The sequence below is a fragment of the Pleurodeles waltl genome, chromosome 12, assembly GCF_031143425.1.
Source record: "Pleurodeles waltl isolate 20211129_DDA chromosome 12, aPleWal1.hap1.20221129, whole genome shotgun sequence".
NCBI lineage: Eukaryota > Metazoa > Chordata > Amphibia > Caudata > Salamandridae > Pleurodeles > Pleurodeles waltl.
Genome location: NC_090451.1, coordinates 519,481,671 through 520,431,433, shown reverse-complemented (window position 1 = coordinate 520,431,433; position 949,763 = coordinate 519,481,671). Strand labels below are relative to the sequence as shown.

General features: G+C 46.0%; 1 protein-coding gene across 1 annotated transcript; it reads right to left on the bottom strand.

The window, feature by feature from the left end:
• Positions 1-391,785: 391,785 nt before the first annotated feature.
• On the bottom strand, positions 391,786-870,293 carry CSNK2A2 (casein kinase 2 alpha 2). The gene is made up of 12 exons (XM_069217427.1): positions 869,977-870,293; positions 812,850-812,961; positions 776,580-776,681; positions 702,269-702,319; positions 668,602-668,661; positions 664,148-664,231; positions 663,141-663,251; positions 588,847-588,948; positions 588,552-588,652; positions 588,160-588,308; positions 492,997-493,094; positions 391,786-394,201 (listed from the first exon to the last, which is right to left on the bottom strand). Exons 1-11 carry the CDS (start codon positions 870,078-870,080, stop codon positions 493,018-493,020), a joined length of 1,053 nt encoding a protein of 350 aa, XP_069073528.1. The 5' UTR covers positions 870,081-870,293; the 3' UTR covers positions 391,786-394,201; positions 492,997-493,017.
• Between the last annotated feature and the right edge of the window lie 79,470 nt (positions 870,294-949,763).

Sequence of the window (949,763 nt, the reverse complement as noted above, 5' to 3'; positions counted from 1 at the left end):
AGGGTGTGCAATACTTCTACGCAGGGTGGCGATCGCTAATGATGACCCTGTCGCCCACTTGAATGTTTGGTTCCACTGCCCTCCGGCCTCAGCTTGCCTTTTCATTATTGACTGACTCTTCTCTTGGGTGGCTGTTACATCAATGACTACTGGGTCCCACTAAGGCCGTGCTGGCAGTACACCCCGGACAGATAGCCTCTTCAAGAGATCATTCGGAGCACACCTTGTGCTGTGCGGGGTTTGGCAATAAGCCCTCAGGAACTGCTCTAGGTAGCACTTAGGATCTTATTCTTTTTCCACCCCAATCCTGAGTGCTCTGTTAATCATCCTCATAAATCTTACCACTTTGCCGTTTGTCTGTGACCACTGGGGAGTTGTCAACCGGTGTCGGATGTTGAGGTGATGTAGGTACTGCTGAAACTCTTGGCCTTGAATGGTGGACTATTGCCTGTTTTAATTTCATCCTGCAAGCCCTGCAAAGCAAAGATCCAGTCTAGTGCAAGCTTTATGTATTCAAAAGCTGTAGATCTTACAAGATCCACTACTGGAAACTTGGTGTAACAGTCAATGACTACTAGCGTGAGTCATTGGTTCTGAATAACTTCCAAAGTCCATGCTCACAGACAACCAAGGTGTGGTACTGGCAGCTTCTGTGACTGCAGGAGCCATAGGAGGTTCCCCACACGCCAGCAGTTTTTCATTCTTTTCTCCAGTAGCCAGTTCATCCCCGGGAACCACACTTTGCTCCTAAGGTGGGCTTTCATTTTGGCAATGCCCTGATGCCGTTGGTGTGCCAATTCAACTATTCGGTCCCTTGGACCACGCAGGATGACTATTTGATAGCCTCTGAGGATGAGCCCTTCCGCACTCTCACTCTATTCATCCTGGCATCTCCACAGCTGTGTCCTAGCATGCCTCTCTACCTCAGTCAGACCACAGACTCCATTGAGGAAATTCGCCCATTGATGTCCCTGTCGCGCTTCCTTGATCCTCCCTAAGCATGTGTCAAGACTTGGTCGCTTCCACGATTTCATCCAATAACAGTGCTCTGGGGAACACTAGTTCATTGGCCATCCTTACAAACCCTTCTGCTCCAGGGTCATCGTCCTGCTGAGCACTTGGATCGTACGCAAGTGGGTGGCGGGAAAAATAATCAGCTGGATTATGTACCCCAGGCCAGTATGTGACTTCGAAGGAGTATTGCTGGAGATTGACAGCCCACCTCTCGATCCTCAAAGGTCCACTTCGAGCTGTGCCTGCAAAGAGCAATACCAGTGGTTTGGGGTCTGTAATTACTTCAAACTTTTGACCGTAAAGGTGGAGATGAAAATGTTTGCAGGCCCATCTAATTGCCAATACCTCTCTTTCTATTTGTGCTTATCAACATTCCACTGCAGTAACGGCTCTGCTTGCATGTGCTATGGGAACCCACTCCCATTTGTCCTTCATCTGTAGCAGTACTGCCCAAGCCCCATGGGGCTGGCATCCAGAATTACTTCTGTTGGGCGCATCAGACTGAAATATGCCATGGTAGCATAATGTAGGAACGCATTCTTGATTTCTCTGAACGCCTGCAATGCTCTACTGTTCGATTCCCAAGTAGCATACTTCCAGGTCAGGGCATGGAGAGGGTCTGACAGAGTGGCCAGATTAGGTATCACAGTGGCGTCACATGAACAGGCCCCACAATAATGCAGACACAGTAACTCTAATGGTTATGTGCTCTGTCACGAGTGGCTGCAGCAGCTTTATTTAAGCCCTCAGGATGCCGGCTTTATACAATGTATAGCAGTGGCCCACTACGCCCGACATGGCCTGCATCAAGAAGCAATAGTGTGCCAAGCCGAGTCTATGTCAGACTGTCAGCAGCAAGTGAGAGGGAGCTGCACAGTTTCTAGCATGACCATACAGGTCCATGTTCGTTCTTCCACCTGCCTGATAGCCCGTTTTGCAGTTTTGCCAAGCTGTAGTCTCAGCTGGTAATCATGAAACAGTTTATCACACGGACATACTTGCACACTAACATCAAGTACAGTATGTCCTTTGTTTATTAGGTTTGTTCTATGTTTGACCTTACTTCTTTCCTAACCTCCTCTGCTGCCTAGTTCAACACCCTTTCTTAATTTTGTACTTCCTGCCTACCCCTTCCTTCATACCTCTTCTTCAATCTTTCATTCTCACGCACCCTATCTTTCCTTCCACCACAATCCCTTAATTCTTCCTCAGTCCTTCTCTCCATATTTCAGTATCTTTACAAATCATCTGCCTTTCACTCCCTCCGTTCCTCTGATTTTCTGCTCTGAACCCCTCATTCTCATATTCTCTTTTCATGAATTTCCTTTCTTTTCCATCCCTCTTGTGTGCCTTGTCAAACTTTCTGTTCCTACAACTTTTTTGTCCATCTCTCCTCATTTCTTCGGTTTTCTCATCCTATGGGGTTCATTACAACATTGGCGGTAAAAGCCGCTTACCGCCGTGTAGAAGACCGCCAACACACCGCCGCGGAAATCTGCCACAGCTATTATGACCCACATCTCGGAATCCGACAAAATTCAGACAACCATACAAGTCCGCCACACCAAAGGTCAGTGATAAACTGGCGAAAACAAAACCTCCACCGTCACGCCAACAGAAACACGCCCATGCTATCACAACCCACGAATCCACGCAGCGGTCTTTCAACCGCGGTATTCCATTGGCAGTACACACCGCCGCGCTCAAAATACACACACATCTCCAAAACACTGCCACATTGGACAATTCCAAATACACACACCTGATACACATACAAACACCACTCCCACACAATCAATACTATATAAAACACACACCCACATCACCCACAAACCCCTATGACCAAAAATTTTGACGAAGGCCAGGGAGACTGCACAGCACAGACACCGCCATCACACAGAGGCACACAACACCATCACCCACACTACATCCACGCACAAAACACCACACACCACTACACATCACCACACTCATCACCACATACACCACCCCACACATCACCTACACCCCCCCATGGCACGGCAAAGACACCCCAGGTTCTCGGAGGAGGAGCTCAGGGTAATGGTGGAGGAAATCGTACCGGTAGAGCCACAGCTATTAGGATCACAGGTGCAGCACACCTCCATAGCTAGGAAGATGGAGCTATGGTGAATAATAGTCGACAGGGTCAACGCAGTGGGACAACACCCAAGAAAGCAGGAGGACATCAGGAAGAGGTGGAACGACCTACGGGGGAAGGTGCGTTCCGTGGTCTCCAGGCACAACATCGCGGTACAGCAGACTGGCGGCGGACCCCCACCTCCTCCCCCACAACTAACAACATGGGAGGAGCAGGTCTTGACCATTATGCATCCTAAGGGCCTCGGAGGAGTCGGTGGAGGAATGGACTCTGGTAAGTCAAATCTTAACTATCATATCCCCCACCCTACCTGCATGCTATCACAGACCCCTACCCTCACCCGCTCCCCTATCACTCCAACTCCTCACTAATGTACTAATAACACAAACCACCCATCCCAACACCAACCCCTGCATGACACAACAAAGCATGGACACCCCTCACTAAAGCATGCCCACTGCACGTGCCCATAACACCCCCCCAACCATCATCACACAAGCCCCCACACAGGAATGCTAGCACCGGGGTACACGCTCACCCACCCATTGCACACCATGACACACACACATGCAATAATCATGCTTTTACACCCCTGCAGGACCACTACCCAACGTCACCAGACAGGAGGGTCCAGACATCTCCACCCCACCCACAGAAGAGGCCCACAGCGATGACAGCAGCTCTGGCCAACTGGATCCAGATGACCAGCATGGACCATCGTGGGCCTCGGGACAGTCGGTTCCCCTCGCACAGGCACAGCCCACCACAGACCTTCCACCCTCTGGTGACACCAGCACAGCACCCACCCAGCGGGCCCATACCTCCGTCCCCAGGACACGTCAATCAGCTGTGTGTCCACCACTACAGGGAACCCAGGATAACCCACCACCCCAACAACAACAGGGACCTGGGGACAGTGGTAGTGGGCACACAGTCCAGGGGACGGAGGCACAGGAACACAGGGGAACTGGGAGGGCTGCTGTGCGACAGGGGGCGGACAGGCCAAGGGAACCCACTCTTCACGAGGCCCTCTCCTCCATCATGGGAGCATACCACCACTCCCAGGAGACGATGGCTACGGTCCTGGCCAAGTTTCAGGAGACCCAGCGCCTGCAGGAGGAACAGCATTTGGGCTTCAGGGAGGAACTCAGAACCATCAGCTCCGCCCTGGGCACCATCGTAGGGGTGCTAAAGGAGATAATTAACACCAGGAGGGACACTGTGGCACTCCAAGGGGCCCCTGACACTAGCATGGACGATGAACTGCCCACCACCTCGCCCGGCGCTAGTGGACAGGAGGCACCGCCACAGGACCACCACACCAGCACCCCACCCCCTGCAGACGGAGAACCACCCTGCAAGCGGTCCCTGAGATCCAGGAACAGGACAGAGCACAATGGCAAGACCCCCGCCAAGAAATGAGACCACCCTGATTGTCATCCCACTGTCCCACTTTGTAACCCTGTCCATATTAGAACTGCCCCAGCTCCACTTCCTATGCCCATATGGGCAGTGCACCTGTGAGACTAATAGACTGGACTCTGCCATGGACATTCCTCCACCATCACCCCTCACCATTTTACCACCCCCTCCAATATTTAGCACTTCAATAAACACCCTTGAACCACAAAACAATCTGGAGTCAGTCTGTGATTTTGAAAATGTGTATTAGCAATGACAGTGACAAAATCCGTTCTCAAATGTAATGTCAACATACCTATGTCACACATCACAAGTCCATGAGGAATGTAAGCAGATGACACCCGTTAGTAACCACACCTGTGAAACCGTAATGGAAATGTACGACTCAGTTACCATATACTGGTTGAAATTGACAGACAGGATAGAGTTAGAAGTGTGAAAGTACTTGTAGTAGGCAGGAATGTGTTCTCACCTGTGTGTCACTGGAAATATTGCTAGATAACTGAATCCCTGTTGTCAATGTCTTCTTCCTCTGCTTCCTCCTCATCACTGTCCACAGGCTCCACAGCTGCCACAACACCGTCATCTGGACCATTCTCCTCAGAAAAGGCACCTGGCGTCGCAAAGCCAGATTGTGAAGCATACAGCAGGCGATGATGATCTAGCACACCTTCCTTGGTGAGTAGAATAGGGAACCACCTGTCATATGGAGGCACATGAACCTGGCCTTCAGGAGGCCGAAGGTGCGTTCGATCACCCTCCTAGTCCGCCCATGGTCCTCATTGTAGCGTTCCTCTGCCCTGGTCCTGGGATTCCTCACTGGGGTCAGTAGCCACGACAGGTTGGGGTAACCAGAGTCCCCTAATAGCCACACACGGTGCCTCTGGAGTTTACCCATCACATAAGGAATGCTGCTATTCCGCAGGATGTAGGCGTCATGCACTGAGCCAGGGAACATAGCATTTACCTGGGAGATGTACTGGTCTGCCAAACATACCATCTGTACATTCATGGAATGATAACTCTTCCGGTTCCTGTACACCTGTTCACTCCTGTTGGGGGGGGGGACCAGAGCTACATGGGTCCCATCAATGGCACCTATGATGTTGGGGAGATGTCGAAGGGCATAGAAGTCACCTTTAACTGTAGCCAAATCCTCCACCTGAGGGAAAACGATGTAGCTCCTCATGTGTTTCAGCAGGGCAGACAACGCTCTGGACAACACGTTGGAAAACATAGGCTGGGACATCCCTGTTGCCATGGCCACTATTGTTTGAAATGACCCACTTGCAAGGAAATGGAGCACTGATAGCACCTGCACTTGAGGGGGGATCCCTGTGGGATGGCGGATAGCTGACATCAGGTCAGGCTCCAACTGGGTACACAGTTCCTGGATTGTGGCACTGTCAAACCTGTAGGTGATGATTAAATGTCGCTCCTCCATTGTCAACAGGTCCACCAGCGGTCGGTACACCGGAGGATTCCGCCATCTCCTCACATGTCCCAGCTGACGGTGCCTAGGAAGGACAACAGCGACCACAGAGTCAAACAACTCAGAGGTATGTACCCACAGTGTACACAGAACACGAAACAAAATCCAAAAAGTTGTCTGTATGTGTGTTGAGTCCAGGCCTAGGTATGTGTAACGCAGTTGAAAATGAAGCCATGTGGGCCCCTGAAATGGCAGCTGCCTGACCTCTAAACTGGGACAATGGGATGTGAGGTAACTGCGCTGGCGTTGTACACCGTCGCGGTAGGCGGTTGAAGACCGCGGCGCAATGCTGTATTGGTTAACATTGGACCCTATGGGTCCCAGGAGCCAATGAGGAAGTGCCCCGGCGGTGATGATATGCACCGCCGCAGACGTGACCGCCATTTTCTATCTGTTCAATCACTCGATACCTGATCTTCGACAGGAGAGGACCTACACTGCAAGTGCTGCTGTGACCTCGGTCTGGAAGAGACAATGGCTCGTGCGTCTGGGGAAAGGGCCCCTGCCTTCACTGCACAGGAGTTGGAGAAGCTCGTGGACGGGGTCCTCCCCCAGTACACGCTACTCTATGGTCCTCCAGACCAACAGGTGAGTACACAGGGAGCATGTTGTATGGGCTATGCCTGTGTGGAGAGGGCTGGTTGTAAGTAGGAAGGGGGCAGAGTTCTGCATGCATGAAGGACTGTGAATGCATGTGCCACATGGCAAGGCGAGGGATGTGGGCCACTCACTTCGACGGTGCAGTTGCTAATGACTTCTCTTCTTCCCCTGTACATGTCATGTAGGTCAGCGCCCACCAGAAGAAGGATATTTGGCGTGCCATTGCCAAGGACGTCCGGACCCTGTGGGTCCACCAGAGACGGAGCACCCACTGCAGGAAAAGATGGGAGGACATTCGCCACTGGAGCAAGAAGACAGCGGAGGCTCAGCTGGGGATGGCCTCCCAACGTGGGAGGGGTGCCCGTCGAACCATGACCCCCCTGATGTTCCGGATCCTGGCGGTGGCCTACCCGGAGTTGGATGGGCGCTTGAGGTCATCACAGCAGCCACAAGGGGGTGAGTACAAGATCATTCTGCGGACTTTGCGCGCAGTGAAGGTGTCTGGGTGGGGGAGGAGGGCTGTGGGTTTCCCTAGGCCAGGGCGAGTTCCGTAGGCTAGGCCCCTCCGTAATGCAGGCCATGTGGCACTCCACCCCACCTCTGTAGAGTGCCAAGTACAGGTATACATGCCCCTGTGTCATCTATGTGTGCAGATGTCCACCATAGCCATGTAGGCCATATCCCAGGAACTGCATCTGTAGAGCCCAACAGCGCGGCGTAGTGCAGGGGGCTGCTGTGTCTGTATTGTCCGCTAACAGTAGCGGTAAGCCATGCACTCAACCTGTCTTTCTTCTGTCGTCCCCCCCCCCCCTTTTTGTGGTCTCCCTGTTCTTGTGTGCATCAGCATCATCAGGCGGAGGTACAGTGGCACCGGAGCATGAGGGAGCTGCATCCCACATGGCCATGGAGGGCCACACCACGGACTCAGAATACACCAGTGGGACGGAGGGCGAGGGGAACTTCACGGCGGGGACAGGATCAGCAACCAGCGACACGAACTCGTCCTCCGATGGGAGCTCCCTTGTGGTGGCGGCAAAATCTGTGCCCCCCACTTCTACAGGTACAGCCGCCACCCCCCCTACCAGCACCGCCCTCCCAGCAGCCCCTCAGCCTTCGCCCCATGCCCGCTCACCCAGGAGGGTGGGCATCACCTTCGCCCCAGGCACCTCAGCCCCTGCCCCTGTCACCTCTGCTGCCCTCAGTGAGGAGGCCATTGACCTCCTCAGGTCCCTCACTGTTGGGCAGTCTACCATTTTGAATGCCATCCAGGGTGTAGAAAGGGAATTGCAACACACAAATGCATTCCTGGAGGGCATTCCTTCTGGTCAGGCTGCCCTTCATCGAATCCTGCAATCTCTGGCCTCAGCACTGATGGCAGCCATTGTCCCTGTCTCTAGCCTCCCCCCTCCAACTTCCTCCACCCAGACCCAATCCCCTGTACCTCAGCCTATCCCAGGCACACCATCAGACCAGCCTGCACACACATCAACACACAAGGGAAGCTCAGGCAAACATAAGCACCACACATCCCACAGGCACTCACACAAGCATCACACACATACAGACACAGCAACATCCACTGCCTCCACTGTGTCCCCCACCTCGTCGTCTCCCTCCCAGTGTCGTCTACACTCTCACCTGCATGCACTACCACTACAGCCACTTGGCCCCGCACCAGCACACCCACCACCACACCCCGCTCACCTGCACTCACCACCCTCACTACCATTTACACGTCCCCTGTGTCCTCTCCCAGTGTGTCTGTGACGCCCCCTCCCAAAGTACACAAATGCAGGCACACACCCACCCAACAGCCATCCACCTCACGACAGCCTCCAGCGCATGCACCTGCACCCAAAGCCACAAAAGTTACACCTCCTACAACCACCTCCTCTTCCTCCAATCCCAGACCCCCTCCAGCTACCCGTCCTAGTGTTCCTAAGAAACATTTCCTGAGCCAGCTTGACCTCTTTCCCACCCCCCCTCCAATTCATAGGTCCCGTACTAGCACCTCAGCCAAAAAATCGCCGGTACCAGTGGTGCCTGTTAGAGGTATGTGGAGTGCACCGGGCACCAGGGCAGCCAGTGCGACACGGAGCCACAGCACAGCCAGTCCCCCCCTGTGAAGCACCAGAAGTTGGACAGTGCCCGGCGGGAGAGGGGGAAGACTCCAGCAGGCAAAGCCGCTCACAAGGGTCCCGGGGGGAGTGTCCACTCAGCTGTGACTCCTCCCAAGGTGGTGAAGGGGCAAAAGAAATCACCAAAGTCTGGGAAGAGCAGCACGGCGGAGAAGACCGCCATCATCCCCGCTGCCAAGGAGGCCACCGCCAGCCCCATCGTCAGTGGCCAGGAGGCCACCGCCAGAGTCAGTGCCCAGGAGGGTAGCCCGATCGTCAGTGGCCAGGAGGCCACCGCCAGAGTGGGTGCCCAGGAGGGCCCTGGCACCCACAGCCCGCTGGGCAATGAAGGACCGCCATGGCAAGCACCGCTTAACAGGGCACAGACCGCCATGGTAAGTACCGCTGAACAGGACAAGCACCGCTGAACAGGACAAGCACCGCTGAACAGGGCACAGACCGCCATGGCAAGTACCGCTGAACAGGCCAAGCACCGCTTAACAGGGCACAGACCGCCATGGCAAGCACTGCTGAACAGGGCAAGCACCGCTGAACAGGGCACAGACCGCCATGGCAAGCACCGCTGAACAGGGCAAGCACCGCTGAACAGGGCACAGACCGCCATGTCAAGCACCGCTGAACAGGGCAAGGACCGCCAACTCAAGCACCGCTAGCCCATGTGCGGCAGGGGCAGTGACGGAACTGGGACCGTCACGGGGAGAGTGATGCACTCTGGGCACCAGTCCCGCTCCAGAACCAGTGGAGAACAGCATCCACTCCGTCTGTCCTGCACAGGATGAAGCACTCTGTGCACCAGTTCCCCTCCAGAACCAGCTGAGAGCAGCATCCACTCCTTCTGTCCTGCACAGGATGAAGCACTCTGGGCACCAGTCCCCCACCAGAACCAGCTGAGAGCAGCATCCACTCCTTCTGTCCTACACAGGATGAAGCACTCTGGGCACCAGTCCCCCTCCAGAACCAGTTGAGAACCACATCCACTCCTTCTGTCCTGCACAGGATGAAGCACTCTGGGCACCAGTCCCCATCCAGAACCAGTTGAGACTGTTATCCACTTGAGAGACTGTGGCTTTGCACTCCCCAGGATATGGCAGTGGGCAACCCACCCACTGTAGAGACTTGAGAGACTGTGGCTTTGCACTCCCCAGGATTGAACAGTGGGCAAACCACCCACTGTATAGACTTGAGAGACTGTGGCTTTGCACTCCCCAGGATATGGCAGTGGGCAAACCACCCACTGTAGAGACTTGAGAGACTGTGGCTTTGTACTCCCCAGGATTGAACAGTGGGCAAACCACACAGTGTAGAGACTTGAGAGACTGTGGCTTTGCAATCCCCAGGATATGGCAGGGGGCAAACCACCCACTGTAGAGACTTGAGAGACTGTGGCTTTGCACTTCTCCAGGATATGGCAGGGGACAACCCACCCACTGTAGAGACTTGAGAGACTGTGGCTTTGCACTCCCCAGGATATGGCAGTGGGCAAACTCCCCACTGTAGAGACTTGAGAGACTGTGGCTTTGCACTCCCCAGGATACATCAATGGGCATGGAGCCCCCTCGTGGATTTGGCGTCGTGCAGTCATCCGGCTGAGGTGCCCCCCCTTCCCTTCCCCCTGAGGTGCCTGTTGTATTTCTATCTGATGCCCCGGCAGTGTTCTCTCCGTTTTGATCAGGTATCTGATGTGGGCCTCGCCCATGCATTTTGGGCCCAGTGGTCCGCAGACATTGAATGGGGCATTACCTGTACTACTAATCGTGATGTATATTTTGTTGAATGTGTATATATATGCTTCCTGTATTTTTATATATTACAATGGTTGCACTTATTTCCTTTTGTCTTTGCATTCTTCCACAGAGTTTGGGGGTTGTTACTGTAATGTTTGGATATGCATTGGTGTGAGTGTTGTAGTGGGTGAGGGTCGGGGTGGGGGTGTTGCGTGTGTGTGTCCCTGACTTTTGCCTCCCCCTCCCCTATGTCGTAGGTGCAGTACTCACTGTTGCCTTCGGCGCTGACGTTGATGATGGTCGTACAGGAGCAGGAAGACTATCGCAGGGAGTATTTGGTGTTCCGGATCCATGGTGTCCTGATTCCTCGTGGAGTGTGTAGAGGTGAGCGTTTTCCCATTGAAATGGCTGTTTCCGCCGTGTTTCTATCCACGGTGAATCCGCCCCGGAAAAGGTGGCGGATTGGTAGGTTGTGATACTGTGGGCGGTACTTTGTCTTCCGCCTGTCTGTTGGCGGTGACTGCCGCGCTGTTTGTCTGTACCGCCGCGGCGGTCGGAGTGTTAAAGTGGCTGTCTTTGTTGGCGGTTTCCGACACGGTCATAATTCCCATTTTTTTACCGCCGGCCTGTTTGCGGTCTTACCGCCGCTTTAACACCGTCCACCAGGGTTGTAATGACCACCTATGTCTCTTATAGTCTTCCTTTTTCTCACTATATCATCTATCACCTCCTCCTTTCTCTCAGTCCCTCCTTTAATTGCTCTGCACTTCCCACTTGTCCATACTTGCTACCTTATTCATTTCCACTTATTTCCCCATAGCAATGGTTTTTTGCTACCCTAGTGTCCCTTTCTCTGTAATCCTCTCTCAGTCACCCGTCTTTTTCGTCCTCACTTTCCACTTGCGTGCTTGAGACATGCTTGGCAGAAGCATCCAAGGATGACCATGTACCTGCCAGGCAAATGTCAGCATATTGGACTCCTTTAGAGAGAGATGTAGAGGCAACCATGGTATTACTGGAATGGGCTTGGACACTTTTCAGAGCATCTTTCTTGGCCAGCACATATCAGATCTTTATACAGACACTGTGCCTGTGTGATTGGTCACTGTCTTGCTTTTCTTTGCTCCATCAAAGCTCCTGAGCAGATCATCCTCTCCATCCGGATGAATGCAGCCGATGTAGCAAGACCACACATTTGGAGTCCAGTCTATGCAGTCAGTCCTCCTGGATAGGATGTGGAAGAGTGAAGAAAAATTGACGTATAATAGAGCTATATGAAATGCAGGAACCACCTTGGGTAAGAATGGGCAGGTGCAAAGAACCAACTTATTTGGATAGATAAATATGATAGGTGGGTGCACTAACACAGCCCGAAGACCTTCAACCCTGTGAGCTAAGCAACAAAACAGTATTCCTAATAATTAGTTGAACCGGAGAAGTTTGCGGAGTGGGAAGAAACAAGCTAAGCAAACCTTTAAGAATAAGGGCTGCTGTGTGTGATCAAAAAGGGACGGTTGATCAGGGAGACTGAGCAGCCAAATAGCCATTTGCTATACAAGGAACAATGCAAATTACAAGAGGTCGGAAAGGCGAGATTTAAAGAAGCTGATGCCTTCTGACATGCACCACTGAAAAGAGTCCAGCAACCTACATGAATAGATTTAGTAATGGTTTTTCTGACCGCTGAGATGATGTTGGTGACCTCTTCAGAAAGGAAAAATGACTAGCTGGCACTGTTCAAACTCCAAGACTGTAGCATTTGGTGATTGGGATGGAGGAAATGCTGGGAGAGACGGTCTGCTCTTCATGGGAGAGGATGTGGTGGCATACAGCATTCTCTGAGCCCAGCCTATGGTGATCAAAATCAGCTGTGTGCAGTCCTCCACACCTGCCACATACTTTTGGCAGAAGTGAGATTGCAGAAATGCATACAACAGGTCATGAGATCAGATGAACCCCCTCCACAGTGAATCATTAAAGTGATGCGCTTTGCACTTCCTGTTCTGAGCCATGGCTCTTCTTGATCCAAACCAAAGATCTCTGAAGGATGTTAGCACTGGAGCCATGAGTTTTCATTTTTCATCAGGCCTCTGTAATTCACCAAATTGTGTACTTAGATCCAGAAATTTGTAATTGTAATAACAATGCTTTCTGTGAATTATCTGCCCTCTCAGCACCCCATACATAATTGAGGACAGGCTGCAGTTGCAGAAACCGCTGCCAAAACAGCTGAAGATAAGGAATGAAGGGATATATCAGATAAAAATTGCTGCTACATTAGAGATAATAGAGGCATTTTATCTCATCCTTGCTGCATACATTCTGCTAGGGCTTGAAAATCTCTCACCAGAGATTGAAACTGAATTGGTGTTTTCTCAGGTGCAAAAGTTCAAGGAAGCGTAGAATCTCTTGACTGCTGACTCTATATGCTTGCTTGTCAATCAGATCCGATCTGAGGGTGCAGCGTCTTGTAATATAATGAAACATTGTGTAGCTAACCAACCTTTAAGGAGCCAACTTTCACAATATAGGGAATGTCTTCTTTAAACCTGTGTAACAGATATCTCTTGCAAGGAAACTCCAGAAGATGGATTTTTCTGCATCCTTCAGTTTCCTTAACAACAGCTTTCCGATTGTGCTAAGTAAAGGAAGCTCTTCAGGCTTTAACAGTGGTAATGTTAAAAGAAGCCCTCTTCTTCAATTACAATCACACCAGGAAAAGCTATATTCTTCTTCAAATGATGCAGCACTTCTTCATGGACAGGTTCCAAGACTGAGCAACCTCTGACCTCTTGATTTTTCTCTATTTTCCTCTATATCACTGGTGTCAGGAAACATCACTGAGTTACCAGATCTACTCACCAGCTGGGAGTCATACTGTGCAAGCCCATTTGTTGGTCGGCCTGTGGCATAGGTTGATCATGAGGGCATGATGTAGTGGCCCTTCTAAAGTTAAAAAATTATTTGAGATTTTCCTTACTATAACCCTCATCTAAATGCTGCAAAAGCAAGAATCTACTTTAAGGCATGACAGTAGGTTTTGGTGCGGCTGTGGTTGCGCTACCTAGCAGTCCTTAATTCTAGGGCTGAAGTAGCTTGTACATGAGCAGCCCTGAGTGGCTGGGGCTGCGGTAACTCAAACACTGATGGCACAAATTGGCTAAGGATTCACTGTCTTCTTTTGCAGGTCCAATGCAGCTGGGGTGTTCTTGCGAGTAGAATGAGACATCCCAAATCTCTTCAGCAATCTTGAAGGAACAAGGTTATTTAGGCCAAGCCCCTGGATGTCTTGATGCTTCACATTGAGACTTCCTGAAGGGCTTCTGCTTCGTGAAATATCCAGGCACCAACCAGAAAAGTGGACATTTGCCATCACAAATCATGTATCCTGCTCAATGTGAACACTTCTTCTTGTTTGAATATCTGGACAAATGCTCTTTTGAATCTGTAGCGCTTAACATAGCAACCTAGCAACTAATTTGATATTGTTTGCAAGGTGACTATTACCAACTCCGCATGACCATAGCTGGAAGCATGTAAATCTCTGATGCTAAAATTGGAACTGGCATCTTTTTAAATTATTTGATTGTGTTTACGTGTGCCAGGGGTCATTAATGGATGTTTATGTGTACAATGGATCATTAATGAAAATATGTGTTCATTGGTAAAACCAAAAGTGTAAATTAATGCTACCATATAATAGGAAGAATGTTCCAGCATTTGGTGAAGTAACCAGATACCTTTTTGATAGAGCTCTTGTTGGCTTTATAAAGTGAATAGCTGAAGTCCATAGGAATGGATGAATAACAGTGCAGATTGTTTCCTTCATAACTGTTCTTCCCGTAACTATAAAAGGGCAAGTCATGTGCTGCATACCTTAGAACAGGACTTCATAAATCCAATGTGGAATATACACGTTTCCCCGGAGTAAGTATAGGGCCTTCTCAGACCCAACAGAATATTGATTAAGAATTACCCATATTGTAGTTCAAGACCAGACTGGTGACCTGAGCATTTGTTTTTCTCCACAGGCACCAATGCACAACAATTTATGTTTGTTTGTCTTTTTTTATTTTAGTTTGTTTACTTTGTTTTTTCCCAAATCCCATTCCCTTGGGATCATCTGATGGTTTCTGAGGTAGTGACAGTCAAGTGTCAATAGGGTATTGAAGGGTTCACACTGCCTATGTAGTCTTGCTGGTTGAAGAACGTGTTCCAGGATTTACATTTTGACAGATTTGACAGAATACAAAGCCCACGAATCTAAGTTACTCAAGCAGCATGAAGTCTGGAGGGTTTTTCACGTCCACCCCGAATAAGACCTTGTGTGAACTGCAATGTCAGGTTGAGCTTGCAGGAGTGGAGAACCAGATGCTAAGGTCTCATGTACATAACATGTCTCAGTACAACATACAAAAGGGAGGTATCCTTGAGGTTTGGGGAATAGTCAGTCTGGGGAGGAAATAGGCAATCTCTGTCAGTTGCTTTTCCAATTCCTTCTTTAGCATTAGCAAACCAAGTGCCCATCCCTTAGGCACCGCTTGAGTAGTATTGTGGGTATCCACAACAATAAAAAATGTTCTTGACCCAATGCAGGCTACATGTTCTGTGCTGACTCTAATACCTGAGTCAGGAGTAGCATTCATTTTGCCTTGTTTCTCCCGAGATATGGCATCATGATCCATTCCCTTAGATTCATCTGATGATCCATTACTGTATTTTGGATGTTTTGAGATGGAGTTACGCACCTTGACACAAACTGTGGATGACAAATTGATGGACGGACGACAGAGCAACCGCAATTTGCTTTGTTATCTAGCCCAGGTTAATCAGCTGGTAGCTAAAACAGAATGGCCAGAGGTTAAGAGGACCTCACTTTTCTACAGAGGGCTTTGTAAGGAGCTAAATGACATGTTTGCCATAGCTGACCAAACAAATTGTGATGCCATAATTTCTCTATTTTTGTAACTTGACCGTATTCCTATATAAAGTCATTGAGAAAAGAAAAGCTCAGTGTGGGAGGGCCCATAACCAACTCCGCGCAAAGAACCATGTTTATCTAAAACGTCCTCAGAAACTGTGACACCAATGCAAATTGGAACAGGCTTATAAAAGGAGAAATGGCAGGAAAATTTGTGCCTGTTTTTTGGTCAAGAAGGCCTTTTTGTTAAGGACTAGACTGAAAAACCCAAGGAGACTTGGAAGAACTAAGGTAGCCAGTAGGGAGTACACCACAAGTCGCAATCGCGTAGGTTACTATGTATGATTCTTTAATTGGTCCCGCATTTAAACTCTACAGTGTGTCAGTTATGATTGATTTGGGACCCATTTGGAATGTTTGTGATTGGCCTTTGCTCACTCTCATCATGTCCTCAATGGCTGTAAACCATACATGGAGCTGGTGCATGGTGTGGATGGTTACTAGTTATCCTAAGGACCCATTACCCACCACACCACCAACAGGGGTGTGGAATTAATAACATATCTACTTGTCTACGGACAGGTTGCATCTTAAATCTACTTTTCCTATACAAAAAATGTACTTGTCCCTTTGGCCCCATATAGAGCAGCAACAAATTATGGCAGCAATCTCATTATGTAAGAACTCTGCTAATAGCATCTCTCATTATGCCAGGGCTACTACTATAGGAGGGTTTGAATACTTGCAATTTCAATCCCTACTATAGCAATTTCCTTATTTTGCCACCTTTCCGCAGATCTACATACTGGGGCTGGAGGAAGCAGTAAGCAATAGTTCCAGGGCTGGAATGCCTTTGAGTCTGCAAACCTATTAACTTGGATGTTGTAGGGATTTTCACCAGCTCTTCTCTAATATTTTCCCATAATGAGAAAGGTTGGAAATTTACTCCTGACAATGGCAGAAGTAGAAGTTCTTCCAGGGTTGGGAAAAAAGTGGTTGGAGGGAAAGTTAACTTGTAAACGCTCAATAGATTTTCACATGAGCAAATCTACACATGCATATTTGCTCGTGCTAAAATACAGTTCCCAAATATTTTCTAGGAGTACAATTTCCTAGTCTACTTCTGTAAGTTCTTGTGAATTCATGAAAGACACTAATTCAAAGACATGCACTTTTGTGACTTTCTTCAAGAATTGGGTCACTAATTAGGTCTGGCATTAACAAAGACATTTGGGGCCAGATGTATGAAACTTTTTTGCATTCGCAAACGGTGCGAATCACAAAATTCGTCCGATTGCAAATGCAAAACCGTGGTCTGCGATGCATGAAAGGCATTCGCAGACCAAAAATAAGAGATCGCAAAAATAGCGATTTTTTGCGTTGCGACCTATTTTTGCGACTCTATTCCACAATGTCTACACTCTACATTATGGCGAGGAGGATGAGGATCTTGGCGGGTTTGAGGAGAGGGAGGAGGATACAGGAGCGTATTTTCAGAGTGCGCATTACACTTTTTGACCAGACAGAGGAGGAAATATTTGAGAGGTATAGGTTGAACTCAGCCATGATACTTGATCTGATAGCTGAGCTACAACCCATACTGCAGCACAGAACACATAGGACTCATAGCATCCCCACCCATGTGCAGGTATTATGCTCCCTCCACCTACTTGCCTCAGGGAGCTATCAAGGGGTCATAGCAGAGTACCCTCTCTAGATTTTACAATGCAGTTTTCAACGCCATGCTGAGCAGGGTACACCAGTACATCAGATTCCCCCACACCCCACAGGAAATACAGCAGACACAAATAGATTTTTACCAGATAGCACAGTTCCCCCATGTCCTAGGTGCCATAGATGGGACACATGTTGCAATCTGTCCACCATCAGCCACAGAGTATGTGTACCGCAACCGTAAATACCAACATTCAATGAATATACAGGTGATATGCAATGCCTCTTATATCATAACTGATCTCGTGGCCAGGTACCCAGGGAGCACACATGATTCATACATCTTATGCCATAGCGGCATTCACACACAACTGCTAGCTGGGGAGTTTGGAGAAGGATATCTACTAGGTATTTACACTCTGTACACAGGCGCATTGATGGCGTGCTGATGTCAGATGGCTCAGTTACTCAATATACCCTCTGTCCCTTTCAGGAGACAGTGCCTACGCAGTGCGCACCTACATGATGACGCCCTACCTTAATCCTGCAACACCAGCAGAACGGAGATTCAATGCAGCACACAGGGCGACCCGCAACGTGGTGGAGCGCACCTTTGGCCTGCTGAAAAGTGGCTTCCGGTGCCGCCACAAATGTGGAGGGGCACTACAGTACAGCCCGGAGACAACATGTAGAATAGTGGCTACATGTGCAATCTTGCACAATATAGCTACCACCAGGGGCATAACTGTGGAAATATCTGAGCCAGACTCAGATGAGAATGATGATCCTATACCACCCCTACAGCCAGCAGACAGGACCAGTGCAGCAGAGGGAAGGCAAAGGTGGGCTGACATCACACACAACCATTTCAGATGTAAGTATGTTAACACAATCCACTGACAAATGTACCTGTAGTGAGTAAATGTATTACCTTAATGTCGGTAATGTTAGTCCAACGAATACCAACAAAAGTGATTTAAAAAAAAACAATTGCAGTTCACAGTAAAGCACTATTCCTTCATAGTGTACTCATTACCCCTGTGGCCACTATAGTCACTTCTTGTGGCCACGCACGCCACTCGAGTGTCCAGTTGCCTCACTGGCACCTCGATTGTCTGCCTCTGTGGCAGTGCTGTGCCTGGCGCTGCGCCGTCTGGTGTCCATTGCGGGCACAGCTAGGCTGCTGAGGCTGGATGTGTCCTCCGTGTCCCCCAGTCCAAGCTCGCTAGGTGTGGCTGACCTGTTTCCCATGATATTGTCAATCACATTGGTGATTTGGACTAGTCCTTGAGCCACATTCCTGCTGCTGTATGCTGCCTCAACCTGTGCAGCCACTGCACGACGTGAAATTAGGGAGGTGGAATTAGCCAGCCTAGTCACAGAGCGACAAAATCCCCCAAACATACTCATGAAGCGTCGCTCCTGCCTGCGGTGGCTCACCCTGTCATGGTGCAGCTCCTGACATAGTTCCCTCACAGCAGAAGTGAGCTCCCTTGTGTCCTGTGATGCCTGGACCTGTCCCTCATGCAGCTGTTCAATGTTGGAATTCAGGCACTCCAGCTGGCGATGCAGGCCCCCCATTTTGGCATTATGTTGCGCATCTGCCTATGTAATGCAGTGATCTTTTTATTCTGCAGGCGCTGCTGCTGCAACATAGCCGATTCCAGGCCACCAAAGAAGGAGGTTTCCTCACCTGCCTCATACGCCTGTGCACCTGCATATGTCGGCATCCTGCGGGGTGCTGTGGTCTGCTGCGAACGGGGCTCCTGCATCTGGGTGCATCTGCCAGTTGGGGATGGTGTTTGTGGGCCTTCCTGCTGCTCATCGGAGTCCTGGCTCAGTTCTGGCAGTGGCAGTGCCCTAGGCCTGCGTCGGAGTGGCGCAATGTTCTGAGACCCACTCGTATTGGAGTCTGAAGCAGGATGGGTGTCAGTCTCCCCTAAACTGGCACATGCTGTGGCTGCTGGGCCTGGCCCACCTGCAACAACAATATGCAGGATGTCAGTTATGTTTGTTACAATTAAGGTCACACAATGGTAATAGAGGTACAGGTACTTCTCTTCACTGTGTTGTGGGTGTTGTGTTCTTATGGGTGTCGCTCTGCTTTATTACATTGTATGTGCTACTTTCAGCTCTGGGTTGTGGACTACCACTCCCATAAGGCATTGTTGTGCTGCTTCTAAGATGTGGAATGGACTACTTATCACACTGTTTTACATTACTTGCTAATCCCTAAAGGGCTTTTGTGCATTCACATATGGGGTTACAATTCAATATTGCACTTACCTTTGCTGGTACTTGGTGTGCCGGAGGTGTCAATCTCAGTGACTCCACTGACTGCTTCCGGGAGGAGTGTGGACTCCACTAGGTCCTCTATCGGGGTGGAGGGTGTCTCTGTGGGTGGGCCACCTCCTGTGCTCCTGGCCTCCTGGAGTCGTCTTGCCACCCTCTCCTTGGCACAGGACCGCAGGTCGTACCACCTCTTCTTGATTTCTTCTACTGAGCGCTGTGCCACTCCAACAGCGCAGATCTTTGTCTGTATTTCTGCCCAGAGTCTCCTTTTTTCACTCTCAGGCACCTGGAGTGAGCTTTTGCCAAACAACAGGTCATGGCTCCGGACCACCTCCTCTGTCAGCGCCTCCAGCTCTTGCTCGCTAAATTTCAGCTTACGTTTTCTTTCTCTGTTCTCCTTTCCATGGGCAGAGGTGCCCATGTTTGTTCAGCTGTGCTGCTGCCTTCTCGAGAGACTTGCTCAGTGTGGCTGGGCTGGCTCTCTCTGAGTGCTGGTTTGGGTGTGGCACCTGAAACTGCCTGCGATGACTCACTTCCTGCTTGTGATGTCATCAAGCTCCTCCAGGTGTGCTTTCTCGCAATTTGCGATTTTCAATTACCCGAATCGCAATTTGCGAAAATGCAAATTGCGATTCGGTAATTGGGCCTCGCAAACCACAAATAGCGATTTTTAAGAAATTGCTAATTCCGAATCGCAATTATGGTACATGGCCTATTGCGATTCAGAAATATCGATTTCTTAAAAATCGCTATTTGCAAATCGCAAGGCCATTTCTTCATACATCTGGCCCTTGGATTTTATTAAACGTCTATTTCTCTCTTTATCTATTGTCTGGCTTTATTGTGAGTGATCACATTCTGCTCTTCCACATGGAGCATATTGGCACACAAAGTAGTTTTGTTCAGTGCCACGACTACTGTGGCAATCAGTGGTGTAACAAACTGGAGGGGGCCACCCTGCAAAGGACATGGAGGCCACCCTCCCACCAAACTCACGCAGGGCAGGTGCTGTGCTGAGGGCGCCCACTGGAGAACGGCTGGGTGGGCTTCTGTGACGCCACTGGTAGCAATGTGTGCTTTTTGAGACCAAAAACCTTTTTTTCTTGTTTTTGCCAGTGTTTGTTACAATGGTGAGGGCCTGGCAGCTCCCACAACAATAAAGTGTTACAAAAGCCATGTCAAAACAAGACACGCATTGACGAAACCAAAAGACTCATAAAAAATGTCGGCTTGACTGGCTTTGCCAGTGCTTGTTTATTTTCATGCTTCCCATAATCTTGTTAAAAAAAGGTTACACTGGTTTTCCATTAGTAATATTTTCTGGAAATACTGGCATGCATCAACACATTTTACTAAATGACGCTTCAAAGAAATAGCACCTAAAATTTCATAGTAGCAAACGTTTTTTTCCTACTTGCATTTAACATTTTAATTTAAAAGCAAATAATCATTGCTCTTGCTTACAAGCTTCTGCAAATATTTCCTTTTACTCAGAGAGCATTCTGGGAGCATTATTCTTAGCCTCATATTGTTAAACTTTTCAAACGTCTGTACATTTTTTTTTTTTTTTTACTGGAACCACTGTCAGTAGTGCAGTGTGACCTTGAAACGTTTATTTACAGTGCTCACTCTAATAATGAAGGCTTTTCATTAATGAAACATAAATACAAGTTCGAACAGTATTAACATATTGACACACATATTACCTCAACTGCAGACATTTCCCTTCTCTATAAACTAGTAGCCAAAGGGTTTGTCCTGCAGGGGTTTGGGCCTTCTTACCCCAAGGACAAAATAAACATGAAAACATGTTGCCCTTGACTCCAAACAATATGTCCCCAGCATTGGGCAATAGGAATTCCACATCTGTGCACCAAGTTAGTCAGGGTGGCCCCAGATGGCTGTTTTGAGGAGTTTCAGCCGGATCTTTTAGACGCCCACCAGTATGGTGTAATTCTAGAGCTTCCTTGGTTGATGGAGCGTAGTCCAAACATTGATTAGCATAAAAGGCCCATAGTTTTCTTGTCTAAGTACTGTAGTACTTTCTGCCAATGTCAAGAAATGTTTCATAAAACTATGCTGCCTAGTGAAGCGGGTATGCTATTTGTTTTATCTGTAGCTACAGTGACACTTGCTGGACTTCCATCCTGTTACTAAGATTTTGGTGGTTTTCAGTGAGAAAAGTGCTGAAAAGTCAGGATTCCCTGTAGCTGTATATATGCCCTTACTGAGAAAGAAAATGAGCATGTGAAAGCTTACTTAGGGAAATACCTGTCAAACAGATTTATCAGACGCTCAAAGTCTCCAGCCTCAACGCCATTCTTCATACCTAAAACGAGGAGAGAATTGTCAGGTCAAGTGCCACAGTACGGCATAAGAGAATGCAAACTTGGAAGAGACAGACAATGGAAAGTATACCATTTGATACATAAAACTACATTTCCCAGAGTTGCTACCCAAGCCAGTAGAGGACCAGCAGATGCTGACTCTTGTCCAGGTCAATAATGGCAGATAGAGTATTTAGGTATGACTCAAACTGAGCGCACTTGTCTGGTAATAGCAGTTGTTGTGACTCCCCACTTCTCTCAGTTCACAACGGCTTGACTCTTTCCATCACGTTTGTTGTTTCCCACCCTTTCAGTTCCCTCAGTTCTGCTGTTCCTTATTATCCTCTTGCTTACGCTTTTGTCGAGTTTATCTTTCTCATCCAGCCTCCTTCCCTCTCAGTACTGCATTGGTCTTCATCTTCAATTCCTGTGTTGGTTTTGTACTACACCTCAGGATAGTTGCAGCCTGTTCTGGGTAAGTCCCAGTCAGTGGTGTTTGTTACTTGCACTCACCTTCAATGTTTAAAATTCCTAGTAATTTGTATTTTCTCACCTGTAGGTGGAGGCCTAACCTTTATACTTCTGACTTGAGAAGCTGTGTCTAGAAATCCACTCCAGGTTTACCCACTACCAACCTGCAGGAGTGTCTCTCGTTTACTTACTCTCTGTTTTCTCACTCCCCTTTCCACTTGTCCTGGGTACCAGAAGCATATAAGGACTTACCAATGTCTTCAGAGAAAGAGGAGTGGATCAGTTGCCACCTCATCTCCCATATGACTGTTGCTATCCTTGACCAGAGACTCAAGAGTGAGTTGACCTCCATGGGGGAGAGAAGGACTTGCTTCAAGTCTATAACACTTTTAATACGAAGTCTCTGACAAGCGCTTCAAACCTACATTGACTACAAGACCCTAAATCAAGCAACAATCAAAAACTGCTCTCTGCTACCCCTTATTTTGACCATGCCCGATTAAGACAGTACAACACCCGAATTAGATCTGAGGTTGTAGGAAATTGCCCCTTGTAGCAGTTACTCCCCCCACACACTTTTTGCCTGATATTGATGCTGACTTGACTGAGAGTGAGCTGGGAACCTGATAACCAGGCCCCAGCACCAATGTTCTTTCCCTAAAACTGTACCATTGTTTCCACAATTGGCATAGGAGGTCAGCCAAGTATGGATTGACTATTACATCCTTGGCATGAAGAAAGGCCAGAACCGGGGCAAGAACTTTGATGAACACTTGCGGGGAGTACCTGGAATTACTGATGACGACTCCCCACAGCAAATCTCAGAAATCTCTGTTGAAATGGATTTATCAGTATGTGAAAGTAGGCATTGGGCAAATCGATCTTGGTGAGAAAATCCCCAGTATAGAGGGATGACCTGGTGTAGGGTGTTCATCTTAATGGGTACATTTAGATACATCTGTTAAAACTCTCCAAGTCTATAATCATTTGATGATCGCCAGAGGCCTTCCACTAGGTACACCCTGAAATAACATACCAAACCCTTCTGATTCATAGGAACAGAAAGGATGGCTTCTTTGACCTGTAATAGGGAAATACTGTCCCGCAGAGCTCTCCTTATTCTATTATTGGGTCATAAAGCGTGAACTAAAATGTGATTCTGGAACCTTCGGTGACACCTCTATGAAATATCCTTATCCGTAGGAGGGAGTGGGGGGTCAGGTGCTTGCTGGGGGTGGGTGAGGGAGCTGTCTACCGGTGACGGAAAGAATTTCCTGTCACCTGTAGCCCTACCGCCATAGTTTTCGTGGATGTGCTACCACTGCGGAAACCATGGTGGTAGGCTGGCTCATAATGCCGCCGTCAGTGTTCTGTGGACCGCCAGGTCCGAGATGTCCATTTCCGGCCCGAAGGTTCATGCCACCATGGTGGTATGACTGCAGATGTGGTGGGTTGGCAGCGGCCAACCCGCCACACTCAAAATGTGGCAGTACACACCGCCAGCCTGTTGGCGGCCTTACCGCCACATTAACCCTGGCGGTCAGAAGACTGCCAGGGTCATAATGAGGGCCTATATCTGTTAGAAATTGGGTTTCTGGTTGGCTAGGGTATGCACCTAAGCCAGGCAGAACCCACCCACTCTAGCCAGGGCAAGGGAGTTAATAGACCCAAGATAACCCCTGCTCACCCCCTTGATATATGGGCACAAGCAGCCAGGACTATCCCAGAGGCAATGTGTAAAGCATGTGCACAACACACACAACACACATGACGCACTATCCTCACCACAAAGGAAACACAACACCAAGTTATATAAAAATAAACTGTATTGTACACAACATTATTAGACCAAACACAACATGTCAGTAATACCCTGCTACCCAAGCAGTTGTTAGAACATTACACAGTACTATTACTCCAAAGCCAACAGTAGTCACATGAAACATATAGGTTACTGGTTATCCTGCAACATAAGCATTAGTCAGGTTGTCATTACCAAAAGAATGCATATGTGTAAGGAAATGCCTTCTTGGCATGGTTACCCCCTGACTTTTTGCCTTTGCTGATGCCAAGTTATGATTTGAAAGTGTGCTGAGGCCTGCTAACCAGGCCCCAGCACCAGTGTTCTTTCCCTAACCTGTACTTTTGTTTCCATAATTGGCACACCCTGGCATCCAGGTGTAGTGTGGTTAGTTTTACTATTCATTGCGCTTTAGCTTCAGGCTTTAGGCCTTTGTGCATTTTGCCCTGAATATATTTTATTCACTTGCTAATAGCTTAGAGCCTCTGTGCACTTTGCTCTACATGTTTTTTATTAGGCTTCGTACTGTTATTTTTCAAATAGCCAGTTCTACGGTGTTGTTTTTTATTCATATCACACTGTTTTGCCTACTTCAGCACTGGAGTTCTCCATAACATGTTTACTCTGTGCTTCAGTCAAGGATACAGTCTGGTACATTGCCGATAGACGTGGTAAGAGTTTAGACTGGGCATTCCTGCGTAGGGACATTTTGTGATCACGCTGACATATTAGTTATAAAATTACTTCCTTGTCCCAGTACACGCGAGAGGGAGATTCCGACCAGGGAACCACAACTTGACGCTGACTGCCTCGTTGCAGATGCTGAACCAAGATCACAGGTCTTTGCTCAGGTATGAGGGCTGATATCCCCACAGTGATTCTAATAGGCAAGCTGAAAGCTTAACATGCTGAGGGAGAGTAGAAACGGTTAGGAATTATGATAGCTTTATTTCTATGTTTTACTCTCCTGGTTACTATATCCATTTTACTATTTTGTATTGTTCTGGTTATTGCGGCTCACGCCTTAATATCTAAAATACAGTCGTTTTATTAAAACATTATATAAAACTTATACTGTCTTTGTCATTTGTATATGAGACCATATTGTGAATGAGAGAGTTGGTTTGGATCTGAGTAACCACGACTTCCCTGAGAAGTTCCAAAGATGTCATGCGCTCGGCTGCCCAATCATTTCTTCCCCACGGGAGAAATGAGGCACTGCTAGTTAGCCGGAGCAACAACCGGATTTAGGGTGACAGCGTTCCTTACACGTGGGCCAGACTCAGTCCCCCACACCGTTATCGATCCTGCTACCTAGGAATCCAGTAGTCTCATTTAGAATAATGAGAGCCCACGCGACATGGCGCCGCCAACGTTTGGTCTGGCTCTAATGTTTGGGTCCGACTGACTCTCTCGGTCTCGTATATATTTTGACTCCTCGGTTCCGTATGCGGAGACGTCCGTGGGGCTGAGGGTTTCCGCCGCCACGGCATAGGTGCTTCCTATTGCTTAGTGGTTGGTTGTTCAAGCTTGAACTTTGAAAGGAAAAAACCCCGATATTGGTGTGCCTTCTCTGACCTGCAGCCGTTTAGTATAAAATGGCGAATCCTAATGTAGTGAACATCGCAATTAATATGCGACATCCGCTCACGGGACATCTATTGGCACATGGACTGACAGTCCAGGGGGGTCCAGTCACTTTTGTGGTGAACGCCCACGCGGCCTTTCGAATGGAACTTTTTTATTCTTGGGTTACTTTTCCAGCAGTGGATGGGGGTACAAATACTTTTCACGAATACACAGTTGCGAATGCCCCTGGACAATACAGGGCTTACGCTTATTTAGAAATACCTATATCTTATCAAGAACACCATAATTGGCTTGATGGCGCCCTCCCACACACAATAACACAAGTACGGTTAGGTCCACTGAGTAATGATGGTCCTACCTGGCCTTTATTGGCCACATATACACCACATCCTGCGGTTGCTCAATTGGCAGTGGTTGAAGTTCGTCGTTTATATACAGAATTAACGGATACATATAGACGATTAGTTCAGTTTGTAATGCAGACATTAAATACGAATGCAGCGCGTGCTGCTCCAGCACACCCACAGGCGGTGGTTCCGGGTCTTAATCCGGCCACTGTACACTCAGTTATGGGTAAAGCACCGGCTAAACGAGAGGAGACTCCGTTTTGACTGGCGCAGAAAATTAATACGCTGGAGGCAGTATTTCCCCATACGGGACCTCAGGATAAACATAGAATTTTGACGATGTGTTTGCCGTACGGGATGGTTCCTCCGGTGGACCTTTGTAATACCTGGGGCACGGTGTTTGCCGCGCTCTACAGTACGGCACACGGTACACCGACATTAGCTAATTTACCGGACGTACTTAAGCAGATACAGGAAGAATATGGGGCTGCCCCTGCCTTGGATTTGGGCATGCAGTTGCTGGGCAATTTTGCCACAGTTTCTTCTATTATTTTGAGTAATCTCAAAGGAGAGGCAGTAGCACTAGCTGTGCGTATGCGTCTTCGGGATGTTCCGCTGCTTCAACAGGAGCAGGAGCTTCCGAGAATAATAGCGGAAACATATTCTAGTATTGGTCGTGATAGCCTAGGGGCTAGACCACAAAAACCCCAGTTACAGGGAAAAAATAATAAAGATAATGCTAAACAGCAACAACCTGAGGGTTCGAAAAAGCGCTGGGAAAAGAAACAGCAAACACCTAAGAAGGATGATGGGCAGTCTCCGCAACCGGAGACCCCACAGAATAAGTATAATCTCAGGAATAGGGATACTTTGAAGACGCCTGATAGATATCAATATACTGATACACGCCAATCTCGTTCCTTTCAGGACTCCTCGGAAAAGAGAAGTGAGAGAGGTGGGCAGTCAGAGCGGAGGACGGAGTACGTGAAACCGAGACAGGATTCACAACGCTCAGCGGAGGTTTCTATTAAACAAGAAGAGAAACCGCTGCAACAGAAACAGCAATTCAAAAAGAAGAAAGTGGCAGCTTTCTCAGTTAGACATGCCGCTCAAGAAGAGAGTTCTCTTGACGAACAAGACATGGGCGTTAGCACTGTTAGACAGCGCGGCAGAGGTCACAATAGTTCGCCGGAGTCTTCTAGAGCATCTGGAGGTGAAAGCAACTGATGACTTCATACAAGTCGAGACGGCGGATATGCGAGTCTCTGATCCTGATAGAGTATATGAAGTAACTATGCGATTGGAAGGGGACATTGACCGTGTTATTAACGCCATTTTTTGGGACCATGTGGTAAAATCATATGATGTTCTGTTGGCCGAACAAGATTGGCCACCTGACTTTGTTCGCGACTGTCCGGTTGGGGAGGAGGTTATTACACCTTCCTTCTCACCACTTGTTCCGAGAGAACTCGCGGAGTCCTATAGTAAATCATGGGCTCTAGCACAGGCTCCCGCCTTGTATAGAAATAACGTGGGGTGGGACAGACAATCACCTTATCATGTAATACCAATAAAGGGCGAACCTCAGCCACAACCGCAATATCCTATCAAATTTGAAGCTAGGGCATCGGTTAGGAAAATTCTTTCTGAATTGGAGTATCAGGGCGTTATTGAGCCCTGTGTCTCGCCAATGAATAATCCCTTGTTTCCGGTTGCTAAACCGGACCATTCCTATAGGATAGTGGTGGATTACCGACATTTGAATAGTCATACACGCACATATGCAATACAGAATTCACATAGCGCAGCGCTTATGAATAATATAGTGCGTAAAAAATACAAAACAACGTTGGATATCTCGAATGGATTTTTCTGCCAGAATATAGCGCCCGAGAGTCGGGACTATACCTGTTTCAGTGCGTTTGGCTCTCAGAAAATTTTTTGTCGTTTGCCTCAGGGGTATAAGAATAGCCCAGGACTGTTTTCGGCTCGTGTAACTGAAATGCTGCATGAGTTCGACCCTGAAGCATTATCATATGTTGATGACATATATCTGACAGATGATGAGATTCTGCAACATCTAAGGCGTGTATCGCGCATTGTTGTGGGATTTGCTGATATTGGCTATAAGTTCAATTTTAAGAAATCAAAGATTGCTTTCCTCAGCGTCATTTTCCTGGGATATGAGTTGTCGAGTGAGGGCAAGAGCTTAGCGCCACATTTTTTGGAGAAATGTGCTTTATTGCAGCCTCCTAATACGGTTCGGAAGCTCCAGTCATTGTTGGGGTTTCTGAATTTTGGCAGAACTTACATTCCTGACTATGCAACGCATATAAAACCATTATACGAGTTGATTCGCCCTAATTTTTCGAGTAAACTTTGGACGATTGAACATACACACATACTGCGAGAATTACAGAGTGATCTTTTAGCAGTTAAACACTTACACACTCGGGACAATAAGACACATTTAGTGATCAGGGTAATACCTGGGGCTGTTGGGTTTACTTATGTCACCTTTAATGAAGGGGAGACTGTCCCGATTGCATACAAATCTCACTTGTATTCTGCTGCAGAGCAACGTTTTGCTCAAACTGAGAAAATTCTCACTGCAGTACAGATGGCTGTTATTAAAGAAAGACCGCTGGCCCAGGGTCAACGCATTGTTGTCGTTTCCCCGGTTCCGGCCTTAGAGGCTGTTACTAAAGCGAGTGTTCCTAATTCGAAGGCTCTACACCCGCGATGGATACAATGGGCTACGTCTTTGACAGCCACTGATGTAGATTATGTATTTGACCCTAAACTGCAGACTCAAGAATTTCTTCAATACGAAATAGAATACCCTGTTCCTGCTGGTACATTGCCTATTGACCAATATGAAGTGGTCATGTATACTGATGGCTCTGCGCAACCGGCGGTTGGGACTAAACAACAATATTCTGCTGCATGTGCGGTGGTGAGCGGCACTATGGAGGGGGAAGTGTTCTGCCCCCGACATACTTATACTAAAACCTTGGGAGATTGCACGGCACAACTGGCTGAGCTCAAAGTTCTATTGTTAGCGTTGGAGCACGCGGATCCGGCACTTTTAACCTTGCTGGTCTGTGACTCCTACTACTGTGTGCAGTCTTTCAACGAATATTTACACTAGTGGAAGATGAATGGGTTCAGAGATTCTAAAGGCAACACCATTAAGCATAAAATGTTGTGGGGTAAGGTTGCGGATCTAAAGGAAACGCTTCCTAAAGTCCATGTTGTGCATACACTTGGACACCAGCGCGTTGGAATACACGTTGCTGGGAATACTTTGGCTGATGAAGCCGCGAAGTCGGCAGTGGCTGTCGCCACTGTGGCCGCAGTGACTCGTTCAAGTTCAAAACCAGACACAGAAATTTCAGCTGCCATACAAGCTACTGCTGATGGCACGCCCTTTCCTAAAGGATTTCCTTCAAAATATAGTTACTGCTTGAATGGTGCACTAAATGCTACTGTTACAATTCCAGGCATTGGTGTACGTGAAATTCCCAATAAAATTGAGAGACCTCGATTAATTTCTGCAGCACATGAAGGGGTGGCTTCTGCACATGCTGGGGTGGCTGCCACAATTTCACTTTTACAGGCTCGTTATTGGTGGCCTGGTCTCTATAAGGAGACAAAACAGTATGTCCTTTGTTGTGACATTTGTCAACAAATTAAGACATCGTCGGCTAGACGCCCGCAGCAGACGCCCCTTCTGATTTCAAACAAACCATTACAGTGTGTGTACTTGGATCATTGTGGTCCACTGACACCAGATAGTGCATACAAGTATATATTGGTTGCTGTAGATTCGTGCTCCAGATTTGTATGGGTATGGCCACAACGCTCGGCTGACGCTCGCACTGTTATTAAAGATTTGCGCATCTTTGTCGATATATTTGCAGTTGCGGCTTTTCATTCGGACCAGGGCCCTGCTTTTGCCTCTAAGGCATTCAGGGACACCATGGCTTCGTTGGGGGTCCAACTCCAATTCTCGTCTCCATTTCATCCAGAGGGAAATTCTGTCGTGGAGCGTTTAAATCGTGATTTAAAGCAGTCCTTAACAGCCAGAGTTATAGGTACGGGTCGTGGTTGGCTAGCCCACCTATATGGAGTACAGAGAGCACTTAATAACTTGCCTAGAAGGTCACTGGGGGGTCGTACTTCATATGAGTGCCTGTTCAGAACACGAATGTATGTTCCTGATCTAGATGGTCCTGGTGTGGAGGCGGCAGATACGCCCTTTGACATAAATGATCGTGTCACTGTTTTGCAGGATTTACAACAATTCCGTGAAGATAACTCTTCTGCTAATGCTGCCTCCTCAGGAATTAAGGATGAGCCAGTAACATCTACTGGTTGGATACCCAAGATTGGGGATCTGGTGCGTGAAAAGGTCGCAGTTAAAAAAGAATTTTGTCCTTCTTATCGAGACCCTGTCCCTGTGTTAGGGGTAAGCGGCACGAGAACTGTGATTTTACCGCCGCTGCGAGGGGCCAAAGGAAATCGCTTTGTTTCCATTGATAATGTCAAGTTACAACATGTGGCCGATTCTGCACAGCAAACCAGGAGGGACACCCAGTAGTTCCGGAATCCCTCTCACTACTGGGGATGAGGTCCCGCTGCAGGTGATTTTCACCGACACTGTTTCCTCTCCGAGCTTGGGGAGGGTGGATGATGATCTTGCGATCGTTCCACCGACGGCGATTAATATGGAATCTTGTGATCAGATTGCTGTACGTTCTACTGATGTTTCTGAACATGTGGTTTATAGCGTGCCACGGCGGGAGCCTCCGTCTGCTTCTTCGTTCAGTGTTGCACCTTTTGCTAGAACTGCTTCTGGCTGTTTAAACGACGCTGATAATGATGGGTCCGGCTCCTCGTCTTCGATGTCTTCTGTCCACGGTCCACGACGGCTGCTGGGATGGCTTAAACGAACATATTTTGTTTTTCCTTGGAACTATTTTTGGCTATTTTTAGCCGTGATGACTATATTATTATGGTTGGGATTTGTGGTTACTTTTTTTCTGATAATACATGGTCATTTTCTTCCTGATCGATCTGACATTGAGCACGTGGAAACTGTGTTGAAACCACATTTATCGTCTCATATGGTTCGAAGAGACTTGTCCACAGTGAACATTTCTGCTACACCAGTTCCGGATGGAATTGTGTGGGATAAAGTAATGTTTGATATATATGGTCCCACTGAATTGATTCAAATACCGTATGTCCTCAAATTATCAATGAATGATATTGTTATACCTGGCATTGTTTCTGATGATTGGGATGTGAAGACAGTAGATTCTATGCTAACAGATTTGCAATATTATACTGTCTATGACGATGAAGATGCTTACCAGTTTAGAGATAATCATGGTGACATGTTTTGTTACAACTATTATGGACACCACTTTATTCATAAAGCTAGTAGCCCTAAGTCCATATTTAATTATGTGCAATGGGAACATTGCTCGACTCCTCCACAAGGGAGTTCAAAAACATATTATGACAAATTTGCCTATTTTACTGGGCATGATCCGCGTAATGCTAGGTCCTACTATTTTAAAGTTACACCGTATTCTAATAAGCAAATGTTATTGACCGATACTAAATTACTGTATTCTAAATTGTTTGTATCTAAACTGTCGGTCGAAGGATATGAATACTGGTTGAAAACTGTTGACTTGAAAAGTGTTTGGGGTACGAAAAATTGGCAAATGCGAGGCAGGGACACGTTATTTAGAGCATGTATTATCCCTGTGCAGATGATTTTCCTCAATGACACAGTACAACAGACTAGCTGTTTGGGCTTAGCGACAATTAAGGAGTTAACTTTGCCTAGTATACCTGTCCCTTCTAAATTACAAAATTGGCAGCACTATATGAATGCTACTTTCGGTGACTTTACACATTGGGTCCAGAATGGTACACTTAACACTTCATCGTTACGTCCAGGCGGGTGGTTATTATGGCCTGTAGACACTAATAAGTGTCATCAACGTTTTGTCACCTCTTCAGGGGGGTTCAGGACTAGTAGGGCAGACCCTCGTTACGTTTCACCAGAACATGCTGATATAATAACTACATACAGTGTGGGGAAGCTTTGTCAGCAATGGTTGAAGTCCTCCACGCTGGATGCGGTTAAGTCACATCTCTTGTTACTGTCTAATAATACTGACTTACAAGATTTTTTGTCAGGTCCCAGAGTACCACGGAAGAAAAGGTTCTTATACGAGGTTTATAATGAGATTTGGAAGCTTTCACAACAAGAGGCTGCAGCCCGGTTGAGGCAGATAGATCAAGCAAATCTGATGCAGACTTTGTCTGTTGTTGATAATGGCATGCATACCCTTTCTGAACGTGTTTACATGATTGACAGCATTGTGTCCTCTGCTATAGACATTATTAAATCGGACATGTCTTCTTTGTATCATGGGCAGAGTCAGACCCGATCCATCATGCAGCTGGGTTGGACTCTTCAGACCCTGAAGGCGGGTCGCGTTCCATGGCAGCACGTTCGTGCCAAGGAGATCTTTATCTCTTTTAATTTGACTCGTCAACAACAACTGATGGCTAAAAAGGAAGCGACATATGTTATGTTAAATATTGAAAAATTAGAGAAACTGCCTTTCACGGTAGCTGAGATTCCGTCAGCTGAATGGTTGATCCATGGGGTTATTAATTTGCCTATCTCTACTTTGCAATTTACTTCGTGTTTGAAGCACATTCCGGTGGGTAGATATGAACTATTGGGAGACAGTTACATACACAAGGTGTGGGACCTTCCCTTTCAGTACAGATGTGTTAATGGTTTGAAGGAGGTTTTTCTTAGCGGTAGCGAATGCGAAGCTTCTGTCAGCCATTCAATGGTTTGTAAACAGCTGTCCTTGCACGGAGCTTGTAATGCTTCGATTGCTAACTTAGCTTGTTATCTGAAGGGAGTTCCAGTCCTGGTTATTAAAAACACTTTCCAGGTGCTTTCTAACGGCAGTTACATTGTTCTTAACAGCGAACGCTGCTGTGGCATGCGTGCCGGAATAGTTTACATCGTCGTTGTCAACAAGGCCGTTACGTGCTGCGGTAATGTGTTGTTTCCCCCCACTCAAATTAGGGAGGTAGCGGACATCTGGCCTCATATTGCTACTTCCAAGGTTGATTTCGACAAGTTGAGTCGGCTAAAAGCTTTATTGTTTCAAAAGCATGTGGCCCTTACATCTGCTAGCGAGACCTACGCACTTCAGGTGGCAAGGTCATCGGCGGAGATACAGTCCCTTTTGAATACTAACTTTCCGACTCACTTCTGTGAACTTGTGGGACGTATATTTAATGCATCCAGCACTGCTGGTATTGCACATTTTTTCAAAGTCGTTGGTGTTGGTTTTGCTAATACCTTCTCTTCCATATTCGGTTTGATACCTTCGGCTATACATTCTATTTTCGGAAGCATTTTTGGGGGTTTCCCGATTACTTTGGCTTTATTAGCTGGAGTCTTGCTGTTATTGCTATTTTTTCGCAATGGCTGTCCCGTCACGACGAGATCCTGTACTACTGCTCCCATCAGCGCAACTGTGTCGTGAACGCATGATGCAGCATTTTGGGGCAACACTCCTGGGACAATTGGAGTGCGACTGGTCTCTGTCATTCAGACCGGTTTTGGATTGTGTGCAACCCGTGTTTCGGTGCCTTTGGTGCTCGTTTGAACATGCACTGGCTCTCTGTCTCTCGTTGCAGCGCCCTCCGATGGTCGATGCTGATCTGTTGATGTTCCCGATGAGGGCTCATTCCCAGACTTGTGCACTACGGATGCGCTTGCTTCGTGAGGCAGTTTATGAGATTCCCTTCCTGGAGGAAGATGGTAGTGTCTCTTTCATAGGCCCTGCACGGGGTGCCGCCCTGAATGGTTTTGGGGCTTTGGATCACACCTGCTCCATGGTACTTTGTGGCGTGGATCTTCCGATATTGACATATATCGAAGTGGAGGAACTCCTACGTTCTATTGCTTCTGTCTGATGATTGGATTTTACAAAATTGACACTATATTGCATTTGGTTATGCTCACATGTTACCTAAATTTATGACTTTGTTGTCTTCTCACCTTGTCGAAAATCTTGTTTTAGATATTGTTTATATTTCGGGCATCCTTTTATGTTATTGGAACCACTTGCTACCGACAAGGGGAGTGTGTAGTGTGGTTAGTTTTACTATTCATTGCGCTTTAGCTTCAGGCTTTAGGCCTTTGTGCATTTTGCCCTGAATATATTTTATTCACTTGCTAATAGCTTAGAGCCTCTGTGCACTTTGCTCTACATGTTTTTTATTAGGCTTCGTACTGTTATTTTTCAAATAGCCAGTTCTACGGTGTTGTTTTTTATTCATATCACACTGTTTTGCCTACTTCAGCACTGGAGTTCTCCATAACATGTTTACTCTGTGCTTCAGTCAAGGATACAGTCTGGTACATTGCCGATAGACGTGGTAAGAGTTTAGACTGGGCATTCCTGCGTAGGGACATTTTGTGATCACGCTGACATATTAGTTATAAAATTACTTCCTTGTCCCAGTACACGCGAGAGGGAGATTCCGACCAGGGAACCACAACTTGACGCTGACTAACTCGTTGCAGATGCTGAACCAAGATCACAGGTCTTTGCTCAGGTATGAGGGCTGATATCCCCACAGTGATTCTAATAGTCAAGCTGAAAGCTTAACATGCTGTGCTCTAAATAGAACAAGCAGAGGGAGAGTAGAAACGGTTAGGAATTATGATAGCTTTATTTCTATGTTTTACTCTCCTGGTTACTATATCCATTTTACTATTTTGTATTGTTCTGGTTATTGCGGCTCACGCCTTAATATCTAAAATACAGTCGTTTTATTAAAACATTATATAAAACTTATACTGTCTTTGTCATTTGTATATGAGACCATATTGTGAATGAGAGAGTTGGTTTGGATCTGAGTAACCACGACTTCCCTGAGAAGTTCCAAAGATGTCATGCGCTCGGCTGCCCAATCATTTCTTCCCCACGGGAGAAATGAGGCACTGCTAGTTAGCCGGAGCAACAACCGGATTTAGGGTGACAGCGTTCCTTACACGTGGGCCAGACTCAGTCCCCCACACCGTTATCGATCCTGCTACCTAGGAATCCAGTAGTCTCATTTAGAATAATGAGAGCCCACGCGACACAGGTAAGTCCCTTGTAACTGGTACCTCTGGTACCAAGGGCCCTGATGCCAGGGAAGGTCTCTAAGGGCTGCAGCATGTCTTATGCCACCCTGGGGACCCCTCACTCACCACAGACACACTGCTTGCCAGCTTGTGTGTGCTAGTGGGGATAAAATGACTAAGTCGACATGGCACTCCCCTCAGGGTGCCATGCCAACCTCACACTACCTATAGGTATAGATACGTCACCCCTCTAGCAGGCCTTACAGCCCTAAGTCAGGGTGCACTGTACCATAGGTGAGGGCATAAGTGCATGAGCAGTATGCCCCTACAGTGTCTAAGCAAAACCTTAGACATTGTAAGTGCAGGGTAGCCATAAGAGTATATGGTCTGGGAGTCTGTCATGCACAAACTCCACAGCACCATAATGGCTACACTGAAAACTGTGAAGTTTGGTATCAAACTTCTCAGCACAATAAATGCACACTGATGCCAGTGTGCATTTTATTGTAACATACACCCCAGAGGGCATCTTAGAGATGCCCCCTGAAACCTTAACCGACTACCAGTGTGGGCTGACTAGTTTTAGCAGCCTGCCACACACCAGACATGTTGCTGGCCACATGGGGAGAGTATAAACCAAAATATTACACACACTTTTCCAAAAGGCGGGAAATAGTCTTTACCGGTTCTGCAAATCAGGAAAACCAAAAAGGTTGTAAGCACAAGCCCTCACTCACCTTTCGGTTTATACAGTATTGGGAACTCCACACACTGGACCAGGAGTCTATCCTCCAAATTTCCCCCTTACAGCCCCTCCTGTTGTTGTTTTTGATGATTTAGTATAGCCGTGTGGCTACGGGGCTTCTCTCGGTTCACTCCGATAAATTTGATCTCGTGGTGAACATGTCGGACCTACAAGGTCTGAGTTTTGATGATAGTATGGTACAGGCCATACTTCAGACCCCGTCTATTTTAGACAGTGAGGATAGTGGCCCTTCCAGCGGTAATAAAGAAGATTGGACGAAGCTGTCACATCTCAAAAAAGAACTTATAAAGACTATCCTACACGGGACAATCATGACAGAGTACCTGAGAGCCAATATTTCACCTAATGGCCTTATTGTCACCAATGTCCCTAGAATTTTCTTGCAGGATTCACAATTCAGACTCGATTGGTCTCAGATTTCTTGGAAATGCACTCGAGATTGGTTGATTTTGATCATCAATACTTCCAAACGACTAGCAGATTCCAAACTATCCAGATTTCTATTACTGAAGCGGCCATGAAGACTACAGTGCAACTATCTCAATTTAAGTCCCGCCTGGCCGAGATTAATCTAGAACTTAACGAGACAAAGGAATATTTGACCAGACAGAAGATTAACAAATTACAGAAAGATATCAAACGTTTTAGCCGAGAGAAAATTTACCCCTATACTAAAAATGATTACCAATGTGAAGGAACATCCGAGACCTCAGATGATTCGGACGCCCAGCAACGCCCTTCGCGTACACCACAATACAGCTCTAGTTCAGATGAGTGGAGCGGTGACGAGGGACCGAGGCGGAACCAGAACCGCTATGCTCCACCAATGCATTTCAACTCTCCATTCCCTTATCAATCAATCCCACCATGGCAGTCCATGCCCATGCCTTTCTTTCAACCTCAGCCACAATACAATTACAATCCTTTTTTAGGAAGAGGCCGGGGCAGAGGCAGAGGCAAAAACAGAAGGAGAGGCAGAAACGTACACTGGGCACAGGAGGAACCCCAGATGATTACCAGAAGTCGCGGCCAAACATTACAAAAGAAACCCTTGTTGTGAATCTTTCTAAATCCGTCCTCACATCCCCAGAGATGGCAGTTCTCGAAAAACGCCTGGGCTTTGTACCCACTCCCAAGGAAGATCCATTTAGACTTCACTGAGAGATGGCGGCACTTTTTCGTAAAATCAGATTACACTTTTTCTTCAAAGACAGCCCGGTAATGGATCTAAGAGGAGACACCAACCTGAGGAATCCTTCAACGTTCACTCCTCCCTCCAATAAAGTCCCGTCAGAGGTTCTTACTTTTGAAAGAGCTGTTCGCTATGAAATACAACGCCTTCAATCTCCCTCCCCTTTCCAGAACATCTCCAAAGTGGAACGAGCCGCTATTCACTCTTTATCAAGTAATCCGGACATCACCTTGAAACCTGCAGATAAAGGTGGTGCAATAGTAGTGATGAACACAACCGATTACAGACAGGAATGTCTAAGACTATTGAGCGATGAATCCTATTACCAGCGTATTCTTAATGACCCTACCCCACGGTTACAACGCAAAATTCGGGGCATGATATCAGAAGCAAAGTCAGCTGGTTGGTTGTCTCACCAAGAAGCTGAGTTCTTGGACACTAAGAATCCCAGAATTCCTTATTTTTACTGCCTTCCGAAAATTCACATAGGTGTACCTCCACCAGGTCGCCCGATAGTTTCAGGCATTGGTTCCCTTCTGGAACCCCTCTCTAAATTTTGTGACTTTTTTCTACAACCAATTGTGCAAAGAACATCAACCTCTCTGAAAGATACTAATGATACTTTGGTCCTATTTGAAGACATTAATAATACAGGCACCACCGATATATTAATATGTTTGGATGTAGAGGCGCTTTATACTAATATCCCGCAAGATGCGACTCTAGCTGCAGTGGAAGACATACTCTTGTCTGAGACTTGGCCTCATAATACCCCCGTTAGCTTCATCATGCAATGTGCTAGCCTGGCCCTCAAAGAAAAAAAAATTAAATTTGAAAAATCTCTCTTTCACCAGATACAGGGCACTTCAATGGGAAGCACTTTCGCGCCTAGTTTGGCGTGTTTATACATGTTTGCTTTTGAAAAACGCCATATCCTCATCCCTGATCAACCATTTTATACCAACATCAGATTGTGGCGACGCTACATAGATGACATTCTAGTGGTTTGGCAGGGTAATGTGGATCAAGCAAGAGCCTTCGTGCTATGGGTTAATACCCTGGATACGCATTTGCACTTCACATCCACCATTTCTGATAGTGAGGTAGCCTTTTTAGATTTACAAGTCACCCTTAGGGATGGATACCTTCATTCATCCGTGTTTCACAAACCCACGGATAGGAACAGTTTACTACTCTATAGTAGCCACCACCCTAAGGCTTTACGTGATAACTTACCTTTTGGCCAGTTCCTTAGGATACGACGTAATTGTTCTGACACTATTGACTTCCACACTCAAGCAGATACGCTGTGCCAGAAACTTTATGAAGGTAACTATCCACAAAAGACTGTTAGACGAGCTAAAAAGCGAGTCAGCAACATCCTTAGAGAAACCTTACTGGCTAATAATACCCGTTTACCTCAATCTAGACTTACTTGCGTCACCACGTTCACCCCCCTGAGTAATCAGATTAAACGAGTGGTGCGCAGACTCTGGCCAATTTTGACCAGTGCTGGCGAAACTCTAGAGTACCCTCTCTTTGCATTTAAAAGAACCCAGAACATTAGAGACTTGCTGGTCCATACTAGACCAACGACGCCTCAACATACAGATGACATGGGCCCTAGTCAATGGTTGAGAGTAAAAGGACATTACCCATGTGGTGGTTGCAATGTCTGTGCGCTGACTAATCGTATGCAAGAGGTCGATCTTGGCGAACAAAAAACCTGGCAACTGAGATCCCATACTAACTGTCGTACTAAGGATTGCATTTATATGATTACCTGCCCCTGCGACCTTAGGTATATAGGCATGACTACTAGAATGGTTAAAATCCGGATCAATGAGCACCGCAGTACCATCAGATGCAAAATATCTTCCACAAAACTGACTAATCACTATATCGAAAAACTACACACCCCTGATGACATGAAATGGCTTGTGCTTGAAACTATCAGAAATAACAAAGATTGCATCACCAGACTCTTTGAAAAATAACAACGGTGGGTGTTTAGACTACAGACACACATAATTGGTCTTAATGATGACATTCAATGGATAAACTTTATCCATTGAGGATCTATATGTACATTTGCTAACTGATCTTCACTTTTTGTGAATCTTCTTACCGAAAGTGTCAGCCGTGTTCATTAAGTGACCTTTCTCCTATTTTATCCTTGAGCCTAGTTAACAATTGTGACTACTATCACCTCCGTACATTATCTATTAACCTGGATAATTTGCAGTATTGCTAGCTCTCTGGTGTTATTCCCTTCCTTCGATTTTCAAGTTTAACTCTCTACTATCAGTAGAATAGGTTAATATATTTTCTTTCCCCCTCTTAAAATGGCCGACCTGTTATGGCCTCTTTTGAGGGTCCATGCTAGTCCTTTTTCTGTTTTCACCAATTTCCTTTGCCTTTAATTGACTCTAGGTTGTTTACTGTCCTTAGTCCCGGGGAACCACATCGACCGTAGGTTCGCAGTGGAACGACGTCTTGACAGTAGTAAGTGCACCGGGCTTTGCGTTTTCTCTCCGAGCCCACCTTCCGATCAGTGATTTTACCTGGTCGTCCTCTCCTTTTCCGAGATGCTTATACGTTTTGTAAGCATCTCCAGATCGGATGGATTTCCGATTTAACTGGCAGCCCTCCGTGGGCTGTGGTTGGGAAGAGACGACTAGCATTAACGCTAGTAGAGGGACGCGCTTGTCAGCGCCGTAGATACGTATTGCTAACTTAAAATAAACGCGTTATTAGACGTGCTCTGACACCTACCCTCTTCTCATTTCCGACATCTGCCGGCATTAGTGCACCGGTCGCGCGCCCTTCCATTTGACAGTCTTCGCTTCTTTTCCTGTAATTACCGTCTACTTAACATACCGCTAATGCTAATGTTGCTGTGTGTAGGCCACAATGTGACCTCTGCCCGATAGTGTTGGTGCTTTTCTTGCTTTCTCCACTCGCTATGTAATCAGACTGCAATTCAGTATTTAGCACACCCATGTGCGTGTACACATACCTTTGTGTGAATCTTTGCTACCTGCTGATTTTTATTATCTCCTACTTTCCTCAGCCCTGCCAGCTGTGTAGGTTATTTTCTAATAGGAGACCCTAGACTAGTTTTACTCATTATTTAATATACCAAGGTCCTTCCTGTATACTAGGTGATGATTATCAGACTAATTGTTTATTCATCATACGGTTTTGTGTATTTCTTCCATACATATCTAGACCATAGTGGTTTCTTTCAACGCAATGTTTGTCCCCCGAAGAGGCCTCGTATTGAGTTTTGCAGGGTAAGCATCAAAGGAAGTTATACTAATCTATGCTTCCACCTTTTTTAACTATTATTTGTCTATTACACAGCACTTTTTGGGTGTTATCACGAGTGTAGTTTGCATTTCTGACAAAGTCACCACCGTCCCAAGTTTGTTTGTTTTTGTTGTGATGTCTTTTTTTCTATCCTTTCAGGTTCTGCTTTCCCTAGTATGGGCAGCCCAAATATTTGAAGGATTAGGTACGTTTTTGAGGTCCTGACGAATCGCACAGCGAGAAACATGTTGACCATTAATGTAGAGTAACACAGGGGACCCTGTGTTTACCTCATTCCACCTATACCACTCCCTAGTATGAGAGGCGGTAGCTATAAATAGCATTTATACGTTTTATGGGGAGTGTAGACATTAATTTACTATATCCCTAGCCTTTTGTTTTTATTCGTGCCAGAGGTACTAACATTTAATTAAAGAATTCAATCGTTCCTACCTCTAGACATTTTTAACTCTTTTCATCCCAATCCTTGTTCTTTATTTTTGACCGGTACGCATTGTTACTCTAAAAGATCTCCGGCAAAGAGCCCCCGTGTGGGGCCCGTCAGGCATTGCAGCGCCGGCTTGACGAGGAGCACAGCCCTATGATGAAGCATGTCACCGAAAGGTGAGTGAGGGCTTGTGCTTACAACCTTTTTGGTTTTCCTGATTTGCAGAACCGGTAAAGACTATTTCCCGCCTTTTGGAACAGTGTGTGTAATATTTTGGTTTATACAGTATTGGGAACTCCACACACTGGACCAGGAGTCTATCCTCCAAATTTCCCCCTTACAGCCCCTCCTGTTGTTGTTTTTGACACATGGGGAGAGTGCCTTTGTCACTCAGTGGCTAGTAACAAAGCCTGTACTGGGTGGAGGTGCTTCTCACCTCCCCCTGCAGGAACTGTAACACCTGGTGGTGAGCCTCAAAGGCTCACCCTCTTTGTTACAGCACCCCAGGGCACTCCAGCTAGTGGAGTTGCCCGCCCCTTCCGGCCACGGCTCACTTTTGGCGGCAAGGCCGGAGGAAATAATGAGAAAAACAAGGAGGAGTCACTGGCCAGTCAGGACAGCCCCTAAGGTGTCCTGAGCTGAGGTGACTCTGACTTTTAGAAATCCTCCATCTTGCAGATGGAGGATTCCCCAAATAGGGATAGGAATGTGCCCCCCTCCCCTCAGGGAGGAGGCACAAAGAGGGTGTAGCCACCCTCAGGTCTAGTAGCCATTGGCTACTAACACCCCCAGACCTAAACACACCCCTAAATCGAGTATTTAAGGGCTCCCAGAACCTAGGAAAATAGATTCCTGCAACCTAAGACGAAGAAGGACTGCTGAGATGAAAAACCCTGCAGAGAAGACGGAGACACCAACTGCTTTGGCCCCAGCTCTACCGGCCTGTCTCCCCACTTCTAAAGACACTGCTCCAGCGACGCGTTCCACAGGGTCCAGCGACCTCTGAAGCCTCAGAGGACTACCCTGCATCTAGAAGGACCAAGAACTCCAGAGGACAGCGGCTCTGCTCCACAAAGACTGCAACTTTGCAACAAAGAAGCAACTTTGAAACAACACACGTTTCCCGCCGGAAGCGTGAGACTTTGCACTCTGCACCCGGCGCCCCCGGCTCCACTTGTGGAGAACAAACACCACAGGGAGGCCTCCCCGGCGACTACGAGACAGTAAGTAGCCAGAGTTGACCCCCCTGAGCCCCCACAGCGACGCCTGCAGAGGGAATCCCGAGGCTCCTCCTGACCGCGACTGCCTGCTTCAAAGACCCGACACCTGGTAAAGACACTGCACCCACAGCCCCCAGGACCTGAAGGATCCGACCTCCAGTGCAGGAGCGACCCCCAGGTGGCCCTCTCCCCTGCCCATGTGGTGGCTACCCCGAGGAGCCCCCCCCCTTGCCTGCCTGCATCGCTGAAGAGACCCCTTGGTCTCCCATTGAAACCTATTGCGAACCCGACGCCTGTTTGCACACTGCACCCGGCCGCCCCTGTGCCGCTGAGGGTGTACTTTTTATGCTGACTTGTGTCCCTCCCGGTGCCCTACAAAACCCCCCTGGTCTGCCCTCCGAAGACACGGGTACTTACCTGCTGGCAGACTGGAACCGGGGCACCCCCTTCTCCATTGAAGCCTATGCGTTTTGGGCACCACTTTGACCTCTGCACCTGACCGCCCTGAGCTGCTGGTGTGGTACCTTTGGGGTTGCTCTGAACCCCCAACGGTGGGCTACCTTGGACCAAACTTGGAACCCTGTAGGTGGTTTACTTACCTGCAAATCTAACAAACACTTACCTCCCCCAGGAACTGTTGAAAATTGCACTGTCTAGTTTTAAAATAGCTATTTGCCATTTTTGTGAAAACTGTATATGCTATTTTGCTAATTCAAAGTTCCTAAAGTTCCTAAGTGAAATACCTTTCATTTAAAGTATTGTTTGTAAATCTTGAACCTGTGGTTCTTAAAATAAAATAAGAAAATATATTTTTCTATATAAAAACCTATTGGCCTGGAATTGTCTTTGAGTGTGTGTTCCCTATTTATTGCCTGTGTGTGTACAACAAATGCTTAACACTACCCTCTGATAAGCCTACTGCTCGACCACACTACCACGAAATAGAGCATTAGAATTATCTCTTTTTGCCACTATCTTACCTGTAAGGGGAACCCTTGGACTCTGTGCATGCTATTTCTTACTTTGAAATAGTACATACAGAGCAAACTTCCTACAATATGTCATCATAAACATACCCTCATGAACGCATAAGAGATGAAGCATCACTCAAAATGCGAATGGCAGAATCAACACATGACCATGGAGTTCACAACCCCATCATGAAATACATTCCCCAAATGGCATAGGCCAGACACAAAGGGAAATGCACATCTTATGGACATGCCATCATGAATTCCCATAGCATAATAAGACCATCATTAGGAATGGCAAGACAATATTAGAAATGCACCTAGAATTAAACATTCCCAACAGCAGGTTTTTATCATCCCCCCACAGGAATGCACCTCCTCAGCAGCTTGTGAATCACCCAAACCACCCTGCATGCAAAGGTTGCAGCGCATCTGCGCTTCTCTTCTCGGAGATGCAGTGAGGAAAGAAATCCCCACATCAACCTAGGAGCTCCTGTGCTCCTACTGGGGGAAACATTGTATAGGATGGGTGCCCCACTCCTCACTTGGGGGCCACCTCGTCTCTTGAAACCTCAGCCGGGCAGGAGACTCCGATAAGGCTTCCCTCCTGTCCAACAACGCGTAGCAAGGTGTGCGTTTCTCTGGCGTCTCGGGAGACACACTGAGGCCAGGGGTCCCCGCCAGCCGAGCCTCCTGGTCCGGGGCCCTACCTGGCTTGTCCATCAGCGCTCCGGTCCCCACGAGAGACATTACTGCCCTCGGGGACTCCTGGGGCTCTCTTTCCACTGCACCCAACACAGTGCGTGGACGGTCCGCTGTCCCGGGCTGCAGAGGTAAAGCTGCCAGTAAGCAGCTCCTGCTGGTGCCCCAGGGGCGCTCTCTTCCGAACACCTAGCCCCAGGGGTACCACTAGGAGCACGCTTGCTCTGGATTTCACTCTTCACGTGCCCCAGGGGCAACCAACACAGAGCGTTTCAGACGCGCTCCAATGTCACGGTCTGCCGGGGTCGCAGCAGTGATTTCTCCATCGTGGGGCAGAGAAAGCGCTCCCCAAGCGCAATAAATGAATAAAACAGAGCGCTCGTCAGGCGCTTATGCTCCAGCACAGGAGCATCAAAACAGTGCTGTCATCGCACTGGGAATCACATGGCTGCAGGGGCCGCAGCACCCATCCCCTGGGGACGCCAGTGGACATTCAGGGCGGTAGGGCCCAATAACAGCCTAGCACAAGGGAGATGCAGTCAGGCACATCCTCCTAGTGACCCATTAGGTCACAGGTCAGCACATCAGCAGCAGTCCAAGGCGGTTCCTGATGAGTCCCTCCAGGAGCATTCTGTGTCTGTGTCAGTTGTTCCAGAGTGCCCTTCCAGACATGGGGGAAAATCTCCTTTGCTTATACTCAGTTTTGCATAACACTCACAAAGAGGGGGAGAAGAGGTTCCAACTAGTTACAATTGATTCTAGGAGTGACCCCTCTCTCCTCAAACACAGGCCCCAGACATCAGTGGGAGGTAAACAAGCCCTTTGTGTAAGGCCAGGGCACAGCCTTTACAGATGCAGGTGTGCCCCGCCTCCCCTTCTTTCAGCCCAGGAAGACCATTCAATATGCAGATTACCCTCTGTGACACCTCCACCCTCCCTGTGTGCAGGCTGTCAGAAAAGTATGCACAAATCCCAGCTGTCACTCTGTCCCAGACGTGGATTAGAGTCAAGCTGCAAAATACTAGAGTCATAAGCACAGAGAAATGCTCACTTTCTAGAAGTCGCATTTCTATAATGGTAATAAAAAATCCACCTACACCAGTAAGCAGCATTTCTCACTACCATTACACCCATACCAAACATGCCTACACTAGCCCTCATAAATCAGGCAATAGCCCCTAGACATAAGGCAGGGCATTTCCAATGCAACCCTGTGCCAGGGCAGCACTCACAGCAGCGAGAAACCAAATAGGCTATTTGTCACTACTCTCCTGAAGATCCTTGTTCTGACACTGGATGATCTTTTGACCATCGTCCTTCATGACAGACTCCATGTAAATATCGCTCCAGGGGTGGAGAGGAGTGACACGATTTATTGGTGTGCCTTCCTTTGTTGAAAGCAAACAGTCACAAAAAAGAATGAAGATCCTCAACTAGAACTCCCTTAAATACCCACCTGGGTCCTGAATTGTACTGTGCTCCAGCTGTCGAACTTCTCACCCCTATAAGCAGGTAAAGACTCAAACAGCTACACTGTGTTGTAAAGAATTGGAATACGGAGTCTCTGTAAGGATCCCAAAAAGGGACAGGCTTCGCAGGGAGTACTCAGCCAACACAAGTGTAAGAGAAGCAATGGCTGCAGTTTTTTCTCAGCTTAAAATGGTGTTTGCTTAAACCTTTATAAACACATATGCCTTGGCTGCCAACAAGACTGAAATCTGTTTCACCCGGCTGAAAACTTAACAAATACTACCTGCTGAAATCTGGTTGTTTCAGCAGAAAATGTGAAGTGCAAATCTGCAGTGACTTATAAAGAAAGGTGCGGCCAAATGCAGCTAAGTGCCCCGTAATGTCTCAGCCAAAAATAAGTTCTGAAGGTGGCACCCAAAGCAACCTCACAGACCACTTATACCTTCAAAAGGACACGCAGACTACTGCCACATGTTCCAGGACGCAAGTTTAAATGGAAGCGATACCAACAGACTGTGGCCCATTTTGACTCTTTTAGCGCCGCATGAGTGTCGTTTTTTGACGCGAAATCGGCACAAACTTACAAAATACAATTGTATTTTGTAAGTTTGCGCTGCTTTTGCGTAAAAAAATGACGCAAATGGGGTGCTAAAAAAGTACAAATATGGGGCTGTATTTTTTGGTAAAACGTGGCGACAAAGCAGCAACACTGCTTGGAAACGTGACTCTAAACAGTTGCATTCCTAACAGATGGCATTTCTTGAAAAGAAGCAGCCACCTGCCTTTGTTCTAATTTTCGGAGTGACGCCGACTGTAGCCTTACATTACATTACATTACATTACCAGATTTAAAAAGCGTATGGCTGCACAAAGCCAAGCTTCCCAGAGACCAGTAGGCTGCAAGCAGCAGTATGTGGAAAGAGGTATGCTTTTACTTACTTATGAAAGCATAGCCAGTTGTTTTCACTTCTCAGGTTAACCAGGAGTGAATTCCACCGCGTAGGGGCTAAATAAGTGAAGAACCGACCTGGGTACAACGAGAAGGTCCAAGGAACTGGATCTAAGGGACCTACTGGGTTGGTACGAAGCAATCAAATGACGGAGAATTTTAGGGCCTTGTTTTTGTTTGCCGTGATGTACCAAGCAAAGAACCTTAACCTGAATTCTGCTGCTTGTAGGTACCCAGAGCGGCATTCTAAGAGCTTCCCTTGCTGAATGACATTTTGGAATTCCCAGAAGAATCTGAGCAGCAGCATTTTGAATAACTTGGAGTTTCATAATAACCAATTTTGGGCTGCCTAAGTAGATTGAGTTTCCGTAGTTCAGGCGCCACAGTATCAATCCCTGGACCTCAATTCTTCTGGCTTCCAATGGGAGCAATTTCAAAGTTTTACCAAGGGCTCTCAAAAGGCCATAGCAGGTGCCCATTATCCTATTTGCCTGAGAGACCATGGAAAGCTTACGATCTGAAGTAAACCCCAGACTTTTCACTTCTGTTTTCGGTACAGGACCATGACCTAATGCTGAGGGCCAGCTGATTTGTTGCCAAAGTAATTCATTTTTACCAACCACCATTACCTCGTTTTTTTCTCTGTTCTGCTTGAGGCAGCTATCTCCCATCCAGTTTACTACCTCCATCAAACAGCTAATAGGAATAGTGGAGGTGGTTGCAATGTCATGAGACAGTGGGGCAATCAGCTGGGTATCGTCAGCATGAGAGACCATAGAGAAGCCAGATTCACCAGTGATGTCGGACAATGGCCATACATAAATATTAGAGTGTAGGGCTTAATTACGAGCCCTGCAGTACTCCACTCTTCAGTTGATGTCTGGAGAAGTAACAAGACCCTCACTAACTTGAAAACTCCTGTCACCAAGGAAAGAGGCCAACCATCTTAGAGCCAAGCCAGTCCATAGATCCCAAGGCCCTCCAACCGATACAATAATACATTGTGAGAGACTGTGTCAAAGGCAGTGCTGTAATCAAGAAGGATGAGAGCTGGCAAGACTCCTAAGTCAAGATCTGTTTAAGACGCTCTGTTGTCCTCAAAAGTACAGTTTCTGTGCTATGATCTGCCCAAAAGTCTGTCTGGGTCGGGTGGAGAATATAATTGGTTTCCACAAAATCTGACAACTGAGGGAGCTAAAGAAGGTTTCTTTAGCAGGGGCGGATAATTGAGTGTTTCCAGTCATTCTGGACTTGCCCACTTATGAGTAATAAATTAGATACATTTGTCAAAGCCAAAGCAGTCATCATAACATCACCACCCTTCAGTAGGATGTCTATATGGGCAGGATCTAACGGCAAACCTGACATGATTGACCTTGCTGGTATAGCTACTTCCTCTTTATTTATTGAAGGAAAGCTAGATAGGCTTACTCCAAGGGAGCTACAGCCCGATACCTCATAATCGTGAGTCCCACCCCTGATGCCAGTAAGTCATAAATACTATTCACTTTCCCGAGAAATGGCCTTGCCAGTGACTCACAGCGTTCTTCTGAGGGTGGCAAACCTCCCTCAGTAGAGTTGGTGACTTTCAAAAAGGTTTTCACAATATGATAGACTTTTTTCATAGTATTAGGGGCAGTGCTAATCTTGTTAGCGAGGTTGTTTATCCGTGCTTTACAGATGGCATGTTAATATTTCTTCACCAGAGCTTTGTATCTAAGTTACTCCGCTTCATTATAGCGCCTTTTCCATCTCCTTTCCTGTGCCTTACACTCCTTTTTTTGTAATTTCTGTTCTGTAGAGAACCAGCTTGATGTATCCACGGGTTTATCTCTTGCATGTTTTAATAGGGACTATTTCATCTAGTGCCTTGATGACCCAGGCCTTTAACACCTTATAGTGCAATGAAACGTCCATCTCTTCCAGCGCCTCCATTCTAGGAAGCAGGGTAGCGCACTGGACAGCCTGCTCCCAGCTGTCTGGGTTTGATTTAGACCACTGACGTGATTTAAAAACCGCGCCAGAATTAGATACCACTGCTGATGGAATGGCGATGTTGAATGGAATCACGTAAACATCTGCCCAAACTGTTTGTACAGGGAGCGCAATCCCATATTATCCATATTCAAAAAAATTAGGTCAAGAATATGTCTCTTGTTATCAGTTGGTGAGCTCACTAACTGAGTTAGCTGAAATGCCAATTTCTCATGTAGGAAGTCATGACATCTTCCATGTGCTTGTTTGTCACCCAAGAAGGTGAAATTAGCTGATTGGAGACAGAGTGTTGCTAATATCTCAGTTACAGCCTTTACAAAGTCAGCTGTAGAGCCAGGAGGACGGTAGATCAGCACCCCACTAAATGTGAAGGTCTGAGATAGTTTGATGGAAAATAATAGGCTATTGCAACAAGGAATTATATTCGGAGTGAATTTACATTCCAACGTTTGTTTAGTGACCCCTCAACCATTTCTACCAGTGCGGTTGCATCTATTGATCTGACAGCCGGTGGGCAAGGCAACAGCAGTGTCCGACTCGCAACCCTCCCTAAGCCACATTTCTGGAAGAAAAACTATATCCGGAGAGGAGTCCCCTAGCAGCATAAAGAGATCCCACTTGTGTTTAGGAAGCGACCTAAAGTTCACTAAAAACATTTGACAGCTAACATTGGCCATTTATTATACATTCAATGGGTTATCAACACTAGGCGGGGGTGGTCCACCTTCCCAAAGAATGCCAAGAAATAAGGAGGCGGCATTAGTAACGAAGGCGCACTCACAAAACTCACACTAGGCCAGCAGGCTGTCTGGAGTTAAAGCATGAAAGCAATTGCTACCCACAGGTTTATTGAACCTGAGTAGCTCTGTTGAAGTATATACTAACGTGTCTGGCCCCCAACGGGGATACAGGCTGACCCCTGGTCCCAGGCGGAGGCGGGTGCAAATGGGCTTGCCTTTGGAGTGCCAGCGGTGAGGCCACGCACCTGCCTCCAAGTAGCAGAGAGATGAGCGAGTAGTCCGCTAACAGTGGTAATGCAAATGAAACAAGCATTTTCAACGCAACATTTGTTCGAGTTCGATCTATTAGCGTTAAAAGCAAACAAAAAAAAAAAAACGCAGCACGATCGCGCAATTTAAAACAGATAAAGTAGTCCGGACTCCAGGCTGAAAAACATCGAACCTTGTATGTTTTTGGTACTTTACCGGTGCTGTGTAGGTGGGCTAAACACCCATGCCTTTCACAAATGAAAGCAAGCAGATTTTAAAAGGCAAACCCAGGAACCAATGTAAGTTACTGACGTCGCATGGGCGTGGTTTCAAGCCCAAAGAGAGATACAGAATGGACGGAGCACTTCGTGCTCGCCCATAAAAAAGGACCAAGGCTCTTAACACGGTTGATGTCCCTTCTGCCTCAAAACACGCATAAGAAAGTAAAAAGTATTATTTCACCCCGTCACTCTGTAGCTAGCTGCCAGTGAAAAGGCCTATGCCCCTTTCAAAGATACGCTTTGTTTGCACAGTCACCTGGTGAGTAATATCGCTGAAATGACACAGGGCACTAAAAATAACGGGATTTCAAATAAACAAGTTATTAAAAGCTGCGCTTCTGGTCAAAACAATAATGCCCAAAAGCGAAAGCGAAGAGCTTACAGGTATCCTAGTAGCCTTCAGAAAGGACCACAAATAGTGAAACGCACTCGATTAGAAAGCAAGGCAGAAGTTCCATATCATGTGAAACATCTAACAAGAAAACATTCTTATGTAATCCACGTATTCGTTCAGGTAAAAGGGGCCACCACTGCCAGGTAACAGACGAAGTTGCCCAAGCACACCATACCAACAGCCTTCAAGATGCGGCAAGGGCACACAAAACAAGTACAGGAGATGTTAAAAGGAGGGAGGGGATTGATGAGTAAATCCAAATACCATGATAGAAATAGAAAGCAGTGAGTAGTATGTAGAGGTTGGGCATATTCATTTCTTTAGTAAAGAATGTGGCGAGGAAGACATGAGGAGGTAATGAACATTTATGTGTTAATTGATCAAACCAAATGTGTGAATGAATGCCACCATATCATAGCAAGAATGTTCCAGCATCTTGCGAAGTAACCAGATGCCTTTTTCTCATGGCTTATTTCAGCTGTATAAAGTGAGCAGCCGAAGTCCACCGGAACCATAAAGGTTTTTAGCAGGTATGTAGATGAGTGATGGAGGGAAGTAGACTAAGGAATGGAGAATAAGACTACTGGCAGTCTTCTTCATAATTGTTCTTCCTCTACCTAGAACAGGGTAGCACCTCTTCTCTATACCTTAGAACTAGGCTTCACAAACCCCGGGTAACACAGAGGCGTACCAGGAGTAGGTATAGGACATTCCCCAACCCAACAGAATATTGACTAAGAATTGCCCAAACTGAACTTCAAAAAAAGATCAGTGACCTTAGGGTTTGCTTTCTCTACTGTCATGAGCGAACCAATTTATGTTTGTTCGTATTTTGTTATTTTATATTGTTTTCGTTGTTTGTTTCCAAACCTCCTTCACTTTGGGTCACTGTAGGAAAGTACCATCTTGCCTGGCATGTTACCCCCAAATTTCACTGTATATATGTTGTTTTAGTGTATGTGTCACTGGGACCCTGCCAGCCAGGGCCCCAGTGCTCATAAGTGTGCCCTGTATGTGTTCCCTGTGTGATGACTAACTGTCTCACTGAGGCTCTGCTAACCAGAACCTCAGTGGTTATGCTCTCTCTGCTTTCCAAATTGTCGCTAACAGGCTAGTGACCAAGTTCACCAATTCACATTGGCATACTGGAACACCCTTATAATTCCCTAGTATATGGTACTGAGGTACCCAGGGTATTGGGGTTCCAGGAGATCCCTATGGGCTGCAGCATTTCTTTTGCCACCCATAGGGAGATCTGACTATTCTTACACAGGCCTGCCAGCGCAGCCTGAGTGAAATAACGTCCACGTTATTTCACAGCCATTTACCACTGCACATAAGTAACTTATAAGTCACCTATATGTCTAACCTTCACTTGGTGAAGGTTGGGTGCAAAGTTACTTAGTGTGTGGGCACCCTGGCACTAGCCAAGGTGCCCCCACATCGTTCAGGGCAAATTCCCCAGACTTTGTGAGTGCGGGGACACCATTACACGCGTGCACTATACATAGGTCACTACCTATGTATAGCGTCACAATGGTAACTCCGAACATGGCCATGTAACATGTCTAAGATCATGGAATTGTCACCCCAATGCCATTCTGGCATTGGGGAGATAATTCCATGATCCCCCAGGTCTCTAGCACAGACCCGGGCACTGCCAAACTACCTTTCCCGGGGTTTCACTGCAGCTGCTGCTGCTGCCAACCCCTCAGACAGGTTTCTGCCCTCCTGGGGTCCAGCCAGACCTGGCCCAGGAAGGCAGAACAAAGGACTTCCTCAGAGAGAGGGTGTTACACCCTCTCCCTTTGGAAATAGGTGTCAGGGCTGGGGAGGAGTAGCCTCTCCCAGCCTCTGGAAATGCTTTGATGGGCACAGATGCTGCCCATCTCTGCATAAGACAGTCTACACCGGTTTAGGGATCCCCCCAGCCCTGCTCTGGTGCGAAACTGGACAAAGGAAAGGGGAGTGACCACTCCCCTGACCTGCACCTCCCAGGGGAGGTGCCAAGAGCTCCTCCAGTGTGCCCCAGACCTCTGCCATCTTGGAAACAGAGGTGTTGCTGGCACACTGGACTGCTCTGAGTGGCCAGTGCCATCAGGTGACATCAGAGACTCCTTCTGATAGGCTCTTACCTTTCTTACTAACCTCCTTTTCTGGCTATTTAGGGTCTCTGCTTTGGGGAATTCTTCAGATACCGAATGCAAGAGCTCACCAGAGTTCCTCTGCATCTCCCTCTTCACCTTCTGCCAAAGGATCGACCGCTGACTGCTCAGGACGCCTGCAAAACCGCAACAAAGTAGCAAAGACGACTACTGCAACCTTGTATCGCTTCATCCTGCCGGCTTTCTCGCCCGTTTCCTGGTGGTGCATGCTCTGGGGGTAGCCTGCCTCCTTCTTGCACCAGGAGCTCTGAAGAAATCTCCCGTGGGTCGACGGAATCTTCCCCCTGGAACCGCAGTCAACAAAAGACTGCATCACTGGTCCTCTGGGTCCCCTCTCAGCACGACGAGCGTGGTCCCTGGAACTAAGCAACTCTGTCCAAGTGACTTCCACAGTCCAGTGACTCTTCAGTCCAAGTTTGGTGGAGGTAAGTCCTTGCCTCCCCACACTAGACTGCATTGCTGGGTACCACGTGATTTGCAGCTGCTCCGGCTCCTGTGCACTCTTCCAGGATTTCCTTCATGCACAGCCAAGCCTGGGTCCCCAACACTCTAACCTGCAGTGCACAACCTTCTGAGTTGTCCTCTGGTGTCGTGGGACTCCCTTTTCTGACTTCGGGTGGACTCTGGTTCACTCCTCTTCAAAGTGCCTGATCCTGTACTTCTGCGGGTGCTGCCTGCTTCTGTGAGGGCTCGCTGACTTGCTGGGCGCCCCCTCTGTCTCCTCATCCAAGTGGCGACATCCTGGTCCCTCCTGGGCCACAGCAGCATCCAAAAACCCTAACCGCGACTCTTGCAGCTAGCAAGGCTCATTTGCGGTCTTTCTGCGTGGGAACACCTCTGCAAGCTTCTTCACGACGTGGGACATCCATCCTCCAAAGGGGAAGTTCCTAGTCCTCTTTGTTCTTGCAGAACACAAAGCTTCTTCCATCCGGTGGCAGCTTCCTTGCACCCTCAGCTGGCATTTTCTGGGCATCTGCCCACTCTTGACACTGTCGCAACACTTGGACTTGGTCACCTTGTCTTACAGGTACTCAGGTCTGGAAATCCACTGTTGTTGCTTTGCTGGTGTTGGTTTTCCTTGCAGAATCCCCCTATCACGACTTCTGTGCTCTCTGGGGGTTGTAGGTGCACTTTACACCTACCTTACAGGGTCTTGGGGTGGGCTATTTTTCTAACCCTCACTGTTTTCTTATAGCCCCATCGACCCTCTACAAGCTCACATAGGTTTGGGGTTCATTCGTGGTTCGCATTCCACTTTTGGAGTATATGGTTTGTGTTGCCCCTATACCTATGTGCTCCTATTGCAATCTACTGTAACTTTACACTGCTTGCATTACATCCTTTTGCTATTACTGCATATTTTTGGTATTGTGTACATATATCTTGTGTATATTTGGCATCCTCATACTGAGGGTACTCACTGAGATACTTTTGGCATATTGTCATAAAAATAAAGTACCTTTATTTTTAGTATATCTGTGTATTGTGTTTTCTTATGATATTGTGCATATGATACCAGTGGTATAGTAGGAGCTTTGCATGTCTCCTAGTTCAGCCTAAGCTGCTCTGCTATAGCTACCTTCTATCAGCCTAAGCTGCTAGAAACACCTCTTCTACACTAATAAGGGATAACTGGACCTGGTACAGAGTGTAAGTACCCCTTGGTACAAACTACAAGCCAGGTCAGCCGCCTACAGTCACCAAATGGTTTCTGAGATATACAATGCAGTGAATGTCAGGTGTCAACAGGGGATTGATGGGTTCATGCTGCTCCTGCAATCTCAGAGAGAGGAACACTTTGTGCATTTAAATTTGAAGATCTGACAACTAGAATCAACATCAGGCTGTCATCTAGCTTGTTTAGCAGGACCTCTACTTGCCTCAGCTTACCAGAACACTTTCAGCTCAATTTTCAATGAAAATCAGAGAGCAACTGACCCGAAAAACGCACTTGCCCCCGTGTACTTACTTCTACAGAAACAAGATCATGTAGGCATCTCTTTCCTCTCTGTGTCATCGCAGATAACTATATTGATGGAAGTTAGCACACAGCCCAAAAACTGTGCAGTCCAGTCCCTATGGGGTCACTGCACCAGACCCATCCAAGCACAGCCACTAAATTAAGCACTGGCCTCCCTCAGCTGCTCTTAGCTCTGTATCAATTAAATGAGCGGTCCCTTCAGGAGACTGTCTTGACTGGAAAGCAAGCTTTACCAGACAAGTGTCTTCTTCTGGTGACAAGACAGGCAAAGCTAGAAGTGCCTTATTTAGAGAAGTTATTTATATCTGGACTGGGAGGGAAGCAGATAGGTTCTTGAAGTTTTCTTGGTCAGGCAAAACTGTCTGGGACTAGGCTGTTTCCTCAGCTTTTGAAGACTGCGTTGAGAAAGATGATGTTGAGGTAATTAAGGAAGGAAGTGCAACTCTTTGGTAGGGGTGTAGCTTAGTCACAAAGGTTAGAGGGGTGTTAGTCTGATATTTCCGAACAAGCAAGGTGGTGTACCCAGCTATACAGAATTGGTGAGGGACTGGGGCATAGGAGAGAGGGACTAATAGAAAGGGTTTGGGACTTTACTTTGTTACTGTTTAGAAAAATATGGACGCTCATGGTATGATTAACAAATAAATACATTAAACATAAGCCACAGGTTAATACAGCCAATGGCTAGATTGTCTGTTATTTATTTTCAGAGTGCAGTGTACTTTTACTAAAAATATTTGAAGCATGTACTAAAAAGTTGTGACTGTACATGTAAAGGGAGAGGTCAACAGTCATCAAATGACAACTTGAAACCATTAAGTTGATTATTTTACTCAAGCCTAGAACTATCAAACCCTTTGTACACTTAGGCCCTCATTACAACATTGGCGGTATTGACCGTCTACCGCCACGGCAACGGCTGCCAACATACCGCTGCTGTGGCTACCAGCTGGCAATGCCTATTATGACAGCCGACGGTATTCCGCCAGAAAGTGGCGGACGACGGTAAGGTGGTGCTGCTGACAGCACCACCGCCACGGCAGCAACACACCACTGACCGTATCATGAGCAATGATACGGGCTGGCGGTGTTTTGCTGGCGGACGCTGCTGCTGACAGCAGCGCTGCGGACCGTCTCCAGCCAGAGGACCCCTTGCAAGCAGGTAAGTCGGGTTCTCCGACCGGAGAGGGAAGTGGGGGGTGTTGTGTGTATGTGGGGGGGTGTGTGTGTATGTTTTGGGATTCGTGCATGCGGGTGTGAGTTGCGTTGGATGCATGCATGAATGAGTGATTGTGAGTATTGTGTGTTGTGGATGCATGTGTGTGACAAGGTATGTTGGTGTGTGTTGTGGTGTGTGGGTATGCGTGTGTGCATGTGTGTATATGGGTGCGCGTGTGGGTGTGGATATGTGCGAGGGGCAGGAGCGGGTGGGGGAGTGTGGGGGAGGACTCTGGGGAAGGGGAGTCCCCTATCAGTGCCCAGGAAGGGTTTCCCTGGCACTGATAGTGCCTACCGCCATGGTTTTCGTGGTGGTACAAAATCCACGGAAACCATGGCGGTAGGCCAGGTCGTAATCCCGAGGGTGGGAATGTGACGGCCGACGTCCGAAGTCTCCAGCCCGGCGGCTGTTACCACCCTGGTGGTCGGTGTGTTAAAGTGGCGGTGTTGGATGGCGGAACCGCCAGGGTCAAAATCCCATTTTCTTTACCGCCGGCCTGTTGGCGGTATTACCACCAGGGTTGTAATGAGGGCCTTAGAGTCATTATTCACTAGCGGACAATTATTCTGCATCACTTAATGTAGATATTGCTAGCCTTCTGTTGTTTGCATCAGTATATTTCTAAACCATATAGGAAGAGGCAGTGCGTCTGTTAGGGCATTGGCTCACTAATATTTTTGGTCCCCAACCCCACTATTAAACATGAGTAAGTATATAAAATGTAAAATTTGTATACTTTTTTCTAATCTGCCCATGGCAGTCAGCTTTCAGCCGTGGGCCGGGTTGCCTTGCCTGTGTCAGGAAGCCAGTGCACAATGATGCAGACCTAAGGGGGTGGGGCTTAATACTTTTGAAGTCAGACACCATGCTCAGCACCTGGGCCCAAAGCGCCCATGTCAGATTGGACGGCTGCCTTACTCTGGACAGCCCTACATGCACACGAGTGGCCTCTCCACTTGTGCAATTAGTGAGTTGGGGGGAAGCACAACCGCAGCTCCCCGGCTGTCAGGTTGTCTGCAGCTCTCATGCTGCGTTAGTAACATGACAACGTTGGAGCAGGTTATGGATTGGCCCAAGAGAAGCAGTAAATAGGCTTCTGGTGCAGTGTCAGCATGGGTTCAAGCGCTGGGGTGGGAGGTCCTGTCCACAGAGCATGATCAATCACTCAATGGCTTTATTGTTAAATCGTGCAATGCTTGCCCATTTCTGCCCTTGCTACTCAGCCAGCCTCTCTCTCTCTCGCTCCCTTCTTGCCAGTAACAGCATTGCACACAAGGATCAGGGAGCACCACAGTGGACTAGAGGAGCGAGTGTGAGTCCAACAGACCACACCTGTCATCCTGACCTTTAATCGTGGCCTCCTTAAGTCGCTGTCACAGCGCACCACTTGGTCATCATGAACCTCCTCACACTGCAGAGAGTGACATCTTTTGCCTGGAGTCTCTCTCCGAAGTGGGACACAATGACATCACTACTTGTGTCTTGGTCAGTTAAGTACACAATTTGGAATTGGTATGTTTGGTGCTCAAGGGAAAAAGTAAAAAATAAGTAGAACAGCTGAGACGAACGATGGGTGAGGTGGGGGCTCATGCCAGTTAATCTTGAATTCGGCACGTCACTCAGTATTCAAACCTGCTGACCATATCTTATATCCAAAAACTTTGAAATTAAGCTGCACTGTGTAACATTGCTGTAATGCTATCTGTATTTAACCACTGACTCCATCTTGACCACTGACTCCATTTTGTGCTTAGCTTCAGGTGCCTGCTGTCACATCGGTGGCACAGGGTTTTTCCACACCAGGCTTGTTTTCCACTTAGAATGTGTTTGCGCTTCTTCTCACCAGCACCGGGTTACACTGTGCAGGAACATCACATGGGGAATGTGGACAGTAGACGTGATAAGACAGTCTCAGCCTGGGAATGTTTTCAGTGTTTTCATTATGGAAAAGTACTGCTCCTCTGTCTCTGGAATGTGCATTGGGGCAGGGCCATTAATTTGTGTGCTTTCGACACAGACCGAGTACAGCCAGCATTTGAAGTCAATAATGAAAATCATATCCCATCGGGGACGTTTCTCCTGTCTCGGCTATCCAGGGTTCCTCAGCTTGATGTTGGCAAGGATGATCCTGGATTCGATCCCCATGGTGATGCATTTTTATTCTTAATTATCTAGCTTGGCTGTGCATATATATATATCTATATATATATATTTTGTTTTTTTTGTTTTACTGTATATATTCATTGTTGATGTATTGCACTTTTTATGCCTGTCATTGTTTAACTGCTGTGAGTATTTTGGCATTTACACGTTTCACTGTATTCAAGTTAAATGCTCATGTTCATATTTTCGTGTGCTTTTATTTGATATCTGGGAAGTGCCTTAATAAATTTGTTACTCAAATTAGGAGTGCTGCATTCCGTGGCATTGGTTCCTCTCAGTTTGAAGCAAAGCAGAACAATTTGGCTTAGTTGTGTGCAGGATACAAAGTGAAAGTTTTAAAAGTGAAAATGTTTGGCAAAAAGTCAAAGGCAGTTTCGGGATGCCAAATGACATACCAGGGTGGGAAAAAAGCCCCCTATGATGTTCTTGCGAATGAATGGGCAAGTGGAGCAGGGCTGTGTGAAAATTGGAGTGAATTTCTTGTCGATGCTAAACCAAAAAAATATTAATTTGCTTGCAAAAAGTGCCAGTAGAGAGGGGACGTAATTTATCTATTTTAGGCAGACGGGGCTGGATCCTGTTATCTGCTTATAGAAATGCATGAGAAATGTGCTCAGTTAGAACAAGAAAATCAGCAATTGGAGAGGCAGCTAATTAAAGCCAAAAATAATGTAACTATGCTGCCCTGTCAGAATAAATTACTGCAAGATAAAGTTGATACTTATCAGACTGTCGCAGAGAAAGCAGCCATCTGCGTTGCACAATATAAGTACCGGGAATGCAGGGGGAAAGTCAATCAAAAAAACGTTCATTTAGTCATTGCTAAAGCAGGGCTAGACTGGAATCCTGATGTTTGGGATGCAAATATTTGGAATTCCACTGATTTTTTTTCAATTCCAGTGAAGAGTCTGTTCAAAAAGGTGGGGGCCAGCTTGAGGCAGACGAACAGAAAGTGGTTTGTGCACATCCTATATGTGGACAGAAAATGCAGGGCACCACACAAAACGGGGGGTGAGATGCACTCCTTAGAAGATTATTCTCAACAGGAGATAAACAAAATCATGGGTAGGTTTCGCCAAAAATCTGTGGAAGCTTATGTGTATGGTGCGGTTGTTTGAGACAGGAGCTTCTGGGGTGGCACTGAATGTGGGAGATGCAAGGAAGTTTTCTACTCTTAGCACCTACCCTATTATACAAGAGCAGTTTGGATGTTCTGAAATGAAGGAGCGACTAACTTGTTGCAATTGGCAGTTGAAGGGTGTAGTCAGGAATATTGTACTGAGACAGACTGGCTGTCAAATGATAAGCCCTGGTACACATTGAGAGATGCTTTACAAAGAATTAAAAAAGAAAGTATGAAAACTGCTATTCTCTTGGATGAGGCTCACAATTTGTTAAGTGCTACACTGACAGTTTCAGTATGAAACAAAAGCATTTAGTTAGCTCCCCCAGCTTACAAGCAGATGATAATGACTCTCCTAATTAGTCAGACAGGGCAAGCATTGAAAGATGTGCTACAGGCAGTTCGCGAGTTAGGAGTGCCTGGAGACTGGATAAAACCTGAGAGAGCCTGAAGGTCTGAGGGTCGCACAGACAATAACAGAGTATCTAGAAGAGAAATGTTTATGGCGTGGCTGAAGGATGGTATCAACAAAGAGCAGATAGATAGGATAGATACTAAGAGCCTGTGGGAGATGTACTGTAAGAGAGGGCTGGACAGAAAGGAGGGCAGCAGAAAAGTAAATAAGCAGGATAACAAACGAGTGAATCAGGGCAAGTCACAGATGCAGGAGGAAGGAAAAGAGAGGGAGAAAAATGTTTCTTCATGGGGGAAAACAGAGGAAGATTTGGCATTCGATTGGTTAACTGCTGAAAACAGGGAAGGAGAGGAATCTCCCCGGAGATATGAGAGTATATATCCAGACCTGACTAGGGCAAAAATTGACAGGTTTAAATTAGATTAGGAAACAGGTCAAGCTCTGGTACAGGGATGGGCTCGTAAAGATAACAGACCCCATGTTGATTTAGAAATTCATTGGAAACATAGAAATGTTCAAAAGGTTTGGGCCTTGATGGATACCGGAGCAAAGGTCTCCTACATATATGGGAATTCAAAAAAGTTTACAGGTCAGCACTACACCATCACAGGGTTGGGTTGAAAGAAAACCCCGCAGTGCAGACTAATGGCCAAATATAAATAGGGAGAACACCTAAAAGAAAATACACTGTTTTGATTGTGCCCCTTCTAGAGTATATACTGGGAATTGATATTATGAAGGGGATGACTTTTCACTTGGGTGATGGTTGTTATCAATTTGGATCAAAGCGATACACTTCACTGGCAGCTGTGAGGGTGGGTCGTCTGAAGATACCCCCAATGAAAGTGCCCCCAGCAACCAAGGTGGTTGGTTTGAAACAATACCGAACTCCGGAAGCGCATGAGAAGATAAGTAAGACTCTACAGGATTTGATGGAGACAAGTGTGGTGGCCTCAGTCACCAATGAGTGGAACAATCCTTTGTGGCCGGTCGCCAAATCAGATGGGAGCTATAGAATGGCTTTCGAATACAGCTAATTGAGCCAATTTACACCCCGTTGATGGCTGCAGTCCCAAACACCATCATTTTGATTGAGAGGATACAAAAACTTAAAGGGACCTGCTATGCACCTATTGATATTGCTAATGCTTTCTTTTCCATACCATTGCCCCCTGAAAGTCAGGAGCAATTTGCTTTTTCATGGAACGGAAGACAATTCAAGATGTTAACACTCCCCATCGGGTCTGTACATAGCCCAACCATCTGTCACCAGCTGGTGGCAGAACACCTGGATGAAGTATCTGTCATTCCAGGGGTGCAACTGTCTCATTGTATTAATGATGTGATGATTCAGGGAGAAACACAAGAAAGCATGCAGACTAATTTGGATAAGGTTGTGGAACTTTTGCAAAGCAAAGGGTGGATGAGCAATCCAGATAAGATGCAAGGACCCTCTCAAAATGTGAAGTTTCTAGGAATCTAGTGAATGAGGGACAGAGGGAGGTGTTGCCGCAGGCAAAACAAAAGATATTAGAATTTGCCACATCCCGTAATAAGCAGGAGACTCAGCGATTCATTTGATAGTTTGGCTTTTGGAGACAGCATATCCCTCACTTCAGTCAGATTTTGCCCCCTTTGTACAAGGTGGCTCGAAAGAAGGATGAGTTTGAATGGGGAGAGCAGCAGAAACAAGCATTTAAATTGGTAAATGAGGCGATTCCACAGGCTTTAGACTTATGGCCAGTACAGGAAGGAGACATTGAGTTACATGTAACCATTCAGGGCTAATATGCAAATTGGAGTATGAGGCAAAAAACTGGAAGAAAAAGGGTGCCCTTGGGCTTTTGGACCAAAAAGTTACCAGATGCTGGAGAGCAATATACTCCCTTTGATAAACAGTTACTAGTGTGTTACTGTGCTCTAGTGGATACTGAGCAAATGACTCTAGGTCATAATGTGATTCTGAGACCTGAGATTTCAATAATGCAGTGGGTGATGAGTTCACCCAAAAGTCACTGAATAGGACATGCACAGGAAGCTGATGTGATTAAATTGAAGTGGTACAAACAGGATAGGGCCCAAGTAGGACCAGCGGGAACAGTGACCCTGCATGAACAGGTGGCAAATGCCCCCATGCAGGAGGTACCAAAAATAAAAGAGTCACCAGTGAGGTAGGGTAAGCCATTTGAGTCCTTGTCCCCTGAGGATGGGAAGCATGTATGGTTCACAGATGGTTCAGCCAAATATGTGGGAGCCAAGAGACATTGGAAAGCAGTGTCATATAATCCTGTAACCAAGCAGCTGCTTTCTGCTACTGGAGAAGGGAAGAGTAGTCAATACGCAGAATTGTATGCTGTATATCAGACACTGAAACAAGAATTGCCTGGGACCTATCACATTTAAACTGATTCTTGGTCTACCGCCTATGGGTTAGCTACCTAGCTTCCCAAGTGGCATGCACCCAATTAGCAAATACATTCAAAGGAGGTGTGGGGTAAAGAGCTGTGGCAGGAAATTTGGGAAATGTTAGAGCAAAGTACCCTTACTGTATATCATGTAGATGCCCACTGTCCCACCGACTCACAAGAACAATGGTTTGAATCCCTTGCAGACGATAAAGCCAAAATCTCAGAGGCAGGATTGGCAAACTAGAATTCTGACTTGGTGGGGATGACTAAGTGGGTGCACCAAAAATGTGGACACGTGGGAGAGAAGGCCAATAATAGGTGGGCAGAGATTAGAGGGATGCACATTCCCGTAGATTTGATCAAAACAGTCATTCTTCAATGTCCTATTTGTCAACACACACACCAGAGATCTGTCCCGCAAACTTTCAGAGGTCAGATGGGCGGAGGGAAGTTGCTGGAACAGATATGGCAGATTGATTACATTGGGCCACTACCGAATAGTCACGGGTGTTAATATGCCTGCACAGTGGTGAACACTTATCCTGACTATCTGATTGCATTCCCATGTAAACGCGCTACTCAGTTCAACACCATAAAATATTGGACTTGTTAATGTTGTATTACGGAGTCCCACTCCAAATCCAAAGTTATAACGGGTCACATTTCAAAGATAAATTGGTGCAAGATTATTGGTCACAACACAATATAGAATGGATTTATTATATTCCATATTACCCACAAGCTGCAGGACTGATTGAGAGAATGAACAGCTTACTGAAAGACCAATTGCGAAAATTATCTGATGGAACTTTGGGAAACTGTAGAGAGCATCTAAATGAGGCCCTCCAAATTTTGAATAATAGACATTTGACAAATGCAGAGACCCCTCTAAAGCGAATGTTGACCCCAGCGTTACAGATACATCCCCATGTAGCAAAAACTTTATGTATTGGGAAATAAAACTAGGAGCTTTAGCCCATACTGAGCAAAACCAGAACCTGCAGATCTTGATTTGCATGCTTTGAAAATGTACAGATTGAAATCACAAGACATGAATCTTCTTGAAACAGGTGTTGGAATACAGATTCTCCCAGAGCATTTCAGATTGATTGCTCCTCTGTCTGGATTGGCACTCAAAGGTATTCAGGTCCTGGGGCAGTGATCGATGCAGACTACCAAGGAGAACTTAAAATGGAGATGGTGACTTGATAATACAACCTGGAGACAAAATTATGTTTATCAGATTATCATTAATCCAGTGTATGGAGTAATAGTTAAAAAGGGGACTGAGACAGCCCTTCTTCCAGTGTGTGGGGAGGGAGGGAGGTTTTCACTCAACTTACAAAAATGCTGGTGCTAAGGTGTGGATAGAATCCCCCAAATCATCCTCCTGAACCAGCAGAAATTATAGCAAAAGACAGGAATAACGAGTTATTAGTCATGAAACCAGGACAGGAAAAATGGGAGCACGTACCAGCTGATAAATGTTATTCGCGAGAATTATCATACTTGTCTCTTTTACAGCTCATAATGCAAGGTATCTTTGTGCTGACTGCGCTACCTGGTTGATGTTCAGGCTTGTCGTTGTGGGGTCGGGAGAGACCGAAAACCCCCAGCACTGAAGTGATTGACCGACTGCACCGATCAACACCTTTACTGCATCAGAATGAGAATGTTTGGATCCATTTGGCATGTGCCGTGCTCAACAAACCGGATTTCTGCATGACAAAAATGAAAAGTTCTGTTGATGTTATCTCCACGTGTTTAGTCGCGATACCGACTCTTGCCAGTGTTTTGCTGCAGATCTTTAATGCCACCCTCAAGGATGAAGCAGTAGAAAAAAGTGATGTACTGCATCACTTCACCCCCTATGAGTACTGTAGGTTTTACCAAGAGACAACGGACGAAAAGTGGAGTAACCTCACACATGTGATCACTTATACTATTACTGCTGGAGATGTCTGCTATAACAACCTGTGACACTCACAAAATTGGAAAGTATGCTCAAATGCGCCTTGAAGCAACAATAGAGTCTCCTCAAGAGGTCCCCTGGGAACAACGAGTGCCATGTCAACAAAGAAGTGATAAACTATGCAAATACGTCACCAACAGCATGTCTTGCAAACATATTGTGACTGTTGCCAGTCACATCAAGCACGTTAAACTACCGGCGGGGTGGTTGTTCTCTTGTGGAAACACCACCTATACGTAAATTCCTGCCAATATAACTGGAGGACCTTGTGCTTTTACGAGGTTAGGACTTATGATGTTTCCATTTCACTCTGTATCACATAAGTGACCCAGAAGGGAAGCAGTTCAATTAAGTGAAGACTGTGACTCTGAAATTCATTTATTAACTGGATCAGAGTATATGAGCTTAAGTATTTCTATAGTAGGAGTTCCAGGATTAGCTGTTTATAACTCTTGAGTTATTAACAAGTTAGCATGTTTAATAGTTAACAACTTTAATCATACATCCATCACCTTAGCTGAATTATTGCTAGATATATGAGGTACTAGAAAAGCTGCATTGCAAAACAGGTCCGCCATTGATTATTTACTACTAAAACACGACCATGGCTGCTCAGAATTTGAAGGCATTCGCTTTAACCTGTCAGATCATTCCACATCTATTCAGTCCCACATTGACGCTTTGCATGAATTGGTGAAGGGAGTAAAACAACATGTAGATAAAGGGTGGTGGGATTGGTTATTTAGCTGGCTTCCTGATTTAGGTCTTAGGTCCATTTGAGGTGGAATACTCGTAGTGATTTGTATTACAATAGTGCTATGTTTGCATTAGCAAAACTCCATCATCAGCTTAAGGCACCAACATCAGAGGCAATAAGGAGAGTGTTAAAGGCGAAATTACTATCTGCAATCTCCTACGGTCATCTTGCATTCCCTGTTAGATTGACAACTCCATTGGAGAGTTGCCACATGAGAGCTTATAAAAGGGTATTTCAAATACCCAGACCGACTATGCACGCAGGGATACATCTGGAACTAGACAGTGAAAAAAAGGATATAATATGGAAAATGGACATGATAAAGTTCTATCAGAGTGTATGCAAGGCTAATACGGATATCCTGAGGAGGGCTCTGAAAGCAATCTTTAAAGACAAATCCAGCAGTTGGTCCATCTCTCTAACACAGGCCGAGGAACAGTTCAATCTGGCTCCCTCCTAAATATTAGATCCCTGTATTACGAAGGCTCTACTGAAGAACAGATTGAAAGAGATAGGCGCGCAAGCCCATAGGGAAAAATACATCTCTACAATTAGGAATTTCAGCGGAGCCGATGGCTTACTTGAATCTAATGCAACCACTAAAGGCCAGCTTTACATGAAAGCACCTCTAGGAGCTTGAGAGTTCCAGAGCATCTTGCAAATGCGTCATTTAACTCTTCCTGTCTGGGACTATAGATGTGAATCGAAGTCGTCACAGGGACATTTGCAGGAATGCACTCCGTGTAAATATCACACTGAATCTATAACACATCTTGTATGCTGCTGCCCATGTCTGGCCTTAGACAGACGTCAACTTTTAAAACCCCTGTTCTTGAAACATGGGTTGAGAACATGTAAAGAAGCCATAAGATACATAGGCCCTCATTACAACCCTGGCGGTCGGTGTTAAAGCAGCAATAGGCAATGGGCCGGCGGTAAAAAAATTGGATCACGACCACGGCGGAAACCGCCACCATAGACAGCCACTTTAACACTCCGACCGCCTCGGCGGTAGCAACAAACACCGCAGCGGTCACTGCCAACAGACAGGCGGAGGACAATGTACCGCCCACCCTATTATGACAGGCCAATCCGCCACCTTTTCCGGGCGGTACCAACGACATCAAAAGCACGGCGGAAACTGAACAACAAAGGGGAACTACTCACCTTTCGACACTCCACGAAGAACCAGGACGCCATGGAGCCCAAATTGCAGATCCTACCCATGTTGCTGTATGTACTAATACACCACGAAGTATAAAGAAGGCGGCGGTGACGACGGTGAGTACTGCACCTAGCACACAGGGGAGGGGAGGAGGGAAAAGAGAGTGACACACACACGTGGCACGCAACACCCCCACCCCCTCCCTCACCCACAACAAAATACACACAAACATATCCAACAACATTACAGATATGCCCCGTCACCCCCTGGAAGAACACAAGGACAAACAGAAATGTGTTCAACCAGTGTTATATTGGAACAATCAGATATATCAAGATAAAAGCAAATAAACAGTATATACAAATATTTAAATGAAGTACACAAGGCCGTACACTGTCCCTTGTTAATGTCTGTGGACAAGTGGTCCCAAAAAGCATGGGCGAAGCCCACACATGACACCTGCCTCAAAACGGAGAGAACACTGCAAGGGCATCAGGTCGAAATAAAACAGGCACCTCAGGGAGAAGGGGAGGGGGGCACCTCAGCCAGAAGATGGTACGATGCCACTGCTCCTCGAGGGGGCTCCATGCCCACTGCCTGGTCCTGGGGAGTGCAAAGCCACAGTCTCTCCAGTGGGTGGGTTGCCCACTGCTTGGTCCTGGGGAGTGCAAAGCCATAGTCTCTCAATTGGGTGGTTTGCCCACTGCTTGGTCCTGGGGAGTGCAAAGCAACAGTCTCTCATGTGGGTGGTTTGCCCACCGCTTGGTCCTGGGGAGTGCAAAGCCACAGTCTCTCAAGTCTCTCTAGTGGGAGGTTTGCCCACTGCTTGGTCCTGGGGGTGCAAGGCCACAGTCTCTTAAGTGGGTGGTTCGCCCACTGCTTGGTCCTGGGGATTGCAAAGCCACAGTCTCTCAAGTGGGTGGTTTGCCCACTGCTTGGTCCTGGGGGTGCAAGGCCACAGTCTTTCTAGTGGGTGACATGTTCCACTGGTTCTGGAGGGGGCTTTGTGCCCAGAGTGCTTCATCCTGCCAAGGATAGGGTGAGTGGATGCATTTCTTCACTGGTTCTGGAGGGGGCTTAGTGCCCAGAGTGCTTCATCCTACTAAGGATAGGGTGAGTGGATGCATTTCTCCACTGGTTCTGTAGGGGGCTTGATGCCCAGTGATGCAGCACCTGGGGTGTGGCAGTTCACATCCTCTCACCTGGGTGTCTGAGCCACGCGATATACCTGGAACAGGTACCATGATACTCCATGGAGGCATAGCCACACTCCATCCTGCGGTGACTTAGGCTGCCAACGGCTGGTCGTGGCAGTGCGGGAGGTGGTGCCTCAAGTGGCGTGTCTAGGGTACAGGACGTCAACTGCAGACTCGGACGGCTGCCCACTGGGGATGCTGCTGACATCCGACAGAGTGGTACCAGCTGGGTACGTGGTGGTACAGATGTTGGTGCAGGTGGCGGTGGCTGCGGTGGAGATGCTGCCGGTGCTGGCCGTGGTGCAAGTGCCTGTTGTAGTGGAGGTAGACACCATACCGTCTCCGGCAGCCTCGGATGGCTGATCCTTGGGGAGGATGCTGCAGACAGATGTTGTGGCAGCGGCGGTGCAGGTGGTGGTCGTTGCGGTGGTGGTGACTGTGGTGCAGGTCGCTGCCATCCCTGATGAAACGGTGGTGACCAGCCCCTCACCAGGAGGCATCGTGCCCTGAGGTGACTTGCCATTTGTCTTGTGGCCCTTCCCCACCTTGGCAGTCGCTGCAGGGACCGTGGCACTGTACTCTCTGTGTTTGGGCAAGGCCTTGCTGGGTGGGTGGTGTGACTTTCCCCTGCTGGAAGCCGGGCCCTCTTTGACCTTTGGAGGTGGCGGAATAGGGTGGTCCTTCATATCTGTAGGTGGCACACTGGCACCTCTGACGGGTGCCCCCTTCAAGCCTCCCGGACTTGCAGGGACCACAGTGGATGCAGATTTGGTGGCTGAGGTGCTAGGCTGGGATCTAGACATCCTGGCCCTAGGGGAAGGACGGGGGAGGTGTAGGGAAGAGGTTAATGTTAGCTAGGAAAAAATTTTTAGACACACTGGGACGGGATGATGGAGAGGGTGTGGGAGTGGAGGAAGAGGTAGTGGTTGTAGGAGGTGTATGTCTGCTGAGTGTGGGTGAAGGTGCATGGGCTGGAGGCTGTTGTGAGGTGGATGGCTGTTGAGTGGGTGTGTGCCTGCATTTGTGTACTTTCAGAGGAGGGCTCACAGACACACTGGGAGAGGACACAGGGGACGTGTGCATGGATGTGGGGGTGGTGATTGCACGTGAGCGGTGTGTTTTGATGGGGGTGCTGGTGATGGAGGCAGTGGCTGATGATGTAGTGCATGCAGGTGTGAGTGGAGACGAGACTTGGAGGGAGCTGGAGGACGTGGAGGAGGGGGACACAGTGGAGGAAGTGGATGTTGGTATGTGTGCATGGGTATGCTGCTTGTGTGAGTGTCTGTGGGATGTGTGGTACATATGTTTTCCTGATTCATTTTTGTCTGTTGATGTGTGTGCTTGCTGGTCTGATGGTGTGCTTGGGATAGGCTGAGGTAGAGGGGATTGGGTCTGGGTAGTGGAAGTTGGAGGGGGAGGCCGGACACAGGGACAATGGCTGCCATCAGTGCTGAGGCCAGAGCCTGCAATGCTCTCTGTTGGGCCACCACGCCAGAATGAATGCCCTCCAGGTATGCATTTGTGGCAGCAAATGCCTCTTGACACCCTGGATGGCATTCAGAATGGTAGATTACCCAACAGTGAGGGATCTCAGGAGGTCAATAGCCTCCTCACTGATGCCTATCTTCCTGGGTGAGCGGGACCGGGGAAAAACACGCTGAGGGGCTGCTGGGAGGGGAGTGCTGGTAGAGGGGGTGGCGGCTGTACCTGTTGTTGGGGTGGGCACAGAGGTGGGGAGCTTCCATCTGAGGAGTCGTTGTTGCTGGTATCCCCTCCTGTCCCTGTCGTGGAGCTCCCCTCACCCTCCGTCCCACTAGTGCCTTCACCCTCAGTGGATTCACCCTCCTTGGCCATGTGGGATGCTGCCCCCTCGGTCAAAGGTGCCTCTTCTCCTCCGCCAGATGATGCTAATGCACACAAGGACAGGGTGACAAAACAAGAAGGGGGGAAAGACAGAGGAAACACATGGTCAATGCCCGCAACACCACTACCTTTGGCGGACACAACACACAAAGAGCTGCCCTGTTCACTAGGCCTTGCCCAACTAGTCACTATGGTAGTCACCACCCCATGGGGTCCAATGGCTAACGCCATCATATGCACACCTGACACCCACAGGACCCTGCACACTAGTAGCTGTCCAATTGTACCATTGGGGTACGGGTGCTTCTGAGCCTGCAAACAAGGGAGCTACCCTGGCATGACCACCCTGGCCTAGGGGCACCCACAGCCCACACCCCCCCACCCAGCTAGTTCAAAAAACGCTATGAGCCAACTTGTACTCACCCCCTTGTGGCTGCTGTGATGCCATCAAGCGCCCAGCCAACTCCGGATAGGCCACCGCCAGGATGCGGAACATCAGGGGTGTCATGGTGCGATGGGCATCCCTTCCACGTTGGGAGGCCAGCCCCAGCTGGGCCTCCGCCGTCTTCTTGCTCCAGAGGCGCACGTCCTCCCATCTCTTGGGGTAGTGGGTGCTCAGTCTATGATAGACCCCCAGGGTCCTCACTTCCTTGGCGATGGCATGCCAAATACCCTTCTTCTGGTGGTCGCTGACCTAGAAGAAAGGTACAGGAGGAAAGGAAATTACTCACTCATCTGGACCGTCATACTCATTACCCACCAGTTCCCACCCATGCCCTGACGCACATACACTGACCATCCTCACATGCAGCCCTCAGCCCCACCCAACACGTGTCTTCGATCCACACCACTCCAAACAGGCATTGCCCACGCATCATGCTCACAGTGCACTCACCTGTTTGTCTGGAGGCCTGTAGAGTGGCGTGTACTGGGGGAAGACCTCATTCACCAGTTTGTCCAACACCTCCGCAGTGAAGGCAGGGGCCCTTTCCCCAGACACTCGAGCCATTGTCGCTTCCAGACTGAGGTCACAGCAGCACTTGCAGTGTAGGTCCTCTCCTGTTGAAGGTCAGGTATCAAGTGAGTGAACAGATAGAAAATGGCGGTAACGTCCGCGGCGGTGCGTACCGTCATTGCCGGCGTACATCGCCATTAGCTTCTGGAACTCATAGATCCCAATGATAACCAATGCTGAGTTGCGCTGCGGTCTTGGACCGCCTACTGCGACGCTGCACAACGCCAGCGCAGTTAGCTCATTTCCCCTTGTCCCTCCTCACAAGTCAGGCAGCCGCCATTTCAGGGGGGCATATGGCATGGCACATAACTGCGTCACAGCACTTTTAGGCACATATACGGACTAACTACTTCACACACGAATTTACTAACATTACTGCAGACACAGTTGTGCAACCTATGTAGTAAATGACCGTCTGCTCACCGTTCTCCTCCATAGGCTACAACCGCTTGGGCAGGTGATGAGATGGCATTATCCTCCGGTGTACAGACCCCTAGTGGACCTGTTGACAATGGAAGACAGACACATCATAATCACATACAGACTTGATTGTGCCACAATCCAAGACCTGTGTGCCCAATTGGAGCCAGACCTGATGTCATCTATCCGCCAGCCCACAGGAATCCCCCCTTTAGTGCAGGTCCTGTCAGTGCTTCATTTCCTGGCAAGTGGCTCCTTTCAAACAACAGTGGCCATGGCATCAGGGATGTCTCAGCCAATGTTTTCTAATGTGTTGACGAGGGTGTTGTCTACCCTGCTGAAACACATGCGCAGCTACATCGTGTTCCCCCAGGTGGAGGATTTGCCCACAGTGAAGGCTGAATTTTATGCCCTGGGACATATCCCCAACATCATTGGTGCCATTGATGGGACACATGTGGCATTTGTCAGGCCCCGCATAAATGAACAAGTGTACAGAAATAGAAAAAGCTACCATTCGATGAATGTGCAAATGGTGTGTTTGGCGGGCCAGTACATCTCACATGTGAATGCCAAGTATCCTGGCTCTGTGCATGATGCCTACATTTTGAGGAATAGCAGTATCCCTTATGTGATGGGCCAACTCCAGAGGCACCGGGTGTGGCTAATAGGTGAGCCCAAGGTCCCCACACAGTATGAGTAGGTGTCTGGGTATGGGGTAGTCCCTAAGGGTTAGTGTGTGTCTAACAGGTGTTCCTTGGAATTTGCAGGTGACTCTGGTTACCCCAACCTCTCATGGCTACTGACCCCAGTGAGGAATGCCAGGACAAGGGCAGAGGACCGCTACAATGAGGCACATGGCCGAACTAGGCGTATTATTAAGAGAACGTTCGGCCTCCTGGAGGCCAGATTCCGGTGCCTCCATCTTACAGGTGGCTCCCTACACTACTCACCGAAGAAGGTGTGCCAGATAATCGTGGCATGCTGCATGTTGCACAACCTGGCATTGAGACGCCAGGTGCCTTTTCTGCAGGATGATGAGCCTGGTGATGGTCTTGTGGCAGTGGTGGAGCCTGTAGACAGTGAGGAAGAGGAGGCAGAGGAAGAAGATATTGACAACCGAACGAACATCATCATCATGCAGTACTTCCAGTGACACACAGGTAAGAGACTGTAACTCCTTATCTCATTTCAGAATACTGTAGGACATTGTACAAGTCAGCCTCTTAACCTCTGTCTATGGCCACTGACTGTTCCCTTTGGATTTACTGTTTTCAGATCTGGGTACCACAATCTGCCTTCTGCTATATGTAATGCTGGCCAACAACTGTCATACATTGGTATGAGTAAATAAACATTTACATTGCTATTTGTTGCTAATGTTGTCATTATACGTTTGTGAAAGATCAGACTGACTCCAGATTGTTTGGTGATTAAAGGGTGTTTATTTAGGGGCTAATGAGTATAGGGGTATATACAAGGGGCTGGGGTAATGGTGGAGGAAGGTCCATAGTAGAGTCCAGTCTCTTGGTATCACATGTGCATTGTCCAATGGGACATAAGAAGTAGAGTAATGGCAGTTCAATTGGGACAGGATGACATAGTGGGACAGAAGGCTGACAATCAGGAGAGTCTTATTTCCTGGCGGGGGTCTTGGCAATGTTCCCCATCTTCTGCCTGGATTGCAGGGACTGTTTATGTGGTGGTTCTCCTTCTGCAGGGGGGGGTGCTGGTGGCCTGTTGGTCCTGTGGCGGTGCCTCCTGTCCACTAGCGCCGGCGGAGGTGGAAGGGTGATCCTCGGTTTGGCTAGTGTCAGGGGCCCTTTGTTGTGCCACTGCCTCCCTCATGGTCTTGCCTATGTCAGTCAGCACCCCTGCTACGGTGACCAGGATGGTGTATATGTTGGCGAGGTCCTCCCTGATCCCCATGTAGTGTCCCTCCTGGAGCCGCTGGGTCTCCTGAAACTTGGCCAGTACCGTGCCCATGGTCTCCTGGGAATGGTGGTATGCTCCCATGATGTTGGAGAGTGCCTCGTGGAGAGTGGGTTCCCTAGGCCTGTCCTCCCCCTGTCGCACAGCAGTCCTCCCAGCTTCTCTGTTGTCCTGTGCCTCTGTCCCCTGAACCGTGTGCCCACTGCCACTGACCCCAGGTCCCTGATCGTCCTGGGTTAGCGGGCTTGCCTGGGGTCCCTGTAGTGGTGGACACACTGCTGATTGACGTGTCCTGGGGACAGTGGCCCTGGTTCTTGGATGCTGTCCCATTGCGTTGACCCTGTCGACAATTCTCCGCCATTTGACCATCTTCCTTGCAATGGACGTCTGCTGCACCTGTGATCAGAATAGCTGTGGCTCTACCCAGATGATTTCTTCCACCATGACCCTGAGCTCCTCCTCAGAAAACCTGGGTTGTCTTTGAGGTGCCATGACGTGGTGTGAGTGATGTGTGAGGTGCTGTGTGAGGTGATGTGTGGGGTGATGTGTTGGAGTGTGGGCTGTGAGGTGCGTGGATGGTGTATGTGTGATGGTGTTCTGTGCCTCTGGATGATGGTGTGGTCTTTGCGTTTCTCTCTCTCTGCTTCTTCAAAATTGTTCTCTGTAAGGGGTTGTGGGTAATGTGGGTGTGTATTTTAAAATGTTTTGGGTGTGTGGTGTGTGTATGTGTGTCAGGTGTGTGTATTTTGAAAAGTCCAATGTGGTTGTGTTTTGCAAGTGTGTGTGTATTTTGAGCGCGGCAGTGTGTACCGCCAATGGTTTAACATTGTTGAAAAACTGGCTCGTTGATTCGTGGGTCGTGATACTGTGGGCGTATTCCTATTGGCGTAACGGTGTGGGTTCTGCTATCGCCAGTTTTTCACTGGCCTTTGGTGTGGCGGACTTGTGTGGGTGTCTGTACAGTGGTGGATTTCTCTGTGTGGGTCATAATACCCGTTGTGGATTACCGCCCGGTCACAGTATGTTGGTGGCTGTCTGCACGGCGGTAAGCGGATGTAAGGAAATGTCTCCTTGGCATGGTTACCCCCTGACTTTTTGCCTTTGCTGATGCCAAGTTATGATTTGAAAGTATGCTGAGGCCTGCTAACCAGGCCCCAGCACCAGTGTTCTTTCCCTAACCTGTACTTTTGTTTCCACAATTGGCACACCCTGGCATCCAGGTAAGTCCCTTGTAACTGGTACCTCTGGTACCAAGGGCCCTGATGCCAGGGAAGGTCTCTAAGGGCTGCAGCATGTCTTATGCCACCCTGGGGACCCCTCACTCAGCACATGCACACTGCTTGCCAGCTTGTGTGTGCTGGTGGGGAGAAAATGACTAAGTTGACATGGCACTCCCCTCAGAGTGCCATGCCAACCTCACACTGCCTATGGCATAGATAAGTCACCCCTCTAGCAGGCCTTACAGCCCTAAGGCAGGGTGCACTATACCATGGGTGAGGGCATAAGTGCATGAGCACTATGCCCCTACAGTGTCTAAGCAAAACCTTAGACATTGTAAGTGCAGGGTAGCCATAAGAGTATATGGTCTGGGAGTCTGTCATGCATGAACTCCACAGCACCATAATGTCTACACTGAAAACTGGGAAGTTTGGTATCAAACTTCTCAGAACAATAAATGCACACTGGTGCCAGTGTACATTTTATTGTAACATACACCCCAGAGGGCATCTTAGAGATGCCCCCTGAAACCATACCCGACTTCCAGTGTGGGGTGACTAGTTTTAGCAGCCTGCCACACAGCAGACATGTTGCTGGCCACATGGGGAGAGTGCCTTTGTCACTCTGTGGCTAGTAACAAAGCCTGTACTGGGTGGAGGTGCTTCTCACCTCCCCCTGCAGGCACTGTAACACCTGGCGGTGAGCCTCAAAGGCTCACCCGCTTTGTTACAGCACCCCAGGGCACTCCAGCTAGTGGAGTTGCCCACCCCCTCCGGCCACGGCCCCACTTTTGGCAGCAAGGCCGGAGGAGATAATGAGAAAAACAAGGAGGAGTCACTGGCCAGTCAGGACAGCCCCTAAGGTGTCCTGAGCTGAGGTGACTCTAACTTTTAGAAATCCTCCATCTGCAGATGGAGGATTCCCCCAATAGGATTAGGGATGTGCCCCCCTCCCCTCAGGGAGGAGGCACAAAGAGGGTGTAGCCACCCTCAGGTCTAGTAGCCATTGGCTACTAACCCCCCAGACCTAAACACACCCCTAAATCGAGTATTTAAGGGCTCCCAGAACCTAGGAAAATAGATTCCTGCAACCTAAGACGAAGAAGGACTGCTGAGCTGAAAACCCTGCAGAGAAGACGGAGACACCAACTGCTTTGGTCCCAGCTTTACCGGCTTGTCTCCCCACTTCAAGAAAAACTGCAACAGCGACGCGTTCCACAGGGTCCAGCGACCTCTGAAGCCTCAGAGGACTACCCTGCATCTAAAAGGACCAAGAACTCCTGAGGACAGCGGCTCTGCTCCAAAGAAGAAACATCTTTGCAACAAAGAAGCAACTTTTAAAGAACACACGTTTCCCGCCGGAAGCGTGAGACTTTGCACTCTGCACCCGACGCCCCCGGCTCGACTTGTGGAGAACCAACACTACAGGGAGGACTCCCCGGTGACTGCGAGCCCGTGAGTATCCAGAGTTGACCCCCCTGAGCCCCCACAGCGACGCCCGCAGAGGGAATCCAGAGGCTCCCCCTGACCACGACTGCCTGCTTCTAAGAACCCGACGCCTGGTAAGGACACTGCACCCGCAGCCCCCAGGACCTGAAGGATCCGACCTCCAGTGCAGGAGCGACCCCCAGGTGGCCCTCTCCCTTGCCCAGGTGGTGGCTACCCCGAGGAGCCCCCACCTTGCCTACCTGCTTCGCTGAAGAGACCCCTGGGTCTCCCATTGAACTACATTGCAAACCTGACGCCTGTTTGCACTCTGCACCCGGCCGCCCCCGTGCCACTGAGGGTGTACTTTTTGTGCTGACTTGTGTCCCCCCCGGTGCCCTACAAAACCCCCCTGGTCTGCCCTCCGAAGACGCGGGTACTTACCTGCTGGCAGACTGGAACCGGGGCACCCCCTTCTCCATTGAAGCCTATGTGTTTTGGGCACCACTTTGATCTATGCACCTGACCGGCCCTCAGCTGCTGGTGTGGTAACTTTGGGGTTGCCCTGAACCCCCAACGGTGGGCTACCTTGGACCCAACTTTGAACCCTGTAGGTGGTTTACTTACCTGCAAAACTAACAAACACTTACCTCCCCCAGGAACTGTTGAAAATTGCAGTGTGTCCAGTTTTAAAATAGCTTATTGCCATTTGTGTGAAAACTGTATATGCTATTTTGCTACATCAAAGTTCCTAAAGTTCCTAAGTGAAATACCTTTCATTTAAAGTATTGTTTGTAAATCTTGAACCTGTGGTTCTTAAAATAAACTAAGAAAATATATTTTTCTATATAAAAACCTATTGGCCTGGAATTGTCTTTGAGTGTGTGTTCCTCATTTATTGCCTGTGTGTGTACAACAAATGCTTAACACTACCCTCTGATAAGCTTACTGCTCGACCACACTACCACAAAATAGAGCAATAGAATTATCTCTTTTTGCGACTATCTTACCTCTAAGGGGAACCCTTGGACTCTGTGCATGCTATTTCTTACTTTGAAATAGTACATACAGAGCCAACTTCCTACATTGTTGGATCAGCGGTGGGGTACAAGACTTTGCATTTGCTGGACTACTCAGCCAATACCTGATCACACGACTAAATTCCCAAAATTGTCATTAGAAACTGATTTTTGAAATTTGAGCAATTTTTCTAAATGTTTTAAAGTCCTGCTAGGGCCTTGTGTTAGTCCCTGTTAGCATTTCTTTTAGAGTTTAAAAGTTTTGTAAAAGTTTGAATTAAGTTCTAGAGATAGTTTTATATTCTTTAAAAGTATTCCAACTTTTAGAAACATAGAGGGTCATTCCGACCCCGGCGGTCAAGGACCGCTGGGGCCGGGGATGCGGGAGCACCGCCAACAGGCTGGCGGTGCCCCGTAGGGCATTCTGACTGCGGCGGTTTGGCCGCGGTCAGACAAGGAAAACCGGCGGTCTCCCGCCGGTTTTCCGCTGCCCTGGGAATCCCCCAATGCGGCGCAGCTTGCTGCGCCGCCATGGGGGATTCCGACCCCCTCACCGCCATCCTGTTCCTGGCGGCTCCGACTGCCAGGAACAGGATGGCGGTGAGGGGTGTCGTGGGGCCCCTGGGGGCCCCTGCAGTGCCCATGCCAATGGCATGGGCACAGCAGGGGCCCCCGTAAGAGGGCCCCACTTTGTATTTCAGTGTCTGCTTTGTAGACACTGAAATACGCGACGGGTGCCACTGCACCCGTCGCACATACCCACTCCGCCGGCTCCATTCGGAGCCGGCTTCCTCGTGGGAGGGGTTTCCCGCTGGGCTGGCGGGCAGCCTTTTGGCGGTCGCCCGCCAGCCCAGCGGGAAAGCCAGAATGGCCTCCGCGGTCTTTCGACCGCAGAGCGGCCATTTGGCGGCTCCCTCCAGGCGGGCGGCTCCCGCCGCCCACGGGGGTCAGAATGACCCCCATAATGTCTGCTGCAGAAGAGATTGTGATGGAACTCAACCTCACCCCTTACCTGCATCTTATGATGTCAGAGTTAAGGTCTCTCTGCAAAATCAAAAAGATTAAAACTGGTTCAAACCCTACCAAAGTACAGCTCCAGGAGCTTTTGGCAGAGTTTGCTAAGAACAACCCCTCTGAGGATACCTTCCCAGAGGGGGAAGCTAGTGATGTGGAGGATTTCCCACCCCCACTCCTAGTTAGGGAGAACAGGGTCCCTCAAACCCTGTCTCCACAAGTGATAGTCAGAGATGCTGCTTCTCTCACAGGAGAGTCCAGCAACTCTGGAAGCATTGAGGGCAGCCTCAAAGAAGATGACCTCCAGTTAGCCAGTATGGTCAAAAGATTGGCTTTAGAAAGACAGATCCTAGCCATAGAAAGGGAAAGACAAGAGATGGGCCTAGGTCCCATCAATGGTGGCAGCAACATAAATAGGGTCAGAGATTCTCCTGACATGTTGAAAATCCCAAAAGGGATTGTAACTAAATATGAAGATGGTGATGACATCACCAAATGGTTCACAGCTTTTGAGAGGGCTTGTGCAACCAGAAAAGTAAACAGATCTCACTGGGGTGCTTTCCTTTGGGAAATGTTCACTGGAAAGTGTAGGGATAGACTCCTCACACTCTCTGGAAAAGATGCAGAATCCTATGACCTCATTAAGGCTACCCTGATTGAGGGCTTTGGATTCTCCACTGAGGAGTATAGAATTAGGTTCAGGGGGGCTCAAAAACCCTCGAGCCAGACCTTGGTTGATTTTGTAAACTACTCAGTAAAAACACTGGATGGTTGGATTCAAGGCAGTAGTGTAAATGATTATGATGGGCTGTACAATTTGTTTGTGAAAGAACACCTGTTAAGTAATTGTTTCAATGATAAACTGCATCAGCATCTGGTAGACCTAGGACCAATTTCTCCCCAAGAATTGGGAAAGAAGGCAGACCATTGGCTCAAGACTAGGGTGACCAAGACTTCCACAGGGGGAGACCAAAAGAAAGGGGTCACAAAGACTCCCCAGGGTAAGAGTGTTGAGACATCCAAGGGAAAAAGTAAAGAGTCTTCTATAGGGCCCCAAAGACCTGCTCAGGAGGGAGGGTCCAGAGCCTCTTCACAATCCAATTTTGGGTACAAGGGTAAGAACTTTGATCCCAAAAAGGCCTGGTGCCGTAGCTGTACTCAGCAAGGACACCAAACTGGAGACAAGGCCTGTCCCAAGAAAGGTTCCACTTCTAACTCTACTCCAGCTAACACTGGAATGGCCAGTCTCCAAGTGGGATCAACAGTGTGCCCAGAGCAAATCAGGGTCCACACTGAAGCTACATTAGTCTCTGAGGGTGGGGTGGATTTAGCCACACTGGCTGCCTGGCCCCCTAATATGCAAAAATACAGGCAGCACTCTTAATTAATGGGACAAGTGTAGAAGGCCTGAGGGATACAGGTGCCAGTGTCACCATGGTGACAGAGAAACTGTTTTCCCCTGGTCAATACCTGTCTGGACAAACTTATCCAGTCACCAACGCTGGCAATCAGACTAAAGTACATCCCATGGCTATGGTAACTTTAGAGTGGGGAGGGGTCAATGGCCTGAAACAGGTGGTGGTCTCCTCAAATATCCCTGTAGACTGTTTGCTTGGAAATGACCTGGAGTCCTCAGCATGGGCTGAGGTAGAACTCAAAACCCATGCAGCCATGCTGCGTATCCCTGAACTGGTGTGTGTCAAGACAAGGGCACAGTGCAAGGCTCAGGGTGAAAAAGTCATGTTGGAGCCTGGAAAAAAGGCCCAACCCTCCAAGAGAAAAGGAAAGAAGACTGGGGAACCAGCTTCCACACAACAAGAGAAAGAGAACCTCTCTTCTCAGGAAGAAGTTCTGCCCTCTGAGGGAACTGAGCCCATGGAGTTAGAACCTTATCAGGTTGAGCTCCTAGGCCCAGGGGGACCCTCAAGGGAACAGTTGTGTAAGGGGTAAGAAACATGTCCCTCTCTTGAAGGCCTTAGGCAGCAAGCTGCTGAAGAGTCCAAAGGAAAAATAACAGGAACACATAGAGTCTATTGGGAAGATGGACTCCTTTACACTGAGGCAAGAGATCCCAAACCTGGTGCCACTAGGAGAGTGGTAGTGCCTCAGGAGTTTAGGGAGTTCATTCTGACCTTAGCTCATGATATTCCTCTTGCTGGGCATTTGGGACAGACCAAGACTTGGCAGAGATTAGTCAACCATTTCTATTGGCCCAACATGTCCCAGAAGGTCAAGGAGTTTTGTGTCTCCTGTGCCACCTGTCAAGCCAGTGGTAAGACAGGTGGACACCCAAAGGCCCCCCTCATTCCACTTCCAGTGGTGGGGGTCCCCTTTGAAAGAGTGGGTGTTGACATAGTGGGTCCACTTGAACCTCCCACAGCCTCAGGGAACCAATACATACTAGTAGTAGTGGATCATGCTACTAGATACCCTGAAGCAATTCCCCTTAGGCCGACTACTGCCCCTGCAGTAGCCAAAGCACTCATTGGTATTTTTACCAGAGTGGGATTTCCTAAGGAGGTGGTGTCTGACAGAGGTACCAACTTCATGTCAGCATACCTGAAGCATATGTGGAATGAGTGTGGGGTGACTTACAAGTTCACCACACCATACCATCCACAAACCAATGGTCTTGTAGAAATATTTAACAAGACATTGAAAGGCATGATCATGGGGCTCCCTGAAAAACTCAAAAGGAGATGGGATGTCCTCTTGCGATGTCTGCTTTTCGCCTACAGAGAGGTGCCTCAGAAGGGAGTAGGGTTTTCCCCCTTTGAACTTCTGTTTGGCCATCCTGTAAGGGGACCACTAGCTCTTGTAAAAGAAGGCTGGGAGAGACCTCTTCATGAGCCTAAACAAGATATAGTGGACTATGTACTAGGCCTACGTTCAAGGATGGCAGAGTACATGGAAAAGGCAAGTAAAAACCTTGAGGCCAGCCAACAACTCCAGAAGATGAGGTATGACCAAAAGGCTGCTATGGTTGAATTTTAGCCAGGGCAGAAAGTCTGGGTTCTGGAGCCTTTGGCTCCCAGGGCACTTCAGGACAGATGGAGTGGCCCTTACCCAGTGCTAGAGAAGAAGAGTCAGGTCACCTACCTGGTAGACCTAGGCACTAGCAGGACCCCCAAAAGGGTGATCCATGTGAACCGCCTCAAACTCTTCCATGACAGGGCAGATGTGAATCTGTTGATGGTAACAGATGAGGACCAGGAAGCTGAGAGTGAACCTCTCCCTGATCTCCTCTCCACAGACCCTCAAGATGGCTCAGTTGATGGAGTGATCTATTCAGACACCTTCTCTGGCCAACAGCAATCTGACTGTAGGAAGGTCCTGCAACAGTTTGCTGAGCTCTTTTCCCTTACCCCTGGTCAGACACACCTGTGTACCCATGATGTGGACACAGGAGACAGCATGCCTGTCAAAAACAAAATTTTCAGACAGACTTACCAAGTTAAGGAAAGCATCAAGGTGGAAGTCCACAAGATGCTGCGATTGGGAGTCACTGAGCACTTTGACAGCCCCTGGGCTAGCCCAGTGGTCTTAGTCCCCAAACCTCACACCAAAGATGGAAAGAGAGAGATGAGGTTCTGTGTGGACTATAGAGGACTTAATTCTGTCACCAAGACAGATGCCCATCTGTAGGAGGCTGGCCTGGTTTGTAGTTAGCACCAAGGGGTACTTACACTCTGCACCAGGTCCAGGTATCCCTTATTAGTGTAGAAGAGGTGTCTAGCAGCTTAGGCTGATAGAAAAGGGTAGCTTAGCAGAGCAGCTTAGGCGGAACTAGGAGACGTGTAAAGCTCCTACTATACCACTGGTGTCATATGCACAATATCATAAGAAAACACAATACACAGACATACTAAAAATAAAGGTACTTTATTTTTATGACAATATGCCAAAAGTATCTCAGTGAGTACCCTCAGTATGAGGATAACAAATATACACAAGATATATGTACACAATACCAAAAATATGCAGTAATAGCAATAGAAAGCAATGCAAGCAATGTACAGTCACAATAGATTGCAATGAGAGCACATAGGTATAGGGGCAACACAAACCATATACTCCAAAAGTGGAATGCGAACCACAAATGGACCCCAAACCTATGTGAGTTTGTAGAGGGTCGCTGGGACTGTAAGAAAACAGTGAGGGTTAGAAAAATAGCCCACCCCAAGACCCTGAAAAGTAGATGTAAAGGGCACCTAAGTTCCCCAGAGAGCACAGAAGTCGTGATAGGGGAATTCTGCAAGGAAGACCAACACCAGCAATGCAACAACGATGGATTTCTGGACGAGAGTACCTATGGAACAAGGGGACCAAGTCCAAGAGTCACGATCAAGTCGGGAGTGGGCAGATGCCCAGGAAATGCCAGCTGTGGATGCAAAGAAGCTGTCACCGGATGGTAGAAGCTGTGGATTCTGCAAGAACGAAGAGGACTAGGAACTTCCCCTTTGGAGGATGGATGTCCCACGTCGTGAAGAAGCTTGCAGAGGTATTCCCACGCAGAAAGACTGCAAACAAGCCTTGCTAGCTGCAATGGTCGCGGTTAGGGTTTTTGGATGCTGCTGTGGCCCAGGAGGGACCAGGATGTCGCCAATTGCGTGAGGAGACAGAGGGGGTGCCCAGCAAGACAAGGAGCCCACTCAGGAGCAGGCAGCACCCGCAGAAGTGCTGCAACAGGCACTACGAAGAGGAGTGAACCGGAGCTCACCCGAAGTCACAAAAGAAGATCCCACGACGCCGGAGGACAACTCAGGAGGTTGTGCACTGCAGGTTAGAGTGTCGGGGACCCAGGCTTGGCTGTGCACAAAGGAAATCCTGGAAGAGTGCACAGGAGCCGGAGCAGCTGCAAATCACGCGGTACCCAGCAATGCAGTCTAGCGTGGGGAGGCTAGGACTTACCTCCACCAAACTTGGACTGAAGAGTCACTGGACTGTGGGAGTCACTTGGACAGAGTTGCTGAGTTCCAGGGACCACGCTCGTCGTGCTGAGAGGGGACCCAGAGGACCGGTGATGCAGTCTTTTGTTGCCTGCGGTTGCGGGGGAAGATTCCGTCGACCCACAGGAGATTTCTTTGGAGCTTCTAGTGCAGAGAGGAGGCAGACTACCCCCACAGCATGCACCACCAGGAAAACAGTCGAGAAGGCGGCAGGATCAGCGATACAAGGTTGCAGTAGTCGTCTTTGCTACTTTGTTGCGGTTTTGCAGGAGTCCTGAGCAGTCAGCGGTCGATTCCGTGGCAGAAAGTGAAGAGAGAGATGCAGAGGAACTCTGATGAGCTCTTGCATTCGTTATCTAAAGAATTCCCCAAAGCAGAGACCCTAAATAGCCAGAAAAGGAGGTTTGGCTACTTAGGAAGGAGGATAGGCTAGCAACACAGGTAAGAGCCTATCAGAAGGAGTCTCTGACGTCACCTGCTGGCCCTGGCTACTCAGAGCAGTCCAGTGTGCCAGCAGCACCTCTGTTTCCAAGATGGCAGAGGTCTGGAGCACACTGGAGGAGCTCTGGGCGCCTCTCAGGGGAGGTGCAGGTCAGGGGAGTGGTCACTCCCCTTTCCTTTGTCCAGTTTCGTGCCAGAGCAGGGCTGGGGGATCCCTGAACCGGTGTAGACTGGCTTATGCAGAGATGGGCACCATCTGTGCCCATCAAAACATTTCCAGAGGCTGGGGGAGGCTACTCCTCGCCAGCCCTGACACCTTTTTCCAAAGGGAGAGGGTGTAACACCCTCTCTCTGAGGAAGTCCTTTGTTCTGCCTTCCTGGGCCAAACCTGGCTGGACCCCAGGAGGGCAGAAACCTGTCTGAGGGGTTGGCAGCAGCAGCAGCTGCAGTGAAACCCCAGGAAAGGCAGTTTGGCAGTACCCGGGTTCTGTGCTAGTGACCCGGGGGATCATGGAATTGTCTCCCCAATGCCAGAATGGCATTGGGGTGACAATTCCATGATCTTAGACATGTTACATGGCCATGTTCGGAGTTACCATTGTGACGCTATACATAGGTAGTGACCTATGTCTAGTACACACGTGTAATGGTGTCCCTGCACTCACAAAGTCCGGGGAATTTGCCCTGAACAATGTGGGGGCACCTTGGCTAGTGCCAGGGTGCCCACACACTAAGTAACTTAGCACCCAACCTTTTCCAGGTAAAGGTTAGACATATAGGTGACTTATAAGTTACTTAAGTGCAGTGGTAAATGGCTGTGAAATAACATGGACGTTATTTCACTCAGGCTGCAGTGGCAGGCCTGTGTAAGAATTGTCAGAGCTCCCTATGGGTGGCAAAAGAAATGCTGCAGCCCATAGGGATCTCCTGGAACCCCAATACCCTGGGTACCTCAGTACCATATACCTGGGAATTATAAGGGTGTTCTAGTATGCCAATGTGAATTGGTGAAATTGGTCACTAGCCTGTTAGTGACAATTTGGAAAGCAAAGAGAGCATAACCACTGAGGTTCTTGTTAGCAGAGCCTCAGTGAGACAGTTAGTCATCACACAGGGAACACATACAGGGCACACTTATGAGCACTGGGGCCCTGGCTGGCAGGGTCCCAGTGACACATACAACTAAAACAACATATATACAGTGAAATATGGGGGTAACATGCCAGGCAAGATGATACTTTCCTACACCATCCCATTCCAAAGGCAGATTAATTGATTGATAAGCTAGGTGCTGCCAGATACTTAAGTACCTTTGACTTGACAGCAGGGTACTGGCAAATCAAAATGGCACCAGGAGCAAAAGAAAAGACAGCATTCTCCACACCTGATGGGCACTATCAGTTCACTGTGATGCCCTTTGGTTTAAAGAATGCCCCTGCCACCTACCAAAGGTTGGTGAATCAAGTCCTTGCTGGCTTGGAGTCCTTTAGTGCAGCTTATCTTGACGATATTGCTGTCTTTAGCTCCAGTTGGCAGGATCACCTGGTCCACCTGAAGAAGGTTTTGAAGGCCCTGCAAGCAGCAGGCCTCTCCATCAAGGCATCTAAATGGCAGATAGGGCAGGGAACTGTGGTTTACTTGGGACACCTTGTAGGTCGAGGTCAAGTTCAGCCATTCCAGCCCAAGATCCAGACTATCCTGGACTGGGCAGTTCCAAAAACCAGACTCAAGTCAGGGCATTCCTTGGCTTGACTGGGTACTACAGGAGGTTTGTGAAGGGATATGGATCCATAGTGACACCCGTCACAGAACTTACCTCCAAGAAAATGCCCAAGAGGGTAAACTGGACTGTAGAATGCCAACAGGCCTTTGACACCCTGAAACAAGCTATGTGCACAGCACCAGTTCTCAAAGCTCCATATTACTCCAAGCAGTTCATTGTGCAGACAGATGCCTCTGAACATGGGATAGGGGCAGTTTTGTCCCAAACAAATGATGATGGCCTTGACCAGCCTGTTGCTTTCATTAGCAGGAGGTTACTCCCTAGGGAGCAGCGTTGGAGTGCCATTGAGAGGGAGGCCTTTGCTGTGGTTTGGTCCCTGAAGAAGCTGAGACCATACCTCTTTGGTACTCACTTTGTAGTTCAGACTGACCACAGACCTCTCAGATGGCTAATGCAAATGAAAGGTGAAAATCCAAAGCTGTTGAGGTGGTCCATCTCCCTACAGGGAATGGACTTTGCAGGAGCGACCCCCAGGTGGCCCTCTCCCTTGCCCAGGTGGTGGCTACCCCGAGGAGACCCCCCCCATGCCTGCCTGCATCGCTGAAGAGACCCCTGGGTCTCCCATTGAACTACATTGCAAACCCGACGCCTGTTTGCACTCTGCACCCGGCCGCCCCCGTGCCGCTGAGGGTGTACTTTTTGTGCTGACTTGTGTCCCCCCCGGTGCCCTACAAAACCCCCCTGGTCTGCCCTCCGAAGACGCGGGTACTTACCTGCTGGCAGACTGGAACCGGGGCACCCCCTTCTCCATTGAAGCCTATGTGTTTTGGGCACCACTTTGACCTCTGCACATGACCGGCCCTGAGCTGCTGGTGTGGTAACTTTGGGTTTGCCCTGAACCCCCAACGGTGGGCTACCTTGGACCCAACTTTGAACCCTGTAGGTGGTTTACTTACCTGCAAAACTAACAAACACTTACCTCCCCCAGGAACTGTTGAAAATTGCAGGGTCCAGTTTTAAAATAGCTTATTGCCATTTGTGTGAAAACTGTATATGCTATTTTGCTAAATCAAAGTTCCTAAAGTTCCTAAGTGAAATACCTTTCATTTAAAGTATTGTTTGTAAATCTTGAACTTGTGGTTCTTAAAATAAACTAAGAAAATATATTTTTCTATATAAAAACCTATTGGCCTGGAATTGTCTTTGAGTGTGTGTTCCTCATTTATTGCCTGTGTGTGTACAACAAATGCTTAACACTACCCTCTGATAAGCCTACTGCTCGACCACACTACCACAAAATAGAGCATTAGAATTATCTCTTTTTGCCACTATCTTACCTCTAAGGGGAATCCTTGGACTCTGTGCATGCTATTTCTTACTTTGAAATAGTACATACAGAGCCAACTTCCTACAGCGGAATTTACTGCCAGGGTTGTAATGAGGGCCATAGTTACTGCAGTGGTCCCCATGGAACTGGCCTGTTTTGGGATTTTTTTTTAAAGTGAGACAAGCATTATACTATGCATGGGGTCAAATAAGTGTGGGAACCCACAAGGGGGGCAAGGCCTATAAAGAAACTGTACTGACGAAATGGCTCCTACCTCCTAATTGACTTTACTCTTTTCCTAGATGGAGCAGTCTGTGCCCCACGGCTTTAGGCACTGTCGTGATGTGATGTAAGAGGTTATGCCTCGTGGACATTGGACAAATGAACTAACAAACAGAAAAGCACTCGTGCATTGAGGGACAATAGAGGTGTATAATCTGCAATTGTAGAATTTTAGGCGGATACATAGCTGGATTACTCTATACATATTTCATGTGTGTCTATTTTAGGATAACCTACTATTTGTTTACTCATATACGATTTTATGTGGGTGTTTGTGTTGGATAATATTTTCTGTATTTTATGGGTGTTTATTTTCTTTTATTGTATCCTGTGCAACAATTTTAATTAATCATGCAATACAATTTCAAGATAATGCTATGTTGCTGTATACAATGCATACCTAACCTGATTGGAAGGGTTACTTTTAGACCAGTGTTCTATGAGAGTCATTGGTTAAAGTGTGGAGTGTAATGCTATCTGTATTTAACCACCAACTCCATCTTGACCACTGACTCCATTTTGGTGGTGCAGGGTTTTTCCACACCAAGCTTGTTTTCCACATAGAACAAAGTTTGCACTTCTTCTCACCAGCACTGAGTTACACAGTGCAGGAACATGACATAGGGGATGTGGATAGTAGACGGGATAAGGCAGTCTCAGCCTGTGAATGTCTTCAATGTTTTCATTACGGAAAAGTACTGCCCCTCTGTCTCTGGAATGCGCATTGGGGCAAGGCCTGTTCCTTTGCGTGTTTTCGACACATACCGAGTACAGCTAGCATTTGAAGTCAATAACCGAAGGGAGGGGTCGTTTGCTAGAATCTTCCTCTTGAGTTTGTTTAAGGTATATGAGGTAGGAACCATGGCACTGAGGCAGAAGGAACTGATTTTGGGGGTGGACGCACTGTCCAAATCATATCCCCCATCAGGGATATTTCTCCTGTCTCGGCTGTCCAGGGTTTCTCAGCTTGATGTTGGCAAGGACGGACGCGCCTTAACCAAGCTCCATCCCGGCCCCAACATAATCCTACCTAGAGATTCGCTTTCCTCACAGCTGGGCCCCTGAGAGTGAGAGGAGGCCCGGCGGAACTGCCGAGGAGGCTGAGACAGCGGGAGCAACTGTGCTGAGGCCCCCCGACCCACCTGGTGATCATCCGCCGCGGCCGGGTGGTGACGCAGCCTACAACGCCCTGAACGCGGGGCTGGACAAAGGGTGCCAGTTGAGGCGCAGGAGACGCCGATGGGCCTCCCGGGCGGCGAGGGTTTGGGTGTGCCCCTTTGCCCTTCTTTTCGCCCCCCGCCTAGAAAGAAAAGTAAACTGAGAGAGGCGGAGGTCCCGGTGAAGGCCGCGCAAAGCACTGGCAAGTGGTGAGTGCGGCAGGCGCGGCCATGGGTTTTGCCGTCGAGATTGTGCCGGAGGGGGGGAAGGCCCCGGGTTGGTCCATGTTGCGGTGAGGCCTCCCCCCCACCAGATGATGTGTGCGAGGGGGCTGGAGGCCCGGGGTGAGGCGTGGGGGATCAGTGGTGCTGCCGAACGGCGAGGGGGGTGTGTGGTGGTTCCCCTGTGCCTTCCGCTGCCCGCGGGGCCTGATTTTCCCCCTCCACCAACTGAGGGGTTGAAGCGGCGGAGTGCAGACTGGTGCCGACAGACTGATGCGCCACTTCTGCTTTGGGTCCCGTGATCCGGGACTGGCCTGTAGAGGAGCACCAGACCTGAGGAGGCAACAAGTACCAGGTGACTGACTCCAGTAGTGGCTGTGTTTGATGGGGGATTGGGAAGTCCGCCCCCGACCCTCACCTGCTGCCTGGAGAGACTGAGATATTGTAGGTTGGGCCTGTCTGGCTCTTGCTCGGGAACCACGCAGAGACCCTGTTGGTGGTTCCCTGTGAGAACACACCACGAAGGAGTGGGTCGGTACAGGTCTCCGCAGATGACCTTCAGTGTCATAGGAGGAGGTCATGGGCCATAAATACTAGGATGGCGAGAGATAAGGAACCCAAGCCACCTAGACAGGGGCGTATGGACCGCTACACAAAGGTGGTGACCTCCCGCCACCAGCTATGGACTCCCTGGCGGTACCCGACAACGCCGCCCTTTTGTCAGCAATTCAGTCCTCCAGGGAGGCACTGGAGGGACACGTGGGAGGAATATGCTCGGATGTATCCCTCCTGCGCCAAGATCTCCGGAATGTGGCATAAAGGGTCACCTTGGCGGAAACACGAATATCGGACCTGGAGGATATGGTCTAGAACCTCCGCAAGGAAATGGCCAAGACTAGGGTCCTCAACAAGGATATTATGTGGCAGCTGGAAGATGCAGACAACTGGGCCCGCAGGAACAATCTGAGGTTCGTGGGTTTCCCGGAAGGAACCTAGGGGATTAATGCAGGCCAGTTTTTGGAAGCATGGCTGAGACGAGTTTTGCCATCAGAGAAGTTTTCAGCTTGTTTTGTGACTGAATGTGCCCATCGGCTTTAGGGGGTGTACCCCCCTTAAGCACCTACAAGTCCCATGATCGCTTATTTCCTAAATTTCCAGGACAGAGATATGATTCTGACGGAGGTTTGTAAGATGGTAGAGGTACGGCACGGGAACTACAAAACCCGAATTTTTCCCGATTACACCAGGGAGCTTCAGAGGCAGAGGTGCACATTTGACTCTGTGAAGGCCAAACTCCATAGCCTCCAATTACAATACGTGCTCCTTTTCCCAGCCAAACTAAAAGTCATGTTTCAAGCGAAAATGTTTTTATTCCAATCCCCAGAGGATGCAAGGGAATGGCTGGAGGAACGCCCTCAATTGTCCGGGAGAGGTGGCCACAAGTTGGGATGGTGGGACCGGTCGCTCCCCAGGAGAAGGCCCGGAGGCGGCAGAGAGGAGATGGAGACACGCCATGGAGAGTGAGATGATTGCAAAAGGGTGGAGTGGCTTCATCTGACTCTGAAGACAGTCGGACCCCGGTTATCTGGAAGAGAGTCAGAAGGGAAGGCTCGGCTCTGGGCATAGGGGTGACGGCCCCAGGTGCCGACACAGGGACAATATCTGGGTCTGCTCATCCATCGGTGGCGGCCATCAATCGACTAGAAACTGAGGAAACGGTTCTTGGGGCAGAGGGGGGCGTCCAGACTGTGGAGGCAATGCAGTAACTAGGGGCCAAAGGATCAGTAGCTGAGAGTGATTGCACCATCCTGTGTAAGGACGAGGAGTAGTAGGTGGCTATCTAAACATTACACAACTTTCCTTGTTCTGAGGATTGTGTAGGGGAGTCTTCATTTGTGGAGGTGACCCGTGAGTTGTAGTTTTGTGTTGAAGAGGTGGGGTGGGGGAGGGGGCTGCAGACCTCTCGACTCCTGGCAAGCTGTAGTATGGGGGTTAATACTCACTTGAACCTATGGGCGGTGGAGTGGGGGTAGGGGTGGAAGCTGGCTCTGTTGGGGTTTTTTTTGCCTGTATGCTGACTTTAGATATATGACAGACACGTATGCATGTTAGGTCTCATCTTATGAATGGCTGGCAGCTAGATGTCCCTCCCACACGCCCATAAATCAGGGACTAGAGGTTCTCCCCCCGCTTAACGCAGTCCCCCTTTGAATACAATCACTCCCACAAGTGATATGGGCCCGAGTAAATCACCTGGCCCTTTCTGTGCTATCATGCAATGTAAATGGATTAGGGGACAGGGTCAAACGAGGTCTAGTGTCACAGTACATCAAGCGAATGCATCCAGATGTTGTTTTTTATAAAGGAGACACATCTTAAGGGCGCTAGGTGTACATTTCTGGGTAGAGGGCCCTATGTTACGTTGGCACATGCAGGTTACAATTCTGGCTCCAGGGGAGTGGCAATATTAATCCGTAAATCCCCCCCTTTCATATCACAAGACAGTGGGCAGACCCAGCGGGTGGGTATGTGAGGGTACAGGGGCTTTGGGGTAGACAGAAAGTACTGTTTATAAGTGTTTATGCCCCACCCAGACATCAGGCTCCTGTTTTGGACAAGCTTGCAGAGATTCTATTGGCAGAGGACCCAATGATCCACTTGGTGGCAGGTGATTTTAATGATGTAATGGATTTGGAGCTGGATCGCTCAGGGATGTCTGGGGGAACGTGGCAACACTGGGACTGTCCAATCTTTGGCGACGTGCCCATCCTACCAATAGGAAATACTCCCACTTTTCTCGGGCCCATAAAGTATTTTCTAGGCTGGATTACATTTTTGCCAGTGCGGGGGAATTGGGGGTTGTCCGCGAGGTGGACTATTTGGCCCAGGGTTTGTAGGACCATTCCCCCCTGATGGTACGGATTGGGAAGCCAGATGGGAGATCCCGAAGATGGAAGCTCGGGCTTGGGACTTGCAGGACCACGAGGTGGCACATGGGCTACGTGTAGATACTGAACTATACTTCTGGGAAAATCTGGGGACGGTTGAGTCCTCGGTGGTACTCTGGGAGCTTCCACGCTCTTCGTCAATTGGAGTTAGTTAGAGCAGAATATAGAGAAATAGTGGAGTCGGAAATTAGAGCTCAATTGTGCACTGCCGGACACAGGCTATGTGAAACGGGAGACAAGCCAGGGAAACTCCTGGCCTGGCTGGGTAGGAAAGAAATGGAAGCAAGGTTGGTAGATGAGGTGGAGACCCAGGACGGGGTTCGGGTTTCCTTAAATACAGAAATTATGGGGGCCTTTGGCGACTATTATCTGGCCTTGTACCAGGCCTGCCAGTTACAGGATTCATACAACATAAGGGAATACTTACAAGGCATAGTCTTGGATGCCAAGTCCCGGGCGACCTTAGGAGGGGATATTACCTTAGAAGAGGTTAAAAAAGCCATGACAGGGCTGCACTCAGGGAAAACCCCAGGCCCAAATGGGTTCCCAGCTGAGCATTTCAAGAGGATGGGTGATCTTTTAGCCCCCCATCTCCTTGCTATGTTCCTGGAGGCAAGATGCCAGGGCACACTACCCCTGGACCTGAGGACAGCAGAAATAGTGGTCATTCACAAGGAGGGCCGACCTAGAACATTTTGTGCATCCTATAGACCGATTTCCCTCCTTAATGTAGAGGTGAAAGTGCTGGCCACAGTACTAGTGACACGTCTTCAGGGAGTTTTCAACCCTTTATTTCACAGGGACCAATCTGGCTTCATGCAGGGGTGGTCCATGAGATATAATCTGAGGCGCACACATAACTAGATACATACCATTCTGCGACGCTGGGACCCGCACATATTTTTGGCTCTGGATGCTGAAAAAGCATTTGATGCGGTGCATTGGCCCTTCCTAGAATGTACTTTGGAGAGAATCGGGGTGGCCACCAGATACCGGGAATGGGTGTGGCTGCTGTACTAAAAGCCGGTGGCGGCGGTCTGGATTAATGAGACCCTCTCGTCTGAGTTTCCTATTGCAAGAGGAACCAGGCAGGGATGTCCCTGTGCTATTTGCCCTCACCATAGAATCCCTAGCGTGTAGGATCCGTACCCACCCCAAGCTATATGGGTTCAGGCTGACAGGGAATGGAAGGGAGGAGGAACGCATCTCCTTATACAAGGATGATATACTTCTCTATGTGGCGAAACCCCTTGATTCTCTGCCGAGACACTTTCAGATTTTTGCAGAGTACGGGAGTTATTCTGGGTACCAGATAAACTGGTATAAATCGGTGTTATACGTCCCACAGGAGGACACGGTTCTCCACTCCCTTCCAGATCAACTAAAATATTCAAGTGAGGGATTCAAGTACATGGGCATATTTATGACACGTAAGGCGGACCTCTGGCATGCCCGTAATTTGGGGAGGGTGACTTGAATGTGGAGCGTTGGGGGGGGTCTCCCACTTACCCTGATGGGTGGGGTGGCCATGTTTAAGATTATCCCTCTACCGAAGTTACTTTATGTCTTGCAAAACACGTATTACCGGACCTCACTGGGGTTTTTCCCGGCCCTGGAGCGGGATGTACAGGCTTTTTATGGGAGAAGAGGCACCCGCGAATTGCACTCAAAACCCTGCAACGTAATCAGTATAGTGGGAGCCTGTCCCTGCTGGAAGTGGAAGCATATTATTGGGCGGCGCATCTGATCAATGTTAATGACTGGATGTTTGCCCTTTGTAATTACCCTACTTTCAGGTTGGAGAGATCACAGTGGGAGGGGAGATTGTGTCTTCAATACTCATATGGAGGTGGAGGAGTGAGGCAGCTCCTGCCTGCTACACAGGTGGCTGTTGGAGCCTAGTCTAGGGCCACCAGGGTGCTGGGATGGATGTGCAGACCCACCAGGATGACCCCCCTGTGGGAGGGTGTCTGGCTGCCGGAAATTGGCAAATTGACCATATTTGAGGTGTGGGTTCGTATTGGAATTTCCAATCTAGGAGATGTGTTGGAAGGGGGGATCTTCTGCCCCTTGAATGAATGCAGGCTTTGTTTGGGCTCAACAAGATGATGTTCTTCTACTATGCTCGACTGAGGCGTGCTTGGAGGGCAGAGGGCCTTCCGGGGATGGAAATACCTGAATATGCCCCGTTGGAAGGTAGACTGTTGACAGAGCACTTAAATGTTAAAGCTGTCTTTATGGTGTACAGGACCATTAACAATTATATACCAGACACCCTTTGTAGATTTTGCAGCCAGTGGCAGGCTGATTTAGGGGAAATGGAGGATATAGACTGTGAAGAAGCGTTGATGTTTCCCCGAGAAGTAGCCATCAGGTCCAGGCTGCGACTAATTCAGTTTAAGATCCTTCACAGGGTTTACTATGATGGGCAACGTCTACATACTATAGGGTGGGGGTGTAGGAAAGTACCATCTTGCCTGGCATGTTACCCCCATTTTCACTGTATGTATGTTTGTTTTGCCTATGTGTCACTGGGATCCTGCTAGGCAGGACCCCAGTGCTCATAATGTATGCCCTGTATGTGTTCCCTGTGTGGTGCCTAACTGTATCACTGAGGCTCTGCTAACCAGAACCTCAGTGTTTATGCTCTCTCTGCTTTTAAAATTGTCACTGAAGGCTAGTGACTAATTTTACCAATGCTCATTGGCACACTGGAACACCCTTATAATTCCCTTGTATATGGTACCTAGGTACCCAGGGTATTGGGGTTCCAGGAGATCCCTATGGGCTGCAGCATTTCTTTTGTCACCCATAGGGAGCTCAGACAATTCTTACACAGGACTGGCACTGCAGCCTGAGTGAAATAATGTCCACGTTATTTCACAGCCATTTTCACTGCACATAAGTAACTTATAAGTCACCTATATGTCTAACCCTCACTTGGTGAAGGTTAGGGGCCAAGTTACTTAGTGTGTGAGCACCCTGGCTCTAGCCAAGGTACCCCCACATTGTTCAGGGCAAATTCCCCGAACTTTGTGAGTGCGGGGACACCATTACACGCGTGCACTACATATAGGTCACTACCTATATGTAGCGTCACAATGGTAACTCCGAACATGGCCATGTAACATGTCTAGGATCATGGAATTGTCACCCCAATACCATTCTGGTATTGGGAGGATAATTCCATGCATCCCCGGGTCTCTAGCACAGAACCCGGGTACTGCCAAACTGCCTTTCCGGGGTCTCCACTGCAGCTGCTGCCAACCCCTCAGACAGGTTTCTGCCCGCCTGGGGCCTGGGCAGCCTGGTTCCAGGAAGGCAGAACAAAGGATTTCCTCTGAGAGAGAGTGTTACAACCTCTCCCTTTGGAAATAGGTGTGAAGAACTGGGGAGGAGTAGCCTTCCCCAGCCTCTGGAAATGCTTTGATGGGCACAGATGGTGCCCATCTCTGCATAAGCCAGTCTACACCGGTTCAGGGATCCCCCAGCCCTGCTCTGGCGTGAAACTGGACAAAGGAAAGGGGAGTCACCACTCCCCTGACCAGCACCTCCCAGGGGAGGTGCCCAGAGCTCCTCCAGTGTGTCCCAGACCTCTGCCATCTTGGATACAGAGGTGTTGGGGCACAATGGACAAATGCCAGCAGGTGACGCCAGAGACCCCCTCTGATAGGTGCTTACCTTTCTCAGTAGCCAATCCTCCTTTTTGGGCTATTTAGGGTCTCTCCTCTGGGCTATTCCTCAGATAACGAATGCAAGAGCTCACCAGAGTTCCTCTACACTTCCCTCTTTGACTTATGCCAAGGATTGACCGCTGACTGCTCCAGGACGCCTGCAAAACCACAACAAAGTAGCAAGACGACTACCAGCAACATTGTACCGCCTCATCCTGATGGCTTTCTCAACTGTTTCCTGGTGGTGCATGCTCTGAGGGCTGTCTGCCTTCACCCTGCACTGGAAGCCAAGAAGAAATCTCCAGTGGGTCGACGGAATCTTCCCCCTGCCAACGCAGGCACCAAACTTCTGCATCAACGGTCCTCTGGGTCCCCTCTCATCCTGACGAGCGTGGTCCCTGGAACACAGGAGCTGGGTCCAAGTGTCTCCCACAGTCCAGTGGCCCTTCTGTCCAAATTTGGTGGAGGTAAGTCCTTGCCTCCCCATGCCAGACAGTAATACTGTGTACTGCGTGATTTGCAGCTGCTCCGGCTTCTGTGCACTTTTCCAAGGATTTCTTTGTGCACAGCCTAGCCTGGGTCCCCAGCACTCCATCCTGCATTGCCCAACCCGCTGATTTGGACTCCGACGTCGTGGGACCCTCCTTTGTGACTCTGAGTCGACCGCTGTCCTCAGATCTTCTAAGTGCCTGCGGGTGCTGCCTGCTTCTGCGGGGGCTCTCTGAGTTGCCCCCTCTGTCTCCTCCTCCAAAGGGCGACATCCTGGTCCTTCCTGGTCCCCAGCAGCACCCAAAATCCTCAACTGCGACTCTTGCAGCTAGCAAGGCTTGTTTGCGGTCTTTCTGCGTGGAAACAACTCTGCATCCTCCAGCACGCCGTGGGACATCTTCTGACCAAGGGAGACGTTCCTGGCACCTTCCGTTGTTGCAGAATCTTCGGCTTCTTCCACCCGGAGGCAGCCCTTTTGCACCTTCATTCGGGGTTTAGTGGGCTCCTGCCCGCCCTGGACACTTGCGTGACTCTTGGACTTGGTCCCCTTCCTTTACAGTTCCTCAGGTCCAGGTATCCGTCTTCAGTGTTTTGCTGGCAGTTGTTGTTCTTGTAGAATCCCCTATCTCGACTATACTGTCTTTCTGGGGTAGTAGGGTAACTTTACTCCTACTTTTCAGGGTCTTGGGGTTGGGTATCTTGGACACCCTTAGTGTTTTCTAACAGTCCCAGCGACCCTCTACAACCTACCATAGGCCTGGGGTCCATTCGTGTTTCGAATTCCACTTTTGGAGTATATGGTTTGTGTTGCCCCTAGGCCTATTTCTACCTATTGCATCCTATTGTGATTCTACATTGTTTGCACTACTTTTCTTACTGTTACTTACCTGATTTTGGCTTGTGTACATATAATTTGTGTATATTACTTACCTCCTAAGTGAGGGTATCCTCTGAGATATATTTGGCATATTGTCACTAAAATAAAGTACCTTTATTTTTAGTAACTCTGAGTATAGTGGTTTCTTATGATATTGTGCTATATGATATATGTGGTATAGTAGGAGCTTTGCATGTCTCCTAGTTCAGCCTAAGCTGCTTTATCATAGCTACCTCTATCAGCCTAAGCTGCTAGAAACACCTCTATTCTGCTAATAATGGATAACTGGACCTGGCAGAAGGTGTAAGTACCATAAGGTACCCACTATAAGCCAGGCCAGCCTCCTACAGGGGGCAACACTATATACGATGTCAGGGGCAGATTGGCACTTTTTTCCGTAGTATATGGGGTTGCCCTGTACTGCAGGAATACTGGGTGAAGATCATGGGGGAACTGCAGAGGGTGGTCTCGGAGCAGATCCCGCTTGACCCCAAATTTATCCTCCTAAGTGCCCAGGGCAAAACTCACATTCTGCAATCTCGGGTTGGTGGTGGCTAAGAGGTATGTCACCTGTTTTTGGGGAGCAGAGCTTGGCCCAACAGTAGACACGTGGAGGAGAGGGATGGATGGCTTCATGATGGCAGAAAAGGTAACAAACACAAACAGAGGCTGTCTGAGAAAGTTTGGAAGGGTATGGAGTGCTTGGATGATGTACCATTCACTATCTCTGTAGGGAGGTATTGACTGTGGTCCCACTGGAGTTCGACGGGGACTGTAAAGTATGGATGAATGGTGAGGGTGAGATTGGGACTCGTGTGCTGGAGAATTGAGACCAAATCAAGAACTGCTTAAGGATATGTCAGAGTGTCTGTGGGAGGTTTGGGGGGGAGGGAGAGGTTCATTGTTGTTCCTTTTCTCTACCTTTGGTGCCAAAGTACAGTGTTGTTCTGTATGTATTTTTTTGATCTGGTATGCATCGGTTGAAAATTCAATAAAGAGAGTTTAAAAAAGAAAAACAACTAATGGATATTAACGCTATTACGACTACTATTACATTTATAGGAGTCATCAGTCTGATTGTCACCACTGCACATGCACAAGCCGCTCTACAACCACTGAATCCACTGAAGGTAGCACTCTCAGGGTTGGAGGAGCTGCCACGGCACGCCCCGTGTAAAAAAAAAATTATAATAACATCACGAGGATGTAAAAACGTTCTGTTTATAATATTATATTTGGATTTCTCTTCCGTGGCTGATTGAAGTAGCATTGGCGCTGGCACTGCCCGGGTTTTAAAAAAAGTCTAGCACTGCAGTAGGTAACTCAGGCGTGGGGCCTTGTATTTCCTTACTTCCATTTACTTAGTCTGATTCACAATAATTGTAGTGCTAGCTTTTGATTATGCCTCCTTTTCGCTCTGCTTTGCTCTGTCCTCAGAACAGAACGTCAACAAATGGTTTGCTAAGAGGTGTTCAGCCCCCTCCCTGCTGTGTCTTTAACACACAGAACAAAACACCGAACAGCGACCCAAGGCCAGGAGACAAGGCTGGGCATGGGTGTGTGATGTATTGTTGGTGAAATAAAGAACAGCAGAATGAACGATGTGGGGTGGGTGGTTGGACATTAGAAGAGCAAGAGAATGGATGAGTGGAATGTGCAAGGAGTGCCGTCTGCCCTTCCGGTCTCTTCCTCCCTGCCTAAGATTACATCTAATCCCCTCACACCTGCGGCTAATGAAAGCCAGAGCGCCTGAAAGCAGCCACTTCCTCGGCCAGGGAGGAGGAAAAACTGGAAAGTGAAAGGAGGTGGAGCAGGTCCTAGTATTATCCTTACCAGCGCGAGGAGAAAGGTTATTAACAGGGGCAACACCTCCAATAAGGGCGGAGGAGTGCCGCCCCCACCCGCCAGCAGCAGCAGCTGCAAAACCTTTCAAAGAAAAGGATACTAAACTATGTTTATTATCCTTTTCTTTAAAAAGGACAGGGCCATGGGGGTGACGTGCACTGAAGGGGAGTGCACAGCACTCCCACTCCCTGTGCATGTATGTTTGGCAGGCCGTCTTGGGCCGGCCAAACACACACGCACACAGGGCTCTTCCCAGTCCAGCAACACGGCCTTGGCTGGGTGCTCCCAGTCAATCCTGAGCAGCATCAGGATTGGCCGCAGGGCAGGCTGGGAGTCTGTGCCTGCAGCATCCAGACGAAGGCGAGGAGAGGAGCAGCTCAGCACGGCGCAGGAGCAGAGGTAAGTTTAATTTTTTTAGTTATTTATTATTAATCCCTCCCGTGCCCCCCGTGCACTGCCCCACCCCGCCCCCAGGAATCCCCGTAAGCATCGACTGGTTATTAATGATGAGTAGGACAGAGCATTCAGAACTAGCCTAGGGCAGTGCAACACAATTAAATAATGCACTCAGTACACTTGCAAGAGTACAAGCACTCCTCTATCAAGCATGAGGAAAAGCATGACATGCACGATTGTGCATTCGTCCAGCACTCAGGAACACAGGCCCACACTAGTGCTAAGGCCAGACTGGCCGTACCAGGCATCACACATTTTTCCCTGGAGACTGGAAGGGGGGGGCTGCCTTTCTTACTAGGAGAGCAGTTTAGTAGCAATGCAGCAGTTTTAAAAGCACTGCAGAGTTCCTTGTATATCCAACAGTTTTAAGACAACAATAACAGTGCCAAGATAACCCTGGTTATTAATTTTCCTGCTGGAGAGAGATCGGAATTTTGTCTAGTGGCAGTTTTGACTCATCTAAGGTAGCGCAGAGGGTAAATATTCCTGCTGCAAAGCACGTGTGCTATGCAGATCACAGAATATTATTTTATGTGCAGTGCGCAGTGGAATACTGTTTTTGTCACACAGATCCTTTTGGTACTGTGTAGTTCATAAGTTACAATCATAATTTCATAAAGTGAGCTATGAACTGCCATTAAAGAGCTGCATGGTACAGGTTAAAAAGGTATGTTATTTCTCCAGTCTTTTATTATCCTAATTTTGCTCCAAGGGTTTGTTTGGGTAGAAATAAATTATTAGTAAAAATGAACCCTAACCACAGTGTTATGTTCTGAGTCCTGAGTTTATGCTTTCCCAGACTAAGGAGTTATAACAATGCCTACCAGTATGGATGACATGCAAATCCTACACCTTGTAGCCCCCCATGTCTTATGTAACGTTTTCTATACATTGATTTGCACACTTATGATTCAAGTTTCTATACACTGATGTACACACGTATGATTTATTGTCTCTGTATTGTGTGTGATATTAAGTGTTCCAACATCCTATGTTGGAAAGAGAGGATCTATAAAACAAATTAACTACATGTGAGAAAGGGGCTATGGAGAGGTGAGAGGCACTGTTAGAGGGTAATGGTGAGGGAATCATTGAAGAGCCCCAATAAAGATTGAAGTGTTGTGGTGCACATTAAGGTCATGAATTACTATACTTTAAAAACTAATACAGTTGAATATATAACGAGTAATGTGTCGTAGAATGTGCAGTATTGCCATTCTCCCCAAATTTTCATGGGGGGAACACCCCTCAATTCCCATTGTAGTGGTCAGGCTCACTCACTACGTACCCTATAGGACCTGGTGTGACAACATTTTCCAGGGCTGCTTTGGGTTCCCAGTCCAGCTCTGACTAGCGCGCTTAGGAGTAGGTGCACTCAGGAAGGCATGCACTAGCACTCATCCAGCACGGCGGCCACGGCGCAGTGTGAAATTGGTAACAATTATTATTAAGAAGAAGAATAATGAGGCAAACAAATCAACTGGATTTCTGTTCTATGGCTGGCTGATTGTGTTGAACTGCTAACATGTGGTGCTGCCTGAGTTACATTTCAATAAAAGCAATAGTACAGGCCCCACCCATTCAGCATGAAAGTGGCAAGAGTGTAGGCAAACATCCTGAACAACTAGGTCCTAAACAACTACTTGCCTAAACCACTACTGCTAAACAACTAAAAAGTCTCTACAACGAAGTACTTAACAACTACTGTCTAAACAACGATTTTGCCTGAATAACGATTGCCTGAACAACGAATTTTAAGGTAAGTTTTTCTTTTTGTTTAATTAGTTGTTTAGAATTTATATATATAAGTATATAAGTTGTTTAGAATTTATATATATAAGTATATAAGTTGTTTAGAATATATATATATATTCTAAACAACTAATAAACCATAAAAGAAAAAAAAGAAAAACTTACCTTAAATGTAGGTGTTCAGGCAATCGTTATTCAGGCAAAATCGTTGTTTTAGTTGTTTTGCAGTAGTGGTTTAGGCAAGTAGTTGTTTAGGACCTAGTTGTTCCGTCACATATTTGTTTTATGTTATTGGATATAACTTTGGAGCAGCTATAAGGGATTCTTAGTGGGCATTCAAAGCACTTTTCAATGTTTCTGAAAATTATTTTCTTGCTGGTGCTGTTCTTCAGTGAATCAGTGAAGAGCTGAGTTTCATTCCTTGTACACTTCTGTGGAATGATAATCCACATGTGAATAATTCTTAGATGCACAATAGTCTTTAACATTACTGATATTCTTTCACTGAATTGTAAGTTGTCCTTAACCCATCTTCCTTTGCTTCTCAACGTGCAGTCTGATCACCTTCTTCGGGTTACTGAACTCGTCTACTCATTCACTAGTAACACCACAACAAATGCAATCTTAGATATTCAGGTATTTGCGAAGCTGTTTCTCATGTATATTTAAATGCATCTAATATTCCCTTACAAGTTGCTTTAATGTTGGAAACTAACCCTGTTTTGTTTGAAGCATGAAAGACCATCTCCAAGTTTTCAATAAAAGCTGTGCGCTAATGTTTGCAACGAATGTGTCAGTTATGTTACACTACTGCAACCCTCATTGTAGAATACTGTATTAATTTGCTGATTCAAATACGGTGTCTTGTCTCAATAATAGATAATTATAATAGCTAATTTGTCAAAGCTTACATGCAAGAACTTCTTGGTGTCTGGTCAAAGAGCAAGGCAACCTATCCTTGCTTGTGACCACAAGATTTATTTGGTTCACTCAGTGTCACTAGATAACTGTAACCTTCCTTTAAATATGTACCATATTTGATCAGTGTAAACATCTCAACTACTTCTTGTCCTTGGGACACCATAAGTGTACAAATGTCATTCAGGTTGGTTTTGTTACACTCATCATAAAAGACAATTTGTTTACATTAAAGATGTTTCTAACACACATAATTATGTGTTCTTTCAACATATAACACTTGTAAGGAATACTGTAAAAATGGATTGAACTGTGGATACTATCCTATCTTTTTCAGGGTGCAACCTTCAAACTATAAAGCACCGATTGGTATTTTAAGGCACCCATGTATTAACCATGTGACACTTGTTTTTTATAAGGAGTAAATTCTGATGTGGCAAACACCTTTACAGAGATTGAACTATAAATTGAATAATGTTTACTTAATGAGCAGGGGCGCCAGGGTAGATCTCCTTAGCCCCAAGACGATTTCTGTGTAGCATACCCTCTTTGGAGAAAAGGAGAACAAGCAGGTATTTATAGCTTCACATTAGAAAGAGACAGACAACTCTGTCAGTCATTCTCATCTCCAGGTTTGCATACACATTTACGGATCCCCAACCTGGTTCCTAGAAACAGTAGACCCAAACAGTTACTAGCGTTTTAAACTGAAAGGTTATTTATTATACACAAAACGTACATAAATCTTGTGTATCAGAATTTTGGTAATTATTACAATAATCTGAGCACTCATAATATAAAACAAGACTTTGCTGCAAAAATGCAAAAGACGTTATCACTTTTCTAGCTTGGGGTGAATGACACTAAGCTAATCCTATGCTTAACCCATTCGCTGCCAGGCCTTTCCCCCCTCAGGTGCCAGGCCTTTTATTTGCTATTTGGGGTAGTTCACGCTTAGGCCTTCATAACCTTTTGTCCACATAAGCTACCCATGCCAAATTTGTGTCCTTTTTTTTCCAACATCCTAGGGATTCTAGAGGTACCCAGAGTTTGTAGGTTCCCCTGAAGGAGACCAAGAAATTAGCCAAAATACAGCAAACATTTCGTTTTGTTTTTATTAAATGGGGAAAAGGGCTGCAGAACAAGGCTGATGGTTTTTTTCCCTGAAAATGGCATCAACAAAGGGTTTGCAGTGCTGAAATCATCAGCTTCCCAGCTCTCAAGAACAGACAGACTTGAATCAGATAACCCAATTTTTCAATACAATTTTGACATTTTACTGGGACATACTCCATTTTTACTATTTTTTGTGCTTTCAGCCTCCTTCCAATTAGTGACAGAAATGGGTGTGAAACCAATTCAATCCCAGAAAGCTAAACATTTCTGAAAAGTAGACACAATTCTGAATTCAGCAAGGGGTCATTTGTGTAGATCCTACAAGGTTTATTTTACAGAAAATAACAGCTGAAATAAAACAATATTGAAATTGAGGTAAAAAAACAGCAATTTTTCTCAATGTTTTACTCTAACATTTTTCTGTGATGTCAAATTTTTTAAAACAATATACCGTTACATCTGCTGGACTCTTCTGGTTGAAGGGATATATAGGGCTTGTAGGTTCATCAAGGTACCCAGAGCCAATAAATGAGCTGCACCTTGTAATGGGTTTTCATTCTATACTGGGATATACAGCAATTAATTTGGTGAAATATAAAGTCTGAAAAATTGGTATCAAGGAAACCTTTGTATTTCCAAAATGGGCACAAGATAAGGTGTCGAGAAGCAGTGGTTATTTGCACATCTCTGAATTCCGGGGTGCCCATACTAGCATGTGAATTACAGGGCATTTCTCAAATAGACGTCTTTTTTACACACTGTCTTACATTTGGAAGGAGAAAATGTAGAGAAAGACGAGGGGCAATTACACTTGTTTTGCTATTCTGTGTTCTTCTAAGTCTCCTGATAAAAATGGTACCTCACTTGCGTGAGTAGGCCTAATGCTTGCGACAGAAAACGCAACATGGACACATCACATTTTTATATTGAAATCTGACGTGTTTTTTGCAAAGTGCCTAGCTGTGGATTTTGGCCACTAGCTCAGCTAGCTCAGCTTCGGAAACCTACCAAATCTGTGCATTTTATAAAACTAGACACCTAGAGGAATCCAAGATGGGGTGAGTTGTGGGGCTCTCACCAGGTTCTGTTACCCAGAATCCTTTGCAAATCTCAAAATCTGGCCAAAAAAACACTTTTTCCTCACATTTTTGTGACAGAAAGTTCTGGAATCTGAGAGGAGCCACAACTTTCCTTCCACCCAGTATTCCCCCAAGTCTCTCGATAAAAATGGTACCTCACTTGTGTGGGTAGGCCAAGCACCCGCGACAGGAAATGCCCCAAAACACAATGTGGGCACATCACATTTTCCCAAAGAAAACAGAGCTGTGCCTAGCTGTGGATTTTGGCCTCTAGCTCAGCCGGCACCTAGGGAAACCTACCAAACCTGCACATTTTTTAAACAAGAGACTTAGGGGAATCCAAGATGGGGTGACTTGTGGGGCTCTCACCAGGTTCTGTTACCCAGAATCCTTTGCAGACCTCAAAATTTGGCCAAAAAAATACCTTTTCCTCACATTTTGGTGTTACCAAACCTGCACATTTTTGAAAACTAGATACCTGAGGGAGTCCAGGGAGGTGTGACTTGCGTTGGTGCCCCAGTTTTTTCTTACCCAGAATCCATTGAAAACCCCAAAATTTGGCTAAAAAACACTTTTTCCTCACATTTCGGTGACAGAAAGTTCTGGAACCTGAGAGGAGCCACAAATTTCATTCCCCCCAGCGTTCCCCCAAGTCTCCCGATAAAAATAATACCTTACTTGTGTGGAGGCCCAGGTGCCTGCAACACAAAAAGGCCAGCAACCTGTAGAGATTGAGGGGATAGCACAGCGAGTTGATCAGCACATATTTTTCTTTTATACATCTTTAGGCTGACTTTGCTTTGGGGACCCACACAAGTGAGGTATCATTTTACTTGGGAGACTGAGGGGAATGCTAGGGAGTAGGAAATTTGTGCTGGGGCAGTGATCCTACAAAGAAAAGTGAGGAAAATATGCTATTTTAAGCAACTTTTGAGGTTTGCAGAGGAGTTTGGGAAAGAAAATGTTGGGGTATCCATGCAAGCCACACCTCCCTGGGCTCCTCGGGGTGTCTAGTTTTAAAAAATGTCTGGGTTTGGTAGGTTTCCCTAGATGAAGGCCAGGACCAAAAACATAGGTGTCCCCTCCCCCCCAAACACAGGTAGTTTTGTAATATATCATTTTGATTTGTCCAGGTACTTCTGTGATATTCCAAACACTAAAATTGTGAAAAGAAACACACTTAGGTTATGTTAAAAAGACCCCTTACCCACCAAACAAGTTGGTAGCATGCTTCATCATTGGGGTCCCACCTGAGACACCTAGCGTGTCACGGGTGTGCTGTGACACCTGATTACAGCAGAGCAGGTTTTGTCATTTTTACCACACATACTGGTTGGATTTGGCATGAGTGTGAGGTATGGTTCAGTAGATAAAATATTATTAAGAAGACATTTCACAAAAATGAAATGCACTGTTAATAACTGAAAGGCCAAACAACTGAACCAATGACTCACAGCTCGTGAGCTGTAAAGCCGCATCAAGGCACCAACCGCTTTACAGTCCATTCACACACCTTTCCTACATGACATGCAGAAGACCATTCATGCCACCAGCCACGGCCCAGCACATTACAACACTCGCATTGAGAGACAGCACCACTCAAGGGCCCATCACTTACATTCGCCCACATGCCTGACACAGCAATCACACTAGCTGATGGGAGTGTGTGGACTGACGTTTGGCTGGCACCGCCAGCCAAGCACCACTCCACACACACTGCCAGCCAAGCACCACCCCAAGCACACCACCAGCCAAGCGCCACCCCACGCACACCGCCAGTAAAGCACCACTCCACACACACCGCCAGCCAAGCGCCACTCCACACACACCACCAGCCAAGCGCCACCCCACGAACACTGCTAGCCAAGCGCCACCCATGCACACCACGCGCCAAGGGCCACCCCACACACACCACCAGCCAAGGGCCACCCCACACACACCGCCAGCCAAGCGCCACTCCACACGCACCGTCAGCCAAGCGCCACTCCACACACACCGCCATCACTTTTCTTTGTTTATAAACAACAACAAAAACACTAACTAATTATAAAATAGGTACAAAACTACAAACACAAAAGCTCTAACTGAAAACATGACAGAAATGTGAAACAGAACATCTGAAAATATTAAACAGGCAGTTTATGCTCACAGTATTTCCCCAAAAATGTTTTGGGTGTGGTAACTCCTGAAACAGCCAGCCACACACAGCCCAGGCTTTGAAGGGCAATCGGGGCAGTATATCCGGCTCTCCTTCTGGATACCTCTTCGGGCACATACTCTACATTTCTTAGTGGGCAAGTCTTTTTTGGGAATGGGAGGAATGTGATCAGGAAAGTGGCGATCTTTCAATCTAGCCACATCCTCCACCACTGCTACTCTAGGAACTCTTGCCTGTTCCACCCCAATAAGGCTCTCTGTCACTGACTCCTGAAATTTAACAAATTTCATCCTTGACTCAGGTGAACAATCCTTGAGCACAATAAAACCATTAAAAGTTGCCAAATGAAATAAATATATGGCCAACTTTTTATACCACACGTAAGACTTACAAAGAGCAGTGTAAGTTTCCAACCTCTGATCTACTCTAGCAATACCACCAATGTGCTTATTGTAGTCCAAAATGCACGCAGGTTTGCACTCTTCAGCAACTTGACCCCAAACAGTCACAGAGGAAGTACTCTCATCATGGATGGTAGTTAGCATGTACACAGCCCTCCTGGCTGAAAATGTCAGAGCTAGCAGCTCATTATTCCACAAGGCACTGCACTGTCCCCTCTTAAGATTTTTACAGACAAGCTCCCTTGGATAGCCTTTCCGGTTAGAACAGATTGTGCCACAAGCAACAGTGTCCACTCTAAACAACTGTTTGAACAACTGCACCTCAGTGTATAAATTATCTATGTACAAATGGTGACTTTTGTTAAACAGTCGTCTACCAAGTTACCACACAATTTTCTCGGTAACTCCAAAAGTCGGCAGACAAGAAGGGGGGTCCATATTGGAATCCCTACCAGTGTAGGCCCGGACATTATACACAATTTAATTCCATAACGTGCCCTCTTGCTAGGAATGTACTGCTTAAAAAACAAACGCCCTTTGAACAGGACCAAAGTCTTGTCCACACTTATCTCTTTGCCTGTAACATACACCTCTGAAAACCGATCTACAAAATGATCAAGGACAGGTCTAATCTTATAAAAAGGGTGATCTCGTGGCAAGGCTAAAGCATTGTCAACAAAATGCAGCATGCGAAGAAGAAGCAAATAGCGATTACGAGTCATGGTTGCAGGAAATATAGCCTTTGCCATCAAGGGACTATTAGACCAATAAGAAGCCAGTGACAGCTTCCTTATCAACCCCATCAAAAAAGTCAAACCTAAAAACTTTTTCATCTCTTCCAGATTTGTGGGAACCCACTGGGTAGCTCTAGACTGAGGCCTAAGTCTGGCAGCATTGACCCTAAAATACTGCTCCGCATACAAATTAGTCTGCTCAACAATCTATTCCAAAAATACATCGCCCATAAACAAGTGAAAGAAATTGACAGGCAAAAAGTTTTCCGTATTGACTCTACACCCTGGGAGACCAGTAAATGCAGGTAACTGTGGCTGCTCCATATTTGGGGCAATCCAGGTGTCAGGTCTTCCAATGGGAAACCCTTCAGCCCCAGGCTGCTGCACTCTTGGCACATCAATGACCTCCTCTAAAACAGGCCTTTCATCTGCACTGAGAGTGGCTCCTTATCAGGAGAATCCTCTCGGACAGCAAACTCACTGCCAGAATCTCTCACTTCCCCCTCTGCCTCAGATGCAGAGTCAGTCTCATAATCATGGTCAGAAGATGACTCAAATAGCATGCCAACAACCTGCTGAGTGGTCCCTCTGCGCCTAGCCATGATCCTTTCTAACAACAAGTGGATTGCCAACAACAACCAGCACTGTCTAAAATAAGTAATAAACAAAATGTAGCTTTATCACAAAGAGTTATGTACTAAAAAACTATACCACTCACTTGCCTGAAAAAGCTAGACTCACCAGCAACTACTCTGCACAGACACAGCAATTACCAAAGATATCCCACTAAAAAGAAAAAAAGAAAAGCAAATTAGACATAAGACAACACAAATATCATTGTGCACAAATCTAAGGACAATTTCACACACAATCCTGCATTTAGTGCACCACCTACAAACATGTCATTCATACATGTCAACAATACTCCTTTGGAGTAAATTGCTTTTACTTACCTAAAACATGCAACTATGCAAACCCCAGGTCAACTACTGCCAAAACCGCAAGGATCCACAGCAAAGGAAGCAAAAGCTTTTATAATTCCAAATACAAATACTTCGCCAGTTGACAAACACTCCACCACTAAGAAATAAAAATTTTCCCTGGTGCCTAAGTGGCTTCTGCCCCCCTTGGGGGCAGATGGGCCTAAAAAAAGCAATAGGCCGATCTGCCCCCAAGGGGGGCAGAAATGGCCATCAGTAATGTGCCCCCTTGGGGGTGATCCTTGCCAAAGGGGCCGCCTCCCCCATACAAAACACACATACATGATCCTTGGTCCCTAAGTGGATTCTTCCCCCCAGGGGGCAGATGGGCCTAAAGAAATAGGCCGATCTGCCCCCAAGGGGGGCAGAAATGGGTAACAGTTCTGTGCCCCCTTTGGCAAGCCTTGCCAAAGGGGGCACCCCCAGCATAAAATACAAAGGGGAACAAAAAAAAAATCCCTGACGTCTTGGGGGCAGATGGGCCTAAAGAAAATAGGCCGATCTGCCCCCAAGGGGGCAGAAATTGCCATCAGTAATGTGCCCCCTTTGGGGGGCGACCCTTGCAAAAGGAGCTGCCCCCCACACAAAACACACACAAGATCCCTGGTGCCTAAGTGGATTCTGCCACCCTTGGGGGCAGATGGGCCCAAACAAATAGGTCGATCTTCCCCCAAGAGGGGCAGAAATGGCCAACAGCTCTGTGCCCCCTTTGGGGGTGCGACCTTGCACAAACAAAAACAAAGGGAAACAAAACAAAAAAAACTCCTGGGCATCTTGGTGGCTTCTGCCCTCCTTGGGGGAAGATGTGCCTAAAAAAAATAGGCCATCAGTAATGTGCCCCCTTTGGAGGGCGGCCCTTGCCCAAGGGATGCCCCCAAGACACAAAACACACACACACACACACACAAAACACACAATCCCTGGGGCCTAGTGGGTTTCGACCCCCCCCGGGGGCGAGATCGGCCAAAAACATGGCCGATCTAGCCCTAGGAGGGGCCGAAACATATAAAAAAATATATTGCCCAGGGCAGCGACCTTTGCCTAAGGGCTCGTTGCCCGAAAACATCATGGCAAAACATAATCCCTGGTTCCTAGTGTGTTCCGGATCTGATATTGCCCCCCAGGGGAGCGACCCTTGCCCAAGGAGTCGCTCCCCAAAATAAACAAAGAGAAGATCCCTGGTGCCTAGTGGTGGATTCCTGCTCCACGATTTCGGAATCCATTGAACACAGGCACAGGGGGAAAGGAAAAACTCTTTCCTTCCCCCGTGTCTGTTTTCCCCCCAAATAAATCCCAAAGAGAAGTACTCACCTTTTTAGTGTCCTCTTTCTCCACTCGCTGGAAGCAAATGGCTTCCAGCCCGTCCTCAGCAGCATTTGATGACATCGGCGCGCTGTGAGCGCGCTGATGTCATCAGATTGCTGAGGGGGGATTCCCCTTCCATCCCTGACTGGGGGGTGTAGGAGGGAGGCCAATGGGGGGAGCGTTAGTGCTCCCCGTGGGCTGGTTGCAGGACGAGCTGGTCTCGTCCTGGGCACACGGGAACTGTGTGCCAGGACGAGACCAGCTTGCCCCAGGCACCCTGGGGGTTAAAGAGTCTACAAAAACGGACATTGAGGTGAGCACATTTACAGTGTTGATGTTTTGTAGAGTACTCCATATAAAGTAACTGCTTTTTACTTAACACTCTTGAACTACACAGGGTTCCCTACTTCTTTTTTGCATTACTTTTTGCATTATTTATGCAGCCCTCTGTGCCTGAAAGGGCATTGCTTGGACACACACACATACATTATATGGATCAAATCCTGTGTATCAGAATGATGGTAATTATTATTAAATTATCAAGGTAATCTCAGTAGTCATAATATAGAACTCAGTGAATATTAGAAATACCTTAAACGTTTTGCATCTCACAGCCCTCCTTCCTCTATTACACTAGTCTAGCCCAAGCTTCTACAACGAGTAGCTCCTGAGCCACTGTTAGCTCTCCATCAACCTGTAAGTAGCTCTCCAGTGTCCAGCCCAGGCTACGAAATTAGAAATGTTTGTTTGTTGAATTAATGTATGCGAAACTTGAAAAGCATGTATTCAAGATGAAAATTTGTATTTTCAGAACTCATGATCTGATGTTTAGAGAAAAATAGTTGAATTTCTAAAACACATTTGAGTGATAAGTAGTTTAGCATTAGGGAGACGTATAACTCATATTATTACCTTGATACCAGGAGCACTGCCACTATGACTGTTATGCAATAACCATGTAGAGGCATTCCACATTGAAAAATCCTTTTACACATTACTGTCCGCAACCCTGGCTAATGCATTACAGAGATCATTGCTAGTAGTCTTGGCTATGGTTCCATTAAGGTAATCTTGTCTAATGTTTTCACTAATACAACATTAATATCAGTAGCTCAGGATGGCTTTCGTTGAACTGAAGTAGCTCTATTACAAAAAAGGTTAGAGACCACTGGACTCTAGTCCCTTCTTAATATTTTCAGGGCTGTATGTTGTGTGTACTTGTATAGTGCACAACTCATCTGTGAGGGTATCTTGGCCCTGAAGCAGGAGCTGTATGGACTGAGCCAAGTAGTTTTCAGTTTCTTGCATAATTCAGTGGCTGAGGAGGAAGTTCCAATGTGCAGGGGCAGGTCTTTCCAGACTTTAGAAGTGACATAGGATAAAGTGAGACACCTGGATCTGTTTCTGTGGATGTAGAGGCTTATATGCAAGTTTGTGAATGCGGATGATTTTGGTGAGTAGGTCATGTAAACATTGAGCAGAGCGGGCTTGAGTGAGGTTCGTTGTGGAAATCTGCAGATGAGGTTGTCGGCATCCAAGATGACGGGGCCAGGCTGACCGACTAAGTGCAGCATGTCTGGAAGGAACAAATCCAGCAAATTTCAGTAATTTGGATGCCAGTTTTGTGCAGATGCTGGATAATGGTGGGGGGGGAGGACTGTGTTTTCAGCCTCATTGTATTGACTATATTGTTGCTAGTATACCCTAATTATTTATATGCAAATCCATGTAGGTAATCCCACATACCTTAGAAAGCTATAGGGTTTGCAGGTGGATAGTACTTAGGCATTTCTCCTTAGCAATCAGTTCTCGTGCCTGTCCCATCCAAATGCTCTGTACTGTATATAACTTCTTCAGCAACTGTCACGTAGGCTCTCATTATTCTAATGAGACTATTGGATTTCGAGTGGCAGAATCGCCTGCAGTGTGGGAGACTGAGTCTAACCCACTACAGGTGACACCTGTTGTTCCAATCCGGGTTCTGCTCCGGCTAACTAGCAGTGCCTCATCTCTACCAAAGGGCAGGGATGATTGGGCAGCCGAGCGCATGACATAACTGGTTTCTCAGGGAAGCCGTGGTCATTCAGGTCTCATCCATTTCTCTCAGTTATATTAGTCTCGCATACACAATGACAAAAAGAGGCAGTATATATTTCAATAATGCTTTAATAAAGCGACTGCATCTTAGATAGCAAAGCGTGGGGTGCAATAACCAGGATGATACAGCATGACAAGATTAATATTGTGACAAGGAGAGTAAAACATAAAAATAATGCTACCATATTGTCACTAGAGTCAATAGACTAAATCCTACCTAGGCTATGATAGAGCACAGCGTGTTAAGCTCTAATTCTGCCTTTCAGGTTCCCCTGGGAAGACATCATCCCCCATACCTGAGCAAAGGCCTTAAGTCTGTAATACAGCTGTAGCGAAGCATTCGGCAATCAGCATATAGTCGTGGTACTCTGGCTGGAATCTTCCTCTAATGTGTAAGGGACAGGGAAGTGTTTTTATAATAAAACAGCCAGTGTTCTAAGAAAATATCCCTATGTAAGGATGTATATTTCTATGAATGTCAGAGACTAAACTTATACCACGTTCACCGACAACCTATCTTACTACAGCCTTGGAAAAAGCACAGAGTGAGCAAGAATGTCTTGTTTGAGAACAAAGTGCTGGCCTCGGTAAAAACAGTGAGATAGAGAGAAAATAAAACAAGACTGTAAAAGTGGCTACTGTAATAATAATAAAGCAAAGCCAAATAAACTATATCTAGGTTTAAAGTGCACAGCGGCAGGCCTAGTATGTTAAACTAACGTGCATGAAGCTATAACTAAAATGGCTACACAACAAGGGTATGGTGGGAGTGGTGGATGTGTTGGTGTGAGTGTAGTGTCTGGGGGTATGGTGGGAGTGGTGCCTGGATCTGTTGGTGTGGGTGTGGTGTCTGGAGGTATGGCGGGAGTTGTGGATGTGTTTGTTGGTGTGAGTGTTGTGTCTGGGGAATGGTATTGATGGGTTTGTGGGCGTGGCTGTGATGTCTGGGGTATGGTGGGGTGGTGATGGTTGTGAGTGGGGTCTCTGAGTGGTTGCGTGTTTGTGTGTTTTGTGGTGTTTTTGTTTACGTGTGCTGTTTGGGGCTGTTGAGGTGTGTGCATGCCTATGTATGAGTGTGCTTGGAATAGATATGGGAATAGGGAAATGGGATGCGGAAGAGGTAGGTGGTGGGGTTGAAGTATAGTATGGGTGGAAGGTTGCTGTGAAGTCGGAGCCCAGAGCCTGAAAAGATCTCTGTAGGGCAGTCATAGAACTGTGGATGATTTCCAGGTAGGTAACTATCTTTGCGGATGGCTGCCCGGCACCTGGATGGCATTCAGTAGTGCCGTCTGACCCATAGAGATGTTTCTCAGAAGGTCAATAGCCTCTTCACTCAGGGCAGCAGGGGTAACAGGAAGGGTGTGAGGTGACTGGAGTGAAGGAGATCGTTCCCCTTTTAAGTGAGCGGGCTCAGGCAACTTGGTGGGGAAGCAGCAAGGAGGGTGGAGTTGGTAGTCGGAGTGGCAGATAAGGATGGTGTAGGAACTGGTCCTGCACCTCCCACCACCACTATGGAGCGTCCACCGGAGTTGGACGACTATGACGTTGAGTTGGTCTCCTCCTTGGCACTCCCCTCACCCTATGGGCCACTGGATCCCTCCGTGTCTGTGGTGTCCTGACTGGAGGTAACGTGGCCAGCTGCTTCCACACAGATGTCAGCCCTGTCTCCTCTGCTTGCTTAGGATGATGCTGAAATGGCAAATACAAATAGGGTTGTTGCATGTGCCAGAACACACTTGACGAACAGTAAGGACCACATAACATTACTATAATGTACAGTAGATCCCAACTACAAGGTCCACCAAAGTGGCTTCAACATTTACAAGGCCGCATGCATGCATGCTACATGAACTGTAAATAGTTGCCCACTGTAAATTCAGAATCACAGACAATTCCAATTGCATTAGTGAAGTAGTTCTGTCATAATACCCATGTATCAAGTAGGAAACCTTTTTCCTTGAATGGTTTGGCTCTTGTAGCATACCTCAGTAATCTCTTGTCATCAAATAGTATGTCAATGCACAATTGATTCCACTTAAGGACTTGCAATCTGCAAAGGTTCATATAACTCATACCGCATCATGATGAAAAGGTGGTTAACTAATACAGCTATGTTGCAGCAAGAAGTACAGTAGCTGGAAGAAGGTGATGATGGAACAACTTGTGTCATACTATAGAAACTTCCCAATTGTAACTACCTAATATGTCCATTGTCAAAATAGTCTCATGAATGAAGTACAAATGTAGCTTTGAAACATAACACATGTTGCACTGCACTGAAAAAATACACTGGAGGCAACCTGTTCAAAATATCTGGGAGAGTTGCCAACAAATATCCACAGCACAAAGAATCAGCTAGGCCTAGGCAATCATGAGTTGCAATTGAAACTGGTAAGAACTCCATTCTAACACTGCATAACTAAAAACCAATAAACTATTGAATGTTGTTGAGGCTTAGGGAAACTACATTACCTGAAGAGGTGGTTTAATCTGTTTCACAATGGGAAGGCACATCACTGTACCTAGTTTTCATGCAAATACAAATTCCAGTGTATTATTGAGTGTACACACTCACATATGATTCACACATTTCTGCATGTCACACCTTGATGCATGTCAAAAGTCAATTAATGATCCTTCACCAATAACCATGTGCAAATCACAAAGCTTAAGAATTCCACATCAATGGCATGGAAATGCACATTGTGAATAAGTACTGTAGGTCTACCTCTCATGCCCTTCATTGCTTCAGCAAATGGACATGACAAATTACATTGAGTAATACATAAGGGTATGTGTGACCCACCAACCAATGTTGACACACTCCTGTCTGTGGTAACACATGAACTCTATACCTTGCACATAAAACTATTTTCCAATTAATTCTTGCATGCACACGTATGTGATGGAATCAGACATCATTACCTGAAGACAGGTTGATCATGTGGGAAACAGTAGGGTAAATAATACCACTAAAGTGAAAGATACATGTGCTAACATATAGGCACAAATACTGTTGTCAGCAGGGATGTTACCCAACTCACGTAACTGTACATTCCCCACTTACCAAGGGAAAGTATTGCTCAGTGGGTGCACCCAAAGTGCACTATATGCCATGTCAAGTGAATGAGGGCCACCATCACCCATAACATGAGACACAGTAGTGAGGTACCAACACTCATGACACAATGATGACAACTGGCCTGTTGGGTCCAACTTTCACTCACAACATAAAATAACATGAGCTGATTGATCACTGTACTCAGCCATGTGTCTGCTCAATAGAGTATATTGGTAGTGGACTGTACTCTGTTGTGTACCTGGTCATTTGTACAATAGGCAAGGCACATCAGCAGGCACACATGGGCCACATCCAGTATTCTAGGGGAGATGCCTGCTGCTAACACATAAATGTGTCAATGTAATATGTATATGAATCTGTCCAGGACTCACCCCCTTGTAGCTGCTGTGATTCCTCAACCGCCCATCAAGCTCCGGGTAGGGCACTGCCAGTATGCGGGCCAGGGTCTGTCATGCACCACATCCACATTGGGAGGACATCCCCAGCTGGACCTGTGTTATCTTCTGGGCCCAGAGTCTCAGGTCCTCCCACCTTTTCCGACAATGGATGATACGTCAGCGACAGACTCCCAGGGTCCGCGCCTTCCGGGTGGTGGCTCTCCAAATGGCTTGCTTCTGATTGGCATTGACCTGTATGGATACAATAGACGAATGAAGAGATCACAATTGCATAAGGTAGGATATCCGTTGGGTTAACACACATTTTGTAGACACCTAGCACAAGCATTTTTGATTTGTTAACAGAGGCAGGATATCCGTTGGGTTAACACACATTTTGTAGACACCTAGCACAAGCATTTTTGATTTGTTAACAGACTACATGTGGAAACTGCAGATGCTGATAAGTACAGGGACGTATATACACACTTTTGTAGACATCTGCTGACTATCCACAACCCTGGTCATAGCCTACACTGACTAACCAAGCCCAATAACATTGTGTAGCCCAGAGCCAACCAACCTGTACTGTGATGTGAGCCACTATGAGACACAACACACCACTGTGACCTCACGAAGGGTAAACTACTTGTGCATTACTGTACTGACACCTTTACATCCAGGCACATTGACTTGTTGCATATGATCCATAGGGGCTACTACCATAGTCAAGACTACACCTTAAGACAGGTCACAATGAAAGGGCTGGCATTGGTGTCACTGAGAGCTTCCTCACTGTGGATGTGTGGACATGTGGACTGTAAAATGGAATCTAATGCTACATCTGATTGAGTTTGTGTGGTATGTACTGGTATCACAGGACACATCTTTTACCATATGTGGCACTGTTACAGAAATGACATTCAACATACCAAGGTATGTTTGGTCTGATTGGTTCAATGTAACAAAGCTAGTGATTCACATGAAAATTTCTCTCTGAAACTAACCAACTATCTGCACTGTATATTTGTCACTTGTGGAAGAGGCCAGTACAGTGCAAACATGACTTAGGGAAAAGTGACAACAGACCTGTGGGAGTAAGGGGCCTGTCAGTAGTAAATGTCACAGATTGACAATGTGGGTCAATGGAAAGATGTCTCAGGTTAGGGGCTTACCTCACTCATCATTCCAAATATAGGCAATGTAGAAGCATTCAGGTCTACTATTAGTTCTGAAGACTCATTTTGGGGACATCTAAGGATCTGCAGGTCTACAGGGAGTTTACCCGCTGCATCTGTTGCATTGCCACAGTAACTCTGCCTGAGCCTAGGCTATGGCCCCTGATGGGAAAACCTTTGACAGGCCTTGCTCTCTGCAGGGTCAGCATACTGAACCACCATGAACATGACATTTCCATCACTTCACTGCATAACAGTACAACTTGTGGCCATCCTATATGTGAACTCAAGGTTGTGTGGCAATCCTAAGGGGTCCTTGAGGTTTAGCTAGCTCTCAGACAACAGTTTGCCAAGACCTGATGTGGGCTGAGACATGGGGGACTGTACACATTGCTAACATCCTCCTCAACCGCTTCTAACAGCATACATACACAGCTCCTGCTGTAATGCAAATACATTTATTTTCTCATTTCCCATCATCTGATCATCATTTATATCTTTGATACTCTGAAAAGTTTATTTGCACAGACCTGAATGGAACAGAAGAAAGATCTAGGGCTTATCACATATCGCACAACACAATGGGCATTTGAAATACACAAAGTACAGGGCTCCACAATCCATGACATGTACGTCCTATGTATGGACCACAAAATGTAACTACAGCCATCCAATAAATATCTGGGACCCAGAGGCACATTGTAGCCTGTAGGAAAGGAAAGGATGGTGTTGAACATAGCCAAATGTTCTTCTGGTGAATGATAGCATCAGGAATTGGTTACCTTTTCACAGGAGTGAAATGGACACCACATAGTTCCCTACTTCCCTGCAACCCAAATGGACCAATGAATGATCACGCCTGACCCACAGGGATGAAGGGATAAAGTTTAGCCAAGTCCAATACCTGATGACGTCTTGTAGGTTTATCAGCTTCTAAAACAAATAACAACATACCTTATTGAATATTTCTCATGGATGTATATCAAATAACACTATGGACCCCTATTTCACCTAAAAACTCTGGAAATGATGTGCACTGATTCAAAACAAAAAGGCAGACTAGACATTACTGAAAGAATACATAATATATATATTTGAATATGTATATAAAGAGACCCTTACCTTCCCACACCTACCTATACTGTCTATTTCCGAATAATTAAATAAATGAAAACAGCGCATGTACTAACTCAAAATTGAAACATTTATCATATCATATACATATATATATATATATATATATATATATATATAAATAATCTTCAACAGATGGAACAATGACCATCTGACGGCTGCACCAATCCCGTTAGTTAAATCCCGATCATTGGAACAAAGTCATGTTCAACGAAGCTGAATTCAATTCATTGAATTTATTTATTGTAAAGGTTTCACAGAGTCCTGAAGTGAAATGTCAACGCGTTTCGGCAGAACGCCTTCTACTGGACAAATCTGGCTAACAAGCCGGCACCATATATATACAAGTTAGAATCCTTCATTTGTTTTCATAGCATTCTAGTGTGATCTAATACCGCAGCCATCTTAAAACATGCAAAAACCTAAAGTTTTAACTCTACAATCTTTACATGAATCGCTTTCAATAGTTTGGACATAAATACATCATATAGGTATCCTAAATACATAGTGCATGTCATTTATTCAATCTTATAAAAATCATGAATTAACTATTATACATATGGAATTATGTGTTAATACATCATTTGCACCAATGTCATCAATTTTTCTGGTCAACCTCCATCAATCAAATTAATCAAACATTTGTAGGATATGTTTTTTTAGGATAGGTTTTTCAATGTGGGTATACAGATAACTATAGATCTTTCAATTATTAAAATTCTCATAAATATTATAAATATTGCAAAATACTATAAAATGTTATAACTAGTTTGTTATGAGAAATTCGTCAATACATATAAACCAATCAACAAAATAACTATTATCCTATGATTTAATATAAAATGATATCCAATAAAGTTATAGTTTATAATATATGCAATCTTATTCATTATTAAATTCAAAATTTGAAACCAATTATATAATATCAAATCGATCTCACATACACAACGAATTGCAATATCAAGCTAAACTCCAGTGGAATATGATCCTTTAGTATAATTTACCACTTCACTATCAACCTACACTTTGTCCTCTATGTATGATCAATAAGTTCATTGGACCAGAGGTATGTGTAATTCTATCACGATATATAAATGAATATCCAGAGGGCAATACATGTGTTTTGTAGATTAAGGGCCTCATTCTGAGGCCGGTGGGCGGCGGTCGCCGCCTGCCTGGCGGGAACCGCCATATGGCCGCTCCGCGGTCGAAAGACCGCGGAGGCCATTCTGGCTTTCCCGCTGGGCTGGCGGGCGACCGCCAGAAGGCCGCCCGCCAGCCCAGCGGGAAACCCCTTCCCACGAGGAAGCCGGCTCCGAATGGAGCCGGCGGAGTGGGAAGGGTGCGACGGGTGCAGTAGCACCCGTCGCGAATTTCAGTGTCTGCTAAGCAGACACTGAAATTCAAAGTGGGGCCCTCTTACGGGGGCCCCTACAGTGCCCATGCCATTGGCATGGGCACTGCAGGGGCCCCCAGGGGCCCCACGACACCCCTCACCGCCATCCTGTTCCTGGCGGTCGGAACCGCCAGGAACAGGATGGCGGTGAGGGGGTCGGAATCCCCCATGGGGATTCCTCAGGGCAGCGGAAAACCGGCGGGACACCGCCGGTTTTCCTGTTCTGACCGCGGCCATACCGCCGCGGCCATACCGCCGCGGTCAGAATGCCCTGCGGAGCACCGCCAGCCTGTTGGCGGTGCTCCCACCGACCCCGGCCCCGGCGGTCCTTGACCGCCAGGGTCGGAATGACCCCCTAAATCTTCTCTATCTTGATCTATATTGTAGGTTACCTGATATAAGTAGGTATTCAAGGTGAAATTGGGAAGAGGCCACGGACTAAAGTGCAAAGTGCTAAAAGATCTAAAATATTTCTATGTTAAATAAAGTGTCTATAACAGGTGCAAAATGGTGATAAAAAATTATTATGTAATGAAAAATTCATATATATATTTCTTCACTCTTTTATAATTATTAAAGGAAGGAAAAGTTCTAAAAAATATATATAAAGATAAATAGTTTTTTCTGAAAAATTCATTGAACCTCAGTTAGAGACAAATATATTTTCCTAAGTATCTGCAAAATTACTTATAGCAATTATAATCTTAAAATCACCCCTTATAGATGGCAGTAGTAAAATAATATTGTATCCACAATTATATATGGACAAAGTTTCACAACATTCAAGATCTCTCTGCTAATGTAGAATGAGTACAGTAAACAATCATTATATCATCTAAGATGGACATGTAACTCAGCATCAAGATTATGTCCCCAAGGAGATTCAGAGCCTAATAATAGAATCATCTTCGATTCCATTTGTCTAAGCACTAATGTTCTATCACCGGCTCTAGGATTGTTTTTAATGGATTTGATGCCATAGAACAGTGGTTCCCAAACTGTGCGCCGCGGCTCCTTGGTGCGCCGTCAAAATTAGCCAGGGGCGCCACACACAGTCTGGAAACCACTCGGAGGTGCTTTTAATCGGTAGCTTTTCACCGTGGTTTTGGAAACAAAACCCCCTGCATTAATTATTGTGACCAGCGGAGGGCGCCAGAGTACCATTAATAATATCCCTATGACAAAAGAAAAGAAATAGTTTAAAATAAATGGTTTTCAGGAACCTGAACGAGAGAATTAAGAAGTCAAACTGTAAATAGTGTAGGTACAGGTACAGGCTGGGATTACGTTCCCCCACCCGCCAAAAAAAAGTAACATAATGGGGAGCCGTGGCCAACACGGCCAATAGGTCAAAGGAGCCGGGGATCGAAAAAGTTTGGGAACCACTGCCATAGAATGATAATGTGCTGGAATCTCCTTTGTGTATGTCCCAAAAATGTTTGGCCAGGGGATATGTTCTATCCTGATTTTTTATAGCTCTAAAATGTTGTACAAATCTGACTTTTAACTTGTGGATAGTACTGCCAATATATTTTTTGTGACATCCACATTCGACAACATAAATCACAAATTCCGTGTTGCATGTGATACGATCTTTAATATCACAATAGCGACCCTCAAAAGTTTGATATTTTTGCGTATTTTGTGCATACTTGCAAGCCTTGCAATGGCCACATTTCCAAAATCCCAAACTTTTTTGGCTCAACCAGGATGTACTAGCTTTCGTAGAAAAATAACTTCTAGTTAAATGATCCCGTAGTGAGCGAGCCTTACGGAAAGTTATGGACGGATGTGGACCAATGCTGTCCCTGATAATGGGATCATTCTGTAGAATGTGCCAATTTTTCTGAAGTATGGTTTACAATGAATCATGTTGTTGGTTATACTGCAAAAATATTCTAGGAGATGATTGTTTCAGCTCACTATTAGTTGATGTGTTATTGAAGAGTAACTCATCTCTACTTTTGTTTTTGACTCTGTTCTGTGCATCCATCAAAATTTTAAGAGGATAACCTCTATTTAAAAATCTTTCCATCTAAGTCCTGACTTCCAAATCATATCTACTCTCATCTGAGCATATTCTGCGAGCCCGCAGAAACTGGCTATATGGTATACTCCATTTCAATGCCATGGGATGCCCACTATTAGCATGTAATATAGAGTTGTAAGCCGTGAGTTTGTGATATATGGTGGTCTCTACATGATCATTTCTCACTTCTAATACGACATCTAGAAATTCAATAGTTTCTCTACTAAAAGTGGCTTCCAAATGTATATTAAATTGGTTATTGTTTAGTGTGTTTGTATATTCCAACAATAATTGTTCAGTAGCATCCCAAATGATGAACAGATCATCAATATGGCACACCCACAATACGACTCTATCCATATAGATATTGTTGTTTTCAGACCATGCCACCTCCTTCTCCCACCAGCCCATGTATAGGTTGGCGTACGTGGGAGCAAAAGACGCCCCCATAGCCGTCCCTTGTTTTTGTAAAAAACAATCATTATCAAAAAGGAACAGATTATGGGTTAAACAGAATTGTAGCATGGATAAAAGCATATTAGTGTGCTCAAGAAATTCAATAGGTCGTGTTTGTAAAAAATATCTATATGCTTGTAACCCATATTGATGTTTGATTGAGGTATACAAGGAGGCCACATCCATGGTGACCATCAGATAGTCTTTATGCCATGGAATGTTATGTATCTTAGCCAGAAAATCTTTAGTGTCACGTAGATATGATGGTAATTCAGTAACAAAGGTGCACAGAAACAGGTCTAAATATTGCGAGGTATTTTCAAGCAGAGACTGATTCATGCTGACTATAGGTCTGCCTGGGGGATGTAATTTGTTCTTATGGATTTTAGGCAGAAAGTAAATGCATGGAATTTTAGGCTGGTCAATCTTTAAGTACATAAACTCATCATAGTCCATAAGTTGTTTAGTATACCACTCATTAAGCATCCCATGATATGTCACTTGATATTGAGTTATGGGGTTAATCCGCAACCTTTCGTAATGATCTATATTCATCAATTGTCAATAAGCTTCTTTAGTGTAATCACATGTGTCCATAATAACGATGTTACCACCCTTATCTGAGGGTTTCATAATAATGGACGTGTTGGATCTCAATAAGTTTAAATCTTTCCAGTCTTGTTGAGTAAAGTTGGATCTGTTTGTTGTTTTTGATGTTTTCGATGGACCTTTGGTGCGGAATTTGTCAATATCGCTGATTACTAGTTCATGGAATGTATCAATCAAATTTCCACTAGGTAGTGGGGGATTGAATCTGCTCGACAATTTCAAATAGCTATTATCATGAAGATTCGTGACAAATCCCATCTCATTAAGTATAGAAGTATTAGTGTTAGTGTCATCATGTATTAAACATCCAAGTTCATTACTCTCATTGGCTAGATCATTAATAGCCATCAATTGTGGACTATCCGCAATGTTGAATCCGGAGACTACAGCCCTTCTGTTCACATTCTCTACAATTGGGTTTTTATCCTTATTAGAGAAATGTTTAATTAAACATAATTTGCGAACAAATTTGTAGAGCTCAATTCGTGTACCAACATAGTCTCACTGGACATTCGGACAGATGCTTAATCCTAGATCAAGTATGCGTAATTGATTATCTGTAAATGTGCTGTGGGAGATGTTTACAACAGTACTCGAGTAATTCAGATTACTGACGAGTTGGGGGTTCGAATCTATTCCTATTGTTGATTGCTTCTTCTTCTTACCCCGCCTCGTCTTCCGCTTCCTCTGCCAAGTCTGCGATTTTGACCAGGGGGTGGCGTGACCATTTGCATAAGACGCATTTCCCCCTGAAAATCCAACTTGTTTATATATCACATCACTCATTTCATATGGCTCTTAAAAGTTCATCTATATTCTTCTCATGCAGACAATTAAATCCTGTCCATGTATACTAGAGCCATCTATCAGATTACCAAAAACACACAAAAACTTTTCTATGAGCACTAAAGTTCAGATAAACATAAACAGTCTAATTGTATCATTTTCTCCTTTGCAGCCATCAAACTGTGAAATCACCAGTTATTTCACAGTACTCCATGAGATACGTATTTGAGTAATATGTACATTCATTTGTTACCCTCCATAAGGTTTTTCAGCATAAACAATTTTACCCTCCTTTGTAGGTCCTGTGGGTGCTCCAAGGTTCCAGTGAAGGCAGCCAGAAGGAAACCTGATGAACCCAACGCCAGCACACAAACCCGTCACAGCTCCTGGGGATAAGGACGCTAAGTAAGGTGAGGACAAGGAACGAAGGCGAAGAGAAATGGCGTCAAGGGAACGCCAAGAAAACCACAGGTGAGTGTGGGGGGAGGAACAAGAGAACTGACGACGAGTGGTCACCGAGGTGCAGTGCGCAGCCTTAAAGGCTACGCACTCCACTTTAAAGGGACCGTATGTGACACGCAGCCTAAGCAGTGCGGAATGCCTGACACCATACAGAGGAAGGACCTCACCAACAAGTTTCTCTAGGTCCTCTGGAGAGAACACAGGAACCCTTTCACCTGCTTGGCCTGGCATGATTGCTCCCAGAAGCGGCACACAGCAACTAAAGTGGCGGAAGTGTTGATGGCAGCAGTGTCAGGAGGCAAGTGAGTTACTTTTTAAACCACGGCTTACATGTATGCCACGTACGTGGTCATCACAATAGATGGGCACAGCCATTGGTCTGCAACAGTCACAGTCAACAACATTAGTTTATGGCTGGGACCGTCATGGATGAAATTGCCTACCATGCAGTTGAGTTCCACCGGCGGCGGCAGCTTCCCAAAGTCAAATATATGAGGTCAGGCATCTGCCATTTTAGCAGTTGAAACTACAGTATTGCTGACTGGTAAATGCATCACTACCACTACAAATGTGCTGTAACGTACACATATGTGATACCCCATGGATGTGTAATTTCTAGTACAAGATCATCAGTTTAGTGCATTACTAGTCATAAATTCCATATGACTGCGATGCATTGTACACCCCCGTGACGGTATTTTGAAAGGAGAAAACAAATTTTTCTATGACAAGGTGCACGATGACCATATAGGTGTAGTAGTAGTACAAATTTTATTCGACTTTCAGCAAGTCATAAAAGTATCAAAAAACACATTTATATATAATAGCACAATAAATAGAATTAAATAATAAAAATAAATATCAAAGATAAAAAACATATCATTGGATTTCCCAATCACAAGTATTTAAATAGACTGGTTAAAATTACACCAATACCCCCATGAACTTTCTTACAGTTAATACAGAACATAAAAAATCTGCTAAAATTCGACAAATTTCAGTAGAAGATAAAACCTGAAGTCTAACATACGCGCTAGGGCACTGACGCAAATTAGTCGATCTTAAAAGGGGCACTAAAAGGCGCTTTCTCTGTTTAGCGTAAAATTTGCAAAATAAAACCACATGAATCATAGTTTGGGATGACTTTGCGTCACAGGGACATGGCTTTAAGGTAGTGCTCCAGTCATTCATAGTTGGAAAGGTCACCAAGCGATGGAAGGTGTCCAGCCTCAATCTTGTAAGAACAAAGCAATGCCGGTGATTTACCACGTTTACCAGGTACGGCTGCATGCCCTCCACAGACAAAATTAGTTGGTTAGACATAACGCTGGACTTTTTTGATTCTACCTCCCATCGCAATTCTTCTAGATACTTTAATGTCGAGGCCCTCAGTTCCTTTCTGGTGACTTTTCCCAGTGAGTCTGGGTTTGTATAATATTCTTTACTGCCCATGTTTTGAAAAATGTCATAATATATCTCAACCAGGGGACCCTTGACGAATATGTTGACGTCATACAGTCAGATAAAATAGCCTTGTTTAATCCAGTATAATCAGAAGACCAGACTTTGTGCCATAATAGTAGTGACTGGATCTTTATCAAATCAGCTAAAAACAAGACCCCTAGCTCCATGTGACTGATATACAATGATGTGCCGTTAGGTACCATTAACAGATGTCTGAAGAAATCATTTTCCACCGTCTGGATCGGTTTACAGTTAATATACCCCCAGATACCTGATCCGTACATGGCAGCCGGGATACACTTGGCTAGGTGTGTTATGTGCACATATATGTTGTAGACACGTGTAGACAACAATGGGAATTATAGCTGGAACTTGCTCAACATATATGTAGCTCTGGACACTGTGACTGATGCACCTATTTATTTGATTCCACACATAGGTGCCCTGTGAGAGGGAGGAGACAACAACCTCCAGTGTACCGTCCATCTCCTTACTTTCAGACCATGGAAGAAAAGGATGTGATAAAACAGTTTTGTCTGAAGAGGCAAACTAGACAAGATATATGTCGTTAGTTGGAGCTAAATCTCATGCCTCAAAACACTAATTCAACATATATACCATCCATTGTGAGACTCATACCAGTAATTCACTTTCTGACCACATGGTCCTTTCAGCATATAATTGCCATAGCTGGAGGTATGTCACAATCTATGCTCAGTGATGTTTTAAAAGATGTGCTAACTGCAATGATGAAACTCAATGACAGCTTAATCGGGTTGCCCACATGTGAAAATTTAGCCAATGTGAAGGTTGGCTTCTATGTATTTGGTTGCCTCCCACATGTGGTGGGAGCCATTGATGGCACCCACATTGCATGAGTGCCACTGCATGCAAATGAACAAATCTATCAAAACAGGAAGCACTTCTATCCTATCAATGTGTAAGTTGTCTGCTTGCCAGATCTGTACATTTCAAGCATCTGTGCCTGGTTCCCAGGTTCAGCCAAGATTCATTTGAAATGCAGAATAGCATCATACCCAAGCTGGTGTCACAACTGCAACTGGAGAAGGCCTGGCTTATTGGTAGGTAATATATGTCCTAACTTTGTGTGTGCAATGTCAGGTGCTATGATCAGTAAGTGTGTGACTCATTGTAGCTCTTCTATTTCATTACAAAATAGGAGACTCAGCATAGCCCAACCATAACACCACTAGGGAATCCAACTACGCCAGGGGAAGTCTGCTTCAATGGGGGCGATGGAAAAACATGCTGGCCAGTTGAATGCTTTTGGGCTCCTGGGCTCCTGAAGGCCAGATTTAGCTGTCTGGACAAGACCGGGATAGACCTCCCCTACTCACCCGGAAAGGTGTGTCAGATGACTGTGGCCTGCTGCATGCTCCATGAGATCGCCCTGTGAAGCTATATACCTTACATCACAGGAGAAGGAGAGCCTGGGGTGCCACTTGTTGAGGATCCTGAAATACCAAAGATGATGATAGTGTTGAAGAGGAAGGAGCTGACTTGCGACAAGACTCATTGACAGCTTATTCTCACAAGTGTAAATATGTCATGAGATATTGTGAGAAAAGACCTCTTTTGTCATGATTAGCCTCCACTTTTTGCCTGACATTTGATGGAGTCTCAAAGTTGTTAGTGCCCAGGGTCCCTGCTAACCAGGAATCCTGGGCCAGATCTCTCTCCCTAAAACTGTTGTGATGCATTGGTACAATCGGCAACACCTTTAGCTGCCACTATAAGTCCCTAGTAAATGGTACTTAGCTACACAGGGCATGGGGTACTAAGGGTAGGCCCCTGAGGGCAGCAGCACAGATTGTGAAATCCTCTAGGGCCATGCATCCAGAAGCTCCCAGCACCTCCATTGCAGGCTGAGTGCTCTGATGTAATCCCAAACGACATACTCGACATGGCACACAGTCTGCGTGCCCTGTCTACCACACACTGCATGCACTAGAAATAAGTCACCCCTCTGGCAGGCCTTCGAGCCCTAAGGCAGGGTGCACTATACTTTATGTTTAGGCATAGGTACATGAGCAATATGCTCCTACTGTGTCCTTGCCAAACCTGGGATATAGTTAGTGAACATGGAAGCCATTTTAATGCATATGCTGGACACTGGCCAGTATGTGTTTCACAGCTACATGATGGCTACCCTGAACACTGGGATGTTTGGTATCAAACAACTCAGAATGATAAATCCAAACTGGTACCAGTACTGGATTTATTACAAAATGTACCCAGGGGACACCTTAGAGGAGCCCCCTGCAAAAGCTAATTACCCCGGCATGGTTGCTGGCTGGTCACAATCAACCTGCCACCACCAGACATGATTCTGAGCCCATGGGGTGAGAGACCCTGCTCTCTGGGACTCAGAACAAAGCCCTTCCCGGGAGGAGGGGCTAACACCTCCTCCCTCAGGAATGTGCCCAAACCTGCTAGCAAGCTTCAAAGGACTTACCACCCTTGGAACTCCACCCCCAGGCCTGCTGCTAGCAGCAGATGGCTGCCCCTGTTGCAAACCCTCAGTTTTGGCAGGAGCAACGTCGGGAAACCAGACAAAGGACAGGAGGAGTGGTCAGTCCTGGCTTGCACCACCCCTAAGGTATTGCATGCAAGGTGACCTCTATTTCATTTTCCAACATCTTGCATGGAATGAAAATAGCCAGTCATGTGTAGGGAAGTAGCCTCTGCCGACAGGAAGTACTCACTTAGTGGGTGTAGCCATCCTAAGGGAGATGACCCATTGGTCACTACTAGGTGCCCCCTGAAATGGCCACAAAATACAGTATTTAGTAGGCATCCCTAGACCAAGAAATTAAATTCCACGGACAAAAGAAGACCAGCAACAAAGAAGACCAAAGGCTTGAGAACTGAAGTTCTGCTGCACCAAGAAAAGATGCCAAACCCTGCCTGCTGCACCCAGGGCTTGACAATTACCGCTGAAAGGTTGCTCGGATGTTGGACGGACTCTACTGTTAGACCTGCAGAGGACCTCCACTCTTCACAAATCACCATGGATCTCCCTCCAAAGTGAAGGCAACACTACACACCATCAAGGAAACAAAGACCCAGTGAAGGTCACTTCACTGACTGGCTGCTGACCAAGGAACTGATGCAACAGCCAGATCAAATTTTGCCTGTCAGATCGTGAGCATGAACTCTGCCAGTGTACCACGTTTGGTGGCACTGCACCCTCCGGTGGCCAGGCCATGCAAAAGCCCTAGTGTAAGGAAATGCCTCCTTGGCATGGTTACCCCCTGACTTTTTGCCTTTGCTGATGCCAAGTTATGATTTGAAAGTGTGCTGAGGCCTGCTAACCAGGCCCCAGCACCAGTGTTCTATCCCTAAACTGTATCTTTGTCTCCACAATTGGCACACCCTGGCATTCAGGTAAGTCCCTTGTAACTGGTACCCCTGGTACCAAGGGCCCTGATGCCAGGGAAGGTCTCTCAGGGCTGCAGCATGTCTTATGCCACCCTGGGGACCCCTCAGTCAGCACATGCACACTGCTTACCAGCTTTTGTGTACTGGTGAGGAGAAAATGACTAAGTCGACATGGCACTCCCCTCAGAGTGCCATGCCGACCTCACACTGCCTATGGCATAGGTAAGTCACCCCTCTAGCAGGCCTTACAGCCATAAGGCAGGGTGCACTATACCACAGGTGAGGGCATAGGTGCATGCGCACTATGCCCCTACAGTGCCTAAGCAAAACCTTAGACATTGTAAGTGCAGGGTAGCCATAAGAGTATATGGTCTGGGAGTCTGTCATACACGAACTCCACAGCACCATAATGGCTACACTGAAAACTGGGAAGTTTGGTATCAAACTTCTCAGCACAATAAATGCACACTGAAGCCAGTGTACAGTTTATTGTGAAATACACCCAGAGGGCATCTTAGAGATGCCCCCTGAAAACATACCCGACTTCCAGTGTGGGCTGACTAGTTTTGCCAGCCTGCCACACACCAAACATGTTGCTGGCCACATGGGGAGAGTGCCTTTGCCACTTTGTGGCCAGGAACAAAGCCTGTATTGGGTGGAGGTGCTTCTTACCTCCCCCTGCAGGAACTGTAACACCTAGCGGTGAGCCTCAAAGGCTCACCCCCTTTGTTACAGCGCCACAGGGCATCCCAACTAGTGGAGATGCCCATCCCTCCGGCCACTGCCCCCACTTTTGGTGGCAAGGCTAGAGGAGATAATGAGAAAAACAAGGAGGAGTCACTGGCCAGTCAGGACAACCCCTAAGGTGTCCTGAGCTGAGGTGACTCTGACTTTTAGAAATCCTCCATCTTGCAGATGGAGGATTCCCACAATAGGATTAGGGATGTGCCCCCCTCCCCACAGGGAGGTGGCACAAAGAGGGTGTAGCCACCCTCAGGGCTAGTAGCCATTGGCTACTAACCCCCCACACCTAAACACACCCCTAAATTGAGTATTTAGGGGCCCCCAGAACCTAGGAAGATAGATTCCTGCAACCTGAAGACGAAGAAGGACTGCTGACCTGAAGCCCTGCGGAGAAGACAGAGACACCAACTGCTTTGGCCCAGCCCTACCGGCCTGTCTCCCCACTTCAAGAAAAACTACAACAGCAACGCGTCCCCCAGGGTCCAGCAACCTCTGAAGCCTCAGAGGACTACCCTGCATCTAAAAGGACCAAGAAACTCCCGAGGACAGCGGCCCTGTTCCACAGAAACTGCAACTTTGCAACAAAGAAGCAACTTTTAAAGACCACACGTTTCCCGCCGGAAGCGTGAGACTTTCCACTCTGCACCCGACGCCCCCGGCTCGACCTGCGGAAAACTAACTCTACGGGGAGGACTCCCCGGCGACTGTGAGCCGTGAGTAGCCAGAGTTGACCCCCCTGGGGCCCCACAGCGACGCCTGCAGAGGGAATCCAGAGGCTCCCCCTGACCACGACTGCCTGCTTCAAGGAACCGACGACTGGTAAAGACCCTGCACCCGCAGCCCCCAGGACCTGAAGGAACCGAACTCCAGTGCAGGAGCGGCCCCCAGGTGGCCCTCTTCCTACCCAGGTGGTGGCTACCCCGAGGACCCCCCCTTGCCTCCCTGCATCGTTGAAGAGACCCCTGGGTCTCCCATTGAATCCTATTACAAACCTGACGCCTGTTGGCACTCTGCACCCGGCCGCCCCTGTGCCGCTGAGGGTGTACTTTCTGTGCCTGCTCATGTTCCCCCGGTGCCCTACAAAACCCCCCTGGTCTGCCCTCCGAAGTCGGGGGAACTTACCTGCTGGCAGACTGGAACTGGGGCACCCCTATTTCCATTGAAGCCTATGTGTTTTGGGCACCACTTTGACCTCTGCACCTGACCGGCCCTGAGCTGCTGGTGTAGTAACTTTGGGGTTGCCTTGAACCCCCAACGGTGGGCTACCTTGGACCCAACTTTGAACCCTGTAAGTGCTTTACTTACCTGTGAACCTAACACATTCTTACCTCCCCCAGGAACTGTTGATTTTTGCACTGTGTCCAATTTTAAAATAGCTTATTGCCATTTTTGCCAAAACTGTACATGCTATTGTGATGATTCAAAGTTCCGAAGATACCTGAGTGAAATACCTTTAATTTAAAGTATTGTTTGTAAATCTTGAACCTGTGATTCTTAAAATAAACTAACTAAAGATATTTTTCTATATAAGAACCTATTGGCCTGGAATTGTCTTTGAGTGTGTGTTCCTCATTTATTGCCTGTGTGTGTACAACAAATGCTTAACACTACCCTCTGATAAGCCTACTGCTCGACCACACTACCACAAAATAGAGCATTAGAATTATCTCTTTTTGCCACTATCTTATCTCTAAGGGAACCCTTGGACTCTGTGCATGCTATTTCTTACTTTGAAATAGTACATACAGAGCCAACTTCCTACATTGGTGGATCAGCGGTGGGGTACAAGAGTTTGCATTTGCTGGACTACTCAGCCAATACCTGTTCACACAACTAAATTCCAAAAATTGTCATTAGAAACTGATTTTTGAAATTTGAGCTATTTTTCTAAATTTTTAAAAGTCCTTTAGGGGCGTTGTGTTAGTCCCTGTTAGCATTTCTTTTAGAGTTTAAAAGTTTTGTAAAAGTTTGAATTAAGTTCTAGAGATAGTTTTAGATTCTTAAAAAGTATTCCAACTTTTGGAAACAAAATGTCTGCTGCAGAAGAGATGGTGGTGGAACTCAACCTCACCCCTTACCTGCATCTTAAGATGTCAGAGTTAAGGTCTCTCTACAAAATCAAAAAGATAAAAACTGGTTCAAACCCTACCAAAGTACAGCTCCAGGAGCATTTGGCAGAGTTTGCTAAAAACAACCCCTCTGATGATGTCCTCACAGAGGAGGACACTAGTGATTTGGAGGACTTCCCACCTCCAGTCCTAGATAGGGAGTCCAGGGTTTCTCCAACCCTGACTCCAGAAGTGATAGTCAGAGATGTTGCTTCTCTCACAGGAGAGTCCAACAGCTCTAGAAGCATTGAGAACAGTCTCAATGAAGATGACCTCCTGCTAGCCAGGATGGCCAAAATATTGGCTTTGGAGAGACAGCTCCTAGCCATAGAAAGGGAAAGACAAGAGATGGACGTAGCTCCCATCAATGGTGGCAGCAATTTAAATAGGGTCAGAGATACTCCTGACATGTTAAAAATCCCCAAAGGGATTGTAACTAAATATGAAGATGGTGATGACATCACCAAATGGTTCACAGCATTTGAGAGGGCTTGTGCAACCAGAAAAGTAAACAGATCTCACTGGGGTGCTCTCCTTTGGGTAATGTTCACTGGAAAGTGTAGGGATAGACTCCTCACACACTCTGGAAAAGATGCAGAATCCTATGACCTCACGAAGGCTACCCTGATTGAGGGCTTTGGATTCTCAACTGAGGAGTACAGGATTAGGTTCAGGGGGGCTCAAAAATCCTCGAGCCAGACCTAGGTTGATTTTGTTGACTTCTCAGTCAAAACACTGGATGGTTGGATTAATGGCAGTGGTGTAAATGATTATGATGGGCTGTACAATCTGTTTATGAAAGAACACCTTTTAAGTAATTGTTTCAATGATAAACTGCATCAGCATCTGGTAGACCTAGGTCCAATTTCTCCCCAAGAATTGGGAAAGAAGGCAGACCATTGGGTCAAGACTAGGGTGACCAAGACTTCCACAGGGGGTGACCAAAAGAAAGGGGTCACAAAGACTCCCCAGGGGAAGAGTGTTGAGACATCCAAGGGAAAAAGTAAAGAGTCTTCTACAGGGCCCCAAAAACCTGCTCAGGAGAGAGGGTTCAAAGCCTCTTCACAATCCAATTTTGGGTACAAGGGTAAAAACTTTGATCCCAAAAAGCTCTGGTGTCATAGCTGTAATCAGCAGGGACACCAAACTGGAGACAAGGCCTGTCCCAAGAAAGGTTTCACTTCAACTACTACTCCAGTTAGCACTGGAATAGCCAGTCTCCAGGTGGGATCAACAGTGTGCCCAGAGCAAATCAGGGTTCACACTGAAGCTACATTAGTTTCTCAGGGTGGGGTGGACTTAGCCACACTGGCTGCCTGGTCCCCTAATATGCAAAAATACAGACAGCAACTCTTGATTAATGGGACTAGTGTAGAAGGCCTGAGGGATACAGGTGCCAGTGTCACCATGGTGATAGAGAAACTGGTTATCCCAGGACAATACCTGACTGGACAAACTTATCCAGTCACCAACGCTGACAATCAGACTAAAGTACATCCCATGGCTATGGTAACTTTAGAATGGGGAGGGGTCAATGGCCTGAAACAGGTGGTAGTCTCCTCAAATATCCCTGTAGACTGTTTGCTTGGAAATTACCTGGAGTCCTCAGCATGGGCTGAGGTAGAACTCAAAACCCGTGCAGCCATGCTGGGTATTGCTGAACTGGTGTGTGTCAAGACAAGGGCACAGTGCAAGGCTCAGGGTGAAAAAATAGTGTTGGAGCCTGGAATAATGGCCCAACCTTCCAAGAGGAAAGGAAAGAAGACTGGGGAACCAGCTTCAACACAACAAAAGAAAAATAACCTCTCTTCCCAGGAAGAACTTCTGCCCTCTGAGGGAACTGAGCCCATGGAGTTGGAACCTTATCAGGTTGAACTCTTAGGCCCAGGGGGACCCACAAGGGAACAGTTGTGTAAGGGGCAAGAAACCTGTCCCTCTCTTGAAGGCCTTAGGCAGCAAGCTGCTGAAGAGACCAAAGGAAAAATCACTGGAACAAATAGTGTCTATTGGGAAGATGGACTCCTCTACACTGAGGCATGAGATCCCAAACCTGGTGCCACTAGGAGAGTGGTAGTGCTTCAGGAGCTTAGAGAGTTCATTCTGACCTTAGCCCATGATATTCCACTTGCTGGGCATTTGGGACAAACCAAGACTTGGGAGAGGTTAGTCAACCATTTCTATTGGCCCAACATGTCCCAGAAAGTAAAGGAGTTTTGTGTCTCCTGTGCCACCTGTCAAGCCAGTGGTAAGACAGGTGGCCATCCAAAGGCCCCCCTCATTCCACTTCCAGTGGTGGGGGTCCCCTTTGAAAGAGTGGGTGTGGACATAGTGGGTCCACTTGAACCTCCCACACCCTGAGGGAACCAGTATATCCTAGTGGTAGTGGATCATGCCACTAGGTACCTTTACGCAATTCCCCTTAGGTCCACTACTGCCCCTGCAGTAGCTAAAGCACTCATTGGTATCTTTACCAGAGTGGGATTTCCTAAGGCGGTGGTGTCTGACAGGGGTACCAACTTCATGTCAGCATACCTGAAACACATGTGGAATGAGTGTGGGGTGACTTACAAATTCAACACACCATACCATCCACAAACCAATGGTCTTGTAGAAAGATTTAACAAGACATTGAAGGGCATGATCATGGGGCTCTCTGAAAAACTCAAAAGGAGATGGGATGTCCTCTTGCCATGTCTGCTTTTCGCCTAAAGAGAGGTGCCTCAGAAGGGAGTAGGGTTTTCCCCCTTTGAACTTCTGTTTGGCCATCCTGTAAGGGGACCACTAGCTGTTGTTAAAGAAGGCTGGGAGAGACCTCTCCATGAGCCTAAGCAAGATATACTGTAGTGGACTATGTAGTAGGCCTACGTTCCAGGATGGCAGAGTACATGGAAAAGGCAAGTAAAAACCTTGAGGCCAGCCAACAACTCCAGAAGATGTGGTATGACCAAAAGGCTCCTATGGTTGAATTTCAGCCAGGGCAGAAAGTCTGGGTTCTGGAGCCTGTGGCTCCCAGGGCACTTCAGGACAGATGGAGTGGCCCTTACCCAGTGCTAGAAAGAAAGAGTCAGGTCACCTACCTGGTAGACCTAGGCACTAGCAGGACCCCCAGAAGGGTGATCCATGTGACCCGCCTCAACCTCTTTCATGACATGGCAGATGTGAACCTGTTGATGGTTACAGGTGAGGACCAGGAAGCTGAGAGTGAACCTCTCCCTGATCTCCTCTCCACTGACCCTAAAGATGGCTCAGTAGATGGAGTGATCTATTCAGACACACTCTCTGGCCAACAGCAAGCTGACTGTAGGAAAGTCTTACAATAGTTTGCTGAGCTCTTTTCCCTAACCCCTGGTCAGACACACCTGTGTACCCATGATGTGGCCACAGGAGACAGCATGCCTGTCAAAAACAAAATTTTCAGACAGTCTGACCAAGTTAAGGAAAGCATCAAAGTGGAAGTCCACAAGATGCTGGAATTGGTAGTCATTGAGCACTCTGACAGCCCCTGGGCTAGCCCGGTGGTCTTAGTCCCCAAACCTCACACCAAGGATGGTAAGAGAGAGATGAGGTTTTGTGTGGACTACAGAGGACTTAATTCTGTCACCAAGACAGATGCCCATCCCATTCCAAGGGCAGATGAATTAATTGACAAACTAGGTGCTGCCAGATACTTAAGTACCTTTGACTTGACAGCAGGGTACTGGCAAATCAAAATGGCACCAGGAGCAAAAGAAAATACAGCATTCTCCACACCTGATGGGCATTATCAGTTTACTGTAATGCCCTTTGGCTTATAGAATGCCCCTGCCACCTTCCAAAGGTTGGTGAATCAAGTCCTTGCTGGCTTGGAGTCCTTTAGTGCAGCTTATCTTGACGATATTGCTGTTTTTAGCTCCAGCTGGCAGGATCACCTGGTCCACCTGAAGAAGGTTTTGAAGGCCCTGCAAGCAGCAGGCCTCTCTATCAAGGCATCCAAATGTCAGATAGGGCAGGGAACTGTGGTTTACTTGGGACACCTTGTAGGTGGAGGTCAAGTTCAGCCACTCCAACCCAAGATCCAGACCATTCTGGACTGGGTAGCTCCAAAAACCCAGACTCAAGCCAGGGCATCCCTTGGCTTGACTGGCTACTACAGGTTTGTGAAGGGATATGGATCAATAGTGACACCCCTCACAGAAATTACCTCCAAGAAAATGCCTAAGAAGGTAAACTGGACTATAGAATGCCAACAGGCCTTTGACACCCTGAAACAAGCTATGTGCACAGCACCTGTTCTAAAAGCTCCAGATTACTCCAAGCAGTTCATTGTGCAGACTGATGCCTCTGAACATGGGATAGGGGCAGTTTTGTCCCAAACAAATGATGATGGCCTTGACCAGCCTGTTGCTTTCATTAGCATGAGGTTACTCCCCAGGGAGCAGCGTTGGAGTGCCATTGAGAGGGAGGCCTTTGCTGTGGTTTGGTCCCTGAAGAAGCTGAGACCATACCTCTTTGGTACTCACTTTGTAGTTCAAACTGACCACAGACCTCTCAGATGGCTAATGCAAATGAAAGGTGAAAATCCAAAACTGTTGAGGTTGTCCATCTCCCTACAGGGAATTGACTTTATAGTGGAAAACAGACCTGGGACTGCCCATGCCAATGCAGATCGCCTTTCCAGGTTCTTCAACTTAGAAAATGAAGACTCTCTTGGGAAAGGTTAGTCTCATCCTCTTTAGTTTGGGGGGGGGGGTGTTGTGTAAGGAAATGCCTCCTTGGCATGGTTACCCCCTGACTTATTGCCTTTGCTGATGCCAAGTTATGATTTGAAAGTGTGCTGAGGCCTGCTAACCAGGCCCCAGCACCAGTGTTCTTTCCCTAAACTGTACCTTTGTCTTCACAATTAGCACACCCTGGCATTCAGGTAAGTCCCTTGTAAGTGGTACCCCTGGTACCAAGGGCCCTGATGCCAGGGAAGGTCTCTAAGGGCTGCAGCATGTCTTATGCCACCCTGGGGACCCCTCACTCAGCACAGACAACCTGCTTGCCAGCTTGTGTGTGCTGGTGAGGACAAAATGACTAAGTTGACATGGCACTCCCCTCAGAGTGCCATGCCAACCACACACTGCCTATAGCATAGGTAAGTCACCCCTCTAGCAGGCCTTACAGCCCTAAGGCAGGGTGAACTATACCACAGGTGAGGGCATAGGTGCATGAGCACTATGCCCCTACAGTGTCTAAGCAAAACCTTAGACATTGTAAGTGCAGGGTAGCCATAAGAGTATATGGTCTGGGAGTCTGTCATACACGAACTCCACAGCATCATAATGGCTACACTGAAAACTGGGAAGTTTGGTATCAAACTTCTCAGCACAATAAATGCACACTGATGCCAGTGTACAGTTTATTGTGAAATACACCCAGAGGGCATCTTAGAGATGCCCCCTGAAAACATACCCGACTTCCAGTGTGGGCTGACTAGTTTCTGCCAGCCTCCCACACACCAGACATGTTGCTGGCCACATGGGGAGAGTGCCTTTGTCACTCTGTGGCCAGGAACAAAGCCTATACTGGGTGGAGGTGCTTCTCAGCTCCCCCTGCAGGAACTGTAACACCTGGCGGTGAGCCTCAAATGCTCACCCCCCTTTGTTACAGCACCACAGGGCATCCCAGCTATTGGAGATGCCCGCCCCTCCGGCCACTGCCCCCACTTTTGACGGCAAGGCTGGAGGAGATAATGAGAAAAACAAGGAGGAGTCATTGGCCAGTCAGGACAACCCCTAAGGTGTCCTGAGCTGAGGTGACTCTGACTTTTAGAAATCCTCCATCTTGCAGATGGAGGATTCCCCCAATAGGATTAGGGATGTGCCCCCCTCCCCACAGGGAGGAGGCACAAAGAGGGTGTAGCCACCCTCAGGGCTAATAGCCATTGGCTTCTAACCCCCCCAGACCTAAACACACCCCTAAATTGAGTATTTAGGGCCCCCCAGAACCTTGGAAGATAGATTCCTGCAACCTGAAGATGAAGAAGGACCTGAAGCCCTGCAGAGAAGACGGAGACACCAACTGCTTTGGCCCCAGCCCTACCGGCCTGTCTCTCCACTTCAAGAAAAACTGCAACAGCGACGCATCCCCCAGGGTCCACCGACCTCTGAAGCCTCAGAGGACTACCCTGCATCTAAAAGGACCAAGAAACTCCGTGGACAGCCGCCCTGTTCCACAGAAACTGCAACTTTGCAACAAGGAAGCAACTTTTAAAGACCACACGTTTCCCACCGAAAGTGTGAGACTTTCCACTCTGCACCCGACGCCCCCGGCTCGACCTGCGGAAAACTGACTCTACGGGGAGGACTCCCTGGCGACTGCGAGCCCGTGAGTAGCCAGAGTTGACCCCCCTGAGCACCCACAGCGACGCCTGCAGATGGAATCCAGAGGCTCCCCCTGACCGTGACTGCCTGCTTCAAGGAACCCGACGCCTGGTAAAGACCCTGCACCCGCAGCTCCCAGGACCTGAAGGAACCTGAAGGAACCGAACTCCAGTGCAGGAGCGACCCCCAGGTGGCCCTCTCCTATCCCAGGTGATGGCTACCCCGAGGACCCCCCCCCCCCTTGCCTGCCTGCATCGTTGAAGAGACCCCTGGGTCTCCCATTGAATCCTATTGCAAACCCGACGCCTGTTGACACTCTGCACCCGGCCGCCCCTGTGCCGCTGAGGGTGTACTTTCTGTGCCTGCTTGTGTCTGGAACCGGGGCACCCCTATTTCCATTGAAGCCTATGTATTTTGGGCATGACTTTGACCATTGCACCTGACTGGCCTGAGCTCCTGGTGTGGTAACTTTGGGGTTGCCTTGAACCCCCAACGGTGGGCTACCTTGGACCCAACTTTGAACCCTGTAAGTGCTTTACTTACCTGTGAACCTAACAAATACTTACCTCCACCAGGAACTGTTGATTTTTGCACTGTCTAATTTTAAAATAGCTTATTGCCATTTTTGCCACAACTATACATGCTATTGTGATGATTCAAAGTTCCTAAGATACCTGAGTGAAATACCTTTCATTTAAAGTATTGTTTGTAAATCTTGAACCTGTGGTTCTTAAAATAAACTAAGAAAATATATTTTTCTATATAAAAACCTATTGGCCTGGAATTGTCTTTGAGTGTGTGTTCCTCATTTATTGCCTGTGTGTGTACAACAAATGCTTAACACTACCCTCTGATAAGCCTACTGCTCGACCACACTACCACAAAATAGAGCATTAGAATTATCTCTTTTTGCCACTATCTTACCTCTAAGGGGAACCCTTGGACTCTGTGCATGATATTTCTTACTTTGAAATAGTACATACAGAGCCAGCTTCCTACACCTAGGTACTGGTCACCTCACATCGAACACCCAGAAGGACAGTCTGTTCCAGACTAAAAAAGGACCAGGAGGAAGCCCTAGTCGAGGGACTTCAGAGAACACATAGACCTCCCACTAGAGTGCCCCTTCTGAACTGCAAGCGACCCTCAAAGTGACCTTTCTCCTACTTCCAAGGGCACCTTTGCCCACAGCTCCTGGCTCGCCGTTTTGCTCTGCACCTGGCCGCCTGTACCCTGCACCAAATATCCAGCTGTGCCCTAAGGTCGCCCACCCCTTGTGACCTCGACACTCCAAGGAGATCACCGGACTTACCTTTAAGTCTAGCTGGGCAGCGCTTTTCCAAGTGGTCCCCTGCAGTGGCCTGGCACCAGCTCCAAAGACTTTCTGCAGCAGCTCCCACCGAAACTGGGAACAGCACAAACTTCTCAAGCTGGCTCATAGTGCCCTCCAACGACCTCGACATACCTGCAAAAGGAGAAATTGGTAAATGCACTACCTGATTTTATATGCATTTTTTAAGTATTTTCTCCTTTGATTCCAATGGTACGTAATTACGCACAAAAAGACTATTTTTATAAAACTTAAAAAATTCATAACTTAAAAGTACTTACCCAATTTGGATGATCTTGGTCTTAAAAGTTTTATTAAAATCTGAAGAATTTTTGTAAGATGATCTTGAGTTATTCTTTTGAGTGTGTGATCTCATGTATTGATACTGTGAGTACAACAAATGCTTTGCACTCCTCCAAGATTAGCCTAACTGCTTGACCAAGCTACCATAAAAATTAGAGTATTAGGTGGTCTAGTTTTTACCTCTGTAAACCAATGTGTTGTTGCCTGGACCCCCTGCACATTGTTTCTAGCTTTGCACACTACATGGAGAGCCAGCCTCCTCATTTGATATATCAGCGGCGAGAAGTTTAAAAGTCTGTACTTTAGTTGGCCTTATCCAAAAATGGGTTCCAAATTTATATAAAAGATCCCAGCTTTAGTAAATTAAAAACATCTGATGCAGGGAGCCAGAGCCAGGAGCTCAACCTGGACACTTACCAGGCATATAGTAATGGCCAGTTAAGGAGGCTCTGCAGACTGTACCAAATTTGTACTAGAAAAAGCCCCAGTGCAGAAAACCTTAGGCTTCTGGTGGCCCAGCATGAAAATGATAACTCCACAGATTAATTAGATGATTAAGTATCTGGGGGAGAAGAAGACCCTGTGGGAAGATGGGATGAGGATAGCTCCTCCACCCAGAGCACTCGAACACCCACAGAGGAGGACCTGGCTCTAGCCAAGCTGACCAAGAGACTAGTCTTAGAGAGTCAGCTTTTAGAATCTGAGAAACAGAGAAAAAAGTTGGGCCTAGGACCCATCTCTGATGGCAGCATCCAAATATTGAAAGAGAAACCTTTCAATATTAAACTCCCAAAAGGAGTTGTCCCTCCCTTTATAGAAGGGGATGATAAAGTGAAATGGTTTTCTGCCTTTGAAAGAGCCTGCGTTGGGTGGGAAATTGAGAAAAAACACTGTTGCACACTGTTGTGAGAGTTCTTGTCAGGAAAGTGGAGGGGTAGGCTCCTGACACTGAATGAGGCAGATTCTAAATCCTATGACCTCATGAAGGGAACCCTGATTGAGGGCCTTGGATTTACAGATGAAAAGTACTGCATAAAGTTCAGAGAAGCCTGAAAAACCCAGAGCCAAACTTGGGTAGAGTCTGTGGACTATTCAGTAAAACTGCTAGGTGGTTGGTTAGCTGGTAACAAGGTACAAGATTATGATGGGCTGTACAACCTATTCACGAAAGAGCATCTGCTGAGTAATTGTTACAATGAGAGGCTACATCAATACCTGGTATAGACCAAGGCACACTTTCCCCTCAGGAGTTGGGGTGGTAGGCAGACCACTGGGTCAAAACAAGGGTGACCAAAACTACCACTAGTGGAGGACACTAAAAGAAAGAGGCCAACCCTCCCCCTCCCCCAAGGAAAAGACAGGAGCCAAAACAAAAATAGTCTTCTCAAGGTCCTCAAAAACCTGCACAGGAGGGTGATCCCAGGGACTTCACACAGTCTAGGGGTGGGTACAAAGGAAAGAACTTTGACCCCAACAAGGCTTGATGCTATGATTGCAAAAACAGAGGGCACCAAACTGGAGAGCCAAGCTGTAATAATAAAAAGAATGCCTCTAGTTAACCTGAAGTGAATGCAGTTGCTAATCTCCAGATGGGGTCAGAGGTGTGGCTTGACATGTCAGTGATCCCACAGAGGCAACATTAGTCACTGAGGGAGGGGTAGAATTATCCTGTGCTGCCTGGCCAAGTAATATGCAAAAAGACAGACAGCACCCTTTGATTATTGGGGAGAAAGTGAAAGTACTGAGGCACACAGGAGCTAGTGTTACCATGGTAACTCAGCACTTAGTCCACTCAAATCAGTACCTAATAGGGAAGTCTTATCCTCTCACCAGTGCTAAGAGTTAGACAAAGTTCCATCCCACAGCTATGGTAACCTTTGATTCGGGGAGTAGTAGGGCAAAAAGAAGTGGTTGTGTCCTCATCCATCCTAATAAATTGCCTGCTTGGAAATGACCTGGGTCATTCCCCCTGGGCTGAAGTAGAACTGAAGACCCATGCAGCTATGCTTAGGATCCCAGAATGGGCTTATGGCAAGACTAGGGCACAGAGTAAACTTCAGAGAGAAAAAGGAGAGCTGGATCCTGAAATAGTGGACCAGCCTCCCAAGCGAAAGGGCAAGAAAACTGGGGAACTAGCTTAAAATCAGATCCAGAATCAGAACCCCTCTTCCAGGAAGAGGACTCACCCATCCTGGAGGGAACTGAGCCTGCAGAGCTTGGGCCTTACTACCCAGACCCCCAGAGCTCTTGGGCCCAGGGGGACCCTCAAGGAAAGATCTGTGCCAGGGGCAGAGAACCTGTCCCAATCTTGAAGGCCTGAGGCAGCCAGCTACACAGGAAGAACAAGGACATGTCAGTGGTAGCCACAGGGTTTATTGAGAGGATGGGCTCCTGTTCACTGAGGTCAAAGACCTCAAGCCTGGTGTAATCAGGTGGGTTGTCGGACCCCAGCAGTTCAGAGACTTTCACCTCACTCTAGCCCATGAAATTCCCCAAACTGGGCATTTGGGCCAAAACAAAACTTGGAGTATGTTGATTAACCACTTCTACTGGTCAGGAATGTCACAAAAAGCGAAGGACTTTTGTCACTCCTGCACTACCTGCCAAGCCAGTGACAAGGCAGGACATTTGAAGCCCCCCTTATTGCTAATACCTTTGGTTGGGGTTCTCTTTGAGGGAACAGGTGCAGGCAGATGTCATCAACATAGGACAATGCTTTATTGCCAGTGCTGTGTAAAACCGAAGCAAAAGCGAAGGACGTTTGTCACTCCTGCACTACCTGCCAAGCCAGTGACAAGGCAGGACATTTGAAGGCCCCCTTATTGCTAATACCTGTGTGGTGGGGTTCTCTTTGAGGGACTAGGTTCAGGTAGATGTCATCAACAAAGGACAATGCTTCATTGCCAGTGCCGTGTAAAATCAATGTTACTCGTCCTGAAAAGAGCCCAGGGCTGTTTTTATACCCCTGTGTAAGCCTTGAAAATGTTTCTGCGACCCTAAATCATTAAATGTGGTTAGATCCCTTCTTTCAGGCGCTATATTTTGGCAAAAGAAGCCATTGGAACTATCCAACGTCATTTTGTATTTTTTGTGCACTGTATTGGCAATGAGTGTTCTATGACTATTCTATATAAATAGTCCAGTTTTGCAACAGGAAATGGAGTATTGTTCATTGGTGAGACACAGAGCTCAATTACACCCTGGTACTCTAGCCGTGTGAGAATCTCTCTCACAGGAGATTTAGCCTCATGCTTAATAGGATATTGAGGTTGGTATGATGTGGTAGGGAGAATCCTTATCCCACCCAACATGGTTGCATTACAGTGTGGGGCCTGTGTTAATGTCCAATCGAATGAGTATGACTCCACTAAGGTCTTAGTGATCTGTTCTCCCCGCTGGACTTTATGGACAAATTCTGGGAGACAATCCTTTTTGGCCAACAAAATGTAAAAAATGGCAGTTAATTGTTTCCAAAATATTATATCAATTGTGCGCTCAATGTCTCCCTCTAATTGTATTTTCATTTAATACACCCTATTGGGTGGAGAGATGCACATGTCTGCAGTCTCGACTTCTATGAAGTCGTCAGTTGCTTTCACCTCCAGATTCTCTAGAAGATTCCGGAAAACTATTGTGACCTCTGCTGCGCTGTCGAGCAGGGCCAGTACCAGTACCAGTTCCTGTTCTGCAATAAAGCTCTCATCGTGCTGAAATAGCTGCCGCTTTCTCCTTTTTGAATTGGGGTTTGTTGTGGAAGTTTCTCCTCTTTTTTAATTGAAACTTCTGCTGAGCGTTGTAAATATTTTTTTGGTTTCACGTACTCTGCTCGTTATTCTGATCCCCCACTTCCTTCACTATGTTTATCCGGTGAGTACTGAAAGGAACGAGGTTGGTGGGCATCATATCAGTATATTGATATCTATCAGGAGTTTTTTTATCCCTATTTCGCAAGTTATAGCATTTCTCAGGGGTCTCCCAATGCGTAGATTCTCCCTTGTCTTTCTAAAATGTTTGTTTTTGTTTATCCCAGCGTTTTTTTAGAACCCTTGGCTACTTGCTTGATAGAATACTTACTGGATTTACCCTGTAACTGTGGTTTACTTGCTCTGGCTACCAAAATATCCTGACCTACACTTGAATGGATTTTGGCTATAATTTTAGGCAGGTCGCGTTCTTGATCCTGTACAGGAACATTCCGGAGCCACATACGCACTGCTGGTGCTACTGCTTTCCCTCTAAGGTTACTTAATATTACTGAGGACACTGTAGCATAATTTCCCATTAATGGCATCCCAAATCCAGGGATGGGGCAGCCCCGTATTCATCTCAAATTTGTCTTAAAACTTCCGGAAGATTGGCAAGTGTTGGTGTACCGTGTATGGTAGTGTGGAGGGTAGCAAATACGGTGCCCCAAATTTTGCAGTTATCCACTGCGGGAACCATTACAAATGGCAAGCCCATAGTGAGAATTCTGTGTTTACCCTGAGGTCTCGTATGGGGAAACACAGCTTCCAGTGCATTTATTTTTTGAGCTTACCAAAACTGAATTTCTTCACGTTTGGGGGGTACTGGAGCAGAGCGTGCTGGGTTTGTATTTAGTGTTTGCGTTACAAACTGTACTAACAGTCTATATATTGTTACAAGTTCAATATATAAGTGGCGAACCTCAGCTACCGCCAAGGTTCCTGCATCAGGATGCAGTGTATATGTGGCCAGGTAGGACCATCACTACTCAGAGGACCTAGACTAACAAACAGTGTCGTATGGAGTAGGGCTCCATCAAGCCAGTTGAGGTGGTCTTGGAAAGATAGCAGGGACTGCCCTTCCGTTAAGGTGGAGGAGCGTCGCCCCCCTGCCAGCAGAGGCAAACAAAAATTTGTATTAAATAAATTAAATGATAATAACATGTTTATTATCATTTCATTCTTCGTTAGGAGCCAAGACTTGGGGGTGGGGCCATAAAAAAAATGGTGGCGGACCAGGAGGAGTGGTGGGCACTCCTGTCAGTGGACATGGCGGTTTGGCTGGCCATCTTAGGATGACCAAACCAACATGCGTATTGACATGCCTCCAACCCAGCTGCAGTGCTGGGTGGAGACCAATAGCAGGCACAGGCTCCCAGTCCCCCTGGGAGTGCAAAACCAATCCACTCTGTCCAATTCAGACGCTGCTCTCATGGGTATTGCCTGCATGAGAGCAGCATCTGGATTGGCTGTAGGGGAGTCTGGTGCCCCAGCCTGTGCGCACACACATACCAGAAGAGCAGCGTGCCGCGAACAACGAGAGGCAGTTATGTTTTTTTCCTGTACTTATTGCCCGCCCCCACCCCACTACCTTTCTCTGGCCACTAATAAAAGATAGAAGTATCTCTATGCATGTGTATGCTCTGTAATGTGAGGGGCGTTAGAATGTGTATAATGATGAAATGTATTAGTGTTCCCATCAACTGCTGGAAAATTGACCCAAGAGTAGAACATTTCTGACCTATAAGCTGGATGAGCCTCAACCATAAATGTAACTGAATCACCCTGGGTTGTAAGGCCATTGGCCAAAAAATGATTAGTGAGGGGAGGTCGCATGTTTACTGCAATTACCACCCGTTGCGGGTTTGCCAATGTAAATGTACCTGTTTAGAGATAAGGACACCAATTGGGGATTAATCCTTTTAAGGTTCAAGCTGAACAACCTTCAGTCTAAAATAGGTGCTACCTATCTAGCGGAGGAGGAAATCCTCAATACCACGGACATCTCTGTATATGGTATTGAGATGCCTTTAGCAGGTGCTGAGACAGAGATACTCAGGGAGATCAGTAATTCAGTGCCTGGGTAAGGTTGGTGGAGCCAAGTCATATTTGTCTCTCATTATACTGAATGAGCCTGCTGAATTTGGGTGGCAGCACCATCAGGCTGTCGGGAACTTAGTCCAATTCCACACCTTGTGACAACTGTCGGCCTAACCCTTTCAGCCAGCTAGCAGTACCTCACCAGCACTTAAAAGTGGTGGTGGTTTGTGGCAGCCGTGCATATGACATTCTGACTTCTCAGGGAAACTGTGGTGCAACAGATTTCATCCTTTTCTCTCAGTTACATTCCTCACACTCATCGAAAGACAAACAGAAACAAGGATTGGTTCAATATACTTGATTGAATCAATTGCATTCTAGATAAAATAGCATGTATTGCAATGATTAGGATGATAAAACATAAAAATAATAATGCAGTGACAAGGAAAGTGAAACATGCGAAAAGTCCCACTATAGTGTCAGAATGCTAGGTGTTGTAATTCCTACCTATGCCACTAAAGAACCATATTCAAGCACAGCAGTGTTAGCCCTAATCCGCCCTTCAGAATCCATAGGAAGACACCATCCCCCATACCTGGATTTGGTAGTAGCAACAAACGCTGTTAGTCTACTGAGTGTCCTCTCTCATGAAGGCAGAGAAAGATGTCAAGTCTCAGCAGACAACTGCAATGAAGTGACAGCATGTGGTGGCCGTCTTCTGGCTGGAACTCTCCCTCTAATGAATGGAGGCACTGAGATGTTTTATAATAAAACAGCTAATGTTCCAGGAAAACTGCCCTAACGTAAAACACACATGTTTCCATGAAATGGCAGAGATTGCGGTGTTCCACTTTGTGGCAGCAACATATTGAAGGCAGCCTTGGGCAGAGCACAGAACGAGAATGTCAGAGTACAATGAATGAAAGCAGTTTCTTTGTTAATAGCATGCAAGATAAAGTGAACTAAAACATCACAGCAGAATGAATAAAGTTAATTGCAAATAAGCTAAAGGGGACAGGCTGCAGGCCTATGGCTAAAACAACATGCCCGTAAAGCTGCTAAGGTACCCTCACAACAGTGAGACTCACTGTTGCCGTTTGACCAGATATGCCTTGTCCGTCATCCATGTCCACATGTCCAGGAATGTCGTCATCCATGAAGGCTTCATCCGAGGATGGGTTGGGAGTCTGTTCGGTGGGCAATGGCTGCCCAGGTGCAGTGCCAGTTCGACCTGTTGGAAAATGTTATTGGTGGAAGCATGGAATCTACATACAAATGTTTATTGTCGAAGTAAGTAGAGATCAGTGAAAATGCTAATAGGTATGGGTTTCTGTTGTGATATACTTCCATGGTATTAAAGTTGCTGAGTATACATTTGTGGAGGTTGGAACAAATATTAGGATGGATTAACTCATTAAATGTGCTGGTAATTTGCATTTTGGATTGAGGAATGAACATGACATCTAACAAACAGTTAAGGCAACACAGTGGAGAAGTTACATGTGTACTTGACCATTCCAAGGCCTGGTTGTATAAGATACAGGCAAACACACACCTTGGTTGTCTATGTAGCAGTAGAGATCATGTGAGCAGTGCAGAGCCAATAGGTTACCTGCCACTTCCAATTGGCTGAAAAATGCTTAATGCCTTACAACTACTTGATGTTTACAGTTGGTAAGGTGTCATTCATGGCATCAATGGTGTCATTTGGGGTTACTAGGACAACATCAAGCTAGGTAGGCATACACATCTCAGAGTTAAGCATGATGTGTAGATAGCTCAGACAAGTGGTGAACTCCATGATGAGTGAACATCAGTTGTGACATGGCCGACAAGTGTCTGACAAGTGTCTTTGGGCAGGTGCACAATGGCCTCTTGTTTTGAGCTACAGAAAGAGGACCTCATGGTAGTTGTAATCATGTCACTTTCTAAATCCCAACACTAGACAAATGGTGTACTCCATGAGGAGTGAACATCAATTGTGACATGGCTAACAAATATCTTTCAGCAAGTGCACAATGGCCTATGGTTTTGAGCTGCTGAAAGAGGTCTTCATGGTAATTGGAGTCATATCACTCTCTAACTCCCAACACAAGACAAGTGGTGAACTCCCTGATGAGTGAACATCAGTTGTGACATGGCTGACAAGTGTCTGACAAGTGTCTTTGTGCAAGTGCACAATGGCCTGTTGTTTTGAGCTACAGAAAGAGGACCTCATGGTAGGTGCAATCGTGTCACTTTATAAATTCCAACACTAGACAAATGGTGTACTCCATGATGAGTGAACATTAATTGTGACTTGGGTAACAAATATCTTTGGGCAAGTGCACAATGGCCTCCGGTTCTGAGCTGCAGAAAGAGTTCCTCATGGTAGTTGGAATCATGTCACTTTCTAACTCCCAACACTAGACAGGTGGTGAACTCCATGATGAGTGAACATCAGTTGTGACATGGCTAAAAAGTATCTTTGGGCAAGTGCACAATGGCCTCTAGTTTTGAGTTACAGAAAGATTGCCTCATAGTAGTTGTAGTCATATCACTCTGTCTATTTCCCAACACTTGACAAATGTTTTGTCTGACAAACCTATTGCGACACTGCAGTCAGGTTGGATCATACCGTTACATGTTGACACATACCATGGGTCCTGGGATGATCTTTTGATATTAAAACACTTACAGACCCCATTCAAACATCTGGCAAGTGATGGAGATTGATACATGTAACGTTATGTACGACAATACACATTGACAATCTACCATGTATGATCATTTGGGTACTACAGGTTATTAAAGTAGATGAACAACCCAATGACCAAAGATGGGATGTGAGCATACAGGACATTGAAGTTTTGTGACAGTTTTTGTGGTGTTACTTACCAGACTCCGCTCCCCCAGCTATTCCTGTCAAACCCTCAGGAAGCAGGATGGCCAAGGTCTTCTCTTCCCTAGGAAAGACTTGGAATGGTGTGCTGGGAGGACCACCACAAGTCTTCTGGGCCTCCATGTGTAGCCTGGAGTCCAGAGAACGCACCTTCCCCCTCAGGTCATTCCCCCTCTTCCTAATATCCTACTTTGTGTGCAAGGTGGTGCCTACAGCATTCATTTTGTCAACTATCCTTTGACACATTTGTATTTTCCTACTGAAAGCAGTATGTTGAACTTGGGATCCATACAATTGTGGCTCTACTCTTATGATTTTATCAACCTAAACTCTAAACTCATCTTCTGAAAAACATGTATTTTTAGGACGTGACATGACTGAAATTTAAGTGGGTGATATTGACAAACTAAACAAGGCAAATTATATTTGGGACAAAAAAAAGAAAAATTAGAAAAGTGTGTAAAAGGTGTAAAATGGGATATGAAAATAACAAAAATTACAAATAGCAGTGTGTCTCCGTCTTGCTGTGCTGCAGTGGAGAGGCAAAGGATCATGGTCTGGGATGGGGCATTTTTTATAGTGTGATTTGCAGGTGTGTCCACTTGGCCAATTGATGTCAGCTGTTTTGCTTTTTAATCCATCAAATGGGTACTCTTCTGGTGCTTTGCTGGGGCATACAGCAACAGCCCACCACCATCAGATAACCACTTCAAGAGGGCCACCATGTCAACTTTGTTTTTGTAATAGGCTCGGCTGTTGGCTGTGGCCATGACAGTGATGGAGTACGTACTGCCAACACTGCAGCGCACCACGCCACTAGCAGGCAGCAAAATGTCTACGCGGTTGACTGCTCAACCTGCATAGATCGTGATACGGCGGCCAGGAGACCACCGGCGCAGTAGTCTTTTTGGGACCACCAATGCGACAGTCTGGTGGTCCAACCGCCAAACTCGTAATCAGACCCTAAGCCATCAGTGTAGCCTAAATTAGAGACTATCCACTCTCCAAACATCAGTGGATCGCGATGACTTTGGTTGAGAATTTGAGTAGGATCAGCGATAGAGAGTGCAAAAAGAAGAGGGGTCGAAATCCTTCTCTGTTTAAGGTCATCATTACTTTCAATTCTTGGGAGTTAAACCCTTACTGTCTGTTAATTTGACGTGAACTCAGGTGTTCACATGAAGCTCAATTAGAAGATGTAATGGGACATGGGACATCCCCCATGCCTGTAATTTCCACCAAAGTTTAATTCTGACAACTCTATCAAAGGCAGTGAAATAGTATCCAAAGCATAAGAATAGTTTATCATTTTTATTTTCCAACAAGCAAATAGCCACAGTGTAATGTTTTGCACACAGTGGAAAAGTTTGTCTAAAGTTATTCTGGTTGAACAGATATATTTTGTTGGCGTCTGCCCATTTTTCTTAAAACGACAGAAGATACTTTGCAAAAATCTTGCTTTTTGCATCTAATAGTGTAGTAAGACAGTAACTGCTTGGCTCTGTTTTTGGGCCCTTTTTATAAATTGGTTGTATGTGAGAGTCTTCCCAGGAAGCTAAGGCCTGGCCATAAAGGATTGTGGAATCAAATAACAAGGAGAGGGTCGAATTCCAGTTCTTAGTCGATGATTTTAACACAGTTGTAATGATGCCATTAAGACCTCGTGCATGGCAATCCCACTGCTTTCTAAATATTTCTGCTCCCCTGTGAGAGATTAGACATTTTGAAAACATTTTTAATAAGGTAATTCTTAAAGTAAAGGGTTAGTTGTCCCTCCATATAATTTGGTGTTAAAAGTTTGCCATCTTACATATGGAATATGATACTCAGTGCTATATCTGAGTTGCTGCATGCCATATCCTATGAGCAATCAAAATATGTGGGTGGTGTTAAGCTTGACTACCAACTGCCATTGACTGCTCCCATCTTTATCCTGTAAAGTCTCTTTCCATTGAGTATCATAGGATATATTGGATTATTCTTTTGTCCCCTTTTTTATCGGGATTACATCAGAAGCTATAAAGGTAAAAATGTTTCCTAATAAAGTTTTCCAAATGACAGTCCAATTTTCAGGCAGCACTGAAGTGTTCACAAGTGGTTTTTATCTCCTTTATGTTATATTGTACTAAAATCTTGGTTAAGCTAGGGGTAAAATCACAATTCCAGATGATTCTTCAATTTATTGTCAAAGAACCTGGCTCAATAAAATAAATGGAATTAAACAGGTGCAGTATGCTTCATAAAGATATGCATTGCAGATCATGATTATTCCCTGGCCTGTCTACAATATTAAAATCAAAACATTTTTTTAAAGTTCATTGCATGAAGGAAGGGGTAATGGATTCAGGAGTTTTTCTAGCAGCATTAAACTTTGGTTGTGCCGGTTGATCATTTGGAAATCTTCAGTTGAGCAGTCGAAAGCCCAAGTTCCAAAATTATTTTTGGATGGATTTTCCCCTTAGAGTAGATTTATGTTTATTGATTCCCAGTTGTGGTTTGTAAAATTTCTCGTATAGGGTGTGGAAGATAGTATTTTTATTACCACATGTCAGGTTTGAGTTAAAGTTGCCTGCTATTAAGATGGAGCCTTCTTTGATGGAGACAATTATGAACTCTAATTCATCAACAAGCTGTTTCACTGTAAGTGTGCCTTTGTTTTTAAAGTTGATTGACACTGGTAATAAATATTTAATATTCACTATAATTTGCATTTTACCTAGCCTAATATTACTCTAAATTGAGATTGCAAGGCTTCCACTTGGTCAGTCCCTACATGACTTTGTTGCTAGGCGTTCAAAAACAATAACATTTTGGAAATACAACATTTTATCTTTACACGTTTCTATGATACATAGTACTTGATGATGATTCAGACAATTAACAAACACAAATCTACGCCTGTCTAGGCCTGCTATATTCCATGAACACATGCTTAAAATGTCTTGCAGAGGTTCAGTTGGAGCTGCAGCTATGTTAGAGATGCTGCCAAGATAGGATCTGACTCTAGCCGACCATTATTGCACAATGGTAGTTTATCCTCCATAGTAGCTCAGAAGGAAACAAATACCTCTCTTGCAACGGTGTTACCAGTAAATAATTTTATTTTTAGATTGTACACCTGATTTGATTTACTGACACTGAGACATTTTCTTTAAATTGGAACAGTTGGTAATTGGAGATTATATTAGTTTGATACAGTCAAGAAGGAAATTTCATAGTACGAATGGGTACTGGTATTTCACCAATTTAAGGACAATAACCCCATTCTGAGAAACAGGATTTCTTCAACATAATTCTGTTTATAAGGTTGTACGACCTCCACGTCACACAGGTTATCTCCTTTGTACTTAGTTGGTCAAAGATGAACATGATCCTTACTAGATCTTCAGAATTAACTGGCTTCAATTCATCAAATAACTATTAGTTGTAAGATATTTTGCCTACTCAAAATATTTTGGTTGTCCTCAGAGTAATATTGTGGACAGAAGTCAAATTGAAAGAAACATACACTTGGTATCCCTCAATCGGAAAATCCTGCATTTGGACTAATTGTGATTTAGTCCCATAAAGGTATAATTTTATGGGTATGACTGAGTTTCGGATTAGAATCCTGTGCAGTATTGTTTTCTTCACCAATTTAGTTAGTTATCAGGATTATTCAGGATTTTCAGAAAGTAATTTGGTGTTATTCACTATTTCATTAATCCCTTTTATAATTTCCCTTAGAATTTCAGTATCCTTTGCTTCAATTTTGCCTTTTAAAGTCAGTGGTTATATTACTTTTTTACTGTTTAATTTGACATAGAAGTTGTTGTGTTAGATTAGTGTGTTCTCATTATTGATTTTCTCCAAGTTTGTTCATTAGTATGTGTAGTGGCAATATTACAGGGATGTTTTGTTCATCTAATGTTGATGTTTTATGCTGTTCACTCCCTTTAAATATAGGAAATGATTTGTGTAGGATATTGTTTTCCTTCCATTTTATTGCCTGGTAGAGAATTTGTTTTTTTAATTTCCTTAATTTCTAAAGTCTATTGTTTGCTTATAAACTTTTCAATTCATTTATTCTCTTGTAAATCCATTTACACTGATTCTTGAGGTTGTTCTGATGAATTCTTTATTTCAACTGAATTTGATTGTATCAAATCCCCATATTTTGCTATATTGCTAACATTTTGTTGCATTACATTGTGGTTATCATGGATTACTCTGGGGGATGTTTAATTTGTAAACGTCTCATTTGAACATGCCATTGGCAGGGTTGTACTAAGAGTAGTTTGTGAAGCATCCTTGTAACGTTCCCTATTCACAGTGTGATTCATAAGATTCTTTTCTGCAGTATCTTTATTAAGATACGTGATATGAACCTGTTAGTGTAGAACTGCTATTTTAGACGGTTATAACTGCAACAAGTCAAATAAATGGCTATTCTCAGTAATGATTGTTGTTGTTCCAATAATCGCTCCATCCCTCTTTGTTGATTACTCAGTTATTTTTTTAGAGCAGAGTGATTCAGTTAATGTGTTTACATCTTTAGCCATAACTTTAAGTACGGCCATTTGTTCCATGAGTATAGCAGATTGATTAATTTAGGGATATGAAATTCTTGTCAGAGTATCACTAATGGTGTATATTGCTGCCAGGATTGGAAAACATGAAGGTGTTTTATTAACACTTTCCAATTGGTTGTATGATTATGATTTCTGGTGGTCAGTGTACGGTCTGTTTGCTTCATCATTGTTTTCCATTTCTAGTAGAATATCTGATCTATCTAAAGAGTTGTGAGATTCAATTAAATAATCTTTCCTGATGTCGTTTGATGTGCAATCTTCTCTACCATATATTAAATCAGAGTCAGAAATAAAATAGGAGGATGCTTGTTCAATCTCTGAAGGAGAATTTATTTGTACCGCAGTAACTAATGTATTATTATTGTATTTTGGGGAGGGGGGGGTAAATGGATTGCAGAGGTCCTGTCCTGGTTTCCAGTGATCAATCCTATTGTTGGAGATTGATTACTAATTGATCACTAACCATTGTTCAGTTTTCCTTGTTGTAAAGCATTCTGCTAATGAGCTATGTTTCATTATTGTTCTTTCCTTCATTCCTTTCTTTGTTGAGGCAATCTGATGCTTGTTATGTGCTACTTGCAGACCAGATGGTTTTACTGGAAACTCAACTTCAATTACATTTGAACTGTGTCCTTCCGTAATGGATTTTCTTCCAGTGTGAGAGATAATGTTTTTTTTTTTTTTATCTGTTATTATTTTTCAATTGAAAAATTACAAACCAACATAAAGACTCAACACAGTGCAGGTTACAGCAGAGCAAGATGTCACCGATGAGAGGTAATGTTAACTTTAGGAGACCGAGTTTTCTTCCCTCAATTGAATTTATGTTGGTCACTAATTAAGGGCATACAAGGATTACCAGTTTTAACTTTGTCTCTACGTGTGATGAGTTCTTTCCAAATAATTTCCGGGAAAAAGCCAATTATTTGATATGACTGTTTCTCCTTATTTAAGTTTCGAAAGGTCGCAGGAAAAAATAAAAAACACAAACTTGAAAAATACTTTATCCATACTATAGTTCCTTGAGGACAAGATTGTTAATACATGCTAATAGAGCGCTATCCCGGTCTCCACCTTTCTGAGAAGCCTCCTTTTATTCCTTTATTATCACAGTAGCGCCTCCACTGATAAATGTGCTCTTCAGTTGCAAAACCTGTCCTAAGCAGACAGCATTTGTCTGGGCATTAATGGCCACAATGGCTCTGCATCACCTCAGCACTGGCCTGCTGCTAATATCCTCTGTGTCCCTATATCCTGGTGCCATTGTCTAGGCCAGCAACCACGCCACACTTAGGATTCCCCCACATCCTCTGTAGCCACCCTTGTTGATGGTAAAGAGGCCAAAATAGTGCAAAGGCAGAGGTAAGGGGGGGCGGGGGTGTGGCCACTGCCGTGAAATCCTGTTCTCCCAGCCTGCTCCCTGCTCAAAGAGGCTGGTAGGTGGTGTGCAAAATGGCAATAAGAAGTATAAGGCAGTAACTCGGGCTCCCGTATTGACTAAATTATACGTGAATCTCACTTAGCATTTTCTATTGATCTGTCAAGTTTTAGGGCTTAAATATCTCAATGTGATGAATTTGCTTCCTGGTATCTCTGTGTGATTTCAATTCCTGTAAAGAAACTTGCAATAGCTTTGGATTTTTCCTGTTCGTATCTATAACTTTCTAAAGGGTTTTTCCATAATATTAAAACCAACCAGAGTATTTTTTTTAATTGAATATAGTTGTTCATCACCATTTTAAATCATTAGCTATCACTTTAGATTTTTTTTAGAATATTTTCAGTGGCACTTTCTGTGATTTTCTGAAGTGCTCGTCCTCCTGATCTGGTCTGTGCATGCATGGGACGTGTGCGAGTATGATTCCTGCAGATCAGAGTCGGTTAGTGGAAGGAAAAGTGACTGTTCAGGGAGGTGGGGCCTAAGTTGTGTAGTGCCTTGAATGTGTGTGTGACAGGTTAAGGATGCATTTGGATGTCGATTTCCAGATGGTTTGTAGTCTTCCTGTGAGCTGATCGGGGATCCTAGCATACATGGTGTTCTCGTAGTCCAACTAGCTGATGACTAGGGTATGGGTGACAGTTTTTCTAGTGTTGCTTGGGGGCTATGTGAAGATCTTTCTCAGCATCTTCAGTATGTGGAAGCAGAATGCAATGATTGCGTTGACTTGTGCAGTCATGTCTAGCTTGCTGTTGATAATTATTCTGAGGTTTCGGCATGGGTGCTGAGTGTAGGTCAGAGTTCATCCAGCAAGCAGTTGAAATCTCATGGTGAGTTGTTCTTGCCGAAGATCACTACTTCTGTCCTGTTGGTGTTGAGCTTGAAAGAGTTGGCTTTCATCCAGCTAGTGACTTCAGTCATGCAGTTGGTGAACTTGTTTGTTGTGTTGGGAGTCTCATCTGACAGAAAGAGTATGAGTTGTGTGTCACTGGCGAAGGAGAGGATGTTGATGTCATGTGCATGGATGATGTAAGCCAGAGGGATCATCTATGTGTTGAACAGGGTGGGGGATGAGCAAAGGCTTTTGAGGCCCTCCACAGATGCAGGCTTCCGAGGAGTAAGGTGCCGGGCTGACAGCTTGTGTTCTATCTGTTAAGAAGGAGCAGATCCAGCAGAGAGCAGGTCCTTGAATGGCAGTCTCATGCAGGCAGCCTGATGAGGATGTGGTTTGCGACTGTGTCAAAGGCTGCAGAAAGGTCCAGGAGAATGAGGGCTGCTGTGTCTTCTCTGTCAAGGATCATGCAGATGTTATCTGTGACGGTGTTGAGTGCTATTTCTGTACTGTGGTTTGGCTTGAATCCGGACTGTGTGGCATTGAGCTGATGGTTGCTGAGGTTGTCACTGAGGCATTGTTTGATTAGTTTCTCTAAGACCTTTGCTGGGTAAGGTAGGAGGGAGATGAGTCTTTAGTTGGAAAACATGGCTGGATCAACAGATGGTTTGTTGAGCTGGCCGGGACGGTGGAATCTTTCCAGGTGTTCCAGAATAAGTAGATGGAGGTGTTAGTACTTCATTGATTGGGAGGAGACCTTTGGTAAAGGTCTGGGTGGTATTCATGGTAGCAGCAATTATAACGGTGACAGTGGGCAACAAGGTCAGGGTTTATTCTTTGGTGGTGATGGGAAGTTGAGTTGTGATGGAGTTTGGTTGATGGTTGAAGATGCTGGATATAGAGTTGATTTTGTTACCTAAATATTCTGAGAGCTTGTTGCAAAAGTCTTGTGAGGGGGTGATGTTGCTGGAGGTGGCAGGAGCTGTGGTAAAATCTTGGATGAGGTATTGATACAATCTGCAAGAGCTGTACGCCTGGTGTTCCATATCTGCTGGTGGTAGCGTCTTAGGGCTGATTTGAAGATGTCTTTTTTTTTGTAGTCTTGACCTGCTGTCCATTAGTGCTCCAGTTGCTTGCTTTACCATTTCAGCAGCCTGATTTCTTGTGTGTAGCAACTGGCCTATGGTTGGGTTCTTACCATTGGGTTGCGCTTGAGGGGAGCCAGGATGTCAGCACATGTGGTGATCCAGCTGTTGAGGTAATTGATGGCTTTTGGCAAGTTGCTGGTGTGCTTGGTTCAGTGGGAAAAGGGATGTGTGAAATGAAGTCTTACTCCCAGCCTAGCAAGGGCCTCTGCTAATGCCATAGTGGGAACAACTGCCCCTAGAACAAAATGAAATGTATGGATTTCATGCTTTGCTATTAAGATTAACAGGTCTTTTGTGAGTGTGAGTCATGAGCTGGCGTTCAGCTACCCGTATAAATTGTGTGCACAAATCAACCACTACCAGTATATAATTGTATTTATTTACTGGCTGGACCGATATGGTCCAGGTACACTATTTGCAAAGGATGCACTGCATTCTCCCAAGGACATTTTTTTTTTGGGGGGGGGGTTCACATTTGTACTGTGTTTCATTTTTTTTTTTATAGATTTTACATTGTACATATTTAGGTGGTTTTGACATCAATGGCCACCAATAAAGCTCCTGGAGGGTGCTTACTGTTCCATGAGGAACAAAAGCACTCAATCTTTTCTCCACACAAAAGCACTTATGATATAAGAGCACAATCTAGAGAGCAGGCATGCCCAGCTCCTTGTCAAAGTGCAGCTGCTGGACTCATGGATGGCAGAGTCCCACAGCAGTAGTAGAACGGTGAAGTCTTTGATTGCCCTGAGACTTTGTGAACAGGGGGCATGCCAGCAAGCCCTAGGAGATCACTTGGAAAGAGTTCAGTGCTACTTCAGTCAGGGAGCACCAGGCAGCAGACCAACAAAGTAGAAAAGCAGTCCTTCCAGGAAAGCAGTCTAGTTGAGTCCTTTAAGCAGCACAGCAGTTCCTCTGGCAGAGCTTGATTACAAGTCCAAAAGTGTCTGATTTTAGGGGGTCAGAGACCCAGTCCTTATACCAAAAGTGCCTTTGATGTGGGGGGTGACTCTAAAGGAGGGTCTTTTCTTCCTAGTCCTGGCTCCAGACAATCAGTAGCTGGCTAATCAGCCCATTGTGTGGGGACAGGCACTTCCCTATTCATGTGTAAGTGTCAGCTCCCTTCCTGCCCAGGAAGTCCATCAAAATGCAGATGAGTGCTCAGAAACACCCAACCTTACTGTGCTTGTGGCTGTCTAGAGGGAATGCACAAAGTGTAGTTGTCACCTCTTCCAGACTTGTATTGGAGACAGGCTGTAAAGCACACAGAGCAGTAAGAGCAGAGAAATGCCCACTTTCTAAAAGTGGCATTTCTAAAATAGCAGTGTTAAATCTGACTTTACCATTAAAGAGGATTTATCATTACCATTTCAAAGATAGAAAACATGACCCAGCAACTCCTTTCAGATTAGGAATTACAGTTTTAAAGTATATTGAGGGATTCCCAATGCTGGCCTATGAGAGGAGTAGGCCTCACAGTACTGAAAAATAACTTTGGGAGTTTTTCACTACCAGGGCATGTAAAACTTAAAAGTAAATGTCCTGCCTTTTACTTACATAGCACCCTGTCCTGTGGGCTATCTAGGGCCTACCTTATGGTTAGCATATGTAATAAAAGGGGAGCTTAAGGCTTGGCAAGAGGCTTTGAACTGCCAAGTCGAAGTGGCAGTGAAACTGCACACATGCTTTGCAGTGGCAGGCCTAAGGCAGGTTTGAAAGGCTACTTGTGTTGGTGGCTCAATCAGTGCTGCATGCCCACTAGTAGCAATTAATTCACAGGCCCTTGGCCTATGGTATACCGCTTTAAAAGGTACTCACATGTACATTAAAAATGCCATTTGGGGACACATCAATGTTACCTTGTTTTAGGGGAGAAGCACATGCATTTTAGCACTGGCCAGCGGAGGCAAAGGGCTTAGAGTCCTAAGGCCAACAAACATACAGCAAAAACAGGAGGTGAAAAGTAAGGGGGAAGACCACCCTAATGCTGTCAGGTCTAACAGAAGCTGTCTCTGGATGGCAGCTATCTGAGTCCAAAGGTGTTTAGCATTTACCATCTTTCGCATGAGTCATATAATGATTAGTTTTCCAGTGTTTTAAAGCAACATTGTATCCTTGTACACAAAATAATGAATCAGATACAATCCAAGTAGAAACTGATTTATCATGTTTCTGCAATGCTAATAAAAGGCTATTCAATACTGCAACTAATGCGGTTAATAATTTATGGGCTTCACATAAATGTGCTTAATTTTGCATTTGAGGCCCCAAATTCCGCTTACACAGCTGCATAAGCCAAGGAACATTTCTGTTTTTTGCTGTTGCGGCTGTGCTGATCAATTATTATAATAAATATTCATGCAGTTGTTTTGTAAATGGGATCACAGGTATTACCTGTCAATGCTGTAAGAATTCCTTTGTTCTTAATGTAGGGTCATGTTGAAATGTACAACTTTATTGGCCTCCCATGCACTCACAACACATGAAATGCACATTAATTTGGTATATTTACTTTAGTTCCAACTTCCAGGGAAGGTATGATTGTTACCACAAGCAACCACAAGCAGGAGAGGTCAATAACATAATTACTTCTTCATATAAACAATGTTATTTTATGGGCTTCATTGGTGAGGGGTATTCCCATCTTTTGTTGGGTTGGAATGCTAACTTGAGCAGTTGCTAGCGGTTAGATTTATTGCAAGCATTCCTCTCATCACCTTTTGTGTGTTTGGAGTAATGCATTAAGTGGCCAGTGGTATGCCCATACATGGATCCCGTTGCTGCTGGAAACAAGCTACACATGACTTTAGAGCCCCAATTAAGGCAACACCAGTCTTGGGTTGCTTGTGTTCCAGTAGGACTTAATGTGGCAGTTCGGGTCAAACTGTTCCTATTGGAATCGGTTTGAGATTAATTTGCATATGGCTGGGTCCAAACTGAGGTGGCATGGTGGGCAAAAGAATGATGGGCTGGAATGCTACCACAAGACATTTCTAGTGCTTAGACTTATTGCAAGTGTAGGAAGTTGGCTCTGTATATACTATTTCAAAGTAAGAAATAGTGTGCACAGAGTTCAAGGGTTCCCCTTAGAGGTAAGATAGTGGCAATATTAGATAATTCTAATGCTCTGTTTTGTGGTAGTGTGGTCGAGCAGTAGGCTTATCAGAGGGTAGTGTTAAGCATTTGTTGTACACATACAGGCAATAAATGAGGAACACACACTCAAAGACAAATTCCAGGCCAATATGTTTTTATATAGAAAAATATATTTTCTTAGTTTATTTTAAGAACCACAGGTTCAAGATTTGAAGTAAACACATAAAATGCAAGGTACCTCACACAGGTAAGTTAGGAACTTTGAATAAAAGCAATATCATATACAGTCTTTGTTAAAATGGCAATAAGCTATTTTAAAAGTAGACACATTGCAAAAATCAACAGTTCCTGGGGGAGGTAAGTAAAGGTTAGATTGTGAGGTAAGTAAGACACTTACAAGTCTCAGTTCCTGGGCATAGGCAGCCTACCGTTGGGGGTTCAAGGCAACCCCAAAGTTACCACACCAGCAGCTCAGGGCCGGTCAGGTGCAGAGGTCAAAGAGGTGCCAAAAACACAATGGCTATGGAGAACAGGGGTGCTCCGGTTCCAGTCTGCCAGCAGGTAAGTACCCAAGTCCTCGGGGGCAGACCAGGGGGGTTTTGTAGAGCACTGGGGGGGGACAAGTAGGCACACCAATCACACCCTCAGCGGCACACGGGCAGCCGGGTGCAGTGTGCAAAGCAGACATCGGGTTTTGAATAGGATTCAATGGAGGGACCCGGGGGTCACTCTAGCGTTGCAGGCAGGCACAGGGGGGCTTCTCGGGACAGCCACCACCTGGGCTAGGCAGAGGGTCGCCTGGGGGTCACTCCTGCACTGAGGTTCGGTTCCTTCAGGTCCTGGGGGCTGCGGGTGCTGTGCTTGTTCCAGGCGTCGGCTGCCTTGTTGCAGGCAGTTGCGGTCAGGGGGAGCCTCTGGATTTTCTCTGCAGGCGTCACTGTGGGGGCTCAGGAAGGTCATCTCGGGCTACTCACGGGGTCGCAGTCGCTGGGGAGTCCTCACTGTGGTGTTTGTTCTCTGGATCTCAAGCCGGGGGCGTCGGGTGAAGAGTGGGAAGTCTCACGCTTCCGGCGGGAAGAATGAGTTCTTTAAAAGTTGCTTCTTTGTTGCAAAGAAGTTGCTGTTGTTGAGCAGAGCCGCTGCTCACAGGAGTTTCGTGGTCCTTCAGTCCAGGGCAGTCCTCTGAGGCTTCAGAGGTCGCTGGTCCCTGTCGGATGCGTCGCTGGTTGCAGGTTTTTCGAATCAGGAGACAGGCCAGTAGGGCTGGGGCCAAAGCAGTTGTTGTCTTCTATCTTCTCTGCAGGGCTTGTAGGTCAGCAGTCCTTCTTGTTGGGAAACACCCTTAACAATGAGTTGTTAAGGCCGACCTCCCTTAACAATGATTTTTAAACCACTAGTTAGTCTGTACCACGAGGTACAGAGTAACTACTGTCTTAAGAACGATTTTTCCTAAAGAACGAGCGCAGCAACAACAACTTTTATGGTGGAAGAAAGAATTTTCAGGTAAGAATTTTTTTGTAGTTTTGTTATTTTTTGTTTATATAATGTTTATATGTTATGTTAATATATATATATATATATGTATATATATATGTATAGTTATATTTATTTTTATGTTTATTTATATTTTTATGTGTATATATATGTATGTTCTTTTAATATTATTGTATATATGGTTTGAATGCTGTACATTAGGGCGTGGGATATATGTTTTATGTAGGGGTTATGTGAGGGGAAGTGTGGTAATACTCAGGTATTAATTTAAATACTTGAGGATAAAATGAGGAATGTACTGGATTTAGGGGTGGTATATAGGGTTTATGGGTAGGGGATTGTATTTATATGTATTGGTTTAAGTAGCGGGATGTATGGGATGTAGGGGTTATGGGTGGGGAAGTTTATTAATACTTAGGTATTAATAAAAATACTTGGGTATTTTTTATTAATATTATTGTTTTGATTTTTTGTTTGTTATAGGAATAAATATTTGTTTAGAAATAGTGGCGGGATGTTGGGGATTTAGGGGTTGTGGGTGGGGGAGTGTATTAATTTGAATTGGGTTAAGGAGTGGGATGTATGGGATGTAGGGGTTATGGGTGGGAGAGTTTATTAATACCTAGGTATTAATTTAAGTACTTGGGTATTATTTTTATTATTATCGTTTTTTTGTTGATTGAGGGAATAAATGTTGGTTTAAAATTAGTGGTGGGGTATTTGGGATTTAGGGGTTGTGGGTGGGGAAGTGTATTAATGTGTAATGGGTTAAGGAGTGGGATGTATGTGAGAGAGGGGTTATGGGTGGGGGAGTTTATTAATACTTAGGTATTAATAAAAATACTTGGGATTTTTTTAAATTATTATTATTATTTTTATTTTTTTGTTTGTTATAGGAATAAATGTTTGTTTCGAAATAGTGGCAGGATGTTTGGGATTTAGGGGTTGTGGGCGGGGGAGTGTATTAATTTGTATTCGGTTAAGCAATGGGATGTATGGGATAGCTGGGTTTTGGGTGGGGAAGTGTATTAATGTGTATTGGGTTAAGGAGTGGGATGTATGGGATGTAGGGGTTATGGGTGGGAGAGTTTATTAATACCTAGGTATTAATTTAAGTACTTGGGTATTATTTTTATTATTATCGTTTCTTGTTGATTGAGGGAATAAATGTTGGTTTAAAATTAGTGGTGGGGTATTTGGGATTTAGGGGTTGTGGGTGGGGAAGTGTATTAATGTGTATTGGATTAAGGAGTGGGATGTATGGGAGAGAGGGGTTATGGGTGGGGGAGTTTATTAATACTTAGGTATTAATAAAAATACTTGGGATTTTTTTAAATTATTATTATTGTTTTGATTTTTTTGTTTGTTATAGGAATAAATGTTTGTTTAGAAATAGTGGCAGGATGTTTGGGATTTAGGGGTTGTGGGCGGGGGAGTGTATTAATTTGTATTCGGTTAAGCAATGGGATGTATGGGATAGCTGGGTTTTGGGTGGGGAAGTGTATTAATGTGTATTGGGTTAAGGAGTGGGATGTATGGGATGTAGGGGTTATGGGTGGAGGAGTTTATTAATACTTAGGTATTAATAAAAATACTTGGGTATTTTTGTATTATTATTATTGTTTTGATTTTTTGTTTGTTATAGGAATAAATGTTTGTTTAGAAATAGTGGCGGGATGTTTGGGATTTAGGGGTTGTGGGTGGGGGAGTGTATTAATTTGTATTGGGTTCAGGAACAGCATGTATGGGATAAAGGGGTTATGGGTGGGGAAGTATATCAATGCCTAGGTATTAATTTAAGTACTTGGGTATTATTTTTATTATTATTGTTTTTTGTTGATTAAGGGAATAAATGTTGGTTTAGAATTAGTGGTGGGATATTTGGGATTTAGGGGTTGTGGGTGGGGAAGTGCATTAATGTGTATTGGGTTAAGGAGTGGGATGTATGGGATGGAGGGGTTATGGGTGGGGGAATTTATTAATACTTAGGTATTAATAAAAATACTTGTTTTTTTATTATTATTATTGTTTGGATTTTTTGTTTGTTATAGGAATAAATGTTTGTTTAGAAATAGTGGTGGGATGTTTGGGATTTAGGGGTTGTGGGTGGGGACGTGTATTAAGTTGTGTTGGGTTAAGGAATGGGATATATGGGATAGAGGGGTTATGGGTGGGGACGTGTATTAATGTGTATTGGGTTAAGGAGTGGGATGTATGGGATAGAGGGGTTATGGGTGGGGGAATGTATTAATACTTAGGTATTTATAAAAATACTTGGGTATTATTTTTATTATTATTATTATGATTTTTCGTTCCTTACAGGAATAAATGGTGCTTTTGAATTAGTGCTGGGATATTTGGGATTTAGAGGTTGTGGGCGGGGAAGTGTATTAATTTGTATTGGGTTAAGGAATGGGATGTATGGGATAGAGGGGTTATGGTTGGGGAAGTATATTAATAGCTAGGTATTAATTAAAGTACCTAGATATATATATATTTTTATTATTATTGTTTTTTTTTTGTTGACTAGAGCAGTGGTTCCCAATCTGTGCGCCGCGGCTCCCTGGTGCGCCGTCAAAACAAGGCAGGGGCGCCGCACACAGTTTGGGAACCACTCAGAGGTGCTTTGAATCGGTAGCTTTCATCATGGTATTTATTGTAAACAGAAAACCCTGCATTAATTACTGTGACCAGCGGAGGGCGCCAAAGTACCATTAATAATATCCCTATGACAAAAGAACAAAAATAGTTTCCAATAAATGATTTTCAGCAACCTGAACGAGAGAATAAAGAAGACAAACTGTAAATAGTGCAGGAACAGGTAAATAGAGACAGACATGAGACTCCAGAGCGCCCAGCCTCTGTGAAAAATCTGAATGTGGGAACAATGAAACCAGAGTTAATTTCTCTGGCGCTGACAAAGCAAGACGGATACCAGAAAGACATAGGGGGTCATTCTGACCCTGGTGGTCGACGACCACGGAAGCACCGCCAACAGGCTGCCGGTGCTTCCTAATGTATTCCGACTGCGGCTGTGAAGCCGTGGTCGCCCAGCCGGGTCCGGCGGTTTCCCGCCGGTTTACCCCCGGCTGGGAGAATCCTCCATGGCGGCGCTGCTTGCAGCACCGCCATGGGGATACCGACCCCCTTCCCGCCAGCCTGTTTCTGGCGGTTTTCACCGCCAGAACCAGGATGGCGGGAACGGGTGTCGTGGGGCCCCCTAACAGGGCCCCAGAAAGATTTTCACTGTCTGCATTGCAGACAGTGAAAATCGCAACGGGTGCAACTGCACCCGTCGCACCCCTGCAACTCCGCCGGCTCCATTCGGAGCCGGCTTCATTGTTGCAGGGCCTTTCCCGCTGGGCCGGCGGGCGCTCCTTTGGTGGGCGCCCGCCGGCCCAGCGGGAAAGCCAGAATGGCCTCCACGGTCCAATGTAGGAATGACCCCCTTAATGTATGAAGGTGTCTGAGAAGAAAAGAGAATATCCAAGAAAAACTGAAAAATAATACCTGACCCATTCAAGCACAGGAAGGAGATGTCAGAAGCAGCCGCCAGATGGGTTACATCTTTTCACCAGTTTTGTCAAAGGAGGAGATGTGGCCTAGCAGTTAGAGCTGTTGACTTTAGAACTGGGGAACCAGGCTGGAGTCCTGGCGTCGGCTACCATCCTTTGATTCTGTGCAAATTACTTAATCTCATCAGTGCCTATTTAGAAATAAAGCCTGACCCTATGTATTGTCATCTGGTGCTCTTCTAAAGCTCTCTAATGCCCTCATGAGTTTCATCCCAATTATTTTCCAGGCTAAAAATGGTAGTACTCCCGAGGCTGGGATTACGTTTCCCCCACCTGCCAAAAAAAAGTAACATAATGGGGAGCCGTGGCCAACACGGCCAATAGGTCAAAGGAGCCGGGGATCGAAAAAGTTTGGGAACCACTGGACTAGAGGAATAAATGTTAGTTCATAATTAGTGGTGGGATATGTGGGATTTAGGGGTTGTGGGCGGGGAAGTGTATTAATGTGTTTTGGGTTAAAGAGTGGGATGTATGGGATAGAGGGGTTATAGGTGGTGCAGTGTATTAATACCCAGGTATTAATTACAATACTTGAGTATTATTTTTATTAATATTTTTGGTTGGTGAACCCCTTCGCTGCCAGGCCTTTTCCCCCTCCTGTGCCGAGCCTTTTTTTGGCTATTTGGAGCAGTTCGCGCTTAGGCCCTAATAACTTTTTGTTCATATAAGCTACCCACGCTAAATTTGCATCCTTTTTTTCCAACATCCTAGGGATTCTAGAGGTACCAAGACTTTGTGGGTTATCCAGAAGGAGGCCAAGAAATTAGCCAAAATACATTGAAAATTTCGTTTTTTTCAAACAAATTGGAAAAAGGGGCTGCAGAAGAAGGCTTGTGTTTTTTTCCGTGAAAAGGGCATCAACAAAGGGTTTGCGGTGCTAAAATCACCAGCTTCCCAGCTTTCAGGAACAGGCAGACTTGAATCAGAAAACCCAATTTTTCAACACAATTTTGGCATTTTACTGGGACATACCCCATTTTTAAGATTTTTTGTGCTTTCAGCCTCCTTCCAGTCAGTGACAGAAATGGGCATGAAACCAACGCTGGATCCCAGAGACCGCAACATTTCTGAAAAGTAGACAACATTCTGAATTCAGCAAGGGGTAATTTGTGTAGATCCTACAAGGGTTTCCTACAGAAAATAACAACTGAAAAAGAAAAATATTGAAATTGAGGTGAAAAAAACATAAATTTTTCTCTACGTTTTACTCTGTAACTATTTCCTGCAATGTCAAATTTTCGAAAGCAATATACCGTTACATCTGCTGGACTCTTCTGGTTGCGGGATATATAGGGCTTGTAGGTTCATCAAGAACTCTAGGTACCCAGAGCCAATAAATGACCTGCACCCTGCAGTGGGTTTTCATTCAATGCCGGGTATACAGCAATTCATTTGCTGAAATATAAAGAGTAAAAAATAGCTATCAAGAAAACCTTTGTATTTCCAAAATGGGCACAATATAAGGTGTTGAGAAGCAGTGGTTATTTGCACATCTCTGAATTCCGGGGTGCCCATACTAGCATGTGAATTACAGGGCATTTCTCAAATAGACGTCTTTTTTACACACTGTCTTACATTTGGAAGGGAAAAATGTAGAGAAACACAAGGGGCAATAACACTTGTTTTGCTATTCTATGTTCCCCCAAGTCTCCCGATAGAAATGATACCTCACTTGTGTGGGTAGGCCTAGCGCCCGCGACAGGATATGCCCCAAAACACAATGTGGACACATCACAGAAAACAGAGGTGTTTTTTGCAAAGTGCCTACTTGTAGATTTTGGCCTGTAGCTCAGCCGCCACCTAGGGAAACCTACCAAACTGTGCATTTCTGAAAACTAGAGACCTAGGGGAATCCAAGATGGGGTGACTTGTGTGGCTCGGACAAGGTTCGGTTACCCAGAATCCTTTGCAAACCTCAAAATTTGGCTAAAAAAACACATGTTCCTCACATTTCTGTGGCAGAAAGTTCTGGAATCTGAGGGGAGCCACAAATTTCCTTCCACCCAGCGTTCCCCCACGTCTCCAGATAAAAATGATACCTCACTTGTGTGGGTAGGCCTAGCGCCCGCGACAGGAAACGCCCCAAAGCGCAACGTGGACACATCAAAATTTTTGAAGGAAAACAGGTGTTTTTTGCAAAGTGCCTGCCTGTAGATTTTGGCCTGTAGCTCAGCCGCCACCTAGGGAAACCTACCAAACCTGTGCATTTCTGAAAACTAGAGACCTAGGGGAATCCAAGATGGGGTGACTTGTGTGGCTCGGACAAGGTTCTGTTACCCAGAATCCTTTGCAAACCTCAAACTTTGGCTAAAAAAACACATGTTCCTCACATTTCTGTGGCAGAAAGTTCTGGAATCTGAGAGGAGCCACAAATTTCCTTCCACCCAGCGTTCCCCCACGTCTCCCGATAAAAATGATACCTCACTTGTGTGGGTAGGCCTAGAGCCCGCGACAGGAAACGCCCCAAAGCGCAACGTGGACACATCCAAATTTTTGAAGGAAAACAGAGGTGTTTTTTGCAAAGTGCCTACCTGTAGATTTTGGCCTGTAGCTCAGCCGCCACCTAGGGAAACCTACCAAACCTGTGCATTTCTGAAAACTAGAGACCTATGGGAATCCAAGATGGGGTGACTTTTGTGGCTCGGACCAGGTTCTGTTACCCAGAATCCTTTGCAAACCTCAAAGTTGGCTAAAAAAACACATGTTCCTCACATTTCTGTGGCAGAAAGTTCTGGAATCTGAGAGGAGCCACAAATTTCCTTCCACCCAGCGTTCCCCCACGTCTCCCGATAAAAATGATACCTCACTTGTGTGGGTAGGCCTAGCGCCCGCGACAGGAAACGCCCCAAAGCGCAACGTGGACACTTCAAAATTTTTGAAGGAAAACAGAGGTGTTTTTTGCAAAGTGCCTACCTGTAGATTTTGGCCTGTAGCTCAGCCGCCACCTAGGGAAACCTACCAAACCTGTGCATTTCTAAAAACTAGAGACCTAGGGGAATCCAAGATGGGGTGACTTGTGTGGCTCGGACCAGGTTCTGTTACCCAGAATCCTTTGCAAACCTCAAACTTTGGCTAAAAAAACACATGTTCCTCACATTTCTGTGGCAGAAAGTTCTGGAATCTGAGAGGAGCCACAAATGTCCTTCCACCCAGCGTTCCCCCACGTCTCCCGATAAAAATGATACCTCACTTGTGTGGGTAGGCCTAGCGCCCGCGACAGGAAACGCCCCAAAGCGCAACGTGGACACATCAACATTTTTGAAGGAAAACAGAGGTGTTTTTTGCAAAGTGCCTACCTGTAGATTTTGGCCTGTAGCTCAGCCGCCACCGAGGGAAACCTACCAAACCTGTGCATTTCTGAAAACTAGAGACCTAGGGGAATCCAAGATGGGGTGACTTGTGTGGCTCGGACCAGGTTCTGTTACCCAGAATCCTTTGCAAACCTCAAAATTTGGCTAAAAAAACACATGTTCCTCACATTTCTGTGGCAGAAAGTTCTGGAATCTGAGAGGAGCCACAATTTTCCTTCCACCCAGCGTTCCCCCACGTCTCCCGATAAATATGATACCTCACTTGTGTGGGTAGGCCTAGCGCTCGCGACAGGAAATGGCCCAAAACACAACGTGGACACATCACATTTTTTCATAGAAAACAGTGCCTACCTGTGGATTTTGGCCTCTAGCTCAGCCGGCACCTGGGGAAACCTAGCAAACCAGCGCATTTTTGAAAAGTAGAGACCTAGGGGAATCCAAGATGGGGTGACTTGTGTGGCTCGGACAAGGTTCTGTTACCCAGAATCCTTTGCAAACCTCAAAATTTGGCTAAAAAAACACATGTTTCTCACATTTCTGTGGCAGAAAGTTCTGGAATCTGAGAGGAGCCACAAATTTCCTTCCACCCAGCGTTCCCCCACGTCTCCCGATAAAAATGATACCTCACTTGTGTGGGTAGGCCTAGCGCCCGCGACAGGAAACGCCCCAAAGCGCAACGTGGACACATCCAAATTTTTGAAGGAAAACAGAGGTGTTTTTTGCGAAGTGCCTACCTGTAGATTTTGGCCTGTAGCTCAGCCGCCACCGAGGGAAACCTACCAAACCTGTGCATTTCTGAAAACTAGAGACCTAGGGGAATCCAAGATGGGGTGACTTGTGTGGCTCGGACCAGGTTCTGTTACCCAGAATCCTTTGCAAACCTCAAAATTTGGCTAAAAAAACACATGTTCCTCACATTTCTGTGGCAGAAAGTTCTGGAATCTGAGAGGAGCCACAATTTTTCTTCCACCCAGCGTTCCCCCAAGTTTTCCGATAAAAATGATACCTCACTTGTGTGGGTAGGCCTAGCGCTCGCAACAGGAAATGGCCCAAAACACAACGTGGACACATCACATTTTTTCATAGAAAACAGTGCCTACCTGTGGATTTTGGCCTCTAGCTCAGCCGGCACGTGGGGAAACCTAGCAAACCAGCGCATTTTTGAAAAGTAGAGACCTAGGGGAATCCAAGATGGGGTGACTTGCGGGGCTCTGACCAGGTTCTGTTACCCAGAATCCTTTGCAAACATCAAAATTTGGCCAAAAAACACTTTTTCCTCTCATTTCGGTGACAGAAAGTTCTGGAATCTGAGAGGAGCCACAAATTTCCTTCCACCTAGCGTTCCCCTAAGTCTCTTGTTAAAAATGGTACCTCACTTGTGTGGGTAGGCCTAGCGCCCACAAAAGGAAATGGCCCAAAACACAACATGGACACAACATGTTTTTTGCAAAGTGCCTACCTGTGGATTTTGGCCTCTAGCTCAGCAGGCCCGGGGGGGGGGGGCAGAAATGCCCTAAAATAAATTTGACCCCCCACCCCCCCAAAACCCCCCCTGCCCAGGAGCGACCCTTGCCTACGGGGTCGCTCCCCCTGCGTGACATTGGCACCAAAAAACAAATCCCCGGTGCCTAGTGGTTTCTGCCCCCTTGGGGGCAGATTGACCTAAAATCGACCAATCTGCCCCCAAGGGGGGCAGAAATGGTCTAAATACAATTTGCCCCCCAGGGGAGCGACCCTTGCCTGATGGGCCGCTCCCCATCTAAAAAAAAAACAACAACAAAAAAATAAAAAAAATAAAAAATTCGCCCTGGCGCCTAGAGGTTTCTGCCCCCCCCTGGGGGGCACATCGGCCTAATAATAGGCTCAGGGGGGGCAGAAATGGCCTAAAATAAATTTGCCCCCCCAACCCACACCCCCCCCGGGAGCGACCCTTGCCTACGGGGTCGCTCCCCCTGCGTGACATTGGCGCCAAAAAACAAATGCCCGGTGCCTAGTGGTTTCTGCCCCCTTGGGGGCAGATTGACCTAAAATCGACCAATCTGCCCCAGAAATGGTCTAAATACAATTTCCCCCCCAGGGGAGCGACCGTTGCCTGATGGGTCGCTCCCCATCGCTAAAAAAACAAACAAACAACAAAAAAAACACACAAAAAAAAAATTGCCCTGGAGCCTAGAGGTTTCTGCCCCCCCGGTGCCAGATCGGCCTAATAATTGGCTGATCTGGCCACAGGGGGGAGCAGAAATGGCCTAAAATAACTTGCCCCCCCAAACCGCACCCCCCCCGGGAGCGACTCTTGCCTACGGGGTCGCTCCCCCTGCGTGACATTGGCGCCAAAAAACAAATCCCCGGTGCCTTGTGGTTTCTGCCCCCTTGGGGCAGATTGACCTAAAATCGACCAATCTGCCCCCAAAGGGGGCAGAAATGGTCTAAATACAGTTTGCCCCCCAGGGGAGTGACCCTTGCCTGAAGGGTCGCTCCCCATCTCTAAAAAAACAAACAAACAAAAAAAAGAACACAAAAAAAAAAATTGCCCTGGCGCCTAGAGGTTTCTGCCCCCCCTGGTGGCAGATCGGCCTAATAATAGGCCGATCTGCCCCCAGGGGGGCAGAAATGGCCTAAAACAAATTTGCCCCCCCGAACCCCCACCCTTCTCCGGGAGCGACCCTTGCCTACGGGGTCACTCCCCCTGCGTGACATTGGCACCAAAAAACAAATCCCCGGTGCCTAGTGGTTTCTGCCCCCTTGGGGGCAGATTGACCTAAAATCAACCAATCTGCCCCCAAGGGGGGCAGAAATGGTCTAAATACAATTTGCACCCCAGGGGAGCGACCCTTGCCTGATGGGTCGCTCCCCATCTCTAAAAAAACAAAAAAACACAAAAACAAATTTTGCCCTGACGCCTAGAGGTTTCTGCCCCCAGGGGGGGCAGAAATGGCCTAAAAAAAATTGCCCCCCCGAACCCCTACCCCCCTCCGGGAGCGACCCTTGCCTACGGGGTCACTCCCCCTGCGTGACATTGGCACCAAAAAACAAATCCCCGGTGCCTAGTGGTTTCTGCCCCCTTGGGGGCAGATTGACCTAAAATCGACCAATCTGCCCCCAAGGGGGGCAGAAATGGTCTAAATACAATTTGCCCCCCAGAGGAGCGACCCTTGCCTGATGGGACGCTCCCCATCTCTAAAAAAACAAACAAACAAAAACACAAAAAGAAATTTTGCCCTGGCGCCTAGAGGTTTCTGCCCCCCCTGGGGGCAGATCGGCCTAATAGCAATAAGCCGATCTGCCCCCAAGGGGGCAGAGATGGCCTAAAATAAATTTGCCCCCCCACCCCCACCCCGGGGAGCGACCCTTGCCTACAAGGCCGCTCCCCTTGCGTGACGGCGCAAAAAAAAGATCCCTGGTGCCTAGTGGTTTCTGCCCCCCTTGGGGGCAGATTGACCTAAAATCAGCCGATCTGCCCCCAAAGCGGGCAGAAATGGCCTAAATACAATTTGCCCCTCCAGGGGAGCGACCCTTGTCCAAGGGGTCGCTCCCCATCTGTAAAACAAAAAAAAATAAAAAATCCCTAGTGCCTAGTGGTTTCTGCCCCCAGGGGGGGGCAGAAAAGGCCTTCCCAAAACAATGCCCCCCCTGGGAGCGACCCTTGCCCAAGGGGTCGCTCCCTTTTGACAGTTTCAGAAAAAGAAAAAAAAAATCCCTGGTGTCTAGTGGGGTTTCAAAAGCCGGATTGCAAGCAATCCGGCTTTTGAAACCCTGTGCGAGACTTCAAAGGGAAGGAAACACATTTCCTTCCCTTTGAAGCCTCTCGGGGCCTCCCCCATGGGATTGAAAGAGAAATGCAAAAGCATTTCTCTTTCAATCGCGCTGGAAGCTCTGCTTCCAGCGCGATGGGGGAGACCCTGTGACTAATCAGCGCGCGCTGACGTCACAGGGGGGGTTGGGGGGGTCGGGGGTGGAAGGGGAAGGGCTTCCCCTTCCATCCCTGACTTGGGGGGGTGGGGGGGAACCCCACAGAGGGAGCGCTAGCGCTCCCTCTGGGCTCTGTGCACAGGACGTAATGGTTACGTCCTGGGCACAGCAGCACTGTGCCTCAGGACGTAACCATTACGTCCTGGGCACAGAAGGGGTTAAAGGAATAAATGTTGTTGTAGAGTTAGTGGTGGGATATATGCAATTCAAGGGTTGTGGGTGGGGAAGTGTATTAATATGTATTGGGCTAAGGAGTCGGATGTATGGTATAGAGGGTTTGTAGGTGGGGAAGTGTATTAATACTTGGGTATTTAGTTTAATGGTTTTTTTTATATTTAAAAATTTATTTTGTGGAGTAAGGGGTTGGTTGTTTGGGATGTACACCTTTTGGGAGGGGAAGAGTAGAGGTACTCAGGTATTATTTTAATATTTTAATATTTTTATGTTTAATTGTTTTTTATAGTAGCTTTTTTTAATGAAAAAAAATACACATTCTTTCTTGAATTTTTTGTTGGGAATATATGGGATTTAGGGAATTTTAGTAGGGATTTGTGTTGATGGTTTTGTATTAATATATAAAATTACATTTTTTTTGGTTTATTATTTGTTTCTAAAATATTTTGTGGTAAATAGGATAGGTTATATGGTATTTGTTTTTTATGGTTGGACATTATAATTTATATTTAAGGTTTATAAGTAATATTTGTGTTGTATTATGTAATTTAATTTCTTTATTTTTTGTGTATTTTAATTAAATATATTTGTTTTGTTTTTTAAAATGTATATAATTGTGTTTTATTGTAATGCTGAAATTTTTATTAGTTTAGTTAATATGTATAATGTATTGATAACTGTTATTCAGTTATTGTTTTTAATTATTTAATTTGTAGTATTTTTTTTATTTTGTATTGGTTATATATGTTGTAATTGTGAATTATTTTTATATTAAATTTTTTAAAATATTTTGCACTGGAAATTATATGTTTTTGGGGTAATATGTATATTTATATATGTGTTTAATATTTTAGAATTTATTTTTCTATTAAATATCAATTTAATATGTTTTTGAATCAAAATGTATGTGTTTTTTACACTTATTTTTTTTTTTAAATATAGTTAGAGAAGATATCTTAGGTTTCTTATTTTTGTATTATTGTGTTATAATTTAGAAACATTTAGCACCATTTGTTACTTTTTTGACATGCAAGTAAATTTTTTAAAAATAAAAACTTTTTATTTGTTGACATTTTTACAGACATTATTTCTATTTTTTGTAAAAACTTTTTTAGTTGTATTATTCTATTTTTTCCATTATATGGAAGCAGTAGTCAGTTTTCTATTTTTAGTGCCTTCCTCTGTTTACGTAGGTCGTACGTCTGTTTCTTCATTCTGGGGAGCGTTGCAGTCAAGATTGGATGGAAGAGGACACCTTGCTCGGGTAAGTTAACTTAAAATATTTTTAATATATGTTTTAGGATATTTTTATTACAGAGATAGGTATCGGAGGTAATTTTAAGTTAGGGAGTAGCGTTTCAAAGGGGCGTATGTTGATAATTATTATGTTTTTTTCCTGTACAGGTTAGTTATCGATTGCGGTTTTATTTATAAAGTTGTTTAGCATTTTTTGGTTTAGTAATATTTGTTATGTGAATGTTAAACATTTGTGATGCTGATTTATGTTGTGTATCGTTGACAGACGGAGTTGGCGGTGTTTTTTTGGTAAACATTTTAATTTATCGTACATTACTGTTATTCATATTTGTTTATTTTTGATTTTGTTTAATTTTTTCGATTGTTTTCTTGTGTTTATGCTGTACTTTTTATTAAATTAGTATATATTTAGTATGTTATTTATGCTTGTTTTAATTTTTTAGGGATTTTTTTTTTTTAATGCCTATGTGGAATATTGTTCTTCACCTACTTTATAATTGGATAAAAAGTATTTTATAAATGTTTTATTACATTTGTTATTGGGTATATATGTTTATTTCTTTTCATACATTTGTATTATGCATGGTAATTTTTTGGGTTATTGATTTTTTTTTTCTTCTCTGCAGGTTAAAATGAATTCTTTGTTTGAAAGAAGATCAATATTTCTACAGGGAGAGATGCAGAAATGGTCTTATTTTTATATTAAGACAAGAAAACACCTTAAGGTAGGAGCTTTTATGTTTTGGCATTATTTTGGTGTTAAAGCATTTTAATAATTTTTTATTTAATTAATGGTGTTTTGTAAATTGGCAAGTAATGGTGAGTTTGTTTATTGTTATTAGTAAGTTAGTATATATGCTAGACTGTCTAGGTAATCTAAAGATTCCATCAAAGGGAATTCTTGTATTTTTCTGACATTTGTTTGCTTTTTTGGGTTGTGTGTGGGTTTAGGCTACATGATAGTGATTGCGCAAGCCTCATTTCTTGGAAACTTTGTTCCTTTTTCAAAATTTCCAGGAAATGATATAGGTTTGGATGGGGTTTTCCTATTGCTTTGTTGAAGGAGTTGTGCCATCCTTCAATGGCATTATTAGTTTTTGCTCCACCTTCTAAACAGGTTGTGTAGCAGTTCCACCACTGTAAAGGATATCTTGGCTTTCTTCTGCAGCCTGATCTGTTTAGGTGTCCTATCCATGTTTCTACAAAATAATTTGGTAATGGTGATAATTTGTCTTTGTTTATTGTGCAATAGTTAGATTCTGTGATTGTTGTGTAATATTGATCTACTTTATCAGGTGGTACAAAGCATAATGCTGTTAGTTTCCTTAATTGAAATTGGAGTATGCAGTCAGAAAAATATTCTGTACTTAAGGATGATTTTTGTATTCGACTCCAATAGGCTTGTGAAAATAACATCCTTGTATTTGTGTTTCAGGATATATCTTTATTATTGTGTTTATCATTTCAAGTTCAAAGTCAATTATTATTTTCTAGGTGTTTTATTTATTGTTTTGGTTCTGATTATTGTTAATAATTCATTGTAAGTAGAGGAATTTTTGTCAGGTAGTAATGCATATACTAGGGGGATTGTGGTGTTATTTTTTGTAGCATGTATACTGTAAATTTGGTTTAATGGATGTGGTGTTGATTTAAATGTTCCGTTCATCATCCAAATTTCAATATTTTGTAGGATTAGTAAGTTACGGTTTGTACTAAAGATTAAAGTTCTTTTTGATGGTTTTCATTGTCGTATATTAGGAATTCTTCATTTGAAAAGGTAAGTTTTAGTTCTGGTGCGATGTTTACATCTGCAAAGGATTGTGGTATAAGATATTGGGGGTTACATGCTTGTTTTTCTCGTTGGTACATTCGTCTATGGTTTTGTATTGAAGGCATGCTACCTGAAACCTGTTCAGGAATTGATTGCACTACTGCCCTTAGGACCTGTACGCAGGATTCATTGGAGGTGTATGCCAACTATTTTATTTTTTGTATATTTTCTCGTACTTCTATTTCCATTGCAGAGGCAGGGTGGTTATGTTCTGTTGTTCTAATGACGGTATTTTCTAGAGTTGATGCTCTGCCTCTGCAATTTGAAGAGAAGTATTGTACACACCTTCAATGACTTCTGTTTTGATAAGTTTTATCTTTGCAATAAAGATATCCTTCGAATTTCCGCAGTTGGTGTCCTGTGCGTGATGTCACATAACTTGCTTCTCCTAGTGATGCCATTTTTTGAGAGTCTGTAAATAATAGAAACAGAGAAAAACAATTTTAGTATGTTATTAATTACTATATAATTATTTAATGGTGTTAGAATAGTTAATTTGGTTTTTAATGGGTGTCTATTTCCTGGTTTGAGGTAAGTATTCTATAGAGTTGATTTATTTGTTTGGTTATTTTGGTTATCCAGCACTTGTTAGAAAGTAAGTAATTTGTGGTGGAGGATTAGTAATTGTGATGTTATATACTGTTTTTCTTCTGCTTTTTTGGTAAGTATCTAGTGGATTATTAGTAGTTAATTTATTTATTTTTTATTTGTGGTGTGTGAGTTAATTTAATTATTGGTGGATTTAATTTAGTAGATTGTTTTAGTTGTTATACAGGTTTGGTTTTTAGGTTGATAGTTGGTGGAGTGGTTATAGTATTTTTTGTACTTACTGTTTGGGTGATATTTTTTATTTGATTTTGAAGATTGTGGTCTTTGCGTTGTTGATGGTTTTCATTTAAAAAAATATATATTATTTGCTTTAGTTATTTATGTTTATAGTTTAGTTAGTTTTAAAATGTTTTGATGAAGGAAATGTTTATTGGAGGTAGTGTCCTGTATTTGTGGGTGTGTAGTTGTTTAGTTTGATTACAGGTAATTACTGGTTGGCAAAATTAAGGAGGAAAATAAGATTGGGAGATAGGGAAGCAGAAAGAGTATTTTATTATTTTTATGTTATATATTTTTGAATATTTGTGAATGGTAGGCTTATAATATTTTTGTGGAGGAAAGCTTGAGTGAATAGAGAATTTTACAGTTTTTGGGCGGAAGGTATTTTGAAGTGGTTTTTTACTTATTTTGTGTGTATTTGGTATATACAAAGAAATGTAGAAGAGTGTAGTAATTTAAGTTTACTCTATGTTTGAACACAGTATAAATTTATATTAATTTTTTGTAACGTTTTCCTTATAATGCTGTATTTCATCCTAGGTAGTATGTCATGTTTATTTTTTTGAGTAGGGTTAAGTTAGTTTTTTTGTTTATAGGTGAATTTAATTGTGTTGTTTTTTTGGTAAGTACATATTAATATTTTAAAATTATTTTCCATAGTTGTGTTTATTTGTTTCTGGTAAAAATGTGGAAATTACCTTTGGTTTTTAAACGCTTTTCTTTGTTTCTTGGTCAGTATTCTGTAGTGTATCTCTGAAATTTTAAAGAGATATGTTTTATTTTAGTATTTTGTATTTTGGGTAGTTTTTTGTTAATTAATTAATTTTTGGCGTATTTTGAAGTAATAATTTACCTGTAAAATGCAGTAGATGGCGATCTTAGATTATTTTCTAATCGTTATTTCTTCGTTCTCGTACAAACGTCTTCTCTGTGTGGTGTTCTCTGTGAGTCTAAAATGGTGGCCGGCTGCATATGTGCTTAAATACTTGTTTGAAGTGTGGAATTAAATTTAATATAGAATCTATTTTCGATATGTTTTTTCATTTTATATTTTAATATGGTTGCACGTATGTTTATTATTTTGAGTTTATTTTTTGTTTAATTTTGATTGGTTTTTCGTTCTCCTCAGTGTTGTTTGGGGAGGAGAAATACTTTGTGAGGGTGTAAACAGTGTTGTAGGACTATGGGGTCATTACAACATTGGCGGTAAAAGCCGCTTACCGCCGTGCAGAAGACCGCCAACACACCGCCGCGGCTGCGGAATTCCGCCACACCTATTATGACCCACATCTCGGAATCCGCCAAAATTAAGACACCCACACAAGTCCGCCACACCAAAAGTCAGTGATAAACGGGCGAAAACAAATCCTCCACCGTCACGCCAACAGAAATACGCCCACACTATCACGACACACGAATCCACGCGGCGGTCTTTTAACCGCGGTATTCCATTGGCGGTACACACCGCCGCGCTCAAAATACACACACTCTTACAAAACACAGCCGCATTGGACAATTCAAAATACACACACCTGATACACATACACACACCACTCCCACACACCCAATACAATATAAAACACACACCCACATCACCCACAAACCCCTACTACCAAAAATAGAGAACGAAGCACAGAGAGAGACACCACCAGCAAGTACAACAGCATCCACAGGCACATAACACCATCACCCACACAACTTCCACGCACCTCACACAACACACCACTCCATATCACCACACTTATCACCACACACACCACCCCACACATCACCTACACCACCCCATGGCATGGCAAAGACACCCCATGGAGGAGGAGGAGCTCAGGGTCATGGTGGAGGAAATCGTACGGGTAGAGACACAGCTATTTATATCACAGGTGCAGCACACCTCAATTGCAAGGAAGATGGAGCTATGGTGAAGAATAGTCGACAGGGTCAACGCAGTGGGACAACACCCAAGAAATCGGGAGGACATCAGGAAAAGGTGGAACGACCTACGGGGGAAGGTTCGTTCTGTGGTCTCAAGACACCACCTGGCGGTTCAGCGGACTGGCGGTGGACCCCCACCTCCACACCCACAACTAACAACATGGGAGGAGCAGGTCTTGGCGATTCTGCATCCTGAGGGCCTCGCAGGAGTTGGTGAAGGAATGGACTACGGTAAGTCAAATCTTAACTATTACATCCCCCACCCTACCTGCATGCTATCACATACCCCCACCCTCGCCCTCAACCCTATCAATCCAACTCCTCACAAATGTACCAATATCACAAACCACCCATCCCAACACCAAGCCCTGCATGCAGCAACAAAGCATGGACACACATCACTAAAGCATGCCCACTGCACATACCCATACATCCCCCTAAACCATTATCACACAAGCTCCCACACAGGAATGCCAGCACTGGGGTACACGGTCACCCACCCATTGCGCACCATGACACACACAGATGCAATAATCATGCCTTTACACCCCTGCAGGACCACTACCCAACGTCACCAGACAGGAGGGTCCAGACATGTCCACTCCACCCACAGAAGAGGCCCACAGTGATGACAGCACCTCTGTCCAACTGGATCTAGATGACCAGTCCGGACCATCGGGGGCCTCGGGACAGTCGGTTCCCCTCACACAGTCACAGGCCACCACAGACCTTCCCCCTCTGGAAACACCAGCACAGCACCCACCCAGCGGGCCCATACCTCCGTCCCCAGGACACGTCAATCAGCTGTGTGTCCACCACTACAGGGAACCCAGGATAACCCACCACCCCAACAACAACAGGGACCTGGGGGCAGTGGCAGTGGGCACACGGTCCAGGGGACTGAGGCCCAGGAACACAGGGGAACTGGGAGGGCTGCCGTGCGACAGGAGGCGGACAGGCCAAGGGAACCCACTCTCCACAAGACCATCTCCTCCATCATGGGAGCATACCACCACTCCCAGGAGACGATGGCAACGGTACTGGCCAAGTTTCAGGAGACCCAGCACATGCAGGAGGAACAGTATATGGGCTTCAGGGAGGAACTCAGAACCATCAGCTCCGCCCTGGGCACCATCGTAAGGGTGCTGAAGGAAGTACTTAACATCAGGAGGGACACTGTGGCACTCCAAGGGGCCCCTGACACTAGCATGGACGATGAACTGCCCACCACCTCCGCCAGCGCTAGTGGACAGGACGCCCCGCCACAGGACCACCACACCAGCACCCCACCCCCTGCAGAGGGAGAACCACCCCGCAAACGGTCCCTGAAATCCAAGAACAAGACAGAGCACGATGCCAAGACCCCCGTCAAGAAATGAGACCACCCTGATTGTCATCCCACTGTCCCACTTTGTCACCCTGTCCATAATGAAACTGCCCCAGCTCCACTTCCTATGCCCATATGGACAATGCACCTGTGAGACTAATAGACTGGAGTCTGCCATGGACATTCCTCCATCACCCCTCACCATTTAACTTCCCCCTCCAATATTTTGCATTTAAATAAACACACCTAAAGCACAAAATGATCTGGAGTCTGTCTGTGATTTCGAAATAGTGTATTTGCAATTACAGTGACAAAATGTTCTTGAAAATGTAATGTCAACATACCTATGTCACACAGCTCTAGTCCATGAGGAATCTAAGCAGATGACACACGTTGGGACCCACATCTGTGAAACCGTAAGGAAAAGTGACAACTCAGTGACCATACACTGGGTGAAAACGACAGACAGTAGAGAGGTAGTAGTGTAAAAGTACATGTAGTAGGCAGGAATGTATTCTCACCTGTGTTTCACTGGAAATATTGCTGGATCACTGAGTCCCCGTTCTGCATGTCTTCTTCCTCTGCTTCATCCTCATCACTGTCCACAGGCTCCACAGCTGCCACAACACCGCCATCTGGACCATCCTCCTGCAGAAAAGGCACCTGTCGTCGCAAAGCCAAGTTGTGAAGCATACAGCAGGCCACGATGATCTGGCACACCTTATTTGGTGAGTAGAATAGGGATCCACCTGTCATGTGGAGGCACCTGAACCTGGCCTTTAGGAGGCCGAAGGTCCGCTCGATCACCCTCCTAGTTCACCCATGGGCCTCATTGTAACGTTCCTCTGCCCTGGTCCTGGGATTCCTCACTGGGGTCAGTAGCCATGACAGGTTGGGGTACCCAGAGTCACCTGCAAATGGCGAGGGACAACTGTTAGCCACACACTAACCTGTAGGGATAACCCCAGACAACCATTCCCACTGTCTTGCTTCCATGGGCTCACCTAATAGCCACACACGGTGCCTCTGGAGTTGACCCATCACATAAGGGATGCTGCTATTCCACAGGATGTAGGCGTCATGCACTGAGCCAGGGAACATGGCATTCACATGGGAGATGTACTGGTCGGCCAAACATACCATCTGTACATTCATGGAATGATAACTCTTCCGGTTTCTGTACACCTGTTCACTCCTGTGGAGGGGGAACCAAAGCCACATGGGTCCCATCAATGGCACCTATGATGTTGGGGATATGTCCAAGGGCATAGCAGTCACCTTTCACTGTAGGCAAATCCTCCACCTGAGGGAAAACGATGTAGCTCCGCATGTGTTTCAGCAGGGCAGACAACACTCTGGACAATACGTTGGAAAACATAGGCTGGGACATCCCTGATGCCATGGCCACAGTTGTTTGAAAAGACCCACTTGTAAGGAAATGGAGCACTGATAGCACCTGCACTTGAGGGGGGATTCCTGTGGGATGGCGGATTCCTGACATCAGGTCTGGCTCCAGCTGGGTACACAGTTCCTGGATTGTGGCATGGTCAAACCTGTAGGTGATTATCAAATGTCTTTCCTCCATTGTCGACAGGTCCACCAGCGGTTGGTACACCGGAGGATTCCGCCATCTCCTCACATGTCCCAGCGGACGGTGCCTATGAAGGACAACAGCGACCACAGAGTCAAACAACTCAGAGGTACGTACCCACAGTTTACCCAGAACACCAATCATACACAATAGGTGGCCTGTATGTGTGTTGAGACTAGGCCTAGGTATGTGTGACGCAGTTGGAAATTAGGCCATGTGGGCCCCTGAAATGGCGGCTGCCTAACCTGTAAAGTGGGACAATGGAATGTGAGGTAACTGCGCTGGCGTTGTACACCGTCGCGGTAGGCGGTCGGAGACCGCGGCGCAATGCTGCATTGGTTAACATTGGACCCTATGGGTCCCAGGAGCCAATGACGATGTATGCCGGTGGTGATGGTACGCACCGCCGCGGACGTGACCGCTATTTTCTATCTGCTCAATCACTCGATACCTGATCTTCGACAGGAGATGACCTACACTGCAAGTGCTGCTGTGACCTCGGTCTGGAAGAGACAATGGTTCGTGCGTCTGGGGAAAGGGCCCCCTGCCTTCACATCGGAGGAGTTGGAGAAGCTCGTGGATGGGGTCCTCCCCCAGTACACGCTACGCTACGGTCCTCCAGACAAACAGGTAAGTACACTGGGAGCATGCTGTATGGGCTATGCCTGTGTGGAGAGGGCTGGATGTAAGAAGGAAGGGGGCAGAGTTCTGCGTGCATGAAAGACGGTGGGTGCATGTGCCACATGGCAAGGGTAGGGATGGGGGCCACTCACTTTGACGGTGCAGTTGGTAATGACTTCTCTTTTTCCCCTGTACATTTCATGTATGTCAGCGCCCACCAGAAGAAAGATCTTTGGCGTGCCATCGCCAAGGACGTCCGGACCCTGGGGGTCTACCACAGACGGAGCACCCACTGACGGAAAAGATGGGAGGACATTCGCGCCGGAGCAAGAAGACGGCGGAGGCTCAGCTGAGGATGGCCTCCCAACGTGGGAGGGGTGCCCGTCGAACCATGACCCCCCTGATGTTCAGGATCCTGGCGGTGGCCTACCCGGAGTCGGATGGGTGCTTGAGGGCATCACAGCAGACACAAGGGGGTGAGTACACTCTCATTCAGTTGACTTTGCGCACAGTGGAGTTGTCTGGGTGGGGTAGGAGGGCTGTGGGTTTCCCTAGGCCAGGGTGAGTTCCGTAGGCTAGGCCCCTCCGTAAGGCATGGCCCTGTGGCCCCCCACCCCACCTCTGTAGAGTGCCAAGTACAGCTATTCATGCCCCTGTGTCATCTATGTGTGCAGATGTCATCCATAGCCTTGTAGGCCATTTCCCAGGAATTGCACTGTAGAGCCCAAGAGCGCGGCGTAGTGCAGGGGGCCTCTGTGTCTGTCTTGTCCGCCAATGGTAGCGGTAATCCATGCACTCAACATGTCTTTATTCTGTTTCCCCCCCCCCCATTTTTGTGTTTTCCCTGTTCTTGTGTGCATTAGCATCATCAGGCGGAGGAGCAGTGGCACCGGAGCACGAGGGAGCTGCATCCCACATGGCCATGGAGGGCCACACAACGGACTCAGAATTCACCAGTGGGACGGAGGGTGAGGGGAGCTCCACGGCGGGGACAGGAGCTGACACCAGCGACACGGACTCTTCCTCTGATGGAAGCTCCCTTGTGGTGGCGTCAACATCTGTGCCCCCCACATCTACAGGTACAGCCGCCACCCCCCCCTACCAGCACCGCCCTCCCAGCAGCCCCTCAGCCTTCGCCCCGTGCCCGCTCACCCAGGAGGGTGGGCATCACCTTTGCCCCAGGCACCTCAGGCCCTGCCCCAGTCACCTCTGCTGCCCTCAGTGAGGAGGCCATTGACCTCCTCAGGTCACTCACTGTTGGGCAGTCTACCATTTTGAATGCCATCCAGGGTGTAGAAAGGCAGTTGCAACAAACAAATGCATTCCTGGAGGGCATTAATTCTGGTCAGACGGCCCTTCACCGAGTCTTTCAAACTCTGGCCTCAGCACTGATGGCAGCCATTGTCCCTGTGTCTAGCCTCCCCCCTCCAACTTCCTCCACCCAGACCCAATCCCCTGTACCTCTGCCTATCCCAAGCACACCATCAGACCAGCCTGCACACACCTCACCACACAAGGGAAGCTCAGGCAAACATAAGCACCACACATCCCACAGGCACTCACGCAAGCATCACACACATACAGACACACCAACATCCACTGCCTCCACTGTATCCCCCTCCTCGTCGTCTCCCTCCTCCCTCCCAGTCTTGTCTACACACACACCTGCATGCACTACCTCTACAGCCACTACGTCCCTCACCAGCGCACCCACCAGCACACCCCACTCACGTGCAGTCACCACCCCCACTACCATTCACACGTACCCTGTGTCCTCTCCCAGTGTGTCTGTGACGCTCCCTCCCAAGATACACAAACGCAGGCACACACCCACCCAACAGCCATCCACCTCACGACAGTCTCCAGCGCATGCACCTGCACCCAAAGTCACCAAACCTACACCTCCTACTACCACCACCTCTTCCTCCACTCCCAAACCCCCTCCAGCTACCCATCCCAGTGTGTCCAAAAAAACTTTTCCTGTCCAGCCTTGACCTTTTTCCCACACCTCCCCCACCCCGTCCATCTCATAGGTCCCGAAGTAGCACCTCAGCCACAACATCTCCGGGACTAGTGGTGCCTGTAGTCACAGGTATGTGGAGTGCACCGGCCACCAGGACAGCCAGTGTGGCACGGAGCCACAGCACAGCCAGTCTCCCCCCTGTGAAGCATCAGAAGTTGGCCAGTGCCCGGCGGGAGAGGGGGAAGACTCCAGCCACCAAAGCTGCTCCCAGGAGTACCGGTGGGAGTGTGGACTCAGCTGTGACACCTCCCAAGGTGGAGAAGGGCCACAAGAAACCCGGCAAGTCTGGGAAGAGCAGCACGGCGGAGAAGACCGCCATCATCCCCGCTGCCCAGGAGGCCACCGCCAGCCCCATCCCAGCTGCCCAGGAGGGCCCCGCCAGCCCCATCCCCGCTGCCCAGGAGGCCACCGCCAGCCCCATCCCAGCTGCCCAGGAGGCCACCGCCAGCCCCATCCCAGCTGCCCAGGAGGCCACCGCCAGCCCCAGCCCAGCTGCCCAGGAGGGTCCCGCCAGCCCCAGCCCAGCCCAGCTGCCCAGGAGGGCCCCGCCAGCCCCATCCCAGCTGCCCAGGAGGGCCCCGCCAGCCCCAGCCCAGCTGCCCAGGAGGGCCCCGCCAGCCCCAGCCCAGCTGCCCAGGAGGGCCCCGCCAGCCCCAGCCCAGCTGCCCAGAAGGGCCCCGCCAGCCCCATCCCAGCTGCCCAGGAGGGCCCCGCCAGCCCCAGCAGCCCAGGAGGGCCCCGCCATCCCCTGCCCATCTGCCCAATAGGGCCCCGCCAGAGGGCCCCGCCAGCCCCAGCCCAGCTGCCCAATAGGGCCCCGCCAGCCCCATCCCAGCTGGACCATGAAGGACCGCCAACTCAAGCACCGCTGGGCCATGAAGAACTGCCAACTCAAGCACCGCTGAACAGGGCACCGCCAACTCAAGCACCGCTGAACAGGGCACCGCCAAATCAAGCACCGCTGAACAGGGCACCACCAAATCAAGCACCGCTGAACAGGGCACCACCAAATCAAGCACCGCTGAACAGGGCACCGCCAAATCAAGCACAGCTGAACAGGGCACCGCCAACTCAAGCACCGCTGAACAGGGCACCGCCAAATCAAGCACCGCTGAACAGGGCACCGCCAACTCATGCACCGCTGAACAGGGCACCGCCAACTCATGCACCGCTGAACAGGGCACCGCCAACTCAAGCACCGCTGAACAGGGCACCGCCAACTCAAGCACCGCTGGGCCATGAAGGACTGCCAACTCAAGCACCGCTGAACAGGGCACCGTCAAATCAAGCACCGCTGAACAGGGCACCGCTAAATCAAGCACCGCTAGCCCATGAGCGGCAGGGGCACTGACGCAACTGGGACCGTCACGGGGTGAGTGATGCACTCTGGGCACCAGTCCCCCTCTAGAACCAGTGGAGACATGCATCCACTACCTCTGTCCTTCACTGGATGAAGCACTCTGGGCACCAGTCCCCCTCTAGAACCAGTGGAGACATGCATCCACTACCTCTGTCCTTCACAGGATGAAGCACTCTGGGCACCAGTCCCCCTCCAGAACCAGTGGAGACTGTTATCCACTTGAGAGACTGTGGCTTTGCACTCCCCAGGATAATGCAGTGGGCAAACCACCCACTTGAGAGACTTGAGAGACTATGGCTTTGCACTCCCCAGGATTGAACAGTGGGCAAACCACCCACTGTAGAGACTTGAGAGACTGTGGCTTTGCTCTCCCCAGGATTGAACAGTGGGTATTGAGCCCCCTCGTGGATCTGGCATCGTGCACTCATCCGGCTGAGGTGCCCCCCCTTCCCTTCCCCCTGAGGTGCCTGTTGTATTTCTGTCTGATGCCCCTGCAGTGTTCTCTCTGTTTTGATCTGGTATCGAGTGTGGGCCTCGCCCATGCATTTTGGGCCCAGTGGTCAACGGACTATAAATGGTGCAATACCTGGACTACTATTCTTTGTGTATATTTTCTTAATAGTGTATATATGTATATTTTTTCGTACTGGATTTTAATAGATTACAATGGTTACACTCATTTCCTTTTGTCTTTGCATTCTTCTGGGGGGGGTTGGGGGTGTAACTGTAATGTATAGATATGTATTAGTGTGTGTGTTGTAGTGGTGAGGGTGGGGGTGGGGGTGTTGCGTGTGTGTGTGTCCCTGTTTTTTGCCCCCCCCCCTTCCCCTGTGTCGTAGGTGCAGTACTCACTGTGGTCTTCGCCGCCGGCATTCCTGCTCCTGGTACAGGAGCAGAAAGACTATCGCAGGTAGGATTTGGAGTTCCAGGTCCCTGGTGTCTTCGTTCCTCGTGGAGTGTGTAGAGGTGAGCGTTTTTCCTTCAAAATTCCTGTTTCCGCCGTGTTTTTATCTGCGGTGAATCTGCCCCGGAAAAGGTGGCGGATTGGCCTGTCATAATAGTGTGGGCGGTACATTGTCTTCCCCTGTCTGTTGGCGATGTCCACCGCGCTTTGTTTGTACCGCTGTGGCGGTCGGAGTGTTAAAGTGGCTGTCTTTGTTGGTGGTTTCCGCCACGGTTGTAATTGCAAGTTTTTTGCCGCCGGCCTGTTGGCGGTCTTACCGCCGCTTTAACACCATCCACCAGTGTTGTAATGACCACCTATGTGTTTATGAAGTTTTGCTTTTTTAGTCCGTTTAATGTGTTTGTTTAAAAATGTGTTTTTTTTCTGTAAATGCAGGTATCATTGTTCGTTTAGAAATGTAAATAATTTTTTCAAGCTTACTTTCAGTTTAGACGTTTAGACATTTAGATGTTTTTAAAAAATTTCGTAGTTCGTTTGGATGTTTATTTTCGGGGTTCCGGTGTTAGTTGTAGTTGGTATCGTTGTTTAGATCTTTTACTGTTTAAGAGGATTTTGTTGTTGTGGAGACGTCGTTGTAATAAAAGTCGTTGTTTAGGTTTTATCGTGGTTCTGCAGTAGTTGTTTAGCTCGTCGTTGTTTAGGCAGTAGTTGTTCCATCATATATTCCTTCTTGTTTCTTCAGGTTGCAGGAATCTGATTTCCTGGGTTCTGGGATGCCCCTAAATACTAGATTTAGGGATGTGTTTAGGTCTGGGAAGGCAGTAGCCAATTGCTACTGTCCTTGAGGGTGGCTACACCCTCTCTGTGCCTCCTCCCTGTGGGGAGGTGGCACATCCCTAATCCTATTGGGTGACTCCTCCTTGTTTTTCTCATGATCTCCTCCAGCCTTGCCACCAGGTGGGGGCAGTGGCCGGTGGGGGGTGCATCTCCACTAGCTGGGATGCCCTGGGGCGCTGTAACAAAAGGGGTGAGCCTTTGGGGCTCACCGCCAGGGGGAGGTGAGAAGCACCTCCACCCAGTACAGACTTTGTTCCTGGCCACAGAGTGACAAAGGCACTCTCCCCATGTGGCCAGAAACATGTCTGGTGTGTGGCAGGCTGGCAGAAACTAGTCAGCCCACACTGGAAGTCGGGTATGTTTTCAGGGGGCATCTCTTAAGATGCCCTCTGGGTGTATTTTACAATACATTACACACTGGCATCAGTGTGCATTTATTGTGCTGAGAAGGTTGATACCAAACTTCCCAGTTTTCAGTGTAGCCATTGTGGTGCTGTGGAGTTCGTGTATGACAGACTCCCAGACCATATACTCTTATGGCTACCCTGCACTTACAATGTCTAAGGTTTTGCTTAGACATTGTAGGGGCATAGTGCTCATGCACCTATGCCCTCACCTATGGTATAGTGCACCCTGCCTTAGGGCTGTAAGGCCTGCTAGAGGGGTGACTTACCTATGCCACAGGCAGTGTGAGGTTGACATGGCACTCTGAGGGGAGTGCCATGTCAACTTAGTCATTTTCTCCCCACCAGCACACACAAGCAGTGACGCAGTGTGTATGTGCTGAGTGAGGGGTCCCCAGGGTGGCATAAGACATGCTCAGCCCTTAGAGACATTCCATGGCATCAGGGCTCTTGGTACCAGGGGTACCAGTTACAAGGGACTTATCTGAGTGCCCGGGCTGTGCCAATTGTGGTACAGTTTAGGGAAAGAACACTGGTGCTGGGGCCTGGTTAGCAGGGTCCCAGCAAACTTTCAATCAAAACTTAGCATCAGCAAAGGCAAAAAGTTAGGGGGTAACCATGCCAAGGAGGCATTTCCTTACAGCAAGCATTCCTACCATCACTTTTTGTGTGTTTAATGCCCTGCAGAGAAACAGATATTATCACAAATCTATCCTCACGATCTGCCTTATGAGCTATCAGTTTAAAGCATTGTGAGTTGGGGTAAAACAGGGCCACATCATTATGTTTGTTTGAGGCTGAGGAATGAAACACAATGAGAGGCGGGCGGCTGCCTGCCAAGTTGAAACCGCCACGTGGCCGCCTATGCAGACAGTGAAAAGCTCCATGGGGCCGTGGCAGGGGTGCCAGAGGCATGGGCAGTGCAGGGGCCATGCGACTCCCCTTTCCGCCAGCCTTTTCATGGCAGTTCATACCGCCATGAAAAGGCTGGCGGGAGGGGGCTCGTAATCCCCTGGGACAAAAGTGGCGGGAAACCGCCTGTACCGGCTGTGCGACCGCAGCGCTTTCACCGCGGTCGTAATGCCCAAGTTTGTACTGCCAGCCTGTTGGCAGTACAAACTTCAGAACAGCCCTGGCGGTCTTTGACCGCCAGGGTTGTAACGAGGGCCAATGTGTCTCTTGTGGAGATATAGGCCCTCATTATGAACCTGGTGGTGTTAAGACCGCCAGACTCGCGGTGGTGGTCGGACCACAGTGGGGACCGCCACATTACGACAATGGCAAAGCCGCCATGGTCTGGCCTCCGACACCCCCTGGCGGTCTCTGCAGTTGTAATCCACCATGGTGGCGGTGCATGCAGCACTGCCCGGGGATTACGACTCCCCAAGCCCCAGCCTTTTCATGGTGGTTGGACCGCCATGGAAAGGCTTGCGGAATGGGGGTCTCGGGGGCCCCCATGGACTGCCCCGTCACTCTTTCCACTTCCCGAATAACGGGCAGTGGAAAGAGCTAAGGGTGCTGCTGCACTTGCCGCACCGCTATATTGCCGCCAGCTCAATTACGAGCCGGCGTCAAACCGAAGGCTCTGTTTATCGCAAGACCGGTGGGTGGAAATGCTGTTTCCACCCGCCGGCCCTGCGGTGAACTTGCAATAGGGTTGGCGGTGTTCTGGCCTAACTGGTGGTCAGGTGATGGTACGAGTTTGGCGGGCGGCCTCCACCGCCCGCCAAACTCATAAGCAGGGCCATAATATCGTAAAGTCCCTCTGACATTTACGGTCATAGTTTAACCTTCTTATCAGGGGACATTGAAGATGATTGTTTGCGCTATGAGACAGCATGTATTTTTCAGCATGAGTCATGCGGTTGTGTACTATGCTGCAGCAGTGTTTCTGGATTCAGGTAATGTACATGTGATTTTTTTGATTAATAATGTGTGAACCAAATGGTATTCTGTTGCAACTAAGTTACCATAATATTGTCACATTTTAAGTGTTTTCTTTCAGTTTAATTTTCACATACTTCATTTTCTTTTCAGCACCGGAATTTTTTTCGCTTCTAATGTTGCTGCTCAGAAAGATGATACAGCTGTAAAAAAAATGAGGAATGGATAGCATGCGGTTGCATGTGAAGCTATCCACTTTAATGAGGAATTGGCACAGAGGTGGTCGTTAATTTCATAAGGCCAAGCAAGGCATATGCATAAGTAGTTGACTCAGTAAATGCTGATTTGATGCTAAGAGCCAGCAGCTTAAAAATAAAACAATAGTTCACTATTGTTTTATTTTTAGCTGCGGGCTCAGCCAGCGTGTGAAGAGAGGGGCGGGGCTGGGCCATGGGAGTGGGGAGGCCTAGAGGAGAGAAGTGAGGACACTAAGTGCACATGTCAGTTTGGCCGGCCGGCCAAACTAACATGTGCACTTAGGTTTCTCCAACATAGTGGGTTAAAGGAACTGCACAGACTCCCTTACAGTGTGGGGTAGCCTGTGCTGCTATCCCAGGGACTACTGGGACACCAACACCATCAGAAGTGGAGCACGAGGCGAACAATGGTTGCAGAAACAGGTAAGTGTATTTTTTTTTATTTTTTATTTGTTTCCCCTCCCCTCCATCCCCCTGCCTCCTGTCCACTCCTCTTGAGATTTGTGGCAGCTGACACTGAATACACAACCTTTTTAAAAATGGTAACTTCTGAGGTAATGAACACCTGACTGCTGCCTTTTTGAATGCATGCAGGATTAAACACAATGACAGCAAACCATTAAGAATGCAATTCATGCGGGTACAAGAGTACACAGGTGTACATTACGAACACAGGCGTTGTAGAATGTAAATGAGAATGTTAGGTGAAGTTTCTTTTCTTGTGAAATCTGAGGGCTTCTGAGTTTTTTTTCTCTAGAAAATGAAAATACCTCCCACCTTTGAACCAAGGCTCTTATGGCACTAAGCAAAACAAGTTATCACAACCCTCCCCAGAAGAGCTTGCTTGTCTCTTCCATTCAAGCATCTATCTACTCATCTATTCATCCTACCCTTCACCCACTGATATCTACCATTTCATGTTTACATTCTGTCATCCATTCAGTCTTTCATCTGACATTCAGTCTGTTACCGTTTCTTCCGTCCGACCAGCCATCCATATCCATACCTATCTATCTATCTTCAAATCTATTGAGCAAAACATTTCCATTCTTTCGCTCAGTCATCCGTCCTTTCACTAATCCATCCCCCTTTAATCTATTTATCCATCCATCCTTTCGATCACCATCCACCCATTCACTAGTCCATTCTACCTTTCTTTCATTCTGAACACCCATCCATCCATTTGCTCATCCATGCACGCTTCACTCAGCCATCCATCCTTTCACTCATCCTTCTACCCTTCGACCCTTTGACCCATTTGTTCATCCATTCGCTCCATAACTCCTCCATCCATACACCCTTTCATCCAGATATCCATCTACCCTCCCCTTCATTAATCCTTCTACCCTTCGACCCATCCATCTATCCATCCATTTACCCTTTCAATCATGTTATGTATGTTGATGACATAATTTATCCATCCATCCTTCCACTCATTCGTTTATCCACTTACCCTATCACTCCTCCATCCATCCACCCTTTCATCCGATATCCATCTACCCTCCCTTTCACTCATCCATCCATTCTTAAACTCATCCATCCTTACATCCTTCCTTTTATTCATCCATCCAGGCAACCTTTCACTCAGCCTATCCATCCACTCATCGATCCATCCATTCACCTTTTCACTCATTGATCCATTCTTTCACTCACTCATCAGTCCATCATGTCTCTCATCATACATCCACCCTTTCACTCATCCATCCTCCCTTTCACTCATCAATCCTTACATCCATCCTTTTACTTATTCATCCACACATCTATCCACCTTTTCACTCAACCATCCATCCACTATTTCACTCACACATTCATCAATCCACTTACCCCTTCACTCATCCATCCATCCTTTCACTTACTCATCAGCCATCCCTTCATCCTTTCACTCATTCATCTGTCAACCTTTTCATAGAGCCTTCCAACTATCCCCCCTTTCACTCATCCATCCATCCACCCTCCATTTACCCTTGCATGTATCATCCATCCTTTCACTCACTAATCCACCAATGATTTCTCATCATCCATCCATTCCTTTTACTCAGGCAGTCATCCATCCTTCCACCCCTTCATGCATCCATCCATTCACTCACTCATCCACCTACTACCCACTACTTCACTCACCCAACTGCTTTGGTATCTATTCACAAGATGAGGAATCTGCAGTTATAAGTATCCATCAGAAAACAAGTTACTTGCATTCGGTAAAGCAAACTTTTTCTCTTGTGTCATCACTGCCAGCGTCATTGCACGGGTTCCCAGCTGGAGCTGTAGAAGTCAGAGTATGTATCAACCATGGAGTTGGATGGGCCCCAGAATGGTGTCGAGAGGCACAGTTAGCATCGGGGACAGATTCGCGGGTGGTAACTCGAATGGATGTCCCCTCGGATCCATGAAGTCTGAAGGTGCATCGGAGGGATCCGGTAGGGAACCGAAGATTTGTAGGATGGCCTCCTTGCAGGTCTGGATCTGCCTTGGCATCCAATATGGACCTGGAAATTCAGTCTAGATTAGGACTAGGGCTAAGGTGAGAGAACGAAACTGCGACTTCAAGTACTCGGAGGTCCATGTGACTCTCCTGATGAGCGTGATGGGAAGAATGGGAGTCATGTTTGGACGTCTTGTATTTCTTTTTCTTTTTTTTACCTACCTGAGGACTTGGAGTGTGATGACGACCTCTGAAACGAGAACCTGCCCTCATTTTCGATGTAGACCTGGTCTTTCAAACCTTACTACAGTGCTCGGTGACATAGAGCTTGGCCTCACAGTCCTGGATGGCCTTCGGATTCATCAAAGTGCAGTTGCCGCATGACTGAGTCATGCGAGGAGCCCAGACATCAGACAGACCTTGTGAAAGTCCATCACTGCCATCTATTTGTAGCAATCCTTGCATGGATTAAAACCTGTTGTTCAGGAGGAGATATACCCCTGGCACACTGGTAGCATTTTGAAAGTGTCCAAAGAATGAAGTCTGTCAGGTGACAGACTGAGCTTTAGATCTGTGTGGGAAGGCACGGAAGTGAAGGAACTGACATTGATGCACAGAGGTGGTGGCTATATTATAGCCCAACGTCACTACCGGGGTGATACGGAACTGATGAAGAGCCGCACTATGCTACCATTCGGTGCTCGTAGGAAAAAGTCTGTAGATCCAGTCTGGAACTTGGAGGGGGGAGTAATTCCCAAGTTGAGGAACCTGTGATTAGAAGTGTCCACCAGAAATTAAAATATTGGTCATGCCAGTAAAAGAGAGCTTCCAGTGAAAACAAATTGGTCAGGGGGCACCCATCTCTGTGGCAGAGGTGTATTGGATGCAGGTGGTTGTGGCAGCTGTAGAGCATACCCATTTTGCACTGAGATAATCCAGGCACCTGGGTATCTGTGCCCAAGGGTGGCAGTGGAGGGAAAGCCTGCCATCCACTGGAATCAAGTGGAACTCTGCACGTGATGTAGAGGCCAGATGGTGACTGGGACATTTTGCATCAGCTCAGCCTTCAGCAGTGGGAGTGTTCTTCCTCCTAAATTGTCTTGTCACCTGTCTGCTTCAAATGGAGGGTCCAGCTCAGTTCTTGGGTTGAAAGAACACCACACTTTGAAAGAACAAGTGTAGGAAAATGCCTCTCATGGCATGGTTACCCCCTACCTTTTTGCCTTTTGTTGATGCCAGTTATGATTGAAAGTGTGCTGGGACCCTGCTAACCTGGCCCCAGCACCAGTGTTCTTTCCCTAAACTGTACCTTTGTCTCCACAATCGGCACAGCCCTGGCACACAGATAGGTCCCTTGTAACGGGTACCCCTGGTACCAAGGGCCCTGTGGCCAGGGAAGGTCCCTAAGGGCTGCAGCATGTATTATGCCACCCTGGGGACCCCTCACTCAGCACATGCACACTGCCTCACAGCTTGTGTGTGCTGGTGGGGAGAAAATGACTAAGTCAACATGGCACACCCCTCACAGTGCCATGCCCACATTCCACTGCCTGTGGCATAGGTACGTCACCCCTCTAGCAGGCCTTACAGCCCTAAGGCAGGGTGCACTATACCACAGGTGAGGGCATAGTTGCATGAGCACTATGCCCCTACAGTGTTTAAGTCAAATCTTATATCTTGTAAGTGCAGGGTAGCCATAAAGAGTACATGGTCTGGGAGTTTGTCAAACACGAACTCCACAGTTCCATAATGGCTACACTGAATTCTGGGAAGTTTGATATCAACCTTCTCAGCACAATAAATCCACACTGGCTAGTGTGGGATTTATTGGAAAATGCACACAGAGGGCATCTTAGAGATGCCCCCTGTATACAAGCCCAAATGCTAGTGTTAGGCTGACCAGTTTCTGCCAGCCTCTCACATCCAGACGGGTTTCTGGCCACATGGGGTGAGTGCCTTTGTCACTCTGTGGCCAGGAGCAAAGCCTGCGCTGGGTGGAGGTGAGACCTGCAGGAACTGTAACACCGGGCAGTGAGCCTCAAAGGCTCAAGCCTGGTGTTACAGCGCCCCAGGGCACTCCAGCTAGTGGAGATGCCCGCCCCTCCGGACACAGCCCCCACTTTTGGCGGCAAGTCCGGAGGAGATAATGAAAAACAAGGAGGAGTCACCCACCAGTAAGGACAGCCTCTAAGGTGTCCTGAGCTGAGGTGACCCCTGCCTTAAGAAATCCTCCATCTTGTTTTTGAGGATTCCCCCAATGGGATTAGGGATGTGCCCCCCTCCCCTCAGGGAGGAGGCACAAAGAGGTTGTAGTCACCCTCTAGGACAGTAGCCATTGGCTACTGCCCCCAAGACCTAAACACATCCCTAAATTGAGTATTTAGGGGCGACCCTGAACCCAGGATATCAGATCCCTGCAACCTGAAGAAAGTAGAAGGACTGCTGACCTGAAAGCACCGCAGAGAGGACGGAGACAAAAACTGACTTGGCCCCAGCCCTACCGGCCTGTCTCCAGGTTCAAAGAACCTGCACAGCAAATCATCCAGCAGGACCAGCGACCTCTGAGGACTGCCCTGCACCTAAAGGACCAAGAACCTCCGGAGAACAGCGGCTCTGTTCAAAAACAGCAAGAAGAAACCAACTGTAAAGAGACTCTCACCTCACTCCTGAAGCGTGAGTGTGCACAGTCTGCACCAGACGCCCCGAGCTCGAGTTCAGGAGAACCAACACCGCAGAGAGGACCCCCAGGTGACTCCAACGATGTGGACACCCTGTGTCAACCACCCTGCACCCCACAGTGATGCCTGCAGAGAGGATCCAGAGGCTCCCCCTGACCGCGACTGCCTGGTAACAAAGGAACCCGATGCCTGGACCAAGTACTGCACCCGCCGCTCCCAGGGCCGAGAGGAACCACATACCAATGCAGGAGTGACCATCAGGCGGCCCTCATCCTAGCCCAGTCAGTGGCTGGCCCGAGAAGCCCCCCTGTGCCCTTCCTGCATCGCCAGAGTGGCCCCACGTCCCTCCATTGCTTTCAACGCAAAGCCCAACACGTACTTTGCACACTGCACCCGGCTGCCCCTGTGCTGCTGAGGGTGTATTTTGTGTGCCTCTGTGTCCCCCCCCCAGTGCTCTACAAACCCCCCTGTTCTGCTCCCCGAGGGCACAGGTACTTACCTACTAGCAGACTGGAACTGGAGCACCCCTGTTCTCCATGGGGGCCTATGTTATTTGGGCCCTCATTTGACCTCTGCACCTGATTGGCCCTGTGTTGCTAGTGCTGTGGGTTTGGAGTTGCCTTGAACCCCCAGCATTGGGTTGCCTATGCCCAGGAGACTGAACTTGTAAGTGCTGTACTTACCTTAGAAACTAACTATTACTTACCTCCCCAGGAACTGTTGATGTTTGCACTGTGTCCACTTTCAAAATAGCTTATTGCAATTTTTGCCAAAACTGTGTATACTACTGTTTTAATTCAAAGTTCCATACTTACCTGTGTGAAGTACCTTACAATTTATGTACTTACCTAAAATTTGAATCTTGTGGTTCTAAAATAAATTATGAAAATAATGTTTTTCTATATAAAAAGCCTATTGGTTTGGAGTTAAGTCTTTGAGTGCATGTTCTCATTTATTGCCTGTGTGTGTACAACAAATGCTTAACACTACCCTCTGATAAGCCTACTGTTCGACCACACTACCACAAATAGAGCATTAGTATTATCTGTTATTGCCACTATCAACTTCTAAGGAGAACCCTTGGACTCTGTGCACACCATCTCTCACTTTGAGATGGTATATACAGAGCCAACTTCCTACAACAAGTTATTTACGTTTGGCAACAGTCTTTCTGGTGAATACTCTAACTGCAAATATTAGAATACCTACATCCAAGTGCCCTCTTTTCAGTTTCTTTCTGGAGACCATTCACGTCTTTGGACACAGATCCCCAAAACTAATTTTTTATGCTAATGTGCAGATCTCCAAATGGAGAACCTTTTAGCTGGAAAAGGCTCAATTTTACAGAAAGGGGATGCAGGGGGTGATGAGGAATCCGTGGTCCAATAGATAATTCAACAGAAGAGCGTTACCAAAGATAAGTAACTTGCTTGTGTCGTAGTTGGACTTTTGCTCCTAGGCAGCATTTTGTTTGTAGGCGACTAGGCCAATCCTACAACAAGTTGCAACTGTTGGCCCAACCCCCCGGGTCACAAGCCTCACCAAAAACATGAACAGTAAAAGGTGATTTCTGACAGCCTTAATGCATGGACTCTAGAATGCGACATCTAAGGGGAGTTGTGGTGGAACGGAGATTACCCTTTTCTCACGTTAGTAATAAGTCTCAATCACACATAGGCAATATAGGAGATGCAGGAGAGTCTATAACAGGTGTATTAATAACACTACAATCTACTGTAAAATGCATGAGCTACAATGATAAGATAAGGAACCATGCAAGAAGCAGAATGGTAAAGATGAGAGTTGTGAATACACAGACCCCCACCATAGTGCAATAAACATGAAATGAGAAATATCCCTAAAAACCCTAGCATGGAGAACCTAATCTCTATCCTAACAAGAGCTAGGTGTGGTAAACCTAATCTGTCAGTACCAGGTCCATGAGAAGCGGCTCCAACCCTTGTTACCTTCGAAATTAGGTCTCTAGATAAGACTCTGTGGTGACACGTAGGCTGAATCTCCATCAAGGTGACGTGCAGCGTAGATGTCCTTGATAGCATCTGGTAGGAATCCCTCTGATAACCTTGTAGGTGACAGGGGCACAGGCCGGCAAGCCAGAAGGCTAAGCTAAATTCCTGATTCACATTAAAACTAAATAGGATCCACTACAGCCTCCCCATTGCTGGAACAAGGATGACGCCACAGTGATTATGCCAGAGAAGGTGTACAGGTCCAAGCTAAAATGCTCTGAGCTAAAAACAAGTTAAAATCTTATCAAAGACTAGTTAAACTAGCTAGAAACATACAAAGGTATATAAATGTTGACCATGACAAGCACAGCAGGCCAAAGTTACTTCGGCATAGCTTTAAACTTTAGAATAAGTCCATGGTTAAATTTGTTAACAACAGTCATGATCTTGAAGAATGTCTCCAAAGTCATCGAAAGGAAGTGCAACCAGGAATGCAATTCGATGTCAGATCGATGACAGGATTGGCAGATGGTTCCACAGAGCAGAAATGTGCAGAATCACCTGCGAAGGCAGTACCATCCAAAGTGCCTGAAGGAGCCAGATAGTTGAGAACGGGTGGCTCATAGGTGGCTTCACAAATCAGTCTTAGTCTCATGGGGCACAACTGTAAATGAAGCCTCATTGACAACACTAGCAGTTCGCGGTCCACGAGGCACCAGCAGAAAAGCAAGGAACACCGAAGGTAGACACTCCAAGAGGCACAAAGTGTAATGGAAGACCGGTTGCACGCACCATAGGATTGGCCAGAATGACAGTGACCAATCATGCATCAATTCTTCCGGCAACGGAGCACCAAAGAACTGCACCCTGCAATCACGGCACAGCTGGGCTGGTGGTAGTAGCTCCATCACTCAGCTTAGCTGATAAGACCCCACCACTGCATATTAGGAACAGAAGCAGCAATATCCTGCCAATCAATGCCAAAGTCACTGGAAAGCCGCCAAACACACTTGAAAAGTGTTAATGGATTGCTGATGGAATGACTCTGAAGACATTCTGGAAGATGGAAACAAATCCAGACCCAACAGCCTTAAAGAAGTGCACAATCCTCATAGAGCTCGAGTCATTAAATATAAACATTGTAGAAACCAGCTTGCTAAAGTGCTTGGGAAAGTTGGTATTTAATAGAGATTGTATCTCAGCTGATGATCTTGCTAACTGGAGAGCATATGTCTCTCTAGCCGATGTCAACGCAACTTGTTTCTGGAACAGTAGCGCTTTTAGTCAATGTGAGGCCACATTTCTGCTACTCTTACATCTTGTGTGTTGGGGAATAGAACATGTCCAACACAAAAGGATGATGGATGGAGTGCTAAACAATGCAAACACTCACCCAGAGTCACAGATCTGGGTTTAATCCATTAGTTTTATGCTCACCATGCCACCCCAGTTTGGACCTAGCCATATGCAAATCAGTCTTAACCCTGTTCCTCATTGGAACAGTCTATCCCGAACTGCCAAGCCAGGTCCTCTCTGGACCGGAAACAAGCATCTTGGGACCGGTTTCAGGGTATTGTTATGCCATTAATTGTGTTTGACCAATGACTTTGTGTTTCACCACTGCGCATATTAGTTGTTCAATGTTCATCAGTAGCACATTACATGTTGTATTCAGTTTAGCTGCCTATTGGCTTTAACTTGGCATTGGACATTACATTTGTTATTTAGGTTGGCTGCCTATTGGCTTTAACGTGGCATTAGACATTACATTCTGTATTCAGTTTAGCTGCCTATTGGCTTTAACGTGGAGTTCGACATTGCAGTTGAGACATTGCAGATGAGCTGTGTTTTTCCACATGATAGACCAAGCTGTGTTTTTCATTATAAGAGAGCGTATATTTTGTGTTGTCCTCTCTGCTCAGCCCTGGGAACGAGCGAGCCTGGAGACTTGCCCACTCTCCAGCTTGTTCTTTTCCGGCTGTGATTGGAGGAAAGGGCCTGTTAGCAGGCTTTTTACGATGTCCCTGGGCAGCAGCAAGGGGGAATTTTCCAGGACTTCAGTCAGGAGCGGACGTCCGCTGCCAGACCTCCTGTTTGGGTGGAAAATCTCTTTCTCGCAGTTGAACATGAGTCATCAACTTGCAGGCATAAGAAAGATGAAGAGCAGTGCCCTACGGTGATGAATTTTGACTTTTATTCTTTGCTTTGAAGTTATGCTATAATATAATCACATGTATTTGCTGTGTACATTGCAATTCAGAAGTACTTTGATATATTTTGCTTTCATTGCTGTGACTACTTTTAAACGTGTGCTTCCAACCTACTAATCTCGTCTCTCAGGAACCTCGTGGTGAAGTAATAATAATAAATGTCTTCTTGAAACTAAGAAGTGCATTCCAGAGAAGTTTTGTCAGCTCGGTCATAAGATAAGAAAAGCAAGACAGGTATCACCCTTCATCAACCAGGCTAGCTTGAATCCAGTGGCACAGTGAGCACGGGACCCACGTCTGGGCATACCCTTCCTACTTAGGGCAACTTTAGCAACACAAAAAAATTATGGACGGAGTGCTGAACAACGCAAACACTCACCCCCAGTCCAAACTGGGGTGACGTGGCAAGCAGAATAACAATGGATTAAACTCAGATCTATGACTGGGGATGAGTGTTTGAAAAGTTTTAAGACTCCGTCCATAATTTTATTTTGGATTGTAATGTTGCTTTGTGCGTCCTAAGTGGCGGGGGTATGCCCAGACCTGGGTCCCTTGCTCGTTGCACCACTGGATTCAAGCTAGCCTGGCTGATGAAGGGTGATACCCTGAAACCGGTCCCAGGATGCTTGTTTCCTGTCCAGGGAGAACCTGGCCTAGCATTTCGGGCTGGACTGTTCCCATGGGGAACAGGGTCAAGACTGTTTTGCATATGGCTGGGTCCAAACTGGGGTGGCGTGGCGAGCAAAATAACAATGGATTAATCCCAGATCTGTGACTGGGGGTGAGTGTTTGAAAAGTTTCAACACTCCGTCCATCATTTTATTTTGTTTTGTGATGTTGAATAGAACATGTCCACAACAAGTTACAATCTTAGGGACTGAAATTACGTAGGCAATTCCTGGTCTCATACTGCAACAGCTCTGTTCATTCTGGACCACATAACTTTCATTCAAAAGTACATGAAATGCTGGATGAATCAAAGAGACGGGAGTACCCTTTAGAAAACAGGTCAAGTTTACGACCTCCGCATTGCAAAGGCCATGAAGGGACACCTGTTTCCAAATTATACAATGAGTAACAGTAGTCTCATATTTGCTTCCACTGAGAAAGACCTCTGTTTTCGCTGTACTGATATTTGTATTCCAAGGGCAACTCCTACTCTTCTTTAATAAAGCTATCTCACAGCCGCTCATATCTGCCCACAGCAAGATGTTTCAAGCATTTTGTAAAACAAAAGGTGGATTAGGCAGATTTATAATGGCATGTACGAGCCATACTGTTGATGGACTTTCTGCAACTGTGAAAGGCAGCTTTTTAAACTTTTTTATATCAAGCATGGTGAAACTCGCTTCTCTTTTAGCCATTATCTGTTGTTCCCTGGATAAATTAAAAGCAGCATACAGATCACTATTGTTAATGTATTTCAATGGAACGTGGCCATCTTTCAGAATCTGTAATGTCCAACCTAACTGCATGATGGAACGCAGCAGATTATGTCCATGACATAGAAGGGACAAGTCAGTCGCAGATGACACTCTGGGGGTCATTACAACATTGGCGGTAAATGCCGCTTACCGCTGTGCAGAAGACCGCCAACACACCACCTCGGCTGCCGAATTCCGCCACAGCTATTATGACCCACAGCTCGGAATCCGCCAAAATCTAGACACCCACACAAATTCGCCACACCAAAGGTCAGTGATAAACTGGCGATAACAAATCCGACACCGTCACGCCAACAGGAATACGCCCACACTATCACGACCCACGAATCCACACGGCTGTCTTTCAACCGTGGTATTCCATTGGCGGTACACACCGCTGCGCTCAAAATACACACACTCTTACAAAACACATCCACATTGGACAAATCGAAATACACACACCTGATACACATACACACACCACTCCCACACACTCAATATAATATAAAACACACACCCACATCACCCACAAACCCCTACTACAAAAATTGCGACAGAAGGCCAGAGAGATACACCACCAGAAACAAGACTAGCATCCACAGGCACTCAACACCATAACTCACACAACATCCACGCACCTCACACAACCCACCCCTAAATATCACCCCACACATCACTACACACACCACCCCACACATCACCCACACCACCCCATGGCACCGCAAAGACACCCCAGGTTTTCTGAGGAGGAGCTCAGAGTCATGGTGGAGGAAATCATCCGGGTAGAGCCACAGCTATTCGGATCACAGGTGCAGCACACCACCATAGCTAGGAAGATGGAGCTATGGCGCAGAATCGTGGCCTGGGTCAACGCTGTGGGACAGCACCCAAGAACACGGGATGACATCAGGAAGAGGTGGAACGACCTACGGGGGAAGGTGCGTTCCGTGGTCTCAAGAAACCAGATTGCAGTTCAGAGGACTGGGGGCGGACCCCCACCCCCTCCCCCACAGCTAACAACATGGGAGGAGCAAGTCTTGGCTATACTGCATCCTGAGGGCCTCGCAGGAGTAGCTGGAGGAATGGACTCTGGTAAGTCAACTCTTTACTACTTCATCCCCCACCCTACCTGCATGCTATCACATACCCCCACCCTCGCCCTCACCCCCATCACTCCAACTCCTCACACATGTCCCACCATCGCAAACCACACATCCCAAACCCAAGCCCTGCATGCAACACCAAAGCATGGACACCCATCACCAAGGCATGGCCACTGCACATACCCATACACCCCCCTAAACCATTATCACACAAGGTCCCACACAAGAATGCAAGCACTGGGGTACAGGGTCACCCACCCATTGCAGACCATGGCACATACAGATGCAATAATCATGCCTTTACACCCCTGCAGGACCCCTACTCAACATCACCGGATAGGAGGGTGCAGACATGTCCACTCCACCCACAGAAGAGGCCCACAGTGATGACAGCTGCTCTGTGCAACTGAATCTAGATTACCAGCCCGGCCCATCTGGGACCTCGGGACAGTCGGTTCCCCTCACACTAGCACAGGCCACTACAGAGCTTCCCCCCTCTGGAAACACCAGAACAGCACCCACCCAGTGGGCCCATACCTCTGTCCCCAGGACACGCCAAGCAGCAGTGTGTCCACCACTACAGGGAACTCAGGCTAACCCACCACCCCAACAACACCAGGGACCTGGGGCAGTGGTAGTGGGCACACGGTTCAGGGGACAGAGACCCAGGAACACAGGGGAACTGGGAGGGCTGCTGTGCGACAGGGGGAGGACAGGCCCAGGGAACCCACTCTCCACGAGGCCCTCTCCAACATCATGGGAGCCTACCACCATTCCCAGAAGACGATGGCAACGGTACTGGCCAAGTTTCAGGAGACCCAGCGGCTGCAGGAGGAACAGTATTTGGGTTTCAGGGAGGAACTCAGAGCCATCAACACCACCCTGGGCACCATTGTAGGGGTGCTGAAGGAACTTGTCAACACCAGGAGGGACACTGTGGCACAACAAGGGGCCCCTCACACTAGCCTGGACGATGACCTGCCCACCACCTCCGCCGGCGCTAGTGGACAGGAGGCACCGCCACAGGACCACAACACCAGCACCCCACCCCCTGAAGATGGAGAACCACCCCGCAAACGGTCCCTGAGATCCAGGACGAAGACAGAGAACAATGCCAAGACCCCCGCCAAGAAATGAGAGCACCCTGAATGTCATCCTTCTGTCCCACTTTGTCACCCTGTCCAAACTCAAACTACCCTAGCTCCACTTCCTATGCCCCTTTGGACAATGCACCTGTGAGACTAATAGACTGGACTCTGCCATGGACATTCCTCCACCATCACCCCTGACCAATTTACAACCCCCTCCACTATTTTGCACTTAAATAAACACTGTTAAATCACAAAACAATCTGGAGTCAGTCTGTGCTTTCGAAAATGTGTATTTGCAATAACTGTGGAAAAATGCTATATCCAATATATTGTCAACATACCTATGTCACACAGCTCTAGTCCATGCGGAAACAAAGCAGATGTCACACAGTGGGACCCACATCTGTGAAATTGAAAGGGAAAGTGACAAATCAGTGTCCATACACTGGGTGAAAGTGACAGACAGATGAGAGGTAGAAGAATTATATCAGATGTAGCAGGCAGTGTTGTCTTCTTACCTGTGTCTCACTGGAAGTACTGATGAATCACTGTGTTCCTGTTGTCTATGTCCTCTTCTTCTGCTTCCTCGTCTTCACTGTCCACAGGCTCCACAGCTACCACAACACCTCCATCTGGACCATCCTCCTGCAGAAAAGGCAACTGTCGTCGCAAAGCCAAGTTGTGAAGCATACAGCAGGCCACGATGATCCTGCACACCTTCTTTGGTGAGTAGAATAGGGAACCACCTGTCATATGGAGGCACCTGAACCTGGCCTTCAGGAGGCCGAAGGTCCTTTCTATAATCCTCCTAGTTCGCCCATGGGCCTCATTGTAGCGTTCCTCTGCCCTTGTCCTGGGATTCCTCACTGGGGTCAGTAGCCATGACAGGTTGGGGTAGGCTGAGTAACCTGCAAATGTTGAGGCACAACTGTTAGACACACACTAACTCTTAGGGACATACCCAGACACCTAGCCACACTGTATTGGGTCCATGTCCTCACCTAATAGCCACACACAGTGCCTCTGGAGTTGCCCCATCACAAAAAGGATGCTGCTATTCCGCAGAATGTAAGCGTCATGCACTGAGCCAGGAAACTTGGCGTTCACATGGGAGATGTACTGGTCGGCCAAACACACCATCTGCACATTCATAGAATGGTAACTCTTCCGGTTTCTGTACACCTGTTCACTCCTGTGGGGGGGGGGGGCAATGCCACATGTGTCCCATCAATGGCACCTATGATGTGGGGATATGTCCCAGGGCATAGAAGTCACCTTTCACTGTAGGCAAATCCTCCACCTGAGGGAACACAATGTAGCTGCGCATGTGTTTCAGCAGGGCAGACAACACTCTGGACAACACGTTGGAAAACATAGGCTGGGACATCCCTGATGCAATGGCCACTGTTGTTTGAAAAGACCCACTTGCTAGGAAATGGAGTACTGACAGGACCTGCACTAGAGGTGGGATTCCTGTGGGATGGCGGATAGCTGACATCAGGTCTGGGTCCAGCTGGGCACACAGTTCCATGATTATGGTACGATCAAGTCTGTATGTGACAATTACATGTCGCTCCTCCATTGTCGACAGGTCCACCAGCGGTCTGTACACCGGAGGATGCCGCCATCTCCTCACCTGCCCCAGTGGACGTGCTCTATGGAGGAGAACAGCGAGCAGAGAGTCAACTAACACTGAGGTACGTAAACACAATTTATTCCATAATTTTTGAAAATCAATATATGCCTGTATTAGTGTTTATGCAAGGCCTAGATATGAGTGACGCAGTCAAAATTAATGCCATGTGGCCCCCTGAAATGGCGGCTGCCTGACCTGTAAGGTAGGTCAAGGGGATATGATATAACTGCGCTGGCATTGTACACTGTCGCGGTAAGCGGTCGAAGACCGCGGCGCAATCCTGCATTGTAAGGAAATGCCCCCTTGGCATGGTTCCCCATGACTTTTTGCCTTTGCTGATGCCAAGTTATGATTTGAAAGTGTGCTGAGGCCTGCTAACCAGGCCCCCGCACCAGTGTTCTTTCCCTAAACTGTACCTTTGTCTCCACAATTGGCACACCCTGGCATCCAGGTAAGTCCCTTGTAACTGGTACCCCTGGTACCAAGGGCCCTGATGCCAGGGAAGGTCTCAAAGGGCTGCAGCATGTCTTATGCCACCCTGGGGACCCCTCACTCAGAACATGCACACTGCTTGCCAGCTTGTGTGTGCTGGTGGGAGAAAATGACTAAGTTGACATGGCACTCCCCTCAGAGTGCCATGTCAACCTCACACTGCCTATGGCATAGATAAGTCACTCCTCTAGCAGGCCTTACAGCCCTAAGGCAGGGTGCACTATACCACAGGTGAGGGCATAGGTGCATGAGCACTATGCCCCTACAGTGTCTGAGCAAAACCTTAGACATTGTAAGTGCAGGGTAGCCATAAGAGTATATTGTCTGGAAGTCTGTCATACACGAACTCCACAGCACCATAATGGCTACACTGAAAACTGGGAAGTTTGGTATCATACTTCTCAGCACAATAAATGCGCACTGATGCCAGTGTACATTTTATTGTGAAATATACCCAGAGTGCATCTTAGCGATGCCCCCTGAAAACATACCCGACTTCCAGTGTGGGCTGACTAGTTTTGCCAGCCTGCCACACACCAGACATGTTGCTGGCCACATGGGGAGAGTGCCTTTTTCACTCTGTGGCCAGGAACAAAGCCTGTACTGGGTGGAGGTGCTTCAGACCTCCCCCTGCAGGAACTGTAACACCTGGCGGTGAGCCTCAAAGGCTCACCCCCTTTGTTACAGCACCACAGGGCATCCCAGCTTGTGGAGATGCCCGCCCCCTCCGGCCACTGCCCCACTTTTGGCGGCAAGGCCGGAGGAGATAATGAGAAAAACAAGGAGGAGTCACTGGCCAGTCAGGACAACCCCTAAGGTATCCTGAGCTGAGATGACTCTGACTTTTAGAAATCCTCCATCTTGCAGATGGAGGATTCCCCCAACAGGATTAGGGATGTGCCCCCCTCCCCTCAGGGAGGAGGCACAAAGAGGGTGTAGCCACCCTCAGGGCTAGTAGTCATTGGCTACTAACCCCCCAGAGCTAAACACCCCCCTAAATTGAGTATTTAGGGGCCCCCAGAACCTAGGAATTAGATTCCTGCAACCTGAAGATGAAGAAGGACTGCTGACCTGAAGCCCTGCAGAGAAGACGGAGACACCAACTGCTTTGGCCCCAGCCCTACCGGCCTGTCTCCCCACTTCAAGAAAAACTGCAACAGCGACGCGTCCCCCAGGGTCCAGCGACCTCTGAAGCCTCAGAGGACTACCATGCATCTAAAAGGACGAAGAACTCCTGAGGACAGCGGCCCTGTTCCAAAGAAACTGCAACTTTGCAACAAAGAAGCAACTTTTAAAGACCACACGTTTCCCGCCGGAAGTGTGAGACTTTCCACTCTGCACCCGACGCCCCCGGCTCGACCTGCGGAAAACTAACACTACAGGGAGGACTCCCCTGCGACTGCAAGCCTGTGAGTAGCCAGAGTTGTACCCCCTGAGCCCCCACAGCGACGCCTGCAGAGGGAATCAAGAGGCTCCCCCTGACCGCGACTGCCTGCTTCAAGGAACCCGACGCCTGGTAAAGACACTGCACCCGCAGCCCCCAGGACCTGAAGGAACCGAACTCCAGTGCTGGAGCGACCCCCAGGAGGCCCTCTTCCTAGCCCAGGTGGTGGCTACCCCGAGGAGCCCCCCCCTTACCTGCCTGCATCGCTGAAGAGACCCCTAGGTCTCCCATTGAAACCTATTGCAAACCAGACGCCTGTTTGCACACTGCACCCGGCCGCCCCTGTGCCGCTGAGGGTGTACTTTCTGTGCCTGCTTGTGTCCCCACCGGTGCCCTAAGAATACCCCTGGTCTGCCCTCCGAAGTCGCGGGTACTTACCTGCTGGCAGACTGGAACCGGGGCCCCCCTATTTCCATTGAAGCCTATGTGTTTTGGGCACCACTTTGACCTCTGCACCTGACTGGCCCTGAGCTGCTGGTGTGGTAACTTTGGGGTTGCCCTGAACCCCCAACGGTGGGCTACCTTGGACCCAACTTTGAACCCTATAAGTGCTTTACTTACCTGTGAACCTAACAAATACTTACCTCACCCAGGAACTGTTGATTTTTGCAGTGTCGAATTTTAAAATAGCTTATTGCCATTTTTGCCTGAGTGAAATACCTTTCATTTAAAGTATTGTTTGTAAATCTTGAACCTGTGGCTCTTAAGATAAACTAAGAAAATATATCTTTCTATATAAAAACCTATTGGCCTGGAATTGTCTTTGAGTGTGTGTTCCTCATTTATTGCCTGTGTGTGTACAACAAATGCTTAACACTACCCTCTGATAAGCCTACTGCTCGACCACACTACCACAAAATGGAGCATTAGAATTATCTCTTTTTGCCACTATCTTACCTCTAAGGGGAACCCTTGGACTCTGTGCATGCTATTTCTTACTTTGAAATAGTACTTACAGAGCCAACTTCCTACATGGTTAACATTGGACCCTATGGGTTCCAGAAGCCAATGACGATGTACGCCGGCGGTGATGCCACGCACCGCCGCGGACGTGACCACCATTTTCTGTCTGTTCACTCACTTGATACCTGATCTTCGACAGGAGAGGACCTACACTGCAAGTGCTGCTGTGACCTCAGTCTGGAAGAGACAATAGCTCATGTGTCTGGGGAAAGGGCCCCTGCCTTCAGCACGGAGGAGTTGGAGAAACTAGTGGATGGGGTCCTCCCCCAGTACACGCTACTCTACGGTCCTCCAGACAAACAGGTAAGTACACTGTGAGCATGCCGAATGGGCAATGCCTGTGTGGAGTGGTGTGGATGAAAGATAGGGGGTGGGGAGAAAGAGGCGTGCATGAAACGACGGTGAGTGCATGTGCGTCATGGCAAGGGTAGGGATGCGGGCCAATGACTGTGACGGTGCGAACGGTTATATATTCTCCTTTTCCCCTGTACTATTCCTGTGGGTCAGCGCCCACCAGAAGATGGACATTTGGCGTGCCATTGCCAAGGAAGTCCGGACCCTGGGGGTCCACCACAGACAGAGCACCCACTGCCGTAAAAGATGGGAGGACATTCGCCGCTAGAGCAAGAAGACGGCGGAGGCCCAGCTGGGGATGGCCTCCCAATGTGGGAGGGGTGCCCGTCACACCATGACCCCCCTGATGTTCCGGATCCTGGCGGTGGCGTATCCAGAGTTGGATGGGCGCTTGAGGGCGTCACAGCAGTCACAAGGGGGTGAGTACACTCTCATTCTGCTGATTCAGCGCGCATTGTAGGTGTCTGGGTGGGGGAGGTGGGCTGTAGGTTCCCCTAGGCCAGTGCGAGTTTAGTAGGCAAGGTCCCATCTTAAGGCAGGCCCTGTGGCACCTCACCCCACCTGTGTTCAGAGGCAACAAGAACCTAGTCAGCTCCTGTGACTTCCATGTGTGCAGCAATTGGGCATATGCCTTGTACCCCATGTCCCTGTGATTAATTAGGGAACTCAAAGTCCACGGCGTAGTGCAGGGGGCTTCTGTGTCTGTAGTGTCCGACGAACGGTAGCCCTCCTCCATCCCAGTCTCGTCTCCACTCACACCTGCATGCACTACATCTTCAGCCACTGCCTCCATCACCAGCAAACCCACCACCACACCCAGCTCACTTGCACTCACCACTCCCACTACCATTCACACATCCCCTGTGTCCTCTCCCAGTGTGTCTGTGAGTCCACCTCCCAAGGTACACAAAAGCAGCCACACACCCACCCAACAGCCAACCACCTCCAGCCCATGCACCTTCACCCAAAGTCAGCAAACGTACACCTCCTACAACCACTACCTCTTCCTCCACTCCCAAACCCCCTCCATCTACCTGTCCAAGTGTATCCAAAAAACTTTTCTTGTACAACCTTGATCTCTTCCCCTCACCTCTCCCACCCCTTCAGTCCCCTAGGGCCTGCCTTTCCAGGTCCCAACCCAGCACCTCAGCCACAACATCTGCGGGAACAGTGGTGCCAGTAGTAACCGGCTTCTGGAGTGCGCCAAGCAGCAGGGCAGCAAGTGTGCCAAGGAGCCAGACCACGGACAGTGCCCCACCTCAAAAGCACAAAAGGTTGGCCACTGCCCGGCGGGAGAGAGGCAAAACATCTACCACCAAAGCCTCTCCCAGGAGTACAGTTGGGAGTGGGAAGACAGCTGCGACCACCATCCAAGGTGGGGAAGGGGCACAGAAAAACAGGCAAGTCGCCGAAAACCTGCACAGCGGACAAGACCACCAGCACCGCTGAACAGGACACCACCGCCACCAGCACCGCAGGCCAATGAGCGCCAAAAGCTTGGATGCTACTGAGACTGCCACGAGCAGGATGAAGCACTCTGGGCACCATGCCCCCTCCAGAACCAGTGCAGATTCACATCCACTACCTCAGTCCTTGGCAGGATGAAGCACTCTGGGCACCAAGCCCCCTCCAGAACCAGTGGAGATTCACATCCACTACCTCAGTCCTTGGCAGGATGAAGCACTCTGGGCACCAAGCCCCCTCCAGAACCAGTGGAGACTGTTATCCACTTGTGAGACTGTGGCTTTGCACTCCCCATGGTGCAGCAGTGGGCAGACCACCCACTGTAAAGACTTGTGAGACTGTGGCTTTGCACTCCCCAGGATGCAGCAGTGGGCAAACCACCCACTGTAAAGACTTGTGGGACTGTGGCTTTGCACTCCTCAGGATGCAGCAGTGGGCAAACCACCCACTGTAAAGACTTGTGAGACTGTTGCTTTGCACTCCCCAGGATGCAGCAGTGGGCAAACCACCCACTGTAAAGACTTGAGAGACTGATGCTTTGCACTCCCCAGGATGCAGCAGTGGGCAAACCACCCACTGTAAAGACTTGTGAGACTGTGGCTTTGCACTCCCCAGGATGCAGCAGTGGGCAAACCACCCACTGTAAAGACTTGAGAGACTGTGGCTTTGCACTCCCCAGGATGCAGCAGTGGGCAAACCACCCACTGTAAAGACTTGTCAGACTGTGGCTTTACACTCCCCAGGATGCAGCAGTGGGCAAACCACCCACTGTAAAGACTTGTGAGACTGTGGCTTTGCACTCCCCAGGATACATCAATGGGCATGGAGCCCCCTTGTGGATTTGGCGTTGTGCACTCATCCGGCTGAGGTGTCCCCCCTTCCCTTCCCCCTGAGGTGCCTGTTGTATTTCCATCTGATGCCCCTGGAGTGTTCTCTCCGTTTTGATCAGGTATCTTGTGTGGGCTTCGCCCATGCAATTTGGGCCCATTGGTCCACAGACTTTAATGGTGGAATACCTTGGACTTGTATTCTTGGTGTATATATTTGTTTATTGTGTAAATATATATATATATATATATTTTTGATTACTGTATTTTAATAGATTACAAACGTTCAACTCATTTCCTTTTGTCCTTGCATTCTTCCAGGTGGGGTTGGGGGTTGTAAATGTAATGTATCAACATGTACTTGTGTGTGTGTTGTAGTGGGTGAGGGTGGGGGTGGGAGTGTTGCCTGTTGCGTGTGTGTGTCACTCTTTTTTCCCTCCCCCTCCCCGGTGACATAGGTGCAGTACTCACTGTGGTCTTCGCCGCTGTCTTTGATGTTCCTGGTAGAGGAGCAGGAAGACAAAGGCTGGGAGTATCTGGAGCTCGGGTTCCATGGCGTCCTGGTTCCTCATGGGGTGTGTAGAGGTGAGCGTTTTCCCTTCCAAGTCCTGTTTCCGCTGTGTTTTTGTTCACGGTGAATCCACCCCGGAAAAGGTGGCGGATTGGACTGTTGTAATACAGTGGGCGGAACCTTGTCTTCCGCCTGTCTGTTGGCGGTTACCGCCGCAGTGTTTGTTTGTACCACCGTGGCGGTCGGAGTGTTAAAGTGGCTGTCTATGTTGGCGGTTTCCGCCACGGTCGTAATTCCATTTTTTTTACCGCCGGCCTGTTGGCGGTTTTACCGCCGCTTTAACACCGACCGCCAGGGTTGTAATGACCACCTATGTTATTAAGGGTGTATATTCTGCTGGACAGAGTATTCATGCCATTATCGACAACAGCTAAAGCCTTTTACAAATTTTCCTTATCTATCTGCCTTACACCTGCAGCCGCTTTTATTTGCAAAAGCTTAACTGTGTCATTTAAAAATATCATTCGAACAGGAATAAGGCATGCTCTAAACAGAGCCTCCCTTCCCTCAATCTGCCAATCCTGTGTTCCCCATTCACTTTTTACATCAATAGTGTTCTTCCAGTATTCATATCCTTCAACTAAGTCAGGAAACAAAGGAATCTGAATAGATCAATTTAGTGTTTGTTAGCAAAAACGTCTTAATTTTAGAAGGTGGTAACTTGAAATAGTATGACTCTGCATTTGTAGTGTCATGCCCAGAAAAGTATGCAAATTTATCTAAATAATGCTTTGGGCTCCTCACAGGTGGAGTTGAACAGTGTTCCCCCTGTGTGTAATTAAATACTGATCTATGTCTTGTTGCTTGGTGCAGGTAGTAATGTCCCCAATTATTATAACAGAACATTTCTCCATAATTCTTTGCGTTAGTGTACACGTCATCACTTTCAAATACAGTGTAATCTTGCAGCTCAGCAAGCATTGAATCAACTGTTTGAACACCCCAGTCATCAGAAACAACACAAGGTGTACTTACATCAGTCATTGAAATTTTGAAGATATATGGAATTTGTATAACCTCAGTAGGCCTGTATTTATCAAAGGAAACTTTATCCCATACAATCCCATCTGGAACTCATACTGCTAAAATGTTTGCAAGGGACAAGTCTCTTCAAACCTTATGGAGGGGAGTTAAAACTTCATCCACTGGCTCAACAGAAGAGGGTTCAGGAAGATACTAACCATTTATCAAGAGAAAGAATGTCACAAAACCAATCTATAACAGAAAGGCAAGCAATGTCAGAAATATCCACAGATAGGGGCGTGGCTAGGCGCCGACGGCTACGGCCGCCATTTAGCATAGCTCCTCACTCTGCTCTCTAATCCCCCTCATATAGTACAACAATCTGGCCTCCCGACAGAACGGAAGGGCTGGGAACGGCCATGCTGACAGGGCGGAGGTCTGTGGGAGATCTTGCCCCGAGATTCGCGGTGGAGAGGGCCGGGACGCCCTGCGACCTGTGAGTGGTGGCGCGGCCACATGGTGTCGGCCGCAGAGAGGTAGTGCGCTGTGCCGTCGGACCGGCATCGGCTGGCGGAGAGAGGAAGGCGGCGATCGTGGGCAGCCCCTTAGTCCAGGGGCTTGTGCATGTGTGTGGCCTTGTCCGGGGTCATCTCAGCTGGCGGAGCAGCGGACGGCGCCCGGTGGGGTCTGCGCTGCCCGCCCCCTCTCTCTCTACTGGCAGTGAAGTCATCAGGGACCCAGGAGGCAGACAGCACGAGGGGCAGCGAGAGTGGAGGTGTGGCCGGAAGAGGCCCGCTGCTACATAACGGACCTGCGACTGAGTTACGGGGCAGGGGTGCAGTGCAAACGGGCCGGGGCCCAGGCTTGGCAGCCTGTGCTGGGGGCTGTTGGATCTGCGAGGGGGAAGCTGTGCCCTCGCCATTTCTTCTCTGTGGAGGTGACGACATGGCTGACACAGCGGGGGACCGAGGGGTTCTGCCTTCCACCCCCTCTTTTTAGTGAAGAAACTTTGGCGGAGCTGGGGTCCGGAGGCGGAGCAGAACGGCGCAGTGTGGACGTGGGCACAGTGCATAGGAGGGGGATCAACTGGCTTGTGGATCTTGCCCTGGGAGTGTATTGAGGCTGGCAGGTGAGCGTGACTGCGACTGGAGGGGTTGCTGGCGGACATCCTCAGCGAGATCACCCTACTAGCATGACCATCTGCTCTAGGCGAATAAAATGGACAAATATGCAGTGGCAAAACCTGCGGGGGGAACAGTGGTTCCAGATGATGCTGAGGGGGGGTCAGGAGTAGGACCGGGGGCCAGCGGACGAGCCCTCTTTGAGCGCAATAATGGTGGCAATCCAAGATCTACATGGCTCGCTGGAACCCAAGTTGGACGCGTTTACAGTGGGCATAAATCTTCTTTGCGCAGATCTCAAAAAAGTCACGGAGAAGGTCACTAATGCAGAAACGGATTTTGCCTGGTTACAGTCTACATCTAAGAGGGTGGAGGATCAGGTCCAGTTCCTTACCGCGGAGCATGAGAAAATAATGGCACGCCTGGAGGATCAGGCGGGGAGGGGCGGAGAAACAACATCAGAGTGATTGGGGTCCAGAGTGCACTGAAGGCCCGAGTGTCGAGCTTTTCTTGGAGACCTGATTGTGGACTCCTTGTGCCCTAAGAGACTCTCTAAGTTCTTCACAGTCGAGAGAGTGCATAGGGCTCCAGTCCTACCCGCGAGTCCGGGCCCCCCCGCCCCCGGAGGACCATCATTGCACACATTTTTTACTTTCAAGACAGAGACGCCATCCTCACGGAGATCTTCAATATGAGAATGCTACTGCACGTTTCTTTCCAGACTTCACACTGAGAGTCGAATGGAGGCAGCAAAGCTTTCAGGAGGTCGAAAAAACACTGCGGGACCGCAAATTCAAATATATGATGCTCTTCCTGCCTAGACAGAGAGTAATCGCCGAGGGGAAGGCCTGCCATTTTGACACTCCGGAGGTGGCCTGGAGTGGCTTGAGGCGTCCCGGTCGGTGGGCCGGGTGGCTGGAAGGGGTTCCGGAGGCGGCTGTGAGGGAGGGGGTGGGATGACCCCCTCCTCCCAGAGACAGGAACAGAGAATGGAGGCAGCTGAAAAGTAGTCGTCAGGCATTGTGACATTGGCTGTAACACATCGCAGTGACTACTGGGCCCATGTGGAGATGGTCCCTAGTGTCGCCTGGGGACGGAGCAGGCATTCCGCCTGCACAGAATTTTCGGGAGGTACACAGTCGTAATTAACATTGGGGGATGGTTCTTGAAATGCATTTTATCTTGGCATTACTGTTGGAAGTGACGTGGGACGATGGCGCTTGCCCACCCATGCAAGAGTTGAAGTTGTTTTGGGCAACAGGCACTCCACTGATTGGGTGGGTGGGCAGTTTCAAGCCCGGTAAGTGGGGTTGCAGGGTGGGGGGAATATTTAGTTGGGAACTATTGACATACTGTTTTTGGTTGTATATTGTTTCCAAGCCACTGTACAGCAATGAGCTACCGAGAGATGCTGCCGAGGACGGAGCGGCCAGGGAGGGAACACCAGATCTGATGAGCGACACAGCAACCTGGGTGGGGAGGAGGGAATACACATGGCAGGGACGATGACGTGCACCCTTAGGGTCATGACATGGAATGTGAATGGTCTGGGCAGTCGTATTAAATGCACCATAGTCCTTTAGTACTTGCGTAGTCACGGCCTCGACCTAGTCCTTTTGAAAGAAACACACCTGATGGGGAACCATTATAAGGCTCTAGACAGGTTTGGGTACCTCTTGGTAGGACATGCGGATTATACATCGGACTCTAGAGGGCTGGGGATTCTCCTAAAAAAATCTATGCCCTTCATTCTGTTGTGCACTTGGTGGGACCCCTTGGAGTGATATGTCGCTGTTTCAGGTGTTTGGGAAGGCCAAGTCCTCAATCTGTGTTTGGTGTATGTTCCCCCGAGACTTCAGGGAGCCACCCTGACGGACCTGGACTCCCTGCTGCTTGATTTCCTGCGGGGACTTCTGATTATGGGGGGGCGATATGAACTTGGTTTCTGACCCAGGGTTAGACAGGCTTTCACATGCAAAGGGGTCCCCTGCCTTGGCGGCGCTCCAGTCCTTTATGGACTCTTTTGGTTTGACAGATCTTTGGAGGGCACTCAATCCTGGGAAGCGGCAATACACATATACCTCTATTCCCCACGGTAGTTCATCTAGGCTTGACTATTTACTCACGTCGGGGGCCCATGTGAGCGAGTTCCGGGAGGCAGACCATTATTCCAGAGGGATTTCAGATCACTCCCCCGTGGGGGTTGTCCTACTGGGTCCTTCGGGGTCCTACACTCTACCACTGCAAATTGACCCTTGGTACCTGAGGGACAAGTTTTTTGCGGACAAAATGATGGAGAGGGTCACCCGATATTTTGAGGAGAATTTAGGGTTGGTGGACTCGGCGAATATCCTGTGGGAGGCCCTTAAAACTGTACTTCGGGGCCATGCGCAAGATTTTATCGGTGGGAATAAAAAGGAGTGCAATCTACAAGCATCGGACCTCGAGCGGGAGATTGCGGCTCTCGAGGCACGCTGTGAGGCAGATGGGGGGGGGCGGAGAGCGACCTTCAACACAAGTTACAACTCAAGAACTACAAGCTGCACGACCTGGCCAAACAGCATGCGCGGACGTATGCGTTGGCAACCCAGCGTCGACTTTACGATGTGGGTGACAAAGCCAATAAACTGCTGGCTTGGTTGGACAAGAGGGACAAGGAACGAACATGGGTGGGGGCGATGGAGACTATCGGCGGCGACCTCTGTGAGACGAATGAGTCCATAGCGGAGGCGTTCGCAACATACTAAGAGGAGGTGTATACCTCGGTGACTCGGATGATGGAGGACGATTGCGCAGACCTTCTGCGTAACATACTGCTTCCGGGGCTCTCTACTGAGGAGAGGGAAGCGTTGGATGCTGAGTTGATGGAGGAGGACGTTACCATGGCACTGAGGGGGGCTGCAGTCGGGTAAAGCGGTGGGTTCAAACGGACTCCGAGTGGAGTTGTTCAAATGCCTGGGAATCAAGATAACACGCCATATGTTGGCTATGTTTCGGGAGGCAAGGGAGGAAGGGGCGCTACCGCTGGACCAATCAGGCTTCATGCTGTCCAGGTCGACGTGCTTAAATTTGTGGAGACTCTACGGGGTCTTATACATGACAGACTAGTGGACGGAGGGGCAGACGGCGCTTCTGTCCCTTGATGCAAGAATGGCCTTCAACAGTGTGGAATGGCCTTATATTTTTGCGGTCCTCAAAAGGTTTGGAGTGGACCCACGATTCCTGGCCTGGATCAGGCTGTTATACAGTGAGCCTGTGGCCTGAGTGCGGGTCAATGCGACATTGTCACATACCTTTGCCTTACACAAGGGCACGAGGCAGGGTTGTCTGCTCTCTCCAATCCTATTCGGATTAGTGCTTGAGCCCTTGGCGGAATGGATCAGACAGGACCCCCTGATTACGGGCATTGACTTGGGAGCATCATGGGAGGAGCGTATCTCCCTATACGCAGATGATATCCTGCTGTATGTCACCCGTCTCCGATGGCCGGTCGATAGGATCCTGCAGATCTTTCGCATATTCAGGGATCACTCTGGCTATCAGATTAATTGGGCTAAGTCACTGATGTTCCCTCTGACCAGAGGTCCACTAGTCCTCCCCCCGGGGTGTGATGTAGCGATCTCCACGGGAGGCTTCAGATCCCTGGGCATATACGTGACAAGGGATCAGGAGCTCTTCCTCAGTGAGAATTTGCAGCCCCTGCTCGACGGATTTCAAGGGGATGTGGCTTGTTGGAGAGCGCTGCCCCTCTCTCTTATGGGTAGAGCAGCCATTTATAAGATGATGACGCTGCTGCGTCTGCTATACGTCTTTCAGAATACCTCCTACAGGATTCCCGCAGAGGTGTTCCAGCGCCTCACACAAATACGACCACAGCACACAAAGCATATATAGTAGTACAATACAGGTGCAAACTTCGGTATGACAGATCTGTTGATGAATAGTACAATACTCTTCTCTGAGTTCCAGAAAGATATTTATTTGGATCAATAGTTGTGTTTCGATGAACACAGCCAATAAAGCACAGCCAACACGTGTTTCGTCTAACAGTGACTTTTTCAAGACTGTAAGGGATCTATTGTACAGAGGTTTTAAATTCAAATTGTTACATCGAAAGTGCATATGTTGACAAAATATATAGCAGACATGTGAAGTTGCAGACATGACGAAAGTGACTGATGGTGTAATTGTGAAAAGGCATACTTGTAAGCAACAACAGTAAGGCTTGTCAAAAGGTGAGAAAAAGTAGGAGCGTGAGTTAAAAACCACATAACTGTGCATAGTAGTCAATGACACCCAAAGTGTTCAAAGAGAGCAAGCACTCCATATGTTACAAATGGACTTTTTAAAAGGCCACGTGTGTTGAAAGTAGCTGGCACGCGTGAGAGTGGAGGAACGTTCTGAGGTTAAAAAACCTGCCTAGACTGGAGACGAGTAGATAAAGTATCCAACTAGAAAAGATGAAGTAAGGGAGCTATGGTAGGGACAGAGAAAAGAAAAAGCCCAAATGAGACATAAGAGATGGGGTACATAGGCCTTATAATAAGGAACATAAAGGCAATAAGTAGTTGGTTAAAGTGCCTGTATTCATATCCTAATTAGATGAGTGAGGAAGTATGTCATTCCAGTGTCATAAAATATATAAGGACACCGAAGGTTAGTATGTACCGTATGTACAGAAAGTAGTAGAGTCCTAAGTAAGCAAAGAATCAAAAGACCTTGGTAAGTACTGCAAAAAATAGGGTGATATATTAAAGTACCAGACTATATTACAAAGGCAAGAGCAACTTGTGTTGTGACCCACTCCATTTATGATAAAGTTGCGGTGTCGAAAATTAAATTTGAATATTCTCCAAACAGTATTTAGATGTGACCTACTAGGTGAACCAAGTGAGTTGTGCCTATTGAATGGTCTTAAGAAGCCTAGTTCAATGGCAAAATCGTAACGGATTAACCATAAAGGGAATTTATTCAAAATATAAGTAATTTAGAATAAAGGACCCGGGCTGTTCCCCACAGAGGTAGGTATGTACAAGCCAAAATTCTACATGTGTAGAAAACGCTAATGCATAGAGTGAAATGCTAAAACTTTAGGTTCCAACGCCTCGACAGGGACATCAGATCACTGCTCTGGGATGGAGGCTGCTACGGGATGGCACTCCAGAAATTGGAACTCAGGGAGTATGAGGGAGGTCTGGGGATTCAGGATCCTCGTCATTACTACTGGGCGACGCAGTTGGTGACGGTCAATGACTGGGCCTTTCCTGACCAGGAGGTCCCAGCATCCCAGGTGGACAGGCAGACAATGGGCAGAGGGGGATATGAGCGGGCGCTATACGCGAGTGTGTGGGGGCGCTGCCAGCGCACACCGTGTCCGTTGTTGAGGGCGTGGTGGGATGCCACCCGATTCTTTGGGTGGGGAACTACTTTGACGGCCAGGACTCCCCTATGGTGTAGCGATCAGTTGGGGGACTTAAATACCCTAGGTGGGTTCCGCAGGTGGTCTGTTCTGGGGATTGAGCATTTGGGAGATGTCTGGAGGGGTCAGGCATTGGCGATGTTCGAGGTCCTGCAGGGGAAATACGCCATAGCTGGAACAGAACAGTTTAGATATCTGCGGCTGCGGCATGCGCTGGGTCGCTATATCCCGGTGGGGGAATAGCTGCCGGAGGCAGCCCCCCTAGAGGACTGCCTTCTGACTGAGCCTCTGGTGGCGAAGGCCACCTCGTTACTGTACAAGAAATTATTGAACAATTCCCCGGACCCGATGACCACCCTGCGCGCCAAGTGGGATGCGAACATGGGAGCACTGAATGATGAGGACTGGGGGGAGGCGAGACAGGGTCCCAGAGTGGTGGCGATCAAGGCACATCTCCGATTGATCCAGCTAAAGATTCTACATAGGGCATATTACTCTAGGGTGGTATTGCACAAGATGGGCAGGGCGCAGACCACACTCTGCCTGCGACAATGTGGGCTGGAGGGCACCTTTTATCATATTGAAAAATGACCTGTTGGGAGGGGGTTGCCGGGGTGGCGGCCCGAGTGTTGGGGAGAGGGGTTGAATGTGACAGGGGAGGAACACTGGTCAAAGCAGCAAGCACTGTGGCTAGCCATTGCAGCGATAATTGCCAAACGCAACATAGCGTGAACATGGGGTACTGAGTCTCCGCCCACGATACATGACTGGGAGATGGGCCTGGACTGGTGCTGCAGCACTGAAAAAGTAATATATGAGAGTAGGGGCTGCCCCAAGAAGTGGGAGAAGATCTGGGGTAGGTGGGGGGCCTATAGATGCACTGGATGAATTTGGGTGGGCTATGTGTGGACCTGGGTGCGGTCAGGACCTTGACAGCACTGGACTATCAGACTGGGGAGTCGCTTGAGCGGTGTGTGAACCCTTCCAACTTGCTATTCATAGAGGTGGGTCTCTGGGTGGCGGCTGATCAATGGGCAGTCTAATTGTTGCTTGTTTTATTGTACAATGGCTGTTTCATTGTTTAATAAAAAGATTTAGAAAAATATATATATCTACAGAGAATTCCATGGATAAATCAAATAGTTATTTTAAGCCATATGTACAGCTTACGTATCTTTGAAACAGTTGCATTTACAGGTGCGGATGAAGTTGAAGAAAAGTCATCAAGGTCGATGAAATAACCAGAAGCAGTCTCTGTAAAAACAGGAGCCGGAGCATTACTGGGAGATGTATCCACTTCACGTGGAGGTTCATACTAGACAATGTTGTCTGTTTGTATTGAGTAGGAGTAGAAGACAGCCACATCTTGGACAGTTCTTGTTGGTGAAGTGGTAACAGGGATCAGCAGAAGCTCATTTTCCACCCTTCCCATGCATGAGGAGGCATTTATAGCATATCTGTACATGCTGGGGTAGTCAGAAGAGTTATTGTTTCTTCTTTGAAGAGGTATGTCCTGTTGGGTAGTGAGAGGGGACCAGGAACTACCCAAGGGACCTCTGGGTCTACTGTGAAAGATCGGCCACATGGTGCAATTTGATGTTGTTGATGGAGACAAATCTGTTTCCTTTGGAGCCTGGCAGCGGTGGTAAGATAATAGTTCTGGTACCTTGTATTCCCAGGACTGGTACTGGTGCTCTGTAGGATGGACCAAATGCCTTCTTCACAGCAATCTTCTCACGAACCAGATCCCCAACTTTAGGAATCCAGCCTGTAGAAGTTGTTGGCAAATCCTTTATTCCTAAGGTGGCAGCACTGGCAGATGAATTATCATCACAAAATTGCTGAAGCTCCTGTAAAACAGGAAGACATTCATTTATGTCAAAGGATGTGTCTGCTGCCACCATACCAGGGCCATCTATATCTGGGACATACATAGGTATCTCAAAGAGGACCTCATAAGGAGTGCGTCCTCCCGAGGACCGTCTTGGCAGTTTATTCAGTGTTCTCTGGACCCCATATAGGTGATGAAGCCAACTGCAGCCTGAATCTAATACTCTGGCTGTTAAGGACTGCTTTAGATCTCAGTTCCTCCTCTCCACAACCGAATTACCCTCAGGATGGTAGGGTGAGAAATAATGGAGTTCAACACTCATCGTCCCCACTGTGTTGCTGAATTCCTTAGAGGTAAAGGCAGGGCCCTGGTCTGACTGGAATGCTGCAACCACATATGTACAGATAAAGATCAGCAAGTCTTTTATTACAGTTTGGGTATCAGACAACTGCTGTGGCCATACCCACAGGAATCTAGAACAAGAATCCACAGCGACTAAGATGTATTTCTATGCACCATCAGGTTGTAAGGTACCACAGTGGTCCAGGTACATACATTGTAGTGGCCTATGGGACACTAAGAGGGATGTCTGAGATGGGTGTTTGATGTTTGAGCCCTTTATCTGATGGCAAATGTCAGAGCAAAGAACATATTGCTTGGTCTGTTTGTATAGACCCGACCACCAGAAGCTTTCTGTAAGAGTGTTACTGTGGCCCCGACACCAGCATGAGCGGATGCAACGCACTCATGCTCTGCTTTAATAAAATCTAACCTCTGGTCTTGTTTGGGGATCACTCAATGTCCAACCCCAGGAATTATTGCAAAGGAAACATTCTGTTCACTGATGTGGTAAGAATACTTTGTAGGAAATGCTTTTGGGAGAGGCTTGTCTTCAGCCGAGGCTTTCACGACAGCCAAAATTATATTATCCAGCCTTGTCTAGGAATGAGTCACTGCAGCAACAGAAGCCGTACCTACTGCACATTTGGCCACTTCAGCAGCCAAGGTGTTACTAGTAATGTGTACTCCTACACATTGGTTACCCAATGTATGGACTACATGAGCATCAGGTAGCTTATCCTTAAGATAATCACTGTAAGACTGGACACAACAGTACGAATCACACACTATCAATGTGAGGTGTTTTGGGTCTGTATGTTCCAATGCCAGGATGTGGGCTTTGAGTTCAGTCAATTGTGCTGTGCAGTTCCCTAAGGTCTGTGTGTAGGTATTGTGAGGGTAGAATACACCATCCTTCATCACTCTGCTCACGGCTGCGTAAGCGGCTGAGCATTGATGTTTTGTTCCTACAGCTGGTTGTGCTGAACCATCAGTGTAAATAATAGTGTGGTATCTGTCAAGTGGCAAGATGTAGAGACGTGCATGGTACTCCTGTTGGTATTGGAGACATTTTTGTGTTTGAAGTTTTGGGTCAAAGATGTAATCAACATCAGTGGCAGTCAGGGAAGTTGCCCATTGAATCCTGCATAGACGTAATGCTTTAGCGTTAGGAATGCTTGCTTTGGCGACAGCCTGTAAGGCTGGCACCGGGTAATGACTATAATGAGTTTCCTTTGGGCAGGTGGCCTCTCTTTCATGACAGCCATCTGTACAGCAGTCAGAATTTTTTCTGTGGGTGCAAAGTGTTGTCCTGCATTAGAGTATAAATGTGATTTGTATGCTATGAGCACCGTGTCACCCTCATTAAAGGTGACACATGAGAACCCAATGGCACCAGCAATTATTCTGATGAGCAAATTTGTTTTGTCGTCACATGTGTAAGTGTTTTGCTTCTAGCATGTCTTGCTGCAATCCTCTAAAGATGCGCATGTGTTCAATTGTCCAGTGCCAACTTGAGAAATCTGGACAAATTAAATCAGAGAGTGGCTTGATGCGTTGTGCATAGGCAGAAATGTAAGTTCTGCCAAAGTTGAAGAAACCAAGTAAAGACTGTAGTTTCTTGTTAGTATTTGGTGGCTGGAGTTGAGCACATTTTTCTAGAAAGTGTGGGGCCAGGCTCTTACCCTCATTTGATAGCTCATATCCCAGGAACAATACGCTGAAAAGGGCTATGTTAGTTTTCCTAAAATTGAATTTGTAGCCAAGGGCCGCAAATCCTAGAACAATCTGATCGACCCTGGCAAGGTGAATGTTGAGGTCGTGATCTATGAAATAGATACCATCCACATAGGTCAACACCTCGGGTCAATATCATTCAATATTGATGTTACACGGGCTGAGAACAAACCTAGGCTGTTCTTGTAGCCTTGGGGCAAACAACAGAATCGTTTTTGTGAGCCAAATGAGAAGGGCACTCAGGTCCTGACTTTCATATGCTAAGTTCTGGAAATATCCAAGGTTGTTTTATATTTTTAACGCACTATGTTGTTAATTAGTGCGGTGCTGTGCAAATGTTGTATTGCATTTGTGCGTGTGACCATTTTAGTATTTGTAGTCTAAGACTATTCTATATGAAGGTCTGGTTTTGCAACGGGGAATAACGGGTTATTCATTGCAGAGACACAGGGCTCAATTACTTCCTAGTACTCAAGCTAAGTGAGGATCTTCCTCACTGTAGCTTTAGCCTCATGTTTAACAGGATATTGGGGCTGAGGTATAGATGTTGCTCTGACTGGCCCACTCTCTAGCTACGTGTATCCAGTGCGTCCTGAAAGGAAAGAGAGGTATATGAATCAGTACATCTGTCAGGAGCTTTTATATTTTCTCTGTTTCTGAGATTATATCTAGTTTCAGAACTCTCCGAATGTGGAGAGTCTGTTCTCGGACTTCGCCTGTTTTTATTTTGTTTTAGTTTATCCCAACGCTTTTTAGAACCCTCTTGTGCTTGTTTGGTGCCTTCCTTAGGGGTGGTACACTGAATTTCAGGCTTTTTCGGCTTGGCTCCCAAACTATTGCATCCTATACTAATATAGGTATTATTGGCAATAATTTTTGGTATCTCTTTCTCCTGTTCCAGGTGTGGAATCTCCCGGATACGCTGGCGTATGGCCAACGCCACTGCTTCCCCTTTAATATTACTGAGTATTATTGAGGAGACTGCGTCGAAGTTACACATCATTTTCATCCCCAAGTCCAGGGCTGGTACGGCCCTCTGTTCGTGCTGAATTTGTTTTAACATTTCAGGTAAATTGGCAAGTGTCTGGGTACCACATGTGGTAGTGTAAATTGCAGCAAAGACTATACCGATGTGAGCAGTCGTCCACTGAGGGAACCATTCCGAATGGCAAGCACATTGTGAGAAATGTTTCTCCTGTGATCCCGTATGAGGAAGCACAGCTTCCAGCTGATTAGTTTTCTGGGCTATCCAGAATGGGATTTTCTCTCATTCAGTGGGCACCTTGCCCATGATAGAATGTACTGTTTGTGGGTTAATACCAGTAATGGCCAATTGGCATCCAGCAGGTGCTGGTGGTGCTGGATGTGCTGGTGTTGTTTTCAAAGTTCGCATTACCAACTGAACAAGTCGTCTATATAATGTTACTAGCTCATTGCAAAGATTACGCAGATCAGCTGCCTGTATGTTTTGTACATCAGGGTTTGGTGTATATGTGGCAAACACTGGCCACGTTGGTCTGTCATTACCTAAGGGACCTAATTTCACGGGTTGTATTACGTGTGGTTGGGTGCCATTAAACCAGTTCTGATGTTCTTGATACGTAATCGGTATTTCAAGATACTAGTATGCTCGGTACCATTGTGGTACGTTTGCAATTCTGTATGTGTGGAATGTGAATGTAGTCCCATCTTCTTCAGGAAAGTTAACCCAGGAATAGAATGTTTCTGTTTCTGTTTGGTAAGCTTAATTGGCTTCTACAATGAATGTGATATCCCCGCTCTCATCTGTTAAGTCATGCCCTATTAGTTGTAGTGTTAATGCTTGTCTTGACATTCTCGGGAATGTCTATGGCGTTAGCTATATCACGGAATGGGTAAAGAGATGGAACACCAAATGGGGAGAAAAGCTCTTCTAAAAGTTTGAGCTCATGAAACCTACAGCCTAGTTAGGTTCAGCTGAGGAGGATTATCCCAAGACCATGGACATCTCCGCATAATGCTACTTAGGGTACCTCCTGTGTGTGAGACAGAGATACTCAGGGTATCCTTAAATTAGTGCCAAAACACCATCATTGTTGGCACCATGTCGTAGGTGGACTCTTGCTCCCAGGTGAGACTGCTGGTTTAGGGATAACATCACTTTTGTTTATAGGCGACTAGGCCAATCCTACAACATGTCGCAATGGTCGGCCCAACCCTCCCAGCTCACAAGCAGTACCTCACCAAAACCCCAAACAGTAAAAGGTGATTTCTGGCAGCCTTTATGCATGGACTCTAGAATGCAATATCTCAGGGGAGTTGTGGTGGAATGGGGATTACCTTTTTCTCATGTTATAATAAGTCTCACACTTAGGCAATAAAGGAGATGCAGGATTTTTTTTTACAGTTTTATTAAAAAGGCTGCAATCCACTGTAAAATGTATGAGCTGCAACGATTAGGATAATGAACAATGCAAGAAGCAGAATGGTAAAGATGAGAGTCATGAAAAAAAATACCCCCGCCATATTGCAATAAACATGAAATGTGAAATATCTCTTAAAAACCCTAGTATGGAGAACCTAATCTCTAACCTAATAAGAGCTAGGTGTGGCAAATCTAATCTGCCAGTAGCAGGTCCATGAGAACCCCCCCCCCCCCCAACCCTTATTACCTTGGAATGAGGAGTCTAGATCAGACTCTGTGGTGACACGAAGGCTGAATCTGCATCAAGGAAATGTGCAGCATAGATGGCATCGATAACATCTGGTAGGAATCCCTCTGATTACCTTGTCTGCGTGAGATGTATTTAAACAGATCTTGTAGGACCCATGACGTAGGTATTTTCCCATACAATAGATAAGGAGGCGTGCTTTGGGTGGCAATTATATAAACAGTTCCCTCCAAAAGTACATTATGCTCGTGTCACACACATGTGGGAAAGGGACATTATGTGAATACCTATGTATGTCACTTAACTTTGACGCTGATAGTGATGCCTTTACAGAGCGTTTCTGATAATGTAAAATCAAAACATTTTACAAACTATGAACACAGCAGCCATTTTGAAAGAAAGAATTAAAAAATAGGCTAAGACAGAGCAATCTATGCCAAGATTTTAGCAACCCGCCTGAAGAAGGTCCTACCACTGTTATCTATCCCGACCAATGTGGATTCATGACTAATTGGAGTACACAACATTGTATATGTCGTCTCCATGTTGCACTGGCACAGCGTCATTGCTTGTTTCCCGATTCTGAGAAGGCCTTCAATACAGTGGACTGGGAATATTTAGAACTAGAGCTTCTGAGGGCTGGCATGGGACCCTGATTTCGTCTGTTGGCTTAGGCCCTATGCAATAACCCGACGGCTAGAGTTCAGATTAACGGTATCTTATCTCCAGTCTTTCCTATCCGCCGGGGGACACGTCAGGGTTGCTCTTTATTCCCTCTTCTTTTTTCCCTGGCCATTGAGCCTTTGGCACAACTGATCAGAATAGACCCATTATACCAACGGTGGAATTGGAACAACGCATATGAAGACCATGTAGCTCTCTATGCTGACGATGTCCTCCTATATGTGGAAGAACAGACAGACTCTGGCCCGCAGAGTTTTCACCTTCTCCGTTGTTTTGAGGAAGCGTTGGGACTCCGAATGAACGCAGCTAAATCAGTGCTGGTGCCATTGGGCCTATCAAGAGACACTTATGCTTGGGCAAGGCGAGGTACCTCTCTATTGGCTGAGCTTCAAATATTTGGGTGTCTGGGTGGCACTCCTCCTAAAACTGGCTTGGAGCCTGAATCTTACTCTGCTAGTGTATCGGGCCAAGGCAGACTTGATGCACTGGCAAACGTTGCCTTTAAATGTCTTGGACCGAGTAGCATTGTACAAAATGATGATACTACCTTGGTTTTTATATATACTTCAGAACTTCTCATTCCCAATTCCATGATCCTGGTTCCGGGCGCTAGACAGGATGGCAGCCTAATTTCTTTGGCAGAAATCTAGACACCGACTCGCATTGCGGCATTGTCAGAGGGGGGTATACGATGGGGGATGGGTATGGCCAATCCTTACTTATAGTATTTGGCAACACAGCTTTTGATTTTTCATGATTGGTTCAATGGGGATGGGCTGACCCAGCATATCAACTTGAATTAGCCTCACTCCCATTCTCACAAATTTTAGATATCCTCTATGGCTCCTCGCTCTCCTGTGGCATGGAGCCAGTGAACAGAGTGGTTTTCCTTGCCTGGCTCGCTGCCTTACGTCATGTACAGTGGGATAACATCATCACCCAGCAGACCCCCCTGTGGCAAGGCACCTGGCTAAAAGAATCAGCTACCTTATGTGGGTTTCAGCAATGGACTTGCTGGGCATTTCTCAGTTAGGAGATGTGTGGGAGGAAAGATCCATGCGGTCTTTTCAAGACCTCCAGAACACACATCACCTCTCTCTGACACAATTTTATAAATATCTTCAGCTTTGACACGCCCATAGTACACACTTATCATGTACTGACACAGTACCTGAGTATAGTCCACAGAGGTCAAACTTCTTATTGGGATTTTGGAAAAAAAGAGTTTGTCTCAAATTTATAAAATACTAATTATTCATACCTCGGTGGTCTAGATCATATCAGAAGTAGATGGGAGGAGTGGGTGAGCCCCCTTGTGGAGGCAGATTGGCAGGATGCACTAATGGCACCAAGACTATTAGCCATATCGACTAGATAGCGGTTCATATAATTGTATTTTCTGTATGGGTCATACCTCTCTCCTATTCCGAGGTAGTGAGCAGGACTCCGTTCCACTTCCCAGTGCCCTGGATGCTCAGGAGACGCAGCAGATTTCTTCCATATGGTTTGGAGCTGTCCTCACATTGTACAATATTGGAAGAAGATTTTTTACTAAGTTAATGAAGTTATGGGGGGAAGGCAACAGATGTCTCCAGTGATGGTCCTACTGAGAGTAATGGAGGGAATGGAGGCCTCACAGGCCGATCGAACTTTCATAGGTACTGCCCTGATGGTGGCGAAATGGGACTTTGCAAATAACTGGAACTCGCTTACTATGACGTCCCTCAAGAAGTGGAGGCATGGGGTTGACTGGTGTGTGAGACAAGAAAAACATGTTTATGAGGTGAGGGATTCCCCCGCAAACATACTAGGGTGTGGGGGAAATGGATGGGCCTCCTCCCATGAGTGACAAAGGGGATAAAATAATTGTGATTTTACAATAATGGTTCATAATTGATGTGGATTCTGTGGTCTACATAACTGCCTGTATTTGTCCACTCACTGCTCAACTAAAGGTGTGTCTTTACCCATGTGTTCACTATTTCCTTACAAAACCAATAAAACTTGTTATAAAAAAAACTAAATAGGAGCCACTACACTCGTCTGATGGAAGCTTCGAACCGCAGATTCCTCACCTTTAGAATAGATACCAAATCAGTACCTCACAGGTGTTAGTACCAGTTTGTCCAGAAAGAACATGGTGTAGGATGGCCGGACTGATAAATCGTAAAGGTCATGCATGCAATGAGCTATGATTAACACAATGAGAAAACCAGTTTTCTCAGAGTCAGTAGATGTCAGAAACAGCAAAACAGTGGTGCACATTAAAAAGGTAAGATGCAAATTAAGGTCCAAATGTGACATCTCAAAAGGTTTAGGAGGAAACACGTGGACCAAACCTTTGAGCAAATGTATCACAACAGTTGATTTGAACAAGGACTGTTGGGCTTGTATTTGTTTTTCAAATATATTTTATTGCATTTCATGTCCTATTCAAAATATTAGGTAAACATTAGTATGGATGGAGAGGGAAACCACAACTGTATAAAATTTGATTCACATCAATACTGTTAAACTTTAAACACAAACAAGTCCATCACCCCCGCCCAACACCAACCACTATATCAATACAGTACAATAGTCAACCGTGTCACCCAGTATATCCATAGTGTGTGGATGTCTATGGCCCTCATTTTGACCTCGGAGGAACCGCCGTGCTGAAGACCGCCAGTGCAGGCGGTTTTCCGTGCGGGGTATTATGACTGCTGGCAGCCCTCTGTCCTTTTTTGGACGGAGAGCCGCTAGCAGCCATACTGGCGGTCGGCGGGGAAATGGAGGACCGCCCCGTCATCAGAACACCGCCCACCGAATCACGTCCCATGATTCGGTGTGGCGGTGTTCTGGCCCCCATGGATCCCGTCCCCTCCCGGAGGATCAACGGACAAGGTAAGTTGATCGTCCGTTAGGGGAGGGGGGGTGAGGGGGTGTTGTTTGTTGTGTGTGTGCATGGGGGTGTATGTGTGAGTATGTAGAGGGGGTGTGTGAGTGCGTGTATGCATGCGTGTGTTGTGTGTATGGGAAATGTGTGCGGGTCGGTCTGTGTGCATGTCTGTATATGTGCGGGTATGTGTTGTTGCAGTGTATGTGTGCGTGTAGGGGTGTGTGTCTGTGAATGTTGGGGTGGAGAGGGGGTCCTGCCACCTTTGGGGGTTGGCAGGGGGGTGGGGGGGTGGGTGTGGGGGGAGGACTCGGGGTGGGGGAGGGGGGTGTCGGAGACCCCTATTAGTGCCAGGGATGGAATTCCCTGGCACTGATAGTGCCTACCGCCATGGATTTCGTGGTGGTTCCAAACCACCCAAAATCCATGGCAGTATGCAGGGTCGTGATACCGCTGGCGGTCTGGTGACGGCCGCCGGGCTAAAGACCGAAGTCTCCAGCCCAGCAGTCGTCACCGCCCTGGCGGTCGGAGTGGAGAAGTGGCAGATGACCATGGCGGTAAACGCCATTGTCATAATTCCATTTTTTTTCTGCCGGCTTGTTGGAGGTATCACTGCCACTTCTCCCCCGTCCGCCAGGGTTGTAATGAGGGCCTATGCCTACACGAAAAATAGCCTTTATTTGAGTCAGTGCAATTTTGTGCAGGGGAAGGGACAACGTCATAACCTTTCATCCAGTAAGCTGTCAGTCTAGGGTGTGCCCATATCGTATGGATTAGGACAGCTCCTGCAGAGTGGCATTTTGGCAGTTGAGTGTAGCCGCTTGGAAGATGTTATCTAGTGCCAGTGGAGTTAAATATGCTCTAGGTAATAAGGAATTTTGTATGAACTTAAAACAAATATAATTGGGTATTTTACTGGGGTACTCCAAGAGAAACCGTCACTCTTTGTTGTGAAGTGCACAACCCAAATCATCTTCCCAACGATCCTTAAGAGGTGTGAGCCTAATGCCAAGATAGGACTGTATTCCCCTATAGAGCCACTCAGTTAAATGTTGTCCCATGCCCATCTCATAAATTACCTGTATCACTGCATGAGTACTCAGTTCTGAACCTCCTGGTGCCCAGTGTTGATGTATGTATCGCAGTGTGTTGGTAAGTGTGAGGAAAGAAGCCCCAGGTATGTCATGGGATTGAATGAATTCCTGATGGGAAACCAGTTACCCGTCCACAAAAAGGTCTCCAATCGTCACAATTACTGCAGCATCCCAATGTGTAAGCTTTGTTAATGTCAGAGTTCCTGTGGGGGTGCGTAGGCCACAAAGGGGTATATTCAGGGCATAAGAAGGTGTGGCCCGTGTAATACGCAGAGCAGGATTCCAGTATCTAATTGCACTGTGGAGCAATAATGGGGAGATTACCTCTAAAGGAGAATGCATAGAACTTCACTAGATTCATCCGTTATCCTGACAGGCCACCAAATGAGTGAAATATTTTAGAGATAGTTGTTAGATCTCCACATAAATCATGGATATATATAAGAAAATCATCTGGGTGCAAGGAGACCGAGTGACATTGAGGGCCATGTGGTATATTCAAGTCCTAGGCCTCCTTTCTAATCCTATGTGCTAAGGGTTCCATAGCTAATACAAACAGTAAGGGTGACAGTGGACAACCCTGTCGCATGCCCCGAAATATGTTGTATTGCGTGGAGATATGTGTGCTCGATTTAGCATGTGCCATTGGATTAGCGTAGAGTACCCTGACCTGGGTAATGAAGGCTGTTGGAATACCAAATCTCTGTAAAACCGCAAAAGGGTACTCCCAATTCAGGGAGTCAAATGCTTGTGGTGGATCAAGCGAAAGACAACAGGCACTTGGAAAGAGGTCCGTCGCCAGCTCCATAACTTGATAGACAGCCTCCTAATATTCAGAGAATTGTTTCTAGGGGGACAAAGCAATGTCGATCAACATATATTAATTTCAGGAGTAAGGGAAGTAAACCCTGCACTAGGACCTTGCTAAGTATTTTGTAATCCGTAGTTAAGAGGGCTAGGGGCCTGTAGGAAGAGAGGATTTTGGGATCTCTACCCGGTTTGAGCAAGGAGGTAACCAGTGCTTGACTAGTGTTGGGAGTAAAGTACTGGCTGCTAATGAAGCATTATAATTCTTCTCGAGCTTGGGGACCAATCAATTCGCAAGGTTGGTGTAGAACTCAAAAGGAAAGCCATCGACTCCAGGTGTTTTATTACGCGCCATTATTCTTATGGCAGTGCGTAGCTCTTTAGGAGTGATAGGGGATGCCAAGGAAGTTGACACCTCCTCTGAAACCCTAGGGAATCTCAACTGGCTTAGGAAATTCTCTCTATCCAACGGGAGTGGCTGAGGGCACACACAGTACAGGTGTTCATAATAAGAACGGAACGCTTCATTTATGCCAAGTTGTGTAACACAACATGAATTGCCAGGGGTTTTTATGGCTAGAATCGGTGTAGGGGTCCCCTGTGGTTTAATCATGCGAGCTAGCAAGAGCCCGCCCTGTCCTCGGTATGCATTCTTTGGGTGTGTGCTGAATAGTCCAACCTACGCAGTTGCTCAAGTAGTTCTGCATATTGTATCTTGGCTTCCTGTAGGGCTGGCGTGTGTGAGGGGTCTTGTATTGTTTCCTATTCTAGGGGGCCGAGATGCATTCCTATGTCCTGTAAATTCCAGAGAATGGTCTGACAGGACCCTATGGAAGTATCTATTGATACTCCTCTAATTACTACCTGGAAAGCTTCCCATTCTGATAAAGGTGTAGTGGCAGAGTTTTCATTTTTGGTAAAACATGTCAATTGCATTCCCCAGTGTCTCCTTAAAAACTGCATCTTCTAGTGTCATGCGCCATGTAGGTTTAGGCATGGGGACCCTACCCCAGGATAGAAGTACTTCCAGTGGGTTATCATCGGACAACTTTTTCCCCAGGTAAGTCATGTTATTGAAAGTCCCCACCATGTTGTTCGGGCAGAGGATCCTGTCTAATCGTGAGTGCTGCCTGTGTGGAGGAGAAAAGAAGGGATACTTGTGCATTCCAACGTTCTGAGCTCTTCATATCTCTATGAGGGACCAGTGTGTCAGCCAGTCCGCCAGGGACCTGGCCTGTTTCACCAAATGGGGGTTGGACAGAGGGGGATGTGAGCGGTCCAATACCTGCTCACAACCCCCTCTGTCCAACCCCAGCATTAATGTGGGACGACTCTGCCAAGGCGTCAGAAACCCTCTGGAGGAAATCACCTTGTTCAGTGTTCGGTGAATATATACTACCTAGAACCACTAGTCTCCCATCTAATAATCCATTCACTAGAGTGTACCAACCCTGGGTATCTATTTCAATTGTTTTGGCATCAAATGGAATACCTACTCTCATCCAAATTGCTGCCCCTCTAGCAAAGCTGGAATATGACTTTGCAAATAGTTGCCCCTCCATTTCGTATGTAGCTTATTCATTTCCGGGGCCGATATATGGGTCTTCTGTAAATATACTATATGTGGCTTCCTATGGTGTAATTGGGCTAATACTCTATGCCCCTCATTATGACATTGGTGGTAAGTACCGCTTACCGCCATGCTGACTGCAGCCAACATACCGCAGTGGATCGTCGTTACCCATGTTATGACACACACATAGCAATCCGTCACTATACAGCCACACACACAAGCCCACCAGCCCAAAGGTCGGTGATAAACTGGCGGTAGCAAAACCCACACCGTTGCGCCAACAGAACTATGCCCAACAGCATTATGACCCACGAATCACCGCAGTGGACATTCAATGGCGGTAAACCATTGGTGCTACATACCGCCGTGCTCTAAATACACACATGCATACAAAACTATAACACATTGGACACTTCAAACTACACACACCTGACACACATACACACACCACAGCCACACACCCACAACACTATAAAACACACACCCACATTACCCACAAACCTTTACGACTAGAAAGAATTGCCACCAGAGAGATAGCAAGACCACAGACAAGACCACAGCCACACACCACCATCACCTACACACCATCCACGCACCTTACATCACACATCCCAACACATCACCCCACACACACTCACCCACACCACTCACACTACACCCATGGCACCACAACAACACCCCAGATTCTCTGATGAGGAGCTGAGGGTCATGGTGGACAAAATCATCCGGGTAGAGGCACAGCTATTCGGATCACAGGTGCAGCAGACATCCATTGCTAGGAAGATGGAGCTATGGCGGAGAATCGTGGACAGGGTCAATGCCGTGGGACAGCACCCCAGAACAAGGGATGACATCAGGAAGAGGTGGAACGACCTACGGGGGAAGGTGCGTTCCACAGCAGCAAGACACCAAATAGCTGTACAGAGGACTGGTGGTGGACCCCCACCTCCTCCCCCACAACTAACAACATGGGAGGAGCAAGTCTTGGCAATCATGCATCCTCAGGGTCTGGTAGGAGTAGGAGTAGGAGAAGGACTGGACTCTGGTAAGTCAAATCTCTATTACTATCACCCCCCCTACCTGCATGCCATTACAAACCCCCACCCTTCCCCACACTCCCATCACTCCACCACCTCCTACACACTCCACCATCACAACCCACCCCTCCCAATACCAAGCCCTGCATGCAACACCAGTGCATGGACCCCCATTACAGACCTGCATGGACACCTATCACTAAAGCATGCACACTAGAGGGAAACAGCAAGCCGACCAAATAACTACTCACACAAGGCAAAGCTGCCAGGGCAATAACAACCTTAGAGTGTAACACACCCATGCACAAGATGTCACACGCAGAAACAATAACACTGCATTTACATCCCTACAGGTACCCAAGCCAACGTCACCGGAGAGGAGGTGCCAGCAACATGCAGTTCCCCCTCCCCCAGAAGAGGCCTACAGTGATGACAGCAGCTCTGGATGCCTGGATCTGGATGACCAACCTGGCCCATCAGGGATCTCCGGACAGTCGGTTACCCAGGCACAGACCCATACCACCACAGAGCCTCCCCCCTCAGGAAACACCACCACAGTACCCACCCAGCGGGCTCATACCTCTGTCCCCAGGACACATCAATCAGCAGTGTGTCCACCACTACAGGGACCCCAGGACACCTCACAAATACAGGATGATCAGGGACCTGGGGTCAGTAGCAATGGGCACATGGTTCAGGGGACAGTGGCACAGGACAACAGGGAAGCTGGGATGACTGCTGTGCGACAGGGGGAGGACAGGCCCAGGGAACCGACTCTCCAGGAGGCACTCACCAAGATCCTGGGAGCATTCCACCATTCCCAGGAGACGATGGGCCAGATACTGGACAAGTTGCAGGAGAACCAGCAGCTGCAGGAGGAACAGTACCTGGGGATCAGGGAGGGCTTGAAGTCCATTAACACCACTCTGGTACCCATTGCAGGGGTGCTGGCAGACATGGCAAAACTATGAGGGAGGCAGTGGCACACCACTGGGCCCCTACCACTAGCCAAACCAATGAACAGCCCTCCACCTCCGCTGCCGCTAGTGGAGAGGAGGCCCCGCCACAGGACCAACAGGCAACCAGCACCCCTCCCCCTGCAGATGGAGAACCACCCTGCAAACGGTCCCTGCGATCCAGGCAGAAGCCAAAGACTATTGCCAAGACCCCCGCCAGGAAATAAGACTCTCCTGATTGTCACCCTTGTGTCCCACCCTGTCACCCTGTCCACCTTGAACTGCCAGTGCTCCACTTCCTTTGCCCCCTTGGATAATGCACCTGTGATCCACATAGCCTGGACTCTATCCTGGACTTTCCTCCACCATCAACCCATCCCATTGCATACCCCCCTCTACTTATTAGCACTTAAATAAACACCATTTGAAAAATACTACAAGTATGGAGTCTGTCAAACGATTGAACTATGTATTAGTTTAACAAGGTATAAACACTGCAGTACAACTGCACAGTAATGTATAGATAGGAATGACCTGTAGTTGGCTGCAGTCAACACACCAGGAGCGATAGTGGGGCACAAATATCTGCAAATAGAGATGCCAAAGGGTAGCGTGGCCATAGAAGTGGGAAAATCAGCCTGCCATTGACAATGTCAAACACAAAACAGTTATTTAAATTTGAAGTTACACTGTCTTACCTGTCTGTCATTGGAAGTATTGTCGAGTTATGCCACTTCTGTTGTCCTCATCCTCATCCTTTGCCTCCTCATCTTCACTGTCCACAGAGTCCACTGCTGCCACATGGCCATCTCCAGCCTCCTCCTCCTGCAGAAAAGGCACCTGGCGACACAAGGCAAGGTTGTGCAACATACAGCATGCCACGATGATCTGGCAGACCTTCTTGGGTGAGTAGCACAGGGAACCACCCGTCAGATGGAGGCAACAAAACCTTGCCTTCAGGAGGCCAAATGTCCTCTCTATGATTCTTCTTGTTCACATATGTGCCTCATTGTAACTTTCCTCTGCCCTTGTCCTGGCATTCCTCACAGGGGTCAGTAGGCATGAGAGGTTGGGGTAACCAGAGTCACCTGCAAATGTCGGGGATAACTGTTAGCCACACACTTACCCTTAGGGCCCACACCATACCCATACACCAACATCCACTGGGTGGGAACCAGTGCTCACCTATTAGCCATACCCTGTGCCTCTGGAGTTGAGCCATCACATATGGGATGCTGCTATTCCTCAGGATAAAGGCATCATGCACAGACCCAGGATACTTAGCATTGACATGGGAAATGTACTGGTCCGCCAGGCACCCTATCTGCACATTCATAGAGTGAAAGCTCTTTTGATTTCTGAACACCTATTCATTTCTCTTGGGGGGTGGGGGAAGGGCAAATGCAATATGTGTACCATCAATAGCCCCAATAATGTTGTGGATATGTCCCATTGCATAGAAATCTGCTTTCACTGTGGCCAAATCCCCTACCTGGGGGAAAACGATGTAGCTGCGCATGTGTTTAATCAGGGCAGACAACACTCTGGTCAGCACTATTGAGAACATTGGCTTTGAAATTCCTGCTGCCAAGCCCACTGTCACTTGTAAAGAATCAGTTACCAAGAAATGGGGCACTAATAGCACTTGCACAAGAGGGGTGATCCCAGTGGGGTGAGGGATAGCAGATATCAGGTCATGCTCTAATTGGGCACACAGCTCTGTGATTGTGGCCCTGTCCAGTCTATAGGTGAGGATAATGTGCCTGTCCTCCATTGTTGCCAGGTCCACCAGTGGCCTGTACATGGGGGGATGTCTCCATCTCCTATTCATCCGCAGCTGTTGCAATCTAAGGTGCAAAATGGTGAGCAGCTGGTCAGTATCCCATATTTCCAAACAGTACACTTCATTGCATGTTGTGACAGTAACAGTATATTGTTGGATAGGCCCAAATGGTGCTTATGTGTACTGTGATGCAGTGAGGTGCCATGGCCTGCTACCCCCCTGAAATGGCGTCCCCCTGTCCTGTTAGGAGGGACATGTGGAAATGAGGTAATTCCGCAGACGTTGCGGCCATTGCGGGAAGTGGTCGAAAACCGCTGTGCAACTCCTCATTGGTTAACATTGGGCCCTATGGGTTACAGTGGCCAATGATGATGTACGCCGGCAGTGACCGTACTCATCGCTGCTGATGTGACCGCTATTTTCTATCTGTTCACTCACTTGCTACCTGACCTTCAACAGGAGAGGACCTACACTGCATGTGCTGTGACCTGTGGCTGGAACCTACCATGGCTCGTGTCACTGGGGAAAGGGCCTCTGCCTTCACAGCGGCGGAGTTGGAACGACTGGTGGATGGGGTCCTAACCCAGTACCGAATGCTGTATCGGCCTCCAGACCAACAGGTGAGTACACTGTGAGCACGATGCATGGGGCATGAATGCATGGAGAGGTGTGTGTGAAGGCCTCGTGGAAGGGGGCGTTGGTGGAAGGGCACTGCTGCATCTATGGTGTGCCATGTCTGTGCGTAAGGGGATGTGAGGGCTAAGGTGGGCCATGAGTGTAACAGGCGGGATGGTTTGACTGATACCTTTCCCTATGTGTCTTTCCCTGCAGGTCAGCGTCCATCAGAAAAAGGGTATATGGCGTGCCATCGCCAAGGATGTGCAGACCCTGGGGATCTACGGCAGGCGGAGCACCCACTGTCGGAAACGGTGGGAGGACCTGAGAAGTTGGGCATGGAAGACGCCGGAGGCCCAGCTGGGAATGGCCTCCCAACAAGGAAGGGATGCCCGTCAAACCCTGACCCCCCTGATGGTCCGCATGGTGGCGGTGGCCTATCCGGAGCTGGATGGGCACTTGGGGGCATCACAGCAGCCACAAAGGGGTGAGTACAGTGTCCCAATTACCACTTGCACGTGGTGGGGTGGCATCTGGGTGGGGGATGTGGGCCTGTGGGTGCCCCTAGGCCAGGCTAGACATTTCAGGGTAGGTCCCATGTTGGGCAGGGTCCTGATGTAAAATACCTCCAACCAAGCTAGTGCATCCACTAATGGGCAGTGGTCTGTGGGTCTCAGGTATGCTGCAATTGGCGTTAGGTGTCCCTGTCCATGGGCTGGTGACTAGCATTGTGACTGTTAGTGCATTTCCTAGTGCGTAGGGCTGTTCCCTGTGTGAGTGTGTTGTGTGCGCCAACGGTGGTGTTGTTGCCGCCATTGACCAAGTGTATCCTCTGTCTCCCCCCTTTTTGTTTTGTCACCCTGTCCTTATGTGCATTAGCATCATCTGGCGGAGGAGCAGAGGCACCGGCGATGGAGAGAACTGCATCCCACAGGGCCCAAGAGTCCGAATCCAGCGACGGTGAGGGCACCAGTGGGACGGAGGGCGAGGGGAGCACCACAGCGGAGACTGCAGGGGACAGTTCGGACAGTGATACCTCCTCCAATGGAAGCTCCTGGATGGTGGTGGACACCTCTGTGCCCACTCCAACTGCAGGTACAGCCACCACCCACGTACCAGCACCGCCCTCCCAGCAGCCCCTCAGCATGTTTCCCGTGCCCGCTCACCCAGGAGGGTGGGCATCTTCTTCACCCCAGGCACCTCAGGCCCTGCCCCAGTTAGCCCTGCTGCCCTGGGTGAGGAGGCTATTGACCTCCTGCAATCCATCTCTGTTGGGCAGTCAACCATTGTGAATGCCATCCAGGGGCTGGCAGTCCATTTGCAACAGAATAATGCATTCCTGGAGGGCATTCACTTTGGCAGCCCAACAGAGATCAATCCAGGCTCTGGCCTCCTCCCTGATGGCAGTCATTGTTCCTGTTCCTAGCCTGCCCCCTCCAACTTCCTCTTCCCGATCCCATTCCCCTCAGCCCCAACCTATCCCAAGCACACAGGCATACCAGCATGCACACAGGACAACACACAGGAGTGGTTCAGGCAAACACAAGCACCACACATCATCCCACAGGCACTCACACAAACACCATCTAGAATCAGACATACCAACATCCACTGCCTCCACTGTGTCCCCCACCTCCTCCTCGTCCACCTCCCTCCCAGTAGCTTCTACACTCACACCTCCATGCACTACATCCTCATCCACTACCACCATCACGCCTATCACTACACTCCCCTCACTGGCAGTCACCCCCCCCCCCACGACCATGCACACGTCCCCTGTGTCCCCCTCCCAAAGTACACAAATCTAAGCACTCAGACTCCCAACAGTCATCCCCCTCACAACAGCATCCAGCCCATGCACCTGCACCCAAAATCAGCAGACAGACACCTCCTACAACCACTTGTTCTTCCTCCACTCCCAAACCTTCACCCTCTTCCCGCCCCAATGTCCCTAAGAAGCTTTTCCTCTCCACCGTTGACCTCTTTCACTACCACTCCCCCCTCATCCTTCACGTCGGGCCAGAGTGGTCAGATCCCAGGCGAGAACCTAAGCCACCCAGTCCACAGCCACAGTAGTGTCGACAGCTGCTGCAGGTGGGAGAGGATCCTGGCCACCAAGCAGCCACACTGAAAGGGTACCTGCACCAGCAGCATCTAGAAAGGGCAAGGAGGCACCACAAGATGCATCTAGGAAGGGCAAGGAGGCACCCCAAGCTGCTAAGGGAAGGGAAAGGAGGCACCCCCAGCTGCTACAGGCAAGGGGCAATCCCTGGCTGCTGACAGGAAGGGCAAGGGGCCTGCAGCAGCAGTCAAAAAGGACAAGAGGCCTGGTGCTGGAACTCAGTCAGAGTCCCCACCAACAACCATGGTGGTTCAGCAGTCCGAGGCTGTAGGGGAAGGGCTGGAGCCTCCCCCCACCACTGCCAGCACCGCCGCTAGCACCGCCACCAGCACCGCCACCAGCACCACTGCCAGCAGCAGCAGCCCAAGTGGGCAGCCGTCCGAGGCTGCAGGGGAAGGACTGTAGCCTCCCCCCACCACTGCCAGCACCACCACCAGCACCGCCACCAGCACCACGACCAGCAGCAGCCCCAGTGGGCAGCCGTCCGAGGCTGCAAGGGAAGGGCTGGAGCCTCTCCCCACCACTGCCACACGGCCACCACTGAGCAGCCGTCACCGCCGGAGGACAGTGTGTAGTCCTGCATCCATGGGCTGTTGTGCGGCCTGGCCCCTGCAAATCCTGTGGGTCTGACACCCAGGTAAGGGACTGTGACCTTGCACTCCCCAAGATCTGCATCCCTGGGCACAATGCCCCCTCCAGAACTAGTGGAAGAACCTATCCACTCACTGCATCCTTCCCAGGATGAAGCACACTGGGCCAAATGCCCCTCCAGAAGCAGTGGAAGAAGCCATCCACTCACCCCACCCTTCCCAGGATGAAGCACACTGGGCACAATGCCCCGTCCAGAACCAGTTGAAGAATCCATCCACTCACCCCATCCTTCTCAGGATGAAGCACAATGGGCACAATGCCCCCTCCAGAACCAGTGGAAGACGCCATCCACTAGAGAGACTGTGGCTTTGCACTCCCTAGGACTAAGCAGTGGGCAAACCACCCACTAGAGAGAATGTGGACTTGCACTCCCCAGGACTAAACAGTGGGCAAATCACCCACTTGAGAGACTGTGGCCTTGCACTCCCTAGGACCAAGTAGTGGGCAAACCACCCACTTGAGAGACTGTGGCCTTGCACTCCCCAGGACCAAGCAGTGGGCAAACCACCCACCAGAGAAACTGTGGCCTTGCACTCCCCAGGACCAAGCAGTGGGCAAATCACCCACTTGAGAGACTGTGGCATTGCACTACCCCAGGACCAAGCAGTGGGCAAACCACCCACCAGAGAAACTGTGGCCTTGCACTCCCCAGGACCAAGCAGTGGGCAAATCACCCACTTGAGAGACTGTGGCCTTGCACTCCCCCAGGACCAAGCAGGGGGCAAACCCCCACTTAAGAGACTGTGGCCTTGCACTCCCCAGGACAGCGCAGAGGGCATGTAGCCCCATCCAGGACCAATGGCGTTGTACCATCTTCTGGCTGAGGTGCCCCCCCATTCCGAGGTGCCCCCCCATTCCCCATCCCCCTGAGGTGCCTGTGTATTTTCAACCTGATGCCCCTGCAGTGTTCCCTCCGTGTTGTTGCAGGAGTGAGGTGGGGCCTTGGCCTATGTGATGTGTCCCTGTGGCCCACGGACATTGAGGACTGGGCAGTGTCCCTACAATTGTAAATATGTATATATGTTTGGATTTTGATGCACTTATTCCTAGTATTTTTTCGTATTACACTCACTTTCTTCAAATCATTTTGTCCTTGCATTATTCCTGAGGGGTGCGAGGGGGGAATATGTAATGTGACTGCATCTGGTTGTGCGTGTGGTGCTGGGGGTGGGAATTTTGTGTGTTGCATGTGTGTAACTCTCTTTTTCTCCCCCCCTCCCTTGTGTGCTAGGCGGCAGTACTCACCGTGGTCGTCTTCGCAGGCGTTGATGTTCTTAATGCAGCAGAAGGTAGACGATCATGGGGAATATGTGCAACTCGGGCTCCATGGCGTCGTGGTTGTTCCCTGAGACTCCACAGGTGAGTCCTTTGACTTCTGAGATCTGTTTCCGCCAGGCTTTTGATGTCGTTGGTACCGCCCCGGAAAAGGTGGCGGATAGGCCTGTCATAATACAGTGGTTGGTACATTGTCTTCCGCCTAGCTGCTGGCGCTTACCACCGTGGTGCTTGTTGATTCCGCCGTGGCAGTCGGTGTGTTAAAGTGGTTGTTTGTCTGAGCGTGTTCCGCTGTGGTCATAATTCCATTTTTGTTACCGTCGGCCTGTTGGCAGTATTACAGCTGCTTTATCACTGGCCGCCAGGGTTGTAACGAGGGGCTATGTCTCGTATAGATTGATCCCAGTCACCTGACATTCCATGCCAGTAGTTTAAATTGTTGTAGAAATTTAGCCATCGCATTATTTGTAAGGATATTATGGTTAAGGTGTCATTTCCTGCATAAGATAGGCTACCAAAAATTCAGTGTCGTAGTTTGTGTAACAACAAACTAAACCCCAATACTGGGTTGAACAAGAAAAGTACATTCAACCAAACTCTAAACCAAACAAACATGATAAACAAATAAACCAACTTGCACTTGCTCAACCAGGGGGTGATTATGTGGTGTTGAGGCAGCCCTACTCACTCACTGAGGGCCAAAAACACAAACGTATAGAATAGGCCCCCCGCGATCCCCATTTAGAACAAGACAGAGCTTCACGTTATGACACAAGAATTACACAGAACAGTGAGCTGAACTTCTAAGGTATTGTATGCATAACACCCCCGGGTGTACACATCATTTTAAAGAGTGATCAGATACAGGAACTGTATGTGCATAAATCAGTAGGCTAAGACAAACAATGAAACCAATATTCAATTAGCCAGCTATGGCAGTGTGCCACATACCGATTAGATCACGGCATCTGCAGTCTATGGTGTCACAGATGGAAAAGAACAACACTGGCATTCGAGTCACATCAGAATTCATGCTAGCAGATGAGCTCGATGGTGCGGAACATCTTTGTCACCGATCCAGGGATGCCATGGTGGACACCACTACCACTCTTCCTTCTAGTGCTTGCTGTGGTGTAGGTGCCACGATTGAGCTTGGACAGAGAACATTCCTGCGAATTCCTGTCTGAATGAGTCTCTTTCTGCCAGGGACCTCCGAAGGAAGCAGCCGGCAGGTATGTGGGTACTGACGTTCTAACCAACCCCAGACAGTATCGAAGAATGCGTGTTCATCATGAATGACCGTTAGGCAGGCAGGGAACAACAGAGCATATGTGAGACCTTCAGACCTCAGGTCGCGTTTGATCATCTGAAAAGAGGGGCTTTCTCTCGAGCCTTCTGTAAGAGAAGGTCCCAGTCCCTGAAATTAAGTATCTGACCCACCACTAGACTGGGCTTAGTCCCCAGAAGAGGCAGTCTATCTGGCACACGGTGAGCTCTTTCTAGTACAAATATTGGTGACAGGCCCCACGGGGTGACAGTTTCCTGAAGCCAGCGCTTGATGAATAACGTCAGATTAGAGCCCTCCGGCAGGCCCACTATTCGAATGTTATTGCGATGGGCCCTACCCTTGGCGCCCTCGACCCACTCATGTAGATAGAGACACTGTTGCTGGAGTTCCGTTTCAACAGATGAGGAAGCTGCCTCTCTGGAGACAAGCTCCACTAAGGTATTTTCTGTTGCAAGCACTTTATCAGTTAATTTGCGATGATCATCTCGCAAATAAGTCTGCTGAGAGAGAGTCAATTGCCGATCTGGAGCTGCGTACCTCCTGTAGTATGAGATTTAGCTTGTCTTTCGGGATGCCAGATTCGCGTGCGGAATGTAATGTTCCATCGAGTTTACGGAGGATCCCTCGGAGCAGCTTTGTTGTGAGGCTTCACGGCCTTTATTAGTCAGAGGCTGGGCGATTTTAGTGCGGTCCATGGCAGTGGCATAATTTTGTTTTTGACAGGGCCAAAGGAGCTCTCTACAGAGTCAGCCGCCTACTTTCGTTTGAGTTGCCCTGCCCAAAGATAAAGTGCACTGGCTAATAGCTACTATTTCCAGTCACAAACGTGTGGGCTGGTGTAGGCAAGGCGTACACAAGTGTTAGTAGAGGTGCATCTTAATACACCACTTGTTTCAACAGCGCCTGCGATCAGTTCAGCCAGTGGTCGATCACTGAGGACGGAGCACTACAAGCACAGACAGTGTTCATATGTCCATCCCACCTAGACATAAAAGTGAGAGGTTAATTTGTCATGTTTCAGTGCTGCTTGCTTGACAGGGTCATGTAGATATTAGTCTTGGAAGGACAGGACAACAGCTTTTAGTCGTGTGCCACAATAGAATCGTGTTGAGCAGCTTGGAGAAACAATGCCAAAGGCGTGAGAAGCACAGGATATAAGCTCTAGTATTACTCGGCAGTTACAGTTAATTCCAAAGTATGCGAAGCAGAGGGCCAGGTCCCCAGAACCACAGAACAGACAACATCCCACCTAGGATCATAGACTGTGGTATAGCCAGGAGTGGATTGCAGTGCTTTGTATGGGCGGGGTGTTGAGGAGCCTGTCCTGCGACCAATCCTACTGCTACTCAGAGCAATGTTAGGATTGGCTTGGAGACCCCAGCTAGGGCGCTCCCAGGCAGACTGGGAGCCTGTGCCTGCTCTCTCCAGCCCGGCAACACAATGTGTCAGGCTGGGGAGAGCACTGTGCGCAGACGGCCGACCAAACATACATGCACACTGAGAGGGAGTGCAGTGCACTCCCCCCTCAGTGCTTGTCACAGTCAGTGGCCCCACTCCTTTTACTACAAAACGATAATAAATGTAGTTTCTTATCGTTTTGTAGTAAAAGTTTTGCAACTGTTGCTGCTGGCGGGGGACGACACTCCTCTGCCCTAGCGGGAGGAGCCGCACCTGGGTATAGTGCAGGACGTTGACTCAAAGGCATCAAGGTAAATAGTACTGCATTCCAGTATTACTCATGGCTGGTCACAATGTTGAGTTCATGGGTTTCTCGCTGTTGCACGTAATTTTCAGCTCCCTGGCTGGATTGCCTTTAAACTGTTCACAGGGGCTTCAAATCAGGGCTGGTCTATTCCTTCCTTTGACAACGGAATTCATAGTGTTTGTAAACATGGAAAATGCAGCTGTGTAAACCTCCCACTCCTTCATAGAGCAGTGAGGACTCTGACTGCTGCATGGTATGGTCACAGTCTATCTCCTTTCACCACGTATTAGGTTGTGTCACATCAGGCCAGCTGCACAAGCGCCAACGCATGCAGTGCGCGGTTGCTCTGGCAGTGCCATTAACTTAAGTAAGCCTCATCTCAGGGAGGACGGGTGTGCTCCGCAGTACCAATCTGGTCCGCACAAGTCTCGGGCTCCCTCCGACACATATACCCTCAGTGTTTGCTGCGCCCGGCGGTCCCAGGGGTTACAGGGTGGAGTTGCGTTCATCGCCAGGCCTGTTCCTCATCCTGCAGCTGGTCTTACCACAGTAGTACTAGACATTAAGCAACTGAATCTGGCCGCCTCCGCTCCTGCAGCCTGTATGGGGAGCAAGACATCTGGGAGCGATGTCAGCATCCTCTACCCCAGTTTACTGTCTGATGTTACAGGATTTGCAAGCACCCTTGTAGAGGTTTAGAAACTTTGGACCGCAATCTTGGCTGGTTGTGGACTGCTGGTTTGGTAAACGCAAAAAGGCCAAAAGGCCATCTAATAACTTTTAACAGTGCTCACTACAAGTCCTTGCTGGTACAAAGACAGAACAAAGAGTAGCACATCTGACAGTTAGTTTACGTTGGTTTTGTGTTGAAGGAGGCCCATGATTAAAAAATACGTATTCCCCTACCTCAAACCCAGAAGGATAGGAGTGATTGTTGTTGGGGTGGTGAGCCTTGGCGCTGTCTGAAGGCGAAATCCTAAGTGATGCCACAAAAGTGACAAATTTGTGGGGGGGCCCTGCATCACGGATATAGAAAGACAGAGGAAGCATTCAGTAGGACACTGTCAGCCTTTTTCTCCGAAGAGGCGAAACCCATCTAAAGGCATATCCATGAGTGACACCTAAATGTCACCTAAGAAGCCTGCAGATATCATTCATGTGTGGTGCCAGAACCCCAAGCTAGTGCTGACCACTCTGCCTCTGCAGTCTGTTGTGTTCAGTCCTGAATGTATGTTGTAATTGGCCGCATCCTGTCCATTTTGAATGGTCTGTGCCAAATTGGTGCAAAACACTACTGGGACAGCTGAGCTCTGCAACAGAATCCCATAATGCATGGGAGTCTCCTCACACTACTCCACAAAAACAAAACAGCACAAACACCAGCACATCAAAATCTCTCACACACACAATTTGATAATACATATGTCACAGATTAGAACCAGACACCAACTCCCACCCTCCTGACTACACAAATAATAAACATCCTCAATCATCTTTCCTCCCAAGTGTTCCCTCTTCGCCAACACCTAACACAAATACGCCAGCACAACAACTCTCATTCACCCAGCTCTCATCCATTGCACAATTTAGAGCCTCAAAACATGACCCACATGCTGCACCACCACCCCTATCCCATGCACACTCCACCCTAAACAGATGCAAGCATAATAAACAACATGCCACTCTTCACAACTTCACATCTCCATGTCTATTTCACAGCAAGGCTACTCTACAAAAAACAACACAGCTCACCAACTCACTCTCAACCACCATATCTACCACCTAGACACGCAGACCCATCAAAATGCCTTCTAAGTCTGCTTGATGAGGAATAAGATATTGTGACCAGGTTGGTCCGGAAAGATCACTCAGAACTCGCTTGGTCTGCATACAAGGGTTTTATTAAGTTGTTTGGTAACTGGTAAGAGTAAGAGCAGGTAGGTTTTTCTCTTGTTTTCCATGTATGGTAGGTGGTATGGCTGTATCCTTTCGGGTTCTGGTCTTCTCTCTTTTCCCCTTTTCTCCTTATCTCACAGGCGTCCCCGGGAAGCACATGCGGAGAGAACAAAATACATGAGGTAAGTGGTCTGGGTTTCTATGTGTGTAGTTTTACTATATCTTTTTCCTATCTCTTCTCCTTTCTGTTCTCTCGCAGTTCGGTATCTGTCCCTCCTCTGTTTCTCGTTATGACTAGGTGCTGTCCTCACATACTTTGTTTGACCTTTGGCTATTGTTTCGGTTTTCTCTCTCTTCGGTTACCCTTAGTGCTCATGTGCGCGGTGCCTTGATGTGACATATGCTCAATACAGTGCTTTCTTGTGCTCAATGGTGGGTTCCCCCCCCCCTTTTGTGCCCGTGCCCTTCTCTCAACCCCCTCCTCTCTTTTGTCCGCTCTTCTCTCTTCTCTCTTCTCTCTCTCTCTCTCTCTCTCTCTCTCACTTGTACTGCACAAGCCCGTTATCCCACGCACCTGGAATTGCCACGCTTCTCCGGAAGCGCGGCGGGCTCGGTCGTTCCGTCCTCCCGGTTGCCTGCCTTCGTGGGATTCGCCTGGCGTCTTCAACGGGCTTCTCGCGGGGACGATTGGAGTCGCTATCTCCGTTTCCTTCCTCCTCCTGTGTTCGTTCGTCCTCCTCCTCCTCCTGTGTCCGTTCGTCCTCCTCCTCTGGTTTTTGTTCGTCCTCCTCCTCCTGTGTCCGTTCGTCCTCCTCCTACTGTGTTCGTTCGTCTTCTTCCTCCCTTGGTCGTTTCTCTACCGCTTCCAAACCACCGACGACCATAAGTTCTGACTGTGGCAGTTTTAACCTCCCGGCGGCCCGCCGCCATTGATCGTCCCACCAATCACGGGGCGAGAGTTTAACAAGGTCGAGGCCGTCGGAGGCAGAGTCAGCACAAGTCCGGGCCATGTGCGGGCAGTCAGGATCCAGCACGTCACATACACTCCCCCTAGAAAGCGGCCAGTCAGGACGCCCAGACGTCGGATACCGGGATAGAAAGTCCGCAGTTACCATTTGTTTTCCCGGGAGATGGTGAACCTGAAACGAAAAAGGCTGTAAGGAAAGGAACCAGTGGAGAATCCGGGGGTTAGTGTCTTTATTGCGGGTGAGCCAGGTGAGAGGAGCATGATCAGTAACCAGGGTGAAGGTTCTGCCAGACAGATAGTATCTGAGGGATTCGATGGCCCATTTAATTGCCAAACATTCTTTCTCTATAGCCGGATAATGTGTTTCCCGTGGCAAAAGCTTCCGGCTGATATACAAGAGGGGGTGTAAGGTACCATCCACCTGGGGTTGGGACAGTACCGCCCCAAGTCCTACCGCAGAGGCGTCTGTCAGTAACACAAAGGGTCTTTGGAAGGCAGGGCAGCTTAACACCGGTGCAGAAGTGAGAGCGGTTTTTAGACTGTCAAAACTACGTAACTCAGAGACTGAAGGAGTACTAAGGGTATTGGGACACGTTTTTTTTAGCAAGTTTGTCAGAGGTTCTGCAATCGTGGAAAAATGGGGAATAAAACGTCTGTAGTAGCCTACTAAACCCAAGAATGCCCTAATGTCTTTCTTCCTCTTCGGGAATGGCATGTGTGCAATGGCTTTAAAATTTTCGATTTGGGGACTTATCCGACCACCCCCTACTATATATCCTAGGTATTTAATGCTAGATAGCCCCAATCGACATTTCTCAGGATTGGCGGTTAACTGGGCCCTCCCCAGTGCATGTAAAACATCATTTAGGTGTGTCATATGTTCCACCCATGTATTGCTATATATAACGATGTCATCAAGCTAGGCTGCCGCATACTGCCTGTATGGGCGTAGAATCTCATCCATGAGCCTTTGGAAGGTGGCAGGGGCTCCATGGAGCCCAAAAGGAAGGACGGTGAAGTGGTACAATACGGAAGAAGTGGAAAAGGCTGTTTTCTCTTTATCTTCCTTTCTTAAATAGCCCTTCGTAATATCCAGTGTGGACAGATATTTAGCTTGCCCTAATCTCTCAACCAGCTCGTCAATTCTAGGCATGGGATAAGCATCAAAGTAGGTCAGGTCATTGACTCTTCTATAGTCTACACAAAACCTGGTACTGCCGTCTGGTTTAGGTACTAATACCACTGGCGAGCACCATGGACTGGTCGAGGGTTCTATGATACCGGCCTTTAACATGGCCTGGACTTCTTTTTCTATAATTTGTTGTTTGGCTTCGGGGATGCGGTACGGCCTCTGCCGGGACACAGTGTTAGTTTTGAGTCAAATGGGATGTTGGACTAACGTGGTTCTTCCTGGATATTTGGAAAATACGTCCAGGTTCAGGTCCACCAAGTGATTTAACTGGTGAAGAGGTAACCCGGTAAGAGTGGGGTTGATCCACGGTTTTGCCGGGTCGGGCAACTCCTGGTTTGGGAGAAAAGGATAAGGGATGTCCTCGTTCACCTCGGAGTTAATATAGTTGATGGAGTGCCCTTCGGAGGGGCCCAACAATTTTTTTAGAAGGTTGATATGGCATATCTGTTCCCTCCCGCAGCTTTGTGGTATGGCTAGCTTATAAGTGGTTGGGTTGATTTGGGCAATCACATCAAAGGGGCCCTGCCATCTAGCTAACAATTTGTTTTCAGTGCTAGGGAGTAAGACCAGTGCTTTGTCCCCTACCGCTAACGACCTAACAGCGCTTCTTATGTCATATATTTGCTTCTGCCTATTCTGAGCTTCTCTTAAAGCAGTGTGTGCTTCCTCCCATACTGTATGAAGATTTTCTCTTAAATCTCGGGTATACGTTAACAAATCTTTAATCTCTTCTTCTGTGTCTTCCCACTGTTCTGCTAACATGTCCAGCAACATACGAGGTTGTCGGCCAAACAACATCTCAAAGGGGCTGTGACCTAAAGAGGCCTGTACGTGAGTGCGGATAGCGTATAGAACCAAAGGGAGCTTCTTTTCCCAATCTTTGCCCGCCTCCGATATGCTTTTTCATAGAAGAGATTTGATGGTTTTATTATATCTTTCCACTAGCCCGTCTGTTTGGGGGTGATAGACTGAGGTACGGATTTGTTTTACCCCCCAATAATCGACATACCTCAGTCATTAATCTGGACATAAAAGGAGTCCCTTGGTCAGTCAATATTTCTTTCGGGAAACCCACCCTTGAAAAAAACTCTATCATGGCTTGGGAAATGGCTTTAGTATGCATACTAGGGAGGGCTATGGCTTCCGGATAGCGGGTGGCATAATCCACCAGGACTAAGACATATTGTCTACCCCGAGTGGAAGGTGTGAGGGGACCAATGATATCCATCCCAACTCTGGAGAAGGGAATTTCGATGACGGGAAGAGGTTGGAGGGGTACGGGTTTTGTTTATGAATCTCTCCATAAACCCCAGGCCAGTAGAAACGTCTAAGCACTGCTTCCTCGGTTTTCTCCCTTCCCAAGTGTCCTTCTCCGTTATCCCTGTGGGCTAACTGTAACACCTGTGAGCGGTGACTGCTAGGTACAACTAATTGTAATTCATTTCACTTTGTGGTGGTGGGTTTCCTATACAATAAATTATTACGTGCCACGAATCTGGGACCTACCCCTGATACTGTCCCGGATACTGCTTGTTGCCAAGCGTGTTTCAATGAGGGATCCTCATTCTGATTCCGTCGGAAATCACCTGTGACTGTGCAAACCTTCCCTGTGACCTTAGGTTCGTCTAGGGGTAAGTTGTTCAGAGCATAAGAGTGCCGTTGCTCCCTTTTTTGTCTCCGACTGAGAATAGTCCGTACTGTTTTGCTTTCCTCTAGAACCGCCCTACTGGGGGCCTCCTTCCACCAGTCTCTCAATATGTGTTCTTGCCCGGCTTTCTCCAATAAAGAGGGAAAACCCTCATAATCTGTCCCTAGGATAATATCTTCATCCAATTTGTCGAGTACCCCGACCTGTAGAATCTCAGTTTGGTCTCTCCACTTCAACCTTATAGTGGCAAGGGGGTAATATCTTTGATCACCATGGACACAGGCGATGACGACTTGTGTTTCTGGATTTTCCTGGCCTGGTAACACTAGATAACCCCTAATCACGCTCTGGCTACAACCTGAGTCAATGAGGGCTTTTCTCTCTATGTCATTAATGAAAATGGGGAGGATATATTTTGGTTTGTTCCCCCCAGTCCAGAACACTCTCCCTCTGGTCAGTCCTATCTCCATAGGTTCTTCAGCGTCTTTCTTTTGTGGGCAATACCGAGTGATATGTCCCCACTCTGAGCAGTTATAGCACTGTGGTCCGGTGCCTGGGTGTCCGGATGGCCCTGGGCCCGTGGATTGGGTGCGGTCAGGGCCATGGATCCCTCCTGGCCGATGAGTGATGTTCCGAGGCATGACTGGTCGGATAGGAGGTGGTGGCGCTCGCCTTGCTATAGCACTAACGTCCGGACCTCTATGATATGCACAGGCTAGGTCCACAGCCGTTTCATTAGTTAGACCGGGATGTTGCCGTACCCAGTTACGGGTGGTTGATGGTAAGGCATCCAGGTATTGCTCTAAAACAATAACGTCAAACATTTCCTCTCTGGATTTTTCAGACGGATGCAACCATCGTCCAGCGGCGTGTTGGACTCTGTAATATAAGGTGCGGGGGTTTTCCTGGTGTTGCCATTTCGTTTGTCGAAATCTGGAGCGATAACTTTCGCTGTCTAAACCCACTCGTTCTAAGATGGTTTTCTTAATTTCTCGGTACGGAAGGGTTCCGCCGGGATTGATGGCCTGGTATGTTGACTGCAGGTGACCCGTGAGAAGAGGGGCGATATATTGGCCCCATTTGTCCTCCGGCCAATTAGCTGTACTTGCTACCCTTTCAAAGTTTGTGAAGAATGAGTCAGGATCTTCATGCTCCTGATAACGTTGCAACACACTACTCGGTACATTGGGGTGTACTTTGGTATGAGTGATGGTATCAGTTAGTTTCCCCAATGCTGTTTCATGCACCAACTGGTTGTTGGCCATAATTGTTGCTTGGCTCTTAAGTGCAGTTTGCAATGCCTCACGTTCCTCCTTCGCTTCCTTCATTTGTTGCTCCCATATCACCTGGAGATGCCTTTATCCTTCAGCCAATTGGGCTATTACGTCGGCCATGGTCGCCTTCTCTTCCATAATGGCGGCAGTTCTTTCCAAAATCCCACTTCTGACACCACTTGTGACCGGGTTGGCCCGGAAAGATCACTCAGAACTTGCTTGGTCTATATACAAGGGTTTTATTAAGTTGTTTGGTAACTGATAAGAGTAAGAGTAGGTAGGTTTTTCTCTTGTTTTCCATGTATGGTAGGTGGTATGGCTGTATCCTTTCGGGTTCTGGTCTTCTCTCTTTTCCCCTTTTCTCCTTATCTCACAGACATCCCCGGGAAGCACATGCGGAGAGAACAAAATACATGAGGTAAGTGGTCTGGGTGTCTATGTGTGTAGTTTTACTATATCTTTTTCCTATCTCTTCTCCTTTCTGTTCTCTCGCAGTTCGGTATCTGTCCCTCCTCTGTTTCTCGTTATGACTAGGCGCGGTCCTCACATACTTCGTTTGACCTTTGGCTATTGTTTCGGTTTTCTCTCTCTTCTGTTACCCTTAGTGCTCATGTGCACGGTGCCTTGATGTGACATATGCTCAATACAGTGCTTTCTTGTGCTCAATGGTGGGTTTCCCCCCCCCCTTTGTGCCCGTGCCCTTCTCTTAACCCCCTCCTCTCTTTTGTCCGCTCTTCTCTCTTCTCTCTCTCTCTCTCTCTCTCCCTCGTACTTCACAAGCCCGTTATCCCACGCACCTGGAATTGCCACGCTTCTCCGGAAGCACGACGGGCTCGATCGTTCCGTCTTCCCGGTTGCCTGCCTTCGTGGGATTCGCCTGGCGTCTTCAACGGACTTCTCGCGGGGACGATTGGAGTCGCTATCTCCGTTTCCTTCCTCCTCCTGTGTTCGTTCGTCCTCCTCCTCCTCCTGTGTCCATTCGTCCTCCTCCTGTGTCCATTCGTCCTCCTCCTCCTGTGTTCATTCGTCTTCTTCCTCCCTTGGTCGTTTCTCTCCCGCTTCCAAACCACTGAAGACCGTAAGTTCTGACTGTGGCAGTTTTAACCTCCCGGCGGCCCGCCACCATCGATCGTCCCACCAATCACGGGGCGAGAGTTTAACAAGGTCGAGGCCGTCAGAGGCAGAGTCAGCACAAGTCTGGGCCATGTGCGGGCGGTCAGGATCCAGCCCGTCACAGATATAGACAAGCATTTGCAATGCAATCGGTCTTGCATTTGCTACAGTTAGAGCTATTGGCATTGTAAATGACAATGTTTTTTTACCTATGTGTTTTTGTTTGGAATAGAGTGCATGTATGTAGTGTGGCGTGGAATTACGGGGGTTATGTTGTGTTATGTTATGCTGTGGTATATTGTGTTATGCTATGTTGTGTTATGTTATGTTGTGTTCTGCTGGGTTGTCCTAAGTTGTGTTATGCTATGATAGGCTATGTTGTCTATGTTGTGTTATGTTAGGCTATGCTGTGTTGTGTCATGTTATGCTATGTTGTGTTATGCTATGCTGGGTTGTCCTATGTTGTGTTATGTTATGATAGGCTATATTGTGTTCTGTTGTGTTATGTTAGGCTATGCTATGTTGTGTTATGCTATGTTGTGTTATGCTATGCTATGTTGTATGTTGTGTTATGTTATGCTATGTTGTCTTATGTCGTGTTATACTATGAGCAGCTATGTTGCCTTATGTTGTGTTCTGCTAGGCTATGTTGTTTTATGTTGTATTATGGTATGCTATGTTATAATGTGTTCTGTTAATGGTGTGCTATATTATGTAATGTATACTATGTTGTGTTATGTTATGCTATGTTGGCTTATGTTATCTATGCTGTCTTATGTTGTGCTATGCTGAATTGCGTTATGCTATGTTATAGGTTGTGTTAATCTATGTTGTCTTATGTTGTGTTGTTATGCTATGTTGTGTTATGTTGTGTTTTGTTATGCTTTGTTGTTTTATGTTATGCTATGTTGGGTTATCTTATGCTATGTTATGCTATACTGTGCTGTATGTTGTGTTATGTTATGCTATGCTAGGTTGTCTTGTGTTGTGTTATGCTATGATAGGCTATGTTGTCTTCTGTTGTGTTATGGTAGACTATGTTATACTATGCGGTGTTATCTTATGTTTTGTTATGTTACGCTACGCCATGTTGTATTATGTTACGCTATGCTAAGTTGTCTTATGTTATGCTGATGTTGTGTTATGTTATGCTATCTTATGTTGTGTTACATTATGCTATGTTGTTTTATGCTATGTTGTGCTGTTATGCTATCTTGTGTTATGCTATATTATGCTATATGTTGTGTGATGTTATACTATGTTGTCTTATGTTATGCTATAATATGTTGTGTTGTGTAATGCTTATTTGTGTTATGTTATGCTACGCTATGTGCCGTTGTGCTATGCTATGTTGTCTTATGTTCTGTTACGCTATGAGAGGCTATGTTGTGTTATGTTGTGTTATGTTGTGTTTTGTTGTGTTATGTTATGTTAGCTTATGTTATGCTATGCTATGTTGTATGTTGCGTTATGTTATGCTATGTTGTCTTATGTTGTGTTATGCTGTGATAGGCTATGTTGTCTTCTGTTGTGTTCTGCGAGGCTATGTTGTGTTATGTTTTGTTATCTTATGTTGTGTTATATTGTGTTATGTAATGCTATGTTGTCTTATGTTATGATATGCTATGTAGTGTTATGCTCTGCTATGTTGTGTTATGTTGTCTTATCGTGTGTTATGCTATGATAGGCTGTGTTGTCTTATGTTGTATTGTGTTATGTTGTGCTGTGTTATGTTATGTTCTGCTATGCAATGTTGTGTTATGCTATGATAGGCTATGTTGTCTTATGTTGTGTTATGCTAGGCTATGTTGTGCAGTGTGGTGTAATGTTATGTTATGTTGTCTTATGGTAAGTTATGCCATGTTGTGTTATGTTATTCTATTTTGTGTTATGCTATGGTATGTTATGTTATGGTGTGGTGCGTTATAATGTGTTATGTTATGTTCTGCTGTGTGTTATGTTATGCTATGTTGTCTTATCTTGTGTTATGATATCATAGGCTGTGTTGTCTTATGTTGTATTGTGTTATGTTGTGCTGTGTTATGTTATGTTGTGTTATGTTAGGTTAGGTTGTGTTATGTTTCGCTATGCTGTTATTTAGTGTTATGCTAAGGTGTGTTATGCTATGTTGTTTTGTTCCTCAGTGTTATGTCATGTTATGTTATGCTATGCTGTGTTATGTTAAGCTAGCCTATGTTGCGTTATAGTATGTTATGCTACGCAATGTTGTGTTATGTTATGCTATGTTGTGTTGTTACATTATGCTATGTTGTGTTATGTTATGTTGTGTTATGGTATGTTGTGTTATGTTATGCTGTTATGCTATGCTTTGTTATGTTATGCTATGTTGTGTTATGTTATGCTATGTTGGGTTATGCTGTGCTAGGTTGTGTTATGTTATGCTATGTTATGTTGTGTTACATTGTGTTATGTTGTGTTATGTTATGCTATGTGGTGTTATGTTATGCTGTGCTATGTTGTGTTATATTGTGTTATACTATCCTATTTTGTGTTATGTTATGCTATGTTTTATTGTGCTATGTTATGTTATATTGTATTATATTAGGCTATGCTATGTGGTATATTGTGGTATGTTATGATACGTAGTGTTATGTTGTGTTATGTTATGCTATGTTGTGTTATGTCATGTTACCTTATGTAGTGTTATGTTGTGTAATGGTATGTTGTGTAATGGTATGTTGTGTTATGCTGTTATGTTATGTTGTGTTATGTAATGCTATGATATGTTGTGTTATGTTGTATTACCTTATACTATGTAGTGTTGTACTATCCTATGTTGTGTTATATTGTGTTATGTTATGCTATGCTATGCTGTGTTGTCTTATGCGATGCTGTTGTGTTATATTGTGTTATGTTATGTTGTGTTATGATGTGTTATGATGTGTTATGTTATGCTATGGTGTGTTTTGTTATGGTGTGTTTTGTTATGCTGTGTTATATTATGCTATGTTGTGCTGAGTTATGTTATGCTGTGCTATGTTATGTTGCATTATACTGTGTTCTGTTATGCTATCCTATATTGTGTTATGTTGCGTTGTGTTATGTTGTGTTATGCTATGTTGTGTTATGTTCTGCTATGCTATGTTGTGTTACGTTATGCTAAGTAGTGTTGTGTTATGCTATGCTGTGTTATGTTATGTTGTGTTCTGTTATGCTAGGCTATGTTGTGTTATGTTATGCTACGCTTTGTTATGTTATGCTTTGCTGTTTTATGTTGTGTTATGCTATATAGTGTTATGTTATGTTATGCTATGTTGTGGTATACTATGCTATGTTATATTATGCTATGGTATCATATTGTATTATATTATACTATGCTATGTCGTGTTACATTATGCTATGTTGGATTATGTTATGCTATGCTGTGTTATGCTATATTGTGTAGTGTTATGTTGTGTTACGTTATGTTGTGTTACAATGTGTTATGTGATGCTATCCTGTGTTATATTGTGGTATGTTATGCTACGTTGTGTTATGTTGTGTTATGTTATGCTATGTTGTGTTATGTCATGTTGTTATGCTATGTTATGTTGTGTAATGGTATGTTGTGTTATGTTATGTTGTTATGCTATGCTATGTTGTGTTATGTTATGCTACGTTGTGTTATGTTATGCTATGTTGGGTTATGCTGTGCTAAGTTGTGTTATGTTGTGCTATGCTATGCTACATTATGTTGTGTTACATTGTGCTATGTTGTGTTATGTTATGCTATGCTATGTAGTGTTATGTTGTTTCGTTATGCTATGTAATGCTATGTTGTGTTATATTGTGTTATAATATCCTACTTTGTGTTATGTTATTCTATGCTTTGTTGTGCTATGTTATGTTATATTGTATTATTTTATGCTATGCTATGTTGTGTTATATTTTGGTATGTTATGCTATGTTGTGTTATGTCATGTTATGGTATGCAGTGTTATGTTGTGTAATGGTATGTTGTGTTTTGCTGTTATGTTATGCTATGTCACCTTATGTTGTGTTATGTCATGCTATGCTATTTTGTGTTATCTTGTGTTACCTTATACTATGTAGTGTTGTACTATCCTATGTTGTGTTATATTGTGTTATGTTGTGCTATGTTGTGTTATGTTATGCTGTTGTGTTATATTGTGATATGTTATGTTATGTTGTGTTATGATGTGTTATGTTATGCTATGGTGTGTTTTGTTATGCTGTGTTATATTATGCTATGTTGTGTTGTGTTATGTTATGTTATGTTGTGTTCTGTTATGCTATCCTATATAGGGTTATGTTGTTTTATGTTATGTTATGTTTTGCTATGCTATGTTGTGTTATGCTATGTTATGTTGTGTTAAGTTATGCCATGTAGTGTTGTGTTATGTTATGGTATGCTGAGTTATGTTATGCTAGGCTATGTTGTGTTACGTTATGCTATGTTGTGTTATGTTATGCTATGTTGTGTTATGTTCTGCTATGCTGTGTTATGTTGTGTTATGCTATGTAGTGTTACGTTATGCTATGTTGTGCTATGCTATGCTATGGTATGCTATATTATATTATGCTATGCTATGTTGTGTTATGCTATGCTTTGTTGTGTTACGTTATGCTATGTTGGATTATGTTATGCTATGCTATGTTGTGTTATGTTATGCTATATTATGCTGTACTATGTTGTGTTATGCTATATTGTGTAGTGTTATGTTGTGTTATGTTATGCTATGTTGTGTTACAATGTGTTATGTTATGCTATCCTGTGTTATATTGTGGTATGTTATGCTACGTTGTGTTATGTTGTGTTATGATATGCTATGTTGTGTTATGTCATGTAGTGTTATGTAATGTGGAAAGGTATGTTGTGCTATGTTGTTATGTTATGCTATGTCATGTTGTGCTATGTTAAGCTATGCTATGTTGTGTTATGTTGTGTAACCTTGTACTATGTAGTGTTGTGCTATCCTATGTTGTGTTATATTGTGTTATGTTATGCTAAGCTATGTTGTGCTATGTTGTGTTATATTATGCTATGTTGTGTTATCTTTTGTTATGTTATGCTATGCTGTTGGGTTATATTGTGTTATGTTATGTTGTGTTATGCTATGCAATGTTGTGTTATGCTATGTTGTGTTATGCTATGCTCTTCTATGCTATGTTGTGTTACGTTATGTGTTGTGTTATGTTAAGCTATGTTGTGTTATGTTATGCTAGGCTATGTTGTGTTACGTTATGCTATGTTGTGTTATGTTATGCTATGCTGTGTTATGTTATGCTATGTAGTGTTATGTTCTGCTATGTAGTGTTATGTTATGCTATGTTGCGTTATATTGTGTTATACTATGCTATGATATGCTATGTTATGTTATATTATGCTATGCTGTTATATTGTATTATATTATGCTATGCCATGTTGTGTTATGTTATGCTATGTTGGATTATGTTATGCTATGCCATGTTGTGTTATATTATGGGATGCTATACTATGTTGTGTTATGTTTTGCTGTGCTATGTTGTGTTATGCTATATTGTGTAGTTTTGATATGCTACGTTGTGTTACAATGTGTTATGTTATGCTATGCTGTGTTATGTTATGCTATGTTGGATTATGTTATGCTATGCCATGTTGTGTTATATTATGGGATGCTATACTATGTTGTGTTATGTTTTGCTGTGCTATGTTGTGTTATGCTATATTGTGTAGTTTTGATATGCTACGTTGTGTTACAATGTGTTATGTTATGCTATGATGTGTTATATTGTGTTATGTTATGCTAGGCTATGTTGTCTTATATCGTGTTATGTTATGATGTTCTATATTGTGTTATGTTATGTTGTGTTCTGTTGTGCTATGCTATGTTGTGTTTTGCTATGCTGTCCTCTATTGTGCTGTGTTATGCCGTGTTATATTGTGTTATGTTATGCTGTGCTATGTTGTGTTATGTTATGCTATATTATGTTATGTTATAATATGTTATGTTTTGTCATGTTATGCAATGCCGTGTTGTGGTATGTTGTGTTATGTTATGCTATGTTGTTTTATATTATGTTATGCTATATTGTGTTACATTATGCTATGTTGTGTTATGTTATGCTATGATGTGTTATTTTATGCTATGATGTGCTATGCTGTGTTATGTTATTCTATGCTGTGTTATGTTGTGTTATGTTATACAATGCTGTGTTACGCTATGCTATTTTGTGTTATGTTGCGTTATGTTATGCTATGTTGTGTTATGTTATGTTACGCTATGCTATGTTGTGTTATGTTACGCTATGTTGTGTTATGTTGCGTTCTATTATGCTATGTAGTGTTATGTTATGCTATGCTATGTTAGATTGTGCTATGGTATGCTATGCTATGTTGTGTTATGTTATGCTATGTTATGCTGTGCTATGTTGTGTTATGCTATATTGTGTAGTGTTATGTTGTGTTACGTTATGCTATGTTGTGTTACAATGTGTTATGTTATGCTATCCTGTGTTATATTGTGGTATGTTATGCTACGTTGTGTTATGTTGTGTTATGTTATGCTGTGCAATGGTATGTTGAGTAATGGTATGTTGTGTTATGCTATGCTATGCTATGTTGTGTTATGTTATGCTATGTTGGGTTATGCTGTGCTAGGTTGTTTTGTGTTATGCTACGTTATGTTGTGTTACATTGTCCTGTGTTGTGTTATGCTATGCTATGTAGTGTTATGTTGTTTCGTTATGCTATGTAGTGTTATGTTATGCTATGTTGTGTTATATTGTGTTATACTATCCTATTTTGTGTTATGTTATGTTATGCTATGTTGTGCTATGTTATATTGTATTATATTATGCTATGCTATGTTGTATTATATTGTGGTATGTTATGCTATGTTGTGTTATGTTCTGTTATGTCATGCTATGTTATGTAGTGTTATGTTGTGTAATGGTATGTTGTGTTATGCTGTTGTGTTATGCTATGTCATGTTATGTTGTGTTTTGTCATGCTATGCTATGTTGTGTTATGTTGTGTTACCTTATACTATGTAGTGTTGTACTATCCTATGTTGTGTTAACTTGTGTTATGTTATGCTATGCTATGTTGTGTTATGCTATGCTATGTTGTGTTATGTTATGCTAGGCTGTGTTGTGTTATGTTATGCTGTTGTGTTATACTGTATTGTGATATGTTATGTTGTGTTATGATGTGTTATGATGTGTCATGTTATGTTGTGTTATACTGTGTTCTGTTATGCTAGCCTATATTGTGTTATGTTGTGTTATGTGTTGTGTTGTTCTATGCTATGCTGTGTTATGTTATGCTATGTTGTGTTATGTTATGCTAGGCTATGTTTTGTTATGCTATGTAGAGTTATGTTATGCTATGCTATGTACTGTTATGTTATGCTATGTTGTTATATTGTGTTATACTATGCTATGGTATGCTATGTTATATAATGCTATGCTGTTATAATATATTATGCTATGTTGCGTTAGGTTGTGTTATGCTATGTTGTGTTACGTTATGCTATGTTTTATTAGGTTATGCTATGCTATGTTGTGTTATGTTATGCTATATTATGCTGTGCTATGTTGTGTTATGCTATATTGTGTAGTGTTATGTTATGCTATGCTATGTTGTGTTACAATGTGTTATGTTATGCTATCCTGTGTTATATTGTGGTATTTTATGCTACGTTGTGTTATGATATGCTATGTTGTGTTATGTAATGTTTGGAAAGGTATGTTGTGTTATGCTGTTATGGTATGCTATGTCATGTTGTGCTATGTCAAGCTATGCTATGTTGTGTTATGTTGTGTAACCTTGTACTATGTAGTGTTGTGCTATCCTATGTTGTGTTATATTGTGTTATGTTATGCTAAGCTATGTTGTGTTATATTATGCTATGTTGTGTTACATTGTGATATGTTATGCTATGCTGTGCTGTGTTATGCTATGCTGTTGTGCCATATTGTGTTATGTTATGTTGTGTTATGATGTGTTATGTTGTGTTATGATGTGTCATGTTATGCTATGGTGTGTTTTGTTATGCTGTGTTATATTATGCTATGTTGTGTTATGTTATGCTGTGTTAAGTTATGTTGTGTTATACTGTGTTCACACCCAAGCACCTTGCTCATTATTTTGAAGACTTCGATGCGATCAGACCTCGTTGGGGATTCTCTGAAGAAGAGCAGAGTTCCTGCATGGCAGAGTGGCATCCAATCGAAGTATCCTTGTTTCCATGGTGAATTAAAAAACGAGTAGGTCATACTCGTAGCGGTAAGGCCTTGATGACTTAAATTTTGGAGGAAGTCATTACTTCCAGAAGTAAAACGCCCCTTAGCACAACGAGCAAAGCGTTTTCAGTTTCCAGAGTACAGCGGCCTTAGCGCAACGATCAAAGGCGTTTCAGAGCACGGGTGTAAAGCGCTCTTTGCGCGACAATTCAAGTGCTTCAGTTCGCAGATGTAAAGCGCTCTAGGCACGGCAATTCAAGCGGCCGGGGGGACACGAACACACAGGTCTCCTGCCCCCTCCAGCCCCCATCGGACCACCAGTCCACCAAAGGGACCCCTTCAGACCGCCCACAGTCACAGTCTGACCCCTCTTGATATGGTTCATATTATGATGTTGAATATCTCTCAAGTCGGCGTTTCATCTCCCAAGATCGCCACTTCGGGATGCTGTCAGATGTTACTGTCTGTACCAGAAATCTAGCCTCCTCTCGCTCCCGATGTTGTTTTTCTAGACTCAGAGTACCATCTGGTCACACTACCACCTTTTCAAAGGAACCAGATCCCCGGCGCTTCCCTCCGTGTCTCCTCGAGGTGGTTGTCCTGACCTTCTCATGAGTTGCACGACAATTGCTCCTTTTTAGAGTAACTGGGATCTTCTCTGCTCCCCTGTGCTCCAGCAATTTCCATGTGCTCTCCGGCGTTTGGAGAAAGTGAGAGTGGTTTGCATGCAGGAATTTTAATTACAGCATATATGTGAATCCCAGTGCTCTCAGTTTTTGCCTGACACCGCTTAAGGATTGTCTTTGAATTTGAACGGCTCTGATGTAGTCTGGAAAAATTCTTATGGTGTAATTCTCATATGACAGATCACCTTGCTTAAGCGTCTCTCAATATGGCGTCCCGATCTCTGTAATTGAGGATCTTGGTGATGATTGTCCATTATGAGGCTCCCAGTGATGGCAGCGGTGTCGGACCCCGTGCGCTTTTTCTACAACAAACACTGATGATACTTGCTCGTAAGGACACACTTGTGTAAGCCAGGTTTCTAGGAACAATTCTGGGGCGGTTCCCTCCACTCCTTCAGAGAATCCTACAAAGCGTTGATTACTTCTGCGGGATCTTCCCTCCACGTCCTCTGCCCTCGCCTCTAGCTTATATGTTCTCCTCTCGAGAGCGGCCACCATAGCTTTCAGAGTGTCCAGTTCACTTCGCACCCTACCCTCAGTAGGTTCACGTCTAGGGCCATCACCTCTATTTTGATCTGCACTACTAAGCCGAAGGCCTCAATGGCCCCTAAGATCTGGGCACTTGATGGCTCACGTTTGTCTTGTGTCTGCTCACTTGGTTCCATTTGCGACCCCTGTGCTGTGACCCGGTCCATCTTGGTTTACTGTGTACTTTTGGTCTACTGGTCTTTATTCATCGTAGATGATTATTAATGTCACTGTTTCAAAGGGTCCGCGACACTAGGGGCGAGGAAATAAAATTGCTCTGGGGAGGCCCCTCACCCAGAAAGAACTGCAGGCTGCTACGATTGGTGACTGCACTTACATGTAGATCTATTGCAGTGCCACTTTTAATACTCGAGGTCCATTCCCAGTCGCCTTATGTACATTAATTTTCTTACATCACTTTCTCTTATGCAATATGGCAAACTATCTAATTATTTGGCTTCACTCCTATTCGGGCCATAAGTTCCAGGTAGGTCTTTATAGCAGAGTTCAGCCCCGATGCCGCTCCTCCTCAATAAACACGCAGCCGGAGAGGCCCCATTCCCTCATATGCCTCCTGAGGCCCCCACCGCTTCTATCCACCAAGGCTCTGCTGCAAGGAAAGAGTGTCCCACCAACAGCCTCTCCCGGCTTCACAGGCTTACCTCTCAAAACAGGGCCGGCTCCTAGTGCCCGCACAGCGATTGGAACCAGAGTGTACTGCCAGCAACACATCCAAGGCGGCATGGCCCTGCACGCCTGCAGTCCACGAGGCCGCGAAGTCCTCAACTAGGAGGGGGGCCCATGCCACTCAGGCACCTCCCCCTCCAGCGACAGCAGCAGCAATCCAGCTCTTGTCCCATTGGGGGTTCCAGGTATGCAGCAGGGAAAGGGCAGGGGCGTGGTGGCGCTACCCTCCTCCCCACAATCACGGCAGCCGCCAGGGCACTCCTCTCCTCTCGGTAGGCCTTGATGGGACAAGTACGACAAACTCAGAAGTATCTTTATTGTTTAGTTAATAAAAAACCATAACAACCAGCTCATAATATACCATATAAAATTCTGTTAAAAGTCCATAAGCTCCTTTACCATAAAAAACCTTTCGTATGATTAAAATAATTTTTTATAAGTCTAAAGTGCAGAGCGCCAGCTTTCAGTTCTAAAAGAATTAAGATTAATTAATTAAGACTGTGTCCGGGGAGCTGATTCACATCTTTGGTATGTACAGTCAGAAATTTGATAAATCTGCATATTGACTGTACATCACAAGGGTCAAACATTGACATCACTGCTGGCCGACAGGAGCGAGTCCCATTTCTCACAAAGAGCGGTTTTAATAGTTGTTGGCGCTCTTCTTTTAAGGCCGGACAAATACAAATTAGGTGGACCATATCTTCCTTAGGGCCGTTACGTGCAGGAAATTTCTCCTCCATTCTTCCACAATGGTTGGTTCGCTCTGGCTGGTAAAGCTCCTAAGTGAAGCGCCAGGAAACAATGCTTGATATCAGATGCAAAAATTGCGGACAGATAATGTGACGGCGCCAAGGTGGTATAAGTATGAATTAATGACCAAGCGTGTGAGCGCTGCGCAAATGTAACTTTATCATCTAAAAATTATTGGAAGCCTATTTCCTTTTTTATCGCTCGACACAAAAGAGGATATGAAATGATGGTATCCCATAGGTACTTTGTTTGTGTTTCTTGCAAGGAGTTATACAAGTACCTGTTGTATACTGAGGTTGCATTGTTATTCACTGAATTCCATAGTGCCATGACTAGAGGGCTGACAGTATTTTTACTTATTTTGTACCAAGTTTTTATTGTGTGGGCTTTGCTGTCCAACTGCTGTTGTGTTAGACCGTATTCCAGCCTAACCTGTGCTGGGGAAGCAGAACGAGGAAGATTGAAAACTTGCTTATAGATTTGTATTTGTTGCAAAAGCATATTTCCCATGTAGAGCCGCACTTCCATATGTAGTGGCTGGGATGAACTTGGCCGACATAACAGACAGTAATGGTTTGTACGATGGACCTTTTAGTCTTTTAGCTAAGGTGCAGAAAGCAACCGCCAAGGATTTGCACTTCTGTGCAATATACTGCTTTTGTGGTACAAGGCTAGTCTTATTGTCTATAGTAAAACCCAGGTATTTGTAACTGCAAGTCGTGTCAAGTGCAATACCGCTCAACTTTATTTTCTTTGCAGAATTCAAAGGGCATCCTATGGACATGATTTTAGTTTTTGAAATATTAACTTCTAGTTTGTTTGTCTTTGCAAAATCGCCCAAGGTACTAACCAGCCGTTGCAGCCCTATTTTTGTATGGCTTAGCAGAACAATATCATTCGCATATGGTAGATGTGATATGGACAGACTTCCCATCCTGGGAGAATGTGAGTTGGTTGCCTCCAGCATAGCTGAAAGATCAGCCATAAAGAGGTTAAAAAGATGGGGGGCTAAGACGCAGCCTTGCTTTAGTCCTATATTTGTTGATATTCTCCAAGACATTTTTGAGCCGTCTGCTACCTTGACCTGCACCCAAGTTTTGTCATACAATAATTCAGTACAGCTCAGAATACGTTCATGCAAGCCCCAGCTTCGCAGTTTATGCCAGAGAATTGCACTCGATCGAACGCACTTTTGAAGTCCACAAAGCATAGATATAAATTTTTATTTAAGCACTTCGCTCGATTGGCAATGTCACCTAGGGTAAGAATGTTGATCACTGTGCTGCAGCCCTTCTGGAAACCAGTTTGATTCATGGGGACCAGGTTGTTTAGATTGGACCAGTTATGCAGGTCTGCTCAAATTAAGGAGGCGAAGTATTTGGCCTCACTGTCAATTAGCGCTATCAGTCTGTAACTGGCTGGGTTGGCTGGACTACCCCCTTTATATATCAGATTAATGATGGATCCTTTCCAACTGTCTGGAATGATTCCATTGTCCTCAACTTCAGTATATAATATTGACAGTGTTGCTGACCAATAATCCAGATCCGCCTTGAATACGGCTTGCGGGAGGCCATTAGGGCCGGGCGCCCCGTCCCTGCAGCCCCTTCTGATGACTTGGGCAATTTCCTCAGCACTGAATTCTGCCTCTGTAAGCCTAAAGTCTGTGGGTTTTACCGTGACCTTTAGTTGCTGGTTTTCTTCAGGAGAGAGTGGCTTGAAGAAGATATCAGTCAAGTGATCTACCCATTTGTCTTCTGGAATTGATGTACAATTTATTATCCTTACCTTTCGGACAAATTCGTTCACTGACGCCCAAAATGCTCTAGAGTTGGCCTTTCTTGAATTATCAAGTAATTTGAGCCAGAATTCATCCGGTTTAATTTCTAATTTACTGACGTGCTAGCAGGGGAAGAGAGACGACTGTGTGATCTATTGTGGTTGCTGATTTTGCACTATAATAAGTGGGCCCTGGCGGGAGATCGTCTTTTACCCTGCCATTTAGTACTCTCATGCTCAGATGCTCTAGGGCCTCTACCAGTTGTTTGCCCCCTTATATCTAGACTCGTCTGTGCCGATGGAAACTGCGGCAGCACAGACCATATAGCGCTTTTAGCTGCCAGTTGGTCGTCCAGTTCTGGAGTGTATATCAGGTTGGTGTTAAAATCGCCTGTCACTAAAATGTCCCATGTTGGATTAACACATCTTATCTCTTCTACCTTCTGGAGTAGTTGTTCAAAGAGAAGTGCTTTCCGATGCTTCCGCGGATGAGCATAGACATTGAAGATTATCAACGGAACGTGATGGCTATTACTAAAATTGATTTTTATAGCCTGTAGGTCTGTTGTTGAGAAGGCCAGCTGCTCTGTTGTGGCATGAAGTGCTGTGGAGATATATGTGGCTAGGCCACTGCTTGGTATGCCCGATTTATTTGATTTTTCGGCTTTGATGTGATGTAGAGAGTAGCCTCCTAGTTCTATTGGATCTACCAGACATGTTTCTTGGAGTACTATTATTGAATAATTACAACTGGTCATTACTTTAAATCCATCTGTAACAATTGCTTTTACTCCTGCGATGTTCCAAGACATAATGGTGACAGCCAGCCTTTGGTCTATATCTACTACATTACGTGTGCTAGGTCAATTACTTCTCCTCGAGTTTAAGGTATGCGCCATCCATCTACATTCATCCTGTACTCCAATCCCTACAGCTAGCCAGTCAGCTGAAGTTTTTGAAGCATTTTCCTCCCTCTTAGATTGGCACTGTTCGAGTTCCCCAAAATCTGGGCCCCATCCAAGTTCGTGGGCCTGTGGCTCCAGTTTTTGGATTACTTTTCCTCTTAGATTTGCCAGTAGGGGAAGAGGATAGCGCAGTCTAGTTGATTGAGATAACCATATACCCCACTTTTCAAATTGCTGCTTGACTGCCATAATTGATGTAACAATTTCACTTGTTCTCCACATTGTCAATGTTTGTTCTGGGTCGTTTGGCGAACTGCTGGGGAGGAATTTCACTGATGTTTGATCTGCGGATGTGATCTCCTTAGTTGATGGGAGCTCTGCCAAAAGCCTCATGATGTTGCCCCTGTTCAGGCTATCTTGTTGGCCCCGTGATTTAAAATACGGGGTTAAAAGAATCTGCCTTGATTCCCTATCTTTTTCGATAGCGTGAATACATTTTAATTGTTGGGAGTGACTCGTGTTACTAAGTGACATTGGTCTGCTCTGCTGATCATCCCCCAGCTGGTTGTTATTTGGGACCCCTTTGGGCGTAAGTGATTGCTTGCTTAAGGTAGCATGATTTTCAAGATCTATTTTTCCTATTTGCGTATTTTGAAACATAACTTTTGTCTTTACTCTGCCATTGTCATTAAAAATTGCAACCACCCTTGTGGGGTAGTTGTAACTTGGGCTTGATATCGAGTATATTTCTCTACTGGTAGTATTAATTTCGGAGTGCAAGTCATGTACTGAATGAGGTGTTTTGAGGTTCTGACTGTTGGGCTGTGCTTTAACCTCATCGCTATTTACGTCTGATTGCTGTTCATGATTCCACCAAGTTCCCGTCATTGTGTTAGTGGGAATTGCTATGGTTTGCGCAGCGGCGACTTGGGCGGATAAACCTCTCCAAGGAGGCGTTTTGATACTTGACAAGATGCCCTCTGGTATGTTCGGGAAGGTTGCTGTAGATTGTGGGGTGGCAGTTTGTGCAACGGCAGCGTAAGAGATTGGTCTTGGAGGCATTGATTGCTTCTTGTTCCTATCAGATAAATTGATTGCTGATGCCTCTGTCTGTGGAACGTGTTTTGATCTTCATTTTCCGACGTTTGACGGCCCTGATGGAACTTTCACTGGTAATTGAGCATCTGGTTGTATTGCAAATTTTTCACTGATTGTGCATTTTTCTGCTCTTGAACCCCCCTGACGAGGAGCCACCACCCTCATCTCTGTAGTGTGCAAGTTTGATTGAACTTGGGGTGTTGGCTGGAGCGTGTTATTTTCAACTGACATTTGCAGAACAGCAGGTAAAAGGTCTCCGGTTGGTGGTTGTCCTGAGCCATTGACTACCCCATCCCTTGTGATTTTTATATGATTTGGGGGCTGCATGCTTTCTAGAAGCCACGAAACCTGTGTTTGTGATTTCCGGAGCACTGAAAATATGGGGTAAAAATTGTCCTTAACAGCCTTGACCTGTTGTTGTTTCCTTGCCTTTCTGGCTCTCTTTTTTGTCTCTTGGATGGGGGTTTCAGTATTGGGACTGAATACTCGTTTATACACTCAGATTTTGAAACCGCTGTTATTTCTGACAGTGATGGTCCATCTGATCCATCTCTGTGAGTTGGGTTAGGGCACTGGGTGATTGCCTCTTTTTTAGCTGGACTGCTTGCCACAAAACCTGACATCTTTTGGCATGTAACTTTGTCAGCTGAATCACAGTTCCTGGGAATGGCTTTGTTGATTTTATTTGTTTTGACTTCCTGTAGGATCTCTATTAAAATATTTGGTAACATACTCAGTTTATCAATTATTGGGCCACAGTTGCAAATAGCTTGCTGGTAATTGCAATTTTGCTCCGTTGGCCGGATGGCCAGCAAGTCCAGTTTGTGATTGATGTCAGCAATATGCATGGCCATTACCTTCATTAGGTCCATTTGTAAGTCTAGTTTATCTGATTGCATGTCGAGAACCGCCGTTGAGGCACGACAAACTCAGTCGGCAAGGGCTGCGTACAGAGGCCCCCTCTCAGCCCCCCTCTGGCTCTTTCCGCAGCACTGGGCAGTGGGCCATCTCCCCAGGCACAGGACAGGTCGTGTCTCATCTCACAACCCCGGCGCCACGCCTGCCTTGTCTAGCGGTCCAAGCGGTCAACCTCCAGTTGGCCCACTAAAGGGCCCAGGATATTTATTTATAGGTCGCAATTTGTAATGTTACACCCCGATCACCTCAGGGTGGGGGTCATGGACCCTGGGGAGTGCCAGGGCAGCAGGATCGTGTAGGATGTAGAATTCAGGCTGGGAGCTTGCACTCAGTGCGCCCGACCGGCCATCTTGTTAGCCATGCCCCCGAGTGCCCCAATTCTATTTCAGGACCGGAGGCTTCGGATTATGCTTTTCTTTCTATGCTTTATATTTCACAGCAGCCAATCACAAGAGAGTATCAGAAAACAAAACATATCCCAACATTCAATGTATTACGTCATTATCATAGAGACTGTACATATATATAACCATAACTTCCTCTTTCTTTGCTGCTGCCGCAGCCAGATAAGTGCAGTTTTCTTCTGATTTATAACTGCTTGCATAATTACCGCACGCTTGCGCTTGCTTGGGGCACGTTTTTATGGAGCTGGAGCATTCTACGAGGTGTCCCGTCTGTAGACAACATCGGTCGCTCTGGACTTGGAGTACCGGCATTTTCATTTTTGGCTTGCGTGCGCGATCGTTCCTGCCTATGAACGCCCATTACCTCAAATTTCAAAGGTTTTGGCGCTCACTCAGCAGAACGATCGCGCGCTAGAGGCTCCTCGCTTCTTTCCCTGTTATTGGTCAACGTTTTTGTAGTAATCTGAGCTGGGTACTCCTGGAAATTGTAAAATTTCATAATATTAAAGCTCCCTTGTGCCCTGGGACCGGTTGATCGGCCCAGGGTTGGAAAATTAGCATAGGCTCTGCCTAGAGTGCTGCAGGCTGCTCCCTCCACGTTATCTAGCTTTTTTGGTGCCCCCTAGCCTGCTGGGGTTTCGCACTCCCCCTGACTGTAGTCTTTGACTACCATTGATTTCAGTCCCTCAGACTGACGACGTTAATTATGGCTCATTCATTTGCATATGAGGAGAAAGAATATTTTTGGGAGGACTCCCCCTCTTTTGAAGAAGATTTAGTGGGTGCCCTGGACAATAGCATTCAGCTGTCTGTGAGTAAGGCTATAGCTAAAGACTTGGGACCCCTTACCCAACACTTTGAGAGCTTCGCTCGCCAGAAGGGATGGTTCCCTACCATTACACCTGCTGAAGATGCCCAAATGAGCCAGCCCTCTAACTCCAAGGGCAAATCTAAATCAAAAAAATTGGCCCATTCAGAACTTTTTGAAAAGTTAACTGCCTCTATCCAGAATGAACATGGTTATAGCTCCTCCAAGTTACAAGAGGCGCAAGAGACGGATCAGTCTTCTGATCATTCCTCGTCTAAAGTCTCTTCGGACTCCGAATCTGATTCTGCTCGGAGCAAACGCCCAGGCCCTAGCAAACGTAAGAGATCTGACAAGGCTAAGAACCCTTCTCCTAAGGCCCCCCGAGTTTTGACCTTCAATCCAGAAGACATTGTCCATCCTCGATCCTCAAACTGGACCCCTCCTCCAGAGGTAGCCTTCTACATGCAGGAACATATCAGGGCAAGCTTCGATAAGGATGTCAGAGCAAGACTTTGAGCTGAATACCCTAGATCGGACCTAGATGGTAAGGTCACTGACACCCCTGATACTGACCCTACGATGGTTACTTTTATGAAGAAGTGGGCCAAAGATCCCAAGAAGGGACTGGACTGAGCTTGGAGATCGTGTCAAGACAAACTTCTTGATCTCTCTGGTCCCCTAGCAAAAATCTTGGAAATGGCATATATATTGAAAGAATCTAACACTGCCATTGATCCAGATATTCTAGTGGGATGGGCTCAGCAAGCTATTTGCCTCTTAGGTAATGCCAATGTAGCAATATCCACAGAAAGAAGGCACTCTATTTTGATGCGCATTGATCCCCAGCTAAACGAACTAGCATCCTCTGAAGCAGGTCAGGTAGCTCAAGGTCTCCTCTTCGGTGCTCCTTTAATTAAGGACTTATCAAAATTTGCAGCTACTTTCAACTCATTGGACAAGGCACAACTTTCCTTAAAAAAGGTTTTCAGAGAAACTCTTTTTCGGAGGGCTGGGTGTATGCAGGGCCGCTCGTCAGGCCGTTCCTACTATCAATGCCCCAGACGCTAGTCCTTTGCCCGTGGTCATGGGTACTACAGAGACCAACAAGCAGACTCCACATTCTACCCTTTGCGCCCCCGCGGTGGGAGATCTCGTTTCCGCAAGAACTACTACAAAGGACAACAGGTGTCCTCCCAAGATACCTCCAATGCAGGTGAGACTCATTCCTTTCTCAGAAGTAATTCTTGGGGGCAGAGTTCAGACATGTCTTTTAGAATGGAAAAAATTAACCAGGGACCCTTGGGTTTTAGAGACCATCCAGGGTTTCAAGTTGGAGTTATATCAATCCCCCGTCCAACGGTTTCGTCCTCCCGTTCCCCATTTTTCCCGTCCCGATCAAGAGGTAATAAACTCAGAGATTCTTTCTCTTCTCCAAAAAGGAGCTCTCTGCCTTTCAGATCCCCACCCAAGAGGGTTCATCAGCCCCATTTTCCTTGTAGACAAGAAAGGCGGAGATTCAAGATTGGTGCTAAATCTCAAAGACTTCAATGCCTGGATAGTCTGCAGGCATTTCAAAATGGAGAGAATCCATCTCCTAAGAGACATTCTACAAGAAGGAGATTGGATGGTTTGTCTAGATTTAAAGGACGCATACCTAAGCATTCCTATTTTCCCTCCCCATCGACGTTTCCTTCAATTTTTTGGGATGAACCAATGTTTCGAGTTTCATGTTCTCCCCTTTGGTCTTTTATCCGCCTCTAGGTGATTAGACCAGTAGTGGAGGCCCTGCGCGGCCGGGGAGTTCGCCTGATTGTCTATCTCGACGATCTGATAATTATGGCCCAAGATCTGATCGTCCTTCAAGATCACTTGACTTGGACAATCAAACTTCTTCAGAATCTGGGTTTCTTGATCAATCAACCCAAATCTTTCTTCCTTCCCTCTCAACAAATGGAATTCTTGGGGTTCCAAATAGACTCCGTGAAAACCCTTTTGATTCTTCCTCCCAGAAGATTTGCAATATAAAGAGAGAGTTGCGTCTTCTTTTATCCAAACAGAGAGTGTCCTTGAGGAGCTTAGCCCGGATGGTAGGTCTTTTATCCTCCTCGATTCAGGCTATTTTTCCGGGTCCCCTTCACTAACGGGCCCTTCAGCGCCTCAGGATTTCAAACCTTCAGAAGGGTCTCTCTTACTCAGACAACGTTCCTCTTTCCGAGGAGGCCCAATCAGAGATTTTGTGGTGGCTGAATCATATGGAAGCCTGGAATGGTCAGGCAATATTCGGCTCCTCGCCGGATGTGAATCTGGAGTTGGATGCCAGCAGATGGGGTTAGGGAGCTCGTTGCGGTTCTCTGACCACGGGAGGTCGTTGGTCAGAGGAGGAACTTCACCTCCACATCAACTGTCTGGAACTGCTTGCCGGTTCCTTTGCGATAAGAAGTCTGTCACCCCTGAAGTCGGATTGTTGCATTCTTTTGAGAATGGACAACTTATCTGTGGTCAGGTATGTGAACAAACTGGGTGGTATGAGATCTCAGATTCTTGCTCAGATTGCCAAAGAGTTTTGGCAATTCTGTCTTCAGCACCGCATCTCAGTGATTGCGGAACATCTTCCGGGAATGAACAACACAGTGGCAGACTGGAACTCCAGATTCCTGCAGGACGGCAGCGACTGGAGACTTCTCCCAGAGGTGTTTCTTCAGCTTCACCAGTTGTGGGGTCCTTTTTCCATAGACCTGTTTGACTCGAGACTGAACCGTCAGCTTCCCCTATTTTTCAGTTGGAGACCAGATCCGGAAGCAGCGGCCACGGATGCCTTTCTGCAGGACTGGTCCCTTCATCGGGGATATGCCTTTCCCCCGTTCAGCATGATCCCTCGAGTTCTGTCCCAGGTTTGCCGCCAGAGAGTGGTAATCTCCCTGGTGACTCCCCTTTGGAGAGCACAGGCCTGGTTTCCGCTAGCACTGGAGTTATTGTGCGATTTTCCCCTTCTGATTCCACTGCAATACAATCTGTTGCTGGACCCTCTCGGGATCTCTCACCCTCTGATTGTGTCGGGCAAATTACATCTGGTAGCCTGGAAAATTTCCGGAGACAATGGCTTATGCCAGGCATTTCTGAACAAGCTTCAAACTTCATCCATCAGGCATGGTCATCCAGCACACATAAACGTTATTCCTCCACCTGGAAACGATGGGTTCATTGGTGTGCGGAACGGGATTCAGATCCCTTTAAAGCAGATGTCAATCTCGTAGTTAATTTCCTAGCTTCACTTGCAGCTTCAGGCCTAGCTTACAGATCTGTTATAATTATAGATCTTCTATTTCGGCTGGTCACATTCCAGTCTCAGATAAACCGATAGGTGAACACTTTGTAGTTTGCAAATTGATGAGAGGTATTCGTCTTGCCAATCCTCCTCTTCCTCGTTACTCATCTCTTTGGGATGTTAACATAGTTCTGTTGTTTATTTCCTCTCTGCCCTATAATAGATTTTTGTCACGTAAACAACTTTTGGCCAAGCTCGCATTACTTCTGTGTCTAATATCTTGTAAAAGAGTATCGGATGTTAGGGCGCTGGATCTAGCTGGAAGGATGTTTTCTCCCTCCGGAGTTTCCTTTGCTATCTCCAGACGTACTAAGACCGGTACCTTCTCAGTCTCCTATCCAGCCTTTCCTCATAACCCCAAACTTTGTGTAGTTCAGTGCTTAAAAGCTTATGAGATGGCTACAGAAGAGATCAGGAGAGACCCTGGAGGCCAACTTTTGATTGCTCTTCAAAAACCTTTCATCCCTGTCTCGTCTGTTACTTTAGCAAGATCGATTAGATGGATTCTGGCTGAAGCTGGTATTGACGTCTCCATCTTTGGAGCTCATTCTGTTTGCGGAGCTATGGCTTCGAAATCTTTCTCCTTGGGAGTTAGGTTAGAAGATATTATAAGGGCAGCGGACTGGTCTTCTGAGTCTACATTCAAGACCTTCTATTACAAACCCATTTCAGATATAGCATCAGTGGTGGTAAGTCAGCTTTGAACTAGCATAATCCGAAGCCTCCGGTCCTGAAATAGAATAAAAAATGTTCTAGCTGACGCGTCAAGAATTTTCAATTCTATTAAAGACACGGAGGCGAGGATTATCCCACCCGGATTACAGGAATAAACTATAATTTAAGAGTTGAGTATTTCAATCTTTTTTTATTTATAGTCCTGTTTATTGCAATCCCTCCCATTGCATATGTTGGCTATGATATTGATTGCTATGATATTGCCGTAGTCTATGACTGGTTATGTTTCGTTTTTCGTAGGTTTTGACCAGAAACAATGATGTACTGGACACTCGCTGGACTCCTGAGACGTTCCTCTCCTGGATTCTTGGTTTTGTTAGCCTCATGGTCCTTTAGATTTACCTTCTGGATCCTTCCCTTATAGACTTTTCTTGTTGACTTTATTGGTTCAGCATTCGCAAAGAAAGAGGAAGTTCATTATCCTCGTATGGTTATATATATATGTACAGTCTCTATGATAATGATGTAATACATTGAATGTTGGGATATGTTTTGTTTTGTGATACTCTCTTGTGATTGGCTGCTGTGAAATATAAAGCATAGAAAGAGAAGCATAATCCTCGCCTCTGTGTCCTTAATAGAACTGAAAATTCTTGACGCGTCAGCTAGAATTTTTTTTATTGTTCAACAGTGAAAATAAGTAATGATGTTATTTAGAAACATATATCACCGAAGAGTGATAACGCAAAATATACAATGACCATTCAAGAAAAACGATAGACCATTTATCAAAAAAAGAGAGAGAATATCAGAAGACAGGTGTCTTTAATATGTGAATGCTGCATACCATATATCTATCGTGAAATACAGTAGGAAGTCTTGTGCAGAAACAGGATACAAAGATCAAAGCTCAAGAAGCAAGTAAATGATCTAAAGTGATTGAGGGGTGAACAAATCTAACCCTTCTAGTTCTTTACCAATTTAAGGAGGAATATGCAAAGATCCACGAAAATGAAATAAGTTTAGTAAAAGGAAACAAGGAAAACATCAATCTTCCTGAATAAGCGATTGAAAGAGGCAGTAAAGCATATCCTTAGTGACAAAAAAGATCTAACCTGAACATCTCCAGAAATTTCTGATCAAGTTGTCAGGGAAGAGTAGTGGAGAAATGTTCAGCCACTGTAGTAAGGGTTAACAGTTACGAAAACCGTCAAGAAATTGCGGATGTTAATATGAAATAAATAGAGGTCTAAAATGAGCAATGAGAGTACTGTAAATAAAGAATAAAGGTCTCAAAAAGTATTTTGCGAACTGTAGCTGAGAAAGGGATTAATCAAAATCAAGTACAGAAGCAATTATTGACTGTTTGGTCTTCTGTTAACCGGGTACCTTTGGTAGTAGGGTATAGGGTGCCCCATACGCAACTTATTTTTACCTTGGTTACTTATTAAATATACCTAAAACTGTTTACCCTTGGATAAGAGATGCAGCACCCATACCACTACCACCAGTTGTTGCCTTTCATTATCTATTGTGGTATTTTGCACTTCTTCCTCTGAACATGGGATCTGACTTTACATTGAATTTGTTCGTACAATATGGCCACGTTTGATGATGACTGCGATAAATTGTTACTAGAACTTTTCTCGGCAAAAACAAACACTAGCCACGTGACAACACCTAATACTAAGAACAAGAGCCTAAAACAAAAGTTAATCAGACTTGAAAGTTAAAGAAACAAGAAAACTCTAGATCAGTGGTTTTCAAACTACTTAGTGCCGCGCCTCCGCCCCAGTGAAAAAATAGAAATGATCTGGCCAACCTCAGAATTTTTCACAATTATTCTATTAAGATGGCAGTGCTTAAAAATTTCTAGACTTATTTAAAAATTGCAGTTAAGGTATGTTACCTTTTTTTAAATGCAATCCATTGTTGTCTGCTTCAAACAAGGCACTGTTATCTGCATCATGCTTCTTTTGGCAAGAGCCTGGTGCCACCCCTGAGATCACTTGAGGCCCCACTAGTGGGGCCTGCCTCCCAGTTTGAAGACCCCTGCTCTAGATGGTGGGAAACTGAATTTTTGATAAAATACATAGATCTCAAACATGTTACCCGAGGTCTCCTGGTCATTATATTTCCTTCTTTTGAAGACCTGGATGCAGACTTATTAAGCAAATGAGAACATCTATTGTCTTCATTATATGGCATGATGAACATATTAATCAAACTTGCTGAAAGGAGAAGAGAGTCACATACAGGAAACCATTAAGCTAGAAGGAGAAATTAAAGATTTGAACTTGGTAGAGGCAAGGTCTTAATACCCATCGGTTGCACATTAAAGACAAAAATCTGAGGAAACAAGAGGGACGAAAGCGACTATTGTAATGGGCGTGTCTTTACATATACACGTACGTTTAATGATGTCAGAACATGATCCAATGAAACTAGGGAAAAACCCAGGCCAATGTCAGCACCCACATCAACCAGTGAATCTGATGTATTGAGTATTACTAGCGATATAAGTGATAAACGTGAACATATGCCTGCTGACCCAGATCAGAACATAACACTGGGGATGCGTCCTCATCTTTTTTAGAAGAACTTGAGAGATACAGAAAAGGGACCAGACTTACTTACAACAAACAAAGCAAAAACACAAGAAAACCAGAAGAGGGTGAAATAGCCACAAAAGAAGACAGAAGGAAAGGGTCACTACCAGATCAATATCCAGAAGTCAGAGGAACTGAGTGCATATTCCCACATTACCACTTTGACCAATGATGGCCAGTCTACCACTAACAATGTTGCTATTATCAGTTTGTCTGACTATACACTATGTAGTGAACAGCCTGATGTGTTAAGGAGGGGGTTGAGTTTCTGCCCTATTCTATGCCTGATTTTGCACAGGCACAGCAGGACATATATAAATTTGTACGATGTTTGAAATTAAAAAAATACTTTGATGAGCATCCAAAACATACTGTATCTGTTATGTATTCTGCACCAGAGTTTCAAAAGTCTATCAAAAATTTACAGGATGTACAGCTGATTTTATCATTAGATGACACAAGCTATCCAGTACCATCCATGACTCAACTTTTGATGTATTTGGATACTGCGTCCAATCTGAATATAGACAGTGGTCTTAAACCAAGGTCTACATTTCTACTGAACTTACCTTTAGACAATGCAATAGATGTTTTTCACAAGGCTGGGATTCATGATTCATACAAATTAGAAAACAGACTGATGGACAGATCACAACCACTTATAGGGAATGTTTGTCACCCTTGATGTAAATTCATTGTTTACGTGTATTCTGCTAGAAAAGGGTCTACAAGTTCTTACCACTGCACTATCTGTCAGGGACGCCACGCTACTTGAACATATGGAAATTGTCATTGATCTCACCAGACTAGTTTTGGAAAATAATGTCTTCTTGCATTGTGGGGTTTGGTTTAGACAAGCTCAGGAAGTGGCCATGGGAGCCAAATTTTCTTCATCATACGTCAAAATCTTTATGGACGTATTTGAGAAGGACCATTTGTGTATATCATGTCCCCCTGAAACTACTGAGAACATTTTTTTACTGGGGCAGACATATAGACAACAGCTTTGTCATTTAGTCTGGTGGCCCATCCAAACTCAATTGATTGGTTAAACATTTCTAACAGAATACATATATTCTCAGTTTTACTTTTTATATGAGCCCCAGACAAATCACATTTTTGGACGTTATTCTACATACAGTTGGCAACAAGATAGCTTCCAGACTATACAGGAAAGCCACCGCTTGCAATGCGATGTTACATGCACAAAGTGCACATCAGTGATAGAAGCGATTCCTCTGGGGGAGAGGGCACGCATCAGACGCAACTGCAGTGATGACGAGGTTTTCACACAAGAACTTAAACTATTAGAGGACCGTTTCAACAGAGAGGCTTACACTGAGGATATTCTAACCAAAGCTAAAAATATAATAGGAAGAAATGTAGCTCTCTTCTTACACATAACAAACATAAGAAGGCCAAAGACAAATGACTGACATGGATTACTAAGTTTAGTGCACAAAATCATAGCATCTACAAAATCTTGAAAAACACTGCTATTCACTCAAACTGGACACCGCATTGGGCAAGTACTTATTGGACAATCCTGGAAGCACACATAACAGAGAGATGACTTTGAAAAATACGTAATGTAGTGTTCGTGCCGTGCCCATACCTTTAAAGGAACCTAGAGGGTGGCTACAGGGAGGGCCAAAAGGTTTTTTCAGGTGTACTCAATGTAATATGTGTCCGTTGCTGCAGAAAAATTGACTTATTTCCAATATTAAATAAAATGTATACACATCATTCGTTATTTTATCAATTGTAATACTAGATTTGTTATATGCAGTGGTTCCCAACCTTTTGACTTCTGTGGACCCCCACTTTATCAGTACTGGAAACCGGAGACCCCCACTGAATCATTATTGGAATCTGGGGACCCCCCAGTGAGTCATTACTGAAAGCAGGGGACTTAATCTGCTAATATAATTAAATTTTTTAAGCAGCCGCGGACCCCCTGAGGAGGCTTCGTGGACCCCTAGGTGTCCCCGGACCACAAGTTGGGAACCATTGATCTATAGCATAGTTTGTCAATGCCAAAAGATCTACTTGGCAGTACGATAGGGCCATTAAAAGAAAGGATAGAAGAGCACATTTAGGCTATTAAGACCACCACCAGCTATCAACGGGCCGTTCATTACAATACACATCATGCAGGAAACTTTTCAAAAATAAATTTCATGGCATAGCCCCGGCGGAACAGAATCCCAGAGATGGGGACAGAATTTTACTTTTGAGGGGAATGGAAACAAAGTGGTTACGTTACGAGCTGTCGACCAAAGGCTCAACATTGACAAAGAGCTTCACGTCTTTCTTACAGACTGAATAGTATGTGGGTTGCCCCTATACAGTATATGAGATTTACGCTGTTTAATGTCCCCCATCTGGGCTTATTTTCTGTATTGTGTTTTGGACAGTCCTTACTTACAAGACGTGATGCAAATCGGTCAGGTTCCATAATTGGGGGTATCCCTCGTTTTTTGTGTTTTGCTTTATACTTGCAACATCATTGGTTATCTTGTATTTTGTTTGTTTATGAAAACTGCGTCTAGGTTGTACAACCTCTTTACCATTGTAAAATGTAGTAGAATGTTAACCACAATGTTGGGCTTTACTGGTATCGCACGAAAACTTTGTTCTATTCAATGTTGTAACCCATTATCTGCTTTGTCTATATTGCTGACCCCTGATTAGCATGGCCTGTCATCTTCACGGAAATGTGACTTATTGCACAAAATCCGTATACACACTATCCTCTATATTTCCTTGGCTTTTGATATGCTGGAACTATACCTCACTCCATTGGTGATCACTAATCTGTTTGGTACCCTCTATATTACTTTTTAACTTAAAATTTGTGTGACTTCTTTGTAGGCATGCATATATGGACAAATTGTCTCATCTTAAACATGTGCCCTGCTAGTATGGGACTCGGACTTCCATATACATACATGCTACCATGTATATCTTATAGTTTCACTTTGTACTTTACTAGTTTTTATTCATCGTCTTATGTCATATTGCTGGATTAAGATACACTGACAAGGTATCTTTTCTATGTTCTTTCCGAAGCATGGCTAGTTTCTTCTTTCCTGTGTCACACTCGGCTCAGAAGGGAGTTGCTGAGCGATGTGAGCCAATCAGCGTATTCTCAACAAAATGCTCTCAATGACCCTACTTCCCTACAGCGTCAATACTTGGGGGTTCATCTTTAGTGAAGATATTAGCACAGATGGCAGACTCTGTGCTGCACAATCATGAATATGGGGGGATCTGCTCCACGAGAGGCGGCAGACCCTTTCTCATTACAATCTCAGCCCCAAGAGTTTTTTTTTTATGTGCATTCTTCCTCTTCCTCGGATTCACAAAACGATTCTCCCCAATCTAAGTAAAAATGCAAAACACATAATTTGTGCTCTGATGTTTCTGCTCCAAGCAGATGAAACCTCCTATTTGCTCCGGAAGACATAATTCATCCCTGTTCCACTTAGTGGGTCCCGTGTGTGGAAGTGGCACATTGGTGGTCATTCCAACCCTGGCGGTCGGTGATAAACATGCGGCTAAACCGCCAACAGGCTGGCGGTAAAAAAAATGGAATTCCGACCCTGGCGGAAACCGCCAACAGAGACCGCCACATCAACACACCGCCCGCCACGGCGGGACTAACAAACAGCGCAGCGGTCACCGCCAACAGACAGGCGGGAGACAATGTACCGCCCACCCTATCACAACACACCAATCCGCCACCTTTTCTGGGGCGGTAGCTCCGCCGATAAAAACACGGCGGAAACAGCCATTTCAAACGGAAAACGCTCACCTCCATACACCCCACGAGGAATCAGGACAGCATGGAACCCGAACTCCACATCCTCCCAGCGATTGTCTTCCTGCTCCTCTACCAGGAGCCCGAACGCCGGCGCAGAAGACAACGGTGAGTACTGCACCTACGACACAGGGGAGGGGGGAGGAGAAAATATTACGGGCACACACATACACAACACACCCACCGCCACCCTCACCCACTACAACACACACATCAATGCATAGAAATACATCACAGTTCCCCCCCCCAAGCCCCCCGGAAGAAAGCAAAGACAAAAGGAAATTATTCTAAACATTGGAATATATTGTAATACTGGCTGAATTATATATATATATATTTCTACACATCAAAAATACTTATATACATATATGTACAAGTCCGAGCATTGTAGCAGGCATTGTCCGTGGACCACTGGGCCCAAATCACATGGGCAAAGCCCACACAGGATACCTGACTCCAACGGAGAGAACACTGCAGGGGCATCAGATAGGAAAACTACAGGCACCTCAGGGGGAAGGGAAGGGGGGGGCACCTCAGCCAGATGAGTGCACGACGCCAGATCCACGAGGGGCCTCCATGCCCACTGTTTAATCCTGGGGAGTGCAAAGCCACAGTCTCTCAAGTCTCTACAGTGGGTGGGTTGCCCACTGTTCCATCCTGGGGAGTGCAAAGCCACAGTCTCTCAAGTCTCTACAGTGGGTGGTTTGCCCACTGTTCAATCCTGGGGAGTGCAAAGCCACAGTCTCTCAAGTGGATGTCAGTCTCCACTGATTCTGGAGGGGGACTGGTGCCCAGAGTGCTTTGTGCAGCCCTGCCCGACACAGATGCGGGCCTGCCCCAGCCGCGAATGGGCCAGCGGTGCTTGAGACGGCGGTGCCCAGTTCAGTGGTGCTTGAGACGGCGGTACCCAGTTCAGCGGTGCTTGAGACGGCGGTGCCCAGTTCAGCGGTGCTTGAGTGAAAGGGCCCAGTTCAGCGGTGCTTGAGACGGCGGTGCCCAGTTCAGCGGTGCTTGAGACGGCGGTGCCCAGTTCATCGGTGCTTGAGTGAAAGGGCCCAGTTCAGCGGTGCTTGAGACGCGGTGCCCAGTTCAGCGGTGCTTGAGACGGCGGTGCCCAGTTCAGCGGTGCTTGAGATGGCGGTGCCCAGTTCAGCGGTGCTTGAGACGGCGGTGCCCAGTTCAGCGGTGCTTGAGGCGGCGGTGCCCAGGTCAGCGGTGCTTGAGACGGCGGTGCCCAGTTCAGCGGTGCTTGAGTGAAAGGGCCCAGTTCAGCGGTGCTTGAGTGAAAGGGCCCAGTTCAGCGGTGCTTGAGTGAAAGGGCCCAGTTCAACGGATCCGGCCATGGCGTGCAGGTCATTTGCCACCTGTCCTGTGGCTGGCGGGGCCTTCCTGCCCATCTATCCTGTGGCTGGCGGGGCCTTCCTGCCCATCTGTCGGGTGGGTGGCTGGCGGGGCCTTCCTGGTCTGCAGTACCGGGCCTGTTGGTGTCCTCCTGCCCACCTGGGATGGGGCTGGCGGGGCCCTCCTGGGCAGCTGGGCTGATGGCAGTCTGCCCTTCCCAGCCTTCCCTGTTCGCCTGTGGCCCTTCCCCACCTTGGGCGGTGTGCCACCTGTCTCCACACTTCGTGCCGGAGCCATGGTAGGGATTTTAGTGCCTGGGGTTTTCACCCTCTCGCGCCGGCCGCTGACTATTTTCGGGTGTTTCTCAGGGGGTGGGCTGCCCGTGCCTTGGCTCCGTACTGAACTGGCTGCCCTTGAGGGTGGGGGACTCCACAGTCCATGGCAGACTGTCATCACAGGGCCCGGTTTTGTGGTGGCTGAGGTGCTAACTGGAGTCCTAGGAGATGGACGGGGTGGGGGAGTTGTAGGAAAGAGGTTCAGTTTGGACAGGAATAGCAATTTAGGACCAGTGGGACGGGTAGGTGTAGTGGTTATGGGAGTGGAGGAAGAGGTTGTGGTTGTAGGAGGTGTAAGTTTGGTGTCTTTGGGTGCAGGTGCTTGGGCTGGAGGCTGTCGTGAGGTGGATGGCTGTTGGGTGGGTGGCTGCCTGCGTTTGTGTATCTTGGAAGAGGGGGAGACAGACACACTGGGAGAGGACACAGGGGACGTGTAAATGGTAGTGGGGGTGGTGACTGCACGTGTGCGGGGGGTTCTGGTGGGTGTGCTGGTGATGGACGTAGTGGCTGAAGATGTTGTGCATGCAAGTGTGAGTGGAGACGTGACAGGGAGGGAGGAGGGAGACGAGGAGGAGGGGGACACAGTGGAGGCAGTGGGTGTTGGTATGTCTGTATGTGGATGTTGCTTGTGTGAATGCTTGTGTGATGTGTGGTGCTTATGCCTGGATGAGCTTCCCTTGGGTGTTGAGGTGTGTGCAGGCTGGTCTGATGGTGTGTCTGCGATAGGCAGAGGTACAGGTGATAGGGTATGGGTGGAGGAAGTTGGAGGGGGGAGGCTAGAGACAGGGACAATGGCTGCCATCAGTGCTGAGGCCAGAGTCTGGAACGATCGCTGATGTGCAGCCTGACCAGAATGAATGCCCTCCAGGTATGCATTACTCTGTGCACCTCCCTTTCTACACCCTGGATGGCATTCAAAAGGGTAGACTGCCCAACAATGAGCGTCCTCAGGAGGTCAATGACCTCCTCACTGAGGGCAGCAGGGGTGACAGGGGCAGGGCATGAGGTGCCTGGGGCGAAGGAGATGCCCACCTTCCTGGGTGAGCGGGCACGGGCCAAACGCTGAGGGGCTGCTGGGAGGGCGGTGCTGGTGCGCTGGGTGGCGGCTGTACCTGTTGTTGCGGGGGGCACGGATGTTGCCGCAACCACAAGGGAGCTCCCTTCAGAGGACGAGTCCGTGTCACTAATGTCTGCACGAGTCCCCGCTGTGGAGCTCCCCTCGCCCTCCGTCCCACTGGTGTATTCGGAATCCGTTGCATGGCCCTCCAGGGCCATGTGGGATGCAGCTCCCTCGTGCTCCGATGCCACTTCTTCTCCGCCTGATGATGCTAATGCACACATGAACAGGAAGACCACAAAAAGGGGGGGAGGGGGAAATAAAGACATGTTGAGTGCATGCATTGGCGACACCGTTGGCGGAGAGGACAGACACAGAAGCCCCCTGCACTACGCCGTGCACTTGGGGTCCACTACTCAATCCGTGGGACATGGCCTACAAGCCTATGGACGACAACTGCACACATAGATGACACAGGGCCATGGATAACTGTACTTGGCACCCTACAGAGGTGGGAGGCGGTGGCACAGGGCCATGCCTTACGGAGGGGCCTAGCCTACAGAAATCACCCTGGCCTAGGGATACCCACAGCCCTCCTCCCCCACCCAGACACCTCCACTGCGCGCAAAGTCAGCAGAATGAGGTTGTACTCACCCCCTTGTGTCTGCTGTGATGTCCTCACGCGCCCATCCAAATCGGGGTAGGCCACCGCCAGGATCCGGGACATCAGGGGGGTCAACGTCCGACTGGCACCCCTCCCACGTTGGGAGGCCATCCCCAGCTGAGCCTCCGCCGTCTTCCTGCTCCAGCATCGGATGACCTCCCATCTCTTCTGGCAGTGGGTGCCCCGTCTGTGGTGGACCCCCAGGGCCCGGACGTCCTTGGCGATGGCACGCCAAATGTCTACCTTCTGGTGGGCGCTGACCTATGTGAAATGTACAGGGGGAGAAAAAGAGTCATCACCTTCTGCACCCTCAATGTGAGTGGCCCCCCATCCCTACCCTTGCCATGTGGCACATCCTGTCATCCGTCGTTTGATGCATGCCTCATTCGCTCCCCTCCCCACCATCTTTCATCAACCCGACTCAACACAGGCATTGGCCACAAAGCATGGTCCCAGTGTACTTACCTGTTGGTCTGGAGGACCGTAGAGTAGCGCATACTGGGGGAGGACCCCATCCACGAGTTTCTCCAATTCCTGAGCAGTGAAGGCAGGGGCCCTTTCCCCAGTCGCATAAGCCATTGTCTCTTCCAGACCGAGGTCACAGCAGCACTTGCAGTGTAGGTCCTCTCCTGTCGAAGATCAGGTATCGAGTGATTAAGCAGAGAGAAAATGGCGGTCACGCCCGCGGCGGTGCGTACCGCGACCGCCGGCGCACATCGTCATTGGCTCCTGAGACCCATAGGGTTCAATGTTAACCAATGCTGACTTGCGCCGCGGTCTTCGACCGCCTACCGCCACGGTGTGCCACGCCAGCGCATTGACCTCACATCCCATTGTCACACTTCACAGGTCAGGCAGCCGCCATTTCAAGGGCCCACATGGCTTACTTTTAACTGCGTCACACATACCTAGGCCTTGCATCAACACTCATACAAACCATTCAATGCATTGGGAATCGTGTTTTGTGCAAACTGTGGTTACGTAACTGTGGGCTGATTGACTCTGTGCTCGCTGTTGTCCTTCATAGGCACCGTCCGCTGGGACATGCGAGGAGATGGAGGAATCTTCCCTTGTACAGACCGCTGGTAGACCTGTCGACAATGGAGGAAAGACATGCCATACTGACATACAGGCTTGACCGAGCCACTATTCATGAACTGTGTGCCCAGCTGGAGCCAGACCTGATGTCACCAATCCGCCAACCCACAGGGATCCCCCCTCTAGTGCAGGTGCTGTCAGTGCTCCATTTCCTTGCAAGTGGGTCATTTCAAACAACAGTGGCCATAGCATCAGGGATGTCCCAGCCTATGTTTTCCAAGGTGTTGTCCAGAGTGTTGTCTGCCCTTCTGAAATACATGCGGAGCTACATTGTTTTCCCTGAGGTGGAGGATTTGCCTACAGTGAAAGGTGATTTCTATGCCCTTGGACATATCCCCAACATCATAGGTGCCATTGATGGGACCCATGTGGCTTTAGTACCCCCAGCAGGAGTGGACAGGTGTACAGAAACAGAAAGAGTTATCATTCGATGAATGTACAGATGGTGTGTTTGGCAGACCAGTACATCTCCCATGTTAATGCCAAGTTGCCTGGCTCTGTGCATGACGCCTACATCATGCGGAATAGCAGCATCCCTTACGTGATGGGTCAACTCCAGAGGCACCGTGTGTGGCTAATTGGTGACTCTGGTTACCCCAACCTGTCATGGCTACTGACCCCAGTGAGGAATCCCCGGACAAGGGCAGAGGAACGGTACAATGAGGCCCATGGGAGAACTAGGAGGGTGATCGAGCGGACCTTCGGCCTTCTGAAGGCCAGGTTCCGCTGCCTCCATATGACAGGTGGATCCCTATTGTACTCACCAAAGAAGGTGTGCCAGATCATCGTGGCCTGCTGTATGCTTCACAACCTGGCTTTGCGACTCCAGGTGCCTTTTCTGCAGGAGGATGGTCCAGATGGTAGTGTTGTAGCAGCTGTGGAGCCTGAGGAGAGTGAAGAAGAGGAAGCCGAAGAGGACGACATAGACAACAGGAACACAGTAATACAGCAGTATTTTCAATAACACACAGGTAAGAGTCCAACCCGTCAAATTACATATACTTAACCCCTACTACCTCTCTACTGTCTGACCTTTTCCCCCTGTGTATGGTAACTGAGTTGTGACTTTACCTTCCAATTTCAGAGATGTGGGCCATACTGCGTGACATCTGCTTTGTTTCCCCATGGACTACAGCTGTGTGACAGTGGTATGTTGGCATCACAATGTAAATATGCATTTTGGGACGGTAATGTCTAATACATTAGTACAAAATCACAGCCAGACTCCTGATTGTTTTGTCGAATAACTGTTTATTTCAGTGATCTATATTGGTGGGTGGTTGCAAGTCGGTGAGGGGTAATGGTGGAGGATTGTCCATGGCAGAGTCCAGACTATTAGTATCACAGGTGCAATGTCCAAATGCTTGTGGAAAGTGGAGCATGGGCAGTATAAGAATGGACAGGGTGTCAATGTGGGACAGTGAGATGACAATCAGGAGGTATCCTTTCCTGGCGGGGGTCTTGGCATCTTACTCTGTCTTCTTCCTGGATCTCAGGGCCCGCTTGCGGGGTGGTTCTCCTTCTGCAGGGGGTGGGGCGCTGGTGGCCGGTTGGTCCTGTGGCGGGGCCTCCTGTCCACTAGCGCCGGCGGGGGTGGTAGGCAGTTCTTGGTCCATGCTAGTGTCAGGGGCCCTTTGTCCTGCCACAGTGTCCCGCAATGTGGTGACTACCTGATTCAGAGCCCCTACAATGGTGGCCAGGGCGGAACTGATGTTTTGTAGTTCCTCCCTGAACCCCAAATACTGTTCCTCCTGCAGAAGCTGGATCTCCTGAAACCTGGCCAGGACCGTCGCCATCGTCTCCTGGGAGTGGTGGTAGGCTTCCATGATGGAGGAGAGGGCCTCGTGGAGAGTAGGTTCCCTGGGCCTGTCCCCCCCCTGTCGCACAGCAGCCCTCCCAGTTCCCCTGTTTCCCTGTGCCTCTGTCCCCTGGACCATGTGCCCACTACCACTGCCCCCAGGTCCCTGTTGTTGTTGGGGTGGGGGGTTAACCTGGGTGCCCTGTAGTGGTGGACACACCGCTGATTGACGTGTCCTGGGGACTGAGGGATGGGCCCGCTGGGTGGGTGCTGTGCTGGTGTTTCCAGAGGGGGGAAGGTCTGCTTTGGGCTGTGGCTGTCTGAGGGGAACCGACTGTCCTGAGGTCCCCGATGGGCCGGGCTGGTCATCTAGATCCAGGTCGACAGAGGTGCTGTCCTCACTGTGGGCCTCTTCTGGGGGTGGAGTGGACATTTGTGGACCCTCCTGCGCAGTGACGTGGCGTTCGGGTCCTGCAGGGGTATAAAAGTATGGTTATTGCATTTGTGTGTGCCATAGCGTGTAATGGGTGGGTGCCCTTGTACCCCAGTGCTGGCATTCCAGTGTGGGGGCTTTTGTGACGGTGATTTGGTGGGGGATGGGTATGTGCAGTGGGCATGCTTTGGTGATGGGTGTCCATGCTTTGTGGTCGCATGCAGGGCTTGGTGTTGGGATGGGTGGGCTGTGTTGGTGAGACATTTGCAAGGAGCAGGATGTGATGGGGGTGAGGGTGAGGGTGGGGGTATGAGTTGGCATGCTGGTGGGGTGGGGGGGATGAAGTAGTGAAGATGAGACTTACCAGAGTCCATTCCTCCGCCTACTCCTGCGAGGCTGTCAGGATGCAGGATCGCCAAGACTTGCTCCTCCCATGTTGTAAATTCTGGGGGAGGAGGTGGGGGTCCGCCGCCAGTCTTCTGCACTGCGATGTTGTGCCTGGATACCATTGAACGCACCTTCCCCCGTAGGTCATTCCACCGCTTCCTGATGTCGTCCCTATTCCTTGGGTGCTGTCCCACAGCGTTGACCCTATCGACTATTCTGCTCCATAGCTCCATCTTCCTGGCAATGGTGGTGTGCTGCACCTGTGTCCTGAAGAGCTGTGGCTCTACCCGTACAATTTCCTCCACCATGACCCTGAGTTCATCCTCGGAGAACCTGGGGTGTCTTTGCGGTGCCATGGGGTGGTGTGGGTGATGTGTGGGGTGGATTGTGTGGTGATGTGTATTGGTGTGTTGTGTGAAGTGCGTGGAAATATTGCTGGGTGAAAGTAAAATGCGCGTCTGGGTGCTCAGTTCTCTTTTTCTCAGTGCGTGGTCCCGATTCTGTAGAAGTGGGGGTTTGTGGGTGATGTGGGTGTGTGTTTTATATTGTGTTGGGTGTGTGGGAGTGGTGTGTGTATGTGTATCAGGTGTGTGTATTTTGAATTGTCCAATGTGGATGTGTTTTGTAGATGTGTGTGTATTTTGAGCGCGGCGGTGTGTACCGCCAATGGATTACCGCGGTTGAAAGACCGCCGCGTGGATTCGTGGGTCGTGATAGTGTGGGCGTATTTCTGTTGGCGTGACGGTGGAGGTTTGGTCATCACCAGTTTCTCGCTGGCCTTTGGTGTGGCGGACTTTTGTGGATGTCTGTATTTTGGCGGTTTGCCTATTGTGGGTCAGAATGACCGTGGCGGTTCACCGCGGCCGCGGCGGTATGTTGGCGGTCTTCTGACAGCGGTAAGCGGCTTTTACCGCCAAGGTTGGAATGACCCCCTTTATGTGCAAGACAGATTGCATAAAAGCTTTGAAAAGGACGTCGGAAACACCCTCTGATCTGAATGCCTGTGTCCCTCCCTTTTGGGTAAGGTAGCAGACACTCCTGACCTGGATCCCAGCATGATGACACTTTTTGAAAAAGTTTGCAAAGGACCCCAAAAGGGTCTAGACCGCACCTGTTGCGGTTGTCAAGATAAACTCTTAGATCTCTCAAGCCCACTGACTAGAATTCTGGATTTCGTAGTCCAGGCTAAGGAATCAAACTCACCCTTATACCCTGGAGTCATCTTGGAGTGGGCACAAGGGCTATCTGCCTTTTGGGCAATGGGAACTGCGCCATGTCTACAGAACATAGGCATTCATTCCTCATGCGCCTGGACCCAAAATTGGCTAGCAGAATTGTCCTCTAACGAAGCTGAGACCCTGGCTAACGGTTTGGTATTCAGCAACAAGTTTGTCAAAGACTTGAGCAAATAGGTGGCCACATTTGCAGTGCTCGATAAGGTGCAGACATCCATAAAGAAGGTCTTCAACAGTGCTCTTTTTGCCAGGGCCGGGTGTTTCAGAGGCCGAGTGCCAGGCCATGGTTACCAGACTTTCAGAGTCGCCACTCAGAGAGGCAGAAGAGGTGCCTACAATTTATCAAATTTTTACCCCATTCGCAACAGAGGAGGCTGTGGTTGCGGCTCAAGAGGCTATCGCAAAGGCTCCAGTTCCGACCTCAATCTCTTGGGCGGTTGTACTGGGGGGAAGAATTCAGTGTTTTCTCAATACATGGCAGAGTGTCACACAAGACCTGTGGGCGTTACAGACAGTCCAAGGATTACACCTGGAGTTTTATGCTTCCCCAGCGCAAACAAACCCTCCTCCCTCCTCTCTATTTTTCCTACGAAGACTGCTTATTCATAGAGGAGTTCTCTCACTGATACAGAAAGGGGCAGCAGTAGAAGCTCTACCCCATCCTCGAGGGTTCGTAAGCACTACAGTATTTTCTTGGTTCAAAAGAAGAGCGGAGATTCCCGTCTAGTTTTGAATCTCAAGCAGTTCAACTCCTGGATAGTGTATCGCCATTTCAAAATGGAAGGCATACACTTACTTAGAGATCTCTAAGAAACAGCGATTGGTTAGTATGTCTAAACCACAAGGATGCTTACTTTTCGGTTCCTATTTACACCCCTCAAAGAAGATTCCCGCAGTTTCAATGGGGCCATCGTTAGTTCGAGTTCACCGCCATTTCCTTCGGCCTATCTTCAGCACCTTGGTGCTTCACAAAGCTGCTGCGTCCGGAGGTTCAACATCTCAGGGAAAGAGGTGTGAGACTGAATAATTACCTCAATGAAATTCTATCATGGCACTGGAAAAAGAGACAGTCCTATGTCATCTCAATTGGACGGTGCAGTTACTCCAAGATCTCTGATTCATCATCAACGCCGAGAAATCCAAGACATCGCCTTCCCACACTGTAGAGCTCTTAGGTTTTCAGATAGACTCAATCAAGGCTCAGTTGTTAATTCCTCTATCCAAAAGTGCTTTTATCAAGAAAGAGTTGAGGAGAGCCCTTGCCTCTCCAACCATATTGTTGAGGATCTTGGCCCATCTAGTGGGTCTGTTAGCGTCCTTGATACAAGCCATTTTTCCGGGCCCTCTGCAATACAGAGCCCTTCACCGCTTGAAGATCATGCATCCTCGAAAGGGCCTGCAATACTTGAAGCAAGTAATGTAGTCAGAGAAAGCCAAGACCAAGATTTCCTGGTGGCTGTCCCACATGGATGTGTGGAATGGCAGGGCAATTTTCCCTCTATTCTGGAAGTGATAATAGAGTCAGATACCAGCTGATGGGGCTGGGGGGCACATTGTAGTCCAACTGCCGACTTACTTCAGTTGGATACCGGACCTCATGCAGTGAGTTCGGATGAAGTTCTTCAGTCATGGTCACAGTGTCTTCTGTATGCCTTTCCCCCCATCGCCATGATACCGAGAATTCTCTCCTATCTACTTTGGCAATCAGCAGCCATAATATTGTTGACGCCGTGTTGAAAGGCGCAACCTTGGTTCCCGTCAGTGATGGCCCTATCTTGCGAGTTTCCGGTGCTGTTGCCTGTATGTTCAGATCTTTTAACGGCTCCACTGGGAATTCCTCATCCACTGATTCTACAGGGTTAATTGTCCCTCATGGCGTGGAGACTTTCAGGAGATGCTGGCAAGTGTCAGAAGTTTCAGACCTGGCAATGTTTTTCCTATCACAATCCTAGGCCCCCTCTACTCATAAGAGATATGCGCCAGCCTGGAGTAAATGGGTGTGTTGATACAGTGAAGTTTCTTTCTGACTTAGCCTCTCAAGGGTTTGCATACAGAACGATTAATCATTTCCATTCGGCTATTTCTCCAGGGCATCCCCATATACAGGGAAAGCCAGTGGGAGAACATCCATTGATTTCGCTTGCCCCGACAGCCTCTCCACTCTTGAGGAGGCAGAGCTGGGGTAGGTTGATCGGTGCAGTCCACGCAAGGATTTTGGGAGTACAAATCAAGGCCTTGCATTATAACAAGCATTTGCGAGTCCCATATCTTTCACTCTATGACCTTTTGACTGTTTTAATTACAGGACACTAAGAGGGTCATTCTGACCCTGGCGGCCGGTGGCCGCCAGGGCCACCGACCACGGGAGCACCGCCAACAGGCTGGCGGTGCTCCAACGAGCATTCTGACCGCGGCGGTTCAGCCGCGGTCAGAAGCGGAAAGTCAGCGGTCTCCCGCTGACTTTCCGCTGCTCGTGTGAATCCTCCATGGCTGCGGAGCGCGCTCCGCAGCCATGAGGATTCTGACCCCCCCTACCGCCATCCTGTTCATGGCGGGAAAGCCGCCATGAACAGGATGGGGCTAGGGGAGGTCGCGGGGCCCCTGGGGGCCCCTGCCGTGCCCATGCCAATGGCATGGGCACGGCAGGGGCCCCCGTAAGAGGGCCCCGCAAAGTATTTCAGTGTCTGCCTTGCAGACACTGAAATACGCGACGGGTGCCACTGCACCCGTCGCACCTTCCCACTCCGCCGGCTCGATTACGAGCCGGCATCCTTGTGGGAAGGTCGTTTTCCCCTGGGCTGGCGGGCGGTTTTTCAGCAACCGCCCGCCAGCCCAGGGGAAAACTCGTAATACCCGCCGCGGTCTTTTGACCGCGGCGCGGTATTTTGGAGGGCGGCATCCTGGCGGGCGGCCTCCGCCGCCCGCCAGGGTCATAATGAGGCCCTAAGTCAGCATCCACTCTGCTCCTAAAAGAGCAAGCAGAAAAGCTACCCTATTTGGGTGAGTTCCTATCTACACTGTATTACATAGTGATTGAAATCTGTATGTTTTGTTGTCACACCAATGTGTGTCACCTGTCTTACGTCTTTAGTGTGGTTTTAAAACTCACGGTGCTATAGGCACTTAGAATTGGTGGCAGCATGCTGCACGTTTGAGACGCATATTGCACCTATCCCACCCCTTCAGTGAGAAGATGAAGAAAGTGATGTGTTTCTTTTTATCTTTATAAGCCGACTGGTCCTTCACAAAAACCTTTGTGTAGGTACCTTACATTACTTAATGGGTAACAGGGATTGGATATCTCTAAGATTCCAACCATTGTGTAGATTAGGGCAACACCAGTCCTGACGAATTGTCACTTGATCATTATTGACTAAACTGAGGCAAGACACATGTTGACCTTGTTGAACAAGTTACTTACCTCCGGTAACAAATTCTATGGCAGGACCAGAGGTGAGAATTATGCCTTCTTTCTTCCTTTAACTCACTTCCAGCAGCTTCAACTTTAACAAATCCAAACTACATTTCCCATCAGAGGTAGGGGACAAAACTACACAAACAAGGAACCAATAAACGTGCAGAGTCCACTATATGCTTGCACATCTCCAACTTAACTTCCTCTTTCTTTCCTGCTTCCATGGCAGCTAAGTATTGTTTTCCTCCTGTTCTGTAGCAGCAAAACAATCTCTGGACTGCACGAGTGCAGTGAGGCCGACCGCCGCTAGGGGCACACACCCGACGCAGTGGTCGTGTTCCAGTCAGTTCAAACTGGTGAAACTGATGAGAATTGACCCTGCGGGTCACGCCACCCAGAGCTGCCTGGAAGCCATGATGCCCGTTAATAAGAGTCTGTATGTCAACAGCACGAGGAGTACTTGTGAGTGCAGCCTGCCGCCTGCCGAGTGAATCAGCCGATTATCATGCGGACTCCGCGTTTCTCACTGTCTGCAAAGGCACCAGGCCCAGGTGAGAGTAACCATTGCACCCTTTCAGATCATGGGGGGCATGGCACCAGGGTGGTGACCTACCTAGAACGTAACACTTAGAAAACTGTGCTAGCTTGCCTTGCTCATATGCCCCTTTAGGCACCCCAGAGAACCTCTTTGTTTTTATTGATTTACTTGAAGGGCACAGGCCTCCCATAAAAAAACACCATTGGTACGGCCAGGTGTCCTCTGCATTTAAAAGGCTTCCACTGTTTACCTACTGTAGAGTTTACTTCACTGCTTCCCATAAAGCTGCTCAGACCCAAGTGAGGCAACCTGAATAATATGGCAGAGGAATACATGGAGGAAGAGTCCCTTCAGGTCCTTCATATTGACAATCAGTTCTGTGAAGCGGTAGACACTTCCATCTACCAAGCGGAGGCTGCAGCCAATGAACCATTGGAGCGCCGTCTCATGGAACTTGCTTACACCTTCCCCCTGCCATTAAACTTTACGGACGATTCCCGTCCCATGCTAGGGCTGCTCCCATCGCGGAAGCCAGCGCAGAAATGTAAGGACGATGAAGCCATAGATTTGGGGGCATTTGAATGCTTGAAAGAGGTTTTCTGCTCACGCCCATAACCCTTGGGTGAGATTGATCCCTCTGGTACTCCAGATGTGCCATTCCTGTTGCCCGACCTGGACAATGGCGAATCGCCTGATGAGGCGGCCCCTCTCGCCATTGGTGCCTTTCCCCAGTCCCTGCAGATCCCGAACTTCAGGAGACACCCTCAGACATGTCAGAGCCAGAGAACCTCATCCACCCTCGCTCCTACAGAGAAGGTAGCCAAATATGTGGCTAGACGCCTATGAAACTCCTTAGATAAGGCGTTCCGGGCTTGCTTGAAAGTTGAATGCCCCATCGATTTCTCCCTGCGAAGGTCACACTCACTCGCGAGTTAGATACCTGCATGGCCACTTTTCTTCAAAGTACATCAGAGATCCCAAAAGAGGAATTGATAGGTCCTGGTGCTCTTGCCAGGACAAGCTCTGAGATGTCAGCGGTCCACTCACGAAAATCTTGGAGGTGGCTGAGGAGGCCAAGGCCTCAGGAACCCCAATTTTCCCAGAGGCCGTTTCAGGATGGGTGTAAAGGGTCGTTATATTTTTAGGGTACGTCACCTGCACCCTATCCGTAGAATGGCGCTCTCGTTCCTGCTGAAAGATGACTCCAAGTTAGGAGATCTAGCAACCACAGGCTTGGGACCCACGTTGCAGGGAGGCCTCTTCGGGGAGCCCTTTATAAAGGAGCTTGGCAAGTTCGTTGCCACTTCGCAAACCTTGATTAAAAAGATCTTCCATCTCAAAATTTTAATCGGGGCCAGTCATGGCAGAGGGTGCTCGGATAGCCACTCCTACACCCAAGGCCCTCCAAGAAGCTCCAAGAAGCCTCAAGGCCAGTCCTATAGGGAGAATTCTTTGTGACACGAAGAGCCTTTCGAGGACGTCAACACAGAGGTTCCTCTGGGGCACAGTTCCAGGCCCAGATAGGTGAGGGTTTGCAATTAATCCCGGGCAAAAGTGGGAGACAGGCTCACGCTCTTCATTCACAACTGAGAGGGCATCACGTCCGATTCATGGGTTTTACACACCATCCGGGGTTTCCACATAGAATTCTATGGCACTCTAGTGCAACCTTTTCACCCATGCTTGCTGACTTTTGCAGATGACCAAGTAGCCCTGATACACCAGGAGGTCGAGGAGCTCCTGCAAAGGGACGCAGTTTTCAGAGCAAACTCCACCCCAGGGTTTCCTCAGCAACATTTTCTTGGTGGAGAAATGGGATGGGGGTCAACATCCAGTCATCAATCTTAGGGAGTTCAATGGATGTCTCCGCTATTTCCATTTCAAGATAGAGGACATCCATCTATTGCGCGATCTCCCATGTCCCAACGATTGGATAGTTAGGCTGGACCTTCAGGATGGCTTCCTGACGGTCCCAATTTTTCCTCCCCATCGCAGATGCCTGCAATTCATGTGGAGAAGCTAAGTTTATGAATTCAAGACATTGCCCGTTGGGTTATCATTCACCTCTTGGGGTTTCACCAAGGTCCTCAAGCTGGTGGCGGAACATCTCAGAGTCCAGGGTTTCTGTCTCATTACTTATCTGGACGATATCTTGCTCATGGATCAATGTCCCCATTGTAGGAAAGTACCATCTTTCTTGGCAGGTTACCCCCAATTTGTGTCTGTTTGTCAGTGTGTTTTGCCTGTCTCACTGGGATCCTGCTAGCCAAGACCTCAGTGCTCATAGTTTGTGGCCTAATGTGTGTGTTGTCAGTATGCTTAACTGTGTCACTGAAGTTCTTCTAACCAGAACTCCAGTGCTTATGCTTTCTCTACTTACCAAATTAGTCACTATAGTTTAGTGACTTCATATTCCAATTGGCACACTGGACCCTCCCTTATAGTCTAGTATATGGTACCTAGGTACCCAGGGCATTGGGGTTCCAGGAGATCCCATTGGGCTGCAGCATTTCTTTTGGCACCCATAAGGTGCTCAGACAAACCTTTCTTCAGGACTGCCACTGCAGCCTGAGTGAAATAGTGCACACACTATTTCACAGCCATTTTCACTGCACTTAAGTAACTTATAAGTCACCTATTTGTCTAACCTTCATTTACTGAAGGCTAGGTGCAAAGTTACTAAGTGTGAGGGCACCCTTGCAGTAGCAAAGGTGCCCTAAGCTGTCCAGGGCCAATTTCCCGGACTTTGTGAGTGAGGGGATACCATAACACGCGTGCACTACACATATGTCAATACATATATGTAGCTTCACAATGGTAACTCCAAATATGGTCATGTAAGGTGTCTAAGATCATGGAATTGTCCCGAATTCTAAATCTGGTATTGGGGGCCCACCATGGACCCCAAGTACTGCCAAATCAGCTCTCTGAGATTTCCACTGCAGCCCCAGCTGCTGCAACCTCACAGACAGGTTTCTGCCCTCCTGAGGACTGAGCAGCTCAATCCCAGGAAGGCAGAACAATACATTTAATTTTGGGAGGAGGGTGTTACACCCTCTCCCTTTGGAAATAGGTGTTACAGGCTTGGGAGGGTTAGCCTCCCAGAGCCTCTGGAAATGCTTTGAAGGGCACAGATGGTGCCCTCCTTTCATAAGCCAGCCTACACTGGTTCAGGGACCCCCCACTCCCTGCTCTGGCGCGAAACTGGACAAAGGAAAGGGGAGTGACCACCCGCCTGTCGATCACCACCCCAGGGGGGGTGCCGAGAGCTCCTCCATTGTGTCCCTGAAGTTGTTCATCTTGGATTCCAAGGTGTGAGGACACTCTGGAGACCTCTGAGTGGCCAGTGCCAGCAGGTGACGTCAGAGACCCCTCCTGATAGGTGCATACCTGGGTAGGTAGTCAATCCCCCTCTCAGGGCTATTGAGGGTCTCTCCTCTGGGTGTTTCGTCAGATTCGGTTTGCAAGATTCCTCCAGGATTCCTCTGCATCCTCTGCTTCAGCTTCCGACTGCCGGATAAACCGCAGACTGCTCCAGGAACCGCTATAACTGCAACAAAGTATCCAGGACGACTCCTGTGACCTGCAACTTCAGCTCCAGCCAGCATTTGCAACAGTTTCCAAGGTGTGCACTCTCTGAGGACTGCCTGTCTTCATCCTGCACCAGAAGAACCGAAGGAATCTCCCATGGAGTGACAGAGTCACTTCCCTGCTTCTGCAGGCCCCCTTCTGCGACGGCGACCAGTACACTGGGGCTCCCCTCCTGATGACAAGCATGCTCCTTGGAACACAGGTGGTGGACCAACGTGACCCAGACTGTCCTATGATCCATCTGTCCAAATTTGGTGGAGGTAAGAGCTAGCCTCCACGTGCAGCGACAGTATCCCTGTGCACAGCGTCATCTCCAGCTCCTTGGGCTACTGTCCATTTCTTCCAAGAATCCTTTATGCACAGTGTAGCCCACGTCCCCAGCACTCTATCCTGCGACACACAACGTGCTGAGTTGTTCTCCGGCGGCTTGGGACCTTCCTTTGTTGTGCTGCGATGACCGCACTTTGCATCTTCTTTGTCCCCATGTCCTGGGACTCCTGTGGGTGCTGCATGGTCTTCTGTGGGATCCCTACAGTGCTGAGAGCTCCCTCTGTCTCCTCAGTCCAAGTTGAGACCCCCAGATCCCTCGTGGGTCCAGGCAGCACCACTTTGACACAAACCGCGAACTTGCACGAACCAAGGCTTGTTGGCGGAATCCAACAATGCAAAAAGCCTGCATCCCACAACTGGACGTGGACATCTCCTGCACCACGCAGGAACCTGCAGCCATCTTCTTTGGTGCTCTTCTGTACTCTTCTTCTAACTGGAAAATCCACTTTTTCACCATCTTCTAGGTTGGCAGGGGCTCCTGTCCTTCCTGGAATCTTCTGCGACTTCTTCACAGGTCTTCAGGATCAGGAATCCACCAGTTGTTGATTGCAGTCTTGCTTGGTTCTTGCAATATGTCTTATCACAACTTGTAGTGTGTTCTGAGGAAACTTGCAGTACTTTACTCCTACTTTCCTGGGCTCTGTGGTGGGGTACTTTACTTACCTTTGGTGTTTTCTTACACTCCCAGTGCCCCTCTATACACTACACTTGCCTAGGGGGGAATTTGTGATTCACATTCCACTTTCTTAGTATATGGTTTGTGTTGCCCCTAGGCCTATTGCATTCTATTGTATTTTCTACTGTTTGCACTATTCTATGGCTGTTTACTTACCTGATTCTGGTTACTAGTATATATATTGTGTATAATTACCTACCTACAGAAGGAGTATTGTCTCTAAGATATTTTTGGCCATTTGTCACTAAAATAAAGTACCTTTATTTTTGGTAACACTGAGCATTGTCTTTTTTTGTGTATAAGTACTGTGTAACTATAGTGGTATTGCAGGAGCTTTGCATGTCTCCTAGTTCAGCCTAGGCTGCTCTGCTGCAGCTACCTCTAGACAGCCTTAACTGCTAGAACACTGCCTACATTTCACTAATAAGGGATACCTGGACCTGTGTAAGGTGTAAGGTTTAAGTACTTTAGGTACCCACTACAAACCAGGCCAGTCTCCTACACCCATGGCCTGGCGGACCAGCTCCAAATGACAATCCATTTATTGGAAAGTTTGGGCTTTATCATCAACAGAGGAAAGTCTCTCCTCTCTCCAGCCAGATGGACTACGTTCCTCGGTTCTGCCTTCTTCCAAGATTGCAAAGATCCACAGGGAATGCAAGAGAACCCTGTCCAGGCAGATAGCCAGGGTTGTGGGCTCGCTCTCCTCCTCCATTCAGACGATCTTTCCAGGCCCCTTCTACAATAGGGCCCTTCAATGCCTCAAGGCCTCCCATTTGCGCAGTGGCTTACTGTATTCAGAGAAGGTTCCCCTTATGGGCGATGTCATAGATAAAATGAAATGGTGGTTGACACCCATGGAGGTCTGGAACGGGAGGTCAATCTTCGGGTCTGATCCCGATTTAGTGGTTGAATCAGATGCCAGGAAATCCGGCTGGGGTGCATGCTGTAGAGATTTCTTTACAGGGGAAAAGTGGTCAGTAGAGGAAGAGCGTCTACATATCAATTGCTTAGAACTCATGGCTGGGTCCTTCCCGATAAAGTGTTGGATAAAGGACAAAGTGCAATACAGTGTGCTGTTGCAGATGGACAACCTATCCGCTGTCTGATATATCAATCATCTTGGGGGTGCTAAGCCGAAAACACTGGCAGACTTGGCCAAGGACCTTTGGGATTTCCGTCTGGCCAATTACATATCTGTCACAGTGGAGTACCTCACCGGAATATCCAACACAGTAGCAGATTGGTATTCAAGACAATGGTCCAACACGAGTCGGTGGCGAATGAACCCATCAGTTTTCAGGTGATTGGAAGCCCTGTAGGGGCCTTTCTCAGTCAACCTTTTTGCATCCCGGCTGGACCATAAAATTCCTAGAGAATTCAGTTGGAGGCGGGATCCCCTAGCAACCGCAATGGATGCTTTCCTGCAGGACTGGTGGAAAGAGCAGGGATATGTGTTTCCTCCTTTCACGATGATCGTGCCACCACATGCGTATGTCCGGAGGCAACAGGCCCGGGTAGCCCTGATCACTCCTTGTTGGAGGTCACAAGTCTGGTTTCCAGTTCTTATGCAACTTTCTTGGGATTCTCCAATCCTTCCACCCCACATGCCAGACCTCCTTTAAGATCCTCCAGGCAATTGTCACTTGTTAGTACTTCTGGGGTGGAATGCCCCTGGTGGATATCAGGCAATACTGGAGAGTCCCAGGCCTTTCGCTCGAACTTGGCAGAGTGCTGGCAGCTGCCTGGGCAGATGGCACCATCAAACATTATAGGTCCTCATGGTCTAGATGGGTACGTTGGTGTGTTCAAAACAATCACCATCCCATGGGGTGCAAGGTGATCCCCATTTTACATTTCTTAGCCTTCCTGGCTTCTCAGGGTTTGACTTACAGGACGATCAACTCGTACAGATCGGTCATCCTGTTGGACATTTTACCTGGGGGGGGGAAGGGTTTCTCCTATAGGGGAACATCCATTGGTATGTAAGCTGATGAGGGGAGTATGTCTAGCTCTTCCTCCCGGGCCTAGATACTTGGCTCTCTGGGACATTAATCAGGTCCTTAATATTTTCCGCTTGTGGCAGAGAAATGACTTCCTGTCACGCAAAGAACTTTTAGCAAAGCTGGCTATGTTACTGTGTCTAGTGTCCTGCCATCGGATGTACGAGCCTTGGATGTCAAAGGATGGGCCTTCACTCCGGAAGGGGTTACCTTCCATATCTCCAGATGCACGAAGAGGAATTCTAAAGTAGTCCCCTATCCAGATTTTGATAAGTTCCCAAAATTGTGTGTGGTGCGCTGTCTCAAAGCATATGAGAATATGACGGACAAATTACGTTCCCAAGGAAAACAACAACTCTTAATCTCCCTCAGGAAGCCTTACAAGGCGGTCACCCACCCACCATTGCCAGATGGATCCGTTGGGTTAAGCAGGAAGTGGGCACTGATGTCTCGCTTTTTGGCGCGCACTCTGTGAGAGGAGCAATAGCTTATAAGAGGGAGCTCAGCTGTATGATGTCATAAATACAGTGGACTGTCCATCAGATTCCATGTTCAAGAGGTTTTATTTCAAACCGGTTCTGGACATGGCTTCTTTGGTGGTGTATAACCTTTGAACAGGCATAATCTTTGCCTCCGGTCCTGCCATAGAATGTAAAATTTCCCAGTAAACATGAAAGAAATGTTCAGTTCTATTAAGGACATGTAGACGGGGATTGACATGGAGACGGGGATTATTCCCACTCAAGGCTCTGTAGAGACCCTTTCTTCTCCCTACCCGACACGCTTGTTTTGTACACATCTACTGAAGGGACCAGTGTATGGTCTAAGTATTTGAGTTTTTTTTTGTTTCTTTGTAATAACCAGACAATGTGTCAGGGATTGGTTGGTGTTAGAAGTTAAGACTTACAAAAGGCTATAGTTATATGTTTTCTCTTGAAATGTTTTCTCCTGTGATTATCTGTTTTATGTAAGTAATGTATGGTGGTTTATAGTGTTTATTGTTCATCTATTTTCAGGTTCTGAGTGGACTAAAGGAGAGTAAGAGAGGAATGAAGAACGCTCCTGTTGCACTGAAGAAAGAGGAAATTACATTGGAGGTGTTTAAGCATATAGTGGACTCTGCACGTTTATTGGTTGCTTGTTTATGTAGTTTTTTTCCCCTTGATGGGAAATGTAGTTTGTAATTGTTAAAGATGAAGCTGCTGGAAGTGAATGTAGGGAGGAAAGAAGGCATTATCCTTGCCTCCAGGCTCTTAATAAAATTGAACTTTCCTTCATGTTTACAAGGAAATGTTACATTATCTGTCAGAGATATTCTAGGTGCAGATTCCCTTACTTTAGAATTGCCCCCAGGCATCAGTCTGGATCTGGAGATTTTTCTTTGAGCAGTACCCTTGTGCGCCATTAGGTGGCATTGTAGACTCTGCGTCCCTGTTGGTGTCGTGGTCGCCAGGTATGATGTCACAGATCACATATAGGCACTACCCCGGCCAGCTGATGTCACTTTCTTTTCACAACTTTCCACACCAGGAGTGTGAAGCCGTGAAGAATATTGACTCTGGTGCGCCAGAACTAGAGCCCTGAAAGAGATGTTCCTGTCCCTAGAAATCAGTTTGCAGAGTGGGGAGGATGGGTGGGTAGCTAAGGAATCTGCAACTAGAATATGTCTGTACTGGATAATTTGTTACTGAAGGCAAGTAACTTGTTAATCTGATAGAGACTTCTAGTTGTAGATTCCTTACGTTAGAATAGATACCCAAGCAATACCATCCCTGAAGGTGGGCCTGCGAACAAAGATCATACTAGGAAGTCCTGCAGGCGCAAACAGGCAAAGGACCCATCCCTTTGGACCTTACTGTCCAGGCAGTAGTGTCTAGTAAACGTGCAAGGACACTGATGTTGCTGCCTGGCAGATGTCTAGGACTGGAACTTCATGTGCTAAGGCAGTGGTTGTAGCAGTTGCTTTGGTAGAATGAGCGTGCAAGCCCTCCGGGGGTTACTTCTTAGCCAATGCATAGCACATTTTAATGCAGAGAACATCCCATCTAGACATGCACAGCCCGACCTTTCTCCGCACCCACATAACCCACAAACAGTTGATCGGCCACCTGTAACCCTTTTGTACGATCAAGATAGAACGCCAATGCTCTTTTTGGGTCCAGACAGAGGAGTCTCTCCTCTCCCTTAGAAGGATGTGGGGTTGTGTGAAAACTAGGTAAGGTGATGGATTGGCTTACATGAAAGGGCGTTACCACTTTAGGCAGAAAAAAAGGCCTAGAACAAAGCACCACCTTGTCAGGGTGGATGGAGATACACGGTGGCTTTGAAGAAAGAGCCTGCAGTTCACTCACTCTGCAGGCAGAGGTGATAGCTACGAGGAAGACTGTTATCAAAGTAAGCAGGCAAAGTGGACAGTTGTGAAGCAGCCAAAAGGGAGCGCACATTACATAGATAAGAACTAAGTTCAAATCCTTTTGGGGCATTATGAATGGGGAAAGAGAAAAGAGATGGGTAAGGCCTTTAAGAAATTGTCCAACAATGGGAGGTTGGTCAGGCAATTGGAGGAAAGCTGAAATGACAACTAACCCTTGAGGGTGCCCAGAGCAGAGCCCAGCTCGGCCAGAGAAAGGACAAACAAAAGAACCTCAGAAAGAGGAGCGGAGAGGGGGTCAACAGACTTGTCTGTACACCAAGCCATAAATCAGTTCCATCTGCAGGTGTATATCGTTTTGGTGGAGGGACGCCTGGCTGGCAAGATAACATTGCAGACTTCGGGCAGAAGGTCAAAAGCTGTCAACTGCTGCCACTCAATTTCCACACAAGAAGGCAAGGAAAGGACAGGTTCAGGGGGAGAACCATCCCATGCTGCTGTGACAGAAGATCCTCCAAAAGGATAGTCTTATCGGAGGATCGATGGCCATGCTCAAACGCTCGGGATACCATGCTCATCATGGCCAGTCAGGAGTCACAAGAATGACTTGGACCTGGTCATTCTTGATCTTCCTGAGATCTCTGGGCAGAAGTGGTATTGGCAAAAAGGCATTAAGGAGGTCTGAGTTCCATGCAAGATAAAAAGCGTCGCCGAGTGCGGCCTTGGAAACTCTGCGAAGGCAAAAAGATCTAACCAAGGTTCTCCCCACTGCTGAAAGAGACCTTGTGCCACCTCCGGATAGAGATGACATTTGTGATCAACCTGGCGTTGATGGCTGAGTTAGTCTGCTCTGACGATCAGAGAGCCCACCAGATGTTGAACCACCAGGGATGTGTCCTGAGGTTCCAGCCACAACCAGAGGCAGAGAGCCTCCTGACAAAGGGTCCACAATCCCTCCCCTCCTTGATTGTTGAAGTAGTGTTGTCTGTAAACACCTGCACCACTTTCCCTTTGAGAGAGGGAAGGAATGCTTTCAATGTTAGTTAGAGACCAGACACCTCCTGATCCCCACCCCTCCCATGTGGCTGCCCCCCGTCCCAGAAGTGACACATCTGTCACTACAGTTGTATCTGGTTGGGGAAGGGAGTGGGATCTGCCTCTGATGGAATCTTGGTTCAAAACCCACCACTGCAGATATTGTGCAGTCCCCTCCAAGATCTGGACCATGTAGGAGAGATTCCCCTGATGCTGTACCCACAGTGGAGAAGTGTGGCTCAATGGTTAGAGCAGCAGACCCTGAAGCAGAGATCTGGCTCAAGACCAGGGTTCAAGTCCCGCTTCGGCAGGTCTTGGGCTCAATTCCCCTTGACCAGATAATTCTCGCCTCGGTGCCTAATCTAATTCATGGGTCCCACTCTGCAACTCTGGGCAATAGCTTGCTTAATCTCCACAACAGCCCCAACAGTGCTTGGATGCCTGGCTTCACCCTGGGGGTGCTCAGGAGTGGGCACCTCACAGGGAAAAGCCAGGAGGGGTTCCATAGCGGTATGAGTACAGCGCCTTGAGACCCTAACGGGTGAGTAGTGCGCTATACAAGTGCTAATTTACATTTTTTTACATTTACTTGAATTTCAGGTCCCACTGCACAGCCCACATATGCCATCTGGCATGTGTCACCAGCAGGCTGCAGGATGCCATGAGGGCCAGCAGCCTTATAGTCATTCTCACCAAAATCCAGGATAGAGGCTGAAATATTGGTATCATAGCCTGAATATCCTGGACTCGCTGCTCAGGAGGATAGACCTGAAACTGCACTGTGTCCAGGACAGCTCCAATGAAAGGAAGCATCTGAGAAGGAGTCAGGTGTGACTTCAGCATGTTTATAGTGAACCCCAGCAAATTCAGGAGATCCGTCGTAGTCTGAAGGTGGCAGCCTGGGATGAGCCCACCTTCAACAACCAGTCATCGAGGTAGGGGAGACTAAACCCCCTAACCTGTGTAGATGAGCTGCGACCACTGCCATTACTTTGGTGAACACCTGAGGGGCGCTGGTAAGGCCAAAGGGGATCATGGTGAATTGAAAATGCTTGTGACCTACCACTAACCTCAAGTAAAGTCTGTGGGCAGGCAGAAATGGAATATGTAACTAAGCATCCTGCAAGTCCAACACTACCATTCAGTCTCCAGGATCCAGGGCAAACAGGATGTAGGAAGCTGGCTCTGTATATAATATCTCAAAGTGAGAGATAGTGTGCACAGAGTCCAAGGGTTCCTCTTAGAGGCTTATAGTGGCAATAATAGATAATACTAATGCTCTATTTGTGGTAGTGTGGTTGAGCAGTAGGCTTATCAGAGGGTAGTATTAAGCATTTGTTGTACACACACAGGCAATAAATGAGAACACACACTCAAAGACTTAACTCCAGGCCATTAGGTTTTTATATAGATAAATATTATTTTCTTAATTTATTTTAGAACCACAAGATTCAGAATTCAAGTAAGTACATAAATTGTAAGGTACTTGGCATAGGTAAATATAGAACTTTGAATGAAAACAGTAATGTACACAGTTTGGTATAAAATGGTAATAAGCTATTTTAAGAGTAAACAGAGTGCAAGATTTAACAGTTCCTGGGGGAGGTAAGTAAAAGTTAGTTTAGCACGTAAGTAAAGCACTTACAAGTTCAGTCACCGGGGCATAGGTAGCCCACTGTTGGGGGTTCAAGTTAACCCCAAGCACCCAGCACCAGCAACACAGGGCCGGTCAGGTGCAGAGGTCAAAGTGGGGCCCAAATAACATGGGGGCCTATGAAGATTAGGGGCGCTCCGGTTCCAGTCTGCTAGCAGGTAAGTACCCGCGTCCTCGGGGAGCAGACCAGGGGGGTTTTGTAGAGCACTGGGAGGGTCCCAAACAGGCACACAAAGTACACCCTCAGCGGCACAGGGACGGCCGGGTGCAGTGTGCTCACAAGGCGTCGGGTTTTGTATTGGATTCAATGGAGGGACCCCGGGGTCACTCTAGTGATGTAGGCAGGGCACAGGGGGGCGTCTCGGGCCAGCCACCGACTGGACAAGGATGAGGGCCACCTGCTGGTCACTCCTGCACTGGTAGTAGGATCGTCTTGGGCCTGGGGGCTGTGGGTGCAGTGCTTCTTCCAGGCATCTGGTTCTTTGTTACCGGGCAGTCGCGTTCAGGGGGATCCTCTGGATTCTCTCTGCAGGCGTCGCCGTGGGGTGCAGAGAGGTCGTCTCAGGGTGGACACGTCATGGGAGTCACCTGGGGGTCCTCGCTGCAGTGTTGGTTTCTCTGGACACAGGCCATGGGCGTCGGGTGCAGAGTGTTGGGGACTCACACTTCAGGAGTGAGGTGGGAGTTCTTTTAAAGATGGTTTCTGCTTGTTGTTTTGAACAGAGCCGCTGTCCACTGGAGTTTCTTGGTCCTTTGGGTTGCAGGGCAGTCCTCTGAGTCGGCAGTGGTCACTGGTCCAGCTGGATGCGTCGCTGTTGCAGGTTCTTTGATTCTGGAGACAGGCCAGTAGGACTGGGGCTAAAGCAGTGGTTGTCTCCGTCTTCTCTGCAGGGTTTTCAGGTCAGCAGTCCTTCTTGTTCAGGTCATCAGAAATCTGATTTCCTGGATTCAGGGTCGCCCCTAAATACTAGATTTAGGGGGGTGTTTAGGGCTGGAGGGCAATAGCCGATGGCTACTGTCCCTGAGGGTGGATACACCCTCTCTTGTGCCTCCTCCCTTTGAGGAATGGGGCACATCCCTATTCCTATTGGCTAAATCCTCCAAAACAAGATGGAGGATTTTCCGAGGAGGGGGTGGACCTGGCTGAGGGGGTGACTCCTCCTTGTTTTTCTCACTATCTCCATGGACTTGATGCCAAAAGTGGGGGCTGTGTCCGGGGTGCAGGCATCGCCACTAGCTGGAGTGCCCTTCAGCATTGTAACATGAAGCCTGAGCCTTTGAGGCTCACTGCTAGGTGTTACAGTTCCTGCAGTGGGATCAACATTTTGAACTTCTCCTTCATAAGGAAGAGATTGAGGGACTAGAGGTCGAGGATAGGGAAGAGGTCCTTTGTAGGAGGCTAGCCCTCTATGTAGTGTGCACAACTAGGCACACTGTGCAGAGGGTCTGGGCAACCACATGTTGGTTTACAGAGGTAAAAACTAGACCACCTAATGCTCTAATTTTATGGTAGCTTGGTCAAGCAGTTAGGCTAATCTTGCAGAAGTGCAAAACATTGGTTGTACTCAGAGTATCAATAAATCAAGACACACACATACACATTTAAAAGAATATTTCAAGACCAATTTACAAATATGTAGGAAGCTGGCCTGGTGTGTGCTGAGCACCTACGGTGTCATCACCTTATACCAGGTTCAGGCATCACCTATTAGTGAGGTGTAGACAGTGTTGAGGAGGCAAGGGCTCTCTAGAGGTAGCTGTGGATGAGCAGCCAAGACTTATCTAGGAGACATGCAAAGCTTATGCAATACCACTATAGTCACACAGCACTTACACACATGAAAGAACCACACAGTATTACAAATATAAAGGTACTTTATTATGGTAACACAAATACTAAAATACTGTATAGGCAATACTCTACTAGCAGGTGAGTAAACTCACTATAATATTATACACACTAGTAATCAGGAATTGGCTTTGAAAGCAATAGAAAACAGGGAAGTAACAGAAAATAATGGAGACCATAGGGGGAGACCAAACCATATACTAAGTATATGGAATGCGAGAGGCAGTCCCCCACCCAAGGAAGTGGAATCTGTAGAGGGGAGCTGGAGGAACTAGGAACTCTAAAAGGTAAGTGCCTGAGTGCCCCCCAGCAACCAGGAGAGAAGAGGGAAGTACCTGATTTTTCCCCAAACCCACAGGTAAAATTTGTAAAAGGACTGTGCAAAACCCAGGCAAGACTGGAAGAAACCAAAGTTGGATCCCAACAGAAGAGGACTTGCAAATGAAGGGGACGAAGTCCAGTTTGAGTTGGAGTGTCCGGTTGGGGCAAGAGCCACTACCCACCCTTCTGGAGTTACAGGACCACGTTGACAGTGAAGACCAGGAGTTGGCTATGCAGCACAGGAGCAGGAGAAAAGTTCTGGAAGTAATGCAGTCAATGTCCCACGTTGGAAGAAGAGTTGCAGTTGGTCAGTGGAGTGGAAAAACCACGAACAAGCCTTGGCAAAGGCAAGAGTCGCAGATAAAGAGGTACAGAGCAGCCGGGGACCAGGAAGGTCCAGGAGAACTCAACCCAAGAAGGGGAGTCCCAGGAGACCCTTAGCAGTGAGGTGAGCCAGAAGTCAAGGATGCAGCCCCCACAAGCAACTCACAGGCAGCAGGCACTGGAGTCGCAGTGAGGCTCACTCAGCACACCTGGAGAGGAGTCCCATGTCAATGGAGCAGCAGGCAGGAGACTGTGTTTTGCAGGGAAGAGTGCTGGAGGCCGAGGCTACACAAAACCAGAAGATCCTTTGGAAGAAGTCATGGCAGGTGCAAGAGTCACGGTGCACAGGGGTACTGTCCTGCAAGGAGAGGCAAGGACCTACTGTCTCCCAGGTTAGATAGCTGGTAGAGAGGGCCAAGGGGACCACTCCAGACTATCATCTGTGTTGCAGGATCCATGCAGTTTTGCAGGAGAGAAGATCCATGCAACCAGTTGTCATCGTAGTTGGTGTCTCCGGGTGCAGGGGAATGACTCCTTCACTCCAAGAAAGATTCCTTCTTGCTTCTTGTGCAGGCTGAAGACTTGTCGCCCTCAGAGGATGCACAGCCTGCTAGGGAAATGTTGCAGTTGCTGGAAGGAGCCGGACAAACAATGGTGCAAAGTGGACTCGTTGCTGGAGTTGCAGAATGTTGGACCCTGGAGGGTCCAGTTGCAGTCCCGGTGGCCAGAAGATGAAGTAAATGATGCAGAGGAGTCCTGCTGGAATCTTGCACATCGAACCTAAGGACCCACTGAAGAAGGAGAGCCTAAATAGCCCAGGAAGGGGGATTGGTCACGTAGCATGGACACCGCCTATCAGGAGGGGGTTGTGACATCTCCTGCCTGACCTGGCCACTCAGATGCTCCCAGGGGCCTCTGTCCACCTTCGATTCAAGATGACAGAATCAAGTGGCCACCCAGAGGAGCTCTGGGTACCACCCCTGGGTTGGTGATGGATAGGGGAGTGGTCACTCCCCTTTCCATTGTCCAGTTTCGCGCCAGAGCAAGGACCATGGGTCCCTGGACTGGTACAAACCGGTTTATGCAAGGAGGGCACCAAGTGTCCCCTTCAAAGCATACCGTTGGCTTGGGAAGGCTACCCCTTCCAAGCCATGTAACACCTATTTCCAAAGGGAGCGGGTGTTGCCTTCCACTCCAAGAGGAAATCCTTTGTAATGCCTTCCTGGGCTTGAGCTGTTCAAGCAGCAGGAGGGCAGAAACCTGTCTGTAGCATGGTAGCAGCTCGGGAAAACCTTGCAAACTGGTAGGAGCAAAGCCTGGGGTTCTCTAAGGAGCCCCCAGACTGCATGGAATCCTACTACCAATACTGGCAACAGTATTGGGGTACGATTCAGACATTTTTGATACCACACATGCCCAGGTTCGGAGTTACTATTATATAGCTGGAACACTGGTAAAATGGAACTTACGAAGTCCAGGAAACTGAAGCTGGAGTTCGTAGGGGTACCTCTGCTCATGCAGGGGTGCCCTCCCACACAGGTACTTGCACCCTGCCCTCTGGGCTAGGAGGGCCTGCCATAGGGGTGACTTACAGGGACCTGGTGCAGTGACCTGTAGTGAAAGGGTGCATGCACCTTTTCAGGCACGCTGCAACGGCATGCCTGCAGACACATTTTGCATGGGCTCCCATTGGTGGCATAATACATGCTGCAGCCCAGGGGAAACCCCTGGTGCCCAAATGCCCTGGGTACCTAGGTACCATATATATACTAGGGGGCACTAGTATGCCAATTGTGGGGTGTACTAAGTCAGGAACAACCACATTTTAAGGGAGAGAGCACAGTCACTGGGGTCCTGGTTAGCAGGATCCCAGTGAACACAGTCAAAACACACTGACAGTGGGCAAAAAGTGGGGGTTACCATGCTTAAAACAGGGTACTTTCCTACAAAATATACTTCAGATTTTTATAAAAATTGTTAGACTAAGATCATCAAAATCGGGTAAGTACTTTTTAAGTTACAAATTGTTTAAGTTTAATAAAATTTGTCTTTTTGTGCGTAATTACACACCATAGGAATCAATGGTGGATATGCTTTAAAATTACATATAAAATCAGGCAGTGTGTTTACCAAGTTCTCCTTTTGCAGGGAAGTCGAGGTCATTGATGGCCACTATTGGTCAGCTGCAGAAGTTCAGATGGCTCCCGGTTCCAGCGGGAGCAGCGAGAAGTGGTCTTTGGAGCTGGTGCCAGGCCACTGCGAGGGACCACTTAGAAAAGTGTTGCATATGTGGGTGGGGACCCTAAGAGCAGGGTCTAGAGTGAACTGGAGAACCAGGAGCTGTGCGCAGAGATGCCCTTTGGAAGCAGGAGGTAGGTCACTTTGAGGGTCGCTTACAGGTCAGCAGGGGCACTCTCTTGGGAAGTCCAGGTGTTTTCTGAAGTCTCTCAACTGAGGCTTCCTCCTGGACTTTTTACAGTCCAGAGTGGACTGTCCAGGGCTATGGTACAGTTCGGCCGCTAGAGGGCGCATTGCCACCAAACCTGGCACCTTTGCAGGGTTTGTCCTCGCGGTCTGTTCAGTGGAGTTTGGTCCAGCTGAGGCGTCTGGTTCGGCAGTCAGCAGCCGGTCAGTGAAGTGGACCTCACTGGCTTGTTGATTCCTTGTGGTTGTTGAGTGATGCCTTCACTCTGAAAGGAGATCTTTGGCGATTTCCAAAGCGTGGAAGTCCTCTGGAGAGTCCGCCTGATGTCCAAGCAATCCCTCAGCAGCAATTATCGAGTCCTGGGGGCAGCAGGCAGAGTTTGGCACCTTTTCTTTGTGCAGCAGGTCTTCAGTTCTTGAGCCTTGGGTTTTCTTTGTTACTGGGCTTCTTGTGTCCTTAGAATCTGAATTCTTGGTTTAGGGATGCCCACTAAATACAGTATTTAGTGGGCATTTTTTAGGGGGTACCTAGTAGTGATAAATGGGTCATCTACCTTCGGTTAGCTACACCCACTAAGTGACCACTTCCGGTGGGCAGAGGTCACTTCCCTACACCTTATTGACTGTTTTCCTTCCATGCAAGATGGAGGAAAATGAAATGGAGAGGTGAGCTCGCATCAACACCTCAGGGGTGGTGCAAGCAGGGGCTGACCACTCAGACTGTCCTTTTTGTCTTTTCCCGCTGCTAGTAGCAGGCTTGGGGGCCGTGTTTCAGTTGTGGTAAGCCCTTTGAAACCTTTAGGCAGGGCTGTGCACATTCCTGGCGTAGCACCTCTGCCCAGGAAGGACTTTGTTAACTGGCCCCAGCAAGCAATGGCACTCTCCCCTGGGGTCCAGAATGCTGTCTGGTGGTGGCAGGCTGTTTGGGACCAGCCACCAACCATGCCAGAGTATTTGGCTTTTGCAGGGGGCACCTTTGAGGTGACCCCTGGGTACATTTTCTAATAAATCCAATACTGGTACCAGTTTGAATTTATCATTCTGAGCTGTTTGATACCAAGCAACCCAGGGTTCAGAGTAGCCATCATGTAGCTGGGAAACCCATACTGACCAGTGTCCAGCCCGTAGATTTAAAATGGCTGCTCTGTTTACTTACTATGTCCATGGTTTGACAAGGACACAGTAGGGGCATATTGATCCTGCAGCTATGCCCTCACACACAGTATGGCTGTGTGCCATGTCGAGTTTGCATTTTGGGATTGCACCAGGACACTCAGCCTGCAATGGCAGTGCTGGGTGCATCTAAATGCATGGCCCTTGATGGTGGCACAATATGCACTGCTGCCCTCAGGTGCCCACCCTTAGTACCCCATGCCCTGGGTACCCAAGTACCATTTACTAGGGACTTATAGTGGCAGCTAAAGGTGTTTCTAATTGTATCAATACCTTTGCAATTTTAGGGAAAGAACACTGACCCTGAGGACCTGGTTAGCAGGATCCCAGTCTACTCCAGTCCAAGTTGCATCCAGAAACCAGGCAAAATGTGTGTGGGGGGAAACTGCAACGGGGTGCCACTTTGCCCCACCCTTGTCCTTTTTTGCACCAGAAAATAGCCAGAATAACAACCACAACCTACTTCGCCACAGGGACCCTCTCTATGGCTCCTTTTGGCAAGAGAGCCGTAACCCCCCGGAGAAGTCCCAGGTGATCCTCAGTCATCTGATTGTAGGATGGTGGCATGGCTGGATGGGTAGTCTCGAAGGGGAGGGAGTAGCCCCTTCAGACTATTTGCAAAACACACATTTCTGACCTGATGGTGTTCCAGCGGGAAGGTGATGGCAAATCCTGCTGTCGACTGGTCCCTGGTGGTGAAGAGCCAAAGTAGGAAAGTTTGGAGGCTGCATCTGAAGTGGGGAGGGGAGGGTGCCTAAATGGTATGCATTGTCCCCAGCAGGTCAGTGTTCTGATGTGGATCCCCAGGCTGAAGCACCGCAGTCAAGAGACTGGTCCTGACAGTCACCAAAGGCAGCTTGAGGCCCAATACCTCGGCTGCACTCTGCACCACCATGCACCACCATGGAGTAGGAAGCCCCCTCCTCCACAGCTACAGTAGGGTGAGAAAGCATACCAGCATCAGAAGAGGTATCCAGACCGCTGGCTTCACCCAGCTCCTGAACCCAGTCCATAGGGTCTGCAAGCTGGATTTCTACAGGGTCCAGCAACTCCTCCATACTTTCACCAAATTCGCACCCACAAAAATAAGTCAGGATCTGATCTAGGCACCCTGCCGAAGTTGGAATCAGCATCGAGCAACACCACTCCGGCTCTGTGTCAGAGTCTGCGATGAGTATAGGATCAACACCTCCCGCGGGCTCAGGTGACATCGAAAGCGTTGACACTGGAACTTGTCAGAGAAGGTCACAAAGGTACGACCAATGCCGGTTCGGTTCCGTAAGCAGATCCCTGGGTGCCCCTCAGAACAGAGGCTGAAGCCACCGGTGGGGAACCTGAAAGGGCCCCTTCCAGCTCTTCGGGGCACAAAGGCTTCCCGACAGGGCCATACTGCCCAAAGATGAGGCGCATGGCCTCATAAAATTCCTTTAATTGGGCAGGGGGGGCTCTGGCTCCTGCTGACCCAGAAACAGGCTCTGAAGACGGACGCCTAGAGCAAGGACGCTTATGCTACCACATTGCGTTGTCCGACCGACGGGGTGAAGTCGAAGAACACTTGTGCTTCTTGGACTTCTGGTGCTTACCTGAATGACAGAACAATTTTGAATGGGAAGAGGAGTGATGAATGCTCCACGAGGGGTCTCTGGACTTTTCTCTTGACAGAGACTAGGAGCGATGCGGAGCCGAACGCCGGGCCATGAGCAGCTTTAGGGACCACTCCCTCAAAGCCTTCGGGTTAATTGCCTGGCAGTCAGAGCACGACTTCTGGTCGTAGTAGCGCTCCAAGCACCACAAACACACCAGGTGTGGCTCCGTCACCAACATCATGCAGTCACAGGAGTTGCAGGGCTTGTAGCCTGTCTTCTCAGAATTTAAAAAACTTTGACAAAAAGTCAAAAGCGACTGTAAGAGTAGCTCTCTCCGTATCAGAGTGCAGGCTGGCGTGGAAAGAAAGGAACTGACATCAGTGTTCCAGGGTGGCGCCTATATACAACCTCATATCCGGCAACCATGACGCCACAGATAGACACGGAGTCGACCAACGCCACCTAACGGCACGCAATGGTACTGCTTGAAGAAAATTCTCCAGATCCAGACTGACGCTTAGGGGAAAATCTAAGGTAAGGAATCTGCAACTAGGAGTCTCTATCAGATTTCCCACATTTCTATCAGTGACCATTATGTCTCAAGATAGCCACTACACTTTTAGTCTGACAAGTAGACTCACTAAATAAAATTACATTTGGAGGACTACTTAGCCATTTTAGACATTCACCTAGCTGCATATTACAAAAACAAAAACACACACACACACACACACACAAACACACAGCATTAGAAAGAAGATCTCCGCCAAAGAGCCCCCTTGTGAGTTCCTGTTGAGCACTGCAGCGCCGGATCGACAAGGAGCAGGCCCTGTGATGAAGCATGACATCCTTGGGTGTGTGAGGGCTATTATTCCTAAAGGGACAATTTCATGTTTTCCCATTGGGGTCCTGTTCCGACCTGTTGTCTTTGTCTCTCCTTTTCATTTTTTTCTTTTCTTCATGGCCTGATATTGGCCGGGAAGGAACTGCCTACCTTGGTTATAGATGTAATACATTTGCTACACACACTTAAAATTCACTTGGGATGTCAGAGTGTAAGGAAATACCTATTTTTGCACATCCCCATATTTCTTGGACTGATGCTACTGGTTTATCAACTCAGAGTGCACTGAGGCCCTCTATGCAGACCTCAGTGCCAGTGTTCTAACTCCTTACAAAGTTTGTTGAATTAGCTATCCTCAAATGGCAAGGAGTGACTTACTTATGAGTACCTAGTACATGGTACCCAGGGTACCCATGGCATGCAAGGCACAGTCCACTCAGGGCTACCGAACTAATTGTGCCTCCCTTTGTCTGACAAGGTACAAAACTGCTTCCAGCCTGCCACTGCAGACTGGAAGGTCAGTGGTCACACTACTAGTTTGACTTTGCCATTCAAACTAATGGCAAAGCCCCTACTTCCCTTAATAGTAGATGTAAGTCTCCCCCCTAAAGAAGGCCTCTGGAGCCCTAAGGCAGACAACTGTATATTATTAAGTGGCACATGTATTATTTTACATATGTCTTAACAGCAACAGCTCTGAATTGTTTTGTTGTGGAAAAGCTAGTAACCCCATAGGATAACACAGGGTTAGCGGCTAACCCCTCTGCCCGGGGAACTTCTGAATGGGACTTCCAGCTGGGTACCTTAAGGTATCAAATTAATCATGGCATTAAACCCGACTTGATGCCCAGGTCAAATTTAATGTCACTGTTAAAGAAATGCAATTTTTAGAAAGTTGTCACAATGCGACCCGGTTTGTGTAGTGGCCCCGCAAGGTCACTGGCTACCTGACAGCTTTCTGCTCGCCTGGGGAGTAGTGTGAACATATTGCAGGCTTAGGAACAATAGCAGCCTGCTGCAGGGTGAGGTGTTTCCTCCCTTTCCCAGGAAGCCACTTAAGTTGTTAGCCGAAAAGGTGAGTTTCAAAGGCAAAGCCACCACCTTTGGTGGGCAAATGGCGATCACACTTCTGAGGGACTGCCCTTTCTTCACGTAGACGGGCTGGCGACAGGGACAGAGAGGGGAGACCAGTGTCCAAACTGATTTTCCGATGGGCGTACAGCCCACAGGTAGCCACACAGCTAGGGTGGGTTACCAAGCTCCTAGCATCAGAGGAAAGGTGCAGACATTTTGGGAGTGGGCTGACTAATGAACTCTGGGGTTGTCAAATCCTACACATAGCCATAAAGTTGTCACCAAGAAGGAAGGGACCTGGTAGCCCATTGACTAGTGACCGCTTCATCCCCAAGGGCACTATCTGGGAATAAATATGGGACCCTGAACCTCAGATCATGTCGGAACTGGAACAAGGACAGATGAAGGACTGCCCTGCTGACCCCTGGACAACACAAAAAGTCTGCATTGTCTGCTGGACTGCACCTGCTGCTCCTTGGTCTAAGGAAAAGAGGACTTTGCCTGTAGTTCCTGGCTTGGGGCAAAGTCATGCCCCAGTCCCAGACGAAATAAGTAACTCTAGGGGTCGGTCGGCTGACCCCCCTGCATCCAGTACCAAGGCCATCAGAGCTGAAGTAGCCCAATTCTGCAGGTCAGTATCTACTTCAGAAGAATCTGCTGGGTGCCCCAAGAGACGGATCCCCGATGGCCAAACGTTGCACCGGAGTCAGGCAGACCTATGAGTAATGTTGGAGTCCGGATTGGTACTGCTGTGTGTACAGAGAAAGGGTAGTCCAGCTGCAGCTGCCTTTCTACTGGCTCAAAGAAGACTTGGAGGGACACCATCCTCTGTTGCCAAAGTCACCTCACCTCACCTGACCCGTAGACTGAGGAATAACCACAAAGACACCCCATCAACCACATAGCACCTTGTGCATCTTTGAGCATCTTCATCTTCTTTATCCACAGCATCATGACCACTCCATTGAAGTCCATGGTGGTTGTGCTATAAAGTTTGGAACTGGACTGGGGAAAAAGGCTCTGGTGGTCAAGTAACTGTCCAAATCTACCCCATTGCCCCCCCCCCTGCCCCCAGACCACCTCCTTTTCACATCTGGATGTCCTAGTCAGGCGGGGTAGCCAAACTGACTTTTACAAACCTTTCAAAAGTTTACACACTTTACGGTTACCAATTCTTGTTTACAGTTGACTTAAGATTTCTTTGAAAATCTGTATCTCTGGAACCCTTTAGTGGATTTGAATCATTTTGGACTCTAAACATTCATAAAAGTATAGTCTATTTTTATAAATTGGTGTCATGTTTCTTTCATGTTGCGTGGCTTTCTTATTTTATTGTTTGGTACTGTTTCATGCTTTACACTAGTTTCTTTGATAAAGCCTTGCTGCTTAAAGCCATAGCTACCCAGGATTGAGCTTAAGGTTGTTCAAACGAGCCTGACTAGACCCAAAACAGTTGTTGCAAGCGTATTTCACGGTAAGGCTGCACAGTCATACTATATGATACACCCAAATCCTCACACAGAGCAAGGATCAGCGTATACAAACAGAAGCAGAACTTTACATAGGTAGGTCAGAAGGCCTCCACTCCAGTGACACAGATAAAAAAAAGTCTGGTCAGAATAAGGATTTCTTTTAACCATGGTGTGCATCAACCACTGTTCTATGTGCTATACCTACGAGAGGGATAGTAATCCATGGTCAGCAAGGAAAACACATTAAGTGTGCCTTTCCCGGTCACAGGGCACGTTCAGGACCACACAGAGGTCTAGGCATATTTGCTACGCTTAGATTAGCGCAATGCCAGGTCCAAATAAAAATTCAAGATATCAGATATACATTTAGTTGAGCACTCAGGCTTGGTCAACATGCCTGTTTATCATGCAGGGGATAGTCCATTCCAAGAGGAATCATTCACTACTCAGGAAAAAATACTCTCTGCAATTCTTTCAACAATCTTCCAAGAACTAGCAAATTGAAAAGTGGATCTTAGGGCCAGATGTAGGAAGCCGTTTGCATGGTGCAAACTGCGAAAATCGCAGTTTCCGCCATGCAAACAGCCTAACGTGATGCTCATTCACAATTTGCGAGCCGGTACCGACTCGCAAATTGTGAATACGACTTGCAAATAGGAAGGGGTGTTCCCTTCCTATTTGCGACTCGCATCGCAATTCGCAGTTACCACCAGTGTCACACTGGTGGTAACTCATTCGCAAAAGGGAAGGGGTCCCCATTAGGGTGACCACCTGGCACTGAGGCAAATTCTGGACAGGACTGTAAAAAATTCAGGACAAAGGGTCAAAATTCAGGACAAAAATTCAGGACAAAGGGTCAAAATTCAGGACAAAAATTCCAGAACAAACGTCAGTTTTACAGACACTCGCAAGAGAGGCCATTCCTCACTATGTTGTCAGTGCATGTATTTACTCTTTTTTAACATAGCACAATTTATTCACTGTGCTTTTTTTGTGATTGCCTCCTGGTATGCTACATTCAGGTGTCAAATTACGTCCTTGTTCAGTAGCAAATTAATGCCCGTCACTACTGCGGCAAGCCCATCACCTCTACCCAAATCTACCCGATCTTTCTTGAAGAGAAAGTAACAGCAACATTTTGATTATGTTTCTGAACATTTTAAAACCCCTGGCAAACAGTATGGGAAACATTAAGGTAATTAACCTTATGCTAGTTTAAACAAATTGAACAAAAACATCTGGCTTACCCCAACCGCCCATGGACTTTCAACCTAATTCTTTTTTAAAGAGGCAGGGCAGATGGTGTGGACGACAGTCTCACACCTAATGTCAGGATGTGAGGTACCCATAACTTGTCTGTAGTCTCACTGCACTAGAGTGTATGTCTGGGACTCCACATTTATCTCAGAAATGGGAACTCGGACTACCAATCAAAGATAATAAAATAGGAGGATGAAATTGAAATCAAATGGGAGATCCACAGCAAGTAATTCAAAGGGTTGTTGCTAAAAACTGGATAAATAAAGAAGAGAAGAACACGTTTGGACAATTCCTAAAATCAGACAAGATGGGTCCACCACGACTATTCAAAGGTATTGGGTACCTGGGGAGTTGTCTCTGCAAACAGGAGCGAAACAGAAGAGGCACTGTCAAGTGGTTGAACAAGCAACACCCATCCACCTTGGCAAACTCTTCTGGTGCAATGGTCCGCTGTTAGTGCTTGTGAAGGGTGAGCAGGGGCCAGACCCCTTGCAAGGTTGTGCAAGGCAATTGCCTGCTTTGTCCATGTCTTTAAATGTTTTTGAAGTTGAGCAAAAGCCAAACTAGAGATCTGGGTTATCCCTAAGTTTCAAGTACACATAGAATCTTCAAAATATTTGGGATGTAAATTGCACAAACAAAATGTACAAATTTTAAAATGTAATTAGTGTTTCTTTAACATATGGCACTGTTCCCCCTTTATATACAATTAGAACTCAAATTGAACTGCGAACCAGTTACCTTTTGATACCTAGTGATTAAGATCTACCATTCTTACACTGATTTCCAGGATGAAAATCTCGGCAGAGCGAACGGCCCCTCCAAGCCCAGTTTGCTTTTTGGTCTTCTCTTCTGCTTTCTGTAGTGGGCCATGTGGCACTAGCGAAGATGGTGTGCTAACCCAATGATAGTATTATTTTGCAAACCTTCCCCTGCTCGTCCTTCATTCCTTTTTCAGACAGGCCACACATCTGATTTGGTCGCTGCAGTGCCATCGGTTAGCTCTTTCCACTCTAAAGTTACCTGTGACTGCGGGTGGATTAGGTCTTCTGGACTTAGAATGCTATTATGCAGCTGCACAGGTCCAATGGGTGGCTCGCTGGCTTTCTGCCCACCTCCCTGCATGAGATGGGGTTTACCAGTAAATACTTTTAAGGAAGGCTTAATGCACTGCTCATTGTTTCCTACCGATCATGCACGGCTTTCTCTTGCCTTGCCAGAACCTGTAAACTCACTGACACGAAGAAACCCTATGGTCCTGCACTACCTTTGCTAAGCCTTCCCACTCGCACAGGATGGCTGTGCTCAGAGCAACTCCATCAGTGGCATGTTGCAGGTATCTTAAAATTGGGGAATTTGTTTCTGAACTGCGAGCTACTAAATTTCCAAACGCTTGTGGCAGACTACCATCTTCACCCCGGTCAACTCCTTACTTACAACCACCTTAAATAATCATTAAATGCCCTATTTCAAGTCTGCCACCTAGCACTAACCCTACAAAAGGTGTGCAAGAAGCTCTATACCATAGGAAATGGTGGCAAACTAATAGAATGGGTGTACAGACCTTTCCTGCAACATGGAAACCACTTCAGGTCTTCTCATCATACTAACTGGGTGATTGATGTGGCCAAACCTCTGCAAGATATGGACAAAAAAATACTGGACTTTCCCCACAAAGTATCCCACAGCTGTCACTTTAAGTAAATTCATAGTGCTTCCTTGTAAATGCATTCTGCCCGTTGCTTGCCATTGGCCTGGTTTGTAACTCACAATTTGTTGCTTTCAATTTGCTGGCTTTATTTGTTTTAGGTTATGCAGCTTGAATTTGTGCATTCTCTTGACAAAACCTTATTTACAGTATCCTTCCGAGTGCTCCTTTTCTGTAAACAGGCCTGTAAATCTTGTTCTTATCTCAACACATTTGCTGTGCATTCAAAGAACAAAGTCAAATGTCAGGCTCTGTCTTCGGTGGGAACTTAGTGTTTCCTTTCCTTTCTCTGACTTCAAAGGGAGAGGATTTATGCGACATTCTTGCTGGATACTGGGGTTAGGAAAGAGTATTTTCTATCACATGACAACATTTAAATAAACTTCAAAATATATCAGAATTAGGAGTACAAATGAAGCACATTTTTGTTAATTCTGAACTGTGCTGGAAACAAATACCTTTACATGATTAAAATAAATCATTACATTAGGTGATGCAAATTCCACACATTGTCTGCGCACAGTATAGCTTGATTTGAAAAATTGTACGTCTGTGCAAATGTAATGATCATTTCAATAAAAAATGTGTTGTCTGGAATGGCAGTGTGTTGGCATACCATCCATAATGCACTCCACTCTGCTCTGCACCACTACACGCCACTGCACCCTACTCTGTATCACTCTACTTTACTCCACTCCATGCCACTGCACTGTGGGACACTGCGCTCTTCTCCATTCGGAACCACTCCACATTATGCAACTGCACTCTATGCTACTTCACACTATGCCTCTCTACTCTACTCTGTACCACTCTACTCTATGCCACTGCACTTTACGCCTCTCTACACCACTGCGCTCTGCTCGTCTGCACGCCATACCACTCCAGTCTAGGCAACACCAATCTAATCCGCACAACTCCACTCTCTGCCACTCTGCAACACTGCACTGTACGCCACTGCACTCTAAGCTAATACACTCTATGTTAATGCACTTTACTCTGTAACACTCAACTCTATGCCCCTGCACTCTACATCAATACACTGTATGTCACTCTAATCTACTCTGCACTAAATGCCACAGCACTCTACACCACTTTACTCTATGCCATCACACTCTATGCGACTCTATACAACTCCACTCTACCCTGCACCTCTCCACTCTAAGGCACCTCACTCTACTGTGAAATAATCTACTTTATGCCACTGCACTCTACCCTGCACCTCTCCACTCTATGCAACTGCACTCTACTCTGAAACAATCTATTCTACGCCACTGTACTCTATACCACTCTGACTACACTCTACTCTGAAACAATCTATTCTATGCCACTGTACCCTATACCACTCTGACCACTGCACTCTAGTTCAATGCACTCTACATCACTGCAAGCTGACACTCTACTCTGCAACACTGCACTGGCCGTCACAATACTCTACACCACTCTGCTCTGTACTAGTGCATTCTGCACCAATACACTCTATTCTACTGCACTCTATGCCACTCTACTCTGCCCAATGCCACTCTATGCAACTGCACTCTACAACAGTGCACTCTAAACAACTGCACTGTGTGCCACTGCCCTTTACTCTGAACCACTATACTCTATGCCACTGTTCTCTGTACCACTCAACATCACTGCACTGACACTCTACTCTGCAACTCTGCACTCTTCACCACTGCACTCTATGTCACTGCACTCTAGGCACTATACTCTACTCTACACCACTCTACAATACTCCACTCTGCACCACTCTACACCACTCTACTTTATCCCACGAGTCTACTCTGCACTCTGACACTGCACCACTCTGCATTACTGCACTCTCTGCTACTCTATTGTATGCCACTCTACTCCACTGCACTCTATGTAACTCTACCCCATGCCACTCTATGCCACTGCACTCTGCGCCAATGCACTCAAAACAACTGCACTGTACTCCACTGTCCTCTACTCTGTACCACTGCTCTCTGTGCCACTCTACTCCACTCTATATCACTGCACTGACACTCTACTCTGCAGCGTTGCACTCTCCACCACTGTACTATACACCAATCTATTATGTACTACTGCACTCTATGCCACTCTACTCTGCAACACTCCACTCTACGCGACTGCACTCTACAGCATTATACTCTACACCACTCTACACAAAACCACTGCACTCCCTGCAACGCGAGTCTACTCTGCAATCTATGCCACTGCACCACTCTACACTACTGCACTCTCTGCCACTCTATTGTATGCCACTCTACTCCACTGCACTCTATGCCACTCTACTCTATCCCACGCCACTCCATGCCATGGCACTCTAAACCACTGCACTCTACGCTAATGCACTCTAAACAACTGCACTGTACTTTGCACCACTGGGCTCTACGCCACTGTTCCTATGCTACTTTACTCCACTCCACACAACTATGCCACTAAATTTAAGCCATGCTGAACAGCAGCTACTCTGGTGTATAACATGGCTAATGGCTAAAATACATTAGCAAAGACAATAACTCTTTCGTAGACAAGATCTATTGGCTTTGCCAATGTTTGTTAGTTCTATGAGGTACCGAGGTCCCTGAAAGAACTGTGAAAAATACAATTACATCAAAATAAAGGCTGCTACAAAATGCGCAAATACATTTTGGTTAAATAAAAAAAAGTGCTTCTCAAATACAGATTTGAATAATATACAGTTTATACCTAGTATGTTTTCCTTTTATGGTCAAAAGTGCACAGGCAAGGCGCATTAGATATGGCTAATTTGATTTCCTTGAATGCGTTTTCATGATGTTCAGACCAGTTGTATGGAACATGACTTTTGAGTAACTCCCTGAGACTAAATGATATCGAGGAAAAATTCCTCACGTACTTTGCCATAAATTCAGCCAGGCCCAGAAAAGATCTTAACTCATCTTTATTCTTGGGAGCTTCTGCCTTTATTACTGCATCCACCAATGAAGATTTGGGTTTGAAACCATCCCTGGAAATAATGTGGCCTAAATACTCTACCGAATTAACTCCTATGCGACACTTATCTTTCTTCAAAGTAAGACCAGCTGCTTTCAACTTGTCCAACACAGTCATTAGATTATTCTTGTGCTCTTTCTCATTAGCTCCATAAACTAGAATGTCGTCTTGGAAACAGAGTGTGCACTTAGCATCACCTATAATGTGTTGCATGATTTTTTGAAATACTGCTGCTGCTGAAGCCAGCCCGAAGGGCATCCTATTAAACATAAATGAGCCGAAAGGAGTGGTAAAAGCAGTAAGCAATTTGGATTCAGGATGCAATTGTACCTGGTGATATGCACTCGACAGATCAAGTACCGAAAAGTAACCAGCTTCACCCATAGTGCTTAACAATTCATTAATTCTTGGAAGGGGATGCCTTTCTACCCAGATGTTCCTGTTTAAATCTCTAAGGTCCACACATATCCTAATGTCATTGCAATTGTTCTTTTTAGCTACGACTATGGGGGCTAACCACTCTGAGCATTCAATCGGTTGTATAATTTCTAAAGACTGCAGTCTTTCAAGTTCTTTTTTGACTGAATCCTTCAATAGATGAGGAATGGGTCTGGTCTTGTGTACTATAGGTTTAGAATTAGGTTTCAGTTTAATTTTGTGCTGAAAGTTTTTAAGAAGGCCTAATTCATCACAAAAAATTTCAGGAAATTTCTGAAAAATTTGATCATCATCAATAGAGGTGTCTACAATTAAGACTTGTTCCGGATCATTAGGATCTAATCTTATTCCAAGTTCCCTTTGATGTTGCCATCCTAGTAAACTAGACCCTTCCTCTACCACGTAAATTTTCCCGACTGTAGAGCGACCCTTGAAGGAAATGACTGCTTTGAACATGCCCCTGAGGAGAATAGGATCCTTATTGTAACCCTTAGGGTTGACATCAGGTTTAGTTAACTCAATCTCACTGTCATTCGTTACATACTTGAAATCATCAGCATTTACTATGGTGAATGGTGAACACGAATCTGCAAAAACCCTTATGTTTTTGTCATTGACCGATATAGTGCATTCAGGATATTGTGAAGGAGCAGAATCTTTACCTTTGACTTGAAGCACAATCTTCTTAACTATTTGGGAGTTGTCTTCCCACTTCCTATTATCTGATTCTACTTTGGATAAGTTCTTACACACCCTAGCAAAATGACCTCTTTTGTTACATTTCCTACAAACTGCTGATTTTGCTTGGCAAGAGGGAGAATTGGCTAAATGATTATTACTCCCACAACGAAAACACGATAGCCCACCTCTGATGCTAGCTTGTTTGTGTGTACCCTTATCACTAATTTTCACCTTTAAAACATTCTCATTAGGTGTGTTATCTGTAATCTCATTCACCTGCTCAATAGAAGAGGAGGACCCGATTTCCTGTAGACAAATGGCAGTGTGTTCAATAGATTTCGCTATCTCAATTGCTTCTTGTAGGTCAGGTTGCCTTTGGAGTAATTTCTCCTGTATCTTAATGTTATTAGTGCATCGGACTAATTGATCTCGTATGAGGGAATCATTTAATTCTCCAAAATCACATAATGAACTTAGCCCTCTTAATGCAGCAATATAACTAACCACATTCTCTTGTTTCCCTTGGACGCGGGAGAAAAACTTGTGACGTTCAAGAACTACATTAATTCTATCTCCAAACTGTTTTTCAAGCTTTGCATATGTGGTGACGTACTCATCTTGTACTTGCCCTTCAGGAATATGTGGTTCAGGTAGAGACTCATATATCTTTCTGCCATGGGTACCTAAATTATGTAAAAGGATATGTTGTTTCCTGATCGGGTTGAATTTATCCCCCCCAATAGCGATTAAATATGATTCAAATATTTTTATCCATTCTTTCCATGGCACATTCGGTTCCCCCATTTCGTTCAGAAAAGGTACCGGTTGAGACATACCCGCAGCTGCCATTGTACAAGAATTACTTATTGGTACCTGGTAATAAGTTACAATTAAATTTTACGTTGAGATTAATTGTGTTAACCAATACACAAGTAATTGTTAACCTATATTCGCGTTGTAATACGTGCAACCATATGATATTACTACAAGAAATTGTAAAAGGAAGTCTTAAGTTGTGTTTGGATAACTGTAAAATCAATACACCAGTAATAATAAAATAAAATTGCATTAAAATTGCTTTGCAGACTTTCTTGTGATTACATTCTACATTCGTTTTCTGGAGTGTTAAAACATCAGCAGGGAAAGCTGTGCCTGTCAGCGTATTTAACAAAAGTATTCTCAAGCTGTGCCTGTCAGCGTGCTTGACAGGCTTTGTTCCGTTTATTTCTTTAACATCCTTGGTTTTTTGGTGCTTATTAGGGTGGAGGGCCCATCGGAGCGGCAGTGACTTTATGCCCGTAGTCCTGCCTCAGAGCAGCGCGGTAACCGACGAGCAGGCAGAGAGATACGAGAGGTATGTGATACGGCGAAACAAGTAGAATCAAGGAACTCGAAGAGGCACTTAAAGTGGTTGCTCTTGATGAAGAAGATAACGACGACTTTGTTGATGTTTTGAACAGTGGTCTAATGCTGTACTAAGATCTTTACAACAAGCTTTTTGCGCAGGAGTTCCAGTAAGGAGAATTCGAGAGATATTGTGGACACATTTAGTTAGGTAAAAGAAACGCGTTCCTAGCCGTTGTCTTTTAATCAGTTTCCATATGTTTAAAATTGAAGTTGTACTTTTGTGCGGAGCAGCTTTCACCAGCGCGCGCCAAAACTGACAGACTTGACAGGAATTTCCACAGAGTCAGCATAAATTACGCACTGAGATTCGAACGTTCGTTCTTCAGTTGAAGATCTAAATAAACAACACGCTGATTAACAAGTTTGAGCGTTCGTTCTCCTCAATAATGTTAAAGATCAAATTTGCTTGATAAAATGAACTCCGTGCCAGCCTGCTACCGCGTTCGCCTAGCCAACTTCGAATCGAAGTTATAATTAGAGTAAAATGCCTTTTCAGCGACGCGCGCCCCACTGACAGACTCGGTGGAATTTTATCACAGCTTCGTATCCACAAAACGCACTGTAAGCAGGAATACAAATAGTTTGTTCGCTGTTGTTGATATTAATCTCGATAATTTTGAATTCCTTGCCACTTGCTGTTCGTCTAATTATTGATTACATTACAGAATCCAATCCACAGCAGTCATTAAGTTTCCTTTACTCGTAACTAATTATAGGAAGTATGCAGTTACGCGTTTGTATCAGATGAATCGAGGAAAGGTTTTCCTCAAATGTATAAGGTAGAAATTACTGACTTACGAAGTCTTCAGACGGCAATTGAAGAATAATCTAAAGAGGGGTGGAGATGGCGATGTCCCCTCACACACCAACTCGTCGCCAGTGATATAATAAAAGAAGTCTAAAGGAATATCAGATAAGACTTTATTCCATCTCCAATGCTTCAACTGCCTCTTCTCTCCACAGGTCTTCTCACCAATCGTTCCGTCCCCTCACAGCCTACTCTTTGCCTCATTCCCAACATTCCGATCAACCCAAATAGAACACAGGGGGGAAAAGGCACAAGGGAAATACCATTCCTATACATTGTTTACTCTAACACATATCTACATTAATATGAAGATAAATATGTAATAAAATAATACTATACTGCTATTGTGATAAACAATACTGTACTAACTACATCACAACAGATGCCTGAACGGTTTATCCAATAAAACCATCATGACAACTGTATCATCACTTCTACTTGGCCATCATGGTGGAAGGAATCAACATCTTGTCTACTAGGTCCCCTTAAAACTGGTTCCATTAAGACAAATATTCCATGGTTGTGGTGCGATTGTCAGCAGGACCTCAGCAGTCAGGTATGTAAATGATAAATTTGGCATCTGCAATTTTAGAACTGATCTTTCCTTTCATCGTTGGAAGTGGAAATGTCCTTTGTCTCACGAGGGCATAAACAGCACCTGTGTTCTGTAGACACAAGGTTGATGTCGAGGGAGGTTTGCTCCTGTTGATAACGAACCCTTCACTGCATAGAAGGATGATGGTAGCATATGAATGTGGCATAACTAGTCACGGTAAGGCACTTCCACGAGCCAGTCACCTATGTACAGGTAAACATAAACCCAGTCTATCCAGGTACGTTGCTACCACAGCAATTAATTTATTTTAGACTACACGAGTTGAAATGCGGCCAAATAATAATACCAAAAATGGAAAAAGGTCTTAGTTTGTGACAAAATATTAAAACATCCTGAACAGCACCTGAAGGGTGTGTGAAAAGGTGGCAAAGTTGCCGGTGATCCTCTGGTGTAACTTGAATAATCTATTGAAGGGATGCCAGTTTTAATATTTGTTCCTTCAGAGCCTTGTTAAACAAGCATTGGCAAAGCCAATAGATCTCACCTGTGCAAGAGGCTATGTTTTATACATGTTGTACACCAGCATGGCTGCTGTTCACCATGGATAATTGGGGTAAAGGAGAGTGGAGTGTCATAAAGTGGAGTAGAGTGGAGTGTTATAGAGTGGGGTAGAGTGTCAGGATGGAATGAAGTGTTGCAGAGTGGAGTGGCATAGAATTTCCTGGAGTGGTGTAGGGGTTGTTGCATAGAGTTGAGTATAGTGTTGTACAGTAGAGCAATGTAGAGCAAACTAGACTGTCACAGAGGGGTGTGGTATAGAGTGTAGTAGTGTAAGAGAGTGGAATGGCAGAGTGGAGTACTGTTGTAGAGCTGAGTAGTGTGGAGTGGCATAGAGTGGAGCAGTGTAGTGGAGTAGTGTGTTGAAGAATAAGGTGGAGTACAGAGGCATGGAATGGCACAGAGGGAGTTGCTTCACAGAGTGGAGTAGTGTTGTATTGTTGCACTGAGTGGTGTAGAGTTTAATGGAGAGGAACATCAGAGTAATGTGGAGTGTAGTTTCATAGAGTGGACTAGAGTGAAGTGGTTAAAGTACAATGGTGCAGAGTAGATTGGCGTAGAGTTTATTAGGTTTGAGTAAAATGGTGTAGAGTCCTTTAGCATAGAGTGCAGTGATGTAGAGTGGTGTAGAGTAGATTGCAGTGGTGTAGAGTGCAATGGCGTGGAGTGGTGTAGAGTACAGTGGCATAAAGTAGACTGTTACAGAGTAGAGAGAAGCGGCACAGAGTGGAGTGGTGTAGTGTAGAGTGCACTGGCAAAGATTGTTATAAAGAAGAGTGCAGTGTTGTGCAGTGGAGCAGAATAGAGTGGAGCAGAGTGGAGTGGTTTGGAGTTCAGTGATGCAGAGTAGAGTGGTGTAGAGTTGAGTGGCGCAGAGCTGAGTGGTGCAGAGTAGGGAGCAGAGTAGAGTGCAGTGGTGTAGAGAACAGAGTAGGGTGCAGTGGCATAGGGTGCAGAGTAAAGTGGTATTAACTTCAGTGACATTATGCAGTCTTGCAGATTAGAGTGTCATAAAATGTTATGGTGTAGTGTGCTGTGGCATAGAGTACAGTGGCGAAGAGTGCAGTGTTGCACAGTAGAGTGGGATAGAGTGCACTGGCATAGAGTATAGTGGTGTAGAGGCAGAGTGCAGTGATGCACAGTAAAGTAGAGTTGTGTAGAGTGCATTGGCGTATAAAGCAGTAACGTGGAGCAGAGTGCAGTGGCACAGAGCAGAGTGACGTAGAATTCAGTGACAGAGTACAGTGTTGCAGAGTAGAGTGCATTAGTGTACAGTGCAGTGGCATAGAGTGATGCAGAGTGAAGTGACAGAGTGTAATGGTGTAGAGTGCAGTGGCGTAGAGTGTTGCAGAGTATAGTGGCATAAAGTGCAGTGGTGCTGAGTAGACTGACAGAGTGTATTTGTTTTGAGTAAAGTGGTGTAGAGTGCATTTTGGCGTAGATTTCAGCAGGTTAGAATAGAGTGCCATAGAGTGCAGTGGGATAGAGTAGAGGGGGATAGAGTGCAATGGGGTGGAGTGGCGCAGAGTAGATTGCTGTTGCATAGAGGGGAGGGGCAGAGTGGTATGGAGCAGAGTGGAATAGAGTGACTTAGAATGCAGTGGCTTAGGGAAGACTGTTTCCGAGTACAGTGAAGTGGCATAGAGTAGAGTGGTGTAGAGTGCAGTGATGCAGAGAAGAGTGGGGTAGAGTGCACTGGCATAGAATAGAGTGGTGTAGAACAGAGAGGCTGTGAGTGAAGTGGAGAGTGCAAAGTTGAGTGCAGTGAAGCAGAGTGGCATGGTGTGGAGTGGTGCAAAGTAGAGTGCAGTTGTGTAGGGTGGTGTGGAGTGGGGTAAAGTGGAATGTGTATGGTGTGGTAGTGCACTGTCATTACAGACAACACATCTTCGATTGAAATGACCATAACATTTGCACTGAAATACAGTTTTACTGGCAAAAATATACAGCTCACAAACAATGTTTTGTCATGTCATAATCTAGTATATTGATCTGTTTTGATTTTATTAAAGTATCTGTTTCCACCACACTTCAGAATTACCAAAAAATGTGCTCCATTGGTGCTTTTCATATTCTGAAATATCTGCACAGTTAATTTACAGATATTTGAATTTCCTTTTGTGCTAGGAAAAAAAAACACATTGCACATCGCACCCCGAGTAGCCAGAGTGATGGTCACATAAATCATCTCACTCTGAAGTCAAAGAAAGAAAAGTAAACCAAGCTCCCTGGAAGACAGAGCCTGAAAATCGACCTCTGTCTTTCAATGCACAGCAAATGTGACAAGATAAGAACAAGATTTAAAGGCCTGTTTTCAGAAATGCAGCACTGGTGAAAGAAAACAGCAAATAGGGTTTGGGCAGGGGAAGGGACAAATTCAAGCTAGACAGCATAAAACAAATAAAGCCAGCAAATAGAAAGCAAGCAAATGTGAGTTACAAACCACAAAGCCAATGGTAAACAATGGGCGGAATGTATTCCCAGGGAAGCTTTCTGAATGACCAAGAATGTTATTAGCAAACCAGATAGCTGTGCTGTCTGGTAGGCTTCGCCCTAAAAAGCAATCAAAACAATCTGAGGCCTAAAATCTGAATTAGGCCCCACAGCCAACTCAGGAATTAGGAAACATTTTGATAATAACTACCCCACTGGAGAGACAAATTGCTGCTTTTTCCAAAAAGGGCTGAAGTATCCTGATTTTCAGGGGCATTGTCAACCCCCCCACCCTGCTTTAGCAGCTGCAGATGTGGTGTTGTTTTTGAGGGGTCTCTCCTGTCTGCAACTCAGTAGACCAAGGATCATAATTAACGCAAAATAGTGAGAAGGTGAGTGAAAAGATGGATGGATGTGTGAGTGAAATGGTGGAAATGTGGGTGATTGAAGGGGTGGATGGATAGATGCATGAATGAATGAATGGATGGATGATGAGCGAAATGATGGGTGGATGAGTGAGTGAAAGGATGGATGAGTAAAAGGGTAAATGGATTTGGGATGGATGGAGTGAAAGGCTGGATGGATAAATGATTGAAAGGGTGGATGGATGAGTGAAAGGATGGGGGTGAGGACGGATGAGTGAAAGAAAGGATGAATAAGTAAAAGGGAGGATAGATGGAAGGCTTATGAAAGGGTTGATGAATGAATGAGTGAAAGGATGAATGGAGGGATAAGTGAAAGGATAAATATATGCATGTGTGAGTGAAAGGGTGGATGAATGGTTGAGCAAAAATGTGGATGAATGGGTGGAATGATGGATGTAAGGATTGATGAGTGTAAGGGAGGATGGCAGAACTGATGGATGAGTGAAAGGGTGGATGGATGTGGAGGGACATGAAGGATGGATGAGTGACTGAAAGGATGGATCAGTGAGTGAAAAGGTAAATGGACTGATCAATACGTGGATGGATGGACTGAGTGAAAGGGTGGCTGGATGAGTAAAAGGATGGATGAGTGAAAGGAAGGATGTATGGATGGATAAATGAAAAATGGATGGATGAGTGAAAGGGAGGGTGGATGGAAATCTGGATGAAAGGGTGACAGGATGGATGAACAATTGAGTGGAAGGATGGATGTGTGAGTGCATGGATGGATGAATTGTCATCAACATACATAACATGAGTGAAAAGGTAAATGGATGGATAGGTTAAAGGATGAAAGGATGGATAACTAAGTGTAGGGTGCATGGATGGTTGAGTGAAATGGTGGATGGATGTATGAAGAGAAAGAAAGGAAGAATAGTGAAAGGATGAATGGATGAGAGAAAGGATGGATAGATGGATGACAAAGGACGGATGATAGATGGATGACAAAGGACGGATGGATAAAAGGATGCAAGGGGGGTGGATTAATGAAAGGACAGAAGACTGAGTGGAAGGATGGATATGTTTTGCTTAATAGATTTGAAGGTAGATGGATAGGTTTGGATATGGATGGGCGAATGGAGGGAATGGTAACAGACAATGTCGGATGCAAGACTGCGTGGGTGACAGAATGTAAATGTGAAATTGTGGAACTCAGTGGGCGGAGGGAAGGATGAAAAGATTAATAGATAGATGCTTGAATGGAAGAGACAAGCAAGCTCTTCTGGGGAGGGTCGCAAGACTTGCTTTGCTTGCTTGGTGCCATAAGAGTTTTGGTTTAAAGTGGGGGGTATTTTAATTTTTGAGCAATTCCCTTGCTGATTTTCCCTATTAGCAGGACCTAAAAGTAGAAAGTGATCTTCCCCCAGTTTTAATGAAAAGCAACTACCAGTCCCGCGACCAGAGAATTGTGAACACATTTGAACAGGGGTCTAAAAATGCTTTTGGGATTGTTGATGTGGACGAATAGGAAGAAAACAGTCTTCTGATTCACTGGCTGGACAGAGATGGGAAAACTGCAGATGGAAAGGCTGGATGTGTTGCTTCGGCCTAATGAACAGATGGAAATAGTCCAAGAATGCCTTGCATTTTGGTGAAACATTTTTGTAAAAAAGGCTAAACCCACCACACGTTTTGGTCTACTCGTTTAAATTCTGAGGGGTTATTTGTCTTCCATCCAAAACACTCATTGGCCATCAGATGACATATTCAAGAAGTTATGTTTGCATTTCTCAAGAAGAGACTGTAGACCATATCTATGCGTGTCTCTAAGACGACACCTTGCCCAATTCAGCAGTAAACTGCTTCAACTATGCCCAACCTGGTTTGCAACCCTGGGTATCACCGATCCATTTTTTTTTTGTAAACCTGACCCTGTAGCTGAAGTCGTAGGCTCCAAATGCAGTGTACATCAGACGAAACCAGCACCGTATTTTTAAGGGAGTCTGGAACCATCGGCACCGAAAGGATGGAAACACCTGGGCCTGAAACGTCTGGAGTTGTAGCCACTGGTAGTGAAGGCATTAGGGGAGCAAGGCCATTGTTGATGTAGAAAGCAAGCATGCCAACCTATCTCTGAAAGGCAAACATCTAACCAATTGCTGACCAAACTCAATGTTTTCATCAGAGACACCAGTTTTTGGAAAATGTCCCAGAGGTTTCTGTTCAAAATTGTTCAAGAATAGGTATAGTATCTAATGAAAAGGTTAAGCGTTCTAGGGAATGCCTTGGCTTCTCCGTGTGCCCAGAGAGAAAACTAATTTATGTATTTGTGTGACTTCCTTCTCTCTGGTGAATATTCCTTCACAGAAAAAAGGAGAAAACCCCATGGTTATGAATGCAGCATTTCAGAGGAGTGAAAAAGGAAGTGACGTGGCCAACTCCGCATATGACAAGCTACATTGCTTCTGCTGCGGTTTTTTCAGTTGTACGTCTGGAGCCACACAAAAGTCGGTGGAGTGTGGTTTCTACAAAAAAGTTTCAAATCCAGTTCAACACCAGGGAAAAAGTTCAAAAAAGGAATCTGTGGTGAAAATGCACCTGTTCCAATTATAATCGTTAGACAAAATATAATAATAAATAGAAATGTTTGCCTTTGAGTTAGCATTTGTTTTAAAATACAAGTGGACATTTCTTTCTTAGATGAATGTGGTGATGGATCCCGCATACAGTTGAAAATATACAGTTTATAAATATTAACGAAGACCATATAAATGAGAGGATCAAAGGTCCTTTAACTAAAGTGCTCCAGCAATGGTATCTTTCATAGGTTCAAGGCTATGAAGTATTACTCATCGCATTCTCCGAAGTCAATATTATGTCAGTGCATGTATACACAGCGATTTGGAATTCACTGCCAGAAGGAATTAGAACGTCTGAATCCTTATTGATTTTCCATAAAAACTGTGAACTGACCCGCTAGAACTCAATTTAAAATTATGCTCCTTGACTTTGAACCCACCCAATACATATCATAGCCTTGCTTGTCCTCCCACTGCTTTTCACTTTATCTTCCTTTAATGATCTACATAGTTTACCTTTTCTTGTTCTTAATTCCACACTCCTCCTCTGCATGCTGTCTAACTTGTCGATTTTAAAAGGGTGGAATTTCTCACATAGGTGAAAATGTGAGGGCACTTACAACATGAAATGTGGATCAACGATAAGGGTCCCATTGACGTTGCTGAAATTAATGCACAGTGCAAGCACTAAAAAAAGCTTGGGTTTAGTTTCCATACTATCAGTTGAGGGCGGTAAGTACCCACTCCAAGTAATGACCACAGTCCTTCAGGTTGAACCACTAAAGCCACTAAATAAACCCTAGGTCACCGCACAAAGCAAACGGAGTTAACTTAGAGGCAATGTGTAAAGTATTTATGCAGTTGTAATACAGTAGAAATTAAAAACAATAAAAACTTTAAAACACATTTAGAAAAGAAGATGAACATTTAATAAACAAAATTACAACAAGCCAGTAAGGGGAACCAGAGAAATAAATTTTTTAAGCATTAGGTAGAAATAGTGCCAAGAAGCACAAAGTACCAATAACAGTTAATGGTCGGGGTAGAACAGAACGCTGAGGCAATATGACGCTGACCCAGATAGAGCAAGGGTCAGATATACTAGCCAAGCTCGGCCTGGTCAAAGATTTTAACTTCTGACTTCAGTCCTTTAAGTCCCAATCCACTAAAGAAGTACACTTCTAAAGCCCCCAGGACCTCAGGGGAGGCCCTTAAGAGACTCGGGGTGGCAGGGCGCAGCCGACTAGAGGGTTCATTCCAGGTCCATTTGCCGCTGGCCAGCTAGGCAGTAGCAGGAAAAGGGCTCTTGGGCTTCTTGTACGATTGTAGCTTTAACAGATGGTCAAGCCTCATGACCAGGGCCACAGGAATTATTGGGAATTATGAGGCCGGGGAGCACCAAATTATGCAGCAGAGTTTCCTAATCATGCAGAATAATGTGGCACATTTTTATAGTACAACTTCATTATTTTGTACATTTTACACATGGGAATACAGTCTTGGCAAGTACTTCATCTCTTTAATACCAGTCTAACAACAAAGTACATTAAGAAGCAACTAGAAGATGACCAGTTAATCTTTGTGAAAGGTCTTCCAATGCGCGTAGACATAAATCGCCACATTTTATTAACTTTTGATCCGTTTGAGGCAGGAAAAGGTACTTACCTGTGGTAACAATCTCTCTGGTGGATTCTCTATTTACCTGCAGATTCCTCAACTGTAGAACAACCGCAGGTGTCAGACTGCACCTGGAAACTTAAAAGCTACAAGGTTGCCATTAGAGGGCACTGGACTTGTTCAGCACCAAAGTGACGGGTGACGCCACCGAGGCCATATAGTCCCTGCCCTGGTGCACCATCAGTTACACTTATTTATTTCCGAACCTATGAGGCGAGAGGGCAGAATGACGTTGAACATGTTTGCAGTACCAAATAAAGGTAAGATGTGATCTTATTACCTTTCTGTATAAATCATCCATTAAGTGAGGAGGAGGGCAGGTCGGTGTGGAATCTGTTGGTAAAGTATCCACCTGAAAGATTGTTTCTACGGGTAAGTAACTTTTTCTTCTGATGGATACACCTATGTGAAGATTTCTCACCTGTAGAACAGATTCCTTAGCAATACCCTACCAAGGAGGGTTGATGGATGAATAAACTGTTAAGTTGTATAAGACCGACTTAGCAAAGTGACCCTCTCTTTGCACCTCTGAATCCAAACAATAGTGTTTTGTGAATGTGTGTGATACGGCCCACGTCGGTAGTGACAGATTTTGCTCTGGCGGAATGAGCACAGATCCCTATGGGTGGCTCTTTCTTTCTTGGCTAAGGTGTTTGCAGAGGATGATCCATCATAACAGAGTCCTTTTCTGAATCCCCTTTCCCTTTTTAGCACAACAGTAGCCAACGAGGAGCTGATCATCCAGCCTGTGATCCTTGTGGCCGTCTCGGTAGTAGCTGACTGCCCGCTTAGGATCTAACCAATGCAAATGTTCCTCTTCATGGGATGAGGGGGAGGGTAAAAGGTCAAAAGAGTGATGACTGGGCAAGTTGGAAGGGAGTGACTAATTTATGTAGGGAAGCTGCCTTGGATCGCAATACCAACTTATCTGGTGATAAGTTAGTGAAAGGAGGACAACAGCTGAGGGCATGTAACTCACTGGCCGTCCTGGCAGACATTATTGTAAACAAAAACACAATCTTGAGAAATAACCCCTACGGTGCCTTGGGCGAGGTGATCTCGTCCAAGGCACCGGTTCCCGGGTGCCTTGGACGAGATCACCTCGCCCTGCACCCGGGAACTCGGGGGAGCGCTAGCACTCTCCCCATGGGCACCCCACCCACACCCCTGGTCCTGGATGGAAGGGGAAGCCCTTCCCCTTCCACCCCGACCCCTACCTCGGCAATCCGATGACGTCAGCACGCTGTAAAATCATCAAATATTGCAGAAGCCATTTGCTTCCAGCGCGTCGAGGGAGCAGGACTGCAGGTGGGTCCTTCCCTCTTTGGGGGGTGGGGGAAAACAGACACGGGGGAAAGGAAAGGGTTTTTCCTTTCCCCCGGTGCCTGTTTTCAGTGGATTCCTGCTCCAGGATCGCGGGCGGGGCCCACGATCCTGGAGCAGGAATCCCCACTAGGCACCAGGGATTACCTTTTGTTGGTAGTTTTGGGGGGGGCGATCCCTTGGACAAGGGTCGCTCCCATTGGGGGGCATTTTTTTCCTTTTTCGCCCCCCCTGGGGACAGATCGGCCGATCTGCCCCCAGGGGCGGTCGAAAAACCACTAGACACCAGGGATGTTGTTTTTTTCTGCATATTGTTTGGGAGCGACCCCATGGGCAAGGGTCGCTCCCATTGGGGGGCATTTTTTTCCTTTTTCGGCCACCACTGGTGGCAGATCGGCTGATTTTTTGGCCGATCTGCCCCCAGGGGGGGGTCGAAAAACCACTAGACACCAGGGATGTTTTTTTTTCTGCATATTGTTTGGGAGCGACCCCTTGGGCACAAATTTTTGGGGGCAAATTTTTCTTTTTCTTATTGCGGCCCCCCCTGGGGGCAGATCGGCCACTTTTTTGGCCGATCTGTCCCCGGGGGAAAACCACTAGACACCAGGGAAATTATTTTCTTTGTTGTAGGGCAGCAACCCCTTAGGCAAGGGTCGCTGCCCTGGGGGCAATATTTTTTTTATATGTTTCGCCCCCCCCCGGCGATCTGGCCCCTGGGGGGGGGGGCGAAACCCACTAGGCGCCAGGGATTGTGAGGTGTGTGTGTGTCGCCCCATCCCCCCCAAAGGGGGGAAAATTCGTATTGGGTATCTCAGCCCCCCTTGGGGGCAGAGGGGCCTATTTTTGTAGGCCCATCTGCCCCCAAGGAGGGCAGAAACCACCAATACGGCAGGGATTTTTTTTTTTGTTTCCCCTTTTTTTGTTTAGTGCTGGGGAGCCCCCCGTTTGCCCCCTTTGGCAAGGGTCGCCCCCTAAAGTGGGCACAGAGCTGTTGGCCATTTCTGCCCTCCTTGGTGGCAGATCGGCCAATTTATTTTACGCCCATCTGCCCCCAAGGGGGCAAGAATCCACTTAGGCACCAGGGATCCTGTGTGTGTGTGTGGTTTGTGTGTGGGGGGGGGGGGGGGCGGCGGCACCTTCGGCAAGGGTCGCCCCCCCAAAGGGGGCACGTTAGTGATGGCCATTTCCGCCCACCTTGGAGGCAGATCAGCCTACTTTTTTTTTTTAGGCCCATCTGCCTCCTAGTGGGGCAGAAGCCACTTAGGCACCAGGGACAATTTCTAAGTTCCTGGTGGTGGGGTGTTTGTCAACTGGCGAAGTATTTGTATTTGTGATTATAACAGTTTATTTATTCTTTTTGTTCTAGTTCAAAGCTTTTGCTTCCTTTGCTGTGGATCCTTCTAGTTTTGGCAGTAGTTGTCCTGCGGTTTGCATAGTTGCATGTTTTAGGTAAGTGAAAGCAATTTACTCCAAAGGAGTATTGTTGACATGCATAAATGACATGTTTGTAGGTGGTGTACTAAATGCAGTATTGTGTGTGAAATTGTCCTCAGATTTGAGCACAATGTTATTTGTGTTGTCATATGTCGAATTTGCTTTTTTCTTTTTAGTGGGATATCATTGGTGATGGCTGTGTCTGTGCAGAGTAGCTGCTGGTGAGTAGCTTTTTCAGGCAAGTGAGTGGTATAGTTTTTTAGTACATAACTCTTTGAGATAAAGCTACACTTTGTTTATGTTGGACCTGGCTTTTTGACAGGTACATCCCCAAACTTTTTGCCTCCTTCCTCCTATTTTTTTCTGACCTGTTGTTGTTGGCTTTTGACCTCTGGGCACTTTACCACTGCTAACCAGTGCTAAAGTGCATATGCTCTCTGTGTAAATTGTACTACTGATTGGTTTATCCATGATTGACTATTTAATTTACTTGTAAGTCCCTGGTAGAGTGCACTACATGTGCCTAGGGCAGGTAGATTAAATGCTACTAGTGGGCCTGCAGCACTGGTTGTGCCACCCACCTCAGTAGCCCCTTAACCTTGTCTGAGGCCTGCCATTGCAAGGCCTGTGTGTGCAGTTTCACTGCCACTTCGACTTGGCATTTAAAGGTACTTGCCAAGCCTAGAACTCCCCTTTTTCTATACATAAGTCACCCCTAATGTGTGCCCTAGGTAACCCCTAGAGCAGGGTCCTGTGTGGGTAAAAGGCAGGACATGTACTTGTGTGGTTATATGTCCTGGTAGTGTAAAACTCCTAAATTCGTTTTTACACTACTGTGAGGCCTGCTCCCTTCATAGGCTAACATTGGGGCTGCTCTCATACATTGTTGAAGTGGCAGCTGATGATCTGAAAGGAGCAGGAAGGTCATATTTAGTATGGCCAGAATGGTAATATAAAATCCTGCTGACTGGTGAAGTCGGATTTAATATTACTATTCTATAAATGCCACTTTTAGAAAGTGAGCATTTCTTTGCACTAAAACCTTGTTGTGCCCTTCAATCCACGTCTGGCTAGGTTTAGTTGACAGCTCCTTGTGCATTCACTCAGACACACCCCAAACACAGGGTACTCAGCCTCACTTGCATACATCTGCATTTTGAATGGGTCTTCCTGGGCTGGGAGGGTGGAGGGCCTGCCCTCACACAAAGGACTGCCACACCCCCTACTGGGACTCTGGCAGACAGGATTGAACTGAAAGGGGGCTTGGTGCATTTCTTAGACACTCTTTGAAGTCACCCCCACTTCAAAGGCACAACTTAGTATAAAACAGGGCCTCTGCCCTGCCTCATCAGACACTTGCTGGAGAAGAAACCTGAACCAGAAACTACATCCTGCCAAGAAGAACTGCCTGGCTGCTCAAAGGACTCACCTGTCTGCTTTTCTACAAAGGACTGCTGCCTTGCTGTTGGCCTGCTGCCTTGCTGAACTGCCTGGCTGCTCAAAGGACTCACCTGTCTGCTTTTCTACAAAGGACTGCTGCCTTGCTGTTGGCCTGCTGCCTTGCTGAACTCTTGTCTGGCTGTAAAAGTGCTCTCCAAGGGCTTGGATAGAGCTTGCCTCCTGTTCCCTGAAGTCTCAGGACCAAAAAGACTTCTCTCTTCCTCTTGGACGCTCCGTGCGCCGAACTTTTCGACGCACAGCTTGTTCCGCGGCAAGAAAAACACCGCACACCGACGCTGATCAACGCGACGCCTTCGGGACGACCGAAACTTTGATGCACGGCCTCGCAAGGACAACGCCGCCCGACTTCCCGGGAGAAATCGACTTGACGCCTGCCGTGAGATCGAAACTTTGACGCACGGCCTCGCAAGGACAACGCCGCCCGACTTCCCAGGAGAAATCGACGCGACGCCTGCCGTGAGATCAAAACTTTGACGCACGGCCTCGCAAGGACAACGCCGCCTGACTCCGCAGGAGAAATCGACGCAACGCCTGCCGTGAGATCAAAACTTTGACGCACGGCCTCGCAAGGACAACGCCGCCTGACTCCGCAGGAGAAATCGACGCGACGCCTGGCGTGAGATCGAAACTTCGACGCGCAGCCCCGTAGAACGACGCGCAGCCGGAAAACAAGCAGGAAAATCCACGCACAGACCCGGGACATCTGGTACTCCCCGCAAACCACAGTAAGAGACTGTCCGCGCGCCGGAAAACAACGCACGACTCCCCGCGTGGAAAATAACGACGCAAGTCCATGTGTGCTGAGGAGAAATCGACGCACACACCAGTTTTCCACGTACCTCTTCTCCTGTGGCCGTCTGAGGAGATTTTTCACCAGAAACCAGGTACCTTGTGTTTGAAAGAGACTTTGTTTACTTTCTAAAGACTTAAGACACTTTATATCACTCTTCAGTGATATCTTTACAAATTCGTATTGCAACTTTGATCGTTTTGACCTGAAGATACCCAGATAAATATTATATATTTTTCTAAACACTGTGTGGTGTATTTTTGTGGTGTTATGCTATGGTGTTGTATGATTTATTGCACAAATACTTTACACATTGCCTTCTAAGTTAAGCCTGACTGCTCGTGCCAAGCTACCGGAGGGTGAGCACAGGCTGATTTTGGATTGTGTGTGACTTACCCTGACTAGAGTGAGGGTTCTTGCTTGGACAGAGGGCAACCTGACTGCCAACCAAAAAAACAATTTCTAACAGTTTATTACTAATTTTAGTGCTAGTTGTTGTTGGCAATCATTTGTTATTAGTGAGGATCATGGCTAGCCGCAGAGTGACCGCTCAGCAGGTTGTTGGCATGCTCTTTGAGTCGTCTTCAGACCATGATTACGAGACTGACTCTGCATCTGAGGCAGAGGAGGAAGTGAGAGATTCTGGCAGTGAGTTTTCTGTCCGAGAGTATTCTTCTGATGAGGAAGCTACTCTCAGTGCAGATGAAGGGCCTGTTGTAGAGGAGGACGTTGATGTGCCAAGAGTGCAGCAGCCTGGGGCTGAAGGGTTTCCCATTAGAAGACCTGACACCACGATTGCCCCAAACATGGAGCAGCCACAGTTACCTGCATTTACTGGTCTCCCAAGGTGTAGAGTCAATATGGAAAACTTTTTGCCTGTCCATTTGTTTCACTTGTTTATGGACGATGTATTTTTGGAAGAGATTGTGGAGCAGACTAATTTGTATACAGAGCAATATTTGCGGGACAACGCTGCCAGACTTAAGCCTCAGTCTAGAGCTACTCAGTGGGCTCCCACATATCTGGAAGAGATGAAAAAGTTTTTAGGTTTGACTTTTTTGATGGGGTTGATCAGGAAGCCATCACTGGCTTCTTATTGGTCTACCAGTCCCTTGATGGCAACGGCTATATTTCCTGCAACTATGACACGTAATCGGTATTTGCTTCTTCTTCGTATGCTGCATTTTGTAGACAATGTTTTAGCCTTGCCACAAGATCACCCTGATTGTGACCGTCTTTTTAAGTTTAGGCCTGTCCTTGATCATTTTGTAGATCGGTTTTCAGAGGTATATGTTCCAGGCAAAGAGATAAGTGTGGATGAGTCTTTGGTCCTTTCCAAGGGGCGTTTAGTTTTTAAGCAGTACATTCCTAGTAAGAGGGCACGGTATGGGATTAAATTGTATATGCTGTCAGAAAGCAGTACAGGATATGTGTATAATTTCCGGGTCTACACTGGTAGGGATTCCAGTATTGACCCTCCTGGTTGTCCGGCCACTTTTGGAGTTAGCAAACAAATTGTGTGGGAACTTGGTAGACGACTGTTTAACAAAGGTCACCATTTGTACGTAGATAATTTCTACACTGGAGTGCAGTTGTTCAAGGAGTTGTTTAGAGTGGACACTGTTGCTTGTTGCACAATCCATTCTAACTGGAAAGGCTATCCAAGGGAGCTTGTCTGTAAAAAACTAGAGAGGGGACAGTACAGTGCCTTGCGGAATAATGAGCTGCTAGCTCTGAAATTTTCAGACAGGAGGGATGTGTACATGCTATCTACCATCCATGATGAGAGTACTTCCCCTGTGACTGTTTGGGGTCAGATTGCGGAAGTGCGCAAACCTGCGTGCATTTTGGACTACAATAGGCACATGGGTGGTGTTGATAGAGTAGATCAGAGGTTGGAACCTTACACTGCTCTTCGTAAGTCTTACGTGTGGTATAAAAAGTTGGCCCTACATTTATTTCATTTGGCAACTTTTAATGCTTTTATTGTGTTCAAGGATTGTTCACCTGAGTCAAGGATGACATTTGTTAAATTTCAGGAGTCAGTGATAGAGAGCCTTATTGTGGTGGAACGGGTAACAGTTCCTAGAGAAGAAGTGGTGGAGAATGCGGCTAGATTGAAAGATCACCACTTTCCAGATCACATTCCTCCCACTTTAAAAAAAGACTTGCCCACAAAGAAATGTAGAGTATGTGCCCGGAGATCAATCCGGAGGGAGAGCCGGATGTACTGCCCCGAATGCCTTTCAAAGCCTGGGCTGCGTGTGCCCGAATGTTTTAGAAGTTACCACACAAGGAAAAACTTTTGGGAAATACCGTGAGGGTAAACTGCGTATTTTATATTTTCATATGTTCGGTTCCATGGTTGGCATTACTGTCATGTATTTAGTTAGAGCTTTTGTGTTTGTAGTTTTGTACTTATTTTATAAGTAGTTAGTGGTTTCTTTGTTGTTTATAAACAAAAAAAAAGTGATGGCGGTGTGCGTGGGGTGGCGCTTCGCTGGCGGTGTGCTTGGGGTGGTTCTTGGCTGGCGGTATGGGTGGGGTGGTGCTTGGCTGGCGGTGTGCTTGGGGTGGTGCTTGGCTGGCGGTATGGGTGGGGTGGCACTTGGCTGGCGGAGTGCTTGGGGTGGTGCTTGGCTGGCGGTATGGGTGGGGTGGCGCTTGGCTGGCGGTGTGCTTGGGGTGGCGCTTGGCTGGCGGTGTGCTTGGGGTGGCGCTTGGCTGGCGGTATGGGTGGGGTGGCGCTTGGCTAGTGGTGCCAGCCAAACGCCAGTCCACACACTCATCAGCTGGTGTGATTGCTGTATCAGGCATGTGGGCGTATAAAAAAGTGATGGGCCCTTGACTGGCGCTGTCTGTCGATGCGAGTGTTGTAATGTGCTGGGCCCGTGGCTGACGGCGTGAATGGTCTTCTGCATGTCATGTATGAAAGGTGCGTGAATGGACTGTAAAGTGGTTGGTGCCTTGCTGTGGCTTTACAGCTCACGAGCTGTGAGTCATTGGTTCAGTTTTTTGGCCTTTCAGTTATTACCAGTGCATTTCACTTTTGTGAAATCTCTTGTTAATAAAATTTGATTTGCTGAACCATCACTCACCCTCGTGCCAAATCCAACCAGTATGTGTGGTACAAATGACAAAACCTGCTCCGCTGTAATCAGGCGTTGCAGCACACTTGAGACACGCTAGGTGTCTCAGGTGGGACCCCGATGATGAAGCATACCACCAACTTGGTTGGTGGGTGAGGGGTCTTTTTCACATAACCTAAGTGCGTTTCTTTTCACAATTTTAGTGTTTGGCACATCACAGATGTATGTGGACACATCCAAATGATATATTACAAAACAACCTGTGTTTGGGGGGGGAGAAGGCACCTATGTTTTTGGTCCTGGGTGTGGCCTTCCTCTAGGGAAACCTACCAAACCCAGAGATTTTTTTAAACTAGACACCCCAAGGAGTCCAGGGACGTGTGGCTTGCGTGGATCCCCCAACATTTTCTTAGCCAGACTCCTCTGCAAACCTCAAAATTTGCTTAAAAAAACATATTTTCCTGACTTTCGTTTGTACGATCACTGCTCCAGCACAAAATTCCTACTCCACAGCGTTTCCCTCAGTCTCCCAAGTAAAATGACACCTCACTTGTGTGGGTCCCCAAAGCAGAGTCAGCCTAAAGATGTATAAAAGAAGAATATGTCCTTATCAACTCGCTGTGCTATCCCCTCTATCTCTACAAGTTTTTGGCCTTATTCTGTTGCAGGCACCTGGCCCACCCACACAAGTGAGGTATCATTTTTATCGGGAGACTTGGGGGAACGCTGGGTGGGAGGAAATGTTTGGCTCCTCTCGTATTCCAGAACATTCTGTCACCAAAATGTGAGGAAAATGTGTTTTTTTAGCCAAATTTTGAGGTTTGCAAAGGATTCTGGGTAACAGAACCTGGGCAGAGCCCCACAAGTCACACCATCTTGGATTCCCCTAGGTCTCTAGTTTTCAAAAATGCACAGGTTTGGTAGATTTCCCTAGGTGCCGGCTGAGCTAGAGGCCAAAATCTACAGGTAGGCACTTTGCAAAAAACACCTCTGTTTTCTGTCAAAAAATGGGATGTGTCCACGTTGTGTTTTGGGGAGTTTCCTGTAGCGGGCGCTAGGCCTACCCACACAAGTGAGGTATCATTTTTATTGGGAGACTTGGGGGAACGCTGGGTGGGAGGAAATTTGTGGCTCCTCTCAGATTCCAGAACATTCTGTCACCGAAATGTGAGGAAAATTTGTTTTTTTTGCCAAATTTGAAGGTTTGAAAAGGATTCTAGGTAACAGAACCTGGTCAGAGCCCCACACGTCACCCCATCTTGGATTCCCCTAGGTCTCTAGTTTTCTAAAATGCACAGGTTTGTTAGGTTTCCCGTGGTGCCGGCTGAGCTAGAGGCCAAAATCTACAGCTAGGCACTTTGCTAAAAACACCTCTGTTTTCTGTCAAAAAATGGGATGTGTCCAGGTTGTGTTTTGGGGCATTTTCTGTCAGGGGCGCTAGGCCTACCCACACAAGTGAGGTATCATTTTTATCGGGAGACTTGGGGGAACATAGAATAGCAAAACAAGTGTTATTGCCCCTTGTCTTTCTCTACATTTTTTCCTTCCAAATATAAGAGAGTGTGTAAAAAAGACGTCTATTTGAGAAATGCCCTGTAATTCATATGCTAGTATGGGCACCCCGGAATTTAGAGATGTGCAAATAACCACTGCTCCTCAACACCTTATCTTGTGCCCATTTTGGAAATACAAAGGTTTTCTTGATCGCTATTTTTCACTCTTTATATTTCAGCAAATGAATTGCTGTATACCCGGTATAGAATGAAAACCCACTGCAGGGTGCAGCTCATTTATTGGCTCTGGGTACCTAGGGTTCTTGACGAACCTACAAGCCCTATATATCCCCGCAACCAGAAGAGTCCAGCAGACGTAACGGTATATTGCTTTCAAAAATCTGACATTGCAGGAAAAAGTTACAGAGTAAAACGTAGAGAAAAATTGCTGTTTTTTTCACCTCAATTTCAATATATATTCTTTTCAGTTGTTATTTTCTGTAGGAAACCCTGTAGGATCTACACAAATTACCCCTTGTTGAATTCAGAATTTTGTCTACTTTTCAGAAATGTTTAGGTTTCTGGGATCCAGCATTGGTTTCATGCCCATTTCTGTCACTGACTAGAAGGAGGCTGAAAGCACAAAAAATCGTAAAAATGGGGTATGTCCCAGTAAAATGCCAAAATTATGTTGAAAAATTGGGTTTTCTGATTCAAGTCTGCCTGTTCCTGAAAGCTGAGAAGCTGGTGATTTTAGCACCGAAAACCCTTTGTTGATGCCATTTTCAGGGAAAAATCCACAATCCTTGTTCTGCAGCCCCTTTTTTCCATTTTTTTTTAAAAAAAAACGAAATTTTCACAGTATTTTGGCTAATTTCTTGGCCTCCTTCAGGGGAACCCACAAAGTCTGGGTACCTCTAGAATCCCTAGGTAGTTTGAAAAAAAGGACGCAAATTTGGCTTGGCTAGCTTATGTGGACAAAACGTTATGAGGGCCTAAGCGCGAACTGCCCCAAATAGCCAAAAAAAGGCCTGGCACAGGAGGGGGAAAAGGCCTGGCAGCGAAGGGGTTAACATATGAAGGGCACAACTAAGAAGGGGCTCAAACTGAATCTAATCAAAAACATAAGAACTCAATTTAAGTCCCATTTAGCAACAACAAAGGCAGCGGGATGAAAAAGGTTGGTCAGGCCGTTGAGGAAATGCAGGACAACAGGAGACTCAAACAGGGATGGCTGATCCAACAGAGAGCAAAGCAGATAAGGCGGCTAGATAACCCTTCACAGTGCCAATGGCGCATTCCCCTCTGAGGCAGGGAAAGCGCAAATTGTAGCACATGGGAATAACCTGGCCCGCAATAGATCCACACCATTGTCCACACACCAAGAAACAAAATTGCCCCATCTGTAGGAATAGGCCGACTTAGTGGAGGTACTATTTGCAGACAAGATGACGTCTACTATCTCTAGTGCCAGCTGAAAGGAACTCAGTTGTCCCCGCTCAATCACCAAGCATGTAAGTGGAGGTCTCAGAGATTGGGGTGGAGAACCAGTCCCATTGACTAGGAGTTAAGTTCCGGTCTGAATGGAAGGCGAAGAAGGGAACACATGGAGAAGCGCAGAAAGTCTGCATACCACACCATTCTCAGCTAATCTGGGGCAACGAGAATGACGTGGGCCCAGTCTTTGCGAGTCTTCCTCAGAACTTGAGAAATCAAGGGTATAGCAAGAACCGTGTAAAACAGCTGAAAGTTCCACCTCAACTGAAATGCCTCTCTTAAGGCTCCCCTCAACGGAAACTGGAGGGTGCAGAACTGTGCGCACTAAGCATTTATCTACGGGTGCAGATTTCAAACCTAAGGGTCGTACTGCAAATTGGTAGTGTGTAGAAACCACAACAAATCAAAAGTACTTCCGATGAGACCACAGGATAGGGATATGGAAGTACACATCCTGCAGATCAAGAGACACCCCTAGTCTCCAAGCTCCAACGCCAATAGATCTTGGACTACGGTCAGCATATTGAATTTTTACTTTTTAATAAAAAAAGTTCAGGCTCCAGAGGACCAGAATGGTGTACAAACCAATGTCCTTTTTGGGCACCAGAAAGTAACATCCATAACCACCTCAGTCTTTTTCTTTTTCCTTCTCTTCACTAACTCCACTGCACCTTTGAGGAGAGCACGGAGGTGGGAGCAGATGGAATGGGAGGCAGAACCTGTAGGAAGGGGAGTACTTTTCCTTCTCTAGCACTAACTCAACTGCTCCTTTGAGGGGGAGAGCTGCCATCTCCTGCTGCAGAATGGCCAAATGGTCAGATGACAGGGAGGTGGGAGCAGATGGAATGGGAGGCAGAACCTGTAGGTAGGGGAGGGAGTAATCCTTTTCTACAATTTGTAAGCCTAATCCGAAGTGATGGGCTTTCAGACTGGCACAAAATGGGACACCGTTGCTCATGTAGGCTCTGCATGGAGTTGAGGTGAGCTAGGCTTGCTTTTCCTCGGGCGCAGGAGAGGAGGATGAGGAGGCAGAGGAGCAAGATTGCAAGGTAGATCCTGGGACTTTTCCTCTACCATGGCTTCTCTATTGTCTGACAAGTGGGTTCCGTGGCTTGTTGCAGGAGTGACGGTGGGTACAGGAGGGGATGAAAGGAGAAACCTTTTCCAAAGCTTCGAAAGCTGCAAAAGGACAGCTGTCTTTTGAAGGTGGAGGTTGCTGGCCTAGAGAACTGGTGGTGGCTTTGCAGGTCTTGAAACTCTAAAGTGCAGATTTGGCCTTGTCTCTGAAGATTTGTACACAGTTGAGAAAATTTGATGTTCGGAGTTCAGCATGGCATCGAACTGAGATGGAGGTTCCCATCAACCCGTCTTCTGAGTCTGCAGTGTTCTATCCAGAATTGACAATGCATCACAAAGCATTCTATCAATCCATAATCACTTCTTGAAAATGTTCTTTCATATCAGGAGGAACATGGGGGAGAATCATCCGCGCCATATCCCATAACGCATGGTTGGAGTGTGCAAGCAATTCATGTTGAGCTCCTTTAAAGCCATGCTTTCTGCTGAAAAGATCTTCTTTCCACAAGACTCCATGTGTTTTGATGTCAGAAGGGACCACAGGAAAAGTACCAGCAGATTGCACCCCTGAACAGGAAGCTTGCATAATCAGGCTTTCAGGTGAGGGACCGGAGAACAAGAAGCATTGATTGCCAGTTGCAGAATAATAGGAGAAGGCTACCAGGCAATTTACTGCCAGGATTGAGGAGGGTTTCTCCGATGCTGTAATGGTTCCAACAAGGCATTATTGAAAGGGAGAATGGGGCTCCCACTGAGGTTGAAAAAGGGAGAAGAACCTCAGTGAGGACCTTTGTTTCAGTGGTAGGCAATTTAACTTCTACCTCTTCAGTAGCCTTTAGCATCACTTTATGCAGGGGGAAAATCTCTGGCATAGGTGGCACAGTAGGGTAGTCCATGGCTAGCTCAAGCAATGTGTCAAAATGCCTGCGGATGACAGGCCTTGGAAATCCATCAGATCTTGGATTGGGTCTTCAAAGGAAAACTCCACTGGGTCTGATCCAGTCCCGAAAACCTCATGGAGGCGTGATCAGTAGGGTTCCTCTTCCTGAATCAACTTGCCCTCTCGTCAAGAGTGAACTTGTGGCTCTATGTGGGTTTTGGCAACATATCCAGGGGCTGATGAGGCAGTAGAGATCGAGGTGGTGGAAGCTGTATTTGGCACCGTTCACAGTGCCAGTTGCAGTGCCATGAAGCAAGCTGCAGGAACAAACCAGTATGGCTTGGCTCAGAAGGGCATAGAGTGGAAAATGTTGCAGCTTTGCTGAGCCCAAGGGGGTCCCTGATGGTGTAGATGCTTTTGCAAAAATCAAATACACAGTTGAGAAACTCAGCTGAATCCGCACCCAGCACCGGGAAGTGCCGGGGCCAGTGCCGAAGGAGATGACGGCTTTGTACTGGAAGTCAATCTGGAGCCGGTTCTAGGAGGGGAGGAGGTGCAGGAGTGTGAGAAGTAGGGCTGCCTGGAGGATCCGCTCTGGGGATAGGGATGAGCTCTAGCTTCGAGGACTAGGGTCCTGTTGGATCAACGCAGTGACCTACTTCAAGACCGCTTCCTGTCCTCCTCATGTTTTCGATTCTTCTCTGTGGTATCACCCAACATCACTTCCGGTGCCGAATGAGGCCTCAAACCAATTGTCAATGTCATCCCCCATCACAAAGATAGGCATCATGTCTTTGGGTATGTGGACCGTTTTACCTTCTGTAGGCATTCTGCTGACACTGCCATCATCCTCCCTTCACTCTGAGACCCGCATTGCCTTCAGACCCAAATCTTTCTGGCTGACTTCAGGAGCCAACAAAGCCTTTTTCTCTTTCAAGGTTAGTTTCTTCTCCTCTGTGCCATTTTCTTTTCCTTCAAGGCAAAGGATGCCCGTTGTAACTTCAGAGCCCTCTCTACTTGTCTGTCTTCCAAATCTGACTGGGTCAATCTGCCAGAGGACCCACTGGTCTCTGCCCTTCACTGGCTCTAGGGCACCTCAGGGTAATCTTCGGCTTATGCCTGCAACACAGTTTCATCCACACCATCCTACTCTTGCTCCTGTGCTGCTTACTGTATAAAGACTTCTTGTGAGGGCTATCTGGTACTCCAGTTTCTTGGATGCCTTTGTCAGCTTCAGCCATCTCTCCTTGCACAACCTGTTCAGCTCTGCGAGGCTGGGGCTCTCAAAGCTGCTGAGGTCACCCTACATCCTCGCAAAAACCATAGGTGCAAAATATGGGGATAAGAATGAAATTTAGGAAAATTCTAAAAATGACTAAATAGGAGGAGAATTTAAAAATGAAAAATTGATTTCAGATTATAAAAAGGGATTTTTGGTTTAGTTTATATCACAGAGTGGTACTGCAAAAAAACATTTCTTGGATCCCACTGCTGCTAATTTAAGAAATTGAGTTATTAGTTGAGGAGGTTAAGTACCCACCTCGCATAGTAATCAGTCCTTGTCATGGTGAACTACTAAATAAATCTGAGCTCAAAGCCCTGGTAGCCATGGCACTGAGCAGAAAGGTTTGACATAAAGTCAAATTATAATATATTTATGTGGTGGTAAAACACTAATAAAGTCGAATTGCGAAACAAAAATCTCACAATGAATTTAGAGAAAGAGAATAAAATGTAATTAACATGACACCTAAATAACAAAATTCTAATAAGGAAAACAGAAGATATTATTTTTTAAAGTTTGAAGTAGAAATAGTGCAGAGAAGCACATAGTGCCAATGATAGTCAATGATCACTGCAGAACAAAACCCAGACAAAATTTGATGCAGACCGTGATTGAGCAGGGTCTAATACTCTAACCAGGTTCGGTGAGGTCAAGCATTTTACCTTTTGACATTAAACCTTTAAGTCTCAATGCACCATAGAAGTACACTTCTCAAGGACACTTAGAGACTCACAGGGTTGCAGGTAGAGGCCAGCTGGAGGGTCCAGTTGCCACTGGTCAGCTTGGCAGTTGCAGGAAGGCCTTCAGTAGCTGGTTAAATCCCTGTTGCTTGAAATGGAGGTCAGCCTTATGATCCTTGGAGTCCACTTCTTTGTCCCAGGAACAAAAGAGCGAGCAGGTCCAGAGCTCTAGGGGTTGACTTAGGTCTCAGACAGCAGGTTCAGTTCTTTTCTGATATTCTACTGGTCCATAAGTGTTTTGAAGTGGGTGCCTGCACATGCCACATTTATGCCTGGCACAAGCTTATGGGTGGGAATTATCCCTGGGGACGCACTAACCAATGGGTTAAATGTTTCCGGGGCCAACCCTACCCGCTCTGGGCATCTTCAAACACTAAACACAGCCGCTGGGGTGTGTGGGTAGTGTACTATGGTAATCCTAGTGTCCTCCTACATTTAACACTACAATCCAGATTGATGCACTACCTGCATCCACAACAACCTGAAAGACAAGTCAAGGATAACAAAGTTGCTTTCAGAAACCAGACAATGGATACACACAAACTGTTTTTGCATTCTTTTCCCCTACTTTGAAATGCACATCAAATGTTGTATGTAAAGCAAGCAGACCTGTTAAACAGTCTGTGATACTATAATGTCAAAAGAGGCCTGTGGTTATTGGGGCCTCACTGACAAGGGAAACAGCAGAAGGACCCTGCCCAAGTGTCCGCTAGCATTTGCCTGTTACAGGGAGCCTCTCTAAAGTGAGTCTTAAGTGTCATGAAAAGCCCCAGCAGACCTGGGAAGCAGGATGCTAACAAGGCTTCATGTTTCCCAGCTCCCAATGCATATTCAGTCAGCTTTGGAACAGTTGTCTACCCATTCAGGTCAGCCTAGTGTTTTGCTCCTGGGAGCAAATTCACACCACTTTAAATGTTAATTACTGGCTGGCTGTGTACTCTGCTCCTACTGAATTGCCTGCTGGGGTGGTCCAGGACTACTTTTCTGAGATCAGCTTGCTCTGGTTTGACAATGAGCATAGGGAGCATTTTGATGCTCCTTTTACTGAGAAAGCGGTAAAGGCTGCGATTCGCGGTTTGCCTGGGGATAAGGCCCCCGGCCTGGATGGTCTGACCCCTGCGTTTTATAAAGAATATTCTGATATCCTCGCGCCTCATTTCCTAGAGGTTTACGCCGAGGCCATGCAGAATGGAATCCTCCCAGCTTCCCTCTGTGAGGCACTCATAGTTACGATTCTCAAGCCTGGAAAGGACCCACATAGCTGTGTTTCGTATCGCCCACTTTCTATGATTAACATAGATAACAAGATCTTGGCTAAGATGATAGCGGCACGGCTGCAGCCACGGATGACAAAACTGGTGTTGCCGGATCAGTTGGGGTTTGTTCAGAGACTGTCCACTGCACATAACCTGCACACATTTTTTGCAGTTGTTGGCTCGGTTGCCGCTGACGACAAGGCATTTGATTTGCTGGTGTGACAATATCTGTTTGCGCTTCTTGACAGAGTGGGGATGAGTGCATGCTTTGTGAGTTGGATTCCTTTGTTATACATGCAGCCTGTCGCCCAACTGCGGCTGAATGGCAGCATGTCGGCCCCCTTTCCGGTAGCGCGCGGGACCAGCCAGGGGTGCCCTCTGTCTCCGTTGGTTTTTGCGATAGCGATGGAGCCCCTGGTGGTCTTTTTGCGACAGCATCATAACGCTAGAGGGTTGCCGTTCCGTCAGCGGTCTATTCTGATATCTATGTATGCGGACGACGGTGCGTTGTACATGCGTGAGCCTGGCCAAAATTTAGATGTTTTGTTGGATGAGATCGTTCAGTTTGGTGGAATTTCCAGAATAATGATAAACTGGTCTAAGTCTGTTGTGCTGCCTCTTATGCCGGGGACAGCTGTTTGCCAGTCCCGATATCCTATTGAGTGGGCGGGTGGTTCGGTCCGGTATTTGGGAGTATGGCTGAGTTGTGATGTTGAGACGCTCTGGCTGGCCAATTATGGTAAAGCTATGTCTTGGCTGGAAGACAGAATTGAAGTGTGGCGCTCCTTGCTATTGTCCTTGACGGGGCGGATCGCTATAGCTAAAATGGTGGTGCTGCCTAAATTCCTATACTTGTTCATTAATCTTCCTCTCGTCCTCACAGCCTGCTTTTTGCAACGCCTTCGCTCCGTTATGATTCAACTGGTATGGGCCGGCGGTCAACCTCGAATTGCACGGGAGAAATTGACGTTACCATTTGAATTGGGTGGACTTGCGGCGTCTGACCTGGAGCTTTATTACTATTGTGCGCAGGCCCATTTTGCATATTACTGGATCCGCCCGGTTTGCTACATGCCACATCTCGCCCCAGAGAGTGATGCGGTATGGCCGGATGGCCTGGAGCGCGTGCTGGGGAGCTTGTCGTGGGCCCGCACCTGGGGAGTGGATGCGGTAGCGTGTACTGTCAGAGCCTGGACAGCCATGCTGAAGTGATCCGGAGTGCATGTGCCCTTTGCGCCGTCGATGTCGGTGGCGGCTGTGGCCGATGAGACGATGTTTTGCGACTCGCAGATACAAAACTATCTCTGCGAATCAGACTTGTTTCTCCTGGGGGCCTGGTTTGTGGACAGGAGGTTGATCTTCCCGGGGCGGCACTTGGAGATGAGCCTGCTAATGTGCTGCATCGATTATTTGTGCTGCGGGTGTGTGCAATGCTTTGTGCGCGATATCCTGGTCTCCCTGAGATTCCGCTGACATGTCGTGCGCTGGAGGTGCTGTGGAGCACAAAGTCACCGAAGAAGCTTATTTACTAAATTGTATGACTGCATGCAGGAACAAGGGGAGGGACTGGCGATGGCTGCTAAAGCGAAGTGGGCGGCTGATGTAGGAAAGGATATTTCGGATGTAGTCTGGAGGACGTGCTGGGTGCATATGAGGGCGCTATCACCCAACTACAGGCTGCGCCTCATTCACTTTAAATTCCTACATCGTCTATACCATACTCCTCGAGGCCTGTGTGCTATGGGGCTGCGCGCGGATGCTAACTGTGAAAGATGTCATGCTCCGGATGCCGATTTTCTTCCTCTGGCGTGGCACTGTGAGGAAGTACATAACTTCTGGCGGGAGGTTTTGCATGCGATTGAGGGGATGATTGGACTAGAGTTGACTCCCTCTCCTGTGCTGGCGCTGCTGGGTAGGGTGGATGGGGTGCCGTTGGCTGTGCGGAGATTAGTGGGCATGTTGTGGCTTTTGGCTAAGCGCAGGGTTGCGAATTGCTGGGGCCAGGGCCGGTCCCCTCGGGTCTCTGATTGGCTGCGTGATGTTGCGTTTTGTCAGGAACAACTGACAATTTATTGTGAATTGGCACCAGAGGGTTCTAGGCTACAAGATATTTGGGCGCCCCTGTGATCTTATCTGACGTCTGTTCATAACTAGGGGGCACTCTTGTTGATTGGGTATGCTTGTGGGAATTGCTTGAGTTACCGATCTTGTGTGCTGTAGCTGGCTGTGCAGATTGCGGATGGTGCTGTCTGCTTGCTTTCCTGCCTTCCTTGCTCTTCTTTGTTGATTGTTTTTTGCCCTTCGAGCCCAGGTATTTATTGTGCCTGGTTCGGCTCTACGCTATCTACAAACAGACATTTAATATCACAGTTGGACTCTGTTTACCAGAACTGAGCGGAACCTTCAGAGACACTTCGCATTGTGAGCGTACGGAGATGCCTCGTAGCTGAAACAGGCTGTAGCTATGTTTACTTTAACGCTGTATGAGCTGAAGGGTGTCTTTTTGTCTGTTACTAAAGCATAAACAAATAAATAAAAAAATTACTGGTTGGCTGATGTTTGAGAACAAAATGCCATAGCTTCCAGGGACTTAAGGCAGGTCAAAGGTAACTTTCTAAAGTTACTTTTCTGTAATATCTAGGAAAAATTCCAGCTTCACCATTAAATTGGATTTATAATAACATTAAAAGTAGTAGATTTATTATTTTTCTAGCTAGTCCCATTTCAAAGATACAGTTTTAGTACTTAATATTGCATCCCAAGGCTTTCCTAAGGAACAGCTAACCATGCTACAGGAAAAACAGCTTTGAGGTGATAGTCTCTGTAAGATCATGTATTAACATTACCTTTACATGTCATACTTTTAAAGACCATGCACCCTTCCTTAATGGGTAGTAAGGCTCACTTAGGGATGAACTACAAATATTAAAAAGGTGTGTTGTAGGCCTGTCAAGAGTTATTTTGAAAGTTCGAATCTGCAATTTACACCTGCACAGCCAGGCTACTGATGGCGGGTCTTCAGTCAAGTTCACATTTTCACTGCATTGGGTGGCATAATGAGTGCTGCAGCTCATTGATGACATTTAACGTACAGGCACTGGGTACACTATTGGAAGTATATATTAGGGACTTACAGGTAAGGCAAATATGCCAGTTAGGAGTATGTCAATTTCATCAAGTTGAAACGAGGAGCACAAGTACTTTACCACTGGTTAGTGGAGTAAAGTGCAGAGTTCTATAGCTAGCAAAAATAAGTTTCAGCAAAAAAGCTAAGAAAATCCTAGGCCACACTGTAGAAAGGGCAAATGTCCATCACCCAAGTGGAGAACAATGGTGGCTGCCACATGTACCCCTACTGAGGAGTACACAAGACCAGACCTGGCCATACGCAGTAAGAGAGAAATTTATGAGGGTGCATTCTCAGTGGGCCATCATCCAGACACAATCTTTCCAATTTCTGTGTGCAATTCTTTGTGATGGAAGCTGCACTGATCACCTACAATTTTTTACTGCAATCAGGAGGCATGGTAAGCTGTCAAGGACATGGATGCTCAATCATGATGCTGTAATTGGCCAAGTTGTTTGTGTGAAGGTAGACATCTGCCTTGAACAGGACCGACATGGTCACTTGCTGGTAGCTTGCACAGCACGCTTCGGCTGATACATGACTGACTATGGAATCAAAAATGCCCTTATGTACAACCTGCTATCAAAGACTGCCATTTGGAGTTCTCTGGTGTTGCAAACTAGTCTACCTTTTTCGACCTGTACAATATTAGTTGAAGTTGCCTTGTGCTGAGCTCACCCTTGTGGTGGTCAGTGTCCTGCCTGTTAATGGCATCTGCCACAACAAAACCCCTATCATGTGCTCTACTGTTAGCCTTATCCACTGCTGTAGTATACAGTGTCACAAACCTTTGTGGTTCGTTTCATGTAAATCTAATAGAAAATATACAAGAATTTGAACAGGAACCTGAGGTCACCAATATATTTAGAAACTGGTTCATGAAATTGTATAAAATAAAATATTCTCAAATATAATCAGTGTAATAAGAAATAAAGTATATGGGCAGATAATCAATTTTTAAGAAGCCTTTGTGCAGATCTCTAGAAATTAGTCCACTGCATAGAAAAGAGATGGGGTTAGTCTGAGGAATCTGCGGTTAAGTAGAGACTACCAGAAAGAGTGTTACTGAAAGTAAGTAATGTGTTCTTGTGATAATTACTTCTAAACAGCTAACTCCTCACCTTGTGAATAGATACCAATGCAGTACCTCCCCATGTGGTGGGTCTGGGGAATGACTCAGACCAAGAAACCATGCAAGACTGAACTGGTGCAGTGCCCCTTCTGCCAGACCTGCTTACCCAGACAGTAGTGTGTAGTGAACAACAGGAGAGATATCTATGTAGCAGACTGGCAAATGTCCAAGACTGGCATAGCATGCGCCAGAAAGATGGTAGCAGCCTTTGCTCTGGTGCAGTGAGCATGTAGGTCTTATACAGGCTTTTTTGACCAGTTCATAACAGATTATGATACATAAGACAATCCATCTGGAGATAGTTCTCTTATGAACAGCTTTCCCCTTTTTTATTCCAACAAACCTTACAAATAGCTGAAAGTCCGCCCAATGTTCTTTGGTGTGGTAAAGTTTAGAGCTCTCTTTGGGTCACAGTGATGAAGGATTTCTTCCTCTTTAGGTAGATGAGGCGAAGCAAAGAAGACTGTCAGGTTTATAGACTACCCAATGTGGAACTGCATGACGAGCGTCAGAGGAAATGTCGCCCTTATCATGAGGACTAGCTTGTCCGCAAAGAAGGTGGGTTACGGCTGCTAGTCAGAGTGCGCCAGCAATTCACTCACATGATGAACTGAAGTAATTCTAATGACAAATGTTTTTAGTGTCAGGTAACGTAGAAAACAACTGAGAACTGGTTCAAATGCATTGTATAAGAGAAAGGTGAGAATAAAATTAAGGCCCCACTGCAGCATCCCAAAAGGTGTTGATCAGAACATTATTCAGCCCTTCTAAGATCATAATAGGTGATGTAAAAAGAGATGGCTGATCAAGTAGATGTAAGAGGGCCAAACGGCAGATAATTAACCTTTAACTGTTTTCACTGCAAGCCTTTGCTACGCTTAAGAAGACAGAATGACAATGTCTGATAACCATTCAACAAACTTCTCCCAGCGTGCTGTGGCTGTATAAACAGTTTTTGTGAAGGTACGCCTGGATGTCAGTATGACACCAACTACTTTGGAAGGAAGATCAAAAGCCACAAATCGTCATAACTCAATCTCCAGACATGGAGGTGAAGATTTCATTGTTTTGGGGCAGGACGCTGCCCTGCTGCAAAAGGAGGTCCTCTTGAAGAAGAAGCTGGATGGCAGGACAGATGCTCATGGCCAGAAGTTCCAGGTACCACTTTGTCCTAACCTAGTCTGGGGTCAGTAGTATGACTTGGGCCCTGTCCTTCCTGATCTTCAGAACTATGGACCGGACAGGAAGATCTGGGAAACCATACAGGAGTCCTGAGTTCCAGCTGAAGTAAAAGGCATTCCAGAGTGAGAGCTGCCTTGGGAACTTCAACATGCAGAAGCCATGACATTGCACATTTTCTGCAAGGGCGAAAGGAGCTAGGGTTCTCCCAATCGATGGATTACACCCTGTGCCAGTTCAGAGTGCAGCTGCCATTTGTGATCACCTAGTCAACATCAGCTGAGTTTGTACGCCCTGGCATTTAAACACCCTGCTGGGTGTTGTACGATCAGGGAGATGCCCTAACAATTCAACCATTTCCAAAGGTGCAAATCCTCCTGGCAAAGAACAAATGATGCCACTCCACCCTGTTTGTTGCAGTACCACATGGCTGTAGGAATGACAGGAGAAATGCTTTCAGTGTCCAGCAGATCACCTGCAACTCCCACAAGTTGATGTGGAGACGAGTTTCAGCCAGAGACCAGTCATTTGATCTCCACACCCCACCCACCAAATGGCCTCTCCAAGCCAGCAAAAATGCATCCGTCACAACTGTTGGCTCTGGTTGGGGTATGGAGAGGGGTGTGGTTGCAGTTCAATTGCCGTCTAGCAGCCACCACTTCAGGACTTTTGCAGTCTCCCGTGACTTATGAACGGAATCAGAAGGGTTCCCCATGTGCTGAGCCCAGTGAAACTTGAGAACCTACTAATGAACCTGCATGTGACTGATGGCATGGTCTACTAGTAGGATGCAGTAGCCCAAAGGCCAAGAATCATCAGAGTCGCTCTCACAGAGACCTAGATCAAAAGTTGAAATATAGAGATCATAGTCTAAATGTCCTGGTCTACTTGAGACAGAGGAAAATCTCTGAAGAGCTCAGTGTACAGGATGGCTCCAAAGAAGGGCAGCTGTTGTCAGTCATGAGTGACTTTGGCATATTCATGGAAAGACCCAATGAGGTTAACAAGTTGGCCGTTGTCTGGAAATGGTTTATTACTGTTTGAGGCAAGCCCATCTTTACCAAACAGTCACTGATGTATGGGAAGACTGGTATTCCCAACCTCCTCAGATTGGCAGCGAACACACAAGGTGGACTTAGGCCGAAGGGGAGCACTGAGAACAATGTGATTGTTGCCTAGCTGGAATTGCAGTTAGTGCCTGTAAGACTGAAGGATGTTCATGTGGAAGTGGGTGCCCTGTGGATCCAACACAACTATGCAGTCACCTTGATCCCGGTCATACAAAATCTGGGCCAGGGTGAGCATTTTGACTTTGTCTGGAGTAAGAATTTCAGAGGGTGAAGATAGAGGATAGAGCGGAGACCTCTGTCATTTCAAGGCACCAAAATAACAGCAATAGCAACTAGTCCAGATTTCTGCTGTAGGTACCTTCTTTAGGACTCCCTTGGCCAAGAGAGCATGAACTTCTTGGACTATGGACACAGTCATCCGACAGGAGTTGTGGTGTAGGAGGCATGCTGGGTAGAGTTGGACAAAAAGGGCAGGGAGTGATATTTTCTGAACAATTTGGAGCACCCACTGGTCGATGTGAAACTCCTCCACACTGGGAAGGGGGGACTTGATTGGGGAGAGATGGTGGGGAGGTGATGCAACCTCCTACCAGGCGATCATATACCCCTGAGGGGACATTAAAACAGCTTTGCAGTGGCTGCTATGGGAGGGTAGGGTGTTTGGGTAGTTTGCAGCCCCTGGAGGCCTGGACACTGACTGCAAAGCTCCCCAGCCTCTGCCTCGAAAGTCTTAGGCCTGTGGTGGTTGAGGCAAGGTTTGAAGTTGCCTCTCATAGAACCTTCTTCTGAAGCCTCAGAAGGGGCAAAACTGTGGGTAAACTACTGTTCAGATGGTGTCAATCCAAGAGAACAAGCAGTCGCTTTGTTCTCCTTAAAGTGCTCTAGGGCTGACCCTGCCTTGCCTCCGAAGAGATGTGTGCAATTACATGGCATGTTCACGAGGGACTGCTGGCAGTCACTCATAAAACCTGAGAAGTGAATCCACGTGTGGGGCCAAAACACCACACTAGTTTTGACTGCCCTGCCTAGGCAGTCAGTAGTGCCCAGGCCCAACCGGATGTGGTACTTTGCTTGCATCCTGGTCGTCTTAAATTAGGAGTTGAAGACTGGGCCTGAAGTCATCTAGGACGGCTGGAAAGATGTCCACCACCATGTTCCACAATGCATGTATGTTCCCCGAAGGGAAATGTTATTAGCTGATCTTAGGAAAAGGCTAGCCAAGGAGAACATCAGTTTCTCGAATGGCTCTATGCGCTTTGACTATCTAGCGGGGTGGTTGGAAACACATTTGGATTTCCACTAGTTGTGGAGACATGCACTAAAATGCTCTCTGGGGTAGTATGCTAAAGGAGGAAGGCAGGGCTCCCTGCAGCCGGTCTACACTGTCTTGCAATCTATTAACTGGTGGGCAGGATCCTAGCTTTGCCAAGGTCAGAGGTTTGTTAAAAGGTAGGAGAAGCTCTTGAGAGGTCTGTCCTGGGAGAAGGACCTACATGAGGATGTTGAACTTTACCTCGGTAGTAGGTAGTGTAAGATCGAATACTTTTCTGCTGCTCTCCTTAATACTGTGGCAAAAATGGCAGATTCCTGTGTAGACGGTGCAAGAACGGAGGACAGTGTTGGGATGTATTAAGCCCACTGGCGTCCTTACTGGTCAAAGACTAGGTTTTCATTATCACATACACAGCTTTAGTCATTATTTTTCTTATTGGTGCAGTAATGTCTCTGAATCGAAATGAGGATGGTGTCTGGGTGGTTGCAACCTCAGTTGAGGCAGTTTGTGACTGTGCCTGAAAAGACTATTCGCTCTCCCTTCGGCAATCGGGTCTGCAGAGCTGGTCATGGCGCAGTGCCTGGATTTAGGACGTTTCTGAGACAGGTTTGAGTGGTTTAGCCTGCATTTGAGACCAATCTGCTGGTGGTAAACTGATTGGAAGTGCCGTAGACTCTTCCTAAGGTCCTGGACATTTGTGCTGAGCTCCTGCAGCAGACTCGGGAGTAGTTGTAAGTGTTGGTGACTGGATCAGCTGTGGCATCTATGGCTCTGGCTGCACTGCTGAAATGGGCTCCAGTGGAGAAACAAACAGCGGCAACATCTCTGGCTGCAAGTGAATGGAGAGGGGCTTCCAGGACTTTGGGGAGGGGGAGATTGGATTGTCTATGAGCAACAGACATTCTATTCCAAATGTCCACAATAATTTGTATTGTTAGAGTAAGAGAAAATCTAAATTGATTTAAAAAAAAAAAAAAAAAAAAGGATGTCTTATCTGAAGGTGATGTCCGTATATTATGTTATCCTCAGCGTTTCAGGCAAATTCAGAATATTAAGACCATGTGGCCCTACAGCTTGCAGGTCGTCTTTAAGGTTGTCAGCATCTGAAAAACCTGTGCAGGTTCTTTACCCTTTTCACCTATGTCTTCATCACTGAATTTTCCAGACTAGAGAAAGGCTCCTTAAAGAGTTGCAGCATGATTCTAAAAAGAGAGACAGTGGACTGCAGTGTAATCTGATAGGACTCCGGCAGTGCTGATGTGGGCTGACTGCAGACAGTTAGGACATCTTTGGTATGCTAGCTGACAATTTAGTCTCCAAAAATCCAGGCATCTTTGGAGCAGACATGCCAATACTTAAAGGGGATTTCAGATCATGCAGACCTATCAATAGCAGGATTTATGCAATCAAAATACTCTTCAATTGGGCCATGCGGAGACTTGGATGTTGACAAAGAGTACTTTAATTAAATGCTTGCCAACATAGGAACTAAAGATGAAGAGTTGGATGCGGCTGGCAAAAGTTGTTTGAAGGCCTAGGTTTCTTGGTCTTATTCTGGAGCTCGCTACCTGAAGTTTATACAATCAGGAGCACAGAATTTGAAGGTGAGAGTCACTAGAGTCTCTCTGACCAGTTCTTTGACACTGACAAGTACCAGCTTCTGCTTCTCTGCTTTAGAAGAGGAGGGCATAGGGGAACTCTTTATAAATTCCTCATCTCAAAAGACAACCTTTAGAGCAAAGATATCTGAAAGTCTTGCATACGTTGCTTTTTTGTTGTTGTTTTTGTTAGAACGACAAGACTGATGGAAGCAATAAATGTATTTGCAGTGCGGGTCATCAGTGTAGAATGTTCTCTCCCCACAAGTCACAAGCCCTGAAAGGGACTACTACTTCTTCAAAGGTGTGCCAGCTTCAAAACGATGAAAGTTGGCCCGGGCCTCAGGCAACTAGCCACAAAAAGCTGAGAGACTTGCTTTCCGCAGCAGAGGATGAGATAAATACACCCAAAGGAGAAATGACCACCAAAGCAGTAGAACATTTTTGCAGAATAAAGGAAGAACCGAGCTGTGATGATTGCCTTCCATTAGCTAGATATGACAGTAGAAAACATCAGCAACTCAGCCTCTTTGTGAAGTAAGAGATGCCAGTCTTCCCACACCATTGACTGGAGTTCGGGTATACATGTGGATAAACCTCAAACAGTCTATGGCTGTTTGAATATTACATGAGTGTATGTGTACACTGCAGTATAAACAGACTACAGAGAATTCCTGGAATAACAGTCAATAATTCAAGCATGTGAAATCATGCATGATCCAATGCAGGAGAAGCCTGTGCTGTGTTACTGCTCAGGCTCTACCACAAAAGCATGAACGAACAAGAAAGGGAAACGCCCTGACAGCTGTTCTTTTCACATTATATAGTAATTTAAACTGACCCACATTCATGCTAATGCTGATAGGTATGGCTAAAAAACGTTGTCTCAACACTCACAGCACTGAGGCTTTGCGAGGTCGAGACATTACCTTGCTTGAAGAAATAATAATTAAAACATAGACAAGTTTTCTAGATCCAAAGAATTGCAGATATGTTTGGAATTTGGCCTTAATAAGCAAGTCATCACCAGACAGTGTTCATTTATCATGTGCTGCTATAGGCTCCAGCACTCTGAAGAAGGCTGTATCAATAATACACTGTGGTCAGTAATTGAAAGCTCCCACTAACACCCTTTAAAACGTATTTGTTGGGGGGCGTGGCGAAGATGGCGGCGTGAACGGACGCGTTTGTCCGTGCTTTGCCGCCTGGGCCCTTAATTGTTATGTGGATGCGGTAGCGGCCGGCTGGCAGTGCCCCGTTGTGATGCCCAGGATCGGGGGCGGCATCGCCGGCTCTCTGGGAACCTGATGACCGAGAGGCAGAGGCCACGGCAGCTGAGTGCGCGGACACGGAGGCTCCGACCCGGCGCCTGTGACATGGGGCGCGGAGGGCCACGGGCTCTTCCGTGTTGAGAGCCCGGGCCAGACAGACAGCCAGCTGGAGGAGTGCCAAGGGGTGATGGCGCCCTAAAAGAGCCGAGTCTCTGCGGTGAGGTGAGGCCCGATAGAGATTTGGAGCAGGGGCCCTGGTGGCGGCTGGGGCATTCGTGCTGGGCCCTGCCCGGGGGACCCCAGAGAAGAGAGTGGCTGGACTGTTGGGCCTAGTGGCCAGTTGGAGCTGAGGCTGAGGCCCTTGAGCGGCGCGGTGGACCAGTGCTGCAGTTAAGTGGCGAGAGCGGCACGCAAGGGCCATTTCTGGAGCAGAGGTGAGCACTGTCAGAAGGAGGCCTGTGGTGGAAGGTTGATGCCCCTGGCGAGGCCTGAGGCCTGGAAGACGTGACCTTTGGGGAGTCTGCGAGGAGCCCAGATTGAGATATCTAAATACCTGCAGGTGGTGGGCAGAGAGGATGGCGACCTCCAAGCCTAAGCGGGACTGGACGGTGCGAGACATGCTGACAGGAGTGTGCCAGGGGCCAGGAGGGGAGCCGGAGGAGCCGCCGACCATGAGGGCCCCAGAGGCGGTGAGGGAGACGACGGAGGATGAGGCAGCTCCAGTTACTAAGGGCTTTCTTACCTCCTTATTTGAATCGCTCAGTAGTGACTTCCAGGCACTCCGTAAAGACATATCTCACGAGGTGAAGGAGCTGAGAGTTGAGCTTTCATCCCTGGGTGAGCGCATGACGCAGGTCGAGGATGGTGAAATTGCCCGTGGCGAGGAGGTGGCGGATCTGCAGCAGGAGGTTATACGCCTGCGGGAGCAACAGGATCTCCTACAGATGACGGTGGAGGACCTGGAGAATCGGTCGCGCAGGCACAACATCCGCATCAGAGGAGTGCCGTCTGGGGCTGAGAAGGACGACATTGGAGGTTTCGTGATGGCGTTGTTTCGCTCGATCTTAGAACTTGAAGAATCCAAGGAGATCGCCCTTGATAGAGTCCACTGCGTGGGTCAGCCCGGGGGGCCGGGGACCGCCCGCCAGACATTCTGGCATGTGTTCATAACTTTGGGCTGAAAGAAAATATACTGCAAAAGACGCACAACCTTCCACGGGTCCTTTTTAGAGGATATGAGCTTCAATTATACTAGGACCTCTCGGTTCGGACCCTACAAAGGCGGCGTGAGTTTAAGCCCATCACCGAGCACCTGCCGGAGCGGGCGGTGTCCTACTCCTGGGGCCACCCGTTCCGCCTTGTTTTCCGTTGGGAGGATCAGCTTTGCTAGGTGAAATCAATATCGGAGGCTAACCGGCTCCTGGGATTGGAGGAAGCTGCCCCTGATTCGGGTTCGAAGTTGGGTTCAATCGGCAACTACCGCCCGCGCTGGCGGACGAAAGAAAGAAGAAAGAAACAGCAACACCCAACTGTGTTAGAGCAGCTCTCGGAGCGCCAGTCGGCAGTGAGAAGTGTGACAGCTGGGACAAGTGCCTAAACGAAGAGTGTTGGGGGCCCGCTGGTTGGCTGGGGGACGCTTGCCGCAGTCCGGTGGCAGCGGAAGGGGGTCTGGGCGGCGGAGCAGGCGGACTTGGTGGAGGAGCACGTGCGGTTCTACAGCCCAGTTGAGACTTTTACCTCTTAGGATGTGTGAGAGAGGACTTTTTTGGTATGAGCACCTGTTGTGCATTTTGGTTATTTGTCTGAATGCTCCCCTGCGCGCCTGGTCACGGATGATCTTGGCGGCTCGTCTATGCGACCCGGAGCGATTGCGTTGCTGCTCTGGGGCCTGCCCCCTTCATGGAGCTCCTCCCTACCTGAGCAACTGTTTCCCTATACGGTATGACGGTTAGGTGTCTTAGTTTAAACGTCCGTGGGTTTAATAATCAGACTAAGCGATTAGCAATTCTGTCAGGCCTGGACAAATCTGGGTGTCAAATATGCTTATTGCAGGAGACACATTTATTACATAAAGACACATATCGCATGCGCTCAAGGTGGTTTCCTAGGCAGATTTGGTCTTCAGCAACTACAAAGCATGCAGGGGTGGCAATATTGCTTTCCAGGACCTTTTCCGGGGAGATAATGGGGAGGGTACATGAAGTACAGGGCAGGTTTCTGGCCATCAGAAGAAGACTCGGGGCCTTTTCTTTCACCATTGCTTCTCTTTATGCACCAAATGTCCAGCAGGAGGCATTTCTGAGGCAGGCGATCGCCCCAATGCTTAGCCCACCAGATAGTGCTATTTTGGTAGGAGGAGATTTTAACTTGGTAATGAATAACGAGCTTGACCGCGCGGGCCAACGCTTTGGGCAGGCGGGGGCCCTGTCGGAGGCGGGGCGTCAGTGGATGGCCGATTGTGGGTTGGAGGATGTCTGGAGAAAGTTGCATCCTACACTTCGAGATTATTCCTTTTACTCGGCTGCAACCAAGATGTACGCTCGGCTAGATTTTTTCTTGGCCTCGCAGGAATTTATCTACCGGGTTAGAGAGGCCACGATTGAGCCCAGTGCCCTAGCTGATCACGCCCCAATTACCGTGGAGATTGCTGTGGGGGTGGGCCGAGTGAGTACCCCGAGCTGGCGTCTTAGGGATTCCCTGCTCCAGAGTGAGACAATGGTAGAGTCACTTCGACGCGCAATCACAGACTACCTTAGTTTTAATGATGATGGTAACTCCTCAACCGAGATAGTATGGGAGGCTATGAAGGCAGTGGTGTGGGGAGAGGTGATGGCACTGTCCGCGAAAGATAATAAGACAAGGAGAGAGATAAGGGAGGAGCTGCAGTAGAGGGTGGCTGCACTGGAGCGCTCCCAAAAGGCTACTGGCGCGCCTCGAACCTGGCGGGAATTAGAGAAGGTGAGGCAACAGCTGAAAAGGCTGGACTGGGATAGAGCGGAATATGCGATAGCGAAACTTAAGCACAAATTTTATGTTGGGAGCAATAGGTGCGGGAAGCTATTGGCACTCCGGTTGCGAGCACAGCGTGCAGCGTCTGCGATAAAACTGATCTATTCCCCTTCTGGAATGGAGGTGGGTACGAGCGATCAGATTGCAGAGGCTTTTGCGGAGTTCTACCGGGGCTTATACGCGGCTGCTGAGGGAGATGCCGCGGCATTGGATTTATTCTTAGAAGGCATAGCAATTACGCCACTCGGTGAGAAGGAGGCGTCGCTGTTGGACCAGCCGATAAGGTTGGAAGAGGTTATATTGGCAATTTCTCCACTAAAAGCAGGGAAGTCCCCTGGCCCTGATGGTTTCACAGCCTTATTCTATAAGACTTTCTGAGTGGAACTCGCTCCGCTTTTGGCGCGCCTTTTCAACTCCTTTCGGACGACAGGAGTTCTGACACCGACTATGCTGGACACTACTATTGTAGTTATACATAAACCTGGTAAGGACCCAGAGGAGTGTGCCTCATATAGGCCGATCTCGCTCCTGAATATAGATGCCAAATTATTCACTGGCATTCTTGCTACCCGTCTTAATTTCTATATGCCGGGCCTTATTGATCCGGACCAATCAGGTTTTATACCAAATCGACAATGCAGTGATAATACGAGGCGGCTCCTGCACCTATTGGATAAAACAGATAGTTCCCGCAGAGAGGCGCTCTTCCTCTCTTATCGATGCTGAAAAAGCATTTGATAGGGCTCATTGGCCCTATCTCTTTAAGGTGTTGGAGCGATTTGGTCTGGGCCCCGTTTTCAGGTCCTGGATCAGTTGCGTATATCGGTCTCCCAGAGCGGCGGTTCGAGTATTTGGGGTGCTCTCCCTGCCCTTCCCGGTGGGACGGGGGACCAGACAGGGTTGCCCGCTTTCTCCCCTTCTATTCGCGCTATATATGGAGCCCTTTGCGCGAAGGTTGCGAGACAGCCCCTTGGTCTCTGGCGTGAGGTTTGGTGGAGATCACCATCTTATCACCCTCTACGCAGATGATGTGATTCTAACTTTGGCGGAGCTCGCTACCTCACTGCCTGCGCTTATGGAGATAATAGCCGGGTCTCGGGATTTCGGGTTAATATGCAGAAGTCTCAGGTCCTCGGTTTGTCGGTTAGACCGGATCATGAGGCAGACCTGAGAGCTAACTACCCCTTTATCTGGTCGTCCTCAAGTCTCCCCTATTTAGGAGTTGAGCTGGCGACCTCGGCCGCTAAGACAGCGAGCTTAAATTACGCGACCCTGGTCTGTGAGGTCCAGCGGGACTTGGAATCATGGGGGAGGCATAAATTATCTTGGCTGGGTAGAGTGGCGGCGGTGAAGATGACAATCTTGCCACGCATCCTTTACGTGTTTCAAGTGCTTCCGCTGAATCCGCCCCCTAGAATGATAGTTACTCTTCAGACGGCGATTTTGAAGTTTATATGGGAGGGGTGGCTGTCGCGACGGGTTCTGTATCGCTCCAAGAGTGGGGGAGGGTTGGCGATCCCTTGCCTTCAGCGATATTTTCAGGCGACCCAGCTGCGCTTTCTACTGGAGTGGAATCGCCCGCTCTCTGAGAAACACTGGTGCTTCATGGACCAGGCAGTGGCGGGCTCGCATATATGGAAGAAGCCTTGGCTACGATGCCGGCATAGGGCGGCCGAACTCAATTCCTCCCCAGTCACAGGGTTTACGATGCGCACATGGGATACAGTGGCTATTAGGTCTGGATTAACATCCTTTCCATCCCCTATGACCCCCATAGGAGCAAAACCTGACTTTGAGCCTGGACTCCGGCTGGAGGGTTTGAGACGTTGGTACGAGGGGGGCTGCAAAAGGGTTGGAGGTCTCTTTGACGAACAAGGGGTCCTGTCCTTTGAACAGATGAGGGAAGCGTACGGCTTAACGGAGGCAGATAGATTGATGTATTATCAGATTCGCACTGGGCGATGCAGCCGGCGAATAGAGCGTTAATAGACAGGCCTCTCACACCATTCGAGAAATGGCTCCTGTTAAAGGATGATAGAGGAGTCATCTCAGAACTTTATCGGCTTTTGCAGGGGGGAACAGCGCCCATCTAGGACCAGAGGACAGATTCATTGGGAGAGGAAGTTGGAAAGGGAGTTTTCGGACGAGGAATGGGACAGTATTTTTGACAGAATACATCACACAGCCTATAACGCAGCGGGGACCAAAACATCATATAAGGTGGCCTCCTACTGGTACTACACTCCGGTGCGTATTCACACATGGGACCCTGGTAAATCTGACATGCTGGAGGGGGTGCAGTGGCACGGGTACACTTGTGCACCTGCTGTGGCGCTGTCCCAAACTTCATCGCTACTGGGAGGGCATAATAGATGAGATTGATATGGCGTTCCACACAAAGATCCCCAGATTTCCATCATACATCTTGCTGGGGCTGCCTAATCCCCTCACTTTTCCCTTGAGGTCGCTGAGGGGGAGACAGATGGCTCTGGCACTTAACGCAGCCTTACAGCTGATCCTGACCATGTGGGGTACGAATAGGGTCCCGACACACAATGCGTGGCTCCAGAAGCTTTGGTTTATACTTGCCATGGAGAAACTCACATTGGCTTCGCAGCAGCGGATGGGTGAACTGAGTGAACTATGGAAGCCATTTCTGCAGATTCTTTCTGCAGAGTTTACGGAGTTGACATGCCCTGCGTACTTGAGTCTTGAGGCTGACCTGAACTTTGATTAGAATGTTGACTGAGAGATTTCAATGGGCTGTGATGTGGCGGGAGCAGAGTTGGAGTGGAGGGGAGATGGTAAGTTGACATGGTTGCTGAGGGGGAGCATTGTTAAGTGTTTTTATTTAATTGTAGGTTTGTTTGGTTTTTATAAACGGGACTCGCAGTTTGAATGATCTCCTGTTGGGCTCCGCTTGTTGAGTCTATTGCCAAGAAGAGATTTGTAGCGAGGCTCTTTGAGCCTGAACTAGAGCTTAGTCTAGAAAACTTCTGCTAGTGGATATAGAGCTTCTACAGCGGAGATGTACACTATGTATCGTACTGCGATGTACTGTGCCTATATTTTATATTTTGTATTTGCATGTCTTAGTGTTTAAAATACTAATAAACAGAATTGATCCATAAAACGTATTTGTTTAAATGTATAGGCAACATGCAAGTACAAACCTTATGAGATCTGGCATTACCACATGCAGCTTTAAAAAAAAAAAAATCCTTGAGGAAGAAGTCATTGCTTGAGGATAAATTAACTTTGGCAAAGTGATGGATGTTGATTAATACTTAAAATTCCTTGAAACCTGCACCCTATTTCAGATACACCTTTTCAGCAGCTAAAAAATGGAAATGACGGGTTCTAAGGCTAGGATAATTTCCGTCAGTAGTAGGGAAAACTCCCTGGCAGGAAAATGTAAGACTAGCATGCAGACTGAGTGAAGTGCCAAAAGAGAACTTATCCACCTTGTTTGCATCTGCGCAAGATTAAAGCAAGCAAGATGTGAACTTTTGAAAACATTATTTAAAGCCAGAGGTATATGAACAAGCAGACAGGCAATTATCCCTTTATGAACCCTGATGATACTATGTTGAATTCTTGATTTGTAATATTTCTCTCCAGGTTCTAAACACTTATTTACAAAGGATGTAATGGTTGTCAGAATTAACGTTCATGCTTAGTACGTATCAATTCTAGGCTTTCATAATAACCATTATGAAATGGTTATTAATTGCAATAGATTTAATTAACTGATGCTCCTATTCTATTCACGAGGGAAGCCTGTGCTGTGCCTGGTCTGTGTGATAGAAGGTTACACTGCTTGTGCATGATGTACCACCTTCTCTGTGCAAGGGAAGCTTACACTTACTTCCCACATTGTTACAGAAGTCACTCTAAGGAAGGGCAAACAGCAAAAAAAGATTGAATTAAGTTGAACTATTGGCGCTCGCTTAGAGCCACACTTCGATCAACTGTTTTTAGCCTCCTGTGTCACTCTAGACACATATCAGCAATATGCAAATAAGCCTTCATCCTGCTCCAATGGGAACAGTCCAGTTTAACTGCCACATCAAGTCCCCTCCAGGTGGGAACTTGAGTAACCCCAGAACGTTTTTGGCCTTCGTGGGCTCTGCCAGTGAAGTACAGCTCGAGTCCTACAGCACAGTAAGCACAGAACCCATATCTGGGCATTCATGTCGCACTTCAGACATCTACAACAACAACAAAACAAAATGATGAAATAAATGGTTTGTGAGGCAGCCTGCCCTTCAGCAGCTTGTGCTGCATCTGTGGTGCTTGCGTATATATATATATATATATATACATAGACACATCCATATATGTGTGTGCAGACTGTAATATGTTATCAAGTACCACTGAGTGGGGGTGTGGGGCGCATGACGCATGACTCAACAAGCATTTGCAATGCAATGGGTCTCGTGTTTGCTCATGTTAGAGCTGATAGCGTTGTAAACTCCTAACTCGACTTTTCACCTATCGGGCAAATGTGCATTTATATATGTAACCCGAAAAAGTGCAATTAACTATGTAAAGCGCTCGATTTCTGCCAAGCGAGATCGCGCTCGTAAACTAGAGAAAAAGAAGTCCACGAGCCGGACAGAAAACAGCACGCCTCGCATGTTTTCTGTACTTGGTCGCTGCGCTTGAGGAGGGCTAGCCACCGGAAAAGGCATGACGAGGTGTGCGTGCCTTCAACTAATGAAAGCAAGCAGATTTTATTAGGCAAGCCCACGAACCAATAAAAAACACTGATGTGACGTTGACAGGGCTCCAAGCCCTTTTCTGAACACTAAAGAGTCTCGCTGCGATACGCATGCGTGAGCGCATGCAACGCAGGCTCGACCCTAAAAAGTGAAGCCTCAAGTAGGTCATGATTCCCCTCCCTCAACAAGGATAGCAAACCACACGTTATACTAAACACATCTGCCTATATGGTTTATGTCATGACCCTTTTTTAGGTCTGGCCTTTAAGACAGCTAACCAGACTTTTTCCCTTCAAAAACAAACGTAATGCACGTAAAGCCACTTTAGGTCAGAAGGCTTCTTCTAGTGGTCTTTTAAATTGTCAGTCACATTTCCCTTCCATACACCACACAAATGGCACAATGAGTGGGTCAGTCCACGTTTACTATCTGCTCCCTTAACTTTGGGTGACTGCACAAAACCTACCCAAATTGTTCAGATCCACCTAAAATTAACTTAATTCTCTACAGTTGCAACGCTGGCTGAAAGGGTGCTAACCATGACCCCAGTGATTGTGCTCTCTCCTCTAAATGTGGTTGTCTTGGTACTCTTTACACCCTACAACTGGCACACTGGTGTACTCCTGTAAGTCCCTAGTATATGGTACTTAGGTACCCAGCGCATTGGTACACCAGGGGGTCCCCCATGGGCTGCAGCATGTATTATGCCATCCATGGGAACCCATGCACACTGTGTCTGCAGGCCTGCCATTTGCAGCCTGCGTGCACTCTTTCACTGCTGGCCACCACATCAGGTCACTGTAAGTCACCCTTATGGTAGGCCCTTCCAGCTCAAAGGGCAGTGTGCAGGTCCTCTGTGTGTGGGCACCACTGCATGAGCAGAGGTGTCCCTACGAACTCCAGTTCCAATCCCCTGGACTCCTTAAGTGCGGGGAAGCCATTTTGGCTATGTACTGGCCATAGGTCACTACCTATGGCCCAACTACATAATGATAACTACGAACCTAGGCATGTTTGGTATCAAACATGTAGGAATCATACCCCAATACTGATGCCTATATTGTTGGCATGCTCTCATGCACTCTGGGGGCTCCTTAGAGGACCCCCCTGCAATATTGCTCCTGCCAGCCTTTCAGGGTTTGTGAGCAGCCCACGCCACTGCAGCCCCGCAGACAGGATTCTGACCTCCTGCTGCTTGATCAGCTCAAACAGGGGAAGGCAGAACAAAGGATTTCCTGTGGGAGAGGGGGGGGGCAACCTCCTCTCATTTGGAAATAGGTGTTACGGGACTGGGGACGGGTAGCCACCCCATGCCACCGGTTTGCTTTGAAAGGCACATTTGGTGCCCTCTTTGCATAATCTGGTTTGCACCATTTGAGGGACCCCCGCTCTTTGCTCTGGAACATAACTGCAGAAAGGAAAGGGGAATGACCACTCTCCTTGTCCATCACTACCCCAGGAGTGGTGCCCAGAGCTCCTCCAGATGGCCACTTGATACTGCCATCTTGAAAACCAGATGGGCAAAGGCCCATGGAAGCATCTGACTGCAAGGTGAGCACCTATTAGAGGGGATCACAGACGTCATCTGCCTAACCTGACCAAAGTGACAAAGCCCCTTTTTGGGCTACTTAGGGGCTCCCTTGCGGATGGGTCCCCTGATTCGGCATGCAAAACTCCACCCGGACTCCTCTGCAAAGAGTTCTTCTGCTCCTGGCCATCGGAACCGCTGCTGGACATCACCCTAACCGAACAAGACTGCAACACAGAGACAACCTCTCCTCTGAACATAGCTTCCGTGGCTCCTGTCAGCAACTTGCAACATTTCCACAGTTGTGCATCCTCTGGGGTCGGCAAGACTTCAGCAGCACCAAAGAAGCAAGAAGGAATCTCCTTTGGAGTGAAGGAATCACTCCTCTGCATCTGCAGACACCTAAGTCAACAACGTCCGGCTGCTGGGGTCTGCTGTCCTCTGGACCAGTGAAGATTCTCCAACACAGGTGTTGGTTCTGAGGGGTCTTCTGGGTCCTCTCTGCCTTCTGTCCAACTTGGGAGACGGTGAGCCCTTGCCTCTTCCTCCAGGACAGAACCCCTGTGCACTGCAACTGCTGCAGCAACCAAGGCCTGTTGACTCCTGCTCTGAGGGATCATCAGGCTGCAAGCAACCCTGGCCCACAGCACTACCTCTGCAAGGACAGTCTCCTCTCTGCTGCTCCAGAGACTATTGAGATGTGCTGCCTGTGATTCACTGCGATGTCGCATCACGGAATCAAATTCAATACCTGAAGTATGTGGGGGGAGAGTGCAGAGATTACACTGCTATTGCTCCTGCAGAACCTTTAGTGAGGCGTTTGTAGCACTGCTGTATTCCGTTTTGTTTTGTACATGAAGGAAGTTTACACCTTTACAGTCTGTGCTGCTCTGGGATGGACGCCCGGGTATAAAGACTGCCCTGCTGCACACGCTATATTCATTTTGCATGAGGGAAGCTTACATTACACACAGGCAGGCATTCGCAGCACCACTGGGTGAGAAGTGATGGTTTCGAACTGAACAGTCCTATGTACAACAAGTATTTTAACAGGCGGTTGTCCAGCTGAGCTGCTTACTGGATCCAGACATAAGAGAATTCACCTCTTGAGCTGGGCAGGCATCAACGGAAGTAGAAAAGAATACGCAGTTCTAGATGCGACAGCTGGTAGAACAAACAATTATTGGTGGTATAGGAAGGCTATCATGTCGCCATTGTACGTGGCTTGTTTGTGCGGATAACAACTGCTTTTCATTGTCAGCAGTGTGTGAGAGAGAATATTTATATATATATATATATGGAAAATGTCACTTACCCAGTGTACATCTGTTCGTGGCATTAGTCGCTGCAGATTCACATGCTGTGCACATCCCGCCATCTGGTGTTGGGCTCGGAGTGTTACAAGTTGTTTTTCTTCGAAGAAGTCTTTTCGAGTCACGAGATCGAGGGACTCCTCCCATTTCGGCTCCATTGCGCATGGGCGTCGACTCCATCTTAGATTGTTTTCCCCGCAGAGGGTGAGGTAGGAGTTGTGTATGCTAGCAATAGTGCCCATGCAATGGAGTGAATATGTATGTACATAATGTAGTTTAAAGTAATATATTTACAAATTTACAAATGTTCAAAATCAACTTCTAAACGGCTACAGGCTCCCGGGGAGGCGGGTGTGCGCATGTGAATCTGCGGCGACTAATGCCACCAACAGATGTACACTGGGTAAGTGACATTTTCCGTTTGATGGCATGTGTAGCTGCAGATACACATGCTGTGCATAGACTAGTAAGCAGTTATCTCCCCAAAAGCGGTGGTTCAGCCTGTAGGAGTTGAAGTTGTTTGAAACAATGTTCGTAGTATTGCTTGACCTACTGTGGCTTGCTGTGCTGTTAACACATCTACACAGTAGTGTTTGGTAAATGTATGAGGCGTAGACCATGTAGCTGCCTTACATATTTCGGTCATTGGAATATTTCCTAGAAAGGCCATGGTAGCACCTTTCTTTCTAGTTGAGTGTGCCTTTGGTGTAATAGGCAGCTCTCTTTTTGCTTTAAGATAACAGGTTTGAATGCATTTAACTATCCATCTAGCAATGCCTTGTTTAGAAATTGGATTTCCTGTATGAGGTTTTTGGAAAGCAATAAATAATTGTTTCGTTTTTCGAATTAGTTTTGTTCTGTCAATGTAGTACATTAACGCTCTTTTGATGTCTAATGTATCTAGTGCTCTTTCAGCTACAGAATCTGGCTGTGGAAAGAACACTGGTAATTCTACTGTTTGATTCAAGTGGAACGGTGATATGACTTTTGGTAAAAATTTTGGATTTGTTCGTAGAACTACTTTATGCTTGTGTATTTGAATAAATGGTTCTTGTATGGTAAATGCTTGAATCTCACTTACTCTTCTTAAAGAGGTGATGGCAATTAAAAATGCAACTTTCCATGTTAAGTATTACATTTCGCAAGAGTGCATGGGTTCAAAAGGTGGACCCATTAGTCGTGTTAAGACAATGTTGAGGTTCCATGAAGGAACTGGTGGTGTTCTTGGTGGTATAATTCTCTTTAGGCCTTCCATAAACGTTTTTATGACTGGTATCCTAAATAGTGAAGTTGAGTGCGTAATCTGCGGTTAAGCTGAAATTGCGGTGAGATGTATCTTAATGGAAGAAAAAGCTAGCTTTGACTTTTGCAAATGCAGTAAGTATTTAACGATATCTTTGGCAGATGCGTGTAAGGGTTGAATTTGATTATTATAGCAGTAATAAACAAATCTTTTCCACTTATTTGCATAGCAATGTCTAGTGGTAGGTTTCTTAGCTTGTTTTATGACCTCCATACATTCCTGTGTAAGGTCTAGGTGTCCAAACTCTAGGACTTCAGGAGCCAAATTGTTAGATTCAGCGATGCTGGATTTGGGTGTCTGATCTGTTGTTTGTGTTGCGTTAACAGATATGGTCTGTCTGGTAGTTTGATATGAGGCACTACTGAGAGGTCTAGTAGTGTTGTGTACCAAGGTTGCCTTGCCCATGTTGGCGCTATTAGTATGAGTCTGAGTTTGTTTTGACTCAACTTGTTTACCAGATATGGAATGAGTGGGAGAGGGGGAAAAGCGTAAGCAAATATCCCTGACCAACTCATCCATAACGCATTGCCCCGAGACTGATCTTGTGGGTACCTGGAGGCAAAGTTTCGGCATTTTGTGTTTTCTTTTGTTGCAAATAGATCTATTTGTGGTGTTCCCCAACTCTGGAAGTAAGTGTTCAGTATTTGGGGGTGAATCTCCCATTCGTGGATTTGTTGGTGATCCCGAGAGAGATTGTCTGCTAACTGATTCTGAATTCCTGGAATAAATTGTGCTATTAGGCGAATGTGGTTGTGAATCGCCCAATGCCATATTCTCTGTGCCAGGAGACACAACTGTGTTGAGTGTGTCCCTCCCTGTTTGTTTAGGTAATACATCGTTGTCATGCTATCTGTTTTGACAAGAATGTGTTTGTGTTTTATTATGGGTTGAAATGCTTTCAGCGCTAGAAATACTGCCAGTAGTTTTAAGTGATTTATGTGAAACTGTCTTTGCTGACTGTCCCATTGTCCTTGGATGCTGTGTTGATTGAGGTGTGCTCCCCACCCTATCATGGAGGCATCTGTCGTTATTACATATTGTGGCACTGGGTCTTGGAAAGGCCACCCTTGATTTAAATTTATACTGTTCCACCATTGAAGCGAGGTGTATGTTTGGCGGTCTACCAACACCAGATCTAGAAGTTGACCCTGTGCCTGTGACCATTGTGATGCTAGGCACTGTTGTAAGGGCCGCATGTGCAACCTTGCGTTTGGGACAATGGCTTTGCATGAGGACATCATGCCTAGGAGTTTCATCACCATTTTGACTTGTATTTTTTGTTTTGGATACATGGCCTGTATTACATTGTGAAAAGCCTGAACCCTTTGTGGACTTGGGGTGGCAATCCCTTTTGCTGTGTTGATTGTCGCCCCTAAGTATTGCTGTGTTTGACACGGCAGAAGGTGTGACTTTGTGTAGTTGATTGAGAAACCTAGTTTGTGGAGGGTTTCTATGACATACTTTGTGTGTTGTGAACACCGTTGTAGTGTGTTGGTTTTGATTAACCAATCGTCTAGGTACGGGAACACATGTATTTACTGCCTTCTGATATGTGCAGCTACGACTGCCAGGCATTTTGTAAAAACTCTTGGTGCAGTTGTTATTCCGAATGGCAACACCTTGAATTGGTAATGTACCCCTTGGAATACAAACCTTAAGTACTTTCTTTGTGAAGGATGTATCGGGATATGGAAATACGCATCCTTTAGGTCTAGTGTTGTCATGTAGTCTTGTTGTTTGAGCAGTGGGATTACGTCCTGTAATGTCACCATGTGAAAGTGATCTGATTTGATGTAGGTATTTAATGTTCTGAGATCTAATAAAGGTCTCAGACTCTTGTCTTTTTGGGGTATGAGAAAGTACAGAGAGTAAACTCCGGTTCTTTTCTGTTGGTTTGGTACTAATTCTATTGCTTCTTTCAGTAGCAAAGCCTGAACTTCTAGTCCTAGAAGATCTATATGTTGTTTTGACATATTGTGTGTTTTCGGAGGGACGTTTGGAGGGAATTTGAGAAATTCTATGCAATAGCCATGCTGGATAATTGCCAGTACCCAAGTGTCTGTTGTTATCTCCTCCCAATGTTTGTAAAATTGGCTTAGTCTCCCCCCCCCACAGGTGTTATGTGTTGGGGATGTGTGACTTGGAAGTCATTGCTTGTTTTGAGGGGTTTTGGGGCTTTGGAACTTCCCTCTATTCTTTTGGAATTGTCCCCCTCTATATTGCCCCCGAAAACTTACCCGCTGATATTGGCTTTGATAAGTGGGCCTTGCTTGTGAGGTTGTGGCCTCTGTAGGGTGGCCTCGAAACCCTCCCCTAAATGGTGTTTTGCGAAATGTGCCTCTGCTCTGTGGGGAGTAGAGTGCGCCCCTGGCTTTTGCCGTATCAGTATCTTTTTAGAGTTTCTCAATAGCAGTGTCGTCTTCCGGCCCAAACAACTGCTGTTCATTAAAGGGCATATTCAGCACGGCTTGTTGTATTTCCTGCTTGAATCCTGACGTACGCAACCATGCGTGTCTCCTTATCGTTATTGCAGTATTTACTGTCTTTGCAGCCGTATCTGCTGCATCCATTGCTGACCGTATCTGATTATTGGAGATACTTTGTCCTTCTTCTACCACCTGTTGTGCCCTTTTTTGGAACTCTTTGGGTAAGTGTTCTATGAAATGCTGCATTTCGTCCCAATGAGCTCTATCGTATCTTTCCAAAAGTGCTTATGAGTTGGCAATACGCCATTGGTTTGCTGCTTGTGCTGCAACCCTTTTACCAGCAGCATCGAATTTGCGACTCTCCTTGTCTGGAGGTGGTGCGTCTCCCGTGGTATGAGAGTTTGCTCTCTTGCGAGCTGCCCCGACAACCACAGAATCTGGTGTTAATTGCTGCGTAATATAAACAGGGTCTGTTGGCAGTGGCTTGTACTTCTTTTCCACCCTTGGAGTTATGGCTCTGCCTTTTACAGGATCCTGAAATATTTGTTTGGAATGTTTTAGCATTCCCGGGAGCATAGGTAAGCTTTGGTATTGACTATGAGTGGAGGATAGTGTATTAAACAAAAAGTCATCCTCAATTGGTTCTGAATGCAAGGTGACATTGTGAAAAGCAGCTGCCCTTGAGACCACCTGCGTGTAGGATGTACTGTCTTCAGGTGGCGACGGCCTTGCAGGGTAACAGTCTGGGCTGTTATCTGATACAGGAGCACCATAAAGGTCCCATGCGTCGGGATCATCTTGACTCATTGCAGTATGGGTCGGGGATTGCATCAGTGGTGAAGTGGCAACCGGTGATGTGTGCATTGATGGTGGTGGAGTTGTTTGTCTTGCCACTTTTGCCTGTGGCTGCTTGTCCTTTTCTTGAAAGGCAAGTCTTCTTTTCATCCTAATTGGGGGAAGAGTGCTTATCTTCCCTGTGTCTTTCTGAATGTGGAGCCTTCTTTGAGTGTAGTCTGGCTCAGCTGATTCAAGTTCCTCTCCGAACTTATGTCCTTGCATTTGGGAGGACAATCCCTGTTCCTCTGTGTAGGAACCTGCTGTTTTCGGTTCCGAGGCTGGATGTTTCGGAACCGAAATCTTTTCAGTCGCCTTTTTTGGCTCCAAGGAAACCTTCTTTATTTTCGGCGTCGTGGTGTCTCTGTGCCGAACCATTTCGGTGCCGAATCTGCTCGGAGCCGCTGTCTCGGGCCCGAGATTGCTGTGTGGCGGTATCTCGACCGAAGTCGGATGACTTCGCCACATGCATGCCCTTTTTCGGTGCCGATGATCGGTCACCTATTTTTCGGGTTAAGCCATGGCCTGTTGGCGGTGGCGTCCCCTGGGCTTTTGTTGTCTTCTCGTGAGTTTTATGTTTTGACGTCTTACTCACGGTTTTCGGCGTTTCTTCTGGATCGAGCTCGTCCGAGTCCGATTCCTGGATGGAGAAGGTTTCTTCTTCCTCCTCGAAACGCCCTTGTCCTGTCGGCGCCGACGCCATCTGCAGTCTTCTGGCTCTTCGGTCTCTTATTGTCTTTCTCGACCTAAACGCTCGACAGGCTTCACAGGTATCCTCCTTGTGCTCTAGAGACAGACACAAGTTACAGACCAGATGCTGATCTGTATACGGATACTTGTTATGACATTTTGGGCAGAAGCGGAATGGGGTCCGTTCCATCAGCCTTGAAGAGACAGGTGGCCGGGCCGACCAGGCCCCGACGGGGGATCGAAAAAAAAACACGGGCCACCGGAGCTCTTCAAAAGTCGGTGTCGATCTGTTGTAACTAACCCGATACCGAACGCAAACAATACCGACGATTTTTCCGAGATTCTAACTAACTTTCCGACCTGAAACACGGAGCGAAAAGGAACACGTCCGAACCAGATGGCGGAAAAAAAACAATCTAAGATGGAGTCGACGCCCATGCGCAATGGAGCCGAAATGGGAGGAGTCCCTTGAACTCGTGACTCGAAAAGACTTCTTCGAAGAAAAACAACTTGTAACACTCCGAGCCCAACACCAGATGGCGGGATGTGCACAGCATGTGTATCTGCAGCTACATATGCCATCCAACATATATATATATATATGGAAAATGTCACTTACCCAGTGTACATCTGTCCGTGGCATGTAGTGCTGCAGATTCACATGCTATGCACATCTCTTCCGACATCTAGTGTTGGGCTCGGAGTGTTACAAGTTGTTTTTCTTCAAAGAAGTATTTTCAGAGTCACGGGATCGAGTGACTCCTTTTCTTGGTTACAGTGTGCATGGGCATCGACTTGTTTTCCCGCAAAGGGTGAAGGAAGGAGTATAAGAATATAAAGAGATGTCCATACAAATGTAAATGTATATACATATGTACAAATATTAAACTTGAATGACTACAGGCTTCGGGGGGGGGGGGGGGCATGTGAATCTGCAGCACTACATGCCACGAACAGATGTACACTGGTTAAGTGACATTTTCCTTTTGATTACATGTGTAGCTGCAGATACACATGCTATGCATAGACTACATAGCAGTTAGTCCTCCCAAAAAATAGTGGTGGCTAGCCTGTAGGAGTTGAAGTTGTTTGAAATAGTGTTCTTAATACAGTCTGGCCTATAATAGCCTGTTACTGAGAGAAAACATCAACACAATAGTGTTTTGTAAAAGTATGAGGAGTTGACCATGTGGCAGCTTTACATATATCAGCCATTGGTATGTTCCCTAAACATGCCATTGATGCACCTTTCTTTCTTGTGGAATGTGCTCTAGAAGTGAATAAAAGTTTTCTATTTGCTTTGATGTAGCATGTTTGGATGCATCTAACAATCCATCTTTCTAAGCCTTGTTTAGATATAGATTACCTTTATGTGGATGTTGAAAGGCAACGAAAAGTTGTTTTGTCTTTCTAAAATCTATAGTTCTGTCGATGTAGTACATAAGAGCTCTTTTGAGATCTAAGGTATGAAGAGCTCTTTCTGCCACAGAGCCTGGCTGTGGAAAGAAGACTGTCAATTCCACTGTTTGATTGATGTAAAAAGGAGATACTACTTTTGGTAGAAATTTTGGAATTGTCCTAAGTACAACTTTATGTTTGTGTACTTGGAAGAAAGGTTCTTCAAGAGTGAACGCTTGTATTTCACTAACCCTTTGTAAGGAAGTAATAGCTACAAGGAAGGCAACTTTCCATGTTAAAAAATGAATTTGACAAGAGTGCATGGGTTCAAAAGGTGGGCCCATAAGTCTGGTAAGTACAATATTTAAATTCCAGGAAGGAACAGGTGGTGTTCCGGGTGGAATAATGTGTTTTAATCCTTCCATGAAGGCTTTAATAACAGGAACTCTGAACAGAGAAGTGTGTTGAATAGTTTGCAAATAAGCAGATATTGCAGTAAGGTGGATTTTGGTGGATGAGAAAGCTAAATTTGATTTCTCCAAATGAAGTAGATAGCATAGAATATCTTGTATAGATGCTGTTAGCGATTCAGTGTTTTTAGATTGACAGTAATAGGCAAATCTTTTCCACTTGTTTGCGTAACATTGTCTAGTAGTAGGTTTACATGCTTGTTTAATTACTTCCATACATTCTGATGGAAGCTTTAGGTAACCAAACTCTAAGACTTCAGGAGCCAAATCGCCGGATTGAGAGCATTGGGGTCTGGGTGCCTTATTGGACCTTTGTTCTGTGTTAATAAGTTTGGAATGAGGTACTACAGACAGATCTAGGAGTGTTGTGTACCAATGCTGACGTGCCCACGTTGGGGCTATGAGTATCATGGTGAGTGATGTTTGACATAGTTTGCTGACCAGAAAGGAAAGGAGTGGGAGAGGAGAAAAAGCGTAGGCAAATATCGCTGACCAATTGATCCATAGAGCATTGCCCTTGGATAGGGGATTTGGGTGTCTGGATGCGAAGTTTTGGCATTTTGCTTGTTGCAAATAGGTCTATTTCTGGTGTCCCCCACTTTTGAAAGTACTTTTGAAGTACTTGGGGGTGAATCTCCCATTGGTGAGTTCGTTGGTGATTCCTGCTTAGGAGAACTGACAGCTGATTGTCTATCCCTGAAATGTATTGTGCTAACATATGAATGTGATTGTGAGTTGCCCATTTCCATATTGTTTGGGCTAGTAGGGACAGTTGAGATGAATGCGTTCCGCCCTGTTTGTTGAGGTAATACATGGTTGTCATATTGTCTTTTTTTTATTAGAACAGTCTTATGTTTGAGAAGCGGGTTGGAACGCTTTTAGGGCAAGAAAATACAGCTAATCATTCTAGGTGGTTTATGTGAAACTGTTTCTGCTTGGCATCCCATTCCCCTTGAATGGTATGATTGCTGAGATGAGCTCCCCAACCTATCATTGACGCATCTGTTGCGATTATGGTCTGAGGCACAGGGTCTTGAAATGACTGCCCCTTCATTAGATTGCTGAGATTCCACCATTGAAGGGACATGTGTTTGCCGGTCCATCAACACTAGATCTTGAAGTTGACCGTGTGCTTGAGACCATTGTTGTGAGAGGCACTGTTGGAAGGGTCTCATGTTTAGTCTTGTATAGGAACTATAGTTATGCAAGATGCCATCACCCTTAGAATTTTCATTATCAATCTTACAGTATATGGTTGATTTGGCTCCATTTGTGGTATGAGATTTTGGAACGCTTGTATCCTCTGTGCATTTGGGTATGCTAGGGCTTTTTGAGGATCTAGAATAGTACCTAGGTAAGGTTGTACTTGTGCTGGTTGAAGGAGTGATTTTAGATAATGGAGAGTGAACCCTAGTGTATGTAGGCTTTCTATCACATATTGAGTGTGTTGTTGGCATTGTGTAAAATTGTTTGATTTTATTAGACAATCGTCTAGATATGGAGAGATGCGAATGTGTTGTCTTCTTAAGTAGGCTGCTACTACAGCTAGACATTTTGTGGACACTCTGAGCTGTTGTTATGCCGAATGGCAAAACTTTGAACTGGTAATGTTTTCCTGCTATGACGAATGCGAGGTATTTCCTGTGAGCTGGATGGATGGGTATGTGGAAATATGCATCTATGAGGTCTAAAGCAGTCATGTAATCATGTTTTTGTAGTAGTGGAATGACATCCTGCAGAGTTACCATGTGACAATGTTCTGGCAGGATGTATAGATTGAGAGGCCTGAGGTCCAATATGGGTCTGAGGGTGCCATCTTTTTTGGGAATGAGGAAGTATAGTGAATATACTCCTGTTCCCTGTTGAGAATGTGGAACCAATTCTATTGCTTGTTTTATTAGTAGAGATTTTACCTCTTCTTGCAGCAGAAAGTTGTGTTCTGGGGACAATTTGTGGTGACGTGGTGGGATGTCTGGAAGGGTGGAGAATTATTCTAGGCAATAGCCATTGTGGATAATTGATAACACCCAATTGTCTGGGGTGATAATTGCTGTAGTCTTTCCCCCACAGGAGATCTGTGGAGTGGAGTGGAGTGGTGAGAAGGAAGTGACGGCTTAGATGGTGTAGTGGTTTGTTTTGAGGCTTGGAACTTGCCTCTGTGCCTGAAATATTGTCCTCTGTAGGAGCCTCTAAATCCCCCTCTTTGATATTGAGCTTGTTGTCCCTGCTTTGTTTGGGAGGTAGATGCGTCAGAGGATTGTGGCTTAAATCCTCCTCTAAACTGTGGTCTATGAAAGGAGCCTCCATATGGTGTGGTATATAGTGCCCCCATTGCCTTAGCAGTGTGAGTCTTTTCTCAGTTTCTCTATAGTGGTGGCTACTTCAGGGCCAAATAGATGTTTCTTATCAAAAGGCATATTAAGTACTGCCTGTTGTATTTGGAGCGCAGCCATGCGTGCCTTCTAAATGAAATGGCAGTGTTGACACTTCTTGCAGCTGTATCACCAGCATCGAGGGCAGACCTTATCGGGTTATTGCTTTTAGCCTGTCCTTCTTCTACCACTTGTTGCACACTTTTCTGATTCTCTTTTGGGAGGTGCTGTATAGTATCTTGCAGCTCATCCCAATGGCCTCTATCATATCTAGCCAGCAGTGCCTGAGAATTGGCAATTCCCCATTGGTTAGCCGCTTGCGTGTTTTCTACTCTTTTGCTAGCAGCATCACATTTTCCTTTTCAGGAGGAAGAGCGTCTCCTGATGACTGGCTGTTAGCTCTTTTTCTGGCCGCGCTGACTACCATTGAGTCCGGAGAAACCTGGTGTGTTATATAGTCTGGGTCCGTAGGGGCAGGCTTATGTTTTTTGTCAATCCTAGGCGTAATGACTCTAGCTTTGACAGGTACACTAAAAATGTGTTCAGCATGTTTAACCATTGCAGGTAACATTTGGAGATACTGGTATCAGGAGTGAGTGGAAGACAGAGTTAAATAGAAAATCTTCTTCCAGGGGTTCAGAATGCATAAGCACCCCATGATAAGCCGCTGCCCTAGAGACTACCTGAGTGTAGGCAGTAGTGTCTTCTAGTGAAGGTTTCAAGGGGTGTTGTGTCAGGATCATTATCAGGCATGGGATCAGGGTCATAGAGATCCCATGTGTCCCACTGTATCTTCATGCAAGTATAGTGAGGGTGTCGGGGAAGGCAGTGGTGGTGGACTATGAGGTGAAAAAGAAAGTTGTGGAGAGTGAGGAGAACTAGGGAGAGGTGCTGGTTTCTCCTTTTGTTTCTGCACTTTTGCAGGTGGTTGAGCAGAATCTAACTCCTCTTGAAATGCCAGCTTTCTTTTAGGAGGTGCAGTGAGGATTCGGACAGTCTCCTTATATATATGGATTCTCGGTTGTCTTTCATCCATAACCTCCAATATCGGCTCAGTCTCAGTCTCTTCTTGGGAAGCTTTGTGAGATTCTTGCATGGGCTTTGAGATTTGCTTTAATTTTCTCGAAAGTCCTTGTTCCTCTGTGTATGAGGATTTTTTCGGCTCCGAAGTTTGGGTCTTTTTCGGTCCCGAAAAAGAAGTTGGTTGTTTCAGTTCCGAAGCAGGGTGTTGAATTTTCGACTCCAAAGAGTGAGGGCGTTTGCTGGAGTTTGAGGTGAAAGTTTTAGCCAACTTGCTAGACTCCGAAGTGGATAGAGGAGTGGCCTTTTTCGGCAAGACAGTCTTTTTTGGGGCCAAACTATGGCCTTCCGGCAGTGGTGTACCCAAGGCCTTCGGTTGTTTTTTTATATAAGGGCATAGGGGCAGACGCACTCACATGCTGGCCAGCCGTGATGGGTCTATCATCTTCCGATTCTTCTTCGGAGTCGGTGTCTCAGATGGAGACTGTCTGCGCCTGCTCTTCCTCCATGGCATCGAGATGTTCGATGCTCTTGGACGCCATTTCTAGTGCTCGGGCGTTTGGACTCATTGCTTTTCAAACCTTTTCCTAAAATATGGGTCATGGGTGTTCTCACCGCAAAGCTCTCAATGCGTTTTTTTCACTCTCCAAGTTTTCAGAGCACAATCCGGGAAAAATAAATCCTAGCAACAGGGTATCTCAGAGTAACTTTTTCATTTCAGCAACAATATCGCCCCTCTTTTAGGGGAAGGCAGGCTGACTAAAAATGCATTTTTTTTCCGAGGTATCCCAGAATGTTTTTAGACGTACGAATTACGCACACTGTCGGAAGACATGCAGCCACTGAAGTTTTCGAAACCTACACAAAAATATTAGCTGACTAGATGAGGGAGTCAGAAAAAAGTTACATCTAAGAGCTGACAGAAATAAAAAAGCCTCCAAAATCCTGTCCAGGAAAAGCCTAAGGTATGCTTTTACCCACTCAGGAGTTTTTAACAGTTTAGCTTGCTTAGTTCAATTAAGTGTCTGATAGAGACAACTAGCTGCAGATTGCTTACCTTAGAATTCTCCCCAGACATCAGACTGGATCTGGAAATAAATCTTCAGCAGTACCTCTGCGTGTCAGTGGAGGGCATCATGCAATACAGTGTTGATGTCATCGTCCGGATCGGACGTCAACGGAGTCCATATAATCCCTCCTCTAATGTGCTAAAGTCAGTTCCACACAGCAACTGAGAAGCGGTTACTTCTGGCCATTATTTAACCTTCTATTTCATTAGCTGTTGTCATTGGAACAGTGTTTATGCGTTCCGGCTTTAAGGCTTGCGAGTTCTGTACTCGACAAATGGTCAGTCATGGACCCCATTCTATTTGTATGTGGTACTTAGGCTCCCCACCATGACACCGAAGATTGCAACGGCTGTCAACAGTTGAGGCCTAAGGTGCTTTGGGAGCAACAGATGTAACTCCTGGTGGTGCGGGTGTCACAATCTTCACAGGAATCTCGTAGATGTCAAAGTCCTTCTTCCAAAGCTCATTCTAGTGACCGTTTTCGGAGTCTCTCACATACGGCTCCTTTAACGTCTCCATATCCTGTGATGCCTCACAGTAAGCGTAGTCTGCAGTCAAATTCGCGTCCTCCTCTGGCTTTACTGGCCCGCGCGACTCCTCCCATTCCTCTAAGGAAGAGTCTGGTTATGAGTCGACCCCGTGTCCCCTGCTTTATACCTTGGCGACTCTGGACCAGATGCAGGACTATTACTCATCCTTGCATGTGTGTTTGGGCCTACCTCTCCCTCTTGAGCGCCTTTGGGCCCTAAGGAGGTGGCAGTTGCCTTGACAAGATCCTCACCGACGTCTTCGTCCTCGGTGCCCATTGGGCCCCTCAACTTTGACTCCGAATTGGCACCGATGCAAGTCCTCCTATGGCTTTCGTTTTCCACGCCTCTCTCCTCACTTACAACTCCAATTTTGGCATCCAGTTCTGACTTGCCAACTTCAGCCATGGCGGCGCCTGCAACTTTGCAACGCATCAATTGTTGTATCCCGGAGTTGGGCGACGCCCCTTCCGATGTCAAGGTCTCTCCCTCCAGACATCAGTCGACCCAGATGCCGGGAGTGGCGCAGTTGGAGTCGGCTATTCTTCAATCTGCATTTCTGTCTTCTGGGGCTCACCCTCCAGCTCTTCCATCGGAGGGGCTCGGTTTCCATTTTCAGCCTCCCAATTCCGATACCATTCTGTTTCAACAACTGGATCTGTTATTTGACTTGGCCAATGCTAGCGCCCTAGACTCCTCGCTGGCTTCCAGCCTCCTGTCATCCCCTGGGGGTTGGCTTCAGAAGCTAGTTCTGCTCTAGCAGACATGTTAAAGTGTGTGTCTGAAGTGTTACACTTACAACTTCCTACTGTGCAATTGTCAACGGACCCTTTGCTTGATGTCTTACTTCCTGACTAGTCTTCTGTGGAGCCGGCCTTCCTTATTGTGAGGCTCTTTACGATATCATCTTGGGAGCTTGAACCCAACTGGTTTCTGGTCCCCTTTTGGAGCGCTCAGTCTCTCAGAGACACAGGTCAGCCCCGGAGGATCCGTCTTGCCTCTGCCGGCATCCAACTACTCAAAGCTTTGTGGTGCAAACTGCTTTGGCTGCACACAGTATTACGCAGGTTCCTCCTGTCCGGCCAGAGCAAGAAGCCAAACAGCTGGACTCTTCTGGTAGGCAGATTTTAACTTCATCTAGTTCTGCCTTGCAATCAATCAATACTTCCTGTGTCCTTGTTCACTTCATCCATGTTTTTGTGGGACTCCGTAGAGTGCATTTTGCCTTCTCTGCCTGACGAGGATCTGTAGGGGAATGTCAGAAGGCTGCCAAGCTTAGTATCATATGTGCTATGGATACCACAGATTATGTTGGCAGGATTATGGCTTCTTCAGTAGTGCTGCAACGAAGAGCATGGTTACGTTCCTCCAATTTGTCAGAAGCTGTGCAAGCTTCCGCTGCAGATTCACATGCTGTGCATTATACTTCTGCCATCTAGTGTTGGGCTCGGTGTGTTACAAGTTGTTGTTCTTCGAAGAAGTGTTTTCGAGTCACGATATCGAGTGGTGACTCCTCTTCGGTTCCATTGAGCATGGGCATCGACTCCATTGTTAGATTGTTTTCCCGCAGAGGGTAAGGTAGGAGTGATAGAGTATATAGGTGAAAAGAAAAGAGATGTCCATGCTAATGCAAATATATATATATGTACACACATATTTTTAACTTAAACGACTACAGGCACCCAGGGAGGAGGGAGGTTGCATGTGAATCTGCAGCGGAACATGCCACAAACAGATGTACACTGGGTAAGTGACATTTTCTGTTCTGTGGCATGTGTAGCTGCAGATACACATGCTGTGCATAGACAAGCAGTTTGTCCTCCCATAAAAGTGGTGGTTAGCCTGTAGGAGTTGGAATTGTTAGTAATAATGTTCTGAGTACAGCTTGACCTACTGTGGCTTGTTGTCTTGCTAAAACATCTACACAGTAGTGCTTAGTGAATGTATGTGGTGTTGACCAAGTAGCTGCTGTGCATATTTCAGCCACTGGTATATTTCCTAAAAAAAAAAAAAAACATTGTAACGCCTTTTTTCTTGTAGAATGTGCTTTAGGAGTAACTAAGAGTTGTCTTTTGGCTTTAACGTAGCAATTTTGGATGCATCTTACAATCCATCTTGCCAACCCTTGCTTTGATATGGGGTTACCTGTATGAGGTTTTTGGAAAGCTACAAACAGTTGTTTAGTCTTTCTGAATGGTTTTGTTATGTCTATACAGTACATTAGAGATCTTTCTGCCACAGAATCTGGCTGTGGGAAGAAAACTGGCAGTTCTACTGTTTGAGTTATATGGAAAGGCAAGACGACCTTTGGCAAAAATTTGGGGTTTGTTTTTAGTACAACTTTATGCTTGTGTACCTGGAAGAACGGTTCTTTAATAGTGAAGGCTTGTAATTGGCTTACTCTTCGTAAAGACGTAATTGCGACTAGGAAGGCAACCTTCCATGTTAAGAATTGCATTTGACCTGAGTGCATAGGTTCAAATGGTGGGCCCATAAGTCGTGTAAGCACTATGTTTAAATTCCAAGAGGGAAGTGGAGGTGTCCTCGGTGGAGTGATGCATTTTAAACATTCCATGAAAGCTTTAATAACAGGAACTCTAAATAAGGAGCTGTGTTCTATATTTTGTAAATATGCCGAAATTGCAGTAAGATGTATTTTTATGAAAGGGAATGCTAAATTTGATTCTGTAAATTAAGTAAATATCATACAGTATCTTGTATTGATGCTGTCAGAGGGGCAATTTATTTAGATTGACAGTAATATACAAATCTTTTCCATTTGTTAGCATAGCACTGTATAGTAGTGGGTTTTCTTGCTTGCTTAATAACCTCCATACATTCTGATGGGAGTTGTAAATATCCAAATTCTATTACATCAGGAGCCAAATCACTAGATTGAGTGTTTTGGGAATTGGGTGCCTGATTTGTCCTTTGTTTTGTGTCAACAGATCTGGTCTGTTTGGGAGTGTGGTACTACTGACAGGTCTAGCAATGTTGTGTACCACGGTTGGCGGGCCCACGTTGGTGCTATGAATATCATATTGAGTGAGTTTGACGCAACTTGTTGACTAGAAATGGAATGAGTGGGAGAGGGGGGAAAAGCATAAGCAAATATCCCTGACCAATTGATCCATAGAGCATTGCCCTTGGATAGAGGATGTGGGCGTCTGGATGCGAAGTTTTGGCATTTTGCATTTTCGCTTGTGGCTAACAGATATGTGTTTGGTGTTCCCCATTGTTGAAAGTATTTTTGAAGTACTTGAGGGTGAATCTCCCATTCGTGTGTTTGTTGGTGATTTCTGCTGAGAATATCTGCCAAATGTATTGTGCTAACAGGTGAATTTGGTTGTGGATTGCCCATTTCAACATTTTTTGGGCTAGAAGGGAGAGTTGGGACAAATTTGTCCCTCCTTGTTTGTTTAGGTAATACATGGTGGTCATGTTGTCTGTTTTGATAAGGACATTCTTCTGTGTGAGAAGAGGCTGAAAAGCTTTGAGTGCTAGGAAGACAGCTAACAACTCTAAGTGATTTATGTGTAGCTGTTTGTGTTTGGCATCCCATTGTCCTTGAATGTTGTGATTGTTGACGTGAGCTTCCCAACCAATCATTGATGCATCTGTTGTAATCATGGTCTGAGGCACAGGGTCTTGAAATGGCTGCCCTTTGCTTAAATTTGTGGAATTCCACCACTGAAGGGACATGCATGTTTGGCGGTCGAGCAACACTAGATCTTGAAGTTGACCGTGTGCTTGTGACCATTGTTGTGCAAGGCACTGTTGTAGGGCGGTATATTTAGTCTTGCATGTGAAACAACTGCAATACATGATGCCATCATCCCTAAAATCTTTATGACAAATCTGACAGGGTACCGTTGATTTGTTTGCATCTGTGACTATATTTTGAAATGCTTGTATTCTTTGCATATTTGGACATGCTAGCGCTTTGAGTATTTAGTATTGCACACAAATACTGTTTTATTTGTGCCGGTTGTAGATGCGACTTTTGGTAATTTATTGAGAACCCTAGCGTGTGCAAGGTTTGTATTACGTAATCCATATGGTTTTGACACTGCGTATGACTGTTTGATTTTATTAGCCAGTCGTCTAGATATGGAAAGACATTTATATGTTGACCTCTTAGGTAGGCTGCGACTACCGCTAGGCACTTTGTGAATACACTTGGAGCTGTTGTTATTCCAAAGGGTAACACTTTGAACAGATAGTGCTTTCCCTGAATGACAAATCTGAGATATTTTCTGTGCGCAGGGTGGATGGGTATATGAAAATACGCATCCTTGAGGTCTAATGTTGCCATGAAATCGTGCTTTTGGAGTAGTGGTATAACATCTTGTAGAGTTACCATGTCAAAATGTTCCGACAGGATGTAAAGATTGAGGGTCCTGAGATCTAATATTGGTCTGAGGGTGCCATCTTTTTGGAAATCAGGAAATATAGTGAATAAACTCCTAGCTTATTTGACCTTGTGGTACGGATTCTACTGCTTATTTGAGTAATAGAGATTCGACTTCTTCCTGTAACAGATTGATATGTTCTGTAGATAGTTTGTGTGACCTTGGTGGAATGATTGGGGAAGTTTGTATCAACTCTAGACAATAGCCATTGCGGATAATTGATAGTACCCATTTGTCTGTGGTAATGTTTTGCCAATTTGCGTGGAACTGTTGTAGTCTTCCCCCCACAGGAGAGGTGTCAAGTGGAAGGGGATGAGACAAGTCACTGCTTATGGTGCTGTGGAGGTTGCTTAGAGGTCTGAAATGTCCCTCTATTTCTGGGATACTGCCCCCCTATATGTGCCTCTAAAACCACCTCGTTGGTATTGTGGTTGGTAGGTTGGTTTTGCCTGCGATGTGGATCCTTTTAATGTCTGTGGTCTAAATCCACAGCAAAACTGCGGTTTCCGAAAGGATCCCATGTATGGTATGGAGTATAGTGCACCCATTGCTTTTGCGGTGTCTGAATCTTTGCATATTTTTTCAAAGGCTTTGTCAACCTCTTGGCCAAAAAGTTGTTTCTTTTTGAATGGCATATTTAACACCGCTTGCTGTATTTCGGGTTTAAAACCCGAAGACCTGAGCCATGCATGCCTTCGTATTGTCACTGCAGTGCTGAAACTTCTAGCTGCGGTGTCTGCTGCATCTAGGGCAGATCGAATTTGATTATTTGTAATGGCTTGCCCTTTCTCCACTACTTGTTGTGCCCTCTGCTGGTGTTCTTTAGGGAGATGCTGAATTGTGTCTTGCATCTCATCCCAATGGGCCCTGTCGTATCGAGCTAATAGTGCTTGTGAGTTAGCTATCCTCCACTGATTCGCTGCTTGGGATGCAACTCTCTTCCCTGCCGCATCAAACTTTCTGCTTTCTTTGTCGGGGGGAGCATCTCCTGATGACTGGGAGTTTGCCGCCCTTTTTCTGGCAACGCTGACCACCACAGAATCTGGAGGTTCCTGTTGTGTTATGTAATCAGGATCAGAGGGAGGAGGTTTGCACTTTTTGTCCATCCTGGGCATAATTATACGTGCCTTAACTGTCTCATTGAATATTTGATCGGCCTGTTTTAACATGCCTGGGAGCATAGGGAGGCACTGGTATTTTGAATGTGTGGAGGATAGGGTATTAAACAAAAAATCCCTAGCTAAAACTTGATTGTACACAGTGCTATCCTCAGGTCGTGAAGGCTTAGAGGGATAGCGGTCTGGGTCATTGCTAGGAATGGGACCTGGATCATAAAGATCCCATGGATCTACATTGCCCTGTTGTGAGTCAAAAGAGTGTGTGGGTGACTGCACTGGTGTAGGACTAGTAGGAGGAGATGTATGGAGGTGTGGAGTGAGGAGGAGAAAATTGAGGAGGTGGTGGTTTCTTCTTCGGCTTTGGCACTTTAGCTGGAGGCTGCATAGTGTCCAATTCCTCTTGAAAGGCTAGCTTTCTCTTTGGCTTTAGAGGAGGTGCTGTTAGGATCCTGCCTGTCTCCTTATGGATATAAATCCTGGCTTGCCTTTTGTCCATAACTTCAAGTATTGGCTGTACTTAATACTCCTCTTCAGAGGTTTTGTGGCTTTCTTTTAGTCTCTTTGAAGTCCATGCTCCTCTGTATATGCTGGCCTTTTCGGCTCTGAAGCCGGCTTTTTTGGGATCGAAAAAGATGATGCGGTGGATGATCTCGGCTCCGAAAGGGATTTCCAAATCTTCGACTCTGGAAAAATGGTGTTTGCTCGAGTCGTACACAGAGCCTTTTATTGCCTCCGATGTCGAACTGGTAGTTTGGTCACTGGGAGTCATTTTTCGGGCTGAGCCATGGCCTTCCGGCAGTGACGTACTCAAGGCCTTATGTTTTTGTGAGGGTACAGGGGCAGGCGTACTCACATGTTGTCCCGCCGTGACTGACCAGTCTGTCCTCCTTGGATTCCTGTTAGGAGTCGGAACCTCGAACGGAGACTGTCTGCATGATTTCTTCCTCCTCCACATCGAGATGTTCGGTGCTTCTGGACGCCATCTCGAGTCTTCGTGCCCTCCTGTCTCGAAGAGTCTTTTTTGGAACGGAAGGATCGACAGGCCTCACAATTTTCTTCCTAATGATCTGGGGAAAGGCAAAGATTACAGATGAGATGTTGGTCTGTATAAGGATATTTGGCGTGGCACCGAGGACAGAATGGGGAAGGAGTCCGATCCATGAGGCTTCCACCCAGTTGGCCCGATAAGGCCCGGGTTGGGCGCGCGCGCCCAGAAGGGCGAGTAGAGTTGTCTTCTCCGACGGTACCGATGGAAGATGTAAACCCGATCGATACAATACTGACAAAAAAAGAAGAGTTTTAAAAGTTTTCCGAATCAAAATCTCAGAGCAAGAGGAAACACGTCTGAACCAGACGGCGGATAGAAAGCAATCTAACATGGAGTCGATGCCTATGCACAATGGAACCGAAGAGGAGGAGTCACTCGATCTCGTGACTCGAAAACACTTCTTCGAAGAAAAACAACTTGTAACACTCCGAGCCCAAAACTAGATGGCAGAAGTATAATGCACAGCATGTGCATCTGCAGCTACACATGCCACCGAACATATGGAAAATGTCACTTACCCAGTGTACATCTGTTCGTGGCATTAGTTGCTGCAGATTCACATGCTGTGCACATCCCGCCATCTGGTGTTGGGCTCGGAGTGTTACAAGTTGTTTTTCTTCGAAGAAGTCTTTTCGAGTCACGAGACCGCAGGATTCCTCCCCTTTCGACTCCATTGCGCATGGGCGTCGACTCCATCTTAGATTGTTTTCTCCCGCAGAGGGTGAGGTAGGAGTTGTGTATGCTAGTAATAGTGCCCATGCAATGGAGTAATGTACATAATGTAGTTTAAAGTAATATATTTAGAAATATACAGATGTTCAAGATCAACTTCTAAACGGCTACAGGCTCCCGGGGAGGCGGGTGGGCGCATGTGAATCTGCAGCGACTAATGCCACGAACAGATGTACACTGGGTAAGTGACATTTTCCGTTCAATGGCATGTGTAGCTGCAGATACACATGCTGTGCATAGACTAGTAAGCAGTTATCTCCCCAAAAGCGGTGGTTCAGCCTGTAGGAGTTGAAGTTGTTTGAAACAATGTTCGTAGTACCGCTTGGCCTACTGTGGCTTGTTGTGCCGTTAGCACATCTACACAGTAGTGTTTGGTAAATGTATGAGGCGTAGACCATGTAGCTGCCTTACATATTTCGGTCATTGGAATGTTTCCTAGAAAGGCCATGGTAGCACCTTTCTTTCTAGTTGAGTGTGCCTTTGGTGTAATAGGCAGTTCTCTTTTTGCTTTAAGATAACAGGTTTGAATGCACTTCACTATCCATCTAGCAATGCCTTGTTTAGAAATTGGATTTCCTGTATGAGGTTTTTGGAAAGCAATAAATAGTTGCTTTGTTTTTCGAATTAGTTTTGTTCTGTCAATGTAGTACATTAACGCTCTTTTGATGTCTAATGTATGTAGTGCTCTTTCAGCTACAGAGTCTGGCTGTGGGAAGAACACTGGTAATTCCACTGTTTGATTTAAGTGGAACGGTGATATGACTTTTGGTAAAAATTTAGGATTTGTCCGTAGAACTACTTTATGCTTGTGTATTTGAATAAATGATTCTTGTATGGTAAATGCTTGAATCTCACTTACTCTTCTTAAAGATGTGATGGCAATTAAAAATGCAACTTTCCATGTTAAGTTTTGCATTTCACAAGAGTGCATGGGCTCAAAAGGTGGACCCATGAGTCGTGTTAAGACAATGTTGAGGTTCCATGAAGGAACTGGTGGTGTTCTTGGTGGTATAATTCTCTTTAGGCCCTCCATAAACGCTTTTATGACTGGTATCCTAAATAGTGAAGTTGAGTGCGTAATTTGCAGGTAAGCTGAAATTGCGGTAAGATGTATCTTAATGGAAGAAAAAGCTAGCTTTGACTTTTGCAAATGCAGTAAGTATTTTACGATGTCTTTGGCAGATGCGTGTAAGGGTTGAATTTGATTATTATGGCAGTAATAAACACATCTTTTCCACTTATTTGCATAGCAATGTCTAGTGGTAGGTTTCCTAGCTTGTTTTATGACCTCCGTACATTCCTGTGTAAGGTCTAAGTGTCCGAACTCTAGGACTTCAGGAGCCAAATTGCTAGATTCAGCGATGCTGGATTTGGGTGTCTGATCTGCTGTTTGTGTTGCGTTAACAGATCTGGTCTGTTTGGTAGTTTGACATGAGGCACTACTGAGAGGTCTAGTAGTGTTGTGTACCAGGGTTGTCTTGCCCATGTTGGCGCTATTAGTATGAGTTTGAGTTTGTTTTGACTCAACTTGTTTACTAGATATGGAAGGAGTGGGAGAGGGGGAAAAGCGTAAGCAAATATCCCTGACCAACTCATCCATAACGCATTGCCCTGAGACTGATCTTGTGGGTACCTGGATGCGAAGTTTTGGCATTTTGCGTTTTCTTTTGTTGCAAATAGATCTATTTGTGGTGTTCCCCACCTCTGGAAGTAAATGTTTAGTATTTGGGGGTGAATCTCCCATTCGTGGATCTGTTGGTGATCCCGAGAGAGATTGTCTGCTAACTGATTCTGAATTCCTGGAATAAATTGTGCTATTAGGCGAATGTGGTTGTGAATCGCCCAATGCCATATTTTCTGTGTTAGGAGAGACAACTGCGTTGTGTGCCCCTCCCTGTTTGTTTAGGTAATACATCGTTGTCATGTTGTCTGTTTTGACAAGAATGTGTTTGTGGCTTATTATGGGTTGAAATGCTTTCAGCGCTAGAAATACTGCCAATAGTTCTAAGTGATTTATGTGAAACTGTTTTTGCTGAGTGTCCCATTGTCCTTGGATGCTGTGTTGATAGGTGTGCTCCCCACCCTATCATGGAGGCATCTGTGGTTATTACATATTGTGGCACTGGGTCTTGGAAAGGCCGCCCTTGGTTTAAATTTATACTGTTCCACCATTGAAGCGAGATGTATGTTTGGCGGTCTACCAACACCAGGTCTAGAAGTTGACCCTGTGCTTGTGACTATTGTGATGCTAGGCACTGTTGTAAGGGCCGCATGTGTAACCTTGCGTTTGGGACAATGGCTATGCATGAGGACATCATGCCTAGGAGTTTCATCACTGTCTTGACTTGTATTCTTTGTTTTGGATACATGGTCTGTATTAAATGGTGAAAAGCCTGAACCCTTTGTGGGCTTGGCGTGGCAATCCCTTTTGCTGTGTTGATTGTCGCCCCTAAGTACTGCTGTGTTTGACACGGCACAAGGTGTGACTTTGTATAGTTGATTGAGAAACCTAGTTTGTGGAGGGTTTCTATGACATACTTTGTGTGTTGTGAACACCGTTCTAGCGTGTTTGTTTTGATTAACCAATCGTCTAGGTACGGGAACACATGTATTTGCTGCCTTCTGATATGTGCAGCTACGACTGCTAGGCATTTTGTAAAAACTCTTGGCGCAGTTGTTATTCCGAATGGCAACACCTTGAATTGGTAGTGTACCCCTTGGAATACAAACCGTAAGTACTTTCTGTGTGAAGGATGTATCGGTATATGGAAATATGCATCCTTTAGGTCTAGTGTTGTCATGTGGTCTTGTTGTTTGAGCAGTGGGATTACGTCCTGTAATGTCACCATGTGAAAGTGATCTGATTTGATGTAGGTATTTAATGTTCTGAGATCTAATATAGGTCTTAGACTCTTGTCTATTTTGGGTATGAGAAAGTACAGAGAGTAAACTCCTGTTCCTTTTTGTTGGTTTGGTACTAATTCTATTGCCTCTTTCTGTAGCAACGCCTGAACTTCTAGTCCTAGAAGATCTATATGTTGTTTTGACATAGTGTGTTTTCGGTGGGACGTTTGGGGGGAATTTGAGAAATTCTATGCAATAACCATGCTGGATAATTGCCAGTACCCAAGTATCTGTTGTTATTTCCTCCCAATGTTTGTAAAAATTGCTTAGTCTCCCCCCCACAGGTGTTATGTGTTGGGGATGTGTGACTTGTAAGTCACTGTTTATTTTGAGGAGTTTTGGGACTTTGGAACTTTCCTCTATTTTTTTTAAACTGTCCCCCTCTATATTGTCCCCGAAAACTTCCACGCAGATATTGGCTCTGATAAGTGGGCCTTGTTTGTGAGGTCGTGGGTTCTGTGCTTTGCCCTCGAACCCCCCCCCCCCCCCCCCCCCCCCCCGAAACTGTGTTTTTCGAAATGTGCCTCTGCTCTGTGGGGAGTAGAGTGCGGTCATGGCTTTGGCCGTGTCAGTGTCCTTTTTAAGTTTTTCGATCGCAGTGTCCACCTCCGGCCCAAACAACTGCTGTCCGTTAAATGGCATATTTAGCACAGCTTGCTGTATTTCTGGTTTAAATCCTGATGTACGCAGCCATGCATGTCTCCTTATTGTTACTGTTGTGTTGACAGTTCTAGCAGCTGTGTCTGCAGCATCCATAGCTGACCGTATCTGATTGTTGGAGATACTCTGTCCTTCTACTACTTGCTGTGCTCTTTTCTGGAACTCCTTGGGCAAATGTTCTATAAAATGTTGCATTTCGTCCCAATGAGCCCTATCGTATCTGGCCAACAAAGCCTGAGAATTTGCAATACGCCACTGGTTTGCTGCCTGTGCCGCCACCCTTTTGCCTGCTGCGTCGAATTTGCGACTTTCTTTATCTGGAGGTGGTGCATCTCCTGAAGTATGTGAGTTTGCTCTCTTGCAAGCTGCCCCTACTACAACTGAGTCTGGTGTTAGCTGTTGTGTGATGTACACGGGGTCTGTTGGTGGCGGTTTATATTTTTTCTCCAGTCTTGGAGTAATGGCCCTTCCTTTTACAGGCTCCTCAAACACTTGTTTGGAGTGTTTTAGCATCCCGGGTAGCATGGGAAGACTCTGGTATTGGCTGTGTGTGGACGACAGTGTGTTAAATAGAAAGTCGTCTTCAATGGGCTCTGCATGTAAGCTGACATTATGAAATGCCGCTGCCCTTGACACCACTTGTGCATAGGCTATACTATCTTCTGGTGGCGACGGTCTAGCTGGATAACAGTCAGGACTATTATCTGACACTGGTGCATCATAAAGGTCCCATGCGTCAGGGTCATCTTGACTCATCCCTGTGTGGGTCGGGGATTGCATCATAGGTGGAGTGGCTACCGGTGATGGTTGCGGAGAGCATTGTGGAGATGGTGGCGGGGTTACTTGTTTAGCCACCTTTGCCTGTGACTGCTTGTCTTCCTCCTGGAAGGCAAGTTTGCGTTTCATCCTAATAGGAGGGAGAGTGCTGATCTTTCCCGTTTCTTTTTGGATGTGGAGCCGTCTTTGGGTGTAGTCTGGCTCCATTGTCTCTAATTCCTGTCCAAATCTATGTATTTTCATTTGTGAGGACAGTCCTTGTTCCTCTGTGTAGGAACTTGTTTTCGGTTCCGAAGCCGGATGTTTCTGTATCGAAACCTTTTCGGCTACTTTTTTCGGTTCCGACAAAACCTTTTTTGTTTTCGGCATCGTGGTCTCTCGGTGCCGACTCATTTCGGTGCAGCTGTCTCTGTGCCGAACCTGCTCGGAGTCACTATCTCGAGCCCGAGATTGCTGTGTGGCGGTATCTCGACCGGAGTCGGATGACTTCGCCACCAGCGTGCCCTTTTTCGGTGCCGATGATCGGTCACCTATTTTTCGGGTTAAGCCATGGCCTGTTGGTGGTGGCGTCCCCTGGGCTTTAGTGTTTTTTTTCGTGAGTCTTGTGTTTCGACGTCTTACTCACGGTTTTCGGCGTTTGTTCGGGATCAATCTCATCCGAGTCCGATTCATGGATGGAGAATGTTTCTTTCTCCTCCTCGAAACGCTCTTGTCCGGTCGACGTCGACGCCATTTGCAGTCTCCTTGCTCTTCGGTCTCTTAGTGTCTTCCTTGACCGAAACACTCGACAGGCCTCACAAGTATCTTCCTTGTGTTCGGGCGACAAACACAAGTTACAGACCAGATGCTGATCTGTATATGGATACTTGTTATGGCATTTTGGGCAGAAGCGGAATGGGGTCCGTTCCATTAGCCTTGACGAGACACGTGGCCGGGCCCGACCAGGCCCCGACGGGGGATCGAGAAAACCCCGAAGGGCCACCGGAGCTCTTCAAAAGTCGGTGTCTATCAGTTGTAACTAACCCGATACCGAAGGCAAACATTTTTCCGAGATTCTAACTAACTTTCCGACCCGAAACACGGAGCGAAAAGGAACACGTCCGAACCCGATGGCGGAAAAAAAACAATCTAAGATGGAGTCGACGCCCATGCGCAATGGAGTCGAAAGGGGAGGAGTCCCTCGGTCTTGTGACTCGAAAAGACTTCTTTGAAGAAAAACAACTTGTAACACTCCGAGCCCAATACCAGATGGCGGGATGTGCACAGCATGTGTATCTGCAGCTACACATGCCATCGAACATATATATATATATCATATGTGTATGTACTCCTTCCTTGCAGGTATGGATCTGTAGGTGGGTGGAAATATCTGGTGCCTCATGGGTACACAATGGCCAGGACAAGGGATCTATCCTGCCATGGAGAAACACGTGGCTATTCTTTCCATGCTGTTAATGTGCCTATTTATTGTTTCCCCTGCCATGCTCTTGTAGGTTTGGGGCATCATCCATTTGTGTATGGGTTCCTGTCTTTACATTCTTGTCCCATTAGGGGTGTTGTTCCCTTCCTGGGTTTCTTCCCTTTTGTGTGTTCTCTGTCATTGTTTGCACCACTATATTCAGGCACTTCATGTGTAGGATTCCAATCCTAGCATATGCTTAATCCTTTCAATGTCAGCTGCAAGAAGGTAGCCATATTTCTTCCTTCTGTCGGACATTTACTCCTTCCTACTCTCATATTGTTTTTGTGTTTAGGACTGTTGTCCATACCTTATGTTTCAGAATATTTAATTATTGAGTCCACATATTGGATTGCTTTCTTATAAACTGGTTGTTCCTCCGGGATTCTGCCACTTTTTACTTCAGTCATTTCTTCAGCTACTTTTTTCTGTCTGCTGGATTGCCACTGTCTTACTCTTTATATGGTTTGCATCTGCTCACGTGGCATTTGTCTACCTTGTGTTGATCCTTTTCATGTACAGCAAGGTTTCGGTTGGTTTCTATCAGTAGGTGGTTCTACCAACCTCTTAACTTTTAGTCCGCTAACATTGATTTTCCTGCTTGGCTGGCTTTTCTTTATTGAGGGGTGCACTCTCTCTATCCCCTCTTTTCTTTTACCTTGCCTCTATATATTAAATATATAGGCTTGTATATATACATATATTTTCTGCTTCATAGGTCTAGGTCTCGATTTTTATCTCTGCATGTGTGTCAACTTGGCCCTATGCTTATCTACAAACAATATATGTATGGACACAACCATGTCTTTACATCTATATCTGTGCGTATGGGTGTCTGGGCACGTATCTTACAGTCCTCCTCATTTAACCATTGTATATCATGCATATTGCAAACCTTTTGTGTCCCATGTCGACTGGCTCTGTCTGTCTCACAGTTCTGTTATACCCCTCTTTAGGTTTCCCCTTTGGTGTTCCGGGAGATGTACATTCTGTCTTTTGAGTTACTCTCCATAATAGTGTTAAGCTTCCTGCTTCTTGCAGATTTTGCCTATGTATCCTGGTAGAAGCAACATATACGCATTGCTTTCCCTTTTTCATATCCTCTAGGGTTACCCCTTAATGGTTGTACCACTCCTATTGTCTCAGTGACTGTTGAGGCTCTTTTGCATCTTACTCCTCAGCTCCTCTTCGATTCAAACTTCTACTTTGGAGCACCATGTTATTTTCCTGTTGTTGCTCTCTACCAACAGTATCATTTTCATTGCGTTTCATATTTTCTTAAAATATTCTGTGGGTCATCCACTGCTCTTCAGGTGAGATGAATGCTTCCTCTCACCTCTCTCTCTCATTTCTGGTCTACTAATCCTTCAGATAGACTGGTTGTTTATATGCAAAACTTGGGTAAGATGAGTTTGCAGCCCCTTCTCCTGGGTTGATATTATTTTGGTACCTAATTTTAAGGTAAGGATTCTGCCGCTAGCTGTCTATATCAGATGAACAAGTTACTTACCTTTGGTAATGCCTTATCTGGTAGAAACACACTAGCCGCAGATTCCTTACTGACTCACCCATCCTCCCCCCTCTGTGAACCTCTTTATTTTACCTCAGTCTTGTTTCTTGGTATTGTATTGCCATGCTTTTCAATTTAGTAGTTGTAAATCAAATTTACATCTACCTCTCGTTGATACACTGTTCCATTGTCCGTTTCTATAGTGGCCCCATGCTGTTGCGCAGATTCTAGTCACAGAAGAAAGTGACATCAGCGTGTCGTCGGAGGGATTATATGGACTCCGTCGACGTCATACCCAGAGCGTTGACACAGTTGCACGACACCCTCTACCGACACACAGAGGTACTGCTGAAGATTTTTTCCAGATCCACTCTGAGGCCTGGGGAGAGTTGTAAGGTAAGGAATCTGCGGCTAATCTGTTTCTACCAGATAAGGAGTTACCGAAGGTAAGTAACTTCATTAGGATACCTCCTCCTGCACCGTCCAATAGAAAGCTGTCCATTCCCAGGGCTGAAGGACAGGAAAACACATACAAAATGGTGACCCTGGCATACGAAGCAGCCAGTTCATGGAGGTGTGGAGTAAATTTTATTGTGTTAAGGGTATGTGACGACTATAATTTAGATGGAAGTGACTTTTAGGGTAATGTAGCACATTCTCTTAGCATGGTGTTCTCTCCTGTAGTATGCACCATTGTCAATGTGATGGGGTTAGACGGCTCAGTACTGTAAGGCTACTGAATAAAAGCAAGTGTAGTCAATGCCTCAACCACTTTAGAACATATTCCTCTAGCTTGCCCAAGCCACCCTCTCCCCCACCAGCCCAGTGCCGATAAACATACACATCACACACATGTGAAGACGAGTAATAGATACAAGATTTATATACACATAGTAACAGTAGCACCACTTCCATAAGGCTGAGGAGACAAATTTACAATGACAGGGAGGAAGGAGGTGTGCTGCTTAGAAAGAGGTATTTGTAACACGCTTTCGAGGAGCTGGGAAACAGCCTTACTTCAGAGGTAGCTTCACAGCACAGGCGCTGTTGAAGGGTGTGCTGTATTTTAAAAAAAAATAAAATAAATTAATAACAAACAGCAAAATACCCTACTCTGCTATATGCATAAAACGGTGCCCCCACAAAAATGTGCTTTGGGACTGCTGTGCACAAGTCTAACAGAACAGAAACACAACAGCATATTCCAATGCAGGAATTTGATCAACTGTTTGCAAAAATCCCCAGAGATGCATTCAGTACTAGATTCTTATCTGGCCAAAGGAATCAGCCCATCAAATTTTAACTTAAACAAACCAAGAGCTTTACTTATATATTAATACATCTAAAGGTGAATGTCATAGCCTTTCAAAATTGTGGGTTTCTTCATAAATTAAAAAAATTGTGTATCCCTATCTGAAAAATATTAAAAGAATTTTTCATCTTAACTACAGTCTTGTTTCTGATCTCAAAAAATCCTCACAAACAGATCTTACTGAATGTGGGAAACTGCAATTTATTAGAATGGGCAAAAGCCGTAGGCAAACTGCTGAGTGAGATCGCCTAAAGGGAAAGTGAACTTGGCTAGATGAGTGCTGATACAGTGATCTTACCAAATAGCCTATCTAGGGTCAAGTTGGAAAAGTTCTATACTACAAAAAGGTTGCCTTCCACAGCACTGTCACCGTATGACCTTGAATTTTACAGAATGTCCTGATCATTCATTTTGCCCAACTCTAAATTATAAGGACCTGAATTGTAACAGTCCATCTACCAATAAACTAATATGACTCCTTGGCACAAACATGTGCATCAGCAATCAACCATCCACGTAGAAAACATCCATGTAGGAGAAATACAAACAATTTTGGCTCCAGTACCTATATACACAAAGAAATGTACTCCACCACCAAAAACAAAAATATATATGTATCTTGTGTGCATATACTCAGATTTCAATAATGATCCAATCCAAGGGAATTCAGGAGCCAAAAGACGGTGATGAAAAATAAGCCATTAGGCATAAGTTACTGCACTCCTGAGCGTAACAGCAAGACTGAAGTTGGTGGATGAAGTATAAAAAAAAAAAAAAAAAACGCAATGAACACTGAAACCCATTGTAAGATACGTTTGTTGTCAAACCTTCTTACAGCATGAGTAGCATTGTAAATAATCCTGTCAGTCACCAACAAGGCCAGAGTGCCTCATATCTAACATGGATTCCTGACTGGTGCAAGGCCTCTTCTAATTCCCTGAGTCTGCAATCCATGGGATTCTCCAGCACATGGTAGTTTTGTTAGGAAAAATCATCACTGTCCCTCACTCAGACAAAAAGGAGTAAATAGTTTTTAAAGGCAGCAGCTGATTGGCAGAATTGTGACTGGTCATAAGGTGAAAGCGACAAAAGAATGTCACAAAGGGGGTGAAGTCACTCAGTGTGAGGAATATCACAATGCAAAAGGCCAGTCAAATCCGAAAATTTCACTTTGCAGAATAATGGGCACGTCAGACGCCATATCAATAGACCAGTCACCTTTTTCCTTTGCCCTTGCTCCACTCCAATCGGCCGTGAAGTACTGTAATTCCCCTCTTCGCCAACCCTTACCCACAACCTTGTCCACTGAAATAGAGTTGGCAGCAAGGGCGGACAGCTCCCTTAGAAGGGAAGGTGGTGTAATATGTCATAACAATTCCAGCATGCTTAATTGCAGTGGCTCATAAAGGGGCAGGGGGACGCAACACTTTCCATATTTCTTTTAAAACTTTTATTCAGTAATATATATTCTTCCCCCTCTCCTTCCTTTCTGTTAAACTATAATATAACCGTCCATCATGCTATATAGACAACCTCTCCCTCGAACTGTATGTAGTTTCTGAGCAGCTAAATAACACTTTACGCTGGTAAAGAGGTGTAGAGAGGGGAGGTCGGGAGAGGGCGCAGAACGGGGGAAGAAGCAACATTAGTCAACAACCGTTTTGCATACCCTTCACATTTTTCCCCCATGCTTTTCCAGGTCAGGAAGAGGTCAACAGTAAGTCAAAGGCATTTTATGAAAACCTTTTACATTCAGAAGAACAGTTTGGGGGGATTTTTTTTGTTCGTTTTATCTGTTTTGAAAACATTTGGAGTTCCACTTAGGTGCTGGCAGCATGGGGTCTAATGGTGGCCTCTCGCATCCCCGCTCAGCTTCTGTCCTTCAGCGACACGCCATCTCTGTACACATGGGTTTGGTTCTTGTTCTGCTTTTGGAAAATTTTAACAACAGAGTCAGACCTAACAAAGGAGGGAAAAAAAGAGAAAGTTTGTAATAGTTTAACAGCTTAATCAGATGACCAGAAAAGCAATACATGAACAGGGATACCTTCAGCATAACAATAGGGCAATTTGATCAAACCTTTACCCACCATCCTTTCCATTACGAGGTGGTGAAAAAAAGTCCTACCGTTTAAAGTGTGTTTGTACAACTTGTGACCACAGATCAGCAACCATAACAACCAAACCGACCTTCACCTTAAGCCCACACAAACATCTGACATTGCAAGCATCCACATAAGCAGTTCAAAGGTGCAAATAAGTCAGTGTTAAGTTCGAATTAAAAGATCCACTCCTTTGCTCTGAAAATGCAAAGTTCCCAAGATACTTGCTTTTAGAAACAAACATTGACAAGTTTGGGTGCCCAATTTGACAAGCTCAGATTAACAACACCCTTTACCAAACTACAAACCTGTAAAAGGGCGAATCATACCGACACGGAAAACTCAAAACTCTCAATAATAAGGGAGGAAGTAGAACGAACAGAGCACCAGAGTTTGCGCCCTCCAATACACGATTAACTAACCAAAAAAAAAAAGAAAAAACGACCTGTTGTAAGTATTGTGGGCTTTTAACCACACCCACTTCTCACCCATCACTTTCACTAGTTCAAAGGCCTGCTTTTCAAAAATCCATTGATGTCATTGGTAATTGCTTTACGTTTGTCCCGCCTTAGGGTGGGTATGTTACCACCTTGCAGACTAACCCTGTTACATGGATAATTACACAATTGCCAATATACTTCAGCATAGGTGAACTATTTGTTTCTTTTGTCTCACCCCTTCGAGCTCCATGGCAGCCATGGCATTCGCAGAGCAAACTCCATCGTATTGTAGCGCTGGTCACATTGTTCACACTGTTACCTAATCAGAGTCATTTCTTTTGGCTTTCTCCTTCACACTCCATTACTTTCCCAAAAACACTTATAATTGATAAATGCTTTATTAAAAAAAAGACATAAATCTGCAATGCGGCTCTCCCGGAACAGCAGTTACTACAATATTCACTGCACTTGGGAAAAGACACCCCATAATGCTTTGCAAGCATTCTTTTTCAAAACATTTTTTGCCATAACTCAGGGGTACCACCACCAAAACGTTCAGCATGACGCATTTTTTCTGTTTAGGTCATCTCTGGGTCGCCACACTAGGTTAGTGGGGGGGGACCCAAAAATAACCCCTCCCACCAATCAGCCCCTTTTTAAGCTCTATTATAGTTGGAACTTTTGTTTTATAGCTTGGAGTAGTTTGTGTTCTAAGGGCCTTAGTATTGCAACAGGCATGCTAGGCCTGGAAATGTGTACGGCACAAAGCCCTCTTGGGGCTAAATCTATGGTTGCACTACGTTGCACTACATTACTTTGTGCCATTCTATTTTCACGTGGTTATGCCCTCTAAGGGCTAATTATACAGCTACAAGACCATGTTTCTTACAAATGATATTTTTATTGTGCTGTCCTCTTGGGGCTGTTCTGAGGATTATAGTCAACATAGTACAATATTTGCTGCACTCGGTCATCCCAAAATGCATGCAGGGCATTCTTTTACAAAACATTGTTGCTCATAACTCTGCCTATGGTGGCTGAGGACAATGGGGCCACCTTCAAAATGTTCACCACAGCCTGCTCTTTTTGTCTAGATCTCTAGGTTAGTGAGGACCCCTGACATAATAACACCTTCATCCATTTAGTGTCTTTTTAACCTGTCATATGGCAGGAACTTTTGTTTTGCAGCAGAGAGTAGTTTGTGTTTCTAGGGTCTTGCTTGTAATATCATTAAAGTAGGACTGCTAGCCCTGAAGATTGTGTAATGCACTACGTCCTCTAGGGGCTAAACATATGGTTAAACTGCAATACTTTGTCCTTTTCTTTTCATGTGGTTATGCCCACTAGGGGCTAACTATTTGGTAACATGACCATGTTTCTTACAAATGCTATTTTCATTGTGGTTTCCTCTACGGGCTGATCTGAGCATTACATTCTAATGCCAAGCGTTTATTTCTGATAAAGGTTTTTATTGGGTTTATATGATAATTTTATGCTTTATTAATCTCTCCTTATTACAATTATGCCCATGATTCAGGCCAACTTAACATCCTTATTACATTATGACTGAACACTCTTGATATGTTTTGGTGACCCTTCTAGTTTATTTCTCTCGTTACTTCTCCGCGGCTGTCTTGTTTTGGGAATTGTGCTAGCCAGCCAACTCTGATGGTGGGGTGGAATTCTATTGGAATTAGCATGGCAGATTTAAATTAGGATGCTAAATGGCAACATGTTCATTTATTTACAACACCAATAGCTCTAACTCAAGCAAATGCTAGACCCATTGCATTGCAAATGCGTGTTGCGTTTCTAATCTTACTGACAGACTTCACCGGTCCGCAATGATGTATCTTTGCAAGCTGAGAAAGGACTGCTGCCTTAAATTCTACATAACGCTGAATTAAGGCCACACAACAAAAAACTGTGCTCTTTGAAAGCTGAGACAACGCCTACCAGGGTTGTACCTACAGATTTGCATTGTGTACATTGAGAATCTCGCTGATCAACAATGGTCCACTGTCAAATGTTAGGTTTTAGTCCACCCTAAAGTCTCAGCAGACTTCTGATTTACAAAGCAACAGTTGTTAGATGTTCCAAGGGCTCACAATGGACACCTCAGTCAGCATGCCTCGTTTACAATAGTGCCTGCACGCAGAGCTGAAAAGAAAGCCTTTCACTCCAGAATGTACAGAAATGTGTACAATTTTATACCCGGGCAGCGACTTAGACAGTTAGATCATGCTCACACAGACAACCAGTACTGCACTACATTCAAACAAGCCCCCACTGACACAGTCCTGCTTCATTCCTGAAGATACCAGCTACAGCATTTCGCTCACTCAGCTAATGCCACAAACCACCGGACTACATGGCCAACAAAGTCCTTAACTGATCCTTCGAGGAGGGGAATGTATTACTTAACAGATGATCCTCTTCCGCAGGTGTGGGGCGCTAGAACACTCAGCTTCTGCAACTGGTCACATGACTACATTGCCTACCACATCCTACTTGGAGGCTGAGAGGAGGGGTATTTGCTACTAAACGCACATTCCTCTCCAACAGTGCTGGATGTGTGCAGGATGCACCCGAGAGGATCAGGCCAACACAGGCCCACTAGAGTCTGGAGAAGGCTAGGCGAGGCTGGGATCTCAACCTATCCTCCCCTCCCTCCCCAACCCACCATTTGAGGGTTATGGGGCTTAATAATAATTGTAATACTGTCTCCAGCAGGGAATCCATGTATGCTCAGGGGTACTTTGCCAATAACCTAGTTATTTCACTACCATTGGACAAACCCCCATGAAGAAAAATAAACATTGTGAGCGCATCACTCTGAAGAAGCCTAACACAATCTTGGTGGGAATGACTCTCCATAAAGGTCTCTGTAAGCGGGATGGACTGTCGTTTAAAAATCTTGAGGAAGCAAAGTGCCAAAAAAGATGCAAATTTTGTGGACTTGATATCTATCCGCAATGATGCTGTTCAAACACTAGTCAAGGGCTTTAAGAGATGCTTTAAAAGGAAACCACTCTCCTGCAGGAGATGATGTCCAAATTAAGATTTATCTCTAAAGAAGCTAGCAATATATGTACAGATAAGACAGAGGTTCAGCCCTTGTAGGATGCAGTATAAATAAGCCCGCTGTGCATGAGAAGTGTGTGCTGAGCAGTCAGCTCAGTTTAAGAAACTGACGTCTAAGATCAATCTTCCTGGGGGGCCGTTTCTCTCACATGATTGTGGACCTGTGAGGCATTCCTTGCACAAGTCTAATCACCATGCAATAGCTGGGCTGTGCATGGTATCTCTGCAACTACCATGGCAGGGGCTACACAATAAGTGATGGTGCTCAAAGATGTAACTCTGTTAAGGGATAATCAAACATAGAATTGAAGGGAACTCAAAACTAAGTTGATTCCCTGGCTCCCAAAAAATCTAGGGCCCTCCCACCAATGTAATGATGACATTATGTCACAATGGTGCAGTGGTCGGGGGGAAATGCCATTGACTTTTGCATGAGACTGTGACCAGAAGTATTTTATATCTGTCACACTGTTGAACTAGTGAGTACACTAAGATAAGGACTTTGTCACTGGGACATTTCTACAACCACCCCTCAGGTCTGAACTTAAGGTCATCATTAGCCTCCCAAGCAGGGGCTGTCAAATTATACCTTAGTGCCTAATGCCACTACATACAATTCCTTTGAACCGCTTGCATCACCGCAGGATAACAACTTACTGCACAGCCCTGAGAAAGCTCCAAACTTGCCCTGTTAAGCAGTGTGGTGGTTATAAGGAACAATAATAAATTCATGAGTGTAAAATCCAACATTTATTAGAGTTGTCAGGAAACAAAACAGCACACAATGCCCCTGGACGACTTTCACAAATCCAGCCAGTAACTGACAGGAATCCTCATCAAGAGATGCCAATAACAATTCTACTATGGGACAAGAATAAAACAGTACAATACCCCAAGAACATAACATACATCTTCTCTTATACAAACACAAAACAATGAAAACCAGTTAAATAAACTGCAAGCAATCAATAAATACAAAATACAACTAAAAAACACATTAAATGTAAACATAATCCTTCAAATGTTTTGGAGGTCCAACATTCCTCTTAGGCTCCCCTCCAGACAATGGCAGAAGAGATCCCTTCCAAAACAATGGAGTCATTAGGACAGACGGACAAAATCTCCCCTCCACCATCAGGACCTTCAATGGAAACACTTCATCAACTCCCAACAGAGAATCCTCAGCACAGGAGTTACCAACCACATCACTTCCCTCAAATTTATCAAACTTGTCTAACAACTTATCACGAGACAGAACCTCATTTTAGCCTGCTCACACACTTCATTCGACAGGTTAAAATCCATCTTACCCTTGATAAAATCTGCACTGCTTTTGCTTCAAAATTTAGCTTTTGCGACAAGAAAAGAATGGTTTGATACCTTCACAGCATGAAAACACGGATGAAATTTGGATTTTCCTTTTAATTCTCACAAGATTTTCCACCTTAAAATCAATAGTTTTTACCCTATGTGACATCTCTGCTGCTCTCAAGATGCACAGCTTCCACTCTCTAGTGGACCTCAAGCTCACTTGGCACATGACTCTGCATGTGTCATCTCCAAAACCCAACCAGGAGCCACCTCATTAGACGAACACCTATCCTTCAACAAGAAAATCAGAACCATTCCCATGGTGGAATGAGGGTAACTGTGGTATTCCCAAAGTCTCTGACACCATGTCACGCACATTCAGAGTAGAAGATGTAGTCAGTTTCCTTTAACATACGGTTCACTCTCTCCACCATACTAATTCCTTGTGGACTACTCAAAGCCACAGTTAAAAGCTTGATACTATAAGATGCAAGGAAAGACAGCATAGCTGCTGACTAACTGAACCCCATTATCTGTCACAATCTACTTGAAAATCCATTTGCTTAAAAATAAAAAAATGAAAAACCTTAAACTGTTAATGACAAATCTGCCCTTTATCCACTTAGAATACTAATCCACTACAACTAAGAGCATACTTCAGACTGTCATTCAAGGCATATATTGGCCCAATAAAATCCATCCGTAGTTTTTCCCATGGGGGCTTTGGAAATTCTACAGGAGTAAGAAGAACAGTATGTTCCAAGGGATTTTACCTCTTTTCTTTTTAAACATTTTTTATTTGCTTTTAAACCCGGATTTAACATATCTGAAGAGGTAAAAAATAAACATAAGCGATGACTTATCAGAAACAAAGCATACATGTACATTGAAAACGAAAAACAACCACTCTCACCTCCCTCCACCCCCCAACACCCTATATGGCACCCACCAGCACTTGAGCAGTCCCATCTATTAATACTTTTCCTTTATCCCTCTAATCAATTTCTCTCTGTGATCTTACTGGGAGTGCTAGACGGTCAAGTGACTCTTGTTCTCCCTAGGGTCCATGGTCACCCCTTAGCTATATCTCTAGTGAATAGTATGTGATCCAATCCCCCCATATCTTTTGGAATTTCTGTGGGCATCCTCTATTTGTGTGTGTAGATTTTTCCCCCATCATGAATCCATCCATACCCTTTCTCCAGGCACTCAGAGTCGTCCGGGTCCCCCATAGTCGGGCTAGGTCTCTTTTCGCTACCATCAATCCAAGTCCGCATAGCAGAAGTTTCCTCGGGGTAGATCTATATAATTGGGAATTCGTAGCAGTATGTATTTGGGATCTGGGGGGATCCGTTCAATCAGTACCCCTGAAAGCTCTTCCAACACCTCTTTCCAGAACTCCCTAATCATGGGGCAGTCCCACATAACGTGAAAGAAGGAACCGATCTTACTACAACCTCTGGCGCAATTTGGGTGTCTGGCCCTCCCCATTAAATATAGTCTGTGCGGGTCATAGTACACTCTGTTTAGAATTTTAAATTGTATCAGGCGAAGTCTAGACCTAATTGCCACTTCCATTGGAAACATCAATGCAGCCTCCCAATCTATGTCTTCCATTGGTCCTACGTCCCTCTCCCATTTAATACGTAGGGTTACCAGCGTGTTTGGCATATTATTATTGATGGTCTTATATACTGCCGATGTCCCTTTCTCCATTATTTTATTTGTGAGCAAGCGGCCCTCCAGGGGGGTGTGGTCCAAGATTTCTTGTCCCACGAGACCCTCCACCCTCCAAGCATGTTTCAGCCGTATATATTGAAAATATTGCGTTCCGCTCAGGGCATATTCCTGTTGAAGAGACTCAAAGGGCATAAGATCTCCATTCAGTACCAGATCCCTAATTTTGGAAATTCCAATCATGTCCCAACCCTTGAAGCCCTTATTCCCTTTAACCACCCTTCCTCCCATAATGGGGCTTCCCTAGTGGGACGCCTGTACCATCCTATCTTCTTATTGGCTCTTTTCCAGGCCAGTAGGGTCACTCTTGTGGCTGGAGTGAGGTGCCCAGTCCCAGTACCCTCGTATAAAAATTGTCTACAGGACCTTCCCTCCCATTATAGCTGCTCCAGTCGGAAGGTGGGGTGTTGATCTGTGGCATATAACCAGTCATTAACATTAATTAGATGAGCCGCCCAATAGTATGCCTCAATATCAGGTAGAGACAATCCACCCGCATATTGGCTGCATTGCAGTGTTGCTAGGGCTATTCGTGGGTGTTTCCCTTCCCATAGGAAGAGTCTAATGTCCCTGTCTATGGCTCTGAATTTGCCAGGGGGCGGGGGATTTGGTAATATGTATTTTGTAAAGCGTATAAGAACTTTGGTAAGGAAATCATTTTAACCATTGCCACCCGGCCCATCAATATCAGGGGCAATGTTTTCCATCTACCAAAGTCACTACTACATTCCCTAACTATCCTCCCAAGGTTATGCCCATGGCATCTGTCAGCTTCATGGGTGACGTATATTCCGAGGTATTGAAATCCCTCCCCTGTGCAATGCAGTTGCATCGGCGGCAAAATTTGACCTCATTTTTGTATTTCCTCCAGCTTGACACAAACCTCCACCTCTATGTCCATACCTGGTCATAAATAATATGCACAAAGTCTACTCTTAGTCATTCCCAAATGACCCTGATGAGTAAATTATACTACCCTTACTCTCAATTCCGCTGGAGTTATCAAAAAAGTCCCTCTGAAATTCATGCCATTTTGATTAGACAAGTCATTTTTCACTTAAAAAAAAAAAATCACGTCACACACTCTGGGCCAACCCTTGGAAATTAAATTCCTCAAAGATATTAAACATTCATTACAATTAGAAACACAGGCCCATTATTGGGAAAAACAGCATGCAAAGAAAACTGAAAGCACCAAAAGGTGTGTTGAACGTGACAAGAGGTCTGGTTTCCTCACTTGGTTCCACTTGGGAGCAAATCTCAAACCTATGGAGGGAAAAACCTTTGCTTCCCCCAACACCACTGGCATCTCATGAATCTTGGAAAGGGGGAAACAATCAATCTGGATATTCTTTTTCAAACACCGGAGGTCAACACAGCCTTAAAATCTCCTGACCTTTTCTTCACTACAACAATGGGAGAAATCCTTTGCTTGGAATCTACAGGTTTAATGTTTTCCTAGCAAAGCATATCAAGATGTTCACTCAATTCCTTTCTAATACTTAAAGGTTCATTGCACATATTGTGAACTCCAGGAAAAGCATCAGGCTTCAAAATGAATTTGTGCTCACCAAGATTGTTCAAAATCAGCCTTGTGGCTATCCAAAAGCCGTTTCAAGTGAGTGGACTGCCAAGATCCGACATCAACTAAAGAAATTGGATAAGATGTTCCTGGTCCCTCCAAAACTTCTTTTGGTCTCTTTCATCAAGAATGTTATACTCTCTTTGCTGCATACATTTTTGTGTGTATCACCCTATCATTGTAAGTGACTTCTTTTTGTTAGTAACCCAATAGGCCTATATTAAACTCCCCAAACGCTGCAGTACATATGTCAGGAGGGTGAAGATCAACGCAACTCCATTTCTTGAAGTATAAACTGTCAATTTATAATAGTGAACAGAGACCTGGAATCCACTGTGACTTCAAGTTTAAAGCTACCAATCTTTAACACACATGCAGAGTCTCCCCTTCCTCCCATCGAGAACCAAGTGATTTAGCATATTAATGGATAATATCACTCAGACTTGTATCCACAGCTTTAACATGTAGATTGGTCAGATTAGATTTCTTAACTATTTTTCAAGTCATGAGAAGAAACTTGTGATGAAGAATTGGCCTTGGTTCCCACATCTACATTGTTAACAATGTCCGCATCAGAAGCCCGTTTGAATTTACTTAAATCCTTGGAGGCCATAATAGTCCTCTCAACACCTCTGAAAATTGTCAAAGTTTTTCCCATGCTTCGGTTTCTGCAGCAGAGCAGCTGCTTTGGATTTTCCTATCAAAACAGTTAACCAGCAATTGATCTCTCAAATAGTGTTCCAAAATCCCATTGAATTTTATGTTGAGGCCAGAACTCCTAAACCATTAAAAAAAAAACATCATTAGATTCAGGCTGCAGCTGTTGACCTGTGAAAACTTTGTCTTTTGACTACAATACAATTAGGATCCTTCAAATGATTCTGTAATCTATTAATTGCACATAACAATCCCATTGAGCTGCTGCAGGAGGAGTAAGCACAGGTAAGTAATCAAAAATCATCTGTCTTCAGAGAGCCTAAACAGTTATATAATATAGCCAGTTTCCTCACAGGGTCAAAATGAGTACCATCAATTGCAATTAGATAGCTATCAAGACTTGAACCACTGCTTTAATTTAAATTTGAGTAGTAGGTTCAGTCAAAAAAGGAGGAGGAATATTTGTATGCTGCATTATTGCTAACAGAAAAGCCACTGCAATCAAGATTGAAGACTTTAATACAGCTGGCATATATTCTTTTAGAAATTAAGAAAGATAGCTTGCAAACCCAGCAATTTTTGCGATTCCCCTGACAACGCAATCCAAATAAAAAAATCAGTTTTTGTAGAGCGCGGCTTATCACCCCAAAACGTACCCATGTGCTGTACTGTGACACTGCGTTACTGGCAGCCTCTCATCGAAGAGCCAGGTCTTGAGCTTCTTCCTCAAATCGGGGAGGGATTGCATGGTTCGGAGCTTGAGGTCGTACCATGCTTTGGCTGCGAGATACGAGAAGGAGCGGCCTCTGCATCGGATCTGGTGGATGCGTGGGACGTACTTATATCCTCCACTGAGAGCAAGAAGGTGAGACTGGCCAATAAAGAGACAGCTTGCACCTTTGCACTGCATGATCAGAAAAACTTAAAAAGCCAGAGATGAGGGACAGTTGTGTACACCACAGGAATCTGTGAGGTAATTTCCAACTGTTAAATGAAAGGCTATGTACACAACTTAAATGAATGTTACCACAGTTAAAAGAGCTCGCCCAGCCTTGTATTCTTAGCTGGTTGAGAGTAGTCTTGAAATAAGCATGCGGTTAAAACAGGAGACCAAACTCAGGAATAGCAGGCATGAGCTTTCTCAACATTCAGGGAGCACAAGGTGAAAAGCCTGCTCACAGCGCTGGAAAACAAAGCCCACGAGCATACGGCAGAAGCGGGAGGCCTGGTTTAGAAAAAACAGGCATGAGTGTGGGCACAAACAGGGAGTATGCGGTGAACAGCCTGCTCACGTGGCTGGAACACACGGCCCCACAAAGACCATGAAATGCTTGAGCGAACGTTGGAGGACCGCTCGGAACAGCAGATGTCCACGGGGCCCACAATGAGTCCACAAGGCAGGGGGCATGAGGTGAACAGTCTGCTTGCAAGGCAGAAAACACTTCTGTAGAAGCACTAGGTCCACAGTTGGCTCACTTTGCACTTAACAGGCCGCTCGCATCCACCAGCTAATTTCAGACAATCCAATAGCTGGCTCTCACCAAACTCACAGCAGTCCGTCGATGGGTATATCTCAATAGTAATCCCAACAGAGTGTGGGGAGGTGATGTTCCTAGCTGTGGTACTACTGAAGGTCTAATCTCCTAGTTGCCAAAATTAAGAGGTGGTTGTCAGGCTAGAATAAACTCATAAGTGTATAATCCGAGAATAAGTTGTCAAGGGAAGAAACAGCACACAGCATCCCCTGGAGGGCTCTCACAGATCCAGCCAATAACAATTTTATTGTGGACCTAAACTATTAAAGTGACCAAAACGAAAAGGCAATATCTCAAGCACATAACAAGCAGGCAAAGAATCAATCTGAAGGCCCAAACAGGCTTTTATGATAAAAACCCGCCATGACAAAAACAAGACTGTCTCGCCAAACCTTTGGTTAAAATAGCCTCCTGGAACATTGTAGGCGTAAGTAGCAAACTTGATGATAAGGCTTGGTTGAGTTATGTCACAGTCTGATCTTGGTTGCATGCAAGACAAGTGGGTCCTAAATAAGTTTCTTATGGAGGGCTTTTCCTCTTTTCACACCTTAGTCTCCGCATCAAGATCTGGCAAAAGGTGGTCTGACCTTTTTTTGATTAACAACTTTTATTGATTTTCAAACCATAAGGACAGAAAATTGAGACAGCACACCTGGCCTCAGGACCAGCGCCTTATGATTAGCATGTGGGTACAGCACAGTAAGTTTCGACCAGACATATACAATAAAAATATATGATTTTAAAGGCCATGGGAGATTACCCAAATGCATTTTTATACTATGTGGCCCAGTCATTTCCCCCATACTTCAGCATGTTTACGGGGCAGCCCCATGCTTCAAAAATAAGTTTCTCTTGCCTTGCACACCAGTCCACTTCCTTTCTCCATCGCGAAATGGTAGGCGGTGTAGCTGCTTTCCAGCCCGATGCAATGTCTCTGTTGGAAACCGAGGGCAGTACCTAAGGTTTATTCCGCTCCTGTGCCCCCTATACCTCCCATGACTCCCAGTATCACCACCGTCGGGGACATCGTGACCTCCAAGCCCAAAATCTCAGTGAGTTCATCTAATATTTTAGACCAATATTGTTGAATGGGAGGGCATGACCTTATGTGATAAAAGGCTGCAGGAGCTGTTGCGCATTTGGGACATGCAGGGTCTAGGAGGAGCCCTGCTTGATGGAACCTAGTAGGTGGGAGGTAAGCCCCAAATAGATAATATGTTTATATTAGCCTTAGGCGGGATGATATAGTTATGATCCTGGGCACCATTAGGGCACCAGGCCAGTCTTCATCCTCAATTGGGCCCAGCAATAACTCCTAGCGAGCTCTGTGTTCCAGATCCCCTGGGGCATTATTAATCAACATTTTATATATTTGGGACACTCTTCCCATCGCCCCATTAGTAACTTGGTTTCAGGCAAGCTATATTCTGGTAATGGGTTAGTGCCTGTTTTGTGTGCCTGGAGACTATGATGGAGTTGTACTTGTAGAAGTGACTGTGGGAAAGTTGGTAGGCAGTCTGTAGATCTTGTAAGGAACACATGTGCGTTCCCTTTCACACATACCCAAGCTGAGATTTTCCCAACTGACCCAATTTGGCAAATCCTTCCAGCACTTTTGATTCCTGTAGTCAGTTGCCTCTCTAGGGGAGAGGGTCTGTTGGGTCAGGGTATTCGCCCACTGAGTATGTCACAGGGCCACCAGCCATGCTGTAAAAACCATCTTGGTCCCCAGGGCCATGTCATTGGGGATCGGCGAACCATAGAGTATGTCTAGTATTGGAGGAAAGCTCAGGGAATTAAGTTCAAGTCTATAAGACGAGTCTGACCACCCCCTGTGAACCAGTCAAGTATCATAAAGAGCTGGGTCACCAGGTAGTAGAGAGAAAGATTAGTAATTCTCAATTCCCCATCATATTGGCCTCATTGACAATGATGCAGTGGGATTTGGTGTCCAGTAGCCTGCCAGAGTAAGGATGTTATGGTCTTATCCAAGGCATGAAACAAGAGACGCGGAAGCAATAGGCTCCTGAAAGATATACAGAAATCGTGGGAGGATCATCATCTTAAAAAGTGCTATGCGACCCAGCACGTTCATGGGGAGGTATCGCCATCTCACCAGGTTCACAGTCGCTCACTGTGTCAATGGCCTAAGATATAGGGACCAAGGAGATTCAGGGAGAAGCGCCACCCATATACCCATGTAATTGAAGCTTAGTCACCTAATAAGTACTATCACTTGCCATGCAAAGTAGTCTTGTGATGGCATTAGGGGTACCACTATCGATTTAGAATTGTTCACTTGGAGTCCAGATGCCTCTTCAAAGCATCACAAAGGTGAAGGCTCTGTGCGCCACGGTTGACTGGGTCCGCCAAGTAGAGAAGGTCGTCATCCGCCTAGAGTGCTATACAGTTTTCATGATCTCTGTCCCACCTCTATCCCATAAGTGGAGAGTCATTCCTGATTAGTTGCACACATGGCTCAACTGCCAGAGCAAATAGAAGAGGGGGCAGCCCTGCCGGGTCCCACTGAAAATGGGAAAGGCTTGGGACAGAGTGCCACTGATCTGAACCCGGGCCTCAGGGTTTACATACAACGCCTGTACCAGTCTGCAAAACCGAGGTCCCATTCAGGTCCGCCTCAGCACTAGTTGCAAGTAGTTTCAATCTACTGTATTGAAAGCCTTCTCAAAATCCACAAAGAATAATGAGACATCCAAGGGCAGCTGAGGTGGTGGGCAAAGGCCATCTGAAGCCGATGGACACATGTGCCACGGTTCACCATAAACCCACGGATCACCATGAACCCATATTGATCTGGATGTACTAGGAGGGACAACACCCGTTTACGGTGGGTTGCCAATATTGTGACAAAGATTTTAACATCCCTGTTTATAAGCGAGATGGAGCGGTAGTCCGTGCATGTCCGTGACAGAGGATGAGTCTTTGAGATCACCACTATGGTGGCTGTGTCCAACTCAGGTGGGAATGCGCCTGTTCTGTCAACCTCAAATATAGGGGGAGAAGCCTAGGCGTTAAGACCTCTCGAAATACCACATATTAGGCAGGTAAGCCATCAGATCTTGTAGGTTTCCACAAGGCCAATGAGGAGATCGCTAAGTTTATTTCTACACTTGTGATGGGCTCATCTAGTATTTATTTTTCGCGCGATAGGTAGTTTAGTGAGGGACAATTCATCAAGAAATTGAGCTGAGTAGTTGGTGTTAACATCCGAGGACACAGTGTAGAGTGGTATCCAGCAAAGGCTCCTGACACTTCGGGGAGTGTATTTACAGTACTGCCAGCAAGATCCTTAATTTCAGGTACAGTTCTAGATAACTGGTGATGGGAGACTAGCCAACAGAGCAGCTTCCTATTCTTATCCCTCCCCAACTGTACACTTGGGCAGTGGGTGCATCCCACGGGTATTTGGCCACTTCCATTGATTGACACTGATTCAGAGGAGATACGCAGTCAATCAACGGGAGTCAACCACTACAGGGTGTGCTGGGCGGCCTCAAGCCGAAGGGCCTGGGCCTCCAACTGAGTGATTTGTGACATGTTTCTGCTCTTGGGAGTGCACAAACCATTTGGCAAGTCCCCAGATCACCGCCTTATCAGTCGCCCAGAGGGTTCCGTAGATTCAGTAGCGGGCATAAGGAGAACATCTATTCTGGATTGTGTGCGATGCACTGCTGAGGCATGTGTGAACTGTTGGACCCTCATATGCCATACTCTCCATATATCACACAGCGCTAGGGATGCCAGCCACAGTGGGGGCCTGACGAATCTTTTAGGGGGGGGGGGGAGTGAGTTCAAAGACACTAAATTAAGAGTACATCCCTCCAGTTTATCTGCTTGACCCACATACCACCCTTGTTTATTCTTTACTACCTTATCAACCACCATAGGGAAGGAGTGTCGTAGGAGAAAGGCCACTCCCCTAGACCCTCGGGTAAAGCCAGCATAATAAACTATTGTAGCCTCATTGGGCCAGGAAGGGGCAGCATTCCCCTAATAGGTGAGTTTCTTGCAACATAAGAAAATCTGGACAGTGACGCTGGCTGAAGGTGAGGACTGCAGTTCACTCTATTGTGTCCAGGGCTCTGTGTCAAATCTGTGGGGCCCTCTGGTGGAGTAAGTGCCCAAGACACTGTGTCTGCCCTTTCTAGGTGTGTGCCCAAACTGTAGGAGCTCCAAGGAAAAGGAGACAAACATATATCCAAACAATCAATATCATCAACTTGCCATTCATCTTACACCCCCAACCTCCATCCCTCTGCATACATCCCCCCCCCAAGCATCTGTTGTCCGTATATAACCAACAGTCTTTAGAAACCAGAATATCAAACTATTGGATCGTGGCTGACCCCTCCCATAATTTAGGATAACAAGCAGCGTTCAGATCACCCTAAACAGACCACATCTGTAACATGAATTTGTCAGTTCCTGGGTAGTAGTTCCAGTAAATGTATTACATTTAGGGACATCGGGATAGGTTGGTATCACTACTTGAATCCTCACCCTTTCACGGGACAGCCCCTCTGAAAGCGACCCTAGCTCTGGGTTCTGAGACACCAATGCGGCAGCCCTCTCCACAGCTGTCATCTGTGGTGAGTTCCCTCGATGCCCAAGCGCAGGGGATGTGGATGTAGCCCGTTGGTATGGCTGCCTTTCTGGGACCAAGGTCATTTCTGTTGAGTCTTGGGCCTGTCATCAGTGTGATGTAAATCAACATGGGTGGATTTGGGAGGGGGACTGCACTAGTGGTCGTTCCTCTCTAAGCCATGTCCAGGCCGAATCTGGGGTCTTAAAGAATCAGGTTTTACTGTTGTAGACCACCCTGAGCCGGGCAGGGAAAAGCAGAAGATATGGTACCCCCATCGCCATGAGTTTCTCCTTAACGTCTAGAGAAGACCTGTGCTGCTGTTGGACTTCCTTGGAGTAGTCCGGGAATAAGAGGATCTTGGGATCAGCGGAGGCCCCGGCTTCTAGTAAGATTGCATCCTTATCTTTGAAGTTGAAAAACCTATTACTGGCCTGGGAATTGTGCCCGGAGGAGGCTTCGCTGACAGTGCTTGATAGGCCCGCTCAATCACGAACCAGGGCAACAAGCGGGCGTCCGGCATCCAGGTTTTGAATCAGCACTCAAAAAACTCCACCATCCGTTGGATCTCCATAGTTTCAAGAATGCCAATGATGCCTACATTGTTATGCAGAGGTTGGTTTACAGCATCTTCGGCACAGCCGTGCAGATCGAGGTACGTGTCAGGAGGCCGTGATTTGGGACTTGAGAGTTTTCACCTCATCCTCCACATCAGATATTCACGTTTCGGCTTCTGTGAACCTGGCTGTTGAGTTACAGAGGTCTTGGCGCAGAAGTGCAACAACCACCCTGACCTCCTCTATCTTTGTTTCTACCACCTCCCTTGATGACAATTGCCTGGAAGATCGTGGTCATATCTTCTGTTGACTGAGGAGTCGTTCCAGACTCCACAGATGGTCCTGTCCAGGGGATTAATGTGCTAGGGCACCGGCTGGTAAGGTTTGTAGAATGACCGCTTGAGATTTTCCTTCAATGTACCATCTGACCAGGGAGGTATGGGGCACTGCAGTACCTTCATCGTTTCTCGGGGCTGGAGCTGTCCTGTGCACACCACTTCCTCTGATAGCAACTCTAGCACCACTGCACAACTGGCGCAAAGCGCGGTCCTTGGGAGCGATCTGTTTACCACTCCCTACAGCAGCAGGGGTATCCGAAGCTAGGGCTAATGAGACACCCTCTGCAGCAGAAAAATGTGAGAGAGACCCACTGAGATGTCCAGGGCGTAGTTCGCCTAGACCGTTGGTAAGGAAGTCTTCAGTCCATCCATCTTTGGCAGAGCGCCCTGGCCTCTGCTAACTGGGTTCTAGGCCATCTATGGTCAGTTACAGGCCTCCACCAGCAGGTGGCCGTTGGTCAATCCAGGCCCTGTATATTCTCTCTTCGGCCGGTGTGCAGGTCTCAGGGGGGCTGCTGTACCCCGGATGCACTTAATGTCCAAAATATCCCTTGTACCAGGGCAAAACTGGGCACTGGGCCTCACCTCAGGAAGGAGGGAACCAGTTGAAAGGATCTCACTGCCGCACCCACAGGATGTGCCAAAGGTGTGGTAGGGCCTCCGAACCACGGACTGCAACGATCTGCTGGTCTTCGCAAGATAGGCCCTGCCCAGATCTGGCCCTTAAGCAGAGGCCGACTTTTTGAACCTCACCAGGGCAGCTGCGGGACAGCCGCACTCCACAACACCAGGCCCTTGCACCGCACCACTTCTGCCACAGTGACCCAGCGTCTTCCGATGCCCGCTGGACACTGCGAATTACTGATCAGGTGGTAAGCGAGGGTTTATGAGGGAGGGGTCAGGAGAATTGCTAAAGTGCGACTGCCATCTTGACACCTCGGCCATGCCGATATGACAATTTTTAAGACAATACTTTGTCTAGTGAAAGTATAGTGACCACGAATTTTCCAACTAGAGGGAGAAATTAGTATTTTGACTATCAATTTCTACATCACCTTTGATAATAAGGTCACACACATACATAATATGCTGGGAAGTGTTGCGAGTGAATACATATTTGGGAAAAGGTATAGCATCTCTATTATATAAGCAGGTGATTTTAAAGTTGTTCTTTGTAAATATGCCAAGGATAAGTTTGTGGTTTTAGTAATATGTATGGAGATGCACAAATGCGTTTTACTCATAATCCTTACAGAGGTGCTCTCAACAACTGTAATAAATAACTTGTTTTTCTCACTTGATACCTGTGCCACAGTTACATCGTTAGCACCAACATTTACTGGAAGCGACAGAACACAATTTGTTTTTTTCTCTCAGAGGTTTTAATATATTCCATAACCAACTTTTTAGATGATTCCAATTGTGCCAACGATTAGACCCCTTTAATGCTGCTGCTGTCTATGGGGCAATTTAGGAAAAATTATATTGTTAAATTGACAGAAGTTGGATGAAATAAAAAATAATAGGGGTACAATAAAGTGATAAAAAACAAACCATTTCAGACTGTTCACTGACTTATTTATCATGAACAGAACATCATGCTGGGCAGGATTAGATGAAAATGCAGATGTTCGGTCATTTTTTTTTTTACTCCATTTGTGAAACGCTCAAGTCTCTTTAGTCAGAGAGGCAGGGTTGCTCTAAAGCTAAGCAAATTTGGTGGTTTGACTTGGCTTGTTCCCAGGATCATGCTTACGTTATGAAAATATTGAAACTCAGCCTGTGTATTCTAACTAAGGTGCAGGCCTGTAGAAAACTTTATAAAGATGCCAGTCATGTGAAGAACAACATGGTTAAGGAAGAAGAGTAGGAGTTGTTGGTAAAGCAAAGCTTACTTTGAGATAGTGATGCTTTATCAATTCTTTGCTGAAGATTCAACAACATCCCAAGTTTACAAGGCAATTTCTTCACTAGTTAGTGGAAATACTTTACTTCTGTCACTGACATCTCAACCAACCCCACCCACTCTTCTCTCAGACAAGATAGATAGTCAAATATACATGACCTGGGCTTATCATTTGCTTTCAGAAGTTACCATGGCTATCCAAGAAAGCCCAAGTAGTTAAGCCACTAGCCCAAAAGGGGTGCCAATGGATGTGAAGAACAATCCAGATCTATGGGTTCCTCTCATAACCAATGTTCTTAAAGCAGCAGGCAAGAGTGCCATTTCCCCATAATGGTCTGAATCTGTAACTGTACTAAGTTTTAAGAAAAGTTAATGTGATCACCTGAAGTGTTAAAGACCAATATTACTTTCGGATTCCAAAATCAAAATCATGTGGAGAATTCTTTTGGCAAGATTGGAGGTGGCCTGAAGAGAATTCTGTCCTCGTCAAAGTGCAATAAGGCTTAGGTACAGTTGACCAGTCTTGGAATTTATAATTACTTGTAGCCCCCCAAAAACAAATGTTGAAAAAAGCCCTAATACACGGGGTCTTTATGGACTTGTCCTGTGACTTTGGCTGTGTCAACCATTCTAAACTTTGAGTTCTAGTTTTCAGAGCCATTAACATCTAGATGTATCAGCCAGGATCAGTTTTGGAAATATGAGTGAGACCGCCTATCAGTAAGAATCATAAAATTTAAAAGAAATTAAAGATGGAAAATGACCACAGACACACCTGGAGCATAACCCTCAACTTTCAGTGTGAGGGTCTGTGACCTTAACTTTTAGGCCATGGGTGACTTCTTAATGTGATGCTTCCAGACATGCTTATATTACGGTCAACCCACACGTGATTGGAAAGAAACATGAATGTTCCATCACTAGGAATGTTTAACAGTAAAAACACGAGAAAAAATGTAGCAGACATATGTTTTGTCCTGAACTCTGCTTCTTCAAAGCAAGACAACAAAAATAAAATCAAAGTAATTGTGATGCAAAACAATATCTACAATAAATATGACATGAGACACAACTATAGCTTGACATAGATGTGATGGTAGGTGGCAAATACTTAGCCAACCATGTAGCTTGTAGTAATGTATGTTCGAGGAAAGGTTCTGTCTAATGTGTACTGTTGGTGTACATATACTACTGAGGAAACAACCTTTTGCCAGTTGATCAGCTCTGAACCAGACTGTGCGTGATAACGCCAAGAGTTGCATTTAAAGCATAGTAAGGTTTAGGAAAAGGTACGATTATAACTGGATATGGATGTGATGTCAAGTGCTTAGTCAACTAGACTTGGTACTGTCTGTTGTGCATGCCCTTGCTGGAGTAGAAATACACTACAGGGCAGGCTATTATACGTGGGACCCTGATAACTGTTTACTTAAAGATCAAGCACAAGCAAGCACAGGTACAGTCATGCACAAGCCCCCTATAATACCACCTATGTAACACTAAAACAATTATCAAAAGTGCCACACAGTGGCATAGTTGAGCAAAACATGCGGCAGATAACTTAATATTGGGTTAGAGTGTTATTTGTAGTGGAATTGTGTTGCGTGGAATTGTGTAGTGTTCAGTGGAGTTGTGTGTAGTGGAATTTTGTGGCTAGTAATTATGTGGTGTTGAATGCAGTGGGATTATGTGGAGTGGGCTTGTGTTTTTTTGGGGTGTAGGTATTTGGAGTGGTATTGTGTGATGTTGAGTGGCATGCAGTGGAGTGTAATTATGTGTTGTGCTGTTGAACTTTGTAGCATGATGTGGAATTCTGTGGTGCCCTCAAGTCAAGTGTTACTACGGTTAAGAAAGGTGTCGCTTAATCCTGAAAAACTATATTTGCTAAGGCCTAAGCGCATATTCTGTTTAGTTCTCTATGTTCTGATGAGGTATGGCATTTGTTTTATGTCGTTTAAGAGGAAAAACGGGACGCAGGGTCTCTTCTAACAGCCTTCATAAAAATCGTCACTGGAAGATTCTAAGGCCCAAATCCTTTCATTTTAAAAGTACAAAAATGTTCAAATAAAAATTCAGACTGCTCGGATCTTGTAACATTAATATGCCTATCACAAAGTGCATACAAAAATAAACGTTTGTGCAGAGCACAGAGCTGGGCTGCAGAGGTTATTTTGCCTCTTAGCTCTCACGTTCTTTTTATATCCCAGAAAGCTGAGGGAGGTTATAAACCGGAAACTGTGCAGCAGCTCTGCGTGGAGGAGGGGGGGGTCCAGTCTCAGGCTTTTGCACAGACGATCCGTCACAGGCATGTGATATGCAGCTTTCCACTTCCTTGCAGTGGAAAGATTTGTGTACACGCAAAAGGTATAGGTTCTTAGAACTTAAAGTGCATGAGCTTTTGTATGAGCTGGAAACGATACTTTTATTGTGATGTTACAGTTAGGCTGCCAGGAGAAACACAAGCCTAACTATAACATCACAATATAATTATCATTAATTCCGTTTTTGAGATTGGTTTTCATTTTCGGTACATATATTGATGGTGGTGCCAATGGAAGTTAACTAGACAGGCTCGTGCTTATGGCGCACTAATGAAAATTAGTCAACTTTCACGTCAAGCAAAGATGCCCCTTTAAAACTAGTCTTGGCACGTTCCTGGGTGAGAGTAATTATGCTTATTATCAATCAGATCTGCCTAAAAACGTAAGTATTGAACTGCAAACACACATTGCAGACCCTTTAAATTAACAACTAGTTCCGCGAATTCAGTGGGTAAACTTAAAAAATAAATTTAAAAAAATGACGATTACCTAAGTCTGGCAAGAAAACATATTTAACCTGGCTGCCTCGCCTACATTGTATTTTGAGTACAGCTGGAAGGTTGTATCCTGCAAGTTTGTGGCAGGACAGGGTGGGGAGCAACTGTGCGACCCGACAGTCTCCCATGCCACTTGCAGAAACAAAAGAAACTAGCATGGGACATAGCAGTCCGGGAGGCTCTGAGCAGAAATTAACAGCTAGAGGCTCAGTGTATGTGTTTTAGCTGTTTCCTGGACGGAGGGTAGTTAGTGCGAGATTTTAGGCTTGAGCTAATATTTTAAAGATAAGAACCCATCTTCTGATCTGATAAAAGCTTATCTGTCCTGCTGACCACGTTTCCACCTTTCTAACGAGAGTATGCCTGCACTCGAGCTGCAAAGCACTCCCTTCGCAGCAGCTCCGATCAGAGCACAACAGCTGGTCTTTTCCAGCTTGGGAGGAGGAGGGGACAAATGCTGCAATACAATTCAAGCAGCTAAGGCCTAAAGCACCCACAGTACAGCATGAGCAGGCAAGAAATATTAAAGTAGTCTCTGAAACCAACAGAAAGAGAACCACAGCATAAATATACTGTACTTATTCCTTGCCCAGATGGGTGGAGAGAAAAGAGAAAAGGAGGGACAAAGAGGCAGGACTGATCACTACAAGCAAGAATCTTTAAAGTATAATGATACAAGCAAATGAGAAGCAGGGGGATGGATTTAAGCCCACGGAGATGTATACCTGAGGACGTATGCTTACGCTCTACCTAAAAAAAAAAAAAAAAAAAATCAATAAAAAAAAAAAAAATCACTTAAGATGGAGCAGCGGGAGTGGAGGGGGAAAAATAATACCTCAATCACATTGGGAGCAATGAACAGGCACGGATTCAGTTTATGCAATCTGTGCTTGGTCCGTGCTCCACTGCAAGCACCGTAAGTGACATTTCAGCTGGATTAGCCACTTCGGGACACATGAAAGAAGAGTCCTGCTAAAGCACACAAATGGTAAGCAATGGGAGGGCTCCAAGCCCTTTTTTGTATAAAACAGTGGGTTACAAACGAGCTGCATTCACTCACAGGCTCGACACTAAAAAAAAACAAAAAAGAAAGGTTTGCCCCCACCCCCAGGTACATCTGTGATAGTGTGTCTTAAACTGAGTGTAGTACATTGTTGGTTCCTAGGACTACATACTGACAGGTCTTTTTGTCATAAGCCATGTCCTCATAACACTATAAACAGGTGTTGATTCCCAAGTGCAATTCAAGCGACTGACTTCATTGCTACACACACAGAAGTGTGAAGTTAGCACTAACCAATTGTGCTTTTCCAGCTGAACAAAGCATTTCCCATAGTTAAGTTTAACTTGCATATTTTGCCATTTAAGGTTTGTGCATTATATGGTATAACAAGGTTAGTTGCATGTTAAGGGCAACAAAATAGTTATTTACTATTTCATTCTTTTTAAGCACGTGTGACCCTGCTACGACACTCACTGTGTCCAGAATAATTTGCTACATTTTTTCTGTATTTTCACCCCAGCTCCTCGAACTGCTCATCAAGGAAAAATTGACACATTTATTATATCTGTGCAGCATATCATGGTGAGTTATGCTGCACAGATAAGAAGGGAATGTCCGGAGCCCTCCTGACAAAAATTGTAGGTAGGAGGAGCGTAGAGTTCTCATCCCGGCTGCCAGGCCGCTACACGCACACATTCCTGCAGGAAGAACTGAGCCATAATAGGAAGGCAAGAATGCAGACAAATATGGAGAGGCTAGTCCTTGCAGAAGAGTGGCCACAGCCCAAGACACTCTTCTCCTTCAAGGTGCAGAAACAAAACTGTTCCTTGGCCGGCTCCATGGAAGCATGCAGGGGCACGTTATACATCTATTCTACAGACTGCCAATAGTCATTGAATTTATATACGCCAATAGCCATTTGTCAATTTAAAATAAGGCACAAAATTAAGTAAAGGAAAAGCTGTTCATAAGTTTCATTTTTAGAAGTTTCTGTAGCAGAAATCACAGGCATTGCACACTAGTGATTTTGCAGTAAATGCGCAAATTGCAAAATCGCTAAAAGCTAGGGTGTTGGGGTGGGGGGGGGTGGGGGTCTGACAAGGCAATCCAAGTGAAAGTCTATTGTGCTACTGTCTTATCTATCCTTGCACGTAAGAAATAAGGATATTCATTTTATTTTGTGTACAACTCTTCACATCTTTATCGTTTGCATGAATTACTCCAGTAGCCCAGGCACTCTGTCGATTGTTGAATGATTTTAGAATATAGTATAAAGCTGCAAAGAACAAGTAATTTAACTTCGATAACACTCTTTCTGGTAGAGACAATCTAACTGCAGATTCTCCACCTTTTGAATACTCCCCAGGTGTCAGACTGGATCGGGAAAATCTTCAACTGTACCCCTGCCTTGCTGCTAGGTGGCACCAGTGGCTCCGCATCAACGTTCCACACCAGATGTGACATTCGGGGGCCTATATCACAATGATCGCTGAAATGAGCAGCTTTCTTGTTACGTCCCGACAGATGCAGTGCCAATTAGATTGGTCGTGACAAGTTTGCAGATTCTTAAATTGAGACATTTTTATAGTTTATGCATTAAGAGGCCAGTTCAAAGAACCTGGGGCTAGGGGAGTTGGTGAGGAATATGAAATTAGATTGAGTCTACCAGAAAGAGGGTTACTAAAGGTAAGGAACTATTTCTTTTGCAAGACACTTCTAACCTCGAATTCCTCACCTTCTGAATAGATATGCAGGCAATACCTCCTAGGTGGTAGGTCCGGGAACTGACTCAAACCAAAAGTCGAGCACCGTTCCCAGCGGACCTGATGGTCTAGGTAACAGTGCATTGTGAATGTATTAAGTGATACTCATGTGGCAGCCTGACAAATGTTGAAAACAATCATCCTGGGTGCCAACGCAGTGGTAGCAGGCTTGGCCCTGGTAGAATGAGCTTGTTAGGCCTAAGTTTGCAGCATTTTGGCTGGTGTGTAGCAGGTCGTAATACAGCATATGATCCATTGAAAGATGGTCCATTTCTGCCCAGCCTTTCTTTGCTCCTGTGAACCCAATAAAAGGCTGATTGACAACCTGGTGTTCCTTGGTACAATCAACATAGCAGCTGAGAGCCCTTTTTAGATCCAACCTTTGAAGTTTCATTTCTTCCTTAAAGGAGTGAGATGGAGCAAAGAAAGCCAGAAGGATGATGTTTTGACCAAGATGAAATGTAGTCACTATCTTTGGAAGAAGGAGGCTCGAGTCTGCAGAACCAGCTTGTACGGTTAGAACGTGGTGTACAGTGAATCAACAGAAAGGGCTTGCAACACCCTGACCTGCCGTGCTGATGTTACAGGAACAAAAAAAGATCGTCTTAAGGGTAAGGAGCCTAAGAGATGGAGAGGAGTGATGGGACCAAATTTAAGTACCTTTGGGGTATAACAAATGGAGAAAGGTGGGATCATTTGTTGTAACTTTTTGGCTGGGCCAGCAACCATAAAAAGGCTGTAAGAGCAGACAGGTACCCCCTTTGCTGGGCGAGGGACAACACAAACAGAACACCAAACAGTATAGCATAGAATAGGTCAATCCGTTTAATAGTGCACAAGGCCAGAAACTTATCACAATGGCAGGCATGTACAGATTAGGTTGAGGGACCCCTAGCTTCCAAGATTACATTCATGACTTCAGGAAAAAGGCCAAAGGCACTCAGCTCTTAACGTTCACTCTCCAACCTTGGAGGTGTACGTTGTTCATTTTTGGGCATTTTGCTGTCATGTTGCCGGAACACAAGATCCTCCCGAAGAGGCAGTCTGATCGAAGGACAAACTTATTCCCCGCAGTTGGGGATATCATACTCTCTGTGCCCAATCCTGGCCACTTGGATGATCTGGGCCCGGTCGGTCCTGATCTACAGAACTTGTGGGTGGAGAAGTAGCAGCAGAAAGACGTACAGGAATCCTGAGTGTGGCATGTGTCTGAGTTAAAGACGCCTTGGAAACTTCAGTGCGCATGAAGTGCTGACACTGTGTGTTCTTAGTGGTTGTGAAACGATCAAGAAGCCACAACTCTACCCATTCACTGAGAAGACCCTGCGCCACCTCCTTAAGTAACTGTCATTTGCAATCCACAAGGGGTTCACAGCTCAGTTTGTTCGCTCTGGCGTTCCGGGAACCAGCCAGGTGGTGGGGAACCAGAAAAATACTGGTGGTCTAGCCACGTTCAGAGAAGCAAAGCCTCCTGGAACAGGGTCCACAATTCCACCCTGCTCTCCTTACTGCTGTACTACATGGGTGGTGGTGTTGACTGTGAGCACCTGCACCAGCATCTGTGTGATGGAAGCTGGAAGGCTTTCCACATCAAGCGGATGGCTCTCAGCTCAAGAACGCTCATATGGAGCAGGGCCTCCACCAGAGACCAGATGCCTCTGATCTCCACCTCTTCCAGATGGCCTCTCCAACCCAGAAGCGATCATCTGTCAGCATTGTGAGCTATGGGTGGGGTAGAAAAAGGGGTCTGTCATTGACCCAATCGTGGTCCTGCAGCCACCACAGCAGATGTTTTTCAGCCTACTCAAAAATCGGAAGCAGATTGGAAAGATTCCCCTGGTGCAGTGCCTACTGGGACTTCAGATCCTCCTACAGAGCCAGCATATGCCTTCTGCTGTGCTTGACCAACAAGATGCAGGAGGCCATCCATCCCAGCAGCCTCAGAGCAATCTTCATGGAGATCCAGGACAGAGTTGGATACATTGGGATCATAACCTGAATGTCCTAGACTCTCTTGGCCGAGGGATAGACTTGAAAAAGCACTGTGTCCAAAATAGCTCAGATGAAGGGGAGTGTCTGCGAAGAAGTGGGATATGACTGACACATTGATAGTAAACCCCAAGGATATCAGGAGGTTTGTCGCAGCCTAGAGGTAGTGGATGAAGCCTGGGGTGAGGCTGCCTTCAGCAACCAGTCACTGAGGTAGGGGAAGACAGGCATCCGACCTCGTAAGATGTGCTGCTACCACCACCATCTCTTTCTTGAGCCACCAAAGGGAGCTGGGTCAGGTTAAAAGATAGCACTGCAAACTGAAAATGCTTGTGGCATACCATGAACCGTAGGCAACGTCTGTGGGCCTACTTGGGGGGGGATGTGAAAATAAGCATCTCGCACATCCAGCGCTACAGACTTTAGGGTTAAGACCAGACAAAAAAGTGGGCCATGGTGAGTGTAAAGAAATGGCTCCCTGTTGCAGTTACCCCCCACTTTTTGCCTGATACTGATGCTGACTTGACTGAGAAGTGTGCTGGGACCCTGCTAACCAGGCCCCAGCACCAGTGTTCTTTCACCTAAAATGTACCATTGATCCCACAATTGGCACACCCTGGCATCCAGATAAGTCCCTTGTAACTGGTACCTCTGGTACCAAGGGCCCTGATGCCAGGGAAGGTCTCTAAGGGCTGCAGCATGCATTATGCCACCCTAGAGACCCCTCACTCAGCACAGCCACACTGCTTACAAGCCTGTGTGTGCTAGTGAGAACAAAATGAGTAAGTCGACATGGCACTCCCCTCAGGGTGCCATGCCAGCCTCTCACTGCCTATGCAGTATAGATAAGACACCCCTCTAGCAGGCCTTACAGCCCTAAGGCAGGGTGCACTATACCATAGGTGAGGGTACCAGTGCATGAGCATGGTACCCCTACAGTGTCTAAACAAAACCTTAGACATTGTAAGTGCAGGGTAGCCATAAGAGTATATGGTCTGGGAGTTTGTCAAACACGAACTCCACAGCACCATACTGGCTACACTGAAAACTGGGAAGTTTGGTGTCAAACTTCTCAGCACAATAAATGCACACTGATGCCAGTGTACATTTTATTGTAAAATACACCACAGAGGGCACCTTAGAGGTGCCCCCTGAAACTTAACCGACTATCTGTGTAGGCTGACTAGTTTTAGCAGCCTGCCACAAACCGAGACATGTTGCTGGCCCCATGGGGAGAGTGCCTTTGTCACTCTGAGGCCAGTAACAAAGCCTGCACTGGGTGGAGATGCTAACACCTCCCCCAGGCAGGAATTGTCACACCTGGCGGTGAGCCTCAAAGGCTCACCTCCTTTGTGCCAACCCAGCAGGACACTCCAGCTAGTGGAGTTGCCCGCCCCCTCCGGCCAGGCCCCACTTTTGGCGGCAAGGCCGGAGAAAATAATGAGAAAAACAAGGAGGAGTCACTGGCCAGTCAGGACAGCCCCTAAGGTGTCCTGAGCTGAGGTGACTCTGACTTTTAGAAATCCTCCATCTTGCAGATGGAGGATTCCCCCAATAGGGTTAGGATTGTGACCCCCTCCCCTTGGGAGGAGGCACAAAGAGGGTGTACCCACCCTCAGGGCTAGTAGCCATTGGCTACTAACCCCCCAGACCTAAACACGCCCTTAAATTTAGTATTTAAGGGCTACCCTGAACCCTAGAAAATTAGATTCCTGCAACTACAAGAAGAAGGACTGCCTAGCTGAAAACCCCTGCAGCGGAAGACCAGAAGACGACAACTGCCTTGGCTCCAGAAACTCACCGGCCTGTCTCCTGCCTTCCAAAGATCCTGCTCCAGCGACGCCTTCCAAAGGGACCAGCGACCTCGACATCCTCTGAGGACTGCCCCTGCTTCGAAAAGACAAGAAACTCCCGAGGACAGCGGACCTGCTCCAAGAAAAGCTGCAACTTTGTTTCCAGCAGCTTTAAAGAACCCTGCAAGCTCCCCGCAAGAAGCGTGAGACTTGCAACACTGCACCCGGCGACCCCGACTCGGCTGGTGGCGATCCAACACCTCAGGAGGGACCCCAGGACTACTCTGATACTGTGAGTACCAAAACCTGTCCCCCCTGAGCCCCCACAGCGCCGCCTGCAGAGGGAATCCCGAGGCTTCCCCTGACCGCGACTCTTTGAACCTAAAGTCCCGAGGCCTGGGAGAGACCCTGCACCCGCAGCCCCCAGGACCTGAAGGACCGGACTTTCACTGGAGAAGTGACCCCCAGGAGTCCCTCTCCCTTGCCCAAGTGGAGGTTTCCCCGAGGAATCCCCCCCTTGCCTGCCTGCAGCGCTGAAGAGATCCCGAGATCTCTCATAGACTAACATTGAAAACCCGACGCTTGTTTCTACACTGCACCCGGCCGCCCCCGCGCTGCTGAGGGTGAAATTTCTGTGTGGACTTGTGTCCCCCCCGGTGCCCTACAAAACCCCCCTGGTCTGCCCTCTGAAGACGCGGGTACTTACCTGCAAGCAGACCGGAACCGGGGCACCCCCTTCTCTCCATTCTAGCCTATGTGTTTTGGGCACCACTTTGAACTCTGCACCTGACCGGCCCTGAGCTGCTGGTGTGGTGACTTTGGGGTTGCTCTGAACCCCCAACGGTGGGCTACCTTGGACCAAGAACTAAGCCCTGTAAGTGTCTTACTTACCTGGTTAACCTAACAAATACTTACCTCCCCTAGGAACTGTGAAAATTGCACTAAGTGTCCACTTTTAAAACAGCTATTTGTCAATAACTTGAAAAGTATACATGCAATTTTGATGATTTGAAGTTCCTAAAGTACTTACCTGCAATACCTTTCGAATGAGATATTACATGTAGAATTTGAACCTGTGGTTCTGAAAATAAACTAAGAAAAGATATTTTTCTATATAAAAACCTATTGGCTGGATTTGTCTCTGAGTGTGTGTACCTCATTTATTGTCTATGTGTATGTACAACAAATGCTTAACACTACTCCTTGGATAAGCCTACTGCTCGACCACACTACCACAAAATAGAGCATTAGTATTATCTCTTTTTGCCACTATCTTACCTCTAAGGGGAACCCTTGGACTCTGTGCATGCTATTCCTTACTTTGAAATAGCACATACAGAGCCAACTTCCTACATTGGTGGATCAGCGGTGGGGTACAAGACTTTGCATTTGCTGGACTACTCAGCCAATACCTGATCACACGACAAATTCCAAAATTGTCATTAGAAATTCATTTTTACAATTTGAAAAGTTTTCTAAATTCTTAAAAGACCTGCTAGGGCCTTGTGTTAGATCCTGTTTAGCATTTCTTTTAGAGTTTAAAAGTTTGTAAAAGTTTGAATTAGATTCTAGAACCAGTTGTAGATTCTTAAAAAGTATTCCAACTTTTAGAAGCAAAATGTCTAGCACAGATGTGACTGTGGTGGAACTCGACACCACACCTTACCTCCATCTTAAGATGAGGGAGCTAAGGTCACTCTGTAAAATAAAGAAAATAACAATGGGCCCCAAACCTACCAAAATACAGCTCCAGGAGCTTTTGGCAGAGTTTGAAAAGGCCAACCCCTCTGAGGGTAGCAACTCAGAGGAAGAGGATAGTGACTTGGAGGAAAATTCCCCCCTACCAGTCCTATCTAGGGAGAACAGGGTCCCTCAAACCCTGACTCCAAAAATAATAGTCAGAGATGCTGGTTCCCTCACAGGAGAGACCAACACCTCTGAAATCACTGAGGATAACTCCAGTGAAGATGACCCCCTGTTAGCCAGGATGGTCAAAAGATTGGCTTTGGAAAAGCAGCTCCTAGCCATAGAAAGGGAAAGAAAAGAGATGGGCCTAGGTCCCATCGATGGTGGCAGCAACTTAAATAGGGTCAGAGATTCTCCTGACAGCCTAAAAATCCCCAAAGGGATTGTAACCAAATATGAAGATGGTGATGACATCACCAAATGGTTCACAGCTTTTGAGAGGGCTTGTGTAACCAGAAAAGTGAACAGATCTCACTGGGGTGCTCTCCTTTGGGAAATGTTCACTGGAAAGTGTAGGGATAGACTCCTCACACTCTCTGGAAAAGATGCAGAACCTTATGACCTCATGAAGGGTACCCTGATTGAGGGCTTTGGATTCTCCACTGAGGAGTATAGAATTAGGTTCAGGGGGGCTCAAAAATCCTCGAGCCAGACCTGGGTTGATTTTGTAGACTACTCAGTAAAAACACTAGATGGTTGGTTAACTGGAAATGAAGTGTGTGACTATGTTGGGCTTTATAATTTGTTTATGAAAGAACACATTTTAAGTAACTGCTTCAATGAAAAGTTGCATCAGTATCTGGTAGACCTAGGTCCAATTTCTCCCCAAGAATTGGGAAAGAAGGCAGACCACTGGGTCAAGACTAGGGTAACCAAAACTTCCACTGGGGGTGACCAAAAGAAAGGGGTTACAAAAACTCCCCAGGAGAAAGTGGGTAACACTAGAAACAAAGAAAAAGAGTCCTCTGTAGGCCCCCAAAAACCAGAACAGGTGGGTGGGCCCCAAGACACAACCCAAAACAAAGGTGGGTACCAGGGTAAGAACTGGGATGCCACTAAGGCATGGTGCCACAACTGTAAACAGTCTGGGCACCACACCAAGGACACTTCTTGTCCCAAAAACAAACCCCAGAACAAAATTCCTGGGGTAACCAGTGTAGCCATGGGAGATGACTCCTCAGATGAGGAGGTCTTCCTAGCCTTCAACTGGAAACAGGGCCCAACAGGTGAGTTGGAGATTCCAGAGGGAAGTAGACACTTCCACCACCTACTGGTGAATGGAATCCCAACCACTGCCCTGAGAGACACTTGTGCCAGTCACACTATTGTGCATGACAGGCTGGTGCTCTCAAACCAGTACATCCCAGGTGAGACTGCCAGGGTAAGAGTTAGCCTAGACAGGGTCACTAAGAGGCCTGTGGCTTTAGTGCCCATAGAAGTGGGTGGCACTCTTAGCTGGAGAAGGGTAGTAGTCAGTACAGACCTCCCCCTTGATTGTCTCCTTGGAAATGACTACCCAGAGGTTAGTCAGAGCTCAAGAGAGGAACTGGTCCAGTGCCAGTCCTCTCCCAAGGATTCTGGAAGTCCTGCCTCTGCAGTAAATGCAAGCAGGCCCCAGAAGAAGAAGAAAAGAAAACAGAGTAGGAAGGGTGGACAACCTTTAGCCAAGGTTACAGCAAGCCAAGGAGATTCTGCTCCAGTAGGGGAGAACTCCAAAAATGGCCCTGATAAAGTCCAACCTGACCCACAAGAAGTCCTGGCTAGTCAGGCAACTGTTAAACCTGAGTGGGTGGCTCCTCAGCTAACAGAAGAAAGAGTGGAAGAAGGGTGTTTACTACAAGATGTGGTAACCCCCCACTCCAATACAGCAGACAGGCAACCTGAACCCAAAGAGGCCTGTAACTTAGCCCCTTCCCTTGTAGGTGAAGAGCTAAAGGTGTGGTTCTGGGCACTGACAGCTGTCAGTGGCCTCTGCTGGGTGTTAGCCTTTATGGCTGCACTATCCTTGGCATGGTGGTCTGACCCCATGCCAAATAACAAGTTAGGCCCCCTGACCCTGTTGGTCATGGTGGGGTTACTCCAGCTCTGGGTAACCTCTTTGGGTAAGCTAGGGGTGACCCTGGCTAAGATAAGATTAGCAGAGGTGGATACCTCTGACCTCAAAATAAAGAGAATGGGTAAAGACATACAAAGCACAGACAAGAGGCAGTTCAGACTAGGTCCTATCACTGTGGAAGTGGGTCAGTTCCCCAGAGGGAATGACCTGAACAGGAGGATGTAAGGCAGAGTAGGCCCTGCAACAAACCAGCCATTTCCTCTACTCTTCCTCGCCTGACAGACTAGGAAGACTCTTCCAGCGTTGGCTGAGTCTCCTGGCCTGTGGGCTGGGGGGGGCTTGTGTAAAGAAATGGCTCCCTGTTGCAGTTACCCCCCACTTTTTGCCTGATACTGATGCTGACTTGACTGAGAAGTGTGCTGGGACCCTGCTAACCAGGCCCCAGCACCAGTGTTCTTTCACCTAAAATGTACCATTGATCCCACAATTGGCACACCCTGGCATCCAGATAAGTCCCTTGTAACTGGTACCTCTGGTACCAAGGGCCCTGATGCCAGGGAAGGTCTCTAAGGGCTGCAGCATGCATTATGCCACCCTAGAGACCCCTCACTCAGCACAGCCACACTGCTTACAAGCCTGTGTGTGCTAGTGAGAACAAAATGAGTAAGTCGACATGGCACTCCCCTCAGGGTGCCATGCCAGCCTCTCACTGCCTATGCAGTATAGATAAGACACCCCTCTAGCAGGCCTTACAGCCCTAAGGCAGGGTGCACTATACCATAGGTGAGGGTACCAGTGCATGAGCATGGTACCCCTACAGTGTCTAAACAAAACCTTAGACATTGTAAGTGCAGGGTAGCCATAAGAGTATATGGTCTGGGAGTTTGTCAAACACGAACTCCACAGCACCATACTGGCTACACTGAAAACTGGGAAGTTTGGTGTCAAACTTCTCAGCACAATAAATGCACACTGATGCCAGTGTACATTTTATTGTAAAATACACCACAGAGGGCACCTTAGAGGTGCCCCCTGAAACTTAACCGACTATCTGTGTAGGCTGACTAGTTTTAGCAGCCTGCCACAAACCGAGACATGTTGCTGGCCCCATGGGGAGAGTGCCTTTGTCACTCTGAGGCCAGTAACAAAGCCTGCACTGGGTGGAGATGCTAACACCTCCCCCAGGCAGGAATTGTCACACCTGGCGGTGAGCCTCAAAGGCTCACCTCCTTTGTGCCAACCCAGCAGGACACTCCAGCTAGTGGAGTTGCCCGCCCCCTCCGGCCAGGCCCCACTTTTGGCGGCAAGGCCGGAGAAAATAATGAGAAAAACAAGGAGGAGTCACTGGCCAGTCAGGACAGCCCCTAAGGTGTCCTGAGCTGAGGTGACTCTGACTTTTAGAAATCCTCCATCTTGCAGATGGAGGATTCCCCCCAATAGGGTTAGGATTGTGACCCCCTCCCCTTGGGAGGAGGCACAAAGAGGGTGTACCCACCCTCAGGGCTAGTAGCCATTGGCTACTAACCCCCCAGACCTAAACACGCCCTTAAATTTAGTATTTAAGGGCTACCCTGAACCCTAGAAAATTAGATTCCTGCAACTACAAGAAGAAGGACTGCCTAGCTGAAAACCCCTGCAGCGGAAGACCAGAAGACGACAACTGCCTTGGCTCCAGAAACTCACCGGCCTGTCTCCTGCCTTCCAAAGATCCTGCTCCAGCGACGCCTTCCAAAGGGACCAGCGACCTCGACATCCTCTGAGGACTGCCCCTGCTTCGAAAAGACAAGAAACTCCCGAGGACAGCGGACCTGCTCCAAGAAAAGCTGCAACTTTGTTTCCAGCAGCTTTAAAGAACCCTGCAAGCTCCCCGCAAGAAGCGTGAGACTTGCAACACTGCACCCGGCGACCCCGACTCGGCTGGTGGCGATCCAACACCTCAGGAGGGACCCCAGGACTACTCTGATACTGTGAGTACCAAAACCTGTCCCCCCTGAGCCCCCACAGCGCCGCCTGCAGAGGGAATCCCGAGGCTTCCCCTGACCGCGACTCTTTGAACCTAAAGTCCCGACGCCTGGGAGAGACCCTGCACCCGCAGCCCCCAGGACCTGAAGGACCGGACTTTCACTGGAGAAGTGACCCCCAGGAGTCCCTCTCCCTTGCCCAAGTGGAGGTTTCCCCGAGGAATCCCCCCCTTGCCTGCCTGCAGCGCTGAAGAGATCCCGAGATCTCTCATAGACTAACATTGAAAACCCGACGCTTGTTTCTACACTGCACCCGGCCGCCCCCGCGCTGCTGAGGGTGAAATTTCTGTGTGGACTTGTGTCCCCCCCGGTGCCCTACAAAACCCCCCTGGTCTGCCCTCCGAAGACGCGGGTACTTACCTGCAAGCAGACCGGAACCGGGGCACCCCCTTCTCTCCATTCTAGCCTATGTGTTTTGGGCACCACTTTGAACTCTGCACCTGACCGGCCCTGAGCTGCTGGTGTGGTGACTTTGGGGTTGCTCTGAACCCCCAACGGTGGGCTACCTTGGACCAAGAACTAAGCCCTGTAAGTGTCTTACTTACCTGGTTAACCTAACAAATACTTACCTCCCCTAGGAACTGTGAAAATTGCACTAAGTGTCCACTTTTAAAACAGCTATTTGTCAATAACTTGAAAAGTATACATGCAATTTTGATGATTTGAAGTTCCTAAAGTACTTACCTGCAATACCTTTCGAATGAGATATTACATGTAGAATTTGAACCTGTGGTTCTGAAAATAAACTAAGAAAAGATATTTTTCTATATAAAAACCTATTGGCTGGATTTGTCTCTGAGTGTGTGTACCTCATTTATTGTCTATGTGTATGTACAACAAATGCTTAACACTACTCCTTGGATAAGCCTACTGCTCGACCACACTACCACAAAATAGAGCATTAGTATTATCTCTTTTTGCCACTATCTTACCTCTAAGGGGAACCCTTGGACTCTGTGCATGCTATTCCTTACTTTGAAATAGCACATACAGAGCCAACTTCCTACAGTGAGCATCCTAAACCTGACTTTCAACAGAAAGGTACTGAAATGGTGAAGGTCTAAAATAGGACAGTGCCCCCCCCCCCCCCCCAACCTTTTGGCATCAAAAAGTAGCAGGAAGAACACTATCAACTTTTGACGCATATACCTACTCTCTATGGTTCCACTGGGAAAAAAAGCCTGAATTTCCTACTGCAAAAGCAACAGGAAGTCCTCTGTCACATGATCTGAGGATGGTAGAAGATGCAGCAGTGTCTCAAGAAATGGCAGAGCACAACACTGAAGAACAATTTGCCAGGCCGAAGTTATTGCCTGCTACCCCAGCAGAAAGTATTGGATTCTGACCATGACAGGGTGGCACACACTTGGGTGGCTGGCGATATTCGAAGCCAGGCAAAGTGAGTCAGTCACAGACATTTTAATGAGACGCTCCCCACAGCTTTTAAACACTGTAGATTTGGTAGGGGACATATACTTTTTTTTTTTTTTTAAGGAGAAAGTTTTTGAAGGAGTGTCTCAATGAGACGTTTGGTAGCTCTGGATTGAATCTGTTGGCAGAGAAAGAAAAGAACCAATGGCAGCATGCATGAATGGTGCCTATATATGCCCATGCAAGTTACACCTGTCATGAAACAATGTTGATGAAGATCTGTGTGCACCATCTGCCAGACTTCAGTGGTTCTGCTGAAGATTTTCCAGATCCAATCTGACACCTGGAGGAGTATTACAAAGGTGAGGAATCTTTGGTTAGAAGTCTCTCTCAGAAAGGAAAATGTTACTTTCCCAGTAGACATCTGCTTGTGGCATGTAGTGCTGTAGATTCACATGCTTTGCATAAGTCCGCCATCTAGTGTTGGGTTTGGAGTGTTACAAGTTGATTTTATTCAAAGAAGGTTTCAAGTCACAAGATCAAGTGACTCCTCTTCTTGGGGATACTGCGCATGGGCATTGAGTCCTTTGTAAGATTGTTTTCCCACAGGCAGGTGAAGCAAAGAGTGTACATGTGTACATAGCTATAAGAAATTAGATGCTCGTGCAATGTATAATGAAAATGTCACTTACCCAGTGTACATCTGTTCGTGGCATCAGTCGCTGGAGATTCACATGTTCTGCATAGCTCGCCATCTGGTGTTGGGTCGGAGTGTTACAAGTTGTTTTTCTTCGAAGAAGTCTTTCGAGTCACGGGACCGAGTGACTCCTCCTTCTGTCTCCATTGCGCATGGGCGTCGACTCCATCTTCGATTGTTTTCCCCGCAGAGGGTGAGGTAGGAGTTGTGTTGTAGTAATAGTGCCCATGCAATGGAGTGACTAAGTATGTACCTATTTAAGGTTAAAATAATATATATACAAATGTACAAAGTTGAAGCTAACTTCCAAACTGCTACAGGCTCCCGGGGAGGTGGGTGGGCACATGTGAATCTCCAGCGACTGATGCCACGAACAGATGTACACTGGGTAAGTGACATTTTCAGTTCAATGGCATCTGTCGCTGTAGATACACATGTTCTGCATAGACTAGTAAGCAGTTATCTCCCCAAAAGCGGTGGCTCAGCCTGTAGGAATGGAAGTGGTTTGAAATAATGTTCTTAACACGGCTTGACCTACTGTGGCTTGCTGTGCGGATAACACGTCTACACAGTAGTGCTTGGTGAACGTGTGTGGCGTAGACCATGTGGCTGCCTTACATATTTCTTGCATTGGGATGTTTCCTAGAAAGGCCATGGTAGCACCTTTTTTTCTGGTTGAGTGTGCCCTTGGTGTAATGGGCAGTTGTCGTTTTGCTTTAAGGTAGCAGATTTGGATGCATTTAACTATCCATCTGGCTATACCTTGTTTTGATATTGGGTTTCCTGCATGAGGTTTTTGGAATGCAATAAATAGTTGTTTAGTCTTTCTGATGTTTTTCGTTCTGTCAATGTAGTACATTAATGCTCTTTTGACATCTAATGTATGTAGTGCCCTCTCAGCTACGGAATCTGGCTGTGGGAAGAACACTGGTAGTTCCACTGTTTGATTTAGGTGGAACGGTGAAATAACCTTTGGTAAAAATTTAGGATTAGTCCTTAGGACGACTTTATTTTTGTGTAGTTGTATAAAAGGTTCTTGTATTGTAAACGCCTGAATTTCGCTTACTCTTCTTAGAGATGTAATGGCGATGAGAAATGCAACCTTCCAGGTTAGGAACTGTATTTCGCAAGAGTGCATGGGTTCAAAAGGTGGACCCATGAGTCTTGTTAAGACAACATTCAAGTTCCATGAAGGAACAGGTGGTGTTCTTGGTGGTATAATTCTTTTAAGGCCTTCCATGAATGCTTTAATGACTGGTATCCTATATAGGGAAGTTGAATAGGTAGTCTGCAGGTATGCAGATATTGCCGCAAGGTGTATTTTAATGGAAGAGAAGGCTAGGTTAGATTTTTGTAAGTGAAGCAAGTAACCCACTACGTCCTTTGGAGTTGCGTGTAAAGGTTGGATCTGATTATGATGGCAGTAGCAGACAAACCTCTTCCATTTACTTGCATAGCAGTGCCTAGTGGACGGCCTTCTGGCTTGCTTTATGACGTCCATACATTCTTGGGTAAGTTGTAAGTATCCGAATTCTAGGATTTCAGGAGCCAGATTGCTAGATTCAGCGATGCTGGATCTGGATGTCTGATCTGTTGGTTGTGTTGTGTTAACAGATCCGGCCTGTTGGGCAATTTGATGTGGGGTACTACTGATAGGTCTAGCAGTGTTGTGTACCAGGGTTGCCTTGCCCAAGTTGGTGCTATTAAAATGAGTTTGAGTTTGTTTTGACTCAATTTGTTTACCAGATAAGGAAGGAGAGGGAGAGGAGGAAAAGCGTAGGCAAATATCCCTGACCAGTTCATCCATAGGGCATTGCCTTGGGACTGCCTGTGTGGGTATCTGGATGCAAAGTTTTGGCATTTTGCATTCTCTCTTGTTGCAAACAAGTCTATTTGAGGTGTTCCCCAGAGTCTGAAGTAAGTGTTTAGAATTTGGGGTTGAATTTCCCATTCGTGGACCTGCTGGTGATCTCGAGAGAGATTGTCTGCAAGTTGATTCTGGATCCCTGGAATAAACTGCGCTATTAGGCGAATGTGGTTGTGAATTGCCCATCGCCATATCTTCTGTGCTAGAAGGCTCAACTGCGTTGAGTGTGTCCCCCCCTGTTTGTTTAGATAATACATTGTTGTCATGTTGTCTGTTTTGACAAGAATGTATTTGTGAGTTATAATTGGTTGGAAAGCCCTTAATGCTTGAAAAACTGCTAGCATTTCTAGGTGATTTATATGCATTTTTATTTGAGGTACGTTCCATTGTCCTTGTATGCTGTGTTGATCGAGGTGTGCTCCCCACCCTGTCATGGAAGCATCTGTTGTTATTACGCATTGTGGCACTGGGTCTTGGAATGGCCGCCCTTTGTTTAAATTTATACTGTTCCACCATAGAAGCGAGAGGTAAGTTTGGCGGTCTATTAACACCAGATCTAGAAGGTGACCCTGTGCTTGTGACCATTGTGATGCTAGGCACTGTTGTAAGGGCCTCATGTGTAGTCTTGCGTTCGGGACAATGGCTATGCATGAAGACATCATGCCTAGGAGTTGTAATATCATCTTTGCTTGTATTGTTTGTGTTGGATACATGCGTTGTATGATCTTGTTGAAATTTTGAATTCTTTGTGGACTTGGAGTGGCTACTCCTTTTGTTGTGTCTATTATGGCTCCCAGGTATTGTTGTACTTTTCAAGGCAAAATGTTGGATTTTGCAAAGTTGACGGTGAACCCTAGTTTGTAAAGGGTTTGTATGATTTGATTTGTGTGTTGTAAGCACTTTGTTAGTGAATTGGTTTTGATTAGCCAGTCGTCTAGATACGGGAATACATGTATTTGCTGCCTTCTGATGTGTGCAGCCACTACTGCTAGACATTTTGTAAAGACTCTTGGTGCGGTTGTTAAACCAAAAGGCAATACTTTGAATTGGTAATGTATTCCTTTGAATACGAACCGTAGGTATTTCCTGTGCGACGGATGTATTGGTATATGGAAATACGCGTCTTTGAGGTCTAAGGTTGTCATGTAGTCCTGTAGTTTTAGCAATGGTAACACTTCTTGTAGCGTGACCATGTGAAAGTAGTCTGATTTGATGTAGGTGTTTAGTATTCTGAGGTCTAGGATTGGTCTCAGTGTTTTGTCCTTTTTTGGTATTAAGAAGTACAGTGAATAGACTCCTGTGTTTGTTTGTGTGTTTGGTACTAATTCGATTGCATTCTTTTGCAATAGTGCTTGAACTTCTATTTCCAGGAGTTCGGAATGTTGTTTTGATAAATTCTGTGCTTTTGGTGGTATGTTTGGAGGGAATTGTAGGAATTCTATGCAATAACCATGTTGGATAATTGCTAAGACCCAAGTGTCTGTAGTTATTTCCTCCCATGCTTTGTAATAATACCTATTCTTCCCCCCACTGGTGTTGTGTGGAGGGGGTGAGTGACATCTGAGTCACTGCTTGGTTGTAGGGGTTTTTGGGCTTTGAAATTTTCCTCTATTCCTAGGGAATTGCCCTCCTCTGTATTGGCCCCGAAAGCCTCCCCTGTACTGTCCCTGGTAGCTGGACGGTGTTGCCTGCGAGGCGCTGGCTTGTGTGGCCTGACCCCGAAACCCCCCTCTAAAGGGTGTCTTGTGGAAGGTGCTGTAGGTTCCTCTGCTCTGCGGGGAGTAGAGTGCGCCCATGGCTTTAGCAGTGTCAGTGTCTTTTTTGAGTTTTTCGATTGCCGTGTCCACTTCTGGTCCGAACAGTTGTTTTTCGTTGAATGGCATATTGAGCACTGCCTGCTGTATCTCTGGTTTGAACCCAGACGTTCTTAGCCATGCGTGCCTTCTAATGGTCACAGATGTATTAATTGTTCTTGCAGCTGTGTCTGCTGCGTCCATAGAAGAACGTATCTGGTTATTTGATATGTTCTGCCCTTCCTCAACCACCTGCTTTGCCCTCTTTTGTAGTTCCTTGGGAAGATGCTCGATGAGGTGTTGCATCTCATCCCAATGGGCTCTGTCATAGCGCGCAAGTAGTGCTTGAGAGTTAGCGATGCGCCACTGGTTTGCAGCTTGTACTGCGACTCTTTTCCCAGCTGCATCGAACTTGCGGCTCTCTTTATCTGGGGGTGGTGCATCCCCAGATGTGTGGGAGTTGGCTCTTTTCCGAGCCGCTCCTACTATGACGGAATCTGGTGGCAGCTGTGTGGTGATGAAAACAGGGTCTGTAGGAGGTGCCTTATACTTCTTTTCCACCCTTGGCGTTATTGCCCTACTTTTGACCGGCTCCTTGAATATTTCCTTTGCGTGCCGAAGCATACCTGGCAGCATAGGCAGGCTTTGGTAGGAGCTGTGGGTGGAGGAGAGGGTGTTGAATAAAAAGTCATCCTCGACTTGTTCTGAGTGGAGGTTTACGTTGTGGAATTGTGCTGCTCTAGCCACCACTTGAGAGTATGCTGAGCTGTCTTCTGGTGGTGAGGGCTTTGTTGGATATGCCTCCGGACTATTGTCCGACACTGGGGCGTCATATAAGTCCCAAGCGTCTTGATCCTGGTCACCTTGGCTCATGGTGGTGTGAGCCGGGGAATGTGACGGAGTTTGCGCTGGTGAGACGTTAATTACAGGTGGAGGAGAGGGTGGCGGAGTCACCTTTTTCACCATTTTTGTTTGTGGCGCCTGGTCTGTTTGAAACTCCAGTCTCCTTTTTCTCCTAATAGGGGGAAGGGTGCTTATTCTTCCCGTTCCCTGCTGTATGAAAATACGTTTTTGCGTATGGTCCACTTCGGTGGATTGCAGCTCTTCCTCAAACCTATGCTTTCGCATCTGAGAGGACAGTGATTGTTCCTCTGTATAAGAGCCTGGACCTGGGTCGGTTACGGGTTGTTTCGGCACCGAAACCCTGCCTGTATCTCTTTTCGGCTCCGAGGTGGCTTTTTTCTTTTTTGGCGTCGAAACCTCTCGGCGTCGATCTTCGTCGGTGCCGCTGTCTCGGCGTCGAGCCGCTGTCTCGGCGTCGAGCCGCTTCTACCCCGCTATCTCGGTGTCGTTGCTTTTCTCCAGCACTTTCTCGATCCCAAGAAGGTTGCGTGCCGGTGTCTCGACCGGAGTCGGACGATCTCAGCACTGTTTTGGCCTTTTTCGGTGCCGATGGTCGGTCACCGAATTTAAGGGTGGAGCCACGGCCTGGTGGCGTCCTCTGGGCCTTGTCACTTTTCTTCTGTGTTGTTTTCGACGTCTTACTCACGGTTCTTTGATCGTCGAATTCCTTGGAGTCCGATTCGTGGATCGAAAAGGTTTCTTCTTCCTCTTGTTCCTCGAACTCTCGGTGCGCTGTCGGCGTGGACGCCATCTGAAGTCTCCTGGCTCGACGGTCACGGAGTGTCTTTCGGGACCGGAACGCACGACAGGCCTCGCAAGTCTCTTCACTGTGCTCAGACGACAGGCACAGGTTACAGACCAAATGTTGGTCTGTATACGGGTATTTGTTGTGGCATTTGGGACAAAAACGGAACGGGGTCCGTTCCATCGACATTGTTCGACACGCGGTCGGGCCGACCAGGCCCCGACGGGGGACCGAAAACTACCCCGAAGGGCACCGGAGCGCGTCGGTCTTCAATGCGGTGTTGACTAACTACGCCGATCCCGAACGCAACAATACCGACGAAAATCTTCCGATATTAACTAACTTTCCGTTCCGAAACTCGGAGCGACAGGAACACGTCCGAACCCGATGGCGGAAAGAAAACAATCGAAGATGGAGTCGACGCCCATGCGCAATGGAGACAGAAGGAGGAGTCACTCGGTCCCGTGACTCGAAAGACTTCTTTGAAGAAAAACAACTTGTAACACTCCGACCCAACACCAGATGGCGAGCTATGCAGAACATGTGTATCTACAGCGACAGATGCCATCGAACACATATTTACAATATATGGTACTGCAATGGCTACAGGCCCCCCCGGGGACGAAGGAGGGCACATGAGAATCTACAGCACTACATGCCACAAACAGATGTCTACTTTGTAAATGACATTTTCCGTTCAATGGCAAGTGTAGCTGTAGATACACAGGGTTTGCAAAGATTGGAAAGCAGTCACCTCCAAATAAGCAGTGGTCAGCCTGTAGGAGTTGGAGTAGCTTGGAATAATGTCCTAAGTACTGCCTGTCCAACATTTGTTTGTTGGCGAGCTTACACATCTACACAGTAGTGTTTAGTAAATGTGTGTGGTGTAGCCCATGTAGCAGCTTTACGTATTTCTGCTATGGGTAGGTTCCCTAAGAATGCCATTGAAGCTCCTTTTTTCCTAGTGGAATGAGCTTTAGGAGCTACTGGTAACTGTCTAACTGTCTTTTAGCTTTAAGATAACAAGTGTGAATAAATTTATCTATCCATCTGGCTAATCTGTTTTTTGAGATAGGATTACCCTTGTAAGGTTCTGAAAATGCTACAAAAAGTTGTTTAGACATTCTAAAATCTTTTGTTCTGTCAATATAGTACATGAGAGCTCTTTTAACGTCTAGGGTGTGAAGGACTCTTTCTGCAACTGAATCTACTGACTGATATGAAAAAGGTGAAACTACCTTTTGTAGGAAGTTTGGATTTGTCCTAAGAACAAATTTGTCTTTATGAATCTGAAAGAACGGTTCTTCTGAAGTGAAAGCTTGAATTTCACTAACTCTTCTAAAGGAAAGCCACTGCTACTAAAAAGGCAACCTTCTATGATAAGAACTGTAGGGTGCAAGCATGCATGGGTCCAAATGGTGGGCCCGTAAGTCTTTAGAGTACAGTTTTTAAGTTCCACGCAGGAGCTGGAGGAACTCTAGGTGGGATTACTCTTGCTCCGAGAAATATGCTCCCTGTTTTGAAGATAAGCTGCTATAGCTGCTAAATGAAGCCTAATAGAGGAATATGCCAGATTTGCTTTCTGTAAGTGTAACAAATAGCATACATCTTGTACTGAAGCATTAAGTGGGTCAATATTTTAGGGTTGACAACAGTATACAAAACGTTTCCATTTAGCAGCATAACAATGTCCAGTTATGGGTCTGCGTGCTTCCTTTAGAATATTCATACATTCAGATGTAAGTAGTAGGTAACCAAACTCTATGACTTCAGGAGCCATATCGCATGCTTGAGGGTCCTGGGATTTGGGTGTCTGATTTGACCTTTGTTTTCGGTCAACAGATCGGGTCTGTCAGGTAACTTGTGATGAGGTACCACAGACAGATGCAGCAGTGTTCTGTACCAATGTTGACGTGCCCATGTGGGAACTAGGAGAATCAATGTGAGCAAGGTTTGTCTCATTTTCTGAGCGGGAGAGGCAGAAAAGTGAAAGCATATATCCCTGACCATTTCATCCATAGAGCGATGCCCTTGGATTGTGGTTGTGGGTACCTGGATGCAAAGCTTTGGCATTTTGAGTTTTCTTTTGTGGCAAACAGCTCAATGTCTGGAGTCCCCCCCCCACAAGTATTTCTGAATTACTTGCGGGTGAATTTCCCATTCGTGGACTTGTTGCTGCGTCCTGCTTAAGCTGTTCGCTAGTTGAATGTCCATCCCTGGGAGATACTCTGCCACTATTTGAATGTGAATCTCCCATCTCCAAACTGACTGGACTAAAAGGGATACATTTGGTAAACACCCTTGGTGCTGTTGTTACTCTGAATGGGAGTAATCTGAATTGGTAGTGCTTTCCGACAATGACAAATCTTAGGTTTTGTTCAATGTGTCGGAAGTATGGGAATGTGGAAATATGCATCCTTGAGATCTAATGCTGTCATGTAATCTCCTTTTTGTAATAAGGGGATGACATCTTGTAGAGTGACCATATGAAAGTGTTCTGAGAGAATGTAAAGATTGAGAGGCCTGAGATCTAGAATTGGCCTTACTGTGCCATTTTTTGGTATTAGGAAGTATAGCAAAAATACTCCTGATCCCTGTTGAGATATGGGTACTAACTCCATGGCTCCTTTGAGCAGTAGTGATGGTACCTCCTCTTTTAGTAGGTTGAGATGGTACTGAGTAAATCTGTGTGAACGAGGGGGAATGTTTGGCGGTATAGTAATGAGTTCCAGGCAATAACCATGTTGGATAATTGACAGAACCATTGGTCTGTAGTGATATCTTGCCATTGTGGATAAAAATGTACCAGTCTTCCTCACACAGGAGATGTGTGGGCTGTGGGGATGGGGAGGGAGTCACTGTTTAAGTTGCAGTAGAGGAACTTCTGGAAGTAGATTGTTTGCCTCTTCCTCCCTTATTGGATGCTCCGTAGAAACCTTGAAATGAACGTCTTGTGTAAAATAGTGAGGTGTGTTTTTGCTGTGAAGTGGATGCTGTTTCTGTGGTTGCTGGCTTGAAATCATCTGTAAAGAAATGGCTCCCTGTTGCAGTTACCCCCCACTTTTTGCCTGATACTGATGCTGTCTTGACTGAGAAGTGTGCTGGGACCCTGCTAACCAGGCCCCAGCACCAGTGTTCTTTCACCTAAAATGTACTTTTGATTCCACAATTGGCACACCCTGGCATCCAGGTAAGTCCCTTGTAACTGGTACCCCAGGTACCAAGGGCCCTGATGCCAGGGAAGGTCTCTAAGGGCTGCAGCATATCTTATGCCACCCTGGGGACCCCTCACTCAGCACAGACACACTGCTTGCCAGCTTGTGTGTGCTGATGAGAACAAAACGAGTAAGTCGACATGGCACTCCCCTCAGGGTGCCATGCCAACCTCACACTGCCTATGCAGTATAGATAAGTCACCCCTCTAGTAGGCCCTACAGCCCTAAGGCAGGGTGCACTATACCATAGGTGAGGGCACCAGTGCATGAGCACTATGCCCCTACAGTGTCTAAGCAAAACCTTAGACATTGTAAGTGCAGGGTAGCCATAAGAGTATATGGTCTGGGAGTCTGTCAAACACGAACTCCACAGCTCCATAATGGCTACACTGAATACTGGGAAGTTTAGTATCAAACTTCTCAGAATAATAAACCCACACTGATGCCAGTGTTGGATTTATTAAAAAATGCACACAGAGGGCATCTTAGAGATACCCCCTGTATTTTACCCAATTGTTCAGTGCAGGACTGACTGGTCTGTGCCAGCCTGCTGCTGAGACGAGTGTCTGACCTCATGCAGTGAGAGCCTTTGTGCTCTCTGAGGACAGAAACAAAGCCTGCTCTGGGTGGAGGTGCTTCACACCTCCCCCCTGCAGGAACTGTAACACCTAGCAGTGAGCTTCAAAGGCTCAAGCTTCGTGTTACAATGCCCCAGGGCACTCCAGCTAGTGGAGATGCCCGCCCCCTGGACCCAGCCCCCACTTTTGGCGGCAAGTCCAGGAGAGATAATGAGAAAAACAAGGAGGAGTCACTGGCCAGTCAGGACAGCCCCTAAGGTGTCCTGAGCTGAGGTGACTCTGACTTTTAGAAATCCTCCATCTTGCAGATGGAGGATTCCCCCAATAGGGATAGGAATGTGACCCCCCTCCCCTTGGGAGGAGGCACAAAGAGGGTGTACCAACCCTCAGGGCTAGTAGCCATTGGCTACTAACCCCCCAGACCTAAACACGCCCTTAAATTTAGTATTTAAGGGCTCCCCTGAACCTAAGAATTTAGATTCCTGAAACTACAAGAAGAGGACTGCTGAGATGAAAAACCCCTGCAGAGGAAGACCAGAAGACACCAACTGCTTTGGCCCCAGACTCACCGGCCTGTCTCCTGCCTTCCAAAGAAACCTGCTCCAGCGACGCGTTCCAAGGGACCAGCGACCTCTGAATCCTCTGAGGACTGCCCTCCTTCAAGAAAAACAAGGAACTCCTGAGGACAGCGGCCCTGCTCCAAAAGACTGCAACTTTGTTTCAAAGGAGCAGATTTAAAGACCCCTGCAACTCCCCGCAAGAAGCGTGAGACTTGCAACACTGCACCCGGCGACCCCGACTCGACTGGTGGAGAACCAACACCCCAGGGAGGACCCTCCGGCGACTCCGAGACTGTGAGTAACCAAAGTTGTCCCCCCCTGGGCCCCCACAGCGACGCCTGCAGAGGGAATCCCGAGGCTCCCCCTGACCGCGACTGCCTGAACTCCATTTCCCGACAGCTGGAAAAGACTCTGCACCCGCAGCCCCCAGCACCTAAAGGAACGGAACTCCTGTGCAGGAGTGACCCCCAGGAGGCCCTTTCCCTTGCCCAGGTGGTGGCTACCCCGAGGAGCCCCCCCCTTGCCTGCCTGCAACGCTGAAGAGATCCCTTGGTCTCTCATTGATTTACATTGAAAACCTGACGCTTGTTTCTACACTGCACCCGGCCGCCCCAGTGCCGCTGAGGGTGTACTTTTTGTGTGAACTTGTGTCCCCCCCCCCCGGTGCCCTACAAAACCCCCCTGGTCTGCTCTCCGAAGACACGGGTACTTACCTGCTGGCAGACTGGAACCGGGGCACCCCCTTCTCTCCATTGAAGCCTATGTAGTTTGGGCACTTCTTTGACCTTTGCACCTGACCGGCCCTGAGCTGCTGGTGTGTTAACTTTGGGGTTGCTCTGAACCCCCAACGGTGGGCTACCTTGGACCCAAAACTGAAACCTGTAAGTGACTTACTTACCTGTTAAAACTAACATTACTTTACCTCCCCCAGGAACTGTGAAAATTGCACTGTGTCCACTTTTAAAACAGCTTATTGTGTTTTATGTGAAAAGTATACATGCTAATGTAATGATTCGAAGTTCCTAAAGTACTTACCTGCAATACCTTTCAAATGAGATATTACATGTAGAATTTGAACCTGTGGTTCTTAAAATAAACTAAGAAAATATATTTTTCTATAACAAAACCTATTGGCTGGATTTGTCTCTGAGTGTGTGTTCCTCATTTATTGCCTGTGTGTGTGTACAACAAATGCTTAACACTACTCCTTTGATAAGCCTACTGCTCGACCACACTACCACAAAATAGAGCATTAGTATTATCTCTTTTTGCCACTATCTTACCTCTAAGGGGAACCCTTGGACTCTGTGCATGCTATTCCTTACTTTGAAATAGCACATACAGAGCCAACTTCCTACATTGGTGGATCAGCGGTGGGGTACAAGACTTTGCATTTGCTGGACTACTCAGCCAATACCTGAACACACGACAAATTCCAAAAATTGTCATTAGAACTTGATTTTTTGCAATTTGAAATTTTTCTAAATTCCTAAAAGTCCTGCTAGGGCCTTGTGTTAGTCCCTGTTAGCATTTCCTTTTAGAGTTTAAAAGTTTGGTAAAAGTTTGAATTAGATCCTAGAACTAGTTTTAGTTTCTTAAAAAGTATTCCAACTTTTAGAAGCATAATGTCTAATACAGATGTGAATGTGGTGGAACTCGACACCACACCTTACCTCCATCTACAGATGAGAGAGCTAAGGTCACTCTGTAAACTAAAGAAAATAGCAATGGGCCCCAGACCTTCCAAACTACAGCTCCAGGAGCTTTTGGCAGAGTTTGAAAGAGCCAACCCCTCTGAGGATGGCAACACAGAGGATGATGATAGTGACTTGGAGGGTGATTCCCCCCTACCAGTCCTATCTAGGGAAGACAGGGCCTCTCAAGCCCTGACTCCACAAATCATAGTCAGAGATGCTGGTTCCCTCACAGGAGGAACCAACCTCTCTGAAATCACTGAGGATAACTCCAGTGAAGAGGACATCCAGTTAGCCAGGATGGCCAAAAGATTGGCTTTGGAAAGACAGATCCTAGCCATAGAAAGGGAAAGACAAGAGATGGGCCTAGGACCCATCAATGGTGGCAGCAACATAACTAGGGTCAGAGATTCTCCTGACATGTTGAAAATCCCTAAAGGGATTGTAACTAAATATGAAGATGGTGATGATATCACCAAATGGTTCACAGCTTTTGAGAGGGCTTGTGTAACCAGAAAAGTAAACAGATCTCACTGGGGAGCTCTCCTTTGGGAAATGTTCACTGGAAAGTGTAGGGATAGACTCCTCACACTCTCTGGAAAAGATGTAGAATCTTATGACCTCATGAAGGGTACCCTGATTGAGGGCTTTGGATTCTCCACTGAGGAGTATAGAATTAGATTCAGGGGGGCTCAAAAATCCTCGAACCAGACCTGGGTTGATTTTGTAGACTACTCAGTGAAAACACTGGATGGTTGGGTAACTGGAAATGAAGTGCATGACTATGTTGGGCTTTATAATTTGTTTATGAAAGAACACATTTTAAGTAACTGCTTCAATGAAAAGTTGCATCAGTATCTGGTAGACCTAGGTCCAATTTCTCCCCAAGAATTGGGAAAGAAGGCAGACCACTGGGTCAAGACTAGGGTAACCAAAACTTCCACTGGTGGTGACCAAAAGAAAGGGGTTACAAAACCTCCTCAGGAGAAAGTGGGTGACACTAGAAACAAAGAAAGAGTCCTCTGTAGGCCCCCAAAAACCAGTCCAGGTGGGTGGGCCCGAGACACAACCCAAAACAAAGGTGGGTACCAGGGTAAGAACTGGGATGCCACTAAGGCATGGTGCCATAACTGTAGACAGACAGGGCACCACACCAAGGACACTTCTTGTCCCAAAAACAAACCCCCTAGCAAAATCCCAGGGGTGACCAGTGTAGCCATTGGGGATGACTCCTCAGACGAGGAGGTCTTCATAGCCTTCAACTGGAAAAAGAGCCCAACAGGTGAGTTGGAGATTCCAGAGGGAAGTAGACACTTCCACCACCTACTGGTGAATGGAATCCCAGCCACTACCCTGAGAGACACTTGTGCCAGTCACACTATTGTGCATGACAGGCTGGTGTTCTCAAACCAGTACATCCCAGGTGAGATGGCCAGAGTAAGAGTTAGCCCAGACAGGGTCACTGATAGGCCTGTGGCTTTTGTGCCCATAGAAGTGGGTGGGACTTTTAGCTGGAGAAGGGTGGTAGTCAGTACAGACCTCCCCCTTGATTGTCTTCTTGGAAATGACTACCCAGAGGTTAGTCAGAGCCCAAGAGAGGAACTGGTCCAGTGCCAGTCCTCTCCCAAGGATTCTGAAGGTGCTACCCCTGCAGTAACTGCAAGTAGGCCCCAGAAGAAAAAGAAAAGAAAACAGAGTAGGAAAGGTGGACAACCTTTAGCCAAGGTTCCAGCAAGCCAAGGAGATTCTGCTCCAGTAGGGGAGAACTCCAAAAGTGGCACTGGTAAAGTCCAACCTAACCCACAAGAAGTCCTGGCTAGTCAGGCAACTGTTAAACCTGAGTGGGTGGCTCCTCAGCTAACAGAAGAAAGAGTGGAAGAAGGGTGTTTACTACAAGATGTGGTAACCCCCCACTCTAATACAGCAGACAGGCACCCTGAACCCGAAGAAGCCTGTAACTTAGCCCCTTCCCTTGTAGGTGAAGAGCTAAAGGTATGGTTCTAGACACTCACAGCTGTCAGTGGCCTCTGCTGGGTGTTAGCCTTTATGGCTGCACTATCCTTGGCATGGTGGTCAGACCCCATGCCAAATAGCAAGTTAGGCCCCCTGACCCTGTTGGTCATGGTGGGGTTACTCCAGCTCTGGGTAACCTCTTTGGGTAAGCTAGGGGTGACCCTGGCTAAGATAAGATTAGCAGAGGTGGATACCTCTAACCCCAAAATAGAGAGAATGGGTGAAGACATTAAAAGCACAGACAAGAGGCAGTTCAGATTAGGTCCTATCACTGTGGAAGTGGGTCAGTCCCCCAGAGGGAATGACCTGGACAGGAGGATGTAAGGCAGAGTAGGCCCTGCAACAAACCAGCCTATTTCCTCTACTCTTCCTCGCCTGACAGACTAGGAAGACTCTCCCAGCTTTGGCTGAGTCTCCTGGCCTGTGGGCTGGGGGGGGCTTGTGTAAAGAAATGGCTCCCTGTTGCAGTTACCCCCCACTTTTTGCCTGATACGGATGCTGACTTGACTGAGAAGTGTGCTGGGACCCTGCTAACCAGGCCCCAGCACCAGTGTTCTTTCACCTAAAATGTACTTTTGATTCCACAATTGGCACACCCTGGCATCCAGGTAAGTCCCTTGTAACCGGTACCCCTGGTACCAAGGGCCCTGATGCCAGGGAAGGTCTCTAAGGGCTGCAGCATATCTTATGCCACCCTGGGGACCCCTCACTCAGCACAGACACACTGCTTGCCAGCTTGTGTGTGCTGATGAGAACAAAACGAGTAAGTCGACATGGCACTCCCCTCAGGGTGCCATGCCAACCTCACACTGTCTATGCAGTATAGATAAGTCACCCCTCTAGTAGGCCTTACAGCCCTAAGGCAGGGTGCACTATACCATAGGTGAGGGCACCAGTGCATGAGCACTATGCCCCTACAGTGTCTAAGCAAAACCTTAGACATTGTAAGTGCAGGGTAGCCATAAGAGTATATGGGCTGGGAGTCTGTCAAAAACGAACTCCACAGCTCCATAATGGCTACACTGAATACTGGGAAGTTTGGTATCAAACTTCTCAGAATAATAAACCCACACTGATGCCAGTGTTGGATTTATTAAAAAATGCACACAGAGGGCATCTTAGAGATACCCCCTGTATTTTACCCAATTGTTCAGTGCAGGACTGACTGGTCTGTGCCAGCCTGCTGCTGAGAGACGAGTGTCTGACCTCATGCGGTGAGAGCCTTTGTGCTCTCTGAGGACAGAAACAAAGCCTGCTCTGGGTGGAGGTGCTTCACACCTCCCCCCTGCAGGAACTGTAACACCTAGCAGTGAGCTTTAAAGGCTCAAGCTTCGTGTTACAATGCCCCAGGGCACTCCAGCTAGTGGAGATGCCTGCCCCCTGGACCCAGCCCCCACTTTTGGCGGCAAGTCCAGGAGAGATAATGAGAAAAACAAGGAGGAGTCACTGGCCAGTCAGGACAGCCCCTAAGGTGTCCTGAGCTGAGGTGACTCTGACTTTTAGAAATCCTCCATCTTGCAGATGGAGGATTCCCCCAATAGGGATAGGAATGTGACCCCCTCCCCTTGGGAGGAGGCACAAAGAGGGTGTACCCACCCTCAGGGCTAGTAGCCATTGGCTACTAACCCCCCAGACCTAAACACGCCCTTAAATTTAGTATTTAAGGGCTCCCCTGAACCTAAGAATTTAGATTCCTGAAACTACAAGAAGAAGAGGACTGCTGAGCTGAAAAACCCCTGCAGAGGAAGACCAGAAGACACCAACTGCTTTGGCCCCAGACTCACCGGCCTGTCTCCTGCCTTCCAAAGAAACCTGCTCCAGCGACGCGTTCCAAGGGACCAGCGACCTCTGAATCCTCTGAGGACTGCCCTGCTTCAAGAAAAACAATGGACTCCTGAGGACAGCGGCCCTGCTCCAAAAGACTGCAACTTTGTTTCAAAGGAGCAGATTTAAAGACCCCTGCAACTCCCCGCAAGAAGCGTGAGACTTGCAACACTGCACCCGGCGACCCCGACTCGACTGGTGGAGAACCAACACCCCAGGGAGGACCCTCCGGCGACTCTGAGTAACCAAAGTTGTCCCCCCTGAGCCCCCACAGCGACGCCTGCAGAGGGAATCCCGAGGCTCCCCCTGACCGCGACTGCCTGAACTCCATTTCCCGATGGCTGGAAAAGACTCTGCACCCGCAGCCCCCAGCACCTAAAGGAACGGAACTCCTGTGCAGGAGTGACCCCCAGGAGGCCCTCTCCCTTGCCCAGGTGGTGACTACCCCAAGGAGCCCCCCCCCTTGCCTGCCTGCAACGCTGAAGAGATCCCTTGGTCTCTCATTGATTTACATTGAAAACCCGACGCTTGTTTCTACACTGCACCCGGCTGCCCCAGTGCCGCTGAGGGTGTACTTTTTGTGTGAACTTGTGTCCCCCCCCGGTGCCCTACAAAACCCCCCTGGTCTGCCCTCCGAAGACGCGGGTACTTACCTGCTGGCAGACTGGAACCGGGGCACCCCCTTCTCTCCATTGAAGCCTATGTGGTTTGGGCACTTCTTTGACCTTTGCACCTGACCGGCCCTGAGCTGCTGGTGTGATAACTTTGGGGTTGCTCTGAACCCCCAACGGTGGGCTACCTTGGACCCAAAACTGAAACCTGTAAGTGACTTACTTACCTGTTAAAACTAACATTACTTTACCTCCCCCAGGAACTGTGAAAATTGCACTGTGTCCACTTTTAAAACAGCTTATTGTGTTTTATGTGAAAAGTATACATGCTAATGTAATGATTCAAAGTTCCTAAAGTACTTACCTGCAATACCTTTCAAATGAGATATTACATGTAGAATTTGAACCTGTGGTTCTTAAAATAAACTAAGAAAATATATTTTTCTATAACAAAACCTATTGGCTGGATTTGTCTGAGTGTGTGTTCCTCATTTATTGCCTGTGTGTGTGTACAACAAATGCTTAACACTACTCCTTTGATAAGCCTACTGCTCGACCACACTACCACAAAATAGAGCATTAGTATTATCTCTTTTTGCCACTATCTTACCTCTAAGGGGAACCCTTGGACTCTGTGCATGTGTAAAGAAATGGCTCCCTGTTGCAGTTACCCCCCACTTTTTGCCTGATACTGATGCTGACTTGACTGAGAAGAGTGCTGGGACCCTGCTAACCAGGCCCCAGCACCAGTGTTCCTTCACCTAAAATGTACCATTGTATCCACAATTGGCACACCCTGGCATTCAGATAAGTCCCTTGTAACTGGTACTTCTAGTACCAAGGGCCCTGATGCCAAGGAAGGTCTCTAAGGGCTGCAGCATGTCTTATGCCACCCTAGAGACCCCTCACTCAGCACAGACACACTGCTTACAAGCCTGTGTGTGCTAGTGAGAACAAAATGAGTAAGTCGACATGGCACTCCCCTCAGGGTGCCATGCCAGCCTCTCACTGCCTATGCAGTATAGGTAAGACACCCCTCTAGCAGGCCTTACAGCCCTAAGGCAGGGTGCACTATACCATAGGTGAGGGTACCAGTGCATGAGCACTGTGCCCCTACAGTGTCTAAACAAAACCTTAGACATTGTAAGTGCAGGGTAGCCATAAGAGTATATGGTCTGGGAGTCTGTTTTACACGAACTCCACAGCACCATAATGGCTACACTGAAAACTGGGAAGTTTGGTATCAAACTTCTCAGCACAATAAATGCACACTGATGCCAGTGTACATTTTATTGCAAAACACACCCCAGAGGGCACCTTAGAGGTGCCCCCTGAAACTTAACCGACTGTCTGTGTAGGCTGACTAGTTCCAGCAGCCTGCCACACCAGAGACATGTTGCTGGCCCCATGGGGAGAGTGCCTTTGTCACTCTGAGGCCAGTAACAAAGCCTGCACTGGGTGGAGATGCGAACACCTCCCCCAGGCAGGAACTGTAACACCTGGCGGTGAGCCTCAAAGGCTCACCCCTTTGTCACAGCCCAGCAGGGCACTGCAGCTTAGTGGAGTTGCCCGCCCCCTCCGGCCACGGCCCCCACTTTTGGCGGCAAGGCTGGAGGGAACAAAGAAAGCAACAAGGAGGAGTCACTGGCCAGTCAGGACAGCCCCTAAGGTGTCCTGAGCTGAAGTGACTCCAACTTTTAGAAATCCTCCATCTTGCAGATGGGGGATTCCCCCAATAGGGTTAGGACTGTGACCCCCTCCCCTTGGGAGGAGGCACAAAGAGGGTGTACCCACCCTCAGGGCTAGTAGCCATTGGCTACTAACCCCCCAGACCTAAACACGCCCTTAAATTTAGTATTTAAGGGCTACCCTGAACCCTAGAAAATTAGATTCCTGCAACTACAAGAAGAAGGACTGCCCAGCTGAAAACCCCTGCAGCGGAAGACCAGAAGACGACAACTGCCTTGGCTCCAGAAACTCACCGGCCTGTCTCCTGCCTTCCAAAGATCCTGCTCCAGCGACGCCTTCCAAAGGGACCAGCGACCTCGACATCCTCTGAGGACTGCCCCTGCTTCGAAAAGACAAGAAACTCCCGAGGACAGCGGACCTGCTCCAAGAAAAGCTGCAACTTTGTTTCCAGCAGCTTTAAAGAACCCTGCAAGCTCCCCGCAAGAAGCGTGAGACTTGCAACACTGCACCCGGCGACCCCGACTCGGCTGGTGGAGATCCGACACCTCAGGAGGGACCCCAGGACTACTCTAATACTGTGAGTACCAAAACCTGTCCCCCCTGAGCCCCCACAGCGCCGCCTGCAGAGGGAATCCCGAGGCTTCCCCTGACCGCGACTCCTTGAACCTAAAGTCCCGACGCCTGGGAGAGACCCTGCATCCGCAGCCCCCAGGACCCGAAGGACCGGACTTTCACTGGAGAAGTGACCCCCAGGAGTCCCTCTCCCTTACCCAAGTGGAGGTTTCCCCGAGGAATCCCCCCCTTGCCTGCCTGCAGCGCTGAAGAGATCCCGAGATCTCTCATAGACTAACATTGCGAACCCGACGCCTGTTCCTACACTGCACCCGGCCGCCCCCGCGCTGCTGAGGGTGAAATTTCTGTGTGGACTTGTGTCCCCCCCGGTGCCCTACAAAACCCCCCTGGTCTGCCCTCCGAAGACGCGGGTACTTACCTGCAAGCAGACCGGAACCGGGGCACCCCCTTCTCTCCATTCTAGCCTATGTGTTTTGGGCACCACTTTGAACTCTGCACCTGACCGGCCCCGAGCTGCTGGTGTGGTGACTTTGGGGTTGCTCTGAACCCCCAACGGTGGGCTACCTTGGACCAAGAACTGAACCCTGTAAGCGTCTTACTTACCTGGTAAAACTAATCAAAACTTACCTCCCCTAGGAACTGTGAAAATTGCACTAAGTGTCCACTTTTAAAACAGCTATTTGTCAATAACTTGAAAAGTATACATGCAATTTTGATGATTTGAAGTTCCTAAAGTACTTACCTGCAATACCTTTCGAATGAGCTATTACATGTAGAATTTGAACCTGTGGTTCTTAAAATAAACTAAGAAAAGATATTTTTCTATATAAAAACCTATTGGCTGGATTTGTCTCTGAGTGTGTGTACCTCATTTATTGTCTATGTGTATGTACAACAAATGCTTAACACTACTCCTTGGATAAGCCTACTGCTCGACCACACTACCACAAAATAGAGCATTAGTATTATCTATTTTTACCACTATTTTACCTCTAAGGGGAACCCTTGGACTCTGTGCATGCTATTCCTTACTTTGAAATAGCACATACAGAGCCAACTTCCTACATTGGTGGATCAGCGGTGGGGTACAAGACTTTGCATTTGCTGGACTACTCAGCCAATACCTGATCACACGACAAATTCCAAAATTGTCATTAGAAATTGATTTTTGCAATTTGAAAAGTTTTCTAAATTCTTAAAAGACCTGCTAGGGCCTTGTGTTAGATCCTGTTTAGCATTTCTTTTAGAGTTTAAAAGTTTGTAAAAGTTTGAATTAGATTCTAGAACCAGTTGTAGATTCTTAAAAAGTATTCCAACTTTTAGAAGCAAAATGTCTAGCACAGATGTGACTGTGGTGGAACTCGACACCACACCTTACCTCCATCTTAAGATGAGGGAGCTAAGGTCACTCTGTAAAATAAAGAAAATAACAATGGGCCCCAAACCTACCAAAATACAACTCCAGGAGCTTTTGGCAGAGTTTGAAAAGGCCAACCCCTCTGAGGGTGGCAACTCAGAGGAAGAGGATAGTGACTTGGAGGAAAATTCCCCCCTACCAGTCCTATCTAGGGAGAACAGGGTCCCTCAAACCCTGACTCCAAAAATAATAGTCAGAGATGCTGGTTCCCTCACAGGAGAGACCAACACCTCTGAAATCACTGAGGATAGCCCCAGTGAAGAGGACATCCAGTTAGCCAGGATGGCCAAAAGATTGGCTTTGGAAAGACAGATCCTAGCCATAGAGAGGGAAAGAAAAGAGATGGGCCTAGGTCCCATCGATGGTGGCAGCAACTTAAATAGGGTCAGAGATTCTCCTGACATCCTAAAAATCCCCAAAGGGATTGTAACAAAATATGAAGATGGTGATGACATCACCAAATGGTTCACAGCTTTTGAGAGGGCTTGTGTAACCAGAAAAGTAAACAGATCTCACTGGGGTGCTCTCCTTTGGGAAATGTTCACTGGAAAGTGTAGGGATAGACTCCTCACACTCTCTGGAAAAGATGCAGAATCTTATGACCTCATGAAGGGTACCCTGATTGAGGGCTTTGGATTCTCCACTGAGGAGTATAGAATTAGATTCAGGGGGGCTCAAAAATCCTCGAGCCAGACCTGGGTTGATTTTGTAGACTACTCAGTAAAAACACTAGATGGTTGGTTAACTGGAAATGAAGTGTGTGACTATGTTGGGCTTTATAATTTGTTTATGAAAGAACACATTTTAAGTAACTGCTTCAATGAAAAGTTGCATCAGTATCTGGTAGACCTAGGTCCAATTTCTCCCCAAGAATTGGGAAAGAAGGCAGACCACTGGGTCAAGACTAGGGTAACCAAAACTTCCACTGGGGGTGACCAAAAGAAAGGGGTTACAAAAACTCCCCAGGAGAAAGTGGGTGACACTAGAAACAAAGAAAAAGAGTCCTCGGTAGGCCCCCAAAAACCAGAACAGGTGGGTGGGCCCCAAGACACAACCCAAAACAAAGGTGGGTACCAGGGTAAGAACTGGGATGCCACTAAGGCATGGTGCCACAACTGTAAACAGTCTGGGCACCACACCAAGGACACTTCTTGTCCCAAAAACAAACCCCAGAACAAAATTCCTGGGGTAACCAGTGTAGCCATGGGAGATGACTCCTCAGATGAGGAGGTCTTCCTAGCCTTCAACTGGAAACAGGGCCCAACAGGTGAGTTGGAGATTCCAGAGGGAAGTAGACACTTCCACCACCTACTGGTGAATGGAATCCCAACCACTGCCCTGAGAGACACTTGTGCCAGTCACACTATTGTGCATGACAGGCTGGTGCTCTCAAACCAGTACATCCCAGGTGAGACTGCCAGAGTAAGAGTTAGCCTAGACAGGGTCACTAAGAGGCCTGTGGCTTTAGTGCCCATAGAAGTGGGTGGCACTCTTAGCTGGAGAAGGGTAGTAGTCAGTACAGACCTCCCCCTTGATTGTCTCCTTGGAAATGACTACCCAGAGGTTAGTCAGAGCTCAAGAGAGGAACTGGTCCAGTGCCAGTCCTCTCCCAAGGATTCTGGAAGTCCTGCCTCTGCAGTAAATGCAAGCAGGCCCCAGAAGAAGAAGAAAAGAAAACAGAGTAGGAAGGGTGGACAACCTTTAGCCAAGGTTACAGCAAGCCAAGGAGATTCTGCTCCAGTAGGGGAGAACTCCAAAAATGGCCCTGATAAAGTCCAACCTGACCCACAAGAAGTCCTGGCTAGTCAGGCAACTGTTAAACCTGAGTGGGTGGCTCCTCAGCTAACAGAAGAAAGAGTGGAAGAAGGGTGTTTACTACAAGGTGTGGTAACCCCCCACTCTAATACCGCAGACAGGCAACCTGAACCCAAAGAGGCCTGTAACTTAGCCCCTTCCCTTTTAGGTGAAGAGCTAAAGGTGTGGTTCTGGGCACTGACAGCTGTCAGTGGCCTCTGCTGGGTGTTAGCCTTTATGGCTGCACTATCCTTAGCATGGTGGTCTGACCCCATGCCAAATAGCAAGTTAGGCCCCCTGACCCTATTAGTCATGGTGGGGTTACTCCAGCTCTGGGTAACCTCTCTGGGTAAGCTAGGGGTAACCCTGGCCAAGATAAGGTTAGCAGAGGTGGATACCTCTAAGACCAAAATAGAAAGAATGGGTGGAGACATTGAAGAGGCAGACAAGAGGCAATTCAGACTAGGTCCTATCACTGTGGAAGTAGGTCAGTTCCCCAAAGGGAATGACCTGAACAGAAGGATGTAAGGCAGAGTAGGCCCTGCAACTAACCAGCCTATTTCTCCTACTCTTCCTCGCCTGACAGACTAGGAAGACTCTCCCAGCTTGGGCTGAGTCTCCTGGCCTGTGGGCTGGGGGGGGCTTGTGTAAAGAAATGGCTCCCTGTTGCAGTTACCCCCCACTTTTTGCCTGATACTGATGCTGACTTGACTGAGAAGAGTGCTGGGACCCTGCTAACCAGGCCCCAGCACCAGTGTTCCTTCACCTAAAATGTACCATTGTATCCACAATTGGCACACCCTGGCATTCAGATAAGTCCCTTGTAACTGGTACTTCTAGTACCAAGGGCCCTGATGCCAAGGAAGGTCTCTAAGGGCTGCAGCATGTCTTATGCCACCCTAGAGACCCCTCACTCAGCACAGACACACTGCTTACAAGCCTGTGTGTGCTAGTGAGAACAAAATGAGTAAGTCGACATGGCACTCCCCTCAGGGTGCCATGCCAGCCTCTCACTGCCTATGCAGTATAGGTAAGACACCCCTCTAGCAGGCCTTACAGCCCTAAGGCAGGGTGCACTATACCATAGGTGAGGGTACCAGTGCATGAGCACTGTGCCCCTACAGTGTCTAAACAAAACCTTAGACATTGTAAGTGCAGGGTAGCCATAAGAGTATATGGTCTGGGAGTCTGTTTTACACGAACTCCACAGCACCATAATGGCTACACTGAAAACTGGGAAGTTTGGTATCAAACTTCTCAGCACAATAAATGCACACTGATGCCAGTGTACATTTTATTGCAAAACACACCCCAGAGGGCACCTTAGAGGTGCCCCCTGAAACTTAACCGACTGTCTGTGTAGGCTGACTAGTTCCAGCAGCCTGCCACACCAGAGACATGTTGCTGGCCCCATGGGGAGAGTGCCTTTGTCACTCTGAGGCCAGTAACAAAGCCTGCACTGGGTGGAGATGCGAACACCTCCCCCAGGCAGGAACTGTAACACCTGGCGGTGAGCCTCAAAGGCTCACCCCTTTGTCACAGCCCAGCAGGGCACTGCAGCTTAGTGGAGTTGCCCGCCCCCTCCGGCCACGGCCCCCACTTTTGGCGGCAAGGCTGGAGGGAACAAAGAAAGCAACAAGGAGGAGTCACTGGCCAGTCAGGACAGCCCCTAAGGTGTCCTGAGCTGAAGTGACTCCAACTTTTAGAAATCCTCCATCTTGCAGATGGGGGATTCCCCCAATAGGGTTAGGACTGTGACCCCCTCCCCTTGGGAGGAGGCACAAAGAGGGTGTACCCACCCTCAGGGCTAGTAGCCATTGGCTACTAACCCCCCAGACCTAAACACGCCCTTAAATTTAGTATTTAAGGGCTACCCTGAACCCTAGAAAATTAGATTCCTGCAACTACAAGAAGAAGGACTGCCCAGCTGAAAACCCCTGCAGCGGAAGACCAGAAGACGACAACTGCCTTGGCTCCAGAAACTCACCGGCCTGTCTCCTGCCTTCCAAAGATCCTGCTCCAGCGACGCCTTCCAAAGGGACCAGCGACCTCGACATCCTCTGAGGACTGCCCCTGCTTCGAAAAGACAAGAAACTCCCGAGGACAGCGGACCTGCTCCAAGAAAAGCTGCAACTTTGTTTCCAGCAGCTTTAAAGAACCCTGCAAGCTCCCCGCAAGAAGCGTGAGACTTGCAACACTGCACCCGGCGACCCCGACTCGGCTGGTGGAGATCCGACACCTCAGGAGGGACCCCAGGACTACTCTAATACTGTGAGTACCAAAACCTGTCCCCCCTGAGCCCCCACAGCGCCGCCTGCAGAGGGAATCCCGAGGCTTCCCCTGACCGCGACTCCTTGAACCTAAAGTCCCGACGCCTGGGAGAGACCCTGCATCCGCAGCCCCCAGGACCCGAAGGACCGGACTTTCACTGGAGAAGTGACCCCCAGGAGTCCCTCTCCCTTACCCAAGTGGAGGTTTCCCCGAGGAATCCCCCCCTTGCCTGCCTGCAGCGCTGAAGAGATCCCGAGATCTCTCATAGACTAACATTGCGAACCCGACGCCTGTTCCTACACTGCACCCGGCCGCCCCCGCGCTGCTGAGGGTGAAATTTCTGTGTGGACTTGTGTCCCCCCCGGTGCCCTACAAAACCCCCCTGGTCTGCCCTCCGAAGACGCGGGTACTTACCTGCAAGCAGACCGGAACCGGGGCACCCCCTTCTCTCCATTCTAGCCTATGTGTTTTGGGCACCACTTTGAACTCTGCACCTGACCGGCCCCGAGCTGCTGGTGTGGTGACTTTGGGGTTGCTCTGAACCCCCAACGGTGGGCTACCTTGGACCAAGAACTGAACCCTGTAAGCGTCTTACTTACCTGGTAAAACTAATCAAAACTTACCTCCCCTAGGAACTGTGAAAATTGCACTAAGTGTCCACTTTTAAAACAGCTATTTGTCAATAACTTGAAAAGTATACATGCAATTTTGATGATTTGAAGTTCCTAAAGTACTTACCTGCAATACCTTTCGAATGAGCTATTACATGTAGAATTTGAACCTGTGGTTCTTAAAATAAACTAAGAAAAGATATTTTTCTATATAAAAACCTATTGGCTGGATTTGTCTCTGAGTGTGTGTACCTCATTTATTGTCTATGTGTATGTACAACAAATGCTTAACACTACTCCTTGGATAAGCCTACTGCTCGACCACACTACCACAAAATAGAGCATTAGTATTATCTATTTTTACCACTATTTTACCTCTAAGGGGAACCCTTGGACTCTGTGCATGCTATTCCTTACTTTGAAATAGCACATACAGAGCCAACTTCCTACAGCATGCTATTCCTTACTTTGAAATAGCACATACAGAGCCAACTTCCTACATCATCTCTAAATTCTAAATTGTGGCCTACAAAAGCCCCCTCTAGCAGGTGTAGTGTATAATGCACCGATTGCTTTAGCTGTTTCAGAATCTTTCTTAAGCTTTTCTATATTTGTGTCCAATTCTGGGCTGAACAAATGTTCCTTGTCAAAGGGCATGTTTGAGACAGCTTGTGGTATTTCAGGTTTGAAGCCTGAACATTTTAACCAAGCATGTCTTCAGATGACTGCACTGGTGTTTATGCCTTTAGTTGCAGTGTCAGCCGCATTTGTACCGCATCTAATAGTGTTATAGAAATTTGCCTGTCCTGCTGTAACTATTTACTGTCCCCTCTTTTGATGCTCTAGTGGAAGGTATTGTAGCAAGTCTTCCATCTGGTCCCAGTGAGCCCTGTCATATCTAGCTAGAAGAGCTTAGGATTTAGCAATTCTCCAATGGTTTGCTGCTTTCGAGGCTACCTTTTATCATGCAGCATCTAACATTTTGCTGGAGGAGGAGCATCCCCTGTTGATTGGCTGTTAGCCCTTAACCTTGCTTCACTAACCACTATTTAATCTGGTAGTAACTGAGTTTTTATGAAAAATGGGTCTGAAGGAGCCGGTTTATATATTTTTTTACTCTAGCAGTGATAATTCTGGCTTTTATTGGTTCCTTAAAAATATCAGATTAATTCCTAAGCATCCCAGGTAGCACTGGGAGGCACGGATATTCCTTATGTGTGGATGTTAATATATAAAAAATGAAATCCTCCTCTATTGGTTCTGTGTGCATCTGCACATTAAGGTATGCTACTGCTCTTGCTATGACCTGATTGGTTGCTGTAGTGTCTTCTGGTGAGGAGGGTCTAGCGGGGTACAAGTCTGGATCGTTTGAGGTAAGGGGATCAGAGTGATATAGATCCCATGGCTCTGTATTTTGCTGAATATCACTAAGATCATCCCTGTGTGGTGATGCTGAGGACGTCTGGTGAGAACTGCATCTCATATGTAGGTGATGATGGTGGTGGTGTGGAAGGAGGAAGAAGAGGAGACTGTAGTGGGGAAGGCTGTTTCGGTTGAAAAGCCTTTTCTTTCTCTTTGTCCTTTGAGATACTGCGTCAGAGGTATGGAGTGGCTGTCCGCATCGGAGTCGTGTTCAGAATCCGAGACTCTGATGGAACGTACCATACTCTGTTCTTACTCCTCCTCTGCGTGTTCCTCACCAAAAAATATCAGGTGTATCTTCTGTGGACTTGGATGCCATTTCCAGTCGACCAGCTCTTCGGTCACGAAGAGTCTTAGATCTAAATGATCTGCAGGCGTCTCATGTCTCCTCTTGATGGTCGGGAGATAGGCAGAGATTACACACCACATGCGGGTCGGTGTATGGGAACTTGGCGTGACACCGAGGATAGAATCTAAACGGTGTTAGTTCCGTCAGCCTGACATTAAAGTAGGCCCTAAAAGTGCAGACAAAAAAAGAAACACCCTGATGGTTTAATCGGATCAAATACAGAAAGAAAACGCGATCGAAACAATACCAATGGTATTGTAGAAAGGTAGAATAAGGTCAGAAGACACTGGAGCGAGAGGAAACACGCCCAAACCAAACGGTGGAGAGAAAACAATCTAACAAAGGACTCGATGCCCATGCAATGTTTATCGAAAGGAGTCACTCGATCTTGTGACTTGAAAACCTTCTTTGAAGAAAAACAACCTGTAACACTCAGAGCCCAACACTAGCTATACAAAGCATGTGTATCTACAGCTACACATGCCATCAAACCTATTGTTACAGGTAAGTAAGCAGTTTGCTTTGTACCTTGATCCTAGTCTAGATTCACATGCTGTGCATCAACTGCACCGCAGTGTTACACTTGCAGAAGGTGGCATGAACAGTAATATGAACAAATCTGCTATCACCATTTAGCCTAATGCTGTTTCATGCCTCGTTTGAACTCCTGCACAGTAATGTTTAGTGAAAGCATGGAGAACACCCTCAAATATCAGCCAAAGAAACGTTACCAAACAAAGCAGTCTTATTGCATGGTAGAATACGCTCTTTAATGAATACGACATATTGCCTGTCATGGTGTAACACAACTGAGTTTGTACAACTTATCTAGCAAAAATGTTCTCACTTGCAGATTTCACCTTATTATTATAGATATCATCTAGTACTTTATCTGAAGCAGCAGCTGAACTCTGGAAAATGCTAACAATGAAATAGTCTGATTCAAAAGGAAAGCCTAATCTCTTTTGATGCACATTTTGGATGTCTTTAAAGGAATGTAGCAGCTTTCCAGATGCCCAACAAAGGGAAAGCCTCAAGCCAGAGCCCGAGTCACAATCCTCATCACAGTGGAATGAGTACAACAGCCCTCAGGAGGCTACTTTTTGGACACAGCATAACAGTTTCTCAGGCAAAAGAAGAAAGGCCAAGAGGGCCAAAAAGTAACCTTTTAGTGTGCCCACAATAAAGACTTGCCAGGCAACAAACAAAAGACAGCTTGATGTTAAGAGGATCAATATGTCTTTTCTTACACTAGATAATTAACCTAGGACAGACCTAGATGGTCTTTGTGAGTGGATAGTGAGCAGCCAAAATTACACATGACTAGCCATGCAGTTGTTTCTGTTCCATCTCCATACATGGTGGCATAAATTGTGGAGGTTTGGGTGCCTAACTTTGCCCTCCAGTTGGGACAGCAGGCCCTAACAAAGAGGTAGTAGACAGATAGAGTTCCAGCAGGTCAGGGTAACAGAATCTCTGAGTCCTACCCAGAGCTGTGTCATGGTGCCTTCTGACCTTCTTCAGCACTTGCGAATAGTAGCATAGGTGAGAATACAAAGGAGGATGGAGTCCCACAGAAGGTGGAATATGCTCCCCAGACAGCTTAGTATGGGAAAGACTGCAAAAGACTGGTCAAAGAGCAGTTGCAAACAGATCGACTAAAGGCATACCCCAATGAGTGAAGACACCGTGAGCCTCTGTGGCAGCAAACACCACTTTTGCTTGGCAGCATGAAGACTGCTGAGGTTTTTTCTCTTCAGACAGTCATGTAACCTGCAACAAACTGGATCATTATTAAGATCCCACAGGGCTTCAGCCAGCAACCCAGAGCCTCCAGATAGGGCACAGGATCTCACACTGCCATTCTTGTTCAGTAACACATGACAATCAAGTTGTCTTTTTGAACCTGGACTGGTCTATCCCCGATGGAAGGCAGACCTCATGCAGGTGTCCTCCAAAGCCTAGAGACAACACATCTGTCATTAATGTGAATTCAAGTCAGGGCGGGCAGAACATTCTGCTTCATGATGCAAAGTTTGTCTGAGAGGCATCCCCAGTCGGGCCACAGAAGACAGAGGTTCTTCTGCAGGGCCTGCATGTGCCAATGGGCATAAGGCACCAGCAACATGCACAAGGCCATGAGACCAAACAGCCTCAGGGCCATCCTGGTTGGAACCAAAGCATGAGCTCAAAACACTGACATCACAGCCCGAATGTCCCAGACTCACACTAGAGATGGGAAGGCCTTCAAAGTCAGCCTGTCTAGGATGGTCAATATAAAGGGAATTCTCTGCACTGGTCAAACAGAGTTTCAGCTCCGTGATGGGAGAATACTCTTGTGAACAGCAACAAAACTGTTTTCAAAACGGAGATGAGCTTACCTTCAGCAGCCAGTTGTGGTTGTACAGGATTATATGTATTTGAGAACTGCGAAGATAAGCCACGACTACTGACATCACTTCTCTGAACACCACGGGAAGGGCCTGGAGGAGTTGGCTGAAAGGAGAGGGGTCAAGGTGAGGTTAAAGGGCAGGACAGTGAATAGGAAGGGCTCCAACACCACGACAAAGCTGAGGAAACGCTAGAGGGACTGCATTTGAATTAATACATATCATCCAAGTCCAAGGCCATAATGCAGTCTCCAGGATTCAAGGCCAGTATCAGCAATTCTTCTTAGGAGAAACCAGAGATTGAAGATCAGCCGCAACCTCTTGTCCTTCTTGGAGACCAAGGACTATCAGCAATAGCATCCTGTGCCCATCTCCACCTCGAGATCCACTTTATTTTCACAATTCAAAGTAGCATTCACGCTTCTGTGTCTAGGATGCGGAATGACCTGCTGATGTTTTGCACAAACAGGAGGTCGTACAGAAGAGTGGACAAAATGGCGAGAGTATGACCAAACTTAACAACATGAAGGATCCATTTGTCCCAAGTAACAGAACATCCGTCTGATATGCACTAATAAATTCTGCCCCCACTGGTCTCATATGACCATGTGAGGAGAAACAAAAGAACCTACATGGCCTCAGATGGTGAGCAGGATGAAGACTGCTTGAATCTGCTAGTCACCACGGTCTCTGCCACCACCTCTCCTGGAACTGGAAATCCAAGACCTCCCCAGCTCTGCATACTATCACTACAAAGAATCAAATATCTTCTATGAGGAGGTCCAGGGCCAAATCCAAATCTGGTTTCTGGTGAAAGGTCCAACCCACTTGCATGCTGAAGTTTGAGGCAAGAAGCCAAGATCAGCACGATACAGAATTAACTTAATAAGGGAGGAGTAAACGGTCTGTCTTTTTATCATCCTCTTTGTTGTGGGGAACCTGTTCAAGCCAATGGACAGAGTTAAAATGAAAAACAGATTCTTATCTACAAAAGTACTGGTGTCCAGGCAAACAATATGAGAAACGTCCCAAGCCACAGGATCCATTTCTGTTATTTCATAGAGCAACATAGGCCACAATCTATCTGAAGTTTGATCTGGACTCAACATCAGAATCAGTCCATAACCTGTTGCAATGGGGCAAAAACCACCAACAAGTGGGATTAACTCATGGGCACTGCTCAAAGGTTCTGAGTCGCAAAAGGCTGAAGAACACTTTAGGTGTGAATAGACAGCGCTTATGAAAAACACCTTCATCACGATATAGATGAATACACCTGGTTTGGTAGAGGAAAAAGTGTGTACTGCCTTGCATCATATAGTATGCTTTTTATATAGTAATGGTTAAAAATGGACCCACTGATGTAAGAGGGTTAGGGGGAATGCTGTAATGTGATTTTGGGTCAGTGCACAAGCGGGGAATTAATATAGAGGAGATGCAGATTATCCACAAAGCCTAATGAAAATGTCACTTACCCAGTGTACATCTGTTCGTGGCATCAGTCGCTGAGATTCACATGGTCTGCATAGCTCGCCATCTGGTGTTGGGTCGGAGTGTTACAAGTTGTTTTTCTTCGAAGAAGTGTTTTCGAGTCACTGGACCGAGTGACTCCTCCTTCTGTGCTCATTGCGCATGGGCGTCGACTCCATCTTCGATTGTTTTCCCCGCAGAGGGTGAGGTAGGAGTTGTACTATAGTAATAGTGCCCGCGCAATGAAATGTGTAAGTATGTACCTATTAAAGGTTTAAATAATATATATACAAATGTACAAAATTGAAGGAAACTTCTGAACTGCTACAGGCTTCCGGGGAGGTGGGTGGGCCCATGTGAATCTCAGCGACTGATGCCACGAACAGATGTACACTGGGTAAGTGACATTTTCAGTTCGATGGCATCTGTCGCTGTAGATACACATGGTCTGCATAGACTAGTAAGCAGTTATTTCCCCATAAGCGGTGGTTTAGCCTGTAGGAGTAGAAGTTGTCTGAAATAAGAGTTCTTAATACAGCTTGACCTAGTGCAGCTTGTTGTGCGGATAGCACATCTATACAGTAGTGTTTGGTGAATGTGTGAGGCGTAGACCATGTGGCTGCCTTACATATTTCATGCATTGGGATGTTTCCTAAAAAGGCCATTGAAGCACCTTTTTTCCTTGTTGAATGTGCCCTGGGAGTAATGGGCAGTTGTCTTTTTGCTTTAAGGTAGCAGATTTGGATGCATTTAACAATCCATCTGGCTATACCTTGTTTTGATATTGGGTTACCTGCATGAGGTTTTTGGAATGCAATAAATAGCTGTTTAGTCTTTCTGATGTTCTTCGTTCTGTCAATGTAGTACATTAATGCTCTTTTGACATCTAATGTATGTAGTGCTCTTTCAGCCACAGAATCTGGCTGTGGGAAAAAAACTGGTAGTTCTACCGTTTGATTTAGATGGAACGGTGAAATAACTTTTGGTAAAAATTTTGGATTAGGTCGTAGGACGACCTTATTTTTATGTATTTGTATAAAAGGTTCCTGTGTTGTGAACGCTTGAATTTCACTTACTCTTCTCAGAGATGTAATGGCGATGAGAAAGGCAACTTTCCAGGTTAGGAATTGTATTCCGCAAGAGTGCATGGGTTCGAAAGGTGGGCCCATGAGTCTTGTTAGGACCACGTTTAGGTTCCATGAAGGAACAGGTGGTGTTCTTGGTGGTATAATTCTTTTAAGACCTTCTATGAATGCTTTGATGACTGGTATCCTATACAAGGAAGTTGAATAGGTAGTCTGCAGGTATGCAGATATTGCTGCAAGGTGTATTTTAATAGAAGAGAAGGCTAGCTTTGCTTTTTGTAAATGGAGCAAGTAATTTACTATATGTTTTGGAGTTGCGTCTAGTGGTTGTATCTGATTATGATGGCAGTAACAAACAAATCTTTTCCACTTACTTGCGTAGCAGTGTCTAGTGGATGGCCTTCTGGCCTGCTTTATGACTTCCATACACTCTTGGTTAAGTTGTAAGTGTCCGAATTCTATGATTTCAGGAGCCAGATTGCTAGATTCAGCGATGCTGGATCTGGGTGTCTGATCTGTTGGTTGTGTTGCGTTAACAGATCTGGTTTGTTGGGCAGTTTGATGTGGGGTACTACAGATAGATCTAGCAGTGTTGTGTACCAGGGTTGTCTTGCCCACGTTGGTGCTATTAAAATGAGTTTGAGTTTGTTTTGACTCAATTTGTTTACTAGATAAGGGAGGAGAGGGAGAGGAGGAAAAGCGTAAGCAAATATTCCTGACCAGTTCATCCATAGGGCATTGCCTTGGGATTGCTTGTGTGGGTATCTGGACGCGAAGTTTTGGCATTTTGCGTTCTCTTTTGTTGCAAATAAGTCTATTTGAGGTGTTCCCCAGAGTGTGAAGTAGGTGTTCAGAATTTGTGGGTGGATTTCCCATTCGTGGACTTGCTGGTGATCTCGAGAGAGATTGTCTGCCAGTTGATTCTGGATCCCTGGAATAAACTGTGCTATTAGGTGAATTTGATGGTGGATTGCCCACTTCCATATGTTTTGAGCTAATAAGCTTAACTGCGTTGAATGTGTTCCTCCTTGTTTGTTTAGATAATACATCGTTGTCATGTTGTCTGTTTTGACAAGGATGTATTTGTGGGTTATGATTGGTTGGAAAGCTTTTAGTGCTTGAAAAACTGCTAATAATTCTAGATGATTTATATGCAGTTTTGTTTGATGTATGTTCCATTGTCCTCTTATGTTGTGTTGATTGAGATGTGCTCCCCACCCTGTCATGGAAGCATCTGTTATTATGTACTGTGGCACTGGGTCTTGGAAAGGCCGCCCTTTGTTTAAATTTATACTGTTCCACCATAGAAGCGAGAGGTAAGTTTGGCGGTCTATTAACACCAGATCTAGAAGGTGACCCTGTGCTTGAGACCACTGTGAGGCTAGGCACTGTTGTAAGGGCCTCATGTGCAGTCTTGCGTTTGGGACAATGGCTATGCATGAGGACATCATGCCTAGGAGCTGTAGTATTGTTCTTGCTTGTATTGTTTGATTTGGAGACATGTGTTGAATGACTGTTGAAATTGTGAATTCTTTGTGGAGTTGGCGTTGCTACTCCTTTTGTCGTGTCTATTATGGCTCCTAGATATTGCTGTACTTTGCTTGGCTGAATGTTGGATTTTGCAAAGTTGACGGTGAACCCTAGTTTGTAGAGGGTTTGTATGACTTGATTTGTGTGGTTTGAGCATTGTATGAGCGAACTGGTTTTGATTAGCCAGTCGTCTAGATACGGGAATACATGTATTTGCTGCCTTCTGATGTGTGCAGCGACTACTGCTAGGCATTTTGTGAATACCCTTGGAGCGGTTGTTAAACCGAAAGGCAATACTTTGAATTGGTAATGTATTCCTTTGAATACAAACCTTAGATATTTTCTGTGTGATTGATGTATTGGTATATGGAAATATGCGTCTTTGAGGTCTAGGGTTGTCATGTAGTTGTGTTTTTTGAGCAATGGTAACACTTCTTGTAGTGTGACCATGTGAAAGTGGTCTGATTTGATGAATGTGTTTACTACTCTGAGGTCTAGAATTGGTCTCAGTGTTTTGTCCTTTTTTGGTATCAAGAAGTACAGTGAATAAACTCCTGTGTTTATTTGTGTGCTTGGTACTAATTCTATTGCATTTTTTTGCAGTAGTGCTTGAACTTCTATCTCTAGAAGCTGTGAATGGTGTTTTGATAATTTTTTTGATTTTGGTGGTATGTCTGGAGGGAATTGCAGGAATTCTATGCAATAACCATGTTGGATAATTGCTAGGACCCATGTGTCTGTAGTTATTTCCTCCCATGCTTCGTAATATTGACCTATCCTTCCCCCCACTGGTGTTGTGTGGGGGGGGGGGTGAGTGACGTGTGAGTCACTGCTTGTTGGTAGTGGTTTTGGGGCTTTGAAATCTTCCTCTATTCCTAGGGAATTGCCCTCCTCTATACTGGCCCCGAAAGCCTCCCCTGTACTGTCCCTGGTAGGTGGACGGTGCGGACTGTGAGGTACTGGCTTGTGTGGCCTGACCCCGAAACCCTCCTCTAAAAGGTGTTTTGCGGAAGGTGGAATAAGATCCTCTGCTCTGCGGGGAGTAGAGTGCGCCCATGGCCTTGGCAGTGTCAGTGTCCTTTTTGAGCTTTTCTATGGCTGTGTCGACCTCCGGACCGAACAGAAGTTTTTCGTTTACTGGCATGTTAAGTACTGCCTGCTGAATTTCTGGCTTGAATCCAGACGTTCTGAGCCATGCGTGCTTACGGATGGTAACCGACGTATTAATGGTCCTTGCGGCTGTGTCTGCTGCATCCATAGAGGAGCGTATTTGATTGTTGGAGATGTTTTGACCCTCCTCAACAACCTGTTTTGCTCTTTTTTGTAGATCTTTTGGGAGATGTTCAATGAGATGCTGCATCTCATCCCAGTGGGCTCTGTCGTATCGCGCTAGCAGCGCTTGTGAGTTTGCGATGCGCCACTGGTTTGCTGCCTGGACAGCGACCCTCTTCCCGGCTGCATCGAACTTTCTGCTTTCTTTATCTGGGGGAGGTGCATCCCCAGAAGTGTGTGAATTTGCCCGTTTTCTGGCAGCCCCTACCACCACAGAATCTGGTGGCAGCTGAGAGGTGATGAATACAGGGTCCGTAGGAGGCGCCTTATACTTTTTGTCCACTCTAGGCGTTACTGCCCTACTTTTAACTGGCTCCTTGAAGATCTCCTTTGCATGGCGTAGCATGCCTGGGAGCATAGGCAGGCTTTGGTAGGAGCTGTGGGTGGAGGAGAGGGTGTTAAATAAAAAGTCATCCTCTACTTGTTCAGAGTGTAGTTCCACATTATGGAACTGAGCTGCTCTAGCCACCACTTGTGAATAGGCTGTGCTGTCCTCAGGTGGTGATGGCCTAGTTGGGTATGTGTCTGGGCTGTTATCAGACACTGGTGCATCGTACAAGTCCCACGCGTCTTGATCTTGGTCGTCGTGGCTCATGGCGGTGTGAGCTGGCGAATGTGACGGGGTGTAAGTTGGCGAAGCCGGAGTTACAGGTGGAGGCGAGGGAGGAGGTGTTACCGTCTTTGCTGTTTGTTGCTGAGGAGCCTCTCGTGCTCCAAACTGAAGTGTTCTCTTTCTTTTGACAGGTGGAAGGGTACTGATCTTCCCTGTCCCCTGCTGAATAAAGATACGCTTTTGCGTGTGATCCACTTCAGTGGATTGCAGTTCTTGTTCGAATCTGTGTCTTTTCATTTGTGAAGACATAGAATGTTCTTCAGTATAGGAGCCTGAAACTGGGTCTGTTGGTGCTTTTTTCGGCTCCGAAAACCCTGTAGTTTGTTTTTTCGTCTCCGAGGTAACCTTCCTCTTCTTCTGTGCCGAAAAATCTTGGCCTCTATGGTCTTCGGCGCCACTGTCTCGGCGTCGATCCGTGTCGACACCAAACTCTTGGTGTCGATGCTTCTCTTTAGCACTCTCTCGGTCCCGAGGAGGCTGCGTGCCGGTGTCTCGACCGGAGTCGGACGATCTCGACACTGAATGGGCCTTTTTCGGTGCCGATTGTTGGTCACCGTGAATTTGGGTTGAGCCATGGCCGGTTGGCAGTGGCGTCCCCTGGGCCTTTTTGCCTTTTTAAATTTCTGATCTCGACGTCTTACTCACAGTTTTTGTATTGTCGAGTTCGTCGGAGTCTGAATCCTGGATGGAAAAGGATTCCTCCTGTTCCTCTTCTGTCTCGAACTGTCGATGCTCCTTTGGCGTGGACGCCATCTGCAGTCTTCTCGCTCGACGGTCGCGCAGAGTTTTTCGGGACCGGAACGCCCGACAGGCCTCACAGGATTCTTCGCTGTGCTCGGGTGACAGGCACAGGTTACAGACCGAGTGTTGGTCCGTATAGGGATATTTGTTGTGGCATTCAGGGCAGAATCGAAACGGGGTCCGTTCCATCGGCGTTGTTCTCCACGCGGTCGGGCCGACTAGGCCCCGACGGTGTGCCGAAATCTACCCCGAAGGGCACCGAAGCGCTTCGATGTTCAATGCGTCGTCGTATGTGTTTATCTCGAACCGGATCGCAACGATACCGTCGAAAATCTTCCGTTTTCAGCTATCTTTCCGTTCCGAAACTCGGAGCGACAGGAACACGTCCGAACCCGATGGCGGAAAGAAAACAATCGAAGATGGAGTCGACGCCCATGCGCAATGAGCACAGAAGGAGGAGTCACTCGGTCCAGTGACTCGAAAACACTTCTTCGAAAAAAAAAAACTTGTAACACTCCGACCCAACACCAGATGGCGAGCTATGCAGACCATGTGTATCTACAGCGACAGATGCCATCGAACATAATGTTTCTCTCTTTGTCCGATAAACGCACAACAGCAGCAGTCCTTCAGTTGTATATCAATGGATTTCTACCCTGGGGGACTCATTATGAAGGTTCTCATCAGGACACTGGGTCCACAGAAATCTGTCAGATTTGCCAAGTTGAATTTTAGGCACACAATATTTATGGAGATGGCAGTAAAGAGGTACGTTTGTAACATGCCCTGGGACACGTGTTCTTGAATAAAAAGCTGGCGGTATATCCAAAAGCAATTTTTCTTGTTTTTTTAGATACTAGTGAATTTTGATTTATAATGGGTACTGCAAATATATGCTTGAAATGATTCTTACTAGTGGTCAAGTGTGAAAACTATAGAGCAAATAAATACTAGTTACATGCAACTGAAGGCACATTTGGCTCTATTTCCTAAAGAGGTATTGAGGTATCTGGGCAGTGCTGAGCAGACTTGTTCACCTACATGTTGTATTAGTGTGCTGTTGTAGCTGCACTGTATTGGTCAGCAGCTGGTCAGATGACATCTTAAGCGTCTAAAGCATCTGTTGCTCCTTTTGACATCTTTTAAATTGCCTTCATCTTTTGTGAAGTGCCCCTCCTGTGGGAGGAAGAAGACAGCTTCTGACAAACCTTCTGTGGGGTGTATCTACCATCTTCACATTCTTTTAAAGAATCTGAAAAACCGACAAAGCATGCCTTAAAAGCTAGAAGACCCCAGGGCTGAAGAGAAATGAAAATGTCACTGCAGGATAGCAAGGGAATTCTATCCTCAAAGACCTCCACACAGATAGATACAAAGCGAGAGAAGAGAATAGCCATGTTCACACTGTTCCTGCCACTCCCGAGACTCCCATTCAACACATAACCAGACATTGATGCACGGTTCCATACCAATGTGTCCACCATTAAGGTCAGCCATGAGAGTGGGATTAACGTGGACTACCATACCCTCTACATCTGCAATAACACTAACATCAGTGATGGCGATTAAACACTGGTTTTCTGTCAAGATGATCAACATCAGAACACAAACTGACATCAAAGCTCTTGCCGGCATTGAAGCCATCCTTCCTTTTTTTTTTAAATTGCAGGGATCAATGTGAAGATGATCAGGGTTGTAAGTTTGCTGTCGACACAGACCTCTCCATCATCAGCTAGACACTGGTGACCACTCCTCTGATTTAAAAACCATCATGAATGGTTAAACCAATTCAACTCTCTTCATGAACCCCTACAGCCTGCCTCCAAAACCAGTCAAGATTACTATACATACTTCAGCCTCTCTAACCAAAAAGATGCCTCTTTTAGAACAACCTTAACTGCCAAACACATTCTGTCTGCCTATTCTGGAGATTCATCCTACTACAGCACATCTTGCAGAGTTTATTTCACAAGGATAAGAGGAAAATATCACTTTCGGACAATGTCATGGTCAGATATTAACATCTTCATCTCATACACTCGGACATCCCCAACTATCTCCCCATCAAGGTCATCCGCAATAGAGGACATAACCACTTTTCAGAACAGAGCAAATTAACAAAACACCTTTTGGTGCTCACAAGATAATCGGTATCCATAATCACTGAACTGCTCCTGCATGAGCCACACAAACCTTTTCTACCTTTGGTCTCAAGTTTAGCAGAGCTTGCAGCCGGAAAGTTCCGTACCCCAACAACTACAAAAGGCTGCTTCTTCAATATTCCTAAAAAACAGAAGGCCTCTGCTCAAGATGCTATGTACCTCAGTCAGGAGCCAATATCAGGTTTGTTGCATGTATTTGTGGTTAAAAAAAAAAAAAAACACTTGCATCTGCACATAAACATTAGTTCATTCAGATAGGGGGAGTAAACTGATAAATGTGGCTAGTAGGGACGTTTCCTGCACAGCAAATACGGCCTTTAAAGAGGCTAGTCCTGCAACCTTACTGGAAGATATGGCCAAGCTATTTGGGACTCCTTAAAAACCTTCACAGGTAATATTTTCAGAGAAAGAACACACAACTTTATGTAAATAATCCATGAAGGAATGTTAATTTCAAATTAGCGTGTCAGCAGGGCAGTGGATTTGATATACCGGAGTAGCTCTGAATTCTGCCCTGGAGTAACACTAAGGTCATGCTTAACATCTTTAAAGCCAGAGGTCCAGTTCAAACCTATCCACATGCCTTTTCCTCACCCAGTTTTGTTCAGTTCCCATACCAATGAGCAAAACCGTGTATTAAGAATGAGGCAGAAAGTGTATACAGTTGACGTTGAGGAGAAACTTTGTTTTTCAAAGTCAGCAACAGAAACCACTGATATCACCAAAGGGAGATGATCCAATCCACCCAGTGGCCATTTCAAACTCAGGACACATGGTCAACAAAGATCTTCCTTTCAAAGGAACACCTAGAGGCAGAGGTCTTCATCATCACCATTCATCCTTGCCTGGCAAAACAGAATTACATGCCAGATAATGGCTGTCTCTCTTCTGAGCGCCACCCCAGTAAGAACAAGTATTTAAAAAAATTTGAGAGGGTCAAGACATCACAAATAGTAAATGGGTCTTGGACATCATATGACAAAGCTACACAAACTGATTAAAGTCAACATCACAATCCATTCCTTTGAAACATGCATCAAAACACCAACTGTGTTTTTTTTGTGAAGGGAATCTATGACATTGTTACAGAAAAAAAGCAAAAGAAGCTGTTTCTCTCAAAGAACTAAAAGGCATCAATTCCAGCTACTTGTTGATATGTAAAAAAGGACCAAAAAAGGAATTCAGACCAATCTTATATCCCAAGTTAGCCAACAGAAACCAATGAAATATTATGAATGATAGTAGTTCATCACATTTTCATACTTCTCAACAAAGGGTACACATAGTGGATTTGCAAGATGCTTACTTGCACACACCAGTGTTGAAGAAAAAAAGAAAATTCCACATTGCTAGTACACTGTTCTCCCCTTCGGACTAACTGCAGCCCAGAGGATTTTCTTCAAGCTAATGGATGTGGTGGTAGCGTTTCTTCATAGGCAGAAAACAGTATTTACCCAAACCTCGATGACAGACTAATAAAGTAATCACTACACACAAAAAGCTATACATGACTTATTTATGAAAGATCCTCATGATAAATCTTCAGAAATCGACAAATGCCTGTCTAAAATTAAACTTATCTATGGGTTAACTTCAGACACATACCAAAGAGAAGTATTTTCTTTAGAGGAGTGTGTGTCATCCATCTTTCAGAAATGTTGTTTAACTCAATCACTTTTCCAACAGCCTGCCAGACAGCGTCCTTTTCAATGTTGATGGCCTTCTACATTTACACCACACCATATGCAAGGCTTCATATGAAATCCTTTGCAAGAACACCTGGAAGATCAGTGGTCAGGGGGGACACATTTCATTTCTGAGGTCCTGCAAGCACTGATGTGCTTTGAAAAATCTAGAAGAAGGCCTCTGAGGGATTAGAGATGGTTGCCCGTCACTCTGATTGGCCAGAATCCATGTATAATACAAGGTTAATGGGTTGTATGTACTCAATATATTTTCCAATTTTGTTCTGTCTTCTGGTACACTTCTATAGGACACTGGCTACAGAGTGTGTCCAGCCTGACAATGGGCGAGTATTCATTCATCCATTCAAACACACAAATCTATGAAAGATGCAATACTCAAGAACCAGGATTTCTGCTCACGAATGATGGTTTGTGTCAGTCTTAGGACTAATGGCCCAATCCAGTCTCACAACTGATGGCACAAGTCAGTCTTGGTTGTGCACATCAAGTGCACGGACACTCAATGGTCCTATTCAGGGAAAATTCTCCAAAAGAATTATGTTACTTACCCTGTACGTGTCTGTTCGCATCATGTAGTACTGTAGAGTCACATGCTTTGCATACCCCTGCCATCCAGTGTTGGGTCCGGATGTGTGCAAGTTGTTTTTCTTCGAAGAAGTATTTCAAGTCACGAGGTAAAAAGACTCCTCCTCTTGGTGATAATGGACATGGGCAGAGATTCCACTGTTAGATTGTTTTTCCGTAGGCAGGCGAGAATGGAGTGTAAACATCAGTAAAGAGATGTCCATGCACGTGAAACAGTATAAGGACTGAACCGCAATGGCCACAGGTGTCTGGGGAGGAGGGTGTGCACATGTGAATGCACAGCACTGCATGCCACAAACAGATGATTACAGGGTAAGTAACACTCTGTTTGAGGCATGTGTGGTTTTAGATTTACAAGCTTTGCATAGACTGCAAAGCAGTGCCCTCCAAAAGCGGTGGCGAACCTGGGGGTGTTGCAGTTGTATGGGAAAGTGTACGTAGCACTGCCTGACCTACATTAGCTTGGTGGCGTGCTAGAAAATCCCCACAATAATGTTCAGTGAAAGTGGGAGGTGTAGAACATGTAGTTGCCTCACAAATGTCAGTTACTGGAATATTGCCCAGGAAAAGTCATAAATGCCCATATTGTATGAGTAGTGTGTGCTCTATGGCGTGCAGGTAAAGTCCTTTTAGCTTAGGCGTAGCGTCTGATTGCATTTAATTATCCATCTGTGGATGCACAATTTAGATATGGGCTTTCCTTTGTGAGGGGGCGAAAAAGCACAAAGAGTTGTTTGGTTTTACAGACATCTTTGGTTCTGTCAATGTAATACATCAAAGCCTTTTAACATCTAGAGTATGAAGGGCCCTTTCCACAATTAAGTCTGGTTGAGGAAAGAAAACAGATAACTCAACTGCTTGGTTAAGGTGGAAAGGGGAAAGCACCTTTGGAAGTAATTTTGGGTTGGTGCGAAGGATCACACTATCCCTGTGTAGTTGAAAGAAAGGTTCTTCCAAGGTTAGTGCTTGATGCATACTGACATGCCCAAGTGAAGTGATTGCCACCAAAAAGGTGACCTTCAAAGATAGAAACTGGAGGGAACAGTTATGTAATGGTTCAAATGGTGGGCCGATAAGTCTGGTGAGGACGAAATTAAGATTTAATGTGGATGCAGGTGGAACTCTGGATGGAATTACTCTTTTATGCCCTTCCATAAATACCTTACTAACTTGTACTTTGAACAAAGGCAAGTGCTGCCTGTTTTGCATCTAGGCAGCCACTGCAGCTAAATACAAGCAAACAGGAGTGTAGGCAAGGCCAGAGAGCTCAAAATGAAGAAGGTAGGAGAGAAAGTTTTGCACAGTTGCATCAAATGGGTCAATGTGCTTATTACACTAGTAATAGACATTATTTTCCATTTAGCGGCATAACATGCTACAGAGTAGTAGGTCTATGAGCTTCTTTAAGAATGGTCATACATTTAGGTGGCCGATTTAGGTAACCAAATTCTATGGCTTCATGAGTCAAACCGCAAGGTTGAGTTCCTCTTGATTTGGATGCGTGATTTCTCTATGGTTCTGAGTGCGATGCTCTGAGTTGAGGTGAAGCTTCTCATGGGGAACTACGAAGAGTTTGACTAATGTGGTGAACAATGGTTGACAAGCCCAAATGGGAGCTACTAGAATGAAGGTGACAGATGTTTGCCTGAGCTTCGGCACAACAAACGGAAGAGGGAGTGGCAGAAAAGCATAGCAAATATCCTTAACCAGTTCGTCCACAGAGCATTGCCCTTCGATGGTGGGTGTGGGAACATGGAAGTGCAGTTTGGGCATTTTGCGTTGTCTGTGGTTGTGAACAAATCTATTTGTGGAACTGCCCACTTGTGGAAGTATAGGAGGAGGACTTTTAGTTTGCTTCTTGCTGAGATCGGCAAAATTGTTGACAATCCCTGGGAGGTGTTCTGCTAATAGGTGAAAATTGTGACATACTGCCCAATGCCAAATGGTCTGAGATAGGTGTGATAGCTGTAGAACGCTCCCCCCATTGTTTGTAGATGGTTGTCATATTGTCCATTCTGACTTTCCTGTCAGGTGAGTTAAGAATGCATTCAATGTGAGGTGAACAGCTTGAAGTTCTAAGTAGTTGATGTGGAGACCATGATGTTTGGTGCAGTATAGACAGTGCCTAGGAAGCTAGGGCTCTCTAGGGGTAGCAGTGGACGAGCAGCTAAACCTTATCTAGGAAACATGCAAAGATTATGCAATATTACAGTCACACAGCATTTACACACATTAAAGAACCACACAGTGTTACAAAAATAAAGGTACGTTATTATAGTAACAACAAATACTAAAATACTGTATAGGCAATACTCCACTAGAAGATAAGTAAACACTATTATATACACATTAGAATTCAGTGATTAGCATAGAAAGCAATAGCAAACAGTAAAAACAATAGCAGACCAAACCATATACTAAGTAAGTGGAATGTGAAAGGCAGTCCCCCACCCAAGGAAGTGTAATCAGTAGAGGGGAGCTGGAGGAACGAGGAACCCCAAAAGGTAAGTACCAGCCCCCCCCCCACTTTAGCAACCAGGAGAGAAAAGGTAAGTACCTGGTTCTCCCCAACACCACATGAGAGCTTTGGAAAAGGACTGTACAAGTCCCAGACAAAACTGGAAGAAGCCAATGGTGGATCCGGACTAAAGAGGCACTGCAAAAGAAGGGGACCAAGTCCAGTTCGAGTTAGAGTGCCCGGCTGTGGCAGGAGCTACTACCCACCCTTCTGTGAATGCAGAACCAGGTCAACGTTGGATGAAGAAAGTCAGCAGTGCAGCACAGTAGCAGAAGAGGAGTTCCAGAAATGATGCAAATGACGTCCCATGTCGGCAGTCATGATGCAGTCAGTCAGTGGTGCTGATAAACCACCAACAAGCCTTGGCAATTACAAGAGTCTGAGAAGAGGGTTTTGCAAGGCTGAAGAGGACCAGCAAGGCCCAGGGGACTCGACCCAAGGAGGGGAGTCCAAGGTCACCTTCAGCAGCTGGGAGAGTCACAAGAATAGGAGGCAGCCCAAAGAGGCGACCCACAAGCAATATACACAGGGGTCACAGTGAGGCCCACTCAGCACACCTGAAGAGAAGTCCCACGGCGCTGGAGCAGCAGGCAGGAGACACTGCTTTGCAGGAAAAAGTGCAGGAGGCCGGGGCTACACAGAGCCTGAAGAACCCTTGGAGGAGGAACAAACAAGCCTTTGTAGCTGCAAGAGTCACGGTGCACAGGGGCACTGTCCTGCAAGCAGAGGCAAGGGCTTACCATCTCCCAAGTTGGACAGCTGGTAGAGACGAACAAGGGGACCACCCCAGACCACCACCTGTGATGCAGGATACATGTAGCTCCGGAGGAAGGAGGAGGATCCATGCAGCTGGTGGTATGTGGATGCACAGGAGTGAAACTTTCACTCCAAGGGAGATACCTTCTTGCTTCTTGTGTAGGCTGATGACTCGTCGCCCTCAGAGGATGCACAGCCAGGGAAATGTTGCAGTTGCTGGTAGGCACCAAAGAAACAAAGTTGCAGAGCGGAGTTGTCTTTGGAGTTGCAGACTGTCGGTTCCTGGAGGGCCCAGTTGCAGTCCCAGTGGCCAGAAGATTAAGTGAACGATGGCAGAGGAATCCTGCTGGTATCTTACACGTCAAATCTGAAGACCCCAACCGGGAGAGAGACCCTAAATAGGCCAGGAAGGGGGATTGGTCACCTAGCAGGGTGACCACCTATCATGAGGGGGCTGTGACATCAACTGCATCACCTGGCCACTTAGATGCTCCCATGGGCCCCTGGACACCTTGGATGCAAGAAGGAAGAATCAAGGGACCACTCCTGGGGTGGTAATGGACAGGGGGAGTGGTCATTCCCTTTTCCATTGTCCAGTTTCGTGCCAGAGCAGGGACTGGTGGTCCCAGGACTGGTGCAAACCGGTTTATGCAAGGAGGGCACCAAATGTGCCCTTCAAAGCATACCAGTGGCTTGGCAAGGCTACCCCTCCCAAGCCTTGTAACGCCTATTTCCAAAGGGAAAGGGTGTTGCCTCCCTATCCTAAAGGAAATCCTTTGTTCTGCATTCCTCTGCTTGAGCTGGGCAAGCAGCAGGAGGGCAGACACCTGCTGTGGGGTGGCAGCAGAGCGGGCTGCCCGGAAAACCTCAGAAGACTGGTGGGAGCAATGCTGGGGGGTCTTCTAAGGAGCCCCCAGAGTGCATGGAATCACACAACCAATACTGGCAAAAGTACTGGGGTATGATTCAGACATGTTTGATAACAAACCTGCATAGGTTCGGAGTTACCAATATGTAGCTGTACATGGGTAAAATGGCTTCCCCGCACTTACTAAGCCCAGGGAAATTGAGCTGGAGTTTGTAGGGACTCCTCTGCACATGCAGGGGTGCCCTCACACACAGGTACCTTCCCTCTGGGCTAGGAGGGCCTGCCATAGGGGTGACGTACAGTGACCTGTAGTGAAAGGGTGCATGCACCTTTTCACATAGGCTGCAATTGCAGGCCTGCAGACATATTTTGCATAGGCTTCCACAGGCTGCCCATGAGGAACCCCTGGTGCCCCAATGCCCTTGTTACCTAAGTACCATATAGGAGGGACATATATGGAGGCACCAGTATGCCAATTGTGGGGTGTGCGGAGTCCTAAGCAGCCAAATTTAGAGGGAAAGGGCAAAGTCACTGGGGTCCTGGTTAGCAGGATCCTAGTGACCAGTCAAAACACACTGACAACAGGCAAAAAGTGGGGGTAACAATACAAAAAAGAGGGGACTTTCCTACAGCCATCATAGGATTACTATTTTATTGGTTGATTTGAAATTGTGGTAGCAGTGTCTGGAAATTTTGAATTCTTGCTACATTGGGATAGGCTAATCCCACTTGTGTGTTGAGAATGGCTCCCTGTAAGGAAATGCCTCCTTGGCATGGTTGCCCCCTGACTTTTTGCCTTTGCTGATGCTATGTTTACAATTGAAAGTGTGCTGAGGCCTGCTAACCAGGCCCCAGCACCAGTGTTCTTTCCCTAACCTGTACTTTTGTATCCACAATTGGCAGACCCTGGCATCCAGATAAGTCCCTTGTAACTGGTACTTCTAGTACCAAGGGCCCTGATGCCAAGGAAGGTCTCTAAGGGCTGCAGCATGTCTTATGCCACCCTGGAGACCTCTCACTCAGCACAGACACACTGCTTGCCAGCTTGTGTGTGCTAGTGAGGACAAAACGAGTAAGTCGACATGGCACTCCCCTCAGGGTGCCATGCCAGCCTCTCACTGCCTATGCAGTATAGGTAAGACACCCCTCTAGCAGGCCTTACAGCCCTAAGGCAGGGTGCACTATACCATAGGTGAGGGTACCAGTGCATGAGCATGGTACCCCTACAGTGTCTAAATAAAACCTTAGACATTGTAAGTGCAGGGTAGCCATAAGAGTATATGGTCTGGGAGTCTGTCAAACACGAACTCCACAGCACCATAATGGCTACACTGAAAACTGGGAAGTTTGGTATCAAACTTCTCAGCACAATAAATGCACACTGATGCCAGTGTACATTTTATTGTAAAAAACACCACAGAGGGCACCTTAGAGGTGCCCCCTGAAACTTAACCGACTATCTGTGTAGGCTGACTAGTTTTAGCAGCCTGCCACAAACCGAGACATGTTGCTGGCCCCATGGGGAGAGTGCCTTTGTCACTCTGAGGCCAGTAACAAAGCCTGCACTGGGTGGGGATGCTAACACCTCTCCCAGGCAGGAATTGTCACACCTGGCGGTGAGCCTCAAAGGCTCACCTCCTTTGTGCCAACCCAGCAGGACACTCCAGCTAGTGGAGTTGCCCGCCCCCTCCGGCCAGGCCCCACTTTTGGCGGCAAGGCCGGAGAAAATAATGAGAATAACAAGGAGGAGTCACTGGCCAGTCAGGACAACCCCTAAGGTGTCCTGAGCTGAGGTGACTCTAACTTTTAGAAATCCTCCATCTTGCAGATGGAGGATTCCCCCAATAGGGTTAGGATTGTGACCCCCTCCCCTTGGGAGGAGGCACAAAGAGGGTGTACCCACCCTCAGGGCTAGTAGCCATTGGCTACTAACCCCCCAGACCTAAACACGCCCTTAAATTTAGTATTTAAGGGCTACCCTGAACCCTAGAAAATCAGATTCCTGCAACAAGAAGAAGGACTGCCCAGCTGAAAAACCCCTGCAGCGGAAGACCAGAAGACGACAACTGCCTTGGCTCCAGAAACTCACCGGCCTGTCTCCTGCCTTCCAAAGATCCTGCTCCAGCGACGCCTTCCGAAGGGACCAGCGACCTCGACATCCTCTGAGGACTGCCCCTGCTTCGAAAAGACAAGAAACTCCCGAGGACAGCGGACCTGCTCCAAGAAAAGCTGCAACTTTGTTTCCAGCGGCTTTTAAAGAACCCTGCAAGCTCCCCGCAAGAAGCGTGAGACTTGCAACACTGCACCCGGCGACCCCGACTCGGCTGGTGGCGATCCAACACCTCAGGAGGGACCCCAGGACTACTCTGATACTGTGAGTACCAAAACCTGTCCCCCCTGAGCCCCCACAGCGCCGCCTGCAGAGGGAATCCCGAGGCTTCCCCTGACCGCGACTCTTTGAACCTAAAGTCCCGACGCCTGGGAGAGACCCTGCACCCGCAGCCCCCAGGACCTGAAGGACCGGACTTTCACTGGAGAAGTGACCCCCAGGAGTCCCTCTCCCTTGCCCAAGTGGAGGGTTCCCCGAGGAATCCCCCCCTTGCCTGCCTGCAGCGCTGAAGAGATCCCGAGATCTCTCATAGACTAACATTGAAAACCCGACGCTTGCTTCTACACTGCACCCGGCCGCCCCCGCGCTGCTGAGGGTGAAATTTCTGTGTGGACTTGTGTCCCCCCCGGTGCCCTACAAAACCCCCCCTGGTCTGCCCTCCGAAGACGCGGGTACTTACCTGCAAGCAGACCGGAACCGGGGCACCCCCTTCTCTCCATTCTAGCCTATGTGTTTTGGGCACCACTTTGAACTCTGCACCTGACCGGCCCTGAGCTGCTGGTGTGGTGACTTTGGGGTTGCTCTGAACCCCCAACGGTGGGCTACCTTGGACCAAGAACTAAGCCCTGTAAGTGTCTTACTTACCTGGTCAACCTAACAAATACTTACCTCCCCTAGGAACTGTAAAAATTGCACTAAGTGTCCACTTTTAAAACAGCTATTTGTCAATAACTTGAAAAGTATACATGCAATTTTTATGATTTGAAGTTCCTAAAGTACTTACCTGCAATACCTTTCGAAGGAGCTATTACATGTAGAATTTGAACCTGTGGTTCTTAAAATAAACTAAGAAAATATATTTTTCTATATAAAAACCTATTGGCTGGATTTGTCTCTGAGTGTGTGTACCTCATTTATTGTCTATGTGTATGTACAACAAATGCTTAACACTACTCCTTGGATAAGCCTACTGCTCGACCACACTACCACAAAATAGAGCATTAGTATTATCTATTTTTACCACTATTTTACCTCTAAGGGGAACCCTTGGACTCTGTGCATGCTATTCCTTACTTTGAAATAGCACATACAGAGCCAACTTCCTACATTGGTGGATCAGCGGTGGGGTACAAGACTTTGCATTTGCTGGACTACTCAGCCAATACCTGATCACACGACAAATTCCAAAATTGTCATTAGAAATTGATTTTTGCAATTTGAAAAGTTTTCTAAATTCTTAAAAGACCTGCTAGGGCCTTGTGTTAGATCCTGTTTAGCATTTCTTTTAGAGTTTAAAAGTTTGTTAAAAGTTTGAATTAGATTCTAGAACCAGTTTTAGTTTCTTAAAAAGTATTCCAACTTTTAGAAGCATAATGTCTAGCACAGATGTGAATGTGGTGGAACTCGACACCACACCTTACCTCCATCTACAGATGAGAGAGCTAAGGTCACTCTGTAAACTAAAGAAAATAGCAATGGGCCCCAAACCTACCAAAGTACAGCTCCAGGAGCTTTTGGCAGAGTTTGAAAAGGCCAACCCCTCTGAGGATGGCAACTCAGAGGATGAAGATAGTGACTTGGAGGGAAATTCCCCCCCTCCAGTCCTACTTAGGGAGAGCAGGGCTTCTCAAGCCCTGACTCCACAAATAATAGTCAGAGATGCTGGTTCCCTCACAGGAGGGACCAACAACTCTGAAATCACTGAGGATAACTCCAGTGAAGAGGACATCCAGTTAGCCAGGATGGCCAAAAGATTGGCTTTGGAAAGACAGATCCTAGCCATAGAGAGGGAAAGACAAGAGATGGGCCTAGGACCCATCAATGGTGGCAGCAACATAAATAGGGTCAGAGATTCTCCTGACATGTTGAAAATCCCCAAAGGGATTGTAACTAAATATGAAGATGGTGATGACATCACCAAATGGTTCACAGCTTTTGAGAGGGCTTGTGTAACCAGAAAAGTGAACAGATCTCACTGGGGTGCTCTCCTTTGGGAAATGTTCACAGGAAAGTGTAGGGATAGACTCCTCACACTCTCTGGACAAGATGCAGAATCTTATGACCTCATGAAGGGTACCCTGATTGAGGGCTTTGGATTCTCCACTGAGGAGTACAGGATTAGGTTCAGGGGGGCTCAAAAATCCTCGAGCCAGACCTGGGTTGACTTTGTAGACTACTCAGTGAAAACACTAGATGGTTGGATTCAAGGCAGTGGTGTAAGTAATTATGATGGGCTGTACAATTTATTTGTGAAAGAACACCTGTTAAGTAATTGTTTCAATGATAAACTGCATCAGCATCTGGTAGACCTAGGACCAATTTCTCCCCAAGAATTGGGAAAGAAGGCGGACCATTGGGTCAAGACAAGGGTGTCCAAGACTTCAACAGGGGGTGACCAAAAGAAAGGGGTCACAAAGACTCCCCAGCAGAAGGGTGATGAGACAACCAAAACTAAAAATAGTAAAGAGTCTTCTACAGGCCCCCAAAAACCTGCACAGGAGGGTGGGCCCAGAGCCTCTTCACAAAACAATGGGTACAAGGGTAAAAACTTTGATCCCAAAAAGGCCTGGTGTCATAGCTGTAAACAGCATGGACACCAAACTGGAGACAAGGCCTGTCCCAAGAAAGGTTCCACTCCAAACTCCCATCCAGGTAACACTGGTATGGCTAGTCTCCAAGTGGGATCAACAGTGTGCCCAGAGCAAATCAGGGTTCACACTGAAGCTACTCTAGTTTCTGAGGGTGGGGTGGATTTAGCCACACTAGCTGTCTGGCCGCCTAACATGCAAAAATACAGACAGCAACTCTTAATTAATGGGACTAGAATAGAGGGCCTGAGGGATACAGGTGCCAGTGTCACCATGGTGACAGAGAAACTGGTTTCCCCTGGCCAATACCTGACTGGAAAAACTTACACAGTCACCAACGCTGACAATCAGAGAAAAGTACATCCCATGGCAATGGTTACTTTAGAATGGGGAGGGGTCAATGGCCTGAAACAGGTGGTGGTCTCCTCAAATATCCCAGTGGACTGTCTGCTTGGAAATGACCTGGAGTCCTCAGCATGGGCTGAGGTAGAGCTAAAAACCCATGCAGCAATGCTGGGTATCCCTGAACTGGTGTGTGTGAAAACAAGAGCACAGTGCAAGGCACAGGGTGAAAAAGTAGAGCTGGAGTCTGGAAAAATGGCCCAGCCTACCAAGAGAACAGGAAAGTCAGTTGGGAAACCAACTGCAACACAGCAAAAGAAAGGGAACCTCTCTTCTCAGGAAGAAGTTCTGCCCTCTGAGGGAACTGAGCCTTTGGGGCTTGAACCTTATCAGGTTGAGCTCTTAGGCCCAGGGGGACCCTCAAGGGAGGAGCTGTGTAAGGGACAAGAAACCTGTCCCTCTCTTGAAGGCCTTAGGCAGCAAGCTGCTGAAGAGTCCAAGGGCAAGAAAAATGGAACACATAGGGTCTATTGGGAAGATGGACTCCTGTACACTGAGGCCAGAGACCCCAAACCTGGTGCCACTAGGAGAGTGGTAGTGCCTCAGCTGTTCAGAGAATTCATCCTAACATTGGCCCATGACATTCCCCTTGCTGGACATTTGGGACAAACCAAGACGTGGGAGAGGTTAGTCAACCACTTCTACTGGCCCAATATGTCCAACATGGTTAAGGAGTTTTGCCTCTCCTGCCCCACCTGTCAAGCCAGTGGTAAGACAGGTGGGCATCCAAAGGCCCCCCTCATTCCACTTCCAGTGGTGGGGGTTCCCTTTGAAAGAGTGGGTGTGGACATAGTTGGTCCACTGGAACCTCCCACAGCCTCAGGAAATATGTATATCCTGGTAGTAGTGGATCATGCTACCAGGTATCCTGAAGCTATTCCCCTTAGGTCAACTACTGCCCCTGCAGTAGCCAAGGCCCTCATTGGTATCTTTACCAGAGTGGGTTTCCCTAAGGAGGTGGTGTCTGACAGAGGTACCAACTTCATGTCAGCATACCTAAAGCACATGTGGAATGAGTGTGGAGTGACTTATAAATTCACTACACCTTACCATCCACAAACTAATGGCTTAGTTGAGAGATTCAACAAGACATTAAAAGGCATGATCATGGGGCTCCCAGAAAAACTCAAAAGGAGATGGGATGTCCTCCTGCCATGTCTGCTTTTCGCTTACAGGGAGGTACCACAGAAGGGAGTAGGGTTCTCACCCTTTGAACTTCTGTTTGGTCATCCTGTAAGGGGACCACTTGCCCTTGTTAAAGAAGGCTGGGAGAGACCTCTCCATGAGCCTAAACAGGACATAGTGGACTATGTACTTGGCCTTCGCTCTAGAATGGCAGAGTACATGGAAAAGGCAACCAAAAACCTTGAGGCCAGCCAACAGCTCCAGAAGTTTTGGTATGACCAAAAGGCTGCACTGGTTGAGTTCCAACCAGGGCAGAAAGTCTGGGTTCTGGAGCCTGTGGCTCCCAGGGCACTCCAGGACAAATGGAGTGGCCCTTACCCAGTACTAGAGAGGAAGAGTCAGGTCACCTACTTGGTGGACCTGGGCACAAGCAGGAGCCCCAAAAGGGTGATCCATGTAAACCGCCTTAAGCTCTTCCACGACAGGGCTGATGTCAATCTGTTGATGGTAACAGATGAGGATCAGGAGGCAGAGAGTGAACCTCTCCCTGACCTTCTGTCATCAGACCCAAAAGATGGTACAGTAGATGGAGTGATCTACTCAGACACCCTCTCTGGCCAACAGCAAGCTGATTGTAGGAGAGTCCTACAACAGTTTCCTGAACTCTTCTCCTTAACCCCTGGACAGACACACCTGTGTACCCATGATGTGGACACAGGAGACAGCATGCCTGTCAAGAACAAAATCTTTAGACAGTCTGACCATGTTAAGGAAAGCATCAAGGTGGAAGTCCACAAGATGCTGGAATTGGGAGTCATTGAGCGCTCTGACAGCCCCTGGGCTAGCCCAGTGGTCTTGGTCCCCAAACCTCACACCACAGATGGAAAGAAAGAGATGAGGTTTTGTGTGGACTACAGAGGGCTCAATTCTGTCACCAAGACAGATGCTCATCCAATTCCAAGAGCTGATGAGCTCATTGATAAATTAGGTGCTGCCAAATTTCTAAGTACCTTTGACTTGACAGCAGGGTACTGGCAAATAAAAATGGCACCTGGAGCAAAAGAAAAGACAGCATTCTCCACACCTGATGGGCATTATCAGTTTACTGTTATGCCCTTTGGTTTAAAGAATGCCCCTGCCACCTTCCAAAGGTTGGTGAATCAAGTCCTTGCTGGCTTGGAGTCCTTTAGCACAGCTTATCTTGATGATATTGCTGTCTTTAGCTCCACCTGGCAGGATCACCTGGTCCACCTGAGGAAGGTTTTGAAGGCTCTGCAATCTGCAGGCCTCTCTATCAAGGCATCCAAATGCCAGATAGGGCAGGGAACTGTGGTTTACTTGGGACACCTTGTAGGTGGAGGCCAAGTTCAGCCACTCCAACCCAAGATCCAGACTATTCTGGACTGGGTAGCTCCAAAAACCCAGACTCAAGTCAGGGCATTCCTTGGCTTGACTGGGTACTACAGGAGGTTTGTGAAGGGATATGGATCCATTGTGACAGCCCTCACTGAGCTCACCTCCAAGAAAATGCCCAAGAAAGTGAACTGGACTGTGGACTGCCAACAGGCCTTTGACACCCTGAAACAAGCAATGTGCTCAGCACCAGTTCTCAAAGCTCCAGATTATTCTAAGCAGTTCATTGTGCAGACTGATGCCTCTGAACATGGGATAGGGGCAGTTTTGTCCCAAACAAATGATGATGGCCTTGACCAGCCTGTTGCTTTCATTAGCAGGAGGTTACTCCCCAGGGAGCAGCGTTGGAGTGCCATTGAGAGGGAGGCCTTTGCTGTGGTCTGGTCCCTGAAGAAGCTGAGACCATACCTCTTTGGGACTCACTTCCTAGTTCAAACTGACCACAGACCTCTCAAATGGCTGATGCAAATGAAAGGTGAAAATCCTAAACTGTTGAGGTGGTCCATCTCCCTACAGGGAATGGACTTTATAGTGGAACACAGACCTGGGACTGCCCATGCCAATGCAGATGGCCTTTCCAGGTTCTTCCACTTAGAAAATGAAGACTCTCTTGGGAAAGGTTAGTCTCATCCTCTTTCGTTTGGGGGGGGGTTGTGTAAGGAAATGCCTCCTTGGCATGGTTGCCCCCTGACTTTTTGCCTTTGCTGATGCTATGTTTACAATTGAAAGTGTGCTGAGGCCTGCTAACCAGGCCCCAGCACCAGTGTTCTTTCCCTAACCTGTACTTTTGTATCCACAATTGGCAGACCCTGGCATCCAGATAAGTCCCTTGTAACTGGTACTTCTAGTACCAAGGGCCCTGATGCCAAGGAAGGTCTCTAAGGGCTGCAGCATGTCTTATGCCACCCTGGAGACCTCTCACTCAGCACAGACACACTGCTTGCCAGCTTGTGTGTGCTAGTGAGGACAAAACGAGTAAGTCGACATGGCACTCCCCTCAGGGTGCCATGCCAGCCTCTCACTGCCTATGCAGTATAGGTAAGACACCCCTCTAGCAGGCCTTACAGCCCTAAGGCAGGGTGCACTATACCATAGGTGAGGGTACCAGTGCATGAGCATGGTACCCCTACAGTGTCTAAATAAAACCTTAGACATTGTAAGTGCAGGGTAGCCATAAGAGTATATGGTCTGGGAGTCTGTCAAACACGAACTCCACAGCACCATAATGGCTACACTGAAAACTGGGAAGTTTGGTATCAAACTTCTCAGCACAATAAATGCACACTGATGCCAGTGTACATTTTATTGTAAAAAACACCACAGAGGGCACCTTAGAGGTGCCCCCTGAAACTTAACCGACTATCTGTGTAGGCTGACTAGTTTTAGCAGCCTGCCACAAACCGAGACATGTTGCTGGCCCCATGGGGAGAGTGCCTTTGTCACTCTGAGGCCAGTAACAAAGCCTGCACTGGGTGGGGATGCTAACACCTCTCCCAGGCAGGAATTGTCACACCTGGCGGTGAGCCTCAAAGGCTCACCTCCTTTGTGCCAACCCAGCAGGACACTCCAGCTAGTGGAGTTGCCCGCCCCCTCCGGCCAGGCCCCACTTTTGGCGGCAAGGCCGGAGAAAATAATGAGAATAACAAGGAGGAGTCACTGGCCAGTCAGGACAACCCCTAAGGTGTCCTGAGCTGAGGTGACTCTAACTTTTAGAAATCCTCCATCTTGCAGATGGAGGATTCCCCCAATAGGGTTAGGATTGTGACCCCCTCCCCTTGGGAGGAGGCACAAAGAGGGTGTACCCACCCTCAGGGCTAGTAGCCATTGGCTACTAACCCCCCAGACCTAAACACGCCCTTAAATTTAGTATTTAAGGGCTACCCTGAACCCTAGAAAATCAGATTCCTGCAACAAGAAGAAGGACTGCCCAGCTGAAAAACCCCTGCAGCGGAAGACCAGAAGACGACAACTGCCTTGGCTCCAGAAACTCACCGGCCTGTCTCCTGCCTTCCAAAGATCCTGCTCCAGCGACGCCTTCCGAAGGGACCAGCGACCTCGACATCCTCTGAGGACTGCCCCTGCTTCGAAAAGACAAGAAACTCCCGAGGACAGCGGACCTGCTCCAAGAAAAGCTGCAACTTTGTTTCCAGCGGCTTTTAAAGAACCCTGCAAGCTCCCCGCAAGAAGCGTGAGACTTGCAACACTGCACCCGGCGACCCCGACTCGGCTGGTGGCGATCCAACACCTCAGGAGGGACCCCAGGACTACTCTGATACTGTGAGTACCAAAACCTGTCCCCCCTGAGCCCCCACAGCGCCGCCTGCAGAGGGAATCCCGAGGCTTCCCCTGACCGCGACTCTTTGAACCTAAAGTCCCGACGCCTGGGAGAGACCCTGCACCCGCAGCCCCCAGGACCTGAAGGACCGGACTTTCACTGGAGAAGTGACCCCCAGGAGTCCCTCTCCCTTGCCCAAGTGGAGGGTTCCCCGAGGAATCCCCCCCTTGCCTGCCTGCAGCGCTGAAGAGATCCCGAGATCTCTCATAGACTAACATTGAAAACCCGACGCTTGCTTCTACACTGCACCCGGCCGCCCCCGCGCTGCTGAGGGTGAAATTTCTGTGTGGACTTGTGTCCCCCCCGGTGCCCTACAAAACCCCCCCTGGTCTGCCCTCCGAAGACGCGGGTACTTACCTGCAAGCAGACCGGAACCGGGGCACCCCCTTCTCTCCATTCTAGCCTATGTGTTTTGGGCACCACTTTGAACTCTGCACCTGACCGGCCCTGAGCTGCTGGTGTGGTGACTTTGGGGTTGCTCTGAACCCCCAACGGTGGGCTACCTTGGACCAAGAACTAAGCCCTGTAAGTGTCTTACTTACCTGGTTAACCTAACAAATACTTACCTCCCCTAGGAACTGTAAAAATTGCACTAAGTGTCCACTTTTAAAACAGCTATTTGTCAATAACTTGAAAAGTATACATGCAATTTTTATGATTTGAAGTTCCTAAAGTACTTACCTGCAATACCTTTCGAAGGAGCTATTACATGTAGAATTTGAACCTGTGGTTCTTAAAATAAACTAAGAAAATATATTTTTCTATATAAAAACCTATTGGCTGGATTTGTCTCTGAGTGTGTGTACCTCATTTATTGTCTATGTGTATGTACAACAAATGCTTAACACTACTCCTTGGATAAGCCTACTGCTCGACCACACTACCACAAAATAGAGCATTAGTATTATCTATTTTTACCACTATTTTACCTCTAAGGGGAACCCTTGGACTCTGTGCATGCTATTCCTTACTTTGAAATAGCACATACAGAGCCAACTTCCTACACTCCCTGATACGGCTGAACCCGTAAAGGTTGAAGATGTGATTTTTGTATAATGATGGTAAACCCTAGTTGATGGAGCAGATCTATAGTGACCTGAGTGTGAGGGTGAGACAGAGGAAGGCTACTGGCTTTGATAAGCCAGTCATCCAGATACAGGAAGACATGAATGTTCTGTCTGCGTAGATGTGCTGCTACCACTGCTAAGCATTTGGTGAACACCCATGGTGTAGTAGTGATTATGAATGGGAGCACTATGAACTGATAATATTTACCAGCATTAGAAACCCGAGATATTTGTGCTGGGAGGATTGGGATGTGAAATTAGGCATTATTTAAGTCTAGTGCTGACAAAGGTATCTTGCTGGAGAAGTGGGATCACATCTTGGAGGGTGACTGCGTGGAAATGCTCTGACAGGATATAATGATTTAAGGGCCTGAGAACTAAAATGGGCCATCGTAAGCCGTCCTTTTTGGGGATGAGATAGCATAGGGAGCATACTCCTGATGTTTAAAAGGGACGAGCTCCATAGCTCCTTTGAGCAAGAGAGCCTACACTTCCTGTTTGAGTTGGTTTTGATGTTCCACATAGTTTGTGTGTCTGTGGAGCTGAATGTTTGGAAATGTGGTGATGAGCTCCAGACAATAACCATGTTGGATAATTTCTAACATCCACTTATCCGATGACTATCTCACTTCCTAAAGGAAAACAACGCACTCAACGCCTCAAAGTCTGGATTCCGCAAGAACCACAGCACTGAGACCGGCCTCACTGCCTGCACAGACGACATCAGAACCAGAGTGGACAAGGGCGAGATAGTCGCTCTCATCCTTCTGGACCTCTCCGCAGCCTTCGACACTGTATGCCACCAAACCCTCCGCGCATGCCTTTTTGACGCAGGAATCCGACACAAGGCCCTAGACTGGCTCACCTCCTTCCTCGCCGAAAGAACCAAGAGAGTTTACCTCCCTCCCTTCCAGTCCCCAGCAACCAAGATCATCTGCGGGGTCCCCCAAGTATCCTCCCTCAGCCCTACCCTCTTCAACATTTACATGGCCCCGCTTGCCAACATCCTCCGCCCCCACGGAATCACCATCATCTCGTACGCAGACGACACCCAGCTCATCACCTCCCTCACCAGGAACCCTTCCACCGCCAAGACAAACCTCCATGCCGGACTCCTCGACATCGCCAAATGGATGACAGCAAGCCACCTCAAACTCAACAATACAGAAATCATCATCTTCGGCCCCAACAAGACAGTATGGGACGACTCCTGGTGGCCCACCGCCCTAGGACCACCCCCAACACCCTCCACCCACACACGCAACCTCTGCATCATCTTAGATTCATCTCTCTCCATGGCCCAGCAAATCAACACCATATTGTCCTCCTGTTTCAACACCCTTCGCATGCTATGAAGGCCCTTCAAATGGATTCCCTTAGAAACCAGAAAAACAGTCACCCATGCACTCATCAGCAGCAGACTGAACTACGGCAACGCACTCTACGCTGGTACCACAGCAAAGCTTGAGCAAAAACTCCAGCGAACCCAGTATGCAGCTGCACGTCTCATCCTCAACCTCCCCCGCCACAAACACATCTCTGCTCACCCCAGATCCCTTCACTGGCTGCCCATGAGCAAAAGGATCATCTTCAAAATCCTTATCCACGCTCACAAGTCCCTCCATGACACTGGACCAGCCTACCTCAACGAACGGGTAAACTTCCACACACCTACTCGACTTCTCCGCTCAGCTGACCTCGCCCTCGCATGGTCCCCTGCATTCAACGCACCACCTCCGGCGGCAGATCCTTCTCCCACCTCGCCGCCAAGACCTGGAACTCCCTCCCCACCAACCTACGCAAGACCCAGGACCTCCTAACTTTCAGAAAGCACCTTAAGACTTGGCTTTCTGAGCAGTAAACAGCACCCCCCCCCCCCCAGCACCTTGGGACCTTAACGGGTGAGTAGTGCGCTTAATACATTTTTTGATTGATCCGATGTTATGGATTGCCAGATAGAGAGAAATTGTTGTAAACACCCCCAACAGGTGTTAAATGATCAGGGGGAAGGAGAAGGGAGTCATTGCTTTGTGGTGGCTGCAGCACCACGTGGGGAAACACCTTTGCTTCTACCCTTTGCCTTGTTGCCCCTGTATGTGACCCTGTGGTATCCTCGGATGTCCTTGGTGGTATGAAAATAAGGCATCGGAAGAGGTGGTTTTGGAGCCAGCCGTATAGGAGGAACAGCAAAAGGAGCCAGCTTAGTGGTGCATGAAGTGACAAAGCACATCTGCAGCGAGCAGTGGAGTTCTTACACCTGTACGTGCCTCTGCAATAGCCTCATGAAGGGAAGTCTTTCTCGGAAGTTAGCATGAAGAGGAATCTTAAGATGCTGCTTTTGCACCTGGCTTATATGACGTGCAGCGAAAGAAGCCACGGGGAGTGGGAGTTTGGCGTGCCCCCATTGATATGGCAACCTCGGTGTACTTCATTTTTTTAATGCTTGGTCCACTGGTGGCCAAAACAGGTGTTCCTTGCCAAAAGGAACGTTTAGAAATGATGATTGCTGAACTTCTGGCTTGAAGCCAGATATCCGCAGACAAGCGTGGATGTGCAGCAACACGCTGGTATTTATACCCCTGGTAGCTGTATCTACGGAATCTAGGGCACACCTAATGGAATTGTTAGAAAGGCGTTTGTCCTCTTGTTCTAACTCCTGTCCCCTTTTTTAATGCTCATCTGAGAGATACTGGAGGAGTTCCTCCATCTCATCACAATGGGAGAGATCATACCTGGCTAAGAGACCTTGTTTATTGGCAATTTGTCAGTGGTTAGGAGCCTGCACTGCTACTTGTGTCCCTGAAGCATCAATTAGCTTAGACCCTTTATCAGATGGTGGAGCAACAGTTGTGGTCTGTGAAGTAGCCCTCTTCCGGGCATGGGACACAACCAGTGAAACAGGGGGAAGCTGTCCTCAGGTGTAAACAGAATCTGAGGGTGCAGCTTGATATTTTTGTGTCGACCATGGGAGTGATGATGCGTGCTCACACGTGGTCTTTGAAGATGTTGTCAGTGTGACGTAGCATACCTTTTATCATAGGTAGGTATTCACAGCATGCCTTTTATCATAGGCAGGTATTTAGTAGTCCTATGCATAGTAGATAAAGTTTCAAAGAGGAAATCTTCTTTTATAGGGTCTTTATGGAGGGGGACCTGGTGGTAGGCTGCAGCCTGCTTATCAATTTCTGATATGAAGAGGTGTCATCAGGAGGTGATGGTTTGGGAAGGTACAGATCTCGGTCGGTTTCCCCTGGGGACCACCATCATAATTTGACCAAGGATCTGTGGGCTGTGGTGCCTCATAAGGACCTCCCCACCAAATTCTCACCTGTGTAGGAATGTGGGGTCCCTGTGGATTAAGATCTAGGGGACCACCCAGAGAATAAGGTGGAGGGGGGTAGGTGGTGGAATGGAGGGCAGAGGATGTGGTGGTGTTGGAGAAGTAGGTGAAGGAGGATGCAAGGGGCTTGTAGCGTTGTCTTTCTCCCCCCCCCCCCCCCTTTTTTTTTTAAAAAGGTGCACCGGCAAGTTTATTGCTTCTCCAAAGGGAAGTTAGTGGTTTGATGGCGGCGGCATCGGATACCACAGTCTTGGCGAGGATGCGGCCTGTCTGAGGCTCTATGTGCAGCTTCTTTTAGCATAGATAGAGCCATTCCTGCGTTATCTGGATATGGTGTGGAGTTGATTTTGGTCTGATGTCGAAATTTTCGGTACTGAAAGTGGTTTCGATTTTGGAGCCGAAGTGGTCGGCACTGAAGCAGTCAGCACCGGCATGGTTGGTGCCGAAGATGAAGATTGTCAGCTCAGTGCGGAAGTGAATGGCTTCTGCTTTGCTTCCGGTGCCAAGCATGAGGGCAGGGCATCTTCAGCAGATGATCGGTGCCTACCATGGCCTGCTGGCAGTGGTGGCCAGGGAGCCGTATTTTCGGTCCCACCAAATATTTTTTGGGTGGCATTACGGGGGCTTTAGTACTCACGGTCCCCTGACCCAGTGGAAGTTCCTGCACCTGGAGATCCATCGTTAAGTCTGAGTCACAGTCTTCGACTGAAAAGGCCTCTTCTTCGGCAGCAAAGGCCTCATGGAGTTCTTCCTCCTCATCCTGTGACCAATGAGGTCAAGTGTTTCTTCGGCCTCCCTATACTGCATCTCTTTGCACCACGCCCTTTGGTCCCGTAAGGTTTCCTTCGATCAAAACAATCAGCAGGGCTCGCAGTTTTTTCCCCTGAGACAAGCAAAGGTTGCAAACCTGATGAAGACCGGTCCTCGGGTACTTAGCGTGGCACCTAGGGCAGAAACAAAATGGAGTTCATTCCATTAGAAAGGCATTTTAAAGTGAAGCCGTTGAAAAGGAAAAATGGGCCCGGAAGGACGCAGTTGGAGCACGTCAATCCGACGGCTATAGTTTCCTATATTTTTTAAACAAAAGATGAAAGTGCAATCAACAACAAATCCAGACCAGGGTAAGGGTGGATCACTAACAGAGAGGAGTCCAAAACGGTCGAACTGGAACGGATTAAAACATGTATGAACCAGATGGCAGAAAGAAAAAAACAACAATGGAGTTGATGGCCATGGGCATTATCACCAATAGGAGTCACTTTACCTCACACCTCGAAAGACTTCTTAAAAGAAAAACAACTCGCACACATCCGGACTCAATACTAGACGGCAGGAGTATGCAAAGCATGTGCATCAACAGCCACACATGCCTCGAACTAACTGTATACATTGATAATGAGTGTTCAATTGTTGCTGTGTGCTTTGATCTTTCCCTATTTGCACACATTTAGAAGGTATTTTTGCAAATATGTTTACAATTTTACATTTTCTATTTTCAAACAGAAAATGTGCTCACACTTCTTAGGCGTAGTGCAATAAGATAAGATGTATTCAATGTTATGGCCATTGCAGCTAAAAAAAAAAAAACAAGAGAGGTCATTTTCAAGGTATTTTCATGTTGTAACATTGTTAAAACTATTCCGGACCGCAATTCCTAGTTCCCAAGGTCACTGGGTATTATCAAGTCCTTCCCTTCATTCGTACAGTTCTCTGTCTGACAATTTGGAGGTGAGCACACTCCCTATCACCTGACTGCTGAAACATATCCTCGCTTATGGTGACTGCCCTACTGCCTCTATTCAGGAACACAAAATTGTGATGGTCATGCATACCCCTGAAGACAACCTTATACTCACATGGATGCCATTTCAATCAAGCACTCTGTAATATTTCATTATGATAACTGTGTGAATAAAGGTTATTTAAGGACTAGTGGCCCAAAGGCCATTTCTTGTGTTCTCTAATAGAACCTCTATGTTAAATGGATTCTAGGAATGTTGGTGAGGGACACAGTTGGGAGCTGACTGCGAGCAGCCTGGGTTGACTGTCGACATCTGCTTAAGGCAATAAACACCAGAACCAGTGTTCAGTGCTTGTGTGATTATTTCTACTTACTTCACACTCCCTCACACGTCAGACCCATAACTGGCATATCTCTCCTTTTGTGAATTTACAAGTAGCAGAATACAAAGTGAATCCCATCACTGGATAATTATTTGACATGGGGCACCTTAGAAGCTTTTCTTTACATCTGTCCCGTCCTCTCACTTGAGAGAAGACTATGACTGGAAACATCTTGCTCAACTCAAGGCATTTCCAGTGGGCTTGTCATGGGCCTTCACTGACTGCAGCCACTTTCATGGTAATGTAGACAACCGGAATTTGTGGGCACTGCTGAAAGTGGAGGCTTGAGATGTGCTGAGAAAGGAGAGGAATGGGCAAAGGCAACAATCCAAATTGCACGCAGTTGCCAACTGGGCAGTATTTTACTGTAGTAGCCAATATTTTTATGTCAAGGCTGGTAAAAAAAAAATTGGACGATTCAGCAAAAGCTGGAGTGCTCTCTTCGAAATTAAAACATAATACAAAGTACAAGAAGAACTAATTTCCAAAGTATTTTAAATCTGTTTAAACTACTGCTAAAGGCTTAATAAAGCAAGCTATTAAAACTGCATGTTAAATAATAAGATTTTACACAAAATGATATTCAAGTACTAGCTCCTTGGTTTTCCACAACCTAAAAATACGAATAAAAAAAAAAAATTCTCTTCGAGAAAGATGGTAACCAGTGTTGTCAATCAGGCACGGGGGGTACTGAAAAGTATTGTCTTTTAGAAATGTGATTTCCCACTGCGATTTTATTTATACCACATCACATGTTCTTAACAACGTATGCTTACGCAAAGGGAGGGCAATGTTATCTGTTTCCAGAAAAACACTAAAGAGACAGTGCTTCACGGACAACAGTACGCTAGAGTCCCTGAAATGCAGATACTCTTACGCAAGGCAGAGTTAAAGAGTAGGATTTTTGGTAGATTATAAAACCAACAAAGTTGCCCTTTGCGAAAAGGTCCTGCGCTCTCAATCAAAACAGCAAAGGTGCTAATTGCAAACAGATGCTGCTCCCAAAATAAAATCAGTCTGGTTCCACATACCCACGGAATGGAGCTCTTCAAAACGAAGATACATTTAAAAACAAATTAATAGACTTGGCAGAGCAATCAGCCATCAACTGTCTACATTTCACAAAACCGAAATAATAGCCAGTCTGTGCCATGAAAGTGAAAAATGCTTATTATATATCTGAATGTACTTTGAAAGAATCTGTCTGGGTAAGCGTAACACTTTCTTCACTCAGAAACCTAGTCTCCATTTACTTTTGAGTAATTTGCACAGAATCAATCGTTGCTGCAAATAAATGGACATGCTGAACATGAACAACTGAATAAATGTTGCCAGTTCAATGTACATTACAGATGGGGGGCCCAGGGAGGTTATATTTAAAATTTAAGCATAAAGGTCTAGCTGAAAAAATATTTAATGTTTTGCTTTTAGTGGCAAGTTAAAGAACACCGTTTTTTAAATATACTAACGAGTTTGGGGGTGTACTATGATCAGGAATAACCCTGCTCCGAAAACAAGCCAAGTGACTACAGAAAAAAAGCCTGTGCTTGGATAAATAACCAAAATAAAAACAGGACAGCGAGAAGCAGTCAACAACGTAATAATGCTGAAAACGAAAGCACAGGTTACTTGGACGCTTTCAAGCAGTGTCCTCGCACCCTGGCTCTCAGGTGCAGATTTGCTTTGTTGAGAAATCTTCTTTCCGACCTTTTTTTTGTTCCTTCAGGGTCCAGGCTAAATTTGCTGATGGGGGCGATGCACAGCCCGCAGGAGCAAAGTAGGCAACAAGACACTCTGGATCCTATATGCTAAATAAGTAAAAGCAGCTCCCTTTTAAAACCATTTTCCTTCGTGCCATTAATGAGAACTTAAAATGGAAATTACGTTTTGGGGTATTGTGGGCTTACGGTCGATTTCGCAGTGAATCAACCATAAAGAATCCACATAAGGTCGACGCCCAATGCAAAAGGTCTGTTTAAAGAGAGACTTCCGGACCCTACCACTGGATGGCAGAATAATGCACTACATGTGAATCTATAATAGAATAATTAATTGAAAAGTGCATTACATCAAGCTGTGACTTGCAGTTTTTGTTGCACAGAGTGGACACATTCTATGCCATATTGTTGTATAACTAGAGGGAGAACCCATGGCTACATTTAGGCTTAAATTGTTGCTACATATTTTCTTTTTTTTTTTGGGGGGGGGGGGCACGCTGGGTGGACTGGGTTAATCATGGTGACTGGGTTCTCACCATAGGCAGGTCATTGTAATTATTAGGACATATCTTATCTTAGGATCATGCCAAATTTATCATAAAGCGCAATAGTTCTTCTGGGAACTTCTATCTCCAGAATCATATTGCTAATATGACGCAGTTTGGCTGATGCTTCCTGGGTTGTTACAAAAGTGCCACAAGAAGACAGAATAGCCTTCATGATGGAGCTCAACAGACTACCAGGAACTACACAATTTGCGGCCATCATTTCCTGTAATGATTTCCTGGCCTTGTAGACTAAACCTAAAATGAGTGCCTCGATTAACACTCTCCTACACTCCGAAAAGAAAGCTTGAGAAATCGCAAATTACATACTTTATAGACCACTGTCCCAATAACGAAGCAGGAATCACAATATTTTCATCTACAATCCCATCGTCTTACGTACTCCACAGTTTGGTATTTACATAATTCCAGACCAACGACTTAGGCAGCCAAATTTCTGACCCACATCATACGATGGGCCCAATTATAGATATCCTTGAGTTGACCCCAACAGTGTTACATTCTATTTTTATAATAAACTCTTAAGCTAGATTCGAGTATAACATGTAAGGATAAGGCATAGGATGTCAATGTAATAAAAATTTGAGCAACAAGGTATATATTTTGAGTACATCAAAAAGGGTACACCTCAGGCTAAACATTTTAGTTAAAAGGTAAACAAGGAAACAAGTGGCTTAAAGATTGTAGACTACGTCCCAATGAGATGACCATTGCTGGTAACCTTTCAAATGTTAAATGTCATCATCTACATAAGTTTGAGGTTGATCTGCTGGATCACATCTGGAAAATAATTGCCCATTAACTCCCTCCCAACCCAACTCTGGCTACCCTGTGGATTACCATTACTACCCCTCTGTTCCACTGCTGACACTCGCTTTTCCGCTGTTGAGGTGAGGTTCCTCCTGAGGGTTGCAAGGGCCCCCCTCTTTGGAAAAGTAGTTAGGAACCTTTACCCGTGTTGTTTTTTCCAGTTTTCACCGTGCGGCTGTCAAGCTGCTGGAAAGAACAGTATTGTCTGATGTTGGCTGAGATTGCTCCTTCACTACAGGATCTACAAAAGAGCAAATGGAAAAAAATATATATATATAAGTATGGCTTACTTCTCAGTCAACATCTTTCACAGCTGTGACATAATATTAATACGATAATAAAAATGAATCTAACAGGAATGGTCTCATGGGGAGTTCAGGTGTAATCGCATACAGCTTGAACATACTTCTTGAAAGAGTAGGTGTGTGCAGCACATTGTCTTCAAGGACAACTTCTGAGGAAAAGGTGAGGCAGTATTTGAGAGAATTCCCCAGTCATCAAATCTAGGCAAATCTAAGTTATTTGAACATCCTTTTTTAAGGATATATCTTAATTCTAATTTTAACAGTATAACAGCATGTACAAGACACAATTGGTGGCTTAATTATCAACCATATTTGTGAATGAGAACGGGTCATGCAGAAAACAATAAAACAATTTACTTAATAAGGACAGTTTGTGGGTGGTAATGGCACTAGACCCACACACACTTGAAAGAGCTCCTTTCAACCCGCCAACTCTGGCATGTCAACAAAATCTATAACACAGGACTCAGCAGCTTTAGCTGCTCCATACACAAGACACCTCGTCAGCAACTTAAGAAATCAACAACAATCTTGCATATCAATGCAGCTCGAAACATCAGGTGTTCCCATCTTAATTATCCTCACCCCTCGGACCTATTCAATCAAGTGTTCATTACCCCAAGGGGTCTTGTGCCTGCCTCAAAGTAAAAAATAAATAAAAAATAAAAAAACGCAGTGATTTCCATCTGTGAGGAGTCTCAGTTTAGAGGGGACCACTATTTCTTCCTTTGTTCCAAGATCTAAAAAAAGCTTTCTTTATTGGTTTCAGCTCTTTATTCAGTTGCACATGATTCTATAGCACTTGGGACTCACCTACCTGTAAAGTAATCCCCTTCCTATCCTGGACTATTTGTCATGACAGTTCAAAAAAACATGAGTCAAAAGACACCTATGAAAATCCACGTTGCTCTTCCAACTAAGTTCTAAACATCCCTTAAGATCAGTTCCCTCTGAGTCCTGTGGAAATTCGATGACCATCAAACAGTCTGTTCTCATTTGGTTCTCAACTTCCTCTAGATGGTTTCTGACAGAATTGTATTCTCCTGCACTAGCCAACATCTAACCATCCTTAATCCCTTCAAACTCTGTGGCCATATTAATTTGCCCAATCTGCTGCAAACATCTCCACCCGTGAGGATGTTTACACTAGTTTCATGCTTAAGAAGATCATCATTCATCTTATCGAGTTTCTTTTCTTTCCGTGCCTTGGTCTTTTCACTCCTTTCCATCTCCAGGTACACATACGCCGAGGGTGAGAACAGTGTATGGGAATGAGGTCTCAAAGTAAGCCTCTCTATGGTACCCCATTTTAGGAAACACATAAGAGCCACCTCTTGGTTGTTTCTCAGAGCCTAGTGCCATCTTCAACTATTACGAGCATCTCACTCTCTTACTCATAAGCCATGTTTGGCAGCTGCAATTTGCTTCTTATACCATTACCACTGATCCTAAAAAGATCAATGGTATAGGCATCTTCTGCAGAACAATATCAGCCAGCATTAAGAGAAGGAAACACAAAGTGTCCAAGATAGTGAGTGCCTCAGGCTACCACACCAGGATCAGGTTGGGTCCTGTGACCAGTGCTACTACTGACCTGATATATACATTCTACCTCTGGTCCATCCTAGCACTCCATTCTACTGAGGTCCATTTTCTCAACCATAGGTGACTGCAAACTGGCTGTCACTAAAACCACAGCTGGAGGACTCTGGGCTGCCCGATACTAAGATGACAGCTGTCCTGAAACTGGCCCTCCAAAGTATTTGCTGAGGCAATATTCTGGCCAAGTTTATGGGCGGACATGCAACCCATCCGTATTGTGTGGTACACAACATGTGAACAGGGAAAACAACATACCTGCATGGAAGAAACACCTCCCTGCTTGAACAGAAGGAGAAGGCCAGCTAGAGCGAACAGTGTCTTCAACTTCCCTGTCACTAGAGCAACAAAGTAAGCACAGAGGACCAACACCAATAATACCTGAAACATATGCCTGCATGTTTTTAGATAGCTATCCCCATCCAAGAATCGGTCAAGTCACATGACCCAGCGACCTGAACACCCAGAAGGGACAGTCATCTTACCCTAAACATCCTTTTAAAAGAATACACAGAATGGCAGGACATATCAATTACATGCAAATGATTTACAAGCAAGTTTACACATGGAAAACACGCTTCATGTCATAAAAGTGGAGTCTTGGAAGAGGAAGCCTTCCTGTGTTCTAGTTGCTTTAGTTGACAAACTATGTCCTGCTCTTGTAGGTAGAGAGACTGCAGATGGCGAAGGTGTTCATAAGCTAAGTCAGTTACGGCTACTATTCACAAGGAATACGTCTGTTTAGGATAGCTAGTCATTCATTGTTTGAAAAAAACATTTTTTCATCATTTCATGAAATCAAAGTTTGTCTTTGTTCTCTGGGAGGGTTGGGCTTCTTCCAGTGCTTCGAACCTATTCAAGTTTATCGCCGTCCACATTTTTATTGTTTAAATTTTAGGTAGGAGAGTGTTTATCCATTAGGCACTTAGATGTTTCTTATAATGAGGTTCCAAGTCATGCAGAAGTGAATGACTCACCTCTTGCACAGGCCAATGTTGGAGTTGTCCGTATGTCCAGAGCAGACTTTATGACACATCTGAATCCCTAGGATGACCTACACAACGCTTAGACTTAGATGCTGGATATAAGAAACAGTAGAGTACTGGTATGTAGGGTAAAGAGGTTGTTTGCTGACCCCCCATATGTAGTTGGTAGATCCTTTACAGGCGACTCTTCTTTAAGAGCCCAACCTTTGGCTATCTTTTTTTGATGACTTAGATAAAGAGGATTCATTCCCTGAAGAAGGAGCATCAGTTGAAGCATCTTTTGAGGCCACCTTAGTAACCTCCCACCACACTATCATTTAAGGTTTTGGCAGAGAGTTTTGTACTGATCTTACACTCCTTTTCCTTTGGGTTAGGGTACACCCATTAGATACAGTCGTCCAACAAATTTTCTTCCCACATGAATTAGAGGCTCTGAACAGTGCTATCTTAGAAGAGGATGCCATAAGTCCAAGAAATATACTTTCCGCTGGAAGAAAGTCTACAGGCAGTTAAACTCAGAGCACGCCTGAAGTGATGGTGAAATATGAGGAAGGCAGTAAAGGAAAAATCCAGGGAAGATAAAGAAGAGTAGAGAAGCAGTAGAAATGACATATGGTGACACCAGGGGAAGTTGGGTGAAGTGTGCTTCATTCTGATTGGATGAAGTCCGGGTCACCACTTGAGGCCGCTGGTTACTAAAAGTACAGTGGTTCGATTCTTTAGGCCTTGTTTGAGGATACTTCTATAGTTGATGGTTACCAAAGGACTCCAAAACGATTATGGTAAATGGTTCACAAATGTAAATCCATTAAAGACTATGATGGAGAAACATCAATGCTTAATTGGCACTTCGTGGTCCGCTAATTAAAAATGATTTACCTGGGCACAAATGTTGATGTGAAACAACAGAGGGAATGATGAATCCTCTATTTTGGCTTGTGCCAGGGTTACAAATATTCTGTAAGGAGGCATTGAGTCAAACTGAAGAAACAGATTGCCTCTTACTGCAGACTTAGAGGTGGTAGTGCATTGTATGGGAAACAAAAATGCTAACCTTATTTAAAGGGGGTAATAACATTACAGTTACATATTCAAGGCACAGCAAAGATTTTGAGAGTGGCTCTTCAGGAAAAAAAAAAAAAGGAGGACCCACAAATGTAATGAATTTGCATATGCTGAAACACACTGGCTCTCTTATGAGTTAAATTAACAAAGCAGCTTCATTTATTAATATCTGGAACAGGTCTTGGAACAGTTTGTCAAAAGAGATACTGCCACATCCACTATGTAGAATAAGTAAAGTTATCCTGATGCAACTGATATGAGAAAACACCACCAATACAGACCTAGATATGCCTGAATAGACTGATAAAGGAGTTTACGTATTCATCAGTTAACTTGACTAATGGTTTCATGTCTATTACACCTTAAAGGATTTCCATTCAGGGACATTTGCATTTGAACTGCTGTTTTGCAGGTGGTGCAGGAGGACAGGGGCTTAACAAAATGTGGTACAGTGTTGTATGTTTTTGAAACTGTGTTTAAAAATACATAAATCTGTTCACTAGCCCCAGCTGAGGGAGAAGAATGGAGAGAAACTGTGCACTACAGTTGATCGAAAATGCCTCTCATCCAATTCACCTATGGGTACCTAGAGAGAGACAGTTTTCATAGTAAACACATCTATGACTGAGGTGACCTACACCTATGTGCCCAATTCATCGTTGGAAGTTTGTCTTGACCTGCTGAGTTGATATGCCCTTTCTTTTCTTATTCCTGTGAAGAGGTTGCTAGATAATGCAATCTGATTTTTGACAGTCCTCTTCAATGCATCTTGGGCTCTGCCTGAGAGGGTGTCAACCCAAGAACCCCACTGCTTTCGTATAAAGTTCAGGGTTGTGGTGTGACCTTTCATTTTGAACACCGACGTGAGGGTTGTAGTTCATCATTTCAGGGTTAGCCTCGCAGACTACATTCTAGGATGCTGATGTGAAACAGTTTTGCTTTTGTGTTTGTGAACCTGATGAACTGACATCAAAATGATGTAAGATGCCATGCCGCCTGTAGGAAGTTGGCTCTGTATGCACTATTTCAAAGTAAGGAATAGTATGCACAGAGTCCAAGGGTTCCCCTTAGAGGTAAGATAGTGGCAAAAAGAGAATACTAATGCTCTATTTTGTGGTAGTGTGGTCGAGCAGTAGGCTTATCAAAGGAGTAGTGTTAAGCATTTGTTGTACATACACAAGCAATAAATGAGGAACACACACTCAAAGACAATTCCAGGCCAATAGGTTTTTGTATAGAAAAATATATTTCCTTAGTTTATTTTAAGAACCACAGGTTCAAGATTTACATGTAATACTTCAAATGAAAGGTATTGCAGGTAGGTACTTTAGGAACTTTGAATTAGCAAAATAGCATATATACTGTTCACATAAATCACATATAGCTATTTTAAAACTAGACAGTGCAATTTTCAACAGTTCCTAGGGGGAGTAAGAGTTTGTTAGTTTTTGCAGGTAAGTAAACCACCTACTGGGTTCAAGTTTGGGTCCAAGGTAGCCCACCGTTGGGGGTTCAGAGCAACCCCAAAGTTAGCACACCAGCAGCTCAGGGCCGGTCAGGTGCAGAGGTCAAAGTGGTGCCCAAAACGCATAGGCTTCAATGGAGAAGGGGGTGCCCCGGTTCCAGTCTGCCGGCAGGTAAGTACCCGCGTCTTCGGAGGGCAGACCAGGGGGGTTTTGTAGGGCACAGGGGGGGGGGGCACAAGTCCACACAGAAAATACACCCTCAGCAGCGTGGGGGCGGCCGGGTGCAGTGTGCAAACACGCGTCGGGTTTGTAATAGAAATCAATGGGAGACCAAGGGGTCTCTTCAGCGATGCAAGCAGGCAAGGGGGGGGGGGCTCCTCGGGGTAGCCACCACCTGGGCAAGGGAGAGGGCCTCCTGTGGGTCACTCCTGCACTGGAGTTCGGATCCTTCAGGTCCTGGGGGCTGAGGGTGCAGAGTCTTTACCAGGCGTCAGGATCTGAGGAGCAGGCAGTCGCGGTCAGGGGGAGCCTCGGGATTCCCTCTGCAGGCGTCGCTGTGGGGGCTCAGGGGGGGCAACTCTGGCTACTCACGGTCTCGCAGTAGCCGGGGAGTCCTCCCTGAAGTGATTGTTCTCCACAAGTCGAGCCGGGGGCGTCGGGTGCAGAGTGTCAAGTCTCACGCTTCCGGCGGGAAACGCAAGTTGTTTCAAAGTTGCTGCTTTGTTTCAAAGTTGCAGTCTTTGGTGAACAGGGCCGCTGTCCTCGGGAGTTCTTGGTCCTTCTAGAGCAGGGCAGTCCTCTGAGGATTCAGAGGTCGCTGGTCCTTGGGGAAAGCGTCCCTGGAGCAGTTTCTTTAGAAGTGGGGAGACAGGCCGGTAGAGCTGGGGCCAAAGCAGTTGGTGTCTCCGTCTTCTCTGCAGGGATTTTCAGCTTAGCAGTCCTCTTCTTCTTAGGTTGCAGGAATCTAGTTTCCTAGGTTCTGGGGAGCCCCTAAATACTGAATTTAGGGGTGTGTTTAGGTCTGGGAGGGCAGTAGCCAATGGCTACTGTCCTTGAGGGTGGCTACACCCTCTTTGTGCCTCCTCCCTGAGGGGAGGGGGCACATTCCTATCCCTATTGGGGGAATCCTCCATCTGCAAGATGGAGGATTTCTAAAAGTCAGAGTCACTTCAGCTCAGGGCACCTTAGGGGCTGTCCTGACTGGCCTGTGACTCCTCCTTGTTTTTCTCATTATCTCTCCTGGACTTGACGCCAAAAGTGGGGGCTGTGTCCAGGGGGCGGGCATCTCCACTAGCTGGAGTGCCCTGGGGCATTGTAACACGAAGCCTGAGCCTTTGAGGCTCAATGCTAGGTGTTACAGTTCCTGCAGGGGGGAGGTGTGAAGCACCTCCACCCAGAGCAGGCTTTTGTTTCTGTCCTCAGAGAGCACAAAGGCCCTCACCACAAGGGGTCAGAAACTCATCTCAGCATCAGGCTGGCACAGACCAGTCAGTCCTGCACTGAACAATTGGGTAAAATACAGGGGGCATCTCTAAGATGCCCTCTGTGTGCATTTTTTAATAAACCCAACACTGGCATCAGTGTGGGTTTATTATTCTGAGAAGTTTGATACCAAACCTTCCAATATTCAGTGTAGCCATTATGGAGCTGTGGAGTTCGTTTTTGACAGACTCCCAGACCATATACTCTTATGGCTACCCTGCACTTAAAATGTCTAAGGTTTTGCTTAGACACTGTAGGGGCATAGTGCTGATGCACCTATGCCCTCACCTGTGGTATAGTGCACCCTGCCTTAGGGCTGTAAGGCCTGCTAGAGGGGTGACTTACCTATGCCACAGGCAGTGTGAGGTTGACATGGCACCCTGAGGGGAGTGCCATGTCGACTTACTCGTTTTCTCCCCACCAGCACACACAAGCTGGCAAGCAGTGTGTCTGTGCTGAGTGAGGGGTCCCTAGGGTGGCATAAGACATGCTGCAGCCCTTAGAGACCTTCCCTGGCATCAGGGCCCTTGGTACCAAGGGTACCAGTTACAAGGGACTTACCTGGGTGCCAGGGTTGTGCCAATTGTGGAGACAATGGTACATTTTAGGTGAAAGAACATGTAAGGAAATGCCTCCTTGGCATGGTTGCCCCCTGACTTTTTGCCTTTGCTGATGCTATGTTTACAATTGAAAGTGTGCTGAGGCCTGCTAACCAGGCCCCAGCACCAGTGTTCTTTCCCTAACCTGTACTTTTGTATCCACAATTGGCAGACCCTGGCATCCAGATAAATCCCTTGTAACTGGTACTTCTAGTACTAAGGGCCCTGATGCCAAGGAAGGTCTCTAAGGGCTGCAGCATGTCTTATGCCACCCCGGAGACCTCTCACTCAGCACAGACACACTGCTTGCCAGCTTGTGTGTGCTAGTGAGGACAAAACGAGTAAGTCGACATGGCACTCCCCTCAGGGTGCCATGCCAGCCTCTCACTGCCTATGCAGTATAGGTAAGACACCCCTCTAGCAGGCCTTACAGCCCTAAGGCAGGGTGCACTATACCATAGGTGAGGGTACCAGTGCATGAGCATGGTACCCCTACAGTGTCTAAACAAAACCTTAGACATTGTAAGTGCAGGGTAGCCATAAGAGTATATGGTCTGGGAGTTTGTCAAACACGAACTCCACAGCACCATAATGGCTACACTGAAAACTGGGAAGTTTGGTATCAAACTTCTCAGCACAATAAATGCACACTGATGCCAGTGTACATTTTATTGTAAAATACACCACAGAGGGCACCTTAGAGGTGCCCCCTGAAACTTAACCGACTGTCTGTGTAGGCTGACTAGTTCCAGCAGCCTGCCACACCAGAGACATGTTGCTGGCCCCATGGGGAGAGTGCCTTTGTCACTCTGAGGCCAGTAACAAAGCCTGCACTGGGTGGAGATGCTAACACCTCCCCCAGGCAGGAGCTGTGACACCTGGCGGTGAGCCTCAAAGGCTCACCCCTTTGTCACAGCCCAGCAGGGCACTCCAGCTTAGTGGAGTTGCCCGCCCCCTCCGGCCACGGCCCCCACTTTTGGCGGCAAGGCTGGAGGGAACAAAGAAAGCAACAAGGAGGAGTCACTGGCCAGTCAGGACAGCCCCTAAGGTGTCCTGAGCTGAAGTGACTCTAACTTTTAGAAATCCTCCATCTTGCAGATGGAGGATTCCCCCAATAGGGTTAGGATTGTGACCCCCTCCCCTTGGGAGGAGGCACAAAGAGGGTGTACCCACCCTCAGGGCTAGTAGCCATTGGCTACTAACCCCCCAGACCTAAACACGCCCTTAAATTTAGTATTTAAGGGCTACCCTGAACCCTAGAAAATTAGATTCCTGCAAACTACAAGAAGAAGGACTGCCTAGCTGAAAACCCCTGCAGAGGAAGACCAGAAGACGACAACTGCCTTGGCTCCAGAAACTCACCGGCCTGTCTCCTGCCTTCCAAAGATCCTGCTCCAGCGACGCCTTCCAAAGGGACCAGCGACCTCGACATCCTCTGAGGACTGCCCCTGCTTCGAAAAGACAAGAAACTCCCGAGGACAGCGGACCTGCTCCAAGAAAGGCTGCAACTTTGTTTCCAGCAGCCTTGAAAGCACCCTGCAAGCTCCCCGCAAGAAGCGTGAGACTTGCAACACTGCACCCGGCGACCCCGACTCGGCTGGTGGAGATCCAACACCTCAGGAGGGACCCCAGGACTACTCTGATACTGTGAGTACAAAAACCTGTCCCCCCTGAGCCCCCACAGCGCCGCCTGCAGAGGGAATCCCGAGGCTTCCCCTGACCGCGACTCTTTGAATCCAAAGTCCCGACGCCTGGGAGAGACCCTGCACCCGCAGCCCCCAGGACCTGAAGGACCGGACTTTCACTGGAGAAGTGACCCCCAGGAGTCCCTCTCCCTTGCCCAAGTGGAGGTTTCCCCGAGGAATCCCCCCCTTGCCTGCCTGCAGCGCTGAAGAGATCCCGAGATCTCTCATAGACTAACATTGCGAACCCGACGCCTGTTTCTACACTGCACCCGGCCGCCCCCGCGCTGCTGAGGGTGAAATTTCTGTGTGGGCTTGTGTCCCCCCCGGTGCCCTACAAAACCCCCCTGGTCTGCCCCCCGAAGACGTGGGTACTTACCTGCAAGCAGACCGGAACCGGGGCACCCCCTTCTCTCCATTCTAGCCTATGCGTTTTGGGCACCGCTTTGAACTCTGCACCTGACCGGCCCTGAGCTGCTGGTGTGGTGACTTTGGGGTTGCTCTGAACCCCCAACGGTGGGCTACCTTGGACCAAGAACTGAACCCTGTAAGTGTCTTACTTACCTGGTAAAACTAACAAAAACTTACCTCCCCCAGGAACTGTGAAAATTGCACTGTGTCCACTTTTAAAGTAGCTATTTGTCAATAACTTGAAAAGTATACATGCAATTGAAATGATTCAAAGTTCCTAATGTACTTACCTGCAATACCTTTCAAACAAGATATTACATGTTAAATTTGAACCTGTGGTTCTTAAAATAAACTAAGAAAAGATATTTTTCTATAACAAAACCTATTGGCTGGATTTGTCTCTGAGTGTGTGTACCTCATTTATTGTCTATGTGTATGTACAACAAATGCTTAACACTACTCCTTGGATAAGCCTACTGCTCGACCACACTACCACAAAATAGAGCATTAGTATTATCTATTTTTACCACTATTTTACCTCTAAGGGGAACCCTTGGACTCTGTGCATGCTATTCCTTACTTTGAAATAGCACATACAGAGCCAACTTCCTACAGAACACTGGTGCTGGGGCCTGGTTAGCAGGGTCCCAGCACACTTCTCAGTCAAGTCAGCATCAGTATCAGGCAAAAAGTGGGGGGTAATTTCAACAGGGAGCCATTTCCTTACACCGCCAAAAACCAACAAAGCATCATGAAAAATAGAGGGGTTACTTTGAAATAAGAGGCCAAGTACGACATGCTTGGATCTGAACAAATAATGTCAACTTCATGTTTCATCATCATCATCAATTTACTTTATTCAGTACAAAAAAGACCATAAAAGACATCCAATAAATAAAACATACAAGTTTCTTGGTCATAAAATTACTAAAAAAATTATTAATACATATTTCGAATTCTATAAGCAGCATATATAAAATTTAACACAGCCTGAATTATATACACATTTCCCAAGTTATGTATGTATAAATAAGCAAGCTGGCTAGTTCTAATACTTTTTGATAAAAATAACAGGCGTAAAAAACCTTTTTCTCTGGACAACAGAGTGCAAAAAAGCATAAAGTGCAATGTGTGCGGGGGTGTCTTTCCATCACAGCAACATGGGGGAAGATTCTTGAACCAAGTTCCTCGTACTGGAAATGCTACCAAGTAGTGTAATGTGTTTAGGCGTAACCTCGTAAGTAGGAACCTTTGTCGCTCAAGACTAATAGTAGTCAGATATAACTTTGGATACATTTGCTATATCTGGTTTCTCACCTGTGTTCTACTTGTACCCGGGATTGACTCCGGGTCACGGCATTTCTGCCAGTATATATCTTTTACCTTTTTAATGTCCCGTTTTGTTAAAATGTCCGGTTTGAGAAAAAATTCTCCTAGTCCTAAAGATAGTAGGGAGAAGTGGACATATCTGAGCCAAGGTACATCCGAAGAGCGTGATAGAAGGAGACAGTCCTGAATCACCTTTAGAGAGAAGCTTCTGGCTTTGTCCAGATTTTTAACCATAATAATACGGGTTGAAGCTTAATGTAACTAGATATATGTCTCAAGCCTACTTCTTCATGACAGAACATTGTTGTTGTTGATTGGGGGACTGCTAAAAGCCTTCTTAAAAACGCATTTTCTACAATCTGAAGGCTCGAACATTCTGCATATCCCCAAACCCCGGCTCCAAATGTCGCAATAGAAAGACATTTGGTGGAAAAAACTGTTGTAATTTCTTTAACAGGTTTGTGTCGCAGTCTTTTCGCGAACCTAAAAACTGCTTCTATAGCTTTTTGAAATTGTATTGAGCGTATATTTACTAGAAATTTCCAGTTAAAATCTACATCAATGGGGACCCCAAAATACGTAAAATGTGGGACCTTGAGTATCTCATGACCATCTAAGACGAATTTTTTTGTTTTTGCTAGCTTGGGCCCAGTCTTCATCACATATGACTTAGATCTGTTTATTTGAAGTCCAAGGTTACCCATAAATGTGTTAAAAGCATTCAATAAAATATGGAGGCCATTTGTTGTCCTTGAAATGAGTACAGCGTTGTCCGCATACAGTAATAAGGGAATTGTTGATAACTGGAAAATCCTTTCCCGATTCACAGAGAAATTTCTCAAGCCCATTTATGTATAAAAGAAAAAGAAAAGGGGCCAGTACGCAGCCCTGTCTAACACCCTTTAATGAGGAAAACTTCTGTTAAACCACCCTCCCTGGAATAGCGAACCCGAGCCACTGTACAGGCGTGGAGTCTACTAAGTAAAATGATTATATCTTTGTCCACACCCATGTTCAACATGACCATCAACAGTTTCTCTCTGTTAACCATATCAAAGGCACAGGACAGATCCATTAATGCTAAATGTATACACCCCCTTTTGGCTTTAGTATATTTTTGTACAATAAGAGTCAAGTTGAGGGTTTGTTCTACTGCGCCCACACCGGGCCGAAAGCCAAATTGGACTTCTGAGAGAGAGTGAGATTCAGTCACCCAATTTTCCAACTTATTTAGAATCACTCGGCCTAAAATTTTAACCGAGCTGTCTAGTAAAGAAATTGGCCGATAGCATGAAGGATCTGCCCAGTCCCCCTTCTTAAAAATGGGGACGATAATAGCCTCTCTCCAGGTGTCTACTAATGCGCATGTCACAACAGATCTCAGGACGTTGGTGAGCAATGGCCCCCAGAAATCTAGAAGCGCTTTATAGAAATCAGCAGGGATTTTATCTGGGCAAGGGGCTTTCTCAGAGGGGCAATCTTGTATAGCTCGTTTTACATCATCCACATTTATGACATTGCTGAAAGCCACGCTAGACTGATCGATTCCTCTTATCTTTAAACAGTTTGTCTTGTCTAGTTGATGATTAATCTCTATTGCAATTTTTTTTGTAAAATAGTTCACCCAAATTTGGGCTGGAATAACAGTGTCCATAGACATCTCATGCTTGTCATTGTACAGTGGACCACACGCCAGAATGCAGTTGTATCTTTGGTTTTGCTAGCTTCCATCAATACCTCCCAAGCAGACTCACTTAATTCAGCTTTCCTCTTGACAAGGACTTCCTTGTAATTTTCCCCGGCAACTTTAACTGCTTGTCGATCTAGGGGGGATGCATTAGTTGTTTTCTTTAAGTTATTTAAGGATACAGTACATGCATGATTAAACCATCTCGGGCCGTGTGCTTTATTAGTGCCAAAGGACTGTAATTTCTCAGCCATATATTTTGTCAAAGAGGAAAATGCACAGACAATTTCATGGAGGGGACCTATCTTCGTCCAAGGTTATCATGACATCTGACCATCTTTTCACCATTAGATCTTTAAAAAAAAAACTTTTGCTATCTACTTTTCCCCATTTAATTGTAAGGCCTTTTTGGGCTGAAAACTTCATATCAGAGTGTCGCTTCTCTCTTCTCGAGTCACTCTTCAGGTCCTAACTTATTTCAATAGATAAAGGGTTATGATCGCTAACACAAATTGGAGTCACCCTAAACTGCCCAACAAGGGAAGATAATTCTCTAGAGTAGATGATAAAATCAATAGTAGTATAAAATTCTCCTCTTATAAACGTTGGTACCCCTCTAACAGCTGGTATAGGGAACAATAGAGAGTTGGCTGTTTTCAGGGAGTTAAGAGCATTCCTGTATGGAGAGTGCTTGAAATGCTGGACGGGATTATCATTTTCATCCAAAAGTCCACAACAGTCCAAATATTCTGGCTCACACAGATGAGCATTAAAGTCACAGACCCAAATTATTCTAAGGTCCTTTTTACTGGTGTTTGCTGTCTTATATATTATCATCTCCAAACTACCAACCACACTACTGTCTGAATTATCAAAGATGTTATTATAATAATTAATCAGTAATATATCAAATGGCTCTGCTAATTTCAATAACAAGGCCAAAAAAAAGGGGGATGTGCCCACCACACACGCATCTACCCCCCTAGCCATTACTGATACGAAAGTGGCCAGGCCTCCCTTAGCCCTGCCTACAGAGGTCTTGATTGCCGGGACACTATATGTGGTATATCCATTAAGATGCGGGAGCTCTACAAGACAGGTCTCCGGCAGCAGATAAGAAGATTTTCCGTCACTAACTCTAGCCAGTCGAGGTTTCCAATTTTTGATTTTAAGCCTGCCACATTCCAAGAAATGATCCCTGAGGCTATCATACCGTGTGTGTTATGCATGTCGAAAACTCCCTTGAACTGCAAGAGATTGATGCAGTATATTTTTCTCCGAAGGGGCGTGCAAGAGGGGCCCAATCTATCTGCTCCAGTGAAGCCAAGGGTTCAAATCTATTAGACAGTGGCAGGGTGTAGGAAGTTGGCTCTGTATGTGCTATTTCAAAGTAAGGAATAGCATGCACAGAGTCCAAGGGTTCCCCTTAGAGGTAAAATAATGGTAAAAAGAGATAATACTAATGCTCTATTTTGTGGTAGTGTGGTCGAGCAGTAGGCTTATCCAAGGAGTAGTGTTAAGCATTTGTTGTACATACACATAGACAATGAGGTACACACACTCAGAGACAAATCCAGCCAATAGGTTTTGTATAGAAAAATATCTTTTCTGAGTTTATTTTAAGAACCACAGGTTCAAATTTAACATGTAATATCTTGTTTGAAAGGTATTGCAGGTAAGTACATTAGGAACTTTGAATCCTTTCAATTGCATGTATACTTTTCAAGTTATTGACAAATAGCTACTTTAAAAGTGGACACTTAGTGCAATTTTCACAGTTCCTGGGGGAGGTAAGTTTTTGTTAGTTTTACCAGGTAAGTACGACACTTACAGGGTTCAGTTCTTGGTCCAAGGTAGCCCACCGTTGGGGGTTCAGAGCAACCCCAAAGTTACCACACCAGCAGCTCAGGGCCGGTCAGGTGCAGAGTTCAAAGTGGTGCCCAAAACGCATAGGCTTCAATGGAGAGAAGGGGGTGCCCCGGTTCCAGTCTGCCAGCAGGTAAGTACCCGCGTCTTCGGAGGGCAGACCAGGGGGGTTTTGTAGGGCACCGGGGGGGGGACACAAGCCCACACAGAAATTTCACCCTCAGCGGCGCAGGGGCGGCCGGGTGCAGTGTTAGAACAAGCGTCGGGTTCGCAATGGAAGTCAATGAGAGATCAAGGGATCTCTTCAGTGCTGCAGGCAGGCAAGGGGGGGCTTCCTCGGGGAAACCTCCACTTGGGCAAGGGAGAGGGACTCCTGGGGGTCACTTCTGCAGTGAAAGTCCGGTCCTTCAGGTCCTGGGGGCTGCGGGTGCAGGGTCTTTTCCAGGCGTCGGGACTTAGGTTTCAGAGAGTCGCGGTCAGGGGAAGCCTCGGGATTCCCTCTGCAGGCGGCGCTGTGGGAGCTCAGGGGGGACAGGTTTTGGTACTCACAGTCGTAGAGTAGTCCGGGGGTCCTCCCTGAGGTGTTGGTTCTCCACCAGCCGAGTCGGGGTCGCCGGGTGCAGTGTTGCAAGTCTCACGCTTCTTGCGGGGAGATTGCAGGGTTCTTTAAAGCTGCTCCTTTGGATAAAGTTGCAGTCTTTTTGGAGCAGGTCCGCTGTCCTCGGGAGTTTCTTGTCGTCGTCGAAGCAGGGCAGTCCTCAGAGGATTCAGAGGTCGCTGGTCCCTTTGGGAGGCGTTGCTGGAGCAGAGTTCTTTGGAAGGCAGGAGACAGGCCGGTAAGTTTCTGGAGCCAAGGCAGTTGTTGTCTTCTGGTCTTCCTCTGCAGGGGTTTTCAGCTTTGCAGTCCTTCTTCTTGTAGTTGCAGGAATCTCAATTCTTAGGTTCAGGGAAGCCCTTAAATACTAAATTTAAGGGCGTGTTTAGGTCTGGGGGGTTAGTAGCCAATGGCTACTAGCCCTGAGGGTGGGTACACCCTCTTTGTGCCTCCTCCCAAGGGGAGGGGGTCACATTCCTATCCCTATTGGGGGAATCCTCCTTCAAGATGGAGGATTTCTAAAAGTCAGAGGCACCTCAGGACACCTTAGGGGCTGTCCTGACTGGCCAGTGACGACTCCTTGTTTTTCTCATTATCTCTCCTGGACTTGCCGCCAAAAGTGGGGGCTGGGTCCAGGAGGCGGGCATCTCCACTAGCTGGAGTGCCCTGGGGCATTGTAACACGAAGCTTGAGCCTTTGAAGCTCACTGCTAGGTGTTACAGTTCCTGCAGGGGGGAGGTGTGAAGCACCTCCACCCAGAGCAGGCTTTGTTTCTGTCCTCAGAGAGCACAAAGGCTCTCACCGCATGAGGTCAGACACTCGTCTCTCAGCAGCAGGCTGGCACAGACCAGTCAGTCCTGCACTGAACAATTGGGTAAAATACAGGGGGTATCTCTAAGATGCCCTCTGTGTGCATTTTTTAATAAATCCAACACTGGCATCAGTGTGGGTTTATTATTCTGAGAAGTTTGATACTAAACTTCCCAGTATTCAGTGTAGCCATTATGGAGCTGTGGAGTTCGTTTTTGACAGACTCCCAGCCCATATACTCTTATGGCTACCCTGCACTTACAATGTCTAAGGTTTTGCTTAGACACTGTAGGGGCATAGTGCTCATGCACATATGCCCTCACCTGTGGTATAGTGCACCCTGCCTTAGGGCTGTAAGGCCTACTAGAGGGGTGACTTACCTATGCCACAGGCAGTGGGAGGTTGGCATGGCACCCTGAGGGGAGTGCCATGTCGACTTAGTCATTTTCTCCCCATCAGCACACACAAGCTGGCAAGCAGTGTGTCTGTGCTGAGTGAGGGGTCCCTAGGGTGGCATAAGACATGCTGCAGCCCTTAGAGACCTTCCCTGGCATCAGGGCCCTTGGTACCAGGGGTACCAGTTACAAGGGACTTACCTAGGTGCCAGGGTTGTGCCAATTGTGGAAACAATGGTACATTTTAGGTGAAAGAACACTGGTGCTGGGGCCTGGTTAGCAGGGTCCCAGCACACTTCTCAGTCAAGTCAGCATCAGTATCAGTATCAGGCAAAAAGTGGGGGGTAACTGCAACAGGGAGCCATTTCTTTACACAGGGCAACATCAAAAGAATTGGAGACACCGAAATCGCCAGAATTCGGTTTCCTTGAATGAACTGAGTCAGAGTGAAATGAGTTTGGTGTTGGGGGGATAAACATGGATAATCGTTGTACTCTTATAGAGCCTGCAGGTAGCCTTATAGTTGAAAAAATATGATACAGATCATTGACTATCCAGGGACTCTTGAAGTTTATATAATACAGTCCCCCCTGTGAGACTTTAGGGGATGGGCCGATCCAGGGGACCCTTCTTACGGTTAAGATGTCCCGGTGGAAGTCTACCCTCTCTCCCGAGTACTTTCCTACCCAGTGCATCACTTTATTTAACAGTGATGCATGAGACTCATGGTGAGCGTTACCTAATATAGGAACATTTTCCAGAATTAAAATGTAGGGAGCACATGCCAATGGGATCCTTGGACAAGATGTTTGGGTTCTTAGAGTCATCTGGCCCACTGAACCCTCCCATTTATGCCTCGCTGAGGCTGTGCATTTGTGGGGTTTTGTGTTACCTCTAGATTCGGGGGGTTTGGGGCTAAGTTCTGGGCAGGAATCGGCCTACGATTTTGATGTTGGTGGAGCCCAATCTCTTCCTGGCGATGACGGGAGCGCAGTGTAGATTTAAAGGGCACCGGCCCTCTCCGGCACACCTGTGGCAAGCGTGTCCCATGTTTATTAAGTGTTGTGTACATTTGCGCTTCTAGAAAATAAATGATCTGCAACAATGTAGGAATGACGCTCACTATGCTTATATCTTGAAATAGATGCAGACTGGAGTACTGAGTTTGAATTCTATTTTTATCAGTAAACTGTACATAAAGGAATACACATATCTGCTGACATCAACTGCCGCAGGAAACTCCTAAAAACGCTCTGGAGGCTGAACTGAGCCCAAAAGGCTTTCCAAGCCAGCTCCTTACCTGGAATTATTATTTTGCAACTTGAAATTCTTTTGAATTCACACGCTTTCCACAATTCCATCTTCGAGTGGTTGAGTCCAGAAGTGTTTTGGTTTAAAACATCTATACTGTGAATGTGCACCTTAGTATGATTGCACCCGTAAGCCCACAATGCCCCTTGTGTATGCCCACCACCTTAGATTCTTTTTTGTACTCCACGAACCTCTTTCGATGGGGAGGCCGGTGGGTCACATGAATTTAGAAGAGATTCAAGCAAACAAAAGGAATATGTTACATAACCTGTAATCATCTGTTCGTGGCATGTAGACCTGTAGACTCACATCCTCTGCATAATCCTGAGACATAGTGCTGGGTCCGGAGTAGTGCAAGTTTTGTTTTTTCAAAGAAGTCTTTTACGTCTACAAACGCCTAATTTGCGTCCTTTTTTCCAACATGCTAGGGATTCTAGAGGTACCCAGAGTTTGTGGGTTCCCCTAGAGGAGACCAAGAAATTAGCCAAAATACAGCAAAAACTTTGTTTTTTTGTTTGCTTTTTTTTAAAAGGGAAAAAAGGGCTGCAGAAGAAAGCTTGTTTTTTTCCCCTGAAAAAGGCACCAACAAAGGGTTTGCGGTGCTAAAATCACCATCTTTTCAGCTTTCAGGAACAGGCAGACTTGAATCAGAAAACCACATTTTTCAACAGAATGTTGGCATTTTACTGGGACATACCCCATTTGTACTATTTTTTGTGTGCTTCTAGCCTTCTTCCAGTTAGTGACAGAAATGGGTGTGAAACCAATGCTGGATCCCGGACAGCTATACATTTCTAAAAAGTAGACAAAAATCTGAATTCAGCAAGGGGTCATTTGTTTAGATCCTACAAGGATTTCCTACAGAAAATAACAGCTGAAAAAAACCTATTGAAATTGTGTGAAAAAAACTGCCATTTTTCTCCACGTTTTACTCTAACTTTTTCCAGAAATGTCAGATTTTCAAAAGCAATGTGGCGTTACGTCCGCTGGACTCTTCTGTTGCAGGGATATATAGGGCTTGTAGGTTCATCAAGAACCCTAGGTATCGAGAGGCAATAAAGAAGCTGCACCTTGCAATGAGTTTTTATTGTATACCGGGTATACAGCAACTCATTTGGTGAAATATAAAGAGTGAAAAATAGGTATCAAGGACACCTTTGTATTTCCAAAATGGGCACAAGAGAAGGTGTTGAGAAGCAGTGGTTTTTTGCTCATCTCTGAAATTCGCTGTCCCCATACTAGCATTTCAGGGCATTTCTCAAATAGACGTCTTTTTTACACACAGTCTTACATTTGGAAGGAAACAATGAAGAGAAAGGAAGGGGCAATAACACTTGTTCTGCTAGTCTGTGTTCACCTAAGTCACCTGATAAAAATGGTACCTCACTTGTGTGGGGAAGCCTAATGCCTGAGAAAGGAAATGCAACATGGACACATCACATTTTTACATTGAAATCTGACATGTTTTTTGGAAAGTGCCGAGCTGTGGATTTTGGCCTCTAGCTCAGCCGGCACCTAGGAAAACCTAGTAAACCTATACATTTTTTAAAACTAGACACCTAGGGGAATTCAGAATGGGGTGACGTGGGGCTCTCCAGCAGGTTCTGTTACCCAGAATCCTTAGCAAACCTCAAAATTTGGCAAAAAAAACACTTTTTCCTTTCATTTCGGTGCTGCAAAGTTCTGGAATCTGAGGGGAGCCACAAACTTCCTTCTACCCAGCCTTCCCCTAAGTCTCCCGAGAAAAACTGTACCTCACTTGTGTGGGTAGGCCTAGTGTCCGCGACAGGAAATGCCCCAAAATACTATGTGGACACATCAAAATGATCAAATACAAAACTACCTGTTTTTGCGGGGGAGGGTAGGACCTGCGTTTTTAGTCCTGGGCTCAGCATCCATCTAAGGAAACCTACCAGACCCAGACATTTTGAAAACGAGACACCCAAGGGAGTCCAGTTGCGTGGATCCCCCAGTGTTTTCTTACCCAGAATCCTCAGCAAACCTCAAATTTAGCTAAACAAACAAAAAAAAAAACATTTTTCCCACATTTGTGTGATCGCCCCAGCACAAATTTCCTACCACCCAACGTTCCCCTCAGTCTCCCAATAAAAATTATACCTCATTTGTGTAGATGGGCCAAGTGCCTGTGACAGGAAAGAGACAAAAAAAAAAAAAAGTCAAAATTGAGGGGGAACCAAAGCGGGTCCAGAAGGGTACTTTGAAAAAAAACATTTTTAGGCTGACAAGTGGGGCAGAATTTATATCGGTTTAGATGCGACAATGCTGGGTGGTAAGAATTTTGTGGATTTCTGCAGATTCCGGAAGGTTCCATCACAAAAATGTGGGGAAAATGTGTGACTTCAAGCAAAGTTGGAGATTTGCAGGGCATTGTGGGAAGGAAAATGGTGCAGGGTGCATGTGAAGCACACCACCCTAGACTCACCCAGATGTTTAGATTTCAGATGTGTCTAGGTCTTGTAGATTTTTCTACATGGCAGCATCCCAAATGCGGTGGCTAGCTTGTGGGAGTTGCAGTAGTTTGAAAAAGAGTACATAGACTACAAAGAGTTTAGTTTTCCTAAAGGTTTTAGCCCTATCTATGTAGAACATGTGTGGCCTTTTGACATCTAGAGTTTGAAGAGCTCTTTCTGCAACTGAATCTGAGTGAAAAAACTGGCAGCACAATGGCATGACTGAGGTGAAATTGTGAGACTACTTTAGGTAGGAGTTTAGGGTTATTGTAAAGAACTACTTTGTCTCTAAGTATGTGAAAGAAGAGTTCTTCTAAGCCTGGAGTTCATTAACACGCATGAGTGAGGTAATGGCAAATAAGAATGTCCCTTTACATGAAAGAAATTGAAGGAGACATAAGTGTAGTGCTCAAATGGGGAACCCATGGGTCTTGTGAGACTATTAAGGTTTCAGTAGGGTGCTGGAGGAAACTGTGGTGGAATAACTTGTTTGAGTCCTTTCATGAATGCTTTGATGACAGGAATTTTGAAAAGTGAGAGATGCTGTCTATTCTGAAGGTAGACAGACATTGCTGCAAGGTGTTATCGCGCACTAACTTTGCTTTATGTTAGTGAAGCGGGTAGCAGACAATGTCTTGCACCATGGCTTTCAGAGGATTAATTTGTTTGGATTGACAACAGCAAACAAAGCGCTTCCATTTTGCTGTGTAACAGGCTCTAGTTGTGGACCTACGTGCTTCCTTGAGAATATCCATACCTTCTGGTTGTAAGTGAAGGTAACAAAACTCTATGACTTCAGGAGCCAAATTGCTAGGTTGAGTGTTTTCGGTGTGGGTGCCTGATTTGTCCGTGATTTTGATCAAGATGGTCTGGCCTGTTGGGCAGTTTCTCATATGGGACCACAGAGAGGTCTAAGAGTGTTGTGAACCATGGCCGACGTGCCTATGTGGGAGCTACTAGGATCATAGGATCATTGTAAGAGGCGTTTGCCTGAGCTGCCGAACCAGGAAGGGAAGAAGTGGGAGAGGTGGAAAAGCATAGGCAAATATCCATGACCAACTCATGCACAATGCGTTGCCCTTGGATAGCGGGTGTGGGTACCTGGAGGCAAAGTTTGGGTATTTGGTGTTTTCTGCTATGGCGAAAAGGTTGATTTGGGGGAACCCCCACTTTTGGAAGTACGGTAAGAGGATTTCTATGTGGAGTTGCCATTTGTGGACTTCTTGCTGCATCCAGCTGAGCAGGTCGGCAAAGTCACTGTCTGTTCCAGGAAGTTATTCGGCCAACAGGTGAATGTTGTGAAGAGCCCACTTCCAAATGGTCTGAGACAGGAGTGATAGTTGTGAAGACTGTGTACTCCCCTCCGTTTCTGTTGGTTATACATGACTGTAATATTGTCTTTCCAGACTAGGACAACCTTGTGAGACAGGTGAGAAAGGAAAGCTTTCAAATCTAGGCAGACCGCCCGCCTGAAGTTCTAGGTAGCTGATGTGTAGAGATTGGTGCCTGGCATCCCAATGACCTTGCAGTCTTAGGTCTTGTAGGTGAGCACCCCATCCCGTCTGTGATGCATCTGCGGTGAGTGTGATGTGGTAAACCAGGCCCAAAAAAGGCCACTCTTAAAAGGTTGCTGGTGTTACAACATTGCAGAGAACAGTGAGTGTGGCAGTCTATCAACACTAGATCCTCCAACTGACCCTGTGACTGAGACCACTGACAAGCTAGATACTGCTGCAGGAGACACATGGAAAATGTCACTTACCCAGTGTACATCTGTTCGTGGCATTAGTCGCTGCAGATTCACATGCTGTGCACATCCCGCCATCTGGTGTTGGGCTCGGAGTGTTACAAGTTGTTTTTCTTCGAAGAAGTCTTTTAGAGTCACGAGACCGAGGGACTCCTCCCATTTCGACTCCATTGCGCATGGGCGTCGACTCCATCTTAGATTGTTTTCCCCGCAGAGGGTGAGGTAGGAGTTGTGTATGCTACTAATAGTGCCCATGCAATGGAGTGAATGCGTATGTACATAATGATGTTTCAAGTAATATATTTACAAATGTTTAAGATCTACTTCTAAGCGGCTACAGGCTCCCGGGGAGGCGGGTGGGCGCATATGAATCTGCAGCGACTAATGCCACGAACAGATGTACACTGGGTAAGTGACATTTTCCGTTTGATGGCATGTGTAGCTGCAGATACACATGCTGTGCATAGACTAATAAGCAGTTATCTCCCCAAAAAGCGGTGGTTCAGCCTGTAGGAGTTGAAGTAGTTTGAAATAATGTTCTTAGTACAGCTTGACCTACTGTTGCCTGTTGTGCAGTTAACACATTTACACAGTAGTGCTTGGTAAATGTATGAGGCGTAGACCATGTTGCTGCCTTACATATTTAGTTCATTGGAATATTTCCCAGAAAGGCCATGGTAGCACCTTTCTTTCTGGTTGAGTGTGCCTATGGTGTAATAGGCAGTTCTCTTTTAGCTTTAAGATAGCAGGTTTGAATGCACTTAACTATCCATCTAGCAATGCCTTGTTTTGAAATAGGATTTCCTGTATGAGGTTTTTGAAAGGCGATAAATAGTTGTTTTGTCTTTCGAATTAGTTTTGTTCTGTCAATGTAGTACATTAGTGCTCTTTTGATGTCTAATGTATGTAGTGCTCTCAGCAACAGAATCTGGCTGTGGGAATAACACTGGTAATTCTACCGTTTGATTCAAGTGGAACGGTGAGATTACTTTTGGTAAAAATTTAGGATTGGTCAGTAGAACAACTTTATTTTTGTGTATTTGAATAAATGGTTCTTGAATGGTAAACACTTGAATTTCACTCACTCTTCTTAGAGATGTGATGACAATTAAAAATGTAACTTTCCACGTTAAGTATTGCATTTCACAAGAGTGCATGGGCTCAAAAGGTGGACCCATGAGTCGTGTTAAGACAATGTTGAGGTTCCATGAAGGAACTGGTGGTGTTCTTGGTGGTATAATTCTCTTTAGGCCTTCCATAAATGCTTTTATGACTGGTATCCTAAATAATGAAGTTGAGTGCGTAATTTGCAGGTAAGCTGAAATTGCCGTAAGATGTATTTTAATGGAAGAGAAAGCTAGTTTAGATTTCTGCAAATGTAGTAAGTATCCTACTATCTCTTTTGCAGATGCGTGTAAAGGTTGAATGTGATTATTATGGCAGTAATAAACAAATCTTTTCCACTTATTTGCATAACAGTGTCTAGTGGTAGGTTTTCTAGCCTGTTTTATGACCTCCATACATTCCTGTGTGAGGTCTAAGTGCCCGAATTCTAGGATTTCAGGAGCCATATTGCTAGATTCAGCGATGCTGGATTTGGATGTCTGATTTGTTGTTTGTGTTGTGTTAACAGATCTGGTCTGTTTGGCAGTTTGATATGAGGAACTACTGAAAGGTCTAGTAGTGTTGTGTACCAAGGTTGCCTTGCCCATGTTGGTGCTATTAGTATGAGTTTGAGTTTGTTTTGACTCAACTTGTTTACTAGATATGGAAGAAGTGGGAGAGGGGGAAAAGCGTATGCAAATATCCCTGACCAGTTCATCCATAGTGCATTGCCCTGAGACTGATGTTGTGGGTACCTGGATGCGAAGTTTTGGCATTTTGAGTTTTCTTTTGTTGCAAATAGATCTATTTGTGGCGTTCCCCACATTTTGAAGTAAGTGTTCAGTATTTGGGGGTGAATTTCCCATTCGTGGATCTGTTGGTGATCCCGAGAGAGATTGTCTGCTAACGGATTCTGAATCCCTGGAATAAATTGTGCTATTAGGCGAATGTGGTTGTGAATCGCCCAATGCCATATTTTTTGTGTTAGGAGACACAACTGTGTCGAGTGTGTTCCTCCCTGTTTGTTTAGGTAATACATTGTTGTCATGTTGTCTGTTTTGACAAGAGTGTATTTGTGGGTTAATATGGGTTGAAATGCTTTCAGAGCTAGAAACACCGCTAACAGTTCTAAGTGGTTTATATGAAACTGTTTTTGCTGAATGTTCCATTGTCCTTGGATGCTGTGCTGATTGAGGTGTGCTCCCCACCCTGTCATGGATGCATCTGTTGTTATTACGCATTGTGGCACTGGGTCTTGAAAAGGCCGCCCTTGGTTTAAATTTATACTGTTCCACCATTGAAGCGAGATGTATGTTTGGCGGTCTATCAACACCAGATCTAGAAGTTGACCCTGTGCTTGTGACCACTGTGATGCTAGGCACTGTTGTAAGGGCCGCATGTGCAACCTTGCGTTTGGGACAATGGCTATGCATGAGGACATCATGCCTAGGAGTTTCATTACTAATTTGACCTGTATCTTCTGGTTTGGATACATGGCTTGTATTACATTTTGGAATGTTTGGACTCTTTGTGGACTTGGAGTGGCAATCCCTTTTACTGTGTTGATTGTTGCTCCTAGGTATTGCTGTGTTTGACAGGGCAGAAGGTGTGACTTTGAGTAATTGATTGAGAAACCTAGTTTGTGTAGGGTTTCTATGACGTAATTTGTGTGTCGTGAACACTGTTTTTGCGTGTTGGTTTTGATTAACCAATCGTCTAGGTACGGGAACACATGTATTTGCTGCCTTCTGATATGTGCAGCTACTACTGCTAGACATTTTGTAAAAACTCTTGGCGCAGTTGTTATTCCGAATGGCAACACTTTGAATTGGTAATGTATCCCTTGGAATACAAACCTTAGGTACTTTCTGGGTGAAGGATATATTGGTATATGGAAATATGCATCCTTTAGATCCAGTGTTGTCATGTAGTCTTGTTGTTTGAGCAGTGGGATTACTTCTTGTAATGTAACCATGTGAAAGTGGTCTGATTTGATGTATATATTTAATATTCTGAGATCTACTATAGGTCTTAGAGTTTTGTCTTTTTTGGGTATTAGAAAGTACAGTGAGTAAACTCCTGTGTTTAGTTCTTGTTTTGGTACTAATTCTATTGCCTCTTTTTGGAGCAATGCTTGAACTTCTAATCCTAGAAGATTTATATGTTGTTTCGACATACTGTGTGTTTTCGGTGGGACTGTTGGAGGGAATTCTCGAAATTCTATGCAATAACCATACTGGATAATTGCTAGTACCCAAGTATCTGTTGTTATCTCCTCCCAATGTTTGTAAAATTGGCTTAATCTTCCCCCCACAGGTGTTATGTGATGGGGATGGGTGACTTGTGAGTCACTGCTTATTTTGAGGACTTTTGGGGCTTTGGAATTTTCCTCTACCTCTTTGGAACTGTCCCCCTCTATATTGCCCCCGAAAACTTCCCCGCTGATATTGGCTTTGGTAAGTGGGCCTTGTTTGTGATGTGGTTTCTGTAGGTTGTCCTCAAAACCCTCCCCTAAAAGGTGTTTTGCGAAAGGTGCCTCTGCTCCGCGGGGAGTAGAATGCGCCCATGGCTTTTGCCGTATCAGTGTCCTTCTTGAGTTTCTCAATAGCAGTGTCGACTTCCGGCCCAAACAACTGCTGTTCATTAAATGGCATATTTAGCATGGCTTGTTGAATTTCTGGCTTGAAACCTGACGTGCGGAGCCATGCGTGCCTTCTTATTGTTATTGCAGTATTTACTGTCCTTGCAGCCGTATCTGCTGCATCCATTGAAGACCGTATCTGATTATTAGAGATACTTTGTCCTTCTTCCACCACTTGTTGTGCTCTTTTTTGGAACTCCTTGGGTAAGTGTTCTATCAAATGTTGCATCTCATCCCAGTGCGCTCTGTCATATCTTGCCAAAAGCGCTTGTGAATTGGCAATGCGCCATTGGTTTGCTGCTTGTGCTGCAACCCTTTTGCCCGCAGCATCAAATTTGCGACTCTCTGTCTGGAGGTGGTGCGTCTCCTGAGGTATGAGAGTTTGCTCTCTTACGAGCTGCCCCGACAACAACTGAGTCTGGAGTTAACTGCGTTGTAATATAAACAGGATCTGTTGGCGGTGGCTTGTATTTTTTCTCTACTCTTGGAGTTATGGCTCGGCCTTTAACAGGATCTTGAAAGATTTGTTTGGAATGTTTTAGCATTCCTGGGAGCATGGGTAGTCTTTGGTACTGGCTATGAGTGGAGGTTAGCGTGTTAAACAAGAAGTCATCCTCAATTGGTTCTGAATGCAAGGTGACGTTATGGAAAGCAGCTGCCCTTGCGATCACCTGTGTGTAAGATGTACTGTCCTCAGGAGGGGACGGCCTGGTAGGGTACGAGTCTGGGCTGTTGTCCGATACTGGAGCATCATAAAGGTCCCATGCATCGGGATCATCTTGACTCATGGCAGTATGAGTCGGGGAGTGCATCAGTGGAGGAGTTGCTACTGGTGATGTGTGCACTGATGGTGGTGGAGAAGGTGGTGGAGTTGTTTTCTTTGCCACCTTTGCCTGTGGCTCCTTGTCCTTTTCGTGAAAGGCAAGTTTTCTTTTTATCTTAATTGGAGGAAGAGTGGTTATCTTCCCTGTGTCTTGATGAATGTGGAGCCTCCTTTGAGTATAGTCTGGCTCTACAGCTTGAATTTCCTCTCCAAATCTGTGTTTTTTCATTTGGGAGGCCAGTCCTTGTTCCTCTGTATAGGAACCTGTGTTCGGCTCCGAGGCTGGATGTTTCGGAACCGACTATTTGTACGTAAATGAATATGTTGGAGCGAGAAACCGCGTGTGTATCTAAGCGCGGTATCTCGTAGTACCTGTTCCAAATTGCGATCACAACGTACAAACGGCAGGCGCCCAATTAAAGCTTGAGCTCCGTATAATCATTGATCGCAATGGAAATAGGACAGTCCTATTACAAATAGTTGGTTATCCTGGAATTTTCCCGGATTCATAATACTGACTGATGTATAGATATTAGCACAGCCCTGATGAAGTCTTTAGAGATTTTACTCTCTCTCAAGACGAAACACGTGTTGGCGTTGGTTGCTACATGATTCTAAGGATTGTTCTCTATTACTGTGATGTAATCTGTATTCCAAGAATAAATTTCTTCATGATCGCCAGTTTCTTCACATGATTCCCTATCGGCACAACAAGGACTTTTAAATTTCTTTATACTTAATTGGTTTTTGATTCACGAGTGCCCTGACTTCTGACTTTCTGAGGTTGGAGGTGAGACTTGGGGATGTTGATAGTAAAAGGAGATCTACTGTCATCTGAGTGTGCTGATGACACTGCTGATGTGTACTGGCTTCGATAAGCCAATCATTTAAGTAGGGGAATACATGAACATTTTGTTTCACAGATGTGATGTGACTACTGCTAGGCTTTTTGTGAAGTGAAGTGCAGTAGTCACCCTGAACGGAAGAAGTTTGATCTGACAGTGTTTGCCTGCTATCACGATTCTCAAGTATTTGCAGTGAGCAGGGTGTATAGGTATGTGGAAATATGCATCCTTTAGGTCTAATGCTGCTATGAATTCGCTCTGTTGAAGAAGTGGTATAACATCCTGTAAGGTCACCATGTGGAAGTGTTCTGATAGGTTGAGGCCTGAGATCGAAGGTTGGTCTCAGAGACTTGTCCTTTTTGGTGATTAGGAAGTACATGGAGTATACCCCTGAGCCCTAGTGCTGAAATTGAACGGGTTATATGGCCCCTTTGAGAAGAAGGGCTTAGACTTCCTGCTTGAGGAGTGTCTGATGTTCCTGTGATAACCTGTGAGTGCAAGGCAGTGTGGTAATGAGCGCCAGACAACAGCCCTGTTGGATATGGGCTAGTACCCATTTGCCCATGGTAATGGTTTCCCAGCCTATATACTGTAGTCTGCCCCCAACAGGTGTTGTGCGGTCAGGGGGAGGATAGGGTAGTCACTGTTTTGCAATGTGTGTTGCTCAGTGAGCGGAGACAACACTTGCCTCTACCCTTATGATTTCCTCTGGGGACGACTCTATAGTAACTTTTGGTATAAGAGGTTTTGGGCTATTTCTGTCGAGGTAGAGGCCTCTGTGGAGGTGGACTTGTACCCCTGTAGCTTGGCCGACAAAAGGAGCCCCAGGGAGTGGCAGTTTGTAATGCTCCCACTACTTCGGCCATGTTCTTGTCTTACTTCAATTTTTTTCTAAGGTAGAATCTACCAGTGGTTCAAAGAGGTATTCTTTATCTGAGGGCATGTTTAACACTACCTGTGGGATCTCCTGTTTAAAACAAGAAAACACCTCAACTAAGAGTGTCGCCCAAGGAGGGCACTAGTTTTAATCCATCTAGCTGCAGTATTCACAGCATTGCGGGCACAGCGAATGGAATTGTTAATAATGGCCTGCCCCTCTGTAAAAATCTGTTGGTCCCTTTTCTAACTTCTTCTGGGAGGTACTGTAAAAGTTTTTTTTCCATCGTGTCCCATTGGTATCTATCATAAAAGGGCCAACAGGCGCGGAGAATTACCAATGTGCCAATAGCTGGCAGTCTGCGCAACAATCCTCTTCCCAGCAGCATCTATGCGCGATCCCCAGTAGCCGGACTATTAACCCTCTTGCGTGCAGTGGTTGTGACAATGGGGTCTGATGGAGCTCCTTTATATTTTTTGTTTACCCTAGGGGTGATAACTCTGTCTCTGACAGGGTCCTTGAAGATGGCATCAGCATGTCTCATCCCTGGTAACTGGGTGTACCTATACGTAGAGGCCAAAGTGTTTAATAGAAAATCCTGTTCTAGGGATTCCTTGTGTAATTCGACATTATGAAAAGCTGCTGTTCAAATCTGGGTCGTTTGGTGTAGTGGGATCTGTATCATATATGCCCAATGGGTCAGCATCTGATAATGGCTCTCTAAGCCCACCAGTGGCAGACTGTATTAACACCTTAGGTGAGGTATCCAATGAATCATGTGTTGGTGATAATGTATGAGGAGAAAGAGGTAGGGGTAGCGTTGAAGGGTGAGGTGGTGTAGGAGGAGGATGTTGATAGGCAGGGCTGGTAGCCTTGGTTTTCTTCCTGAGACGAAGAGGTAGATCAAGTGCCTTCTCAAAATCATTTTCCTCTTTGGAGGTGGAGGAGAGGAAGGGGTAGCAATAATTCGTCCAGACTCCAGAATGGGCTACAGAGGGGATAAGGAAGCCAAAAATGTTCTGGAGTCTTTCAGCTCCAAAGGTTTCGGTACTGAGTGTTTCGGTTCCAATGGCTGAGACTTCGTCAGCGGCAAGGTAGAAGGAGTCAGCTACCAGATCCGCACCAAATGTCGGGTCTCGGTCCGAGGAGGTCATGGTTGATGCTGAAGCCTTAGCAGCAATCTTCTGCGCCTGGCCAGAGGGCGGGGCGGCCGAACCAGGTTTTCGGATCCGACCATGGCCAGAAGGCAGTGGTGGTCTGGTGACCTCTAACAGTGGGAGTGGAGAAGCTGCAGATTTCTTGGTCGACTTGGGTGGCAGAGGACGGGCAGGAGCTACAGTACAGACGTGCTGGACAGATGGGATTTCCTGCATCGCCATGTCCACCTCAGCATCAGAACCAGAGCTATCCTCAATTGAGAAGGACTCTTCTTCCTCGGCGGGTGTCTGTTCTTGGGCGTGTTCCTCGCCAAACAGGTCTGGAGTGTCTTCCGTGGCCTTCTGCAACATTTCAAGTCAACAAGCCCTGCGATCCCAAATGGTCATCTTTGATTGAAAAGATATACAGGCATTGCAGTCAGCCTCTTTGTGGTCATGTGAAAAGCACAAATTGCACGAGGTCTAAGACAGTGTGCGGATATTTCGCATGACAACACGGGCAGAATCTGAAAAGTGCGCGTTCCATCACCAGAAACGCATTTTCGATGGAGCGTGTGATTCGCAGAAGGGTAGGTCCGGCGAGCAGTGCTCCTGAACTGACAAATTCTCTGAAAGGCGCAGATGTGGAAAAGGGTGATTGAAAACAATACCATCAAGGACAGTGAAGAACCGAAGAAGTGTACAGAACGGAGTCAATGCACGGAGCGTATGCCCATGAGCAACATCATCAATCGGAGTAATTCGACCTGTGACTCTTAAGACTTATTTGAAGAAAAACAACTTGCACAACTCTGGAACCAACACTAGAAGGCAGAAGTACTCAATGTGTATCTACAGCCACACATGCCATTGAACCAATAATTACAGGTAAATGACTCGTTTCTGTTGAAGCATCAAATCTCTTCTAGATTTCTAAACATATGTACAGAGGACCATGTGGCTGCAGTACAGATGTCATTGTTGGACACATTGGCAAGAAATGCCAGCATAGCCTCCTTGTTCCTTGTAGAGTGCGTGAACAGTTTTTTCCACTAAACGACTCAAGCCGCCTTATAGCAATGCTTGGAATGTCTGAAATATTAATCTTGCAATGGTCTTCTTGGTGACTGGAGATCATTTATTTAAGGAAGCAAGGAAAAAAAAAATGGTTCCTCTGATTTGTTATGTATCTGGCATGAAATAAATGTTCTGATGTGTGTCAGGCCCTTTCTGCTTCTGACTATAGTTGTCGGAAAAACAGTGGTAGTTGCGTAGCTTGGTTAATATGTAAGCGTGAGATTATCTTTGGAAGAAACTATGGGTGCATCCTTATCGTCACTTTGTCCAAATGGCTACATAGGGTTCTTGTGTTGCGAGTGCTTGCAGTTCTATAAGTCTACAGAAGGATGTGATGGCTAACAACAAAGCAATTTTTAGAGTGAAGTGTTGTAACCCGTCATATGTACAGGCTCAAGGTGTGGCTTCATCAGTTGAGCCAACACTTAGTTTATATTTAACATTATTGTGAGTGCTGACCTTGGTGGCCCTACCCTTCTGGTCCCTTCTAAGAATCATTTGATAACTGGTGTAGTGAAAAAAAGCTTTTTTTTTTTATAGTGCCCCATTTATAGTGCCCGATTTGTATGCCACTATAGCTGATAAGGATTATGTTACTTAGCCTGTAAGAATCTATTAGTTGCTGTGCTGTTTTCTCCCTGCTATTTCAAGGATTTAGGGTATGATAAGGGCGACCAATGCTTCACATCACAAAGTATAGGGTGGGAGGAAGGTGGGTTACTTAGTTTCTAGAGATAATTTTGTTTTGTTTCAGTAATACATGCACAGCAGCACACAACAGGTCCGAATGTTGGACCAAACCTGGGACAAACATGTGATGAACCACCAAAACACCTTTACTCTTCTCTCCTGGAATGTTAATGGCCTTAATCATAAACTCAAGGGATGCACTCCACAGACGGTCTTCTTGCAAAAAACCCATTTATTTGGCACATGCTGTCCCTTCCTGGCAAGTAATGGATTCACAAGGGTTTGCCACTCTGGATAAATTAGACACTCCTGAGGCAGAGCAATCCTTCTACATAAGCATTTACAGAATTCAGATTGTACAGGTACTTAAAGACAATATGGGCAGATATACTATCCCGGAGTGCACACTGCAGGAGGCTCTATGGGTGTTCGTTAGTGATTGATTGAAGAAGCTTTAATCGGTATGAAAAAATTCATCCATTACAACACAATCACCAAAACATTGTAAAAATACCAATAAAAATCATGTATAATAAAAGCACCCATCATAAAAACAAGTACATATAATTATATATATATATATATGTATATAAAAATAAAAAACAGAAGAAGATAAAAACCTCATTCATAAAAAACTGGCAAAAAAAAAAAAAAGTAAAATCATTCTAAAAATTCTACATTTTTGCGCCAAGTAGTTGCTCCCTTCAGGAATGATCCCAGGCCCTTCCATACCAGTACATCTGAGGCCATTTGCAGCCACATGAAAGCAGGACGGTATTGTACAAAACCCTTGGGCCTAAGGAGCGGTAGTAGAAATCGGGTTCTAAATGGTGCATAAAAGACACAGAACAGTGTAAAATGGATCAAGGTCTGATGGGACACCCCATCACAGGGGCAGGGTCTAATACATTTCTCCCCATACTGACCTAGGGGGAAGCACAAATTACTTCTAATGATCCCCAAGCGGAATCGAGTTATGAGAGACCTTTCCCTCACATCCTTGATTTCTGAGAGATATCGCTCAGGACCCACCCACATCTTTAGCATAGTAAATTCCCTGATCTATTTTTTCCTTAGAGCCTCCCCCTCCCATTGGTCTCCTGGATTCTCTGAAAGTTCTCCTTAGCCCATTTCTTATCATGGCTAGTCAGGTCCTCGGGATAATCAAACAATTCAGGCCGCCCCAGGTCATGTGCCATCTTCCTTATATACGACAGCCAGGGAATATGCTTTACATTGTCGCAGGCCAAACAATCCCTTAGGATATCCCTATTAAGAGAGGCATGTTCGTTACTCCACACTGAAATCCATAGCAAAAGGGGAGCCAGCTGGGTAGTGTCCTGTACATACTCAAGGTCCAATTCCAGGTGAAGGCAAAATCCAGGAATATTTTGCCCAACACCCAGAAGTCTTCTACAGAACCGATTTTCTTCCACCATAAGGGCTCGGGTATCCCTAAACCCCCAAAGTGCTGAACCATACAGAAGGACAGGTAGGCATTTCCGCCTATAGATTTCAAGCATGGGTTTGATAGGTTTGCTCCCTACCCTAGCCGCAAAGTCAAAGGTTGCACCAACTGTTGCATGAAAAAGCACAATCCTTCTAGCAATACAGGGTTTCCAAGATCCTTTCTCATCAAAAATGACCCCTAAGTATGGGAACTCATGGACTCTGCTAATAATTTGATCCTCCACGCTTAGCTCCCCCACCCTACTCATAGGTTTACCACAAACCATAAAGTGCGACTTCTTAAAATTAACCTCCAGTCCCAAAGCTAACATAAAGACGACATAAGCTCTAACTAATTCTCGGAGACCATTCATCGTGCGGGCCATAAGGACCGCGTCATCCGCATACGTCAGCACAGGGATATCAATACCCTTCACCTTCAGGACATCCCTGCAGTGTTCGATCAGAAAATCTGACAGTCCATTTGTGTATAAAAGGAATAAGGTAGGGGCAAGACACACCCCTGGCGCACACCCCTTGAAAGCTTGAAAGCCTCCGAGCATTCCCCATTTGGGCCCACCCTCACGTTTGCAACTGTCCCAGAATGGAGATATCGGAGAAGCTCTACAATATTAGGGTCCAACCCTGACTTAATTAGCCTCTCCCATAATAAAGACCGGTTCACTTTATCAAAAGCACAGCTAAGGTCCATAAAAGCAAGATAAAGGGTACCTTTTCTGGCCTGCGTGTATTTGTTGATTATCATCAGTAAATTAAGACACTGTTCTTGCGTGCCGAGGCCTTCCCTGAAGCCATACTGTTCCCGACTTAAAATATAATTTTCTATCATCCAGGCCTCCAGACGGCCTAAGATAATCCGTCCCAGAATCTTCACAGAGGAGTCCAACAATGAAATAGGTCGATAAGACTTAGGATCATTTCGATCACCCTTTTTAAACACTGGGACTATGCATGCCAATCTCCAAGAGGCAGGAATGCCCACAGTAACGGCTGCATTGAGAACATTTAGGAGAATGGGTGCCCATAACTGAGGGTTAGCTTTATACAGGTCCATCGGGATTGAGTCCGGGCCCGGTGCTTTATTATGCGCACAACTCTGTATTGCATCAATAACCTCCTGTAGTGAGAATCTGATTGCTAGGTTAGAAGCCACATCATACACATTCTCCCGCATATTTCTTAGGGGGGTACCCTCAAATATACTACAGAAATGAGTTACCCAGGCCTCCGGGGCTATATTACATCCAAGGCCCTCAGAGGTTTCTGTTTCAAAGGAACCTCTATTCACCACCTTCCAAAACAGGCCGGGGTCTTTTAAAGCTATAGCACGCTCTAACTCTTCCCAGGCTTTATCTTTATATTTTAGCTTACTATCCCTCAGGGTCCTTATATACCTTATTCTAGCTTCTTTTGCGAGAACCCAATCTCTAGGGTGAGTCTTGGTAGCCATCTTTAAATTTGCCCTTGCATCATAGCAGGCTTTGTCGTACCAGCCACATTTACGTTTATTAGGGTGGTTGCCTACTAAAATGAGACAGTCTCTGACTGCTGCATATACTACTGTTATCGCATCTATAACAGTCATGGGATTTGGCGCTTCTGTCAGGAGTATTTCCATAAATAGATGTAGGTTGTCCCCCACAACCCTTCCCACAACTTTTTGGGGGTCTACTTGCTTCCACCCAAGCCGCCTACACTGGTCCTTTGTCACCACCGTTACAGGCCTGCCTCGTCCTAGTGATCGTATGGCCCCAGGGAGTTTAAAGGACAATATAAGGGGATTATGATCGCTAAAGCACTCGCCTAACACTTTACCCCCAATCACCAAGTCTCTCATAGGAGGGGACACTAAAATATAGTCGATGGTGGAACCAGACCCTCTTCCGACATAGGTTGGAAGTTGGTGAGTGCCTACTGCTTCAATATCATAGAAATTCAAGAGGCCCATCTCCCCGAGTTCCTTTAGTAGATCTCTGCCTCTCGAGTCCTGCGGACCCTGCGCTGAATAGACCTCACAGTCACGGGTGAAGGGATTAACCACGGTACTGGATCGGCCCAACTTGGCATTAAAGTCCCCGGAGATGATGGCACGAAATTCCAATCCCACCTTCTCCATTCTATATTTCAAAATCTTAAGGATGGAGAACAGGGCCCCAATTTGGCACCCCATACCCCACACAGCATTATAAAAGTTGACCAATAATACATTAAAATGATTGGAGATGAGTACCCATACCAGCAATATACCTTGATGGTTACAGTTAATTTGGAAAGCACCCACTATCTTAGATAAGCGAATTAGAGTGACCAGGCCACCTTTCGAGAGACCACCAAGAGACTGTACAGCTGGAATTGCATATCTGTCATACCCATCCCACACAGCCAGTCCCGCCGACCAAGTTTCCTGAAGCATGATGACATCATAGTTAGCCACACACCCAACCCATGCTTGATCAGATAGCTTAGCGTCATAGCCCGCAATATTCCATGAGATAAGATTACACAGTGGGGGCACGTCTTCTTGTATAGCCAGTGCCTTGGCGCATTGTCAATCCACCCCTTCCAGGGATAGGTTGCTATTTTTTCTTCCACTATATGCCTGCAGGCTGAATTGACCCAGGGGGAGGTTCCTACCAGATCCAGAAGAGACCCCAGTACACACTCTGATGTGATCATAAAAATAGCCCAAGGGAACCATACCCATAGAACCAGCACTAGGGACAGGAGAGCGATGGCTAGAGAGAAGTCTTTTAGTCAGGGCGGGATATCTGACATTTATAATAATACAGTCGCCCTTCCCCATCTTATTTTTAGGACCGACCCACCCAATTCTTCTGGCAAACAGGATATCCTTGAAGTCCTTACATGAAAAATCACAATTTTTGCTCAGCCAATGTCCAACCTTATTTATGAGTTGGTTTGTAGACTCAGTTGCCTCATAAACAAGAGCAGGCACATTCGTCAGCACTACCACATAAGGGGCACACGCAGGGGGGAGATCCAAACAGGCCGGGACGGCCTGGCCGTTGGCTGGTTCAGATTGTCATTTCCAGACAACAGTTGGCCACCCCCTCCAACTGCCACAGAATCCGTATCAGGCTGCCTACTGCAGCTAACCATATTTGACTGATTTCTCTGTCCTCAAAGAAGAGGTTGGTACAGTCAGAGCAGTTTCAGCACAGGACACCCTGACCCTCAGTATTTACAGGATTCACCAAAAGGTAAGATGATTTTTCCATGGTCCCCAAGGGTCCTGCGGCTACCTCTGGGAAGGACAACTCCTTACAGGCGCAGGGATGCCTCGTCGAAGCCACACTTCTACCTACACCCTGGCTTCCTTGACCTCCTTGCGCACAAATCAGGGAAACTGTTTTTTCTATGGCAGATAGCTTCGCCACCACGGGAGACAAAAGCTCCTGAATAATCTCCCGAAATTTAGTCAGTATATTAGTTGTATCGTGCCCCGAGTACTGACAAAGTGTAAAATCGCTGCTCGCACCCTTAGGGAGCTCCAGGAGAGGTGTTTTAGACATTGGTATCGTTTTTTTTAAGGCTTTTCTTTTCCTCGGGGGAGGGCTACAATTTTCCACAGGACAGGCCGAGGGAGAAGACAATAGAAGTCTTTTACTTCTTCTAGAAGGGCCATGGCCCCCCGGATCCTCTGTTGACTCTATTGGCTCAGCCTGGAGAGGCTCAGCATCAGCCATACCAGCACCTTGCCCCATCTCCAGATAATCCACCTCCACATCCGCGGCCTCACAACGGCCATTTTCTGTTGGGGCCTGGTGCCAATCTTCCAATTCCATGGATAGCCTGCTCTCCGCCAAATCAATTTCTTTTGGAACAACCCCAACAGCTCTTGCCAGAAAGGAGTCTAATGTGGTGGCGCCGTAACCCTGTCTGCTACTGCCCCCCCCCGGGGGCCCAGATAATGCTCCTTTTTTCCTGCCCATATTAACAATGCTGAGAACAATGCAGCAGCGTGGCAACAAGCAGGATAGTACTCAATAGGCTTTTAAAAGTCCACTAAAAGCAGAGAGAGACTCCAAAATATGGACCAGAAATAAAATAATAGATTTGAGCAGTCACTCCTTACTGTAAATGAAAGAGGGGTGGCCCAGCCCAGCCTCTTTCGGACGAGGACGGGCGCAGGACGGGCGGCGGGAGCGCAGCTCGAGTTTTTAAAGGGCTCCTGCCCTAAAGGAAATGTTGCCTCCTCCTGCCGTCTGCCGCCTCCCGCGTTGAGCGCGTCCCGCGCGGCGGGAGCGCTGCACGAATTTTTAAAGGGCTCCTGCCCTAAAGGAAATGTTGCGTCCTCCTGCCGCCTCCCGCGTTGAGCGCGTCCCGCGCGGCGGGAGCGCTGCTCGAGTTTTTAAAGGGCTCCTGCCCTAAAGGAAATGTTGCCTCCTCCAGCCGCCTCTGCCGTTAGTGTTTATGCCCCACCTAAATTTGTGGACAGCACATTGATGGCACTCCCGGGCCTTTGGATTCAATCTCGCTTGGGGATGACTATTGTGGGGGTTGATTTGAATTCAATCACCGTCTCTGGCAAACACACTAGAGGCTCCTCAAACTGCAAACTGTACTTTGTACACGACTGATGTCACTCACTGCCTTAAGTGACACTTGGAGGACTCTGAACCCAAGAGCAAGCAAGTTTACCAGCCATTCTATTCAATATCATTCTTCTTCTAGAATCTATTATGTTTTCCTTCCTGCAAATAACATGGTCGCTTTGGCCGCAGAGCATATTCTTCCATGTGTCCTCATGGATCATGCCCTAATACAAATCGAAATTGGACGGCCAGGGTGACAGTGCCAGGGTAGTGGTGACGGAGTGCTTGGTGTCTTCAAGACGCATAGTTCTCGTAGCATTTACACCAACATTTTGTGGATTATTTGAACTTGAACACAGGATTTAGTTTTTCCTGAACACGAACAATGGTCCTCTTGTCATCCCTTCTCAGTGATTAACGTAGAGGCTAAAATGTTGACCAAAATCCGGGTGAACAGACTGTCATCCAGATGTTGATACAATGATCAAAACGGCTTTATGCCAGGGAACAGCACATGCCACTGCCTGAGACATCTTAATGCTGCTCTGGAGTGGTCCTGGAGCTAGAAGTGGAAGATTGATTTTGAGAAGGCCTTGGATTCTGAGCATTCGCCCTATATGTTTCGATTAATGGCCGAGATGAATTTTAGTAAGCGTTTTTAGAGTTAAGTGAGGGTTCTTTATACAGATGCCTGGGCAGTGATTGGAGCTAACAGAGCTTTAGTCCTACCCCCCCCCCCCCCACCAGGTCTATTCTGAGTGGTAAGAGGCAGGGGTGCCCCCTCTTGTCCCTTCTGTTTGTATTTATTATTTATCTATTAGCTGAATGAATGAACTGTGATGCACAGACCAGCAGCTCTGCAAGGGATTGCCTAGGGAGGATAGGATTTTGGTATATGCCACCAAAATTTGGGTTTGTATACAGAACCACGAACACTCTTTACCCAGATTAATGCACATATTGGATATTTAAGGCGATGCAGCCAGCCTCAAGGTCAAATGGGAGAAAAATATTTATTTCCTGGTAACAGGTGACCACACCAACTTAGGGGAAGTATATATCCTTCAAAGAGAAACAGATCATGTTAAATATCTTGGCATGCAAATAGCCCTAATCCATCAACAGGCCTGGGAGTTTAATGTAGAACCTCTGTTGCCCTTTATCAAACATGATAAAACAGCATGGAGATCCCTATGACTCAGTGCTCCGGTTAAGAGGCACTTTTCAAAACGATTCTGCTCCCCCGTCTACGTATTGCAGACTTACCCATATTCAATACTGGCCACCATATTCTAGTCTCTACAGTCCTCCATATTGTTCTTTTTATGGGCGTGCAAGCACACATCGCCTTCCGCAAATGAGTCCTCTCGCCTTATGACAAGGGATTGGGTCTTGTTGATGTTAAATTAGATTACCTGGCTAGTCAACTGATACCCATAAATGATTGGCTGTTTGCAAACCATGAAGACCCATCAGTGGCCTCAAAGTTGGAATACATTGAGCCATATGGGGTCCTTGATGTACTCTATAGCCCTTATAAGGGGTGGAACTTTCCACACACCAGACACAACTTTGAGTTGCTGGCACCAAGCACTCCGGTGGAAGAGATGGGAAGGGATTTTGACTGGTGAGACCTTAGTGTGAAATGGTGCAAGTCTCCGGCACACGGCAGCCCTCTGTGGCTTTCGCTGTTGAGATAAGATAGGGATCTCCAAGCCAGGTGATATATGGAAGGGCACTCACATGAGATCTGCACAGCTGGTGAAGACCATGCATCAGTCTCATTGATACCTCAAGCTGTGTCACGCCTTGGGTGTCCTTGGGTGGGAGCTGGAACAGTTTCTTACCTATAAATACAGTTCTCTCGATTGGGAATATCCATAATAAGTACTGAATACTCCCTCCCACATGCGGAGACTCTGGAGCACTTATTCACAATATATCTTCCTAAGTGTATCTGTTCAACTTTCTTCGGGAAGGCCTGCAAAGTCCCTTGAGATAAAACTATTATGCAGCCTATAGGAACAGGCTACAACGGCCCAATTACTCATATTGTAGTTAAAACGGGGGCCAGGAGATTAGATATGTATATAATTACATGTTTTGTAAAAAACAACAAATGTCTTTCACAAACCCTTTTTTTGGAAGAGTAGAGAGATGACGTAAGGCAGGGCAGTGTAGCCCCATAGGCTGCCATTATAGGAGTTAGAATAGATTCTGTACCTTTTAGAACCTAGAGACCACCAGTATCCCATCATGTTGAGCGCGTGGCAGTTGCTTCAGTTCTTTTTGAAGCAACTTGTGTTATTAAGTCTATATGAGGACCTCTGTCTCTTCCACCAGGAAGGATGGAGAGTTGCTTACGACTTATCATGGAAATTCCCCTATGATAGAAGGTCAGAAACTGTTCCTTCTCTTGTAAGGTATTTCCAAGTATAGTCATTAGCACTGAATAGAATAGCAAGCCCATCCCTACAGAGCACAGAAGAGATGACAGAGGATTAATTGGACAATTTAAGAGAATATGTTTCTGAGGGAAGCCTGCCCCACTTGAGCATCTGCTCTAGCATCAGAATCTAGGCAGTAGTGCTTAGTGACTATATAAATCGGCTTCCAGGTTGCTGGTTTGCAAATCTCTGGAATAGGAATATTGCACAGCAAAGCAGTGGTAGCTGCTTTTTCTCTAGTAGAGTAGTGGTGTGGTGTTCTGAGAGGCATGGGATTACAGACTGTGTGTCTCATCCTGTGCCTACTTGAGGTGGCACTTGGGGAAGAATCTAAAGGGAGTATGCTCCATTCCCCTTTCTCATTCTCCAACAAAATAGCCTTGTTAAGTCTGTTTTCTCAACTCAGTGTTCCCCTGTGTTTTTCAGCATTTTCTACAGTGCTTTCTTCTTTGCTTTCAGTCGTTGTCAGACCTATTCCCTCAATGGTAATTTTCAATGAAAAAAACTGTTTCTTCCTTCAATTCCTTCTTCCTAGACTTCGGAGCTCTCCCTCAGGCACCCAGACCCAATGACGGTAAATAGAATCTGAAGAAGGAGACTGCATCAAGGGATTCCTGGGGCATACATCTGACGTCAAGAGGGCTTTAAACCCAAATGGTCGACGACCAACACATACAAACATTTAAAAAAAAAAAAAAAAAGAGAGAGAGAGAAAGGCTTCAGCAAGACTTTTCGGGACCCAACAACTAGATGGCAGAATAATGCACAGCATATGAATCCATAAAAGATTCACGCTGGAAAAACACTGGCAGGTATTGGCATTTGAGTCACCAGTAAGGCACTGACCTGTGTGCCATTCTTCCAGATGCACCCCAAGTGTCCACCTCTCTTTTGAGGAGAGAATTATAGATTGTGATTTCATCCAGCAGGGTAAGGGCCTCGAGGCAAATTAAACTACACCCTCTTCTGGTAAGTCGGCATAAAAAAATTCCCAGTCCCCTTCAGAGGTTTTGAGAACTTGGAAGGAGCCCTGGTTGCATTGATCCACACTTGTCATAGACAAGTTCTTCCTGCTCCATGTTGTGGGGCTCCAGTGTTGGGGGTTCTAGCCTAGCATTCCCCTCCTCTTGTCTCTTGCTCTCCACAGGACATGTTCAAGTCTTGCTGTAGGATGGCCACCATTTCTGCCTTAAGCACGGATTACAGACCTTGTGTGAAAATTTGGTGACAGTTCGAGCAGAACCTAAAAGGAGTATTTTTCACCTCCCTTGGAGAACTAGGGTCTATGGCTGAACATTCTCCAACCTACGTGGTCTAGCTCTTCCAATGGTAAACCTTGTGTTGGATTTGGTTTTTATTGCTGTAATTCAAAGTCATTGATGTCCCCTGGTGGATTGGTGACTTATCCCGATTTTCAGTGATTCTCCAAGTTCTGATAGTGAATTGTTTTGACTCCTCTGTGATGATTTTGGAGTTCTTCGACCAGCTTTCTGACAACAGCGGAAAAAGAATTTGAAGATAGCAACCATCCACATGGGCTTACAGGGCATATGTCTGATGCCACTGGAGAAGGACGTACCACCAAATAGCAGAATTATGCACAGTATGTAAAATCCAGGAGATTCACACAGCAAACTTGCTAGTCTGACATCCAAGCTATCGGCTGTTTCAAGCTGCACTGAGAGGTCTCTAGAAGAAAGGTGGTAGGTTTATGCATTGGTGAATGAGAAAAGGTGACACTACCATTATCTAAAGCAGCAGGGCGCCCTGGGGAATTTGCTGAGCACCAGGAACAGCTTCAGGACAGTGACTGAAGATAATTATGGGGTATGACCTTACAACTGACACCCCCATGCCTTCTCACCAGATTTTTAGACAAGCTATGGGGTTGAGGCCTGCTTAGCCTTCTTGTGCTTAAGGCCATTTTTGACTTACCAAATGTCTTGAAGCACAAAAGACCTTTTGTGCTGAATAGGCTCATGAATAAAAAACACAAGTGGGTGGCGACTTGGACAGTAGGAGAGAAACTTAGGTGACAACCTCAATATCTTGAGACCAGCTGTCCTTAAACTGGTGCAAGGTGGAATCTGCATGGTCTCCAAACAACCTGGAGACATCCACGGAATATACATTCCAAAAAAACAGAAGGCATATCCTCGCAAGGAGAATAATCACTACACCAAAGCAAATAGCACAGTCCACATAATATGAAGTAACCAACCCGGCTCTTATAACGTATTTGGTCAGGTCTTGCCCATTATAGACCATTTGTCAGGAGGCATTTCTAAACTCCTCTGGAAAGGTGGACACAATCTTGTTTGCCAATTCACAGAGGGCAGGGGTGTAGCTGCTCAACAGGCCGACTGCATTAAACAATTGTAATGCAAAACTGGCAAAGGAGAACACTAACGCCAAGTACATAAATGCACTTGAAATCTCTATCAGATATAGTTATGCCTAGCAGTGGAATGATTAACTGGCGGCACCAAGCAGAGTTTAGCACACGCTGCAGCCAGAGTTTTGGTCTAGGCTTCATTGAAGGGTAGTGAAGGCTCTGATATTGGAGGGCAAGATTTTAACATTTCAGTAAGCAAGTTAGCCTTAGTGTCTACTGTTGTAAACTATGGTTCTAACAAGTCTGCTGCCCTGGGTAGCACAACAAAAGAGGCATTGTCTCAGTGGGGAGCCCCATAGGGCAGTCCAAATTCTTCTCTGTCAAAGTACCATGCTTACTAGCATCTTTAAGATCTATGATTAGGATAGTGAGGGACATTAAATTGGCAGTCTGCTCCTCATCTTCATCATCTCCATCATGTGGAGCATCTTAAGAGCCCTAAATGGCATGTGATTCAGTCAAGTCAAAGACAATGTCACCAAGGATCAGGCACTGCCAGAGAGTCCCCCAACACAACTGCATGTGCCTTAGTAATCTCATTAAGAAGTTTTGGCAGAGATTTAGCCAAACTCTGTTCCACACTGGAGATCTACATCAGATCTGCAACACACACCACTGGAGCAGGGGCTGTTTCAGCCTCCAGCAAAGGAGTGGGGGCGTGCCCCAGTATTGGTGAGGGACCAGGTGGAAGTCGAACAGGATCAGCTGGCACCAAGGCAGAAGCAACTGGCAGAAGTTCTCCTGGAGACCACACAGATACACGTGCCCAATGGTGCTTCAGAAGGACTCAATCATCTGGGTGAGAAGCTTCAAATCTTCCGCCACCTGCAGCTGTTCCAATCACAAAACAATGTCTGGGATTGGAATTTTGTTCCTGTCGGGAGCTGGCCTGGTGTGTGGTGAACACCTATGGTTTTATCACCTTATACCAGGTATTCCCTATTAGTGAAGTGTAGGCAGTGTCTAGGAAGCCAGGGCTCTCTAGAGGTAGCTGTGGATGAGCAGCCAAGACTTATCAAGGAGACACGCAAAGCCTATGCAATACCACCATAGTCGCACAGCACTATCACACATGAAAGAACCACCCATACAGTGGAACAAAAATAAAGGTACTTAATTATGGTAACACATACCAAAATACTGAATAGGCAGTCCCCCAACTGGAGGTAAGTAATCACACTAATATATACACATTAGCAATCAGCGAAGAGGACAGAAAGCAATAAGCATTGGCAAAAGCAGTAGAAAATAGTGTAGGCCCTAAGGGAGGGCCGAAACATATACTAAGTGGAATGTGAGGTACATTTCCCCATCCAAGGATACGCAGTCGTTAGAGAGGAGCTGGAAGAACTAGAAACCCCAAGTGGTGCATACCAGAGTGACTCCCAGTGATTAGGAGATCAGAGGAAAATCCCTGGTTTTCCCCAAAACCAACAGGTCTTTGGAAAACGATTGTGCAAGACTCAAACAAGACTGGAAGAACACAAGGGTGGATTCTGGCAGAAGAGAACCTGCAAAGGAAGGGTACCAAGTCCAGTTCATGAAGGAGTGTCCAGTTGTGGTGGGAGCCCCTTCACACCCTTCTGTGGATGCAGGACCAGGTCGACAGGGGATGAAGAAGACCAGCTATGCAGCACAGAAGCTAAAAAGGAGTCCCTGAAGTGATGCAGGTGATATCCCACTTCGGCTGTTGGGTTGCAGTGGGTCAGTCGTGCAGGAAGACCACCAACAAACCTTGGCAATTGCTAGAGAGGAAGAAGACAAGTTTCAAGGCTGAAGAAGACCAGTAAGGCCCAGGAGACTCGACCCAAGGAGGGGACTCCAAGGTGACCCTCAACAGTCAGGAAAGTCACAATAAGAAGAGGCAGCCAGCCCCCACAGGCAACCCACTAGCCGCAGGCACGGCAGTCTCAGTGAGGCACACTCAGCACACCTGACTTCTGCCATCTAGTGTTGGGCCTGGAGTGTTACAAGTTGTTTTTCTTCGAAGAAGTGTTTTTGAGTCACGAGATCGAGTGACTCCTCCTCTTCGGTTCCATTGAGCATGGGCATCGACTCCATTGTTAGATTGTTTTCCCGCAGAGGGTAAGGTAAGAGGTTTGTTCTCAGTACAACTTTATGCTTGTGTACTTGGAAGAACGGTTCTTCAATAGCAAAGGCTTGAATTTCACTTACTCTTCTTAAAGACGTAATTGCTACTAGGAAGGCAACCTTCCATGTTAGAAATTGCATTTGACAGGAATGCATGGGTTCAAATGGTGGGCCCATGAGTCGAGTAAGAACTATGTTTAAATTCCAAGAGGGGACTGGAGTTGTCCTGGGTGGAATGATGCGTTTTAACCCTTCCATGAAAGCTTTAATGAGAGGAAGTCTAAACAAGGAGCTGTGTTGTATGTTCTGTAAATACGCTGAAATTGCAGAAAGATGAATTTTTAAGGAAGAGAATGCTAAATTAGATTTTTGCTAATTAAGTAAATAGCATACAATGTTTTGTATTGATGCTGTAAGAGGGTCATTATGTTTAGATTGACAGTAATATACAAATCTTTTCCATTTGTTTGCATAACACTGTCTAATAGTGGGTTTTCTTGCTTGTTTAATAACTTCCATACATTCGGATGGGAGTTGTAAATATCCAAATTCTATGACCTCAGGAGCCAAATTGCTAGATTGACTGTTTTGGGATTCGGGTGCCTGATTTGACCCTTGTTTTGTGTCAACAGATCTGGGCGGTCTGGGAGTTTCGAGTTTGGTACTACTGACCGGTCTAACAATGTTGTGTACCACGGTTGATGTGCCCATGTTAGAGTTATGAGTATCATGTTGAGTGAAGTTTGACGCAACTTGTTGACTAGAAACGGAATGAGTGGGAGAGGGGGAAAGCATAAGCAAATATCCCTGACCAATCGATCCATAGAGCATTGCCCTTGGATAGGGGATGTGGGTGTCTGGATGCAAAGTTTTGGCATTTTGTGTTTTCGCTTGTGGCGAACAAATCTATGTTTGGTGTTCCCCATTGTTGAAAGTATTTGTGAAGTACCTGAGGATGCATCTCCCATTCGTGTGTTTGTTGGTGATTTCTGCTGAGGATATCGGCCAATTGATTGTGTATCCCTGGAATGTACTGTGCTAAGAGGTGAATTTGGTTGTGTATTGCCCATTTCCAAACGTTTTGGGCTAGAAGGAAGAGTTGGGACGAATGTGTCCCTCCCTGTTTATTTAGGTAATACATGGTTGTCATGTTGTCTGTTTTGATAAGAACATTCTTCTGTGTGAGAAGAGGTTGAAAAGCTTTGAGTGCTAGAAAAACAGCTAACAACTCTAAGTGATGTATGTGTAGCTGTTTGTGTTTGGCATCCCATTGTCCTTGAATATTGTGATTGTTTAGGTGAGCTCCCCAACCAATCATTGATGCATCGGTTGTCATTATGGTCTGAGGCACAGGGTCTTGAAATGGCTGCCCTTTGCTTAAATTTGTGGAATTCCACCAATGAAGGGACATGCATGTTTGTCAGTCTATCAATACTAGATCTTGAAGTTGACCGTGTGCCTGTGACCGTTGTTGTGCAAGGCACTGTTGTAAGGGCTGCATGTTTAGTCTTGCGCGTGGAACAATTGCAATACATGATGCCATCATCCCTAAAATCTTCATGACAAATCTGACATTGTACCGTTGATTTGTTTGCATTTGCGTGGCTATATTTTGGAATGCTTGTATGATTTGCGTATTTGGACATGCTAGCGCCTTTTGAGTATTTAATATTGCACCCAAATACTGTTGTATTTGTGCCAGTTGTAGATGTGACTTTTGGTAATTTATTGAGAACCCTAGTGTGTACAAGGTTTGTATTACATAATCCGTATGGTTTTGGCACTGCATAGGACTGTCTGATTTTATTAGACAATCGTCTAGATACGGAAAGACATGTATATGTTGTCTTCTTGGGTATGCTGCGACTACTGCTAGGCACTTGTGAATACCCTTGGAGCTGTTATTCCAGAGGGTAACACTTTGAACTGATAGTGCTTTCCTTGAATGACAAACCTGAGATATTTTCTGTGTGCAGGATGGATGGGTATATGAAAATACGCATCTTTGAGGTCTAATGTTGCCATGAAACCGTGTTTTTGGAGTAGTGGGTGTAAGGAAATGCCTCCTTGGCATGGTTGCCCCCTGACTTTTTGCCTTTGCTGATGCTATGTTTACAATTGAAAGTGTGCTGAGGCCTGCTAACCAGGCCCCAGCACCAGTGTTCTTTCCCTAACCTGTACTTTTGTATCCACAATTGGCAGACCCTGGCATCCAGATAAGTCCCTTGTAACTGGTACTTCTAGTACCAAGGGCCCTGATGCCAAGGAAGGTCTCTAAGGGATGCAGCATGTCTTATGCCACCCTGGAGACCTCTCACTCAGCACAGACACACTGCTTGCCAGCTTGTGTGTGCTAGTGAGGACCAAACGAGTAAGTCGACATGGCACTCCCCTCAGGGTGCCATGCCAGCCTCTCACTGCCTATGCAGTATAGGTAAGACACCCCTCTAGCAGGCCTTACAGCCCTAAGGCAGGGTGCACTATACCATAGGTGAGGGTACCAGTGCATGAGCATGGTACCCCTACAGTGTCTAAACAAAACCTTAGACATTGTAAGTGCAGGGTAGCCATAAGAGTATATGGTCTGGGAGTCTGTCAAACACGAACTCCACAGCACCATAATGGCTACACTGAAAACTGGGAAGTTTGGTATCAAACTTCTCAGCACAATAAATGCACACTGATGCCAGTGTACATTTTATTGTAAAATACACCACAGAGGGCACCTTAGAGGTGCCCCCTGAAACTTAACCGACTGTCTGTGTAGGCTGACTAGTTCCAGCAGCCTGCCACACCAGAGACATGTTGCTGGCCCCATGGGGAGAGTGCCTTTGTCACTCTGAGGCCAGTAACAAAGCCTGCACTGGGTGGAGATGCTAACACCTCCCCCAGGCAGGAGCTGTGACACCTGGCGGTGAGCCTCAAAGGCTCACCCCTTTGTCACAGCCCAGCAGGGCACTCCAGCTTAGTGGAGTTGCCCGCCCCCTCCGGCCACGGCCCCCACTTTTGGCGGCAAGGCTGGAGGGAACAAAGAAAGCAACAAGGAGGAGTCACTGGCCAGTCAGGACAGCCCCTAAGGTGTCCTGAGCTGAGGTGACTCTGACTTTTAGAAATCCTCCATCTTGCAGATGGAGGATTCCCCCAATAGGGTTAGGATTGTGACCCCCTCCCCTTAGGAGGAGGCACAAAGAGGGTGTACCCACCCTCAGGGCTAGTAGCCATTGGCTACTAACCCCCCAGACCTAAACACGCCCTTAAATTTAGTATTTAAGGGCTACCCTGAACCCTAGAAAATTAGATTCCTGCAACTACAAGAAGAAGGACTGCCTAGCTGAAAAACCCCTGCAGAGGAAGACCAGAAGACGACAACTGCCTTGGCTCCAGAAACTCACCGGCCTGTCTCCTGCCTTCCAAAGATCCTGCTCCAGCGACGCCTTCCAAAGGGACCAGCGACCTCGACATCCTCTGAGGACTGCCCCTGCTTCGAAAAGACAAGAAACTCCCGAGGACAGCGGACCTGCTCCAAGAAAAGCTGCAACTTTGTTTCCAGCAGCTTTAAAGAACCCTGCAAGCTCCCCGCAAAAGGCGTGAGACTTGCAACACTGCACCCGGCGACCCCGACTCGGCTGGTGGCGATCCAACACCTCAGGAGGGACCCCAGGACTACTCTAAGACTGTGAGTACAAAAACCTGTCCCCCCTGAGCCCCCACAGCGCCGCCTGCAGAGGGAATCCCGAGGCTTCCCCTGACCGCGACTCTTTGAATCCTAAGTCCCGACACCTGGGAGAGACCCTGCACCCGCAGCCCCCAGGACCTGAAGGACCGGACTTTCACTGGAGGAGTGACCCCCAGGAGTCCCTCTCCCTTGCCCAAGTGGAGGTTTCCCCGAGGAACCCCCCCCTTGCCTGCCTGCAGCGCTGAAGAGATCCCTAGATCTCCCATTGACTTCCATTACAAACCCGACGCTTGTTTCTACACTGCACCCGGCCGCCCCCGCGCTGCTGAGGGTGAAATTTCTGTGTGGACTTGTGTCCCCCCCGGTGCCCTACAAAACCCCCCTGGTCTGCCCTCCGAAGACGCGGGTACTTACCTGCAAGCAGACCGGAACCGGGGCACCCCCTTCTCTCCATTCTAGCCTATGTGTTTTGGGCACCACTTTGAACTCTGCACCTGACCGGCCCTGAGCTGCTGGTGTGGTGACTTTGGGGTTGCTCTGAACCCCCAACGGTGGGCTACCTTGGACCAAGAACTGAACCCTGTAAGTGTCTTACTTACCTGGTAAAACTAACAAATACTTACCTCCCCTAGGAACTGTGAAAATTGCACTAAGTGTCCACTTTTAAAACAGCTATTTGTGAATAACTTGAAAAGTATACATGCAATTTTGATGATTTGAAGTTCCTAAAGTACTTACCTGCAATACCTTTCGAATGAGCTATTACATGTAGAATTTGGACCTGTGGTTCTTAAAATAAACTAAGAAAAGATATTTTTCTATACAAAAACCTATTGGCTGGATTTGTCTCTGAGTGTGTGTACCTCATTTATTGTCTATGTGTATGTACAACAAATGCTTAACACTACTCCTTGGATAAGCCTACTGCTCGACCACACTACCACAAAATAGAGCATTAGTATTATCTATTTTTACCACTATTTTACCTCTAAGGGGAACCCTTGGACTCTGTGCATGCTATTCCTTACTTTGAAATAGCACATACAGAGCCAACTTCCTACATTGGTGGATCAGCGGTGGGGTACAAGACTTTGCATTTGCTGGACTACTCAGCCAATACCTGATCACACGACAAATTCCAAAATTGTCATTAGAAATTGATTTTTGCAATTTGAAAAGTTTTCTAAATTCTTAAAAGACCTGCTAGGGCCTTGTGTTAGATCCTGTTTAGCATTTCTTTTAGAGTTTAAAAGTTTGGTAAAAGTTTGAATTAGATTCTAGAACCAGTTTTAGTTTCTTAAAAAGTATTCCAACTTTTAGAAGCATAATGTCTAGCACAGATGTGAATGTGGTGGAACTCGACACCACACCTTACCTCCATCTACAGATGAGAGAGCTAAGGTCACTCTGTAAACTAAAGAAAATAACAATGGGCCCCAAACCTACCAAAGTACAGCTCCAGGAGCTTTTGGCAGAGTTTGAAAAGGCCAACCCCTCTGAGGATGGCAACTCAGAGGATGAAGATAGTGACTTGGAGGGAAATTCCCCCCCTCCAGTCCTACTTAGGGAGAGCAGGGCTTCTCAAGCCCTGACTCCACAAATAATAGTCAGAGATGCTGGTTCCCTCACAGGAGGGACCAACAACTCTGAAATCACTGAGGATAACTCCAGTGAAGAGGACATCCAGTTAGCCAGGATGGCCAAAAGATTGGCTTTGGAAAGACAGATCCTAGCCATAGAGAGGGAAAGACAAGAGATGGGCCTAGGACCCATCAATGGTGGCAGCAACATAAATAGGGTCAGAGATTCTCCTGACATGTTGAAAATCCCCAAAGGGATTGTAACTAAATATGAAGATGGTGATGACATCACCAAATGGTTCACAGCTTTTGAGAGGGCTTGTGTAACCAGAAAAGTGAACAGATCTCACTGGGGTGCTCTCCTTTGGGAAATGTTCACAGGAAAGTGTAGGGATAGACTCCTCACACTCTCTGGACAAGATGCAGAATCTTATGACCTCATGAAGGGTACCCTGATTGAGGGCTTTGGATTCTCCACTGAGGAGTACAGGATTAGGTTCAGGGGGGCTCAAAAATCCTCGAGCCAGACCTGGGTTGACTTTGTTGACTACTCAGTGAAAACACTAGATGGTTGGATTCAAGGCAGTGGTGTAAGTAATTATGATGGGCTGTACAATTTATTTGTGAAAGAACACCTGTTAAGTAATTGTTTCAATGATAAACTGCATCAGCATCTGGTAGACCTAGGACCAATTTCTCCCCAAGAATTGGGAAAGAAGGCGGACCATTGGGTCAAGACAAGGGTGTCCAAGACTTCAACAGGGGGTGACCAAAAGAAAGGGGTCACAAAGACTCCCCAGCAGAAGGGTGATGAGACAACCAAAACTAAAAATAGTAAAGAGTCTTCTACAGGCCCCCAAAAACCTGCACAGGAGGGTGGGCCCAGAGCCTCTTCACAAAACAATGGGTACAAGGGTAAAAACTTTGATCCCAAAAAGGCCTGGTGTCATAGCTGTAAACAGCATGGACACCAAACTGGAGACAAGGCCTGTCCCAAGAAAGGTTCCACTCCAAACTCCCATCCAGGTAACACTGGTATGGCTAGTCTCCAAGTGGGATCAACAGTGTGCCCAGAGCAAATCAGGGTCCACACTGAAGCTACTCTAGTTTCTGAGGGTGGGGTGGATTTAGCCACACTAGCTGTCTGGCCGCCTAACATGCAAAAATACAGACAGCAACTCTTAATTAATGGGACTAGAATAGAGGGCCTGAGGGATACAGGTGCCAGTGTCACCATGGTGACAGAGAAACTGGTTTCCCCTGGCCAATACCTGACTGGAAAAACTTACACAGTCACCAACGCTGACAATCAGAGAAAAGTACATCCCATGGCAATGGTTACTTTAGAATGGGGAGGGGTCAATGGCCTGAAGCAGGTGGTGGTCTCCTCAAATATCCCAGTGGACTGTCTGCTTGGAAATGACCTGGAGTCCTCAGCATGGGCTGAGGTAGAGCTAAAAACCCATGCAGCAATGCTGGGTATCCCTGAACTGGTGTGTGTGAAAACAAGAGCACAATGCAAGGCACAGGGTGAAAAAGTAGAGCTGGAGTCTGGAAAAATGGCCCAGCCTACCAAGAGAACAGGAAAGTCAGTTGGGAAACCAACTGCAACACAGCAAAAGAAAGGGAACCTCTCTTCTCAGGAAGAAGTTCTGCCCTCTGAGGGAACTGAGCCTTTGGAGCTTGAACCTTATCAGGTTGAGCTCTTAGGCCCAGGGGGACCCCCAAGGGAGGAGCTGTGTAAGGGACAAGAAACCTGTCCCTCTCTTGAAGGCCTTAGGCAGCAAGCTGCTGAAGAGTCCAAAGGCAAGAAAAATGGAACACATAGGGTCTATTGGGAAGATGGGCTCCTGTACACTGAGGCCAGAGACCCCAAACCTGGTGCCACTAGGAGAGTGGTAGTGCCTCAGCTGTTCAGAGAGTTCATCCTAACATTGGCCCATGACATTCCCCTTGCTGGACATTTGGGACAAACCAAGACGTGGGAGAGGTTAGTCAACCACTTCTACTGGCCCAATATGTCCAACATGGTTAAGGAGTTTTGCCTCTCCTGCCCCACCTGTCAAGCCAGTGGTAAGACAGGTGGGCATCCAAAGGCCCCCCTCATTCCACTTCCTGTGGTGGGGGTGCCCTTTGAAAGAGTGGGTGTGGACATAGTTGGTCCACTGGAACCTCCCACAGCCTCAGGAAATATGTATATCCTGGTAGTAGTGGATCATGCTACCAGGTATCCTGAAGCTATTCCCCTTAGGTCAACTACTGCCCCTGCAGTAGCCAAGGCCCTCATTGGTATCTTTACCAGAGTGGGTTTCCCTAAGGAGGTGGTGTCTGACAGAGGTACCAACTTCATGTCAGCATACCTAAAGCACATGTGGAATGAGTGTGGAGTGACTTATAAATTCACTACACCGTACCATCCACAAACTAATGGCTTAGTTGAGAGATTCAACAAGACATTAAAGGGCATGATCATGGGGCTCCCAGAAAAACTCAAAAGGAGATGGGATGTCCTCCTGCCATGTCTGCTTTTCGCTTACAGGGAGGTACCACAGAAGGGAGTAGGGTTCTCACCCTTTGAACTTCTGTTTGGTCATCCTGTAAGGGGACCACTTGCCCTTGTTAAAGAAGGCTGGGAGAGACCTCTCCATGAGCCTAAACAGGACATAGTGGACTATGTACTTGGCCTTCGCTCTAGAATGGCAGAGTACATGGAAAAGGCAACCAAAAACCTTGAGGCCAGCCAACAACTCCAGAAGTTTTGGTATGACCAAAAGGCTGCACTGGTTGAGTTCCAACCAGGGCAGAAAGTCTGGGTTCTGGAGCCTGTGGCTCCCAGGGCACTCCAGGACAAATGGAGTGGCCCTTACCCAGTGCTAGAGAGGAAGAGTCAGGTCACCTACCTGGTGGACCTGGGCACAAGCAGGAGCCCCAAGAGGGTGATCCATGTGAACCGCCTTAAGCTCTTCCATGACAGGGCTGATGTGAATCTGTTAATGGTAACAGATGAGGATCAGGAGGCAGAGAGTGAACCTCTCCCTGATCTTCTGTCATCAGACCCAAAAGATGGCACAGTAGATGGAGTGATCTACTCAGACACCCTCTCTGGCCAACAGCAGGCTGATTGTAGGAGAGTCCTACAACAGTTTCCTGAGCTTTTCTCCCTAACCCCTGGTCAGACACACCTGTGTACCCATGATGTGGACACAGGAGACAGCATGCCTGTCAAGAACAAAATCTTCAGACAGTCTGACCATGTTAAGGAAAGCATCAAGATGGAAGTCCACAAGATGCTGGAATTGGGAGTGATTGAGCGCTCTGACAGCCCCTGGGCTAGCCCAGTGGTCTTAGTCCCCAAACCTCACACCAAAGATGGAAAGAAAGAGATGAGGTTTTGTGTGGACTACAGAGGGCTCAACTCTGTCACCAAGACAGATGCCCATCCAATTCCAAGAGCTGATGAGCTCATTGATAAGTTAGGTGCTGCCAAATTTCTAAGTACCTTTGACTTGACAGCAGGGTACTGGCAAATAAAAATGGCGCCTGGAGCAAAAGAAAAGACAGCATTCTCCACACCTGATGGGCATTATCAGTTTACTGTTATGCCCTTTGGTTTAAAGAATGCCCCTGCCACCTTCCAAAGGTTGGTGAATCAAGTCCTTGCTGGCTTGGAGTCCTTTAGCACAGCTTATCTTGATGATATTGCTGTCTTTAGCTCCACCTGGCAGGATCACCTGGTCCACCTGAAGAAGGTTTTGAAGGCTCTGCAATCTGCAGGCCTCTCTATCAAGGCATCCAAATGCCAGATAGGGCAGGGAACTGTGGTTTACTTGGGCCACCTTGTAGGTGGAGGCCAAGTTCAGCCACTCCAACCCAAGATCCAGACCATTCTGGACTGGGTAGCTCCAAAAACCCAGACTCAAGTCAGGGCATTCCTTGGCTTGACTGGGTACTACAGGAGGTTTGTGAAGGGATATGGATCCATTGTGACAGCCCTCACTGAGCTCACCTCCAAGAAAATGCCCAAGAAAGTGAACTGGACTGTGGACTGCCAACAGGCCTTTGACACCCTGAAACAAGCAATGTGCTCAGCACCAGTTCTCAAAGCTCCAGATTATTCTAAGCAGTTCATTGTGCAGACTGATGCCTCTGAACATGGGATAGGGGCAGTTTTGTCCCAAACAAATGATGATGGCCTTGACCAGCCTGTTGCTTTCATTAGCAGGAGGTTACTCCCCAGGGAGCAGCGTTGGAGTGCCATTGAGAGGGAGGCCTTTGCTGTGGTTTGGTCCCTGAAGAAGCTGAGACCATACCTCTTTGGGACTCACTTCCTAGTTCAAACTGACCACAGACCTCTCAAATGGCTGATGCAAATGAAAGGTGAAAATCCTAAACTGTTGAGGTGGTCCATCTCCCTACAGGGAATGGACTTTATAGTGGAACACAGACCTGGGACTGCCCATGCCAATGCAGATGGCCTTTCCAGGTTCTTCCACTTAGAAAATGAAGACTCTCTTGGGAAAGGTTAGTCTCATCCTCTTTCGTTTGGGGGGGGGTTGTGTAAGGAAATGCCTCCTTGGCATGGTTGCCCCCTGACTTTTTGCCTTTGCTGATGCTATGTTTACAATTGAAAGTGTGCTGAGGCCTGCTAACCAGGCCCCAGCACCAGTGTTCTTTCCCTAACCTGTACTTTTGTATCCACAATTGGCAGACCCTGGCATCCAGATAAGTCCCTTGTAACTGGTACTTCTAGTACCAAGGGCCCTGATGCCAAGGAAGGTCTCTAAGGGATGCAGCATGTCTTATGCCACCCTGGAGACCTCTCACTCAGCACAGACACACTGCTTGCCAGCTTGTGTGTGCTAGTGAGGACCAAACGAGTAAGTCGACATGGCACTCCCCTCAGGGTGCCATGCCAGCCTCTCACTGCCTATGCAGTATAGGTAAGACACCCCTCTAGCAGGCCTTACAGCCCTAAGGCAGGGTGCACTATACCATAGGTGAGGGTACCAGTGCATGAGCATGGTACCCCTACAGTGTCTAAACAAAACCTTAGACATTGTAAGTGCAGGGTAGCCATAAGAGTATATGGTCTGGGAGTCTGTCAAACACGAACTCCACAGCACCATAATGGCTACACTGAAAACTGGGAAGTTTGGTATCAAACTTCTCAGCACAATAAATGCACACTGATGCCAGTGTACATTTTATTGTAAAATACACCACAGAGGGCACCTTAGAGGTGCCCCCTGAAACTTAACCGACTGTCTGTGTAGGCTGACTAGTTCCAGCAGCCTGCCACACCAGAGACATGTTGCTGGCCCCATGGGGAGAGTGCCTTTGTCACTCTGAGGCCAGTAACAAAGCCTGCACTGGGTGGAGATGCTAACACCTCCCCCAGGCAGGAGCTGTGACACCTGGCGGTGAGCCTCAAAGGCTCACCCCTTTGTCACAGCCCAGCAGGGCACTCCAGCTTAGTGGAGTTGCCCGCCCCCTCCGGCCACGGCCCCCACTTTTGGCGGCAAGGCTGGAGGGAACAAAGAAAGCAACAAGGAGGAGTCACTGGCCAGTCAGGACAGCCCCTAAGGTGTCCTGAGCTGAGGTGACTCTGACTTTTAGAAATCCTCCATCTTGCAGATGGAGGATTCCCCCAATAGGGTTAGGATTGTGACCCCCTCCCCTTAGGAGGAGGCACAAAGAGGGTGTACCCACCCTCAGGGCTAGTAGCCATTGGCTACTAACCCCCCAGACCTAAACACGCCCTTAAATTTAGTATTTAAGGGCTACCCTGAACCCTAGAAAATTAGATTCCTGCAACTACAAGAAGAAGGACTGCCTAGCTGAAAAACCCCTGCAGAGGAAGACCAGAAGACGACAACTGCCTTGGCTCCAGAAACTCACCGGCCTGTCTCCTGCCTTCCAAAGATCCTGCTCCAGCGACGCCTTCCAAAGGGACCAGCGACCTCGACATCCTCTGAGGACTGCCCCTGCTTCGAAAAGACAAGAAACTCCCGAGGACAGCGGACCTGCTCCAAGAAAAGCTGCAACTTTGTTTCCAGCAGCTTTAAAGAACCCTGCAAGCTCCCCGCAAAAGGCGTGAGACTTGCAACACTGCACCCGGCGACCCCGACTCGGCTGGTGGCGATCCAACACCTCAGGAGGGACCCCAGGACTACTCTAAGACTGTGAGTACAAAAACCTGTCCCCCCTGAGCCCCCACAGCGCCGCCTGCAGAGGGAATCCCGAGGCTTCCCCTGACCGCGACTCTTTGAATCCTAAGTCCCGACACCTGGGAGAGACCCTGCACCCGCAGCCCCCAGGACCTGAAGGACCGGACTTTCACTGGAGGAGTGACCCCCAGGAGTCCCTCTCCCTTGCCCAAGTGGAGGTTTCCCCGAGGAACCCCCCCCTTGCCTGCCTGCAGCGCTGAAGAGATCCCTAGATCTCCCATTGACTTCCATTACAAACCCGACGCTTGTTTCTACACTGCACCCGGCCGCCCCCGCGCTGCTGAGGGTGAAATTTCTGTGTGGACTTGTGTCCCCCCCGGTGCCCTACAAAACCCCCCTGGTCTGCCCTCCGAAGACGCGGGTACTTACCTGCAAGCAGACCGGAACCGGGGCACCCCCTTCTCTCCATTCTAGCCTATGTGTTTTGGGCACCACTTTGAACTCTGCACCTGACCGGCCCTGAGCTGCTGGTGTGGTGACTTTGGGGTTGCTCTGAACCCCCAACGGTGGGCTACCTTGGACCAAGAACTGAACCCTGTAAGTGTCTTACTTACCTGGTAAAACTAACAAATACTTACCTCCCCTAGGAACTGTGAAAATTGCACTAAGTGTCCACTTTTAAAACAGCTATTTGTGAATAACTTGAAAAGTATACATGCAATTTTGATGATTTGAAGTTCCTAAAGTACTTACCTGCAATACCTTTCGAATGAGCTATTACATGTAGAATTTGGACCTGTGGTTCTTAAAATAAACTAAGAAAAGATATTTTTCTATACAAAAACCTATTGGCTGGATTTGTCTCTGAGTGTGTGTACCTCATTTATTGTCTATGTGTATGTACAACAAATGCTTAACACTACTCCTTGGATAAGCCTACTGCTCGACCACACTACCACAAAATAGAGCATTAGTATTATCTATTTTTACCACTATTTTACCTCTAAGGGGAACCCTTGGACTCTGTGCATGCTATTCCTTACTTTGAAATAGCACATACAGAGCCAACTTCCTACAGTGGGATAACATCATGTAGAGTTACCATGTAAAAGTGTTCTGCTAGGATGTAAAGATTGAGGGTCCTGAGATCTAATATTGGTCAGAGGGTGCCATCTTTTTTGGGAATTAGGAAATACAGTGAGTAAACTCCTGTCCCTATTTTAGATTGTGGTACTATTGCTTGTTTGAGTAATAGAGATTGGACTTCTTCCTGTAACAGACTGATGTGTTCTGTGGATAGTTTGTGTGACCGTGGTGGTATATTTGGAGGAGGGTGTATCAATTCTAGGCAATAGCCGTTGCGGATAGTTGATTTTGCCAATTTGTGTGGAACTGTTGTAGTCTTGCCCCCACAGGAGAGGTGTGGAAGGGGATGAGACAAGTCACTGCTTAGGGTGCTGTGGAGGTTGCTTAGAGGTCTGAAATTTCCCTCTATTTCTGGGATACTGCTCTCTATACGTGCCCCTAAAACCACCTTGTTGGTATTGTGGTTGGTAGGTTGGCTTTGCCTGAGATGTGGATGCTTCTGTTGTCTGTGGTCTGAACCACCTCAAAACTGAGGTTTCCGAAAGGATCCCCTCTATGGTGTCTAGTATAGTGCACCCCATTGCCTTTGCCGTGTTTGAATCTTTGCATAATTTTTCTATGGCTTGTCAACCTTTGGGCCAAAAAGTTGTTTTTTATTGAACGGCATATTTAACACAGCCTGCTGTATTTCAGGTTTAAAACCCGAAGACCTGAGCAATGCATGCCTACGTATTATCACTGCAGTATTGACACTTCTAGCAGCAGTGTCTGCTGCATCTAGGGCAGATCAAATTTGATTATTATAATGGCTTGCCCTTCTTCCACTACTTGTTGTGCCCTCTTCTGTTGTTCTTTGGGGAGATGCTGCATTATGTCTTGCATCTTGTCCCAATGGGCCCTGTCATATCGAGCTAACAGTGCTTGTGAGTTAGCTATCCCCTACTGATTCACTGCCTGGGATGCAACTCTCTTCCCTGCAGCATCAAATTTTCTGCTCTCTTTGTCAGGTGGGGGAGCATCGCCTGATGACTGGCTGTTTGCTCTCTTTCTGGCAGCACTAGCTACTACCGAATCTGGAGGTACTTGATGGGTTATGTAATCAGGATCAGAGGGTGGAGATTTATACTTTCTCTATCCTGGGCATTATTATACGTACCTTAACAGGCTCACTGAATATTTTTCGGCGTGTTTTAACATGTCTGGGAGCATGGGAAGGCATTGGTATTTTGAGTGTGTTGAGGATAGGGTATTAAACAAAATATCCTCTTCCAGTGGTTCAGTATGCATGGTGACTCCATGGTATGCTGCAGCCCTAGCTAGAACTTGATTGTACACAGTGCTATCCTCAAGTGGTGAAGGTTTAGAGGGATAGCTGTCTGCGTCATTGCTAGGAATGGGATCCAGATTATAAAGGTCCCATGGATTTACAAAGTCCTGTTTTGAGTCGAAAGAGAGAGTGGGTGACTGCACTGGTGTAGGACTAGTAGGAGGAGAGGTTAGGCAGGTGTGGATAGTGAGGAGAAGAATGGGGAGGAGAAGATTGAGGAGGTGGTGGTTTCTCCTTCTGCTTTGGCACTTTTGCTGGAGACTGCATAGTGTCCAATTCCTCCTGAAAGGCTAGCCTTTCTCTTTGGTTTTAGAGAAGGTGCTGTTGGGATCCTGCCTGTTTCTTCATGGATGTGAATCCTGGATTGTCTTTCATCCATAACTTCAAGTATTGGTTGTACTTGAAACTCCTCCTCAGGGGTTTTGTGGCTTTCTTTAAGTCTCTTTGATAGTCCATGCTGCTCTGTGTATGCTGGCCTTTTTGGCTCTGAAGCAGGCTTTTTCAGGATCGAAAAAGCTGACGCGGTTGATGCTCTTGGCTCCGAAAGCGATTTTCTAATTTTCGACTCCAAATGGTGTTTGCTGGAGTCGGACAAGGAGCCTTTTGTTGCCTCCGTTGTTTTGGGGGGAGTGGCCTTTTTCAGTGCCGAACCGGTAGTCTTTTTTTGAGCCGAGCCATGGCCTCCCAGCAGTGACGTACCGAAGGCCTTATGTTTTTGTGAGGGTACAGGGGCAGTCGTGCTCACATGTTGTCCCGCTGTGACCGGTCTGACTTCCTCTGATTCCTGTTCGGAACCTCGAACGGAGACTGCTGCTTGCATGATTTCTTCCTCCTCCACGTCGAGATGTTCAGTGTTTCTTGACGCCATTTCGAGTCTTCGTGCCCTCCTGTCTCGAAGAGTCTTTTTGGAATGGAAGGATCGACAGGCCTCACAATTTTCTTCCCCATGATCTGGGGAAAGGCAAAGATTACAGACGTGATGCTGGTCTGTATAAGGATATTTCGTGTGGCACTGAGGACAGAACCAGAATGGAGTCCGATCCAGGAGGCTTCCACGCGCTCGGCACAAATAGACCAGAGTTGGGCACACGTCCGAAGGGCGAGTAGAGTTGACTTCTCCGACGGTACCGATGTGTTGATGGAAGATGTCAACCCGATCAATACAATACCAACAAAAAGAAAGTGTTATGAAAGTTTTCCGAATCTAAATCTCTGAGCGAGAGGAAACACGTCCGAACCCGACGGCATAAAGAAAACAATCTAACAATGGAGTCCATGCGCAATGGAACCGAGAGGAGTCACTCGATCCCGTGACTCCGAAAAGACTTTTTCGAAGAAAAACAACTTGTAACACTCTGAGCCCAACACTAGATGTTGGAAGGCTATGCATAGCATGTGTATCTGCAGCTACACATACCATCAAGCGCACGCACACACACACATATATATATATGGAAAATGTCACTTACCCAGTGTACATCTGTTCGTGGCATGAGACGCTCAAGATTCATGTAAAGAAATGGCTCCCTGTTGCAGTTACCCCCCACTTTTTGCCTGATACTGATGCTGACTTGACTGAGAAGTGTGCTGGGACCCTGCTAACCAGGCCCCAGCACCAGTGTTCTTTCGCCTAAAATGTACCATTGTTTCCACAATTGGCACAACCCTGGCACCTAGGTAAGTCCCTTGTAACTGGTACCCCTGGTACCAAGGGCCCTGATGCCAGGGAAGGTCTCTAAGGGCTGCAGCATGTCCTATGCCACCCTAGGGACCCCTCATTCAGCACAGACACACTGCTTGCCAGCTTGTGTGTGCTGATGGGGAGAAAATGACTAAGTCGACATGGCACTCCCCTCAGGGTGCCATGCCAACCTCCCACTGCCTGTGGCATAGGTAAGTCACCCCTCTAGTAGGCCTTACAGCCCTAAGGCAGGGTGCACTATACCACAGGTGAGGGCATATGTGCATGAGCACTATGCCCCTACAGTGTCTAAGCAAAACCTTAGACATTGTAAGTGCAGGGTAGCCATAAGAGTATATGGGCTGGGAGTCTGTCAAAAACGAACTCCACAGCGCCATAATGGCTACACTGAATACTGGGAAGTTTAGTATCAAACTTCTCAGAATAATAAACCCACACTGATGCCAGTGTTGGATTTATTAAAAAATGCACACAGAGGGCATCTTAGAGATACCCCCTGTATTTTACCCAATTGTTCAGTGGAGGACTGACTGGTCTGTGCCAGCCTGCTGCTGAGAGACGAGTGTCTGACCTCATGCGGTGAGAGCCTTTGTTCTCTCTGAGGACAGAAACAAAGCCTGCTCTGGGTGGAGGTGCTTCACACCTCCCCCCTGCAGGAACTGTAACACCTAGCAGTGAGCTTCAGAGGCTCAAGCTTCGTGTTACAATGCCCCAGGGCACTCCAGCTAGTGGAGATGCCCGCCCCCTGGACACAGCCCCCACTTTTGGCGGCAAGTCCAGGAGAAATAATGAGATTAACAAGGAGGAGTCACTGGCCAGTCAGGACAGCCCCTAAGGTGTCCTGAACTGAGGTGACTCTGACTTTTAGAAATCCTCCATCTTGTAGAAGGAGGATTCCCTCAATAGGGATAGGAATGTGACCCCCTCCCCTTGGGAGGAGGCACAAAGAGGGTGTACCCACCCTCAGGGCTAGTAGCCATTGGCTACTAACCCCCCAGACCTAAACACACCCTTAAATTTAGTATTTAAGGGCTTCCCTGAGCCTAAGAATTTAGATTCCTGCAACTTATCGAAGAAGAAGACTGCTGAGCTGAAAACCCCTGCAGAAGAAGAAAGAAGACACCAACTGCTTTGGCCCCAGTCCTACCGGCCTGTCTCCTGCCTTCTAAAGAACCCTGCTCCAGCGACGCTTTCTCCAGGACCAGCGACCTCTGAATCCTCAGAGGACTGCCCTGCTTCCAAGAGACCAAGAAACTCCAGAGGACAGCGGCACTGCTCCAAAAAGAACTGCAACTTTGTTTCAAGGAGCAGATTTAAAGACCCCTGCAACAAGCGTGAGACTTGCAACACTGCACCCGGCGACCCCGACTCGACTGGTGGAGAACCAACACCTCAGGGAGGACCCTCCGGCGACTCCGAGTCCGTGAGTAACCAAAGTTGTCCCCCGTGAGCCCCCACAGGGATGCCTGCAGAGGGAATCCCGAGGCTCCCCCTGACCGCGACTGCCTGAACCTAAAGTCCCGACGGCTGGAAAAGACCCTGCACCCGCAGCCCCCAGCACCTGAAGGAACGGAACTTCTGTGCAGGAGTGACCCCCAGGAGGCCCTCTCCCTTGCCCAGGTGGTGGCTACCCCAAGGAGCCCCCCCCTTGCCTGCCTGCACCGCTGAAGAGACCCCTTGGTCTCCCATTGAAATCTACAGAGAACCAGACGCTTGTTGACACACTGCACCCGGCCGCCCCCGTGCTGCTGAGGGTGTACTTTTTGTGCTGACTTGTGTCCCCCCCGGTGCCCTACAAAACCCCCCTGGTCTGCCCTCCGAAGATGCGGGTACTTACCTGCTGGCAGACCGGAACCGGGGCACCCCCTTCTCTCCATTGAAGCCTGTGTGTTTTGGGCACCTCTTTGACCTCTGCACCTGACCGGCCCTGAGCTGCTGGTGTGGTAACTTTGGGGTTGCTCTGAACCCCCAACGGTGGGCTACCTTGGACCAAAAACTGAAACCTGTAAGTGACCTACTTACCTGTGAAACCTAACAATACTTTACCTCCCCCAGGAACTGTGAAAATTGCACTAAGTGTCCACTTTTAAAACAGCTTATTGTGTTTTATGTAAAAAGTATACATGCTAATGTAATGATTCAAAGTTCCTAAAGTACTTACCTGCAATACCTTTCAAATGAGATATTACATGTAGAATTTGAACCTGTGGTTCTTAAAATAAACTAAGAAAATATATTTTTCTATAACAAAACCTATTGGCTGGATTTGTCTCTGAGTGTGTGTTCCTCATTTATTGCCTGTGTGTATGTACAACAAATGCTTAACACTACTCCTTTGATAAGCCTACTGCTCGACTACACTACCACAAAATAGAGCATTAGTATTATCTCTTTTTGCCACTATCTTACCTCTAAGGGGAACCCTTGGACTCTGTGCATACTATTCCTTACTTTTAAATGGTGCATACAGAGCCAACTTCCTACAATTCACATGCTGTGCATATCCCGCCATCTAGTGTTGGGCTCGGAGTGTTACAAGTTGTTTTTCTTTGAAGAAGTCTTTTCGAGTCACAAGATGGAGGGACTCCTCCCATTTCGGCTCCATTGCGCATGGGCGTCGACTCCATCTTAGATTGTTTTCTCCGCAAAGGGTGAGGAAGGAGTAGTGTATATAGTAATAGTGCCCATGCAATGGAGTAAGTATGTATGTACATAATGTGACTAAAAGTGATATATTTACAAATTTACAAGTTCTATTTTTATCAACTTATAACGGCTACAGGCTCCCAGGGAGGTGGGAGGGCGCATGTGAATCTGCAGCGTCTCATGCCACGAACAGATGTACACTGGGTAAGTGACATTTTCCGTTCGATGGCATGTGTAGCTGCAGATACACATGCTGTGCATAGACTAGTAAGCAGTTATCTCCCCAAAAGCGGTGGCTTAGCCTGTAGGAGTTGAAGTTGTTTGAAATAATGTTCTTAATACTGCTTGTCCTACTGTGGCTTGTTGTGGTGTTAACACATCCACGCAGTAATGTTTAGTGAATGTATGAGGCGTAGACCATGTGGCTGCCTTACAAATTTCTGACACTGGTAAATTTCCTAGAAAGGCCATGGTGGCACCTTTCTTTCTAGTGGAGTGTGCCTTTGGTGTAATAGGCAGTTCTGTTTTTGCTTTAATATAGCAGGCTTGAATACACTTAACTATCCATCTGGCAATGCCTTGTTTGGATATTTGATTCCCTGCATGAGGTTTTTGGAAAGCTACAAACAATTGTTTTGTGAATTTGTTTGGTTCTATCAATGTAATACATTAGTGCTCTTTTTATGTCTAATGTATGTAATGCTCTTTCAGCTACAGAATCTGGTTCTGGAAAGAACACTGGGAGTTCTACTGTTTGATTTAAGTGGAATGGTGATATAACTTTTGGTAAGAATTTGGGATTTGTACGGAGAACTACTTTATGTTTATGTATCTGTATAAAGGGTTCTTGTATAGTAAATGCTTGTATTTCACTTACTCTTCTAAGAGATGTGATAGCTATCAGGAAGGCTACTTTCCAAGTTAAGTATTGCATCTCACAAGAGTGCATGGGTTCAAATGGTGGTCCCATGAGCCGTGTTAGCACAATATTGAGATTCCATGAGGGGACTGGTGGTGTTCTCTGGGGTATGATTCTTTTTAATCCCTCCATAAATGCTTTGATGACTGGGATTCTAAAAAGTGATGTTGAATGTGTAATCTGCAGATAGGCAGATATCGCTGTGAGATGTATTTTAATAGAAGAGAATGCTAGTTTAGATTTTTGTAAGTGTAATAAGTAGCTTAAAATGTTCTTTGCGGAAGCATGTAGTGGTTGAATTTTTATTGTTATGGCAGTAATAAACAAATCTTTTCCATTTGTTTGCATAACAATGTCTTGTGGTAGGTTTTCTAGCTGGTTTAATGACCTCCATACATTCTTGTGTAAGGTCTAAATGTCCAAATTCTAAGACTTCAGGAGCCAGATTGCTAGATTAAGCGATGCTGGATTGGGGTGTCTGATCTGTTGTTTGTGTTGAGTTAACAGATCTGGTCTGTTTGGTAGTTTGATATGAGGTACTACTGACAGGTGCAGCAGTGTTGTGTACCACGGTTGGCAAGCCCAGTTTGGTGCTATGAGTATTAGTTTGAGTCTGTTTTGACTCAATTTGTTTACCAGATAAGGAATGAGTGGGAGAGGGGGAACAGCGTAAGCAAATATCCCTGAACAACTCATCCATAACGCATTGCCCTTGAACAGAGGGTGTGGTTACCTGGACGCAAAGTCTTGGCATTTTGCGTTTTCTTTTGTTGCGAATAGGTCTATATGTGGTATTCCCCAGCGTAGAAAGTAAGTTTGTAGGACCTGGAGATGAATTTCCCATTTGTGTGTTTGTTGGTGAGCTCGACTGAGATTGTCGGCCAACTGGTTTTGAATACCTGGGATGTAGTGTGCTATTAGGCAAATGTGATTGTGAATTGCCCAATGCCAAAGTATTTGTGCTAAGAGACACAGTTGTGAGGAGTGTGTCCCTCCCTGTTTGTTGAGGTAATACATTGTCATGTTGTCGGTTTTGACAAGAATGTGTTTGTGGGCTACCAGTGGTTGAAATGCTTTCAATGCTAGAAACACTGCCAACAGTTCTAAGTGATTTATGTGCAGTTGTTTTTGTTGAATGTTCCATTGTCCCTGTATACTGTGCTGGTTGAGGTGTGCTCCCTACCCCATCATGGAAGCATCTGTTGTGATCATGTATTGAGGCACTGGGTCTTGGAATGGCCGCCCTTGGTTTAAATTTATAGGGTTCCACCATTGAAGCGAGAGGTGTGTTTGGCGGTCTATCAACACTAGATCTTGTAGTTGACCCTGTGCCTACGTCCATTATTTTGCTAGGCACTGCTGTAAGGGCTGCATGTGTAGTCTTGCGTTTGGGACGATGGCTATGCATGAAGACATCATGCCTAGAAGTTTCATTACAAACCTCACTTGGTAGTGTTGGTTTGGCTGTATGTTTAATATTGTATTGCGGAACGCCTATACCCTTTGTGGACTTGGAGTGGCAATCGCCTTTTGTGTATTGAGTGTTGCTCCCAAGTATTGTTGTATTTGGGATGGTTGTAGATGTGATTTTTGGAAATTTACAGAGAACCCTAGTTTGTGTAGAGTTTCTATCATGTATTGTGTGTGTAGAAGACACTGTTGCTGAGTGCTGGATTTTATTAACCAATCGTACAAGTAAGGAAATACATGCATGTGCTGTCTCCTGATGTGAGCGGCTAATACTACAAGGCATTCTGTGAATACCCTTGGGGCTATTGTTATCCCGAATGGTAACACCTTGAATTGGTAATGTATGCCTTGGATTACAAACCTTAAGTATTTCCTGCGGGAAGGATGTATGGGTATGCGGAAATATGCATCCTTGAGATCTAATGGTGACATGTAGTCCTGTTTTTTGAGCAAGGGAATCACGTCTTGAAGTGTTACCATGTGAAAGTGATCTGATTTGATGTAAAGATTCAGTGTTCTGAGGTCTAATATGGGTCTCAGCGTTTTGTCCTTCTTTGGAATTAGGAAATACAGGGAGTAGACACCTGTTCCTTTTTGATGGTTGGGTACAAGTTCTATTGCTTGTTTTTGTAACAATGCTTGGACTTCTAGTTGTAACAGGTCTAAGTGTTGTTTGGACATATTGTGTGCCCTTGGGGGCACATCTGGTGGCAATTGTAGGAATTCTATGCAATAACCATGTTGGATAATGGCTAGGACCCATGCGTCCGTAGTTATGTTTTCCCAGTTGTGGTAGTATGCGGTAAGTCTCCCCCCCACTGGTGTTGAGTGGTGGGGGTTTGTGACATTGAAGTCACTGTTTGGTTTGAGGGTTTTTTTGGCTCTGGAATTTCCCTCTTGCCTTTGGGAATTGTCCACTCCTGTATGTTCCTCGAAAACCTCCTCTTTGGTACTGGCCCTGATATGTGGGTCTGACTTGTGAGGTGGAAGGCTCTGGTTTGGGAACGAAACCCCCCTCTAAATTGCGGCTTTCTAAAAGTGCCTCTGTTCTGTGGGGAGTAGAGCGCGCCCATGGCTTTGGCCGTGTCCTTTTTGAGCTTTTCTATTGCCGTATCCACCTCCGGCACAAACAATTGTTCTTGGTTGAACGGCATATTTAGCACAGCTTTCTGGATTTCTGGTTTAAAACCTGAGCTCTGTAACCATGCGTTCCTACGAATGGTTACCGCAGTGTTCACTGTCCTTGCTGCTGTGTCTGCAGAGTCCATCGCAGACCTTATTTGGTTGTTTGAAATCGTTTGTCCTTCCTCAACAACCTGTTGGGCACGTTTTTGGTACTCCTTGGGCAAGTGCTGAATTATATGTTGCATCTCGTCCCAGTGTGCCCTGTCGTAGCAAGCCAGTAGAGCCTGAGAATTGGCAATCCGCCATTGATTGGCTGCCTGTGCTGCCACCCTTTTGCCTGCTGCATCGAATTTCTGACTTTCCTTGTCGGGCGGTGGTGCATCTCCTGAGGATTGGGAGTTTGCCCTCTTTCTGGCTGCTCCCACTACCACCGAATCTGATGTTAGTTGCTGTGTTATAAACACAGGGTCCGTTGGGGGAGGTTTATATTTCTTCTCCACCCTAGGCGTGATGGCTCTGCCTTTTACTGGGTCCTGGAACACCTGTTTGGCGTGTTTTAACATGCCTGGGAGCATTGGCAAACTTTGGTAAGAGCTGTGAGTAGATGCCAAGGTGTTAATTAAAAAGCCGTCTTTTATGGGCTCCGCATGCATTGTTACATTATGTAAAGTAGCTGCCCTTGATACCACCTGCATATATGCAGTGCTGTCCTCTGGTGGTGACGGCCTTGCCGGGTAGCAATCGGGGCTACTGTCTGAGACCGGTGCATCATAAAAGTACCATGCATCCGGGTCATCTTGTGTCATCCCAGTATGTGTTGGCGACTGCATTGGGGGTGTTGCTACCGGGGACAGTTGTGGTGAATGCAATGGTGAAGGCTGTGGCGAAACCCTTGGTGGTGTCTTGTCTCTTGCCACCTTTGCCCTTGGCTGCATTTCTGACTCCTTAAATGCTAGCTTTCGCTTCATTTTTATTGGAGGAAGAGTTTGGATTTTCCCCGTCTCCTTCTGTATGTGCAGCCTCCTTTGGGTATGATCTGGCTCTCCCATGCCTAGTTCCTGCTCAAATCTGTGCCCTTGCATTTGGCTGGAAAGGCCGTGCTCTTCTGTATAGGAGCCTGTTTTCGGCTCCGAGGCTGCATGTTTCGACACCGAAGGTTTCGGTACGGTCTTTTTCGGCTCCGAGGAAACCTTTTTGACTTTGGGGGTGTCGAACTCTCGGTGCCGAGATGGTTCGGAGCCGGTATCTCGACCAGAGTCGGATGTTTTCGGCTGCTGGGAGGCCTTTTTCGGTGCCGATGTTTGGTCACCGTGTTTTCGGGTTAGGCCATGGCCGGTGGCATCCCCTTGGCCTTTATAATTTTCGAGTGAGTCTTTGCCGGGGCTGATTTACTCAGTTTGTTGCTGCGCCTTTGGCTGCTCACTTTCGGACTCGTCCGAGTCCGAATCTTGAATGGAGAATCTCTCCTCTTCCTCGACGTCGATCTGTTCGGCCGGTGTCGACGCCATCTGGAGTCTTCTAGCTCTTCGATCGCGGAGGGTCTTCTTCGATCGAAATGCCCGACAGGCCTCGCAAGTATTCTCCCTGTGTTCCGGTGATAGACACAAATTACAGACCAAGTGTTGGTCGAGTCACGAGATCGAGGGACTCCTCCCATTTCGGCTCCATTGCGCATGGGCGTCGACTCCATCTTAGATTGTTTTCCCCGCAGAGGGTGAGGTAGGAGTTGTGTATGCTAGCAATAGTGCCCATGAATGGAGTGAATACGTATGTACATAATATAGTTTAACGTAATATATTTACAAATTTACAAATGTTCAAGATCAACTTCTAAACGGCTACAGGCACCCGGGGAGGTGGGTGGGCGCATGTGAATCTGCAGGGAATAATGCCACGAACAGATGTACACTCGGTAAGTGACATTTTCCGTTCGATAGCATGTGTAGCTGCATACACACATGCTGTGCATAGACTAATAAGCAGTTATCTCCCCAAAAAGCGGTGGTTCAGCCTGTAGGAGTTGAAGTTGTTTGAAATAATGTTCGTAGTACAGCTTGACCTACTGTGGCCTGTTGTGCAGTTAACACATCTACACAGTAGTGTTTGGTAAATGTATGAGGCGTAGACCATGTTGCTGCCTTACATATTTCGTTCATTGGAATATTTCCTAGAAAGGCCAAGGTAGCACCTTTCTTTCTAGTTGAGTGTGCCTTTGGTGTAATAGGCAGCTCTCTTTTTGCTTTAAGATAACAGGTTTGAATGCATTTAACTATCCATCTAGCAATGCCTTATTTAGAAATTGGATTTCCTGTATGAGGTTTTTGGAAAGCAATAAATAATTGTTTAGTTTTTCGAATTAGTTTTGTTCTGTCAATGTAGTACATTAACGCTCTTTTGATGTCTAATGTATGTAGTGCTCTTTCAGCTACAGAATCTGGCTGTGGAAAGAACACTGGTAATTCTACTGTTTGATTCAAGTGGAACAGTGATATGACTTTTGGTAAAAATGTTGGATTTGTTCGTAGAACTACTTTATGCTTGTGTATTTGAATAAATGGTTCTTGTATGGTAAAAATGCTTGAATCTCACTTACTCTTCTTAAAGATGTGATGGCAATTAAAAATGCAACTTTCCATGTTAAGTATTGCATTTTGCAAGAGTGCATGGGTTCAAAAGGTGGACCCATTAGTCGTGTTAAGACAATATTGAGGTTCCATGAAGGAACTGGTGGTGTTCTTGGTGGTAAAATTCTCTTTAGGCCTTCCATAAACGCTTTTATGACTGGTATCCTAAATAGTGAAGTTGAGTGCATAATCTGCAGGTAAACTGAAATTACGATGAGATGTATCTTAATGGAAGAAAAAGCTAGCTTTGACTTTTGCAAATGCAGTAAGTATTTAACGATATCTTTGGCAGATGCGTGTAAGGGTTGAATTTGATTATTATAGCAGTAATAAACAAATCTTTTCCACTTATTTGCATAGCAATGTCTAGTGGTAGGTTTCCTAGCTTGTTTTATGATCTCCATACATTCCTCTGTAAGGTCAAGGTGTCCAAACTCTAGGACTTCAGGAGCCAAATTGCTAGATTCAGCGATGCTGGATTTGGATGTCTGATCTGTTGTTTGTGTTGTGTTAACAGATCTGGTCTGTTTGGTAGTTTGACATGAGGTACTACTGAGAGGTCTAGTAGTGTTGTGTACCAAGGTTGTCTTGCCCATGTCGTTGCTATTAGTATGAGTTTGAGTTTGTTTTGACTCAATTTGTTTACTAGATATGGAAGGAGTGGGAGAGGGGGAAAAGCGTAAGCAAATAACCCTGACCAGCTCATCCATAACGCATTGCCCTGAGACTGATCTTGTGGGTACCTGGATGCGAAGTTTTGGCATTTTGAGCTTTCCTTTGTTGCAAATAGATCTATTTGTGGTGTTCCCCACATTTGGAAGTAAGTGTTTAGTATTTGGGGGTGAATCTCCCATTCGTGGATCTGTTGGTGATCCCGAGAGAGATTGTCTGCTAACTGGTTCTGAATTCCTGGAATAAATTGTGCTATTAGGCGAATGTGGTTGTGAATCGCCCAATGCCATATTTTCTGTGTTAGGAGACACAACTGTGTCGAGTGTGTGCCTCCCTGTTTGTTTAGGTAATACATTGTTGTCATGTTGTCTGTTTTGACAAGAATGTGTTTGTGGCTTATTATGGGTTGAAATGCTTTGAGCGCTAGAAATACCGCTAACAGTTCTAAGTGATTTATGTGAAACTGTTTTTGCTGTATGTCCCATTGTCCTTGGATGCTGTGTTGATTGAGGTGTGCTCCCCACCCTATCATGGAAGCATCTGTTGTTATTACGTATTGTGGCACTGTGTCTTGGAAAGGCCTCCCTTGGTTTAAATTTATACTGTTCCACCATTGAAGCGAGATGTATGTTTGGCGGTCTATCAACACCAGATCTAGAAGCTGACCCTGTGCTTGTGACCATTGTGATGCTAGGCACTGTTGTAAGGGCCGCATGTGCAACCTTGCGTTTGGGACAATGGCTATGCATGAAGACATCATGCCTAGTAGTTCCATCACCAGTTTGACTTGTATCTTTTGTTTTGGATACATGGTCTGTATTACATTGTGAAATGTGTGAACTCTTTGTGGACTTGGAGTGGCAATCCCTTTTGCTGTGTTGATTGTTGCTCCTAAGTATTGCTGTGTTTGACACGGCAGAAGGTGTGACTTTGTGTAGTTGATTGAGAAACCTAGTTTGTGGAGGATTTCTATGACATATTTTGTGTGTTGTGAACACCGTCTTAGCGTTTTGGTTTTGATTAACCAATCGTCTAGGTACGGGAACACATGTATTTGCTGCCTTCTGATATGTGTAGCTACTACTGCTAGGCATTTTGTAAAAACTCTTGGTGCAGTTGTTATTCCGAATGGCAACACTTTGAATTGGTAATGTATTCCTTGGAATACAAACCTTAGGTACTTTCTGTGTGAAGGATGTATTGGTATATGGAAATATGCATCCTTTAGGTCTACTGTTGTCATGTAGTCTTGTTGTTTGAGCAGTGTGATTACGTCTTGTAATGTAACCATGTGAAAGTGATCTGATTTTTTGTAGGTATTTAATGTTCTGAGATCTAGTATAGGTCTCAGACTCTTGTCTTTTTTGAGTATCAGAAAGTACAGGGAGTAAACTCCTGTGTTTATTTGTTGTTTTGGTACTAATTCTATTGCTTCTTTCTGTAGCAATGCCTGAACTTCTAGTTCTAGAAGATCTATATGTTGTTTTGACATAGTGTGTTTTCGGTGGGATGTTTGGAGGGAATTTGAGAAATTCTATGCAATAACCATGCTGGATAATTGCTAAGACCCAAGTGTCTGTTGTTATTTCCTCCCAATGTTTGTAAAACTTGGTTAGTCTCCTCCCCACAGGTGTTATGTGTTGGGGATTTGTGACCTTGAAGTCACTGCTTGTTTGGAGGAGTTTTGGGACTTTGGAACTTTCCTCTATTCCTTTGAAATTGTCCCCCTCTATATTGTCCCCGAAAACCTCCCCGCTGATACTGGCTCTGGTAAGTGGGCTTTGTTTGTGAGGTTGTGGCTTCTGTGGTTTGCCCTCAAAACCCCCCTCGAAATTGTGTCTTTCGAAATGTGCCTCTGCTCTGTGGGGAGTAGAGTGCGCCCATGGCTTTGGCCGTGTCAGTGTCTTAAGTTTTTCGATCGCAGTGTCCACCTCCGGCCCAAACAACTGCTGTCCGTTGAATGGCATATTCAGCACAGCTTGCTGTATCTCTGGTTTAAATCCTGATGTACGCAGCCATGCATGTCTCCTTATTGTTACTGCTGTGTTGACAGTCATAGCAGCTGTGTCTGCAGCATCCATTGCTGACCGTATCTGATTATTGGAGATACTCTGTCCTTCTTCTACTACTTGCTGCGCTCTTTTTTGGAACTCCTTGGGTAAATGTTCAATAAAGTGTTGCATCTCATCCCAATGGGCCCTATCATATCTGGCTAGCAAAGCTTGCGAATTTGCAATACGCCACTGGTTTGCTGCCTGTGCCGCCACCCTTTTGCCTGCAGCATCGAATTTTCGACTTTCTTTATCTGGAGGTGGTGCATCTCCTGAAGTATGAGAGTTGGCTCTTTTGCGCGCTGCTCCCACTACAACAGAGTCTGGTGTTAGCTGTTGTGTAATGTACACTGGGTCTGTTGGTGGCGGTTTATATTTTTTATCTACTCTTGGAGTAATGGCTCCCCCTTTAACAGGCTCCTCAAACACTTGTTTGGAGTGTTTTAGCATTCCGGGTAGCATAGGAAGACTCTGATATTGGCTGTGTGTGGACGACAGTGTATTAAAAAGAAAGTCGTCTTCAATGGGTTCTGAATGAAGGCTGACATTATGAAATGCCGCTGCTCTTGACACCACCTGTGCGTAGCCTGTACTATCCTCTGGTGGCGATGGTTTAGCTGGATAGCATTCTGGACTATTATCTTACACTGGTGCGTCATAAAGGTCCCATGCGTCAAGGTCATCTTGACTCATTCCTGTATGAGTTGGGGATTGCATCATTGGTGGAGTGGCTACCGGTGATGGTTGCGGAGAGTGATGTGGGGATGGTGGCGGTGTTACTTGTTTAGCCACCTTTGCGTGTGGCTGTTTGTCCTTGTCTTGGAAGGCAAGCTTGCGTTTCATTTTGACTGGAGTAAGAGTGCTGCTCTTTCCTGTATCTTTTTGAATAAAGAGCCGTCTTTGTGTGTTATCTGGCTCTATTGTCTCTAATTCCTGTCCAAATCTATGTGTCTTCATTTGTGTGGACAGTCCTTGTTCCTCAGTGTAGGAACTTGTTTTCGGTTCCGAGGCCGGATATTTCGGTACCGAAACCTTTTCGGCTCCGACGAAACTTTCTTTACTTTCGGCGTCGTGCTCTCTCGGTGCCGACCCGTTTCGGTGCCGCTGTCTCGGTGCCGAATCTTCTCTGAGCCACTATCTCGGGCCCGAGATTTGCTGTGTGCCGGTATCTCGACCGGAGTCGGATGACTTCGACACCAGCTCGCCCTTTTTCGGTGCCGATGAACGGTCACCTATTTTTCGGGTTAAGCCATGGCCTGTTGGCGGTGGCGTTCCTTGGGCTTTAGCGCTTTTCTCGTGAGTTCTTGGTTTCGACGTCCTACTCACGGTTTTCGGCGTTTCCTCGGGATCGATCTCCTCAGAGTCCGAATCCTGGGTGGAGAATGTTTCTTCCTCCTCCTCGAAACGCTCTTGTCCTGTCGGCGCCGACGCCATTTGCAGTCTTCTTGCTCTTCGGTCCCTGAGTGTCTTCCTGGACCGAAACGCTCGACAGGCCTCACAAGTATCCTCCTTGTGTTCTGGTGACAAACACAAGTTACAGACCAGATGTTGATCTGTATATGGATACTTGTTATGGCATTTTGGACAGAAGCGGAATGGGGTCCGTTCCATCAGCCTTGAAGAGACACGTGGCCGGGCCGACCAGGCCCCGACGGGGATGGAAAAAACCCCAAAGGGCCACCGGAGCTCTTCTTAATTCGGTGTCGATCTGTTGTAACTAACCCGATAACGAACGCAAACAATACCGACGATTTTTCCGAGATTCTAACTAACTTTCCGACCCGAAACACGGAGCGAAAAGGAACACGTCCGAACCCGATGGCGGAAAAAAAACAATCTAAGATGGAGTCGACGCCCATGCGCAATGGAGTCGAAATGGGAGGAGTCCCTCGGTCTCGTGACTCGAAAAAAGACTTCTTCGAAGAAAAACAACTTGTAACACTCCGAGCCCAACACCAGATGGCGGGATGTGCACAGCATGTGTATCTCCAGCTACACATGCCATCGAACATATATATATATATATATGGAAATACACACACACACACATATATACGCATACATATACACACACACACATAGATTTCCCTTTTTTTAATTTCTACTGCGCACAGAGGATTTTGGACCAAACTATTTGTGATTAGAAACCCTTTTGCAGCAAGTAAATGCATACCTATACTTGCATTGATCACCGCACTCATAATGGGCAAGGGTGAAATACTGTAACTATTGAGAATGTTCTGCCTGACTGCATGCATTACTCGCAGTACAGGTTGAAAGGTGATCTTTTAATCTTTGTACTTTGCCTTTATGTAGGTGTATATGTGGTTTAACATAAAAGCAACATGGTAAAGAACTGAGTTTGCATTGCCAGGAATGCATTATGTTAAGCAAAAAGCCTTGCTATGCAATATGCATGGGGGAGGAGGAGGAGGTGGTGGTGGTGGTGGTGGTGACCTGCCCCTCCCCCACACCCCCACTATGGTCACGATCAGTCTTCCTGGTTGGAGCTAACTCATGCTTTTTTGGGTTCCCCACGCCCCATAAACTGGTCGAGATCGGTCTCCCATCAAATCTACCTCGTCTTTTATTTTCTTTACTGAATGGTCATAATGGTTGGAGGAGCCACGCCCAACCATGTGGTCAAGATTAGTCTTCTTTACTGAAGCTCACTCACCACTTTGTTGAAGTGATAAACACCTTGTTTAGTGAAATTAGTGTGGTAGGGACTGCTATACTCTGTGTTGAGGGCACGTCCACTTGGTAAAAAGGTGCTGTGTTGCCTTTGTGGATGTGGTCCCTTAGGAGGGGTTTGTAAGTCATCCTATATCAAGGAGGTCCACCCCCTCAGTAAAAATTGACTGTATATACATAGGCCAGTGTAGGATTTTTCCCCCATGAGCAAGCTTTTTCCCCTGGAAAAATGTTTGAAATCTCATCAGGTGCAAACAGGGTTGCCAACAACGTTAGTAGTAAGTGCAGTTATCCGCATGACCTTTAACTGCTGTACATCTGAACGTGTAGAGGCAGAGAGTTATATGTCCTCCTTCTGTTTAACTGCATATATAAAAAACATCCATGTATTATCTGGAAACTGATTGCCAACAGAAATGAAATTAGACATAATGCAGTGTGTAACTGGAAAAGATGTATTTATTTTTATATAGACATTATCGTTGATTTCTGCGGCACCCCATCTCAGGGTGCTGAATTATTTCCATAGTTCACCATACTAGTGACATTTTCTTTTGCTGGGAGCAGAAAAAAACCACTCCTATTACCCAGATTTTACCTGGTGTACATAAGAAAATAATTTCCACTATGACTGCTTACAGTAATGAATTTAAGCATAATGCATTTATTTTTATATAGGCATTATTGTCCCCATCTTAGTGTGCTGCATTTTTTCCATTATTCACCTTAATAATTACATTTTGTTTTGTTAGGAACAGAAAAAACACTCCTGCTATTACCTAGATTTTCCCTGGGTGTACATATGAAAGGAATTTGTAGAAGAACCCGTCCACCCCAATTTCTACTCCAATAGATAGAGAGGGCAGACGTCTGGACAATGTGGGCAAGGGGTTCTCCCTCATGTCTGCCATCATAGTACGAGCCGCTAACTCGCTGGTTATCCTTGACTGCTTCGATAGACAGATGAGGTCGGATATCGGAAATCTCACAGACCTTATCCCAGAAGACAAGAAAGCAGAAGCAGCAAAGATCCTCCAAGAAGAAGAGCGCACCTTATCTGAGGTAATACACTGCACGCTTGAAATTGTCTCAACAGGCTTCCATCAACTAGCCGAAGCAGCAGCCTTCACACGCCAAGAATGGCTCAAGTCATCATCTTTTAGGCCGGAGGTCCAGTCAAAGGTTTTAGATATGGCTTATGACGGTGAGACGCTTTTTGGAAAGCACACTGATGATGCGCTGCTAGCAATAAAGACTGACTCAGACTCTGCTAGATTCCTGGGCACATTGTAGTATAGGAAACCTCCCTTTTGAGGAGTTTGTGGAAGGTTTTTTTTCCCCCCATCAAGGAGCATAACGAATCCTCAGCAGTTCCAGCCCTTTCAAACTCAGTACAGGACGGCCAGGCTACCAGCAACAGTACCGTCAACTGCCTACAGTGGCCTTTAACAAGTCCCTCGTCGGAAGCAACCCTCCCAGGGTAGAGAGAGAGGAGGCAAACGGTGACCTTCTCTGGGTACCAGCTACACACACACCGTATGTGCAAAGATCTCCAACCAGCTACCACAATGGAGAGAGATAACTGCAGACAAGTTGGTATTGGACTAGGTCACTTATGGCCATACAACAACCCTCCAAGGGGAGTGCACCCCTCTCATCTTCACTTATTAAGAAAGGAAGCCCTCATCATATTTGCAAAAGGAGGAGCAATAGAAAGAGTTCCGCTTTCACAAAGGGGCATAGGTTTCTATACCAGATTCCTCTTCATACCCCCCCCCCCAAAAAAAAAAAAAAAAAAACAGGTGAATGGAGCCCAATTCTGGATTTTAGGAAGCTGAACAAATTCTTACGCAAATAATCATTTGGGATAATCCCCCTCTCATATATCCTGCATTTCCACGACAGCGGAGGCTTCATGACGACTCTCAACTTGCAGAATGCATATTTTCACATCCCTAACATCCTAAACATAGGAAATATCTTCGCTTCTCTGTAGTTGGTGCCCATTACCAATTCAAAGTGCTTCCATTCGGGCTCAAATTGACGCCTTGCATATTCACCAAGGGCCTGGCACTGAAGCAGCCGCTCTAAAAATCCAAGGTTACCAAGTTTTTCCCTACTTGGACGACTGGCTGCTAAAACCCCTTACAAAGTCTCAGGCGGCCAAAACCACTCAAGCCTGTCTCAACCTATATCACAAGATGGGCCTCACAATCAATTTCCTGAAATCAGTCACTATTCCAAGTCAGGTTATAATATTCCTAGGTTCTCGACTGGATACTATCAACAACAAGGCATATTTATCTCAAGACAGCCAAACCAAACTAAGAGCTCTAGCATTCAGACTGTCAAGAAGAAGGTCCACCTCTACAAATTGTTGCTGGGCATGATGTCTTCTTCGATCAGTCTAGTACCTTTTGCAGGACTCAAGATGAGACCACTGCAAGAAGAATTGCAAAGACAATGGATCCAAATGCAAGTATCATTCGACTAAGTTGTGCCTATTATTCCAACCATAAAGGAGCCTCTGGTGTGTGGTCCCAAATTTCTCATTTGTCACAACCCCTCACATTTCTACCTCAGATCCCTGAGTTTATCATAACAGATGCTTCTACACGGCTGTAGTGGCCACCTGCAAGACTTGCAGATTCAGGGATGCTGGTCAATACAACTGAAAACATGGCAAATAAACAGGTTATAATTGAAGGCCATATTCCACATTCTGCAGGCCTTTCTTCCGAGAATAGCCGGTGCCTCAGTGCTGGTTCACACAGGCAATATGACCAGCATGCATTATATAAACAAGCAAGGAGGGACATGATCACCAACGCTTTCCCAAGATGCTCAGGATGTCTGGAATTGGCTCACTGTTCACAGCATATAGCTAAAGGCAGAGCATGTGTCAGGAGTCACCAACACCCTAGCAGACACTCAGCAGGGCAACAGAAGAGCTGCACAAGTGGGAGCTGGATCAAATGCAGACAGACAAAATATTCTCACGTTGGGGCAGGCCAGTGTTAGACCTCTTGGCAACAGACAGGAACACCAAATGCCAGTTCTATGCCAGTAGCTCCCTCTCCTGGGATCGTGGGGGAATGTCCTTTTGATGAAATGGTCAATGATTCGCTTTTCCCCCTTTCCCTCGCATACCAACGGTTCTCAGGAAAATTAAAAGGGAGCATTGTCACCGAATTCTTATTGCTCCCAGATGGCACAGGCAACACTGGTATACGGAACTTCTTCTGATGTCGACATGCAAACCCATTCACCTTCCACCACTTACAACATTACTAACCAGGGACAAAGGACAGGTTCTCCATCCAGACCGAACTCCACTTGTGTGCATGGCTCCGGAGTTCAATTAATTCAAAGATTTAGACCATCATCAGGATTGCAAGCATATTTTTTCTAAAGCAAGAGCCGATTCCACCATCAAAACATATAGATTTAAATGGAAAATATTTTGCATGTGGTGTCAACAATCTAACTTATACCTTTTAAAGACACCACCTGAGCAGGTTCTGCTGTATCTATTATCTCTGACTAAATGTGGATTGACGCATGCATCTGTCAAAGTCTACCTTGCAGTAATATCGAGATACAGAAAGCCATCTCATTCTCCATCCCTTTGCTCAAAGAGACTAATCAAACAATTCAAGAAAGTATTATTCAGGGCTTTTTCCTCCTGTCAGTGCCCCAATACCGGAATGACATCTCAATCTAGTGCTTTCTCAGTTATTGAAATCACATTTTGAGCCCATTCACAAAGCTGACTTCAAATTTCTAACCTGTAAAATGGCATAATTATTAGCGCTTCCATCTACAAGAAGAGTCAGTGTGATACAAGCCTTCACTACACAAGAACCATTCTTGCAATTTATGGGTGACTTCTTCTTAGGAACAAATCCTCGATTTGTTCCAAAAGTACCAACTCACTTCCATCTGAATTAACCATTCATTCTATGCACTTTCTTCCCCAGCCCGGCTATCCCAGCAATCGCTTCGTACTTTGGATCTCAAGAGATACATTAAATTCTATATTCATCATACAAAAGACATACGCAAATCAAGTGTATGCAGTTACCAAAGCCATGATCTCAAGATGGATTTCCGCAGCAATCCAGTTTTGCCATTCAAAGGCAGGTAAACCGCTAGCAGCCAAGGCCAAAGCAGACTTAACAAGAGCGGTATCCACCACAGCTTCTCTTTTAGTGGGTGTGCTATTGGAAAGGTTTTGCCGTGCTGCAAAATGGAAGAATGCCCACACATTTATACAGCACTACTGCATGCAGTCGGAACTCCGAGAAGATGCAGCAGTAGGACAAGCGGTTTTACGACATTCGGTCCTGTAAGGTAAGCCTCTATTTAAGGGAACATTTTCTTTACAAAGTTACCTACGTTTGTTTATTACATGGTATTACTTTCATAATTCTTATTTGGTTTATTGTTTTATATATTATGATTACAAAATCTAATTATGTTGCATTATTACCCACCGTCTGTAAATATGATATTGTTTCATAACAATGCTGAAAACTGAAACAGCTATATATTCTGATTCAAGCATGTGAATCAATGAAAGATTCAATACTGGTTAAGCAAAAAGGTTACTTACCTGTAATTGCAGTTATTCAGTATTGGTATCTTTCATAGGTTCACAAGCGATCCACCCTCCTCCCCTAGGAGGCTCCACTCGTAATTCATATACTACACTTGAGCTTGAAAGTCTATGGGAAACTGCGTCTCTGGGTAGTGTTCTAGAGGGTGCTGTCGCCTGATTGGTCATGTTACAAGTTTGGTTCCTTTTACAAAAGGATATTGATATATTGTAAAAGAGATTGTTCATTGCCATTAAAGCCTATGGTAATGATACATACTGCTATTTTATGGTACAGTGGGACTCCCACTTTGACGAAGGGGAATGATTAAAGCATGTGAATCTATGAAAGATCCAATAATGGATAATGACATTTTCCAGAACACTCCCAACTAAATATAAAAGCAGCACAAATTGTACTGGGCAATATTTTTTTGCAATCCTGTCTATCAGGGGGAAATCTTCAACAGAAAAAGATTTGGAAAAGCCTATAGGTCTCACCAATGTTTATCTTTTTTGTCAATGTGTTTAGACATTTGCACAGCTGCGATTGCCCTGCCGTGCAGCATGGCTGAAAGTGAAGTAAATAACTCCGGGACATGGTCAACGCTGGCCGTGTTAAAGCACTATCATTTTCTTTACTTTAAGTGTCTATGTGATTTGCCCAGGATTACATAATGCTGGGCTGACGCAGACTCGAAACTCGTTCCCAGTTCCAGCACTTCTTGCAAGGGAGTTGGGAGAGTGATGGTATGATGAGGTGGCTCTGAGCTACCTGAACAGACCTGGATCATAAATGTTGATGGCAGACAGGCAGCAAACATGACAGCTCAGCCGGTGACTGCTCTTGATGAGGCCGTGGTTGTTAATGATGCCCGGCGCCACTACCATGGAATCAGTGGGCACTGCCTTGGGAAGGCTGTGGAGGACACAGGAGTGGGTACCCAGGACAAAGGAGTGAATAATAATGCTATGACACAGCCAGGTTTGACTGTTTGCGTTAGTGACGCTCGCACGCTATAGCCTATCCTGTAACTGATGTGTGTGTGTATTATCGAAGTTTGGTAAAAAAAAAAAATCTCTAGACGGTATGAAATTTAAAGCTACCGGCTTTACAAATGCTTGCTTAATAAGTGAAACACAACAAAGTATGGGGGAGGGTGCTAGGCAACAATGGGGGAAGAGCAGAGTGAGGAGAGATGGTATACAACTGTACTCGCATGGAGTGGTAGATACCAAATAAAATTTAAAAAGTACATTCTGAAGTCGGTAGCCAATTAAAGGACACTGGCCACTGGACAGTAACCGGAAGATGTACTTGGGCTGGACAGGGAAAGCAGGAAGACATTCAAAGTGAAAGACGGCGAGCTGACCAATCAGAATCAAGGTAACAAAAGTGACATGGGAGCCAACCGATGGTAAGTAATGGGTAGGCTTTAAGACCCTCTTAAGATTTTCTAATACAATAGAGCCACCATTTTGAAAAATGGTGGAAGGGTTACTCTGAGCAGTTATTTCCGGTCTCTGTAAGACTACTTGACCCCAAAAACCTATGTTTTGACACCAAAATAAAGTGTATAGGTCTCACGGTTCCAAAATATTACATTATCACTGCAGCACATCCGCCATTTTTTAAAAATATCGTCCAGATAAACAATCGGCCCGAATTAGCAATGTCCCCCCCAAGCTAAATTACCTCTCTAATGATACAGAAACACAAATCCAAAATGAAAATCTCTGGACAACTATTTTTTAGGGAGGTATATCAAGGGGCTGGAACTAAAATCTACTCCAAAGACTCTTTGGGGTGATTCTTTACAAATTGGGCCCAACCCACTTTATTATGAGCCCAATACCTTTCTGGTTGAATTGTACTACAATTACAACAAACTAAAATGCCAGGCACACCAGTCACTCTGTTGTATGTGCCCTTGAGAAAAGAGAGATTGCAGACCCACAGAATATTTTTCATGGATTCTAGTTTTATACAGAAGGCAGAATTTAAATGAAGATTCCATTCCCTAAGGAATTGTCAGAACAGTTGCTGCAACCAATTTATTTTTTAACACTTTTTACAACAGAGTACAGCCTCATGGCTTTGTTTCCCTATAACTAAATGTTTAGACATTTTCCTTCACAGCTTACAATTCCCATATAAACCCAACTTCAGAAAACAATTACTTACCTGTAACTACAGTTATCTTTCATAGATTCACATGCTTGAAACATTCCCCGTCGTCAAAGTGGGAGTCCCACTGTACCTTGGGAAAGCAGTATGCAGGAATCACCATAGGCTATAGTGGCAGTAGTCAATCAATCAAGTAGCCTATCTATGTCCTTTTAAAAAAAGAACCAAACTTGACCTATGACCATTAAGGCGCCAGCACCCTCCAAAATACTCCAAAGATTGGCTCTTTCCCTCAGATTTCTGAGCACAAGAGTGAAGCATATATGGAAATGGAAGGTGAGCCTTAAAGGGGGAGGAGGGGGAGTCAGATGTGAATCTTTGAAAGATACCAATACTGGATAATGAAAATGTCACTTACCCAGTGTACATCTGTTCGTGGCATCAGTCGCAGTAGATTCGCATGTTTTGCAATAGCTCGCCATCTGGTGTTGGGCCGGAGTGTTACAAGTTGTTTTTCTTCGAAGAAGTCTTTCGAGTCACGGGACCGAGTGATTCCTCCTTTTGTCTCCATTGCGCATGGGCGTCGACTCCATCTTCGATTGTTTTTCCCCGCAGAGGGTGAGGTAGGAGTTGAATTGTAGTAATAGTGCCCATGCAATGGAGTGACTAAGTATGCACCTATTTAAGGTTGAGATGATACATATATAAATAATTGAAGGTAACTTCCAAACTGCTACAGGCTCCCGGGGAGGCGGGTGGGCACATGCGAATCTACTGCGACTGATGCCACGAACAGATGTACACTGGGTAAGTGACATTTTCAGTTCGATGGCATCTGTCGCTGTAGATACGCATGTTTTGCATAGACTAGTAAGCAGTTATCTCCCCAAAAGCGGTGGATCAGCCTGTAGGAGTGGAAGTAGTCAAATAATGTTCTTAGTACGGCTTGACCTACTGTGGCTTGTTGTGCGGATAACACGTCTACACAGTAGTGCTTGGTGAATGTGTGAGGCGTAGACCATGTGGCTGCCTTACATATTTCTTGCATTGGGATGTTTCCTAGAAAGGCCATGGTAGCACCTTTCTTTCTGGTTGAGTGTGCCCTTGGTGTAATGGGCAGCTGTCGTTTAGCTTTAAGGTAGCAGATTTGGATGCATTTAACTATCCATCTGGCTATACCTTGTTTTGATATTGGGTTTCCTGCATGAGGTTTTTGAAATGCAATAAATAGTTGTTTAGTCTTTCTGATGTTTTTTGTTCTGTCAATGTAATACATCAATGCTCTTTTGACATCTAATGTATGTAGTGCCCTTTCAGCTACGGTATCTGGCTGTGGAAAGAACACTGGAAGTTCCACTGTTTGATTTAGATGGAACGGTGAAATAACCTTTGGCAAAAATTAAGGATTGGTCCTTAGGACGACCTTATTCTTGTGTAGTTGTATAAAAGGTTCCTGTATTGTAAACGCTTGAATCTCGCTTACTCTTCTTAGGGAAGTAATGGCGATGAGAAATGCCACCTTCCAGGTTAGGAACTGTATGTCGCAGGAGTGCATGGGTTCAAAAGGTGGACCCATAAGTCTAGTTAGGACAACATTTAGGTTCCATGAAGGAACAGGAGGTGTTCTTGGTGGTATAATTCTCCTAAGGCCCTCCATGAATGCTTTAATGACTGGTATCTTATATAGGGAAGTTGAATAGGTAGTCTGCAGGTATGCAGATATTGCTGCAAGGTGTATTTTAATGGAAGAGAAAGACAGGTTAGATTTTTGTAAGTGAAGCAAGTAACCCACTACATGTTCTGGAGTTGTGTGTAATGGTTGTATTTGATTAATATGGCAGTAGCAAACAAATCGCTTCCATTTACTTGCATAGCAGTGCCTGGTGGATGGCCTTCTGGCTTGTTTTATGACTTCCATACATTCTTGGGTAAGTTGTAAGTGCCCGAATTCTAGGATTTCAGGAGCCAGATTGCTAGATTCAGCGATGCTGGATCTGGGTGTCTGATCTTTTGGTTGTGCTGTGTCAACAGATCTGGCCTGTTGGGCAATTTGATGCAGGGTACTACTGATAGGTCTAGCAGCGTTGTGTACCAGGGTTGCCTTGCCCAAGTTGGTGCTATCAATATGAGTTTGAGTTTGTTTTGACTGAGTTTGTTTACCAGGTAAGGAAGGAGAGGGAGAGGAGGAAAAGCGTAAGCAAATATCCCTGACCAGTTCATCCATAGGGCATTGACTTGGGACTGTTTGTGTGGGTATCTGGATGCGAAGTGTTGGCATTTTGCGTTCTCCCTTGTCGCAAACAAGTCTATCTGAGGTGTTCCCCAGAGTTTGAAATAAGTGTTCAGGATTTGGGGGTGAATTTCCCATTCGTGGACCTGTTGGTGATCTCGAGAGAGATTGTCTGCGAGTTGATTTTGGATCCCTGGTATAAATTGTGCTATTAGGCGAATTTGGTTGTGAATTGCCCAACGCCAAATCTTTTGTGCTAGCAGGCTTAACTGCGTGGAGTGCGTCCCCCCTTGCTTGTTTAGATAATACATTGTTGTCATGTTGTCTGTTTTGACGAGAATGTATTTGTGAACTATGATTGGTTGGAAAGCTTTTAGTGCTTGAAAAACTGCTAGAAGTTCTAGGTGATTTATATGCAGTTTTGTTTGATGTACGTTCCATTGTCCTTGTATGCTGTGTTGATCGAGGTGTGCTCCCCACCCTGTCATGGAAGCATCTGTTATTACGTATTGTGGCACTGGGTCTTGGAAAGGCCGCCCTTTGTTTAAATTTATGTTGTTCCACCACAGAAGCGAGAGGTAAGTTTGGCGGTCTATTAACACCAGATCTAGAAGGTGACCCTGTGCTTGTGACCATTGTGATGCTAGGCACTGTTGTAAGGGCCTCATGTGCAGTCTTGCGTTTGGGACAATGGCTATGCATGAAGACATCATGCCTAGGAGTTGTAGTACCATCTTTGCGTGTATTCTTTGTGTTGGATACATGCGTTGTATGATGGTGTTGAAATTTCGAATTCTTTGTGGACTTGGAGTGGCTACTCCTTTTGATGTGTCTATTATGGCTCCTAGGTATTGTTGTACCTTGCGCGGCAGAATTTTGGATTTTGTGAAATTGACGGTGAACCCTAGTTTGAAGAGGGTTTGTATTATATGATGTGTGATTTGAGCACTGTATTAACGAATGGGCCTTGATTAGCCAGTCGTCTAGATATGGGAACACATGTATTTGCTGCCTTCTTATGTGTGCAGCGACTACCGCTAGACACTTGGTAAAGACTCTTGGTGCGGTAGTTAATCCGAAAGGCAGTACCTTGAATTGGTAATGTATTCCCTTGAATACAAACCTTAGGTATTTCCTGTGCGATGGGTGTATTGGTATATGGAAATAAGCATCCTTGAGGTCTAAAGTTGCCATGTAGTCGTGTAGTTTTAGCAATGGCAATACTTCTTGTAGTGTGACCATGTGAAAGTGGTCTGATTTGATGAAAGTGTTCACTACTCTGAGGTCTAGGATTGGTCTCAGCGTTTTGTCCTTCTTTGGTATCAGAAAGTACAGTGAGTAAACTCCTGTGTTTATTTGTGTGTTTGGCACTAATTCGATTGCATTCTTTTGCAATAGTGCCTGCACTTCTATCTCCAGGAGATTGGAATGGTGTGTTGTCAAATTTTGTGCTTTTGGTGGTATGTTTGGAGGGAATTGTAGAAATTCTATGCAATAACCATGTTGGATAATTGCTAGAACCCAAGTGTCTGTAGTGATTTCCTCCCATGCTTTGTAATAATGACTTATTCTTCCCCCCACTGGTGTTGTGTGGAGGGGTTGAGTGACATGTGAGTCACTGTTTAGTAGTAGGGGTTTTGGGGCTCTGAAATCTTCCTCTATTTCTAGGGAATTGCCCTCCTCTATATTGTCCCCGAAAACCTCCTCTATACTGTCCCTGGTAACTGGACGGTGTTGCTTGTGAGGTGCTGGCTTGTGTGCTCTGACCCCGAAACCCCCCTCGAAAGGGTGTTTTACGGAATGTGCTGTAATTCCCTCTGCTCTGCGGGGAGTAGAGTGCACCCATGGCTTTGGCAGTGTCCGTATCTTTTTTGAGTTTCTCAATCGCTGTGTCCACTTCTGGACCGAACAGTTCTTTTTCATTAAAAGGCATATTGAGAACTGCTTGTTGAATCTCTGGTTTAAATCCAGACGTTCGGAGCCATGCATGCCTTCTGATAGTTACAGATGTATTAATTGTCCGTGCAGCTGTATCTGCAGCGTCCATGGAGGAGCGGATCTGGTTGTTGGAAATGGTCTGTCCCTCCTCAACCACTTGTTTTGCCCTATTTTGTAAGTCCTTGGGCAGATGTTCAATGAGATGTTGCATCTCGTCCCAGTGGGCTCTGTCATAGCGCGCAAGTAGTGCCTGGGAGTTCGCGATGCGCCACTGGTTTGCAGCTTGTGCTGCGACTCTTTTACCAGCTGCATCGAACTTGCGGCTTTCTTTATCTGGGGGTGGTGCATCTCCAGATGTGTGAGAGTTGGCCCTTTTCCTAGCTGCTCCTACAACGACAGAGTCTGGTGGCAGCTGTGTAGTGATGAAAACCGGGTCTGTAGGAGGCGCCTTATACTTTTTTTCCACCCTTGGTGTGATTGCCCTACTTTTGACCGGCTCCTTAAAGATTTCTTTCGCGTGCCGGAGCATACCAGGGAGCATAGGCAGGCTTTGGTATGAGCTATGGGTGGAGGAGAGTGTGTTGAATAAAAAATCATCCTCGACCTGTTCTGAGTGGAGGCTTACGTTGTGAAATTGTGCTGCTCTAGCCACCACTTGAGAATACGTGGTGCTGTCTTCTGGTGGAGATGGCTTCGTAGGGTATGCCTCCGGACTGTTATCTGACACTGGGGCGTCGTATAGGTCCCATGCGTCTTGATCTTGGTCACCCTGGCTTATGGTGGTGTGAGCTGGGGAGTGTGATGGAGTTCGTGCTGGTGAGACGTTAAGCACGGGCGGAGGAGAGGGTGGTGGGGTAACTCTTTTCACCACTTTTGGTTGTGGTGTCTGTTCAGTTAGGAACTCCAACCTTCTCTTTCTTCTAATGGGGGGAAGGGTGCTTATTTTTCCTGTCCCCTGCTGTATGAAGATACGCTTTTGCGTATGGTCCACATCAGTTGATTGTAGCTCTTCCTCAAACCTATGCTTTTGCATTTGGGAGGTTAGCGAGTGCTCTTCTGTATAAGAGCCTGAAGCTGGGTCGCTTGCAGTTTGTTTCGGCACCGAAACCTTGTCTGCGTGTTTTTTCGGCTCCGAGGTGACTTTTTTCTTTCTCGGGGCCGAAACCTCTCGGCGTCGATCTTCTTCGGTGCCGCTGTCTCGGCGTCGAGCCGTGTCCACACCGGCATCTCTGTGTCGAGGCTTGTCTCCAGCACTTTCTCGGTCCCGAGAAGGCTGCGTGCCAGTGTCTCGACCGGAGTCGGACGATCTCGGCACTGTTTGGGCCTTTTTCGGTGCCGACGGTCGGTCACCGAATTTATGGGTGGAGCCATGGCCTGATGGCAGTTGCGTCCCCTGGGCCTTGTAAATTTTCCTCTGTGTGGTTTTCGACGTCTTACTCACGGTTTGTGTATCGTCGAATCCTTCGGAGTCCGATTCTTGGATCGAGAAGGTACCTTCCTCTTCCTGCTCCTCGAACTCTCGGTGGGCTGTCGGCGCGGACGCCATCTGAAGTCTTCTGGCTCGACGGTCTCGGAGTGTCTTTCGGGACCGGAACGCACGACAGGCCTCACAGGTGTCTTCACTGTCCTCAGGTGACAGGCACAGGTTACAGACCAAGTGTTGGTCTGTATAGGGGTATTTATTGTGGCATTTGGGGCAGAAACGGAACGGGGTCCGTTCCATCGGCGTTCTTCAGCACGCGGTCGGGCCGACCAGGCCCCGACGGGGGATCGAAAAACTGCCCCGAAGGGCACCGGAGCTCTTCGATCTTCGATGCGGTGTTGAATCTAAGTACGCCGATCCCGAACGCAACAATACCGACGAAAATCTTCCCAAATTAGCTAATTTTCCGTTCCGAAACTCGGAGCGACAGGAACACGTCCGAACCCGATGGCGGAAAAAAAAACAATCGAAGATGGAGTCGACGCCCATGCGCAATGGAGACAAACGGAGGAATCACTCGGTCCCGTGACTCGAAAGACTTCTTCGAAGAAAAACAACTTGTAACACTCCGGCCCAACACCAGATGGCGAGCTATTGCAAAACATGCGTATCTACAGCGACAGATGCCATCGAACCTGTAGTTACAGTTAAGTAACCTATTTTCTTATCCAGTATTGGATCTTTCATAGATTCACATGCTTGAATAAGAATAGCAAGCAGTACTTAAAGCAACTGTAACAACCCTTAGTTGATGGTGGGCAAGGACAAAAACAGTTCATGATAGTAAACAAAGGAAACAAAATAGCTATGGATAAGTAGAGTTTAAAATAATACACTCAATCTGATAGTAAATACTTGAGACTGTAAACATACATGTGTGATGATTTGGTTAAGCAATACAAGGAAAACATCATTAAAGAGTATGAAAGTCATTTGAATTAAGAATCAAGCTCACCTTAATGAAATAGATAGCGCAACACAGCCTGTCCTACGGCTGAATCGCTGTACTGTGCTGATTCAAAACTGCAATGCTGCCTACAGGAATGAGTAGTCTTCCATGTTGCAGGTCGACATGTGTTGTCGAGAGTGATGCCTGCAAAGAGAGCAGCTGAGGTTGACACTGCTCTCATGGAGTGTGCTTTAGGTGGTCTGGTCAGCGGTTTGCCAGCTTTAGTGTGACAAAACTGAATGGTTGATGAAATCCACCACGCTATTGTCAACTTCGTTACTGCTGTTCCCTCACGCCCTTGACTATAAGAGGCTAGCAGTTGATCTGTTCAGCTGAACCGTTTAGTGCAGTGAAGATAACATTTCAAACATTGTTTGATGTCCAGTGTGTAGAGTTCTTTTAGCTGGGATACAGGGATTTGGATTTTTTTTTTGGTAATATGAATGGTTCGTTCAAGTGGAAATGAGAAGGAACCTTTGGGATATATCTTGGATTTGTTCTGAGAAGGACAAGTCATCTGTGAAAAGCAGGAAGAGTTCTTTTATCGTAAAGGCCTGTATGTCACTGACTCTCCAGGTAGAAGTGTGAGAAAGAAGAGTTGCGACCTTCCATGTGAGAAATGTCAACTCAGTTGTGTAAGGAAATGCCTCCTTGGCATGGTTGCCCCCTGACTTTTTGCCTTTGCTGATGCTATGTTTACAATTGAAAGTGTGCTGAGGCCTGCTAACCAGGCCCCAGCACCAGTGTTCTTTCCCTAACCTGTACTTTTGTATCCACAATTGGCAGACCCTGGCATCCAGATAAGTCCCTTGTAACTGGTACTTCGAGTACCAAGGGCCCTGATGCCAAGGAAGGTCTCTAAGGGCTGCAGCATGTCTTCTGCCACCCTGGAGACCTCTCACTCAGCACAGACACACTGCTTGCCAGCTTGTGTGTGCTAGTGAGAACAAAACGAGTAAGTCGACATGGCACTCCCCTCAGGGTGCCATGCCAGCCTCTCACTGCCTATGCAAGTATAGGTCAGTCACCCCTCTAGCAGGCCTTACAGCCCTAAGGCAGGGTGCACTATACCATAGGTGAGGGTACCAGTGCATGAGCATGGTACCCCTACAGTGTCTAAACAAAACCTTAGACATTGTAAGTGCAGGGTAGCCATAAGAGTATATGGTCTGGGAGTTTGTCAAACACGAACTCCACAGCACCATAATGGCTACACTGAAAACTGGGAAGTTTGGTATCAAACTTCTCAGCACAATAAATGCACACTGATGCCAGTGTACATTTTATTGTAAAATACACCACAGAGGGCACCTTAGAGGTGCCCCCTGAAACTTAACCGACTGTCTGTGTAGGCTGACTAGTTCCAGCAGCCTGCCACACCAGAGACATGTTGCTGGCCCCATGGGGAGAGTGCCTTTGTCACTCTGAGGCCAGTAACAAAGCCTGCACTGGGTGGAGATGCTAACACCTCCCCCAGGCAGGAGCTGTGACACCTGGCGGTGAGCCTCAAAGGCTCACCCCTTTGTCACAGCCCAGCAGGGCACTCCAGCTTAGTGGAGTTGCCCGCCCCCTCCGGCCACGGCCCCCACTTTTGGCGGCAAGGCCGGAGGGAACAAAGAAAGCAACAAGGAGGAGTCACTGGCCAGTCAGGACAGCCCCTAAGGTGTCCTGAGCTGAGGTGACTAACTTTTAGAAATCCTCCATCTTGCAGATGGAGGATTCCCCCAATAGGGTTAGGATTGTGACCCCCTCCCCTTGGGAGGAGGCACAAAGAGGGTGTACCCACCCTCAGGGCTAGTAGCCATTGGCTACTAACCCCCCAGACCTAAACACACCCTTAAATTTAGTATTTAAGGGCTACCCTGAACCCTAGAAAATTAGATTCCTGCAAACTACAAGAAGAAGGACTGCCTAGCTGAAAAACCCCTGCAGAGGAAGACCAGAAGACGACAACTGCCTTGGCTCCAGAAACTCACCGGCCTGTCTCCTGCCTTCCAAAGATCCTGCTCCAGCGACGCCTTCCAAAGGGACCAGCGACCTCGACATCCTCTGAGGACTGCCCCTGCTTCGAAAAGACAAGAAACTCCCGAGGACAGCGGACCTGCTCCAAGAAAGGCTGCAACTTTGTTTCCAGCAGCCTTGAAAGAACCCTGCAAGCTCCCCGCAAGAAGCGTGAGACTTGCAACACTGCACCCGGCGACCCCGACTCGGCTGGTGGAGATCCAACACCTCAGGAGGGACCCCAGGACTACTCTGATACTGTGAGTACAAAAACCTGTCCCCCCTGAGCCCCCACAGCGCCGCCTGCAGAGGGAATCCCGAGGCTTCCCCTGACCGCGACTCTTTGAATTCAAAGTCCCGACGCCTGGGAGAGACCCTGCACCCGCAGCCCCCAGGACCTGAAGGACCGGACTTTCACTGGAGAAGTGACCCCCAGGAGTCCCTCTCCCTTGCCCAAGTGGAGGTTTCCCCGAGGAATCCCCCCCTTGCCTGCCTGCAGCGCTGAAGAGATCCCGAGATCTCTCATAGACTAACATTGCGAACCCGACGCCTGTTTCTACACTGCACCCGGCCGCCCCCGCGCCGCTGAGGGTGAAATTTCTGTGTGGGCTTGTGTCCCCCCCGGTGCCCTACAAAACCCCCCTGGTCTGCCCTCCGAAGACGTGGGTACTTACCTGCAAGCAGACCGGAACCGGGGCACCCCCTTCTCTCCATTCTAGCCTATGTGTTTTGGGCACCACTTTGAACTCTGCACCTGATCGGCCCTGAGCTGCTGGTGTGGTGACTTTGGGGTTGCTCTGAACCCCCAACGGTGGGCTACCTTGGACCAAGAACTGAACCCTGTAAGTGTCTTACTTACCTGGTAAAACTAACAAAAACTTACCTCCCCCAGGAACTGTGAAAATTGCACTAAGTGTCCACTTTTAAAGTAGCTATTTGTCAATAACTTGAAAAGTATACATGCAATTGAAATGATTCAAAGTTCCTAATGTACTTACCTGCAATACCTTTCAAACAAGATATTACATGTTAAATTTGAACCTGTGGTTCTTAAAATAAACTAAGAAAAGATATTTTTCTATACAAAAACCTATTGGCTGGATTTGTCTCTGAGTGTGTGTACCTCATTTATTGTCTATGTGTATGTACAACAAATGCTTAACACTACTCCTTGGATAAGCCTACTGCTCGACCACACTACCACAAAATAGAGCATTAGTATTATCTATTTTTACCACTATTTTACCTCTAAGGGGAACCCTTGGACTCTGTGCATGCTATTCCTTACTTTGAAATAGCACATACAGAGCCAACTTCCTACAAGTTGTATGAATCAGTTCCAATGGAGATTCATTAATTGAGAAAGAACACTGTTGAGATGTTACCCTGGAGGAGGTGGTCGCACAGGAGGGAAGGTGCAAAACAACCTCTTCATAAGCTGCTTTATGAGTCTGCAGGACAGAGTGAAGCCTCGTTTGCAGAATGCCTCTATCTAGAGATTGCAGCCAGGTGACAAGTCTGGATTTGGCTAGCGAGAGAAGATAAGGTATGATTTGTTCAGGAGAAACCTCAAATGGGTGCAAGTTGTTTTGCTGGCACTAAACGCAGAATCTTCCCCACTTTAGCATTTGAGTCTTGTTCGCACTTTAGGGCCACGTTCTGAATAGTATCAACCTACATTCCTGGTCAATATTTATGTTTTGGAATTCACAGAACTCAGGGGCATGCGTGCAGCTGGAGAGAGGCTACTCCGGATGTAATGTCTGGCCTTGGTTCTTCGTCAGTATTGTCCGCTTCTTGGGAAGCCAGATGGGTTCGGCTACAGATAGTAGAATTAGCTCTATGAACCAGTGTTGCCTGGGCCACCAGGGAGCTATTAAGATGAGCTGGTAATGTTCTATTTTCATCTTCCTGAGAACCTTGGTAAGCAACTGGACGAGTTGAAAAGCATATGCACAGATCCTGAAACACTGCATTGAAAGGACATTCCTCCATGATCCCCGAAGTGGGTATCGACTGGCATTTGGTGTTATTGTTTATTGTAAAGAAATCTAAAGCCGGTTTGTCCCAGTGCAAGAAGATCTTTCCCACCTCTTGTTGATCCAGCTCCCATTCATGACAACTGTCCTGCGCCCTGCTGGGTGTGTCTGCAAGAACATTGTTGACACAAGACACGTGTTCTGCCCTCAAAGAAATCTTGTGTAACGTAAGCCAGTCCCAGGGAGCTTCTTGTGAAAGGGATGGAGATCGCATTCCTCCCTGTTTATGTAATACATGCTGGTTGGGTTGTCCGTGCAGACCAGCACAGTCCAGCCTGATATTTGTGGGAGAAAAGCATGGAGCATGAGAAATATTACTTTTAACTCTAGAAGATTGATATGCCTCAGTTTCTGACCATTTTCTCTGGATGCACAAGTCTTGCAAATGACTTCCCCAGCCCTCAAGAGAGGCATCCGTTGTGATGACAAAGTGTGGGACTGGGATAAGTAAAGTCAACCCCTGAGAAATGTGATTGATGTGAGCCCACCACTGCAATCCCTTTACCATCCTGGGTCTAATAATAATCAAGTCTTCGAAGGACCCTTGAGACTGGAGCCACTGATGCTGAAGTTCTTCCTGCAGTGGTCTCATCTTTAGCTGAGCTAGAGGTACCAGGTTTATTGATGAAGACATCAACCCTACGAGCGACTTGAAGAGTCTAACAGAAACAGACTTTTTTCTGGATATCCTTAGAGCAAGATTGGATAACTTCTGCAGTCTTTCATCTGACAGAAAGGCTTTGTTTTCGACTATCGATTTTTGCACTCAGAAAAAACATCCTGTGTGTGGGAGTTGTGGATGCGATGCCTAGGATAAATGGGTATGTGAAAGTAGGCATCTTGGAGATCCAAGAATGTCATGTAATTTCCACTTTTCAGAAGGTGGATGATGTCCGACAGGGTGATCATACAGAAGGATTGTGCAGAAACTTGCTTAATTGCCTGAGATCCAGGATTGGCCTCCAGTCTCCTGAGTTTCTAACTAGGAAAAACCAGGAGTAGAAACCTAGTCCTCTCTGAGGGGGAACCTTCTCTATTGCACCCATGGAGAGGATTTGAGATGCTTCTTGTCTTAATAAGTGAAGATGAGGTGGGTGTGCCCCTTTTGGAGGATGGTTTGGAGGTCTGTGCACAAACTCCAGGGTTTGAGCAGAACTTTCTAGATCCAACACCCTTTTGTCCGATGTTATCTCCTTCAAATAAAGTAGATAATTTGAGATGTTCACACCCACCTGGTTAGAATGGGAGGAAAGCGGAATTGTATCTGGTACCCGATATAAATCATTGCTTGCGGCAGGTGTCCCAACCTTTGGGGCGATAGACACCAGGCTGTCTGCTGCTGTGAGCGGTTGGTGGCAGGCCTGGTGGTAAGGAGGCCTGTATTGTGATTGTGGCGGGTGTTGCCTCTGGTAACCATCTCTGAATAAAAAGAAACCTCTGCCTGTGGTGCCAGGAAAGGGCAATCTTTTGTACTGTAGAGTGCAAAGAGACCAGGTAGTGTCTGAGTCTGTTTTAAAAGACAATGAAGCATCATCTATATGCTTGCCGAACAAAGTTCCATGATCGTAGTTCATGTCTAAGATCTTGGACTGGACCTCTAGTCGAAACTAAGTGGTTTTCAACCAACCCTGGTGGTACAAAACTTGCTGCCCAGGCTAATTGTCGGAAGTCTGTGGAGGCGATGTCTGAGGCAAAGTCAATGATTTCTGCTGAGGTGCGTTCACACCCTTGTGCAATATCTTTCTAGCCTCTGGTTGTTTATCCTCCGGGATGAGATCAATGAAGCTACTCACATCAAATCACATCAGGTGGTCATAGCGATCTAAAACTGCTAGGGTATTGGCTGCACAGGCAGTGATTGCCGACATCAGGGAACATTTTCTTCCTTACATTGTCCAGGAGCCTGCCATCCTTGTCTAGCAGAGCCAAAATAGGAATGGCTGGATTCTTGGAGCAACGCTGTGTAGCTTGGGACACAACAGAGACTGGCTTCAGATAGCCTATTAAGCAGGCCGAAGTGTCTTCCGTAGCTTTCTAATTCTTATGCAGACGAGGTGGTACTGGAGGCATTGTGGCTGGATTCTTCATTATTTTTATTCACTTGCTCCCTATATAGTCAATTATGAGGATAGCCTTCACCAACTTCCTGGCTTGCTCCTTGAAATCATGAAGGAAACAATCTGTGTGGGAGACAGATGTTGGCAAGTGAAAACGTGTGGCAGCCATATCCATCAAATTATGAAACCCTCCGATATCCTTAGGTGGAGAGTCTGATGCGTACGGAGGGATGGTGATGGCATAGGGGCTAAGTAATCGTCCCACTCGTCATGAGGATGTTGAGGAGCAACAATTTTGTCCTCTTCTCTCTCCTAGTCCGAGGAAGTATCATCCTCTATGGGAAGTGCCGCAATCCTAGAGGTTGGTGCAAGCTTAGTTGTTGCTGGGGGTGGAGGCATGTTCCTTGGTGTGACCGGAGAGGTAGGTTGTGGTTGCAGAGGCTGCTGTGGTTGGTCCAGAGTATAATCTGAAAACCTATGTCTGTAGTCCCGGAGCATGGTCTAAAGGTCCTGAATCAGGGATGTAGGCATGTGCACTGTATCGAGTCCTGCTTGAGAATATTGGATAAGCTTGTATTGTCTAGCAGGAGGGGTGTAATACAATTCATAATTCTGTCTTGTCATATTCGCCAACTTGATATTTTACATGAAGCTCTGATGGACTGTACGCGTCCCCGAATGGCCCCTCATCCTCAGACTCTTCTCAGTCCAAAAGGTGACTGGGTAGTAAAGTTGACACCTTTCTAGGGGACGTGTCGTCAGGATGCAAAGTGGTAGTGGTATTTTTTTTATTTTTTTTATTCTGATTGTAATATGAGGATCAGCAGAATCTGAAGCGGTGGCAGCAATAGTGTATTGTGGCAATGTCAGTGGCACAGTCGTCGACAGTTTCATTGTTGAATGGCATCGATGATGATGGCCTAGTCGACTGTGATGTTGTCAACAGTGGCTGCGACGGAAGTGGCATAGATGGTGGAGGACGGTTCGTCGACGGTTCTGAAGATATTGTCGTCGACTGACGCTTTTTCTGAACTGGTGCAATGTAAAATCCACATTGTCAGGAGACTGGTGTCTGTGTGGCAGTCATCAACGATGTTAGTGACGCCGAAGGCCTCATCGACAAGACTGTGGTGACGGTGGATGTGGTGATTGTCATTGAGAGTGATGTCATCGTCGACTAGAGCTTCAGTGATGCTTTTCTTGATGTTGAGAGTTCAGAGGAAGAAGAACAATGACGAGTCCTTTTTCTTGCAGTATGAAGTGGACAGCTGTGAGGAGGCTGACCCTACGGAGACCAGATGAATTTTCTCCTTTGAAAGGTTTTTATGTTGAGTTTTAGCAGCCTTTCTGCTCTCCTCGGAATGTGAACTTCACCTTTTCTGGGGTTTTGAAGCCGTGACACTGCCCTCAAAGTGTTGGACTTCGCCTGCAACCATAAGAGAAGCTTTCCTTCCCTGTCCCTCAGAGTTTTAAAGGAGAAGGTAAGACAGATTTTGCAGTCCTTCACTTGTTGTTTAGGGTACAGGCAGTCTTTGTGAGGATCAGCAATATGCAGCCTTTTCTTGACACAGGATTTGCAGGAATTAAAAAGGCCTTTTTTTTTTTAGAAGGAAGCAACAACTTTGGCTGTAGAAAGTAGCTTTCAGAGGAAAAAGAAAAAAGAACAGAGTTCAGAGAGACTCCCTTTACACAACACATGGTCGAAAATCTGAAGGGAGTATTCTAGAGGGTGCAGGCACCTAATTGGTCATAGGTCAAGTTTAGTTATTTTTTCAAAAGGACATAGATAGGCCAACAAATTGGGAATGTCAAGGTGATGCAGGCATTGAGCCATGCCTGAGCTAAAACATTTGGCTAAAACACCTAGTAAAACATTAATTTTCCAGATCCAACATTAGGTGGCACAATGTAATAAAATGTTAACCTGCAACAGAAAACACTGCAAATATTTCATGGTCTAAAATTAAGTCATAGATTTAGAGTCCCATCAGAACGTTTGAGGGCTTGTCACTAGGAAAGAGGAAAACTCCATGGCAATGCCTTTTCAAACGTCTCTCACTGCGATCACACTTAAGGGATATTTAATTCCCTGCATGATCAATAATTTGTTTTGAAAGACGAAACCCTATTAATCTGTAAGCAGAGTCAGTTATTTCTATCTAGTATTAACTATTTAGTCAAACTTACAAAAATAGGGGTGCTCCATCGCTTCTTTGGCTGTTAACCTTAGTTGATGGTCATATCTCAGCAGCTTATCCAGCATATCCAGGGCTTCTGGGCTCACTAAATGTCTGTTCTCACTATGAACAAAGTTCTCCCAGCGTTTCCGAGAGTGCCTGAAAGAAAGAGAGAAGGATTATAGTCCTTCTAGAACAGCTAAATTAATTCCCAACTCAAAACAAAAACTTGAGGTAATGTTACACACAGTGCCAGATAATTCAGAATGTGCACAGCTAAAATCTTGAGATACTGCTGCACAGTGCTAGACAATACTGACTACAAAGAGCTAGTAACCACTTGTAGTTTCCATTTCTTAACTCCCCCATTACACACTAGATGTTCTTTCATATAATACTCACTGTCCCAATATGTCATTGAAGTGTGGGTCCAGTTCTATATGGTACTTCTTTAGGTACCCATACAACTCATCTGTACCAAGAACCTTGGCGATCCGAACTAGCTGGAAACAAGGCAACAACAGAGCAGGAGTTAATCCAGGTGCACTATGAATTCAAGAACGAATACTAAATTACATCTGTATTTAAAACTTTGAGATGTCTCCTAGTCCAAATAGGAAAATCAGATAACTGCACAAATTCGAGGCAGAACGAGGGATATCAAGTAATGCTACAGCTTTTCAAATCTTCACCTCACCTGGTCATAGTTGTCTTGACCATGGAAGAAAGGTTCTTTTCGGAATATCATACTGGCAAGCATACACCCCAGACTCCACATGTCCAGGCTGTAGTCATACATCTGAAAAGTGTACAGAGATACAAGAGATCAAGTTGAGTAAGCAAAAATGATACCATTTTCTAACTTTGCATAACATCTGCAGCAGTATGTGAAGTTTATCCTGCTGTTAGGATTTAAAAAACAAATCTCTAATAACCTACCCAAGAAACCCTAATCTGAGAAAACAGTGTAGGAAAGTGCCACTGTTGGCATGGTTACCCCCCACTTTTTGCCCAGTGATGCCAACTTTGATTGTAAGTGTGCTGCGATCCTGCTAACCAGGCCCCAGCACCAGTGTTCGTTTCCAATAACTGTACCTTTGTTTCCACAATTGGCACAACCCTGGCACACAGTTAAGTCCCTTGTAAAAGGTACCCATGCTACCAAGGAACCTATGGTCAGGGAAGGTCTCTAAGGGCCGCAGCATGTATTATTCCACCTTAGGGGACCCCTCACCAACCATATGTGCACTGCATGGCTGCTTGTGTGTGCTGGTGAGGAGAAAAAGACAGTCGACATGGCACTCCTTTCAGGGTGCAATGCCCACAAACCACTGCCTGTTGCATAGGTAAGTGACCGCTCTAGCAGGCCTTACAGCCGTAAGGCAGGGTGCACTATACCACAGGTGAGGGCATAGCTGCATGAGCACTATGCCCCTACAGTGTCTAAGCCAATGCTTAGACATTGTAAGTGCAGGGTAGCCATATTGAGTATATGGTCTGTGAGTTGGTCATTACGAACTCCACCGCTCCACAATGGCTTCAATGACCTCTGAAAAGTTTGGTGTCAAACTTCTCAGCACAATAAACCTACACTGATGCAAAATGGCTAGTGTAGAACTAACTGGTCTGTGCCAGCCTGCCACTTTCAGACAAGTTTCTGACCACATGGGGTGAGTGCCTTTGTGCACACTGTGGTCAGAAACAAAGCATGTCCTGTGTGGAGGTGCTTCACACCTCCCACCCTACAGGAACTGTAACACCTGGCGGTGAGCCACTAAGGCTCAAGCCTCTGATTACAGTGCCCCAGGGCACTCCAGCTAGTGGAGCTGCCCGCTCCCCGGACAAAGTCCCCCTTTTGGCAGAAAGTCTGTCGTGAAAATTAGGGAAAACAGGGAGGAGTGACCACCCCAGCCAGGACCACCCCTAAGGTGTCCAGAGCTGAAGTGACCCCCTCTCTGCAGAATCCTCCATCTTGGTTTGGAGGAAAAGGACCAATAGGATTAGGTTTGTGTCCTCTCTCCCCAAAGGGAGTGGGCACAAGGAGGGTGTGGCCACCCTCGGGAACAGTAGCAATTGGCTACTGCCCTCTGACCCCTAAAATGCCCCTAAATCTAGGATTTAAGGGCCTCCCTGAACAAGAAGGACTGCTAAGCTGAAACCCCCAGCACAGGAGAAGGAAGACGACAACTGATTTGTCCTCAGCCCTACCGGCCTGTCTCCTGCTTCAAAGACCCTGCAAAAGAACAGACACACATCCAGCGGGACTAGCGACTTCTGCCAAGCTCCAGAGGACTGCCCTGCACCCCAGAAGGACCAAGAATTCCCATGGGCAGAGGCCATTGTCCAAGAAGAAACCAACAACCCAGGACTCCCTCCCACCTGACGAATGTGCGAGTCCTAACCACTCTGCACCCAATGCCCATGTCCAAATGGCTCACCAGCTACAGAGGATCCCAAGGTGATTCTGAGCAAGTGCCCACCCTGGGTTGACCTCCCCACCCCTTCACGACAACACCTGCAGAGGGAATCCCGAAGACGCCTCTGACTGCAAAAGCTCCGTACAAAGATTTGACGCCAAAGGACCCACTGCACCCACAGCCCCCAGGCCTTGGAGAAACTGACACCCAGTGCAGCCATGTTCAGCAGGTGGCTCTCCTCCCTGTCAAACCGGTGGTGTGCCCGAGAAACCCGCCTGGACCTCGACTGCAGCCTCTGAGTGACCCCCGGGTCCCCTCATGGACCATCATTGGAAACCCAAAGTCCTGTTTGCGCCCTGCACCCAGCCACACCTGTGCCGCTGAGGGTGTGTGTTTGGTGCCTTCTTGTGGCCCCTCCAGTGCTCCTCTAATCCCTCCTGGTCTGCCCTCCGAGATGCAGGTACTTACCTGCAGGCAGACCTGATTCAGAGTACCCCCTGTCTCCATTGTAGCCCAGGTTAAAATTGTTCATATTTGACCTCTGAACTCGTGTTGCTAGTGGTGGGTGTTTGGGGTTAACTTGAACCCCAACCAGTGGACTTCCTAAAACCCGGAGACAAACTGTGTTCTACTTACCTGCAAGTCGAACATTTCTTCCTCCCAGGAACTGTTTCTGAAAATTACAGTGTCCATTTTTAAAACAGATTATTGCCAATAATTTAAAAAAAACTGTACAACTTATCGATTTCGAACAAAGTACTGTTGATAAATGTGTAAAATACGAATATATTTAAGTACTTACCTGCAACTTGAATCTTGTGGTTCTTCTAATAAATGAAGAAAATATATTTTTGCTATATAAAAAACATTGGTCTGGAGCGGAGTCATCGAGTGTGTGCTTCGATTTTCTGTGTGCGTACAACAAATGCTTTGCACTATCCTCTGATAAAGCCTAACTGCTCGACCACAAAACCAGAAAAGAAGAGCATTATTATTATGTACTTTAGCCTCTGTTAAGCCTCTGGGGAACCCATGGGCTCTGTGCACGCTATATCTCATTTTGGTATAGTATACACAGAGCCAGCTTCCTACAAACAGGCATTGGGTAAAGTGGGTTGGACGAATCATACAAGAAGGGGTGACTAAAACGTGTGTTCTAGAGAATTAGTTACCTGTAACTACAGTTCTTCAGCACTGGTATAGATCAGATTACTTGAATCACTGAAACTTTGAATAATTCACAGACGTCAGCTAGTATTTGCGATCCTGAGAACAGAAAGGGAAGCTCCCACTCCACAGTTCAAAAATTACAATATAGCAATACAATCCGATTACACTCCGAAAGTAAAGTAAAAGCGCAAGTTATTCCACGAAGTTAAGAGGGAAATGTGTACCATGAACATCCTCTACATGCTTTTGTATCCAGGCAAACTCTGTGTCATTACATAAGGGAGGTCCCACTTCTCTGAAAGGATGTTTAGCTCTAGCTGACCAGGTTAGATGCTAGCTCTGCTCATACTTCGAGTGCCTCAGAACCCTTTCATACCCAGGGTGATTGTGGAAGGCACAAGAGTCTACGACAGCTGGATGGTTCGAGGTCCCCAAAGGGAGGTACTGGCAGTATAGTGGTCCATGACGATGGTATAATGGCTACCAATCCTGCGATGTAGCAGATACCAGAGATGGTGGTGAGTGGACTGTGCAGGAAGATGGGACGCTGGGGACACACTCCCAAGACAGCGACATTGTACAGAATACGATTCCACATTGAAGTTTTGTGGCGTACCTGATTTTTTTCTCTCTCCTTTATGTCTTTGTGTGGGTGGCTGTCTAACCGAATGACTTTAAACATTGTGGGGGGTGGGGTTGCTGTAAGCCCAGTTGTCCCCAATGTGAGGACGCATTGAAGTGATGGTGCATATTCACCATTGTCCCTCTGGTCAGACTTGCTAGGGAGGAGGTGACACTAGTAAATACCTATGGGCCTAATATAGATGACGAGGCCTTCTACTCGAAGGTGTGGGACATTATCTCTCTGGTGCTCGACACAAGGGTACTGTAGGTGGGGAATTTTAACTGCGTGGCTGATAGGGCACTGGACAGGCATCCACTGTGTCAGTGCACTAAACCTAAAATGGCTGCGGGCTCAGTAGGGCCATAGGACAAATGGGACTCTTATGTCGGGAGATCTCATCACCCTTCGTTCAGGGACTGTACTTGTTATTCCCTGATGCACTGTACTTATAGCAGACCAGACGATATTCTTATGGCAGCCTCCTTGGGCCCTGACATTATTGAGGTATTGGGTCTCTCTATTTGTCAGACAATGCTCCTGTTTATTGTGAATTTGCATGGGGGGAGTGGAGATCTGATGGACTCCAGGGCTAAAACATCGGAATGTGATTGGTGCCCTGTTGAGTTTTACCCGACTTTTTCGTCGGTCCTCACCCAATATCTTTTAGACGTATACTTATAGGCTGGGGAAATGGGACTGCTTCCACCGTCTATGAGAGAGGGTTTTATTAAAATTTTGCCAAAGCATGAAAGGGAAGCATTGGATCCCTCAGCCTATAGGTCATTCACTATTGTTAATACGCACACAACATGCTTTCCCTTAGATTGTGCCCGGTCATCACTCGCCTAATACACAAGGACCAATACGGATTCATGCCTAGCTGCCGTACCTCCATGAATCTCAGACGTTTGATGCATGTTACATGAGGTGGAAGGCTGTGATGAAGAACTGTCATTGGTGTCCATAGACATAGCTAAATCTTTTGATACAGCTTAATGCCATTATCTTATGCAGATGGTGGAAGCTATGGGGTTCAGTTAACTTTTGTTCTTGGGAACGCTTACTGTACAAGCAACCCACAGCCTGAGTGAGTGTGGTAAGGCTGTGCTCTAACTTGTGAGAGATAGGAAGGGGGCAACAAGATAGAGTTATCTGTTGTCCCCCTTCCTTTTGTGGTAGCACTGGAGCCACTTTCAGTTCAGATCTGGCAGAATATGATCGAATGGGGGATTAGGGTGGGAGGTGCCCCCTCTTGGTGTCCCTATATGAGTCTCCTCAGTGGTCTCTACCCATCCTATTGACGTACTTAACTGCTTTTGGGGAACCATCAGGCCCTCGCCTTAATTACGGAAAGTCCCTAGTTTTCCCACTAGGGTCTCTGGTAGCCTGAGGAAGGAAGGAATTGCCTCTGCTGCCCTTTCGCTGCAAATCAGACTCAATCCAATACCTGGGAATGGTGATAGCACATAATCCAAAAAGGTGTAAGCAATAGAACACAGAGAGGGTATTGAGGGCCTACGCATGTCAGTACAATTTTGGCATTCCATCTCACTATCTCTCATGAGTACTGTGCCTCTAAATTATCCAGCATTCTTTTGACATGCTGCCCGGGCTATCTTTCATAGGTTATAACCTTTCCTGACGCTGCTGATCTGTGAGGAGGACAGAGCAGGGAGGCTAGGGTTTACATGTCACTACCGATGGAAGGGGGAGGACTAGCAGCATCTGATCAAGAGCAATAATATTTATCTGCCCAAATACAACACTCAGTGCATTGGCTAGTGGGCTAGTGGAACAGGTCACATATTAGAAGTTGCTTTTAGGGGATAATTTGGGGGGGGGGGGGGGGGATAGGGGGGGCGCGTCAGTCATCCCTGCCTCAGCTACTGCTGGAGGATGGCAGGGACTTGGAATATGTCCCATATTAACTCAGACATACTGCATCATTATGGGAACACAGTTAAACGTGTTCTGGGCACGGCTCCATTTGCTCTGGTTTTGGTTTTCTAGGATCTCCCGACAGACTACTGGGGCTTCTGTGGACTTGACTGCCTGGATGGTGGGTGGTTGCGAGGTACTAGGGGATCTATTTTCTAATGAGGAATTTATAGACTTCGTGGCTGCACGAGAATGCTTCCATATAGGGCCAGGTCAAGTTTTGCAGCATTCGAGTATTGCAGCTATTGTGCCAGATAGAAGGCTCTCATTTTTTATGGCCTGGACACTTCCTGATTTGGCTGTATGTGTAGGTGCATGCTTGGAAAGAGTAGGGGTGATGTGGTGTACGTGGGCATCTTTACCGAGGGCAGCAAAAGCTCTCCGTCTGGCAATGCGGATATTCTCACTTTATTCCTACCACCAGAAATCATTCTTACTCTAAGTATTAGGCCCGGGCAGGTGATGGACATCAACCAATGGACTTTAGGGCATTAGTCACATAATAGAAGTCTTTTCGGTGCTAGCTCTCAAAATGAGAGCAGTTTCATTTCTTGCATTCTATGGGAAAGAAACAATCTCTAATGAGATACCTCACAGAGTTGACTCAAACAAGACTAAAGGGAAAGTAATGGTCATACTCATTCCAGCAAGATGTGGGTAATCCAAGGATGACATTTAAGCTGCTTGCCATTAATTTATCTTGATCTAATCCTCATAGAGGTTGTAATGTAGAAAGGTTTTCATTGATCAGGAGTTGCTCTTCCTATAGAAAATATTGGAGACCCTCTTGTCCGGATGTTGAAGATGCTTCCTCCTAGGAGGTGTCAGTTGTGGACTACTGCATGCAACACCAGCGATCGGTTGTAATTTTCTGCCAGCCGAAGAGGTGTGCCCTTCCCACACTGCCATGGAAATTATGGGGTGTGAGTTGTTAGAAGCATTCAGTGATGTGGTGGTTGATGTTCATACACCTTTCTTTAAAATGTTCTTTGCCTAATCTCAAAAATCGTTCTGAAGCTTTTCAATATAAAGGCAAGCACTCATGTTTGCTATTCTGACTGACACTGCTAAAACCCCATGTTTTCTTCCCTATGGTTCGCAACCTCTTGCTTTCAAAGTCTGTGGGGTTGCTAGGTTTCTAGAGCGCATTTGCGTTGTAGCTTATCTTACAGAATCAGTTTTAACTTTATTTACTAGACATGATTAAGCTATCTCAGGCTCCTTGTATTTCTATTCCAGCTTTGAGATCAGAGATGAGCATTTATCTGGGGTGTAAACAAAAACAGGTTCCTAAATGTAGCCTGTAAGGAAATGCCTCCTTGGCATGGTTGCCCCCTGACTTTTTGCCTTTGCTGATGCTATGTTTACAATTGAAAGTGTGCTGAGGCCTGCTAACCAGGCCCCAGCACCAGTGTTCTTTCCCTAACCTGTACTTTTGTATCCACAATTGGCAGACCCTGGCATCCAGATAAGTCCCTTGTAACTGGTACTTCTAGTACCAAGGGCCCTGATGCCAAGGAAGGTCTCTAAGGGCTGCAGCATGTCTTATGCCACCCTGGAGACCTCTCACTCAGCACAGACACACTGCTTGCCAGCTTGTGTGTGCTAGTGAGGACAAAATGAGTAAGTCGACATGGCACTCCCCTCAGGGTGCCATGCCAGCCTCTCACTGCCTATGCAGTATAGGTAAGACACCCCTCTAGCAGGCCTTACAGCCCTAAGGCAGGGTGCACTATACCATAGGTGAGGGTACCAGTGCATGAGCATGGTACCCCTACAGTGTCTAAACAAAACCTTAGACATTGTAAGTGCAGGGTAGCCATAAGAGTATATGGTCTGGGAGTTTGTCAAACACGAACTCCACAGCACCATAATGGCTACACTGAAAACTGGGAAGTTTGGTATCAAACTTCTCAGCACAATAAATGCACACTGATGCCAGTGTGCATTTTATTGTAAAATACACCACAGAGGGCACCTTAGAGGTGCCCCCTGAAACTTAACCGACTATCTGTGTAGGCTGACTAGTTTTAGCAGCCTGCCACAAACCGAGACATGTTGCTGGCCCCATGGGGAGAGTGCCTTTGTCACTCTGAGGCCAGTAACAAAGCCTGCACTGGGTGGAGATGCTAACAACTCTCCCAGGCAGGAATTGTCACACCTGGCGGTGAGCCTCAAAGGCTCACCTCCTTTGTGCCAACCCAGCAGGACACTCCAGCTAGTGGAGTTGCCCGCCCCCTCCGACCAGGCCCCACTTTTGGCGGCAAGGCCGGAGAAAATAATGAGAAAAACAAGGAGGAGTCACTGGCCAGTCAGGACAGCCCCTAAGGTGTCCTGAGCTGAGGTGACTCTGACTTTTAGAAATCCTCCATCTTGCAGATGGAGGATTCCCCCAATAGGGTTAGGATTGTGACCCCCTCCCCTTGGGAGGAGGCACAAAGAGGGTGTACCCACCCTCAGGGCTAGTAGCCATTGGCTACTAACCCCCCAGACCTAAACACGCCCTTAAATTTAGTATTTAAGGGCTCCCCTGAACCCTAGAAAATTAGATTCCTGCAACTACAAGAAGAAGGACTGCCTAGCTGAAAACCCCTGCAGAGGAAGACCAGAAGACGACAACTGCCTTGGCTCCAGAAACTCACCGGCCTGTCTCCTGCCTTCCAAAGATCCTGCTCCAGCGACGCCTTCCAAAGGGACCAGCGACCTCGACATCCTCTGAGGACTGCCCCTGCTTCGAAAAGACAAGAAACTCCCGAGGACAGCGGACCTGCTCCAAGAAAAGCTGCAACTTTGTTTCCAGCAGCTTTAAAGATCCCTGCAAGCTCCCCGCAAGAAGCGTGAGACTTGCAACACTGCACCCGGCGACTCCGACTCGGCTGGTGGCGATCCAACACCTCAGGAGGGACCCCAGGACTACTCTAAGACTGTGAGTACAAAAACCTGTCCCCCCTGAGCCCCCACAGCGCCGCCTGCAGAGGGAATCCCGAGGCTTCCCCTGACCGCGACTCTTTGAATCCTAAGTCCCGACACCTGGGAGAGACCCTGCACCCGCAGCCCCCAGGACCTGAAGGACCGGACTTTCACTGGAGGAGTGACCCCCAGGAGTCCCTCTCCCTTGACCAAGTGGAGGTTTCCCCGAGGAACCCCCTCCTTGCCTGCCTGCAGCGCTGAAGAGATCCCTAGATCTCCCATTGACTTCCATTACAAACCCGACGCTTGTTTCTACACTGCACCCGGCCGCCCCCGCGCTGCTGAGGGTGAAATTTCTGTGTGGACTTGTGTCCCCCCCGGTGCCCTACAAAACCCCCCTGGTCTGCCCTCCGAAGACGCGGGTACTTACCTGCAAGCAGACCGGAACCGGGGCACCCCCTTCTCTCCATTCTAGCCTATGTGTTTTGGGCACCACTTTGAACTCTGCACCTGACCGGCCCTGAGCTACTGGTGTGGTGACTTTGGGGTTGCTCTGAACCCCCAACGGTGGGCTACCTTGCACCAAGAACTGAACCCTGTAAGTGTCTTACTTACCTGGTAAAACTAACAAAAACTTACCTCCCCCAGGAACTGTGAAAATTGCACTAAGTGTCCACTTTTAAAATAGCTATTTGTGAATAACTTGAAAAGTATACATGCAATTGAAATGATTCAAAGTTCCTAATGTACTTACCTGCAATACCTTTCAAACAAGATATTACATGTTAAATTTGAACCTGTGGTTCTTAAAATAAACTAAGAAAAGATATTTTTCTATAACAAAACCTATTCGCTGGATTTGTCTCTGAGTGTGTGTACCTCATTTATTGTCTATGTGTATGTACAACAAATGCTTAACACTACTCCTTGGATAAGCCTTCTGCTCGACCACACTACCACAAAATAGAGCATTAGTATTATCTCTTTTTACCACTATTTTACCTCTAAGGGGAACCCTTGGACTCTGTGCATGCTATTCCTTACTTTGAAATAGCACATACAGAGCCAACTTCCTACATTGGTGGATCAGCGGTGGGGTACAAGACTTTGCATTTGCTGGACTACTCAGCCAATACCTGATCACACGACAAATTCCAAAATTGTCATTAGAAATTGATTTTTGCAATTTGAAAAGTTTTCTAAATTCTTAAAAGTCCTGCTAGGGCCTTGTGTGTTAAGTCCCTGTTTAGCATTTCTTTTAGAGTTTAAAAGTTTGTAAAAGTTTGAATTAGATTCTAGAACCAGTTGTAGATTCTTAAAAAGTATTCCAACTTTTAGAAGCAAAATGTCTAGCACAGATGTGACTGTGGTGGAACTCGACACCACACCTTACCTCCATCTTAAGATGAGGGAGCTAAGGTCACTCTGTAAAATAAAGAAAATAACAATGGGCCCCAAACCTACCAAAATACAGCTCCAGGAGCTTTTGGCAGAGTTTGAAAAGGCCAACCCCTCTGAGGGTGGCAACTCAGAGGAAGAGGATAGTGACTTGGAGGACAATTCCCCCCTACCAGTCCTATCTAGGGAGAACAGGGTCTCTCAAACCCTGACTCCAAAAATAATAGTCAGAGATGCTGGTTCCCTCACAGGAGAGACCAACACCTCTGAAATCACTGAGGATAGCCCCAGTGAAGAGGACATCCAGTTAGCCAGGATGGCCAAAAGATTGGCTTTGGAAAGACAGATCCTAGCCATAGAGAGGGAAAGACAAGAGATGGGCCTAGGACCCATGAATGGTGGCAGCAACATAAATAGGGTCAGAGATTCTCCTGACATGTTGAAAATCCCTAAAGGGATTGTAACTAAATATGAAGATGGTGATGACATCACCAAATGGTTCACAGCTTTTGAGAGGGCTTGTGTAACCAGAAAAGTGAACAGATCTCACTGGGGTGCTCTCCTTTGGGAAATGTTCACAGGAAAGTGTAGGGATAGACTCCTCACACTCTCTGGACAAGATGCAGAATCTTATGACCTCATGAAGGGTACCCTGATTGAGGGCTTTGGATTCTCCACTGAGGAGTACAGGATTAGGTTCAGGGGGGCTCAAAAATCCTCGAGCCAGACCTGGGTTGACTTTGTTGACTACTCAGTGAAGACACTAGATGGTTGGATTCAAGGCAGTGGTGTAAGTAATTACGATGGGCTGTACAATTTATTTGTGAAAGAACACCTGTTAAGTAATTGTTTCAATGATAAACTGCATCAGCATCTGGTAGACCTAGGACCAATTTCTCCCCAAGAATTGGGAAAGAAGGCGGACCATTGGGTCAAGACAAGGGTGTCCAAGACTTCAACAGGGGGTGACCAAAAGAAAGGGGTCACAAAGACTCCCCAGGGGAAGGGTGATGAGACAACCAAAACAAATAATATTAAAGAGTCTTCTACAGGCCCCCAAAAACCTGCACAGGAGGGTGGGCCCAGAGCCTCTTCACAAAACAATGGGTACAAGGGTAAAAACTTTGATCCCAAAAAGGCCTGGTGTCATAGCTGTAAACAGCATGGACACCAAACTGGAGACAAGGCCTGTCCCAAGAAAGGTTCCACTCCAAACTCCCATCCAGGTAACACTGGTATGGCTAGTCTCCAAGTGGGATCAACAGTGTGCCCAGAGCAAATCAGGGTCCACACTGAAGCTACTCTAGTTTCTGAGGGTGGGGTGGATTTAGCCACACTAGCTGTCTGGCCGCCTAACATGCAAAAATACAGACAGCAACTCTTAATTAATGGGACTAGAATAGAGGGCCTGAGGGATACAGGTGCCAGTGTCACCATGGTGACAGAGAAACTGGTTTCCCCTGGCCAATACCTGACTGGAAAAACTTACACAGTCACCAACGCTGACAATCAGAGAAAAGTACATCCCATGGCAATGGTTACTTTAGAATGGGGAGGGGTCAATGGCCTGAAACAGGTGGTGGTCTCCTCAAATATCCCAGTGGACTGTCTGCTTGGAAATGACCTGGAGTCCTCAGCATGGGCTGAGGTAGAACTAAAAACCCATGCAGCAATGCTGGGTATCCCTGAACTGGTGTGTGTGAAAACAAGAGCACAATGCAAGGCACAGGGTGAACAAGTAGAGCTGGAGTCTGGAAGAATGGCCCAGCCTACCAAGAGAACAGGAAAGTCAGTTGGGAAACCAACTGCAACACAGCAAAAGAAAGGGAACCTCTCTTCTCAGGAAGAAGTTCTGCCCTCTGAGGGAACTGAGCCTTTGGAGCTTGAACCTTATCAGGTTGAGCTCTTAGGCCCAGGGGGACCCTCAAGGGAGGAGCTGTGTAAGGGACAAGAAACCTGTCCCTCTCTTGAAGGCCTTAGGCAGCAAGCTGCTGAAGAGTCCAAAGGCAAGAAAAATGGAACGCATAGGGTCTATTGGGAAGATGGACTCCTGTACACTGAGGCCAGAGACCCCAAACCTGGTGCCACTAGGAGAGTGGTAGTGCCTCAGCTGTTCAGGAAGTTCATCCTAACATTGGCCCATGACATTCCCCTTGCTGGACATTTGGGACAAACCAAGACGTGGGAGAGGTTAGTCAACCACTTCTACTGGCCCAATATGTCCAACATGGTTAAGGAGTTTTGCCTCTCCTGCCCCACCTGTCAAGCCAGTGGTAAGACAGGTGGACATCCAAAGGCCCCCCTCATTCCACTTCCAGTGGTGGGGGTTCCCTTTGAAAGAGTGGGTGTGGACATAGTTGGTCCACTAGAACCTCCCACAGCCTCAGGAAATATGTATATCCTGGTAGTAGTGGATCATGCTACCAGGTATCCTGAAGCTATTCCCCTTAGGTCGACTACTGCCCCTGCAGTAGCCAAGGCCCTCATTGGTATCTTTACCAGAGTGGGTTTCCCTAAGGAGGTGGTGTCTGACAGAGGTACCAACTTCATGTCAGCATACCTAAAGCACATGTGGAATGAGTGTGGGGTGACTTATAAATTCACTACCCCATACCATCCACAAACTAATGGCTTAGTTGAGAGATTCAACAAGACATTAAAGGGCATGATCATGGGGCTCCCAGAAAAACTCAAAAGGAGATGGGATGTCCTCTTGCCATGCCTGCTTTTCGCTTACAGAGAGGTGCCACAGAAGGGAGTAGGATTCTCACCCTTTGAACTTCTGTTTGGTCATCCTGTAAGGGGACCACTTGCCCTTGTTAAAGAAGGCTGGGAGAGACCTCTCCATGAGCCTAAACAGGACATAGTGGACTATGTACTTGGCCTTCGCTCTAGAATGGCAGAGTACATGGAAAAGGCAACCAAAAACCTTGAGGCCAGCCAACAGCTCCAGAAGTTTTGGTATGACCAAAAGGCTGCACTGGTTGAGTTCCAACCAGGGCAGAAAGTCTGGGTTCTGGAGCCTGTGGCTCCCAGGGCACTCCAGGACAAATGGAGTGGCCCTTACCCAGTACTAGAGAGGAAGAGTCAGGTCACCTACTTGGTGGACCTGGGCACAAGCAGGAGCCCCAAGAGGGTGATCCATGTAAACCGCCTTAAGCTCTTCCACGACAGGGCTGATGTCAATCTGTTGATGGTAACAGATGAGGATCAGGAGGCAGAGAGTGAACCTCTCCCTGATCTTCTGTCATCAGACCCAAAAGATGGTACAGTAGATGGAGTGATCTACTCAGACACCCTCTCTGGCCAACAGCAAGCTGATTGTAGGAGAGTCCTACAACAGTTTCCTGAACTCTTCTCCTTAACCCCTGGTCAGACACACCTGTGTACCCATGATGTGGACACAGGGGACAGCATGCCTGTCAAGAACAAAATCTTTAGACAGTCTGACCATGTTAAGGAAAGCATCAAGGTGGAAGTCCACAAGATGCTGGAATTGGGAGTAATTGAGCGCTCTGACAGCCCCTGGGCTAGCCCAGTGGTCTTAGTCCCCAAACCTCACACCAAAGATGGAAAGAAGGAGATGAGGTTTTGTGTGGACTACAGAGGGCTCAATTCTGTCACCAAGACAGATGCCCATCCAATTCCAAGAGCTGATGAGCTCATTGATAAATTAGGTGCTGCCAAATTTCTAAGTACCTTTGACTTGACAGCAGGGTACTGGCAAATAAAAATGGCACCTGGAGCAAAAGAAAAGACAGCATTCTCCACACCTGATGGGCATTATCAGTTTACTGTTATGCCCTTTGGTTTAAAGAATGCCCCTGCCACCTTCCAAAGGTTGGTGAATCAAGTCCTTGCTGGCTTGGAGTCCTTTAGCACAGCTTATCTTGATGATATTGCTGTCTTTAGCTCCACCTGGCAGGATCACCTGGTCCACCTGAAGAAGGTTTTGAAGGCTCTGCAATCTGCAGGCCTCTCTATCAAGGCATCCAAATGCCAGATAGGGCAGGGAACTGTGGTTTACTTGGGCCACCTGGTAGGTGGAGGCCAAGTTCAGCCACTCCAACCCAAGATCCAGACTATTCTGGACTGGGTAGCTCCAAAAACCCAGACTCAAGTCAGGGCATTCCTTGGCTTGACTGGGTATTACAGGAGGTTTGTGAAGGGATATGGATCCATTGTGACAGCCCTCACTGAACTCACCTCCAAGAAAATGCCCAAGAAAGTAAACTGGACTGTGGAATGCCAACAGGCCTTTGACACCCTGAAACAGGCAATGTGCTCAGCACCAGTTCTCAAAGCTCCAGATTATTCTAAGCAGTTCATTGTGCAGACTGATGCCTCTGAACATGGGATAGGGGCAGTTTTGTCCCAAACAAATGATGATGGCCTTGACCAGCCTGTTGCTTTCATTAGCAGGAGGTTACTCCCCAGGGAGCAGCGTTGGAGTGCCATTGAGAGGGAGGCCTTTGCTGTGGTTTGGTCCCTGAAGAAGCTGAGACCATACCTCTTTGGGACTCACTTCCTAGTTCAAACTGACCACAGACCTCTCAAATGGCTGATGCAAATGAAAGGTGAAAATCCTAAACTGTTGAGGTGGTCCATCTCCCTACAGGGAATGGACTTTATAGTGGAACACAGACCTGGGACTGCCCATGCCAATGCAGATGGCCTTTCCAGGTTCTTCCACTTAGAAAATGAAGACTCTCTTGGGAAAGGTTAGTCTCATCCTCTTTCGTTTGGGGGGGGGTTGTGTAAGGAAATGCCTCCTTGGCATGGTTGCCCCCTGACTTTTTGCCTTTGCTGATGCTATGTTTACAATTGAAAGTGTGCTGAGGCCTGCTAACCAGGCCCCAGCACCAGTGTTCTTTCCCTAACCTGTACTTTTGTATCCACAATTGGCAGACCCTGGCATCCAGATAAGTCCCTTGTAACTGGTACTTCTAGTACCAAGGGCCCTGATGCCAAGGAAGGTCTCTAAGGGCTGCAGCATGTCTTATGCCACCCTGGAGACCTCTCACTCAGCACAGACACACTGCTTGCCAGCTTGTGTGTGCTAGTGAGGACAAAACGAGTAAGTCGACATGGCACTCCCCTCAGGGTGCCATGCCAGCCTCTCACTGCCTATGCAGTATAGGTAAGACACCCCTCTAGCAGGCCTTACAGCCCTAAGGCAGGGTGCACTATACCATAGGTGAGGGTACCAGTGCATGAGCATGGTACCCCTACAGTGTCTAAACAAAACCTTAGACATTGTAAGTGCAGGGTAGCCATAAGAGTATATGGTCTGGGAGTTTGTCAAACACGAACTCCACAGCACCATAATGGCTACACTGAAAACTGGGAAGTTTGGTATCAAACTTCTCAGCACAATAAATGCACACTGATGCCAGTGTGCATTTTATTGTAAAATACACCACAGAGGGCACCTTAGAGGTGCCCCCTGAAACTTAACCGACTATCTGTGTAGGCTGACTAGTTTTAGCAGCCTGCCACAAACCGAGACATGTTGCTGGCCCCATGGGGAGAGTGCCTTTGTCACTCTGAGGCCAGTAACAAAGCCTGCACTGGGTGGAGATGCTAACACCTCTCCCAGGCAGGAATTGTCACACCTGGCGGTGAGCCTCAAAGGCTCACCTCCTTTGTGCCAACCCAGCAGGACACTCCAGCTAGTGGAGTTGCCCGCCCCCTCCGACCAGGCCCCACTTTTGGCGGCAAAGCCGGAGAAAATAATGAGAAAAACAAGGAGGAGTCACTGGCCAGTCAGGACAGCCCCTAAGGTGTCCTGAGCTGAGGTGACTCTGACTTTTAGAAATCCTCCATCTTGCAGATGGAGGATTCCCCCAATAGGGTTAGGATTGTGACCCCCTCCCCTTGGGAGGAGGCACAAAGAGGGTGTACCCACCCTCAGGGCTAGTAGCCATTGGCTACTAACCCCCCAGACCTAAACACGCCCTTAAATTTAGTATTTAAGGGCTCCCCTGAACCCTAGAAAATTAGATTCCTGCAACTACAAGAAGAAGGACTGCCTAGCTGAAAACCCCTGCAGAGGAAGACCAGAAGACGACAACTGCCTTGGCTCCAGAAACTCACCGGCCTGTCTCCTGCCTTCCAAAGATCCTGCTCCAGCGACGCCTTCCAAAGGGACCAGCGACCTCGACATCCTCTGAGGACTGCCCCTGCTTCGAAAAGACAAGAAACTCCCGAGGACAGCGGACCTGCTCCAAGAAAAGCTGCAACTTTGTTTCCAGCAGCTTTAAAGATCCCTGCAAGCTCCCCGCAAGAAGCGTGAGACTTGCAACACTGCACCCGGCGACTCCGACTCGGCTGGTGGCGATCCAACACCTCAGGAGGGACCCCAGGACTACTCTAAGACTGTGAGTACAAAAACCTGTCCCCCCTGAGCCCCCACAGCGCCGCCTGCAGAGGGAATCCCGAGGCTTCCCCTGACCGCGACTCTTTGAATCCTAAGTCCCGACACCTGGGAGAGACCCTGCACCCGCAGCCCCCAGGACCTGAAGGACCGGACTTTCACTGGAGGAGTGACCCCCAGGAGTCCCTCTCCCTTGACCAAGTGGAGGTTTCCCCGAGGAACCCCCTCCTTGCCTGCCTGCAGCGCTGAAGAGATCCCTAGATCTCCCATTGACTTCCATTACAAACCCGACGCTTGTTTCTACACTGCACCCGGCCGCCCCCGCGCTGCTGAGGGTGAAATTTCTGTGTGGACTTGTGTCCCCCCCGGTGCCCTACAAAACCCCCCTGGTCTGCCCTCCGAAGACGCGGGTACTTACCTGCAAGCAGACCGGAACCGGGGCACCCCCTTCTCTCCATTCTAGCCTATGTGTTTTGGGCACCACTTTGAACTCTGCACCTGACCGGCCCTGAGCTACTGGTGTGGTGACTTTGGGGTTGCTCTGAACCCCCAACGGTGGGCTACCTTGCACCAAGAACTGAACCCTGTAAGTGTCTTACTTACCTGGTAAAACTAACAAAAACTTACCTCCCCCAGGAACTGTGAAAATTGCACTAAGTGTCCACTTTTAAAATAGCTATTTGTGAATAACTTGAAAAGTATACATGCAATTGAAATGATTCAAAGTTCCTAATGTACTTACCTGCAATACCTTTCAAACAAGATATTACATGTTAAATTTGAACCTGTGGTTCTTAAAATAAACTAAGAAAAGATATTTTTCTATAACAAAACCTATTGGCTGGATTTGTCTCTGAGTGTGTGTACCTCATTTATTGTCTATGTGTATGTACAACAAATGCTTAACACTACTCCTTGGATAAGCCTTCTGCTCGACCACACTACCACAAAATAGAGCATTAGTATTATCTCTTTTTACCACTATTTTACCTCTAAGGGGAACCCTTGGACTCTGTGCATGCTATTCCTTACTTTGAAATAGCACATACAGAGCCAACTTCCTACATAGCCACATCCTGGCGTAGCTGTTGTGGGATACCTTCTTGAACAATTGCTTTGCTCTCTTCTTTTAATCTTCAGGAAGGTGCTGCATGATCTGCTGGATTTCTTCCCACTGTTTGTGACCATAGCGGTTGAGGAAAGCACTGGAGTTGGAGTTTCTCCACTGAGTGGCAGCTACTCTCCCCATCTCCATGATTTCCTTATCTATTGCAGGTTCTGTTGATGTAGGGGCACTTCCTTTCTCCCTCAATATGGCGACTGACTGAGCTTGCAGCCACATTCCACTTGATGAAGACGGGGTCCTGGGATGAGTTTCTGTATTTATTTCTCAACATAGGGGTTACTGCCTTCGAGGTGGCAGGTTCTTGAAAAGGCTCCATCCTTTGGTTGAGAATGCTTGGAAGCATCAGTTGGTAGAGGTGGTTCTTCTGTGTTGGCATGAGTGTTGTGAGGAAGAAACAATTTTGCCTGCTCCATTTTGAATTGCACTCCTGGGGTGTCTACAGCTCATTTTGAGTGAGATGTACACTGCCAGGTGGACGGCAGGGAAGGCCTCAAAGAATGTGTGATCCTTTCTTTGACGTCTGATCCCCCTTCTCCAGCCAGATTGTTTTCTTCTGTTTTTTTTCCAATTTAATCACTGGTCAGTCACAGGTCTAAATGAGGACTGTTTCTTTTCTGGTCACCACTTTGCAATGTGCCCACCCTCGCACTTCTCTCTCCTTCATCGTTTTAGGCCAGAACTTCAAGCAGGCTTCAGAAGGCAGAGACTGCAGAGTCTAAGTGGATGTTTCTGGGTAAATTTGTGGTGGCACTTGGATCAGAATTTAAAAGGGGTATTCTCAATTTCCTCTCATGGCCCCACGTCAGTACATTCTTCTGCCAGCCCGTCTTTTTTCAGTGGAAATTGGTTATGGTGTTCCTGTGGAGTCCCTCAATGCTCTAATGCTCATTGCTTTTCTGTTCTTTCTTCGAACGTCTGCTGACAAACACTCAAACTTATCACGATTCTTTCATAGCTCATCAGTCTTGCAAGAGACCCAACAACGTAAAAAACATATTTTTGAATATTTTTATTGAAGTATTTGCAAATAAAGAGGTAAACATTTGAGATACAAGTCAATGCAATATGTAATCACTTCGAGTCATAGTGTTCAATATTAGAACACTGTATAGTGATTATAACATTAAAATTCTGCTGTCAATGACCATTCCCAAGAGATGGAAATCAATTATAAACTAGAGTTCCCTAACACGCACATGGAACATCGATGTGGAAGATATCCCTCAAAGATTCACATAGGGCCGATAATAGCAAATCTCTTACAGCACCAATACGCAAGGATAATTTCACAAACAGCCATGTAAGACAGTTATTATAGACTACAAGTGATACAGATTCTGAACTTCGGTAGACTTAAGCTACTTGTTTCCCCAATTGTGCAACAGACTTGCCTCCAGTACATCTGAATGTTAAGGCAGAAGTAGGTATCCTTCCTGTTGTCTGCAGCACCAGTAGTCTGAACAGGCAGATATTTTCGATCTGTGATGGGTGTCCAGTGCCAGCCCTGATGTATCTTGAAGAAACAGAATTTGAGGCATGCTTACCTAAGACCGCGGTCATGAGCCACAGGGCGGTAGTACCACTCCTCCTCAAATGTGTTATTTATAGTGTTGTGTAGCCATTTTAGTTATAGCTCCAAGCACGTTATTTTAACACACTAGGCCGCTGTGCACTTTAACCTAGATATATTTTATTCAGCTTCGTCTTATTATTGTTACAATAACCATTTTTACAGTCTTGTTTTATTTCTGTCTATCTAACTGTTTTTGCCTAAGCCAGCACTCTGTTCTCAAACAAGACATTCTTGATCACACTTTGCTTTTATCAAGGCTACAGCACGGTGCATTGCCGGTAAACATGGTAGAAGTTTAGTCTCCAACATTCGTAAAAATACACATCTTTATGTAGGGACACTTTTTCAGAATATCAGCTGTGTTATTATAAAAACACTTCCTTGTCCCTTACACGTTAGAGGGAGATTCCAGCCAGGAACCACGACTGTATGCTGATTGCCGAATGCTTCGTTACAGATGCTAACGCAGACCGCACGCCTTTGCTCAGGTATGGGGGTTGATGTCTCCCAGGGGAACTTGAAGGGCAGACTTAGAGCTTAACATGCTGTGCTCTATCCTAGCATAGGTAGGGGTTAGTCCATTGACAATAGTGGCAATATGATAGCGATGTTTTTATGCTTCATTTTTCTCGTCACAATTTCAATACTGCCATGTGGTGTCGTCCTGGTTATTGCAGCTCATGCCTTGCTAAGATGCAGTCGATTTATTAAACTCATTATTGAAACATATACTGCTTCTGTTTGTCATTCATATATGAGACTGAACTGTAAATGAGAGAACCGGATGAGACCTGAGTGACCACGACTTCCCTGAGAAGCCAAATATGTCATGCGCTCGGCTGCCCAGTCATCCCTATCCTTGGGTACAGATGAAGCACTGCTAGTTAGCCGGAGCAAAACACGGATTTGGAGCGACAGGTGTCACCAGCAGTGGGTTAGACTAAGTCTCCCACAACCCGGGCGATTCTGCAGCTTAAAATCCAGTAGTCTCATTACAATAATGAGAGCCTACACAACAATAGTATCCTTTACTACCTTCACTGGAGGAGGCATTCTTTTGGTTCGGAGAAGAGTTTTGAAATCATTAAGTCAAAGTCATGAGATCAGGTTTCTATAATGACCACATCCTGCCAAGTAAAGTAAGCAAGCATGGAGGAAGGGGGGTCTATCCATGGCTGTAGTCCCAACCAGGCCTGTAGGCAGTGTCTTAATTGCAGGCATCTCCAAAATAGGAGTTTTTGGTAGATAAAATTCTCAAGGAGATGCCCTGACGTTTCAACCACTTCCAAAGGTGTAGAGCCCCCTGGCAGAGGACCCTGAGCCCCACGTCACCCTGCTTATTGCAGTACCACATGGGTGTGGTGTGGTCTGTAAGAACCTGTACTAGCCTTCCCTGGATGCCTTTTAGTAGGTCCTTCAATGCCAGGCAAAAGGTCCCAAATTCCATAGTACTGATATGGGATCAGATTTCCACCAGGGACCAAAGTCCTCTGATCTCCGCCTCTACAAGAAAACCTCCCCAACACATCAGTGAAGAATCCGTCACAACTGTCAGCACCAGGTGGGGAAGAGAGTGGGATATGTCACTGTCAGGTCCCCTCAGAAACATGGATGACATCTGACAAGCTTCCTTGTTGCTGGTCCCATTAAGACTTCAAATCCTACTGCAGCGCCTGCATATGCCACCTGGTGAATTGGACAGCATGAAGCTAACAGGCTTAGAAAACTGCAGTGCCTACACATGCCACGTGGCGAAGTGGATCTGCATGAAGTTAACAGGCAAAAAAAAAAAAACTAAGAGATCCATGTCCCATGCGTACACAACAAGATTATAGGCCCAAGGCCCTGGACTTGCTACAATGGAGGAAAGGGCCAGAACTGCACGATGTCCAAGATAGCTACTGAATGTCAGGATGCTCGCCTTGTAAAATGGATTGCAGTGAGCACTGCTTAAACAGCCAGTCGTTGAAATAAGGGAAACTGATATCCACAACCTCTCAAGATGGGTAGCGACCATCACTATCAATTTTGCGAACATCTGAAGAGTGCTGGTGAGGCCAAAGGGAAGCATGCAAAATGTAAATTCTCTTGGCCAACTTTAAACATGAAAGTACGTGTTCTGCAGGTCCAAGGCTACCATCCAGTTACCAGCATCCACAGCAGATAAAACCTGGGTATGCATGAGCATTTTGAATTTGTTTTTCAACAAGAAGGTAACCATCCTTTCCTATTCTGGAACCCTTCTATGGCCCCTTTGGACAGAAGAGCTTGCACCTCTTGCAGTAAAATAAATAGGTGCTCCTGTAAAAGTCGCTCTCATGTGGGAGCAAGCTGAGGAGGGTCGGAAAAGACAGATGTGATGGACTGCCATACTAAGAGAAAATGTCGAGTCCTGCCACCCACAAGGAGGCTGTGAGCCGCTAAGGATGGTTGAGAGTCACTAAGGGCAAAATGAAGTGGTCTCAATGCTGATTCTTCAGGGGAGGGGCACAAGGAAGATCTGTGCCTCTATGGTGGCCTGCACATTGCCTGCCTGATCTTTGGTCAGAAAAGGACTGGAGTGACTGCAGTGCAGGAAGTGGGAGGCCTAGCACTGCCTATACCTCAATCCTCTACTATAGTCTCGAAGAGGCCGAAAATGATGGGGGAACTGCTTTACCGGTGCCGAGAGGCTCAAAAAAATGCACTATGGTATAACTTTACTTAACCCCTTTGCAGCCAGGCCTTTTCACCCTCAGCTGCCAGGCCTTTTTTTGGCTATTTGGGGCAGTCTGCGCTTAGGCCCTCATACCTTTTAGTTCACATAAGCTACCCACGCAAAATTTGTGTCCTTTTTCCCCAACATCCTGGAGATTCTAGAGGTACCCAGAGAGTTTGTGGGTTCCCCTGGAGGAGACCAAGAAATTAATCAAAATACAGCAAAATGTTTATTTTAAAAAAAATAAAATGGGGAAAAAGGGCTGCAGAAGGCGGCTTATGGTTTTTAACCTGAAAACTGAATCAACAAAGGTTTTGCTGTGCTACAATCACCATCTTCCCAGCTTTCAGGAACAGGCAGACCTGAATCAGAAACCACATTTTTCAACACAATTTTGGCATTTTACTGGGACATAACCCATTTTTACAAATTTTTGTGCTTTTAGCCTCCTTCCTGCTGGTGACAGAAATGGGGGCAAAACCAATGCTGGATCCTGGAAAGCTAAACATTTCTGAAAAGTAGACCAAATTCCGATTTCAGCACGGGGTCATTTGTGTAGATCCTACGAGGTTTTCCTACAGAAAGTAACAGAATAAAAAAATATTGAAATTGAGGTGATAAAAACGACAATTTCTCTCCACGTTTTACTCTGTATCTTTTTCCTGCGATGTCACATTTTTAAAAGCAATATACTGTTACGTCTGCTGGACTCCTGGTTGCGGGATATATAGGGCTTGTAGGTTTATCAAGACCTCTAGGTACCCAGAGCCAATAAAGGAGCAGCACCTTGCAATGGGTTTTCATTGTATACCACGTATACAGAAATTCATTTGGTGAAATATAAAGAGTGAAAAATAGGTATCAAGGAAACCTTTGTATGGTGGCCTGGATGGCCAAGACGGCAGTCGCATGAACTCATGGCTCCGTCAGGGCCCATTATTTATCCTGTCCATTCCCGACCCAACAGAGCTGGAGGCAGCCAACGACGACGGGGTGATGAAAGGCACCGTTGGCTGTTTCCTAGCCCGTGGGTGACTAGCTCAGTGCGGATCGCAGCACAGGGGGAGCCAACGGAGACTGTTGTGGTGCGGCTGGCGACAGGGGAATATGCGACCCAGCGGCGGGCTGCAGAAGAGAAGGGCCCGGAAAGACTGAGGAGCTGGCGTGCGGCAGCTGGCGTCCCCCGGCTGCTGGGGGTGCCTGGTGCCCTGCAGATGGAGATGGCATGCAGGGGTAGGCGCCGGCGTGGCCCATGGATGGAGACAGCCTGAGCCCGCAGTGGCCTGCAGGTGAGGAGTACCTGTGGCCGTGGGCAAGCCGCAGGAGAACCAGGCCGGAAAGCGAGGTGTGCAGCGGCTGGTGCCATGTAGCCTGGGGGGCGTGCCACTGGGGGAGCGCGGTGCCCTCCTCGTGGAAGAGCCCAGGTGAGAGCCGGCAGTGACCTGGGCCGAACGTGCGGCCCGACAGTGCATCTTGGTGCCGGCGGACCTTGGCAGAGAGCGGCACCTCTGGGACAGGACTTACCTGGCGGTGGGGAGCCAGCGTGTGCAGAGCACCTGCAAGGAGCGGCAGAGACTTGGTGGAAGGGCCCGGACCAGGGCCCACAGGACCCCTACTAAGGAGCCCGGCTTTGGGGAACCCTGCATCGCTCCCCCGAGTGGCAGGGAGAGATGATAACCTCAGGCGAGCGTTTGGGGTCATTGGACTAACCTGGTGACCGACTGCATCGGCCCAAGGTAAAGACTGGGGCAGAGGACACAGCCGGGAGAAACCCTGGTTGAACTGCGTGGGGGTCGCTTACATACCACCCCAGCATAACGGATGACCTCCAGGGGTCGGAATAGAAGCAAAACGCAGGCCTGCAAACAGGGGAGACATGGCGGACCCTGTGACGCCACGCTGGACAAGATCCTAGGGGCCATAGAGGACACCAAGACAACGCTTCAGCGTGACATCGGTCAGATATTGGTGGTGGTGAGTTTACTCAGGGCGGATCACCAGAAAGTGGCTGACAGGGTCCAGGAAACGGAGACAGTGCTGGCTGCGCTCTCACCAGTGCAGCAGGAACTCAAGGCCACAGTCCTTCAGCTGACGGAACGTGTGCAACGGCTGGAACACAGGGCAGAAGACACAGAAGGCCGCAATCGAAGGAACAGTGTGAGAATTATTGGCCTTCCGGAGGGCGTGGACATGGTGGCTTTCTTGGAGGGGTGGCTACAGTTGGATGTGGGCCCGGAGCTACTTACCCCCTTCTTTGCATTGGAGCGTGCGCACCAAGTGCCGTCGAGGGCACTAGCCCCGGGACGACGCCACTGGGTGATTGTGGCTAAGTTGCTATACTACCAGAACAGAGATGTGCTGCTGCAGCGGGCAAGAGAGGTCGGACCCTTCCGTGTCGCAAACGAAACGGTAACTTTATTCCCGGATTTCACAGCGGAGGTACAGAACAGACGAGCCTCCTACATAGCAGTGAAGAGAGCACTCCGGGACTAAGGTATTCAATACTCGGTCCTGTTTCTGGCTTGATTGAGGGTGATCACTGAGGGTCATACTACCTTTTTTCAGACCCATGATGAAGCGTAGCAATGGCTGGAAACGCATAAGTCTGGGGGGAGCCCCGGTGACAGAGCAGGGCACGCAGGCTGCCGGGCCGTATAGGGCCAAGGAGACAACGAATCAAGCTCCGATCGTGAGTGGGACCGACCCAGGCTCAGAAGGAGTCTGCCAGAAAAGAGGCACTGGAGGTGGTGGCATCATTGCGGAGCATAGATTCTTCAGTGGAGGTCAGTGAGAGAGAATTGGACCGAGCCTCTGACACATCGGGGGCGGGCTCTTGTAGCCCACATGGGGCCCGAGTTAACCCCTCAAACTGCTGATGACCTGGGTTGATTTTGACTAAGCTGCCCCAGACTTGTCATGGGGATTTTGGATTGAATTTGGGGCCCTGTTGGCCACGGAACCACCCCCACAGATTCTCAGCTGCGGAGGTGTGAATTGGGGTTTGCAGTTACATGTTTGGTGTTGTGTGCAGGAGACTGAACCATTTCGTTCTGACACTGGCGACCAAGGGTGGGGGGGGATTTCACCGGTGGCTGCTGGGGGAGGTGGTGGGCGGTGAAGGGGACCTGGTATAACCCATGTAGACTGGCAGACTACAACCTGCTAACATGGAACATTAGGGGCATGGGGACGCTGCCCATATTTGAAGAGGAGTGCATGTAGCACTGTTACAGGAGACCCATCTTAACTCCAGTGAGATAGACTAACTACGGCGTAGACGGAGGGGACAGGTGTTTGCCACCACATACTCAGCCTTTGCACGAGGTGTGCTGGTGTGGATAAGAGCAGGGGTCCCATTTGAAGCTAGAACTGTTGACATAGACCAAGATGGTAGATTTGTGATAGTTAAGGGCAGGCTGCATGGAAGACAGGTGGTGCTGAGTTGTATATACGCCCCTAATCAGGACCAGGTACCTTTTTTACAGCGCCTATCGGGGCGACTAACGAGGCAGCTGGGGGGACAACTAGTGGTTTGGGGGGGGGATTTCAACTGTGTTATAGATACTGAGCTGGATCAATCTCTCCCTCCGCTGCCAGGGGCTCCATCATAAACTAGCTAAAGTGCTACGGGACTGGATGACACACTGGGGCCTAGAGGAAGTTTGGCGGAATCAGCATCCAGGGGAGAGGGACTACTCCAACTACTCAGGTTTGCACCAGGTACACACTAGAATAGATGAGGTGGTATGTACCGGGAACCTAGTACACGAAATAACACATTCTGAGTACCTGGGACACACCCTCTCAGACCACAGCCCGTTACTCCTTACTTGGCGCAGTGCAGAGTCCAGACCGCCCATCCCGATGTGGAGACTTAGGCTAGCACCGCTAGAGGATCCACCCTACAGGGAAGCGCTTAGAGCTCACCTATTGGAGCATATCCTCATTAACAGGGGATCCACTGCCTCCAGACATGTAGAATGGGAAACTCTCAAGGTAGTGACCCGGGGACATTGCACGGGACAAACAGTGGGGTTCACGCGGACTCTTGAGCATGAGCTTGTCCGCCTAGAAAAGATAATACACGAAGGCGAGAACATTGGGGGCATTGACCAGGCAGTACGAAATAGACTCCTTAAAGCGAAAGAATCTTACAATCTGACCGAGGAACAGCTGCACCACCATAGTTACCGGAAGTACTTGGCAGCTATACATGCGGAGGAGGGTAGATCGGGCAGGATGCTGGCGTGGTTGGTGAAGCCCCATGGGGAGGGCGCACCAATAACGAGTGTATGTGGCACGGGAGGGGATTGTGTGCATGGACCGGCTGAAATAAAGGATGCATTTATGTATTACTATAAGTCCCTTTACAAAAAAACAGAGGCAGATCTACCAGAATCGTTGGGCACCCGCTTGCATGTGTTACCTTTACGCACCTTGGCGCTGGAGGACAGGGAGCCACTGGGGGGCCCGGGGACATTATAGGAAGTTAAGACCACCATCTCACAACTAGCAGCGGATAAGACGCCGGGCACCGATGGACTCCCTATGGAGTTCTATAAGACATACTCGGATATTCTGGCACCCATGTTGGTTGAACTCTATGCAGAGGCACTCCAGCAGGGTACACTCCCCAAGACAATGAGAGGGGCGCTGGTGGTTTCCTTGCCCAAGAAAGTGTCTCGGGAAGAGCCAGTGAGTGATTTCAGACCACTCTTGATGCTGAATTGCGATTTTAAGATACTGACCAAGATTCTGGCCAATCGACTGGTTCAGCATATCCCTTCCCTAATACATGAGGACTAAAACGGTTTCATACTGGCACGTAACACATCCCTCAATCTCAGGTGTTTGTTTACTCTCTTTCATATGCCGAGAACTAAGCGACCACCGGGGGCAGTGTTTCTTTCTGTGGCATTAGAGAAGGCGTTTGATTCGGTGCAATGGGACTACCTGAGGGCAGTGATGCTTTGGATGGGCTTGGGTGCAGTGGGTTGACCTACTGTACAGTAGACCGATGGCGTGGGTAAGGATGGGCGGGACGGTGTCAGCTGCCTACCCCATATTTAGAGGTACAGGAGAGGGCTGCCCGTTGTCCCCGCTACTGTTTGCGCTCACTGTCGAACCCCTGGCGGCCCAATTCTGGGTGGAGGGCTGAGGCAGAGGGGTGACGTGGGGCTGCACGGAACCTAACATTTCACTCTATGCAGATGACATACTATTTGAGCTGAGGGAGCGTGACTCCTGGGTCCCATGTGCGCTTGCATTGCTGGAGGATTCTGGCGGCCACTCAGGCCTTAGGCTCAATAGAAGTAAGACGTACGTCTTCCCATGGGGGGGCGGGTGAGCCGTAGGCGCCGCCCTGCCCTGTAGATATCCGATGGGCACCCCACACCTTTAAATATCTGGGAGTACAGGTGTTCCATGACTTAGGGAACCTCCGTGATGGCAATTTAGGCTGGGCACTTCGGTCTTTGAGGTCCTCTGGGACTTTCTGGCGCTCTAACTATCCACGATGGCGCGGATATCCCTCTCTAAAATTATTATTTTGCCTCGCCTTCTCTATTATTGCTCCAATCTTCCGGTGACTGTTCCGGCGAGCTGGTTCAGGGAATTGAATATACTGCTCCGAGAGCTCATATGGGATGAGGGCAGCAGGTGGACTGCCCTGTCTGTCTTACGTCGCCCTGTGGATGACGGCAGGATGGGAGTCCCGGACTTTGAACTTTACTACTTGTTGAGCAAGCAACAATGGATGTCCAGATGGTAAGGTTGGGGAGGGTGGGGGAAGAGGGGCTGGACCGGGTCACTCCCGGCAGAGAGATTAGGGGAGACTTGATACTGGCGCGAATGCTCAATAACCGGATAGCGTTACTGGCGGGGAGCACCCTGCTGGCAGTGGCCTTCTCCTGTTGGAGGCAGCCTACTCGCCGGCGTTTCCATTGGCGGCGTTTCTCCGGGTCGCCCCATATCAGGTACTACCGAGATCCCATGTCGGGCCTGGACCCAGGCGGGAGTGGAGACTCTGGGAGATTTCTTCCGAGATAGGATGATGCGATCCTTCAGCAATATGGTGAAGGAGAGTGGAGTTCCGAGAGGACAATATCTTCTGTACCAAACACTGACAAACTCTATACGGGAACATTGGCACACACTGAATTGTAGGAACCAGAGGTTCTTAAAATTCTCCACCTTTAACTGACCATGTGGGGGAGGGGGAACACTCATGGTCACTAGGCTTTATAGAGCCCGCAACGAGGGCACAATGAAATCCCTTCAGGGCCTTAGGGCGAAGTGGGAGGAGAAGTTTGGCAGAGACATGACTGACGCAGAGTTGCAGAGAGTGCTGGCATACCCCCGTAGGATATCACGCAACACCTGTCTTCGATACATCCAGTACAATTATGTACATAGAACGTACCTTACACCACACGGGATTCAGGTGATCTACGGGGGCGACCCTCGGGCATGCCCCAGATGTGGTGCTGTTGTGGCATTGCCCTGGGATACAGCAATGCTGGCAGAGTGTCCTGGGTGACATGGAGGGGGCGCTGGGTGTGAGTGTGAAGATGGACCCCTCTCTCTGCTTGTTGGGTCTGAGCCCCGGACCGGCCTCCAGAAAGGTTGGCGGCAGGTTCTTGGATCTGGCACTGGCACTATTTGAACGCCGAATTGCCATGAACTAGAAGTACCCTAGAAGTCCTTCGGAGGTGGTCTGGAGACATGATGTATCGACCTGGGCGCAGGACGAGCTGCATGCATTGCGGCGTGAGGAGGCCTGGGGGATCTGTCAGTGCCCAATTGCTCCACTCTGGGCTGAACTGCTGGAAGCCTGGGTGGAGCAGATAGCAGCGGTGGGAAATAGTTTGGAGAATGGGGGGGGGGTAGTTGACATGACCCATAGCGGCCCCGGCACGGGTAATGAATAGGGTTGAGCTGGAGTGCATGAAAAGTGACAGGGGACACTACTACCGCTGATCCTAGAAGAGGACGCAGCGACACTGTCTCGGGAGCACATTGAATCCACTGCATGACGTACTGAGACACCAGCTGTTACACATTGATCTAGAACCCCGGCGAGGGTGCTATGGGGAGGGACAGTGATGGGTGGGCGCCTTCCCTGATCCTCACGCCAGTGTCAGAACTGTCTAACCAGCGCAAAGAGACTTACTAGTTATTACAGTTTAGAAGACATGATGATGCTTTTGTTGCAGAGCGCGACACTCTAAAGACTGGAACAGAGACGATGGCTACAATATCAGAGGACAGGGGTACTACCACAATGTGAAAATTATGCCTAATAACATAATAATCGATTACCATTTTGCATATTCAATGTTACGTATATTGATCTGACTGTACCGTGACCTGGATGCTCTGCAACATGATTTGTTAATCCTGCGAAGATTTAATTTACTGGAAAAATGTCAATAAACACATCTTTTAAAAAAAATCTAAACAAAATCAAGGAAACCTTTGTATTGCCAAAACGGGCACAAGATAAGGTGTTGAGAAGCAGTGGTTATTTGCACATTTCTGAATTCCGGGGTCCACATACTAGCATGTGAATTACAGGGCATTTCCCAAATAGTCATCTTTTTTACACACTGTCTTACATTTGAAAGGGAAAAATCTGGAGAAAGAAAAGGGGCAATAACACTTGTTCTTCTATTCTGTGTTCCCCCGAGCCTCCCAATAAAAATGGTATCTCACTTGCATGGGTAAGCCTAATGTCCACGACAGGAAAAACGCAACATGGACACATCAAATTTTTACACTGAAATCGGACGTGCTTTTTGGAAAGTGCCTAGCTGTGGATTTTGGCCTCTAGCTCTGCCGGCACCAAGGGAAACCTACCAAACCTGTAAAAAAATTTAAAACTAGACACCTAGGGAAATCCAGGATGGGGTGACTTGTGGGGCTCTCACCAGGTTCTATTACTCAGATTCCTTTGCAAACCTCAAAATTTGGCAAAAAACCCAAACACTTTTTCCCTCACATTTCAGTTATGGAATCTGAGGGCGGCCACAAACGTCCTTCTACCCAGCATTCCCCCACACACAGGAAATGCCCCAAAACACTACGTAGACATCACACATCAAAATTATCATATACATAACTACCTGTTTTTTTTTTTTCACGGGGGGGATTGGCTCAGCAGCCATCTTTCTGAAAACTAGACACCCGAGGGAGGTGTGACCTGCATGGATCCCCCAGTGTTTTCTTACCCAGAATCCTCACCATTCCTCAAAGTTAGCTTAAAAATAAAAAAATAAAAACATTTCCACATTTCTGTGTAGGATCACCGCACTGGCACAAATTTCCTACCATCCAACGTTCCCCTCAGTCTCCTGATAAAAATGGTACCTCACTTGTGTAGCGGACCAAGTGCCTGTGACAGGGAAGAGCAAAAAACACTTTGAAATTGAGGGGGAACCAAAGCAGGTTCAAAAGGGCAGTTTGAAAAAAACGTTTTTAGGCTGACAAGTGGGGCAAACGTTTTATTGGTACGGATGCAACAATGCTGGGTGGTAGGAATGTTGTGGACTCCTGCAGATTCTGGAAGGTTCTATCACAAAAATGTGGGGAAAATGTGCAATTTCAAGCAAAGTTGGAGCTTTGCAGCGCATTGTGGGTAGGAAAATGGTGCAGGGTGCATGTGAAGCACACCACCCTGGATTCACCCAGATGTTTAGTTCTCAGATGTGTCTAGGTCTCCTAGATTTTTCTATATGGCAGCATCCCAAAGTCCAAAAAGTGCAGCACTCACCATTCCAAGTGGAACGATTTTGGGAGCTAGACAAGCTCTCATGGCCCAAACGTAAAACCAAAACCCAAAATAATCAAAAGTCCTCTTTCTTGCCACTGGGATAAGATCTTTTAGTGTGCGGAGGGGAGAACTGAAAGACTGTTAACCCCTTTAGTTGGGGTGGGGGGATAACCATGCCCATACTGAATGGTAGCCACCACCCCACCATTATTTACTTTTTTTAAATTCCCTGGCATCTAGTTGGCTTTATGCCCCCCAGGGAGTGGATCAGGGGTAATTGGCCCATCTGCCCACCGGTGGGCAGAACAACTTTGTCCCCATTTATATGGGGTGGGTGTATGGCCGTAACCCTACACTTTTTTTGAAAAAAGAAATCTTCCCTGGTCTCTGCTGGGCTTTCTGCTATGGCGTTTCCGGTGGAACTTGGAGCACTGTGATCAACTATGGGATCGGCTTTTTAATCAGGGGATCAGGAGTGAGACAGAATGGCACCTTGATGCCCTCGTAACGTCTCTTTAGATCGTGTGTGGCAGGATGGGGTTGGGTGGCGTTTCGTCTTCTTAGGTTTACTCTTCGATTTGGACTTTGATTTACAGGATTACTTTGACGGCAAAGAAGACGTTGCAGGATCACCTCAGGAGCAGGTCTGTGATCTGAACTTGAAGTGGGAGTGAGACTTACGCAAGGTCTATGACTTCTTTTGATGGCTGATTTTGCTGCACAGTCCCAGATCCCAATCAGGTGCATGAGAGCACACTCATCTCATGCCTTGGATTCCAAACACCAAAGGCACACCTTCTGCAGATCAGTTACCAACATTTGTATTCAGCAGGTCATGGTCACTGCATGGTTTGAACCCTGTAGTTGTAGGTGGGGACATCGTTCCCTTGCACCCTGGATTTAGATTTGAGAAAAATGTCAACAGTGACAAAATAGGAACAGAGCTCTGATTCTACATTCTAAGGCATGGAGAGAAAGGAATCAGCTTTGTTGTACAAGGGTGCAGCTTTGCTACACCTTTGCTCCGTCACTTACAGGACAGAATGAAGCTAACACAGATGCAAGTGGCCCCTTAGCAGTGCACAGGAGCACTGCTATGAAAAAAAAAAAAAATCAAGACCCAGTCAGGCACCTGAGGAATATTCTAAAGGAGAGGCCTCTCAGGTTAGAAGTATCCAGCAGAATTCATATGTACATGAAAATGTCATATGATAAGTAGCCACTGGAACCCACTTAAGAGAAACAGCATGACAACCATCCTTGACAGAAATCACAAGCAACAAAACGTTTACTCACATGAAGGAGTAGTTTCTGGATTCACATGCTGTGCATTATTCCACCATCTAGTGGTTGGGTCCGAAATTTCTTATATATAGTAGTTAATTTTCTCTTTTTTGTTGTTGCTGGGTGTCGAAGGTCCCTAGCATTCGGTGCTTGTGTCATCCTCCTTGGATATCAGACGCCCTCCCTTAAAGCCTCAGTCTTGGTTGCCATTTTCATATTTTTTTTGTGCTTCCTCTTAGAGTATTAATGTCCTCTGTTTACTAGTGTTGCCTCATTTTTCTGGGGAGGCGGGTGGGTCGTCTGTGAATCCAGAAAACCCTTAAAGCTGCAAAAAAACTTATCCTACCAGTAAGTAACAATTTCGTATTGCAGCTTTAATATTTTCTGGAGTTACATGCTTGCATTGATTTTGCAGTGGTTTTCTTCATTGTGGTGGTTGGGTTGAAGATGAGGCTGGACTTGTAAAATTATGTTTTAGAACATTTTGTTCCACCTTTGCTTCTCTGTTTACTGGAACATCAATGCAATAATGTTTTGTGAATGTGTGTATTGATGTAATGTGGCTGGCACGCAAATATCGTTCAATGGGGCATTAGCCAGAAAGTAGTTTGTAGCTTTCTTCCTTGTAGACTGTGTTCTTGGCTTTCCTTCTAATTGAATACCAGCTTTTATGTGATATCTCAATTGTCTGTGATATCTATCTTGTGATAGTGTTGCAAGGTTATTTTAGCATTTACACTGGCACATTATTTATCTCTGGGCCAGAGGACTGTGCCATCTCACCTAGTTACATTTCACTTTTATTCCTTTTATTATTTTAGCAAACCATTTTAGTGGAGGTGTTTCGTATTCTTTTATCTTTTGCCCTTCCACGCAGAATGTGTTATTAATTTCTTTTCATGACATTTTCATCCTGTGCTCAATACAAGGCCGTACATGACATTTACTGGGAATTGCCGGTCCAAAGGGAACATTGCCTACCCTACACAGTACAACATGTGATGTCACACCAGGGCAGTTTTAAGAATGACAGTAATGTTATTATAAAACAACACTGCACACATCATCTTAGATGGGACATTCCAGTAAAAGTTTGTCCTTTTATGCTGCACGTTGCTGCAGTTTCTGCTGACACCCGTCCCTTCCTCTTCGTCTACGTGGCAAGACTCCCAGGAGACAAACAGACCTGTTCTTTACCTCTGAACACAGGTATGGGGTTTGGCTTCCTTCCCTGGGCCAGAAGGCGGGAATAGGGCTACCACTGCTATTTGCTTTCATGTAGAAACTTAGAAGTGTAGATAGGGATGTTAGACATGTTATTTGTGACAAAATGGTGGGACTCTTCTTGTTTCACTTTCCTGGTCACTGCTGTAATCAGGCTGTTTCATGATCCTTATCGCAATTCATGCCTTTTTTTTTTTTTTTTTTAGAAAGAACGCAGTTGCTTTAATAAAACTTGTTGAACCAAGATCCTGTTAAGTTTTTTCTCTGCATGTATGACACTTATGTAATTGAAAGAAAGTCGTCTGACCTTATCCACCACAACTTCCCTGAGAAGTTGGAGTGTCATGCGATAGGCTGCCACAAATCACTTCTACCTCTGGTACATGTGAGGTGCTGCTAGCTTGCCAGAAAGGGTTAGGCCGGCAGCTGTCACACGGTGTGGGATTCGACTCAATGCCCCACGCTTGGTGGTGCTGCCACCCCAAATCAAGCAGTCTCTTTAGCGGGTTCACTTCTATGTGGTGCTATTCTTTTAACCCCTTCCAGAAATCTTTTGATTATTGGTGCGGTGAACAAACATCTTCCTATGTAGCTCCTTGTGTAAGCTGCTGTTACTGCCAGATGTACTTTTAGAAAAGCATATGTTAGGCCTTCTTCAAACAGATGTGTTAAACATCTGATTACAGTAGTTTCCTTTCTTCTTTTTTGAAGCACATTATTTATTTGGCATCAATATGTGAATCTTTCCTATTCTGCAGAGTAACATTTTGTAGTTGTTGCATTTCTTGCTTATCTGAGGACTGCCATAACTTTTTCTGGTAGCCCTAAATTACCAAATTATTTGTCTTCAAGAGTCCTGCTGCTAGAATCAATGTGTTTGGTTCTGGATGAAGAACTCAATAGCTTTCCACAGAGAATAAGTCTTGTAACACAGCCTTTCCGTTTCTTGTGCCATCCCCATTAGGTCTAAGAACCAAGTCAGTCTTGCCCACTGCGGAGCTATGCATATGAGCGTCTTTTGTGACAATCTGCATTTATCAGTCTTGAGAGCAGTGATATCGGGGGGGAAAAAAAGAGTAAGCATATTTTCTGACCAATTTATCGACAGAACATTCCATATGGTCTGAGGGTATGGATGCGAAGAACTGGGATTTTATGGTGTTGCGAACAAATCCATGTGTGGAGTCCACACCTTTTCAAGACTGTTTCTAATACTATTTGGTTCAGTTCCCACTCATGTGAGATTGATGCTCGTCTGCTTAGTTTGTCTGCTAACACATTTTCTAGTCCTGGTAGATGTAGCACCGTTATTGTTATCTGTCTTTCTGTGGTCCATCTCCATATCTGCTATGCCAACTTTGATAGGAGAAAAGGCTTTAAACACCCCCATTGCCCCCCCTCCCCCAGCCCCTCCACACCTCCCCATCCCACCCTCCAGTTGTTGAGGTGAAGCACTGTTGTATTTTCCATTTGTATTGATTTTGTTCCACAATTGCTGTTGAAAGAATTTTTAGGCTAGGAACACAGTTTAAAAAAAACAGATCAAGTAGGATTACATGTTGCACCGATTCCTGGAGACTCCATATTCCTCTTACATTGAATTGCCCTAGATGTGCTCCCCATTTGATATGTGAGGTGTCGGTGGTAAAGGTCACTGTTAGAGCTGTAGTCGTAAACAGTCTCCCTGATTTTACATTTGTTTTGTTCCGCCAACTGATTTACGCTTGCATTTTTTGTGTTACAACCACTAGATTCTCTCAAGTCCCTGGTGCTTGTGACCTTTGACTCTATATCCATTCTTGGATCGGTCTCATGTGAAGCCTCGCATGTCGTATTAGAGGTATGCATGAAGCCATAATTCCTAATAATTTCCCCACATTCTTTACTGTTCGAGATTGAACCTTCTGGTACAGGAGAGCTTATAGCTTGTACTCTTTTTTCACATGGGAAAGCTTCTCCCTGAGCTGTGTTCCTCTTCGCTCCCAAGGAGTTTCTGTTGTTCCGGTGTTGGTGAAGACTTCTCCATGTTTATTGTGAATCCCAGTCTGTAGAGTGTCATCATCACTGTCTTTATGTACTTTTTGCACTTGTGTGCAGAGTTTGTTCTTAGCATTAAGTCATCTAGCTATGGATAAACATGTATTCCTTTCCTTCCTAGATGCACGGCTACAGCCACCAGGCACTTTGTGAAAACTGTTGGAGCAGACTGCATGCCAAAGGGTAGTACTTTGGACTGATAGTGTGTGTGTTCATCGCAAACCGTAAGATCTTCTTGTGTTTTGAACTTTGAATGTGTAGACAGATATCCTTTAAACCTATGGTAGCTGGGGAATGACTTCTTGTAGCATTTTCATCTTGACTATGTGTGTTCTTATAAGTTTAGGAAACTGAGGGCTAGTATAGGCTGCAGTATTTTGTTTGGTTTTGGAACAAGGAAGTATGCTGAGTAGACTCTGATTTTTCTACCTGGAGGGTACTCTTTCTGAAGCCTGTTTTTGTAGCAGTTCATTTATTATCTTTTTAAAGATATGTTATCTCTTCCTTTGTGTGCATTTTTAATTTTGGATAGAGTTGGTGGGTGTTTCTCCAACTCACTGCAGTATCCATGTTGTATTACAATGAGAACCCACTTGTCTGATGTCACCTTTCTCCACTCATGGAGGAAGTTTCTTATTCTTCCACTGTTGTGTGTGAATGGAAGTCCAATTTCAAGAGCCACTTTGTCAATGTTGCTGCATCCTCTTGGCGGCAGGCTTCTTCCTTGTTGGACTGTGAAAGGACTGCCTTTGTGGTGCTTGGAATTGCCAATGATGTGATTATGACTGTGGCTGGTCAGTGCTTTAAAACCTTTTGGTGAAGTGTCCCTATTTGAAACTCACCTCTCCCTGCAGGTCCTCTACTTGTGGTGGGTGGGTTGGTCATTGTCCTATTTAATTTGCTGCAGTGTGTTGTCTGTTGCTTTGCCAAACCAATGCTCACCATCAAATAGGCAGTTGACTATGTTGGCCTGTACTTCGTTCTAGAAACCTGATATACTTAGCCATGCATTGTGTCTTAAGGTTGTCCCTGTCACCAACTACCTTGCTGCTGTACCTGCAGCGCCTAGTGCTGCCTTTACGTAAGTGCTGGCAATACCTTTTCCCTCTTCAGTTAGAGCCTTTGCTCTTTTCTGATATTGTGCTGGCAGGTTTTTTCTTAACTCTAACATCTCTTCCTAGTTCTGATCGGAAATCTATTTAGCAAACAAGCAAGTTTGCTATTCTCCATTGGGTAGCAGCTCCTCTTTCAAATTGGGCCAGAGGTGCTAGGGATATTTGCTCTCTTGCTGGCTGTGGCTATGATGATTTAGTTGGTCACTATATTGCCCCCGATGCATATTGGGTACTTGGAGAAGGGCTTGTATTTTTTCTCCACCCAGGGAGTCACTGCCCTACAGGTTGCTTGCTCCTTAAATTCCTCTCTCCCCTGATCCATGATTCTTGGGAACACCGAAAGGAACTAGGTATTGTTTTGACATATCACTGTCTCCAGTAGAAACGCTTATCTTTCGAATTTGAATATTTTTTGCCACTTTTTCTACCTGTGGTATCCTTTGAATGGGACCCAAGGGGATCTTTGCGCTTCGTCTTGCCTCCGGTGAGCGAGATCTTCAGCACCAAGGCTGACTTATGCTTTCGGGATTCCATTTTCGACTGGACCACAATTACCTTTTTTGGTGTTACCTGTCCATGTTTTTCTTTTGGTCTTCTGTGTTTTTTCGATGTGGATGAATTTAGTTCCAACGTCAGTATCTTCTCCTTATTCGTCTTTAGTGGTGTTATGTTCTATCTCCTGGTCAGCATCTGTTGCCCTCCCCACCTCCTCTGGGTGCTGCTGCAGCCTCTACCTTGGGAACGAACTGAGAGCCTGCCTGACTCTGAGTTTGAGGCCCTCCTCCACTCGCAGGCTCCTGCCTGCACTTCATCCCTGGGCACAAGTATCTCTCTCTGTCTTTCCTTTACTCCTGCTTTTATACTTCTGCCTTTTTTCCTCTTCGTTTTTTCTCTTTATATTGCTTAATTTTCTGTTTCTTTCTTGACCCTCTCCCTCCAGTGCCGATGCTGCCCCTGCGGTCCCCTATCCCAACTCCGCCCCGCGAAGCGGTTTAACCCGCCCTCCCGCCTCCAACCCGACCGGACCCCACCTCCTTTCCCTTCTTAATGGAGACCGCAGTGCTGTGAGAGGATAACTCCACTGACCTCCTGGTCAGCATGTGTTGCCCTCCCCAGCTCCTCTGGCTGCATGCTGATGCCTCTGCCTTGCCCTGGGAACACACTGGGAAGCCTGCCTGACTCAGTTCGAGGCCCTCCTCCACCCGCAGGCTCCTGCGTGCGCCTAATCCTCGGTGGCCTAGTGGCCATCTACAAGTATCTCTCTCTGTCTCTCCTTTACTCCTACTTCTATACTTCTGCCTTTTTTCACTTTTTTTTTTTTTTTTTAGTGTTTTTCTTCATTTTCTGTCTCTTCCTTGACCCTCTACCTTCCACGCCGCTGCTGCCGCTGCTGCCCCTGCGGCCTTGCCCTCCGCGAAGCGCTTTTCCTGCCTCCAAGCTGACTGGCCCCCGCTGTCTGTGCCCCAGAACCCGGGATCTCCAACAAGCCAGGAACCCGGGATCTCCGACCAGCCTCCATTACAACACCAAGACCCTCCACCGCCTTAACACCAGACGTCTCAGTGCCTGCTACAACGCATCTCCTAAGGACACCCATGGATCTTTTTCCTGCCGGAACTGCAACCAGAGGTTCAACCGCAACAAACAACTGGAACACCCCAAACCTGAAACCACAGACACCCACTGTAGGAAGTTGGCTCTGTATGTGTTATTTCAAAGTAAGAATTAACATGCACAGAGTCCAAGGGTTCCCCTTAGAGGTAAGATAGTGGCAAAAAGAGATAATAATAATGCTCTATTTTGTGGTAGTGTGGTCGAGCAGTAGGCTTATCAAAGGAGTAGTGTTAAGCATTTGTTGTACATACACACAGGCAATAAATGAGGAACACACACTCAGAGACAAATCCAGCCAATAGGTTTTGTTATAGAAAAATATATTTTCTTAGTTTATTTTAAGAACCACAGGTTCAAATTCTACATGTAATATCTCATTTGAAAGGTATTGCAGGTAAGTACTTTGGGAACTTTGAATCATTACATTAGCATGTATACTTTTTACATAAAACACAATAAGCTGTTTTAAAAGTGGACACAGTGCAATTTTCACAGTTCCTGGGGGAGGTAAAGTAATGTTAGTTTTAACAGGTAAGTAAGTCACTTACAGGTTTCAGTTTTTGGTCCAAGGTAGCCCACCGTTGGGGGTTCAGAGCAACCCCAAAGTTACCACACCAGCAGCTCAGGGCCGGTCAGATACAAAGGTCAAAGAGGTGCCCAAAACACACAGGCTATAATGGAGAGAAGGGGGTGCCCCGGTTCCAGTCTGCCAGCAGGTAAGTACCCGCGTCTTCGGAGGGCAGACCAGGGGGGTTTTGTAGGGCACCGGGGGGGGACACAAGTCAGCACAAAAAGTACACCCTCAGCAGCGCGGGGGCAGCCGGGTGCAGTGTGCAAACACGCGTCGGGTTTTCAATGGTTTCCTATGAGAGATCAAGGGATCTCTTCAGCGTTGCAGGCAGGCAAGGGGGGGGCTCCTCGGGGTAGCCACCACCTGGGCAAGGGAGAGGGCCTCCTGGGGGTCACTCCTGCACAGGAGTTCCGTTCCTTTAGGTGCTGGGGGCTGCGGGTGCAGGGTCTTTTCCAGCCGTCGGGAAGTGGAGTTCAGGCAGTCGCGGTCAGGGGGAGCCTCGGGATTCCATCTGCAGGCGTCGCTGTGGGGGCTCAGGGGGGACAACTTTGGTTACTCACAGCCTTGGAGTTGCCGGAGGGTCCTCCCTGAGGTGTTGGTTCTCCACCAGTCGAGTCGGGGTCGCCGGGTGCAGTGTTGCAAGTCTCACGCTTCTTGCGGGGAGTTGCAGGGGTCTTTAAATCTGCTACTTGAAACAAAGTTGCAGTTCTTTTGGAACAGGGCCGCTGTCCTCGGGAGTTTCTTGTCTTTCTCGAAGCAGGGCAGTCCTCAGAGGATTCAGAGGTCGCTGGTCCCTTGGAAAGAGTCGCTGGAGCAGGTTTCTTTGGAAGGCAGGAGACAGGCCGGTGAGTCTGGGGCCAAAGCAGTTGGTGTCTTCTGTTCTTCCTCTGCAGGGGTTTTTCAGCTCAGCAGTCCTCTTCTTCTTGTAGTTTCAGGAATCTAAATTCTTAGGTTCAGGGAAGCCCTTAAATACTAAATTTAAGGGCGTGTTTAGGTCTGGGGGGTTAGTAGCCAATGGCTACTAGCCCTGAGGGTGAGTACACCCTCTTTGTGCCTCCTCCCAAGGGGAGGGGGTCACATCCCTAATCCTATTGGGGGAATCCTCCATCTGCAAGATGGAGGATTTCTAAAAGTTAGAGTCACTTCAGCTCAGGACACCTTAGGGGCTGTCCTGACTGGTCAGTGACTCCTCCTTGTTTTTCTCATTATCTCCTCCGGCCTTGCTGCCAAAAGTGGGGGCGGGCAACTCCACTAGCTGGAGTGTCCTGCTGTGCTGGCACAAAGGGGTGAGCCTTTGAGGCTCACCGCCAGGTGTGACAGCTCCTGCCTGGGGGAGGTGTTAGCATCTCCACCCAGCGCAGGCTTTGTTACTGGCCTCAGAGTGACAAAGGCACTCTCCCCATGGGGCCAGCAACATGTCTCGGTTGTGGCAGGCTGCTGGAACCAGTCAGCCTACACAGATAGTCGGTTAAGGTTTCAGGGGGCACCTCTAAGGTGCCCTCTGGGGTGTAGTTTATAATAAAATGTACACTGGCATCAGTGTGCATTTATTGTGCGGAGAAGTTGGATACCAAACTTCCCAGTTTTCAGTGTAGCCATTATGGTGCTGTGGAGTTCGTGTAAAACAGACTCCCAGACCATATACTCTTATGGCTACCCTGCACTTACAATGTCTAAGGTATTGCTTAGACACTGTAGGGGCACAGTGCTCATGCACTGGTGCCCTCACCTATGGTATAGTGCACCCTGCCTTAGGGCTGTAAGGCCTACTAGAGGGGTGACTTATCTATACCTGCTTAGGCAGTGAGAGGCTGGCATGGCACCCTGAGGGGAGTGCCATGTCGACTTACTCGTTGTGTTCTCACCAGCACACACAAGCTGGCAAGCAGTGTGTCTGTGCTGAGTGAGGGGTCTCCAGGGTGGCATAAGACATGCTGCAGCCCTTAGAGACCTTCCTTGGCATCAGGGCCCTTGGTACCAGGGGTACCACACTTACAAGGGACTTATCTGGATACCAGGGTGTGCCAATTGTGGAATCAAAAGTACAGGTTAGGGAAACAACACTGGTGCTGGGGCCTGGTTAGCAGGCCTCAGCACACTTTCAATTCAAAACATAGCATCAGCAAAGGCAAAAAGTCAGGGGGTAACCATGCCAAGGAGGCATTTCCTTACACCCACCACAACCTCCAACTGCCTCCTTCTAAATATACTCTCCCTCCATAAGCACAACACAGAACTTTGGGACCTGATCCACTCCATCCGTCTGGCCATCGCATTCCTAACCAAGACCTGGACCTACCCTAGCTCCGGACCAGACATCGCCATCACAATCCCACACGGATACAACATCCTAAGGAAGTACCAGCCCTCCCGTCCGGGCAGAGGACTGGTCATTGTGCAAAAGTCCTCACTCCGCATCACGGTCAACATGGAGGAACACTGAACCACAATGGAACACCTACACTTCCTGATCCACACTGCTCACAACTCCTTCCTCCGCGGCTCCCTGATCAACTGACTGCGCGGCTCCCACCCAGCCTTCATTGACGCCATTATAGACATCGACACCCCCACACCGTGGCATCCACAGACTACCTCCTCCTCGGCAACCTGAACTTCCAATTCGAGGTTCACAACGACCAACACACTATTTCCTTATTCGACAATCTCATCACCCTCGGACTCCAACAACTAATCACCGCGCCCACCCACGCTGCAGGACACAAGCTAGACCCCATTTTCACCTCAAGCAACCGGATTACCATCAAGAATATCTCCATCCAAGACTGGACCATCACTGCACCCAACAGCCGCCTGTGTGTCCCCAGGGCCCCCCACGGGAAATGGAACGAAATCACAGACTAGTAACTCGCCACGGCCCTTGCCAAATCACCCCCATCGACGACGGCAACACTGCAAAACGCAACCTAAATGCCTGGATCACTGAACGTGCCAACTCCTTAGCTCCCCTCCTGTAGGAAGTTGGCTCTGTATGTGCTATTTCAAAGTAAGGAATAGCATGCACAGAGTCCAAGGGTTCCCCTTAGAGGTAAAATAGTGGTAAAAAGAGATAATACTAATGCTCTATTTTGTGGTAGTGTGGTCGAGCAGTAGGCTTATCCAAGGAGTAGTGTTAAGCATTTGTTGTACATACACATAGACAATAAATGAGGTACACACACCCAGAGACAAATCCAGCCAATAGGTTTTGTATAGAAAAATATATTTTCTTAGTTTATTTTAAGAACCACAGGTTCAAATTTAACATGTAATATCTTGTTTGAAAGGTATTGCAGGTAAGTACATTAGGGACTTTGAATCATTTCAATTGCATGTATACTTTTCAAGTTATTCACAAATAGCTATTTTAAAAGTGGACACTTAGTGCAATTTTCACAGTTCCTGGGGGAGGTAAGTTTTTGTTAGTTTTACCAGGTAAGTACGACACTAACAGGGTTCAGTTCTTGGTCCAAGGTAGCCCACCGTTGGGGGTTCAGAGCAACCCCAAAGTTACCACACCAGCAGCTCAGGGCCGGTCAGGTGCAGAGTTCAAAGTGGTGCCCAAAACGCATAGGCTTCAATGGAGAGAAGGGGGTGCCCCGGTTCCAGTCTGCCAGCAGGTAAGTACCCGCGTCTTCGGAGGGCAGACCAGGGGGGTTTCGTAGGGCACCGGGGGGGACACAAGCCCACACAGAAATTTCACCCTCAGCGGCGCGGGGGCGGCCGGGTGCAGTGTTAGAACAAGCGTTGGGTTCGCAATGGAAGTCAATGAGAGATCAAGGGATCTCTTCAGCGCTGCAGGCAGGCAAGGGGGGGCTTCCTCGGGGAAACCTCCACTTGGGCAAGGGAGAGGGACTCCTGGGGGTCACTTCTGCAGTGAAAGTCCGGTCCTTCAGGTCCTGGGGGCTGCGGGTGCAGGGTCTTTTCCAGGCGTCAGGACTGAGGTTTCAGAGAGTCGCGGTCAGGGGAAGCCTCGGGATTCCCTCTGCAGGCGGCGCTGTGGGGGCTCAGGGGGGACAGGTTTTGGTACTCACAGTCGTAGAGTAGTCCGGGGGTCCTCCCTGAGGTGTTGGTTCTCCACCAGCCGAGTCGGGGTCGCCGGGTGCAGTGTTGCAAGTCTCACGCTTCTTGCGGGGAGATTGCAGGGTTCTTTAAAGCTGCTCCTTTGGATAAAGTTGCAGTCTTTTTGGAGCAGGTCCGCTGTCCTCTGGAGTTTCGTGTCGTCGTCGAAGCAGGGCAGTCCTCAGAGGATTCAGAGGTCGCTGGTCCCTTTGGGAGGCGTCGCTGGAGCAGAGTTCTTTGGAAGGCAGGAGACAGGCCGGTGAGTTTCTGGAGCCAAGGCAGTTGTTGTCTTCTGGTCTTCCTCTGCAGGGGTTTTCAGCTAGGCAGTCCTTCTTCTTGTTGTTGCAGGAATCTAAATCTTTAGGTTCAGGGAAGCCCATAAATACTAAATTTAAGGGCGTGTTTAGGTCTGGGGGGTTAGTAGCCAATGGCTACTAGCCCTGAGGGTGGGTACACCCACTTTGTGCCTCCTCCCAAGGGGAGGGGGTCACATCCCTAATCCTATTGGGGGAATCCTCCATCTGCAAGATGGAGGATTTCTAAAAGTTAGAGTCACCTCAGCTCAGGACACCTTAGGGGCTGTCCTGACTGGCCAGTGACTCCTCCTTGTTATTCTCATTATTTTCTCCGGCCTTGCCGCCAAAAGTGGGGGCCGGGGCCGGAGGGGGCGGGCAACTCCACTAGCTGGAGTGTCCTGCGGTGCTGTGACAAAGGGGTGAGCCTTTGAGGCTCACCGCCAGGTGTTACAGCTCCTGCCTGGGGGAGGTGTTCGCATCTCCACCCAGTGCAGGCTTTGTTACTGGCCTCAGAGTGACAAAGGCACTCTCCCCATGGGGCCAGCAACATGTCTCTAGTGTGGCAGGCTGCTGGAACCAGTCAGCCTACACAGATAGTCGGTTAAGTTTCAGGGGGCACCTCTAAGGTGCCCTCTGTGGTGTATTTTACAATAAAATGTACACTGGCATCAGTGTGCATTTATTGTGCTGAGAAGTTTGATACCAAACTTCCCAGTTTTCAGTGTAGCCATTATGGTGCTGTGGAGTTCGTGTAAAACAGACTCCCAGACCATATACTCTTATGGCTACCCTGCACTTACAATGTCTAAGGTTTTGCTTAGACACTGTAGGGGCACAGTGCTCATGCACTGGTACCCTCACCCATGGTATAGTGCACCCTGCCTTAGGGCTGTAAGGCCTGCTAGAGGGGTGTCTTACCTATACTGCATAGGCAGTGAGAGGCTGGCATGGCACCCTGAGGGGAGTGCCATGTCGACTTACTCATTTTGTTCTCACTAGCACACACAAGCTGGTAAGCAGTGTGTCTGTGCTGGGTGAGGGGTCTCTAGGGTGGCATAATACATGCTGCAGCCCTTAGAGACCTTCCCTGGCATCAGGGCCCTTGGTACCAGAGGTACCAGTTACAAGGGACTTATCTGGGTGCCAGGGTGTGCCAATTGTGGAATCAAAAGTACAGGTTAGGGAAAGAACACTGGTGCTGGGGCCTGGTTAGCAGGCCTCAGCACACTTTCAATTCAAAACATAGCATCAGCAAAGGCAAAAAGTCAGGGGGTAACCATGCCAAGGAGGCATTTCCTTACACCTCCTATCAACTTCGGTCAAGTGCATCCCAAAAAGAGCTAGCTGGTACACCATCGAACTCCAACAATTCAAGTGCACTTGCAGGAGCCTAGAGAAGAATTGGAGAAACAGGAAAACCAGCGAGGACCTCGCCTCCTTCAGAGTGCCCACTGCCACCCATCACTGACGCATCAAGAACACGCAAAAAGCAGCACTCCGGGAACGCATCAACACCTCCCCGCACAACACAAGAGAACTCTTCACATTAATCAACAAATTCACCGTTCCTCCCTCCAAAGCCACCAACATCTACCCATCGCAAGACCTCTGCGACAAACTGGCCACATTCTTCCACCGCAAGATTAAGGACATGTACGACAGTTTCCTCCAGCAGAACACGCCCAGCATCAGAACCTTCAACCAACCCAGCCGCCCAGAACCCACCCAAACTGTCCACAGCTGTTCCACTCTCACCACAGAAGAGACTGAAATCATCATGAACAGATTTCACTGCAGAGCTCCCACAGATCCCTGTCCTCACCACATCTACAAAAGAGCTAGTGCATTCATCACCCCGAACTGCGCAAGAACCTAAGCTGCTCTATCAAAACAGCCACCTTCCACGATGATTGGAAACATGTCGAAGTCCACCCTCTACCAAAGAGACCCACAGCTGACCCATCAGCCCATCTCACTACTACCCTATCTGGCCAAAGTCCTGGAAAAAGCCATAAACTCACAGCTGTGACAATTCATCGAAGACAACTCTCTGCATACTGCCCAGTCTGGCTTCTGCAGCAACGACAGCACAGAGACCGCTCTTCTTGCAGCCACTGATGGCATCCACAGACTCCTTGACTGCCGCCACACTGCAGCACTCATACTCCTCGACCCCTCAGCAGTATTCGACAGTCTCTCCAACAGCACTTTATGCACCAGACTCCACAACATAGGAATCAGCGGAAAAGCCTTGCAATGGATTCACTCCCTTCACACCGGAAGAGCAGAGTCAGGCTCCCACCATTCATATCCAAACCAACAGAAGTCAGCTGCGGAGTCCCTCAGGGATCCTCCCCGAGCCCAACGCTTTGCAGCCATTGTCACAGGCCACGGAATGAACATTGTATCATACGCCGATGACACACAACTCATATCCCTCACTGAAGCCCCGCACAAAGCCAAGAGGAACTTTCACACCAGAATGAAAGCAGTCACTGCCTGGATGAGAGAGAGCTGCCTCAAGCTCTACTCCGACAAGACCGAGCTCATCTTCGGAAACTCCACTTCAGCCTGGGATGACTCCTAATGGCCCACATCGCTCAGCTTCCCACTTACTCCAATTGACCACGCCCGCAACATGGGAATCATCTACGACTCCACCCCAACAATGACCTGAGAGGTAAACACAGTCACCACTTCCTGATGGCACACCCTCCGCCAACACCACAAAATCTTCAAATGGATCCCAGACAACTGCCACAAAGTAGTCACCCACGCCCTAGTCACATGCAAGCTTGACTACGGCAACACACTTTACGCCGGCATCACGACAAAGATCATCAGGAAATTACAAACCATCCAAAACGCCACCGCGGGACTCGTCCTGAACCTCCCCCGCCAGGAACATATCTCCCAATATCTGAGACTCCTCCATTGGCTCCCGGTGGAGAAGAAATAAGTTACTTACTTGTAACTATGGTTCTCCAGTACTGAAAGCTTTCATAGATTCACATGCTTGAATACTTCCCAGTCATCGGAATGGGAGTCCCCAGAGTATGTATTAGGCCCTTGGCTTAGTAGCATATCGCAGTCCTTATGCACAAAGGACCAAACTCAGAGTCAACCAATCACAACACACCACCCTTTAGGAACCTTCGGTGAGAAGCTGCCTTCCATCAGATTTTCCAAGCACTAGAGCTGCACTGCCGACAACTGAGAGAATGAAGGTGAGCTCCCCAGGGGAGGTGGGTGGGTCGCATGTGAATCTATGAAAGCTTCCAATACCGGAGAACCATAGTTACAGGTAAGTAACTTATTTCTTACTCCAGTATAGGAACTTTCATAGATTCACATGCTTGAATCAGAATAGTAAGCATTAATTGTCACATTTTCCATAGATATTATCTGTAGATGAGCAAATCAGCAAAATATATATACATATATAAATACCTCAAATAAGTCATGTTTGACAATTAGAGAATAAAAACAGATAGAAAAGACATTAATCACTTTATTCAGAAAATGTGATGTGAAAGAGAAGAAGCGGAAGGTGGGAAGAATGGGATGGCTCACCTTTATTGGAACAGATGTTGAAGGACCGCTTGGCCACCCCCGCTGCATCGCTTTGTGCCTCCACACCCAGGAAATAATGCTTTGTGAAAGTATGTGGCATCTTCCACGTTGCGGCTCTGCAGATGTCCGGTAGATATACACCAGAGAACAATGTGCAGGATGTGGACATAGCTCTGGTAGAATGTGCCCGAACCTTATTCAGCAAAGGTCGACCAGCTTTCTGATGGCAAAAAAGTACGGAATTTGCAATCCATCTGGAAACGGTCTGCTTAGTCACTGGGCATCCTTTCCTTGGAGCACTAAAGGCTATAAACAACTGGTTTGTTTTCAGATGTGTTTTTGTTCTGTCCAAATATTATTTGATGCATCTCCTAAGATCAAGCAAATGTAGAGCTCTCTCTGCCAAAGTTTGTGGATTAGGGAAGAATGACCGCAGTACTACAAGCTCATTATTAGGAAAGTCCGAAGGAACTTTAGGGATTAATTTAGGATTGGTGCGTAGAATAACCCTGTTGTGTGTGAATTTCAGAAAGGGTTCTTGGATTGTAAATGCTTGCATTTCGCTCACTAAGCAGGGAGGCTCTAAACAACTGGTTAGTTTTCAGATGTGTTTTTGTTCTGTCCCAATTTATTTGATGCATCTCCTAAGATCAAGCAAATGTAGAGATCTCTCTGCCAAAGTTTGTGGATTAGGAAAGAATGACCGCAGTACTACAAGCTCATTATTATGAAAGTCCGAAGGAACTTTAGGGATAAATTTAGGATTGGTGCATAGAATAACCCTGTCGCGTGTGAACTTCAGAAGGGGTTCTTGGATTGCAAATGCTTGCATTTCGCTCACTAAGCACGGAGGTAAGGGCAAGGAGCAGCGCCACTTTGCATGAGAGAGATTTGATATCCGCCCTCTGTTTGGGTTCAAACGAGCACTTCATCAGTTGTCCTAAGACTATGCTAAGCTGCCATACCGGAGGAGGGGCTTTCACAGAAGGGAAAGACCTCAAGAGGCCTCACAAAAATGGTTTTATAAGTCTGTGTGACCAAAGCGATGGTCTACCGGATATTCTCCTGTATCGAGAGATTGCTGCTAAATTAACTTTTATGGACGCATAGGCGAGGCCTGAGCGTGCTAAATGTAGCAAGCAAAGTAAGATTTTCTCCCGGGCGAAGGATATATAGTGCGTATTGGTAGAGTTGTACCAAAGACAGAACCGCTTCCACTTTAGCCAGTAAGTTTTGTTTGTGCTATCAGCTCGGGCTTTGGCCAGAATGTCCTTGCAAATCCTTGGAGATGTTCAGATGGCCGATTTCATTGAATTCAGGGCCCATGCCGATAAACAGAGACTAGGGGTACGGATGTCTCACTTGGCCCTGGTTGATGGTGAGGAGTTCGGGAATCGGCTTCAACCTGACAGGTGGACATGCAGATAGCAGAAGAAGCTCCGTGTACCAAGGTTGAAGTGGCCACCGTGGAGCAATAAGGATTATCCAACAGGGTTACGACTTGATCTTGCTGATTACTCGCTGGGGGAGAGGAATGGGAGGAAAAGCGTAGGCATAGACTCCGGACCATGCTATCGAAAAGGTATCCCCGTGACCCTTGTTAGTGATGCCAGCTTGCGCAATACTGGCATTTGCGTTCTGGGAGGTCACGAACAGATCCAGGTTCGGCTTGCCCCACTGGAAGAAAATGCTGTCCAACATCTTCTGGTCCAGTTCCCATTTGTGAGGAGATGTTTTTAGTCTGCTGAGTGAATCTGTTATGGTATTCTGGACGCCTGGGACGTGCTCCGCTCTTATGTGCACTGAATGGAGAATGCACCAAGTCCAAATGGATTATGCCTCCTGGAACAGTAGCTGCAAGCAAGTTCCTCCCTGTTTGTTGATGTAATGCATGGTTGTCATATTGCCAGTTCGGACAAGCACCGCTGATCCATGATTCTCAGAAGGAAGGTTTGCAGTGCTAAAAATATTCCCTTGAGTTTTAGGAGGCTGATATGAAGAGAACAGTGAGAAGGTGGCCACTTGCCGCTTACTTGACGGTCTGGGAGGCAGGAGCTCCATCCGATCATGGATGCATCAGTTGTTATGGTTAGCAAAGAAATCTGAGCTCAAAACTGCATTCCATTGGAAACATTCACCAGTACTGTCCACCAGTGGAGTGAAGCTACCAGTCGTGGAGTTATCTGTAGTATATTCTTGAAGGACCCCTGACTTTGTTTCCATTGGTTATCTAGCTCCTCTTGGAGTGGACGCATATGAAGGCAGCAATGAGGAATCAGGTCTATACAAGATGACATAATTCCCAGAAATTATTTCTAGCGTCCGACGAAATAAACTTTCTTTGTTGTATTCTTTTTGCTAGTGTGATCAGCTTGTCTTGTCTTTCCAAAGTTGGGTAGGCTTTGGTTTGCTGAGTGTCCAATATAGCACACAGGAATGAAATCCTTGTGGATGGGAGGAGCTGCAACGTGGTTGAGAGTGAGGCCTAAGTTCTTGAAGAGATGCAAGGCCGATTTGACAGACCAGCATGCGGAGAGAATGTCCAGAGCTTTTATCCGGTCACTGAGGTAGGGAAAAATTTGGTGGCGGTTGCGTCTTGGGTAAGCTGCTACTGAGGCTAAACATTTCGTGAAGATCCAGGGTGCGGATTTCAGTCAAAAGGGAAGCACCTTGAATTGGAAATGCCTGCCTGCTACCTGGAATTGTAAAGTGCCTGTGATTTGGGTGGATGGGTATATGAAAGTAGGCGTCTTGAAGGTCTAGTGACGCCATATAATCTGTTCTGTTGAGGAGTTGTAAGACGTCCTTCAAATGTTACCATGCAGAAAGATTGTTTCTTGAGGTACTTGTTTAATTCTCTTAAGTCCAGGATTGGCTTCCATAGACCAGACTTTTTTTGAATTAGGAAAAAACGGGAGTAGAAGCCTCTCCACCTTTGTGAATAAGGTACTTCCTCAATTGCTCCCTTGCTTATCATGATCTCCGCTTCCAAGATGAGCAGAGGGAGGTGCTTTTGATGCATCCGGGAAGGTGGTGTGACTGGAGGCATCTGTGTGAATTCCAGGAGGTGGCCAAATCGTATATCGAATACCCATTTGTCTATTGTAATTTGATGCCAAGGAGGTAAGTGGTGTCTGAATGGGGAAGAATGAGGAGTAGCTGGAATCTGATGCCAGTCATTGTCTACGGAAGGCTTCCTTGGTTTGTCTTCCTGGCGTTCCTCTGTGAGGAGGTCTACTGTATGCAGCCGTAGGAGGCTGTCTTTGCTGATACTGGGCCCTAGAGGTGTTAAAGATGGAGTAAGATGGATACCTATATTGCTGGTATCCACCACAAAAGTAAGGTTGTCCCCTGCCCCTCGCGCCACGAAAGGGCACCTTCTTGTACTGCAAAGCACCAAATGATTAGGCGGTATCAGTGTCTGATTTAATCGCCTGGATGGCATCAACATGCTTCCCGAAAAGTGCTTCTCCATCATATAGGAGATCTAGAAATTTAGTTTGGACCTCCGCGTGGAAATTAGTTGCTTTTAGCCACCCTTAACGCCTCAAGTCTGCTGAGCCTGCTAGAAGTCTAAAGCCCATGACAGCAACATCCAGAGCACAATCGATTATTTCTGCAGAGGATTGCTGTCCTTCCATCAGAACCTTTTTGGCCTCCACCTTACCTTGGTAGTCTCCGGAAGCTTGTCTAAATGTTGACCTATGTCAGACCAGAGCTGTCTATCATACCTGCCAAGGAGCACTAGGGAATTTGTGGCACGCACAACAATGGCAGACATTGGGGAGAGTCGCTTTCCAATATTATTCAGGCGTCTACCTTCTTTATCTGGTGGCGTGGTTACAGACGCAGAAGGGTTCCTGGAATGACGTTGCGCCGCTTGAGTAATTACGCAATCTGGCTTTGGATTACCAGAAAGGCATACAGGAGCATCATCTGTAGATTTATATTTTTTATCCAACTTAGGCAGCACCGCCGGTACTGTTGCAGGGTTATGCATTATCTTTAAACCTTGCTGCCAAACATGGCCTATTATTGGAATAGCTCGGACTGCTTTTCTGTGGGAATCCTTGAAATCATACAGGAAACAGTCTTGCTGAGCTGCAGGCATTTGATGGTCAAAACGTGTGGCCGCCCGTTCCAAAAGGTTGTGGAAAGTACCTATATCCTCTGGAGGGGATTCCACCAATGGTGGAACAGGAGATTCAGGTGCTGGAAATATATATTCATCCCACACATCTTATAGCACGTGAATCTCACCATCTTCAGCCCCGTCCTCTGAAGAAGTTTGTTGATGAACCTGAGGGGAGCCCTGTGGTTGAGGGCTAAGCGGCACCTGTGATTGATGAGGTTGCGGAGGTGCAGGCGTAGTGATGGGAAGCACCGGTTGTGGAACATTCGCAGGCATTGGCGGAAAACGTTGTCTATAGTCTACAAACATAAATTGGAGATCTGATACCAGACGGCAAGACACTAGTCCTTGTTGCTGGTTATGAGGCAGCTGTTCGTAATAGTTATCATAAGAGTCGTCATCAGAGTATTCTTGACATTTAACCCACAACTGGGAGGGGCTTCTAGCCACTCCAAATATCCCATCTTCTTCTGAATCATCCTCATCTAAAAGGTGGGATGGTAATAACCTGGACACCTTACTTGGGGATGTAACAGACTAGGTCAAAACCTTTTGATCTCTTTTTACCAGAAATATGTTCTGTAGATGAGTAAAGAGATAACTTCGACGGTCTCTTTAATGGTGTGGTCGGCGACGAGAGCTGGATTGTTGTCGACGGTGGAGGCGTCAACAGAATAATCGCCGACTGAAGTGTCGGCGTTGGTAACCCCAGGTCATCGACGGGCGTTCCGCAGAGAGAATGGTCGACGGGAGCTCCGTCAACAAGATTGTCGATGGGAGGATCGTCAGCGAGATTAGCGAAGAATGAAGTTGCGGTGAAGATATGGGACGCCCAGCTGATGAAGATGATAGCATCAGACTCAGTTGAGGCTGCAGGCGACATGGAAATAGTGAGTACTGTTGAAGTTACAGACGATACTCAAGCCAACGAGGATGCCGCCAACGATGTTGCAGTTGACAGTGCAGATCCTGTTTTTTTAATGTATGTTTGATGTGCTGAGGCTGCATTGGGGGCTCAGAAACAGTCTTCTTAGATTTTAAGAGGGAACCTGACCCTCCTGGTTTACCACTCTGCCCCTGGTGTTTCGTGGAAGGGCTACAATTTTTTTAAAAAGAGCCCTCAAATGTCTTTTTAGAGACCATTTTTGGAGGTTGTTGGGATATCGACGGCTCACTCTGTCTTTTTTCAGGCGTTTTGGTGACAGACATATAAGATGAAGCACTGTCCTCATCAGAAATCGGATCATCCCTGGTCTTCAACTTTTGTAACCAGAGTAGGAGACAACCCTTTCTGTTTTTTTAACATCTTACCTTACAGTCCTTAGTTTTGTGGTCAGGATAGAGACAGTATATACAGACCTCATGGGGGTCGTCTTCATGTAATCTCTTTCATGCATGTTTTACAGGATGTGAAAAGCCCCTTCTTTGGTGTCTCTGACATGGTTAGCAGTTTGAACACCTTGCTGAAGAAAAATATTGACGAGATGAATACAAAATCTTCTGAGTAAGTCTGTGAGAGAAAAATCTGATTAGAGCTCAGGGGAGACTCCCAAGCACGACATGCGTTGAAAATCTGAGGGAAGGCAGCTCCTCACCAGAGGGTTCTAAAGGGTTGGTGTGTTGTGATTGGTTGACTCGGAGTTTGGTCCTGGACTGCGATATGCTACTATCCTGTATATATATGGAAAATGTCACTTACCCAGTGTACATCTGTTCGTGGCATGCTGTGCATTATACTTCTGCCATCTAGTGTTGGGCTCGGAGTGTTACAAGTTGTTTTTCTTCGAAGAAGTGTTTTTATGTCACGGGATCGAGTGACTCCTCTTCGGTTCCATTGCGCATGGGCATCAACTCCATGTTAGACTGTTTTCCTGCAGAGGGTAACCAATGGCGGAAAGAAAACAATCTAAGATGGAGTCGACGCCCATGCGCAATGGACCTGAAATGGGAGGAGTCCCTCGGTCTCGTGACGCGAAAAGACTTCTTTGAAGAAAAACAACTTGTAACACTCCAAGGCCAACACAAGATGGCGGGATGTGCACAGCATGTGTATCTGCAGTTACACATGCCATCGAACATATATATATGGAAAATGTCACTTACCCAGTGTACATCTGTTCGTGGCATGGGACGCTGCAGATTCACATGCTTTGCACATCCCGGCATCTAGTGTTGGGCTCGGAGTGTTACAAGTTGTTTTTCTTCGAAGAAGTCTTTTTCGAGTCACGAGATCGAGGGACTCCTCCCCTTTCGGCTCCATTGCGCATGGGCGTCGACTCCATCTTAGATTGTTTTCCCCGCAGAGGGTGAGGTATGAGTTGTGTATTATGGTAATAGTGCCCATGCAATGGAGTAAGTATGTATGTACATAATGTGGTTTAAAGTGATATATTTACAAATTTACAAATGTTCAAGATCAACTTCAAACGGCTACAGACTCCCGGGGAGGCGGGCGGGCGCATGTGAATCTGCAGCGTCCCATGCCACGAACAGATGTACACTGGGTAAGTGACATTTTCAGTTCGATGGCATGTGTAGCTGCAGATACACATGCTGTGCATAGACTAGTAAGCAGTTATCTCCCCAAAAGCGGTGGTTCAGACTGTAGGAGTTGAAGTTGTTTGGAACAAAGTTTGTAGTACTGCTTGTCCTACTGTGGCTTGTTGTGTTGTTAACACGTCCACGCAGTAGTGTTTGGTAAACGTATGAGGCGTAGACCATGTGGCTGCCTTACATATTTCAGTCATTGGAATGTTTCCTAGAAAGGCCATTGTAGCACCTTTCTTTCTAGTTGAGTGTGCCTTTGGTGTTATAGGCAGTTCTCTTTTTGCTTTGAGATAACAGGTTTGAATGCATTTAACTATCCATCTAGCAATGCCTTGTTTGGATATTGGGTTTCCTGTATGAGGTTTTTGGAAAGCAACGAACAATTGTTTGGTTTTTCGAATTTGTTTTGTTCTGTCAATGTAGTACATAAACGCTCTTTTGATGTCTAATGTATGTAGTGCTCTTTCAGCTACAGAATCTGGCTCTGGAAAGAACACTGGTAGTTCCACTGTTTGATTGAAGTTGAACGGTGATATGACTTTTGGTAAGAACTTAGGATTTGTTCGTAAAACTACTTTATGCTTGTGTATTTGAATAAAGGGTTCTTGTATGGTAAATGCTTGTATCTCACTTACTCTTCTTAGAGATGTGATGGCAATTAGAAATGCTACTTTCCATGTAAGTATTGTATCTCACATGAGTGCATGGGTTCAAACGGTGGACCCATGAGCCGTGTTAAGACAATGTTAAGGTTCCACGAAGGAACTGGTGGTGTCCTTGGTGGGATCATTCTTTTCAGACCCTCCATAAAAGCCTTTATGACTGGGATCCTAAATAGTGATGTTGAATGCGTAATTTGCAGATAAACTGAAATAGCGGTGAGATGAATTTTAATAGATGAAAAAGCTAGCTTTGACTTTTGTAAGTGCAGTAGGTAGCTGACGATGTCTTTAGCAGATGCGTGTAAGGGTTGTATTTGTTTATTATGGCAGTAATAAACAAATCTTTTCCACTTATTTGCATAGCAATGTCTTGTGGTTGGTTTCCTAGCTTGTTTTATGACCTCCATACATTCTTGTGTGAGGTCTAGATGTCCGAATTCTAAGACTTCAGGAGCCAAATTGCTAGATTCAGCGATGCTGGATTTGGGTGTCTGATCTGTTGTTTGTGTTGGGTCAACAGATCTGGTCTGTTTGGTAGTTTGACATGAGGCACTACTGAGAGGTCTAGTAGTGTTGTATACCAGGGTTGTCTTGCCCAAGTTGGTGCTATGAGTTTGAGTTTGTTTTGACTCAATTTGTTTATCAGATATGGAAGGAGTGGGAGAGGGGGAAAAGCGTATGCAAATATCCCTGACCAACTCATCCATAACGCATTGCCCGGAGACTGAACCTGTGGGTATCTGGATGCGAAGTTTTGGCATTTTGCGTTTTCTTTTGTTGCAAATAGGTCTGTTTGTGGTGTTCCCCATCTTTGGAAGTAGGTGTTTAGTATTTGGGGGTGAATCTCCCATTCGTGGATCTGCTGGTGATCCCGAGAGAGATTGTCTGCTAACTGATTCTGAATCCCTGGACTATACTGTGCTATTAGGCGAATGCGGTTGTGAATCGCCCAATGCCATATTGTTTGTGCCAGGAGACAACTGTGTTGAGTGTGTTCCTCCTTGTTTGTTCAGATAATACATCGTTGTCATGTTGTCTGTTTTGACAAGAATGTGTTTGTGTCTTATTATAGGTTGAAATGCTTTCAACGCTAGAAACACTGCCAGTAGTTCTAAGTGATTTATGTGAAACTGTCTCTGCTGAGTGTCCCATTGTCCTTGGATGCTGTGTTGGTTGAGGTGTGCTCCCCACCCTACCATGGAGGCATCTGTCGTTATTACGTATTGAGGCACTGGGTCTTGGAAAGGCCGCCCTTGGTTTAAATTTATATTGTTCCACCATTGAAGCGAGGTGTATGTTTGGCGGTCTATCAACACTAGATCTAGAAGTTGACCCTGTGGCTGTGACCATTGTGATGCTAGGCACTGTTGTAAGGGCCGCATGTGCAATCTTGCGTTTGGGACAATGGCTATGCATGAGGACATCATGCCTAGTAGTTTCATCACCATCTTGACTTGTATCTTTTGTTTTGGATACATGGCCTGTATTACATTGTGAAATGCCTGTACGCTTTGCGGACTTGGAGTGGCAATCCCTTTAGTTGTGTTGATTGTCGCCCCTAAGTATTGCTGTGTTTGACACGGCTGAAGGTGTGACACTGAGTAGTTGAGTGAGAAACCTAGTTTGTGGAGGGTTTCTGTAAGGAAATGCCTCCTTGGCATGGTTACCCCCTGACTTTTTGCCTTTGCTGATGCTATGTTTTGAATTGAAAGTGTGCTGAGGCCTGCTAACCAGGCTCCAGCACCAGTGTTCTTTCCCTAACCTGTACTTTTGATTCCACAATTGGCACACCCTGGCATCCAGATAAGTCCCTTGTAACTGGTACCTCTGGTACCAATGGCCCTGATGCCAGGGAAGGTCTCTAAGGGCTGCAGCATGTATTATGCCACCCTAAGAGACCCCTCACTCAGCACAGACACACTGCTTACCAGCTTGTGTGTGCTAGTGAGAACAAAATGAGTAAGTCGACATGGCACTCCCCTCAGGGTGCCATGCCAGCCTCTCACTGCCTATGCAGTATAGGTAAGACACCCCTCTAGCAGGCCTTACAGCCCTAAGGCAGGGTGCACTATACCATAGGTGAGGGTACCAGTGCATGAGCACTGTGCCCCTACAGTGTCTAAGCAAAACCTTAGACATTGTAAGTGCAGGGTAGCCATAAGAGTATATGGTCTGGGAGTCTGTTTTACACGAACTCCACAGCACCATAATGGCTACACTGAAAACTGGGAAGTTTGGTATCAAACTTCTCAGCACAATAAATGCACACTGATGCCAGTGTACATTTTATTGTAAAATACACCACAGAGGGCACCTTAGAGGTGCCCCCTGAAACTTAACCGACTATCTGTGTAGGCTGACTGGTTCCAGCACCCTGCCACACTAGAGACATGTTGCTGGCCCCATGGGGAGAGTGCCTTTGTCACTCTGAGGCCAGTAACAAAGCCTGCACTGGGTGGAGATGCTAACACCTCCCCCAGGCAGGAGCTGAAACACCTGGCGGTGAGCCTCAAAGGCTCACCCCTTTGTCACAGCCCCGCAGGACACTCCAGCTAGTGGAGTTGCCCGCCCCCTCCGGCCCCGGCCCCCACTTTTGGCGGCAAGGCCGGAGAAAATAATGAGAATAACAAGGAGGAGTCACTGCCAGTCAGGACAGCCCCTAAGGTGTCCTGAGCTGAGGTGACTAACTTTTAGAAATCCTCCATCTTGCAGATGGAGGATTCCCCCAATAGGATTAGGGATGTGACCCCCTCCCCTTGGGAGGAGGCACAAAGAGGGTGTACCCACCCTCAGGGCTAGTAGCCATTGGCTACTAACCCCCCAGACCTAAACACGCCCTTAAATTTAGTATTTAAGGGCTTCCCTGAACCTAAAGTTTTAGATTCCTGCAACTACAAGAAGTAGGACTGCAAAGCTGAAAACCCCTGCAGAGGAAGAACAGAAGACACCAACTGCCTTGGCCCCAGACTTACCGGCCTGTCTCCTGCCTTCCAAAGAACCCTGCTCCAGCGACGATTTCCATGGGACCAGCGACCTCTGAATCCTCTGAGGACTGCCCCGCTTCGAAGAAGACCAGAAACTCCCGAGGACAGCGGCACTGCTCCAAAAGAACTGCAACTTTGTTTCAAGGAGCAGATTTAAAGACCCCTGCAACTCCCCGCAAGAAGCGTGAGACTTGCAACACTGCACCCGGCGACCCCGACTCGACTGGTGGAGAACAACCAACTCAGGGAGGACCCTCCGGCGACTCTACGACTGTGAGTAACCAAAGTTGTCCCCCCTGAGCCCCCACAGCGACGCCTGCAGAGGGAATCCCCAGGCTCCCCCTGACCGCGACTGTCTGAACTCCATTTCCCGACGGCTGGGAAAGACCCTGCACCCGCAGCCCCCATCCCCTAAAGAAATGGAACTTCTGTGCAGGAGTGACCCCCAGGAGGCCCTCTCCCTTGCCCAGGTGGTGGCTACCCCGAGGAGCCCCCCCCTTGCCTGCATCGCTGAAGAGACCTCTTGGTCTCCCATTGAAAACTGAAGGAAACCCAACGCTTGTTCCCACACTGCACCCGGCCGCCCCCGCGCCGCTGAAGGTGTACTTTCTGTGCTAACTTGTGTCCCCCCCGGTGCCCTACAAAACCCCCCTGGTCTGCCCTCTGAAGACGCGGGTACTTACCTGAAAGCAGACCGGAACCGGGGCACCCCCTTCTCTCCATTGAAGCCTATGTGTTTTGGGCACCTCTTTGACCTTTGCACCTGACCGGCCCTGAGCTGCTAGTGTGATAACTTTGGGGTTGCCCTGAACCCCCAACGGTGGGCTACCTTGGACCAAAAACTGAGAACTGTAAGTGACTTACTTACCTGTGAAAACTAACAATAACTTACCTCCCCCAGGAACTGTGAAAATTGCACTGTGTCCACTTTTAAAACAGCTTATTGTGTTTTATGACAAAAGTATTCATGCTAGTGTAATGATTCAAAGTTCCTAGAGTACTTACCTGCAATACCTTCCAAACAAGCTATTACATGTGAAATTTGAACCTGTGGTTCTTAAAATAAACTAAGAAAATATATTTTACTATAACAAAACCTATTGGCTGGATTTGTCTCTGAGTGTGTGTACCTCATTTATTGTCTATGTGTATGTGCAACAAATGCTTAACACTACTCCTTGGATAAGCCTACTGCTCGACCACACTACCACAAAATAGAGCATTAGTATTATCTCTTTTTACCACTATTTTACCTCTAATGGGAACCCTTGGACTCTGTGTATGCTATTCCTTACTTTGAAATAGCACATACAGAGCCAACTTCCTACAGTTTCTATGACATACTTTGTGTGTTGTGAACACCGTTCTTGCGTGTTGGTTTTGATTAACCAATCATCTAGGTACAGGAACACATGTATTTGCTGCCTTCCGATATGAGCAGCTACTACTGCCAGGCATTTTGTAAAAACTCTTGGCGCAGTGGTTATCCCGAATGGCAACACTTTGAATTGGTAATGTACCCCTTGGAATACAAACCTTAGGTACTTTCTGTGTGAAGGATGTATCGGTATATGGAAATATGCATCCTTTAGGTCTAGTGTTGTCATGTAGTCTTGTTGTTTGAGCAGTGGGATTACGTCCTGTAATGTCACCATGTGAAAGTGATCTGATTTGATGCAAGTATTTAATGTTCTGAGATCTAATATGGGTCTTAGAGTCTTGTCCTTTTTGGGTATGAGAAAGTACAGAGAGTAAACTCCAGTTCTTTTCTGTTGAATTGGTACTAATTCTATTGCTCCTTTTTGTAGCAACGCTTGGACCTCTAGTCCTAGAAGATCCATGTGTTGTTTTGACATATTGTGTGTTTTCGGTGGGACGTTTGGAGGGAATTTGTGAAATTCTATGCAATAACCATGCTGGATAATTGCTAGGACCCAAGTGTCTGTAGTTATTTCCTCCCAATGTTTGTAAAACTTGGTTAGCCTTCCCCCTACAGGTGTTAGGGATTTGTGACTTGGAAGTCACTGCTTGTTTTGAGGAGTTTTGGGACTTTGGAACTTCCCTCTATTCTTTTGGAATTGTCCCCCTCTATATTGTCCCCGAAAACTTCCCCGCTGATACTGGCTCTGGTAAGTGGGTCTTGTTTGTGAGGTTGTGGGTTCTGTAGTTTGTCCTCAAAACCCCCCTCTAAACTGTGTTTTTCGAAATGTGCCTCTGCTCCGTGGGGAGTAGAGTGCGCCCATGGCTTTGGCCCTGTCAGTGTCTTTCTTAAGTTTTTCGATCGCAGTGTCCACCTCCGGCCCAAACAACTGCTGTCCGTTGAATGGCACATTCAGCACAGCTTGCTGTATTTCTGGTTTAAATCCTGATGTACGCAGCCATGCATGTCTCCTTATTGTTACTGCTGTGTTGACAGTTCTAGCAGCTGTGCCTGCAGCATCCATTGCTGACCGTATCTGATCGTTGGAGATACTCTGTCCTTCTTCTACTACTTGCTGTGCTCTCTTTTGGAACTCCTTGGGCAAATGTTCTATAAAATGTTGCATTTCGTCCCAATGGGCCCTATCGTATCTGGCCAACAAAGCCTGTGAATTGGCAATACGCCACTGGTTTGCTGCCTGTGCCGCCACCCTCTTGCCTGCTGCGTCGAATTTTCCACTTTCTTTATCTGGAGGTGGTGCATCTCCTGAACTATGCGAGTTCGCTCTCTTGCGCGCTGCCCCTACTACAACTGAGTCCGGTGTTAGCTGTTGTGTGATGTACAAGGGGTCTGTTGGTGGCGGTTTATATTTTTTCTCCACTCTTGGAGTAATGGCCCTTCCTTTTACAGGCTCTTCAAACACTTGTTTAGAGTGTTTTAGAATTCCGGGTAGCATAGGAAGACTTTGATACTGGCTGTGTGTGGACAACAGTGTGTTAAAAAGAAAGTCGTCTTCAATGGGCTCAGCATGCAGGCTGACATTATGAAATGCCGCTGCTCTCGACACCACCTGTGCGTAGGCTGTACTATCCTCTGGTGGCGACGGTCTAGCTGGATGACATTCCGAACTATTATCTGACACTGGTGCGTCATAAAGGTCCCATGCGTCCGGGTCATCTGGACTCATTCCTGTATGAGTTGGGGATTGCATCATTGGTGGAGTGGCTACCGGTGATGGTTGCGGAGAGCATTGTGGAGATGGTGGCGGGGTTACTTGTTTAGCCACCTTTGCCTGTGGCTGCTTGTCTTTTTCTTGGAAGGCAAGTTTGCGTTTCATTTTAATCGGAGGGAGAGTACTGATCTTCCCTGTTTCTTTTTGGATATGGAGCCTGCTTTGTGTATAGTCTGGCTCTATTGTTTCCAATTCCTGTCCAAATCTATGTGTCTTCATTTGTGTGGACAGTCCTTGTTCCTCAGTGTAGGAACTTGTTTTCGGTTCCGAGGCCGGATGTTTCGGTATCGAAACCTTTTCGGCTGCTTTTTTCGGTTCCGACGAAACCTTCTTTACTTCGGCGTCGTGGCCTCTCGGTGCCGCTATCTCGGTGCTGAACCTGCTCGGAGCCACTATCTCGGGCCCGAGATTGCTGTGAGGCAGTATCTCGACCGGAGTCGGATGACTTCGCCACCAGCGTGCCCTTTTTCGGTGCCGATGATCGGTCACCTATTTTTCGGGTTAAGCCATGGCCTGTTGGCGGTGGCGTCCCCTGGGCTTTAGTGGTTTTTTCGTGAGTTTTGTGTTTCGACGTCTTACTCACGGTTTTCGGCGTTTCTTCGGGATCGATCTCATCCGAGTCCGATTCCTGGATGGAGAATGTTTCTTCCTCCTCCTCGAAACGCTCTTGTCCTGTCGGCGCCGAAGCCATTTGCAGTCTCCTTGCTCTTCGGTCTCTTAGTGTCTTCCTGGACCGAAACGCTCGACAGGCTTCACAAGTATCTTCCTTGTGTTCCGGCGACAAACACAAGTTACAGACCAGATGCTGATCTGTATATGGATACTTGTTATGGCATTTTGGGCAGAAGCGGAATGGGGTCTGTTCCATCAGCCTTGAAGAGACACGTGGCCGGGCCGACCAGGCCCTGACGGGGATCGAAAAGAAAACCAAAGGACCACCGGAGCTCTTCCAAAGTCGGTGTCGATCTGTTGTAACTAACCCGATACCGAACGCAAACAATACCGACGAATTTTCCGAGATTCTACCTAACTTTCCGACCCGAAACACGGAGCGAAAAGGAACACGTATGATCCCGATGGCGGAAAGAAAACAATCTAAGATGGAGTCGACGCCCATGCGCAATGGAGCCGAAATGGGAGGAGTCCCTCGGTCTCGTGACTTGAAAAGACTTCTTCGAAGAAAAACAACTTGTAACACTCCGAGTCCAACACCAGATGGCGGGATGTGCACAGCATGTGTATCTGCAGCTACACATGCCATCGAACATATATACACACACACACACACACACACACATACATATACACATATGTACAAGTGTTGTTAACTTAAACGACTACAAGCTTCTGGGGAGGTGGGAGAGGGCATGTGAATCTGCAGCGGAACATGCCACGAACAGATGTGCACTGGGTAAGTGACATTTTCCGTCCGGTGGCATGTGTAGCTACAGATACACATGCTGTGCATGGACTACAAAGCAGTTTGTCCTCCCATAAAAGCGGTGGTTAGCCTGTAGGAGTTGAAGTTGTTTGAAATAAAGTTCTGAGTACAGCTTGACCTACTGTGGCTTGTTGTGTTGCTAAAATATCTACACAGTAGTGTTTAGTGAATGTATGTGGTGTTGACCAAGTAGTTGCTTTACATATTTCAGCCATTGGTATATTCCCTAAAAAAGCCATTGTAGCACCCTTTTTCCTTGTAGAATGTGCTTTCGGAGTAACTACGAGTTGTCTTTTGGCTTTAACGTAGCATGTTTGGATGCATCTTACGATCCACCTTGCTTATCCTTGTTTTGAAATGGGGTTACCTGAATGAGGGTTTTGAAAGGCCACAAACAGCCGTTTAGTTTTTCTGAATGGTCTTGTTCTGTCTATATAGTACATTAGTGCTCTTTTAATGTCTAATGTATGTAGAGCTCTTTCTGCCACAGAATCTGGCTGTGGGAAGAAGACAGGTAGTTCCACTGTTTGATTTATATGAAAAGGCAAGACGACTTTTGGCAAACATTTGGGATTTGTCTTTAGTACAACTTTGTTTGTGTCCTTGTATGAACGGTTCTTCAATATTGAAGGCTTGAATTTCACTCTCTCTTGGCAAAGACGTAATTGCTACAAGGAAGGCAACCTTCCATGTTAAGAATTGCATCTGACACGAGTGCATAGGTTCAAATGGTGGGCCCATAAGTCGCGTAAGCACTATGTTTAAATTCCAAGAGGGAACTGGAGGTGTCCTGGGTGGAATGATGCGTTTTACGCCTTCCATGAAAGCTTTAATAACAGGAACTCAAAATAAGGAGCTTTGCTGAGTATTTTGTAAATATGCTGAAATTGCAGTCAGATATATTTTTATGGAAGAGAATGCTAAATTAGATTTTTGTAAATGAAGTAAATAGCATACAATATCCTGTATTGATGATGTAAGAGGGGCAATCTGTTTAGATTGACAGTAATATACAAATCTTTTCCATTTGTTAGCATAGCACTGTCTAGTAGTGGGTTTACTTGCTTGTTTAATAACATCCATACATTCTGATGGTAGCTGTAGATATCCTAACTCTATGAACTCAGAAGCCAAGTCGCCAGATTGGGGATTTGTGTGCCTGATATGTCCTCTGTTTTGTGTCAACGGGTCTGGTCTGTTTGGGAGTTTGGAGTGTGGTACTACTGACAGGTCTAACAATGTTGTGTACCACAGTTGACGGGCCCACGTTGGCGCTATGAGTATCATATTGAGAGAGTTTTGACACAATTTGTTGACTAGAAACGGAATGAGTGGGAGAGGGGGGGAAAAGCATAAGCAAACATCCCTGACCAACTGATCCACAGAGCATTGCCCTTGGATAGGGGATGTGGGTGTCTGGATGCAAAGTTTTGGCATTTCGCATTTTCGCTTGTGGCGAACAGATCTATGTTTGGTGATCCCCATTGTTGAAAGTATTTTTGAAGTACTTGAGGGTGAATCTCCCACTCGTGTGTTTGTTGGTGATTTCTGCTGAGAACATCTCCCAATTGGTTGTGTATCCCTGGAATGTATTGTGCCACCAGGTGAATTTGGTTGTGGATTGCCGATTTCCAAATTTTCTGGGCTAGAAGGGAGAGTTGGGACGAATGTGTCCCGTTTGTTTAGGTAATACATGGTTGTCATGTTGTCTGTTTTGATAAGGACATTCTTCCGTGTGAGAAGAGGTTGAAAAGCTTTGAGTGCTAGGAAGACAGCTAACAACTCTAAGTGATTTATGTGTAGCTGTTTGTGTTTGGCATCCCATTGTCCTTGAATGTTGTGATTGTTGAGGTGAGCTCCCCAACCAATCATTGATGCATCTATTGTAATTATGGTCTGAGGCACAGGGTCTTGAAATGGCCGCCCTTTGTTTAGATTTGTGGAATTCCACCACTGAAGGGACATGCATGTTTGGCGGTCTATCAACATTAGATCTTGAAGTTGACCATGTGCCTGTGACCATTGTTGTGCAAGGCACTGTTGTAAGGGCCACATGTTTAGTCTTGCGTGTGGAACAATTGCAATACATGACGCCATCATCCCTAAAATCTTCATGAAAAATCTGACAGTGTACTGTTGATTTGTTTGTATCTGTGTGATTATATTTTGGAATGCTTGTATTCTTTGCGCATTTGGGCATGCTAGCGCTTTTTGAGTATTTAGTACTGCACCCAGATACTGTTGTATTTGTGCAGATTGTAGATGCGACTTTTGGTAATTTATTGAGAAACCTAGTGTGTGCAGGGTTTGTATTACGTAATGCATATGGTTTGGACACTGCATATGACTGATTTTATTAGCCAATCATCTAGATATGGAAAGACATGTATATGTTGTCTTAGGCAGGCTGCAACTACCGCTATGCACTTTGTGAATACCCTTGGAGCTGTTGTTATTCCGAAGGGTAACACTTTGAACTGATAGTGCTTTCCTTGAATGACAAACCTAAGATATTTTCTGTGTGCAGGATGGATGGGTATATGAAAATACGCATCCTTGAGGTCTAATGTTGCCCTGAAATCGTGTTTTTGGAGTGGTGGGATAACATCTTGAAGAGTTGCCATGTGAAAATGTTTCGACAGGATGTAAAGATTGAGGGTCCTGAGATCTAATATTAGTCTGAGGGTGCCATCTTTTTTGGGAATCAGGAAATATAGTGAATAAACTCCTGTCCCTATTTAGCTTGTGGCACGGGTTCTATTGCTTGTTTAAGTAATAGAGATTTGACTTCTTCCTGTAACCGATTGATGTGTTCTGTGGATAGTTTGTGTGACTTTGGTGGAATGAATGGGGGAGTTTGTATCAATTCTAGGCAATAACCATTGCAGATAATTGATAGTACCCAACTGTCTGTGGTAATGTTTTGCCAATTAGTGTGGAACTGTTGTAGTCTTCCCCCCACAGAAGAGGTGTGGAGTGGAAGGGGATGAGACAAGTCTCTGCTTAGGTGCTGTAGAGTTTGCTTAGAGGTTTGAAATGTCCCCCTATTTCTGGGATACTGCCCCCTATATGTGCCCCTAAAACCACCTCGTTGGTATTGTGGTTGGTATGTTGGTTTTGCCTGCGATGTGGATGCCTCTGCTGTTTGTGTTCTAAATCCACCTCTAAACGGAGGTTTCTGAAAGGATCCGCTATATGGTATGGAGTATTGTGCACCCATTGCTTTTGGGGTGTTTGAATCTTTGCGCAATTTCTCAATGGCTGTGTCAACTTTTGGGCCAAAAAGTTGTTTTTTATTGAAGGGCATATTTAACAACGCTTGCTGTATTTAGGGTTTAAAGCCGGAGGACCTGAGCCATGCATGCCTTCTTACTGTTACTGCAGTGTTGACACTTACCGCAGCAGTGCCTGCTGCGTCTAGGGCAGATCAAATTTGATTATTTGTGATGGCTTGCCCTTCCTCCACTACTTGCTGTGCCCTCTTCTGATGTTCTTGGGGTGATGCTGAATTATGTCTTGCATCTCATCCCAATGGGCCCCATCATATCTAGCTAACAGTGCTTATAAACACTTCTTCAAAGAAAAACAACTTGTAACACTCTGAGCCCAACACTACATGGCAGAAGTATAATGCACAGCATGTGTATCTTCAGCTACACATGCCACCAAACATATATCTATGTACATTTGGGCAAAGATTTTGTATTGCACCGGGGACTTCCATCTCGACAACGGGGAAGTATTCAAGTATGTGAATCTATGAAAGTTCCAATACTGGAGTAAGTGAATAAACTTCAAACTACTCACCCACACCTACAAGGCCCTTCACATCGGACCGGTCTAACAGAATCATCACATCTCTTTCAATAACCCCGCCAGACCCTCTGATCCACCCAGGGGGCACTAGCCACCATTCCACGCATCCAGAAAATCTTTTACCTACCATGCAGCCAAGAGCTGGAACAACCTACCCACACAACTCAGACGAAGCCCTATCCTCCACTGATTGGCTGCTTGGGATGCAACTCTTTTCCCTGCCGCATCAAACTTTCTGCTTTCTTCGTCTGGTGGGGGTGCATCTCCTGATGACTGAGTTTGCCCTTTTTCTGGCAGCGCTGACTACTACCGAATCTGGAGGAACTTGTTGTGTTATGTAATCAGGATCAGAGGGAGATGGTTTGTACTTTTTCTCTATCCTGGGTGTAATTATACGTGCCTTAACTGCCTCATTAAATATTTGATCGGCGTGTTTTAACATTCCTGGGAGCATGGGGAGGCTCTGATATTTTGAATGTGTGGAGGAGAGATTATTAAACAAAAAATCTTCTAACGGTTCAGTGTGCATGGTGACCCCATGGTATGCTGCAGCCCTAGCTAAAACCTGATTGTACACAGTGCTATCCTCAGGTGGTGAAGGCTTAGAGGGATAGCTGTCTGGATCATTGCTAGGAACGGGATCTGGATCATAAAGATCCCATGGATCTACATTGTCCTGTTGTGAGTCAAAACAGTGTGATGGTGACTGCACTGGTGTAGGACTGGTAGGAGGAGAGGTATGCAGGTGTGGAGAGTGAGGAGAAGAAGGAGGAGGAGGAGAAAACGGAGGAGGTGGTAGTTTCTCCTTCTGCTTTGGCACTTTAGCTGGAGGCTGTATAGTGTCCAATTCCTCCTGAAAGGCTAGCTTTCTCTTAGGTTTCAGAGGAGGTGCTGTTAGGATTCTGCCTGTTTTTTTGTGGATATGAATCTTGGCTTGTCTTTCGTCCATTACTTCAAGTATTGGCGGTACCCGAGACTCCTCTTCAGAGGTTTTGTGGCTTTCTTTTAGTCTCTTTGAAAGTCCATGCTCCTCTGTGTAACCTGCCCTTTTGGGCTCCAAAGCCAGCTTTTTCAGTATCGAAAAAGTAGGGGATGTTCTCGGCCCAGAAAGGGATTTCCAAATTTTCACCTCTGAAAAGTGGTGTCTGCTTGAGTCAGACATGGAGCTTTTTAATGCCTCCAATGGTTTTGGAGGAGTGGCCTTTTTCTGCGCAGAACTGGCAGTTTGGTCACTGGAAGTCTTTTTTTCAGGCCACGCAATGGCCCTCTGGTAGTGGCATACCCAAGGCCTTATGTTTCTGTCTTTGTAATAGTACAGGAGCAGGCGTACTCACATGTTGTCCTGCTGTGACCGGTCTGTCTTCCTCAGATTCCTGTTCAGAGTCTGTAACTCGGAGACTGCTCTCTGCATGATTTCTTCCTCCTCGTGCCCTCCTGTCTTGAAGAGTTTTTTTGGAATGGAAGGATCGACAGGTCTCACAATTTTCTTCCCAATGATCTGGGGAAAGGCAAAGATTACAGACGAGATGTTGGTCTGTATAAGGATATTTCGCGTGGCACCGAGGACAGAATCGTAATGGAGTCCGATCCATGACGCTCCCACGCGGTCGGCCCGGCTAGGCCCGAATTGGGCATGTGCGCCCCGAAGGTCGAGTAGAGTTGTCTTCTCCAACGGTACCGATGTGTCAATGGAAGATGTAAACACGATCAACACAATACAGATGAAAATAAAGCGTTGTCCAAGTTTTCCGAATCGAACTTTCAGAGCGAAAGGAAACACGTCCGACCTGACGGCGTAAAGAAAACAATCTAACATGGAGCAGATGCCCATGCGCAATGGAACCGAAGAGGAGGAGTCACTCGATCCCGTGACTCGAAAACACTTCTTCGAAGAAAAACAACTTGTAACACTCTGAGCCCAACACTACATGGCAGAAGTATAATGCACAGCATGTGTATCTTCAGCTACAAATGCCACCAAACATATATTTATGCACATTTGGGCAAAGATTTTGTATTGCACCGGGGACTTCCATCTCGACGAAGTATTCAAGCATGTGAATCTATGAAAGTTCCAATACTGGAGTAAGTGAATAAACTTCAAACTACTCACCCACACCTACAAAGGCCCTTCACAGCATCGGACCGGTCTACCAGAATCATCACATCTCTTTCAATAACCCCGCCAGACACCTCTGATCCACCCAGCAGGCACTAGCCACCATTCCACGCATCCAGAAAATCTTTTACCTACCATGCAGCCAAGAGCTGGAACAACCTACCCACACAACTCAGACGAAGCCCATCACTCGCCATCTTTAGGAGGAACCTCAAGACATGGCTCTTTGAATGAGGACCAGACCCACCACCAGCACCTTGAGACACTCACGGGTGAGAAGTTACGCTTTATAAAAACTGATTGACTGGTTAATTGAGCTTCCTCCACACTCGACAACCCCAATACTCAGAGTGAGGTAGTATCCTTTCGTCTCTCCTTAGCGTAGTGTGCACGCCTTGGTCTTGAGCCTTCAGTGCCTTTGCCTTAAACTCCACAAAGGCCGTGCAAGATACTAACTCATGGTCGATTGGTAAGCAAAGAATGCAGACCTAATGGGCTCCACCTCTACACAAACTTATGGTGCCACTGTGGGCAGAAACAGAATGGTGTCTTCTCCATTACACGACAAGCAGAAGTCCCCCTCTGTCTGTGCATTGTTTCTCGATGAAAAAACTCCATCTACTTTGAGTTTTGTTTGAAGTTCACATCGATCACTTCCTACGATTTTCCAGAATTATTCTTCCCTTTCCTTTGACAAAACTCCTTTGCTTCTTACTCCTCCTATACCTTGGACATCTTCCCGCTGCTCCCACAGTCAATGGCAAAAAAAGTAATCTTTAGATGGTGACCAAGTGTGTGGGATTCCAGGGAGGGGATCTGAAATCAGAGGAGGATTGAACAAGCACCAAATGAAAAGGACCGTCGACGTCCCGCAATTAAAAAACAAAAAAGATAAATAAGGACCCAACGTTAGATGGTGGAATAATGCACAGCGTATGAATCCAGAAAAGATTCACACTGCAAATTAGTGTTTGCACATAACATTACATTCCCATGAGCACACAGGAGAAACCTCCAAACATGCTGCGAGTCAGGAATGAACTCCATTTGTGCTATGACATGTATGTGTAAAAAATCCAACATGGAGATTCGGACTCTGATAACACCTACATTAGATTTCTTCAAACTGTATATCAGTTCCTCCTAATTTACCTCAGACAGATAAAGGATCTAGCCAAGAGGAGCACTTAATGCTCCTGGGAAAAAAGAGAAACATGCAGAAAACAGTGCTGTTTTGTTTAGTAAGCAAAACGAAGCAGGAATCAGCCTCTCCTAGTCTTTTATCACTCATGTCCTGACGAACAAAGTACCAAATTGTGGGAGGTGAGGCAAATAATCATCTAAGTCCCCTCCGCCTATTTCTGCGGATACTCTTCTACTTTTAGGGAGACCTGAAATGTTGGCAATCAAGTATTTGATTGCACTTTTAGAAGGGATAACTGCGATGCTTGACTACTGAATATGTTTAGAACTGACAATTTTATGAAATTGTGAGAAAATAGGTTTGTGTTTCTAGAGGGCCAAAATAATAATATTTTTTTCCACAAGCAACCACAAGAGGTGGGGGCGAAACATTAAAAATATTCAAAACCATTGTTTTACATGTCTCCATGCAATTCGCAGGTCAGTGACTCAACTCTAAGACACTTCAGACAAATATCATACCAGCTACTACCACCCCTCATCTACTATAGAGCACTTCTGACACCATGGTCCTCTGTTGACTATAAGTGTATGGAATTACCTTTTTTAAACTTAAATGCACCGCTACTCACTAAGGTCTCATTGTACTTAGATCCCAAAGCATGATTATTGTGTGTCTAGGCCTGCAATAAGAGCTGGTAAAAAAAAAAACTGCTTTAAGCCAGACTGATGAGTAGAATTCCTAACTTGGGAAGCGAAGGGCAGAGTGGGTGCAAACTACCCTGCAGAAGGAGAGAGTTGTCTAAGGAGAGGTAGACAGGGAAAAAGGGGGGTACTGGGCCTCACCAATGGTGGCTGGAGTAGTTTGCTTCTGATATCCTGTGTTCTGTGTTACAATGGCTCTGCAAATTGGGGAAAACAACCCCTTCTGCGCTTGACTCGCAATGGTAGTGATAGTAAGCAGTCACAAGGTTCTCGGGGAAGTGGTTTTAGGGGGCGTCAAGCTTAGAACTCAACCCCAGTAGTTTAATAAGTAACTGTCCAAACCACTGCTTCTCTTCAATAAAAAGCACTGGTAAGACCATTAGGGCTCGCCTTTGTGAACTATTGGCTTTGCTAATGGTGCTAACCAGCGTGGCTAGAATTTCTGATGCTGTGCAATAAGAGATTAAATAACAAACAAAACCTATGAAATGACCAGCACTCTTTTTGTAGGTACTTGCACGAAGCAGGTGTGCTCCTACAAAATGGTGCATGTGCTTTTTTCCCCATTTTATTTGCCAATCCAAAGTGGATTAGTAAACAAAAAGAAAGAAAACTTAGTCCGGGTGAGGGGGAAGCAATATGGACAGAAAGCGGCTGAAGCAACAGAGGGTTGGGAGGCAAGCAACAACACAGAACTGGGTGGGAGGGAGACAACTACACTAAAACGCATCATAGGGGACTGGGGATAGGCATACAAAGGAGAATATAACCATACATGAAGGATAGTATCCACACAAAACCAGCAGGAGATAAAAAGTAAACGAAGGAGGCTGCTGGAAAAGACATGTACAGTAGTAGAGTGCTAGAAGAAAAAAAAAAGGAAAAGGTAGCACAAAAAAGGACTAATAAAAGGACACAAGTAAGGCATCCATGCTCCAGGGGAGGTACAAACAAGTGAACCGAAAGTGAAGTCCATACATGCTAACAAATGTGACACTTTCAAATGAGTGACAAAGATACCAATGTAATTGTAAGCAATGAGCGAGCTCTAAGCCCACTGTAAGTCAACAAAATGTCTTGCAAACAGCACATGTGCTGTCTCAGACGAGACTCAAAGAAAGTACTTTAATACAATGCGAAATGAAATTGTAGATGTAGATCCAAATATCCTCTTGCGTGGGGCCACTAGACCAAGGGTTTATGTACAGGAGTTTTTGAGTGCACGGCTACTCAATAGTGTGTCCCGGGCACTTAGCGGTGATGCGCACATGAAGAAGAATGGAAGCTAGCTACTAAACAAAAAGTCATGCCTTGAGCTTTTCCCTAAAATGTCATTTCTTGCCTATCTGGCACAGTTCTAGAGGAAGATTGCTCCATCCCACAGGTAGGGTAGAAGGATGCTGCAGAACGGAGGTAATCAATTAGTGAAAGAGGGAGACAAAGTGAAACCTGGACTACAGGAGTGAGGAAGGCAAGGTGCTCAGAGACAAGGGTGAGATTTAAGCATTTCGGAGAAGACGTTAGTGGAAACAACAATTACAGGCTCCATCTACAGCCTCCCAATAACCCCACCTCAGGCGGGATGCACACCACAATGAGGGAAGATATGATGTGTTGGGGTGCAGCAATAAAGAGCAGGAAGCCATAGAAGTTTCAGGAAGCAGTGAAAAAGAATGTGTTGTTCGAGGGAGACAAGTGCCCTGATTCCGTATTCACTGTGCAAAATTATGGTTAACCTGCTTGCTTGAAACTTGAGCCAGTACACTGTATGTAACCACTAAGGTTTAGCACAGATGCCAAGCATGTGCCTTTTTATTGTTTACTTCAAACAGATGATGATTGTGTTGCCCGGAACCACGCCTTTCAATTGTGTACTCTGAACACAGCTCTGTTGTGTCAAGGCTTGAGCCTGTAAAGCCTCTGTAGCCAGAGAGAACATTTGAGCCTGAAGCCAGAACCTGTAACTTTGATGCAGCCAGAAGTATATAACTGATGAGTGATTCAGAGACTGTAAACTAGCTGTAACTTCAAGAGTAGTTTGTATGTGGCATAAGCCTTTAAAACCTGTATAAGTGAACGATAGTTCTACTGTCTGCGACCAGCACCTGTAGCATCAAGAGTAACCTGAAGCATGAACATGATTGATGTGTGTAACCTGAAGGTAAACTCATTTCCAGATTTGATTTGCTCTTATCAATCTAGGGCAGACACAAGGACCAGCAAGCCTTCCTCTCGTAGGGCCTATAAATGCTTCAAATAATTATATTTTATCAATACTGGCAACCAGGAGAAAACAGGGCACACACTATCCATGTAATCCTTAAAGTTTCTTGAATTCTGAGTCTTACTGCTTCCAAGGGGGGAAGGAGTGGCTGCCAATCACTCCTCAGCAGTAAACACTGGCAAATAATTCAGTAATGGTCCCCTGAGCACTCTTCTCTTCCAGTTGCCCAAATAAGATCACAGTGTAATTCACTTTGCATATTTTGGACCTTCTTTTATTATTCCTCCCTGCTAAATGGTTAGGCGACCCCCACAGCTGGAGCGCCACTAATTGTAACCAAGTTTGCATATGGTTTTGTTTTAAATCTTATGGGTGTAGCGTAATATGGGCTCACCCCAAATAATATGGTTTTCTTGATATAATACTATATGGTAAGTTTTTGGTGGCTTCAGTAAATTTCAAGTTTATTAGAAACATGATTGGAATTATTATGGTTAGGCTCTCAGGAGGTACTGATGTGATTTTTGTTTATATTTCAGATGTCATACAAAGACCATGTTTATAACTTATTTTGGTAACGGAGTTGTAAGCGTGCAAAGAAAGTGAACGTGGTACAATGCCGCAGAGATGTATGTCTACTTGCGTGATTACTTAGTCCTGTTTGAATCACAAAACACAGGTGTTAATGGGACTTTGAAACTTTTATGAGGAATGTATATGTTGGGTATCACTGAATAATTGGATAGGATTTGCTTATATGTTCCAACGACATCCATGAATGGTCGATATACTATTTTCACTATGGGGAGATGAACCTGCTTATTGTGACACATGGTTTTGTGATTTGTTCTGTCTTGCCTTTGCTTTTATTATATATTGAGAGGACTTCACTGTTTGAGCACCGGATCAGAAGGGTCTTCTTGCTCTTCTTTCCTTGATGTTTTGAGCACTAAAATGTTTTAGGAATATATGTAATGTAATTATTGTGCAGTAATTTATATTATATGATATGGTTCACTAGCTCTGATGAATTCAGTAATGATTAAACACATGTTGACTAGAATAGAGGAATAACAAAAGAAGATTTAAGGCGTGGATGACTGGAAGAGAAGGGTGCTTGGGAGATCATTATTCAAACAATTATGTTGGGAGGGAAAACACATAGAAGAAACTGAGATAGAACTGTTGGTGATGCACAGAGAAAGAGAACATTCTTGATGCATGAAATTAGATACTTAAAGAAGAGCCATTTCGAGTACTTTAAAGTAGTCATACATTTTTAAAGAAACATTTTCCTGGCCCTGCTTAAGGTGCATGCAATTCTCATCCAGTTATAAAGGATGGAGAGTAAAAATAAAGGATAAAAGAATCATCACTGGGTAATTTTATTCTGTTTTGAATCTTAGGAAATCTATTAAAACATTTATCAGATTTACATCAAATGCTGATAAGCAGATTGAGTTGGCCAAGTTACAAACCTTTGCCAATGCTCCTTATGGGAGATGATTCAACCAGATTCCTTACCTTTTGAATATTCCCACCGTCAGACAGGATCTGGAAAATTTCAAATGCAATACCCCTGCTCACCAATTGGCGGCGTTGTGTGGCTCCAAGCCAACCTCATTCAGCTACTGTAGTGATGTGCATAACAGAGTCTAGGCGCCACTCGTATGACTAGTTGCTTTCTAGGATGTCTGCGAATCCAGGGACGGGGCCCACCTGTTAATTGGCTGCGACCAAGGTGGCGATCTCTATACTTAAAAACCTTTTCAGGTGGAAAAAAATCCCAGTTCACAGAATAGGGGGATGGGAATGTTCGAGTATTTACCTGGAAAAGTGTTACCGAAGGTAAGTAACTTGCTCCTCTGATGGCTACTTCTAATCGCAGATTGCAAAGCAGTACCGCACAGGTGGTGGGTTTGTGAGCTGGCTCAATCCAAGAAGTCCTGCATGACTGAGCAGGCACAATGACCATCTCAACAGACTTGGCAGTCCAGAAAATACAGCCTTGTGAATGTGTTGTTTAACACCCACATAGCAGCTTGGCCAACGTCTGGAAAAGGCACTTCACAAGCCAACAGAGTGGCAGCAGCCTTTGCTCTGGTGAAATGAGCCTACAAACCTTCAGGGAGCAGTTTCCTTGCCAATTGCTTAGCTGATTTTAATGCAAAGCATGATCCAGAGCGATGCTCTTGCCCTTCTTCGCTCAAGGGAATTCCACCAAAAACGAATCTATACAGTGTTCCCTCAAATGACTGCTGTTGAAGCATAAAGCTCTTTTTGGATGCAGCCAATGAGTCTCCCCACCTCCTTAGAGGGTGAGCTAGAGCGAAGAACACCAGTAGGATGATGTTTTACCCAACAGGAAAAGGAGTAACCACTTTCACAAGAAAAGCAACTCAGGACCATCTTATCTGGGAAGAACGTAGTGAATGAAGGGTTGACAGAAAGAGCTTGCATCTCACTTGCTGCACTGATATAACAGCAATGAAGAACACGGTCCTAAGGGTGAGAAGCTGTAATGGACAGCTATGCAGGTAATAAAGACGGGACGCAAATTGTCAGGGACACTAGGCAAGACCTGTGCAACAGGGTCCCAAAGGGCATGAGCATAACATCCTAGAAGGCAGGTGGCATTGACCGAGCATAGTGCTAAGCCAGTTGAGAAACTCACGTTTCCCAAAGGTTTCGATACATGTTGAACGCTGTTCGGTGGTGTGGTAGGGAATGCATTGGGGTTAATCTTACTGAGTTCTGCATGACTAAGCTCTCAACACACTGAACTTTCAAAAATTAGAGATAAAAGTCTAATGCAGAGACAGGAGGTAGCTCCAGATCTGCATCTAGTGGCCAGAAAGAAAGTAACTGATGTCCGTGCACGCAAGAGGCGCTTATATGTGGTTCTGTGTGTCACTTCCAGAGTGGAACATTTTTAGGAGCTGCACAATGCCACCTACTGGCGTAATGGTGTACTGCTGTAGAGACGTTTCCAGATCCATTCTAATGCCTGGGAAATATTCAAAAGATGAGGAATCATCTGAAGTTAGAAGTATCTATCAATAATAATTGTGATTTTCAACATTGATTTTGCCCTTCAGCTCCTCTCTGCCTATAATCGCCATCTCCAAGCAATGTTGTTTTATGTGCTCCATTCCTCATTGTCCTCATCAATGCTGTCAAAACAAAAGGCAATAACTGCAATGTATTTAGTATTTCTATGGAAACCTCATGAAGAGATCACCCCTAGCCTCTGTTCATTTCAGAGAATGTTTCACATAGCCACTCTTACCTGGTAGTCCACAAGAAGCTCCGGTCCTTTGAAGTACCTGGATGCCACACGGACATTGTACTCTTGCGCTGGATGGTAAAATTCTGCCAAGCCCCAGTCTATAAGCCGCAGCTTTGAAGTGGGATAAAGATGAAAACATCAGAATCAAGTATATTCTATGGAATGTTACTTTATAAATAGAAAGATCCCATGCTTTCAGCAGTCTAACAAAGTTCCAATGTGTCCACTAAAGGTGGATGTTAAAATCAATAAAAACACAAACCACACCCAAAAATTCAACAACGGAATGCATAAAGCATCTTAAATCACACACCCTGATATTAAAGGAGGGCTGCTATTAAAACATACTTGCCTGCAGTATCTCAATTCCGTCCCAGGGCAGCTAGCCCAACCAGTTCAGTTAAACAAGCAGTTATGATGTGTAATAAATTTAATCTCCCCCTGATCTCTGATCAACGGGGCCCAAACACTGCTTAGTCTCTGGAAATAATAGTACACACATCTGCTGCAGTAGAACGCCAAAAATAAATCAGTGGCAAACTGAATGAAAGGGCACATAGAAACAGAAATCTAGATGTACCTACAATGGATTTTTGTAATGTTCTGGCAGAAATAGGCAGTATATTGACTATTCAGTTTACACAGATTATCATTAAAATAATTGACTGTCGCTTTTACTCTCCAAGAGGGTGCTAGCTCTTGCTTTAGTAAGCGAGGGTGCTAGCGCTTGCTTTAGGAAGCAGGAGTGCTGTCAATGGTCAACAGATCTATCAGGCGCATGTTTTTCAACAATGTCTATTAGTAATCCGAACTCCTGCATTGATCATGCATCTTAAGGACCAATGCTTAAGACATTCATCAATCAAGACATACATTAAATAGACCCATACAGGCAGGAAGGTTTCAGTACTAACTTTACAATTAATACTTTTCAAAAAATGGTAACAGAGGAGACACTAACCTGCACTACCATTGAACTTTCACACTTAATACTCTTAACACCTTACCTTTTTCTGTTGGTGATCAATCATAACATTATGTGGTTTGACATCTCGGTGCATAATTCCCATACTGTGACAGTAATCCAGGGCCTGAGGAAAAGAGAGAAGAAGTGCACTGATTCCAAGCTATCATTGAAACTCATGCTTTGGGGAGCAATCCAAGTACTCCTTTAAAAAAAAAAACTACAAGTATACATTATGAAGCCCACAGAGAAGCTTACAATTCCTACATAGTCCCAGATGCAGTCATATAAACGTTCTCTACTGGAGGTGGAAAGGTGCACCCTAGCAGGCATGCCTTTTCCATCGGCATATAACAAAAACAAGCATTAGCATAGCCAATACATCTCAGCTATGCAAGAGCTACTGGCTTTACCGACGTGTTTTAGACATTATATAAACTAAAGTGGCTGGTGTTCAGCATAGCTAAAGGTTAGTGGCATAGAGTTAAGAACAGTAACGCAGAATGAAGAATAGTGGTGTAGTGTGGCGTATAGCAGAGAAGAGCGGCGTATAGCAGAGAAGAGTGGCGTACAGCGGAAAAGAGTGTTGTGGAGATGAGGGGCCTAGAGCGGAGGTGCCTTTAGTGGCATGGAGTAGAGTGTCAGAGTAGAGTAGTGTTCTAGAGTGGCAGAGTGGAGTAGTGTCGTAGAGTAAAGGAGAGTAGCAACTTAGAGCGGAGCAGAGTAGTGTGGCATGGCGTGGAGTGGTACAGAATGGAGTGGAATGGCACAGAGTGGCGTATGCAAGGTGTAGTAGTGTACTGCCATTAAAAATCACAGTGCAGAAATGTTAATGTGTGGAAACTATATGACCTAGTGTATTGATTTGTTTTGATTGTGTTCAAATATTTGTTTCCAGCACACTTCAGAATTACAAAAAATGTGCTTCAAGTGTGCTTTCCTAATTCTGAAATATTTGCAGTTAATTTACAGACTTTTAAATTTTGTTGCGCAATAGAAAAAAGCCAACCCCCCCTTAAATAACCCTAGATGTCAGATAAAGCCTCTTACTTTGAAGTCAGAAAAAGAAAAGTGAACACCTAGCTCCCTCAGAAGACAGAGCCTGACATTTAACCTCTGTCTTTAAATGCACAGCAAATATGACACGAACAAAATGTAACGGACTGCTTAAAGAAAGCAAGCAATGTGGAAGAATACAATAAACAGGAAATGCTCCACAAGATGGATGGCAATTTGCATGTTTCTCTTTTTTTGCTAATCAATGTCATTGCTGTTGTTGAGGTGCTGGCAGTGTCCATTGTTAAGTTTGCGGAAGCTAGTGACATTAACATGAAAATAGTATCTCTTCCCGAACGCTTAACTTTTTGTCAAGAAATGCACCAACATTTTGAATATAGTTGTATTAAATTATCACACAATATTCAAACTTATTGGACCGTGTACTAATAAAGGCCATAAAATAATTGATCACAAAGCATTATCCATTTGTGGTAAAGTGGAGGTACCAATACAGTGGCTAAATTGCACAGTGTGTAAACAGAAAACCTGAGTTTCTAATCCTGGTTTCACCACTTCACCAAATTGTGTGATCCCAGGCAAATCACCTTTTTCATTACGGTTGCTCATCTTGATTGCTTCTAAAGTCTGAGCACAAACTGAAAAATTAAATTCACGATGTAGGAACAATCCATGTGCATGATTTATGAGAGAATAACAGTGCTTCACATGTAACAATGATGGCTATATATACAGTGCAAAAAAAAGATGTCAATGCAGTGACAATCTAATGTACTGCAGTGAAACCAGGTACTCAAGAAAAGATATTTCTTATTTGACGCAATCTTTATCATATCAACATACTGCTTGCAGTGCCACTTACATTCCTATTGATTCATTCCACAACTCGTGCTTTGGCTCATACAGCTAAGACAGAACCTGGCTCAACACTCCCTATAAATTTGCTGGCTTGCCCCAATAGTTAAATCTCAGACCTAAAAAGGCTACCTTTGTCAATCGGTCCATGTAGTGATCACTTCAGTTAATGGGATAAACACAATGTAGCTGCCCTTCCACTGTGGTCTATTGCTGTCCTTTTATCAAGGATGATGCGAATTCTAGGCTTGTTACAGAAACATCTTCAATGCATGAGTTCTTTCACATTCAGGGATACTGTACTGTAAGCAGATCTGTGTTATTAACCAGACACACTAAAAGAAGTCTGATGTACTCATACGAAGAATCTTAATTTTTGTGTTTAGTAGAGAAGGAATGCTACTCGGTGCAGAGTCCTCTTCTTCAACAAGATTTGCTATTTTTAACCTCTGCATTACAGCCATGCTTGAATAGTATAGTATCCAGTATCAAATGTGTTGCTTTGGAATGGATGACTGATTTTACTGTCCCTTCAAAACCAACGGAACATATCAGACACTCTACAGCTAGTTTTTTTTAAGCGATCATCATGATCACAAATAGTGTACCTGGTTCGAATTTGTGCAAGTGGGTGCTCTCAATGGATCGATTTCTGTACTAATATAGTGTGCTCTCAATAGAACCATTTCTGTGCTAGTATATGTCATATAGTAATAGCTTAACTTTGCTTAGTGGCACAGTATCAGTGGTGGGGATCGTAGCTTACCAATGTGCTTCAGGGCTACAATTATCAGTGTACTGACAAAAAGCGAATTATCTGTAATCTAGTCCCTCACTACACCAACCACACTCTCTTCAAAATCAAACATTCTAACCATGCTACAGAGCCTCTATCAGCCTACCTAGCCTAAGAAACATGTCATACCCGTATCTGCAACTGAGTCAACTTGATTAACCCCTCCTCCACTCAAGGAATTTATTCAGACTGGCTAAAAGTGGGTCAAGTCATGTCGGTCCTACTAAATAGATAAACTGCGATCTTCCTGCTACTATGACGTGAACAACTTTCCATTCCATGCCTTCTGTTCCTAGCAAAACTACTGGAGAGCTCTGTTAAGAACCGACCTCCGGTATTTGTCCGTGACAATAGCCCTTATCGAGGGCTTGCAATCAAGCTTTCAGACTGGCCACAGTAGTGAAACGAAACATCCATGACTCTAGAATAACCATCCAGAAACAAATTAACACCGTGGGCAGCGGTCACGATGGTTAGCAGAAGTGAAAGTGACCACTTTTGTCTAATCCATGGAATAGAATCCTTCTCAGAGAAAATCATTTTAAGGAAATGTCCCACACACTTGTTCTATAAAGAATTTATTAAAACAACTTCATCCTTTCAGGTATAACCAAAACGCACCAAGCTCCACTAAAGGCCCCTCTGCATGATTGATCTCTAGAGACAGTCACTCTGATCCCAAAACCCCTGCACAGTGTTCACTACAAAGGTACACCTTTAATGGCAGACTGACTTTAAACCCTGTGTGCCTTGTGAATAATTCTTGACAAGCAAGCTGAAGATCAATAGGGATATAATCGGCAACAAAGCTCAAGTACTCCTTTGGGGAAAGTCAAGTATTCAACAAACAACACCTCCAACAGTCTTTTTCTGTATATGCTCCAAAGTACTGAAATGCTATTCTGCATCTATTCGACCAATCGCCTCTTTAAAGACATTCAAATGAGAACTCTTTATCCTTGAACTGTATGTTCCCTCACCCACTACCTAATTGCCTGTCTCCTATTGTCAGTTTTATTGCTTTTGTCGGTACCTTGAAGAAAAATGTAATCTGTTTGGAAAGCTTTCTCAATTTCTCTGTCAGCTTCTGCTTCACCCAATTCTATTCGGTCTCTTATTTCAGAACAGACCTAACCGCTGTCCTCTTGAGCAGAACGTCTATATCCTGCTCTACCGACCAGGAGGAAAGGTGTTAACACCTTTGGTGGATTGTGGAACTTGCAGAATAAGTAATCTAGCTTTGGTAATACTGGTTCTGGCGGTCTATCTACCTTCAGATTCCTCACCTCTTGAATGTCCCCAGAATCCGGACTTGCTCCGGAAAATTAAAATAGCTCTCCTGCACCTGCAGGTAGCACCACAGCTCCAACTAAAAAACAGCACCTCCCCAGACAGGACATCGCAATGCCATCAATTGCACCACCTTAGTGCTCTGACATCACTTACTGCCCTTTCTAACCCCTCCCCCCTCTCCCCCCCCCCCCAAAAAAAAGGTGAAGACTAGATTGATGATTACAGAAATGCAGTGTTTAATCTATCATGGAACCTTACTCAAAATAGAATACTTCTCATAACAGAGTGTTGGCGAGGAAACTAGTTAAGATAGAAACATTGTAAGGAACTTGATTTTATAATGGATACATCTCCCTATTCATTCCTAATTTTTTATGAATCAGTTCCAAAGCAATAAACACAAGGAGGGTCTGAAGAGAAATGCAAGGACTGTGCTATATGGACACGTGGCAGCAATCAGTCCTGCACCAACAGCTGACATCTTACACAGCTTGGCCCATCGCTCATACAAAAGGCACTACTTCCTTAATACTTACTTTGAGCAGCTCATACATGTAAAATCGGATATCAAAATCTGTCAGGATCTGGTACAGTTGCTGAAACAAAAAGATTAAAGTGGTAAATATATTTTAATATCATACGTTTCTGTAGTGGTTCAATATCAACCGGCTGAGCTGTCAATCATGCAAAGAAGCTGTGTGTGGGTGTGGGGAGGGGGGTTGGTGAGGGAAAGGATGCTAATATTAACATGTAGAGTTTGCATCTATGAAAATCCAGAAAAAAGACAAATGAGTTGCTAATGGGTGACCAGAACACAGAACCCAAATGTAAGGAAATGCCTCCTTGGCATGGTTACCCCCTGACTTTTTGCCATTGCTGATGCTAAGTTTTGATTTGAAAGTGTGCTAAGGCCTGCTAACCAGGCCCCAGCACCAGTGTTCTTTCCCTAACCTGTACTTTTGTTTCCACAATTGGCACACCCTGGCATCCAGGTAAGTCCCTTGTAACCGGTACCCCTGGTACCAAGGGCCCTGATGCCAGGGAAGGTCTCTAAGGGATGCAGCATATCTTATGCCACCCTGGGGACCCCTCACTCAGCACAGACACACTGCATGCCAGCTTGTGTGTGCTGGTGAGGACAAAACGAGTAAGTCGACATGGCACTCCCCTCAGGGTGCCATGCTAACCTCGCACTGCCTATGCAGTATAGATAAGTCACCCCTCTAGTAGGCCTTACAGCCCTAAGGCAGGGTGCACTATACCATAGGTGAGGGCACCAGTGCATGAGCACTGTGCCCCTACAGTGTCTAAGCAAAACCTTAGACATTGTAAGTGCAGGGTAGCCATAAGAGTATATGGTCTCGAGTCTGTCAAAACATGAACTCCACAGCACCATAATGGCTACACTGAAAACTGGGAAGTTTGGTATCAAACTTCTCAGCACAATAAATTCACACTGATGCCAGTGTACATTTTATTGTAACATACACCCCAGAGGGCACCTTAGAGGTGCCCCTTGAAACCTAAACCGACTACACGTGTAGGCTGACTGGTTTTAGCAGCCTGCCACACTCGAGACATGTTGCTGGCCACATGGGGAGAGTGCCTTTGTCACTCTGTGGCTAGTAACAAAGCCTGCACTGGGTGGAGATGCTTATCACCTCCCCCTTGCAGGAACTGTAACACCTGGCGGTGAGCCTCAAAGGCTCACCCCCCTTTGTTACAGCACCCCAGGGCATTCCAGCTAGTGGAGTTGCCCACCCCCTCCGGCCACGGCCACACTTTTGGCGGCAAGGCCGGAGGAGATAATGAGAAAAACAAGGAGGAGTCACTGGCCAGTCAGGACAGCCCATAAGGCACCCTGAGCTGAAGTGACTCTGACTTTTAGAAATCCTACATCTTGCAGATGGAGGATTCCCCCAATAGGGATAGGAATGTGACCCCCTCCCCTTGGGAGGAGGCACAAGGAGGGTGTAGCCACCCTCAGGGCTAGTAGCCATTGGCTACTGCCCTCCCAGACCTAAACACACCCCTAAATTCAGTATTTAGGGGCTCCCCTGAACCTAGGAAATCAGATTCCTGCAACCTAAGAAGAAGAGGACTGCTAAGCTGAAAAACCCTGCAGAGAAGACGGAGACACCAACTGCTTTGGCCCCAGCTCTACCGGCCTGTCTCCCCACTTCTAAAGACATTGCTCCAGCTACGCTTTCCCCAGGGACCAGCGACCTCTGAATCCTCAGAGGACTGCCCTGCTCTAGAAGGACCAAGAACTCCTGAGGACAGCGGCCCTGTTCACCAAAGACTGCAACTTTGAAACAAAGCAGCAACTTTGAAACAACTTGCGTTTCCCGCCGGAAGCGTGAGACTTGACACTCTGCACCCGACGCCCCCGGCTCGACTTGTGGAGAACAATCACTTCAGGGAGGACTCCCCGGCGACTGCGAGACCGTGAGTAGCCAGAGTTGCCCCCCCTGAGCCCCCACAGCGACGCCTGCAGAGGGAATCCCGAGGCACCCCCCGACCGCGACTGCCTGCTCCTCAGATCCCGACGCCTGGTAAAGACTCTGCACCCGCAGCCCCCAGGACCTGAAGGATCCGAACTCCAGTGCAGGAGTGACCCCCAGGTGGTGGCTACCCCGAGGAGCCCCCCCCCTTGCCTGAATCGCTGAAGAGACCCCTTGGTCTCACATTGATTTCTATTACAAACCCGACGCTTGTTTGCGCACTGTACCCGGCCGCCCCCGCGCTGCTGAGGGTGTACTTTCTGTGTGGACTTGTGTCCCCCCCGGTGCCCTACAAAACCCCCCTGGTCTGCCCTCCGAAGACGCGGGTACTTACCTGCTGGCAGACTGGAACCGGGGCACCCCCTTCTCCATTGAAGCCTATGCGTTTTGGGCACCACTTTGACCTCTGCACCTGACCGGCCCTGAGCTGCTGGTGTGGTAACTTTGGGGCTGCTCTGAACCCCCAACGGTGGGCTACCTTGGACCCAAACTTGAACCCCGTAGGTGGTTTACTTACCTGCAAAACCTAACAAACTCTTACTCCCCCCAGGAACTGTTGAAAATTGCACTGTCTAGTTTTAAAATAGCTATATGTGATTTATGTGAAAAGTGTATATGCTATTTTGCTAATTCAAAGTTCCTAAAGTACCTACCTGCAATACCTTTCATTTAAAGTATTACATGTAAATCTTGAACCTGTGGTTCTTAAAATAAACTAAGAAAATATATTTTTCTATACAAAAACCTATTGGCCTGGAATTGTCTTTGAGTGTGTGTTCCTCATTTATTGCTTGTGTATGTACAACAAATGCTTACCACTACTCATTTGATAAGCCTACTGCTCGACCACACTACCACAAAATCGAGCATTAGTATTATCTCTTTTTGCCACTATCTTACCTCTAAGGGGAACCCTTGGACTCTGTGCATACTATTCCTTACTTTGAAATAGTACATACAGAGCCAACTTCCTACACCAAATAGTCCTGAAAGTGACTCAGTAGGAGGAGGAGGAAAGTGGTACACACGCTCTCCCTCACCCTTTACCCCCTTCTTGAATGCCATCACAGAAAGGTCTTGCTTCCTTCTCCCACAGTCTATTCCACATGTTAACTTCTTTATAAGTTTGTTTCTGGTGAATGAAAGACTTTTAGCAGATCTACTGAAAGCATCATTAGGGAAGGCAGTGGGAAACATGAAAGTGTAGACTCCTGTGTGGTAATGAGAATGGCTTATGATGATAAACATTTGGGGAATCCTTTAACATAAGCACTCTAGGTAGTTCAGGATGAACCATTTAAACAACTATCAACTTGCCCAAGGTTTGTAATAAATACAAAGTAGCCTCCTGTATCTAGAGTACTGGTGCAGAGGCCGAGCTGCCGAGTGTCAGGTCGGAAACTTTTGGTCATATACACGTACTCCTTGCTATGTTTATTCCAAGTTGGCCTCAAGACAATAAGCTGATGTATCCAGGCTAACAGAATCTAGCTAACTAAGCTGCCAGGTGACTGCACAGAATAACAAAATCTGCAAGGACTGGCCAGAGAATCAAAATTCACACATGAAGTGTACATGCAACCGAATACACTCAGAAACGAAGGGGAGTATCTTAGAAGACACACTAATAGTCAGAGTCACCAATTACTTCCAGCCTCATGCTGTCATCGATACTTAGCACAGCAGCCAATTTAGTTTCACATTTGGACAATCGCTTTGAAATCTCCTGGTAATTCTTATAAAGTTCAAATGTATGCAGTTTTCAGATGCACTTTTGCAATAAAAAAACAAATGTTGGTGAACCCAATGCTACACAAAGGGTGACTAGTTATTAAATACATAAAAATATAAACAATTTTGACTAGACTCAGAAATAAAGTGACTTTGAGGTGAAGTACACATTTATTTTTGGAGCATGCTATTCTAATATGTGATCCAGTTCTTCCATTAGTTTCACCTGAAAATGAGAAAGCTTCCGGGGAAATTACACATTTCACAATTATCTGTCCATAACAGTGACTGACCATTATAAGGGTTTCATTTTTACCCTCCATGCCATCACAACACGCCCTGCCAAACATACCAAAATCTGGACTATTAAGGTTTTTGTCTCTAAAATCCTACCCCTCTTGCCAAGCAGGTATCTGGAATTGTGAAGTTTGTCTCTCTAAAATCCTGCAGCTTTAGCCAAGCAGGCAATCTCGAATTACTCAAAAGAGAGACTGAGCATGGTAGCAGTATTCAAGAAAAGGGTTAAATCTTATACATTAAACAATCGTTTAAATATTTGTTCTCATAAGCCAGTGGTCTTATGGCATCTCGTGCAGTTTGGTTAAACTGCAGACACATTATTTGAGCATTCAGGTGTGCAATTCAATTTACATGCACACAAATAATGAATATCAGGATTCAAATCCAATTTCAACTGATTATTCACTGCATATTGATTTCTGCTCTCCATTCCTATTTTTTTAGTCGTATCTTCTCAGGCTGGCAAGAGAATACCATTCAATTTATTATACATATATACAACGAACCCCCTGTGACTGGTTTTCTCAGTGTGGCAATATATACTTCCTCGCCATTCGCCCCCCCTGGCTTTCCAATATTACATGGGATCATCTGAAGTTATTTAAAACATAAATGAAAATCGAAAGTATGTTTCTGTAGTGGGGTTCAATTATTGAAAGATATGGATCACTGCGTTTTATCTTGCCCATTTGCCTCTTAGAATTATCTGCGCATAATCTTCCATTAGTAGCCTGTATGTTCATCTTACAATATGTTGTTGTGAAAAGTGTACACTTGGACTGTGCTGGAGAGCAGGTTGAAGTGGCTCCTTGATAGTGTTGTTCCGGATATAAAAGTATCAGCACTAACCACATTCTTGAGCGTCCTCATTACAGAATTTGGCTACAAATGGGCCTTGGGAGCACATCGAGAATAGGCGCTTATTGTGATGTTGTCAAGACACCATACAATTACTGAGAATCTAAAACTAAAACAGAGGTACTTCAGCTGAGAAAAAAGAATTATTTTTTAATGGCTGCAGTAGTATCTAGTCTTGACATAGTATTCTTTGGTTTATATGTCGCTATAGATATTGTATGTTTTGCCAGCTGTGTTAATTCCCTTGCGTCTCTTTCCTTGCCCTTTGTGTGTGAGTCCCTCACACACTTTGGAATGTTGAAATTTTTTTTGACTGCTAGCTAAAGACGCTGAAGGCATTCTGTGGCGATTTGACGAGAGGGAATAAATCATTTTGTGCTCTTTATCTCACGTCTTTGTTGTTACTACATGTGTATCTATTACAAGGACGACCGTGTATGCCAGCGGTTCCCAAACTTTTTGTCCGGCTGCTCTTTGACCTTTTGGCCGTTGGACATGGCTCCCCTTTATGGACAATCTGCATGTGGGAGGTGAAAGCTCAATATCGGCAGACATAATGGACCAAGAAATAGAATCCACTAAGTTAATGTGTCACCAAGATACATATGGGTTAGAAATAAACCGAGTGCTTCCAAGTCAAAGTAAAAATGGCAGTGTGTGTTACATATGCTGGGGGAATGGGCAAATCACTGGTGTAAGGAAATGCCTCCTTGGCATGGTTGCCCCCTGACTTTTTGCCTTTGCTGATGCTATGTTTACAATTGAAAGTGTGCTGAGGCCTGCTAACCAGGCCCCAGCACCAGTGTTCTTTCCCTAACCTGTACTTTTGTATCCACAATTGGCAGACCCTGGCATCCAGATAAGTCCCTTGTAACTGGTACTTCTAGTACCAAGGGCCCTGATGCCAAGGAAGGTCTCTAAGGGCTGCAGCATGTCTTATGCCACCCTGGAGACCTCTCACTCAGCACAGACACACTGCTTGCCAGCTTGTGTGTGCTAGTGAGGACAAAACGAGTAAGTCGACATGGCACTCCCCTCAGGGTGCCATGCCAGCCTCTCACTGCCTATGCAGTATAGGTAAGACACCCCTCTAGCAGGCCTTACAGCCCTAAGGCAGGGTGCACTATACCATAGGTGAGGGTACCAGTGCATGAGCATGGTACCCCTACAGTGTCTAAATAAAACCTTAGACATTGTAAGTGCAGGGTAGCCATAAGAGTATATGGTCTGGGAGTCTGTCAAACACGAACTCCACAGCACCATAATGGCTACACTGAAAACTGGGAAGTTTGGTATCAAACTTCTCAGCACAATAAATGCACACTGATGCCAGTGTACATTTTATTGTAAAATACACCACAGAGGGCACCTTAGAGGTGCCCCCTGAAACTTAACCGACTATCTGTGTAGGCTGACTAGTTTTAGCAGCCTGCCACAAACCGAGACATGTTGCTGGCCCCATGGGGAGAGTGCCTTTGTCACTCTGAGGCCAGTAACAAAGCCTGCACTGGGTGGAGATGCTAACACCTCTCCCAGGCAGGAATTGTCACACCTGGCGGTGAGCCTCAAAGGCTCACCTCCTTTGTGCCAACCCAGCAGGACACTCCAGCTAGTGGAGTTGCCCGCCCCCTCCGGCCAGGCCCCACTTTTGGCGGCAAGGCCGGAGAAAATAATGAGAATAACAAGGAGGAGTCACTGGCCAGTCAGGACAGCCCCTAAGGTGTCCTGAGCTGAGGTGACTCTAACTTTTAGAAATCCTCCATCTTGCAGATGGAGGATTCCCCCAATAGGGTTAGGATTGTGACCCCCTCCCCTTGGGAGGAGGCACAAAGAGGGTGTACCCACCCTCAGGGCTAGTAGCCATTGGCTACTAACCCCCCAGACCTAAACACGCCCTTAAATTTAGTATTTAAGGGCTACCCTGAACCCTAGAAAATTAGATTCCTGCAACAAGAAGAAGGACTGCCCAGCTGAAAAACCCCTGCAGCGGAAGACCAGAAGACGACAACTGCCTTGGCTCCAGAAACTCACCGGCCTGTCTCCTGCCTTCCAAAGATCCTGCTCCAGCGACGCCTTCCGAAGGGACCAGCGACCTCGACATCCTCTGAGGACTGCCCCTGCTTCGAAAAGACAAGAAACTCCCGAGGACAGCGGACCTGCTCCAAGAAAAGCTGCAACTTTGTTTCCAGCAGCTTTAAAGAACCCTGCAAGCTCCCCGCAAAAGGCGTGAGACTTGCAACACTGCACCCGGCGACCCCGACTCGGCTGGTGGCGATCCAACACCTCAGGAGGGACCCCAGGACTACTCTGATACTGTGAGTACCAAAACCTGTCCCCCCTGAGCCCCCACAGCGCCGCCTGCAGAGGGAATCCCGAGGCTTCCCCTGACCGCGACTCTTTGAACCTAAAGTCCCGACGCCTGGGAGAGACCCTGCACCCGCAGCCCCCAGGACCTGAAGGACCGGACTTTCACTGGAGGAGTGACCCCCAGGAGTCCCTCTCCCTTGCCCAAGTGGAGGTTTCCCCGAGGAACCCCCCCCTTGCCTGCCTGCAGCGCTGAAGAGATCCCTAGATCTCCCATTGACTTCCATTACAAACCCGACGCTTGTTTCTACACTGCACCCGGCCGCCCCCGCGCTGCTGAGGGTGAAATTTCTGTGTGGGCTTGTGTCCCCCCCGGTGCCCTACAAAACCCCCCTGGTCTGCCCTCCGAAGACGCGGGTACTTACCTGCAAGCAGACCGGAACCGGGGCACCCCCTTCTCTCCATTCTAGCCTATGTGTTTTGGGCACCACTTGGAACTCTGCACCTGACCGGCCCTGAGCTGCTGGTGTGGTGACTTTGGGGTTGCTCTGAACCCCCAACGGTGGGCTACCTTGGACCAAGAACTGAACCCTGTAAGTGTCCTACTTACCTGGTAAAACTAACAAAAACTTACCTCCCCCAGGAACTGTGAAAATTGCACTAAGTGTCCACTTTTAAAACAGCTATTTGTCAATAACTTGAAAAGTATACATGCAATTTTGATGATTTGAAGTTCCTAAAGTACTTACCTGCAATACCTTTCGAATGAGCTATTACATGTAGAATTTGAACCTGTGGTTCTTAAAATAAACTAAGAAAAGATATTTTTCTATACAAAAACCTATTGGCTGGATTTGTCTCTGAGTGTGTGTACCTCATTTATTGTCTATGTGTATGTACAACAAATGCTTAACACTACTCCTTGGATAAGCCTACTGCTCGACCACACTACCACAAAATAGAGCATTAGTATTATCTATTTTTACCACTATTTTACCTCTAAGGGGAACCCTTGGACTCTGTGCATGCTATTCCTTACTTTGAAATAGCACATACAGAGCCAACTTCCTACATTGGTGGATCAGCGGTGGGGTACAAGACTTTGCATTTGCTGGACTACTCAGCCAATACCTGATCACACGACAAATTCCAAAATTGTCATTAGAAATTGATTTTTGCAATTTGAAAAGTTTTCTAAATTCTTAAAAGACCTGCTAGGGCCTTGTGTTAGATCCTGTTTAGCATTTCTTTTAGAGTTTAAAAGTTTGTAAAAGTTTGAATTAGATTCTAGAACCAGTTTTAGTTTCTTAAAAAGTATTCCAACTTTTAGAAGCATAATGTCTAGCACAGATGTGAATGTGGTGGAACTCGACACCACACCTTACCTCCATCTACAGATGAGAGAGCTAAGGTCACTCTGTAAACTAAAGAAAATAGCAATAGGCCCCAAACCTACCAAAGTACAGCTCCAGGAGCTTTTGGCAGAGTTTGAAAAGGCCAACCCCTCTGAGGATGGCAACTCAGAGGATGAAGATAGTGACTTGGAGGGAAATTCCCCCCCTCCAGTCCTACTTAGGGAGAGCAGGGCTTCTCAAGCCCTGACTCCACAAATAATAGTCAGAGATGCTGGTTCCCTCACAGGAGGGACCAACAACTCTGAAATCACTGAGGATAACTCCAGTGAAGAGGACATCCAGTTAGCCAGGATGGCCAAAAGATTGGCTTTGGAAAGACAGATCCTAGCCATAGAGAGGGAAAGACAAGAGATGGGCCTAGGACCCATCAATGGTGGCAGCAACATAAATAGGGTCAGAGATTCTCCTGACATGTTGAAAATCCCCAAAGGGATTGTAACTAAATATGAAGATGGTGATGACATCACCAAATGGTTCACAGCTTTTGAGAGGGCTTGTGTAACCAGAAAAGTGAACAGATCTCACTGGGGTGCTCTCCTTTGGGAAATGTTCACAGGAAAGTGTAGGGATAGACTCCTCACACTCTCTGGACAAGATGCAGAATCTTATGACCTCATGAAGGGTACCCTGATTGAGGGCTTTGGATTCTCCACTGAGGAGTACAGGATTAGGTTCAGGGGGGCTCAAAAATCCTCGAGCCAGACCTGGGTTGACTTTGTTGACTACTCAGTGAAAACACTAGATGGTTGGATTCAAGGCAGTGGTGTAAGTAATTATGATGGGCTGTACAATTTATTTGTGAAAGAACACCTGTTAAGTAATTGTTTCAATGATAAACTGCATCAGCATCTGGTAGACCTAGGACCAATTTCTCCCCAAGAATTGGGAAAGAAGGCGGACCATTGGGTCAAGACAAGGGTGTCCAAGACTTCAACAGGGGGTGACCAAAAGAAAGGGGTCACAAAGACTCCCCAGCAGAAGGGTGATGAGACAACCAAAACTAAAAATAGTAAAGAGTCTTCTACAGGCCCCCAAAAACCTGCACAGGAGGGTGGGCCCAGAGCCTCTTCACAAAACAATGGGTACAAGGGTAAAAACTTTGATCCCAAAAAGGCCTGGTGTCATAGCTGTAAACAGCATGGACACCAAACTGGAGACAAGGCCTGTCCCAAGAAAGGTTCCACTCCAAACTCCCATCCAGGTAACACTGGTATGGCTAGTCTCCAAGTGGGATCAACAGTGTGCCCAGAGCAAATCAGGGTCCACACTGAAGCTACTCTAGTTTCTGAGGGTGGGGTGGATTTAGCCACACTAGCTGTCTGGCCGCCTAACATGCAAAAATACAGACAGCAACTCTTAATTAATGGGACTAGAATAGAGGGCCTGAGGGATACAGGTGCCAGTGTCACCATGGTGACAGAGAAACTGGTTTCCCCTGGCCAATACCTGACTGGAAAGACTTACACAGTCACCAACGCTGACAATCAGAGAAAAGTACATCCCATGGCAATGGTTACTTTAGAATGGGGAGGGGTCAATGGCCTGAAACAGGTGGTGGTCTCCTCAAATATCCCAGTGGACTGTCTGCTTGGAAATGACCTGGAGTCCTCAGCATGGGCTGAGGTAGAACTAAAAACCCATGCAGCAATGCTGGGTATCCCTGAACTGGTGTGTGTGAAAACAAGAGCACAGTGCAAGGCACAGGGTGAACAAGTAGAGCTGGAGTCTGGAAAAATGGCCCAGCCTACCAAGAGAAAAGGAAAGTCAGTTGGGAAACCAACTGCAACACAGCAAAAGAAAGGGAACCTCTCTTCTCAGGAAGAAGTTCTGCCCTCTGAGGGAACTGAGCCTTTGGAGCTTGAACCTTATCAGGTTGAGCTCTTAGGCCCAGGGGGACCCTCAAGGGAGGAGCTGTGTAAGGGACAAGAAACCTGTCCCTCTCTTGAAGGCCTTAGGCAGCAAGCTGCTGAAGAGTCCAAAGGCAAGAAAAATGGAACACATAGGGTCTATTGGGAAGATGGGCTCCTGTACACTGAGGCCAGAGACCCCAAACCTGGTGCCACTAGGAGAGTGGTAGTGCCTCAGCTGTTCAGAGAGTTCATCCTAACATTGGCCCATGACATTCCCCTTGCTGGACATTTGGGACAAACCAAGACGTGGGAGAGGTTAGTCAACCACTTCTACTGGCCCAATATGTCCAACATGGTTAAGGAGTTTTGCCTCTCCTGCCCCACCTGTCAAGCCAGTGGTAAGACAGGTGGGCATCCAAAGGCCCCCCTCATTCCACTTCCAGTGGTGGGGGTGCCCTTTGAAAGAGTGGGTGTGGACATAGTTGGTCCACTAGAACCTCCCACAGCCTCAGGAAATATGTATATCCTGGTAGTAGTGGATCATGCTACCAGGTATCCTGAAGCTATTCCCCTTAGGTCGACTACTGCCCCTGCAGTAGCCAAGGCCCTCATTGGTATCTTTACCAGAGTGGGTTTCCCTAAGGAGGTGGTGTCTGACAGAGGTACCAACTTCATGTCAGCATACCTAAAGCACATGTGGAATGAGTGTGGAGTGACTTATAAATTCACTACACCTTACCATCCACAAACTAATGGCTTAGTTGAGAGATTCAACAAGACATTAAAGGGCATGATCATGGGGCTCCCAGAAAAACTCAAAAGGAGATGGGATGTCCTCCTGCCATGTCTGCTTTTCGCTTACAGGGAGGTACCACAGAAGGGAGTAGGGTTCTCACCCTTTGAACTTCTGTTTGGTCATCCTGTAAGGGGACCACTTGCCCTTGTTAAAGAAGGCTGGGAGAGACCTCTCCATGAGCCTAAACAGGACATAGTGGACTATGTACTTGGCCTTCGCTCTAGAATGGCAGAGTACATGGAAAAGGCAACCAAAAACCTTGAGGCCAGCCAACAACTCCAGAAGTTTTGGTATGACCAAAAGGCTGCACTGGTTGAGTTCCAACCAGGGCAGAAAGTCTGGGTTCTGGAGCCTGTGGCTCCCAGGGCACTCCAGGACAAATGGAGTGGCCCTTACCCAGTGCTAGAGAGGAAGAGTCAGGTCACCTACCTGGTGGACCTGGGCACAAGCAGGAGCCCCAAGAGGGTGATCCATGTGAACCGCCTTAAGCTCTTCCATGACAGGGCTGATGTGAATCTGTTAATGGTAACAGATGAGGATCAGGAGGCAGAGAGTGAACCTCTCCCTGATCTTCTGTCATCAGACCCAAAAGATGGCACAGTAGATGGAGTGATCTACTCAGACACCCTCTCTGGCCAACAGCAGGCTGATTGTAGGAGAGTCCTACAACAGTTTCCTGAACTTTTCTCCCTAACCCCTGGTCAGACACACCTGTGTACCCATGATGTGGACACAGGAGACAGCATGCCTGTCAAGAACAAAATCTTCAGACAGTCTGACCATGTTAAGGAAAGCATCAAGATGGAAGTCCACAAGATGCTGGAATTGGGAGTAATTGAGCGCTCTGACAGCCCCTGGGCTAGCCCAGTGGTCTTAGTCCCCAAACCTCACACCACAGATGGAAAGAAAGAGATGAGGTTTTGTGTGGACTACAGAGGGCTCAATTCTGTCACCAAGACAGATGCTCATCCAATTCCAAGAGCTGATGAGCTCATTGATAAATTAGGTGCTGCCAAATTTCTAAGTACCTTTGACTTGACAGCAGGGTACTGGCAAATAAAAATGGCACCTGGAGCAAAAGAAAAGACAGCATTCTCCACACCTGATGGGCATTATCAGTTTACTGTTATGCCCTTTGGTTTAAAGAATGCCCCTGCCACCTTCCAAAGGTTGGTGAATCAAGTCCTTGCTGGCTTGGAGTCCTTTAGCACAGCTTATCTTGATGATATTGCTGTCTTTAGCTCCACCTGGCAGGATCACCTGGTCCACCTGAGGAAGGTTTTGAAGGCTCTGCAATCTGCAGGCCTCTCTATCAAGGCATCCAAATGCCAGATAGGGCAGGGAACTGTGGTTTACTTGGGACACCTTGTAGGTGGAGGCCAAGTTCAGCCACTCCAACCCAAGATCCAGACCATTCTGGACTGGGTAGCTCCAAAAACCCAGACTCAAGTCAGGGCATTCCTTGGCTTGACTGGGTACTACAGGAGGTTTGTGAAGGGATATGGATCCATTGTGACAGCCCTCACTGAGCTCACCTCCAAGAAAATGCCCAAGAAAGTGAACTGGACTGTGGACTGCCAACAGGCCTTTGACACCCTGAAACAAGCAATGTGCTCAGCACCAGTTCTCAAAGCTCCAGATTATTCTAAGCAGTTCATTGTGCAGACTGATGCCTCTGAACATGGGATAGGGGCAGTTTTGTCCCAAACAAATGATGATGGCCTTGACCAGCCTGTTGCTTTCATTAGCAGGAGGTTACTCCCCAGGGAGCAGCGTTGGAGTGCCATTGAGAGGGAGGCCTTTGCTGTGGTTTGGTCCCTGAAGAAGCTGAGACCATACCTCTTTGGGACTCACTTCCTAGTTCAAACTGACCACAGACCTCTCAAATGGCTGATGCAAATGAAAGGTGAAAATCCTAAACTGTTGAGGTGGTCCATCTCCCTACAGGGAATGGACTTTATAGTGGAACACAGACCTGGGACTGCCCATGCCAATGCAGATGGCCTTTCCAGGTTCTTCCACTTAGAAAATGAAGACTCTCTTGGGAAAGGTTAGTCTCATCCTCTTTCGTTTGGGGGGGGGTTGTGTAAGGAAATGCCTCCTTGGCATGGTTGCCCCCTGACTTTTTGCCTTTGCTGATGCTATGTTTACAATTGAAAGTGTGCTGAGGCCTGCTAACCAGGCCCCAGCACCAGTGTTCTTTCCCTAACCTGTACTTTTGTATCCACAATTGGCAGACCCTGGCATCCAGATAAGTCCCTTGTAACTGGTACTTCTAGTACCAAGGGCCCTGATGCCAAGGAAGGTCTCTAAGGGCTGCAGCATGTCTTATGCCACCCTGGAGACCTCTCACTCAGCACAGACACACTGCTTGCCAGCTTGTGTGTGCTAGTGAGGACAAAACGAGTAAGTCGACATGGCACTCCCCTCAGGGTGCCATGCCAGCCTCTCACTGCCTATGCAGTATAGGTAAGACACCCCTCTAGCAGGCCTTACAGCCCTAAGGCAGGGTGCACTATACCATAGGTGAGGGTACCAGTGCATGAGCATGGTACCCCTACAGTGTCTAAATAAAACCTTAGACATTGTAAGTGCAGGGTAGCCATAAGAGTATATGGTCTGGGAGTCTGTCAAACACGAACTCCACAGCACCATAATGGCTACACTGAAAACTGGGAAGTTTGGTATCAAACTTCTCAGCACAATAAATGCACACTGATGCCAGTGTACATTTTATTGTAAAATACACCACAGAGGGCACCTTAGAGGTGCCCCCTGAAACTTAACCGACTATCTGTGTAGGCTGACTAGTTTTAGCAGCCTGCCACAAACCGAGACATGTTGCTGGCCCCATGGGGAGAGTGCCTTTGTCACTCTGAGGCCAGTAACAAAGCCTGCACTGGGTGGAGATGCTAACACCTCTCCCAGGCAGGAATTGTCACACCTGGCGGTGAGCCTCAAAGGCTCACCTCCTTTGTGCCAACCCAGCAGGACACTCCAGCTAGTGGAGTTGCCCGCCCCCTCCGGCCAGGCCCCACTTTTGGCGGCAAGGCCGGAGAAAATAATGAGAATAACAAGGAGGAGTCACTGGCCAGTCAGGACAGCCCCTAAGGTGTCCTGAGCTGAGGTGACTCTAACTTTTAGAAATCCTCCATCTTGCAGATGGAGGATTCCCCCAATAGGGTTAGGATTGTGACCCCCTCCCCTTGGGAGGAGGCACAAAGAGGGTGTACCCACCCTCAGGGCTAGTAGCCATTGGCTACTAACCCCCCAGACCTAAACACGCCCTTAAATTTAGTATTTAAGGGCTACCCTGAACCCTAGAAAATTAGATTCCTGCAACAAGAAGAAGGACTGCCCAGCTGAAAAACCCCTGCAGCGGAAGACCAGAAGACGACAACTGCCTTGGCTCCAGAAACTCACCGGCCTGTCTCCTGCCTTCCAAAGATCCTGCTCCAGCGACGCCTTCCGAAGGGACCAGCGACCTCGACATCCTCTGAGGACTGCCCCTGCTTCGAAAAGACAAGAAACTCCCGAGGACAGCGGACCTGCTCCAAGAAAAGCTGCAACTTTGTTTCCAGCAGCTTTAAAGAACCCTGCAAGCTCCCCGCAAAAGGCGTGAGACTTGCAACACTGCACCCGGCGACCCCGACTCGGCTGGTGGCGATCCAACACCTCAGGAGGGACCCCAGGACTACTCTGATACTGTGAGTACCAAAACCTGTCCCCCCTGAGCCCCCACAGCGCCGCCTGCAGAGGGAATCCCGAGGCTTCCCCTGACCGCGACTCTTTGAACCTAAAGTCCCGACGCCTGGGAGAGACCCTGCACCCGCAGCCCCCAGGACCTGAAGGACCGGACTTTCACTGGAGGAGTGACCCCCAGGAGTCCCTCTCCCTTGCCCAAGTGGAGGTTTCCCCGAGGAACCCCCCCCTTGCCTGCCTGCAGCGCTGAAGAGATCCCTAGATCTCCCATTGACTTCCATTACAAACCCGACGCTTGTTTCTACACTGCACCCGGCCGCCCCCGCGCTGCTGAGGGTGAAATTTCTGTGTGGGCTTGTGTCCCCCCCGGTGCCCTACAAAACCCCCCTGGTCTGCCCTCCGAAGACGCGGGTACTTACCTGCAAGCAGACCGGAACCGGGGCACCCCCTTCTCTCCATTCTAGCCTATGTGTTTTGGGCACCACTTGGAACTCTGCACCTGACCGGCCCTGAGCTGCTGGTGTGGTGACTTTGGGGTTGCTCTGAACCCCCAACGGTGGGCTACCTTGGACCAAGAACTGAACCCTGTAAGTGTCCTACTTACCTGGTAAAACTAACAAAAACTTACCTCCCCCAGGAACTGTGAAAATTGCACTAAGTGTCCACTTTTAAAACAGCTATTTGTCAATAACTTGAAAAGTATACATGCAATTTTGATGATTTGAAGTTCCTAAAGTACTTACCTGCAATACCTTTCGAATGAGCTATTACATGTAGAATTTGAACCTGTGGTTCTTAAAATAAACTAAGAAAAGATATTTTTCTATACAAAAACCTATTGGCTGGATTTGTCTCTGAGTGTGTGTACCTCATTTATTGTCTATGTGTATGTACAACAAATGCTTAACACTACTCCTTGGATAAGCCTACTGCTCGACCACACTACCACAAAATAGAGCATTAGTATTATCTATTTTTACCACTATTTTACCTCTAAGGGGAACCCTTGGACTCTGTGCATGCTATTCCTTACTTTGAAATAGCACATACAGAGCCAACTTCCTACAACTGGTCCCTGGAGAAGGTAACTGCATCGGACTCCTTTGGGCCGATAGTTCAGTGAGGACACAGGTCACTATGCATCAAAATCAGTCGAGAGTGGTGCAGTACTTGGTGGTGGTCTGTGTGTAGTAGTTTGTAATACTCACCCAGTTAGTCGCAATGCACAAAAGCAAAACTGGCAGAACTTGGCTCTCTCATAAGAGAGGGCAAGAGACCGAACAAAAGAGCATTTGCCTCTAAAAAAGCTATCAACTTTACGGAAAGCCATTTTTAAAAGCAACATAAAACACACCAAAGGTCACATATTTACTGGCATCCACCCGAAGAACTGTAGTTTTAGGCCTGATGCTGCGAAATTTCAGACCAGGTGAAATTCGGATTGGGGAGCAGCCTTCTGCCCACTACACTGCTCCAGTTGTAAGCATTTAGCAGGGAGGTTTCTGCAGTTTATCACACCCAAATCTCCCTCAAAGTGCACAGCTGCCAATTAAAACCGCGATACAGTCTCTGGTGGGAATTACATTACTGATGTTAAGATAAAATCACCTTAATTGATGCATGTCCCAGCACGTGCATCACACCTCGAAACCGTGACATACGTTGTTTTAGAAATTTGCCGGAATCTCCCATCCATCTACACCCCAAGTCATCCAACCGCTCTCCTTTAGCCCATAAGGCCTGCATGCAGCCTTTAGTAACCCGATAGGCTCAGCAGGGCACTGTATTGTACATACTGCACCAGTAGCCTTGTAAAAAGCATGAGAAAAGTAAAGGAGGGTCCACCAAGAGAAATGTGCACCATGTACTGTTTTTATTTGTATATTCATTATATGAAAGACTGACATTTGCAATCATACCTCAGAATCATAGAACCAGCCTTGCAAATAAAGGAGCCCCACGGGACAATTGTTGTATTGAGTGTCATTATTACAGGCGTCTTTGGGGACAAAGGATGGGGATTTTGCCTTGCTGTGCTCTCCTTTCTGCGCCCTGGTGAGTTAGTTGGGCCCTCCTGCCAATTTAATCAGCCTGAGCATCAACGCAGCTTCGCAAGGCTGTTTAGCCTCCATGGTGCTGTCCTCGCCCTGGGGAAATCTTTTTGAAGTTGCAGCGCTCTACGCCACACCCCATGTGGATTCCGACACAGACAGCTCCCGCCTTACTTGACTGCAGTGCTCCCTAGTTATTTTCTTGGCGAAGACTTCTGCTATGCGACACCTCCCACATTGCTAGTTCATGCCCTGGGGACATATGCCAAAGCAAATGTACTGCCCACACTGATTCAACATTTTGTTTCCCAAGGTAGTAAGCAGTTATAGTGCACCGAACACTACCTACTGGAATTCTGACAAAATATCACCCACTGTGTCCAATTACAATTTTTGTCAAGCATTTCTCAAAATCTCACTGTGCCTGCATTCCCTCGCCATCAATTCTGCTCCAATGTCCTTACTTATTTGACCATAAGTGTTCAGCAACCTTTCCATAACATTTGCAATGAATAATTGCTACTTTTCTTCACATTCCTGGCACTCCTAGGGAACGATGGAGCCACTTGATCAGCAGTTTTGAGAAGCACCTGGTGGACATTGATGGACCACAATATAGGGCTCGGTGCTCAACAAGTGCAACATCCTAGACCAAGTAAAGTGTATTGTACAAGTAAATCTACATGACATCACAATCCTGGTGGATACCGGGTCATGGATAATCATTATAGTCAAGGAAGAATATCACAACTTGCCATATGCAAGTAGATTGCAATCAAGTCATATCAAGCCGGGTGCCTATGAGGGACAGAAAATCAGCTTGGAAGCCGTGTTCATGGCTAATCTAACCTTCAAAAAGAGGTCTGCATCTAGCAAGGTGTACGTAGTTGATCGAGAGGTCAAAATGATGGGTTGGACGGAGCAACAGAAATAACTCACCCTGATGAATCAGTGCAAAGCGCCATACAACTTCAGTCTTTCGGAAGTTGACTTGAACGATGTCTTGCAAGAATACAAAGCAGTCTTTTCAGAAAAGTTAGATCAACTGAAGGGATTCCAACGTCTCAGCAAATTGACAAACCAAACTGTACCAATAAAGCACAACCCTTATGCCACATGTAAAGAAGCTGAGAATGCTTTGGAGAACTGGATGAAGGAAGGGGTAACTGAACTGGTCTCAGCAGCCTCATGGTTATCACAAGTTGTAGCGAAGAAAAAGAAGGACAAATTTAGCCTGTGTATCGATTTAAGGCAGTGGAACCGACAAGAAATACTTGAAAATCATCCCTTGCATGAAATGGTGGCAACCGTAGGGAATACCAATATGTTTTCAACTCTGGACTTTACACCTGCCTACCATCAGGCTGATCTACACAAAGATTCCCTTAATCTGACTTCTTTTATCATCCCTGGCGGAGCATAAATATTCTGCTGAATGACCTTTGGCCATAATTCTACATCAGCAGTCTTCCAGAAGATAATGAACAGGCTGTTCCGAGGAAATGAAGGGGGTTAAGGCTTTCCAGGATGATGTACGTTTTCCAAGAACTAGGGGAGCCATTTGGATATTTTAAGTGCTGTTCTAAAACATGCTCAAGAAAATGGTTTGACCTTTAAAAAAGAGGAGTGTGAGTTTTTCAAAGACAGAGACAAGCACTTAGGTCATTAGCTCAGAGGGTGTTGTGCTCAACCCCAACCTGGTCTCCGCTATAGTCCAATCATCACAACCAACCAACATGGATGAAGCTGCAGTCCTTTTTAGGATTGTGCAACTTTTACTCAAAATTTATAAGGAACTACACGGAAAAGGTGGAGTCCATGTGCTGTCTTGTCAAGAAAGACATTGATTTTGTAAGGGACCAGAAGTGTTCTGACATTATGCGCATCATGAGGAGGGAATTTCAAGGGGAACCATCATGAAGTATTTTGACAAGTTCCTGCTCTCGGTGGGTACTGTTGATGCCAGGCAAGTGGGTCTAGTAGTTGTCCTTAGCCAGACTACCACGAATGGGGATTGACACAATGCCTTTGCTTCTTGGGAGTTGAAAGGTTCCGAAGCAGAATATTCTGATATGGAGCAAGAACTGGTGGTGTGTGGGCTGTAGCCAAGTTTAAGAACTTTGTGTAGGGAAGGGATTTTTAATTGCAACTGACCATAAACGTTTGGTTAGCATTTTAATTAAGGGTGGTTCGGACAAGGTGCCCTAATATTATGAAACAAGCATATAAACTGCATGCGTATGTCACGGACAGAGCATATTCCAGGTAAATTTAAAGTACATGTAGATTATTTGTCTCAACTGCCAAGTGAATTTACAGCTGCAGATGAACAGGGCTATAAAAGTTATGATGATATAGCAGTTGTGCACTTGTTAGATCAGCCCTTTTGTGAAAATTCTTTAAGTAAATCTGAATGGATGACTGCAATTGCCGAAGATTCAGAGCATTCTGAAGTACTTGCTCATACTGTGAATGGTAGGCAAAGGGGTTAGATGTGAACCTTAGACTGTACTGAAAAACTTCAACACAAACTGTCAATTGAAGAAAAAGTTATTCTAAGAAGGAATATGTTACCCTCTAAGCATCTGTCCGTGGAATATAGTGCTGTAGATTCACATGCTGTGCATATTCCTGACATCTAGTGTTGGGTTCGGAGTTGTGTAAGTTGTTTTTCTTCGAAGAAGTCTTTCAAGTCACAAAGTTGAGTGACTCCTCCTCTCTGTGATATTGGGCATCAACTCCATTGTTGGATTGTTTTCCCACAGGCAGGTGAGAAAGGAGTGTTAAGTATGTGTAAGAAATGTGATCACCATGCTAAATGTAAATGTACGTTGTAAATGCAACAGCCGCATGCATCTGGGGAGAAGGAATGGCACATGTGAATCTACAGCACCACATGACAAAAACAGATGCTTACTGGGTAACGTTTTCCGTCTGATGGCATGTGTGGCTGTAGATACACATGCTTTGTATAGACTGTAAAGCAGTGCCCTCCAAAAGTGGTGGCTGAATTGTGAGTGGTGCAGTAGTCTGGTAAAGTGTGCGTAGCACTGCCTGACCAACATTAGCATGTTGGCGTGCTGAAGCATCCACACAATAGTGTTTAGTAAAGGTGTGTGGTGTAGACTATGCAGCTGCTTTACTTACATCAGCTGAAGGTATATTGCCTAGAAAAGCCATCAAAGCCCCTATTTTATAAGTAGGATGTGAATAAAGTTATTTTGGCTTTATTGCAACATGTCTGTATACATCTAGCTATCCACCTAGTGATGCCTGATTTAGAAATGGGCTTTCCTTTGCGAGAGAGAGAAAAAACAATAAAAAGTTGTTTGGTTTTACAAAATTCTTTTGTAGTGTTAATGTAGTACATAAGAGCCCATTTAATATTTGATGTATCAAGAGCCCTTTCTGCAACTGATTCTGGGTGAGGTAAGAACACAGTTAATTCCACTGACTGATTAAGGTGGAAGTAGGAGACCACCTTTGGTAGGAATTTTGGGATTGTATGAAGTACCACCCTCGCTTTATGTAACTGGAAGAAAGGATTTTTTAAAGTTAGTGACTGGAGCTCACCAAATGAGAAAAGCTACCTTCCAAGACAGAAATTTGAGAGGTCAATTGTGTAGAGGTTCAAATTGAGGTTGGGGGGATGGGGGGGGAGCGCCTAGGAGGAGCGGCATAAGTCTTGTGAGGACAATGTAAAGATCCCATGGCAGGTACTGGAAGAACCTGAGGTGGAGTTACTCTTTTAAGACCTTCCATGAAGGCTTTGATAACTGGTATTTTAAACAGACAGATGTTGTCAGTTTTCAAGGTAGGCAGCTGCTAAATATAAGAGTATGGATGTGAAAGCGAGGCCAGAGCATTGTAGATATAGTAGGTAACAAAAAATGTTTAAATGGATATTGTTGTTCTGACAGTAACAGGCAAATCTTTTCCACTTAGCTGCATAACATGATCTAGTAGTGGGTTTGAGTGTTAGTGGGAGACTAAGATAACCAAACTATGACCTCAGGAGCCAAATTGCTAGTTTGAGCCAGTAGGGTTTTTGGTGCTTGATTTCTCCATGGTTTTGAGTGAGAAGGTCTGGGTTGAGGTGAAGCTTCTTGTGAGGATCTACTGATAGCATTAATGAAAGGTTGTGAACCAGGGCTGTCGGGCCCATGTAGGAGACACTATTATTAGTGTGAGGATGTTTGCCTGAGCTTCCGAAACAAACAGGCGAGGGAAAAGCGCAGGCAAATATCCCTGACCAGTTCAACCATAGAGCATTGCCTTTAGATCGGGGTGTGGAAAACTGGAGGCGAACTTTGGGCATTTTGCGTTGTCTACTGTTGCAAACAGAACTATGTCCGGAAACCCCCACTTCTCAAAGTAGCGGAGTAGGACTCGTGGGTGAAGTTCCCACTCATGGACTAGTTGCTGCATCCTGTTGAGGTCATCAGCAAAATTGTGAGTTGCTGGAAGATGTTCCGCTAACAGATGGATGTTGTGGCGGAGAGTCAAACGCCAGATTGTCTTCAATAGGCAGAATAACTTTAGAGAATGTGTCCTCCCCCCCCGTTTTTGTAAATAATACATGGTTGTGATGTCTGTTTGGATCAAGACAGCTCTGCCAATCAGGTGATGAGTGAATACGTTCAACGTTAGGGAAACAGCTAGCAGCTATAGGTAGTTGATGTGGAGAACCCAGTGTTTAGTATTCCAGAGATCTTGGACTGTGAGATTGTGTAGATGAGAACCCCAAACCAGCCCGCAATGTGTCCGTTATCAGTGCGGGTTGGGGAACAGGATCAAGGAAAGGCTGCCTTTTTAACAACTTGTTCCAGCAATGCAGAGAGCAATGAGTGCAACTGTCTACCAATATTAGATCTTCCAACTGACCCTGTGAGACTGAGGCCATTGTCATGCTAGAAATTCCTGCAATAGACATGTGTAGCCGTGCTTTTGGTCTTTTGGCAGTGCACAAAGCCATCATACCCAGAAGTCTCATGACAATTCTGACTGTGACTCGGTGACTGGCTTGGAAGCACGGTATTAGCATCTGAAAGTTGTGCATCTGTGCTGTATTGGGATAGGTTAATCACATCTGTTAGAATAGCCCCTAGACACGGTTAAGTTTGAAGAGGCTGAAGGGGGGATTTTTGGAAATTTATGGTGACGCCTAGTTGATGTAGTAAGTCCATGGTAGTATGAGTGTGTTGTGACAGTGGGAGAGTTCTGACTTTGATGAGCCAGTTTCTAGGTATAGAAAACTTGGATGATTTGTCTTCGCAAGTGTGCTGCTACCACTGCTAAGCATTTTGTGAACACTTGAGGTGCAGTACTGATTTCGAATGGGAGGACCTTGAACTAGTAATGGTTGCCTGCTATCACAAATGCGATGTGCTGGGTGTATAAGAATGTGAAAACAGGCATCCTTTAAGTCTAGTGCTGAAAGAAAATCGCCTTGTTGGAGAAGTGGAATCACATCTTGGAGGGTGACCATATGGAGATGCCCTGACAGGATGTAATGATTTAATGGCAGCAGATCTAAGCTTGGCCATAAGGATCCATCCTTTTTGGGAATTAGGAACTATAGGGAGTATACTTCGGACACTTGATGTTGTATAGGGGTGGGTTCTACAGTTCCTTTGAGTAAAAGAGCCTGAACATTCTGCTTGCGCAGTGCTAGATGTTCCTGAGAGAGTGAGAGGTGGAATGTTTGGGCGTTTAGTGATGAGCTCCAGACAGTACCCATGATGGATAATGTCAAACACCCACTTATTTGATGTTATGGATCTCCAAGGGGGGGGGGGGACCTGTTTTAATCATCCCCGGAGAGGAGTGGAGAGATTTCTTTTTTTTTGGGGGGGGGGGGGGGGGGGGGGGTCACTGCTTTGTGGCAGTTGCAGCGCCATGTGGGGAAACACCTTATTCTCTACCCTTTGTGTTGTTGCCACTGTATGGGCCCCTGTACTATCCTCGGGGAGAGGGTTGATGACTCTGGTATGAAGACGAGGCATTAGAAGAGGCTGTTTTGAAGCCAGCCTTATAGGACGAACAGCAAAAGGAGCAACAGGGGCCTAGTGTTTGTAATGCACCCATGGAGTTTTCAACCTGTCTGTCTTCATTTTCTCCAGAGCCTGATCAACCTGAGGGCTAAAGAGGTATTCCTTATCAAAAGGAACATTTAGAAAATACTCTGTTGTACTTCTGGCTTAAAGTCAGATGTACACAGCCAGGCATGGCAGCACAGCAAAATACTAATATTAATTCCCCCGCAGCAGTATCTGCAGACTCTAAGGTACATCTAATGGAATTATTGGAAACGAGCTGTCCCTCAGCTACAATCCCCTGCTCTCTCTTTCTATGCTACTCTGACAAATATTGGAGTTCCTCCATTTTGTTCTAGAGGGCCAGATCATATCTGGCTAATAACCCCATGGTGTTAGCAATACACTAGTGACCGATGGACTGCGCATCAAGTCACTTGCCAGAATCATCAATAAGCTTGCTTTCCTTATCCGGTGGTGGAGCGTCACTGGCAGCCTGGCAATAAGCCCATTTACGGGCACTGGAGACAACCAAGGAGTCAGGTGGAGTTTTCAGATCAGATGGTGAAGACCTTATTATTTTGTTTTTTTTATCATCTGCCCTAGGTGGGATAACGCTGACTTGCGCAGGAACTTTAAAAATATAATTTGCATGTCTTAACATACCCTTAAGCATAGGGAGGTATTGTGTTACACTATGTGATGTGGAAAGGATTTTGAATAGAAAATCCTCCTTGATGGGTTCTTTATGTAGGGGTGCTGTAGGAAGTTGGCTCTGTATGTGCTATTTCAAAGTAAGGAATAGCATGCACAGAGTCCAAGGGTTCCCCTTAGAGGTAAAATAGTGGTAAAAATAGATAATACTAATGCTCTATTTTGTGGTAGTGTGGTCGAGCAGTAGGCTTATCCAAGGAGTAGTGTTAAGCATTTGTTGTACATACACCTAGACAATAAATGAGGTACACACACTCAGAGACAAATCCAGCCAATAGGTTTTTATATAGAAAAATATCTTTTCTTAGTTTATTTTAAGAACCACAGGTTCAAATTCTACATGTAATATCTCATTCGAAAGGTATTGCAGGTAAGTACTTTAGGAACTTTAAATCATCAAAATTGCATGTATACTTTTCAAGTTATTCACAAATAGCTGTTTTAAAAGTGGACACAGTGCAATTTTCACAGTTCCTAGGGGAGGTAAGTATTTGTTAGGTTAACCAGGTAAGTAAGACACTTACAGGGCTTAGTTCTTGGTCCAAGGTAGCCCACCGTTGGGGGTTCAGAGCAACCCCAAAGTCACCACACCAGCAGCTCAGGGCCGGTCAGGTGCAGAGTTCAAAGTGGTGCCCAAAACACATAGGCTAGAATGGAGAGAAGGGGGTGCCCCGGTTCCGGTCTGCTTGCAGGTAAGTACCCGCGTCTTCGGAGGGCAGACCAGGGGGGTTTTGTAGGGCACCGGGGGGGACACAAGTCCACACAGAAATTTCACCCTCAGCAGCGCGGGGGCGGCCGGGTGCAGTGTAGGAACAGGCGTCGGGTTCGCAATGTTAGTCTATGAGAGATCTCGGGATCTCTTCAGCGCTGCAGGCAGGCAAGGGGGGGATTCCTCGGGGAAACCTCCACTTGGGTAAGGGAGAGGGACTCCTGGGGGTCACTTCTCCAGTGAAAGTCCGGTCCTTCAGGTCCTGGGGGCTGCGGGTGCAGGGTCTCTCCCAGGCGTCGGGACTTTAGGTTCAAAGAGTCGCGGTCAGGGGAAGCCTCGGGATTCCCTCTGCAGGCGGCGCTGTGGGGGCTCAGGGGGGACAGGTTTTGGTACTCACAGTATCAGAGTAGTCCTGGGGTCCCTCCTGAGGTGTTGGATCGCCACCAGCCGAGTCGGGGTCGCCGGGTGCAGTGTTGCAAGTCTCACGCTTCTTGCGGGGAGCTTGCAGGGTTCTTTCAAGGCTGCTGGAAACAAAGTTGCAGCCTTTCTTGGAGCAGGTCCGCTGTCCTCGGGAGTTTCTTGTCTTTTCGAAGCAGGGGCAGTCCTCAGAGGATGTCGAGGTCGCTGGTCCCTTTGGAAGGCGTCGCTGGAGCAGGATCTTTGGAAGGCAGGAGACAGGCCGGTGAGTTTCTGGAGCCAAGGCAGTTGTCGTCTTCTGGTCTTCCTCTGCAGGGGTTTTCAGCTAGGCAGTCCTTCTTCTTGTAGTTGCAGGAATCTAATTTTCTAGGGTTCAGGGTAGCCCTTAAATACTAAATTTAAGGGCGTGTTTAGGTCTGGGGGGTTAGTAGCCAATGGCTACTAGCCCTGAGGGTGGGTACACCCTCTTTGTGCTTCCTCCCAAGGGGAGGGGGTCACAATCCTAACCCTATTGGGGGAATCCTCCATCTGCAAGATGGAGGATTTCTAAAAGTTAGAGTCACTTCAGCTCAGGACACCTTAGGGGCTGTCCTGACTGGCCAGTGACTCCTCCTTGTTTTTCTCATTATTTTCTCCGGCCTTGCCGCCAAAAGTGGGGCCTGGCCGGAGGGGGCGGGCAACTCCACTAGCTGGAGTGTCCTGCTGGGTTGGCACAAAGGAGGTGAGCCTTTGAGGCTCACCGCCAGGTGTGACAATTCCTGCCTGGGGGAGGTGTTAGCATCTCCACCCAGTGCAGGCTTTGTTACTGGCCTCAGAGTGACAAAGGCACTCTCCCCATGGGGCCAGCAACATGTCTCGGTTTGTGGCAGGCTGCTAAAACTAGTCAGCCTACACAGATAGTCGGTTAAGTTTCAGGGGGCACCTCTAAGGTGCCCTCTGTGGTGTATTTTACAATAAAATGTACACTGGCATCAGTGTGCATTTATTGTGCTGAGAAGTTTGATACCAAACTTCCCAGTTTTCAGTGTAGCCATTATGGTGCTGTGGAGTTCGTGTTTGACAGACTCCCAGACCATATACTCTTATGGCTACCCTGCACTTACAATGTCTAAGGTTTTGTTTAGACACTGTAGGGGTACCATGCTCATGCACTGGTACCCTCACCTATGGTATAGTGCACCCTGCCTTAGGGCTGTAAGGCCTGCTAGAGGGGTGTCTTACCTATACTGCATAGGCAGTGAGAGGCTGGCATGGCACCCTGAGGGGAGTGCCATGTCGACTTACTCGTTTTGTTCTCACTAGCACACACAAGCTGGCAAGCAGTGTGTCTGTGCTGAGTGAGAGGTCTCCAGGGTGGCATAAGACATGCTGCAGCCCTTAGAGACCTTCCTTGGCATCAGGGCCCTTGGTACTAGAAGTACCAGTTACAAGGGACTTATCTGGATGCCAGGGTCTGCCAATTGTGGATACAAAAGTACAGGTTAGGGAAAGAACACTGGTGCTGGGGCCTGGTTAGCAGGCCTCAGCACACTTTCAATTGTAAACATAGCATCAGCAAAGGCAAAAAGTCAGGGGGCAACCATGCCAAGGAGGCATTTCCTTACAGGTGCCCTGTGGCATGTTGCGTCCCTGCCAATAAGCTGATGATACTAAGTGGTGTCATCAGGAGGAGAGGCCCAAGCAGGGTACAAGTCAGGATCATTGTACCCTTATGGGTCCTCATCATAGGCTGACCAAGGATCAGAAGGCTGTGATGCATCAAACGTATCATTACCTGTCCCATGCCCACCAGTGTAAGAATATGGAGACCCCTGAGAAGTAATATCTAACGGATCACCCTGAGAGTGAGGAGGAGAGGGTGAAGGTGGTGACAGTGGAGGAGGGGAGAGGAGGGTTCAAGGGACTGGTGGCATTGTCAGTCTTTCTTCTTGCTCGGCACCAGTAAATCAATGACCTCCCTCAAACGAATATTAGCACTTGGATGGAGATGGCTTAGAAACCACAGTCTTACCCAAAATACGCCCAGTGTGAGCCTGGCATCGAGTTTCTCCTGCATCTTGTGGAGAATTGATTCCACTGTAGCACCCAAGTCAGATTTTGGTGCTGGTTTGGAAATCTTCAGAGCCAAGATGACTGTTTTGGTGCTGAAGTTTTCGGTGCCGACGTGGCTGTTGCCGAAATGGTCGGTGCCAAACTACTCAGTGCTGAAGGTTGAGCTGGTCAACTAGACACTGAAGTGGTTGGCTTTGGCTTATGTCTCAGTGCCGAGCCCAAAGGCAGGGCATCCGAGTCAGATATTCAGTGCTGACCATGGCCTGTTGGCAGTGGTTGCCCGGAGGCCTAACAGGAGCCAAATGTTTTTTTTTGTGGCAGGATGGGAATGTCAGTACTCATGATACGCTGAACGAGTGTAAGATCCTGCATCTCAAGGCCGATTTCCAATTCAGAATTGGAGCCCTCGACGGACAAAGCCCCTTCTTCAGCTGCAGACACCTTATGGAGCTCCTACTCCTCTTCTTTGACATCTTGGTGTTCGAAGATGTTGGTGTGTCATCGTTCCCTCTTCACTGCATCTCCCTGCGAAAGTGCCCTCCGGTCTCAAAGGGTCTTCTTGGACCAAAAGGATTGCCAAGCTAGCAGTCCTCTTTTCTGTGTTCTGGAAACAGACCTCGGTTGTAGACCTGATGGAGGTCGGTCCACAGGTACTTAGCATGGCACTCCAGGCAGAAACAGAAAGGCATCCATTCCATCAGCAGGCATTATACACCAAAGGGAAAAGAAATATGGGCCCAAGGAGCCTTTGTTCAAGCATGTTGATCTGACAGGCGAAGATTTCCAATCGCAAAATACATAGGTGGGAACGCTTTAGAAAACCATACTGACGAAGTAGGGGGTGGATTACAGACAGAAAGAGTCTATAAACAGTCTTAACCAGGAGCTCGGTGATACACGACTGGGCCTGATGGCGTAAGAAAAACTAACAATGGAGTTAATGCCCATGTGCATTACGACCAAGAGAAGGAGTCACGACTAGCTCCTGACTCCAAAGACTTTTTGTTTTTTAAAGAAAAACAACTTGCACACTTCTGGACCCAACACTGGATGGCAGGAGTATACAAAGCATGTATATCCACAGCCACACATGCCAAACACACCACTTTTGATATTTTGGTTGTGATTTCCAGTGCATGCACAGACAGTGTGTAGGGAATTTCCAACTACTAAGTAAACAATGGAAGGCAGATAAATTTGCACTCTAGGTATACTGGCTGTGACAGAGTACATTTCTTTCTACTGTTACTTGTTTCAGCCAGAGCTTTAAGGAGGCAAGGTCCTTTGTGTCTCAGACCCAGCAGTAACTAAAAACGGACACTGAAACGGGTCCCTACGAAGCCCTGTATTCATGTGCCTACATTTACTAGCAAAAGCACTGATACAATTTCTGAACAATGAATGTATAACATGGTAATGTAATCTAAGGCAGCAATTTAGCTCCTGTTTATATTTTCCATGTTTTACTTATCTCTAGTATTCTCTAACAGTGTTAGCAATTTCAAGGATGTTGGGTTTCTGCATTTCTTTTCATGTAGCCTACTGCCCTTGTATAGTGCATACCTTTAACTGAGTCTCATCCGAGTGTTCATAACGGGCCACAATTGAGAGTTCTGGAGCTGAGGCTAAAGCCAGTACAGGTTTCTCACAGAGGGTGCCAGTGGGGCAGAATGGTCTTCAGAATAAATTGTCATCCAGAACTTGACCTCCTTTGCAGAGCCTACAGAGCAATGGTCATGTCTTTCAGCTGCAAATGGAACACTGTGCAAATGCATATGAAGTACACACTTGTCAAAATATTGACAAATGTTTTTAATAAGTGGTTTACCCCACTCCTGAAAAATTCTCTTTTTTTTATTTTATTTTTTTAACTCCCACGTTTGCAAGATGTTTGACTGCTTACCCTATCCGCTTCTGTGTCATGCTGTCCAGGAATGTGTATTGCTACTAGTAGTATCTTTCTCTAAATGGTCCATCTCCATATATCCTATGTTAGTTTGGACAGTGTATGTGACCTTGCCCCTCCCTGTTTTATAAAATATGGTGGTTGTGTTGTCTGTCTTGATTTGAACTGTTTCCCCCCTTTTAGGGCTAAGACTATCTTCAGTTCTAACTTGTTTTGTGCTTCACCACCTGCTCTGGGTCCCATAGGCCCCTGATGTTCAGTTTACTATGTGGGCTCCCCATCATGTGTGGGATGTGTGCATTGTGATGGTTGGAGAGTGAGTTTGATGACTCAAAGGAGGGCCCACTGTTATTTTGTTTATGTTCCATCTCTGTATCCGTGTACTGTCTGTGACGACCACTAGATCCTCCCAACTCCTGGATGCCTATGACCATTGTCACTACAGCCACCCCTGGTGTGGTTCCATGTGAAGCCTGGCTTGGGGTCCTCGGGTATTCAAGATGCCATCAAGCCCACTGGTTGCCAAGAGTTGTCACTATCTGAGGCTGATCCTTCAGGTAAAGGCGAGTTTGCTCTGCCAATGCCTGGATCTCCCTTTCCATTGAGAAGGTTTTAGGTTGTCTGGAATTTAGTCTTGCTCCCAGAAACGTCTTCTCCCTCTATGGGACTGGGGCCAATTTCTCTTGGTTGAGGTAAAAACCTAGCGTGTGGAATGTCTTTATCACCATATCTGTGTCGTCCTGGCACAGGCTGAATGACTTTGGCATTACCAGTCATTCATCCAAATATAGGTATACATTTATCTCTATCTCTTCAGGTGTGTTTTCAATACAGTGTGTCATTTTGTGAAAGCCGTTGGTGCAGATTTTATCCGAAAGGAAAGTACCCTGAACTTGTAAGGTATCTTGCGTATGAATCTCAGGAACTTTGTCTCTGCTGTTCATTGGCCCATGCAGGTATGTCTCTCTGAGGTCTACGGCTGCCTTGTGCTCCCCTTTCTGAAGGCTGCTTCCTTGTAGTGTTGTCATCTTGAACTTTTGTGCCTTAATTGCTATAGTGCCTGTAGAACTAGGATGGGCCTGAGTGCCTTGACCGGTTTCGCAGTAGGTCCCTTAGTTTGCTTCTCTTGTTGACACTTTTATTGCCTTCTTGTTTACTAGATATGTGATCTCTTTCACCGATGCAGCAGGTCTTTGGCAAGCCCGTCTGCGCCCAGCGCCAGTCCCCCTGGCCCACGCACCCCCGCGCCGCCAGATGCTGTTACACCGCCAAATAACTCCACGTGCTCAACCCTGGCTGCCCCACCGCCTGCGTCCAGACCTCCCCGAGGCACACCTGTGGACCCTTCTCCTGCCGGATGTGCAACTTCACCTGCACCCAAGCCACCAAGCACCACAACAGCTCAACCCATAACAACTACCTCAGCTGCATCCTCCTCAACACCCGCTCCGTCCACAAGCACGCCGTCGAACCCTCGCGCCGTCGAACCCTTGCACCTTCTCACCTCAACCTCCCCAGACATCGCCTTCCTCACCAAAACCTGGCTGATCCCCTCCTTGGAACCCAACATCTCTCAACCCCATCTTCTCCGCCAGCAGCCACATCACCTTCTCCCATACCAGCGAACTCCACTGGACCGACCACCGCTGTGTCCACTTCTTCTGGAAACCCACTGCTCAACACCACCCGCACCGGATCCCTCGCCACAGCTGGAACAAGATCCCGAAGGACCAGCTGATCTCCACCCTCGCCCCGTCACCCAACACTAGCGACCGCAACACCGCTGCCATCAACCTCAAACAATGGCTAGACGACTGCACCAACACCCTCGCTCCACTCAGGAAACCACCCAACACCCGCACCAGCAAGAAAGCACCCTGGTTCACCGCCGACATTTAGGCCTCCAAGCAGGAGTGCGGGAAAAATCGAGAAAACATGGCGCCACGAACGAATGGAGAGCAACCACATCGCCCTCAAGACAGCCATACGCAAGCATCACCAGCTCCTCCAGATCACCAAAAGATCATTCTACAAAGAGCGGATCGACAACAACACGCGCAACAGCAAAGAGCTCTCGCCAACCTCAAGTCCTGCTCCATCGACCCCCTCGCAAGACCTCTGAGACTCTATTGCCACCTTTTTTCACCGCAAGATCACGGACATCCACGGCAGCTTCACCTCCCCAATCCCCACGACCTCCACAGCCAACACCAACCCCAATGCACCCAACCACACAAACCTCCTGAGCTCCTGAACCCACACCAACGACTAGGACACCACCAAGACCATGAGCACCATCCACTCCGGATCACCCGCCGAACATTGCCCTCACTATGTCTTCAACAAAACCAGCCAAATCATTGCCCCCCAACTCTGTACTATCAACAGCTCCTTCGAGACCAACACCTTCCCGGAGATCTGGAAACACTCCGAAGTCAACGCCCTGCTCAAAAAACTCAAGGCAGACCCCAAAGACCTCAAGAATTACAGGCCTATCTCCCTCCTCCCCTCCCAGCAAAGGTCATTGAGAAGATAGTCAACTGCCAACTATCTCGCTTCCTGGAGGACAATAGTTTGCTCGACATCTCCCAATCCAGCTTCCACAAGAATCACAGCACCGAGCCCACTCTCATCACAGCGACTGACGACATCAGGTTCATGCTCGACAAAGGAGAAACCGTGGACCTCATCCTCCTTGACCCCTCTGCAGTCTTCGATACCGTCTGCCACCACACAAGTCTCCACGACGCCAGAATCCGCCACAAGGCCCTGGACTAGATCACATCCTTCCTCTCCAGTAGAACTCAGTGAGTCCACCTCCCTCCGTTCCTGTGGAAAGCCACCAAGACCATCTGCGGAGTCCCCCAAGGATCCTCTCTCAGCCCTACCCTTTTTAACATCTACATGGCGCTGCTCGCCAACATCGTCCGATCCCACGGCCTCAACATTGTCTCCTACGCAGACGACACCCAACTGATCCTCTCGCTCACGAAGGACCCCGCCACCGCCAAGACCAATCTCCACAACGGACTTCATGCCATCGCCAATTGGATGGAGATAAGCCACCTCAAACTGAACTCAGCTAAGACTGAGATTCTCATCCTCGGATCCAACCGATCAGCATGGGACGACTCCTGGTGGCCTACCACACTAGGAGCTGCTCCACCTCCCAACACCCATGCACGCAACCTCGTCTTCATACTGGACTCATTGTTCACCATGACCCAGCAAGTCAATGCTATCTCATCCTCATGTTTCAACATCCTCTGCATGCTTCGCAAGACCTTCAGATGGATCCCCATCGAAACCAGAAGGACGGTCACCCACGCCCTCGTCAGCAGCAGACTGGACTACGGCAACGCACTCTACGCTGGAACAACGGCCAAGCTCCAGAAGAAACTTCAGCCCATTCAGAACGCCTCCGCACGCCTCATCCTTAACCTCCCTCGCCACGAACACATCTCAGCAACTACAGAGACCTTCACTGGCTACCCATCAGCAAGAGGATCATCTTCAAACTCTTGATCCACGCTCACAAGGCACTCCACGACGCAGGTCCTGCCTACCTCAACGAGCGTCTCAGCTTCCACGTTCCCACCCGCCAGCTCCGCTCCTCCAACCTTGCCCTCGCATCCACCAACCGGCAGAAGATCCTTCTCCCACCTCGCCGCCAAAACCTGGAACTCCCTCCCAGTCAATCTACGTCTGACCCAGGACCTCCTGACCTTCAGGAAATGTCTCAAGGCCTGGCTATTCGAGCAGTAGCAAACCCCTCTCACCCCCCAGCCCCCCCCCCTTCAGCGCCTTGAGACCCTACCGGGTGAGTAGCACGCTTAACAAGTGATTGATTGATTTGGCCTGACTGAGAGGTTTTCATAATAGTTCTTTTCAGTATACGTGAATATAGTGGGGATCATTTTTAGGGTCCACTTGTTGCAGGTGATTATCTACCACTTCAGAAGGAATCTTTGGATCCTGCTCCCTACTGGTGTTGTGTGTAATGGCTGGGGAGGGTTGTAATTAGGTATTCCACTTGCCATCCTAATGGCGACTTTAGGCTTGCGTTGACAATGGTTTTACTTTCCTCAATCACCGTCTTCACCCTCTTTTTGTACTTCTCTCAGTTAGTAGATCAATTTCTTCATCATGTCCCGTTGCTAATGTTAACCTACATCGTTGTGAGACAAGGGGCAATGCTTAGTAGGGATCACTTACTGTAAGGTGTGATTAATGATCTACACTTTTTCACTTCTTCGAATTCTCGGTCAGAATATTCCATAAAAGCTTTTATTTTATTTTAAGAATGTGTGATTTTGAAAAGTGAACTGAGATGGAGAAGAAACAGCTGCTCTACCCGTGGCAGTTCAGGATAGCAAAGGACTGCCACTAACCACAATCTCCAACTTTGTCACAATTTCTTACCATTCAAGGAATGAGGAAAAGTGAACTACAGTACTTTCTCAAAAAACAGTCGCAAGTAATTGCACCCTAGATTCACATGGATCAGTGCGACTACTTTAGCACATGAAAGATTATGAAAACACATGAAAATTATAGATAAACAGCTCAAGGCACAAAGAACACTGAATACTGTGCTGAAATTTAGCACCTGACAGAGCGAATAAGAGCTGACTGAGGGAGCAGAAGGATCGCCAGACTTCCCTTTAAAGGCATGAGGCCACACCCAATGTAGTTAAAATTGGGTACAATTCATCCAGAGAAGGCTGATGTCAAAACTTATTAAGGAACTTATATGAAATTATATCCCCACACAAACAGAAATATAGGTTGATCCTACCCAAAACCAACAATATACTCCTATTCTTCCTCTACTATCTTCCCAATGAATCCTCACTCACCTTAAAATCCGTGTTGTTGATGAATTCAAACACTAGAGCTGGAGTCTTGGACTGTAAAAGTAAAGATGCATCAGAGAAAGTGTTTATGGATATTTGTCAGTACAAAGGACAGCAGAAAATACAAACAATCCTCTTTGTACATTAATACATCAGAGATCAGATATGTAATGCAGTAATTGTTTTTACGCAATATTTACGGAATTACCCGTGGAAATACCACCAATTACTTCCTTCCTACCTTTAATTTAACTTCTATTTCCTAAGACATAGAAGTTTGACAGCCAATACTATATAAGCTCTACATTTCAGAATTGAAAGGCTGTCGGCCAACAACTGTTTGTTGTGCATATCTATTACAATAATGTCAATTCAACAAGGAAAAGGGAAAATAGAGCACATTACAACAGTAAACCCATGAGAATTTTCACTGCTCCATGTCTTTGGTTTGGCAGTAAAGTCACCTGAAGCAACAATGAGTCTAGATGGGTAATAGTTCACGACTGCTAGATCACACAAATTAGTCACAGGAGAGATTATGGGTAGGCACAGTTTAAATGAGAAATGGGGGGCCATTACGATCACAATTTTGTTCCTCTACTTTTTTTCTGTAGAAACTGGACATGTGATCACTGACTACAGAAAAGTTGCCAATTGTGTTTTCTCATGCAAACTCAAGACTTGATATTTTCTCTCTCTAGTGCACAAAGAGAACCTGTTGCACAGTGGGGTGGAAAGGATTGTCTCAGGCACGGAGGTCTCAGATAACACACTGATGGTTACTAAAGTGGAATACTTCAACGCTAAGAATTGTAACCACAAGTGTTTAGGATTTTAATTCACGGATTACAGGTCGGGCTGCAAACTTAGTACAGCCCTGGTAACACCAGTAATATCATAATTATGATGCAACAAGTGCCTATATAGCACAAGGAAGGGAATGGAAAACCATTTTAATCCTAGTTTTCCTTAATGGCAACCTACACTGAAAATTATACTGAATTATCCCATCCACAAGCAGGACCCTGTAGAACAAGTGATAAAAATCTAGTTTAGAAATATTTGTGCAAATACCAATCTTACAACTTCATTTGATTAAATTAATTCTTTCTTTTCTTATTTAAAAGAACATAATTCCATACAAAATAATCTGGAATAGAATCAAAAAGAAATTTTCCACAAAACACAAACGTTTGGCAAAAGAAGACAGCCTGGAAGACGACAAAGGGAGTACAAGAGGCAGTAGCTTTGAAAAACTGCACAGTAGTGCTGCTACTTCAAGAAAAACAGTACCTCCAGTAATTCACAATGCCCTGTAGTGGTGTTTGTTAATTTTTACCGGAGAACAGGGCCCTGAATCACCTTGAATAACATACCATATTACGTTATAGAGATGTACAGGTTACCTATAGCTTCAATAAATGTTCTTGCTAGAGATAACAAGGATTCCAAGTTAATTTCCCTAGACATTCATGAGGTTTTCGCTGATGGTCATGTCCCCAATGACAAGAAAGCATAATCTTAACAGAGAAACTGGGATCGATCAGTCAGAGATTACAAAGTAGTTGTTCATTCATTTGGGTGATTGCCGTGTAATCTAAATCTAGACAGCAATGTCTTGAAAAAGCTATTAACAGATAAACAGGTGGTAAATCAAACCTAAAAACCTTGGAATTTGGCAGTGTTGGTTTAATAAGAAAACCATAACGTGTGCTATCTCCATGCAAACAGTAACTGACACACCAAACAATGCTAAGGACTGCAATACATATACCAATAAATAATAGGGCTTGACACCATTTTTATTACGTAACATTTCCAGTCAAAGAAAGGATACCTCATCAGTAATAATTTCACTGATAATGTCAATGCTGAAGTAATATATAATGCCATCACAAATTTAAACATTGTCATTTGTTATGTCACCTGTCACAAAATGGAAGAGAGCAATGAGTATGGCATTCGAAGTGCAAGTTATGGTATGTAATGCAGGGACACTAATTTTACTCATCTAAACATTATTTGCCAATTTCAGGTGTTTAATAACCAAAACATCACTTTAACTGTATTTGTAGGGGATTTTCAGAGGCGCTTTAAAAGCATATATTAAAGAACTATAAGCAGAAGAAAACAACTTACCAATAAGTTTATGTATGTGTATATATGTGTGTATGTGTATATATGTTCATCCAAACGGGTTCCAATATCTCCAACACGCATAGCAAGTTTGGCAGTGCCAGCCTCCTGGGGGAAACCCCTCCAGATTCCTATTGATCCAAACAAGTACAGGTGGCATTCCAAGTCACTTCAATTGTTTTATTTCTCAAACAATAAACATCTCCAGAAAAACACACTACGTATAACCCACAGTCTTGATCACATGTAAGATGTCTTTCTTTCAACACATTAAGTAGAAGTATGATTCCTGTAGCTACGGTTTGGCATTCTGGGTAGTGTAGTTTCAGCACATTTCCCCTGATAACTCGATATCACAAATGATCTCATATCACAACTGATATTGGAATAGTATTACCTTTTTTCACAAATCAGTCCATATGCTTTACACCCATATAAATCTATAAATGGTAACATTTCACCATTCAATCTGCTAACTTCAAACTTATTCCTTTCCTGGGCTATAGGAAATGTAGTCATATTCTAACCCCTTTGCGAGTTAGCGTGTTATAAACCTGAAATCCAAAGAAATGTATTACATTTGTAATTTACCCTTCAAAGTCACGAGTTTCAAAGCAAATTTTTTCTTAATCACTAAAGTCCCAGTCTTGCCCTCTAGTGGGCTAATTTCATACTTAATCGAGCTAGAGGAACCACCTATTCCACAACAGATCGGTTGGATTTACATGCAACATCAATTAATACCAAGATACCAAGTTTGTGTTAAAGGAAAGTTTATTTACATATATACAATTTTAATGAACTTAAACGGCTACAGGCTCCCAGGGAGGCGGGAGGGCGCATGTGAATTTGCAGCACAACATGCCACGAACAGATATACACTGGGTAAGTGACATTTTCCGTTCAATGGCATGTGTAGCTGCAGATGCACATGCTGTGTATAGACTACAAAGCAGTAATCCTCCCCAAAGCGGTGGTCAGCCTGTAGGAGTTGAATTCGTTTGAAATAATGTTCTTAGTACAGCCTGTCCTACCGTGGCTTGTTGTGTTGCTAACACGTCTACACAGTAATGTTTGGTAAACGTATGAGGTGTAGACCAAGTGGCTGCCTTACAAATCTCGGTCATTGGTATGTTACCTAGAAAAGCCATTGTTGCTCCTTTCTTTCTAGTGGAGTGAGTCTTTGGTGTAACGGGTAACTCTCTTTTAGCTTTAAGGTAACAGGTCTGTACACATTTGACTATCCATCTGGCAGTGCCCTGTTTGGATATAGGGTTACCAGAATGGGGCTTTTGGAAAGCAACAAATAATTGCTTAGTTTTTCGAAGTGACTTTGTCCCGTCTATGTAATACATTAGTGCTCTCTTTATGTCTAATGTATGTCTAATGTATGCAGTGCTCTTTCTACTACTGAGTCTGGCCTTGGAAAGAACACTGGAAGCTCTACAGTTTGGTTTAGATTAATCAGTGAAATGACTTTTGGCAGAAATTTCGGATTTGTGTGGAGAACCACTTTATGTTTGTGTACTTGTATAAATGGTTCTTCGATAGCGAACGCCTGTATTTCGCTAACTCTTTGTAGTGAAGTGATGATTATTAGAAATGCTAACTTCCAAGTCAAGAATTGGATTTGGCAAGAATGCATGGGTTCAAAAGGTGGGCCCATGAGTCGTGTAAGTACAATATTAAGATTCCACGAGGGTACTGGTGGGGTTCTTGGAGGTATAATCCTTTTTAGTCCTTACATGAAGGCTTTAATAACTGGGATTCTAAAAAGTGACTTTGTATGTTTAATCTGCAGGTAAGAAGAGATTGCAGTGAGATGAATTTGGATAGAAGAAAATGCGAGATTTGCTTTTTGTAGGTGTAGTAAGTAACTCACAATGTTTTGTATGGAAGCATCTAACGGTGTGATTTGGTTTGCTTGGCAGTAGAAAACAAACCTTTTCCATTTGTTAGCATAACAATGCCTTGTTGTGGGCTTTCTTGCTTGTTTAATGACTTCCATACACTCATTTGAAAGGTTTAGGTAGCCAAATTCTAAGACTTTAGGAGCCAGATTGCTAGGCTGAGCGATGCTGGATTGGGGTGTCTGATCGGTTTGTGTTGTTGTGAGAAAGTAGCCTCTTTCTAGCCTTGTTACTCCCACTTTTGGCCTGTTTGTGAGTATATGTCAGGTGTTTTCACTGTCTCACTGGGATCCTGCTAGCCAGGGCCCAGTGCTCATAAGTTTGTGGTCTATATGTATGTGTTCCCTGTGTGATGCCTAACTGTCTTACTGAGGCTCTGCTAACCAGAACCTCAGTGGTTATGCTCTCTCTGTACAAATTGTCACTAACAGGCTAGTGACCAATTTCACCAATTTACATTGGCATACTGGAACACCCTTATAATTCCCTAGTACATGGTACTGAGGTACCCAGGGTATTGGGGTTCCAGGAGATCCCTATGGGCTGCAGCATTTCTTTTGCCACCCATAGGGAGCTCTGACAATTCTTACACAGGCCTGCCATTTCAGCCTGAGTGAAATAACGTCCACGTTATTCCACAGCCATTTACCACTGCACTTAAGTAACTTATAAGTCACCTAGTGAAGGTTAGGTGCAAAGTTACTTGGTGTGTGGGCACCCTGGCACTAGCCAAGGTGCCCCCACATGGTTCAGGGCAAATTCCCCGGACTTTGTGAGTGCGGGGACACCATTACACGCGTGCACTATACATAGGTCACTACCTATGTATAGCTTCACAATGGTAACTCCGAACATGGCCATGTAACATGTCTAAGATCATGGAATTGCCACCCCAATGCCATCCTGGCATTGGGGAGACAATTCCATGATCCCCCGGGTCTCTAGCACAGAACCCGGGTATTGCCAAACTGCCTTTCCTGGGGTTTCACTGCTGCTGCCAACCCTTCAGACAGGTTTCTGCCCTCCTGGGGTCCAGCCAGGCTTGGCCCAGGAAGGCGGTACAAAGGACTTCCTCAGAGAGAGGGTGTTACACCCCCTCCCTTTGAAAAAAGGTGTCAGGGCTGGGGAGGAGTAGCCTCCCCCAGCCTCTGGAAATGCTTTGATGGGCACAGATGGTGCCCATCTCTGCATAAGCCAGTCTACACCGGTTCAGGGATCCCCCAGCCCTGCTCTGGCATGAAACTGGACAAAGGAAAGGGGAGTGACCACTCCCCTGACCTGCACCTCCCCTGGGAGGGGCCCAGAGCTCCTCCAGTGTGCTCCAGACCTCTGCCATCTTGGAAACAGAGGTGCTGCTGGCACACTGGACTGCTCTGAGTGGCCAGGGCCAGCAGGTGACATCAGAGACTCCTTCTGATAGGCTCTTACCTGTGTTGCTAGCCTATCCTCCTTCCTAGGTAGCCAAACCTCCTTTTCTGGCTATTTAGGGTCTCTGCTTTGGGGAATTCTTTAGATAACGAATGCAAGAGCTCATCAGAGTTCCTCTGCATCTCTCTCTTTACCTTCTGCCAAGGAATCGACAGCTGACTGCGCTGGAAGCCTGCAAAACCGCAACAAAGTAGCAAAGACGACTACTGCAACCTTGTATCGCTGGTCCTGCCGCCTTCTCGACTGTTTTCCTGGTGGTGCATGCTGTGGGGGTAGTCTGCCTCGTCTCTGCAATAGAAGCTCCGAAGAAATCTCCCGTGGGTCGACGGAATCTTCCCACTGCAACCGCAGGCACCAAAGAACTGTATCACCGGTCCTCTGGGTCCCCTCTCAGCACGACGAGCGTGGTCCCTGGAACTCAGCAACTCTGTCCAAGTGACTCCCACAGTCCAGTGACTCTTCAGTCCAAGTTTGGTGGAAGAAAGTCCTTGCCTCCCCACGCTAGACTGCATTGCTGGGTACCGCGTGATTTGCAGCTGCTCCGGCTCCTGTGCACTCTTCCAGGATTTCCTTTGTGCACAGCCAGCCTGGGTCCCCGACACTCTAACCTGCAGTGCACAACCTCCTGAGTTGTCCTCCGGCGTCGTGGGATCTCCTTTTGTGACTTCGGGTGAGCTCCGGTTCACTCTTCTTCGTAGTGCCTGTTCCGGCACTTCTGCGGGTGCTGCTTGCTTCTGAGTGGGCTCTTTGTCTTGCTGGACGCCCCCTCTGTCCCCTCACGCAATTGGCGACATCCTGGTCCCTCCTGGGCCACAGCAGCATCCAAAAACCCTAACCGCGACCCTTGCAGCTAGCAAGGCTGGTTTGCGGTCTTTCTGCACGGAAAAACCTCTGCAAGCTTCTTCACGACGTGGGACATCCATCCTCCAAAGGGGAAGTGTAGGAAGTTGGCTCTGTATGTGCTATTTCAAAGTAAGGAATAGCATGCACAGAGTCCAAGGGTTCCCCTTAGAGGTAAAATAGTGGTAAAAAGAGATAATACTAATGCTCTATTTTGTGGTAGTGTGGTCGAGCAGTAGGCTTATCCAAGGAGTAGTGTTAAGCATTTGTTGTACATACACAGACAATAAATGAGGTACACACACTCAGAGACAAATCCAGCCAATAGGTTTTGTTATAGAAAAATACCTTTTCTTAGTTTATTTTAAGAACCACAGGTTCAAATTTAACATGTAATATCTTGTTTGAAAGGTATTGCAGGTAAGTACATTAGGAAATTTGAATCATTTCAATTGCATGTATACTTTTCAAGTTATTCACAAATAGCCGTTTTAAAAGTGGACACTTAGTGCAATTTTCACAGTTCCTGGGGGAGGTAAGTTTTTGTTAGTTTTACCAGGTAAGTAAGACACTTACAGGGTTCAGTTCTTGGTCCAAGGTAGCCCACCGTTGGGGGTTCAGAGCAACCCCAAAGTCACCACACCAGCTGCTCAGGGCCGGTCAGGTGCAGAGTTCAAAGTGGTGCCCAAAACGCATAGGCTAGAATGGAGAGAAGGGGGTGCCCCGGTTCCGGTCTGCTTGCAGGTAAGTACCCGCGTCTTCGGAGGGCAGACCAGGGGGGTTTTGTAGGGCACCGGGGGGGACACAAGCCCACACAGAAATTTCACCCTCAGCAGCGCGGGGGCGGCCGGGTGCAGTGTAGAAACAAGCGTCGGGTTTGCAATGTTAGTCTATGAGAGATCAAGGGATCTCTTCAGCGCTGCAGGCAGGCAAGGGGGGGCTTCCTCGGGGAAACCTCCACTTGGGCAAGGGAGAGGGACTCCTGGGGGTCACTTCTGCAGTGAAAGTCCGGTCCTTCAGGTCCTGGGGGCTGCGGGTGCAGGGTCTTTTCCAGGCGTCGGGACTTAGGTTTCAGAGAGTCGCGGTCAGGGGAAGCCTCGGGATTCCCTCTGCAGGTGGCTCAGGGGGGACAGGTTTTGGTACTCACAGTCGTAGAGTAGTCCGGGGGTCCTCCCTGTGGTGTTGGTTCTCCACCAGCCGAGTCGGGGTCGCCGGGTGCAGTGTTGCAAGTCTCACGCTTCTTGCGGGGAGATTGCAGGGTCTTTAAAGCTGCTCCTTGAAACAAAGTTGCAGTCTTTTTGGAGCAGGTCCGCTGTCCTCGGGAGTTTCTTGTCTTTTTCGAAGCAGGGCAGTCCTCAGAGGATTCAGAGGTCGCTGGTCCCTTGGAAGGCGTCGCTGGAGCAGAGTTCTTTGGAAGGCAGGAGACAGGCCGGTGAGTTTCTGGAGCCAAGGCAGTTGTCGTCTTCTGGTCTTCCTCTGCAGGGGTTTTCAGCTAGGCAGTCCTTCTTCGTGTAGTTTGCAGGAATCTGATTTTCTAGGGTTCAGGGTAGCCCTTAAATACTAAATTTAAGGGCGTGTTTAGGTCTGGGGGGTTAGTAGCCAATGGCTACTAGCCCTGAGGGTGGGTACACCCTCTTTGTGCCTCCTCCCAAGGGGAGGGGGTCACAATCCTAACCCTATTGGGGGAATCCTCCATCTGCAAGATGGAGGATTTCTAAAAGTTAGAGTCACCTCAGCTCAGGACACCTTAGGGGCTGTCCTGACTGGCCAGTGACTCCTCCTTGTTGCTTTCTTTGTTCCCTCCAGCCTTGCCGCCAAAAGTGGGGGCCGTGGCCGGAGGGGGTGGGCAACTCCACTAAGCTGGAGTGCCCTGCTGGGCTGTGACAAAGGGGTGAGCCTTTGAGGCTCACCGCCAGGTGTTACAGCTCCTGCCTGGGGGAGGTGTTAGCATCTCCACCCAGTGCAGGCTTTGTTACTGGCCTCAGAGTGACAAAGGCACTCTCCCCATGGGGCCAGCAACATGTCTCTAGTGTGGCAGGCTGCAGGAACTAGTCAGCCTACACAGACAGTCGGTTAAGTTTCAGGGGGCACCTCTAAGGTGCCCTCTGGGGTGTATTTTGCAATAAAATGTACACTGGCATCAGTGTGCATTTATTGTGCTGAGAAGTTTGATACCAAACTTCCCAGTTTTCAGTGTAGCCATTATGGTGCTGTGGAGTTCGTGTTTGACAAACTCCCAGACCATATACTCTTATGGCTACCCTGCACTCACAAGGTCTAAGGTTTTGTTTAGACACTGTAGGGGTACCATGCTCATGCACTGGTACCCTCACCTATGGTATAGTGCACCCTGCCTTAGGGCTGTAAGGCCTGCTAGAGGGGTGACTGACCTATACTTGCATAGGCAGTGAGAGGCTGGCATGGCACCCTGAGGGGAGTGCCATGTCGACTTACTCGTTTTGTTCTCACTAGCACACACAAGCTGGCAAGCAGTGTGTCTGTGCTGAGTGAGAGGTCTCCAGGGTGGCATAAGACATGCTGCAGCCCTTAGAGACCTTCCTTGGCATCAGGGCCCTTGGTACTAGAAGTACCAGTTACAAGGGACTTATCTGGATGCCAGGGTCTGCCAATTGTGGATACAAAAGTACAGGTTAGGGAAAGAACACTGGTGCTGGGGCCTGGTTAGCAGGCCTCAGCACACTTTCAATTGTAAACATAGCATCAGCAAAGGCAAAAAGTCAGGGGGCAACCATGCCAAGGAGGCATTTCCTTACACAACCCCCCCCCCCCAAACGAAAGAGGATGAGACTAACCTTTCCCAAGAGAGTCTTCATTTTCTAAGTGGAAGAACCTGGAAAGGCCATCTGCATTGGCATGGGCAGTCCCAGGTCTGTGTTCCACTATAAAGTCCATTCCCTGTAGGGAGATGGACCACCTCAACAGTTTAGGATTTTCACCTTTCATTTGCATCAGCCATTTGAGAGGTCTGTGGTCAGTTTGAACTAGGAAGTGAGTCCCAAAGAGGTATGGTCTCAGCTTCTTCAGGGACCAAACCACAGCAAAGGCCTCCCTCTCAATGGCACTCCAACGCTGCTCCCTGGGGAGTAACCTCCTGCTAATGAAAGCAACAGGCTGGTCAAGGCCATCATCATTTGTTTGGGACAAAACTGCCCCTATCCCATGTTCAGAGGCATCTGTCTGCACAATGAACTGCTTAGAATAATCTGGAGCTTTTAGAACTGGTGCTGAGCACATTGCTTGTTTCAGGGTGTCAAAGGCCTGTTGGCATTCCACAGTCCAGTTCACTTTCTTGGGCATTTTCTTGGAGGTGAGTTCAGTGAGGGCTGTCACAATGGATCCATATCCCTTCACAAACCTCCTGTAATACCCAGTCAAGCCAAGGAATGCCCTGACTTGAGTCTGGGTTTTTGGAGCTACCCAGTCCAGAATAGTCTGGATCTTGGGTTGGAGTGGCTGAACTTGGCCTCCACCTACAAGGTGGCCCAAGTAAACCACAGTTCCCTGCCCTATCTGGCATTTGGATGCCTTGATAGAGAGGCCTGCAGATTGCAGGGCCTTCAAAACCTTCTTCAGGTGGACCAGGTGATCCTGCCAGGTGGAGCTAAAGACAGCAATATCATCAAGATAAGCTGTGCTAAAGGACTCCAAGCCAGCAAGGACTTGATTCACCAACCTTTGGAAAGTGGCAGGGGCATTCTTTAAACCAAAGGGCATAACAGTAAACTGATAATGCCCATCAGGTGTGGAGAATGCTGTTTTCTCTTTTGCTCCAGGTGCCATTTTTATTTGCCAGTACCCTGCTGTCAAGTCAAAGGTACTTAAGAATTTGGCAGCACCTAATTTATCTATGAGCTCATCAGCTCTAGGGATTGGATGAGCATCTGTCTTGGAGACAGAATTGAGCCCTCTGTAGTCCACACAAAACCTCATCTCTTTCTTTCCATCTTTGGTGTGAGGTTTGGGGACTAAGACCACTGGGCTAGCCCAGGGGCTGTCAGAGCGCTCAATCACTCCCAATTCCAGCATCTTGTGGACTTCCACCTTGATGCTTTCCTTAACATGGTCAGACTGTCTAAAAATTTTGTTTTTGACAGGCATGCTGTCTCCTGTGTCCACATCATGGGTACACAGGTGTGTCTGACCAGGGGTTAAGGAGAAGAGTTCAGGAAACTGTTGTAGGACTCTCCTACAATCAGCTTGCTGTTGGCCAGAGAGGGTGTCTGAGTAGATCACTCCATCTACTGTGCCATCTTTTGGGTCTGATGACAGAAGATCAGGGAGAGGTTCACTCTCTGCCTCCTGATCCTCATCTGTTACCATCAACAGATTTACATCAGCCCTGTCATGGAAGAGCTTAAGGCGGTTCACATGGATCACCCTCTTGGGGCTCCTGCTTGTGCCCAGGTCCACCAGGTAGGTGACCTGACTCTTCCTTTCTAGCACTGGGTAAGGGCCACTCCATTTGTCCTGAAGTGCCCTGGGAGCCACAGGCTCCAGAACCCAGACTTTCTGCCCTGGTTGGAACTCAACCATTGCAGCCTTTTGGTCATACCAAAACTTCTGGAGCGGTTGGCTGGCCTCAAGGTTTTTGGTTGCCTTTTCCATGTACTCTGCCATTCTAGAGCGAAGGCCAAGTACATAGTCCACTATGTCTTGTTTAGGCTCATGAAGAGGTCTCTCCCAGCCTTCTTTAACAAGAGCAAGTGGTCCCCTTACAGGGTGACCAAACAGAAGTTCAAAGGGTGAGAATCCTACTCCCTTCTGTGGCACCTCTCTGTAAGCAAAAAGCAGACATGGCAAGAGGACATCCCATCTCCTTTTGAGTTTTTCTGGGAGCCCCATGATCATGCCTTTTAATGTCTTGTTGAATCTCTCAACTAAGCCATTAGTTTGAGGATGGTATGGTGTAGTGAATTTGTAAGTCACTCCACACTCATTCCACATGTGTTTTAGGTATGCTGACATGAAGTTGGTACCTCTGTCAGACACCACCTCCTTAGGGAAACCCACTCTGGTAAAGATACCAATGAGGGCCTTGGCTACTGCAGGGGCAGTAGTCGACCTAAGGGGAATAGCTTCAGGATACCTAGTAGCATGATCCACTACTACTAGGATGTACATATTTCCTGAGGCTGTGGGAGGTTCCAGTGGACCAACTATGTCCACACCCACTCTTTCAAAGGGGACCCCCACCACTGGAAGTGGAATGAGGGGGGCCTTTGGGTGCCCACCTGTCTTACCACTGGATTGACAGGTGGGGCAGGAGAGGCAAAACTCCTTAACCTTCTGGGACATATTGGGCCAGTAGAAGTGGTTGACTAACCTCTCCCACGTCTTGGTTTGTCCCAAATGCCCAGCAAGGGGAATATCATGGGCTAAGGTCAGAATAAACTCTCTGAACGACTGAGGCACTGCCACTCTCCTAGTGGCACCAGGTTTGGGGTCTCTGGCCTCAGTGTACAGGAGTCCATCTTCCCAATAGACCCTATGTGTTCCATTTTTCTTGCCCTTGGACTCTTCAGCAGCTTGCTGCCTAAGGCCTTCAAGAGAGGGACAGGTTTCTTGTCCCTTACACAGCTCCTCCCTTGAGGGTCCCCCTGGGCCTAAGAGCTCAACCTGATAAGGTTCAAGCTCCAAAGGCTCAGTTCCCTCAGAGGGCAGAACTTCTTCCTGAGAAGAGAGGTTCCCTTTTTCTGACTGTGTTGCAGTTGGTTTCCCAACTGACTTTCCTTTTCTCTTGGTAGGCTGGGCCATTTTTCCAGACTCCAGCTCTACTTTTTCACCCTGTGCCTTGCATTGTGCTCTTGTTTTTACACACACCAGTTCAGGGATACCCAGCATGGCTGCATGGGTTTTTAGCTCTACCTCAGCCCATGCTGAGGACTCCAGGTCATTTCCAAGCAGACAGTCTACTGGGATGTTTGAGGAGACCACCACCTGTTTCAGGCCATTGACCCCTCCCCATTCTAAAGTTACCATTGCCATGGGATGTGCTTTAGTTTGATTGTCAGCATTGGTGACTGTATAAGTTTTTCCAGTCAGGTATTGGCCAGGGGAAACCAGTTTCTCTGTCACCATGGTGACACTGGCACCTGTATCCCTCAGGCCCTCTACACTTGTCCCATTAATAAAGAGCTGCTGCCTGTATTTTTGCATGTTAGGAGGCCAGGCAGCTAGTGTGGCTAAATCCACCCCACCCTCAGAGACTAGAGTAGCTTCAGTGTGGACCCTGATTTGCTCTGGGCACACTGTTGATCCCACTTGGAGACTAGCCATTCCAGTGTTACCTGGATTGGAGTTTGGAGTGGAACTTTTCTTGGGACAGGCCTTGTCTCCACTTTGGTGTCCAGACTGACTACAGTTTCGACACCAGGCCTTTTTGGGATCAAAGTTTTTACCCTTGTACCCAGGATTGTTTTGTGAAGAGGCTCTGGGCCCACCCTCCTGTGCAGGTTTTTGGGGGCCTGTAGAAGACTCTTTACTATTTTTATTTTTGGCTGTCTCACCACCTTTCCCCTGGGGAGGTTTTGTGACCCCTTTCTTTTGGTCACCCCCTGTGGAAGTTTTGGACACCCTAGTCTTGACCCAATGGTCCGCCTTCTTTCCCAATTCTTGGGGAGAAATTGGTCCTAGGTCTACCAGATGCTGATGCAGTTTATCATTGAAACAATTACTTAACAGGTGTTCTTTCACAAATAAATTGTACAGCCCATCATAATTACTTACACCACTGCCTTGAATCCAACCATCTAGTGTTTTTACTGAGTAGTTTACAAAGTCAACCCAGGTCTGGCTCGAGGATTTTTGAGCCCCCCTGAATCTAATCCTATACTCCTCAGTGGAGAATCCAAAGCCCTCAATCAGGGTACCCTTCATGAGGTCATAAGATTCTGCATCTTTTCCAGAGAGTGTGAGGAGTCTATCCCTACACTTTCCTGTGAACATTTCCCAAAGGAGAGCACCCCAGTGAGATCTGTTCACTTTTCTGGTTACACAAGCCCTCTCAAAAGCTGTGAACCATTTGGTGATGTCATCACCATCTTCATATTTAGTTACAATCCCTTTAGGGATTTTCAACATGTCAGGAGAATCTCTGACCCTATTTATGTTGCTGCCACCATTGATGGGTCCTAGGCCCATCTCTTGTCTTTCCCTCTCTATGGCTAGGATCTGTCTTTCCAAAGCCAATCTTTTGGTCATCCTGGCTAACTGGATGTCCTCTTCACTGGAGTTATCCTCAGTGATTTCAGAGGTGCTGGTCCCTCCTGTGAGGGAGCCAGCATCTCTGACTAGTATTTTTGGAGTCAGGGCTTGAGAGGCCCTGTCCTCCCTAGATAGGACTGGTAGGGGGGAATCTTCCTCCAATTCACTATCCTCTTCCTCTGAGTTGCCACCCTCAGAGGGGTTGGCCTTTTCAAACTCTGCCAAAAGCTCCTGGAGCTGTATTTTGGTAGGTTTGGGGCCTATGGTTATTTTCTTTAGTTTACAGAGTGACCTTAGCTCTCTCATCTGTAGATGGAGGTAAGGTGTGGTGTCGAGTTCCACCACAGCCACATCTGTGCTAGACATTTTGCTTCTAAAAGTTGGAATACTTTTTAAGAATCTAAAACTGGTTCTAGAATCTAATTCAAACTTTTACAAACTTTTAAACTCTAAAAGAAATGCTAAACAGGATCTAACACAAGGCCCTAGCAGGTCTTTTTAAGAATTTAGAAAACTTTTCAAATTGCAAAAATCAATTTCTAATGACAATTTTGGAATTTGTCGTGTGATCAGGTATTGGCTGAGTAGTCCAGCAAATGCAAAGTCTTGTACCCCACCGCTGATCCACCAATGTAGGAAGTTGGCTCTGTATGTGCTATTTCAAAGTAAGGAATAGCATGCACAGAGTCCAAGGGTTCCCCTTAGAGGTAAAATAGTGGTAAAAAGAGATAATATTAATGCTCTATTTTGTGGTAGTGTGGTCGAGCAGTAGGCTTATCCAAGGAGTAGTGTTAAGCATTTGTTGTACATACACATAGACAATAAATGAGGTACACACACTCAGAGACAAATCCAGCCAATAGGTTTTGTTATAGAAAAATATCTTTTCTTAGTTTATTTTAAGAACCACAGGTTCAAATTTAACATGTAATATCTTGTTTGAAAGGTATTGCAGGTAAGTACATTAGGAAATTTGAATCATTTCAATTGCATGTATACTTTTCAAGTTATTCACAAATAGCTGTTTTAAAAGTGGACACTTAGTGCAATTTTCACAGTTCCTGGGGGAGGTAAGTTTTTGTTAGTTTTACCAGGTAAGTAAGACACTTACAGGGTTCAGTTCTTGGTCCAAGGTAGCCCACCGTTGGGGGTTCAGAGCAACCCCAAAGTCACCACACCAGCAGCTCAGGGCCGGTCAGGTGCAGAGTTCAAAGTGGTGCCCAAAACGCATAGGCTAGAATGGAGAGAAGGGGGTGCCCCGGTTCCGGTCTGCTTGCAGGTAAGTACCCGCGTCTTCGGAGGGCAGACCAGGGGGGTTTTGTAGGGCACCGGGGGGGACACAAGCCCACACAGAAATTTCACCCTCAGCAGCGCGGGGGCGGCCGGGTGCAGTGTAGAAACAAGCGTCAGGTTTGCAATGTTAGTCTATGAGAGATCAAGGGATCTCTTCAGCGCTGCAGGCAGGCAAGGGGGGGCTTCCTCGGGGAAACCTCCACTTGGGCAAGGGAGAGGGACTCCTGGGGGTCACTTCTGCAGTGAAAGTCCGGTTCTTCAGGTCCTGGGGGCTGCGGGTGCAGGGTCTTTTCCAGGCGTCGGGACTTAGGTTTCAGAGAGTCGCGGTCAGGGGAAGCCTCGGGATTCCCTCTGCAGGCGGCTCAGGGGGGACAGGTTTTGGTACTCACAGTCGTAGAGTAGTCCGGGGGTCCTCCCTGAGGTGTTGGTTCTCCACCAGCCGAGTCGGGGTCGCCGGGTGCAGTGTTGCAAGTCTCACGCTTCTTGCGGGGAGATTGCAGGGTCTTTAAAGCTGCTCCTTGAAACAAAGTTGCAGTCTTTTTGGAGCAGGTCCGCTGTCCTCGGGAGTTTCTTGTCTTTTTCGAAGCAGGGCAGTCCTCAGAGGATTCAGAGGTCGCTGGTCCCTTGGAAGGCGTCGCTGGAGCAGAGTTCTTTGGAAGGAAGGAGACAGGCCGGTGAGTTTCTGGAGCCAAGGCAGTTGTCGTCTTCTGGTCTTCCTCTGCAGGGGTTTTCAGCTAGGCAGTCCTTCTTCTTGTAGTTTGCAGGAATCTGATTTTCTAGGGTTCAGGGTAGCCCTTAAATACTAAATTTAAGGGCGTGTTTAGGTCTGGGGGGTTAGTAGCCAATGGCTACTAGCCCTAAGGGTGGGTACACCCTCTTTGTGCCTCCTCCCAAGGGGAGGGGGTCACAATCCTAACCCTATTGGGGGAATCCTCCATCTGCAAGATGGAGGATTTCTAAAAGTTAGAGTCACCTCAGCTCAGGACACCTTAGGGGCTGTCCTGACTGGCCAGTGACTCCTCCTTGTTGCTTTCTTTGTTCCCTCCAGCCTTGCCGCAAAAAGTGGGGGCCGTGGCCGGAGGGGGCGGGCAACTCCACTAAGCTGGAGTGCCCTGCTGGGCTGTGACAAAGGGGTGAGCCATTGAGGCTCACCGCCAGGTGTTACAGCTCCTGCCTGGGGGAGGCGTTAGCATCTCCACCCAGTGCAGGCTTTGTTACTGGCCTCAGAGTGACAAAGGCACTCTCCCCATGGGGCCAGCAACATGTCTCTAGTGTGGCAGGCTGCTGGAACTAGTCAGCCTACACAGACAGTCGGTTAAGTTTCAGGGGGCACCTCTAAGGTGCCCTCTGGGGTGTATTTTGCAATAAAATGTACACTGGCATCAGTGTGCATTTATTGTGCTGAGAAGTTTGATACCAAACTTCCCAGTTTTCAGTGTAGCCATTATGGTGCTGTGGAGTTCGTGTTTGACAAACTCCCAGACCATATACTCTTATGGCTACCCTGCACTCACAAGGTCTAAGGTTTTGTTTAGACACTGTAGGGGTACCATGCTCATGCACTGGTACCCTCACCTATGGTATAGTGCACCCTGCCTTAGGGCTGTAAGGCCTGCTAGAGGGGTGACTGACCTATACTTGCATAGGCAGTGAGAGGCTGGCATGGCACCCTGAGGGGAGTGCCATGTCGACTTACTCGTTTTGTTCTCACTAGCACACACAAGCTGGCAAGCAGTGTGTCTGTGCTGAGTGAGAGGTCTCCAGGGTGGCATAAGACATGCTGCAGCCCTTAGAGACCTTCCTTGGCATCAGGGCCCTTGGTACTAGAAGTACCAGTTACAAGGGACTTATCTGGATGCCAGGGTCTGCCAATTGTGGATACAAAAGTACAGGTTAGGGAAAGAACACTGGTGCTGGGGCCTGGTTAGCAGGCCTCAGCAAACTTTCAATTGTAAACATAGCATCAGCAAAGGCAAAAAGTCAGGGGGCAACCATGCCAAGGAGGCATTTCCTTACAGGAAGTTTCTAGCCCTCTTCGTTCTTGCAGAATCCACAGCTTCTACCATCCGGTGGCAGCTTCTTTGCACCCACAGCTGGCATTTCCTGGGCATCTGCCCACTCCCGACTTGATCGTGACTCTTGGACTTGGTCCCCTTGTTCCACAGGTACTCTCATCTGGAAATCCATCGTTGTTGCATTGCTGGTGTTGGTCTTCCTTGCAGAATTCCCCTATCACGACTTCTGTGCTCTCTGGGGAACTTAGGTGCACTTTGCACCCACTTTTCAGGGTCTTGGGGGTGGGCTATTTTTCTAACCCTCACTGTTTTCTTACAGTCCCAGCGACCCTCTACAAGCTCTCACAGGTTTGGGGTCCATTTGTGGTTCGCATTTCACTTTTGGAGTATATGGTTTGTGTTGCCCCTATACCTATGTGCTCCCATTGCAATCTATTGTGACTATACATTGCTTGCACTGTTTTCTATTGCTATTACTGCATAATTTTGGTATTGTGTACATATATCTGGTGTATATTTGCTATCCTCATACTGAGGGTACTCACTGAGATACTTTGGCACATTGTCATAAAAATAAATAAATTTTGACTCATTTTGTTGACTAGGAAAGGAATGAGTGGGAGAGGGGGAAAAGCGTAAGCAAATATCCATGACCAACTGATCCATAGAGCATTGCCCTTGGACTGAGGGTGTGGGTACCTGGATGCAAAGTTTTGGCATTTTGCGTTTTGTTTTGTTGCAAACAGATCTATGTCTGGTGTCCCCCAGCGGTAGAAGTAATCCTGTAGAATCTGGGGATGTATTTCCCACTCGTGAGTTTACTGGTGAGCTCGACTGAGATTGTCGGCTAAGTGATTGTGAATGCCTGGTATATATTGCGCTATCAGGCGAATGTTGTTATGAATTGTCCAATGCCAAATCTTTTGTGCTAGGAGGCATAGTTGTGACGAGTGTGTCACCTCCTGTTTGTTTAGATAGTACATTGTTGTCATATTGTCTGTTTTGACAAGAATGTGTTTGTGGACTAGAAGGGGTTGAAAAGCTTTTAGTGCTAGGGAGACCGCTAGTAGTTCTAAGTGATTTATGTGTAGTTGTTTTTGTTGATTGTCCCATTGTCCTTATATATATTGTGATTGTTGAGGTGTGCTCCCCACTCAATCATGGAAGCATCTGTTGTGATAATGGCGTGAGGCATAGCGTCTTGAAATGGCCGCCCCTTGATTACATTTACAGGGTTCCACCATTGAAGCGAAGAGTGTTTGGTGGTCTATCAACACTAGATCCTGAAGTTGACCCTGTGCCTGCGTCCATTGTTTTGCTAGGCACTGTTGTAAGGGCCGCATGTGTAGCCGTGCGTTTGGGACAATGGTGATGCATGAGGACATCATGCCTAGTAGTTTCATGACAAATCTGACTGTGTACTGGTGATTTTGTTTGTATGTTTGACACCATAGTTTGAAACAATTGAACTCTCTGTGGGCATGGAGTGGCAATTGCTCTTTGTGTGTTGAGTGTGGCTCCCAAGTATTGTTGTATTTGGGATGGTTGCAAGTGAGATTTTTGGTAATTTACAGACAACCCTAGTTTGTGAAGGGTATCTATTACATATTGTGTGTGACTGACACCGGTGTTCAGTGTTGGCTTTTATTAGCCAATCGTCGAGATATGGGAATACGTGCATGTGATGTCTCCTTTTATGAGCTGCTACTACAGCGAGGCATTTTGTAAATACTCTGGGCGCTGTTGTTATCCCGAAGGGCAATACCTTGAATTGGCAATGTTTGCCCTGTATGACAAATCTGAGGTATTTCCTGTGAGATGGATGGATGGGTATATGGAAATACGCATCATTTAAATCCAGTGTTGCCATGTATTCTCCCTGTTTTAGTAAGGGAACTACATCTTGTAGTGTGACCATATGGAAGTGTTCTGATTTGATGAAGAGATTTAATGTCCTGAGATCTAAAATTGGTCTTAATGTTTTGTCTTTTTTTGGGGATAAGGAAATATAGGGAGTAAACCCGTGTTCCATTTTGGTGGTGAGGTACTAGTTTTATGGCTTGTTTTGTTAATAGAGCTTGTACCTCTATTTGTAGCAGGTCTAGATGCTGTGCCGACAGTTTGTGCGCTCTTGGGGGAACATCTGGAGGGAAATGTGTGAACTCTATGCAGTAACCATGTTGGATAATTGATAGAACCCATGTGTCCGTGGTTATGTCTAACCAATGTTTGTGGTATTTTGTTAATCTCCCCCCTACCGGTGATGTGTGTTGGGGAAGTGTGACATTGAAGTCACTGTTTGTTACCAGGGGTCTGCTTGGTAGATTGAAATATTCCCCTTGCTCTTGGGGAATTTTCCCCTGAATGAACCACAAAACCCCTGTCTCTGGTATTGTGACTGGTAGGTGGGTTTTGTTTGAGAGGTGGATGCCTCTGAGGGTTGCTGTCTAAACCCTCCCCTAAATTGTGGCTTTCTAAATGTCTGACTTTGGGGATGGGTCAGGGCAGGCTTACTCACTTTTTGGCCCGCTGTTGGTCTCCGTCGGAGTCGTCCGATTCTGATCCCTGGATGGAGATAGCCATCTCCTCCTCTTCGGCGTCGAGGTGTTGTGCCGATTTTGACACCACCTGTAAGCGCCTCGCACTCCGATCTCTCAAGGTCTTTTTCGACCAAAAGGCCTTGCAGGCCTCGCAGGTATCCTCCCTGTGCTCCGGTGACAGACACAGATTACAGACCCGATGCTGCTCTGTATAAGGATACTTGGCGTGGCACGTCGGACAGAAACGGAAGGGGGTCTGGTCCATGAGGCTTCGACGATGGGTGTGATCGGGCCGACCAGGACTCGGTTGGGCGCGGAAGCCCCGAAGGGCCGCCGAAGCGGTTGTCTCGTCGGTGCCAATGTATCTATAGGAAACCGGTCCCGAACGCAACAATACCAACGTATTTTCGATGATTTTAATACTTTCTCAATTCGAATCACGGAGCTAAGAGGAACACATCTGAACCCAATGGCGGAAAGAAAACAATCTAAGATGGAGCCGATGCCCATGCGCAATGGAGCCGAAAGGGAGGAGTCACTCGGTCCCGTGACTCGAAAAGACTTCTTTGAAGAAAAACAACTTGTAACACTCCGATCCCAACACTAGATGGCAGGAACAGTGCACAGCATGTGTATCTGCAGCTATACATGGCATCGAACATTATATATATATATATATATATATATATATATATATATATACACACATACACACATATACATATATACGCACACACACCAACACGCATATTTATATATACACACATTTTAAACTGAAAAAAAAAAAAAACACTGATTCACCAGTTATAGCTAACTGAGGTAACTATAACTCACGTCCTCACCATGCACTGCTTATGACCTCACATATTAAATCATTCATGCCATGTTCTATGACACCGTTGATAACATCCCCCTTTGTGGCCAAATTAAAAAGCAAAACAAAGAAGAAAAAGGGGTGACAATCCCAAAAGAGCACAGATGGCTATGCTGGCTCCAGAGACAGTACTGTGGCATCTAAAAATCACTTTAAAAAAAGATGGGGGGTGGTGGTGTCTTACAATGGGCTGGCCTTGTACGGGCAGTTGTGGAGGTGACAGTAGGGCCTAGATGCAGACAAGGCCCTGTGGCCAACCAACGCCACACAGAGGTGAAGGCTGAGCGTGGTGGGACATTGGCTGCCTATGTGGGGTTGGGTGCAAGGCCGGGCTGCAAGCCAGGCCCTGCGCCCAACCCTACGTCGTGCCTGGCTGACGGCTGCATGCAGTGGTGGGGTGGCTGCCTGAGGGGTGATAAGTTCAGGGCATGGCCACAACCCAGGCTCAGCACCCAACCTCATGCCACGTATTGCCAAAGGCTGTGCAGCGCTGGTAGTTGGCATAGTCATGTATAGTGATAATATCTTACTTTATATTTTTTAAAAAGCAAGTTTAAATGACGTTCTAGTTAGGTGTAATTACCAGTTTAAACGTAATATTTCAAAGTAAAGAAAAAAAAAACTCACATTCACCTGTTATAGGTAACTGAAGAAATTAGAACTCGTGCCCTCAATACAAACTGCTTATGACCTTACATATTATATCATTGTTAATCACGTTATATGACATCATTGATAAAGTCACTGATGACAGCTGACATGATATCATTGATGACAATGTGCATGTCAGGGGAGTGGCAGCAAGCCAAGAAGAGTCAGTGCTATCTTCACTAAGATCCAGACAGAGGCTAAAACTTCGGGATCATAGTTTGAATGCCCCAGATTCACTGTTCTGGAGCAAAGGCTCAAAAGTGCACCCTATCTAGGATTGCTCTGATGGTGGGGAGCCTCTGCAAGGGACTAAGATGTGACAGGATGATTGAGAACCCCAACAATGTCTAGAGGTTCCTGGTGGTCTGAGATGAACTGTGGTGAACCTGCCTACAAAAGCCAGTAAAGGTAGGGGAAGACTGGACTCGAACTTTGATGAGAGCGAGTGACATGCCATCACCTCTGTGAACACCTGAAGTGCTCTGGTGAGTGTGAAAGGGAACACAAACTGAAAATGCTCGTGGTCCACTTTGAACCACAGGTAGCGACAGAGGACATGAAGAACAGGGATGTGAAAATAGACATCCACCAGATCCAGTACCACCAATCCAGCATCCAGGATAGAGAATCTAGTCAGCATGAGCACCTGAATTTGTCCTTACGCAGAAAGAAATTTAGAGGGCAAAGGTCAAAGGCAGAAGGAAGTAGCAGGAATAACACCCAGTTCCTAAGTCCAAGGTTAGAACCCTATCTCAGGCTCTTTTGGCAGAAAAAAAAGCCTGCACCTCCTGACACAAAATGGGCAGATGGTCCTCAGAGCTGCTCTGATGTAGGTGGCAGGTAGGGCTTGCTGAAAAATAATGGCAGGGAGTAGTCCTGGTGGGCAATTTGGACGATCCACCTTTTGGATGTAATGCCCTGCCACCTTGACAGGAAGTGACTGATACTGCCACCTACCAGATGGTTGTGTATCACTAAGGGCGTACTAAAGAGAGGTTTGAAGGTCATCGCTGGGGTAGTAGGGCTTGTCATGTACGGTGGCCCTGGAAGCCAGGTTATCTTCTTTTGGACTCATGGCCAGACCTCAAAGGAGCTGGAGAGCCTGTTGTGCGGACAGCAAAGCCTGATGCTGTTCATACGCCAAACCCCAAGCAAAACCATTGGGGGGATTGCTGGACTGGTGCCAAAATGGCCAAGGGGTGTGCTGTAACTCAGCTCACCTTAAAAAGCTCCAAGGCCGAGTTTGGCTTCCACCCAAGCAAGCAGCTACAGTCAAAGGGCATATCCCATTAAGGACTCCTGGATGTCACTTTAGAAGCCATCCATGCATGGCACCAGAGCACCATGCTTGTTCCAATGGCCTTTCCTAGACAATCAGTGGTATTCAGGCCTGAGCATCCCAGCTATCCTGAATAGTTTGGGCCAAGGAAGCCCACTGATCTTCTTCGGCTGCCAGTAAGATCTCACCAACCATGTCCTGAAGTCTGTGTGTACTGTTCAAGAAGGCTGTTGATGTTGACCGACTTCAAGGCAAGGCTGGCTGATGAGAACATGTGTTTCATAAGCGTTTCTATGGATGTAAGGAGAATTAGTCAGAAAGCCATTTGTGTAGATCCTGCTGGTGGACGTCTGCACCACTAAAGTCTCAGGGAGTGGATGCAGAGTTAAAAATTATGTATGTGAATTAATGGAAAAACAAAAACTGAGAAACAGAAGTGGAGGAAACCAAATCACGGAAAACCAATTTTAACAAAAGACTATTTTAATGAGATGCAAATAAAGAGACATTTTAAAAGAAAGTTAATTTTAGGGACACATCTAAAATCACACACTTGAAGATGAAAATCCGGGCTAGTGATTATTTTCTGGGTTCATGGATGGGTTATGTTTAGGGGCGATTAGGGTTTTTTAGGGTTCAGGGATGGGTAGAGTTTTTAGGTGGGTGGTGAAGTTTTTTGGGATCAGGCACAGGTGGAGTTTATGGTGGTAAGGGATTTTTAGTCACAGATGAGTGGAGTATAGGGTGTTGAAGGTTTTTAGGGGTAAGGGATGGAGGCGAATAAGAATGCTGATTTTTTTAGGTTTTACAAATGGGTGGAGTTTCGAGTTTGTGAATGTTTTAAAGGTTTAGTGACAGAGTTTTGGGGTGGTGAAGGGTTTCTAGTGTTCGGGAATGGTGGAGTTTAGGGTGGTGTAGGCTTTCAAATGTTGAGGGATAGGTAGAGTAAGGGCTTTTAGGATTAAGAGATGGGAAGTTTAGGGGTGATGAGGGGTTTTAGGAGTCATGGTTGACAGGGGTTTTCTTAGGGTTCAGAGAGGAGTGGACTTTAGGGGTAGTGTGAGGTTTTAAGGGATCAGGGCTGGGTGGGTTTTAGACATGGAAAGGGTTTTTTGAGGGTTCAGGAATGGGTGGAGTTAGACCATTTAAGAGATAAATCCAAAATAATGCCTCGCGACATAGTATTGAAATAAATATATTTGACAAAAATACTTCTAACAGTAAGACCTGCAATCATTTCGGTTACAGCTTAAAAATAAGCATGCAGAAGCCTAATTTGAAAAAAAAGACATTCTATTATTTGGTTTCTATGAAACTGTAAATGCCATTTATCCGGAAAATGTCCATTAAATTGTTTAGATGAAATGATTTCTCAGTAATGAAATTCCATTCAATTGTTTTTCTATGGAATCACATACAACCAAGATTATAAATAAAGTCAGGGTTGTGTGGAGCTGGTCTATGGTGACTGTAGGAAGTTGGCTCTCTATGTGCTATTTCAAAGTAAGGAATAGCATGCACAGAGTCCAAGGGTTCCCCTTAGAGGTAAAATAGTGGTAAAAAGAGATAATACTAATGCTCTATTTTGTGGTAGTGTGGTCGAGCAGTAGGCTTATCCAAGGAGTAGTGTTAAGCATTTGTTGTACATACACATAGACAATAAATGAGGTACACACACTCAGAGACAAATCCAGCCAATAGGTTTTGTTATAGAAAAATATATTTTCTTAGTTTATTTTAAGAACCACAGGTTCAAATTTAACATGTAATATCTTGTTTGAAAGGTATTGCAGGTAAGTACATTAGGAACTTTGAATCATTTCAATTGCATGTATACTTTTCAAGTTATTCACAAATAGCTATTTTAAAAGTGGACAGTGCAATTTTCACAGTTCCTGGGGGAGGTAAGTTTTTGTTAGTTTTACCAGGTAAGTAAGACACTTACATGGTTCAGTTCTTGGTCCAAGGTAGCCCACCGTTGGGGGTTCAGAGCAACCCCAAAGTTACCACACCAGCAGCTCAGGGCCGGTCAGGTGCAGAGTTCAAAGTGGTGCCCAAAACGCATAGGCTTCAATGGAGAGAAGGGGGTGCCCCGGTTCCAGTCTGCCAGCAGGTAAGTCTTCGGAGGGCAGACCAGGGGGGTTTTGTAGGGCACCAGGGGGGACACAAGCCCACACAGAAATTTCACCCTCAGCGGCGCGGGGGCGGCCGGGTGCAGTGTTAGAACAAGCGTCGGGTTCGCAATGGAAGTCAATGAGAGATCAAGGGATCTCTTCAGCGCTGCAGGCAGGCAAGGGGGGGGCTTCCTCGGGGAAACCTCCACTTGGGCAAGGGAGAGGGACTCCTGGGGGTCACTTCTGCAGTGAAAGTCCGGTCCTTCAGGTCCTGGGGGCTGCGGGTGCAGGGTCTTTTCCAGGCGTCAGGACTTAGGTGTCAGGGAGTCGCGGTCAGGGGAAGCCTCGGGATTCCCTCTGCAGGCGGCGCTGTGGGGGCTCAGGGGGGACAGGTTTTGGTACTCACAGTCGTAGAGTAGTCCGGGGGTCCTCCCTGAGGTGTTGGTTCTCCACCAGCCGAGTCGGGGTCGCCGGGTGCAGTGTTGCAAGTCTCACGCTTCTTGCGGGGAGATTGCAGGGGTCTTTAAAGCTGCTCCTTTGGATAAAGTTGCAGTCTTTTTGGAGCAGGTCCGCTGTCCTCGGGAGTTTCTTGTCGTCGTCGAAGCAGGGCAGTCCTCAGAGGATTCAGAGGTCGCTGGTCCCTTTGGAAGGCGTCGCTGGAGCAGAGTTCTTTGGAAGGCAGGAGACAGGCCGGTGAGTTTCTGGAGCCAAGGCAGTTGTTGTCTTCTGGTCTTCCTCTGCAGGGGTTTTCAGCTAGGCAGTCCTTCTTGTTGTTGTTGCAGGAATCTAAAATCTTAGGTTCAGGGAAGCCCTTAAATACTAAATTTAAGGGCGTGTTTAGGTCTGGGGGGTTAGTAGCCAATGGCTACTAGCCCTGAGGGTGAGTACACCCTCTTTGTGCCTCCTCCCAAGGGGAGGGGGTCACATCCCTAATCCTATTGGGGGAATCCTCCTTCTACAAGATGGAGGATTTCTAAAAGTCAGAGTCACCTCAGCTCAGGACACCTTAGGGGCTGTCCTGACTGGCCAGTGACGACTCCTTGTTTTTCTCATTATCTCTCCTGGACTTGCCGCCAAAAGTGGGGGCTAGGTCCAGGAGGCGGGCATCTCCACTAGCTGGAGTGCCCTGGGGCATTGTAACACGAAGCTTGAGCCTTTGAAGCTCACTGCTAGGTGTTACAGTTCCTGCAGGGGGGAGGTGTGAAGCACCTCCACCCAGAGCAGGCTTTGTTTCTGTCCTCAGAGAGCACAAAGGCTCTCACCGCATGAGGTCAGACACTCGTCTCTCAGCAGCAGGCTGGTACAGACCAGTCAGTCCTGCACTGAACAATTGGGTAAAATACAGGGGGTATCTCTAAGATGCCCTCTGTGTGCATTTTTTAATAAATCCAACACTGGCATCAGTGTGGGTTTATTATTCTGAGAAGTTTGATACTAAACTTCCCAGTATTCAGTGTAGCCATTATGGAGCTGTGGAGTTCGTTTTTGACAGACTCCCAGCCCATATACTCTTATGGCTACCCTGTACTTACAATGTCTAAGGTTTTGCTTAGACACTGTAGGGGCATAGTGCTCATGCACATATGCCCTCACCTGTGGTATAGTGCACCCTGCCTTAGGGCTGTAAGGCCTACTAGAGGGGTGACTTACCTATGCCACAGGCAGTGGGAGGTTGGCATGGCACCCTGAGGGGAGTGCCATGTCGACTTAGTCATTTTCTCCCATCAGCACACACAAGCTGGCAAGCAGTGTGTCTGTGCTGAGTGAGGGGTCTCTAGGGTGGCATAAGACATGCTGCAGCCCTTAGAGACCTTCCCTGGCATCAGGGCCCTTGGTACCAGAGGTACCAGTTACAAGGGACTTACCTAGGTGCCAGGGTTGTGCCAATTGTGGAAACAATGGTACATTTTAGGTGAAAGAACACTGGTGCTGGGGCCTGGTTAGCAGGGTCCCAGCACACTTCTCAGTCAAATCAGCATCAGTATCAGGCAAAAAGTGGGGGGTAACTGCAACAGGGAGCCATTTCTTTACAGTGACGAGCAACCTGTCAATTGACCAGAGGGCCACAGCACGGTTTTGCCCATGTAACAATATTGTGTAGTGATGGCCTCAAGGGCAAAAGAGGTTTCAGCTGGTGCTTGGCCAAGCTAAAGAACTTCTTAGAGGACATTTGTTTTCACCATCATAGAGGGGAGGTGAAGATCAATAACCTCAGAAGCCCTCAGAATCAGTCACAAAAGATGTACTCTCTAAGAGCTGGTCCTGGGTCATACACCAATCAAGCACTGGATGAGGTATCTATCCCACTGGCATTCTGAAGGATCATGTACCAAATGTGTTCCTTAATAGTCTCCATATGGCTGGCTGTGGTCTGAGTCCAAGACAAAAAGCTGGTGTATTGTCTGTGCGTGCCCATGCGGTAGAGGAATAGTTTGAGTCAGAGTGGTTGAGCATTGCTGCGCCACAACAGGACACAGGCGAAGGCTCCTTTGAAGTAGAGATTAATATGGCTCAGAGTTGGAGACCACAATGCATTACAGCTTCTTTTCTGACGGAGGCAGTCATGTCTGTGGGACCGGTACAGAGTTCAGAGTCGAACCCCAAGTCGGCACCAATACTGAACCCAAGGCAGACTCCAAGGTTCACAGATGTCGCCGAAGGCAGACGCACCAGCGGCCCCTGCAAATCCTTGGGGTCCAAGGTGTACCAGAAGGAGCAGGAGGCGTGCCAAAAATGCACAACCTAGCCAAAGACTTCAACCAGTTACATCATCACCAATGGACCAGGGTACTCTGAGTGCATTGGGACCAAAGACTAATTGGTTTCTCAATAGAACAGGGGCGAGACCTGGCGGCACAGTGATGCCCTCACTCCTTCTCAAGAACACGAGAGTGGCGGCGAGTGGCTGAGTCCTGCTTGGACTACTTATGTTTTTTACGTTGACCTGTCCAAAGACTTCAACAGCAAAGATGTTCTGACGCTGTAACAAGGCCACACACGCAACTTCAACCTAATGCAGGACCTGAATGGAGTCAAGTGGTGCTTGGCCACAAAGCTTTGACTTGTATTAATTAATGTCCTTCGGATTCATTTGGGTACAGTCATCACAGGCCTTGGAGGCATGTGTCAAACACAAATACCATAGAAACCTCGTGGGAATCTGTCACAGGTATCTGCCTGTAATAGTCCCTACAAGGATGACATGTTCTTTGCACACTTCAAAAAAGTTGAAGGAAAAATCACTTCACAAAATTAAGAAAAAAAGTGGACCGGAGCTCTGAATCTGCTTCTGAGGACACAGGAAAAAAGGAACTGATTTCAGCTCACATGGGTGGTGTTTATGTACAGCTCCTTTTGTCACTTTCAGAGTGGAATTACGTTGGTACTGAGCTGTATGATGCAACCCGTTGGTGCAAAGGCGCACTGTTTTTTAAGTTTCCAGATCCAGTCTGGCACCTGGAGATACTCATTAAGTGAAGAATTTGCAGTCAGAAGTGTTCATCAGTAATAAGATGCCACAGGGTTATCCACAATCAGTGCATATGTACCCACAGAGATGTTACAAATTAAAACAGTCCTGCTCTCCTGGATACTCAACAGGAGGGAGCTACAGCACCAGTGATGTTGCAGAGACCAGCTAGGGGTAGGGTCACTACGTAGACTTGTATTACTCTTACGTTCAAGGACTACATAAGGAAGGTTTACCTGAGATGAGGTTGCATCACTCCGGAGAAAATACCATCCTTTCTGGATTCTCTCAGATCCCAGGAGAACTCTTGGAGGAGCTGAAAAAGGACATCACTCTGAAGCAACTAAGTGAGGCACTAGAGACACTGTCCAAAAACAAAGCCCCTGGTAGCAACAGCCTCCAGCAGACTTATCAATCATTCTTGTCATTATTTTCAGTGGAACTGATGGAGGTCTTTGTGGAGACACGATCATGGGGTAAATTTCAATAGAAGAGGGAGGGCCTTATATGAATGATGCTGAAAAAGGGGAGACGCCTCCAAGGTTGTGTCCTATAGAGATGCTCAACTACGCTGATGCCACGATCCTGTGAAGTGTCCTAGTGGTGATGATTGAGATGGTTAGTCGGCCTCTTAATCCACGAGGATGTATGTGGGTTTATACCTGGGCACACCATGTCTCAACCTTGACTCATGTTTTGCTGTCAGTGCAAGTCTGGAATGAGGAGTTGGTTCTAGCATTGGTGAATATTGCCCAGGGCTTGGACACCCTGGAGTGGACCTACTTGATGGAGATGTTGAAATGGATAAGATTCGGAAGAGATTTCTGTGCCCATTTGAATTGATCTCTACAAACCCCAGGGCTCAGGTGCGAAATAGCAGAGTGGTGTCTTTGGGGGCTTTTAGGATAAAGCGTGGCACCAAGCAGGACTGTCTGCTCTCACTGTTCCTGTTTGAGCTGGCACTGGAGCCACTGGCCATCAGGCCAAAAAAGGCAATGGGGGCTGGAGGGTCAAGATGGGAGACTCCACACGTGCTCTCACTATATGCTGACGACCCCCTATTTTACTTTAAGAGGCCGTTAGAGACTGTTCCTACACTAATGGCACACCTAGAAAAGTTTGGTAGGGCAGCAGAACTGAGACCCATTAGAAGCAAGAGTATTCAGTTCCCACTGTAGGTACTGTCTCAGTCCCCCATGGACCACCAGCCGGACCAGGGTATACGATGGATAAAGGGCAAATTAAGACACCTCGGCATAAAGGTGGCAGCGATGTCCAAGAAACAACACACTTCCAATACTGAGAGGATGTTGGAAGACTACATAAGTCTATTCAGTTCTGGACTAGCTTACTCTTGTTCATGATTGGTAAGGTGGCTATTGCCAAAATGGTCGTTCTTCTCAGACGTCTATGTGCTACAGAACTCCCAAAAGGCCAGTGGTAATGCTGGTTTGGAAGGGCTGGAGAACTTGTAGGACTGGACCAGGAGGAAGAGGGGCTACAATTACTAGACTTGAAGTTACGTTACTACGCAGCACACATCCACTATACAGCTAAATGGTTGGCTGACAGAAAAATGGGAGCCGTGATTGACGCAAGGGATGCATATTGGTAGCCCCCTGCTGAAACTATTGATGAAGGCCTCGAGGCTTGGGGAGAAGCTCTCTTACTTGGTGTGACAGTGCTCAGGTCTCGGAACGGATAATCTCCAAAGTCCTCAGACGGTGTCCCCCTCCAGGAATCTGGAGGTTTGGGCACTGAAACTATTCAAAGACATAGGGTTCATCATGTCCATTATATGATGGCAAGAGAAAGGCTGTAGACTATGAGGAGATTTGTAGCCGGGGGAACGATTCCTCACCTGTCAGGAGGCTCAAGAGGCCGTCACCTTGGACCGGGGCCAATACCTCCAATACGCAAAAACTGCACAAACTGCAATGAGATTTGGAGGCACTTCCCGGAAGCAACCCCACTGTCTGAGATCCTACAGGCACTCCTGAGTATTGGGGAAGAAAAGACACCTGGTGCCCTGGATGTACAAGGCCTTAAATAGAACAGGTCAAGAAGACAGCTTGTAGCCAGAATTGACTGGGAGAAGGAAGGAAAAAGTTGCTTACCTGTAATTGTAGTTTTCCAGTACTGGACACTTTCATAGATTCACATGCTTGAACCATTCCCGATCGACGAGATGGGAATCCCCGGTGTAATATAAAAACTATGCCCAATTGCATATAAAGCTCTAAAAGTATTAGGCCTCTAACGTAGAAACATATCACAGTCGTTTTGTGGAGAAAAAAAAGGACCAAACTTAAAAGACAACCAATCCGCTCACACCACCCTCTAGAACCCTCCTGTGAGGAGCGGACTTCCCTCAGATTTTCCAAGCACAAGTGTAGCAAAACATTTAGTACAGAGGAAAAGAAGGTGAGCTCCCTAGGGGAGGTGGGTGGGTTGCATGTCAATCTATGAAAGTGTCCAATACTGAAGAACTACAGTTAAGGGTAAGTAACTTAATTCTCACTCCAGTATTGGAACTTTCATAGATTCACATGCTTCAATCAGAATAGTAAGCAGTGAATAACACATTTTCGACATGCATATAGTAACATAGCACTCTGAAATGCGAACCAGCATGACAATATGCACATAAACTTTCTTTACGATCTACAGCCTGGAGAGTAGAAAGAAATTACTTTTAAAAAAAATGTGAGATAATAAAGAATAAGCTGATAGATGGAAGGAAATATTTAGCTCACCTTCAATGGAACAGGTTTCTATGGACTGCTTGCCCGACAGCTGCATCCCGAAGCGACTCTGTGTCCAAGAAGTAGTGCTGCGTGAAGGTGTGAGTTGTCCCCCATGTTGCAGCACGACAGATGTCCTGAATCAATACACCTGTGAACAGTGCACAGGACACAGATATAGCTCTGGTAGAATGCGCTCTCACACATGTTTGCAATGGTCTACCTGCCTTCTGATGGCAGAAAATGGTTGCGTCCTTAATCCATCGGGAAATAGTCTGTCTCTGCACAGAGTGCCCTTTCCTAGTGGCACTGAAAGCTATACACAACTGATTGGACTTACGGAAGGACTTTGTTCTGTCCAGATAGAATTTGATACACCTCTTAAGATCGAGTGAATGCAGGGTCCTCTCTGCAGTAGTTTGAGGGTTCAGGAAAAAAGATTTTAACACTACTGGTTCATTGATATGGAATTCTGAAGGCACCTTAGGATGAATTTGGGATTGGTGCGTAGAATCACTATCTTTTTTGAATTGCAAAAAAGGTTCTTGTGTAGTGAAAGCCTGAATTTCAGTAACTCTTGGTGTCGAAGTAAGGGCGAGAAGGAGAGCCACCTTCCAAATGAGGTACTTGATGTTTGCCCTGTGGATGGGCTCAAAGTGCTCCTTCATGAGCTGGCCAAGGACGATGTTAAGTTGCCATGCTGGAGGAGGAGGTTTCACTGGAGGAAAGGATCTGAAGAGACCTGTCAAGAATTACTTCACTAATGTCAGAGAACATAAGGATGGTTTACCTTGTATCCTTCTATATCAGGAAATAGCTGCCAAATGGACTCTGACGAATGGGCAAGTCCAGAACGTGCCAGCTGCAAGAAGTACGGCAACACGGCCTCCGGGGCGGAGGAGAGAGGGTGTACAGTCTGGGTTTCACACCACAAACAAAATTGCTTCCACCTTAGGCGGTATGATTTAATGGTGCTAGCTGCCTGTGCTTTAGCTAGCACTTCCCTGCACTCAGCTGGAAGGTCTAAATGGCCGAATTTGTTGAATTCAGGAGCCATGCGCACAAACTCAGATACTTGGGATCCGGGTGCCTTACTTGTCCCCGGTTGATGGTAAGCAGCTCCGGAAATTGGTCTGATCCTAATGGGTGGACAAGCAGACAGTAGAAATAACTGTGTACCACGGTTGAAGCGGCCATGCTGGTGCTATCGGGATCATCTGTCAGGGTTCCGACTTCATCTTCCTGATCACCCTTGCGAGGAGAGGGATCGGAGGAAAGGCGTATGTATAGATCCCTGACCATGCGATCGAACATGCATCCCCCCACATGATCCTTGTTGGTGATGTCAACTTGTGTAATGTTGGCATTTGGCATTCTGGGAGGATGCAAACAGATCCAGATTCGGTTTTCCGTACTGTTCGAATATCTCATCGAATGTCTGCTGGTCTAATTCCCACTCGTGAGGTGACGTTGCCAGCCTGCTCAACGAATCCGCAATGGTATTCTGTAGGCCTGGGACATTCTCCGCTGACATGTGGACTGGGTGCTGAATGCACCATTTCCAGATGGTCTGCGCTTCTCGTGATAGCAGGTGGGAACGCGTTCCTGCTTGCTTGTTGAGGTAGTGCATTGTGGAGGTATTGTCTGCTCTGACAAGCACTGATGACCCTCGAATACTCAGAAGGAAGGCTTGCAAGGCATAATAAACCGCTCTCAGCTTGAGAAGGTTTATGTGAAAAAGATGATGAGAAGGGGGCCATCTGCAGTTCACCCGAAGGTCTTGCAGGCATGCTCCCCATCCGATGAGTGATGCGTCCGTCGTTATGATCATTGGAGGAATCTGTGGCAAGAAGTTGAGACCATTTGAGATGTTTTCGGGGATTGTCCACCAATCGAGAGAGTGGCTCATGTGCGGTGTAAAGAGGACTGTGTCCTCGAAGGATCCTTGTGCCTGCATCTAGTTTGTCCAGCTCCTCTTGAATTGGACGCATGCGCAGCCGACAGTACGGAATGAGGCTTATGCATGACAACATCATGCCTAGTAAGGACCCAGCTCTGGATAGGCTTTGGCCTGTTGCGTATCTAATATAGCCGCTAGGAAGGCTAACCGAGTTGAAGGAAGGATTTTTCCCTGTTTAGAGTAAGGCTTAAGTCCTTGAAAAGGCGCAGAGTCACCCTGGCTGACTTTTGTGCTGACTGGACATCTCGAGCTTTCACTAGCCAGTTGTCTAGATAAGGAAAAACCTGGTGCTTCTTTCTCTTTAGGTAGGCTGCAACTGGGACCAAACATTTGGTGCAAATTCATGGTGCTGAACGTAGCCCAAAGGGGAGGACCTTGAACAGGAAGTGTTTGCCGTTGACCACAAACCTCTGGTACTTCCTGTGCAGTGGATGAATGGAAATATGGAAGTACGTGTCTTGAAGGTCTAGAGACGCCATAAAGTCTGCTCTGTTTAGAAGCTGGAGGACATCTTGGAGGGTGACCATCGAAATATTTGTTTCTTGAGGTGCTTGTTCAGCTCCCGTAAAGTCTAGGATTGGCTTCCATAAGCGAGATTGTTATGAATGAGAAAGAAGCATGAGTAGAAAGCCTTCCCACTCTGGGAATATGGAACGGCCTCTATGGCCCCCTTTCTTTTGCATGGGTGCTACTTCTAAGCGGAGCAAACGAAGATGTGTTTGTCGGGTCTGGGATGGAGGCATTAATGGAGGAACCTGAATGAATTCCAACAGGTGCCCAAATCGAATTACATCCAGCACCCACTTGTCCTTTGTTATTTGCTGCCAGCATTGGATATGATGTGTTAAGATCCCATGGAAGATTATTGGAGAGGAGTGAGGAGAAACTTGCTGGAGACAGTCATTGTCTATGTGCAGACTCTTTAGATTGTCGCCCTGTCTTGTTCTTGTGGTAGGGCATGGTGTAAGCCGTGGAAGGTGGTTGCCTCTGTTGATATTGTGGCCTAGAAAGTTGGAATGCTGTACAGTAGGATGGATACCAATAGTGTTGGTATCCTCCAGAAAAGGAAGGCTCACCTCTGCCCCAGCCTCCTCAAAAAGGCACCTTCCTGTACTGTAGAGTGCCCAATGATCTTGCCATCTCTGTATCAGACTTTATAGTCGGAAGAGCGTCGTCGACGTGCTTCCCAAAAAGCGCCTCTCCGTCATAGGGAAGATCCAACATTTTTGTCTGCACCTCGGGCGAAAGTTAGTGACTTTGAGCCAACCCTGACGCCTGAAGACAGCTGACCCAGTGAGCAGTCTAAAGCCCATAGCGGCGATATCAAGGGTGCAATCAATGATCCCCGCTGAAGATCGTTGGCCCTCAATGAGCACCTTTTTTGCTTCTGTTTGGCACTCTCCGAAAGCTCTTCAAAGGATTAGGACATGTTTGACCAGAGCTGCCGATCATATCTACCAAGTAGAGCAAGAGAATTGGCTGCCCTTACCACAATAGCAGACATTGAGGAAAAACGATTGCCAATGTTATCTAAGCGTCTCTCCTCTTTATCTGGCGGTGTTGTCACCAGTATGGAAGGGTTTCTGGAGCGACGTTGGGCAGCTTGCGAAATCACAGAGTCCGGTTTCGGGTGGCCTGAGAGGCACGCAGGAGCATCATCAGTTCAGCATCAGCTCGCACGCCCTCACCTCCACAGACTACATCATCCTCTGTGATTTCAACTTTCACTTAGAAAACCTACAAGACCACAACACTTCCTCCCTCATAGACAACCTCGGACTCGAACAACTGGTCACCACACCCACCCACTCAGCAGGACACACACACACACTACGCTATTTTCACCTCAAGCCAACACATAGCCTACACCCACACCACTGAACTCCTCTGTACTGACCACCACTGAATCCACTTCTCCTTCACCAAACCCCCCACACACTACCATCAACACACCACACCCTAACGCATGTGGGACAAGATCCCCACAGAACAACTAAACTTCCAACTGGCCCACAACCCCATCCCCACGCCAACGACCCTAATACAGGAGACACAACCTCTCTGAATGGATCACTACCTGCGCAGACACACTAGCCCCCTCAGAAAACACATCGCCACCCGCAACATCAAGAACGCCCCATGGTTCACCCCTGAACTCCAAGACTCCAAGCGCAAATGCCCCCAAGCTGAGAAAATATGGTGACTAGAACCTTCCACAACCCACTTCTCCACCCTCAAAACCACCATTCGCACCCAAACCAACTCATACGCACCGCCAAAAGAGATCACTACAAGACACGCCTTGACATCAACTCTAAAAACAGCAAAGAACTCTTCACCATCATCAATGAACTTGCAAAATCCAAAGCCAGTAACATAGACCCCACACACACACACAGCCCCTATGTGACGCCCTCTCCAACCACTTCCTCCACAAAATCCTGGACATCCACAACAGCTTCATACCACACACACCCACCACACACACCCCTCACTCACCCAACCCCCACTCGTGAACCCCCCCACCACACTCTCCACTTGGACCCCCACCACACACGAAGAAACCGATAAAACCATGAACTCTATCCACTCCGGTTCCCCCTCCGACCCCTGCCCACACCGCATCTACAACAAAGCTAGCCCAACCATCGCCCCCATACTTTGCCACACAATCAACTCCTCTTTCGACTCCGCCACCTAACCAGACCCCGTGGAAGCACGCTGCAATCACTGCTCTCCTAAAAAACCACAAGCCGACCCGGAGGTCCTCTCCAACTACCGCCCTACCTCCCTCCTCCCTTTCTCCGCCAAGGTTGCAGAGAAATTAGTCAACGCCCGCCTATCCCACTTCCTCGAAGCAAACAACACTCTTGACCCCTCACAATCCGGGTTCCGCAAAAACCACAGCACGGAAACCGCCCTCATCGCATGCACTAACGACATCAGGACCAAAGTCGACGAAGGCGAGACCATCGCACTCATCCTCCTAGACCTCTCTGCAGCCTTTGACACCGTCTGCCACCACAAACTCCGCACACGCCTCAACAACATAGGAATTCGCCACAAAGCCTGAGACTGGCTCACCTCCTTCCTCACCGACAGGACCCAGAGAGTCCGCCTTCCACTCCAACACTACCAAGATCACCTGCGGAGTCCCCAAAGGGTCCTCCCTCAGCCCCACACTCTTCAACATCTACATGATCCCCCTAGCCAACATCCTCCGAGCACACGGAATCACTATCCTCTCCTATGCAGATGACACCCAACTCATCCTCTCCCTCACCCGCAACCCCACCACTGCCAAAACCAACCTACACGCCGCTCTCCTCGACACCGCCAACTGGATGACCACTAACCACCTCAAGCTCAACTCTAACAAAACCGAGATCATAATCTTCAGCCCCAACAAAACCACATGGGACGACTCCTGGTGGCCCACCACTCTAGGCCCCGCACCCACCCCCGCAAACCACGGACACAACCTCGGCATCATCCATGACACCTCCCTCTCCATGACACAGCAAATCAATGCTCTAACCTCCTCCTGCTTCCACACACTACGCACTCTAAAAAAACAAATCCTTCAAATGGATTCCCCCAGAAACCAGAAAGACAGTCACCCACGCACTCATCAGCAGCAGACTGGACTACGGTAACACCCTCTACGCCGGCACCACACTCAAACTCAAACTCCAGAGAATCCAGAACACAGCCGCACGCCTCGTCCTGGGCCTTCCCCGCCACGAACGAATCTCACCATACCTCAAATCCCTTCACTTGCTCCCCATAGACAAGAGAATCACATTCAAGATCCTCATCCACGCACACAAATCCCTCCACAACACCGGCCCAACCTACCTCTACGAAAGAGTTAACTTCCACACTCCCACACTCAACCTCCGATCAGCCACCTCGCCCTAGCCACAGTCCCCAGCATCCAACGCACCACGACAGGAAGCAGGTCTTTCTCCTACCTCGCCCCCAAAACCCAGAACTCCCTCCCCCACCGACCTTCGCAAAACCAAAGACCTCCTGGTTTTCAGAAAGAACCTCAAGACATGGTTGTTTGATCAGTAACCCTCCTTGCCCGCCCCTCCCCCCTCCCGCACCTTGAGACCCTCAAAGGTGAGTAGCGCGCTCTACAAATTTTTTGGATTGATTGATCGATCAGTGGGCTTATAATTTTTGTCCAACCTCGGCAGCACTGCAGGGACCGTTGCAGGATTCTGCATTATCTTCAAGCCCTGGCTCCAAACATGATCAATTATTGGTATAGCCCAGACGGTCTTTCTGTGAGGCTCCTTAAAATCATAGAGGAAGTAATCCTGCTGAGTTGCAAGCATCGGAAGATCAAACAGTGTGGCTGCTCGCTCAGGCAGGTTATGAAAGCCACTGATGTCTTCAGATGGAGACTCTACAACAGGTGTCGCAGGAGATGCAGGTGCTGATATGATATAATCATCCCACTCGTCATTCCCAGTCTGGATTTCTCCTTCCTCCGCATCCTCATCAGAAGAGACTTCATGGACTGGTGTAGAAAGTGTAGAATGTTGTGGCCTTGGTGGAGTTATATGAGATGGTTGTTGGAATTGCTGGGAAGTTGGCATAGCCGGAAGTATATTGGTTGATGCACCGATGAAGGCTTTGGCGGAAAACGTTCCTTATAGTCCGCCAACATTGCTTACAAGTCTGAAACCAATCCAGGGTAGGAGACCTACCAGCCCCGGCTTTTTCTGCTCATAATAGCTTTGGTCATAGTATGAACCATTGTCATCCAAATACTCTGACATTTAACCTGTAACTGGGAAGGGCGGCTGGCCACTCCAAAAATGCCATCTTCCTCCGAGTCATCCTCATCTAACAGGTGAGGAGGTAAAAGGCTCGAAACCTTACTAGGAGATGTTATTAAGGGAGTCAGATGGAACTTCTTTACCTTTCTTTGCGCAGCCTAGTCTGTCAACGAGAACCAAGGTAAGGAACATGGTCTCTGTACTTTTGCTGTAATGTTCATCATCGATGAGAGATGAGATGCCCGTGACGGTGTCGACAAAATGATCGTCGACTGTGGCATCGTCGACAAGAGTGCCAACAGATCGACCGTCATCAACGGTTGAGACGTCATCGACGGATGGAGTGTCAACGCCGTCGACGGTTGTTGCTTCGTCAACGAATCAGTTGACGATAGAAGTATCGTCGAGGGGCCGTTGTCGGCAGGGTCATCGTCGACAGGTGTTCCGTCGACAGTATCAGCGCCGACGAGGTAAGTCTCATTGAAGAAGACTGCTGCAACGGCGAAGAGATAGGGCGTGCCGTCAACGAGGATGAGCAGACTGTCAACGAAGAGTCTATCGTTGCCACTGACAGACAGTGACGACGGAGGATGTCGCCGTTAAGGCATGAGCCATCGGTGTTACCGTCAATGATGATCCCGTCGACGGTGCAGAAATTGGCCTTTTGAAGGTATTTTTTTTACCTTCAATGGTGGCATTGAAGGCTCAGAGACAGGCTTCTTTTTTATTTTAAATATGAAGCTTTAGATTTCACCTTTTATGGGCTACATATTTTTGAGGACACCTCAGCTGATTTTTAAAAATACTTTTTGGGAGGATCTTCTGAAGAAGCTTCAGCTGGTCTCTTAACGGGTGTTTTTACCACAGACACTGGATTGTCTCTCAATTTCGGCGTTTGTAGCCAAAGCAAAAGGCGACCTTCTCTGTCCTTTAGTGTTTTAGTAGAAAAGGTCCTACATAACTTGCAGTCTCTAGTTTTATGGCTAAGATAGAGACAATATATACAGTCTTTATGCTGGTCACCCACATACAGTCTTTTCTACATGCAGGTAGCACAGGCTCTAAAAAGCCCTTTCTTAAGTGTCTCTGACATGGTAGCTAGGTTGACCCACCTTGAATAACTCCTGAAAAGAAAAAGCATCCAAATCTCCTCAGAAAGGATTTCTGAGAGAAAAACCGAGCAGAACTCAAAATAGACTCCTTAGCACGAAGTGCAGTGGAAAATCTGAGGGAAGTCAGCTCCTCACCGGAGGGTTCTAGAGGGTGGTGTGAGCTGATTGGTTGTCTTAACTTTGTTCCTTTTTTACAAAACGACTGTGATATGTTTCTTAGTTAGAGGCGTAATGCTTTTAGAGCTTTATATGCAATTGAGCATAGTTTTTATATTACACCGGGGACTCCCATCTCGACGACAGGGAATGATTCAATCTATGAAAGTTCCAATACTGGAGTAACTGGGGGAACTCAATGACAATTAATGGAATACGTCTTGTTCACTGGTCAAATGGGTCCCCATGAATGCCACGTTAAAATTAATTCACTTTATTTACTTTCACCGCTCCTCTCTCAAGCCACTGAAACTCAACAGAATATATGCAGGCCACTCAACTGTGTCCTGTGGAAAGGGGGTGGTGGAGGGAGGGGGGGTATGAAAACTACTATTTTTTTCTACACATGACAACAACGAAGTACAGCTGCATTTGCTAGTAGTAGTATAAAGGACCCTTGGAGCGACAGGGTTGTCACACGAGCCTACCCTTGAGCAGTGCTTATTGGGGATCATAGGACTGCCCAAACAAGCAAAAATGCAATACAAATTTCTCCAGCTGGCACTCTGTAGTAAGTTTGCTCTGTATATACTATTTCAAAGTAAGAAATAGTGTCCCAGAGTCCAAGGGTTCCCCTTAGAGGTAAGATAGTGGCAAAATTAGAGAATTCTAATGCTCTATTTTGTGGTAGTGTGGTCGAGCAGTAGGCTTATCAGAGGGTAGTGTTAAGCATTCGTTGTACACATACAGGCAATAAATGAGGAACACACACTCAAAGACCAATAAGTTTTTATATAGAAAAATATATTTTCTTAGTTTATTTTAAGAACCACAGGTTCAAGAGTTCAAGTAAACACATAAAATGCAAGGTACTTCACATAGGTAAGTTAGGAACTTTGAATAAAAGCAATATCATATACAGTCTTTGTTAAAATGGCAATAAGCTATTTTAAAAGTGGACAGTGCAAAAATCAACAGTTCCTGGGGGAGGTAAATAAAGATTAGTTTGTGAGGTAAGTAAGATACTTACAGAGTCTCAGTTCCTGGGCATAGGCAGCCCACCGTTTGGGGTCCAGGGCAACCCCAAAGTTACCACACACAGCAGCTCAGGGCCGGTCATGTGCAGAGGTCAAAGAGGTGCCGAAACCACATAGGCGCCTATGGAGAACTGGGGTGCTCTGGTTCCAGTCTACCAGCAGGTAAGTACCTGCGTCCTCGGGGGGCAGACCATTGGGGCTTTGTAGAGCACTGGGGGGGGGGGGGGGCACACAAGTAGGCACACAAAACACCCACAGCGTCACAGGGGCGGCCCGGTGCAGTGTGCAAAGCAGGCGTCTGGTTTTAGATAGGAATCAATGGAGGGACCTGGGGGTCACTCTAGCGGTGCAGGCAGACACGGGGGCTTTTTGGGACAGTCACCACCTGGGCTAGGCAGAGGATCGCCTGGGGGTCACTCCTGCGCAGAGGTTTGGTTTCCTCAGGTCCTGGGGGCTGCGGGTGCAGTTCTGGTTCCAGGCATCGGGTCAATTGTTACAGGCAGTCGCAGTCAGGGGGAGCCTCTGGATTCTCTCTGCAGGCGTCGCTGTGGTGGCTCAGGGGGGTCGTCTCAGGCTACTCACGGGCTCGCAGTCGCTGGGGAGTCCTCCCTGTGGTGTTTGTTCTCTGGATCTCGAGCCGGGGGCGTCGGGTGCAGAGTGTGAAGTCTCACACTTCCGGCGGGAAACGTGAAGTCTTTGAAAGTTGCTTCTTTGCTGCAAAGAAGCTGTTGTTGTTGAGCAGAGCCGCTGCTCACAGGAGTTTCTTGGTCCTCTAAGGCTTCAGAGGTCACTGGTCCCTGTCAGATGCGTCGCTGGTTGCAAGTTTTATAATCAGGAGACAGGCCGGTAGGGCTGGGGCCAAAGCAGTTGCCGTCTTCCATCTTCTCAGCAGGCTTGTAGGTCAGCAATCCTTGTTTCTTCAGGTTGTAGGAATCTGATTTCCTGTGTTCTTGGGTGCCCCTAAATATTAAATTTAGGGGTGTGTTTAGGTCTGGGAGGGCAGTAGCCAATGGCTACTGTCCTGGAGGGTGGCTACACCGTCTTTGTGCCTCCTCCCTGTGGGGAGGGGGGGCCACATACATAATCCTATAGGGGGAATCCTCCAAAACTAAGATGGAGGATTTTTAAAGGCAGGGGTCACCTCAGCTCAGGGCACCTTAGGGGCTGTCCTGACTGGTGGGTGACTCCTCCTTGTTTTTCTCATTATCTCCCCTGGACTTGCTGCCAAAAGTGGGGGCGGGCATCCCCACTAGCTGGAGTGGCCTGGGGCATTGTAACACAAAGCCTGAGCCTTTGAAGCTCACTGCTAGGTGTTACAGTTCCTGCAGGAGGGAGGTGTGAAGCACCTCCACCCAGAGCAGGCTTTGTTTCTGGCCTCAGAGGGCACAAAGCCCCTCACCCCAGGGGGTCAGAAACTCGTCTCTCAGCAGCAGGCTGGCACAGACCAGTCAGTCCTGCACTGAAGGATTGGGTAAAATACAGGGGGCATCTCTAAGATGCCCTCTGTGTGCATTTTGTAATACATCCAACACTGGCATCAGTGTGGGTTTATTATTCTGAGAAGTTTGATACCAAACTTCCCAGTATTCAGTGTAGCCATTATGGAGCTGTGGAGTTCTTGTTTAACAAATTCCCAGACCATATACTTAATATGGCCACACTGTACTTACAATGTCTAAGAATGGACTTAGACACTGTAGGGGCATATTGCTCCTTCCTGCAGCTATGCTCTCACTTGTGGTATAGTGCACCCTGCCTTAGGGCTGGAAGGCCTGCTAGAGGGGTGACTTACCTATGCCACAGGCAGTATTTTGTGTGCATGGCATCATGAGGGGATGCCATGTCGACTTTGCCTTTTTCTCCCCCCAACACAAACAATCTGCAATGGCAGTGTGCATGTGTTAGGTGAGGGGTCCCTAAGGGTGGCACAACACATGCTGCAGCCCTTGGAGACCTTTCCTGGTCACAGGGCCCTTGGTACCACTGGTACCTTTTACAAGGGGCTTATCTGTGTGCCAGGGGTGTGCCAATTGTGGAAACAATGGTATATTTTTAGTGAAAGAACACTGGTGCTTGTGCCTGGTTAGCAGGGTCCCAGCACACTTCAGTCAAGTCAGCATCAATATCAGGCAAAAAGTGGGGGGTAACTGCAACAGGGAGCCATTTTCCTACACACTCCTACTGGCGAAGTGGTGGATTGCTATAAGTTGGTTGATCACACCGGGGCCCCTGGTAGTAAGTTGGGTAAAGGATAATACTGAGTGGACACTAGCACAGGAGACACACATTAGGCTCTCTCATATAGATGAAAAGGCAATCAAAGGCTGGGGTCTTGGGAGGGATACTGTAGGTCTTTGAGGAGGTGGGAACGCGAACAGGGTCAAAGGCCTGTTTCAATTGCATCTGGGGGTGGGGGGGATCCCCTATAACATTGAGACACTCCCGGGCTGGAGCAATATGCTCTGTAGGGATACAGGAGGGACTACGAAGCATTTCCAGGAAACAAGGAAATAATGTGATATGGAAAAGACAGTGGTTGAGGGTGTTGAAGGGAAAATTACAATACAAGTAAAAGAGGAACACGTACGGAGGGCCGGGCTGCTATAACAATTTTAATATTCTAAATACAATGTCATTAATACAGTCTTTAAGTTGTAATTTCAAAATGTTAAACAGCATGAATAAAGAATTTAGAAAAATAAACAAAACAAAAAAACAAATTAAAATAGTCTAGCACCAACCTTCTTCTCCATAGCATGGTGTAGTCAGACACAAAGTAACACTTTCATAGGTATAGAAACTTTTACTACAACTGTGCAACTGACGATACATACAGCGAGGAATAAACTCCCAGCAATGCGGTTGCATGTTTTTCAACATGACTGTCATACCTAAATGATATGTAGGCAAATTACAATACTTTAAACCAATAACCACAGGCAAAAGTAACATATTCCATTCTACAGTGCCTAAAATGTGCCCTGTTATCCAGGAGTCCTGATGACCTCTTCTGAGGAATCCGGTTTGTGCTGCAGACTCTGCATCTCCCCTGTGCAGCAAAATAGGCGTTGGGTTGGCTTTCCTGCCACTCTCATTTGTAGCATCCACTAGTTCCAAAGACTCAGTCATTGTGCAAGGTACTCACAGATTCAGTCAGAATGCCTTTGTAGTGTAACTTAAACAGCGCAATGCAAAGACTAGCCACCATGAAGTTTAGGACATGTCTCTAGTCTAAGCACAGTTACTCACAAATCAAATCGCTTGCATTACCATGGATATTTAAACTGACACCAAGCAAAACATACATTTTGTGTAAAATAAAAACATTATGGACACAAGATGAGATATTAATTGACGTTACACCAATATTATGAACGGAAAATACACATTTAATTCAATATTATTTCTATTATCCTTTTAAAAAAATCTGCAATTAAAGGGGTAAAAACAGACATTAGAAACCGACCTGGAATAGAAGACTACACTTCACGTAGCACCATGCAAGCAATATTTATTTATTTTTCAGGTAGGCTTGTAGCAACAGGAGGCAGCAGAATGAAAATGTCACTTACCCAGTGTACATCTGTTCGTGGCATTAGTCGCTGCAGATTCACATGCTGTGCATAGTCAGCCGTCTGGTGTTGGGTCGGAGTGTTACAAGTTGTTTTTCTTCGAAGAAGTCTTTTCAAGTCACGAGACCGAGGGACTCCTCCTCCTTTGTTTCCATTGCGCATGGGCGTCGACTCCATCTTCGATTGTTTTCCCCGCAGAGGGTGAGGTAGGAGTTGTGTATGTTAGTAATAGTGCCCATGCAATGGAATGAATAAGTATGTACAAAATAAAGTTTAAGTAATATATTTACAAATGTACAAATGTTGAAGATTACTTCCAAACGGCTACAGGCTCCCGGGGAGGCGGGTGGGCGCATGTGAATCTGCAGCGACTCATGCCACAAACAGATGTACACTGGGTAAGTGACATTTTCAGTTCGGTGGCATGTGTAGCTGCAGATACACATGCTGTGCATAGACTAGTAAGCAGTTATCTCCCCAAAAGCGGTGGCTCAGCCTGTAGGAGTGGAAGTAGTTTGAAATAAAGTTCTTAGTACGGCTTGACCTACTGTGGATTGTTGTGCGGATGGCACATCTACACAGTAGTGCTTAGTAAATGTGTGAGGCGTAGACCATGTGGCTGCCTTACATATTTCGTTCATTGGAATATTTCCTAGGAAGGCCATGGTAGCGCCTTTCTTTCTGGTTGAGTGTGCCTTTGGTGTAATGGGCAGCCCTCTCTTTGCTTTAAGGTAGCAGGTTTGGATACACTTAACTATCCATCTGGCTATACCCTGTTTTGATATTGGGTTTCCTGTATGAGGTTTTTGAAATGCAATAAACAGTTGTTTTGTTTTCCTAATTAGTTTTGTTCTGTCAATGTAGTACATTAGTGCTCTTCTGATGTCTAATGTATGTAGTGCCCTTTCAGCTACTGAGTCTGGCTGTGGAAAGAACACTGGTAGTTCTACTGTTTGATTTAAGTGGAACGGTGAAATAACTTTTGGTAAAAAATTAGGATTGGTTCTTAGAACTACCTTATTTTTGTGTATTTGAATAAAAGGTTCCTGTATAGTAAACGCTTGAATTTCGCTTACTCTTCTTAGAGATGTAATGGCAATGAGAAATGCAACCTTCCACGTTAAGAATTGCATTTCGCAAGAATGCATGGGTTCGAAAGGTGGACCCATGAGTCTTGTTAAGACGATGATGAGGTTCCATGAAGGAACAGGTCATGTTCTTGGTGGTATAATTCTTTTTAGGCCTTCCATAAACGCTTTAATGACAGGTATCCTAAACAGTGAAGTTGAATGGGTAATCTGCAGTAATGCAGAAATTGCTGCGAGGTGTATCTTTATGGAAGAGAAGGCCAGATTTGATTTCTGCAAATGTAGTAAGTATCCTACTACATCCTTTGGAGATGCATGTAATGGTTGAACTTGATTACTATGGCAGTAGCAAACAAATCTTTTCCATTTACTTGCATAGTAGTGTCTAGTGGATGGCCTTCTAGCCTGTTTTTATGACCTCCATACATTCTTGGGTGAGGTTTAAATGTCCGAATTCTAGGATTTCAGGAGCCAGATTGCTAGATTCAGCGATGCTGGGTTTGGATGCCTGATCTGTTGTTTGTGTTGTGTTAGCAGATCTGGCCTGTTGGGTAGCTTGACATGGGGTACTACTGACAGGTCTAGTAGTGTTGTGTACCAGGGTTGTCTTGCCCATGTTGGTGCTATTAGTATGAGTTTGAGTTTGTTTTGACTCAATTTGTTTACTAGATATGGAAGGAGAGGGAGAGGGGGAAAAGCGTATGCAAATATCCCTGACCAATTCATCCATAGAGCATTGCCTTGAGACTGCCTGTGTGGGTACCTGGATGCGAAGTTTTGGCATTTTGCGTTCTCCTTTGTTGCAAATAGGTCTATTTGAGGTGTTCCCCAAATGTGGAAGTAAGTGTTTAGAATTTGGGGGTGAATCTCCCATTCGTGGACTTGTTGGTGATCTCGAGAGAGGTTGTCTGCTAGTTGATTCTAGATCCCTGGAATAAACTGTGCTATTAGGCGAATGTGGTTGTGAATCGCCCATTGCCATATCTTTTGTGCCAGGAGGCACAGCTGTGTCGAGTGTGTTCCCCCCTGTTTGTTTAGATAATACATTGTTGTCATGTTGTCTGTTTTGACAAGAATGTATTTGTGGGTTATGATGGGTTGAAATGCTTTCAACGCTAGGAATACTGCTAACAATTCGAGGTGATTTATATGCAACTTCGTTTGATGTACGTCCCATTGTCCTTGGATGCTGTGTTGATGGAGGTGTGCTCCCCACCCTGTCATGGAAGCATCTGTTGTTATCACGTATTGTGGCACTGGGTCTTGGAAAGGCCGCCCTTTGTTTAAATTTATACTGTTCCACCATAGAAGCGAGATGTATGTTTGGCGGTCTATCAACACCAGATCTAGAAGGTGACCCTGTGCCTGTGACCATTGCGATGCTAGGCACTGTTGTAAGGGCCTCATGTGCAGTCTTGCGTTTGGGACAATGGCTATGCATGAAGACATCATGCCTAGGAGTTTTAATACCATCTTTGCATGTATTTTTTGTGTCGGATACATGGCTTGTATAACCTTGTAAAAATTTTGAACCCTTTGTGGACTTGGAGTGGCTATCCCCTTTGTTGTGTCGATTGTCGCTCCTAAGTATTGCTGTGTTTTGCACGGCAGAATGTGTGATTTTGCATAGTTGATGAAGAAACCGAGTTTGTAGAGGGTTTGTATGACATACTCTGTGTGGTGTGAACACTTTGTTAGGGAGTTGGTTTTGATTAGCCAATCGTCTAGGTAGGGGAACACGTGTATTTGCTGCCTTCTGATATGTGCAGCTACTACTGCTAGGCATTTTGTAAATACTCTTGGTGCGGTTGTTATACCGAACGGCAACACATTGAATTGGTAGTGTATTCCCTTGAATACGAACCTTAGGTATTTCCTGTGCGAGGGGTGTATCGGTATGTGGAAATACGCGTCCTTTAGATCTAAGGTTGTCATATAGTCTTGTTGTTTTAGCAGTGGTAATACGTCTTGTAGCGTGACCATGTGAAAGTGTTCCGATTTGATGTAGATGTTTAGTGTTCTGAGATCTAAGATTGGTCTCAGTGTTTTGTCTTTTTTTGGTATTAGAAAGTACAGGGAGTAAACTCCTGTGTTCCTTTGTGTACGTGGTACAAGTTCTATTGCGTCCTTTTGCAGTAATGCCTGAACTTCTCATTCCAGAAGGTCTAAATGCTGTTTTGACATGTTTTGTGTTTTTGGTGGGACATTTGGAGGCATTTGGAGAAATTCTATGCAATAACCATGTTGGATAATTGCTAAGACCCAAGTGTCTGTTGTTATTTCCTCCCAAGCTTTGTAAAATTGGCTTAGTCTTCCCCCCACTGGTGTTGTGTGAAGGGGTTGAGTGACTTGTGAGTCACTGTTTGGTTGTAGGGGTTTTGGGACCTTGAAATTTTCCCCGGTTTCTAGGGAATTGTCCCCCTCTGTTCTGGCCCCGAAAGCCTCCCCTTTGGTACTGTCCCTGGTAGGTAGACGGTGTTGATTGTGAGGTGCTGGCTTGTGTGGCTTGACCCCGAAACCCCCCTCTGAAGGGTGTTCTGCGAAAGTGCCTCTGCCCTGCGGGGAATAGAGTGCGCCCATGGCCTTGGCTGTGTCAGTGTCCTTTTTCAATTTCTCAATCGCCGTGTCCACATCGGGTCCAAACAATTGTTGTTCGTTGAACGGCATATTGAGCACTGCCTGTTGTATCTCGGGTTTAAACCCGGATGTGCGCAACCATGCGTGCCGTCTTATGGTTACCGCAGTATTTATTGTTCTTGCAGCTGTATCCGCTGCATCCATAGAGGAGCGTATTTGGTTATTAGAGATATTTTGTCCCTCCTCAACTACTTGTTTTGCCCCTTTCTGTAATTCTTTGGGTAGATGCTCGATGAGATGCTGCATCTCATCCCAATGGGCTCTGTCATATCGCGCTAGGAGCGCCTGAGAGTTGGCGATGCGCCACTGGTTTGCAGCTTGTACAGCAACCCTTTTTCCAGCTGCGTCGAACTTGCGGCTCTCTTTGTCCGGAGGTGGGGCGTCGCCTGATGTGTGCGAGTTGGCTCTCTTGCGAGCTGCCCCTACTACAACTGAATCTGGTGGCAGTTGTGATGTGATAAAAGCAGGGTCTGTGGGCGGTGCTTTATATTTTTTCTCTACCCGTGGAATTATCGCTCTGCTTTTGACAGGATCTTTAAAGATCTGTTTTGCGTGCCTTAGCATTCCCGGGAGCATAGGCAGGCTTTGATAGGTGCTATGGGTGGAGGAGAGGGTGTTGAAAAGGAAGTCATCCTCGACAGGTTCTGAGTGTAACGACACGTTATGGAACTCTGCTGCCCTAGCTACCACCTGTGCATACGCTGTGCTGTCCTCGGGTGGTGAGGGCTTGGTAGGGTACGACTCAGGACTATTGTCTGATACTGGGGCGTCATATAGGTCCCAAGCGTCCTGGTCATCTTGGCTCATAGTGGTATGAGCTGGTGAATGTGACGGAGTTTGTGCCGGTGATGTATGAGTTACAGGTGGAGGAGAGGGTGGTGGAGTTACTTTCTTCACCACTTTTGCTAGTGGTGTTTGTTCTTGTGTTTGGAACTCGAGTCTCCTTTTCCTCCTGATTGGGGGAAGAGTGCTGATCTTCCCTGTCCCACTCTGTATGAAGATCCGCTTCTGGGTGTGGTCTACGTCAGTGTATTGTAACTCTTCTCCAAATCTGTGTTTGCGCATTTGAGAGGACAGTGATTGTTCCTCTGAATACGAGCTGGCAGTCGGTTCGGTTGCAGGGCGTTTTGGCACCGAAACTGTGTCTTTGCTTGTTTTCGGCTCCGAGGAGAATTTTCTCTTTTTTGTAGTCGAGCTTTCTCGGCGTCTATCATCCTCGGTGCCGCTGTCTCTGCGTCGAGCAGCTTCGGTTCCGCTGTCTCGGCGTCGACCCTTTTCGGCAGCACTTTCTCGGTCCCGAGATTGCTGCGTGCCTGTGTCTCGACCCGAGTCGGACGATCTCGGCACCTGTTCGCCCTTTTTCGGTGCCGATGGACGGTCACCTATTTTATGGGTTGAGCCATGGCCTGTTGGCAGTGGCGTCCCCTGGGCCTTGTCTGTTTTCCCGTGTGGTGCTTGTTTCGACGTCTTACTCACGGTTTCTTCGACGTCAAACTCCTCCGAGTCCGATTCATGGATGGAGAAGGCTTCCTCTTCTTCTCCTTGTTCCTCGAACCCACGTTGTCCTGTCGGCGTGGACGCCATTTGCAACCTTCTGGCTCTTCGGTCACGGAGCGTCTTTCGGGACCGGAACGCACAACAGGCCTCACACGTCTCTTCCTTGTGCTCGGGCGACAGGCACAAGTTACAGACCAAATGTTGGTCTGTATACGGATATTTGCTTTGGCATTTAGGACAGAATCGGAACGGGGTCCGTTCCATCGGTGTCGATGTTACACGCGGTCGGGCCGACCAGGCCCCGACGGGGGGTCGAAGTTACCCCAAGGGCTACCGGAGCTCTTCACGATTCGGTGTCGATTCTATCTAACCCGATACCGAACAAAACAATACCGACGTAGTTTTCCAAAGTTTTGACTATCTTTCCGTCCCAAAACCCGGAGCGAAAAGGAACACGTCCGAACCCGATGGCGGAAAAAAAACAATCGAAGATGGAGTCGACGCCCATGCGCAATGGAAACAAAGGAGGAGGAGTCCCTCGGTCTCGTGACTCGAAAAGACTTCTTCGAAGAAAAACAACTTGTAACACTCCGACCCAACACCAGACGGCGGACTATGCACAGCATGTGTATCTGCAGCTACACATGCCACGAACAATGGGTTTTACTTTTAGATAATAAGTAAAGCCTTCATATTTTCAAATATGTTTTAGTTCACTCTCATAAATAAGTAGCTGTCTTTAATCACAGATTCTTGCTAGAATTGGGACGCTGAATAACTTGGATCAGCAGCAGACACCGCACAATGCCTAATGTTGAGGTTACAGAGCGGGTAACTCTAAGTGAAACACATCATAACATTTCCACCTTTGGTGCCTGTTCGATCAAACAATGTGAAGATGGTTGGCCTGCCTGCGTTTTAATATTATTGGGTACAGGTGCTCACTGAACCTCTGCATAGAGTAGAAAAGAAATATGAAGAACGGGTAATCTGTCAATGTTGTGTTGTCCTCAAACATGATAAACTATGCTGGAGTAACAAGTCTGGTATTAATATAATGAGAAGGAAAATTTTAACATTACACTGTGATTGCTTTCTCATTACAATAGTCTACATCTAACAACAGACTGCATAAATACCAAAGCCGGGAGACGGAAGAAGCTGTGTCACCTCATCCGTAGCACGTGCTGGATAAAAACCAGAGAGGTAAACTCTTGGATTCGGGCGTTTCCATTTCAGATTCAAGAGTAGTGCAGCCCTCAGAGTGAGGTTCATTTTAATCTAATGGCATCACAAACTATGCACAAGAGTTACTGGAATTCGTGTTCTCTCTTCGTTGACATCGATGTGGCAGGTTCATTTACAGTAGTGAACAAAGTAGTGAGGAATGGTGGTCATGTCATTCATGAACGATGTGCTTACTACACAACATCAATAAGGCAATGTCTTCCATGTTTGCCTCTTTTATACAGTCCAATACAGTATACATGTAATTATCAAGAATGCTTTATAAGGTCCTCTCCTGTGTCGCCACAACGTTCAAAAGTAAAATGAGACTTTATATTAATGAAAGAAAAAAAAAAACTTTATCTGGTATCAGCAAACATTTAAAAAATGAAATCAGTAACTAAGGAAAAAGAAAAAAAAGAGCAGCTCATAAAAGAAGAAGGCCCTGCACATACATCAAATTTAAAGCTATGATAGAGTAATCGCTTTTCAACGTTCTTATGGGAACTGTTACACTAAAAATCATCAGTAACATTAGGTTTTCAAACATTTTCCTGGATGACATTCCAAGAATGTCACGAAAGACCTGAACTTCCATCTTCTGCCCTTTTGGACTAAGTAAGTGAAACTTTAACAAAATAATTGCTTCCTGACTGCCTCAAAATTAGTCCAGTCACTACTCTACTGAAGAAATAATCCACAAATGCAGGATATCAACAATTTTCACACTTAGGTCTGTTGTTCCCAAAATGTTGCCGAGAGTTGTGCTGCAACACAACTTACATAACTCTTTCGGACAATGATCTCTTTAACGAGTTTCAGTTGCAGTTAGACAGGGCTACAGCAAAGAAAAGCTCTGCTCCAGGTAGATGAACTACTCACTATCTTTGACTTTGCTATCTCCTGTTCCTTATGAATCTTTAAGCGCAATCTGGTACAGTGATGGGCACTGAAGGCATGGTTCTCAAATTGTTAACCTCTTATCTGATATAATGAGCAGATAGGTTAGAATTGGTAATTCCATCTCCTGCTCAGTTGCTCTGATGTAGGGGTCTCGCAAGCAGACATAGTGATCCCTTTTCTGTTCAATTTCTATACAGAACCTCTTTATGTACTACTCAACCACTAAATGTTCCTTTAACTTTAGTATGCAGTTGAGACACAGGATTTCTCTCCCAACTATGTCCTGCTCCTTGCAAAAGGAGCAAGACTGAATGACTACATATCACTTGAAATGTAATTCTTTAAAAAGAAAAAAAGGTTTCTCTTCACCTTGTCCTCTCACTGTGTTACCAGTCCAAGCTTGGTTTAACTATGGAAATCTGTTCTGTAAATTTGCAATTGACTTTGGAAAAGAGACAACCTGGAATTATAAATTTCAGTGGGCACATCAATCTTAGTTTTGCGTGGTACTGTAGAGCCAATTTTGACTGGAGAAAATGTATTAAAATACAAAGGCTATCAGAATCCATGGCAAGTAAAGAGGTAAGATCTTCCTTCATTACATCAAAGGTGTGAACCTGGAGTATGTCCAAAATCATTAGCTCACACTTGCAATATAATTAGATTAGCATGGCAATCACTAGACATATATGGGCTGTCCTTTTTCAGTGTTTATGTGCTTATCAGTGATGTTTTCTCAGTTTTCAAAACCTTTTAAAATCAGTACTTCTCAGTTTTTGTTCAGCTCCCTAACTGCCAAAATAGACAAACTCTTCCAGTATTTACAAAACATTTTTGTAGTGATTGTAATAAAGCACATTTTATTTAAAGGAGGTTTAATGCAACATATGTCTTCCCATTGTCAGTGTGTCCAATGTACTTTTGTTAGACTGTTTTAAGCATAGAAACTGTGTATTGCACACACATCCTGTTACCCTCTCCCACATCTTATTACTCATTCTGTCAGGACTCTGGTTTTTAGAGCAGAGTCCTGGAGCAGAAATGTAAGAGGGTGTTGAGGGTTGTAGGGGTGATCAACCCCTCCAATTGCATAGTACCTTCTGAAATCTTTAAACTTTTGAGTTACACCAGATTAATATGTAGAACTGCATTCTAAGTCACCGGAAATGTGATGTTTTGAGCATGCTCATCACTACTTTTCTTCACTCCTTGCCTTACTACTTGAAAGTGGTGCTGCTGTTGTGTGGACAGTCATAGATGTCAAGCGTCCCCATTGCAAATGTCCAACTTTGTCAGTCCTGACTTTTGAACAGTTGCACTGTATTCTGGGCCTTCAAATTGTGCTGTTAACATTGTAACTACTGGCTTAGAGCAGTAAAGTGCAATTGGGTAAAAAGCCAGTATCAGCGTAAGATGTCACACATATCAACTGGATGGGACAATTGCAGCTATGACTCTAGTTGGTATGTGGAAAGTCTTGTGTCATGTTTTCACCACTATTCTATGTGCATGGTGACAGCACTCTTCACAGGGCTCCAAAAATCCACTCAACCACTCACATTGGTGAGTCTTATTTGATCAGGTCGAGCTATTTTTCATACTTATTTGTCCCTTCTGGCAAGTTGACACTGAACAGGTATTCTGTTCAGTTGAAAAGTGGAGGGGAAACAAAAGTTGCCTTTAAATCTTGTTCTTATGTCACATTTGCTCTGTGCTCACAGACAGAGGTCAAAAGTCAGTTTTTCTTGCAATTAATTTTCCTTCTGACTGGAGGAGTTTCAGGACTTTAAGGTGAACTGTGTGACCTGCTGCTTAGAATGTAAAATAAAAGGATGTAGGGTGTCAGGTTTTTCCTGACACACAACATTTAAATGACTAAGTCAACTGTGCAAACATATCAAAATATATTTCAGTGGTTGTGAAAGACCTTTTTTTTAAAAAAAAAAAATATTTCAGTGTGATGAAAAAATATTTTAATAGGATTAAAACAAATCACAATACTTTACATGTTGATGTGCAAAGGATATGTTTTCTGAAACCCAATTTTCACAGATTGTTAATACACTATCAGTTTTATCAGTAAAGCTGCAAATTAGTGGAGAGGGTTTTGGACATTTCTTGGAAAGATTCTGTGTGTCGATGACAATGTGTTATCACATCATGGTTTAGTAATATATTTATTAAAATTGAGTGTTTAAACAAACTGAGAAATACTTCTGCCCTTATGGCAATGGTGTTACTAAACTAAAAGAAGTCCTAGGTTATGTGGGAAGACCTCATGGGTATGTGGGCTAGATTCTTGTGATTCATGCAGCAAACTTTAGTCTACTTAAACAAAATAGTTTTTTTGTACTGCAGAAATGCTGAGCTCACATATTTGAAGGTGCAATCATGTGAGAATTAAGAAAAAGGCGACTCTGTAAACTATTTGCCTAGGATCTCACACAATTTGGGACTCGTTTACAGGTCAAGTACATTAGTTAGGTCAAGTAGATTATTTAAGTTACTTGACCTGCAGGTCTGGTAACATTTTTATAATTGTTTGAGCCCTGTTCATAATTACTGGTTATTTGAAGAGGGACTATTGGTCTGGGAGACAAAGAAATGCACAAAAAGAGGTACATCAGTTTATTCTACCACATCCTTCTTGGAAAGTCCAGGGCTATTAAGAGGACTTCAAACCAGGAAAGGCAGATTTTACTCAGCAACCGATGAATCAAGGGTATATGGGGAACATGTAAATAAGTGGAAAGTTTCACTTCAAGGGAAACACATCCCCCAAGGCTTCCTGCACTGGATACTGGAAGGCACAGACCATTGGGAACTAAGCATGGTTGTGGGTAACGAAAAGCTCCATATGAAGTGTGTCGTAAAGATTTTATGTACTGGACCACCAGTGGAAGGACTTGCCACTTGTGGTTGGCAAGGTGACACCAACTGAGAATGCCCACTAGAACATTCAGAACTTCAGCCTGATAAGTGCCAACCAGAAACATCTGTTGCTGTTCTGACCAAGAACAGAGCCACGTCGCTTTTCGGCGAAGATGTGATCCCACAACACCCGAATCCAGCTTTATGATATACCACAGGGCTTGATAAATTATTGCTAGATGTTGCGGTATAGGTTGCACTTTCACTCTTCCATGAAAATCTGGTATGCAATAAACAGGGAGCTTTCTGCAAAAATTATGTCAGGATGGGTATGCAGCAAGGTTGTGTGTTGGCCCCTTTCTATTTTTACTTTACATATATAGTCGGGGGGGATAGCTGCGTTGTGTAAGGAAAGATACACCCAAAAATCAAGGAACTATCAATTCCACATCTGTTATATGCAGACAATGCCCTGCTGATTGCACGAACGTCTACGGGCATCAAATCCTGCTAGATTGGTTTAAACGCTTCATGGATACCTTAGACCTGAAACCGTTGGCAAATCCTTTGTCATGATAAAGGGTCCTAAAAGAAAAACAAGCATTTGTAATACAATTTGTCTGGCATTTGCGTGGGTTAGAACTATTGGTATTGTAAATTCATAACTGGAATTTTCTTGCCACATAAATTAGTCAACCCTGCCTCATAATTTCGTCTTTTCCTGACATATAATTTCAGTGGCTCTACATTTAACTCAAGCACTGCCATTTATCTTCTTCCTCCATCTCCGGCAAAAAATTTCAAAGTTGCCATGTAGCATCCTAATTTAAATCTGCCACGCTAATTCCAATTTAATACCACTTTCACCATCCCACCATCAGAGTTGCTGCCTGGCTAACATAATTCCCCCAAAAAAGATACAACACAGCCACAGAGGAGAAAAACTAAAAAGGTCACTGTAAGGAAATGCCTCCTTGGCATGGTTGCCCCCTGACTTTTTGCCTTTGCTGATGCTATGTTTACAATTGAAAGTGTGCTGAGGCCTGCTAACCAGGCCCCAGCACCAGTGTTCTTTCCCTAACCTGTACTTTTGTATCCACAATTGGCAGACCCTGGCATCCAGATAAGTCCCTTGTAACTGGTACTGCTAGTACCAAGGGCCCTGATGCCAAGGAAGGTCTCTAAGGGCTGCAGCATGTCTTATGCCACCCTGGAGACCTCTCACTCAGCACAGACACACTGCTTGCCAGCTTGTGTGTGCTAGTGAGAACAAAACGAGTAAGTCGACATGGCACTCCCCTCAGGGTGCCATGCCAGCCTCTCACTGCCTATGCAAGTATAGGTCAGTCACCCCTCTAGCAGGCCTTACAGCCATAAGGCAGGGTGCACTATACCATAGGTGAGGGTACCAGTGCATGAGCATGGTACCCCTACAGTGTCTAAACAAAACCTTAGACATTGTAAGTGCAGGGTAGCCATAAGAGTATATGGTCTGGGAGTTTGTCAAACACGAACTCCACAGCACCATAATGGCTACACTGAAAGCTGGGAAGTTTGGTATCGAACTTCTCAGCACAATAAATGCACACTGATGCCAGTGTACATTTTATTGCAAAATACACCCCAGAGGGCACCTTAGAGGTGCCCCCTGAAACTTAACCGACTATCTGTGTAGGCTGACTGGTTCCAGCAGCCTGCCACACTAGAGACATGTTGCTGGCCCCATGGGGAGAGTGCCTTTGTCACTCTGAGGCCAGTAACAAAGCCTGCACTGGGTGGAGATGCTAACACCTCCCCCAGGCAGGAGCTGTAACACCTGGCGGTGAGCCTCAAAGGCTCACCCCTTTGTCACAGCACCGCAGGACACTCCAGCTAGTGGAGTTGCCCGCCCCCTCCGGCCCCGGCCCCCACTTTTGGCGGCAAGGCCGGAGAAAATAATGAGAACAACAAGGAGGAGTCACTGGCCAGTCAGGACAGCCCCTAAGGTGTCCTGAGCTGAGGTGACTAACTTTTAGAAATCCTCCATCTTGCAGATGGAGGATTCCCCCAATAGGATTAGGGATGTGACCCCCTCCCCTTGGGAGGAGGCACAAAGAGGGTGTACTCACCCTCAGGGCTAGTAGCCATTGGCTACTAACCCCCCAGACCTAACCACGCCCTTAAATTTAGTATTTAAGGGCTTCCCTGAACCTAAAGATTTAGATTCCTGCAACAACAAGAAGAAGGACTGCCTAGCTGAAAACCCCTGCAGAGGAAGACCAGAAGACAACTACTGCCTTGGCTCCAGAAACTCACCGGCCTGTCTCCTGCCTTCCAAAGAACTCTGCTCCAGCGACGCCTTCCAAAGGGACCAGCGACCTCTGCATCCTCTGAGGACTGCCCTGCTTCGACGACGACAAGAAACTCCCGAGGACAGCGGACCTGCTCCAAAAAGACTGCAACTTTATCCAAAGGAGCAGCTTTAAAGAACCCTGCAATCTCCCCGCAAGAAGCGTGAGACTAGCAACACTGCACCCGGCGACCCCGACTCGGCTGGTGGAGAACCAACACCTCAGGGAGGACCCCCGGACTACTCTACGACTGTGAGTACCAAAACCTGTCCCCCCTGAGCCCCCACAGCGCCGACTGCAGAGGGAATCCCGAGGCTTCCCCTGACCGCGACTCTCTGAAACCTAAGTCCCGACGCCTGGAAAAGACCCTGCACCCACAGCCCCCAGGACCTGAAGGACCGGACTTTCACTGCAGAAGTGACCCCCAGGAGTCCCTCTCCCTTGCCCAAGTGGAGGTTTCCCCGAGGAAGCCCCCCCTTGCCTGCCTGCAGCGCTGAAGAGATCCCTTGATCTCTCATTGACTTCCATTGCGAACCCGACGCTTGTTCTAACACTGCACCCGGCCGCCCCCACGCCGCTGAGGGTGAAATTTCTGTGTGGGCTTGTGTCCCCCCCGGTGCCCTACAAAACCCCCCTGGTCTGCCCTCCGAAGACGCGGGTACTTACCTGCTGGCAGACTGGAACCGGGGCACCCCCTTCTCTCCATTGAAGCCTATGCGTTTTGGGCACCACTTTGAACTCTGCACCTGACCGGCCCTGAGCTGCTGGTGTGGTAACTTTGGGGTTGCTCTGAACCCCCAACGGTGGGCTACCTTGGACCAAGAACTGAACCCTGTAAGTGTCTTACTTACCTGGTAAAACTAACAAAAACTTACCTCCCCCAGGAACTGTGAAAATTGCACTGTGTCCACTTTTGAAATAGCTATTTGTGAATAACTTGAAAAGTATACATGCAATTGAAATGATTCAAAGTTCCTAATGTACTTACCTGCAATACCTTTTAAACAAGATATTACATGTTAAATTTGAACCTGTGGTTCTTAAAATAAACTAAGAAAAGATATTTTTCTATACAAAACCTATTGGCTGGATTTGTCTCTGAGTGTGTGTACCTCATTTATTGTCTATGTGTATGTACAACAAATGCTTAACACTACTCCTTGGATAAGCCTACTGCTCGACCACACTACCACAAAATAGAGCATTAGTATTATCTATTTTTACCACTATTTTACCTCTAAGGGGAACCCTTGGACTCTGTGCATGCTATTCCTTACTTTGAAATAGCACATACAGAGCCAACTTCCTACATTGGTGGATCAGCGGTGGGGTACAAGACTTTGCATTTGCTGGACTACTCAGCCAATACCTGATCACACGACAAATTCCAAAATTGTCATTAGAAATTGATTTTTGCAATTTGAAAAGTTTTCTAAATTCTTTAAAGTCCTGCTAGGGCCTTGTGTTAGTCCCTGTTAGCATTTCTTTTAGAGTTTAAATGTTTGGTAAAAGTTTGAATTAGAACCTAGAACTAGTTTTAGATTCTTAAAAAGTATTCCAACTTTTAGAAACATAATGTCTAGTGCAGAGATGAATGTGGTGGAACTCGACACCACACCTTACCTCCATCTTAAGATGAGGGAGCTAAGGTCACTCTGTAAAATAAAGAAAATAGTAATGGGCCCCAGACCTTCCAAACTACAGCTCCAGGAGCTGTTGGCAGAGTTTGAAAAGGCCAACCCCTCTGAGGATGGCAACACAGAGGATGAAGATAGTGACTTGGAGGAAAATTCCCCCCTACCAGTCCTACTTAGGGAGAACAGGGCTTCTCAAGCCCTGACTCCACAAATAATAGTCAGAGATGCTGGTTCCCTCACAGGAGGGACCAACAACTCTGAAATCACTGAGGATAACTCCAGTGAAGAGGACATCCAGTTAGCCAGGATGGCCAAAAGATTGGCTTTGGAAAGACAGATCCTAGCCATAGAAAGTGAAAGACAAGAGATGGGCCTAGGACCCATCAATGGTGGCAGCAACATAACTAGAATCAGAGATTCTCCTGACATGTTGGTCACCCCCTGTTGAAGTCTTGGACACCCTTGTCTTGACCCAATGGTCCGCCTTCTTTCCCAATTCTTGGGGAGAAATTGGTCCTAGGTCTACCAGATGCTGATGCAGTTTATCATTGAAACAATTACTTAACAGGTGTTCTTTCACAAATAAATTGTACAGCCCATCATAATTACTTACACCACTGCCTTGAATCCAACCATCTAGTGTCTTCACTGAGTAGTCAACAAAGTCAACCCAGGTCTGGCTCGAGGATTTTTGAGCCCCCCTGAACCTAATCCTGTACTCCTCAGTGGAGAATCCAAAGCCCTCAATCAGGGTACCCTTCATGAGGTCATAAGATTCTGCATCTTGTCCAGAGAGTGTGAGGAGTCTATCCCTACACTTTCCTGTGAACATTTCCCAAAGGAGAGCACCCCAGTGAGATCTGTTCACTTTTCTGGTTACACAAGCCCTCTCAAAAGCTGTGAACCATTTGGTGATGTCATCACCATCTTCATATTTAGTTACAATCCCTTTAGGGATTTTCAACATGTCAGGAGAATCTCTGACCCTATTTATGTTGCTGCCACCATTGATGGGTCCTAGGCCCATCTCTTGTCTTTCCCTCTCTATGGCTAGGATCTGTCTTTCCAAAGCCAATCTTTTGGCCATCCTGGCTAACTGGATGTCCTCTTCACTGGGGCTATCCTCAGTGATTTCAGAGGTGTTGGTCTCTCCTGTGAGGGAACCAGCATCTCTGACTATTATTTTTGGAGTCAGGGTTTGAGAGACCCTGTTCTCCCTAGATAGGACTGGTAGGGGGGAATTGTCCTCCAAGTCACTATCCTCTTCCTCTGAGTTGCCACCCTCAGAGGGGTTGGCCTTTTCAAACTCTGCCAAAAGCTCCTGGAGCTGTATTTTGGTAGGTTTGGGGCCCATTGTTATTTTCTTTATTTTACAGAGTGACCTTAGCTCCCTCATCTTAAGATGGAGGTAAGGTGTGGTGTCGAGTTCCACCACAGTCACATCTGTGCTAGACATTTTGCTTCTAAAAGTTGGAATACTTTTTAAGAATCTACAACTGGTTCTAGAATCTAATTCAAACTTTTACAAACTTTTAAACTCTAAAAGAAATGCTAAACAGGGACTTAACACACAAGGCCCTAGCAGGACTTTTAAGAATTTAGAAAACTTTTCAAATTGCAAAAATCAATTTCTAATGACAATTTTGGAATTTGTCGTGTGATCAGGTATTGGCTGAGTAGTCCAGCAAATGCAAAGTCTTGTACCCCACCGCTGATCCACCAATGTAGGAAGTTGGCTCTGTATGTGCTATTTCAAAGTAAGGAATAGCATGCACAGAGTCCAAGGGTTCCCCTTAGAGGTAAAATAGTGGTAAAAAGAGATAATACTAATGCTCTATTTTGTGGTAGTGTGGTCGAGCAGAAGGCTTATCCAAGGAGTAGTGTTAAGCATTTGTTGTACATACACATAGACAATAAATGAGGTACACACACTCAGAGACAAATCCAGCCAATAGGTTTTGTTATAGAAAAATATCTTTTCTTAGTTTATTTTAAGAACCACAGGTTCAAATTTAACATGTAATATCTTGTTTGAAAGGTATTGCAGGTAAGTACATTAGGAACTTTGAATCATTTCAATTGCATGTATACTTTTCAAGTTATTCACAAATAGCTATTTTAAAAGTGGACACTTAGTGCAATTTTCACAGTTCCTGGGGGAGGTAAGTTTTTGTTAGTTTTACCAGATAAGTAAGACACTTACAGGGTTCAGTTCTTGGTGCAAGGTAGCCCACCGTTGGGGGTTCAAAGCAACCCCAAAGTCACCACACCAGTAGCTCAGGGCCGGTCAGGTGCAGAGTTCAAAGTGGTGCCCAAAACACATAGGCTAGAATGGAGAGAAGGGGGTGCCCCGGTTCCGGTCTGCTTGCAGGTAAGTACCCGCGTCTTCGGAGGGCAGACCAGGGGGGTTTTGTAGGGCACCGGGGGGGACACAAGTCCACACAGAAATTTCACCCTCAGCAGCGCGGGGGCGGCCGGGTGCAGTGTAGAAACAAGCGTCGGGTTTGTAATGGAAGTCAATGGGAGATCTAGGGATCTCTTCAGCGCTGCAGGCAGGCAAGGGGGGGGTTCCTCGGGGAAACCTCCACTTGGTCAAGGGAGAGGGACTCCTGGGGGTCACTCCTCCAGTGAAAGTCCGGTCCTTCAGGTCCTGGGGGCTGCGGGTGCAGGGTCTCTCCCAGGTGTCGGGACTTAGGATTCAAAGAGTCGCGGTCAGGGGAAGCCTCGGGATTCCCTCTGCAGGCGGCGCTGTGGGGGCTCAGGGGGGACAGGTTTTTGTACTCACAGTCTTAGAGTAGTCCTGGGGTCCCTCCTGAGGTGTTGGATCGCCACCAGCCGAGTCGGAGTCGCCGGGTGCAGTGTTGCAAGTCTCACGCTTCTTGCGGGGAGCTTGCAGGGATCTTTAAAGCTGCTGGAAACAAAGTTGCAGCTTTTCTTGGAGCAGGTCCGCTGTCCTCGGGAGTTTCTTGTCTTTTCGAAGCAGGGGCAGTCCTCAGAGGATGTCGAGGTCGCTGGTCCCTTTGGAAGGCGTCGCTGGAGCAGGATCTTTGGAAGGCAGGAGACAGGCCGGTGAGTTTCTGGAGCCAAGGCAGTTGTCGTCTTCTGGTCTTCCTCTGCAGGGGTTTTCAGCTAGGCAGTCCTTCTTCTTGTAGTTGCAGGAATCTAATTTTCTAGGGTTCAGGGGAGCCCTTAAATACTAAATTTAAGGGCGTGTTTAGGTCTGGGGGGTTAGTAGCCAATGGCTACTAGCCCTGAGGGTGGGTACACCCTCTTTGTGCCTCCTCCCAAGGGGAGGGGGTCACAATCCTAACCCTATTGGGGGAATCCTCCATCTGCAAGATGGAGGATTTCTAAAAGTCAGAGTCACCTCAGCTCAGGACACCTTAGGGGCTGTCCTGACTGGCCAGTGACTCCTCCTTGTTTTTCTCATTATTTTCTCCGGCCTTGCCGCCAAAAGTGGGGCCTGGTCGGAGGGGGCGGGCAACTCCACTAGCTGGAGTGTCCTGCTGGGTTGGCACAAAGGAGGTGAGCCTTTGAGGCTCACCGCCAGGTGTGACAATTCCTGCCTGGGAGAGGTGTTAGCATCTCCACCCAGTGCAGGCTTTGTTACTGGCCTCAGAGTGACAAAGGCACTCTCCCCATGGGGCCAGCAACATGTCTCGGTTTGTGGCAGGCTGCTAAAACTAGTCAGCCTACACAGATAGTCGGTTAAGTTTCAGGGGGCACCTCTAAGGTGCCCTCTGTGGTGTATTTTACAATAAAATGCACACTGGCATCAGTGTGCATTTATTGTGCTGAGAAGTTTGATACCAAACTTCCCAGTTTTCAGTGTAGCCATTATGGTGCTGTGGAGTTCGTGTTTGACAAACTCCCAGACCATATACTCTTATGGCTACCCTGCACTTACAATGTCTAAGGTTTTGTTTAGACACTGTAGGGGTACCATGCTCATGCACTGGTACCCTCACCTATGGTATAGTGCACCCTGCCTTAGGGCTGTAAGGCCTGCTAGAGGGGTGTCTTACCTATACTGCATAGGCAGTGAGAGGCTGGCATGGCACCCTGAGGGGAGTGCCATGTCGACTTACTCGTTTTGTCCTCACTAGCACACACAAGCTGGCAAGCAGTGTGTCTGTGCTGAGTGAGAGGTCTCCAGGGTGGCATAAGACATGCTGCAGCCCTTAGAGACCTTCCTTGGCATCAGGGCCCTTGGTACTAGAAGTACCAGTTACAAGGGACTTATCTGGATGCCAGGGTCTGCCAATTGTGGATACAAAAGTACAGGTTAGGGAAAGAACACTGGTGCTGGGGCCTGGTTAGCAGGCCTCAGCACACTTTCAATTGTAAACATAGCATCAGCAAAGGCAAAAAGTCAGGGGGCAACCATGCCAAGGAGGCATTTCCTTACAGATGTCCTCTTGCCATGTCTGCTTTTCGCTTACAGAGAGGTGCCACAGAAGGGAGTAGGATTCTCACCCTTTGAACTTCTGTTTGGTCACCCTGTAAGGGGACCACTTGCTCTTGTTAAAGAAGGCTGGGAGAGACCTCTTCATGAGCCTAAACAGGACATAGTGGACTATGTACTTGGCCTTCGCTCTAGAATGGCAGAGTACATGGAAAAGGCAAGCAAAAACCTTGAGGCCAGCCAACAGCTCCAGAAGTTTTGGTATGACCAAAAGGCTGCAATGGTTGAGTTCCAACCAGGGCAGAAAGTCTGGGTTCTGGAGCCTGTGGCTCCCAGGGCACTTCAGGACAAATGGAGTGGCCCTTACCCAGTGCTAGAAAGGAAGAGTCAGGTCACCTACCTGGTGGACCTGGGCACAAGCAGGAGCCCCAAGAGGGTGATCCATGTGAACCGCCTTAAGCTCTTCCATGACAGGGCTGATGTAAATCTGTTGATGGTAACAGATGAGGATCAGGAGGCAGAGAGTGAACCTCTCCCTGATCTTCTGTCATCAGACCCAAAAGATGGCTCAGTAGATGGAGTGATCTACTCAGACACCCTCTCTGGCCAACAGCAAGCTGATTGTAGGAGAGTCCTACAACAGTTTCCTGAACTCTTCTCCCTAACCCCTGGTCAGACACACCTGTGTACCCATGATGTGGACACAGGAGACAGCATGCCTGTCAAAAACAAAATTTTTAGACAGTCTGACCATGTTAAGGAAAGCATCAAGGTGGAAGTCCACAAGATGCTGGAATTGGGAGTAATTGAGCGCTCTGACAGCCCCTGGGCTAGCCCAGTGGTCTTAGTCCCCAAACCTCACACCAAAGATGGAAAGAAAGAGATGAGGTTTTGTGTGGACTACAGAGGGCTCAACTCTGTCACCAAGACAGACGCCCATCCAATTCCTAGAGCTGATGAGCTCATAGACAAATTAGGTGCTGCCAAATTCTTAAGTACCTTTGACTTGACAGCAGGGTACTGGCAAATAAAAATGGCACCTGGAGCAAAAGAGAAAACAGCATTCTCCACACCTGATGGGCATTATCAGTTTACTGTTATGCCCTTTGGTTTAAAGAATGCCCCTGCCACCTTCCAAAGGTTGGTGAATCAAGTCCTTGCTGGTTTGGAGTCCTTTAGCACAGCTTATCTTGATGATATTGCTGTCTTTAGCTCCACCTGGCAGGATCACCTGGTCCACCTGAAGAAGGTTTTGAAGGCTCTGCAATCTGCAGGCCTCTCTATCAAGGCATCCAAATGCCAGATAGGGCAGGGAACTGTGGTTTACTTGGGCCACCTTGTAGGTGGAGGCCAAGTTCAGCCACTCCAACCCAAGATCCAGACTATTCTGGACTGGGTAGCTCCAAAAACCCAGACTCAAGTCAGGGCATTCCTTGGCTTGACTGGGTATTACAGGAGGTTTGTGAAGGGATATGGATCCATTGTGACAGCCCTCACTGAACTCACCTCCAAGAAAATGCCCAAGAAAGTGAACTGGACTGTAGAATGCCAACAGGCCTTTGACACCCTGAAACAAGCAATGTGCTCAGCACCAGTTCTAAAAGCTCCAGATTATTCTAAGATGTTCATTGTGCAGACAGATGCCTCTGAACATGGGATAGGGGCAGTTTTGTCCCAAACAAATGATGATGGCCTTGACCAGCCTGTTGCTTTCATTAGCAGGAGGTTACTCCCCAGGGAGCAGCGTTGGAGTGCCATTGAGAGGGAGGCCTTTGCTGTGGTTTGGTCCCTGAAGAAGCTGAGACCATACCTCTTTGGGACTCACTTCCTAGTTCAAACTGACCACAGACCTCTCAAATGGCTGATGCAAATGAAAGGTGAAAATCCAAAACTGTTGAGGTGGTCCATCTCCCTACAGGGAATGGACTTTATAGTGGAACACAGACCTGGGACTGGGCATGCCAATGCAGATGGCCTTTCCAGGTTCTTCCACTTAGAAAATGAAGACTCTCTTGGGAAAGGTTAGTCTCATCCTCTTTCGTTTGGGGGGGGGGGGGGTTGTGTAAGGAAATGCCTCCTTGGCATGGTTGCCCCCTGACTTTTTGCCTTTGCTGATGCTATGTTTACAATTGAAAGTGTGCTGAGGCCTGCTAACCAGGCCCCAGCACCAGTGTTCTTTCCCTAACCTGTACTTTTGTATCCACAATTGGCAGACCCTGGCATCCAGATAAGTCCCTTGTAACTGGTACTGCTAGTACCAAGGGCCCTGATGCCAAGGAAGGTCTCTAAGGGCTGCAGCATGTCTTATGCCACCCTGGAGACCTCTCACTCAGCACAGACACACTGCTTGCCAGCTTGTGTGTGCTAGTGAGAACAAAACGAGTAAGTCGACATGGCACTCCCCTCAGGGTGCCATGCCAGCCTCTCACTGCCTATGCAAGTATAGGTCAGTCACCCCTCTAGCAGGCCTTACAGCCCTAAGGCAGGGTGCACTATACCATAGGTGAGGGTACCAGTGCATGAGCATGGTACCCCTACAGTGTCTAAACAAAACCTTAGACATTGTAAGTGCAGGGTAGCCATAAGAGTATATGGTCTGGGAGTTTGTCAAACACGAACTCCACAGCACCATAATGGCTACACTGAAAACTGGGAAGTTTGGTATCGAACTTCTCAGCACAATAAATGCACACTGATGCCAGTGTACATTTTATTGCAAAATACACCCCAGAGGGCACCTTAGAGGTGCCCCCTGAAACTTAACCGACTATCTGTGTAGGCTGACTGGTTCCAGCAGCCTGCCACACTAGAGACATGTTGCTGGCCCCATGGGGAGAGTGCCTTTGTCACTCTGAGGCCAGTAACAAAGCCTGCACTGGGTGGAGATGCTAACACCTCCCCCAGGCAGGAGCTGTAACACCTGGCGGTGAGCCTCAAAGGCTCACCCCTTTGTCACAGCACCGCAGGACACTCCAGCTAGTGGAGTTGCCCGCCCCCTCCGGCCCCGGCCCCCACTTTTGGCGGCAAGGCCGGAGAAAATAATGAGAATAACAAGGAGGAGTCACTGGCCAGTCAGGACAGCCCCTAAGGTGTCCTGAGCTGAGGTGACTCTAACTTTTAGAAATCCTCCATCTTGCAGATGGAGGATTCCCCCAATAGGATTAGGGATGTGACCCCCTCCCCTTGGGAGGAGGCACAAAGAGGGTGTACTCACCCTCAGGGCTAGTAGCCATTGGCTACTAACCCCCCAGACCTAAACACGCCCTTAAATTTAGTATTTAAGGGCTTCCCTGAACCTAAAGATTTAGATTCCTGCAACAACAAGAAGAAGGACTGCCTAGCTGAAAACCCCTGCAGAGGAAGACCAGAAGACAACTACTGCCTTGGCTCCAGAAACTCACCGGCCTGTCTCCTGCCTTCCAAAGAACTCTGCTCCAGCGACGCCTTCCAAAGGGACCAGCGACCTCTGCATCCTCTGAGGACTGCCCTGCTTCGACGACGACAAGAAACTCCCGAGGACAGCGGACCTGCTCCAAAAAGACTGCAACTTTATCCAAAGGAGCAGCTTTAAAGAACCCTGCAATCTCCCCGCAAGAAGCGTGAGACTTGCAACACTGCACCCGGCGACCACGACTCGGCTGGTGGAGAACCAACACCTCAGGGAGGACCCCCGGACTACTCTACGACTGTGAGTACCAAAACCTGTCCCCCCTGAGCCGCCACAGCGCCGCCTGCAGAGGGAATCCCGAGGCTTCCCCGGACCGCGACTCTCTGAAACCTAAGTCCCGACGCCTGGAAAAGACCCTGCACCCGCAGCCCCCAGGACCTGAAGGACCGGACTTTCACTGCAGAAGTGACCCCCAGGAGTCCCTCTCCCTTGCCCAAGTGGAGGTTTCCCCGAGGAAGCCCCCCCTTGCCTGCCTGCAGCGCTGAAGAGATCCCTTGATCTCTCATTGACTTCCATTGCGAACCCGACGCTTGTTCTAACACTGCACCCGGCCGCCCCCGCGCCGCTGAGGGTGAAATTTCTGTGTGGGCTTGTGTCCCCCCCGGTGCCCTACGAAACCCCCCTGGTCTGCCCTCCGAAGACGCGGGTACTTACCTGCTGGCAGACTGGAACCGGGGCACCCCCTTCTCTCCATTGAAGCCTATGCGTTTTGGGCACCACTTTGAACTCTGCACCTGACCGGCCCTGAGCTGCTGGTGTGGTAACTTTGGGGTTGCTCTGAACCCCCAACGGTGGGCTACCTTGGACCAAGAACTGAACCCTGTAAGTGTCTTACTTACCTGGTAAAACTAACAAAAACTTACCTCCCCCAGGAACTGTGAAAATTGCACTAAGTGTCCACTTTTAAAATAGCTATTTGTGAATAACTTGAAAAGTATACATGCAATTGAAATGATTCAACGTTCCTAATGTACTTACCTGCAATACCTTTTAAACAAGATATTACATGTTAAATTTGAACCTGTGGTTCTTAAAATAAACTAAGAAAAGATATTTTTCTATACAAAACCTATTGGCTGGATTTGTCTCTGAGTGTGTGTACCTCATTTATTGTCTATGTGTATGTACAACAAATGCTTAACACTACTCCTTGGATAAGCCTACTGCTCGACCACACTACCACAAAATAGAGCATTAGTATTATCTATTTTTACCACTATTTTACCTCTAAGGGGAACCCTTGGACTCTGTGCATGCTATTCCTTACTTTGAAATAGCACATACAGAGCCAACTTCCTACAGTCACCTAAATATATCAAGAGTGTTTAAGCAGTCAGTGTAATAAGGATGTTAAGTTGACCTGAACCACGGTCATAACTGTAATAAGGAGAGCTTATTAAAACATATACAATTATCATATAAGGCTTTATCAGAAATAAACTTTTGGCATTAGACTTGAATGCTCAAAACAGCCCAAAGAGGGCACCATAACAAAATTATCATTTGTAAGAAACGTAGTCATGTAACCATATTGTTAGCCCCTAGAGGGCATAACCCCATGAATAAATCAAGAGAGAGTAATGCAGTGTAACCATATACTTAGCCCCTAGAGGGCGTTTTTAGGGCTAGCAAGCCTAATGCAATATTACAAACATGGCCATTTAACCAAAACTTCTCCCATCTGTAAAACAAACGTTCCAGCCATGAGAAAAAAATAAACTGAATGATGGGAGGGGTTATTTTGGGATCCCCACTAACCTAGTGTGGGGACCAAGAGATGATGTAGAGAGGAAGAGCATTTTAAAAGTGGTCCCATTGTCCTAGGACCACCACAGGCTGAGTTATAAGCAAAAAAGATTTGGAAAGGTAAAGCCAAGCAAAGCATTATGGGGCAAGTGTTTGTGCCAGGAATATTATATGTTGACTGCAATGCTCAGAACAGCCCCTAGAGAACACCACAATAAAAATAGCATTTGGAAGAACCGTCGACATGTAACCATACAGTCAGCCCTTAGAGAGCATAACCACATAAAGAATGGGAGAAAGTAATGCACTGTAATCATATTTAGCCCTAGAGGGCATAGTGAATTACCCATTTTCAAGGCTATCAGGTCTTTTGCAATATTATTACAAACAAGGCCCATAAAAAATTACTTCACCTAGCTATGAAACAAAAGTTCCAGCCATGAGAGAAGTTAAAAAGATAACGAATGGTGGTAGGGGTTATTATTTTGGAGTCCCCCCCCCTAACAGTGTGGGGACCCAGAGATAATGTAGACAGAAAGAAAGCATTGTGGTCAATGTTTTGAAGGTGGCCCCATTATCTTTGGACCAACACAGGCTGATTTATATGCTAAAATGTTTTGTGAAATTAACACCCTGCAAAGCATCATGGGGCAAGTTTGTGTGCCACGAATATTTTAGTATGTTGATATGACTAATGATTAGAACAGCCCCTAGAGGATACCATAATGAAAATAGCATTTGTAAGGAACACGGTCATGTAACTATATAGGTAGCCCCTAGAGGGCACAACCACACAAAAAGAAATGGCAATAAATAATGCAGTTTAACTATGTGTTTAACCCATAGAGGCCATAGTGCATTACACATTTTCAGAGGTAGCAGGCCTATAGCAATGATCTTACAAACAGGCCCTTAAAACACAGGCTATTCCCAGCTGTAAAACAAACGTTCTAGCCATGAAAGCACTTAAAAAGACACTGAATGGTGGGAGGGGAAATTATTTTAAGGTCCCCACTAACCCAGTGTAGGGACCCAGGGATGATGTAAACAGAAAGAGCACTTTGTTGTGAACGATTTGGTGGTGCTCCTATGTCCTAGGACCATCACAGTCTAAGTTACGGGCAAAAATGTTTTGAAAAAGTAATGCCCTGGAAAGCATTATGGGACAACTTTAACGAGTACAGTGAATCCTGTAGTATCAACTCTCCCGCTGTGCCAGGACAGCCTCTTTCACTTTGAGGATTTCTGTTTTATGTAAAGCATTTATCAATTTCAAGTGTTTAAAGGGGAGAGCCACAAGAATTGACTCTGATTAGGTAACTGTGTACATTGTGACTGGCACTCCAATACCTCCGATCGAGTTCACGCTGTTGTGCCTGTTCATGCTGTGAGCGCCATGGCCGCCATGCAGGCATAAAGGGGAGAGACAAAATTTAAAAAATAGTTCACCCACGCTGAAGTATATTGGCAATCTTTCAATAATCCATGTAACAAAGCCTCAAGGAGGGACAAATGTAAAGCATTTACCAATGACATCAAGTGATTTTTGAAAGGCAAGCCCAGGAACAAATGAAAGTGATGGGCATGGTTAAAAGCCCACAATATTTACAACAGGTCAAAGGGCTTGAGCGCTCAACCTAAAAACTGTAAAATTTCAATTGGGTGATACTGAGATAGCCAAAGTAAATAATTTTTATGATTTGGGAACTGAGTTTGATTCCATTATGAGTTGGGACTTTTTATTTAGATCACGCTTCCTTCACTTCCAGAAAACAACTGATTCCGTTTTGAACTTTGCAAGAAGTTTGGGGCAAAAACCGGTCAATGAACTTTCTGCAATCTATAATGCTAATAATTGTGTTGTAATAGTGACCTACGGAGCAGGAGTATGGGGTTATAAAAAAAAGAGGAGTCCCGTCATATAATTGAAAACAAGTTCTAGCGTAATTTGCTGGCAGTACCACAGTCCCTCTCTACTATCGCTTGCCATTTGGAACTTGGTGCAACTATATAGAGGACTGAATTAAAATGAACCCATTACTGGTTTAGGTGAGAACCTAGTTGACCCCGGACGTTAATCGTACATGGGAGATTATGTAGACTGCCTCCCTTTGGATAATGCTGGGCCCATTCCAAGGTTGAAATATGTTAAATGTGTTTTATGAATCAGGGAATTGAAGGGTATTTTATAAACCCAGACACTCTTACCAGGGGTAACAAATCATTGGTTAAAGAGCTGTTCTAAAATTGAGAGGTCGCTGACAGAGGGATTCTTTTCAATCCAAAACAGCTCTATACTGCGTGTTTATTAAACCCTCACTGTCCTGCAGTTTTAACTAACACTTGTTCAGAATGAGAGGCACAGATTTCATCTTGCCAGGTTTCATTTTAAGTTAATGCATTTTTTGTAACATATCCTTAACTGCACGCCGCTCTCAGCCTTCTCATTACAAGAAAGGTCCGACACAAAATCTGGCTACTTCCACGAGGTGAGAGCCCCTCTGACTTTCAAATTTTCCTCAACAACTTTACCTGTGTTGTGACTATATTTCATTCATTTAGTTACATTTATTTTTAGACTTATGGCCATTTTCACTGAATAACACTCAGCTTTTGAGACGCCACAAGGATTTGACTCAATACCTTTTGCCTTCATACATACCAACAGGGTATTTACACCTTCTTTTCTTCCCTACCTATACCATTAAGTGTGGGGTCTCCACCTTTTTAATGGCTTATAATGGAATCTTTGCTGCTATGGGTCATTTCTATTTACTTTTCTCATAGCAATTGATCTGACAATTGTCTGATCTGAATACTTCATTCTCCTCTGTCACATCAGACATAACAGGTACCCTATCTGTTTTCCATGGCTCTTTTGTGTAAGGTTTCTTCTCATTACTTTTCCTATGATCTCTTCATATTTTACTTATCATTTGCACTTGTGGTCATGATTACTCACGTTTTCAGAATGTTTATCTTCCTCATCACAGGATCCTGGTGCAGTTTGATCACCTCACTAGCACTTGGTGTTTTTTGTCTTATACTTTTCAAACGGTGCATTTTTATTTTTAATTTCAACATAGCATGCTACAAGGTCATGAAATCTTATATATGGGACACCTTTTACACCACATGCTAACCTCCTCCTGTATGGCTATAGGGAGCAATCCACCAAAACGTTTTTGTTAAAGTGTGTCTTTATTGTTGATTCATCAGTGACAAAGACCGGTACATTGGTTGTTCTACATATATCGTTTGCAGCCATGAGAAAGTTCAGGGGATGAAAAATGTGTCGGCTGTCACTCTGAAGATATTGTAAAACTTTCATCTGAGAAATAAAGCAGCACTTGGATGAATAATGAATTATTGATTGTAGGATTTGTGTTCACTACTTACTCACTGGAATTTCTGTATCTGAGATGGGCAGCAAACACTGCCATCATTTTTGTGAAGATTTGTGAAGCTGAACTAAGACCAAACTGTATGTAGGACTTGAAGCTGGTAATGTGTTGATCCCACCATAAAGCCTAGAAACTTGCAGAATCGGTGTATGAAAATGTACAGGTTGACAGACACCATCCAGTCTCCTGCTTCCAGCGCAAGTAAACATTATGCTAGGAACAGCATTTTGAACTTGTCTTTTCACAGGAACCAATTCAGAACACTGAGGTCTGGGATAAAATTAAGACATTCATCTTTCTTTGGGACCAGGAAATACCTGGAACAGCATACCTGGCCTCATTCCTTCTTTGACTGTAAGGCAGACCACCTTCCTATTCTTCAACAGGAGGTAGAGACCTCACTATAAAGGGGGGGGGGGGGTGGAACAAGTGAACAAGTGCCAGAGTGTGGGCAATAGCAGGTTGAATGGATGGAGGGGCCTGCCGGAAGGGTAGGGCATACCCACTTTCCACAATCTGCAAGGCTCATAACTCTTAAGTAATGGCCCTCGGGCCTCTGTGAAGGAGAACACGTGTCCTCCAACTGGCACACGGTGTTACGCCAACAGGGAACTAGGGTTGTATCCCTATAGTGGCTGAGGAGGAGGATGGGAAAGACAGGGGAAACAGAGGTAAGGAACGGCCTCTACCCTTGGCACATCATCTATATTGGTGGTTCAGCAAGTTGGCGGTTCCGCAAGTTGGCTTGTTTTCTGCTGTTAGGAGCATTCAAACTGGTGTTTGCTTTGAAAGGAAAAATCCATAAAGGAGCTCTGAAATCTCTGGTATTGCTGTAATCCCACAGATGCTGAATCTGTTGGCCAGGCAACCAGAAAGGGGCCCTTTCACTCCTTAAATCCTTTGAGATCTGCTTTGGCTCTAAAAGGTGAGATCTAGCTAACAGAGATCCATTATGGTACATTTTACCTATTGAAAAAATCCCAAGTTGGAGCCATGCACAGCGAAGCAGGGATAAGGACAAGCCCATCAAAGTCCCATCAGTGGATTTCATGGCAATATTGAAAATGACGTGTCCTAATCTCTTGGATTCCCTTTGCAAGGGCAGAGTGGGGAAGGCTCCTGGCAAGAATTTTGTCATGCGGGAAGCCTAGATGACTAGATTCTGTGGGTAAGGATGAGTGGATAAAAATGTTGGATCCCCCAGAGCAGACCTGTATATCCTGGCCACAACTCTGTTAACACTAGGAGAAGTGGCGGGCTTCTGGCATACTTCTAAGATAGGCCTTGTGAGAGCTTCAATAAAAGGTAGCAGAGGTTCAGCTGCGTAAGGAGCTGGGTGTAACACCTCTGTAAGCAGGTTAGCCTTGGTCTCTGCTAAAGGGAGGTGTAGGGGAGTTGTAGGTCAAGGTCTTCTGCAGCCTTTCTTATGACTATGTTAGGAGGAGACTTTCAGGGGTGAAAGGCCAGTTAAGGTGCAGAGTTCCCACTCAGGCGAAATATCAAGGCCAATTGCATCCCTGAGAGCCACAAAGTATGAACGACATGTGGTCAACCAACCAAATTTCCTAATTACTTAACAGGGCACGGGTAGGAGGTTGAAGGGTAAAAGTTGGGGGGTACACATATAACAAGAAAAGACAATGCAGGAACGGGCGCTTTGGAATTGTATGCAATACTGCTTCATGGCCCACCCATACGTACCTCACAAGAGAAGAAACCCTTTCTAGAATAGAAAAAAAGAGAAGTTATGGTGGAGGAAAGAAAAAAGCATGAGGTATGAAGGTATGGGGTTTAGGGAGAGATAGAAGAGAAGGAAGCCAAGTACTCACAATGGAAACTTGCCAACTCAAAGCTCGAGTCTGTAAGATTGATACAGTGATGTCCTAGAGCTGTATTTTGCACTGTCTCCCATCTGGTGGCTGGTCTTGCTTTGTGTGCGTTTCATCTTGTTATTAATGCCCATCATGTTTTGATACTGAAGTGATACTCAAAGACAACCTTTTTTGCAATGTCAAGGGTACTGAACTTTTATGTGCATGATTTCAACGCCCAAACCTTCTTTCCCATTGAGATTTTGTGTTACTCAAATAGAGTTTGCGGGCATCGTGTCTCTCAAAGTAAAAAGCTTTTTACAATTCTCTACCGAAGTCAACCATATTCTTGGAGCTGCTGCTCCTGTCTGGCCCATTTGTCTTGAGGTTAATCCCAGCTATCCTCATCCGACAGGCCAGAGTGTTTCTTTACTTTTTGAAGTGGGGCCTTTGTCCTGGTAGCCCTGCCAAGTTTCCCAGGTCCATGTGTGATGTTCTGCTCCAGTCCAGTTTTTTTTTTTTTTTTTTATTCTGGGACTTGTAGTTTTGAAGTACCAGAATTCAGAGGCAAAAAACCTGGACTGGAGCAACACATCACGCATGGACCTGGGTAAGCTAGCAGCTATGGGTGATGTGGATACGTGTGGGGGTTCAGAGTTGGGGTATCTTCAGCAGAAGCATTCTACGTTTGTGGGAGGCATGCTCTGCTCCTCTATTCTGATGTGTCTATAACTCCTGTTTTTCCACTAAGGCACACTGCACCCACTGTCATTCCCATTGGTGCTGTATGGTCTTCTAATAATAACCCTTAAATGCCACTGACGTCCCATGATGAAGGTCAGACCACTGAAATGTATTGTTCAGGAGCAGAATTTCATATAAGTATTTTCCATGAGAGTATTCAAACAAGTCATGCTCTTATGGCGTGCGTTGTAATTGTCGGTGAGACTTCAATGCTGAAGCTCTTCATTTCGGCACTCGCTGCTCTGTGCTCATGATGGTAAAGCTTCCTTTGACTCCAAGGTAAAACTACGACCTAGTGAGTAAATTGTCAACTTCGAAATATGTCACAGGTGGATGACAGAAAAAAAGCTAAGGTGACATCTGTGTCCAGATGCATTGCTGGTTCCCCATTATCATGCTTTGCTTTTGGTACGCAAGCGTTTTTCACTGTGTTAATTTGAAATTAATGTTTTGAATTTAAGTGGCGTGCAATTTTTCTTACAAAATCACAATTCTAAATCAGTGAACTCAATGTTTTGAGGTTATTTTCCACACCTCTGAGTGCCTCCAGCAATCTCTAGATGTTGAGCAATTCTCATGGTGCACCCCCCAACCTTCCATCAAGTGCTGTGGTAATCCAAATTATAGAAGAAAAAAAAAAAAAAAAACGTTTTCAAACAGCTAAAGAAACGTATAAAGCCCCTTCCGCAACCAACATTTGAGAAAACATACATATGTTACATATTTGATTGACAGGATTTGTGATTTTCATTGAATTAGCTCGTGGTGTATATTCATAATTTTGGCAAACAAATAATTTGCCAATTATGCAGGATGTGGGTCATGTGAGTGAGATTAAAGTATTAAATCAATCACTTTTTTGTATTTGTCAATCTGTCAATAATGGCAAACAAGGCTCATGGAAATTAAGTGATTTGCTAAAAGAAATTACACAATGTAGTTAGGTCAGACTATGAGCGGTCTCACTGATCCTCATTATTACCTAGGCACCAGGCCACAGATATAACCTAGGTTTATTTACAGTAAGATTTTGTGAAATCGACTGAACGCTTACAAATAAAATTCCCAGAGGAATTCATAAAACGCTTCCTTACAACTTAAGTAAGAAAGGGCAAGATGGCACATTAAGAATACTAATATACCAGGAATTTAGCTATAATCAAAATTTCAGCATCGAGTAAGTGATAGCACATTCAGAGACTTCTTATAATCAAACAGCTGACCTAAACAGAGCAAATGCATCAACATTAATTTTGTAAATACTGTACGTTTTCAGTGTCCACCAAATAAAACCACTACTCTCCATTAGCAACTTTCCTACTCCACTATCAATTATATACTACCAACATTACGGTCCTAGGCTTCCTACGAAAGCCTCTGGGTGCTCCTTTTCAGTGCTCCGTATGTTTAATTGAGCCTTACCACAGGATCCTTGACCGTATCTACTAGCTTGATGATGTTGGTCCCCCCTCGCAGGTTTTCCAGAATCTTCACCTCCCTCTTTATCTTCTTTTTCTTCACTGGCTTCAAAACAATACGAAAATGTAACATGAGTACCTACATAGACAACATTATGATTTATTACAAGTTGTGGCTATCCCAGTGGGCATCATCTTCATCAGTTGCCATAAGAAAATGCATGGAGGCCACCTTACTTTAGCACATCCCTAAGAAAAAAAAACATGTATTCTACACAAGCCTAAAGAAGCCATTCCCTTGAAGCAAACTTTTTGCTTGCAAATTATACTCTCTTAGCAAAGGCTTTGGCGCGGAGTTAAATACAACTGATTTGAACCTGAACTGGTAATTGTAAGAAATTGGCTTCTTATTTGTGAAGGATGTGAGTCCTTCACAAGTAAATGGCCCTCAATTATTTTATTACTGGAACAAGTACCCCATTGTGGCACTGGACTCTCTCAAGGTAACTAAACAGAGAAGTCTAAGGTATGCTCAAGGGAGGTGGTGTGGACTAGCACTCCCAATTCGCTGGCACACAATGACAACACTCAAATTATTGTTTAGTCAGTGATTTTCTTTTAAAAAGGGAAAGTAAATGCATTACATATGCACTACAAAATTATATATATATATATATATATATATATATATATATATATATATATATATGGGACTACCTCTGGTAACACCCTCATCCATTACACTCCTACTGAGTCTTGAACCCCCATTGTCACAAAACCTCCACCTTCATCAGATTCAACATCACAATATGGGGGGTGTCATTTTAAATGAGGAAGGCTTGCTTGATTTGCCAGGATGTTACCACGTGAGTAAAAGCAGCCAGAAGTTATTTTTCAACATTGTAACACTATTAAAGATGAGTAAGCACAGTATGAACCTATCAACAGCATTCATTATAATGGTAAACATTCATTTTTCAATATCAATGTTGCCAATAAAGCATTTCGACTTCAAAAACATCTTTCTTCACAATCTACAGGCCACAAAATGCAACTGTCCAATCTTCAAGGCGTACTCACACGCCTGAACCCAAGAACAAAAACTTGAGCTCTGCAAGTCCTTAAAACAAAGAGAATCCCTCCCAGGGTCAGGGATTCAATCCCTGAGGGAGGTATGGCGACTTGCGTTTTAATATTATGATGGAGATGCAGCTGTCCTTCTGTAATAAATGTTGGTGGCACCCCTAGCTATCGTGAGGCCACCACAATCAAAAGAATATTCAAATTAGCCCACGTAGGACATTATGGGACATTCATAGGCTGGGAGTTAAATGAGCGGCCTCACCCACTCTTCCCTTTCATCAATGTGGGCTTGCACCGCAATTTGTTTTTTTGGTTTTTGGGTGCCCTTGACCCACCTGGTCACCCGCAGCCTTGGAATATCGTAGGAAGCTGCAGAGGGAGCAACAAGGCTCCCACGGGCTCCCTGCAAGTTACTGCACTCCAGCAGACCGGACCCAGCACCTTGTTTTCTGATCCAGTCTTGGCGGAAGCAATTGTTATGGCTGCTCTCGCTAGGAGAGCATCTCGGTCATCTGCTCCTGCCTGTGGACTGCGCAACAAGATGAATGTCCCAGAGGCAGAACAATTCCTGTGCTGGCCCCTGAGGAGCTGAGGGCCCATGGGTGCAGTAACAGGAGAGGTGGCCCCAAGCTTGCCTTTTACTTCAAGAACAATAAAATTGGACAGCTGCATCGAAACCAGTGCCCTAACCACCCCGGGGATATTTCAAAATTAAATGCATGAGTGCCACATCCTCAGTTTCTCGCTTGGAATTTTTTTAAAAGGCAATTTTTTAAGCTGGAATGTTTTTAGCCGTGTAGTGCAAATTATACTTATTTATGTCCCGTTTTGCTATTAGTGTCCAGCCTCGGCACCAGAAACATTTTCTCCAGAGTTCCTGGCCTCTAAATAGGCACTCTTTATGGGGAGGTAGATTTTCTGGCAACCTGTGGCAGAACTGCTCTCTGCCCTTCTCCAGGTGTTGTTCTCCTGTGGGTGATGCACACTGTGCAACCCCTCTGCAACCAGCCAGCAAAACACACTCCTTGCTGCACTCCTTAGGGTCAACAGCCTCTAGCTTCTTGAAGGGCACCCAGGTGGCAGTGGAGACAAAGCAAGTCCACGGAAGTCCTATGGGAGACAACCCCACCCAAACAGGTCCCACCGCTCCGCTTTCCCCACCCCCCCATCCTAGTCCTGGGGGTCAGATGGAGATTAGTCCTTAGTCCATATTTGCAGGGCATCAAATGGCTTCTCCTTCCATCTGGGCATTCTTTCACAATTGTTGCTCCCAGGCCTATGGTGTTCTCCAATGTCTCTCCATTGTGCAGGGGTTTTAAAATGAGGATTTTTTTTTTAAAAGAGGCCAGGCCGACCTGGCCAATCTTAGGATACCACATCATCCCTCCACCCCGTCCAACACACTTGCACATTTTGGGCCAATCAAAAATAGCAACGTCAAGTTGTCTCTGGTAAAAGATCCTTTAGGAGCCTCAACTCTGCCACACGATGACACAGCTGCCTGAACCCTTCACACTAAAACATCAACGGTATAGCCCTCCTATGTTGGCTCCAGAGTCTGGGCTTTCCCATTTGTTAGTCGGCCTGCGCAGTTCCAGCCCAGGTAAGCCTGAAAAGCTAATTATCAGATGCCTACTTCCTCTAAATCGCTTTCCTTACTAAAGAAAAGGGTCAATCACTGCCAGTTACCTTTTTTAGTGGAGGAAACCTCTGATCCCTTTGTTGGGGCGCAGAGTAATTAACTTGCCCTAATACGGAGGACACAGGTCTGGAATCGGATTGACCTAAACCAGATAAATATGAAAAATCTTGGTCACAGAAAATATGCGAAATGATGGGAAATAAAAATTCTTACTTGGGTTTCACGTTTTACCTCAGTTTGATACCTCGCTGGATGTGCACACTGTGCATACATCACAGACCTACACTATGGATGTGCCCTCACACTATAAAGCCTACCTCAGGTCAGTACCTATCCCAGAAGAATCCCTTCTATGACAGGCTACACGATCATAGAGACCAAGCAGCACACAATGATAGTCTCACATCTTCATGTTCAGCTACTAGTCCTGCACTTTTTTTCACTATCAATGGAAACAGAACGCATCAAATTAATTTATCTAGTGGTTCGGCTAGATATCCATGTGTTATTGTAGAGACTTTTATATTACTTCAATAGCATTCCCGCAAAATTACCACGCTTGTTGCTCAAAGCCTTAAACATGCTTCTAATGTATCTGGTCAATTACAGAAGGTAATGAAAATGTTTAGTGAAACTGAGTCAGTGGAAAAGAAATCCGTTCACATGACTCCAGGCAGTGGTGGTCAGAGGCATTATTTCGAAGTGGCAGTGGTATGGCTAAAAGCAATGTACTGTTTGACATTTCTGCTGGAAGTGGTGCTCATCCCAAACCACAATTGAAATAGCATTTGAATCAAGCTTGCCACTATGGTCCATGCCTAAAATTATGAGTGTGTCTGTATTTACTAATTTGAATAGGTGGGTGAGCTGAAGCAGGGATGCTGCATGCGGGCAACATACTTGGAAACGTGAAACTTCAAACCTGTGTAAATTAGAGTACTATTTCCGGTCCTATAGGACCTTTTCTGGATCACTGAGAAATCAATAAAACTTATCTGGGTGTGGGGCGTGTAACCTTTTCAGGACAAATGACTTACCATGGGAGGAACAGGAAGATCTATCACTATATTGTACAGGTTTCTTATCAGTTCGGTTGCAGGTGGGGGGGTTCATTAAAATCACTAAAACTGAGATAGGGTTGACATTCAGACAAAGAAACGGATAACACAGGATGGTCTCAGATGCTAGGGTTCCGGAGCCGTGGTGTGCAGGAATATCCTATTTAAATTACTGAAACACAACTTTCTATACCAAACACCACATAGGAGAGAGAATTTATATTCAAATTCTTCTGATGATGACCATGCTGTGGAGGCAGATTTTATGTACATGTGTGGTCATGACCAATCATGACGAGTTCAGGCTGGAGATCACCACACAAATGCGTCTACATGATTTGGTTTATTTAATGGCAATGTTTGGTTGATTTACTGTCCATACAAATATTCAAAGATAAGACACATTTACAGACTTGCCATTCTTACTGCCCAAAAGGAAGGCAAGCCATGCGCATTAAACCACAGCTGTCGACCTAGAAATCAGTTTTGCTGGGGTGGGATAAAGCAAAAGATTGCCACACTCCTCACGCTGCGATATAGGGGACTGGGTAGTACCAATGTCACACAGTGGGCTATGATCCTACTAGCACCAGAAGAGAAAAATGACATCAAGGATTGGCTGGCAGTAACATGTTGGCAGTGATCATATGAATATGCATGGGCACCGAGAAAGAAGGCACTCAATAACAAGCACACCACACATGGCTTGGCACCTCTAAACTTAGGGTTCTGATAACTCATGGTCGTAAGATAATGCAGCTTTCAAGTGGAAGAATAGCACAGGACACTACAGACCCGAAGGAACTGACACTGACTGTCCCCCAAGACGAAAGTGCAATAAAACAGAGCTAGAGAAGTGAAGAATTTACAGTGGCATGTAGATGGAGAAATATCCACAGCCCGCATATGCTCACTTTTCTTATTTTTTTTAAACCTTCTTTGATGTTTTATTTGGAGCATGTACATGAAGACTTTATCTAACGTCTAGCAGTACAAGCAAGTTAAACCCGATATATAAAGCTACATGCACGATTACTAATGCAATCACCTGCTTTTCTTATTGTTGCCGTGACCACCTTACAGGGAAGCTGTGTGGGTCACAGGTATATATGTAAATAAAAGCTACAAAACTACTGTTACAGGTAAGGAAAATTGACTTGTGATCTTAGTTATCAATCAAGGATATAGCATTTCAATACACTAAATGAAATCTCTGCTATGTACTGAATCCTAGATAGCATTCCGATTTCCAAATTTCTTATTTTTTAATTACCTTGGGGGAGAAAGTATGCCTAATTATTTTATTACAAACATAGTTAGAAGGAAGATGATTTACGTGTCATGCGCGCTATAAGTATGGCTAATCTCTCAATGCAAGTCGTGCCATGAGCACATGTTTTCCCCCCAATTTTGAAGGTGAATTTAACAAAGAAAACATGTCTGTAAGAAGAAACATTTTCCACACATTTTTAATTTTTCATTTTAGAAGATGCAGTCTAGGTAACAGTGAATTAACACCTGCAAAAAAAACTGTTACATGCTGTAAAACGATAAGTTTCATATCTCTTTTAAGAATTCCAGGAGAGTCACTGTGTGTCTCATGCTTCCAAGGCCGCTATTGCAGTTCGTTTTTACCATCTTGTTGAGAAGAACTCTCAGACAAAGCATTCATCTTTAAATGCTAATTTTGAGTTGGAACTTAATTTTGTGAAGGAACTTTGTTTCTCTCAACATATGTTTACTTAGGATCTCTTTATACGATCCAGTTACAGACAGGACAGTGTTAGCTATACGTTGCGAGAGCTCATGTTATTAATCCATGGCATTTTGCGGATAGTTACATAGTGGGACTGACTTCATGGCTTTGGTGATATGGCAAGTATTTTCTTATTGCATACACAGCCAGCACAGATCTATAAGCAGCAAAAGGAGCTTCCCTAGTTCTAAAAGAGCTTTAAAACAAACGGTCACAGCTCCCTCAAGCTGCACTTGCCAAGCACACACCTGCAGAAGGTGGTTCTGCAGAGCTCTTCACAAAATACCTGATAGATGCACTGGCTTTGGCAATCCTTGCTTAAGGAAAATGCTCCCTGCCGTTCTCTTTGTTGTCGAGGTTTTTGCATTCCTAAGCTTGCGTTTCTATGCAGGCTTTATTTAATAGATTTCGTCCTTGCTGTAAGATGTCTTGGGAGGATGAGTCATTTGCCTTCCAGCTTCCCTAAATAAGTGCAAAATCGGTTTAGAGATGGTTAAAGACAAGAAGGGGAAAGTTAGCCCCATAGCTTCTGGGTTCATCCATTGCAGCTAAGCAGGGTAAATAATAGTTCTCCTCTTCTGCTTTAAGTATAACGAGGCTTGATGCCAGCTTCATGCTAGGCAGCTCTGCCTCATCAACACCAGCCACATTCGACATCCACCCTAACACAGACGATAAGGGTAGGCAATTAAGAGAATTAGCTGAGTCAGCCCTATGTTTCTTTAGAAAAATCATAATCTGATCTATTTTTATGTTACTAAACAAAAATACCCTCTTTTAAAAATAAGTTTATTCGGGAGAAGTCAAAACTATTTTTGATGTGGGAATGGAATGATCAAAGTAAAAGGTTGGCTTCAAGTTTCAATAAACTGGGTTGTTCTTCAGCGATTGTCTTGCGTTCGGATCACACATCAGAAAGTGGAGAAAATGTGCCATAGTCTAGGAACAGCTGCTGTAGTGAACTATTGCCTAAGTAGAGTATCATTTGTTTAAAGAACCGCTGTCGATTTCTTGGTACCGAGATTTGGAGTAGATTGGGAGATATTCCAGTAGAGTTCAGAGTTAAGTTCATTATTTGCAAAAGTTTCTAAGGCCTGTTCACAAAGTTCTGGATTGCAGATACTGTACTTTGCTGCTTATGTTGATCTTCTATTTACTCCTTGCTCCTTTAGAGATAGAGTCTCTGTGGGATTTAATTTGTTCTCTATGTTGTCTTTAGTTGTTGGGGTTCTTTTATTCAGTACAATAGACCAACTGAAAGCCCCAGGTTATAGGTTTAAGCAAAACTCATTTTATTCTAAAAGGCTTAATTATACCGGCTGCTGTTAGTGCTGTCTTATTATAGTTGACAAAAGTATGCTTCATCTCACAAATTGTAAATTTGTAACCGATTGTTTAAAACTTTGGCTACAGGAATTTCTGAAGTGTGACTGAAAATGCACTTTAAGATAGAGTGTTTGTTATGCGGTTCCTACTTAGATAACAGGACTGCATATTTAGAGGATAGCACTGCAGAGTATGGAGGCTAAGTGAAACCTACACTGTTAGTGTATGTTGGCCTAACTCATGGCTTGCTCACAGTGCCTCATCCAAACCTCTTAACCAAAAGGGTAAGTGACTATTATGGCAACCAGAACATGACACTCCGACTCCATAAGGAATCCATGCTTACAGATCATACCCCTTTCGCTCAGTTACTTACGCATGCCAAGGCAAGACACAAGATGCGAGGTAAGTTTTCAATACATTTATTGAAGCAATCGTAATCTAGTATAAAAAGTTTGCACATGAAACAAAGCAAGGTAGTCAACTCTACGTTCAGGGCAAAGAAGATAACCCCGCCATGCTGTATATTGTTCTAGTGGTTGTAACCCTCTGCCTGGCCCGATCTAAGGGATTAGCCTCAACCCCATATTGGATAAAGTATCAGAAATTGGTCTGTCGTGTGGATGTCAACTCTCTCAAGGAGCTGGAAGATCACTACAACCCAATAATTTTGCTAACAATGGTCAGTTCTCTGTGTATAGGCTCCTAGTGCTTTAATCCTTATAGTACCTAGTCCATATTCAGCAACAGCGGTCAACCTATTTAAACAGTGAATATAAAAACTAAGAGCTAAACCCAGCCTCCAATTTAACTGTGTAGCACCGCTGTGGTCTAAAGCATGAGGGAGCTTTGACTGGTGTCCCATGAGTGCCTAAGTGGTGACCCCTAAAACACATCAGTGATGTGCCAAGTTCCTTCATGCCCAAAAAGAAGGCCTAAATTAGGGAGGTGACGGTGATATGCAAATTCATCTATTATAATAGACAGTGGACATAAAGCCCCCGTGGCAATGAAACTGAAATGAACCATCAGTGAGCCAACATCTCCAGAGTCTATTACAGAGGACGATACCAAACTGGCACCTGAGTGATTTGCGAGCACTGCAACGCACATAAGCTGAAGAAGGAGACCAGCTAAGAGTCAAAAGGAGAAAACAGATGCCTAATGAATCTAACACATTGAAACAAAAGGTAGGAGAAGCCAGGGGAGAGGATTACTTCCTTTTCTTGAGGAGTGGGCATCAGCACTCAATGGTGCCTTGGAATGCTGAGCAGTGGTACTAGAGGGAATTTCCCCCACCCTTTTATAGCAAGACCCGATCCGAGGCAGTGATACAGACCGGACATGATTCCTGCAGCTGATCAGTAGAATAAGGACAAGTAGAGTACAAACAGGGAAAACTCCTAAATGTTGACACCGGAGACTACATGCCACAAATGGAATACTGCCAATACACATACCAAGAACACAGACATAACATATTTCGGATTGTAGGATCACCTACATATATAACTCCATATATGTAACTTGAAAGCTAGAACTGAAACCATTACCACCGAATTAGTCCAACAAGCAACCCAAGTGATAACTAAGTCTGGAAAAAGTACTAAGGACAAAATGAGTGGAGGCTGGAATAAGAGACCCAAACATTAAAGACTTCTCCAGCAAAATCCAACCTGTAAAATAAGCAGCAAAATGCATGGCAAAGGACCATAGAGAGGAGCAAGTCCTGAAACACCAGGGGCTCAGATCACAATGTCACTAAACACTTCCTGCTCCATGCATATCAGTAACTCAAAGATTGAATCAATGCAGTCAAAGCTGACTAACAAATAGATCTATGAAAGATAGAGGGAAGTTAAGGACCTGGAGGAGCGTGTAAATGACCATGAGACTAGCATCACTGAGAAACTTGATGATTGTGGGCAATATGCTGCAACTCGAAGAATGCAACATACTCCTCTGATGACGAAGCGGCTCAATTCACCGCTAGGGCCCTCCTTACTATGGTGGTGGTTTGGGGGGGGGGGGGGGGGAGAGCATTAGGCCCGGGTGTCTACCACTGTTGTTGATGACAGACTTTCACCGCCGAACCTGGGACTTTGGACCCCGTCTCCTCAGTGTAATCCCTCTGTGACCCCATGTTAGGGGGCTACGGAGTGACACGTTGTGGCACCCAACACCACACTGCAGGGCCCTGACTGAGGAGCAGCCTGAGCTTTTGTGAACCTGTGATCACCTGAAGCCAAGGTTTCGTTGCAGGGCATTCTGTCCCGACAGGAGGCACTCAGCCTTGTGGATCTATTCTGCCCAACTCTGTGACCTTAGAGGACCACCAATTACAGGTTTGGAAGGCCTCATCAGAAGACCATCACTGGTGAGCAGAATTCTCCACCCTCACCCTTTTATATTGGCATTGCTTGTGCGGACCAGTGCATTTAGAATATCACTCCCCATTCTGGCCCTCATAGAATCTGAGGGCTAGGTGTTCCATGTGAAATGTGCTATACTGTCCCTCATTGTCCTCTTTCAACCACTAAATCCAAGTGGAGTCGGCTAATCACCCAAGAGCCTAAAGATCGGACCGCTATCATTTTGAAAGCAACATTGGTCTTTAGGAGGAGCTCTGGACTGAGTTCGAACAACACTAGATTTACTTTGCACCATCGACCAGGCAGGCTGGCAACATTAGCCTGGGCCTATTTGAACTTTGCAGAGGTGCACTCTGAGGAGGGCTTCACCCCATTCTACCTTGAGCACCCTGATGACCAGGGGACCCAGGTGGCTGGCTGCATGCTTTCTGGTCATTGCTCTTGGGGTCTATTAATGGCAGCGGCTGCTCAGACCTCCTGCTTTCATTTGCTTCCACCTTGGGGTCATAGGGTAAGGTGGGCTGACTGGTAAACTCTAAACCAATCTTTTGTACACACTCATCAAGTGACAGTGGGTTCCAGAAGAGCTGTCAAGACTCAGTTCTCTCAGGACAACAGTCATGAGTAGTGAACACTCTTTGGTTCCCTCATGTTCCCCAGTGAAGGCCAAAGATGTACTAGTTGCAGAACATATGCCCTCATACAAGCTGGATATGATCCTGCAAGCCATTGCAGACACCAGGAATACTCTGGTTATTGAAGAGGATGCCAGCGTAGTCGACTTAGGGAATCTGCATGAGGACCTACAGAAGCTGTCGCCCGCAGGCATCAGATATGCAGAAACATGTTAAGGAACTGATAGATTGTGCAGACTTCTGGATGGCAGGGCTGAGTATATGACAAGTTAGACCCACTACAGTAACAACTGCAACATAGGCAAGTCAAGAAGGCAAGTTTCAGTTGACGTTTGTGGAATAGGTTTGCAAGTATGGTCGAGCCAACTGTTTTCTCCAACATCTGCTTTGTGGAAAGAGCCCACTGTGGTCGACTACAAGCTCGCCCAAATTTCTCCCCTTGGCCAGCAGGGGCCAAAACGCTGTACTTTTGTGACAAAGACAATCCTGGTGCTGACAATTTGGCTGGGTACTATATAATTAAAGAAGCCAAGACAATGAGATTTCCAGACTACACTCCGGCTGTACATCATCAAGTGTTACTCACTGGGTTTAAATAGAAACTCTGAGAACTGGATCTGCAGCATTCCACTCATCGGTGAAACTGAAATTCAGGGGAGCTCAGTGCACACATTCTCAAGCATCACAAGGATGCCAAAGACTGGGTAAATCAATACTCCTCTACAAAAAAGACCTCCACCCTCATGGCCCCAACATTCATTCAGCCCTCCAACAGATATGTGCACCAGACTCCTCAGAGTCCTCCCACCCATGCCCCTCACTAGATTAAGCACAAAATGGGAGAAAGAGCATTGCCTCAACTATTATGGGCTCTCTGGAGAACATGGCTTTCACATATTTCGAAGAGTAGTCCTTTAAATTCCCAAAGAGTGCTACCCTAGAAGCCTCCTCAAAATCACTTCTAAATAGATGACTGTAAAGAAGCAGGCTTTTTGCTGATGCATTCCCACTTTTTGCCCTCATTTGACTACTGGGCACTGGTGTAATCAATCTGAAATGCTCTGAACCCTGCTAATCAGGGCTATGTGCATGTGCTCTGACCCTTGAAGCAGTTTATGTTTGATTGACTAACACAATTGTCGTAGCTCAATTTACTTTTAAGTCCCTAATTTGTGGTACCAGAGGTCACCCCTAAGGTAGGCCTCGAGTCTTACGGCAGGGTCCCGTATATTAAAAAGCGGAACATGTACTTTTACATGTTACAGCAGTAAAAACACTAAATTGTCGTTTTCACTGTGGTAAAGGCTAGTAGTCCCATTGGTGAGTGCGGAGTTATAGGTTAACACCTCAGTCCTGCTAATTTCTGACTGGAACTATAAAAGTGGATACTGAAAGTTATTGAAAGTCCTAGTGCATTAAGACTGAATCAATGGTTAAATCGAATTTAGTTTAGAAGTTTCCACATTAGATGCTCAAGTAATCCTGTGCCATTTTACGGTTGCACACAAGGACTGCCCTCACACACAGCCTTTTGCCCTCCTGGGGAGATGTGTAAATGACTCTCAGGAAAGGACTTAATAGAAACCTGTGTAGGGGAGAGGTGTTGCCTCTCAATGGTAGAAAGCCATACGGGTGCTAGCCCAAAAGGCATTCTTCAAAGGAGAAACCACTGTTGAAGGGCAAATGGAAAACACTTGAAAGAAGGGCTGCTCCATTGTTAAGCAGTCAGGCTAGCACTGGGGACAGAGGGAAAACCAATAGTCAAACCGTTTTTTTCAGGGACATGTAACCACACTTCTGGGTTGGGCTAAGGAGCTCTACACGTTGAGAGAGGGTTTCTGCCATCTTGAGAGGAGCAGAAGAGAGACTTCTGGGATAGCTAGATGCCACACTTCACAGGAAGTTGTCATCAAGCGGGAGGAACCTGGCAACCCACCGGCAAGTGATTGGGACCCCTTATGAGAGTATCTTCTGGCCATAAAAAGGGCACCCACTACTCCAATCTTGGGCTTGAGAAGAACAAAGTACTGCCCTCCTGCACTGAAGAACCAGCAAAGAGGCTGCATCAATGTGGACTGCACCTGCTGTACTTGATGGGTAAAAAAGGAGAAGGAACTGTGCCTGCTGTGTCCTGCTTGTGAAGAAGGCGACCCCTGAGCCCATTGGAAGCAAGAGACTCTAAGGGTCAGTTGGCTGACCACCTGTTCACAGCACAGGGCCACGACAGCTGAAGAAGCAGAATGCCAGGTCAAGTTGGTAGCCCAGATCCCCGATCGCCACCGGAACCACAAGGGACAAAGACCCAATGCTCTAAAGCTGCCTCAGATTCCGCTGGACTCTGCTAGGTTGCTCAGAAGGCAAGTTAATGTCAAAAGAAGAGAAATTCTGAAACAGCTAGACTGGGTGACTGGACTTCTGCCAAACTTGAGGACTTTGAGGGACACTGACTCCTGTAGCCAGGATCACCACACCAAGCTCATGGAGCAAAGAGTAGCCAAAGGAAGAACCCTGGCAGCCGCACGGTTTCTTCAGCATCAGTTATCCCTCGCATCACGACCACACCATAGAAGTCAATGGTAAGAAGCCACTGATGCAGGAACAGAACTAAAGGCTGCTTTTCCTGGAAAGGTAACTTTCTGTGGACCTTGCTGATCCCCCTGACTAGCTCCCTGCTGGATCTGGTTGCCTAAAGTAATTCTAAGTAAAACTGCAATGATACTTACACAAGTTTTCATTTTGGGGTCTAAAATTACATTAAAATGTAATCTATTTTTAAAAATTGGTGTTGGATTTCCGGAGTTTCTCATTTCTCTCTTCTTCAATTGCTTAGGTAGTGTGTAAATGCTTTACACCTGTTTCTTTGTGTAAGCCTGACTGCTCAGAACCACAACTAACCAGTGTTTAGATACAGGTTAATCAAACAAAACCTGACTGGACGTAGAGGGGTTGGAGTGTATTACACGGTGAGGTCACAACCACACCATATAACACACCATGTTTGCTCACAATGAGTTTATATGAAACTCTTCATTTTGTTACCAGTCACTTTACTTTCTGCTTATCCTCCTATTAAAAGGCTACTTTACTCATGCAAGGTGTTTGCTTCTCACGCTGCATTACATCACTGCCACAAAATAGCAGTTTTTTTCTCTGTGTAGCTGGGGATTTCCTTATCCTGTCGCTCCTGGATCAAGCTGTAACGTAAGCCCGCAGCTGAACTGGGTCCTATCACGGGGCACTAGAAAATAGGTTAGAACACAATTCTCTTGTGCCTGTTCACCAACCATTCATGCTACAATACGTGTGCTGGCCGTAGTGCTCTAGCCACGTTGGGAGAGATCAGTCACCCAGTTCTTCAATCCCTGCTCGATCTGTTGGAGGGACAGTGACCACATAGATTCAGCAGGAAACGGAGCAAGTCCTTGTATGCTCAATAATTGTATTCCATTATCTTCAATGGCCGAAATAAGAATTCAAACCTGTAATGTCCAGGGCATGAGTTCCATGAAGAAATGGCACGTAATTTATTTCTAAAGTCCTGTTGCACAGATAGCATTTATTTAGGAATAAGACTTAAAACATACTAAAGATGCCAGACTGCAGAAAGGATGGCGGGACAATGCTTTTAGAATACATTCTGCATTTGTACATGGGCGTTGACTGGTGTCAGGCTGAGCGTTCTCTTTGCACCCTTAGAAACTAAACTCAATAACGAAGAGAGATGCACTGTTGGCAGGCTTATTAGCATGGTGGCCCTTTTTGGGTAATATTTACTCCCCCAGAACAAACCAGCCGCAATTAAAGTGCTCTACGCTCCTGGTGAAATCTGTGCACATGACATGCCCAATTAGACAGCTTGTACCCTCCATTGCTTCCTCTGCCCACAATTCAGAATGCTAAAGCACAGGAGCAGTGACTTTAGCACTGACCCCTGGCTGACACTGGAGGACAAATAATCTGGGTAGAAGGGAATACTTGTTCTATTTACCCCCACACAATTTCTATGTTAGACTGGTCTGCATCTTTTGTACTATCCTGCTGCAGTTTCATTTGTCACATACTGAATATATAGGTAGGATCGCTTTCAAACAATCTACTATTACTGAAATTGTTTGGGGGTGAGGGAGTGATCAACCCAGTCCCTACTTGGAAGCTCCAACCTTCTATCGTTGAAGACTTGGGCTATACTGGGTGTTTCTCGGAGACATGTCTTTGAGGAGAATAGTGGGATTGCCATCTCCCATTTGATGGAATGGGAGTCTTCCAAAGTGCTTACCAGAGGGCAATGTTTAAGGCAATGGTGGGTGCTTGTAGGATGATGAAGCAGGAGCTGCGGACCTTTGGAAATATGGTTGCTCAATTAGAGAGGGATGGTGTTCTTCATGAGTCCAACAGACCTGGCAGCTAGGGTCAAAACTGGCACTCTCATCTTGGACTGAATTAAGATCAATTGGGGCACACAACAGCGGTTGCCACTTTCACCCCTGCTGTTTGATTGCAATGACAGCTAAGCTTCACCAGCAAAGGCCTGATTGAGGAACCCCCACCTTGAGGAGAATAGAATTCATGTTGCCTCGCTGTGAGGCAAAGAAAAGATGAAACACATTCAAAATGGTCTGTGACCTGCAGAGGTTAATTGGTCCACGTCATGCCCGTTTCCCTTATGCTTTTCCTATCCAGAGCAAAGGACAGACACTGGAGGTGGTAAGATTAGATGGGAAAATATGAGTTTTCAGTATCTCAGTTCACACATTTATCAATCAGTCCAAGACCTTCTGGATGGCAGATACAATGGCTGCCCTAGGACCTCAGATCACATTTTGGAAATCTTTGCCCATTCCCACAATGGGAAGGATTGCACAAATCAAACCAACCGTGTTGCTCCAATTAGTTTCTTATTCTTCTAATTTTCCTCTCCCACTTTCCAAAATCTTGGGTGCTGTGTGACCTAGCCCAAACAGGTGTTGTCTCTCTCCAGCTAAACTGAAGCTTCCCGCAGATTGGAGAGGGTTGGGAGCTCCCAATTTTGAGCACTTACCTGACAGTTCAGTTACAATGGGACTCGTGATGGCTGGCTCGATGTTTACTAGAGGATGTTGGCCCCCATGACACTGCTAATGCTCCGGACTAACACAAATATATTCCTCCCTCGGTCTGCCTCACCCCTGAGGGCTTGCGCTATCTACTCTATATTGCATTGCACTAGATTGCTACAGAAAAACCTTAAGCATCATGCCACAAGTTACCCCATGTGCCCCTGCAATGTCATTGAAGATCAGCCTCACCTTCATGCAGGATCTAAATAAAACAGCTCAGGAAGCGTGGGAGAAATCAGTTATTAAACTGACAGGGGAACTTTTTCAAAAAGGCACCCTGATCCCTGTGACACGCTCAGAGAACAGCATAGGCTTCACACAGGGCACTCCATGACCTATAGAAAACTGACTGTTGCTCTTCACTGTTTAAGGAACATCACCCATAGTGTAACCCAAATACATTCTCTAGTACAAACGCTATATATTATAGGTAATGGAAGAACACTGATCTTATGAATAAGGCAGCAGGGCCAATCCCATAACGGTATTACCATAGATCAGCCACAGATCAAATGGGAAGTAGACAAGGGTAGACTGTTCGCAAATTGATAATTCATCCACACAAAATCTCCCACAATGCTCGGTTTCAATGTATTCATTTTTAGAATACTTCATTGAGCACTCCAGACTCCCAACATGCTGAAAAAAATTGATGGTGCAGTAAATAATAGATGCCCAGATGCCAGGCTTCAGGAGACGAGACAAGGCATGTTTTGGAATAGCCCACTGGGACCTATTGTAGGGACATAACTGAAATATACTAATCTATACAACATGGAGTGCTGAAGCCAGGGCCTCTTCAGGCACTCAAAGGCCTGCAAGGCTAAAAACAGATTCTTAAACATTTTTTAAATTTGCCAGACATCCAGTCACAAAGAAACGAAGGTGTCCCTTTATCCTAAGAAATCAAATTGGCAGAAGACCAGTTTATGCTGGCCTGAAGGAGAGGCTGTGACTTTCTGGCATGAGGAAGCTATGGGAATCAGGAAATATCTCACTGCTGAACCATGGGAGGAGTTAATGTTTGCTTTAAAGGATGAACTTAAAAAGATCACCACAACCCCTCAAATACTTATTTATTTTCGCTAACATGCAGTCACACACAATTGCAACATTCACATTACAAATATACTTGACACTGTGTCTTCGCTTAGGTCTTTCTGTGCTCTGCTTTATATGCTGAAATGCAGCAATACATACTTAGTACGGTCCCAGGCAAAGAAGAAAAGATGACTTACTTGTAGACCTGGTTCTTCATCATAGGAATCCTCATTGAAGTCAAACTCTGAATAACTCCTCGCTGCCTGCGTGGACCTTTGAGTACTTCTTTATATATGCAATCCATTTTAAAGTTCCATTGGGGTTTTAATGTCCATCTAATTTCGTGATGTAAAAAACAAACTGTGATAGCCTATTAAGGACTCAATTTATTTTTATGGGAGAATACGACTGAATACCAATTTAAAACCTGTACTGCAGCATTATTGCTCAGAAAGGTGAAATTTTATTAAGAAGAGAAAAAGAAATGCAGCCTGATAGGCCTATATTCTAAAGACAAAAAAGGGTACTGTTCATTTAAGAATCCATGAGGCTGCTCTACCCACAGTGCACCCTACTGGCAATTTGCCTCAGAGAGCTAGTTCTTTTTTACGGTATAGATATAACAATTTGTTTTCTAATGTCCAACAATAAAAGCTGGGGAGGCTGGTGGGTTGTTTATGACTTCAATGAAGATTCCTATGACGCAGAACCAGGATTACAAGTAACATTATCTTCAGCATGATAGTCTTTATTGCTAGTCAGCAGTGAATAGAATAACAGGCTATTTCAGGCCTCAAATGCGGCTGTTGGGCAGCAAGAAGAGCATGGTCTATTAAAAAAAAAAAAAAAAATACTCCCTCATGTTTCTTGGCACATCTTAGCATGAAACCTGTGCACGAGAATGTTAACAATGTTTAGTGAATGTATGAATGAACTTCCAAGCAGCTGCTTTACGTGTGTCAGCTAAATGTACATCTCTACCCCATATCTTAGTAGCTGCTTTTCCTCTGGTTGAGTGAGCCCTAGGTTTGCCTGGTAATGGTTTGTTTGCTAATTGAGAACATAGTGTGATACAAGAGACTACCCATCTAGCTACAGATTGTTAAGAAATGGCAAAACCTTGTCTTACTGGACCATAATAGTTGAGAAGACTTTCTCAAATCTTTTGTTTTATCCAGGTAAAATCGTAATACCCTTCTAACATCTAAAGAGTGCAGAGCCATTTCTGCAGGTGTTGTGGAAAAATATACAAAAGGTAACTGTTTCAGTGATATAAAAATCTGAAACCACTTTAGGGAGAAACAATGGATGAGTTCTCATCACTGCTGAGAGAGGAAAATGACATATGGTTTTATTACCAAAAGTGTTTCTAATTCACTTACTCTCCTAGCTGAAGTAATAGCTATTAAAAAGCTCATTTCCATGATAAATGTTGCAATCTATATTTATGTACGGGTTCGAAAGGTGAACCCATTAATGTGGAGATTACTGCATTTAACTTCAAAGTGGGAGATGGATGCTGAACCAGACAATAGAATATGTTCAGTCCTTCTATAAAAAAGAAAAAATCCTTGACAATTATTATCTTGAAAAAAGTTACTTGGGCTGGAGATTTGCCGTTTGCCATAATAGCTGCCAGATGTACTTTAATTGATGCAAACTGCAACCTAGATTACGTTCAGTGTAATAAGTAGGTCAGCATCATTTGCTTGACATGTGATTGGACTATGTCTGTTGACATCAAATACAGAATTAGTTCTGCGGCGGGAGTGCCCAGTTAGGGTCCCAGGCTCACTGTGCTAATGGAACCAAGCTATACCTGGCTGAAGAGCCCTAACTAGGGTGAAACCGGTTCCAGGTTGCTTGAGTTTCGGTTCAGAGAAGACCTGCCTGGCAGTTCAGGCCTGACTGTTCCCATGAAGAACGGGGTTAAGAATTATTTGTATGTGGCTGAGACCAAATTGAGGTGGCATGGTGAGCAGAAAAAAACAAAAAAAAGTGTTTGGATACAGCCCAAGCGATTGCCAGGGGTTGAGATTAATTCAAGCATTCCATCTATCACCTTGCTGTTTTTGCATTTGCTGTTTTAAGTGCACCGGGTATCCACAGACATGGGTCCCAGGCTCAGTGTGCCACTGGAACCAAGCTACACCTGGCTGAAGAGCCCCAACTAGGGTCAAACTGGGCCTAGGTTGCTTGTGTTCAGGTAAGACCTGACCTGGCAGTTCAGGCCAGATTGTTCCCAGGAGGAATAGGGGCAAGACTGATATGCACATCGGCTGGGTCCAAACTGAGGTGGCATGGCTCTTTCACAAATCTCCCTTGGGTAACGACCAAGAAGGGCAGTAGCACTAGCATTTTTAAGTTGGGAGGAAGCTGTTCCACATACCTTCTGACCAACTGCTTCTATTTGTTTACTTTTATGCTCTGGAGAGGTACTGTTTCTGGAGTCAAAGACTGTCTCTTCCATACTTGAGTTACTATTGCTGAATCTGGTTTAGGCTCAGCTATTAGGAGCTTAGGATCATGTTGTAGAGGCAAATATTTTTTAAGCAACCTTGGAGTTGCAGCTTTAATTGTATCAGGTGTTAAAAATTTGTCTTAAACAAGTTCCAAGGGGCAAGGTACCAAAGGCAAAAGAGGTTTAGGATTTTCCCAGTTTCGTAAAGTTTCCAGAATATCGACACAGTTGTTTGTGGAGCGTGTAGAGGTATGCTACATTTTTTAGACCCTCTAACAAGGACTTTTTGGAAGGTGATGTCACCCATCGGAGAAGTTCTAGCAGAAGCCACAGGAGACATTGGTGTCTAGTAAGTAGTATAGGTAATTATATACCAAATCACTGAAGTTGTAGGAGATCTGTCATGAAGCAACAGGGGTCGTTCTCCTTTTCCTTTTTGGAGAACAATGCCTGCCTTCTTGATGTGAATCCCGAAAGGAGATTATTGGCTTTAACAGTCTAAAAGGCAAAGGATGATGATCTGGCGTAATGGTCCCTGACCACAGAGATATGTTTTGATGCAGTCTCTACTTTCAAGTTGTATTAAATGATGAAGTGGAGAACCTTGGAGTACTCCCACTCATCTAAGGAGTTGAAAGTTGCAGTGAATGTAGGGAATTTGATTGCTGGGACTCTACAGAAGATATGGAGATGCAGTCAGTTCTGGGGGCAATGGCAGCTTCCTCAACAGACGTGGTGCAAACAATGCAACATTCAACATGAAAGATGGTGACTGGCAGTAAATGTTCTCTCCCCGACGATGAATGCAGTTTGCGTGTCGATGATGAATGACGTTGATTTTGATATTGCTTCTTCAACGGTGATCTTAGCTCTCCAAACTCTCTTGAGGGCTAACAAATCAGGACTGATGACCCAAAAACGTCATTACCTTAGACGTTGAGTCTGAATCATGTTGCTAGTGATGAAAATTTTTTATTTTTTTTAGATGATTTCACATTAAATCTCATTCTGTGGGAAATTTTAAACTGGACCTTTTTCCAGAGGCGGCATGAAAAGATCGTTCTGATCTCTTCCTCTTCATTTCCTCAAAAGGCCCCTCAGCCTGGTTCCGTCCCTGTCCTTTAAGAGCATTTTGATATCTTGCTGCAGATGTCACAATCCTTCGTAATGTGGTCTTTAGGAAGGCACACTGCACAGACTTTGTATGGGTCTGACAGTCTTTTTTCTGCGACCTGAAGAGCATTTCTAGAAAAGTGAAGAAATTGTGGAAAATCCTTTCAAGATTCTGGAAATTTTTATGTCTCTCAATAGAAAAAATCTAAAAACGTTGAGTGAAGGTTTTCAAACCTTTGAAATATTATTTTCCAAGGAAAATAATTGAGATTTAATATGTCAGTGTGCTCTCAAGGTCCTGCTCACATGAGCCAGAAAAAAGAACTGGCTCTTTGAGGCAAACTGCCTGTAGGATACAATGCGGCTAGAGAAGCTTTATGGGTTCCTAAAGGGAAGGTACTTTTTTGAAATTTCTTTACAATATATGCCCACCAGGCTGCATTTCTTTTTCTATTATTCATACAATTTCACCTTTCTGAGCAATAATGTTGTAACAAGTTTGAAATTGGTATTCCAAGTGATCAAGGAAAAATAAATTGAGCTTCTGACAGGCTATAGCAGGTGGTTTTCTTCATCATGAAATCAGGTGGATGGTAACAACATATTAATTTTTAAAATGGATATTTACAGAAGTGCTCTGGGGTCCACGCATGCAGACCTGTATTATTTTGTGTTGAGGACTATCAATGAAGTGTTTCATGCCTGTACCTGCATCCTCTGGCTGTCCACACTTAATACGCACTATCTCCTAGATGGGATCTGCCTATATGTTTGTGTGAGCATTTTAATCTGTGAGTGTTATCTATATAAGCAAATAGATGTTGACAGTTGTACTGCGTCAATCAGAGAGACAGTGTGTGTGGTAACACCATAACATATCTTCCAACATATGACTGGGGTATTGCAACCACACCTGCCTTCATCCAGCACAATGTATCCCTGAAAGTAATTTTCAATGCACTGGCGTATGCTTAACGTATCAATTCACAGTGCAATTACTTTCTAATACTTCATCAGTTCTTTAAAAAAAATAAAAAAAATAAGCATCAAAAAGAATAGATCTTGCCTTCATAATGAGTGTGCTGAGCTGATGATCATACTAACGTTTGCCTGTAAAGTACTAGGAAAAAATAAAACAGTGGAAGAAAGGCAAACATCTTATGGTATCTGAAAACCATACATCGAAGGTCAATGTTTTCAATCTGTATAAAGGTCATGGCTCATTTTTCTAAAATGTTTCACTTAGGAAACTGAACAGAATGAAAAAAAAAAAGAATACAGAAGAGTCACAATGCAAATGGAAAAACTTGTGAAGGCCTAAGTTACTTTCCAAATGATTCTGTCAATTGGACTTCTGCAGCAGCCCATGGAACAGAATTATGTCTTGCCCATAGTAGTGGCATGACAAGCTGAACTTCTGCCTCAGATGCCAGCTGAGTGAGAACTACAGCTGTCCTTTCCCCCAGCACCTTTGCGTCTCAATAACGTGCTCTTTTCATGCAACATGAGGAAAGCAGGTCATAAAACAAAAACAAACATTAAAGTCTGCTACTCAAATATATCCCCAGAAGAAATATCACTGTTGCTTTGCTTTTACAGGCTAGCTGGGAGGGGTGGCAGCAGCATAGTGTCAAGCACGGGGGAGGGGAAAGCATTAGCTGAGGGAGGCAGCTAGAACACACATGCACTCTCATTGACGGCTAAATGAAATAAGAAAAAAAGCAATTTCCTAAATGTGAAGTGGAAGGCTACAAGGCAACCACTCAAAATAATTGTAAAGGGGCTATCAGCCAGGAGACTAACACAAGAAAAGAACTGAAGGCCATCAGAGATACTGGCAAACATGTGACAAAGTCATCCAATGGTAAGCAACTGGCAGGCTAGGCTGTAGGATCACTTAAGCTCACAATAGGTCTTTCTCAACCCGATCGCGCCTACTGCCTGCGAGGCGAGACCTAAAAATGAATGGCCGGCTTGATGTTTTTTATAAATCACCTTCACAATAGCTTTAATTGAGCAAATTTAGCACACATTCCAACCAGTGGAAGAATACATTATGAGTTAATTAAAATGGTCTAATCTTATTTATTGGTATGCCAGAAAAATTAAGTTAGGCATTTTACATGGCAGGGAGTTGTTTTGATGCCTAATCCTCTGCCCTGTCAGCCTTCTCCGCCATGCCTACTTAACATTCCTGGTATGTCTGCCTTTGCTGGAAAAAAACACACTGGAGGATCTGCTCTAAAGGAGGGGATGGTGTCAAAGTTAATACAACCACTTCTCCCTCGTTTAGATCGTATACCTCAGCATGTCTCCAAAAAGGCATTGACAGACATGCTGGGGGTTTATGCTCAAGAAGGGGAAGCTAATAACCACAAGGAAGCTGGGATATATTGAACTTCAAACCAAAAGAAGCTTCCAAAGAAAGATAGTTAGCAAAAAGAATTTACAAGACAAACATGACAACAATAAAAGTTTTCATCCAGAGGAATGACAATTAAAAAGAAATAGTCAATATTAGTTTTACATTAACTATTTTTGAATATATTTTAAAATATTACATACAGCATTACGACCTAGAGCTTAAACCTGTCTTCTAAATTGCATATGATGGCTGCTCTATAATTCATGTGTCTTGTATGTGTCCTTTAACACACTGATTAACTGACCAGTTTCTGGAAAGTTTTTTTTATTATGTGTAGACCTTCTCTTCATTGACGGACTGCTGAATTTTTCTGCTCAATGAGAGGCCCTCTAACTCTTAGGACTGCACTCTGATTGTAGCACGTTTAATATGCCAGCTGCCAGAAACCCAGGCTACACAGTAGGGTGACCTCTTCAAAAAGGTTACTTTTGCTCGTCTGGGGCAGACTGCTCCAAACTAGCAGCACGTCTTTAGTCTTATCTTTCAAGAACTTCTGTATCTATGAAATGTAGTTTGTTTTTCAATACTTTATAACTGTTTCACTTCTAACATGGTGAATACACAGACTGAACGTCCACGTATGAGGTTAACTAGTTGTTGCACTACAGAGGTGCTATTTGTTCACCTATTAACCGGTTCTGTGCTGCGGACGTAACTGTTACGTCCTGCAGCACAGTGCTGCTGTGCCGAGGACGTAACCATTACGTCCTCGGCACACAGCCCAGAGGGAGCACTCTCGCTCCCTCTGTGTGCTTCCCCCCCACCCCCCCCAAAGGCAGGGATGGAAGGAGAAGCCCTTCCCCTTCCACCCCCGACCCCCCCTAGCCCCCCTGTGGCATCAGTGCGCGAGCGCACGCTGTTTGTCACAGAGCCTCCCCCACGTGGGGAGGCCGAGAGAGGCTTCAAATGGAAGGAAATGTATTTCCTTTCCTTTGAAGTCTCTCTTGGCGTTTTGGCAGCCGGATTGAAAGCAATCCGGCTGTCAAAACGCCCACTAGACACCAGGGGTATTTTTAAAAAAATGAAACTGGCATAAAGGAGGGACCCCTTGAGCAAGGGTCGCTCCCAGGGGGGGGGGCTTTTTTTTTCTAAGGCCTTTTCTCCCCCCCCGGGGGCAGAAACCACTAGGCACTGGTGATTTTTAGGGTCGAGCCTGCGTTGCATGCGCTCGCGCATGCGTATCGCAGGGAGACTCTTTTGTATTTATAAAAGGTCTCGGAGCTCTGTCAACTTCACATCAGTGTTTTTTATTGGTTGGTGGGCTTCCCTGATAAAATCTGCTTGCTTTCACTAGTCAAAGGCACCCATATGGCATACCTTTTCCGGTGGCTAGCCCTCCTCCAGCGCAGCGACCAAGTACAGAAAACATGCGAGGCTCGCTGTTTTCCATCGGGCTCGTTGACTTTTTTTTCTCAAATTTACGAGCCCGATCTCGCTTGGCAGAAGTCGAGCGCTTTACGTACTTGATTTCACTTTTTTGGGTTATGTACCTAAATGCACTTTTGCCCGATAGGTGAAAAGTCGGTGTAGGAAGTTGGCTCTGTATGTGCTATTTCAAAGTAAGGAATAGCATGCACAGAGTCCAAGGGTTCCCCTTAGAGGTAAGATAGTGGCAAAAAGAGAATACTAATGCTCTATTTTGTGGTAGTGTGGTCGAGCAGTAGGCTTATCAAAGGAGTAGTGTTAAGCATTTGTTGTACATACACACAGGCAATAAATGAGGAACACACACTCAGAGACAAATCCAGCCAATAGGTTTTGTTATAGAAAAATATCTTTTCTTAGTTTATTTTAAGAACCACAGGTTCAAATTCTACATGTAATATCTCATTTGAAAGGTATTGCAGGTAAGTACTTTAGGAACTTTGAATAATCACAATAGCATATATACCTTTTACATAAAACACAAGCTGTTTTAAAAGTGGACTCAGTGCAATTTTCACAGTTCCTGGGGGAGGTAAAGTATTGTTAGTTCTTGCAGGTAAGTAAACCACCTACGGGGTTCAAATTTGTGTCCAAGGTAGCCCACCGTTGGGGGTTCAGAGCAACCCCAAAGTCACCACACCAGCAGCTCAGGGCCGGTCAGGTGCAGAGTTCAAAGGGGTGCCCAAAACACATAGGCTTCAATGGAGAAGGGGGTGCCCCGGTTCCAGTCTGCCAGCAGGTAAGTACCTGCACCTTCGGAGGGCAGACCAGGGGGGTTTTGTAGGGCACCGGGGGGGGGGGGGGACACAAGTCCACACAGAAAGTACACCCTCAGCAGCATGGGGGCGGCCGGGTGTAGTGTGCAAACAAGCGGCAGGCAAGGGGGGGCTCCTCGGGGTAGCCACCACCTGGGCAAGGGAGAGGGCCTCCTGGGGGGTCACTCCTGCACTGAAGTTCCGATCCTTGAGGTGCTGGGGGCTGCGGGTGCAGGGTCTTTTCCAGCCGTCGGGATTTTAGAGTCAGGCAATCGCGGTCAGGGGGGGCCTCGGGATTCCCTCTGCAGGCGTCGCTGTGGGGGCTCAGGGGGGACAACTTTGGTTACTCACAGTCTCGGAGTCGCCGGAGGGTCCTCCCTGAGGTGTTGTTTCTCCACCAGTCGAGTCGGGGTCGCCGGGTGCAGTGTTGCAAGTCTCACGCTTCTTGCGGGGATTGCAGGGGTCTTTAAATCTGCTCCTCTGGATACAAAGTTGCAGTCTTTGTTGAACAGGGCCGCTGTTCTCTGGAGTTTCTTGGTCTCTTGGAAGCAGGGCAGTCCTCTGAGGATTCAGAGGTCGCTGGTCCTGGAGAAAGCGTCGCTGGAGCAGGTTTCTTTGGAAGGCAGGAGTCAGGCCGGTAGGACTGGGGCCAAAGCAGTTGGTGTCTTCTTTCTTCTTCTGCAGGGGTTTTCAGCTCAGCAGTCTTCTTCTTCGGTAAGTTGCAGAAATCTAAATTCTTAGGTTCAGGGAAGCCCTTAAATACTAAATTTAAGGGCGTGTTTAGGTCTGGGGGGTTAGTAGCCAATGGCTACTAGCCCTGAGGGTGGGTACACCCTCTTTGTGCCTCCTCCCAAGGGGAGGGGGTCACATTCCTACCCCTATTGGGGGAATCCTCCATCTGCAAGATGGAGGATTTCTAAAAGTTAGAGTCACTTCAGCTCAGGACACCTTAGGGGCTGTCCTGACTGGCCAGTGACTCCTCCTTGTTATTCTCATTATCTCCTCCTGCCTTGCCGCCAAAAGTGGGGCCGTGGCCGGAGGGGGCGGGCAACTCCACTAGCTGGAGTGCCCTGCGGTGCTGGAACAAAGGGGGTAAGCCTTTGAGGCTCACCGCCAGGTGTTGCAGCTCCTGCCTGGGGGAGGTGATAGCATCTCCATCCAGTGCAGGCTTTGTTACAGGCCACAGAGTGACAAAGGCACTCTCCCCATGTGGCCAGCAACATGTCTCGAGTGTGGCAGGCTGCTAGAACCAGTCAGCCTACACGGCCTCGGGATTCCCTCTGCAGGCGTCGCTGTGGGGGCTCAGGGGGGACAACTTTGGTTACTCACAGTCTCGGAGTCGCCGGAGGGTCCTCCCTGAGGTGTTGTTTCTCCACCAGTCGAGTCGGGGTCGCCGGGTGCAGTGTTGCAAGTCTCACGCTTCTTGCGGGGATTGCAGGGGTCTTTAAATCTGCTCCTCCGGATACAAAGTTGCAGTCTTTGTTGAACAGGGCCGCTGTTCTCTGGAGTTTCTTGGTCTCTTGGAAGCAGGGCAGTCCTCTGAGGATTCAGAGGTCGCTGGTCCTGGAGAAAGCGTCGCTGGAGCAGGTTTCTTTGGAAGGCAGGAGACAGGCCGGTAGGACTGGGGCCAAAGCAGTTGGTGTCTTCTTTCTTCTTCTGCAGGGGTTTTCAGCTCAGCAGTCTTCTTCTTCGGTAAGTTGCAGAAATCTAAATTCTTAGGTTCAGGGAAGCCCTTAAATACTAAATTTAAGGGCGTGTTTAGGTCTGGGGGGTTAGTAGCCAATGGCTACTAGCCCTGAGGGTGGGTACACCCTCTTTGTGCCTCCTCCCAAGGGGAGGGGGTCACATTCCTACCCCTATTGGGGGAATCCTCCATCTGCAAGATGGAGGATTTCTAAAAGTTAGAGTCACTTCAGCTCAGGACACCTTAGGGGCTGTCCTGACTGGCCAGTGACTCCTCCTTGTTATTCTCATTATCTCCTCCTGCCTTGCCGCCAAAAGTGGGGCCGTGGCCGGAGGGGGCGGGCAACTCCACTAGCTGGAGTGCCCTGCGGTGCTGGAACAAAGGGGGTAAGCCTTTGAGGCTCACCGCCAGGTGTTGCAGCTCCTGCCTGGGGGAGGTGATAGCATCTCCATCCAGTGCAGGCTTTGTTACAGGCCACAGAGTGACAAAGGCACTCTCCCCATGTGGCCAGCAACATGTCTCGAGTGTGGCAGGCTGCTAGAACCAGTCAGCCTACACGGGTAGTTGGATTAGGTTTCAGGGGGCACCTCTAAGGTGCCCTCTGGGGTGTATTTTACAATAAAATGTACAGTGGCATCAGTGTGCATTTATTGTGCTGAGAAGTTTGATACCAAACTTCCCAGTTTTCAGTGTAGCCATTATGGTGCTGTGGAGTCCGTGTTTGACAGACTCCCAGACCATATACTCTTATGGCTATCCTGTACTTACAATGTCTAAGGTTTGGTTTAGACACTGTAGGGGCACAGTGCTCATGCACTGGTGCCCTCACCTATGGTATAGTGCACCCTGCCTTAGGGCTGTAAGGCCTACTAGAGGGGTGACTTATCTATACTGCTTAGGCAGTGTGAGGTTGGCATGGCACCCTGAGGGGAGTGCCATGTCGATTTACTTGTTTTGTCCTCACCAGCACACACAAGCTGGCATGGGGTCCCCAGGGTGGCATAAGAAATGCTGCAGCCCTTAGAGACCTTCCCTGGCCTCAGGGCCCTTGGTACCAGTTACAAGGGACTTACCTGGATGCCAGGGTGTGCCAATTGTGGAATCAAAAGTACAGGTTAGGGAAAGAACACTGGTGCTGGGGCCTGGTTAGCAGGCCTAAGCACACTTTCAATTCAAAACATAGCATCAGTAAAGGCAAAAAGTCAGGAGGTAACCATGCCAAGGAGGCATTTCCGTACAGTCGGGTTAGGAGTTTACAACGCAATCAGCTCTAACATGAGCAAACGCGAGACCCGATGCATTGTAAATGCTTGTTTTTGTTGTTGTTGTTTTACAGATGGGGAACGACCCCTTAGGCAAGGGTCGCTCCCCTGGAGGGGCAAATTGTATTTAGGTTATTTCTGCCCGCTTTGGGGGCAGATCGGACGATTTTAGGTCAATCCCCAAGGGGGGCAGAAACCACTAGGCAGCAGGGATCTTTTTTTTGCGCCGTCACGCAAGGGGAGCGACCTTGTAGGCAAGGGTCGCTCCCCTGGGGAGGGGCAAATTGTATTTAGGCCATTTCTGCCCACTTTGGGGGCAGATCGGCCGATTTTAGGTCAATCTGCCCCCAAGGGGGGCAGAAACCACTAGGCACTGGGAATCTTTTTTTTTTTTGCGCCGTCACGCAAGGGGTGCGACCCCGTAGGCAAGGGTCTTGGGGGGGGTCAAATTTATTTTGGGCAATTTCTGCCCCCCCCTGGGGCCGGCTGAGCTAGAGGCCAAAATCCACAGGTAGGCACTTTGCAAAAAATGTGATGTGTCCACGTTGTGTTTTGGGCCATTTCCTTTCGTGGGCGCTAGGCCCACCCACACAAGTGAGGTACCATTTTTATCGGGAGACTTGGGGGAACGCTGGGTGTAAGGAAATGTGTGGCTCCTCTCAGATTCCAGAACTTTCTGTCACCGAAATGTGAGGAACATGTGTTTTTTTTAGCCAAGTTTTGAGGTTTGCAAAGGATTCTGGGTAACAGAACCTGGTCAGAGCCCCACAAGTCACCCCATCTTGGATTCCCCTAGGTCTCTAGTTTTAAAAAATGCACAGGTTTGGTAGATTTCCCTAGGGGACGGCTGAGCTAGGGGCCAAAATATACAGGTAGGCACTTTGCAAAAAACACCTCTGTTTTCTGTGAAAAAATTGGGATGTGTCCACGTTGTGTTTTGGGCCATTTCCTTTTGTGGGCGCTAGGCCTACCCACACAAGTGAGGTACCATTTTTATCGGGAGACTTGGGGGAACGCTGGGTGGAAGGAAATTTGTGGCTCCTCTCAGATTCCAGAACTTTCTGCCACAGAAATGTGAGGAACATGTGTTTTTTTAGCCAAATTGAGGTTTGCAAAGGATTCTGGGTAACAGAACCTGGTCAGAGCCCCACAAGTAACCCCATCTTGTATTCCCCTAGGTCTCTAGTTTTCAAAAATGTGCTGGTTTGGTAGGTTTCCCTAGGTGCCGGCTGAGCTAGGGGCCAAAATCTACAGGTAGGCACTTTGCAAAAAACACCTCTGTTTTCTGTAAAAAAAAAAAATGGGATGTGTCCACGTTGTGTTTTGGGCCATTTGAGGTATCATTTTTATCAGGAGACTTGGGGGAACATAGAATAGCAAAACAAGTGTTATTGCCCCTTGTCTTTCTCTACATTTTTTCCTTCCAAATATAAGAGAGTGTGTAAAAAAGACGTCTATCTGAGTTCACATGCTAGTATGGGCACCCCGGAATTCAGAGATGTGCAAATAACCACTGCTCCTCAACACCTTATCTTGTGCCCATTTTGGAAATACAAAGGTTTTCTTGATAGCTATTTTTTACTCTTTATATTTCAGCAAATGAATTGCTGTATACCCGTTATAGAATGAAAACCCAAGGCAGGGTGCAGGTCATTTATTGGCTCTGGGTACCTAGAGTTCTTGATGAACCTACAAGCCCTATATATCCCCGCAACCAGAAGAGTCCAGCAGACGTAACGGTATATTGCTTTAAAAAATCTGACATTGCAGGAAAGTTACAGAGTAAAACGTAGAGAAAAATTGCAGATTTTTTCACCTCAATTTCAATATTTATTTTTTTCAGTTGTTATTTTCTGTAGGAAACCCTTGTAGTATCTACACAAATTACCCCTTGCTGAATTCAGAATTTTGTCTACTTTTCAGAAATATTTCGGTTTCTGGGATCCAGCATCGGTTTCATGCCCATTTCTGACACTGACTGGAAGGAGGCTGAAAGCACAAAAAATCGTTAAAATGGCGTATGTCCCAGTAAAATGGCAAAATTGTGTTGAAAAATTGGGTTTTCTGATTCAAGTCTGCCTGTTCCTGAAAGCTGGGAAGCTGGTGATTTTAGCACCGCAAACCCTTTGTTGATGCCATTTTCAGGGAAAAAAACCACAAGCCTTCTTCTGCAGCCCCTTTTCCCATTTTGTTTTAAAAAAACGAAATTTTCACTGTATTTTGGCTAATTTCTTGGCCTCCTTCTGGGGAACCCACAAAGTCTGGGTACCTCTAGAATCCCTAGGATGTTGGGAAAAAAAGGACAAAAATTTGGCCTCGGTAGCTTATGTGAACAAAAAGTTAAGAGGGCCTAAGCGCGAACTTCCCCAAATAGCCAAAAAAAGGCTCGGCACAGGAGGGGGAAAGGCCTGGCAGCGAAGGGGTTAATTGCCTCTATTTTTTAATGGCCTTCTGTGCCACCAAACTGCCAGTACTAATATGGTTCTCTCTATATTTACTCTAACTACATTGGATGATGAATAGAACACTCCAGGAATATGAATGTAATTATTTTAATTAACATCCTTTTTTAATTATACTGATGCCGAGTTTTCTACTTTGTAGCAGGGGTATGTGTACTATACCCAGTAGCTTTTTGTCCCGACCATGGTCTTGAGTAGGCCTGACAATTAACAAAATGAACTTCCTCGTGCTATTATTCATTGTGATATACGATTTACATTAAAATAAAAAATCAGTAGGATACTTATGATAAGACACCATATATATTTGAACCACACTTTATGACTGTTTGGCTTTTGTGTATTAATTTGTTGTTCTAAATGCCGGCTTCATGTCCCCATAGGTGCAGACGTAAAATAAAAGTCTTTCAAAAATTATTTGAGTGACATTTAATAATGATTTATGAAGAATTGTTATTGCTTCAGGGAAACACTAAAAGTGGTCATATCTTTGTCCTTTAAAGTGGCTAATCTAAATGTTTTCCTTTGGAAGTCTGTTTTGGTCTGGAGACATGTTTGGGGAGCCTCTTGTGTGGAAGTCAAGCTCACATACTTGGGAATTAATCTCAGCCTGGGCATGTTACAGTTATCTAGTCACCTAGGCCCTTTTTTGGGGGGGTGGGGATTGTAACAAATAAATAATACGAGTCCTGGAAATAAGGATGGCATCATACAAATCGGGTATTTGGGAAATAAATCTAGCCCACCTCACCTCCAAGCTGTTGAAATAAATGGAGAGAAAGAGCAGGGCCATTACACGGCACTTCCTTACACTCTCTAGGTCACAGGGCTCAGAGTACTCACTTCACTCCTCATAAAGGACAGAGGCAGCAAGTCAGATATGCTTATTCTAAATGCAGCACAATCTCATCCCGTCCCATTCATTTTGAGAAGTAACATCAATTATCCCTATTTACTCATTCAAAGGAGATGCTGAGGTACATAAATCCTTAACGGATCATACCATCCTGCAAGGTTTTTTTTGTCAGTAGGAAGGGGTTAAACATTGCAAGGCAGTTCCAGCTTTTGGTGTAAAGTCATACCACAGGGCATCCAAGATATGTTCATGGAGATGTTCAATTAGGAGTACTTAAGGCATTCTGCCTCCTAAATGGGCTTCACCAACATGAAAAACTGTAGCCAAAGCCATAACAAAAACTGAAGCGTGAAGGTTTTGGATGATAATCAAGAATGTACAACTTTGTTTAAAAGGACATGGAGTCCATGTTTTAACAACAGCACTGATGTCCATATGTCAATTTTAGCACCTGACGTCATAGCAGAATATCCAGAAGAAGCCAGGGCCCTCCTTTTTTAGTTTTTATCAGTTTGCCAGCCCTGTGTTTCCAGGGTGTAAATAAAGAACTATTATTTTTTTTAATGTACAGTTCCGACGTAAACTATGGTCCTATGAGACTACTATGCAACATTGTGTCTCAGTTCAACATCTACCACTGCCTCCTGGAATGAACATTGGTTGCTTAATTCAGCTATCTTTGGAGAGTCTAGTGCACAAAGGGAATTACATGAGTATCAAGTGAAATACAACAATACTGAAGGCTCTAGGACCAGAATAACATAACATAACACTAGTACTAAAAAAAATAACAAAAAAAAAAGCACCTAACACAGACACCACCTAGAAACCATCTACTACCCACTACTAGGACCAAGAGAAAACATGTCAAGTTCATCCTCTCCTATATAGAGAAAAAAGAACAAGCAATAAATCAGTAAAAAAAAAAAATAGGCTGCTGAAACATGACAATGAAAGGATTCAATCAATACATCAGAGTCTGAATCTAGATATACCTCCTTTGCAAGCATGTGAATTGATTTCAAGGTGGCAGCTCTGCAATTCTTTACTCTCATGGCAGCAAAAGGGGTTAGGTTTAGCAGAATGGTTCTACGTTCACTCAAAAAAGGCCAAATTAGCTTTTTTGGAGACTATCTAGCCAAGAATTCTTTTACGAAAGCCAAACAGCATCAATAGCCCAAAATATGTCTTAATTTACTGATGTCTCGGCCAGGAAAATGTGTAATAGTTCTCTTTACTTCTTGTGTACGCAGTAATCTGCTCATTGGAGAGAATAAGGTCACAAAATACCAACAAATATGTATTATGAGGGATACTTCTACCAGAGATTCCTCAATTTTAGAATTCCCCCAAGCACCATACTGGATTTGAAAACTTTTTAGCAAGAGTTTCATGTCCCCATAGATGGTGCCATTGAACTAAGAATTGGCTTTGTCCCACCTCAGAGAGCCATATATGGATGGTCACCCCCTGCACGCTGATGTCAGTTCCTTTTTTGCCCTTGTATCCAGTGGCAGTGGGCTAAAGCAATGTCTCCCCTGAAGACTACGGCTTCAAACTGTACTGTACCAGCAGAAAGCGATGTCAGTAATGGACCTGCCTTGATGTCTGCCTTTTGTGTCTCAATTCTAAGCATGATTTGAAGTCACAAGATAAACGATCCCTAGCAGCATATACAGGTCTTAAAGAGACAGTGCACATGATTCTTGGTTCCTACGGAGTGTCTTTAAGCCCCATGGAGCCAATAGGCCCCAGTGTCAACTGACACAGTTAAGCAATTATGGGTGCTGAATGCATAGTCTGTTGAGCAGGTGCAACCACACCCTACGGGATATGGCAAGAAAGCTCATGTCCACCATTCTAGAGGAGTTTAGAAATACTTTCACACATACGGTCTATTATGGGCAGGATGCAGGAAAATATTCAGAGGGCTAGGTTGAATAATACAGTTTGTGTAGTCCATGCTATGGGCACTGGTATGGTGGTTCATGACCACACATGGATGTACACCTCTGGTTTCTCTGGGGACTTGCAGGCATTCCTCATGGACATACCTTTAATGGCTTGAGGTTTTTGAAGATGGAACGGTCAGTTACTGCAGCAGTTTATTTACAGCGGGTCTACAGCCCACGCCTTGGTCTTGCTTGCTCCAGCTAACCAGGTCCCCCACCAAGTTCACCGGATAACCTTGGCGCCTGGCTTACAACCAAAGCAGTCATCTCAGGCTGTGCAGCAACCCATACAACCCTTTCAAAAGCATCAGGGGGCGTGGTGGCAACAGAAGAAATGAACACCAACCACATGGCCAGTCTTCATTTTCCTTTTCTCGTGCAAAGGTACTCTCATTCTCTCTTTGGGAATCACCTGTGGCCAGGGAATCTGGGGTGGGGGTTTGGCCAATTTAGCTCTTCCCTTTCTGCCAATACCCCACTACAGTTCCTCTTGCTTTTGTTCGCATCTCTGCAGAACACGACTGCATCCTTGCCAAATGGGTTCAACCATTTCTGGCCAATAGACTAGAGAGTCCCACAGAAGCAGAGAAGTAACTAGTGCTAGTCTCACTACTTCTATCCAAACAGAAGGTAAACTCACATCAATCCTGGACCTCTTTTTTTTTTTTTGTAAACATCTTCCTTTGTAAGGAAAAATTCAAGGTTCTTACTGTAACGCTGAATAAGGAGCCACCAGAACCCTTGTCAGGGTGAACCCTCAAAGTCAGCAAATTAACATGATCTCAAACCCCTATGGCACAGAGCAGTCAGGCTTAACTAGGGGCAATGTGTAAAGAATTTGTGCTGTACCAAAAATTCTGAATGCAAAACAATAAAAATACCAAAATGAACTAGAAACAGAGTACAATTTAATAAACAAAACAACATAAATGCAATAAGAGAAACTGGAGATGTCAATTGTTATGTTTTAATTAGTAACAGCAAGCCCAAGAAGAACTAAGTTCAAAAAAACGTCAATGGTCGTGGTAGGCCAGAACCTAGGTTCACTTTGCAGCTGACAGCGATGGAGAGTGGGACTGATACACCAACTAGGTTCATCTTGGTCAAAGAGTTTACTTTCTGACTTTAGTCCTTCAAGTGCCAATCCACCACAGGCGTACTCTAAAGCCCCCCAGAACCTCAGAGGAGGTACTTAAAGACTCTCAGATAGTTAGGCACAGGCCAGACATCAGGGTCCGGGCCAGTTGCCACTGATCAGTCAGCAGTTGTAAGACAGGCCTCTTGCTGCTTGTTGTATCCTTGTAGCTTGGCCCTCAGAGTGCACTTTTTGGTCCTGCGTCCTGCCATCTCTAAATCCTGTCCGACTTCATGGTATGAGCTGTTTATCATTTATCCAAGCTGTTAAATGGTGCTAAGACAGGATGCATTGAGCTTTCCTTCAACGTCAATTAAAGCTATAAGCCTGTAATTCAGTGGAGAAGCGCGATTGCCACTCTTGTAAATGGGTTGAAAGATGTTACCTTTCCAGGAGTCTGGCAGGCACTTTGTGCTGTAACGGTCATTAAATAATTGTGCTAAGTAGTAGGCCCAGTAGGTTGTCTCACCTCTGACAAGGGCATTTGGGATTCCATGTGGACATGCAGCCCCTTCCAATTTTAATTTCTTTAAAATTCCTTTCAGCTGTTCTAAATTCACATGGATGGAAGCGTGTTCGTGAGAATTTGGGGGCGTGCAAATTTCCATCTTCACTTCAAACTCAAAGTTGGCTCAAGCCAGACTTGTTTTACATCCCCCTCATAGCTGGTGGGTCTTCACCCTTAACCTCTTGGACTGGCACTGAGTACAATGAGAGTATGTGTGCTTCCCAAATGGCTGCATTGATCCCGTCATTAGATTGACTTGATTTTGCCAGAGAAAGCCCGTTCATCACCAGCTGCCAGAACATTTTGTTATTCTGCTGTTTGCTGGACTTAAAAAGCTTGGTCCACAAGAGTTTTTGGTAATGCCGTTTTTCTGACCAACAACCTTTCTTATAGTGCAATTTCAATTTATGGAGCATAGATTTGTCTGGCTGCTTACCCAGTCGTAACTCCTTTAACCACATTTCTGGTTTCCCGTGTGACTTGGGCTTTTAGATTGCACAGCTCTCTGTTGTACCGCCTTCCGTGACCTCCGTTTTTATTTTCCCCGTTAAGTAATATTAAAAGCTGTTCATTTGCAGGAAGGAGTCACATAAATGCAACCAAGCCATTTCCCGCTCGCCTTGTTCTGTTTTAAGTTTTTCCTGCTTTTCTAGGTCACTCGACAATTTGGATGGATCCGGCATATCTATAAACCTCTACCAGCACTTTCTATATTCCAGGGCCATGTCATGTCAAGTTTTTTGTGTTATAGGTTACTGAGGCAGAAATTATGATATTTGTTGAACAAAGCTGCTGGCATTCGAACTGAATTCGAATGGATTGCGGAAAGTAGTCGCTCGCTGAGCGGTTTTGGGACCCTTTTTGTATTAGCTTTGCCAGGATCTACTTTAAAGTCTCAAAAAATAATAAAAATTGCTTGCTTGTACTGCTTCTGTAGAATTTAAACAGTTTCCATGATTTTTCCTTTTTGTACTTTTCTGGGATTAATGTATACACTGATAAGCAGCAATAACGTCTAAGGGAAACGTTTGTTCCTCGGCACCAGTTTGACTGGTAGCATCCAGTTAACTTCGAGATCAATTTGTTAAATAGCCCAGTTGTATCTGGGGGAACAGAACATTGAAAGACCCCCTTAGGGTGTCCGAATTTCAGTGACTTTGTTGCTGGAACATGATACCGGACATAGCCTTTAATTTGGGATGGCTCTGTCCATCAAGTTTACTGAGTCAAGATGATGTCGTAATTCTGGAAAAACGCTATATCGCCTCCGCATCTAGTAGAAGGTTCGCCAGTCCATGGGTGTTTCAGGAGCAGATGTATATGCTGTCGTCCTCTACTACTAAACTGCGTGGTTTTTCATCAGGACCAGTTTATCACTGAATCCGTATTATTTTTATAGATATTCCTGACCCATACTGGCTAAGAGCCATGCTTTCACAAGGAGAAAACTTTATTAAAAAAAATACTGATAATCCTACTCCAAGTAGAGCATATATGGGATAATTACAGGCATTTGGTAGGCGAGATCACTTTTCAATTAGAGGGGCACTCACTACACCACGGAGCATTTCCAATTAGCAAAAGGTAAAAAGGAATCTGGACACTTCTCATGCATTTTATGATCTGGACCACTATTCTAATGTCAGTTCCTTTTATTGATAGACAAAGACAATAACAGTTTTCGCTCAAAGCTTTACCTCATTTACCTTACCCATCCAAACAGGTTTTATTTTTCCCAGATCAGGACAATGTACTGGTGGAACCCCTCAGTCAACATCTGTTTGCATACTCTGAACATGAAGAGCATTGTGATTTTTTTAAAGAACATGAAGGGTTTCCAAACACAGGAGATTGTGCACTCTGCCCATATCCAAGTCATCCAGACACATGGAGGTATTTGTGAACAAACGGAGGATGGGAGGAATCATTCTTTACTACCACTATCCAAAACATTTAATAATTTACATCGATTTTTCTGTTGGGGGGGGGGGGGGGGGGGGGGAGGGAGGGTGGTTAGGTTGGTGGATTAGAAAGTTACAATGGTCCTAATGATGAAATATGTTTGTAGGGGTCTTACATATAGCATAAGAGCAAAAAGAGATAAAATCTGGGGTACTTGAAGTTTAGCGCAGAAAGTCTGGACACTCAATTTCTTTTAATCATTTGGAAATGTCCCTCTGAATAAGCATACATAAATATTGCTTGGGTGAGGTGGTTTCTGCCTTACCTTCAGAATTTTCACAACCACCCTCTCATTGTTTGTAATGTTAATGGCCTCAAACACTTCACTGTACTTCCCCCGGCCGAGCTTCCTCACCAACTGGTAGTCATCCTGGTTCCTAAGATTAAAAAAAAAAAAAGTTGTCAGCTAACACCGAAGTAGGTTGACTACATAGGACATTATTACAGTACACTTCTTCCAATCCTAAGAAATTCAACTATCACAGAATCAGAGACACAAAACACACAATGCATGAATGATCAGACGTTCTAGAGACACCAAGTGTCTTGAAAATTAAAATTAAGGGAATAATATTTACAATAGATACAATGACAGAGTTCGGTCCTGGTGAGAGGAGTAGAGAGCATTGGGTGACCATGGGAAGTGTCAAATCAATACAGCTGAGCCTGCCCATTGAAGTCTGGTAGAGAGACTGTGAATCATACTTAGCCAGAATGAAGGAAGGGGTTTGGCACAAGGCACCCAGGTCCAGGCACTGATGTCAGAAAGGGTTCAGCAGGAAACAGCGATGTGGGTGATAAATGCAGGGGTGTAATTACTGCAGAAGATGTAGTAGCAACTGGGTCTAGGGTATGTGGCGGAATACTGCACCAGCTGTGCCAGTCAAAGCTTCCCACTCTCCGACTAGGACTGTCCTTTACTATCCAGACAATGTTGAGATGTACTCATGGATTGTATTAGTGCTCAGTGGCAACAGTGCTTAGGCTGAAACAATATTTAATACACATTGCTATAAATGGGTCTGTATCAAGGAAATAACACAAGAAAAAGAGAGCAGGTTGAGATATTGGCCTGTGATGCAGAAGGACAGCAGGTACAACAAATATCAAAGAAAAACATTGCATGTATCACAGTAACAATTTATGATATTCATTTTAGTATATTTAGAAGTGCTTATATCCACATTCAACTGAAGAAAGTACATCAGCTCAGTTGCAATAGGACTAGAGCAGTGTTATATTTATATGTTCAACTGTTTGTCTTATCTAGCACCGACTTATTTCCTTGCATCCTCTTCGGAGTCTATGCATGGAATTTATTCACATTATCAGTTTATTGTGTATAGATGTTTGGTTAAGAAGGTTAACATGCTCTGCAAGTTACAATGATGTGTTCACATGCAGTTCCTCCTCTTTATGACAGACTGTAATAGATTTTAAGTTTAAGGAGGTGGATGTTATAAGCATGCTGAAGGCGAAGAGCTAATGGGGTGGCTAGAGTAACCCAAAGTTGAAGTAGGTCTTTCTGTCAAGGCTGTCTTTGGTCATTGAGCCAAGCAAGATTAATCTATGTACAATTATTTAGCCGGAGCAGGAAGAGTGTGGTTAAAATTCTCCAATACTTTCTTCATTCACTGCATTCCATTAAACATGGAGATAAAACATTATCTTTCAGTTTGGTGGTAAGAGTAGGCTTACCAAAAATATGCTTTTTAAGTCTCAGCACTGTGTAAAACGTATTTTAAATTGTGAGCAGATGCCCGGATTCTACTTTGAGGAGTTTGCCAGGTGCATTCCAGACCTTAACTCTTGGACTCGGAATGATTTGCACCTGCAACTGCGCTTCATAAATTTGGTTGGTGGATCCTATGCAACTATGGTAACAGAAGCAGCAGACTATATCTGGCTGGTATATAATGGGAGCACTATTAAGCACATATGCTGGGCCCTTGCTGTGCAGTCCAGCAAGTTAACAGTTTATTTCTCAATTACTTGAGAATCAACGGAAAGACACTGTTGATAATATAACGGTACACAATGAAAGTAATACTCAGGGCTCCTATCAAATACATACAAATCTGTTTTGTAAGAAAGGCAGTATTTTTTTGAACCACAGATCAATGGAACTTCAGTGCCCTTGACCACTTTGATATTTTTTTAGATTGTGAAGGAGACACCAAAGTTTAGCTTTCTGTGCAGATTCTTTGCTTCACGTTGGGTCTGCCCTTAACGTTGTAGGCCACACAAGCATGTTGCCCACTGGGGTCATGATCTCTATTTTAAAACAAATAACACTGAGTATGGGGTTTCATGTAGGTACAAAATAAAGTTAAATTGTACTACATCGTGTATCTCCTGGACTTCGGGACCTAAGTGTGTGCTGAATGTGGTTATTAGAAAAGGATGAGGGGAATTCCTCCTTACAGATTAGGTGGTCTCACACACTATATAGTGTCATGCTTCATCATATGACCACCTACCCCCATCCAGGTAGGAAAGTACCACCTGGACAGACTCAACCTTGTCGTTAAAAGAACTTGGAGGGAGTGCGGAGACAACTTTTATTTGGAAAAAGAATCGGGATCCAGTTGTACTACATAGAGTCTAAATTCACCTAATCAATCTCCTGTGTAACATTACACCTTTATTGGCAGTGATTGTTGTTGAGATTAAAACCACAGCGGGAAGCTTCTAGAGAATAATGATCCGAAGAGTCACCGATAAATCACTGGCCAACATGTTTCTGTCCACTAACTTGAGCCGAAGACTGTCTGAGGCATTCGTCAGGGCCTAGGATCCCTAAATTCATGCAATCCACAGGTAAGCCCTTCTCACTATATACACTTAGCCACCTCCTAATCTAGGAAGGCCCCCCTGTTCAGCATATGACTCTTTAGTGCATGAAATCAGGGATCCTAGGCCCTGACTAATGCCCCAGATAGTCTTCGGCTCCCCTGTGGGGACTGTGAGTGGATGAATACATCTATCACAGCATGACAATACCCAATTTTGAGGACCACACCCAACTGGGAAGATATATGAATATATAACCAACATAGCCAATTCATCTAAAAACAAACAAAAAAATAAAATAAGGGAAATTCAGGTTAGGTGTTCTGCTTATCGGTTACGTGTTCTGCGTGTCGGTCACCAAATAAAAACAAGCATTGGCAAAGCCAACAGGTCCCACCTAGGTGAGATCTATTTGCTTTGTCAATGTCTTTTTAGCTATATTGTACAGTAGTGCTGGCTTTAGTGCAGCATGGCCGAAAGCAAAAATAATTTTTCAAAATTAAGCGCTAAGACGCGGTCAACGTTGGCTGCATTATAGAGTTTTTCATTTTACTTTCAGCCATGTTGCAACATGGCTAAGAAACATTTGCAAAGCCAACAGATCTCTCATAGCGGAGACCTACTGGCTTTGCCAATGCTCATTTCTCTGTGCAGTGGATTCTCCTGTTGTTAGCCGATGTTACTTGGTGTTAGTCTCTGCTGAGTGGGTGACTGTCCATACCATGAGCATCACCTGCTGCATGTAGGCATCGTACTGCAAGGCTTGCCACTTGCGTGCCTTTTGCCTGCTGGATCGTCAAGTCCAGCCCCCAGTTTTGGGGTTCGGAAAAGGTGTTGCCTAAAATACCATCTGTGAGACCAAATGATGAATGTAATTCCAGGCTTCACCGCATAGTGCATTTATGTGATACTAAGCAGATCAATAATTTTCCAGTGCCCCCGTTCCTTTATTTGTGTAAGTTAGGAACGGTTAAAGGGCAGGTTTAAGGACAGCAAAAAAAGCTGCACATCTCCCTACAGTACATCGTTTACGGAACCCAGCATTTCTACCAGAAACACGGTTCAATAATTAGTCAAGGTGCTTCATGAAAACACAGCACTTAGGGGGGCACCCTTCCCCAGCTTTCGTGTCGCTCTGTAAAAATGTGCTGCCTTAGCTACCAAGACACACTCAGCAGGTGCCCCCATTCAGAATATCTCTCAAGTCACTTCTATTTTAAGCTTCGGAGCATACTATGTGTATTGACCATAGTGCTTGGTTTGCCTTGCCTCTCTAGCGACACCCCTACTCCATGGGGAGATCAATCTGCATTCCACCCGCAAACTATCTCACTTCGAAGTAAGCCGAAAGCAGAACACACACCAGGCTCCCTCGAAGACACAGCCTGACATTTTGCCTCAACTTTGGATGCACAGTAAATGTTAGGAGATACGAATATCACTTACATGCCTGTTTACAGACAGGGCACTCTCGTAAGGATACTCGTAAATAAGGTTTAGACATGAGACAGGTGACGTGAACTTGGAGAGCCCTAGCCAGCAAATTACAAGCCAGAACACGCGAGTTACACATCACAAAGCCAATGGCAAGCAACAGGCAGGGTGCATTCCCAGGTCAACTTATGAAATTCCTTAAGATGTCTTTCTCAAGGTAGGCTGCGACCTAATGACTCCAAGAACTTTGTTTTTTTATGTTTATGTTCCTGTGAATGACCCACATTTTGACTCAATCCCTCCACATACACTTTTTTAAAGCTTTTTATAAGTCAATCAGGAAAAAACGGCTGACCCTGCTTATAAAACTACATGACGCAAGAAGAGCTTGTGATTTTACCGAGCTTTTGGTAACTTTATAGAAATTTACTGTAGAAAAATACACAAGGTAGTGTGTCATGTGAAACCAAGGCCCGACATATATATGGTCTTCAATTTTGGAAATGTGTGTTTATTTTGAATCCATGACACAGAATAAGCCCACATAATAGACGTTTATCTGGCAAACAGACTACAGTTATTATCTACTGACTTCTTTATTAACAGTCCTATGAGAGAGGAATCCTGTGCAGTCCAAAATAAGCTACGCCTTACCCAGCCCAAAAATACCAAAAGGTTTTAACAATAGGTGTACATGTATTAAGTTACTATATTTTAATAGGTTCTGTTTCAAAATTGCTTTCAACTGCATATTAATCTACACAATTTGCATTTTAAGTGTTTTCTTACTTAAATGTAGTCTTCATAAAGTGTACAAACACTCTTGTTCAGTCTGGCCTCAAGACAGCTTTAGCTCTCTTGCCAGACGCATGTAATCAAATTCATAACAGAAATACATACATAATATCGGTCTGTTCAACTGACATTCACATGTTGCTTTTGGCCACCACTTCATATAGCAATGGGTCAGCTCACTTCTAGCCCTGACTTTTTTCTGTACTGCAAGTGATATTTAGTCTGATCATCTGTGCACATCTGCCTGAAACCAAATGCACTTTAGTGCAAGGGCTGATAGCCAAAGATTTATCTGTCCATTCTTTATGTTTTATCCGCGATCAACGTGTTTTTAAACTAGGTCTTCAAGTTACAGGAATTCCAAAGTCAACAGTACCTTTTCTGTGCATCAATTATAATAGTAGGGGACTGAATGGTGATAGTAGGCATATACCAGTGATGAATATCAGGACTAAAGCTGAAGGTGGGGGGTCAACTGAATATACTGCCTTATGGAAGGGCAGAACAGGTTTATTCAGCCAGGGCAGAGATGCTTGTGGCTATATTAAAAGCTAAAGGTTCTTTCACATGTGTTGATGTAAAAAGAGTGAGAAGGAATCATCAGTTTCTGGTAACATTTATAAGATAGAATTATTTGGGAAATTGTATCCACAATTGTATGTTATGGAAAGAATGCCCTTCAGTCTGTAGGAAGGTAACAAGGCCCGATCAGCTTTTTTCACACAACTGCCGAAAGAACAAACAGCCCCAATACAAAAGGTGCTGGTGCTTAGGGAGATTAAAAAGCTTGAGATTGGCAAGGCTGCACGGCCCGCTAGGTTTTGCACACTATACTATGGAGGAACGGCTTATCAGAGCTCACTTTTCTTACAAAATTTAATGATTTAAAGATTAATAAGCCAGTGAGTCATCAGATGATCAGACAGTAACAACGGTAATTCCAAATCCAGACATTGACTGGACTGAGTGGCTGAGAAATTACAAAAAGTGATTTTGAATTTGATTCACTTAGATCAGTTTGTGTTCACTAGGGACTGGCAAGCATACATCAAAATAAAAAGTGCCCCAATGTCTAGCTTTCCTAGCATCTTTGGATGCTGAGCAGTGTGATAAACTGGAATCGGATCACTTATACACAATCGTTCGTATAGATTTCAGTCCACATGTTGGGTTATGGTGGCATTCTTGCAGCAATGACTCAAACACCACATAATATGGCCACCTCTTAGATCTAATTCGACTCGGTATAGGCACTAGACAGGGCTGTCCCTTTTAGCTTGTCTCATTTTTTCTTTCTTCGGCTGCTGGTGAGGCTCATCAAGTATTATCAGAACTACTAAAGGGGCAAACCATTAGTGTGGAGATTAAGCTCCCTCCCAGAACGGCAGAAGTAACCAAAGTCAGACTACCAAAGGTATACAACTTCGGGGGTATGTAAAGAAGTGACTGAGCAGCTTTGAGAATCTTTCGTTGTATGTTGCGTCACAATCTATTTAATGTTTGGACATTTACTGGACATAAATCAAAAGAAGGTCCTCTACGGTGCAAACTAATAAAGGCTATTTGCAGTACTGTATGGCGAGATGGATAGGTAGCAGAAGCACTCCCTCTTTTGGTCTGAGAGTGCCACTAGTGTACGGAGAGATGGATAGGTGGCAGAAGTACTCCCTCTTTTGGTCTGAGAGTTGCCACTCAGATTAACTGCTTATGCTCTATACTTTTCAGTTGTTTCACTAAGTACAGGTTTCAGTCCCTGCTCTCAAGTTACCACTAAAGAATCAGTTTACATTTGGCTGGGAAAAGACAGCTTCCTTGAAACAACTGATAAGCCCTTGGGAGAAAGGAAGTTGCACGTTACACGTTACCCGTTGCCCTGTTAAAGGAAATGGTGAGTGGAATGTACTCAACGGACAAGTAACTTGCCTTCAGTGACACTTTATCTGGTAGCGACAATATCTAGTCACAGATTCCTTACATTAGAATTTCCCCCAGGTGTCAGTCTGGATCCGGATATTTCTCTCGAGCAGTACTCTGCGCACTGTTAGGTGGTGACGATTGGCTCCGCGTCCGTCATCTGTACCTGACATCGTGGGAGCTACATAGGTGCCACCCCAGCGAACTGGCGTTAGTTTCTTATCACGACTTTCTACGGCAGAAGCGCAGAGCCATGAAAAAAAACTGACCATTTTTGCATCAAAACTAGGGCCCTGAAAGGGGAGTCCTTGCCCCTAGAAGTCAGTGGGGAGGATGGGTGGTTCGGTATGGAATTTGCAACTAGATATTGTTTCTACCAGATAAGAAGTTACCAAAGGTAAGTAAACTTGTCCATCTGATAGACACATCTAGTTGCAGATTTCTTACCTCAGAATAGATATCCAAGCAATACCAACCCCAGAGGTGTGATCCAGGTAGAACGCAAAGTATCTTTCTGGATCTAGGCAATGGAGTCTCTGCTCTTCCCTAGAAGGATGCGGGCGGTGCATAAGAAGTAGGCAAGGTGATGGAAATACCTACATGGAAGGGCATAACCATTTTCGGCAGAAAGAAGGACCTAATACGAAGCACCCGTTTGTCAGGATGGATGGAAAGGTGGGGCAGCTTAGATGACGCTGCCTGCAGCTCACTCCCCCTGTGAGCAGAGGCAATGCCAACAGGGAAGGCTGTTTTCAAAGTGAGAAGCCAGAGAGGACCATTGTGGAGAGGCTCGAAAGGAACGCACATCAGAAATGTCAAAACCAAATTCAAATCCCACTGGGGCATAATGAATGGGGAAGGAGGAAACATGAGTAAGGCCTTTTAGGAACCTATTTACAAGGGAGACTTAAACAAGATAGAATGATTAGGCAACCACAAAAAAAAGCAGAAATGGCAGACAGATAACCTTTGAGAGTGTCCATAGCAGAGCCCTGCAGGTAAAGAGAAAGAACAAACAATAAGACCTCAGAGAGAGGCGCAGAAAGGGGGGGGTCAACAAACTTGTCTGCGCACCATGCTACACATTTTTCCTAACAGACGTATACCGCATTGGTGGAGGGACATCTGGTTGCCCAGATTACACTACAGACTTCGCATTGAAAATTAAAAGCTATCAACTGCCGCCGCTCAATGTCCACGCAAGAAGGCAGAGACTGGACTGGTTTGGGTGGAGAACTCTAAGCTGCTGATGTGACAGAAGATTCTCTCGATGGGGCAGTCTGATCGGAGGATCTACAGGCATGCTCAGAAGCTTGGGGTAACAGACTGTTCATGCCCAGTTCAGAGCCACAAGGATTACTTGGGCCCTCATAAAACTCTTTAACCTAGGCAGAGGTTGCTACAGCTCCCGGAAAACTCAGGGAAGAGCGACGTCGGCCCAGACACAGGCTCCACAGATGGCGGCCTCTATCGACAATGCTCCTTTGTCTGGTTGGCCAATAGACAAGGTAAAGTCGAAGAACATTTCGCCTTCATCAACTTCTTCTTATGCCTCAACTTACCCAAACGTCACAAGGACTTGGAGTGGGATGAAGGAGAAGCGCTCTGCAACCAATTCCGAGACATTTCTCTCGACTGAGATCGGGACATATGCGAAGCCGAGAGCTGGGCCCCCCCTCAGCTTTAGGGACTGCTCCCTCAAAGCATTTGGATTCATGGCCCAGCACTCAGAGGACGACTTTGGGTCGTGGACACACTCCTGACACCGAAGGATCATGGTCGTGCTCCAGACACCAAAGGCACATGGGTGCAGATCTGTCGCAGACATCACCCAAACGGCAGGATCCACAGGGTTTGATCCCGGTCTTACATGAAGATATCCCTCGATGCACCAGGAGTAGAAACAAAAACAAAAAAACCTTTGACAAAACAAAAAAAAGACCAGTCAAAAAGTGACTGAGGGTAGCTTTTTTTCAGATCAGCGCTGACTTGCGTGTAAAGAAAAGAACGGATGTCAGGGCGCCAGGGTGGCGTCTACATTGGACCCGAGATGTCATATGCAACATGGACGATGCCGGACATGGAGCTGATCAACGCCACCCAGCGGCGCGCACCAGTATTGCTTAGAAAAATCTCCAGATCCAGACTGACGTCCGGGGAAATTCTAAGTTAAGGAATCTTCAACTAGAAGTCTCTATCAGATATGGGAGAACAGTCTCAAAACTATCCTCAATGAAAGGTCCATTACATAGAATCTGCTGGAAACCTAAAATACCCAGTCCCCCAATAACCAAGTTTACAACAAGGTACAATTCACGAGGCATGTTTGATGACTGGATTGGAGTAAGTAAAAATGCTTGCCTGTTTCCATTCCCTATTATCACCAATATTTTGGTAACCTGGATGTCTGCCAGGCAATATATATAAGGGTAGATTTTCACAAAGGCAGAAGGGCCAGTGCCTTAATTTAATATGTTTAACTTAGTCCTTTGAGGCATGCAAGGAAGACTCTGACAAGCCCAACAGTTCTAAATACCTTCATATCTAATATTGACCTATGTAAAGGGCCACTGCCTTTGATTCTAGTAAGAAACCAGTACATGTATGGGTGTGTATTCTAAGGTCAAAGGATGTACCTTTACCAGTCTAGAGTACGAAAATACAGTGGCTGATGCAAGCCAGGAGAAACATTTATTGTCAACAATATCCACAAAGTACCAAGACAAGAATCCTGGGGGGTACCAAGACAAAAATCCTGGGGGGCACCCAGTAACAAATTATATCTTAGTTAAAAAAGAGGGTAGGCTCTGGAAGACTAAGGAATTGTGAGGCTTTGTGATAAAACTTTGGGAAATGTCCAATTGCATTTGTTAAATATGCTGCAGCAAGAGCAATCTTCTAAGAGCAAAGTGGTCCCTATGTAATGGAACGCCATTTTACCAGAAACCTTTGATGCATACATTAACCTTAGACAAACATTGGAACTCGGAACAGCACTGAATCCTGCAAGACAATCACCACAAACGCTGCTGCAGAGTGAGACCTCAGTCCACAGTGGGCCCCCTTGACTTCTCGCAATGCCACTTTACATGCCTCCACACACCCACATCCACCACCCACACACACATGCACACCAACCCTCACCAAGTATGAACAAGACCTGTACTCACACAGCACCACACCAACCCCGCTCACTCGCATGCATGCTCCTCAACACACTCACTCGGCAAGAACTCCACCGAGATTTGTGCCTCATCGACTTAAACGCACGGACCAACTCTTCCTCACTAAAATCTGTCTCAATCCCACATCAGCCAAGGATATCACACAGCCATACCTACTGGATACAAAATCCCTCACCAGGATCAACCCCCATAAACCAGGAAGAGGTCTCGCCATCATCCACAGAGACACTATCAAGCGTACCTCTTTCACGGACCCAGAAGCCACTCTTATGGAACACATGCACTTCAAGCTTTGTAAAGACAGTAAAACCACTATCAAAGACACTCTTGCATACCGGGCCCAGGACCTTGCCCCACTTCAGCAATCTCCTCACAGAACTCACAGCACCACTAGCCATGTGCACCAAAGATTTCATGCTCCTAGGCGATCTCAACTTTCATCTCAAACACCCTACAGACTTGCTCTAAAGTCTACAAAACATTGACTCATCCAGCTTGTACAAGGTCCTACCCACATCACCCAAGACACCCAGGACTCCATCTTCTTCTCCAGCAACAAGGTCACATATAGCCACATCACCCCATTCACAAGGATGGACCACTTCTTCGTCCACTTCTACATAGCAAGCTCAGCAACCACTCCAACGGAGACAAGCAACATCCAGGGCCGCAGCTGGAAGAAAGTTACAGAAACAGAATGGATCAACGTCCTTCAACTACACTACCAACGACCTCATCAATGAACCAAACTTCAACAACTGGATCACCACCTGCACCAATATCCTGGCATCCCTGAAATACAACAAATCTAAAAGCGCCGAACAACCTAGCTGGTACAACGCTCAGACAGTCGAGGAGAGTTTGCAAGCTACTCGAAAGACAACGGAGAACCACCGCTAGAATCACCAACAGGGTTGCACTTACGATACTATCACCATCAAGTGAAAGAGACCAATAAAAGAAGGCCCCGACTATCAAATCTAGCGCCAACAACTGCAAGGAACTTTTTGCCATTGTCAAGGAATTCTCTGAGCCAACACACAAACTCTGTAAGAACCTCTCGGACTTCTTCCACGAAAAAAAACACAAAGGTCTACAACAACTTCAAACCTCAGCCACGCTCCCATCGACCTTCCCAGCCTGCTAACTTCATCAACCAAAGACTACAAACTGACAGCAAGGAATCCTCTATCCATCGAGGATCCTGCATCAAGAATGAAGACAGTCCACTCAGGGGCCCCACCATATCGACAACCTGGGAAGGGCAATGATCAGCACGGCATACACCTCCCGAGACAGCCACCTTCCCAGATAGCTGGAAACACACCGAAGTCATCGCCATCCTCAAAAACCCTCAGCTGACTGTTCTACTTTCCTACATATCTCCTATCGGAGCTAACAGAACCTCTCTGGAATGCACTTCTGAGTTCAAAGAAGACCTTTAGTGTTGTTAATTCTCCCCCACCTACAAGTTCCTGAGAGACTAAATTAGTAGATTTCAAGCACACGTTTAAAAGTAGTCGCAGCAATGAAAGCAAAATATATCACAGTACTTCTCAGTTGCAATGTACACAGCAAATATATATCATAACTGCAAAACAAAGCATAAAAGTCAAATTCATCATTGTATGGGAAAGGCGGTAGGGCCTAACTCAGCTTCATCTTTCTTGGGTCTGCAAGTTGATGACTCTGATCAACTGCGAGAAAGATTTTCTACCCAAACAGGAGACTGGCAAATGACGTCTAGCTACAGCCTGAAGTCAAGCAGATTCGAATCCAACTCACTGTAGCCCAGAGTCATCCTTAAAAGCAAACTCAGTGTGAGATCTGAACAACCTTGGAGAGTGGCCAGTTCTCTTGAGCCATTCCGCTCTCAGACTGGATTGCGAGGTAAACAAAAAATCTACGTGCTCTTATCAGCTAAGGTCTGGTGTGAAGAAAACAGCTTGGTCCATCTTGTGGAAACACACAGCTTGGAAGAATACAGACATCTGTAATGTCTCAACTGCAATGTCTAACCCTATGTTAAAGCCAATAGGCAGCTGAGCTGAATACAGAATGTAATGTCTAATGCCATGTCAAAGCCAATAGGCAGCTGAGCTGAATACAAAATGTAATGTCTAATATCATGTCAAAGCCAATAGGCAGCTAACCTAAATATCAAATGTAATGTCTAATATCCTGTCAAAGCCAATAGGCAGCTAAACTGAATACAGAATGTAATGGCTAATGCCATGTCAAAGCTAATAGGCAGCTGAACCGTATACAAAATGTAATGGCTAATGCCATGTCAAAGCTAATAGGCAGCTGAACCGAATACAAAATGTAATGGCTAATGCCATGTCAAAGCCAATAGGCGGCTAAACTGAACAAAACATACAATGTGCTACTGGTGAACATTGAGCAACTAATATGCGCAGTGGTGAAACACAAAGTCATTGGTCAAACACAATTAATAGCATCACACTGACCCTGAAGCACTCAGCAACTAATGACCCATCTTGCTGCTCCTCTTTCCAGCCAAAGTCATTGAGAAGACCACCACCAGACAAAACACTGACCACCTAGAACACAACAAGCTCATGGAAGACTCGTAACCAGGATTCTGAAACAACCACACAACCAAAACAGCCCCCCCTGCTGCCACAGACATATGCCCCATCCTTGACTGTGGGCAGATGGCCGCCCTCATACTCCTCAACCTCTCCGCAGCTTTCGACAGTCTCCCACCACACACTCATCATCAGGCTATACACAGCGGGAATACAAGGACCAGCACACAAATGGATAGCTTTCTTCCTTTCCAGAGTCATGCTCATGCCATTCACATCAGAGCCCAAGGACCTCATCTGTGGAGTTCTACAGGGATAAATACTCAGCCCCACACTTTTCAACATGTACATGACTCCTCTGGCTAACATTAGATCCCACGGACTCAACAACATCTTCTACACTGTCCATACCAAGTTCATTTTTTCTCTCTCAGAAGATAACATCACTACCAAGACAAACTTCAAACAATGCATGACCAACGTGGACAACTGGATTAAAGAGAACTTCTTCAAGCTCAAAATTTATAAAAATAAATGCTGATTTTCAGGAATAAGAGCTCACCTTGGGACTCCATCTGGTGGCCTGCCTAAACTCGGACCTACACCCACCCTAACTGACCACGCTGGGAACCTAGTCCTCATTCTGGACACCAACCGCACCATGAAGTCCCAGGTCAACGCAGTCATCTCTGCATGCTTCAAAATCCTCCGTTTGCTACATAAAATATTCATGTGGCTCCCACTGGACACCAGAAGTACCCCCACACAGGTCCTAATCACAAGCAGATTGGACTACTGCAACAAACGTTACACCAGCATCCATCCAAAGGTTGCCCCTGACTTGTCCTTGACCACATCACTCCTCAAAGAGCTCCACTGGCTCCCTATCCTTAAAGCGCTGCCAGTTAAAACTTCTCACAAATGCATTCAAGTCACTATACAACACAGGAACCCGCAGACCTCAATCACTGGCTTCACTTCCATCAACTCAGACAGTTTCGCTCAGCTTTACTCCCGCTTGCATACACACCACGCTTCCACAGAAGCAGAACAGGAGGTTGATCATTCTCCTACCAAGCTGCCAAATCCTGCAACAACCTCCCTGACACATAAGGACCTCTTCCTCACTTCTTCAATTCCGTAAGACGCTCCAAATTATCCGTGTACAAAGTTGTGAAAGGAGGCTTAACACTAAGGGCCTGCAATTCCCTGTCCTGCCTACAGACGTTATCACCACTAGGAAAACGGTCTTAAAAGTGAGTAACCTCAAGGGACAACTACGTAAAGGTTAAAACAGAGAACACATTACAAAAATTAAGAACTAAATTAAGATCCCACTGGGGCATTATAAAAATGGATTGGGAGGATACCTAATAGTAAGTCCCTTAATAAACCTTTACACTATAGAGAACCTAAAAGGGGGGGGGGGGGGGACGGTCGGGCAAACATAGGAAAGCCGAAAGGGCAGCCACATAGCCTTTAACTGTAGCAATTGCACAACCTTGCTGCACCAGGGAAAGAGCAACACGTAAATAATCAGATAAATGGGCTTTTAAAGGATAAATAGATTTTTCATCGCACCACTTTACAAACTTAGCCCATCTGCCAGCGTACACTGACTTGGTGGAGTGTTGCCAGGCCAATAAGTTAACATCCACCACGTCAAAGGGGTAAGGAAAAATAACTCAGGTTGCCCTGTTCAATCTCCAGGCATGTAGGTGCAGGCTCGGTGTTTGGGGAGCAGAACCTGCCCCTGCGACTGCGAGAGGAGGTCTTCCCTGTGAGGAAGACTGGGCGGAGGGTCTGTGAGAGTTGAACAGGGTCTGTGTGCCACACCCTTCTTGGCCAATCAGGGGCTATTAATATGACTTGGGCCCAGTCTTGGCGGCGACTCCTCAGAACCAGAGGAATCAAGAGTATTGGGGGGGAAGCGCCTAGAGAAGCTGGGAGCCCCAGTCCAACAAACGTGTACCCCAGTGCTCCTTGCATTTGATACTGGAGGCTGCAGAGAGAGGGGCAGTGCACGATCTCGTAAGAAGCAAACAGGTCTATCTGAGGAGTTACCCACAGTCAGAAGATGTGTAACGCCACCCCCCGGAAGGAGACCCCACTCATAATCAGCTGAAAACTGGGGGATGAGACTGACCGCATGTACGTTCAGGACTCCTGCCAAGTGATTTGCTATGATGCAAATCCGATGGCCCTGAGCCCAGGACTAGAGATGTAGACCCTCTCTGCAGAGAAGATACGATCCTACACCTCCCTGTTTATGTACCACATTGCGGTACTTTTGTCAGTCAAGACTTGCACTGATTGACCGCAAAGGGAAGGGAGGAAGGCCTGGAGAGCCAGATGTATTGACCGCAGCTCCAAAAGATTGATATGTAGCAACCGTTCCTCTGGAGACCAAATCCCCTTCATCCCCAGATCCCCCAGATGTGCTCCGCAACCTAGATTGCAGGCATCCGTTTTTACTGTGGCCACTGGAGGTGGAGGACAAAACAACTTTCCCTGCATTAGATTGCCATAAACACTCCACCATCAAAGATCCGCTGCAGTGTCTCTGGAGATTCTGACTCTCTGAGATCTTGGTTGTGCTTAAACTACTACCTAGAGAGGCAACACTGAAGGACCCTCTTGTGCCAGCGTGCATGGGTGACCAATAGAATGCAGAAAGCAATCAGACCAAGTAGGCACAAGACCTTCAGGACTGGAATCATAGCTCTATTCTGAAACATCGGAATCTTAGCCTGAATGTCTTGAATGCTCCGTGGAGGAGGGCAGGCATGATTCACTACAGTATCCAGTACTGGAACTATGAACAGGGTGTGCTGAGAGGGCTCCAGTTGAGACTCACATACATATGGAAAAGCCCATGTTGTTGAGTTGTCAACGGCAAGAGATGCAGGTAAGGAAATACCAGTATTCCCTACCGTCTGAGATGTGCTGCAACCACTGCCATCACCTTCGTGGAGACTTGAGGTGCAGAACTAAGACCAAACTGAAGGACCGCAAACTGATAATGTTGCAACCCCACCATGAAACAGATCCTTCCTGTGAATTTGCAGAATGAGGATGTGAAAATATGCATGCTGCAGATCGACTGAAACCATCCAATCTTCCTTGTCCAGTGCAAAAAACCTATGCCAGGGTAAGCATTTTGAATTTTTCCTGCTTGAGGAGCCAATCCAAAATCCTGAGATCTAGTATTGGGCGCAAACAACCGTCCTTTTTGTGGATCCGGAAGTAGCGCGAGTAACATCTCTTACCCAGTTCCTGCTCTGGAACTAACTCCATTGTACCCTTCAAGAGTAGTGCTTGGACCTCGGGCTGAAGCAACAGGAGATATTCTTTGGAACAAAAACTTTGTCGAGGAAGAGAGGGAGGGGAAAACGTCTGGCAGGGTAGGGTGTATCAATTTTCTACAATACTCAATACCTACAGGACTGAAGTTACGGACCTACACTATGGTAGAAAATGAAATCATCTGAACTCCCACTGGTAAAACATGCTACAAGATGGCGGAACTAGGGCCGTTTCCTTAATGTTGGCCAAGGAGGAAAAGGAGGAAAGCTGATGGGCGGCTCCTTGCTGTCATCTTTTACCATGCCCTCAGTAGGACTTGTAAAGAGGATTGGTTGACTGTTGCTGCTGGAACTGTTGTCTGCCACAAAAGGAATAGTTTTAGCCAAACCCCCGGAACTTACAAAAGGGCCTGTAATCCTTACGCTGGGATTGAAGGCCTAAAGACCTCGCTCTTGCCTTGCTGTCCTTGAATCTCTCAAAGGCAGAATCAGCTTTGGTGCCAAATAGTTTTTGACCATCAAAAGGCAAAGTTATTATTGTGGCTTGCACATCAGGCAAAAATCCGGATACTCTCAACTGGGCGTGCCTTCTCGTAGCAACTGAGGTTCCCATCGCCCTAGGCACTAAATTAGCCTTATCCAGGTCCGACTGGATGACTTGTCTCGCTGCCACCTGCTTTCATCCAAAAGCTCTACATAATGCCTCTGTACATTCTCAGGCAGTTTCAGAATTACAGCCCTGGCAGAACCCATCAGGCCATGAATAAAGCAACTCAAAAGGCACAAGACATTGGTAGATTTCAAAGCCATCCTCCTTGAAGAAAAAAGCTTTTTTGCTGACTGCTCCATTTTCTTACACTCCCTGTCAGTTGGAGATGTCAGGAAAGATCCTGAAGTCTATTTTGAAGAACACGAAGCTTGCACCACTAAGCTTTCAGGTGTTGAATGATTGCTTAAAAACCGAGGATCCCCTTAGTGCAGTCTTGTACCTTCAGGAAAGGGGATGAGATGCTGCCAGAGTACACAAGGGGTTTCTGCCAAATGTATAACACAGGTTCAGCCAAAGCCTCATTGAATGGCAAAAGTGGTTCTGACACCGAAGCAGCAGAATGAAGTACCTCCATCATTAAATTAGACTTAAGTTCTGCTGTTGGCAGGGGCAGCTTTAGCAGGTCAGCAGCCTTTCTTATCACGTGATATGAATTGACCTCGGAGTAGGCATGCGCCCTTTGGTGATGATAATTGCCGTTCTGAGGAAGCATCCAGACCACTTGCCACATTCAGGCCTTAAAAGTCAGGATCATGAGACAAAATTTCACCTTCCTCTGAATCAGGATCCTGCTGTGGTCATAAGTACTGCTCTTCCTCCAGAAACCGTTGAACTTCTCTGCGGGATTTATGTCTTGACTCCCAGAGCGACGCCAGTATCAGCACAGAGAACTTGGACACTAGAGCAGCAGAGTCCACAGGGGCTGGAGTCGAACATTCCAATGCTGGCATGGAGCCCTCAGAGTTCGGTGCAAGTGCAATCAGCACTGATGACTCCTGGTGAGTGTCAGTCGTCAAGGGAGTCATCTTCCTCAGCATCGGTGAAGGCCAGGGTAACTAAGCCATCGGCATTTAAGCCAGGGACTGAGCCTGCTGATACAGCGCCAAGAAACCTCCCAAGGAATAAGACATCAGACCCACAGGGAACACAGGCGCACCAGATGGAGTCATGGCCTTGGTAAAAATGCTTTACATAGCATTGAGGAAGCTGGAAAGATCGTTTCCAAGAGCAGGGAGGGCAGGACAATCTTGTTCCTGTCGATGAGGCTACGGGAGAACTGGACTCAGAGGGACCACTGGCTCCGGATCAGGAGGTACAGGTGAAGTTGATGGTCTCACTGATCTCAATGGACTCGCTGGGGACGTTGGACTAGCGATGGGGGAATGGAGCTGAGAGCCCTCAATCGATCGTGGAAAGCAGAGATACAGTCGTCGGTGAAACATCTCTCAAAGACAAGCATCAGGAACTGAGACACCGCTTCTTCTTGTGCTTCCTCTTCAACTTTGAGGAATGGGGAAGATCGTGACTGCGAGCAAGGCCGTGACTTCCAAAGACTCCTCTTCTCTTTCCTCTCCCTGGCCATGAAGAGCTTCACATCCCTTTCTTTTAAAGGCCTTTGGGTTCATCTTCTGACACGTGGAACAGGCGCCGACATCGTGAACAAAGCTGAGACACCAAAGACAGTCATCATAAGGCTCCATGATCAACATCTGGCCCTTGCACTCTAGACAGGGTTTGAATTCGGACTTCCTCTGTGGAGACATTGTTGCAGAAAAACAGAATTTTAACTTCCCAGAAACACTGTAACCAACAGCTAACTAAGGGAGAGAGGAAAAAATGTTACGCGTCAAAGGAGCAGAAAAAAGGGAAATGGCATCAGCACGCCGACAAGGATTTCTTATAGCTCCAGTAACGCCACATAGAGTTGCATGCAGAGCCGTCCTATTGTGACATCCTTGTCGACGTGGGAGAGCAATGGAGAAAAGTTTCAGTGGAATGCTGGCACATGGGGATATTCAAAAGGTGAGGAATCACAAGATGAGGAATCCACAGGTAGATGTATCCATCAGAATACCTCACACTTTCACCTCTAAGAAAAACAGACACGACTAGACTTCATGTAAATGTTCTACAGTAGGGGGGAGAGCAGTCCATAGCTCTTGAAAGCAGCAAGTTCAATATTCAGGCCTTAAGCATATTCTTTACTATGCAGGCTTGAAATGACAATTGTAAATAATCCAGAATCTAGGGTGGCAAAAGTCAGGTGCTCAATCACTGTGAAGCAACCATAAATGAAAACATTGGCATACTTAAGTATGTGTACAGAATACCTAGCGTTACCTTTGAATGGGAGCCTCTGAATAACTTGCAAGCAAGCGTGGTACCATTCTTCATAAAACATCTCAACTGGGATGGATTTTCATTTTATTTAAAGATGTCCTACAATGGATTTGGAAACGACAGTACATCTAAGAGACAAGCACTTCGATGCTTTTGATCTTTCGTTTCCAACAGTCCGAGGTGACAGTCTTCCCTCCACTTAGGAACAGAGTAACTCATCTGCAGTACAGGGTAGCACAAGGCATTGCACTTTTCCTATGCTGTTCAACCTTTATGTACAATCACTGGGGGAGTTGGACAATTGACCTCCAGACTTCCTCCTATGCAGAAAACACTTTTTATTCTCAAGATTTGAAATGTTTCCTTCTAATAATGTATGTCGACAGTCTGATTTTCGTCATGCTATTCAAGGATGGATGTTTGACAATTTCAGACAAGATGTTGGGGAAAGACGTCTCATATCGGTCTACAGAATTTTAGCCTGTTAATTTTAGAGTCCCTATTCAATCCAGACACCAATATCAAAAATACAGGTGATGCCTTTGATGCTAGCCTTATCTTTGGAAGTATAGTGCATACATTTTAGACCCCAAGCCCTAACTTCCTATACAAGACACCTCCTTTGCTACCCACCTCCATGCATTCGACTATAGCTTTAGTCTGCATTCCCTCTCTCAAGACTATTACAATTCCGTCTACCTGGGGCACCTGGCTAATGTTTCATACACCAATAACTTGTAGACAGACTGGTCTGTGACTCTACACATTGCATCCAGTTATCAGTAGCACAGCATGCTTTGCATTGGCTGCTAGTCAAGGAAGACATCCAGTTTAAGATGCGGTTTAAGCTGCTCTATATGGTGCACCAAGCACTTAACCAGACGTGGCCACAGTTCCCATCAAACCTAGTCAGCCTATACACTCTGGGCACCTGCCTCCAATCTCAAAATCAACATCATCCACTCCTCCATTTTAAGCAGGGCAGATGCAGCAGACAATTTACAATACCTTGTTCACAGCTTTGCAATGCCTTTCCAACAGCTCTGCTATGCATAGACCATTCTGAACTGTTCTGTAAATTACATCCTGCAACCTTTCCTTTCACACTCCCCGTACCCAGCAAGACTGGTGTAAAACTCACTTTACAAAATCTTCTCATTTTGCAGACAAAGAAAGAAAAATAAACATTAATCTTCTCTTTAAAAGAACAATGTCAGAAGACACAGCCTACCATCTTACCTGTCTTTGAAGGTACAGGTAACGATCTAAGATAAATACAAAATTTAAAGAGTTCTATATAGCTCGCTCACGTTCTAAACTCCTGCACTGTCACAGGAATGAGCGATTGATGAACACGTAGTGCCAGCGATAAGCAGAATCAGTCATGCAAAGGACATCTTTTCAAAGAAATAAAGTACATTTATAACAACTCACTGAGCCTCAGCTTGTGCTCCATGAACTAGCATAAATGGGAGACAGCTGAAAACACAAGCAGTCTGAAGGAGTACTTCGCAAAAAGAAAATAAGAGTTGCTGGAAAGTAAGCACTCGTGGACAAATACAAGGAACAAGTCAGAGGTGGTGAAGAGGCTAAGATTCATAGGAGGAGCAAACACGTTTGACAGCCTAAAACAAACAAAGCAAGCAAATAGAACACAAGCAAATATGTGCTACAAAACACAAAGCCACTTGTAAGTAATGGGCGGAATACATTCCTAAGCTTTCAACATGTCCTAAATATGTCTTTGCAACCAGACAAATGCACTGTCTGGTAGGCTTTGACAAAAAAAATGCCCAGACACAGCATTTCGTGGCTTTAACATGAGAAAAGGTAAGGAGCGGATATCATGATTAACGACAGGGTAAACGTTCACAAAGGAAGGATAGTGAGCTCAGGAGGACAAATTTATAGGAGTCTGTCAAAAGGATTAAGAGACCTATGTCAAACTAATGTATTTACGCATCCAATGACCATGTACATCAACAGACTTTTAATGCTGAGATCAATGTGAACAAAGTTCATGCAAATGGTCTAATTCTGTAGTAAACCTTGTGGTGGGCAGTTCTGGTCTCAAAACGAGATGCAGAATCAAGGTCTCCAAAACCCTAGTGACGATGAAGGCCTTGCACATATGGGTGCTTGTCAATATTTTCACGTGAGATACTTTATCCATAACCGACTTGTAAGCAATAGTTATTCCCTGCTAGATTACTCATTTTGGAGCTTGGTTGAACGTCCCATCCAATAATTTCTCAGTGTTGTTAATGTGAAACAAGAAAAGTCTAATCTTGATCCCACAGCAAACATTTACACAAAAAATTACTTAGTCAGAGACTCTCACTATTATACAGGGGTAATTAACAGAAACTGCTTGAAAAGTACTCTGGCTTTAATATTCTAAAACGGATGTAAACTGGATGTAACACAAAACTTCTTTCAAAGAAAGCATGCACTTAACATGTGCTAAATTCACTACAATGATCAAATCCAATGAACAATAGAAAAAACACAGATTTTTCAGATTCTGATCCAAGATACCATACAGACTACTCACATTCGAATCACCCCAATGCAATCAACAACAAACGGGTGTGAGACCCCTCACAACTCTCACCCATCTATTCAAAATGTTGACTAATGTATACAAAGCACCTGAAATCCCTAAGGTAGCCTGCTGTTAAGTATCACCCAAACCTTCGAGAATCATATCATCATCTACATTACTTCACTTCAGAGAATAGGGACCTGAACTTCTTGAAGATGTAGCTAAGCCAATGCCTTACTTTTATGGAACTTAAAGCAGGGCCTGTACCCCTCACTAAATTAGGTCTCACTGATATAAATTCACTGGACACACATGGACCTCCTGAGTCAGGATGCTGGCTGCTAACTACTAGAGCTAACAAAGATCTTGATCGAGGTCCACTGAATAACTTTTGTCGATCAGCTGCCTCCAGATTATTTTTTTTAAAATACATATACAAGACAAGAGGTAGAGCAGCAGTGCTTTATGCCTCAAACTCAAACTGAGCTTCCCCTCCTTCCAATTTCGTAGGCATGTGCTGCTCTATGATTCCAAATATCTTATTTACCCTAACCATCATCTACGGCTCTCCTCCAGACTACAACCAATTATTTATGAATTAAAAGCCCACATGTTCTTTATGTGGTTGGTCTATTACTTTTACAAATATCAGAGGAGAAAGTAATCTGTATGGGGAGGCCAGACCGCAAACCAGACTCAAAGTTAATGAAGGACATGAATGCCTTGGGGCTTTAACTTAAGTGGTAGATATTCCTACTCACCCCGTGGGTCATGATTAACATTATGTTATCTAAAATTGTTGAAGCTCAATAATTAACTCTGCAGCTACAGTCCTTGACAGGTCACTCTTTAATCAACTTCCCCGTCATCTTCTGTTACCATATGCAACCTCCTACTCAACCAGAAAGAACACCCTTTCTAATCTTGGAAACAGACAACATAAGGGGTGAATAGTTCGACAAGCTTTATAACACCAAACATTTGCTCTGCTCCAGTTCAGATTATTCAACAAGTTGGTATCCCACCAATGTAGAAAACTGAAGTCAAAGATTAAATCTACAAACAACTGGCAAAGTAGCGACCTGGCTTAAATGTAAAGAAAATGGCTGAAGTTGAAATTGGAACACAAATGCTAACTAAGCTGTATCATCCAGAAGAGGGGCTAATAAAAAGGTAGAAAAAGCTAAGACAATTGGATCCATATCACCAAACACATTAAGAAGACACGGAAATAGAAGCTGTCTTTAACATCTTTCAAGAAATAACAAATCCTAAGAAGGTTTAAAATGAACTCAAATCTATCTGCAACATTTTGAAGATTCACTAGATTTCTCGGAGGACAAATCTCTCTTATGTCCATGACTCCATTCACTGGCCCACACCTTGAGCACTTATGCCACCTCTCTCCAATCATTTTGAGCATCCCTTAAAACCTTGATAGAAGAAAGGACGGCAACTGGCCAAGAAAAGCAAGCCATATAGCTGCATTCATAAAGCTTTATATCCAATCCTGAGCAGCAGATGTTACAAACATAATTAATGCTTCCCTCTTAGCATTAGAATTCCGGACTCTTTCTTTCAAAAACATTCAATTAACACCCTCTTTAAGAAACAACAGTAGAATCTCATGTGGCATCCAAATACCGACTCATCTCAGCAAGCGAAGTCACGAACTACAACCAGCCTCGTTCAAGGCATTCGCCAGGCACTAATTCAGTGAAAACATTAGAGAAGTCTTCCTCATCACCCTTGAAGAAGGCTAGTATTAAGTTGTGATTCTTGTGGACCTCATGCATGCCTACTATCATGTTCAACCAGCCAACCCTGCGGAGCAAGCTTATGAAGTCACTGCAATATCAGGACCACCCTTGACTGGATTCACTCACTTTGGAAACAGCTAAGGCTACCAATTAATCTTTTTTTCACCAGCTCTTCTATGCATCCTTCATGTAAACACATAGTTCTGTAGGGTTCAATTCCATGTGATCCTTCTCCAAAATGCACAAGCTTCACCTGGCTCAAGCACCATAACATCGAATGATGAAATTCTATTGCACTTGGATTATATACAGGCACACATCAGGCCAGGAGATCAGTGCAGAGAAGCAAACATGCAATGTGAAGTGCCTACATTGTTTCCACTTTTGGATGAGTAAAGTTAATTTTGTTTGATAGGATCAAAGACTAAAGTCATCTCTTTTGAAGTGGCTTTTTAATAAGGGTACTTGATCCAACCTTGCTTTTCCTAACAGATAAGAAGCCTGGAGATAATGTAATCCCAACCTCAACGTAGTCCCACAAAAGGATGGAGTGTCAAGGAAATATAACTTCCAATTTTCCCCCTGAAAACTATCCTGCTCCACCATACATAAAACCAGAGTCAAAACATGCCCTGGTCATGATCAAATTAGATGAACATAACGAAGTCTGCAGAGCTCTGCTAAAAAGAAAAACTCATAGCCAGCCAACAAAAAGCACCAAGTAAGTCTGACAGAGTGTTCCGAAACTCAGCAAAATAGGATAGTATTATGTAATGAAAGCTCTCCATTGGTGCAGGGATACATTTAAGAACAAATTACAAACCCAATACATTATGTGAGCAGCATAATTGAGAAAAGGTCCTTGTCTACCTTCACAAACTGGCATGCGATCACACCAGCTAAAAAAATTGAAATCCTTTAGATAACCAGATAAAACAAAGTCACTTTAAGATACTAAACAATAGCAGAAGATTCCTGGATGTTCCGGGTCCAAAAAAAGGTGGAACTACAGCCTCCGTATGTACACTGATAACCTTCAGTGTCTCAACCTTCTGCAAAACCTATGTTTTTAAATATGGTTTCAACTAAGCCCAACACCCATGGAAGAGTGAATGAAGAAAAACAGTTGAATGTTCATGATGGGTTTCAGGCTGGACTCTTAAATCGTGTACCCAGAACTTCCCTTTATTCCGTTTTTCTCTTCAGCATCCTTGGCCTATGTGTCATGTAGCATTATACAAAACTCCTAGAGTTATACAGAACTCCTAATTAAATAAACTGATGTGTCATAAAATCCAGAGAAATACCACTGTTTGCTCTTCATACCACGCTATACCACAGTTATTATTGGTAACTGCTGAAGCATGCAAATACCTGAACGAGTGTCGTGGTGCAAGGCAGAGGTGAAAATCTAATTTCAGGTAAGAAGGAACAACAATGTGGTCAGCGAGTGAAGCAAAACGTTTTGTACTGCCACCTTTCTGCGACAAGTAACCATTGCAGATATTTCAGATGAGTAGGTGTAGAGGTGCCTGTAGGGAGATTTTGTGCCCTTTGAAAACATGACCATCAGATAATCCAGAAGGCCATGGTATATGGCAGTGGTTTCCAACCTTTTGACTTCTGTGGACCCACACTTTATCATTATTGGAATCCGGGGACCCCCATTGAGTCATTACCGGTAACCAGAGACCCAGGCCCAACACTGCTGATGACTTGAACTACAAAACAATTAACAACAAATAGAGGGAAAAAAAGCATTCCATCAAACACATATTAAAATAACATATTATTTAATTTGCAAACAAAATAAAAAAAAAAAAAAAAAATTGTAATGGGAAGGTTAGAGCTCTTCTAAATTCAATTGAAGCCACACATTGTTCATACTATATTCTATTTGGTGCAACTGCACTCCTCCCATGAATCAATCTGAGGATACTAATTTAATTTTTAGCCTACATTTTCAAATTCCTTTTAATTTACAGTACTTTTAAACATGTTCAATTGTACATTTAGCCATTTAATGCATATACACTTTATCTATTCATATTAGTTCATTTTCTAAGCAGTCACGGACCCCCTGAGGAGGCTTTGCGGATTTACCAGGGGCCCCTGGACCAAAGGTTGGGAACCACTAGTATATGGTATTGCCATCGTCAAGGCAGGAGGTGATAAGGGTGTGGGACAATGGTCTTCTGACCATTCAGTGTCAGGAAAAAAGATTTTTGAGCAAGTACAGAAGGCTGAAACAAGTGCAGGCAACCTGAATAATCTGCCTAGAGAAGGAAAATTCTGTTAAAAAATAAGTCCCAGAATTCTGGCATAAGAAGGAAGTGTGTCCAACTCATTTAGCCACCAAGGTAATGATCTAATGTTGTCTTGTGTGCCGAACAAGAAGATTTCAGACTCGCTGCTCTTAGGTTTGAGGCACCTGATGCCCGTCCACTACCCACAGAAGTTCAGACAAGTTGTGTCAGGGTTATCAAACAGACATTATTATCTGCGCGTCATTGGCTTAATAGGTTGGAAAGCTGAAGCTAAAGGATTGTACCAGGGAAATGAGAGGGGTGAGGTAAATGCAGAAGAAAGTGAAGCTGAGGGAAGAGCCCTGCAGGGCTACACAGCAGAGAGATTTAGCATTTGATTTTAAGGGAGTAAGGTTTATCGATTAGTATTGGTTAGTTAAGAAGAACTCACTCCACTTAAGATCATCGATACAGATGTCACTTGAAGACAATCTTTTAATTAAGATGGAAGAGGAAACATTTGTAAAATGCCGCTGGCAGGTCAAGCAAAATCAGTGGGTTAGTCTCACTTCTGTCTAGCAATAACCAAAAATCATCTCTGCTACTGTGAACATAGCTTTTGGGGGCTAGTCATTGTAAGCAGATGTTAGCATTACATTTCCTACTTTTAAATACATGCTCCATGCCTCGTGGGCTACAAGGCCTACATAGGAGTGATTTATTACTATTTAAAAGCAAGGTTTGACTTGTCAGGCAGGTTCATTTTGACAGGTTGTATGCAGTTTTTACTCTGCAACTGTCCAGCTATAATGATAGGCATTAAGCCATGATTGAACTGTCACAGTAGTGAATGGTACAATTTAACTTCCAGGCTGTAGGTACACTTCGTACCACATACTGTGGACGTATAGGCAAGTTAAATATGCTAACTAGGAGTATGCCAATTCAATCATGCTAAAGTCGGAACACAGGCACATTACTGCTGGTAGCAGGGGTAAAGTGCACATAGTTCTAAAGCAAGAAAAAATATAGGGTACAGCAAAAGTCAGAAAATCCTGGGTGACCACTGAGAAAAGGCTGATTTCCTACAGTCACTAACTGGCAAATGGCTGAATCGATTCGCATAATTCAGCACGCCTCACTTTCCAGGTACCTATTAAACATCCCACAAATTAAATGGGGAGGTATAATGGCAAGGCACTACACTTTTTGTGCCAAAAGAACATCACCCCAATATTTATAGGTGACATGGTCCATTATTGTCTCACACCTCCAGTCATCCTAGCCTGTTTGATTTTTGAACCCAGACTGACTGTCCAAATGAAACCACATCCCAAAATGTAACCAGAGTCCTCGGTGGCCAACTGTTTCACTCTCAATAAAGGGAGAATTTGGTAGATTGAAGTAGCTGTACAAAATTAACATTACTTTCATGCAAGTATGAAAAGTACAGAAAAGCAGGCAAGCCTACGCTGAAAGATTCATGCTTCAGGTGTGTGATAATGCTTGGTTAAAATTTTATTGAGGCAACTCAGAAGGTAAATGGGATACCATATTGTGGCTGGGGGTTACAACCACTAGATTTTGTATAATCTTTAGACGGATTCATGGGATGACCTCCCAACAGCTTGCTGGCATCACTTATTATTATGAATATGTTTTGAGCAATTCTAAAGTTCAGAGAGGGACAGTGTGAGAGGCAGTGAGCCTACAACAGAGAGGAGACTGGTGCGTGAGACAGGTTGTGAGATAAAGTGACATTGAGAGTTTTACAGATGCATGTATGATAAATTCAGAAACACTTCAGTCCACATCTTGTGTACCCAATGGGCAATAGTCTAATATGAGTGTTTTAAATGAAATAAGCCTCCATGCAATACATTTTGTAAGCACTGGAAAACAGTTCTCATGTTCTTTTTTGGGGGGTGAGATAGACGTGGCATTCCATATAAAATGATCACCACTAACTTACAAACCATTAGGGAAAAAAAAAAAGAATTTTTCAATGCAACAGGTCTCGCATTTGCTTGAGTTAGAGCTATTAGCTTTGTAAAGAAAAAAAAAAAGCAGCGCGATCGCGCTGTGTGGAAAATAAACAAATAAAGTATTTCGGACGCCAGGCTGAAAACATCAAGCCTCGCATGTTTTTAAGTAATTTACTGGTGCCGTGTGGGTGGGCTCAACCCAGGAAAAGACATGACTTATGCATGCCTTTCACAAATGAAAGCAAGCGGATTTTAAAAGGCAAGCCAATGAACCAATGTAAGTGACTGATGTGACATGGGTGTGGTTTGAAGCCCAAAGAGAGATTACAGAATGGACTGAGCGCTTCGCGCTAGCCAATTTAAAAAAAAAAAAAAAAACAACCAGAAGTTATAACAATGTAAGAACTGAAAAAGGAAACTTAACCAACACATTGCTTAAAAACTTTCATTTGTATTCTTAATATTTAGAATGTGGCAGATGAATGCTTAGTGGTTGAAGTTGACTGGTGGATGAATAATCTATGGGTAAGATTCTTATACTGCCTCTGAATGAAAGGACAGTACTCGGACCTCCTTCAAGTAATCAGAAGCAGGTCGATGAACCAACAGCCAATAAAACCTAACCTACTGTCACGTGCACGTATAAGTATAAGATCATTTCATTGTTTTTGCTATATAAAAAAAAAATGTATGACTACTATGAACCCCCAAACATCCTTCTCAAACTTTCAGCCCTTTTTAGATTTCGCCTGCACATGCGCGCTGCCTGTAAAATGTATTGTTAATAATAAAAACGTTAAAGGATCTTAGAACCAGCCCCTTACTTATCTGATCTTACCACTGACTAAGTCCAACGTCACTCTGATTTACGTGCTTCTGACTGGCCAGCACATCGCCTGCACGTCATCCTTCTTCACTTCCTGTTGTCTTTGTCACCGTCGGGTTGCCTATGGCCCAAGTGCTCCTTCCGGTCACTTCCCACTAGACACCGACCGGTGTCCTTCCTCTCTGGCTACGTCACTGAATGTACTTTTTTCTTTCTGCATGCAGTTTTCTTTCTTCGACGCCATCTTCTTTCTTCGGCGCCGTCTTCTTTCTCAACGGAGCGTGACCCAGTGTCCTGCTTATGGGGCACCGTGAGCTGCGCTGGAACTCCAGTTTGCAAAATCGGCTCAAATTGGCATTCGTTTGTCTTTCCATTTATTAGCACTGATCAGTAAATGGGCCACCAAACTAGTGGAACCACTCAAGTAAATGTAATGGTGTGCACAAGTGTCTTTATGAGGCCTAACCAAGGGATTAAAGTGAATTCGTATTGTGTTTGAATGAGCGCATGCATCAGTGTGGACACGCACATATATGTTATATGTATGATATTTGATATATGACATTGAGATATTTTAAATGATGAAATGTGGTTGTTCTGCGGCTTCCCATTTTTAGTCACGTTGTAAACAAACTATGGCGCTTCAAAGGCAATTGTGTACAGCTGGGTTTCGAGGGGTGCATGTCTGTGACAGGGACATCCGGGGACTCGAAGCATTCCGCGGGGCTACTCAAGCCGATGTGTCAGACTATCCCTACAGCTAAAATCTGTCTCATTAATATTCATGAGTCAGCCTGTGCGGGTACAGCGCCCCTCTATAAATAACACTGAGGGCAGAGGCCTGAGTTAGTGATGGAGCAGTGAGAACGCAGGCCCACATTTGGCTGCCTCTGTACAGAATGAAGGCCACCGGGGTTAAATCATTGGCAACTACAGAGCTTCCAAAGAAATCAGTTCCGTCAGCTTCACAACAAATACCTGATGTGAGACATCACACTACAGATACATGTATGCACAATTTTAAGATGTATCCAGTCGTGAGCTTTGATGCATTCTGGGAGATGTAGCCTTGGTTTGCTTCCAATCAGCCAAGTGGAGCAGCAGGACCTAATACCAGAACTTCTTACGAGAAAAGCACTGTCTGAAAACAAGGTCTACTGCCAACATGCAGAGAGGTGGTAGCCACGTAGTCCACTGATCACCACCAATACGCATTATTTTCTAAATGACATTAGCAGCCGCTGCAAAGGATTTCTAAAGGTTTTCCAGAGAGGTGCTAGGGTGACTGGAGTTATTTGTGCACAAGGAACGCTTTGGTGGATTTAGTAAAACAGTTTAAGTTTGGAAATTTTTACGGATGGAAAATAAATACAAAAAAAATAAGTAAACATAAAATTGGTTGCAGTCTTCCCTCATTTTTCAAGGGAAGAGTGACCAGAATTTGTTCAGACTGATGCCGTATTTAAACGAGATGCATTTATAAACCATACAATCTAAACAGAACTGATTTACATAATCTTGGATTTACCTTCCTGTGTGCCATAGATCTGGCTCTCTTGAACATAGGTCGGACACCTACCTGTTGTGTGCGGTTGAGGGCTATGACATCTTCTGAGGAAATGGATTATTTGATAACCGCTTAACATCTTTGTGCGTACAATAGCTTTGAAATTGATGAGGGAGACGGTGGAAAAAGAACGTCTTATGCACCCCCTGGTGAAAAGTTGGCAAGTGAAACAAGCACTGGCAAAGCCAAACGGTTTTGCCTTTGGTTTTGATTTTGCATTGTGTCTTACCATCTAACTTGAGTATGAATATTAGAAAAATGTTATAATAGTGTTTGAATTAAATTTGATAGAACGTTAATAGTTGTTTTTGTTCAATTAATAAATAATAACATTAACAACTTAACTAAAGGTCTATCTTATTTAAAACAAACATTAGTATAACATTTTTCTACTATTTATAATCCAGTTAGATAGTAAGATAGAATACAAAAGAAAAAGTAAAGCCGAAATCTTTTGGCTTTGCCAATGCTTGTTTTTTAGTCATGTCACCTTACCAGAACACAACCATTACTTACAAAAGCAACGTATTGCTTCTGCTTTCAAATCCATTCCCATCACCCTATCCCTAATCTAAACTCTACTAAACACACTGGAAAATCAAGAGCACAAACCTAACAACTAATGCAATAAAATAAAAAACACATTATACTAGTCTGCTATTAACCTCTAATCCTGGGTTTGGGAGTAGCATGCTACTCTCTGCTAAGCGTTTTAATGCCTTGTCAGGGGTACCATTTACAATTATATATACATTAAGGGCTACCTACGTACTATGGAGAGGGCGGAAATCAGATTGAGATCCTTTCAGAAAATTATTTGTCTCTAGAAAAGAGGATAATTGTTGGTGGATACATTTTTCTAGGATCTTTGTCGGAGGAGGGAGAAGAGATATGGGCCAGTAGTTGGCCAAAGTTGAAGGGCTTGCATTGGGGGTTTTTCCAGTAGAGGAATAACGTGAATATCTACGTCCCAAGAACTGCAGGTATATTAATGGATGGATTGCAAAATGATCTTGGTTATCGGAGATTGATGCTTCTCTCCCTAAGGTCCAGAGGGAGAACCAGATTTAGTAGTAGTTGAGTGCCTGCTACTGTTTCCACAGAAAGAGGACAGAACTCAGACAGGATAGGAATTCCTGTAAGTAAAAGATGGGGAACAATTGTAGCATCAATGTCTGGATGGGGCTCAAAATTAGGTTGGATGCTAACAATTTAATGACCAAAGAAATTGAAGCGTTTGAGCAGAGATCAACTGAAGGTTTGATTGAATTATTGCAGGAAGAGGATAAAGCATTTTTTTCACGACAGAGAAAATCTGCGTCAAGGCAGTAGTGGCCAGCTTGAGTTTATTTGAGTAATGCTTGACACAAGGGCACCATACCAGAAGTACTATTTTTTTTAGCAGCTTTATACAAGATTTTGGCTAAAGGGTCAAAGGAACTGCACTAAAAACGCTCCAATTTTTTGCAGCCTCTCAATGATATAAAGCTCCATTGTAGGGTGGGGTTCTGTGATTGGTAAAAGCCTTGAGAGGCACTTATTTGGCTAAAGCTTCATCACCAGTGGCTAACCCAGTGACCAGCAACATTGGTGTCTGAAGAGAGGAAATGGTGTGGGGCAGCATGGCATTGAGGCCGACAGTGACCTTAGACCATGCTATTAAAATGGTTGGGAGTAGTGAGGGGGTTCTATCCATGGCTAATGACAGATAAAGAATTGTTAAAGGAGCAAGGGAGTGATGTGATCAAATTAGTGGGACAGGAGGGTCGAGTGAGTATAGATTAAAAAAAAGAGAGGGTCCCATAGGTGGCCTTCTGAATATGGGGCAGTTAAAATGTAGGAGCAATCTTCTGTGTCACAGAACACAGAATCGTCCAAGTTGTGGGAGGAGCCAAAGTGTAAATTAAAGCCACCCAATAGGAGGTAGGATGCAAGTTTCAGAATAAAGGGGGAGGAAATCTCAGACAGGTTAAACTGCCATGGCAAAACATAGCCTATGCTTTCTGCAATCAAATTTGAATCCACAAGCCCATCCTTATTCGAGGAAAACCGGTAGATTTTATTAAGGGTGGTCAAACATAAGAATGTCAAATGGTTGTGAAATGTAATAGACTATTGCAATTGGTCAAACACCATAGCTAAAAAGGCCTTCAATAGGCTGTATTGTGATTTTTTTCTAAAATAAATGGCGAGAAATTGCGTTATCCTCATCTTCTAAATACACAGACAAGTCAACTTTACTGCGCCAGGACAGAATGAGGGTTGCCTCCAATTATCAGGATGAATAAAAATGAGCAGAGTACAAGACAGGCTGTCCTTTTTCACATCTTATTTTCATACTGTGATCCGATCTCTTTATGCATAAACCAAAAGGAATGTGATCAATTCACATGCACCAGAGAAAGGCTGAGGAACACAAGATCATATTATCTGCAGGTGAAGACTTCACAATCTGAGCCAGCAAACACCACATCTCAACATCTGCAAAATCTGTTCTTGCGTCACTCACTGCACCAGCATGATACTATATGACAACCCTAGTCATCAGAAAAGTGGCCAATTGCTGCAGCACTGTCGGTGCTTCTCAAAGTACCAAACCTCCATTCAGACCATGTACAACTTTGCTCAAGGAACTCTACCTCATAGACCCTGAACACTGCTGTACCACATTTATCACAAATTCACCTTGAAATTCGTGCTCTGCACTTGTCAGGCCACCCTACTCGCACTCGCCTTGTTGAATCAGTATTCTGCTACACACAACTCTGTGCTCTGTAATCCTTAAAAGCGACACATTCAACATGTGCGTGCCTACCTTGACGGTTCTCACATTTCTCATCACTCAAATACCTCACTCTCCTACACTGAACAACCTCATCTTGGACTTTATCAATGACCTACCTCAATGGATTCAAAGTGTTGTCCAAGTACCAACTCATCAACTGCCTTACTGCGTTGAAACCATGAAAAACAGGCTTTCATGATAGACTACACATCCTACTACATATAAAGAGCTACCTACAAAAAGATCTTATGCATCTTTAAACACCTCATCTGATATGTTCTCATTGATAACAGCCATACTGTAACTAGGTAAGTGCTAGTTATTTCAATACAATGTGCTACAATAAACACTAATAGAATAAAAACAATCTTTCTGCAAAGGGTGACTTCCATAACACAGCATAATGTTGAAAACAAGACCTTAAAAGACATACTACAGTAAACTTCTCTTTTCTTCTATGTCGGCCTCCCAATGTCACCACAACCTATCACCTGCTCCTCTCACAGGCCAGTCACATTTGGTTATTAACTTCGACCTCTAAGCAGAATGTGTGACAAAATGAACAGATCTAGCTCATCATATCGGATATTCCTTTGAACTAAGACCAAAAAGTATAGAATGCCCCACAACTTTGCCAAAAAAAATACGCAGGTGCCCAGGTTATGATAAAGTTCTAAAAAGAAGTGTTAAAAGTTGCCAGCATACCATTCTCTACATACTAGGTTCAATACCAAGCACTAGTTCACAGATTTCTTCTAATTCAAGTTGTGGTGGATTTGTCTTTCAGATAGGATGCAGTAGCAAGAACTTAAACATGATTAATGATTTTTACTAGAATGCCAGGCCGAATATCATTGGCTCCTTATATGTAGCTCAATAGAAAGCAAAATTAAATACTGCAAACAGTACTTAAAGAGGACACAACAAAAATGTAGTATTGTTATATGATGAGTGGTCCAGCAAGCCAAATCTGTAGCTCCAACAAAAGCATTTTCACAAAATGAAGAATTTTAGCAAATTCAAGTCACAGAATGCTCAATGGTGTGGAACGTTAAGCAATTCAGCAACCATTTGAAGAGTCTGAGCTAGTCAAAATAAAGCAAGTAACTTTTCGTAGGAAAGGCTTTTATTAAGATTTTAGATTACTTTTTAGTTGTTTGTCTCCTCGCATGAAAATCACCAAGTCAAATTCTTTGAAAGCACAATGCACTTAAGTGGGTTTGGGATCCTGGCTGTGTTTTTAAAGAGTAGTAATCAGGTCAGAAACCGGGAATAAAGATACTGTACAGGCAGGAGATCCACTAGAATCAGTCTTACTCTTCCACTATATCGGAGATTCCCTATAATCTGTGGAACAACTCACTCTGAAGTTGCAGATATCTTTGGATAAGCTGCATCCTTTTCCTAAATAGTAGACATTAGTCAGGACCATTCTCCATTTCACAGTCACATATTGCCCAATCTCATTCATGCAGTTTTTCACAAACCCATCAGCTGTACCTTAACAATATGCATAGAAGAAATGTGACTGATTAATCAGAAACCTACGAATTAAATCCAAACATTTTTTACAAGGTGAACAATCACTGATTAGCCCCATCACTCCATCAATTCCCCAGATACACGCGGCTCAGTTTCACTCATTCCCTGCCAGACACATATAACATTTTGCTGGTCCTTCAGATCAATTCTCAAAAAACGGATGTTACTTCCTTGGTTCTAATTAAAAACCGATTATGCAAATGCACTCTAATTAAATGCTCATCAAAATGTTTTGAACACACTTCAAACGTTGCAGAATGCAGCAGCAAGAGCTCTGGCAAACATTCCAAAATATCATTCTGCTTCTTCTGCCATTCAGAACCTGCCTACCAGTTAGAAAGCATATCCTTTTTAAGGCTCTTTGTATCGCCTATAAGGCACTGCATGGCCGGGGTGCTGCCTTTATTAAGGAGAAATTTGTTTGGTATGTACCCAGTAGTGTTGAGATCTAGCTCTGAAAAAAAAAACTGATTATCCCCCATCTTTCAGCCATCCAGTAGGCGTGGTAGAGGCTTCGTACTTAACGCAACGAAGGCTTGGAATGATCTTCCTTTTACATAAAATAATTGCCTTTGATTATGTTTTTCATGAAGGCATTGAAAACTTAGCTTTTTACCAGGAATTAGGCGGGTGGGACATTCACCAAGACTCACATACATACTAGGACTTTCCTCATGGCTCTCAGCTAGCACCAAGAAGCCTATTTTGGCATTTGAGCGCTCTATAAAAATAATAAACATAACTTCTTGTGTTTCACTTTCCTGGCCACTGCTCTAATCATGCTGCGTTTCATTATCCTCATAATCGCAGTTCATGCCTGTTTAAGTCGAACGCAGGTCCTTCAATAAAACCTATTGAACCAAGATCCTGCTTCTGTTTTGTCTTTGCTTGTATGAGACTTATGTAACAGAGAAAGGGGTACGATCTGTTACACCACAACTTCCCTGAGGAGTCTGAGTGTCATGCGATAGGTTGCCACAATCACTTCTACCTCTGGTACTTGTGAGGTGCTGCTAGGTAGCCTGAACAGGTTAGGCCGACAGCTGTCACACAATGTGGGATCTTACTCAAGCCCCCCATGTTCTGTGGTGCTGCCGCCCAAAATCCAGCAGTCTCATTACCACAGCGAGAGACTACAGCATGTGAACTAATTGACATTTTTACCTCCAGTTTTCAGTAGTACAGACTCAAAAAAAGCGACTATTGAAGGGTCTGCCTTGCTTACATACTTTAGAACGTTTAGGTCGCTGCACTGCTTGCCTGTTGTGAAGAGTTACAGACCATTTATTTTTCAAGATATATTTTGGGAGAAAGATCAAACCTTTGGGGGAGGATGTGGTGTAATGGCCAGAGCTTCCGACTTTGGAACAGGGGAACTAGGTTGGAGTCTCAGCATTGGCTCAACATCCTGCTATTCTGGGCAAATCACTTAATCTCCCAGTGCCCACCAAAAATGAATGTGTCCTCGTGTAATGTAACTAGTTCTCATGTAAAACGCTCAAATACTCTTGCGGCGGGTTTGGGCTGCACAAAAAAACAAAAAACTTTGTATTGCATCGCTTCAGTATATACTATTTTTACTTGTGTTGCTTTAACACTTTAATTTTCTCCTTTTCAGCCCACAGTTCTTTGAGCTAGATTAGACCGCCCTTCTATAAAAGCAAGCTATCTTCCTTCCATGTTTTAAATGTGGGATGATTCAAGCCCTTTGGTAATGCAGAAGGCTACAGTTTGGCAACAAGTCATGTCAGAATTATCCTTGCTTGTTTTGGAATTGCGCTGTTGGGAGTTTCATTATGATGTGAGAGAGGTCTCCTGAAGAAAACGTTTTAATATTTATTTATTAAGATAATTTGATGGCTTTATTTTCAACTTAATTTATTTCAGAGCAACAGATCTGATATTTGCTCCATTGCCGTTTTTCCCTAAAAAGTGACCTTATGTGTCCTCTGCTTTGAGTACAATTTAAATTTGCCCCACTGCATAGAACATTAAGACTTTCAAGTGCAGAAGAACATGTGTATGATTGTTGGAAGAGCATTTAATTTGTTCTGAAATTCCTTTATAGATGTTGATTTTATAGCCTTAGGCCCTGATTACGACCTTGGCAGATCGGATATTCCTTCACAAAAGAGACTGAATCCCGCCTGCCATTTTACAAGTTCCATAGGATATAATGGAACTTGTAATATGGTGAATGGGATATACGTCACGTTTGTGACGGAGTATCCCATTCGCCAAGGTCGTAATCAGGCCCTTAGTTTATATTGCAATCTGTGGTTGCACTGTTTTCCACCTTTGCCTGGACAGCGTCAGCATCCCTCTAGCAATGGTGGAAGGTAATTTCTTCTTCATGGCAGTTTGCACCAGAACTCTATTCTCTATAGTAGTTCTGCACTTGCTCTTTGTGGCAGCGCCACCTCCATTCGAGACGCATGCACATTGTCTGCCACCCACCTGCACTCACAGGGGAAGTGCATCATGGAGTGGTACAAACGCCTGTGTTTATGGCTGTGATTACACAAAGGAGTAACAACGCATCAGTTGCAAAGCTTGGGTACTGCATCTGCCCGAGAAACACTTACCATCTGGCCATGTAATGCTCAAACACTCTGACAAAGCTAATAGATCTCGCACTGGCAACACCAACTGGCTTTGGCAATGCCTGCCTATTTTTTTTGTTCCAATGGTCTAGGGGCAGGGGTCTCCAACAGGACGCACGGGGCTACTGAAAGCTCACCAATATTTTGGAAGTAGCTCCCAGAAGTATACTACAGAATAGTATGTAATTCAGATGACCTACCTACAATGAATAAGGGAGGGCAACAAATCCGCCGAGCCTTATAGTGGCAGCCAGCTTAACCAATGACAGGGCTACATGCCTGCATACAAACACGCACTGTGACAAGACTGCGACAATTGCAATATGACCATATCTCTCAATTCTGCAAAGTTACATTAAGATTTATCACTGTGCACGGCCCACTTTATCATACAGCATGTGAAGATACAATGTTCTTGCAATGTTTTTACCCAAAATTAAAAGGGCATATTTGATAGAAATAGATTAATTTTGAGAAAAAGACATGCTGATGTATGAATACAAAACAATTCAAATTCCAAAACTTTTTTTAAAGCTGCTCCTTAAATGATAATTCATGGTGTGTTTGGGAGATTGAGTTATTTGTGTTTATTTTGTACCACTGGGCGCTTGTTGCTGTCCTTGCTATTTTATTAGCCAAGTGGATGAAGGATATATTTATAAAGCTTTTACGAGCAATGCCATTGTTATCCCTTTCTAACAGGTTGGGGTCATCAGGGTTCTCTCACAGTATTCAATTTTCAATTCTGCCCTGTCAAAAATTGTATCCAGAATATTGACATTGACAATATTTTGAAATAACGTTATATGCATTTACCTTGAGACTATGGGCCATATGTACGAACACTTTTTCCCATAGACATAGAATCAGTAAAAACGTTTGATACATCTGGCCCTATATCTATACCTTTCTATTATATCTCTCTTTAAGGTACACAGAAATGGAGCTAAGAACAGTAAATCTATATTTGCCTATGTATACGTACCGTCATATTATGTATTCAATATTCTGGGTACTAAAGTTTGGTTGATGGTACTTCGTCATTGAGCAATGACTTATCTGGGTGGTCACTGTAGTGGTCTTATCTGATGTGGTCACTACTGCAACAAGGATTGGTCATTAGTATCTTGGCACTATTTTCATTGATCAGAAGTAGCTCTCATAGAAAAATTTGGAAATCCCTGGTCTAGAGGCGTTTTTTTTTTTTTTTTTTTTTGACGATTGAGAATGCATTCAAAATTTTATGACAAGACCGGAGGCTCCTATTATGCGTTTCTTTTCTTACTTTAATAAATAGCAGCAGTCAAGAAACATACTACGATTCCCAGAAGGCTAAAACACAACGGCCAATGGGAATAGAAATGTAGTCCAAACAGTGTACACCAATCACAAGTATGCAGAGGCATTGTGACATCACTTGACTGCGAACAGCCCTCTTTTCTTGCTGCTCGCAGTCAAGCTAAGTACCATTTTATCTTGTCTCCGTGTAATTTATCTCATTTTACTACTTTATATATATAACTGCAATTTTACTTGTGTTGACCTCGCGCTTAGCAAACGCGCTCTTTACCCGTGTATTTTCCTTTTGAACAGTCAGCATGTTGCTGCATTCCTTGTAGCGCCCTCGTGCTCCCCTAACCGTCTTCGAATTCCTGCTGCGCGCATCAGCGCGCACTTCCTTTATTTTAACGGGTTTCCTCAACGTCAGTTATTCTCTTCGCGTTGAGGAAACCCGGCGTCCCGAACAGCGCGTCTCCTCACCACAGCTCCCGGCAGTTATAAATAGCCGTTTTCAGCGCTCGTGCTGAGCGCTTGGCTTTTCCTTCAGTATTCTGCTATTATCAAACGGTGAACGTGTTATTTGACCTTACCTCCTGCCTTCACACAGGAGCCCCAGTCCTCCTCCTCCTGTGTTCCCCTTGTCTCTGGCAGCATTAGCGACGCCCACAGGCGGAGCTTTTCATTTTTCCTGGTTTTGTTAACCCTTCACCTCCCTGTTTTTTCTTAGCTTCATTATGGATTCAGATAATTCTCCTTCTATGGAAGTTGAGGATATCAGGCACGAGTTGTCTGCATTTATCAAAACTTCTGTTCAGCAAGCAGTTTCTTCCTCTATGCAGAAAATTTCTAAGAATTTAGAACTTTCCTTCTCTGACATGATATCTAGGTCCATGTCGGCCCAGGCTGCGGGGGAATGCAGTCAGCGCCTTTCTCCTATAAAAAAAATCACAAAAAAAAAAAAAAAAAATCGAAAAAATTGGCGCAAAAGAAAAGTGAGTCTTCCTCACACGTGGCAGAGGACACGGTTCCTCAAAAGGCTCCCTCCAAGGAGTATAAACATTTGGACATTGGGAAACCTACCTCAAAGTTAAATTTAAAACATAAATCCAAGCAAAAAAATGTTATTGCTCCTTTGATAATTTTGTCTATCCCTGATGCGGATGACGACCTTCCTGACCCTGATTCTGACTCCGAGGCGTCCTCCCCTGGGGATGATGGTTCATGTTCACCCCCCTCCAAAGAAATCTAAACCATCTTCCCTTCAATCTTCCAATATCCTAGACCCTGAAGGTTTCCCGATGTTTGACCCTTCCAATATCCTTCACCCCAACTCCACGGAATGGGTTCCTGCAGACCATGTCGCCCAATATGTCTCTGCTAAAATTAACTGTCCTCTGGACAAACAAACCAGGGCAAAGTTAAAATCTGAGTGTCCTCGCCCCTCCCTCTCCGGTAATCTCTCTGTTACTCCCTCTATTGATCAACCCCTTTTGACCTTTTTTACAAAATTGGGCAAGGATCCACGCAAGGGTGTGGACAAGGCGTGGACCTCTTGCCAGGACAAGCTGCTTGACATTATGGGTCCCCTAACTCGAATTTTTGATATTGCTGAAGCAGCTAGGATTGATGGCTCCTTCATCGATCCCGAAGAGCTTACCCTGTGGATTCAACTTTCCTTTTGCCTGCTAGGAAATGCAAATTCTGCTCTTACACATGAGAGACGTAAGGGTCTTCTACTAAAACTCGACCCTAAACTGGTCAATTTGGCAACCATTCAACCTAATGCTCGCACAGACGGTGCCCTATTTGGGGAGTCTTTTATCAAAGACTTGAGTAAATATGTCTCAACCTTCACGTCGCTGGATAAAGCCCAGCAATCCCTAAAGATGTTTGCCCAGCGGGTTTTTGCACGGGCTGGCAGAGGTAGGAACCGCTTTGCCGGCCGTTCATATTACTATCAAGGTTCCAGGGGATACCACAACGCGCCCTACCAAGAGTATAGGCCGCAATTTTACCCCCAGCGATCAAGAGGCTTCCGTTCCAGACGCTTCAGGAATGCGAGAACCTCTCCTCAACCAAGTAAGTCTCATTCCTTCTTCTACTCCTGTGGGGGGACGTCTCCGTTTTTTCCTAACAAAGTGGTTGGAAATAACTGCGGATCCTTGGATCTTACAGACTGTTCAGGGTTATTCCATAGAACTTTATGCAACTCCTATTCAGACTCAGTTACCCCCTCTTCCTCGTTTTTCCACAGAGATTGCGTCCCTCATTACTTCAGAAGTACAATCACTATTGCAAAAGCAAGCCATCGCTCTTACCATGCCCGATCCAACGGGTTTTACAAGTTCGATTTTCTTAGTTCTCAAGAAAAACAAAAAGATGCAGCCTGTGATAAACCTAAAGGGTTTCAATCAGTTTGTAGTTTATCATCATTTCAAGATGGAAACCATCTTCCATCTCAGAGATACTCTTCTTCAACAAGATTGGATGGTGCGATTGGACCTCCACGATGCCTACCTAGTGGTCCCAATCGACCTCCGTTTCAGGAAATTTCTGCAATTCCAATGGTCAGATCAGTACTTTCATTTTACCTCTCTACCCTTCGGTCTCTCTTCCGCCCCATGGTGTTTCACCAAACTCATGAAACCGGTGGTAACCTTTCTCAGAGCCCAAGGTGTCCGTCTCATTATCTACCTCGACGATATCCTAATAATGAGCCAGTCGCCTCAATCCCTTCTGTCTCACCTATCCCTCACATGCTCTCTCCTGTCAGACTTGGGTTTTATCATAAACAGAGAAAAATCTATTCTGACCCCCTCTCAAATTATAGAATTCTTAGGTTTCCAAATAAACTCAATTTCTGCCACCCTTTTACTACCATCTGCGAAGATCAAGACAAAGTCAGAAATACTTCAAGACCTGCGCAGCTCTCAGATCTCTCTCAGAACGCTGGTGCAAATTGTGGGTCTCCTTTCCTCCTCCATTCAAGCCATTTTCCCTGGTCCTCTCCACTACAGGGCCCTTCAAAGACTGAAAATTCATCATTTAAGAAGAGGCCTCTCTTACGCAGATATCATTCCATTAGACGTCGACTCGCGCACAGAACTTCAGTGGTGGATAGACCATTTAGAGGCCTGGAACGGAACGACTATCTTTGCATCAGCCCCAGATCTAGTATTAGAATCAGATGCAAGCCGTTCCGGCTGGGGGGCCCGATGTGGACCAATCTTGACTGGAGGCACATGGTCGTCAGAGGAGTCCAAAATGCATATCAACTGTTTAGAGATGCTTGCCGGCTCCTTTGCAATCAGAAGCCTTGCAAAAAACCGAGTTCGTTGTGCCATTCTCCTGAGAATGGACAACATATCCGCAGTACAATATATAAATCATCTGGGGGGAACAAGATCCAAACCTCTGGCGGAATTAGCCAAGGGGTTTTGGGAATTTTGCCTTTCAAACCACATTTCGGTTCATGCAGAATACCTTCCAGGGTCTCAGAATCTAGTGGCAGATTGGCATTCCCGTCACCTTTGGGACTCAAGCGACTGGAGGCTGCACTCTTCAATTTTCCACGCCATTCACAACAAATGGGGCCCTTTACAAATCAACCTTTTTGCCTCTCGCCTCAATGCTCACCTTCCTCAATTTTACAGTTGGCAGCCAGATCCATTGGCCTTGGCTTCAGATGCCTTTTTACAGGACTGGTCCCTCTCACTCAATTATGCCTTTTCCCCTTTCCTCATGATCAGCAGGGTCCTAGCTCATGTCAGACGTCAACTAGCCTCCTTAATTCTCATAACCCCCTTTTGGCAATCTCAAACTTGGTTCCCAGCTCTTCTAGAACTTTCAATAGATTTCCCGATTTTGATTCCTTCTTTCCCGGATCTACTTCTGGATCCTCTAGGCCGATCGCATCCCCTCATACGGGACAATTTATTAACCCTGTCAGCATGGAAAATTTCGGGCAATCTCAATCTTTCCCGAGCATTTCGACAGAGGCTTCCCAATACATTTCACGGTCCTGGGCCCCAGGCACAAAAAAGGCTTATACTTCAGCCTGGTCTATTTGGCACAGCTGGTGTCTGGGAAAACAAATTGATCCCTTTTCAGCAGATTTGATTTATATCATCAATTTTTAGCGGCCGAGGCCAGTAAAGGCAAAGCTTTCCGTACAATCAACCTATATTGATCAGCTATTTCGGCCAACCATGTACCAGTTAAGGGAAAACCGGTGGGAGAACATCCATTGATTTGCCGCTTATTAAAGGGAGTAAAATTTTCCTATCCACCTTTATCTAAATACAGTCATTTATGGGACGTTAACATTGTTTTGAAATTTATTCTGTCATGGCCGGATAATTCCATGCTCTTGTTGAAAATGCTATCTGCAAAATTGACCATGTTACTATGCCTAGTGTCTATAAAACGTATCTCAGATGTTAAAGCATTAGATATTTCTAATAGACAATTTACACCTACGGGGTGTTGTTTAAGGTGTTTCGCCGAACCAAGACCAATTTATCTTCTGTGTTTTATCCATACTTTCCCGATCATCCCAAACTATGCGTTGGTCAATGTCTAAAAACGTATGAACTAAAGACTGCAGATTTAAGATCCTCTTCTCATTCCCAATTATTAATTTCGTTCAGAAAACCCCACTTTCCTGTTTCAGCGGCTACTTTAGCCAGGTGGGTCAAATGGTTAATGTCACTGGCGGGTATAGATACTTCTATGTTCGGAGCCCATTCTTCCAGAGGAGCCATGGCTTCTAAGGCATTCTGGGCAGGCTCCCGATTAGAAGATATTCTTAAATCTGCAGACTGGTCTAATGACAATGTATTTAAAGTATTTTACTGCAAACCTATTAATAATGTCTCTCTGGATGTAGTTAATATGCTTTAAACTTGCATAATAGGAGCCTCCGGTCTTGTCATAAAATCTAGATTTTCCGAGTCTTATAACGGAAAGTCTTAATTTTATTAAAGACACGGAGGTGAGTACTATCCCTCCTCTCACAGTAACTTTGTTTTATTCTTTCCCTCCCTTTTTCAGCACCACTGGCCATCACTCAAGCTTCCACTTAAGTCTAGGACTCCAGCTTGGTGGTCTTCTCTTCAAGCTTCTCTTTCCGCTGGAACTACCTACCGGAACCCGTCCTGGCTTCCTCGGATTTTGAACTTTTGTTCCGATGTGTTGTCTTTTACTATGGCAATTCTTATTCTGTTTTCTATCGTTCCATTGTTTAACTTTCACTGATTCTCTCGCAAGAAAAGAGGGCTGTTCGCAGTCAAGTGATGTCACAATGCCTCTGCATACTTGTGATTGGTGTACACTGTTTGGACTACATTTCTATTCCCATTGGCCATTGTGTTTTAGCCTTCTGGGAATCGTAGTATGTTTCTTGACTGCTGCTATTTATTAAAGTAAGAAAAGAAACGCATAATACTCGCCTCCGTATCTTTAATAAAATTAAGACTTTCCATCATAAGACTAGGAAAATCTAGATTATTATAAATGTACGATCAATATAGTAGACTAAGTGACTACTATTGTAATTGTTTTTCATAATGCTTTTTTTTTTAAGTTAGAAGAAGCATTTTTTTTAAAAATCTACCAACTAGGTAAATAATTTAGTACACAGACAGGGTCCCTCGCTTTAGGAGTCCAGGGAGGATGGGATGGCGGGTTGGGGGGTCTCTACTAGCCCTAGCAAACATCTAGTTAAAAAGGCCAGTTTCCCCCACAGGAATATACTGGACCTGTGTGCTGACTCTTTTTCTGTCTGTGGATCACAGGAGTGATAAATAACACCCAAGGTAATGAATGAGTCGAAAGACGTGCCCCAGTTGCAAACCTATCAAGAAGTGCATGAAATCATCCCATTCAATGCAAAGATGTGTAGAGATGAAGGGCCATATGTACGAAAGCTTTTTCCCATAGACACATAATGGGTAACATCCTTTGGTACATCTGGCCCGAAGTCCCTTCCCCATGCAAATGTTACCTGACCTTGTACCCAGCTATCCATGTGGACTCGGTCTATACCTGCTTTTAAGTATGCATTAATTATTTGCCTGAAGCTAGTGAGATTTCTTATGCTAGGCAACGATGCATCAGAAACCCTGTTTGATAATATAAATCTTAGAACAGCACGTAGCCGATTGAGCGTTAAAGTCTTTATTGCTAAGTTATGATGGTTTCCAGCATCAAGAAAACCAGATAGAGGCTCAATCTTTATGGGGATACTTCATAGTATTGGTTGGAGCAGATCCAACACAAAGCAAGCCAGTCCACACAACTAACGGGAGCAAAGCTAGTCAAATATTTAGAACACATCAGTACCAACAACGACAAAAAGAATTTCGATAATAGGCAGGGTTCGGGAAATGTTTAGGAAATCAGGAACCGCATACATAAACATGACTCTGGAAATGCTTTTAGAAAACAGTTTAACTCGTTTTTCAACACTAGATCCCAGAAATCTCTCTGTGTTATCAAAAGTGTTTTAATCTTTCTTGCTAATGTCTCAAATTTGCATTTGCCCTATTTTTATTTTAAACCACTAGCACAAGAATAGGTTCTGTTTACAACACAAACCAGCATTTGCAATACAATGGGTCTCTCATTTGCTCGACTTAGAGGTATTAGCGTTGTAAAGTCCACACTATGAGCATGAAGGAGCACACAAAAGGAAACAGAAGCTCTCTCACAGTCAAGCTTATCGGCAAATGTGCAATTATCCATGTAACGGAGTCAAAGTCAAGCAAAGCGCTCAGCTACTGCCCAGCGAAATCGTGCTGCATAGGAAATAAAAAAAGAAAAAGTAGTCTAGAAGCCATGCTAAAAACATGGAGCCTCGTATATTTTCAGTAGTTGGCCAGTGCACTTGAGGAGGGCTTAACACCGGACAAGGCATGGCGTATTCATGCCTTTTACAAATCAAGCAATTTTTAAAAGGCAAGCCCACGAACCAACAAAACTGATGGGCATGTGGTGGGCGTGGTTACAAGCCCTCAGAGAGGTTATAGCAGGCTAGAGGTCTTGCGCGCTCGACCCTAAAAGACATCATCCACAAAGCTAACAGGTCTCTTCTTTAAAGGGCTTCAGCCAATCTTTAGACGTTGCCAGTGTTTGTTGATGACGCTCAACAGTATATGGCAAAAAAGAAAAAAAAAAAAAAAAAGAAAACAACTCTTCTTGGCATGATGCGTGCATGCATCAAGATGCTGCAGCAACCATTTTTTTCTTATTTTAATTGCAGGTGCTCATGTTGGAGCAGTAAATTTAAAAAAAATTGGTACATAGACATGTTCAGGAAAGCAGTGGCTCATAGAAAATTGCAGCTGCTGGCCCCCCTCAAAAAAAAAAAAAAAAAAAACACACACACACACAACAGGGATGGGTCTGGGAAGCAAATCAAGGAGTGGCTGGAAATTGCAGAGGAGGGTAACCCTGGCAAGCAACAGAAGCAATTAAGGAGCTGTTTGGTGGGGGGAGGTGTGCAAGTAACAGAACACAGGAGAGCATGAGGGATTATCGACATATGGGGAGAGAGAACAAACACACATACACACCCAATGAATGATTTTTTAAAATAAATAAAAAAGTATTTCCCTAATGTCACTAGTGGAAGGATACAAGTTATCCAGTTAAAAAGCATGATAAAGAACCTATACTCCAGTGGAGGGACAAACGGAAGCAGAGGAAGGAAAAGAACTGAAAAAGAAACAAGCAAATTAAACTCACAAGAAAACAAACCAATAATAAGTAAAGGAACGACTGAAAACCCACTCTATGTATGTCACAAATAATAGGTCTGCGACAACAGATGCCTAAAATATGCCTGTACAATGAGGCATTCTGACCAATCGATTGTGCTCTTGCCAAAAGGAGGAGGAGCCTTTTAGGTTGTCAGCCGCAGATTGTCAGCATTCGTGGCTACCAATATTGTGATTCGCAGTCCCGAGGTGTGGTGTTTGAGGGGTCCGCGTCTGAGAAAGAAAACAGAACGCGCATCGGAGGAACGAGAGCGGGACTGCAGACCGCCACAAACTGCGTTTTCAGTCCAGAAGTATGAGAGTAGCTCCAAGCAACATGCTGTAGTCCAGCTCTGTGGTCAAGAAGAGTGAGAATGGCAATGGAAGCTGTAGTGGGTGTCTGTGGAGACTGAAGGCCTAACTTGGGGGCCCTGGGAAAGCTCGGCTTGTGGAATTATCAGTACGGCGCCTGTGGAGTGCGTAAGGAAACGTGCTGGCCTGTGTGTGATCGTTCTCCCCCTTTCCATACACTCTAATCTGGTTCTGTTTGCTTTGAAGGCCCAGATCCGCAGCCTCAGTCCTCCTTACCTTTTGTATCCGAGAGGAGAATAGCTTGGGACTCCGGACAAATTAACTGCAGTATACAACTTATCTGGCTCCTGGTCGATATTTAATAAGACTCTTGGCTAACTGGTGAAAAGGAGAGATTAGGCAGGGACTTTGTGGTTGGAGTACCCTGCTAGACCCAGCTAGGAGGGTTGTGTTTTCGGCAGCGGAGGCAGCCGCAGGTAGTTTGTGGTGCGGCTTGTTGCCCTTTGCCCATCATCCAAGCCTCAAAGGGTCAGCTTTATCTAAAATCCCAGGAGAGGCAGATCAGGAACTTCATTCATTCCAGATAGCCTATTGCCATATAGAGGATCATGGCTTGAGAAAAGCACCTTCCCTGCCCTATGGTATCTCCCTGCCCCTAGTTTGTAACAATAAGGGCTCAGCCTTAGAAAGGGTAGACAGGTCAGTTGTAGCTGAGAAAGAAGCTCTTCCAATAAGATCAGACCTGGGGCTCCGGATGGATGACCTTACACTTCCAGACCTGGATACAGATTTATATAAAAGATATGGGTGACAACAGGTGGTTGATGCGCTTTAGTCTTCCCCCTGGCCATTGTTTACAGGTCTACAAGCTTTTTAATAGTACCACTTCAAATCATCATTTTTTCTAATCACATCTTTTGGCGGCTCCCGATTTGGCCATAAATGATAATTTCCCAAGTAATCCCCTGGATCAAAATATACAGGTCTCTGCTTCCCTTCTTAGTTTAGAGAGACTTCTCTTTTTATTCTAAATTTATTGGAAAAATCTGTAAGGGGAGGGGTGATTTGATTGCATTTTTGATACAGTAACAGCAACAGCAAAAATAAACGATCATCAGTAAAGGAGGCAACTGAAATCCGATCCCACTATCAGAAGGACCTTTACCAGAGTCTTGTGTGGTAGGGAACAAGGTTGTCCAGTATGGGATTGAATTTTGCTCTCAGGCTGGGAAGCCACAGGTTAAGGAGCCACACACGAACTTAGCTCCTGTTGAGAGCCCAGTAGATTCTGTCAGATTTGTATTAATTACTTTTCACCAGAGAGGAGACTCAGTTGTGAGCCCCAAAGTGTGGAACAGGAAGCATTTCTAATCTTTAAGGCTCGCCCTGAGATGGATACGATGATTGGAGAATTTTGGTCACTGGTGCAAAAGCCTATGAATAAAAAGAAAAATCGGAGGGTGGGTGAAGAAACAATTGCAAAATTACCAACAAAAGTTGGAGAAAAGTGTGTTTTACAGAGGAATCCCCGTCGTCCCAAGAATTTTAAACACTGGAAGAACCCTTTCAAAGCCACCATCTTGCCAACTTAGAAACCGGAGCATTAGATGTTCTTTTAAGTCCCTCATGTGGAACAGGAGAAGATGGGCTAACCTTGGATCATAATATGTTATCATTACATTCGAACATGTTGCCCTTGAACCCCCTGGCTCAATCATTTTTGGATCCAACATGGCATAAGCTCAAGTCAGAACGGCTGCCCTCTGAGGGAAAGAAGCAGAAGCCGAACTATGCAGATACTTTCACCTTAGAGTTTATTCCTTTTTTCAATAGAGATTTAATCCTGAACAGATCTTTTCTTTCAAAATGTTTCTGAGACAGAATCACTTGGGGTAATTGAAAGCAATGAGTTTGTTTTGGTATCACTGGAGGACTTGGGCCACTGTTACAAAACAAGGGTGCATTCTTATTCTTAACTTATTAACACAATTTTAAATAATTCAGAGTGGTTGCACGGCAAAGGTATTGACGTTGTTCCAATATTGGGGGAGATAGCGATCCAGTCTGTTGGTTGGGACATGAAGTTAGTCCGGAGGAGGGCGGGTCTTTATTCCCCCACCGCTATGCCTTATCGATAGTCCCACTCTGGGTCAACGGGGACAAAAAGTCTCCCTAGGGAGTCATGGCAGGCCTCCAAGGAACCTCCGATTTGTCCCCTTCAAGAGTCAAGCACTAGCACCTACTATTGGAATTTGTTACTGGGTGTTTTAAGCAGTTCTTCCTTAATGTCTCACCCATCAGCATTATTAAATTAGCAATGAGCTTACCGTCATTTCCTGGAATATTGCCGGCATAAGAAATATTAGGGAGAAATTGGATTTTCGGAATTCATTAAACATAGATTTAATTTGCCTGCAAGAGACTTGGTGTGATGGGGCGCTCATGTAATTATTATTCACTCTATAGCAACGCTACCCCCTCCAGGAGAGGTTATGCAAAGGGTGGCTTGTCTGTTTAACAATAGACTCAAATGGCATTATGAATGTTTTAGAGACCCTAGCAACCTGTTTATGGCTATAATTTTGTTCGGTGTAGGACGAGTGCCTGCTGGGGCTCCCCTGTTGTTGGTAAATGCTTATATTCTCCCTGGCGCCTCACATGATGCCCTCCTAGATAGGGTATTCTTATTTATTGATAAATTATGTGATAGGGAGCCTGCACCTCAAATTATTCTGGTTGGGGACCTAAACTGCAAAGTCTCAAGTCTTGCCCTCCTCTAATTTTGGGATGAGAAAAAAAAAGAGAGGAAGCTTATTGAATTCCCCCATGTGTTTATCCCCATAGTATAACAGATAAGAGAGGGAAGCTCTTCCTTGAGCAATTGAAGATGAGTGATTGTATTATTGTAAATAGTAGGATTCCCTCAGATTTGCCAGCACAATAGACATAAAACATCAGGGGAGCAGCAATCTTAGAATATGTTGCGACTGGTTGTCAGGCATTTTCTTTGTTACACAATATAAAAGCGATAGGGACAGTGTTTAGTGATCATAATATTCTGGTTGTGTCCCTTAGCCTTAAAGTGCTCCCCACTGATACTTGGTGTTTTGATGGGTCTAAATCAAAATTTGATTAAAAAAAAACTTGAAGAACATATTGGTCCCACGGTAGGATAGAGGGTTTGATTAGTAAATTAGAAACCACCTCAGGAAATCTTGAAAGCTGGGCAAGAAATGTGTTTGAGAAGATTTTTAAGTTTATGCAGCAGCTGCTTGAGAGCTCCCGCCAGATGACCATGTGTAAGATTACGGCAAAAGCTTGCCCCCTACTTTTATTAAATAGAGAGATTAATATCCTCATCTGTAAACAATATACGGAATACTCTTCGGAAAGAAATATTCAGCTGACTCTACTCAAAATAAAAAGGAGGCGTTTGAGAGAACGTCTAAAGAGATGCAAGCGACAGATCTTTGGTTAACTTAAGGGAAGCAGCAGTTAAAGGCCAGTCTGGGCGTTTTTGGTAGTTAGTGGCTGAAGAATGTGGCTCAAGAACCAGATCATTCCCAATGGTCATCAATGAAGCAAGCTGGTCCACCTTTATCTCAGGGCTTTACACTACAAATGGGATACTAGAGGAGCAATCTTTAGTTCGTGTTGATTCTTCTTTATATACTCCCCCCTCTGCAAAAGAAATTGAGGTGGTTATTAGAGGTACGCGTAGCTCAGCAGCAATAGGGCCAGATGAAATCCCTATTTTAGTTTTAAAACATGATAACCTTAATTGGAGTAACATTTTGTTTCAGGTCATTCTGTGTTGTTATGAAGCGAGGAAAATTCCTTTATCATGGAAAGGCAGTATTATTTTTCTGTAGTTGTCCTGGGAGCTATTGGCAGATGGCTCTGCTAGGCGCAGCTGACAAAGAATTTGCAAAATGCTTGCTGTCTCAAATTAGCGAATAGGTAGAAGGAAACAAAATTATCCCTCTGGAGCAATCTGGGTTCAGGAAGAAGCATCTCTGCCCTTCAGGTAATTAAGGGAAAATATGTCTCTATGGGGGGGGGGGGGGGGGGGGGGGACACTTATGTGGCCTTTATAGATTTCTCCACGGCATTAGATTTAGTAAATCAGCCTATGCTATAGAGAAAGCTTGCAAGATTGGATATGCCACATATCCTGTTAGATCTGGTCATCTCCCTTCATTCCTCCACCTGGTGTAAGGTACTGTTAGGTGGTGATAGAGGTTTGTCTCATGAAATTTAAACCTTGAATGGATTACAACAAGGGTGTATGTTAGCTCTATTGCTGTTTTCCCTGTCCATCTCAGATTTGCCCAGCTATTTGGCCCGGAGTGAGGGCTTCGCACCCATGTTGAGAGTGTTTGGGGGGGAGGGGGGGATTGGAGGCAGATAGCGTGCTTACTTTACGCAGATGACAATCATTTTGGACCCCACCCTGAAAGGAGCTTACAGAGGCCCATTTTTTAAAGATAAATTGCTCCAAAAGTAAGATTTTGTGTTTCCACTGTAAGAAGAAACTTAAATATGATAAATGATGTTAGTCCCCGGGAACACAGAAGTTAGAAATGGTAAAATCATACCCTTATTAAGGAAAAATTGCCTGGGGGACCTCAGTGATAGGGCGCACATAGAACATAATTCAAGCAAGGTGCAATCTTAAGCTAATGGCCTGGACGCCCTTTTTAAGGCGACTGGCAGAAGACAATACCTTTTAGAGGTATTCTGGGCAAAGATTCCACCTTCTTTGCTCTATTGTTTGGAGCAGGTTGGAGTCTCTAAATGGGGAGTTTTAGACAAGACAGAGGGCCATGTCCTCAGAAAATTATCTTCTGTCAGTTTGGCACTCTATGCAGCAGTTTTAAGGCTCGAGATGGATCAAAGAAGCACATTTGTGTAAGGTCTGGCTGGGGTGGTACGTTGGTTGGTCAGTTTGGAGAAGAGTGACGGCGATTCTTTAAGGTCTCTGCTAAAGAAAGACATTTTGGCTGGCAGTAAGGCACAGTATATTATTGGTAGGAATTTTATTTATGCCCTAGATCTGTTATATTTAGATTACCATCTTGTTTTTGCACTATCTCCGCCACAGTTAAAAAACAATCTTAGGCAAGCAACTTGGTCCTTAAAATTTTGCTTGGATAGAAAGGCCTGTTTACACAGGTGGGGTTTTCAACCTGCATTAGATTCTGTGTTAGTGAAGAAAATGCAACCCTATCTCATTTAGAACCTGCCGCACGGGATTAGACGATTCTGGCTCCTGTTACCACAAGGGTCTGCTACCGATCAATGTATTATGGGCAAGATGATATGGGCCCTCTGCGATTTGTAATTTTTGTCAGAATAGTATCCAAAATCTGAACCATGTTCTTTTTTATTGCCCGGCTTTGTTGTTATTTCGTTGAAGGCGGTAACGCCCAATATGCCTTCAACTCTCCCTACTCTCTGTGTCATAAGTATTGCAAGCTCTCTATGTCCCACCAAATGAATTGCTTTGCTATAGAATTTTTAACTTTAAGTGTTTGTTAAAATAGTATTAATTGAATTATTTAAATTAACTTGTTAAAATTGGAGTCGATATATTGTTTGGTTGGTTTATAGGTTATATATTTTATGGTTTCTTTTTTCTGTAAATTTATTTTGCGTTTTATGTGGATCTCCATTTGAGTTCCATATCATAAATAAATAAAATTGAATTGAAGTGCCTGTAGGCGAGTCCTAATTTACAGTGGATTCTGAACAATTATACATTTAAGTTACAAACATTGAACTTGAGATGTTTGGACACCAATGAATTCCTTATATAATTAATTTAGGAAGAAATACCTTACCTGCCCTTTAGGGACGCAAAAATCAAGAAGTAGACATCTTAAAATAAACTTGCAAATCAAGATTTGAGACCTTCAAAAAAATGCAAAAGACTCTCCAGTTAAAATATGTTTAGGAGTTCATTATTCTACAGGTATGATTAGTGGCCTGGAACAATGGAAAGAGTGCAGCTAGTTGTAAACCAATCCCTGCAACTAGGCAACTGAGTTTAGATCTATTAACAGATATTTAAAAGTATTGTTAGGTTTCACAATAGCAAAGACGTCAAGGGTCACAATTTTCACACTCAATTTTCTTGCACAAGAATGGAAGATCAAGGGCACAAAGCTTAACTACCATAATAAACAGCGACATCTTCCCTACCAGACCAATTCTGTTTAAGTGAGCCAAGGTGGGAGGCATGCCTCTTATTCAATCACAGAGCATTTGACTTCGATGTACTTAGATTCAACCTTCAAATTGAATCGGACAATCTTAAGAGCCCCAAACTGTGAACTACAGTGCGTTGCATAGGTCTTCTAAAATTGTTACTGACAACAGTTTAAAAAAAAATAAGCAATGTCTGACACAGGATAAATCGTTTTTACTTTTTTTTTTTTTTAAATATATACAAGTTTCTTGCAGCTCCAAAGGCAGATGATTAACTGTACTTTTCTCATAGTTCACAGCCTCACAATTAAAGCTTTTTGGTTGAAGAAAAAGATGATTAGCCTAATCACCACTGTGTTCTGAATTCATAATTCTCACATCTATTCCATTCAATGACAAGAAAGCCCACTCATCGGTATTCAGAGTGATAACCCTGTGGCTTGTTATTAAACCATCAGACATGATCTGTTGGATAAAGAAGTTTAGGAACATGAACGGATCAAAGGGAACAAGTTCTTGGCCCATGTAAGGTCTTTACAGAGATTTTTTCCATCATCCAGAAGGAGACACTTTAAAAACTTCTTAGAAACATACTGAGGAAGATCCTGCCAACTCTTACATATAAGACAGAGCCTACACCTATTAGTAAATGGGCTTTTCTTGATCTATATTAAGGGAAGAGTCTGAGATGGTTGCCTCAGTAAGCCGAGCAATTCCCATACATGTACTACAGCTGTAATTTGTACTTTCAAGTTCCTAGGTCATTGTAAAGGCAAATATAGTCCACTGGGCTTAAAGCATACTTCAAGCAACAAAAGATACTCCGAGATCAAATGAAAAAGGGAGTGCTAGAAACTCCTGTCGAGGTTTATACACTCACTCTGAATTTAAAATTGGTCTCAGAATTATTTGACTGCAAGATACAGCATGGACCCTCCCCCCCCCCCCCAACAACTTAAAACTTTTGATTTTAAAAAAATGCAGTTCTGAGACTACGCTTCTCTTGTGATATCTCCTACTGCAAGAATTTAAAATTAGATAAATCTTTCTATGATATTAGAGTATAAGCAACGGCAAAGGTACTTATTACTAACATAAGGACCATAATGCTAGAAGAGTAATCGCCTTACTTAGGTTGGGTGTTCGTCCTCTAAGTGCATGCAAAAGTCATTGATCAAATTCTACCAATGATTCTGAAAATTGTAATCTCTGTCAAGGTGGAAATCAGGACTAAAAATATATACTTTACATATGCCCATCAGTTGCAGAAGTATGCAATAGTTTTATATATTTTTATATACTAAATAGAACATAACAAGAGTTGATAAACTGCTTCATTTATTGTTTCCTGAAAATTAATTTGTATTTCGTAAACATTTCAAATCATTCTTGAAATCTTAGTTTTTGTATTCATTGTAAAAAAGGTTCTCGTTTTGACCCTCATGATCTTGTTTGAAGTCTAAATCAATAATGTTTTTGAACTAGTCAAAGAAAAAGGGCCTAGAGTGACACAATATAATCCATCAGAAAAAGGCTGATGTATTCAACTTTAGACAACAAATTGGGACCTTAGCAATGACTGATAGCACAAATATACCTTGCTGCCAACAAGATTGAAAAGAAACATATGACCAACAAAGAACAGCATTCTAAAACACAGAAATAATCCACTCTAACTGTGCAGCAGAAAATAATTATTCTCCATGATTATGACTATCTCACAGAGCAACGTGGCCTGGTTTCCACACCTTAAACACTAAGATACTTGACAGCATACAACAGATATATGCAACAGTCCATGCTCATCAAAACAAGTATTGGCATAGTCAGGAGATATCACCTTTAAAGTTCCAAATGTAGACATAATGGCTTTGCCAATGTTTTTGTCAATGCTGTTCAGCATTAGCAAGAAGAGTAGAAAATGTTTTTTTGTCAAAAGCGAAAAGTAATAACAAGGGGAAAAAAACACGATGAAGTATGTGGGCACTTGAACCATCACACATGGTTGCATGATGATGTGTATGCATCTAGGCATGGACGTCTATTCATCATGACACAGTAATCATTTCTTTTTAATTTACCATTCAAAGATTGCGGATGCCAATCTCGGAGTATAAAATTACAAAAAAAAAGTGCAAAAACGCAATATAAAGAAAAAAACAAGTCTGTCAAAAAAAAAAAAAAAGCCGAGTCAATGGGGAACAATGGAACACCTGAGAAGGGGAGAGAAAACAACATGGAGTGCAGGAGTATTAGAAAGAGGAAGCAGCACCTGAGGGAGAGGGAAATAAACACATGCACTCCCAACACAGGTACTCCCATGGAATGCTAGAGAAAGAGAAAAAAAAAGTAATTCCCTGAACGCGAGCAGTAGAAGGATACACGCCATCTAACAGTGACTGAATTATCCCACACAGACTGATATGGACAATAACAGGGTAGGAGCAGCAGTCATTTATGTATAGTTTTAGCCTCCAAGGCAACTGTAAGCACTTTTAGAGATTTCACAGTAATGCCATTAGTTGATGGCGAGTCACATCTGAGAAGAAGCTTTAAAGTATATACCCAAATATATATATATATATTGAAGAAGCTTTATTCAGTATGAAAAAATTCATCCATTACAACACATAATCACCAAAACATTGTAAAAATACCAATAAAAATCATGTATAATAAAAGCACCCATCATAAAAACAAGTACATATAATTATATATATATATATATATATGTATATAAAAATAAAAAACAGAAGAAGATAAAAACCTCATTCATAAAAAACTGGCAAAAAAAAAAAGTAAAATCATTCTAAAAATTCTACATTTTTGCGCCAAGTAGTTGCTCCCTTCAGGAATGATCCCAGGCCCTTCCATACCAGTACATCTGAGGCCATTTGCAGCCACATGAAAGCAGGACGGTATTGTACAAAACCCTTGGGCCTAAGGAGCGGTAGTAGAAATCAGGTTCTAAATGGTGCATAAAAGACACAGAACAGTGTAAAATGGATCAAGGTCTGATGGGACATCCTATCACAGGGGCAGGGTCTAATACATTTCTCCCCATACTGACCTAGGGGGAAGCACAAATTACTTCTAATGATCCCCAAGCGGAATCGAGTTATGAGAGACCTTTCCCTCACATCCTTGATTTCTGAGAGATATCGCTCAGGACCCACCCACATCTTTAGCACAGTAAATTCCCTAATCGATTTTTTCCTTAGAGCCTCCCCCTCCCTCTTGGTCTCCTGGATTCTCTGAAAGTTCTCCTTAGCCCATTTCTTATCATGGCTAGTCAGGTCCTCGGGATAATCAAACAATTCAGGCCGTCCCAGGTCATGTGCCATCTTCCTTATATGCGACAGCCAGGGAATATGCTTTACATTGTCGCAGGCCAAACAATCCCTTAGGATATCCCTATTAAGAGAGGCATGTTCGTTACTCCACACTGAAATCCATAGCAAAAGGGGAGCCAGCTGGGTAGTGTCCTGTAGTCCAATTCCAGGTGAAGGCAAAATCCAGGAATATTTTGCCCAACACCCAGAAGTCTTCTACAGAACCGATTTTCTTCCACCATAAGGGCTCGGGTATCCCTAAACCCCCAAAGTGCTGAAACATACAGAAGGACAGGTAGGCATTTCCGCCTATAGATTTCAAGCAGGGGTTTGATATATATATATATATATATATATATATATACACACACACACACACACATAATATGTTGTTTTATTGTAACAATTTTAAATAATTGTACAATTGGTTAATAAATCGAATCTAATAATCAGAATACAGTAACGAAGACATACTCTAGATGTGTAACACAGAAAGAATAGGGAGTGAAGCAACTGAACAAGAAGCAGGAAGATGAGACACAATAAAGACATCCAATCAAGAGCAAAGAGCTGGCCCAAACCAATGTATGTGTCACTGTGGCTCACTATCTATATATCCACTGTATCAGAAACAAAAAGGTAAGAAACAAGAAAAAGGGAAAGCTGTCTAATTGACGAGAGCTAAAATACTAAAAAAACTCATACAAAGCAGACTTCAGCACTTGCGTCGAACACAGAGCCTTCCAAAATGTTTTCGAGAGCAGGAAATGCAAGAAAGATTAACTGCCTTGCAGCCGTAGAGGTATGGGAACAAGGGAACTATTATTTGGAAAAATTGTGATTCATCTTTAGTTGTAAACGTTATGTCAAGTACTACAGCCCGTGTTATTCACTGCTGAGACTTCACTATCTCACTAAGGTTATGAAAAATGTATATGTATTTAATATTTTAGGAAAGCGCTGCAAATTACCCTTTCGACCACTTCAGAGCGATGAGTAGAGGTACAAGGTTTACTTGGAAGCAATGATATAAATTGTCCTAACTGTTTTAAAGTTTCTTTCTGGAGTGAAGAATATCATTACATTTTCAGCAATGAGGACATGCCTGCTTCGAAAAAACCCGCCTCCGTGCACACGTCTTCCCAGCAATATTTAAATTAGCACAATCATCTATATATATATATTAAATAAATACTGGAACTGGTAAATTGGGTTACACGATCCTAAAACTGTTTTTTCTGCTAATGAACAAATTATGATTTCATCCCCGTTCTCTAAAAAGAATTGTGTCTGGTGATGTGCCATAGCCTCCATTCCTTAAACTGAAGGCGGATACTGTCTCACAATCCCATCACATCTTGTAACCCGACCCAAAAAAATTATAAGACCCTGTTTTTAAAACTTCACCAAATGGCTGAATCATACCGACACGACTCAAAGCCCCCCTCACACATCATCACTATATCCTGACCTACTACGGGACCACTGAAGATATTAGGCGTTCCATCTTCATTCGCCATCTCTAGGTATCGAGGTGCAATTACTGGGAGAAGAGGCCAGCATAAATTAACGATATAGGAGAAAGCTGCCGCCAGCAATAGTATGAGCCGTGGTATCGGGGAGGTCGACCAAACGAAAGGCTATCTGTGATCAGAGTCGGCATTGACACTAGTAGCCTACCAGTGAGCAAGATAGAGGTATCAATTTCTACAACCGCCGATACCACAGAGCAATATCCATGGCACGGAGGGCCTATGCGGGCTGGAATCTCACCCCCAGCTCGGAACGTGCGCCTCGTAATCCCAGTAGTCACGGCTCCTCAGGCTGTTCACCTCGGCGTAGACCCGGGCCCTGCTCCCGGCGGCGGGGCCGGGCATGGCGGGGGCTGCTCCCCGCGGTGGCAAGAGGGAGCAGGAGCGCAGGGGCAGGCGGCCCAGAAGCGGCGCGGGGAGCAGCAAGAAGCAGCGAAGGGCCAGGCCGGGTAGGGAGGGAGGGAGAGGGGCGCCGGGGGCTTCAAGCGGTGCTGCGGAGGGAGGGACCCGGAACACAGGCTACGAGTGGCCGACGGCCAACGAGTCGGGAACAAGTGCGCGCCACCTGGCGGACGGGAGGAACGAGGAGACCAGCGAGACGTGGGGGAGAAGGAGCGCCTTCCGATGACTGAAGATGTGGAAACAGCACAGCCACAGTGGTGTAACGGAGTAATACCGGGGAAAGCGAGACTCGAAAGACGTCTAGAAGATTGCCTTCAGTGCAGTTGGGAACTAGCATTGGCAAAACCAGTCTGAGTTTCAATTTCGCTCACAAGAAAATCATTTATCCCCCCTTCAGTGAAAAAACAATTATTTTCCACATACAGTGCATCTTTAAACTAGAGGTTCAATGGGAGCTGGCTAAAAGGACTTTTGAAATGTAAAACAGTCCCTCGTGTATAAACACACAGTTAATCCTTTGAAAGTAGAATCGTGCAGCTAATAGCATGATTTAAGAATGCTACTCTTTTGGGCTACGGCAAAGCACATTATGGCCTTTATTACGAGTGGGTTGCTGTTTTCCATACCCTACGGAAACCCCACTTTGTACAGGGGTCCTAAGTCTGAGCGGGGTGTGTGAGAAGCAGGCCTGGTTTGTAGTGGGTACTGATGAAGCAGAAAATGAAGGTTTTGATTTATTAACGCTTAAACGTAGTGCTGAAATAATCATGTGTGACTTTAACCGAACTAATAAAGATTGTACGGGGACAAAATGTGCCCTCAGAGTAGTTTGCCATCATTTATACGCGTGCTTTATATAACGTGGTGTATTAGAATTGCACTAATCCGACATAATCATAAACTTATGCTACAATTTGCTTGTTTGAAATGCTTTAGCTTAGCATTACTTTAGCGGAGGCTTTGGCCTAGTTGCCTGGTCTCACGGTTTAGATGCTCGTATTTTTCCACTGTGCTAATAAACGTGTATTTTCGCTTGAAGCTGTACTTTTCCACAGAAACTGTTCACATGCTTATCTTAAAGTTTCGTGCCAGCATGGCATATTTTCTCTTTAATTCAAGGTCGACTTGCAGGTGCGGACAATGGAGGCTCTGAAAGTGAGCTAATTGGGAGACAATGTTGCGATTTGCGTACCCATCTCCAAGGATAATGTATGCTTAAGTAAAAGCTTGAGAACTGTCGTTTTTGATTGGACAATTTGAAGCTAACCTATGAACCCTCCAATGGAGACCCTACTGGACTTGAACTATTGTCTATAAAAACCAGGTGCACGAGAAGAAAAGAGATCATTACGGCCATTACCCCGACACTACGCCATTTTGACTTCGTAGCTATTATGGCCCACTTTGCTGCGACGCCATTTTGAGAGACTTTGATGCTTTCTCTAGTCGAGAGAAAGAGACTTTAATGATTCTTGCCCTAGAGACTTTAACTTTGATTTGTCCCTTTGCATGAAGTAGTAGTTTAACCTCGCCGCCGTGAGGCAATTGTCCCGTTCACCCCTGCCCCTTTGTCCAGTCCCATGCCGATCGAAACGGTACCCATGATGACCGAAGGACGGTACCTGTGAGACGAAGACTTCCTTGTAAGCTGATCGTAATTGGTAAATATGAAAGGAAAATTGTAAAATTGCATTGTGTTTCCTTTAGGTAACCAACTGCTGATTTTGATAAGGGCCCTAGCTAGGAGTTTTCTAAATTTATGTTGCTAAATTGTTTTTTGCATGAAGTCCCACATGCCGATGCTAATTTGAGGATAGACGAGGATTCCATATGTCGCACGATGCAATTTGAGATCTTGTTATGCTGACTAAATGTACGCAATTAGCCCATTACAGATTATCGTATTAGTGCTTTGCATTGCCATTATCGAATGCCTTGTGATTCAAATGCTACATAGATTACACTTGTTTCGACGTTATGGACAGCTATTAATGTTCATTTACGTTTATCATTTGGTGTTGAGACACATTTATATTGTGCTAGCTTTGTTAATATAGGGAAATAAATTCACTAACTTTGCAATAAACTGGTGTGGTTATTCCTGGCTGAAAGGTCAGGGTTCGCCGAAATGTATTCTGGATTAATTGTTAAGTGTTATGTTGTTCAAGGTGTTGCTTATGTTCGTTATTGATTATCGATTTGATGAGATTGATCGATTAAGAGTACAGAGAGTTCCCACTAAGTCAAAAGATTCATCGGCCTAAAGAGCGTCCGGACACAGGTAAATTATTAGTACGGACCGCTCTATCAGTACCAGAGGTACTTACACCTTATACCAGGTCCAGTGATCCACCTTAGTGAAATGTAGTAGGCAGTGTCTAGCAGCTTAGGCTGTCTAGGGGTAGCTGTAGCAGAGCAGCCAAGGCTGAACTAGGAGACATGCAGAGCTCTTGCAATATCACTATAATCACACAGTACATATACACAAGAAAGACAATACTCAGTGTTACCAAAAATAAAGATATTTTATTTTAGTGACACAAGGCCAAATATATCTTAGAGGCAATACTCCTACTGGAGGTAAGTATTATATACAATATACACACTAGTAAACAAAATCAAGTAGGTAAACAGTCATAGAATAGTGCAAACAGTGAAAAACACAATAGATTGCAATGGGCCTAGGGGGCAACACAAACCATATACTAAAATAGTGGAATGCGAATGTCGGTTCCCCCCTACGCAGGTGTAGTGTATAGAGTGGCGCTGGGAGTGTAAGAAAACACCAAAGGTAAGTAAAGTACCCCAACCCAGAGCCCAGGAAAACAGGAGTAAATTACAGCAGGTTTCCTCAGAACACACTAAGAGTCGTGGTAAAGAATTTTGCAAAAACCAAGCAAGACTGCAAGATACCAACAATGGATTCCTGGACCTGAAGACCTGCGGAGAGAGGAGACCAAGTTCAGAAGTCGATGAAGAGTCCAGGAAGAACAGGAGCCCTGGCTAACCGTAATGAAGGTGCAAAAATGGATTCTCCGGTTAGAAGAAAAGAGAAGAAATGCATCAAAGAAGACAGCTGCGGGTTTCTGCTTGGTGCAAGAGATGTCCCATGTTGAGTTGTTGGATGCACGCTGGTTTTTGTCGTTGGATTCCGCCAACAAGCCTTGGCTCACGCAAATGTCACGGTTGGCGGGAAAAGGTGCTACCTGGGCGCAGGAGGGACCTGGGTGCCTCAACTCAGACTGAGGAGGCAGAGGGGGGCTCTCAGCACTTTAGAGAGCCCTCAGAAGACCAGCCAGCACCCACAGGAGTCCCAGAACTCAGGGACAAAGGAGTTGCAGAATGCGATCATAGCAGCATAACAGAAAGAGATCCCACGTCGCCGGAGAACAACTCAGGAAGCTGAGCGTTGCAGGATAGAGTGCTGGGGACCTGGGCTACACTGTGCACAAAGAACATTTGGAAGAAGTGCACAGAAGCCCAAGGAGCTGCAGAAGACGCTTTGCATAGGGGTATTGTCTGGCACGGGGAGGCAACCCCTTACCTCCACCAAATTTGGACAGCTGGACCTTTGGACAGTCAGGATCACTTCAGTCTACCACCTGTATTCCAGGGATCATGCTTGTCGACAGGAGAGGAGTCCCAGAGTACCAGATGTCATTGCAGAGAGGTGCCTGCTGAAGCAGGGAAGTGACTCTGTTACTCCACAGGAGATTCCTTCGGTCCTTCTGGTGCAGAATGAAGACAGGCAGTCCTCAGAGCGTGCACAACCTGGAAACTGTTGCAGTTGCTGGCTAGAGCTGAAGTTGAAGGGTCACAGTAGCCTTCCTGTACACTTCGTTGCAGTTACAGTGGTCCTGGAGCAGTCTGCGGTTGATTTGATGGCCAGAAGCTGAAGCAAAGGATGCAGAAGAGTCCTGGCGGAGTCTTGCAAACTGAATCTGAGGAAACACCCAGAGGAGAGACCCTAAATAGCCTTGAGAGGGGGATTGGCTACCTAACCAGGACTGCACCTATCAGGAGGGGTCTCTGACGTCACCTGCTGGCACTGGCCACTCAAATGCTCCTAGAGGGTCCCCACACCTTGGAATCAAAGATGGCTAATGCCAGGGACACTGGAGAAGATCTGGGCACCACCCTTGCGGTGGTGATGGGCAGGGGACTGGTCACTCCCCTTCCCTTTGTCCAGTTTTGCACCAGAGCAGGGACTGGGGGTCCCTGAACCAGTGTAGACTGGATTATGCAAGGAGGGCACCATTTGTGCCCTTCAAAGCATTTCTAGAGGCTCTAGGAGGATACCCCTCCCATGCCTGTAACACCTATTTCCAATGGGAGAGAGTATAACACCCTAAAGGAAATGTATTGTTCTGCCTTCCTGGGATTGAGCTGCCCAATCCCCAGGAGGGCAGAAACCTGTCTGTGAGGTGGCAGCATCTGGGTCTGCAGTGGAAACCTCAGAGAGCTGGTTTGGCAGTACTGGGGGTCTCTGGTGAACCCCCAAAGTGCATGGAATTGGCCACCAATGCCAGAATTGGATTGGGGGTTCAATTTCTCAATCTTAGACACCTCACATGGCCATATTCAGAGTTACCTTTGTGAAGCTACATATATGTATTGACATATGTAATGCATTCTTATAATGGTGTCCCCGCACTCACGAAGTCCTGGAAATTGGTCCTGGACAACGTGGGGGCACCTTTGCTAGTGCACGGGTGCCCTCACACACAGTAACTTTGCACCTAGCTTTCAGTAACTGAAGGTTAAACATATAGGTGACTTATAAGTTACCTGGTGCGGTGAAAAATGGCTGTGAAATAGTGTGTGCACTATTTGACTCAGGCTGCAGTGGCAGTCCTGAAGGAATGTTTGTATGAGCTCCTTATGGGTGGCAAAAGAAATGCTAAAGCCCATAAGGATCTCCTGGAAACCCAATCCCCTGGGTACCTAGGACCCATATACTAGGGACTTCTAAGGGGGTGTCCAGTATGCCAGTGTGAATTGGAATATGGAGTCACTAGACTATAGTGACAAATTTGGTAAACAGAAAAAGCATAAGCATTGGAGTTCTGGTTAACAGAACTCCAGTGAGACAGTCAAGCATACTGACAACACAGTAAAACACACTGCCATATAGGCCACAAACTATGAGCACTGGGGTCCTGACTAGCAGGATCCCAGTGAGACAGTAAAAAAACACTGACAAACAGTTAGAAATTGGGGGTAACATGTCAAGAAGAATAGTAATATCCTACAGGGTAGTATTCAATACACAGTAAAAACCAGGAGCGTTCAATGCCTCACCTTTCCTTAAATGTCAGTAGGCCAAACCCATAGTTGGCAACCCGTTCCATTCAGACAGGAGGCTACCAATTTCAAGGCTACTCTCACATCTCCTGATTCCTGCATGCAAAAACCCGATTCCTCAGCGGGCTTTGGACAATAGGGACTGGTTTTGTGTGTCTTGGAGTACTGCCGGTAGCCTTCTCCTGCAGTCCAGCATACAACATGTTTGTCACACTCTCTCTGCCTGCCATAGCGCTTCTCCGTTCTGACAGGTAAAGAAAAAAGCATACCTTTGCATTTCATATATCCAATATTACAGCAGCACAGTTGTAAGTCCCATACATGCCAATAGATCCAGGCCTCAATAAAAGTTAATTGGAGAAATGCATTCTCCCTATTATTGTTTTACAACCTTTCACTTCCCTCTTCTAAAATGTATGCATATATGGCCAAGCCTATCTGAATTTAACAGGGGAAAAGTGTATGCTATTTACAGCACCAAAAGTATTTTGGTGTGGTAAGCACAATAATCCTCAGGTTATTCCCTGGAAACCCTTAATGTAAAAGTTACTGTTTTGCTTTTACTAATGACCGAGCTGACAAAAATCTCTGGAATGTACTTCTCAATTCAAAGAAGACATTCATTATTATTTCACCACCAGGTTCCGAAAAAGGAGGTTAGCATGTTGAAAGCACACATTTAAAAATAGTCACAGCAATTAAAGGAAAACATACCAAAATGATTCTCAACTGCAATGTACACAGCAAATATATGTAGTTATATTATATTATGCAAAGCAAATAATGAAGTGAAAATTCATCACCGTAGGGCCTGCCAAGCTCTTCATCTTTCTCATGCCAGCAAGACGATGACCCCTTTCGACTGCAAAAGAGAAAGAGATTACCACCCTCACGGGACAGATATCAGGCATCCGACGTCAAGAATCCTGATTGAGGCCACTCTCTCTCTCTCTGTCACACTGGGTCTTTTTTATATCTTAAAAAAACGGAGAAGGGACTTTCTAGAAAAACCCCTCCCATATAAAAAGAAATATAAAAAAATGCTGGCTAGTTTAGGTAAGCTTTAAAAGTTATGCGTTGAGACCTGGCCAGAATCCCAAGGCACCCCTCCCAAAGTCAAACCGTTCCCTGCTTGCACCATAAACATCAGTCTGGTACATTCTTATCGTGCTGACTGCCTAACTCCTCCATATAGTACTAGTTCTTAGGTGATAATATGTGTAGGAAGTTGGCTCTGTATGTGCTATTTCAAAGTAAGGAATAGCATGCACAGAGTCCAAGGGTTCCCCTTAGAGGTAAAATAGTGGTAAAAATAGATAATACTAATGCTCTATTTTGTGGTAGTGTGGTCGAGCAGTAGGCTTATCCAAGGAGTAGTGTTAAGCATTTGTTGTACATACACATAGACAATAAATGAGGTACACACACTCAGAGACAAATCCAGCCAATAGGTTTTTATATAGAAAAATATCTTTTCTTAGTTTATTTTAAGAACCACAGGTTCAAATTCTACATGTAATATCTCATTCGAAAGGTATTGCAGGTAAGTACTTTAGGAACTTCAAATCATCAAAATTGCATGTATACTTTTCAAGTTATTGACAAATAGCTGTTTTAAAAGTGGACACTTAGTGCAATTTTCACAGTTCCTAGGGGAGGTAAGTTTTGATTAGTTTTACCAGGTAAGTAAGACACTTACAGGGTTCAGTTCTTGGTCCAAGGTAGCCCACCGTTGGGGGTTCAGAGCAACCCCAAAGTCACCACACCAGCAGCTCAGGGCCGGTCAGGTGCAGAGTTCAAAGTGGTGCCCAAAACACATAGGCTAGAATGGAGAGAAGGGGGTGCCCCGGTTCCGGTCTGCTTGCAGGTAAGTACCCGCGTCTTCGGAGGGCAGACCAGGGGGGTTTTGTAGGGCACCGGGGGGGACACGAGTCCACACAGAAATTTCACCCTCAGCGGCGCGGGGGCGGCCGGGTGCAGTGTAGAAACAAGCGTCGGGTTCGCAATGTTAGTCTATGAGAGATCTCGGGATCTCTTCAGCGCTGCAGGCAGGCAAGGGGGGGGTTCCTCGGGGAAACCTCCACTTGGGCAAGGGAGAGGGACTCCTGGGGGTCACTTCTCCAGTGAAAGTCCGGTCCTTCAGGTCCTGGGGGCTGCGGGTGCAGGGTCTCTCCCAGGCGTCGGGACTTTAGGTTCAAAGAGTCGCGGTCAGGGGAAGCCTCGGGATTCCCTCTGCAGGCGGCGCTGTGGGGGCTCAGGGGGGACAGGTTTTGGTACTCACAGTATCAGAGTAGTCCTGGGGTCCCTCCTGAGGTGTCGGGTCTCCACCAGCCGAGTCGGGGTCGCCGGGTGCAGTGTTGCAAGTCTCACGCTTCTTGCGGGGAGCTTGCAGGGTTCTTTAAAGCTGCTGGAAACAAAGTTGCAGCTTTTCTTGGAGCAGGTCCGCTGTCCTCGGGAGTTTCTTGTCTTTTCGAAGCAGGGGCAGTCCTCAGAGGATGTCGAGGTCGCTGGTCCCTTCGGAAGGCGTCGCTGGAGCAGGATCTTTGGAAGGCAGGAGACAGGCCGGTGAGTTTCTGGAGCCAAGGCAGTTGTCGTCTTCTGGTCTTCCGCTGCAGGGGTTTTCAGCTGGGCAGTCCTTCTTCTTGTTGCCGGAATCTAATCTTCTAGGGTTCAGGGTAGCCCTTAAATACTAAATTTAAGGGCGTGTTTAGGTCTGGGGGGTTAGTAGCCAATGGCTACTAGCCCTGAGGGTGGGTACACCCTCTTTGTGCCTCCTCCCAAGGGGAGGGGGTCACAATCCTAACCCTATTGGGGGAATCCTCCATCTGCAAGATGGAGGATTTCTAAAAGTTAGAGTCACCTCAGCTCAGGACACCTTAGGGGCTGTCCTGACTGGCCAGTGACTCCTCCTTGTTATTCTCATTATTTTCTCCGGCCTTGCCGCCAAAAGTGGGGCCTGGCCGGAGGGGGCGGGCAACTCCACTAGCTGGAGTGTCCTGCTGGGTTGGCACAAAGGAGGTGAGCCTTTGAGGCTCACCGCCAGGTGTGACAATTCCTGCCTGGGAGAGGTGTTAGCATCTCCACCCAGTGCAGGCTTTGTTACTGGCCTCAGAGTGACAAAGGCACTCTCCCCATGGGGCCAGCAACATGTCTCGGTTTGTGGCAGGCTGCTAGAACTAGTCAGCCTACACAGATAGTCGGTTAAGTTTCAGGGGGCACCTCTAAGGTGCCCTCTGTGGTGTATTTTACAATAAAATGTACACTGGCATCAGTGTGCATTTATTGTGCTGAGAAGTTTGATACCAAACTTCCCAGTTTTCAGTGTAGCCATTATGGTGCTGTGGAGTTCGTGTTTGACAGACTCCCAGACCATATACTCTTATGGCTACCCTGCACTTACAATGTCTAAGGTTTTGTTTAGACACTGTAGGGGTACCATGCTCATGCACTGGTACCCTCACCTATGGTATAGTGCACCCTGCCTTAGGGCTGTAAGGCCTGCTAGAGGGGTGTCTTACCTATACTGCATAGGCAGTGAGAGGCTGGCATGGCACCCTGAGGGGAGTGCCATGTCGACTTACTCGTTTTGTCCTCACTAGCACACACAAGCTGGTAAGCAGTGTGTCTGTGCTGAGTGAGAGGTCTCCAGGGTGGCATAAGACATGCTGCAGCCCTTAGAGACCTTCCTTGGCATCAGGGCCCTTGGTACTAGAAGTACCAGTTACAAGGGACTTATCTGGATGCCAGGGTCTGCCAATTGTGGATACAAAAGTACAGGTTAGGGAAAGAACACTGGTGCTGGGGCCTGGTTAGCAGGCCTCAGCACACTTTCAATTGTAAACATAGCATCAGCAAAGGCAAAAAGTCAGGGGGCAACCATGCCAAGGAGGCATTTCCTTACACAACCCCCCCCCCAAACGAAAGAGGATGAGACTAACCTTTCCCAAGAGAGTCTTCATTTTCTAAGTGGAAGAACCTGGAAAGGCCATCTGCATTGGCATGGGCAGTCCCAGGTCTGTGTTCCACTATAAAGTCCATTCCCTGTAGGGAGATGGACCACCTCAACAGTTTAGGATTTTCACCTTTCATTTGCATCAGCCATTTGAGAGGTCTGTGGTCAGTTTGAACTAGGAAGTGAGTCCCAAAGAGGTATGGTCTCAGCTTCTTCAGGGACCAGACCACAGCAAAGGCCTCCCTCTCAATGGCACTCCAACGCTGCTCCCTGGGGAGTAACCTCCTGCTAATGAAAGCAACAGGCTGGTCAAGGCCATCATCATTTGTTTGGGACAAAACTGCCCCTATCCCATGTTCAGAGGCATCAGTCTGCACAATGAACTGCTTAGAATAATCTGGACCTTTGAGAACTGGTGCTGAGCACATTGCCTGTTTCAGGGTGTCAAAGGCCTGTTGGCAGTCCACAGTCCAGTTCACTTTCTTGGGCATTTTCTTGGAGGTGAGCTCAGTGAGGGCTGTCACAATGGATCCATATCCCTTCACAAACCTCCTGTAGTACCCAGTCAAGCCAAGGAATGCCCTGACTTGAGTCTGGGTTTTTGGAGCTACCCAGTCCAGAATAGTCTGGATCTTGGGTTGGAGTGGCTGAACTTGGCCTCCACCTACAAGGTGTCCCAAGTAAACCACAGTTCCCTGCCCTATCTGGCATTTGGATGCCTTGATAGAGAGGCCTGCAGATTGCAGAGCCTTCAAAACCTTCCTCAGGTGGACCAGGTGATCCTGCCAGGTGGAGCTAAAGACAGCAATATCATCAAGATAAGCTGTGCTAAAGGACTCCAAGCCAGCAAGGACTTGATTCACCAACCTTTGGAAGGTGGCAGGGGCATTCTTTAAACCAAAGGGCATAACAGTAAACTGATAATGCCCATCAGGTGTGGAGAATGCTGTCTTTTCTTTTGCTCCAGGTGCCATTTTTATTTGCCAGTACCCTGCTGTCAAGTCAAAGGTACTTAGAAATTTGGCAGCACCTAATTTATCAATGAGCTCATCAGCTCTTGGAATTGGATGAGCATCTGTCTTGGTGACAGAATTGAGCCCTCTGTAGTCCACACAAAACCTCATCTCTTTCTTTCCATCTGTGGTGTGAGGTTTGGGGACTAAGACCACTGGGCTAGCCCAGGGGCTGTCAGAGCGCTCAATGACTCCCAATTCCAGCATCTTGTGGACTTCCACCTTGATGCTTTCCTTAACATGGTCAGACTGTCTAAAGATTTTGTTCTTGACAGGCATGCTGTCTCCTGTGTCCACATCATGGGTACACAGGTGTGTCTGACCAGGGGTTAAGGAGAAGAGTTCAGGAAACTGTTGTAGGACTCTCCTACAATCAGCTTGCTGTTGGCCAGAGAGGGTGTCTGAGTAGATCACTCCATCTACTGTACCATCTTTTGGGTCTGATGACAGAAGATCAGGGAGAGGTTCACTCTCTGCCTCCTGATCCTCATCTGTTACCATCAACAGATTGACATCAGCCCTGTCGTGGAAGAGCTTAAGGCGGTTTACATGGATCACCCTTTTGGGGCTCCTGCTTGTGCCCAGGTCCACCAAGTAGGTGACCTGACTCTTCCTCTCTAGTACTGGGTAAGGGCCACTCCATTTGTCCTGGAGTGCCCTGGGAGCCACAGGCTCCAGAACCCAGACTTTCTGCCCTGGTTGGAACTCAACCAGTGCAGCCTTTTGGTCATACCAAAACTTCTGGAGCTGTTGGCTGGCCTCAAGGTTTTTGGTTGCCTTTTCCATGTACTCTGCCATTCTAGAGCGAAGGCCAAGTACATAGTCCACTATGTCCTGTTTAGGCTCATGGAGAGGTCTCTCCCAGCCTTCTTTAACAAGGGCAAGTGGTCCCCTTACAGGATGACCAAACAGAAGTTCAAAGGGTGAGAACCCTACTCCCTTCTGTGGTACCTCCCTGTAAGCGAAAAGCAGACATGGCAGGAGGACATCCCATCTCCTTTTGAGTTTTTCTGGGAGCCCCATGATCATGCCTTTTAATGTCTTGTTGAATCTCTCAACTAAGCCATTAGTTTGTGGATGGTAAGGTGTAGTGAATTTATAAGTCACTCCACACTCATTCCACATGTGCTTTAGGTATGCTGACATGAAGTTGGTACCTCTGTCAGACACCACCTCCTTAGGGAAACCCACTCTGGTAAAGATACCAATGAGGGCCTTGGCTACTGCAGGGGCAGTAGTCGACCTAAGGGGAATAGCTTCAGGATACCTGGTAGCATGATCCACTACTACCAGGATATACATATTTCCTGAGGCTGTGGGAGGTTCCAGTGGACCAACTATGTCCACACCCACTCTTTCAAAGGGCACCCCCACCACTGGAAGTGGAATGAGGGGGGCCTTTGGGTGCCCACCTGTCTTACCACTGGCTTGACAGGTGGGGCAGGAGAGGCAAAACTCCTTAACCATGTTGGACATATTGGGCCAGTAGAAGTGGTTGACTAACCTCTCCCACGTCTTGGTTTGTCCCAAATGTCCAGCAAGGGGAATGTCATGGGCCAATGTTAGGATGAACTCTCTGAACAGCTGAGGCACTACCACTCTCCTAGTGGCACCAGGTTTGGGGTCTCTGGCCTCAGTGTACAGGAGCCCATCTTCCCAATAGACCCTATGGGTTCCATTTTTCTTGCCTTTGGACTCTTCAGCAGCTTGCTGCCTAAGGCCTTCAAGAGAGGGACAGGTTTCTTGTCCCTTACACAGCTCTTCCCTTGAGGGTCCCCCTGGGCCTAAGAGCTCAACCTGATAAGGTTCAAGCTCCAAAGGCTCAGTTCCCTCAGAGGGCAGAACTTCTTCCTGAGAAGAGAGGTTCCCTTTCTTTTGCTGTGTTGCAGTTGGTTTCCCAACTGACTTTCCTGTTCTCTTGGTAGGCTGGGTCATTTTTCCAGACTCCAGCTCTACTTTTTCACCCTGTGCCTTGCATTGTGCTCTTGTTTTCACACACACCAGTTCAGGGATACCCAGCATTGCTGCATGGGTTTTTAGCTCTACCTCAGCCCATGCTGAGGACTCCAGGTCATTTCCAAGCAGACAGTCCACTGGGATATTTGAGGAGACCACCACCTGTTTCAGGCCATTGACCCCTCCCCATTCTAAAGTAACCATTGCCATGGGATGTACTTTTCTCTGATTGTCAGCGTTGGTGACTGTGTAAGTTTTTCCAGTCAGGTATTGGCCAGGGGAAACCAGTTTCTCTGTCACCATGGTGACACTGGCACCTGTATCCCTCAGGCCCTCTATTCTAGTCCCATTAATTAAGAGTTGCTGTCTGTATTTTTGCATGTTAGGCGGCCAGACAGCTAGTGTGGCTAAATCCACCCCACCCTCAGAAACTAGAGTAGCTTCAGTGTGAACCCTGATTTGCTCTGGGCACACTGTTGATCCCACTTGGAGACTAGCCATACCAGTGTTACCTGGATGGGAGTTTGGAGTGGAACCTTTCTTGGGACAGGCCTTGTCTCCAGTTTGGTGTCCATGCTGTTTACAGCTATGACACCAGGCCTTTTTGGGATCAAAGTTTTTACCCTTGTACCCATTGTTTTGTGAAGAGGCTCTGGGCCCACCCTCCTGTGCAGGTTTTTGGGGGCCTGTAGAAGACTCTTTACTATTTTTAGTTTTGGTTGTCTCATCACCCTTCTGCTGGGGAGTCTTTGTGACCCCTTTCTTTTGGTCACCCCCTGTTGAAGTCTTGGACACCCTTGTCTTGACCCAATGGTCCGCCTTCTTTCCCAATTCTTGGGGAGAAATTGGTCCTAGGTCTACCAGATGCTGATGCAGTTTATCATTGAAACAATTACTTAACAGGTGTTCTTTCACAAATAAATTGTACAGCCCATCATAATTACTTACACCACTGCCTTGAATCCAACCATCTAGTGTTTTCACTGAGTAGTCAACAAAGTCAACCCAGGTCTGGCTCGAGGATTTTTGAGCCCCCCTGAACCTAATCCTGTACTCCTCAGTGGAGAATCCAAAGCCCTCAATCAGGGTACCCTTCATGAGGTCATAAGATTCTGCATCTTGTCCAGAGAGTGTGAGGAGTCTATCCCTACACTTTCCTGTGAACATTTCCCAAAGGAGAGCACCCCAGTGAGATCTGTTCACTTTTCTGGTTACACAAGCCCTCTCAAAAGCTGTGAACCATTTGGTGATGTCATCACCATCTTCATATTTAGTTACAATCCCTTTGGGGATTTTCAACATGTCAGGAGAATCTCTGACCCTATTTATGTTGCTGCCACCATTGATGGGTCCTAGGCCCATCTCTTGTCTTTCCCTCTCTATGGCTAGGATCTGTCTTTCCAAAGCCAATCTTTTGGCCATCCTGGCTAACTGGATGTCCTCTTCACTGGAGTTATCCTCAGTGATTTCAGAGTTGTTGGTCCCTCCTGTGAGGGAACCAGCATCTCTGACTATTATTTGTGGAGTCAGGGCTTGAGAAGCCCTGCTCTCCCTAAGTAGGACTGGAGGGGGGGAATTTCCCTCCAAGTCACTATCTTCATCCTCTGAGTTGCCATCCTCAGAGGGGTTGGCCTTTTCAAACTCTGCCAAAAGCTCCTGGAGCTGTACTTTGGTAGGTTTGAGGCCCATTGCTATTTTCTTTAGTTTACAGAGTGACCTTAGCTCTCTCATCTGTAGATGGAGGTAAGGTGTGGTGTCGAGTTCCACCACATTCACATCTGTGCTAGACATTATGCTTCTAAAAGTTGGAATACTTTTTAAGAAACTAAAACTGGTTCTAGAATCTAATTCAAACTTTTACAAACTTTTAAACTCTAAAAGAAATGCTAAACAGGATCTAACACAAGGCCCTAGCAGGTCTTTTAAGAATTTAGAAAACTTTTCAAATTGCAAAAATCAATTTCTAATGACAATTTTGGAATTTGTCGTGTGATCAGGTATTGGCTGAGTAGTCCAGCAAATGCAAAGTCTTGTACCCCACCGCTGATCCACCAATGTAGGAAGTTGGCTCTGTATGTGCTATTTCAAAGTAAGGAATAGCATGCACAGAGTCCAAGGGTTCCCCTTAGAGGTAAAATAGTGGTAAAAATAGATAATACTAATGCTCTATTTTGTGGTAGTGTGGTCGAGCAGTAGGCTTATCCAAGGAGTAGTGTTAAGCATTTGTTGTACATACACATAGACAATAAATGAGGTACACACACTCAGAGACAAATCCAGCCAATAGGTTTTTATATAGAAAAATATCTTTTCTTAGTTTATTTTAAGAACCACAGGTTCAAATTCTACATGTAATATCTCATTCGAAAGGTATTGCAGGTAAGTACTTTAGGAACTTCAAATCATCAAAATTGCATGTATACTTTTCAAGTTATTGACAAATAGCTGTTTTAAAAGTGGACACTTAGTGCAATTTTCACAGTTCCTAGGGGAGGTAAGTTTTGATTAGTTTTACCAGGTAAGTAAGACACTTACAGGGTTCAGTTCTTGGTCCAAGGTAGCCCACCGTTGGGGGTTCAGAGCAACCCCAAAGTCACCACACCAGCAGCTCAGGGCCGGTCAGGTGCAGAGTTCAAAGTGGTGCCCAAAACACATAGGCTAGAATGGAGAGAAGGGGGTGCCCCGGTTCCGGTCTGCTTGCAGGTAAGTACCCGCGTCTTCGGAGGGCAGACCAGGGGGGTTTTGTAGGGCACCGGGGGGGACACGAGTCCACACAGAAATTTCACCCTCAGCGGCGCGGGGGCGGCCGGGTGCAGTGTAGAAACAAGCGTCGGGTTCGCAATGTTAGTCTATGAGAGATCTCGGGATCTCTTCAGCGCTGCAGGCAGGCAAGGGGGGGGTTCCTCGGGGAAACCTCCACTTGGGCAAGGGAGAGGGACTCCTGGGGGTCACTTCTCCAGTGAAAGTCCGGTCCTTCAGGTCCTGGGGGCTGCGGGTGCAGGGTCTCTCCCAGGCGTCGGGACTTTAGGTTCAAAGAGTCGCGGTCAGGGGAAGCCTCGGGATTCCCTCTGCAGGCGGCGCTGTGGGGGCTCAGGGGGGACAGGTTTTGGTACTCACAGTATCAGAGTAGTCCTGGGGTCCCTCCTGAGGTGTCGGGTCTCCACCAGCCGAGTCGGGGTCGCCGGGTGCAGTGTTGCAAGTCTCACGCTTCTTGCGGGGAGCTTGCAGGGTTCTTTAAAGCTGCTGGAAACAAAGTTGCAGCTTTTCTTGGAGCAGGTCCGCTGTCCTCGGGAGTTTCTTGTCTTTTCGAAGCAGGGGCAGTCCTCAGAGGATGTCGAGGTCGCTGGTCCCTTCGGAAGGCGTCGCTGGAGCAGGATCTTTGGAAGGCAGGAGACAGGCCGGTGAGTTTCTGGAGCCAAGGCAGTTGTCGTCTTCTGGTCTTCCGCTGCAGGGGTTTTCAGCTGGGCAGTCCTTCTTCTTGTTGCCGGAATCTAATCTTCTAGGGTTCAGGGTAGCCCTTAAATACTAAATTTAAGGGCGTGTTTAGGTCTGGGGGGTTAGTAGCCAATGGCTACTAGCCCTGAGGGTGGGTACACCCTCTTTGTGCCTCCTCCCAAGGGGAGGGGGTCACAATCCTAACCCTATTGGGGGAATCCTCCATCTGCAAGATGGAGGATTTCTAAAAGTTAGAGTCACCTCAGCTCAGGACACCTTAGGGGCTGTCCTGACTGGCCAGTGACTCCTCCTTGTTATTCTCATTATTTTCTCCGGCCTTGCCGCCAAAAGTGGGGCCTGGCCGGAGGGGGCGGGCAACTCCACTAGCTGGAGTGTCCTGCTGGGTTGGCACAAAGGAGGTGAGCCTTTGAGGCTCACCGCCAGGTGTGACAATTCCTGCCTGGGAGAGGTGTTAGCATCTCCACCCAGTGCAGGCTTTGTTACTGGCCTCAGAGTGACAAAGGCACTCTCCCCATGGGGCCAGCAACATGTCTCGGTTTGTGGCAGGCTGCTAGAACTAGTCAGCCTACACAGATAGTCGGTTAAGTTTCAGGGGGCACCTCTAAGGTGCCCTCTGTGGTGTATTTTACAATAAAATGTACACTGGCATCAGTGTGCATTTATTGTGCTGAGAAGTTTGATACCAAACTTCCCAGTTTTCAGTGTAGCCATTATGGTGCTGTGGAGTTCGTGTTTGACAGACTCCCAGACCATATACTCTTATGGCTACCCTGCACTTACAATGTCTAAGGTTTTGTTTAGACACTGTAGGGGTACCATGCTCATGCACTGGTACCCTCACCTATGGTATAGTGCACCCTGCCTTAGGGCTGTAAGGCCTGCTAGAGGGGTGTCTTACCTATACTGCATAGGCAGTGAGAGGCTGGCATGGCACCCTGAGGGGAGTGCCATGTCGACTTACTCGTTTTGTCCTCACTAGCACACACAAGCTGGTAAGCAGTGTGTCTGTGCTGAGTGAGAGGTCTCCAGGGTGGCATAAGACATGCTGCAGCCCTTAGAGACCTTCCTTGGCATCAGGGCCCTTGGTACTAGAAGTACCAGTTACAAGGGACTTATCTGGATGCCAGGGTCTGCCAATTGTGGATACAAAAGTACAGGTTAGGGAAAGAACACTGGTGCTGGGGCCTGGTTAGCAGGCCTCAGCACACTTTCAATTGTAAACATAGCATCAGCAAAGGCAAAAAGTCAGGGGGCAACCATGCCAAGGAGGCATTTCCTTACAATATGTCATAGCTCTTCCGTGAGAAAAAGCACAAAAACAAGCACAATGTGGAAAAATACAAACAGATTTAACATGGCAGTGTCTAATGCTGCGATAAAGTCAATAGGCAGCTAAACTGAATACAAAACGTAGTCTGCAATTGGTGAACACTCGACAGCTAATCCGGGTGCAAAGTGATGCAACACAAAGTTAGTGATCAAAAACACATATTTCACTACAGTTACAGACCTTCAGTAACAATATATCTGGTAGAGACATATTCTAGTTGCAGATTCCTTACCTTAGAATTTTCCCCAGGCATCAGGCTGGATCCGGAGATTTTGCTTTGAGCAGTACCCCTGTGCGCCATTAGGTGGCATTGGTCGACTCCACAGGCGTTATTGGCGATATGATTGCTGTGATGATGTTGCGGTCGTATATAGGCATCACCCTAGCACGCTGACGTCAGTTTCTTTTCACGTCTTTCCACGCCAGTAGCATGGATCCATGAAGAACACTGAGAATGGTGTGCCAAAACTAGGCCCCTTAATGGGAAGTTCCTGTCCCTAGAAATCATTTTGCAGTGCTTGGATGATGGGTGGGTTGGTAAGTAATCTGCCACTAGAATATGTCTCCACCAGATATATTGTTACCAAAGGTAAGTAACTTGTACATCTGAAAGAGACTTCTAGTTGCAGATTCCTTACCTTAGAATAGATACCCGAGCAATACCATCCCCGGTAGTAGGCTGCAAACTAAGATCCCACCAAAAAGTCCTGGAGGACCAAACGGCCAAAGTAGCCGTCTCTGTGGACCTGACTCTCCAGGCAGTAATGCTTGGTGAACGTATGTAAAGACGCCCACGTTGCCCCTTGGCAGATATCCAGGACTGGAACTCTGTGTGCTAACACTGTGGTAGCAGCAGTTGGAGCAGCAGTTGCTCTGGTTGAGTGAGTGTGCAAACCATCAGGGGGTTGTGTTTTTTACCAAAGCGTAGCACATCTTGATGCAGAGGACTACCCATCGTGAGATGGTCCTCTTCTATATCGCCTTTTCTTTCTTCGCACCCACATAACCAACAAAAAGTTGATCGTCCACCTTTGACATTATTTAGGTAGAACGCCAACGCTCTTTTGGGATCCAGGTGGTGGAGTCTGTCCTCCTCATGAGAGGGATGTGGGGGGTGTAAAAAGTAGGCACGGTGATTGATTTGGGTGACGTAAAAAGGTGTTACCACTTTTGGAAGGAAGGAAGCCCTGGTACGAAGCATCATCTTGTCAGGATGTACGGCTAGGAATGGTGGCTTCGAAGAGAGATCCTGAAGCTCTTTCACTCTGCGAGCAGAGGTGATGGCAATCAAGAAGGCAGTTTTAAGGATCAAGAGCCGTAGAGGACAATTGTGGAGCGGCTCAAAAGGAGCACACATGAGGTATGTGAGGACCAAATTCACATCCCACTGGGGCATTATGAACAGGATAGGAGGAAACATGTGTGAGGCCTTTGAAAAACCTCCTAACAGGAGATTTGAATAGAGAAGGTTGGTCTGGTAGCGGTAAAAAAGCAGAGATGGTAGGTAATCATCCCTTGAGGGTGCCCAGAGCAGGGCCCTGCTGGGCAAGAGAGAGAGAATAAAGAGAAGAACCTTTGAGTGAAGTGCAGAGATGGGATCAACAGACTTGTTGATACACCATGCCACAAATTTCTTCCAACAACATGCAACTACCGTTTTGGTGGAGGGCCGCCAAGATGACATTGCAGACTTCGGGTGGAAGGTCAAAAGCCATCAACTGCCGCCACTTAATCTCCACAAAAGGAGAAGGAGACTGGGCAGGTTCGGCTGGATGACCGGCCCCTGCTGCTGCGACAGAAGATCCTCCCGAATGGGCAGTCTGGTAGGAGGATCGATGGCCATGCTCAATAGCTTGGGATACCAGACTCTTCTTGCCCAGTCAGGATCCACCAGGATTATTTGGGCCCAATCTTGCCAGATCTTCTTCAAAACTCTAAGCAGAAGTGGTATTGGCAGGTAGGCGTAGAGGACGCTTGAGCTTAACTCATGACGAAAAGCGTCACTGAGTGAGTGCCCCCTTGGAAACTCCAGCGTGCAAAACTGCTGACATTGCACGTTCTCTGCGGAGATGAACAGATCTAACCAAGGCTCTCCCCACTGCTGAAAGAAACCATGTGCCACCTCCAGTTGGAGACGCCATTCATTATTGACTATGCATCGACGGCTGAGCTCATTAGCTCTGACGTTCAGAGAGCCCTCAGATGTTGAACCACCATGGAAATGCCCTGGAGTTCCAGCCATGACGAGAGGCGAAGAGCCTCTTGACGAAGGGTTCCGGACCCCACTCCGCCCTGCTCGTTGCAGTACCACATGGCGGTGGTGTTGTTGATGAATACCTGCACCACTTTCCCTTTGAGAGAGGGAAGGAATTCTTTAAATGCAAGTCGGATCACCTGGAGCTCCAAAGGGTTGATGTGGAGCCCGAACTCCACCAGAGACCAGAAGCCTTTGATCTCCGCCTCTCCCATGTGACTGCCCACTCCCAGGAGTGACGCATCTGCACTACTGTGAGATCTAATTGGGGAAGGGAGAGGGATCTGCCGTTGACCCAGTCTGGATTCGACAACCACCTCTGCAAGTCTTTGCAGTTCCCTCCAAGATCTGAACCATGTCGGAGAGATTCCCCTGATGCTGCGCCCACTGGAACTTCAGGTCCCACTGTAGAGCCCGCATATGCCATCTGGCATGTTGGACCAGCAGGATGCAGGAGGACATGAGGCCCAGCAGCCTCAAAGTCATTCCTACGAAATCCAGGATAGAGGCTGAAACATCGGTATCATACCCCGAATATCCTGGACTCGCTTTTTTGGAGGATAAGCCCGAAACGGCACTGTGTCCACAACAGTTCAGATGAAAGAAAGCATCTGAGATGGAGTCAGGTGTGACTTCGGCACATTTATAGTGAACCCCAGTGAGTGCAAGAGGTTTTCTGTAGTCTGGAGGTGGGAGACGACTTTCTGGGACGTATGTGCTTTCAACAGCAAGTCGTTGAGGTAGGGGACGACTAGAACCCCTAATCTGCGCAGATGAGCTGCAACCACTATCATCACTTTTGTGAACACCCGAGGGGCGCTGGTAAGGCCAAAGGGGAGCACGGTGAACTGAAAGTGCTCGTGACCTACCATGAATCGCAAGTAACGTCTGTGGGGCGGCAGGACGGGAATGTGAAAATAGGCATCCTTCAAGTCCAACGCTACCATCCAATCTCCAGGGTCCAGGGCAGAAAGGAAATTAGCTAGGGTTAGCATCTTGAACTTCTCCTTCTTGAGGAAGAGATTGAGGGACCGAAGATCTAGGATACAGCGAAGGCCCTTGTCCTTTTTCGGCCCCAGAAAGTAGTGGGAATAACAACCACAACCTACTTCTGGTGCAGGGACCCTCTCTAAGGCTCCCCTGGCCAGGAGAGCCTTGACCTCTTTGCGTAGAAGTGCCATGTGATCGTCCAATAGATGATCGTATGATGGTGGTATGGCTGAGGAAGAAGTTTTGAAGGGGAGGGAATAGCCCTTTCGGACAAGTTGCAACACCCACCTGTCTGGGGTAATGGATTCCCAGTGGGTCAGGGGATGGCGAATCTTCCCGCCAACTGGTCCCGGATGTTCCGATTGACTAGGACGGTTTGGAGACAGAGGAGGGGGCAGGGTTGGACTGGGTGGCCTGCTGACTCCCTGATCCACGAGCTGGTGGGATCCCACGTCTGCGCAGGGGCTATGCAGCATGTGCTGGTCGGTGGCCAGGTGGAAAGGAGCGCGATTGGTTGCCCCTTCCGTAGCCACAAAAGGAGTGAAAGGTGGAGTGTTTGGGGCGAGGGACTGAGCCATAGTCTGGGTATCCTTAAAACGCTTGATCACTGAGTCTGCCTTGTCTCCGAAGAGACGGGTTCCATCGAATGGCATGTCCATCAAGGATTGCTGGTTTCCCCAGAGAAGCCAGTTGTCCTCAACCAGGTGTGGCACCTCAAGGCCACCATCGTTGCAACCGATCTGCCCAGTGAGTCGATCGTATCCAGTCCACAAGGAATCATAAACTTCGCTGCATCCCTCCCATCCATTACAGCTTAGGAGATAACAGTCCAGGCCTCTTCCGGAACTTGAGGAAGCACTTGCACGACCGAATCACAGAGTATGGGAATAGCAGCCCAAAAGGCATGCGGTGTTCGTGGACCACAACACCAGACTGGTGGAAGAAAACATCTTCTTCCCCAAGTTGTCCAGTCTTTTTGATTCCCTGTCCGGGGGAGCGGTAGGGAATGCGCCAGAGGATGCCGAATCCTGGATGATAAGGTTCTCAGACGTAGGGTGTTGGGTCAGAAATTTTTAGTCAGTTGGTGCAGGCCGATGGCGGCGGGCACCCGTCCTATTCACAGGAGCCCCTGTGCTGGGTCTGGACCAGGTACCCAGAAAGACGCCCGTAAGGGCTTCATTGAAGGGAAGGAGGGGTTCTGAGTTGGAGGCCCCAGCTGAAGCACCTCGGTCAGGAGGTTAGTCCCGACTTGCAGAGAAGGAAGCTCGAGGTCCAAAACCTCGGCAGCCCTTCTCACCACCATTGAGTATGATGCTCCCTCCTCCATAGCCACAGTAGGGGTAGAAAGCATGCCAGTGTCAGAAGAGGTGTCCAACCCGCTGGTGTCACCCAGTTCCTGAACCCAGTCCATGTCAGGGTCAAGCTGGTATTCTAAAGGGTCAAGTGACCCCTCTACGATATCCCCATATCCATACCCATAACAGTAGGGGTCAGGATCAGCCCTGGTCCCAGGAGATCCCATGGAAAATGGAATTAGCATTGAGCGGCGCCGTTCCGAGTCGTCGGGATTTAGTATAGGGTTGACGTTGATTGTGGGCCCAACTGATGCGAGCGTTGACGTCTGACCCAACGTCGGGGAAGGTCACGTTGGCACGACCGGCATCAAAACGGATCCGGAAACGGATTTGGAGGTGCCTTCCAGAGTCGGGCCGAAGCCGACAACATGGAACCCGAGGAGGCCCTCACCGACTCCCGTGGGCCCAAAGGTGCATAGGGTGGGTCGGTCTGCCCAAATATGAGGCGCATGGCCTCATACAATTCTTTAAGTTGGCCAGGGTGGCACTGGCTCCCGGAAAGTCAGGGAGGCGGGCGGCAGACCCAGACGGAGACTCCAAAGGCAGATGCCTAGAGCATCAATGCTCTTCCCCCGTCGTCCAAGCGACAGGGCGAAGACGAAGAACATTTAGCCTTCTTTGACTTCTTCTCCTTGTGACCCCAAATGTCCAGATAACTTGGACGATGAAGAGTGGTGATGGCTCGGTGACCGGTTTCCTGACCTTCCTCTCAAACAAGACCAGGAAAAACGCGGAGTCAAGTGCCAGGCCACCATGAACTTTAGGGAAAGCTCCCTCCAAGTCATCGGGTTCATGGCACCCCACTCGGACCACGAATTCGGGTCGTAGTCGCGCTCCAGATACCTGAGGCACACAAGGTGCGGATCCGTCACCGACATTATTTGGTGACAGAAGTTGCAGGGCTTGAATCCGGTCTTACGGGACATCCTTTGACACATCCAAAACTTGTCAAAAACGGGTCGACAAAAGTGTTGCAGTTAGAAAAAACATGAGTAATGTAGTTCTTCTCTGGATCTGCGCATAGGCTGGTGCAGAAAAAAAAAAACTGACATCAGAGTGCCAGGGTGGCACCTTTATACAACCGCAACGTCATCATGGCAATCACGACGCTCGCGAAGTCGACCGACGCCACCTAACGGAGCGTAGGGGTACTGCTCAAAGAAAAATCTCCGGATCCAGTCTGACGCTTGGAGGAAATTCTAAGGTAAGGAATCTGCAACTAGAAGTCTCTATCTGAATGTGCTATTTATCAAACCTGATAAATAATGTTCTGGTGCAAAAAAATCACCTGTATTCCAACCATCTCAGAACCAGGACCTATGTATATGCTAAATGATTAGTGACATAGATCATACAGGCTACTAAGCTATCAAGTCAGACTCAACAAAGTGAAACTGAGTCACCTGGTGACCGGAAAAAACATGCAGTAATTAGAAGATAACAACTCTGTATATAGGTAACACTGCTTGATGCAGCAGGAGGCCAAAATGTACAGCAACGTTACCGCAAATATCAAGGGGAGGGGCGGGCGGGGTGAGGAACTGGCAAATAATAAAAAAAAAAAACGTACCTGTTCCCATCTGCTGCGTTGCTCCTCTGCTCTTCTTCTGGTGCCCAGGCACCCCAGCAATCCTGACACTGCTCTCATGCTACACCTAGCATGAAAGAAGCAGTGCCAGGATTGGTCTTAGCAGCTTGTTCTGCCACTCAGATACTAAGTGGGAGTCTATGGAGTTTCTTAAGCCCGACTGTGTAGCCCAGCCGGGTTGGAGAAACCTAAGTGCTCATGTATGTTTTGCCAGCCTGAGATGGACGGCCAAACACACATGCGCACTTAGTGCACAGATTCCACTCCCCCCCTCTCTTGGCCCAGCGCCACCCCTCCCTGCACCTGTTGAGGGCTGAGCCAGCAGTAGAAAGATAAAACGATAGTGAACGATTGTTTTATCTTTCAGCCCCTGTCTTAGCCAGGGGAGTGAATCTCCTTCGCCAATGCGAAGGAGCCGCCCCTGAAAGTGTAACTACAGAAACATAACAGAAGTAGTAGAGGGAGGCACTGCTAAGGTTTCCAGGTTACTCAAAATCATTCAAGCACTGGGATTTCCTTTTGGAAATCAATATACCAAGGGTACTACTGCAATAGGTAAGAAAAATCAATAGTAAAACTCTGCTAATTCTTTAGGGTGTTAGTGCCCCAGACTGGAAAATGAACCCTTAATAGAGTTATCTCATACCTTAAGGCACTGCTATTCATTTTATTTCTTCGCTGAACAAATTTGCTGCATCATTTAGACCCAAAAGTGAAAAAACACATTGAGGGTATCAGATACAGTGCAAAACTTTAGCTACTTTGAAAACAAAACAGGTAGACATAGGCCATAATCTCTGAAATCACCCTCATTTAGAGGGTATTTGCTCCCCCCCGGGCTTGGCTTCACCCTCCAAACAAGCAAAATGCTCCTCTTAGCTAGCAATGGGATTACCAGCCCATAAGAACCCTACTCACACTCCCACAAATGTTCTCATCTCCGTTGATTGTAATAAGATAACGCTCTAAAACCAGTGAATCTCACCCTCCTTATAGACTCAATCGTTGAAAGACATAGACCAAAATTAAACAATATTTATGGAGCCTAGTAAAGCACTCTTACAACAATGTAACTTCTAACGCAAAAAAGTAATGAGTTGATATAATCACACAACTGAATCAGCTAAACAAGGAATCAACCGCAATAAAACCTCAAAGTTCTGTCATGGCTACTGCGTCCCCTCTAGGAGCATGCTGATGCTTCCATGGCCGGAAGTGGACTCAGTCGCGCACAGCGTGGTTTAGCCTTTATGACTGCATCCTGTGTGTCGGAGGCCACAACCCTATACAAAGTCCCCTTTAAAGAACTGGGCCAACCACAGGTGGAGAGAAATCTTCTTCACGTTCTCTCCAACACTCCTTATTTGGAAAGACAACATTGTCAGTCACTGGAACCCCCAGCCTACTAACATTCTTTGGAACCTTACACAATGGAAAATACAGCACATCTCCCCCATTAACAAAACAAGAAAATAAATTGAACAAAATAGAAAAGATACATTGTATCACAAAATAAATAACTGAAAGAGATTCCCAAAGTTACAACAACAAACAATATAAATATACACAATATGGAGAAGTAAGTACATGGTACATTATACAGAAAACATATTTCTTAAGTAATATTGGAGTAAGCTATGTAAGGCATGGTACAACAGAAGAGTTAAACATAATCTTTTAAATAACTAGGTTTCTTATAACATCTCCCACTTTTCCTCACACCATTGCATCCATTAGACCCTTCACCCTCTACAACAGTTCCAATGCAATCCTTTGCAGCCATAACACCCTGTAATTTAGCCACTCTACCGAGATTCTACATTCTGTGATCTGGTCTGACAGCATTTTTGAATATTTAAATCACTTTCATGGGTGGCAAAAATTTGGACCGCATTAAAGTTACACTTTTTGAGGATTTATTTTTCTTATCATTTGCGAATATCAAATCTCTTCCTTCCCTCAATCAATATTTTTTAATTCCACTGCATCCTTCTCTTGCCCATCATGCTCAACACTCACACCATTCTTAGTCCTGTCATACACCCATGAGGGACAAACCAATGTACGAGCTTTCCTTTTTCTGAAACTACCCAAATGGGGTAAAAGCTGTCATCGTATGATAAGTCACTCTGTAGTTCTTGAATTTGTTGAACTGTACCTTCTTCCAACTCAACTGACCCGATACAGCTCTGTGTATAGTTTCCTTTACACCCTTGTTAGACCTTTCCACCATGTAGTTGGCCTCTGGATGGTATAACACCGTTTTTTTATGTCTGATTCCCCTATCACTAAGAAATTTCTCCATCTCCTAGGACACAAATTGAACTCCATTATCAGACAAAAGAGTGGAGGGAAAAGCTTCTTGTTCAAAAATCTGTGCAAGAAAACTAATCACATAATTTGTCTCAATGATATTTGCAACTCTTACTGATTTCACTCAACCATTTTTCTGCTTTTATGAAGCTATCTCTAATATGACACACTGCAAAATCATAATTGTCCTCACTGTCTACCTCTAGCTCATTCTCCTCACTCTTTTCAACAAGGCGTGAACAACAATCAGCTAAATTGTTGTTTACAGCAGGTACACATGCAACATCGAACCAAGATCCTTGATGAGATGTTATTGCTTCCTTTCCTTTCAAAAAAATTCTTTCAGTGGTTTGTCATCTATTTTGACAGTGAAATCACAACCCTAATCAAATTCTCCCAGTTTACTCACCACCCAAACACAGCTAGTGCCCCCATTTCAATTGCTGAATAATTTAGTTCCACACCTCTAAAACTCAGAGAAATAAGTAAAATAGTGTGTCCTACACCTTCATGCTGTTATAGTAGAAAAGCCCCTAAACCCTTTGACCTGGTTTCTGACATAAGAGTTATGTTGTGATCAGTTCCAAAACTTTGTAAAGAAGAGGCTTTAGACAGACACAATTTCCCATGGTTAAATTCTCTCACACACTTACCTTTTCATAAAAACACCCAACCCTTTTTTCAATAAAGACCTAATATTTTGTATTTTATCTGCAAATTTGGGAATAAACTTATTGTAATACTCTGATATTCCCAAAAATGTGATAACCTCTTCTTTAAACACAGAGGTGGCCATGTTATTGATTGTGTTGATCAACTCACTCCTTGATTGAATACCAGAGGATGTGATTTTGTGGCCTAAATAATCAATCTCTGTGAGGTTGAATTTATACTTCCTTTCTTTTACTGTCAATCCATTCTCAACTAACCTTCCAAGAACATCACATAACATTGATTATGCTCCTCAACATCACACATCACACCAAAACATAGTCCTGATACATTTTCATACCACACACACTTTTCAATATATTTTCCATTATTTTTTTAAAGACAGCCACAGCTGAATTCAGCCCCAAAGGCATCCCCAGACTTTTGAAAGGTCGAAATGACATGACAAACACTGTCAAGTCCTGTGAGTCATGATGTACCTTCAACTATAGAATCATATAAACATTGATTATGCTCCTCAACATCACACCCAAACATCAAAACATAGTCCTGATAAGTTTTCACACCACACACACGTTTCAATATATTTTCCATTATTCTCTGAAAGACAGCCACAGATGAATTCAGCCCAAAAGGCATCTTCAGACATTTGAAAGTTTGAAATGACATGATAAACACTATAAAGTCCTGTGAGTCACAATTTAACGTTACGTATGCCGAGGTAGGATCGATGAGTGAGAAATATTTAGCTCCCTTCAACATTGACAACATTTCAGTTACGTTGGGCAAAGGGTATTTGTCAACTACAACGATCTTGTTAAGTCCACACACGTAACCGCACTTCCCCATTGACCTTACGCACCATGGCCACATGTGCAAGCCACTCAGTAGCCACAACTTCCTCTATTACCCCATTCGTCTTCAATTTTGTTTAACAACTCATGCATCATTTCCTTAACCATTATGGGTACACCCCTCACTTTACTGATAATAGGTACAGATCCTTCTTTTATATTAATCCTGTGTTCATATCCTTTCAGGCAACCCAACCCTTCTCCAAAAATCTCTGGAAATTATTTTTCGTACTCTGGTCTATAAATGCTTACTTGATTTATTTATTTTGATTAATATTCACAGTCGTACTGATTTGATTGATGTGTTGTACCCTCACATCTGGACTTTCATTGGGATCCAGAAAGATCTTAAGATTCTTTTGACAAAACCAACTGATAAGCAAACACCTTTCACAGAAACATGTATCTTCTCCACAGTGTACCTTCTTTTGAAATGAATGCATCCCTAAAAGTACCCTAACAACTTTATAGGTTCACCTTCATATCCTTTCGGATGAATGTCCGACTTATAAAGAGTAACTTTGCCTTTTAGTTCTTTTTCGTACATCTCTTGACGAATCAACATTATTTTAGCTCCTGAATTGGACAGCATGCACACAGATACATCCTCTATCTGAACTATCTTAAAGGGTCCCCCTTCACCTACTTTCATTAGGTACAGTACTATTTCCTCTTCATCATCATTTTCCTCACAATATTTCTCATTTTCTGTTTACATAACCATTCCTACAACATTTAGATACATGCCCTTTTTGTCTACATATCTTACAGGTAGCCTTTCAACTAATGCATTCCATGTTACTAGCAACATGACTGTACTCTCCACATATATAACTTGTGCCTTGAAACTTCTTGTTGTTTCCACATTCTTTTCCCATCTTATGTTGAACCGCTCGTTCTCTATTTTTCCGATATGATTGCACAGTTTGTATCTCACCTACACCTCTACTGTTGACCCCACCTTTCTTTATCTCATCTACATATGCCATACTATGCTCACACGTTTTGGCAATTGTAAGTATTTCTTTAAGCAATGGATTGTCATTTTGCCAAGAGGATTCCTTGGTCTTTTCTAAATTGCAACCCAGCATAAATTGATCTCTCAAATGTTCTTCTCAATTCCCTCCAAAATTGTAAGTACATGCACTTTTCTTAACACCGTAACATACTCTTCCACTGTTTCCCCAACTCTTTTCATTCATTTACCAAAGTGATATCTCTACGAAACAGTAGATACTTTAAGTAGAAAATGCAAATTCAATTTTCTAAGACCAATCTCATATGCATTTAAATCATGTGCTTCATCAACTGATAAGTCAGGTAGGTGTTCAAAAATGTCCTGACCCTCAGCCCTAAACAGTGCAGTAAGCAAGATGTTTTACTCTCTGCACCTAAAGATGTACCACATACATGTGCATAATGCGCACACACATTTTTCTACTTTTCCAATTTAAAGGGAGGATCACCAGGATTTACAAATAAAAATGGAGGAAGAGTTATGTTTTGCTTTGTTTCTCTGTTTCTATCACCAGTGTCCGAACTGGTAACCAACACCACCTGCAAAACAATAATGTATAGAAAAGAGAGCAAACCAAACAAAAACAAATAGAAGACTTCCAATGTCGTTGAGACAGAGACCTTATGCGAAGATCCTTGAGCAAGACTTTTAAGTTCAGCCCAGTATATTAATATAACTAAATCGTTTAGATGCCATAGAAAAAGAAATGACTGTACATGAAGATCCTTTAAGTGTGGCAAAGAAAGTACAGCCCACACTAAGATGGCACGACCAAACAGTCCTAATGTTGTCTGTTGCCCCATCCAAGATGGCGGTGTTGAAGGAAGATATTGTTCTCAATCTCAGATGGAAGTTGACAAGTGTTGTTTGTTGCCTAATCCAAAATGGCAGCTTTCAAGAAAGATTTTGTTCCCAATCCAAGATGGCAGTTCATAACCTCTTCTTCCGGTTCATTGCTTTTAAGGCCTCTAAGCAGTAAGCTGAGACTTTGCCCAAACAAAGATGGCGGAAGAGAAAACCTCTGCTTTCGCTTGACCAGGTCTGACGATCTTCATGCATCAAGCGCGGTGTGTCACCATGCTCTTGTAAGCCAGCTGCACGGAGAAGAGGACTGGTGTGTTGTGGGTACACTAGCACATCCAAGAGCCTGATTACAGTAAGATGCTGTTGCTAGCAGCATTCAGACTTATTTGGGTAGATTTGTTACATCCTTGAATATCAAGTTTGCAATAACCAATGCCTTGTTGATTGTGCACATTGTATTCCACCTGTTCCAATTGTAACTGCCAAAACGTGCTCTTCACAATGTGATCTGTATTGAACATGTGCCACAACCAGGAGGATAACTGCTCATTTCCTTAACAAGCAACCAACAGCCTTTCCACCTGCTCCAACTATAACTGCCAAAACATATGCTCTTCACAATGTGATCCGAATTGAACATGGGCCACAATCAAGAGGATCATTGCTAATTTCCTTAACAAGCAATCAACTCCCAAAAGGCACATATGCACATTTTATTGCTTAAGAATGCCTGTGAGTCCGAGGCCTTGCTCAGCCTCATACCTATTGCTTTGCTTACGTGTTTCCAGTCAAGTCGAGTTCCTTGTCCTCCAGCCTACCTCCAGTTGAGTTCCAGTGCAAATCAAGTTTCTTGTTCTCCAGCCTGCCTCCAGTTGAGTTCCAGCATTCCTCGCCCTTCGGTCAGCTTCTTGTGGAGTCCTGGCTTTTCTCTTCCTTTTTCTGCTGATGATCCCGTATTTCCTATAAAAGAGAGAAAATAAGAAAGGTGAAAAAACCCAATTTGGGTTCTTCTGAACATTTTCAAGCAAATAACTTTATTTCAAGGTAAAGAAAGATCACTATTTTAAATTAAACAAAACAGCACTGTCTTTTAAATCATTTATGACAATAAGAACTAGCATGAATTATCGTTTCGGTGGGAATCCAAGATACTGCTAAACAGACAGTAAGGAAAGATGTATTTCCTGTAACAGGCACTCCCCCGAGAATTAGGAGACTGGAAATAGAACAAGTTTATCAGAACTATTATTGGCAAGTGATTACACCACAACACAAAGAAGCCCTTTAGCCAAGTTGATTGTTTTTGAGTTTGGACTTTGCTTCAGAGACTCTGAAAGTACTGTAAAAAAGAGGAAGAGACTTGTTCAGCCTTATAGAAACGTATGCACAGTGTGTTAACAATAACTGACATTATGCAATGTACAATAGCTTATGCAAGTTAAATGTACTAATGAAGTAGTTCTTTTGCAGCCTAGAATCCTAAAAAACCAAGAACCTGGTATTTTGGGAAATCACAAGTCCTGACACCCAGCACAACATGCAGTCCAGGGTCCAGCAGTCCGATTTTGCAGTCCACAAAGCGGAAGCTGGTATTTTCTCTTTTCCTCTTCCCAAAACCCCCTTCCCCTTGAGGACTTGTGAGAGGGCAATGTACTCTTCATCGCAGTCACGTTAATCCTCACCAGGGTTGGGGAACTGTCATCACCTCATCGGAATGCCTGGAATTCAGGTGAGTGGCTCCCACAGAAAAGAAATCCAAGCCACAACATTAAAATTCCCTTGGGGTGAAGTCATCATGGATCATGGGTCTGTAACTGATTCAGATAATTTTACCACTACTAAGCAGTTGGCAGTTCTAGTACAAAATATACAGGAACAAGTCCTGAAATTGTGAACCAAGAATCAAGAGTACAGGGAGACCCTAACACGTTCCACATCCTTCACAGAATGAAAGGATCCCTCAGGTCCAAGGCCCTTTATTAATCCCCCAAAAACTGGTACTCAAATTTCCACTTCCACTCCTGCTAATCCCTCTGACCACAATCCACATGTATCAGTGACCACTCGACATCTGTGTGTTGGCCAACCCTGAAAAATTCACTGAGGATAGTTCTTGCTTTGCTGCTTTTATGAGCCAATGCCAATAGCATTTTTGGTGTAAACCTCAAATATTTACATCTGATGCTGCTAAGGTACCTTTTGTAGTTTCCTATCTTGGTGCTGTTGCCGCCAAGTAGTCTATTCCACTTATTGAAAACAATGATCCCATCCTATATAAGTTTGCCGCCTTTAAGGCAACCCTAACGTGATTGTTTGCGAAACATGTTTTTATCCAGTCTTGTGATAACGAGTTATTAAATTTATGACAAGGGTCCAAGGATCTCCTCACTTTTATTACTACTTTCAACTGGTTAATTACTGAGACTAGATGGCCTGAAGAAAAACGTGCCTCATTTTTTTAAAGATGCCTGAGGGATGATTTAAAGATAGTTTATCCCATATTGTTGAATTACCCGAAGATTGCGCTGAATTTATTCATTTAGTAGTGAGACTAGATCATCAGTTAAGAGAAAGGAAATCTGAATGTCCTCGGAGTAAACCCAGGGTAGTTGTTTTAAAAACAGATAAAAAAGAAATCGAAGAAAAAACACAGGAACCAGAACCCATGCATAATGTTGGAGTTAGAGGTCCTTTATCTATTAAAGAGAGGGAACGGTGCCGTAAGGCCAATCTGTGCCTATATTGTGTTAAATGCGGTCACTTCACGCAAGACTGCCCAGTTAAACTTAAAACAAAAAAAAGCTGTCAGTAGTTTGAGTGTGCCTGAACTGCAGCAGGAAAACTAATGCTCTCTGAGAGAACTGAGATCACCTTTCTGTGAGGGTCCCTTTAACAGATCTCCCAATACTTGACTAATGTCCTAAACCGTGTACCTAGACACCTGAACATTAGAGTAACCCTCATTCTATCCCCTCAGACTAGACAAAGGCTGTCAGTACTCATAGACTCAGGTGCTACAGGTAACTTCCTTGATCTGGCCCTAGTGGCCAAGCTGGGACTATCACATATTTCCAGTGCAGTACACGAACCAGTTAAGGTAGTTGATGGCTGAGCCTTGTCCTATGGCCTTATTTGGTTTCACACTAATCCGTTAACCTTAGTATGTTACAATGGTCATACAGAAGATACAACCTTTAACTTAATTGATACCCCCACCTTTGGTGTTATTTTTGGTATTCCCTGGCTGGAACGCCATAATCCTTAAAATTGAATGTGTTTCTCGAACAGTCACCTTGGACTCCCCCTTCTGCATGACCACGTGCTATCAAGAAGCCCACTGTCCTGTGACACCCCTACATTGTGCAGCAACCAATGACCCTTCTCCCACTATTATACCAGAAGAATATTGGGATTTCCAAGATGTCTTTGTCCCAGTCAAAGCAGCTCAGTTGCCACCCCATAGGGTTTATGATTGTCCCATAGACGTCGTTCCTGAAGCAGTCCTTCCTTGCAGTAGAATATATGCATTAACAGAACCTGAGAATCAATATCTACACAAGTATGTAGGTGAGTTGTTGGATTTGAGATTTATAAGACATTCTGCTTCTCTCATTTCATCCCCTCTTTTCTTCATGGCAAAAAAATCCGGAGATTTGCTGACTTGTATTAATTACAGAATGGTTAATAAAGCAACCATCAAAATTGTTATCCTTTTACTCTGATACCGGTCCTGTTGGACCAAGTCTGGGGGTCCACAATATATACCTAGCAAGACTTGCACGGTGCATATCACTTGAACCATGTCAAGCAAAGAGACGAATGGAAGACCGTCTTTCGACAAAGTTTGGTTTGTTTGTATACAAATTAGAAAAGTGTACCTTTAACACTGACTCAGTAGAGTTCCTTGTATATCACTTAACACCCAGCGGCATTACCATGGTCCCCAAAAAGTAGACACTATTCTTTCATGGCCAACCCCTAGATCTGTTAAGGATGTCCAAAAGATTCTTGGTTTCGCCAGTTTTTATAGGTGCTTCATCCCACCATTATCACAAATAGTGGTCCCTATAACCACCTTATTAAAGAAGGGACAACCATTTATCTGGTCTTGAGCAGAATAATAGGCCTCCACAACTCTCCAAAGAAGTTTCACTTCTGCTCCCATTTTACGCCATCCAGATCCTGAGCAGCAATTTAATGTTGAAGCTGATTCTTCTCAATTCGCTCTGGGAGGTGTGTTACTGCAAAACGATCCACAAAAAGGGCCTCTCTATCCTGTAGCCTTATATGCTAAAAAACTTCTTCCAGCTGAACAAAATTATACCATTGCTGAAAAAGAACTATTAGCTATTAAAACACCATTTATTGAGTGGCAACATAATTTGCTTGGAGCAAAGCACACTGTCACCATCTACACTGACCATAATAATTTGCAATTTTTTAGTTCAGTTAAGGCTTTGACCCCTAGACAAATGCGCTGGCTTCACTTCTTCAGCGATTTAGATTTTATTACCACATACAGACCAGGGACCAAACAATGTCATTTCAATATCTTGTCACGCATAGGGCTCCCAGGGGATGCAAGTTCTTGTAACCCTCACAATATAATACCTGCAGACAAAGTGCTAGATCTAACCACAATAGATACCTTCATGGATAATGTCAAAACGGCATCTCATGACCCCCCCCCCGAAGAGTGGCTCAAAAAAACATATAATATGATCGAACAGGACTATTACTTACGTGCACGAAAATTGTACATTCCAGCGTGGGAATTGCAATATCAAGTACTAGTCTGGAGTCATGATTCCATTCTGGCTGGACACCCAGGTATACAAAAGACTTTAGAAAATTGTTCACAAAAATTTTGGTGGAAAACCAAGCGCCAATATGGTTATAACCTTGTAAATCCATGCACAACCTGTTCTCGCAATAAATCCTTACACCACACTCCCGGTGGTCTTCCCCAACCCTTGCCATTTGACCCTAAACCACGGCACACAGTCAGCATTGATTTTATTACAGGCTTACTAAAATCTAACAAACATACTACTGTGTTAGCTGTAGTAGACCTCTTGTCAAAAAAGGCATATTTCGTGCCACTCAAGAAATTATCAAAGGCTGATGAGCGTAGCACTCTGTTCCTACACCATTTAGGGAAACTCCATGACTTGCCCACGAAAATTATCTCAGATCGTGGAAGTCAATTCACATGAGGATTCTGGAACCACCTTTTGTTCTTTACTTGTCATAGAAATAGCCCTATCCACTGCTTACGACTCTCAATCGGATGGTGAAACAGAGAAAGTTAACCAGCCATTAGAAAAAACCCTCAGGTGCCTCCTATCCTCAATAACAGGGACTTGGTATCAAGTCCTCCCATTGGCAGAATTTATATATATTAGCTCGATCCACTTAGGGTTATGGTGATCACTGTTTTATTTTCTCACCAACACCCATCCCTGTAATCTCCCAATAACCATTCAACCCTTAACCACTTCAGTCCCCTCCATCACTGAACATTTACAGATTTCACAGGACATCCTATGAAAAGCAAAAAACAAGCTAGCTAAACACAAGAGCCAAATTAAATTACAAGTTGACAAACCCAGAAGCCCTGAACCCACATACCAAATTGGAGATTTAGTATGGCTCTCTACTCATAACATTACCCTAGCAGGTCCCAGAAAACTGCAACCACATTATCTAGGACCATTCAAGATCACACAAGTCTTAAGTCCAGTTACAATTAAGCTGCAACTATATCCTGAATATACAATACACCCAGTATTTCATGTATCTCTGTTAAAACCCTACTACCCAAACACCAGACCTGACTCACCATCCCCTCCAGCCATTGTCAATGGGCATCGAGAATATGCGATACATCGCATTTTAGATGCTAAGTGAAGCCATGGTAAATTGCACTATCTGATAGACTGGAAAGGACATGATCCTTCTGAACGTTCTTGGGAACCCGCATCTTTCGTTCATACCCCTCGTTTGGTGCGACAATCGTATCTGTTAAATCCTATGAAACAATGGCCAGCACGTCAGCCTTTGGTGGGGAGAACTGCCGTGGGTACACTAGTACATCCAATTGCTGGATTACAGTAAGATGCTGTTGCTTGCAACGTTCTGACTTAGGCTCTCATTATGACATTGGTGGTAAGTCCCGCTTCCCACCATGCTGACTGCCGCCAACATACCGCCACAGCGGCAGTATACCGCTACCCATATTATGACCCACACATGGCAATCCGTCACTATACATACACACACACACACAAGTCCGCCAGTCCAAAGGTCAGTGATAAACTGGCGGTAGCAAAACCCACACCATTACGCCAACAGAACTACGCCCACAATATTATGACCCACGAATCACCGCAGTGGACATTCAACCGCAGTAAACTATTGGCGGTACATACCTTCGCGCTCAAAATACACACACACACAAAACAACACCACATTGGACAATTCAAACTACACACACCTGACACACATACACACACCACACCCGCACCACTATAAAACACACACCCACATTACCCACATCCCTTTACGACTAACACAAATTGCCACTAGAGATACAGCACAGAACCAGAGCCACAGAACACCATCACCCATACACCATCCACACACCTCACAGCACACACCCCAACACATCACCCCACACACACCACTCACACTACACCCATGGCACCACAAAGACACCCCAGGTTCTCAGAGGAGGAGTTAAGGTCATGGTGGAAGAAATCATCCGGGTAGAGCCACAGCTATTCGGATCACAGGTGCAGCAGACATCCATCGCCAGGAAGATGTTGCTACGGCGGAGAATCGTGTACAGGGTCAACGCCATGGGACAGTAACCAAGAACAAGGGATGACATCAGGAAGAGGTGGAACGACCTACGGGGAAGTAAGTTCCGTTGTTGCAAGACACCAGATAGCAGTACAGAGGACTGGCGGTGGACCCCCACCTCCTCCCCCACAACTAATAACATGGGAGGAGCACGTCTTTGCAATACTGCATCCTGAGGGCCTGGCAGGAATAGCAGGAGAACTTGCACTCCCCAAGGACCAAGCAGTGGGCAGACCACCCACTTGAGAGACTGTGGCCTTGCACTCCCCAGGACCAAGCAGTGGGTAGACCACCCACTTGAGAGACTGTGGCCTTGCACTCCCCAGGACCAAGCAGTGGGCAGTCCACCCACTTGAGAGACTGTGGCCTTGCACTCCCCAGGACATCGCACAGGGCATGTTGCCCCCTCCAGGACCAGTGGTGTTGTACCATCTTCCGGCTGAGGTGCCCCCTCATTCCCCATTCTCCTGAGGTGCCTGTGTATTTTCAACCTGATTCCCCAGCAGTGTTTACTCAGTGTTGATGCAGGAGTAAGGTGGGGCCTTGGCCTCTGTGATGTGGCCCTGTGGCCCACGGACATTATGGACTGGGCAGTGTCCCTCCATTTGTATATATTTGTAAATACTGTTTTGATTTTTGAGGATGTATTTCTAGTATTTTATCTTATTACACTCACTTCAATCACTTCCTTTTGTCCTTGCATTATTCCTGAGCGGTACGGGGTGGATGTGTAATGTTATTGCATCTGTTTGTGTGTATGGTGTTTGCGGTGGGGGTGTAGTGTGTTGCGTGTGTGTGTCACTCTCTTTTTCCTCCCTCCTCCCCTGTGTGCTAGGCGGCAGTACTCATGTTCTCATCGTCACCAGCGTTGGTATTCCTGGTGTAGGAGGAGGTAGACCAGCATGGGGAACACGTGCAGTTCGGGCTCCATGGCAGCGTGGCTGTTCCCTGAGTCTCTAGAGGTGAGTCCTTTGCCTTCTATGTACTGTTTCCGCTGTGCTTTTGATATCGTTGGTACCGCCCAGGAAAAGCTGGCAGATAGGCAGGTCATAATGCATTGGGCGGTACATTGTCTTCCGCCTGGCTGTTGGCGGTTACCGCCGTGGTGCTTGTTGCTACCGCCGTGGCGGTCGGTGTGTTAAAGTGGCTGTCTGTGTTGGCGGTTTCCGCTGTGGTCATTATTCCATTTTGTTTACCGCCGGCTTGTTGGCGGTATTACCGCCACTTTATCACCGACCGCCAGAGTTGTAATGGGGCTTTATTTTGGTATATTCATTACATCCTTGAATATCAAGGTTGCAATAACCAATGCTTGTTAAATGTCTAATTTATTCTAACCAATGCTTGTTGATTATGCACAGAGTATTCCACCTGCTCCAACTTTAACTGCCAAAATATGTGCTCTTCACAATGTGCTCTGCATTGAACATGTGCCACAATCACGAGGATAATTGCTCATTTCCTTAACAAGCAACCAACTGCCTTTTCACCTGCTCCAACTGTAACTGCCAAAACATGTGCTCTTCACAATGTGATCTGTATTGAACATGTGCCACAATCAGGAGGATAATTGCTCATTTCCTTAACAAGCAATCAACTGGCAAAAGGCACATGTGCACATTTTATTGTTTAAGGATGCTTGTGAGTGTGAGGCCTTGCTCGTACCTATTGCTTTGCTCACCTTTTTCCAGTCATCAAGTTCCTTGTCCTCCAGCCTACCTGTAGGCGAGTTCCTTGTTCTTCAGCCTGCCTCCAGTCAAGTTTCAGTGTTCATCGTTCTCTGACCAGCTTCCAGTCGAGTTCCAGCATTTCTCATCCTCTGGACGGCTTCCTGCGGAGTCCCGGCTCTCCTCTTTTGTCTTCTGCTGACGGCCCCATATTGCCTATAAAAGAGAGAAAATAAGAAAGGTAAATAAAAAACTGTTTGGGTTCTTCTGAAAATTTTCAAACAAGTAACTTCATTTCAAAGTAAAGACAGATTAATCACTTAAATGAAACAAAACTGAGCTCTGTCCTTTAAAAAACTTATGACAATAAGAACTAGTGTGATTTATTGTTTGAGTGAGAATCCAAGATACTGCTAAACAGACAGTAAGGAAAGAAGTATTTCCTATAACAAGCACTCCCCTGAAAATGAGGAAATTGGAAATAAAGCAAGTTTATCAGAACTATTATGGGCAAGAGATTACGCCAGAACACAAGGAAGCCCTTTAGTCAAGTTGATTGTTTTTGAGTTTGGACATTGCTTCAGAGACTCCGAAAGTATTGTAAAAAGAGGAAGAGACTTGTTCAGCCTCATAGAAACTTATGCATAATGTGCCAACAATAACTGACAGTATGCAATGTACAGTAGTTTGTGCAATTTCAATGTATTAATGAAGCAATTCATTTGCAGCCCAGAATCCTAAAAAAACAAGAACTCAGTATTTTGAGAAATTAGAAGTCCTGACGCCCAACACGACACACAGTCCAGGGTCCAGCAGTCCGATTCTGCAGTCCACGAAGCAGAAGCTGGTATTTTCTCTTTTTCTCTTCTCAAAACCCCCTTCCCTTTGAGGACTTGCGAGAGGGCAATGTAATCTTCATCACAGGTCAAGTTACTCCTTGCCAGAATTGAGGAATTGTCATCGTCCCATCGGACATCCTGGAATTCAGGTAATTGTCTCGCACAGAACACCGGGGCAGTGCGAGCGACGCAAGTACGTCAGTACAGCACGTAAGGTCGGCACATATGCCTGCTCTCCAATCCATACGGGGAGACAATACGCTCGCTCAGACCCCAGAACAGATGTTGTACCGCCTGATAAGCATAGTCAATGAAAGGTTGAATAGTTACTAAGATAAAGCATACTTGCACGCTGCCTACTTGCCCACACCCACTTCTAGTAGGGTATAGTTAACGAACGTCCAGTCATAGAATGGTTTCCGCCAAACAGCAAAAATTCACTTGTAGAGTTGAGGTGAAGGACTAGGAAACTAAAGGTTCCTGACAGTCATCAGCAATGTAAAGAAGTAAGACTTCCACAGATGTAAAGAAATTGTCTATATTTAAGTTCAACATATATACAACAGCCTCCACACCATGAGTATCCTGCTCCAGATCTCTCAAACCCTCAATTTTTTGAATGACAACATTTCAGGCACTGAAACCTACTAACATTCTTTGGAACCTTACCAACAGAATATACCACATCCCATACCTCATGGTCGAAGCGTTCAGACACAGCATGAATAAAAGATGTTTCTTGAGACCCAGCAGTTATCTACTATTGTAATATGCCTAGCTGAGTATACTTACCATGCTGACGCCTGTTGCAAACTCGATTCCACGCTCACAGTTACACCACTCAGCCTGATCTAGAGCCTTGCTGCCTGCTTGTCTTCCTGCCTCACATGGTGCTCTGATGCTCACTTCATTTTCTGGCCAGTATCACCACTCCTCAGTAGGACTCTGGGGGACTTGTAAGAAAAATATAAAGAACTTACCAATATAGGAGTGTTGTTACAATGTGGTAAGGTGCAATGTGTAAAAGTAGTATGACGAAAGACTTACTGTAAGGGATTCCTGTTCCTGTGCATCATTTCTGCGGGATTCTGAAGTTCCTGAAAGTAGAAAGACACTATATGACATTTAGAAAAGTAATTTTTTTGGAAGACTGTCACTTGAAAGTCTTCTTTGGACATTTGGAGAGTTCTGATTTACAATTTATTTGATTTAGCCTCATTCTCAAAATTGTTTTACTATAGGAAGTGTAAAGGTGAAACTTATACAATTCCCAGGATCCTTTGCATGGTACAAGGTCCTCCCTATGTGGTTCAATAGGTAATAGGAGGATCTCAACAAGGTTACATATTTTGTACTACAACATTGCACAGAGTCCTCATGTGATTGTGTTGTTTGTTTCTCTCCAGGGATCATTCAACACATATTGTTTTTCTTTACAACCAAGGTCTTCGATGGGAAAGAAGGACGTTTAGGTAAGCTGAGATTTAGGGATGGGGCTATCCATTTAGTTCCCTTATCAGAAGTCCCATATAATTTACACAATATTTTTCTTGTTTTGTTAGATACATGTAGGCATATGCCTTTAGCAACCTGAGAAGGAATCAGTGTGAAGTACCTAGGCTAGGAAGTATCAGATTAACAGATGGCATTTCTCTTCTTTATCCACTTCTCCTTTCCCCTGAGAACTGGCATAATTAGAATTTCTTGTCAAGATTCAAGCAGTATCAGTGCTGAGGTAGTGTTGGGAACTTGCTCTGGAACCACATCTTGCTCTTACAAGATCGCACAGCCTAAGGAAGAAAAAAGAAACAGATTACTGCCTAAAGTGTTACAAGGTCACTTTTTCCGAAGTTTGTTGGGTACTTTTAAACAGCTCTATGGTTGGCTTTGGGTACACAAATTTTCCTTAGAGATCACAATGTACAGGTCTTTACCAGCAACCCATCCACAGCAACCATGGTGAATGTGTGAGATTGATTGCCCAAATATGTGGATAAGGAGTCATTCAGAATGAATATCCTACAAAACAATACTGTAGAAACAATAACATCCTACTCTATGGACTCCAAATAGTGACCTAGTGTCATGAATGAAAAATAGCGATCTGGAGCAGGTTAAACGCTGTATTTTCAACTGTCAACCCCACCAAAGCAAACTCTGTCACCAGCAGCCTCCAGCTCTAACTGTAAGAAGTTGTATTCTTCATAGCAGAACATTCTCAGAATCTCAAAGGTAGGTAGGAGGGTGCACAAGGATGAAAGAAAAGGAAAGAAGAAACTAGAAGGAAGTAAATGAAGTGAACATTATGACACTAACATGCCATTTGAACCAACTAGATGGTTTGAGTTGTTCCTTCAGAAATGCACACCAGGATGAAGATAGGAGAGCACATCTCCTATGCCTACAAGGTCTCCTGCAAAGTCCAAGGCTGCTCTTTATTCACCCCCTTTCAGCATATACATATAACACCTCCTGGACCTGATCCACACTCACTACCTCCACTTCCACTTCTACATGGACAACATGCAATTATGCCTCAGAGTCACAGAGCTCCACAATCAATTGCAAACCTTTAGCAAGGCCCCCACAGCATTGAGATATGGATGGAACAAAACAGTCTCAAACTAAAATGCTCAAAAATAAAGCCTTGTCCCAAGTCCAGCACACTTCCTCCAAGACACTGACACCTTGAGGCCACTCCCTGCATTTTTTGAAGCGTGTATGTTCATCTAAATGCTAAAAACCTGGTAGTGCTGTTGGAACAAAGAACATAGCCTAAATTCACAAGAAGCAGCAGTGGTTAAACTATCCTTCCACACAATTAAACTTCAGTTCAAAATAATCTTTTCACGTAAACTCAACCTTGATCTTGTGAGTCTTGATCTTTAATGAAAACCACCCAGCCATGCCTCCAAACAAATGTGGTCCTAAATACTGTAAGCACAGTCGGACTCATCCACATTTATGAATTCCCTAGATGACAGTTACCATACAATTGCAATATAACCAAAGGTGAACTGTTTGGCACCAATCAAATGTAACAATGACTACTATGTATGCAAAGTCACACTTCACTGCCTAGAAGAAATTAAGATTTGAAGTATGTAGATTACAAGCGAAAATAAACATAAGTACGCCTAGCCGCCAAATAATAGCCCCCAATTTGTTCTTAGTCATTTTAAACACAAGAGACTTTTGCAAATCAATTTCACTAACTTTTTACAAACACTGTCTGGTGGTACTAACTTGCCACAGCTGTAAAAAAAAAAGTATTTGATTTTCACAGCTTTTGTAATCCTTTTGTCAATGTAGGTTTATGTGGCCACCAATTCATCAAATATTTGACAATCTTTTTCAGACTGTCATCAGAATTCATGACAAATTTCCATTCATTTTCTGACACTCAAGACAACTCTCCTGACCAGTCTCACTACCATGCAATCAGCATTGTCATCATTCTCCATTTCCTGACCTGCTAAGGGTGACAGAGATAACCACAGAAAAGACAAAAAAATTGAACAGTGGGAGGGAAAGCTAAAGAGATATCCAGTTACCCTAAAAAGTAATCCTTGTAATTCTCCAGAACATGTAAATCACCTAGAGCTGCTTTTAACAAAATCACAGCAAATTTCCTAACTTGCCAACATCCCCTGCTGGGTTGAATACTTCTTCTACAACAACCTCACCTCAAGCTAAACACCTAGGAGTCCTATGAGAATTAGCAGCAATCTATTTTCCTTGCACAAGTCACTACTTGCACAAATATCAGAATTCAATTAATTTTATTCCTTTGAACTTGACTTACTTTCAGGACAAAAACATACTTTCTAATAAAAGAGCAATTTCCAGTGTCCACACATTCAACAGATCACCAACAACAAACCTTCTGACTTTCACCTTTACTCTGCAGAGCTCAACATGGCATTCAATGTAATTGAAGCTAATGGCAACCGGAATTAGGTCACAAACAATAAAATTCAATATGCCAAGACATACACTCATCTGCCCCATAAGAGTTCAAGAGGGGTTCTTATGGAATGGCGTTACATATGACATTGTTCCAAAAAATAAACAAATAGGAAAATTAGCACAGTGAGGTTCACTGACAACCAGGGAATAAAACCCCTACTCTAGTTCTCGGGGCCAGGCTCCTAGCCAGTGAATGGACCTTTATATCAAATCCTGTGCTATCCCGGTACCTTGTGACTTTATGACTTCATGAGACCAAATGAAAAAGTTGTGTGACATGTTTATGCTGCGTTTAATGTTGTACACCTGCACTTTACAACAGCCCTGTGACTTCATGACTTTATGAGTATGCTTGACAAAGTCATGTGCTATGGTTATGCTACTTTTAACCTGCATATCTGCACTTTAAAACAAAACAACTTTTTAACCTACTTGGGATCTATCCCCACTTCTTTTAACCTATTCTTTGGCACAATTGCTTGGCATTTCTCTTTCTTTGGCTGCTTTTGAAGCCATAATCATTGTTTTGTTTTTCTTTTCCTTAAATTTTTTTATTTCTTTTGGATGTTTTCTTGCAAGAGTTTTTATTAACTGACACAAATAAAGTTTACTGCCATATGACATTGTTAGAGCGTTTTTCACAAAAAGGATATATTGCTTAGCTTGATATGTGTTTTAGGTTACCAGAACTAGGCCTCAGTCAGAGAGAAGGCCAGTCATCTGCATTGATATTCATTTTGCAGTAACAGAACCAATGTGGCTTTTAAAACTACATGAATACGTTTCCCAAATGCATGTTTCTCGCCTGTGTTTTTCCTTTGCATGAAAATCATTAAAATGTAATTAATTTTGTGATATTGCTTATTAGCTGAGCTGAAATACATTAATTTGTATTCCTCAAGAAGTGAGCCATGTATTGATATTCAAGGTCCTTTACCCAGGTCTGCTGTAAACAGTTGTACTGTTATTGATTTCACTTATTGCATAAATGTCACATCATTTTTCCCATTTTCTAGTGTAGTTATGCATTAAAGTAAGTGTTCCTAAATGTTTCTTATTTGATGTGGCATGTTTTCTTGTTTTGCTATTGGCTTAAATGAATGAAACATTATTAGTACAGCCCTATTATGTCAAACCTCACCATGTAAAAAGTGTGCATTTCGCTTTCTAAAACCCATAAAATGTGCTGTTTTGGGGAGATGTGCCAGACTTTTCTTGTTTTCTAATCTGTGCAGACTCCGGGTTTGTCTATTTTATTGATATTAATGTGTGAAGAGCCGGCAGGATCCAAGGAATACAATATGGCTGTCGAGGTATGTTTTGGGAGCTGGGGAAGGTCGCGATCTAGCTGCCAACTACAAAGAAGAAGGGGCAGCCTTAAAGAATGTTAAGAAAATGCCAGTGGGGCCATTTGAGAGGAGGACAGCGCAGAAGACCTCAGAGGCAGGAGAGAGGAGAACCAGCAGACGGAGGCGGCGGTGACATCGAGTCCTCGGAGATTCCGTAAGGGTGTGAGGCCCATGGCAGCAGAGGCAAGAGGAAGACCTCACAGGAGACCCCCCTTACACCTGGTGGCCCAGAGAAGCAGAAGAGCTATACAGGTCCCACCGTCACGACCCCAGAGGAGGGTCGTTGTTACAGGCAAGTGCTTATGTATTTCTTATTTCATTTGTGGTAGTGGTAATCTACTGTGAGGATGAGTGAGGGGGACTTTATGGTGCATGGTGGTGGCGGACGGCATAACTAACAAAGTGTCCTATTGGGAAGGAGGCACATGATTGGTAAATAGTAGGTGAGGTGTCAGGGAGCACTATTAAATACATTATATTGTTCCTGAATGATAATTAATGGGCATTAATTTATCTTAGTTATGCTGAAGCTTCTGCTCACTTGTGAACCATCCGGGAAGAAGAGCTTGCCCGGGGGAAGATAAACTGGGACCAAGGAACTGTGTGGAGAACCAGTGTATCAGTGGGACATTCTGATTTATTGACTTTTATGTAAAATTACAGACTGTATACTGAAATAGCACAAATCCAAAAATAAATAAATGGAGTAGTGTGCTGAATAAAAGTGGAATGTCTGAGTTATTTATACCACTCAACCACAAGTGGTGTCGGAGGTGGGATGGATTTAGTGTCTGACAACATGACACAACCAGTGTCTATGGAAGAAATGATCATACAACTGGTGGAGGGACAAATGCATCTCCAATTGGAGAGGGAACAACAGGTACAGACCTCCCAGAAGTACCAAGAGGCCTTTCAAACTGCCCTTAAAGAAAGGGCTACTCTCCTCACCACGAATCAACAAGTGCAGGATACTGCCATAATGAGGTTAAGTGACGGAATCACAAGAGCCCAAGTTCACCCCAACGCACCCGGAAAGGTGTTACAGAAGTATCAGGAGGGGAAAGACCCTGATCATGTTTTCACTAACTTTGAAACAGTAGCCTCCGCAGAAGCCTGGGCACCTGAAAGATGGGGACAGTACATAGCACCATTACTCTCTGGTGAATTACAAGCTACGTACCAGGTAGCCAATCCAACAGGAACTACAGCTTATGTGGGCATAAAGAAAGCCACACTTGAACGACTCAACTGTGACTCAGAATATTACTGTGTAAAATTTTGTAACGAAAAATAGACAACAGGGGACAATCCTCGTGCATTATTCTACCGGGTTAGGGACTTGGAGAATAGCTAGCTCCGACCTAACTCCCCAAGCATATGAGAAGTGATGGAGAAACTGTATTTGGAACAGGTTTTGGAAGCTCTCCCACCAGGTACACAGATTTGACTCTTGCAACACCCAAATATAATAACTGTCTCTGCCGTGGATTTGACCTGTGCTTTCCACCGCTCTCCTGAGTTTAGATCCACAACCTAAAGTAGAAGGGCTGGACTTAAAAGGGACCAACATGTACAGAGCCCAAAGTGAGCCCAGTGATGAAAATTCCAGGAAGGCCTACAGCAAGCAGCCTTGATCATTCCCAAGGGCCCAATGATTTCATTTTGGGGAATGGGGACACACAGCTAATCAGTGTCACCAAAGGAACATGCCCGCAGAACCCATGGATCGGTTATACAAAAGACAGTGCCAGCGCGCCTGGTCCTTAGTAAGTAAACTTACAAGGGGAAGCGTATAGGTCGATGAACCTTTTGGATCGCATGGAATATCCTAGTCATGTAGTGACTACTGACATCAATAATCAGCATAAACAACCATCAATATTCTATTGATAACATCTAAATATCATCTATTCATGAATAATCACAACTCGGTGAAGAATTAAACTATTTGTATTTCCCTATTGATTACAATACTAAATCATCTGTTAGATCAAACTTTATTCAATCAGCTCAATTATTAGTTCATTAATGAAACGTCAATAACATAATCAAATCAGAACTTGAAGAAAACATATGCTTGAATGCTCCTACATAAGCCGAGAGAAGATTTCCATCATCAACAGCAGAGTTCAGCAGATAGCTTGTCAGTCATTTGTCACTGTCAACGTCACCCCTAAGAAGCCTACCTAACCAAGATTAGCATTAGCATGTGGGGCTTCATGCAAAACAATTTAGAGAAAACATGAATTTGGAAAACATCTTTCTAAGTGAGAATCTATAATCAGCGCAGTTGGTACATAGAAGAAAAGGCACACGTTAGTCAGTCACATTTTCATAGCTACTTATCCACAGAATGGATCAGCAACAGAGTCAGTCTTCATCTTCAGGTCATCAATCGATCAGCTATGCATCAGGCTCTCAATAGTATGAGCCCAACGACAGAATCTCGAACAGCGTCTCCTGCCGTCATCAACGTCTCCCTTGCATCTCCCGCATCCGCCTAAATTCTGAATTCTTAGCCCCTTGTCGTGACTTTTTATTACCGTCTCCCAGTCCATCCCCTTAATTCCCAATTGGTCAGTCAGTCAACAGATATGACTTTAACCTACAGTATTTGTTTACCAAATCGACAAATTTGAATATTAGTCCTTTCACAAGACGCGGATTGGTCCACTATACGATGTCCTCATCATCCGGCTCTTCAGGTATCGAAATTGTTGCATGTTCCTCTTCTGTCAGTGCCTCCATTGTTCAAGTCCTGGGAAAGTACATTTAGCCTACTCTACACATAATTGTATCAAATTGTCTTCATCATCTCCTGTCCGCCGGTACATTGCAGAAAATTCTAGCTAAGCAACTTTAACATCGGGTGGCTCAAGGACAGGTCATGCATCCAGCTTCTTGCAGCGCATTTAGTATTTCAGCTCTTCGTGTGCGAGGCCTAGGAAGACTAGGCCTTAATTTCAGCTAAGTTAACACACAAGTTAATGCAAAACATAGGTTAGACATTTCGATATGACAAAGCACTACATTATTCTTATACATTTTTCATTATTTCACACAGTTTCAGTTGTATTAGTACAATCTTGTATAAGTGGCTGCCATGCCCCGAGGACACGTGCACATTATTTTCTCTACGATTAAATTCTCTATGAGCTTTTAATTGGTTAACACATAAACAATCATTAATAATTTTCTATTTAGCATATCTGCTTCAGCAGTCCCTCCTCTGATGACTAAATATGTCATCACACCTTTCTTTACCAACATTTTACAGTTATGTCTCAGCTGTATTTTGCCTTCTTCTCAAATTTCCCTTATAGATTCTTCCCCTGGGTTGTTCTTCCCCCCTCTGATTATTTTTAGATCTCCTTAATTTTATCTTTTGCCATATTTTGCATATGCCCCATAATCCTAATATACAAGCAATCACAATTAATATTCCCTGTACAATTTTCAATAATACCCCATTCTAAATTTGACTAAGCCAATTGCCCACTGAAGCAAATCCTTTCCCAACTTTCTCCCAAACCCCTGGTTCCTTCAACTCCTTCAAATCCTTACTTGAATTAGTTAAGTTAGTGAGTAAGTCCCTTATCTCTTTATTATTATTGTGTATGAATGAACAACAATGCCTAGCATTAATCATCCTACTGACTCCGCCGTCTTTCGCTAAAAGTATGTCTAAAGCAAGCCTATTTTGAAGCATCATAGCTCTATCAACAGCTAATTCAGTATCTAACAGGAGTATTGCCCCTGTAAAATTTGTCAGCATGTTATCCACAATAGTAGACAACTTCCGTATCTTGATCGCATTCAAAATAACTCCTACAGAAGGAATTACTGCACCAAAAATATCTCCCACAATTGCAGAAGAGGTTTCCCTCCTCTGTCCTCTGTCGCTTATGATGTAATTCAGTCACTTTCGGAAACTTCTTTAGATCATCTATCTGATAAATTTTAGGAAAAACTATCCCCAAATAGCATGTCCCATACCATCCTCTAGGAAGACGGTAATAAGCATAAGTCCACAAATATAACAGCTCCAAGGAATCACAGGGTCCTGACCATTCAGCATAAAAGACCGTTTACTCTGAAACAAAAACACATGTCTACATTCACTCGTTCCCACAAATAAAGTGTCAGTGCGTGATTTTGGCCTATATATACAAAGCTTCCCTACATGTAATGCATCTAGAGCTAACTTCCCTTGCATTTTAATAGCAGTGTAAGCATAATCATTCTCATAAGTTCTCTTCTCTAATTCCTTCTCTAACTTTTCCTTCAATGCCTTTCTCCTGTCATCAGTATGCCCTATAAAGCTCTTTTCTAACAGTGTGAGCAAACATGTTAGATTGTTCTTGTGTGCATATGCGGTTCCAAACGTTAATGTCGGTTCAAAGAAGCCTCTAACTAGTTCTATATCATGCTCTTTAGCTATTTTATTCAGATATCTAATAATAGGAACAAATGAAAACACTACGTCGTAGTTAGAATAAAAGTATTTTATAAACTCTTGATTGTAGAATCTTGTTAGTAGCAAACTACAGCTTATGCCATATGTAAAGGCAAACTATGGTACGTAACTTCTTCTACTGAGGAAGGAATTTGCGTACACACAAGACAATTCCTCACATCCATCGTCTCAACATATTCACTCAACAAGAGATTGAAAACATTAGAAGAAAGCTCTCCTTGAGCATTAGTATAATCATGCAAGTATTTCTCATCTAACTTAAACCTTTCTAAAGCTGTTAGTGTAGTAGTTTCAGGAACAGAAGCAATAGTATCCTTTTTCATATCATGAATAGACATTCCCACAATCATTATTAAAAACATTACTCCACACATAACTGCCACTCCGACACTCAAATATCTACAATACCTAACATTTCTAACTTGGTTATTTAGCTCAGCCATAATCTGTAAAGAATCAGAAAGCAGAAGTAACTTCTTAGGTAAATACAGCACAAAAATCAGAAATGAAGGAAAAATACTTCTCCTGTTCAGTTTCACATCTAGGAACCCTCTTCCTTTTGTCAAAATCGATTGGCAGCTTGTCACATCCAGTTTTCAACTGTCACATCAGGTTATTAATGTCTCTTTTGGTTCTATTTCAACAGTCTCTCCCTTAAGTTTCTTAGATCAGCTTAACAATTCAGATCTTCAATCACCTTCAGGTTATATCAAAGTACTGAATCTGAACTTCTCTATCAAAACAAAAGGACATAAACTTGTGTTGCCATTCATTGGTAGCAGCATATGCCGCTCAGGACCTGCGTATCTTTGGCTTGCTATTCTTTTTCTTTTCAACCTTCGTTCACCACCTAATTCTCCTTCACTCAGTTCTTCCTTTCTCGTAGTATCCACTTCTTCTTCTATTGTTTCATTTATGACCAATTCCTTATTCTTCCCAATCTGTGATTCAGGCCAATTATCTCCTTTTCTCGTTCCTTCTGTCAATATTCTTCTCAAGATTGGGCTCTTTTCCTTTTCTTTCTCAATGGTGTTTTCTCTTGATGGACCTGCAACGGGCTCAAGAGGAGTCAAATCACTTTGACTTTGATCCGTCTCAACTCTTTCTCCCTCTTGATCTGGTACTTGCTCCGTCTATTTCTCAGTACCATCTGCTTCTGGGAGAACCTCTGCTGCGCTAGGCTCTCGTGCTATGTCAGTTGAGATAGGTTCTTGCACACCCTCCTGCAATTTTTCACTTTTGTCTCTTACGGGTGTAGTAGACCCATCTTCTAAAGCTCAGGTTCAACTCAAGCTGAGGTTCAACCTCAGGTTCAGTTGGCTCTTGTTTTGGTTCAAAAGTAGCTACCTGTTTCGCTGTTGTTGGTGCTCTCAGCAACACTTCTTCATGCTCTTGTGGACACACCACTCTCTTTGTATGACTTGCGTGTATCCAGTTCGGGAGTCCTGCTTACTTTACAGCTGTCGTAGTCGTTAGCACCACCTGGTAGGGACCCTTCCAACGCGGTTCCAAACAGGCCTTGCGGACATGCTTTTTGATAACGACCCAGTCTCCGGCTCTCAGATTGTAACCTGGGTCATAGATGGGTGGCAGGGTGGTGACCTGCACCTGCTGAGAGACAGAACACATCAGCCAGACCCTTGCAGTAGTCCAACACCATATCATCTGTAATATTGACAAGTGCATTGGCTCGGACTGCTGGCAATCTCATTGATCTACCCATGAGGATTTCATGGGGTGACAACCCTGTCTTCCTGTCAGGTGTGTTTCGCATTGACATCAACACCAAAGGTAATGCACCTGGTCATTTCAGATTTGTAGCGGCACACATCTTGGCAGTTCTTGACTTCAAGGTACCATTCATTTGTTCCACTAGTCTTGATTCTTCAGGGCGATAGTTACAATGCAACTTCTGCTCAGTGTTTAGTGCTGCACATAAGAGTTTAATCACTTCGTTATTGAAGTGAGTTCCCCTATCTGATTCTAAAGAGATCGGAAATCCGAAACGTGGTATTAACTCCCTAAGCAACAGCTTTGCTACTGTGAGACTGTCATTTCTTCTTGTGGGGTATGCTTCAATCCAATGACTAAATACACACACAATCACCAACACGTACTTCAAACCTCCACACGCAGGCATCTCAATGAAATCCAATTGCATTCTGCTGAATGGACCTCCTGATCTTCCAAAGTGGTTCAAATTCACCACTGTCCCTTTTCCCACGATCAACTGCTGACAAACTATGCATCGATGACATACTGCCTCTGCTGCCTGAATTTAGGATTAAACCAATCAATCTTGAACAATCTAACCATGGCATCCCTTCCGATATGTGCCTGCCCATGATAGTAACAGGCCATCTGAGACAATAAACTATTATGCAAGACCATCTGACCCTCCTCAGAAATCCAAATTTCATCAGGTCTTTTAACAGATTTAATTTGACCCAAAGTAGTTTTTCCTCTTTGTCTGCATTATCCTGCAATGTTTTCAATGCTTCCAATGTATCAATCACTTTTAATGCAAAACTTGTGCAGATACTATCTTCTTCAGGCATCAATTCCCTCTTCTCTTTAAACGATATACAGTTCGATGCGCAAAACCTTGCGACTTGATCCACATATCCATTTCCCAATGAAATGTACTCCTGTGCCTTTTGATGTGCACTGCATTTTACCACGGCAATCTCTTCAGGTAACCGTATTGCGTACAACAACTCTTTTATCTTGTTGCCTTTTCTCACTGGTGTACCAGTAGAGGTCAGGAAACCTCTTTGCGACCACAATTGACCAAAATCATGAACAATTCCGAATCCATATTGGCTGTCTGTATAGATTGTGACTCTCAGTCTCGCAGAAACATGGCATGCTCTAGTAAGAGCTACCAATTCCGCCACTTGTGCAGAATATACACCTCGAAGCCAGGAAGCTTCTAATGTGCCTGTGATTGTACATACTGCATATCCTGCTCTCAAAGTCCCTGTCCCATCCCTGAGACATGAACCATAAACAAAGACAATTTGGTCATTTTCCTCCAATTGTGTGTCTCTAATATCAGGCCCTGGTTTTGTGCACAGTTCAGTTACCACAAGACAATCATGCTCAATGTCTTCCTCCTTTTCAAGTTCAACAGTATCACTTGGAAGCAATGTTGCTGGATTCAACACTGTACATCTTTTCAGTGTTACATTTGAAGCACCCAATATGCTCATTTCATACCCTGTCAGTCTTGCACCAGTCAAATACTGTGTTTTTGTCCTTGTCAGTAAGATCTCAACAGAGTGTGGTACTGTTACTGTCAAAGGGTATCCCATGACTACTCCCTCACATTGAGAAAGACTTTGACCAACTGCGGCTACTGCGCGCAGACAACCTGGTAAAGCTGCTGCGACTGGGTCCAAGGTAGCTGAAAAATAGGCTATTGGGCGATAAGCACCTCCATGGACCTGTGTCAAAACAGACAAAGAACAAGCATCACATTCATGGCAAAACAATATGAATGGTTTTGTAAAATCAGGCAATACTAACAATGGAGCTCTGCACAAATTCTATCTCAGTTCAGTGAACGCTTTCATCTGAGTCTCATCTAAGGTAATGGGATCATAACTTCCTTATGAGTCAACTGCTGTAATGGTTTTGCAATCTCAGCAAAATTTGGAATCCACTGTCGACAGTACCCTACCATTCCCAGAAACATTCTGACATCTCTCTGTGAAGTCGGGGGACTTCTCTGCAAAATCTTGGTAATTCTTTCCCTGGAGATTCTCCTTGACCCCTTCTCAATCTAGTGTCCCAGGTATTTCACTGATTTCTGACACTACTGCAGTTTTATAGGTGACACCTTATGTCCAAATTTCCCCAAATGATTCAACAGGTCAATTGAGTCGTACTTACACTCGTCCCTTGTCCTGGATGTGATCAGCAAATCATCAATGTATTGCACTAAAGTCGATTGGTATGGTAATTCCAACGACTCCAGATTCTTTTTCAGGATCTGATTAAACAGTGATGGTGACTCCGTATACCCTTGTGGAAGCCTGCATCAGCTGTAGACTCTGTCTAGGAATTTGAAACTAAAAAGAAACTGACCATCCTCATGAAGATAGCAACATCAAAAAGAGGGACAGGGAGAATTAAAGGTCCAGTGTATAGTCTCCCTTGGTAACGATAAACAATAAAGAATACACTGTTCCTAACAAAGAGAGGTAAACCCACTGGTTTAGGAGCAAGAGCCCTCACACATCCATTCGGATGTCATGCTTCATCATCGGGGTGCTCCTCGTCAGACCGGCACTGCAATGTCTGACGGGCTCCCCGTGAGGGGGCTTTTTGCCGGAGATCTTTTATGGTCACTACCGTGGTGGAATATGTGAAACTAAAACCTGCAGGCAGGCAATAGCTCAAGACAGGAGAGACTTAAAATTGGTTCTGTACCCCATCAATATCGCTCTTTAATAATCAACAAGGTGTTAAGACCAAGATTAAAAACAACTCGAAAGTGGTAAGATGAAAGGTAATGCTCAAACACTTTCTAGAATAGTGGGGGACGGTAAATTATCTCGTGGCCCCTAGATTCTGGTCAACATGTTTCGCGTCTAGCGGTCTTAACAGATCCTATGACGCTTCTTCAGGACCATCAACAACAAAAAAACTTCTCCTGTGTCACAAGGAACAAAGTACCTATTGAGGTCTGTCTCTATCAAGTAAGCCAAATAATACAACGCAGTCACTTACATTGAAGTGTACTGTCCAATCGGTCAACTAAACACACACAGGTCGCCCATCCCCAAGTGTAGGAAGGGCTCCTTGGGAGGTACAAACCTGGGACTGTGGCTAGTCTGTCCGTGTTGGTCCCTTCCTCTGGCACCTACCCCAGCGTGTCCTCCCCACTTGGTACTAGAACAGGAGCTGGATGAGGGTGGACCTTTTGGACTGCCTTTTTCAAGAGGGAAGTGTGGAACACTGGATGAATCCGTAGGGATCTGGGCAATTGTAGTTTATAGGTCACCGGATTGATTTGCTGAAGGTCAGTATAAGGACCTATTAATTTAGGGTTAAACCTGTGCTTCTTCTTGAAGTCTATATGTTTTGTGGAAAGCCACACTTTGTCACCTGGTTGATATTGCGGTCCCTCACAATTTTTCTTGTCATTATGCCTTTTATATTTTTGTTTGGCTTTTTCTAAATGCTGTTGAATCAGTTTCTGGGTTTGATGTAAATGCTGAATGGTTTCTGACACATCTGGAGTAAGAGAACTTTCTTGAGGAATTGTGATGGGCAAGGTGTCAAATAAACCAAAAAAGGGTGTAACGCCAATAGAAGTGTGGAATGAGTTATTGTAAGCTAACTCAGCTAACCAGAGCATAGATGTCCAAGAATGAAGTGCCTTTTCAGCGTAGGCACGTAGGTATTGTTTCAAAGTCTGGTTTAGTCTCTCCGTTTGACCATCTGTTTGAGGATGGTGACTAGTAGATAGCGTAGATGTCATTTGGAGTGTTTTACACCATGTCTTCCAGAAATTGGAGGAAAATTGTGACCCCCGATCGGAGAGGATAACCTTTGGCAGTCCATGATAACGAACCACTCTGTTCAGTAAAATAGTTGCCAATTCACTAGAAGTGGGCAATTTTTTACAGGCGATGAAATGTCCATATTTCGTGAGACTATCTACTACCACCTGAATTACTGAATGCTGTTGAACCACTGGCAGACCGGTAATAAAGTCTAAAGAAATGTGCTCCCATGGACGACTTTGGGTTGGAAGTGGATGTAACAACCCTTTTGGTTTTGAATGACTTGTTTTAATGCGAGCACAAACTTCACAGTTGTTTACCATTGCTTTTACATCTTTTGTTAGGGTAGGCCACCAAAAATAGAGTTGGATCAGTTCAAGAGTTTTAGGAGTACCTGGGTGACCTGCCGTAGGTATAACATGCAACCAATGAAACACTATCTTGCGAAGTTTGGTAGTGGGTACGAACAAACGAGCGTCATAAAAGGGTAAACCTTGCTTGATTGACCTTTTGGGATCTGCTTGGGCCCATGTTTGCCATTTTTCAACAGTGAAAGAGTTGCGAATTTCTTCAAAGAAATCTTCAGTTTTTATGATACATAGATTCTTGTCAGGAGCAATGATAGCTATGCAGGCAACGTGGTAGACTCTTGACGGGACAAGGCGTCAGCCTTGCGATTATCTTTACCAGGCCGGAAGGTTACTACAAAATCAAATTCGGCCAAAAAAAGCATCCAGCGTAATTGCCGATGGGTCAAAAGTCTGGCGGAACTCATGAATTGAAGATTACGATGATCAGTATATACTGTGACAGTGTATTTAGCACCCAACAAATTATGTCTCCATTCTTTAAAGGCGTCACGAATCGCCAGAAGCTCTTTTTCAGCAATGACATAGTTCTGTTCGGCTTTGTTCAACTTCCGAGACATATAAGCTACAGGATGAAGTTGACCAGTGTCTTTATTTCGTTGTGATAAGACAGCTCCTATTGCTACATCTGAAGCATCAGCTTCCACTAAGAAAGGTTGATTCGCATCAGGATGAGTCAAGACTGGGGCAGTGGAGAAAGCTTCCTTCAAAGTCGAGAAGGCTTGATCAGCTTCTGGGGACCATACAAACTTTTTTTTCTTTCTTAGTAGCTGAGTGATTTGAGCCACTGTCTGGGAGAAATGATTATGAACCTCCGGTAAAAATTTGCAAACCCCAGGAAACATTGTACATCATGAACAGTCTTTGGGGTGGGCCAATCAGATACGGCTTTTACTTTCTTTTCTGCCATCACCATACCTTGAGGGGTAAGAATAACCCCTAAAAACTCAACTGTGGTAACATGAAACTCACACTTGGTTAGTTTGCAATATAAATGGTGTTTTCGAAGGGCTGCAAGAATTTTCTTGACATGTTGGACATGTTCTTTTTCATTGTCTGAGTAGATCAAAATGTCATCGATGTAGACTATGGCAAATATGTCAAGGTACTCTCTAAGAACATCATTCAAGAAAAATTGAAATGCTGCTGGAGCATTACACAGACCAAAAGGCATGACGGTGTATTCAAAAAGGCCATATCTTGTCTTGAATGCTGTTTTCATTCGTCACCCTCTCTCATTCTGACCAAATGATAACTACCTCGAAGGTCAAGCTTCGTGTAGATTTTTGCTTTCTTTACTTGTTCCAATAAGACTGGAATTAGGGGCAAAGGATATTTATTCTTGATGGTGACTTTGTTCAAACCCCTATAGTCGATGCAAGTTCGAAGTTCTCATTTAGCTTTTGGGACAAAAAAGAAAGGCGAAGCTGCAGGAGACTTGGAGGGGCGAATGAAGCCATTCTCCAAAAATTGATCTTGGTATTTTCGTAAATGTTGATTTTCATGTTCTGACAGGGCATATACACGACAGTTGGGAAGTATCGCACCTGGGGCTAGATCAATAAGATCTATGAGGAGGTAGAGTCTCTGCTCCTTTCTCATCAAATACATCTTTGTAAGCTGAATACTGTTTGGGCAGCTGAATTTCTTTCTCCGCGGCCGTAGCTATGTAAGAGTTGCAAACTTTTGGTACTTGAATCTGTTGGAGACATTGTTCGTTACATAGCGCAGATGAGAGCATGATTTTTCGTTCTGCCAAATTGATCTCCGGATTGTGATGAGTTAACCATGGCAAGCCGAGGATAATCCCATATTGGGGAGCATGGATCACGTCAAGGATGATTTTCTCTTTATGTTTCTTTCCTTTGATTCTTATCTTCACAAATCATCGACAAGGGGATAGTCTGAAGAGTTACCGGATCTCCAGTCAAGAGTTTCCCATCGACTGCCTGGATGATTTCTAGGGTCTTCTTTTCAATACATAGAATCCCGCATGCACAAACCAATTGGACATCAACAAAGTTCCCAGTAGCCCCAGAATCGACTAGAGCTTTTTTTAAATAGATCTTTTTCTTGACCTGAACTCTTATTTCCAGTTTAAGATGTCTAGATTGTGAAGGGTCCACGGTGACACCCAAGAGCAACCCTTCTCTGCATCTTGGGTGTTTTAGTTTTCCAACTCGACTGGTGCATTGGCTGTGACCTTCTGAACTGGACCTTGCATGTTCTTTGGTTTGATTGGACAATCTTTGGCAAAATGACCTTTTCGCCCACAATAAAGACATTGTCCATTTTTTCTGCGTAGGTCCTTTTCATCTTTGGTCAAAGGTCTTCTGATGGTTCCAATTTCCATCGGTTCCGGCGTTCTTTCCTTCGGAGTTCTTGAGTCTCTGTTATCATGAACGCGCCATGAATATTTTTCAATCTTTTTGCGCGTTCCTTTACGTTCTGCTAAACGATGATCAAGTCTCAAGACAAGATTTATTAATTCTTGACAGTCTGTAGGTTGTGGATTGATTTGCGCTAAGATATCTTTTAGTTCCTCTTTGAGTCCCTTGTAAAACAAGACCGCTTGTTTTTCTTCAGGCCAGGATGTCTCGGCAACCAGCCGGTTAAAGTTGGCTAAATACGACACTAGGGGCCTGATTACAACTTTGAGGAGGTGTTAATCCGTCCCAGAAGTGACAGTAAAGTAACGGATATACCACCAGCCGTATTACGAGTCCATAGGATATAATGGACTCGTAATACGGCTGGTGGTATATCCGTCACTTTACCGTCACTTTTGGGACGGATTAACACCTCCTCCAAAGTTGTAATCAGGCCCTAGGTCTTGATTCCCTTGGCGTACATCTAATAATTCACGATCTGCTGACTGTGTTACAGTTCTACGATCAAAAACTCTCTCAAATTCACGAACAAAATTTCTCCAGTTGTACAACAAGGGACTATTTTTATGCACAAGAGGAATTGCCCAAGTAGCTGCATCCCCAGACAGATATGATAACAAGAAAGCTACTTTGGACTGGGCATCGGGGAAAGTATTTTATCTGCAGGTGAAGTGTAGTTCCACTTGAACCAGGAAAGATTGCGCTTTCAAAGGGTCACCTGAGAAACGTTCTGGGGGAGCTAAAGGAATTGCAGAAGGAACATTTAGGGAAATCGGATTACTTCCAGAAGCCTGAGAAGAAGTACCTGGCCAAGACACTCCTGTGGGACTTTGTTCCTTCTTCTCTACCTTATCTTGCAACTGACTCACTCTCTCTGCTAAGCTAGTTGTCAATTCTTTGGATGATACCACCTCTGCTTGAAGCTGGGTGATAGCCTTGACTAACTCGTCTAGCGTGGCCATGCTGAGAACATACACAAGCCAGGAGGATAATAATTTGTGGGCTCACTATTCTGTCAGAGTCACCAGATCCTCGGGGTCTGTGCACGTTCCCAACACATCCACCACTGAACAGCTCCAAGACTCTGATAGATAAATCACAGAGACTGAGAGAGTTCAAGAGGGGAAGAGGGTATTAGGAAGGGAACAGCTGGGAAGGAGACCTGTAGTAAGAAAAAGGTTAGAACACACAATATGAAAATTATATCTCCTGAAATCAATACTAGACTATGATTCTAAGCCTAGTCACTCTGAAAACATGAACAATCTAAGAGTTAAGTTTAAAATGATTAAGTTTCAAGATGGCCGGATACCTGTAGGGGAATCAAAATGAATTAAATGAAAACTTTCTTATTCAAGTACTTTCCTTTACATGAGAATCAGAAAAACATTCTGACTAAATTTTAAACCAGTCATATAAATCCTGTTTTGAGAATGTATACTAGGACCATACAATATTGCATCTAGAAACTCTGGCCTTCTGTGTACTCTTAAAATGTTTCAACACAAATTGCGCATATTGCAGATATATATATATAGTAAACACCATAAAAGGATTGTGCACCATGAATAACACAATATGGATTCAGGAAACAAATCACATAACTTGTCAACTCGAATATTACCTAATAAATATCTTAGAATAGTGGCATACAATAAACAACAAGAAATAAACTCGAGGAGAGAATCATGCGTCTTGCCGATTCGAGTGTCACCATGTAAAATACCAAGAAATGGCAACACGCAATGAATATCAAGGTCAGATCATCATTAACCGAATCGTGTGTCTTGCCGATTCGTAAAACACGATGTAAATGTCAAGAAATAACAGCTCACAATAAATAACAAGATCAAAGTACAATGAAACGAATTGCGCTTCTTTTGGCCATTCCTTAAGCCACCATGTAAATGTCAAGAAATGGTAGCGTGCAATGAACAACAAAGTTAAATCCTCATGAAACGAGTTGCGCATCTTGTCAATTCGTAAAACATCATGTAAATGTCAAGAAACAGTAGCGCGCAATGGACAACAATGTTTAAACACCATAAAACGAATCGCGCGTCTTGCCAATTCTTAAGCCACCATGCCAATGTCAAGAAATGGTAGCACGCAATGAATAACAAAGTCAAACCTTTATGAAACCAATCGCGCGTCTTGCCTATTTGTAAACTACCATATAAATGTCAAGAAATGGTAGCGCAAGTAATCTGTTACTCATTTAAGAATTAAACCAAGAATATGAAAATTCTCAATAACGGTGTCGGGACAGTCCAACCACCGTCTTACCACCTGGAACAATGATCACCAATGAAGGATAAAGGGCATAAGACTGGAAAATCCAAATAGGCCACTGGAACAGGAGCTCAGGAAGAAGCTGCTTCTCTGCACCGGGACCTCTGAATAGTGAGCACTGGGAGTTGGGCTGGCTCTCTTTTATAGAGTCTTGGCCCAGCCCAGAACCACGCCCAGGCATGTTGCAGGGAAAGTCTCTGGAAGGCCCTGGAAAGGGGCCACACCCTAACACACTCTGAAAACCTGCAGCAATACATTGCAAAGGAACAGTATTTGTAAGCATATTAAAAATACGTTTTCAGGATTGAACTCTGCAATGCAAAAGGTTAAACCACAACATATCAGCACAATGCATAAATTACTTTGTTTTGAGAGTGCTGGGTTTTTGCATTTTTGTCGCCAATAGAGCGCGTACTGCTCTGGTGTTGACAGTTTCCCTCTCTTTGTTAGGAACAGTGTATTCTTTATTGTTTATCCTCATGAAGAGGCACAGAAAAGAAAGCTTGTGACAAGTCAACCACTGTGAACCACTCCGCATCGCAAGGAATCTGAAACAGTATCACTGCTGGATTTAGCACCACGGTACAACACTTGATCACCATGTTGTTCACCTTTCACAAGTCCTGCACAATGCGCACTTTTCCACACAGCTTCTTTAAGCCCATTATCAGTCAATTACATGGACTGCTCAACACTCCTTTCAAAACCTCTTGTTTCAGAAAATCTAAAAAAAATTGTGCCACTTTCATTAGGACATCCTGTGCCATGTTATACTGTGGAAGTTGCGGGAATACTACGTTTGGCTTCAAAGTGATCTCAAACGGTTCTACTCCCTTAATCAAACCTACTTCTTTACCTGTCAGGTCCCACACATTTTCTTGTACTGTTCCCTGTAAATCCGCATGCAATTCTTTCACAGTAAACATTGGGAAAAACTCAATCAATGAGTATTCCTCATTAACGTTGTTCACCATAGTGTCAGACACCTGTTCTTCTTCATCATCACTATTAGTTTGTACCTCTATCCCAGTGTTCGAACAACTAATGGAGCATTTTGCCTTGCACAGTAAGTCCCTTCCCAATAGGGATACTGGACTTGAGCCACAGACTACAATCTCAATCTACACTGGATCGGTGATTGGATTTGTCAACTGCCTGTTCTCCACTCCCACAACCTGAACTGTTCTGCCTGAAAGAGGTAAATTTGGAACTTCTGCACTTCTTACTGTGGAGCGTGTAGCTCCTGTGTCCACTAAAAATGAGACCTTGTAACCCATCACCCTTCCTTTCACAAAAGGTCCTCCCTGATCTACTTCTAGGGACGCTGCAAGCATACATGGTCCTTCATCTGAACTGTCACTCATCCATTCTTTGCTTATTTCATCCTCACTATGAAATAGGAATTGGCGTACTGTGTCATTACTTCTGTCTTGTCTCTGACCTGTGACCTGCTGAGTAAGCATCATCTGTTGCTGTTCCATCGGGGCTTGAGGTATCTGCATTTGCTTTCTAGGTACCATGGGAACCTGCTGCTGTATTGGTTGCAATTGTGTTAGCTGTGCACGCGGCACTTGCACCTGGTGCATGGGTTGGAAACTCTGCACTCGGTTCTGAACATTTAGAATAAATCCTCTCATTTTTGGGACTTTCACAGTTTGAAATGTACTGACGTCACCACCTTGCTGAAGAACACCATCCTGCACCATTAACGGGCACTCCCGCTTCCAGTGTCCCACGTTTCCGCACAACTGACATGGTAACATCTTTTTCATTCCCTGCATGTCATTCTGAACTACCATAGTACCCAAATCTGGACCACATGTCATGTCAATTTCATGACCTCTACCTCTCATCTGAGGCTGGAACATGATTGTTCTCTGCTGCTGCGGCATCGGTTGTACTAAAGCTCCTTGCACTCCTGTCTGAGCTGCCTTTATTTGCATCACCATTGCTTTTCAGCTTTTTCTGCTTCAATTCATTCTCATCACTACAGTATTTTGTATACTGCAACACCTCATCAATCGGCTTCGCTTGCCAACAAATCAAATGACTTTTAATCATCTGTCCTACTTCTGGTCTCAACCCTTCGACGAATCGGAACACAAAATGCAGCATGTCTTTCGGCTCAATTGCTTCCTTACCACTGTACTCTTTAAATGCTTTCAGCAATCTCTCATAGTAGGTTTGTATCGACTCCTTAGTCTCTTGCACCGTTCTGTCAATTCTTTGCCAATCAATATTTTTGAGAGAATTTCTCATCTTCAGGAACTCAATCACCTTATAATAATGTTTCATCACCTCAGGTGAGTGTGCACCTGTAACTCTATCCCTTTCTGGTTCACTTGTCGGCCAATCCACTGCTCTCTTGCATTCAACCCACAAATCAGCCGGAACCACTATCTCCAACAATGTATTTAAGTCTTCCCACAGACATTTAGAGAGTTTCACGAACCTGTCTGTCTGCTGATACCACTCAACCGGTTTCTCTCTCAGTTTCGCGTAATCATTTATGAATGACAATATATCACTCCTATGCCATGGGACATGAACAAACTGCCCTCCTGGAATTTCTCTCATTGGAAGCATTTTTACTGGATCCTTTTCTTTCTGAACACCTTCAGACCCTTCTTGTGAATCTCGTTTCCGCTTATCCTTCTTCTTTGCCCATCTACCTTCCCACTTCTCCAATGCTCCCCAGATCTGAGCACTTTGCCACAATTCTTTTAGGTGAGCCTTACTTCCTGCCGACCTCATGTGCTCAAAATCCTTCGCTTCAAAATCTAACCTGTAACTTTGTTTCAAAGGTTTTGCTTTCTCAATATCAATATCATGTTTCTCTGCCAGCTCGGACAATTTCTGATGTATCTTACTCACGTCCCTTGTAATCCTTGGACACAAGTACTTCAACTCTTCTTCTTTGTAGGATTCTAACCTGTTAACTCCCTTTGTCCCCTCAACTAGCTCTGTTACTTCTGTAGCTAACCTTACACGATTTATCTGCTCTTCACTCTTGGATGTATTTGGAGGTGTATTTAAACTGTCCAACCGTTCACTCAATTGCTGAGCTGTCAATCCCTGTAACGAGATGTTACTTGCATTTGGTACTGGTACCTGTTGCATCACTGCACCTGGAGTTTGCGGCGTCACAAGTTTTAAACTTTGACTTGCACTCAGGCCATTTACTGCATCTGGAAGTGTTTCAAGTGGACTAGGATCCATTAATGGTCTAGATCCATTAAAGGTCTGACCCATAGATTACATCATCTGCACAGGATCACTCACTCCCCTCCTCACGAGGCTCTGTGACATTTCACTCTGATCTCCAGCACTCGCTTTCCTTTGTGTAAACAAAGGCACCGCTGGACCAACAGTAATCGGTAGCCATATCGCATCTGGGGCTGTCCTGACATTCGCACCTTGTGGAAAAGTTACCCCCATAGCCTGATTCATTACTGGTGTGACATCTGACTGTGCTCCTGTTATCGGTGTAAACTTCGGCAAACCCTGTGGCTGTGCCAGAGGTAATAACATTAGAGTCGGCTCAGTCTGAACTAACAATGGCCTCGGGAGCACTTGCCCTGATGGCACCACTAAGTTCGAAATTGTTTCAAGAACTGGTACATCTGGATAAATCCTCTGTATCGATGGTGGATGCATCTGTGCTTGGACAACAGAAGTAGTTCCTGCATTAGGAGTTCTCTGTACTACCCCTTGTACCTGTCCATTATCTGTCTGCACTGGTCCCACTGTCCCCAACGCTTGTGCCGGAGCAGTTGGAGCAGAACTAGCACTTGGACCCCCTGAATGGGTCGTACATGGCGGAGGTTTATCCCTCAACAACTGTGTAGTAAAACCCTCAAAATCTGAATCTTCATCTTCTACATAAGGTTTTTTCTTTTTCTTTGTCCCTGTACTCTCATCACCCTTAGCAGTATCTTTCTCTGACTTATCTTCTTCTGCAATTGCAGGAAATAGTTTACTTCCCTGTAGTGTCTCTGTTCTCCACCTTTTCTGCTCCCAATCCCACCTGGCTTCTGCCAAGGACTTTTCCACCCTTTTTATTCTCCTTTTGAATTTCAACTCTTGTTGCTGTCTGGCTACTAGCTCCAAAACCGCTAAAGCCTCAAACTGTGCTGGTCACGGTAATGGCTTTATCTCATACAATGTCATTCGCAATTCGTCCAAAATTCTCAAATTAAAAGTTCCATGCTCTGGAAAAGCTAAAGCTCCAAACTTCTTTGTAATCTTGCACCACTGTTTCAACCAAAGACATAGGGGGTCATTCTGACCCCGGCCGGCGGCGGAAGCCGCCGGCCTGGCTGGGACCGCCAGAATACCGCTGCGCGGTCAAAAGACCGCTGCGGGTATTCTGGGTTTCCCGCTGGGCTGGCGGGCGACCGCCAGAAGGCCGCCCACCAGCCCAGCGGGAAACACTCTTCCATGAGGATGCCGGCTCCGAATGGAGCCGGCGGAGTTGAAGGGGTGCGACGGGTGCAGTTGCACCCTTCGCGATTTTCAGTGTCTGCATGGCAGACACTGAAAATCTTTGTGGGGCCCTGTTACGGCCTGTGCGGCCAAAACCCCCAGGAACAGGATGGCGGTATGGGGGTCGGAATCCCCATGGCGGGAGGATTCCCCAGGGCAGCGGGAAACCGGCGGTACACCGCCGGTTTTCCGTTTCTGACCGCGGCTGTACCGCCGCGGTCAGAATGCCCATGGGAGCACCGCCAGCCTGTTGGCGGTGCTCCCGCAGTCGTTGGCCCTGGCGGATTTTACCGCCAGGGTCAGAATGACCCCCATAGTGTGACACCTCGCTCCTCCATTACAATATACGCCAGAGAATTTTCCGGTGGGGTTGGCTCCCCCACTGACGCCTTAATGTAAGAATCACCCTTCATGGCACTTCTAAACGCTTTGAAAAACTTAATTTTGTCTATTGGGGAAACACCCTGAACCATGAGTTTTTTACAACGACCTGCCTTAACAACGATTCCTGAACCACTACTTAGTCTACACCACGAAGTACAGAATAACTACTGTCTGAAGAACGAATTTGCCTTAACAACGAATACTGGAACAACAAATTCTAAGGTAAGTTTTTGTTTTGGTTTATTAGTTTTTTTCTATGTATAATATATATACATTTGTGTATAGTGTTAAATTTGCACTTTTTTGTATGGATGGTATGTTAGGGATAGAGGGGTATTTTTATTTTCTTCAAAATATGTTGCGGTATAAGGGGTGGGATATATGGGAAGTGTATTAATGTACATACTTGAGTAAAAAAAAAATTCTTGTGAAGAAAACATACTGGGGATTAAGGGGCGGGATACATGGGTGTAGGGGTTATGGGAGGGGAAGTGTATTAATACTCAGGCATTAATTCAAAAACGTAAGTATTTTTTTGTGGTATTTTTTTCTTTGAAACATGCTGTGGAATAAGGGGCGGGATATATGGTATACAGGGTTATGGGTGGGGAAGTGTAATAATATGTATTAGGGTAAGGAGTGGGATGTATGGGATGCAGGGGTTATGGGTGGGCAAGTATAGTTATACCTACGTATTAATTTAAACACTTGTGTATTTTTGTTTTTTTATTTATTTTAGTTTTTAGAAAAAAACATGCTGTGGAATAATGGGTGGGATATATGCGATTCAGGGGTTATGGCGGGGAAGTGTATTAATACTTAGGTATTAATTTAAACACTTGAGTATTTTTTATATATTTTTTTTCATTGAAACATTTAGTGGAATTAGGGGCCGGATATATGGTATACAGGGTTTATGGGTGGGGAAGTGTATTATTATGTATTGGGGGAACGAGTGGGATGTATGGGATGCAGGGGTTATGGGTGGGCAAGTATATTAATACCTAGGTATTAATTTAAACACTTGTGTATTTTTACTTTTTTATTTATTTTTGTTTTTAGAAAAAAACATGCTGTGGAATAAGGGGTGGGATAAATTTGATTCAGGGGTTATGGTTGGAGAAGTGTATTAATACTCAGGTATTAATTTAAACACTTGAGTATTTTTTTAAATATTTTTTTAATGGAAACATTTAGTGGAATTAGGGGCGGATATATGGTATACAGGGGTTATGGGTGGGGAAGTGTATTAATATGTATTGGGATAAGGAGTGGGATGTATGGGATGCAGGGGCTATGGGTGGGCAAGTATATTAATACCTAGGTATTAATTTAAACACGTGTATTTTTACTTTTTTTTATAATTTTTTTTAGAAAAATAAAATCCTGTGGAATAAGGGGCGGGATATATGGGATTCTGGGGTTATGGGTGGGGAAGTCTATTAATACTCAGGTATTAATTTAAACACTGAGTATTTAAAAAAAATATTTTTTCAATGAAGCAACTAGTGGAATTAGAGGTGGGAGATATGGTATACAGGGATTATGGGTGGGGGAGTTTATAATTTGTACTGGGATAAGGAGTGGGATGTATGGGATGCAGTGGTTATGGTTGGACAAGTGTATTAATACCTAGGTATTAATTTAAACACTTTTGTATTTTTACTTTTGTATTCATTTTTTTAAAGAAAAAAACATGCTGTGGAATAAGGTGTGGGATATATGGGATTCAGGGGTTATGGGTGGGGAAGTGTATTAATGTGAATTGGGTTAAGGAGCGGGATGTATGGGATGCACGGGTTATGGGTGGGGAAATATATTATTACCTAGGTATTCATTTAAACACTTGTGTATTTTTTTTGTATTTTCTTTTTTATTTTAAAACATGCTGTAGAATTAGGGGCAGGATATATGGGATGTAGGGGTTATGGGTGGGGAAGTGTATTAATACCTAGGTATTAATTGCAACATTTGAGTATGTTTTCTTTTTTTTAAAGATGCTGCGGATTAAGGGGCGGGATATATGCGATGTAAGGGTTATGGGAGGGAAAGTGTATTAGTACTGAGGTATTAATTTAAATACTATATTTTTAAATGTTTTTTATTATGATTTTTTTTTAAATAAAAGATGCAATGGATTTAGGTGCTGGTTATATGGGATTCAGGGGTTATGGGTGGGGAAGTGTATTAATGTGAATTGGGTTAAGGAGCGGGATGTATGGGATGCACGGGTTATGGGTGGGGAAATATATTATTACCTAGGTATTCATTTAAACACTTGTGTATTTTTTTTGTATTTTCTTTTTTATTTTAAAACATGCTGTAGAATTAGGGGCAGGATATATGGGATGTAGGGGTTATGGGTGGGGAAGTGTATTAATACCTAGGTATTAATTGCAACATTTGAGTATGTTTTCTTTTTTTTAAAGATGCTGCGGATTAAGGGGCGGGATATATGCGATGTAAGGGTTATGGGAGGGAAAGTGTATTAGTACTGAGGTATTAATTTAAATACTATATTTTTAAATGTTTTTTATTATGATTTTTTTTTAAATAAAAGATGCAATGGATTTAGGTGCTGGTTATATGGGATTTAGGGGTGTTGGGTGGGGAAGTGTGTTAATACTTAGTTATTCATTTAAACACTTGAGTTAGTTTTTTTGTTTTGTTATTTGTTTTAAAAATATGTAGCAGTTCAAGGGGCAGGATACGTGGTATGTAGCGGTTATGGGTGGAGAATGTTATTTATATTCAGTATTAGTTTTAACATTTGTGTCCTATTTTTTTTTAACCATTTTTATTTATTTAGATTTTTTTTCCATTACATTTTTTTGTTATGTTTTTTAATCTAAAATACTATTGTATTATTATAATATTGAAATATTAATTGTATTGGTGGTTAATGTGTAAAATGTTTATTATTTTTTAAATAATATTCCTTTTTTTTATTCTAATTTCTACTTTTTTCTTAATTTTTATTGATTGTAAATATTATTTTTTTATTGTTAGGAATACTTTTTTTTTACTGTGGAAATTATATATTTTTTGGTAATATAAATATTTATATGTGTATATTATGTGTTCTATGATAATTTTTTTAATGCATAATTCAAAAATATATATTTTAAAAATATTAACGTCTTTTTTCAACTTCATTCTTTTTTTAAAAATAGTGACAGAAGTTATATTTTGCTTTTGTATTTTTTGTGTTATGCTATTACAGTTTACATATTTTTTACACCAATTGTAAAAAAAAATTCTCATGCAAATATATATTTTTAAATGAAAAACACATTTTGCAGAATTTTTGAAAATGTTTCTTTATTTTTTAAAATACTTAAAAAAATACAGAAAAATATTTGTATACATAACTGCATATTTACAGATTTTTACAGAGTTTAAAAAAATGTATTTAGATTTTTTTTAGCCTTTTCTGTGGTATTGTTTTCTCTTTTCTATTATTTCCTATCAGAGAAATAGTCTGTTTTCTATTTTTACCATTTTCCTCTGTTTACGTAATTTTACGTATCTTTCTTCATTCGGTGGAGTGTCGCGGTGAAGACTGGATGGAAGCAGACACCTTGCTTGGGTAAATTAACTTAAATTCTTTTTACAATATGTTTTAAGGTATTCTAATTGCAGAGACAGGTATCGGAGGTACTTTTAAGTTAGGGAGTAGCATTTCGAATTTGGGAATGTTCATAATTTTTAAGTTTTCTTCCCGTTCAGGTTACCTATGGATAGCGGTATCCGTTTAAAAAAAAAACAGTTTAGCAGTGTTTCTGTGTTTTAAGAGTTCTATTGCTTATGTAATAAAAATGTAATGCTGATTTTACTTTATTTTTTCGTGATCGATGGAGTAGCCAATGGTATGGTTTAAAAAAAATATTATTTATCGTATATGGACAGACTTTGTATTTGTTTATGTTTAAAATAGTATTCTCTTTTGTTTCGTTTTCTTGTCTTTATGCTCTTTTTTTTCAATGTTGTATCTTTCTTAGTATGTGAGTCACGTTTTTTCCTTTTTTTAGGGAGAAAATGTTTTTTTTGGGTGATATAGTATACCGTATTTCACATTCTTTGTACTTTGATAAAATGTTGCTTTTAATTATCTTTTGTAAAGTTGTTGTCATGTATATATATATATATATATATATATATATATATATATATATATATTTATTTATTTTTTTCTTCTCATCATCTATTTTGTATCACCAATTGTATTATTTTCAGGATGATTAATTTATTTGTTTTTAATTTTTGCAGCTTAAAATGCTTCATCTATGTGAATCAAGAACAATATTTCTACAGTGACAGATGCAGAGATGGTATGATTAACGCATGAAGACAAGAAAACACCTTAAGGTAGGAACCTTTATATTTCGGAATAATTTAGTTTAAAAATAATTTCAAAAATTTCAATTGCATTCATAGTCTTTTTAAAACTGGCAAGTAATGGTGATTATGTTAGTTCTTGTTAGTAAGTTAGTATATATGCTAGACTGTCAAGGTAGTCTGAAGCTACCATTAAAGGAAATTCTTGTATTTTTGCCAATATGTTTTTGACATTTGTTTGCCTTTTTGGGTTGTGTGTGGGTTCAGGCTACCTGACAGTGATTGAGCAAGCCTCATTTCTTGGAAACTTTGCTCCTTCTTCAAAATTTCCATGAAGTGAAATAGGTTTGGGTGGGGTTTTCCGACTGCTTTGTTGAAGGAGTTGTGCCATCCCTCAATGGCATTATTAGTCTTTGCCCCACCTTCCAAACAGGTCATGTAGCAGTTCCATCACTCTATCGGACATCTTGGTTTTCTTCTGCGACCTGATCTGCTTAGGTGTCCAATCCATGTTTCTTCAAAGTAATTTAGTAATGGTGACAATTTCTCTTCATTTGTTATAATAGTTAGAATCTGTGATACTTGTGTAATATTCGTCTACTTTATCGGGGTGGTACAAAGCATAATGCAGTTAGTTTTCTTAATTCAAATAGGCCAATATGCCTGTGAAAAGTGGAAAAAGCATCATTGTATTTGTGTTTCTGGATATATTTTTATGAATGTGTTTATCATTGACAGTTTAAAATCAATTATTACTTTTCTAGGTCTTTTATTTATTGTTTTGGTTCTGATTATTTGGGCGAATGGATGTGGTGTGGATTTAAGTGTTCCATCAATCAACCAAATGTCACTATTTTCTAGGATTAGTAACTTGCGAGTTGTGCTAAATATTAAAATTCTCTTTTGATGGTTTTCATTGTCATGCATCAGGAATGCTTCATTCGAGAAGGTAAGTTTTAGTTCTGGGGGGATGTTAATATCTGCATAGGATTGTGGTGTTACATGTTGGGGGTTACTTGACAGTTTTTCTCATTTAAACATTTGTCTAAGATTTGTTATTGAATGCATGGTACCTGCAACCTGTTTGGTAATTGCTTGCGCTACTTCTCTTAGCACCTGTCCACAGGATTCATTGGAGGTGTGTGCAAACTGTTTTCTTTTCTGTACATTTTCTCTTACTTCTATTTGCATTGCAGAGGCAGAGTGGTTATGCTCTGTTGTCCTAACCATGGTATCTTCCAGAGTAACAGCTCTGCCTCTGCAATGTGAAGAGAAGTATTGTACACACCTCCAATGACTCCTGAGTTGATCAACTTTATCTCTGCAATAAAGATACCCTTCAAATTTAAGAAGCTGGTGTCCTGTGCGTAAGGTGGCATAACTTGCTTCACCCTGTGATGCCATTCTTTCAAAATCTGTAAATAATACAAAAAGACAAAATTTAAGTTAGTAAGTAATTAATAAGTAAGTATTTAATGGTGTTTGAATAGTACATTTGGTATTTAGTGACTTTGTATTTCCTGCCCTGAGGTACGTACTTGACGGAGTTGGTATTCTTAATTTGTAATATTTAATGTCCAGTACCTACTCTAAGGTAAGTACTTGGTGGAGTTGGAACAGTAATTTTGTTTTTAATTCCGGTCCACTATGTGTCTTAACATAAGTTCCTGGTGGACTTTGTTTAGTAGTTTTCTTCTAGTTACTGTCCAGCACCTGCTCTTAGGTAAGTACTTGGTGGAGTGGTACTATAATTTTTTCTCTATACTTACTGTCCAGCACGTTTTTTTATTTTAGTATTTGGTGGAGTTGGTTTACTAAATTTGGCATGTAGTGACTCTCTTTCACTTGCTCTGTGGTAATATTTTGGTGAAGTTGGTTTAGTAAATTTTGCCCTATTCTATGTCCAGCACCTGCCCTGAGGTAAGTTTTTGGTAGAGTTGTATTAGTTAATTTTCTCTATTGTTACTGTCCAGCAGCAGCCTTGATGTAAGTATTCAATGGTGTTTGAATACTAAATTTGGTCTTTAGTGACTTTGTGTTTCCTGCCCTGAGGTAAGTACTCAACGGAGTTAGATTGTTAATTTGGCCATATTTGCTGTCCAGCACCTGCTCTAAGGTAAGTACTTGGTGGAGTTGGAATAGTAATTTTGCTCGTAGATAGTCTTCATTATCTGCCTTGTGGTAAGTACCTGGTGGAGTTGGAATAGTATTTTTTTCCCACTCCTCTATGTGTGCTGACATAAGTTCCTAGTGGACTTTCTTTAGTAATTTCCTTCTAGTTACTGTCCAACACCTGCTTTTAGGTAAGGACTTGGTGGAGTAGTAATAGTATTTTTCTCTCTATATTCACCATCCAGCACATTCTATTATGTTAGTATTTGGTGTAGTTGGTTTACTGACTTTGGTATTTAGGCCCTCATTCTGACCCTGGCAGTCCTAAACCGCCAGGGCCACGGGCAACGGAAGCACCGCCAACAGGCTGGCGGTGCTTCAGTGCCCAAAAGGGGATCCAGTGTTTTCCCGCCGGATTTCCCCTGGGCCAGAGGATCCTCCATGGCGGCGCTGCTTGCAGCGCCGCCATGGGGATTCCGACCCCTTCCCGCCATCCTGTTCCTGGCGGTAAAACCCGCCAGGAACAGGATGGCGGGAACGGGTGTCGTAGGGCCCCTGGGGGCCCCTGACCTGCCCATGCCACTGGCATGGGCAGTGCAGGGGCCCCCTAACAGGGCCCCACAAAGATTTTCACTGTCTGCTATGCAGACAGTGAACATTGCGACGGGTGCTACTGCACCCGTTGCACCCCTGCAACTCCGCCGGCTCCATTTGGAGCCGGCTTCCTCGTTGCAGGGGCTTTCCTGCTGGGCCGGCGGGCGATCTTCTGGCGATCGCCCGTCGGGCCAGCGGGAAAGTCAAATTCGGCGGTTTCTGCCCGGCGGGCGGCGCCCGCCGCCCGCCGGGCTCAGAATGAGCCCCTTAGTGACTATGTTTCGCTTGCCCTGTGGTAATCTTTGGTGGAGTTGGTTTAGTAAATTTTGTCCTATTCTTTGTCCAGCACCTGTTGGCAGGTAAGTATTTGGTGGAGTTCTTATATTATTTTTCCTATATACTCACTGTTCAGCACCAGCTCTCACGTAAGTATTTAATGGTGTTTGAACAGTAAATTTGGTATTGAGTGATTGTCTATTTCCTGCGTTGAGGTAAGTACTTGACGGAGTTGGTATTGTTAATTTGGCCATATTCACTCCCCAGCATCTGCTCTAAGGTAAGTACTTGGTGGAGTTGGAATAATAATTTTGCTCTTAGACACACTTCATTACCTGCCTTCTGGTAAGTACGTGGTGGAGTTTGAATACAAATTTTCTTTTTTTCTTCCCAGTCCACTATGGGGGTCATTCCGACCCCAGCGGTTATTGACCGCCGGGGTCGGCGGGAGCACCGCCAACAGGCTGGCGGTGCCCCGCAGGGCATTCTGACCGCGGCGGTTTGGCCGCGGTCAGAACAGGAAAACCAGCGGTCTCCCGCCGGTTTTCCGCTGCCCTGAGGAATCCCCCAGGAATCCCCCAGGAACCGCCCGACCGCCAGGAACAGGATGGCGGTGAGGGGTGTCGTGGGGCCCCCGTAAGCGGACCCCACTTTGAATTTCAGTGTCTGCATAGCAGACACTGAAATTTGCGACGGGTGCTACTGCACCCGTCGCACCCTTCCCACTCCGCCGGCTCCATTCGGAGCCGGCTTCCTCGTGGGAAGGGGTTTACCGCTGGGCTGGCGGGCGGCCTTCTGGCGGTCGCCCGCCAGCCCAGCGGGAAACACAGAATGGCCGCCGCGGTCTTTAGACCGCGGTGCGGTCATTCGGCGGTTCCCGCCAGGCGGGCGGCTCCCGCCGCCCGCCGGGGTCTGAATGACCCCCTATGTGTCCTGACATAACTTCCTGGTAGACTTTGTTTAGTAATTTCCTTCTAGTTACTGTCCAGCACCTGCTCTTAGGTAATTAGTTGGTGGAATGGTAGCACAATTTTTTCTCTATATTCACTGTCGAGCACATTGTCTCATGTTAGTATTTGGTGGAGTTTTTTTCTAAATTTTCCATTTAGTCTCTCTTTCACTTGCTTTGAGGTAATCTTTTAGTGGAGTTGGTTTAGTAAATTTTGCTCTATTCTATGTTCAGTACCTGACCTGAGGTAAGTTTTTTGTGGAGTTGTATTAGTTAATTTTCTCTATTGTTACTGTCCATCACCGGCATTGATCTAAGTATTTAATGGTGTTTGAATACTAAATTTGGCCTTTAGTGACTATGGCCCTAATTACAACCCTGGCGGTCGGTGTTAAAGCGGCGGTAAAACCGCCAACAGGCCGGCGGTAAAAAAATTGGAATTATGACCATGGCGGAAACCGCCAACAAAGATAGCCACTTTTTGACACTCCGACCGCCACGGCGGCACAAACAAACAGCGCGGCGGTCGCCGCCAACAGACAGGCGGAGGACAATGTACCGCCCACAGTATCACAACCTACCAATCCGCGGATTCACTGCGGATAAAAACACGGCGGAAACAGCCATTTCAAAGGGAAAACGCTCACCTCTACACACTCCACGAGGAACGACAACACCATGGAGCCGGAACTCCATATTCTGCCAGCGATAGTCTTCCTGCTCCTATACGAGGATCATCAACGCCGGCGCCGAAGACAACAGTGAGTACTGCACCTACGACATAGGGGAGGGGGAGGGAAAAACACAGGGACACACACAACCAACATCCCAACCCCGACCCTCACCCACTACAACACACACACCAATGCATATCCAAACACTACAGTAACAACCCCCAACCCCTCCAGAAGAATGCAAAGACAAAAGGAAATGAGATGAACCATTGTAATATATCAAAATACAGTAACCAAATATATACATATATATATATACACATTAAACAAAATATACACCACGATTAGTAGTGCAGGTAATGCACCATTCATTGTCCGTGGACCACTGGGCCCAAAATGCATGGGCGAGGCCCACACTAGATACCTGATCAAAACGGAGAGAACACTGCAGGGGCATCAGATAGAAATACAACAGGCACCTCAGGGGGAAGGGAAGGGGGGGCACCTCAGCCGGATGAGTGCACCACGCCAGATCCACGAGGGGGCTCCATGCCCATTGATGTATCCTGGGGAGTGCAAAGCCACAGTCTCTCAAGTCTCTACAGTGGGTGGTTTACCCACTGTTCAATCCTGGGGAGTGCAAAGCCACAGTCTCTCAAGTCTCTACAGTGGGTGGGTTGCCCACTGTTCAATCCTGGGGAGTGCAAAGCCACAGTCTCTCAAGTCTCTACAGTGGGCTGTTTGCCCACTGTTCAATCCTGGGGAGTGCAAAGCCACAGTCTCTCAAGTCTCTACAGTGGGTGGTTTGCCCACTGTTCAATCCTGGGGAGTGCAAAGCCACAGTCTCTCAAGTCTCTACAGTGGGTGGTTTGCCCACTGTACCATCCTGGGGAGTGCAAAGCCACAGTCTCTCAGGTCTCTACAGTGGGTGGTTTGCCCACTGTTCAATCCTGGGGAGTGCAAAGCCACAGTCTCTCAAGTGGATGCATGTCTCCACTGGTTCTGGAGGGGGACTGGTGCCCAGAGTGCTTCATCCTGTGCAGGACAGACGGAGTGGATGCATGTCTCCACTGGTTCTGGAGGGGGACTGGTGCCCAGAGTGCTTCATCCTGTGAAGGACAGATGGAGTGAATGCATGTCTCCACTGGTTCTGGAGGGGGACTGGTGCCCAGAGTGCTTCATCCTGTGAAGGACAGACGGAGTGGATTCATGTCTCCACTGGTTCTGGAGGGGGACTGGTGGCCAGAGTGCTTCATCCTGTGAAGGACTGAGGTATTGGATGCATGTCTCCACTGGTTCTGGAGGGGGACTGGTGCCCAGAGTGCAGCACTCACCCCGTGACGGTCTCAGTTGCGTCACTGCCCCTGCCGCTAATGGGCTAGCGGTGCTCGCCTTGTCGGTCTTTGCCCTGTTCAGCGGTTCTTGAGCTTGCAGTTTCTGACCTGTTCAGCGGTGCTTGCCCTGTTCAGCAGTGCTTGCCATGGCGGTCTTTGCCCTGTTCAGCGGTGCTTGAGTTGGCAGTTTCTGACCTGTTCAGCGGTGCTTGCCCTGTTCAGCGGTGCTTGCCATGGCGGTCTTTGCCCTGTTCAGCGGTGCTTGAGTTGGCAGTTTCTGACCTGTTCAGAGGTGCTTGCCCTGTTCAGCGGTGCTTGCCATGGCGGTCTTTGCCCTGTTCAGCGGTGCTTGAGTTTGCAGTTTCTGACCTGTTCAGCTGTGCTTGAGTTGTCAGTTTCTAACCTGTTCAGCGGTGCTTGCCCTGTTCAGCGGTGCTTGCCATGGCGGTCTTTGCCCTGTTCAGCGGTGCTTGAGTTTGCAGTTTCTGACCTGTTCAGCTGTGCTTGAGTTGGCAGTTTCTGACCTGTTCAGCGGTCCCTGGCCTGTTCAGCGGTGCTTGCCAAGGTGGTCCTTCATTGCCCAGCAGGCCTGTGGCTGGCGGTCCTTCATGGGTCAACTGGGCTGTGGCTTGCGGGGCCCTCCTGGCCAGTGACTCTGGGGCTGGCGGTGGCCTCCTGGCCAGTGACGATGGGACTGGCCTCCTGGGCAGTGACTCTGGCGGCGGCCTCCTGGCCAGTGACGATTGGGCTGGCCTCCTGGGCAGTGACTCTGGCGGCAGCCTCCTGGCCAGTGACGATTGGGCTGGCCTCCTGGGCAGTGACTCTGGCGGCGGCCTCCTGGCCAGTGACGATTGGGCTGGCCTCCTGGGCAGTGACTCTGGCGGTGGCCTCCTGGCCAGTGACGATTGGGCTGGCAGTAGCCTCCTGGGCAGCGGGGATGATGGCGGACTTCTCCGCAGTGCTGCTCCTCCCAGACTTTGGAGATTTCTTCTGCCCCTTCCCCACCTTGGGAGGAGTCACAGCTGAGTCGACACTCCCCCCGGGACCCTTGTAAGCAGCTTTGCTGGCTGGAGTCTTCCCCCTCTCCCGCCGGGCACTGTCCAACTTCTGGTGCTTCACGGGGGGGACTGGCTGTGCTGTGGCTCTGTGCCACACTGGCTTGCCTGGTGGCAGGTGCACTCCACATACCTGTAACAGGCACCACTGGTCCCGGAGATTTTTTGGTGAGGTGCTAGTACGGGACCTATGAGTTGGAGTGGGGGGTGGTGGGAAAAAGGTCAAGCTTGGCCAGGAAAAGTTTCTTAGGAACACTGGGACGGGTAGCTGGAGGGGATTTGGGAGTGGAGGAAGAGGTAGTGGTTGTAGGAGGTGTACGTTTGGTGACTTTGGGTGAAGGTGCATGCGCTGGAGGCTGTCATGAGGTGGATGGCTGTTGGGTGGGTGTGTGCCTGCGTTTGTGTATCTTCGGAGGGGGCGTCACAGACACACTGGGAGAGGACACAGGGGACGTGTAAATGGGAGTGGGGGTGGTGACTGCACATGAGCGGGGTGTGGTGGTGGGTGTGCTGATGCGGGACGTAGTGGCTGTACTGGTAGTGCATGCAGGTGAGAGTGTAGACGAGACTGGGAGGGAGGAGGGAGACGACGACAAGGGGGACACAGTGGAGGCAGTGGATGTTGGTGTGTCTGTATGTGTGTGATGCTTGCGTGAGTGCCTGTGGGATGTGTGGTGCTTATGTTTGCCTGAACTTCCCTTGTGTGGTGAGGTGTGTGCAGGCTGGTCTGATGGTGTGCTTGGGATAGGCTGGGGTACAGGGGATTGGGTCTGGGTGGAGGAAGTTGGAGGGGGGAGGCTGGAGACGGGGACAATGGCTGCCATCAGTGCTGAGGCCAGAGTCTGAAAAGCTCGCTGAAGGGCCGCCTGGCCAGAATGAATGCCCTCCAGGAATGCATTTGTGTGTTGCAATTCCCTTTCTATACCCTGGATAGCATTCAAAATGGTAGACTGCCCAACAGTGAGGGGCCTGAGGAGGTGAATGGCCTCCTCACTGAGGGCAGCAGAGGTGACCGGGGCAGGGGCTGAGGTGCCTGAGGCGAAGGTGATGCCCACCCTCCTGGGTGAGCGGGCACGGGGCAAAGGCTGAGGGGCTGCTGGGAGGGCGGTGCTGGTAGGGGGGGTGGCGGCTGTGCCTGTAGAAGTGGGGGGTACAGATTTTGCCGCCACCACAAGGGAGCTCCCATCGGAGGACGAGTCCGTGTCGCTGGTTGCAGACCGCCGTGGTGCTCCCCTCGCCCTCCGTCCCACTGGTGTATTCCGAGTCTGTGGTGTGGCCCTCCATGGCCATGTGGGATGCAGCTCCCTCGTGCTCCGGTGCCACTGTACCTTCCGCCTGATGATGCTGATGCACACAAGAACAGGGAGACCACAAAAAGGGGGGGACGACAGAAGAAAGACAGGTTGAGTGCATGGCTTACTGCTACCGTTGGCGGACAATACAGACACAGCAGCCCCCTGCACTACGTCGCGCTGTTGGGCTCTACAGATGCAATTCCTGGGATATGTCCTACATGGCTATGGTCGACATCTGCACACATAGATGACACAGGGGCATGTATACCTGTACTTGGCACTCTACAGAGGTGGAGTGGGGTGCCACATGGCCTGCATTACGGAGGGGCCTAGCCTGCGGAACTCGCCCTGGCCTAGGGAAACCCACAGCCCTCCTCCCCCACCCAGACAGACACCTTCACTGCGCGCAAAGTCCGCTGAATGATGTTGTACTCACCCCCTTGTGTCTGCTGTGATGTCCTCAAGCGCCCATCCAACTCAGGGTAGGCCACCGCCAGGATCCGGAACATCAGGGGGTCATGGTTCGATGGGCACCCCTCCCACGTTGGGAGGCCATCCCCAGCTGAGCCTCCGCCATCTTCTTGCACCAGCGGCGAATGTCCTCCCATCTTTTATGGCAGTGGGTGCTCCGTCTGTGGTGGACCCCCAGGGTCCGGACGTCCTTGGCGATGGCACGCCAAATATCCTTCTTCTGGTGGGCGCTGACCTACATGACATGGACAGGGGAAGAAGAGAAGTCATTACCAACTGCACCGTCGAAGTGAGTGGCCCACATCCCTACCCTTGCCATTTGGCACATGCATTTACAGTCCTTCATGCACGCAGAACTGTGCCCCCTTCCTTCTTACAACCAGCCCTCTCCACACAGGCATAGCCCATACAACGTGCTCCCTGTGTACTTACCTGTTGGTGTGGAGGACCGTAGAGTAGAGTGTACTGGGGGAGGACCCCGTCCACGAGCTTCTCCAACTCCTCTGCAGTGAAGGCAGAGGCCCTTTCCCCAGACGCACAAGCCATTGTCTCTTCCAGACCGAGGTCACAGCAGCACTTGCAGTGTAGGTCCTCTCCTGTCGAAGATCAGGTATCGAGTGATTGAACAGATAGAAAATGGCGGTCACATCCGCGGCGGTCACGTCCACGGCGGTGCGTACCATCACCGCCGGCGTACCTCGTCATTGGCTCCTGGGACCCATAGGGTCCAATGTTAACCAATGCAGAATTGCGCCACGGTCTTTGACCGCCTACCGCGACGGTGTACAAAGCCAGCGCAGTTACCTCACATCCCATTGTCCCACTTTAGAGGTCAGGCAGCCGCCATTTCAGGGGCCCACATGGCCTAATTCACAACTGCGTCACATAGATCTAGGCCTTGTCACACAACACAAATACAGGCCAGATTCTGTGTATGAATGGTGTTCTGTGTAGACTGTGTGTACATACCTCTGAGTTGTTTGACTCTGTGGTCGCTGTTGTCATTCCTAGGCACCGTCCGCTGGGACATGTGAGGAGATGGCGGAATCCTCCGGTGTACCGACTGCTGGTGGACCTGTCGACAATGGAGGAGCGACATTTGATCATCACCTACAGGTTTGACCGTGCCACAATCCAGGAACTGTGTGCCCAGTTGGAGCCAGACCTGATGTCAGCAATCCGCCATCCCACAGGGATCCCCCCTCAAGTGCAAGTGCTATCAGTGCTCCATTTCCTTGCAAGTGGGTCATTTCAAACAACAGTGGCCATGGCATCAGGGATGTCCCACCCTATGTTTTCCAACGTGTTGTCCAGAGTGTTGTCTGCCCTGCTGAAACACATGCGGAGCTACATCGTTTTCCCTCAGGTGGAGGATTTGCCTACAGTTAAAGGTGACTTCTATGCCCTTGGACATATCCCCAACATCATAGGTGCCATTGATGGGACCCATGTAGCTCTGGTCCCCCCCCCACAGGAGTGAACAGGTGTACAGGAACCAGAAGAGTTATCATTCGATGAATGTACAGATGGTATGTTTGGCAGACCAGTACATCTCCCAGGTAAATGTATGTTCCCTGGCTCTGTGCATGACGCCTACATCCTGCGGAATAGCAGCATCCCTTATGTGATGGGTCAACTCCAGAGACACCGGGTGTGGCTATTAGGGGTCTCTGGTTACCCCAACCTGTCATGGCTACTGACCCCAGTGAGGAATCCCAGGACCAGGGCAGAGGAACGCTACTAGGAGGGTGATCGAACGCACCTTCGGCCTCCTGAAGGCCAGGTTCAGGTGCCTCCATATGACAGGTGGTTCCCTATTCTACTCACCAAGGAAGGTGTGCCAGATCATCGTGGCCTGCTGTATGCTTCACAACTTGGCTTTGCGACGACAGGTGCCTTTTCTGCAGGAGGATGGTCCAGATGACGGTGTTGTGGCAGCTGTGGAGCCTGTGGACAGTGATGAGGAGGAAGCAGAGGAAGAAGGCATTGACAACAGGGACTCAGTTATCCAGCAATATTTCCAGTGACACACAGGTGAGAACACATTCCTGCCTACTACAAGTACTTTCACACTTCTACCTCTATCCTGTCTGTCGATTTCAACCAGTATATGGTAACTGAGTTGTACATTTCCATTACGGTTTCACAGGTGTGGTTTCCAACGTGTGTCATCTGCTTAGATTCCTCATGGACTTGAGATGTGTGACATAGGTATGTTGACATTACATCTGAAAACGCATTTTGTCACTGTCATTGCTAATACACATTTTCGAAATCACAGACTGACTCCAGATTGTTTTGTGCTTCAAGGGTGTTTATTGCAGTGCTCAATATTGGAGGGGGGTTGTAAAATGGTGAGGGGTGATGGTGGAGGAATGTCCATGGCGGAGTCCAGTCTATTAGTCTCACAGGTGCATTGCCCATGCGGGCATAGGAAGTGGAGCTGGGGCAGTTCCTATATGGACAGGGTTACAGAGTGGGACAGTAGGATGACAATCAGGGTGGTCTTATTTCTTGGCAGGGGTCTTGGCATCGTGCTCTGTCTTGTTCCTGGATCTCAGGGACCGTTTGCGGGGTGGTTCTCCATCTGCAGGGGGTGGGGTGCTGGTGTGGTGGTCCTGTGGCGGTGCCTCCTGTCCACTAGCGCCGGCGGAGGTGGTGGGCAGTTCTTCATCCATGCAAGTGTCTGGGGCCCCTTGGAGTGCCACAGTGTCCCTCCTGGTGTTAAGTAAGTATCTCCTTCAGCACCCCTACAATGGTTCCCAGGGCGGAGCTGATGGTTCTGAGTTCCTCCCTGAACCCCAAATACTGTTCCTCCTGCACCCGCTGGGTCTCCTGAAACTTGGCCAGTATCGTTGCCATCGTCTCCTGGGAGTGGTGGTATGCTCCCATGATGGCGGAGAGGGCCTCATGGAGAGTGGGTTCCCTAGGCCTGTCCGCCCCCTGTCTCACAGCAGCCCTCCCAGTTCCCCTGTGTTCCTGGGCCTCCGTCCCCTGGACCGTGTGCCCACTACCACTGCCCCCAGGTCCCTGTTGTTGTTGGGGTGGTGGGTTATCCTGGGTTCCCTG

Excerpts from the sequence above, each read along its gene's own strand:
- CSNK2A2 (XM_069217427.1), bottom strand. The coding sequence starts at position 870,080 with ATGCCCGGCCCCGCCGCCGGGAGCAGGGCCCGGGTCTACGCCGAGGTG. Across the intron at positions 812,962-869,976 it reads GCGCACGTTCCGAGCTGGGG|GAACCAGGATGACTACCAGT; the intron begins GTGAGATTCCAG and ends TTTTAATCTTAG. Across the intron at positions 588,653-588,846 it reads GTCAAGACAACTATGACCAG|CTAGTTCGGATCGCCAAGGT; the intron begins GTGAGGTGAAGA and ends CCTTGTTTCCAG.